General features: G+C 39.0%; 3 protein-coding genes and 1 pseudogene across 4 annotated transcripts; 3 read left to right on the plus strand and 1 right to left on the minus strand.

Annotated features, from left to right (window-relative positions):
* Positions 1-8132: 8132 nt before the first annotated feature.
* On the plus strand, positions 8133-871070 carry NELL1 (neural EGFL like 1). 2 transcript variants are annotated; one of them, XM_036862585.1, is made up of 20 exons: positions 8133-8758; positions 17107-17235; positions 87609-87759; positions 135169-135339; positions 174217-174313; positions 194342-194414; positions 195062-195144; positions 203824-203958; positions 204889-204991; positions 213322-213395; positions 219969-220068; positions 234907-235035; positions 408045-408170; positions 533471-533593; positions 655274-655369; positions 792502-792642; positions 823800-823993; positions 866362-866538; positions 868832-869056; positions 870578-871070. In XM_036862585.1, the coding sequence occupies exons 1-20, from the start codon at positions 8704-8706 to the stop codon at positions 870626-870628; spliced, it is 2433 nt and encodes an 810-aa protein (XP_036718480.1). In that variant the 5' UTR covers positions 8133-8703; the 3' UTR covers positions 870629-871070. The 2 variants fall into 2 exon arrangements, with proteins under 2 accessions (XP_036718480.1, XP_036718481.1); XM_036862586.1 differs by lacking the exon at positions 792502-792642.
* On the plus strand, positions 137749-137898 carry LOC118900354 (annotated as a pseudogene).
* On the minus strand, positions 541611-541916 carry LOC118900225 (vacuolar ATPase assembly integral membrane protein VMA21-like). The gene has a single exon (XM_036862587.1). It carries the CDS (start codon positions 541914-541916, stop codon positions 541611-541613), a length of 306 nt encoding a protein of 101 aa, XP_036718482.1.
* Positions 583711-584903, plus strand: LOC118898978 (isocitrate dehydrogenase [NAD] subunit gamma, mitochondrial-like). The gene is given in 2 exon segments (XM_036859857.1): positions 583711-584442; positions 584445-584903. Coding segments are annotated over 2 exon segments (1191 nt in total).
* Positions 871071-1153433: the final 282363 nt, after the last annotated feature.

Raw genomic sequence — 1153433 nt, forward strand, 5'->3', positions numbered from 1 at the left:
TACTCGGTTCCTTCTGCTTTCTCCTCTCACTCAGGAAGGGGAGGCTAAGGCATTCTGTGGTTATTTACGAGGAATACTCATTTGTACCATTTGCATCTAGACTGCATGCCATCTGCATCCCATGCTGGTGTTGGGCAGAGATGCACAGAGAGAGCTTTGGGTGCTACCTTCCAAGGTTGTATGAATTTGATCTTTCTTGGCTGTGGGTTTTGAGAAGAGGCCATAATAATAATAAAAAAATCACTCTGCCCCGCCTGCTTAAAAGTGGAGAGCACTGCTAAGCGTAGGCTTGTGACAATCTCGGTGTGCGGTCCCTCTCTTTTCCTGCCTTCAGGTGAGTGCTTCTTATACACTGTGTGTCTTGGGGTGAGGGTAAGAATGATGATGAACTTGCACTAGACCAGTATTGGTATTTTGCAAAGCTGGAACAATGTGAGGGAGTGCCATAGAGACTGAATTTCTCTGAACTTCTGTTCTTGCCTTCCTCAGTAACATTTCTGACTTTAGCTAGGCTTGTTGTCACCCAGTCAAAACATGACGTTCCCTAGTTCCCTTGCAGCCAGGTATGGTAGATGGACTACTGGCTCTACTTTTTTCACCCCAATCGGAATCACACCCAGGTTATGTCCTCATCGTGGACGGATTGTACTTGTCCCTTGACTTTACTAGCATGTAAGCAGAAGTGACAGTGTGCCAGTTTTGCGTCTAGACCTTAGGAGACCTGGCCTGTTTCCACGTCCTCTTTATGCTATGAGAAGAACATGTCCTGGCTAGCCCAGTGGTCCAAGGAAGATGAAAGACATGTGGGACAGAGTCATTCAGCTGACACACAGACCTGCTGTGAGAAGTGGATCAGCCCAGCCACTGTAGCCTGAAGCAGACATGCCTGAATGAGACTGAATGAGCTGAATCCTCGCCAACCTGCAGATGTGTGGGAGGAAATGCTTAGTGTTGGATGCCCCTGAAATTTAGTGGTTGTTTGTTATGCTGCAGTAGCTAACAGATACATAGGGAGTGACCATGTGACTAGGTTCTGCCCAAGTTTGAGTGGAAGTGATACATGGGGCTCCTAGGCATACCCTTCTCCTTCTCATTCTCTTCCGTATTTGCTGTCTGGAATGTGGATATAATGGCTGGAGTACCAGTAGCCATATTGAACCATGAGGACAAGAACTACATTCTAGGAATGATGGAGCGGAGATCTGGGAAGAGCCTGGCTCCCTGTGGACTTCATAGAGCCACTAAATTAAACCTGGTTCACTCAACTCTAGAATATTTTCTTTGCCTGAGAGAGTCTTAAACACCTCTTATGTAAGTTATTACTTGGGAGTTTTTCCTGTTATATGAAGGCAGATAGAACCCTTACTGATATAGGTAATAAAATGAACTGGGATGACTAGAAGGACACCCAGGGAACCACTGGGAGATGTGAGAGAGTTTAACGTTACTTTGTTGGCGAGGAGAATTTTCATGGCCTGTGACTCTGGAAAGTAGTCTTAAAAGCGTTGGAAATGACCATTTCTGTTTTATGTATTGTAGATGGGCAGAGCCAGTCTCAAGGACTGATGTGATAGGTTGTTGCCTAAAGTAACTAGAGCAGGCTATCCCTGTTCAAAAATACCTCTCCCACTCTACCATCCCACGGCCTGAATTTCCTCCAGTAGATATTCATTGCTTTGGGTCAACAGGCCGGCTCATTGATGTGGTACTTTAGTGAGGGACGCTCCATCTTCCCTAATTCAGTGTAAGTACAAAAGGATGCCTTCCTCCTAATTTTCCTGCAGAGTGATGGTATCACCGTGGACCACATGGGCCTTCTACCAGGAATAAAGGATCATCTTCAGCCCTGGAAAAGAAGGCTGGGTGAGCACTTTGTGGGCAGCCCAGGGCCACGGGACAATAGAAGGAGCCTTTATGGAGGAAAGTTTGAGAGTTGATCAAGGGGATCATTTCTTCCCCAACCTTTTGGTTTCCACGTGAGGGATTTTCCTTAGACCCTCCTGGCCCTTTACTATACTCCCTACTCTCTCCACTTTAATAGAGGAGGCGGATGGCCATTGGTCCTCATTTCTCAATGAGCTCTCTTTCACTTTGTCGCTCCACCCTGGTCAGTGGGACCAGACGGCTGTGCCCAGGTCCAGCCTGGAGGGAGGGCAGATGGCCAGTCCCTTCTGGCTTTCACACGTGGCTGTGCTCTCCCAACACTGTCTCTGTATTCATAAAGGCCATGTTTGGCCTCCTGCTAACTCTTTTATTTCTCAGTTGGTCAGAACTCATGCAGGAAATAGGGCTGCTATGTATTATTAGTCTCCCACAAGACCTCAACAAGGAGACTGAATCCACAGGCTTTAGCCCAGGAGAAGCGGTATAGCTCAACTGTTAAGAGCACAGATTCTGCAGTCCTACTGTCTGGGTTTGAAGGTTTGCTCGGGCACACGTTTGACAAATGGGTCAGTTTCCATATCTGTAAAATGGGTATAATAATCCCACCTACTTAATTGGGTTGCTTTGAGGAATAAATCCATAGAAGGCACTTGGCTCAGTAACCCACACCTAGTTACACTTAATAAATGGAGCCATTATCATTCTGGTTAGTGTTGGGGCAAGGTCTGCTTCTAGGGCCTGTTAGAGGATAGGGTTTCTGCTCTCCCCTGGTTATAGGAATGGACAACATGTACTTGTGTAACACTTAAAACCTGGATACTATGTACACCTTGGTTCTTATCCTCAGAAACTCAAAACTCAGATTATTGATTTTATGGATTAGGAGAGTTTCATCCAAAAGAATTATGAGATGCCTTTATCTATATGTCTATGTACAGATTTTTCTACGTCTTCCTACAGATTTACACCTAGCTTTGTTCTAAAATGTGTTTGAAGCTGCAAGACAGAAGGACAATAGTTATCTTCACAAAATATGGGTCCTCTAATCTGGACATCATTGAAATTGATTGTAGTCATTGGAGTAGAGAATACATTTTTTTGTGTGTAGAATTCTTATATTCATATTGAAACAGAGGTATGTGCGTGAATATATTCATTCTACCCCTCTTTACGATTGCACGTGCATTTCAGGAAATGAAAATACCCACCCAGGTCTAGGCATGCATAGTTCTAGAGAGTTTGGGGCTTGCTGGGTTTGTGAAGGAAACTTGGGAGTTTTTGCACTTCCCTGGGCTCTGCCAGCAAATTGGCACTTGTGTTAGTTTCCTAAGGCTGCTACAAAGCACTGTAAACCGGAAGGCTTAAAAACAACAGACATTTAGTCTCTCACGGTTCTGGAGGTTAGAAGTCTGAAATCAAGGTGTTAGCAGGTCCATGCTCTCTCCAAAGCCTCTAGGGGGAGGATCCTTCCCTGCCTCTTCCAGCTTCTGGTGGCCCCAGGCGCTCTCTGGCTCGCAGCCCTTCAGTGTCTGCCTGTCACATGCTGACATCTGTTATGTCTCTGTCTTCACATGGCATTTTCCTCTTCCTATAAGGACACCAGTCACATTGAATTAGGGCCCTCTAATGACCTGATCTTCACCTGATGACATCTGTAAAGACTCAATTTCCAAATAAGGTCACATTCATAGGCACTGGGAATTAGCACTTCAACATATCTTTTTGGGGGGACACAATCCTATCCATAACAGCACTATCCTCTATCCCCTCCAGTTTTACAAGGAAATGTGTGTGCACCCATAAATATGAAGGTAGTTGGAAGGCTGTTTGGACAAAGGAGAGTGACTTATGGATGGGGACTGGAGGGCAGTATATGAGATGGAGAGTTTCTCAGCCTTGGATACTAAGAAGGAGTCTTCCTCATTTTTCCTCTGTGGAATCCACTGCCCTACATAGAGTCAGCAGTGGAGCAGCTCTGAGGGCCAGTGGGACATGGCAGTCTTACTGTTGCCTTGGTGATGGTCAATGAGAAATGTCAGTTCTCTATGCTGCTTCCTGGGAGAACATCCATTGATTCATTCAACAAACGTTTATTGAGCTCCTAAAATGTGCCAGGCACTGTTCTAGGTAGAGAGATATGGTGGTGAACAAGGAAGACAAAAATCCTACACTTGTGGCATTCTCTGGGGGGAGACAGAATAAATGTCAACAAATCAATTGATATTTCAGATAGTAATAAGCACTATAAAAAAAATAAAGCAGGGTTAGGAGACAGAGAGCCATGGGAGTGAAGTGAGAAGCTTCTTTAGGCAGGTCTCCCCGAGGAGTTGACATCTGAGCAGAGATTTAAGTCAGGTAAAAAGTGAACCACACAAAGATTTATGGAAAGAATGTTCCAGGCAGAGGAAGCAGCACATACAAAGACCACGAGGAGGGTGTGAACTTGGAATGTTTGAGGAATAGCAAGATTCTGGAGTGAATGAAGGGGAGAGGGAGAGAGAGCTGGGAAGGTGGGCAGAGACCTTGTAACATGTTTGGATTTCTTCAAGATATGATGGAAAAATGCAGGGGATTTTTGAGCAAGGGAACGTGATCTGATACATGTTTTAAAAAGCAGACTATGCCTGCTGGGGGATGGCTGAATTGTCAGGGGCAAGAGTGGAGGCTGAGAGAATGATTGAGAGTCTAGGGCAGTAGCCGAGGGAAGGGGTAGTCATGGATTGGAGGAAGGTGGGAGTAGTGAAGGGTGGTGAGAAGTAGTTGATTTGGGATTTTTCTTTAGGTCTAAGGGAAAGCAAGTCAAGGATGACCCTGCATCATTTGGTTGGAACACCTGATGAAGGCTGGTGCCATCTCCTTAGAGGGCAGCAGGAAGGGAGTTTGGGGGGCGGGGGGAATCAAAAGTCCTCATTTGGCCATACTACAATTTTTTTCATGATCATTAACGAAGTTTTTTAAAAACAGGTTTATTGATATACAATTCACATATTATACAACTCACCCATTTAAAGTGTACAGGTCAATGGCTTTTAGATTATTGTGAATATCTGTGAGAGTTTTGCGTCCATCACCACAATCAATTTTAGGACATTTTCATTACCCCCCAAATAAACCCTGCATTCCTTAGCTGGCACCTGCTAATCCTTCCTTCCCCTTCCCCCTGCCTTAGGCAACCAAGAATCTACTTGCTGTCTCTATAGATTTGCCTATTCTGGACATTTTATATAAATGGAATAATATGACATGTGGTTCTTTGTGACTGGCTTCTTTCACTTAGCATAATATTTTCAAGATTCATCCCTATTGTAGCATGTATCAGTACTTCATTTCTCTTTATTGCTGAATAATATTCCGTTATATAAATATACTGCATTTTACTTATCCACTCATCAGTTGATGGGCATTTGGGCTGTTTCTACTTTTTGGCTATTATGAATAATGCTGTTATGAACATTTGTGTACAACTTAGTGTGTGGCCATATGTTTTCAGTTCTTGTGTATGTACCCAGGGGTAGAATTGCTGGATCACATGGTAACTTTATGTTAAACTGTTCGAAGAACAATTTTACATTCTTGCCGACCAGCAGTATATGAAGGTTCTAATTTCTCCACTTCCTTGTCAACATTTATTATCTGGCTTTGTGATTTTAGCCATCCTAGTGGGTGTGAAGTGATATCTCATTGTGGTTTTGATCTGCATTTCCCAGCTGGCTAATGATGCTGAGCATCTTTTCATGTGTTTACTGGCTGATTGTATATCTTCTTTGGAGAAATGTCTATTCAGATCCTTTGCCCATTTCAAAATTGGGTTATTTGTCTTTTACTATTGAGTTATAATAATTTTTAGTAAATACAAGTTTCAATCAGATATAGGACTTGAAAATTTGTTTCCCATTCTGTGGGTTGTCTTTTCACCTGTCATGATGTCCTTCGAAGCACAAATATTTTTAATTTTGATGATGTGGCCATATTACAATTAAGGCACCTGATAGGTAGTTGGGTATGTAAGCCTGGGGTTCAAAGGAGAGGTGGGGACTGGAGATACACATGTGAGAATTATCCGTGTGTAGACAGTAGTTAAAGCCAGGAGGCTGGATGACAACACAGGAGTAAGTGTGGCTGGAAGAGACGAGGACTGGGGACTGAGCCCTGAGTCTCCCCAATATTTAGGGGTCAGGAAGGAGAGGCAGAGGGATGATCAAAGGAAGCCTCTGGTTCCTGGAGAGACCATGGAGGGAGGCCATTCAGAAGGGCAGGGTGGACTCGGGATATGGTATTGGGTAAACCAAGCCTCATCACTGCTTTCACTGAGCATGGATCCCATTGCAATATGCCAACATCACAGCCACGTGGTCCCTTAATTGACACCACAGAAATTTGATAGACGAATTCTGTAAAGGTTACCTTAGGCTACACACTCCAAATCCCTACTCAAGAAATGCATTTATAGGAGGAGATTGAAGTACTTAGTTATCTAGGAAGATTTATGACCTTGTTAAGATTAACACTTGTTACTGCTAATGGATGTGATGCTGCAAAGCTTTGACAGAACATATGCCTTGCTTTATTTTTTAATGGAACATGCTAAAAGCTCCATCCCACAGGACCAACTAATTACACAGAAGCTTTAAGAGAGAGAAAGCTCTAAAGGTCTGACTCAGGCTACCTTTTCCCTTTGTTGGGGTCACTGTGACTTCTAGGATTTCTGAGATCAATAAAAGGGCCTTTAAAACAACAGTTCAAAGCCACGAAGGGCTGCTCCTGCTGAGGTGTATTTAAAATCCGTGGAGAGACAGGGGCCATGGGTCTCACAACACAACATGGTGTAGGGGGGTTCTCGCTCATTAGGCCCAACTAAACTTGGGGAATCCAATTTTCTGAAAGATGTGTGATTTTAATGTTAGCTTTAAATGTAACATGCTCCAAGTAGAAGGAAAAAGTCCTGACTCTGTAATGAAAACACACAGAGAGAGTCAAGGCAGACAGATCCCCTCTGGGCTGGAGTTGAACCCCAGAAGACATGGAGAATCAGTTCAGCCTTGACATCAGTTTACCTCTTAATCTTTCAACTCAACTTTGGAGTGGCAGTACACTTCTTTGTTGGCTTCCCTTCTTCTACCTCAGCTGTTAGGAGCTGGAATTTCTCTCTTGTTCATTTACTTTTTCATCTGCTAAGGGACCACAATGCAAAGGGCTGAGTGGGACAGTGGCTTCCATACAGAAATATCCAGAAAAATAGGACAGAGATCAGAAGAGTATGCAGATAAAACCTTCTCTTAATAAACTGTGTTGCTAGTTTGGTGACCTTCAGTGGCGGATCCTGGGATCATAGAGATGTAGGGGTTAGGAGTACCGGGAGTGAGAGGGGGCCCGAGAGGTGAGAAGGGCAGATCCTTACTAGTGAAGAGGATTCTGGAACGTTGGAATTGTTTCCTGGGAAATGAGGGAGGGTTGTGTTCAGAGAAGTTTCCCTTTCCTTCTCTGGGATCCCTGTTGCCAGTGTCAGAGGTGTGGGGTGGACTCGGAGAGGGGACCAGTGCGAGCAAGCTGAGGAGTTTTAAATCACGTGGCGCTCATTTGGTACAAATCAAAGGTTCTGTCATGTCCGATTTCACACTCTGCATCCTAGTTATAAATAACATTCCTGGATGGAAGTGCGACAAACCTGAGAGCTATTTCTAGGGAAGGCTTGGTTCCAGAAGGGGGTCACATAGAAGGAGGAGGACTTGTCTTCTTTCCCACACTCCTAAAACAAAGCCCAGCTTTTCTCTCCCGGGAATGGTGTTCGGGAGGGTCCCAGAGGGACTACGGGAAAGACCTAAAAGTGACTATGATGGCTTTTGACAAAACCATCAAGAAAGTCACTCAAGGAAAAAAAAAAAAAAAGGTTAGGAATTTCCCCTAAGTGGCAGCATCTGACCTGCGGAACCGGAAGGCTTGCAAGTAGACCCCCCCAAACCCCACGGTGGCTCGCTCGGGCTCAGCGACCCTTTTTCTGGGCTCCCTGCCTCAGCGCCCTTTCCCTGAACCTCCAAAGCGTGTACCAGTCAGAGGGACCCACGGGGAGAGGGGACAGAAGGTGCAGGTGGCGAGCCGCGACTCGGCCATCATTCCTCTCAGGGCCCTACTCGCCCCTCGCCAACCAGTTGCCTAAGCAAATCCCGAGTAATTGTTTTCCGGGGAGGGGCTGGGCGCGCTCTTTGGCGCCACCTGGGTCGGGATTCCCCCGGGAAGAAAACCCACCCGCGGGGGCTCCGCGGTTCTTAGTCTCGACCAAGATGAACTGGGGCAACTTCTGCAGTCTCCAGCGCGGCACCGAGGCAGAGACAGCGGCGGTGGCGAGGCCGGCTCGTCTGGGCTGGAGAGTGTGAAGCCGAAGGGGTGCTTCCGCCTCCAGCTCCTCCCTTTTGCCCGCGGGTCCTGGGACTCCAGCTCCGGTGCTCCGAGTGGTAGCGGCTGCTGCGCCGGCCGCCCGGGTGTTCGCTGCGGAGGGGAAGCCGCTCCCAGCGCCGAGCGCAACCTGCCGGAGTGGCCGAGCCCCGCGCTCCCGCTCCAGCTCCGAGGAGAGCGCAGCCGCAGCGGGGGCCGCGGCCCGAGCACGGGGCCGCCGCCCGCTGTGGGGGACGGGCAGGGGGCGGGGCGGCCGGGGCCGCCTTCCTGGGCGCGATCCCCGAGCGCAGCACCCGGCGCTGCCGAGACACCTCCCCCGCCGCCCGCTAGCAAGTTTGGCGGCTGCGAGCCCGGCGCGCCTCGGGATCGAGGCGCATTTGTTTCCTCCTGGCTTCCGCGCGCCCGGTTCGGCGGGGACCCTTGGGAGCGATGCCGAAGGATGTGATCTTAATTGTGTGGTTTTGTGTGTGCACCGCCAGGACAGGTAAGCACGGCTGGGGCCGTCGGAGGGATCCAGGGATAGGGGAAGCCGCGCCGCTGTGCCCGGCGCCCACCTAGGCGTGAGGAGAGCTGGAGCTGAGCTCCGCGCTGGTCCGGGGAAGGGCGTGGATGGGTCCCTCGAATCTCTCTGCCCCGGTCCAGGTGAAAGGGTGAAAAGTGGGACTCACAGGCTGGAAGATGCCCTCGAGGAGTGCCCCCTTCCCGGAGGACACGGCCTGGCGGACGCAGGAGTGAGGGGCGCGGCCATTCGGGCGCGCCCTCCTGCTGCTGGTAACCGGCTTCCGGGTGGAAACCCACAGTAGGGCGGGCCCGCGAGCCCCACACCCGTGAACTTGACAGGCGCCGTGGAAACCGCTTTCCCTGCGCCCCGGCGGGCGGGGAAGGGGCAGCGGCGGGAGGCGCACCCGCAGAGGGAGCGCTTCCGGCCGGCGGGCGTTGCGAGGGCCGGGAGGGCGCGGCGCGGCGCGGGGTGAGGGCTGCGGGCGTTCCTGGGGTTCCGCGATCTCTTTCCTCGTCCCCTCCTGACTCTTCCCCAGGGGAACTCCAGGAGTAGCCTCTCTTGCCACCCCTATCTCCCCACCCCCCAGAGGGCAGGACAAACTGGGGGGAATTGGAACTGTGGGAGCAATCCCGGGGAGATTCTCTCCAGCTCCGCACTAGTTTTCCCGTGCTATAACTGCACGTTGGGGGTTGTGAAGGGGAGGCAAGGATAATTGGCGTAATTTTCTGAAGTCCCCACTTCTTTCTGCCTCCAGAGACGCAGTTGTGAGGACTCTAAGCGCGCCTCCTTCCTTCAGCGTCTACTCGCCCCCAGCCCCCATGTCCCCTGGGGTTTGGAGACCCTCTCTCAGCCGCCTACTCCGGGAGACTAGTAGTAGATTTGGGAAGGTGGGGGTGGGGTGGGGTGGAGGAGGAAATTGTCAAAAATAGGACCCTCCCCCGCGGGGTGGGGTGGGGCGTCGCGAGGTTTCATCCCTACGCTAGCCATCCTCGCCACGCGCGGCCGACTTTGCACCCCAGAATCGGTGTGTAGTCATTCCCTCTGCTTTTCTCTTGTATCACTCTCATTTCCCTTCTCTAGAGGCATAGCCTCCTTCCCATGCAGAGTTTATCTGTAGAGGGCTGGGGAGGGATGCCCGGCCTTGGTCCGCTCAAAAGTTCCCTCCGCTGGCCCTTTCCATTTTCCCCAGGACTGAGCGGGAAGCAGCTTTTCCTTTGCTTAATGACAGAGCGGCGGGTGTGGACTTCTCCGCGGACAAAAGGAATCCCCATCCCTTTCCTATCTCCATCCGAGCTCCCCAGGCTGCCGAGATGCCAAGACTCGGTCCAGCCTAGAATAGGTGCTTCTTGAGTTCCGGCCCATCTAGATGGGTTGGTCTTTTAAAACCGAGAACACACTGGAAAAAACGCGCCCCTGGAAGATCAGGGCAGGCGAGGCTAGTGCAGAGCCTGGGCTAGCAGCCCTGCGTGCAGAGAATTTGGTGCTGGTGGGCATCTTACAGAGGAACCAAAGAGAGAGAAACTAGGTGGGGGAGAGGGCAGCGCATCGGGCATTTCACGTCTCAAGTGCACATCACTACCAAACATACTTACGTCCTTTGTTCTCATTACTCTTGAAAAGTCGGCAAAAAGTGCTTCCCCCCAGAAGTGGACTGTGTCTCCAGGGCGCTTTGCTTTTGGAGATCTTTAACGACACTGTCTTTTCCCCTTCCCCACATCAAGCCCCTTTAAAACTTGTAAACATGCTCTTGTAGGGAAGATTTACTCCTGTATCTCTTCATTCATTCAGCGAAGAGTTGAGTGTCTTGCTGGGTGCCAGGATTGCTTATACAAAGAGGAACCGGCTTGCTTGACTTCCAGAAACTTACAGCTTAGCTGAGAATCTAGACAGAAACTGAAAAGCATTTTTATTGTGCAGCTTGATGGGGGTGGGGGGAAAAGTGGTGGGAGTACAGGAGTTTGTATTGAGGAAACAGGAGGAGCGGTAGGAGTGAATTCTGGGGCGGGGTGGTCGGTAGTCAGGGAAGGCTTTAATCAGGAGGTGACGTTTGAAAGTTGTGTCTGGAAGGCTTTGTAGGGAGTTTTCCAGGTGCACAGAGTAGGGAAAGCATTCCAGGCAGAAGGCACAGCTTGTCCAAAGTCAAGGAAGCATGGAAGGATCTGCCCATTGGTTGTGGCAGTTGCTTAGGGAGCTTGAGTTTTCCATGCCACTTGGTACTCTTTGAACACCAGAGGCTACATATTTCTTCTACAAAAATTATCAGAAGAATGAGAAAGACAGGGGGGAATTATATCTCACTTCTTTCACTTACAATTTCTTGCAGCTTGAGGCCGTCTGATGAGCAATTTTTTTCTTTGATTTTGCCCAGGAACCATCATACCAGTATCACACATCCATCCTCTGAGGTAGCTAAGCCTGGCTCTCAATTAGTTTATCAGGATCCAAACAGCCACTCGGAAAGTTTATTTGTCAAGTGGGACAATTGTTGTCTGGGCTGTTAACAGTCCAAGATGAAATAAACACGTAATTCACTGAGTGAGCTGCTCAGATATCACTGCCTTTTAATGGAAATGAATAGATGGTATCAGGCACATTTTAATTAAAGCAGCACTGCAGTGCAGTAGCAGTTACATATGAAAAGATCTAATGATAGGTGTCACAGGAAGCTGCTTAAATTACTCATTGTTCAGAGAATTTGTTTTAAAGAGTAAAGTGGGGTCACGAATAGGTCCTGTTCTCCAGTTCTGGTTATTTCTGGGTGAAAAAAAATCTGAGATTTCCAGGTACATCACTAATAATGAAAATTTAGAAGGCTACAATAACAGCAGTAATAATACATTATGTCCATGAGTTTTCTCCAGTAACCTGGAAGTGTGAATAATGTAAAACTCAGTGATTACTCCCCCATGGCTTTCAAGTGTGGTTTGGTCACCAGGGCAATGGTTAGAGGGAGCTCCTGGGGCTGAGTGAATGCCTTTTGCTGCCACCTGCTGGAAAGGAGAGCTTTTCTTTTAGAAGCACCTCCCAGGCAGTTCATTAACTATGAATTGAATAATAGAGCTGTGAACAAAAGCCCCCAGCCTCCAGTGATCATGTGAAATATTGACTGATTTGGAACAGGCATAGAGCATATTCTTTAAGGATGTTGCTTTTGGGGTAGTAAGAAACTTTGTAGGAGTCCAGAGGCCCAAATCCGATCAAATGGCTGTGAAATCCTGCTGGTAAATGAGGTCTTGGAGCATCTCTCCAGCATCGTATTCCCCTGCATGGACCAGGGGAAAACAGCTGCCATCACGCACAGTGAGCTGGATTAGATTTGAAGTGAGCCAGATGCAGGAGGATTTGCTCGGGAGCTTAGGCCTGGGACCCTGAAGGTGGACTGAATGGGCTTTGGGCCTCAACACTCTCTGGGCTAGACTGAGGAGTGGCCAGCAGCAGGTGTCCTGGGAGATTAGGGTGGAGATTCTGAATCTCAGAGCCAGGCCTCAAGTGCCTCTGCGACACTGACATGCTGCCTTCCAGGTTTTAAAAAATATATTTTTTTCCCCAGAAGCTTTTTATCCGGCTTAATTCCAATACCCAGCTTCAGCCATGTGAGAGCAGTTATGGCCAAAGTAGAAAACTTCAATAGAGTTTCCTTGGAAAGGGCAAGAGCTACATGCTTGGATAAGAAGCAGAAATATTAAAATAAAAAAAATATTTTTACGGAACCAACACTTTCATACTGTATAAGGTTCAGGTGAAGCCATGCAAATGCTGCCTTATTAATAGATTTTCTGATTTTTTAGGCAGTGGGCAAAGTGCTATCTTTTACTCATCCTGCTATTGGCACCAGGTGTTTTCATCTTGAAGGGGACCACTTAGAGAAAACAATACAGTACTGTTTCTGGAAGCCTAATTGATTTCTCTTGTTCTGTTTTAATGGGATGTTTTCATGACGAGAGCAATACAGTTATCTTAAAGCCAGGGAAGCCCCTTTGCTTGTAGGATATAGGGGGAGGGGTTAATATAGATTTAATATATAGATTTCACAAAGCACAGCCAGGGACTTCCCTGGTGGCGCAGTCGTTAAGAATCCGCCTGCCGATGCAGGGGACATGGGTTTGATCCTTGGTCCAGGAAGATCCCACATGCTGCGGAGAAACTAAGCCTGTGCGCCACAACTACTGAAGCCCACGTGCCTAGAGCCCATGTTCCGCAACAAGAGAAGCCACTGCAATGAGAAGCCCGCGCACCGCAATGAAGAGTAGCCCCCGCTCGCCGCAACTAGAGAAAGCCCGCGAGCAGAAACGAAGACCCAACGCAGCCAAAAAATAAAGAAAAAAAAAATAAACAAAGCACGGCCAGAGTGAGAAGCCCTTCTAGGTCATCTGGGCATGTGGAGGGGTTGGGAAAATGGGAGCCACCTGTATCTTTCGTATGATTCCAGTGGAGTTGAGGACCAGGGAGTTGGAATGGTCTGGAGAGCTGGTCCTATGAAAGACAGATGCAGCAGACCGGCAGCTGGGCACCAGATATGTGCTAGGAGTGTCCATGCAGTTATCACTGAAACCTCATGAGGCTGGGAGGCGGGTATTATCCCCATTTTACAGTTAAGGGAAATGAGGCTCGGAGAAGTGAAGTGATTTTTCCAAGGGCACAAAGTTAGTAGGGAGAAGAGACAGGACTGAAAGTGGCTCTTAGTTTAGTGTTGTTTCCACAACACTTTCCAGATTGAGGTGTTCTCACATGGAGATGGGAATCCAAGGGCACCACTGGGGTGTTCTGCCAGCTCTACAGAATCTGTGTGGGTGCCTTTTAGGCTTGTCCGGTTGCAGGGCTCCAAGTTTGGGAGATTCAAACATCTTAAGGATAACCATTATAGTGGGTCTTTAGTCCCCGCATTGGTCAATTACTGCCACAATAATATTGCATAACAAGCCACCCTAAACTCAAAGCAACATTTCTTTTGGTTCATGCGTCTGTCGGTTGGTTTGGTATTGGCTCACTGGGGCCAGGTTTGGCTGGGCGTTGTTCCAAACCCAGGTAGGGTGTCTGCTCCGTGTGTCTTAGTCTCCTTGGAGCAGTGGCCCAGTAGGGCCATGTTTTTCTCACTGTGATGCAGAGGTACAAGAGAACAGGCCCCACCACACAGGCACATCCAAGCCTCTGCTTGTGTGACATTGCTAACATCCTAATGACCCAAACTAGTTACATGGCTGGGCTCAAAGTCAAGGGATGGGAGGTTTACTCCCACTCTAGTGGAAGGACATGCAAAGCCACATAGCAAAGGGTGTGGCTATGGGAGAGGTAAAGATTTTTTTTTTTTTAATTTATTTTTGGCTGCACTGGATCTTTGTTGCTGCGAGCAGTCTTTCTCTAGTTGCCCTGAGTGGGGGCTACTCTTGAGGCATGCGTTTTGCGGTGGCTTCTCTTGGTGCAGAGCACGGGCTTTCGGCGCACGGGCTTCAGTAGTTGTGGCACACCGGCTCAGTAGTTGTGACTCGCGGGCTCTAGAGCGCAGGCTCAGGGGTTGTGGCGCATGGGTTGTGGCGCATGCGCTCTGCAGCATGTGGGATCTTCCTGGACCAGGGATGGAACCCGTGCCCCCTGCATTGGCAGGTGGATTCTTAACCGCTGCGCCACCAGGGAAATCCAGGGGTAAAGATTTGGAGCCAATAATTCAGTCAATCATATTCCTTTTAGAAAGTTTCCTAGGCTCGAATGCCGTCCTGTCCTCTCGTGGTATTCCCCAGATATGCATATTGCCCTGAGATCACTGCACCCAAAGCAGCGATCATATGTCCACTCATCAATTATTAATCAGGTCCTAAATTCAGGGCCTGACATATATGAAGCCTTGTGCAAGACACTGAGCCTGCAGGGATGCTTCCTTCCTCTTGTGCCCAGCTAAGGGCACATTTCCCAAACCACGTTCCAAATTCCTGGCCAGAGATAGACTGGTGTGGAGGTCCTCTGAGATCACTCTTAAATTAATTTCTGCCATATAGGTGTAGAGCACTGTAGATCAAACTGAAATATGAGTTCCTTTCCTGCCTTTTCAAGGTGATCATAGAACTGCTGGTATCTGAGCTCACTTGGAGAAAAACATTGCCAGTCTCAACAAGAGGCTCATGGTGCTGTGACTTGGGCTGATAGATGCCCGTTAGCGCAGTACTTCTTTGCACAGAGTAGGTACTCGGTCAGTCATCAGTCTTTGTGAATGGAGTCTGTGTCAAGCAGGTAGGATGGAACCTTAAGTGAGATCATAAGGTAAATCAGAGCACATCCCACTCTTCCTCCCCTTAAACACATACCTTAAAGCCCTCCAGTGATACTCCATTGCAATTAGAATACTATCCCTCTCCTTGTTGCGGCTCACAAGGCAGGGCCTACCCTGGGGCCTCATTTTCTACCACTCTCCCCCGGGCTCACTCTGCTCTGGCCACACTAGCCTTTTCACTGTTTCCTCTCCACGTCAAGTTTGTTCCTGGTTTGCATTTGCATTTTCTGTTCTCTAAACCTGGAAAGCTTTCCCCTCCAGATCTCCCCTTCCGGAATAACTGCACCATCGCCGGCCGCCATAGTCATCAGGTGTCTGCTCAGAGGAACCTTCCTCTACCACCCTTTTTAAGCCTCCACCCAAGCTGCTTTCTGTTTCATAACTCTGTTTTATTTTCTTCGTGGCATTTATTGCCATCTCAAATTATCTTATTTATGTATTTGTTTATTTTTTGCCCTCTCCTCACCCGCTGCCCTAGGAATGCATGCCCAGGGAGGCCATCTCCAGTGCCTCGCAATGCAGTGTGTGTGTTACATAGAAAGCACTCAGTCATACCTGTTGAAAAATGACTGAATGAATGAGTGGTCTTTGGGTAAACTGGTCTCGCATCTGGCTGCATTTCAGAGGACAAGGGGAAGCCTGACAAAAATTGAGAAGGCAGCTCTATGCACTGTGTCTTTAATTTAACCCTTTGTCCACCTTCGGCTCCAAAGACCCTTCCCAGAGCCACCTTCTGTTGACAGAAGCCTCAATTGCTGCAGCAGCCCCTGTTTCCTAACAGGAGAAGAGTGAGGAGAGGGTACATTTCCTTCTCCAGATCTGTGGGGAAAGGGGTGAGGGCAGGAGGACAGATGAGATTGTCACAGCGTGTGATGCCCTGATGAAATGCACTCGGTCTCTCTGGAACAAATTGGGTGTAAGCTCTCCAAATCTTGCCTCAGCGACTGCATTACCACCAGACAAACGTTGACAGTTGTTGCTGATTAAAACATTTCCAACTGTGCAATCAGAATTGCACTACTGAGGTGCTAAGTGTAGATAGGCACAGCCTTTAGGAATAGCTTAAACATAGTCCCTTGGAGTGATCGCCAGCCTTATTAATATATATAATTGGAAGCCACTTTGCAGTCATGAGCGAATCATTCTGCAGAACACCCTGTAGATGAGAGACAGGCTTAAGGATTTGCCTTTTTCAGATGAGGCAGTGGGGGCTCAGGGCCCTGTTTCTCTGTGCTAAGGTTCTCCAACAAGAGTTGTCAGGGTGTCTAACTTTTCACGAATCCCCTTGACATCTACATCCATTGTTCTGGGGATTCTCTTTCCTGGCCAGTCCCTCTGCCACCCTTATCCATCAGGGACAGGATCCCTCTCATTTTCTTCCTCTTTATCGCAGGTTGTTGGTGCCTCATTAATAGTGCTCTGTGGAGGTGTTTCCTGGTGACGGTGGTGTCAGATTTCACTACTGTATCAGTCTCTGAAGCAGGTAGATCAGGGCCACAATTCTGTATCCACAGTTCCCGAATCTAAAAAAGCTCAGAAACCCAAAGTTTCTTCATAACTCACCTGACAGCAAAACCTACCCTGAGCTGAACTCCTTTGGTGGCAAAACTTGACCTGAACAGATATGAGGCTATTTATAGTCTTTATTTATACCAATTAGAGGACAATATCAGACTTTTTGCTCTACAAGTATTGTGTTTGGTTATGGGGTGCTGATGTAGGCTTTGCTGAGGGTGTTACATAAAGTGTAGTATATGGGCCATATTAGCTTTCCAACAGATGATCCAGTCTGAGTTCTGAAATGTATTTGGCCCCTAGGGTTTTGCAAAGGGATTATCAATCTGTAATGGGGAATGGGAGAGGGGGAAGGGACGACAAAACCACAATATCAGTGGGGGTGATGGAGCAAAGAGTTGCCTTCATTTTCCATCCAGGGAAAGAGCATCTCTAAGCACTCATCACTGGGTTCCTTGTATCCCCTGCCACTCCTGGCCTCTGTCATTTCTGTTCCATGTTGCCGCAAGTAAGTCAGCATTTTAAGCCAAGATGGCTCTTTGTTCCTTTTCAGTGGTGGGCTTTGGGATGGATCCCCACCTTCAGATGGATATTATCACTGAGCTCGACCTCGTGAACACCACCCTTGGAGTCACTCAGGTGTCTGGACTGCACAATACCAGCAAAGCATTTTTATTTAAAGGTAAAGGCATTTTTCTCCTTTGCATGGGGGCAGAACTTGGGGAGGAGGGTCTGTCTGGGGATTGTTCCTCTGGTGTGTATTTGTCGGAAGATCATCTCTGCTGTTTCTCTTGTGTTATCGTCATGAGGAATGTTCAGAAATGCCGAGGGTGTTTAGATATTTGGGGGGTGTTCTGAGGGTGTGGGAGGGGGCAGTCGGGGGCATGGTGATGAAATATTTGGCTTGGCAGTGACATATTTCCCAGGGGATTTTGGTGGGGATCTAAAGTGGAATGAATTTGTAAAGTCCTTGAAAGCCTTTGGCCAGCCACATTATTTTTATAGGATATTTCTTCTACTGTTATTCATATCTTTACCTATACCTACGTCCATTCCTGTTCCTATATCTTTATCTCTCATTTAATGGGTGGACCATGCACAAAGAGGATGTTTCATGACTGCATTTTCTTAGGGGTGCAGCTTACCTGGTTCTGCCCACTATAAACTTGACTATAATTCATTAAATTGTTCAGCAAGCATTCATAAAGGCAGTATAGTGTGCTTCTTAAAAGCCTGGGCTCTGGAGCCTGACTGCCTGGGATTAAATTCCAACCCTACCACTTATTGACATTGCGACTTTGGGCGATTCCTTAGGCTGACTCTGCCTGTGTCTTCATCTGAAATAATAGTACCTAATGGGGCAGTTGCAAGGATTAGAGGAGCTAATCCATTAAAGTGGATCAAACAGTGCCTGATAACATAGTAAATCCCTGGTAAGTATTAGCTATTATTATGGAACTCCTATTGTGTACCAGGCAACATGCTAATAGTAGGATTATTAGTAAGAGTAAATAAATGTAGTGAGAGAAACAGTCATTACACAAGTAATTATTGACTTCCAATGGCTGTACTTACCATGAACGGGGTGTATAGGTTGCCAAATAAGAGTATATAGGGAGATCTGATTTATTGGGAGTGGGAAGATGGTGGTGGTCAGGAAAAGGCTACCCTGAAAAAGTGATATGTCAGCAGAAGAGTGAAAAATGAATAGAAAGCTTGGTGAAGGAAGAGGTGGCGGCTCAGAGCATTCTGGGCAGAGAAAATAGTATGTAGGAAGGTCTTAAGGCAGAAACAAATGGGAAGACATTTAGCATGGCTGAAAGGTGGTGAGTGGCTGGAGAGGTAGGCAGGGGCTAGGTCACACTGGGCCCTGAAGGCAGAATTGATATTTAGCTTATATCCACGGGCTTGGGTGTACTGATGCTTTATGGACAGTGTCTATTTTGATAGGTGGGAGGCCATGTACTTGTTAACTATTGCAAATATTACCCTTGCCCATAGGCCATGTTAGTTTTTTACTTTACTCTCAGATCAGTGGGGGCCTTTGATGAGTTGAAGGAGGGGAGTGATCTGATCAGATATGGCAGCCTAGATATTCCTCTATGAAAATGCCTGGCAGGCTTCTTTTAACCCAGCCTTTTGTGAAGATAACAAAAGGATTATTTTAGAATGACTGAACCAACATTATGGGATGAGATATATATATTTCCTGTGCAGAGAATTTAAGCCTTCTTAATAATATACAGCACACCTACAGATACTATATAATAATATATAACAAGACTACAGATATGTTAATTTCCGCTTACTCTTACTAAGGAATTGGTGAGGTAAGTAAACTGGGCATGGTTAAGAGAATACAAACAGGATTAGTTTTCTCTTTGCATTGTGCAAGTTCTCTTCAGTTACTGTTGAGAGGCCATCCCATTCTTCTTTTTTTTTTTTTAACGTTTTTATTGGAGTATAATTGCTTTACAATGGTGTGTTAGTTTCTGCTTTATAACATAGTGAATCAGTTATACATATACATATATCCCCATATCTCTTCCCTCTTGTGTCTCCCTCCCTCCCACCCTCCCTATCCCACCCTTCTAGCTGGTCACAAAACACCGAGCTGATCTCCCTGTGCTATGCGACTGCTTCCCACTAGCTATCTATTTTACATTTGGTAGTGTATATATGTCCATGCCACTCTCACACATTGTCCCAGCTTACCCTTCCACCTCCCCGTGTCCTCAAGTCCATTTTCTAGTAGGTCTGCGTCTTTATTCCCATCTTGCCTCTAGGTTCTTCATGACCATTTTTTTTTTTTTTTTTTTAGATCCCATATATATGTGTTAGCATACGGTATTTGTTTTTCTCTTTCTGACTTACTTCACTTTGTATGACAGACTCTAGGTCCATCCACCTCACTATAAATAACTCAATTTCATTCCTTTTTATGGCTGAGTAATATTCCATTGTATATATGTGCCACATCTTCTTTATCCATTCATCTGTCGATGGACACTTAGGTTGCTTCCATGTTCTGGCTATTGTAAATAGAGCTGCAGTGAACACTGTGGTACATGACTCTTTTTGGATTATGGTTTTCTCAGGGTATATGCCCAGTAGTGGGATTGCTGGGTCATATGGGAGTTCTATTTTTAGTTTTTTAAGGAACCTCCTTACTGTTCTCCATAGTGGCTGTATCAATTTACATTCCCACCAACAGTGTATGAGGGTTCTGTTTTCTCCACACCCTCTCCAGCATTTATTGTTTGTAGGTTTTTTGATGATGGCCATTCTGACCGGTGTGAGATGATATCTCATTGTAGTTTTGATTTGCATTTCTCTAATGACTAATGATGTTGAGCATCCTTTCATGTGTTTGTTGGCAATCTGTTTATTATGTTGAGGTAAGTGGAGAGGTATACCATGTTCTTGGATTGGAAGAATCAACATTGTGAAAATGACGATACTACCCAAAGCATTCTACAGATTCAATGCAATCCCTATCAAACTACCACTGGCATTTTTCGCAGAACTAGAACAAAAAATTTCACAATTTGTACGGAAACACAAAAGACCCGGAATAGCCAAAACAATCTTGAGAAAGAAAAACGGAGCTGGTGGAATCAGGCTCCCTGACTTCAGACTATACTACAAAGCTACAGTAATCAAGACAATATGGTACTGGCACAAAAACAGAAATCTAGATCAATGGAACAGGATAGAAAGCCCAGAGATAAACCCATGCAAATATGGTCACCTTATCTTTGATAAAGGAGGCAAGAATATACGATGGAGAAAAGACAGCCTCTTCAATAAGTGGTGCTGGGAAAACTGGACAGCTACATGTCAAAGAATGAAATTAGAACACTCCCTAACACCATACACAAAAATAAACTCAAAATGGATTAAAGACCTAAATGTAAGGCCAGACACTATAAAACTCTGAGAGGAAAACATAGGCAGAACACTCTATGACATAAATCACAGCAAGATCCTTTTTGACCCAGCTCCTAGAGAAATGGAAATAAAAACAAAAATAAACAAATGGGACCTAATGAAACTTAAAAGCTTTTGTATAGCAAAGAAAACCATAAACAAGATGAAAAGACAACCCTCAGAATGGGAGAAAATATTTGCAAATGAAGCAATGACAAAGGATTAATTTCCAAAATTTACAAGCAGCTCATGCAGCTCAATATCAAAGAAACAAACAACCCAATCCAAAAATAGGCAGAAGACCTAAATAGACATTTCGCCATCCCATTCTTGATTTGAGAAGTGCTGCTGACACTTTGTCAACAGAGTTGCTATGGAAGCCTGGCTCATCTGTAAACTTCATGAAAGCAGAAGTCTTCCTATCTAAATACCCCTACATCTCAAGGGCCAAGTATTGTGCATGGCACACAGTAGGTGACAAGTGAACATTTTGAATTGAATTAAAATTTCCTCTGTCCAATGTGCTCTATGAAAGGCTTGTTGCCTACTTTATATGCTGGTCATTCACTCATTTAGTTATTCCCTGGGCTAGATCTCTGCTTTCTAATTTGTGTGTTCTCTGCTTTAGCAGCTGCTTTTGGGATGTCTACCATCCCGAATCTCTCCAACAATAGGGAGAGATTTTCAGCTTCTTTGCTGGGAAGAGTAACTTTATTATGGGACTTGAGGAGGGTTTTCCCTTTCAAGGTCTCTTGTGATTACCTTACCTGGATAATCTCTCCATCTCTGGATCTGTAATTTAATCACATCTGCAAAGTCCATTTGCCATGTAAGGTAACATATTTCATAGGTTTTGGCAATTAGGACATTGACATGTTTGGGGAGTCATTCTGCTTACCACAAAGTCTTCCCACTGGCCCCCAAAGATTCATGTCTGCCCCACATGCAAAATACATTCACCCCATTCCAATATCTCCAAAGGTCTTAACCAATTATAACATCAGCTCAGAGTCTAAAATCTCATCCATTCATCAGCTGAAAAATTCCAAATCTCACTATCTAAATAATCTAAATCAGGTATGAGTGGGACTCTGAGTATTTGCCATTTTGTAGCAAAATTACTCTTTATCTGTGGATCTGTGAAACTAGAAAACAAGTAATCTGCTTACAAAATATAATAGTGGGACAGGTATAGAATGCCAGTTATAGAAGTTCCTTTTCAAAAGGGAAAATTGGAAAGAAGAAAGGGGTCACCAGGCTCAAGAAAATGTGAAATCCAGCAGGGCAAACTCCATTGGGTTTCAGGGCCTGAGGATCATTCTCTATGGTCCTTGGCTCTGCTTTCTGGGCTTGTGACTCATTCCTCTGAATCATTCACGAACAGTAGCATAGGTTTGTAGTTGAATAGTTTTATCAACCTGTTTTTTGCTTATAGAATTTTGAGAGTCGATCAGCCTTCTTTCATTTCATGTTCTTTCTGTCCCCTTCAGTCCAAGTTGGCAGTGTTTCTGCTGGTATAACATTCTCAAGAACCCGGAGGGTCTCCTGTCCATTAGACAAAAGGCTCATTTACACATCTTTCCGAGATAATCTAATCTCTATTTCTGACTTCTGCTGGGATGGCTGAGGGGATCCATGAATTACAACCATGATCTCTTCAAAGAACCCTCTGTGTGATTGGATATTCTGACCCTTTGGTCCTTCAGAGTCACTAGCAAAAGGTGGTTCAACCACACCCTTGGCTTTGTTCCAGAGTAGACTTTCCTGACAGTGAATCTCCTAATTTTATTGTCTTTTCCAATCTGGATAGGCTGGGAATTCTGCATATAATCAGTCCTCGTTCCTTTTTGCTTAACAGCTCTTCTCTCAATCTGTCTTTTTCTTCTTACCTTTTACTATAAACAGCAAAGAGAAACCAGGCTGAAACTTCAACACTTTGCTTGGAAATCAGAAGTCAAAAATGGGCTTTAGAAAGGGCTAAAATCAAGGTGTTGGCAGAGCTGTGTTCCTTCTAGAGCCTCTATAGGATAATCCGGTTATTGTTTTTCCAGCTTCTAGAGGCTGCTACATTCCTTGGCTTGTGGGTGCATCACTTCAACCTCTGCTTCTGAGGTGACATTTCCTTCTCTATGTTTCTGTCATGTTTTCTTCTCTGGTACTGACTCTTCTGCTCCCTTTTTCCCTTATAAGGACCCTTATGGGTCCTTTTCCCTATATTGGGTCCACCTGGATAATCCAGGATAATTTCTTCATATTAAGATCCATAACTCAGTCACATCTGCAGTGTCTCTTTTGCTGTGTAAAGTAATATATTTATAGATTTTTGGGATAAAGATGCAGACATCTTTTGGGGGTAGGGAATATCATTTTGTCTACCATAGGATGGCTACCCACTGTTGGGCAGAAATATGAGCAATATGATATTTCCAGTTTACTCCAGATAAGTACTCCTTTCCAGTGCAACACTGCCCAATAGAAATATAGGTAAGTGAGCCATATCTGTAATTTTAATTTTTGTAGTAGCTGTATTAAACATGTAAAAAGAAACAAGTGAAATTAATTTTAACTACATTTTATTTAACCCAATATATGAAAAATATTATCATTTCAACATATGGTCAATACAAAAAATTATTAATGAGATATTTTACATTTTTTTCAGTCTTCAAAATCTAGTCTATAATTTATAGTTACAGTTATAGCTAGAGTATACAATAGATTTGCCAAGTTATTCCCTACATAGTTTTAAGTATCATTAAAAAATTTAACAGCTTTGTTAAGGTGTAATTGCTTATAATAAACTGTGCATATTCAGACTGTATCGTTTGTTAATTCTGATATGTGAATGCACCGGTGAAACCATCATCACAATCAAGATAATGAGCATACCTATCACCCCCAAAGTTTCCTCTTTTTAAAATAATCCCTCCTTCCTATATTTCCCAACCCCCATCTGCAGGCAACTACTAATCTGCTTTCTGTCACTATACAGTAGTTTGCATTTTCTAGAAATTTTATATGAATAGAATTATACAGTGTCTACTATTTTTTCTTTTTTTTGGATCTGAATTCTTTCACCTATCATAGTTATTTCTAGATTAATCATATAATAACATGTAAAGTGCTCTTCTTGTAGCCAGTATATAGATGGGTCTTACTTTTTTTTTTAAACCAGTATGATAATTTCTGTTCATCAAGGTATTTAGATCATTTATATTAATGTGATTATTGACACTGTCATATTTAAATGTATGTTTTTGTTGTTTGTTTTCTATCTGTCTATCTATTCTTTGTTTCCTTTTTTCCCTCTTTCTGGCTTCTTTTAGATTAATTGAACTTTTTAACTGATTTTTTAAAAACTCTTTTGTTGGCTTACTCATTGTTTCATTATTTTAGTGAACAAGCATTTTAGCAGACAAGCCTGCATGTGGGCTTTCTCTAGTTGCAGCGAGTGGGGGCTACTCTTTGTTGCAGTGTGTGGCCTTCTCATTGCAGTGGCTTCTTTTGTTGTGGAGCATGGGCTCTAGGCACATGGGCTTCAGTAGTTGTGGCACACGGGCTCAGTAGTTGTGGCGCATGGGCTTAGTTGCTCTGTGGCATGTGGGAACTTCCTGGACCAGGGCTCGAACCCGTGTCCCCTGTATTGGCAGGTGGATTGTTAACCACTGCACCACCAGGAAGTCCCTTAATGTCAGATTTTAACCTGCAAAGGTAACTTGGGATGGTGGGAAAAGCAGAGGATTGGGGAGGGGACAGAAGATTAGGGGTTAGCACTTTCTATGTATTAATTTATTTTACCTTACTACAACCATATAAGGTAATTATTATCATGCTTCCATTTTATCAATAAGTAAATGGAAGTACCTTGAGGCAGTACTTAGGGGGACCAGTGGATATGTCTCTTAATGTCTTCCAGCCTCAGTTTCCTCATCTGGAAATGGGATTGATTGTAAGAATTAAATGACAGTGTGTGAGAAAGTACTTTGAAAAATAGGTATAACTGATGCTGCCTGGGTGGGAGCTAAGCCAGAGCCAGAGCCACAGAGCCACAGAAACATGGAAGCCTGAGGTGACATATATCACCCTGGCTGTCCTGCTACTGTGGCTTGTTCTGTTCCCCTCTGCCACTCACTCATTTTCCCATGAGCTGGAAGAGGATCTCCCCACTGGCTGAGACAGGTTGTCTTGTGGAAATGAAAAAAAAAAAAAACCCATTATATATAGAATGGATAAACAATCAGGTCCTACTGTATAGCACAGGGAACTATATTCCATATCCTGTAATAAACCATAATGGAAAAGAATATGAAAAAGAATATATATAGATGTATAACTGAATCACTTTGCTGTACACTGGAAACTAAGACAACATTGTAAATCAACCATACTTCAATAAAATAAATTAAAAAAAAAGAAAAAAGAGAAAAATATAAAGTATAAAAAACAAATTCATTCTTCTTTCCTTCCTTTATTTTGATTTCTTCTCCTATTTCACCATCCTAAGTCCAGCTCTGAGTTGATGTGTATTGAGGGAGTGAAAACATTCATTTCAATGCTAGCCTCTTAATATTGATAAATTTAAGTAGAAAGCTCAGTTAACTGGAAGCACTCCTATCATACCAGCTCCAAAGCCTGATAGGATTTATTTCCTGGCTACTCAGCTTTTTAAGGTTATCTTTGTCACTGCTGTCCTTGTAGAGTGTAAAGGCTTGAATGACTAAGATTTTTATTGTCTTCTTACCTGAAACAAATCATATTTTAATAGGGATTGGTGATGGGGGCGGGGAGAATAAATGGCTATGTGTAAGACTGTCATAGATCTTCTGTACGCTGAAAAACATCCTAAATATTGAATACCAGAATCAGAATTTCAAAAATCATTCTGGAATATTTTGCTTTGCTTTGAGTGGGACTGTTTGCTTTGCTTTGGTTTGGGACTGTACTTCTCCCTGACTGGCCATGTCTTAACGTTGAGTAGTTGGGAGGATGTGTCTGTCTATTGGTGTTTCATTTATAAAAGTGAATTAGGGCTTCCCTGGTGGCGCAGTGGTTGAGAGTCTGCCTGCCAATGCAGGGGACACGGGTTCGAGCCCTGGCCTGGGAAGATCCCACATGCCGCAGAGCGACTAGGCCCGTGAGCCACAGTTGCTGAGCCTGCGTGTCTGGAGCCTGTGCTCCGCTACAAGAGAGGCCGCAATAGTGAGAGGCCCGCGCACCGCGATGAAGAGTGGCCCCCACTCGCTGCAACTGGAGAAAGCCCTCGCACAGAAACGAAGACCCAACACAGCCATAAATAAATAAAAAAAAAAAAAAAAAAAAAAAAGTGAATTAGAATATACATGAGTGCAAATTCTTTAATGTGTTACTTTCTTTTTCCTGTCAGGAAAGTGCTACCTTTTAGGAGTTCTACAATAGGGGAATTTCTACAGAAAAAGTAGTATCTTTCCAGTATCTTGTTTTATGAGACAAGATAGAACAAAGGCTAATGTGGGATACTTTGAGGAGAAGATTGAGGCTTTTAGCACCTATTTGCATTCTAGGCTTTGAGCTAGATGTTGGGGAAGACACAGATGAATAAGGCAAAGATCCTGGCTGCAATGAGGGTACAGTCTAGAAGGCAAACACAGCATGTCGTCAGACATTGTAACGTAGAGGACAAGAGAATGGGCTTGCAGTGGGGTATGGATAAAGTATGTTGAGTAGAGAAATTTCTTCTTACTGGCTAATCTGGGGAAGGCTCCCTGGGGAAGGTGGCACCTGAACCAGAACTTGAAAGATGGATAGGAAGTAAATCCGTTTCTGTTTCATAGGAGCACTGCCTATGTATAATCATTTTTACAAGACGGTGCTTGAAGTTTGAGCCATAGCTCTTAATACTTAGAAAATCTGAGTAAGATGTAGTTACCCAAAGGGTTTGTTTAATGCTGATCTTCCAGATTTCCTGCCACCCACTATTGCCCAAGTCTAAATTGTTTTTTCTGTTGATTGGATGTGCCTAGTCGCTAATTACCTCTGGGAGCATTTCCGAGTCAACCTCACTATGAGTGGAGTAATTTAGTATAACTTTGCATTTAATCAATTAGTGGAGTGATTCAATTCACATGCCAGCATCTCCCAAATATAGATATTTTTGCTCTTGCCAAAAAACAAAAAGCAAAAAACAAACAAACCCTCAAGCAAGCTGCGGGAGTGGAGTGGGTTTACAAGTTCCTCTCTGGGGCAAATTAACACCTGCCCTGGCATATTCTGGAAAATCATTCAATGGCTATGTGAGTAAATGGATGTCATAGATCAAATAAACTCTGTCTTTGTTTCCCAAAACTGCCCACTTCTAACATCTGCACTAAAATCTATTTTCTCAGTCATGCTCCTTTTCCTATCAAATTGTACATTAAGGAAAGCAGAGATGGAGAGAGACAGCAGAGAATGTAAAAAGATAATAATTCTTTTAGAAACTATTAGGTTTAAGAGCCAATTCCATACTAACAAATTGACCTTGGGCAAATTACCTCTTGGGATTTGTTTCTTCTCTGGACATTAAGTAATAGTGGTAGTGTCTATGATACAAGATATTTTTAAGGGTTAATTTAGATAATATAAATTTATTGTAAGCCATAAAAAGAATTTGAAAATGTTAGTCAATATTATTAAGAGTATTTATTCAGAAAATATACTTTTAAAAATTAAATAAATATTTAACAGGTACCTACTATGTTTTAGGCACTCTTTCAAGCACCAGGAATATAGCAGTGAGCAGATCAGAAGAAGTCTGGCTCTTAAGGGTAAACAGACAATAAGCAAATAAATAGGTATAAAGTAAGTTCAGATAACTTTAAACAATTAATGTATTTACAGTCAGGAAAATACTTCTGTTTCATTTTCTCTCAAGGAGTATATATTTGCAGTTACCTACTTACTTAATTCCTAATAAGGATGGATAACTGTTGTCTGACCTCCATTGTTTTTTAAAAGAAGGGTTACCTCAACTCCTAAAATTTATCTGCCTTTTAATCCTTCCACCAACATTCCTGTATATGTACTGTTTTCATGTCTATTATACAGATGAGGAAACTGAGACCCAGAGGGTTCCAGTAACTGACATTAGTTGTAGTGACAGACATAGGATTTAAATTCAGGAGTCTATACCTGCAGAGTGTGTGCAGGTCCCAATCCGTCTCATGGCTGTTTTTCCCTACTTCATGATGGTGGGAAAGACAAAATAAGTGCAATATGCTAGAGATATATCTTCTTCTAAGAGACACCAAAGGGCAATCTGCCAAAATATATTTTAGCAGGTATTTTATTTTTATTTATTTATTTATTTATTTTTTAACATCTTTATTGGAGTAAAATTGCTTTACAATGGTGTGTTAGTTTCTGCTTTATAACAAAGTGAATCAGCTATACATATACATTTATCCCCATATCTCCTCCCTCTTGCATCTCCCTCCCACCCTCCCTATCCCACCCCTCTAGGTGGTCACAAAGCACCGAGCTGATCTCCCTGTGCTATGCGGCTGCTTCCCACTAGCTATCTATTTTACATTTGGTAGTGTATATATGTCCATGCCACTCTCTCACTTCGTCCCAGCTTACCCTTCCCCCTCCCCGTGTCCTCAAGTCCATTCTCTACGTCTGCGTCTTTTTTCCTTGGCAGGTATTTTAAATCAACCAGGACAGATGGTTGTTCTGTAAGTTGATTAATTTCATTTAATAGAATTTTTAATAATTCCTTCACTTGGAGGGTCCTGCTGAATATCTGGAGATGAATACCTGGAAATCTGTTTGGCTGCTTAAAGAGAACATGCAAGAAAATCAGAATTAACCATGGAGCTACAGTTTAATATGTGTCCATTTAAAATGTAGTCTCTGTGGCCATTTGACCAGCACTTTCTTGAGAGAGCATTGTGGGAGAATTAGCTCCACCTTAACTGCTGTGCTCTTTAATGAATGCTGTGATTCTTAATTGGGGTTTATTTTAACATATTGGGACTAAATTCTTTTCTGTGGGAACACATCTCCAAAATTAGAATGTAAATCAGTGGAGAAAATATGATTTGATTTGCAAATATTTTATTTAAATACAACTTTTCAGGGGTGCAGCCAGTGTATGAAGGGGAGCCAAGATGTTCTGATAAGCTAGGCTTGCTCAGCCCTCATGCTTACAGTCTGTGAAAAAATAAGGCACACACGCCATCTAGCAGCATGGGGTTGCAGAGCATGCATGGCGCCGCGAGCCTGGGAACCTAGGGTCTAGCTTGGCTCTTTCGCTGTTGATTCCTGGGTATATCCCTTAACTTCTCTGGACCTCAGGTCTTTAAAGTCATAGAATATTTAGCTTGACAAGGAATTATTTTGCAAAAGAAAAGAAAAATATGGACAAGCGCAAGGCAACAATGCTGTAGCTGTTTTCTAGAATCAACAAATGTTAATATTTTGTCATATTGTTTAGAGCCTTACAAAACATTAGACTAAGTTGAAGTCTCTATATTCCCCTCCCTGTTCTTTCTCTCTCTCAACCTCCTTAAAGGCCATCACTAACATGGTCGATTAATATTTAGTCCATTTGTGTATATGTAGGTGTGTATGTATGTGTTTGGACGCTTATATATTGCCACATTTATGTTTTTGTATGTGTCCATACACTAGATACATAACAGAGAGGGCATATGTGTAGGGGCTAAATACAGCCTTCGGAACCAGATGGCCTAGATTCAAATCCCAGATCTGACTCTTAATAGCTGTATCACCTTGGGGAAGTTCTTTAACCTCTCTTTGCCTCATTTTGCCCAGGTGTAATATGGGGATAATAAAGCATCTATCTTCAGATTGTTCTGTGGGTTGACTTGATTCATGTAATATATTAGAATATTATTGGGCATATAGTAAACATTTGGTAAATGTTAGCTGTTGCTTTGTGTGGCTTAAGACATATAAATGGCATCATATAGTAGGGACCTTTCTGAAACTTATTATATTCACCATTATTCTTTTTTTTTTTTTTTTAAATTTTATTTATTTATTTATTTATTTATTTATGGCTGTGTTGGGTCTTAGTTTCTGTGCGAGGGCTTTCTCCAGTTGCAGCAAGCGGGGGCCACTCTTCATCGTGGTGCGCGGGCCTCTCACTATCGCGGCCTCTCCCGTTGCGGAGCACAGGCTCCAGACACGCAGGCTCAGTAATTGTGGCTCACGGGCCTAGTTGCTCCGCGGCATGTGGGATCTTCCCAGACCAGGGCTCGAACCCGTGTTCCCTGCATTGGCAGGCAGATTCTCAACCACTGCGCCACCAGGGAAGCCCTCACCATTATTCTTTTGAGGATGAATAGATCTAGTTCATTAGTTTGAACTGGTGTATAACCCCACAATGTATTCATTCGCCTATTGGTGGAAACTTGGCTTGATTCAGATTTCTGACAAACGATACTTAAAGGTACATCTTTGTGCATGTTGCCTTGCCCGTGGTTCTTAAATTCTTAAAATACATACCTCACTATAGAGAGGCTTCTTTAAGGGAATCCTTAATTGTCCAATAATCCATTAGTCTAATCCTATGGTTGGTCGCCTAGTGATGGAAGTAACACCACATCCTGAGGCAGCTCATATTGTTTTTGGAATTCTCTGTTAGAAATAATTTAAAGGAAGACAAATTTTGGTTTAATGCTGTGCCCTTGCATTGATCCCATCTAAATCACTCTAGTCACATTGGCCACCTCTTGGTTCCTTGACTGCCCCAAGATTTTCCCTGACCCACGCCGTCATTCCTGCTTGCCTTTTGCCTGGAAGACCACCTTATAGCTGCATTTTCTCTATCTGGCTCCTACTCTTATATATCACTTCCTCAAGGAGGTCTTCCCTGACCATCTTACATATGAGGGTTCCCCATTTTGTTATGACTCACCACTTCCTAGTGTTTAGTCCCTCAGAGTTCTTTTCATAAGTTGAAAGTATGTATATATATACACACACACACACATATATATTTTTTTGTTTGTTTGTTTCCTATGTATGTTTTTGTCTCCCAGAAGATCATAGGTAACTCCATGACTCCACTTGTTTTTTTTCCATCGTAAGTCAGTGCCTAGCACGATGCTTGGCACTTAGAGTTGGTACTTAAGAAAGAGTTGTTTAGGCAGTGAATAAAGAAATGATTTAATGAGGCACTATGACCACAGAGATAAAGTCTAAATCCCTTTCTCATGAGACATCCTCTCAGATATTTGCAGACAGCTTTCAAGGTCTCCCTCCTTTCCTTTCTCCAGGGTAAACGTTTCTGGTTGCTTCAGCAGTTCCTGATGGGACATCATTTTGAATTTCCCCATCATTTTCTCTTTTTCAACTACCTGGCTAATTATCTCTGCTCCTAATGATGTCTGATGTCTTGAATTGAACATGGTGTTTACAATCTAGTCTGACCAGGACACAGCAGAGCATCCCTCCTTGTTCAAGTTTATATTCAAGTTCATATCAAGTTTCTATTACTGCAGCCCCATCACAGAATTAATTCATAATAAACTTATTGTGGACCAAGACCCCACAGAGATTGGTTTGTTTGCTGTTTCACTTGCTAAGCTCTGACTTTTCCCTTCTTGATCTTACACAGTTGGTTTTTTGGACCCATGTTTGTGTCCTTATGTTCATTACCATTAAATTTCATTACTATCTATAGAGGGAGAGGATTGGATTAAACCACCAAGGTCACTCGCAGCTCTTAAAAATGGAATTGGTTGTTACAGAACAGCATTGTCCGATAGAACTTTCTGTAGTGACGGAAATGCTCTATATTAATGCTGTCCAATATTGCAGCCACAAGCCACATGTGGCTACTGAGCACTTGAATTATGGCTAGTGTAACTGAGAAATTTTAAATTTCATTTAGTCTTAAGCATTTTAAATTTAAATTTAAGTAGCCGCATGTGGCTAGTGGTTACTGTATTGGACAGTGCAGTTCTAGAGAAAAAGTTTCAAATTTTGAAAAGATGAAATGGTATGTATAACATTTAGGGAGAAACCAGTGTGGGATCAAATGGTCTGTTCAGGGTCAGGATTCATTTATTCAGTGTTCTTTTATTTTATTTAATAGATTTGTTTTCTCTTTTTACTGAGCGTTAGCAAAGTGCCAGGCACAATACTAGGTGCTGGAGATATAGCTTTGAAGAAGGTAGTTATGACCCCTGCTCTCAAGGAACTTCCTGTCTGGTACAGTGTTTTCAGCCCTGGTTTCATACTAGAATCACTTAGGGAACTTGAAAAAATTCAGATGCTGAGGACCTACCTTTAAGAGATTATGATTTATTTCATCAAATGTGAGGTTCACGTTAGACTTTGATAGTCTTGTAAAAACTCTCTGGGTGACTCTAATTGGCTGTTGGGGTTAAAAATCTTTGGTCCAGGGGAAAGTAACTGCCCTTCTTGGTAAATAGCTGGAGAGAGTCCTATTTAAAGTTACACTTTGGTGGGTAGGTTTCCTGCATATTCTAAAGTCCTCTACTTGATACTCTGATGTGACCTAATCTTCCCTCCCCAAGTAAGAAAGACTGCCTGAAACACCATGGTCCATGGAATCAATTACATGGTCTTGTTTGTTGTGTAGTGATGTCAAACATGCAAATACATCCTCAAGATAAGCTCTGAACTCCATCTCTTGACAAAATGTATTATTAGTCTTCAAACTGGGTTTCTCTGCCCATGCTTTTTTCATCTATAGTCTTGACCAGGTCTCCAGATTCTAGAACTTGATACTTTAGAACTCAGCCCCAGTAGAGTGAGAGGAATGAGAAGCCAAATGTTCATGAGGTGGAAGGAATATTGGCTTGGACTCTTCAAGCAGGAGGATTTTTATGATTGTGTCACTCAATCTAGGCTGCGTTTTACTGTGTCTCATAATAAGGGCTGGTTTCTCTCTCCATGCTCATTGTGGGACATCTGGGGCCTCTGGAACAAGCAGACAGAGCATTCTTTATGTAGAACTTTGCTGATTGTTATGACAAAGGGAAAAGAGAACATGGCAAAGCATGAGCTGACCTTTAAAACTTCTGCCTAGAAATATGTCACTTTTGCTCAAAGCAAGTTCCATGACAAAGCAAAGAAATGACCTTCCCCAGGGAAAGGCAGCAAATATTTGTGAATGATAATATAGTTTATTATAGTCTTCCCTTCTCATCACAAATATTTGGTTCAGTTTCCTTTCAGCTCGCAAAACACACCCTCCTCCTGCCTCCCTCTTGGGAGACCATACGGAAAGTCTATCCAGTCATGGCGGTCCACTCAAAGCCCAGGATCCTGTGATGGACTTTACATCAGTTATTTATTTGTCCTTTCTTGCTTCAGATACCCATGCACTAAAAATTCTGCTTCCCATATACCCAATATATAATGTTAGAACAGGGCTAGAATAACTTAAATAAATACTTTTTTTTTGGAAAGGGAGAGACTGATAGATACACAATTATAGCAATTTTGGGATTTAATGGGAGAGATGCTACAAGGGCCTCTTACCTTAGGGATTGGGCATGTTCTGTGGCTCCCCGGGAGTGGATCTCCTGTCTGTTGTTTTCCACGGCTCTTGCTTTCACTTTCTTGGGAGTCTCTCTTCTTCCATTATCCTTTTTGGCAGCTGAAAAACTCTGTCAATCCACTTCCTCCCCGTAGAAGGTTGGGGGCCCAAGTGTTGTTTTGTTTCCTATATGGTCACCGTCTCTCTTAGTTAAGATAGTATTCATTTAATTCCAGTCAGTTTTATGTACCAAGGGCCACATTCACAATTACTTTTCATTACCTTGAACTTATCAGGCTTTCATGGAAGAAGAACCAGACCCTTAGCCATTTTGTCCAGCTGAAGGGATTTACTAGAGCTACTTTAATTTGTTCAGATGTTTTAGCAAAGGGTGGATGTCCAAACCCTTGATGCGATCCTTGCCTCAAGGCTGAGTTTTTTTTTTTTTTAAAAACTGAGTTTTGATTGGCTTGCTCAAAGTATTTCTCAGTTGTATCTTTTTTACAGTTTGGAGATGAAAAAAAGTTGTCTCTTTCAACAATACAAGTCCTGGAATTTCTGGACTATGTTCCCTTTCATTTCCATCCACAAGGTGGCCAATTCTTTTGTCTCTCATCTTGTATTAGTTTGCCAGTGTTGCCATAATAAAGTACCACAGACTGAGTGGCTTCAATAACAGAAATGTATTGTCTCATAATTCTGGAGGCTAGAAGTTCAAAATCAAGGTGTTGGCAGGGTGAGTTCCTCCTGAGGACTGTGAGGGAAGGATCTGTTCCAGGCCTCCCTTTTTGGCTTGTAGATGGTTGTCTTCTCTCTATGTCTCATCATATTATTTTCGTTCTACCTACATTTCCATGTCCAAATTTCCCCTTTTTATAAGGGCACTAATCATATTGGATTAGGGCCCACCCTAAAGACCACGTATTAACTTGTTACCTTTGTAAAAACCCTATCTCCAAATATGGTCACATTTTGAGGTATGGGGTGTTAGCACTTCAACGTAGGAATTTTGGGGGGACACATTTCAATGCATAACACATCTCTTTCCCCTAATCCTTGTCAAATGCAGCCAATAGTAATTAAGACATATACTAACTTTCTGCTCAGTGTACCTAAACTCACCCTGCCAACACCTTGATTTTGAACTTCTAGCCTCCAGAATTGTGAGACATAAATGTACTCACCAGGTACATTTATGTCTTCCAGTTTATTTCAGATGACAGCTTTACCAAATATTCCATCACTGTATAATAGAAATAAACATCTTTCTAGTCTCCAATAATACAGTTTCTTTCTGCCCACTGCCAGAAGCCAATGCCACATATTTTTAGTTTATCTGTTGTTGTTGTTGTGTTGTTACAGCAACACCTCATTTCTTGTACCAATTCATGTATTGACAGGAAGGCTAGGTGTTGTTGCAATAAACACCTAGTGATTTACAAGATCAAGAGTTTATTTCTTGCTCATGCCATGTGTCCATCATGAATTGGCCACCTCTCTCCTTCATATTTTTCGCTCTCTGAGATCTAGTGCAACCTCTGTCAATAGCCTGGCCATTGCTGTGGCAAAGGGAAAAAGAAAGGTGAAGTGTCCACTGGCTCTTAAAGCTACTGGTCTGAAGTGATATGTGTCACTTCTGCTCAGATTTCATTGGCTGAAGCAAGGGGTATTGCCAAGCTTTAAATGAAAGGAGACGGGGAGTACAATTCTCTTCTAGCGACAGGCAGGAAATATTTGTGAGCATGTTTACAGTCTAGAACAGCGGACTGAATATTTTTAGAAAAGTTCAGAGAGATAGAGGACAGAGTTTGACACCTTGGGACTAAGCAGGTGGGAAAACTAGAGCAGTTGTTGAAGAGAAGGACTTTGGCCTTGGGAATGAGAGGAGCACCAGAAGATTCTATCTTTCATCAGAGACTTAACAGGTTAACATGTCAGAGTTGAAAGAATCCTTGGAGGGGGCATAGTAGACTGTATACTTCAGAATTTCAAGTTGCAGCTCTGCCACTTAATTGCTGTGTGACTTTTGTCAACTGACTTGACCTCTCTCAGTCTCTGTTTCTCACTTGTCAAAGAAGATAGCGGTATCATTCGTCCCACAGGAATGTTTTGAGTATCTCACTTCCCCTGTGTAGTAACTGTGTAACCTTGGATAAGGTACTTGACTTAGATATACCTCAGTTTCTTCATCTGTAAAATGGAGATAATAACAGTATGTGTTTCATGGGGTGGATAAAGGATTTACTGGTTTAAAACATTTACGCCAGTGCCTGGCTGGTAGTAAATGCCCAATAAATGCTAATTATTGTTGCCGTAGCTGCAGTTAGCCCAGGTGATACACAGTGCTAGACACACAGTGGGTACATGGTACATACGAGATCATCACTTTCTGCACCAACACTTTATTGAGGAGTGCGAGTCTTAAAAGATGCAGCGGAGGAGGAGGGAGTATAAGAGAGAGCGTCACCAAGCGGGCCATGGGTTCCTGGCAAGCTGATTGTTCCGTCTCTCAGGATGTACTCATAGAGGTCATGTATTGTCACCGCCTCTCCAAATAGTCCATACACTAAGGGGGGACGAGAGAAGAATGTACCTGTTGACTCCTAACTCCCATGGGTCCAAATTCCTACCACGAAGCATCTATGTTTCAAGACATCTGGGCTGCATGTGTGTGGATGCCATGTGAGGAGATGTCTCCTGCCTCTGTGGCATCAGGGAGGCCCCAGAGCATGAGATGAAGGTGAGTGGCCTGATGAGAGGGGAGGAGTTGTTCGAGCACGCATCTGGGCGACAAGAGTAATTGGGAGCAGCTCCATGGCAGATGTGTTGGTGGCAGCAGTCGTCTGGCTGCATCGCCGTGGGACTAGTGTAAGTGGCTGCCAGGGCACTCTCTGGCTTGAAAGCAAAGCAAGTTCATGAATCTGGGTGTCCTATAAACATAATCACCTTTTTAGCCCCATTTTCTCACTTTACAGGTGAGGAAACAGATATCCAGAGTGGGAAAGGATTTATAGAAGATGATACTGCTTGTTAGTTGCAGAAAAAAAATTAGAATCCAGATCTTATGAAGAGTTAGTTCTGAGATTTCCTGATCTCTGGTTCAGGCCTTGCTCATCTCCATCCCTCCATCCATCCATCCATCCATCCATCCATCCATCATCTCTGTGCTTGGCATTTACTGAAGGTCTCCCTTGTATCTGGTGCTCTGCTGTGCTGGGCAATTCTCACAAAAGAATGCAGTCACCTCTTTCTCCTAACTTTATGTCCTCTTCTGTCATGGTGGTGGGGAAGGCAAGCCAACAGGGAGGAAATTGGATGCACTCCGGATGCCTGGTAGATGGAATGACTGAGGTTTTCCGGGCCAAGGGAAAAGGAAAGCAGCTGTTTCATCTCTGGCTTGAGCTCCAGTGTAGTGGCAGCAACTGTCAAATATAGGGAGAAGATGGATTTCCAAGGAGGATACCCAGCTTCTCTGAATCTCACAGGACCTTAAGACATACAGCCTCCCCATTGGACCAAATCATCAAAGGACCTAGTGGCTCGCTGACTGCAAGGCACTGTGTAGGAATTGTGAATTACAGGCAGGTCCATGTTATGATTCCTATCCTTCAGCAAATCAAAATGTAGTTGGGAGATAAGCAAATATATAAAATATTATTAATAGTACTCTGTTATTAATATTAATAACTAACAGTTACTGTGCTTGGCTAGGAGGCATCTGTTGTGTCTCAGTGATCTCAGCGTGGAGTCCATGGACAAGCCCGGTGAGTCTGTGGACCTCCTGAAGTTGCATGCAAATCGATGTATTTTTCTGGGGAAAGGGTCTACTGCTTCCATCATATTCCCAGAGATGTGTGCAGTCCCTCACAAATAGAATTCACTCATTGAATTCATTTTCATAGCAGCCCTAATTTTTCAAATGAGAAAACCAAGGCCCAGAGAGGTTAAGAGGCAGAGTCAGTACTTGGACCCAGACCTCTTTGACCCCAGACCCTGTGCTTGACCCACTTTGCTGTGGTGTATTCCTACAGCATTAATAAGGGGTAAATGAGGCAAGCACCTCTGATTTGTGCCTGGGAATGGTGTGTGATTGCTGCTTTGAACAGAATGTACATGCTTTGGGGCAAGGCCCTGAGACTTGGGATCATTCATCCTGGAGAGCAGGGGTCCGAGGGCAGCACGCCTTCCATTGGGTTCCTGGATGTGCACAATAAGGGTGGTGGCAGCCAGCTGTCCCCATCCCCACAGAGGCCAGGGCCAGTGCCTGGCTGCATGAGGAGTGTAGTTTATACACAAGGAGGAACTTCCTGACTATAAGTGGGTGATTGAAGGAGGAGTTAAGTCTTCTGAGTGGTCAGAGTTGGCTCTGTCTTGAATAGTTTTATTTAAATTCAGGGGAAGGATACATCATCTTTGAAGGCTTCCTGTGATCACCATTTTTCTTTATGGTTCTAAATCCACTATAATTTCCTGACATCCAGCGGCCACTGGTGAGTTCATTGGTATGTTCAGGCCTGGGTTCTCCAGTATCTTCAAGCTGCAGCCCCAGCAGGGGCATTTCACACCCACACCCCTTAACTTTGCTCTTCACCTTGAGAAATGCAGTTCTGCAGATACCCAGGGAGGTCTGCACCTGCATAAGGCACTAGGGGCTTCAGATGCTTTGTGAGAACTTTCACAGCTTGGCAAGTTACAAGACTTTGGAGATGACCTGGTGAGGTTCTGTTGCATGACTTGAGACCACACTGGGAAATCATTTTGTTGGGTTTAACGGGCTAATGGTTGTGGCCAGATGAAAGAGGAGGAGAAAGCTGGAGCATCTGGAATTCATGGCTGAAAGAACCTTCTAGAACTACAGAACTGCAGCTGAGCTAGGCCAGAAGGGGGTTCAGCATGAAGGTGTGCATAGGACGTGTGGAGTGGTGTGTGTGAAGTTATGTGTGTGAATGTACTCCTATGGCTTTGGGAGTGTGATGTGGGTATGGGTGTGAGTGTGAGTATGTGCTTGGGGACGGGGCTGTGTGTGTATGTGGTAACGAAGACCTGGGTTTAAATTCCAGACCCACCATTTACAAGTGGGGTGGGTTAGTTAATTTACCTCTCTGCATGTCAGTTTTCTCACCTGTCAAATAAGAAGAAGAATAACCACCTCACAGAGTTACTATGAGGATCAAAACAAAAAGCATGCATGAAAAATGCTAAGTACGTGCCTGGCATTAGTAAGCGTTGAGTCAATGGCAGATGTTAGTGTCTGTAATGGGAGTAGGTGTGTGCATACGTGTGTGGTAAGCTGTGCATATGTGCATGCACACACATTGGTTTAGTCCCCGGCTGTCTTAGCAGACTCTATTTAACTAAGGGGCTTCCCTCATCCAAAATCACTGGTGTACTCTCCAAAGCTCCTTTTCTAGAGAAGCATTTCACAGTGAATCCCTGCTGGGACCCATCCTTCCTAGGATTTGCCCTGATATCCCACTAGGATTGTTCACAGTTTTTGTGCTGCCTTTTTGAGTCTTTTTCTCACCAGCTGTCATCTCCCAAGTTCTTTCCCTGTCGTTGGTGGAGGGAGGAGGTGATGGGGGTGCTTAGGTGATCTTATGTACATCGGGCTCACTTACGTCCACTTGAGACCTACCTACAGTTTGCCCTTTCCTCCCGCCTGTTCCCTCTTGGTTCTTGTGCTTTGTGGGTCTTAGTGAGTGGAAGATGGTACTTGGATTCCTCCTGTGTTAAGTTCCACCTTCAATCCTCATCAGCTTTTTGTGGTCGGTATTACCATATTGTCTCTATTTTGAGATTCACATTTTACCTTTTAACATGGTGTGTCTTACAGTCAAGGTATACATATAGTCACTGAAGGGGATATTGCTTGTCTCTAAAGCTTTTACTAAAATAATAGTGCAACTTAGAGGGGATGGCTTCTTTGACCTTCATCTCAGCACTTGTAACCTTACATTTCAATGATCTGTTTCTAGGACTGGTTCCCCAACTACGTCGGGAGCAACTGCGGGGCAGGAGGGACTGGGTCTGGCTTCTGAGCAGTGTCAGGCACGTTGTGGGTGCTCTGCGCAGGCTGGTTTGAATGAGTGTGTTGATAAGGTGTGAATCCTCCCTGGAGGAGCCCACAGGCTGGTGGGTCTTAGTTGCTCCCTTTACTATGGCTTTTGTCCTTTTATTCTGCATTGAAAGTTTGGGGTACTCCTGTAGTTTTGCTGCCAAGGTCACTACCAGAAGAGTCTAGTTAGGGAGGCAATACAGGCGTGTGTGAAAAGATAATGAGCCATATGGGGCATCACTGGTGTTCCTGGATGGCTCCCCGATGGTGGGTGCCGTTGGAGGGCTGAGGTTCAGAGATGCTTCAGGGCTGGCGGGATCCGGAAGGACTTGCAGCCGGAGCGGAAGAATGAGTAGGGCTGGGTTAGGCTGAGAGGGGGAGGAAGGCATAGGATGCTGGGGGAATGGCATGAGCAAAGGGACAGGGGGACCATGATCAAGGGACAGTGAGAGGACAGTTTGGCTTGAATAAAGAGTTCACGTGAGAATAGGTGGGAGAGAAGCCTGGAAAGGCAGGTTAGGGCTTGGCTGTGAGAAGCTTTGAATGCCAGGCTCAGGAAGTTATGGTGGGGAAGGCATGGACTTTGGTGTCATTTAGACCTGGGTTCATTCATTCTTTCTTTCAATAAGACATTAACTGAAATGCCAGGTACTCTTCCAAGTGCTGGGAACACAGTGGAGATCATGAAGACCAGCGCCTACCCTTGCAGAACTTACATTCTAGTAGATTCAAGTCCTAGTTTTGTTATTTACTCCCTGGGTAAACATCAAGAAGTTCCTTAAACTTTCCAGGTCTCAGTTCTTCATCTGTAGGATAGGGATAGCTGTCACTAAATGAAATCATGTAACAAAAAATAACAGCTGTGTATCCAAGTGGTGTTAGCTCCCCCCTTCCTCTTCCTTCTTGCCATTTCCCTTTCCTCACTTCTTTCCATAGGTTGTGGGGAGCCATTGGCTCCGCTCTATGCCTGCTGCTCTGAGAGAAGGACATTGCACCTTTTCAACTGCCCCTGGGACTGCCAACTACAGTTTAGCACTCTCCATAGGCTCTTGGCCTCATGCATTTGCCTCCTGGGAGTGACTGTAAATTGTCATAGATTGAGGTAGTTCATCAGCAGTAGAAATTAACCTACACGTGCCTTGGGAGTTTCTCCAGGACGACTGCAATTTCAGGGTGTGGTCTGAGCTCAAGCTGAGCCATATCTAGAAAAAACTAGGTTGGGAGCACAGGCCAGAAGGGGCAGGAACAGGTGGAGGTACGAAGCAGAGTCGGAGGAGGGGAGAATGGGAGATGAGAAGAGATAAAGGGCCCTAGGTCTAGGGCGAGACTCTACTGGGGAGGGGTGGACCCCATGCAAAAGTTTAACTCCTGTTAAGTATTTGTTGAGTGCCTGCCACACGCCTGCCACTGTCCAGCTGCTGAGGCTACAGCAGTGAATAAGAAAACAAATTCCCTGCCCTCATGGAGCTTGTGTAGATCAGAAGAGACAGATCATAAGCACACTAACAAAGAAATTACAAGATAATTTTGAACAGAGATGAGGACCATTCATTCATTTATTTATTCATCAACAAAACTTTGAGTGTATTCTATTTGCTAGCTATTATTCGAGGTGCTGAGAATACAGCAAGGAAGGGGAAAGTCTTTACCCTCATGGACTTTGCATTCTAGTGGAGACAAGTCCATCAGTAGACAAATATATAGTAAGGCTCAGTTAGTGATAAGTACTATGAAAAAAAGGAAGATACCAGAGTACAGGTGACAAGGGTGCTTTTCAGATCAAGTGCTTATAAAAGGTCTGAAGGAAGAGATGATGTTAGAGCTGAGACTTGCTGAAGTAATGGAAGACGCTATACCATAACCTGGGGGAAAAGCATACTGGGTAGATGGAACTGCAAGTACAGAGGCTCCAAGCTTGGTGAGTTTGAGGAAAATCTAGGAGGTCAAGGTGACTAAAGTGAAGAGGGTGAGGATGAGAGTAGTAGGAGTTAAGGTCGGAGAGGTAAACAAAGGCCAGATCATATTTGGACTTTATTTTCCATGGGAGAGGAGCAGTTGGAGGATGTTGAGTGGGGCAATGATGTATGATTTGCATTTTTGAAATATGGCTGGTGCTCTGTGGAGCATAGAATGGAGAGGGCCAAGGGTATACTAGAGAGATCAGACAGGAGGCTTATAGGCAGGGGTCCAGGGGAGATGATTGCTTTGAGTGAGAATGTCGTGGAGGAGGTGGTCAGAGTCTGCAGGTAGAGACAACAGGATTTGTGAATTTGTGATGAACTGAATATGGGGCTTGAGGGCTCTGGTGGAATCAAGGCTGCCTTCTCCTTATTGCCACTGGGAAGACTAGTGGGGATACTGCTATCATTCAGTCCTATTAGGTCATGTTGTGTTTGGGGAGCCTATTTAATGTCCACAGGAGAAGTGAGGAGGCGTTGGGTCCTACAAGTCCAGAGTTAAGGGGAGAGGTGGGGCTGGAGGTATATTTCTGGGTGTCGTCAGCACGAGTGTGGTATTTGAGGCCAAGGGAGTGATGAAATCATGTAGGGCAGCGGCTTTCAAAGTGTTGTCCATGGATGAGTAGCAGTGGCAGTAGCACCTGGTGACTTGATAGAAATCCAGATTTTCAAGCTCTTCCCTAGACTGATTGAATCAGAAACTCTGGGTGTGGAGTTCAGTGATGTGTGTTTTAACAAGCCCTCCAGATAATTCTGGTACAAACTCATATTGAGTGTTGGGGGGGTGAGTGTAGACAGAGAGGAGTTCCAAAGATTGATCCATGGGTCCCTCAACAATTAAAATCTGGAGTAGAAGGAGCCAGCAATGGGAACTGAGAAGAACCAACGTGGAATTTAAGAAGGAGACTCAGAGGGTTTTGCAATGGATGACAAATGCTTATGAAGAAGGTGTGGATGGTTGGTTCAAATGCTGCTGAAGATTGAAGGAGATGAGGACCCAAATGGTCCAGTAGATTTGGCAAGATAAGCATCTTTTCTGAGCCTTAACTAGAGCAGTTTCAATGGAGTGGCTGTGACGAAGCTTGTTAAAAGAGAAAGTGAAGTTGAAGAGAGAAAAGAAGGCAAAGAAGCAGAGACAGCAAGTATAGGCAAGCGTTCTGAGAGGTTTTGTTATAAAGAGGAACAGTGAAAAGGAGCAGCCGCTGGAAGGTGACTTGGCATCTAGCGAGGTTTTTGTTTTTTGTTTTGTTTTGTTTTAAGGCAGGAGATACAACATATTTGAAATTGAGTGGGAATAATATAGTGGAGACAATTAAACAGGAGATAAACAAAATCTACAAACCCCTAGCCAGGCTTACCAAGAAGAAAGAGAGAGGACCCAAATAAACAAAATAAGAAGTGAAAGAGGAGAAATGACAACCAATACCACAGATATACAAAAAATCATAAGAGAATACTATGAACAATTATATGACAACAAACGCAACAACCTAGAAGAAATGGACAAGTTTCTAGAAACATACAACCTGCTAAGACTGAGTCAAGAAGAAACATAATTTGAACAGACTGACCACTAGAAGTGAAGTAGAATCTGTACTAAAACTCCCTGCGAACAAAAGTCCAGGGCTGGATGGCTTCACTGGGGAATTCTACCAAACATACAGAGAAGAACTTATACATATCCTTCTCAAACTATTCCAAAAAAATTGAAAGGGAGAGAACACTCCCAAATTCATTCTATGAGGCCTCCAAATGCCCTGATACCAAAACCAAAGACACTACCAAAAAAGAAAAATTACAGGCCAATATCTTTGGTGACTATACACGAAAAAATCCTCAACAATATAAGCAAACCAAATCCAGCAATATGTAGAAAAGATCATACACCATAATCAAGTTGGATTCATTCCAGGGTCACAAGGATGGTTCAACATATGCAAATCAATCAATGTGATACACTACATTAACAAAAGGAAAGACAAAAACCACATGATCATCTCAATAAACATAGAAAAAGCATTTGACAACATTCAGCATTCATTCGTGTTAAAAACTGTCACCAAAGTGGGTATAGAGGGAACATATCTCAAATAATGAAAGCTGTATATGAAAAACCTAGATAGACATTTCTCTAAAGAAGACATAAGACAGCCAAGAAGCACATGAAAAGATACTCAACACTGCCAATTATTAGAGAAATGCAAATCAAAACCACAATGACCTCACATTGGTCAGCATGGCTGTCATCAAAAAGTCTTCAAATAACAAATGCTGGAGAAGGTGTGGAGAAAAAGGAACCCTCATACTGTTGGTGGGAGTGTATACTGGTGCAGCCACTATAGAAAACAGTATGGAGGTTCCTTAAAAAACTAAAAATAGAGCTACTGTATGATCCAGCAATCCCACTTTTGGGCATATATCTGGAGAAAACTCTAATTTGAAAAGATACATGCACCCCAATGTTCACAGCAGCACTATTTACAATAGCCAAGACATGGAAGCAACTCAAATGTCCATCAACAGATGAATGGATAAAGAAGATGTGGTATATATATATACACAATGGAATACTACTCAGACATAAAAAGGAATGAAATATTGCCATTTGCAGCAACATGGATAGACCTAGAGAATGTTACGCTTAGTGAAATAAGTCAGACAGAGAAAGAAATATAGTATATGATACCACTTATATGTAGAATCTAAAAAAACAATACAAATGAATCTATAATATATACAAAACAGAAACAGACTCACGGACGTAGAAAACAAACTTATGGTTACCAAAGGGGAAAGTGGGGGGAAAAGGGATAAACTAGGAGTGTGGGATTAACAGATACAATACTATATATAAAATAGATAAGCAACGAGGATATACTGTATAGCACAGGGAATTATACTCAATATCTAATAACCTATAATGGAATATAATCTGCAAAAAACTCCCACAACTGAATCACTATGCTGTACACTTGAAACTAACTCAATATTGTAAATCAACTATACTTCAGTAAATAAAAAAGAATGATGCAGGAGAGAGGGGTACTAATAGCAGGAGGCAGGTCCTTGAACAGGGGTGAGAGGAGCTGGAATCCCATACATGAGTGGGGGACTGATCTTAGGAGCAGGACGAACTGATCCTTGGCAGCCAGAGGGAAGGCAGGGTATAATACATACAGAGGACAATGAATACAGAGGACAATGAATACAGAGGACAATGAATACAGAGGACAATGAATACAGGGCCATGAGGTTGGCAGACTTAAAGGTGCAAAGATGAGGTCGTTTTCTCTAGTTTCTCAGTAAAATAAGAAGTGAGGTCATCTATGGAGGGCTAGGGGAGGTGAGAGAAATAGGTGTGAAATAGAAGAAAATAAAGTGGGTGATGGAATGTGATAGAGAGTGCCTCCTCACGCCCTCTCTGCTCTCATGGGTGGCAGGTGAGAGGGCAGGGAGGGGATCAGAGCTTCTCCCACAGGGCACGCTGACCTTGCCACAGGAACCCCAGGTACCCACTGGCTGAGGAGGACCACCTGTTAGTACACAGGGGTGGTGCAAACAAGGATCCCAAGATGCCTGCAGTCAGGAAGGAAGTTGGGCACTCAGCCCAGAGTTGAAGCTGAGCCCCTTCACTGTGGTTTGGGATGGTCTAGAAGTTCTAGAACCGTCTTGGCTTTTCTCTCCATCCAGAGAGGACAGAGGTCTACTTGGTCCATGGGGTTTCTCAGGCCTGTGCTCTGTTGACCAGTGTTCAAAATGTGGCATTAGTTTATTTACTTTATAGAACATTCTGTATTTATCTTTTAAATTGCAAACTACTTTTACACTGTAACAAAGGAAATAATCCTAAAATTTATACAGCAAAAAATCAATAATTTCCAGACCTTTTCTTCCTCCCCAACCCCACTTCCATCCCGCAGTTGTGCATAGCATTCTCCCTACTGTTAATTTTTGTTTTCTTACTCCTATTTTTATTATTTTCCCGGGCTCTTGAGTCTGATAGCCTGGTTTCAGTCTTGGCCCTCTGGCTTCCTGTTTTGTCCCTAATATTGTTCTCCATTGAAGGGGACCAGAGCTCCCTAGATGTAGCTAATTACGAAATTTGGGGCAGGGGAACATCAAGATGGCCCTGGGTTATCTGCTTTCAGATATATCTGGATTAGCGCAAAAAATGGCCAAGAGGCACAGTGAAAAGGCTCCCATTGGCTGAGGTGGGGCAATTTACTTATAAAAAGCAATAATTATTGCCATCAATTGAAATATGCTGTTACTGGCAATCCGTGAATACATGATAATGGTCAAAAGGAATATGACCCTGAACAAATGCTTTAACTTCTCTGTGCCTCAATTTTGCCATCTGTGAAAAGATTGTAAAGATTAAGGAACTCAAAGACTGTTGCAAAGATTAAGGAACGTAATTCCTGCAGAGAGATTAGCAAGCAATTGGCACATCATGTTCAATGAGCATCAGCCATAATTCACATTATTATTGATATTATTTCCATGGAATGCTCTACAGGATTCTAGGATAAATATTCCATTTGTAAAAATTCAGAGTGGGAAAAACTCAAATATTTACTAAGAGCTACTATTATGTAGGCACTGTGCAACACTCTGAGTTGGAACCAACAGGAATTGTTGTCTGCAGTTATATGTGAATTTGATGTTGTTCTTCCCCACTAGATATAAGCTCCATGAGTTAGGTTCTTTGTGGTGTTCAGCTACTGTATCCTAGTAATACTCAGTTGAGTGGCAGAGGGAGGTATTTATACAGACTATAAGTAGTGTGAGAAAATGTAATCTAAAGGATTGTGAGATCATAGCAAATATTTCTGCTGTGGGTTGGAGGGGGGTGTGTGTGAATGCACGTGTGTGTGGTGTCTGGGAAAGCATCCCACAAGAGGACCCTCCAAGCCTTGGTGAGTGGGGGCATGTTGAGGAGCAGGCAGGAGACGGTCTGGGCAGAGATGCTAGGGCCTGGCAGAGCACTGGTGCACAGAAGTGCTCGGTGCAGACAAACCGAATGGATGAATGAGAAAGAAAGGCGCTGAGGTGCTGCCCAGGGCGCTGGGTTTTCTGGGTCCAGGGAGCGCAGATGATGGGGAATCACTGATGGTTTTGAACAAGAGTGCTTCAGCTTGGACACGAGGTCCCAGGAGAGAATGGTCTGAGCTGTTGTGGAATCAAAATCTGGGTCGCTTTACTCCTTGAACTCTTTTAAGAAAATGTGATGTTTTTCAAAGAGGCTATTTCTTTTTTTCCCCTTCATTCTTCTCTGGTAAAATTCAGTAACAGCCTGGGCTCTGGACTGGGCCCTGGATTCAAGACCCAACTTGGCCAGGACTAACTGCGTGACATTGGACCATGTCCTTCACTTGTAAAGTGGGGGAAATAATACCAATTTCCCAGGGGTTTGTGAATCGCCAGTGAGGTAACGTCTGGGGAGGAACCCTGTAGACTGGTTAAGAGCCATGGAGATGCGAGGGATGGGGCTTCTTTCTTTATTCCTCAGAGGCGGTGGTGCCCTGGTCTTTGACTCCAGAGGAGCCAGACTGCTTCAGTTAGTGAATTCCCTGAAAGTGTGGTTCACACTGCACTGGCTAGTGTCTTGCATAGCACAGCTGTCGTTGTAGAACATTCTAGAGGATGCACTGCCTGTGAAGGGGTAGGGAGGGAGGCCACAGGGGTCAGCAGACAGGGCCGAGAAGATGGCGGTGGCTTGGCAGTGCCTTCCAGGGCCTGCTAACATTGCCCAGTGGAACCTGCAGAGGAGAGAGCCCTCGGGTAAGAGTGACCTCATGCAGCGGCAATGTCACTCTGTCTTCCAGGCTGTATTTGGGGACGGGCAGGACACACACCACCCTTGTGTGGTTGTTTCTTGGGAGCCAAATGCTCCCCATCAGTGAATGCTGCCTCTTAGCTTCCTGCTGTGCTTTGTAGCTCATTTTTTTTTTTAACATCTTTATTGGAGTATAATTGCTTTACAACGGTGTGTTAGTTTCTGCTTTATAACAAAGTGAATCAGTTATACATATACATATGTTCCCATATCTCTTCCCTCTTGCGTCTCCCTCCCTCCCACCCTCCCTATCCCACCCCCCCTATCCCACCCCTTTAGGTGGTCACAAAGCACCGAGCTGATCTCCCTGTGCTATGCGGCTGCTTCCCACTAGCTATCTATTTTACGTTTGGTAGTGTATATATGTCCATGCCACTCTCTCACTTCGTCCCAGCTTACCCCTCCCCCTCCCCGTATCCTCAAGTCCATTCTCTAGTAGGTCTGTGTCTTTATTACGGTCTTACCACTAGGTTCTTCATGACCTTTTTTTTTTTTTTTTTTTTAGATTCCATATATATGTGTTAGCATACGGTATTTGTTTTTCTCTTTCTGACTTACTTCACTCTGTATGACAGACTCTAGGTCCATCCACCTCACCACAAATAACTCAATTTCATTCCTTTTTATGGCTGAATAATATTCCATTGTATATATGTGCCACATCTTCTTTATCCATTCACCTGTCGATGGACACTTAGGTTGCTTCCATGTCCTCGCTATTGTAAATAGAGCTGCAATGAACTTTAAACGTTCCCAGCAGACAATAACCCAGCCGCTTGCCTGCCGGTGTTTACATTTTCTGTCGAGGCAGAGAGAGTGGGAGCTGTAGCATGGTAAAGGCACTTTCTCGTTTCTGTCATTCTCTTGACAGTGTCTTTCCAGAAACCTTGGGCAGTGAACGTGACAAGGGCCCCTTGCTCAACTGATGTGCAGGGGGATTTGAGTGGGATTCAGCTGAGTAATTGACAGACACATTCATGGACATCTTCCCCAGCCATTCCCTGGGCACAGAGAGAGGAAGTGACTTCCCCTCACTGTCTGCAGGGCTCCCCAGAGGGAGTGTTTGATGTACAGTGGGGGATGGAATGGGAAAAGCAGTTGGGGAATGGTCCAGAAAAGTTGAGGGGTCTGGAAGGGTGGTTTTTAAAGGACCCATCCAGAGGTAGACAACAAGATACACAGTAACTCGGTGCCATATGATCCAGCACTCCCACTCCTGAGCATGTATCTGGACAAAACTATAATTCAAAAAGATACATGCAACCCTATGTTCATTGCAGCAGTGTTTACAGTAGCCAAGACATGGAAACAACCTAAACGTCCATCAACAGATGAATGGATAAGGAAGATGTGGTACGTATATACAATGGAATATTGCTCAGCCATTAAAAAGAATGAAATAATGCCATTTGCAGCAACATGGATGGACCTGGAGATTATTATCCTAAGTGAAGAGAAAGACAAATACCATATGATATCACTTATATGTAGAATCTAAAATATGACACAAATGAACTTATCTATGAAACAGAAACAGACTCACAAACATAGAGAACAGACTTGTGGTTGCCAAGGGAGAGGGGGAGTGGGGGAGAGAAGGACTGGGAGTTTGAGATTAGCAGATGCAAACTGTTATATATAGGATGGATAAACAACAAGGTCCTAGCATATAACACAGGGAACTATATTCAATATCCCGTGATAAACCATAATGGAAAAGAATAACAACAAAAAAAGAAATAGTAACTAATACGCTTCACCCTTATACTAGGATGAAGATTCAGAGAGAGAACTATTCATTCACCTAACAAATATTTATTGAGCAACTACTATTTGCCACGTCCTATTCTAGGTGTCTAAGCTTACAGCAGTCACAGACAATAATCCCTGTCCTCATGGAATTTATGTGCAGTGAGGGAAGAAGAGCCAGCACTTACTGAGTGCTGAACACGCCAGACACTTTTCTAATCCAATGAATTGTTGCAACAACCCTATGAGATCCATGCTATTATTATCCCCCATTCTTCAGAAGTTAGGTAACTTGTCCAAGGTCACTCAACTTGGAAGTGGCATGGCTACTCCTCTCCTTCCTGTCATTTTCTAAAACTGCAGGATCCTGAAGCTTTCTTAGCCTTGCGATGCCATTTAGGGCACAGCAGCTTCCATGGCTGCCCCTGGCCCTGAAATTCCTTAGATTTAGGACTCCTTTCTTCTTTGGTCCTGATGGAGAAGCCCCTTAACAGATTCCTGCTGCTACTTGTGCCCCAGGTCACAGCATCAACCTACTTTGTCTTTCCACAGCACTTGATTTCTGCAGGCTTAGGTCCCTTTTCTGTTTCAGTGATGTCAAGAATAATCTTTTTCTAGCACCTCTTTGCCTGCAGAAAAGGAACTTGAATCTATTTTTTCTAATATTTTCTTTTCGATTCTGTCTGGTGTTCCCATCCCTCTTTCTGCTGGTTTAACTTTTCTGAAATGGCTTCAACCTGCTTCTTCAGTTCCTTCTCTGCCACTTTTAGGCCTAGTACTGTTGACTGGTCCTGAGATTTTCCTTTTCTTTTCTTCTTTCTCTTTCCCACTCTTCTTGTTTTGACTTCAAGATCAAAATCAATTTTTAAGCTATTCTAGTCCTTCCTGGGTTTCTGATGTTCTTACTGCAAAGTCCAAGTAGTAGCTTTGTGTGCGCACGTTCACCCCTGAAGCCTTCGTGCTTCCTGATGGTACTTTTCCCTCTGCCTTGATGCAGGTCTGGTTCTCAGGGCCAGCATTTTAGATAGAGACCTTTTACTTTTCCCGACTGGAACCTGGCCTTGTGCTACCACCAGTATGCTTTTTTATCTATCTCAACTTAAGAATGTGTCATATTACATCGCCTGGCAGAAGAGCTCTCATTCCTCTCTACCTGTTCACAGATGATACCACCTTCTCATTGTGATTGAATTGATCCCCCCGTCTCTGAAGTCCACGGACATAATCAGGATTTATTTAATATCCCCAATTAGGATAAAAGGGGCGGAGGCATCTTGGATTCCTCCCTGTCAAACCACCAAGATCATCAGGGTCTTTCTTTGTTTTCATATCTGTTAACATCCCTAAAAACTTTCCAGAGACTGGGGTTTCTAAGAGATTGACTTCTGGGGGTGGTGAGTAATTCAGAGAACATACAGACGAGCCACCCGAACCCATCAAGGTTAAGTCTGCCACGGAACACTCCAAGTTTTGTGTAAACCTCTCTCAACTCCTGGAATTCTCGTATCTTGTGCTCATGAAGATTGGATTGGGTATTTGGCCAGGGAACTGAGGAATACATCACCTCTGCTCCATCAGTCATCCCTTCCTACAAAGTCCCAAGGGACATACATACTGAAGTCATGCTTTTCCGAGTTTACTGTGCGTATGAAACTTGCAGGGATCTTGCTACCATATGGATTCTATTCAGTAGATTCGGGTAAGACTTGAGACTCTGCATTTCTAACAAGTTCCTAGGAGATGCTCATGCTGCTGGTCCATGGACCATCCTTTGAGGAGCAAAAGGCTAGACGACGAAGAGTCAGCAAAGGGATATTTTTATTATTTGCTAGAGCTTTGGCCCCAAACTCTGGTACTTCCTCTAATGAGGTGGACTTTGCAGTAGGAAGGACTTCTTTTTCCAAGAGAAGGCTGTTGTTTCTATCTGGGCATCAGTCTGGTTCTTTTTTTTTTTTTAATTTTATGGAAGTATAGTTGATTTACAATGTTGTGTTTAATTTCTGCTGTACGGCGAAGTGACTCAGTTATACATAATTATATTCTTTTTCATATTCTTTTCCATGATGGTTTATCACAGGATATTGAACATAGTTCCCTGCGCTATGTAGTAGGGCCTATTGTTTATCCATCCTATATATAATAGTTTGCATCTGTTAATCTCAAACTTCCAGTCTATCCCTCACCCTGCTCCCCCCAACTGCCAGCCCTGGGCAACCACAAGTCTGCTCTCTATATCTGTGAGTCTGTTTCTGTTTCATAGATATGTTCATTTGTGTCGTATTTTAGATTCCACATATAAGTGATACCATATGATATTTGTCTTTCTCTTTCTGACTGACTTCGCTTAGTATGTTAATCTCTATGTCCATCCGTGTTGCAGTCTGGTTCTTATTTGGCTCTCTTGGGGTGGGGGAGAGCTGTGAAGGACACATCTTCCCAAGCTGGAGAAGGTTTTGAGCCATGTCTTACCTTAATGGCTGTAGACAAGGAAGAGGGTCAAAGAGGCAGTGAAGGGAAACCAAGAGGGAAATGACTGGAAATCCCTCCAAGCAGCAGCAAACACAATGCCTTTCCTTGACATTCAAGGATCCTGGTCTTTGTGGGCCTTGCCTTCACCTCTCCTCCTGACACACTAAAGACTCTACTGTCTGCCCCTTAATATCACCAGTCCATAGCAGTGCTTCTTTTTGGTGGTGGGGGAGATATGGGGGTAAAAGAACTCACTCTTCCTTTGCATTCTGTTCTTTCCACCTAGGATGGCTCTGTGTACACCTCTCCAGTAGATATAGATTCCAGATGATCTACACTGAACTAATGTAGTCCTACCCAGTCTCTAGTCACAGACTCCACAGAGCTCGCTTTCTGCTTGTAGAAACCATTAAATCCCGTGACTCTGAAACTTTTCTAACTAAAGTCCACTTATGTACAAGACCTGTGACTCACCTGCCAAATCTATCCCTACTTTCTAGAGGTGAGGTATCATAACAATGAGATATTACTGTTCAAAGTTATTCTTGGCCTTTATTTTCTTTTGTAATGAGATATACATCTTCTTGAGCAAGCGCTCAGGGCCATGAATGAATTCAGTTTGAGCCATGAGTCTTCTCTTCATTTCCTGCTACTGACCTTGCCTGCTTTTCTTCTTGCATAGGCCCATATTTCCTGGTGTCCTTTGCTGACTTATCCTCAGCTCCTATATCTCCAAATGTTGGACTAAGTTGTATCTTCAGGTATCTTATCTTATTCATGTCTTTAGGTGACCTCCACTGGTCTCATGGCTTGAAATACCATCTATACATTGTTGACACTCAAATTTATATTTCTAGTCTGTACCACTTTCCTGAAACGCAGAATTGAACACCTAACTGCCTAGTTAACATCTCAAACATAAGATGCCAAAACCACCCACCTTCCCCACTCCTCAACTCTGGATATCTTCTTACCCCAAGCCTTCTCCATCATTTACTCAGTTGCTCAGACCCAAAACTTAGGGAGTATCCTTGAACCTTTTTATCTTTACATCACTAATCCAGTCCACTAATTAGAACCATCTCCTCTACCTCCATAATATATCTTGACTTAGATCACTTCTCAGCATTTTCATAGCCATATCCCTGTTCTAAGCTACTATCGTTTCTTGCTTGGAATATCATGATAGGCACCTAACTGGTATCCCATCTTCCACTTTTGCACCTCTGCAGTCCATCCTACATACAGCAGCCAGATACTATTACTCTTATGTTTAAAACTCCCTAATGACTTACCAATACACTTAAAATAAAATCCAAGCTAAAACCTTTCTTGTAAATCTCTACCTTATCAGGCTCCTTCCTATCTCATCCATATTGGTATATGAGTATGGAAGATGACTTCCTTCCTCACTGTAATCAGACCGATTTTCTCTCTGTCTGAACATGCTATATCAGTCAGCTATTGCTGTGTAATAAACTACCCCCAAACACAGGAGCATAAAATGATAAACATTTATTTTCACTTTTATAGGGCTCCAAGTTGAGTGAATCAGCTGATCTAGTCTGAGCTTGGCTAGGAGGTTCTGCTTCAAGCTGAAAATCCAGCTGGTCTTTGCTCTTCACAGTAGTTTGAACTTAATTCTGCTCCAAGTGTGATCATTATGGAACCCAGGATGAAGGACCAGCATCTACTCAGGGCATGCTCTTCTTGTGGGCAAGGCAGAAACCCTAGGGGGCAGGCCAATCCCACAGGCCCATTTTAAGCCTTTGCTCATGCCACATTTGCTTATACCCCATTGGCCAAAGCCAAGTCATATGTCCAGTCCAACATCAGGGGGCAGGGTAGTGTTTTCTGTCCACAGTGGGAGGAGGACAGGAATACATTTGGTGAATGACAGTCTAAACCATGATATACTCCAAGCTTGTTCCTGCCTCAGAGCCTTTTTACTTGCTGTTCCCTCTGTGTGGAATGCAGTTCACCTAGATCTTCATGAGCCTGCTTCTCATTATTCAGTCCTTAACTTACATGTTACTCCCTTAGAGAAGACTTTGAAGGTTCTTGGTCTTGGCTAAAGTAACCTTCTCATTCCCTCTTTATCATATTACCCTGTTTTATGTTTTCCATCATACTTGATTGATGCCTGGCATTGCCTTACTTACTTGTTTTGTTTGTTTATTGTCTATAATCCTCCAATGGCACGTACAGTTTTGGAGGACAGGACCTTGTGTTGTTCACAGAAGGATTCTAATACCTGGAACAGAACTTGTTATATAATAGGTGCTCAATAAATATTTAGCTTGACCAGGCATCCAATTCTTATATGCCTTAAAGTCCAACTATTGAAAATCCTAGGCCTCAAACATTGTGGATCCAAGAGTGCATCACCACACGTGGTAGGGTTAATCAAATGACCCACTACAATCTATAATAGTAATTATGGAGCTTAATTAACATTAATTTATAAGCAGTCATAACAGTAATTGAGAGCCACGATCAACTAAAGATAGCGCTAATGATGTTGATACCAATGTATTCTTCCTGAAAACTGTGGGCCTTCCAACCATCTGCACATGTTCATACACAGTAAGAGTGTTGAATGTTGCCAAGTATTTAAGTCCTTAGTAGACTAGAAACATGTTAATTTTAGTTGACTGGTAACACATTACAGTAACCTAATTAGTATGTTGCTGGTAAGTAACCCTTAGCTGTCCATAAAAATAACTCTTTGAAATGAGGGGCTATCTACTCATGAAATTAATAAAAGCACCTTTATTTCTTGGTCAAGTTTGAGACTCCTGAAGAGAATGCGAGTGGTCTACTACTGGGCAGTGGGCCACATTTGAAGAGTTACTGATCTGGTGCAATGACATCATCTTCTGAATGAGGACATTGAGGCTCAAGGTAGGGAAAGGATTGTCCAAGAACACATGGATAGTAATGGCTGAATCGAGAACTATTATTTCTGGGCACCTGACTCTGATCTCAGGGTTCCTTCTGCTTTTCCATTCTGGACCTCCATGCAAAGTGAAAATGCCTTCACAAGGAATAAGATTTTCTTACCTATCTTGGGCCTATTCACTCTTAATTATTTAACTCTGAATGGGCCAGTGAGGCTGGTCAGGGCAGATATTATTCTATTTAATAGGTAAGGAAACTGAGATGTGAGGGGCCAGTGAGTAGCAGAGTTCCACTAGAATCCCTATCTCCTGAGTTAGGGAAGACTTCTCTGGTCATATGGACTGTGGCTACAGGTCGAGGGTATCATTTGACAGTGTTAGTTGACAGAGAGTGAAGCACAGGGTCTGTAGGACCTTTGACCTTACTCCTTACAGTGGGCCATAGACTGAAGTTCTTTGGGAACCATCAGACAAAGGTCTCCAAGCTTCAAAAACTTTAAGGTGACATGGACTAGTGGAAAGATGTGATTGGGAGTCAGACAGATTTGGGTTCAAATCCTGCTGTCTACTTATGAGGTCAGTGGTCTTGGGCAACCAATCTGACCTCAAACTCCTCATCTGCAAAGCGGGGGTACATTAATAGCCTTCCCCTTTTAGGTGTGTAGTAAGGAATCAAAGCATGTGGCACATAGTGGGCACTCAATAGTGATGGTTATTACTTAAAGTTGTATTGAGCATTGCCCTTTTCCGATTGTATCATATTTGCCGAGTGGAACTTTCATATAAGGTGAAATTTTATTTACATCATGTATCCTAGATCATTTTAAGATCTGTTTTCTTGATCCACTCACCATTCTTTACCGATTATTTACTTCTTTGTGGTGGTTTGGTAAATGGAAATTTAAGACATGTAAGACATACAGCTTCCATGGAGTTTGTTCCTGGTTATACACGATATACTCTGAAAGCTGGAAAGACCTTGCAACGACTTTGACCTATCCCCATGACTGAAGTTTAACACCATGCTCACACCATACCAGGCTGATAAAACCCTGTCCTTTTCTTTGCCTTCAGATGAAGTCTCCGGTGACGACTCTTTTTTTTTTTTTTTAATGTAATATTTATTTTTTTGAAGTTTATTTATTTATTTATTTTTGGCTGTGTTGGGTCTTCATTGCTGCGCTCGGGCTCTCTCTGGTTGAGGTGAGCGGGGACCCCTCTTTGTTGCGGTGCGTGGGCTTCTCATTGTGGTGGCTTCTCTTGTTGCGGAGCATGGGCTCTAGGCTCATGAGCCGCGGAAGTTGTGGCACGCAGGCTCAGCAGTTGTGGCTTGCGGGCTCCAGAGTGCAGGCTCAGTAGCTGTGGCGCACGGACCTAGTTGCTCTGTGGCATGTGGGATCTTCCCGGACCAGGGCTCAAACCCGCGTCCCCCGCACTGGCAGGCGGACTCTTAACCACTGCGCCACCAGGGAAGTCCCCGCTGACGACTCTTGAGATAGCTCATTGTTGGTCTGCTCCACTTTAACTCAGAGATGTGTCTTGTTCACAATTACATGCCTGACTTCCTTCTTATAAAACACCTGGCATATGTAATAATAATTTTGTGGAACAATTGAATATTGTCTCAGAATGACGGACAGTGCTGACCTGGAGTGCAGTTGAATATATTTAAATAGTGAGAAAAAGTTAAGTAGTCTGTGTGGGAAATGTACCTGCTTTGAGCCTCTGTGTATAAAAAGATATTCTCATGTGGTCATGCATGTTTAGGAATATTTTATATGATATATTAGTAGAAATAGAATGTCTTTTGAAATAAGCATATACACATACATTGATTGATTCAGCGAGAAGAATGTGTCTTGATCAGCAAGATATTAGGAAGTCTAGGCATGATGGAAAGCAAGAGCTGTTTGGTTTGGCATCTTTTCATTTAAAAGGGAGGAAGGATTTGAGATGGAGTTTGGAAGGCATCTATGCAGAGGACAATGCCTGAGATCCTATGATAATATTCAGATAAGAGTGATCTGGATATTAGAGGAGAAGTTGATTTTGTGAGCTTCAGACCTGGATTCTGTCAGCTCTGTGTGGTTTCTCTTGCTTGTGTAGTTGGGACCTGCATGTCAGTAACCCATATGCCCTCACCTGGCCTGTCTGTTGGCATCACTGTGTGAAAGAAAGGTGGGTCTGGGGGGTGGAGTTTATATTCTTAGTGAATTTCCTGACTGGTCGGATTGCTAAGCACGAATTGCTCCGCATACCCTGGCCATAGCCAAAGATGGTTGAGCTTGTGCCAGAGTTAAGGCTACAACGTGTCAGTCTACATGCAAAACCTTCATTCCATGGCTAAAGTTTTCTCCTTCCTGCCTATCCACAGTGGAGTTAGAACACCAGTGTTCCTTCAGTGCCTTCCCATCACCTTGGGATGTGTGACATGGCCTCGTCTATATGCGCGACAGTGTCTTACCACCCTCTTTGCTCTCTGTACTCCAGTCACGTTGCTGTGTCAATTTCTTGAATGCCTCGTATTTCCTCATGCTCTTGTGTAAGTTTTGGATATTTTGCCTGCAAGTAAGTGATCGTTCACACTCATCTGGCTTAAGTAATAAGGAAGCTTTACTTATTATCTCATGTGATAAGAAGTCCTAAAGAAGAGAAACTCTAGGTTCAGTAGCTCTGTGACATGAGCAAAAACCAAAGTTTTTCACCCCATCTTTTTCTTCTCCTGTTCTCAGCATGTTGGTTTTGCTTTTCTCACATCTGCAAGATGGTGGCCATGCTTCCAGGCATCACGTGTAAACACCACAATATACAGCAGCAGAAGAGAACACATCTCCTCTGGTGTGTCTCGTTATCAGCTGGAAGATCTGTGTCCCAGTATGAGCTCTGCCATTAGCTGTGTGACCTTGATCAAATTGCTCAATTTCCCTATATCTCTCTCCTTTATGTACTCATAGAAATAATTGGACCAGATAATACGAGTATATTCTAATTCTATAATCCATCCATCCATCCATCCATCTATCCATCCATCCATCTTTCATTTGACATGTATTTACTGAGGGCCTGTTATGTTCCAGGAAATGTTGTATAATCTCATGGGAGAGACAGACATTAAATAATTACAAATAATCCAAGAGTGTATGTGATTAGGCTATTCCAGGGATGTCTGACCTTGGTTGAGTGACAATTCTTGTTTTAGTTAGCTTTGGGAGCAGGAATGGGAGAAAGTGGATATCATATACTATAGTAAACATCAGGGACTCTGGTGGGCAGGAAAGTACCAGCATCTTTTGGAATAGAGTAAAAAAAAATCTAGTTTTCCTATGTTATTTTTTCTCTTTTTTGTAAATTAAGATGTAATTAACATGCGATAAAATGAAGACATTTTAATTTAGTTTGATGAGTTTTTACAGTTGTATATGCCCATAAAATCATCACCCTCAAACAAGATGGAGAACACTTTTGTCACTGCACACCGCCCCCCGCCCCCGCCCCTGTGCCCCCATCAGCTACTTAGCTTTGCCTGTCTTTGAACTTCAGGCACATGGAATCACACTGTACGCACTTTTTGTATCTGGTTTCATTTTGCCCAGCATAATATTTTTGAGATTCAGCCATGTTGTTGCATGTATCAGTGTTTCATTTTTACTGCTAACTAGTCTTCCATTGTATGAATATATTTTAATTTCTTTTGGGTAAATATCTAGGAGTGGACTTTCTGGGTCAGAGGGCCAGTGTAAATTTATAAGAAACTACCAAAGAGTCCTCCAAAGTGGTTGTTCATTTTACTATCCCATCAACGGAGTGTGAGAGTTAAGGTGCTCTACATCCTTGCCAATATTTGGTAGTATTAGTCCCTTTAATTTTAGTCATTCTGATGTATATTTAGCAATATCTTATTGTGGTTTTAATTTGCATTTCCCTGATGACTAACTATGTTGAGCATCTTTTCGTGTGTGTGTGTGTGTGTTTTCCCATTCCTATATCTTTGTGAAGGGTCTGTTACAGTCTTTTACCTGTTACTATTTTTTTTTTTTTTAATTATTGACTTGTAGGAGCTCTTTTTTTTTTAAATTAATTAATTAATTAATTTATCTTTGGCTGTGTTGGGTCTTCGTTTCTGTGTGAGGGCTTTCTCTAGTTGCGGCGAGCGGGGGCCACTCTTCATCGCGGTGCGCGGGCCTCTCACTATCGCGGCCTCTCTTGTTGCGGAGCACAGGCTCCAGACGCGCAGGCTCAGTAGTTGTGGCTCACAGACCTAGTTGCTCCACGGCATGTGGGATCTTCCCAGACCAGGGCTCGAACCCGTGTCCCCTGCATTGGCAGGCAGATTCTCAACCACTGCACCACCAGGGAGGCCCGAATTGTAGGAGTTCTTTACATATTCTGGCTACAAGCTTTTTGTCAGAAACATGAATTGCAAATATTTTTCTCCCAGTCTCTGACTTATCTATTCATATTCTACTGGTGTTTTCATGAGCAGAAATTTTAAATTTTGATGAAGTCCAATATATAATCCTTTTTATTTTGTGGTTAGCTTTTTGTATGTTGTCTAAGAAATCTTTGCCTATACTATAAAGTTATGAAAAAATTTTATCTTCTAGAAACTTTATGGTTCTAGCTTTTATGTTTAGGTCTATGATGCATCTTGAATTAATTTTTGTGTGTGGTATTAGATAAAAGTTGAGACTCATTTTTTAATATACATATATCCAGATCTTCTGGCACCATTTGTTAAAAAGACTTTTCCTATTTCATTGACTTGGTGACTCTGTAAAAAAAAATCATGTGATCATGTTCTCTATTCTGTTCCACTGATCTGTAGCTTTATTCTTACACTAATACCACACTTTTTAAAAAAAAATAAATTTATTTATTTATATTTTATTTTTGGCTGTGTTGGGTCTTCGTTTCTGTGCGAGGGCTTTCTCCAGTTGCAGCGAGCGGGGGCCACTCTTCATCGCGATGCGCGGGCCTCTCACCGTCGCGGCCTCTCCTGTTGCAGGGCACAGGCTCCAGACGCGCAGGCTCGGTAGTTGTGGCTCACGGGCCTAGTCGCTACGCGGCATGTGGGGTCTTCCCAGACCAGGGCTCGAACCTGTGTCCCCTGCATTGGCAGGCAGATTCTTAACCACTGTGCCACCAGGGAAGCCCAATACCACACTCTTTTGATCACTGCAGCTTTATAGTAAGTCTTGAAATCAGATAGTGTAGTAGTTGCAGCTTTGGTCTTTTTTTCATGATTGCTTGGTAATTCTAGATCCTTTCAATTTAAATTTACATTTTAGCATCAGCTTTTCAATTTCTTCAAAAAATTCTACTGAGATTTTGATATGGATTGTATTAAATCTGTGTATCAATTTGGGACAGTGTGCATCTTAAAAATATTGAGCTTTTCACGAGTCAACCAATGAACACTATATATCTCTCCAACAATTTAGGGTTTTTTTTTGTTTGTTTATTTGTTTTTTTAACAATTTAGGTTTTTAAAAATATCTCTCAGCATTATTTTGTAGCTCTTAGTGTAGAGGTGTTGCACATCTTTCACTGGATATATTCTTTGATGTTAGATTTTTAAAAAGCTATTTTAAATGTAATACCATTTAACTTTCATTTTTAATTGTTGCTATTTTATAGAATTGAAATTAACTTTTATATATTGATCATTTATCTTGAGACCTTGGTAGATCCACTTATTTGTTGTGGTAGGTTTTTATTTTCCTTTAACCTACTCTATGAGGTTTTCTTCATTTACAATGATGTCATCTGTTAATGATGGCAGTTTTACTTCTTTCTTTCTAATCTTTTGTCTTTCATTTCTTTTCTTGCCTTATTGCACTGTTTAGGACTTCCAGTACAATGCTGAGTGGAAGTGATGCTGAACATTTTTGTCCCTATTTTAGAGGGAAAGCATTCAATGCTTTACCATTAAATATGATGTTACCTGTAGGGCTTTTTTCTGGGGTACATGCCCTGTATCAGAATGAGGAAGTTGTCATCTATTCCTAGGTTGCTAAGAGTTTTTTTTTTTTTTTTTTGAGGTATAGTTGACATATAACATGATCTTGGTTTCCTTTGTACAACATAATGATTTGATATTTGTATGTATTGAGGAATGATCACCACAACAAGTCTAGTTAACATCTGCCATCATACACAGTTACCTTTTTTTTTCTTGTGGTTAGAACTTCTAAGATCTACTTTGAGTTCTTTTCCCCCTATCATCATGAAAGCTTGTTGCATTTTGGTCAGGTGCTTTTCTTGCATCAGTTGAGATGATCTGATGCCAACTCTAGCTTTACTCAGCTTTGGGAGCACCCGTTCCAACAGCAGGAACTGTGGAAGGGCAAAAATTTATAAACATCTCTTGTACAAATGGCAAAGAAAAACCGACTCTTCTTTGAGAATTTTCTCTATTAAATAAAGTTATAACTGGTGAGACCGCAAGATTATTCTTTACCCCAATTATTGTCCTTTAAACAGAAAACTTCAGAGATATGTCTCATATACTAGAAATTATCGTGGTTTTAAAGTCTTATCATTAACTATGTCTGGGAGAAGTAGAAGAAAAAGGTAGGAATGGGCACCATGCTTGGACTAGGTGGTATAAGATTAACAGATGACACAGAAACACTTTCTTTCATTTGGCTCAATCTTTCCTTCTAGAGGAATGATCTTAATATGGGACAGTGTGGAAGAAACAGGAAGTGAAAATCCAATTTAGTTATAAAATCGAAAGAGAACTTCAAAGTGCTTTAAACAAGTTCTAGCCCTGAGGCTCAGATCAATTTCATCCAGAGAAATAGGATGGACTTAGTTTTGATCATCCAACCTCTGTCTTATAATCTTAGGGAAATCATGGGAAATGAGGGAGGAGATGAAGGGCTGGATATATATCCTTTATAATTATTATTTTTTAAAGGGGAAATTCTGGGTTCCAGAAAGCATAGGCTAGTGATCTTAATATCTCTTCTTGGCAAATTTCTAGATTTCTTTCTTAATTAAACATATGGGAACATTAGAAGAGAAATTGTTGACTCCCCTGGAGCTGGTTCAATAATCCATTCAAATGTCACCTTTCTCTGATGGCTTCGTGGACCCTAAAAGGCAGAATCAATTCAGTTTGGTCTTTGTGCTCCTACATTAATTATACTTGGCTCTGGCCCTGACCACATATTTTCTCATAATTTGTGTCTTTAGCTGTCTGTCTCCTTCACTAAACTACCTTTTTAAGGCCAGAACCAAGTTTATTCTCAGTTATATCCCTGAGTTTAGCAAATGCCTTAAACTGTGAAGGCACATACTAAATGTTTGTGTGATAAATGAAATGATAGGACTTGCCAAACTCATATTTTTGAAAGAATATTATGTACAGCCAAGCTCTTTTACTTGCAATAGATCAACAGACAACTAAAATGGCTTAAGTAAAAAGAAGAAATTTAATTGGCTCATGTAACCAAAGTTAGGGATAGAAGTGGCTTGAGTCCTCGTAGATTAAGGTACTCTAATGATGTTATCATGACTTAATTTCACTTTCTCTTCGTTTTTTAGCTCTGCTGTTTGTGGCTGGTTATTTGCAGACAGGCTGCTCCCTTGGGGAGCAAGGTTGCCCCTAGGATCCCAGGCTTATATCATATTCTCTCCAGAATGTCAGTGGAAAGATGCCTCTTTTTTGTCAATAAGTAAAACAAAAACTTTGGAACTGTCTTATTGGGCTGTCATTGGTCATATACCCATCCCTGAGCCAAATACTGTGCTCAGAAGGATGGGTGATGCTGATTGGTCAGCCTGGGTCATATGTCCACCCATGGAGTTGAGGGGTGGAGTCAAGACCTGAACCCAGTAGACTGAAAGTGAGTGAGTGGTGGATCTCCAAAGGAAAACAATGGTGTAGTTACAAAAAAGGAGGGAAAGTGCGTAACGAACAGGGAAAAAACCTCAAATACCTCTGGGTTCTCAAGCAGTTCATCCATTGTTATCTCATATACAAGTATACTTTGATTTCAGTGGGGCCTTAAGCACAGTCTCTCAGGATGCTCTTTGGGCATGATGGTTAAATGTGAGCTTGTTGATAATATAGTTAGGTGGATTTATAGTTGGCTGAACAAACATATCCTAAATGTGTTGATTCATGAATTGATGTTGACATGAAGGGTGGTCCCCAGGGCCATGCTGTCTGATTTTGCACGTAATCCTCTCTGGGCTGGCATTTTTCAGCAGCAACTTGGAAGAAGACAATCATAGGTATGCTTATCAGACCTTTGGGTTGACAGCTCCTGGAATTTTGGGCTTCACAATCTGGTAAAGTTGCAGAAAACATTTAGGAAATGATGCAGAGTCTTCAGCTTTTTATTTTTGCCAAGTAAGGATGCAAATATATTAACTATCATCTATTCATTTCACCAGTATTTTATGGAGAAAAGATATTTTAATATCAAAAAAGGGAGGAAGAACATGATCTTACAAAAAAAGAAAGCCCTTCCCCCAAAAGGACAATTGGCTGCCTTATAGTGACATTAAAAGAAAATAATGTAATGGATATAACACAAATGATTGCAACGTAAAAAGTCAATTTTCAAAATTACAACAAGTCTGATTTCTGTAATTTTCTCCCTTATAGATTTGCCATTTTGGAGATTTATATTTGACAGTACATCACAGCATAGAGCTTTAATGTCAGCCTATGGACCAGATTATTTTTTAGACTTAGTGGAAAGTTCAGATTCACATAACTCTGCTGACAAAAATAAAAGAATGACACTCTTAATGGTATTTCACTCAATTCAGATATTTTACATTATACCAAGAGAGGATAGGAAACAACTCACCCACCCACAGGCCATATACGTGCACATCTCTGGCCTGACATGCCTCAGCCATTTCTGCTGCCTACTTTTCCCCACAGGCCAGGGAAGAAGCTCTGTGGTTTCTGGTAGTGAGGTGTGCAGGAATGATGGTGGGGGACTCAGAAGTGATTATGGGGAGCGCTGTCACCTAGAGGGCTGCCCTCACCTGGTGTACTCAGGCAAAGGCCCTGAGCATCTTGAGTGAAGCAGGCAGGAAAGCAGCTGAGAGGAATGCTGCAAACCAGCAGAAATCAAACCCTCCTTCACCCACCCGCAACCAACCCAAAGTCTGTTCAAGTCCCCTATTCCACAGCTGTTGCTGGAGGTGATGAAGAGCTGGGAGAAATAACTCCTTCACTGAATGTCAGGATTAAGGTTCTCAGTATCCCTGTGAGCAAGAACCAGGAACCGAAACTGACAGGATGGAATTTCATAGGGATTAGTACAAAGTTCTTCCCAATGGCTCAACTGCACAAGAGCAAGCCTACCTTGAGAGCAGTTTAGGAGTAAAAGACCTGGGGGTTTTAATGGACTCAAGTTCAGTATGAGCCAAAAGAACCTATGCCATCAGTCTTAGGCCACCTTAATAGGAACATAATGTCCAGATCATTCTAATGACTTCATCTGAGTGTAATTACTTCCCAAAGGTCACCCGCTTCCAAGTACCATCACACTGGGCGTTAGGACTTCAACATAGAATTTATGGGAGGGAACACAATTTAGTCCATAACACATACCTATCACTTTCCTTCCCAAACAACCCCTCATTCTGAGTTCCCCTCATACCATTGCTAATCTTTCTTTTCTCTAGTCTACACTCCAAGCTGTGGCCAGCAGCATTCTCCCATAGGACCTGTTCAGAATGCGTATGACATTTGAGACCTTCCACGAATCTGGCTCCAACCCATCTTTCTGTTCTCATCTCCCACCACATCACGTTCCTGATTCTAAGATCTGTCCAGCCTACAGCTGATCCTTGAGAGTGTGTTGCCCTTTCCTGATGGAAGTCTGTGCTTTTGGTGTTTCATCAGCCAGAGATTCCTCTGTCTCCATTTCAGCCTCTTTAACTTCTTTCCTGTGTATCACATTTTTTTCTTGACCCATCCTGGATGACCTCAGACTTAAATGGGTTCTTTCTTCTGGAGGATACGGTATATTTCTTAACATTGTCTTTAATCCACATTTTATTCTGCCTTATTTTGTAGCTTGTTCATCACTCTATCTCCTCTGTTAGGGTGTAAGCTTCCTGAGGGCAGGGACTCTGGTCATTCATGTTCTGTTCTCCCCCAGGGCTTTGCATACAAGTGGTTGCATACACCAACCACATGACAAGCTCAAGAGGTTTTAGGTTTATTCTGTGGAGAAGGAAAGGGCACAAGTAGGACCAACCAGTTGAAAGTTCTTTATTTTGATTTAATCTACAGAGAGACATTTTGAATTAGATCTGATCAATAATGGAGAGGGTTTATCAGGAGGTGGTGAGTGTCTGTCCCTGAAAGTATTCAGACAAAAGCCAGGAAGACCGTCTCTCAGAGATATTAGAGAGAGAATGCCTGAATTAGTGGGAGGTTGGGTTAGAGGTCCTCGCAGGCAGGGTTTCTCAGTCTTGGCACTGTTGACATTTGGGGCCGGATAATGCTTTGCTGTGAGGGCTGTGCTGTGCATTGTAGGATGTTTAACAGCATCCCTGCCCTCTAACCACTAGGTACCAGTATTACCGCACACCCCCGCCAGGTTGCGACAACCAAAAATGTCTCCAGACATTACCAAATGTCCCCTGGGGGCAAAATCACCCCAGTTGAGGACCGCTGTTTTAGGGTCCCTTCTATCAGTGAGAATCTGTGAATGTTTTTGTTTTTCTATTTTCTATGTAACAGATGTGCCAAAATCATTGCAGATTCTGTGGGTTGGGAGAACACAAGGGAAGGATGGAGAAGGAACAGATCTTTATGGAGCCTACCATATTCCATGACAATCTTGGAGGTGGGGAGTTTTACTTTTATTTTACAAATGAGGAACCTAAGACTCAGAAAAGTCCTGCAGCTGTTGAATAGCATAGTTGGGGCTCAGTGTGGGCTTGCCTGACAAACTCTGTCTTCTTCCCCCGCCTCCCCCCTTGCTTTTACCTAAGTTTCTCATTGCCTTTAAACTCAACTCTTACATTAACCTGCCTCCTTTTATGAGCCTCACATTCAAAATTTGAGGGTGTTTCAGTACAGTTGGCCCTTTGTATCCACAGGTTTCGCATCTGCAGATTGAAACAACCACAGATCAAAAATATTTGGAAAAGAAAAAAATTCCAGAAAGTCAAAAAGCAAAACTTAAAGTCTGTGCTCTGGCAACTATTTACATAGCGTTTACATTGTATTTACATCTATTTGCGTAGCATTTACATTGTATTATATAGTATAAGTTGTCTAGAGATGATTTAAAGTGTATGGGAGTATGTGCGTAGGTTATATGTAAATACTACACCATTTTACATAAAAGGACTTGAGCATCCATGGATTTTGTTATCTGAAGGAGTCCTGGAACCAATTCCCCATGGATACCAAGGAACTACTGTATTTACTTCTTGTAAATTTCCACGGAGCTTCAGCTCTGTGCTCCCCTGTAGGGCTGACCTATAGCCTCATGGAAGAAGCCCACGTTGTGATGCCTTGGCACTGGATGCTCTTACTTAATGCTGCTCATGGCTTGTTCTCCCCCCACACCAACTTTATCAAGATACAATTAATATGTAACATTGTGTAAGTTTAAGGTGTAGAATATGATGATTTGCTATATGTATCTATATACTGTGAAACGATTACCACAGCAATGTTAGTTAGTACCCACTACCTCACATAATTTGGTGTGTGTGTGGTGAGAGCATTTTAGGTCTCTCTTAGCAAGCAGATCTTAGAAGTTCTCATCACAAGAAAAATTTATAACTATGTATGGTGATGGATGTTTTTGTGGTGATTGTTTCATGATACCTACCAATGTCAAATCATTATGTTGTGTACCTGAGATGAATATAATGTTATATGTCAATTATATCTCAATAAAAAAGATCTACTCTTTTAGCAACTTTCAAGTATATGATACAGTATTGCTAACTACAGTCAGCATGCTGTACATTAGATCCCCGGAACTTATTCATCTTACAACTGGAAGTTTGTATCCTTTGACCAACATCTCATTTCTTCCACCTCCCAGCCCCTAGCAACCAACGTTCTCCTCTCTGTTTCTATGAGTTTATTTTTTTTAGATTCCACGTATAAGTGAAATCATACAGTATTTGTTTTTCTCTGTTTGACTTATTTCACTTAACATAGTGCCCTCAAGTTTCATCCATGTTGTTGCAAATGGCAAGATTTTCTTCCTTTTTATGGCTGAATAGTATTTCAATAATATAATAATAATATATGTATATTTATATACCACATTTTCTTTCCTTTTTTTTTTTTTAAGTGAGCAATGTTTATTGAGCCTCTATTATTATAGTCCTGGGAGGTGATTTACAGGAAAATAGACATGGTCTTATATCAGGAAGTTATATGTGAAGACTCTGGAGAAGTTTTTATAATGATAAGAATAAAAAGTACTATTTTTTTGAGGGATTTCTACTTTATAGGATTATTGTGAGGATTACATGAGAAACTTTTACTCCCTCCCCACTTTTTTACAGATATAGAAACTAAGCCTTAGCAACGTCAAATGGAGACAAACTCAGATTGAATGTTTCCACTACCCTGGTGCTCTCTCAGCATCATATTGTACAGTTGAGCAGGTTGTTCAGTGCTCAGAGGTGCCTGGCTGAGAGTGGAAGTTATACCACATTTTCTTTATTCATTCATTTGCTGATGGACACAGGTTGTTTCCATATCTTGGCTATTGTGAACAATACTGCAATGAACATAGGGGTGTGGATATTGCTTGAGGTAGTGATTTCATTTCCTTTGGATATATACCCAGAAGTGGGATTGCTGGAACACATGGTAGTTTTATTTTTAATTTTTTGATGAACCTCCATACTGTTTTCCATAGTGGTTGTATCAATTTACATTCCCAACAACAGTGCACAAGGGTTCTCTTGTTTCCATGTTTTCACCAACATTTGTTATCTCTTGTCTTTTTTTTTTTAAAGAGAAGAAAGATATTCGCCATGTATTTCTTCTTTAGGTCTTTTTTTTTTTAAATTTATTTTTATATTTATTTTTGGCTGTGTTGGGTCTTTGTTTCTGTGCGAGGGCTTTCTCTAGTTGTGGCAAGCGGGGGCCACTCTTCATCGCGGTGCTCAGGCCTCTCATTGCGGAGCACAGGCTCCAGACACGCAGGCTCAGTAGTTGTGGCTCACGGGCCCAGTTGCTCCGCGGCATGTGGGATCTTCCCAGACCAGGGCTCGAACCCGTGTCCCCTGCATTGGCAGGCAGATTCTCAACCACTGTGCCACCAGGGAAGCCCTCTCTTGTCTTTTTGATAATAGCTCTAATGGCTTGTTTTAAGGGAGACTTAAATGTCACCAGGATTCACAAACCTGTGAATACCAGTGGAACCCCACGGTATTGATAATAACCACAAAAACATCTATTCTTGCTGCATTCTGCCCAAGAAGAACCTAGTTTTCTGTGCAACATCTCAGGAACCCCAGGTCTTTCTGGGGTCCCTTTTAGGACACCTCACCACTCAGTCTGACAGCTTCATCCACCACTGGGCATGTTTTTTTTCTCATCTCTGGCCAATTCAGGAGTCTGCTGGGAGAAGGTTCATTATTGCCAGAACTGTTAGAATCTCTTATGAATCACTACTTCTGTCCAGGGTGCTGTGCCCAGTGGACCCCAGGGATGCCGGTCTTCAGGGATGCACAAGGCACTTGCTCCATTTGAAGACAGAGCTATCCTCCCTACTTTGGCTTGGGACCCAGCCCCTTGGAGGAACAGAGCATTCCTAGCTTTAAGTAGGAGAAGGACCCTTATTCCAATTACTCCACACTTTGTTTCCTGGCCCCTAATTATCCCTGCTTTGCCTAGACCCCACGAAATCTCTCAAGAAAATACTCCATCTCCTCTGAGCTCTTATCCCTCTAGATATAGAAGCTCAAACCCTGCCCAAAGGCTGGGGTGGGGAGGGAGCAGACATCATTCTCTACCTGCATCCACACAGAAAAAAGAAATCCTTTTTTCCACCCCAGTTGCCAAACGAAAGTCCCAGAACGTATAGCGGCTATATGGTTTAGTGCGGGGAGGGAGCTTGCCTATACTTAGAGCATCTGAGCGTCCACTCAGCCAGCCATGATGCCCTCTTACACAGAGGAAAGAGGAAGTTTAACACTCGAATTGGGAAATGCCAATATTTCCTGTACCATCAGTGAAAGGTTTAGGCTGGAGTACATGTACCTGTAATGTTCTCAAGTGTGTTTGATTCATCCTTTTGATTGGTTTGACTAGTGTGGCTGGTTTCATTCTCTGCTGCTCAGGATCTGTCTAGAACACCACAGATCAGCTGCATGTAGGGTTATGATTGGAGAGCCCTGGAAACATTTGGGTACACACTGGTGTTGGCACACGTGTGGATGGGTCTCATGTCCCAGATCATGAGTCCCTAGACTTGATCTGGGACAAGTGGATCTAACGAGCATTGTCCTTCCTCTGCCCTCATAGGCCTGGGTGGGAGAAGAAGGGAGATGGGGTGTGGAAGGTAACACCCAGCCAATGGGGGAGAGAGGGAGTGACCGACTAGGGCCCGTGGTGCTAGAAGTCAGCTCCCAGATCTATCGAGCAAGACCTTGAGATTTGCCACTTGAGATCCTTTGACTTAAAAACAAGATTTCTTAGGATTTCAGGCAGCATTGTTATTGGTATACATGCGGCTGATTTGGTCATGTTTTTATCTTCGTTCTTAGTTTCTTTTTGCCCCTAAACCTGAACTTTGGTGTCTAATCCCACTTGACAGTGTCTGTTAAAGATTTAAATGCTGCTGCCAGATTTCCCAGCCCTATTTGGCCGCTTTGAAATATTGGGTCTGAAAGAAGGAAGGCTCAGCCCGGCACCTACAAATGGCAGCTCCTCAGAGTACCAAATGCTGCTACTGTGCCTTGCCCTGAGGGAATAAAAATTAGCTTTCTTTCATGAGCATTCAAGCTGCTACCTTATTTATCTGCCAAAGATTCAGACTCATCTTGCTGTCCACACTGCAAGCATGTCTGGCATGTGAGTGTGTGTGTACGGGTGTATTTGTCATCAGCACCTAACCCCCTTTGCATTCCCTGATGCCGTGAAGTGTCAGTCAATGGCAAGATGCCGTTTAATGCAACATGGCATTAGGTAAGACAATGTGACTAAAGTCATCTCGGAAACTACAGCCTCAATGTAGTCGCCATTCACTGGGCTTCAGAATGGTTCTCGTGGGTAGTAAAAGTCGCAGTTCAAGACTACCTGGTGTCTTGGAGGAACTGAGTGAAGATGAAAAAAAAAGTACGAGTTTACAATGTCCCCAAATAGTCACCACTGTGCACCTGCAAAGTATACACAAGAAAACAACAACATATGCTGAAGCTTTTGCATTCTGGTTTTCCTGATGATGCCGGGTTTCATCTTCTGGAGGATTGTTACAAATGTTTCCTAGCCTCAGCTGAATCTTAAATGTGCTTGCCATGCTCTGCAGACAAACCCGTAAGTTGGGAAGTTTGGCAAATTGCTCATCCAGGAGGTCTACATCTCGGTTCTTCAAGTTCTAGGCAAGCAGTGACTTTAGACTGTCTTTTTTGCTCTTACATGTTTTGAAACAAACTCTGGGGCAAAAATGTATTTGGGAGGAAACTTGGAAGCCAGCTGGTTTTCTGTGTGTGATAGAACAAGATGCTCAGAGATTCGCTTGAAAAAAAATGAAACCTCGAAACTTGAAGTCTGACGTCCCCGGGGCCATATGATAAATGCCAGTGGTTGTGCAAGTTCCTTTCCTTTCTTTTTCACATATATTTCTTTGAAAGACAGACCAGAGCCTGAACTTGGAAGGGACCTGGCAGCCTTTGCTGGGGAGAGGAAAATTCTCGAAAGAGAACGTTGTGGATGATTTAAATATCTCTCCAGGTGAGTGCAATCACCTGAATGATGTTTAAGATGTAAAGTTACGTACTTTGCCCACTAGTCTGTGGTTCTGATTGTGTCTCTTTGAGTCACATTGTTTTTTTGTTTTTTTTTTTAAAATTTATTTATTTTTGGCTGCGTTGGGTCTTCCTCGCTGTGCGCAGGCTTTCTCTAGTTGCGGAGGGCGGGGGCTACTCTTCGTTGCAGTGCGCGGGCTTCTCATTGCGGTGGCTTCTCTTGTGGTGGAGCACGGGCTTTAGGCACGCGGGCTTCAGTAGTTGTGGCACGCAGGCTCAGTAGTTGTGGCTTGTGGGCTCTAGAGCGCAGGTTCAGTAGTTGTGGCGCACGGGCTTAGTTGCTCCACGGCAGGCATGTGGGATCTTCCTGGACCACGGATCAAACCCATATCCCCTGCATTGGCAGGCAGATTCTTAACCACTGCGCCACCAGGGAAGCCCCCTGAGTCACATTGTTTGATGTGCTGTTTCAAGTCAGTTTCATAGTGAGCAGAGCACCCTTTGGTTTTTTGATTTGTTCCCTAATTATTTAGAAATGTCCTCATTAAGAGAGAAAGTAAACACGGTTTCAGGTGCTGTGCTGAAGACAGGAATTGTGGGGTAGTGGGAGGGGGACCTGGGGGAAGGGAGAACGCACGTGTTTCTTCTTTGAGATAAAAGCCCATCCCAGAAACAAAGGCTGTTAGAATACAAAAGCTCTTTGTACACTGAGCACGTCTGCTGTTACGGATGAACCCTCTCCAATGGCTGCTATCAAACTTGTCATATTTTATTCATGAGTTGTGGTGTGCCTGGATGAAATAAGAAAAGCAAAGCTCCAAATCATAATTATGGCATAAAAAAGATAAAATAGTTATTATTGTGACATTTTGGAAGAATTCTTAAATCTCTCCAATAATTCATTTGAAAAAGTTGCACGGAACGGCTGAGTGTGTGGTACGTCATTTTGCTGGTCGGGGCTCCTGGGCTCAATTACACCTGGACCCACACTGACAGACTCTATGCCTGTAGTGAATAAGAGCATAATTAAGGAGAGGGCGACAGCGGTGGTTACACATAAATAGAAACGCTGACAGGCATCTTTGCATTTATCTTTCTTACATTATTACTCTGTGGTTGATAAAATACGGCATTCTTGTTTTTTTATTTTTATCTTTTTTTTTTTTTTTTAGAATGTGGGGTCTGGATTCTGTGGTATGCCTTGTATGGGGAGATTTGGGGGAATAGTGGCAGGAAAGTCCATTTATAAGTATGCCTTACACCCTATAGATGTTGTGGGACAGCAACAAAGAGTTTAGGACAGAAGCTGTTGGTTTACATCATGAATTTGAAAGAGTAAGCTGAAGTGCTTTTGTAAAAAGACATGTCAATTTCACTGGAAAAAAAAAAAAAAGAAAAAAGGCCCACTGTTGTTCCAGTGGCCCTCTCTGCTGACACAGGGCTTGGGTGATCCTCATCTATTTCCTAATTTATCCGGAGATGCCTACCATCCCCCTCCATCCGTATGCTCATGGCCTCCCCCTCTCTGGCCCAAATTAGTGATGGATTCATTGTAAGCTTATTTACTCACTCAGGATTTATTTTCATCCTATGGTGTTCTCTCCACTTGTTCACACTGCCGGATTGTAAGTGACTTGAAAGCCAGTGAGAGAAAGCCTTCTCCACATAGTCTCCGCACGTGCCCAACTCGTGTGGTGTCGTCCAACCCTGGCACTCAGACAGTGAAGAAAGTGACAGTGACAAACATTTTAAAAAACAGTTCATGTAGATGGTTACATGTACATGTCATGTACATTCTGTGATATAAGTATCATCATTATATTAGTTGCCATTTAATGGAGGAGAAACTGAGTTTCAGGGGGATTGAATGACCTGTCACTCAGATACTAAGTGCCAGGACTGATGGTGGATCCAAGATCTTCTGATCTCAAATTCCACTTCCACACAGGGCAGTGTTTCCCAACCTTTTTCGTATCATGGCACATGAGGAAAATGGCTATATTTGTATATTACACTGGGGAAAAGACAAGGGGCTGGTTTTATTTTTGCCTAAAGTACTCTTCCTGGCCGCACCAAGGGCTGAGAGGATCCAAACCTCAGAGATACCTGTTACCAGAGCCCCAGCATCTGTGGAGGAGCACCTGAGTGAGCCGGGAAGGGCCTGGGAAGGCAGGGGATGGAGGTTTTGTGTGGAGCCTGGGTGTATGTGGAGTGTGTGGTATTAGCACATGTTAGAGCCGCGCCGGGGCCGGGTTGCGATCCCAGATTCACGGAGGGTCGGCCAGGTCATCGCTGAGTGTGTGCACCGACGAGGGAATGCAGACAACGGGCGACATCGTGCAGTGCCCTGTTATCTCCTCAATGTCGCATTCACTGCATTGTTACCTGTGGGAATGTGGGCCCTGTTGCCAGATCATTTAATTTTTTACTGGAGGTCTGGATCTTTATATGAAATCTGGGAATTTTTATACTATATCCCATTGATTCTAAGACACACACACATTCACATTTTTGTAGTTATGTAATAAACAGTCTTATGATCAATAGTGTGTCAAAGTCCTAATGGGTAGCTTTTGGTGTTCTTTGTAAGGCATGTAAAATAACGGTGTATCTTGTAATCTGTGCCACCTTGGACTTGATGAAACGTGACATGTAGGTTGGGAGAGTGGTGGAGAACACTGAGGGCTAAACTAACATGCTGGCGCTGCACCTGGCCTTAGGCTGGTCACTTTATCACTTTGGACCTGGAGCCAGGACTCCGCACAGGACCCAGTTCTCAGCTGTGGCTGCTTCTTACAATCACTTGGGATACTTAAACAAATAAATCCTGATGCCGGCTTCACCCCAGACTACTTTCCTGAGTCTCCGGGTGTGAGGTACCTTAAAGGAGAAGGCCCCCCGTCTGCCTAGGCATTTATGAGCTGCAGGCATCAGTGGAAAGGAGAAACACAGGGTGGCGGGTACTTAGGGCTTGGCAGAAGTTTCCCTGGCAATTGGCTTTTTTTTTTTTTTTTTTAATGTTTTTCTTTTTTTTAAAATTATTTATTTATTTATTTATGGCTGTGTTGGGTCTTCGTTTCTGTGCGAGGGCTTTCTCTAGTTGCAGCAAGCGGGGGCCACTCTTCATCGTGGTGTGCGGGCCTCTCACTATCGCGGCCTCTCTTGTTGCGGAGCACAGGCTCCAGACGCGCAGGCTCAGTAGTTGTGGCTCACGGGCCCAGCTGCTCCACGGCATGTGGGATCCTCCCAGACCAGGGCTCGAACCCGTGTCCCCTGCATTAGCAGGCAGACCCCCAACCACTGCGCCACCAGGGAAGCCCTGGCAATTGGTTTTTAACTGTATATTTCACGCATAAGCTAGCCACAGCATCCTTTTTGATATTTCCTTTAAATCGAAGATCTCACCGTAATTAGAAAGTTGCCTGACCCACTAGTGTGTGCTGGGGACAGGGCAAGCTTGGGAGCACAGCTTCCTGGACGTCTGCTTTGTTTTTTAAAATTTTTAGTGTTGTTTTTTTAGTTGAAGTATAGTTGATTTATAATGTGTTAATTTCTACTGTACGGCAAAGAGATTTAGTTATACATATATATACATTCTTCTTTTAATATTCTTTTCCATTATGGTTTCTCATAGGATATTGGATATAGTTATACACTAGGACCTTGTTGTTTATCCATTCTATATATAATACTTTGCATCTGCTAATCCCAACCTCTGACTCCATGCTTCCCCCCAATCCCCTCCCCTCTTGGCAACCACAAGTCTGTTCTCTATGCTGGACTTTTGCTTTGAATCTTGCTTTTTTCCATGTGTAACTTTGGAATCCCTTCTCTCTCAGTCTTTGAGTGACTGGCTGGAGAACGATCTTTTTTTTTAGAGCCCTTATCTTAAAGGTGCCTCTAAAGCTCATTTATATATTAATCAATCAGCAGGCATTAACTGTGAGTCTGCTGTGCTGCTGTGTGCCAGCCACTGTGCTGGGTCCTGATTGCACAAGAGGAATGTGGAAGATGCTCTGCCCTTGGGGGCCCTTAGGTCCAGGTGCAGGGATGAGAGAACCAGAAATATATCGTATTCATTCATTCAAAAATATTTATTGCACACCCACGTGATGGGCACTGTTCTGGCTGTTAGAGATGTAGCGGAGAAAAGACAGAGTCTCTGGGTTCCTGAAGCTTCGGTTCCAGCATTGATGGGGAATCACAGTGAACAAGTATACTCATAAATTAGTAACTATAGATAGCCATATAGACTATGAAGGAAATAAAACAGCAATACCGAGGAGAGAAAGAGAAGGAGAGGAGAGACTTTAGATAGATAGGATTATTGGGGAAGGCTTCCTTGCAGAGGAGGTATTTGAGCTGATGCCTGAATGAAGAAGCCAGCCATGCAAAGCTAATAGTATCATTCCTGATCACTTACATGATTAATGATGAACACTTTTTATGTGTTAGGCACTGTTTTAGATTCTTTATATTTGTTAACTAATTTCATCCTTAAAATAATCCATAATAGTCCTAACAGGGAGATGGGTATTATGAGCCCCATTTTACAGAAAGGAAAACAGAGGCACAGGGAGGTTAAATCATGTGGCCAAGGTTAGGTCCAGTAAGTGGCAAAGCTGAGAATTGAATTCAGGCTGTTTTGCTCCAGACCTGACATTTTTGAAAGAGCTGGTACAAAAACCCTTGGATCAAACAAGTTTAAGGGGCACAAGGATGGCCAGTGTGGGTGGAAGTACCCGAGGAGGTCAGAGAGTGCGGCCAGGGCCAAAGTAAAAGCTTGGTCTTTGTTTCAGCCCCAGCAGCAACACCAAGCCACGCAGGGTCTTTCAGGCCATTGTAAGGAGTTAGGGTCTTATTTCAATTGTGCTGGTCAGTGTGGTAGGTTGAGAAGTGACCCTCCCCCACCCAAAGATATTCTGTCCTAATCCCCAGAACCTGTGACTGTGTTACTTTACATGATTAAAAACAACTTCGAAGATGTGATTAAGTTAAGCATCTTCTGGTGGGGAGGTGATCCTGCATTATCCAGGTGGGCCCAATGTAATCACAAGCGTCCTATAAGACGGAAACAGGAAGTTCCGTCAGAGAGCGGGTGATGCAAGGATGAAGGCAGAGAGAGATTCTAAGTTGCTACAAAGCTAACTTGGAGGATTAGGAAGGGGACATGAACCACGGAAAAGGCAAGGTAAACGGATTCTCCCCTAGAGCTTCTGGAGGGAGGGCGGTCCTGCCCACGTCTTAGTTTTGGTCCAGTGAAACCCATTTCAGCCTTCTGACCTCCAGAACTGTAGGATAGTAAGTTCGTGTTGTTTTAAGCCACTAAGTTTGCAGTGATTTGTTATAGCAGCAACAGGAAACTAATACAGGCAGCTGTTTGAGGGTTTAAAGTAAGGGGTCGAGGGGATTGATATGATGTGATTTAAGTGTGAAAAAGATTTCCTTGATTCTCCAATTGCTACATGAGAGAGAGAAAGTCAGAGGGGAGCGGGGAGAGGAGAGGAGGGGGAAAGAAACAAGTGGAAGCAAGTTGGCATTTGGCAACTGCTGCAGTATTACAGTCAAGAGGATGGAGGGTCTCGGTGGTGGTGGAGGTGGAGCTCAGGGCTTGCTCATGGACGGATGTACCCTGAGACACCCTGACAGAGAGCAGGCAGATGGGAGCATGAAGGAGCCTCAAGATGGCTGGAGAGGTAGGAGGAAACCCAGAAGAATGCAGTGTCCAAAAGACAGAGTGCCTCAAAAAGGAGGGAGAGGACAGCTGTTGCGAGGTTGTTGAGAGGTTAGTTAGGCGGAGGATAGAGAACCGACCATTGGATTTGGCAAGATGCAGAATGTAAGATGGGTCACAGTGGGTGGTAGTGGTCAGTGCAGCTACAAATACTGGCTGCATGTCTCTGTCCAGACCGAGTCTGTCTTATTCACTGTGGTCCGGCGCCTGCCCCAGAGAACACGCTCCGAGAATATGTTTGACTGAGCGAATGATTGGATTTTGGAGTGAAGGGGGAAAGCACGCTGAACTGGGGGCTCCAGAGCTTCGTGGAGTTACAGGAATTGGGTTGGGTCTCGCGAGACGGGCAGGCTTTGCATCGGCCTGGAGAAGGTGGCTGGAACTCCAGGTGGGAGGAGAGTTGAGATCCCATGCCCGTGGAGCTCCTCACCTGTGCCGGGCACTGCCCCAGGCACCACACGTGCTCTGCACTCCCAGAGCTCACCTGGGGCCCGAGAGAGCTCGCCCGAGGGTCAGCGAACAACCACTCGCGGTGGGAGTGGTTCAGGTGGTTTGTGGCTGGAAAGAGTATCTGCTGGGAATTCCCTGGCGGTCCAAGGGTTAGGACTCCGCGCTTTCACTGCAGCGGGTGCGGGTTCGATCCCCGGTTGGGGAACTAAGATCCCACATGCCGCGGGGCACGGCCAAAAATTAAAAAAAAAATCTTCTGGCTGAGTCAGATCATACCAAGGTAGAAAAGACTCCTTGGAAACCTACCGGGCACCCTTTGAGATGAATTAATCATAAAGACACTATTTAATACACTGAAGGAGTAATTTTCTGAAAACTGACTCAGTGTTGTTACCCTAGGACGTGCCAGAGCCAAATTATGCGCGACAACGATCAAAGACCAATTTTCCCCCAAATCGACATTTTCATTTCTTTACAAAAGCCTCAGTAAGTAGGGATTGTAATTTGAGCCCTTGGTTGTAGATCTTGTTTGGGAGGGTGGCCGTGGGAAATTGGTGGAGAAGGATCCAGTAGCCAGATGGCAATTGGCTTTGAATTCAGGCAAGCAGCATCTCCAACGATTCATTTTAAGGGTGACATTAAAGATTGTATTCTGATCCTATGAAACATTAAAGAGGTCAGTTTTCAAAGAAGCACGGCAAGTCTGCCAGAATCCACACCCAGAGCCCCTTTCTGCACTCATCCCACATTTCTTGGAGCTTCTGTTCAAAGCCTGGAGTTTCAGGTGTCCAGAAAGCTTTACTGACCCTCCTCAGCACAGGGTTTGAAAGGCTGGTAATTACACTTTCCAGGAGCCAGGAAGCACACCCAGCGGGCAATGCAGATAGATAAATAGTGTGGGAGGCCTCCCCAGCAGTGACTCTGGAACTAATCAGCTAACAAGGCATGTAATTAGATTAACACATGTGATCTTAGACCTGATGATGTGCTTTTTAGGACAGTGGAAATAAAGGAGCTGAAAAGAAAGCATTCCACTGAGGAGTTCCAAATTATTATCCCTTCGGAAATATTCAGGGCACTTGAAATAATAGAGCAAAGAACCATCTCCAGTGGCCATGCCAGCACGTATGGGCCCTGACAGGTGGTCAGTATCAGGCTGGGGGTAGGGCGGTGCTGAGCAGCGAGGGTACCTCATTCGTCACTTAGTTCTTGCTGTGTTACCTGGGGCCGATGCTGCTTTATGATTTCTCTCTGTTGTGGAAAGGATTTCTTTTTCCCTCCTTTGCATAGCATAGTGAGACGTTCCCATATTATTTTCTTGGCATGTATAGTGACCGGGCCTGCCCTAACCTAATAGGCCAATTATTTCTGGAAGGACCTCCTGTAGCTTCCCTCTTTCCTTCAGCTTACTTGGAGAGAAAGAAAGCTCACATTTGAGGTTTGCCAAGCTCCCTCCGTCTCCCCAGGTACAGACTTCTGCCATGCAGAGTCCCTACCTCCTCCACTATAGAGTCATACCCCTCACCTCTGACCACTGGGACCCCAATAAAGCAAATTTTACCTCTGACCCTCCCCTCATTCCTTACTTCTCATTCATTCTTTCACCTCTGTCTGAGGTAATGCTACCCTGTTGGTCCCCAAGTGCTAAGTTTGTGCAGTTTCTGGGGTGAAATATCTCTGAGGCCACCAAAATTGTTTCTCACTTGAGCTCCTGACAGTTTGCTAATTAATATGATTTTGGTCGTTGCAGCCTGTGTTGAAGTTGGACCACTTTCCCAGAGGTGGGAAGTCAGACATTCATCCACAAAACCAAGTAAATTACTTGCATGTGAGGGGGAAGACCCTCAGATACATCAGGAGTATCTTCCTGTGGTTTGGCATCTAGCTTTTCAGGCTGTGGGCTTTTAAGAGCACTTCCTGGCCTCACGAACAGGGGTGCTTGGATTCCTGATAGAAAAGTTATGTGATTAAGATACCTCAAGTAAAACACATGCTTAGAGCTCTTTGCCTATCACCATGAGGAGATGCCAGCTCTGTTCTGAAAGCTGGGAAAAGAAATAGGCAGCGCTGTTTTCCATCAGGCGGAATACAGGCTTATCTGGAAGAGTGTCGCTTTCTGCTTGTAGATGCCACAGCTATCTCTTTGCCCACAGAGCCACGGGAGCTTACCTTTGAAACATTAGCTGTTCACCCTCGTAATTGCTCCATCCTTTAATTTAATGAAAACCCATTAAACCGAAACAATAATTAAAATGAGACATCATCTCTGTAGGAGGTTTGCATATTAAAATCACTGTGCATTTCAATGCAGGCAGATTTTTATTCTTGAACAGTGTTTGAAGCAACATGTAAAAATGATTTATAATGAATAATCATAAACTAGAGAGCTTGGCTGTTGAACATGATGCCTCACTGTTTACTATTGAATTTGAGTAGATGTGGCAAGGTCAAGGCCAGTACAGCATTGAAAATGTCTCTCTTAAGCCTGAGAATTAGGCCTGTGCACAAAAGGGAAGTAATTATAATAAGGTTAGCCCATTGTTCCAAACTTTTCAAACAGGCTAGAGAGTGCACGCTCAATATATGGGGCAGTTTAGGGTTTTGGAAGAGCGGTGCCCCTTAGATAGGGGAGACCTGGCATTGGAGTGGAGTGGAGAAGTTTAAAGATTCTTCCTTGTCTGGGGATTAGGGAAGTCGTACAGAAATATACAGAAAGAGCTGAAAAGTTGGAGTCAGAAGACACATCTCTACTTGCTGGAGGTAGGATCTTGGGTGAGTCACTTAACTTGTACACACCAGAGATTCCTTATCTTTAAAGGGAGGTTATTAATGCTTAACCTAATGGGTTATTATGAATATGAAATGTGGTCATGTGTGAACCCACTGGCAAATGTTAAAGCTCAGACTTCCAGTGTGTAGATTTCTGAGCCACTTTTGCAAAGCGTCTCAGAAATGCTGTCCTAAAGAGAGGCCAGGGAAGGGGAAATACTTCTGGAGCACAAGCTATATGGTAGGCACACTCCTTACTGAGCCCTGCCTTGTGGGTGGTGTTACCACTGTGTTTACACACGGGGCAACTCAAGGATGAAGGAAGGAAGCTGAGTTACCCAACCTCTCACAGAGGCTACATGGTGGAGCTGGCGTTCAAACACCAGTTGGGCTGAGATGGATGAACAGGGCAGAGGTGGTGGTGTGTCGTGGTTGGCAGTACACAGATCTGAGTTTGAAATCCAGTGACGATACTTAGAGAGTTTCTTAGCTCTTTGTACCTCATTTATAAGATGGAGATAGCAATACTGACATCACTGGGCTGCTGTGAGGATTAAATTAGGAAGTATATTTAAAGTCCTTAGCTCAACATCTAGCACACAGCAAAAATTCAAAGATGTTTGGATGTCGGTCGGCTGGCTGGACCTAGATTGGAGTAGCTGGGAACTCAATAGACTCTGCCTACTTTTTAGTTTAAGAGAAGAGAGAACTGGCCACTCATCGTGCCTCCAGCCATGGCTGGCAACCCCTGCTCACCCGCCCGTTGTCCTCCTGCTGGGCCACAGCCATAATCCGCCACGGCCCCAAGGCTCTCCTGGCAGGGCAGTGGCTGGCATAGCTTGGTACACCACCCCATCCTCCAGGACTCAGGGCCTGCCCCAGCTGTGTTCCAGATAAACAATTGGCCTGTTCTTCCTGTGTGGCAGGCACTGTTTTAAGAGATTAACATGTGTGAATCTTTATACTATCTGTATGAGACAGATGCAGTTTTATTCCCATTTTACAGACGAGGAAGCTGAGGCACAGAGAGGTTGATGAGTCCACGGTCACACAACTAGTAAGTGGTGAAGCTGGAATATGAGCCAGTCAGGCTCCGGAGTCTGAGCGCTTAACCGCTACCCCGCATTGTCCCATATCGGGAAGATCGGGTCTCTGAGGGGGAGCTCTCTGGTCCTGCTCCAGGTTATCCCAGCCATGTGCTGCCTCCTGAGCATACTATTCTTTTGCCTCCGAACTGAACAACTGAACAGTTCCCATTCATTTATGTGTGTGTCTTTATTACTAGATGCTTAGCCCCTGGCAGATAAAAGATGTGTTTTAGTCAGTTTTGTGTCCATAGTGCCTGGTTCAGAAGAGTGCTCGATAAAGGTTTTAAAGGTGAAGAATTAATGAGCTAATGATCGGATGGTTGAGTGAGCAGTTCGCAGAGGGCTGGGACCAGGACTGTCCTCATGTCTTTTGTAGCAACCCAGAGAGCATCCCGTGCTGGGAACAATGTCCTTGCCTGTACTTGACAACCTTCTGGGCTACTTCATCCACCATGTGGTGGGCATACCTCTGCGTTCTCAGACTCTTGACCATGAGCGTGGATTAAAATGACACCTGACTTGACTGTCAGTTATGACCAAAATACACCTCAATCCCATCAGCCTGAGCTGTCATGAGCTGAGGGTCTCAGCTCATGAGAAATGCCCCAAGGCCATTCTGGGAGCTGGCCAGTCCTCTGCTTTAAGGAGGGGGAGTGTTATTCCATGGGAAGCCAGACCTGGTTGAGCTTGGCTGGAGGGAGAGGAGGGGGGATCTCACTAATTTAAAGAGACACAATTTCATGATTGAAAGCTGGGTGGTTGATGCTTATTTTCTTCTTTTGTAGGATGCCCTCTTTGCTTCTCCCCTGTTTCTATAACAAAACTGATTGTTTTTTCCTTACAGTAATTCTGGAAATAATAATACAATCTAGAAAATTGAGACATGTGGAAAGGAGCAACATGTCACCCAGATTAGCTCCCAATGCCAACATTTTGATTGAAGGCCATCATCTCTTTCTGCTATGAATCACTAAATACATTTTTTATGTACTTGATGTGACATTGTGCATAAAATTGTGTCCCTGTTTGACATTATTGCCTAGGAATTTCCAGTGCTATTCTAATACCTTTGATATTATGTTATCCTACGTAATTTTCCATTGTATACAGTCTAATTTACAATCATTCCCTGGATAGCTTTTTTGCTATACGAAGCAGTCTTCCCTCTCCTCCCTGCCCCAGTTTTAATGAGATAAAATTGGCATGTAACATTGTATTAAAGTGTACAGCTTAATGATTTGATACATGTATACTGCAAAATGATTACCTCAGTAAATTTAGTTAACATCCATCATCTCATATAACTGGAAATTTTTTTCTTGTGATGAGGACTTTTAAGATCTCTTAGCAACTTTTTTTAAAAAAATGTATTTAATTATTTTTGGCCGCGTTGGGTCTTTGTTGCTGTGCGTTGACTTTCTCTAGTTGTGGCGAGCGGGGGCTACTCTTCGTCGCGGTGCGTGGGCTTCTCATTGTGGTGGCTTCTCTTGTTGCGGAGCATGGGCTCAGTAGTTGTGGGTTGTGGGCTCTAGAGCACTGGCTCAGTAGTTGTGGTGCACGGGCTTAGTTGCTCCCAGCATGGGGGATCTTCCAGGACCAGGGATCGAACCCGTGTCCCCTGCATCGGCAGGCAGACTCTTAACCACTGTGCCACCAGGGAAGTCCCTTAGCAACTTTCAAGTAGCCAATATGGTATTGTTAACTACAGTCACCATGCTGTACATTACATCCCTAGAACTTATTCATCTTATAACTGCAAGTTTGTAGCTTATACAATGCAGTCTTTTTATTAAAAAAATCTTTATCAGACTTTTGTTGTTGTTGTTGTTCTCCTGTCCTGTGATTCAGATAGAGCTGGCATCCATGCTTTACCCCTATCTTTATTATGAGGCATCCAACTGAGATGGGGGTGGAGGGATGAGGGTTAGGGGGGGAGACTTGACCACTGGTAGGTTATGGTGCCAGTGTAGGGGGACAGCCTGAAGAGAAGGAGTGATCACAGTTTGCTAACTTCTTAGTGACAACGGGATGCATTGATATTCCTTACCGGTATTTTAAATATTTATAAGAAGAGCTTAGCTCCTCCACCATGATGATCTGATTAGTAAAATTATGGGGCCACCTGAATCTCTTTTTTGAGTCATATAGTAATTATAAAAATGATTAATACCATGTGTCACAGGGTTCCTTGGGTTTAGACCCCAAATAGAGGAGTTAGGGATGCTTAGCTGGCTTTATTATCCCTTAGGTGGCTCATTATGTTAATGTACTTTTTCTCAGCAGGTTGGGGTTATAGTTGAGTGTCTTTGGTAAACCTCCCCTGTCGTGTTCCAGGCTTTGGAATCAAGAAATATTACTAATGCATTTTTTGAGGTTCTACCATGTGCCAGGCAACATGCTGAGTGTGAGTATCTATTGGTAAACCATTCCCCGTGGAATGTAGTCCAGTAGGCATGATAGCCATTAATGAAGGGATGCCACACAATAAAATGATTAGACACATAAAGACTTGATATTTACAAGAAGTACAGTGAAGACAACGTAGGGAATTCGAGCTGGTCTGGGATGGTCAGGGAAAGCTGGCCTGAAGGAGTAACGATTAAGCTGGTATCCACAGAAGAGAGAAAGAAGAGAGGTCACTGAAGATGAGAATATACCAAGGCGGGAAGGAACATGGCCGTGGGAAGAAGAGGCAGGAGGCTTGTGTGGCTGGAGTGGAGGATGAAGCAGGTGGGAGAGAGGAAAGACAGGTGAATGAAAACGTAAGCAGGAGTGCCAGGCGAATGCTATGGAGTGTCCTGATCAACTCTGCTGGGGCAAGACTCAATTTTATCTCCAGTCATATGTTGTGTGACCTTGGGCAAGCCATAAAACTTCTCTGTGTCTCAGTTTCTTTACCTGTAAAACGGGGGATTGTTATTTAGCTCAGGGGTTGTACAAATAGATTGTTCATAAATATTTCCCGAGTGAATACAGTGTCAGGCGCTGGGTGTATGATGATTTGTCCCTTTTCCACAGGCACCAAGCCCTGAGGTTCCACATATTGGCAAACAGTAGACATAGCACAGTGAAGAGTGTAGCATATGGAACGAGCCTGCAAGGCTGGGATCTCAGAACCGTGGACTCCTAGCCCAGTGTCTTTTAGAAAAATCATTTAAATTCCGTAAACCTTAGTTTTCTCATATGTAAAGTAGGAAAAATAATAATGGCTACTCCTAAAATTATTGTAATTAGATGATATGCGCAAAGCAGTTAACCCTGCACTTGGCACCATCGTAAGCCATACACGTGTTTGCTTTTTATCATTCAGGCTTCTGGAGCTAATGGAGGTTTAATGGGACATTATTGTGAACTTGTTCATGGAGATAGAAATCCCTTACACATTAAGTGGGGGTCTTCTGGTGTCCCTACCACTTCCTGCTTGTGATTTCTGCTGCTTTGAAAGTGCTTGGATCAATAACATCTGAAGTTCTCAAAGAAGGGCCCCAGGACCTAACAGTGGGATATGTGCCTCTCTCCACACAGTAGGAATTGCCCTGTGGACAGTTGACAGTTCTGCAATGGCAAATTTCCTCTCTACTTAGGAATGAAAAGCCAACTGTCATTTCAAATTAGCAAGTGTTGCTTTATCTTTCGGGGCCAATCTTAACCACAAGCTTATGTGGGACTCAGACTAGAAGGACGTGCTATGTCTATATCGAGGTTCTGCCACGTGTCGAGGTTCTTAGTGTACACATGCTGTGATTACGGAGACGTCACCTGAATTCACCATCAGTCAAGGCTGAGGCAGGCTGCCCTGGTGTGTTTGTTTTGTTCTGTTTCTGGCTGCTGCTGTTTTTGCTCTCTCAACTCACCGATCAGTGGAGAGTTCCCTCCAATGTTAGGTTGAGTAGATGCTTTCCTGCTGGACTTTTAGTGAGAGAGGCTTGCAGAGAAAGAAAAATGCCGGGATAATGGAAAACACCTGGGTGTTCACAGCCTCACAGCGATCCTGCAAGGAATGCCCTCTTCTCTCTATTTCTCCCGTCTAGTAAATGCTTATTCATCTTTTTTGACTCAGGCTCAAAGTTACATCCTGTACGATGTCATCCCCAGCCTCCCCGGGTCCCTTCCTTCCTTCTTTTATGCATTTCCCTACTCTGTTTTCACCAAGTAACTGTCTTGCTTATGTAGCTGTCCTGGATGCCAGAAACGGTTTTTACCTTTTTGCTGATACCTGGCACAGCGTAAACGCACGTATATGTTTGTTGACATTGAAAATCACCACCCTCCTCATCCTGTAAGTCAGGGAAAATGGAAATGAAGTTTCTTCTACATTAGGCAGAGAAGAGCTTGTGAACAGCATCGTTTAATTTCTCTCCTTCTCCATTCTTCAGCCTCCTCCCTTCACCTAACACGTTTTTACTGATGCTTCCTCATCACATTAGCATTTTTAGTGTTTCTTGAAAATTGACTAGGTAGAGCTATTTCATCCTAGTGGGGAAAGAAAGGAAATAAGGTAAGGAACATGAAACAAGATTATGGTAAGTGATACAAGGAAATAATTGATCACAATACATATACTATGATAAGTGGTATGAAGGAAGTCACCAAAGTGGCATTTTAGACATTAATGGGGGCCCTGTTGGAGGGAGTGACCAGAGGTTGCATTTGCAGTGAGAGCTGGAGGAGAAGGGAGAGGTAGGCAAGAGGCAATTTGTGTGTGACCGTGAAGGCCATGCGGAAGAGCCTGATTTTATCCTGGGAGCAATAGGAAGCCACTGGAGGGTTTTAGAGATGGAAATGATCCTGATTTCTGCTTTAAGAAGGGCACTTGGGCTGCTGCGTGGAGGATGGAGAAGGGAAGGTAACACGGAGACCAGTGAGGATGCAGTTGGAGAGATGATGGCAGCTTGGACAAGAGTTTGAAGAGTAGAGCTGGGAAGAAATGGACAGATGCCAGACATGGGAGCCCTCATGACATGCTCTCGGATTGAATACAGAGCGTGTAGGAAAAGAAAAAATCGAGGACAATTTCTAGTTTTTTGGCCTGAGGAAGTGGGTGGTTCCATTTACTAAGACTGGGAACTCTAGGAGATAAGAGAGGGCTGGGGGAGAGAACAAGAGCTCAGTGGGCGAATACAACTTGGTGTTAGATATTCGGATACTGAATATAGAGATATTCAGAAGGATAGTGCCTGTATGAGTCTGTTACTTAAGGGAGAGGTTGAGGTTGCAGATATAAGTTTGGGGGTCATTGGCCATCTGACTTGATGATATTCCCCCAGGGAGAATTGAATGAGAGGTGAGGATACCCATAACTGATCTGATATTCTTAACTCCCCCAGTAGGCATTGCTGATCAGTCATGGCCCTCTGCATTGGGCCTAAGCTTCAGGATCCTCTAATGAGCTCCCTGGGCAGCCATCAACAATCAGTTGATTCCTAATTGATGGGTAAAGTAGGAAGCAGCAAAAAGGAAAAAAAAGTAAACAACAAAGTTAAGCTCAAGAACCAAGTGTTTTTTTCCTGGCACTAAATTCTAGGTGAAATATATTATGAGACTCTTTGCCCAGCAGTAGTAATAATAAAAATAATATTAACAAACATTGGCTAATGATCCCTAGTTTACAAAGTGATTTGTTCGTACATTTAATTGGTTTTGAATATCATCCTGGAGAGTCTTCGGCTAGGATTCTGTAGAAGGCATAAAAGCATTCCCTAAGTGGCTGTCTCTTATCTCAGCCGTGGACAAAAGCTGACAGCATGCCACTTAGTAGTAAAGTAGTGAAAGCCTTTCTTTGGGCAGAAAGGCAAATGCCACTGAGGTAGGTTTTCTGTGGGTACAGTGTTTTTGGGTTGGGTCCCTCCTTGGAAGAGGACCAACCTTGCTTCCCACTGTCCATAGCCTAGACTTGAACAGCTGGAAGACTGGTGTTCTTTTCTGTGCTGCAAACTTGAAAGAGCAATGTATAGAATTATAGGAGATAAAGCTGGGGAGGCCCTGAGAAATCACCTAGTCCAACCCCCTCATTTTACAAATGAGAAGACTGAGGCCTGAGGTCAAGAATTCAAGGATTTCTTTTTGTTAAAAGCCACTCTCCAGGATGAGGTTCTTCAAGGTCCGAATACAAGTCTGTGATGTTGCCTGGCCCATGCAGCCTTTGCAGTTCTGTGTTTTTCTTTTCTTTTAAAAAAATTTTTATACAATTTTTAAAGGTTACTTTCCGTTTACAGTTATTACAAAATATCGGCTATAGTCTCTGTGTTGTACAGTACATCCTTGAGCCCGTCTTACGCCCTATAGCTTGTACCTCCCACTGCCCCACCCCTATGTACTCCCCACTGGTAACCACTAGTTTGTTCTCTGTATCTGTGAGTCTGCTTCTTTTTGGTTATATTCACTAGTTTGTTGTTTTTTTTACATTCCACATATAAGTGATATCATACAATATTTGTCTTTGTCTGACTTATTTTAATTTAGCATAATGCCCTGCAAGCCCGTCTATGTTGCTGCAAATGGCAATATTTCATTCTTTTTTATGGCTGAGTAGGATTCCATTGTATGTATATACCACAGCTTCTTTATCCATTCATCTGTTAATGGACACTTAGATTGTTTCCATATCTTGGCTATTGTAAATAATGCAGTTCTATGTTTTTCAAAGCTTCCTCGGGCAGTCCTGGAGAAATACCCAAGTAGTTATCGTACAGTCAGAGGACGTGGTCAGGGCATGAGAGAAGGCCACCAGACACGTCTTTGGTGTTCATTTGTCATCCTCTGAATAGTTTTCTCTAATTCAGCTCCTTTGGTGCCTACATTCTTCTGCCAGAAAGTATAGTGTAAAATAGTGACGTAATGCCCAGCTTATCATGACAAGGGTGAGCCTGAAATGAGGGATGTCTCTCATTATGCAGATGTTGCAGAAAGAAAGATTTGTGTCCAGGAGCAGGATTAGCTGACTCCCACACCTCTAGGCCGGCTGAATTGGCCTCAACTTTAATAAACATTTCATGAGGACAGTCATCCACTGCATGTTTACAGAGAAATTCCAGGCACGCTGTTGAATCATGAGCATGCCTTGTATTTATCCTTTAAGCAAAAGCAGAGTCGTCTGGCATTATTAGCTCTAGTAAATCTCTTCTGGGTACAAGGCAAGGACAGGTTTCCCTAGATGCACTGTGGAGAGAAAGAAGCTGTGGCCACGGGAAAAGGGAAATGAGAGACTGCTGAGTGGCACTGGATCCTATTAGACTCAGGATTCTCTGAATTTTGGACCCCATTTATCAGACTGCCTCTCGCCTTATTTTCAGCAGCTTAATCTGTTTGCAGCAGGCCAAATCGCTCCGTGTCCCATCACAATTCCTGTCAGAAAATCACTGGCTGGCCAATTGTGAACTTGTCAAAGTGACAAGCAGGCACGGTGGCTGAGACGGCATTTCCAGGCTTTGCCTTGAATGCGTGCAGCCGTGTGGAGTGGTGGGTGGCGCCTGAAAATGGAAAACTACTGACAAGAGGGGAAAAGGGAGACTGTACCGCGGATCCTCTGGACAAGGCATTTTTAACTGTGCATCTTTTCTCCTTTTCCTTCTCGTATTCCCTCTCCTCTTTCTCCGTCTGTATTTCTTCTTTCCTTCCTCTTCTCCTCCTCCACTTCCTCTTCTTTCTCCCTTCTGTTTCTCCTGCTCTTCCTTCTTGACTCGTAGATACAGAAAGAGAGATCCACGCAGCCCCTCATGTGAGTGAGAAATTAATTCAGCTGTTCCGGAATAAGAGTGAATTCACCTTTCTGGCCACTGTACAGCAGAAACCATCCACTTCAGGAGTGATACTGTCCATTCGAGAACTGGAACGCAGGTAAGAAAGAGCTTTCTACTTCTCAAAAATCTACCTAGCATTCATGGGCTATACAAAATGCCTTGGAATTTAGAGGGTGTAGCTCCAGGAAAATGTTCAGCTTGCTGAAGCCTTGTGACTTTTGAGCACATTCATGGACTTACTTCGCATTAAGATGTCTTTCTCACCTATTTTCTATCTCCTGATAGACTTTGCTCATATAAAACCACATGCTATCCATCTGATTTAGGCCATCAAGCAAGTTATATTTACCAACAACCTCCACTAAGCCTTCATTGTGTTTATTTTATGCAGGAACTGTGCTTGACGCTGGGAATATTAAGGTGAAAAATACAGAATTTTTATTCTAAGGATCACATCACAAAAGCTAGTAGGGAATATGGACAAATGAATGTCACGAAGAATTGTAGGTGCAGTGCTGGAAACTTGTGTTTAGGGAATAAAGGTAGTAGGCAATTCTGCTAAGCTTTGTAGTGAGCCAAGAAAGGGTTCAGAAAAGATGATGATTGTATAAGGAAATCAAGTGAGTAGATATTTGACAGGCTGAATGGGAAGGGGTAAGGAATAGGAAGAACAACATTCAAGGAAGAGGTTGTGACGATTTGGGGAAGGAACAGGTAAGTGGGTAAGTAGATGACACATAAAGTGTGTGGGGCAGGGGCTGAGGTCGTTGAGGCAGGCAGAGATAGGTGGTATTATAGAGGCAGGCGGAAACCAGATCATTCCAAAGCTCTGATGCTGTGTTGAAAAACTTGGACTAAAGTCTCCGTAGATGATGGGAAACTACATAATGGTTTTAAGTTTGAGAAAGATCACTCTATTCGGGAGTTCAAAGGAATGATTATTCGATAATCTAAGACAAGGGTGTAAGGTCCTTTCTGGGATATCCTGGTGAGCTGTGGCAAAGCAGAGGGTGAGGGGAAAGATTGTGTCTGCTAACCTCCATTCCCTGAGAGCCCCTCTGTTGGCCCCTGTAAGTGTGCTGGAAGCCTTCTCCCCAGACCGAAGCTCCTGGACAAGCAAACAGATCTCTTTCTCAGAGAGACTGGCGGTATTTCAGTCTGCTGTCTGTGTAGTGCCCTGGGGGTGACAGCCTGCCAAGGACTGTCTCTTCGACTATTACGGTCCCATGGGACCCAGGAGCTGGGCTCCAGAGCCAGGCAATCAAGGGTGTCCCGTGGGTGGCAGCTGTAAAAACCAGGGCACCGGATGGTATAAAAGCTCCCTTCTGGGAGATACTGAGCCTCTGGAGTTTGCAGAGGGAGAACGTCAAGATGGCACGGCTGCCAGTCTTCCTTCTGGAGAGTGTTCCAGCAGGTTCCTGGATGTGTGTGTTAGATTAGATGCCTGCCCCTCAGGCCAGTGCTTTATTACAGGCAAATGAGCTTCTTTCCCTTGAAGTCTGGGCACCAGAGGCTTCCGCTGATCTGGGCCCCGAGCTGGGTGAGTCCCAGTGTGTGAGCTCTTTTCTCAGGTCATTACAGCCTTGTGGGTCTTGTGGACACGAGCCCCTTTGGTTTTCGCAGCTAGATGTTGTGGAGGATTGTCTCTTAGGTGCAGGTGTTAAGAGTTGCGGTGCCTGATGTGAGGTTCAAACTCTTTGCTCCTTAAGGAGAAACTCTGGGTTTTAAGTTCCCTACTGACTCTGGGTCTCTGAACTGGGGCTGGGGTTTACAGTGAGATTATGTCTCACCTTATCCTATCTGCTTCGATGCAGTTTTTTTTTTTTTTTTTTTTTCCTAATTTGCCCCATGTGCTCAGCCAGCCTTTAGGTTTTTTCCAGAGGAAAATGTTCCATAGGTAGCTGTAGACTTAGTGTGGAGGAGGAGGTGCACTCAGGATGTACCTTTGTCACCATCCTGAACTGGAACCTCCCAGCCAATTTTATTTTTATTTATTTATTTTTGGCCGCTTTGGGTCTTCGTTGGTGCGCGCGGGCTTTCTCTAGTTTCAGCGAGCGGGGGCTACTCTTCGTTGCGGTGCATGGGCTTCTCATTGCGGTGGCTTCTCTTGTTGCGGAGCACGGGCTCTAGGTGCACGGGCTTCAGTAGTTGCGGCACGCAGGTTCAGTGGTTGTGGCACATGGGCTTAGTTGCTCTGTGACGTGTGGGATCTTCCTGGACCAGGGATCGAACCCATGTTCCTTCATTGGCAGGCAGATTCTTAACCACTGCACCACCAGGGGAGTTTCCCAGCCAATTTTAATTGAATACCAATTTTTTTTTTATATATACATTTTTTAAAAAAATTTATTTATTGATTTATGGCTGTGTTGGGTCTTCGTTTCTGTGCGAGGGCTTTCTCTAGTTGTGGCAAGCGGGGGCCACTCTTCATCGCGGTGCATGGGCCTCTCACTATCGCGGCCTCTCTTGTTGCGGAGCACAGGCTCAGTAATTGTGGCTTACGGGCCCAGTTGCTCTGCGGCATGTGGGATCTTCCCAGACCGGGGCTCGAACCCGTGTCCCCTGCATTAGCAGGCAGATTCTCAACCACTGCGCCACCAGGGAAGCCCTGAATGCCAATTTTATATTAATCCATTGAAAATACTTATGAAGTACCTACTCTGTTCTAAGTGCTATGCCACTTTTTGTGGGGAAGTGAAAGAAACAAAACCTAACAGAATTTGGCAATGTGGGAAGCAAGGCATGACCACATAAAAAACTAAAGAATAAAAAAGAGCTATTAATAGACAAGTAATAGACTGGAGTTACTAGGCAGTGTGTAGCTAACTTCAAAATTATGTGGCTCCCCAAATTTACCCCTGTACCCCTCCCTCCCCCCCGCAGGGGTGGACAGCAGTGGCAGAACACTGGCCCCCCCCCAAGCCCACAGAACAGTCACTGCCTAAGCAGAGGGTGGCAACTGGGGAAGGGCAGGGGACTGGGGAAAGACAGGTGGGCCCTGGGCACCAGGAGCAACCAAGCCAGTGGCTGAGAACTGGTCCCAGGGAGGTGGTAGGTGGTGGGAGGGAGCTGCACATGAACGGAGGCTCCAAGGGCCCAGTGCATGCTCCGCTGTCCCATCGGACTTCACTGACAAAACGCAAAGTCAAAGGTAGAATTACTGAGAATTTCAAGATGGTGACTGCAGAGCATTAAACCCCAAGTGTGGGTCCCTCCTGAGGGCAGGATCCTGTGCAAATGCACTGGTCACATGCCCATGAAGCCAGCCCTACCTTGACCTTGCAGCAGACACGGTGGTGCTCTCCCCTGACCCCCTCACATCTCTTGTGTAGGTTCTGTGTGCCCTTCACCTGGCTTCTATGGGCTTTGCTTCTGAAGGTTGGCACCTTCCAACTTGCCTCAGAGCACTGACCCTCAGCCTCTATAGCCCCTTCACCCTACTGTACTGAGAGCGGAAGTGTCTAGGAGTTCACTTCCTCCCCAGGCAGCCTGGAGTCAATGATTGACTCATGAGTGTGGGAGTATGGAAGCCTAGTTCCCTGGCCTTCGATGCCCGGAGGCCAGGCAGGCTCTGAGGCTTCATCCATCCCCCAGAGCAACCAGGGATCAGGCTGAGGCTGGGACTTCCTTCCCTCCGTCCCTCCCTCTCCTGGGAGCACTTCCTTAGGAAATCACTTGCTCTCAAATTCTCGTCAGGGTCACTACTGGGGAACCAGAGCTCAGATAAACCTTCCTTTTACTACTTTTTGATATATCAACCTAAATAGGTAAACTGAGGCAAAAATGATATAAAGGTGTTAAGTTCACTGAGTTCAGTACATTAGATTGGTGGTTAAGGAAGACCACATAGAGGGGAGACTCCTGAACAGGTAGCCTTCTGCAGGCGAGGGAAAGAGAAGGGTATAGAAGCAGGGAGAACGGTGTGGGCAGTCACACAGGGAAGAAATTCAGGAAATGAAATTTTTTTTTTTTTTTTTGGTTGTGGGGAGAGGTGCAGAGAACAGACCATTGGCTGGAGCGGAGGATCTTTCCATGTACATTTTCAACAGAGGTGAGGATCGACAGTTCTGTCTCTTTCCAGTGGTTAAGTGTGGCCTCAGCCTCAAAGGGATGTGATGGACCCTGATCCTTCTGTGGGGATGCAGGCAGCACAGTGAGCTGGTTGTCTCTGGGTCACCCTGGCAAAAGCGAGCTGGCATTTGTGTTGGTGAGCAGGTATGGGTTAGGGTCCACATGTTCTGTAGGCTGGGAGAAAGCACAGGTTCTTATTGCCCAAGGGTGGAGATGTCAAGTCAGTCTCAGCTTCACAGACATAGGAAGGTCATGTCCTTGCCCCATTGGCTTTGTGGCGTTGGGTGTGAGGGCCTCCTCAGTATGAGGGCCATACAAATGTCCAAGAATAGAGTGTGGGGCATCTTCAACTGCTTCTCAGTGGAAGCAGAGAACTTCCCAAAGCAAGTGAGAAGTGAGTGGAATGGCAACCGATATAGTAGAGCACTGGCTTCAGAGTCAGACATGATAGAGGCTGGAGTTTTGACTTCTAGCTTTGCAGTACCTGCTGTTTAATATCTTGGAACCTCAATATCCTTATCTGTAAATGGGGATAATAATCTGCTTTGCAGGATGGCCGTGAGGATGAAAAAAGATAGTGCATGTTAAGTGCACAGCTCTTAACAAATATGTATTTCTTCTCCTTGTCTAATCCTAAGTCTTGAAACTCTGTTTTATGGGTTTCTCTTTTGGAATCTAAAAAAGTCCAAATCTTACTTTAAGAAACGTTTTGAAAAGCCTTTTGTGTTGCCAGGAGAGTCATCTGAGGCCACCTTCTCTTACTTTCCTGGCCGGATTCTAATAGAACTTGAGGATCATTGAATGGAAATCATCTGACCATTTTTCATCGTAATAGGAAAACCTCAGGTCTTGACTCAAACAAAATAGATATAAAGAGGTAGAAAATAAGTTCCCCTCCACTTCTGAATTCTATGGTACCTTCCTCCATGTTTGTTTAGTCTAATCAAGGCAAGGTATAAAGGATTAACTCTGAATCTGTAATGCACTTGGCTGTGGGTACTAAAGATCTGGTTCCATGCTTAAGGAGATTAACATCTAGTTAAGGAGGCTCTCAGCATGCAAGAAATAGAGGGGATTATATATTTAGGAATTAGGCTTTTTATAATACAAAAGATGTTCCCATCTGTAATATGTGAGAATCTTTAGTCATTTTCAGATTTCTTTTTGTTTTCCAAGGTAACAGTGTCTAGAGAAGCAAATTGCCTTGTAGACATTTGGCATGCACATTTGACCAGGTATAGAAGTTGATCGGGCTCTTCTATATTCAGTAGCAGAGGATCCAGGGATTTGATAGACTGGATTGATAAACTGGAATCTATTAAGGATCTGATAGACTGTTGACTGGGAAGTCAGACACCCAGTTTTTTTCTTTTGATTCTCTCCTGTGTGATCCTCATTGCACCTCTCATGATCAAGGTGAATTAAATATGCATTTGCTACAAATAGGATATGATGGGCACTATTAGATTCCTAGCTGATTTTTTTGTTTGTTTTCACATTTGATTTTTTTAGTGTATTCGGAATTGTGCATTTATCAACACAATCAATTTTACAAGTTTTCATTACCTCTCGAAGAAATCCCACACCTCTTAGCTATCACTCCCCAATCTCCCCATGGGTCCCCCAGCCTTAGGCAATCACTAATCTACTTTCTGTCTCTGTGGATTTTCCTAAATGGAATCATACAAGGTGGCCCTTTGTAGCTGGCTTCTTTTATTTAGAATGTTTTCAAAGTTCTTTCGTGTTGGTAGTATGTGTCAGTAGTTCATTTCTTTTTTTTTTTTTGGCCACACGTTGTGGCTTGTGGGATCTTAGTTGCCCGACCAGGGACTGAACCTGCGCCTTTGACAGTGAGAGTGCAGAGTCCTAACCGCTGGACTGCCAGGGAATTCCCCAATTGCAGAATAATATTACATTGTTTGGACATACCACCTTTTATTTATCCATTCATCAATTGATGGGACACTGGAGTTGTTTCCACTTTTTGGCTATTATGAATAATGCTGCTATAAGCTTTCTTGTACAAGTTTTTTGTGTGGACATATATTTTTATTCTCTTGGGTATTTAACTAGGAGTTGACTTGCTGAATCAAGGGATCACTATGTTTAACTGTTTGTGGAATTGTCAGACTGTTGTTTTCAAAGTGCCTGCACCATTTTACATTCCCACCAGCAGTGTATGAGGGTTCCAAGTTCTCTCCATCCTTGTTAAAAGCTAGTTATTATCTTTCTTTCTGATTATAGCCATCCTAGTAGGTGTGAAGTGATATTGCACTGTGCTTTTGATTTAGATTTTCCTGATGGCAAATAATGTTGAGCATCTTTTCCTGTGTTTATTGGCTGCTATATATCCTCTTTGGAAAAATGTTTATTTAGATCATTTGTCCATTTTTTATTGGGTTGTGTGTCTTTATGATTTGGTAATAGTTATTTTATAGATACAAATCCCTTATCAGATGTGATTTACAGAATTTTTTCCCCCATTCTGTAGATTCTATCACTTTCTTCATGGTGTTCTTTGAGGCACAAAAGTTGTTAAATTTGATGTCCAGTTTTTCTTTTATTTCCTAATCCTGAGACTGAAGATTTATTCCATATGATTTCTTTAAAAAGTTTTATAGGTTTAGTTCTTATATTTAGATCTTTGATATATTTTGAGTCAATTTTTTTAATATGGTGTGAGATAGGGGTCCGACTTCATTTTTTTGCATGTGGATAGCCAGTTGTCCCAGCACCATTTGTTGAAGACCAATGACTTTTCTTGGTACCCTTGTTGAAGATCAGTTGACCATAAATGTGAAGACTTATTTCTGGACTCTCAAATTCTATTCCACTGATATATTTGTTTATTCTTATGCCAGTACTGTTTTGATTATTTGGCTTTGTGGTAAGTTTTGAAATTGATAAGTGTGAGCCCTCCAACTTTGTTTCTTGTTTCTTAAGATTGTTTTGGCTATTTCAGTCCTCTTGAATTTCCATATGAGTATTACGGCCAGCTTTTCAATTTCTGCAAAGATGTCAGCTGTACTTTCAAAGGGATTGCATTGAATCTGTAGATCATTGTGGGGAGTATTGCCATCTGAACAATATTAAATCATATGATCCGTAGATATGAAATGTCTTTCCATTTATTTAGGTCTTCTTTAATTTTTTCAACAGTGTTTTATTGTTTCAGAGTATAAATTTTGCAAGGCTTTTGTTAAATTGAAAGATTATTAAATATTCTTTTTGATGCTATTGTAAATGGAATTATTAATTTCACTTGTTTGCTCATTGCTACTTTATAGAAATGCAAATTGATGTTTGCATATTAATCTTGTATCCTGCAGCTTTGCTGATTTCATTTATTCTAATAATTTTTTAGTGGATTTCTTAAATTTTTACTTACAAGATCAGGTCATCTGCAAATAGAGTTTTATTTCTGTCTTATCTGAGTGCCTTTTATTTTCTTTCCTAATTGCCCTGAGTAGAACTTTCAGTACAATGTTGAATAGAAGTGATGGGAACAGATAATCTTGTCTTGTTTCTGATCTTAAGGAGGAAAGCTTTCAATTTTTCACCATGAAGTGTGATGTTAGGTGTGGATTTTCTTAGATGAGTTTAACCAGGTTGAAGAAATTTTCTTCTATTCCTACATGCTCTTATCAGGTTGAGGAGGTTCTCTTCCATTCCTTGTTGGTTGAGTGTTTTTTTTATCATGAAAGGGTGTTAACTTTTTTCAAGTGCTTTTTCTGCATCTATCAAGATGATCATGTGGTTTTATCCTGTTCTATTGATGTGGTGTATTATACTAATTGATTTTTGGATATTATACCAAGCTTGCATTCCTGGGATAAATCCCACTTAGTCATGTGGTATAATCCTTTTTATATATTCCTGGATTTGATTTGATAGTATATTAATTTCTGTATCTGTATTCATGAGTGAGAGATTGGTTTGTAGTTTTCTTTTGATGCCTTTTGTCTGATTTTTGTATTAGATTTTTAAACTTATGTGAGCTATGTGGAATAGTTTTTTTTTTTTTTTTTTTTTAACTAACATTTGCTATTTAGTGTACCATGAGCCAGGCATTTAAATGTTTTTTTTTTTTAGATGACGCCCCTTGATTTGTTAAGTGTACAATTTTGTAACTTGAAAATATTGAAAATTTTGTCTCTCTCATTCCAGTATTTATACTAGCTATGTCGCTCACATTCCAATGTTTATACTAGCTATCCCTTTTTCTTGTCTTATGATACTGGCTGGAATCTCCATAACAGTGGTGAGTAATAATCATATTAAAGACCCTCATTAAAGTCAGGAAGAAGACATCAGACAATCCTGTCTTTAATGTGTTCCTTATCTGTTTAAGCTGCTTAATATAATGTCTGGTAGTTTCTGATCTGTCAATCTATCTTATATATGTGTGTGTGTGTGTGTATATATATATATATATATATATATATACACACACACACACACACGCATAGTTATCATGTAAAGGAAATTTAGATCTATTTCTGATTTACTGAAAGGCCACAAGATCATGAACAGCTGTTACATGCTATTAAATCAATCTAGCTTATATATATAAATATGTATATATGTGTATATATAGTATGTATATGTATGTGTGTATATGGATATATATGTATATACATATAATCATCATGTAAAGGAAATTTAGTTTTCTTCCTGATTTAAAAGGCCAAAAAATCATGAACAGCTGTTACATTTTATTAAACACCCTCTTCAGGGTACCTTTTGAGATAATTATGTGTTTTTTCCCTTTCATTTATTAACATTAATTATGTTAATAAAGTCCATAATGTTGAACTATTTCTGAAATCCTTAAATTTATATTTAGTAATGTTTAGGATTTTTGCATCAATATTAATAATAGTAATATTAATAAAAATAGTAATAATAACTAATTACTGGAAGCATTGATAAATGCCATTGTTCTAAACATTTTACCTTAAACTCATTAAACACTTTTTAACTCATAAGTGAGATACAATAGGTTTTCCTGTGTACGTGATTTAATTCAAGGCTTTTTGAATTTTATGCTCTAGACTGGTTTAAATATATAGGCAATACCTCTTTTATAAATGATTCTGATAGAACTAGCCTGAAAATAATGTGGGCTGATAATTTGTGTCTGGGGAGGCTGGGAACTCTTTTATTACTGAAAATGTTCATTTTCCATCTCTTTTTATGGTATTGTTCTATTTAATTAATTTTAAGCTCTTCTGTGGACCAATTTACATTTTGTTGAAATCATATATTTCATTGAGATTGCCCCCTTTTTTGGGGCAAATAGTTGGACATTATATTCTTAATAAAATTTTTATATTTGTGGTTATATCTTCATTAACTTGTAATGTGGAATAATGTGTTTCCTTCTTGGTCAAGATCATCATGGATTGTGTAATTTATTGGCCTTTTTAATGAAGCAGTTCTTAAGTTTTATTGATCAAGTCTACTGTTTTTCACTTTAAATTCATTGATTTCTGCTTCTTACCTCTTTTTCGATCACTTTGGTATTTTTACTAGCTTCTTAGATGTTTAGTTCATTTGTTTTCACTATTTTCTGTTTACTAGTAAAATCACTGAAGGCTTTATGTTTTCTTATGAGTACCACTGAATATAGCCCACTGATACTGCTGTATACTGTTTTCCTTTTCTGTACTTTTCTATAATTCTTAATTTCAGTTAACTTCCTCTTTGATCCAAGTTAGAGGAGTATTAAAAATTTCAAAGTGATTAAATTAAAAAATACTTAATGGGTGACTCCTGGTTTTATTGTTAACTGAACATGTAAAACATGTGCTATAAGATATGAGATGGAAAACCTCTCTGGTACCTGTACGTGCTCAATGTTTTTGTTTTTTGAGGGGGAACATTTTAAAAGGATGGGTAGTTTTTGTGTGTATATAGATATAACTTTATGTGTAACAGTTGTGTTATTCAACTTCTCTGTGTTTTGATTTATGAACTTGAACTATGACATTCTGAGAGAGATAGATTAATAGCTTCTATTATGATTAGACTTTTGTCATATCCTCCTTGGATAGCTTTAAGGGCTAAGCCTGGAAATGTCATGCATTGCCTGTACCGCATTTTATTGACTAATACTGGGAAATTTGATCTAGCAGTGTGTCAAGGATGAGAAAACCTGGATATTGGAATAACGAGGCGGTCTCTGTTTTGATCGTCTGGGATGTAGTCTGTGCCCAAATACATGAAAGTATCATAGGTAAGAGACTGCATCACATAGGGGCTTTTTCCAGGTGGGACTCTGAGGTACATAGTATGTACTAAGCAACTATTAAGTGAATAGATGATTCATTTTCTCCAGCTCTGGTTAGGGCTGCTCCGAAATTTCATGGCTGATTTCAAAGGTTCACATGGAACATATTGTCCCAGGAATAGTACTGCCCTGGATGTACTGTATGTGGGAGGCTGCACAGGACAGTGAAAAGGGCAAAGGTGTTGGTATCTGGAGACTGAAACGAATAATTCCTTGGGATTTTTGTATAGGATTAGAAGTATTTGCAAAACATCTACCATAGTTCTTGGCACATAATTTAAAAAACAAAAAGCCATGATGGTGGTTTTTTTGTTTTTTTTTTAACATCTTTATTGGAGTATAATTGCTTTACAATGGTGTGTTAGTTTCTGCTTTATAACAAAGTGAATCAGTTATACATATACGTATGTTCCCATATCTCTTCCCTCTTGCATAAGGTGGAACTTTGATGCTGAGGGGAAAGAGGATACAGAGGAGTGGCCAGTTAAGCAAACAGCCACTTGACTCTAGTTAACTGGTTAAAGGAAAACAGTATCTATCACCCCAGTCTTCAGGTAGTGTTCAATTTCCAGTCAAAAGTCACCTTTGCTGATGAAGCACAATGGGGAAACCACATTCTGGATCTGAACACTTTCCCTCATGTGCACCACAGGAAGTCATCATCCACTGCCTTTTCCAAAGCTGTCATCCAGAAAAACTGCATTTACTGTTTTGGAAATCACTGTTTGCAATTTCTGCTAGGCTTCCAGCTATTCTCAGGTAAGGCCATTATTGAATTAGTGGCCGAAGAGTTCATTCAGTGGCTGAGTTTCCTTCAGTTAAAGGCAGGCATCTCTCTCCCTGGTGGGGTTCCGGCAGCCAGAGGTGGATCATTTGGGAGGTGATTCCTTAAACCAGGAGCGCATTTCTTGGCATAACAATATCTAGAAACTCCCTAGGTAACTGAGCCAAGTTGAGTTTCTATGAATACCTTGAGTGAGTAGATAAAATGAAATGGAAAACTTAAATATAAAGGCAATTGAAAAAATACCTGGAGGTAGCAATTGAAATAGACTCTTCCATGTAATGGAATGGGCACTCTGTTATTAATTCTCATCTATATTTCTAATTTGATGGATTTTTATTCTATTTTTTTTTTTTTTTTTTTTACTATATGCATAGAGCACGTTGGAGGAGCAACAAAGATGAATCTGTCTCGCTGAGCTATCTTAATAGCATTGCAGATTTAATGTTTATTTTTCCTGATTCAAGTGTGTTAATATGGAGCTTTGTTAATGGAAAGCTTAATTAACATAGATTAAATCTAATCAAACATTCTGCCGGTATACGCAACTCTATAAGATATAATGGTAAATCTTCTGTTTTTCAATTTTATTCCTAAATTATAGATAAAATTAAATCTAAGCATAATTATCTAGGAAGCTGAAAGCTAGGAGTCTAAGAAAAAGCTCCCTGTGGAACACTTCTATGAGGAGATGAAGAGGACATTTTTCGCTCTCCTCTTTTAAAGAATTTTGTATTTCGAAAGATACTCTTCAGTTTTCGGAGTTCTTGTGGTGGAAAGAACTACTTTCTACTTTGATGCCAGATAGACGTGGGTTCAATTCCTGGCTCTATCAATTACCAGACAGGTGAGCTTTTGCAGCTGCTTTTAATTTACCTCAAACTCGGCGTCCTTTCATGGAAAGTGAAGTTAATGATTACCATGTCATGGAGTTACTGGGAGGATTCTATAGAAGCACTTAGGTGAATAGTTCCTCAAGCGTCTCATTTTTCAAGGTGCTCACCAAATCTTATTTCCCTTCCTCTCCTCATGTTTGTTTGTAGATATTTCCTCATACTGTCTCAAATTCTTCAGAAGTGAAAAAGGTAGATACTGGGAATTTCTCATCGTTTGAAATAGTAATTAGGTTTTCACATCAAGAGATTGTTATATATAATCTAAAAATAGTGGTTGTCCTAATGGAATGCATTCAGTAGTTTCTAAGCAGCAGATTTATCTTCCTAATTATGGATGATTTAAGCTAATATGTAAATTATTTTGCACTTTCAGACAATTTATTGAAGATGTCAGAATGGAGGGATAGGAGGTGGAGGAAATTCCATAATAGTATTACATGGTTTGAACCTAGCCCAATAAAAAGCTTTTTTCATGGGTGATTAACAGTACATTTTTAGAAATTAAACTTATATAAACTTAAGTTTAATTCTTTCCTCAAGGATATATAGTGTAAGGCTTATATTAACAAAAAAAAGTAGGTGACTTCAGTTGTTAAATTGCTTACATTTGGGAAGGAAAGAAACAAGTTCAGATTGGAATCTTGTCCAAATGCAGATCTCTCTATGCTGCTTTCAAAGTATACAAATAGGTCTTCACTTTCCAAACAAATATGGGGAGGCTCTAGATTTAGAGCTGTGTTCCTTTTAGACTGTAACTCCCTCATCAACAACATTCAGGAAATATTAATGCAAATCTTTCAAATACCATGTGTGGTGCTAGATACTGCGGTACAATTGTGAAACATACAGGGATGGACATAGCCAGTTGATGAAACACCACAAAGTATGGTTAGTGCCCTGATAAGAGGAATACAGGGAGCACAGAGCAGGGTACCTTGACTTTCCCAAAAGAAGTTGGAAAGCCTTCTCACTGAGGGTTATGCTTAAGAGGCAAAGTAGAATGAGTAGAAATCAGGCAGAAGATGGTGAATGGAAGAGGGTTCTGGATGCAGCATGAGCAAAGGGGCGAGAGATGAGAGCGATCATGGTGCCTTAAAATAATTGAAGAAAAATTCCACGTTGTTGGAGAGTGGGCAGAGCATTAGGTAAGGAAGAAGGGGCGAGGTGTGGCCAGAAGTGAACTGGAGAGTCAGGCAAGAGGCTAGATTGTGAATGGCTTTCTAAGCAATGCATATGAGCTTAGCTTTTATTCCAAGGGCAATGAGGAGTCATGCAAGGGATTTAAGTACAGGTGCAGCACGATTAGATTTGTGTTTTAGAAAAATCGCACTGGCTGCTTAGTGGAGAATGGCGTGGAGGAGGCAAAATTGGAGACAGAAGGCCAGTTAGGACGTTGTTGCAGTTGTCCAGAATCTAGACTCTAGATAAGAGGATGGAGACCTGGACTAGGTCAGATAACAGTGGTGCAGATGAAGAGAAACTGATTAAGATAATTAGGAGGTAGAGTGAACTGGTTGTGGTTTTATGTCGGATGTGGTGGGGAGCAGAGAGGGAGGGGTCAAGGGTGATGCCCAGGGTTCTGGCTTGGGCTACTGGAAGGTACTGTGCCCTGAGCAGGCAGGATGAGGAGGTACATGACTTTTTTTATCCTTGTGTTTGCATGTCACATAGTATAGAGTTCCTTGAATTTGCTTTGCTCAAATTTTTAGTTAAATAAATTAACAAAAATAGAAGCTGAAAAGGATAAGAATGGATGGGAAATATTCTCTGGGAAATGCGATCACCTATTTCTGGAAGGAGGCTTCTTGAAGAAGGAAACAGCAGCTAAAAGTTAAATATGCATCATCTAGAGATGCTTCTAAATGCTAGGAGACAAGACACCTGGAATCTGGGTTTCCATCATTTTTATCTTTATGCCTAGCAGAGTGCAGACAGTTTCAAGGGAAAGTTTAAAGGCTGCAGTGAGCATTAGAAAGTAGTAATTTTCAGATAGAAATAAATGAATGGAAGGATTGCATGTTAAGAAAATGAGGAGGTTTTTCAGTAACACACTAATTAAATAAAATTTAAATCTTTGTCAGAAGAAAGGAAGCTGCTCAGATGACTTTGACCTTAATTGAGGACGAGAAGTATCATAGCAAGAGAGCATAACGTTTTGGGCAAATTGCTCATGCTTGCACATATGCTTATTAGATTTTGGATTGCACAGTGTTTGAGAAATGGAAAACCAGCAAGTGTAGCCATTAACCCTTACTTTCTTAGTAAAAAAGTCACAATTGCATTAATACTTATGCATAAAATCATTCAAGTTCAGTGGAATTCTCCTAGAGGATTTAAACTGTCATCTTTGACTTCCTTTAGAATTAGTAGTTGTGAAACACTTGCATGCCTGAGTAATAGGTATTTACTCATTTGGTTCTGTGGAGAGAAATGTGGAGAGATGGGCCTTGTCGCTGCTGAAAGATTTAACACCCTGACTTGCCAAGTTCTGGGTGGAAGGTATTCCAGACTGTCAGACCATTGATGAGAGTGGTACATTGGCAGGGATGCGGGGCCAGAAGTTAGAAGGCCTGGGCTCAAGTCTCTGCTCTGTCAGTGAATATCCAGGAGACCCTGGGCAGGCCCCTTCCTATGCCTCGGTTTACTTATCTGTCAAATTGGAATCTATTCATTATTCCTCAGATACTAGTCTGGGTCAGACACTAATCTGTGGGCAGGAGCGCTGATGGATTCTGCCATGGTGAAGAGGACATGCAAGGGACCTGATCTTGGGGAGCTTGCATTCTAGTGGGGCGAGTCAGATGGTAAATACAAAAATAAACCTAACTATACATGTCACGAGAGAAAATAAAACAGGGATGAGTGACAGGCCTGTGGGAAAGAGGCCAGAGAAGCTTTATGAAGATGGGGCATTTGAACTGAACCTAAGAGTGAGCCAGCTATGAGAAAATTGGAAAGATGTGTGTCCCGGGTATATGAGAGGGTAAGTACAAAGGTCCTGTGGCAGAAACCAGCTTGGCGTGCTCAGTGGGTAGACAGAGGGCTGGTGTATATGGAGTGTTATAAATAGAGGACTCAGTGAGGGAGTGGCTCTGGATGAGAAGCTAATAGTAATAGCTGCTGTGACAGTTTTGCAGTGTGAGGGGAAGTGCTTCGTAAATGACAAAGCATGATGTTTATACAGGCCGTATCATTTCTCGTCAGAAATCACTTATGGAGCACCAGCTGTATACAAAGAAAGTCTACCCATCCATGAGAACTGTTCCTTGGAAATCAAAATAATTTCATAATGTGCGAAGCTACAGCAGTTACATTTTTTATAGAGCAAATGAACTTGGTGTTTTTTTAAAAAAAATTGTTTAGGAACCACCCCTTCCCCCACAACCCTAAATTGATTGAATTGGTTGCTGATACTCATAGCTTGGTAGGAGTGAATTGGCTGTAAAAGTTATCAGTTCATCTGGAATCAACCAGAATGAGGTTCTTCTAGCCAGTAATAGCCTTTCCCGAGAGGTGGAGGGTCTTATCCCCAAGAATATGGGTATGGCACAGAGGTGCAGGATATGGTAATTGGTATGAGGCACAAAGAAGAGGTCCTGGGGCTGGAGTATAGCCTGCAGGGCAGGAATGGCAAAGAGCTGGTGTGGCGACCTTGGTGGGCTCCCCACGAGAGGCAGCCTTGTAGGGTTTGTTGATGAGCATGGACTTTATCTTATAGGATGAAGGTTGAAAGTGCAGGCCTAGAGATGGCTTGCAGAAGAGCTTTGTTTGGCTCCCATTGTACTGGCCCCCATAGTATTTTTTTGCCATTAGAATTTTAAAAAAATCATGAAATTATTGCCAACATTAAAAAAAATTGGGTGATTTGGCCTAAAATCTCAGCTTTCTAGCTTCTCATGAGAAGCACGACATGCATTCTTCAGATGGCCCTAGTCCCTAGCCCCCCGATTGTCTCCCCATCACTGTGAGACCCTGTTGGTTGCTGGCTTTAAAAAAAAATTTTTTTTTTATTAATGTACAGTTAGAAAAGTGAAATTCTTGCACACATGTTTTTATTCAAAGAAGAAAACTAAAGAAACTTAAAGGGCTGCTTGTTTCATGAAAAATAGTTCAGACTGTCAACCCACTGCAGTCATGTGAGGTACCTCCGGGCCCCTATAGCTCACGGAGTTGGTGATCCCCTTCTGTCGGGGTTGGGGTGCCGGTGAGGTGTTGAAAAGCAGGAGAGAGGCATGCTGAGCTGGCGGCTTTAGAGAGAGTTCTTAGGTGACTGTGCAGAGGACGCATTTACCGTACTGGCATTTTTGTTGCTCCTTCTGTTAAAGGAGTCGGGCCAGTTCAGGAATCATGATTGATGCTCTTCAAACTGAAAGGACAAAAGGAATCCAAGGGCAAAGAGACGAAACTAGCTAAAAAGCCCCTTGGCCACGCATTACATCTTCCAAACAGGATTTCTTTCCGAAGCTGCATTAGATTGCTTTCCACAAATCACCCCAAGGATGTTTCATTTTCTTATGGCCGTGGTGGCCACATTCTCTGAAGTCAGAGTTTGGGAACATATAGTCTGATAAAGAATTTTAGGCTGACTTCAGGGGTTGTGCTTAGTTTGGAAGGTAGAGTTTAGTTCCTGAAATTGTGGAATCCTTGGGATGGGTTAGTGACTAACTAGGCAGTAGGACAAGAAATTATCCTAGAATAGCTGTCCTTGAAAATCTGGGCTGCGTAGTCATCATTGGTTTAGCAGAATTGGCTCTACAGAAACAGTTAGTAGGTACACATGATGAGTTTAAAGGGGACAGTGAAAATAACCACTGCTGGCCCATTTGTCTCCTTTTGTTCTGCCCTGATCTGATTCTGGGTACCTGGCTCTCAGCTTTGGGAACATGGAATAACTGATGTCTTTCTGGGTATTGTATATTCAGTGTCTTGTGTTTTATCTTGATCAAACCAACCAGAGGTAGGAGTGTTTCATAATTGTTCCCAGCATTCAGAACATGATGATGTATTTTTTTCAAAGAGCACATGAATTCATTTGGTGGTTTTGACTTCACCATTCACAGAAGAACCTTGGGCTAGAAACTGGGGCTGTTGGTCTGGCCCCCCCCCCCTTATATGATGATAGCTTTCAGCCTGAATTTACACTTCTGAGACACAGTGAAAGGGGAGGCAAAATTGATTATCCAGAATGTGCTTAGATATTGGAGCATCATTATCTCATTTTCCTCATCACAACCAAGATTGGCAGTTTCCTGATCTCAAAGATGGAAAAACAGTGCCTTTCAGAGAGCTGAAGTAATGTGCCCAAGATTATGTAGATAGAAAGTGGCAGAGCTAGAATACAAAGCCAAGTCTAAAGTACTGGAAATAAGACCCAGAAGGGTGCTTAAGGATTTTGACCAACATGTTATTTTTAAACATCACTTTTTATTTTTTTATCTCCGGCATTCATTCATGTGAGTGATTACAGTTTTGTTGAGTTGGACATGTTGAGATTGATGGCATTCCAGCCTCAGTACACACATCACTGACAAGCATATGGCAGGTCCGCCACATAGGATCCAAGGACTCCTGGGTCTGCAAATAGTCTTGTAAAACAAGAGTTATATTATGTGATGAAATAAACTTGAGAAAGATGACACATACTCTGTCTTTTTTGGAGAATCACAGTAAATATTAGCATATTTAAGGCTCTTTAAAATCATGTGATAAAGTCCTAGACCCTTTATTGAGCACTTCAAATGCATCATTGCACTGAATCCTTACAGAATGATGAAGTAGTTTCTATCATTATCCCCATATCGTGGACGAGGATCAAGCATAGATTGTTGGTGGCCTTGGCAAGGGTCACCCAGCTGGTAAAATGATGGAGCTGGGAGTCAAATCCAGGTGCCCATCTCCTCAGCATGTTTTCTTAACCAGTGTATTGTACTGGTTCCTTCAACTCGCTTACTGTAGCATTTCCCAAACGTATTTTTATCATGCAGTGCTTTGGGGAGTAGTAGTTAATACCATGCAGTTGCACTAGCATTCTAACAAACACTGGGAAAAGCTGCGCCTACAGCATTGATTCAGGGCCTCTCTGGGCTGTCAGTCCAGAAGGAAGCAGTTTGGTGGCCTCAGAGAGGCTTGGAACTCTGAACACAGCTGAATAGGGGAGGGTGTCATGGAACTGGTAGGAAGAGGCCACTGGAGGCTTGATGGTGTTGAACCCAGTTAGCGTTTCATTAGTCATCGGTGCCTGCACTTCGCCTTCGTGTGGTTGGCGATGAGAGGCCTGCTGAAAAACGCTGTTGTTCAGATGCTTCGACGGTGTCCAGTGCCCAGCTGGGCTTTGGTTGGTGCAGTGAGGGCACTGCCTGGGGCTCTGTCCACCTGTGCAGGTTCAGACGCAGGAAGAGGGGGCTGACAACTACAATATCTGCTTATAAATTGTCAGATGAGACTTTTTAAATTGTTGTATTTCAGATGAGGTAAGATAAATTGCTCCTGAGATTGTGTAGTCAAGGAAAAGTACAACTCAAGGACTTGATTGATGTCAAATTTCCCTCCTTTAAGCCATTGTGGATCCCAGAAATGGGTAGATTGACTGGTAACATTCAGACGCTTTATTTTTTTAAAAAGCTTTTTGGATATGGACCATTTTTAAAATTATTTATTTATTTATTTATGGTTGTGTTGGGTCTTCGTTTCTGTGCGAGGGTTTTCTCTAGTTGCAGCAAGTGGGGGCCGCTCTTCGTCGCGGTGCGCGGGCCTCTATCGTGGCCTCTCTTGTTGCGGAGCACAGGCTCCAGACGCACAGGCTCAGTAATTGTGGCTCACGGGCCTAGTTGCTCTGCGGCATGTGGGATCTTCCCAGACCAGGGCTCGAACCCGTGTCCCCTGCATTGGCAGGCATATTCTCAACCACTGAGCCACCAGGGAAGCCCGGATATGGACCATTTTTAAAGTCTTTATTGAATTTGTTACAATATTGCTTCTGTTTTATGTTTTGGTTTTTTGGCCGCGAGACATGTGGGATCTTAGCTCCCTGACCAGGGATCGAACCCGCACCCCCTACATTGGAAGGCGAAGTCTTAACCACAAGACCACCAGGGAAGTCCCCAGACACTTTAAACTTGAGGAAAACCATGAGAATTTATAGGAATCTTTTCCCACTTTTTGCAAAGCCTCTGAACTAGAAGTACAGCAGCCCCCGGGGGTTCAAAATAACTTCATTTTTCATCTTTCAGAGTGCCCTGGGGACTCTAAGAATTATTTACTATGGCTCCATGGTACCTCAGGGATGGAGAGAGAATCTATCTGATCCATTGAGCTCCTTCCAAGCAAACCGTTTAGGAAGATCTACAGTGGGTAGTATTGGAGGGTGAGATGTGGTTTTCAATCCAGACTGTAGTAGCAATGGAACTTGAACCCCATGACAGTATCGAGTACTATTTTGATGGTCCAGGAATTCTACAGGGATTTTGAGCAACCTTTTTCGGTAGTGACTCTTGGTGCTCTGTAGTTTGGGGAAGCTGGAATAATTGCTTATTTCTGTGCTCAGAGAACAGTGATGTTTCTGAATAAAGCCTGAGGTAAGGTAACCATGGGGAGATACAGAACTCAGGAGGCTGATCCTTTCCTGAGAAAGATAGTGGAGGACAGACAGTGTTGGTGCCCATGTGCGCCCACTACCGGTTCAGCGTCTTCTATTTGTTCTGCTCTCCTTTTTCCCTCTCCAAAGAGTTATTAAACACCTTCTGTGAACTGGGTGCTGTGTTAGTTTTCGGGGAGATTGAGGTGTGCCTTTGGGGAGACAAACCCATCAATAGGTACAGCGCACCGGGTAAGGGTTAGAAAAGGGTGACTTATCACGTTGCTCCTTTGCTCAGCGTCCTTCAATTGCTTCCGCACTGTTTCAGGATAAAATCCAAAGGGTTTACGATAGCTGCAATACAAGTCCCAATATGGTCTGGCCCTTGCCTGTCCCTTTGATCTCATCTCCTGCCCTTCTATGTTGTCACTTGGTTCAGCCCCAGTGGCCACCCTGCTACTTCAGAAACATGGGCAGCTCTCTCTTGCCTCAGTCCTAAGGCTTTTGCGAGTATTTCCCTTGTCCAGGAACACGTCCTCCCTGAGGATTCACTCCTTGCTTCATTTCATGTGCTCACACCTGGTTAGAGAAGCCTTCTCTGGCAGCACTGTCTAAAATAGTCCCTCCTTGCCCCTGCCATGCTCTATTCCTACGACCCTGCTTTACGTTTTATATACTTTCTTGTCATCTTACACAGCATATATTTACTTGTTCCCCCCTCTCTTCCATTAGATAAGCAGCTTAAGTGCAGAAATTTCAATTGTCTTCTTCTTTGCTATATCCCAGGCACCTTGAACAGTGCCTGGCACCTTGTAGATGCCCGGTCAATATTTATTGAATGAATAAATTAGGAAAAATTCTGTTGAAACACAGAAGGAAACCATCAACTTCCAGGGAAAGTCAAGGGAGTCTTTATAGAGTAGGTGGCATTTCACTTGGAATTTGAAGTGTGAATACGAGTTTGCCAGGTGGAGAGTGTGGGATGGGGAGGTAGGTGGAGGGAGGGAAGGATGAAGGGTATTTCTGGGCATGACTCCTTCCCTCCCTCCACTCTTCCCCTTCTCTGGCGGCCTCTACATACAAATTACCAGCTAGCACCATTTCTGGGAGAATTTACCACTGAGCCTCTTGTTCTCAGGCTCTCACATTATAGTAGGATGTGTCAAGTGCCTGATTGAGCTTAGATATGATTATGATGAGGTTGGGGAAGGGGTGGATGTATTCATTCTTCTGCAATGAGTATTATCAGCTTATAACTAGCTCCTTATATGAAGTACACGGGGGTTTCACCTGCTGGCAAAGGGATTGTAAAGCATCTTGAATTGATTGTAGGGTAATAATGTCCATCTCCAAAGGACTTGTTATGATTGCGAAGTATCCAACTGTTTTCATATGTTTAAAACTCAGGATGAAGTTACATCTCCATTTGGGGCTTTTTCTCACTCTGACACTTAGAAGAATTTTAATTGAGCCTCGGTACCTAGATCTTTAAAATGAGATAATGTTCAAACACTGTAATTAATTTTTTAAAAAAAGGCAGCATTAACTTATATTCCAGCAGGCTCAGCCTGGATTCTATAGTGATTCGCTTAATGCTTAATCTGAATATCAGGGCTGCTCTCTTGTCCCTTTTGCATGCTACTGGGGAACACTTGCTTAGCAAATGAGGGTGAGCCATCAGAAAGCTCTTAAATACTCTCAAAGAGATGAACTGAGGGCCTCTCTCTAGATCCCCCCTGGGTAGGCAGTAAAAGTAGGTCCATTTCTTTTCTATTTTCCTCTTTCCTTTTTTTTTTTTTTTTAAAAAGTCAACTTATTGAGGTATGATTGACATACAAAAAACTATACATATGTAACAAGCAACTTGATGAATTTGGACATATGTATACATCTGTGCCATCACTACCATCTATGCCATGAACTTATCCGTCACTTCCAAAAGTTTCCTCCTGCCCTCTTTGTTATTTTATTATTTTTAAAAAATAAATTATATTTTATTATTTATTTATTTAATATAAATAATAATAAAAAATAAAATATTATTTTCTGTGCATGTGATTAAAACACTTAACATAAGATCTACCACCTTAGCAAAATTTAAAGTACGTGATGCAGTGTTTTTAACTATAGGCCCTATGCTGTACAGCTTTATTTTCTAAGAGGCTTATACCCAGGGTATCTAAATGCTTAGTCAGGACACTATGTTTTATTAGGTTTGTACTGGGTCCATGGTAGTCCCAGGTAAGAACTGATGACCAAATCAAGCTAGGAATGGATGGGAGCAGACCATGAGTTGGCAGTTGATGCTAGGCTAGGGGTCAGAGAACATATACAGGTTGGATTATTAGGCAAAGTAAAGGTTGGAAACCAAGCAGAAGGAATCCATGCCACGCAGAAGTTGAAGAGGTCAAGGTCAATAGAATGGTTCAGTAAATTGATGTTGTCAGGACTCAGGGAGCACTTGGGTAATGGACACCAAGGTCTCACAGAAAGAAATCAAATAGACATTAGCAAGAAGGTAATTTCATCTTCTTTCCTCGGGGGCCCTAGCAGGGTGAAACATGGTGTAAATGCTGAATATGTTGATTTCATTAGTGAGAATCTTTTTTTTTTTTTTTCCCTTTCCTGAGATAGAAAGCCTTTTTGCTAGGTCAAGAGTTGCCCTTATGGCAGGTCTGCCCAGGGCCTGCATATGTGGACAGTGAAATCCCTCCGGGATTGATCTGTTTCAAATGAGAATTGAGAAGCTGGGTTTTCCAGGAGACTTTGACAGTTAACCAGTGTTGGGAGTCGTAACCATCTTTACAGCCCTTCATATGGATGCTGTAGCTGAGTCTGGAAGGGTGGGTGTGAGTTGTAAGTGTCCAGGAGAGGAAGAGAAATCCAGGTGGAGGGGGTAGGAGTCAAAAATGCAGGGTGGGAAGTTAAAGGTGGCAGATGAAACCAGAAGGTTGGTGGTGGTAACATAGGAGTCTGGTGTGCTTGGCTTTGCTGGAAGAGCTTGGACTTGTGATGATATATGCTGATGAATGAATGAGGTCTTCATGTAGACAATGGGGGTAAAGAGGCTTATAGCAGGTCCAGCTTGCAGTGTAGAAGGTGATCCCTGTGGGTGCATCTGAGGTGCCTGATCTGGAAAGCTGGAGAGAACAGCTTTGCCCCAGGGACACAAATCATAATAGAACTGAAGGATCCTACTGCATGAAAGGGAGAAAAACACGAGGTCTAGGAGGGGAAGCAGCAGCAGGCGATGCTCTAAGGGTCCCAAGAAGCACCGACACCTTTTCTGCAGATGCACTCGTATCCCCATGAACTTCAGGCTCCAGAAGACATGGTTGAATATTTTAACTATGGGGTGAACTTTTAAAATACAGATTTTAGGAATGTTATAAATGCCCAGAATCTGAAGCCCTGGAAATTTGGTCAAGGAATCTCAGTGTGAAGTAAGTTGCCAGGTGATTCTAATGCAAGCATTCTGTGGATAAGTGTGTGGGAATCGCTGCAAGGCATTTCTAACTATGCCTATGCCCTTGCTCTCTGAAGGCCAGAGAGAGGAAACTGCCATTCAAGCAGGGCTGGAAGGCAAGCCAAGACTCATGGAGACCACCCAGAAATCTCCCTGCACCTGCTGTGGGGAATCTGTACAGGAGGAATCTGATTAGGATACAGGTTTGGCTGTTGAAACAAAGACCAAAATAACAGTGGTTTATATGAGATGAAAGTTTAATTCTCGCTCATGCAGCAGTGTGAATGCAGGTAGTCAAGCATTGATGTGACTCTATATTGTTGTCCCGCAACCTCTGGGATATTGCCCTCTGCCCCATGGTTCATGATGGTTTGCTCCCAACCCCTGCTAAGCCAGTAGGATGGAGAACAGAAGTGGAGAGCGTGCTCCTTGTATCCTACTGTGACTTTCGCTTGCATCCAGATGGCCAGAACTTGATCACACGGCCACACTTAACTGTAAGAAAGGTGGGGAATGTGGCCTTTATTCTGGGCGGCCATGTGCCCCACTAAGATTCTGTTATTAAAGGAAGGAGAGGAAAGTGCACTCAGGGGGCAGCTGGCATTCTCTGCCTCTAATAGTCTTTCAGATCTCTGCTGAAAGAGTCCTGGTCTCCTCTCTGGGCATGTGAGTGTGAATTCCTGGAGAATTAACTTTTATTGCATAATTCTGGGTGAGGAGCTGGTCAGGAGATTGATAGCCTTCCAGGAAAATCATCCAAAGGCTGGCTGTGGAAGCTGGCTTCCCGTGGAAGTTCTCACCATGGAACCCCTCCAAGCAAGAAAGAGCTTTGGCTGGAGCTCATCTAGATACTTGACTGATACAGTTTAAATTAGCTTGTGCTTTGAACATGACCTTTGCATAAAAGAGAGGGATGGGGGGTTGGGGGGTCTGTAGAGAGAGTATTTGTGGCTGAGTGGAGGCAGAGGGACCCAGAATTTGCTGAGGCTATGCTTTTGTGTGTTAAATGCTTTCCATATGGGATGGTACGTTATCTATCTGGAAGATGTGAATTTCAGACCAGTCTCTCTTTGCTTACTGGCAGTTGGTCTAACTATGAGATCTCTGAGAGACTTAAGTTGAGATTGACAAGAAACAGCCTTGGTTTTGGGGTCGGAGAATTGAGAGAAGGAGCCATGGCTTGGGTTATCTGAGTCTCAGTGTCCTCATCCATAAGATGGAGATTCTTATTGTCACTGTCAAGATATGAGCATTAAAATTCCTAATTCCATGGACACCCTTATATTGTCCTGTGATCTGAAGAGCCAAAGTGATGAATGTCAAAATATTATGTTTTCATTCTTATTTCATTCTTAATATTTCATTAATTAATATTAAGAATATTCTTATTAATATTAATAAGAATATTCTTATTAAAATATTAATATTCTTAATATTTCATTCTTAAATATTCTTGTGAATATTTAAAATCAAATGAGACAATTTTAAAACTCTGTAGACATTGCACCTTATCAAATGAAGTGGCAGGAAGCTTTTTCTGTGGCTTAGAGAAATTCCTGTGGCTTATCTTTGGGACTGTTTTTTTTAATTGAAGTATAGTTGATTTACAATGTTGTGTTAGTTTCAGGTGTACAACAAAGTGATTCAGGTATACACATATATATATATAATATTCTTTTTCATATTCTTTTCCATTATGGTTTACTACAGGATATTGAATATGGTCCCCTGTGCTATACAGTAGGACCTTGCTTATCCATTCTATATATAAAATTTGCATCTGCTAGTCCCAAACTCACAATTCATCCCTCCCCCATGTCCATCCATGTAGCTGCAAATGGCATTATTTCACTCTTTTTTATGACTGAGTATTATTCCATTGTGTGTGTGTGTGTGTGTGTGTGTGCGTGTGTGTGTGTGTGTATATACCACATCTTCTTTATCCATTCATCTGTTGATGGACATTTAGGTTGTTTCCATGTCTTGGCTATTATAAATAGTGCTGCTTTTCTCTTTCTGACTTACTTCACTCTGTATGACAAACTCTAGGTCCATCCACCTCACTACAAATAACTCAATTTCATTTCTTTTTATGGCTGAGTAATATTCCATTGTATATATGTGCCACATCTTTACCCATTCATCTATTGATGGACACTTAGGTTGCTTCCATGTCCTGCCTATTGTAAATAGAGCTGCAATGAACATTTTAGTACATGACTCTTTTTGAATTATGGTTTTCTCAGGGTATATGCCCAGTAGTGGGATTGTTGGGTCGTATGGTAGTTCTATTTTTAGTTTTTTAAGGAACCTCCATACTGTTCTCCATAGTGGCTGTATCAATTTACATTCCCATCAACAGTGCAAGAGGGTTCCCTTTTCTCCACACCCTCTCCAGCATTTATTGTTTGTAGATTTTTTGATGATGGCCATTCTGACCAGTGTGAGATGATATCTCATTGTAGTTTTGATGTGCATTTCTCTAATGATTAATGATGTTGAGCATCCTTTCATGTGTTTGTTGGCAATCTGTATATCTGCTTTGGAGGAATGTCTATTTAGGTCTTCTGCCCATTTTTGGATTGGGTTGTTATTTTGATATTGAGCTGCATGAGCTGCTTGTATATTTTGGAGATTAATCCCTTGTCAGTTGCTTCATTTGCAAATACCGTATGCTAACACATATATATGGAATCTAAGAAAAAAAAAACAAAGGTCATGAAGAACCTAGGGGCAAGATGGGAATAAAGACACAGACCTACTAGAGAATGGACTTGAGGATATGGGGAGGGGGAAGGGTAAGCTGTGACAAAGTGAGAGAGTGACATGGACATATATACACTACCAAACGTAAAATAGATAGTTAGTGGGAAGCAGCCGCATAGCACAGGGAGATCAGCTCGGTGCTTGGAGACCACCTAGAGGGGTGGGATAGGGAGGGTGGGAGGGAGGGAGACGCAAGAGGGAAGAGATATGGTAGCATATGTATATGTATAACTGATTCACTTTGTTATAAAGCAGAAACTAACACACCATTGTAAAGCAATTATACTCCAATAAAGATGTTTAAAAAAATAAATAAATAGTGCTGCTATGAACATAGGGGTGCATGTATCTTTTAAAATTAGTTTCAGGGGACTGTTTTTTAATTGACAGTTTTAGCTAGGGATGTACTGTGTTTGTTGCTCACATAATAGACCAACGCAGGTATTTCTGGTGGAGATTTAGAGATTCAGCTCCATCTGCTTTGTCATTCCGCCCTCTTCAGCATGTGGTACTCAAAGTTGCTCTGGGGATGATCTTCATTCCAGCATCCAGAAAGAGAAGGATTGTATGTGGGAAGTTGAGGGCCATTCCTGGAAGCAGCTTATATCAGTTACTGCTGTTTACATTCCTTTGGCTGGAATTCCAGCACATGGCCATACCTGACAGCAAGAGAGGCTAGGAAATGAGTCCAGATCTGTGCCAAGAATAAAAGTACCTGGGTTTCATGATTAGCTAGCAGTCTCTTCTATGCTGAGTTGATGTGAACCATCTTTCTTTCTTCTGAGAACAGTCTTTTCTGTGGAGAGAGTGATGAGGTTGTGAAGGGGAAACTTTGCTTGAGTGACTGTCATCTGTTGTGATGGGTGCATGTAAGTCCCCGAGGAAGTTTTGCTACCAGCTCTTACCTTCATTCACATAGTGCCAACAGACTCAGTGTCTCTTTGCTGGTGCCTGCAACTTCATGTGCTTTACAACATCCTAGACATGGTGTCATGGAGTAGAAAGAACATCATTAGTGTTATGTCAGTCTGGGTTCGAATCTGTGATCCACCACTTACTAACCATGTTATGCTAGTCAGATCACTTTATATCTTTTTTTTTTTTTTTTTAAAGATTTGTTGATTTATTGATTGATTGATTGCTACGTTGGGTCTTCGTTTCTGTGCTAGGGCTTTCTCTAGTTGCGGCAAGCGGGGGACACTCTTCATCGTGGTGCGCGGGCCTCTCACTATCGTGGCCTCTCTTGTTGCGGAGCACGGGCTCCAGACACGCAGGCTCAGTAGTTGTGGCTCACAGGCCTAGTTGCTCCGCGGCATGTGGGATCTTCCCAGACCAGGGCGCGAACCCGTGTCCCCTGCATTAGCAGGCAGATTCTCAACCACTGCGCCACCAGGGAAGCCCACTTTATATCTTTGAACTTCAGCTTCTTCATCGATAATAATGGATATATTATTATATATTATATATAATAATACATATTATATATTATATAATTATATATTATATAATTTTATATTTATATTATAATTATAATTATATAATTATAATATTATATATTATATATATAATATATATTATATATAATAATAATATATTATTATTATTATATATTATAATATAATTTATATATTATTATAATACCTTCCCTGTGGGCTTATTTGGAGGATTTGAAACAATGTCTGCTACATAGTAGGAACTCAGTAACTGGTGGTGGTGGTAGATGTTATTATTATTATACAGTTGTGCTTCCTGTTCTCAGCCCAAAGGGCATGGGTTGAATTTTTCTTAATGTCTGGCTCTATCTTGTATGCTCTACTCTTGGGATAGCTATTAAAATCAGTCATGTTTGAAATCTGATCTCTACATCTAACTTGAAAACACCAAAGACCCATAAAAGAACTAATAATAATAGTAACTTTGTCATTATATTAGTGACAGATGAGGAGCCATTGACTGCTCTCTTCCAAGGTTTAGAGTTGAGGCCTTGTTCCTACTCAAATTTTGCTCAGGATGGCTGGAGATAAGGGCTTTATGGAACTATTTTGGGGTTCCTTTTCCCCAGTAGTTAGTAGTCTGCTAATTTCTGCCCTCTGTATGTCTTTGGGCCTTCCTTGCTCTCAGATACCCATCCCGTCTCATGCAGGATGGGAGAACCCTTAATTTCTTTCTCTTGCTGTCTTTCTTTTCATTCTTTTCCCCAGAAAGTCACTTTCAGTCAATTTCAGCAGCTCATTTCATAGCCATTCTTCTTAAGATTTCACCTTTTTGCAACTTTGACAGGTAGAAGGTGGATTTCACGGTTGGAACCAGAGTGAGTTGATTGTGTCCCTTGATTTATTTTAAGAATGATGCAGTGCCTGGGGGAGACAAGGAGAAGCCATGAGCCAAGATCTTGCTGGGGGAAAAGCAGAGTCAAGAGAGAATGCCTAGAGGATCCAGTCTTTCCTTTTCCCCAAGTACAGAAATTGTCACAGAATTTTCCGTTGCGATGTCAACCATTGGTATGGCCTCCTTGGCTCTGTGTTTTGGGGGAGTAATTTATTTACAGTATTTACAGTAAACAGTAACTTAGTGTTTTCTTTCAAACTAATTTTAGACTTAGAGGGAAGTTGCAAAATGGTACAGAGTTCTTGTATATCCCTCACTTACCTTCCTCTTACGTAACCGTGGAAAGATGATCAAAAGCAGGAAATTAACATAGCTGCAAGACTGTTAACCAAATTGCATGCCTTACTTGAATTTTATCAGTTTTTCCACTAACATCCTTTGCCCCTCCCTGTTCCAGGATCCTATCTAGGATCCCACCTTTGTATTTAGTTACTATTTCTACTTAATCTCCAAAATGTGGCAGTTTCCCAGACTTTCCTTGCCTTTCATGACTTCGACATTTTTGAAGAATACTGACCAGTTATTTTGTAGAATACCCTTCAGTTTGAGTTTCTGACGTTTTCTCATGGTTAAGCCTTTTTTTTTTTTTTTAACCTTTTTAAAAAACTGAAGTATAGTTAATTTACAATGTTGTTAGTTCAGGTGTACAGCAAAGTGATTCAGTTATATATATATTCTTTTTTGGATTCTTTTCCATCATAGGTTATTACAAGATATTGAATATAATTCCCTGTGCTATACAGTAGGTCCTTGTTGGTTACCTATGTTATATATAGTAGTGTGTATATGTTAATCCCAGACTCCTAATTTATTCTCTACCCTCCCCACTGCAATCCCCTTTGGTAACCATAAGTTTGTTTTCTATGTGTGTGAGTCTATTTCCGTTTTGTGTATAAGTTCATTTGTATCATTTTTTTTTTTTTAGATTCCACATATAAGCGATATATGACATTTGTCTTTCTCTGACTTATTTCACTTAGTATGATAATTTCTAGGTCCATCCATGTTGATGCAAATAGCATTATTTCATTCTTTTATATGAAGGTAACCCTTCTGGGGGGACAAGAATACTATAGAAATGATGTGATGCTTTCTCCAGGCGTGCCATCCTGTCAAGGGGTTCCTGATGTTGACATATCTTGTTACTGGTCATGTTAACCTTGATCACTTGGTTAAAGTGGAGCATGATAGTTTTTCTTTGCTGTAAAGTTTCTACGTTTCCTTTTGTAATTAAAGGAAGCAGTAATTTAAAGGTCTTTGCCCTGCCACAAGTGAGAAACTGCTTTTGAGTCACTGGGCTGAGAAGGTTGCTGGTGGGCCTGTTTGTGGAAGGAGGCATAGGATCAAGAGCCATCTCTCGGTAATACCTTGTCTTGTCTCGATGCCATGGCTCTCTCCAGCTTCTTTCTTCATCCGACTTGCTCGTCTAACTTCTTCGTGGTCTAAGTAAGCCGGCAGAATTTCTTTTTATATTTCATTTTAAGGTCTTCTGTTAAAGGACATTCTTAGCATGAGAGAAGAGTTTTTCTTGGCCTCTTGGTTTGATGGAAAGGGAGGCATCTTTACAAATGCATTTCCAAGGTAGTCAGGGATATATTTTATGTGATTGCGAAATTCCTGATTTTTAAAGCAATTATTCCATCTTCTTTTTAGGAGATTTGACTTTTGAAGCTTTCTTAGTATGGAAAAGCAGTTGCCCAGTAAACACTCTCTGATTTCAGAGAAAGTTTTGGTCACAGTTTCCAACTCCAAGGACATATGAGTTAGTCTCTGATCGCCTTCTCTTGCATCCTGTGTCCTAGACCAGAGATGAGTACCTCCTAAATATCCCCTAACATTCAGGAGTTTTTACCTCTAGTCCAACCTGTGCATCTTAAAAGCCATACGCATCTCGTGAGACCTTGCTACAGATAGTGTGGCCTGCAGACCAGCAGCAGGAGCATTGCCGGGGGCTTATTTGAGACACAGTATCCTAAACCTCAGCCCAGACCTGCTGAATCAGAACCTGCCGTTTAACAAGATGATTTATGTGCACCTTAGATTCTATGGAGCACTTTTTAAGAGATGCTGCTTTTACAGCGGCTCTACCTCCCAGATGCCTGGGGGGTCTGAGCTGATCCAGGATGAAGATAAGGTCAGCTTCAGGATGATGGTGTCCAGGAAGCTTCTCCAGCCCTCAAGCAGGCATGATGGAGATGGGGAATATAACAGGAATTCTGTCAGTGCAGTTAAAATTGATGAATTTTGAAGGGCACAAGTTCTTTTGGGAGGCTGGATGGACTCTATCCTTCAGGAGGATATTTTCCCTCCTGAAGCATCTTCTTGCCCCTCTCCCTCCAGTCTAATAGTTCTCAGCTACTGCCTTCTTGAAACCTTCCTGGATCACCGTTCAAGAATGGACTTTTTTCCCCTTTCTTTAAATGTCAGGCTTGTATTGTTTGTTTTTCTGTATTTTTTTTTTTTTTTAACCTCAAGTGGCATGTAGATTCCTTGCAGGGAGGCATGTATATCAAAGGTCTTCATACTACTGCTTCATACTACTCAGTGCTTGCTGCTTACTTACCTTAACACTGAGGGCCATCCCTTGCATATGATTTTCAGTTTCTGCTTTCATACAAGGTTTCATGTAAACCTTGCCTAGCCTTGAGGAAATGGACCATTAACTAGTTGTAGTCTGGATTTGTGCTATATAGAAGTCATTGATTTGAATTTTGAGTGGGAGTATGTTTCAAATAACAATTGAAAACTGTAAGGATAAAGAAGCTCTGTGTATGAAAAGATCTCTTGTTACATTAAGTGAAAGTGTAGAACTGTAAGGATGGTATACTACCACTAATGTTAGAAAAATGGGAAAAAAAGGATATATTCATATTTGGTTTTATAGCATAAAAACGTCTGGAAGAAAGGATAGTCTTTATCAAATGGGGCTGAAACAATTGGACATCCTTATGCAAAAAAAACCAACAAAAAAACCCCCCAAAACAAAACAACTTTGACAAAGACCTTACCACTTTCACAAGAATTAACTCAAAATGGATCATAAACCTTAATGTAAAATGCAAAAGTATAAAACTTCTAGAAGAAAACAAAAGGGAAAATATACATGACCTTGGGTTTTGTGATGAGTTTTTATATACAACATCAAGTGTATGATTCATGAAAGAAAATGGGTAAATTGAATTTTACTAAAGCCAAAACCTTGTGCTTTGCAGAAGATACTATTAAGAGAATGAAAAAAGTCAGATTGGGAGAAATATTTGCAAAACATCTGTTAAAAAAGTTGTGTCCAAAATATGCAAAGAACTCTTAAACCCAACAAAAACAACCCAGGTAAAAAATGGACCAAATATCTGGACAGACACCTCACCAAAGAAGATGTGTAAATGACACATAAGCATATGAAAAGATGCTCAATATCATTGTCATTAGGGAAATCCAAATTAAATATGAGATACCATTACACACTGATTAGAATGGCTAAAATCCAAAAAACCTGACAACACCAATTGCTGATGAGCATGTATAGCAATAGGAACTCTCATTCATTGCTGGTGGAAATGTAATATAGTACAGCCACTTTGGAAAACAGTTGGATAATATCTTACAAAGCTAAACACAGTCTTCACTATACAAGCCAGCAATCACATTCCTAGACGTTTACCCAGTTGACTTGGAAACTTATTTTCACACAAAAACCTGCACACAAATGTTATTAAGCTGCTTTATTCATAATCATCTAAAAGAAACACCAAAATATCCTTCAGTAGGTGAATGGGTAAGTAAACTATGGTACATCTATATAATGGGATACTCTTCAGTGCTAAAATAGGAATGAACTATCAAGTCATGCAAAAATATGAATTAATCTTAACTGCATATTTAATATTCCTGGTAAAGGAATCCAGTCTGAAAAGGCTACATACTGTATGGTTTCATTTATATGATATTCTGGAAAAGGCAAAAAAAGGAGGTGATAAACAGGTCAGTGATTTCCAGGGATTTGAGGGTTGGGAGAGAGTTGAATAGGTAAAGTACAGAGGACTTTGACAGGCAGTGGAGCTATTGTGTATGATACTCTAATGGTAGATACACGACACTGTGCATCTGTCAAAACTCATAGAAATTTACAGCACAAAGGTGAACCTTAACATATGCATATTTAAAAATACTATTCAGGGGATCAGGGGATCCCAGGATGGAATGCAGAATGTGACTTAACAATCTAACTGTATTACCAATGTGTGAAACAACCTCAGTAAAAAGGGAGTTGGAGAAAAAGTTGCTGACCTTAGTAACTTTGGAAACAAGTGGAGCCTGTAAGACTAAAGGCCAAAGGAACTGTATATGGATGTTTCACTCTAGTTGAAAGTTGTTGACGTGAGGGTGTGGGTTAACAATTCTGCAATCACTATACATGTATGCTAGACGTGAATAATTAAGTAAATGGATGGTGGATTGTGGGAGGTTACATACAGATAACTATGGGGAAGACACCGGAATGATCCGTATGGTAATGCATTAAAGTTTGACATCAGTATAAACTCGTGCTTAGCTTAATTTAGATGCAGATACATAATATAGAAATATTTATGGATATGTGGTATACTAACCAGTGTATATACATATATTTCTTTGTTCTATGAGCACAGAGGACCTAAAAGCAACAGTACCCCAGTAGTAATGAGCACACCAAGAGCTCAGATCTTGGTTTCAAAACCATTCTCCAATAAAAACAACCAGGTCTCCTTGCAGAAATGGCTGATTTTAGGACTGGGCCAGAAAATACATAAGATAAGTCTTGAGCATCTTGTAGTACCAGAAACCAAGGAAGTGCTCAAAATGAAACAAAACCAAGAAACCACAAATGATGGGAATATGTTTAAGGGGCATAGGAGCCAAATGAAAGAACTTCCAATGGCTAAAGCTGGAAAAATTTAAGGACGAAGTAAACTAATACTGGATAATAACCCAAAGTATAAAGTGATAACCCATGAGTTATTTATTTACTGTTATAAATAAATGACTGAATAAATAGATGGAGAGAACAGACCTCCCTTGCAGTAGAATTCCACATAATGTATGTAGATGCTCCTTCCTCAAAGAAATGGAGCTTAACTCTCCACTCCTTAAAGTGTGGACTGCACAGAGGGACTTCCTTCCAAAGAACACAGTAGGGATAGGGAGGAGGGGGAAGACTAACTTTACAGTGGAGAAACCTAACACACTACTCAGCCAGGTAGGGGAACAGCAAGGTTAATATCAACAGTAATAAGTCATATCGACGGTATGATTCCTTGATATGGTATGAGAATTTACCTCTGTGGCCTTCCTTCCAAAAATCCAAACCTAAGTCTAAACATGAGAAAAACATTAGACAAATCCCATTTGGGGGAAATTTTACAAAATATCAGTACTCCTTAAAATTCTCAAGGGCAAAAGGCAAGTCTAAATGGTCACAGCTAAAAGGAATCTAATGAGACATGATAACTGAGTAATGCCGTATCCTGGATGGGATCATGGAATAAAAAAAAGGATATTAGGTAAAAACTAAGGCAATCTGACTAAGACATAGACTTTAGTTAATAATAATGTATCAATATGGTTCATTAATTGTGATAAATGTACCTACTATATGAATGTAAGTTGTTAATAATAGGGGAAACTGACTATGGGATATATATGGCTTCTGCGGTATCTTTGCAGTTTTTCTGAAAATCTGACTATTGTTAAAAAGTTTATTTAAAAACTTTGGAAGGATACACAGGAAACTGTTAACAGTGGTTGCCTGTGAGGGGTGTTTGGTGCTGGGAAGATGGAGCATAGGATGGAAGGGAAATACTTCATTGAGTACCTGAAAGATATTTATTTAACATCTTTATCGGAGTATAATTGCTTTACAATGGTGTTAGTTTCTGCTGTATAACAAAGTGAATCAGCTATACATATACATGTTATCCCTATATCTCCTCCCTCTTGCATCTCCCTCCCACTCTCCCTATCCGACCTCTCTAGGTGGACACAAAGCACCGAGCTGATATCCCTGTGCGATGTGGCTGCTTCCCACTAGCTATCGATTTTACGTTTGGTAGTGTATATATGTCCATGCCACTCTCTCACTTCGTCCCAGCTTACCCTTCCCCCTCCCCGTGTCCTCAAGTCCATTCTGTACGTTTGCGTCTTTATTCCTGTCCTGCCCCTAGGTTCTTCAGAACCTATTTATTTTATTTTTTTAGATTCCATATATATGTGTTAGCATATGGTATTTGTTTTTCTCTTTCTGACTTACTTCACTCTGTATGACAGACTCTAGGTCCATCCACCTCACTACAAATAACTCAAGTTCATTTCTTTTTATGGCTGAGTAATATTCCATTGTATATATGTGCCACATCTTCTTTATCCATTCATCTGTCGATGGACACTTGGGTTGCTTCCATGTCCTGGCTATTGTAAATAGAGCTGTGGTGAATATTGTGGTACATGACTCTTTTTGAATTATGGTTTTCTCAGGGTATATGCCCAGTAGTGGGATTGCTGGGTCATATGGGAGTTCTATTTTTAGTTTTTTAAGGAACCTCCTTACTGTTCTCCATAGTGGCTGTATCAATTTACATTCCCACCAACAGTGCAAGAGGGTTCCCTTTTCTCCACACCCTCTCCAACATTTATTGTTTGTAGATTTTTTGATCACGGCCATTCTGCCTGGTGTGAGGTGATACCTCATTGTAGTTTTGATTTGCATTTCTTTAATGATTAGTGATGTTGAGCATCCTTTCATGTGTTTGTTGGCAATCTGTATATCTTCTTTGGAGAAATGTCTACTTAGGTCTTCTGCCCATTTTTGGATTGTGTTGTTTGTTTTTTTGATATTGAGCTGCATGAGCTGCTTGTAAATTTTGGAGATTAATCCTTTGTCAGTTGCTTCATTTGCAAATATTTTCTCCCATTCTGAGGGTTGTCTTTTCATCTTGTTTATGGTTTTCTTTGCTATACAAAAGCTTTTAAGTTTCATTAGGTCCCATTTGTTTATTTTTGTTTTTATTTCCATTTCTCTAGGAGCTGGGTCAAAAAGGATCTTGCTGTGATTTATGTCATAGAGTGTTCTTCGTATGTTTTCCTCTAAGAGTTTGATAGTGTCTGGCCTTACATTTAGGTCTTTAATCCATTTTGAGTTTATTTTTGTGTATGGTGTTAGGGAGTGTTCTAATTTCATTCTTTGACATGTAGCTGTCCATTTTTCCCAGCACCACTAATTGAAGAGGCTGTCTTTTCTCCATTGTATATTCTTGCCTCCTTTATCAAAAATAAGGTGACCATATGTGCATGGGTTTATCTCTGGGCTGTCTATCCTGTTCCATTGATCTATATTTCTGTTTTTGTGCCAGTACCATACTGTCTTGATGGCTGTAGCTTTGTAGCATAGTCTGAAGTCTGGGAGCCTGATTCCTCCAGCTTCGTTTTTCTTTCTCAAGATTGCTTTGGCTATTCAGGGTCTTTTGTATTTCCATACAAATTATGAAGTGTTTTCTTCTAGTTCTGTGAAAAATGCCATTGGTAGTTTGATAGGGATTGCATTGAATCTGTAGATTGCTTTGGGTAGTATAGTCATTTTCACAATATTGATTCTTCCAATCCAAGAACATGGTATTTCTCTCCATCTGTTTGTATTGTCTTTAAATTCTTTCATCAGTGTCTTATAGTTTTCTGCATACAGGTCTTTTGTCTCCTTTGGTAGGTTTATTCCTAGGTATTTTATATTTTTTGTTGCATTGGGAGTGTTTCCTTAATTTCTCTTTCAGATTTTTCATCATTAGTGTATAGGAATGCAAGAGATTTCTGTGCATTAATTTTGCATCCTGCTACTTTACCAAATTCATTGATTAGTTCTACTAGTTTTATGGTAGCATCTTTAGGATTCTCTGTGTATAGTATCATGTCATCTGCAAACAGTGACAGTTTTACTTCTTCTTTTCTGATTTGTATTCCTTTTATTTCTTTTTCTTCTCTGATTGCTGTGGCTAAAACTTCCAAAATTATGTTGAATAATAGTGGTGAGAGTGGGCAACCTTGTCTTGTTCCTGATCTTAGTGGAAATGGTTTCAGTTTTTCACCATTGAGGATGATGTTGGCTGTGGGCTTGTCATATATGACCTTTGTTATGTTGAGGTAAGTTCCCTCTATGGCTACTTTCTGGAGGGTTTTTATCATAAATGGATGTTGATTTTTGTCAAAAGCTTTTTCTGCATCTGTTGAGATGATCATATTGCTTTTCTCCTTCGATTTGTTAATATGGTGTATCACATTGATTGATTTGCGTATATTGAAGAATCCTTGCATTCCTGGGATAAACCCCACTTGATCATGGTGTATGATCCTTTTAATGTGCTGTTGGATTCCATTTGCTAGTAGTTTGTTGAGGATTTTTCATCTATGTTCATCAGTGATATTGGCCTGTAGTTTTCTTTTTTTGTGACATCTTTGTCTGGTTTTGGTATCAGGATGATGGTGGCCTCATAGAATGAGTTTGGGAGTGTTCCTCCCTCTGCTATATTTTGGAAGAGTTTGAGAAGGATAGGTGTTAGCTCTTCTCTAAATGTTTGATAGAATTCTCCTGTGAAGCCATCTGGTCCTGGGCTTTTGTTTTTTGGAAGATTTTTCATCACAGTTTCAATTTCAGTGCTTGTGATTGGTCTGATTATATTTTCTATTTCTTCCTGGTTCAGTCTTGGAAGATTGTGCTTTTCTAAGAATTTGTCTGTTTCTTCCAGGTTGTCCATTTTATTGGCATATAGTTGCTTGTAGTAATCTCTCATGATCCTTTGTATTTCTGCAGTGTCAGTTGTTACTTCTCCTTTTTCATTTCTAATTCTATTGATCTGAGTCTTCTCCCTTTGTTTCTTGATGAGTCTGGCTGATGGTTTATCAATTTTGTTTATCTTCTCAAAGATACTTATTTTTGAACTATAAAAATAAAAAAATTCAACAGAATTAAGAAAACTGAAGACTTTATATTTCTTGTCTGAGAACAATAATATTCCTTCTCTTTAAAGTCTTTAGAAAGTTTTTAGAAGTTTGGAAAGTACTATATTTGTGTTGGCCATTACTACAACTACTACTATTACTATGTAGAAACATCTTAATTTTGAATTCCTGGAGATCTGGAGCTATACCTTAAGTTTAAGATAAGATACAGCTGTGTGGTTCTAAGCTGCATGCCTTGGGCTGGGTTGCTTAAGAAGTATTTATATTTGACTGTATTTGGAGGCCTTTAGTCAAATGCTGACAATCGTTCTCCCCTTTCTTAGCTCATTGGTTGCTGTGAACTTTTTAATTTTTTTAAATTAAAAAAATTTTATCTTAACTTTCCAAGGTTCCGTGTCTTTTCTCCTGGTTCTCCGTATCTGGGAAAGTTAGAAGCCAGCCTTTCCTTCATTAAGAATAGCATGCCTACTCCCATGATTTTTAAGACTGTCATGGAACTGTTGTGAATAGGGGTAAAGAACCTTATTTTTACATTTCATTTCACAGTAAATATTTTATTTTCAATAATGGAGGCAGTTTGTAGTTGCTGTCACCATTAGATTCTTGTTAGATGTTTGCTAAGAGGATCGAGTACAGAAGTAATGTGTAAGTTTACAACTGCAAATAAAATCATGATGTCAAATCTAAACAAGGGAAGGGGGAGGGCAGAGAAACATTCTTTCTGAGAAAAAGCAGGATGTGGACTCTTTTATCAGCATCACCCTTCTATGAGGCTGTTTGTTTCCATGTTTGCAGAAAGAAGTAAGTGGACACTAGGCACTTTGTAAGGTGACTTCCAAATGTTATGTCATTTTTTTTCCTTAAAAGAAACCTGTGAGGCATATTATTTTCTACTGGATGAAGAAAAGGAGGCTTAGAGAAAGGATGTATCTTGTCTACATTTACACAGGGATTAAATGGCTGCGTCAGGGATTGAACACAAGCTGGCTAGATTCTGAAGCCCCTCGTATACTAGGCATGTTTTTTCTGGTGTCTGTCCTCTTTCTACTACACACATTGCTGTGAATAAAGGAGACAGAAGTTGGTATTAATGGAAGTTTGTCCAGATAAATTAGGATTATCCTTTAACTTGGTAACTTTATAGACTGGAAGAGAACTTGGGGCTAGAACCCATAGAAGATACCTGATTTATAAAAGGACCACCGAGGTGACCACTTCATTTCACTGAACATGTTGTTTGAGGCCAAAATGTTGGGACTTGATACAAGAAAAATAATGGATTGGTGAGAAAGATACCAATGTATTCCTTCAGTATTTATTTCTTTAAATAACTACTGAAAATGATGCATTTTAAAAGATATGATTTATTGATACTCTTTCCATTGCATTTTCTGGGCAGAATTCCATTTTTTATGTTAGAAGAAAATGCATAGTTATAAGTCTGCGGGGCTGTAAGCAGAAAATTGACAATTTGAGATTTGATCATGTGGCCAATAGCCCCAGGCATTTAGTAGGGACATACCTAAAAGATAGTTTCAATTTTTAAAGGTGTAAAACCTGTATACCTGAAGTTAGAGTGTTCCAGTTTCGGTAACAGATCATCCCCAAACTTACTACGTTCACAGATTCTGTGGGTCAGGACTTTGGACAGTATCCGGAGAGGGATGGCTTGTCTCTATTCCACAATATTTGTGGCTTCAGTTGGGAAGAGTGGACAGCTGGGGAAACCATCTGGATGGGTTCTCACTCATATGTCTCGTATTTTTACTGGTGGCTGGCTGGGGTCTGTCCTCGTAGTTGGAGGTGTTGACCAGAGTACCTAGATGTAGTCTCCCCAGTCTGGGCTGGCCTTTCTTACAACATGATGGCATCAGGGGTGTCAGGGTTCTTACACAGTGACTCAGATCTTCAAGCTCAAGTGTTCTAGCAAATGAGATAGAAACTGCGCCATGTTTCATGACCCAGTCTGGGAAGTCATCAGGCATCACTTTTGCCCTTAAAGCACTGAGAAGCCTACCTAGATTCCAGGGGAGGGGACATAGAGCCCTCCTTTCAATTGGAAACAAGTCAAGGTTGCATTGTAGAAGACAACATGAGATGGGCGATACCCTTGTGGCTATTTTTGGGAAGATATCATTTGCCCAGCAGAATATTAGGCCATACAATGCGGGTTATCTATCTTATATAGGACTGGAGATGACTGTATTCATGCCTCCTGTCATTTCTTTCTATTTATAGCCTAGCAATAGCTTCATGTCCATGGTTACTTCTCAGTTTTTTTTACCTTTCCTCAGTTTCATGTTGCTGTGTCTCTCATTAATAAGTCAAGGTAATCTAATAACCTCTAAATCTCTGTGGATTATTAACAATAAAGCTTTAATTTTGTTTAGTCCTTATGGGAGGAATGGTGTTCCTGCTCCCTGCAGTCATTTGAGGATCCAGACTTACTCCATCTAATGACACCACCACCCACTAAGGACTCTGAATCCTCTATTAGGCCCTCTGCAACTGGCATAGATAAGACACCCTTCTCTTAACTGCCTAGTGTTGGTCACTTATATCACCTCTGTTCATGTTTTGTTGGTGACAGCTAGCTAGTCATATGGTCCCCCCTTAGACTCAGTGGCACTGAGAAATACAGTCTGGTGTGTGTCCAGGGAGAAAGGCAAGGTGTGAACATTAGCTACATCTGCTACATTTGCCATGTTTGCCATCTCCTGTCCTCTATCCCCCAGGCTGCTAAGGAACCTGGAGCCTAAGCATTGCCAGAAAAGTCAAGGGTAGAATGAAACTAACCAAACAACCAATTATTCAGTTTCTTTTAAAGTTTATCAGTTTGCAAAGTAGTATTGGAATTGTAGGAATTTAGACCTGAGATTATTAAAGAATATTTAGTTCAGTGGTTTAAGACTATTGACACCATGATTTCCTAATGGTGTTTGGAAGCAGATTGCTTTCATCCAAACAAACTTATGGGAAACTCCAATTTATATAACAGAGAAGAGTGAAGCTGCTCTGATTAAAAAGAGGTTGAATCCCCATCCTTTTCCTCTGTGCTAGCCCCTAAGGCTTTTCCAAGGAATCCTAGGGCTCTGTGGATCAGATCTAATCACTTTCTTTAACAGACATGAGAAACCGGGGCACAGAGAGGCAGAGACATATTTACCAAAGATTACATGGCTTGTCTATAGCAGATTGAAGGTTGAAATCACGTCTTGGTATCCTTGGGCCAGTGCTCTTTGTATTATTATTTACTTAAAAATTGTGCCATTGCCTCTTTTCAGTACACATAGTCCTTGAGCCCCTGGCCTGAGGTAGGACATAATATACCTTCCTGGTATTTTGGGCTTCTTCTCTTCATTATCCCAGCGGTGGGCAGAGGGCCAGGAGAGGGAAAAGAGCTTCTCTAGGAATAGCTATAGCATTTCTCTCCGTGGATGATGATTTCCTCATAGTGTGAGGAATGGGAGCTTGCACTTGAGTCCATCTGTTGATGAACATTTAGGTTGCTTCCGTGTCTTGGCTACTGTAAATAGTGCTGCTACGAACATTGGGGTGCATGTATGATTTCCTCATGGTGTAAGAAATGGGGGGATGCCGTGGCACCGTGGGGACCAGGGATGGGGGCTACCTGAATTCACTTGCCCTCTGACCCTGATAGGGTTATGTCACTGTATCTGGAGGGGAGCACAGTGTGGTCGAAACAACATGGGCTCTGGAATTCAGCAGACCTGGATTTAAATCTTAGGAGTTAATGTGACTTGGGGCAAGGCATTTTCTCATTTGAGCCTCAGTTTCCATACTTCTCATGTGAATATAATTACTGGCATTGAAGATTGTTGGCAGAATTAGAGGTAATATACTTGAAGCCTCATTACACAGTAGAAAGTAATGGGATGTTGCCATTGGGAGCTTCCACTTGGTGTCTGTCAGACCCAAGTTTAAGTCATAGTTCTGTCACCTGTATGAGCTTCAAATCTTAAATTTCTTTTCTGTAAAGTGAGGTAGTGGTTAAAAGTGTGGACTTGGGAGGCTGCATAAAGCAGGAACCTTGGAGCCAGACTATTCCCGTTGGAATCCTAGTTTTGCTCTTACCTAGCTGTGTAGCCTTGGGAAAGTTATTTAATCTGTGTCTTGGTTCCATCTTCTATGAAATGGGGATGGTAATAGTTGGTAATATTTGAGGTTGCAGTGAAGATTAAATAAGTAAATATTTGTAGAATAGTGCCTGGCGCATAGTGCTGTGGAAGTGTCTGTTAAAGCAAATAACAAATAGATAAATACCTCATAGGATGTGGTAGAGATTATTTTGATATGAAATATAAAGACCTATAGTCATTTTCTGGTAATAAGCACCGTAAGTATTGACTATTATTATTTTTTAACGGAAGTATAGTTGATTTATAATGTTGTGTTAGTTTCAGATGTACAGCAGTGATTCAGTTATACATAGATATATCTGTTTTTCAGATTCTTTTCCATTATAGGTTATTACAAGATAGTGAATATAGTTCCCTGTACTATACAGTAGGTCCTTGTTTATCTATTTTATGTATAGTAGCTTGTATCTGCTAATCCCCAAATCCTAATTTATCCTTCTCCTCCCTTTCCCCTTTGATAACCGTAAGATTGACTTTTATGTCTGTGAGTCTATTTCTGTTTTGTAAATAAATTCATTTGTATCATTTTTTTTAGATTCCATATGTAAGTGATATCATGTGATATTTGTTGTCTTTGACTGACTTCACTTAGTATGAAAATCTTTAGGTCCATCCATGTTGCTGCAAATGGCATTATCTCATTCTTTTTTAGGGCTAATATCCCATTGTATATATGTATGTATTGTGTGTGTGTGTATATACACACCACGTCTTCTTTATCCATTCATCTATTGATGAACATTTAGGTTGCTTCCATGTCTTGGTTATTGTAAATAGTGCTGCTATGAACATGGGGGTGCATGTATCTTTTCGAGTTAGAGTTTTCGTCTTTTCTGGATCTGTGACCAAGAGTCCTGCTTGGCTATTATTAAATAAATATTAGCTATATTGTTAAAGGTAGAATTAACCTTTCCTGAGGTCCTACAAAATTCTAGACCGTATGCTAGGAAATTTTTCTTTTAATCATCATTGGTATTTTTCCGGATTTGGGGGAATGGTCCACACAGGTGCTTCCTATACCTGTGATGATTTGTTTCCCCTTACAGAAAGTAGGTAGTGGCCCGCCTGGCTTATCTCCCTGTCCCAATAATCCTGCCAGGGACACACATTGGGTAGGAGTGGCCTTGTTTCCCAGATCCATTTTGCCGGGACCTCCCCACCCAGACTTCCAGGAGGTGGATGTTCAGGGGCACAGGAGAGCTGCTGGAATGTAAGCCACTGCTACAGTGACTCTGGAGCTCTCTGGGGGTGTTAGTTATTTCTCCAATAGTCAATATATATATCCTTGTGGAATCGCTGGAAAAGAGACTTTTTCTTAGAAACTTTTTGTCTTTACTAATGAATTAGCACTGGATACCATTTTATTTTATTTATTTATTTATTTAGTCGCGCCACTAGGCTTGTGGGATCTTAGTTCCCCGACCAGGGATCGAACCTGGACCCACGACAGTGAAAGTGCTGAGTCTTAACCACTGGACCGCCAGGGAATTTCTTGATACCATTTTAAAATTAACTTTTGCTGTTTTCATCCTAGTATATGGAAGAAACACATTCATCCAGCAATAACCACTTCAACATTTTGACTGTGTATAGTTATCTTGTTGGTCTATCTAATATTCTCAAGAAATGGATTCCTTGGTATAAGTTTTCAGGAAAATGACAAATATTTTAATAAAAATAACTGTTGATCTTTATTTATGTCACTTGGAATTATTGTTCCTAAATTTTATTTATGAATATAGCATGGGATTCAGGTAGTCTTGTGAAATTTGACTTCAGTTCATAGTAACTGATTGTTTTTAATACTCAAGGGTGGGCTTTGGAGAATTATTCATGCTGATTCTGGATAGGGTCTGCCTAGCACTTAAGCAAGGGCTTAGGTTGAAAAAAATTGAGCTGTGTAAGTACAGGATGGGAATGATTCACCCTCATAGCATCTTGTATCAAAGGACTTGTAGTGTTAGATGTTTGGAAGTCAGTGTCAGCATTAGGATGCAGTCAGAGTTGTGCACAGCCCAGAGGAGGAGTCTTTATTCCTGGATGCTGTATTTATGGTGGAAACTGATCCATTTTACCATACCTAGATCATGGTGACCAAGTTGGGGAAGGATCTGGAAAGAGGAGTTAAGACAGCATCCTTGACCAGGAAGGCCTCAGTCTGCGTAGGGGACAGGAATATAAAAGATAGAGCTGGGGATGCTTGGTCTGAAAAGAGAAAACTTTGTAGTGACTGTCATTGCTGTTTTCAAATATTTGAAGGATGCGCAGGTTTTTCTGGGAGCCAAGACAGTTCAGTAGAACAGCACACTTGGCTGAGGTCCCAGGCTAAGGGGAGAATTGCTGCTCACAAAATCTGGCTGGTAACATTATCACCCATACAGCTGCCCCTTCCTGCAAACTCCCGGGAGGACCCTAAAGCACTTGAGGCCTGAAGAGAGAGGACTGTTCGGGGCAGAGAGCTCACTAGACACTGGCTTACCATCTCTTCCAGTGGCCTTCCTTTCCCTGCACGCACCACATGGCTCTTACTCACTTGCTCATAACATCTCTTTCCTCACCATGACTAGTTGGCCAGGAAGTAAAGCAACACCTGGTGTACTCTACCACAGTGCTGCTTAAATTTTTTTTTTTTTAACATCTTTATTGGAGTATAATTGCCTTACAATGGTGTGTTAGTTTCTGCTTTATAACAAAGTGAATCAGTTATACATATATATATGTTCCCATATCTCTTCCCTCTTGCATCTCCCTCCCTCCCACCCTCCCTATCCCACCCCTCTAGGTGGTCACAAAGCACCGAGCTGATCTCCCTGTGCTATGCGGTTGCTTCCCACTAAGTGCTGCTTAAATTTTAATGTGTACATGAATCATCTGTGGATCCTATGAAAATGCAGATTCTGACTCAAGTGGGTCTTGATTGGGGCCCCATAAGCTGAATTTCCACAGGTCATGATGCTGCTGGTCAGTGGACCATACTTGAGTAACAAGGCTCTACTACAAATCATGAGTCTACCCTTTAGGCTACAGTCAAGCACTGTCAGGCCGAATGACCACCTCCTCCATGTTGCTTTCAGGACTAAGCCATACATCTGTATTAGCAGAGGGTTACTGCCTGGAAATCCTGCCTTTTTCCCTTCCCAGCACTCGTGAAACACTTAAAAAAAAAATTTATTTACTTATTTATTTTTGGCTGCATTGGGTCTTCGTTGGTGTGTATGGGCTTTCTCTAGTTGCAGGGAGCGGGGGCTACTCTTTGTTACGGTGTGCAGGCTTCTCATTGCAGTGGCTTCTCTTGTTGTGGAGCACGGGCTCTAGGCACACGGGCTTCAGTAGTTGTGGCTCATGGGCTCTAGAGCGCAGGTTCAGTAGTTGTGGCACGCAGGCTCAGTAGTTGTGGCTCATGGGCTCTAGAGCGCGAGCTCAGTAGTTGTGGCTCACGGGCTTAGTTGCTCTGCGGCATGTGGGATCTTCCCGGACCAGGGCTCGAACCCGTGTCTCCTGCATTGGCAGGCAGATTCTTAACCACTGCACCACCAGGGAAGTCCCTCATGAAACACTTTTATCCAGATATCACTTAGCCATCTGGTTTCTTTGTCATCTCTAGGGCCACTTCTGCAGTTATCCAACTTTTTTTTTTTCTTTTTTTAATTGCCTGAGAGCATTCTCAGGCCACAAGATTTGGCCCTGTCTGCAGGTCAGAAATGCTGGGGAATTACTGTCACCTGTAAGCAGTTCTCAACTCTAACATTTTTTGTTTTTTTTAAAGTAAACACATCATCTTGACTTTCATCCAAGTTGTTTGAGATATAGCAGTTTTTGTATATATGCATGATGCTGTCAGATACTTTACCCCAAGACACAGGTATCCATTTGCCTAACATTGGGGCACATTTGTTTTCTCATAACTGTATATTTGTGATTATCCCAAGGTACCCACTTACTCCAATTCATTGCAAAGTGATCTTTAAAAGATCTGTTTATAATACATTGAGCGTTTGCTCAATGAGGCCATGACCTCAGGAATAATGATCAAATCTTGTTAAATGTATATGCCTCTCTTTTTCTTTTTTTTTTTATGATTCAAGTTATCTGGAGTATTGTTGATTGTCATTGATTGAGGTCGTTTCAAAGTCATGTCTCTTCCCCTAGCAGTAGCTTGTTGGTCAAAATAAAGGGATTGAAAGTGTTCTTATGATGTGTTGATCTTGGTACAGTCTCAGGTGTCAGGTCCTACTGCTTTTCCATACAGGAGCTGTGTGGTCTCTGGCAAGGTACTTAATATCTCTGATCATCTGTGAACTCATCTGTAAAATAGTGATGATAATATTTACCTTGAAGAAATTAAATGAGATGTTTATGAAAGCACTTGGCCCATTTCCAGCACATGCCAGTCACTTTTAAAATGACAGCTTTGCCTCCCATTTGTTTCTCTTAGGCCAATTTCTAGCTTTTTTGGAGGGAGGGGCACATATTTTATTTCCTTTTTCACTATTCTCAAAGCATCTTGAGAACAGGATCTGTATTTTAAATCCTATCTTAGCTTTTCACTATGTGTTCAGTCATGACACGAATAAATTAATGAATGACCAGATAATCTCTAAGGTTTTCCTGACCTTTTAAGTCTTCTGATTGTTCGATTCTTCCAGTGTTCTGGCTGCTTAGAAAAAAATTGGGAAATTCTCTTAAAATGAATGTCTTCTATACTAAGGGATTTCCTCCTTAGTAGTCTTAAAAAATATGTATTATATTATTACTAGTAAGTATGTACCTGGGCCCAGGAGTCAGCTGCAGTAGTATAAGTAACCTTTTCAATTTGTCATCTTGGGCCTGATTCTTTGTATAGTGCAAATGAGGTAGTCAGAGTCTGGTCTTGATTTTGCTTCCCCTGCAGTGCTCTCTTGGGAAGATCTCTGTGAAAGATGAGCAAGAAATGTGCATTTGTTTTCATGTGACGTGCGATTTGGAAGTTATGCATAATAGAGGCTGAGTTTCATGATATATTCATCTCAGCCCTCATGGAAGATGCATTTTATGTTCTGGTTTAAATGTGCCTAGGCTAGTGGGGTCAGGCCAACTCAACGGATTAGAGGAGAAGCAGTAGGTCCTTGCAGATCTTGGGATTGAACCTGGTTACCTGTCTAGGCGAGTAGTTCTTGAGTTGTCTGTATGAATAAGCTGCTGGGAGATAGTGCCAGTTGAGGCCATCTTTACTTCTTTGTCCTGTGCCTCTGAGATGGGCACCAAACTGGTAGAAAGTGCATAGACTGTCACATCTAGACCTGAGTTTAAATCCTGGCTTGGGTATGTTACTTAATTCCAGAATCTCAGTTGTTTTTTTTTTTAATATTTCAAAAGGGGTAATATCAGTCTTACAGTTTTTTGTGAGTGATAGATTAGATAGTATATGTCAAACGCCTAGTGCAGTGCTTGGCAGTGAGATTGGGCCCTGTGTTGATGATATTCATGGTGACACATTTCAGAAGGGACACGTAGGAGACTAAGTAGGCCTGCCAACCATGAAAGTATCAGCCCTGGTGTGTGACTGAGGAGTGTCCCAAAGTTGGCTGCCTTTTATGACTAAAGTGCAGAAGGCGGTGGTGGTGCTAAAAGTTTTTCATGGGTCTGGAAAAAGAAGGTAACAATCTGGGGAAAGAAAAACTTAATTGTATGTTTCATTCCATGAAATTTTGAAATACTGATACATATGTGAGTAGCTTCAAACTTTGCTCCCCTATTGATTATCTAAGAGTTGTTCTTCACTTATAGCTTCTTGTCCGGAGGGAAGTAAAAGAAAAAAAAAAGCCTTACTCATCTCTTCTCTGACAGTTTATTTCCATTCTGAACTGTGCTTAAGCGACACTGCACCAAGCTTTGCTAATTAGCTTGTGGCCTGTCACTTACAGCGGATCATTCAGTCTCCATTGCAGGGCTTCAAGCTGTCACTGTGAGGGCTCTCAGACAAAAGGTGAATTGGGTTCCATACGGTACAATTGATTGTGGGTTTTGGTTCTTTGCCTCAAGCTGAGCTAATTTTAGATTCTGGGAATCCTGGTAGTAAGTCATGAGGATTGATGATGGCTGTGATATCCAGAAGTAAAATAAAACATATTTTTGTTCTTTACATACAGCTATTTCGAACTGGAGAGCAGTGGTCTGAGGGATGAGATTCGATATCACTACATACATAACGGCAAGCCCAGGACAGAGGCACTTCCGTACCAGATGGCTGACGGACAGTGGCACAAGGTTGCACTGTCAGTTAGTGCCTCCCATCTCCTGCTCCACGTCGACTGCAACAGGTATGACTTCGCCTTTGATCTTTCGTGACTGTGCCCTTGAAATTGAGCAATGGGGAAGGGATAAAGCCAACCCCCTCCAAGCCTTGCTGGGAAACAAGCCAAAGGACCCTAATCGTCATTTAACATACCAAAATGGGCCATTAGGCCTGCTGGAATGACCAACTGTAATATGTTAAGAAAACAGTTCATTAAAATGGAAACATATCCGGCAATTAGGAAGAAATGTACAAAAGGTTGATTATAGATGGGGGAATATTAAGTGCACCTCGGTGTACTCCAGGTACCAGCTGGAATTCCATGGAGCTGTGATCACAGTTAACTGTGATATATTGTTGTTGAGTTCGTTCCACTTGGAAGCGAATGAGCTGGTCTACCTTAGAATGAATCTGAGAAGGCAGTGCTAGTGGAGCGGCTAATCCTATTTGACTTCATCAAGCACAGCTTTGCTTAAATATTTTTTCCAAATGGCAACTTCTTAAAGAGGCTGTTCTTTGAATCTTTTGGAATTGATGCCTTTTATCCTCTGCAGAGGAATGAGCTTCCCAGCTTGTCAGAGGATGGCGGGACTATTTGGAAGTCGGGGCTTTCACAGGAGGTTGTGGGTTGGGTTGAGAAGGAGATATTGGCTCCTGTGTCCGTCCCTGGGCGGGGAGGTTTACTGCCAGCTGAAGAAAGGACCCTGTTGGTCTCTGTTGGCTCACTTGTGGCTGGACAGCTGGATGATGGTGGTCAAGGGGAATATTTTGATTTCTCCAGAACCCACTGAAAGTCCTTATGGGTAGTGATCTGAGTCCTATTATAGAGAATTTTTGGTGCTGCAAGGTAGCTATGAATTGTTGGTTTTCATTAATGATACTGTCCAAATTCAAGTGATTGTTCTGCCACAGAACTTGTTCTCTTGGGCCCAGGATAAGATACAGGCATGTTGGGGACAGCCTCCCTTCCGGCACCCAATAGAAGGAAGCATAATCCAAGGTCAGTCAGCTCCACACTGCATTTCTGATGAGGTGATACTTCAATGTACTTGCCATTCCAGCTCTGCAGTCTCTTTTAGAAGAGGACCTGGAGAGGCAGAGAACAGAAACTAGCGTCAGGTTTAAGGGAAGTCCCGCCATCTTAAAGTGAGTCTTGGTACAGTTTGATGTCATCTCTTTCGGGCGCTTTCTGGATTTTTCTGAAGAATCGTGGCTTCAAGTAGATGTAATGTGTGTGCCTGGACCACGTTTCCATAGAAACCACAAGCTCCTTTTTACCGTGGGCTGGGCAGCCTGGGCAAAGCCAGCCCTCAGTCACTAACTCCACTTCCACCTTCAAGAGCTTATTGGCTCTTTCAATTCTCTAGAACTAAAGGGGCCTGTCAGGGAGCACTCGTGCTCCCCCCTACCCACCACTCATGCTGCCCCAATGGGAGACAAGAAGGGTCCTGCATGTCCTCCTATGCCATAGGCCAGAAAGGAGCCTCGAAGTCCTCGTTTAGTAATTCCCAAATGAAAAGTCCTGGAGACACCACTGTGTTCTTGCTTTGCAATTTTTTTGCTTCCTCTTTTCAAAAGTTATATCTTCTATTTCCACATATTCTCCTCTCTGGAGAAGAGGAAAAAGAGGAGAGAGGATATGTCTCTGCTAATCGAAGGTTTCCTGCCTTCAAAATGCTCTGGTCCCTCTGAGATAGTCTCCTCTGCCATCCTCAGCCACTTGTTAGCTGTGGGAATTTGGGCACATTAATATCTTTTCATCTCAGTTTTTTAATTTGTAAACGGGGACTGCTAATGCTAGCACATACTCACAGATGCGAATGTTAAAAAAGATAATTCACATAAAGTGCTGTGGGTGGTGCTTGGCCTTTGGCACCCAGTACATGGTGGTGTTTCTTACTGTTATATTATTATTTATTCTGCACATCTGTGGTGTCTCTTCGTCTCCAAACTTTCATTTACTGTATATCCTGGCCTCTCTACCAGGAAAGTGGGGAGAGAACACGAGAGCTGGAACCCATAGTACGCTTTAGGGTCAGCCCCATTTATACGGAATGGATTGAGGAGATTCTAAATATTATTTCCCTACTCTTGAAAATTTTTATACTTTGGTTCATGACATAACATGTTTTTCTTTATGTAAGATCTTGGAGGGAAAGCATAAAGTTGTTGCCAGTTAATGATTTATGGGCCCAACACAAATGGGTTTTTTAGATAGGTTAGGGAAAGAGAGGCCGGGAGCGACTGGCCCATAGAGGAGGTACGTTTTGATTTTGGTGTAGGAAAAGTCTAGAAACAGAGTTCCCAAACCTGACTACACTTAAGAATTACTGCGGAACCTATAAAAAACATATGAGTAACCGGGCGCCATCTCTGACCTAGTGGATCAGGTTCTCTGAGGGTGGAACTATATTCTTCATAAGCTCTCCGGGTAGCTCTTACGCAGGCAGGTTGGCCTTGGTGCATGGACTCGCGTTTGAAAACCAGTGGTTTAAATAGAGGCGGCACCTGCGGTTTCCCCAAACGTGGGAAACTCGACTGCATAGTTTGTGGTAGTGGGGGACTGCGTTCGTGCTTTCCCCTGAAAAAAAATATAGAGGGGGTAGAAGCTGGAGGAGAGGCCGGGCTGCAACACATCAGTGAGGGACCCTGGAAATCCAGGTACCTGAAGCAGATCCCCAGTAGGGAGGAGGAAAGTTTAAGGTGGGCTAGTGTCTATTACATGGAATAAACGTATCTTCTTCAGAAGTTTCTTGCTAGCCAGCACTGGTTGATTTTAGGGTGGCGGAAGCTGTGGTCTTTTTATCAGGATGCTGGTCTACTACTTATCTAGGCCACCCTCACGGAGAGTGAATTTCAGAGAGGCTGATTTTTATTCTCTAAGCTATGTATTTCATACTGTCGTGAGATTCTTCCTTTTTGATTCCTTTACCCTTAAAGTTACACTGTCTTATTTTTCTCAACCTGTCACCTGCCAGAGTTGCGCTGGGTAGAAGATAGATGGTGATGTGATAGATAATGTTTATTGCATGTTGACTGTGCTAGTGACAGTGCTAAGTGCTTTACATAGATGAATTCATCACTCAGGCTGTTATTTTTATCATTTAAAAATGATGGTGGGCTTCCCTGGTGGTGCAGTGGTTGAGAATCCGCCTGCCAATGCAGGGGACACGGGTTCGAGCCCTGGTCTGGGAAGATCCCACATGCCGCGGAGCGGCTGGGCCCGTGAGCCACAATTACTGAGCCTGCGCGTCTGGAGCCTGTGCTCCGCAACAAGAGAGGCCACGACAGTGAGAGGCCCGCGCACCGCGATGAAGAGTGGCCCCCGCTTGCCGCAACTAGAGAAAGCCCTCGCACAGAAACGAAGACCCAACACAGCCAAAAGTAAATAAATAAATAAATTAAAAAAAAAAAACTTTACTGGCAAGCTGTGAAGGTTTCAGTGCTAGATTAAGTGTTCCAAAATTCTAATATTTGGTTGAAAACTCAGATGTTACCATTCACAAGAAAAGTATCATTTCTTTAAAAAAAAAAAAAATGATGGAGCTGAGGTTACATTCTATTTCTGCAATCCCGCTGCTGCTAAGTGGCAGCTCTAGGATTTGGACCCGAGTCTGACTTGTGCATGCCTGTTGTAACCACTAGCCTATTTAGCCCAACGGGAGGGACTATTGTCACTGGACTTAGAATATGAGGGAAGGCAAGAGCCAGACTCAGTGTTAGCAGTTTGTTCTTTCTTTCTAGTATTTTTCTCCCCTTGTCTTATATTGCCAGTCTTTGGAGTTGTTGGGTAAGATGTGGAATGTTACTAATGGAACCCATTGCCTTGGCATAAGGGAAGGGACCTCCATCTATTATTGCACATCTACCATAGGCCAGCTAATGTGTTAAGTATAATAGTCCTTAGGACGGCCATGTGGTGTGGGAGCAATTTCATTAGACCCATTTTACAGATTTGGAATTAGAAAGGCTCCGAGATGGTAAGTAACTCAGTCTCAATCACATAACGTAAAAAGCATAGAGCCAGAACTGTGAACCAGGATCTAACTCCCCAGTCTTGTCTTCCCTCCTCTCTGCCTCTGAAATTCATGTCCTTCCCAAGACAAAGTTATAACCATGCCAGGAAGTCTTCCCAGGAGAGAGAAGCTACAGAAGTTCCAGGAACCATAAAAACACTTGAAATCAGGAAGAGAAGATTGCCAGGCAATTCCTTTGCTCTGAGGAACTGGAATGTAGCAGGATATTCTACCTTTTTTAGAATTGAGAAACAGAGCCCTTTCAGACCTAATAACACAAATTGTCACAAGAAAAGCGACTGCTATTTTAGTTGGTAGTTTAACACTTTCTGCTTGCTATTGAGACACACTTTTCTCCCTGCTTCAGCTGTTCAGCCGGGCCTAGTTAGAAACTCCCAAAGTGTGGGTAGCAGATAACCTCAAGCTAGAAACATAAAAGGAACCACTCAGTTGGGTGGCCAGCCTGATTATCTCCACTGCCTTAGGTTTTTCTTTAGCTGCCTTGGTATTAATAGTTGCCAACAAAGCTGAGAAGGAGGCCTGAACTAATCTTCCTCAGATTCCCCTTCTCCATTCTCGGCTCACCCTGTGGCCTGTCCCCATTACTCAAAGCCCACAATCCATTGACATCGGGGATTCAGGGCCTAAGAGTTCTTTCACCACAAAAGGGATTTTCTTTCCTTCTCTTTACTTGGTAACTTTTAATTTTCAATCCATCCATCCAATGAAAGTTTTGGACACACTACCTCTGCCAGGCTGTGGAGATACAAAGCATTAGGAGTTCTTGCCATCAGGAAATCCATGGTTTATTTGTCCTGTACTTTTGAATTCTGAAGCCACCAGGGCCCCCCCAGTGACTGACCCTGGTCCTTGGACATCAGGAGAATCGTGGACTCAGATGGAAGCCTTGTGAGCAGGCTATTCTGTCAACTCATAATAGCAGCTGAGCAGTAGAGAGAACTGAGAAGCGTTACTCCCAGCATCTTGGTCTTGAAGTGACAGTGGAGGAATGGACTCAAAAGTGTTTTCCATTCAAATGGTACGTGCATCCAGCCTTCAGCCAGAACTTTTTGCAATATGCAGGTCTCCTTACGCAGATCCCACCTCCTCTTGCCTCACTGCTGGAAAAATGTCTCTTACACAGCCCCATTGTAACGGAGCTCTGAACTCACACCTCATTTGTTCAAAGGTGCACATGTAGACAGAGCACGTGCACACACACATGCCTGCAGCCCAGTTGTCACTCTGACCGTTAACGATTATATTCTAGACAGTAAACATATTTAGATTTTACTTCTAACGCATGCTATTTATTCACTGCAGAGCACATTCAATGTTTCCGTACAACTGATTTTTGAAGAACATGCAGAACCAGAAAAACAAACTTACTATAAATCACTGAACAAGTCAGTAATTCAAGGTTCCTGTTGAATATTTCAGAGTAACTTCAAGATATGAGCATCTGTTTATATCTCTAGGTTTTTCATAATGAAATATGGTGACACGGCATCTTCTTTCCAGAGAGCTCCTAAAGTATTTACAAACATCATATTATTAAACCACACATTCCTTAAGGTAGTTAAGTCACATATAATGTACTCCACTGACTTTTATACAAACATTTGCACTAGAGTAAGGAGGGAGAAATTAAGAGATGACTATCAAAGGCCAATGCTTCCAAAGGAGCCAGGCCAAGATTCTCAGTCTCCTGCTTCCCCTACTGATAGATTATTTACTTCACAAACAGGAGCACATGCACACAACTCATCATCAAAATTAAAATTGAGAATCTAGCATGTGCCTCATGTCCAACTAACCCGGTAGCACCAGATTTTCTGTCCAGGAAGAGATGACAAGCAAGCTAGGAAGACAGGATATAACCCACGTGTAAATTTAAGTAACAGTACAAGGCGACAGTACAAGGGATCTTGTAAGTGCACGATGGATTGCTAGATTTCTGCTAGAGACAATCAGGTCTGGGAGACGACAGGAGGAAGAGCTCCTGGGGACATGGAGTAGCCTCTCAATTTCTTACCATCCCAGGTGAAAATGCATGACAATTTCTCCAGCTTTACAGTTTTTGCCTCTGTGTGATGTGATTCCATACCAGTCACAGGAGAACTGGGCTTGGAATGAGGTTCATCTTATAAGCATTACACAGCCAGTCATAGTGCTGGTGAGAGAAGAGTGTGTATGGGTGAGTGGATGAAGCTGGCGGTGAGAGAAAGCCTGCAGGAAGAGACAGAGAAGGAAATATGACAGAGCGGGGGACGGGGGAAGAAAAGCTGTTCTCCAGGTGACCAGGCATATGGGCTCTGTGGTCTAACCTAAACTTGTAGCGAATGCTGGACCTTTGTCTTGGTTTTGCCATTTATAAAATGTGACTTAAATGCAATGATGCAGGGGTATGAAATCAGGAAATCTGTGTCTTAGATTCTTGAAGATTCCTCCCATCCTCTTGTCCTCTAATCCTTCCTCCCTCCCTATGCCAGAAACTGGGCTTGCATCTAAAATGGGAGTAATAGTAACTCTTCTACCATATGGTTATTGTAGGAATGTAGCAAGAGAGTGTGTGCAAAATCCTTAGAAAATTTCAAGCTGCTATATGAACACACAGCATCATGAAGTACTATAAACATATACCATCATATAGAAAAGATGTTCAAGTATCATATTGAAAATGAATACAATTTAGTCAGATTTTCACCTGTATAAAGACAGTGGCTCGTGTCCCATGGATGAGGATATAGTGTGTAATGTGGATCCATGGTGCAGTGTAGGGTTTGAGGTCAATCAGGTCCCTGAAGTTATTCTAACTGCCAAATCCTAGGCATGGTTCTCCAGTAGTTTGTCTTTTAGTTCCGTGGTAGGTAGTGAAACATCATGGTGCATGGCTTTTATGCCAACACAGTCCCTTTAAAAATAAGTAATTGCAGAGTCTCTTTAAAAATATGTAACTGAGGCTGAATGGGGAAGGAAACATCCCCTCCAATGTAATACGATCTTTCGTTGGTCCTGGCAGGGCTTTGAGAATGTGGCATGGCTTCTTTCCTTTTTTATTTCTGTGAGAGAAGAGGTTCAAAGATTTACTTCCCCCCTCCTCAAGCCATGAGCCAAAATCGTCAGAGCTTTTAGGAGGAGATGTAAATAAAGCCAGGTGAATGAGGAAACAAATATGTTGTAATTTCCTGGGTCTCCTAAACAAAATAGATACTCTTTGCTTCTCTACTTTGAAAATCTGGCTTTTTAGCACAAAAACATTCTGGATTGAAAACTTGAGCTGAAAGAAATTGTTAAATTTGTATGACCCTAGGAAATTCATTTACTGTCTCTGGGCCTTAGCTCCCTAGGTATAAAAAGAGGGGCTAGGACCAGATTATTTCTAAATCTTCTTCCACCTCTACTCTTCTGGGCATCTCTCTGATTCTAGCTCATCACAGTGCTTAGTTTTAGGGTATGGGTTTTTTTTTTTGCCTTCAGGACCCTGGAGAGCAACCCAGCATGCCACCTTCACAGGGCTGCTTCTGTAGTAGACCGGCAGGGGGTTTGCAGTCATCTGAATTGATACCTGCGTTGACAGTGCAGCATGTTGCTGGAGAGCAAAGATTGCTTACCCTAGCTGCCCAATCTTTTTTTTTCTCAGTTGCCTCCCTTCTTGCTGGAGTAGATGCCGAATATGCATTTTTGGCTCTAAGGCATGTTGGCATTTTGTTCTCTCCACCTTGTGTTCTTTCTTCCTTTCAGACATGTTCTGACGCAGACATGTGACAGCAGACAGCCTTTTTGGGGGGTACAGGCTGCCCTGGCTACGGAGGCCCTGGTAGCTTGGTAACCTACAAGATAGAGCCGTGTACTGCAGTCAGCAGATGATGGATAGTTGTGCTGTTAAAAAACATAACACATCCTCTGAATACTGAAGGAGAAAAAGCCTTTGCTGCTGCCAAGCTGTAGAGACTTAAATAATGGGAGAGAATGAATCTAACGGTCTAGGTGGCCAATGTAATACAGTCCATGTTGTAGATTTTTTGGCAGAGTAGAGAGTGGCTGCTTAATTGTTAAGGCAGCTCAGACATTACCATGTTGGCTGTCTCATTCTGGCTGAGACCCTCACACTTCTACTCATGCTTTGTACCCTGTGGCTTATTCATCCCAACCTCGTTAGGTGGATTCCAAATTTAACTTTGCCCTATCTTCTAATGGCATCAGTAGATAAACCTATCTCTAATTTTGTCTTTTCAAAAACCTTTATCTTTTCCTCTTGTTGCCTGGTGGGTTTAAATATGCTTTTGGTCAACCGTGGCCTCAGTGGCAGAGAGAGGTAGGAGGTGAAAGGATTAATTGAAATGGATAATGAGAGAGTGGCCTGCATTTCCCCCTATCCACCTGCACTCCTGAGCTTTCAGAATTGCAAATGGGGGGCTTCCCTGGTGGCGCAGTGGTTGAGAGTCTGCCTGCCAATGCAGGGGACACGGGTTCGAGCCCTGGTCTGGGCAGATCCCACATGCCGCGGAGCAACTGGGCCCGTGAGCCACAATTACTGAGCCTGTGCGTCTGGAGCCTGTACTCCGCAACAAGAGAGGCCGCGACAGTGAGAGGCCCGCGCACCGCGATGAAGAGTGGCCCCCACTTGCCGCAACTAGAGAAAGCCCTCGCACAGAAACGAAGACCCAACATAGCCATAAATAAATAAATAAATAAAAATTTTAAAATGACTAATACTCTCTAAAAAACAAAAAACACAAAAAACAAACAAAAAAAGCATTAATTAAAAAAAATTGCAAATGGAAAGGACTAAAAAGAAATACAATAGGTGGTTTGTATCTCTTTATCTGGTGGTTTGTTGGCTACCTGAGGCCGTGATGAGATTAATAAGGAGGCACATTATTGCATTCATGGGGCTTAAGATGTATTAAAATAGAAAGGAAAATAAGACTTCATTCCCAACTTACAGTGATTTCATCTACATGCCTTCAGACACACCTTGAGTTGTGATTGTATTGCATGGACATGGGTCTATACAGGATGAATGGAAGGGGAAATAGGCTGCAGGAGAAATAATGTTTTCTTGTAGGAGAAAATATTGAAGCTTGCATCTTTATTGTTACAATTCTACTCTGCCCTTTTTTTTTTTTTTTTTTTTTTTTGCCTATGTTGGGTCTTTCTTTGTTTCTGTGCAAGGGCTTTCTCTAGTTGTGGCAAGCGGGGGCCACTCTTCATCGCGGTGTGCTGGCCTCTCACTGTCGCGGCCTCTCTTGTTGCAGAGCACAGGCTCCAGACGTGCAGGCTCAGTAGTTGTGGCTCACAGGCCTAGTTGCTCCGCGGCATGTGGGATCTTCCCAGACGAAGGCTCGAACCCGTGTCCCCTGCATTAGCAGGCAGATTCTCAACCACTGCGCCACCAGGGAAGCCCTACTCTGCCCTTTTTGATGGATATGTATGGTTATTCCTTTAAAAGGAAAGCAGTGAGAGAAAATAAAAAGTCAAACCAGAACAATATGTATGATGGAACTCTATTTTTTAAAAAATATACATTTATACATTAGTTGTCTCTTTCCTTTTATGCTTCACTCATTGGAAAGGAGCATTGGGAAATAAAAAATGCATGAGCCAGCCATGAGGACTTTTTAATTGAAAAAGAAAAAGATTTCCAAACACTACATTAGTTTTCTAGTTTGACCAGGGGTACAGATGTTGTCATTGAAAAGAACTGATTTTCTATACTACCAGAAAGAAATTCTTCTATCTCTCTGGGAACTTAAATTAATGTTATAAATAATAGCAACCAGAGCGGTTGGATGCAAGGAAACAGATTTATAGCTGAACCTGTTTGGCTGCTTTTCTCTTAGGGTGTGTGATGGGGATGGGTGTGAGGATGAGGAGGCTTGGAAGGAAAAGGTTTCTGTGCATGCTTTTCCCTGCTCTAACCCCCTAATTCAGTTGACTTTTGTCTCTCAGCCCATCCATCTTAACTTCTTGCAAGTGTGTCTCTCTGGAGCTCCAGAGCCACTAAGCCAGCTGGTTAATGTGCCTGGGCCCTCAACTGAGGGTTTTCTGGGGCAATTAGAGTAGAAATAATCTCCCTTCTCCTTAAAGGGCCTGTGTGATGCTGTCTCTAACTCTTCCTCAGGAGTGTCCTGCTGCATCTCTACTCGTTAAGAGTCTATTCGTCTGAGAGTATCACTTTCCTGACAGCAAATTTCACACAAAGGAACTTACAGGCTTGGAGTTGGGGCCATGAGCTGGCTTCTTTGGGATACTCAGAATACTGGTATTACCCAGAATGGAATTTCATTTCCACTGGAGGTTAACAGCCTTGGGCTGTGTTTCATTCTGGTGTGTCCCCAGCACAGCTCATTCAGTTACTCAGTGTTCTCCAAGTTGGTGCTGTCTTTGAAGCACACGCAAGGAAGGAGCTGGGCAATCTATGATTCCAATTTCTTGAATTCTTTGACATTTTGCCCTTAGAGACCCAGCACTATGCTGGGAAAAACTCAGACTTTTTGCTCAGTCATTGCTGAGTTGAGGTTAGTGTTTTGGATTGTTTTTTTTTAAAGAGGTGATTTACATATTCACTTGATTTTTTTTTTTAATTATGAGCACCTTTAATTATTATTTATTTATTTATTTATTTATTTTTTTGGCTGTGTTGGGTCTTCGTTTCTGTGCGAGGGCTTTCTCTAATTGCGGCAAGCGGGGGCCACTCTTCATCGTGGTGCGCGGACCGCTCACTATCGTGGCCTCTCTTGTTGCGGAGCACAGGCTCCAGACGCGCAGGCTCAGCAGTTGTGGCTCACGGGCCTAGTTGCTCCGCGACACGTGGGATCTTCCCAGACCAGGACTCGAACCCGTGTCTCCTGCATTGGCAGGCAGATTCTCAACCACTGCGCCACCAGGGAAGCCCTCACTTGATTTTTTTGTAAAAGCACTCTGAGGTGGGTGTTCTTGCATCGTATACATAGGGACTTTTGAGGTGCTGAGAACAGAAATGACTCGTCCAGGGGTTCATCGTAAGTCAGTGGCAGGCTGGAGCCAGAGTCCAGAGGTCGTTCCTTACTCCTTTTTCAGGGAGATTATTCTCTACCAATCCCCTCCACCTTCTTCCCTCCTTCTCCTCCTCTATCTTCTTAACACTCCCATGTGACAAGATAACACTTCTAACTTCTCATGGAAGAAGTGTAAGCCATCCCATTTATAAACTGAAACCAACAAAGGCTGAGTTCCATGTATTACTTTCTCAGACTGGGGAGGCTGGTCACTTCAAAGGGCTGCTTCCTTGTTGCACCAAAGTCGACCTTGTTATAAATTCCAACCACTGTTGGTCTTTGGACTCTAGAAAGCTTATGTGAAATTATTTTTAGATTTAAAGACTCTCCTTCCTTCCTGGAATCTAGAATGTTGACAGACAGGTTCATGACTTCCATCCCACAGACATAACATGGGGTCAGGCCTTCGAATGGCCCATTATCCGCATATGATTGGTATGCCTTGCATGTGCCTCTGTGCTGCTGTGCAATGACCAAGGACCTAATCTTAAATCATGACTGACTGCAAATGAGCCATTCGGCCATTTCTTCAAATGTGAAACAGATGCGTTACACTAGTCTCCAGTGTTACATGGGTGGTTTTACACTGTTCCAATATAAATTTTGATATTCCCTATTTCAAGGTGATAAACTCTCTGTGTTCTTTACGGTGACTTTGCAATCACAAGGTCTCGTTAAAAACTACTGATGGTGAAATAAAGGGTTGGGCGGTAGGGGACCCGCCTTTAGGAGGGCATTTGTCATTACTGCTTCTTTTACTGGTATCTAATTAGATATGTACTAGAGCCTGCAGGAGCTAATAAGAGAGCAAGGCCAAGGAAGTAAGTGAGCACACTGAATTTGAGTCATTTTCACAGGCAGCAAATTTTCATGGACATTAGGGTGATACATAAAGACTTCACACTGCAAACCTGATCACCATATTCCCTTCCCACCCCAATACACATGAAAGCTCGTTTAATGGCCTTCTATGAGTTTTAGGCTAAAAGTCACAATCCTTAATATAGCTTAAATTTTTGAATAATCTGGCCCATGTTTCCTTGTTCAATTTCCTCTTGCACTACATTCTTTTAGTTCTTTAAGTACCATATTCGTTTAAGCAGCAGGATATCTGTACATGCCATTTCTCGAATATCAAGTTCATTTCTACTTATCCTTAATTTTCAGGACAAAAGAAAGAAGTTTCTTGTGTTTTACAGTTTCACCATAAACTGTTTATCTACAGAGTGGTTTTTGATCATTTGATTGATGTGTGTCTTTCCCACAGGCTGTATACACCCCGAGGGCTCACCACTGTATCACCGGTGTATATTGTAGAGCTGTCACATGATAGGTAGTCAACAAATATTTGTGAATACTTGAATGAATAAATAAATGGAAGAGTGGCCTAAGGGTCTGTATTTGTGGCTTCTGACTTGTGATCCTATCATTCTAGGTGGTTCCATTAGTTAAGTCTCCTTGTTCTTTGCCTCAGTCTCCTGATCTGTATAGAATGGGCATCGTCTCTACTCAGTCTGCTTGTACAGGGTTATCGAGAGGATGAAATGAGAACCTGCATGGGAGTAGGTGTTGTAAATTTCAGCGTGCTTTGTAAATATCAGGCCTGGGGAAAGGTGAAGACGAAGTAAGCTTAGCATTTCTTTTTTTAAAATTTTAATATTTTTATTTTTTTAACATCTTTATTGGAGTATAATTGCTTTATATTGTGTTAGTTGCTGCTGTATAACAAAGTGAATCAGCTATATGTATACATATATCCCCATATCTCCTCCTTTCTGCTTTGAATTTCTGAGGATTATTCTTTTCTCAAGGAAGGCAGTTAATCTATAGAAGACTTTCAGTGATTTCCTGGTCTGATTCACAGCACAGGGTGAACTATGCCTCACTCTCGAGTTGAATTTACATGTGTCCTGTGTCTGCAGGAGCTCTGGCAGGCATAAAGGAGTGGATGTAATTTACAGAGAAGGTACAAACAAAAGCCAGTCACAGGTAGGATTAAGGGGCATGTGCCCTCTCTGCTGGAGAGTAAATACAGTTGATATATCCACAGTCCAGACAAGTATATCCACCATCCTAAAATTCTGTGGGTCTGTTTCTTCAACCTCCAGCTGAGGCCCCCAGTAAGGGGCTTTCATCAAACCCTTTAGTAAGCCCTTTAGGCTGGATCTCATGATTGTCCCAGGCTGTTCTGGTGTAGCCTTACTGTGAAGTTCAATGGACATGTTTTTTCTTTAATTTTCTTAAATTATGAAAGGTGCTTGCCTGATTCACACATTACACAAAATTAAAAACAAAGAAGAAAACAAGAAGCTATGAGGACACAAATTCTAAGCAACACTGTGAAGTTTGGGGTGAAAATTCTTGCAGTATAGGTTATTTTTAGCTTAATCTAGTGGAATAATTAATTTATTATAAAGCATTCACCATATAAATGATATAATAGGTAATAAAATACTGGATAACTTATAAATAAAAAAAAAACCATGAAAGGTGCAAACTGTTCAAAACCACGTGATACCAATCACCCTGCCCCTAATTCCATTGCACAGAAGTCATCATTATTACCAGTTTTATTTCTCTTCTCTGGAATTTTTCTTTGCATATGCAGACACATTTTTTTTCAATAATAAGACAGCACTGTACGTATTGGTGTTTGATTTGCTTTTTCATTTAACAGAATAAAGCCTGATACGCCATCGGTGCGCAGCAGGAACATACTTAGGAGGAATGAGGGCTGCTTTGTTCCTTGTAGGATAGTCTGGACAGCCCTGCCCCTTGGCAGTGTGGGGAACAGTATTTACCTGCAGGCCTCTAGCCTCCTGCTTTGGGCTGTAATCCACGCCTCTGGCCTGTCACGCACAGCAGTGACTATGGCAACAGGGCAGGGAGCCAAATGCCCCTGCCCTTGGATCAGCGTGGCCTGTCTCAGCTCTGTAACTAGGTGAGACCGTAGCAATTAGCCTATGCTAAGATGGGAGTTACAAGATTGAAGTGGGTATATGATGAGGGTCAGATGCTCTGAGCGTGGGCATGATGCTAAATCTTATTTCATGTGGCTGAAGTGGAGCTGGTGCTGGCCAGGGTCAGGCATCGGGTGAACACAGTGAGAGAAAGTGTAGTTTCATGGTTAAGAGCACAAGCTTTTGCAGTTGGATAGCTCTGGGTTTCAACTCTGGCTCTGCCACTAGCTGTGGGACCCTTGGCAAGTTACTTAACTCTTATAAGTCCCTATCATGAGATAAGGTTAATATAATGCCTCCCTCATGGGATTACTAGAATTAAGTGTGACAGTGCACATGCATCAGATGAGGCATTCCTGGTTGCAAATAACAGTGGTTTAAACTGTAAGGACACATAATGTTTATTTAAACAAGAAGTTTAGACGAGGCAGTGCCTGAGATGAGTTGGTGCTCAGACATGTCATCCGGGACCGATGCCATCCTTTTTATCCGTGTACTCTGTCATCCTTGCCAGTGAAAAGCCTCTAGAAAGGCACAGACATAGAGAATGGACTTGAGGACACGGGGAGGGGGAAGGGTAAACTGGGACGAAGTGCGAGAGTGGCATGGACATATATACACTACCAAATGTAAAATAGATAGCTAGTGGGAAGCAGCCACATAGCACAGGGAGATCAGCTCGGTGCTTTGTGACCACCTAGAGGGGTGGGATAGGGAGGGTGGGAGGGAGATGCAAGAGGGAGGAGATATGGGAACATATGTATATGTATAGCTGATTCACTTTGTTATACAGCAGAAACTAACACACCATTGTAAAGCAATAATACTCCAATAAAGATGTTAAAAAAAAAAAAAAGCGAAAAGCATCTAGAGACAATGACAAAGGGAAAAGGGGTCACCATGATTGACCCCTTAGACCAACCATCCTTCCTTCCATGGTGCTGGTACATTTCTCCCTCAACAAAACTGAGGTACTTGGAACAAATAAGGGGAAATGACATCTGTAGGCTGTCAACAGTGTTGCCACAGCATATCAATAGTTTAGTACCATGCCTGGTAATTGTTCAATAAATGCCGCCATGATGCTGCTGGTGCTGAAGTTGATAATGCTGATGGGTCTTCCACATCTGAGCAGAACAGAAGTAAACAGGAGGACAAATACAAGGAGATAACAGGAGTATCTGGCTACTCAGGAATCATTTATATACATGGATGTTCCTGCCGTCAGGGAATCTTCAAGGCCATGATCAAACAGGGGAAAGAATATGAGTGGGTCCGAGAGGCTGGCCCGGCTTCTGTCTTTAGAGTCCATTAACCCTGTTGGCTGGGAGCTCTTCTTAGGCCTTTACTTTGGGAAACCTGGCCTCTGCCTGTTGCTGCTGCCTTCTCACAGGTCCTTAAAACACAGCCGCCCCTTCCACACGAAGTACCATGGCAGGCCCCTCGGAGCCAGTGCCTGACTGCAGCTTTTCCCCAGGCCCATCTTTCCCCTTACTCTCACCTCCTCATAGTCTCATCTCTCGTCTTCTTGGCTCACCGATCCCTGACTTTCAATGCCTGCTGCTTTACCTGCTCAGTTTGGCAACTTGTTTGGATTTCTTCTCTGTTGACTGACCTCAGTGTCACGGCTCCTCTGCCGGCCCAATCTCCAGCATCTCCACTGGCAGGACAGCCCTTTCTGCACTCTGTACTCGGCTTTTCTGATCATCCTAATGTTGACTCCTTCCCATAGCTTGATCTTTTTCTTTTCCTGCTATATTTTAACTGCAAGTTGGGTCCTGGACAGCTTGAGGGGGTTGCTGCTTACCCCCTGGAGTTAGAGCCATGCAGCAATGGACTAGACATCTGCAGGTGGGTTCAAGGCTTCACTTGGAGTCAGCCTCGATTCCTGATTTCAGTGGAGACGAAAATGATGACAACATTTACAGTATCCACAAGGCTGTTCAACATAGACGTTATATGACCAAGCCTTGCCCTAAAGCTTATCCTTACTAAGTGCCACATGAAAAAGGTGACCTGATATTTGCAAGATGGGCAATCACTGGGATTAACCCAAATGTCACCTCCTTCAAAAGGGAGTATGCTTAGGTATTGACTCCAGTCTTCTCTCAAGGGGGAGACAGGGTAGGATGGTGGTCAAAGCCTGGGGTCTGGGCTGGGTATCTTGCATCTGCTTCTCCAGAAACATCTCTCCCGTCTCTGCTCCACTCTGCTCTGTGTCCTTGCAGGCTGACCTATGTGGACTGCATCTGGGCGCTCCTTTGCCATCTAGATTTCTTTTGAATTTCATCAGCAGGAAGAACAGGCAGGAAGTTGGAGGGAGGTGAGGGTTTCTACTCCCCTATCTCCTTCTCTGTGTGGTCACATTGCACCAGGTCACTTTTGACTGAAAGCCACAGGCCCTAACAGGTGGACCCTTTTTTGAGTGCCTGGCCCTTTTATGCCCAGGGAGGAAAGAGCTCCCCAACCTCCACCCCCTTTTTACAGTCTCTCTGGTAGTCTACCATCTCTTGTGGTTTATCTACTCCCTGCTCGTACTTCTGTCAATAATCCCTTTAATTTATTATTCTCTTTTCAAATGACCAAATTTCAGCATGGTGACTATTTCCCACCAGGATCTTTACTGTTACAGGTTCAAAGTCAGATACCCTGGGTCACTCTCTGGCTTTACTGCTTCCTAGCTGTGTTTCCTTGGGTTTCTCATCAGTAAAAGTAGGGTGGCAAGAATAATTGCTTTTGTCTATCTCTCCAGGAAGAAAAAGGTGTGAAAATACCATGTAAACTGTAACGTGCTGTGCACAAAGAGGGGTTCATGTCACTGTGATATGCCAGGAGCTTGAAGTGGGAACTGGGGAAAGCAGAAGGCCTTGAGGATGGAGTGAATAGGTTTCTACAGAGGGCTGTGCATCCTCACCTCCTTCTCCAGCAGAATTAATGAGAAGTACAGCTGACAGGAGGATGGGACCCCACAGATGATCCTTCAGAGACAAGCCCACAGGACCTCCTCTTGCATTCACCTCAGCCCACACGTCCAACTCATGTGGAATACAGATGAGATCCCCTCCAATTACAGAGACATTACTGAGTGATGATGTTAGCCTCTGTTCAAATGGATTCTCTGATAAGGCCTTTGGAAAATATAATTACATGGTTAGAAAAGAGGAAATTGTCAAATGGTGCTGAGAGACATAGATGAAAAGGCCGATCTCTTGGCTTTTGTTTTTCACTATTCAGAGAGCACAGTATTGCAAGAGTAACTCCTGTTATTTGTGTCCAGGATAATCTGACATTGGTTGCTAAAAAGAAATGGCAGTGGTATTTATATTGGAAATTACTTTGGAAGGCATGTGCCTGAGCTTCTAGAGGGATGTGGTGCCGTCTCGGACTGATCACTCCTGATCACATTAATAATCTCATCCTCTTTTATTGCCTCTGAAGGACTTTCACTGTGTGAAATTATCTTGATCATTTACCTGTTTACAATTTTACTGTGTCTCAGTCTCTCTGACCCGTACCCCTCACCTCTGGTAAAGAGTGTCAGCAACTTGAACTTCTCTTGTGTTTCAATGCTGTACCCCCAGCACCTGGCTGAATGCCTGACTCAGAGTGGATACTTGTTTGAGCATTTGTTGAAGTAGGGAATAAATGAGTGAAGAAATGAGGGGAGGAATGTTATGCATAAATGGCTAGGCATGAGAGAGAATTCTGGACCTTGAAGGAGCTGACATCTAATATTCTTTGAAGAGTATTTGAAGAGATGGGCATAAACCCACAATTCCAAGACATGAAATGCTCAGAGCCCTAAGCATTGTCAGAAGCAAAGACATGAGTCAACTGTTAGAGGATTTGAATGTGGGAGAACTGACTTCCAGTGGAAATGAGTAAGGTATAATGAATGGTGATTTGTGAGTAAGCCTTTGGATTAGAGCCAGACTGCTGTGTTCATATCCAAATCCCTCACTTTCCAATGGTTTCCCTAATAAGTTAAATGGACCACAGTTTTCTCATTTATGGGGAGAAGAAGGTAATAAATGACCCTACGTCATGGATTTAATTGAAGTAATACATGGAAAGCATATAGATTTATGGCTGGTACATAGTAAGCACTCAGTAAATGTTAATAATTTTTACCAGCAGTAATAGTAGGAGAAGGAGGAAGAGGAGGAGGAAAATGTTATGAAATAAAATTCAGTGAACCCTAGCCAGTAGATGAGAAGATTTGGATTCCAATTCTATCTCTGCTACTCAATTACGTGACCCAAAGGAAGAACTTCCCTTCTCTGGGTGTCATGCAAAATGAAGAGTTTGAACTTAATGGTCTCTGGGTGCCCTCAGATGATGGTTACGTGCTTAGAGCTGGGCTTGAAGGATACACAATATTTTTGTGTTAGACTCGTGTGCATGTGGGGGATACCCTTCCTTCTGATTTTCATTTTTCTGCTCATAACATAAGGTTATTTAATTAAGAGAAGAACATCCTCTCTCTTGTCCCTCTTCTACCCCAGCACACACACAGCTTTGGGTACAGAGAAGGTTCTCAGATACCCATTGGTTGCTTGACTGACTGATTTGGTTGGGTGTTAGGGTTTGAAAGAGTCCCAAGGGATCCAGAAGAGAAAGGAAAAATGAAGGATTATTGCATTCTTTAATATCAAAATTGTCAATGAGACTTTTAATTTCATCCTCATCCATATATACTTGAGATAAAAAGAGGGAAATAGGGGGAGAGCAGAAGATAAGAAAGTAGGAAAGGAATGAATGGTATTTATCAGGGGCCTACCATGTGTTGGGAGTTGACATATAGCATCTCATTGACCTTCAGGACAACCCTGTGAGATGTGGGTGCAGGTATTTAAGGCATCTTTATTCCCATGTTGACCATGAGGAGGTAGGATCAGGGAGGGTTAACCTACCTAAGGTCCCAAGCAGGACTCAGATGAGGGTGGGATTGAAACCCAGGCTTGTTTGACTGCAAAGCCATCATACTCTCCTCCTTTGTGAGGTGATATTCCATATATCCTCTCTCCTTACACCCTCAACACTTACTCCTCTCCCCCACACTCAGTGGATAAACTTTCTTCCTGCCTCACCCAGAAAATAGAAATAGTCAGAACTTTACTGACTCCACAGCCTGCCTGCTTCTGGACCATGGACTCTGCATTTCCCATTGCTATGCTTGCTCTCCATGCTCCTATTTAGGGCCATCCCCCTCCCTGTGCAGGACATCACTTGTCCCATTTCATTCAGTCCTGCATCATCAGTATTTCCTCTCAACAGGACTATCACAAGCAATATAAATACATTGTATAAACCTATCATATATAAATAAAAAATCTTTCCTCAATCCTATATCCCTCTCTCGCCATTTCTCTGGTTTCCTTTACAGTATAAATCTCCAGTAGAGCTAGTAAACACTGTTCACTTCTTCCTCTCCCCTTTTCTTTTGAATCCATCCTAGTCAGGTTTGATCCCTATAATCATACCAAAGACACTCTTATTAAAGTCACCAAAGACCTCCACATTGTCAATTCCAGGGTCAATTATCCATCTTCATCTTATTTGACTGATCAGCTGCACTTGATGTTATTGGCCACTCTCTCCTTGAAAATTATTCTTCCCTGGGTTACTGGGCCTCCCCAAACTTGGAATTATCTTTTATTCCTTAAGTTTTCCCTCACACTCTAAATGTAATTTATCAGCAAATTCTGTAAATTTTATACTCATAATGTATCTAGACTCTGACCACTTTTCACCACCTCTGTAGAGTCTGGTCCAAACTGTTACCATCTCTCATCTGTACTGTTGCATATGCAACCTGTACTGTTGCAATAGTCTGCAATAAGTAGTTTTCCCTGATTCCACCTTTGCTATGTCCCTATTCCTAGTCTATTCTCAATTCATCAACCAGAGTAATTCATTTAAATAAGATCATGTCAGTCCTCAAACTTCCTAAACCAGATGAGAAAACTAGAATACAGTGGTGAAGTAACTTATATGCTCAGGGTTATATTACTGGTAAGCAGCAGAGTCATGTTATAAATCCAGTTAATGTAGTTAGGAATAAAGTCATAACCACCTATATTGAAGAAAAGCTATATGTTCTAAGTATCCCAGGGTGTAGTTGGAAAGGTAAATCAATTCCTATAACAATGTGGTAGGTTCCACCATAGTGTAGTAAATGATGCTTAAGAATACAGAGATGGTGCTATTAATCTAGCTTCGGGGGATGTCACAGGGAGGCTATAGAAAAGTTTCTCTCATGTCTGGATTGTTCCAGGAAAATGGTGGTTGCCTAAATCTGAATCTCTTCACATTCTTTCCGAACACGCTTATAGGTCAACAAGGAGAGCAAATAAATGTATACATACTGACATTGTTAGCATAAATGGAGGCAGAAAGTACCATAAACTTCAATGTACCCGAAAATAAATCTTTACAAAATGAACATAAAAGAGCAGAAACTTGTGTACAAAACTATTAAAAATGAGAAAATATGTCAGCCGATGCAAATTCTTTTAAAAAACCAAAGTAGAAAAAAGTGTAATACAGTATTCCAGCCAGAGTCAAATATCCTTTAACAAACTTTTAGAGATATGAAACCCACTCTTAATCAGAAATTCAGAAACTCAGAGTGGAAATATAAAAAAAGCAGGAATATATAAAGCATGAATGACTGAATGCAGGAAAGAAATGAAATAGACATTATTATTTTAGAAATAAAGAACATGACAAGAACCCCAACAGAGAATAAAAAGAACTACAGGGGGCATTGAAGAAAGGCATTAAAATAACTAAGATAATGAGTATTAAATAAGTAAAAATAAACAGTAAAATCATCCTTAACAGAAAATGCATGTGTTAGATAAGCTTTATTTAGGAGTGACTTATAGTGCTGTTGCTGTTAAGTTCAATGTTAATAAATCAAAAAAATATATCAAATAAGGTGTCTTTAAACTGAAAACACACATGAAACAAGGCTATGCATTGATTAATGAAAATGTTGTGATCTGAGGCTCACAGGAACCTAACTCTGTATTTCCTTTGGGATAATGATTCAATATTTGCTAGTTCTGTATTTGCAGCAACCTTATAGAATAAATACTGTGAATAATTTTAAAAAAAAGAATAAAAATACCTGGAAAGAAAATGGTCAATAAAGAAAATAGGTAAAGATAATCGAACATATATACATATAATTGAAGTACCTGAAGAAGAAAAATGAAATAATCAAATGGAACTAATATTTAACATTACAATGCAAGATAGGCAAAATAATCTTGAAAAAGGACTAATTTGGAGGACTCAGTTTTCGATTTCAAAACTTACTATATAACTTAGAATAATCAAAACAGTGTGGTGTTGGCATAGGATAGACATATGGACCAATGGAATAGAATAGAAAATCCAGAAAGAGACCCTCCCATATGTGGTCAGTTGATTTTCAAAACAAGGGTACCAATGCCATTCAGTGGGAAAAAAACAGTTTTTCAACAAATGGTACTGTAAAACTGAATATCCACTTGCAAAAAAAATGAAGTTGTACCCCTTACCTTTCACTACATATAAAAATTAACTCAAAATGGATCAAAGACCTAAATGTAGGAGCTAAAACTATAAAACTCTTAGAAGAAGACATGGGGAAAAATCTTTAAGAAGTTGAATTTGGCAATGATTTCTTGATACCAAAAAGTACAGGCAATAAAAAAAAAAAGGATAAATTGGACTTGATCAATATCAAAAACTTTTGTGCATCTAAAGGAGTATCCAAGAGAAATAAAGCCCACAGAATAGAAGATATTTGTAAATTATATATCTCGTAAGCGATTAATGTCCAGGATAAAGAACTCCTACAACTCAACAACAAACAACCCAATTCAAAAATGGGCAAAGGCAGAGATAAACCCACGCACATATGGTCACCTTATCTTTGATAAAGGAGGTAAGAATATACAGTGGAGAAAAGACAGCCTCTTCAATAAGTGGTGCTGGGAAAACTGGACAGGTACATGTAAAAGTATGAAATTAGAACACTCCCTAACACCATACACAAAAATAAACTCAAAATGGATTAAAGACCTAAGTGTAAGGCCAGACACTATCAAACTCTTAGAGGAACACATAGGCAGAACACTCTATGACATAAATCACAGTAAGATCCTTTTTGACCCACCTCCTAGAGAAATGGAAATAAAAACACAAATAAACAAATGGGACCTAATAAAACTTAAAAGCTTTTGCACAGCAAAGGAAACCATAAACAAGATGAAAAGACAACCCTCAGAATGGGAGAAAATACTTGCAAATGAAGAAACTGACAAAGGATTAATCTCCAAAATTTACAAACAGCTCATGCAGCTCAATATCAAAAAAACAAACAACCCAATCCAAAAATGAGCAGAAGACCTAAACAGACATTTCTCCAAAGAAGATATACAGATTGCCAACAAACACATGAAAGGATGCTCAACATCACTAATCATTAGAGAAATGCAAATCAAAACTACAATGAGATATCATCTCACACCAGTCAGAATGGCCATAATCAAAAAATCTACAAGCAATAAATGCTGGAGAGGGTGTGGAGAAAAGGGAACCCTCTTGCACTGTTGGTGGGAATGTAAATTGATACAGCCACTATGGAGAACAGTATGGAGGTTCCTTAAAAAACTAAAAATAGAACTCTCATATGACCCAGCAATCCCACTACTGGGCATATACCCTGAGAAAACCATAATTCAAAAAGAGTCACGTACCAAAATGTTCATTGCAGCTCTATGTACAATAGCCAGGACATGGAAGCAACCTAAGTGTCCATCAACAGGTGAATGGATAAAGAAGATGTGGCACATATATACAATGGAATATTACTCAGTCATAAAAAGAAACGAAATTGAGTTATTTGTAGTGAGGTGGATGGACCTAGAGTCTGTCATACAGAGTGAAGTAAGTCAGAGAAAAACAAATACCATATGCTAACACATGTATATGGAATCTAAGAAAAAAAAATGGTCATGAAGAACCTAGGGGCAAGACGGGAATAAAGACACAGACCTACTAGAGAATGGACTTGAGGATATGGGGAGGTGGATGGGTAAGCTGTGACAAAGTGAGAGAGTGGCATGGACATACATACACTACCAATTGTAAAATAGATAGCTAGTGGGAAGCAGCCACATAGCACAGGGAGATCAGCTCTGTGCTTTGTGACCACCTAGAGGGGTGGGATATGGAGGGTGGAGGGAGGGAGACACAAGAGGGAGGAGATATGGGGATATATGTATATGTATAACTGATTCACTCTGTTATAAAGCAGAAACTAACACACCATTGTAAAGCAATTATACTCCAATAAAGATGTTCAAAAATAAATGGGCAAAAGATTTTAATAGACATTTCTCCAAGGAAGATCCACAAATGGTCAATAAGCACATGAAAAGATGCTCAACTTGCTTAGTCAAATAAAAAGCACGGTGAGATACCACTTAATACTAATATGAAGGCTATAATTAAAAAGAAAATAACTGGTGAGGATGTGGAGAAATTGGACCCCTTATACAATATAAAATAGTACAGCAGCTACGGAATCGTTTGGTGGCTCCTCAAAAAGCTAAATATAAGTTACCATATCACCTAGCAGTCACACTCCCAAGTACGTATCCAAAGGAACTGAAAACAGAGCTTTGAATAGATATGTGCATGCCAATGTTTATTTTAGTATTTTTCACAATGGCAAAAGTCAGAAACAACTCAAGTGTCCATCAACAGATGGATAAACAAAATGTGGTCTATACATGCAGTGGAATATTATTCAGCTGTAAAAAGGAATATAGTTCTGATACATCCTACAGCATGGATGATCCTTGAAAACATTATGCTAAGTACAAGCCAGGCACAAAAGGACAAATATTATTCTCCTTATATGAAGTATCTAGGATAGTCAAATCCTAGAGAAAGTAGAGGTTAACAGGGGCTGAGGGGTGGGAGAATAAGGAGTTACTGCTTAATGGTTACAGAGTCTCTGTTTGGAGTGATGAAAAGTTTTGGAAAAAGATGGTGGTGGTGGTTGCACATCATTGTGAATGTAATTAATGCCCCTGAATTGTACACTTACAAATGGTTAAAATGGCTAAGTTTGTTATGTAAAGTTTAAAAAGTTAATAACAGAATATATCCCAAACCATTAAGTATATACTTTAAATAAGTTATATTGTAGGTGAATTATATCTCAATAAAGCCGTTAAAAAGTACAATGCAAGAAAACCAAAGAAAGTCCAGATCTACATACTGAGCGGAACCATCATGAATTTGGGAAAATTGACCTGTAAAGTCAACTCTGAGATTTCCTAGTAAGGGTATTAAATTTTATATAAAAATATTCTCATGACTTCAAAGCAAAAAGACCATGTAATTTACAAAGGAAAGAAATTCAGGTTGGCATCAGACATTCTGACAGCAGCATACAAATCAGGACAAAAGTAACATTTTCAGTAAAACTTGAGAAAGATAGTATGAGAAAAGCTTCCCAGCTTGACAACAGAGTTGGGTCTTGGTGTGTGATACAGCCAGATAAGTGCTAGAAAGGTATCTTGAACCAGGGGACCAGAATGTACAAAGGTGGGAAGCAAGAGAGTTCACGAAACTTTTAGGACTCGCAAATATCAATAGTTCAGTGTGGCTGGAGTCTCTGTGAATTGGAGAGGCTCCTAAGGCCTTAGATTTCATCAAGCAGTTCATTTATTCATTCCTTAACTTAATGGGTGTTTCTTGAGTAGTAGTATTAAGTGCTCAGTAATGTCTAGTCAGTTATGTGTTACTGAGAGTTGTTTCTGTGATCTATATGAAAAGATGAGGGAAAGGTTAAAGGGACTAGGGGAATGTGCATATAAATTTTTATTTATGTGTGGAAAAGTAGCATGGGGTTTACTTGAGTAATTCTTCTGTTATTCTAAATATCCTCTTTCAAATGAAAATTTGCATTTCAGCGTTTCCATCAACCTAGTAATATTAAAAAAGTATGTTGGCAGTTAATCCATTTAAAAGGCAGAGGGGAGCCAAGCCAGTTCACCCATTGGGTAATCATACAAGCACAGAGAGATGGTTGCATCCAGGAACTGATTAGACTGACACAAATGCAAAAATACATGAGGTGAAAACCATTGTTATTAAGCATACATTTTGTGCCTAGCACTGGTCTAGGTACTGGGGATGCCACAGCAAATAAGAACTGTTATCAAGTTGCCCACAAATTCATAAATTGCTGATTACATCACAGAACGTAAATGAGGTAGGCACCAAGGTGTGGTGAGATCAGAAGTTTTATCTTCATATACGCTGCTGAGGGGGCATCCCAAGACTTACTGTAGTTCTTCATCTGAGTGTAGAATTGTTTCAGTTAAGTGTATTTTCCTTTACATTTTCACGTTAGTTAAGATCCTTACGTTGTAAGTGACAGAAATCAATTTGAATAACTTGATCAAAAAAGGCAAGATTATTAAAAGGTTACCAGATTATCTCATGCACAAAACATAAGGAAAGGGATGTAGCTGGGTCCTTGGGAGGATATGAAAAACCAACAAGCATTCAGGTGGTTCAGCACTGCATTACTTAAGCCATTTCACATCAGTTTTTAAAGCAATTACTGTACAGTGTCGTATAGAGCCTTAAAAAGGTAAAAGGAGCAGGCATCATTTTCTTTATGTAAATGGTGAGGAAATAATCCTAGGAAGATAAAGTGATTTGTCCAAAGTCACGTCCCAAGTTTAGCGGGTAAGCCCAGAATTTAGAAGAGAGTCCTTCTGACTCTTGAATCTTTTCTTTTCCCATTAGCCTTCTTCAAATCCTTCTTTTTCTAACATGCAAAAATTTCCCCTTATAATTCCCTCACCTTCTTAATTTTTCTTTTATCATTCATTTTGGTTTTGGAATTAAAGGTGTCACCTATGTGTCCTTAATAATAGGCTTATCTGAGACATCTCTTAAAACTGTCTTTAATTTATACCCTGTGATCTGACATGAAGGAGCCACTAGGAAAGGGAATAATTAAAGAGATTAGTGGGAGATCTCAGTTGTCTCAGTGATTTTCTTATTATCATCCATGAAATGCCTTATCAGAAATGGGCCATTATAGTTTAAATGATCAGTCGGAGTTTGAAAAGGATTTGAAACTTCATCAGACGCTTTCTGAACTTGGAGTTGTAGCCTCATTGTTTTCCAAACTCCAATTTTTCCTCCACAATGAACAATAACTTTTTGATTAAACAGCTGGCAGTTACTATTGAATGCCTCACAATAACAAAAGTCTTCCTTCAGAACAGGAAATTTTATCTAAATTGCTTTGCTCTTCTTCGGTGATTGTGAACTTCTGACAGGACTGATAGCATGAAAAAATAAAAATTTCTTTCAACAAAGTGATTACTTTTTAAAAGAAAGAGCCCCAAACTAAATGAGTAATTCAGTGAACTTGATACAAAGCAGAAGTCAAGGTACAAAAGTTGTCCTCTCAGTAAACATTATTAAAAAACAATCAAGTTTGTATTGACACATTTATATTGGGAAGGCTGTAGACAGCAGCTGAGAGAGAGAGGCATGAAAGTACCACTTAGTAGTCAAGGGCCTTCCTCACTAGTTTTGTTCTTAAAAGGAGCAGCTACCTTTATTTAGCTAGTACTGTGTGCCAAGCACTGTGCTGTCTTTTCCATATGAATTAATTAGTACCCCAACTTCAACCCTTCCTGCCCTCCTGCTGGCATTTCCCATTGGTTGAAACCAACTGGAACCAAAAAGGAGAGGGAACCTCTTAGTCTTCTTTGGCACAGGGCAAGGCAGAGTCTATCTGGAGGGGGTAAATGGAGATACTCGGCTCACCTTAGCATTTGCCACCATTTGAAATTGAACAACAATGAACAAATAACTATAATTTATCTACACTGTAATGAAGGCTCCAGGAGGCCAGGGATATAATATTACTCTTGTCAAATAAATATACAAGTGGCTGCCTATATATTGTCTTTCTCTCCGTTCCTGTGTCCCTTCATCCATCATCTACACAACTATTAATGGGCCACGGTCAGGAGAACCCTTTTACTTTTTTATATGCACCACAAAACGTTGGGACGCTGAAGGACTTTTTCTTTTCTTTGTGCTGCTCTCTTGTTTGTTTGTTTTAATTTAAGTAGAAAAACATCTAGAAACAGCTTCATGGAGGGGATTGTTCCCCTGTGCCTCTCACTCTGCCTTGGAGTTGCCCTAAGCAGAGCCCCAGCTGCTCCTGTCATAGGCTAGCTTGACTGTAGCTGGGCAGGAGGAGACCCTAGTCAAGCCTGACTTTGCTTCTTGAGGACAGACTTTGCCAAATAAAGCCTTCATCAGAGATTCTTTTTTACAGTGGGGCCAGGCTGGCCCCTGTTAAATCTGATTTTATGAGGGGTGTAGAAATCTGTATTTTGGGAAAGCTTACTAGGCTCCCTTAATGTTTGGCGAGAGACCTTGCCTTATGTGTGCTTTCCAAGGTCCTGAAAAAGTGAAAAGGTGAAAGAATACAGATCTCTGCGTGACTCTTGGGGACGCCAGTGTTGCACGTGGTGGTGGTGGTCTGTGGCTTCATCAGAACTTCATGGAGAGAGAGAAATATTTACCTTGTGCCTTATCGTAGCTTCTAGACCCTGAAATAGTTCACATGGGTTGTGTGGAAACGGTCAATCTCAGGCCTTTGGGGAGACATCCATTTGCTCTGGGAAGCTTTAAAGCATTACATGAGGATGTCCCATACGGTCTCTGCGTGACAGATGGCTTTTGGATGTTTATATATTAATATAACGAGTAGCAGATGGAGGTTGAATCAGAGACCTTCAATGTCCTTTCTGACCCTGACGGTCCTGGTTACCGATGTGTGCTTTATATAAACATCAGGCCTTTGACTTATCATTAAATTTAAATCTTCATTTAGATGAATAATAAAATGGGGTTACACTAAATTATCACCCACTCATGAGTATCAGCAAATATTTTGGAGGCAGCTAGTCTGGGGTATAACTGAACACTTTGTGCAGCACATTTTCTGAACTCCTGGAAAAAAATGGGACTCATGACTATGGATTCATGTGCCATCAGTGGCTACACCAAGGGAGTGATTTAGGAGGCTCTTACTCTCCTCTCTTTCCTATCACATTGCGGCCCCTAAACTCCTCTTTTATAGAAATTTTAAAGCTGACAGTGGGTACTGTTTTCTAACCAATTGAGCCAAGTGTCTTAGATGAGGCTTCTGGTATCTTTTTTCTGAAAATACTTCAAATTAAAGTACCTCCTGGATTGTTCTGTGAGGGTGAAAGCATTGATCTTACCTAATAACGTTAATAATGTTTTACTTCAGAAAAGCATTTTAGAATTTGCAATGTACCTTTATTGAGATTATCTGTTTTATATTCATTGAAAACCTATGTAATAGGTATTGTTATTAAGTTTGTGAGTGAAGAAACTGTGAGGGCCCAGAGAGGCTTTGTAACTTGCCCCAAGTCACAAAGCTTAAATGGTAAAGGTAAGACACAAATGGATGTTTTCTGACTTTAGTCCAACGATCTTTCTGTATCTCACACTGTTTATGTAACCAACTGTTTGAACATTTGACTTTTTAAGAACAGAATCAATAGAGGATTATAAGACAATATGGCATAGCACGAGTTTACATCTGGATTTGAATTTAGGCTTTGCCATTTATTGAATGGTATCAGGCAAGTCATTTAACCTCTGTGAACATCTATCAATTGAGTATAGCAATGCCTGCATTTTAGGGTTATTTCAAGGATTATAAAGTTTGTAAAGTTCTTGCATATAGTAGGTAATCAAGGGCAGCTCTTAAAAGTTTTGAGGCTGTCTCTCTCTGTCTGAGTTTGAGGATTACTGTCCTTGCCAAGTGGTCTTCTATCATCTACTAGGACATCCTTCAGAGACTGTAGTTCATTGCTTCCCAAGGCTGTTCCTTCTCTCTGTGTTTTCTGACTGCTAGAAAATTCTTACCTTGAGCTAAAAATACCTCCTTGTAACTTACACTTGTTGGTGTACGTTTTACCTCTTTTAGCTACATAGACCAAATCCAATCCATCTTCCACGTGACAGTCCTCCAAATATTTGAAGACTTTATCTTGCTTTCCCTTAATCTTTACTTCTTCAGACTGGACATCCTCTGTTCCTTCAACCATTCATCACTTGATTTGGCTCACAAGGCCCTCACAATCCTGCTTGGGTCTTTCTAAAGTGTGTCTGTTTATCATCTGAGAAGTTCCTACAGCTACATGTGATTATCTCTAAGCAGATGGACTCAGATTAGAATGAGATAATTGTCTTCTTCTGGTACTGTTTAAGATGATAACATCCTTTCTGGCAGCCTTATCATCTTAGCTTACTGTTGATCAAAACAGCTGTGTACTTTTTCTCAATATGTATTTCTGTTAAACCTTAGATCTCACATTCTGTCTTTGAGAAGCACAGTCCCTAAGCATGGGATCTTTCATTTTTTGATGTGAAATTTCATCTTATTTGATTTGGCCCTAATTTCTGCCTATTAATGTCTCTTTTAACCCTGGTGGTATTATCTTAAAATTTATTATGATTGAAACAGTCATACCAACTCCGTATTTTCCTGCAGATTCAATAAGCACACTGCTATTACACTGTTGAATCATAGATAACAATGCTAAGTATGACAGAGCTGGTTGTCTGACCTGATCCACAATCAGCATGATCTAGGGATAGGCAGAGCATAAGGGTTAGTAAGAAGTTGTAGGAGAGAGATATTTGGGGCATAAAATATGGTTAAGAAAGGAAAGTACTGTTGGTATGGAGATCCAGATGAGGAGAGAGAAAAGAGTAAAATTGAATTGCCAGACAAGAAAAAGCATGCATCTGGCAAGTGTTTTCTAAGTGGATGAAGCAGGTCACATGAGGACTTTATCTTCTTGGGAAGACCTCTCTTTCTCTTGGAGGGTATTCATACCCTTCTCTGGCAAAGTCTCTTTGCTAATCTCATTTGAACACTGCTGCCTTCTCGTTTACCACAACAAAGGCATCTCCATCCAGATTTCAACTTTGCCTTCTCTTTTTAGTTCGCATTTGTATTTACTCTGCTGAAAGCGGCTGCAAAACTGTTTAGAAACCTGCTGAGCCCTGCTACCGTCCTCCCTCCTGAGCTCTGCATGGATTTGGTTTAGAAGTCAATTCTTACACGTTGGTGCCATACCGTATTCATCTCTATAATCCATCTCCCCGATTACAGTCTGTACCTCCTGTACAATGCCAGAGGTGCCGTTTTCCCCTTGTCATTTGCTGAGTGTCATTGGTTTTGTTAAACAAATTGGTAGGAGGAGACCACAGAGCTCCCCTTTGGGGTATTCCTTTCATGTCCTTCTGGTACAAGCCCTGTGTGATGTGTCTTCCATGTTAGCAAATAATTACCAACAGCCAAGCAACCTGACACGGAAATTCAACAAGTAGCTCATCAGTGTACATCGCTGGCAAACACTCTTGCCACAGTGAGTAAGCTTTGAGGAACTATTTTGTAGATTGCCATGACCTACGGAATGAATGCTGAACAGTCATCAGGGCCAAGAGCAATGCCAATGACACCACAGGTGTCTTTTGTTTTTCTAGTGGTGATCAAGAACTTCGTGTTCTTAAATTTCCCCTGTGAAGCTGAGGAGGGAAGATTGCATGATGCCCCCTTTAGCCTGAGTTCAAAAGAGGGAATTGCCTCCTGTGCAAGCTCCCCCGCCACTGTATTAGTGAGGGGAGATAGAATGGGAGTTGTCTTGTGTTCTCTAATAGGGAACTTTCTCTAAGGAACACCTTGATATTCACTAGTGCTGGCTTAAAGGCAGTAAGGATGAGGCTCTCTATCTAGCAAAGGAAGGTCATTGTAACTTTCCTCTTCAGGGAGTATGTGAACACTTTTCTTCAATTCTAGGCAAAGCCCCAGATAAACCTCTTCATTTAGCGTCTCATTTGGACTTCATATTGTCTTACTGAACAGCGGCATAATACATGTCAATTCACAAGGTTTACATTGGAAATTCATTCTTCTGTATAATTGGGAAAGGTACTGCGGAGTCCCTTTCAGAGGCCTTTCTTCACCCAGGTAAATAAAAATCCAACATTCCTTCATATGTAGTGTTGTTGAACCACTGCATTTCTGTGTGTTGAGCTCTGAGGGCTTTATCGGTTAACAGAAAATCTAGTTCTTCATAGAATATTGACTGGTCTTTAAGCAGATGGGATGCTTGCTAGGGAGGGCATTCTTGAAGTCATGAATAAAGAGAAGTTGTACCTTGTGAAGAAAATTCCTAATGGGAGCCCTTGATTCAGTGGCTGACTTTCACAAGGAGCATGACAGTTTCTCTTTGCAGTGTTCATTCCTCTTGAGCAGTTTTTATGTTTGACTGGATGTTTAATTTTTCATGCTATTGTATTAGAAATGAGTTACTTACACTTTAAAATACTGTTAGATACGAATGGCACGCAAAATTCCCATAATTCTCCCAATACATCTTAATAGGCAGCATCTCATTTGAGTTCAAGGCCTAGAAACATGACTAAATGGGAATTGGGCTTTTTTTGGCCAAAAGAAAGGGTAGATTTTATATGGTTGTGGAGTAAATGCATTATTTGTGTCAGATAGCCTATGGGAATATGATAAATTTGGGCTGATTATAATGCCATCAACTTAAGCGGTAAATTGGGCACTTATCAAAAGGACTATGCTTGATCTGATTAATTTTCAAGTTGCTGTCTATTTCTCTTGACTATTTCTTTCTGAAATACATATATCTGGCTTTCCTGTTAGTGAGCTGTCTGCCTGACAGATTCAAACTTGCTATCCCTATCTCTTTTCTGGATGGAAAACAGTGAGAGGGGTTTATCTTGCTCTATTTTTTGGGGGGTGGGGGGCTTCTTGTGTAAATCTCATGAGTTGGGGATGATGGAGGAAAACACTTGAAAAAAGTTATCACATGTCACTCATTTTCATTGACTGCATTTTCCTCAGGATTATCTGCATAAAGTCTCAAGTTCAACTGCCTGATTTCTTAGTTTGTGTCATTCATTTTTGGGAATTGCACATCATAAAGTCTTAGCCATAATACTTTAGGGCTTGTTTAACTGTCTGTAGCCCTCTTATTCTGAACATACTGCCTTCATTCATTCATTCAGTATATGGAGTGGGCACCTAATTTGACTAGGCTTTCTTCCAGATGGTAGAGATACTGACATGAAAAAGATAGACAAGGTCCTTGCTTTCAAGATGCTTACTTCTGGTAGGAGGAGACAGTCCATCAGCATAGAGCCAACTGTGGAGAGTCATGTGCTTTGATAAGGGTAAAACAAGCTAGGTGATGAGTGGTTAGTTGCTACTTTATATAGAATGGTCAGGGAAGGTGTTAGTGCAGGAAACAAGTGAGCAGGTGCAGGGATTTGTTGCGAGGGTTTTATTTCCTCCATACTCAGCAGATAATCAGTGGTTGTAGCAGTCAGGAAGTGCAGACACAACTTGAGTGTGAAAGTGCTGGACCCAGGGGTACCAGGAAAGACCAATTGCTCCTTCCTTGGCAGGGAGGTCTGGGAAAGCAGGTTCAGCCAGGACCAGAATTTTAGACTTCAACGGTTAGTGGGAGGGTATAGAGTCATATGCTGATGTCCTAGAGAGTATGTCCAAGTGGGCCATCCAAGTGGGCAGGGTCTCAGAGATCAGTAAAGAACCAAAATACAGGGCAATCAGAATACATAAAAAATAATATATATAAAAAGGATAAATAAGGATGGCCTGAAGTAAGAACTTAGAGGGCTTTGGCTTACTGCTGACATTTTTTATTTCCCCAGAAACCTTTTATATGGATTGGCTAAATCCAATTAAGGTCCCGAATAGAGTAGGAAAGTGCCTAGTACTGGATTAGGCAAAAGTGTTAGGATTAGTGTCTTGTCATATTTTACTCACATAAAAACTATGTATTTTGTTGTTGTTGTTCTTGGTTTGGTGATTGTGTGTTCAAACATACAGTCTAATATATTATAAAACATTTCTCATACCTCTTCCTTTTTCCTGAGCCCTTCTCCTGTCTAATGTGAGTTTATGATGAACTTTCAACAAAAGTCAAGCTTTTGTAAATGTCAAAGAATTACATATTTTGGAGGGATGTAAAAGATATTAAGATGTTCGCTTAATTTGCATAGAAAAGTTTGTGACTTACGTCTTGAAAGAATTGAAAAAAGCTAATGAATGACATTTTAAAACTAACATAGTAAAAATACTGGGATTTTGGTATGTCATAGAAAATGTACTTTGTCCAAAAATTTTGTTTTAATCCAAAGTTTAGAATCTAAGCAAGTTGTCAGTGCGCACTGTAACTAATCAGGTTAAACAGCAGCAGAAGTTAATGCTGTTAATTCCTTTGTTTTTTTTTTAAATTTTTTTTAAAATTTATTATTATTTATTTATTATTTATTTTTGGCTGTGTTGGGTCTTCGTTTCTGTGCGAGGGCTTTCTCTAGTTGCAGCAAGCGTGAGCCACTCTTCATCGCGGTGCGCAGGCCTCTCACTATCGCAGCTTCTCTTGTTGCGGAGCACAGGCTCCAGACACGCAGGCTCAGTAATTGTGGCTCACGGGCCCAGTTGCTCCGCGGCATGTGGGATCTTCCCAGACCAGGGCTCGAACCCGTGTCCCCTGCATCGGCAGGCAGATTCCCAACCACTGTGCCGCCAGGGAAGCCCAATTCCTTTGTTTTGTTCCTGTTACATATTCACTTGTTCTAGCTTTTAAATTTGTAGAAGGCGAAAAGAAATTTAGGATTTAAAAATTTTCAGTGTGGCAATTTATGACAAAATAGACACTAAATTCTTGCATTGTAACATTGAAATCCCACACCCTCCCGTGCGACAGTGATGTCATTCCCCGAAACTGTGTCCCAAAGCACAAGCTAGGCACCGAAGATACTGATAATCCCATCTCAGTGGATTCATTTGATGTGAGGTGTAGCCGGTGGGCTGAAATGTATCATGTGACCTGTGTAGCTCTGCATCCTTAGACACCTGTGAATTTTACAGACTGGCAGCACCTACTATGTACCAGTGGCATTAAAAGTATTTCATTCAAGCCTCACCACAGCCCATACAGTCAGCAGTAACATCCCCGTTTTTTATTTTTTTAATTTTAAAAATTTTTGCCTGCATTGGGTCTTCACTGCTGCGTGCAGGCTTTCTCTAGTTGCAGAGAGCTGGGGCTACTCTTTGTTGCAGTGCACGGGCTTCTCATTGCGGTGGCTTCTCTTGTTGTGGAGCATGGGCTCTGGGCCCACGGGCTCCAGTAGTTGTGGCACGTGGGCTCAGTGGTTGTGGCTCCTGGGCTCTAGAGCACAGGCTCAGTAGTTGTGGTGCACGGGCTTAGTTGCTACGCAGCATGTGGGATCTTCCGGGACCAGGGCTCGAACCCGTGTCCCCTGCACTGGCAGGCGGATTCTTAACCACTGCGCCACCAGGGAAGCCCATCCCCGTTTTTTAAATGAGAAAGCTGAGGTACAGAGAAATTAAATAACTTAATTAAGGTCATATAGCTAGTAGAATGCATAACTGGAATGTGAACCTAAATCTATTTTATCCCAAATTCATGTGTCTCTGCTATACCACATGATCTCTGATATCTCTTGGCATTATGGGCATGAATCTGTAACAGTCACCTTTCTATTTTTCGTTGGGGTATACTTGTTAGGGTAAAGAATACTAGCCACAACTACGGAAAATCCTCTCTATCTCAGTTGGGTTGCCGTCCAGTCGGGTGTGTCTGGCTGGCAGGTGACCTCCCATATCATCATTTAGGAATCCAGGCCCTGCCATTTTGTGGCTCTGCCCACCTCTCAGCTCTTAGAGCCTTCTCTTGACAGCTGAAAGAGACAATGTGAAAGATGCTTGAGGGAGGTTTTCTGGGGCTAGGTCATGGCTAGCAGTGGTGCAGATCCCTTCCATTCACATTCCATGGCCACACCCAGAGGTGAAGGAGGCTGGAAACGTTGTAGCCACGTAGCAGTGTAGCAAGGAGGAAGAGAAAATGGGTTCTGGGAGAGCTAACCGGTCCTGACCTTGTGCTTTGGCACGTGATCTTGTTTCCCCTTTCCCTTCCTGATAAGTAAGTCAAGTTAGGAATTTTAATTTATTTGAGTGAATAGCACAGGCTTGGGGTCTGGGTTCAAATCCCAGCCCTGCCATTCACCAGCTGCCTAACCATGAACAAGTTATTTGACCTTGCCTAGCCAAGAATACCTGCCTGATGGTGGTATTGTGAGGATTAAGTAAATCAATATAAGGAAAGTCCTTAGTACAAATGCTTGATACACACTCGGTACTGTGTTAGTGCTGGCTGTTATGTGGGTGTGTCAGCTCTACTTTATTCTTCATTCACAACTCAGCTGTAGTGTCCCCTTCTTTGGAAAGTCTTCCCTTTCTTTTCTTTTTTAAAAAAATATCTTTATTGGAGTATAATTGCTTTACAACGTTGTGTTAGTTTCTGCTGTATAACAAAGTGAATCAGCTATACGTATACGATATTTTCTTTCTTCTCTGCTTCCGCAGATCCTTGCACTTATTGCACTGAATTGTAAGGTGCGTGTGGGTGTCTTGTCTGTCTGGCTCAGGCGTTTGACCTGAGGGCAGGAACTTGGCTGTGCTAACTTTGCCTGTGTGTCCCCGTAGCCAGCAGAGTGTCACACACATTGTAGACAGTCAGATGTTTCCTGACGGGAAGGAAACCTCATTAACCAGAATACTAGAATATCAGAATACAGTATTCGATTTCCTGACCACGCTGGAAACCAAGGAGTTCATGTATTAGCTTTGACTTTTCATTTCAGTTGATTTGGGCAATACTAGATTTAAGTGACAGATCCGTTGTGCCCTACCGGCTTATTTGCATGAGCCAGCCCACCTCAGGGATCATTAGCCCTTTTGCCAAGATTCTGATTGTATTTGTCTAGTATGTTGGTGGCATAACTCCCCCTGTACAAGGGTGAGGTTAGGGATGTGATAATCCTGTTTCTTAGTTTATGAGATACTATCAGCATTAATCCATGCAATCCTCCCTCCCTCTCTCCTCCCTCCCTCCCTCCCTCCCTTCCTTCTTTCCTCGCTTTCCCCCTCTCCTCCTCTCCCCACCTCCCTCCCTTCCTTCCTTTCACTCCCCTCCCCCCCAACCATTCCCATTCCTTTAGGAAAACACTGTCATATACCTTAGGTGACTCTTAAAGTTTGTGTATCTCTTTGGCTAATCGATAAAATAGTTTTGCATGTATGTAGTTTTAATTTACATAATTATAGACCTTTTTAGCTTTTTCACTCTATTTTTAAAACTTTTTAGCTTAATATCATTTTAATCCTACAGAAAAATTGAGAATGGTCCAAAAAACAATCATAAACTCTTTGCTCAGATTCTGCTCTGTCTCTCAAAGTAATAATGTGTGTTTACATATGTATGTACTTATATTGTGTATATATACACATTGTTACTTTGAACTCTTTGAGAGTAAGTTGCAAACCTCATGACCCTCTACGCTTAAATACTACAGTGCATATTTCCTAAGAACAAGACATTTAAATAAACACTATCCAAATTCTCAAAATCAGGAAATTGAACACCAATACAATACTATTTTGTAATCTACGGTTTCTATGCAAATTTCACCAGTTTTCTACTAATGTCCTTTATGAGATTTTCTTTTTTCCTGCCCCCAGATCCAGTCCAGGATCCTGCACTTAGTAAACATTAGATAAAGGCCTCCTTTGCTCATTGGAGCTCACATTCTAGCATATTGAAAACCAAAAAGAAAGCATTTGAATGGAAAGCTTCTCTCATGCTGATAGATGCAAATGTTTTTAAATGAAGGTGAAGATTAATAGTTTGACAACATTTTCAATTTTTTAGTGAAGTGACCTCCTAGAAAATTATGCTTCTGCCTCTTCCCCTAAATAGCGATTTCCGTTTCTCTCTGGCCTCCTCTGAAATTCACCAGCATTGAACATAATTTTTGCCTCGTTTATCTCCACAGTGCATAAATAATTTTGCATTCTGCTTTCCTCTGGTGAAAATTATTTTGTATATATTTTCCCATATTTCATAACTTGCATATTTAATCACTCTTAATGACTGTAGTAAATTCTGTCAAGCTGAACTACTGTAACGTATGTGTTTCTCTTTTGTTGTAAATTTGGCTTGTTTCTAGTTTTTCACTAATATTAGAAAAAAAAACTTTTTTAAGGAAGTATATAGCATCTTCTTGTATTAAAGCAGTTTTGACAAATTGTTTCATCTAAAATATTTCCTTCTAACATACAGAAAGAAAGGTTGCATTTTTGTGGAGAAAACACAGGCTGTCTTTTTCAGGGAAACTTATTTTTCCTTGATTATGTTTCACGCCTCCATTTATAATGGAAAGATAATTAATAGAGAGGGACCTGATATATTTAGAGCTTTGTCAGTTGAATACTTTGCATGTATTGTTAGGAAACAGCATGTTTCCAGTGGGGAATAGGAGAGTAATGCACGATGTGTGATAGTTCCCAGCTGCAACGGCCTTGCAATCGTTCACTGGCTTTGACACAACTGGACAATCCTTCAGGTCTTCCGCACTTTCCTACTGAGAGCTGCTGGAGGAATCCATCACCCTCTGCCAGGAGGCAGTCAGCTGCATCCCAGCTGGGGGGATTGATGAATTGTTAGACCTCTGGACCTCCCTGGGGGATGATTCTCCCCAAGGCTGCTCCAAGTAAGGACAGAGGAATGAATGGAATGGACAGGGCCGTCATGAGGAATGGAAATTCACAGATGGTCCCTGTATCTCACCCCATTCAGAATCTTCTGAGCATCTAAGGAGACAAGTTCAGTTCTTAGGCAAGCTCTTCCTTTCCCTTCTCAGTACTCAGGTGCTGGAAGGTACTTGCCAGGGGTGAGGTGGAGCCTGTGATCAGCTGGTGGTTACAGGGACTGTTTCTAAATTTCAAGATTTGTAACTGACTAACGTGGGGCTTGGGAGGGCAGAGCAACTGAGACAGTTCAATTATTCAGTAAGCTTTATCAGTGCTTTCAAAGATCCTGGGACTGTTGCCTTCTCTGTATTAGTTATATGTCTTTCTATATCATATGAAGGTTTTCTTCATGTACAGAATTTTATCTTTTACTCTATGAGGGCGGGACTTTGTACATCTGGTTTATTGCTCTGTCTCCTGTTGCCTTGTATGGAGCTTGGAGCATAAAGAAATGCTCAATGACTATTTGTTCATTGGGTGATGAGTTCAGTTACTTGATTTTGTACACTAGGCACATTGTCATGTGTGCAGCTGCTACTCAGTTATTTAGAGGGGGTTAAGAGGTTACTGTAGAAATGAGTAGCAGCTGAATAAAGCAGTCAGGGAGTAGTAGAGCACAAAGGAGAGTACGTGGGCTTTGCAGCCAGACAGGTGGAGATTCTCATCCCAACTTTACTGTTCCCTGGCTGTCTTGGTTGACCCATTTACGGTCCCTGAACCTCAGCTTTCTCACCTGTAACATGGACAAAACCACTTTACTCACAGAGTTTGTATGAAATTCATTGCTCAGAATAGACACTCAAAAATGTTACCCTTTTCCTTCTTCCCCTGCCAAAAGGGCAAAGATAGAAAGCCAGGAGGGGCCCAGATAATGTGTCTAAGTGTTGTCAGGAAACAGATCTCTGTTTATGTTACCTGTCATCTAAAATGTGCCACATATTGGCTTCATCTCTCTATACCAGCAGCTAATGCCATGAGTACTTCGAACAGTGTGCATGTACCTTTTGGTTCTGCTTTGAGCCTCTTTATTAGTAACTGTGTTCTTTGCCCTTATAGGATTTATGAACGTGTGATAGACCCTCCTGAGACCAACCTTCCCCCAGGAAGCAATTTATGGTTTGGTCAGCGCAACCAAAAGCATGGTTTATTCAAAGTAAGCACTACTTTCTACTTTTGCTTTTCTATGTGCTTGATGTGAATTTAATCATTTGTCACAACAGTTCTCTGACGTAGGTGTTTTGAGACTAGACAGAGAGTTCAGTGACTTGCCCAAGGTCACACACTTCACTCTACTGCCAGATATGGATGATCCAGAATGTAAATAATCCTCAAAATGTTTCTTATTGCCCTACTTCTGGGAGATTTAAGGTAATCTTCAAATTGGTTTTCATTGTCAGAACCTGTTAATTCAGTTTTGGGTGGATGTCTAGTCTAGATAAACAATAAGAAACGGCTCAACTTCCATGAGCTTTGGTTTTCCTGTCTATAAAGAGGGTAATATTGGGTTGGCCAAAAAGTTCGTTCGAGTTTTCCCATAAGGTGTTTTGGAAAAACCCCGAACGAACTTTTTGGCTAACCCAATACAATAACTGCATTCATAAAAACATGAGGATTCAGTGATAAAGTGAATTGAAAAAGCTAAAAACATCATGAAATTTAAAGATTGTCTTGTTCTTCAATAGAATGGCAGAACTTTGCTTCTGGCAGTATGGTAGACTAGATATTTTTAAAATCCTCTTGCTTCAAAATGCCTGTAAATGCTGGATAAAACAACAGAAATCTTTTATGATTTGTCATTGCACTTACAATAAGGTATATCTTTAGAGGCTAAATACGTGAAGGGAAGTGAAAACCAGAGAGATGTAGGCCAGTATCAGGAAGTTAGATATTTAAGTTTATTCCTTTTCTTTCTTTTAATCTATTTCTCTATTCCAACTTTATTGAGATATCAATGACATATAACATTACGTGTGTTTAAGGTATACAACAGCTCGACACACTTAATATATTGCAAAATGATTTCTACCATAATGTTAGCTAACATCTCCATCATATCATATAATTACCATTTCTTTTTTGTGGTGAGAACATTTAAGATCTACTCTCTTAGCAGCTTTCAATTATATAATACAATATTATTAGCTATAATCACCATGCTGTACATTAGATGCCCAGAACTTATTCATATTATAACTGGAAGCTGGTACTCTTTGACCAACATCTTCCCATTTCCCCCACTCCCTCTAAACCCTGGCAATCATCATTCTACTCTGTTTCTATGAGTCAGGTTTTTAGATTCCACATATAGGTGATATTACACATTATTTCTCTCTCTGTCTGATTTGTTTCACTTTGCATAATGCCCTCAAGGTCCATCCATGTTGCAAATGGCAGGATTTTTTCTTTCTCATGGTTGAGTAATATTCCACTCGTGTGTGTGTGTGTGTGTGTGTGTGTGTGTGTGTGTGTACACATAGACATACCATATCTTCTTTATCCATGTATCTGTTTACAGACACTTAGGTTGTTTCCATATTTTGGTTATTATGAATAATGCTGCAGTGAACATGGGGGTGCAGATATCTCTGTGAGGTAGTGATTTCATTTCCTTCGGATATATACCCCAAATTATGTGGAAGCCATCCAGCAGTGGGCTTGCTGGATCATATGGCTGTTCTATTTTCAACGTTTTGGGGAACCTCTATGTTACTTTCCATAGTGGCAGTGCCAATTTACATTTCTATCAGCAGTGCACAAGGTTCCCCTTTTCTCTAATCCTCTCCAACACTCGTTATCTCTTGTCTTTTTGATGATAGGCATTTTAAAAGGTATAATGTGATATCTCATAATGGTTTTTTATTTGCATTTTTTGATGATTAGTGATGCTGAGCACCTTTTCATGTACGTTTTGGCTATTTGCATGTCTTCTTTGGAAAAATGTCTCCTCAGTTCCTCTGCCCATTTTAAAATCAGACTTTATCTTGCTATTGCGTTGTATGAGTTCTTTGTATATTTTGGATATTAACTCCTTATCAGGCATATGGTTTGCAAATATTAGTTGACTGTATAGGCAAGGATTTATTTTTGGGTTTTCAATTCTGTTCCATTGGTCTATGTGTCTTTTTTTTTTTTTTGCTAGTATCATACTGTTTTGATTATTATAGCTTTGTAGTACAGTTTGAAATACAGAAGTGTGATGCCTCCAGCTTTGTTGTTCTTTCTCAGATTACTTTGGCTATTTGGGGTCTTCTGTGATTTTATACAAATTTTAGGGTTTTTTTTCAATATCTGTGAAAAATGCCATTTGAATTTTGATAGGAATTGCATTGAATCTACAGATTGCTTTGGGTAGTGTGGACATTTTAACAGTAGTAATTCTTCTGATCCATGAACGTATGGGATATCTTTCCATTTGTTTGTGTCTTCTTCAGTTTTTAATCAAAGTCTTGTAGTTTTCAGTGTACAGATCTTTCATCTCCTTGGTTAAATTTACTCCTAACTATTTTATTATTTTTGATGCTATTGTCAATGAGATTGTTTTATTTCTTTTTTGGATATTTTGTTGTTAGTGTATGTAAATGAAACTGATTTATATATTTTGATTATGTACCCTGCAACTTTACTGACTTCACTGATTTGTTATAAAAGTTTTTTGGTGGAGTCTTTAGGATTTTCTGTGTATAAGATCATATCTGCAAGCAAAGACATTTTTACTTCTTCCTTTCTAATTTGGAAACCTTTTTTTTTTTTTTTTTTCTTTTTCGTGCCTGATTGCTCTGTCTAGGACTTCTAGTACTATGATGACTTAAGAGTGGTGAGAGTGGACACCCTGTCTTTTTTCCTGATCTTAGAAGAAGAGCTTTCAACCATTCACTGTTGAGTATGATGTTAGCTGTGGGCTTATCATATATGGCCTTTATTATGTTGAAGTGTGTTCCTTCTATGCCCAACTTGGGTGTTGTTATCATGAAAGGATACCGTATTTTGTCAGATGCTTTTGACAAAGCATCTGCTGATATGGTCATGATTTTTATCTTCCATTCTATTAATGTGGTGTATCACATTTATTGATTTGCATATGTTGAATCATCCTTGCATCCCAGGGATAAATCTCACTTGATCATGGTGTATGTTCCTTTAATGTACTCTTTAATTTGGTTTGCTAATAATTTGAGAATTTTTGCATCTATATTTATCAAAGATACTGGCCTATACTTTTCTTTTTCTGTAGTGTACTTATCTGGCTTTAGTATCAGGCTAATGCTGGCCTTGAAAAATAAGTTTGGGAGTGTTCCTGCCTCTTCAGTTTCTTGAAAGAGTTTGAAAAGGATTGACATTAATTCTTTAAGTGTTTGGTAGAATTCACCAGTGAAACCATCTGGTCCTGGGCTTTTCTTTCCTTTTCCTTTTTTAAAAATTAAGGTATAATTTATATACAATAAAATTCTCCTCTTTAAATGTATGGTTCTGTGAGTTTTGGAAAATCTGTGCAGTCATGTAACTACCATCAAGATAAAAGATTGTTCCATAACCTCCAAAAATTCCCCTGTGCTGCACTTTATTCAAGTCTTCTCCTCATCCTAAACGTCTAGCAACCACTGATTTGTTGTCTGGCCCTATAGTTTTGCCTTTTCCAGAATGCATTATAAATGGAACCATTTATGTAAGTATGTATATATGTTGAGGTTCACCCATGTTGTTGTGTATATCAGGGATTCATTCTTTTCTATTGCTGAGTAACATTCCAATTCTGTTGTATGGATATATTACAATTTGTTTATTCATTCCTTAGTTCATGAACATTTAGGTTGTTTTGAGTTTTTAGCATTTATGAATAAAGCTACTAAAACATTTGCATACAGGCTTTGGTATGAACAAAAGTTTTCATTTTTATTTGGATAAATATGTCAGAGTGGGATTGCTGGGCCGTATATTAAGTGTATGTTTAACTTCATAAAAAATGTCATTGTATTTTTCAAAGTGGCCATACTATTTTACACTCTCATTAGCAATGTATAAAAGTTCCAGTTAGAGCCTTAAATTCAACATTCTGTGTGGGATGGGGAGAATGGCTTAGATTCCATGCAAGCCTTAGAAGTTGGGACAGAAACTTCTGAAATAAAGCCATGATTCAGAAGACCACCCCTCCGGTGAAAGGGTAGGTAGAAATAGTCTACTACTTAGCAAAGGGAGGCAGTCCATTGACTAGCTTTTCTCTGCTTTATCTCCACACACACAAAAAATAGTTCCCTGATAAGAATTTGAAACCACAGCTCTTGACATCAAGCAGATGTAAAATTTGGATTTATATACTCATGAAGCTCAAGAAACTATCTTAATGTGATCCTGGGTTGGGCACCTTGGGATTCTTAATGAAGAAAATACAAATAATCTTTGGGAAAATCACTTTTAATGCAAACTTCACAAGATTACTACAGATTAAGTTCATGCAAATATGAGTTTTTAGCCATCATGAGTAAGAATGGGAAGAAACAGCAAACTTCCCAATTATCCCTCAAAGGGCTGTAGAAATTGGAATTACAAGATAAAGAATTTTTTAAATCCCTATATTTAAAATGTTTAAAGAAGCAAAATAACAAATTTAAAAAAATGCATGATGACTAGAGATGATAAATATGACCAGGGAGATTTGAGTCAAAAGTTACTTCCAGAAATGAAAAATATAGTCATTGAAGTGAAAAAAACTCAGTGAATCCGCTAAACAGTAAATTAGACACAGGTAGGGAGAGCATTTGTGAAATGGAAAATATTGTCAAATAATTACCTTAATTGTAGTGCAGGGATAGAGGAAAATAGGAAAGGTTAAAATGTAGGGAAGATGCATATATATGGAAAAGAATTTTATGTATGTATTTTGCTTATATGTATTTAGTGTGTGTATGTATGTATATGCTTCCATAAATATTTGAAAATTCCAAAAGATAATGGGAGAAAGGGGTTATGGGCACTATTAGAAGTATGATGGCTAAGGATTCTCTAAAGTTGATAAGACATCAATTTTTATTACAGGAAACAGTGCAATCAAAGTGTAAGCTCTTGCTGTCAAAAAGTCACTTAGAAAACTTAGAAGCTTAAACTATAGCTATTTTATTTTTTTTAAAATTTATTTATTTATTTATTTTTCTCTGCGTTGGGTCTTTGTTGCTGCGCGTGGGCTTTCTCTAGTTGCGGTGAGCGGGAGCTACTCTTTGTTGTGGTGTGTGGGCTTCCCATTGCGGTGGCTTTTCTTGTTGCGGAACTCGGGCTCTAGGCGCGCGGGCTTCAGTAGTTGTGGCGCACGGGCTTAGTTGCTCTGTGGCATGTGGGATTTTCCCGGACCAGGGCTCGAACCCGTGTCCCCTGCATTGGGAGGTGGATTCCTAACCACTGCGCCACCAGGGAAGTCCCTAGCCTTTTTATTTAGCTCATAATTCTTTGGGTTGATGGGATTATCTTTCTGGCTTGGTCTGGGTACGCTGGTATGTACTGGACTCTCTGATATGTCTGTTGTCATTTGGTTGGTCAGTAGGTGGCTTCACATTTCTGGTGGTAGATTGGCTGTTGACTGGTGTACTGCAGTTCTTCCCCATGTGGAGTCTACTCAGGCTTATCCACATGGCAGTCTTGAGTTTCCAAGTGTAAGAAAAAGAGGAAGCCTTATAGCACTAGTGCATTTCAAGGCTCTCTTTGCTTGATCACATTTGCTAATAATTTATTGCCCAAAGCAAGTCATATGACGAAAGCCAGGAGTGAGGGGTAAATAAATAGACTTCATCTCTTGTAGGACTGTTCTGCAATATAACATTGCAAGGATATGGATTCAAGGAAGGGAAGAATTTAACATTTTAATAATCTATTACACAAATGATGATAAATAGAAAGCCACACCTAGACATATTAGCAGAATAGCAGAACCCCAAGGTCACAGAGAAGATCTTAAAAGTAGCCAGTGAAAAAAGGCAACTTTTTCAGAAAAGAAGAACTTAGACTGAACATCTGGAAGTCTGAGCAAGAAAAAATGGGAGAAGGTATGAAAACCAGTATACATAATAAAAGCACACAAAAATCACTGCAAAAATTAAAACAATGGTAATTAATTATTAACAATTTTGTGCCAATAAAATAGAAAATGACAGAAAAATGAACAATTTCTTAAAACTATATAAATTATCAAAATGGACTTAAGAAGTGCAAAACCCAGGTAGTCTTAGAATCATTAATGTATCATCAGGAATTCATGATTCGAAATCTGTTGTATCAGTTAGCTGTTGATGCATAGCAAATCAACTCAAACCTTAGTGGTTTGAAACCGCAACCGTTTATGTAGCTCAGAATTTTGTGAGTTGGCGTTTTGGGCTGGGCTTTGCTAAATTGTTCTTATATTCTCAGTGGGTTTACTCATGCATCTTTGGTTAGCTGCTAGGTTTTCTGGGGGCTGGCTGTACTAGAATGGCCTTCAGTTTGATGGCTCATCTCTGCTTCATGTGATCTGTCATTTTCTACCAGTCTAGCCCAAGCTTGTTTACATGGCGGCTGATCAGGGTTTCTAGAGCTGGAGCAGATGTGGGAATGGCCTTTTGAAGCCTACGCTTGAAACTTGCACATTATTTTTGCTGCATTATTTTGGCCAAAGCAAGTTACAAGGCCAGGTTCAAGGGTCTGGGAAATTGACTCCACTTTTGATGGGATACAAATTCCCATTGCACAGGGCATGGACCCAGCAAAGAGCAAAGAACTGTGACCATTTTTTTAGTCTACAGTGTCTTTCCACCAAATAACTGCTGGGTTCAGATGGTTTTACAGGCAAGTTCTATTACATCCAAGGAAACCATTCCAATCTTACATAAACTCTTCCAGAGAAGAGGATAAATGAGAACACTCATTTATGAAGATAGGGTTACCTTGATTCCTAAACTAGACAAGGACTGTATAAGAAAGGAATTGTATAATACAAGGCAATTTACTTTTGAACACAGATTAGATTAAAAATGTAAACAAAATATTAGCAAACTGAATCTAGCAGTGTGTGTGTGTGCATGAGAGAGAGAGAGAGACCCAGTTATTGGTTGTTTCAACAATATAAATTTGTTTTTATCACCGAAACATTTATTAACATAATTCAACACATGAAACAAAGGAGAAAAAAATACTGTGGTCATCTCAAGAGGCAGAAAAGCACTACATAAAATTCAGTACTGACTCAGGATAAAAAAGTTCTTAGCAAAATAGGAATAGAAGGAAACTTCATTAAACTGATAAAAAGTACATAAAGAAAACATACATAGAAACATCATACTTATGGTTTAAATATTAAGAGAATTCCTGTTAAAGTCAGGAATCATACAGGCCATCCCTATTACCATGTTTCTTTTTGACACTACATTGTAGATTCTTACCAGCAAAGTAAATTAAAACCTTAAGAATTATGAAAAAGAAAAATATAATTATTCATGAATTATATAATTGTCTACAAAAAATTGGACTCATGAATTATTAGAATGACCAAGAGAGTTCAGAAGGACTGTTGGACGCTTTTTGTGTGAACAGAAGTTTTCATTTCATTTCCATAAATACAAAATCGAAAAACAAAATCAATTGCATTGCTGAACAAAAGTAGCAGCAGTAGCAATAACAAAGATACAGTTAAATATAATATTTTGTTTATAATATAAAAAATGTGTAAGTACTTAAGAACAAAATCAAATATATACATGACAGTTATGAAGCAAATTGTAAAATTCTATTAAAAGCTATATTAAAGAACACCTAAATGGGAAGAAATATATTCTTCCCATTTGGAGAAGGAGGCTTAAAGCAATAAAGTCTTGGAGAAGGAGGCTTAAAGCAGTAAAGTCAGTTTTTCTCAAATATTCTCTAGATTCTGTGAACCTGTAATAAATTCCCAGCAGGATTTTTTTTTTTTTTTTTTTTTTTGGGTGGACTCTACAAGCCGCTTCTAAAATTCTAATGGAAGATTAAAGAACAAGAATAATGAAGACAATTCTAAAGAAGAAAATGGGAGAGGGACTTGGCTTTTTCAGATACAAAGGCTTATTATAAGGTAATAGGAATCTTATAATGTCATATTGGTGCAAGAATTGGCACATGCATCAATAGAACAGAATGGAGAAGCCAGAAAGATACCCTTCCATTACATGTGGCAACTTGGAAACTTGAAGTGGCTTTCCCGATCAATGGGGAAAAGACCATTTATTCATCGATAAATGGTTAGGAAAATCAGTTATTTAAATATTTCGTATATATATTAATTGATGTAATTGATTTTTGTGTATAATGACAGGAAAAGCTTTAAATACGTATTTGCACACCATATGCAAAAAAAATTACAATTAGAATTGACTTAAAAGCTAAATATTACAGCAAAACTTTGCAAGTTTTAGAAGACAACGTAGGATCATATCTTCATGTTCTTAGAGTAGAGAAAAATTTCTTAAGCTTAAAAAATGAAGAATCTTTAAAGGAAATATTGATAAGTGTAACATGTAGAATAAAAAGATCTGCTTATCACAGATGATCTTGGCAACAAGGATCAGTTGACAAAGACATAATATCCATTAAACAAATGCTATAAATCAATAAGGAAGATTCTTATAACTCAAAAATTCTGGCAAAAGATACGAAAAGGCAGCTCCCCAAAGTGGAAACGTGAATAGCCAATGAATGCACTAAAAGGAATTCCATTTCAGTAGCTATCTTGGAAATGCAAATTAAAACCATTAGTAGATACAATTTCTTAGCCATCAGCCTGACAAAAATGAAAAAAAAAAAAAAAAACCAAAAAACCCAAAACCTGACAATGTTAAGTGTGAGGGAGACAGTTGAGAACAGGACACATACTCATTGTAGTGGAAACTTGCATTGGTAGAATACTAAGGCGAGCAATTAGGGAGATTTTGTATAAAGTTGAAGATGTGTGTACCTTATGACACAGGAACCCAACTTACAGGTATAAACACTGAAGAAACTCTTCTTTCTATGTTTCTTCATTGAAGAAACTCATGTACCCAAGAAGATATATACAAACATTATCACAGGAACATTTTCTTTCTTTTGTAATTTCAAAAATTTGGGAAAAAACTCTATCACTGGGAGAAGGTTTAAATTGTGGTAAATATTAAAATCATAGAACTTGAGTAAAAATTGATGAATTGCAAACATAATGTTGAATGAAAAAGCAAGTAGCAGGAGAATATTATGGTAGTAAATCATTTGTATGTGTAAAAATCAAAACAATCCAATTTATTGCTTATTTATACATTCACATGTAAAAAGGTAAATGCATGGAAATGATAAGCACTAAATTCAGACTAGTTTAACTTCTAAGAGGAATAAATGGGGATTTTATTAGAGATGGGTACCCAGAAGTCTTCAACTATAGTGATGACATTTTATTTAAGGTGGGTGGGAAATACACAGGTATTTGCTGTAGTTTGCTTTCAACCCTTTTGTACATCATAAATATTCGAAATTAAAAATCATGACATAATTTTTCAGGGTGATAATTCACACATATGTATGTGTATAAATATGTACATATATCCATATCCATACAGGTGATTTTTTTCATGTTCTATGATTTTCCACGTGTCCAAGAATCATCAGAAATTTGTCCAAGTGTCTCTGTTCCAAACTGGCTCTCACTTATGCTATTTCTTGTTTTGTAGCTAGTTACCCACTGGTGAAGCTACTCTTTTCTTAGGGGTCTTGCGTCTGTAGTGAAGGGCAGCAACTGGTTCCGAGTCATGGAAAGACATCAGAGTCAGATGGGAAGAGTTTACAATTCAAATTTCTATGCCTACCTAGACCCACTTGTTGAGAATCTGAACTGTAGGGTTTGGGAATTTATATATTTTTAAAAGGCCTTTCTCACTGGTTTTGATCTGTAGATTTGAAGGCTCAAATTTGAGCGCACTGACATAGGTGACGTGTGTTGATGGTCTAGATTAGCGTTTCACCTTGGTCTCTATAAAGATCTCACAAAATATAAGATATAGTCAATAATTAGCTTCTGCTTTAGTGTCTTTTTAGATTAGTGTCTCTCCAACTTTAGACTGCATCTGAATCTCCAGGAGGGATTGTTAGAACACAGGTAGCTGGATGTCAATAAACAGTGGAGTAGGCAGCTCCAAGTTTTTTTACTTCCACAGAAACATCAAAAAACAAGCAGAACAAATACAGTATGCTAACACATATATACGGAATCTAAGGAAAAAAAAAAAAAAAAAGGCCATGAAGAACCTAGTGGCAAGACGGGAATAAAGACACAGACCTACTAGAGAATGGACTTGAGGATATGGGGAGGGGGTGGGGTGAGATGTGACAGGGTGAGAGAGTGTCATGGACATATATACACTACCAAATGTAAAATAGATAGCTAGTGGGAAGCAGCCGCATAGCACAGGGAGATCAGCTCGGTGCTTTGTGACCACCTAGAGGGGTGGGATGGGGAGGGTGGGAGGGAGGGAGATGCAAGAGGGAAGAGATATGGGAACATATTGTATATGTATAACTGATTAACTTTGTTATAAAGCAGAAGCTAACACACCATTGTAAGGCAATTATACTTCAATAAAGATGTTTAAAAAAAAAAAAAAAACAAGCAGAAACTGTTAGAACCAACCTTGTCAGAATTTTGGCAAACATTAAATGTTTGTAGCAACCAAGTTAATTTTGAATCAAGAAAAAGGCAACATCAAAATAACAGGAAAGCTTTATGGCATTTTTACTTGCCCTTGCCCCACACCAGCTACAGCTCAGCGGCAGTCTTGAAGATGTCAGCCCATGTTCCCATGTGGGAAAATGGTCCCTGGCTCTGGAGGGAGCAGAGCAAATCTTATCTACAAATTATTTTGTATGTCTGTTCTGTCTGGGACTGTCTGAAGGACTGATGCAAGACACTTATCTCTATTTCACCTAACTCAGAATTCTCCCAGGCCAAAAAAATTGGTGGACATTTCTTGAAAATATTGCAAAGCTACCAAACAATCTGGGCAAAAGATTACAGTTGACACACATTAGACAATCTAGAGAGAGGAGGAAGAGCTGAGGAGAGAGATTCTTTGGGCAGTTTAAGGCATTCAAAAGCAATCATGTATATGGGGAATTTAGAAAGCTATATGCATGCCCAGAGCAAGATTCATGCTCAGAAAAGACCTGAGAATACCCTACGCGTTCACTTTGGGCCGATCCCTAGGATCAGTGCAAGCATGGCTAAGTGTTAAATGAGGGCTCCAGCATATAGCATGCTCTCCCCCAACTTTCCCCCTCTCCCAGCTCCTGGCATTCAAGGAAATCTTGGTCTAAAAACTTTCTGACCACAAGTTCCGGAACAGAGATTTTAGTGACCAGACATAATAAGGAATACAGTCTCTATAAAAATAGTCAGATAAGTTACTAAACAAATAGATTACTACAGCATTCAACAATAAACAAAAAAGAACAAACAAAAAAAACCCTAGGAAACCCTGGGGAAGGGAGAGACTGATCTTCGGAGTCGTTTCAGTATTCAGTTGTCCAGTGTTCAAATAAAGTCATAAGTCAAACAAAAGACCAGGAAGGTATTGCCATTCAAAGAAAGAAAATAAATGGACATAAGCCATTCTGGAGGAAGCCCAGATATTGGACCTACTAGATGAAGACTTGAAAACAACTATCTTAAGTGTGTTCAAAGAGCTAAAGGAAAACACGAACAAAGAGCTTAAGGAAGTGAAGAAAATTATGTATGCACAAATGAGAATATCAATAAAGATAAATTACAGAAAGGAACCAGATAGATATTCCGCAGCTGGGAAGTACAACTGAAATGAAAAATTGGCCAGAATTCACCAGCAGGTTTGAGCAGGATGAAGAAAACAATCCCACAGGGTGCTGCACTTAGAAAGGCCCCCATGATTGGTTTAAGGCTCTGCTGTTGCTACCTTCAAGTTTTCAATAATTTTTGAACAAGGAGCTCTGCAAATTAGGTAGCTGATCCTGAATAGTTTATAAGGGGGCTTACTTGTTTCTTATTGGTCACATTATTGAGATTCTAAGATTTACCAGGGTCAGAACTGTGTCTGTTTTATTCAGCAAGTGCTTCAAATAGTATCAGGTACACAGTTGGCAGATGATGTACTCTTAAAATGAATGAATAAATGCACAAGCTATGAATCTGCCTTATTTGTAAAGTGCAAAGATGTCTCTCATACAGGTAATGCAGATTGTATAAGAATATATATATTGGGCTTCCCTGGTGGCGCAGTGGTTGAATCTGCCTGCCAATGCAGGGGACACGGGTTCGAGCCCTGGTCTGGGAAGATCCCACATGCCGCGGAGCAATTGGGCCCGTGAGCCACAACTACTGAGCCTGCGCGTCTGGAGCCTGTGCCCCGCAATAAGAGAGGCCGCGACAGTGAAAGGCCCGCGCACTGTGATGAAGAGTGGCCCCCACTTGCCACAACTAGAGAAAGCCCTCTCATAGAAACGAAGAGCCAACACAGCCCAAAAAAATAAAGTTAAAAAAAGAAACGAAGATCTAACACAGCCATAAATAAATAAATTAATTTTAAAAAAAAGAATATATATATTAAAAGCACCCCGCACTTAGTAGGTTTACAGCATGCATTCCTTCTCCCTCTTTCTTATATATTTAATGCTCCGTATATGCTTAACTCTATACTGTAGTAAAGACAGGCACTTTTGCCGCCTTTTAGGGACTTCTGTTTTAGTTGGGAGCTTGTGATTAAGACAGGGAGAATAGTTTGTCCTGTTATCTATTCCAGCTTGATGAGTGTATGATTCCCTGTAGATATAAGGAATCCTTGCTTAAGAGCCCAAATACCTGATACAGGCAGAAAACACAACGGGTGTTTACAGACTTGGACAATCATTTTCCTGCGGAGGTGGGTTGTGGGGATGAGGAAGAGAGTACCAACAATTATTAACTGCTTTCTATGTTCTAGACTTAGTCTGGCTGTACATATATTATCTTAGTTAATTGTGTATCACCTTCAGAGAATCCTAATAAGGTAGTTATTATAATTGTCCCTCTGTATCCTGTTTCCAAGACCCCTGCGGATACCAAAATCCATGGAAGCTCAAGTCCCTTATATAAAATCCATGTATGCTGTGGACTGTGCATCTGCGGATACAAAGGGCCGACTGTGTTATCCCTACTGTGTAAATCAGGCAATGGGGCTCAGAAAGATTAAGCAACTTGCCAGTCTCACATAGTTTGTAAGAAATAGGATTGAAGCTTAGAACTTTCTTTTTCAATATTTTTGCTTATTCATTCAACAAATATTTTTTAGGGACTTGCTTGCTATGTACTAGTCACTGTGTTAGATGGTGGAGCATTTCACTTAGGTATGCCATGTCCTGTGGAGGAGACAGACCTGCCTTTTTCCAGGGCTCCAGCCCAAAGAAACAGGTGGTCCCAGTGAGAAGCACCAAAAGGAGGTGGCAATTCCACACACCACATCTCCCTAAGAAGAGTTGTAATTCTCCTTGTTCCCCTATAGGAGTAGCTCCATCCAACAGCTCTTTAGAAGGAAACCTTTTAAAACTCATCTCCCTATATACCAACCCGTGTTTCATTCCATCCTTTGGTGAGGTGAGATGGCTGGGGTAGGGGGAATGTATCACTGTCTCATTACAGAAATTATCTTGATCAATGCTGCAAAAATCTCCCTGTAAAAGAGGCAGTCACTTCTCCAGTGACTTCTCAGGCTTTTAATAGATACCTGGTAGAAGCTGCCTCCTGGGTCCAAGAACCACACCTGCCTTTTGGCTCCAGAACTAAATAATGCTTATGTTGTGTTTTCAGGTTAAAACTGTATTGTTCTCTATTTTAAATATGAATACGTCATTTCATAGGCAAAGTAAAAGCAAAAGCTCACTTGTCAAACCTAATTTCTGGGTCCTGGTGCATCGTTAGGAATAGTGCAATGAAAGTGCTGCTGATGAAAGAGCAGAGGGTGGCATCACTTGCTTGGTGCTTGGCACGTAAGCCTCTAGCTTTAGTTACTTCCGATCAGAGACACAGAACACAGGCTGGGGATTTCTTCACTTCAAAACTGCATTCATTTGAGAAAATATTTGGCCAGTGGTGATAGGCTCGTCTGAATCTTCTGATTGTCATAGATTTTCGTTATCAAGGTGGTTGCCTACTGCTGAATTTCCCTTTGATGCACTCTAAGATGATTATGCTGTCATTATTCCAGAGGGTAAGCCTAGGTGAATCACAGTGCTTCAGAGGTTTGGGTGTTCTGACAGTTACTAAATAGTTGAGATCTCGTGGAGAATTCCCATCTGAAAGCCTTTCACAGAGGCCAAGCCTTTCTGTCTCTGTCTCTCTCTCTTTTTCTGTCTGGTGAACTTGGGTCTGAAACCTTTCCCTTACCTGGACTTCACTGTCTCCTTAACAGCTGAGCTGTCACTGGGAAGTGAAATTACTTTTTTTTTTTTTAATGCCACAGCTGTTGTTTTTTTTTTACCTCAGCTGGTTCCCATAATTCCACAGATGGTAAACATATGTTTATAGGCACATAGAAAAAGAAGCCATATTGGATTCCTCCCATCTCTAATTCTCATTTTTCCTTTCATGCAGAAAGTCAAAGTCACAGAACTGGGGAATCTTATATATTTGTAGATTAATATTTCTGTGCATTAAGGCTTTGGAAACATCAGGACAGCTAATGATATGCTAATGAACTGACAGTTTTTATTGTTCATAATGAAAGTCGACAAGTGTCTTTCTTGGCTTTTATGCAAGCTGGACTATTTTATTAACTGTCTTCAGGGCAGAAATACATAATTGGCTGCATTGTGAAAATCCTCCTTGTCGGTTTCCCAAGTCTTACTTTCTGTTAGCCTGTTGCCAAAGCTTGGGTCCTTGCCAGTTTATAAACAGAGCACATCCTCATCCATATATTTACAAGCCTTCCAGGAACCCTCCCCACCTCCTTTTCCTTTCCCTTTCAAAGCAATTTGTTTCAGTGTTTTAGCATACAAAAAAATGGAACCATTTTCTTCAATGTAAACAGAGATCTGCAGGGAAATAAGAGCGTTAAGAAAAGAATTAGCTTTTGTTTGGCGGCAAAGCTGCTTTCATTTGTATCAGAAAGCTCCGAGTGTTAGTAGGGTTTGCCTAATAGTTATTCCATACATAAGAGGATAATAATGGCATAATTTTTCTAATCTTTTTATTGCATCTTCCTATATTTCTTACTGTGAAATGAGTAAATGTTCTTGGAACAACGGAAATAATGGGCATTAGTGTCCCAGGCAACAAACCCATAATGTAAAACCTGCCTGATGCAAATTTATTTTTCAGTGCCTGGTGAGCTGACTGCAGGGGGAAGTAGAAGGTGGCAACAGGTGGATGTCACAAAGAGGAAAAAATATCTGTTTTTCTTCTTTCCATCATACTGATAGTAAAAGCTTATTAATTTGGGCTCTGCCCCTTAGGGAATTTTTTAGATCCTCAGAGTGGCTGAGATTTAGCATTGCTCTGACAACAAGAAAATGGATTGTTTAGCAAATTAATAGTGCAAATAAGATTGCAGGGGAGAATGTTAGGCTACCTAAAAGGACCTCAGTTTTCCAGCATTGAAAAACTGTTTTAGCAAGCTGTTAGTATCTAATGCAAATAATTCATTATGGATGGTTGAATAGTATCTTTCCATGAAGGCAGTTAAGATAGAACCTCATTTTGGTAACAGGACTTCCTTGTAGCACCATCTTGTGCTACAAAGCCCACGTAACTGTGAGACTTTCTCAAATGATATATTTTACTTACACTGTGTTGCAGTGACCCAGCCCTCGTTTGGAGTTAGTAGACCTATAGTTGATGGCCTAAGATAAAGGTGTCCTTTAGGAAAGCTAATTAAAGTATCAGAGCTTTAGATTTTTCATAGGTCAAATGACCAGGTGATCTGGCCCTAGATCAGTAGTTTTCATCAGGCATCTAAAAAATCACCTCAGAACCACTGTCAAAATTTCATACATGACTGTGCTCCCTCACCCTCCTCTAAAATTCTGATATGTTCCCCTAGTTTAACAACTAGTATTCTACATGATTTTCACAGACTCTTAATAGCTGTGAAAATTATAGTTCAATAGTGCATCAGGGAGGAAGAAATTTTCCTCTACCCTTCTAGGTTCTTCTGACGAGTCTAAGGATTAAATTGACATGAGACCAATTAGCAGAAACTCCAAACAAATTTTAATAACATGTACACATGACAGAGACCCAGGAAAACTGAGTAGCTTACCAAAATGGCTGAAACCCTCACCTTAAATACTGTCTTCAGCTAAAGACAGCAGAGAGTGTGGTGGTAGGTCTTTGGGACTCAAAGGGAGGTAGGCAATTCACACGGAGATGGCAAAGCAAATGTTCAGTAAATAAATGTTTGCTGGGCCACGCAGAGACAATGGGGTGCAGAGTGCACGCTGACCTCTAAGTTGCCCCACCACACCTAGTTCATATTCCTTGCAGATATTTCTGATGACAGTTCTATTCTGGGAACAGGCCCTCTATCTAAATTCTTTTAGGCAGTTAGGGGGAAGGTCAAAGTTTCTTCCTGAGTCTTTTGGGCCTTGATTGTTTTCAGGTCTAAATAATCTGCTTGCCAATGAGACATTTTGAGTGGCAAATTTTGCTCTCTTACAATTATATAATTTATAGCTTTTAGGAATTTGATGCAGGTTAGGTATTGATTGTACCTACTTCGTGAAATATACTACGATAGGAATTGCAGGGAAAGCTGAGGTGAAAACCTATGATTTTTGCTTTCATGGTTTTTATAATTTAGTAATTTGGTTAGTTGCCATTCAGTTCCAAATCAGTAAGATTTTATTCTGTTCGTGGACTGGATGCAGGTGCTACTTTCACCACTGTGAACTTGTAAGGAGTAAACACTCTTGCTCCAGAAAATCCAAGTGATTGACAACAGGGCAGGGTTTTTCAAAGTGGGGCCCCTTGACCTTTCATGGGAATCCTTTGGGACAGCTTTTAAAAATGATGATTCCTGGGCCCACTCCAACCCTCCTGAAACAGAATCTGGGGTTGACCCAGGAATCTGAATGTTAAACAAATACTCAATGTGATTCTTAAGAAACTGGCAGTTTGAGAAATACTGCTGTGGTGAATGGTATGAAGTAAAGCATAGGTCTCAAAAAATGAGATCAAATGAGGTCCACTAGTCAGAGGCCAGCCAGAGTTTTTCTTTTTTTTTCAGTTAAGTGTAGATACATTTAAAGTTAAATGAAGAGAAATAATAGAAGTTCTATCTTTTTATCCCTTATTTCATCTTTTCTGGGGAGAAGTTGCTGTGCTCTAAGGTACATTTTCATCTATAGAAATCCTCACAGATGATTTTTCTGGGAGAAATAAGGCTGATCGAGCTTCTTTGTTGTTTGTTGCTTTATACTTTATAAAACTCAATTTTCTGAAGAAAAATACAGGCTTAGCAAATGCTTCTTTTATTGACAAATATCCGGGCACTAAATACAGTTGGCCCTCTGTCTGCAGGTTCCACATTAGCAGAATCAACCAATTTCAGTCTACAGTTGGTTGACTCCATGAATGCTTAACCTGTGTATGCAGAGGACCTACCGTACTATGCCATTTTATATAAAAGACTTGAGCATCCGCAGATTTTGGTATCTGTGGTGGGTGGGTGGTGGAGGGGGAAGCGAGGGTCCCAGAACCACTACCTTCCAGCTACTGAGGGATGACTCGAGTTCATATGACAATTCAGTGCAAGACCTTTTGGTTCTTGTCGTGGGGAGGTGCTGGGATATATACACAGGTATGTATTTATAGGTTCACATACATACACTCACACTTCTTTGGGTTACAGTTGGTATTTGTACAGTACATTGCCACCCTTCATTTAATCCAGCATGGAATTACATCCATTCAAATAAATTAGCATTCCCATCTTGATTCATTTGGCTAGAACATGTTTTTATGCCAGTATGTGGGCTGACCCTCATGACCTCTTTTTCAGAAAAAATATCAAGTGCCTTGAGTTTTTGTGTTGATAGGGATCGAGAAGCTGTCAGTTCTTATTTCCGTTTTTGTTCAAGTCAACATCATTGATCTTCACCTAATGATCTGTGTGACACACACGTGTGTGCCGGAGATTAAAAGTGGAAAGACAGAGGAGGGAGGCAGGTGGAAGAAAGGTGTGGGAGAGGCAATAAGTAATTTACAAAGTGACTAAATCAGTCATTAAGAAAACAAAAGGAATACTGCTGTGTATAATATATGTTGCTACAGGATAAGTGGATGGGAAATCCTTTTCAAATGGACTTTTTATTTGTTTTGGCAAAGATAATACCATGACAAATATACTCCAGTTTTCTGAGGGCCCTTTCCATGGCTGATAAAAATAAGAATGATTTAGGTTCTTCTAACCAGCAGGTAATAGATAGACCTGATCCTTTCCTGGTACGTGTGCTTTTGCCACTTTGGCATCAGGGAGGGTGACCAACTGTCCTGGTTTGCCTGGGAATCTCTCGGTTTTAGCACTGAAATCTCTAAATCCCAGGCAAACCTGAATAGTTGGTCACTATAACTTCATCCATATTCAGCCTCATTAGACGGATATTTTCTGATGTGTATTTAGTTCTCTCTGGTCTGTTCTTTGATGGAAATCTATCGCTTTGTCTGCTCTGGACTGATTTTTTTCCTTTATCCTGAAAGTTAGGAAAAGCACAGAGATCTAAATTGTGACACTTTCAGTTTGGACGCCTGTTTCATTGACCCAGCACTTGAGTGCTAGAAGGTTCTGTAGCTTTTGCATACAGCACTTCTTTTTACAGATGAAGCAACTGAAGCTCAGAGAGGGTGGTTGACTTACTAAGTCCACCCAATTAGCTACAGATGGATCCAGACCTTAAACTTTGGGCCCCTGACTGCCAATTCCATGCTTCTCTCAAATTCCTCACATGTGCTTGAAAGGCACCCTGGCCTCTCAAAGGAGTTAATTTGCTTTGAAAAACTGAGCAACTTTGTGCCAGGAAGAAGCTGATTGACTTAGACTGTGCTCCATTAATTGTTCCCTGTAATTCCCCGGCAAGAGATGACACATTCATTTTGAGGAGCTACGGCAGGCACCTCCTTCCCATGGTGAGGCATCTCTTCTCGTAATCACGGGCACTGCATCATCCTCGAAGAGGAAGAGGTTAATCAAAGTACCTAATTCGGAGGAAGAGGCCTTGTGACCCTGTTATTTCTATTAATATTTCCAATTAATATTTTATCTTGGAATAATAAGCAGAAACAGCATTTGCTGACTACCTTCTGCTGTTTAGAAGATGAGCACATAAACGTTAAATGCTGCTCCCTCTGAAAGACTCACCACACTATCATAAGCCTGTATTTTATTTATAGATTAAGCTCAGTATTCGGAACCAGCTTCTACATGTTCCATCTGTTCTGTAATATCTCTTCCATCAAATCAGGAAAAAAAAATACCCTAAAAACGGAATCTTGAAATTCAACGTGAAAAATCCAAAAGCCAAGTCAATATTTTCATTGAGAGATGGCAGCCCCAATGACTTTCTTAAATTAGGGCTGTTCTTCCAGACTAGATTGCAGAATTAAAAGACCACCTTTTATCCACAGTGAGATGTTGAGCAAATCTTAAGACTCACCAGCAAAGACTCATGTTACTCAGTTAGCTGAGAACAAGGTTCTTAAGGAGTTTTCCCCGTGTCTAATTTTATTTCCTAGACTAAATGAATCAGTAGAGCATTTTAGTCTAATATGTTCCTATTGTCGCTTTTTCCCACTTAAAAAAATCCTGTAAATCAGCAATATTTAATGTTCCAAGATGACTAGGGCATTGAGGAGAATTTTTATTGCATCAATGTCTTTTTAGTTGGACAGTTTAAGAACATTGACTGATGGATCCTTAGTTCTATGATATCATTAGCATAAACCAGTGGTAAGTAATTGTAGCTTTCTCAAGATGAATGGACATTTCGAGATTTTTTAGAAGAGGATGGTATGGAGTAGGTCAGTGTGGACAAAGGCCAACTCACCTTTTGAATATGGTTATCAGTCTTGCTAAAAAAAAAAAAAAACACTTCCCTGCAGAGAGCATGTGACAGGGGCCATTTGAACTGGTAACTGTAATACTGATTGCCACCTCTCTCTTCTGTTATCAAGGGGATTATCCAAGATGGGAAAATCATCTTTATACCGAATGGATACATAACACAGTGTCCGAACCTGAATCGCAGTAAGTAGCAACTTAAAGCATTTCTGAATTATTAATATTATATAGCTTGTTGATAACATCAGAGAAGCACTTCAGGAAGGATACAAACAATTTACATTATTGACTTATGAGGTGGTGGGTTTAGTGAGAGATTTTATGTATACTAAAATACTCCTGTGTCTTTGGATTTTTAAAAAGCTTGTGTATTATTTGTAGAATTAACATTTGAAGGTAAGAAAAGATTATATGAGCAGTTTTGGGTCTGTAGGTTAATATAGTAAGTTATGTTTCATATAATTATATAAATATATGTATATAAACTATTTTTTAAACTTCTTGACTTGGATATATATGAGTGTACTTTTGCTGCTTCTGTGATAATTCACAATTCTTTAGTCCCAATAAAAATGAGAGTTTAGTTTAAATTTTAAAATGTTTTCAAGGTAGAAACATACTGTCCTTTTCAGTTCTTGTTCCTTTCTTTTTGCTTATTAATAAAAGGAAAAGATCTAGATCTGAAATCCTCTGTGAATTCACTCCAATTTTGAAGTCATACTTAACCAGAAAAGCGAAGACACTTTTATATAGCTAAAAAACTACTGTTTAAATATATATATTTTTTTCTGTTAGCACAGTATCAACATTTATTTTATATTTTCTTTATTGAGCTTGCCCAACTTGCAGTGATTTCTTAAGCTTGGTGCAAGGAATAATGGATTTACAGGAGCTTTTGGCCAAGATGACTGCAAAAGTAGGTATCTAAATTTCACTTGTGATGTTTCATTTCTTTGTCCATCCTATCTGGAATTTAGAGTGATATACTATAATGGAAACATTTTTAGTGTTGGCATCTGCTATGTGTTACTATAAAAATGGTTTATTCTTTCTTGAAATAGGACAACCTATAGTAAACATAACCATTTACGCCTTTGATACTATTAGGCTGTATCAAAATACTTGAAAAATGTTTGGAAGAAAGGCAATATGTATCACTGTATATTCCCTGGGAGTGGAAAAGGAATTTGCCCATTGGCTATTAAACCAGTAACACTGAGAGATGATATATGGTCAGAGTCACTGCTGCTTATAAGCTAATGCATTTTGGATGCAAGCATCATTGCCAGTAATCGGAAAGGGCAAAATAGCAATTGTTAGGAACAGATTATTGTCACAGGAAGGCATTATATCACATTTCTAATATATGATGCATTTCAAAACTGGTCCTGAGTTAAATAGTGAAGGAGGCAAAGTTTGCCTTTCAACACCTTCAGTTTTATAATTCTGCATCTTTCCCTCCTCCCCATCATACACTTAACAAACGTCTTTTGAGGATCTGCTATTTGCCAGGCACTATGTTAGGCACATAGGAGGCAGTGATGAAGAGGATGTGATTTCTACCCCCAGAGACGTTCATATTGAGTGGCAGAGCCGGGAATGTAAACAATTAGGGGCTTTGATAATATATACTCATAAAGTTTAGATTGATAATGAGAAGCCCTGAACCTTGTGAAGAAAGGCGCTGAATAAATAGAAAACGTGGCCGATGCTGTTGTTATGATACCGATCAGTCGTGGACATGAGTTCCGGCCCAGGGCAAAGAAAGAATTTGGTTGGCCCTAAGAGACATTATGCTCTGCAAAAGGGAGAATTTTTTTTTCTTTTTTTTTTTTAATTTATTTATTTATTTTAGCTGTGTTGGGTCTTCATTTCTGTGTGAGGGCTTTCTCTAGTTGCGGCAAGCGGGGGTCACTCTTCATCGCGGTGTGCGGGCCTCTCTTGTTGCGGAGCACAGGCTCCAGACGTGCAGGCTCAGTAGTTGTGGCTCACGGGCCCAGTTGCTCCCCGGCATGTGGGATCTTCCCAGACCAGGGCTCGAACCCGTGTCCCCTGCATTGGCAGGCAGATTCTCAACCACTGCGCCACCAGGGAAGCCCAGGGAGAATTTTAATAACAGTGAAAATGATACCTTAATCCTATTCTACCTGCGGCTGTGACTGCTCCTGCCATCAGCCGTAGCACGTGGAAGAAATCGGTGGGTAGGTCAGTGTTTGGGATGTAGGGCTGTATTTTGGACTCAAAGACTCTGCTGCTGAAGATAATGTTTCTGCTTCAAACTAGGTCTTTGGCCAAGTCCCCTTTTGTCTGCAAAGGAGAGAGAGCACTTTTGGAAAGAGAGAAACTAAAACTGAGATTCAAGAGATTCTTTTCACTTCAGAGTACAGTGGAAATGTGAAACGTAGGCAATAAGTTGCCCTCCAGCTTGTGGCATATAGAAGCTTTTATGTCATATTGTCTGGAGCAGCTTGATCTCAATACTGTTAATTATATTTTAGCTCACTACCAAATTTTTGGAACAAGAAACATGCCACTCAGCCTCAGGTGACTGTGGTTCTCCATCTCCTGGCAATGAGAGTGCCCTTTTTCATTCTCATTCTTTCCCGTTGCAGGAATGTCATTTTTCTCTTTTTAGCTGTACGTTATTATCTAGCAGTCACATTGAGCTCCGTCCTCAAAACATTATTATGTAAAATGGGCATTTGTGAGGCAGAAGATATTTAATTGTGAGCAGAAAATGGTTTAATCCACCTTCTAAACACCCCCAGCACTTTGGAAGATTTATAAGTCTATTTCTTTCAAACCGTGAATAGAATTATAATTAGGAAACTGAGTACTTCCATCTTCACTGCAAAATTTGGAATCTGTGATAATCTAGAAGAAGAGTTGGCAAACTTTTCTTGTAAGGGGCCAGCTAGTAAATTTTAGTCTTTATAGATCAAGAAGCAAAATTGAGAACATGATGTATATACTTATTTCACTTCAATATAATCAATCAATATAACATGAAAGGGGGCTTCCCTGGTGGCGCCGTGGTTAAGAATCCGCCTGCCAATGCAGGGGACATGGGTTTGAGCCCTGGTTGGGGAAGATCCCACATGCCGCGGAGCAACTAAGCCCGTGCACCACAACTACTGAAGCCTGTGCACCACAACTACTGAAGCCCGCGTGCCTAGAGCCCATGCTCCGCAACAAGAAAAGCCACCGAATGAGAAGCCTGCACACCTCACCTCAGTGAAGACCCAATGAAGCCAAAAGAATAATAATGATAATAATAAAATAAAATAAATAACTTTATAAAAGAAAAAAAATATAACATGAAAGGATGCTCAACATTGCTAATCTTCAGGGAAATGCAAATCAGAACCACAATGATACATCACCTCATACCTGTCAGAATGGCTATCATCAAAAAGAACACACGTAACAGATGCTGGCAAGGATGTGGAGAAAAGGGAACCTTTGTACACTGTTGGTGGGAATGTACATTGGTACAGCCACTGTGGAAAATAGTATGGAGGTTTCTCAAAAAAACTAAACTAGAACTACCATATGACCCAGCAATTCCATTCCTGGGTATATATCCAAAGAAAACAAAAATGCTAATTCAAAAAGATACATGCACCCCAGTGTTCATAGCAGCATTATATATAATTGCCAAGCTATGGGAGCAACCTAAGTGTCCATCAACAGACGAATGGATAAAGAAGATGTGGTATACACACACGCACGCGCGCACACACACACACACACACACACACACTGGAATACTACTCAGCCATAAAAGAATGAAATTGTGCCATTCACAGCAACATCAATGGACTTGGAGGGCATTATCCTAAGTAAAATAAATCAGACAGGGAAAAACAAATGCTGTATATCACTTATATGCGGAATCTAAAAAAAATCTAAAAAATACAACAAACTAGTGAATATTTCAAAAAAGCAACAGACTCACAGATATAGAGAACAAAATAGGTTACTAGTGGGGAGAGGGAAGTGGGGGAGGAGTGATATAGGAGTGGTAGATTAAGAGGTACAAATTATTATAAGCTACCAAGATATATTGTACAACACAGGGAATCTAGCCAATATTTTATAATAACTGTAAATGGAGTATAACCTTTAAAAATTGTGAATCACTGTGTTGTACACAGGTAACTTATATAATGTATTGTACATCAACTACATTTCAATAAAAAAATAAAATATAACTATTGACAAATGTAAAAATTATTCTTAGCTCACAGGCCATACAAAAATAAGTGCTGGGCCAGATTTGGTCCATGGACCTTAGTTTGTCAACCCCTGATCTGGAATAAACTGGAAAGATATTCATATTAGGTAATATTTATTGAGCATCTACTATGTGTTAGTTACAATGCTTAAACTTTTTATATTCACTCTCTCTATAATCCTTCCAGCAATCCTCTGAGCTAGGTTTATTAGCCCACTGTCCAGATGAGAAGACTGAGTCCCAAGAAAGTTATGTAGTTTTTCCCAAGAAAAGTGGATGGCAAAGCCGAGACTCAAACTTAGATTCTGTAAGTTGGATCATAACCGAGGAAGTTTATGGTTGGAGGAGAGAGGATTAGAAAGAGAACCAAAAGATATAAAGAAGGAATGACTGATGGAGAGAGGGAGGTGGATGCTACCAGTAGGAGGATGGCGATACCAGTGAGAAGAAGAACGAGCACATAAGACGAGAGGAAAAGAGACGTGTGTGTTCAGGTGGTACCTGTTGGGAGTGAAACGTGAGCATAGAGCTTGTAGCAGCTTTTGAAGGAGGGACGTCAGGGCAAGGACAAGCCCTCTTAACTCACCCATCTGGTTACAGCCACTTGTTTTCCTTAGGTAGATGTGGGAATTTTCTGAGTCCTGGGTTTACATTATGTGTCCTCCTGCCAGGACCACACAGGGGTCACTGCTATTGCATTATCTCCTTAAGGGTTTTCAGATCATAGGGACTGCTCAGAATCAGGCTGCTAACCTAGGATCAGCCAGGTGAATTCTCAGCAAAGAATTCTTTAAGACTTCTGAAGGAAGATATTTCCCTCTAGCCAGTGCCATGGTCTGAGTAGGAAGGTCTTCCTTCTGTGCCTGGTGCAAGCCTTGTTTCCTTTTTGTTCACTCTTAAGCTGAGCGTACAGCCCTTTGGGGCCGTACCTTGATGTAGGAGTTTCCTTTAAGACATCCCATCTTGGGCAGACCCTGTTCTCTATTTCCTCTCCCTGGCCCCCTGTGCAAGGTGGGAACTTGAGGGCTCCATGTTTTGGCTAACGTCATGGAGGTTGGCTTTGGTGCTCACTCGCCTCCCTGGATTCCTGGCTGTCAGTTTGTTTTGGCCACTGTGGCTTTATTCCTTTTCTATCATCTCCTGTGATGATTTTTAAAAGTTATGATTTGTGTATGTTATCCAGCATTTTAGTTGGTTCAATTGGTGTAGTCTTTTAGGGTACCTAGTCTGCCATCTTGGTGGAAGCAGAGTGTAATACATCTCTTGGCAGAGTGAAGGAGATGGAGTCTGGAGCGATAAGACAAACTGGAAGCCAAGTAGGGTTCCTGGGTGCAAAGGGAATTCTATGGCACCAAATCGATCTGGATTTGGGCTTTGCCTTTAGTTAAATAAGCCTATCATGGCAAGATTTAGCTGATGGGTTTGGAGGTTTGGTTTGAGTTGCCCAGCAGCTGTGATTAAAATAGGCATTAGTCATGTAGATCATGGTGGAGATAGAAATGGGCTTTGGAGTAAGATTCATCTGATGTTGAATCTCATTTTTATCACTTCCTTGGATGTTTGCAGCCTGGAATGAGTCACTGGTCTCATTTCTAGCTGCAGTTTCCATGTATGTAAAATGGTGACAGTTATTCTTCGTTTTATAAAGATTGCATGAAAGTTGCTGTCAGACCCTGGTCTAGAGCCAGGAGGTTTTGGAAAGCAGCAGAAAATCCTCACATTTGGGCCACAGTGGAAGCCATGGAGTCCTACCGGAGAGCGAGTCCAGCACACAAGCTGGACAGGAGTTGGTAGCCAAAGTCACATCAAACCAAACAGACACAGGCACCAGATCAGCTCAGGGTTGTGCCTAGGAGGGCTTGCTGTTCCTTTTCTCCTTTCAAAGTACAGGGTGATTGAAAATGACTGTGCCCTTGCTTGATATAGGAAAGATCAGGGAAGCAGCTTGCATGTAGCTTCAGGTGACAGAGGCCAGGGTACAGAAGAGCCCTCTTGAAGAATCCCAACACTGTGGCAAAAACCATACTTTTTCAAGGGGGAGAAGGTGCAGGGAAGCAGTCCCCTGACACTTCCCCTAAGTGAGCCACAAGAGACCACCAATCCCCTGGCTTATTCTGGAAGTTCTCCCAGGTAGTCTCTACACTGTGGGAACCACACACCTGCTGAGCCAGGTACACAGCGATAGGACCAGGCTGTGTCCTGCTCTTGCATCCCACCTGTGTGGTAATCACATTCTTCCTTCAAGCTCAGGAAGAAGAGATGCTGAAGATGGGGAATTTCTTGATTACTTCTGTTTAAATCTTTGACAAATCTATTTATGTAAATCAAGCAGCACTTGGAGTGGCATTTCAGCTTGTAACATATTTAATTTTGAGACTTTCATTGTTTCGAGGAGCTCAATAGTGATTTTTCAATTAAGCCTAAAGGTTTAACACAATAGATTTCTTTTTTCCCTTTCATATAGCAAATGCCAAATAAATACTATTTCAAAGGAAAAAAAGAAATCTACTGCATGACTAATGTACTTAGATTCATTCATTGACCTCTTACTGTGGAAAAGGCCTCTGCTGTCTGTATTTGAATGTGTAGAGTTAAGAATAAATGATTCGGTCCATGGTTGCTCAGATAAATGCACAAACAAAGGTAAAACAGAAAAGAGATGTAGATTTGATACCGTATCTATTTTGGATCTGCAGGCATTCTTAGAGAAAATGGCAGGTAGTGTAGAAATAGCTTTTGAAAATGAATTTGTATAAATTCAGCATGCTAATGCCAGTGACAGAAAATGTAATTCATTTTTTAATTCAGAGTTGTTTTTCTCCTTTATTGTTGCTTCAGGATTTAGCAGGGGAAAAGGAAGGCAAGATTACATATTAAGTGCCTTTGAAAAATTAGCTTTTTGCCTTAATATTCCTTTGTCTTGGTGTCTGTCTGATGCATTCTTATCATCACAGAGATTAGGGTTTTTCACTGTTGTCAGAACAGGCTAAATATATTAAAAATTTAAATACAGTACTCAGAAGGGAAGCAAAATTGGCCTTGAGAATAGCTTCCATTGTATTAAAATTGAGGCTTTTCCTTGGAATTGAGTTTTGTAGGTGAGCATAGCTCAGCTTTGTTGGGCAGTACTGGAAATTGACAATATTGCCTTTAGGCAAGCTCCTGGATTTTCAGGAAACTTGGATAGATACAGAATAGCCTTTTGGACTAGTCCTTAAGAAGTGCCCTTCTTGGAGTGATACAGACACTAGGGTTCTTCCAGACTTTCAGAGTAAGACAGGCACTTTCCTCTCACAAACAGATTCTTCATTCTGAGCCACTTTTAGGAAAGATTCCCTTCTAGTTCAACTCTTTCTTGTTCATTCCACGGTCATATGTCTATCACTACCTTATGTGGGAACTACTGAGGCTATAGAAATGAAGTAGATAATATGTGATGAGTTATCACTTCCTTTTTATTATCTCTTACCAATACATGGTTTTGGTACTTGGTGTCACCAAACTCTTGGAATTATATGTTATCTGCATTTCCTAAAGAATTCCCAGAGAACGTAATTACCGTCGATTCTGGACGCTCTATGATTAGGCTGGAGATATAAATGTAACTTGAATTTTTGGAAGATCATGTATAGTAGAGGAGTCATAGGAAGCTAAGTTTCAGGCACGGTCGACTCAGTTTTTTCAGGGTTGATTATAGTGCCTGTGGTTTGTTTAGGATTCTATTTGTTCTTTTCCCTTCCTCTCGGTACTACCTATGACAGGCAGACAAGGAACAAATTTTCTTGAGAAATTCCAAAAGTTTAGAGCAAGAGATGGAATAAATGACAAAAACCAAGGTTGAATTACATGTGGATTCCATTTCCAAAGAGTAGCACTGTTATGAGTAATTGAGAGGAGCCTGTATGGGCTGGAACCATAGAAAAGGTAGAAAGATGGTAGAAGTCATCATTAGCCAGGTTCAACCATTATAGCTAAAATACTGCCTTGAAATAGTCTTAGTTGGGATCAAAAATGGATTCGATCTCCTGTATGGGGAAAATACTCAAGACGGGGATATATAAGTATGATTGAGAAGGGAAAGAAACTATTTGATGAATGTTTAGAAAGTGGTATTTGTTCTTCTATCATGACCTTCTCTATGTAAGGAGAAAGGAAGAAGGGTGATATTGCTACCAGGCTGAGTTACTCCTTGGTATGGATGTGATGACAGAGAGATCATACCACATTTCAAGTTTTTTGTACCATAGTTTTGAAGGCAACCTGGAGTCGCCTACATGCAAAATGGTCAAGAGGGAGGGTTGGAACCATATCACGAGGAGCTATTAGGGGAACCTGGTGGGCTGACTGTGGGTCAGGAGCAGGCATGAGGCCAGGATAACCTCAAATGTTTGTAGAGCGGTTAGACTTGCTCAGGATGGGCCACAAGGCAAAACTAGGTCTAATAGGAAAAAGGGAGAGAAATTTCACAGCTCAAGCTAAGAAAGACGTTTCAAACATCCAGAGCTAACCAAGAAAAGCAGCTTTCCTTGGAAGGTAATGAGTGTCCCATCACAGTTACATGTGCAAACAGAGGCTGGATGACCACTTGAAGGGGTTACTTGTCATGTCATTCAAACTTTATAAACTCTTTCAAATCGGAGATTCTAAGATTCCATGTTTAATGGTAGCAGTTGGGTGACCTAAAAAAAGGAAAAAGGTTTTCTTTTCTTTTCTTTTTCTTTCTTTTTTTTTTTTTTTTTAACAAAGTCCTCATCTCACCTGGGGGTTTGGTTGCCTCTCTTGAACTTGTCTGAACGCCAAAGTGGATTCTGGGGCATTCTATTTGGAGGATCCTGAGCTGGGGAGAAATAAGATCTGCCTATGACTTCCCAGAATTTTTCATAAAAGAGGAAGCAATGACTTCCCAGCTTGTAAACCATGACGCTCTGGTTAGTGTGTGAAGAAGAGGGACAGGATGGTGGGAGATAAATGTAAGTGCTTCTGAGTTGCTGATTAGATCTCCTGTAAACATTGTAACGAGTCCTTGAGAACACATTCATTACAAGTGTTTCTGTGTGGGTTTGAGCTGAAAGCACACGCGTTGATGAACACCCATGAGGTCCCTGAGATACAGTTTAATGTCTCATTTGGTGCTCATTAGACCATGGGAGCCAATATGTCTTCAATTTAGAATGCTTCTACCTTGTGTGAAATTAAAAAAAAAAATCTTCGAAAAAGAGATCTGGCTAAGAATCACTGAACTGCTTTGAGCATTTTTTTTCTCCTCCTGCTTGGATTTATTTTTTCTCGTTGCGATTAGCTTTGTTAGGACAATGCAGTTGAATTACAGAAATTACACGTAGTAACTCTTGTTTGCAGCTGAACTATGCAGAGACAAGACTTAGTCAACTGGAAAACTGTCATTGTGAGAAGACCTGTCAAGTGAGTGGACTGCTCTATAGAGACCAAGACTCCTGGGTTGATGGTGATCACTGCAGGAACTGCACATGCACAGTAAGCCTCTTTGTACATAAATGGACAGTTTTGAGAGGGCAGTTGTACTAATTATTGTGTAACCTGTTTCTTTATAATGCTAACTCTAAGCAGTACTGCCTTTTTACTAAGTGCCTATTTAGTAATTGGAGCAATTGTGAAGGGAAGCTGGAAAAGTGTCATTACAAACACGAATACTTATCAAGAGAAAGCAGATTTTAATTTCCAACACACTCTAATATGATCTAACATGATTAAGAAGCTTACTGTTTAGAGATTAGAGTATCAGAGGGAGGAAGGGACTCCTTTGGTTTTCAAACCACCTAATGGTTCATTCACAACTTTTCTCTGCTATAATACATTTTAGAAAGGTGGTTTAATTAGTTTCTAGGTGTTTTCATTGTATTTTACAAGGTATCCATTTTCTGTTTTGGAGAATTGCAGGACCCCCTGACTTTCTTTCAGGTTATCCATTATTTGCATTATTTGTATCTACTATTTGATCTGTTTCAGAGAATTACAAGAGGCCCCCTCAAATTAATATGGAAACCCTGTTCAGTTGAAATTATTTGATAACTATCTGAAGAAAGCCATTGTTTGTCTGCAAAAATACAAAATGATTGTTAGCGCTTCAACAATGGTTGACAGGGTCTGCAAAAGGTGTTATTTATGTTCTTGTAAAAAAAAAAAAAAGGCTTTTATGTTTTCTGCCTAATCTACTCAGTCCACGTGGGCAGGTGGAATAAAGCCAGTGATGTATATCAGAAAAGTAACTGAGGTGGCATGGGTTCATTTGGGCTGGAGAAAATTCTTTATTTGTGGTCCTGGAGTGGACTGGGAGTTTCTCACACTGCTTCTGTTTCCCTGGTGAGGCTTCTGGGATGAGATGTGAGCTTTTTGCTGCTGAGGTCACTTCTGCTGAGATTCCTTTCCCTGTCGTTCCTTCCTCAGAGTGGCGCTGTGGAATGTCGAAGGATGTCCTGTCCCCCCCTCAACTGCTCTCCAGACTCCCTCCCCGTGCACATTGCAGGCCAGTGCTGTAAGGTCTGCCGACGTGAGTACTAACTGAGGGTCAGGGTGGCCCTCTGTGCTTCGAGATTGATTTATTCCCCTATTTTTCAGGCCCCAATTGATTAATGTTGATGAAAGGAAGTCCTAGCAGTTGATATAATAATAAATGTATGATAAGAGCGGCTATATTTTAATCACTTCTGACGTGCAGACACTTTACATAGGCTATTTTTTTTTTAAATCCTCACGTCAACCTTAATTACTATTCTTTACATTCTTATGTAGAGGGAACTGGTGTTCACAAGGATTAAGTCACTTGTCCGCGGTCAAACAACTGGTAGTGTGTGGAGTTGCTCTGTAGTCAGGACTCCAAGGCTCCATGTGCTTTGGTCCCCTCATTTAGGTTGATCAAGGACCACACTCTGTGTTTCGGCTATCTGAGGTCTTGGCCAGGTTTCCTGTTATTAAAGGGCCTTTGTTAGGAATTTCTGGATTGAACTTCAGTTAAAATATTGGAACAATTTCCTTCAGAGTTGGCTGGTCCAAATTATATAATGATTTAAAAATACTTTTCCCTCTGTATTACAAAGGACACTATTTCAAATGAAATGGTGAAATGAACACTGAGACAACCAGGAAGAGTAAAAGCTGTCATTTAGAATGATTGGTATGTGCCAGTTACTATGTTAGGTCATTTCATTCTATTAGCTTATTGAAACCTCACTGCAATCTTTTAGGTGGGGATTATTTTTATCCCTGTTTTATAGGAAGCCTGGGGACGATAATTTACCAAGTTTGCAAGGCTGGTGAATGACAGAGGTGAGATATAAAATGAATTCTGTCTGACTACAAAGCCCATAGTCTTTTTATCAAACCATATGCTCTTCTTTGAAAAAGGAGAGTTTAGGTTAGAAATGTGCCATCCGATGGATAATTTTCAAGACCATTTCTCTACCAAAAAAAAACACCATCATCACTAGGTCTTCAAAACACAGTGGTCTAGTTTTTTGTCAAGAATAGCATGTCACCTAATATGACAGTGGAAGTGGGGATAGCTGGTCTGTTTGTACCAGCCCAATCTTTTTTTATACTCTTTCAAAAGGAACTTTGGAAAATGTCTTCTATTTATGGTTGGCATGGTACACCCATTACCCTGGAGGGCTTACTCAGAGTTGATCTAAAAGAAACTTTCTTATTTCTATTCTAAGTGCTTTTGGAAGTCATGTCTGGCGATACAGATAGATCAAGGGCCCAGATGTTAAGATTATAGTTTGATTCCATGATGGAAAGATAGTTTTTAGTAGGTATAGATTATTTTTTTCTATCTTGATATATTCTATATAATAGAGGAAGAAGTTGAGAAACTTAGGAATTTGTTTAAACAATATGAGGTACTTTTAATCTATTATTTTGAGCTCTGTGGATAGATCTGTGAATGCTGTCTCTTGGCAGTTGTTGTTTGGACACGGGAGTAGGTGAGTCCTTCAGCTGTTTTTTGTGTTAAGCTTTTGATAGTCTACTTGTAAAAGCGATGTAACATTTGAAAACACGTAAGGGTAAAGGTAAAGATGGAAAAATCACCTATAATGCCACCACTTGGAAACAAACACTCTTGAAGTTGTAGTGGATTTCATTTTTTAAAACTTATATTTTGTGGACAACTGAGGTCTTATTATGCAGATAATTTTAACCTACTTTGTTGACTTACCATTATCACTTAAGTGTATTACTATCCTTTAAAAAACTCTGTATAAACCTCATTTTAATGAGCTTCATAGTGTTCCACTCTTTGGCTGTTGCATAACTTATTTAATCCCCAATTGTTGGATAACTAGGTTGTTTTCCCACTTTTCACTATTATAAATTACTCTTCAATAATATGTTTTGTGAGGACACATTTTTGTATTTTACATTTTCTTAAGATAGAATTCTCCAAAGTAGAATTATTGGGCCAAGAGACTGACATTTTCAAGGTCCTTGATATATATCATCCAATTATCCTCTCACTAGAAATGTGTGGGATAGTCATTTCTCTTTATTCTAATTTACTGGAGAATTTTAAGTGTTAAAAAACATTTCAGCAAGTTACCCGATTTTACCAAGATGCTGATACCTGAGCTAGCTAAGCCATCAGTGTGCTTTTTGCCTTTGTTTGGAATTGATAGCAATTTAGCTAGGTAGAATGAATTTTCTCAGCAGCTCTGATCGGTAGTTTGAGATGTTTATAGTTTAATAAAATGGTAGTACAAATAAATGATTAAGAACACTACTCAATTATCATATGACCCAGCAATTCCACTCCTGGTCATATATATGGAAAAGACTAGAAGGGTGGGATAGGGAGGGTGGGAGGGAGATGCAAGAGGGAGGGGATATGGGGATATATGTATACGTAAAGCTGATTCACTTTGTTATACAGCAGCAACTAACAACAATGTAAAGCAATTATACTCCAATAAAGATGTTTAAAAAAAAAAAAAGTAAGCAGAAAAAAACCCTCTAATTTGAAAAGATATAGAAGTTTTCAAATATTTTCACATCAGGTAAAGGATGGAAAATATTTCCTTTGGTTGTCCCTTTCAGATAAAATTTCCTAAGCTACTCTCTGGGTTTAGGTGGGGCAGCGTCCTAGGGTTTCTGAGAAAAAGTATTGATTTGATTCAAGAGCCGATACATAAAAGCAAATTGTCTTGTGTGCTCATTTACTAAGTGTTCATCCACTTGTCATGGCTTCAAGGAGCTGTAGCACTTACAGATGAGGGCATCCATGTGGCAATAGGAAAGAACTTGGTCTAAGTGTTTAAGTCTCAATTCATTGTCTGAGAAAAGTACTTTGTTTCGATCAAAAAACCCAATGAATCAGGCCATCTCCAAGAGCAAGGCAGTTTTCATAATTCCTGATACTAGGCTCTTGCTCCATCTTTTTGGGAGGCATCAGGGAAAACTCAGGAGAGCCTTCTAGATTCCTTAGCTATGGGCGTGGAAGTCCAGAAAGTAGTGCAGGAGTCTCATTCCTCCAACATTTCTTGGGTGTCTGCTCTGTTTAAGGAATTGAACATACCTAGCTACACATTAGAATCACCTGGTGAACTTCTTAAAATAGAGTGTCCCAGGGCCCCTCTCTGACCTGCTAAATCAGAATCTCTGGACAGTGGTGTCCTAGAATTAGTATTCTTTTGGTAGATAGATTTGGGAACCATCAGAAATGGGAGAGAAGGAAAAGGATGGAGAGGGAATCTTGAGCTATGCAAAACAGCATTTGCAAAGGAAAAGAAGTTGCAGAAGGAAAGGGAGATAGTCTGTTAGGTGACAGCGGAGGATTTCTGTAGGTGAGAAGTAGAAATAAGCTGCAAGGGCGGGTTGGGGATGGATGATGTTGATTGTATTCCACTGAATTCATTCAGTCATCCTTACTGAAATTCCTCTCCCAACTCTGTTCTTTCCTCTGGTTACAGCAACGGGCACGTGTGGATCATTCATTCTATGTCAGACACTGTGTTAAGCTTTTTTATGTGTATTAATTCATTTAATTCTTCCAACAACCTAGAGTCATAGGCTCCACTATGACCCCCATTTTATAGATGAGGAGGTAAAGCACAGAGAGGAGAACTAACTTGTCCAAGGGCTCTCAGCCTTGGTGGAGCCAAAATAAAACCCAGGTAGTCTGGCTCCAGAATTAATGCTTTTAACCTGTCTTCTCTACCCACTGCTGTCCAGGGAGATGTATGCACCATCTCATTACAACAGAGTATAGTGCAGTATGCATGCTATGTAAGATGCAGGGGTAGCACAGAGAAGGGAGCGATTAATTCCATCAGAAACTGGGGTGTGTGTGTGTTAGGAAGACTTCATAGGGGAAGGAATAACTGAGTAGGGTGTTGACAGATGAATAGGAGTTTGCCATGTAGACAAGGTAGGTAAGAACACACCTGCCAAAAGGAATTGCACATGCAAAATCATGGAAGTAAACACAGCATTTGTTTGGGGGGCTCAGAAGCAGGCTTTTGAAGCAGGGTTGTGGCATAATCAGAGAAATGCTTTGACAAAAGCCCCTGCGTGGGGAGAGCTGGAGGCAGGGAGCTGGGTGTTGGATTCAGGCCCATTTGCGGGTGGAGGTGATGAGGCCGGCAGGCAGGTAGGCACAGCCGGGGGACATGGAAAGGAAGGAATGAAGCTGAGTGATGGCCAGAAGACCTGGGGCAGGGTAGGTACTCCGTAAGCATTTTTTTTTTTAACGTGAAACAGGTGAATCAGGGACAGAGCATCTGTAAGGGAGAAGTTGCCAGGTTTCGAACAAGAGCCTGTGGGAGACTCATAGTGTGATTAACAGAAATAAGGCAGGTGGAAGAAATGGTTTCAGGAGCAATACATTCTGTTCGGCATAGGAGAGTTGGAGATGGCTGAGGGACAACCTGTTTGATGTGGGCGTCATGCTCAGAGAGGTGGTATCTGAAACTAGGTCTGTGAACGAGCTCACCGAGGGAGGATGGCTCCTTGGGTGTTGAGCTTTTCTGCTCTGCCCCTCTCCTTTAAAGTGTAACACAGAGTGTAGATTTTGATGTTCTCAGCTGCTGAGTGCCAAGGGGTGGCTGGAGTGTGTGTGCAACGTGCAAATCCCTAAATAAAGACAGAGCAACCTCACATCCACATCTGACAGGGGTGCCAAGTGGTGCCTAAAGGTTGTTTATTTAGTGTGCACCCAAATGGCAAAAGTGTCCATCCATCGCACTAGAGAAATCAGGCTCGGATTTGAAGGGCCAGGTGTCTGTGGACGCAAAAAGATACAACTGCTGTAATTTCTGTAAATCCCCGGTACCTTTGTTTCTGACATCGTGGAGAAGTGTGTGTTGGTGCTGAGTTTCAATTTCATCGTCGGACACTGTGAAATGGTCTCGTTTGCATGTTCCCAGTGTGATGTGAAGGGCTTCAGGTATCCATTTACATTTCTACTCATACTAAAAGCTGTTGGAATGGCATCCCGAATGCCCCAGCCACAGGCATCGGAGCCTGACTCACCTTCTGCTTGAATTTCCCAGGTATCAAAAATAAGCCTTTTGGCTGTAGATCAAGAGGTTAGATAATGAGGACTGGTGTTAGGCATACGGTGGGGCCGGGAAGGAAGGGTACCATCAGAGAAGTGGGGTGAGGATGAGAAAGCAGGGAAAATTCTTGTGACCTCCGGTGGTGATGCTGAAAGCTGTCCTGAGATAACTTTGTAGATACTTGATATTGTAGTCGTCCATGCATCCTGCATCAGTGCCAAGGCTGTGAATGGCTGAGGTACACAGCATCATGTTGATGTCATTTGCAGCCCCTAAGGCACCCTGCCATGTGAAGACATGAAGTTCAGTGGACATTTAATTTTTATACCAGATTGGTAGATTTGAGGGATGGATGTGTCCCCGTGTGTGGTGTGAATGTAAACAGTAAGACACTCCCATCTCCAGATCGAAGTTCTGGGATGAGTGTCTAGCAGAGGATGAGAGGAATCGGGCGAATGTCTTCAGACAGGGTAGCAAGTGTGATCCTAACATCATGGGGGTGGCAAGGTGCAAAAATAAGGAAGGAAAGTCTATTTCTTTGCTTCCCACCCTGGGCCAAGGGGCAGATGGCAGATTTGACAGCCGTGTGTTTAGCAGAACTGTCACTCGTGAGCAAGCCATCTTGCCAAGTTGGCAGCAGCTGTGTTTGGGAGTGTGGGAGTTTATTAGGCAGGAATTTCAGGCCCTTGGAGGTATGGTCTCCCCATGCAAGCAAATTGGGGAATCCACATGATCATTAGGACCAATGAGTCACAGTCAACTGATTTATCTGGAAAACTGAGGCATAAAAGATGATCGGGGATAATTTTTTAAAGTGAAGTGAGGAAGGGGGTTATCTAGAAAATTGTATTGGTTCTCTACCTTGTTGTTGATGGTTTTGCTCTGAAAACCGTGGTATCTGCTTTTAATGTTTGGAATAGCATTGAATAGCAGAAAGGAGTCTCTTCTGGGAATCAGCAAATTTCTCTGGTTTTTGCTACCGAGGAGGCTCATTAATTCTAAAATTGTTACTAACAATAAGCCCAGAGAGGCACTGAGGTTGGGGCTAGAGATAAAGTTATGAATGGACATAGTTCCTACCCTCACTGGGGCAACAGACGTAAAATGTGATATTTTCTCTGTTAGGGCGAGGTCCAGAGTACCACAGAAGCACAAAGTGAGGGCAGTTCTCCAGTGTTAGAGGTCAAGAACAACTTCTTGGGGGGAAGTCAGGCCTAAGTTGAAATTGATGGGTATATAGGATGGAAGGTTACCAGGAGCAGGTAGATGAGGCTGAGTGTTCTGGAGAAGCAGAACAGTATATGCAAATCCCAGAAACAGAGCGTGGCTGGAGTCTTAAGTGGAGGTGTGAATGTTTGGGAGTTTGGGAGGGAGACTGAACACACAGGGATGGCCTTGTGTGCTGACTTCAGGAATTTGAACTATATTCTGAGGGCATGAGCGACTCATAATGATTTTAAAGCAGAGCGTCCTATTTGCACTTAAAATATATTCGACTGTTGTATGGGGAAGGACTGGGTAAGATTAGACCAGAACATAGGAGGCAAGTTAAGAAGTTTCCTGGTAGACTAAAGAGGAGGGCTAGCCTGAGTGAAGGTAGCACCTGGGGGCAGGTGGTGGGAATGGAGAAAAGTGGGTTGACTTGAGAAACTTAAGGAGGGAGCTCTGCAGGGATTTGGGTACTGATTGGACACGGGGTTGAGTAAGAGGAAGAGGTTAGAAGGACCCTAGGCGGTGGGGTATGGGTGGTGCATGTGGAGGGTAGGGGTGGATACTGGTGCCATTCACTGAATGCAGATACTAGAGAGGCACAGATTTGAGTTTGTTGCAGGGCAGGTTTTGAGAAGAAACAGACTCTGAAATGGAGATTTGCTTGTACTTTATTAGGAAGTTCAGGATCAGTTCTGGGGTGGGAATGAGATAGTGAGGGAAGCTGAGTTGGGCAGAAGGAGAGGTTGAACTGCAGTGCAGTTACGACAAATACCTCAGTCATTTCTCCAAGGAGTTGTGGAGCTGGAATGACCCTTGGAGTTATCCTGAGTTGGGCCAAGGGGCCAGGACTTTGCAACATCTTCATCAGCCACTCATTGGATGTGGGCTGTGCTGGGAAGGGGCCTTGACTTTGGACAAGGACAAGTCCTGGATCACTATTCAGCTGACAGCTGTTGGTCATCACCTGTCTGGCAGTTTCAGGAATGTGACCTTTGGCCGTGGAGAGGGGGATCTGGATTGCACACCATAGTAGCCACTGTGGGATCATGATGTTAAGTAAACCAGTGTCTCTGGGCTTTCCTCTTCCTGTGGTCAACAAGAGGGAGTTGGACGAGTTGTTTGCTGAGGTCCCTACATACCTGAACATTCCATGAGTCCGAAGATTGTAGAACTAAGAAACTACCAAATTGAATTCACCTGTTTCTAACAGATATAGAAATGGAGGTTCTGAGAGGTGAGGTGGTTTCTCTAAGACAGTGAGTTAGTGGTGGAGATCTCTTAGAGCACATGTCTTCACTTCTGCTTCTCCTGAGGACTAGGGCTGAAAGGATCTTCATTTGTGCAGGAGAGGGAATGATCAGGCCTTTGCTTTCCTGGTCCTGTGGATGTGGCTGGAGAATTTGGCAGAGATACATTAGGGTCATATCAAATTAACATATTCTGCGCTTGCTTAAAAGTGGGTCAGCATTTATGCTTCTCTGTTAACCTTTTTCCAAGGCCTGTCTCTCCTCCCTGCCCTCCCTATCAGCCTGTTAAGCTTACCTTTCCAAAGGCAGTCTGTCTAGTGCATTTTAATACAGCATTTTACTCACTTGTATTTCTTAGTTGTCTCTGAGCTTCTTGGGAACAGATAAGTTAAAGACATGCGCTTCCTATGATGACAAGGGGGAAAAATGGTGTCTTTCTGCACGTGACTGAGGTCCTGATGAGTGGAGTATATATGCAAGTCCACTCTCACCCAGTCATTTGTTTTATGGCTGGAGTAGCTGAATCAAAGCTATGCTATGCTCCACGGTGATGACAACCACTTCTTCCTTATTTTAACATTGACCACATCAATTCATTCTCTAGTTCCTTCAGCAACTGCAGCATTGAAATAGTTGTATGTGCTTGGTGTGAAGGACTCCTGGCAAACATAATAGAGATGACAGTCTGAAAAGGGATTCAACAGTTATCCCCATACTATTTCCATGCCTTAACTCCAGACATGCAAAGAGCTTTGCATTGCTTAGAATCAGAGCATTTATATTCTGTGGAATCTACTGGAGTTGGATGGTGCCCCTGAGGTCATTTTGTGGCATAGCATGACTGTCTGAACTGTTTTTCTGTTTTATTACAGCAAAATGTATCTATGGAGGAAAAGTCCTTGCAGAGGGCCAGCGGATTTTAACCAAGAGCTGCCGGGAATGCAGAGTAAGTTTCAATCTTATGATCCCCATTACTTGTAGGAAGGAGATGTGGGCTTTAGGTAGGATTCTGGAATGGAGCATATTGTCCTGAGCAGATCACTGAGGGGAAGGACTCTCTGGTGGGCTTGAATCCTGGCTGTGGAGTTCCCAGCCACTGTCATTGTGTGGTTAGCTTGTGGTCAGCCGTGGATCAGGTAGCCTTGGGAAAGACTGTTAGGGGAGGAAGTGAGAAGGGGGAAGGGAGCTAGCAGCTACCATGAGTCAGGGAGGTTGTCAGGTGGCCCTGGGAAAAGGTTTTGATTTGGTGTTGGGGCACTTAGTCTGTGATGTTAGTTGTGGATAGTGCCACCTCTACTCCTAAGAGTCTGATACAGTGTTAGACAATGCCTCTGTCTCCTGCCTGCCCCCTCCCGTGTATTTCTCAAAAAAGATGTGTAGAACCATAGATCTCATTTAAGACTGCACTCCAATTAAAAAAAAAAAATCATTCAACAAACATGCATTGAGCAACTGCTACTTACCAGCATAGTACTAGATTCTGGGTGTAGAACAGTGAACAAAACAAAGTCCTTGTCTTTATAGAATTTGCAGTCTGGTGGGGAGACAGACAGTAAGATATAAACAAATAAATATACAAGATGCAGCTGAGCCTTGAACAACACATGTTTGAACTGTGTGGGTCCACTTATGCACGGATTTTTTCCAGTAGTAAATACTGAGGTGCTACACTATCCGCACTTGGTTGAATCCCTGGATGTAGAACCATGGATATGGAGGAACCACAGGTACAGAGGGTTGACTATAAATTATGTGCCGATTTTAGACTGTGTGGAGGGTCGGCGCTCCTAACCCCCGCATTGTTCAAGGGTCAACTAGGGTGCCAAATTCTATGAAAAATACAGAGCAGGTTGAAGGGGTAGAGAGCTTTGAGGTGGGGATGGGTGGTCTGGGAAAACCTCTCGGAGGAGGTCATATTTGAACAACGTGCTGGATGAAGTGTGGGAGCTAGCCAAGCATTTACTTGCGTGAGGTGCTGTCCTAGAACGCAAGAGTGAGAGACAGAGGGAAAGAAGGAAGAGAGGGAGAGCAAATTCAAGGAGGTGACTTCCAGAGCCGCCACTGCCCCACAGCGAAGCAGGCCTGGTTTTGAGGGGCATCTCCAGGGAGGCTGGCTGGAAGAGACCATCTCTCCAAGTGCTGTTTCCTATGGCATTTCATTTGCTTTTCGTCACATCCCTGGAGAAAAGAAAGGAGTGTATTTGAAAGGTTGAGGACAATGAGGCATTTAGAGACACGTTGAAGCTCTCAGGGAACTCGAATCTGGTTCTTTCTGGGGAGCTTCGGGGGAGGGAAGGCTCTTTCCTGTCTCCTGTCTCTCATTGGCCAGAACCTGCCGCGGGAGTTGACTCCTTTGGACCTCCCCATTGTGTTTCCCATTCGCTCTTTCTTGGCTGCCCCTGGGAACGGCAGAGATTCCATTGGTCTGGACAGTCTGGCGGGTATGCAGGTGTGGTGGTCCTTCTGCGTCACTGGGGACTGTGGGGTGGACTCCTTAGTCTGTGGCAGAGGTAGAGATGGTGTGACAGTGAGGGCTCCGTGATCTCTCAGTCAACCATGGGAGCTTCCAAACCTGGGAGTGGGGAAGCGGGTGGGGTGACCCCCAACGTGCGGCTGGCACATTACCACATAGGGATGGTGGGTGGATTAAATGAGATAAAGCACGTGAAGGACTTGGTTGGTACAAAGTAAGCCCTCAACATGTGTGAGCTATTTTTCTTATTCCACATGACCACACGTGTACTCCCTGAATATAAGGCAGATGTCACGTTCTCTGTAGATTGTTTCACTTCTGGGGGAGGGAAGATGATTTGGACTCTAAAACCCTTACTTTTTTCTTCCACCTCAAGGGAAGTTGGAATGACTAAAAGCAGTCTTACCTACCCTGCTAATGATCTCAGTATCCACCCTGCATCTGTCACTCACAGCTAGCAACCCCTTTACATATTGGGCAGAAGTAGTGGGTAACCCTGGCAAGGGTCACGATTGTGACTCCATCCCTGTTATCAGCAGAGAGGATCAGGGCAGACACTATCTGAGACCTCTAGAAGATACGGGTGTGGATTTAAATGCCAGCATGTTGGAAATGTACTTAACATGATTATTGGCACATTGTAGGTACTCTCCCTGCTCTGGTTCATATTTTACTGTTTTTGTTTTGTTATGGTTTTATAACTTAGGAAGAAGTTGGGGCAGACAGGTTATTCTCTTTGCATATGTGGTTTGTGTGCATGTGAATAATTTCAGCATCTTTTAAAAAGTCATTAATTTCTTCATTTATTGTCTTTCTACAGTTATTTACTAAATACTTTATGCACAGAGGGAAGCATCACTGACAATAATATTTAACATTTCTTGAATATTTAGTATTTTCTAGACACTATTTAAAACATTTGAAACTTTATCTAATATAAACCTCATAATAACCCTGTTATTAGGTAGGGGTAGGTAGCCTTATTATCATCCCCATCTTACAGATGAGAAAATTGAGGCACACATGATCAGAGTCACATAGCTAGTAAAGGAACCAGTTGGGATCTGAACCTGTGTGGTCTGAATCTACAGGCTCCTCTCTTAGCCTCTCTACTGCCAGTCCTGATGGTGTTAGACTTGCTTGGAAATAATTCACATTTTTGAATTGTAGAAGGGTGGATTCAGAAGGATTGAATGATCACTTTTCAGTCTATCTGAGAATACCAGATTGGTCAGGCTATGGCTCATTGATTCCCTTGATAAAGGGTAGCATTTATAAAAGGCCAGAGAAGAGCTTTGGGACACATTTAATGGATGTGGTCAACAGGGAGAGAGGGTGACGGGTGTAGGATGAGAAGACCTCGGGTCTCTCTCGGGCAGCCTTTTGCAAGATTTAAGCCTTAATGCCCTAAGGTACCTGTTGTATGTGATGAATTAACTTCTCTCCTAGACATCTAAAATGGTCCTGCATAAGTGCTATCCTTGGGAGAATTGAGCAAATAATTACTCACATAATTTCTGTGTTCTATGGTTCAAATGCAGATCCCCAGTTGACAAAAGGCTGCCTGGTGATCCACGCGTTTCATTTTCCTGGGATCATTTCAAAGCTTCAGCAACACCAGTTACATAAGAAACAAACTTTTGTTTTCAATATTTTCACCAAGTGATTCCAGAAGTTAACATACTGTTTTGTTTTGTTTTGTTTCTTTTATCAAGATGAATAAACTCTCCTAGCAGTCTTGGTCAGTTTTGTCCAGTTATTGCTACCCTGTGACATTATTTTAGGCTAGCAACTTTTTTTTTTTTTTTTTTTTTTTTACTTAAAGATGTGAGTTTTATATGGTATTAGAAATTCAGGTTGAAGCATAGTGATTAGTAAAGAACTTGAAAGCGTATATATTTGATCAGTGACATGGTGACAGTTACTCTAAATGAGAAAGAATGGATGAATTATATTTTCCCACCAATGCAGAGTTCCAAAGGTCATAAAATAACATACCACAATCAGGAAGGTTTGAAAATGTTAATCATCAGATACTTATTAGAGAGAGTTTGAAAATAAAGTAAAAAAGGGTTTGTGCCAAATTATGTGGCTGGACTAAATGGATTTGGTGGCACTTATGTTACTGTAATCACAGTTCATATTATTTTCAAATTCATGCAAAGGGGTTTGTCTCTCTTTGAACATTTGGAATTACGGTCTTACTCATTAAATATGTTAAAGGTTGATTGGAATTGTTGACTGCTTTAATCAGTAGTCAAAGCAACCTTTTATATATAAAAAAAAGAGAACCTTTCATGTGTAATTATTTTTTAAAAAGCCATCTGTAGCATTTTTATTTTATTTTTTTTAATTCAAGAATTTATTTTTAATGATCATAACAAACCTATAGAAATCAGGAGAACGGTAATGATGTTTTAAAATACACAGAATTTGAAGCAGTTTGCTGAAGCTTGACACATGACACAAAGATAGGGGTTTTAAATGTTTTCAGATAGCCACCAAAGAGATATTACTGCATGCAGATTTTTAACTTGTATTTACAAACATTTCATGTCCAAAGCATTGCAAAATGAGAGTCTCGATTTTTCCCATGTACCAAAAACACATTCACCTTAGATTTCAATGACAAATGTAGTGTTTTTAATATTGCTTTTTTAAATAAAAGCAAATATATACTCGATATAAAATTTGGACTATAGAGAAAGGAAGGAAATATAAGGAAGTAAAAGAAAATCACTCCAGAATCTCACCGCCTAGAGATAATCTCTTTTAACAGTTTAATTTTTTGACAGCAAGAGTGAAATTTATCTTATCGTCTTAGTTGAGATTCTCCTAGAAGCAGACCCTGAGCTCAGGATTTTAGTACAAGTGATTTATTAAGCTAGTGCTCCTGGGAGGAAGCAGTAAGGGTGTGGGGATGCAGGCTTGGGCAGGGCAGGCAGCTCAACAAGGGTGCAATTTTAGGTGAAAGGTCAGAGGTACCCTGATTCACTTGGGGTTCTGAACGTATACCAGCTATGTCTCCCCTTGAAGTAAAGAACCTCCCATGCCTGTCAGTCACTGGCTCTGGGCCGTGGGGCTGGGTGTTGTGGAACTTGTAGGTAACTTCTGGCTCCCTGCAAAGTGGCTCCAGTGCCCAAAGGGACCCTCTGAGGGCTGAGAGATGAGCCATTAGCAGAAAGGCATTTGAAGTTGGGGGATGGGCACAGTGAACTGATGAAAGGGATCCAACAGAGTTCACCATTCGTGTTTATGCAAGGAGGCAGTAGATAATAAATACATTAATATTGAAGGACAGAAGTCGAGGCAGCAATGGTAAGTAAGCAAGCATCGTGTTTTCCTTTGCATTCAGCTTATGCCGCTGATAGCGAGGTTATTAACATCCATTGGTTTGTAATAATCGGTTTGATTCCCTGTTGCAAAAGCTGAGGTACAACTGATAGGCATACTGCCCTTAGACTGGTGCTAGCTCTTGAGGCCAGGTGCCATCCAGCGTGGCCTGGATTGAGGGGCGAGAGTGGAATGTAGCTGAAACGGGGACCGTGGGTGAATAGCAGGATTAGTTCTTAGCATCTTAGGGCCAGTTTTAAGATAGGAGAAAAGCAAGAGATCTAGATGCCTTGGCACAGATCAAGAAATGAAGAGCAAAAGGGAACAGAAGACACCACAAGGAATGCCTTGGCTGAAATTTATGAGAAAGGAGAGGAAACCATGGTGCCAGTAATCCAGATGATGAGTAGTTGGAAATTAAATTACATTTGACATTTAAAGTTATGTTTATGTTCATATTTATGAATGGATGTGCCTGATATAATGGGAGTTCTGCCAAACCAGGGAACACTGGAATGACAGCATATCTTGGAGATGGAAAACTCAGAATCTCCCCCATCCTTCCTGGTGGCCCAGCTCCATCCTACTCTCCCATCTGTGTTGAGAATTACCTTTTGGACTTAAATGAGCTTGCTTCTTGGTGGACTTAACCATGCTGTTAAGAATGGGAGAAAAAAACTTAACATTTTAGATAAAATAAGAGACTCTCAAACCCTTTTTTATAGTAACTATTGAGCTGATTTTAAAAATTCAGAGTGAAACTAAATATAGATGCTAGTGATGTCAACAAAGAGGACCTTTGGTGAAGTGAGGTCCTAAAGGTTCACCTGCTGAATATTTAAAATTTTATCGTAAGTGACTTTATTTATTTCTAGGGAAAATCTAGTGCTCATCTAACTGATCCACTTTCAGTTCATTGTACCTGTATACCTTGGTCCTTGCTGGTCCCTCTGCCAGGAAAGTCTCTTCTTCCTTATCTTATTCCATTATTTAGTTCCTTCAAATGTGGCATTTTCTTCATAATTTCTCCCCACTTGGGCAGAATTAATTATTCTCCTATGATGCGTTACCATAGCATAATTAGAGCACATTTTTTTAGGACTTACTGTATTGTATTATGGTTTCTAGTTTAAGAGTTTTTTTTTTTCTCCCTCCATCCAAACTGTGAGTTCATCAAGGGCAAGGAAGATGTCTTATTTATCTTTGGGTTCACAGTGCTTGTGATTCAGGGCAGTGCCACAACTGTCTCATAAAAGCTCACGAGAGCTCATTGTACATAACTTCCCAACTCTGTGGTCAGTGATGTCATGTTGGTAGTTCACAATGTCCGGATATTGACACCACAGAAATCAGCAAATGCTAACTTTAGGGTTCCCCATCCAATAGTCAATTGTTAAAAATTTACCAGCTCTACAATGTCGGTGACATTCTGCTATATAGAAGATACTCAAAACCCATTTGTTAAAACAAAAAAGAAAAAAGAAAAAAGAAAAAAAAAAACCCAATTGTTGAAATTGAGGCTCTTCTGATATAGAAAGGGAGTTTGGCCTTCTCTCTTCCAGGAGTCTCATCGTCATTATCGTGGGATTCCTGGGAGTACTGTTAATTATTGTAGGTTGTTATCACCGCAGACTGTTGACAATGAGCATTTATGTTTGGATCAGCAACTAAAAATATGAACATTTTTTTGTTTCCTGGTTATTTGGCTTGCAGGGTGGAGTTTTAGTAAAAATTACTGAAGCGTGCCCTCCTTTGAACTGCTCAGAGAAGGATCACATTCTCCCAGAGAATCAGTGCTGCAGTGTCTGCAGAGGTAAGAGGGCTTGGGGATGGGGCTTTGGGTGGGGATGGAGGGCAGGGATTGAAGGTTTAATGACTAGTGTGATGACAATAACAATTGTCCAAAACTCTGCTACTTAGATATGTGTATATGCTATTTACCGTCCTCAGTTATAGTCTTACCAATTGTAAAAAGGGGATAATAATCCTATCTACTTCATAAGACTGCTGTAAGGATTAAATGGGATAATGCATAAGCACCTAGCATCATGCCTACCACGTGATAAATATTCAGTGAACGATGGTTCCTATAATAATGATAGTTCCTGCATCATTATTGCATTTTTTTCTCATGAGTGGGATTGGGAAACATTCTTATCAGCTCTTTCCATGGGTCAGTTCCCCTGTCTGCCAGAGGATGACAGACACTGAATCCTTACTCATAGATTTATATACAGCTTTTTTACTTCCTGCAAGGAAAAAAGCTTCCAGTAAGTAACACTTAACTGCTAATTAATGCACGAGCAGAAATTATTTTGCTTCCTATTCCTGAAATTCCCCTCTTTTCCAAATTTATTCTTATTTCTTCAAATCCTCTGGATCAAATATCACTTTCTCTCTGAAACTTCTCACCCAGGCAGAATTAAATAGATTAGGAGAATCTAAAATTGATTTAAAATCTTACAAAAAAAATCCAGTTAAACTCATTGCTATTATTTTAAACCTCTACCCACCATACAGTCTTCTCCACATTCTCACATATCCAGTGAGTTAGATTCTTTTTGGTTTACCTTGGAAGCTTCTAGAGTTAAGAAGCCAGGAGCATAGCAGTTTAGCTCAGGTTATATCCTATCTTACTTTTTTTTGTCTTTTCTCTAACACAAGCATTGGCAGATATTTTCTGTAAAGGGCCGCAAAGTAGATACTCTAGGCTTTCAGGGGCCAGAAGGTTTCCATTGCAACTACTCACCCCTGCTGTTGTATTGCCAAAGTGGCAGAGGTGATAGGTAAATAAATTAGTGGCTGTGTTTCATTAAAATTTCATTTTGAGAAACGGGTGGCAGCTCGTAATTCACTGACCCCTCCTCTAGTACCTTCTGATATATAAAAGTATATATTTGATCATGGCATGTTTTCAGCTTGGGCTGAGATTTCTCTTTGTGGTTAGTCATAAGAGAGCTGTGTTTTGGTAAAAATTCCCAGGAAAACTTAGTACCTGGATAACCATGAATGGCTGTTAGAATTCGTGGTATGCCGTCAGAGTATCTCCCCTTATTTATCTGCTTTCATGGCTACAAGTGTATTTGCAGCTCAGATGCTTTAGAAAGACTAAAGATTGACTGGAATTTCAGAGGGATGCATTTATTGGTAACTGATAGGGTTGTTAGGTAGGTCTTATAATTTAATGCAAAATCCATCACTTGATATTTGTTAAGGTGCCAAGTGGGACTCAGTGTATGTAAATCCTTTCTGATTTATGGTTTCATTCGAGCAGGATCATTGATTATCCCATAAAAATTCAAGAAGATTTTCATTGCTCTGACCCGGTTTACAACAGACTGTGTACCACAGCTTCTGCTAGCACTTCTTGGGGATGCAGAAACTTTTTTTTTTTTTTACAAATGAAGATGCTGAGAGATGTGACATCTCATTGAAAAGTTGACTCATTTAAGGCTCCTGTTGCTAGTGAGTTGGTGGCTTTTACCAAAGTTAAGTCAGCTTTGAGGGAAAAGTGGGAGGCAGGAATAGGGCTTCATAGATGCGATCATAGCCAGGGCCGATCTGTACAGTTGAGGATTTTCTTCTTCCTCCCACCTGCGTCCTTCTCAGCTGGGAAACTACCAGCTCTTTTATTTAGCAGCTGATGGTTTTTCTTGGAGGTGCGTGTGAGTGAGGGAGTTATTTATGTCCCTTGACAAGTCTATGTTTTAACAGGAACCAATGTATGTCTTTAGAAGAGATAGGGAAAAGGTGGGGAGGCTCTTTTCCTGGGAAGCGGGTTGAATGAAACCATTTGGGTAATATGGATTCTCTTAGGTTTCTCCTATTTATTCCTATCTCAGAATTCAGACCCTAGAATGAAAAAAGCATTATTTTTGACTGAAGCCCTTGTCAGCACCGTTTACTGCCATTACCTCCTTTCCTGTTGACCCATAGCAGAGAGAGCCCAGAACATTCAGTCCACTTGTGCACATACTGGGACTTGCTCTGCACATTGGACAATCAGAAAATGAAAAGGAGATTTGTCTGGGCAGTGGGGTGTTCTCTTTTTCATAAAAATGTAAAATTTATGTGATGATGAACAAAAAAAATCCATCCAGATGAGCTCAAAGGTCCATTGTCTTGACCTATGCTCTCCATGAATTTTGCTCTGTGTCTCTTAATTCCAGTTTATTTCCCAAAGCATCCTTAAAAGTAGCCTAAGAGTTTCTCACAATATTGTGGAAGATATTTTTCCCCTTTAACTTCTATTTGTCTTTTACCTTTTCCTTTGTGCTCGTGTTTTCTGAGTGGAGTCTTGGAAGATGAGGGGGGTTGGACGATTTTGATTCTAATTAGACTGGGAAAGCCCGCTGGGCCTCTTCTAAGGCACATTATTCAGTTCTCCTTCCCCCTCCTCCTTGCCCCTCTCAAAACCAGAAAGTAATGAAAAGATGAGAAACGCTCAATTTCTATGTAAACGAATTTTTATCCTGCATATGGAGAGGCTGTACCGTTTGCTTTGTGGATTGAGACTGTTTTCTGATTGGCAGGCAGCGAGCGAGCGGAGAGGTAAGACTGATGACCTGAAATGCTTATTTCAGGGATGAGCACAGCGGTGTGATTTCAGCTGTGTGGTTTCTGCCACCCTGATATTATTGATTACAGACACGGAAGTGGCTGTAGCCTCTTTCAATACCTGCACTGAAGGCCCTTCAATTAGCATATTTATCACCTCTCTCTGTCTTACTGGGAGTGTCAGGTCTTTAGTCTGAGGGAAATCACCCCTCAGTATCATCGCTCAGAAATCTGAGTCAAAACCTTTCTCTTGCCTGCTTGGGGATTTGAAGTTTTCCAAAGTTTATTTTCATTAGGTTTAGACTGGAATTTGAGAAAGCACAGACGGTGCTTTTTGCTTTCTGACCCCTGTTGGTTGATTAAATAGTATCCATAAAGCTCTCCAACTTGGAAAAAATAAGGCTTGTTTTAATGATTACATTTTATGAATTGATACTTTGAATGTAGGAGAAAAGGGAGGGATGAAGATATGTTCCTACCATATAGAATAGTCCTGTCGTTTTCATGTCAATGACTGAAATTATTTTCAGTACCAGCTGAAGTCTCTGTTTCATCTGTGAAATAGTGTTAAGACCCATTTTGCAGAGTTATAACTTGTTTCCTCAAGACCTAATCTGTTGGCTTGATTATGAAGCTAATTTTTTTTTTTTACTGAGTCATGCCCATTTTCTGATACAGTGGTATGGTGATACAGCTCCCTCCGCCCCCCACCCCTTGCTTCCATTCAAGGAGAGAGGTGCAGATTATAGCTTTATACTGGGTTTTTCTCTTTGTGGGAATCAGACCTAAGACCTTCGAGTTAAGAATAACAGGCTCTGGCTGATGTATACTGTTCATTGTATCAGCAGAACTGATATCCAGACTTGGTGCTTGGACACCTTGCCTCTTCAAATCTTGGGTAATGACAAATGCTGTAACTAATTTCTCTACCCTTCAGAGAAAAATGAAGGTGATCAGCTGAGCAGGTAGTTATATCCACAGGGCTACTGGTGCAGCCAGGATGCTGCTGTTAGGGACAGAACTGCAGGACAGTTAGGGAAGACACATGCAAAAAGAATCAAGATGTTAGACGTTGGCAGGGAGAAGCCACTTTGCAATTGCTGGGGTCCAAGGTCTCAGTCACCAGCGGCACTACCCAGAACAGCCCTAATCACTGGTGCAGTTTGTTTCTGATGCCTCAGGACAGTTTGTGCTGGCAGCATGCAATTTGTTTACCCTCATCATTACCTTGAGGTAATGGCTATAGCAGGAGCCCGTCTACTTAAGCGTAAGGCCATGAGGGTGGAGAAAGGGGAGCGGACACCGGAATGACATCTATGCTTCTGCCTTGGAAGAAGTAATAAAAGTGTGGATGTAGTGTAGATTGAACCCAGCAGAAAAAGATTGCTCATAAATTGCCGGTGCTCTCAGTTGAAGGGGGAAAAAAAGCCAACTTGACTGTGTATTGTCAGGATCGCTCCAGGAAGACACACCAATCATTTGGCTCATCCCAGAATTCTTGCTACACTCCTTAGGGTTTTATTCCCTTCATAATTGGCTCTAATTTTATCTTCAGTGTTGCCAGTGACTTTGGAGGGTTTGGCTGCATGTTTAAGATTTTCAGTGTTGAGGAAAAAGTTCTTTCTGACATCTGTTCCCAATGTGTGTATCTGTAATTTTAATTCATGCCCACTTGCCTTGTCATATGGCCTGGGCTGAAATTAGTTGAGATTATTTGTACTACTTAAGATTTCATGCCCTTCAGTGAAATCCTCCCAAAGGGTCTTGGTGTGGCAAGATTTTCTTTTTTTCTAGCCCTCATCATCATCTTAGATGAGTTTGTAATTGAAATGGTTTTAGAGGATTTCAGCGTATTTGAGATGAAAAGAGACCTGTAAAAGAGGCACTTAATCAGAAGGTAAGCTAGTGCCTATATAGAGGAACGCATAGTTTATAGATGGGTCAGGTCCTCTGCATATTGATAGTTGGAATCTGATCAAAATACGTGCAGCCGTGGGCCACAGTGGGCACTGGAATGACAGGGCTATATGCTCAACTGTTGAGGTTGGGAACAGAGGGCATTTGGAGAAGAGTTCAGTCTCAGGGAGCCCTTGAATTCTGTGTTCCTGAAAGTGCCACAGTGGATCCAGGCCCAGGGAGCCTTGGGAAGGAGGTACATTGCCCCAGAGAGAAGACCTGAAACTAAGACCAGGCTGCCTTGGGCTGGAAGACCCCTAAGTGTTGACTATTGTAGAGAAACCAATTGCTTTCTAAGACAGAACCTGTGAGAATCCAGAGCTCTGTCTCTAGTAGGCCCATCCTGATGTTACAACCCTCTGTCCACAGGAGCTAAAGGAATGTCCTCAGCCCTCCAGGGCCCAGGCTTCTGTGGTATGTATGTTGGTTGTGGAGTACATTAGGGCATCCTGTTCCCATAAAGGATCTTTGGGCTGTATCCCTCCTATAGGGCCAGTCCATGGGTGGAGCTGTCTCCATACCAACTAGGCACATGGAATATATTGTACTCAGTTTACCTTTGCTCCTTGTGGCTTTCAAGCTTGGGCAAGCAGCAGTGATATGAGGAGTATTGGCTTTCTAGGATTTGAGTTAGTGTAGAGAAATCTGGGGTGCATTTTCAGATTGTCATTTCAAAGGTAACCTGCTTGACCTCTGGGGGATGCATTAGGGGCAGGAGATTGAGGTCAAGCAGTGGTGCTCTATGTGGAATCAAACTTTATCTTAGAGAAACTAACTCCTGCCCTCGGGTAGTGACCTATTCATTCCTTGCTGTGGAAGAAGTCACAGTAGCAAACCGTAAAGATGCTTATCCATCGTTGGTTGGAGAAAACAGAGATGAAGCAGAATGGGTGGATGGTTTGCTGTAATTATAAAAAGGTACAGAGTGGGATCTGGAGAGTGGCAGTGTGAGGGCTTCGTTAACGATGGGCAGGGTTTATTATATGCAGATTAGGCCAATGGATTTAAAGAAAGCAAAGAGTTTTTACAAGTGTTATTGATCTTTCACTGGCAATAGAACTCTAGATTCAGGACCACGAAGGGGAGTCCAAATTTTAGACCGCTCCCAATGAGAGGAGAAAATATGACCCCAACACTTAACGTTTCTTCTTTAGTTTCCTTGATCATGTCGTGGACACATGCTGCTCCCTGTGTTTGGAACTCTTATGCTTTGTCCAGTCAACCTCACTCGTCCCTCAAATCTCCTTTTGATACCTAGTGTTAGGACCCTTCTCTGTGATACATAGCGGAAGTACCTTGCTCCTCTCCATCACAATACTTCCTGTAACCCAACACTCAAGGGTAGCCATCCCTGCTAGAGTGTTAGATGAATGAGGGCATGTTTATGATGTTTGTGGCATTTTTGTTATATCCCTATTGTCTAGCACAGTGGCTGGGCACACAGCAGGGGCTTAACATTTGTCAAATGAATGAATGGTACCTCTGCCAGGAGATAAAATTAAGGAGGTGGTTGGAATAAAACCTGGAATCCCATTTCAGCAGATTGTGTGTCTTCCTCTGAACATCTGCTCATTTCCACCACTCGAGTGTAAATAAGCTCCAAGTGGGTCTTACTCATCTTGGTGTCTCATCCATGGATGGTGTTCTGTTGTGTGATGTTATTTTTCTTCAAACTTTATCTTAGAGATAAAGCAGCAAGTAATAATGGACTGTGTCCTGGAGAAAGAAATAAGGTTTGTTCCTTTGGAAAGATTCAAGGCATGTCAGGGACTAGAAATTGCTAAAGACTGGTGGAGTACTGGTCTCTTCAGGCCAGGGTTGGCATTCCTTGAATGTCCCTTAATGATTAAAATTATGGCTGGGAGGTCGTGTAGAGTGGTGGAGAGAGACTGGGTATTAGAATCATATTTGGGTTTATATCTCTCTTTCACCCATTGCCTGCTAGCTATGTGACCACAAGGAAGGTAATTAACATCTTTGAGCCTTGGTTTATTCATCTTTAAAACACTCTTTTAATTCTAGTTTTGGAAGACTGAAGATTTAGTCATTAGCTCTATAAATATTGGAGTGTTTATAATGTGTTGGATATTGCCTTAGGCACAAGGGAAACAAACTCACAGGGTCCTTTCCCTTGAAGAAGTGAGCTTCTAATGTGAAGATAGACATTCAACAAATAAACACAGAAATTAACATGTAATTACTAATTGTGATACCTGTTATAAACAAGAAGAATAGGGTGGTATGGGAGAGAGTAATGGGATTTTCTTTAGACCTGAGGGACAAGAAAGCCTTCTCTGAATAGATTATATTTAAGCTGGGACTTGATGACTGAGTAGAAATTATTCTGGCAGGGATGTTTCATAATGTTCTGAGTTGGTGGGACAAGCTTGCAAAGACCCTGAATCAGGAAAGAGACTGGAGTGCTAGAGGAATTAAAACAAAGGCTGATACAATTGGAGGGAAATGACGAAGGGAGAGGAGAGCCTTGTTTGTTGTTTCAAATCAAAGTTAAGGATTTTGTATTTTTTCATAAGTGAAATGGGAAACCCTCACAAGATTTTTAAGGGGGATTGTGACATGACCCAATCTATGTTTTATTTAATTAATTAATTATTTATTTATTTATTTAGGCTGTGCTGGGTCTTAGTTGCGGCATGCTGGCTTCTTAGTTGCGAAATGCGGACTCTTAGTTGTGGCATGCGGGACCTAGTTCCCTGACCAGAGATTGAACCCAGGCCCCTGCATTGGGAGCATGGAGTCTTACCCACTGGTCCACCAGGGAAGTCCCCCAATCTATGTTTTAAAAAGATTTGTTTGTGAGGAAAATGGATTAGGGACAGGCAAAAAGGGGAACAGGAAGGCAAATAAGGTGCTATCCATTTGAGAGATGATAGTTTGGAGTAGGATGAGTTTTTCTTCTTGCTGTGGAGTGGGGGAGAAAGAAATACATTCCAGAGATATTCATGAAATAAAATTAATAGAACTTGGCAAGGGCCAGTATTTGAGGAGAGAGGACAAAGATGACTCCAGGAAAAAAAAAAAAGAAAGAAAAAGATGGTTTAAGTGGATACAGGTCCTGCAGATGGTTATGGAGAACTTGGAGAGCATGGATTTTAGAATTAAGATCAAAAGTTCAGTTTCAGATGGGTGAGCTGCGAGACAACTGTGAGGACATCCAAATGAAATGTCAAGTGGGCTATGGCTACAGTGACACAAAATACAATATGTAAAGTGGGACATGCAAGACAGTGTTATTTCCTATGCTTTTAGAGGGCGTTGTGAGCCTTTATTATTGCTTCTAGAGAAGCGTGGATGTTCTCAGCCAGAGGCCAGAAGAGATTGAGCACAAGAATTGGCCTAGTCTCAATTTTTCTTAAGAACAGATTGGCAGAGCCTGCAGTTGGGTCCTAAATGGGCCTATTTAAAAAAATTTTATAGGGCATAGCAGGAGTTGAGATCCACAAACATCATCAGAGAATAATCATTAGTAGAAGTCTATGTCCCAAAGTATTTAAATCATAGAATAATAATTTTCTTAGTGGTCTTAACAAGAACTTGAGTCAAATCATAACTCTCCCACTTCCTGGATGTGTTACCTTGGATAAGCTAGTCCCAACCACATTTTCCTAATCTGTGAAGTGAGGATAATAGTAATCTTTAGGGTTGCTGTGAGGGTTTCCCTTACTTACCTAGCTGAGGTGTGTAACATGCTTAGCTCTGTGCCTGGCAAGTTGGAAAAACTCAATAAATAGCAGCTTTTATAATAAAAGTGTTCTCTGTATTTGGACCAGTACTAGTTAAATGATGTCACTGTGTGCTTCTAATTACAGGACGATAATTCCACAGACTCTAGAGCTACTTATTAAAAATATTCAAGTAAAATAACATGAATATCGAGTAGGTGTATGCGTGTGTGTGTGTGTGTGTGTGTGTGTGTGTGTGTGTGTATTCTACAATCTGGTCACAGCTTCTGATTCTGGGAAAAAAAGACAGTGATTTAAGAAAGAGGGTGACATTGAAGATTCTCATGTATCAGTCTGTGTTGATGACCAGCTGCTGAAGAAAAAAATTGTACCAAGAGCTAGCTAGAGGACTTGAGAAAAAGACTGTAGGTAGCAACTCAAGACAAATATCTGGAAGGGAAGGATCTGTATCTTAAACGCCGTGCTATTCAGACTCATCAGATAAGGAAGGCAAAACCTTTAGAAGGATTTTGAAATGTGGAAAGTTAATTGAGGATTTATGACTTGGCAGCCAACTATGCTGGGGTGGGTTTTGAAGAATGAAGATGACCAGCTGGGGTGATGAAAGTGTACTAAAACTGAATTGTGGTGATTGCTGTATGACAGTGTAAATTTACTAAAACTCATCAAACTTTGTCTTTACAATAGGTGAATTTTATGGTATGTAAATTATACTTCAGTAAAAATGTCTGAAGAAAGAAAAATGGCGACTAGCAAACCAGTCACATTAGCCTTCTAGTTGCTTAAGAGGGGACATTAAATGCCAATGTAGATTCATTCATATCTTTATTCACTCATTAATTTAACTACCCATATTTCTGCCTGTCCATTTTTCCATCCATCTATAAGCCATCCATCCATACATACATACAGCTATCCTTGTGTGGGAAACTCTTCATTGAAAGAACAGAGTCAGACATAGACCTGACTTAAAGCAGTTGGAGTGATTAAAGTTAGGATTTTTAAAGAATATTTGGAATTGCCCAGCCGAATATATGCGTATGTATGTATGTATGTATTGGGTTGGCCAAAACGTTCGTTCGGGTTTTTCCTTAACATCTTATGAAATATCTTCTTTTATATATATATATATATATATATATATATATATATATATATGGCTCAGTGTACTTTCACAAGTGCACTGACTTCTCTGATCTTCAATTGCTACATCTGTGAAATAGGGATAATAATTCCAGTTTCATAGGGTTGACAGAATTAAATGGGATAATGCATCTGAAACACTTCACTGAGTGCCTAGCATATATTACATGCTCAGTAACTGTTAATCATTATTATTACAACTGTGCCAGATTATTTGAGGTTCTTTAAACTTACCCTTTGTCCTCAAGGGTTGGAGTTACATTCCTCCCACTAGGATCTGTGTCTTGCCCCTTTTCAGGTTTCTACCTGTGATGAATCAAAGGTCAAGTTTTGCATCATCTAGAAGGGATTTCTTCTTCTCTTACACGCTATGATAATTTGTACTGCTCACATCTTACTTAACTACCCCTGTATTTAGCTTATATCGCCTTAGAGTTTCTAATTTCCTTGTGGTCAGGGAATGTCTCAAACATTTTGACATTGCCCCCAGGAGCTTGCATAGTGCTGCAGTCCACAGAGTAGGTGCCCGATACAAATTCAGTGGATGATTATTCACTCGTGCATAAAGGCAAGCGGGCACTGAATAAATATTGCTTGAATGAAGGCCTGCATTGACTAAAAAAAAAAACACACGTGTTTTTGGCACAATGGTGAGGCCCAGCCAAAGTGGATTTGTCCATAAGCTTGGTTTGTCTCACAGGGGCCCTTCATTGTCCTTGAAATACAATTGACCCAACTCTCTGCATTGTGAATTGATATGGCACATGCTTGATAGAGAGATATGCATTGGAAAATCAACAATGTTTGAGGGGCTTTATTCCAGCCTGTCAAATGCATGTGGAAGGAGAAGGACAGTTGCAGTCTTGGGAAAGAAAAAAAAAACATAGCCATGTAACAAAGGATGCACATATGACATTGAGTCAAGCATTATAATGAAAGAAAATGTGATAACTTAATTATTGATCAATTCTGACATGGGGAGGGAAGGCCAGGCACTTCCTCTGGCAAAGAAAGCTATGATGCCTAAAAATTGTCCCTTTGCTAGCAAAAACATCACGTACTTTTAATGGTTATTATAAGCTTTTCAAGTCCTTGTAGAAGTGTTCTTGACTGACACAGGTTTCACATTTCCAACAAATTCTTCCTCTGATTTTGATTGGGGCAATCTCCAGTTAACAGGTCAGATAGTGAGGCTGGATGTGATACCACGCTCCCCTAAGCCTGTGGATCTACTCTCTAACGTCACAAGGAGCGTCTACATCTTTCACTTTTTTTTTTTTTGCTAGGTTTGCTCTGTGAGAGGATACAGGAAAACTACATGGGCCTTGGAGCTTACCAGACTTAATTTAGAATCTTAGCATCTCCTCTTACTAGATATTAATGAGTTTGGGCTTTTCTTATCTTGAAGCTGAGGATAACAGTGTTATCAACTTATTTGAACTTCTATTGTCGTTGTCAATATTATCATTATCATAATCATTATCATTCTCATCACAGTGGCTAACATTTAGTGACCACGTAGTATGTATCAAGAATTGCTCTAAGTGCTTTATATGGATTACCGCATTTAACTCTTTCCACACATATTAATAAGGTATATTATTATCCCCATTGAAAACATCTAGTGTAATGCCAGACATATTATAGGTACATGAATGTTATTATTTAATAAGAGTTGTTATCTTTTAGACTAAGTATGGTCTAAAGAGTGTTGGTTTAAAATTCTGTTTCAAAGGAAAAACATTCTAGAATGTTATCACCAAAAGGAATTAAACTTGGAGTTGATATAGTTCAGTGTTTTCTATATTTTTTAAAGCCAGAAACTGTTGTTCATGTGATCACTATATCAAAAATATAAAAGCAAAGCTATTCTATTTGAATCAGGGGTGGGGGACCTGAGCCCTATCTGACAACTAATCTGTGCCCAGGATTCTGAGGAACAGTGTGAAAATCACTGATGTTGTCCTTTCCCGGTATACGTACCTAGACAGGCGAAGCGATTTATTTTGTTTATTGGTATAGACCCTGAATTATAAATTAGATCTCTTCAAGAACAGTTGTTTTTTATGAGACTGCAATATGTGATGTAGCAGTATAATTATTATTTGCTAAAATGTACTGAGTTAAAGATGATAAAGCACCTTCATATACCTTGTTATATTTGAACTTCACAATTCCTGTGGTGGGCATAACCTATTACTTCTTGTTCACCTAAAAATGCTGCGTATGAATTTTTGGGGGGGAGCGGGGGGAAATTGGTGCAGCTGGTAATAGAGGTAGGAGAAAAAAATATCAGAGACCAGAAATGTTGGAAAAGGGTGATTCTGTTGAGATAAGTTAACACACTGGAGTTGGCATTTGCCCAGAGGGCAGAACAGTAGAATCTGGCTTCTAATGGACACTGTTTAAGTAGACAGGAGACAAAGCCTGGGGCTGGTGTGAGATGCGTAAATCAAGAACCTTGAAGGGTAAATCCTCAGTGGGTGACTAGGAAAAATCCACTCTGCAAGTGGAGACTTGCCTATCAGTCTTGACTCTAGGTAGCGAGTATGGCAGAGAAAAGTTTGCATTCCTGAAAGCTTAGGGCCTAAATTTATTCTACCTGTGTGGTTCAATCCTTATGCCCCAAGGCAAAATATAATTTAAAGTGATTGTGGGTTGATAGTTCCCTCAGGCACCTGACAAAAGCAAACACAGATGCTCTCTGAAGAAATACAATTTTACAGCCCAAACCTCAAATAATTTCCACAGATTAAATCCTAAAAAATATGAGCTCACAAATAAAAGACTCACTCAAAACACAAGAAAATAAGTCCTCATGAATGATACTCAGCAAAACAACAAACTGTAAATTCAGATGCTGATTTTACTTTAGTAAAGTCGGAAGACTGAAGATACTGGAGTTATCTGTATAAAATATGTCTAATATGTTTTTTAAAAAGGAAACTAAAAGATGAAAGAATAAGAGACCACAAATTTGATCAAGGAGACTGAAAAAGAAAGCAATTGAATTCTAGAAAATAAAAATGTAAGTAAAATAAAAATGATATGGATGACTGAAACAACATGACACAACTTGAGAGAATTAATAAACCAAAAGATACACCCAAAGTTAAACAGAATTCAGCATAGAAAAAAGCAAGGGGAATATTAAAGCAAGTCTAAGAAACATGGAGGAGAGCTTGACAAGGAAGGAATAATATTTATCTAATTAAAATTCCAGAAAGAGAGAATAGATAAAATGGTGAAAAGAGAATGTTTGAAGAGAAAATACCTGATAATTTTGCAAATTGATAAAAGATTTAATCTTTAGAGTCAAGAATCCAAAGGAATCCTAGGAAGAATAAATAAAAATAAATTCACATCTAAATACCTTAAAGTTAATGAATACAAACAAACAAACCCCCTTCCCCATCAACCAACCAACCAAATAAAATAGATCTTAAAAGCCACAGAGAAAGTGTTTGTCACATACTAAGAAATGACTATTAGGTTAACAACTGACTTCTCAACAGTGATAATAGAAGCCAGAAAACAATGGAATATCTTCAAAATGTTGAGGCAAAATAACTCTATACCCAAAAAAGCTATCTTTCAATTAGGAGGGTGGTCAAAGGACATATTTAGATAAATCGAAATTGAGCAGTTACTATCAAAATATCTTCATTAAAGGAACTTATAAAGGATACATTAAGAAAAATAACTATCCTAGAAGGAATGTCTGAGATTCAAGAAGACTCTTGGGCAAAGAAATGTTAAACATGTGGTTAAAAAAGTATGCCTCGGGGGCTTCCCTGGTGGCACAGTGGTTGAGAATCTGCCTGCCAATGCAGGGGACACGGGTTCGAGCCCTGGTCTGGGAAGATCCCACATGCCACGGAGCAACTGGGCCCGTGAGCCACAACTACTGAGCCTGTGCGTCTGGAGCCTGTGCTCCCCAACAAGAGAGGCCGCGATAGTGAGAGGCCCGCGCACCGCGATGAAGAGTGGCCCCCGCTCACCGCAACTAGAGAAAGCCCTCGCACAGAAACGAAGACCCAACACAGCCAAAAATAAATAAATAAATTTATAAAAAAAAAAAAAAAAAGTATGCCTCGGGCTTCCCTGGTGGCGCAGTGGTTGAGAATCCTCCTGCCAGTGCAGGGGACACGGGTTCAAGCCCTGGTCTGGGAAGATCCCACATGCTGCTGAGCAACTGGGCCCGTAAGCCACAACTACTGAGCCTGCGCTCTAGAGCCCATGAGCCACGACTACTGAGCCTGTGTGCTGCAACTGCTGAAGCCCACGTGCCTAGAGCCCATGCTCCACAGCAAGAGAAGCCACCGCAGTGAGAGGCCCGCGGACTGCAACAAGGAGTGGCCCCTGCTCGATGCAACTAGAGAAGGCCCGTGCACAGGAACGAAGACCCAACACAGCCAAAAATAAATAAATAAATAAATAAATAAATAAATAAATAAATAAATTTTAAAAAAGACAATACCTTGTTAAATAAGGTCTATTTAAAAAAAAATAGTATGCCTCAGGAAGCATGTTCAAGAACATTTCTTGCAGCATTTTTTGTAATTCAAAACCTGCAAATAACTCAAATGTCAACGTGTAGTATAATGGATAAATTCTGGAATATTCATGCTATGGAATATTATACACCATTGACAAATAAATGAAAGATAGCTATAGGCATTAACATGGATGAATAGAAAAAAAAAACACCATGGAAGATATTACAGTATGATTTCAGACGTGAAGTTCAAAATGGGCAAAACTAAATAATCTATAATTTAGAAATACATACCTATGTATGGTAAAACTATAGAAATATGTACGGGAGTGATTAACACAAAAATTAAGAGAGTTGTCTGATGGCTGGGAGGAGGATTCATTGGGGACCTGTAATAGAGGGGTACTGATAATATTGTATTCATTTTATTTATATATTCATATATATTCATTTTATATATCTCTTATGTATCATAAATTTTGCAATAAAACAATTATAGAAAGATGAGTCATATAAGAAGGCAGTAGAAAGAAGATTCAGGATCAACATGGATAAAAGCCTTCAAGAAGGAACAACTTTAGCAAGTTTGTATATTAGGGGGAAAAATATGAAGCATGGGATGGTCCAAAGTTTCCTAGTCTTACTCTTCTACCCCCTTGCCAGCTTACCTTTGCATATTGCCAAGGCGTGTTCTCATGTATGCTGACATATAATAAAAATGTATCATGCTTTATTATTTGGAAGTCTTTTATTCTTTTCTTTCCTGTTCTAAAATTTTATTTGCTTCTTCTAGGTCATAACTTTTGTGCTGAAGGACCTAAATGTGGTGAAAACTCAGAGTGCAAAAACTGGAATACCAAAGCTACTTGTGAGTGCAAGAATGGTTACATCTCTGTCCAGGGAGACTCTGCCTACTGTGAAGGTAAGTGAGCTATTTAATAAAGTCAACTTGTGAGAAATGTGTTCCTGGTAGACGTGGTTGAAGAATGAAAGCCTTCACTTGGTTCTGGTCCTATGGGATCCTATAAAAAATTATACCAACAATCTAGGATATTCTCTTCTTCTGACTTATCCAGGCTGCTTAGTAGCATGTAAAAGCAAGACCTTTCAATCACCAGCAAAACCATAAACACCTCATTTTATGTTGTCTTATTTGGGTAGATTGTCTTCTTCAATTTCAGTTAAATGTTACATGGTGGATCCTCTTTTTGAATGGATGCTTTGATACTAGCTTATACCCAATTGCCATCATCTTCACCTGCCAAGGGCAGAGTTTTTTTTCAGTTGTGTTTCCTAATGACTGATTCATGTGTTGCTAATTCCCAAACTCTACTAAAAGTCCCAGTGACAGATGGACTCATAACTTTGGCACATGGATTGGTATAGTAGGTTGGTGGCCTCAAGCATCAGTGACCCCCTTTTCTACTTTATAGAGCAGAGCAACTCCTCTGTCTTATGTGAATCCCTCTTTCCATGCTCAGCATGCTGGGGCAAGCATTGCATACTCCTGTTCCTTTAAGATACCAGAGGATCAGGGATTAGTTCTGACCCTGGATTTACATGTACAGTGCCCTAAAATCTGAGCCCATCCATTTCTCCAGTGCTCACTGGCTCTCTCCGATCAGTTTAGAGAAATTCTTATAGGCAAAGTGATGGCTAGGCTGTTCTTCCGTCCTGGTTGGACCCAATTATTCCTGTCATCTTTACTAATATATTGAACCTTGGTGTTCTGTTAATTAGGAAGGTAGATGTCTTGACTGGAATAAATGCTGCAAAATCTTGGTCACTCTCCTCCTACTGATTTGGTTCTCAAGTGGGTCAGGTATTGTCAAGGTAAAGAAAATTGATGACAGTAATGGTAAATTCCTTTCCATTCTTCTGTTTTATGTTGTTGACCCCTGCTTAACTTTTTGGCTTTGACTAAAGACCTCTTCAGTTGTTAAGGAAATGTTTCTAATTACTGTTAGTGTTCAGAACCTGGTAGGAAACCTCTGTTTTTCATTTCTTCTGGAAGACTTTCTTTATTACTGCTTTGGTTCTCATTAGCAATATAAGTCTAACTAATAGTTAACCCCTGACACACACACTTTTTTTTCCTTTTGCTTACCTGTATAGATTTGAACTTGATTTGGGAGACATGCCACTTGGGAGGATGAAGTTGCCCTTTAGTTATGAACCTTTTCATCTATCCATTAACATCATGTTACTTATTTGTCAATTTTGAGGAAGAGGGCTATTAATTTCAATACTTCACATTAACGTTTATTTTTTATATCTTACCTGATGCTATTTTGTATTTTTTGTCAGAAAATTACTGTAATTTTAAAAATAAAAAATGTGAACATTTTCCTCTCCATTCATCATGAAAGAATCCCACAAGCCAGGTAATGGTCTAAAAAATTGGCTTTCTTACCTTCTGCTATATGTGGGGATAGACTATGAACAATTATAAAAATGATAGAAGGAACCTCAAAATAATTTGAATCTTGATTCTACCATTGGCAGGAGTTTTAGTTGTCTATTGGAAGCAGTACACCCACCATTCCTGGCTCCCCTTAGCTATTGAGACCTGGCAGAACCTGGGAGGAAATTGCTGGTACAAATGCTGTTTTGGGACTCTCTGATTCTCTTCTCATTTTTTGTTACATAGAATCAATTTTATGAGGTACCATTTGTGGTATTATGCCTACCCTTTGTGTGTGAGGCCTTATTTTATTGATTATGTTGAGTGATTTTAGGTCTGAATCCCCGTTTTCTTGAACATACTTCTCAACTTGTTGTGTGCGCGGGGCCTTGGGTCAGTGTATACTGTGGTACCACCTTGAGTCATGGTAATGTCCTCGGGCTTTAGTCATTTTTCTGTGATCATGGGGACATTCCGCAATTCCAGAGGGGGCATGTTCATAATGAGAAAGATAGCACTTAAGGAGAAATGACTAAACATTAGAGCCCATTTACAGTCTAAGAATAGAACTCAGGGACTAAAATAGGGGTCAAATACTGGGCATCTGGATGGGAGGCACTGAGAACCAAGTAGAGTGAATATCAACATTTAGAGCAGACGCCCTCCTCTCTTTTCACTCAGCCATCCTCAGCACACGTGGGCTTTGGGCTTATTTTCCTGTGGTTGCTTGGTGGCTGCCATAGCCCCAGACATGGTGTCCTCATACCAGCATCCCAAAGAAGGAAGGAAGGGGCAGGGGTTAAAAATCTTCTCTGTGTGAGGTTCTGTGTTTTGTTTTTTTCTTTGTGATGATTATATGGTTTTTATTCTTCACTTTGTTAATATGGTGTATCACATTTATTGATTTGCATATATTGAAGAATCCTTGCATCCCTGGGATAAATTCTACTTGATCATGGTGTATGATCCTTTTAATGTGTTTTTGGATTCTGTTTGCTAGTATTTTGTTGAGGATTTTTGCATCTATATTCATCAGTGATATTGGTCTGTAATTTTCTTTTTTTGTAGTATCTTTGTCTGATTTTGGTATCAGGGTGATGGTGGCCTCGTAGAATGAGTTTGGGAGTGTTCCTTCTGCTGCAATTTTTTGGAAGAGTTTGAGAAGGGTAGGTGTTAGCTCTTCTCTAAATGTTTGATAGAATTCACCTGTGAAGCCATCTGGTCCTGGACTTTTGTTTGTTGGAAGATTTTTAATCACAGTTTCAATTTCATTACTTGTGATTGGTCTGTTCATATTTTCTATTTCTTCCTGGCTCAGTCTCAGCAGGTTGTGCATTTCTAAGAATTTGTCCATTTCTTCCAGGTTGTCCATTTTATTGGCATAGAGTTGCTTGTAGTAGTCTCTCATGATCATTTGTATTTCTGCAGTGTCAGTTGTTACTTCTCCTTTTTCATTTCTAATTTTATCGATTTGAGTCCTCGCCCTCTTTTTCCTGATGAGTCTGGCTAATGGTTTATCAATTTTGTTTACATTCTCAAAGAACCAGCTTTTAGTTTTATTGATCTTTGCTATTGTTTTCTTTGTTTCTATTTCATTTATTTCTGCTCTGATCTTTATGATTTCTTTCCTCCTACTAACTTTGGGTTTTGTTTGTTCTTCTTTCTCTAGTTCCTTTAGGTGTAAGGTTAGATTGTTTGTTTGAGATTTTTCTTGTTTCTTGAGGTAGGCTTGTATAGCTATAAACTTCCCTCTTAGAACTGCTTTTGCTGCATCCCATAGGTTTTGGATTGTCGTGTTTTCATTGTCATTTGCCTCTGGGTATTTTTTGATTTCCTCTTTGATTTCTTCAGTGATCTCTTGGTTATTTAGTAATGTATTGTTTAGCCTCCATGTGTTTGGTTTTTTTCTGGTTTCTTTACCTGTAATTCATTTCTAATCTCACAGCGTTGTGGTTAGAAAAGATGCTTGATATGATTTCAATTTTCTTAAATTTACTGAGGCTTGATTTGTACCCAAGATGTGATCTATCCTGGAGAATGTTCCATGTGCACTTGAGAAGAAAGTGTGATCTGCTGTTTTTGGATAGAATGTCCTATAAATATCAATTAAATCTATCTGGTCTATTGTGTCATTTAAACTTCCTTTTAATAAGTTTTTAATAAGTTTCCTTATTAATTTTCTGTTTGGATGATCTGTCCCTTGGCGTAAATGGGGTGTTAAAGTCCCCCACTATTATTGTGTTACTGTCGATTTCCTTTTTTAAAGCTGTTAGTTGCCTTATGTATTGAGGTGCTCCTATATTGGGTGTATATATATTTATAATTGTTATATCTTCTTCTTGGATTGTTCCCTTGAGCATTATGTAGTGTCCTTCTTTGTCTCTTGTAACATTCTTTATTTTGCAGTCTATTTTATCTGATATGAGTATTGCTACTCCAGCTTTCTTTTGATTTCCATTTGCATGGAATATCTTTTTCCATCCCCTCACTTTCAGTCTGTATGTGTCCCTAGGTCTGAAGTGGGTCTCTTGTAGACAGCATATATATGGGTCTTGTTTTTGTATCCATTCAGTGAACCTGTGTCTTTTGGTTGGAGCATTTAATCCATTCACGCTTAAGGTAGTTATCGATATGTATGTTCCTATTACCATTTTCTTAATTGTTATGGGTTTGTTTTTGTAGGTCCTTTTCTTCTCTTGTGTTTCCCACTTAGAGAAGTACCTTTAGCATTTGTTGTAGAGCTGGTTTGGTGGTGCTGAATTCTCTTAGCTTTTGCTTGTCTGTAAAGCTTTTGATTTCTCTGTTGAATCTGAATGAGTTCCTTGCCAGGTAGAGTAATCTTGGTTGTAGGTTCTTCCCTTTCATCACTTTAAATATATCATGCCACTCCCTTCTGGTTTGTAGAATTTCTGCTGAGAAATCAGCTGTTAACCTTATGGGAGTTCCCTTGTATGCTATTTGTTGTTTTTCCCTTGTTTGTCAGTTTGATTACTCTGTGTCTCGGTGTGTTTCTCCTTGGGTTTATCCTGCCTGGGACTCTCTGCACTTCCTGGACTTGGGTGGCTATTTCCTTTCCCATGTTAGGGAAGCTTTCACCTATAATCTCTTCAAATATTTTCTCAGGACGTTTCTCTCTCTCTTCTCCTTCTGGGACCCCTATAATGTGAATGTTGGTGCATTTAGTGTTGTCCCAGAGGTCTCTTAGGTTGTCTTCATTTCTTTTCATTCTTTTTTCTTTATTCTGTTCCACAGCAGTGAACTCCACCATTCTGTCTTCCAGGTCACTTATCCGTTCTTCTGCCTCAGTTATTCTGCTATTGATTCCTTCTAGTGTAGTTTTCATTTCAGTTATTGTATTGTTCATCTCTGTTTGTTTGTTCTTTAATTCTTCTAGGTGTTTGTTCTTTAATTCTTCTAGGTCTTTGTTACAACATTTCTTACATCTTCTTGATCTTTGCCTCCATTCTTTTTGCAAGGTCCTGGATCATCTTCACTATCATTATTCTGAATTCTTTTTCTGGAAGGTTGCCTATCTCCACTTCATTTAGTTGTTTTTCTGGGGTTTTATCTTGTTCCTTCATCTGGTACATAGTCCTCTGCCTTTTCGTTTTGTCTATCTTTTTGTGCATGTGGTTTTCCTTCCACAGGCTGCAGAATTGTAGTTTTTCTTGCTTCTGCTGTCTGCCCTCTCAGGTTCTGTGTTTTTAAGTTTGAAGAAAGTCCTTCCTAGAAGGTCCCTTGTAACTTCCTTGCCTCTCTCTCCATGCAGAAGACTTCTGCTTATTTTTCGGACCAGGATTACATCCTCTCCACCCTTAGACCAATGAGATGACTGTCATTGGCTTGGGCTAATTGTGTCCAACCCCTACATTTGGAGTAGGGGGTTTGCCTTCCCTGAGACTAAATGATCTTTGCCCTTTGTCTGAACTAATTAGAGTTGTAGCAATAGGAGGCAGGTGTATGGGTGGTTTTGGGTGGGCAGAAAGCTATGTATACTACATTCTTTTATGGTAAGATTAAGTTTATGGCCATTTACCCACCTCTGTCTTCATAATTATCCTCTGGCATGCTCACCACATGCCTGCCTGGGTACTAGAGACTCTCAGAGGCTGAGTTCATTGTTTCACTATAGCATAGAGAGGAGTAGATAACTTATGAACTGCTTCAGGCAAGTTATTTTTTACTCTGAGTAAGTGGAGTGAAAATGACCCATATTTCCCAAACCACAATGAACAAGACTGGCTTGCAAATTAAAACAAAATATTACACACATTGTCCAGGCTAACATGAAAAACCTATTCAGGCTCTCAGTGGAAAAAGAAGCACAAAAGACTTTCAATTTTCTTAACTTCCTATGGTAGTAGCAGAGATATAGTGTATTAAGGACTCCTGCTCTGCAGAGATTGTCATAGAAATTGCCATAGAGAAGATATCGGAACTCCTGGCCAATCAGTAGAAGATAATAAGACCCTTTGTCATCTGTGATACAACTCACAGGAGTTCGTTTTGTTTTGCCTCGTCTGACTTGAGCAGGAACATTCCCCACTTTGAGAATTTCTGTAGTTGGACTTTGGTGTTTTATGAATCTGGTCTACTGAGGCTTTTTTACCTTTCGGATGACATTTTCAATGGGTTGGTCTTAAATGGTTTCTGATTCATTAGCTTCAATTAGAGGTAGTGTCTGAGGAAAGTACAGCAGTTGGGGTCTATTCATGATCTTCTTGAATTTGGAGTCTATATAGAGTCTCATAAACTTTTTCTTCCTGTAGTAAAAAGTTATGTTGAAGAATAAAGAACAATGTGATGCGTATACATCATGCAATCTGCCAGGCATAGAGAGTACTACAAGTAGCATTAAATAATACCTCCTACTTACAGGGTGCTCTGAATTTTTCAAACTCCTTTTATATATATTGTACTCTTTGAGCCTTCAGTAAATCTCTGCGGAAAATGGTAGCGTTGGCCACATGAACTCCATTTTGCAAGTGCGGACAGAAAGACTCAGAGAAATGAAGTAAAGATAATACTCAACTCATTTCTCCTCCAGGGCTTTATGCCCTGACTTATGCTGCTCCCTTCCTCCCCATCCCCCACCCTGTTCCAATGTGGTATTGTTCAAAATATTTGCTATCTCCTTCATCTAATGAAATCTGAATGGATGTGAGATGTGTAACATTTCATAGTAGAAAATCTAAGAGCTATTACAGGGTTCCACCTCTTTCTCATAAACCTGCATTATTCCAGAGCAGGGCCTCTCCTTTAACTAGGGTCCCAGAATGAAGTCTACACAGAGCTGTGTGACAGCTGACGGGTGATGAACATGTGACATGAGTGAGGAATAATTGTGTAAATCACTGAAACTTTGGAGGGTGCAGTTATCTGTTACCTTTGCGTGACTTAGCCTAAGCCTGTTGGTACACCTGCCTGAATTAGTTGACCCAAATCTTGTAGTTTCAGAAGGATACCTCCAACTCAGCGCTCATGACTGGAAGTAATTTTTTATGGAGCAAGCCTTGAGAGTTACTAGAAAAAGTATGAATCGTATGGATCATTAATAGTCTGCTCTGGCCCTGCTGCCAGGTAATAGATATTTTGCAGACAGCAAGTTGTAAATCAGTGCTTTATTATGGCCAATTCCAACGTGGGAAATTGGATTTCCCAATTAAGATGATGATGAGACAATGCAGGTCAAAAATTTAGCAAATTGTCTGGTATTTACGAGTGATTTAGTGGGTCACAACAGTGGTCATCATCAGCTTATATCAGTGTTTATGAGGATCTTTCTTGGAATTGGAAGAATGTGTACTCATTGAGACCAATACTTTGAGAAAGTGGGCTTCTCATGTCTGCATCTTTTGGGAGAATTGGAAGGTAGCAGGGGAGAGTGTTCTTAGATGGAAGGACCAGGTTTTATCAGTCCCGCCAGGAGCATATTTTTAGCGGTGAGGTACCAAGTACAGTAATTTATAAAGATGAAGTTACTCCTTCCTTGGAAAAACACAAGTGGAGCTGAATTCAAGGATAATATGTCGTGGAACAAAATGACTTTTATTGGTTTGAATTTAATAATTTCATGTAACAAAACTACTGAGATGTCTGAAACACAGCAACTGATTAGCAAGGTGATTTATAACTTCTTTCGCATGACTGGCAATGATGACAAAGGGTCTGGCCCTTAGAGTGTTAAGGGGCTGGGAAAGTGACAGAAAGGTCAGAGTTCAAGCAGAGAGAAGATTCAGAAGAACTAAGGGGGTAGATATTTTTTGGATGCAGAGGCTAGTGTTAGTGCACTGCCATAGAAACAAGCCCCTGTGAATTCCTGATGAAGAGAATGCATGGGAAAACGGTGAGTATGCTTAGTTATACTTCTAATTCTCCAAGGATTAATCAGGTAACCCTTGTTTTGAAATTTTATAAAATGCACACACCTCATGATCCATGTAGCCTAGTTTATGCTCAAATCTGGGCTTCAGTCTCCTGCTTTGGACAGCACAGGGATCAAAAGCGTCTTTTGGATTATTCATGTTCGTAGAACCTTAACTCTAAGCTCCTGCTCAAATTTATTTCCAGGGGTTCAGAATGTTTGAGGTAAGAATACCTCGGGGTATCCTTTTTTTCCCCTTCTTATTTAGCCTGCATGACTAATGGAGAGATCTTCTGGTATTCAGATAGCTGGCAACAATCTCACTGCCACCACCGCCCTCACCTCCCCGTCAGCCTTCCCAGGACACAGAGATCTCTAGCCATTGCTTTGCTTATGATAACCCACTTGCCACTTTCCTCCTAGCAGGAGATAGAGATGAGCTTTCTTCCTGGGCCTGGCTTTTCTTCGCCTCTGCTTCTTTATTCCCAAGGCTGCTTTACAAAAGCATCTACTCCCGCTCTCCCACCTACTTAAACTCTTGCCTCTTCTTAACGACATCCCCCCACCCCCATCCCTATAACTTTCTTTTTGGAATTAAAACAGCAAAAAATATAGCCCAAATCCAAACCTTGGTTATTGCACTTGGGTTGAACCACGGGGTTATTTTTTCAGCTCATTACTTAGGAAGGAGCCCCAGTCAAACCAACTGGGGCAGTGGTCAGGACTAGAGGTTAAAGTAGCACTTGTTTTTTTTGTTGTTTTGTTGTTGTTCTTGCTTTTCAATTTAACCATGTTTTGAAAGATCATTTATAAGATATTTGGAATTTTTAGTTATTTCTTCATGATAAAAATGTCCTAAGTGTTGATTAGTTTTCTAAGCTAGCACATAGAAGCCAAGTGAACTCATCATGTAGCTGAACTATTGTACTACAGAGCTCCCCTGAGTTCCAGGGTCCTGAGAACAGAGGACCATGTATTGGGTTGGCCAAAAGTTCTTTTGGGTTTTCCAGTAAGATTTTATGGAAAAACCCGAATGATCTTTTTGGCCAACCCAAATACTTTTCTCCCAGTCTCAGTTAATGACCGTTTCATCCATCCTGTTGCTGAGGTCACTAGATGGAGAAGTCATCATCAATTCCATGCTGCCTTCACCCGCAACATCTGCTACATCAGGAAGTCTTGGTAGTTTTACTTGGAAAATGAATCACGAATTGACCCATGTCTTGCTCGGACTCTAGTCCAAGCCTCCTTTATCTCATGGCTTGTGATTGCAATGGTGTCCACTCTTGCCCCCCATAATCCATTCTCCAAACATCAATCAGAGTGAGCTCTTAAAATGGTAAGTCATATTATGCCACTCTTCTGTTTCAAATCATCTGATGGATTCCATGCATCTTAGAATAATGTCCAGGATTGGTCCTGTGTAAGGCACTGCGTGAACCGGACCCTGCCTACTTCTCTGTGTTTGTCTCGTACCACTCTTTCCTGTGTTCTCTCTTCTCCCATCAGGCTCTAACTCCTTGTATTCCTCCAATAGGCTTGTGCAATAGTTCTTACTTGGCCCTAGGATGCCCTTCACCTAGATCTTTGCAAATCCCCTTTCCAGTCATCATTTAAGTTGTAGCTCAAATATCACTCTTTAGAAAGGTGTCCCCTAACTACCCTCACATGATTAGCTCTGTTCCTACCCTCAGCTCCTCTATACCATTTTCATTTTATTTAATTATTTTATTTTCTTCATAACACTTTATAAAATTGTTTTCTTGGTTGTGTTTTCCTGTTTAAAGGTTTATGATCTGACTTTTCCCTTTAGAATAAAAGCTGCAGGAAGGCAGTGATTTTATTTTATTCACTGTATCTCCAGCACTAGTAAAGTGCTTAGGATGTGATGGGCACACCAAACTGTTTAAAGAATAAATAAATGAATGAAAGTCTCTCCCCGATTCGTGCCTTTCTGTATCTGACACTGCTTTCTTGAGTCCGATTTGTCTTGTTAGTGTTGATCAAGGGCTACCACTTAGAATCTGGGGCTGATTTTGGGGGCTGATTCTGCTCTTTTTTTTGCTAATACCCCACCCATGTAATGTTCTGATGCTGACTGTTCACTTCATTCCATGTAAACTGCACTTCCATTATTTGCTATAGATTGACTTTCTTCACCACATAGCAAGAGAGAAATTGTAGCTCTTTCTTAATTTTGATAAGAAGAGCATCATTTAAAGAATTGTTTTAGTCAGTTGCTTATAGAAAAAAAAGAAAACATTGTCTGGGATTCAACAAAATAGAAACTTTTGTTTCTATTCCTATAGGCTTTGAAATGGATGCCCCTGGTTGGCAGGTGGCTTTTCTCAAAGCAGTGATTCAGGGACCCAGGCTCCTTCTCTCTTTGGCTCCGCCATGTGCAATGTGGCTTCCACGGTTTCCATGGTAGGGGAAAGGAAATGGAAGGTGATGGCCGGGAGGTATTTATGGACCAGTCCTGGCCACATTCCACTTGTCTCAAACTTAGTCACTGGCCTTACCTAACTGCAGGAGAGGCTGGTAAATGTTGTCCAGCTGTGTGCCTAGGAAGAAAAAGAATCTGTTTAGGTCAGTAGTTTTCCAGTTTTGCCACAGTTACTAAGTGATTAAAAAAATCTCCCCTATTAATTTTATGCCTCTTACTTTTTATTTCCTGAATCCCCCCAAATGTACCTCTGGTTTCAACTGATTGTAGGAAAACTTGCTCACTTGGAAACCAGATAGGATTTCACTATCTTGCTTCCTCTTTCTTGTTTGTGTTATCTCCAGACTTCCCCATGGCCCTCACTGTATCACCTCGTCTAGAATTGCTCTATCCCCAATACACCTCATGTGCCAAAGTGACCCATCTCTTCTTCCTTCCAAACAAAATGTACAGCTTCTCATGTGCTACAGTTCTGAGGTTTATGCTAGGAGGAAAACAATTCATGAAACAAGTTTACACACATTTGTAAATGATTGATATCCATATAACATTCCCAGAGGTAAATGTATTCTTAAAAGAGGATGCCTGTTAATTAAGAAAACCCCCAAACTGTTAAATTTCAAGTAGCATAGCAAAAGAAAGTGAAAAATTAAAGTCACTTGAATGTGGGAGAGAGAGCTCTTGGCAGGAGAACTAAGCAGGTTGTCCGTGCCTGGGAGTTTGCCTTGGTAGTCAGCTATCCTCAAATATTCCTGCTTTGTAGAATTTTCCTTGACTCCATTTTTTTTTTTCTTGACAACTCCCAGGGCAGTGATATAGTGAAAGAACATGAACTAAGGATAAGGAGATCTTGAGTGATCCTGGCTCTACCACTTACCAGCTGGGTGATCTTGGAAAGTCACCCAGTTCTTTTGTATTTTGATTTTCTCATGGTCCAAACAAGACTTTTAAACATCTGCTAAATAGTACTGGTTGCTTCTGCAGGTTAAATAAGGTGTTGAATGTGAAAGTATTCAATATTTTGTTAATGCTAGAGCAGTGTAGCTCTGTACTGTAACTTATTGATGATGATAATTACATAATTATACAGTATGTGATTATTCATCATTATAGTAACAATAAATATTTTCATCTTTGGCAGTGCTTGGACTAGAACTTGGCCTTCAGGTATTTAGGGTTGAGATATACTTACACACACACATGCATGTGCACACACACATACACACACACACACACAGATTATATATCTAACTGTGATGGTTAATTTTATGTGTTAATTTGGCTGTGCTAAGGGAAGGCCGGATAGCTGGTAAAACATGATTTCTGAGTGCGTCTATGGGGGTGTTTCTGGAAGAGATTAACATTTGACTCCCCTTACCAATATGGGCAGGAGTCATCTAATTCATTGAGGTCCTGGATAGCACAAAAGAGCAAAAGAAGGATAGATTCCTTCTTTCCCTTCTTGAGCTAGGACATCCATCCTTTTCTGCCCTGGGACAGTAGAGCTCCTGGTTCTCAGGCCTTCAGACTCCAGGACTTATAACAGCAGCCTCCTGGTGTACACGTCTTTGGACCTGGACTCAGTTATACCACCCACTCTCCTGGTTCTCCAGTTTGTAGATGGCATATTGTGGGACATCTAAACATCCATAACATAACATATTATATGTGTTACAATGTCTGTATGAGGTATTGAGCCAATACCTATAATAAATCTCCTTTTATGTGTAAATCTACATGGGAATGGAGATATGGCTGGTGGTCAGATGGTGAAAAGCATTGTAAGCATGCTAAGGAGTCTGAGTTTTATCCTGTAGGCCAGTGTACACCCATGTAGGATGCAGACATAACAGCAGGTGAGAAATTGGATCCATTGGGGTATGGAAAAAATACTAGAACTTTCATTTAAGTTTATTTTCATCTCATCCTTTAAATTTCTATTTTGGTGTAAGTTTTATAATGTACATCATATATTAGTATAATAATACATATATGTATTTTATTAAATAAATATTTTCATATAGGAGGTACATGCCCCAAATTGGTATCAGTGAAGATACATGATTAAAAACAGAGATCACCGCTGTAGGCCACAGAGAATTTAGTGGGGGATCTGAGGTGGGGAGGACATTATTGAATTGATACGTTAGGAAAGTCAATCTCATAGCCACATGGAGGCAACATTGGCTGGGGAGATGCTGGGGGCAGAGAGCCAGGTTAGGTAACAGTGCTTCCATAGTGGTGTCTTCATGGGTTCTCAGACTTGGCCACAATGGATGCCGAGGAAATAAAGCATCATTAAATCAAAGAAATAAGCTTGTCTGGCCTTGCTCGGTGTCTTTCCTCAAATCCTCGCAGACATGTTCCATCTGCTTCTTGACCATGACTTCCTTCTGAGAGCTGGGTGCTCCAGTGTCTGGCATTTTCCCAGGTGAATCTTCCTTGCTGTGCTCTTTGGTGAATCTATCAGAGGGGCTGGATGGTACACAGAGGCAAAGCCTGCAAGGATGGTCTTAGATTATTTTCCAATGATGTACTTTCACCTTTGGCTTACTGTGCAGTAATTTAAGACTTCAGAGTGTCTCCTTGAAAGACTATGCATATATTATGTTATGTACAGTCCTTAGCATTTTTATGTAGCAAAAAAAAAACAGAAAAAAGAAAGGAAGGGGAAAAAAATCCCTGCTCACTTTCCAGGGACGAGTCAAAGTTTTAGAGCTTTAAATGGAAATGGAAATTTAGTAGACTTAAACATTTTTGGTTGTTCAAAAAATATATACCTCTTGTTCGCTTTGTTATGGAGTGGAGGCTGGCACACCATTGTAGAGCAATTATACTCCGATGGAGATGTTGAAAAAAGAAAAAAAAAAAGAAAAGAAAACATTAAAAAAATATATATATATATACCTCTTGGCTATCTCCAAGATGCCTAATATCTAGACAGGACTGAGAAGAATTCAAATCAGTGAGTTTTAATTGTGGCCTTGGTATTGTGGCTGGTATAATGCCTACTGTGGCTTCTGCTTTGTTATGAAGCTTGCCTGGGAAAACAAGAATTGTACGCTCACAATAATTAGGGAAGAATAGCAGGGGGATAATAGAAAGATTTGACTTAGATTAAGGGCACTTGAATTAGAAATCCTGGCTTTACCATTATTTTTGTGAACTTAAGCAGGGAACTTCATCATTCTCCATTCCACTTTGTAAAATTAGTGTGCCAATTTTTACCTTATTAGTCTCTTTTAAGAATTGTTATAGAAACTCAAGTGAGCAAAAAGGTCTAAGGTAGGATCTAGTACAAAATCGGATTTTAGTTAAATGTTATGTTTAAGTGTGATAAATGCTCAGTTAGACATAATTCAGTCTTACAATCTATGGTTCAGGATATGCGTCAGTGAGTAGTAAGGAAGAGGAGGTCTAATGCCTGGAACTAGCAGGAAAGATGCCATAAGAGAGGGGTTTTGCAAGGTTGGGATTGACTGGGAAGGTAAGTAGGTGGTGCTATGGGACATTCAAGCAGAGACATTAGGATGAGATTCAGTTAGTGAAACCAGAGGGAGGGTAAGAAGTAGATCAGTGCGAGAGTTGGGAACAACATCTTTCAAGATCTGGAGGTACAAGAGAGCAAAGGCACACTTTGTTTGGAACCGGGGTGGGAGATGGAGAGTGGTGAGTACAGAGGGAGGCATCCTCTAAGCCTGTGAAGTTCAGGGTCCACACTGAACAATGGGAAGTTGCTGAAGGGTTTAAGAAAGATGTGATAAGATCTGATGTGTATTTTGAAAAATCATTCTGGCTGCAGTGGGGGACAGAATATAACAGCAAGGCAGGGACTCCAGTTGTCAGTCTGTTGGAGTCATCTAGGCAAGGTGTCGTGGTGGACGTGGAGGTGGAAAAAAGGGCAGGAGGTGAAATTAGCAGGATTGGTTGATGGAGTGGATGTGAGGGGTAGATTGGATATTATCTGAAAAGTGGAATTAGAATCAGTTCTCTGGCTGCTTCATCTATAGCACAGCAAACTCTAATGGCTGACTTAGTGGCTTCCTCCTCCGGGCTCTGAAAGTATTTTGTTCAGACTTGTATTAGAGTGCCTGTCACACAGGATCGTAATTACTTTTTTTTTTTTTTAAACAATAAACTTTATCGCAGAAGTACACTTCAAAATTTGGGTGGGGAGTAGAAGAAAAAAAGGGATGGTGAATGCTGAGGAAAATAAAAGAGGAAAAGAGGAAGAGCCCACCCCTCTTAATTACTTTTTAACATATTTTCTAGGTAAAGAGCTATTCAAAGTTCAGGGCTATGTCTGATTCATCTTTGTATCCCCAAGACCCAGCCTAGGTCTGGAACATGCTAAATATACAGGGAATACTTTCTGAATGAACCGATGAATAAATGGAGTCATGATTCCCCATGAATAAACTTCAGTGCTCTATGGCGTCTTTCCGTGAAGGTGTTTAGCATCTCATAGAGAGATCTTGTTAATTTCTTTGCCAGTTTTAAAGTGGACAAAGCGACCTTGATATGTGTTCCAGTTGTAGCTTGCACATCTTTACAAGAGCCTTCCCCTCCTTCTATAGTATTGAAAAGATTTGCAGAAAGCCCAGTGCTAGCTCACAGCTTCTGAGGAGCTGCTGCAGAGATTCAGGGACTTCCTCCCATTCACTTCTGGCTATTTATCACTTTTCTTGCTGCTGCTGAAATGCTGACTTTGTCTTTTGATGTTGACACCTGGCTCCTCAAAAATCTAATGGGAGCTTTTCTGAGCCAAACGAAAGGAATTTGGTGTAGCAGATAGATTAGAGTTTACCTGTCAATGCCTGTAGCGTTGTGCAAACTTAGCTTTTGCATTTGACAGACAAGGTAATAAATTTATATGTTTAGGGTTGGGAAGAAAGAAGGGAAATGAGCATTCAGAATGTAAGGTTCATGGGGGCTGGAATTGTTTCTTGTTTTGTTCACTGCTGTTTCCCTAGCACCTAGGACAGTGTCTGGAACAGAGTGGCTACTCAGTTAAGTATTTATTGAGTAAATGAACGATTGGTGGTAGGAAATGGGACCCTCTCAAGTATTTGATGGTTTTCCTTTGTCCAGAAAAGCTTAGCATTTGTGCTAGGCAGGTCTTTATACTTGTTATCTTATTTAATCCGAACTGTCTCTACTTGGTTAATAAAGAAACCCAACATCACACATCACTGCTCTGTAGTAAATGACAGAGACGGGACTTAATCTCTGGTCCTCCTGACACAAAAAGTAATGCATAGCCCGATGGAATGATCCAGAGGAAAAATAACTCCTGTCGATTCCTGTTATACTTTTTTTTAATTTGCCAAGACACATCTGACCAGGTATCCATTTTCTCCAGTTCTAGTCTGTGTCAAATTTCTTACACAGAAGTAATATTTATATATCTGACACACCAGCACAGCATTTTGTGGTGGGCAGGGTAAACAGAGCATCCTTTCTCAATTGCAGACAAGCTGTGATAAATAGCGATTCTCAGGATGCTTGGGGATCTTTAGTTAGCTCTCCCTTCCTGGGCTACTCTTCTGCAAATCCATAGGAGACTGGGCAATTTCTCTCACATCCAGGTTTTATTGGTCTGGGGTGTAGGCAGTCAAAGGGAATCTATTTAATGTGAAGTTGGAAATGCTTACATTTCAAAAAGATAAGTGGTTTTAGTACTTTTTCTGTTCCCAATATCTCAATATACTTCCACAAAGTGGATTTTTTTCCAAAACCTTTTTGATGAGTTGCAACTCATTAGTAGTGAATGATTATCTACTATTATTCACTAATGCTGTTCCCATAGGTGATCAAAATTAGGGGCTTCTTTGAGTATTCTTGGATATATCTCAGTGCATTGCCCTCCTTCTTCCCCAATCCATTGTTAAGAGCTGGGCCTCCCCTGAGGATGCAATTGAAATCCACCACTTATTATGTAATTAGTTCTGGTATAGCTTCAAAAGTAGACTTTTCTTGTTAGCGGTTATGGATATTATATTTGAAAGTGAAAAACTCAGCCTGAACACTATACACACACACACACACACACACACACACACACACACACACACACACACACACACACACACAGTGTTCACATTGTTTTTTTTCACCTTTGAACATAATTTGTAATATATTTTAGTATAGACAGTAAATGTCCATGACATACAGTAATTGGCCAAAGCGCACTGGAATTTAACTGGCTACCGAGTGACAGGCGGGCAGTTTGGTTTCTACATCCCCACCCAGCTTTGTGGTTATCCACTGGTCACTGAGTATTGAACCCCTCTTGTTGAAGATCTGGAGGGATCATCTCAGTGTTGCAGTTGTGCTTACTGTAGCATTTGTAAACTTTATTCCACTTGTCCTAAGAAGGGAGGGAAAAGTGATTCCTTTGTTCATATATGTTTCAAACATGTTGCATGTCAGAGATCAAAATTGCATTCGATGCTTTAAAAAGCCCTTAGAAAACTGTGTTTAACCTAGCATCTGTTCAACTTATTTGTACGTCAAATCATCTTAACACATGAAATCTCTTATCATTCCATGAAACTAGTGTTTTGTGGAACACATTTTGGAAAATGGTCCTTAATGTGTTTTACTACCTAAATTATAGGTTCTACTAATGTTTACAAATCTGGGGATTCCCAGAAATTTCTGGATATTTATATTACAAATGTCAAGATTTCATATTATGACTCCAGTGAGTTGTAAAAGTTTAAGAAAACTTCTTTGATGTGAACTCCTACAAAATCTGTTTTTTCTCTTTAGGAATTTGTCTAACCTATGCATTACGAATCTATTTTTTTCAGAATAATAATTAAGAAAATGGTTCATCCTGTTCTTTTCCCTCATTTGGTAAAGTTTGGGTTTGATATTGCTGAATATGTGACCATTAAGTGTATGTATGAGTAGAATAAATATAACCAATATTTGTATAGTGCATTGTAGTTTATCAAGTGCTTTAATATATTTTATTTCCTTAGTCTTCTATCAAATCCTGTACAATATGGATTGTCATTTTAAGACTATTTTATAGATGAGAAACTAGGATCCTCTCTTAAAACATATTCAAATTGCTTTTTGAATACTTACTGGACACAAGGCACTCTTATTAGCATGGAGAGTAGACTCCAAGAGGTCAGGGGTTTTTGTCTGCTTCTTTCACTGCTGAGTTTCTAACATCATGCCTCACCTGGAATGTAGAAGCTAATCTGTTGTAATGGTTGGGTGTATCAATGAATGAATAAATCGTAGCAATCATTGCTGCTAATATTTATTAATATACTTTATATAATTACGTGCTTTTTCATCTTTTTCATATTATACCCTAATAAAAATATTGATATTCTCATTTTACAGATGAGGACCTAAGGCTAGGAAAAGTCAAGTGGCTTGCCTGAGGTTACCCCATTAGTTAAGTAGTGGAGTTAGATTGCTTAGCTTCTATAATCCTAGTTCTTATCTCTGCAAGAGGGAATTGAGGCTCAGACGTTATAATTAAACCTGTATCTTTTCATACCTAAGCCAGCTGTTTTTATACAAAACCACATCATTAGATCGAATTCAGCCCCATGGTAAACAAATAATGATGCTTCTGTTGCCCCTGCTGCCAATTACCATGTCCTCAGCATCTATTCAGTGACAGTCCGTGAGCTTAGCATCTTACATGCATTATTTCACTTAATTCTCACAACTCTACAAGCTAAGGTACTACTTTTGTTTTCATAAAACCACAGCTTGGAGAGGATAAATGAGTTACCCAAGGTTACACTGTTAATAGATGGTATGCCCGCAACCCTAATCTCAGACTGTATTTGTCTCCATGACAAAAACAACAAAACAACAACAGCGACAACAACAAAAAAACCAGAAGAAACAATTAGAGGAACTCAATGAGGTGTTTTATCTGTTTTTACTTTCTCTTCTTATAGTGGGCCCCGGGAGCATAATTTGGATACCTTAGGTAGGAAACAGTTTGGGCAGTTTTTATTTCACAGTCCTAGACCACACAGCTAAGGAACGCCCTCCTGAATTTCCTAGATCCCTTTCCTAGTCTCTCCCAAATGGAGAACTTCACGGAAGAACCTAGATGAATAGCAGACCTGGACCTATCACCTTCCTGCTCTCATGGTCTCATTCCCTTCCTCCATCCATCTCCTCCCAGACCCAGGAGTCCTCCCCTCGGCTTCCTTCCTTTCTCCTTAGGTTATCCTGCAAAATCAGCTCCTCTCGTTTAGCTGTCTGCTCCATTTCCCTTCTCTTTCTAATCCCGCCAGTTTCCTCATTTTCTAATTATTATCCACATTATTGATGCTTAGTGCGTAGTGTAATAGGACATTTTGTTTATAATGGCCACAGGTAGTTACACTTCAAAATGAATGAATGGGATTCGGCAGGCCCCCCCATCATATTTACTGGAGGAAGACAAAGGATTTAAATTAACGGATTAATTGGAAGCCTCTTAGGTGCACTTAGTTTCTGGTTGACTGAACCAAGTTCTTCTCTTAAAAGGTCAATGAGTTTTTCCATAATTTTTAGCTGCTCTGAGAAGGGAACTGTAAATCTTTCTGTTTATTTGCTCTATAAATCTTCCTTCAGCTCATTTAGTACAGGGTTGAACATCATAAATCCATGGCTTTCTTCTAGAAAAAGAAAAACCAGCCATGTTAACCTAAAAGGAAACCTGGTCTACTAAAACTATAAGAAACTGTAAATGTCAGCTCTTCCTGACTGGAAGATATAAGAGAGAGTGTGTGTGTGTGTTTGTGTCCACACACACATACACATGTATATACATATATATGTTTTGAAAAGTCATACCACTGGGCCTGCTGGTATTATGTAAATAGCATATTTTACCATATTTTCCAAGGGAATGAAATAATCTTTTTGTTGAAATAATATCTGCTTTAACCCAGGCACCTTAGAGTTGGAAATAATAGAAAACATGGTCAAACTAGTTAATGATGTGCTTGGAGACTTGGAATTTTTGATTATCTGAGGGGAAATCTTGGGAACCCTTGTGTGCCCCTTTGTTGTTGAAAACTCTTTCAATTCCTGAATCCCTTTTCTGGCCTTGGAGTGCATGAGGCTGTGCTCCTTATTGATTTCTGCTTGGTGACTGAGGTTACTCACAAGGCCACCAGCTATTCTTGGGCATCGATTCTCAGCCTCTTCTTGTTTATCATGCTAGGTGTGTATGGTCAGGTTGAGGCTTATTGCCTCTAGTCATGTGTACATGGAAACACAACTTTGGAGGTGGTTTTTGTGCCCTATTGTTAGCATTTGGGTTTTTTCTCCCAAAGTGGTACCCAGCAAAAGAAGAATGGGATCTTCTTAAAGTCAGAGAGGGTGTCTTATTCATTGATGCATCTCCAACACCTAGTACTGTTCATGGCACACTGGTTAGAAACTGTTTTTTCTAGGTATTTGATGACTTAAAATAGATGTGTTTGAATCACTGAGGTTTTAAGTATTTTGGATAGCTGACCTCTCTTCTTCCCTCCCTTTCTTTCTCTGAGTTTACTGAGCGCTTCTTGTTCTCAGATACGCTGCGGGCACCAAGACTACCAAGAAAGGAGATTAGCGTCTCCTGACCTCCTCTCTCACATTAGACATTGGTTGCTTTTACACATGTCCTCTTATCTAATGGTCACAATACACTATACAGTAGATTTTATATTCCTCATTTTTAAAGATGAAGGTATAAATTCCAGAAAGATTATAGCTAGGATCGACATTTAGGTCAGCCTGTGTATACCCATAAATTTAGCCCTGGGGTTCCTGAATGCTGCTGAATAGCAGAATCTCCTGGGAAGTTTGGTGAAGATTCAGTTTCTGGGGACCCTTCCTGGACCCAGAGTCCGTGCAGAATCTTTAGAGACCCTAACCGCTGAGAGGTTTATCATGTATCCCTCATAGATAAGTCATTATTTTTGAAAATAAAATTATAAAGTAGGTATAAAGAGGTCCTATAAAGTTCTTAACTTTTCTTGGGCTGACTAATGTATAACTTAAGAAAGATTACATATCAATTTATCTTTAAATTTCATACTCTTGCATGTACTCTCTCTCTCTTTTTCTCTTTCTTTCATTCCTTTTGCTTTCCTTGTGCCTTACCCCGTAGTCTGACTATTGGATAACTCAGCAATTCCCAGACCATGGGATTCTGATGCACAACTATGGAGCAGTTCACTAAATATTTTGGGTTCTACGCACTTCTAGGCACTAAACATTTGCCATGGGACATGTTGTTCTGGCCAAGGAGTTTTAAGCCGAAGTCATGTGTGTTGCTTCCAAGCCAGAGTATTTAATTTCTGGGTAAGAACCTCCCAAACCCCTTGGTAACAGCAATCCCAGATAAGGGCAGTTTTGTTAGCCTAGATTCCTGAGTATTACAGTAATCTGCACCCACCTCCTTTGACCTGCGCTGGACATGTAATGTGAGTTAAATTAACTTTTGCTGTTTTTAAGCTACTGAGATATGGGATCGTTTGTTATCCCAGCGAAACCTGTGGTAGCCGTATGTGGAAACTACCATTCTATATTATACAAGACACTTGAAAGTGAGTTTTAAAGGCTGAGTAGTATTTTACCAGCCAGAGGAAATGCAGATGTATTTTGACACCTTTATTTATCAAATTCTTAATTTTTGTCATTTTAGAAGTGATTTTAGAGGATTGTGTAGAAGTTGAAAAAATAATTTTAGTAGGGACCATGAATTCTCAGCTGTGGGTATCATAAGGTGCATCAAAGGCATTTGGGTATGACAGAAAATAGGCTGGAGAGAGGGCACGATGTGATGGTGAAATGCAGTTGAGTAGTTTATTATACCTAGAACATGAATTAAGTGTGGGGAAAATGAAGCAATTTAATAGTGGCCTAGAATACAGTCACTATGGAAAACAGTATGGAGATGCCTCAAAAAATTAAAAATAGAACTACTGCATGACCTAGCATATTCCACTCCTAGGTATTTATCTGAAGAAAATAAAAACACTAATTTGAGCGGATATCTGCAGGGCTATGTTCATTACAGCGTTATTTACTGTTGCTAAGATATGGAAGCAACCTAAATGTCCATCAGTGAATGAATGGATAAAGAAGATGTGGTGTAATATATATATACACACACACAATGGAATATTATTCAGCCATTTAAAAAGAATGAAATCTTGCTATTTGCAACATCACGGACCTTGAAGACATTATGCTAAGTGAAATAAGTCAGACAAAGATGAATACCATATGATCTCACTAATTTGTGGAATATTAACAAAAGAAGAAAGCAAGCTCATTGGTGGTTGCAGAGATGGGAGATGGGCAAAATGGGTGAAGGGAGTCAAAGGTATAAACTTCCAGTTATAAATTAAATATGTCCTGGAGACGTAATGTACAGTGTGGTGACCGTAGCTAACACTTGTATTGCATATTGTAAAGTTGCCGAGAAAATAAATCTTAAAAGTTCTCATCACCAGAAAAAATTTTTTTGTTAACTATGTATGGTGATGGATGTTAGCTTAGACTTATTGTGGTGATCATTTTGAAATACACACAAACGTTGAATTATGATGCTGTACATCTGAAACTAAAATAATGTTGTATTTTAATTGCATCTCAATTTTAAAAGTGTAAAAGAAACAAAATAAAAACCAGTGCCTAGGAGGCATCCCTCTTCTTCTGAGCAGAGCAGTGCCACATTAGGACTATTGTCTTAATTTTGCGAATAGTTGGCAAAAATCATCAGACCTTTGACAAACTCAGTTAAGCTTAAGACGTTTGACTTGGCCCTATTCCTATTTCTCTCACCTCTGGTTTCCCTTAATAATAAGCTAAGCAAATGTAGGTATGTGTTAGATTCAGAGTTTCCAGCCAGAAAATTTCCCCCTGAAAAAGCAAGGAAATAAGAATCCAGTAATGATGTGTAAGTGTGCTCGTTGTATGACTAGATTTCTTTGATATACAAATAGCAGAAATCCAAACCCAAAATGGCTTTCAGCAGAGAAAATTTATGGACTGAAATAATTGAAAGTAGCCTTCGGGCAAGGATGGATCCGGGGCTCAAACAATCTCACCAGGACTCTGTCTCTTTATCTCTGGCTTTTGTTGGTTTTATTTACAGGCAAATCTATTCTACTGCTACCCTCAGCTTCAAGCTTGCTTGCTAACTAGGTAATCCCGGTCATTTTAGCAAGAATCATAGAATTGAGTCTAATTAGTCTGGTTTAGGTCCAGTACTTGACCCTGAACCACTCATGGTATCCTTGAAGCTATAACATATTGATTAGCCAGTCCTGGGGTATAGTCCCATGCTTGGAAAGTGACAGCAAAGGTCATCTCTACTCAGTCTATGTGGAGAGGAGAGGTGGTTCCTTAAAGGAAACTCAAGGTGTTATATCAGAAGAAATGAGGGATAGATTTTTGGGTAGGAAAAGACAATAGCTATCCTCTACTGTGATGTCTTTCAAATTTGCTGATGAGGTTGCTGTAAAAATGATGGTATGGTTGATAATGATTACTCGGAGAAAGCCCTGAATTGAGATTTAGGAGAACTGGATTTAAATCCCCATTTTCTACTCTCTGGCTATGTGATCCAATCTCTGTGTACCTTAGTTGCCTTACCTGTGGAGCGGATGAAACGATACTCTGCACGATGTTGCTATGCAGGCAGTAAGATAGGATATTGCCCACGTGGTATCTTTAGAGATCATCCAGCCCCTTCATTCTGCAGGTGAAGAGGGTTAAATGACTTGATCAAGGTTGTATAGTCACTAAGGGCAGAATCAGAAGTGGAGTCTCTGTCTCTCAGTGTTAAAGCCAGGATTTTAATAACAGTTGTGAAAGTGCTCTGGAAGATTTTAAAAATTATGTGTATGTGATTTCCTCTTTCTAAAAAGTTGTTTGTATGTGGAATTTTTGTTAATGAAATAATTTTAAAAGGCAGAGCTTACTACTTTAAAGGATTTCTATAGTTAAATCATTTAGAATCTTCTTGTTAAGTGAAAAAAAACCTCCACCCAATTTACCTTTGTTTTGGTAAATATTATATTTTTTACATACCACCTTTACTTCGAGTAAGGTCAGATCTGCTAACTCTGTTGTTTTAAGATGACATCTTGATTTTCATTGTTTTTAGCATAACGTGGTGGGGAGAGAACAATCTTAGGCAGCAGAAAGACTTTGGCTCCAATTCCGCTTTAGCTCCTATTAAGCTCTGTGACAGTGGCAAGTTACGGAGCTGCCGGTCTTCATCCTTTGTGGTGTGTATTATTGCCCACGGTAGCATTCGAAGCTATTCAATTCCCACCCCACCTGTACCTTCTTAAAACACATACTCTACTGTGACGCAACATTCTGGAATTCTTGCTCCCTCTCGGCTCACTTCCATTCTCCAGCTGTTAAGCGATGGAGCTCCGCAAGGCTTGATCCTGGACATTGTCTCATTGTCACTCCCTGTTCCTTGTCACTGCCCCACGCATCTACATCAGTGTGTCGCTTAGCTCTGATGGATGATTGACTAACAGCTTTCTACTGGACCCCCAGCTGAGACCTCTCAGCTAACCTCCATGCCTGCGAGTCTAATTGCGTATTTGACAGCTACTTAGATGTCTCAAAGGCACCTCAAATGCAGTGTGGCCAAACAGATGTCCCGTGTTCCTCTGGAACACCTGCTCTTCTCCTAGTATTTCCTCTATCTGTGAGTGATAGCACCAACCATCTTGTTACACAAGGCCCAGATTTATGAGGCATCCTTAATGTTTTCCTTTCCTTCACCCCAGCATCCAATCCATCGTCAAGTTTGCTTGATTTTATCTCCTGAGTATCTTATCAGTCCATCCGTTTCCATCCACATTCCCTGCCTCCCTTTAGTCGCAGCTTTCCTTGTCTCTTATCTCGACTGTGGCAGTGGCTTCTTAATTTCCTTCCTTCTGGCTCTTTCCAGCGGGTTTTGCATGCTGCACAGAGAGCCATCTTCTCAAAATGCAGAACTTATCATGCCATCCCCCTTGCCATAGTGCATGGATTCCCACTGCTTTAAGGAAAAAGATGCACCCTTATCATGGGCCATAAGGCCCTTTAGGATCTCTCTTCTGGTCTCACTTTGCACCATGCTCCATCTTTCTTTCACATGAGCAGTCTCTCACTAACAATCTGTAGCATCCTTTCCCCATTCCTTGTAACTTCTCCTTTGTTATCTTCCACCTTTTCTTCAGATCTCAGATCAGTTACTTCTCAGGTGACTTCACCATCAGGGTCAAATTTTCAATATACACTCTCTTAGGACCATATATATCTCCTTTTTATGTACCCTCACGATGCTAATTGTATGTTTGCATAATTTCTTGATTCTTCCAGTGATTTTGCCCTTGAACATTATATCCCTAACACCTAAGAAAGTGTTGGACATATTAGGTGAGTAAAAAATATTCGACCCTCTTATTTTCACCCACTTTTTGTGAAAATGCATGACCTCTGAAGCCAGACAGATCTGAATTTATATCCTGGGTTTGCTTCTTACTTGTTACCTGACTTGAGTGAATGACTTGAGTTCTCTGGGTTCTCGGTTCCCTCATCTGCAATGTGTGCTAGTAATTCTACTGTATACGTTGGAATCAGATGAGATAACATGGTAACCCACCCAGTAGGGGGCCTGATACATGGTAGAAACTAAGAAAATGTTCATTCCCTTTCTTCTCCCCTCCAGCTCTCCTTAGAATATGATAGGTTTTTTTTTTTTTTACAAATGTCGCGATGCTCTTCTCTTTACATTTTTCTGATCTTCACAGCCATCTCCTTTTTTCGCCTGGGCTGGGCATCTGCATGACTCTTACTGGATTCTGTTCAGTTCATTAGTGATGAGTCATCACCATCTCGTGTCCTCTCAGTGGTCCATGCAGAATCACATGGCACCTTAATAGCCAACATTTATGATGATGGGCCATTTGCAGGGAGATGGGAGTAATTTGCTTAGTTTTAAAGGTACATTACCTCGCTTTGGTCACTAAGACTCGAGGATTAAATTTTTTCTGAGTCCCCAAATGGCATCTCTACTTGGGTCCTCTTTGATTTCAATGAATTTTTAAAAATCCATGTTGTACTGACCGAGTTATTGGTTCCCTCACAGTTATGTTGATTCCCTCAAGGATCTGGGTTGATTAGGTCAGCTCTGTTTGCTGAAAAAATTACTAATATAACTTTTTTTTTTTTTAAACATCTTTATTGAAGTATAATTGCCTTACAGTGGTGTGTTAGCTTCTGCTTTATAACAAAGTGTGAATCAGTTATGCATATACAATATGTTCCCATATCTCTTCCCTCTTGCATCTCCCTCCCTCCCACCCTCCCCATCCCACCCCTCTAGGTGGTCACAAAGCACCGAGCTGATCTCCCTGTGCTATGCGGCTGCTTCCCACTAGCTATCTATTTTACATTTGGTAGTGTATATATGTCCATGACACTCTCTCACCCTGTCACATCTCACCCCACCCCCTCCCCATATCCTCAAGTCCATTCTCTAGTAGGTCTGTGTCTTTATTCCCATCTTGCCACTAGGTTCTTCATGGCCTTTTTTTTTTTTTTTTCCTTAGATTCCGTGTATATGTGTTAGCATACTGTATTTGTTTTTCTCTTTCTGACTTACTTCACTCTGTATGACAGACTCTAACTCCATCCACCTCATTACAAATACCTCCATTTCATTTCTTTTTATGGCTGAGTACTAATATAACTTTTTGATCTGATTTACCTGGTCAATTCACCAGAGTGATCAAACTAGTTGTCTTGAGTACCTGTGAACAAGAAGAATGGACGTGCCATTAGGATGATGAGGTCAAATAAAGTTACTCTTCGTTAGGTATATCCTGCTCTGTTCCATAAAGTGTTTGAGGTGGCTTACAAGAATATAAATGAACGGTAAAATAGTAGAAATAAATGTAAAATGAAAATCCCACTAGGCAATGAAATCATGGCTAGACTAGAAATATAGAAGGAAATTTTTATACCTGAATTTGTTGGCAATAAGCCTTATATAATTAGTAAAATTGGGCTGCACATATTTTGCTGAGCAAAAGAGGAACCCTGATTAGTTACAAGATTCACACTGTAGCAAAAATTAGGGCATTTCAATGGAAGAAGGAGCCTTTTGGATTCAGGGCCAGGCTACTGCTGCCACTGTCTTGTGAGGCTTTGCTTAGGAACTTTCACCTCTTTGATCTCTGTTTTCTTCTTTGTCATGGGGCAGTTGGACTCAGATTCAGAAGTCACACGTTGGCATCCTAGATGCCATATTTGGCCTGCAGATGCTTCTCTCTGGCTTACAGGGCACTTTGGAGACTTCATGTGATGCCTCTTGACAAGGTTTGCAGGCCTCCAGTTTGCCACATTCCTCTTCACTCCCTCTTGTAATACACCTGGTTCTCTTCTCTGGAAGCCAGGAAGCCCCCGCCGGAAAGCAGACCAGGTGATGCCTCAGGCTAGTCTCGAAGGAGTAGATGTTTGATCAGGACTTTTCAGGGTCCCAGGACCCTCCTTTCCCATTCTGCCATTTTACAGTCCTGTCCCAGGTCCACTTCTCTCCCCAGACGTTGACTGTCCATGTTCCAGGTGGGGATGAGAGGGAGATTGTCTGGAAAGGTGGCCCATGTCAGCTGGCCACTCTCCCCTTCATCCCTAATTTGAAGATGCTTATCCTGTCAGTCTCCTATCTCCCCATGAGCTCTGGGCAACTGTAATCTTCACCTTCTCAAGGACCCTGAAGGATTGGGTTTTACCACGTGCTCGTGGCTCATGAACTTCATCCTGCATCAGTATCACCTGGAGTCAGATGGCCAGGCCCCATCCCCAGAGTTTCTGATCCATTAGGTCTGGGGTGGGGCTTGGTAATTTGATATTTCGACATGTTCCCAGATGATGCAGTATCCTCCCTCATTCCGGATGGCAAAAATATGCTTTGAGAACCACTGTTCTATACATTTGGGCACCTTTTTACCTTCTTAAGTCCACATCAATAAAACAAATGGCTGTAGACATCATGTGTGCCTTACCTTGCAATGATGGGAAGTTATCTCCCTCTCTAAGAGAGTCAGAGAACAAAGCTGTGGCCAGGTGGCTCTTCTTTTCTTTCCCCTCAATTTTATAACCGTCGCTTACATAACATTATGTAAGAAATCATGTAAATAAACTTCAAAAATTACAAAAATATTTGTTATTATTCAACTGGATTGAAGGGTTAAGTATTTTAAAGAATTAATCCAGAAGCAAACTACTGAACATATAATGCAATATTTGCCTAGTACAAACTCTGGCCTATGGTAGGCAATAATCAAGATGGCTTTTTTAATAGATAAGAAAGAAACCCCACAGGGCTGAAACATTGCCTAATTCTGATGAAAAAGGTCAAAGCCATTTTAACTAGATTTTGCTCTAGATACATCCTACTTAATTTATTATTCTCCCTTTGTAACCCTCCTCAACTAATTTGAGCTCAGTTGTTATGATCTAGTAAAAATCTGTATGGCATCTGCTCTGGAGCCAGAGTGCCCAGGTTTAAATCCCTTCTCTACCACTTACTAGCTGTAGATACTGGGCAAGTTACCTAACTTCTTTGTGCCTTGTTTTAACTCATCTGGATAATGGGGATAATAATAGCTCTTGCATCATACCATTGCTCTAAGGATAAAATGAGTTAATATATGTAAAGGGTTTGGAACGATTCTTCACACATATGTATGTCAATGTTATAATGGTATTCTTGCCTTCTCCAGGGCATGGTATATTTTGTGGAGATTACTTCTTGATTTTGATATATTGTTTTCCACTTAATAAAAGAGAAAACTAAGGCACAAAAAAGACTGGAATTTGTCTGTGTTTACAAAGCCTAGTTTCCATCCCCAGCTCAGCCTCCTGGGTTGAGCTGCACTTACACCTTCCATCAGGGAAGGTAAATGTGATGTGGTGTTTTCACTCTGCTATTTGGTAGTTGGAATCTCCTGTTGTTTCAAGAAATACCATTTCCTTGATTTAATAAATTCCCCTTGCTTTTCCTGCTATTTTATCGCATAGGGATGGACTGCACTTCAGACTTAAGATTCCTTCTTCTGAGCAGATGTTACACTAGTTATCTGAGTCAGAATTGAACCACCTATCATGGTAAATAATAGCTGTGAATGTAATCCCACAAGCCCTATTATCATCTGCTTGTAGATAATAATGGCAACATCTTATGCTCATAATACTTCGATGGGTTTTCCAAAGCTTTTTCCTCAGGGATGGTTGTCATTTTTTCAGCTTGCTACCACACAAAGATTTGGAATCAGACAGGCCTGAGCTCTTCAGCTGCCTCCCCGACTAGCTAACTGTTTAGCTTCAGGCAAAGTGCTTAACCTCTCTGAGCCTCAGTTTTTCCACCTTCACGGTGTTGAAGTACCTCAAAGTTGAGCCACTGGCCTTCACTCTTCCAGCCAACCAGTCTCAGAGCTGGATATAAATCCAGGTCTGTGCGACACAGAATGCTCTCTTATTTATTGTTGGTTTTTTTTTCCTTGTAATTGCTGAAGAGCAAGATGGTTTGTGGTTTCTGGTCCTGAGCCTCTGTGGGATGAAGGAGCCTGGGGCACTTGACCAGGAACTCTCCTTCCAGCAGTTTGGTTGTAGCTGATAAGCTTAGGTGGGCCTCTCCCTCTGGGTAAGGCATCTTCCCAACTCTGTGCTGGAAAATCAAGCCTGTTCACTCACTCATTACAAAAAGGGTGATGGATACAAACCAGGCCTGGGCATTGAAACTTTTTTATTGATTTGATTTCTCCACTTTGCTCTTATTATCCTCTCTGTTCCACTGCCTTAGTTTCTTGACATTGACCTTCTTTCTAGTCCTCGAACTCATCTAGTATCACATAGCAGACTTTGATGTTGGTCTGTTGAATGGTCTGAAGTCAGTTGGGGTATAAAGCAAGAAGCAGCTTTATTTGTCTTCAATTACTGCCATCAGTTGTTTCCTTAACAACATCCTGGGCTGATTCTACCACTTTCTAGTGACTTCTGTGTATAAAAAGTCCAGTCTAGTTTGAGACTTCAGTTTCATATCCAATTTAATGCTCATCTTTTCCCTTCCCTTTGAGCACTGCCCGAGCTTAGGCCTGAAGGCTTGCAGTGGGGATGGAGTGTAATCCAGTTTTTCATTCTGCCTCTTCTTGGGCAGCCAAATACATGTCCTTTCATGGGTCAGTGTGTAAAGTCTGTGGCAGGTCCTGTGGGAACTCCCGTGGCACCTCCCATGGCATGTGTCCCAAACATGGAGATTGACTCTGGCCTGGCCTTTCATATCTAACCACCCCTCCTTTTATTTCCCTTCCTCAGCAATGTACTCCAACAGTCCCTTGCTGCTGGGATCTCCTTATTCAAGTGGCAGTTCTTTTGGATATCGACCTGGAAAAATAGCTCGAATTCTGGTTAGCCTTCAGTGTTCACTTGACACATAGGAAACATGCATTCTTGACATGCCAATACCAGGGGTGCAGGCCACTGCTCTGCAAACCTCTCTTTCTGTTGGCCACTTCTCTCTAATACTCTTTTCCTTCTGTTCTGACACAGAGAAGATCAATAGGTTCATTGCCTAAGCAGATATCCATCCAGCTGAATAGCATCTCGGTTTCTCCTTCTTGCTGGCACCCCCAATCCTTTGGAACCATCCTTCTGTGACCAAGACATTCCTCCCAAGCTAATGACTCTTGGCATATTATCCTGTCTCCCTGCTCCATAATCTTCTGCTTGTGTAGACAGGGGAGGGGAACGGAGTTGCAATGCTTTGGTTAGCAGAGCCTGCTGAAGGTGTCGGGCACTCAATTGCTTTTAACTTGCTTTAGAATTTGGTACTTGACTCCTTTCTGTCCTCAGCTTTGAGACCGAGTCTGGTCCTCAGGAGAAGTCCTGGTCAGCATCTGATGATACTCGCTTCTCTGTGTCTTGACCCCAGCAGTTTCCCTGGCCATGCCCTGTGGCTGTCTTCTGGTTCTTCCTAATCCTGGATTTCTCAGCTCCCTATTTTCCTGACTAGCCCCAATCCCTGAAAACCAACTGTGGTGTTTGCCCAGAAGATCCAGTTTGTCAGATGTGTTCCAGCTCCTACGTGAGGAGATTATCCAAAGGAACTATCCAGGGAGGGTCAGAGTGGCCACCATGGCCTGGTGAGAAAGTGTGGAGCCTAGGCCATCACCAGGGAGGGGAAGTTTGCCTACTGAGGGCACACATGCCCAAGAATGTCTTTCCCCTGTCTCGTTACTTTCATCTCTGATACCAACATTTCTGGCAACAAATGATTTTGTTGTAGTATGTTGTCTTTGTTCCTGTAGCTCAGTGGGCTGGGCTGACTGCAGAAATCCACCATTTAACTGCTACTGAGATTTCTAAGGTGTATTTTCCACAAGGGAAAATCATGAATCTTTATTTTCTAAACTTCATACACATGCTGTCATTTAATTTTCCCAATGACTTTTGTGTGGTAGGTGACCTTATTCCCATTTGAAAGAGGCGTACACTGAGGCCCTGAGAGACATACATGCCATGCCCAGTCTGGCTAGAGCCTGTGCTGGAGTTAAAAATCCAAAAAGTTCTGATTCCAAAACCCTTAGCTCTTTCCCCTACATAACAATGAAAAGATAGCTGAGGAGGCATTCTGGGCCAGGCCAGCACACTGGCACCTCCCTTGGGTTGGCTGTTTACATAAACTGGCACAGGTTTCAGTAACCACCTCCTGGCGCTGATGCTGAGTTCTTCGGAGGACATGCCTGGCCAGTTCTCGGCCTGAGAAGTGGCTGCCCTTGAACCAGAACCTGCTCTGGGGACCATGCTTGCTCGTCCACACTAGCGTCCCATTCTCCAGGCTTATCCTTATGCCCATTCCTCGCAGCAGCAGAGGACGTTAATTTGGCAGAAGGAAATTAAACTCGTCTCTTATTCTTCTTTCCCCCAGAAGTATTGTACTTGAGGAAAATCACATCCCCAAGGTGAGAGGTATTGTGCAAAAAAGGCACAGCAACCCCTCTCCTTCCTTTGTTCCTTCAAAGCCTGTGTAGGGTGAAGGAAAAAATTGTGGAAAATATTGTTATTTAACCCAATAACATTTGTATGAAGACAAAGATATTTACGTGCAAGGTCATTAATTCAGAGTTGCAGGCTGCTGAATATGTAACTAAGAACAGTTCCTGGGGCAGCTCTGTAAACAGGGCTTTGCAGATGAGGGGGCTGGGCAGGAGACTGTTTCTATTTAAATGTGATCTCCATCACCGCACGCGTGCCTGACAAATAAGACTGGGTTTCTGTATTTCTTGCTTCGTCTGTGATTTTAATTTCTGGCCTTGCCTTTAAATTGGATTCTTTACATATTTCGTTGCTGTCCAGGGTGCTGGAGGCTAGGGTTTGCAGTCTGCAGTACTTTCTGGAAATTTCAATCTTTGGAAACTATTTGGCTCAACCTGAACATCTTATAGATTAGGAAGGGCAATCCAAAGAGATTGAGAGCCTCGGTTTTAGTTGTAGTTTCTGTCACTTACAAGTCAGTGGCCTCTCTTTCCTGGTGTGGGTCAAGGTCAGGTGAACAGTGATTGGTAACAGCCTGGAGCAGAACCTCTGTCTTCTGATCCAAGTCTTGGCCTCTTGCCACTGGATCAGAATGACTGCTATTCCCCCAGCCTGCAGTATCAATTTTGACCACTTTCTAGAGACTTTGAGTTTGATGGTGCTCATCACTGCCTTGCTGTGCTTACAGCTTTTAATGAAGCGGGTGTCTGTCTGCCTAGAATGCCCTCCTCTTGCTTGTGTGCCTGGCAGACTCTTACATAATATTCCTGGCTGCATTGAGACACTACTTCCAGGAAGCCTTCCTTGACTTCCCCCAGGCAGACTTCGATATTCTCTCTACTCTGTTTCCGTCTTACATGTTCTATTCATTACAATTCCACTTATCGTAATCGTGATGGCGCGACTGATGAGTGACACGTTATTCCCTGCAGTGTTTTTCCAGGGCAGACGCTAGCCTAGGGTTGGTGTGCCATACCTGTTTGTTGACTAAGTGAACACACAGCAACGCTGGGCTGTGGTAGGTCTGTTGGTGAGACTTTTGCTGCAGCAAGCAGGGAGGTTGCCATCACTTCTCACTTAGACAAGGCAACAGTGGACCGCTTTTGGCTAGTGTCCATTAGCTTGGCCAGCAAACAGAATCTTAATGAATATATTTAAATGTGCTTTTTTGTTGCGAATGAAAGAAAGAATATATTTGGTCTCTGCCCCCATCCCCTTTCCTGGCACTGTTGGCACAAAGCTCCTAGAACCCCTGGAAACATCTGAAGTGATGCAGGTCTTTTTTATGCTAATGAGATGACTGGCGCCTGGGGGTAGGGACTGGTTGCCAGGGAAACTAGTCCTGTGATTGGAGAGTTAGCCCTACCCCTGACCTCTAGGGAGGGAAGAGGGGCTGGAGGTTGAAGCCCCCATAAAAACCCTAACCTAAGGGGTCCAGAGGCCTTCTGGGTTGGTGAACAACAATATATCCTTGTGCCAGGAGAGTAGCACACTCCAGACTCCACAGGGGCAGAAGCTCCTGTGCTCAGGACCCTTCCAGACTTCACTGTATGTATCTCTTCATTGGACTGCTCATATGTATCCTTTAAAATAGCCCTTCTAATAAATCATTAATAGTAAGTAAACTGCTTTCCTGAGTTCTGTGAGCTGTAGTAGCAAATAATAGAAATTGAGGCAGGAGTCATGGGAAGCCAGTCAGAAGTACGGTGACCCAGATTTGCAATTGGCATCTGAAGTTGGGGCAGTCTTTTGGGACTGAGCCCTTAACTTGTGGGACCTGACACTACCTCTGGGTGGGTAGTGGCAGAATTGAATTGTAGGACACCCAGCCGGTGTTTATTTATTATTTTTTTTAGGACTTTATTTAATTAAAAAAATTTTGGCCACATTGGGTCTTTGTTGCTGCGCGCGGGCTTTCTCTATCTGCAGCGAGCAGGGGCTACTCTTCGTTGCGGTGCACAGGCTTCTCATTGCGGTGGCTTCTCTTGTTGCAGAGCACGGGCTCTAAGTGCACGGGCTTCAGTAGTTGTGGCATGTGGGCTTCAGTAGTTGTGGCACGCGGGCTCTAGAGCGCAGGCTCAGTAGTTGTGGCGCACGGGCTTAGTTGCTCCGCGGCATGTAGGATCTTCCCAGACCAGGGATCGAACCCGTGTCCCCTGCATTGGCAGGCGGATTCTTAACCACTGCGACACCAAGGAAGTTCCCCAGCTGGTGTTTAGAGAGTCAGTTGATGTGGGAATAATCCCACACATCTGGAGTCAGAAGTATTTTGTGAGTAGAGGAAACAAGAGGGGTTTTCCTTTAGTAAGAGTTTCTCTTTTAGCATCACCATTTTCTGTATCCTCAATGAAATTTGATAGCAAAGTAAATGTGATTTCTATATTCTTCCGTATCTTCAAAGACAATAATGTAAAGATAAAACTGGGATCATCATATAATCACTATCTAGCTTACAGATAATGTCCTCGTTAATTAAACCAACTTTTGAGGAATCTAACTTACTTTAATTTTTTGAAGCATATACAGATTTGGGGGTGTCATATTTTGTAGCTATTAAGTCATTGTTGTTTAGGATCTGGATGTTGGATTTGGAGACACATACACCCGTTTCCCCCACGTACAGCACGCTATCAAAAACAATCATGATATGAACTTAGCAGGCCAATTTTGAAATAAGCACTGAGCATTGTCATGAAAAAACATGAAGATTCCCTGAGCCACCAAATGCTACAATAAAGGAAATATGATGAAACCTATGTAAAATCTAACAGTTAGAAATAGCTGCAGTGCATCAATGCCTGTACAGGCTCACAACAGCATGACTGTTCTTATGATCCAATGTATTGTTCACTGTGAACAGAGAGCCATCAGCTGAAAGCTATGCTTTCTAAACATTCACAATTAAAAGTGAGAAAGGACAGCAACAGCATTGGTAATGAACAGAAAGGTTGTTTTACATTGAAAATGTAAAACCAAGCAGTGGAAACTTATGAGGAAAATATAAATTATACATGTCCCCAAAGTGGTAAAGAAAGATTCATACTCGTACTCGTAGTAGGTAGATTGTCCACATTTTCCAAATCTGCCATTATACTTACAAGTGAATTAGTTTAAATTTTATACTACAAGTGCCAGGCCTTAGAAGAGCTAAACTAGAATTATTCGTTGTCCCCTGGAGTTACTCTAGTTATTTTGGTGTAATACCCTGCTGAGATTTATATGAAAATGAATTTTAATTTCTAATAAAGTAACCATATGCTTTGGAGGATGTTGCAATAAAGTGTCATGAATAATTATTGTTTCTAACAAATTCAACCTTGCGACAATCAGATCTTATTTGAACAACTATGTTAGACGTGGATTTTAGCCATCTCCATATTTCTACCACACTTTCCTCGAAATCTTGAAATCTCAACAGGAGCGGTAGCCTGGTGGAAACCTTTTTCTTTCTCCTTTCTCCTCACTTACATAATGTTATTTTATTTTAGAATTGCAAGTTCCTCAAAGGAGACAGGTCTCCCATAGACTTCATGATTTTTGTTTTTGTTTTTTCTCTTAATTGCTGCAAAGAAAATGGATCACCTTAGGTTGCAGTGTGCATGATTTGTCCAGAGGAATTAACTTGGCTCATCCTTTTCCTATGATTAATAGTTATTAATTTTGGTAACTGTGAATAACTAAGAGTCAGAGGGAGCAAAAAAAAAAAAACCCAAAAAACCAGCTTCCATTTACAGTTTTACTTTCCACATCCCAGAAGAGCTCAGTGGTTCCATTTCTTATCTCCTTTCTTCCCTTTGTTATCCCTTCACCCGGCTTCCTTTGCCTTACTTTACTCTGTGTCAATCACTAAGTCAATTAGCACATATTTATGTGCTGCCCTGGTTCATGATGGGCAGTGGGGGCATCGAAGAGTAAGACAGGATTTTTATCTTCTGTAAATCACCTCCTTAGAGCTAATCAGGCTACCTGGCATGCTACTGAGTTTAAGTGGAGGAGGAATTCAGAGAAATGTTAGGTCATTGGGGGCTGAACTAGACAGGGGTTTCATGAAGAGGATGGGAGCTGAAGAATGAACAGGATTTAGATGGAAGGACGGAGGAAGGGAAACATTTTATGCTCATTCCACAAAGGTTTATTTTTACTTAATGTTTTAATACTCAGGTATCAGGTATATTAACACTCAGAAATCAATACCCTACAATTCAGTATATAAGACTTTATTTTCTTCAGCCTGATCTAATTCCCTTGCCTTCTTCTCAATAAAAGAAGTGGGGAAGTGTCCAATTAGCGTTCCTTGGGTCTCTCTTAGTTTGAAACTCTTATTTGGATGAACTCGGTCTCATTTAGGTAAGCCTAAGTGTTCAGTCTGTTCAAAGTTTCAAGCTTACTCACAGCTTTTGGAGATTTCCCCTTTCTCTTCATTTTCTGAGGATGATACTGACATGTCCTTATGGCAGAGGGGCCAGGGTGTCTGGTCTAAGCATTATTCTTCCAAGCTGCTTTGCTCTATCTACCCTCGGATGAGGTATAACTCATCTTACCCAGTCTTTGGGTGGTAGTCTCTGTTCTTCTGTGTCCTGTGGGGGTTTCCATGCATGATGAGTGCTCCCAGGGAGCCTTTCCATCTTGATGACCATGGTTCCCACCTCTGCTGTCAGGGGGCTGTTGATTCTCTGAGACCTGATCGCAGCTCCCATTTGCTCTCCTGTTGGCCCCTCCCTGGTGACCTCCCTAGCTGGCACGCTCAGGAACCTTGTCATGGTGGGGACCCAGGAAACTCTGAAATCCTTCCTGCCCATACCCAGGGTCCTGAGAACCACTGATCCTCTCTCCGCATAAGTGTGCCACGCCACCATTTCTGTTCAGTTGCAACTTCCCCCTGTTGGTGTGGTAGCACCCTGTTGGAGGGTCTCCTTCCAGACTTCCAGATGGCAAGTTGACTAGCAAATTCTTTGTTTTTATATCCTCCTCTGCCCTCTCTGGGATTTTTATCTTCTTGATGCCCCTGCCCCCATAAAAGTAAAGAGCTGGGGATGTTAGGTCCTTAACACCTTCATTCTTCATATAGCCTCTTGGAATCTCCCCCATCTCCATGCTGCCCTCACTGGAAAGTCTTCAACTTCCTCGTTCTATCTAGTAGGAACTTCTATATCATATTCTTTTTCCCTACCCAGTGGGCATACCTTCCATTTTTCTTTGGCAAAAAAACCTTTTATCCTTAATGATGAGAAAAGCTATAGGGGAGAACCCCGACCCCCACCACTAGATTATTAAGAGGAAAATACGCCAAGAAATATTTCTCTAATAATTAGTCACACCACTCAGAATAGCCATCATCAAAAAATCTACAAACAGTAAATGTTGGAGAGGGTATGGAAAAAAGGGAACCCTCTTGCACTGTTGGTGGGAATGTAAATTGATACAGCCACTATGGAGAACAGTATGGAAGTTCCTTAAAAAACTAAAAATAGAATTACCATATGACCCAGCAGTCCCACTTCTGGGCATATACCCAGAGAAAACCATAATTCAAAAAGACACATGCACCCCAATGTTCATTGCAGCACTATTTACAGTAGCCAGGACATGGAAGCAACTTAAATGTCCATCGACAAAGGAATGGATAAAGAAATTGTGTTACATATATACAATGGAATATTAGCCATAAAAAGGAACGAAATTAGGTCATTTGTAGAGACGTGGATGGGCCTAGACAGTGTCATGCAGAGTGAAGTAAGTCAGAAAAAGGAAAACAAATATCACATATTAATGCATATATGTGGAATTTAGAAACATGTTATAGATGATCTCATTTGCAAAGTAGAAATAGTGACATAGACGTAGAGAACAAATGTATGGATACTAAGGGGGAAAAGGAGGGTGGGAGGAATTGGGAGGTTGAGATTGACATATATACACTATCGATACCATTTGTAAAATACATAACTAATGAGAACATATACAGTATAGCACAGGGAACTCTACTTAATGCACTGTGGTGACCTAAATGGGAAGGAAATACAAAAAAGAGGGGATATATGTATATGTATTCATTTTGCTGTACAGTAGAAACTAACACAACATTGTAAAGCAACTACACTCCAATAAAAATTAATTAAAAAATAAAATGAAAAAAGAAATATTTCACAAAATCTAATAATAAATACAATGTATGACCAAATGAGCCCAACACGATTTTTCTGATTCACGATTCAATGAAATAGCGAAAGGTGATGACTACTCTGGATTTAAGATTTCAAGGTTCCTGACACCAAGTCAGTCGCATGGATGGGACATGACAAGACCAGGTGTTGGGCATCATCAGGAGCTACAGGATGAGACATGAGGCTCAAAGGTTCCCTTATACTTTACAACCCGGAGAACTAGGAGCAGATTTGGAGTCCATCTCCCCAAACCAGCCTGAAAAAGAGAGTAATGCTAAATGCAACATGTTACCCTTGATGGAACCTGGAACAGAAAAAAAGACATTGGTGCAAAAACCAGTGAAATGTGAAGTCTGGAGTTTAGTTAATAGGAATGTACCAATGTTGATTTCCTAGTTTTGACAAATGCACCATGGTAATGTAAGATGTTAACATTAGGGGAAACTGGATTACGATATTCAGGCTCTCACTGTACTACCTCTGCAACTTCTTTGTGAATTTAACACAATAGAAAGTTTATTCAAAATGAATTACTTATCTGTGGACAGAGCCAGAAAGCAAGAAGCAAAATGCAAACTATTATTCGTTGTTACAATCTTGTTTCTTTATTCTTTTTTTCTGTCCTTATATTTTAGCATGGTTTTAAAAATCATGAATATTAAACAGTTTCTTTGGTGCCATATATATGTGTATATATATATGTATGTATATATATGTATGTGTGTGTGTGTATGTATATATATATATATAGTTTACATGGGCTGTTTTCAATAAATAGTCATTTAGATACGTGGAAAAAAAGATAAAGATGCCTCTTTTCCAGCACTTTTGATAGATGGATCTTCTATGAGAATGCAAGCCACCCTGCATTTCAGGGATTTAGTTTAGATACCAGAAGTTTGTTTTTCTTTTAGTCACAGCTGATTTTGTTGTTGTTGTTACTGCTTCTGAAGTTTCTTTTGTAAGGAGATGTTTTTGCACTTTCAGTTTACAATCTTTTTTTTTTTTTTTTTTACACTGATGGTGGTGACAATTTTCATTAAGCACCTCACACATTGCCTTCTATCATCTTTAGGTACCTCCGGTCCTGTTATTACCAAAATTAATCTTCTTCCTAGGTGTGTAAGCACCTCGACACAAAACACATCTTGCAGGCTATTGAGCCGAAGCAGCAGCTAATTTACCAGCTTTGGCTTGGTCAATAATGTTGACCAGTAGGGAAACTTCGACTGTCTTTCATCCTCCCGCTGGTCAGCATTATTAACTTGATCGTCTAATGAGTGTGCTTGAAAATTGCCATCCACGTTTGCCTCTGTATAAGGGAAGATTGGATTAAATTCAATCTGTACAATGTCAAGGATGATGAAAATTACATGTCTTGCCTATTTATAAAGGCTACTTTTATGGAAATCTTCCTTCTTTCTATAAACTCAGCTTTTTTTTTTTTTAATGAAATACACCTTTTCAATAGGAACTTATTTTCAATAGGAATAGAATAGGATGACACCTATTACTTGATGAGCAACAAATGTAATTTGGCAGATTACATTAAATGAGATTCCTATTACACATTAGGCTAAACTCATTATGCAAAAAGACTCATGGCATCCAAGTTCGGAATACGTGATGGTTTGTAATATTTTGTGTTGTATGCCATGCTCCTACTCTAGGTCAGGGATGGATGTCAAATGCCAGGGTTAGGGTGCCATGCCTGTAAGACTGGCACAACCCTGTTATGGCAGAATACTGTACATAAAATATATATGGCAACTTGCTGCTTCGTTTTTTGTTTCTGTGCTTTGCTTTCTTGCCCATCATAGTTGGCTCTTTCCTAACAGCTGGGGCTTCATCATATTTTAATGTGATGCTACTATGTCATCCTGTTGTAGTCTGTCCACAGCTGTGCTACTTGTTAGTTCTTGGGTTCCTGGCAACACTCTGTCTGGTGTATGATATTTTTCGTGTTGATAACACAGATGACCCCAAATAATCAACTGGGCCCTTAGACTTTCCATCCTAAAAATTTGTGCCCCAGCTTGAATTTCCTTTGGTTTCATGCTACTGTATTTATATTTCCAAGGCAAGAGTTTGAAGCTTTTAAGGGAAGCTGAAGGGCATCCATTGAATTCACCCTCCAAAATTAGTACCCCTTACCCTGGTTAGATTGGTACTAATACAAGTCCATCAATAATGATGGAATTGAAAACAGGCGATTTTTAAAAGAGTTACATGCTTACTAATATTCTTCCTCTGGACCTTGTTTTATTTTGTTTTCTTTTAAAAAACTCATTGATAAAAACTTTGACCCCCGTGTAACAAGTCCCAACTTCCGTTACTTGAACTTTTCCCTCAACTTTAATGGGCATGGGCTTTTCTTATTTTGAGTTTTAAGCTGTTTTAACTGGATATGTGTCTCAGCTTCAAATTAGGTGGATTCTGTTGTTCTTTTGTTCATTATGGTATCAAAGGTTTCACTTCTAATCTGCCACCTGCTCTGTAAAGAACATGGATACTCCAGAGTGTTCTTGCTAATTATATTTGATTACTTGAAAGGTCGTGTGAAGGCTTTGAGTGTGTTTGGGTGGAGATGTTTAGAGTGTTGATAGTTGATGTCCCTCAGATCCAGAAAGGGCTAATAAATGGGGTTGGACAAAAGGTGTTGGCAGTGATTAACTAAATCATGGGGAAAGATGTGGATCTGCCCTTGGGAAACTTTTCTCTCCTAATCAGCTGGTATTCATAGTTGTTGCTTGACCTTGAATGAGAACCTTAATCTAGTTTCCTATGTCACTGAGGGGTAGTGGGATTCAAGATCATTGTGAAATGCTTGAGTGTAACTACTTAAGAGCACCTTCTTGAACTGTCCAGTCATCCTAATCATGCCTTTTGGGGCCCAGAGTTAGAACCTCAGAATTGTTGGCTGTTGGTCTTTAGTCAGAATCTAAAGTGATGGTGTTAGGGTCTTATTATCCTTTCTCCTAGCAATTATGGACAAATATACTTTTTTAAAAAGCTAAAGAACACCTAGGAAAGACAAAGACAGCTCTTAGGAACTTTTAACATCTTCTTATGTTTTTGAAGTCATGGGAGACTCCATAGGAGAAGTATTTTTGAGACTCCATGGGAGAAAACACTGTAATGCCTCCAATTCATCCTGATGGGAGTACCTTTGACAGGGGTTGATATAGGTCAGATACCTTGCTTTTTTATAAGCCACAGCAGAATGTGAGGCTTTTGATAGCCATTATTTTTAGACTTAAATGTTCTTTATGTAGCACGATGTTAAAATTGGACTCTTTCTGTCCTGTGGAGAACAGCTCAGAGGCATAGAACAGAACAACAGGTGGCAACAACTTCCTCATTCCGAAGTGAGATGCTGGACCACTTAAGTGGGACTTACAAAGAGGTGCCTAAGAACTCTGGACCATCCACTTCATCCTACTGAGAAGGTCAGAGAGGGAAGAGAAGAATGGACAATTGGAGAGAGCATTTCTCTGGATGGAAATAAACTCTTCCCACCATTGGGAGAGGGAGAGAATGCCCTCCTCCCCATTCAGCCCGATGAAAAGAACTTCATGGATACTCCTGGAGAATTTGTGTTTTGGGAGGTTTTGAAGGGCAAATGATTTATTGGGGAGGATGGGAATGCCTGTTAAAAACAAAGTGAAAGGAAGTAGCTTTGTGCAGGGAAAGCCCCAGACCACGTGCACACCTGATAAGGGCTTGACCCATCAGTGGGGAGCGCCCCAAAAAAGAGGAGTCCCATGTGAGGCACAGATGGCCTGGGCTTGGTACTTCTGCAGGGCTCAGTTACTCGCTGGGGACAGCCTGGGGAGAATGTGGCCTCAGCTCTGGTGCTGTGGCACGGGGATGCAGACGGGGGCTGTCAGCTATCTGTGCTTTTCATAACCAAACAGTAAGGTCTTTCTTGAAGAGAGATCCGAGCGGCATATCTCCATGGCTACCAGGAATGACAAACGGCTTCTCCATGTGTTTCCCAACGGTTCCAGCATCTCTGCAACGTAACATTTCTGAGGAGGACCTAAGTACCGATTAGGGGTCATAAAAGGCTTTAGACTAGAATATGGAGGCTCCTAGATTATGGAGGCTGGGCAAAGATATTCTATAACAATTACCTACATTGATTAATGAACAAAAGGAAAGACTGTGGATATTTGGGTATTCTGGCCATTTTGTCTTTGATAAACGTTGTATCCATAGCAGTGAATGCGAAATGCTGAGGGTCGAGGGATAGATGGAGTGGAAAGTCTTCCTGCTTGTCTGGACTGTCTATTCCATTCTATTTAGAAAGCTTTAATCTTCATAAGTAAAGAATAACGGGATGCTGCAGAGCAAGAGGTAGGTATATTTGTCTGGAACTTCCTCAACTGGAAAAGTCTTCCTGGATTTGCACCAAATCTGCCTCCCACATTCCTCCCTCCCCCCAAACATCCCTGTCTCCTGCTCCATCCAAAAAGTATGGCCTTCAGTCTGGCAGAAGGTGTTACTGCCCAAGGACTGCTTGCCAGAGAACTGCCCAATTCTGTGGCTCTCAGCCAGTGGAAAATTTTCCTCCTCTGCTAAGTCACCTTAGTGAGGCACACTGCCCTTAAACTTAGACTCTTCTCCTAATCCTCTTCCCCCCTGCAGCTGTCACATGCTGTCTCCTGCCACTTCCACTTGCAATGGATTTTCTTCTGCAACCTTTGGCTATCCTAGGAGTGATCTTGAACGCTAAGGATTTCTTCTAATGCCCCCAGTTCCTCTGCCCCTGCGGTGTTGTGCTGACTCCTTAAAAGCATGATTGCAATTTTTAACCACTAATAGAATGAGTATTAAATTAATATTTCATTCGCTAATGGAGTTGATAATTTCTGTATTCTTAAATGTGTTTTCTATTCTCATTCATTAACTAATTGATCATTAATTGAACAAGCATTTGCAGAGCATATCCTATGTTCCAGGCTCTGTGCTAAATTTTGGAATAAAGTCATTTAGACTTGGTTCCTGACTTCAGAAGGTTCAGGGTCTTTACATTTTCCTATAAATCATGCGTATAAACATAGAACTATTTTTTTTCTTTTAGCTTTACTGAAAGATCCCTGGTTCTTTGACAGAGTGGGGATGTGTCTGGTGGGCCAGCTACTACTACCTCGAGATATGATATAAGCCTATATGATGAGAACAAGCCTAAAGAACATCAACAATGAAGTGATCACTAAGACTCCATTGTTCTATTATGTCACGTTAATCTCGTGTGTTGGAAAGTTGAGGCTGGCAGGACCACTAGAGACCATCTAGCTCAGACTCTAGTTTATTGGCCCAGAGACCACAGCTTGGAGAGGGAAAGTGACTTGCCCAAGGTCAGATCCCATAAATGAGAGATCTGGGACCCTGCCTCTTTCTCCACACTCTTTGCTTTCTTCTGACATGTGTTGGTGCAGAGACCAATGGCCCTTGTGCCAGGGAAGCTGGAAGAGGTTTTGCCACCGTGTAAGCTACAGGATGGGTTAAATCCAGGATCCTTAGCTCGGAGGGTCTCTGACTCCAAGAAATAAACTGCTAGAATTAATGCCAAATTACTTTTAGTGTTGTACATAAATTATGAAAGTAGGTGTTTCTAAACTCTGTAGGCTCAAATTTTTTTTAGCTGTTGTCATGTTTCCTTGTTATTGATTTATTATGATTGTGATTTATTATGGTCATCCACAAGGGTTGAAAATGTGGAGAAAGCAGCATTTAGAATTTCCCCAGCGTCGATGATATGAGCTTTTGCTTTGACCACAAGTGGCATTTTGAACATTTAAGTAGCTGCTTGTTGTTTTTTCCATGTCTGATCCCCTCACTCGAGAGCAGGCACAGGATCCTCCGGACCTTCGTCCCCAAGCCTGACCTCAGTCCCACATGAAAGATGTTACCGATTTGGATGGTTGGCATGGTTTCTTGATAAGCAAGTCATCCCAGTAACGAAACTATGTAGCTCATCAGAGCTGAGCTTTTGAAACAAAGCCATGTAGGCTCAGATTTTAAGGTGAAGAAGTGTTTAAATACAAAATACAGATGAAAATTTCCCCTGGACCTTTGTTGAGTGACGGATGTGAGAAAAATAGAAGGACCCATGTATATTCTTTTCGCGTTGCCTTTGCCTTAGAATCCCTTCCTCAGCTTCTCTGCCTGGAAACCTTGTATTCATCCTTCTATCACTAGTGCTGTATGCTCCCACCTGAAGAACTGTCTTCCTGTCTGTTTCCCCACTGCACTTTATGATGACCATTATAGCGCTTGTGACACTGAAGTTTCGTTGTCCATCAGTGTCTTTCTCCCTGGCTGTGCTGTGAATTTCAGTGGCAGGGAATCGCCATATTCCTCTCTATGTCTCTAAAGCCTATCACAGATGCTGGTACATAATAGGTGTTCAATATATATTAACTGAAATAATAGATGATAAAATCTAATAATTAAAATGACTTAGGCTAAGTTTACATAATAATATGTATAGTAATAAACATGAATGCAGATCTTTTTTGATTACAAAGTATTTTTGTTTATTACCTTACTTGATTCTAATATCAACCCGAGGAAAGAGGTATTAGTATTCCCATTGTTCCAGGAAGGCACAGAATCAGAGGAGTCATTTTTATCTAATAAGAAAATTGAGATTCCAGTCCAGGAATCCTGGCTCCAAACCACATGCCCTAACTTCTCCATGGAGATTTTCAAATACCAGGCATGGACTGGTGCCTGTTTGATGGTTTGCACATATCCATGATAAAATGAGTAAAATAAGAGTAATGAATGAGTTTTTTATAATGCTGAATTTAAAATAAAGAACCATCCTTTATGTTGTTGTTTTAAAGTGTCCTTTTTAAAATAAAACGATAGTGGTAGCACATGGTATATTAAACATCTATACTGTCCAAAAAGAATATTGGCTACAGTTTGTAAGATAAACATTATTACCAAAAAAATTTTTTTGAAGTGTTGCCAGTTTGCTAAACCCCAAAGCCTAGGAACCACAGCTACCTTGGTGAAATACCTCAACTAGTTAATTTTTTCCACGCCTGTCTCCTGGAAGCAAATGATGAGGAAACAAGCACGTATCAGAAATTTAATTAAGACCACATCCATCCCAAAGTCATCTAGGGCGTGTCCTGGAATCAGAATATACCAAATCTAATTTCTCATATTTGCCTTAGCTACATCCCTGGAAAGTGAGGACTCATATTCAGAATAATAACTGTAGTCACATTATTCTTAGGAGCTTGTATTTCATTATGACGGTATTCATTGATGCTTAGGCGTGGGTAAAAACGTCTGTATGATGACTGTCCACACTAAGACTTAAAACGAGGTTCGTTGCTATTTCTCATTTAAGCCTCATCTTAAATTCGTATTCTATTATTTCCAGAGCATGCTGGACAATTGCCTTTTCCCCCCTGTGTTTACAAATTGGATAACACAACAGATTTCCCCACTTTTCAATCCAGAAGCTGATACTGGGTGCAGAAGGTCTGCTCCACCAGGTTTAGTGTGGTTTTTGGCCCGGGTTGCATTCCCACCCAGTGGCTATTGAACTGGACTCTTTTTTTTTTTTTATTAATTAATTAATTTATTTATTTTTGGCTGTGTTGGGTCTTTGTTGCTGGGCGTGGGCTTTCTCTAGTTGCAGTGGGCGGGGGCTACTCTTCGTTGCGGTGCACGGGCTTCTCACTGTGGTGGCTTCTCTTGTTGTGGAGCACAGGCTCTAGGCACGTGGGCTTCAGTAGTTGTGGCACTTGGGCTCAGTAGTTGTGGCTCGCGGGCTCTAGAGCACTGTCTCAGTAGTTGTGGTGTATGGGCTCAGTAGCTGTGGTGCACGGGCTTAGTTGCTCCACGGCATGTGGGATCTTCCCGGACCAGGGCTCGAACCCGTGTCCCCTGTGTTGGCAGGCGGATTCTTAACCACTGCGCCACGAGGGAAGCCCTGAACTGGACTCTTGACAGAGTTTTTGCTGGGCAAAGAACGTGGATGGTCCATCACACTGATGGCATTTGGAGCCCACGTCACTGCTCAGGGGTGCTGCTGCCTGATCACTGGCATTTTGCTGCCTCTTGGCCCTTGTCTTTATGAATGAGTAGCAGGTATTTCCAATCTTCTCTTCTTGATAAACACAGTGTTTGTGAGCGTCAGCATTAACGGCGCACTTTTGCAGCCCCAAGGTTAAAAGCTTTCCGATGTCTCATTAACTCACAATGGCATTTCATTTTTAATATTGTCTAGGAACCCTTGCTTGAATCATCACCGTTCAAATGACTTTAATTTGCAGAGGCAAACTTAGCGGTGATGGATGCTTTAGAGATGCAGACCAAAGTGGCAAAGTGGTGGGTGCCCCTTTGGTGGGCTTATTCTTGGTTAATAATTGTTCATAATGTTAGGAACATAACGTGTGACGCTAGTATAACAAAGCGGCGATAAAGCCAGCTTTGGACTTAGACTAATTTGGGCTTGAATCCCACCTGTGTCTGTTGCCAGTAAGCCTTAGGCAACTCACTTAACCTGTGTCACAGTTTCTTTATAAAATAGATGCAATTATTAATTTCCTAGACTTCAGGGGAAGATTAAATAAGAAAAAAGTAAAAATTAAAAAAAATATACATCTAGTGCCTAGGTAAGTACTGGGATAATGTCTGTCCTGTGTGTTACCTTCCTGGTGGCACACAAAGAACTGTTAAGTCAAATGCTTTGCCTGGGTCACTAAGACTCAGAGTGACAGCAAGGTGGACAATCAGAAGGCTTCCTGCTCCCTCAGTAAGGTCTCTGAATGGCAGAATCTCCACCCTGTTGTGGGGGGGGATGCAAGATATGGAGGACCCTTCTCTCCAAGTCTTGTTTTTCTCAAGAAGTGGGACCATTAATATACCTGTGTCATATTGTACCTTAATGATTGAGTCCCATCTTCTAGCGGGTGCGGTCACCGTGCTTGATCTTCGCCCTTGTTCATCTTCCCTCCATGTGGTGAGTGACTCAGGCCTTGCTCCCTGAACAGACCCCACCCACTCTGGTCCTCAGTCCTGTCTTTGCTCTCCTCCCATCAGCGTTTATAGGTTCTCAGTGACAGGTCTCTTATGTAGCCGGCTGCAGCAGGGTAAGATCCCAAGACTTCTCTTGGGATTGAAGCCACCAACTCCATCCCATTCATCTGAAAGCTTGGCGCTGGAGTTTTGGCCAGTGTGGTGCCTTATTTCCCCACTGTCATTGACCCTGACACTCTTTCTCTCTGACAGTTTCATAGGGAGGTCGGCTGGATGGGCCAAAGTGAATTCCTTGGCCTCTGAATGAAATAAACGTCTCTATCTGCCTCTAACACTGTGAATTCCTGGGAAAGCAAAACACAAAGTAAAAATCAGAGTTAACTTTTTTATGGATATCCGCCTGTGGGTGGGGTAGCAGGTGATATATTTACATATAACAATGCGAGGTGAAGGTGGGCTGATCTTGCTTTATTCTTGGGACTAGAACAGAAGGTCACAGACCTTTTTTCTTGAACAAGGCAGGATTCTATTCCAGGTGTCAACCTCCATCCTATCCCATAACTAGGGAAACAAGAGAAAGCAGTCAACTCACCTAGTATCTTTCCCATATCCTCTTATTGTCTGTTTACCAAAGTTGGGATGGAGACAGGCATTTCTGAAATTACTGGAACCTTTAAACTTGTTACAACTATCAGTTCTTTGTGACATATTCTCCCTAGAAGACATAATAGCATGTGACATATTGTTAGGATTGGGGCATTCACAACCGGTGTGTATATATCAGGCATGGGGTGAGAAGCTGCAGAAATGATTGGGGTGAAAGTTATTGCTAGCCTGGGGCTGCTGTGTGCTGTAACTGCTGCAACTCTCGTCTGGAGCTTTTTGCATATGCATAGTTTACACCCCCTCCCCCCACCAGCCTTCCTGGCTGGCCTTCTCTTCCCTGTCTTGGAGAGCGCTCTGTTTTGTCAGAAACAAGGCAGCCAGCCAGCTTCCATCCTCTTGGTGTCTCAGTGCCAGGTTTGTGTGGGCGGGATGCATGCTCATTCACACTCAGTTGCAATTGTAGGTGCTATGCAATTATGGTTTAACAGTGAGTAATTATATCACATCCTTCAGTTCTCGAATTAAAGAACAGTGATCATAGGATCTAGATGCCCAGTTCAAAACAAGCAACTTTAAACATTAAGGTGTGGCCTGCTATCTAAGATGATTTCTGTAACTTCACATATGTAGTTAAAACGTCATATATGATGTTCATGCCCGAACATGAAGCCTTCTATAACTTGTACAAGAGACATACCAAGGAGTTCAGAGCTGGAAATGACTTTATTGAATCATTGAAGACAACCCTCTTCTTTTACGGTAGGGGTAATAGATGCCCAAAGGAGTGAAGTAACTCGCCTAAGCCTCTTTAGTGGAAGAGGTTGAATTCACCAGCTCTCACTAACCTGCTCCCACTCACCTTCTCTCAACTCTGACAGTAATTATACCCTGAATCCCCGAGTAATTAGAAATTGGATCACATATTTTGAAACTTCTTACATTGCTTGCTTATTGTTTCATATGTGCAGACTTGTCTAACCTACTTCACTGAAAGTGTGTTGAGGGTAAGACCTGCAAGCTTTTCTGTCATGAAGGCTGGGTTGAAGCTAATCGTTTAGCGGAAAGTTTCAGAGAATATTCATTGATTGACTGAAAAAGCCAAGTATTTTGTCTACATGATTCTATGTAAAAGAATACTAGGAAATTAAAAATGAGATCTGAACATTTTAGATTTCCTTCCAATAGATGGCATTTAGACTGTGAGTGTCTTGAGGAAAAGGTTACATTAGAGTAAGTTTTAGATTCACAGAGCCTGGTACATAGTAGATGCTGAAAAAAAAGTTTGCTGAATAAATGAATGAGTAAATGAGTGAAGGATGTGGGTAAAGAACTAGTTAGGAAAAAAGCTATGGACAGAAGCTGAGAGAGAGGAGATTTATAAGGAAAAGCTAGCTTGTCGGGATCCCCACGTTCGCCCTCACGTATATCCTACACCAGCATGTGAGACAGGCAGACTTGAGAGGTCTGCCTCTGGGGGCCTGGGCCCTGGAGAACTTTCTGTTGTCTTGTAGTGCCAGCTCTTCTACTACTTCACTGACCTTGGGCACTTGAGAGGGCAAGTGGTAATTAACACGGAGGGGAAGGTGAAGTTCCTAAAATACTGTTGCTCTCAAGGCCCCATCAACGGAGGCAATTCAGAATACCAAGTAAAGTGCAAATGAGATAATTTGGTTGGTGGGAAGTGAACATTTATGAACACTCGGTTGTCCTATGGCCCGTGTCAATTTGATATGTTCCCAAACCTTTGTACTTCGTTTTACTATTGTCATCATTGCAAGTGCTGATGATGGGTCCCAGTAATGACCACCTCTGACTCACAGCTGCCACCAGCAAAATGCCTGGAACTCCAGTGCACCTGATTCAGCATCCTCCTTGCCTTTGAGCCCACAGTTGTCTCACATCAACTTCTAAAGAGCCTCATGGAATTTAGCATCACTCCATTCATTCATTCATTCGTTCATTCAAGTAACATTTATGGAAGGTCTTCTACTTATTAGGTGGTGTGCAAAGTGCTGAGGATATGAAGGTGGAAGGACCATTACCTGTGTTCTCAGTGCTCACTGTGATGTGGGAGGAGTAAAATAAGACCCCAAGCCCTAATTTGACTTCATAATATCTCATAGAACAAGCCTGGGCCTCACAGTGGAGCCGAGGGTTTCGCCAGCAGAGGTACGTGTGATAGGTTACCCAGAGATCACACTCAAGGTGGTGATTCCTCTGATGCAAATCACTGCCTCCCAAGTCTGCCTCTTGCTGCTTCAGACATCTGATCTTGCCAGTTTGCTGAGAAGAGCTCCATCTCTGAGGGACAGGCTTATATTTGACATGCTCGTAGAACTTGACTATAGACAATATCTCAGAATGTCAATTCAGTAATTTACAGTGACTGTCAGGCAGGTCAGACATTTATCTCAGGCAGACCAGGATATTCTCACCTTGAAGGGAAAGAAAAATGATCAGAGGGTTCCTTAACGAGCATGTGCTCAGAGGAAGGTTTTCATAGTAGCTGGCTCTGGTATGCTGGTCACTGCATCCGAACAGTACACAACCCCCGGTCAGGAGGTGGCTCTTCTTGAATGGCCACCAGAATCCCCTCTCCCCAGAATGGGCCCTCCTGACATCCCAGTTCTGTCCTTGCACTCTGGCAATGCAGCTGTTTACTATTCTGGCTTAATCAAGGTGTAAAGTATTCCGAGGAATGGATTGAGGGTATGTCTTTCAGACTGTGCTACAGGAATTTTTTTTTCTCTTCATATAGAGCATTGCACTTCATATTAATTTCATTTTTATCAAAATACAGCCTTTGTATATTTTAAAGTGACAGAGGGATCCATGGCTTATAATGGAAAAAACAGCAGTCTGCCACTCACCCCTTCCCACTCCTTCCCTAAGGAAGTTTCTTTCGAAATTTCTTCCATTGTTTATTTCCATTTCTTCTTATGGATGTGTGTGTATGTTATCATTTACACAGTTTTGTTTATTTTCCGTGGTGTTTCTCTTACAGTAAACAAGGATTCAGCTTGCTAACTACTCCCCACCCCGCCTTGTCTGCCCTTCCTTCTTTTCACCCTTCTGCTAGAACTAGGATTAACAGGAAGCTTCTGGTGAGGTTTGAAAAGGCTGAACTTGCCGAGTGTGCAGTTGTAATCCCCAAAGCCCAGGGCACAGCCAACCAGGGTTCAAATCCCATGCTCTGCCCTAACAGTTAAGACTGCAGGCAAGTCATTTAAAATGTAGGACCCTGGGTTTCAACCTCCTCAGAATCAAAGTGGTAATACTTGCCATCTAGAAAGTGAAGGTAAATAATATATAATGTATGTAAAGTGCTTATAATTGCATACCTTAAGAACAGGCTAAGCTAAGGGTAGACCTGAGGGGCTCTTTTGAATGGTGAGGTGTCGCAGAGTGCTTGACTAGAAATACTTCTATACTGGAGAATTTAAAGCAGGTAGAAATATGGCCCTCCTCCTTTGCCTCAGATCCTGAAAAAAAAAAAAAAATCTCTGCAAACTGTTCTTAGCTTGGCCAGCTTTGAGCCATGTCACTCTGCAGTAATTTTCTACCTTTGGCTGCCCAACCCCCTTTCTGTTCAGTTTTTCTCTAAACAAGGTACAATGTCATTGATGAGGCTTCCTTCCGCTTAGTAAATTACAATCACAGGGCAGTTCTCATTCCTTGAAATGACTCCCAGATCACCTTGATTGGGATTTTCAGTGCTTCTGAATTCCTCAGTCACACATTTACAGACATTCCCTGGGTTTATTTCCCCAGATGGCTAATCTCACCCCATTGTATGTGGATTTTATGAGTTTAATTCTCAGGTGGCAACCTTGTTTCTCTTCGCTTTGCTTCCTTAAGATCTAATCATCCTCAGAAATCGATCTCAGAATTTTCTTTTTGGTGAAGCCTTTTTGAACTTCCTTTGCCATCCATGGACGGACACACCCCTCTCTTCCTGTTACAAGTTGGGTTCTCCGGAAGCAGATGCTGCTGAGATGGAGTGTGGGCTACAAAACGTTTATTAGGGATCAACACCTATGAAATGGAAGGAAGCAGGATTGGGCAGAGGGAGAAGTTATAATGCTGATACATCGAAGATCTGGAGTAAATACTGTATGTCAGAGTTGTCATGTATGTCACGTCAGACCAAGACACCCATGCCTTTAGATCTCTTGGCTCCACCCCCAGTGCAGGCTGCCCTGGGAAGAGCATGTCCTCAGAGCTGCAGCTAAGGTGGACCCGGAAAGGGCTGACAGCTGGGGGCTGCCTGCTGACTGCGCTCTGCAGCTGGGTGGCCAGTCCTTCCTGCGGGGTCGGTGGGGGGCTGGGGGTGGCGGTCTTAGACGTCCATCTTTGTATCTGTCACATATGCAGAGTACTTATGTCAGTTTCTTGGTGAACACCCTTGGTTGTAATTTATTGATTATTGTCCGCCTTCTCCCTATGATGGTAAGCTAAGCTCAGGAGCTCTGTCTCTGTTGGGCTCATCATCTCCAGCATGTAGTGAGCATGCAAAAAAAAAGTCATAAAACCAGTGTTTGTCTTCAACGTCTGGAGTTATTTCTACCACTGTAGTCATCACTGTAATCTGAAGGGCAGAAAATGACTATTGCCTGAGCCCCTCTTGGAGGCCTGCTACTGCGCCAGCCTTACACCTGCAAGCTGGTTTTATCTTCACAACCACTTTGTGAGATAAAAGCCATTGCTCCCACATTACAGTCGAAGAGCTGTGGCTCAGAGAAGTTGAGCAACTTTCTGACTCCAGGGCCTTAGCATTTTCCCATGCACTGAGCCAGCTGTGCCGCTGAGGCTGGGCTTCCAGGTACCACGATGAGAGCGCCTCTGAGTTAGGACCTGTGTCTCCTCTGGCTTCCATGTCGATATTCGAGCCCAGAGGACATAGGCCACCCCACGTTGGGCACCACTCTGGCTGCTGTATTTTCCTGTTGATGCCACGCTAAGGTAAGTCAAGCACCCTCCTATAACCAGAATGCTCTGTTTCATACAGCAAGCATCCTGGAGCTGCGAATCTTCGCGTGCTTTGCTCTGTCTTTTCCAACTCGGAGAGCGTATCCCAGATGTTGCCTGTGTGCTGTGTTCAGAGCTGTTCTCCCTGTCAGCCTTCCACTGAAGACCACAGAGTTTTCCCCAGGGGTGCCCTTTCTCTCTCCCCCATCCAGGAATTGTCTTGAGTTAGGGGCATGGGAAGCCCACTCACCCCCTCATCCTGGGGGAGTCTTGGCTGGCATCTCTTAGGACCAGCCCACCGTTCTTGGTCTCTCCCATGATACTCATGGTGCCCTGATACAGGCAGAGCCCTGGCCGTCCCCTGGGGCTGCTGGCTTGTGCCCCATGTTGAAGTGGATACTCATCTGACCTAAGCCCTCCCTCTGGCCCCAGGGTATAACAGTGCTGAAGATATTAGCCCTGGACAGGTTAGAAAAACCTGGAGTTGGTTGGGAAGAGCCTAGGAAGATGCCAGTATGGTTTCTAATCTTGAGGCAAGGGGTGAACATAGATGGCCAGAGGACGGGGGTGGCGGAAATGGCAGAAAAGGAGGCAACCAGGCAGGAGAAAATCTCAGAGCCTGTGCCAGGAAAGCCCAGAAGCAGTGGTCTAGGCTGGAGAAAAGCCCTATCCCTGGAAGGGGTGAGTAGGAACAAAGCGCGTGCAGGTGAGAAAGCACTTGGAGTGCAGGATGTGGGGTCAGTACAGTGTGGTGGCTGAAAGCACAGTCTCTGAAATCAGACCATTTGGATCTGAATCCACTTGCCACCAGTCATGAGACCTCGAGCAAGTCACTTAACTACTCTCTGTCTTAGTTCTGTTCTTTGTAAAATGTAGATAATTACAACCGTTACAACATTGGGTTGCTGTGAGAATTAAGTAGGGCCAACATCATCTGCCAAGGATGTTTTTCCTCTCTCTTTTGTTCTTTAAATGAACTTTTGACTTTAGAACAGTTTTAGATTTACAGGAAGATTGCAAGGAGAGTGCAAGGAGTTCTCAGTTTCCCTTATATTAGCATCTTCTCCAGCTGTGTGATGCATTTGTTACAATGAATGAACCAGAGTTGGTACATTGTAATCAATTAAAGCACGTGCCATTATTCAGACTTCCTTGGTTTTACCTAATGTTCTTTATCTGTGACAGTATCCCATCCAGAACACCACTTATATTTAGTCATCATCTCCCCTTAGGCTCCCCTTGATGTGACAGTTTCCTTGTTTTTGATGACCTTGACAGTTCTGAGGTGTACTGGTCAGACATTATGTAGAATGTCCATCAGTTGGGATTTGTCTGATTTTTTTCCTCACTATTAGGCTGGGGTTATGTGTTTTGGGGAGGAAGACTCATAGATATTTATTTTGTACTTTGGGTTATAATCCAATACTACTTTATTTTGTTCTAATTGTTAAAGCCTTGTCGTGTGGGAGCTCCTTCAGTTGGCTCCTGGGAAGGGGATTTTCAGTTGGATTCAACTGTGTCAACTCAGTGACTTAGTTGGATTTGATACAGTAGGAAACCGGGGCCCTGAGCAGAAGCTGCCTGTGCTGTCACTTTAAGATTAGATTCTTTCAGTTGCCAGAATGTGTCTAACCAGCTCAGGGGCAGGTCTTCCTAACCTCAGAGATGGAAATTCGTGGAGTGGAATCAAGTTTGTACATTTTGTTACCTTATCTTCTCTCCCTGTTCACACTGTAAATTCTGTTTGAACAGCTGAGAAAGATCCTCCCTAGGACAGATTAATGAAGAAATGGAGTTTAATGTGCTATTATTTCCTCAGCCCTGCAATGCTGGCATTCTTTACAGTCTGAACTTTTTCTAAGCAAGCACTAGACAGGCTTATTTCCCAAGTAAGCTTTATATTCATGGGGCTGATGAAACCATAATTCAGTGAATGCACAACCCCTGGTTTGAGCACTTATATTTCTGTAATTATTTGCTTGTAGATTGCTCTAATCTCAGGACACTATGAAATCCTGGAAGACAAGAGTATATTTTATGTATATTTGTGAATCCATTGCCTAGCACAATACTATATTAGAGGCTTAACAATGTTGATTAAATAAATGAACACAGGACTGGAAAAGTAATTAATTTGTTTACTTATCTTGGTGAACTTGTTAATAAAATATTATTTAAAGAAAGTCAGAGACTGTGTCCCACCCACCCCCCATCTCCCCGTTGTGATGGTTTTCTTACCAGCTTCTTAAACACTTTTGAAAAAATAGCCTTAATTTTCGCTCTTGTTTTCCTTAGCTGACCTTTCCCATGGCATTTGTCAGACATTTTGCCTCTTGGCTTTCACTTATCACTGAGCATACTTGTTCACTGACCTGAACTTTGTCCATTTTTTTCAGATTTCTGTACCTTTTCTTGTTATGTCAACTCTTTTTCTTTAGGTAACCACCTTTTGACAATTTTTCTTCTGTTCACCAGTTTTATTTCTTTTCCCTTTTTTTCTTCCTTCTCCTGGAGGTGTGATGCTCAGTTTCCTTCAAGCTTTAACATCAAGGAGTTTTATGAATATATTAGTTTTGTTGATTGCTGGATGCCATTATAAAGAATGGACCCAAGTGTGAACGGAGCAAGGTTGTCAATGAAGGGCCCAGAAGAAGAGGAAGAGATTCATCCTTGCTGTTGAGCTTACTGCTGTGGGTACTGGGTATAAGCACATAGTGGGCTCAGGGTTTGCTCTGCAAACCAGCCTCCCATTTCTCTATGGTGAAAGCAGTTCCTACTTGGGAGTGACCTTGGGGATAAATGCCTTTCTGGGTTGTGTTGGCCTGACAATATATTAGCCTTTGAAGGTCAAGCTTCCTTCTTCTTTCACAATTTGCTTTAACCTGTTACCCTCAGGTGACTGTTTTTTTGCTCCACGGCTTTATTGTCCTGTGGCCGAATCAATGCTGTTGTGAAAAGGTCAGCAGCTCTGAAACACCTTTGGTTCATAATGGAATGTAAGGCCCATTTTCAAGTTCCTCCCCATCCCTTCTTTTTTCCCCTCCCACCAATAATCGATTCCAGAGCCCCATCTGTGCTTTTCCTCTAAATGGTTCTTCTTTACAGGTGTTAACATTGCATTTAAGTAAAACATAACATTGCTCTCTTTTAAGCAGGCGCATCCTGTTAGAAACACAGTATGTTCTTCATTCCCACAAACAATGATCTTTGCACTGTCGCTGTTTCTGGGCAACTGTTTTGCTATATAAATGGCCATTTCAGCCTGGTTTATGGGGATCTGATGTATAGAGCTTTTATATCTGAACACTGAGCTGCAGGATCCTATAGCATTTGCCTTCTGTGCTTCCCATATTGGCAGAAAGTAACTGCATCCTGCAGATCCTGCGGTGGAAAGAGGCTCTTCCATTGTGGTGCTTATTGGCATTACTGGCCACTAATGGACGGATGCTAGATAATGAATATGTCGTTAACTAACCTTTCCATTTCCGTTGTGTGTTTGGGCAGGCAGGACTATTCAGGGCAAGGTGAGTGCAATTACGTACCTTCTTTTTAATGACAAATCAGTTTTGGTTGAATTCACCCACTTTCTCCCTTCCAGTAGCTAAGAATAAACCAATTACCTAGAGAAGCCTTGAGATAAATCAGATAAACACATTGCTTACTTTTCCTTAGGCCATGGAAGCATTTGGTTGGGTGATCTTTGTAAACACAAACCAATCCTACTTTGAATACCCAGGAGGAGGTCTCCAAACCCCTGAGAAAGGCACATAAGTGTGCCATGATTTAGTTCCGCCATCTCTCTAGTTTCCTTTCTCCATTCTCACCCACAGGCACTCTTTTTTTTTTCTAGCTGTAGTGAAGAAATCACAGGTCCCTGTAACAACCTATGCCCTTCACCTCTTGGTGCCTTTGTACACGCTGTACTTTTACCCTTAGTTACCTCTCCCTACTGGTTTCCCACTCATGCCCCATCATTGTTAAACGTTCAGTGACCTCCTTCCCCACCTGTAGAACTGACCATCCCTAACTTCATGCCCCCCTTGTACTTGGTACATTGTTGTACCTATCATGACACCTGGCAATTTTTGGTCAATGTGTCTGTCTAGACCAGTGCTGTCCAATAGAACTTTGTGCAGTGAAGGGAAATATGTTTAATAGGGTAGCCAGCAGCCACGTGCGGCTACTGAACACTTGAAATGTGGCTAGTGCAAGTGAGCACTGAAACTTTAATTTATATAGTTGGTTGTTGCTACCATATTGGACAGCGCAGGTCCAGACCAGTGGTTTTCAGACGTTAGTATGTATCAGAATCACATGGAGGGCTTATTAAAACACAGGTTTCTAGGGCCCACCCCCAGAGTTTCTGATTCAGTGGGCTTGTGTGGGACCTGAGAATGTGCATTTCTAACAAGTCCCCAAGTGATGCTGATATTTTTTTTTCTCTTTTTTTAAAATTGTGGTGTAGTTGCTTTACAATGTTGTGTTAGTTTCTGCTGTACACAAAGTGAATCAGCTGTATGTATACATATATCCCCTCCCACTTGCACCTCTCCACCCCCGCATCCCACCCATCTAGGTCATCACAGAGCACCGAGCTGCGCTCCCTGTGCTATACAGCAGGTTTCCACTATCTGTTTTACACGCGGTAGTATATATATGTCAGTCCCAATATCCCAGTTCATCCCATCCCCCTTCCTTCCCCCCACCCCGTGTCCACACGTCCATTCTCTACATCTGCATCTCTATTCCTGCCCTGCAAATAGGTTCATCTGTACCATTTTTCTAGATTCCGAGGATTCATACTTTGGTTTAGTGGTCTAGACCACTGTTGGCAAATTATAGCCTCCAGGCCAGATTTAACCAGCTACCTGTCTTTTTAAAAAAATTAATTAATTAATTTGGCTGCATCAGGTCTTAGTTGTGGCACGTGGGATCTTCGTTGCGGCATGCGGGATCTTTTGTTGCAGTGAGCGGGCTCTTCCTCGCGGCGTACGGGCTTCTCTCTAGCTGTGGTGTGTGGGTTCCAGAGCGCGCCGGCTCAGTAGTTGTAGCACATGGGCTTAGTTGCCCTCGGCATGTGGGATCTTAGTTCCCCGACCAGGTATCAAACCTGCATTGGAAGGCGGATTCTTAACCACTGGACCACCAGGGAAGTCCCAGCCAGCTACCTGTCTTTGAATGTCTTATTGGAAACAGTCTGTCTATCCATTTACGTTGTCTGTGGAGGTTTTCACACCACAATGACAGAGTCAGGTAATTGCAAGAGTAGATCATATGACTTGTAAAGCCAAAAATATTTGCTATCTGACCCTTTACAGAAAAAGTGTGCTGACCCTTGGTCTCTATGAATGTGACTTTGTTGTCTTTGTAGCTTTGGACCCTGCAACAGTGTGGGGTACAGAGTAGCCACTGAAGGAATGAATGAATGAATGAAATATTATAGAGGATTCCAGTTAGGTATAAATATTGGCTTTATTTACTATGGTAGATTGTTGTAGGCTTTTTACAAGTTTTGAAACAATCTATTTGAGTCATTTTTACTTGAGCCATGAGGCATTTAAAATTCATGTCCCTTAGCAATTTGATCAAGGTGAAAGCTTTGAGTAAAGGACTATGAAATGGAAAAGCCACATTAATCTGAATGGTAGGAATATTGGCTGTTGAATTTATTATTAGTAGTTGTAGTAATATTTTATAGAAATCTCATTGGAAAGCCATTTTATCCTGGGACTATTAGGGCAACATTCTCTTAAGACTGAGAAGAGCAGCTTCAAGGATCTGATCCCAAAACCTCTGCTCTGCTTCCAGGGTTAAAATTAAGGAGGCTTTCACACTGCTTTGTCCTGGCACTTCCTCTAGGCCACTGAAGTCACAGGTGTGCTGAAAATGTTCAAGGTCCAGATACCAGTAACTTAAGAGCTTTTTGGAATTCCATTAAAGTGAGGATTATAGCCTTTAAACTTTTTTTTTTCTTCTTTTTTCCTGTTTCACGTGGCTTTTTTGGGGGACAAAAGAACAGTTTAGAATAGTTTAAATTTAGCGGCATCTAAATTTGTTATCCAATCTGAAACCTGCAAGTTATTCTTCATCTCTCCTTTTCCCTCATTTCTCATATCAGCATAGTGGTTAAATGGGTAAGCCTTGTAATCTGACTGCCTAGGTCTCAGATTCTGGCTTTACTTGTAGTGAGCTGTGTGACCCTGAGCAAATTACTTAACCTCTCTGGTCTCAACGCTTAGGGGTTCTTGGGAAAGTCACCCAAACTCTCTGTGCCTCAGTTTTTATGCTGGATTCTGTGTTGTTGACTGGGCACCACCACCACCACCACCACCACCACCCCCTTCTAAAGGCACCATTTACATCATAGTACAGAGAAGCAGGAAAAAACTTTCCCAGACTTTTCTTTCCTAAATGATTTCTGGTTAGTAGCAGCCAATGACAGGCCCTTGGACATGTGTTAGGAGGCAGGAGAGGAGAAGCCCCTGTTCTCCAGAAGCAGTTACAGCCAGACACCTGGTGGATGTGGGTGCCACAGCTGTTTTCCAGTGAGCTCTTAAGAATGACCTATTTACACTGCAGCTCCAAGCAGTGGTAGGAGGGTCCCAGAGATTCTTTAGATTTTTAGCGGCTTCCTGGTGAGCTCTCGAAATGACTGACTTCATTGCTACAGTCTGAGATCACTAATGGTTGCTTCCCAGCATTTACTCTCCTGGTCCTTCCAAACATTATGGACAGCTTCAGTGCTCACCTTCTTTCCCATACCTGGAATCCATAGGTTGGCTTCTATTTTCCTAATCAAGCTCTGACTGATATAGTATTCTCATGCGTTAAAATGCAGATGATAATAGTACCGCCTTGTAGGATTAAATGAATTTTATACAGACACACACACTCTCACACACACACAGACATATATACCTGAAGCTCTTTTAACATATTTTATATTTATTCTTTATGTGTCTTCCCCATTCCCATTGGAATATGAGCTCCGCTCTATTTAGATTTTTTTGTTGGAAGCCTCCTCTGCTTTCTTTTTTAAAATAATTAATTTTTTGGCTGCGTTGGGTCTTCGTTGCTGCACGCGAGCTTTCTCTAGTTGCGGCGAGCGGGGGCTACTGTTCGTTGCGGTGCACAGGCTTCTCACTGCGGTGGCTTCTCTTGTTTCGGAGCACGGGCTCTGGGCGTGTGGACTTCAGTAGTTGTGGCATGCAGGCTCTAGAGAGCAGGCTCAGTAGTTGTGGTGCACGGGCTTAGTTGCTCTGCGGCACGTGGGAATCTTCCCGGACCAGGGCTCGAACCCGTGTCCCCTGCATTGGCAGGTGGATATTTGTCAATGCAAATTTGATCATGTGTCTTTTCTCCTAATCAGCAATAACTCCTCATTATCTAGGAGGTAAAGTAGAAACTAGTTCCATAGAGTGGAAGATAAAGTTGGCCATGACTGATCACTTCCCACTCACAGTCTGTGCTGTAGCCCTACTGAAGTTTTGAGAATTCTGTAACTTACTTGAGTATTTCATATATCCGTGCCTTTGCACATTCTGTTCCATCTGCTGGGGAGATCCTTCCCTCTTTTATCTACCTGGTTAACTTCTCCATCTTTAACACTTTGCTTAAACATCATCCTTCTGCTTTCTGAGATCCTAGGCACAATTGGTCATTTATTTCTCCTTAGTCCTCTTACATTTTGAACTTATTTATCAGGCTTACCTCAAAGTATCCAAAGTAAATATTTGCATGTTTGTCTTTTCCTTAATTCTGTAAGATGTTTGCATCAAGAACCTTTTCTTATTCCTCCCGGTATCCCTAGCCCAGGGACTAGGATTGAATAGGATTTAGTAATATATGTGTAACATATGAATGATCGAACACTTTCATACCTACCTCAGCCTTACAACTTCCAAAGGAGTACACTCGGGGTCCACAGGAGGTTAGAGGCCATGGTGTTACAGCTTCTGTCATTCTGTAAAAGCTATGTCTGAGTACATGGAACAGTGGGAAATATTTTGGCCGGTGGGCACAAAGACTGATCTGCTAAACCAATAACAACTGGGAACAAACTGTCCTCAGTAGCTCCAGGGGTGTCAGATGTTTGGGTTTGATCTCCCTGATTAGGAGAATATTCAGTTCTTCAGAGGATGCTGTTTTCCTCTCTGTCTGCTTGGTTCTTGTCACTGGCTGTTTCATTGTGGCAGGTACATTACATCATGGCTGTCTGGTAGGAAAAGAGGTTCTTGGCTGCAGATATAAAGATGAAGCCAACATGTAATGTGCTGTTGTTTCCCCCCAAGCTGGTGCAAGAGAAGATGTATATTTTCAGTGACTCTTCAGCTGTACTTGGGAATTTTTAGCGAGTGGGTTTTTGCAGGAATGCTTAGCTCTATTATTTACCAAATGATACAAGTTAGAGATGGATGCGATGTGGCAGAATCCTTATTTGTTTTTCATTGGCACAGGCTGCTTCCCATTCAGCCCTTGTATGCTGCTTCATTTTAAGTATTCCTAATGTTTGGACATTTCCCACTCCCGCCTCAAGATGATTTAGTCATCAGAATGCAGTTGGGAAGTTTTCACCTTTCTTTCTGATTTAATTGGTCTTGTGAAAGCTTTACTCCCCTTGGGGGTGTCAGGGAGCTATAATCAAGTTTGACATAAAAAGTCTGGGCTTGAGTCTTAGTTCTAACACAAGCCAGCTTTGTGACTTTGGATAAATCACCTAACCTGAGTCTCGTGTGCATGCTGTTTTAAATAGGAATGATTACATTTGCTCTTCTTACCTCCTAGGGTATATTAGTCTGATGAAGGGCATTCTAGTTCTAGGGCAAAACGAGGACCAGTACAGTTGACTCTTGAACAACATGGATTTGGAACACCTCAGGTCCACTTATACACGGAATTTTTTCAGTAGTAAATACTACAGTGCTCCACAATCCACGGATGTTGAATCCGTGGATACAGAAATGTGGCTAAAGGAACCACTGATACAGAGGAGCTGCGTATACAGAAGGCTGACTGTAATTTACACATAGGGTTTCAACTGCACGGAGGGTTGCTGCCCCAGACCCTCGTGTTGTTCGAGGGTCAACTGGACTCCTTTTCCCCTAAATGAGTGATCCGTTACACAGGAAACGTAGACTCCCAAGCAGTAAGACACTGCTGAACTTTAACATCACCTTCTGTCCTGCCAATATTGAGTGGCGGGAGAAAGGGTGACTGTGTGGCCCAAGAGGGGTTTAAGAGTTAGAGTGTCCCATCATTCCAGGTGAGTGTGGTTTACTCTGATGACAGAAAGGGAAGTGGGGTCATTGGACACTCTGAGTCTGTCTTGTCTGGTTAGGGGCTACACGTATTTTCAGCTGGGGGTGATTTTGCCTCCAGAGGACATTTGGTAATGTCTGGAGACATTTTTGGTTTTCACAACTGGGATATGCTACTGGCATCTAGTGGGTAGAATCCAGGCATGCTGCTAAACATCCCGCAGTGCACAGGACAAACCCTCCACAGCAAGGAATTACCGGTTCCCAAATACCAGTAGCGCTGTGGTTGAGAAATACTGATGTGTTCTATTTAGTCCTGTCCCGGAGCTCCAGGACTAGTCGGGATAAGCAGCACCCATCTGGGTGCAGACAGCCCAGAGGAGGTGATTAGCACTCTGAGGGGCCTGCCTGAGGGCCATTTCTTGGTTTAGCCCTGGACCCAAATCCTGAATTCTGCTCCGGAATTTTTTAAATTTTATTTTTTTATTGAAGTATGGTTGATTTACAATATTATGTTAGTTTCAGGTGTACAGCAAAGTGATTCATTTATATATATATATCTTTTTCAGATTCCTTTCCCTTATAGGTTATTACAAAATATTGAGTACAGTTCCCTGTGCTATACAGTAGGTCCCTGTTGGTTATCTATTTTATATATAATAGTGTATATATGTTAATCTGAGCCTAGTACCTGCTTATGATGTGAACTTGCATTAGACTCTTCTCTGCCCATTGTTCACCCTGGAATAGTCTCTTGCATCAGTATAACCTAATGGTTAAGAATGTGGACTTAACAGATGGAATGCCTACTTTGAATCCTGGCCTGTCATTTACCAGTCACGCGACCACAGACAACTCTCTGTGCCTTCACTTTCTTGATTCTAAAATGGAGATATGAGTCCCCATCTTACTCGGTTGTAGTCCAATTAGTATGTGGAAATAATACTATCATATGCCAACTACCAAGCACCTAGAATGGTGCTTGGCACTTAGTAAGCACTTGAGAGATATTAACCATTATGTATCTGGCTATACTCCAGAGCCAATACACACCAATATAGCATCAGGATATGGTTCCCATATAATTTCAATTCAGTTGGTCAAAACTTTATCTTATGCCCTATTTTGTGCAAGACACAGTGCTGGGCAGTAGGAAATAAAAAACGCCCTAAACATACATTTAAGTAAATGTATTAGTTTAGTCCAAAGAATATAATAGAACTGTATATGTTCTCCTATAGCAGCTCCAAATTGGGAGTGGTTAATTCTATCTGAGCCTATCTGAAAAGAAAGTTCTTTTTTTTTTTTTTTTAAAGGTTCATTTTTTTAAAAAATTTTTTTATTTATTATTTATTTATTATGTTTTTTTTTAATTTTTGGCTGTGTTGGGTCTTCGTCTCTGTGCGAGGGCTTTCTCCAGCTGCGGCGAGCGGGGGCCACTCTTCATCATGGTGCACGGGCCTGTCACTATCGCGGCCTCTCCCGTTGCGGAGCACAGGCTCCAGACGCGCAGGCTCAGTAGTTGTGGCTCACGGGCCCAGCTGCTCCGCGGCACGTGGGATCCTCCCAGACCAGGGCCCGAACCCGTGTCCCCTGCATTGGCAGGCAGATTCTCAACCACTGCGCCACCAGGGAAGCCCAAAGGTTCATTTTTTAAAAGATGAAAAAGCAGATGGGGAGAAGGACTTTCCCAATAGAAAGCAGAAACTTCGCCTTATTCTCTAAACTCAAGATGGTTTATCTCTTGAACCTTCTCCACATCTCAGCTGTTCAGTCTCCCTGCCTGGTATCACTTTGACTTTACCTCCCTCATCTGCAGTGACAGAAAGACATCACTCCTTCTTGTGTCTCTGTACTTTTTCTGCCTTGATAAATAGACTTGTGTCAGAAAAGACATCTTTGTGTGGGAGGGCCTCTGAACTCGCTCCTTTTATCCCTTTCCTGCTTGGAAGAGATACCACTGTCGGAGGCCCAAACTGGTCACTAATTTTGGGAGCCCATGCAGTAGACCAGCTGGACGTTGTACTGATCAGCAGTGATCTGTGAAGCTGTTTGAACTTGTTCACCCTCGGGATGAGCAGGAAGAAACCTCTCCCGGTGGGGATCTGCTGGCTGATAGTACAGAGAGAAACTTAGGAATAAAGAAAAAAAAAATTCTCTTTCCTAAAGTTTTTAGACCTTCAGAAGGGTACCCAAACTACAAAGTGCCCTTTCTACAGAGAAAGAGGGATTATGTTTTGCTTGTAACTGTATTTTAATGAGCTACATTTGCCTTAAGAGTTGAGATAAATGTGTTTACTTATCCAGCCTTACAGCCAATCTCCTGAGCCAAGCTGCACAGACTGAAGGAAACACTGAATATTGAAGCTTGGCCGGATGGGGGTGAGGGAGGGGTGCAAATCTGAACAGAGCTTTCTAAATCTTTAATATCTCTTTCATGTTTATCTGAGAATGTGAAAATATGAGTGAATGATCAATTAATTATGGCCCGTACAGTTGAGGGTAATTGCTCATTCATGCTCAGAGAACTTTGGTTCCCCAAATAGTTGCTTCATTTTAGGCACAGGGCTTAAAAATTAAACTTATTTCATCATCAGAGCATGTCCTAGGGAAGGCAAGTCAGATGAAGGCTTTATTATTGCTAATTACAATTTTATACCTTTAGAGAAGCACCTGAGTTGATTGCATGCAAGCTTGCTGTTCTTTGAATGTATGCAGATTGCATTATGTACGCTGTACTTGGCCTCTTGATTCCTTACACAGGGAGTTGCCTCTGAGATGTGAGATGATACTTTCAGAGTGGTGATAAGCCCATTTGCAATTTTGTTTCTAGTAATTAAACTATCAAAAGAATGTACCATTTCTCTTGAATTCCAAGGGGACTGATTTCAGTAGCACCATGGTTGGGCTGACCCAGGATAAAACCGTGAGAAGCATTTTGGGGGTTTCTCCACCTTGGCATAATTGCCAATTTTTCGTAGGGGCCTATTCCGTGCATTGTAGGGTGTTTGGTAGCATATCTACCTTCTGCCCACTAGATCCCAACAGCATTCCCTCCCCGAGTTGTGACAACCAAAATGTCTCTAGACATTGCCAAGTGTTCTCTAGGAGGCAAAATTGCCCCTGGTTGAAAAACCACTGTACTATTCAATGCTTCATTTATACAGAAAAAAAAAAGGAGTCTATTACACTGTGACCCTCAACTATATGCTGGGCAATTCAGGAGGTTATTTGACCTTAACAGAGGACCACGTGTACTGATTTGCCTTGGCAAGTCCTGTTTTATACCTGTTGTCACACCACAATTATTAATAGCACCCCCTTTCCCTTTCAAAAGTATACAGGTTTCAATGACAAATTTTAAAGACACCATAGGTTTGAGCAGAATACTTAGATCCTCCCACTTGGAGAAAAGGAAATTAAGCTCTGAAATTCAAGTGATTTGCCAAAGGTCAGGAGCACAGCTGCTAAATTGGGTTGCTAAACCTTGAAATCAAGATGATTTAAGTCCAAAGTCCTCTTGGTTGTTTTGATATTTCTGTCTGATTTCCCCAGAGTGATCTGTAGTAACTCTTAACAATAAAAGGGTTTCAAGAATAGCCATGGCAAGACCCTGGAAGAGTTCATCCTTCTCAGTATCCAGAAGCAAGAAGAGTTTAGAATTGGACAGTCCTAGATGCAAATCTGAGTTTCACTACTTACTTTTCCATGACCTTGGGAATATGCCTCCTGTATCTCTGTGTCTATGAAATAGAGATAATAAACTGAATACAAGGCTATCCTAAGTGTTAAATTAGATAACGTATATGTATTTAATATGGCACCTGGCATATATTAAACACTCAATAAAGAGTTGATATTATTAGTATTAACCCCAAGAGAAGACAGGAGGTGGTAGAGTTCAAGACATAAAGGAAAGCAGGCAGAATCCTAGGGGCTGTGATAGGCGAGAAGAGTCCTGGGCGAGGGGTGCCATGAAGGGCTCTCAGGGTCCTCTGGCTCCCTTGAGGGGCTGCATCTGGAAAGAATACTCACTGAAATTTTGTAACTCAAAGCTTAAGCTCTTCCTCCCTTCCTAGGATATTGTGAATTTATAGGGCACTGTTGAAAAGCAAAATGCTGTAAAGACCCAAAGCCATGAATTTATAACAGCGGGATTTCACCTTGGAGAGTTGAGTACAGAGAGGGCCAAGCCTGGTGCTGGAAACACAGAAGTTCTAGTTCTGTTCAGACAAGCAGCTGGGTGGTCCTGATCTCCTCCTTTAAATCTTTATTTTCTCACTATAAAAAGAATTGTAACTAAGCCCTAATATCTTCTTTCCCATAAAAAAAACCTCACAGAATGACTTTATAGCAGAGTTAAAAGAACAGTAAAAGAAACAGTCTAGTCAGCCACAAGACTGTCATCCCTCCAAGTCCCGTGTGCTAGTTTTACTTGTACTTTGATTTTTAAATTCTGGAATCTAAGGAGTTACCCCTGGGGAGTGGCAATACAGGTAACTTTTTTTTTTTTTTTTAATACAGGTAACATATTTTTTTGTGTTTACTTGTATTTTCTGAATGTTCTACCATGCGCATGTTATCACTTTGCAAATCAGAAAATATCTAATGCTGCTCGTTTATTTTTTAAGGCTATGAGACTGCAGGTTGAACAGGCTAGTGGGGAAAAATACTCCCCACCTAGAAAAGAAAAGTCCTTTGAGTATTAAGACTTAGAATATCGGTAGTGTGTAACCCTGCCGGGCCCGTGGACCATTACCTGAGAGATAATGTACCATGGAACATGCTAATAAACACAATGCATGATGCTTGCTCACACTCACCCCCATGTCCCAGCTGCATGGGCACGGGTGGCTGGCATGGCATCTTTGTTCTGGCCCATCACTCCGGGGAAAACAGACGTGTTTGGCATTCTGCTCAGTTGCTTCGATGGGTTTTAGTACACCACATTTTATTTTATTTCCATTTTGTGCATGTATTAATAATCACTAAGCATTTCTCTAAGGAGGTGCATCATTGCGTAGAAGCTGCTCTACCAAAACAGGTGCCAATGTTTTTCAAAAGCCTTCTTGCAAATAAAGATGGCTAATGAGTTTTCGAAACTAGTAACAATTCTCATCCTGTAGAGAGAAGAAAAAAGATCTAGAGATGTTTTGATGTTCCAAAGTAAGAACAAGCACATTCAGTTTCACTCAGAGATTAGGGTACTTTCGGAATGTGTGTGTTTTGTTCATTCATTCGTTTACAAATATCTGAACTATGAAACCAACTTAGAAAAATGGATTTGCTCAAAATCAAGTCAGTCAGGGGAATGATATTGATTATCATCTTTATCATTAATTTGACTAAATTCTCTGTTTCATGGCTTTCTTTACCTAACAGCTTCTTTGGCGCTTGTCAGTGTTTGGACCTATGCACTCATATAGTCTCTACAGGACACACTGTAATAGCTAAGGGCTCAGTTCTAGAGTAGAGGTGCAAGTCCTGGCTCTGCTAAGTACTTAGTAGAGTTAGTTTAAATTGTATTGTCCCAACTTCTTCATCGATCAAGTGGGAATAATAATAGTATCTATCTTGGAGGATTCTTTTGAGGAGTAACTGAATGTAGATTGCTTTCAAGAGTGCCTGGCCCAAGTTAGAGCTCAATGACCATTCACTTTTATTTCTGATATTCATGAGTGAAGGAGATTGCATTCTGTGATTGACAAATGAGAACCAAAGAAATTTCCTTAATACAAAACTTAGCAAGGCGAAAGGATTCTCTGTTTAGATTCCAAGGCTTACTCAGTAATCCCAATGCTATAGTCTTTTATAATCCAGACTCTTTTTTTTTCTCTTTCATCTTGCCTGTTTATGTAAATTGTGGTTCATTCAGTGGGAAAAATTTACCGAAAACGTTTTTCGCCATCTCATTGATGAAGTGTTCTCTGTCCATTTCAACTCCCAGGGATCTCTCTCTGCCACAAACTCTTAAGTGTTTCTTCACATCAGTCTCTTATTCATTCCTTCTTGAAGCACTTGAGTGCCCTGCTTGTCCCACTTGCTAATAAGACTGTATAAATCAAATGGAAAAGGCCACTTCTTTCAAAGAGCTTGTCTTGGAGACCATGGTCTATATAATGTTTTTGAACTTTTCATCTTTTGTTCTCTGCTAGATTTAATTCTGTTCTCAGTGCCTGAGACTGTGCTATTTGCATTCCCTGTAGGTGATGAAAAAGTGCTTAATGAGTAATAATTTCAAAAACTGTAGCCATATATATATAGATATATATATATATCTATATCTATATATCACATCTTCTTTATCCATTCATTTGTTGATGGACACACTTAGGTTGCTTCCATGTCTTGGCTATTGTGAATAGTGCTGCTATGAACATTGGAGTGCATGTATCTTTTCAAATTAGAGTTTTCTCTGGATATATGCCCAGGAGTAGGATTGCTGGATCATGTGGCAACTCTATTTTTAGTTTTTTAAGGAACCTCCATACTGTTCTCCATAGTGGCTGCACCGTTTTACATTCCCACCAATAGTGTAGGAGGGTTCCCTTTTCTCCACACCCTCTCCAGCATTTATTATTTGTAGACTTTTTGATGATGGCCATTCTGACTGGTATGAGGTGGTACCTCCTTGTGGTTTTGATTTGCACCTCTCTAATAATTAGCAAAGTTGAGCATCTTTTCATGTGCTTATTGGTCATCGGTGCGTCTTCTTTGGAGAAATGTCTATTTAGGTCTTCTCATTTTTTGATTGGGTTGTTTTTTTGTTATTGAGTTGTATGAGCTGTTTGTATATTTTGGAAATTAACCCCTTGTTGGTTGCATCTTTTGCAAATATTTTCTCCCAGTCTGTACATTGTCTTTTCGTTTTGTTTATAGTTTCATTTGCCGGGAAAAAGCTTAGAAGTTTGATTAGGTCCCATTTGTTTATTTTTGCTTTTATTTCTATTGCCTCTGAAGACTGACCTAAGAAAACATTGCTACGATTTATGTCAGAGACTATTTTGCCTATGTTCTCTTCTAGGTGTTTTATGATGTCATGTCTTATATTTAAGTCTTTAAGCCATCTTGAGTTTATTTTGTGTATGATGTGAGGGAATGTTCTAAATTCATTGATTTACATATGATGTAGCCATTCTTCGTTGAGCATCTGGGTTACCCAGCTCTATGCTCTATATGCAAAGTCTCCTTTATTCCTCATAATCCTATGAAATTAGTGTTATTCTCTTCACTTTATAGTCAAGGAAACAGAGACTCAGCAAGGTTAAAGAACTTCCCAGCATCATAGACCTCGTTAGTGGAAGATTCTGGATTTGAATCCAAGTTTATCGCATTTTAAAGTTCATGTTCTGAACTGTTTTGCCATACTAGTTGGGTAGGTACATGGGGGCATGCATAATTAGGTGTATAAGTTTAAAGGAAGTTTAGGTTACATATATATCACCTGGTTGTCCTCATTGGCTAATTCTTCTCAGTATCCTTTGCTGGTTTTTCCTCACTTTCCTGAGTTCTCACCATTGAAGCTCCCAGGGTGCTCTTCATGGACTTCTCTTTCTGTTTTTACTCCCTTCCTTGCTGATCTCATCTAGTCTCATGGTTTTCTTTCTTTTTTTTTTTTTAACATCTTTATTGGAGTATAATTGCTTTACAATGTTGTGTTGGTTTCTGCTTTATAACAAAGTGAATCAGTTATACATATATGTTCCCATATCTCTTCCCTCTTGCATCTCCCTCCCTCCCACCTTCCCTATCCCCCCTTCTGGTGTACAGAAGGCATGTACAACTTACATCTAAAACTGAGCTTCTTGTATTTCCCATGGCTTATCTTCCCCAACCTGCTTCTCTGTCCATCATTCCCATCAATTAAAGGCTGTCATTCCAGTTGCTCAGGCTAAAACCTGAGGAGCTATCCTTGATTCCGATTTGCTCAGGAGCTATCCTTGATTCCGATTTCTCACATTGCACATTTAATTCAGTGGCAAATTCTGTCGACTAAACCGTCAAAATAGATCCAGAATCTATCTGACCACTTCTCACCATCTTTATTGTCATTATCTGGTTTAAGCCACCGTCAACTGTCACCTCTATGATTGCAGCCATCTCTTCACTCCCCTCTCTGTGTCTGCTCTTGCACCCCCCCCCCCCCCCCCATCTCTTCTGCGCATCGCTGCTAAGGGGATCCTGGTAGAGTGTAAATCAGATCGTGTCACTTGTCCCAGACCTCTTCCTCAGCTTCCTAATTCACTCAGTGTAAAAGCCAAGCTTCAAAGCCCTCCCGAGTCGGAGATGCCCTTACATCCCAGATCTCATCTCCTCCTAATCTTCCCCATACTTAGCCTCTTCCTGCCCCTCCTACCTCCTTGCTTATCTGAAACACACCAGACAAACTTTTCCCTCTGGGCCGTTGCAGTGGCTTTTTCCTCTGTATGGCTCATTCCCATACCTCTTCAGGTTTTTCCTGATTTGACATGTTGTCAAATCAGTAAGGTCTATTTCAAACTGCGTATCGTCCCCACTCCCTGTCCCCCTTCTCCGCTTTCATATTCTCCATAGCAATCACCACCACATGAAACACTCTACACCATAACAGTAGATGGTAAGCAACACAGAAGCAGGAATTTGTGTCGTGTTTCTTGTCCCACTCCCTAGAACGTTGCCTTGCACCTTCTATATACTCATGAAATATTTCTTGCGTGAGTGAATCAATCGTGCATTTATTTTGTGCCAGGCATTGTGCTGAGCATTTTGCATTCATTAGTAAATTGTAAAATATCTACCGTTATCCTTTGAATTAATTATCATACATACTTGACAGAGGAGAAACCTGAGCTTGGAGAGATTAAATATCCTGCTCAAGGTCATGCAGCTAAGTGTAGACATGGGTCTGCTTCACCTCAAGACCCCTGCTCCAGATAATTACATTCTGCTGCTTTCTGTATGCCAGCCCAGATGCCTGTCCCTCTCTTTCTTAGAAACACATGAACGTTTAGCACTTTGGGGACATTTCCTTCTGGTGGGCTGTAACATGTCCTTTCTTAGTGTCCTGCCAAGGATTAATGAATGTTCTCTGGGGGAAGATAGGAGAATCAATGCCAGTGATTATTTTTCTTTCATAAAGGAGCGTAAGGGACTGGGTGAGGGGAAGGTTTAAGATCAACATTTATTTTAAACGACATATGTAGGAAAAATGTTACACTCATTGGTTTAGTTCTCACAAGGCAGTAATTCACCATGTCTGAGAGCACCGGCCAGTCTCACAGGGCATCTCTGATTGAAGCTCCAAAAGCTCCCATGATTACTTTGGGGAAAGCCTGACTTAGCTGTTTCCTCTCTATTTCTGCTTTTTCTACTTAGTTTTCCAGCTCCTGCAGGGCAGACACCGTGTCTCCAATTAGCAATGAGTAAAGCACTCTTGACTATTAACCAAAATAAACAAAAAATTCCAAGCTGGCAGAATAAAGGAATACACGATGACATGAAGTCAGTTCTCAAACATCCTCTGTTGAGAATCTTGACACCAGGCCCAGAGTTGATAATGATCTTCATGCCTGTTTATTCCTCCACTGTACTGTTAATGCTCAAAGACGTCCGTGGATTATGTGCTAATAATGCTGTGGTTCTCTCAGAATTGGGTTGTCTCGGCGATAACCACCGCTCAGGTTCTGGGATTCTGCCAGTGGAACCAGAGGGCAGAGGGTCAGTTTTAAGGACAATTTTCTTACGGTTTACAGTTTCTAAAAGGCCTTTGGTTTGTTTTGATTTTTAGTAGTTTAGTTTCCTTGAAACCTTAGCACCCTCTCTGGAATAGTTTATTTGTTGGACTAAAATGAACAGGTAAAAGGCATTAAAAGGTGCTGAGCTGCCGGGGTGGGCCTGGCAGTGGACAAAAGGGGGTGAAGCTGGGCTGGGCTTCAGGGGTCATTGAACACACAATTCCCCCTGCAGCTGAGCTTTCTCAGTGGTTTTAGCTCCTCTTGCACACATGTTACAAAAGTCAGGTAGACACAAGTCTGCAGAGCAAACCTGCCTCTGAACTTGGTTCTTAGAAACTCATTTGTTTCTTGAAGAACCCAGCTGAAACCAGAGAAAAAACAAAACATAATTATATATATATCATGTTATAATTATAAAATCTAGAGTGTAGGTACCTACACTCTAGAAGCCCTTCTACATTTTTGAGGGGCTGGAACAATGTTTTCCAGCCAGAGCATAAGATTTCCTCATTGAGGACTGGTCCTCGGAGATTCTGATTTAATTAGTTCAGGGCAGACAGGGCATCAGTATTTTATTTGGGACGTCAGTATCTTCTTTTAAAGCTCTCCTTGTGATTCTAATACAAGGATTGAGAACTACTGCTTTAGGCAAGCTCTCTGGTCTTGGTGCTAAGAGAATTATTTCCTCCTGCAGACTTCATGGAGTGCTTTGGCCAGAGGAAATATGACCCATTCAGAGCTAGAAAAAACATTTGGAGAACACAGGGGATTTAAGTGAATGACTCCATACTGAAGACCTAGTCAGCATTTCAAAGGGCAGTGATAACAGGGAGTGTCCACTGATGAAATGAAAAGCTGGGATTGGCAAAACCAGTTTAGTTAATTAATATATTTACCTGACAATCTACTGAGCGTACCTCACAGTCTGATTTTCTTCTGGTCTTCTTTCCCCTCTCTACAATTCTCTCCTCTTCTTCCCTCTCTTTTGTATCCATACACTCTACCTTTTTCTCTTTTCCTTTCTCTTTCTTCTTTGATTTATATTTTTCTCCACTTTTTCCCTCTGCTTTTCTTATTTCTCTCTTTGGCCAGAGTATGAGATGAGGTATATTTTGTGTTGTCTGCAGTGTTTACTGAGGAATTGTGTGTTCCCAGTGATTTATCTTAGAAACAAATTAGTTGGACAGTTTATAGTTCTTAAATTAAAAAGCTCTCAAACACAGACGTAGAGAACAAACGTATGGACACTGAGAGGGGAAAGTGTGTGGGGTGGTCATGGGCTGAACTGGGAGATTGACATATATACACTAATATGTCTAAAAGGGATAACTAATAAGAACCTGCTGTATAAAAAAATAAATAAAATAAACTCCAAAAAAAAAGAAAGCTCTCAAGCTATCCTTAATATGTTACCCTGAAGATTTGCCCTCCCCCACTCTGCTCTCTGCCTCTTGGGAGTTCTTGGAACCTAATAGAAATAGATTCCCTTGCTGGGTTAGCACAATACAGGTTACATTAGAATCACCTGAGCCAGCTAATGCTCCTTTCTCATCGTACATCATGTGTAGGTCTGTAAGTGTTAACTTTAATGTTTCAGAAACCAAGCAGTGAAGTACAGAACTATTTGCTTCCCGGTAAATATCTTAATTGGATGTCAAGAATGTGCTTGTTGTGTTGTACCTTCCTGACATTCATTGAAGGTGGAAGAGACAGGGGTTTTGTCTTCAATAAATGGCAAAGTTAAGCTTAATTTAAACTTCACATCATAATTAGGTCTGTACTGTCTTCCTTTGACGTCGGTTGTATTTTAGTCACTTTGGTGTTTGTGTAACAAATATGTTTTGTTTCGTAGGCTAATCTGTGCTGAGTTTCCCAGCTCATATCACTTCTTTCTCAACATCTTCCTCCTCTCCCTCACCATCATCATACCATCATCGTCACTACCACCATCACTGTGACCACCCAAAGGCACCTAATTGAGATCTGAGTCTCTATGCAAGAGACTGACCTACCAGGGTTGTCTCTGAAAAATCCACTTTACTGACTTCAGCTAGATTCATCTGATTTTTCTGAGTTCCAAACTTATTTTTTCCTGAATCGCTTGGATTCAGGCTCGCAGTGCCAAGGAGAAGCAGGCGAGGGAGAAGGGAACAGGAGAGGGCTTGAATAAAGGATACGAGAAGAACGTTTGATTTAAATAAAGGGACGAATCACCTAATATGTTAGCTTCCAGCTTTCATTCCCCTCTCCACTCACCATTTGTCTCACAGAAAAGAAATGGAAAAACCGTTAACTGCTTTTATTTTGATGGCGGAGACATTATACCTGAAAATAAGATTGAAGATCTTAATCTCCATCCTCAGCAAGACCTCTAGTGACCTGCTGAATAGTTACTTAAGAGATTGTCAGTATAGAACTAAATGAAGTGATCAGAAGCTCATCACGATATATTAGATGATGGGTACACAAACGTTTGGGGAAGCGACAGCCTGTAGTATTGGATGCTGGCTTGTGAATTGAACTTTAAAATTACATTAGATATTTCTTTAGGAGTCAGCAGAAGAGACTCAGAACGGGTATCTTCTACAAGAAAATTGTTACTGCCCTTGCATGCCTGGATTTAGGAACTGTAGATGGTTAGGAAGGGTCCCTAATTTGTCCTGGTTCAGGTTACAGCCTTCTTACGATTAGAAGATATGATGTGTCTCTGTAGTTGGGTGGTTTGCACTTTCTGAGACATCATTTGACCTTTCAGTGGCACAGACAACGGTTATAGAGGAAATGTCGCGGCTGGAGTGGAGTGCCTTTTTTGCGGGGGCAGCCTTTTTGATATTCAGCTAATAGTGTTGGTACTCCAGAAACTTGGGGGATTAGGGTCCTTCTGTGTTTGGTTTTTGGTTATATGTCTGAGGCCAGTTAACCTATTTGTTTAGGACCCAGTGATAATGAGAACCAGGCCTCATATGATGCCATTGCAAAAATGTTTTATCTTCATCTTTGATTTGTTTTATTTTCTTTTGGTTTTGGTTTCTCTTAGCATGTTTTAACTTTTAGCTGTTTAACTCAGTGGGGGAGTAAGATATTTAAAGTTCCTGGTGCTTTTGTGAAAAGGGAGTTCTAAAATTTGTTAATTTTACTTTGCTCAGATTAGAGCAGCAATATGTGTTCATTTTAGAGAATGAAGATAAAAATCATTGATGATTTCCCCCCCTCCACCCCAGATATAATTACTGTTCATGTTTTGGTGCATTTACTTATAGGCTTTCAATATGCATATATCTATCATTATTGCTAGTTTTTACATCAACATCTATAGTTTAAAAGAATGGATATTACAGTGTTAATATTTACCATATTTCCCCTTAATATTATATCATTAGCATTTTCCTAAGATACAAATATTCTTTTAGAATATGGTTTATCATGACTGTGTAACACTGCATTGCACAAATATACCATTCTCTGCACTTCCGTATTGTGAGATATTTAGGTCATTTTCAATTTTCACTTATATAAATAATGCTTCAGTGAACATCCTTGTGCATAAATCTTGTTTAAATTTCTTTTGAGTATATTCTTATGTTAATACTCGAAATTTTTTCAGGTAAAATACCATTTCTATGGGGCTTGCTGATTCTATAAAGTAGTCTTTAAATTTTTTGACAGATGCAAGGTAGCATTGTGTTCTGGGGAGACACTGAATTACAGTTAGAAGACTGAGACGGAGGACAAGTTCTGCTACTTTTTGGTTGTGTGACTTTGGGAAGGGGATTCACTGCCCTGGTCATTTTTGCTTCCTTGTTTGCAAAATGGAGAATATGAAACTCATCTTACTTTCCTTCTCCGCTTGTTGTGAAGATCAAATGAGGCAGTGAGAATAGAAGCACTTCGTAAACTTGAAAGCACTTTCATCTTGTGAGGTTTTTTTAATACTTCTTTGTACAGCAGATAGTTTTCAAGTGAGCCATATCATTTTTTTTTTTTGGTTTTAATTTATTAAGTATTTTAGACAAGTGAAACGATACAAAAGATAAAAGCAATATCCATGTGGCCAACATCTGATTTAGGAAATAAAACATTTATTTATGTAACGATTACTAATCTAATTGAGGCATTGTACCCACCCCAATTGCATGGCCTCTCCCTTCCCCCAAAAAGTTGCTCTTCAGAATTAGGTTTTTATCATTCCTAGTATGTCTTTATCACTTTACTGGCTTTGAAGTTATCCACTTTATTTCTCTATTTCTGGTTGTTACCCTTCAAGTTTTAACATCCAGACTTAGCTTAACAAAATCTAAAGTTATTATTTTTATCCTCCTTCTGAACAGACCTTACTTAGAATGCTTGAAGTCCAACCATCTCTGTCTTTTATGTTGCTTTTCTCAGAATTTTAGTTCTATTTTGTTTCCTCACTACCCAAACTAATTACACTGCATAGGCATTGTTGGTGTGATTTATCCACGTGGTCTTTGCTCACCATTCCCTTCTACCTGTCAGTCTTTTGTCCTGGCTTACTTTTCTTTTGTCAGAGGGTATCCGTGAGAAGTTTCTTCAGTGAGAACTATTAGTGGTAAATATATTAGTTTTTGTTTGTTTGAAAATGACTATTTCAATCTTATTCTTGAATAATTATCTCTATATTTAATTCTAGGTTGTCACTTATTTTCTCTCAGTATTTTAAAGCCGTTATCCCACAGTCTCCTGGCTTCCCTTTGTTGATATGGAGACATCTGCTGCTGTGGTCGTCAATATTCTCTTGAATATTGTGATGCTTTTCAGTCTGTATAACCTTGTTTTCTTTGATTATCTGCAGTTTCATTAAGAGTTATTCATTTCTTTTATGAACAATGACAAAATAAATGTGTTTTTTAATTGTAGGAAAAAAATGATTTATCCAGGTGTGGATTTCTTTATATTTATCCTGTTTAGTATTAATTTCCTCAATTTGAGGGGGGGGTGAGTATCATAAAATTTGGAAAATGTTCAGCTTTTCTCTTCAAGTATTGGCTCTTTCCCATTCTCTCTCTTCTCTCTCCCTTAGAACTCCAGTTAGATTTCCTCGCTCTGCCTTTCATGTCTCTTTACCCATATTTCTATACTTGCTGTGGAAAGTGCTGTGTTGCATTCTTGGTAGTTTATTTAGATATATCTGCCAGTGAATGAATTCTTTCTGTAGTCACTGAGTTTGTAATTTCAATGATTACACACACATATATCACATATATATACATACATATGTATTTCTAGAAGTTCTGTTAGTTCTTTTTCAAATCTCCCTGACCCCTTTTGATAGCATCTTTTTAATTTGTTACATTTTTGAGTCCGTTTTCAATTTAAAAACATTTAAAACATATGTATTTTATAATATGTATTGGAAAATTCTATTATCCAAGTTGTTATTAGCTTTATTCCACTGTTCTTTTTCTGTTTACTCTCACTCATGGTGCCTTGTTTCCTTGTATTTTTTACTTTTAGTAATTGTGGATTATGAATTCATTTTCAGTACCAGTTAGCTATGGGGATCTTATGAAGCCTGGCTTAAGAGTGTGTATGTACAGACCAGTAGTGTTCAATAGAAATTTCTGCAATGATGGAAGTATAATATTTTCTATCTCTGCTGTCCAGTGTGGTAGCCACTAGTCACATGTGACTATTGAGCACTTGAAATGTGACTAATGTGAGGAACTGAACTTTAAATTAAAATTTAATTTAGTCATAAGGCTGGATAGCATAGGGCTTTTTGCTTCTTCCAGGTACACTTGGGAACTACTAATTTGAGGCCACTTTATGTTAATATTTTTACCTGTACTATCTATCCCATGCTACAAAGATGAATAGATTTGATCTTGAAACTGTCAGTCTAGGCCTGTGGTTACACAAATTCAGGGGGATATTTTTATACATACAAGAGAGGCGCATTACTTATCCATCTCCCTTTTCTGGTGGGCAGATGAAGTTTTAGCCCACATTTTCCCCCATGCATGCATGATTCTTTAGGAGTCCCAGCTTTACTTAAGGATTTTGTTTCTAATCTTGGGAAAATCTAAATCCTTCTCTTCTTTCCTGAACAGTGAAATCTGGTGGTCATTTGGTCATCAGTCACTCATATCTGTGATTGCTAGCTCCCCCTTCCTTTTGCTGACTGCAAATTTCTTCTCTATCCTTGTAAGCTCAGATATTCATTTGTCGAAAAGGGTTTGTTATATTTTATCTGACAACACTCATTGTTAAGAAATAGGCAGTTCTCAGGATATTTATTCTGCCTTATTGCTGGAAATGAAAGTGTCTCCAATTCTTCTAATTTCTTTGTAGTGGGCAGATATTGGAGGCCTTTCTTGCTGGGCATGGGGAGATATGTTTGTTGGTAGTTAAATAACAGAACAGAAATGTAAATAGGTCTTTTTCATGGGCTATTAAGTTCATGAATAAAATAGATGAAACATGATACTTTGTATTGGCAACTGAAAACCACTAACTTGTTTATAGTTAGGGTTTAACATACCTGGTTTATGAGCAAGCTGCAAGCATACTATTCTCCCAGCTATATCAAGGCACATAGGATTATTGATTTGTGAGCCATGAATCCACATTGTGAAGGTTACATTATTATATTGCAACTGTATGAGAAAACCAGGAGATAATAGTGAGGTTCAATCAACGAGGCAATATGTTGTAGATGCTTTTGTTTTATTTGTTTTGATTGTTTTTGGAAAGATGATCTTGATTTGATGAGTCTCTTGGTGTTAAGTAGTCAATATATTTTCCATCCCTCTCCATTTTAAAATGCATATATGAATTAGATGCTAACACAGAAAAAACAACTGTGTAATACAAAAAGAGAAGGCCATGGGTAATTTGTACTAGGAAGACTGTAGGACCATACTTTGGCTAATAAAAATGGGGAAGGGCTAGTGGTGGTGGCTCCTTTTCTGAATCTTTTAATTTTATTCTCTCAGCACTATTATTGTAATTGCCAATATTTACTGAACACTTAACATATTCTGTGTACTGTTCTAAAAGCTTATTCATTTTTCTTTTTAACCGTTCACTTACTCCATAATGTAGGTTCCGTTACAATTCCATTGAGGACATTATTCTCCATTGAGGACATCAGCACAGAGAGATTGAGAAACTTGATCAAGTTCTCACATCTAATAGGCAGTGAGACTCAGGTTTGAAGCCAGTGCCCGACTCTGAACCGCTGCACATCATTTTAGAAATACTCTCTAATGTTGCATGTTTTGATTTCTGTCACTACAGAATCAGTGGTGTAAGTGAAGGTTGTAGGTGTGCTCTCTGCTATAATACAGTGTTTGTAATTTTCTTTCTCACATAGCAGGATGTCTGGATGCTGGTTCAATGATGCTGTCAAGGAGCCAGGCTCTTTTATTTTTCCTCCTTCCATCCTCAGCATGTTTGGTTTTCATCCTCAGGCTTGCCTCATGGTTGCAAGATGGCTTCTATACTCCAGACATCACATTCTTCAAAGTAGGAAGAAGGGAGAAGAAGTGGCAGCTACGTCTGTCCCTTTAATGGGGAGAGAAAAGACTTTCCCTAAAGCCCTCACAGAGCCAAGCTCTTCTGTCTCACTAGAAAGGATTGTATCACATGGCCACCCCTGACTGCGAAGGATGTTGGAAAATTGATTGCTTCACTTTTTTCAAACTCTTGAGTAGGATGTAGGCAAGGAAGGAATTGAGAATGAGTATGGAGATAGTTAAATAAGTGTCTGCTACAGTGCAGTGCTGGAAACGTAGAATGGTTGGAATCTACTTGGTGAGACAAATTTTCTGGACCTCACCTGGGTGAGAAAGTCACATTGTGGGAGGCAGGAAGGTCCACTTGCCTTGGCTCTGCCTTCTGTATGCTTGTACTGGTGAGGACCCGAGGACTTCTATCCTCGGCACCAGCCTCATTCAGTCCCAGGGCCAACCTCTGTGCACCAGCTGGTGGCTGGGATCTGGAATTCATCTTGTTGTTCTAGCACCAGGCTTCTGGAATAGAATACCTAGCTGAGACCCTAGTTTCCACCTATTTGCTCCGTGTTCTAGTTAGTCTTTAAGTGCTAAAGAGTTTCTCCAATTCCTGGGGCTGGGGTTCTGCTTTGATTCTTAGCTGTGCTTCAGACTGTCCTTGGCACCTCAGCATGCCGGGCTGAGGTTAGGACACCTGCATTCATGTTATGCAGGCCCTTCCCCTTGATGCTCTTTACTGAATCATGACACCATCACTGCCAAGAAACTGCTGATACCTGGCTGCCTCTCATGGCTCCTGTGTACCAAATCAAGATGCCAACAAGGCAGTCTCCGGTTTAGCATGACTTGGGGATACTGTTGATTTTATATGCCTTCTTCTCAGGCTTGCATTTTCCTAACTTTAACATCTTACTCTTCCTCTTGTTACATGCTTCACTGCCAAGGCTGCGCAAGCTGTATCAGTTTTTATGACCTACACTGTCCTATGTCCACACCTTCCTAGGCCTGAGGCAGAAACGCCCAATAGACTGCTTGGGTCCTAGTCTCTTCCAACTACAGCCAGTTTTGCTACAGCCTGAGAATTCCCTGATGATCCAAATACCTTTCCAGTCTGCTTCATGATATCTAAAATTCTACAACTAGCAAGTTGTTCGTCATTTCAGCCAATTTAACAAGGAATTATTGGTACCTACTAGGTTCCAGGCTCTGTGGTGGGAGTACAGTTACATAATACATTACCAGCTGCATTATAGCCTAGCAGAGAAGACCAAAATCAACACAGTTATCACAAGGGTGAAGGTTTTATGAAAGAGGTAATACACAGTGGAAATGCAAAAGGTCTAATCTATCCCAGGGAGCTTAGAAGTGCCTCCCTGAGGGACAATCTGGGACCACTAGGTTAGAGAGAAGGGGACAGTGGGTCAGGCAGCATGCAGGGCCAGCACGAGGACAAGTGTGGCAGGTTCAGGGAACTGAAAGCAGGCTGGCTTCATGGGTGAGCAACCTGTATAATCACACAGGGTCTTGCCTTTAGAAAGACCTCGCCCTTGATTTCATGTTCTGCTGTTGCCATCTTGAAATGTTCGATAATAATTTTGAACACGGGGCCCCATGTTTTCATTTTGTACTGAGCCCCACAAGTTATGAAGCTGGTCCTGATTGAGAGGAATCCAAGTGTGCTGAAGGGTGGCCATCAGGGGTTGATGGAGAACAGGTAGGCAGTTGGTGGAGAGAAATGCCTGTGGGAAGGTGACAAAAATTACCTCTTGGTCAATCAGTTATATTCAACAAATATTAAATGACTACTATGCATGCCAGACACTGTGCCAGGTACTGGGAAGCTATAGTGAACAAAACTAATGAACAAAAACAAATTGCTGCTCTCATGGTGCTTACTTTCTAGTGGAAGAGACAGACAGTAATAAATAGTATGTCAAATGACAAGTGCTTTGAAAAGGAAATGCAGTAGGGTGGGAAGAAATGATGGGGAGATGTAAGGTGTGTGTGTTATTTTATGTGGGTTGGTCAGGGAAGGTGTGGTCATGTAGATGGAGCATGTGACAGAGGGGATGGGGTAGGAGGTGAGCAGAGAGGTGATCATGCTGGTCCTTGTAGACCATGGTAAGTAAGGACTTTGGATTTCACTCTGAGTAAGATAGGAAGCCACTGGAGAGTTTCCAGCAGAAGAATGACATACTTATTTATACCTTACAAGTGCCATTCTGATTGTGTGTTGAGAACAGACTGATGGGCGGCAAAGGTAGAACCAGGAAAATCCATTACAATGCTGTTATAATAGTTTAGCACAAGAGGCTGGTGGCCTCATTAGAGTTCTAGTGGAAAAAGTGGTGAGAAGTGGTTGGCTTCTTGGATAGGTACATCATGACATTGATAGGATTTGTTGATGAGATGGGATATAGTTTGTGAGAGAGAGCAAAATTGAGGTTGATCCCATATTAGTCATTTACATGTTAGTGTGAATAAGCTTATCTAATCCCTTCCTAAGAGCAAATTTGATAAAGAAGATATAATATTCAGGGAGATGCAAAGGAAACAGAAGGGAAAGATTGGAAACATTTTGGAGAAACAGCATATGCTTACAGTTTTGCCTTGTTAACTTTTATGAGAAAACTAGTAAAATTATATTTTGTTCATATTGTCCACAGGATGGAAGCAAAGCATTACTATAAAGATTGATACAGATAAGATTGAAAAGGACCCCCAGAAAGGCATATGAAGGAATAAGAAATATTGAGCTTGCTGAAAGGCATGTTCTTTAGAGTAATTTTATCATTTATACTAAGAGTTCTCAAATGTTTGTCTGACAACAGATGCTGGCCTAGTTACATTGGAATCACCATCAGCGTTTGTTAAAAATAGAGATTCTTGGGGTCCATCCCTCCCAAATTCTGGTATACGACTAAATTTGTCGGGTGTATTGTTTTATAAAGCTTCCTCTGTTGATTCCAGTGCGTAGATATTTGGGAAACTACTGGTTTATAATCTTTTTTGATACTTAATCAAAATGTTGTCAAGAAAATTCTGGACTGGCAAGAAAGCAAATAGTAAACTCGTACAGGAATCATGCATAATGAGTGAGCCAAGGATTTACAGGCTGTGGGATAAAAATCTATTAGTCTTCATACCTTTTAAAACCTGGAGAAATTAAGAAAAAAACTACTTGGCACAATAGGTTGATTGCATTGCCTTTTGATATTAGGCAATACAGGTATTAATAATGTTGTCTTGGCAATTTGCTGAAGGAGAAAGAAAACACTAGATTAAAAAAATATGGGTAAACAAACTTATGGTTACCAGGGGATAAGGAGGGGGAGAGATAAATTGGGAGATTGGGATTGACATACACATACAACTATATATAAAATAGACAACTAATAAGAACCTACTGTATAGCACAGGGAACTCTACTTAATAATCTGTAATGGACTATATGGGAAAAGAATCTAGAAAAAGAGTGGATATATGTATATGTATAACTGATTCACTTTGCTGTACACCTGAAACTAACACAACATTGTAAATCAAATACACCCCAATAAAAATTAAAAAAAAAAAATGGGTTCTAGAACCAGCTCTGGCACTAACTTGCTTTTGGCAGTGATGTGCTGGAATTGTCTGGAATTGGCTTGAAATGGCTTGTGAGAGCCAAGCATGATGTTTTCAGGCATCTTGAGAGCCAGTTTAGCATAGCCCATATTAAAATTAAATTACATCGATTTATGATTAAATAAATCATATTAAAAACAAAGGTAATAAATACAGAAAACTCATCATTCCCTAATTATTTTTCTACATTTTACTGTTATTATCTGTGATCTTGCATCTGTGTGGTGGTAATGCTATGAAATGGTTCTATGGACTGAATGTTGTCCTCCTACATTGAATCCTGCACCCCCAATGTGACTGCATTTGGAGATAGGTGAAGAGGTAATTAAGGTTAAATGAGGTCATCAGGGTGGGGTCCTGATAGGATAAGATTAGTGTCCTTATACAAAGAGACACCAGAGACCTGGCTCACTCGCTCTCTCTGCCACGTGATCATGGAGAGAAGGGGGCTGTCTGCAAGCCAGAAGAAAGCTCTCACTGCAGACCAAGTCAGCTGGTCCTTGGTCTTAGACTTCTCGGCTTCTGGAACTGTGAGAAAGTAAGTTTCTGTTGTTCAAGTCACCTGATCTTTGTCATTTTGTTACGGCAACCTGAGCAGACTTAAGACAAATGGTGCACTACTATGCGTTTCTTCCCAGCTCCACATGTAGTGACATCATGTCAGTAGCTTCAAACTGGCCATGCTGGAAGTATTTACTTCACAGAAATTGGCAAATGATACAAATCAGAGTGTATTTGATTTATTGTTTTGTTGATTGTTTAGACCAGGGTTTGACAAATCATGGCTCATGGAACAAACCCAGCTCAGGACTGATTTTATATAGCTAGAAGGCTAGGCATGTTTTTTACATTTTTATAAGGTTATAGCAACAAATGAATTTAAAAAATACACAAAGAAGAATACATGACACATACATATATGGCCTTCAAAGCCTAAAATATCTGTCTGGCTCTTCACAGAAAATGTTTGATTCCTGACCTAGACTAAACGAGGTGATAGAGAAAGTATTAATAATACAGTAAATGTAAGAGCGTTTCATTTCTATAGTAGTTACCTTGTGAATAGTACAAAAAAATGGAAGAAATAGTCTTCTGGGATTCAAAAACTATTTTCCAATTCAGCAAAATGTCTCTCAGCATAAAATGAACAAAGTTTTGAAATATGTCTTTTTTGTTTCATCTTCCTCATTAGTTTAAATAAGAATATCAACCAGCATTCATGTTGGAACTTTGCTTGTTCATCAGTTGCAACAATAGGTTGTCTATGGATTCAGGAATTCAGAAAAAATCAACAAAAGTATTCTGTGAGAATCAACTGGCTATATAGAATTTATAATAAAGACTATGGCATATTTTATTATTTGTAGTACTACACATCCTTTATAGCAGTAAGACTATAATAAAAGTGTGTACATATATATGTCTATATTAGGTATAGATTGCTACAGAATTAATTATGGTAAACTTATTGGCTTAAACAGTATATATTTATTATCTTACAGTTTCTGTGGGTCAGGAATCCTGCACAGGTTAGCTGGGTTCTAGGCTCAGGGTCTCCCAAGGTTACAATCAAGGTGTCAGGTGGGCTGTGTTTTTATCTGGAGGCTCAACAGGATTGAAAGCTGCTTCCAGCCTCCCTCAGGTTGTAGCCTGAACTCATTTCCTTGCAACTGTAAGACTGAAGGCCCTGGGTTCTTTTTGGATGTCAACTAAAGGCTGCTCTCAGTTCCTGGAGACCATCCTCAGCTCTTTGCCCTGTGGGCCTCCCACATAGCCACTTTTTTTTTTTTTTAGCACATAGAAAGCATTTAATAAGTGTTAGCTATTACATTTAAGACCTTTGTTGTTATTGGTGTTGACTTGTTTTATTGTGAAGCATAACACACACAATGGATCCCCAGAAGCTCCTGTACCCAAGTCTTTTTTTTCAGGTTCTGCTTTCAGGGACGGCCACTTTTTAAAAGCCAGTAGGCAGAAAGAAATTCTTTAGTGAGAGTCGACTTACAAGATAGAGTCTTCTGTAAGTTAATCACACAAGTGACGTCTCATCAGCTTTGCGAGTCACAGATTCTACCCACATTCAAGGGGAAGAACATACACAAAAGCATGAGCATCAAAATTTGGGGATCACAAAGGTCATCTAAGGGTATGCCCATCACAGTATGTGTATTCTGGGGACAGGAGGGAGGGGGAGAGTTGGTTGTTAAACGTTTGCCAGCACACCACTGGATGTGGGTCAAGCTATCAAATGTCTTTGAACCTCAGTATCCTCAACTTTAGGTGTTGGAAAGCATATCTCAACTTGGGCTCCAAGGAACACTTGGAGATTCCCAATGCCCACTAGCAGCTGAGTGACTTTTTTTTTTTCTTGAAACAGTTTAAACTTAATTAGCTCAACTTTTCCCAAACTTACTTGACCGGGGAGCATTTTTAAAATGAAGTACTACTTAACATCCTGTGGAGATTTAGGATACTCTAGCCTAGGTGACTTCCAAAATTCACTTGCACTTAATAATTCTATCATATTTTTACCTAAAAAATTTTTTTTTATTGGAGTATAGTTGGTTTACAATGTTGTGTTAGTTTTAGGTGTACAGCAAAGTGATTCAGTTATACATATACATATATTCATTCTTTTTCAAGTTCTTTTCCCAAATAGGTTATTACAGAATATTGAGTAGGGTTCCCTGTGCTATACAGTAGGTTCTTATTAGTTGTCTATTTTAGTAGTGTGTATATGTTAATCCGAAGCTCCTAATTTATCCCTCCGCCCCTGCAACATTTCCCCTTTGGTAACCATAAGTTTGTTTTCAAAATCTGTGAGTCTGTTTCTGTTTTTTTGTAAATAAGTTCAATTAAAAAAATTACATTCCACATATGAGTGATAGAAAAAGACAAATATCATATGCTATCTGACTTACTTCACTTAATATGATAATCTCTAGGTCCATTCAAGTTGCTGCAAATGACATTATTTGGTTCTTTTTTATGGCTGAGCAATATTCCATTGTATATATGTACCACATCTTCTTTATCCATTCCTCTGTTTGTGGACATTTAGGTTGCTTCTATGCCTTGGGTATTGTAAACAGTGCTGCAGTAAACACTGGGGTGCATGTATCAATATCTTTTTGAATTATGTCATATTTTTACTTAACTTTCATATTCTACCTAAGCACCTTTGCACCAGCTATTTCCTCTACCTGAAAATTCTTCCTCTAGATCTTTGCTTGGCTAGCTGCTTCTTACCGACTCATGTCACCTTCAAACACAGTTCTCCCCTGAAGTAACTCAAAATGTGGTATGTGGACTAATACTGCCCTCCAGATATTTGTTCCTGGTCTATGACAGGAAATTGAGCTTACTCCAGTCACTAAGTATGCTGCTTATTTTAGATGACATTTTTGTTCCTTTCTCTATTGGTATTATTATTATTATTATTTTTGCAGCAAAACTTTATCTGAGAATAAAGTGCATTCTGGAATAAACTTCTTAACTTGTGGACTGAAACAAAACTTACTCAAAATAATCATTTTTAATAACATAGGGTTAGAGGATGAGGAAGGGTTAAAGGATCAAGGAGGTAAGAAGGAATAGGGGTAAGACTCAATGGGAAAGGGACGGCAGGTCAGAGGTGAATGGAAGGCCCTATGTTTAAGGGGAAGGGTGCAAGTTCTAGGTGAGAAACTCCAGGGATTTTTTTTTAAAGCACATATTTACTCTGCCTTTAGAAAAGTTTTTTAAGATCCATAAAGAAAAAGATTCATAAATAAAAAATTAACACTGCTGGATGATTTTCTAGATGAGGGAAAATCCAGTTTTCTGGGGAAGACCTGTACCAAGATCTCTTAAAAATCTCCAACATCATCATTGCTAACTGGCTCAGTTTTTGTTGCATAAAACAAAAAAAAATGCAATAATATAGCAGGTTTGGCTTTATTGAGTCCTCATGCAGGGGCTAACAGAGGAAAATCCTTCTCTAAAAGGCATGAAATTGGAGGGTGGGAATTCCCGAAGGTAGTCTGGGGTCATCTCTGAGGCAACAGAGATCTTTAGTGCCCTTATTCCATTGACACACACCTTTCTTTGGCTTCAGGTGATACAAAGTCTTCTTTTGAGGGGAGCTCAGCTCTGTTTCAGTGGATGCAAGAAATGTTAATAGTTCTGTAGAAGTTGTGTAACTTAGTAGTTTTACTGATACTGAAGGAACATGATCACTTCAGATATGATGGAAAATACAGATAAAATATGAATCAGAAAGAATTTCCTCCTAATCTCACCAACCTAAAATTATAACATATATTTTCATGTATTTCCTTCCAGCTTTTTTTCTATTCACCCACGTACTTTTTTTTGTTGTTGTTAAACACAGTTGAGATCACACTGTGAATATTTACACCTTTTAAAAAATACTGGGCATCATGTCAAAAGCACTTCCCTATGTCCTTAGAATTCTTTGTAAACATCAATGGAATGGCTGCACAATATCCTATCACGAGGATAGAGTAAGTTACATAAACATTCCACTATTTTTGGACTATTAGATTGTTTTAATTTTCTCCCCTATTATATGTATGAGTTGGTAAACATCTTCTGATTCATCTTTGAATGCATTTTGAAGGAATTAAATTGTATTAATGAAGTGGGTGTGAGCAAATGTGACATCACGTGTCAAACCGTTGTAGCCTTCTAATCTTTACCCTGACCCTATGTTTCTGCTTCTTTTACCTTTGTGCTCTTGGAGCCATGGCTTTTCTGCTAGTGCTGGCTTGGCCCCCTTCTCACATGAGCATGAGAAGGATCTGGCATATTCTTAATCGGGAATTTTTATGTCTGCTTGGACCCTGAAATTTCTCTGGCAGTAGTGTTTGCCAGTCTTGGACTTTGGCCCTCATAGCCAATCTTGGGTAAAAAAGATGAGAGTGAGCGGTCCCTCCAGTTTCAATGGAAATTCAACTGTACCTATATTTTCATGGTGAAAGCTTAAACCGCTTATCCCTCATATTATCTTGGGTCATTAGAAAAAGAATAACTCTTCTCTGACCTAATATAATTTCCAAAGCCATTACACAACCTCTTTGCAGCATGAATTCGTAATAGACTTTAAAATCTGAAAGGATGCAATTGTAAGCAAAATGATGAAAGGAGAAAGGGAAAAATGAAATTGTCAAGGTCAGTAATCAGTGCCCTTGCTTTAAAGCCAGTGTTCCCTGCCATGGCTGTACAGCTTTTCTTTCTCAGCTTTGTTGTTGTACATTATTGATGAAATAGCTGGGCCCTTTTCACATACCTATCAGCAAACCACAGTGTAGTATCACACTGAAAGAATTTAGAGGATTCCTTTGATCATAATCTGGACATAGTCTAGTGAAGAGAACAGTGACACTTGAGTAAAAAGACTTAAAGGAGCTGAGTGCAAACTATACCATTGATGGTGTATCACTGCGTGATTCTCAATGTCTCTCAGCAGCTTTTTTTTGTTGAGTATAGTTAATTTGGAATGTTGTGTTAGTTTCAAGTGTACAGCAAAGTGATTTAGTTATACATACATAGATATTCTTTTCCAGGTTCTTTTCCATTATAGGTTATCACAAGATATTGAGTATAGTTCCCTGTGCTATAGAGTAGGTCCTTGTTGCTTATCTGTTTTATATATAGTAGTGTGTATATTTTAATCCCAAACTCCTAATTTATCAGCTGCTTCAAAATTCATTTTCCACTTCAACGAGACTGGACTAATAATGCCTAATTGCTTGCCTCCAATGTTACTCTCAGTTCATACTTAACTGTGTTGTAAAAATATAAAGGGTTAATACTAATGTAATATTGTACCGTTAATGGGTGAACACTGAGTGGTTATTGAGTTCAGTTTTTTAGCTGGTTTTACAGAGCAGCAAGTCCAGGGAAACCAAGCTTTATTTCTCACCAGCTGTGGGCTGGGTGGTTAGCATATATCACTTTTCATAATGCTTACAATCATTCTGGAGAAACTCTGGTTCAAAGGGAATGTGTAAATTGCTCCGAAAGACTGCAGTGCTAGTTGCTGGCAGAGCTGGGGTTTGAGCTTAGATTGGTCTGATTCTAAACATCATGCTTTTTATACTGGATCAGTATTCATAAACTTTTAAAGGGCAACAAGCAAACATTGACCTTGATTTAAATATGTCTGTTTAACAGTTCTTAGATACGTACAAATATAAAATCAGGTATATGTTCCCTATAATTATAGCTCTTATACATCTACAAAGGCAAACCAATTGACTAGTTAAGTATAAACAAAACCACAGGCCAATAAAATTCAAATTTTAATTTCATTGATTCAGCATGACCAATGATGGTGTGTGCTGGAATTCAGTCTGCAGTGGCGGCATGTAGAGAGCACGGATCCTAAGGTACAGGTTCTTTGGATTGGGCACATGTACACCACCAACTGTGGTGTGACCACTCATTTGCCTCCACTTTCTGTATCTGAACCATCGTTAAGTCTTCTTTTGGAAAGTGTGCCATAAATTTCATTTGGCCTTGAACATATGCTTTATCAGTCAAGTCCGCCTCTTTCTTATTTGCTAATAGTCCTTAAAGTATAACCTCTTCGCACGTCGCTTTATAAATAAAAAACAAAGACAGGCACAAAAATTGCACAGCAGCAGTTCATCCAGATAATCCCAAATATACTTACATAAAACAAAGATTGTTGTCAAAACATATTGTATTGCATAGGATTCATATACCCCGGAAAACATCCATATATTCTTAGTGTCTCATGGACCGTTTTTCAGGACACTGGGCCGTACTGCTCTGCTCATGAACCCACAGGGAAGACAGTGTCTGGGAGAAAACAATAAAACAGGGGTAGGAAAAGAAATATTCACAGGTATTACTGAGCCTAGCAAAGCTGTGGAGCAGTATTCATTGAGAGACTCACCAGTGCTGCTGGTCCAAACGGTCTGTACTCCCAAAGCTTAGCCTGGACACAGAGGTGTCAGAGGTCTCAGCACCAGGCGCCTGAAATGGAAACCCGCTCTGGGGACAGCGGCTTCCTCATTGCAGCGTCCTGTCTTTTCACCTCTTGCTGGTGAGAGCCAGCCCCTTGGCAGGCTGTCCTGGGGACTTGCAGGTGATGATGCTTGAGAACATCTGATGAAAGGTGAATGGGAGGTCAGGGAACTGTTGCTGGCACAGATTCCCAGCCTTGTGTTCTAGCACCATTGGGAACTGAATTTTACTGTATTTGTTTTATCTATGTTGCCCTAACTGCATACACAGAACGTGCTTTGCGAGATTGTATTTCATTGTAATGCCTATTTTTTTTTCATATTTAGTGCGTAAACATGTCTTTTGGTAAATTGAGGACCCAGATGAATAGTAATTATGGATCAATGCATTGAAGTAGCTTTTGAAATCGTCATAAGCACACTGAGTGTTGTTTATGGTAATGCACATAAAATTCATAAAAAGTTTATGAATACTGATCCAGTTGCTATTAATAATGCACAAAGATGGAAATGGGACATGGCTGTGACAAAATTATCTTTTCAAAGCAGCTAAAGATGAGTGCAAGAAAATATGGTAGTCCCATTTGGGGTGAAAGCGGCATGTGGGCAAGGGAGAGTACTTCTGTTCACCCAGTAACTTCAAAAATACTTACTGTGAATCTATAATGGCCAAGCACCTATGTTCACTGCAAGGGATACAGCAGTTAAGAGGTTGACAAGGTCTGGCTCTGAACTTGTGAGAGTTATTTTCTGGATATTAAATAGATACTAAATGAGAAAATAAATGAAATGGCCAAAAATGTTAATAAATGCTAGAAGTCGAGGGCTTAAGTTTGGAAAAGGACATGGTGTGTTTTTGGGAGTGTGGGTTTGCTTAGAGAAATAGGGGGAAAGAGGCATACCAGGCAGTTCAGGAAGCTGGCAGAGTTCACATGTTGAAGAGTCTGAGGGCTGTGCTAAGGAATTTTTAATTTTTTCTAAGTGTAAGGATTCCTTACTAACAGATTCTAAGCAGAGACAGAACATGGGATTTAGATTTTTATATGATCTAATGACTGATTTATGAAGAACGTGGTGGAGGAGATCACATGGAAACAAGGACTCCAGAGAGGCTTCTCCAGGGAGAAAGGACGGTGACTGGATGGTAGCAGTGAAGATGGAGAGAAGTGGATGGACTTGACATGCATTTACTGAAATATATTCAAACAGATAATACTACTTGGGGATGGAGAGAGTAGAGTGGAATAAAAGACAAGAGGATTCAAGGAGGATCACAGAGTTTCTGGCTTTAGTGATTGTGTAGATGATGGTGTCACTTTGTGAGAGGGAAATGCAAGCATTCCCTTTGGGGCATGTTCTTCTTGAGATATCTGTGAAATATCCAAGAGGAGGTGAGTAGTAGGAGGTTGAACATAGGAGTCCCGAGTTCAAAGGAGAAGTCTCCAGTGCAGACTGGAGATACAAATGTGGGTATTATCAGGATGTAAGTGATATTGGAAACCATAAACACGGCTGAGATCATCAAGAGAGAATGATAGGGGCTCAGACCAAATCCTGAGGATTTAAAGTTTTGAGTTTATGGAGATGGAGGAGCCAGCAAAGAGGACTGATAAATTGTGCCCAGGCAGATAGAAGGTACTTTCAATGAGAAAGCAGAAGCCTAGGATAGGGATTTCAAGAGGAGGCATTAATTCTCTCAAATGCTGCTGAGAAACATTAGATCAGAAAAATATCTGTTTGATTCAGCAAGAGGATTCTTTTGTTGGTGACTTTAACAAAGAGCAGTTCCCAATGGGAGTAGTTGAGTCAGAAGGCTGCCAGATAGGAGTAGGTTGAGGAGTGAATGAAAAGTAGGAATGTGGAGAAAACATGTGTAGGCAACTCTTTTGAGAAGTTTTGAAGGGTAACAGAAAAATGGGTTAGTAGCAGAGGGACAGATCAGGGGACAAGTTGAAGTTTGTTTTTGTTGTTTGGGAATGTGTGTACATATGTTCATGTTTGAAGACGAGAGAGATCAGAGCATGTACCAACATGGATGGAAAAGATCCAATAGAGGAGAGAGTTGTGATGTCAGAGAGAGGGGATCATTTAGGGGGCAAGTAGTATGGCATCTATAGGACAAGTAGAGAAATTGCCCGTTGATAGGGAATGGACATTCCTTTTTTCTTAACAAGAAGTAAAAGATGGGTGTGGTTGGTGTGTTGATTTGTTGGTGGAGAGATGAGTGTGGTTCTATATTAGGCAGTTTGTTTTCTCTATGGAGTGTGAAGTGGGGTCATCAGATGAAAGGTGGGGGGAATACAGCGATGGGAATCTGGAGGTAAGAGGAGAAGGTTTAACTAGTCTTCTCAGAGTTGGGGAGGGAACAGTTAAAAGGAATGTATAGGAGTGTCCATTAAGCTGGTTGTGTGAATTAGTGTTTTTGTTGTTGTTGGTTTTTTTTTTTTTTGGAACTTTCAATTAATTGTGTGAAGGCAGAGCAAAATGAAGAGTTGAGTTCAACAAGGCTTAGGGTTTGCCTGGACAAAGTATATAGAGGAACAGATGATTGAGGAGGTCAAGGTTAAGGAAATGATTAAAAAGAAAGACATGGAATCTAGTCTAAGACAGGGGAGAAGGCTGGTGACCAATGAGAAAGTAAATAGTAGATTAATGGATCTACTATTCTATGAGGTAGAAGAATTGTGACAGAAGTGAAGCAGTGCAAGTGAGCCAGAAGTATAAAGAGCTATTGGTTTGAATGTAAGAGGCTTATAATGAAATTGTTGAAGGAAGTAAAATTTCTGGTCCTGATAAGGTCTTGGGTGCGAGTGATGGTGTGAATGGCTTAAGTGGATTGAAGGAAGAGTATTGATAGTGAGGAGGTCAAGAAACAGAGTCCAGGAGACTCATTTGTAGTATTTTGAGCGTTTCTCAAACTATCTTCTATGGTGCAGAGGAAATATGTATAGGGACTGTTTTATAAAGAAGAGTTTCTTTGTCAAATGCACTTGGTAAATACTGCATAATTTTCTATCACTCCTCTTCCTCAGATACAGATCATATTTGCATTGGAAAGACACCAAGAACTCTGGTAGAAAGATACCTGTTTAGTTAAATTAATCAACTTTTATAACTTTTTTGGGGACCACATTCTTATTTCTTATCTGTTGCTAAACTTTCTTGACTATTCTCACCGTTTTATTCTTCCAGGCCAACATGGTTACATTTCAGTAATAATCCTGTGTGGACTTTAATTGAAATTGAGTTAAACATATAATTAAATTTTGGCATAATTGCCTTTTAAACATTATTTAGTTTTATCCCAAATGCCTTTCTTTCCACTTATTCAAGTACTCTTGAGTCTTTAGGTTAAGGTTTTTTTTTTTAATTTTTTTTTAACATCTTTATTGGAGTATAATTGCTTTACAATGGTGTGTTAGTTTCTGCTTTATAACAAAGTGAATTAGTTATACATATACATATGTTCCCATATCTCTTCCCTCTTGCATCTCCCTCCCTCCCGCCCTCCCTATCCCACACCCCTAGGTGGTCAAAAAGCACAGAGCTGATCTCCTCGTGCTATGCGGTTGCTTCCCACTAGCTATCTATTTTACGTTTGGTAGTATATATATGTCCATGCCACTCTCTCTGTCACATCTTACACTTCCCCTTCCCCATATCCTCAAGTCCATTCTCTAGTAGGTCTGTGTCTTTATTCCCGTCTTGCCCCTAGATTCTTCATGACCTTTTTTTCCCCTTAGATTCCGTATATATGTGTTAGCATACTGTATTTGTTTTTCTCTTTCTGACTTACTTCACTCTGTATGACAGACTCTAACTCCATCCACCTCACTACAAATAACGCCATTTCGTTTCTTTTTATGGCTGAGTAATATTCCATTGTATATATGTGCCACCTCTTCTTTATCCATTCATCTGTTGATGGACACTTAGGTTGCTTCCATGTCCTGACTATTGTAAATAGAGCTGCAATGAACATCTTGGTACATGACTCTTTTTGAATTATGGTTTCTCAGAGTATATGCCCAGTAGTGGGATTGCTGGGTCGTATGGTTGTTCTATTTTTAGTTTTTTAAGGAACCTCCATACTGTTCTCCATAGTGGCTGTATCAATTTACATTCCCACCAACAGTGCAAGAGGGTTCCCTTTTCTCCACACCCTCTCCAGCATTTATTGTTTCTAGATTTTTTGATGATGGCCATTCTGACCGGTATGAGATGATATTTCATTGTAGTTTTGATTTGCATTTCTCTAATGATTAATGATGTTGAGCATTCTTTCATGTGTCTGTTGGCAATCTGTCTATCTTCTTTGGAGAAATGTCTGTTTAGGTCTTCTGCCCATTTTTGGATTGGGTTGTTCGTTTTTTTGTTATTGAGCTGCATGAGCTGCTTGTAAATGTTGGAGATTAATCCTTTGTCAGTTGCTTCATTTGCAAATATTTTCTCCCATTCTGAGGGTTGTCTTTTGGTCTTGTTTATGGTTTCCTTTGCTGTGCAAAAGCTTTTAAGTTTCATTAGGTCCCATTTGTTTATTTTTTTTTTTAATTTCCATTTCTCTAGGAGCTGGGTCAAAAAGGATCTTGCTGTGATTTATGTCATAGAGTGTTCTGCCTATGTTTTCCTCTAAGAGTTTGATAGTGTCTGGCCTTACATTTTGGTCTTTAATCCATTTTGAGTTTATTTTTGTGTATGGTGTTAGGGAGTGTTCTAATTTCATACTTTTACATGTAGCTGTCCAGTTTTCCCAGCACCACTTATTGAAGAGGCTGTTTTTTCTCCACTGTATATGCTTGCCTCCCTTATCAAAGATAAGGTGACCATATGTGCGTGGGTTTATCTCTGGGCTTTCTATCCTGTTCCATTGATCTATGTTTCTGTTTTTGTGCCAGTACCAAACTGTCTTGATTACTGTAGCTTTGTAGTATAGTCTGAAGTCAGGGAGCCTGACTCCTCCAGCTCCATTTTTCGTTCTCAAGATTGCTTTGGCTATTCGGGGTCTTTTGTGTTTCCATACAAATTGTGAAATTTTTTGTTCGAGTTCTGTGAAAAATGCCAGTGGTAGTTTGATAAGGATTGCATTGAATCTGTAGATTGCTTTGGGTAGTCGAGTCATTTTCACAATATTGATTCTTCCAATCCAAGAACATGGTATATCTCTCCATCTATTTGTATCATCTTTAATTTCTTTCATCAGTGTCTTATAATTTTCTGCATACAGGTCTTTTGTCTCCTTAGATAGGTTTATTCCTAGATATTTTATTCTTTTTGTTGCAGTGGTAAATGGGAGTGTTTTCTTATTTTCACTTTCAGATTTTTCATCATTAGTGTATAGGAATGCAAGAGATTTCTGTGCATTAATTTTGTATCCTGCTACTTTACCAAATTCATTGATTAGCTCTAGTAGTTTTCTGGTAGCATCTTTAGGATTCTCTATGTATAGTATCATGTCATCTGCAAACAGTGACAGCTTTACTTCTTCTTTTCCGATTTGGATTCCTTTTATTTCTTTTTCTTCTATGATTGCTGGGGTTAACACTTCCAGAACTATGTTGAATAATAGTGGTGAGAGTGGGCAACCTTGCCTTGTTCCTGATCTTAGTGGAAATGGTTTCAGTTTTTCACCATTGAGGACAATGTTGGCTGTGGGTTTGTCATATATGGCCTTTATTATGTTGAGGAAAGTTCCCTCTATGCCTACTTTCTGCAGGGCTTTTTATCATAAATGGGTGTTGAATTTTGTCAAAAGCTTTCTCTGCATCTATTGAGATGATCATATGGTTTTTCTCCTTCAATTTGTTAATATGGTGTATCATGTTGATTGATTTGCATATATTGAAGAATCCTTGCATTCCTGGAATAAACCCCACTTGATCATGGTGTATGATCCTTTTAATGTGCTGTTGGATTCTGTTTGCGAGTATTTTGTTGAGGATTTTTGCATCTATGTTCATCAGTGATATTGGCCTGTAGTTTTCTTTCTTTGTGACATCATTGTCTGGTTTTGGTATCAGGGTAATGGTGGCCTCGTAGAATGAGTTGGGTAGTGTTTCTCCCTCTGCAATATTTTGGAAGAGTTTGAGAAGGATAGGTGTTAGCTCTTCTCTAAATGTTTGATAGAATTCGCCTGTGAAGCCATCTGGTCCTGGGCTTTTGTTTGTTGGAAGATTTTTAATCACAGTTTCAGTTTCAGTGCTTGTGATTGGTCTGTTCATATTTTCTATTTCTTCCTGGTTCAGTCTCGGCAGGTTGTGCATTTCTAAGAATCTGTCCATTTCTTCCAGGTTGTCCATTTTATTGGCATAGAGTTGCTTGTAGTAATCTCTCATGATCGTTTGTATTTCTGCAGTGTCAGTGGTTACTTCTCCTTTTTCATTTCTAATTCTATTGATTTGAGTCTTCTCCCTTTTTCTCTTGATGAGTCTGGCTAATGGCTTATCAATTTTGTTTATCTTCTCGAAGAACCAGCTTTTAGTTTCATTGATCTTTGCTATTGTTTCCTTCATTTCTTTTTCATTTATTTCTGATCTGATCTTTATGATTTCTTTCCTTCTGCTATCTTTGGGGTCTTTTTGTTCTTCTTTCTCTAATTGCTTTAGGTGCAAGGTTAGGTTGTTTATTCGAGATGTTTCCTGTTTCTTGAGGTAGGCTTGTATTGCTATAAACTTCCCTCTTAAAACTGCTTTTGCTGTGTCCCATAGGTTTTGGGTCGTCGTGTCTCCATTGTCATTTGTTTCTAGGTATTTTTTGATTTCCCCTTTGATTTCTTCAGTGATCACTTCATTATTAAGTAGTGTATTGTGTAGCCTCCATGTGTTTGTATTTTTTACAGATCTTTTCCTGTAATTGATATCTAGTCTCATAGCATTGTGGTCAGAAAAGATACTTGATATGATTTCAATTTTCTTAAATTTACCAAGGCTTGATTTGTGACCCAAGATATGATCTATCCTGGAGAATGTTCCATGAGCACTTGAGAAAACTGTGTATTCTGTTGTTTTTGGGTGGAATGTCCTATAAATATCAATTAAGTCCATCTTGTTTAATGTATCATTTAAAGCTTGTGTTTCTTTATTTATTTTCATTTTGGATGATCTGTCCATTGGTGAAAGTGGGGTGTTAAAGTCCCCTACTATGATTGTGTTGCTGTCGATTTCCCCTTTTATGGCTGTTAGTATTTACCTTATGTATTGAGGTGCTCCTGTGTTGGTTGCATAAATATTTACAATTGTTATACCTTCTTCTTGGATTGATCCCTTGATCATTATATAGTGTCCTTCTTTGTCTCTTGTAATAGTCTTTATTTTAAAGTCTATTTTGTCTGATATGAGAACTGCTACTCCAGCTTTCTTTTGATTTCCATTTGCATGGAATATCTTTTTCCATCCCCTCACTTTCAGTCTGTATGTGTCCCTAGGTCCGAAGTGGGTCTCTTGGAGACAGCATATATACGGGTCTTGTTTTTGTATCCATTCAGCCAGTCTGTGTCTTTTGGTGGGAGCATTTAATCTATTTACATTTAAGGTAATTATCGATATGTATGTTCCTATTCCCATGTTCTTAAATGTTTTGGGTTTGTTATTGTAGGTGTTTTCCTTCTCTTGTGTTTCTTGCCTAGAGAAGTTCCTTTAGCATTTGTTGTAAAGCTGGTTTGGTGGTGCTGAACTCTCTGAGCTTTTGCTTGTTTTTAAATGTTTTAATTTCTCCATCACATCTGAATGAGATCCTTGCTGGGTAGAGTAATCTTGGTTGTAGGTTTTTCTCCTTCATCACTTTAAGTATATCCTGCCACTCCCTTCTGGCTTGTAGAGTTTCTGCTGAAAGATCAGCTGTTAACCTTATGGGGATTCCCTTGTGTGTTATTTGTTGTTTTTCCCTTGCTGCTTTTAATATGTTTTCTTTATATTTAATTTTTGATAGTTTGATTAATATGTGTCTTGGCGTGTTTCTCGTTGGATTTATCCTGTATGGGACTCTCTGTGCTTCCTGAACTTGATTGACTATTTCCTTTCCCATATTAGGGAAGTTTTCAACTATAATCTCTTGAAATATTTTCTCAGACCCTTTCTTTTTCTCTTCTTCTTCTGGGACCCCTATAATTCGAATGTTGGTGTGTTTAATGTTGTCCCAGATGTCTCTGAGACTGTCCTCAGTTCTTTTCATTCTTTTTTCTTTATTCTGCTCTGCAGTAGTTATTTCCACTATTTTATCTTCCAGGTCACTTATCTGTTCTTCTGCCTCAGTTATTCTGCTATTGATCCCTTCTAGAGTATTTTTAATTTCATTTATTGTGGTTTTCATCATTGCTTGGTTCCTCTTTAGTTCTTCTACATCCTTGTTAAATGTTTATTGCATTTTGTCTATTCTATTTCCAAGATTTTGGATCATCTTTACTATCATTATTCTGAATTCTTTTTCAGGTAGACTGCCTATTTCCTCTTCATTTGTTAGGTCTGGTGGGTTTTTACCTTTTCCTTCATCTGCTGTGTGTTTTTCTGTCTTCTCATTTTGCTTATCTTACTGTGTTTGGGGTCTCCTTTTCACAGGCTGCAGGTTCGTAGCTCCTGTTGTTTTTGGTATCTGTCCCCAGTGGCTTACGTTGTTTCAGTGGGTTGTGTAGGCTTCCTGGTGCAGGGGACTAGTGCCTGTGTTCTGGTGGATGAGGCTGGATCTTGTCTTTCTGGTGGGCACATCCACGTCTGGTGGTGCGTTTTGGGGTGTCTGTGGCCTTATTATGATTTTAGGCAGCCTCTCTGCTAATGGATGGGGCTGTGTTCCTGTCTTGCTAGTTGTTTGGCATAGGGTGTCCAGCACTGTAGCTTGCTGGTCGTTGAGTGATGCTGGGTCTTGATGTTGAGATGGAGATCTCTGAGAGATTTTCACCGTTTGGTAGTACGTGGAGCTGGGAGGTCTCTTGTGGACCAGTGTCCTGAAGTTGGCTCTCCCACCTCAGAGGCACAGCCCTGATGCCTGGCTGGAGCACCAAGAGCCTTTCATCCACACGGCTCAGAATCAAAGGGAGAAAAAATAGAAAGAAAGAAAGAGGATAGCATAAAATAAAATAAAATAAAGTTAACATAAAATAAAATAAAGCTATGAAAATAAAAAATAAAAAAATATTAAAAGAAAATTTAATTTTTGAAAATAAATTTTTTAATATTTTAAGAAAAAATAAGAAAAAAATTAAGAAAAAAATTAATTAAAAACATTTTTTATTTTTTAAAATAAAAAATAAGAAAAATATTAAGAAAAAATTTATTAAGAAAAAAAATTTAAGTTAAAAAAAAAAAAAAGAAAAGAAAAAGAACGGACGGACCGAATTCTAGGACAAATGGTGAAAGCAAAGCTATACAGACAAAATCTCACCCAGAAGCATACACATACACACTCACAAAAAGAGGAAAAGGGGAAAAAATAATATATCCTGCTCCCAAAGTCCTCCTCCTCAATTTGTGATGATTCGTTGTCTATTCAGGTATTCAACAGATGCAGGTACATCAAGTTGTTTGTGGAGCTTTAATCCGCTGCTTCTGAGGCTGCTGGGAGAAATTTCCCTTTCTCTTCTTTGTTCGCACAGCTCCCGGGGTTCAGCTTTGGATTTGGAGCCACCTCTGCATGTAGGTCGCCTGAGGGCGTCTGTTCTTCGCTCACACAGGACGGGGCTAAAGGAGCAGCTGCTTCGGGGGCTCTGGCTCACTCAGGAGGGGAGAGGGAGGGGTACAGATGTGGGGTGAGCCTGCAGCAGCAGAGGCCAACATGATGTTGCAGCAGCCTGAGGCGCGCCGTGCGTTCTCCCGGGGAAGTTGTCCCTGGATCACGGGACCCTGGCAGTGACGGGCTGCACAGGTTCCCGGGAGGGGCGGTGTGGATAGTGACCTGTGCTCGCACACAGGCTTCTTGGTGGCGGCAGCAGCAGCCTTAGCGTCTCCTGCCCGTCTCTGGGGTCCGCGCTGATAGTGCGGCTCACGCCCGTCTCTGGAGCTCGTTTAGGCGGCGCTCTGAATCCCCTCTCCTCGCGCACCAGGAAACAAAGGGGCACGAAAAAGTCTCTTGCCTCTTCGGCAGCTCCAGACCTTTTCCCGGACTCCCTCCCGGCTAGCCGTGGCGCACTAGCCCCCTTCAGGCTTTGTTCACGCCGCCAACCCCAGTCCTCTCCCTGTGATCCGACCGAAGCCCGAGCCTCAGCTCCCAGCCCCGCCCGCCCCGGCGGGTGAGCAGACAAGCCTTTCCGGCTGGTGAGTGGTGGTCAGCACCAATCCTCCGTGCGGGAATCTCTCCACTTTGCCCTCCGCACCCCTGTGGCTGCGCTGTCCTCTGTGGCTCCGAAGCTTCCCCCCTCTGCCACCCACAGTCTCTGCCCACGATGGGGCTTCCTAGTGTGTGGAAACCTTTTCTCCTTCACAGCTCCCTCCCACTGGTGCAGGTCCCGTCCCTATTCTTTTGTCTCTGTTATTTCTTTTTTCTTTTGCCCTACCCAAGTACGTGGGGGAGTTTCTTGCCTTTTGGGAGGTCTGACGTCTCCTGCCAGCGTTCAGTGGGTGTTCTGTAGGAGCAGTTCCACGTGTAGATGTATTTCTGATGTATCTGTGGTGAGGAAGGTGATCTCCACGTCTTACTCTTCCGCCATCTTGCCCAGACCTCTAGGTTAAGTTTTAATAGTTTTTTTCCCCCAGCGTATGCCTTTCCTGAATATTTCTTGTTAATGTTTTTCTGGTTATCTTTTGTTGTCCTGCTAATATGGTGATTATATTTTTCCACTATATTTTATACCTTTCTATTGCTCGTGCTTAAGGCTGCTATTGATGTTTGTATATTTACTTTGTATCTGTCTTTATTACTGAACTCTTTTATTAGTGTTAATGGCATTTTAATTGATTCTCTAAAGCAGTGTTTCTTAAGTCTCAGTAAGGTGTAGGCCAATTTTTAAAAGAAAACAATGTTTTGAACAATGTGTAATGACTTAAATTATTTTTTGAAGATAATTAGAATAACTTTCCTAAAATATAAAAACTTATAACTAGGAATATACTTCTTATTTTGGTAGGTCTTAATTATAAGCCACAAAACTAATACACATCAGATTAACAGCATTCATTACATGTATTTAATGACATTATTTTGCTGAATTCAAACCAGTGCTTGTGATGTGACGGTGTACTGATTGCTTCATCCCAAGGTCATACGGTTCAACACATCTCAAATATCATATGCTCTGTGAAGGCTCAGTTCTCTCCCTGATTTTCATTCATTCCATCACTGCAAAGCCTTCATTCATGTCATCACTTGATGAAAATGCTAAATTTATGTGCAACTGTGTTCTTTTCCTATCAGCACTCAACATTAGTACACTAATTGTTGTACCAATGTAATGTATTAATAAATTGGTGCAGCCACTATAGAAAACAGTATGGTGATTTCTCAAAAAACTAAAAATAGAACTATCATATGTCCCAGCAGTTCCACTCCTGGATATATATGTGAACGAAAAAAAAAACAAGAAAAAGAACACTAATTAGAAAAGATACGTGAATCTCAATGCTCATAGCAGCATTATTTACAATTGCCAAGATATGGAAGCAACCTAAGTGTCCATCAACAGATGAATGGATAAAGAAGATGTTGTATATATATACAGTGTGACATATGTATACAATGGAATCCTACTCAGCCATAAAAAAGAACAAAATTTTGCCATTTGTAACAATATGGATGAAGTTGGAGGGCATTATACTAAATGAAATAAGTCAGAGAAAGACAAAACACTGTATGATATCACTTATATGTGGAATCTAAAAAATACAACAAATTAGTGAATATAACAAAAAAGAAGCAGACTCGAAGATATAGAGGACAAAATAATGGTTACCAGTGGGGAGAAGGGAGGGAGGGGGAGAAATATGGGGGTAGAGAATTAAGAAGCATAAACTATTAGGTATAAAATAAGCTACAAGGATATATTGTACAATACAACACAGGGAATATAGCCAATATTTTATAATTACTATAAATGGAGTATAACCTTTAAAAATTGTGAATCACCATATTGTACACCTGTAACTTATATAGTATTGTACAGCAACCATACTTCAATAAAAAACTAAGTTAAAGAAAATCCAATAATACTTGGGAATAATTGTGAGCTAATTATATGGCCATTCGCAGTTATAATCATCTATGACCTGCAGGCCAAATACAGTTTTCCCCATTCATTTATTCTAGATTTTTAAAAGTTTGTATTTCAGATGATCATAGAAATAAAAATATAAACATAAAAGCACTATTGAGAACTGGAGGATCCCTGAGAATGTATCCATCCATGAACCTTTAGGGATTCCGTGAAGCAAAGTGTGAGAAATGTTGCTCTTGGGAAATTGAGGTGAAACAATACAACCCATGTGTTTTACGAAAGAGGTACCAATTAGATCTTTTCATTTTCAGTTGCTCTTTGTGTTAGCTTACTGGCAGAACTGTCTAATGGTAACTAATGTTTAAAAATGATAGTAGGCATCCTGTTTTTATTTATTTGTTTATGATTTTAATGAGCATTCCCCTAGTGTTTCACTATAATCTGCATCAAATTTTATCACATTCATTTTATTATTAATTAATTAAGTAATTAATTAATGGCTGCGTTGTGTCTTCATTGCTGTGCGTGGGCTTTCTCTAATTGCGGCGAGCGGGGGCTGCTCTTCGTTGTGGTGCACAGGCTTCTCATTGCAGCGGCTTCTCATGTTGCGGAGCACTGGCTCTAGGTGCGCAGGCTTCAGTAGTTGTGGCATGCGGGCTCTAGAGCGCAGGCTCAGTAGTTGTGGCGCACGGGCTTAGTTGCTCCGTGGCATGTGGGATCTTCTTGGACCAGGGCTCGAACCCGTGTTCCCTGTATTGGCAGGCGGATTCCTAACCTCTATGCCACCGGGGAAGCCCTATCCCATTCATTTTAGGCATCTATTAGTTGATCCTGTTGGTTATTAACAGATGCATTCATGATGTTATTAATAGATTTTCTAATAGTAAGTCATTCTTGCATTACTGAACAGACATCTATTTAGCGGCAGTGTACAATTTAATATTTCATGCTTGAAATTTCTAGAATTTCTAAATACCTTAAATACTATTTTCTAGTATTTTACAACTCGGTTCTTTATCAAAATTAGCTTTTGTCTTGGAACTGGTTTTCTGATTGTTTTGTGTTGTTACGTTAGGTTATGGTATCCAGGTTTGTTAACATAATAAAATAGATTAGGAAGAGAGATTAGCAAGACTGCGGAGGGTTGGTTTAGGTTCAAGAATGACAACTTACACTCAGTTCAGAGTTGCTTTTACTTGGTTTGCCTACTGAACCAGCTAACATGTAGACTTAGAGCTTATACAACAGCTGAGGATACAGGTGAATGGACATGGCTCACCAGCACCTCCTAGTCCTCTGGGGAAGCGCACCAAAAGTTGGGTGATAACACAATCCACTTGGAGGGTGAATCCTTCAAGTCAGAGAGGCCCAGAGCTGAGGGGTGTGCCTCTGCACACTTAGGTTAGGCTGAGGGAGGGCTCACATCTGCATTGGAGGGTCCGTCTCTTACCATATAAGACTTTACTCTACCACACTGAGGTACTTCCATGTTCTGTCTCTCGCTGTTTCATCAGCCCTAGAGCAGGCCTGGGCTCATCAGGGAACATCCGTTTCTTCCTTTAACTGGGACACTGTATCGCACATGGGTTATTGGTAACTTTGAAGTTAGAAACAACTTTCTGATGAAAGTAGATCTGGAAGCTTTTTTGAAACTAATGATTGGATGTCTTTTCATTTCTTAGATGCATTTTGGTCTAGTCAAATTTTACACTTTTGAATCAACCTGTGATCTTGTGATTTCTAGAAAGTGGTTTATTTCTTCAAAATTTTCATGTTCATTAACAAGAAAGTCAAAATATTGCTATAATTTCCAGTTTCCTTCAGGTCTTTTGTTAGATTCTCATTTGTATTCCTGTGTCTTTGTCTCATTTGATCTGTTGATGTCTTTCTGCCTCTTACAATCCTTGTTTGATATGTGGCCACGTTCTCCTGCCTCTTGTCCCCTCTTTTCCAGGAGAGGAGTTCTTCACCTACTTGTTTTTTTCTGTTTTCTGGCTCCTGTGACTTAGGTTTGGCCTTCTCCTTGCAGTGAACAAACATGATTCTTGCTTTCTCGGGGCTATACAAACCGTGGTGAGCCAGTCACAAGGGTGTTTAAGCCCTATTCATCAACGACTTTCTTTCCTTAGGCTACTTCCCGTGCTTCCTTTTCATGCATATGGAGCATTCATGCTTCTGTTGGCTTCTTCTCCTTTTCCTCCTTTTCTTCCCTGTTATGTATGGCTTCCTTCTGTGATTGCTGCCCTTTATTTTCCTCATCTGGCAAGACAGTGCTTCTGGGAGTGTCTCAGATCCAGTTCACCGGAACGCCCACCCTGGCTTAGAGACTAGCATGCAGGAATTTTTGGAGGGAGTGATCTCAGGATCAATGCCCGTGAAGAAAGGAAGGAAGCAGGACTGGGAAGAGGAAGAAGTTGAACTGCGATGTGGTCAAAATTAAAGCCTCAGCCAATCCCACAGGAAGCTCTGGAGTGGGCTTGGCTGGCAGACTTGTCCTGCATTTGAGTGAGCAGATTGCATCAACCCAGGGGGGACCAGTCATTGGATGTGATCCTAGAAAAGGGACATGACCTTGGGCAAGGCAGCTTCTCCTCAGCTGAGGGAGATTCCTAGAGAGAGACTCAGCTGAGATCTATCAGCTGCCAACACTCTCAAAATTGGAGGGATTAAGTGCTTCAGTCCTGTAAAGGGAGCTGGGCAGCGTAGCCCTACAGCCATTATAGGAAGACTCACTGTTGTCCTTTTCCGCTTTTGCTTTTGTTGTTGAAACTTCTCCTGACCAGGCATCTCTGCCACAAGTGTTTTCAAATGTTATCTTTCCCCCCCAAATTACATCGCTTTCACCTACCTTTAGTTGATTTGGCTTTGCGATGATGCCAGAAACTGTAGCTACTTGAAATGTTCATTAATCAAGAAACATAAAGCAAATTCTCCTCCAAGATCTGAGCTAGATAGTATTGGATTAAAATGTCTAGGATTGCACATTAAACACAGTCTTTCCCAATCAGGGCCACTGTCATAGGATGTACCTTTGAGTTTCCCCTGCCTTAGAGTGAGGTACTGACTCAGTAACTTTTGTTGAATAACAAACCACCCTCAAGGTTATTGTCAAGTAACAAAAATGTGTATAATTTCTTATGTTTCTTCAGGTCAGCCTGGGCTGGATGGTCTTTGAAGGGCCTACTTACATGACTGAGAAGGTGGCTTAATGTCAGGTGGGGCATGGAGGGAATTAGCCACACATCTGCCATCCTCTAGGGCGCTAGCTTAGACTTGGTCACGTGGTAGTGTTTCCAGAGTTCCCAAGAGCAGCATGAGAGGGCAAGTGCCAACACACAGGCACTTTTTATGTCTCTGTTTTTGTGATGGTTGTTATTGTCCTATTAGACAAAGCAAATCACATGGCCAAGATGGGAGTTAGTGTGGTAGGGGACTACCCAAAGGCAAGGATACAGGGAGGAGAATTATTATGGGCATTTTTGCCAACACTCTACCACAGGTACCATCCTCAGATGGTGTGACAGACGTGTTTCATCTTTGCTTAAGTGTCTGAAATTGCAGTGTCCTGGAATCAGCCTATATGGCCTTGAGTCCCCTTCACTAATTTTTCCTTATGTCAGCAGGAAATCTGGTGGTCCATCCTCATACTTCTTGGTGTCTGAGGTGGTTCTGCATATTAGATATGGTTTCTTTGCCCCTGTGTAGAACTGTGACTCAATTCAACTTGATTCTGTCATTGGCCAGTGCCCAGCAATATGTAAGCTGTCAGTGAATGTTTGTAGAATGGATGAGTGAATGAAGGAGATGAGAGAGTGTTGGGAATTACTGATAGATGGCAGCACTTTTTTTTTTTTTTTTTTTTAATAGTAAAGCACAAAGCCCTTGATCTTACCCCTTGGAACTGATCTCATGGGTTTACAAATGTCAGCATGTTGAACAATGGGAATAAGTAGAAAATAAGGAAGGAAGGAGAGAGATTAACTGGGAGAAAGGTGGGGGTCATTGCATAAAGTCAGGGAGCGCTGTTCACATGGAATATAGCGAGTGGCACCCTCTGAAGTCGTGCTGTATGGGAGGCTCAGGACCTTGTTCTGCATCCATCTCTGAGGTCTTCTTCTCGTCCCCTAGTTCCTTTGCGTTCCCTCCTTCCACAGTAAAGTGAACTGTGTTTAAGATTTTTGAACTGCATTTTTAGGAGTTCCTAAGTTTTTTCCTGCTAAGCCATCAGGGAAGAGGAAAAACTGTTTAAGCCTGGATACCTATTCACAGACATCACTTGAAGTACCCCCGCCCCCAATTTGGTGGGTCTCAGAACATACAGACCCACCCCCAACAAAGATCTCAACTTTATGTTGCTACATACGAGTTCAATCTTTTGAAGACCCACAGAGCTCAGTAATTCCTGGCAACTCCCCATTGCAGGCCCAGATTCAAGGATTTAAAATTTAAATTGAAAAAAAAAATGTATTAATGAAATGTTAGGTTGACAACGGATGCCACAAGCAAACACAGATGTAGATGTCAGTTACTGGAGATGGCTGTGCTGCATTTGAAATGCTTTCAGAGCCCATGAATAAAAATAAGATATAATTGTCTGCCTTTGTCGGCAGTATTATTAACTTGGCTCATCCCATCCCCCTTCCATCACAGGAGATCATCTGTATGGTTTTATTTAGCATCGTAATATCAGGGATAGGTGGGGAAACCAAAAGAAAAACCTGCAAGGTTTTCTTCTTTTCTTTTAAGGCTTGCTTCAGTCTTTCTTCTGTAAGCTAATAATTTTAATCAGATTCTTAGAAGTGACAATCTGAATAGATATTACTTGAAACTCATAAATTATATAAATGTAATTTTTGAGACAGTCTATTTTAAATTGGCTTTTTTGGGGGGTAGGTTGACTTAATAAGGTGTAGATAGCACAAACTCTGAAACAACTGGCAGAATTAAAATATGCAGTGTTGTCTGACTCAGACAAGAAGAATTATTTCTAAATCTGCTGTGACATGTAAATCTGCAGCCCTACATCCTGAATCAGCCTGCACAGCTAGGGTTGGGGTCAGCAAGAGCCTCTTTGTTAGAGAAATGGTTTTGAAAAAGTTTTATTCTTTAATGTTTGTCCTCTTGCCTTAACCAAGATTAGGAAATATCTGGGTGACCTCAAGGTCACTTAACCTCTCTGGGACTTAGTTTTCTCATCTGTAAAGTTGAGGGGTTTGGACTCAGGGGCCACAAAGATTGCATCTCATTTTGAAATTCTGTGACTCTAAGATCTATTCTTGACAGCCAAGTGACCATGCCTCTGTAGATTTGAGGTTCAGGGGGCTACTCTTAATTCCTCACCACCCTGCTGGCTCACCAAGATTGTCACGGCTGCTGGGGTCTGTGTCCTGTTAGTGGGAAGGGATCCCAGGGACAGGAGCTCATAGAGGAGTACCTCTCACTTTCTGGACTCTGTACCCAATCAAATCCAGTGGTTGCATTTTATTTGCATCTGTTTAACTGTGGGACATAACATTTTCCATTTATAAATTCTGGGGCAGCAGTGGCAGAGAGATAAGGAAGTGACCTTCACCACATGTTTGACACAAATGGTGCCAAAATAAGTACCTGTTCTATTTCTTCTTCTCGTGGTTCATTCATTCATTCAGCAGATATTTGTTGAGTGCCTACAACGCGTCAGGCATTGTTCTAGGGGGCTGCGGAGGCGGGGGGGGGGGTGGATATAGCAGTGAACAAAACGGACACAAATCCTGCTTCTGTAGGGCTTACATCCTATCTAGCAATTGGAAGTAGAACATAAGTATAATGATTTAGAAGATGGTAAGTGTTAGGGAGAGAAGTACAGTAGAGTCAGGCAGGTGGGCAGTTCTGATCCTCGGAAGGGTGCAGTTCTCAGTGGGGCGGTCAGGATGCTGCCCACTGAGAAGATGGCAATCGATGAGACTTGAAGAGAATGAGTGAGCCGTGTGGATATCTGGGGAGGAGAATCCCAGGCTGAGGAAACAGCCAGTGCAAATGCCCCAAGGTGGGAATGTTCTTGGCAGGAGCGACGAGCGCCAGGAGTCTGGCCAGTGTGGCTGGAGTGTGGGGAAGAGGGGAGATGGAGAGGCCAGGGCGAGTGAGATCTCCAAGACCTTGTGCATCATTGTAAGAACTTTTGCTTTTGCTCCGAGTGAACTTTCCCACAGGGGAACCTAAGCTGAAGAGTCCCATGGTCTGACATTTCAACACAGGATCACTATGACTGCTGTGTTGGGAATAGACTTTCGCGGGTGGGGAGACAAGGGTGGCAAGGGTGGTGGCAGGCAGATCACTCAGGAGGCTGTTGGGAAAATCCAGGAAGATATGGTGGTACCTGGGACCACAGTGGTAGCAGTGGAGATGTTGAGAGTGATAACATTCTACCTATATTTTGGGGGTATGGTCAACAATTTATTAATTTAGTGAATCAATCCACAGATATTTATTGAATGGTCTTCAGTATGCCAGTTCCAGACATGGAGATATAGTGAGTAAGGGCATTTCCAACAGTGCTGTGAAGAAAACAGAAGTGAATTATATCTTGGACTCTAGAGATGAGTCGTTGAGAGCACTGGTGAGTTGGTTTAGTTGGTCACTGAAGAGGCAGCTGAGATCTGAAGGAGCAGAAGCTACCGTGTAAAACGTTTCAGGAGAGCATTCCACTGCCAAAGGGACAGCAGATGCAAAGGCCCTGGGGCCGGCACAAGCTTGGCCTGTTTGAGGGCATGAGGAGCCTGGAGTGGGTGGGTGAGTCGAAGGAGTGAACGTGGAGATAGAAGATGAAGTTGGAAAGGTGGACGGGGCTAAATCAGGGTGGGGATTGGATCAAGGGGGAGAGTTTGAATAGCTGAGGCTTGTCAGGTCAGAGACATCAGACAGCTTGAAGGGTGAAACAGGCATTTTTGGTTTGATACTAGAACCACATTGCTGCAGCTGAGTGCCAGCTGTCTTGAGCCCATACTCAGTAAGGCTCCATCCCAGCTGCGCCAATGAGGTGAAGCTGGGAGTATTGATCCGTTACAGCTGGATGGTCTGTGTTAGCATGACCCGTTCTGAACTCAAGTGCACTGGGACTTCAGAGGATCTCCTCTGAGACCCTCAAGAGTTCAGGGCAGGAGATCTCCCCAGGGAGCACAGAGGGTTTTGCTCAGCTGTATGCTATGTACATTACATACTCAGTGTCAGCCTATAAGTTGCAGGAGGTGCAGAATAAACTATCTCGAGTCCTGCACAGTTAAGGGGGAAAAAAATCCATCAGCATTTCTCTCAGTCGTTTTGTATCACTTTTGAGAGCTTCCTGCCATCATCTCCATCAGTCAAAAAACAGAGGCAGTTGGGGAAATTGTCAGGCCTAGGAAGCTTTCCGTAAAACATAATTGTTTGGCAAAATTGCTTTTCTTTGTGTGTGTGTGTGTGCATGTTTACAATAGGTCCCCTTCAGGTGGCAGGGTGCCTTGCTTGAGTGAATGTATCTCTCTGATAAACCAGAATCTTGGTCAAAATCAATTCCTGTTTCTATGGAATCTAAACAATAGGAATAAAAAACAGCAACAAAAAACTTGATGTGTTTCTTTTTTTCCCATTAACGTTTTTGTAGGTTCTTCCTATGTATCTTTCAAAATATAATTGCTTTTCCTGATTTCAAAAGTAGTCTATTTTCATTGCAGAAAAGTTGGAATGTAGAAAAATCTCTGAAGACAAAGTAAAACCATCCATAATCCTATCACGTAGAGATCAACCACAGTTAACATTTCGATAATGACTTTTCCAGTTTCTGTCTCCGTTATTTCTGTCTCTGTCTTTCTCTCTTTTCTGTCTTTCCCTCTCTCTCTAATATGAACACTTTTTTTTATAAAGTTCGTATCATATTGTACTTACTATGTGCTGAATGCTTTTCCATTAAATAATATATTTCTCAGCATTAAATATTCAAGACCATAATTTTAAGTGGCTTCTTGCGTTGTATCTTCTGTGTATTATAACTCTCTAAAGTTTAATAATATTTAAACAATTGCTGGGGGGACTTTGTGTACACATTTTTGTGAATATCTCTGTTTTTTTCTTAGAACATGTAGAATGGCTAAAGAAAATAGATTCTACCCTTTTAAGGTTCTTGTGAAATATTGCTAAATTGTCCTCAAAAAATTGTATGACTTCATACCACATAGTTTATATAGTACTTTTACCCTAACCGCGTTATCCTCATGATATTATAGTTTTTGAGTCTTTCCAATTTGATAGGTCAATAAGTGATAGTGCACTGTTGTTTTAATTTACATTGGTCTGATTCTTAATGTGTTAAATATTTTTCATATGCATATTGTACATGTGCATTTCTTCTTTGGGGAGTTGCAAATTCATGTCCTTTGCCTGTTTTTTTTAATCAGTGTATTCATCTTTGCCTTTATTATTTTTGTGTTTTATGAGCACGTTCAGTTATTTTCCAAGTATGTCATTTGCCTTTTAATTTTGTTTATGATGTTCCTGGATTGATAGAGGTTTTTGGTTTACATCAAATCTTTAAAATCTTAATCATCATTGCTTCCTTATTTGCTTTTATGATTAGACAGATATTTGTCACTGATGGACTATTGTAATTTATACATTAGTTTCATTTAAGACCATTATTTGTGCTTTCCTTGGCCTTGTGATGAGTAGGGGTGTAGCATTATTATTTTTTCTTCAAATAGTTGATCAAATGAATCAGAACTATTTACTTAATAATCCTCATTTTATTTCTGATTTAAAATCTTTTATCAAATAAAAAAATAACAAGTCAGTATTTCAGTTTTTGTAGTATTGCACTGTGTTTTCAATATCAGACTATATAAGTTTTTACCTCAAATCTTTTTCTCTTTCTTTTTCTTCTTTTGTCTTTAAAAATTCCTTGACTCTTCTTCCTTATTGAGTTTTTCAGAAGGTATTTCTAATAATTGTATCAACTTTGAAAGACATTTATGTTGAAATTGCATTAAATTTATCAGTAGGTAATTTTGAGAGCATTGCCATGTTTATAGGAATATAGCTTCTCTCTCTTTTGCAGGTCAACTTCCAAATCCCTTAATAAAATTTTTGAGTTTATTTTCTTCTTATAGGTCTTGCATATTTCTTTATAAATCTATTACTGTGTATTTAAGCCTATGGTTCACCGTTATGAACAGAAACTTTTGTTAGATGTTCTAGCTGAATGTTGGTCTGATTTAGGAAAGATATTGATCTATGGTTTTGTTTTTTAACGGGTGTCATACTGAGCGGAGGAAATACTGAGGAGAGATTGTTTAAACATGGCCCTGATGGGAATAAGGGGTCAAGGATGCCTCCTGTAAGAGGAAACACCTGGACATGGATTGTTTCTCTTTCAACTTTTATTCCTCATACAGTTCAACATCATTCTGAACACACCATAGAAACTCATTAAAAACTTTTGTAAAAAGTACTTGTTGGTTATTCATAATAATCCTTTTTAACTTCTGCTGATAGGTGAGATTGGGAAAGGAGGGATGGAGGGAAATACTGATTTCCACGCTGTATAGTTGGGAACATTGTAATATCTAAGTCAGTGTACCAGTGATGTTTATTGAGTACTGTCAACTTCCCAGGTCTTGGGCCAAGCAAGAAGCTCACATGAATGCATTTAATCTCCACAGTACGCTTGTGAGCTAGGCACTTCGTCATCTCCAGAAAAGCTGAAGTGAGAGAGCTCCAGCAATTTGCCTAGGTATCAGCAGCAGTGGTGGGCAGGGCCAGACTTTGAAGCCAGGGAGTGCAGTTCCATAGCCCTTGTTCCCAAACGCTAATTTGAGTTACATTGATTCACGAAAGTTCCGTCCAGTGAATTATACGACATCGTATTGGCCATGGCAATATGACATGATATGGGCAAATAATATGACTTTACTTGCTAATTTCCATAAATCGAACTTTTATGCTTGGGATCCAAAAGCTAAAGCCGGGCTGCAGCAGAAGCGAGGAGGTTTGCATTCCTGTTCAACTCTTCATCTAACTCTGGGTGTGACTTAGTCACTTTCACTTTCTGACTTTAGTGTCATCATCTGAAAAATGGGGGTGGATTATGTAAACTTCAGAGAACTTTTCAGGAACTCTAACAACCTATGATTATAATACAACATTCTACCCTCAGAAGATAGGCTCCCAGACCTACCTTTCAAATGGGCATTCATTTGAGACTGACTATATTTTTATGCTAAGCACAAAGCTCATTTTTTGAATAAATCATTTGCTTTAGCAGGCTCTTCTCACCATTAAATTTCTTTTCAATTTTTATTAAAATTGAAAAAGAAATGCTCCTCTAAAACATAAATGCACATCAAATGTAAACTTTAATATTTGTCATTTCATAGACTCACCAAATTTTAGAACCAGAAAAGATATTAGAAATTGTCTAGCACAGATAAGGAAACTGAAGCTCAGAGATGCTGAATTACTTCCTGAGATCACATGGTAATTAGGTGGCAGGAATGTGATACAAGAACCATGTTTGGTTTCTAGCTACAGCCTGTGTTATCTCCATGATTTTCATGGTAAAAATATTTGGCTGTCAGAGGCCTGAAAAATTGAAGACATTTCTAGGAAAAAGGATAAGAAAAGGGGTTTGTGGGTTTCAAAATTTGAAAGCTTTAAAAGTAAAAGACAAATGACAAATTTGCAAAATAATACCATTGTATATATCCTTCATATGTTAAGGACTTCATCATATCAATAAAAAGATAAACATGTAAATTTTAAATATCAAGCAAAACATGACATATAAGAAGACATTTCATAAAAGAAGAAATATATCGGCCCATTAAAATTAGAATGGATGAAACAGGTGAAGGGGATGAAGAGGTACAAGCTACCAGTTATAAAGTAAGTCACAAGGATGTAACATATAGCATAGGGAATATAGTCAATAACATTGTAATAATTTTTATGGTACCTAATCTATAAAAATATCAAATCAGTATGTTGTACATCTGAAACTAATATAAGTGGTTTTAAGTCAACTTCAATGAAAAAAAGAAAAAAAGATGATCTAATGAAAAAAAAAGTTAAACTTCTCTGTTAATCAAATACATGCAAATTAAAACAATTAGATACCATTTTCCAAACTATCAAATAAGTCAAGATACCATTTTCCAAACTATCAAATGTGTCAAGATAGCACAAACAGGGAAATGGACACCCTCATACTTTCCTTTTTTAGCAGAGCAATTGGGCAGTGCTCATCAAAAGTCTTAAACTTTTACACATCCTTTGAGCCAGCAGTTCACCCCTCAGAATTTATCTTTAGGATGTGTTATGGTTGTGTTATCTTTAGGATGTGTTATAAATATGTCAATATCTAGATGTTTATCCACCTATCCTTTTTAAAATAAAGAGTGATTGAAACAATGTCCAATAACAAGAAACTGATCAAGTGTCATTAATGTTAATCCATGTAATTAACAAAAATGTAGTCTGCAATAAAAGAGAAATAAATACTTGATATAATATTCTGTGTACAAAAAGCAAGCTGCAAGTGGGGTGTTAAATGAAATCTCTCTTTTGAAAAATTGTATCAACATTTGGAAATTTAACCCCCAAATTTAAAACTGGCTATGGATTATGAATAATTTAAAACTTTTTATCTATCTATATTTCTTTATTTTTCTATAATGACAATGAATTATTATCATAACAATAAAAAGATAAGTATTTGGATTATTTCCAAAGACATTTAAATGGTTTAAAGAAACTGTTATTCCTTTTTCTTATACCTTTATTATGTGCAGAGAGGCTGTTGATTAAAAACTGCTATGTCAATTGTTTGGCAGCTTCTAGCCAAAGGAGATTGAGTTTGAGCTCAAAATTTGGGCAATAGAAGATCCCAGAATATAGGCAATGTTGTTGTGTACAAGGGCAAGTCCTCTGTCTAGGGAGATTTTATCACTCATCAATGGGCACAGCTCCCATACTATGTAACTGTTGGACTCATGGATAGAAGGGCAATTATGTAGGCATGGGTCCATGGATGTCATTTGAAGCAAATTTGTTCACGGTTCTCTCTGGTTTAGGCTTAGTGATTCATAAGTTCATTATAAAATTTTTCTAAGATCGCAAATACATTTTGAATTGCTTAATCTAGAAATGTATTATCTTGGGACTTTCCTGGTGGCGCAGTGGTTAGGAATCCGCCTGCCAATGCAGGGGACACGGGTTCGAGCCCTGGTCCGGGAAGATCCCACATGCCACGGAGCACCTAAGCCGTGCGCCACAACTACTGAGCCTGCGCTCTAGAGCCTGTGCTCCACAACAAGAGAAGCCCGCATGCCACAACTACTGAAGCCCATGTGCCTAGAGCCCGTGCTCTGCAACAAAAGAAGCCACCGCAATGAGAAGACCGCACATCGCAAAACGAAGAATAGCCCCCGCTCGCCGCAATTAGAGAAAGCCCGCGCATAGCAACGAAAACCCAACACAGCCATAAATGAATGAATGAATGAAATGTATTAGCTTTATGTTCCTTTCTTCTATTATAATAAAATAGTTTGGGTCTGACTGTCATCTTTTGAAATGAAAACATGATTTAATGAAAGGGCATTTTCCAAGCTTTAAGTGAAGCGAATGTTTGGATTAGCTTGTTTAAATTAAATTGTTTTCTTTCACTTTTAGTACTAAGCACACTCTGTGTCATTTCTTATTTCACTGCACTGTGCATTGAGATTTGTTTTGGAAGTGAGATGGGAGACTTCTCAGCATTTTACCCTGCTCTCTTGGTGACACTTAAGCCTCCTATTGCTGAAATCCTAATGGTGATATTTGTGTTTATCTGCACTTGTAAAACGAGGCGATCTCGCAGATCTAATATGAACCTTTCTTTATCCACAGTGTCAAGTGCACTTCCTCTTGGTTGTGGGGGAGATGTGATTAAGTCAGATGTAGCAGTGGATTATTTGTATAAGCAGGGCTTTAAAGCTCCAGAATGTCTTAAGGAGATGTGACATCTAGTTTTGATGCATTGAGACATCAGAGGGACTACATGCTATGGTGCTTCCAGCAGACTTCTGGCCCTAATTCCTTTCCTCCCACCCTTTCACTGTTGTGTCATCTCTTTGGTTTTGTGTTGAGTTCCAGAATGAGAGATATGATTTTCCACAGGGCGAGAATTAACTTCCATTGCTTGTGGACCCAGAGCCAACTTTGGTCAGACAATCACCATTTTCTCTGGTCTCCTCTGGTTGAGTCTTTGCAGCCCTGGCACCTAATGCTATATTAGACACATGATGAGTTGTGAAATCATGCTTATCCTTCAGGGCTCAGTGCAAATATTACCCTTCTCCATGGTAGAACAAACAGTTCCCTCATCGAGTTCTGGTAATATTTTAAAGATAACCTCTTTTTACATACTTTTCACCTTGCATGGCACTTAATCTTAACTCTTTATCTCTACATCTATACTGTGAGTTTCTCAGCTTCCTGAGGGCACAGACCAAATTTTATTTAGATTATTATCTTCAGTGCCTAACCCATGGTCATACTCAATGAATATTTACCTCATATATTGAATAGAACTTTGGAAATTTCCCAGTCTGCTTTTCTGAATCTCTCCAAGAGAATCCTTCTCAAACGCTCTCATCACCTTCACTCCCCAAAGGGAATCTTGCCTGTCATCCCTAGGTCTCTTAGGGCAGAGAACAGATGACAGCTGTCCTTGAGAATACGGGACGCCAGCCATATCATGTCGATCACTTTCAGACCCTAATGTATATCAGAAAGCAAGAAGCTCTTAATTTCTCTGAATTGGTAAAATATAAATTTTTCTTTTCCTTGGTGAAATAAAATTAGAGTAAGTAAGAATGTCTTGTTGGGATGCCTTTAGTATCATCAGGAATAAAAGCCAGGAGAACAGGCAAGATTCCCTTTGGGGAGTGAAGGTGAGGAGAGCATTTGAGAAGGATTCTCTTGGAGAGATTCAGAAAAGCAGACTGGGAAATTTCCAAAGCCTCTGGACTTGCATGCATCACATTCTTGGCTTTAGATTTTAAGAACATGGGAGAGAATGAACCGTGGGATGACAGGGCATGAGGATGAATAAATAGGTCTGCTCTGTACTAGTGCTTCTACCATTGCTGCCATTGGGATTAAGTGGAGTACGCTGTTGCTGGATCAGAGGTTGGATCTATGTTCTTATATTAAAAAAAAATTTAATTCATCTTATGACATCTTCAGGAGTCTATCTGCATGGGCCCAGTAGGGCAGCCAGAGTGAAGAATGCTTTGTGCTAATGAACCACATGGCGTTAGACATATTAACTAGGTAAATAGGACCTTAGTGTCACTCTCCGCTTCTACTTCTCCTTGGGAAGCCCACGTTGTCACTATTCATTTCTTTATGCCATTTCTATAGCTCCAGCCTCAGTTAGCAGAGCTGTGGCTTTGGACTCATACAGTCCTGGATTTGACTCTTGACTCTGCTTCTTATTCGCTTTGGGACTGTGAGCAAATTACTTAACTTCTCTGAGTCTCAGTTTCCTTCTCTGTAATGGTTAATTTACGTGAAAACGTGACTGGACTAAGGGATGCCCAGATAGCTGGGAAAACATAACTTCCAGTGTGTCTGGTCTGTGAGGGTGTTTGAGTTAGTAGACTGAGTACAGAAGATTGCTCTCCCAATGTGGGTGGGCATCATCCAAACCGTTGAGGGCTGGGCTAGAATAAAAAGGCAGAGGAAGGGTGAATTCTCTCTCTCTTCTTGAGCTGGGATGTCCGTCTTCTCCTGCCATTGGATATTGGAGCTCCTGGTTCTCGGGTCTTCAGACTCTGTGACTTATACCAGTGGCCTCTCATGTTCTCAGGCTTTTAGCCTTAAACTGGGAGTTACACCATAGGCTCCCTTGATTCTTAGGCCTTCAGGATTCTGACTAATCCTGACACCACTGCCTTGCCTAGGTCTCTAGCTTGCAGTTGGTAAATTGTGGGACTTCTTGGCCTCCATAATGACATGAACTAATTCCTCTAATAAATCTCCATATATATATATATATATATATATATATATATATATATATGTAAATCTGTATATATATTTATACTATTGGTTCTGTTTCTCTGGAGAACCCTGACTAATAACCTCTGTATAATGGAAACAATAATATTATTTACTTCATAGGAATGTTTTGAAGATTAGGTTAAATTACATAATATGTGTTAAAACCTTGGGAATTATAAGCACTTAAAAACGTTAACTGTTATTGTAAACTAATAAGTTATGTCATTTGGTTTCCTGTGAAGATGTGGATTAGCTGTGCCATCATTATTACGAGGATGGTCTTTGCGTGCTATGTGTTTTTACGTAACATTTCAACCTGTTTCTCCGTATGCTTGCTGACATCTGGTAAATTGTTATATTATTGATTTCAGAATCTTATTATGTACCAAATAATGAACCAGAGTGTAGGGAAGAATAAAATACAACAGAAGAAAATTCTTGAATTGTCTAGGATCCCCTCAGTTATCTCTACTGACAGTGCTTGTGTTTGTGGACTTCCCTTTTTTTTTTTTTTAATACCTGAAGCATCTTTGGCATCAGAAAACCTGATACCCGGCCTGACACATCTGGTTGATTCATCAGCCCTTCCTACTGTATGCACAAATCACTGATTTAAACCCTGGGGCTACAACAGTATACAAGACGGACAAGGTCTTTGCTCTCATGGAACTTATATTCTAGTGGAGACAGACGGTGAGGAGACAAATATGTGAAATATGTGTGTGTGTAAAAATTTCAAGTGATGATAAGACACTAACAAAATCAACTAAAGTAATGAGAGAAATGGTTGGGGTGGAGTGGGAGTAGGGTTTACTCTATTGAGCAAGGAGATCACGGAAGGTTTCACTGAGGAGGTGGTCTTTCAGTTGAGCTTTGATGGGTGTGCAGGAATTGGCCAGGTGAAAAGGAAGGGGGAAAGCTGTTTACATTGTAGAATTTTAGTTGGGAAGTTAGGCTTTGGGGTCAAAGTTTTGGTTTCCAAATTCAAATCTGCTCCTTACTAGCTGGCATGGGATAAAGTATTATATTTAACCTCACTGTGTTTAATCTACTTATCTGAAAAAGGGGTTTGCTGTAAAGATTTTTTTAAAATAAATTTATTTTATTTTATTTATTTTTGGCTGCATTGGGTCTTCGTTGCTGTGCATGGGCTTTCTCTAGTTGTGGCGAGTGGGCTTCTCATTGCAGTGGCTTCTCTTGCTGCGGAGCACAGGCTCTAGGCACACGGGCTTCAGTAGTTGTGGCTCGCAGACTCTAGAGCACAGGCTCAGTAGTTGTGGCACACGGGCTTAGTTGCTCCGTGGCATGTGGGATCTTCCTGGACCAGGGCTTGAACCCGTGTCCCCTGCATTGGCAGGAGGATTCTTAACTACCGTGCCACTGGGGAAGTCCCTGCTGTAAAGATTAAATGAAATATATTTCTTAAATTTCTTGATGAGGTGCCTTGCTCAAGAAACATTAGCTGGCATTAACGCTTGCAAAGGCCTTGCAGTGAAAGGGAAATCGTTTTCTCTTACCGTTTTTGCTGTGGCTGATAGAGAAGCAAAGTTCCCTTTTTTCTCCCCTGTGGAGAACTGGAGGTTGTGGGATTTCTGCTGCTTCCCTGTTGTACTTCCCCTCCAATTTGACTAGTCAGAGTCTGAGACATTCACGGGGCCGTGTTTCCTTAGAAGAGGGTGAACCCATCCTTTGCTCTGGAGGGATGGGCTCCGCTCTTTTGAAATGAGCACACTCCCCTCCTACCTCCTAGCCTGAGGTTCCTGCTCAAAGGAAGTGACTTAGGCAAGACCTGCCTCAGGCCAGCCATTCTCCCATTTTGCCTCTCGTAACTAGTTAGTCTATTTTTTCAAGACAGTTTCTGGTATCTAGAACTGAGCTGTCCAGTATGGTAACTATTAGCAACATGTGGCTATTGATAGCATTTGAAATATGATCAGTCCACTTTGAGATGTGCTCTTGTTACCAGGTAGGGTCTCCTGTGCCCAGGGCACAGAAAGCCAAACCGACAGTGGGTATTTGCAGCAAAGGAAGGGTTTATTTGCAGGGCACCAAGCAAGGAGAATGGGCAGCTCGTGCTCAAAAGACCTGAACTCCTTGGTGGCTTTCAGGCAAGGGTTTTTAAAGTAATTGTTAGGGGTGAGGGTCATAGGATGCATGATTAGCTCATGTACCTTCTTCTGATTGGTTGTTGGTGGTGTTTGGGGAATCTCAACCTTCTGGTTCCAGCCAGTCTGGGGTCTCCATGCTTATGGTCAGCATGTAGTCACCATCCTCCACCGGGGTTGGGGGGGAGTCTTAGTTTCTTTAGAATGACTCAAAGATATACATCAGATTATTATCCATATCCCTTCAGGAGGAACTAGGAATCCTGTGACTCTTCTCCTAACCATTGACTGCTTGAGCCTGTTCTTTGGAAGTCTTGGAAGGCCTAGGAGGTTAAAACCTTTTTTCTACAAACAAGGAATAGGGGACTGGGAAAGGCTTTTGTACCCCAGAAGGCCCCATAGGGTCCTGCTTGTTTTCAGTATAAGTATAAAATACGTGGCAGATTTTGATGAATTAGTGTGAAAAAAAGTAAAATATCTCAATAATTTTTTATATTCATTACATTTGGGGATGATATTTTGGACATAATGAGTTAAATAAAAATTTATTAAAATGAAATTTACCCTTTATACTTTTTAAAAAGTGGTTAGTAAAAAAACCAAAAATATGTAGGTGGCTAAGATTTGAGATTCACATTATATTTCCTTTGAATGGTGCTGATCTAGAAGTATGAGGATTCTAGGAGATTCCTTAGATCTATGCCATAGTCTTCAACCCAGTATTAGTAAATCTATTAATTTGATCCCTTTTGGTTAATGCTCTTTCTCTATTTTATGAACTTATTAAAATTGAAAGAAGTAGAAAGAGTGAACTTTAGACCCCTTGTCCCTAATAGGTTTGAGGGACTATATTTCTACATCAGCAGGTGTATTGCATTTCAGTCCTGGCCTTAAGCACCGAGAGTTAGCACAACCCTGTGAGTTAAAGGGCCCAGCTTACAACAAGACTGCCCTAGCTTCAGACCCACTGGCTACAAATCTGGAGTGGGAGGTGGTTTCACAGCCTTCCTCAGGTTCAATAATTCACTAGAACAAGTCAAAGAACTCAGGGAAGTTCTATATTTATAATTACAGTTTATAATGGATACAAATCAGGAACAGCCAAATGAAGAGAAGAATAGGGCGAGGTCTGGGAGGGTCCTAAACATAGATCTTCCATGTCCTGATGGAGTCAGGATGTGTCACCCTCCTGGCACATCAGTGTGTTTGCCAACCAGGAAGGTCCATGAGCTTTGATGTACAGAGTTTTTATTGAGATTTTATTATGTAAATATGATTAATTGAATCACTGGCTATATGATTGAAGTCAAACTCCAGCCCCACTCCTCTCCCTGAAGGTCAGGTTGGCTCAAAGTTCCAACCCTGTAATCATGTGGTTGGTCTTTCTGGTGACTAGCCCCCATCCTGAAGTTACCTAGGGGCCCACCAAGAGTCACCCCATTAGCAAAAACTCATGTGATTCGGGGGGCTCAGGAATAACAAAAACACTTCTGTTACTTGGGAAATTCTAAGAGTTTTAAAAGCTCTGTACCCAGATCCTAGGATAAAGGCTAGACAAATTCTTTATTATACAACAGTCTGAAAAGCCCAGTGTGGGAAAAGCAAATAGACCAATTCATCATTTAACCTGTGTTCATTGAGCTGCCAGACATAGTTCTAGAAACTTGAAATATACCGTGAACATCAAACATCCCTGGTCTCTTGGAACTTATATTAAGGAAGGGGCAGACAGACAATAAACAAAAAACCAAACAACAACCCTACTATATAAATTAGTTACAGACTATATTAGAAGGTGGTGCCCTGGGTAAAAGCAAGAGTAGAACAGGGATTACCAGTGCTGGTGTGGTTGGTGTGGCAGTGATAGGTTGTGACTTATAATATGGTGGTCAAAGTCGGTCTTGTTTGAGACTGACATTGAAGCAGAGACTTGAAGGAGGTGAGGGAGTTAGCCCTGCAGAAATCTTGAAGAAGTATGTTCCAGGCCAAGGGAACAGCCAGCGCAAAGGCCCAAAGGCAGAAATGTTCCTGGTAGGATAGGAAACCACCAGAAGGCCAGTGTGAACCAGGCAGGAAAAGCAAATGAAGATGAAAGAAAAGGAGAAAAGTAGAGGGAGCAAGGGACCAGACTATATGGGGGGCCTAGTAGACCGTTGATGGGGACTTTGGATTTTATTCTGTTTGAACTCTTCCACTGGAGAATTTTGAGCAGAGGAGTAACGTGACCTGACTCCTTTTGAAACGTTGACTCAGGCTGCTATGTAAAAATTCACTATAGCAAGCAAGGATAGAAGAAGAGAGATCTGCTTTGAGACAGTTGTCATTCTCCAGGCAGGAGATGATCGTTGCTCAGAATAGGGTGATGGCAGAGGACGTGGTGAGAATCGTCCAGTTCTGGATATGTTTTGAAGATAGAGTTAATAGGGTTTTCTCAAAAATTGGAGAGTGAGGGATTGAGTGGTCTAAGGTAAGACTGGCCCCTGAATATCTTCTAGGCCATGATAAGGAGTTTGGGTTTTATCCTAACTGCGGTGAGGAGCTACTCAAGAATGTAAGCAGAGGAGTTCTCTGATTACGTTAGTATTTTACAGCCATCACTCTGGAGGGTCTGTGGAGGAAGGATGGGAAAGGGGAAAAGGGGAGAGGATGCTGGGGCCAGGGGAGGCATTTAAATCCTTGTAACTGTTAAGTGCTCATACTGTGGAGGACCGAACCCCCTTCATATTAAACAAATTAAAATACACCCACGTCCTCTGTTAAATAGCAATTTTTACTGTAATAATTTTAAAGGAGTTTATTAATTTTGCTTTTGAAATTTTTGACCTGGGTTACACATTTAATTCATGAATGACTTTGACTTCTCAACAATCATAATGCATACCTAGGATAAGTGAGAAAAGTCTAACCTACAAATTGTTTTCAGATGTAAAGGTGTTTTTGCAAATGTACATTTTAATAATTTTTTTTTGAAATTGACATAATGGTACATTTTGTAGACAAATCAACACACGTTAATATTGATTGTGTAGTTTTCTTTTTGTATTTTTGAGCACATTCTTTCCCCCCCAAGGTCTTAAAAATTTTTATAGGTTCCTAAAAGTCTTATAGGCTTATAAGCCTAACGGATTAAATGACCCTGGATAACAGGAGGACAGTTAGGAAGCTGTTTCATCTGAGAGGTACCTTTTTTTTTTTTAACATCTTTATTGGAGTATAATTGCTTTACATTGTTGTGTTAGTTGCTGCTGTATAACAAAGTGAATCATCTATACGTATACATATATCCCCATATCCCCTCCCTCTTGCGTCTCCCTCCCACCCTCCCTATCCCACCCCTCTAGGTGGTCACAAAGCACCAAGCTGATCTCCCTGTGCTATGCGGCTGCTTCCCACTAGCTATCTATTTTACATTTGGTTCAATGCCACTCTGAGAGGTATCTTTTAAAAGGATTTGGTTCCCACCGGCTTCATGATGGCAAGATTTTAGAGAAATTCAAGTATAGACAGCGTCCTAGGTTCTGTTATATAATTTCTACATTTCTTTTTCAGAAGTCACCTTGAGTCTCTTGGACACACTGATCTTAGATTTGCTAGAATGAGTTAATGATTTTGCTTCTTGACTCCATTTGCTTTAATATGGTCTGTTCATGTCACCATGGAAGTATTTTCCACCCTGATTCAGTGAGGGCATCTAGAGAATTATTAAGAGGCTTCAAAAAAAAGTACAAACCGTTGGTTTTGTTTTTACGACTAGATAATAGGTTTCCTTTTTTTTTTCCTGGTAGCCTGGCATTGGATTGCATGTATTGAATTAAAAGAGATGTTTAGTCCTAGCTATATTATATAGGGCTCGATTTTAACTGTGGAGTAGATAATTCTAAGGGGACACTGCTTGTCTTAACTCTGAATTCACTTTCAGTTATTATAAAACAAGCCAAAAGGTTTTGCAATGAATCTGGGAAGAAACGACTTTTCCCCATTCAACTAAGTAAGTGCTTGTGTGATTAAATGTTCTGATATTATTTGAGCTACGGAAGAAAGAGAAAACATCAGTTTAAAAAATCAAACTAGCAATTCTCAAGGATCAAGTATTTTCCCTTTTTTGTCAAAAATGCTCTGGGTAGGACCCTTTATAAGCACTTTATGCCTTTGCTGGGGAACTCATCCATGTCTGCCCTAGGTGTCCTTAATTCTTTTATAATTTTGAATATTACAGTTTATGTGATTTGTCAGCCTTTTCCTGAGTGGGATTTCTAGTTCCCCTTTTAAATGAATACAGTTCATCAAATTTGTTCTCTGGGGCTCATTTGCTCTGGAGTCCTTGCTAATAATGAAACAAAAGCCTTTTCAGGCTAGATATGTGAATGATAAATGATGACATCTTTTCCCCCTTTCCCTTACTTAGAGCTGCCAATCTCTTTATAAAGCCGTGATGTCTCCCTGTTCTCTCAGGGTACCACTTTCATCCCTCTGATAAGAAAACCTTAACAGGCAGCCCTGGAATTGCATTCATCCTCTGATGATCTCACATTTTGCCTTGGCAGTGGTCCATAGCAAGTGTTTTAACTCTCTGCTCTGACCGTATCAGTGGAGTTGGCAAAGGAATGCTTTTTGATTTTGCTTTTGTTTTTAATATGCCATGAAAAAGTACAACATGGAATAGTGGGGAAAATATGGGCTGTGGATTTACAGTTTTCAATCTGTAGCTTTTCCCTCATCTGAGTACTTTGGGTTATTTATTTCTCTTTGTGTTCATCAGCTTACTGATCTGTAAGGTAACAGGTACTATCATTCAATCATTCATTGTGTGTTTATTGACAACTCCTACATGCCAGGCAGTGATCTAGGCACTGGGTTTATAACCTGAATAAAATAGTTCCTGCTCTCTTGGATCATTTTATTAAGGCTTGAATGAGGTAGGAAATGAGGCTGTCTGACACGTAGTAGTTCCTAAGTACAATGTTAATCCTTGACTTTCCTTCCCTGCAGAGTAAGGGATTAGCTTAGTGAAAGTATATTTAACATTTTTTTATTGTTTCATTTCTGTTGGTTTGTTTTTGAATATGAAAGGGGAGTTCATGTGAAGTCACACTTTTTAAACATGAGAGTCCCTAACAAGTGCAAGGAAAGCAAATGATCAAGGGAGATTTCTAGACAGCACATTAAACCAGATGTCCTAGATACTGACTGCTTGCAAGACTTGAAAGCTTCTAAATTTGCAGACACGATATTTTCTGAAAGTCTTGCATTCTAAAGTAGTGTTCAATCTCCCTGGCCTAGCCTGGGATAAAACGCTCTGTCTCTAATAGAAGTAAGGCTTGTTCTGCTGAGACCTTCCATATGTTGGGAGCAAGGCAATTGTCAGTGTTCAGAGGAATATCTTCGGGATGGTATTTGGCCAAGGGAAATACTGACAGGTTTTACAGAGGCGGGGGTTTCCTCTTCACTGAGGAAAAATGCATTCATGAAGAAGTCTAGAAAGGAACTAGAGGCAAACGCAAAGAGCTTGGGAGGAGCATTGGCTTGGTCTATACCAGCAATAAGATACATTTCTAAAGCTCCATCATCTACATTCTTTTCCTCCCAAATTTGACGCTTTCCTTGCTTTCAGTCAGTCCTTCTCATAAAGGGTGATGTGTTTATTGCGGTGTGGGTGGACTTTGGGTGTATGCCAGACCCTTCGATAGGATGAATGCAAGTCCCTTTGTAGGAAGGGCCGTGCTTTACAGGACAGAGTAATGACATGAACAGTGGCTAACATCTCTGGAGTGCCTACCATGTGGTATGTTCTATTTTTTTTTTTAAATTTATTTATTTATTTTTGGCTGTGTTGGGTCTTCGTTGCTGCGCACAGGCTTTCTCTAGTTGCAGCAAGTGGGGACTACTCTTCATTTCGGCGCGCAGGCTTCTCATTGTGGTGGCTTCTCCTGTTGTGGAGCACAGGCTCTAGGCGCGCAGGCTTCATTAGTTGCAGCACACAGGCTCAGTAGTTGTAGCTCGCGGACTCTAGAGCGCAAGCTCAGTAGTTGCGGCGCACGGGCTTAGTTGCTCCGCGGCATGTGGGATCTTCCTGGCCCAGGGCTCGAACCCATGCCCCCTGCATTGGCAGGCGGGTTCTTAACCACTGCACCACCAGGGAAGCCCGGTATGTTCTATTTTATATCTCTTGCACGTATTACCTTATTTAATCCTCACAATCAATATTCTCCCCATTTTAGACGTAGACATTGAGAGCTTAATTTATTTGCCCAAGGCTGCTGAGTTAATAAATAGACTCAGGATTTAAAGAAGGACATTCTGAGTCCAGAGTCCACTCTTTCCTACTTAGTTACATAAGCAGAGGATAACTCTATATGGATTAGAATCACTGACAGACCTGGGGTACGTGTAGAAATTGAGCTATCACTTTCCATCTGGGGCTTCCTCTCCTTCTCTTCTTACTTCTCTTTGCTTTTCAACACACACACACACACACACACACACACACACACACATACATACATACATACATACATACATACATTCATTCATTCAAACATGCACGTTTTCCAGAGTTTTGATTCCACATTAGCTCAAGATAAATGGATAGAGCAGGTAGGTGGGGCTGCTGAGAGTACAGTCAGAATCTCAACTTTGAAGAGTTGAGAGAAGAAGAAAGAAAAAAGGTCAATGGGCTGGTCAATTTGCTATTGACCAACAGATTCAGGAGTCCAGGTGCCTGCCACAGCTGTGCAGTTTGACTCGAGGTGAATCGAATCTTGGGGCTAGATTGATGGGGCAGGACTGTCTTTAGAACACCTTGAGTTTGCCCGGAGGAAAACCCCCAGGGTCTCATAATGTGCTTAATGTTTATTAAATAAACAAGGCTTTGGGGGCCCAGTGAGCCTCTGAACTAAGGCAGTGGCAGCAGGAATGGATTAGCTCTAAACACGTGTACGTACAGGTGTACATGCATTCCTTGGAGTCCTCGGGGACCTAAAGCCTACATAACAGAGCCAGACGCTGCGTTTCTTTCGGAATTTTCTATCTTGTGGAAACACTCTATTTGGCGCTTATGGTCTGGAGTTGAAAGCAGTGAATATCTCTGTCCACTAGGCAAGAACAGAAGGCCTTAGAATGTGGAAACAGATGTGGTTTTTTTTTTTTCAAGCCCTTTGGATGGTTCGTTGCCTGGAAAATTATTACACACTGTACCTCCCATTTGTGGTAAGGGCTTCTAGAAGTTGTCAACACCCTTTAAAGATTTCAAGAAGGGCACCTTTGGAGTGTTATTGCTGGCACTTGGCTTAATAACGTTACTCTGGGAGAAGGGGGTCAGGAGGGGAAGTAACGTGCAGAGTAAAATCTGTACATTTAGTCCAGTAAGTCCCAACCATTTGTGAAGTTGTGTAACCTGGTTTTATTTAATTAGGTCTGTTCTTCCACACAGAGGGTTGTGGGACATACATTTATTATTAAACGTTTTAAAATTAGATTGATTTTTGGTTTATAGTATTATTTGGAGGACTTTTGAATTTTTCTTGAAATGGTTATTGTACTGTAGGCTGGGAATCACCAATTAAGGACCCGAGGAATATACTGGAAAAATATGGACTGTGGAGGCAGCTTCACAACTTCACTACTTACTGTTTGTGTGACCCTGTTTGGGAAAGTTATTTAACCGTTCTGAGCTTTTTTCGGGTCGTTGTAAGCTTGAAGATGAAGTATGTGGGCACAATGCCTGACATAGAGTTAGGTACTCTTTGTATATTCACTTTACTTTTTCCCTTGTCACAGATATATAGGTATTTATAGACAAGTATGGTGCTGTCAGGGATCATGTGGTCATTTAAATTGAAGGGGCAAAATCATTTTCCTGCCCCGAACAGCACGTTTGTTCATCTCACACCCCGAGTAGCTTACTTACCTGGTCACTCCAAGGCGGTTTTATTGAAGTAGCCTGATGCCAAAGGGAAACTGATCAAGATTCCAATGTGGAGCCTTGTGCCAAAGTAAATGAGAAGAAAACTGGAAGGAAGCTAGTTATACACTAATATCTGTACATAGCCTTTCTCCTCTGGGGCTTTCTTATTTAAAAGAGAGAGAGATAAACAGCAAGGTCCTACTGTATAGCACAAAGAACTATATTCAATATCCTATAATAAACTATAATGGAAAAGAATGTGAAAACAAAATATCACTTTGCTGTACACCAGAAACTAACACAACATTGTAGATCAACTATACTTCAATAAAATAAATTAAAAGAGAAAATTTCAGGAGTTAAGAAGCCCTTATAAACATACGGAAGGTTTTGGAATTGGTAGACTCACAGTTGAGGATCCTGGTTGAGCTTTAAATCAGAACTGTTTTTTTCTCTCCATTTGGTGTTGGGAGGTCGGGTTCTCAGAGGCTGCAGTTAGAGGCAAAAGAATTAGAAAGCCAGACAATGGAGCTGATCCAAGAGCAGTGAGTCTATTACTGTTGTTTCAGGGGCTCCATGAGGGGTCTGCTACTAAAATGGAAGAATACAGGTGTTTTCCTACTTTGCATGAAAGTACATTAATACACAGAATGTGTTTATTTGAAAGACATGCTTCCATGTTTTTTCTTAACTTTGGCACCTGCTGTTTCTTATCTCATCTAGAGCCTGGTATGTGCTGAACATACACAGTTCAGCACAGTGTGATTTGAGTATAAAATCTCCATCATTCATGATGAGTTGCAAAGCGCCCAATGACATTGGGATTTGCGTCTGAAGAAATTTGAGAAATCACTGTCCAAGATCTTAGCCTGAAGATGCCTTAAACAGCATCTCCAAGTAGGAGAGATTCTTAGCCATGTCAGCTTTCCCACTTGCCAGATGGATAATATCGGGCAATTTTTTTTGTCCCTCATTTTGACAACTGGAAAACCTACTTATCCTGCTTGCCTAGAAACTGACAAACATGTCTCCCAGTGTAAAGACACCAAGTACGCTAAGAGCTCACCTTGTTTCCAGCCCTCCCCCCATTGTATAGTTCAGGTTTGCCTCAGAACATCAGCATAGTTAAGAGGTTAAGAACATGGCTTTGGAATCAGGGTGCCTTGGTTTTAAATCCTGCCCCATCACTTATTTACTGTGTACTCGGGCAAATTTTAATAGTAGTACCTATCTAGTAAGTTTATTGTGAAGATTAAGTAAATAAATTAACCAGAATGTATGCTTTCTCTAGGGAAGGGATTGAGTCTGGTTTGAACATTGCTGTAACCCTGATAGCCATAGCAGATACTCAATAAATATTACTTATGGGAATTAATGGATAATGCATATTAAGCATTTAGCAGTAAATCTGGCATATATCAGTCTCAAAATGGTTAGGATAGTAGTAATAATAATAATAGTTGTATCATCAGCATTAAGTTACTGCATCTGCCAAAATAGAAAACTACAAAGAATATTTTGTAGCTGGAAGGAGGGCGGGATACTTTTCAAATGGCGTCTTGCAAATCAGTTTCCTGTCATTTAGATCCCTTTTCATATCATCAATGTGGCTTTGGACAGGTCTCTGGCCGACTCTTATTTCATCAGGTGAGGATGACATGACTTCTAATCTCTCTGTTTAGCCTTGTGTGTCTAGACTGATGAGGGTGGCTCTTGGAAGCAGCAGGTAGCTCATGGACTCAGACATCTGGACTCAAAGCTTTACTCTAAGAATGGAGAAGATGGCAAATTCTTCCAGTCTTTTAGCTCAGTAGGTGACCTAATGGGACAGTCACTCCGGAAAGCATTTGTTTCCTTCTTTGAAGAATGAGTATCTTTGAATGAAAGTGTTTCACCCTTTTTCAGGTCTGACATCTTAGATATCTTTGTAGGGTTTCTTTTTTGTCTGATGGCTCAGTGTGTCTCACAATGATCAGGTCTTCATCATCCTGCCCAACTGGATAGCAGAAGTTCGTGAGAAGCAAAGAAAATGGGGTGCTTCCCTGGTGGCGCAGTGGTTGAGAATCTGCCTGCTAATGCAGGGGACACGGGTTCGAGCCCTGGTCTGGGAAGATCCCACATGCCATGGAGCAGCTGGGCCCGTGAGCCACAATTACTGAGCCTGCGCGTCTGGAGCCTGTGCTCCGCAACAAGAGAGGCCATGACAGTGAGAGACCCGCGCACCGCGATGAAGAGTGGCCCCCGCTCGCCACAACTAGAGAAAGCCCTCGCACAGAAACGAAGACCCAACACAGCCATAAATAAATAAATAAATAAAAATTAAAAAAAAAAGAAAAAGAAAAAAAGAAAATGGGGAGCCACGCTCCTCTCATTATCAGGGGAATAGTATTACCTTGCTACCCATATATGCAGAAGAGAATGAATTTAAACTAGCAACTAAGATATCTTTATGAAGGCTTGGTCTGTTAACTTGTTTAGCTTGGTGCTGGAAGCCATCAGGGTCGCTAGTGTAGCAGGTGAACTTCTAGAGAGCTGATGCAGCTAATAGCCAAATGCCATACAACAATCAAGTCAGTAAATGTGGGAATTATCAAACACAAGTGTAATGGCCTGGAATAGAAACACTGAGTGCTTGTAAATTACTCCATTGTTATTTGAAGGAAAGAACAATACAAGTTGAAATATTGAAACTTCATACATCACAGTTGTCTCACTATTATTGTCCAGTACAGAGTGATCGCTGGATTTTATTTATAATTCTCAGCTAAATTGTTTTTTTTCCCCTCAGCTGCGGAACTCTGACTTGAATCCTATTTTCATTTTAAACATCAATAGTTCATTGTGTAAGAGCATTCTTTGCCCTGAAGGTTCTTGGCGTTTTCTATGAGGAATATAGCACAGTAACAATTCTTTATATGGATGGGAGATATAAAAAATGACAGACTAAAGATAGGTGGTTAAGTTGTAACAAAACCCAACACGTAAAGCTTGGCAAAGATTTATACGGAGAAACAGAACTCTGGTTCATGCCAGAGAAATGAGTAAAGAGGAATTGAAAAAGGAAAGAACGTCTGCTTCAAAGCTATATTGAGACATGGCTGCCTCAGGAAACGTCAGTCAGGAATAACATGCCCTAATTTTGTTGTCTCAGAAGCAAAACATTTCTTTTTCTGTTGATTATTCAGAATACGTGCCATTAACCATATGTGTATGTCTTTAGTCAACAATATGTCTGTAGCCTACATTTCACTAACGTGTGTTCTACTTCCTGTTCAAGTACGCAGCACCCAGAACTATGCCCCTGACCTTTGAATCTCTCTTGCTCTTTCCTCATCATTTATCTCATCAAAGCTCCCTGAACCTTTTCTTCCCAGGCAATCTCCCTCCCTTTTTCTTTCTGCTGTTGACATTGTAAGCTGCTCTTTTGTACAAGATGACCTGGAGCCAACTCTCTCCACACCTGGAAGTTATGTTGAATGACTGTCTGGTCTCATCACCTGGGAGGCAGATAACAAACCTTAATCAGTGCTAGCATTTTGCAGATAATCTTTGGTAATCATCATAGGCCACCTTGGAATAGCTTACTTAGGATTGATCTGGAGTCTCAGTGCCTGGATATTCTAAAGAAAGAATCAGAGGGTGCATTTCCAGGATGTATCTTGAATGGAAGAGAAAGTACAGATATAAACCAATTTTTAGTCTATTGTAGTCTGACAGTTTTGGGAATCTGCAGTTGGATATAAATAGATGTCAGTAAGGACAGTTTATCTAATGAATGAGTTGATGATTTTCAAGTTGAGTTTTGTGTAGCTGTTCAGTGTTGAGCCAAAGGAGATGCCAGCCCCTCAGATGCAAGTTCTAGTGAATGGGGTGAGACCTTTGGTGCATAAGGTTATCATGAGCAAGCACAGTCAGGAAAGGCTTCTTGGAGGAAGTAGCATTTAATCTGAGATTTGAAGGCAGTAAAGTGAAAACAATAAAAACAGTTCAGTTGTTTTTTTACTTCACATTTTAGTAATATATCTTAAAAATTGTTTTTGTAGTTAGGTTCAACCAATTAATTCAAGTGCTAAAAATAGGGAATATGTAAACCTTTTCCATTATCAGTTGAAAAAGGGGCTTCTAAGCAAAACACAATAAAGTTTAAGCTGGAGAGAAAAGGGCAGCTACCTCCTTCCAGTAGCTGTTGAATATAAAGTAGTCAGGAATTAAAAAAGACAAACATTTGGTATATAGTTGAGAACTAGATCAAGACTGGGAATACCAGTTTTTTAGCCTTATTGGTTGAGGATGGGTTTTTGTGGTAAATGGCATTTCTAGGAGATTAAGGACTTTGCTGCCCAAAATGTGGTCCAGAACCATTAGCATCAGAATCACCTGAGAGTTTGTTTATTAGAAATGCAGAATCTTAAGACCCTCATAGACCTACTGAATCAATTCCTCATATTAACAAGACTCCCAGGTTCCTTGTAGGCACTTTCACATTTGAGAAGCACTATCGTAGAAAGCAGAAGTATTCTCGTGTGGGCAGCCTGTTGTAATGCAGTCATACCTCACTGACAGTCATCTGAATCAGAGTCAATTGGGTAGCATTTTTTTAAAAGCAGTAATGCAGATCTAATGAATTAGAAGTTGGGGCTAGGGGTGTGGGGAGGTTGTAGAGATTATGTATAAGTTTCCATATTTTGAAAACCTCCCCCAGACATTCTAATAATCCAGGTTTGGGAGCTACCGATGTGTGAGACCACAGCAGTGATTCTTACCATGACTGTTCACTAGAATCCCTTGTAGTGTTTCAGAGAATGCCAATGTGAGGGCCAGACCTCCAGAGACACTGATTTAATTAGTCTAGGGTGGAGTTTATACATGAATATTTTGTAACAGCCTTATTGAGATATAATTTACATACCACAAAATTCATCCATACATGAGTGTTTTTAAAAAGCTTTCTAGATGATTCTAACGTGCTGCCAAGCTTGAGGGCCCCTGGAAGAAAACTAGCAAGAGGTTATCATACTTCCCAGATGGAAGACACAAGAAGCTTTGAATTTGGGCAGTGTCAATAAGTGAAGGTGTGTGTGATTGTATGAAGCAGCGATGTAGGGAGGAATTCAGAGAATTCTGAGGTTGAATTAACAGGATTTCATGATTAATTTTCATGGGGTAGAGCAGGAGTCCCCAACTCCCTGTTAGGAACCGGGCCGCACAGCAGGAGGTGAGCTGCAGGCGAGAAGAGCTTCATCTGCTGGTCCCCATCGTTCTCATTACCTCCTGAACCATCCCCCGCACCCCTCCCCCTGGTGGAAAAATTGTCTTCCACAAAATTGGTCCCTGGTGCCAAAAAGGTTGGGGACGACTGGGGTAGAGAATTAATTTAGGAGTCTAGGATTATGTCAGTTTTATTTGATGGACTTGGTGGATAGTGATATCTGGGGACTTTCCTACCTCTTTCCTATATGGGGTTCCTTTTCATACAGAAATTAGGCAATGTGATGTGTAAAATATTTAGACCTATAGATTTTCTATAGTATGACCAAATTCAACAGGAGCAACAAGTTATACTGTTACCTTCCAGGGCCTGAGAGTGGGCTCTTGTCTAACACTCAGAAATGAATTGTCAGGAGACACACATACTGACAAAACAAAAGATTTTATTGGGAAGGGGCACTGGGTGGAGAGCAGCGGATAAGGGAACCCAGGAGAACTGCTCTGCCGCATGGCTATGGCTCGTAGTCTCAGGGTTTACAGTGGTGGGGTTAGCTTTCCGGGTTGTCTCTGGACAGTCATCTTGCTTGTGCCCATATTTGGTGTGACAGAGGGTCCTTCCTGGTGGCACACGCAACTCTCAGCCAAGATGGATTCCAGCGTGAGGGTTTCTGGGAGGTTGGCAGGACATATTATGGGCTGGTGTCTCCTCCCTCCTTTTGGCCCCTCCGGAATTCTCCTGGTTAGTTTTTGGTGGCAGCACCATATTCCTTATCGGGACCTCCTGTTGTGAGACAACTCATGCAAGCAGTTATTATTGTGTCTGGCCAAGGCGCGTGGTTTCGGTCAACAGTTCCCAAATGCTACCATACCAAAGAAATTCCTGAACACATGACCTTAGTACCTTTTAAATCTGTAATTAAAGATATCTCCTTTTCGATCTATTCATTGTGTGTTGCACAAAACTTTCCACGTATCTCCCTGTACCTTCCCTAAAGGTGAGTTAAGATAAATAGTACTGATACATGTGTTGCTCCACTCCAGAAACTCTTCATTTACACTGGCCAAGTTTCATTATAATGTCGTGAGCAAGAGGAGGGAGCTTCAAGCCTGAAGTAACCACGGGTGATACATGCACAGATCAGTCTTTGCCAAGATCTCAGCTCTACAGTGTTTTTGTTTCGCTTCACTCTTAAACTCACAAGAAAGTACATTTCCTGCAGTGTTCTCCTTATCTCTCCATTTTTCAATAATGGGTCACGTGGCACAGAGTTCAGAAGAAACATGGTTATTGAGAGTGGTAAGGAGAAAAACTTGGTTGTAGAACAACTTGGAATCTATTAGAATCTCTGACTATGTCTCTCTTGGGTTCTTACTGATTCTGGATGAATTTTTATGAAGACATAAACAACTGAACTCTTAAACTGTTAACTAAAGATGACTAAACGGTTTTCCAGAGGCTGGAGGAAATTTTATTGACTCAGATGCTTACAGGTTGGATTGAGAAGCACAGCTTTGGAAATGGTCTTTTGCTTTCTGGATGTGGAACAGTTCAGCTAATAGGAAAAAGATTGAAAACAGCCTCAACTCATCCCACCATCAGTGTCCAGCATGGATGTAGAGTCTGCATCAACCAGAATTGGGGCTGACCCTGTATGACATGGGTATCATGTTCTGAGCTGGACAGAGTTGGATTTTTCGCTTAGCTACCCTTTGTTGGCTCCTTACTTTCCTCCACTAAAGACTGTAACTGTAAACAAGATATGGGACATTGCTGGCATCTGTGGTTATTTCACAAACACTACTGTAGGCAGGGGCTAATGCAGAAAATGACCCGGAAATGGTGTATGTGCAGGGAATTATGGTTTTTCATAGGCTGGATTACATTAAAGCAAGATTACAAACCATCTCAGTTTCCTAGGACAAAAATCTTTTTCAGAATTACAGAGTCAGGTAGGGGAGGTAAGAGAAGACACTGGCCAGCAGAACTGTACTTGAGAGTGTTAGCAGAGCCGGACTAGGTTTTGTCCGTGTCAGCTCACCTTCCAATTTTAAATATGGAGGACAAATAACAAGTACTCAAGAGAATAAAAGTGATGGAAAAGATCTTTCACACCCTTTAATCACTAGTTCTACCTTGCTCTCTGTTCATTTAAAGATGTATAAAGAGGAAAGCATATGAGCTTATTTAAAAATTGACCAGAATAACATAAGACATAGAATAATTTACATGCCTTTGTAAATGATGCTCCACAGGAAACAAAAGGCAATTTTAGATGATATCTCATTAAGATAGGAAATAAAAGTACATAATCACAAGGAGATATCAGAATACTATAAAAAGCCCGTAAGCTGAAGTTCAGCTCAAGATGATGGACATATTGACTGAGAAGACAACTGTTGCAAGAATATTAAAAAATTAAGAGCAGAATTAAAATTCCTGTTCTGTACCGTAAATAAGTAACATGGTGGAAAATAGAATCAATAGCAGATCAATAGACTCAAACTTGAGAAGTTGTCCTAGAAAGCAGAGGGAAAGGACAAAAAAGAAAGAAAATGGGTCAGAAGGTTATAGATAGGATGCAACTATAATAGTGCTTCTCAAATGAAACATTGAAAATACCATAGACTAGTAAATTATATAATCAATTATAAAACCAAAACGTATATTCATCCATAGAACAAAAGACTCCATGTAACAATAGCAGAAAGAGTACTATACCTAAATATATTCTGATGACTTTTTCAAAGATAAAGAATTTTAAAATTCTATGAAATCCTCTAGAGGACGAAATAAAAATGAAAATAAAAGTATAGCCTCAAAGAAACAAAAATCAAGCGGGTCCCAGACTTTTCCTCTGCAAAACAAGATATCAAAAGATAAAAGAGAAATTATGTTGAGTTTTGATGGAGAAAATTATGCAATCTAAGAAATACCTCTCCAGTCAAATTGTTCTTTATATATGACAACAGAAAGTCTAAGGGCTCAAAATTCATACATTAGAAGAGGCATACCACATAACCAGGAAATAATTTAAAGTAAAGAGCTCAAGAATGGAGTAATCATTTTAATAAATGATTTTTTAATTAAAAAACACATACAAATGAATATCAAAGCTGATTGCTCTTAGAAGGAAATGTAAATCATTTTTATGTAAATTAATTGCTAAGGAAAAACATGTACACACACATGTATGAGAGACAGGAGGAGGGGATGTGATTCTCCTTTTGAAAATCTTAAAGGTAAATACTAGTAAAATTAAAGATAGAGGATCAGTGTTCTAAATCACCACAGAAGGTACAAGCAAACTAATCAAGTCCTCTTAATACAATGAACAAATAAACAGACAAATGGTGAGGGAACCTAAAATATAGAAAATTAAACATAAGATAATGAAAAATTAAGTATACGGTATAAATTAAACATAAAAAGTTAAGGCAAAAGACTGCCCTTGAATTTAAAAAAATAATTATATTCATGTTATAGGTGCTATTTCTAAAAAAACAAAAGCACAAAAGCAGTAAAATTCCAGAACTGAGCCAAGTATAGAAAACAAATCTGAACAGAAAAATGCAAGAGAGGCAGTATTAATATCTGTCAAAATAAAATTCAAGGTAAAAAGCTTTAAGAGAAAAGAGAATAGTCACTTAATATCGTGGAAAGGTAAAATCCTTAATAACGTTGTAGATATGAATCTGTGTTTACTAATAAAATATCAAGACATAAAGCAAAATCTGTTAGACAAGCAGGAAAAAATTGACAGAAACATAATTCCTGTGGCAGATTTTAATGTGCTACTCTCAGTCTATGACAAATAAAACAGAAAATAAATGAGCATAAGAATCAAACAGTTAACAAAAGGGAATTAATACATATATCTCAAAATTTGTACCCTATAGAGAATATACCATTTTTCAAATGTTCATGGAACATTACCAATGATGATAATAGAAAAACACTAGTAAAGTCCCCAAACTAGAAATTAGTCAGACTATATGCTTTGACATTGGGCACAGTAAAACTCTGAAAGAATGACAATAGTTTCATAAACCTAAAAACTTCAACTACTCAGAAATGTATATTATATTCAAAATAATCTCCTTAAATAACTCTGTTCAAAGAAGAATTCAAACATAAAGAACAAATTATTTAGAATTATTTAGAATTGTTAGGATATATAAAATAAAGACAGCACTACACACCAAACTTATGCTATGTGGCCAAGCCTATATTTTGATGTAAATTCATCCTTTTACGTACTTTTGTTATTTTGGAAAGATAGCCTATAGGACTGATTAGAGCGGAAGGTATACCCTATGGGGAGTAGAGATGAGGAAAATCGAATGGGGCACTTGTCAATTGCTAAGAGTTATGAATGGTGGTTAGAAAAGGGAGATCTTAGAGGTTTTTAAGCAGTGGGAGAGGGTGGCACCTTTTGGAAGTGATTTCTGGATGAGGAGGGGAGGAGAGGATTGGTAGAGAGAATGATAACCTTGGTTTTGGACATACTGGCTTCTGATTCACTACTACAATGAAATAAGGTAATAATAATAATAACAACAATAATAGCAGTAAATATTTTTATTACGAGCCTGGAATGTGCTAGGCACTGTGCTAAGAGATTTACAAAATTGCCTCAATCCTCAGTGTACTCCTATAATTAAAAAGTGGGCTTTGTCTTATATTTTTCCTTTTATAAATTTATTTTATTTTATTTTGGCTGCATTGGGTCTTCGTTGCTGCACGCGGGCTTTCTCTAGTTGCGGCCAGCAGGGGGGTACTCTTCATTGTGGCGCACTGGCTTCTCATTGTGGTGGCTTCTCCTGCTGCGGAGCACGGGCTTTAGGTGCGCGGGCTTCAGTAGTTGTGGCTCGCGGGCTTCAGTAGTTGTGGCTCACGAACTTTAGAGTGCAGGCTCAGTAGTTGTGGCGCACGGGCTTAGTTGCTCTGTGGCATGTGGGATCTTCCCGGACCAGGGCTCGAACCCGTGTCCCCTGCATTGGCAGGTGGATTCCCAACCACTGTGCCACCAGGGAAGCCCCTGTACTTTTCCTTTTAAATAAAATGCAGTGGTTTTATTTTTTTTAAAAAGCAATACAATATATTGCTTAATTGTATTAATCTTAATATTAAGTTAATATTTAATTGAATTAAATATTCAATCTTTATAAGAAACTATTGAGTGAAATGCACATCTCCCTCTTGCCTCTCTTAGACCCCCCAACAGCCCTCTTTGGAAATAACAACTATTCTTGTTTCTTGGATGCCCTTTTAGTGATACTGTGTGCGTATTTAGGAAAATACGTACATATAAGTTTGTGCATATATTCCTTTTTATTTTTACAAATGGAAGCATATTGTACATATTATTAAGTGCCCCTTTTTCCACCTTACCATATATGTTGGATATAATTCCATGTTGGCAGCATATGGACTCATCTTCCTCTTTTCTATGTCTATGTTGTATTCCTTTGTGCAGCTCTGGCCTGATTTATTTAACCAGACTACTATTGGTGAATATTCCAGCTGTTTCTAGGTTTGCTTCTTCAAAACATGTTTTCAGTGAATATCATTGAACTTATCTCTTGGTGCACGTGTACATGCTCATGTTCATCTGTAGAAAACAAATCTTGTAAGTGGATTATATCAAATGTGCATTTCAAATTTTGGTAGATACTTCCAACTTGCCTTCCAAAATTTTGTGGCAAAAATCTCTCTCATCACTGGGATCCACACCATTTGACTATACCTAATCTCTCCCTGATCTTGATACTCTCATCTGTTATCATTTTCCCTTATCCATAGCTTCTGATTACAGTCTTTCTCTTCATGCCAATTCCTGTCATTATTCTTGATGACTTCAACATCTACTTGGATGAAGCTGTCCAACATGGTGATATCTCAGTCTCATGAGCTTCTTATCTCCACTTGACCATAGCCATCCGTCAACTCCTTCTCATGGTTTAAACAATATTTTTATGCTGATGATTTCCATGGTGGTGCCTAAGGATTTGTCATCATCAAAAATGGCAGTTTCCGGCATCTTGAATCAATTCCATTCTTTAGGCAGAAGATTGTATCCGTCCATCGTCCTTGCTCAACCACTCCCATAGCAAAAAATTACTTTACCTCTTTGAAATGTTTAATCCATTGCTTCCACCTCTTCTTCATGATTCCTGGGTCCTCTCATGTCTTTCCTGGGTACAGGTTAAATTCCATGGTCCATTATGATAATCACTTTCTTAAAAATATTTCCCAATGCCGGTGGCCTTTTCTTCCACATTGTATACCTTAACCTTGGATGAACCCAACTACCCAGCTTCTCCACATTGTTCACAGGTAGCTTAGCATGACCAGAGAAAGAAACCAGGTAAACTTCATTTTACACTTAGGATCACAAAATTTCACTTAGAAATTCGACATTACTCAGCAATCATCTAATGTTTTACTAGTAACCTTGTATGCTTTCTCTTTCTACTCAAACTTTCAACCAAACCTCTTTATGCTGTCACTCCCACCCTTAATTTGTAACCTTACTTCATATGTCAGTGAGAAAAATAGAAATCTCCAGAAGAGAACTGCCTTGTCATCCAACCCCCAGATCCACCCCATGTCAGCACCCAAATGCTCCTCTTTCCTGTTGCAACAAGTGCCTCTTAGCTGATTAAAGGCCGGTCCTTCTCTGTGCTCTGCATTCCATGTCCTCTTTGCTTTCCTGGGACCTCACTCTTTATTCTGCTTCATCAATTTCACCCTCTCTCCAGAATTCCTTCCTTCAGTATACTATCCTTATCTTTCACCCTACAAAAATTCCTTTTTTTGTCCACATCCTCTAGCAGCCCTTGCTCCTATCTGTATGTCTGTTCAAGGCCGTTTCTTGGAATTGTCTCTTTAGGCTGCTTCCAATTCTTATATCTACTCTGTAACCTATCCCAGTGCCATTTCCAGCCTACCACTCTGCTCCGACTTAACGTGTTGCCAGATCCAGGGGACAGCTCCCTGTTATCACTTTACTGATCTCTCAGCAGCATTTGACCTGGGCTAATCACCACTCCTCTTCTTGGGACAACTTCATCTCTGTTCTTCTGTGATGACATGTGTTCCCTCTTTCCCTCCCCACCTCTCTGGTCACTCTTTCTTAATCATCTTTGCAGGCTCCTCTTCTCACTAAACTCAAAATTTTGATGTTTTCCAGCTTCAGTCCTGAACTCTCTTTTTTTAGTTTCTTTTTTTCCCCTATAAATTCACATTAGGTGGCATCAGTTTCATATCTTCAGCTCAGATCTTTCTGAGCTCCGAGTGTGTATACAATCATCCAATTCCTATTTCAAAATACTGTGTCCTAAGCTGAACTCCTGACTTTCTACCCTAAACATGCCCCTGGCCGTCTTTACTATCTTACTCTATTAGACTGGTACCCATCCAGTTCTACTGCTGGAAGCATGGGAGTCATTCTTGTCTTCATCAAGCAAGTCTCCATCCAGCAATTTCTATCCAGTTTACCCAGGAAATGTATCTCCAGTCCATCTACTTGTCCCCGTGTTCAAGATGCCATTGTCTCTTCTGTGAACTAGTGAGATAGCCTCTTTTCTGCTCTCTACATTTCCCTTTTCTCCCCATCCCATGTAGTCTACATCCAGCAGTCAGAGCGATCTTTGTCAAAAACAGAGATCAAATCATATGAGCACCAACTATGTGTTAAGTGATTTATGTGGCTCATCTCATTTATTCTTCAAATGATCTTACGAGGTGGGTACTACTCTTGCCTTTAGCGAGGGTAAGCAATTTGATCAAGGTCACGCAGATAGCAGGGGAGGCAAGTGAGATATAAACCCAGGCTGCTTGATTCTAAAGCCCACAGTCTGAACCACCAGGCAATGCTCTTTCGCAGAAATGTACCATTTTCCTCCTAACAGCGACTTGAACTCTTGTAGCTTAATACTTCATCTGTAGTGCCTCTGGGGACCTTGAAAATTACAGCTGAATTCTTTACAGTGGCGATCACTTGTTTTTCTGGCTCTCAGCGTCAGAAGGAGTCATGTTTTAGGCAGTTGAATTAGGACAAGCTTATTGGGGCTTCATTCTGAGCTAGAGAGCTCAGAATTCTAGTGAGCTCACCATTTTGGGAGTCTGTTGTGGACCCAGCGAGGAAAGAAAACTTTCTGAAAGTACAGAGGAATTGGACAGCACCAAGGTGATTCTATAGCAATAACATATTTATGTACTCTTTCTCTGCAACTGCCGAGTAGCCACTGGTCTCTTATCAGTTAATCATAGTAATCAAAGATGCAGAGATAGACTGTTACCTTTAGATGACAATTTCTCCATGAAGCTTTTGCATAAAAGCAAGCACCTTTAGTTCTTTCCCTCCAATCCATTCTCCCCATGCTGCCAAATTTATCTTTCTAAAAATACAGCCCAGATTCAGCAAGTTCAGTAAGTAGGAACCTCTGCAGCTTTCTCCTGCCTCCTGAACAAAGGCCAAACTCTTATTTTGGCTTTCAAAACTCTCTAGGATGTGGTTCCAGTGCTATTTTTTTCCCCCAGACTTATCTCTGCCTGTACCCTTAATATATATTATGCTCTCATAAATGAAAACAAATTGCTTTTCCCTACACAAACGCATATTTTTCTCACTCTATTTCCTTGTTCTCTTAGGTTCTTCAACCTATAATGCTTTGTACTCCCCAATGTCTGCATTTAAAAATCCTTATTTAAGGTGTGAAAGCATATGGCATAGTGTTAGGTAGATATTAGATTATTGTTACTGTTTGCTACTCTTTCTCTTACAGCATGACTTTTAGTAGAAAGCTCAGAAAAGTGGAGAGCAAGGCTTTCTAAAAGGATGGCGAGTTTAGGGATCCTTGGTACTGCTGGGCTAGTAGTAAGGCAGAGAGCAGGGGCTGGGCCATTTGGGATAGCTAGAACCTCAGGGCTGGAGAATGTATATTCAGGTGGAGGTCACTGAATCCCCAGACTGGCCAGCTAGAGTGGGCATCTGGCCGGCTCCCAGGTGAAGTAGAGAGGAGGGAACAAGATTGTAGATGAGAATTAAGTCAGTACGTTTTTTACTGGGCCATTGGGAAGGTTAAAAATATCAGAGAGGAAGAACCGGTTAGGAGTGTGGTGGGCCGCACAGCAGATTGCTTGGAGGCTGTTTTCTTGTGAGGCAGCACATGGCCTGAGGTCAGAAGCTATAGGAGGGATTTTGCCCAGGGCGAGGATCACTCTCCCCAAACTGGCCTGCTCAGTTTCCTTTTATGAGAACCTTCTGGAAGAAAAAGGGGTTTGAAGAAAACAATAACATGCTTCGGGTCACACTGCTAGTTGAATCTCTTATGGTATCAGTGTCACCAGGGCATATACTGCTTCTCAGAACACCTCTTGTTGGCTATTATATTATGAGTTGTGATAAGATTCAGGGCAGAATCACAGGCAGAGTGGAAGGCCCATTTGTAACGACCTCTAATTTAGACTGTAGACATTTCCTTGCAAGGTTATGCCTGCGGTGACAGAGACATTCTGACAGCATTGAAATTATGCATCTATCATACAGTTTTAAATGGGCCTTATTACCAATCCTCACTGCTATATAGTATACGTAAATTAATGTGTATTAATTTTTTTAATCATTGCCAGTGACTCAATGAAAATGCACTGTTATGTTACAAGTCTTATTTTGTGTTAGGTAAACATCAATACAGTTTTCATAATCCTATTTTGGAATTTCATTTTTAAAAAATATACGAAGAGCCTCAAAAAAATAGAAATGACTTGGCAGGAACATTGCTTATGATAGTGAAGGTAGCACTTTGCACAACTCCAAGGAGTGCTGTTCTCAACTTAGGTACTATAGATTCCTATTGTTATTGCGATTTTCAGGTAGGTGGCATTGAAATGTCTTGAGAAAGGGGCGCCTTTGTCTCCCTTTCTCATACAAGGTTGTGGTTGCATCTAACAATGGGACTATGTCCTGAGCTTCTCTGAAGCTCTGACGTCCTGGGTATATGAATGTTAAAGGTAGAGTCAAAGGTAATTACTTATCTGTCACCTCAGTTTCTTAGTCCTCCTGGCTGTTACATTGATGTAAATAGACCAATATGCCCTTCAACCAACAGATTTTTCAGCAATGATTAGAATAGTAGCAATTGCTTATGATTGTTAGGAGGATAGAACAAGATAAAGAATACATTCTAAATGTGGCATTTGGCTCAATAGATTTTAGTTATTGTATTGATTTGATTTATTGGTTAATGAAATTTGTTCTGAGCTGAAAGTCTGGCTTTCCATATTAGCATCGAGGATGTCTCAGGCCCAGGATGGAATGGTAGTTTGCTGGGCCAACTCTGCTGGGGTATCAAGTAGGTACAGGCACCATGATTACTTCCAGATAGGTGCTATTTGTTAGCCAGTGGTTTGTAAGTACAAGGGACTGCCCATCATCTTGTTTTGTTTGGTTCCCTTTGTCCTGATGGCACAAGCACAGTGCATCTGTGTCTCATGGCTCTAATCCTTCTCACAGTACTAGAGTTGAGAGGACTTAATGGCAGTATATGCATAGACCCAAACAGGTTAACAACACACCATCTAGGATATTTTTTCAACATGGTAATGGTTTAAGAGTGCATTCTTCTAGCTTGTGTGCTTTATTAGCTGTGTGACCTTGGACTAGAACTTGATGATGGGGTGCTTCAGTTTCCTCACCTGTATAATGGGTATGAAAAGTAATTACCTCTTATGGTGTGGGGATTAAAGGAGATCATTCATATAATATGCTTATAACAGTGTTTAGCACATAAAATTAAATAAGTGTTAAATATTCTCACACGTGAATATACATTCAGTTATTTATTAAAATATTGAGTGCCTATCATATGTTAGATATTATTCAAAGTATTGGGGTGCCATGGTGAATAAGACAGACAAGCTCTCTACACTCATAGGAACCACATGCTATTGGAGGAGACGGATACCAAACAAGAGAACAAATAAATGAACCCTGTATTTCAGGATGATAGAAAGGGTGACAAGTGACTGGAGAAAGTGCTAGTTTATCCAGGTCTTCAGAGAGGCCATGTCTGAGGAGGTGACCTTAGAGTTAAGACCTGAAGGATGAGAAGGGACCAGTTTTGGGCAAAGATTATTCTAGATAGATTATTCTATTCAGAAAGAACAAGAAATGTCCCAGTGCAGTAATGAGCTTCATAGGTTCAAAGAACAGATAGAAATTTGGTGTTGTTTTAATAGAACTGGAGACCAGGAGGGTGGTAGGAAAGACAGGTGAGAGTCAGGTCCTATATGGATCATAGGAAAGCAAATAGACTTTATTCTAAATGTAAGGAGAAAACAAAGGAAAGTTTTAAGCAAAAGAGGGATATGATCTGATTTATGTTGTTTTAAAAATAGCTCAGGCTGCTTTGGCAGAAATGGACTTTCAAGGACAAAACTTGAAATGGGAACGTCAAGAAGCTGTTGTATTTGTGTTTTCAAACCCATGAGCTCCTGAAGGGCAGCTGTTTCATCTTTCTGTCTTCTGTGTTTCAAATGCAGCAGTCACTTAGTAAATGCTTTTGGAAGGAGGAATAAATGGAATGAACCAGGAACCTCTGAGTTCCATGTATAGGAAGCATATTCCCCATGGGCGTGTAGGCAGGGACCGTGTCTTACCCTAGCACCTGACCAAACCCAGTTGTTTTGTTCTCAGCAGTGTAAGTTGAATGACTATTCCCAATGTCAAAAACATAGCAAAAGACTGAGAAAGAAGGAAAAGAGTGCTCTTTTTCAGCCTCTAGATTTTCAAGCAATAAATTTGATGTCAAAATTTTGCTTTCTGTTTGGGTCCACGGTCTATTTAACGGTAAGAAGATTTCGCTTCTGTAGTCTACTAAAAGCACTAGTGTTTTCATTTAACTAAGTGTGATCTTTAAGTATGGAGTAGGTGGAATTGAAAGACTTCTCGAGCGATCATTGCTGCAGCTAATAAATGAAATTTGAGATGAGTCTGAGTCTACCCACTGTGGACACCCACCACTCATTGACTTCTGTCCTTTGGATAAACTTAAACTGAGAGCGTGATGCTTCCAATCGCATCTGGCAGATTCTGACTGCATCATTGTCAATCCTGGATGCTTCCGCTCACTTTCATAATAACCCATTCATCCTTTATCAGCCTTTATCCTAAAAGAGGTTATAAATCCAGATCAAACTCAGCATGACTTTCAGATAAAAAGCACCAGTTTTAAAGGTAGATTGAAAAAATCTTGAACAGGAGAGAAAAAGGAATGAGTAACCAGTGGACTATTGAGTCTTAATGGAATAGTTTTTAACTAAAGATAAAGCTTGGCTTTGACATTGGAGGCAGCAGAATGAAAATGCTAGTTTTATTTCACAGCCAGGAGCAAAACAATTTAGATCAAATTTTCACTAAGCTTCAAGGATGGAACAAGGAAGGGTGAGAAAATTTTGTGTTCATATCCTGGAATTATAAAACAAAAAAGCTTTCTGTTTGAGTTACCTTAGGTTATGCCTAAGGAATTTAGTGCTTGTGTGATCCGGAAAGACAAAAAAAAAGAATGAAAATAATTCTCTAGTTACTAGTGTTATAAATTATAGCAGATTACCCAAATTCATTGAAAGAGGTGTCTATTCTCTATTTTTTCATTATCATACTGACAAACGTTACCATTGTGTATGAGTGAGAAATGATTCTTTGAAGACCAATAAGAACTCCCTGTCTTGCGCTAATATTATTTATGAGTGTTACAGACTTGATGTCCTGTGAAAGTGTTTGGATGTGAAAGTACTTTAAATACCAGAGTTTGCTGAAACACAGCAGGAGGGAAGGAGAACAAAAGATGCTGACTCCATGTACTTGTTCCCTGCTTTCCTTTAGATCAAGAGTCAGCAAATTACGGTCCTTGTGCCAAATCTGGCCCACTGCTTGGTTTTTGTAGATAAAGTTTTATTGGAACACAGCCATACGTGTTTGTTTATGAATTGTGTATACATAGCTGTTTTCATGCTACAGTGGCAGAGATGGGCAGTTGTGATAGAGATGTGACCCACATAAGTCTATTTACTATCTGTCCCTTTATGGGAAAAGTTTGTCAACCTCTGCCTCAGAGGCAGATTTTACAATTTGCCGTATTTAGTTCCAAAAACAAATTGGTACTCCTTGGTATTTACCCAAAGGAGTTGAAAGTGTATATCCGTGCAAAAACCTGCACACGGATGCTTATATAAGCTTGATTCATAATTGCTAAAATTTCAGAGCAACCAAGATGCCCTTCAGTAGGTGAATGGATACACAAACTGAAGTATATCCAGCTGATGGAATATTATTCAGCACTAAAAAGAAATGAGCTATGAAGACATGAAAAGACATGGAGGGACCTTAAATGCATATTACTAAGTGAAAGCCAATCTGAGAAGACTACATACTGTATGATTCCAACTATGTGATGTTTTGGAAAAGGCAAAACTATGGAGAAAGTAAAAAAAAAAAAAAATCAGTTTTTACCAGAGGTTGGAAGGGAATGAATAGGTGGGGCACAGAGGATTTCTGGGTCAGTGAAAATACTTTGTCTGATACCATAATGATGGATACATGTCATTATGCATTTGTCCAAGTCCATAGAATGATTAACACCAACAGTAAACTGTAATATAAACTATGGATTTGGGGTGATTATATGTCAGTGTAGGCACATCAATTGTAAAACAAGTACCACTCTGATGGGGGATATTGTTGATGGGGAAGGCTCTGCTGTGTGGAGGAGGGGGATATGAGAAATCTCTGTACCTTCCCTTCAATTTTGCCATGAATCCAAACCATCCCTAAAAAAAGTCTTAATTAAAAAAATTTAAAAAGCAAACTGTCAATCAGTCTTCTAGGCTGACAGCTTGTTTTCTGTGACTCCTAGGGAGTAAGTGATTTTGTGTGTGTGTGTGTGTGTGTGTGTTGCTGAATAATTTTTGTAGCTCCAGTAAAGCCTACTGTTCTAGATTTTATACACCCGGCTGTAGGAGTTTATAGATGACCAGGGCAAGCCCCAAGGGACATGACTCAGAGTGTGTGATTCAAAGGAGACATAGCAGCGGTCTGGGAAAAATGATAATCTTGACGGAAGTAAACTAATTTTAACAAAGTGCTTCTGTATGTCTGAATCTGTATTGTACATTTTTGTCTCATTAAGTGTCACCATTACCCTACAAGGTGGAAGAGTTAGGGTTTCACATAAGGAAACTAAGATTCAGAGAAGTTATTTGCTTAAAGCAACAAATCTAGTGAGCAAGCCCAGACTCAAACCAGAATTTGAGCCCAAAGTCCATATATGTCCGTTCTACCACCTCATTGCTTTCTCCTGGGTAAGCTGTATACATAAGCCAGACAAAGTCGACAGATTTGTACTGATAGCAACAGGTCGTTTTCCTCAACTTCACACTATCTTATGTTGCATGTACAGGTCAAGGAAATACAATTTTTTTTTTCCAGCTGCAAAGTAAGAGAGTATTAATTTCTTACCACAGGCTGCTATTCATGATTCACATCTAATTTTTTAAAAGTATATCTTCAAAATGGTTATAGAGGTCAGCGTTCACACTTCTTGGAAGATTTGCAACATTTTTTAAGGTAGAGAGAGAGAGAGATCCTCCCTTCAGCATTCTCATCACCATTTAATTTTTCAAAAAGGTACAAAGTCCTTCAAAATGCCAGACCTAAAGGTTGTTGGGGGCATGGGGAGTTTGAGATCAATTATATGAGTAGCCTGCTATGATTTATCATTTGAAGATAGCATCTATCTGAATTTTAAGAGAGGCTAGTCAATATCACAGCACAGAGATAGGACACAGCCAGTGTAAGAGTATTAGAGATAAAAAAGAGAGAGAAGTGAAGAGCCCGCCCCCCAGCCCAGATGGTTGGGGGATGGGAAATAGATAAAAATACTCAGAGTGGCAGCTATTTTAGCATAATTGTTCAGAATAAAGCAGTGGTAAGGCAAGAATTACTCATTTTCGAGTACCGTGATCCAGTGTTCATCCTAGACCAGCAGCAGAATCAGGTCTAATGGATTGCAAAAGTGAAATATGTATTAAACATATGGAAATTGGTTTAATTATATTAATATGTCTCACTTTTCATTCTCATCTTCAAGGTAGGTGAAAGGCGTGTGTAAAAATAACCTAAGTGTGGTAATCCCTTGAAATTCTTCTAAAATTTTGAATAGTATTAAATAAAATTATCACTGAGATTAGAATGAAAAATTATCGTGGATGAATCTCTTCCCACCTTTGGACCAAGTCGTCTCTCTTTTAATGGCTTCTTTTCGTGGACAGAGGAGTGGGCTATAAATAATGCATCAAGCCCCTCATTTAGGATCCATATTGATATGGCTAACTATATACATTCTGTCAGAAACAAAACCAAGTCCACAACAAAATTAACAAAGTGTTTATTCATAAGCTTCTGGCAAGGGAATCCATCTGCCATTACTTTTAGTTCTGCAGGGTTCGAAGGTATTACAAAGGAGAGTCATTTTTATAGAGTAAAAAGAGGAAAGGCTGAGATAGTCTCTGATTGGCAAGAATTCTGTATAGGTGTGATTTTTGGAAGTTGGGCAGGAGGAGACTTTCCAATTGCTGTTCAGTCCTTGGTTGACTGTGAGGGAGGAGAGAGCAGTTGAGGGGTGTTGCAGATGAGGAAGGAGTTTTCAGTGTTAGGGATGGAAGGCGCTCTGTGGCTGGCCATTTCCTCGAACAAATGTGGACCCAAGAGGTGCCTTTTTGCAGTCAGATTGTCATATGGTTCTTATTTGGGGAGGGGGGCACTGCCGAGGCAAGTAGCTTCTCAGTGCTCATTTTCTTCTGGCCATGATGGGGGATGGAGCAAGGGCTTCTCATGGACTGCGGTGCATTTGTGAGCCAGCTAGCTTCATCTCATGTTCATCTCATGTTCATCTCATGTTCATCTCATATTCTTCAACTTCCGTTCTGCCGCTTCCTGTAGTTTGTGATGTACAATGTACAGTGTACAATGATACAGAAAAGAAAGAGTCCGCAAAGAAGAGAAATGGCCCAAGAATGGGTGTTAAATGGCCCAGAAACATTTGCTCACAGCTGGCTCTATAAAGGTGAGTTCATCTTCCCAGGATTCAACAGCATCATTAGTCATGGCTGATGGTGTGGGTGTTCGCCACAAAATTATGGTCAACACCCCTCTCTTAGGAGGGCAAGCAAAATACAGCCACGATGTGGATCATAAATAATGGAAAAAGGCTTTGGGGTTCTCCCTATTTGCTTGTTCAGTGTTTCTCCAGGTTTAACAGAGATATTTTGGTGGATGGTGTGTTGGCATATTTCTGATAAGCAGCAGTGAACCTTGGGGTCAGGGTGTCTGAGATTTAGGCTTGGCTCTGTCTCTTTCAGCTGTGTGACCTTGGGCTCATGGAGATGCCTAGTATCTTGAATAGGACAAATTAGGGAGGAGATCAGTGCCATAAGTGCAGAGAGGTCTGCTTAAACTTTGGCTCTCTTGGTCTGATTACTTGCAAAAGAAATGGATTTATTTTTAGATGGACCTTAACGAATATCATTATGAGTATGTCTGATGGAGGATCATTTTTGTTAGATGGGATTTGGATGTGAGGCAAAGCCTCCAGCTCCTTGGGGGACAAATGACAGAGATTCACTCAGATAGAGGATGTATTGGCTCTGGTAGGAAGAACCTGTTATAATATGCTCACTCCTAACTAATTGTCATGATCAGGTACAATCTCTTTGTGAGCATCATATTTTGAAAAAGTTGGAGCTTCAAAATAAAATAGGCAGATTTCAACCCTGGCTCTGCCACTTGTGAGTCACATGATCTTAGGAAACTTAATTAACTTTTCAAAACCTTAATTTCCTTCTCTGTAGAGTGGAAAATTAATGCCTTGAAGAATCATGTAGGTTAAAGCTAATGAATGCACATTTCCCAGCACATAATAGGTGTTCAGTAAACTGTAGCTGTTTTTACATGACACATAGGTATTTTACCTCAGTCAGTGTCAGGCAGTTCATTTGTGGCTGAATATCCTCTCACCAAGAAATACCCTCTTCTCTAAAGACCTCTTCTGGAGCTTGGAAATATATTATGTTACTCAATAGATTTTACCCCAATATTTAAAAAGCTTAGCTAAAGACCTCAGAACATTTTCTTGACATTATAAAATATACGTAGAGGAATTTCTAGCTAGTTGAAAACTGACCTTCATTTAACTCTGGTTTAAATAACCCAGGTATGTGAGAAAGGGGACTTAGTAAATAAATGAGGTTATTTCTGAAGCTGATAGCAAATGCACAGGAGCATGGATAGGAGTGGGTGATAATCTATGTTCAAATTTTAGGGGACATTTTTAAAATCAAGGTATAATTGACATATTGTATTTCAGGTGTACAACGTAATGATTTGTTATTTGTATACACTGTGAAATGATCACTGCAATAACTCTAGTTACCATCCATCACTACGCAAAGTGACAAGATTATTTTTTCTTCTGATGAGAACTAAGATTTATTTTTTTATCAACTTTCAAATATGCAATGCAATATTATTAACTATAGTCACCAGGCTGTAAATGACATCCCCGAGACTTAAATTTATTTTATAACTGGAAGTTTGTGTCTCTTGACCCCCCTTCACCCATTTTGCCCACCCACCCCAACTCTCCTCCCCCCTGGCAATCACCAGTCTGTTCTCCATATCTATGAATTTTGTCTTCTTTGTTCGTTTGTTTTGTTTTTTAGATTCCATATATAAGTGAAATAATATGGTATTTGTTTTTGTCTGACTTATTTTACTTCATAATACAATTGACCCGTGAACAAGATAGACTTGAACCGCGTGGGTCCACTTATACTGGATATATTTCAATAATTAATACTACAGAACTACATAGTTGAATCCACAGATGCAGAGGAACCATGAAAATGGAAGACCAACTATAAGTTATATACAGATTAACCCCTGTTTGTTCAAGGCCAACTGTGCTCTCAAGGTCCCTTCTTGTTGTAAATGGCAAGATTTTATTCTTTTTATGGCCAAGTAGCATGCCACTGTGTATATGTATGTATGTATATGTGATATATACACACATATCCTCCACGTCTTCTTTATCCATTCATCCACTGATGGACATTTAGGTTGTTTCCATATCTTGGCTCTTTTATATAGTGCTGCAATGAACATAGGGGTACGGATATCTTTTTGAGATAGTGTTTTCATTTTCTTCAGATATGTACCCAGAAGTGGAATTGCTGGATCATGTGGTCATTCTATTTTTAATATTTTGAGGAACCTCCGTACTGTTTTCTAATACTGCACCAATTTACAATCCCATCCACAGTGCACAAGGGTTCCCTTTTCTCCACATCCTTGCCAACACTTAGCATTTCTTGTCTTTTGTACAGTAGCCATTCTGACAGGTATGAGGTGATATCTCATTGTGGTTTTGATTTGCATTTTCCTGATAATTAGTGATGTTGAGCATCTTCCATTGTGCCTGTTGGCCATCTGTGTGTCTTCTGTGGAAAAATGTCTATTCAGATCTTATGCCTATTTTTTAAATTGGATTGTTTGTTTCTTTGTTATTGAGTTGTACCAGTTCTTTATATGTTATGGATATTAACCCCTTATAGGATATATGATTTGCAAATATTTTCCCCCATTTGGTAGGTTGCTTTTTCATGTTGTTGGTTTCCTTTGCTGTGCAGAAGCACAGTTTGATGTAGTTTTTTTTTTTTTTTTTTTTTTATAGTTTTTTTTTTGTTTGTTTTGTTTTGTTTTGTTTTGTTTTGTTTTGTTTTTTTTAAAGCACTTTTCTTTTTTATAGCTACTTTATTTATTTATTTTATTTTATTTTTGGCTATGTTGGGTCTTCGGTTCATGCGAGGGCTTTCTCTAGTTGAGGCAAGTGGGGGCCACTCTTCATCGCGGTGCGGGGACCGCTCTTCATCGCGGTGCGCGGGCCTTTCACTATCGCGGCCCCTCCCGTTGCGGGGCACAGGCTCCAGACGCGCAGGCTCAGTAGCTGTGGCTCACGGGCCCAGCCGCTCCGTGGCATGTGGGATCTTCCCAGACCAGGGCTCGAACCCGTGTCCCCTGCATTAGCAGGCAGATTCTCAACCACTGCGCCACCAGGGAAGCCCTGATGTAGTTTTTGAGGTAGTTTTGCTTTTGCTTTTGGAGTCAGAGTCAAAAAAAAAAAAAAAAATTTGCCAAGATTGATGTCAAGGAGCTTACTGCCTGTGTTTTCTTCTAGGAATTTTATGGTTTCAGGTCTTACATTCAAGTCTTTAGTCCAGTTCGAGTTAATTTTTGCATATGGTGTAAGACAGTAGTCTAGTTTCATTATTTTGCATGTGGCTGTCCTGTTTCCCAACACCATTTATTGATGAGGCTGTCCTTTTCCCATTGTATAATCTTGCCAACTTTATCCACAATTAGTTAATAATATATGTGTGGGTTTATTTCTGTATTCGTTTTTCTGTTCTATTGATCTGTATGTCTGATTTTATGCCAATAACACACTTTTCCCGCCCCCCCCCCCCCACTCTCTCTTGATTACTGTAGCTTTGTAATATAGTTTCAAATCAGGGAGCATGATGCCTCCACCTTTGTTCTTCTTTCTCCAGGTTGCTTTGGGTATTTGGAAATTTTTGAGGTTTCATACAAATTCTAGAATTATTTGTTCTATTTCTGTGGAAAATGCCATTGGAATTTTGATAGGTATTGCATTGAATCTGTAGATTGCTTTGGGTAATATGGATAGTTTAATAATATTAATTAGTATTAATTAATATAAATAATACATTAATATTAATAAATTAAGTAATATAAATTAATCCATGAGCATAGAATATTTTTTCATTTATTTGTGTTGTCTTCAATTTCTTTTATCAGTGTCTTATAGTTTTCAGTGTTCAGGTCTTTCACCTCCTTGGTTAAATTTATTCATAGGTATTTTGTTATTTTTTTATGCAATTGTAAATGGGATTGTTTTCTTAATTTCTCTTTCTGATGGTTCTTTCTTAGTGTATAGAAGCACAACTTATTTTTATGTATTATTTTGTACCTCACAACTTTATTGAACTCATTAATGAGCTCTGAAGTCTTTTGGTGGTCTTCAGGGTTTTCTCTTTATATAAAATCATGTTGTTCACAAATAGTGACAGTTTTACTTCTTCCTTTCCAATTTGGATGCTTTTTCTTTCCTAATTGCTCTGACTAGGACGTCCAATACTATGTTGAATAAAAGTGGTGAGAGTGGGCATCCTTGTTTTTTTTCCTGATCTTAGAGGTAAAGCTTTTAGCTGTTCACCGTTGAGTATGATGTTAGCTGTGGGCTTGTCTCATATGGGCTTTGTTATGTTGAGTTACATATCCTCTATACCAGTGGTCCCCAACCTTTTGGCACCAGTTTCGTGGAAGACAATTTTTCCACGGAATGGGGAAGGGGATGGTTCAGGCGGTAATGCGAGCGATGGGGAGCGATGGGGAGCAGCAGATGAAGCTTCGCTCTCTTGCCCACAGCTCACCTCCTGCTGTGCAGCCTGGTTCCTAACAGGCTGAGGACCAGTTCTGGGGGCTAGGGACCCCTGCTCTATACCCACTTTGTTGAAAGTTTTTATCGTAAATGGATGTTGGATTTTGTCAAGTGCTTTTTCTGCTCTGTTGAGATGATCATATGATTTTTATCCTTCATTTTGTGAATGTGGCGTATCATGTTGATTTTGTAGATGTTGATCCATTCTTGCCTCCCTGGGAATAATCCCACTTGATCATGATGTATGATTCTTTTAGTGTCTTGTTGAATTCAGTCTACTATCATTTCATTGAGGATTTTTGCATCCATGTTCATCGGGGTTATTCTGTAATTTTCTTTTTTGGTCGTGTCTTTGTCTGGTTTTGTTATTAGGGTGATGACAACTTCATAGAATGACTTGAGAAGTGTTCCTTCCTCTTTAATCTTTTGGAAGAGTTTGAGAAGGATTGGTGTAAGTTGTTCTTTGTATGTTTGGTAGAATTCCCCAGTGAAGCCATCCAGTCCTGGACTTTTGTTTGCAGGGAGGTTTTGTTTTTTTTTTATTTTTTTATTACAGATTCTATTTCACTTCTAGTGATCAGTCTGTTCAAATTATCTGTTTCTTCTTGAATCAGTTGTGGTGGGTTGTATGCTTCTAGGAATTTGTCCATTTCTTTGAGGTTGTCCAGTTTGTTGGCATGTAATTGTTCATAGTATTCTCTTATGGCCCCTGCTAACGTTGGACCTGCCTCAGCCACGGGAAAGCCAGTAATCCGCTTGGATGTCCGACAGAAACTGCACTTACAAAGCCACCAGCCACATGAATCCAAAGCCACCAGCCATGTAAATCCGCCAAAGTCACACAGTCGTGGAACTTGGCTCAGATTTCAGCCCTGCTTTCGCGTGTGAGTAATCCACTGGTGCTTGTGGCTCCCAGAAGTCCTAGAGGTGGCCCTGCACCTCCTTTTACTTGTGCGTTAACAACAGGGCTTCTATGGTGGAACCTGGCTCTATTCTGCACACACCCCCAGTGTGGCCAGACCACACTCCTGTCCCTTTGGGCTCTCTCTGCACGGCCAACCCCAGTCCTCTCCCTGGGTCTGTCGGCTGAAGCCCTACCTTCAGCGCCTGGCTCCCACATGTACCAGTGTACACGTGTCTTGGGCTGGGGAGTGCAGGGAGGTGGCCAGGAGTGTCTATGCTCATCTCTGTCTGCCCTGTCTGCTGTAAGCCAGCTGCTGCACTCTCCTCTGAGCCTCTGAAGTTCCCTGTCTGTTCTGCCTGATCTCCCAGCTGGTGAAGGGGATTCCTAGGGTGAGGGACCCTTTCCTCTTTCACAGCTCCCTTCCAAGTGTGCAAGTCCTGTACCGATTGCTTTTTAAATTGCTTTTTAAATTTTAAATACATGTAAAGAGCTTAGAAGAGTGTCTGGCCCACAGAAGTACTGTGTATTCCGATAATAATAATAATGATGATGATGATATCTCCTCCTTAGAGAGAATGGGAAAAAATTGAGGCCCCTATGCATTTCAGGCACAACTCCAGGCAATTTACGTACTTGATCAATCCTTAAAAACAATCCAATGTGGGTATTTCTATAAAATAGCCATTTTGTAGGAAAGGTCACACAGCAAGGTACAAGAGGAGAATCTACATTCAAATCTACTTGTTTACTATTAATATTTTTCATGCCAAGACCTGATAGCTGGAGAGCATGGTGGTGGGCAGTCAGTGGGAGGGCATGGGGCTTGGGAGACCCAGGGGTAGGTCTAGTGTGAGAGTACCTAAAAGTGAAGGTGGAACTATAAACAGACTCACTGTAGAAGTCTAGGCAGGTGGGCAGTTCTCTTGAGGGTGGCCTGGTGAGATCAGAGTAGAGAAGAGGCAGCTTGGAATCTGAGGCATGAATGTTGTTTCTCATGAGTTACAGGAACAAGGGCAAGGCAGGCAGTGGTGTGCTGGTCAATGTTTAATGTTGGTTCAGGGAGCAAGGGGCCTGATTTGTAGCGATTGTTTATTTCCGTGCTTTAACGATAACCACTAAGCAGCCGATGTGAAGACCTGACTGTGGCTTTGGGAAGATACGGACACAGTCATCTCTCATGAGCCCGTTCAAAGCAGCAGCACCGGCATCACACCACTGCAGGCAGAGCCCCAGCTCAAGACCCCAGATGATAAACCGTGGTGGTTATCCCTGTAACCCACAAATGCCATCTTTTACCACTTGGGCAGAATCCTCTTGGGGGTTTCTTTAGCCATCATGATGCAGTCTCCACTAGTTCTGCCTCTTCCTTGGCCCCAAAGAACTCTCTGGCATTCAATCTGGTCCCCAGCAAAGGACGTACTTTTCGACTGAGCAACGTCATCAGGCTTTTGACGTTGCCTAAGATCATCCCCCGGGCTTGCTGGAGCCACACCGCCGCCCATCTCCATCATCTTTACTCACTGCATGAACTGCCAGGTCTTCCGATCGCTTGTCCTCTAGACCCTACTTCCAGTCCTATTTTGTGTGTCCTTTGAGCTGATTCTTCTTTCTGTCTGGTCTTTTTCCTCCCATTGCACTGTGTTCTCTGGAACCCTTGTTGCCTTGTAAACAAATGCCCCCATGTCCTCAAACTCTCTGCAGAATAATATCCCTCCATCTCTCAGCCTCCTTGAATTCCTCTCAGAATACAGCTCTCCTACGGCTCTCTGAGCGGAGACTGCATTTTCTTCAGAACCTCATGTACCTTGGAGGCCAGAGGTGACACTGGCTTCTCCAAAGATAGCTTTGCTGCATCTAGAGGAATTTCTTTCTTCCTCATTACAAAACCTTTTCTATTTTGAAGTCTCAGCCATCTGCTCATGACACCTGCTGTCCCTTCTAGCTGCCGTCAGTGACACATCTCCTGGCCACTCCCCCTCACTCACGGAGGCCTTTGGTACCTGGCTGCTCAGGCTTCATCTCCACGCTGAGCTGTGCCCTCATTCTTGGCAAAAGACTTGCCTTGAAGATTTTTATCTTTGGGAGCACAGTCGCCTTCGCTCCCACACCACTTCATTAAGCTCTTGACCTTGCCATCACTTCATTGCTCTGTCCCTAAATTCATCAACTCCTGTCCCTGGGTATAATCTTTCAGCTGCAAGCTCGTGCACACTCTCTCTCCACTTATCCACCCACTGCAGCCAGACTTCTACCCTCATTCTACTGGTGCTGTTCTTAACGTGGTCACCAGCGCTCTCCTGCCAGATCCACCCTCCGTGCATTTCCAGAACGATCTTTTAAAAATGTATCAGTGATCGTGTTATTCTCTAGTTTAAAACACTTTAATAATTCTATTCATTCATTCATTTACAGATCTACAACAATGAACTAAGTAGTCAAAAATCACTGCACTCAGTAGGTGTATACACCTCATTAATATTTTCTTTAAGAATGAAATAAAAATATTTGTCAACTCCTCGTGTTCAAAAAATTGCTATCCTCAAGCAGCTTGTGTTTCCATGTGGCCCATATAAACCTTTTAACTCAGAACTGGAGACCCCTGAGCGTGACGTTCAAGGCCTGGCTTTGACCTACGCTCACCTTCTTCCCACTTTCCTTAGTTCTGTCTGGTTCCTTCATGACCTTTCAGTTCTGTGAAGTCATGTTCACAGATGTGTCTCCTTCACGCCCTGGGCCTTTCCTCTGGTAATCCTTCTTGCAGGGATTCCTGGCCTTCCCATTTCTTACCTTCTCCCTTATCAATTGTGTGAACATCTCTTGTATGATGGTTCCCGTCACGCCCTTTGCTGGATAGAATTGCTCATTACCTCCTTGCGGCTGTTCCATGCGTATTCCCTCCAAAGTGGCTTCAACCTCAGTGTCCTTCTTTGTTTATGCCTCGGTCTCCCCTTATTCACTGTGGACGCCCTGGCCAAGCTGGCCTCACCTCTGTCACCACGCCAGCCATCAGAGCTCCTGGCCCGTTGCACTCCTGAAGGCAGAGCGAGCATCCCAGGGCCAGGCTCGGGCCCAGGTAAGCACTTTCACCCTCAGGAACCCGCAGAGAAAACACCCGCCCCACCCTGTCCCCCCAACCCGAAATAGTGCTGCAATCCTTGGAAAGATCAATAGTAATTTTTAATGTGGCTTTTTAAGAGAGCCCTGGTTGTACCACTTGGTAAAAGCATCTTTACCTTGAATTAGGTGCTCCACGGGCTGAGGTGTATAAGACCCCGAAGAGGAGGGGTCTGCCATTGACTGAGCTCTGGCCCTCTTTTCTTCCTCCAGCTTTTCTCCCCAGTAAATGTTTTTAGATGAGCATCTGATAATCAATGCCTCCCAATTCCATCTCCACACCCCCCCCCCCCGCTTTGTCTGCCTCTTTTTCTCTCTTTATTCTGTGGAGGGGGGGGGTATATCTTAAAATTCTAAAATTTGTTTGCAACTCTCAGGCATATCTTTGAATTAGACCTCAATGTATATCTAAAAGGAGGGATCTCAGCATTTTTTAACCTCACCGAAATGCCATTATTATTATTATTATTATTATTATTGATATTTAAATTTTATTTTTCTAAGATTAAGTTCATTTTCCTAAGGTAGGAAGACCAATTCATCTTTGTTATCAGCCTTTTTTTAAATTAAGAATCTGCTGCCCTCAAAGGAGGTTTCAACTCAAAAGGCATAAATTCTGAGTTTTTAAACTTAGGCATTTTAATTTTTCACACTTTATTGGACAAAGACATTACAGAACACACACACGCACGCACACACCCTCAACAGATCGACTGGCCGTGCCATCATGTAGTCCCAGGAATGGCAGCTGCCCTCAGGAGGAAAAGGAAAGTGAGTTAGCCTGAGCGGGGGGGTGGCGGCCCTGCTGTCACCGATGGGGATGGGGAATGGGGAGCCGCGGGGCGAGGAGGAGGAGAGTGACCGCCTCTTCTCATCTTTGAAGGAACAAGTCAAAGGGCATTGACTGGCTCTGTGGAGGAGTCACTGACGGGCAGAGGACGCTAACTTGAGAAGCCTGCTCCCTTTGGCTTGGGTCCCCCAAGACCGGCTAGAGAGGAGAGCCAGGCCTGGCAGCCTGTCAGCAATCCCACTACTGGGCATATACCCTGAGAAAACCGTAATTCAAAAAGAGTCATGTACCACAATGTTCATTGCAGCTCTATTTACAATAGCCAGGACATGGAAGCAACCTAAGTGTCCATCGACAGATGAATGGATAAAGAAGATGTGGCACATATATACAATGGAATATTACTCAGCCATAAAAAGAAACGAAATTGAGCTATTTGTAGTGAGGTGGATGGACCTAGAGTCTGTCATACAGAGTGAAGTAAGTCAGAAAGAGAAAAACAAATACCGTATGCTAACACATATATATGGAATCTAAGAAAAAAAAAAAAGTCATGAAGAACCTAGTGGTAAGACGGGAATAAAGATGCAGACCTACTAGAGAATGGACTTGAGGCTATGGGGAGGGGCAAGGGTAAGTTGTGACAAAGTGAGAGAGTGGCATGGACATATATACACTACCAAACGTAAAATAGATAGCTAGTGGGAAGCAGCCGCATAGCACAGGGAGATCAGCTCGGTGCTCTGTGACCACCTAGAGGGGTGGGATAGGGAGGGTGGGAGGGAGGGAGACGCAAGAGGGAAGAAATATGGGAACATATGTATATGTATAACTGATTCACTTTGTTATACAGCAGAAACTAACACACCATTGTAAAGCAATTATACTCCAATAAGGATGTTAAAAAAAAAAAAAAAAAAAAAAGAATGGCTGCCTTTGAAGCCAAAAAGTGAGAAGAGGCAGCCAAAGACATTGTGGAGGCCCCAGACACCGTCCAGGTGCACATGTGTGTCATGCACGCTGTCTCTTTGACTCTGCATGAGGATACTGTGCTCCTCAGACGTGGAAACCCAGTTCAGAGACATTCCGTAACTTGCCCAGAGTAACACGCATTGGTAGCGAAGCTGGGCTTTGAACTGAGATGGGCCACATATTTTTCTTTCTAGCTCTGTGACATTCAGCTGCTCAGGGGCTTACCTCGTTTTGTTCCCCTGAGAAAGGAGAAATACAGGTTTGGGACTGTCCCCCTTGCCCCCTTTTCAAACAGCTTTATTGAGGTATAATTCCCATGCCATACAATTCACTGATGTAAAGTGTTCAAACCAATGGTGCTTGACCTATTACATTATTTTACAAATTGTGTGTTAAATTTTATTTAACATTTCATTTGACCTAACATTTGACATTTTAGCCATTTTTAGGTGTACAATTTCGTGGCATTAATTACATTCACAGTGTTGTGCAACCATCACCACTCTCTATTTATGAAGCTTACTCATCACCCGACAGAAACCCTGTAACCATTAAGCCCTGACTTCTCATCCTTCCCGCCTCCCAGCCCCTGCAAACCCCTCATCTTTGTGCAGCCATAACAGTTTGGGGCAGTAAAACAGTTCAGTGGTTCTTCAAAATCCAAGCATAGAATTACCAGATAGCCCCACAATTCCAGTCCTAGATCTATACCCAAAGGTGTTGAAAGCAGGTGCTTGAGCATATATTTGTACACCAGTGTTCATTGCAGTGTCATTCGCCACAGCTAAAAGGTGGATGGTTCTTTTTTTCCTTCATCCCAACCATATGCTTGATCCTCTTCTTTACCTTAGCAGCTCTGCTTAAATCTTTTCTTTTTAACAATACGGTGTTGTTAGCTATACTAACCATGTTGTGCGTTCCATCTCCATGACTTACCTGTCTTACGACCAGAAGTTTGACCCCTTTCACCCATTTTGTCCACCCCCTCACCACTGGCAACCATCAATCTGTTCTATGAGTTCGGATTTTTTTTTTTTCAGATTCCACATGTAAATGAGATCATATGGTATTTTCTTTCTCTGTCTCACTGCACTTAGCATAATGCCCTCGAGGTCCCCCATCCCTGTTGTCACATATGGCAAGGTTTTCTACTTTTTTTATGGCTGAATAATATTCCATCGTGTGTGTGTGTGTGTGTGTATGTATATATCTATATCTACATCTATATCTAAATCTATATATATCACATTTTCTTTATCCTTTTATCCATTGGTGGACACTTGTTTCCATGTCTTGGCTATTGTAAATAATGCTTCAGTAAACATAGGGGTGTGTATACCTTTTTGAGATGGTGATTTTATTTCCTTTGGATAAATACCCAGATGTGGAATTGCTGGATCATGTGGTAGTTCTATTTGTAATTTTTAAAGGAACTTCCATACTGTTTTCCACAGTGGCTGCACCAATTTACATTCTAAACAACAGTGCACAAGGGTTTCCTTTTCTCCACATCCTCACCAACACTTGTTTTTTCTTGTGTTTTGGATGAAAGCCATTCTGACAGGTGTGAGGTGATAGCTCAGTGTGGTTTTAATTTGTGTTTCCCTGATGATTAGGGATGTTGAGTACCTTTCATGGGACTCTTGGCCATTTATACGTCTTCTTTGGAAAAATGTCTATTCAGGTCTTCTGTTTTTTAATCAGATTGTTTGACTTTTCTCTATTGAATTGTATGAGTTCTTGTATATTTTGCATATTAAGCCCTTATCAGATATATGATTTGCAAATATTTTCTCCCGTTCAGTAGGTGGCCTTTTCATTTTGTCGATGGTCTCCTTTGCCGTATAGAAGCTTTTAAATTTGATGTAGGGTTTAATTCTGTTTTTATATTGAGCTTCCAAGTTAGATGTTATTCCAAATGGAATTACTTCAGTATAGAGCAATGTGTCTTAAATGTTTTTTTCATTGTCAGCCCCCTAAGGTGTCTTTTTGACATTTTTTTCCTTATCGTTTTCTCATGAAAATTTAATACCAGAGATATACTATACATCTGCTCCTGTGCTGTGGCCCTTTGGAGAATCACAAACTTTTAAAAATAGCTAAGATTTTTTCACTCCCCCAAGAACCCAGTTGAGAGTGAGGGTGTGAAGATTAAAGTACTACCTTGGGAGCCAGGTCTGCCTGGACTCGAGTTCTAGCTCTGCCCCCTTCTTGTTGGGTGACCTTGGGCAAGTTGCTTAGTCTCCCATGCCTCAATTTCCTCATCTATAGACTTGAAATTATGAAAAACCTACTTCAAAGGGTTATTATGAGAATAAATTAGTTAATAAATGTAGGCCAGTACCTGGTACTTGGTAAATGCTGCACAAACGTTAACTATTATTATTTTTTAAACGGTTCTTCCATTTAAAAGTAGTTCAAGACCAGTGGATTGTATGAAAACCTGATTCTATTCCATTTTCCTCCTTTTGAATGGTGTTGTCCATTGTACTTTTGAATTGTGTTTTTAGAGGAAAGTGGGTTATGAGTCATTATTCTGTGGGTTTTTTTCTCATTTCTCTTCATCCATTTATTTTTAAATTTTTTCAACAATCACTTTTCATAGGAGTCTGGACTTGGTGAATTTTAAGGACCACTTTAAATGCTTTATGGTTTCGGCTTTCATATTAGATAAGATGGATTCAGTCAGATGTGTAAAAATTTGGAGTTGGGAATAATGTTGATTTCAATTCAAGAAGATTGTTTCATCTAAGGAATCTCTTCATATGGGGAAAGGCACAGAGAAGTAGCTGTCCTTCCTGAGGACATTCAGCTGATCATCATTCTTCATACAGGTGCTGGAAGACAAGGACTGGTTTTATTGAAACCCGTTTGTGTTCATTAACGAACTGCCCATAGGTCCACAGGCGCCTGTTTGTGTAATTCAGAGCCTGGTATTTAATCACTGGTTAATTTGATGCTGTAGTGAATCAGATATAAACCTCTGGCACCAAATCATTTATTTTTAAAAGACTGAAACCTCTGTGTACTTTATTTTGACTGCATGGGAAAAGTGGTGAATAAATAATTTGACAAATTGTGGCTACAGGAAATTGCTATTTAATTAACCGAGGAAAGTGGATATGAGGAAGGGGAAGCTAAGGTGGCTTTGTAGAGAGGCAGAATAGAGTAGATACCAAGGTTCAAATTCTCTGAGGTCACCTTCCAGCTGTTTAACCTTTTGTGCCTCCATAAAATAAAATAAAAATATTAATATATACCTATCTATATGGTACTTGTGAGGATGAAATGGGTTAATACATGCAAAGTGCTTTATAACTGTGGCACAAAGTAGTGATCAATAAATGCTACCTATAGAAAGAATAGTGCAACCAGAGATAAAGAGGATGTAGATGCTTGGCTGGTGGTACTGCAGTCTCCCATCTCATTCACTCTTGGCTAACTTTTGTGTATCTTTGGAAAGCAAAAGAATAGCTGCCCAACATCTCTCCATTTTTCCCAACTCCCAGCCCCTGGTAATCACCAGTTTAGTAATTTCTATGAGTTTGGCTTTTTTAGATCCCACATATAAGTGGTATCTTACGGTATTTGTCTTTCTCTGTCTGAGAGAGAAGTGCTTATTTCACTTAGCATAATACTCCCAAGGTTCATCCATGTTGTTGCAAATGGTAGGACTTCCTTCCTATGGCTAAATGATATTCCATTGTGTGTGTGTGTGTGTGCGTGTGTCTTGTGTATCTCACATCTTTTTTCATTCATCTTTTGATGGTCAAAGAGTACAAACTTCTTAGTTGTAAGATGAATACGTTCTTGGGATCTAATGTACAGCATGGTGATTATAATGAACAATAATGTATTATGTATTTGAAAGTTGCTAAGAAAGTAGGTCTTAAGTCTTCTCACCACCAAAAAGAAATGGTAATTATGTGACCTTATGGAGCTGTCAGCTAAGGCAATGGTGGTGATCATTTTGCAACAATAAATGTATCAAATTTACACATTGTATACCTTAAGCTTCTGCAATGTTATATGTCAATTATGTCTTAATAAAGCTGGGGGAAAAAGAAGAATTGCTGCCCAATCAAAGTGATAAGGGAAGGCCATCAACATTTTATGAAGTCTTCTTGCCTTCTCAGGACTCACAACAAACATCTTTTGGGTGAAACCTTCCTCAGTAGTTTTTGATGGAATTAGCCACTTCTTGTTCCGGTAGAACTTTGTTCATGTTCAGGTGACTGCCTCTTTACTGGATTAGGACTGGTTCTGTATGACCTGGCTTTTTTCACTTAGTATAAAAGCCAGAATACAAGGACCACATCTCACTGACCTTTGGAATCGTTACTGCCTCTAGAATTCAGCAGTCTCTTAATAGCTCTTGAATTTCCTTTCCCAGGGGTAGGGAAGACAAGAGACCATCGTAGCTTCCACATTTCCAACTGACTCATAACTCAGGAGGAAATCTTGGATCTTTCTGGAAGCACTCACTGGTTTTGTTGGTACCGTTGGCTGAAGTAGGGTTCAGATATTAATAGATTCACGTAGACTGGAGCACAGCCTACAGCTAAAGCTGAATGAGTCACCTTTCACTCAATGTGCTTCTTTCCTTGCAGACGCTCAGCATCAGTTTGTGGATACTCTCCAAGGTCAGAAATACCAGCCTGGGAGAAAAAAAAAAAATCATAGAGAGGTATCTTACAGTGCTCTTCCGACGTCAGCTAAAAATTGGTGTGCTGTGATTCTCAGTGGCACAAAGAGATGTTACTTTATGACAGTATTTAATTCTGAAATTGAGCCCAGCAGGGGGAAGAAAACATCTTAGCATGAATTTGCAAATGTCTGACATAGCTATATATGGGAAATACTTTTAAAATGTCAGAAAATCCAACAATCTAACTTCTACCTTATGATGTATTTAACCTTGTTTGAGAAGACTTCTTTACTATGCATGGGATGACCAAAAGGTTATTTGAATTTTTAATCTGCAAATATTTGATCTGGCAGACGACATGTTTGTTTGACACATATCTTAGAATATGATGTAAAAATTCATCTCACCAGGCAACAGAGAAATTTAAAGGGTTATTGTATTAGTCAGTTGGAGCTGTCATAACAAAGTGGCATCGACTGGATGGCTTAAACAATGGAAATTTACTCACAGTTCTGGAGGCTGGAAGTCTGAGATTAGGGTGCCAGCAGGGTTGGGTTCTGGTGAGGGCTCTCTTCCTGACTTGCAGATTGCTGCTTTCTCCCTGTGTCCTCACGTGGCAGAGAGAGAGTATACTCTTTCGTGTCTCTTCTTAAAAGGGCACTGATCTCATCAGGAGGGCACCACTCTCATGACCTTATCTAATCCTAATTACCCCACAAGCACCCCATCTCCAAATGCCATCACGTTGGAGGTTAGTGTATAAACATAATTTGCTGGAGGAACACAATTCAGTCCATAGACGTTATATAGGAAGCTCCCTAGATTGTCTTATTTTTCTCTTCTCTTCTCTTTTCTTGTCTTACTTTCTCTTTTCTTTGCCTTCCTATATTCTCTTTACTTCCTGTCATGTTCTCTCCCTTCCCCTCCCTCCCTCCCTCCCTCCCTTCTCCTCCTCCTTCCTTCCTTGCCCATTTCCATCCTCCCTTCCATCCTCCTCCTTCCTCTCTCTCTCTCTTCCCACCCCTCTCTCTTACACCCCCCCTGCCCCCCAAAATTCCTTGTGATAACATGCTTCAAGGCACAGACATTTGTGGGTTGAATCTGACCGGCAGATGTGTTTTGCTTGGTTCAAAATATTTGAAAAAAAATGGAGCCACTATTTTAAAAAGTTAAGTTAATACTAGGGTATGTAACTTCTCTAGAAAGATCAGCGATCTAGCCCACAGTTCCTGGGAGGCAATACTACAGAGTGATGAGTACAAACTCTGGAACCAAGCTGCCTGAATTCACATCCTGGCAGTCCAGGTACACCTCCTGGCTATGGGACCTTAGACAATTAACTGTCCATTCCTATGGCCCTAGTTTCTTATCTGTAAAGTGAAGATAACAGTTCAAATTCTTCCACTGTCTTTCTGCCACTGAGGTTTAGTGTAATTTTCCATGTATCATTCGCCTTGCACAGTGTTTTTTACCTTGTAAGAGAGAACCATTTCTTTGTTCTTGGAAGTAGAGAAATGAAAACGATTGAGAGAGATTGGTAGAGTGAGGGAGGGAAGGGAGAGAAAGGTAGGGAGGGAGGGATTGATTTATATTTTAGGAAAAATAATATATACCTTATTTATTTGGGGGAAGGGGCATATTTTGCACGCATATCTTCTACCTGGCTTCTGTTGGCATTTGGTTTATATTTCTAGATTCCATAGGCATTTAATTTCTCTCCCCTTGCTTTAGGAAGAAAACAATAATTATAGAGAAGCACGGAACATTGGATAAAGCACTAACTCCAGAGTTAGAAGACCTTGATTCTGTTACCAGCTCACTGATTATCTGTGTACCTTTGGGCAAGTCAGAATTCTTCTCTAGGTCTTTATTTTCTCATCTGAAAAAGGTCATAATAATTCATACCTTGTCTGCTTCACTGGATTTTTATAAGTTCAAATCAGAGACCATAGAGGCCCTCACTTTACAAAATATCCAGTGTGACACAGTTGGGAGAGTATTGACAGTTCTAATATCAATCCCAGTGCCACCGTGTTTTTATAACTCATGATTTCTGAAAAGTCAGGAGATTAAAGTCAGGTAGAATTGCTCTGCAAGTTGTCTTACTAGTCCTTGGAGGACTTGTCCCGAGCTGTGCTTTTGTTTGAATGTCTGTTGCTAGTCCTGGCTGTTCTTCATTTTCTGGGGAGATGCCAACTCAGTTGAAACAGGTATCAAGGAACAGTGTGAAGGTTCAGGTCATCTTAGTATTTTCCAGGACTTGTGTCTTGGAAAAGACATCTGGAACATCTTCAAGCTCATTGAAACAGGATGAAAGGTGGTGGCCCAGAATATAATGCTTCAGAGGCAGGGTTTATGATGAATTGTGAGGACAGAAACACCTGAATGTGTCAAGAACTTTAGAACCAGGGAAGTCTTTAGATGCTCTCTGGTCCAACTCACCATTTTATAAATGGGAAAACCGATGTCTAGAGAAGTGCCCAGTGCTAGGGTTACCTAATAGAAAGAGCAAGAATAGAGCTTGACTCTTGACTGTCAATCTAGTGCTCGTGTCCAACAGAGTGGAAGAAGTGTGCTCTTGAAGTCACAGAAACTTGGGGTGAAATTGTAGGTGCTCTCCATGTCGTTTCTGATGGCAGCCCATTGGATGGTTGGGGATAATGAAATGAGATGCACACAGTTCTAGGCACAGAGCACAGTCTCAATAAATATTGATTTTCTTTCTTCACTCTGTTTCTTTTTTAAATATGCACAGGGAGTGGGGCATAACTTCTCCCCCTACTCCCCCTCGCCCCACCCTCTGCATTCAACCCTCTCTGGGCTGCCTTTTTCTAGGAAATTCTTATGTAACAAGTCTGAGTAGATCACACTGTTTTATTTAGAGAATTCTTTGCATTTGCTTCTATCTTTGCTACCCAAGGTCTACGCTCTAATTTAATGACGACGATGGCAAATTCAGCTCTGTTTGTTCTGAACAGTCTTAGGCAGGTGGAGGCTGGTGATATGTGAAGAATCATTATGCCACATCAGATTTCATTTGGAAGTCCATAGGTGTACCTTCTTAAAATGAAAACAAACTACTTTATTTTCCTGGGAAGGGACATAAATTATGTATTTTTATTACCCCAGAAGACCAACAGAGGACAAGCCCTGATATTTCAAAGGTGACAAGCAATCTCTAAGAAGGAATCACAATTTGAGCCCCATTCTACTCCAGCTGATATATACTGCAGTGGGGTTTATAGATGTTTCTCTAACAATATTTAATAAAAGACCCAGGCCCCTTTGTCACTAGTTTCTCATCCTACAAGGGGCCTTCAGTAGTCTTAAGCATCCTGAGTTAAGGTTGTATCAAGGGTTCCAGCTCAGAGCAGAGTGCTATCACCTGTTTTGGGGTCCTGGATCTCTGGAGTCTAAAGTTGGAAAGTGTTAGGATTTAATATAAAAGAGCCGCAGAAGCGGTGATGCGCAGCACAGCTTTCCTATTTTAACAGAGAGTGTGGTACAGAACAAATGTCATGAACAGTATTGCACATGGACATAGTAGTTGGAGATATGCCTGTTTCCATACACTTTGTGATAGCATCAGCCACGTGTAACATAGTCACAGGATCGAAAAGTTACGGAGGGCTACAACTGGCCCAGTGAAAACAATGCCAACTTTGAAGTGAGACGGTGGATTCAAACCCAGGGTCTTAGGCTTACTGACTTTATGCCTTGGACAAGTGATCTACTAATCTCTGAGCCTCGGTTTCCTCATCTTGACATGGGGGTATCTATCTCCTGTAGTAAGTAGTCAAGTGGAATAAATGGGGTGATGAGGTGCTACCTGTGGAGTACCTAGCATAGTGTCTCATATGTCGAAATGACAGCTACTGGGTATTAACCAGGTGCTAGGGGCTGTTCCTAGTTTTACCTTTTGAGGTTAGCAACTGTTAGCCTCTTATTCATTTTGGTATCATACTGTGCTTAATGATGTGTTTTAAAATGTTTACCCATTCATCCTTCTGGTAGTCAGCTTAACTGTGGTTCTTAGAAATTCTTGCTAGACTGATCCAAACCTTTAGATTGAGGCTGGCCTTGAGTGTGTTCAACTTCTCCTTTGAAGTTCAGTCTCAGACATTGCCTTTTCTTGCCTTCTGGCTTTTGGGTAAATATCAGACTGGAAAGGACCATTGCTTGAGAGAGGGATCTGCTTTAGGCAAAGCACCATCACCACCCGGGCAAAAGTCAGATGGCTTTTCAGGCTTATATTTAAAAACCTCATTGTAGGACTTCCCTGGTGGCGCAGTGGTTAAGAATCACCTGACAGTGCAGGGGACACAGGTTCGAGCTCTGGTCCGGGAAGATCCCACATGCCTGCCGTGGAGCAACTAAGCCCGTGTGCCGCAACTAGTGAGCCTGCACTCTAGAGCCCGCGAGCCACAACTACTGAGCCTGCATCTCACAACTACTGAAGCCTGCGTGCCTAGAGCCCATGCTCTGCAACAAAGAGAAGGCACTGCAATGAGAAGCCTGCGCACCGCATCGAAGAGTAGCCCCCGCTCGCTGCAACTAGAGAAAGCCCACGCGCAGCAACGAAGACACAACGCAGCCAAAAATAAATAAATAAATAAATTTATATATTAAAAAAAAGAAAAAAACCCTCATTGCTTTGGGCTCACTCAGTTTCTCTTTCTGAGCATCAGTTCATTCTTTAATTGGGGAGTTCTGTTTGTTTCTTTTTCTTTTTTTTTTGGTAACTATTCATAACCTTTTAGGATCTTTTGTCTGTGCACAAAAAGCATTTGTCCTAGGCTCGTTTTGAAAAATCTCAGTTGTTTGCTATTAAGATTTTCTCAGGATATCCCAGCTCTCTGAAGATGTTAATTCTGTTTTGATTCTCTGCATAACCAGACTTGCTTGTGAAGCACTCGTGAATCCTCTTGGAACTGTCTCCAGGGTTGTGCCTTTCCCTGAGGACGGAGAGGCAATCTTTCTTAGGCAGATGTGTCTCCCCTCCATCCCCAGTCCCCATCCTGAAACTAGGGGAATTGTCAATTCCTTACTTTCTTCCATCCTCTTGTCTCAAAGGACCTAACCGATGACTCTAAACACTTTTTCTCTCCCTACCATCATTTTTACCAGGATTTTTATATCTGCTGTTTGTGTGATAGAAGTTAAGCAACAAAGATAAGATTGTGATAGTTTAATTTTCTGGTACATTTGTCAACTTTTCTGCCTTACTTTGATTCTTCCTCTTTCTGGACTGGTACCAGAGCATTATTAGATATGCAAGGGCTGGAATTACCAATGGTATGAATTGAAAACAAAACCAACTCAAAGACGCATCAGCAGAGTGGCAGGGATTTGTGGCCATGGGGTCCTAGGTGGATCGCAGAGAGCAAGGGTTGGATACACCTGTGTGAGAAGTTCTCTCTGGGGTTTCCTAACATCCCCTTTCTGATTTTTGAAAATATTTGTACTCAGGGCCTTGGCATCCTATGAAACAAGGAGATAGCTTGGCTGTTTGAATCAAAATAAACTTGTTATGGCCAAGTAACTCCTTCAAATCTAGATGAGGCAGTCGCCTCTCAGCAGTTATGCAGTGGCCTGAGGGAAATGAGCCAGGAGTTTCTCTCTGGGAGGAGCTGACAAGGGTCCATGACAGAGAAACAGTCATTGCCATCAGCAGCCTGGTTGGCAGCTGTGGCCCATGGGCAGAAGATTGAATTGCCTCTGAGGCGAGTCCTGACTATTTTCTCCTCTTAAAAAATGGCTGGCCATCCTAGCAGTACAGAATGAGTTCAGTGTGGCCGCATCTCTGTGAGTAAAATACCAGTGTGATTTAGCCTTCCGCTTGCCCTGCTCCAATCCATTCTCTTCACTACAGCCGAGTGATATTTTAAAAACAGAAATTGGACTGTGCCACCACCGTGGTTAAAGCCCAGGCTCCTTTACGTGGCCTCCAGGGCCCAGCAGGGTCTGGCCCAAGCTCATCTTTCCAGTTTCTCTTCAAATAGGCAAAGTTCCCTCCTCTAACGAATTCTTCTTATTCTTCTCTATCTGGTATGTTATTCCCCTCCCCTTCACCTGTTTCATTTCTATTTCAGGTCTTGGATGAGCAATCACTTTCATAGAGAATCCTTCTCTGAACCTCTCAGACTAGGTCAGATCCCCATGAAATGATCTCACATTATTGGTAGAAGATGTAAGTTCTGCTCAGTGTCTTGCCAGGCTATGAGGTCCATGATGGAGTTTTGTTCATCATTCTGCCTCAAAGTGTAGTAGAGGGCTAATTAGTGTTCTTTGAATGTACATACTAAATGGTCCTCTCCCTTTCTAACTCTGCAAAGACAAAAAGTTTAGCCCCTGTAGTTTCCCTTCTGTTTCCTCATCTCCAATCTCTAAGCTGAATTTCTGTTCATCTTTCAAGATCAAGCTTAATGATCTTCTTTGAGATGTTTCTCATGGTCATTCTTCGTACTAGTCAGAGTAGGCTCAGGGGCTTAAACTAACAAAAGCATATTTCTAGGTCATGAAACGTGTCCATCATGCTGGTCTGGTGACCTGCTCCTCATTCAGGGAGCCAGGCTGAAAGAGACTTCATCTCTGTGCTCCCATACTTTCCAAGAAAGGAAGAAGGAAATGTGTTAAGCCTGATGCTAGCCCTTAGTCTTTCCACCCCGAGGTGGTATGCCCCTGCTCAGATTCATGCTTTGTCATATAGCCATGCTTAGCTTTGAAGAGGATGGGGAAGTACAGTTGTATTATGTGCCCAGGAAGAGGAAAACTGGTAATACTGGATGAACAGTACTAATGCTGACTAGCCCCCTCCTATACCTGGCTTTTCTTGGTGTCCTAGTCTCTCACTTACAATGATTGATTCTTCTACTCTCACATAGTCATATGAAAGACCTTGTAATCAACAATAACTAAATCACCTTTGAAATCTCAATGTCAAGCACATTACTCTATAACTCCATCTCCTAGCTTTCCAGCTCACACGCTGCAGTACTCTCACTGGAATAGTTCCTTGCCTCCATCAGGATTCCTGCTGCAGTTAGGGTTCCCTAGGAAGCAAACTCTGAGATGGAGACTGGTGTGCTGGAAGTTTGTTAGGGAGTGCTGTAGGGATGAACATATGTGGGGGAAGGGAAGGATACAGGATTGGGCAGAGGGTGGATTTAGCTCATCTCAATGAATTCTCTGAACCTGGGATAGTCCTTTACACTTATCTTGAGTTGGGGTAAAGGAGAACCAGCCTCCATTGAAGGTTGTCCTCAGGACGGCAGTGTAACTAAGGGTAAGGCAGCTCGATTCAGTCAAGGACAGTTTTCCTAAAAGGCTAACAGCTGAAGATCATTAGCAGGCGGTACTTCAGGCAGCTGGGGGAGTAAGTTCTTCAGTTGTGAGGAGAGATCTGGGCAGTGCATTTCAACCGTCTACATCCCTCTTACTGTCCTCACTTCTGTCCTTAATAGCTAAGGTTCCTTGGCATCTCAGTATCATCAGCTCTTTTTTTTGCAACCTCAGTTCCCTTATTTCTCTTTTTACCCATCCTGTTTGTTTAAAAACTCATGTCTGGGTACACCTAACTTTCCAAGTACCCTGCCCCTACCCCAGATATCTGGATGGGACAGGAAAAAAACACATGGCCATGCTGACTGCTCTCACTTAATATTTAGGGCCACAAATCACACACGCCTCTGCAGCCACCTAGTATACTCTCTAGTAAATTCTCTTTCCTTCTTTCCGAAATGATTATTTCATACCTTTTCCCCTTTCCTTAAACATCCAATACCTCCTTCCTCTCCTAGTTCTCTTTCTTCTCGTTTCACTGAGGAAATAAAAAAACAAGTAAAGGAGAACTACTTCATCTTTCCACCACCAAATATGCCAACTTATCTCCACCTCTTCCCTTATCTCTTGATTTCATTCTTATTGTAAAGATGACTTGCTCCATCTGTGGCCTGGAACACAACTCCTCTTGCCTCCCCAGGACTTGGCTTCTGCAAAGATCTGTTCTCTCTTCTATATCGTCAATTTTCTTCACTAGTGTTGAATCATTCCCAATGGCGTATAAACTCACTGTGATCTTTTCCATCACGAGAGAGTCTTTAAACAAGACTGTCTTTCAACATCGAGTCTCCCTAGAGCTACTACTTCAGTTTTTCTTCTCTTGATGACAAAATATCTCAAAAAGTTTGCCTTTCTTTTCTGTCTCCTTCATCTTTCATTCTTTCTTTAATTGACTCCAGTCAGGCTTTGCCAGCCACTTTCCCCAAACTACTCTTATCAGATCAAGGGCAGCAGTGAACTTCTTGCCACATCCAATGGTTAATTCTCCTTCTGTCTTATTCAACTTTCTCAGCATCACGTGACAAAACTGACCATTACTCCTTTCTTGAAACATTTTTCCTCTTGACTTTCATGACATCCACTCTTCTGTAAAGCAAAATTTCTTTTTATAGCTGAGTAATATTCCATCGTATATATGTGCCACATCTTCTTTATCCATTCATCTGTTGATGGACACTTAGGTTGCTTCCATGTCCTGGCTATTGTAAATAGAGCTGCAATGAACATTGTGGTACATGTCTCTTTTTGAATTATGGTCTTCTCAGGGTATATGCCCAGTATTGGGATTGCTGGGTCGTATGGGAATTCTATTTTTAGTTTTTTAAGGAACCTCCATACTGTTCTCCATAGTGGCTGTATCAATTTACATTCCCACCAACAGTGCAAGAGGGTTCCCTTTTCTCCACACCCTCTCCAGCATTTATTGTTTGTAGATTTTTTGATGATGGCCACTCTGACTGGTGTGAGGTGATACCTTATTGTCATTTTGATTTGCATTTCTCTAATGATTAGTGATGCTGAGCGTCCTTTCATGTGTTTGTTGGCAATCTGATATCTTCTTTGGAGAAATGTCTATTTAGGTCTTCTGCCCATTTTTGGATTGGGTTGTTTGTTTTTTTTGATATTGAGCTGCATGAGCTGCTTGTGAATTTTGGAGATTAATCCTTTGTCAGTTGGTTCGTTTGCAAATATTTTCTCCCATTCTGAGGGTTGTCTTTTCATCTTGTTTATGGTTTCCTTTGCTGTGCAAAAGCTTTTAAGTTTCATTAGGTCCCATTTGTTTATATTTGTTTTCATTTCCATTTCTCTAGGAGGTGGGTCAAAAAGGATCTTGCTGTGATTTATGTCATAGAGTGTTCTGCCTCTGTTTTCCTCTAAGAGTTTAATAGTGTCTGGACTTACATTTAGGTCTTTAATCCATTTTGAGTTTATTTTTGTGTATGGTGTTAGGGAGTGTTCTAATGTCATTCTTTTACAGGTAGCTGTCCAATTTTCCCAGCACCACTTATTGAAGAGGCTGTCTTTTCTCCATTGTATATTCTTGCCTCCTTTATCAAAAATAAGGTGACCATATGTGTGTGGGTTTACCTCTGGGCTTTCTATCCTGTTCCATTGATCTATATTTCTGTTTTTGTGCCAGTACCATACTGTCTTGATGACTGTAGCTTTGTAGTATAGTCTGAAGTCTGGGAGCCTGATTCCTCCAGCTCCATTTTTCTTTCTCAAGATTGCTTTGGCTCTTCGGGGTCTTTTGTGTTTCCATACAAAATGTGAAATTTTTTGTTCTAGTTCTGTGAAAAATGCCATTGGTAGTTTGATAGGGATTGCATTGGATCTGTAGATTGCTGTAAAGCCATTTTTGAAAACATAAACTCCAGAAGAGACTAAACTCTGCACTTAAGGTTGTAGGTTATCTTAATTCTTACCATGAACTTTTTATGAGAAAGCAGGTGGTGCTCTGATCTCCATTCCAAAGAGAAAAGATCTTTTTTGTTGAATCAGCCCATTATTCTTTGACATGGGATGCATCTCCAGGTTAAGGGATGAAAGACATTAATTTGCATTAGACAATAGCTGCAGTCTGTATTCACAGTACAACGTGGGAGAAAGTGGCTACACCATCATTTTGTAACAGATGGATTAAAGCATGTCTTAGTAAGAAAAACAAGCAGAGAGGGGCTGGATTCCCTTGATCTCTCTGATAAAAGCAACACCATGTACAGTGGACACCTAATAAATATTCATTGGTATCAATGCCTGGATACAGAACTCCTTGATTTTGGACATTTAAATCAAGTATCTTTCTTGGTTAGAGATTAATAATAACATATTCAGTCTTCATACTTAGGTTCTTCACTGTTGTGTCCCACCATGCATCTTTCTAGAAATATTTTCAGTTTAAGATAGGATCTTCTGCATCAGCTGAATTTGCACTTAAGCTTTTGTGTTTAACGCATCTTGCTTTTTCTCTTGGCTTCAATGGGCACTCGCTTTTTCTAATTTCATTGTAAGATGATTACATTCCGGTTCATTCATTTGACTAACCGTGATATTGCTTCTTTTTTTTCTCCTTCAGATATTGATGAGTGTGCGGCTAAGATGCATTACTGTCATGCCAACACTGTGTGTGTCAACTTGCCTGGGTTATATCGCTGTGACTGTGTCCCAGGATACATTCGCGTGGATGACTTCTCTTGTACCGGTGAGCATTAAGGAGCAATGTTGCTTTTCTGATTCAGTCCTTCTTTGTGCCATATCTGTGTCATTACATTTAGCTCTAAGTACACTAAGTACTATTTTTAACTAACTAGTTCTTCTCTTGCATTATCTTATCATCAACTTTTTAGGAATGAAATGATCATAAGAGAAATTTTGTCTGCCTAATTTATTTCCACTCCTAGTATTTCTGCCTCTGTGTGTGTGCATGCGTGCATGGGTATATGATTTGAAATTGAAGACCCAGTTGCCTATGGTAACACTGAAGGACTTAGAGAGAGACATCAATTCCAAAATGAGAAAAGTATCAAACTATTTTCCTTCCATCAAGATGAAATGTGTTTTTATGTGAGAAAATGTACTTTGTTCTTGTTGGGAAAGACAAGAGGTTAAACTTAAAGCAGGAGCAAGAGTGTCTGGTGGGCACGGATTGGTTATATGGGAGCCAGTCAAGACTTTTCACTGACATATGCTTATTGTCAGTTTTGTCCCTCTTCTTCCCTTTATCACCGGGCTGTCAGCACCAAACTGGAACTCCAGGGATTGTGGTCAGTGCCTCTGTGTGAGCAGTGCTGGCTTGGTGGGCATTTGGTTTGGTGTTCCATTATCATTCAAATCACGAACACAGAGACAGGAACAGTAAATTGGTTAAGGGTGGTAGAAGACTCTGAGTCTTTCTTCTCTTGGATGAAATGTCTTTAAATGCCCAATCTGTAACCTGTAAGGAAGGGGCTCCCTGAATACAAGATTTCAGTCATGCTGTGTATTTCTCTGACTCTTGCATCTTTCTCTTTGTCCTAATGACTGGTATATAAAAAATGATTTCTTTTTAAATTAATTAATTTATTTTTATTTATTTTTAAAATTTTAAATTATTTTCACTCACAATGGAATTCCACTCTTTTCTTAATATATTTTATTTTATTTTAATTTTTAAAAAATTTATTTATTTATTTATTTTTGGCTGCGTTGGGCCCTCGTTGCTGCACGCGGGCTTTGTTTTAGTTGTGGCGAGCGGGGGCTACTCTTCGTTGCGGTGTGCGGGCTTCTCGTTGCGGTGGCTTCTTTTGTTGCGGAGCATGGGCTCTAGGCGTGTGGGCTTTGGTAGTTGTGGCACGTGCGCTGAGTAGTTGTGGCACACGGGCTTAGTTGCTCCACGGTATATGGGATCTTCCTGGGCTCGAACCCGTGTCCCCTGCATTGGCAGGTGGATTCTTAACCACTGTGCCACCAGGGAAGCCCCAATATATTTTATTTTGAATGGCCTTTTCAGAGGTGCAAAAAGTTATAAAAGTTCGAGAAGCATGTTTGTATGTCCAAATACTTTTGCCATTGATTGTTGTATATTTTTATGTTACTGTTCTTTGGCTAAAGGATTTCAGATTGATGCAAGATTCTGACTCCTGCAGTAGGCCAAATATCGTTTACCTGTCTTTTACGTATTATTACAAAATTCCCAGAGAAAAAAGAGACTTTATAAACATTATGCTGTGATCCAAACATTTTAAGGGGGCAAAACTCTTTTGGACCTGTAAACAAATGCAGTCTAAAAATCTGTGATGTTACAAATGAGTCTTGTTCTGTTCTCAGTGGTCTGTCCAGGTCCTGACTTAACGTTAACCCTAACATGAGGCAAAGGCAGTGAGTGGATCGTCTCCCAACACAGAGGCACCATATCATGCAACTCAGACCTGATTAAGGCCCTGCTGGGTGGAAAGGCCTTGTTGAAATTATATCAGAATACTTAGCACCTCTGCTCTTATTTTCTTCACTGAAGGAGGAAGACAAGAGCTGGTGCTTGTTGAAAGCCTCTTAAGGATAGGTGCTCCGCCTGGTAGTTTGTACAGTATATATGCAACCAGATGGAAAATGTATTATTTTAAAAACTAGCTCCAGAGTTACTTTTAGAAAGAGAAATGTGTTGTTTGGAGTAAAAGGCAAGTGTGTGAGTATCAGTGGGTACACCATCCAAAAAAAAAAAGAGTAAGTAGTTCTGCAGGGAAACTTTTTGTTTTGATTGCGCATGTATTTTGTCTGAGAGAGAATAAGAAAGTTAGAACAAAAGAGAGAAAAAAAAGAGGGAGGAGAGGGGAACCAGCCAGAGAGCAAGGGGCTGGGTGCTGTGGAGGACAGGGGTCAACGAAAACTGCTCAGTGAAAGGATGGCTGAAAGGACTTTTAAGGGGAGGAATATTTAGTGTGAGGGGTTTTGTTGTGGTGGTTTTGCTGTATAGTATGCAGGGCAAGTCTTCCTCATGACCCTCCAACCTTCAGCAAAATCTGCCACCTTGAAGACTGGGTGAGACCCTCCCCCTTCTGACCCCAAAGAATGCAGGTTAACATGAGGGACAATGAGGGAAATGGTACATGTGTGTATAGGATATCGTGACCTCAGAGGTAACCATTCCGATCCTTTCCCTGCCACCCAAAGTACATTTATACAGACATGCATGCAATAATCACAGTCACCACGGCCTCCTCTCAGGAGTGTCAGAAATCTCAATGAGGGCTTTTGGACTTCCCCCATAGATCATAGAATTGGGGATAAGATATTTTTCTTAAAAAAAAAAACTTCCATGGATCCCAGATTTCTTCTTATCTACTGCCCATTTTTCTGCTTCTGTTCATAGCAGACGTCTTAATTGCATCGTCAGTGGTTACTGCCTTCCTTACATGTACTTACCTCACACACCCTCTTCATCCACTCCCACTAAGTCTTCCAGATGCACCATTCGACAGAGAGTACATTTATCAAGGTCAACCATGAGCTCCATTTTGTTCAGTCTAATCTTCTTATCTCTTGTGACCTCTCAGCAGCATTTAGCAAAGCTGACTACATCTTCCTTTTTTAAGCACGTTATTTTATTCACTTTTGAGACAGTGTATTTCCTGATTTTCCTTCTATGTCACCGGTCACACCTGCCCAGTGTCCCTAGCTATTCTTCTTCCTCTGCTGATATCTTAAAGATTAGGGTACTGTAGACCCCTGCCCTGGACCCTTTTCTCTTGTTCATCCATATCATCTTTTCAGATGCCTCCATTCAGTATTATGACATTATAGCATCTCTGTGTTAATAAGTCCTAAATTTCTATCCAGTTCCAGTCTTTCTCCTGAGCTTCTGAGTCATATATTCAACTTGACATCTACACATAGGTGTTTAATAGGCATTTCATATTAACATGTATGAGACAGAACTCTTGATTTCCTTCCACCTCTGCAAACCTCCTCCTCTTCCAATTTTCCGCATCTCAGCAAATGAAAGCACCATCTATCTTGTTTTTCAACCCAAAAAGCTATGGGTGATACTTGATTGCTCTCCTTCTTTTGTCCCTCCACTTTCAGTCTATACATCAGACTTGTTGAATCTACTCTCCACACCCTGTCCTAAGTCCATCCACTTCATCCATTTCCGTCCATATCCTCTACTACCAAACTATCAGACTTCCTCAGTGGTTACCATTCTGGACCTGCTGCCCCAGGCTTGCTCTACTGTAACTCTCTCTTCACAGAGTGATGAGGGCAAACTTTTAAAAACACGCCTTTCTAAAGACCTCTTGTAGTTTTCCATTTCTCAGAAAATCAAATTAATTCTCCTTATTTTGATTTAAAACCCTATGTGACTTTTTTCCTTTCTGCCTCTCTGACTTTATCTTGTACCATTTCCATCCTTGTCCATTAGGAGGTAGCCACCCAAACTTTTGACTTTGTTTTTTTTTATTCAACAGGCTTGTTCTGCCTTAGGACCTTTGCATGAGCTGTTGCTTCTTTGTAGAAGTCCTTTCCTCTTACTCTCTGCATACCTGGCTTTCTTGGCATTCAGATCTCAGCCTAAAAATGATCAGCTCAGAGAGGCTTTCTCTGATTCATATAATTAGCCACCCATTTTTCTGTCATATCACCTGATTTTAATCCTCTGAATATCACTTATCACCATCTGGAGTTTCTGTTATTTATATATGATTTTTAAAAATTTATGTCTTTCTATTAGAATGTAAGCTCTGAGAGGAGGAACCCTTTCCCTTTTGTTCACTGCTGTACCTTGGCTACTTAGAATATAGCCCGGCACAGGGCAGTGCTCAATAAGTATTGAATGAGGGAATGAATAAAGCTGCTTGACCCTGGGCTAATTGTTTACTTCTCTAAATCTCACTTATAAAACATTGCTCATATCTGTTCTACCTATAGGTTATTGTGAACATCAAATAATATGTGTGAAAACATTTATCATGGCCCTTGTATCAGTCAGGTTAGGACGTTCTGCAGTAACAACCTCAAATATGAGTGACTTAAAATAATCAGGTTTTGTTTGTTGCTCATGTATTTCACTGGTCAACAGGAGTGGTGCTCTGCTTATCGTAATGACTTTGGGATATAAGCTGATGGAATAGTCACTATTGTGAACATTGCTAGTCACCAAGACAGGGAAAAGAGAGCCTAGAGCGTCTTGTATCAGCCAAAATATAGTCTAACCAAATCCCTTTGACCTACAACTCAATGACTAACTATAACTTGTTACCAGTCCTCAACCAACTACAAGGAGAAGAGGAAAGACCTTCCTACCATGTGCCTAGGTCTGATAACTAGACGTATTTGGTGAATGGTGCTAATAAATACCATAGCAAATAACACAATAGATTCTTAACAAATTTTGTGTCCATTGACATGAGGAGCTATTGATTAAAGTAACCTTATTTTTTAGTTGCAATTCACAATGTGATGGGGAACGTAGTCTCAAAAAAGAATGATGATATTAAACACATTGCACTAAGTGCTATGATGGAAGTTCAAGCAAAACACAATAAGAAAAGGGTGTTTGATTGTCAGGATGGAGCATTTGGAATGTTTTTGCAAGCCAAGAGGAGCTATTGGAGTTTACCGAGGCATGTTAGCATGCATGTAAAGTAGAAATTTGGGAATGTAGATGAGATGTGAATGGGAATATGGAATATGGATGGGAATGAGGAGAGGTAAGAGACAAGCATTCTCCCTGATGGTCATTTCTCCTCTAGACCAGATTCAAGGTCCTCTATTAGACACTTCCATAGTAAGCTGGAACTCTGACATTTACCTTGGTGTCCTGAAAATAAGCCTGTTAGGCCAAATGCGCTCTTTACAAGATAAGCAGGTCCACACCTTTAATTTCTGTCATTTCTTTATTGGCAAAGAAGACTTCTTCCCCTCCAAGTGGTTAGTAGCCTATGTAATAAATGAGGTGTATAATAGATATCTGCCACTGTAAGATGTCTTTTCAGATGCTTTGTTTCCAGAAGAAATTTGCTAGGAGAAATTGACAGGCCTGAAGACTTCCTTTTGTCTGCCATGAGTTCCTGACATGGCATTTCTCATTATTGACATTCTTATTTCCAAAGATCATTCTTGTCTCTATCCTAAATCAGTTAGTATCTGCTGCCACTGTTCAGTTGGTTTTCAAAGTACATTGGGTCATTTTTTTCTCTCTCTTTTTTTTTAGTTTGTCATTTACTCTGGTGCTAACATTTTAGAAGTTAGTAGTCTTATTGAAAATCTCCATTCAACGAAAAATTAGTGAGCCTAGAGTTAAAGAAGACATATGAGCTTTGGTGGTACATTGATTTATTGAATGACTGATTCACTCATTCATTCACTCACTCACTCATTCATTTATTCATTTATGTGTCCAATATACAATTAGTGTCTGTCATGAGTGTTAGGAAATATGGCCAAAGACATTAGTGACAAATGACCTCTTTGCCCAGGGATTTCATGGTTAGTGAGGCAAGATCTTCAGATGAGAAAACTCAAATGTGCATTCACCAACAAAAATGTTCCAAGTTTACCAAATCAATCCCTCTTTAAAGTCTTAGTAGGGTTTAGATGAGTACTGGGTATTTCACATCCTATAGTGTTGGCCCTTGACAAGTTCCAGAGAAGGATCCCCAGAATTGCCTTTCCCAGTTCTATGCTGTAACAACAGTTCTTTGAGAAAGGCTGCACCAGAGACAGCAGATGCCAAGCATGATGCTGGAGAGGAAAGACAGTATATCAAACAGAAAAGAAATGTTACCTCTTTCCTACTTTTTTTCTGGTTAAATAGTGAAAAAGTCATATCTCATGGGATAATAAAAGTTCTAAGGATTCAACATGGAAAATAATTATCTAGAATTTTAAAATGTGCTATAACTGAATCATTACTGTGATGGCTGGGGTTCCCTGACATAACCGTGTAATTTGTATCAGGCTCCATACTTTTTTCTAGGAACGTTTCTGTTGGTGAAATCGAAAACATGGACCTTTGTCACTGGGGGAGTTTTTGGCCTTGGAATTTGTGTGTGATTCTAAATCACTTTCTGTTCTGTAAGAGATCCCTGAGTTGCCCTTGCTTTTTTATGAATTTTGAAGCTGGAGGAGTGTCTAAAATTGAGGTTGGGGAGGCCTTTCCTCTTCCCTGGACCCTTTGATTTTTGAAATGGTCAACCTGCTTGATTTATTGGTCCCTGACTTTCATTTATCCCCAGTTAAACTCCCTGTGTTTAGGTTGTTTGATAAGACATTACCTTTGAATACTCAGGCAGCTTTAAAGGAGGATACTTGTGATTTACGATAAAAGCATGCAGCAATAAGACAGGTACTTGACAGTAATGGGTAAGCATCCATTTTTATGCCAAAAACTTTCCATAAAGGTAAGAAATAAAGGGAACAAGTGAGACAACAAATATTATATGTGATTTCCATTATCTTGCTGAGAGATTTTTTATGTTTTTTGATATTGGCATGGAAGAGAGCTTGAAGGAAGTATGTATTTGAAATCAAGTAAGCTTAGTTAAAGTTAGATATAATAGTCTATTAATTTAATGGTTTAAATTAAGTACCACATAATGAAAGATGTGAGATAACAGTTTAAAAGATGTAAAAGAAATTTTACACTAGTTTTATGGAAAATGTTTTCCTACTAAGGTCGATGAAATACAGAACATTTCAAATCTGAGATACCTGATATTTTCTCATTGAGCAGAGCCATATGAAATGGAGCTAAAGCAGAAAATCCTCCGCCTTGATTGAGCACAGTAGTAAATTATGCACTGATTATCCTTATCTTTCAAGCACATAGTATGTGCTTGTTTTGGACACTTTTGCTCTGGTATACTTTTGACTATCTGGTATCATAAAAGGTGCAAGTTCTAATTACTTGCCTCTCAGTCAAGAGGTGATACAGATATAAGAATAAAATTCCAGTCATGGACTTGTAGACTACTTTTACTTTAGTGGGAAATGCTCTATCAAATGCTTTAGACTGCAAAACATTTTATTGAAGATAACAGACTACATTTATTGATATATTGAATAAGAAAAGTCAAAATAAGACTTGTACCTTTGGATATTTCAAAACCCAATTAAAAACTCTGATGTTCTTTGGAGGCATTTGCCTTTTGTTTTGATTTGTTTGCCTGGTATATTCATTTTTTCTTCCCTTTATTTAGACAGACTTTGTCACCTTCCTCCCCCTCCAGAGGAGGGATGTGAAAGTACCAAAGCAGGATTCCAAAATTCTAACCCTTTAGGGCAGAGGGTCTCAACCCTCATCTCAGATTAGAATCACTTAGGACATGAATTTTAAAAAGTCGATACCTGGGATCTACCCCTTGAGGCTTTGATTTTCATTTGGTCTGGGGTTGTGACCTGGCTTCAGTGTTTTTGTATAAACGTCCAAGTGATTCTAATATGCAGTCACGGTTGAGAGCTCTTGCCTTTGTAGAGCAGAGATGGTAAGAGTTTGGAGGGAATATTGGGGTGGGGGTGGAATCAGAGAGAAGAAGAATTGCCCTCTATATTGTAGACTAGAAAAGGATTCCTTTGAATGGGTGGTGGGTGACATGGTGGCAGAAGGTAATTAAAGCAGAGATTTGAATGGTTTCTCGAGGAAAGGGCTCTGCCTCCAAGGCTGCCTTCTGGGATGTGTAAGACTCTGGGGAGAGAAAGGCTGTGGGATTCTCTGTAGGTAGGGTCTCATGGGGAGGTCCCAAATCTTCAATTGTGTCCTGAATGCTATGATGCCTCAAAGAGCCCTTAAAGATAAATGGGACATCTCCATGGTGACCTGTGTGTTCCACGGGCCAAGGACCAGACTGATGTCTCTCTGTGAGTGTCTTGATTACTTGGAATCTCCTAGAACCATGACACAGACAGATGAAAGCAAAGAATCCTTAAAGTGACTGAGACATTTTCACTACCCCACTAGTCCAGAAGAATAGGAGCTCAGAAGCATTCATTAAGTTGAAACGAAGAAATTATAGAAAGCTACATTACTTGCATGTACAAATTTGTGACTGGGCTTCTCTGCCCATCACCTGTTTTCACAGGTGAAAAACAAAACAAAACAAAACAAAAAAGTTAACAAAAGGAGGAAACAGGAAAAAATTAAGAGACCCCTCTAAACAGTGTTCATGGGGTGAAAATTAATAGAATATTTGGTTTTCCGGGCCAATTTTAGATTTCCATATGTAGTCCTGGAAAAGCCAAAGACCAGAAACTTATTCCATTTAGCAATAGTTGTGTTAAAATAGTGCTAAGGTTTATTAAATCCAGGAAATATGTCTTAGGGAGGATATCAAAGGGCATTTCCCTTGATATTTTAGGATGAAGGATTTGTCTGGTGTTTGGCTTCCTTGTTGGGTTTAACTGAGAGGTTTTTGTTTGTTTGTTTGTTTTTGGTTTTTTGGTTTTTGTTTTTTTATCAGCACGTATTGTAAAGGACCTGAACCACATTAGCTGCTGCAGACCAACCAGAATAAATGATGGATCTTGCCCCCAGGGTGTTCGTGCACAAACCTATTAAGAAGTGTGTTGCCCTTGACTCAAATTCATCATAAAAGGCTTGTTAGTATTTCTGTACACTCCATTATTGGAGTTGTGCATGCAGAATCACAATTAAGCTTTCACGTAAAGGGGTTTGATTAAGGATGCTTTAGCACTTACAACACTGTTGAGGCCAGCCTTGCAGCCCTGCTTATACCCACATTTGAGTCGACACAATGAATGGGCATTTCTCTTTAATAACCCAGCAAGCTATCATGTATTCTTTATTTCCATCTTAAAGACTTGGTAAATGCATATATGTTTAGCTATTTCCACACTTGTCTAAGATACAGTGAAGTATCTTTGGATTATGTTTCCTTTATGTAAGAGTATTGAAAATATACATTACTTATTCTTGAGCCAAATGAAAGCTATAAATTCTCATGGTTAAAATCTGGTGTATAAACTCAACTTGTTGCAAGCTTCGGCAGTGCCACCTTTTTACTTTGTAAATTAGAAAACCATTAAAGTTCTCTGCTTCTTCATCAGTATCCTCTGTACACCTTCATAGAGTTGTTGAAGGATGAAGTGAGACAGTGTAAGTACATCAGTTTGGATGATTTTAGCTTAAAGAATGATTTAAAAAACCCAACTCTACCGGCTTAAATGATAAATTTATTCTCTTATAACAAAACGTCTAGGACAGTGTTTCTAGAATTAGTTAATTCAGCTGCTCTATGACATCATCAATGACATAGATTGTTTCCAACTTTTTACTTTGCTATTTTCATTGTGATAGTTTGAAACTTAATCTAACTCCCTTCCAGGTCTCAGAATGGCTGAGGCAACCCCATGCATCATATCTCAATTTAACAATGTCCCAAAGTCATAAGGGAAAAGAGGATTTCCTTCCTAGAGTCCTTTGTTAAGAGCAAGGATAACTTTATCAGAAATCCATCCCTAGCAGATCTGTTTTTCATGTCTCCTTGGCCAAAATTGTTTAATATGCCTATTAATAAATTATACCTTAGAAAAGCAAATAGAATTACCTTGAATCGAGATTTATCCCTGAGCTGGGGCAGGTCCCGGTTTCCTTTATAATACTTGGGTTGTATTGTCAAGGAAGGAGATGATATGATATGTATGTGTAGATCCATAGTTGCCTAGGCAACTGACAGCATCTATTAGAGTCTATTCAAAGCCTTGAAAACTATTTCAAGCGTAGTAGTAATTAAAAGAAATGCAATTAGACACTTATACTAAATTTATGTATGTGCCTACTGTGTAGATATATGGATAGATATTATATTTATTTACATATATGTCAACCACCCATTTTTGGAGATGGTTTAGGAAACAGGCACCTTTTCATACATTGCTGGTAAGAATATAAATTGATACAGACATTCTTGAGGATAATTTGACAGGATGTATCAAAAGGCCTAGAAATATTTATTTACAGCAACTTATTCTAAAGAAACAATCAGTCACAGTTACATATGTGAGAAGATTTTCATTGTGCCCATTTATTCCACTTATTATTTATAAGAAAAGAAACTAGAAGCAGCCTAAATATGAACTAATGAAAGTTTGTTTGAATAAATTACAATATATTCATATATTGGAATACAATGAATTTTAAAATAATATTCAGGAGACTATTCAGTGTCAATGGAAAATTCTCATCATACAGTATGATGAAATTCTAACCAGTATATATACTATTTTCCAATTTAAATAATAAATACAAATTATCTACGGATATACATAAACACATAGAAATAGAGGCAGGGAATATTCCCCCAGATAAATAGGTATCAGAAAGTATTTGTGAATGGAAGATTATATGTGATATCTTTTCTTTACACTTTACGTGTTTTCCACTTTTTTCTGTGGAATGGAATACAATGCAGTGAACTGTATTACATTTTAGTTTTAGAAAACTGTTATTAAAATATTAGAAAACAGAAAGTGCTAGATAAAGATGACATTGAGTTTATTCCTCAAAAATCTCCGAAGTGTCATCCTACTAAATTAAATTTTTAAAAAATGTTTAGGGGGGCTTCCCTGGTGGCACAGTGGTTGAGAGTCTGCCTGCCAATGCAGGGGACGTGGGTTCGAGCCCTGGTCTGGGAAGATCCCACATGCGGCAGAGCAACTGGGCCCGTGAGCCACAATTACTGAGCCTGCGCGTCTGGAGCCTGTGCTCCGCAACAAGAGAGGCCGCGATAGTGAGAGGCCCGCGCACCGCGATGAAGAGTGGCCCCCGCTTGCTGCAACTAGAGAAAACCCTCGCACAGAAACGAAGACCCAACACAGCCATAAATAAAAATAAATAAATAAATTTAAAAAAAAAAAAAAAGAAAGGGGCAGTGGGTATTAAGTTGCCAGGAGAGAGTGTGGTTCCTAAAATAAGTTATTAAAAAAAAAAAAAATGTTTAGGACTTGGTTGTGCTAATGCCTTTCATCCTTAGTGACATAGATTAGGAGTTTGAACTAAAGAGATTAAAAGCAATGGCTTTGCTTCATCAGGTTTCTGAGTAATTTGATTGTCCAATATGTCAGTTGAAGGGCACTTGCAATTATGATGCTGTTTTCCTCCTTTGAGGGTCCTAGAAGGTGATCTGATAGCCAGGTCCTACCTGCCCTGTTTTTCTTCAGCTCTTCTGGCAGCGTTTCCAGATTCAAGGCAGTTGGTCCAATTTTTTTTTTTTTTTTTTTTTCTCCTTGACTGTAGCCAAGTCAAAGAGAGATACTGAGGGGAGACAGAAAAGTCCCAGGATTTTCATAGAAAAGCAACCACTGGATGAGAATCAGGCAACTTAGATTCTAGTTCTACCCTGGACACCAGCTCACTGAATGAATGCCACTGTCTCAACACTTTCCTTTGGACCTTGAAAGATTAAGGATTAATTAGCTCAATAGTTTTCAGTCAGAGGAGCTGGGATTCCAAATAAGATTTCTTTTGAAAGGAGTTCAGCTTATTTAAAAAAAGAGGTAATCTTGCAAGCTACTACTTTTCTAATTCTGTGATTCTTTAAGATATGGTTCCTGACCTCTAGGAAATTATGGTCTCTTCGGGGGGCGTACAATTTACATCTTAGGAGCATAATTTTATAAGGCATATAGGTGCTAAATTGTGAGGTGTGAGTGTAAATGATGTGGGAAAGAGCACTGGTGCTGGGAGAAAGAAGGGCGTTAATTACTACATGGTAGAGAGAATGTGTTTTCCACAGGGGGCTGTCTGAATGGGTTTGATTTTGATGTTGAGTGGGAGATGGCATAAGAGAAATAAGAAGTAATAGGGTGCGTGGTGCTTTAGATGTAGATCCATCTCCATGTTTGTCAATCTACAGCAAACCTGGAGGTGTCCTGGGTAGAAGTGGGAAAAACAGAAGGCTCTGAGTCAGACAGACTTGGGTTCCTGCCCCAACTCCAGGCATTTATTAGTAGTGTCAACTTGAATCAACTTTGGGGAAATGGACATACCTTTCTCCCAGACTCTTGTGAGGAGTAAATTAGATAATATTTCTAAAGTGGTTGGAAGAGAGCTCAGCACAGAGCAAATGTTCAACAAACATTATCTACTACTACCTCTATTTTACAGGTGAGGAATCTTACTTGAGACACAGGGAAGTTAGAGAATTGTCCATAGCCACAGCCCTTGGGAGTGCTGGAGTAGGGGTAGATAGGAAGGAAGGACTTCAACCTTCAGAGACTCAGATGCAACCACCATCAGAGCTCTTTGGAAGATGCCTTTAAAATGCTAATGCAGTATGGACTGCAGAGGCTCAGTATGCATTGGCCATTATTAGAATGACAAACAGAGCCTGGGATTTGGGTCCAAGAGAATCCTATTTAACCCACAGCTCTGCCCTTTATAAGCTTTGGGATCTAGGTGTGATTCCTTAAGTGCCCTATGGCTCAGTTTGTAACCCCAAGAAAGCAGGTTGGGTTTTAATGTTTAAACACATGAAGAAGCCCAACCCAACGACTGACTCTGAGATGGTGCTCAATATTGAAGCACTAAGACCTGATCAACAAATTTCCCTTTCTCCCTTCTTCTCACCAAGTGGCTCTAGAAGCACTTCCAGGGACACTGAGGCTCTTTGAAATACATCTGGAGAGCCCCTTGTCTTTAGAAGCTCAGTCTCTGTTGACAGTGTCCAGATTCTCTGGGAGCCTGCAGCTAGATGCTTTGGGCTCATGGGTTAAGGAGATCAGCAAAAAGTAGATTCACAATGGTTTGTAACTAGCAAGGAATACATTCCTTTATTTAAAGAAAAATATCACCTCTGGAGTCATTCGTTTTGTAAGTTCCTGTAGACCAGAGCTTTGGAATATGTTCTATAAACTCCCTTAAAACATTTATGTTTATTCCCTGAGAAAGGAAGCCCCCTAAACTGTGAACACCTTTGGCATTTATCAGCTCTTCTGGCTGGCATCTGGTTAGTCCTTAGGGGCAGCCATAGGACAAATTGCTTTCAGGACAAGGGTCAGAAGCTTGGTCTAGGTTGGACTCCAGGGTGGGGTTTTGACAGTTGGGAAATGTCCTCAGAGGGAAATCACAGCATACAGAGAGATGTGTAAAGCCAACAACGAGTTTGTCGTCTACCTGTTGAATACCCGATGCCTACATGGGTATTCTACATTGTGGAAATCACACTGCAGCTATCAATTAATATTTTAATTGTTTCTACTTATTTCATGAGTGTTGGCCAACTTAGTAAAGTTCCAGAAAAATACGACTGTTTGTGGCTGCAAAATATCCTCTCTTCTGGACGCATCATTATAGTTTTTGCCACATTGAAGAAGTATTAAGATCCAGTTGCTTCTCTGTCTTCTTTTGGGTCCATCATATACGTGCATTTAGTCTTCCGTTATTACGATGGATGGTGATGGTTGTTTTTGCCTCAATTTGGATGAGGAGTGAGTGAGTCTCAGGGCAAAACTCAGACCAGCCCCAAGCAGGAAATACACATGCTTAGAGGTTCACGCAGTGGGAGGGATCAGGGTTTCTTAGGTGTTATTCATTAAAGGACATCTCTGGGAAAAGTATAGGACCCTTAAAGAACTGCATAGCATTAACACATATCTTGGCGGTGTCAGGACCTTGCATAATTATTTTACATAAGAACACTTTGTAACTAGACAGGCGCTCCAGCGAGCCCCTGTCTTGTTTATGAGGTGTGTTTTCCATATTTTTTATCGAGTTCTTTATCCTTTAAAATTCAAAGAGTCTTCCTAGATCAGCTAGCAATTATTTTTCCCCTTTTGGCATTCATTTTCCCATTCTGGTTGATCAGTTGAAAGTAGGGAAAGCATTAACGTATCAGGAATTTCAAATAGCTGGGATGCTAGAGACATATAAGGCGTCAAAAAATACCTTCATGTTACAGTGATTTGATTCTGAATTTGGACGAACTGTTGAAGAAATGTGCCCAGCGAGAGCTTGCTTTTTGATTCTCCAAAACTTTAGGGTATTTTCTCATTAAGAGAAATTCTTTTCTTCGAACAGGTGGTCCATTTGACTTGGTTACGTGAAAGACGTGGCATTGTTTGGAAGCAGATAGCATCCTTGCCTATCAATGTGAGAGGGGCATGAGGGGACAGTTCCTGTCTCAGCCAGAGAGTGTGTGGTCTAAATGACTGTTAGGTCACAGCAACCCAGGCTGAGCGGCTTATAGTGCGGCGGAGGAGATCAAGTGAAGATATATATAGCCTGTCATGCTTCTCTTGACCTCAAGCAAACCATTTTTTTTTTTAAGGACAGATTGGAGCAGCTCATAGCTTCAGAGCCAAGCCCATGAGTGAGGCCAGAGAGCAGTGCCCTCAATCTATTTTTAGGATTTAGAAAACCGGCAAGTTAGAAAATAGCACTGGCATGTAATCGTGCTTACCTCTCAAAGTTCCTGGAGTTTTGAATTTGCTCCACTGCTGTTTGGACATGTTTAATTTTATTTTGTCTCTTTTCTCATCTCATTTTGTCCCTTGACTCTGTACTCGCGGGTGTGTTATTATAGCTTTTTCCCTTGAATCTCCTTTCATTTTTTCTCTTTTCATATTTGCTTCATTAATGTGTGTGTTATTATTTATGACTGATCTGAACAAATGATGGTTTGAATGAGGGATGTAGGATCAAAAGTGATTTAAAACAGAAATGAACAAGTGTTGACAAGAGTATGGAGAAATTTGGAACTCTTGTTGTACTGTTGGGGAGAATATAAAATGGTGCAGCTGCTGTGGAAACCAGTTTGGTAGTCCCTCCAAAAATTAAAGATAGATTAAAAATCATATAATCCAGCAATTCCACTTCCGGGTATATACCCAAAATAACCGAAAGTAAGATTTTGAAGAGATATTTGTGCACACGTGTTTACAGCAGCATTAGTCACAAAAATAGCTAAAATGTGAAAGCAACTTAAGTGTCCCTCAACAGATAAATGAATAAGCAAAATGCAATATATCCATACCATGGAGTACCATTCAGCCTTAAAAAGGAGGCACATTCTGACACGTACAACATGGATGAACCACAGGGAACATTATACTAAGTGAAATAAGCCAGTCACAAAAGGACAAATACAGAATGATTCCACTATATGTAGAATCTCGAGTTGTGAAATTCATAGAGACAGAAAGTAAAAGGGTGCTTGTTACAGGCTGGGGAGTTATTGTTTAGTGGGTATATAGGTTCAGTTTTACAAGATGAAAAGAGTTCTGGAGCTGGATGATAGTGATGATTGCACAACAGTATGAATGTAGTATTTAATACCACTAAACTGTACAATTGAAATGGTTATAATGGCAAGTTTTATGTTATGTGTACTTTACCACAATAAAAAAACGTTGGGAAAAATGCCACCGGGACAGATCTCTTCCTGTTACTGGGTCTACTCTAGAAATAACATTTACCGTGGTTTTCCTTGCTTCCTGTAACATACTGGGCATCAAATTCTGGTTTTTCCAGAGAGTGAGTTATTCATTCATTACTTTGTTCATTAAACGATTATTGATTGAGAAATCTACTGAGCATCAGGTATTATTCTAGATGTCGTGATACATTAGCGAAGAAAACAGAAAACTTTGCTATCAGTGGAGCTTTCATTCTAGTTAGTTGGAGTCAAACAATAAACAGGAAATATCAATATATAGTATGCCAGATGGTAAGAACTATGGGGAGAAATAAAGTGATGGAAGGAGATGGGTGTGCTAGGGTGGGCAGTGGTGCAGTTTTATATGGGGTGGTCTGGAAAGGTCTCACAGGAAGGGGCACACAAGCAAAGACATGAGAGAAGTGAGGGGAGTAAACCACGCTGATCCCTGGAATAACGACCTTCCAGGCTGTGGAAACAACAGATGGGCAGAGCAGTCATCTATGCAGTGACTCAGGATGAGGTAAGGAAGCTTGTTAAATCAGTAAACTCCCATTGGCTCTTATCTACCCTACGTCTGCCTCTAGTATTTTCCGATGGAATCAAGTACATGGGTTTCGTGGCCGTTATATGCCGCAGAGACTTCTTTCACGGACTCTGGGTCATGGCTGTCTTCCCAAGACTTAAAGATGATAGAATTTGAGCCATTGACTAAATGGGGAGTTACTGTGTTTTTTTCTTTAAACGGCAAGCAAAGCTTTAATGGCCCCAGCCATTACTAGGACAATACCCTTTTTAGAAGAATAGAGTTCACGAAGGGGCATTTGAACACAGCGTGTAGGGAATTCAATTCTCATGTCCCATTACTGTTAACAAGGTCTCCACATTTAATTCCACAGGGTAAATGTGACAACTCTAGAGTCAGGGCCAGAAAATATCTCTAAGCAACCAGGGAGCTGAAAGAGCCTTGCTTTTTTCTTTATTTTTATGTCTGTGGTATTCCATTTTCCCTGCTGTTGATAAATAATTCAGAAAAGAAAAGAATGTTTCAGCCCTGACTTTTTAATGCCGAGGACAAATACATTATGCGATTGGTCCCCAAACATGCACAGGCTTTTGCAAGAAGGTCAGTATTTTGTGTTTGTTGGTTGGCTGTGTGTTCTCTGGAGCTTTGCAATCGATTGGCTTTGTTCTTGTAGCTAGAAGAAAGGTGAGGACTGCGTGTATGAAATACACAGAACTGACGCTGTCATGTTGTCACGGTCCCTAAGTGGGCTGCTCAGCAACAGGTAATAGATAGACTGGTGGGCGTTGATAAGCTGTGCACCTTGGCTTAGAAGGGGTGATTATTGGAGGACATCTGGTGACATAAGGTAATTGTCTTGAAACCTGGCTGGACCTGGGCTATAGTACCACACTGAGCATCTAGGTACCAGGGCGTGCTGGCAGGGGAGGACAGATGTCCCAGTGCCTCATGTTGAATTTGTTTCTCCTGCAACTAGGATGTCCATGCTTACCCAACTATGGTACCCATTTGTTTACTTTGGAAAATAATTTCTAATACAGAGATAATAATAGTATATAATATATGTGTATATGTATATATACACACATATATATATATAATATGATAATAATAAAGTCAGAAAATGGCCTCTGTGGATATAATCGTGTTGACAACTGATGTTTAGAAACAATGTTACTATCCATATACTAAATGAATAATTTGGGTCACCATTCACAACAAATGCCAATGGTTAGTTGGCTAAAAGGAATAGGGTAGAGAGGAAAAAATTCTGTATTGGTTACTAGAGAGACATTTTAATCCAGACTAACACAGTATATGTCCTTGGGTAAGTCATTTTATCTCTTTGGACCTCAGTTTTCTCATCGATCACAGGAGAATATTAGATTATAAATTGACGTTCAGAGGGCCTACTAAACTCTTAACTCTTTGAAGCCAAGAATCATGGCTTTTCCTCTCTTTATCCACAATACCTGCCATACTAATAGGCACCTTTTGTTCCTTTTTTTTCCCAAGTGCACATCTACAGTCATTTGGAGTATTGCAACTGCAATTTTGTTTGATTTGTAGAACTTTAGGGGCATTTGAACACAGTGTGTAGGGAATTCAATTCTCAATTCAATGCCTTTGAGTTTTATATTTACAACTTTTTTTTTTTTTTTTTTACAACTTTTTAACATGTTTTAAAAGAATGTGTGAACGTGCTACTGAAATACTCTTTCTTTGGTAGCGTTTGTTTCACTGAATATTTTATGTGACTTCTGCACATTGACTCAGGCCATAGTGATGTTTTATTAACCATTATTAACTTGTGACTTGGAATTATCATACAAGTGATCAAAGAACCTTCCTTTTGCACATGAGGAGGTTTCTGTGAAGGAGAATGGGAGACACTGGTTCAGGATGGACAGCTGGTCTCCCTTTTGAAGCCCTTTTCACGCTGAGTTTTGTAGATGCTTTTGAACACTTGTTGATGAATGTCACCCCTCTGGCACTCACCCTGCTTCTTTGTTTAAACTGGTGCCCACAGAGCCCAAGCAGCAACACAGCTGACAGTGTAATGATAATTGTGACCAGCTGTGCCCTTCCTCAAGGATTAGCCTGTACTGGGGGCAAGGGGAGGGGAAGAGAGGTGATGGAGGATCACAGAATGAATGGGGACTAAATATCAGAAGACCCACAGTGAAATCTCAGCTTGAACTATTATGAGTTTTATGACTTTGGACAAAATACATAACTGTCCACTTTCTTCTTTGGTAAAATGAGGGTGGAGACCTCTGTTTTCAGGCCTTTTAAAATGTATGATTCTAAGTGCTATGAGTGGTGCTGTGGTCTAAGTGCTATGGTCAGAGGAAAGGTAGCACTGCAGGCTGGGGTGACCAAAGAAAAGTTTGAGTTAGTGGCTTCGGAGATGTGAAATAGCATTTTGTTATTGTTGGAACCACGAGGAGAGATTTTGCCAGTGGAAGGCCTGGCAGGAGTCAGAGCAGGGACTGAGAAAGACCCAAGGCCTGTTGAGGCAAAGCAGAGTGTTTTAACTTCACCTGCAGTGAGAACCCTTAAGAGAGTGGGACACCCTTAACCAAAGGCTTCTGTGCTCCTTTGGCTTCTTTGCTTTTAAATCCCTGATTTTGACGATTCTAATAATCACTCATTCAACAGCAAATATTTGTGGAGTGTCAGCTCTGTTTCAGATCCTCTTTTTTTTTTTTTATTATTAATTAATTAATTAATTTATGGCTGTGTTAGGTCTTCATTTCTGCGCGAGGGCTTTCTCTAGTTGTGGCAAGCGGGGGCACTATTCATTGCGGTGCGCGGGCCTCCCACTATCGCGGCCTCTCTTGTTGCGGAGCACAGGCTCCAGACGCGCAGGCTCAGCAATTGCGGCTCACGGGCCCAGCTGCTCCGTGGCATGTGGGATCCTCCCAGACCAGGGCTCGAACCCGTGTCCCCTGCATTGGCAGGCAGATTCTCAACCACTGCGCCACCAGGGAAGCCCTCAGATCCTCTTTTATGTGCTGGAGATAAAGTAGTGGGAGAGACAGAGTCCTTGCTGTTAAGCGTTTTTAGAGAATCTGACAATATTTGTGCCTAATGAGGGCATCCTGCCATGGAATTGGTATGAGCAGAGGAGGAATTTTAGCAGAGTTTTAAGTATCACTCGAGAGGCATCTATTTACAGGCTACAATAGCCTATTGAAAAGAGCTTGCTTTTTGAACATGAAGTCAAAATACGTGAGTATTGGAGGTATGATTGTGTAGTGCTTGGAGCTGGTGAAACTAGGTTTCCTAACTAAATGAACTTGTGCACATTTCTTAACTTCCCTAAAGTTTGATCTCTCATTTGTGTAATGTGCATAATATTAATACTTATGTCATAGGGTGGTTTTGAGGATGAAATAAAATATCGGTGTAAAACACTTTGCCTAATGTCTAGCATATGATAATGTGCTCAGTACATGTTAGCTGTTATTGTTCCTATTATTAAAATTTTTATTGGTTTTGTTTTCCACTTAATATTTAACATGTAATCATAGTACCTCTTAAAAGAGGGGGAAAACACACTATCACCTTTATTACTATTACCTTTATTGCTTTCCATTAAACCCAGAGAGATCCTTGGCTTTTGGGAAAGTGCGGAACAGAAGAGCAATTTATTTGTAGCTTTTATAAAAAAGCATCTCTGTAGATTCCTTGAGTGGTAGGAAGAAAAGAAAATTACTTACTACATTTTTTAGGCATGATGGTGATTGTATTTCTTAGGAATGGATAGAAAGGTCTCATGAGTGTTAACTTGTGAAGGACCAAACCAGAGAAGTATGTCTGGTGTAGTCCAGGTATTCAGGGAGCAGATGAAGATGATGATTTGGGAGGCATTTGTTGATGTGCCCAGATTTACCAGCTGGATGGAGGACACACTGCGCAGAGTTGAGCCCAGACTTTGGATCCAGAAAGGCCTGAATTAGCATCTTACCTCCACAGCTCATGTGACTGGCAGCAAGTCATTTTAACCCATATGAACCATTTTTCTTATTTGTAAAATAGGAGTGATAACAATAGCAGTACTCGTATCATGGCATAATATGAAGGTTAAGCAAACTCATAAATGTAAAACCATCAGTGGCAGTGTGGTACATGGAATCAGCAAATAAAACATATAACTAGATATCTCACCAAACCTGCAACATAATAGTTGCTCAATGAATATTAGCCTCCCGTTTCTCCTCAACTGCTTTATATATTTTAATTTGTTTATGCAGATTTGAAGGAAAATATTTGAAACACTGGCTCTTACCTCTTATTTCTCAGTTTTTGGTCCCAAAACTTGTTTCATTCACATGCCTAAATCCTTGCAAACTGTTTTCAGATTCTAACACCTGTATCCCTCCCTACTACCAGGGCTAGAATGTAGGTTGTCTTTTACCCACATGACCTAAAAGACAGTTCGTGCTTTATTATCAGCCAGATGATTCAAGGAGTTGCAAAACAGATCTTAATGATATTTATATCCATCATTTATTCAACAAATACTTGAGTGTCTGCAATGTGTTGGGCTTTGTTCTAGATGTTACATATGGAGAGCAGGGTATAAGACAGACCAAATCCCTGCCATCATGGTGCTTATATTCCAGACATGGAAACAGTTGATTAAAAACAAAAAACTTGTTATTTCAGTCATAAGTGTTGCGAAGAAAAACAAAAGAGAATATAGGACTAGGAAATGATTGGTTTGATCAGGAGGGTATTTTATAAAGGACAGTAGGATGAGGCTTATTGAGGCATTGGCCTTTTTGAGCCAGAATCTGAATAAGGGGTTAGGATAAACCATAGAAAACTCCGTGAGAACGCTGTAGTTAGAGGGACCACTGAGTGCTGAGTCCCTAAAAAAGGATTGAACTTGGTGTGTTTGAGGAACAGAGAGAAGGCTGTCCTGAGAGAGGCACATGATAAGATTAGGTCAATACAGAGAGATCAGGTCTTGTAGGGTTATGTGGATCTGGTAAGGGTGTAGATTTAATTCTAAATGTTTTGGAAAACCATTGAAAGTTTATCCAACCGTAGCAATGACAGGATAGTCACTACTGAGCACGACGGTGGCTGTACTCCATTGATCAATCAATATGCATTTCTGTAGCATTTTCTGTATTTCCAGCAGTGGTGCAGTGGGTAGGGTTTGTGGGTATTGGTGAGTTCAGAAAGGTAGGATAAGAAATGCCTCTGTCCATAAGAAACTTAATATAGAAATGGGGAGATAATTCTATTATACATGGAATAATTCAAAACCAATGCTCTAAACTATAATATTATCTCTGAATACAAAAGAAGGTGATAAAAGGAAGAGGCCCCGTGTTTTGAAGAAATTTAGGAAGAATGTCTGGAAAGTTTGGAGGAACCAGGTATAGAGGGCATATAAGTCTCCCAGAGTAGATTAGACATAATAGGTCATCAGGAGCCGTTATAAACTCCTGGACTGGGTATTTAGATGATTGATCTGGCAGTAGTGTGCTTTGGAAGAAGCGGGATTAAATGCTCAGAGACTAGTTGGTGGATTGTATGATAAACTTGTTCATCAAAGCCTGGATAAAGCTGGTGGCTTTGGTGGCAGGTTGGATAGAGGAGATTGAAGAGAGGGAAATAAGTTTTAAAAATCCTAATGCTTGTACTTTGTGAAACCTGAAAGATGGCATTTCCATGAATGGAAATGGCATTATTGGAAAAAATGAGTCATTTTGGCGTAGAACAGTATGGGTCCTGTCTGTAGTGACGATAGGATATTTATTCAGGTGTGTCTGGTCAGTGCAGTTTAATAAAGCAAAATGGTATTAGATGATATTTAACCAGAGGATTCAGGAGTAGCAAATGAAACTCAAGGAAGATGATGATGATAGCAGTAATGACTACTATTATTCTACTATTACTATTACTTATTACTTTCATCATCATCATCACGTCACTATCATCTTTTAGGTTAGTGCCCATTTTCTTCACTACAGGGTAATTGTGCACCAGTGGTTTTCCATAGGCAATTTAATCACAAGTTGAAGTGAAGGCATCTTCACCAATCAAGATCAAATTATATCACCAGCTCTCCTTTATGGACCACCATGTCCAGTGCTCACTTGTAAAGAAGCAAAGACAAGAAGGGAAATTGGCTGGGCCTGTCTTTACATGTATAATTCTACCTGCAGTTAACATGGTCCAATTAATGCCTTGGACGATAACTCTGACTGATATGCCTTACTTTTAGAGTGGAAAGAGGAATGAGACATATAAAGAAAGCAATGGAGATCTCCTCCCTTCTTAAAAGGTGAATTCAACTTACAAGTGGATAAAAATACCAAACTGGATTAGATGTGAGAGTTAGGTATGAGAGATAGAGATGTGAGTCATCCTGCTACAAGTATGTGAATAAGGATATAAGAAAGTGTACAGAGAAAGGTGCGTAAGGCCATGTCCTAGAGGAGAACCCCACGTGAAGGCCTTGGGTTGTGGGGTAGCAGCAGCAGTAAATATGGCAGTAAAATTAAGAGATCAAGAGTAAAATTAAGAGACCATACAGAGGCTTTAGGAGAGTGAAGGTATGGAAAATTCCATTATATTTGCCAAGAAGAGAGTCATTGGCAATCTTCCGAAGAACAGAATCATTGCTGTCTCCGATAACAGGATTTAAAAAGAGATATTTTGATAGAAAGTTGCACAGTGGTTAGAATATGCAGGCTTTTGGCAGTCACACAGTTAGAAAGCATTGTAGAGAAACCTAAAAGGAACAGCAAGGTCAAGTGAAAGATACTTTGTCCGCCTCAAGTTGACTTTTAAGATGAATAACATTTGAATGTTATACGGGAGAAGTGGGTTGAAGATGCTTAAGAGGCAGGCTTTATTGTGGGCAGGCAGGGTACAGATGGAGGAGCTGGCTCTATGGGAGGGCTTGGAAAGGAATTGTAAGACAGGAAGGAATAGAGGATACAGCCAGGGAGAGGGGTCTAGTGTGAAAGCCATGTATGCTTGCGGAGATCCATGCCTGGCAATGCGCTAAAGCCAACTTTTCATTCAGTACGCTTTCTGCAGCATATTTTCCTTCCTCTGCCTTTCACAGACCACAAATACCAGTTCTACTTTATGTAAATGGAAATGTAAGGTTTTCCCTCTGGTGGGACCTTTGAAATATAGTATCCACTTTATTGTTCTGTCACATTTCTCAGCACTTTGTTTTTCAAAGGTGTTTTGCTATGTGAGGATAGGGAGAGCCTCATGGCATTGTTAAGCAACTAAATCTGGGGTTGAAAGCTCTGCATGAGTGACATTTAATTCTTATTCCCTCAGTGCTTTGGGGGAAATCTCATAATTGCTCTCTCAGTCTCCCCATCTGCAAAACTGGTATAAAACCAGCCGCCTTCTCCCTAGGGCATTGGAGGCTTACTAAGTTAATGTTTTATAAATCACCAAAAAGATTCTAAATGCAAGTGCTATCATTACCCACCTACCAGATATGATGGCACTCATAATGACATATTTATTACCTCATGTTCATTTCCATGGCAATAGCCTGTGCATTTGTAAAGAGATTCTGCTTTCTCTGCCAGGGCAAAAACAGAGGCAGATCGCCTGTCAGCCAGAGACACATCGGCAAGAGAGTGAAAAGTGGATATATGGTTTGTTTTGACCTAAATTTTGTTTTGGGTGTAGAGCCTGTTGTGAAATTTTCTCTTGAAAACAAAAGTCTGCCCCCCACCTTGCTGTAAAATATTGAAAATAAAATGAGACATGAATGCTTCTTGGGACATGTTGAGTTTGGGAAGTCAACATAGGAAATTTGAAATTCAACTGTGAATAGGCAGGGTTTATCTCAATGAGTGCTCAGCAATGTTTAAAATCACATTCAAACAACAAAGTCGAAAAGGTTATGAATTGTAATTAGGAAAGTATGATAGTTTCTGTTTGAAAGTGTGGCCGATGATGGGGTCCTTCCTCTTTGCAACGCATCAGTGCAAGGAGGTCTCTTTGTGTGGTCTTGGGTCAGGGTTCTTGGGTTACTAGGGATCCCAGAATGACAGTCATCATATTTTAGGAAATACTTGACTTTATTTCAGTTAAGTTAACTAACGATGATGCGGTTTGTCATGCACTGTCCTCATTGGAGTACTTCTGTAAGAATAATAGAAGTCAGAAATACTGAGGGTTTGTGTTTCCAATGGAGGCTTAGTGAATTATCTCCTCTAGGTAGTGCGGCGATAGCATGGATTGAATCAGAACAGAACAAGTGCATCCTACCTCCACCCCCTAAAATACTATCTTAAGGTAGGGGACAGGACCTTCTTCAGGAAGTAACAGGTTGGTCCTTTTTCATACATTCTCTCAGTTGTTATTTTCTAAATGTGCCCTCATGACCATCGAAGCCTGAACTGGTACCATCAATTCCGTCCCCATCTGGACTCAGGCGCATTGCACTTGCTGTTTCCTCTGCCTGGAATGTGCTTCCCTCTGACATCTGCCTGGTTCACTTCCTCACTTCCTTCAGGCCTCTAACCAAAGCCTTTATCTCAGCAAGGCTTCCCTGGCCACCTTTCAAAAATGTCAGTCCCTGGTGACACTTCCTTTTTCCCTTCTCCATTGTACTTTTCCTTCTTAGAGTGTATCACTATCCACCATGCTGTATATTTCACTCAGTTACCTTATTTATGGTCTGGTTCTCCCACTAGAATATAAGCTCCATGAGGGCAAGGATTTTTGTTGGTTTTTCTCACTGCTGTATACCAGCACCTAGAATAGTGTCTGGTGTATAGTAGGTACTTAAAAAATAATTGTTTACATTGTAAGTAAGCAATAAATGTGACATCGAATAGTCTATGTGCTGTGGTAGATACTAAAGATGTATTCAGTTGCAAGTAGTAACAAAAAATCCATCTCAAAGTAGACTAAGCTGTAAGAGGGATTTATTGATTCATGTACACATAAGTCCAGAGGTCAAGCAATTTTGCGGGCTAGTTTGACACAGCAACACGGGGATGTCATCAAAGACTTGGTTCCTTTCCTTTGCTTTTCTTTTCCTTCTCTCTGCTCTGACTTCCCTGATTTCAACTTCACGCTAAGCCTCCTGGGATCTCATTATCTCATCGTGATTCCAAGATGGGTGCCAACAGCGCACTTTCTTTCACATCTGAAGAGACAGAGAGAAGGCTGCCTGTGAGAAACTCTATCAGAAGTGCTCGAAAGCCTCTTTCCCAGAAGCCCCGAGCTCACATGTCCACTCTTGCACCAAACACTGTGGCCGGCGATTATGGAGATTAATTTAGCTTTAGTCGCAGGCTCATCTCAAGAGCCTAGGTTGGACTTGGTGTTTCCCAAAGCTCCTGGGGGGTGTGTGTGTGTGTGTGTGTGTGTGTATGTGTGTGTGTGTGTGGTGTGGGTACCCTAATGAAAATCAGGCTATTCTTGATAGTAAAGTAAACGGATAAAGAGAAAAAACTACAAAGCTTTCTAAAACAGACAAGACATTATTTCACAAAGACTAGGTCTTCTCCAGGAATTAAGTATGGAATTAGACTCATGTGCTATATACTATGAAGTGGGAACATGGATGTGAGGGTTTAATGAGACCACACATATAAAGCACTTGGAACTTTTGGACACATTGGGGTTTAATAACTGCTGTTAAAAGTGCTTTTATTGTTATTTCAATACACAGAAGCCTTGGGAAGGGTATTATGATGGTTATCTCTTTTGGCCATCACCAGCTTTGGACCAGGATTTAGCCACAGTGCTGAAAGTATGCAGTTAATTAACCCTAAGGCATTTGCTTCAGCTCATAAACCTGTCATATGGTAAAATTTATCCAATTATTTATTTCCTGTTTATGTCATTTTTATAAAAAAGAGAAAGGAGAATTTAAATTGTTAAGATTAAGATTTATAGTATATTGCCAGCTCTTTAACGAAACCTTTCCTCTGCAGTTACATAAGTATTGAATTGGAGACTTTTAAGTTAGAAGGGAGATTAGTGGTCATAGAGCTATCATCCTTATTTTAGGAAGGAAAAACTGAGGCCCAGAGAAGTTAATTTACTCCAGGGTTACACGGGTGACCCAGATCATCAGACTCTGATTAAGTTTTTTCCAGATTATGCATCAGAATTTTCTGTTATTGACATCAGAGAAAATACATGAATGACTATTTATATAGACCCTACAAAGTAGTCTACCTACATCCCAAGAGAGCAAGAAACTGAGTGCTTTGGAAGATTTAGTTTTCACAGATGAAAAATGGTCGATTTGATCGTTTTGAGAAATTGGAGACTCAGTTTTATTCCATCTTGTGCCCACGTACACGTCCATTGCACGCGCACATAATGCATTTGTGGAGAAAAATCTTGCATGATTGAACTAACTGATCTTGAAAATCAAATTTGAGATCTCAAAGCTCAAAAGATATAAAATCTCACTAGAAAATTTTTAATCCTTGATATTCAGTTAATTGTCCCTTCAGGACACAGTCTAAAGCTAGCTACCCCCCCCCCACCCCCCACCACCAAACTCTGTAGGTTTTCTCTAAGCATTTAGAGCTGGAGGGTTTCTTTGGGAAGCATATACCATTGACTTGGAATTCCCTGGTGGTGTTTTATCCTTCTGTCTCATTGTGTGACCTTGGGTGAGCCAGTTAACCTCTTTGTGCCTCAGTCAATAAAAACCAGTCCTTCCCTACTGCATAGAGATGTGATAAAGATAAATTACACCTCAGTGAATTTTGAATAAGAAATCTGTGAAGATAAATGGATGGTAGTGTTTGAACCTTATAAAGCCAAGGAGGAATGATAAGGGAGGTGATTAAAGAAACAGAACAGTAGCTTAGAGCAGAGGGCAAATTCTCCGCACCTAGCAATGCAGAAAGCAAACACCATTTTGTGTCCCCCTTCTCTCTCCTTTTTCTTTCTGTATTTCTACAATCACTCTTTAACAGAACCATGACTCAAAGGTCAAATGCTCTGAAACCAGATTCCAGTCCTGTCTCTCTCTTCCATTCCTTCAAATGTTGCTGGCTGAGGATATCTGCTGGTCAGCAGAAGATGTCCTGTCAGGATGAGCCTTTCCATTCCTCTCAAGAAAAATGCATTGAGTGGTAATGGAATCTAGATGGTAGACAGTGGATTGTCTCACTCAACACCTGTTCAACCCCACAGAATACCTTCCTGTTTTATGTTGGCTGGAATGCTAGAATCTACATTTCCCAAATTCCCTTATTATCAGCTCCCAAGCATGACAAAGTATGACTGAGAGTTGTCAAACAGGTGACGTCTTGGAGGCTTTGATCAGGAACTGAATTATGTGGGAAGAAAGAGAGTGATAGAGGTTTCCATCATGCTGGCTTAAGTCATGGCAGAGACAATGGTGTCAGTTTCCAGCTTTTTCTGGAGCCTTTCTGATTTGACAGCTTCCTGATCCTGGCAGAGTTGGAGTGGTTCTGGAAAGGCGGCAGCTCTCTAATGCTATAACCTACTGATTGCAGCAAGGGCAGCATAATCATTGGTGTGGCGATTCTGTGATGTGGTTTGGGGAATTGTTCCTGGAAGTTCAGCCTGGAGTCTATTTCTTCAGCCTTTTCCTTTTACCGCCTCCTTCTCACCTGGAATTGGATACAGTGAAAGAGCTTGGGTGCTGCTGACCCTACAATCAGCATATCATTCACTCTTGGACTGCCTGCCTCTGAATTGCTTTAAATGAGAGAGAAATAAACTTCAGTATTTAAGCCCTCAAAGTCAAGTCACTGCTTTTTGTTGCTGAAGCCTAATCCTAACTGATACATAGGCCCCATGGCAAAGGAGCACAGTATGACATGAATAAAACTGTTCCCACGCATCTGGGAGCTAACAGTGTTTCCTTCTGGGTCCTGGGTTATGTGTAAGTAAAATGAGGTTGAGATATATGCCAATGAACAGATATTTTCAAAAGGGCAGCTTGAGTGGGATGCAGGCAGAAGAGGAGCGTCTGGGTAAGGATTTTTTTAAAAATTTAATTTAAGTTTTTTAAACATCTTTATGGGAGTATAATTGCTTTACAATTGTGTGTTAGTTCCTGCTGTATAACAAAGTGAATCAGCTATACATATACATATATTTCCGTATCTCCTCCCTCTTGCGTCTCCCACCCATCCTCCCTATCCCACCCATCTAGGTGGTCACAAAGCACTGAGCTGATCTCCCTGTGCTATGCGGCTGCTTCCCACTAGCTATCTGTTTTACATTTGGTAGTGTATATATGTCCTTGCCACTCTCTCACTTCTTCCCAGCTTACCCTTCCCCATCTCCATGTCCTCAAGTCCATTCTCGACATCTGCATCTTTATTCCTGTCCTGCCCCTAGGTTCATCAGAACCATTTTTTTTTTGTTGTTTAGATTCCATATATATATGTTAGCATATGGTATTTGTTCTTCTCTTTCTGACTTACTTCACTCTGTATGACAGACTCTAGGTCCATCCACCTCACGACAAATAACTCAATTTCGTTTCTTTTTATGGCTGAGTAATATTCCATTGTATATAGATGCCACATCTTCTTTATTCATTCATCTGTCGATGGACACTTAGGTTGCTTCCATGTCCTGGCTATTGTAAATAGAGCTGCAGTGAACATCTTGGTACATGACTCTTTTTCAATTATGGTTTTCTCAGGGTATATGCCCAGTAGTGGGATTGCTGGGTCATATGGTAGTTCTATTTTTAGTTTTTTAAGGAACCTCCACAATGTTCTCCATAGTGGCTGTATCAATTTACATTCCCACCAGCAGTGCAAGAGTGTTCCCTTTTCTCCACACCCTCTCCAGCATTTATTGTTTGTAGATTTTTGATGATGGCCATTCTGACTGGGGTGAGGTGATACCTCATTGTAGTTTTGATTTGCATTTCTCTAATGATTAGTGATGTTCAGCATCCTTTTATGTGTTTGTTGGCAATCTGTATACCTTCTTTGGAGAAATGTCTGTTTAGGTCTTCTGCCCGTTTTTGGATTGGGTTGTTTGTTTTTTGATATTGAGCTGCATGAGCTGTTTGCAAATTTTGGAGATTAATCCTTTGTCAGTTGCTTCATTTGCAAATATTTTCTCCCACCCTGAGGGTTGTCTTTTGGTCTTGTTTATGGTTTCCTTTGCTTTGCAAAAGATTTTAAGTTTCATTAGGCCTCATTTGTTTATTTTTGTTTTTATTTCCATTACTCTAGGAGGTGGGTCAAAAAGGATCTTGCTGTGATTTATGTCATAGAGTGTCCTGCGTATGTTTTCCTCTAAGAGTTTTATAGTGCCTGGCCTTACATTTAGGTCTTTAATCCATTTTGAGTTTATTTTTGTGTATGGTGTTAGGGAGTGTTCTAATTTCATTCTTTTACATGTACCTGTCCAGTTTTCCCAGCACCACTTATTGAAGAGACTGTCTTTTCTCCATTGTATAACCTTACCTCCTTCGTCATAGATTAGTTGACCATAGGTGCCTGGGTTTATCTCTGGGCTTACTATCCTGTTCCATTGATCTATATTTCTGTTTTTGTGCCAGTATCATACTGTCTTGATGACTGTAGCTTTGTAGTATAGTCTGAAGTCCGGGAGCTTGATTCCTCCAGCTCTGTTTTTCGTTCTCAAGATTGCTTTAGCTATTCGGGGTCTTTTGTGTTTCCATACAAATTGTGAAATATTTTGTTCTAGTTCTGTGAAAAATGCCATTGGTAGTTTGATAGGGATTGCATTGAATCTGTAGATTGCTTTGGGTAGTATAGTCATCTTCGCAATGTTGATTCTTCCAATCCAAGAAGATAGTATATCTCTCCATCTGTTTGTGTCATCTTTAATTTCTTTCATCAGTGTCTTATAGTTTTCTGCATACAGGTCCTTTGTCTTCTTAGGTAGGTTTATTCCTAGGTATTTTATTCTTTTTGTTGCAGTGGTAAATGAGAGTGTTTCCTTAATTTCTCTTTCAGATTTTTCATCATTAGTGTATAGGAATGCAAGAGATTTTTGTGCATTAATTTTGTATCCTGCTACTCTACCAAATTCATTGATTAGCTCTAGTAGTTTTCTGGTGACATCTTTAGGATTATCTATGTATAGTATCATGTCATCTGCAAACAGTGACAGTTTTATTTCTTCTTTTCCAATTTGGATTTCTTTTATTTCTTTTTCTTCTCTGATTGCCATGTCTAGGACTTCCAAAACTATGTTGAATAATAGTGGGGAGAGTGGACATCCCTGTTTTGTTTCTCATCTTACAGGAAATGCTTTCAGTTTTTCACCATTGAGAATGATGTTTGCTGTGGGTTTGTCATATATGGCCTTTACTATGGTGAGGTAAGTTGCCTCTATGCCTACTTTCTGGAAAATTTTTATCATAAATGGGTGTTGAATTTTGTCAAAAACTTTTTCTGCATCTATTGAGATGATCATATGGTTTTTCTCCTTCAATTTGTTAATATGGTTTATCACATTGACTGATTTGTGTATATTGAAGAATTCTTGTATTCCTGGGGTAAACCCCACTTGATCATGGTGTATGATCCTTTTAGTGTGCTGTTGGATTCTGTTTGCTGGTATTTTGTTGAGGATTTTTGCATCTATGTTCATCTGTGTTATTGGCCTGTAGTTTTCTTTCTTTGTGACATCTTTGTCTGGTTTTGGTATCAGGGTGATGGTGGCCTCGTAGAATGAGTTTGGGAGTGTTCCTCCCTCTGCTATATTTTGGAAGAGTTTGAGAAGGATAGATGTTAGCTCTTCTCTAAATGTTTGATAGAATTTGCCTGTGAAGCCCTCTGGTTCTTGGCTTTTGTTTGTTGGAAGATTTTTAATCACAGTTTCAATTTCAGTGATTGTGATTGGTCTGCTCATATTTTCTATTTCTGCCTGGTTCAGTCTTGGAAGGTTGTGCTTTTCTAAGAATTTGTCCATTTCTTCCAGGTTGTCCATTTTATTGGCATATAGTTGCTTGTAATAATTTCTCATGATCCTTTGTATTTCTGCAGTGTCAGTTGTTACTTCTCCTTTTTCATTTCTAATTCTATTGATTTGAGGCTTCTCCCTTTTTTTCTTGATGAGTCTGGCTAATGGTTTGTCAATTTTGTTCATCTTCTCAGAGAACCACCTTTTAATTTTGTTGATCTTTGCTCTTGTTTCCTTCATTTCTTTTTCATTTATTTCTAATCTGATCTTTATGATTTCTTTCCTTCTGATAAATTTGGGGTATTTTTGTCCTTCTTTCTCTAATTGCTTTAGGTGTAAGTTTAGGTTGTTTATTTGAGATGTTTCTTGTTTCTTGAGGTAGGATTGTATAGCTATAAACTTCTCTCCTGGCACTGCTTTTGCTGCATACCATAGGTTTTGGGTCGTCATGTTTTCATTGTCATTTGTTTCTAGGTATTTTTTGATTTCCTCTTTGATTTCTTCAGTGATCTATTGGTTATTTAGTAGTGTATTCTTTAGCCTCCATGTGTTTGTATTTTTTACAGATTTTTTTCCTGTATTTGATATCTAGTCTCATAGTGTTGTGGTCGGAAAAGATACTTGATATGATTTCATTTTTCTTAAATTTACCAAGGCTTGATTTGTGACCCAAGTTATGATCTATCCTGGAGAGTGTTCCATGTGCACTTGGGAAGAAAGTGTATTCTGTTGTTTTTGGATGGAATGTCCTATAAATATCAATTAAGTCCATCTTGTTTAATGTATCATTTAAAGCTTGTGTTTCCTTATTTATTTTCATTTTGGATGATCTGTCCATTGGTGACAGTGGGGTGTTAAAGTCCCCTACTATGATTGTGTTACTGTCGATTTCCCCTTTTTTTGGCTGTTAGCCTTTGCCTTATGTATTGAGGTGCTCCTATGTTCGGTGAATAAATATTTACAATTGTTATATCTTCTTCTTGGATTGATCCCTTGATCATTATGTAGTGTCCCTCTTTGTCTCTTGTAGTAGTCTTTATTTTAAAGTCTATTTTGTCTGATATGAGAATTGCTACTCCAGCTTTCTTTTGTTTTCCATTTGCATGGAGTATCTTTTTCCATCTCTTCATGTTCAGTCTGTATGTGTCCCTAGGTCTGAAGTGGGTCTCTTGTAGACAGCATATATACAGGTCTTGTTTTTGTATCCATTCAGCCAGTCTCTGTCTTTTGGTTGGAGCATTTAATCCATTTACATTTAAGGTAGTTATCAATATGTATGTTCCTATTACTATTAATTGTTTTGCTTTTGTTATTGTAGGTCTTTTCCTTCTCTTGTGTTTCCTGCCTAGAGAAATTCCTTTAGCATTTGTTGTACAGCTGGTTTGGTGGTACTGAATTCTCTTAGTTTTTGCTTGTCTGTAAAGGTTTTAATTTCTCCGTCAAATCTGAATGAGATCCTTGCTTGGTAGAGTAATCTTGGTTGTAGGTTTTTCCCTTTCATCACTGTAAATACGTCCTGGCATTCCCTTCAGGCTTGTAGGGTTTCTGCTGAAAGTTCAGCTGTTAATCTTATGGGGATTCCCTTGTATGTTATTTGCTGTTTTTCCCTTGTTGCTTTTAGTATTTTTTAGTAAAATATTTTTAATTTACCAAAATTATTTAATTTTTGTCAGTTTGATTAGTATGTGTCTTGGCGTGTTTCTCCTTGGATTTATCCTGTATGGGACTCTCTGTGCTTCCTGGACTTGATTGACTATTTCGTTTCCCATATTATGGAAGTTTTCAACTATAATCTCTTCAAATATTTTCTCAGACCCTTTCTTTTTCTCTTCTTCTTCTGGGACCCCTATAATTTGAATGTTGGTGCGTTTAATGTTATCCCAGAGCTCTCTGAGCCTGTCCTCAATTCTTTTCATTCTTTTTTCTTTATTCTGCTCTGTGGTAGTTATTTGCACTATTTTATCTTCCAGGTCACTTATCTGTTCTTCTGCCTCAGTTATTCTGCAATTGATTCCTTCTAGAGTATTTTTAATTTCATTTATTGTGTTGTTCATTGTTGCTTGTTTTCTCTTTAGTCCTTCTAGGTCCTTGTTAAATATTTCTTCCATTTTGTCTATTCTATTTCCAAGATTTTGGATCATCTTTACTATCATTATTCTGAATTCTTTTTCAGGTAGACTGCCTATTTCCTCTTCATTTGTTAGGTCTGGTGTGTTTTTACCTTGCTCCTTCAACTGATGTGTGTTTTTCTGTCTTCTCAGTTTGCTTATCTTACTGTGTTTTGGGTCTCCTTTTCGCAGGCTGCAGGTTCGTAGTTCCCGTTGTTTTTGGTGTCTGCCCCTAGTGGGTAAGCTTGGTTTAGTGGGTTGTGTAGGCTTCCTGGTGGAGGGGACTGGTGCCTGTGTTCTGGTGGATGAGGCTGCATCTTTTGTTTCTGGTGGGCAGGACCATGTCCGGTAGTGTGTTTTGCGGTGTCTGTGACCTTATTATGATTTTAGGCAGCCTCTCTGCTAATGGGTGGTGTTGTGTTCCTATCTTGATACTTGTTTGGCTTAGGGTGTCCAGCACTGTAGCTTGCTGGACCTTGAGTAGAGCTGGGTCTTAGCGTTAAGATGGAGATCTCTGGGAGAACTTTCACCATTTGATATCACGTGGAGCCGGGAGGTCTCTGGTGGACCAGTGTCGTGAACTCGGCTCTCCCGCTTCAGATGCACAGGCCTAACACCTGGCTGGAGCATCAAGACCCTGTCAGCTACATGGCTCAGAAGAAAAGTGCAAAAATAAGAAAGAAAGAAAGAAAGAAAAAGTTATTAAAATAAAAACAAATTATTAAAAATTAAAACATTTTAAAGTAAAAAAAAAAAAAGGTCAGACCAAACCCTAGGACAAATGGTAAAAGCAAAGCTATACAGACAAAATCACACAAAGAAGCATACACATACACACTCATAAAAAAAGAAAAAGGAAAAAAAAAATATATATATACATCTATATATTTAAAAAAAAGGGAAAGAGCAACCAAATCAATAAACAAATCTACCAATGATAATAAACTCTAAATACTAAACTAAGATAAACATAAAGCCTGAAACAAATTTGATGCAGAAAGCAAACCCAAGTCTACAGTTGCTCCCAAAGTCCACCGCCTCAATTTTGGGATGATTCGTTGTCTATTCAGGTATTCCACAGATGCAGGATACATCAAGTTGATTGTGGAGATTTAATCCGCTGCTCCTGAGGATGGTAGGAGAGATTTCCCTTTCTCTTCTTTGTTCGCACAGCTCCTGGGGTTCAGCTTTGGATTTGGCCCCGCCTCTGTGTGTAGGTCACCTGAGGGCATCTGTTCTTCGCTCAGACAGGACGGGGTTAAAGGAGCAGCTGCTTCGGGGGCTCTGGCTCACTCAGGACAGGGTTAAAGGAGCAGCTGCTTTGGGGGCTCTGGCTCACTCAGGCCGGAGGGAGGGAGGGGTACGGAATGCGGGGCAAGCCTGGGGCAGCAGAGTCGGGCGTGACGTTGCACCAGCCTGAGGTGCGCCGTGTGTTCTCCCGGGGAAGTTGTCCCTGGATCATGGGACCCTGGCAGTGGCGGGCTGCACAGGCTCCTGGGAGGGGCGGTGTGGAGAGTGACCTGTGCTCGCACACAGGCTTCTTGGTGGCGGCAGCAGCAGCCTTAGCGTCTCATGCCCGTCTCTGGGGTCCACGCTGATCGCCGCGGCTCGCGCCCGTCTCTGGAGCTCGTTTAGGCAGCGCTCTTAATCCCCTCTCCTCGCACCTTGAAACAATGGTCTCTTGCCTCTTCGGCAGCTCCAGACCTTTTCCCGGACTCCCTCCCGGCTAGCCGTGGCGCACTAGCCCCCTTCAGGCTTTGTTCACGCCGCCAACCCCAGTCCTCTCCCTGTGATCCGACCGAAGCCCGAGCCTCAGCTCCCAGCCCCCGCCCGCCCCGGCAGGTGAGCAGACAAGCCTCTCGGGCTGGTGAGTGCTGCTCAGCGCCGAGCCTCTGTGCGGGAGTCTCTCCGCTTTGCCCTCTGCACCCCTGTGGCTGCGCTCTCCTCTGTGGCTCCGAAGCTCCCCGCCTCCGCCACCCGCAGTCTCCGCCCACGAAGGGGCTTCCTAGTGTGTGGAAACCTTTCCTCCTTCACCGCTCCCTCCCAGAGGTGCAGGTCCCGTCCCTATTCTTTTGTCTCTCTTTTTTCTTTTTTTCTTTTACCCTACCCAGGTACGTGGGGAGTTTCTTGACTTTTGAGAAGTCTGAGGTCTTCTGCCAGCGTTCAGTAGGTGTTCTGTAGGAGCAGTTCCACATGTAGATGTATTTTTGTTGTATTTTTGGGGAGGAAGGTGATCTCCACATCTTGCTCCTGTGCCATCTTGAAGGTTTCCTGGGTAAGGATTTATAGAATGGTTGTAGGCATGTGTTTCCAGACCAAACTCCCCCTTTATTCTCTTACCAGTTGCCTTCTGGAGTCTGTATTTGGCCATTAAGTGCCAGAGTTGATGATTACTTTTCCCTGATTCACTGGAGCTTGAGGACAGTTTTGGATAAACGTTGTGTAGCAGGGCAAAATTTTTTATTATCTTAATAGCGGCCAGAGAATTCCTCTTAGAGAGGGATTTTTTGCTTAGGAAAATAATTCAATGAACTCAGTGGCTAGAATTGAGAGGACGGAAGGTATAGTTAGAGTAATCGACTGTGGAAGTAAAATAACATTGAGTTGGTGGAAAATGAGAAAAGAGATTGGAGGGGAGAGAGTAGCCAATGATATGATGGGAAGTTGGGACATGATGTGGGGCGAAATGGCTAGCAGAAAATTCTCAGTGGTGGCGTGGACAGAGGACTTGTAAGACCAAGGACGTCTCATGTTCAGTGTGTTAAGTTTGCATTACTGGGATGTAAGGCACTCCTGTTAAAAAGTAAATAAATATATCTGATTTTACAAGCACATATTGGGAGAGTGCTTTTCCTTCCATTCTTTCCTTCTTTATTTCCTTCTTTCAAAAATCAAGGGAAGAGCTGAGGGTTTTAAAATTATTTATTTATTTATTTATGGCTGCGTTGGGTCTTCGTTGCTGCGCGCAGGCTTTCTCTAATTGCGGCAGGCTGGGGCTACTGTTTGTTTCAGTGTACGGGCTTCTAATTGCGGTGGCTTCTCTTGTTGCGGAGCACGGGCTCTAGGCACAGGGGTTTCAGTAGTTGTGGCTCACGGGCTCTAGAGCGCAGGCTCAGTAGTTGTGGTGCACGGGCTTAGTTGCTCCGCGGCATGTGGGATCTTCCCAGACCAGGGATCGAACCCGTGTCCCCTGCATTGGCAGGCGGATTCTTAACCACTGTGCCACCAGGGAAGTCCCAGGAGCTGAGTTTGACATCTAAATTTATTTCATAGGAAAAGAAAATGGCACACTTCAGACAGTAAAACTATCCCTAGGCATAATGAATTCATTCAAATTGTGTGCCTCAATCCCACCCTGTTGGGATTTGCTTAAATCTAACATAAGGCTTTGGATTTCTACAGTTGTGTACTAGGAGTGTGGACCAATCTGAAAGATCGAGGAAACCCAAGCTACAATTAGGTGATGTTTCTTTCCAAGGAGCTCTCTGTTTGTAGACAGGTTGTTCATTTTAAAGTCACAAGGAGGCTGAAATATCCATCAATATTTCAACATAAAGCAGAAGGTGAGTGTTGGAAAGATTAAAAAAGATGATAGTCTGTTGACCACGTGAAAGAAGTCTGTGTCAAAACCAGCGTAAGGACAGAGAGCAAGGAGATGGACCATGGTGCCACCAGTAGCAGAAAGTGGGGAAAAGGAAGGTAAATACGTGATAGACTCAGAAAAGCAGGAAAGGGGTAAGTATCAAGTCTGGATTGAGAGGAAGAATACACATCACATCTCAAAACGGTATCTGAGGACAAGTGAGAAAGGGAAGGACAGTGGGGAGCTGAGGAGCATTACAGGGAGAATGTGTGAGTTTAAGGAATGGGGATATTTATGAGTGAGACAGCTCGACACAGGCAGAGCAGTGTAGTTGATTTGCAGGAAACCTCAGGTGGGCCGTGTGATGGGCCAAGGGAATTTTGCAAGGGAAGATAAAGGGAACATCTTGGGATAAGCTCCTGCGAAATGGAAGTTAGAAGTAAACTACTGTTTTTCTTGCATATTTAATCTAAGGAGAGTTGCATTATGATCGAGTCAGGTAATTTGAGATATGTGAAATTGGCATTCATGGTCACATCCCTGCATCTGTTGGATGCAGAGTGTTGCAGACTACAACTGAGAAAATAAGATCTTACCAAACACCATGAGGGAAGCTTTAGGTTTTCAGATTTGTCAAATTATCTATCTATCTATCTATCTGTCTATCTATCTATCTATCTATCTATCTATCTATCTATCTATCTATCTATCTATCTATGTATCTGAGGTAGAAAGACAGAATGAATACAGGTTTTATTTGTTAGCAATAGCATCTTCTCTCTTATGCTGTAGTTTTCCTTCCTACTCTGTCACTGGGGTCTTACTCCCTGGGAGAAGGCTCCTAGGTACAAGGAGAAGTGGACATTTCACCCCAGAAGTCTTCTGCTTTTAGTGTGGCTGTTTCAGGAGCAGGTGGGAAGTGAAGGTAGCAGTCACAGCAGGTGGAAGCCCATATGCCCATTTCAAGACCTAAGCTTGATCCAAAGGCTGAGAGAGAGTCCCTGAAGAATTGGCTTGAATAGAATGCTAAGTAGGAAGAGGAGTTTCAGTAACAGAACATGCTGTAATTAGAGAGCAAGGGAGAGAAAGGCTGACAAACCCCAAAGCCCAGAGGTGAGGTAGAGGTTCCCTTGACAAAGAAGCCCCTAAAATGCTAGTCTGTAGTGCTCTTCATCTCAGACTCTGGAATCAGGCAGACCTGATAGGAATGCCCACTCCATCACTTACTGGCATGTACCTTTGGGCAAATCGTTTTAATTTGTCTCCTCAGTCCCAGAGCTTAAAGAATAATAATACCTGCCATATAAAGTTTTTATGATTATTAAATGAGTTAGTATATGTAAAGCACTTGGAAAAAAGCTGGGTACAGAGTAAGTGCTATATAGTTATGTGTTTTTCATCCTCGTCCTCCTCTTCCTCCTCCTCCTCCTCCTCATCTCTTATGTGCCAGGTACAGAGGGCAGTGCTTAATCTGGAATATCTAATTGTCATAGCAATTCTATGAATAGGTGTTATCCCTATTTTTCAAGTGAAGAAACTGAGACTTAGAGAAATTAAGTTATTTGTTAAGTAGTACGTGTTGGAATTGGATTTTAAACCTAGACAAGCTGGATCTAGAGCCCCAGTGCTTAACTTCAGAAAGTGGTCAGGTGCTCAGCACACACTTACGGCTCGGCACGTAGTTACTACTACCATCACTTGAAATGGAATTGGTCGGGTGGAGAGAAAGAGTTAATCCAAGCAATTAAGATAGAAAGATGGGCGTTGGTAATACTAATCAGATGTCAGATACAGAAGAGAAATGTCAAAATTAATGTTTGGTTACACAGATTGACAGTGCTGCTATTATCTCTTGATTATCCAATTATGTCAGAGATACAATTCAAGAGCCAATCAACTTGGTCTTGACCAGGCGTTTTAGATTTGTTTGAGTAGGACAGATCTAGTACAAAGATGGCTGTGGGTCTTCTTCTTCAGCCTTGATGGTGGATGTTGCCCTCTACAGTGTGCCTTGGAGCCAATGTCAGGATCAGAGTGGTGGGCCAGATGTACCAGGAGTCAGATGTAAGTCAGTTCTTATTTTACAACATTGAATTTCAAGGGCGAAGGGATTTCCTTGTACAACATGAGAGGTCAGCCTCTGTTTCTTCTCTCCTCCTTTTTATGTCCCTTCCCCGACTCTATCTCCAGAGTTTAGCCCAGGGCCTAAAACAAAGTAAGTTCACAGAAAGTATTTGTTGACAGACTGAATACCCTCAGAATGAATGTGCTTCTGCCCCTCTTGGGCTATGTAAGCTCTTCCGTTGCCTTTCGGTTTCGCTCTACTCATTTGTAAAATGGGGGTAATAATGCTTATCATCAAAGGTGGTAAGTATTAAATTATATAATTTATATAAAATTCTTCTGTGTACTGTCTGATACACAGAAGGTGCTGATAGATATCAGTTTCCTTTCCTGTTCTAGCAATTAGGGTCTGCCAGAAGAAAACAAAAGAATTCATCCCAGATGGTTCAGAAAGAGACTGATTGATGGGGTTACTTACAGAGACCTTGGTGGGGTTAAGGGTATACGAGAGCAAGGTGACACACTCGGCCTTTGCCATCCTTAGGTCTGAGGGTGGCAGAGGCAAGAGAGAGCCAGGATTGTGGGTCTGGGGCTGCCATTGAGGGCTGTCGCTATGGCGGCATGAAGGATCTAGGCAGAATTACTCCTACCCTCTCGGCTCATGTCCTCCCCCTGGAAGGCAGCCAACAGAGAGCATCCGGGACGACAGCACAGGGCAGAGAAGGATGAGAATAGGTGTGGGTGTGAGTTGGGTGGATGGAAAATGGAGAGCTACCAGTACCCATACCAACAGTAAAGAAAGATAATAGGCAGAAAAATACAACTCACTTTTAATTGTCTAGAAAAGCATCATTTCCTGCTTCATGGTACCGAGAGATCCCGAGGCACTGGGCTTCTAAAAGCGGTGCTGAAGGAATTTACTTAGAATACATTTTAGTTAGAGCAATGGTAGTTCTGTGGGACTTTAATAGCTGAGATTTGGAAACAAATGTTTTCCATGCTTAAATGAATGTGGGAAATGCTGAGCTGAACAAAATTAAATAGATTTACTCACTGAAATCCTTCTCAGAGCCTGTGCTTAACTAAGGAGCATTTTGAATCTGTCTGTGGGAGATGTAATGTAGAGCATTCCCCAAATCTGTTTTCTTGGAGCATTTCATGGATAAATACTCCTTGGAATATACCAAAGGAAATTCTCATCTAGGAGTTACAGCTGTCGACTGAAAAAAAAATGCACAACGTGAGAGTTGTGAGTTAAGTTTTATTTGAGGAAAAATGGGGACTGTAGCCTGGGAAGCAGCATTTCAGATAGCTCTGAGGAACTGCTCCGAAGAGGTAGGGGGAAGGCCAGCATTATATATGATTTTAGTGAAGTGCGGGTGTGTGCAACCAAACACACACTTAGGCGGAGGCTTGCTGCTAGTTACAAGGAACAGATGTCATCGTTAATGATTTTCGTGCTTTTCTAGATATGAGGAAATGCAAGATTTGGGCTCATAACCTTTTCTCCTGAAAATATTTAACTATTCCTAAAGACCCGTTTTGCCAGCTTTTCCCAGAGCACAGAGTGCATCATTCCTGATCTCAGTCCTGACCTCCTTTCAGACGGTGTGGAAGGTCAGCGGCTACAGTGGCTAGGGACCTAATCCTTGTAGAGGCAGATAGCAAGTGCCAATTTTTAGTTGGCATAGCCTAGGGGAAAGTCACGACCCTCTTCTCTCTGCTTCTCAGATGCAAGCTGGGGCCCAGACTTCCTGAGTCAGAATCCTGTTTCCATACTTGGATCAGCATATGGTTTTAAATGCCTTTGTGTGCTATATCCTTTCCATTTCTCTGATCCCTTAGAAAGGTAGTTGCCTTGGATTAGTTCGCCATTAGCAGGAGTACTCTAATGGAGAGTTGAGCTGTACAGGTAGTGGTCTTCAAGCTAAGGCCTCTATTGACAAGGATGTATCCCTATTGGGCCTCCTCAGGGCAAGCCGGCTGTGTCCACTTTCTCAGTATTATTTGACAAGTATCTTAAGTGTGTATGACACCAAGAGATACAAAAAGGGCTGGATACCATCTCTGTCGCCAAGGAACTCAAAATCTCATTGTGAAGGCATATAAACACATAAACTGCTCAGAAAAGAATTCCATATCGCCCTTGATCAAATGCCAGAACCCATTGTGGAACCAAAGGGGGGTGTTCCATAGTTGGTTGTGGTTGTGCATATGAAGAAAGCAAGCTTCTCAGAGGTTGAGCAGTCCCCCCTGGACCTCACAGGTGGTGGGATTTTAATAGGTAGATGGGGAGGACTGATGGGTGTAGGGGAGGGGAGACAAAACCGGAGAGAGAGGTAATTTCAGGCAGAAGAAGCTGCAAGAATGGGAATAGCAGGGGTTTATTAGCAGATAAAGCCTGTCTTCCTTTGGGTGATAGATTCATGGAAGGCAAGGACCAGGCTCTGACTGTTTTACTTCTGAAGCCAAACTGACTGCTCTTGGTGGATTTCACTTAAGCGGGCTTTCAGAGGCTTCCTTCAATCGGTTCCTTGAATTGCTGATGAACAGCGGTGGGTTCAACTTCTCCCTGTGGGCTCGTGGTGTAGTCTTCACCCACTGAAAGTTAATTAGAGGATGCAAAGCCCCACACAGCTCTCACACTCGATCATCTGTAAGGAGCCAGCAAATTGGGCTAGGGACCAGGGTGAATTTCACTCGAGGTATTTTCTTTCTGCAGAGAAATTGCCAAAACAGAAGCCTTGTGAAGTCTCCAAATTTGAACAGCAAGTTCTCCTTTTTAAAATTCTTCTGTGTGATAGAAGCTTCTGATAATATTTCCTTAATAGTGTGTTAGCTTAGGGGCCACAGTGCAGTCCTGGAACATAAATCCTGCACATGGAGAAATAGACTCATTGACCCTTGGTGTATCTGTTTGGTTCTGTTACTTCTTTTCCATCCCCTCTCTTTCTCACACCAGCCACAGCATACAGAAAAGAGTACCAGGGAAAATCATGAGACCTTTGTGCCAGGTTTTACTCTTTGCCTTAGGTTCTACTTAGGAAGGGAGACTTTTTATGCTTTAGTGGTTAAGAGCACCGGCTTTGTCATCCCGTGGACCTGAGTTCGCCCCATTGGTGACCTGGCTGTTAAGGAGTTTTCAGGTCACGGCTTAGTGTTCGATGCATCGCTTCCCACTGTAGCAGGTAGGTTTATATTTCCTGTCTTAGATTTCCTAAAACCTTAAAAAAAAACCAGTCCTGCTCTTCATTCACTCATTTGTTTTTTCATTTAGTCAAATATTTATTGAGCACCTACTATGTGCCAGGATGTGGACCAGATGCAGTGAGTTCCTATGATTGAGTTTGTTCTAGGCGATGGGAGGAGACAGGTAAACAGGTTTATTTGGTTACTGCGTATATGACAACTTCAGGTAGGAATAATGACAACATTAAGTTAAAAAATACCGGGTAGTGATATGTGCAATGAAGAAAACAAAATAGGGTAAAGCTGGCCAGTGACTAGGGTTGGGGGAAGGGCCATATTAGATGGGGTGGTCAGGGAAGGCCTCTCAGAGGAGGTGGCTTTGAGCTGAAGAACTGGAAAGAACCAGCCACGCAAAGACGTGAGAGGAGAGTATTTCAGGCAGAGGGCAGGGCAGTTGCAAAGGCACTGTGGCTGTGGGAATGAGTTTCTCTGGAGCATAGTGAGGCCCAGCAGTGGGTGCTCAGGTTGGAGACAGGCCGCAGGCGCCCCTTTGAACTAAAAGCAGGGAAGCTGGTGGTCAGCAGAAATGGGTGGTCCACCTGCTATCGCGGGCTGGCCATGCCTTGCTCTCATCAAGCCATGGCTGCACAGTTGTCAAGCATACGGCAACTCTTACCCAAAACGCAGCCAAGAAAGGGGCTTCCCAGACTGGCGTGGGCGCAGAGGGGCTGCAGACTCTGACCTGGTGACTGTCACAGCTTCCTGTTTTGTGTTTTGGTTCAGTTTTAAGGCTTTAGGCTGGAAAGCTGCCACTCAGAGGGTCCCCTGCCCCTGTTCTCAGTGATCTCCCCCAGTTGCTGAGGGGCCGGGAGAGGGGAAGGTAGCAGGGAGGCAGCGGGGGTGGGTAAACCCCAGCTGTTGCCTTTGCCACACTGATTAGGATGGGCCTCCATTGTGGCCTGGGCAGTAGGATGCTGAGATGCAAGTACACTTGGATGAGCGGAAGACATCATTCTCCACCTTGGCTACATATCTGAATCATCTGAAGTGGGTGTGTTTTCAAATGCTGTGGCTCAGAACTCCACCCTCTCACCCAAACACTTCCGATTGAATTGGTCTAGAGTGAGACTTGGACTTAGGTATTTTTCCCAAAGCCCCCGGGTGGAACACCACGTGGCCTGGCCACACAGTCAGGCTGTGGACCTATGGTCTAGAGTGATAAACATTCTGCTTTGTTTGTTGTTATTTCTTTGTTTCTTTTTCCTAAGACATTTCTCCATGTCTTTGACTTGAGAACCAGGGTCCTTTACCAAGTTCCGAACACCTGCTCCTCAGAAAGTAGAGTGCAGGTGGCATCCCAGGGGCTTTGACAGCAACCTGAAAACAGGTGTGTGTGTGGTATGAGTGGTGTAAGTTCATGCACATATATGTAGATGGTGTGGGGATGTGTATGCAGTACATGTATAAGGCGCATGTGGTGTGTGTGTGTGGTATATGGGTTATGTGTGGCATGAACAGTGTGCGTGTGGTGTGTATGTGTGTGTATGTTGCATTTGTATGCTCTGTGTGGGATGTGTGTGTGTCATATGGAGGGTGTGTGTGTGGTACATGTCGATGGAGTATACCTGGTACCTGTGGTGTGTGTCTCTGATGTGTGTGTGGTGGACGTATGGTGTGAGTGATGTGTGTGTGTTTCTATTTTCATGCTGTGTGTTGATGGTGCATGTGATGTGTGAATTTCAAGTGGATCTTCCATCACATGTGATGACGTTGGTTAAATTCTTTGCCTCTCTTAGTCTCAATTTCCACATCTGAAATGCGGACTGTCCATAGTATCTCTGCCTCATATGCTTGCTTTAAGGATTAAGTGACATAATGCATATAAAATTCCTTTAGCATGGTGCCTAGCACAGAGTAAGCTCTCACTAAAAGTTATATGATGGAGATGAAGTTTCGATGAATTTCCTTAACCTTTCTGAGTCCTACTTTCTGTATCAGTTCAATGGGAATAACTATTACAAATAGTGTTATGGCAAAAATCAAATGAGTTAATATCCTCAAACATCTGTTCCGAGTTAAAGTGCTATACAGAGGTAGGTGTGTCTGTAAGTCTCACTTTATTGAAACATCTTCCTACATTTGTTAGGCCTGGCTGATTTCTTTGTTCTAAATAAGTAGAGGTCTGTTGTCTCTTCCTGATCTTGACCTTAAGATTGGTTGACATCATAGAAGTAGGTATGGACACCAGTGATCTCTGAAGGTGAAGCGCTTGGTTTAATGTGCTTGGGGTATCAGAGTGTTTAGACCACTCCTGAACAATGTGGGCAGATCTGCTGTACCTTGTCACAGTTCTGTATGTTTTCTAGCAAAGGAAGTTTGGCAGGGGAGGGCGGCTGATAGGTTTTTGTTTGCACAAAGCATTTGTTGTCTAGCAATGGTAGCATCAGTGTGATTGAGAGAATTTATACTTTTAATCTATTTCCTGATCCCAATTCTCCCCTTATCAACCTTCATCTCTGCCTATTGCTCCCAGTGTAGCCATTTTGACAGGTGGTATGTTTTTGCGTGACAGTGATTAACGTTCCAACCCCATTGTTCAAAACGAAGTGCATGCTAAACGTCCAACCAGCAAAGCTGCCTGTAATTTTGGCTGAGAGACATTGTTTCAAATATGTTTGTGAAAAACTCAGTCTGCATTTGTTTTCTTGTCAGAAAGGTCCTGGGCAGCTTGGGGTTTGGAGGAGGGAAAGGACAGAAGTGGGGCTTGTGATAATATTGACCTTGATCAGACACTAAAATACTGTGGACTCTTAGATGTAATGTTATTAGCATTTTCATTTTATGAAGTCTCAAACTTTTATCTGTGCAATTGACAATTGTGAAGATGGTTCTTAAAATGAGAATTCTCTCAAATGAATTTCTTTTTAATTAAACAAAAATATGCAAACAAGAAATTACAGGGCTTTTTTTTTTTCCTTCCAGGAATGAGCATGAGAATGAAATATTTCAGGCACAGGATACTTCATATCTTTGTGTTCTTTTTTTTAAACTGTCTATTCCCATGGGCTTTTACTTAATTACATCCTGAGTGGTTTTTGTGATTTGGCCACAACCGCTTCTGTGTCTTTCTGCATTTACATAGAGTTTCTCACAGAAAAGTCTGATCTCAGTTCAGATTTGTTTTCTGTAATTGTCATTTATGTCACCTCTTAGAACCTCAGAATGACCTTTCTAAATTATTTTTCTGAAATTCATGAGATGCCTCCTTCCTGTTGCTGCAGATGGCACATAGACGGTTGGGACTTTTTATGTTCCCCATAACCTTCTTAGAGAAGAAGAATTTTAGTCCAGGCATTTAAAATACAATTGTATTTTTATCAGGTATTTTACAAATCATAAAATTGCTAGTGTGTTAAATAGTCGTTTTCGATTTAACCAGATGAACCATTCATTAAACCCATCTGAGGTCTACAGACAAGCTCTCAAAAATGAGAAGCTCGGTTTGGGGCTTTGGGTCTGAGTTGTTAATGGTGTGTGTATTGTCTGTTGGGTGTGTGTGTGTGTGTGTGTGTGAGAGAGAGAGAGAGAGTGAGAGAGACGGAGAGAGCATTACTGTGTCAATGTAGCTGGGAATAACCTAAGATTTGTTTTGGTGGGAGTGGGTAGAACAGACTTGTAAGAATATACATTTCCTTAAATAGTTATTGAGCACTTGTGATATACCGGGCATACATACTAGGTACTTGGGATACAGCAGTGAACAAGACAGACACAGTCTATCTGTCCTCATGTAGTTCATCTTAAATAGGGCTTTTGGGATCTGGAACTAAGGAAAAAGAAAGGAAATATCACTTATTTAAGGCCTAGAACGTGCCTGGTACCCTGCAAGACAATTTAATACATTTTATCACCTTATTTATCATAATTATAAATAATAAGTCAGTGAGGTAGTGTTATCCTTATTTTACCAGTGAGGCAAATTGAAGCTCAGAGATTAATGTCAATTGCCCAAGGTTATTCCACTAATAGGAGGCGGATCTAGAATGACCTGACTCCAAAGTCTCTACGTTAGCTCACTGTGCTATTTCTCTTTAGAAGTTGAGAAAGCATTTTTACCCCATAGAAATCCTACTTTCAAACCCCAGAGGCAGCCATTGATTTATCAAGTCTTTTTTACTAGGATTGAGAACCATGCTAGGGGCAGCATTAAAGTGTTCAAGTGTGACAAAACTCATGGCTCTTCTATCTTCCCATTTAGTGGACAAGATGAAAAGAGCTGTGAAAATGGGATTAGATTGTCCGAGTAATAAGCCATATGGCTCTGTGGCTTATGCTGAAAGGTTTGATTGATCTGAGCCCTCTTGTGGGTAAAATGTTAGTCTTCTTTAAAGACCGCGGAGTGAACTGTTACCTCTCCTGACCAGGGGAGGGGGAATGGATTATTTTCAAGACCCTGTTTCTAGATCAGCTGAAATCATCAGTGATCAAAAATAATGCATGCATCGCAGAGAATATTTTCTCACCCTGGGGAATGGTAACATTGAATCTGGGTAGAAAGATGATTGGTCCAGGACTTGACATGGCCGGGGAAATCTATCTTTGCAGCCAACTTTTAAAAGCAAAACTGAACTGTGAAATCCAATTCAATTCAATCCATCCAGCATTTAGTGACTGATTATTATCTGCCAGAGTTTATGCTAAGTTTTGAGGATACAGAGATAAATAAGCCACAGTTTCTTCCCTTAAGGAACACATGTCCAATGGGTGAGGCATACATGTAAAGCTATAGATACTCTTTCAAGGAGATCAGGGCAAAAATATAAAGATATACACATTTCTTACAGTATTTGTTTTCCTCTATCTGACTTATTTCACTTAGCATAACCCCCTCCAAGTCCATCAATGGTGCTGTAAATGGCAAGATTTCATTCTTTTTATGGCTGAGGAGTGTATGATATCAATTATATGTGGAATCTATAAAAAAAATACAGCAAACTAATGACTACAACAAAAAAGAAGCAGACTCGCAGGTATAGAGGACAAACTAGTGGTTACCAGTGGGGAGAGAGGAAGGGGGGAGGGGCAAAATGGGGGGGGGTAAGAGGTACAAACTATTAGGTATAAAATAAGCTACAAGGATATATTGTACAACATGGGGAATATTGCCAATTTTTATACTAACTATAAATGGAGTATAACCTTTAAAATTTGTGAATCATTATATTGTACACCTGTAACTTATACAATACTGTACGTCAACTATACTTCAATAAAAAAATAATACATACGTTTCTTAAGTAGTCAAGAGGAGGGGGAGATTAATGCAGAGGGAGAGAAGGAACTGAAGAAAGGCTTCCTGGAGGGAGGAGAATATGTAACCTTCCTGGAGGGGAGGATTTTGTAGGATGACAAGAAATAAACCACACAGTTATAGGACATGCGAGAAGGTGTTTCAAGCAGTGGAGACAAAATTTGAAATGGCCATCTTTAAGAATTAGGTTTGGGAAATGTGTTAGCACATAAAATGTGAGAGAGGGAGGTGAGGAGGGTAGGTGATGAAAGTTAACACAGGCCATGTTATAAAGAACATTGTATTGTAAAGTGTAGTATTTATAGGTCTGGGTTATGAACAATTGGTCTATGGGTGTCTTGTGGGTGAGGTTAGGGGCAGAAAACTCATGTGAAAGTCTCTTGCATTATTTCAGGTAAGAGGAAGTGGCCTGAATTAAGGCAATGAGGATTGAGAGTACAGATTTAGCCTAAGGTACAAGTGGCAGTTCCAGGAGATTGTTGAGATTTGGGAGCGTGTGAGTGAAAAGTCAGCAGAGAATGATGTTCAGGTTCTGACTCAGGGGACTGGGTGGGTGATGGTGCTACTAGCAGAGAAAGGCATCTTGGAAAATGAGAGTTTGGGAATGGGCGTGGTGGAGATCATTTATTCAATTTGGACAGGCCGGATGAAGGGAATTTCAGAAACCCTTATGGAAATGACTAGGGGCTGGGTAAGTGGATTGTCTGGAACTCTAAATCACTGGGCATGGAGAGTTTTGCGGAGTGTTGTCAAGACAAGGGTGGCATTTTAAAATGTGTCAATATATGAACTTACCTTTGGAGAGAACACAGAACAGAACTCTAGGAAGACCAGCATTTTAGGAACTTAAGAAAGACGAGAACATAGCTAAGAAAACTGAGAAGTAGTTAAGAGGAAGGAGGAACACCAGGAAAGTGTTGTCCTTGAAATGAAGGAGGTAGGAGTTTTAAGGAGAGAACAGGAAACTGAGAGGTCAAGTAACATTGTTGTAAATTGTCCCTTGAGTTAACATGTAGGAGTGCATTGTGACCCTTGCCAGGAAGTGCCGGGGACAGGGGCAGAAGCCAGAGGGCTATATATTAAAAGGTGAATGAGTGATCAGGAAGTGAAGACAGTGAGTGTAAATCAATTTTTCAAAGAGCTTTGGTGGAAGGTAATGAGAAAATGGATGGTAGCAAGAGAGGGCTATGGGATAAGGGAGGAGAGGCTGAGGTTGATGAGATGGGGAGAGACTTGAGCATACCTTTAGATGAAAGCAAGTTTTCAGTAACAATCCAGAGGTTGAAGAGAGAGGACATACTTTAATAGCACATAGACGAACAAGCCCGCATAGAGAAAGCAGTGTTGAATAGAACAGGATTCTTCACCCTGGGAGTCAGTAGGGAAGGAGGAATTATGGGTATTCCCGAGACATGGAACTTCATAGTTGGGACATAGGGCAGGAGACTGAGGGAGTTGACTCCTCCTGATCACAAATTAATGGGGCACATTGGAACTGAGGGCATCTGCTGAGTTTAAAAGAGGGTGAAGATTTAAAGAGAGTGGGAAAGTGACTGAAGATATGGGGAAGGGAGTGTCCCAGAAGGAAGTTAAAAAATTAATTTGAAGTGTTGAAGACCCACGTGGAATTGGAAGGAAGAAATTTTCAGCAAAGCCCATCTGAGGACGTGATCTTTCTCCAGCCATGCTCAGCTGCCTTTCAGGGACAGAAGTCTGACTGTAGGACTGAACATTGGCTGGGAATACGGGAGTGTGTTAGTCGGAGAGACAGGAGTTTAAGTGATGGACTATGGAACTTCCCTAGGATAAACATCAGAAAACAAGGGAAAATAGGGGTAGCACCAGGGTTCATAGTTTAAAGAGCAGGTGTATTAGGAGTAGGGAAGTTGGAGATCTGGAAGGAGAGAAAGTTATGGTTAAGGATCAGGGTGTTAAGAGTTTAAGATTCCTGATATGGATCACTTCAAGGTCACTGGATAACCCAAGAGGTGATTATGAGAGGGAGACACTGAAGTGGAAAGGAGGTAGAGGTTTGATTTGAAGAAATCTAAAGCTTTGAAAATAGAGTGGTCACTGGTCACCCACATGGACATTGAAATCATTTAGGATAATGCCAAGAGTTGGGGTAAAATCACTGGGGCAGCCTTTAATACACACCAAATTTAAAAAAAATAAAAAATCCCAACCTCTCTAAAATATTTGCCTTTGACCGCTATTATGCTTGTCCTTGCTGACTCATTCCATCTAAATATCTCTACAGTATTTCATTTTCCTCTTCACATAAATAGACCATGTAGTATTAGATATATCTTTTTGTTAATGGAAAATTATACAAGCATATTACAATAAGCATTGTGTATGAATGCAAGCATTTGATATTTGTTGAATAAATTAAAGTGTTTACCATCAACTTCTTTGCATTTTGAGAATGACACACTGGAGATTGACACAGGACATGCATTTGTATTTATACTTTTTGGTACAGTGGTTCTTGCTGAGACATGACAAACCAACTTGTCTTTGGCTCAAATGAAAACTGCAATCTTAAATTGATTATATATGTTGGTTGTTCAATTTTGAATTCAAGTTTCTGATGTCCTTGCTCTTTAATAACATTTTTTCTTCTTTGAGGAGTAATATGATACAGTAGTTTAGAGCATCATCTCTGGAGTTAGGCTGCTGGGATACAAACCCTACCTGCAACCCCTTACTAGCTTTATGTCCTTGGACAATTACTGTAACCTCTCTGTGTCTCAGTTTTCTTACTTTTAAAATGAGTGTAACAGTAGTCCTACAACATAGTATAGTTGTAAGGATTAAATAAGGATTCAGTGAGGTGTGAGGATTTAATTAGTACTTAAAGCAGTACCTGGCCATCCTATATGAGTTTTGCCTGTTATTATTTTCCAACTATATGTTCTATAAATGCCTAATCAGTTGAATACTAGATATGATTCTGCCACATTGACATTCTATATTTTTACCTTGGTTCTTAGTCTCATGGGATGTCTTAGAGTCCTCATAGTAGATGAACTCATCTTTATAGTAAGTGAACATATTCTACTATGACATAGTTTTTGTCTGTATTTGGAAAATATTTTTTCAGTCTTCATATCATATCTGTATTTCATTCAAACTTCCTAATGAGTATGATGGGATTGCATGGGCAGGCAGTTTTTCGTTTAGATGTGGTTATTAAATTCAGATTTATTTATTAAATAGTAAAAAACATCTTACCTTTTTACCAAGGTGTGTTTTTTATTCTTCCAGAAAGATCTGTGTTTTCATGTTTCCATGTTGTTCAGAAACCAAGCATCCTGAGTTTTCTCAATTTGGACATATGGTAGTAACATTATTGACAGAAATGGAGGAATTGAGAGGTTACTTGCCTTGTCCAAGGTCATATAATGATTGGTATGCTTTTTTGTACTCAACGTAGCATTCAGAATGCTTCTGGTCTGGCTTTGATCTCATGCCTCGGTTCGATCCTTGCTCTCTCCCAGCATTATTAAAGCTGGATTCTAGTTTCTCTGCCTGTCCCCATCTCAATAACTTATCCATTATTCTGGATCCTCTAGGACTGAGCCCCTGATTTATTTGTATCAGTCACTATAAGTCCTTAGGGTGTGAACCCCTTTGTTCATTGACCGTCTTCCCTGAAGCCACCTACTTAGACGCCACGTTATACATCCTTCTCAGTTCTCCATTGGTGTGAACTTAGTAGGCTTGACTGTGATTAATTTAAGCAGAAAATAAATGTTCTGGAAAGACCTGAAAGTAGGTAGATGGGAGATGCAAACTGAGGGAGTAAATGCACATCCATGATCTTGCTTTAGGAATGGCCTGATTAAAATGCCCTGGATGGTGCTATTGCACTTGAACGCTTGCAACTGTGTATCTGGTTTTTCCAACCCTGGACACTCAGCATCATGCCACTGAAGTCTCAAATCTAAAGTCCTCCTGCAGTGTGTAAGTCTAATTAGCCAAAGCCTTTGATTCACTTCCCAAGAGCCAAAGGCCCTGAGAGAGGGCATCTAATTGTCTCTGCTGAAGTCACACCTCCGTGCTCTAGTTATCCAGGTGTGGGGAGGGGAATCACCCATCCTCTTTGGCATCATCTATCGTGCTAGGTGGGACTCTGCCTCCAACCAATCTTTAGATAATTGCCACAATGTTAGTTGCTGGACAGTTAAGCAAAAAAGTTCAGCACACCGCCATTTGTTCTCCCATTGCTTGTAAAAGTTCAGCACACCGCCATTTGTTCTCCCATTGCTTGTAAAAGTTCAGCACACCGCCATTTGTTCTCCCATTGCTTGTAAAAGTTCAGCACACTGCCATTTGTTCTCCCATTGCTTGTAACAGCATCCATATCCCTCCTACTTGAGCCACCTGCTGAGTCCAGTTTTCCCACTCAGATCATCTGCACCATGGTCAACTCTCAGGATGGGATGAGGTCCCAAGACCTAATAACCAGAACACAATTATTCCTAATGGTTTTAGCAGTCTCCCCAGACACCTCTCGTCCTGCTAGTTAATTTGTATGTTACCTAAAAAACAAGGACATTTTTTTTTCCAAAGAAAACTGCATTTGGATTTTTATTAAGTATAAGCACATTCATCTCTTCAAAGAATACGAAGAATGCATATGGAAGTCTACCCTCCCCTTATTAGATGAGGACAGGTAAAAGCTTCAGGGCGTAATTTAAAGTATCAGAAACTGCAGTATCGTGCCCTGTGGGAAACACTGAGCATCCTCAGCTGGGAACTATTTTCTATTCATGGTTTGAGGCCATATTTCTCAGCTAATATTTCTTTAGATCCTGGGTGTTGTTTGAAATGTCTATTTGTAAATATCATCCGACATGGTGTTCTCTAGGTTAATTTTTCAGAATGGGAAGGAGTTTTTATTTTAAATCACTTTTCAGTGTGTGGTATGTTTTAATTTTATCATGTGCCCTTTTCTTCCTGAATAGCAGTTAAAAGGTGACAGGGTTTTCTTAACTACACTAGACTCTAGAATCCATTAGCAATTTGTATTTTTCCGCTACTCCACAACTGGCACGTATATGTGTGTGTGTGTAATCATAACATTTGAAGTCTCCTTATTCTTTTGTTTAATGGAAACAAATGGAGCTTTCAGGGAAAGTAATTTATTTATGAATATTTTAGCAAGTTTTGAGCAATGGGTATTTTATTTCAAGGCAAAAGAAACTAGACTAATAGTGTGTTTTCATGGAAACAAAGGAGACTTATACATTACTGTTTCTGTAGAATTTATTACTGGATTCGTGCTCTGTTTTAGCTCTGCTACAAATGGAAAGGTCATCTTCTTTTCCCTGAAGGTATTACTGCAGTCTCTTTGGGAATAAGTTCCTTTCATCCTAACATACTGATTTTAAATAACTTATTCAATTTAAACGTGTATAATTTTCACGGATTTGCTATTTTAACTATGATTTTAGCCTCTTGCTGTGCTTCACACATAGACACAGACACACACATTGATAATTACTAGTAGCATTTTTTTCCAACCCAGGTGCAATCAATTTTAATACTACATTTTACTTAATCTACTGTATCCAAAATATTATAATTTCAACATGTAATTAATGTAGAATTATTAGCAAGGTATTTTATGTTCAGCCTTCCCCACTAAGTCTGAAATCCCATTTGTAATTTACACTTGCAGCACATCTCAATTTGGAAGAGTCACATTTGGCTGCATATTGGACAGTGTGGCTCTAAGATGTTAAACGTCTCTCTCCAGGCTTGCCTCTGGGAAGAGAATCTTTATCTCACAATTAGGTCAGAGTTTTTTCTTATTTGGTTTTGTCTTCTTTTTCTGCTTTAGTGTGAGCTGGGTGGAGAGGAGGTGGGTCTGGCTGGAGCAGGGTTTGGGTGTGAGAAGCCTCTCAGAATAAGTGAGAGAAATGAGGAGGCAGGGAATGTAGTGGGGATGACTAGATTATTATACCTCAAGATGTAAGTATATTCCAGTGGGGTCTTACGGGTTGGTTGGGTTATATTTGAGTAGTATAGTGTGTTTGTATATATATCTTTTCTAGATACAGCCAAGTTTTAAGATTCTGGATATTTTAAGATTCTGGATATGGAAAAAAGCATGAAGCTATGCCCCCAAGAATGCATTACTTGGGATTAGTTTCTAAATGAAGTTGGTAGAGCCTGACCTTCAAGATCTCAAGCCTGTTGGACATCACAGAATCATTGGCGGGGCTGGGGGGCAGTCTTATGCAGAGACAGGGCAGAGCCAAAGACTGCTTATGTATTTGCAACCTTTTGAGTATTGTAGACAATAGCCACTAGTTTAGGAATTGGTGCAATATGTACTTTTTGTCTCTGTAATTGTATGTTTTAAATAATTCAATTCAACAATTTCATTGAGACTTAAAGGTGCAGAAAGACATAAATCACAGTTACTGTGTACCCAAGATGTTTACAGTCTAGAAAGGGAGACATATCATACTGCAGGAGTACAATAACAGAGGTTGGTATGATTTAAAGAGATTGTACTGAGAAAGAGATTAAACCTGCCTAGGGAACAATGAGACTTTACTGAGCTAATGATACTGGTTCCTAATTTTGAAGAAGACCAGGTACCTGAGAGATGGGCAAAGGCAGTCCAAGTAGAGGAGTCAGGTGGCAAATGTAAGGGAAATTTCGAGTCAGCTGGTATCAAAGGGGTATGTCAATGTCAAAAAGGAGTGGACGGCAAAGAAGAGAGGAAAGACAGAAGAATTCAGGTTGCAACGGGCCTTACCCACTGTGCCTGGAGCTTCAACCTCATCCTGTAGAGTTTAGTTTAAAACAGAGTCTTTGACAGTCTTGCTGAGGATGGATGGAGAAAAGGCTATCTAGAGACAGATTGTTTTAAAGCTTTGGGGATTGTCTGGATGAAGGATAGTGGTGGTCAAAAGTAAATCAATGGTAGTGAGGATGAATTTGTGAGCTACTATTTAAAAGATAGACATTTTGGACTGGGTGGCTGTTATAGACTGAATTGTGTACCCCCGAAACTCATAGGTTGAAGCTCTAACCCTTGTGTGACTATGTTTGGAGATGGGGCCTTTAAGGAGATAATTAAGGTTAAATGAAGTCGTAATGATGGAACCCTAATCTCATAGGACTAGTGTTCTTATAAGAAAAGGAAGAGATACCAGGAGTGCTGGTACAAAGAGAAAAGGCCATGGGGGACACAGACGGAAGGTGGCTTTCTGCAAGCCAAGGAGAGATGCCCTCCAGAGAAACTAAACCAGCAAGTACTTTGGTCTTGGACTTCCAGCCTCCAGGACTGTAAGAAAATAAGTTTCTGTTATTTAAGCCATGCAGTCTATGGTATTTTGTTATGGCAGTCTTACCAGACTAATACAGTGACTGATTTCAAGTTGATGTAAATAGTAAATAGTTTTCATTTATGGGCTTTTTCATTATTTTCTCTGCCCTGTACTTCATAAGAGGCCTGAGAAACAGGGTTGCTTAAATACCTTGTGGAATTTAAGAGAACAAGATGGCTAAGGTCGAAGAGTTAATTGAATACTAGGATGACCGTGTGAGTCTCAGAATTCTACACACGTTACTACTCAGCCTCCACAAGCTAATCTGAGGTTTGAATGCCCAATTCAGGTACCTAGATAACTGTGGGACTATTTCTTTCTCCATCAACCTGATTAGCAAAAGTCACCTGCATTGACCAAGGCCTGTTTTTGCCTGTGATGCTGCATGCACTTAATACCACACTTTTTGTCTCTCATCCAAAGTGCCCCCACTTGTCCTACTTCTGAAAGAAACTGTGGTACAATATAAATGCATTGGTCATTCTGGCTTTTAAAAATAGAGTCACCTCCTAGAGTAATGGAAATAAAAACAAAAATAAACAAAGGGGACCTAATGAAACTTAAAAGCTTTTGCACAGGAAAGGAAACTATAAACAAGATGAAAAGGCAACCCTCAGATTGGGAGAAAATATTTGTAAACGAATCAACAGACAAAGGATTCTTCTCCAAAATATATAAACAGCTCATGCAGCTCCCTATTAAAAAAAACAAACAACCCAATCAAAAAATGGGCAGAAGACCTAAATAGACATTTCTCCAAAGAAGATATACAGATTGCCAACAAACACATGAAAGAATGCTCAACATCACTAATCATTAGAGAAATGCAAATCAAAACTACAATGAGTTATCACCTCACACCGGTTAGAATGGGCATCATCAGAAAATCTACAAACAACAAATGCTGCAGAGGGTGTGGAGAAAACCCTCTTGCACTGTTGGTGGGAATGTAAATTGATAGAGTCACTATGGAGAACAGTATGAAGGTTCCTTAAAAAACTAAAAATAGAATTACCATATGACCCAGCAATCCCACCACTGGGCATATACCCAGAGAAAACCATAATTCAAAAAGACACACGCACCCCAATGTTCATTGCAGCTCTGTTTACAATAGCCAGGTCATGGAAGCAACCTAAATGCCCATCAACATGAATGGATAAAGAAGATGTGGTACATATATACAATGAAATATTACTCAACCCTAAAAAGGAACAAAATTGGGTCATTTGTAGAGATGTGGATGGACCTAGAGACTGTCATACAGAGTGAAGTAAGTCAGAAAGAGAAAAATGAATATCGTATGTTAACGCATATATGTGGAACCTAGAAAAATGGTACAGATGAGCCGGTTTGCAGGGCAGAAATAGAGACACAGATGTAGAGAACAAACGTATGGACACCAAGGGGGAAAAGAGGGGTGTGGGGGTGGGGGTGTGATGAATTGGGCGATTGGGATTGACATGTATACATTGATGTGTATAAAATTGATAACTAATAAGAACCTGCTGTATAAATAAAACAAAATTCAAAAAAAGTAGAGTAAGGTCAAAGAAAATACAATTCTTCTTCAGAGAATTCAGAATCTTCTGCTGTGGTGCATTCTCATCAAGAGGATGGAAGGAGAACTAAAATCTTGTAGTTTGTACCTCATTTTAAAAAGTTTTATGCTATTTCCATCACAAAACCACTTGATAGGATGAAAATGGAATCATAGGTGTGGAATCATACCTACATCTTATTACTTGGTGCTTCTCTACATGATTTCATTTTTAGCAAACATTTCTCACTGGGAATCTTTTATTTTCTTCTTATTTCCATTCAACTCAATTATTTTGTCAATGACATTCCTTCTCATGGAGCCTTGATTATTTCAAACAATTTACCATCAAAGTTATTTTGACCATAAGTGTGTGGATTTATTTTGGGGCTTTCTATTCTATTCCATTTATCTATGTATCTGTTTTTGAGCCAGTACTAAAAATAGGACTACCGTATGACCCAGCAATTCCACTCCTAGGTATTTATGCAAAAAACTCAAAAAACAAAAACACTAATTCAAAAAGATACATGCACCCCAGTGTTCATAGCAGCATTATTTAAAATAGCCAAGGTCTGAAAGTGACCTAAGTGTCCATCAACAGATGAATGAATAAAGAAGATGTGGTACACACACACACACGCGCACACACACACACACACACACACACAGGAATACTACTCAGTCATAAAAAAGAATGAAATTTTGGTATTTGCAACAACATGGATGGACTTGGAGGGTATTATGCTGAGTGAAGTAAATCAGACAGAGAAAGACAAATACTGTATGATATCACTTATACATGGAATCTAAAAAATACAACAAACTAGTGAATAAAACCAAAATAAACAGACTCACAGATATAGAGAACAGTGGTTACCAGTGGTGAGAAGGAAGGGTGCAGGGGCAAGATAGGAGTAGGGATTAACAGGTAAAAACTACTGTGTGTAAAATAAATAAGCTACAAGGATATATTGTATAACATGGGGAATATAGCCAATATTTTATAATAACTATAAATAGAATTAACCTTTAAAAATTGTGAATCACTGTGTTGTATACCTGAAACTTAAATAATATTGTACATTAACTCTACCTCAATAAAAAATGTTCTTTTGATTTATATCATCCTATAGATAAAGCAAGTCTAACTATTTGTATCGAGTAATTGTTACTAACATTCAAAGGTTGACTTCAGAAAGCATTACTGTACTTTCCAGCTAATTATTGGTGCTATTATCAGAGGCAGTAGTGATCTGCCCCTGTAGTGATCTTCACTTTAGTTGCCTATGTGCAGGCCTGTGGTTTTCTGTTTCTTATTCCAAACTGCTGAGATCTATGGCCTGGGATATGTCCATTCCTTAGACTAATAGCAGGAATTTCATTGCCTTGGTGATCTCGTGTAGTCCAACCTCTTCTTCTTTTTTTTTAATAAATCTATTTATTTTTTATTTATTTATTTTTGGCTGCGTTGGGTCTTCTTTGCTGTGCGTGGGCTTTCTCTAGTTGCGGTGAGCAGGGCCTACTCTTTCATTGCGGTGCACGGGCTTCTCATTGCGGTGGCTTCCCTTGTTGCAGAGCACAGGTTCTAGGCACGCGGGCTCAGTAGTTGTGGCTCGTGGGCTCTAGAGGACAGGCTCAGTAGTTGTGGTGCAGGGGCTTAGATGCTCAGAGGCATGTGGGATCTTCCCAGACCAGGGATCGAACCCGTGTCCCCTGCACTGGCAGGCAGATTCTTAACCACTGCACCACCATCGACGTCCCCCAACTTCTTTAAATACTTTTTTATATGCTGATGATGTCAAAATGTGTATCTCCAGTCTTGAACTCTCTCTTGGGATCTAATCTTCTAAATCCAAGAGCCAGGTTGACAGTTCTGCCCTAGTATCTAATAAGCATTTCAGACTTACCTTGTCTGTAAGTGAGCTCTTGAATTCTCCCTGCCCTCAAAACATCTTTCTTCTCCAGTCTTTCCTGTTTCTATGAATAGTACCCTAATCCATCCAGGAGATGAAGCCAAAACTTTTGATAAAATGAAAGAAAAAGAAAGGGAGAAGGATGTGGCCATCTAAAACAAATAATAAATTTACAGATGAAGGAATAAATATATTAGTTGGCCACTGAATGTAAAATTTGGAATTCTCTTATTAACAGAAAATAATGTTTAGAGTAGTTTAAAAAACAAAAATGTTAAGAAATTATTTCTGTTTCAAGCTTAAAAGTCTTCAAGAACTTCTCTTGTCCATAGGATAAAATTGAAGCACCTTACATTGTATATTAATTAGGGATTTTATATATTGAGTAGTAGGAAACCAAATTGGCTTAAACAACGGAGGAAACATATTGACTCAAGCAACTGAAAAGTCCAGACATAGGACTAATTTTGAGAGAGGCTTGACTCAGTGAATCAATGATATGATTTCTTCCCAAATACCAAGAACACAAAATTTAAGATATTGTTAGAAAGGAGGGAATGGCTTGATCATAAGGTTGGCACTTGACAAATTCTCATTACAGATGTCCTTGAAGATACTATGCATCCTTTCCTGCCTCTGACCTTGTGGGGTACCAGTCTTCTCCCTTGCTCAGTATTACCCAGTTACGTTGATTTTCTTTTTATTCCTTGGTCACACTGAGCTCTTTCTTGCTTCAAGGCATTTGCACTAGCTATTCTCTCTGCCTGGAAGTTGCTTCCCTCAACACTTTGTCTGGCTCCTTCTTTTCCTTCAGATCCTAGCTTAAAATCATCCTCTTAAAATACTCTTCTTTTGACCGCATACCTAGAATAGACTAAATGCTACCTTCTACCCACACCCATACCCCACCTTAGTTACTCTACATCATCCTATTTATTTCCTTTATAGTAGTCATCAAAATCTGTAATGGTCTAGCTCACGCACTTGCTTACTTAATATTTATTGTCTATTTCCTCATTATATTTTAAACTCTATGGAGAGAAAGGTCATATCATTCTTATTCCATGCTACATCCTTAGCATGTAGAAAAATGTCTAAGAACACAATTGGTGTTTAATAAGTGTTTATAAAGTAATAAATGAATAGGTTCCTAAAGCCATAAAAATCTCTGCGCTGGAAGGAAATTAAAAGGTCATCTCTGACAAAAGGCCATCCAATCTCTGCGTTAATAATCCTGGTGCCATGGAATTTACCATCTCCTCAGGCATTTCATTCCAACTTTGGATGTCTCTGACCATTAGAATGCTCTTCCTTTTTATACTGAGTTAAAATATATCATCTGACCCAGATATGCTGAGGCTAGTTCTACTCCTTGGAGCCCAATTTGTATATGGCATTCTTTCAAGCTGTTGAATATAACTACCACCTCCTTCTCCCTTCCTGTGTCTTGTTTTCTTTAAAGTTAGATTTCCCTAATTTTTTCATCCATTTCTTATCTAACAAGGTTTTGACTTTCTTTACCATCCTAGTGACTCATCCATTAACATGTTCTAGTTTGTCTATTTAACTGTGCTCAGCGATACCCACAGTATTCTTCATTGTCCATTGAGAGGAACCTTTCCCTGCCTTGTTTTATTGATAGATGCTGTAATTCTCTTAAATCCACCTAAAGTCTCCGAGCTACTGATTCTAGTTGAACCTATGGGCAATTAAAGCTCCTAAGTATTTTTCCTCAAGTGCTGCTGTCAAACCTCATGGCCATCAACTTGTAAAATTATGCATATTTTTCAGTGACTCATCTTTCTTTTCATTGAAACAGGCAGGTTTTGCAAGGTCAAGTGGTTGTTCAGGCATTTGCATTGGTTAAACTCCTAAGTGCTGCCGGAAGACTTTATTGCTGCCTTCTTCCCACATGTTTGTCAGAGCCTATGATTCAGTTCTCTATTGGTGATGCAGTATATCCGCTCTCTGAATTCTGATGAGAGATAAAACCTTGATACTACTATTATATAATTCTTATCAAAAACTCAGGGTTGCCTGAATGATATTCGGTCCATCATTCCCAGTGCTCTAAATTATACCTTTTAATCTTGCCAACTCATTGGAGCAATGTCTATTGGGACCTTGGTGCTTATTTTTTCCCTTTATAAAACCACTTCTGTCAAGTGGTGTTTGGGCTTTTACCTTATTAAAGGTGATTTCTTAAAAAAATTTTTATTTATTTATTTATTTATTTATTTATTTATTTATTTTTGGCTGTGTTGGGTCTTCGTTTCTGTGCGAGAGCTTTCTCTAGTTGCGGCGAGCGGGGGCCACTCTTCATCGCGGTGCGCGGGCCTCTCACTATCGCAGCCTCTCTTCTTGCGGAGCACAGGCTCCAGACACGCAGGCTCAGTAGTTGTGGCTCATGGGCCTAGTTGCTCCGCAGCATGTGGGATCTTCCCAGACCAGGGCTCGAACCCGTGTCCCCTGCATTAGCAGGCAGATTCTCAACCACTGCGCCACCAGGGAAGCCCAACCTTATTGAAGGATGTAATAGGGAACAACTGAGAGAAATTTGTTGTTGTTTCTGTTGTAGGGATATTGTTAAGGATGTTGCTTAAGGTACTTTACCGAGGACTCACCATTTTTATTATGAAGATCTAAGAGCGAATTTTTTCTCATGTTTCACTATCAAAATGAAGAAGCTCTAAAGCTCCCTTGAAAGAATGACCTGTTCTTTTTTTAAAATTTAATTTTATTATATTTATTTATTTGTTTTTATTGAAGTATAGTTGATTTACAATGTTGTGTTAGTTTCAGGTGTACAGATTCAGATATATGCATTCAGATACATGTATAGCTGAATGATTCAGATATGTGTACATTCTTTTTCAGATTCTGTTCCATTATAGGTTATTACAAAGTATATAGTTCCCTGTGCTATACAGTAGGTCTTTGTTCATTATATATTTTATATATAGTAGTGTGTATATGTTAATCCCAAATTCCTAATTTTTCTGAAGAATGGCTTGTTCTTATTTTAGGATGTTGTGTATCTTGTAACTGTCTAGGTTCTTCCTTCCATTTGACTGTTAGGAAGCTTAGAGCTACCTTTTGGCTCACACATAATAACTATGCGGGACTGTATTGTAGGCATTTCTGTTGCTGATATTACTGTTGATTTGGCTATTATGATGCCAGTATTCCTTTTCACATTAAAATATGAGATTTGGTTTATAATTTTCTATTATGTAATGCATTATGCTAATTGAAGTTTTACTCTGCATGAAGTCTTTTCCATCTCCTTTATTCCAGTATCTTTGGCGAACCCCTCCCTTACTCCATTTGGGTCTCATTGGGACAGTCAATCTTAATTCCTTGGTCACTTTTTGGCACAGAGGTAGTCATGTGACCAGTCTGACCCTTGGACACATGGCCGGGCATTTGATGCAAGCTAGGCCAATTAGAATAAACCCAAGTCTTCTCTGTTGAAGACGCCGGGAAAATTTCATGTCCTTTTGCTTCATAACTGCAAGGGTGTGGGCTTAGAGCCACCGGTGGCCATATTTCCTTCCCCATGGCACTCTCCCGCATCATTTGTCTATGAGAATTAGGTTGATATGCAATTAGAAACAGAGGCAAAAATGAGAGAGACACACACACACAAAGACAGACAGAGAGACCGAGAACACCTTAAGGACATAATTTGAAATCCAACTAGAACTGAAGGCAGACACACCCTTACATGTCACAGTTTTATGCAACAAAAGAAAAATCCTATTTTTTTCTCCAAACAAATTGGATCTGGTTTCAGTTATATTTACCGAATATATAATATTGTCTATTTGTTTGTTTGTTTGTTTATATATTTATTTATTTATGTCACGTGGCTTGTGGGAGCTTAGTTCCCTGACCAGGGCTTGAACCCGTGCCCTCGGCAGTGAAAATGTGGAGTCCTAACTACTGGACCGCCAGGGAATTCCCATAATATTGTCTTTTTAAATTTACTTTATGTATGTTTATAAGATCCCTTGGACTTCCCTGGTGGCGCAGTGATTAAGAATGTGCCCGCGCATTCAGGGAACATGGGTTCAAGCCCTGGTCCGGGAAGATCCCACATGCCGCGGAGCAACTAGGCCTCTGCACCACAACTATTGAGCCTGCGCTCTACAGCCCGCGAGCCACAAGTACTGAGCCTGCGTGCCACAACTACTGAAGCCCACATGACTAGAGCCCATGCTCTGCAACGAGAGAAGCCACTGCAATGAGAAGCCCATGCACCGCACCGAAAGAGGAGCCCCCGCTCGCCGCAACTAGAGAAAGCCCGTGCGCAGCAACAAAGACCAAACACGGCCCAATAAAAAATAAATGAAATCCTTTAAAAAAAAAAAAAAAGAACCCTTAAATACTTTGTTGAATGAGTGTCAGTGTGTGTGTGTGTGTGTGTGTGTGTGTGTGTGTGTTATACATGCAATTGTTTTTTAAAGACAGAAATGAAAACTTTTAAATTTATCTCTATATAACTACATCTTGTGACACTTACCTACATCTTCTTGGCTTGCTATGATCCTTTTGGATTTAAATTCTATTATCTAACACTTTTTTCTCCTCACTAACCTGTTATCAGTCATTTATATATCCGATCAATGAAACATAGACGTCCATGCAAATCATTGACCAAAACGATAAACACAGCAGATGTGGGCACATACGTGCTTTTTAGAGACCACTCTGCTGGCAGATATAGCCTATTAATCAGGATTTGGGTTAGCTTATTTCTCATCAGTAAATCCAAATAGTGAGTCCTTGATCTTATGGCTGTCCTCTAAAAGGTTTTCCTAATGTTCTGAAACACCTCTTCATTCTAGTATTAGAGCGACCTTGCTAAACTTTGATGTTAGTTCCTATAGAATTCCTAACAAATGATATACTCTTTATCCCTACTATTTCAGAGTTTCCTTATTATAAAAGAAATACATGTTTACTGTGGAACTTGTATGCAATATAAGTATATATAAAGGAGAAAGCATAATTAATCTATAATCACACCCAGAGATAACTAGTAACTTTTTGGTACATATACTGTTACATATACAGTGACTTTTACCTACACAGTATGTAGGTAAAAGCAACATTTTGGTATGTATACTTGTGTATACACAGAGATAATTATCCCAGAGATGACTATTAACTTTTTGCTATGTAGACTTTTATCCCTTTCTTTGCACAAAATAGACATAAAAATGCAAAATTTTGTATTTTTTAACAAAACCGTGATAGACCCTTTTATAAATTCCTTTTTCCACTTGACAAAAGGTGAGCATTTCTATGCATTACTAACATTTTCAATGCCATATGGATTTTTTCTATTTTTAGATATTTATGTAAGATGCTTACAACTGTCAGACAAATAGTTTTCTTACTCTAACTTTTGCCTTAAAGCCTAAAGCCACCGAGGCCTGGGCTCCTTTGCATTTCTGAATCAGGATATATATATGCTGATATATATATTTATATTTCTTTTTTCCTCAAGAAACCTGTCTTATTTCTGTGAGGTATTTCTTGGGGTCCAGAATGGAATTTCCCTATATTAAATTCAATACTACAGTACTCTTCTGGGGCTATAGAGCGTGTATTTGGATTTCTGATGCTTCTCCCTTTGTCTTCGCGCCCAATTTTTCTCAAAATTAGATCAATCTTCCTTAACGTTTTGTTATTGTATTTGTACTGATCTTTTTCTAGTAGGATATTTTTATTACAATGAAAATAAAGTATTTTTCTTATGACTTTGGCAATTGAAATTACATTTGCATGTTTGTGAACTTCCTCTGAACCTGGTGAAGTGCTTTGCTATGAAAGTACTTTATGATGATCTGGTTTTCAAAGGCCCAAACAATTGTATTTCAAATTTTTCAACCATCAAGACTGTGAAAGTTGCTGTGTAAGCCCAAGAAAAAAATTTAAAAATTATACCCCAAAGGTTATTTTTTAGACCTATCTATTGAACCACTGTAGGGTCATTCATGTCTAATCTAGCCTATATGTCTCCTCAGCTCCTTGCAAATCTGAAATTCTAAACTTGTTATTAGATTTTAACTAGAAGCAATGTCCCCAGGACAGTATCAGGTTAGTAGACCAAGGTGTTGCTGGATTGCTGAGTTTTAACCCAAGCTTGTTAGCCCACAGTATTTGACTGTGTGGTTTCTCGTTTCCTATATCATATGTGGGTGGGGTGGGGGGGGCACCTCTTTCAACCAGCCAGGCCCAAGACACAGTGACACAAGACTGATTTAGCATTGCTCCTGTTCAGCTGATAACAGGCTCCTTCTCTGAGATCATATGGTTGATCCCAACTCTAAATCCACTCTCTTCTCTTTTCTTGGCTTTGAGAAAATAGCCACTGTTTCAAGTATTATCCCCCAAATAGTTTTGTTTCCATATCTTATCCTGGGAGTGTACCATTCATTACCTTTCCTGAGGAATTAGTCTTAAGGTCTAATTATTAATACCTTTTTTTCTATTCTTGTTATTAATAATGCTATTAGTGCAAAGAAGATCCTTTATGGGATATTTAGTATATGCCATACACTGCACCAAATACCTTATGTACATGTTTAAGGCTGAGGCTATTTCTGCACATTTTCAGAAATGTAACTCATATAATTTCTTTTTAAAGGCAGCTTGCAGCTTAACCTAGATATTTCTGGGTAGCAAGGCAGGGAAAACAGGCTATTTTTTGTTAGAGGTTGATGGGGCTTATAAGACTTGACTCACTGACAGGTTGTGTGTGTGTGTGTGTGTGTGTGTGTGTGTGTGAGAGAGAGAGAGAGAGAGAGAGAGAGAGAGGTGGAAAGAGAGAGATGCTACTTTACCTAGATTTTCTAGAACACTCTCTCTGAAAGCGAGGTCAGCTATAGAAACAATAGAGATTAAAGAGTGTGATTTCCTCTATTAATTTATTACATTTACTTTACAGTAGAACTCACTATGGGATATCCCTAAATAACTAGCTACTCTCGTGCATTTCAGATTTGATTGGGCTAGGAAAAGTTTGATTTACCTACAACTTCTCAGAAAGAGATTTGTGCAGTACGTGTCTCTGCTAAGAGACCCTTGCTGTTCTAGGCATCCTGATTTAGGTGAATTATTTGACAGTAGGAAGCCAATGGGGTGAATTACAGGCTTCACTGTAGAGGTCAGTGAGGGAAAAGATGAATTGTAGACTCTGGAGGATCTTCTGGAAATGTCACTCTAACGTCCAGTTCTCTGTTTTGCTTATAATTAGGTATGTACAGTGATCTCAGATTTATAAAGCACTTTCACATTCTTTTTCTAGTTTAATAGCTGATGTACTTTGTCACATGGAGAATGACACTTTCTGTCTCCCCTGCCTGTCAAAACTCTCCCGACATAAGTTCCACTTTCTCCATGGAACGTTTCCTCAATACTCCAGGGAACGGCAGTGCTATCCCTCTTCTTTCTTCCCTTCAAGTCAGTTCACCAGATATTTGAGAGCTAACTATGTACTAGGCTAGATGGATAAGATGAATAAGGCAATTATCCGTCTTCAAGAAGAGGCAATCCCATAAATGGTGCTTGGTACTGTGCCTGATATATGATGGGTGGCTTTCAGTAAGTATTTATTGACTTGATTATTGCCTTGGTACCTAGAGGGATATGTGTGTGTGTGTGTATGTCTGTGTGTGTCTGTGTCGCTATAAAAATGCCGTGGAAGGAACATGAACCAGCCTGGGAGGTATGTGTTTGTGTTCGGAGTAGATACAAGGAAGGTTCTTAGAGCAGGTAATACATTACCTTAATTGATGTGTCTTAATTGATAATAATTATGGCTATTGCTACATGCCAGGTGTTCTCCTAAATGCTTTGCATACATTTATTTCTTTAATTCTCACAAGGATTTCCAGGAAGCAAGTACTATCATTCTCCCTCCTTTACATACAAGAAAACTGAAGCTCTGAGTGGCTAAGAAACTTCTCCAGGTCACCTGGCCGAAAGGGACTGAAGCCAAGATTCAAATCTGAGAGACAGCTCCCTCCTTACTGCATAGGGTACATTCTTCATTCAAACTCGGTCACTCCTAACAGTGAATGAGAGTGCAATTCAATAACTAAGCCAGGACGGCAGGCAGAAGTTGCCCCTGTCCCAGGCAAGCTGGAAGGTAGGGCCACCCTACCGAACAGTCCCTGTTATTAAATTTCACCTTTCCCACAAAATATTCATGGTATCTTGCAAAAACTGTGTCTGACAACATTCAAAGTTATCCTTTCCCATGCTCCATAGCATATAGTACCACTGTGAGTGGTGAGTGGAGTACACAGTAGTTGACTAAAAAATAGCTACTGACCTTGAGGCCAAGTTAATCAGATGGTCTAGACTGCTATTTGTCCTCCTAAATGATACGATAGTTGGTTAAATGTAGTCTTGATCTCAAACAATAGAAGGGAAGGACAGATAGTGGGGATGGAAGGAAGGAGAAAAATGCTACAGTTGCAGCAAAGCAGGTGGGAGCTTGGGGGAGGTTGGGGGAGGGAAGGAGAAAGCAGGTGTGATCATTCATCCTCTGCGTTCAAGTATAGAGACTGCTTTAAGACCCATTGTTCTTAGTTTTTTGGTTGTTTAAAAAATTTATTTATTTTATTTATTTATTTTTAGCTGTGTTGGGTCTTCGTTGCTGCACATGGGCTTTCTATAGTTGTGGCGAGCGGGGACTACTCTTCGTTGTGGTGCACGGGCTTCTCATTGCGGTGGCTTCTCTTGTTGTGGAGCACAGGCTCTAGGTGCGTGGGCTTCAGTACTTGTGGCACGTGGGCTCAGTAGTTGTGGCTCGCAGGCTCAGTAGTTGTGGCGCATGGGCTTAGTTGTTCTGTGGCACGTGGGATATTCCCGGACCAGGGCTTGAACCCGTGTCCCCTGCATTGGCAGGCAGATTCTTAACCACTGTGCCACCAGGGAAGCCCCCATTGTTCTTACTTTTTTTGTGTGCTACAGTTCACATGGTGAATAGATTCCCTGGGTGTGCTCAAGTGAGCTACCATCCTACATCATTTATGATTTCTCAATATGGGCTGCAGAATAGATAAGAGAGGCCGCAGGTTGTTGGTAATTAATCCTTGTAATCTACCTCCACTTCTTTCACTCCCTCTCCAGAACTGACATGCCAGTGAATGAGAGGGAATAACCTTGAAACCATTCTTATTGACATTCAAGAAGTAAATCATTCTAAATTTCTGTATCTTAATTATGAGTCATTGCAAATCCCTTGTTCCTCATCTCCCATGCAGACAGGCCATGCTGGAACAAAGATGTCCTGGCAACCTTTTTGAAAATCCTGCTGCAGGCTACAAATAGAATATCTTGCACAAAATTCAAGTTGACTGAGTTGCTGTCTAAAATGGGAAGCAGTGTCACCCTGGCCTTCTTTCATTTCCAAAAGAAATATCCTATTTACTTAGCTCTTTCCTATCAATTCTGCATTCTGGGTGGGTTTGTGAGCCGGTAGCCCCATTAGCACTTGGAGATGACATCTTCTCATTTGTTTGGCTTCTGGGCCTTTCTGCATGGCTGGATTTTCATTTCTAACCATTCTTCAATTTCATATTTGTGCTCTCCCTCTCTCTTTTTCTCTAACTCAAGAGTCAGTGTTAGAACTTGATTTTATTGTGAATGCACATGTGTTATATCCTGATACAAAGAGATATGAGAAGGGATTTTTGGCAGAGCATACTTAATCACTGTAAATATTTACGGTTGTTATTAGAATTCATGATGAATATTAATCAGGTGGATAATAATCCTAATTGGTCCAATTTAGAATTCAAAAGTAATCCACTGAAATAGGGTGTGACAGTCCTGGTTTTTTTTTTTTTAAAGAATTGGGGGAGGCTTCCTAGAAGAGGTGATAATTGAGGTGAGGTCTTTTTTATTTATTTATTTATTTTTGGCTGTGTTGGGTCTTCGCTTCCGTGCGAGGGCTTTCTCCAGTTGCAGTGAGCGCGGGCCACTCTTCATCGCGGTGTGCGGGCCCCTCACCATCGCGGCCTCTCTTGTTGCGGAGCACGAGCTCCAGACATGCAGGCTTAGTAGTTGTGGCTCACGAGCCTAGTTGCTCCGCGGCATGTGGGATCCTCCCAGACCAGGGCTCGAACCCGTGTCCCCTGCATTGGCAGGCAGATTCCCAACCACTGCGCCACCAGGGAAGCCCGAGTCCTGGTTTTAAATTTATGCATTTCTCATCCTTAAGGTGAAAAATGGGTTGCTAATTAGATATCAGTCGTTCTCCATTTAGCTTCTCTACAAACAGAATGATTAAATGACCTTTGGCTGCTCTGTTGGCATGGAAGCATCTTCAAGTCATCATGACAATAGGATTGTTTCTTATTTTTTCAGACAATAGTGTTTTTTTTTCTTTGAACACATTTAAATGTTGGAACTTAGTTTTAAAATACCTCCTTTTTGGGATGACTGCTGTCATAGGTAATGGGAAAATTCAGGCTTTGGGCATTCTAATTCTGGCTTACAAGGTTGGCATGCAAGATCTTCAGTCAACTGATCCTTTGTGCTTATCTTATCTGGACACCCTTGTTTTCCTGCATGGCTTCCATAGTCTTTACCTTATATGGTTATGAAAGGGAAAAGGGGAGGGGATAAATTAGGAGTTTGGAATTAACATATACACACTACTATATAGAAAATAGATAACCAACAAGAACCTACTTTATAGCACAGGGAACTATACTCAATGTTTTATAATAACCTCTAAGGGAAAAGAATCTGAAGAAGATTTCATCTATCTATCTATCTATCTATATATATATCTGAATCACTTTGTTGTACACCTGAAACTAACACAACATTGTAAATCAACTGTATTTCAATTAAAAAAAGTACTTACTATTTTATTCTTGCTAATGTTAAGCCTCCATATTTACCTGCAAAGAGAATCGATGTACTAACATTAAGGTTTCTTCCTCTTCTTCGTGGGTTGCTGTGAGTATTAAATAAGCTAATGCAGATAAAGCAACTTAGTACAGTGCCTAGTACATAGTAAGTGGTACCTGTTGTACATGGAAATGTCAGGAAGTTTTTCTGTCTCCAGGAACTTTCTGCACCATCCAGCTCAGAGTTCCAGTACCTTTGTTTTGAATTCTCCCTTAGTTGTTTCATTGAAGTACAATAAAATGCGTTCCCTCTCAAGAGGAAAGGTGAGTGATTGAGCAAATTCTTGTCTCAAGAGTCCCTTTGTTTTCGTCCTGTGGGATGCTGGAAATGTGATCACAGTTACATTTGCTGATCACAGGGGGACTCTAAAAAGCTGCATATGAGCCAAACTGGCCCACCTGAGGTTTTGAGCAGCCATTGTTACTGTGTGACAGCTTCCTGCCAAATGTCCTACTTGTAGGCTTGAACCAATTAGTAATGGCTGTCAAATTGACATACTAGTCACTATAGCATTTTTTAGGCCTTTAAATTTGGTTCCACTTAAATTACCTCATGCAGTTGAGGAACAACTGCATGGGCAATTTACATGTACATTTCTCTTTACAAAAGAGAAAAAGGGGAGCCTAGCATCCTTATACACTTTGCCTACATTTGCATCACACCCAATAGATGTCAAGCCGGCATGGGCCCTCTCTACTCTATTTTGTCATCAACCAGACATTTCGTTGGTAACACTAATGTGAATTTCTGATAATGTGAATCCCGACTGAAGCTTCTGAGACCCTTGTGTTTCTGTCTGTATTGACAAACTCCAGTAAGGACTGCCAGTAGGAATAAGGAATTCCCAGAATGGAGAAGTCTAACAGTAAATCCAGGTATAATGAGCTCCTGTGTGAGAATAAAATATAATTTGTCGAGAGGTATACTACTAAACTAATAGTGAGAGTAGCACCAAGACTCAGGTTTTCTGGCTCTAGTTATCTAAATGTGTTTTCTCCCTTAGTGGCAGGGTTATTGACTTCAGATGCAATGATAAGAGACCCCCTCATAGGTAACAGGGCTGCCTGACATTGCGTTTTCCCCAAAGCCAAGAGACATTGCCCATGGTCCATGTGCTTTGGCAAAGACTCTCGACTCCTTGAGAGTAATATTGGTAGGTCACTATGTCATTGATGCACAGACTTCAAGTTGCATATTCATACCTGGAGAACTTGTTGCAACTGCTGATTCTGGAGCATCTACCCCAGAGATTTAGATTTAGTGGACTGTATGTGAGACCCAGGAATCTGCATTTTAAAGTGCACCCCACGCCCCCTGCGCCTAGTGTTTTTTTTTTTTTTAACATCTTTATTGGAGTATAATTGCTTTACAATGGTGTGTTAGTTTCTGCTTTATAACAAAGTGAATCAGTTATACATATACATATGTTCCCATGTCTCTTCCCTCTTGCATCCCCCTCTCTCCCACCCTCCCTATCCCACCCCTCTAGGTGGTCACAAAGCACAGAGCTGATCTCCCTGTGCTATGCGGTTGCTTCCCACTAGCTATCTATTTTACGTTTGGTAGTGTATATATGTCCATGCCACTCTCTCACGTTGTCACATCTTACCCTTCCCCCTCCGCATATCCTCAAGTCCATTCTCTAGTAGGTCTGTGTCTTTATTCCCATCTTGCCACTAGGTTCTTCATGGCTTTTTTTTTTTTTCCCCCTTAGATTCCATATATATGTGTTAGCATACTGTTTTGATGTGAATTCTCTACAGTTTGAAAATGACCACACTGAGAACTGTAACGGTTTTGGTGCTTGCAGTGTGGGAGGCACAAAGGTGTATGCTTCTCTTATTTGATTCCCTTTTAACAAATCCCTTACTAACTCTTGAAAACTGCACAACTTCCGGCACTTTAGTCTTGTCTGAAAACTCCTGTGTGGCCCCGGAATCCCTCCATGCTTTGGCCTTTTTCAAAATGGAGGTGGGGGGGGCTGTGGAAATTTATTGAAATTGCGGTATGGATCTGACTCTGTACTATGATTTTACGTATGTTGTTTGCTTAATTCATTTAATGCTCACTACAGCACTATGAAATCGATACTGCCATCTCCGTTTTACAGATCCAGAAACAAATCCATAGAAGTCATGGATTTGTCCATGTCACCTAAATAATGAACCGTAGAACTGGGAGTCAGGTCCACAACCTTCCTTGTTTGAAGCCTACGCCCTTTCCATTGCAAAGAATGTGTAACATATCAGGGTATTTACCACCTTCTTCCTTCATCCTGACCCTTATTCACCCAAAGCCATGTTATGGACTTCAAGGACATTAATGGACTCCAGGTTTAAGGAGTGGTAACATGTTATGTGGTCAACTTGAGTTCTTTCTGAGATGCTAATATGAGTTACCTACAATTCGTTAGTGAACTAGTAAGGGGAGTAGTACTAGTTTTTTGTTTTTTTTTGTTTTTTTTTTTTACAGTCCTCCTTCTCTAATAAGGATTTCGTTTTGTTCTCACAATGTTTCTTTATTTTCTTGGCCTTGTCTGAGGCCACCAATTACCAAGTATTTAATGAGACTTGATCCTATTTTCAAAGGGTTTGCAATCTAGTTGAATAGATGAAAATAAATATGGACTCACTCAGAACTCTTCCTCCTTCCCTCTTCACTCTAAAGGAGAGTCCAAGTGATACACCAGATTATTTTAAAGGCCTTTTGCTAAGACGTTAATCAATAGCATTACCATGAATAACACAATGAGACATTGACTTCTTTTTCAGTGATAAAGTCTCCTTATTAGTACATTTAGTTAAGTCAAAAAATCAATTTAAAGGAAAATGTTAAGTAAACGACAGTAGAGACTTTTATGGTTGTAAGGCAAAAATCAGAAGTTATCCTTGAGAGCTACCGCAGGATGAGAAAGAATGACTGTGATATTATGAAAAGCTGAGGAGTTGTGTTCTGACTGGGCAAGGCGTAGGAAAAGGGCAGAATATCACAAGCACCTGAGGAAATTTTTTAAAACTACTCAGCATCTTCCAGACTGAGAATCACTGATTCATAGAATAATTAATTATTGTCTGGGTTCTGGCCTTCAAGGAGCATAGGTGTTTCGCACTAGTCTTGTTTATGATCAGATCATAGCTGAAGATATCTCCTTGGAAAAGTTGGTCTTGAGCTAGTTCCTGAAAACAAAATATTTTGAATATGGAAGAGGTAAAGAGAGGATATTTTAGGCCAGAGACCAGCAGAAATATAGGCATAGAGGAAGTAATGTATTTGGAGTGTTTTAAAGCAGGGGTCCCCAGTACCCGGGCCGCGGACCATTGCCGGTCTGCGCCTGTTAGGAACCGGGCTGCACAGCAGGATGTGAGCGGCGGGTGAGCGAGTGAAGCTTCATCTGCCCCTCCCCATCGCTCCCATTACCGCCTGAACCATCCCCCCACCAACCCCGTCTGTGGAAAAATTGTCTTCCATGAAACTGGTCACTGGTGCCGAAAAGGTTGGGGACTGCTGTTTTAAAGTATAATGAGGGAAGGTGGTTTGATTACATTCTAGTTAGCTATTGCCACAATAATTATAGATCACAAACCACCTCAAAACTCAAAGGACCTTTGGGTTAACTGGGGTGACTTTGCTTCATGATGTGAGTCTGCTCGTGTGTGTCTCCTCTCTTCCCCCTTGGGACAGCAGGTGAGCAGAGACACGTAATTTTTATGGAAAGGAAAGTGCAAGACAAGCCCAAACATACATGCACATAAATTTTAAACCTCTGCTTACATCATGTCTGTTAACATCCACTGTCCACAGCAATTCACGTGGCTGAGACAAAAAGGCAAAGGAATACACTCTTCCTTTAGTAGTGGAGCTACAAAGTTACCAGGCCAAGGGTGTGGATACAAAGAAGTGTGAAGAATTGGGACCAATAATGCAATCTATGATAGACTTGAACATGTGGTAGTAATGGGATATAAAATTAGAATGGTGGTGAATATCTATTACAGCTAATAGATAACAATTGCTATATAAGTAATAATAGATGTTTGATAAGCGTTATATGAATGTGTATGGACGAAAGAACTGGAATTCAGTAATGTTAGATGTAATAAAATTAACAGCAGTTTCCAGTTTGCTTTCTTGACCATGAGACTAGCGTGAAGAAAAGAGTATTTCTGAAAAGTGAATTTGATATCCATCCATCTCGTGAATTGATCAGTTCTATCGCAATCACCCAGCTGTTCTTCGTTACCTATCGTACTCTCTGAGCTCCCTCCTACCCAGCTAGTTTTGCTCTGTGTTCTACTATTATTCCTTAAGCTCCTGTAGTTCTTGTCCCAATGTATGTTTTTGGTGTTTCTGTATTCACATTTGCAAATATGCAGTTACTAAGTGCAGAATGTATCTTCTCTCAATGCGTGTTTCTGTATTACGCTACAGCTCTGTCTTTGGTATTCGTGTTTTACAATTTTGCTTTTTTGTTTTTTTCCTGTCTTACTGTTTCCTTCTTCATCTCATTTGTTGAGGAATGCTTCCCAAATTCTCACCCTCCTTGCCTATAGGCAGTCAACTGCTGCTCATTCCTTGTGGCTCTAAGATTTAGAAGTAAAGATAAAATAAAGAGTTCCCAGAGTGGAACTCTTATGCCCCAAATCTATCTGATTTTAAGACGTTCTTGAAATTGATAGCTTTATACTTTGATTTTTTGATAAGTCAGATTATACTCTTCAGCTTCATCAAAGTCTCATGCATATTTGGTAAAAGTTTAATTTTTGGCACGTTTGATAAGTGTTCATATTTCTTTAAGTAAACTTACACTGTGTTGATATTTTATAGATTAGTTTCCCTTATACTATCTCTCTCTATTACATGGAGTAGCATATAATCTTTCTTGAAAGGATGATCGTTTTGATCAATGTATTATTATTTTCTAGCTTTTTTGAACAATGATAGTTACACAGAATGTCTTTTTTTCCCATTACTAGTTTTGGATAAATGAAGAACAATCTTCATAATCTCCATTAAGTCTTTAGGGCTAACTTAGTTCTTGGGCTTCAGTAATGTATATTTATCTACTAGTCATAATTACCATCTATCCAAATTCCTAGGTAAAATGTGACTGCACTAGAACTTGGCTTAAAGAGAGGACTCAATGAGTAGCCTTTTATTTGTTTCTAGGGAGCCACATTTTGCATGTAGTTTGAGTTAGGAGGGTCTTATCCGTTCTCCCTTTGCAACTGAAATATAGGAGAGTATCTGTGCAACAATTTGGGACAGGAGTGAACAAACTTTTTCTGGAAAGGGCCAGATAGTAAAATGTCTAAGTTTTATAGGCCATACAGTGTGGGTAGCAAGTACTCAAGCCTGGTGTTGTAGCAGGAAAGCAGCCATAGAGCATATGTAAACAAAGACAGATGTAGCTATGTTCCAATAAAACTTTATTCACAAAAAAAGAGGTTCAAGATGGCAGAGTAGAAGGATGTGTGCTCACTCCCTCTTGTGAGAGCACCAGAATCACAACTAACTCTGAACAATCATTGACAGGAAGACACTGGAACTCACCAGAAAAGATACCCCACATCCAAAGACAAAGGAGAAGCTGCAGTGAGATGGTAGGAGGGGCACGATCACAATAAAATCAAATCCCATAACCGCTGGGTGGGTGATTCACAAACTGGAGAACACTTATACCACAGAAGTCCACCCACTGGAGTGAAGGTTCTGAGCCCCATGTCAGGCTTCCCAACCTGGAGGTCTGGCAATGGGAGGAGGAATTCCTAGAGAATCAGACTTTGAAGCCTAGCAGGATTTGATTGTAGAACTTTGACAGGACTGGGGGAAACAGAGACTCCACTCTTGGAGGGCACACACAAAGTAGTGTGTGCATCAGGACCCAGGGGAAGGAGCAGTGACCCCATAGGAGACTGAACCAGACCTACCTGTTAGTGTTAGAGGGTCTCCTGCAGAGGTGGGGGGTGGCTGTGTGTCACTGCGGGGACAGGGACACTGGCAGCAGAAGCTCTGGAAAGTACTCCTTGGTGTGCGCCCTCCTGGAGTCCACCATTCGTCCCTCAAAGAGCCTGGGTAGGCTCCAGTGTTGGGTCGCCTCAGGCCAAACAACCAACAGGGAGGGAACCCAGCCCCACCCATCAGCAGACAAGCAGATTAAAGTTTTACTGAGCTCTGCCCACCACCAGTCCCTCCCATCAGGAAACTTGCACAAGCCTCCTAGATAGCCTCATCCACCAGAGGGCAGACAGCAGAAGCAAGAAGAACTACAATCCTGCAGCCCGTGGAACAAAAACCACATTCACAGAAACATAGAGAAAATGAAAAGGCAGAGGACTATGTACCAGATGAAGGAACAACATAAAACCCCAGAAAAACAACTAAATGAAGTGGAGATAGGCAACCTTCCAGAAAAAGAATTCAGAATAATGATAGTGAAGATGATCCAGGACCTCAGAAAAGGAATGGAGGCAAAGATCGAGAAGATGCCAGAAATGTTTAACAAAGACCTAGAAGAATTAACAAACAAACAGAGATAAACAATACAATAACTGCAATGAAAACTACACTAGAAGGAATCAATAGCAGAATAACTGAGGCAGAAGAACGGATAAGTGACCTGGAAGACAGAATGGTGGAATTCACTGCCGCCGAACAGAATAAAGAAAAAAGAATGAAAAGAAATGAAGGCAGCCTAAGAGACCTCTGGGACAACATTAAACGCACCAACATTCACATTATAGGGGCCCCAGAAGGAGAAGAAAGAGAGAAAGGACCCGAGAAAATATTTGAAGAGATTACAGTCGAAAACTTCCCTAACATGGGAAAGGAAATAGCCACCCAAGTCCAGGAAGCGCAGAGAGTCCCAGGCAGGGTAAACCCAAGGAAAAACACACCGAGATACATAGTAATCAAATTGACAAAAATTAAAGACAAAGAAAAATTATTAAAAGCAACAAGGGAAAAACAACAAATAACATACAAGGGAACTCCCATAAGGTTAACAGCTCATTTCTCAGCAGAAATTCTACACGCTAGAAGGGAGTGGCATGATATATTTAAAGTGATGAAAAGGAAGAACCTACAACCAAGATTACTATACCCAGCAAGGAGTTCATTCAGATTCAACAGAGAAATCAAAAGCTTTACAGACAAGCAAAAGCTAAGAGAATTCAGCACCACCAAACCAGCTCTACAACAAATGCTAAAGATACTTCTCTAAGTGGGAAACACAAGAGAAGAAAAGGACCTACAAAAACAAATACAAAACAATTAAGAAAATGGTAATAGGAACATACATATTGATAATTACCTTAAATGTGAATGGATTAAATGCTCCAAGCAAAAGACACAGGCTCGCTGAATGGATACAAAAACAAGACCCATATATATGCTGTCTACAAGAGACCCACTTCAGACCTAGGGACACATACAGACTGAAAGTGAGGGGATGGAAAAAGATATTCCATGCAAATGGAAATCAAAAGAAAGCTGGAGTAGCAATACTCATGTCAGATAAAATAGACTTTAAAATAAAGACCATTATAAGAGACAAAGAAGGGCACTACAAAATGATCAAGGGATCAATACAAGAAGAAGATAGAACAATTATAAATATATATGCACCCAACATAGGAGCACCTCAATACATAAGGCAACTGCTAACAGGTATGAAAGAGGAAATTGACAGTAACACAGTAATAGTGGGGGATTCTAACACCTCTCTTACACAATGGACAAATCATCCAGACAGAAAATTAATACGGAAACACAAGCTTTAAATGACACAGTAGACCAGATAGATTTCATTGATATTTATAGGACATTCCATCCAAAAACAGCAGATTACACTTTCTTCTCAAGTGCACACAGAACATTCTCCAGGATGGATCATATCTTGTGTCACAAATGAAGTCTCGGTAAATTTAAGAAAACTTAAATCATATCAAGCGTCTTTTCTGACCACAGCCCTATGAGATTAGAACTCAATTACAGGGAAAAAAACATAAAAAAACACAGACACATGGAGACTAAACAATATGTTGCTAAATAACCAAGAGATCAATGAAGAAATCAAAGAGGAAATCAAAAAATACCTAGAGACAAATGACAATGAAAACACCATGACCCAAAACCTATGGGGTGTAGCAAAAGCAGTTCTAACTGGAAAGTTTATAAGGAATACAATCTTACCTCAAGAGATGAGAAAAATCTCAAATAAACATTCTAATCTTACACCTAAAAGAACTAGAGATAGAAGAACAAACAAAACCCAAAGTTAGTAGAAGGAAAGAAATCATAAAGATTAAAGCAGAAATAAATGAAATAGAAACAAAGAAAACATTAGCAAAGACCAATGAAACTAAAAGTTGGTTCTTTGAGAAGATAAACAAAATTGATAAACCTTTAGCCAGACTCATCAAGAAAAAGCTGGAGAGGATTCAAATCAATAAAATCAGAAATGAAAAAGGAGAAGTTACAGTGGACAGCGCAGAAATACAAAGCATCCTAAGAGACTACTACAAACAACTCTATGCCAATAAAATGGACAACCTGGAAGAAAAGGACAAATTCTTAGAAAGGTATAACCTTCCAAGACTGAACCAGGAAGAAATAGAAAATATGAACAGACCAAACACAAGTGATGAAATTGAAACTGTGATTAAAAATCTTACAACAAACAAAAGTCCAGGACCAGATGGCTTCACAGGTGAATTCTATCAAACATTTAGAGATGAGCTAACACCCATCCTTCTCAAACTCTTCTGAAAAATTGCAGAGGAAGGAACACTTCCAAACTCATTCTACGAGGCCACCCTCATCGTGATAGCAAAACTAGACAGAGATACTACAAAAAAAAGAAAATTATAGACCAATATCAATGATGAATATAGATGCAAAAATCCTCAACAAAATACTAGCAAACAGAATCCAACAACACATTAAAAGGATCATAGACCATGATCTAGTGGGATTTATCCCAGGGATGCAAGGATTCTTCAGTATACACAAATCAATCAATGTGATGCACCATATTTACAAATTGAAGAATAAAAACCATATGATCATCTCAATAGAGGCAGAAAAAGCTTCTGACAAAATTCAACACACATTTATGATAAAAACTCTCCAGAAAGTGGGCATAGAGGGAGCCAACCTCAGTGTAATAAAGGCCATATATGACAAACCCACAGCAAACATCATTCTCAATGGTGAAAAACTGAAAGCGTTTCCTCTGAGATCAGAAAGATGACAAGGATGTCCACTCTCACCATTATTATTCAGCATAGTTTTGGAAGTCCTAGCCACGGCAATCAGAGAAGAAAAAGAAACAAAAGGAATACAAATTGGAAAAGAAGTAAAACTGTCACTGTTTGCAGATGACATGATACTATACATAGAGAATTTAAAGATGCCACCAGAAATCTACTAGAGCTAATCAATGAATTTAGTAAAGTAGCAGGATACAAAATTAATGCACAGAAATCTCTTGCATTCCTATACACTAATGATGAAAAATCTGAAAGAGAAATTAAAGAAACACTCCCATTTACCATTGCAACAAAAAGAATAAAATACCTAGGAATAAATCTACCTAAGGAGGTAAAAAACCTGTATGCAGAAAACTATAAGACACTGATGAAAGTAATTAAAGATGATACAAACAGATGGAGAGATATACCATGTTCTTGGATTGGAAGAATCAATATTGTGAAAATGAGTGTACTATCCAAAGCCATCTACAGATTCAGTGCAATCCCTATCAAATTACCAGTGGCATTTTTTACAGAACTAGAACAAAACATCTTAAAATTTGTGTGGAGACACAAAAGATCCCAAATAGCCAAAGCAATCTTGAGGGAAAAAACAGAGCTGGAGGAATCAGACTCCCTGACTTCAGACTGTACTACAAAGCTACAGTCATCAAGACAGTATGGTACTGGCACAAAAACAGAAATATAGATCAATGGAACAGGATAGAAAGCCCAGAGATAAACCCAGGCACCTATGGTCAACTAATCTATGCCAGAGGAGGTAAGGTTATACAATGGAGAAAAGACAGTCTCTTCAATAAGTGGCGCTGGGAAAACTGGACAGCTACATGTAAAAGAATGAAATTAGAACACTCCCTAACACCATACACAAAAATAAACTCAAAATGGATTAAAGACCTAATTGTGAGAGTGGACACTGTTAAACTCTTAGAGGAAAACATAGGAAGAACACTCTTTGACATAAATCACAGCAAGATCTTTTTTGACCCACCTTCTAGAGTAATGGAAATAAAAGCAAAAATAAACAAACGGGACCTAATGAAACTTAAAAACTTTTGCATAGCAAAGGAAACTATAAACAAGGTGAAAAGCCAACCCTCAGAATGGGAGAAAATATTTGCAAACGAATCAACAGACAAAGGATTAATCTCCAAAATATATAAACATTTCATGGAGCTCCATATTAAAAAAATAAACAACCCAATCAAAAAATGGGCAGAAGACCTAAATAGACATCTCTCCAAAGAAGACATACAGATGGCCAAGAGGCACATGAAAAGCTGCTCAATATCACTAATTATTAGAGAAATGCAAATCAAAACTACAATGAGGTTTCACCTCACAGCAGTCAGAACGGCCATCATCAAAAAATCTACGAACAATAAATGCTGGACAGGGTGTGCAGAAAAGGGAACCCTCTTGCACTTTTGGTGGGAATGCAAGTTGTTACAGCCACTATAGAGAATAGTATGGAGGTTCCTTAAAAAACTAAAAATAGGATTACCATATGACCCAGCAATCCCACTACTGGGCATATACCCTGAGAGAACCAGAATTCAAAAAGGGTCATGCAGTCCAGTGTTCATTGCAGCACTGTTTACAATAACCAGGTCATGGGAGCAACCTAAATGCCCATCAACAGACGAATGGATAAAGAAGATGTGATACACATATACAATGGAATATTACTGAACCATAAAAAGGAACGAAATTGCGTCATTTGTAGAGACATGAATGGACTAAAGACTGTCATACAGAGTGAAGTAAGTCAGAAAGAGAAAAACAAATATCGTATATTAACGCATATATGTGGAATCTAGAAAAACGGTACAGAGGTACTGGTTTGCAGGGCAGAAATAGAGACACAGATGTAGAGAACAAACATATGGACATTAAGGGGGGAAAGCAGGGTGGGGGGGTGGGATGAACTGGGAGATATATACACTAATATGTATAAAATAGATAACTAATAAGAATCTGCTGTATAAAAAATAAATAAATTAAATTAAATTAAACAAAACAAAACCAAAAAGAGGTAGCTGACTGGAGAGCTGTATTTAGCCCCAGGCCATAATTTGCATACATATGATTAGGAGACAGTGGTGTGCCTATATGCATTGGGCAACACTGTTTTGCTTTCTTTATAGTATTAATCTGTATTGCATAATCTCTGATTTATAGCACATCATCTGGAAGAAAAAAAGCCCAAATCTGTGGTTGTTTCCAAAGCTGAGTTTATAGTAGATGCTTCCTTTTTGTTGTTCAAATTAGTGAGGAGTAATTGGAAAACAAATTTTTAGATGATTGAAATGTGTCTTGTTCTAGAATTACTAATTTGTGCCCAATTCTGTTTGCCATGCTGTTGTTCATGATTTTTATCAGAGCATTTACATAGAGATTCTCTTTTAGCCTCTAACATGATTTGTGAGCAATCAAAAATAATTTAAGATCAAGAGTAGACCATTTTTCTTTCTGTGGAAGAGAAATTAGTTGGCAAATAATGTAGAAATCAATCATCCATTTCTTTTTATTTACAGCTGGGAGCTGTTTAGGGCTCAGTTTAGAAGGAGGGTTTCTCTTCCTCCTCTGGCTGAGCAAAGAACACACTGGCCTAATCCTTTCTGTGAATTTTGTCTTAGGAGCTCTTTGGCTGTGATCAGTCCACTCCGTTCTGTTTGTCTCTGATGTGTTTCCTTTCCCTTCTCTGGACCGAGGATTAGGATCACTCTCCTGGTTAGGTCATCTGGAAGCCCCATTGCAAATCTTCTGTCTAAGTTTCCAACCCTTTTAAAGAAACTGTCCTCCGTAGATTCTCCTAATAATTGAACACCTTATTTCAAAAAATATCCTCTGCACACGGGTTCGAGCCCTGGTCTGGGAGGATCCCACATGCCGTGGAGCAGCTGGGCCCGTGAACCACAACTGCTGAGCCTGCGCGTCTGGAGCCTGTGCTCCGCAACAAGAGAGGCCGCGATAGTGAGAGGCCCTCGCACCGCGATGAAGAGTGGCCCCCACTTGCCGCAGCTAGAGAAAGCCCTAGCACAGAAACGAAGACCCAACATAGCAATTAATCAATCAATCAATCAATCAATAAATCTTTTTAAAAATAAATGTCCTCTGCATAGGAAACTGTGCTTTCTAGGTAAATCCTGAATCCCAGCCCTTATCTTCTTATCTCATCATTTATGTATTAGGCAAAGTAAGCTCCATGTCAGAGAAACTTCTTTGAAAGTGACGATGCACCTGAGTGCCCACATATCCCTATTAAAGTTCCACCAGTCTTTAGTGAGCTGAATACTTCCTGTCCCCAAGGTGACATTGCAGGAGCTGGACCAATTTTAGACCTTTGAAACCTAATTTATGACTCATCATTGAGATACTGCTGGCTTTCATTGGACTGATATGTGGCAACGAGCAGTAGTTTTATATTGGCTTGATAAGGAAAAGCAAAAGAAATAGCACAAGGTGAAACTAGACAGTTGAATTTATTCAGGGAATATTTACTGAAAGGAGAAAAGCTGCTATTTGTTGAACACCTACTAAGTGCCAGGGCTGTGTGGCTCTGAGGAATCCGAGGCTGAGGAGTTAGTAACTTGTCAGTTTCAGAGGTAGGAGATGGCAGAGGTGGATTTGGAACCCAATTCCAACTTCAAAGTCATTCTCTTTCCCTACATCACACTGTCACATGAGCAGTACATACTGATTTAAGGAAAGAGCTGGGGAATGACACCTCTTCTTTTACCATCTCTGAACCACATACCCAGTAAGAAGTTTGTATTTTTGTAGTGTTAGAGACAGAGAATGTCTCCACTTAATTTTGTTGACCTTTACTCCTCTATTTTTTTTCTCGATTTTAGCGAGTTAAGTGTTCTCACTTTCTTGACTGGACCATGGCAAATTGCCAAAACCTCAGATCTTCATTTAAAGAATGGAAAATGCAACACCTTAAATTATCATCATTATTTCTTCCCTTCTAGTGCACCAAAGGTGAGAGACTGGTTTCTGAGTGTATGTGGTCCATCCTGGGAGAAAAATAGCTAAAATTTTAATAGTGCATCTGTGAGTTAGGTATTACTCTAATACTTGACATATATTGACTTGTTTAATTCTCCTAACAACCTTACAATGTAGGTACTACCATTATCCCAAGTTAACAGATGAGAACACAGACACAGAGAGGTGAACTAACTTCATACAACTACTGCGTGGAGGAGCTGAGATTCAAACCCAGGTTGTCAGACTCTAGGGACTGTATTCTTAAGGAAATGGGATCCTCTGAACTTTGCAGTCAGTCAGGGTTCACCCAGGAGACAGAAATCATACCAGATATATTAAAGGAGGGACTTAATATGATGAATTGTAACTATATATATTAAAGAACTAAAAAGGCAAAAAGAGAATGTCAAGGTACCACCGATAAAGCATCTTCTGGTTGCAGATGGGCTGGGAGGACAAAAGGGTGAGGACGGAATTACTAATATTTCAGAAGCTTGGAGAAGAGGCTTTACAGAGCAGAGACTCAGATATCCGAGGATGGGGCATTGTTTAGCTGGTGCTAGTGTCTCTGAGAGTGGAAAAGTGGTATTACGGGACTGGTCTGTGGATGTCTAAGGAGGAAGTGTTGGCCAGCTGGTATTGACATCTGGGGGCGCCATAGCAATGCTTCTTCAAGTGCTAGGAAAACTGCGAACTGGAACCAAATGCTGCTACTGGCAGAAAATTGCTGCTGTTGGACTGAAGAATCATTGATAGGATGATGCTTACAGGAAGGAATCAAAATGAAAACAAATAAGAAGGATAAAGTCCCTTCTGCATTCTGAAACCTTGCTTTTCCCTTCCTGCATCCTTATGGGCAGAGCCTAACAGGGTGCAGCTGGCAAGGTAGAGATGTAGTTTTGAGTCCCAATCCCAGCACCACAAAGCAGAATTGGGTTTGACTCAAAGTGCAATTTTCAAATAGGGAAATCTGTTCAAAATTCAGGGGGAAAACATGCTACTTGGGAATTTTATTTGGTTCCCTCAGTACAATGAAATCTTACACACCTTTTATGAATATGGTCTGCCTCTCCTATTAAATTAGAGATTCTCTCTAACAGTGCCTGACTTAGACATTTTTCAAGGGCCAGCCTAGTACGATGCACATAGTAGGTACATAATAAATTATGATTGCTGAAGTGATGTCCAAAAAACTTGAGTATAGATTTCCTGTTTAGAAATCATTTTATAGGTTTCAGAGAATCTGTTCATGGGTTCAGCTGAACAAATAAAGCATGAGTATATTATTCAGGGTAAGGGCTTGTTAGATCCTTGAGGATGCTCAAGAGAGCTGCAGTGTTTGCAGCAAAGTTTACAAAGATTGAAACAATATCCACTCTCTTTCCCCTGGTGAGATGATCATTCATTAAGGAAATGGAGACATCGATCTGTTTGATGGCACTCCATCAGCAGAGCCACGGCCTATGAAAAGGTAGGGTCCAATTTTCATTCATATTTCAGGGATGCTTCCCAGTTGGGTGGCAGTGTTCTGATCCCCCATGTTACCTGTCAAAGGATAATGGATGTCCCTGATGGGAACACCGCTGACCCGACAGCTCTCCTTTCATTTTAATAATGTGATTGGAATCAGGTTTGTGGTGCCAAATTGAATAGGATTAGGAAATCAGTCATGTCTTTGAACAAAAACAAAAATGTGTGTGAGGGAAGGTAAAAAGAAATAATTCCCTTAGTCTGAAACAAAAGAAGAGAAACAGCGGCATTTCCGTTACCGCGCTTCTTACTTTAGGATTACAGATCCTAAAAGGATAATTTTCTGTTTCCTTACTTGTTGGCCCACAGTATGTTTTCTAGGTTGAGTGTGGGCAATGTGGTATAGAGGCGGTAACCCCATCCTACACCAGGATGCTTGAACGTGAGCCCCAAGTCAGCCAGGAGCTGCTCTGTGAGCTTGGCTGCGTCACTTGGCTTCATTGACCTTCAGTTTTCTCTTTTGAAAAATGAAGAGGTTGGTCTTAATCAACATCTCACATTTTCTTCCTCATTCCTACAGCATCTTCTCTGGTCTTATTTTCCTTGGCATGCTAACGTGTATTGTTTAGATGGGTCAGTTGAGAAGAAACCCTCGCTTTGTCAAGACCTATGTCAGTACCTCTGGGTGGGAGTGTGGTCGGTGGGGGGGGGGGCACATGCCATTCCCAAAAGAGTAGTAGTTTCTTTACAAAATGACTTAATTTATGATATACATATTTTACTAAAGTGAAGGTCACCAGCCCAGTTGATGAACAGATTTTGATTGAAGTGAAATCCATGTTTTTTCTAAGTCATGTAGATTTTTGCTTTAGGTCCTATCTGTTGAGATGGAAAGTTTGAAGCCATATAGTAGTATAGTGACAGTGAATTTCTTCGCTCTTCTAAATATAATGTTCAAAAAAATCTATATGCAGTAGGAAGTAAATACGTTATATCTTAAAAATGGAAACTTCAGAGATAGCATTCTGTTCTGTTTTTGTGTTAGCACCAATTATTGCTTGTGCTTTAACAGCTAATCACATAAGAACTGTCTTCTCTTGAGCTAGACCAATGGTCTTTCTTCTTTTTGTACATCCATCTATCTCTCCATCTATCCTGAGGGCTTGGATCTGACAGGATCACCCAGAGGCATTGTACAATAGTGTTTTCTCTCTTGATGTCCACAAAGATTATAACCCAAACAGTCCAAGTATCACTTGTTTCAATTTACAATTCTTTGTAGTTTGACTAGGGACATATTTGTATTTTATTCTATGCTCTTTCATTTCTTGCCACTTATCCTGGGCAAGCTATTCATCTTTCCTGAACCTCAGTTTCAGTCTGCGGAATTGAGATTCTACTTCTCACCTCGCGGGGTTATTCTGAGACTTAAAAGCAATTGTAGGTATAAAGGTCTTAGTGCAGTATCTGACATACATCAGTTTCTTCCCTTCTAGTCTTTAACCTGCTTCTTACTTACTATTATTTTGAAAAAGTGGTTGCCTTGTAGCACCATATCTGGGCTTTGGTGAGTGTATCTGTTTTTTAGAAGCATCTGAAACTGACTCTAACCTAAACAAAAGGGACTTATGGCAAGACAGTCAGGAACTCATAGACTTGCTTGGTAGGATGGAGAAACTCATATAGAAAATGACTGGAATCCTGGAGGTTCCTAATGGCCAGGATACAAGAAGAAAGGAATAGTTCCATAGCAAGAATGGTTGAGTGGATAAACCTAACCACCACTTCTTCTGCCCTCTTATTTCTCCCTCTCTCAAAATTTAAAGCTGAAGGAGAGGAGGAATCTGATTAGCTGAGATTAGGTCATATGACTTCTCCATGGCTTTATGGTGCTATTGAAAGCAAGGCCCCATTACCTCAGATCCTAGGTAGGAGGGAAATTCCTGAAATTACTCTTCCATCACAATACACACAATAGTGGTAAAGGACAGGAAGCTCCCCATAAGGAACCCCAGATACTGGGGGAAAAGGAAATGGCTGCTGGATGGACAAAAGATAGCAAATGCCAATGATGGTGAGCATATGTGTGCTTATACTATCTATCCACAGACATTTTTACAGACTCTGAATCCATCAGTTCTCAGTTTTTATGTTGGTAAACTTAAGGGTCTTGGTTGATTTTAGTTTGTTCTTCTAGGACAGCCTTTCCTGTCTCCTAGGGTGTTTTAATTGCTCATCCCTGGACTTTTTCCAAGTCTTGTTAAGTCCTTATTGAGCTGTGGCAACCAGAGCAGCACAGCTCTTTGAGTGCTGATGTAGTGTGATTAGTTTCAAGGAGAGGACAGTGTGTTTGGTTTTATGTCCAATATCCTTGCTTAACATTAATATTATTTATTGGAGGATAATACGTTTCATTTTTACATCACTTGGGCATCTGGCAGTGTAAGCCTTGCTGGCCCTGGGGAGACCTAACATTTTAGAAACAGAGAAATATGGATAAACAATGGAGTTATTTGACACTACTTAGGAGAAGGGGAAAAAATAAGCAAAGATCCACATTTCTGCACACCCCCAGTCTCTTCTTTGAGCAGAAACCCTTTGATTTGAGGTTTAGATCCAAGTTGATTTGGTTGTCAATTCTGGTTTTCCAAATGTGTGACCTTCAGCAAGTCACTTTAATTTTGCCTGGTTTCAGTTTTGTCATCAGTGAAATAGGAATAATAATAGCTTGACTGGATTAAAGGTGATTTTATGTGATTACAGTAATTGAGGCTTTAGCAGAATATCTGGCACATGGTAGAAACAGAATTTAAAGTCTCCCTTTCTCTTCCCCCTTATATCAAAAAGACAAGAGAAATCTGAAATAATTAAAATCATTGGATCCTCTTGGAGTTAGTCAAGGGAAGACTTTACAGGAGAGGCGAGCCTGGAGCTGGTCTTTGAGAGAGAGAAGTGACAGGACTTCATAGAAAGAGAGAATGAGAACATGAACGAAAAGTCAGCATATCTGAAAGCTGGAAGTAAGGAAGACTAACCACCTTCCTTCTGGATTTCGGAGTAGCTGGTTAGAAAACGATGGAAGATGGTGGTGAGATACCTGCTGATGAGGTTTGATTTGAGATGTTTCTGTGCCCAGAAAAGCATACAACAAAGCAAAACTTAAGGTGGTAAATTCATCCATGATGACCTGCCTGTCTCAAAGAGTAGATTGACTATTAAGCAATGAACACTTTCCTTTCAAATTTGTTCCTATTTATTTTTAAATTTCATCCAATATCTCTGATAAAGAGGGTTGACTCTATTACTTGTCACAGGCTCTATTCTAACTTCATGTCTCCAAGTTGTCTCTGTGAATTATAACTCTGTGTCTGCCCCAGGGTTGCTTTATTCAGAATCATAGAATGTTAAAGATAGGCTACTACAGTTCATCTACATTTCAGATGAAAAACCTGAGGATCTGAGAGAGGACATGAAGTGCCAAAGACTGTGGACTTTTGGAAGCATGGTGTAGCAGAAAAAACGTGGATTTTAGGTAGATTTCTTGCACTTACCTAAATGCATGAACTTGGATATGTTATCTGACCTTTGGAAACCCAATTTCCTCTCTGTTTAAGAGGATGGACAATGCCTGCCTCAAAGGATGAGTGTGAGGCTGAAACAAGGGAACATCTGGCAAAGAGCTCAATAAATGTTAGTCCCCTTCCCCCTCCTTTGGAGCTGATTCACGTTCTGCAGTTTAAGGAAAGGGTTTGGCCACCTCTTAGGGGAGGAGCACCAAGGGGAAAGGTAAAATCACAGAAGGAATCTAAGGATAAATGATTGATTTTTGGTTCTGTTCTTTTCTAGGCAGTATCATTTTGGGGAAGGAGGTGAACAGCGTTTCTTCCTTAGTCACTTCTTCTGGGGTTGGGACACTTCTCATGACTCTGGTAGAAATTCAGACTGACATTTGAGGGATGAGGCAGGTGGCTGTCATCTCCATTAAGAATAACTTCACCCCAGCCCTTTATCCACAAGTCTGCAAGTGTGTTTGGCTCCCATAGGAGGTTTATGTGTTGGCAGTTTCAGCGAAATGATTCCTTCCAGCTAAGACATGTAAAGACTTTCAGATGGCCCTGAGGCTTTTTTCTCTCCCTTTACTTATTTCTGTAGTCTTGAAATTTACAACCCTTAAGGCTACAAAAGCTGTTACCCAGAACTGGAGGAACTACTGAACTGAGATTTTTTTTCCCTCTAATTAAAAATTTAAAAAACATTTTATTTAACTAAAAAGAACCAGAAATGAAAGTAAAGCCTAATATACTGGAAGGCACAGTGAATAGAGAACAGATGTGCAAATTAGAGAAACTGGATTTAAGTTTCAGAATTTCCACTTAGCTGCTCCTAGGCCTCTGGCTGTGTGTTCTTGACCGTCTGATCTTGAATGCAGTATTTCAAGGATCCATTTCAGCATAATCTTTTTGTGACCTGGTAAGTGTATTCTTTTAATAGGTTCACAAACTATTACAAACATATAGAAAAACTGAGAGTATAATGTAATGAGCAGTCTTGTACCTACCGTTGAATCCTATCAAATTTTAATATTTTGTTGTCTTGCCACATATACTTTCTTTAAGAAGTTATAGGTAGCATTAAAATGCTTGTATACCTCTCTTGGATCTCATTCATCTTCCTATTTCTCTTGAATTTGATACTTATCTCCATGAATGTTTCTGTATTTTTACTGTCTATCCATATATCTATCAACACTAAGTAGTATTCTTTGGTATGTTTCTCACATTACAAACATGATATCATACTGCATATATTCAATTGTCATTTGCTTTTGTCACTCAACATGTTTTTGAGATTTATCCATGTTCACATATGTAGCTCTGGTTCATTCATTTTAATTGCTATATAGTAACCCATTACATGAGTAATCCACAATTTACTTATTCTTTTTCCTGTTCACTAGTTTTTACAGTGGCAAATAATGCTGGAATTATTACACTGGTATAAGTCTCCTCTGCTATGTGCATCTTTAACTTGCCTTGATATTGTCAAATTGCTACCAAAGATTGGAATCACATTGTTCCAATTGCTTATTCCTATGTTTGTTTATTTTATAATTACTTGTTAGCTCAAGGAATTATTAAGAATCCTAAATTTACTTTCTTTTTTCATTTAACACGCATTATATGTTCTACTTGGCATTGGACTGCATTAAATATAAAAATCAGAAAGACTATAACCTGGTTGCAGCAGATTCTATACTGTAGACGAGCCATAAGCACTTATTAGCATACTTATTATTATCATATATAATAGTAAAAATGTCTCCTCAGTCCATTGGGCTATACTAATTTACTAGGACCACCTTTCTTAAGTTTAGTTGAAACGAATGACCTTACAACAATTTTTTGTGTTCTGCTGTGGTTTTTGTTTGTTTATTGTTGTTTTTGTTTTTACTTTTTTTTACTTAGAGTGCTTCTGGCATTATAAGAAGCACATATTACTTGGGACACAGATATATTTTAATTGTTTTTCTATAGTTTTTTTTATTTTTATAAATCTATTTTATTTATTTTTGGCTACGTTGGGTCTTCGTTGCTGCACACAGGCTTTCTCTAGTTGCGGCGAGCGGGGGCTACTCTTCCTTGCCATGGGTGGGCTTCTCATTGCGGTGGCTTCTCTTGTTGCAGAGCAAAAGCTCTAGGTGTGCGAGCTTCAGTAGTTGTGGCATGCGGGCTCAGTAGTTGTGGCTCGCGAGCTCTAGAGCACAAGCTCAGTAGTTGTGATGCACGGGCTGAGTTGCTCTGCGGCATGTGGGATCTTCCCGGACCAGGGCTCAAACCCGTGTCCCCTGCATTGCCAGGCAGATTCTTAACTACTGCACCACCATGGAAGTCCAGATTCTTAATAAATTTGCCTTGGTTATGGTCAAAGTCCTCTGGATATATTGTTCAGCTGCATGGAATGTTGTAGCTATTACCAGAAAAAGAAAGAAGACTTTCTGTTGTTGTTTGAGTTTAATACAGATGTTTGCTTGTGATATTCAGCAGTACTGAAACTGGAGTCTCAGGAGTGGCTCTTGTGCAGATTGTGGAAAAATACTCAGTCATTTGTTGAACAAGGTAACAGATCTTGTTTCCAGTTGTGTTGTCAGTCGAATTGACAAGACATGATAGTTTTACCCAGCAGCAAGTAACTTACTTTAAGAAAAGGTATGGAACAAGGAATACTGCCACATGCACAACCAGTAACATCATAGAGGCCTCAAACACCTAGATGCAGCTGCTGGTGTCCATCCCAAAGCATGGGATTTGTTTTGGTTTCAAGGCATGGGAGTTGACCCTAGTCTGGGTCCCTTCCCTGGAAGGGAAGACTTTGCATGTTATATTGGGCATATTCTAAGGTAGCAATATAATAGAGGGATTTGAGAGCATGGCTTCGGTGTCAAACAGGTTCAAGTTCTGGCTGTAGAGAAGCTGCAGGGACTGTGGTCCTTCAGCTTAATATTCGTGAGAGTCACCTAGTACGTGGAGGGGAATGTGCCCAGTTCCCATTCTGAAGTACAACTGCTGACATAGGTACCTAACTATTCTGACGACAGCCTTAAATCAGAAATCAGCATGTGGTAAACCTAGTGGGACCATCATTTATCTCTAAAGGTTGTATTTCCTCACTTGATGTTGCAGAATGTGCAGCCAGGGATCAAATGTTCCTCAAGCATTCCCAGAGGCTGGAGGAAGAGATTACCGCCCAGTTGTTAACTCTTACCTGTTATGTCCTCTCAGTTTACTAAGCCTCAGCAACTCAGTGGACAGTGGGGGAGAGAACATAGTAGAGACGGTGTTTTCTGCCTCCCTGGCAGAGAAAACTTTGTATGTCATATTGGGCATATTCTAAGGTAGCAATATAATAGTGATTTGAGAGCATGGGTGGGCTTTGGGGTCAAACAAGTTCATGTTCAAGCCCTGGCTGTACTACTTCCTAGCCATCTGTCACTGTGGTAGGCAGAAGATGAAGGTATCCACATCCTAACCCCTGGAACCTGTTAATATGTTAGGTTAAAAGACAAAGGATTATATGGTAGTTCTATTTTTAGTTTTTCAAGGAACCTCCATAATGTTCTCCATAGTGGCTGTATCAATTTACATTCCCAGCAACAGTGCATATTTTCTCCACACTAAAAATATAACTACCATAACTAAAAATAGAACTACCATACGACTGAGCAATCCCACTACTGGGCATATACCCTGAGAAAATCATAATTCAAAAAGACTCATGTACCACTATGTTCATTGCAGCTCTATTTACAATAGCCAGGACATGGAAGCAACCTAAGTGTCCATCAACAGATGAATGGATAAAGCTGTGGCACATATATACAGTGGAATATTACTCAGCCATTAAAAGAAATGAAATTGGGTTATTTGTAGTGAGGTGGTTGGACCTAGAGTCTGTCATACAGAGTGAAGTAAGTCAGAAAGAGAAAAACAAATACCGTATGTTAACACATATATATGGAATCTAAAAAAAAAATGGTTCTGATGAACCTAGGAGCAGGACAGGAATAAAGATACAGATGTAGAGAATGAACTTGAGGACACGGGGAGGGGGAAGCGTAAGCTGGGATGAAGTGAGAGAGTGGCATGGACATATATACACTACCAAATGTAAGATAGATAGCTAGTGGGAAGCAGCTGCATAGCACAGGGAGATCAGCTCCATGCTTTGTGACCACCTAGAGGGGTGGGATAGGGAGGGTGGGAGGGAGACGCAAGAGGGAGGTGAATATGTTCACATATGTATAACGTATACCTGATTCACTTTGTTATACAGCAGAAACTAACACAACACTGTGAAGCAATTATACTCCAATAAAGATGTTAAAGAAAAAAACCAAAGGAGAATTCAGGTTTCAGATGGAATTACAGTTGCTCATCAACTGACTTTGAGATGGCTTCATTATCCTGGATTATCTGAGTTGGCCCAGTGTAATTACAAGGGTCTTTATAAATGAAAGAGGGAAGCAAAAGAAAGAGAACCAGATACATGACATCATGAGAAGGAATTAGCTAGACATTTCTGGTTTTGAAAATAAATGAATGGGGCCTTGAGCCAAGGAATTCCTGCAGCCTCTGGAAGCTGGAAAAGGCAAGGAAACAGTTGTCTCCATAGCACTACCCACCCGCAGCCCCCCACCCCCCGCAAAAGGAACACAGCTCTGCTGATACTTTGATTTCAGTGCAGTGAGACCCATTTTGGACTTCTGACCTCTAGAACTGAAAGATAATAAATTTGTATTGTTTTAAGCTACTAAGTTTTTGGTAATTTGTAACAGCAGCAATAGGAAACTAAAACAGTGCTCTTTATTCTTCTGTGATTTAGTTTCTCATTTTGTAAAATGATGTTTATAACAGTCCTATTCTCCTACCGTTGTTAGAAGATGTAAGTACCTGTGCAGGACTCTGTACTCACTCATTTTTTTTTTTTTTTATTGCACTACAATTGCTCTACAATGTTGTGTTAGTTTCTGCTGTACAATGAAGTGAATCAGCTATATGTATACATATATCCCCTCCCTCATGGATCTCCCTCCCATGCCCCACCCGCCTATCCCACCCATCTAGGTCATCACAGAGCACTGAGCTGAGCTTCTTATGCTTTATAGCATGTTCCCACTAGCTATCTATTTTACCCATGGTAGTGTATATATGTTAATCCTTATCTCCCAATTTGTCACACCCTCCCCATCCCCCTCTGTGTCCACTCGTCTGTTCTCTATGTCTACATCTCTATTTCTGGCCTGGAAGTAGGTTCATCTGTACCCTTTTTCTAGATTCCACATATATGCATTAATAGACAATATTTGTTTTTCTCTTTCTGACTTACTTCACTCTGTATGGCAGACTCTAGGTCCATCCACATCTATACAAATGACCTAATTTCGTTCCTTTTTATGACTGAGTAATATTCCGTTGTATATATGTACCACACTACTGGGCATATACCCTGAGAAAACCATAATTCAAAAGGAGACATGTACCCCAGTGTTCACTGCAACATTATTTACAATAGCCAGGACATGGAAACAACCTAAATGTCCAACGACAGATGAATGGATAAAGAAGATGTACTCACTCTTGGTGAGACTCAGTCTTTGGACTAGAAGTCAGGAGACTTGGGTTATGGTCTCAGGCAAAATGAGGACAATAGTAGTTTCTTGCCTTTCATATGGAACTGATGTGAGAAGCAAATGAAGTTGTCTTAACTTTTATTTTTTAACTAAGGTACTATTCAAATGTAACTTGTTGTAGTTTAACTCTACATTTCAAATGGTCTTAAGAGATGTTTTGTCAAAGATACATGAAAAAGGCAAAATATTACACATGAACCACCATTTGATTCCAGGAAATAGTGCTGGAGTAGTAGGTGGTATTAATTTCATTGATTGGTACTGAGTAGTACGGTTTTTTCTTTTAGATGTTCTATATTTATTGCATTTTTAATTTCCTATTTATGTGGTAATAATTATGGTTCTTCATTACAAATCCCAGAGTTGTATGTTATCTTTTAATTGCAACCTTTGCTTATAATGTCTGAATGTAAACACAATGATATTTATTTAATTCAACTGAGGATGAAGCGGAAGAATCATCTATTTGGCAAGAATATAATTATCATACATCCAGTAACACATTTTGAGTGTTTTAAAAGATGTGTTAATTTTCAGTAAGTGGAATGGTTCTCACAGTACTGCTTGCTAATGATTAAGTAGTTCACAAATATTTATGGTGAGTTTTGATTGAACGTACAGTTGAATAGGTAAATTCAGGCAGATACAATTAAGACTTATTTGTCTTGATTGCTTTTTAAAAGTACAGCTGGGGCTTCCCTGGTGGTGCAGTGGTTGAGAATCTGCCAGCTAATGCAGGGGACACGGGTTCGAGCCCTAGTCTGGGAAGATCCCACATGTCACGGAGCAACTAGGCCCGTGAGCCACAACTACTGAGCCTGCGCGTCTGGAGCCTGTGCTCCGCAGCAAAAGAGGCCACGATAGTGAGAGGCCCGCGCACCGCGATGAAGAGTGGACCCTGCTTGCCGCAACTAGAGGAAGCCCTCGCACAGAAACGAAGACCCAACACAGCCAAAATAAAATAAAATAAATAATAATTAAAGGTGCTAATAATTAAAAAAAAAAAAAAAAGTACAGCTGACCCTTGAACAAGGGCGTAAGGGGCGCCAGCCTCCACACACTTGAAAATCCACTTAGAATTTATAGTCAGCCTCTTATATGCAGTGCCTCTGTATTTGCAGGTTCAACCAACTGTGGATCATGTAGTATTGTAATATGAATTTATTTATTTTTTATTTTATTATTTTTTTTAACATCTTTATTGGAGTATAATTGCTTTACATTGTTGTGTTAGTTGCTGCTGTATAGCAAAGTGAATCACCTATACGTATACATATATCCCCATATCTCCTCCCTCTTGCGTCTCCCTCCCACCCTCCCTATCCCACCCCTCTAGGTGGTCACAAGGCACCGAGCTGATCTCCCTGTGCTATGCAGCTGCTTCCCACTAGCTATCTATTTTACATTCGGTAGTGTATATATGTCCATGCCACTCTCTCACTTCTTCCCAGCTTACCCTTCCCCCTCCCCATGTCCTCAAGTCCATTCTCTATGTCTGCGTCTTTATTCCTGTCCTGCCACTAGGTTCATCAGAACCATTTTTTTTTTTAGATTCCATATATATGTGTTAGCATATGGTATTTGTTTTTCTCTTTCTGACTTACTTCACTCTGTATGACAGACTCTAGGTCCATCCACCACACTACAAATAACTCAATTTTGTTTCTTTTTATGGCTAAGTAATATTCCACTGTATATATGTGACACATCTTTATCCATTCATCTGTCGATGGACACTTGCGTTAATTCCATGTCCTGGCTATTGTAAACAGTGCTGCAATGAACATTGTGGTACATTACTCATTTTGAGTTATGGTTTTCTCAGGGTATATGCCCAGTAGTGGGATTGCTGGGCCATATGGCAGTTCTATTTTTAGTTATTTAAGGAACCTCCATGCTGTTCTCCATAGTGGCTATATCAATTTACATTCCCACCAACAGTGTATGAGGGTTCCCTTTTCTCCACACCCTCTCCAGCATTTATTGCTTGTAGATTTTTTGATGATGGCCATTCTGACAGGTGTGAGGTGATACCTCATTGTAGTTTTGATTTGCATTTCTCTAATGATTAGTGATGTTGAGCATCCTTTCATGTCTTTGTTGGCAATCTGTATATCTTCTTTGGAGAAATATCTATTTAGGGCTTCTGCTCATTTTTGGATTGTATTGTTTGTTTTTTTAATATTGAGCTGCATGTGCTGCTTGTATATTTTGGAGATTAATCCTCTGTCAGTTGCCTCATTTGCAAATATTTTCTCCCATTATGAGGGTTGTCTTTTCATCTTGTTTATGGTTTCCGTTACTGTGCAAAAGCTCTGAAGTTTCATTAGGTCCCATTTGTTTTTTTGTGTGTTTATTTCCATTTCTCTAGGAGGTGGGTCAAAAAGGATCTTGCTGTGATTTATGTCATAGACTGTTCTTCCTATGTTTTCCTCTAAGAGTTTTATAGTATCTGGCCTTACATTTAGGTCTTTAATCCATTTTGAGTTTGTGTATGGTGTTAGGGAGTGTTCTAATTTCATTCTTTTACATGTACCTGTCCAGTATTCCCAGTACCACTTATTGAAGAGGCTGTCCTTTCTCCATTGTATATTCTTGCCTCCTTTATCAAAGACAAGGTGACCATATGTGCATGGGTTTATCTCTGGGCTTTCTATCCTGTTCTATTGATCTATATTTCTGTTTTTGTGCCAGTACCATACTGTCTTGATTCCTGTAGCTTTGTAGTGCAGTCTGAATTCAGGGAGCCTGATTCCTCCAGCTCCATTTTTGTTTCTCAAGATTGCTTTGGCTATTCGGGGACTTCTGTGTTTCCATACAAATTGTGAAACTTTTTGTTCCAGTTCTGTGAAAAATGCCATTGGTAGTTTGATATTCCACTGAATCTGTAGATTGCCTTGGGTAGTATAGTCATTTTCACAGTGTTGATTCTTCCAATCCAGAACATGGTATATCTCTCCATCTGTTTGTATCATCTTTAATTTCTTTCATCAGTGTCTTATAATTTTCTGCATACAGGTCTTTTGTCTGCTTAGGTAGGTTTATTCCTAGGTATTTTATTCTTTTTGTTGCATTGGTAAATGGGAGTGTTTCCTCAATTTCTCTTTCAGATTTTTCATCATTATTGTATAGGAATGCAAGAGATTTCTGTGCATTAATTTTGTATCCTGCTACTTTACCAAATTCATTGATTAGCTCTAGTAGTGTTCTGATAGCATCTTTAGGATACTCTATGTATAGTATCATGTCATCTGCAAACAGTGACAGCTTTACTTCTTCTTTTCCAATTTGTATTGCTTTTATTTCTTTTTCATCTCTGATTGCTGTGGCTAAAACTTCCAAAACTATGTTGAATAATAGTGATAAGAGTGGGCAACCCTGTCTTGTTCCTGATCTTAGTGGAAATGGTTTCAGTTTTTCACCATTGAGAACGATGTTGGCTCTGGGTTTGTCATATATGGCCTGTATTATGTTAAGGTAAGTTCCCTCTATTCCTACTTTCTGGAGAGTTTTTATCATAAATGGGTGTTGAATTTTGTCAAAAGCTTTTTCTGCATCTATTGAGATTCTCATATGGTGTTTCTCCTTCAATTTGTTAATATGATTTATCACATTGATTCATTTGCATACAATGAAGAATCCTTGCATTCATGGGATAAACCCCACTTGATTATGGTGTGTCATCCTTTTAATGTGCTGTTGGATTCTGTTTGCTAGTAGTTTGTTGAGGATTTTTACATATATGTTCATCAGTGATATTGGCCTCTAGTTTTCTTTTTTTGTGACATCTCTGTCTGGTTTTGGTATCAGGGCGATGGTGGCCTCGTAGGATGAGTTTGGGAATGTTCCTCCCTGTGCTATATTTTGGAAGAGTTTGAGAAGGATAGGTGTTAGCTCTTCTCTAAATGTTTGATGGAATTTGCCTGTGAAGTCATCTGGTCCTGGGATTTTGTTTTTTGGAAGATTTTTAATCACAGTCTCAATTTCAGTGCTTGTGATTGGTCTGTTTATATTTTCTATTTCTTCCTGGTTCAGTCTCGGAAGGTTGTGCTTTTGTAAGAAGTTGTCCATTTCTTCCAGATTGTCCATTTTATTGGCATATAGTTGCTTGTAGTAATCTCTCATGATCCCTTCTATTTCTTCAGTGTCAGTTTTTACTTCTCCTTTTTCATTTCTAATTCAGTTGAATTGAGTCTTCTCCCTTCTTTTGTTGATGAGTCTGGTTAATTATCAACTTTGTTTATCTTCTCAAAGAACCAGCTTTTAGTTTAATTGATCTTTGCTATTGTTTCCTTCATTTCTTTTCATTTATTTCTGATCTGATCTGATCTTTATGATTTCTTTCCTTCTGCTAACTTTGGGGTTTTTTTGTTATTCTTTGTCTAACTGCTTTAGGTGTCAGTTTACGTTGTTTATTTGAGATGTTGTTTCTTGAGGTAGGATTTTATTGCTATAAACTTCCCTCTTAGAACTGCTTTGCTTCATTCCATAGATTTTGGGTTGTTGTGTTTTCATTGTCCTCTGTTTCTATGTATTTTTTGATTTCCTCTTTGATTTCTTCAGTGATCTCTTGGTTATTTAGTAGCATATTGTTTAACCTCCCTCTGTTTGTATTTTTTACATTTTTTATCCTGTAATTGATATCTAGTCTCATAGCGTTGTGGTCATAAAACATACTTGATACGATTTAAATTTTCTTAAATTTACCAAGGCTTGATTTGTGACCCAAGAGATGATCTGTCCTGGAGAATGTTCCGTGAGCATTGAGAAGAAAGTGTATACTGTTGTTTTTGGATGGAATATCCTATAAATATTAATTAAGTCCATCTTGTTTAATGTGTCATTTAAAGCTTGTGTTTCCCTATTTATTTTCATTTTGGATGATCTGTCCATTGGTGAAAGTGGGGTGTTAAAGTCCCCTGCTATGATTGTGTTACTGTCGATTTCCCCTTTTATGGCTGTTAGCATTTGCCTTGTGTATTGAGGTGCTCCTATGTTGGGTGCATAAATATTTACAATTGTTATATATTCTTCTGGATTGATCCCTTGGTCATTATGTAGTGTCCTCTTTGTCTCTTGTAATAGTCTTTATCTTAAAGTCTATTTTATCTGATATGGGAATTGCTACTCCAGTTTTCTTTTGATTTCCATTTGCAAGGAATATCTTTTTCCATCCCCTCACTTTCAGTCTGTATGTGTCCCTAGGTCTGAAGTGGGTCTCTTGTAAACAGTATTTATACGAGTCTTGTTTTTGTTTCCATTCAGCCAGTCTGTGTCTTTTGGTTGGAGTATTTAATCCATTTACATTTAAGGTAGTTGTCAATATGTGTGTTCCTATTACCATTTTCTTAATTATTTTGGGTTTGTTATTGTAGGTCTTTTCCTTCTCTTGTGTTTCCTGCCTAGAGAAGTTCCTTTAGCATTTGTTGTAAGGCTGGTTTGCTGGTGCTGAACTCTCTTAGCTTTTGCTTGTCTGTAAAGGTTTCAAATTCTCTGTTGAATCTGAATGAGATCCTTGCTGGGTAGAGTAATCTTGGTTGTAGGCTTTTCCCTTTCATCACTTTAAATATGTCCTGCCCCTCCCTTCTGGCTTGCATAGCTTCTGCTGAATGATCAGCTGTTAACCTTATGGGGATTCCCTTGTATGTTATTTGTTGCTTTTTCCTTGTTGCTTTCCATTTTTTTTCTTTGTTTTTAATATTTGATGATTTGATTAATATGTGTCTTGGCGTGTTTCTCCTTGGATGTATCCTGTATGGGACTCTCTGCACTTCCTGGGTTTGATTGATTATTTCCTTTCCCACATTAGGGAAGTTTTTAACCATAATCTCTTCCAATATTTTCTCAGTCCCTTTCTTTTTCTCTTCTTCTTCTGTGACCCCTATAATTTGAATGTTGGTGCGGTCAATGTTATACCAGAGATCTCTGAGACTGTCCTCAATTATTTTCATTATTTTTTCTTTGTTCTGCTCTGCGGTAGTTATTTCCACTATTTTATCTTCCAGATCACTTATCTGTTCTTCTGCCTCAGTTATTCTGCTATTGATTCTTTCTAGAGAATTTTTAATTTCATTTATTGTGTTGTTCATCATTCTTTATTTGCTCATTAGTTCTTCTAGGTCCTTATTAAACATTTCTTATATTTTCTCCATTCTATTTCCAAGATTTTGGATCATCTTTACTATCATTACTCTGAATTCTTTTTCAGGTAGACTGCCTATTTCCTCTTCATTTGTTTGGTCTCGTGAGTTTTTACCTTGCTCCTTCATCTGCTGCCTATTTCTCTGTGTTCTCATTTTGCTTAACTTACTGTGTTTAGAGCCTCCTTTTCTCAGGTTGCAGGTTCTTAGTTCCCATTGTTTTTGGTGTCTGCCCCCAGTGGGTAAGTTTGGTTCAGTGGGTTGTGTAGGCTTCCTGGTGGAGATGACTGGTGCCTGTGTTCTGGTGGATGCGGCTACATCTTGTGTTTCTGGTGGGCAGGACCATGTTTGGTGGTGTGTTTTGGGGTGTCTGTGAACTTAGTATGATTTTAGGCAGCCTCTCTGCTTATGGGTAGGGTTGTGTTCTTGTCTTGGTAGTTGTTTTGCATGGGGTGTCTAGCACTGGAGCTTGCTGTTTGCTTAGTGGAGCTTGGTCTTAGCTTTGAGATGGAGATCTCTGGGAGAGCTCTCGCCAGTTGATAATTCGAGGGGCTGGGAGGTCTCTGGTGGTCCAGTGTCCTGAACTTGGCTCTCCCACCTCAGAGGCTCAGGCCTGACAGCCGGCCGGAGCACCAAGACCCTGTCAGCCACACGGCTTTTAGGAAGTCTCAGGTCTTCTGTCAGTGTTCAGTAGGAGTTCTGTAGGAGTTGTTCCACATGTTGATGTATTTTTGATGTATTTGTGGGGAGGAACGTGATCGCCACATCTTACTCCTTTGCCATCTTGAAGGTTCTCTCTCTTTACACCCCTTGTTGCTAGAGGATCCACATTTCATCTGGGAAGGACATAAATCGGGCAATCTCACTTCAGGCCTAGCCCATCCACCTTTTTTCCCTTTGTGCTTAGTCTGTTTCAGTCGCTCTTAGTGGGCCCCACGCAGAGGCCTTGCCCCGGCCCTTCTGACCAGAGTTCCGTGTGAAATGGCTGAGCCGACACCGCAGCTCGGGACATGCACTGAAGTTCCTCCTGTAATATGAATTTAGTGAAGAAAATTCCGAATATAAGTGGATCCTTGCAATTCAAACCCATTTTGTTCAAGAGTCAACTGATTTTCTTTATTGACGTCAGGATCATATTACACGTGTGTGTGTGTGTGTGTGTGTGCACGTGTGTGTGTTTGTATGGAATGAAAAGTGAATGAGGCTACTATTATAACTGGTTACCACTGTTTCCATTTTCAAAAACACATGGCAATATGTAGTGTGATAGAGGCCCTGTTTGCATGTTCTAAATTTTCAGGTGACTTGTCATAGTTAGAAGGCACATTTTGTAGTGACAGATTTTTAAAACTGTATGTTTCCTGTGGAGATTTGATCAAGTAGTGGTTTGTTTAGATTCTATACTAGAAGCATCTCAGTTAAAAAGAAGGCCACAGAAGGGGGTGTGGTCACACTTTTATGGATCAGCAGATAGTCTAGTCAGTAGTGCTTACATCATGCCCAGAATCTGAGCTGTTTCAGTTACCTCTTAGGGCAAATGTATCACAAAAGGTCCTCAGCCATTTTTGAGTCTAAAGATAAAGAGCAAGGTGGACATCTAGGAATCTATTAAGGTTTTTGCAGGACTTTTCAGTCATTGTTTTTAAGCCGTTTATCACTGAGGAGCGATAGCCATTTGTAATATTTAAACAATTAAAATGAATATAACTAATCCAAACCCTGACAGTTTATTTCTTGTTATTTCTTCTCTTCCTCTAAACATCAAATAATGGTGAAGACTCTGGTTATTTGACTACTCCTATGTGAAAATTCAAAAGTTAAAATTGGAAAGATAAATGGAGCAATTTACAATGTTGCAAATAGTTGATTTACCTTATAAAAGAATACAATTCCTTTTCAAAGAGGTTGGCAGACAGAAAACTTAAATTTGAAGTGTTTTGTAGTTTTGATACTCTCAAGTCAATCAGAAATAAAGAATGGAAGTTTCTCCTGATATTTTACAGCAAATGGGAGGGAATTGGATCATTCTTCAGTAACTGGATAAGGATTCAGTTGGGTCTGCATTCAGACCCAACATTGGAAACTGAATAAGTAAAAGGAATTTTGTTATAGAAATCTTGAAAAAATCATATCAACAAATATTTGAAAATGTGTCTGCATTTTAGAGCCAGTCAGCATCTTTGCCATAGCCACAAGGCAATAAAGAAGCATCTGAAAAAGAGGAAAAAAATGTCTTTATAGAGAAAAAAAATCCTCCTGTAAGTAAATCTAAAATAGAAGTGTTTCAGGAACTTTGTGTCCTGGAGATGTTGATGGTTTTGAGTTGCGCTTCTACAAAATTACCAAACAGCAGAAAATTTCACAGATAAGAAGTCATTTCATTTGATGTTTCTGATTTTTTTTTTTTTTTTGAGTGACAGGGATAAGGGAAGGTTTTAGAGAATGTCTGCTGCTTTCACTTTTGATACTGCAAAGGGAGAAGCCAATATCAGATTTTTACATTGCAAGGATGTGTCTTACTTTTATGAAAAAAAAACCTCATGATGTTTATACATGAAATTCTAAGCTTTGTAGATTTTACAGGATTAGATGTTAGCTGTGCTGGGTCTCCTCTTTGCAGAACCTCACAGATGTGAATCATTTCCATTCCATCAACTTTCATTCCTGTTGAGCCACATGATAGTTACAATGTCAGTGTCCTTCACCTTAGAAGATTCTCCAGCTATGAAGCAAAGGACAGGGACTGAACACACATTGACCTTTAATCTATTAAACTATCACTACAGGACAGACTAATGTCAGTTACTGGGTGGCATTTCTGAGAGCTCTCTCTCCGGCTGCTGTGCCTGTCCTGTGGCCTCCACACTTCCTAACCCCCATCCTGATACCCACCCGTCAACCCGCAGGTGGGAGCTCAGCCCTGCAGTTGCGCCTGTCTTGTGAATCAGTGATGCCTTAGCCCCTTGACTGGAATAGGCTTAGTTATTTTCCCCAACTTTATCTTGTGGAACAGCTAGAGAGCAGGGTTAAATAGAAGAAGCAGGTAGCTCAATGGTTCTTAACCTTCCTTCTTTCCTGGAAGATTTAAAAAATGCTTATATCTGGACCCCATCATAGAGATTCTGATTCAGTTGTTCTGGGCTAGGACTGAGCACTGATTCATTTTATAAATTCCTGAGATGATTTAATGTGTGGCCGAGAAGATCTAGAAGCTAGATATAGACTTAGGATTCTCAAAGTCTAGTTTCTGGACCAGCAATATTAACATCACTTGGGAAGTTACTGGAAATCCAAATCCTCAGGCTCTACCCAAGAACAACTTAATCAGAAACTTTTAGGGGCAGGGCCCAGAAATCTGTGTCTTAATAAGCCCTCCATATTCAGATGCATGCCACAGTTTGAGAACCACTGGTCTAGACTAACTTTCCAAAGTAGGGAAATGGCTTGAGGGTACACTCCATTGATACTGCTATATTATATGTGAAAGGAGGGTCAGCACAGACCCAAGCAGAGGAATAAGTCAGACACCAACCTTTGGGGAGCAAGCAGAATACCAAGATTCATGCTGGCAACCCAGCATCCCAGAAAGTTCTGTTTATCAGGAAATAGTACCCGATCCCAGCAAGTGGTGATTAGAGTGTGAGATTTAGAGAGATGCTGTACTGGGTTCACATCCTGGACTTTATTAACTTAGGAAACTAACCTCTCTGAATTTCATTTTTCACGTAGGTAAAACAGGGATAGTAGTTACTACCTTTCAAGGTCGCTGTGAAAAATAGAATAAAATTGTGAATGGAAAATATCCAGCAAGAGTAAATGTCTAACACATTCTCACAGCAAAATGCATTCTCAAGGAATTATTGATAATATTATTTCTGTACAAGAATAGTCATTTCATTGTATGTGGTGCTGTCACTTTCTCCTCTTGTGTCCATGGCAGATATTATAAATTAACCCCAGCAATCTTCCCAGTAGATTGGGGCCTTGAATCTTTTCTGATACAGCACTCCAGGCAACAACAATCAGACCTGGCTTTCAAGATGAGCCCCATTTGTCACCCCAAGTTAAGAATGCAAAAATCTTCTTAGAGATATTCCTGTTCCTCCATTTCTTTCCTGCCCACATTTAAGAAGCACCTGGTATAGCAGTGTCCAATAGATGCATAACTCTAGCCACATTTAAATGTTCTGGTAGCCACATTAAGAAAATAAGAAACAAGTGAAACAAAACTTAAATTTTTTTCATTTAATGCCATGTATCCAAAGCATTATTATTTCAATACATAATAAATATAAAAATTATTGAGATATTTTACATTCTTACTTATGGGACTAAGTCTTGAAAGCCAGTGTCTATTTTATACTTAGAGCACATCTCAATCCAGATTAACAATATTTTAAGGACTCAGTAGCCATATGTGGCTAGTGGCTGCCATATTGGACCATGAAGCACTAGGTCCTCACGTCAAGGACAGAAACAAAGCTTGGTCATAACCTCAACAAGCTCACAGTTTATTGTGACTCAGTCACAGAGAAATGATAATATTTTCCTGCACAAAGTGCTCTTATCCCCCAGTTTGGAAAATCAGGAAGAACAGGGTAATGTAGTCTGTGTGGGAGCAGAATACCTGGCATCTCTGCAGGCTTCATTTTCTTTTTTTGTTTCTGTATCTTGCCTGTGTGGCTGGAAATAGCAGCTCCACTTGGAGCCAGCAGGTCCGACACTCTCTGATCGCATCGCTTGCTTTGAGTGGAGGTTTGTTTAGTGCCGCTGCTAAGGAATGTGTTTCTGCTGTCCTACCTTGATATTCATCCATAATCACGTGACAACCAACCACTCATTGAGCTTGTGCTATAATATGCAAGGCACTGTGCTAAGCCACTCATGTAGCAGTGGCTTCCCACCACACTCAAAATGCTATCCTGATGACTTTGAGGGACCTACCTGATTTGACCCACGGCCACCTGGAAGACCTGATTTCCTACCATCATCCCTTTTCCTCACTCCACTCCTGCCACCTTGGCCTCCTGGATCTTCTTTTTCCATACTCGAGCCTTTCTCTTGGATTTATCTCAGCCTTGAATGCTGTTCCCCAGAATAACCATATGGTTTGCTCCTTCATTTCACCCAGGTCTTTGTTTAAATGGCATCAGAGAAACCTTCCCAGACCTTTCTATCTAATTTAGCACTCTCATCACTCCCCATCTTTTCTCTCTGGTTTATTTTTCCTCATATTAATCATCACTACCCAAAATTATGTCACATATTTCTTTACATATTTATTTGTTATTTGTCTCCCCCACTAAAGTGTGATCTCCATCATGGCAGGGAAATTCTCTTTGTTTACTATTTGGTTTTCTGTGTTAGCACAGTGCAAACACATAGTAGGTACATGATAAATATTTGAATGACATTGCATATGTATTATCTCATTTAATCTTTATCCAGCCTTTTTGACTAAAGGAGAAACAGTGTGAGAGATAACACATCATAAGTGTAAAATTACACAGTCATTAAGTAGCAGAGCTGAGACTTTAACCTAAGATGGTGTGTGTCCAGAGCTCAGATTTCTAATCCCTTCACTTTACTACCTTTTGAGAGGACAAAACCTTGTCTCTGACCTTTATCTGTGCTTTTGACGTCCTATAAATTCTCCAGAAAAACCTTTGGCTCCGATGGTATGATTTTCTATTTCCTCCCCTATTAATACATTGCTAGATAGCATCAATCAGAGGAACCGATACAGAATTTAGTGACAGGTTTCACCAGTGCTATCAACATATGCATTGAAGTTTCTAGGGAGATCATGTAGTTGATGAAAATATATTTTGATTGCTGCAAAATTGCTCATCCTTGGGTTCATTTTAGGGCCCATCTATGTCAGGTGATAACCGAAACCATTGCAGAGTGAAGGCGATGTGAAACTATTGGCAGATAGTGAGTTACCCTTTAATATACCTCATTCTGAAGATTGAAGCCTGTCTCAAAGGAGTAAACACAGTCTTTCCAGGTGCTTTGATTTCATTTCAACTGAGCTCCATACAACCTCACTGAGCTGCTGTGTCACACCATGCCCTGGGTGCAGAGCCAGGGATTCTGTCCTGGTAATCTATTGCTGTATGATGGCCACCTCAAACTTAGTCGTGTAAAACAACAACCATTTTACTATGCTCATGAATTCTGTGGGTGGATAATCTAGACAGGGCCCAGCAGGGATGGCTTGTATCTCCTTGATATCTGGGCCTCTGCTGGGAAGAATTAAGGGCTGGGGAGGCTCAAACAGCTGAGAAATGCCATCTTCCTAAGCCTTCTTTCCTCACGTGTCTGGTGCCTGGGTTGGTACTCCTTGATGGCTGGGCTCAGCTGGGACCATCACGTGGAGCTTGTACACATACATGTGTGGCCATGTGTCTTCAGCCGTTCACAGGTTGGCAGCTGGGTTCTAAGAGGTAATGTCCTGGGATGGGGCATCCAGAGAATGAGCATTACAGAAGCTGCCAGATTCTTTCTGACCTTAGCCTTGGAAGTCATGTGACATAGTTTCTGCCACATTCCCTTAATTACAAATGCATTTCTAAGGGAGGAATAGATTGGACCTCATGATCCAGGGAAGGGTGAGGTTATATTGCAGAATAGCACGTGGGTTGGGAGATATTGATTTGACCATTTTTAGAAAATCTGCCACAGACCCAGAGGAGAAAATGATATTTGTTACTACCTGTAAACACCAGGAGTTACACAGAGGTGGGAGACAGGCATGGGAGACATATAGGGCAACTTCATTTTCTTTTGGAAAGCAATCCTGGCCTACAACATGCACATTCTATATGCAAATGGCGTTATTTCCTCTGCCTTGTGTTTCCATCCCGTTGTTCACTAAGGCAATTTTTCTAGATCTATCACCTTGCTGTAATGATTCACTGTATGAATTCTGGTATTGCTTTGACACTTAGGCTCAATTTGTTTGCTTCTTTATCATCCAAGGGAGTGTACCCTCCAGTCCAGGAGGCTAAGAAAACTTAGTGTCTTCTCATGCTCCAGGGATTTTCTTGTTAATGCAGATTCCCAGGAATGCTCATCAGAGAGCTGAGGCAGCACAGACAGATTGTAAGCCTCTTTCAAGCTTAATAAATATACACTTTAATACTTTTAGGGTCGCATTTCCTTTGTTAGTTGGCCTGGCATATGTATATGTATATATATTTAAAATTCATTTTATTGCAGTATAGTTGCTTTATAATATTGTGTTGATTTTTGCTGTACAACAAAGTGATTCAGATGTATACATATTCTTTTTCATATTCTTTTCCAGTATGGTTTATCACAGGATATTGAATGTAGTTCCCTGTTCTATACAGTAGAACCTTGTTTTTAATCCATTCTATATACAGTAGTTTGCATCTGCTAATCCCAAACTCCCATTCCATCCCTCCCCCACCCTCTCTCCCCCTTGGCAACCACAAGTCTGTTCTCTATATCTGTGAGTCTCTTTCTGTTTTGTAGATAGGTTCATTTGTGTTATATTTTAGATTCCACGTGTAAGTGATATCATATGGTATTTGTCTTTCTCTGTCTGACTTACTTCACTTAGTTTGATAATCTCTAGGTCCATCCATGTTGCTGTATATGACATTATTTCATTCTCTTTTATGGCTGAGTTGTATTCCATTATATATATGTTCCACATCTTCTTTATCCATTCATCCGTCAGTTGACACTTAGGTTTCTTCCATGTCCTGGCTATTAATAGTGCTGCTATGAACATAGGGGTGCATGTATCTTTTTGAATTATAGTTTTGTCTGGATAGATGGCCTGGCATATATTTTTAAGTATTCTAATTTTCAGAATCCTAGCCCAGCTGAGCAAAACAAAAAAAGCTAACAATTACTGCACGTCTACTATGTATTAAGAACTGTGCAAATCTTTCTAATTATATCTTTCTTAATACAACTCCACAGCAAGGTGGGTGGTATCATTTCTTTTTAAAGATGGGGGCATTGAGCCTCAGAAGGTTTAAGTGACTTACTGATTTCTTAGAGCTGCTTCACGTGGGGACTGGGGTTCAAACTCAGGATGCGTGTCTCTCAAATACCTGCTCTTCCCCTTACCCCGCAAATGCTGTCACATGACTTCATTATGGACTTTGTATCCTCAGTCCCCTTTCTTTCAATCCTCCTGTGTCTCTTTTCTAGGAAACACCACGGGCATCAGGACTTGGTCCCTCACTGTCCTCTCAGAACCTTATCAGGTGAACAATTATACGTAATGTTGGTAGATTAGTTTTGTAGCACTGCCATATCAAACTGCCACACGCTGGGTGGTTTAAAACCACAGAACATTTTACTCTCACAATTTGGGAGGTCAGAATCCAAAATCAAGGAGCTAGCAGGGCCACACTCCCTCCACAGGCTCAAGGGGAGAGCCCTTCCTTGCCTCTTCTGTCTTCTAGTGGCTCTGGTGCTCCTTGACTTGTGGCTGGGCGAGTCCAGTCTCTGCTTCCAGCTTCACGTGGCCTTCTTCCTGCTGTGTCTTCTCCTCTTATAAGGGCACCAGTCATCAGACTTAGGGTCCACCTTAATCCATTATAGCCTCGCCTTGACTAAATACATATGCAAAGACGCTGTCTCAAAATAAGGTCACGTTCTGGGGTTCTAGTGGACATGAATTTTGGGGGGAAACACTATTAAACTCACTACAGTTGGGTATGGAGAAGGAATTCAAAAGGAACGAAGGGATATATTGGAAAGCACGATAATAGGACTAGCACATTTTCAGGGTTCTGTGTTTCCCTTTAATTCTATCTTCTTTTTCTTTGGAACCTCGTGAGTCAACTGAGCCCTCAGAGCACTAGAAAAAGAGTCATAGTCACTGGTAAAAAGGGGGAGGAAGAGAGACTTTTCCCTTTGGCCAATCTTTCTCCCAGATTCCTTTTGTTTTTCTGCACTATCGCCTTGCTTCAGAAAGAGAAAGAACAGTACATTCATGTCAACATCAACACCACATTAGTTTTCTTACCATATTTCATATTTGGACAGTTTTCTTCAGAGTTTCTCTGGGTAGTTGTGGAACCAAAACAATAGCAAGCCAGCCTCTTTGCAGTAGAGAGATAAAAGGGTCACTTTGGGGATGCTTAAGTGACCATTACATAAAACCACAGTCAAACAACAGTTTCACATCTTTCTTTCATTCTCGTTTTGGATATTTCTATTGGACTAGGGTTTTAAAAGAAACATTGGACTACAGTTCAGCTCTTCATTAATTTCGTAGTTTAATGATGCATTGCTAAAATATCCATGTGGAACAAAAGTAACATTTACTTGGGCTTCCCTGGGGCAGTGGTCAAGAATCTGCCTGCCAATGCAGGGCACACGGGTTCGAGCCCTGGTCTGGGAAGATCCCACATGCCACGGAGCAACTAGGCCCGTGAGCCACAATTGCTGAGCCTGCGCGTCTGGAGCCTGTGCTCCGTAACAAGAGAGGCCGCGATAGTGAGAGGCCCGCGCACCGCAATGAAGAGTGGCCCCCACTCGCTTCAACTAGAGAGAGCCCTCGCACAGAAACGAAGACCCAACACAGCCAAAAATAAATAAATTAATAAATTAATTAAAAAACAAGGAACAAAAAAAAAACTAACATTTACTGAATCTGTATTATTTGGCTGGTACACCCTAGGCACGTCTTCATGCCTGCTGTGTTACTCTTCCTTCCCAACAGCTCTGTGTGATGGATCTTATTGCTTCCAATTTCTGGTGACAACACTGAGGCTCAGAGAGCAAGTGACAAAGCTGGATTTGGACTCAGGGCCTTGGGGACATAAAGGAGAGTAACAAAGCTCCTAGTAATATCTTCCCGGAATTATTGAGGAAGGGTTCATGGAAAACACAGGCCAACACCACACAGTGATGATGTTGATGATGATGGTGGTGGTGGTGATGGACTTTGCCATTTCTGGAGCACCTACTGTGTGCCCCAAATGATACCAGATGTTTTACAAAGTTTCTTCCCATGAACATTCACTGTATAAATGTTTCTTGAATATCCCTTCTGTAGTATAATCTGTTTGGATCTGAGGAAGCAGAGACTAAACCCAGTTTTCTACTCTTAGTCATGGTATCATTGTCTGCATTTTATACACACAGAAACTGGGGCACAGAGAACTTGTCAAATCTTTCTGGGATTTGTATCCAATGCTGAGATTTGCATCCAGATCTGTCAGCCTCCAAAGTTTTGTCTTTTCCATACAAACTTGATTATACTCAAAAACCATTTTCTTTCTTCTTTAAAATAAAACAAAACCAAAAAAACCCTCTATTTTTTAGTAATAAAAGATACATATTGGTTGTAAAAAATTCACAAGTACAAAGTGAATAAAATAAATAGTTTAAGTGCCTTCCATTTATCCTCTATCCAACTTCTCAGTGTAAATCACTGTTAATAGTTTAATATACATTTTTATAGATTTTCTATGTATGTACAAATATCATATGTAAATGAATAATATATATTACATATAACCTGCCATACTTAATATATAGTACTATATATCCAAGCAGAAAATCACTTGATTGAGTTACTACTTTGTGTCTTGTTTCTCTCTGCTGTGGAGGAATTAGGGTATATACTACAGAAAATAATAATAAAAATAAAAGATTATTTTACACAGATCACACATACACACAAGAAAGGATGGGAACTGGCTCGTTTCCTTTCACTCCTCGTCTTTACTTCTGCAACCCTTCCACCATATCTATTCTGCTCATAACCCTACTCAGGGCTTTGAGTTGAGAACGGCTTCCAGTCCTAGAGACCCAAAGCCTCTTTGCCAATGGGAAGAGTTAGTACACATTTTCTGGAAACAGCTTAAGTGTTCAACAGATGAATGAATAAAGAAGATGTGGTATATATATAAACAATGAAATACTACTCTGTCATAAAAAGATGAAATCTTGTCATTTACGACAACATGGATGGACCTTGAGGGCATTATGCTAAGTGAAATCAGTCAGATGGAGAAAGACAAATGCCATCTGATTTCACTCATGTGGAACATTAAAAAAACAAACTAAAAGACCTAAATAACTGAACAAACCAAACAAAAACTAACATGTAGGTGCAGAGAACAGAGCAGTGGTCACCAGAGGGGAAGGTTGGGGGATGCAAAATGGGAAAAGGGGATCTACTCTATGGTGAGGGAGGGAAACTAAATTTTTGGTGGTATGTACACTGTAGTGTATACATAAAAAGAAATATACTGTTGTATGCCTGAAATTTATATAATGTTATAAACCAGTATTACCTCATTTAAAAAAAGAAAGAAGAAAAAATCAGAGACTGAATCTCCTAGAGGGAGCTGGGATTATAAGGCTTGGTATTTGGGAGGATAAATGTAGTCTAAGCTACAGCAGTTTAGCCCCAGAAGAGGGAAGATGGAAACCTGTAGATTCTTCAGTGGTGTCCCTGAGAGTGGGGGAAGAATGGCTGTATGGTACACCCCCAAATTCAGGTCCCCATGACTGGGGTACCTGTTCTTGGCAAGGATCTCAGCACCTGAGTTTAGCAGGGGACTGACAGGGCTTCAAGCCTCCTTTTTATGGGCCAGAGTAATAACCAGTGTGAAAATCAGACAGCCCTCCCACCAGCTTTTGTCTGAGACCCCCAGAACCGTGTTGGAATCCTGCTGAGGGCAAAGTGGGGTGGAATGGAGCTCAATAAGGAATGCGATTTAGTTGTCCATTCTGGCAAATAGAGGGTTTAGAGTTATATTTATTTTGACTTAGAAAATTGTTTCTTGAGAAAATTGCTTCTTGAATTCAAGTACTGTGTTTGAACATTTGTCCTTGAGCCTAAAGCACAGATTTTCAGATTTCACATTTAAGAAACTGGGGATGAATACATTTTATATCTAATTACTTCTCTCTCCTTCCCCAAATATTACTATTAAATAAATGCTGTTTTTTAATTACGGAAATGTGGCATATCCCTAGGATATTAGCAGAATAACTAACATTCCTAATCCTCATTTGCAGAAGAACAATTTCACCCAAGAAATATGTCTGATGAATCTTTATATCCTTATCTTAAGACATAGCCACAGAGATAAATGTGCCAGCTTATTTCAGAACTTTATCCTTAGTAATTTTTAACAGCTTTATTGAGATATAATTTACATAGCATAAAGTTCACCTCCTTAAAATGTACAGTTCATTGGTTTTAAGTATATTTTCAGAATTGCACAAACATTATAATACTCTAATTTTAGAACATTTTTATCACCCCGAGGAGAAAACTTGTACCCATTCTCTTGAACTTAGCCCTAGGTAACCACTTATCTACTTTGTGTCTCTATATATTTGCCATCTGGATAGTTTACGTAAATGGGATCATACAATAGGTGGTCTTTTGTGATTGACTTCTTGCACTTAGCAAAATGTTTTTGAGGTTTATCCATGATACATGTTGTAGTATGAGCAGTGCTTTACTCTTTTTTATTACTGAAAAATATTCCATTACAAGGGTATACCACATTTTCTTTATGCAATCGTCTGTTGATGGCTATATGGGTTGTTTCCACCTTTGGCTATTATGCATGAAGCTAGTATGAACATTCCTGTGTGAGTCTTTGTGTGGACAGGTTTTAATTTCTAACTGGTGTATACAGAGGAGCATAATTGCTGGAACACGCAGTAACCCTATGTTTAACAGTTTGTGGAACTGGCAAAGTCATTTCCAAATACTTTACATTCCTACTAGCAATGTACAAGGGATCCAGTTTCTTCACATTCTTGTAAATAATTTTTATTGTCTTTTGATTATGGTATTCTAGTGGGTGTGAAGTGGTATCTCGCTGTGGTTTTGCTTTGGGTTTCCCTCATGACTAAAGATGTTGAGCATCTTTTCATGTGTTTATTAGGCATTTATATACATGCCTTAGAGAAATGTCTATTTAAATATTTTTCACATTTTCTAATTGGGTTATCTTTTCCTGCTAAGTTGTAAAGGTTCTTTATATATTCTCAATTCAAGTCACTTATCAGACGCATGATTTACAGTTATTTTCTCAGAGTCCAGGGGTTGTGTCTTCAGCTATTCTTTATGAAAGAAATGGCCTGCCTCAGAGAGAGCTCCTGAAGCTGCATGCCTTTCTTCTTTTCCCACAGTCACTGTGATAAATAAATATATCAACACATTATTACCTGGTTGTATTTCATTTATAAGCTCTGCCCATCTAAGTTTCCCCCAGCTGCCTGATTCAATTACCTTTCCCTTGTCTTAATTCTCCTTGAGCTGTCTACAATTTTTGATGCCAAAGACAATAATACTCTTTTCTTTCTGTTCTTCCTTATTCCCTCCCTCCCTCCCTTCCTTTCTTATATAAATAGGTACTTTTACTAGACAATTACTAGGTTTCAGAGGCTCTGCTAGGGGCTGGGAATAAAGAAATATATTTTCTGTCTCCTTTGTGCTCTAGTAAAGAAGACAGTTGTTAGTAAACCAGTAATACACTAATAAGCATAAAACAATAACTGTGATTAGCCCTTTGAAGGAGAGGCGCTGGGGGTTATATGAATATATTACAGGGGAAACTTCCTGGTCAGGGAAATTCAGCGATTCTTTTCTCCGAGGAGGTAAGAACTGAGTTGGATACCAAGGATAAGCAAGTGTTAAGGGAGCTAAGAGGGAAGAGCATGTGAAAGTGCCTGTGACCCAAGGGAAAAAGCCCTTTTGAGGCAGGAAATAAAGTGTGGTTGGAACAGAGCAGGCAAATATGAAAATGAACCGAGGTAGTTAGGTAGAGGCAAGACCATGATGGGCCAAGGAGGATATAATAGAAGTGTTTGTCCACATTTTAAGACCAGTGAAATATAACTGAAGTTTTAGGAAAGACAGGAAGATGATCACATTTGAATGCCTAAGAGATTATTCTAAGTGCAGTATGAAGAATGAATTGAAGGTAGGCAATAGTGAATGTGAGGGTTCCACTGAGGATCTATAGCAGGAGCTCAAGTGACGGCAGCTTAGATGTGGGTAAGAAGATGTTAGCTTGGATGAGGGCGGTGGAAATGGAAATGGAGATGAAAGAATGAATCTGAAAGATATTTAGAAAGAAAAATCAGTAAGACTTGATGATGGCTTGATGATAAGGGATTAAGGGAGAAAGACATTTCAAGAATGACTAATAACTACATGATGCTAATTCTTCTGCCATGGTTTGACGGTAACTGCCTTGGTTTGACGGTAACTGCCTTGGTTTGAGTCTACCATCCCATAACCTTGGACCACTTAAAACCTCTCTGTTCCCATTTCTTCATTTAGAAAATATGGATGATAATATTTAATTCATATGAATGGTACAACACATTTAGAGCAGCATCTACATTGTAGTATGTGCTCAATAAATATGCTAAACAAATAAATGTGCTCATAGTATGTTTATGAAAAATCCCAGTTATTAGGGATTTCTCTGTTTGAAAAACCAGAGAGGGAAAGTGACTACTTTCTTAAAAATTAAACACACTGAAGACTTTTGGTTCTGGCCAAGGTAGACTATCCCTATTCCTCCCAGGTCCTTAACAACTAAAAATCCCCTGGATATAACACAAAAAATATCCAGCAAGACTCTGAAAGGTGGAAAGAAGGTGGACTACCTAGCAACTCTGGGAGGTGAGGAACAACAAGGGGTGAGTTCTCCGTTTTCTTTTTTGCCTCTGGTGTCTCCCAAATGGGGAGTTGAAGAAGCCTGCAACCTGAATCCACAGACAGGCACAGAGGACACACGCTCCAAGGAGAGCCAGTTCTACTGCTCCTGGGGGAAGAATTAGAGAAGGGGCTCTAACAGAGCCGAAACCTTTTTGAAAATACCTACCCTCCTTGAGCCATATGTTCGTAGAAAATCTGCTTGGTAGAAGCAGGCATTGCTCTGATTCCCTCTCTGTGGGAATGTCAGTGGGGCCCCACATGGAGCTGGGCCTCTTCTCCAGTGCAGCAGCACACAGACTGAACAAGGCAGTGCAAGGCAAGGCTGATGGGTGGTCCAACTCTCCCAACTTCATTGCCAGTGGGGCCCAGCAAGACCTCCACCTCCACCCAGCACTGACAAGGCCGTATGAGGTGGAGCTAACTTTATACTTAATGGTGAAAGACGGAGTGCTTTCTTCCTAAGATTGGTGACAAATGATGGTCGGCTCTCATTCCTGTGTGCCATAGCACCAGAAGTCTTAGCCAGCAGAATAAGGTGGCGACACAAGGAAATAAAAAGCATACAGATAAGAAAGGAAGAAATAAAGCTATTCCTATTTACAGATGACATGATTGTCTACGTAGACAATCTTGACAAATCTACAGAAAAAATTGTATAACTAATAAGTGAGTTCAGCAGAGTCAAAAGCTCTACAAGATCAACACACATAATCGTTTTCCTATATACTAGCAACTGATACATAGAAACCAAAATTAAAAATGTAACATCATATACAATAACTCCAAATAAAGTGAAATCCCTAGTTGTAAATCTAATAAAACATTTACAGGATCTGTGTGCTGAAAATTACAAAACACTGATGGAAGAAGTCAAAGAATAACTAAATAGGGAAACATGCTGTGTCCATGGATTAGAAGATTCAATATAGTGAAGATGGCAGTTCTCCACAAGTTGATCTATAAGTTCCTATGAAAATCCAAACAAGATTTTTTATAGAAATGGACAAGCTTTATCTAAAATTTATATAGAAAGGAAGAAGAACTAGAATAACCAAAACAATATTGGAAAAGAACAAAGTGGAGGGAGTCACTCTATGTGATATAGAGGCTTTCTGTAACTTCGAATAATCAAGGCAGTATGGAATTGGCGGAGGAATATATACACAGATCAGTGGAACACAGTAGAGAACCCAGAAACAGAGAACACAAATACAACCAATTGGTTTTTTTTTTTTGTAAGTCAGATATTTATTATAATAAAAAAAATGATCACCTCTACCTGTAGCAGTTAGGTTCCTTTAAGAATATGTCACTTTACAAACAAAAAGGATGAGCACAGTGTTACTTTATTTTACTTACTGTGTTTACTTTCTTTTTTTTTAACATCTTTATTGGCGTATAATTGCTTTACATTGTTGTATTAGTTGCCGCTGTATAACAAAGTGAATCAGCTATACGTATACATATATGACCATATCACCTCCCTCTTGCGTCTCCCTCCCACCCTCCCTATCCCACCCCTCTAGGTGGTCACAAAGCACCGAGCTGATCTCCCTGTGCTATGCAGCTGCTTCCCACTAGCTATCTATTTTACGTTTGGTAGTGTATATATGTCCATATATACACTACCACTCTCTCACTTTGTCCCAGCTTACCTGTCCCCCTCCCCGTGCCCTCAAGTCCATTCTCTTCGTCTGTGTCTTTATTCCTGTCCTGCCCCTAGGTTCTTCAGAACCATTTTTTTTTAGATTCCATATATATGTGTTAGCATATGGTATTTGTTTTTCTCTTTCTGACTTACTTCACTCTGTATGACAGACTCTAGGTCCATCCACCTCACTACAAATAACTCAATTTTGTTTCTTTTTATGGCTGAGTAGTATTCCATTGTATATATGTGTCACGTCTTCTTTATCCATTCATCTGTTGATAGACACTTAGGTTGCTTCCATGTCCTGGCAATTGTAAATAGAGCTGCAATGAACATTTTGGTACATGACTCTTTTTGAATTATGGTTTTCTCAGGGTATATGCCCAGTAGTGGGATTGCTGGGTTGTATGGTAGTTCTATTTTAAGTTTTTTAAGGAACCTCCATACTGTTCTCCACAGTGGCTGCATCAATTTACATTCCCACCAACAGTGCAAGAGGGTTCCCTTTTCTGCACACCCTCTCCAGCATTTGTTTGTAGATTTTTTGATGATGGCCATTCTAACTGGTGTGAGGTGATACATCATTGTAGTTTTGATTTGCGTTTCTCTAATGATTAGTGATGTTGAGCGTCCTTTCATGTGTTTGTTGGCTATCTGATATATTCTTTGGAGAAATGTCTATTTAGGTCTTCTGCCCATTTTTGGATTGGATTTTTTGTTTTTTTCATATTGAGCTACATGAGCTGCTTTGTATATTTTGGAGATTAATCCTTTGTCAGTTGGTTCGTTTGCTAATATTTTCTCCCATTCTGAGGGTTGTCTTTTTGTCTTGTTTATGGTTTCCGTTGCCGTGCAGAAGCTTTTAAGTTTCACTAAGTCCCATTTGTTTATTTTTTTAATTTCCATTTCTCTAGGAGGTGTGTCAAAAAAGATCTTGCTGTGATTTATGTCATAGAGTGTTCTGCCTATGTTTTCCTCTAAGAGTTTGATAGTGTCTGGCCTTACATTTAGGTCTTTAATCCATTTTGAGTTTATTTTTGTGTATGGTGTTAGGGAGTGTTCTAATTTCATTCTTTTACATGTAGCTGTCCAGTTTTCCCAGCACCACTTATTGAAGAGGCTGTCTTTTCTCCATCATATATTTTTGCCTCCTTTATCAAAGACAAGTTGACCATAGGTGCGTGGGTTCATCTCTGGGCTTTCTCTCCTGTTCCATTGATCTATATTTCTGTTTTTGTGCCAGTACCATACTGTCTTGATTCCTGTAGCTTTGTAGTATAGTCTGAAGTCAGGGAGCCTGATTCCTCCAGCTCCATTTTTCTTTCTCAAGATTGCTTTGGCTCTTCGGGGTCTTTTGTGTTTCCATACAAATTGTGAAATATTTTGTTCTAGTTCTGTGAAAAATGACATTGGTAGTTTGATAGGGATTGCATTGAACCTGTAGATTGCTTTGGTTAGTATAGTCATTTTCACAATGTTGATTCTTCCAATCCAAGAACATGGTATATCTTTCCATCTGTTTGTATCATCTTTAATTTCTTTCATTAGTGTCTTATAGTTTTCTGCATACAGGTCTTTTGTCTCCTTAGGTAGGTTTATTCCTAGGTATTTTATTCTTTTTGTTGCATTGGTAAATGGGAGTGTTTCCTTAATTTCTCTTTCCAATTTTTCATCATTAGTGTATAGGAACACAAGAGATTTCTGTGCATTAGTTTTGTATCCTGCTACTTTACCAAATTCATTGATTAGCTCTAGTAGAGTTCTGGTAGCATCTTTAAGATTCTTTATATTACCCCTTTTATGGCTGTTAGCATTTGCCTTATGTATTGAGGTGCTCCTATGTTGGGTCCCTAAATTCTTACAATTGTTATATCTTCTTCTTTGATTGATCCCTTGATCATCATGTAGAGTCCTTCTTTGTCTCTTGTAATAGTCTTTAATTTAAAATCTGTTTTGTCTGATTTGAGAATTGCTACTCCAGCTTTCTAGATTTAATCCAGATTTAACTAGATTAAAGGGGTAACATAATAATAGTAGGGGACTTTAACAGCCCACTTTCACCAATGGACAGATCAACCAAAATGCAAATAAATAAGGAAACACAAGCTTTAAATGACACATTAAACAAGATGGATTTACCTTGCTCTTTTACCTGCTGCATATTTCTCTGTCTTCTCATTTTGCTTAACTTACTGTGTTTGGGGTCTCCTTTTCGCAGGCTGCAGGTTCGTAGTTCCCGTTGTTTTTGGTGTCTGCCCCAGTGGGTAAGGTTGGTTCAGTGGGTTGTGTAGACTTCCTGGTAGAGGGGACTGGTGCCTGTGTTCTGGTGGATGAGGATGGATCTTGTCTTTCTGGTGGGCAGGGCTGCATCCGGTGGTGTGTCTTGGGGTGTCTGTGAACTTAGGATGATTTTAGGCAGCCTCTCTGCTAATGGGTGGGGTTGTGTTCTGTCTTGCTAGTTGTTTGGCATGGGGTGTTCAGCACTGGAGCTTGCTGATTGTTGAGTGGAGCTGGGTCTTAACGTTGAGACAGAGATCTCTGGGAGAGCTGTCGCCGATCGATATTACGTAGGGCTGGGAGGTCTCTGGTGGTCCAGTATCCTGAACTCAGCTCTCCCCACACAGAGGCTCAGGCCTGACACTAAGCCAGAGCACTAAGACCCTGTCAGCCACACGGCCAGGTACGTAGGGAGTTTCTTGCCTTTTGGGAAGTCTGAGGTCTTCCGCCAGCATTCAGTAAGTGTTCTGTAGTAGTTGTTCCACATGTAGACATATTTTTGATGTATTTGTGGGGAAGAAGGTGATCTCCATGTCTTAATTCTCCGCCATCTTGAAGGTCGCCCACTGTGTTTACTTTTGATTACAACAGTTATTGTTATTCTTCTCTTGGTATCATCTTTGATGTATTATTTCAAGAATATCCTGATGGTTATAAACTTGTCCTCAGGGGGGAACCAAGCAACAGGGAGCTGTGCTGACATTCGCTGCTGTCAGCGGAACTACTCCTATTGCCGCAGCTTCGCTCCTAAGCCTCCACTCACCAGATCCAGGCAGCCTTCCAGGAGCCACGACTCCTGGTTGCTGATCCCAGGGCTGCCCACCACGTCTCACAGAGGTGTCTGGTATTAACCTCTCTACCAATGCTCTCGGTACCAGACCCTCCTCTGTGCTAAGCAGACATCATCATCTGAGCAACAAGGGAGCTCCCTCAGCTGGTCTCCCTGTGGAAGCTCCCAACTGGTTTTTGACAAAAGTACAAAAGCAATTCAATGGAGGAAAAGTAGCCTTTTCAACAAATGACATGCATAGGCAAAAACCTAAACTTCTTACCATATACAAAAGTTAAGTCAAAATGGGTCATGAACTTATCTAAGAGGTAAAACTACACAAGTGTTAGGAAAAATATGAGAAAATCTTTAAGACCTAGGGTTAGAGAAAGAGTTCTTGTATGTGACATTAAATGCACTATCCATAAAATGAAAAATAGGTAAATTGAATTTCATCAAAAGTAATACATTTTGCGTTGTGAAAGGCTGCTAAGAGGATGAAAATACAAGCTGGAGACTGTGAGAAAATATTTGCTAATCACATATCCAACAAAAGCCTTGTATCTAGAGTATTTGAAGAATTCTCAAAACAACATCCAATTGTAAAATGAACAAAAGACATTTCACCAAAGAAAAATAGATGGCAAATGAGCATGTGGAAAGACATTCAACATCATTAGCTACTAGCAAAATGCAAATTAAGAGCGCAATGCAGTATCATAACACACACACATGAAAGACTAAAATTTAAAAAGTGAAAATACCAAGTGCTGACAATGATGTAGAGAAACTTGATCACTCGTGCATTGCTAGTGGGAATGTAAAATGGTACAACCATTCTGGAAAATCGTTTGGCAGTTTCTTACAAAACAAAACATGCACTTACCCGATGCCCCTATAATCACACTTTTGGACATTTATCCCAGGGTAATGAAAATATATGTTCACACAAAAACCTGTGCACAGATGTTCATAGCAACTTTGTTCAGAGTAGTAAAATACAGGAAACAATCCACATGCCCTTCAATGTGTGAATGGTTGAATAAACTGTGATACATCTTTACAATGGAATACTACACAGCAGTAAAGAGGGATGAACTGTTGAAACTGCAACAGTCTGGATGTGGCTCAGGGGCATTGAGCTTATTGAAAAAAGTCAATCTCAAAGATTACTTACTGTGTAATTCCACTTGTATAACAGTCTCTAAATGACAACTATAGGGATGGAAAACAGGTTAGTAGCTGAGAGGGGACAGGGATTGGGGGTGAGGGGGGGAGTGTGGACTAGGTGCAAACACAAAGTCATAGCATGATTGTGGTGGTGGTTACACAAATTTATACACAAGTTAATATTACTTAGAACTACAGCCATGTGTACATACACACAACATGAACGCAGTTTGAAAACATGGTGTGAACTGAATTAGGTAGGTAGACTACTTAAAAATGACACACAACTGTCAGTTTTCTGGTTTGGATATGGCACTACCTCTATATAGGATAGCACTATGGAGAGAAACTGGGTGAAGGAGATAAGGGACATTTTGTACTACTTCTACAGCTTCCTGTAAATCTGTAATTATTTTTTTTAAAGGTAAAAGAAATTGCCTACCTTGTGGCCGACATTATAGATACTCCTTTGAATCACATAATAAAGTGGGAGTTTAGAAAGAGTGCAGGAGAAGAAATGAGGAGATGGGAGTTTGAGTTATAGACGTACACCTTACTATCTATGTACTTATAGGAAAAGCCTCTTACATGCTCCAAACTGCAATTTCGTCTATAAAATATGACTAATAAAACCTGCTTGGCTTGTCCCAGTGAGGTTACTGTAACAAGTTTTTGTAAAATTCAAACTAGATTATTTTGAACAAAGTGAAACTGTAGCCAGCCAGACCCCAAATGTGGATATTTGCAGCCACAGCTGAAGTGACTGTTTCAGTAGCTTGTTTGGATCCTGATTAGTTCTCTAAGGAAAACAGTGTGTTAATTGACAATGGCTATTGATTACAATGTTACAGAGGTGGATTAGAGCCCTTCTGAGCCATCCCATAGAAGGGAAAAGAGGAAGGAGAAAGGAACCGTGTGATAATGACAGTGCTTAATGAGTACCAATAAATATTAGCCAGCATAACAATAATTATCATTAGTAGAGAGCTTGCTGCCAAAATTGGTATTTCTTTGTCCTGAGAGGTTTGATACTCCAAATTTACCATAATCAAACTCTGGTTATATATCAGCGATCCTAAACATAAATCCTTCACCTTCCCAATCTATAGTCTTGTTTCCCAGGGACCATAATTGAATCGAAGCAAATATTTCTTTGAACCTTCAAAGAGGTATTCTAATTCGTGTCTTCAAAGGCCTATCTGTTCACAGCCTTTCTGCCTGAACTACCAGCCTGTAAAGGAAAAAGAAAGTTTTCTTAACCAGTTTTAACCACCATTCAACAATTGAGTCTGCTCACAAATAATTGTAGTAGTAGTGGGAAGAGTAGGAGTAATACTAGTAGTAGTAATAAGAACAATGATAATAAAATAGCTTACACTTATGGAGCACTTACTAGTTGCAGTTAGCTGTAATAAGCATTGTATCTATATTAGCTAATTGAGTCCTCATAAAAACCCCAGGAGATAGGTTGTATTATTATTATTATTATTTTTACCATTTTAACCATTTAAAAAAAATTTTTATTGGCATATAGTTGCTTTACAATGTTGTGTTAGTTTCCACTATACAGCAAAGTGAATCAGCTATATGTATACATACATATATCCCCTCTTCTCTGGATTTCCTTCCCATTTAGGTCAGCACAGAGCACTGAGTAGAGTTCCCTGTGCTCTACTGTAGGTTCTCATTAGTTATCTATTTTATACATAGTATCAATAGTGTATATATGTCAATTCCAATCTCCCAATTCATGCCCCCCCCATAGGTTGTATTATTATCCACATTTTACATGTAGAAACTAAGAAGACACAGATTGTCTGAGTCACTCAAGTGCACGTAGCTGGTAAGTGGCACGTCCAGGATCATCTAACCTGGGCTGTGTGGTTCTAGAGTCTCTTGCCTCTGTGTCCTGCTGCCTCTCACAAGATCTTATCTCACACCTGCAGCATCTCCAGCAGCTGGAAGGGGATTTGAGATTTTTAGAAGGAGACCATTTCTTCTATGGCCATCTCTGTCAAACATAGTTTTGAGGGTACTGGTTACTTTGAAAACTCGGTTGTGACTAAAGATAATAAGATGTGAAAGTTTTGGAACCTTTGTCGTTTGGGGATAGGCTGGGTCTTCAGTGGGTATTTGGGACCAGTACAGAAAAAGACAGCCTTTATTCTTGGCATTAGGGGATCACTTCCATGTGACTTGGTTTAGCTTCAGCCATGTCCAGGTTACTTCCAAGTACTCAGTGATGTGATCATTCTCAGTGTCTGGAGTCACAAGTCCAAACTCCTCCACTTATTAGTTTCGTGATGTTAGGTTATTTAATAATTTAATATTTAAATTTAATAATGTGTTTTTGTCTCAGTTCCTTCATTGTAAAATGAGCAAACCTATTTCATGTGACTTGGGAGAATTAAATGACATCATATATGTACAATATTTATCCCAATGCTTGGCACTCGAGGCTCAATACTACTATGTGAAGTAGAGAAAGTAAAGTCAGGGTTGTAGAAAATGGGCTACAATTCCTCTCCTCAAAGTTAACTACTTAATAAGGCATTCATGATAAAATTCGCAAACCTCATCACCATATATTGTGATTTGATTGCCTCCAAAGAGATAAAATATTAAATTTATTAAAAGTTCCAAGAGGGTTAAAGTTCATGTGTTACGGAGAGCAGGAGTGGAAGCCTGCATGGCGAAACGTGTGCATATGAAATGGTCTTTGAAGCTCGGCCGGGGCACAGCTATTCAGCTACACTGGGAGAGTATTTTGAGTCAGGGAAACATCATGACGAGGTAGGAGTCAGCTCATGCACTTGCAAGACAGTGATGGGGCCACCTCCTTAGAGAAGGGGCTTTGCATCAAGAATATTGGGAGATAATACAAGGTAGGATAGATGTGTTAATTAACCTGATGGGGGCATCCTTTCAGAATGTATATGTATATCAAATTATCACTTTGTACGTTTTAAGTATCTTTCAATTTTATTTGTCAGTTATAACTTTATAAAGCTGGTGGCAGGGGCGGTGAGATGGGCAACGATGGACCAGACTTCTGGAATGTTGCATAAAACCATACCTTTCTCCATACTGTTCTTTTGCCTGGAGTGCCCTTCATGGGCATTTCTGGCTGAGAAAACCATGACCATTTTTAAAAGACTAGTTCAAATACTACGTCTTTCAAGAAGACTTTTCTCCCTATTAGAAGTCATTTCTTCCCTCCAATGAACTTTTATTCCCGTTCATCTTTATTTCTCTTATCAAGCATGAGCACACATGCCAGTTTGCCTAGGTCATTCTGAGTTATGCCTGTTATTCCAGTGTAATTATTAGCAGAGCCCCCTTTCACTCTAAAATATGTTCTGTTCATATGATAAAATATGAGGTCACCTACTTATAACTCTTATCACTTCTCCCATGTGTTCCGGTTGGTTACGTATTGCTGTCTGGTGGCCTCTATTAAAATGTTCATATGAGCAGAGACCATATCTACTCATTTGTATTCCCAATACAGCCTCTAATAATTACTTCTTAAATGGATTTAAATAAGGAGATTGAAAACTCTTGGGGTCTAAGCCTATATTCTTAGACTTCTTTGTGTCCCTAATATCATCTGGTATTGCACCTGTACATATTAGCTGCTTGCTAGGTCTGTTAATGTGATTGGACATTCATAGGGTTATACTATTTCTGGACTATCCTGGAGATGATCTGAGCACAGACTAGAAGTGTGTCTTCATGAATCTTCTCCCTTCACACTGCTTGCTAACCTGTGTGCATTTCTGTCTTACAGTTTGCGTTGGTCTTAAGGCCTAAAGAAAAATTTTCTTTGAAAAACCCAAGGTGTTAAATTAAGACCCATGTGCATTTGTATACTTGACATTATTGCATGTGGGTGACTGAAACAGCTCTACTTTGTAGAATTTAACCCTTCTCATTACTGGTCCCTGTTAGGAAATTTAAAATAAAAATTAATGAAGGGACTTTTCTGGTGGCTCAGTGGTTAAGAATCCGCCTGCCAATGCAGGGGACACGGGTTCGAGCCCTGGTCCGGGGAGATCCCACATGCTGCAGAGCAACTAAGCCCGTGTGCCACAACTACTGAGCCTGCACTCTAGAGCCCGCAAGCCACAACTACTGAAGCCCACGTGCCACAACTACTGAGCCTGCGTGCCTAGAGCCCGTGCTCCGCAACAAGAGAAACCACCACTATGAGACGCCCGCGCACCGCAACGAAGAGTAGCCCCCGCTCGCGGCAACTAGAGAAAGCCCGCGTGCAGCAACAAAGACCCAACGCAGCCAAAAATAAAATAAATAAATAAATTTATTTAAAAAGTTCATGAAGATAGTTGATATTTCAGTTTATTGGTACATTGATCTAACAGTTTGCTTAACAAACTATATTGAATTTTTAATTTTGTTCAATTAGTGTTGATTTCTTTGAGATTTATAGCTGGGATTTCAACTCTTGTTTTATAACCTGTTATGACTTAAATAACCCTACTTGATTTTTCTTCTTAAGATTTCTAAGAAGTTATACTAGCAGATGTTAAAGGGAATAAAGGAAATAAACTTTCTCACATTATTTATTTACAGAGGAGTCATTTAAGTGAGTATTAAAACGTCCTGATAATGAGGGGAGAGTCTAGTTATCTGTGAAATCTTGATTTCTAACTTGGAATCTTTCAGTCCATTTCGTAGTGTTAGATGTATTTCCCCCTGTGTCTTGTGGATTAAGGATGCCATGGCTATTTGAATATATACAACCATATTACTACACATTAGGCATCAGCCCAGTGGTTAAATTCTGAACCTTGTGAAAATACTTGTGGGTTAATGCTCCTCTGCCAAGCTGTATTAGCTGGGCCTTCCTCTTTAGTTTTACCCTCTTTGTTCTGTTGGAGAAGAACATTGAGAGGATGTGACAGGTGGTTTACCTCACGAGCTGGACCCAGGCAATCGGAGCCTCCATACCCAGTTCCCAACCTTGGGGCTGTTGACATATCAGACTGGTTAATTCTTCGTTGTCGTGGGCTGTCCTGTGCATTGTGAGATGCTTACCAGCATCTCTGCCCTCCATCCACTAGATTCCAGTAGCGTCTCGTTTCTCAAAGCATGACGCCCCAAAATATCCTCAGACACTGTCAAATGTTTCCTAGGAGGAGGAGATGCAGCACTGCACACACCCTGCCCCCGCCCCTATTGAGAACCACTGCCTTGGAACCTCTGCAGAAACCTTTGCAGACATGGAAGAAGCAGTGACCTTAGAGAAGCACTTAGCAATCATTGTGACCTTAGGGAAGCACTTAGCAATCATTGTCACTTGCATAAGTCTCTTGACTTCTCTGACACTCAGTCTGTTTACCTGCCAAGTGAGGATAATAGCATCCATCTTTTAGAGGTTTTGAGGTTTTGAGATTTCAACCACATGAGGCATGGAAACTGCCAGGCATAGAGTAAGGTCCCAATGCACGGTAGTCGCTGTCATTCTTACTTGGTGAGTTCCAGCTAACTTTTCCAACCCCAGTGATTCCAACTTATGAAAAGGTGTCTCTCTTTCTCACCCTGCAAACAGAGCACGACGAATGTGGCAGCGGGCAGCACAACTGCGATGAGAATGCCATCTGCACCAACACCGTCCAGGGTCACAGCTGCACCTGCAAACCGGGCTACGTGGGCAACGGGACCATCTGTAGAGGTAGGATGGCCGTGTAGGCGCAAGCCCTGAGCTGCAGCCCTGCCCGAGCTCTTGGCGCTCCTGTGGCAGATCCGTTGTGCCATTCTGGTGGCCGAGCATGGCCAGCACTCCTGTCCCTGGATTGTCAGTTGGCAAGGGCACTGTGCATCAGTGCATCAGAGAAGAAGGTGCTCTGAGTCTACCTTTTGGGTTGAAGGAAGAAGGTGTGAGTGTGGTTCAGGTGCATGGTTCCGTATCTTGATGACCCTCTTCAGCTTTGCCTGTTGGCTTGTGTTTGTGATGGATGCGCTGATTGCTGAGAGCCCTGCTCAGAGGGCATGTGGGCACTGCTCATGGCCACACTCCAGGTATCTGCTCAGTGTAGGAAGCTTAAAGTTTCAGCCCCTCTCTGTGTTTGGAGCAGTTCAGAGGCCAGTGCCCTGGCCTCCGTCTGCATTTAGAATAAAATTCCCATTCCTCCTTCTGGCTAACGAGAACACTCAGAATCTGGTCCCTGGCTCTTCTCAGCTGCATCTCTGTTTTCTCCCCCATGCTCCCTCGGCACCAGCGCGCTATTCCTCGCTATTCCTCGCTATTCCTCACACAGGCCAACCACATTCCTATCTCAGGGCTTTGCACTTGGGCTCCCCTGAGCCTCCATGCTCATTTCCTTCAGGTCTCTGCTCAAGTCTGCCCCCATCATCAGAGACTTTCTTTGACCACTGTGTCTGAAACAGACCCCTAGTACTTTTCGGCCCCATACCCTCCTTTATTTTTTCTTTACTAACACAGCCTATCATAACATTATACATTTATGTGTTTGTTTTTGTATTGTCTGCCTCCCCATGGGGATGTAAGCTATGTGAGAGTGACCACTTGGTTACATCTCCCTACTCTGTCCCCAGCAACTAGAATGGTATCTGGCACACTGTAGACGATCGTTAACTAACTGAATCAACCAAAGAGGAAAGAGACACAGTCACATTGAAAAAGAGGCAAAGTGTACAAAAAACCCAGGAAATAACCCTTTGAGTTAGGTATTATTATTATCCCCATTTTAGAGTTCACAAAGCTGAGACACAGAAAGGTTAAGTAACTTACCCAAGGACACACAGCGCATTATCAGTATTCTTCTGAAGAGATGACATACTGATGGTGAAAAATAATGAACAATGACTTCTAAGAGGAGAATCTTAGAAGATTGATTTTATTCTGTGTTGGGGAAGTTGGGGTAAACAGCCTCATGCATGACTGAGAGTTAAATCGGTGAGACTTTTTAATGGCAATTTGACAAAATCAATCTACTTTTAAAGTAAATCTGAAGGGTCATAGAGGGATTCTCTTGAGTCCATTGATTTTACCTCTTGAAATGTGTTCTAAGCATATGCTCCTGAGGGGCGAAAAATGCACATACACGGATGTTTTTGCCGCATTATTTGTACTTACCAAAAACCAGAAACAGCCCAAGTACCTGTCAGTAATGGAATGATTTAATTTATTTGGAGTATAATTTAATGGAATACAATACAGTGCTTTGAACTTCTGAGTGTATGTATGTACAGACACGTGCACACGCATACACACACCCACACTGAAAGACATATTTTTGAGAAAAAAAGAGAAAAATAAATAAAACCAAGTTGCAAGACAATACATATGGTATACATATAGTATAATCACCTGGCTAGTTTATTAGTATTATTATTTTTTAGCATCTTTAATGGAGTATAATTGCTTTACATTGTTGTGTTAGTTTCTGCTGTATAACAAAGTGAATGAGCTATATGTGTACCTATATCCCCATATCCCCTCCCTCTTGCACCTCCCTTCCATCCTCCCTATCCCACCCCTCTAGGTGGACACAAGGCACTGAGCTGATCTCCCTGTGCTATGCAGCTGCTCCCCATTAGCTATTTTACATTTGGTAGTGTATATATGTCAGTGCTACTCTCTCACTTCCTCCCAGCTTACCCTTCCACCTCCCCATATCCTTAAGTCCATGCTCTATGACTGCGTCTTTATTCCTGTCCTGCCCCTAGGTTCATCAGAACCTTTTTTTTTTTTTTTTAGATTCCATATATATGTGTTAGCATATGGTATTTGTTTTTCTCTTTCTGACTTACTTCACTCTGTATGACAGACTCTAGGTCCATCCACCTCACTACAAATAACTCAATTTCATTTCTTTTTATGGCTGAGTAATATTCCATCGCATATATGTGCCACATCTTCTTTATCCATTCATCTGTCGATGGACACATAGGTTGCTTCCATGTCCTGGCTATTGTAAATAGAGCTGCAGTGAACATTGTGGTACATGACTCTTTTTGAATTATGGTTTTCTCAGGATATATGCCCAGTAGTGGGATTGCTGGGTCGTATGGTAGTTCTATTTTTAGTTCTTTAAGGAACCTCCATACTGTTCTCCATAGTGGCTGTATCAATTTACATTCCCACCAACAGTGCAAGAGGGTTCCCTTTTCTCCACACCCTCTCCAGTATTTATTGTTTGTAGAGTTTTTTGATGATGGCCATTCTGACCGGTGTGAGGTGATACCTCATTGTTGTTCTGATTTGCATTTCTCTACATATATTTATGTAAATACAGGGAGATGGGAACCATGCATACTGTTCACCTTATTACCAATGGGTGTGTGTGTGTGTATGAACAAGAACATCCACTTATTGCTATAAATTCAATATTGTTTGCATCTCCTACAGTGGGGATTTATATGTGTAATATTTGTGTGTTTTTTAAAAAGTTCCGTGAGACAAATAAAGAAACTAGTGCTCAACTTTTAAAAGAAGATTTGAAGATATTTCCAAAGCAAAACAAAAAAATATAAACATTAATATAGTTCCATGGGTTATCAAGCCACTGCTGATACCTGCATGCTAATGCTGTAAATCTGAGGAGCAACACAGGGAATTGATTTTAATGCATTATTTTTCAAAATGGCATTACCTCATAAAATGATATTGATTGCACCAGGTCAGTGAGTTTGTGTTTGTCAAGCCCTCTCTTGCCACTGTGATAGGTGATGGCTTCACCTTTGTGGAATTTGAAAGTCCCAACTGTGAAAAATACGAGCTCAAATAATGTTCCTGGTGTCCATGGACTCTGAAAATACATCTTCCCTTGAAAGTTATGAATTAGCGAAAATAATTTTCTTAAAGTAATTCTCATGGTCAATTGTGTTAACCTTAATAAGATCAGAAGAATCCTGTGTTTCGTCAGTGTTATGTGGGGAAGCATTGCAGTAGAGGTGAAGATTGGGCAAAGGGATTGGAGAATTGGGGTTTAGACCTGATTTCCTTACTGGAGAACTGTCACTTCTGTATTTTTACATATTACAGTTGGGTTAATGTTACCTTCAGTGTTTATCCAGCAGTGTTATTGCAAAGAATTATTAAAGGAATATATAGCGCTGTGTTTTAAGCTATCAAATGCTATAAAAGTGAAGACAGTGTTATTGGTGGAACAGTGATGAAGGGCAAGGGGAAGGCAGTTCATGAGTTGGCTTCAACCTCAGCCTTGTGACTCAGGTACCCAAATATGTGTCTGTTTCAAGGCATACCTTTTATAGTTGAGTTTTCCACTAGTAACTGAATCATTTATAGAGGGAGTTGGACAAGGAGTATCAGACAGCTTGAACTAATTCAGAAGGTCTGAGAGAAGAGATGACTCGTATTGTGCTGGAGCCACGGTCTCGGGCATGCATGATCTAATCCTCATCAGACTTGCCAAATTGACACTCCTCTTTATAAAGGAAAAAGCTATTACTTGGGTACACAAACAGAGAAACTTAAAACAATCATTTCACTACCATTCCTTCCTGAGGGCTGGAGAAGATACATGATAAAGACTCCTCAACGCACAGAAATGCTCACCTATCTTGGATGCACTAATATTATTGTTAATGAAAGTATATTGGTAGTAATGTTTACAGGGGTACTGGAGTGTCAGTACTGCCGTGTTGAGCAGAACTAAAATAACTTCAACCTTATTTGTAAACTCACTGGCATGCAAATACTTACCAACAAGCACTGGTGCTGAATTTAGATCTGAATGTATCTGTTAGAGTCCTTAAGGGCGGGGGCAGGAAGGACACTTTACAATACTGATTTAATTCTAAGAGAAGGAAGTCTCTAGGCCCAGAGACTATTATTATGCTTAAACTTTCAATAATGCTTCCTTTGAAAAATGTGACTGAAACTTGAAAATGAAACGGATGGTCTAGTCTAAGCTTTCAAGAGACATTATGTTCATCAGCTTGGTAAAGAAAGGCAGACAGACACAGAAGCTGTATTGCAGTCTTGAAACCAGCAATAGTGCATGAAGAAGACAGTCACAAGAAGGGAGCTTGTGTGGTGCTAGGTGCAATATATTGGTTGTGTTATTTTGACTTAACAAGGCAAACCTTGATGTAGTCTTTTCATATTCTTTTCCTACAAGTGCATTTTTCCTGGGCAAAAAAAGAGTCTCTTGGATGCGCTTTAAGCACTTTCCATCACTTACCAAAGTCACTGTTTACCTTTTAAAGTTTGTAGCCCAGTAGACATAACTGCATCCCTAGGGGCTTGAGGGAAACACGTTAAACCGGCTTGTATCTCAGAGGGAGTGGAAATCTGACAACTGCTGATTCTTTAGAGTGCATTTTGAGGTTGCACTTTGGTGAGTCACATAGATGTTTGTTATCTGTAATTGTCACATCTGAAATGATGCATGCGATTAGCAGAGCCATATATATATCAGTCAATTTTATTTTAAAACAGGCTACTGAACATTGACTTTCTGGTGAAAAATCAAGATAAGACTGTCTTTCTTTCCTAACTAACAATTCTCAATGGACCAGGAGACTTTCTTTAGGCAACGTTATTGAAAGATGTCACAGTCAATCTCTAGGCTCTCTGCTGGATTATGATCTGTTTGGGGGAGCAATTATTTGCAAAATATTTAAAGTGCTTAACAACTGCTACTTTTATAGAATGGTGCCAGCTATACTTAACATACCCATCTCAGTTCAGAACATATGCAAAGGGTATTTACCTTTTATAGAACTGAAAAACTATAGTACCTGGTTGGATGTCTTTTCTTTTTTTTTTTTTTTTTTTTTTTGCTTTTTGGGCAAAACTGATGAGATCTTTATAATGAAAATAATCTTACAGTATATTTCTGTTAGATTCCCATGAAACACAGGTTTTTTTTTTTTTTTCTTTTATGGAGGTTTAAATTTCTTCAACAATTCAAAACTGAATTCTGCTGTCACATATAAAATGGTATCCACTTGAAGAGCTAATGACATCAGATGCATTCTACAGCAGACTTCATTTTTAAGCACAATGAGAAAAAAGATTATATTCTGGGGAGCAAAATGGTAGGTGAGGTTAAGAAGGTCATGTGATAAATCAGTAGCCCGTACTGACACTTCAAGTTACACTCCCTAATTGAGGTTATCTTTACAATCAGTTTTCAAACAGTAGTGAACATATTCCTACCTTATAACATTTATATAAGGGCTCAATTGTAGCTTTCCTTTCTATACATCCTGAAAGGATGTACAAGAGGAAATCACTGAGACATCTTGAAAAATAAATCTATTTGTCAAATACCATGTTATTTCAACAGCAGCAAACTAGTCAGTTAACAGTTAAAACCCTAAGAAAATATTAACTTGTTTGAAAACAAGTCTATATTATAGTAACCCCAAATATCAACCTTAACATCCGATTCTAACTTTCAAATGCTGGGTACCTTTTCCAAGAGGAAATTACACCTGCTTTTACATAATATGGGTGCAGAAAAGCACCCATATTATCTACTCAGCAAATGTCTGAAATCAAACAAAATAATCCAGCACTGGACATTAATATCTTACAAATAGCATAAGATCCCAAAAGTATGAGAAAAACCTTGGCATTATAGAAAAAGAAATTAGGTGGACAAATTCTAAGTACAACAAGACATCTAAAGAGGGGACCATCTAGAAATCTACCATACAGTACACTAGACTCAATCTGGAGTATTCTACAATTTCATATTAAATATGTACAATTTTATACCAAAACTGTAGTCTTTTTAAGAAAACATTTTACATTTAGAATAACTACTTGACATTTAAACTGTAGATAATATTTAACTATAAGCAAGAATAAAAAATAGTCCTATAATAATATTTTATTATTTTTTTTAATGAATTTATTTATTTATTTATTTTTTGGGTGTGTTGGGTCTTCGTTTCTGTGCGAGGGCTTTCTCTAGTTGTGGCAAGCGGGGGCCACTCTTCATCGCGGTGCGCGGGCCTCTCACTGTCGCGGCCTCTCTTGTTGCGGAGCACAGGCTCCAGACGCGCAGGCTCAGTAGTTGTGGCTCACGGGCCTAGTTGCTCCGCGGCATGTGGGATCTTCCCAGACCAGGGCTCGAACCCGTGTCCCCTGCATTGGCAGGCAGATTCTCAACCACTGCGCCACCAGGGAAGCCCAATAATTTTTTTTTTCTCAACAATTAAATAAACACAAATGCCTTCTTTGCTTTTATGCCTAACTACCTCTGTACTCCTTTAGTCCAGTTCCACAGCATCAAAAGTAGGGGTGAATAAACAAAATCAGTAACGGCAAACACTCACAGCAAGGGCCATTGTATTAGGGATTGTCAATGATGGGAAATTTGTACAATGAGATATCTAGTTAAAAGAGTAAAGGTAGAATGTGCTTTTTAAGAAAACGGCCAATAATCACTCATCTGAAAAAATGCAAATAGCCGCCAGGTGAAATTGGCAGAATTTGAACTTAAACCAAACTTTTAGTGTGTATCAAACTAGCATTAAGAAATGCACACAGGATGTAAACCAATATAGTGGTTATCTCCAGGTGGCAACATTACAGGGAATTTAAATTTTCTTCCTGTTTTAATATGCGTTTTTTTCAGGTGTGTTTTTAGATTGCACACAAGTAGTACCAAGTGGCTAGAAAGAACGCAGACCAAGGATACTAAAGTAAAACCAGAGGGTCTTTTTCTATCAGAAAGGACCTCAAGGATTATCTAATTTAGATGCATTATCTATCTATGTATCTGGGATATAATGGCACTGATTTAAAAGACTAGACTAGAAATTCCAAGAATACTTCCTGGATGATAAAAATAATCTATTTTCAGGATTGTTTACACTCCCTAAGTATGCAAAAATTAACACATTTAAATGTAAATTCCTTCATATACATTATTAAAAAGTAGGAAAAACAAATTTAAAGGGAGTTCACACAAACTTGTAATTAAAGCATCAGTTCGTTGTTGAATGACAGAGCAAAGCAGATCATTACAGAGTTTGTCTGAAAGCAGGAGGCTGGCCTGCAAGGGGCCTTGAGGGAGTAGGCTGGGTGCCCAGGCAGGCAGCTCTTTGCTTTGCTGTCTGCATTCTTCAATAAACCCAGTCCTTTTACATGAATGGGTGTGATTCAGCCTAGTTTCCCCAGGAAATAATGTAATGAAAGATTTCTATTGACGAGGGATTACACTTTATGCAAAATTTCTCAGTGACATTCAGATTAATTCCAGTGTCCACGATTTAAGCAATTTCCAGTAGGCATTTACAACCCAAAATCCAATGACCTGGTATTTTCATGATAGTTAGGGAAAGTGTTCCAGCGAAAAATAAAGTTTAGATTTGCTCCACTATGTACATCTGAATATATCCAGAGGAGTAAAACTCAAAGCCAACCAAAAGACGAAATGCTATAAAATATTTTTTTGTTATAAGATAATCAAATTCTTCCCAGAATAATGTGTAACTAATTTCACATATTTATTTGTAACCAATTTAACTTTTCCAAATTCTCATTTGCAAATGAGAGGCTCATACAATTAAAACTGATGATACAAACCATTGTTTTAGAAGGATCAGAATTTACACTAGTCAAACGTGACTCCATAAGATTGATTTTAACATGTTCTTTCAACTTTATTAAAATCATCAATATCCCAGATGCACTTACCACTTAAAAAAAATCAATTTAATGCTATCAAAAGGTGATATTCGCTTTAATCCTGTTTGCCTTCACGCCACTGCCGTGAGCCGTTATTCCAGGCCACATAAACAAAGAGGGCCAGCACCACATGGACGGCGACCACTGCAGCAATAGCAGCATAAAAATAGCCGTCTCTATTGGACATCCCAAAGGCGCCTTCAAAAACATAAGATTTAGTCGTGAAATACAACCCAATAGGTACAGTGATTATTAAAGCTGTGAAGAACAGGAGCGTCTCCAGAGTAGAGGCTAATGAACTTTCATTTCTGAAGTCGCACGGCTGCAGCGCACTCAGTGCCGCTTTATCAAAGCGCTCCATGGTGTCCACACGCCAGCAGCAGGTGCTCACAGGCGGGCTGGGCTCGGGGCCGCGCTCAGTCGGCTCTGCAGGAGACCGGTCGCGGCGGACCGCGCCGCTGGATGTTATATTTTAAGGCAAGGTTAGCATAAATAGATCGGGTTCTTTATTTTTTTAGTCTGTAAAGGGTGACAATTATTTCATAATACTAGTTTCTTACTGAATTAATCATGCAATTATGAGAAATAGCCAATATCTATATCCGATGTTAAATTCCTGATTAAATTTTTTCTTTTTAAATTTATTTATTTATTTATTTATTTATTTATTTATTTATTTATTTATTTATTTATTTATTTATGGCTGCGTTGGGTCCTTGTTGCTGTGCGCGGGCTTTCTCTACTTGTGGCGAGTGGGGAGCTACTCTTCGTTGAGGTGCACGGGCTTCTCATTGCAGTGGCTTTTCTTGTTGCGGAGCACGGGCTCTAGGCACGTGGGCTTCTGTAGTTGTGGCTCACGGGCTTAGTTGTCCGCCGCATGTGGGATCTTCCCGGACCAGGGCTCGAACACGTGTCCCCTGCATTGGCAGGCAGATTTTTAACCACTGCGCTACCAGGGAAGTCCCTGATTAAATTAAAAAAAATTTTATTGGAGTATAGTTGATTTACAATGTTGTGTTAGTTTCTGCTGTACAGCAAAGTGAATCAGCTATACATATACATATATCCACTCTTTTTAGATTCTTTTCCCATGTAGGCCATTACAGAGTATTGAGGAGAGTTCCCTGTGCTATACGGTAGGTCCTTATTAGTTACCTATTGTACATATAGTAGTGTGTATTTGTCAATCCCAGTCTCCCAATTTATCCCTCACCCTCCCCCCTCACCTTACCCCTGGTAACTGTAAGTCTGTTTTCTACATCTGTGACTCTGTTTCTGTTTTGTAAATAAGTTCATTTGTAGCCTTTTTTAGATTCCACATATAAGCGATATCATATGATACTTGTCTTTCTCTGTCTGACTTACTTCACTCAGTATGCCAATCTCTAGGTCCATCCATGTTGCTGCAAATGGCATTTCTTCATGGTTCTTCTTAATGACTATCACACTGTGAAAGCTAAGTAAGCAGTCAAGAGCCTAGAACAGGTTCTGTTGCTGGGTCTGCCTGACCCAGATACTTCTTAATATTACCTTAGAGGCTTCTTTTTTTTTTTTCCGGCCACACCGCATGGCTTATGGGATCTTAGTTCCCCAACCAGGGATCGAACCTGTGCCTCCTGCATTGGAAGCATGGATTCTTAACCACTGGACCGCCAGGGAAGTCCCCTTAGAGGCTTCTCTTGATGCAGATATTTATTAAGGTAAAGGATAAGTCTAAAAACATTTACAAAGAATGTGCAAGTGTCAGCATAGTTTGACAGTGGTGCTAACTGCGATCCTTCCTCAACAGGATTTTGGTGGGATGCTAAACTAGTACTGACCAGTAGAACGTGTTGTGGTTTACACTTGCCTGCTTTCACATTTCTGCCTCTTCCTATTCCCAACACAAGGATATGTTTCTTCATTTCAGCCTCACGCATGCCACTCTGTTTGTTTTCTAGAATAAAGTTAGATACGTTCCTGGCAGAGTAACTCAGCTCTGCTGAAAATTGCTCAAAGCTTTAGTCCCTAAAATACAGCCATCTTGCAACTCAACCACACTGAGTTTGGTATCTGTTTCTATTGCTTTTGCCTAATCTTCTCATTTATACATAGATGTTTATTTTCCAGGGCATTTGGATTACACCTTGTCCTGTGATAATGAACCAGTTTCCTCATTTGCTAATAAATATAATGACATTTTCAAATTTCTTCTCACCCTTAGCTTCTAAATTTTAGGGAAAACTGGAAGGCAGTAGGGTTAACGTGTGAAACTGCTTGTATAAGGTTAGGAAACAGTGGTAGCTTCTGTCACAGACAAGCTTGAGAACTTCAGTAGTTCCAAAACACTAAGTTCTTACCTATCACTCACTAAGAGCTGGTGGTGTGTGTAGAGGGTTGTGCCCCACACAGTAACTCAGGGACCCACTCACCTTCCATCTTGTCGCTGTGACCTCTTCTTGGTTCCCAGAATCCTCACCGCTCCATCAGCAGACGGGGAAGGAGAATTAGGTAATGCGTGGGAGGTTTCGATGGGCCAGGCCTGAATGTGATGCATACCACTTTGGCTCACATGGCACTGAGCAGAATTAGGTCCATGGCCCACCTAACGATAGAGCAGAATGTCTGTGTGCTTGGGAAGGAGGGGGAGGCCGCAGCTGTGGGTGAACACTAGCAGTCTCTGCTATATTGCTGTTGTGAATACGATTCTAAGTGAATAAAAGTAGCTGCATTATGATTTGTAGAAAACAAACCTCCATATGCAATTCTAAAATGGGTTCTGGCTGATGCACTGTGAAGAGTAGGCTTTCCAGTAAGAAAGATGGAGTATCCAGGGTTTAAAAAGGTCTCCAGTTGAATGCACTCATTCTTTCCAACCGTGTCATCATCACTTCTCTCTGGCTTCCGTCAAATTAAAGATAGCTCACTTTTTATCCAAGCTTCTGATCCTGCCAGTTTTAAGAAAAATTGAGAAACTTTATGGGTCACTTGAAAGTCGTGCAAAACACTCAGCATCATTACACATCTCTTCAGCAGAACTGCCAGTGGCATAGTAAAGTAACTCTCCACCTGAGCGCTGGACCTCTCATAATTCTGTTACTTAAATAACTGATTCCTGCTTGTTACTATAACTCTCTTCCTATGTTTTGTGATCACTTCTTCCAAAATCGGTGAATTTTCCATTTTGAAACTTACGACAGAGAAATCATCATGTGTTGGTTCTCTTGCACTGTGTTCTTGTATCACCTTACTGATTTAGGGATAATACTATTTGTAATGTGCGATATTCTGAAACAGATACTGGACAGGGATAAGGCCAAATTTCAAGTATTTATTCAAATATAGTTTAACTATAGTTTTAAGTTGTGTTAGGAAAAATGCACTAGTTTAAGATAGATTTTCTTTTAAGTAGAATATTAAAATATCATAAAATGGATACATTGCCTGTATTAAGTGACTGTGTAGATGAGAGAGGAATTCTAGATATTCTTCTAAAACACAGCCTATTTTTGGAGATGTGACCAGATGAGCTTGGAAAATGGTTTGAATTCAGCCTCCTAGACTATTTAAAGCAAGGAAATGATCTTTGGCATCTAAACGGCAAACTCTGTTTTGCACAGATAAGGATATTGAATATTGGTATATTCATTTATAGTATCTCTCTAAAGACTACATTAAGTAGAAGTAAAATAAGGTGTAACAAATTTCTCAAAAGAGGACTTACCTTATGTTTAACAGAACAAAGTAAAACACACACATGCACATACACAGGCATATGGTTTGACATTAGTAGAAGACGTAAAGGCTCTAGAATAGCAATGCCCAGTTGAGATATAATGTAAAGCACACAGGTTAATTTAAGTTTTCTGGAAGTTGCTTTAACAAAGGTAAGAAGAAATAGGTTTGACACCTCTCGATCCAGACATTTCAAGTGCTCGACAGATAGCTGTGACTACTGACTACTCCAGTAGCTCTAAAACATTTAAGATAGGTTTCAATTAATAAGAATATGGCACACTCTTTAATCTGTACCCCTAAGCACACGGAGGAGATCTCTAGAGAGGCAGCATGGTGCCCTGAAAGTAAGAAATGGGGCTTTCCATCATTTTCTTTGTTATATTGAGCAGCCCAGGTCTGGCTTTCAGTTGAATGCAAAACTGTAGTGTTTATTAAGCAGACAAATGGCTGGAATCCATATACTGGGGGCTGAGAATACCTAATTCCTTCTACAGTATAGCATTTCCTGTCTCAGGATGGAATTTCCCCATAAAGTCACATATTGAATAGAAATGAGTAGCATTCATCAAAGCTCAAATTATACTAAGATAAGAGAGAGTAGAAGGGAAAAGAAAACAAGTCTAGAGCATTTACTTTTGTTGCATTTCAAGATCAGTTTCGTATTAAAAACAATTCATAAGAGAGCAGACATGTGCGTTTCATAGTGACGTGCTTACCATGGTGATGCTTACCAGCTTTAAATAGTAACAGGCTCCGCAGTCTCTTGCAACAGCCGTCAGCCAGAGGAGAGCCATGCGTTCTCGAGGATAGGGAAACGCGGCAATTTGTGGATAATTTCCTGACACGCTTATCCATGCCACTTAGTGGGATCATACTTGAATGCTGAATTTACAGAGACTAAAACCTCATTATTTTAGACCCAGATAATTTGGAATTTTATTTTATTCAATTTTATTGAAATTGAATTAGCAAGAGGCAACCTCCAACAGTGTAAATACAAGGGCTTTTGAATCTGACACTCTTGACCTCAGACCTCCACTCCCACACACACTGTGGGATGTAGGGCCTAGCCTCTTCACTTCTCTCAGTTTGCTTGCTCGCCTAATGAATTTGGAGGAAATGACAGTAACTTCATCGTGGATGTTACCACCCCTGTCTTTTCCAGTCTGGCTGCTTTCTAATCCACCTGGCGCACGTCCAGATCCGATTCTCTGTGGCCTACCTGCAGGCTGGATGACAGAGTGAAGAACGGCATGGCTTCTGGAGCTAGACTGCTTGCTTAGAAGCCTGGCTTTTATACCTAGCTGTGACATCTTGGGCTAGTTACCCAACCAATCTGTACCTCGCTTTTATAATTGGGCGTAATAATTGTATATATCTCCATGGGTTGTTTTCAGGGCTAAGTGGAGGGTAAGTGCTTAGGGTAATGCTTGGAATATATTGGGTACTATTGTGCATCTCTCTCCCCTGTGAACTCTATGCAGAAGATCCTCCCGGGCATTCGCATGACTTTAAGGATGGGATTCACACTTCTTAGCCTGGTACACAGTTCTTTTCTGATCTAGTTCCCACCTACCTCTTTAGTCTCATCTCCTGCCACTTCCCCTCCAACAAAACCAGTCCTACTTTAGTCAGACTACGTACAGTGTTCCAAGTCTTCCTTGCTGTGGAATAGCTCAACGGTTAAGTGCATGGGTTGTTGAGGTCAGTCTGCTGGGTTCAAAACTAGTTTCTAGCACTTAGCAGTTCCATGACCTTAGAAGTTACTTAAACTTCTCTGACTTGAGGGTTAAATCAAGTGCCTGTACATAGTATGTTCTTAGTTGTTGCGTCCTCACTTTGAATGAAAAATCTTTGCCTTCGTTTTTATTTGGTGGGTGCTTGTCCTTCAAAATGCAGTTCAAGTTCTACCTCTTTCAATCCATTTGCCTTCACCCCTCCTCCGTGTTCCTGCATATCATTCTCTGTCTTGGCATTTATCACACCATAGTGCAAATGCTAATTTGCTTAATCTATCTCCCTCAGTGGCCTGGGAAGGCAGACAGTATGTCCTTGTCATCTTTGTGTCCATAAAGCTTAACACGTAAGGGTTATTTAATAAATATTTGTTGAGGAAAATAAGCCGTAAAATAGTTGTGAGGATTAAGTGAAATAACCTATGTTGACCATTTGGCACATAGTAGGAACCCAGTAAATACGAATTTCCTTTCCTTTAGAATTTACTAAAAGTAAGAAGTAAAATTTACTTTTTCCTATGTCGCGTGTGAAAAGGGTTTTTCGCTTTACTGAGAAAATTAAGAAAGTCAATAAATAAGGATCTTGCTCGCAGTACAAATATTCTACATTTGATCTCTATTTGGATGTGTCTTTTCTCATCAGAATAGTGATGAGAATGGTTTGGTGGTTGGGTCCACCATATTCAGCTTATTCCATTTAATATAAAGTATGCTTTCTTTTTATACAATGAATGTCGAAGCCATAGAAATATAATACTCTAAAGAAAAGTATGGCCATTTACCTAGAAGCCCACCACTTTGACAATAATAACAGCTAGCTCTTTGTTTTTTTTGTTTTTTTCCGGTTTTGCTACATTTTAATGGTAGGTTTTTGAAGGGATTATTTTTAGGTCTTGTCAACAACATCAAACAAAAGGTACTGAGTACTCCACAGGGTACAGAGCACTGCCAAGCACCTCAGAAAATGCACGTGACCTGGTGAACATGTGGTTCTTGCCCCCTGAGGAGCTTACAGTCTGGCGGGGGGGGGGGCCCAGGGGGTGGGGGGGCTGAAAACTCACAGTCTTAGGAGTTGAGTGAACAACAGGGTAATTTATTAAGGCAAATTCTTCATCCCCTCAAGCTACCATGGATGGAATCATTTTGGAATTCAACTAATCAAGAAAGAGGCAAGACTGAATTTGGTTGAGAATTCTTCAGGCTCATATAGTTTTTTAACATCCATCATAGTAGACAGAACTGACCTATCAGACAAATGAAAGTGGAGACTAGATCTCTTGAAGTGCAAGGGCTAGGACTTAATTGTGGTTACTTATTTTAAAAAGCAAACATACTGAACGGTATGACTAGGCTTATTACACTAGTTTAAAAATAGGCCAAGTACTGGCATGGCATTCCCCTCATGCTAGCACTGGTCATTTAAAATAGTGAATATTAAATATGTGGGCTCCGCATCTAACCCACAGAATTAACAGCTGGCTTTTATTGAACACCTGTGAGCCAGGCACTGTGCTAAGAGCTTTACAACAAATATCTCATTTAAGTCATACCAGTTCTCTATGAAGGAGGCAGAATTATTGTCCCCATTATATACATGAGGAAACTGAGGCTTTAGAAAGGATGATTGAGGCAGTTAGCTATGTAGTCTAGGCCGGGGATGAGATTAGGTAAGGAGAAGGGGGTTTTTGAAAAACTGGAGTCATCATGTGTGTGGATACCAAGTCGTTATATGGATACAAGCTTGGAGAATGCCAAGACTTTTCCTACAACACAGGTCATGTGGGAATAATAGACTTTGCATGAGAGAATTGCAAGGGAAGGAAACTTTTGGGGCATGAGCAAGGACCTGATGGTTGTTGAGGACCTGATTCTTGTTCCACCTGGTGGAGGAAGCGTTCTCTGAAGAGGATGAGGTTTTAGGGAAATACGTTTCCCATCCACTGAAGTCCCATAGCCAAAATCTTTGGGACAGAACGGAGCAAGGAGCAGGAAGGAGAAAGGAAGCAGCAGACCTGATGTTGAGTTTGAACTGAGATGGATGCAGGGGAGGGTTGCATTTTGGGTGATGGAGATCAGAGGAGTGTGGGGCCTGGTTAGGTTAATCTCCATATTCCAGTGGTGGTTCCTAAGGTAGAGTCAGGGGAATGACAGCTGCAGAACCTGGATTACAGACAACTGGGGAGAGAAAAGGAGGATGGCCAGAGTAGAGAGATGGACATCTGTTGTTTTTACCAGTGAGCGTTCTTTCACCATATTGGTAACGATTCCTCAGTTTCCTTCTGGGGGCCACCCCTCCTCACTTTTAGTCCCTATGGCCCTAGTGTTGGAACCCGTAACCCTTCTCTGACACAATTATAGAAGTGCATTCTCCTGGCCACAGAGATTGGTTCAGGTTTGACATGTTACCCAAGCAGATCCAATTAGTTTTTTCTTTCTCCCCTCTGGTTACATTCGACAGGGAGATTAACTTTTCTGCTATGGAAGAGGGTCTGGAAGAATATGACCAGGAACATTTATGGCCATTTTGAAATCACAGGGGAGAAGCTGTCTGAGAATGAAGCCAACACACAGAACTGTGTGGAGAAACAAAGTTGAATCAGACCTTGTTAATATCGTTGGCGCTTCTGTATCCAGTCATGCCTGAAGTGGGACCCCCCCCCCCCCAACCCCGTAGTGTTCTTAATCCTGTAGCTCTGGGTTTTCTGTCATTTTCTAAGAAAGTGCTAACTGTTGGTATGGTAACTCAACTGCTTTGGGAAGGAAAGCAGTAAGAATCCTTAACATTCCAATGGGAGAAATCTTTGTATTTCTATGAGCATAACATATATTTGGAATAAAGATGCTAATGAATCAGGGTGGTTAAAGTTCTTACTATGAAGCCAAAAGGCAGGCAACATTTTAGATAGAAGAATAATTAGCAGATTTGACTACAGGCTTGTACTTTTTTCCCTCTGGCATGGGCAAATTATTATCAGTCTCAGTATTCTTGAATGAGGGTTTTTTCTTATTCCCTAGAAAGTTATTCATGGTATGAATGCGTATGTGGAGTTTTGTGGCTGCTTTTCTCCTCTTCACTGTTCTCTGGAGGCTTTCAGTCCAGGTCAATAAAACAGGCACCACTCTGCATCATTCGTACCATCCTCGAAACCCACAGGGTTCTTCCTTGGTTCCTGACTGTTGGAGTTAAAATATCATTTCCCTCTTCTTTAGAACGGTGCTGTTTTGATTTCTTATCAGATTCCAGCTGTATTTGAAGGCCTATAGCCTAATCTCCCAGATTGGTAGGGGACAGTTGTCATATTTTGTCTCTGGCTGATAAGAATTGAAACACAAAAGAGTTCCCCCTTTGGGTAAGATTAAACCAATAACTCTACTTCAGATCACTTCATTAAATTGTATTATCCTGAGCAAAACACTCTATTCCTTGATATTGCAGATGATAAATGTTGGGGAAAAGGAATAAAAATAGTGACTTCCAGTTTCTTTCACGTCATGATACACATGGAAATGATACTATTTGATAGGCACATGGGTGTAAATAGGTGAGGCTGCCCGCTGCTGAGGGTCACCTGGCTGGGCTGAGTGGGTCGGTAGCTCAGCACACCTTCCCCTTTTCCTGGTGCTCTGACTGGGAAGCTCCTGGATTTGCAAACCATAAGGGCTGGATTTTGGTCCTAGCTCAGCCATTCAACCCCACTATATTCTTGGGGCATCCTCCTTTCCTTTTTAAAAAAAATTTTATTATGCTATAGTTGATTTACAATGTTGTGTTAGTTTCAGATGTACAGCAAAGTGATTCAGTTATATATATATATACACATATGTAGAAATTTATATACTCTTTTTACATTCTCTTCCATTATAAGTTATTACAAGATATTGAGTATAGTTCCCTGTGCTATACAGCAGGCACTTGTTGATTATTTTGTATATAGTAGTATGTATATTTTAATCCCAAACTCCTAACTTATCTCCCCCTTCCCTTTTGGTAACCGTAAGCTTGTTTTCTACCTCTGTGAGTCTATTTCTGTTTTGTAAATAAGTTCATTTGTATCATTTTCTTAGATTCCACATATAAGCAATATCATATGATATTTTTCTTTGTCTGGCTTACTTCACTTAATGTGATCATCTCTAGGTTCATCCATGTTGCTGCAAATGACATTCTTTCATTCTTTTTATGGCTGAGTAATATTCCTTTTTGGTCCTCAGCTCTGCATCCTTAAATGAGGAATCTGAGGTCTAGTCCTAATGTAAATGTCTATATATCAGAAGCATTATCAGATCTGAATAACAGAGGTTTATGAGGTGCACTGAGGCTTTAAGCATGAAAGTATCAACACAAAGCTCATTGCTTGGATCTGTTTAATTACTGCTAAGCATCCCTGTTTTGTGCTGGTCTCAGCCTATCAATCACCAATGTTATGGTTTGCCGTCAAGATGCCAAAGATCGTAATTTATTACATTTTATTTTTCTTCTACTTAATGCAGTCTTTAGAGATATACTATAAATGAATATACCCTTGTTTTTCTTCATGTGACTGCAAGATGCCCTTCAGCAATTACCAGCAAGAAACTGAAAAAAATAAAGGTTTCTTACTTAAAAGACCTGGAAGTTACACAGCACACCGGGAGCAAGGTAGCAAGGTCGCCAGGGGTGGGCCCAGAGGCAGGATGAAGCCCAGGGCCTGGGGTTCTGCCTTTATTGAGGTCAAGGGTGGGGGGGCCTAGGTTTCTGTGGGCTCACTCTTTATTGGTAGAACATATTTAAAACATAAGAGTGGTGATTTAAAGGACAGGAAGAGGGAAAAAAAAAAAACAAGTAGTCCAAATGGTCAGATATTTAAATCAATCAACATCTGTAAAACAAAGGTCTCTCAGTGCAGGGAGGTGGCCTAGCTCTTTATGCAGTTGTGAGGCTGGAAGTGTGTTTATTTGGGTTAACCATCTTTGAAGGGGATGCCTCTTGGAAATGAATGCCTTGGAAATCAATGTTTAAATCAGGCATTTGTATTACAAAAAAGAAACAACAACAACAACAAACCTGCCAGGGCTTATACCACAATACTCTTTAAAAAAAAATCAGACCTACATTATTTAAGATACCTGTATGACAGTCTATGATGGAGAGTGTCAGGGTCTGGGTTAAGTACTCAGAGATTATTCATAGAATTTCTGAACTAAAAGGAAGAGTTGAGATAATTTATTCCCCAAATACAAAAGAAGATTCTCCTAAAATCATCAGAGTATATTTACGTAGAGCATCAGGCAAATACGCAATTGAGGATGCTTAGAGCCAGCTCCTAGTTGTTCTTTGGCAACATAAAAAGAAACGCATAAATACATAATCCATACATTATTAACCAATTTACTCCTCCTTAGCCAAGTCTTTAGTACATAGAATTAGACACATTTCAGTGTCAGTAACCTGTTACATCCAGCAAGAGCGGGAGCTGACCACTTTGACAGGACAGGATAGCACTAGATCCAGCAGGTACGGATAATTGGAGTCAAATGATCAAGGAGTAAGGAGAATGAAGAGACTACATGTGCCACCCAGGGTGCAAGAGAATCAAGAATTCATGATCATAGTCTAGGCAAACTTTTGGCAAGGGTGTGAGGGAGTGCTATTGTCTGAATGTTTGTGTCCCCATCGAGTTTCATATATTGAATTCTTAAAACCCAAAGATATTAGGAGGTGGAGCCTTTAAAGGGTTCTCAAGTCATGAGAGTGGAACCCTCATGAATGGGATTAGTGCCTTATAAAAGAGGCTTCGGAAAGCTCCCTAGCCCCTTCCAACATGTGAGGGCACAGTGAGGAGACACTGGCTATGAACTAGGAAGAGTGCTGGCGCCTTGATCTAGTATTCCCCAGCCTTCAGAACTATGAGAAATGCATTTCTGTTTATAAGCCACCCAGTCTGTGGTACTTTGTTACAGCAGCCCGAACAGACTAAGACAGGGGTGTTCAAGATGATGGAATGGATTACAGTGAAGAGAACTCAGAAGTGGGGAATAGTGAACCAAGCAGATTTTTAGTGTTAAGATGGTCTATTTATGGGTAGCTGAGTTCCAGACACTAGGATGAAATTCAGGAGCAAGTTCAAGGATAAAGCTTCAGTCTATCAGAGGAGCAAGGACAAGAATAGGATGTATGAACAGGGCTGTATTTATTGAATGCACACAGACACACACAGAAATTAACATGTGTGGTATATATTTTTTTTTTTTAGTTGTTTTGTTTGTTTTTTTATATTGCAGGTTCTTATTAGGCATCAGTTTTATACACACCAGTGTATACATGTCAATCCCAATTGCCCAATTCAGCACACCACCATCCCCACCTCACCGCAGTTTTCCCCCCTTGGTGTCCATATGTCCATTCTCTACATCTGTGTCTCAACTTCTGCCCTGCACACTGGCTCATCTGTACCATTTTTCTAGGTTCCGCATACATGCATTAATATACGATATTTGTTTTTCTCTTTCTGACTTACTTCACTCTGTATGACAGTCTCTAGATCCATCCACGTCTCAACAAATGACTCAATTTCGTTCCTTTTTATGGCTGAGTAATATTCCATTGTATATATGTACCACATCTTCTTTATCCATTCGTCTGTTGATGGGCATTTAGGTTGCTTCCATGACCTGGCTATTGTAAATAGTGCTGCAATGAACATTCGGGTGCATGTGTCTTTTTGAATTACGGTTTTCTCTGGGTATATGCCCAGTAGTGGGATTGCTGGGTCATATGGTAATTCTATTTTTAGTTTTTTAAGGAACCTCCATATTGTTCTCCATAGTGGCTGTATCAATTTACATTCCCACCAACAGTGCAAGAGGGTTCCCTTTTCTCCACACCCTCTCCAGCATTTGTTGTTTGTAGATTTTCTGATGATGCCCATTCTAACAGGAGTGAGGTGATACCTCATTGTAGTTTTGATTTGCATTTCTCTAATAATTAGTGATGTTGAGCATCTTTTCATGTGCTTCGTGGCCGTCTGTATGTCTTCTTTGGAGAAATGTCTATTTAGGTCTTCTGCCCATTTTTGGATTGGGGTGTTTGTTTCTTTGATATTGAGCTGAATGAGCTGTTTATATAATTTGGAGATTAATCCTTTGTCCGTTGATTCATTTGCAAATATCTTCTCCCATTCTGAGGGTTGTCTTTTCGTCTTGTTTATGGTTTCCTTTGCTGTGCAAAAGCTTTGAAGTTTCATTAGGTCCCACTTGTTTATTTTTGTTTTTATTTCCATTACTCTAGGAGGTGGATCAAAAAAGATCTTGCTGTGATTTATGTCAAAGAGTGTTCTTCCTATGTTTTCCTCTAAGAGTTTTATAGTGTCCAGTCTTATATTTAGGTCTCTAATCCATTTTGAATTTATTTTTGTGTATGGTGTTAGGGAGTATTCTAATTTCATTCTTTTACATGTAGCTGTCCAGTTTTCTCAGCACCACTTATTGAAGAGACTGTCTTTTCTCCATTGTATATCTTTGCCTCCTTTGTCATAGATTAGTTGACCATAGGTGCGTGGGTTAATCTCTGGGCTTTCTATCTTGTTCCATTGATCTATGTTTCTGTTTTTGTGCCAGTACCATATTGTCTTGATTACTGTAGCTTTGTAGTATAGTCTGAAGTCAGGGAGTCTGATTCCTCCAGCTCCATTTTTTTCCCTCAAGACTGCTTTGGCTATTCGGGGTCTTTTGTGTCTCCATACAAATTTTAAGATGATTTGTTCTAGCTCCGTAAAAAATGTCATTGGTAATTTGATAGGGATTGCATTGAATCTGTAGATTGCTTTGGGTAGTATACTCATTTTCACAATGTTGATTCTTCCAATCCAAGAACATGGTATATCTCTCCATCTGTTGGTATCATCTTTAATTTCTTTCATCAGTGTCTTATAGTTTTCTGCATACAGGTCTTTCGTCTCCCTAGGTAGGTTTATTCCTAGGTATTTTATTCTTTTTGTTGCAATGGTAAATGGGAGTGTTTCCATAATTTCTCTTTCAGATTTTTCATCATTAGTGTATAGGAATGCAAGCGATTTCTGTGCATTAATTTTGTATCCTGCAACTTTACCATATTCATTAATTAGCTCTAGCAGTTTTCTGGTGGCAGTTTTAGGATTCTCTATGTATAGTATCATGTCATCCGCAAACAGTGACAGTTTTACTTCTTCTTTTCCAATTTGTATTCCTTTTATTTCTTTTTCTTCTCTGATTGCCGTGGCTAGGACTTCCAGAACTATGTTGAATAATAGTGGTGAGAGTGGACATCCTTGTCTCGTTCCTGATCTTAGAGGAAATGCTTTCAGTTTTTCACCATTGAGAATGATGTTTGCTGTGGGTTTGTCATATATGGCCTTTATTATGTTGAGGTAGGTTCCCTCTATGCCCACTTTCTGGAGAGTTTTTATCATAAATGGGTGTTGAATTTTGTCAAAAGCTTTTTCTGCATCTATTGAGATGATCATATGGTTTTTATTCTTCAATTTGTTAATATGGTGTATCACATTGATTGATTTGCGTATATTGAAGAATCCTTGCATCCCTGGGATAAATCCCACTTGATCGTGGTGTATGATCCTTTTAATGTGTTGCTGGATTCTGTTTGCTAGTATTTTGTTGAGGATTTTTGCATCTATATTCATCAGTGATATTGGTCTGTAATTTTCTTTTTTTGTAATGTCTTTGTCTGGTTTTGGTATCAGGGTGATGGTGGCCTCATAGAATGAGTTTGGGAGTGTTCCTTCCTCTGCAATTTTTTGGAAGAGTTTGAGAAGGATGGGTGTTAGCTCTTCCCTAAATGTTTGATAGAATTCACCTGTGAAGCCATCTGGTCCTGGACTTTTGTTTGTTGGAAGATTTTTAATCACAGTTTCAATTTCATTACTTGTGATTGGTCTGTTCATATTTTCTGTTTCTTCCTGATTCAGTCTGGGAAGGTTATACCTTTCTAAGAATTTGTCCATTTCTTCCAGGTTGTCCATTTTATTGGCATAAAGTTGCTTGTAGTAGTCTCTTAGGATGCTTTGTATTTCTGCGGTGTCTGTTGTAACTTCTCCTTTTTCATTTCTAATTTTATTGATTTGAGTCCTCTCCCTCTTTTTCTTGATGAGTCTGGTTAATGGCTTATCAATTTTGTTTATCTTCTCAAAGAACCAACTTTTAGTTTTATTGATCTTTGCTATTGTTTTCTTTGTTTCTATTTCATTTATTTCTGCTCTGATCTTTATGATTTCTTTCCTTCTGCTAACTTTGGGTTTTGTTTGTTCTTCTTTCTCTAGTTTCTTTAGGTGTAAGGTTAGATTGTTTACTTGAGATTTTTCTTGTTTCTTGAGGTAGGCTTGTATAGCTATAAACTTCCCTCTTAGAACCGCTTTTGCTGCATCCCATAGGTTTTGGGTCGTCGTGTTTTCATTGTCATTTGTCTCTAGGTATTTTTTTATTTCCTCTTTGATTTCTTCAGTGATCTCTTGGTTATTTAGTAACGTATTGTTTAGCCTCCATGTGTTTGTCCTTTTTACGTTTTTTTTCCCTGTAATTCATTTCTAATCTCATAGCGTTGTGGTCAGAAAAGATGCTTGATATGATTTCAATTTTCTTAAATTTACTGAGGCTTGATTTGTGACCCAAGATGTGATCTATCCTGGAGAATGTTCCATGCGCACTTGAGAAGAACGTGTAATCTGCTGTTTTTGGATGGAATGTCCTATATATATCAATTAAATCTAACTGGTCTATTGTGTCATTTAAAGCTTCTGTTTCCTTATTTATTTTCATTTTGGATGATCTGTCCATTGGTGTAAGTGAGGTGTTAAAGTCCCCCACTATTATTGTGTTACTATCGATTTCCTCTTTTATAGCTGTTAGCAGTTGCCTTATGTATTGAGGTGCTCCTATGTTGGGTGCATATATATTTATAATTGTTATATCTTCTTCTTGGATTGATCCCTGGATCATTATGTAGTGTCCTTCCTTGTCTCTTGTAACATTCTTTATTTTAAAGTCTATTTTATCTGATATGAGTATAGCTACTCCAGCTTTCTTTTGATTTCCATTTGCATGGAATATCTTTTTCCATCCCCTCACTTTCAGTCTGTATGTGTCCCTAGGTCTAAAGTGGGTCTCTTGTAGACAGCATATATATGGGTCTTGTTTTTGTATCCATTCAGCCAGTCTATGTCTTTTGGTTGGGGCATTTAATCCATTCACGTTTAAGGTAATTATCGATATGTATGTTCCTATGACCATTTTCTTAATTGTTTTGGGTTTGTTTTTGTAGGTTCTTTTCTTCTCTTGTGTTTCCCACTTAGAGAAGTTCCTTTAGCATTTGTTGTAGAGCTGGTTTGGTGGTGCTGAATTCTCTTAGCTTTTGCTTGTCTGCAAAGCTTTTGATTTCTCCATCAAATCTAAATGAGATCCTTGCCGGGTAGAGTAATCTTGGTTGTAGGTTCTTCCCTTTCATCACTTTAAGTATATCATGCCACTCCCTTCTGGCTTGCAGAGTTTCTGCCGAGAAATCAGCTGTTAACCTTATGGGAGTTCCCTTGTATGTTATTTGTCGTTTTTCCCTTGCTGCTTTCAATAATTTTTCTTTGTCTTTAATTTTTGCCACTTTGATTACTGTGTGTCTCGGCGTGTTTCTCCTTGGGTTTATTCTGTATGGGACTCTCTGCGCTTCCTGGACTTGGGTGGCTATTTCCTTTCCCATGTTAGGGAAGTTTTCGACTATAATCTCTTCAAATATTTTCTCTGGTCCTTTCTCTCTCTCTTCTCCTTCTGGGACCCCTATAATGCGAATGTTGTTGCATTTAATGTTGTCCCAGAGGTCTCTTAGGCTGTCTTCATTTCTTTTCATTCTTTTTTCTTTAGTCTGTTCTGCAGCAGTGAATTCCACCATTCTGTCTTCCAGGTCACTTATCCGTTCTTCTGCCTCAGTTATTCTGCTATTGATTCCTTCTAGTGTAGTTTTCATTTCAGTTATTGTATTGGTCATCTCTGTTTGTTTGTTCTTTAATTCTTCTAGGTCTTTGTTAATCATTTCTTGCATCTTCTCAATCTTTGCCTCCATTCTTATTCCGAGGTCCTGGATCATCTTCACTATCATTATTCTGAATTCTTTTTCTGGAAGATTGCCTATCTCCACTTCATTTAGTTGTTTTTCTGGGGTTTTTTCTTGTTCCTTCATCTGGTACATAGCCCTCTGCCTTTTCATCTTCTCTATCTTTCTGTAACTGTGGTTTTTGGTCCACAGGCTGCAGGATTATAGTTTTTCTTGCTTCTGTTGTCTGCCCTCTGGTGGTTGAGGCTATCTAAGAGGCTTGATGGGAGGCTCTGGTGGTGGGTAGAGCTCTGTGTGGTATATTTAAATGTAAGGCTCTGTCCAGACATTTACACATACTACTCCACTTAACCCTTACCAAATCCCCAAAAGGCATGCATTATTCTTTTTACAAATGAGACAACAGAGGTTTAGATAACCACCTGTAGTCGCACTGTTTGCAAATGGTAGAACTAGACTTTGAGGTCAGGTCTACCTAACTTCAGAGTCCATGCTCTTTTCACTGGTATGTAAGGAAGGTTAGGTAACTAGAATCTTGGAAACAGGGACCAAGGAAGAAACACTGAGTAAGATTTGTAAAATACCCTAATATTGATTTGGGGGACATTTATGCATTCTGCCTTACATCAGGGTTGATCCCTGGAATAAAAGTTGCAACACGATTTGGGGTGCAGGAGCCCAGCTCAGAGCCTCGTGACCAAGTTGGCCCTGACATACCCTGTAACCATGCATCAAATTTCTTTCAAATCTGTTGCAACTGAAGGAAGCTGCATCCATCTGAAAACTTTATGCCATTTTTTAGGGCAGCAGACTGAACCTCAATATTAACCCAGGTATACATTGATATCCCTTACTAAAGTTAGTCAAAAGCAGTCAACTCCTTCTTCTATAATAAGTTGACAATTGGGAATTAGTCAGAAATGGAGCTAAAACTGAAGCTTTTCGTACCTTGAACAAACATGTACAGTTTGAGGTTTTGCTTATTACTTTTATGTGTTCAGACTTTTAGGAGAGGTATCAGAAGAAGGGAAACATTTCGAGTAAGTCAGAGCGTAGGAAAAATGATACAAAAGGCTTGAATATTAGGTTCTAATCTCTTTGAAGGCAGCTATTGATCACTTATACATGAGTTTGCATTTGAAGGCCTCTTAGCACCTACCTCTTGATCAATTTAACCAAGTGAATAATTCCTGAACTTGGAGTATACAAATGATAACAGGTGAAGTATCCTAGTCTCTGTTGAAAAGTATTTACATTTGAGTAAATTTACCAAAATTATATCATTTTAAGTAAATCATATGTTTCTGAGGATAAGGATTAATCTAGAAATGAAACTCTTCATTGATGGACAAACAAGTCATTATAGAGGTAGAAGCACCTGTAGGGATCGTGTCTCTTATTTGTATGTCAGAATGCTCTGGGGAAAGGACTTGCCTATAACTCTTACTGAATTGAACTTGGGTTGGCTTGCTCACACGCAGTAAAGCCAATATATTGACACCAGGTAGTAGTGAAGGAAAGTGCAGCGTTTACTGCAAACACCAAAACAAGGAGTGCAGGCAGCTAATGCTCAAAAAACCCCAAACTCCCTGATGGGTTTCAGGGAAGCGGGCAGGAATTTTAAAGGCAAGGTGAGGTAGAGAGTTACATGGTGTATGATCAGCTCATGCACAATTTTCTGACTGTGATGGTGAGGCAACAGGGTGGTGTCACGACTTAACATTATCAACCCTCAGGCTCCAGCCAGTCTGGGGGCTATGTGCTTATAGTCATCATGCAGTTAGCGTCTCCATCTGGTGGGGGTTTTAATGTCTGTAAAACAATTTAGGAATGTGCATCAGACAGTGTTATCTATGTCTTTCACGGAGGAACTAAAGATTCTGTGACTCTGCTATATGGTTGATTTACTGTTTAAATTGTTACCAGTTCTCCTAGCCCAACTGCTACTATCTGGTACTACATGTTCACATTCTTTCAATCATTAATTCTTGAGCCAGCCTTTTATGACTCAGGGGTGGTCTGAGAGACTAAAGCTTTTCTACAAACAAGAGGCAAGTAGAGGACATTGGCAGTGGGGGTGGGGGGGTGGGAGGGGGTCTGTCCCAGGAAGGCCCCATAGGGTCCTGCTTGGTTACATAACCTCTTCATGATAGAATGAGGCTGAGAAGCCATGTTTCTAACTCTGGAAATCTTTTCATTATTCTATGATATCTTCCTCGACTTGTTTGTTTCACAGCTATTTTTATATGCTACTGTACATACTACAACTATAGTGGTAGAGTGGGAACTATGATTTACACGGCAATTTACCTGCTATCAAAGTAATTTTTACTCTGTTATTTGCCAGATAACTCTGGAGGGAGATAGCGCTGTCAACTCTGTTTTACAGATGATGAAACTGAGTTTAAAGAGGGGGAATATGTTGTTCAAGGCCACATAACAAAGGCACTAGAGCTCAGACTCAAATGCAGATTCCTTGAATGCAGAATATACTCTTCTTCCAATGTATTGATCATAAGGCAGCCATGTACTATAATATTCAACTTCTGACATTTTTGAGAGTGAAGAGGAAGATATTAATGATTTCACTGGTCTGGGATAGACATGTGGTCACCTTATAATTCACGCTACACTTCTTGATCAACCAAGAATATGTCAGATGTTCACAATCAAGGGTGTGATGGCCAAAACAAAACCTTAATCTTAGTTCAGGAAGAGATGTCTGGGATGGTTTGAACAAGTCATTTATTTATATTTATTTAATTTATTTTTTATTGAAGTATAGTTGATTTACAATGTTGTTAGTTTCAGGTGTACAGCAATATATATTTATATTATATTGAAGGCTGTGGGGCTTGCTCAGCTGTGAGAATATATTCTTTTTCAGATTCTTTTCCCATATAGAATGAACAAGCTATTTTTAAGCTGACTAATGAGGATGAGTAGAAATTAGTGAAATAAGCAAGGTCAGAAGTTTGCAGAGGGAGGTGATGTGGAGAAAAAGAGAAAGACACCCATGTCAAAGGAGCAGTGTGGACCAGTTGCAAGAAAGCATGCACGTGTATGGAACTGCTCCTCTCCAGATGCCTGGTCATTCAACTACCAAACTTGCCTAAGAATTGTAGGCCACTGATTTATGCTGAGGATTTCTTTTCATAACATTAGGCAATGAAAATAATAAATGTGTCTCTGTGAAGTCAGCGTATGTTTAAATATAAGAGTAATTGTAAGACTAAATGGAACACTCATAATGGTACCTGAAGAAAATGGAATGATGGAAAAATGCCATTTCCTTGCTACCCAAGAAATTACATTATGGAAATTGTGTCACCAGAGTGAATTAATAGATGCCTTAAAAAATTCAATGCCCAGCAAACAAATGCATATATTAAGTATCTTGAGTAAGATTAATGTTAAAGGACCGTTTGCTCAGTTTGTGGGAAAAGGCCTTTGCGTGCAGGGAAGGGGGTGGGTGAAAAGGGAGCTTTGAAATTGGACAGCAGGAGAGCATGCATATGCCCGAGGGATCAGAAATCCGTTGAACTGCCTGGATATTCATCTTTGCCCACCAGCCATTTTCAACAATCCCGGGTCAGACTTGTCTTTGTTGCTAACTCCTTGGCTGTAAATGTGGCAGACACGCTGGTGATCATTGATGAAATGACCAACAAGCTGAACTGGGCTGTCTGCTGGGTGAGCTTCGTCTTTGCCATTAAGCGGAGTTTCCCGTCCCTTATTTTCACAGTACATTTCACAGCCATTTCTGAAAGAGCCCAGCTGTGCAGAGATGGCCACTGGGGGGGATGTGATGCTTTTGCATGCAGCTCAGGGATGTCTGAGAGCAGCTGAGCAAGCCCCACAGCCTTCAAACACTCATCGAATTGCTTTCCAGAAGCACGTTTCTTCACCATTCTCTGACTTGGAAGGGAGAGAGGGAACGGTCATGATCTGAAATGACAGACACTCTGGATGGGGGTGAGCTAATTTACAGGGGAAAATACAGTCTACCAGTTAAGAACAAAGAGAATAAGAGCCCTGGTAGACTGTCTTGAGGCTTTTAGTGTATCCTGGAGAGAGTGTTCTTAGCAGTGAATAGATGGGTCTTAGAAGAATGATGTGGGGTGCCAACGTTTTCCGCCCACTGTGGTTCACAGGGGTTTGCATCTATCTTGCCTGTCCACAGAAGCTGAACTTCTAAATCTGACACCTCAGCTGTCTTAAGTTTGTTGATAGCCTTCAGACATTCTGTTTCCCAGAAAAGTAATTGCCTTAGTCTTTTAGCGGTTAAACAACAGAGAAGCTCTCCTTAGGAAACCCGCAGGATATATCGTAAGGCAAATAGGCTTTTCTGCTTGGGTCATCTACCACAAAGCTAACAACTAAACTCAGAGTTTCTCAGCAAAATACTTTTTCTAAACTAGATTTGGAGGGAGAATTGGAATGCAGTTTGACAAGATTATATCCAGGCAAACCTCTAGGGCAGGGGTTTGGGGGAGGAGACAACTTCAGTAGAGCTGGGAAACCGGAAATGAGGACGTGTTGTTAAGAAGTGGCTTTTCATACATTTGTATAGTAATTAATGTGTCTCCCCTTCCCTCCCATTTCCTGAAACACTCTGATTGTTGTGTTTCCTGATTGCAGATTATATTCTATTTTTAAATTTGTTCACAAAAAATGCACTAGCAAAATACGATTTAAAACCTACCCAATTCCTTCTGGAAAGATCTTATGTGCTTGTGCCTGCCTGTCCAGATTCAGCACTGACCCTTCTCACCTCCACTTCTGATGGGGAATCACCCTGTGCTCTTATTACTTAACGGCTTTTGTATTTGCTGGTATTTCTGCTTGGAATTTTCTCTAGGTTTTAACCGTTGAGGAAAATTTCCTTCCTCTTTAAAGCATCAACTCAAGCCTTACCTTCTCATTGAAGACTTTCCCAGTCCCCTTAGCGTTCAGACATGCTCCCACTGCAAGCAGTTCTTACAGACATACCGACACTTGGTGTACATACCACCTCTATTTACATAGCTGTCTCCCCTACCAGCCTGTGATTCCCTCATAGGCGGAACTGCTGTCTTTCTCATCTTCATTGCCTAGCAGAGTGTCTGGTACATAAAAAGCACCCTATACTACCCATTCATGTTTATGACATTTATTTTTTCAAGGTTTCTTTACTTCATATCCATATGATATGTACTTTTTACCTCTGCTGAACAGTCTCTATATAATTATATATTAGTTCTTGCTAGGAACCAAACATAGATATCTATGGATTGGTGTGACTTGAACACACAAATGCTGCATGGAGTGGACTTAGATCTGCACTGTGTAGTTAACAGAAGTGAAGTGCTGCTGGTCTGGGTGTGAAGCTAGGTAGGAAACAAATCCCACTGGGTTGCCCTTAGTGGTAACAGTTAAGGTTTGGAAGGTAGATCTGCTGTTGGATCTACTAATATATATATTTTTTCTTTCTTTCAAAGGCAATATAACTCTTCACTTTAGCCTCAGGAGGTCATAAGTAGCTTAAAGCCATCATCATGCTTGGACTGCTTGGTTAGCATGAAATACACAGCAGGTCTCAGCCTGACTCCCTGGGGTCAGATATATTCATGCTATCAAACTGCCAGTGGCCTAAAAGTGCTCACTTTGTTAGACTGTGGAGCCTGGAGTCGTGGTAGGTGTTTGACTGCTCTCATCAGTGACTCCCTTTCCTGAAGCCTCTTGCTCTAGGCTGTGGGTGCGAACTTGGAGGGAAGGACCCGGGGTGTCAAAACAATGGCAGTATAGTAGATTGATTAAGAGTATAAGAGTATCTGAGTTTGGGTTCCCCAGAGGCAGGCTATAAGAAAAGGATCTGAGCTCCTAGATTTTATTTGGGAGGCAAGCACAGGAAACACTGGTAAGGGAATCAGAGAGTCAGACAGGAAATGGGAGGTGGCCAGTTTTGGGTGCTTCACTTGAGAAGTGAGTTACAATTATGGGCAGCAGGAGCTCCATCCTTATGGGAACTTCGGATAACTGTGACCCAGAGTTATCTCCCCCAGGGGCTGAGTCGTTGGTGGTTGGCTGCTCCTGAGGAAAATGAATTTCCCAGCATTTGTCTATTGCCTGCCTCCTCTCAGGCTCAGCAATGCAGATGCTGGAAGGGGGACCTGGGCAGGTATGTGAGGAAATGGTAAGGTCCAAGGAGATGTGCGGGTGTCCTGCTGCACACTGCTTACAAAATCAATACTCACAAATGGTAGAAAAGAAAGGTGCCTTTAACCATAATGCCAGCAATCTGGGGAGACGGTGGACTCAACATTCACCAAGAAACAACCTCCAAAGATTCTGCTTGGCCATGAAAACTTTTAAAGGGAAACAGGGAAGTAACCTCAGTTAATCATTGAGATATAGGGGGTCAGAGTCGTCGCCATCCCCCCGTGTGCAGGCTTGTGGGCAGACTTGTCAACTCCTCGTGATCTTCCTCTAGATGCTATCTTGTTCACACAGTTTGTTCCAGAGATTACTGAAGGGGAAGCTACGGAAGAGATCTCGTCATCTGTTAATCACTTATTCTTCATTTCTACTTCTTTTATCTATGGAAAGAACCAACAAGTTAGACACAAGGTATTGTGTGATCAAAAGATTTGAAAGGTGTATTTGGGCTGGAGATGAGTAGAGCATGGGGGTGCCTGTTTTTAAAATTACTTACAATATAGCTTTGGTAAAGTGACAAGAAGAGGGGCTTCCTGCTGGGGGCAGTTTCCTGCAAAGAGCTGCTTACAGGGGAGGGACCAACAGTGTCCACTACAAGGAGATGTTAGAATGTTCTCCAAGACACAATTAATGTAGAATTTCAAAGTGAGATGCCAGGCCACCAAGTGGACACTTCTCAGTAGATATTTCTGAGCCAGTTTCATGACTCTTGTATACCTCACCCACTTCAAGGATGTGGAAAGTCCAAGGGAGTGGAGTTAGCATTTTTTGAGGAGACCTTTTCTGGACAAATCTGTCCTGCAAGCCTCTTCACGTCCAAATGTGCCTGTACCGTTTCTCTTACCAAGCCTGGGAGCCCTTCAGTTGTATTACTGGGGGAGCCTCATATGTGGTTTCTGAAGTTTGGTGACACAGTGAGCTGGAACCTGAGTCCCACCTGGGGAGTGTTGGAAGACAGCCTGGTGAGCTGCTTTGGAGCTGAAGTGAAGGGGAGCTTCTGCTGTGATGGGAAGTAGCAGCGCTCTCTGAATAGCCCTCAGAGGAGGCCTGGGTGTCTCCTCGTGGCCACTATGCTGCACTGGAACCATTTTAAGTTTTGCCAAGGATGTTGCAAGGAAGTAACAATGGAACAGCGAGACTGTGTGTGGATTGCAATAGAAACAGGAGATGAAGCTATAGTGGCCACCTGAAAGAGAGTCATTGTCAAAGTCAGTGTAGTGGCAGGAGAGGAGCACCCACAACAGAGTCCTTAACCGTATATCTGCCGCCAGAGATCCCTACTCTAAATGACAACTGCACCTCCCATCTAAGATGCATCCTTTTCTCCTAGTTTCTTCTCTCCAACCTTATCCTGGAAGGGGAAAAATAATTAGTTAGCCACCTAAGGAAGAAGGAAACATGTAGGTGGGGAAAGAGAAAGGACCATGCCCCTTTCTCCCACTGGAAGTGCCCAACCACAGTAGACCCCAGCAGTGATTAGAGGTTGAAACTGTCTGGAGTTTGGATTAATGTCTAGTGCTGGACAATTGTTCATAAGACTTTCCATTATCTAAGAGTGAGGAAAAAAGTTATAGGACTTGATCAAGATTTTATCTAGGAGTGAAGAGAAATCTTTCCTTAGAGTCAGAGCTAAAGTGAAAGTTGTTTATTATATCCTGTGGGTGGTGTTTGTTAAATCATGGTCTGGAAACAGACCTGGGTGGAATTTCTTTTTCTGTAGCTTGTTGGCAATGTGGTCTTGGTAAAGTTCCTTCCTCACCATTCTCCAGAGAAACAGAATCAATAGGGAACATGTACACACACACATATAAACACATATATAGTTAGAAAGATGATTATAAGGAATTGGCTCATATGGTTGTGGAGGTGGCCATGTCCAAAATCTCAGAGCCAGTGTCCCAGTTGGAGTCCAAAGATTGGAAGCTGCTGTAGAACCAGGAAAAGCCGAGGTACCAGTTTGAAGGCCATCAGTCAGGAAGAACCAGTGTTTCAGTATGAAGGCTGTCAGGCAGGATAATTCTCTCTTACTTGGGGAAGGGTCAGCCTTTGTTCTCTTCAGGCATTCACCTGATTGGATGAGGTCCATCCTCATTATGGAGGTCAAAGTGCTTTACTCATCTTCTGAATTAAAGGTTAATCTCATCCAAACACACCTTCACAGCAACACCAGAATAAGGTTTGACCAAATATCTGGGCACTCCGTGGTGCAGTCAAGTTGACACATAACATTAGCCATAACATTCACGCTCTGTGAACCCATTTGGTTCCCTCAAGGGTTGTGGAGGGATGAAATGAGAAAGGTGGAGAAGCATTGGCAGAGTCAGAAGCTCAGGAAATGGTAGCCATAATTGTTATTAATGGGAGTATTCAGAGAAGCCAAAGTTTGATCCAGGCGTAGGAAATAGAGAACTCAGAGGTGTAGAGTCACAAGATCAGAGTAGGCCAGCAATCAGGGGAGTAAGAAAAGAATGTCCCTGAGATAAGACAAATTTGAACCTTAAGTAAGTCTGGTCTTGGACAAAGAACCCCTTATATTGTGCCTGTTGAAGCAGGGAAAGGGTGATTGATTTAACAACCTTAAACATTTTTAAAAATAAATTTATTTATCTATTTATTTATTTTTGGCTGCATTGGGTCTTCGTTGCTGTGCGCAGGCTTTCTCTAGTTGTAGCGAGCGGGGGCTACTCTTCGTTGTGGTGCACGGGCTTCTCATTACGGTGGCTTCTCTGGTTGCGGAGCACGGGCTCTAGGCGCGCAGACCTCAGTACTTGTGGCTCGCGGGCTCTAGAGCGCAGGCTCAGTAGTTGTGGTGCACGGGCTTTGTTGCTCTGCGGCATGTGGGATCTCCCCGGACCAGGGCTCAAACCCATGTCCCCAGCATTGGCAGGCGGATTCTTAACCACTGTGCCACCAGGGAAGCCCAACAACCTTAAACATTTATTGAGCATCTGTTATATTGCAAATATTGCGTTAGTATTTGGAGATTTAAGAATGAATGAGATGTCATCTCTGCCCTTAAGGATGTTATAATCTGTGTGGGTAATCTTTTGATAACTTTACAAGTGTATTGGGTCTTAACAGAGGTATTATAAAGCATAGTGGGAGTGACTTTCTGTAATAGGGGGTCAAGGAAGTCTTTACCAACAGGTTTCTTTTTATCTGAATTTCAAGGAACAGGTAGGAGTTTGCTAAATGAATATGAGGGGTAGACATTTCATGCAGAGAAATAGCATGAGCAAATTCATGGAGGAACAATTGTTCATGGTATTTTGGGGGAACAAAGCATAACATGTTGCTGCTGGGTCACAAGGTTAGTTGAAAACAGAAGATGAAAAGAGTTCCAGGAAGGGCCCAATGGGTAGGCTGGGCCAGTAGCCAGGAAATCTTGAAGGCTCCAGTAAGGAGTTTGGACTTTAATCTCCATAGAGCAAAAGAGTGTCATGGCCACACTGGTATTTTACAGAGGAAAGAAGAAAAAATAAAACAGCAGGGAGGAGTTTCTCTAGACCACTGTAGTTAAAAGACGATTATTTTTCTGTTTTCTCAGAAATGATTTCTTTTCCAGGATTTAGCTGGCCTAGCTCTTGGGAACCCAGCTGATATCAATGAAGCAGTTCACCCTGCTTAGCAGATTTGAATTTAAGTTGAATTTGAATCGAGTTGTCCTGATCATACACTTTAGAGTGGAGTCATATGTGGCCAACAAATTCTGAGATGCAATTTATGTACAGTCAAAATTATCATCAAATCCTTTAAATCTCCTATAAAGTACAGCTCAGCATAGCTCCTCAGTTTAGTCAACAGATATTTATTGAGTGCCAAGATTTGTTCTAGATATCGTGGGTACAGCAGGGAACCAAACAGATTAAGTCCCTGCAGCTGGGGAATTAAACAATACAAATGAGCAAATAAATACATGTTTTCGGTTAGTGATATGTACCAAGAAGGAAAATAAAGCAAGATAAGAAGCTACAGAGTGAAGGATAGAAGGAGGCTGTTCTCTGATATAAACAATAAACAGCCTTTCTGATAGGGTGATATCTGAGCAGAGCCTTGAACTAGTGAGGAGGTAAGCCAGGCAGGTATCTGGGAAGACTGTTGCGGGCAGAGAGAACAGCTAGTGTGAAATCCCTGAGGCTGGAGATGCTGAAGGAACTGCAAGTAGACCTGGGTGGCTGGAGTAAGTGTTCAAGAACAATGGTAGCAGATGCATTCAGAGGACCTAAGGTCAGATCACCAGGGACTTGCAAGTCCTGGTAAGGGATGCACCGGATTTTATTCCGTGTATGCAGAGGAATCAGTAGAGTCTCTCTGAGCAGGGTAGTTTCATGATTAGGTTTATCTTTTGTAAAGGATTACTCTGGCTGCTGTGAGGATTTTTGACTATAAGGAGGCAAAAGTGGAAGCAGGAAGACAAGATAGGATATGTCCATAGTTCATGTGAGAGATGATGATGGACTACAGTTGTAGCTCTGGAGGTCTTCAGAGTGGTGGGATTGAAGCAATTGTTTGAATGCAGAACCAAAAGGATTTGTTGATGGATTGTGTGTGAGTATGAGATAATAAGGGGTCAAGAGGGATGATTCTGAGGCTTTCAGTGTGAGCCAAAAAAATGAGCTCTTTATTGAGATAGCCAAGATGGTGGGAAGAGCAGCTGTTGAACTTAGTGAGTCTAACACAACCATTTTCTTCCCTGAAGAGTTAGAAGAGATTGAAGTTTATTAGTCAAGCACCAGATGAAGATAATGTGATTTGAAGCCACATTAAAGACAACCAAAAATAAATACTGTGTCTTTAAACATTAAAGTCACATTCAGTAAAATACTAATGCTATTAGAGGCATGCAGGAATAACAGAGACTGAGTCACACAACAACAGGTTCCCATCTCGCATCTCAAACTCTCTCATATTATGGCAGATACTCATCCAGTGAAGTGGAATGGCAGAAGGAATCACCCACAGTCTAAAATATTTCTCCCAGTGTTTCCTCCTTTCTCCCTCCCACCCTCCCTCATTGTCTCCCCCTCTTGCTGTCTGTGTACAGAGCATTAAATATACAAATGTTACACCACTGTGAGTTGAACTTTTTTTCTCGATACACTGCCATGATTGCATTAGACATTGTAAATGAGGAACTAGGATTTCTCCAGATGAGATGAATGAAAGTAAAATGCTTTTATTAATTTTCAGATACACAAACCGACACTTCACTTATCTCCAGACACTTTATGTAGATTCAGAGCTGACATACAACCTTCCAAAATATTTGTATCAAACAGCACCCAAGTAGTCCATAGATATGAGAAAGCGTAACACTGTTACCTGTGACTGAATTTAATTTGAACAAACCTGGCACATTGTATGTTTGTCTGAAAATAGTTACTTAGTTTTATCACATACTATTCTTTCTGACACCCAGACCTTGATGCGCACCCTAGACAATGTCTCCCAGGTTTTTTCCAGTGGGCTATGCTATTATTGCATTCATTTCATGTAAGCTCATTGGGGACATGTTAACAAGGTACTAGACAAGTGATAGGTTTCTGTTCTGCTGGTAATTAGATTTGACAAGCAGTATTGTAGGCTGCCTCAGGAAACAGATTACTGTCCATGAGGCTGCTTTACTATCACGACAGTGTCTTCATAAGATGTCCCTTTGTACAGCCAGAGGAATCCAGGATGAAGTGGCTGGCACCATGGATATTCAAACCTGACTCATTAGTAGCTTAGAGCATCCTCGTGTATTTCATTTTCTAACATACCCTCTGGCAGTTTGGGACAAAAACGATGTAGAACATTCACCTTCAGCTGACCACTTATGCATGTATGTTCTCATCCTTTGACATCCCATACCAAACTGTAGCTCCGTGAAGAGAAGTATTTTAAGTTACTGGAGAATTGTCTGTCTTCTAGCTGGTTAAGCCAGAAGACTAATACATATGCAGCGGATAGAGCCCTCATCTACATGAGGGCAAATGATATTCTGTCTTGAGTGTTATTGACGAGCCTCTCCCCTTTTCTTGTCATACTTTAGAGGAATGAATTTTAACTCATATGGGCCCTAAAACATTAAAAAATTAGTCCATGCTCACAAAATATGAAGACAGATTTTAAAACCATTTCTTTTTGGTAAGAGGAGAATTATAAATGGAAGTTAATTCACTTTCCCCTATAAGACATATTAATATTTTCTATCAATTTCTCAAATTGTTAAGTGGAGGAATGTTAAACTATTAAGTGCTGTAAATATTCTTTATGTGGATATAATATTACAGAACCTTCTCTACCCTTTCGAATAGACATATAATAAATGACCGAACTAAGCAACTATATTGTTATCAAAGGGTTGCTTAATAAACCATTACTATTTAGAATGTTAGTTTGTTGGTTCTTAGAATTTCCAACATTATACTTTTGGACCAATATGTGCAATTTGGAATCAAAATAAAATGAAATGGCATGTTTTAGTTTTATTCTTTTATTATTTAGACTGATATAAATTACTCTCAAATATGGCATTCACACTAATAATAATGATCATAGACATGCATTGAGCTAGGCACTGTTCAAATTGCATGCATTTATTTCTCACAAAACTCTTTGACGAAGATATTATTCTCATTTATACAAGAGGAAACTGAGGTAGAGAGATTTCGAAGCAGTTTTCCCAAGGTCAAATAGTTATAAGTAAAAGAGCCAGGATTAGAACCCAAGCAGTCTGTTGACTTTTAACCCTTATGCTTTGCTGCCTCAAAGGAACAATCTCTGCACCTTGAAAATTAATTTGTATTTCTATCAAGTTTATACATTCATGTAGTTTAAAGAGCTAAATGGTTCTAGAAGGCTTTATAAAAATGATTTATCCCCTGGAAAACTTTTCCCATTTCCTATCCCTAGAGGCAACCACTTTGAATGCTTTTAACATTCTTTTTTTGGTGTTTTTGCCCATATCTCTAAATAGCATATTTCTTTGCTACTTCTTTATATTTCCAACTTTGGCATTTTTTATTGACTTTCCACCATATATGGGGGATTTGGCTCTCTTCTGCACACCTCAGCATGCATCTTATTGTTAGATCAATATTCTGCATTTATGTTATCATGACCATGTGCATGCTATTGGTAAATGAATTACTATCAGGTATCCTTGGTTTCCTTTCTTGCACAATTCTTGGTTCCCCTGTTGTTAGTAATCATTTAGTTTATTCATCTTCTTGCTTAGTTTACTGTGGATTTATCATAATTTATTCCCAAACTCTCACCAGTTATATAAATACCCTCAAAGACATTAACACTTTCATGTTCTTGAATAAATCTCCTCCAAAGGTAGACTGACTTATAGGCTCACTGCATAGCTCATCTCCTGGGAATTGCTCTTCATCATGATACTGGGGATCCCCTTTGCCTCTCCCTGGGGTGGTAGCCCCTGTTCCTATATACCATGCATATTCTTTTCTGGTTTACTGCTCTGGCTTGATGGAGTGCATTCTCCATTAATTATATGAGGAAGGGTACATGGGAGAAAAATTTTGAGACCTTCTCTGAAAAACGTCTTACTATTATTAAATGCATGAATACTTTAAAAATTGCTTAGGAAACTGTCTGGCATATAGTAAGCAAAAGATACATGTCTAGTAGATAATTTTACCTTCATCCTTGACTGCTAATTTGAAAAAACATTGTATTTTAGGTTGTAAATAATTTTCCTTTCTCAGAATTTTGAAGGCATTCTTACATTATCTTCTAGGCTCCAGTATGGAATTTGAGAAGTCCAATGTCTTTCTGACATTTTAGCCTTTGTTTTTTGTAATTGACAGCTTTAAATTTCCTGATGATATGGGATAGTTTTCCTTCACTTTGTTGGGCACTCAGTGGACCTTTTCAATCTAGATATTCATAACTTTTAAGTCTGTAAATATTCTTGAATTATTTCTTTGGTGACTTGTTTCATACTGTCTCACTCCCACATTTTGGTCTCCTTTTTCTTTTCTGGCTCTCCTGTTATCTTGATGCTGGACTTCCTGGTTCTCTAATTTTCTTACCTATTTGCTTTGCTATTTCCATGTTATCTGTCATTTTCATCTAATATCTTAGATGAGGATTTCTTCCACTTTATCTTCCAACCCTTATACCGAGCTTTTCATTGCTGTCCTTTTTGTACTTCAAGACCCCTTTTTCTCTATGTTCTTTTAAATAGCATATTGTTTTTGTTTTAGGAACACGGTGTCATTTTTCTCTTAGGACATTTATGATAATTCATTTGAAGTGTTCTCTTAACGGAGTCCCTGTATCCTCCTCATTGCTTCTGTCTACTGATTTGCTTTGGCTTCTGTCTTTTATGTCAGAAGCTTTTCCACATGTTTGAACCTGGCTCTTCACTCATACTTAACATCTGGATAATAACACATGAATTGAAAGTTCTGTGCAAATGGAGATGTGATGGTTGACAGTGAAATTCAGTATAGGATGGTCTGGTCCATTCTCTTAAGAAACACTCGATTGTCAATATCTTTAAATATTTTATTTTTAGTTGGATGGTTTTCTTAGAAACTGCTCTTCAAAACTCCTATCCAGGGAATCTAAGTCCACCTTTCAGCACTCTGTTTGCTGTATAAACTTTCACTTATTTCCCCTCAATTGAGCATGGAACTTGCATTTAGTTGTGCATAGTGTTCCCCAGAGCAGAGCATAAATGTTCCTTCTTCTGCTAGGTTGGTGGCTGGGGGCAATCATGTAACTGAGCAGAATAAGGGAGATGATCTGGGTGTTTGTTTCTTAAAGAGATTCTCCACCCACCTTTACCTGCCACTCTCAGGGGTATCTGTTGTTGCCAGTTCCTGAAGCTTTGGGGTTCTGTGTTGCAAAACAAATGGTTTCTTGGCTTTTCTCTCTGAGTGTTTAGGATTCAGCTTTATCACATCTGAAAAGTCAATCATCACTCCTTCATCTGCTTTCCAGTTTCCAAAATTGTCTTGTCTTCTCTGTCATTCTCATTGCCCTTGTAGTTTTACAATTTAAAAACAAAAAATAAAAATTGAAATAGAAACGTAATGGGATTTCAGGATGGAGCAGATGCAAGTACATGCATTTAACCATTTTTACTTGGAAATTTCTTTGTGGATATTTTTAGTTTTGCATAATCATCAGTTTATCTGTTAGATGCCTGAAAGTCTACCATGGTGATTTGGTTTTTGTGTGAGAGTCTTCCTTCCCTTCTCAGGGTTAGGAGTGGGAGGCGGAAGGTTGCACATGGAGACATGTAGAAGCACAAGAGAGAAAAAGCAGCATGATGCAGGGGAAAGAGCACAAGCTTAGGGGGAAGAGACTTGAGTTTGAATCTTCTGCTAACTTAATAGGAGTTGCTTATCCTCTTGGCATATCACTATGTTTACTTATAAAATGAAAATGAAACACCTACCTCCTAGTTGCATTTTTCAGATGGAGATAAAGTGCTACCAAACACACAGCCTTGGATATGGTGCCCAGTAGAGTCCGTTGTCCATCTTGAATGAAGGGAGAACATTTGCAGGCCAGGGATGGGGAGGCTGGAGGGAATCCTTTGGAGAAGATTTTTTAGATTAGTGTAATCACGCCTACTTTGTAGTGTTGACAGGGGATAAACCAGCTGGCTAAAATAGCTGGCTTCAGAAAGTCCCCTCTAATTTCCAGATTCTGTAGTTATTATAATAACCTGATTGCAAAACTTGGGTCACTGGGTCACACTGGTTTAACAAGTATGAAGTGTGCTTTATAGGCACTATGATTTCAGGCTAATTGGGAATTTTTAAGAAAACCCACAGTGTATGGTTACCTGAGCTTGTGTCAACAGTTGTGGAATGTGTGTGTGTGTATGTTTTGAACTAAAAACTGAGATAGATATAACAGAGAGAACTTTGTTAACTCATGCATCCAGTCATTAGTAACACAAAGAGATTCTCTTGCCAGATCCTGGTTCAAAGGGAAACCTCTGAAATACAGAGCCCTCGAAGAACAATATAATGATTATACTCGTGAATAGTTCTTGGAAGACAACAATCCTCCCAGACCAGCAGAGAGAATTGAGTGGCATAGTTAATGCCCTAGGTAATAGCAAAAGTATTTAATAGAGTTGTTCATGTGGCTGTAAAGTTGAGTTAGAAGGGAAGATAAAAAGCTGTTTCCAATTAACCTGTAATCTTGAGTCTTCACCTGTCTTTTCAAGAAAGGCCAAAGTTGCTGCTTAAGCGTCAGTTTCATGACTTGACTCTAAACTTTACTGTTTCATTCAAAAGCCAACCTGTTCCTCCCTCCAGAAAAGAATAATGTGACTCCCCACCCCTACCTCAATATCCTTTTGGCAGGGTGGGAGTTTTTCCTTTACTAAATGAAAACTGTATCTGAAAAGCTTTTCTTAGTGTAAGAATAAGTGTAGCTCTTCCTCAAACAAGGGCTTCTACAGCCAATTCAGTATTGTACAATATGTATCCCCTTTTGGAAAACAAGGAGGACATCTCTGGATTACTTTAAATCTGGCTCTCCACAGTCCTCTGTGAGAACTATGCATCTGTCAGCTTTTCTGTGGTTATTGAATAGCGATGGAATGACAGGTGAGAAATTGCATTAATTGTGCAACAGAGAAAATGGAGCAAATCATGTCTCTGTGCATTGATCTTTTTAGAAAAGTATTGATAAAACAATGTTCATAATCAGTTGGTTCTATAGGACAACATGAAATGGATATTAAGAGTTTTCTAAAGAGTGTATGTGCAGGTGGGTGGGAGTGGGTGTGTATTTTAAAATTCTGCTCTCATTAAGGCAAAGCTTTGATATAAATGGTCTTGTGCATTGAAAATTTACTGTCTCTTTTTTTAAGTGCATGTTTTCCTTTTTAAAGGGGTATCTTTCAAAACCTTTTATTTTTATTTCAAAAATCCTGCATGTTTCTCTCCTGCCTTCAAGGTCTCATAAATTTCTTAGATTTGCCATTCAAGGTTCTCCACTCTCTGACCCCAGTGTACTTTCTCCATTTGTCTACCACTGTTTTCCTACATAAACCTTTCCTTTCAGGTGAATGGCAATGCTTAGTGTACCCTACAGGCCTTTCAATTTTTGCCTCCATCTCAGAAATCCTCTCCTTCCCTCTGTACTTATCTGCGGCTAGCCCTTCTTTCAGATGTGACTGGAACACTTTCCCTCACCATCCCTACCCGTATACGTGGTCAAGCCTTCCTGTACATTTCCACTTCCCAGCTGGGTCACTCAGGAATCATTTACCATCCACTGCCAGTTTGTATTCTACCTACATTCATTCCATTTAACTCTGCCTAGCATGCAAGCTCCTTGAAGGCAACAGGTTTTATATTTGTTACATAGCATTTCTCTCTTCTGACATTAAAAGATCCACTTATGTGTTTGTTTCTTGCTTGTTTATATATTTATCTATCTCTGTATCCATTTATTTGTCCATCTATCATTCATATATTTTCTGCTGTCTACTCCCACTAGAATATAAGTTCCAAAAGAAGTTATGAAAATTACAAAGGTTACAGAGGTTATATGTGGCAGACAGTTTGGCTTTGGGGTCAGTGCTCACAATCACTAATCTATACAGCCTCATGGTTGTGGTCAGTGACCCCATCATTCTTCTAATTTTACTTAACCTCTCAAAGGATGTTGATACTGCTGACCCTTCATTCCTTGAGTGTTACACTTCTCTTGGCTTCTATGACATCCTTTTCTCTCTGTTCTCCTCCTGCCTCCCAGATCACTTCATCTCTATTCCTGTCATGGTTCGAAGACTGATGGTCCCCAGTTTTGTCTTCATAATTTTTCTGTGCTTTGTCTACAGTCATCTTTCTAGCCTAGTACTTCTTGACCTTAGTGACATATGACACACGACAGTGTCACAATCAGTTATGACATATGTCAAAACCACTCACTTATTCGTAAGTGTTGAGTTACAAGCTCTTGTGAATGATTTACATTTTAAAATAATTAGACTCACCTCAAAGTTACCATTATAAGGATGTCATATTCACTCATTTGCATTTCAATGGTGTGGGCTTGTTGGTGTGGGGAAAAGTGGAATCGGAGTTAGCTGGAAGTGAATTGCTCATAATTCATAGCCTATTTTATGTTTGCTGAAAATACCCAGGAACTGTGGTTATTGATGTGGCATTGATAGTTAGAGCAATTCTGAAATATTATAATTGTAAACTGTGGATTTATACTTGTATTTGTTTCCTTGATTTTACCCATGGGTACTTTTTGAATAAGGAAGAGAGATGAAGAAAGCATGCATCTTTATCCGCATAGCACAGAAATGAGAAGGAGGCTCTAGTTACAGTTTCCCAATCAAAGGTAGTGTGATTATCCAAAGGACGTGTGCAGTAATACCATTTATATTAACATCATGAATAAACATAAATATTATGTGCTATACTTTTTAACCATAAAATATGAATTATTTTTCTTTGTTAGTACATGCTTACTTTTTAAATATTAACTGTAGAGGTCTGAATTTGATCTTTAAAATATAATTTTATGTAACTTTTATATTAGATTAGCCATATATATTTTTTTCCCTCAAAAAGAAGTCATGTTTGAGATCAGTAAATAGATGACTCTACTAATCATTTGCAGGTGAAATGCTTTTGTAAATAGGACCTATAAAAACAGTTTGGGAATTCTGTGCTTTATTTGGCCAACTACTTTTGTTCGTACGTTTGTGTGTGTGTTTGGTTTTCACTACGATCTGAGTATACTCCTGGGAACGTGTCTCATATGAATGCCATTCATCATCTGTCATGGCAGAAGCAAAGTTGAAAACCTCTGCCTGAGGCTATTTCATATACTTCTGTGTGGTTAACTCTCTCCCATAACTTGATGACTCCTGAATTTCTGTCATCACCCACAATCCTTTCTCCAGAGCTGCAGACTTATTTATTAAGCCACCCACCAGGCATCTTTATGTGGATGTCTTGCAGCTCCCCAAACACATCATGTCTGAAACTGAACTCGTTTTCTATTCTATTTCCCCAACCCAACTGCTCTTTTTTCAGTGTTGTACATCATTTTCATCGATTATATTATCAGTCACCCAGTTCATTAAGAACATTAAGAATAATATTCCATGTCTCCCAGCTCAATAGCCTAGTCCTGTTTATCTCCTAAATATCTCTGAAAGTCCTTCTCTCCTTCCTCACTGCCTTCCTCTTAGTAGAACTGCTCATCATTTCCTGTTGGAACCATTTCATAGCCCAGTGGTTCTCAAACTTCAGCATGCATCAGAAGCATTAAAACACAGATTGTTGGGTTCCCAACTGCAGACTTCCAGGTTCAGTATGTCTAGGGATAGTTAGAAGAGATTACGTTTCTTAGCAGTTCAGGGTGGTCCTGATTCTGCTGGTTTGGGGATCACTTTTTGAGAACCACAGTGACTGCCTGTTAATTGGCCTCCTTGCCACCAGGATAGTCACCTTATTATTTATTCTGAAAATTGCTTCCCAGAGGATCATTTTTTAAATGCAACTTGTATTATATCTCTCCCTTACTTAAACCCATTTACTGTCTTAGCATCACACTTAAAATAGACTTAGTTTAACTCTTACCACTCAAATATGTGAAACCATGGCACTCTTGTTGTTCTTATACCTGCATGTTGTAATATACATATCATAATTTTGTCCCATTGAGGCTAGGAACTTTTTCTAATGTCTGGGGATGTTTATAGGTCAATCTGGCTATTAAAATTTCATTCACTATCCAGTTTATACTCCCAGTCTCAGGGCTTCCTTCCTTCTTTATCCATACTTTTAAAAGATTTATGTCCTTTCCAGGGTTAGGAAGAAGATTGGGGTGTATGTAAGGGTGGCCCATTGGTAGAAACAAAATTGTGTAGTTGGGTCTGGTTATTTTTCTGCCAGCATTCTCTCTTAGTATCATCATCTGCTCTAGCCTCAGACACTGGTGGTGGACAGCTGTTATCCATATTACGTGCCATATTAAGTGACAAGCAGGTACCCAGCTGGCTCCTACTCTATAGCCATTTTATATCAATTTTTAGAAAGGAGCAGTACTGCTTCTTTCCTTTATTCCCAGCAGCCTCTAAGCACATCACATGCTGGCCCCGACTTGCCTGGACCTTGTGAGGATGTAAATACAGGCCCTTGCTACTCAAAGTGTGATAAGAGGCCAGTAGAATCTGTATGACTAGGGAGCAAATTGAAAATGAAGACTCTGCTCCCCTCACTCACTAGAACTACTGAATTAGTGCCTGCATTTCAATGAGATCCTAGGGTGATCAAGTCTGAGAAACTGGCCTAGGCCTCTAGGACCCCTAGAAATATTCACCTCACCTGTTGCCATTCTCTGTTCCTTCACAATATATGAGTTTGTAGAGTCTGTGTTAGCCAGTTTCTTCATCTGTAAAATGGGAACTATAATGCCCACCTTGGCGGATTATGATGATGTATATAAAATATTCAGCACAGTACCTTAGATGTGGCAAGTGTTACATAGTGGTAGCCACTATTAAGTCTGCATCTTCATCTTCTTGAATTTTGACAGCCTTTGGCAGTCTTCGTAAATAAGTCACTGACCTCCCCAAACAACCGCTAACCTACATCAGGGGTGGTGGTGCCCGAAAGTTAAGTGAGAATGGAATTGTGGCTGGTTTAAAGTTAAAGATATGCTTAATTTTCAGTTAAAGTGCATAACTGGTATAGCTTTGGGAATCTAAGAGTTTGCCTGCCTTCCAGGGTTGAGTGGTTGATTTCTAGAAATGTCAGATATTAATGCTTGTAGCTCTGATCTTGGAGAATATATTATAAGACACTCCATATCATAGTGAGAAGGGAAACACAAATCAAAAACATAGTGAGATACTACCACCAGAACCTATTTGAATGGCTAAAATTAGAAGTACAATAATACCAAGTATTGATAAAGATGTGAAGCTGTAATTCTCTTACATTGGTAGGGATATAAATGGTATAACCATTTTGGAAAAGTGTTTAGCAGTTTCTTAAAAAGTTAACAACAATAAAAGGAACAAACTCCAGCAGACAGAAAATCAGTAAAGACATAGTTGAACTCAACAATGTCATCGTAAACTGGGTATAATTGACATTCGTAGATTCCTTTACCCAACAACAGCAGAATACACAGTCTTCTCAAGTTCACATAGAACACTCACCAAGACAGACCACATTCTGGGCCATAGAACACACCTTAACAAATCCAAAAAAATTGAAATCATGCAATGTCTGCACTCAGACCACAATGGAATTAAATTAGAAACCAGTAATAGAAAGATAGCTGAAAAAATCCTCAATTAAATTTGGAGATTAAACAACACATTTCTAAATAACATATGGGTCAAAGAAGAAATCACAAAAGAAATTTTAAAAATATTTTGAACAAAATGAAAATGAAAACACAACAAAATTCATAGGATGTGGTGAAAACAGTGCTTAGGGGGAGATACATAGTAATAAATGCATATAGTGGAAAGGAATAAAGATTTAAAATCAATAATCTAAGCTTTCACCTTTGGAAACTAGAAAAAGAAGAGCAAATTAAATCCAAAGTAAGCAGAGGAAAAGAAATATTAAGAATTTGAGCAGAAATCAATGAAACTGAAAAGAAAAAAAATCAGTAGAGAAAAATCAACAAAACCAAAAGCTGATTCTCTGAAAACTTCAATAAAATTGGTAAGCCTCTAATCAAGCAAAAAAAAAAAAAAAAAGGAAAAAAAGGACATAAATTACTACTATCTGAAAAGAGGGACATTACTATAGATCCTATGGGCATTAAAAATATAATAAAAGAATACTATGAACAACTTTTCACTCACAAATTTGATAACCTAGGTGAAATGGACTAATTCCTTGCCAAAATTCACACAAGAGGAAACAGACAATCTGAAGAGGCCTATATATATTTTAAAAAGTGACTCAACAATTAATAACCTTCCAAAATGGAAATCCCCAGGCCCAGTTGTGTTCACTGGTAAATTCTACCGCACTCTTGAGGAAGAAATTATACCAGTTCCCTATAATATATTTCAGAAGACACAAGCAAAAGGAATACTTTATAACTTAGTCTATGAAACCAACATTACCCTGGTAACAAAACCAGACAAAGGCATTACAAGAAAAGAATACTACAGACCAGTATCTCTTATGAACATAGGTACAAAACTTCTTAACAAAATATTAGCAAATTGAATCCAACAATGTATAAAAAAGACTTATACACCATAATCAAGTGATATTTATCCCAGTTATGCAGGGCTGTTTCAACATTCAAAAATCAATTAATGTAATCCATCACTTCAACAGGCTAAAAAAGAAAAATCACATGATCCTATCAATAGATGCAGAAAAGCATTTGACAAAATTCAACACCCATTCATTATACAAAGCTCTCGGTAAACTAGAAGTAGAGGAAAAACTGCATCAACTTGATAAAGAATACCTACAAATAATCTACAACTAACATCATACTTCATGATGAGAAACACAAAGCTTTTCCAGTAAGATCAGGTACAAGGCAAGGATATCCCCTTTTACCACTCCTTTGCAGTATTACCCTGGAATTTCTAGCGAATACAGTAGGACAAGAAAAGGAAATAAAAAGTATACAGATTGAAAAGAAATAAAACTGTCTTCATTTTCAGATGACAATATCATCAATGTAGAAACCCTGAAAGAATCAACAATAAAACCTCCTGGAACTAATAAGTGATTACAGCAAGATTGCAGGTTACTAGGTTAATATACAAAAGTCAGTTGCTTTCTTAAACACCCGTTTTCAATTAAAAACACAGTATCATTTACATTAGCATTTCCAAAATGAAATACTTAGGTATAAACGTTAACAACATATATATAAGATCTATATGAGGAAAACTATGAAACTCTGATGAATGAAATTAAAGAAGTACTAAATAAATTGAGAGACATTCCATATTGATGGACGGGAAAACTTCATATTGTTAAGTTTCCAAGATATCAAATCTTTCCAAGATTCGATGCAAACATAATCAAAATACCAGAAAGTTATTTTGTAGATATTGATAAACTGATTCCAAAGCTTGTATGTAGAAGCCAAAGACCCAGAATAGTCAACACAACATTGAAGGAGAAGAACAAAGCTGGAGGACTGACAGTTTTTGACTTCAAGACTTACTGTGAAGCTACACTAATCAAGACACTGTGGTATTGGCAAAAGAACAGATGAATAAACCAATGGAAGATAATAGCCCAGAAACAGACCCATGTAAATAGTTAATTGATCTTTGGCAAAGGAGCAAATGCAGCACAATGGAATAAAGAGAGTCTTTTCAACAAATGGTGTTGGAACAACTGGACATCAACATATGCAAAAAAATTAATCTAGACACAGGCCTCAAACACTTCACCAAAATTAACTTAAAATGGACCATAGACTTCTATGTATGATGAAACACTACAAAACTTCTAGGAGAAAATCTGTTATAGGTGACCTTGGGTATGGTGATGACTTTTTAGATACAACACCAAAGACTGGATCGATGAAAGAAATAATAAACTAGACTTCACTAAAATTAAAAACTTCTGCTCTGCAAAAAGACTTTGTCAAGAGAATGAGAAGACAAGCCACAGATTGGGAGAAATTATTTGTAAAAGGCACATCTGATAAAGAACTGTTATCTAAAGTACAAAGAACCCTTAAAACTCAACAGTAAGAAAACAAATAACTTGATTTTAAAAATTGGCAAAAACCTTAACAGATATCTCATCAAAGAAGATATACAGATGGCAAATAAGCATATGAAAAGATGTTACACATCATATGTCATCAGAGAAATGAAAATTAAAACAATGAGATACCACTACAAACCTATTAGGTTCCAAAATCTGGAACACTGACAACACCAATGCTGGCAAGGATGTGGAACAGCAGGAATTCTCATTCATTGCTGGTGGGAATGCAAAATGGTACAGCCACTTTGGAAGACAGCTTAGCAGTTTCTGACAAAACTGATCATACTTTTACCATACGATTCAGCAACTCTGCTCCTTGCTATTCACCCAAATGAGCTGAAAACTTATGTCCACACAAAATTCACACATGGATGTTTATAGTAGCTTTGTTCGTCATTCACGAAACTTGGGAACAACCAAGATGTGCTTCAGTAGGTGAATAGATAAACTGTGGTACATCTAGACAATGGAATTTTATTCAATGCAAAAAAGAAATGCATTACAGAGCCATGAAAAAACATGGAGGAAACTCTAATGCATATTACTAAGTCAAAGAAGCCAATCTGAAAAGGCTACAGAGTGTATGATTCCAATTATACAACATTCTGGGAAATGCACTACTCTGGAGACTCTAAAGAGATAGGTGGTTACCAGTGGTTGCAGAGAGGGAGGGATGAAGAGACAAAGCAGGGAGGATTTTTAGGGCTATGAAACTACTCTATATGAATCTACTAGATGATATATGTCATACATTTCTCTAAACTCAGAGTTTGCAACATGAAGAGTGAGCCCTAATTTAAACAATGGATTTTAGGTGATAATGAGGTGTCACTGTAGTTTCATCAGTTGTAACGAATGTACCACTCTGTGTAGGATCTTGATAGCTGGGGAGACTGTGCCTTTGTAGAGGCAAGGAAATCTTTTTTTTTTGGCATTACTTTCAAGTTTAATTATTAAATAACTGAGAAAAATTGGTAGAAGTTGATGGACTATAAAACAAATGTAATAAAGATAAATAATATCAATAGAAAGTTTTCTGTAATCAAGAACTAAATTGTTACCAAAACAAATTTCAGATCCCATCAATAGCTTTAATTAATTAAAACAACTGTAATTGAAGTTATAAATAGGCCCTTGGATTGTTTCCTAATGCAATTAATGGAGAATAATAAATTGTTTGAACTTATTAGAAAAAGATTTAAATTTCCGACTGAACTGAAATGAAGTGCTAATCCCAGTGAAGGAAACATATAACTTGGGAGAAGGTATTAACAGTGGTGTGCTGGTACTTGTTTAATAGCTAGCTTTTTGGGGAAAAAAATAAACTAAGGGGCCGATTTGTAGTTTTGAGGCAAGGAAAGCTTTGCTTGGGAAATCTCTATACCTGCCATTCAATTTTTCTGTGAACCTAAAAGTGTTATAAAATATGAAGTCTATTTTTAAGTATATCATATGGGTACATTGAATTTGCTTAATGAATTGTCCAATTCCAAAGTGTATTTTCTACTCTGTAACACATCTCCTTGTGACTAGTACTCTGTCTCTCACTGCAGTAGAATGTCTGTCCAAAATAGATTACAAGGAAGGAGAGACAACTGTGACCGAGGCAAGAATTTTGGATCTAGAATTCCACCAAAAGAAGCCAGTTGAAGCCAAGAGGAAAAGCACGTATTTTTACATAAATTAAATCTCCACTTATGGATCATGGCACTGAAGATGCTGATAGCTGCCAGGTGCTCTGTGAAGGCCATGTTCCCACCAACTATTCTAGGCCATTCTTGGGAGATTTTCCTTGGCCATGAGACCTCACTGAGGAGCTTCTCTTTTAAACACAACATTCCTCCAGCAGCTAAGTATGGTGGGTGGCACACTGTGACTATGATTCCTGGGGATGGCATTGGACCTGAACTTATGCTGCACATCAAGAATGTGTTCAGACATGTGTGTGTGCCCGTGGACTTTGAGGAGGTGCAGATTACCTCCACTTCTAGTGAAGAGGAAGAAGTTCACAGTGCCATCATGGCAGTCCATCAAAACCACGTGGCCTTGAAGGGCAACTTTGAAACTGACTACAACCTACCACCATCTCACAAATCACAAAACAGTGTGTTTCACAGTACTCTAGATCTCTATGCCAACGTCATTCATTTTAAGAGTCCACTAGGTGTGGAAACTAGGCACAAGAACAAAGACATCTTAGTTGTTCAGGAAAGCACAGAGGGTGAATACAGCAACCTGAAGCACGAGAGTGTGAAAGGAGTGATAGAGAGCCTAAAGATCATTCCTAAGGCCAAGCATTTGCATGTTCCTGAATATGCTTTCCAGCTGGCCCAGCAGATGGGGTACGAGAAAGTGACAGCTGTGCACAAGGCCAACATCATGAAACTGGGAGATGGTCTCTTTCTCCAGTGCTGTAGGGAGGTGGCATCCTGCTATCCTCAGCTCATTTTTTTTTTTTTTTTCCTCAGCTCATTTTTGAGGGCATGATTGTGGATAGCACCACCATGCAGCTGGTATCCTGGCCCCAGCAGTTTGATGCCATGGTGATGCCCAGTCTTTATGGCAACCTTGTCAATAACGTCTGCACAGAGTTGGTTGGGGGAGCAGGCCTTGTGCTTAGTGCCAACTATGGCCACATATACGCGGTGTTTGAAATGCCCTCAAGGCAATCAGGCAAGACTATAACCAATAAGAATGTGGCCAACCCTACTGCCATGCTGCTGGCAAGTTGTATCATTCTGGCTTACCTCAAGCTCCATTCCTATGCCACCTCCATTCGTATTGCAGTCTTGGCATCCATGGAGAACAAAGACTTCCAAACACCAGACATTGGAGGCCAGGATACCACATCGGATGTCATTCAGAATGTCATAGATGACATCAGTGTTGCCAATTAAACGGTCAGTGCCTTAGAGGCTGAGCTAGCCTTCAAATTCCTTCCTGTCCCACACTTTACGTTGCTCTACCCAGTCAGAAAGCCCAGCCAGCTTGGCTAATGCGGACTCTAGAATAAACTAGCTCCTGTTCCAACTCAGAAGAGGTAGGGGGAGGGAATCAAGTCTGATTTTTTTTCTATTAAATTTGAATGCCATAAATGCCATAAACATTGCTGGTTTAAATTAGCCATACCTATTTTGTCGTATATGTATTGAGGAATTCTTCTCTATTTTAATCCACAATTCACACTTTTATATGAGGTGATACAGTGAATAAATCAAAGTTGTTCGTAGAGTCCTGGGCCTTTTCCAGAACCTGGCACACTGATTTTCTCTTACCTGGGTCATTAAAATTCTGCAAACCAGCCTGCAAAGGAGTCTGGCTTCTCTCTAGAGGTTGTTAATGAGTTAATTGGTGCAATAAAATTTGCCTACAAAATATACATTGTCATTTTAATAATAAATAAGGTACCATAAAGCTGAGCTAGTTCAGAATGCTTCTACTCCCTCCTAGATATCCTATCTTTTCCCCTGGTCTTGTTTATGTGAGGAAGGAATTTTTGCCGGTGTAATTTTTCACACATGGGCATCTCTGAGTACCGCAGCACTCCTGCAAAGGGGGTTCTTGAATTCCTTCCTTGAGCCTCTAAGCTCAAGAGTCTAGACATTATATACCCAGTTAACAGGCACTGGGCCCATGACTCTTTGCTATACAAATAGAACCATGGACTGTAAACTCCATGCTCACTGCTTTACAATCTTCCATGGTTTACTTTCTTTTAATCTCTCTTTCAAAGAGAGAATGTACATAAGAAAATGAAAAACCCTGAGCTCGTTTGAATGTTTACTGTCATTTTATTATAATATATTTTATTTACAGTAATTCTAAGGTCATAGGTGGGAGAAACACAAACAAAAATGATAATTTTATTAGTGCTGGGAAATATTTATTACTCAAGTAGGAAATAAAAGCAATGACTATAAAAATTTACAGTAGTTTTATCGGCAGGAGTAGCTTGCAGATAGAAGGGAGATTGAGAAAAATAGTAAATCCTTAATAATATTTTGGAAACCTCTGTGTCTCAGCTATAACCCTTGGATCCTGCCATGGTTCTTGGGCCATAAGTTAAAGACATTGGACTGAGACCTGAAAAAGTCCCTATGGTTTCCAAAAGGCTCTGTCTTATCATATTACCTTAATCTCACCTATCCTCATTATATATAATGTCAGGGCTCAGTGTTTGGAAAACCAAATGCTAGTTTGAGGGGATTTAATTTGAGGAGGAAATGACTACCTTCAACCCTATCTAGAAGTCTTTCTTGAAGAACAAGGCAAGCAGAGAGAAGTCAATTATAAAATAATGATGGTATTCCTTTTATTGGACACTAGACATGTCATTGGCCATGGCTGCCACTGACCTGTATGGTGCTTTCCTCTGGGCAGATATAGACCTGGAACCAGAGACATGGCTTGATGAGTGGAGAAGGGATGGATTTTTGGCTTGAAGTCCCCCTCTCTCCAATGCTACATGAACCCGTACTACCTTAACCCACTCTCCCCACTCTGTACGCCTTTCTCTCATGGCTAGGGAAATTTACTCATTGCACAACCAGCCCAACTGCAGATAGTAGCCCAACTATTGGCTTTTATCTGACAATGGGAATTTATGCTGTTAGGTACATTTGAGCTGAAGTTTCCCCTCTCTGTTGAAGATGATTGTTTCCAAAATCTTCCCATAGTTTTTGGGCCAGACTGCTGTGATGGCACCTAGTACACCATAGTGGAATTTTCCATTTATCAGTATTTGATATTCCCACTTAGCTATGAACATCTCTAGGGCAAATACCATGTATTCTTTTTCCTTGTCTTCTGTATCCCCTAACATAATGACTGGTACATACAAAATAAGTAATATTTTTATTGAATCAACCAAAAAATGAATGATATGGGTGACACTGCCTAACATTTCTTATATGTAACATGAGATAATAACTGAACCTACCTCATAGTGTTGTTGGGAAAATAGAGCAAGAAAATACACATAAAGCTGGTAGCACTGTGTCTATCCAATGGAAAGTGCTTGGTGTAGTTTATAAATTATTATTTTCATTAGTATCCATTTTATACCATTCTAAAAGCTAGTTCTGAGGAGAACTGGGAAATGATATTAATTCATTACTGTCTTTGGAACTTACTGGATAAGTTACTTTACCTATTATTCTATTATGGGTTTATAACTGACTTTCAACTAGGGTAGCAAACCATATCTGCTTATTCATCAAGTCCCCTTATCTCTCTCCTTTTTATTTCTTGAATCCAGCCATCTCTCTTCTTTCTCATTTACCCCTCCTTTCTCATTAGCCTTTCTCATCTTTGGTGACTTCCCAATCTCTGTTCCTTCCCTACCTTGTGTCCTGCCTTAAATCTATTTCTACAGTGCACTCAGCCTGAACTTTCAGGGAAATAGGATCATGTCACTTCCTCACCTAACACTTCTCATTCAACAGCTTTCCTTTGGCCTTGAAAGAAAGTCAACTGAGCACAGCATGAAAGACCTTCCATATTCTGATCTCTGCTTCCTTCTCCAGGTTCACCATTTCTACCCCCTCTCCCCATCCCAATAACAACACAAAGTGGCGCAAGAGAGTGCAAGCAGAGCTCATTGTCAAAGAGCCATGTATTCTTTCTAGTTCAGGCCTTTGTATGTGGTCTTGCTTCTTCTCCCCTTCAGGAGATGATCTCCTTGTCATCTAGAGGACTAGATGTAATTGTCACCACCTTTGGGAAGCCTCCCTTGACTAGCTCTTTCCATTCCCTGCTGAGATTGAAGGGAGGAACTCCCAGTTCCCCCAGAGTCCTCTGTGTATCCTACTTAGTGTTTTTCTCTCCAGTTGTCATTACATGCTTTCCTTCCCATCAACCTTACTATACAATGTGTTCCTTGGCAACAGGAGCAATTCAGTCATTGATCACTATAGCATCAGCACCTAGGACAGGGACAAGCTCTTAGCGTATGCTCATTCTAAATATTAATGGAAGGAAGATAGGAAGGAAGGTCAAAGGAAGGAAGAAAAGAATGGACTGAATTACCAGGTAGGAGTGGAGGATTGGAAGAACTAATCTATTGGAAAATTCTCCTGTTTGGCTCCAGTCTATGAACCTTTACAAGACTGCTTCTCTTTAGAGAGCACTAAAGCCCTCAAGGCCATAAAACGGGTAGTTGGCAGGCGGCCTCTGTTTCTTGAGAAGATTTCTGTACTATTGTTACATAATTTTATCTTAGGCTTTGTCAGTTTATTCTGCTTTGTTTAAAGCTAAATCCTGCTATCAATAAATATCAATACAAAGTTGGACAGCTAAACAGTATCACTCTGTAAATATCTCTCCTCACCACCATCTTCATAGACTTGGTTTTCTAGAAGGATGTTTTAACATTCTTACTTCAGCTTTCTGGTATTCAAAATCTTGTTAGGGGACATCTCTGAATTTTGGGGAAAACAATGAATCTGTTTAAAATGTCAACAAGGGAAGATTCCTCTAAGAACCAGGAAAACGTGTGTTTTTCACAATGAATTTGTGCCCTTCTTCTACTAGATAATGTGAGGTATTTAATCAATTGAAAGTTTCCGTCATTGCCTTGGCTACTAGCAGGCACAGAAAAAAGCCTTCAGCATTTTTTTCCTCTCTGAAATTTTCTCTTGTCATTCTGTTACTTGATTTTAATGTATTTTGCTCTATTAATTTCATTTTCTTATATTTTGTTTTACTGTAAGCCACTTAGATCACAATTAAGGAACACAAAAGGAGAAGTGGGTTCTTCACATTTTCCTTCTTTTCCTTCATTCTAGTTCATTTTCAGCATTGGCATCAGACAAATCTCCTTAAAGCAGTATTTAGATTGCCATTACTCTGTTCCCTCAATTTGTAATGTGTTCAAAACCCTCCATAATTTTAGCTCACACTGTCTTTCCACTCTTAGATGTTCCAATTTTCCTAGATAATGTTCCAGGCAATATAGATACCTTCATTTACCTAAGTACAACCTTTTCTTTTCCTTCTATGTAATGTAATTCCTCTCATTAAGGAACTTCCCAGTTGAGTCTCTGCCTGTTACAGGTCTACCCGTTATTCAAGGTTCCAAAAATACTTCCTTTATGAGAAGGTTTTTGATTACCCCCATCCAGATATACTCCCCTTATCCTCTCTGAATGAACAAAACCCTTTTATTGGACTTTTGAACTCATTCATTTCACATTTTGTCTTGTATTTTTTATCTACTTGACTTGAGCCTTAGTAAATTATATGCTCCTTGAGGATAGGGATATTTTAGCCCATGTTCTGGATCTTGTATTACTCAACATAGTGCATTGTATGTAGTAGGTACTAATTAAATACATGCCAAGTTGGATTGAAGATAATAATGATTTTAGCTAATAATTTTTTTGTGTCTTATGTGCCATGCATAATTCTTCATGCTTTGCATGAAGAATTTTATTTAATTCTCATATTAGATGAGAATTTTATTTAATTCTCAGATGATTATTATTGTATTCCCAATTTTATAGATGAGAAAACTGAGGCATGTAGAGGTTAAAAAATTGGTCTAAGGTCACACAACTAACAGGCGGTGAAGCCTGAGTTCCAGTTCTGGCACTGTGGCTCTAGAACCCAGGTGTTTAAATGGTCATGAGGATTTGTACATGGTGAATTTCTCATACTCTTATATGAAAGTGGATTAGGTTTCAGCAATAGATCTCTTTTCATTATACCACAGCTATCTCCTAATGTAATCTATAGGAAAAGTTATTGCTAATGTTTTTTGAACCCTTAATATGTGTTAGGTACTGTCCTAGATGGTTTACATATATTAACTCATTTAATCCTCATATGAGCCAATTATATTGACAAAGAAACCGAAGCACAGAAAAGGTAACTGACTTGCTCAATGTCAGTCAGATTGTAAATAGTGGAGCCAGGATTAAAATCAAGCCAGTGGCACCAGTGTCTAACCACTATTACTAAACTGCTTCCCCATACTTTAGGTTGTCTAGATAGCCCAGGATGAGAAAGGCAGAATATCCAGATAATCAGGAGAATAGTGCCGGAATCAAGCATCACATATTGAACATGGTAAATCAAATAGTCGAACTGCTTCTTTGTAGTAATGGCAGATTAAAAAAAGACAAAACATGGAAAAGAAATGATGTGCTGTTGAAACAAGAGAATAAAATAATGATAGGAAGTGGAAAAGAAATGCTGAATTTTGCAAAGAGGAGAATTTTGAATAAATTTATCCAGTTCTGGATCATTACAGAGGTTGCAAAAAACTGACAGTATTACTGGGGGCTCAGCTGGGAATATGTAAAATATCTGCGGGAAGCTGTTACAGAGCTAGAAATTTTTTGAGGGGGGACACTTGGTTCTTGGAGTTTGTCTGACAACTTGCATAACCTGGGGACTCAATGCGGTAAAGTCTTCTTCACATCGAAATGAATTTGCTTATGCTGACGTGGGAAGCTACATATATTGCATTTGCGATTGCTCTAAGAAATGCAAGGAAAAGAGAAAAGAGACACATTGAAAATGGAAAACAAAAATGACTCAACTTCACAAAGCAATTTAAAAATTGGAATATCTTGTTACCAATTTTGCAAATGCTTAAAAACCAACACAGCCTGAGTAAAAACAGTGTCTACTGAGAAAGACACTAGTCTGGGCTTTCATCTGCTTAAGCATCTGGTTTGCTAGAGCTAATGCCAAATTTAGTTCATGCCAAATAGATGTAAATGAATGGTTGTTGCCACAAGGGAGAAAGAAAATATTGTGTTATGTTCAAATACAAGGTATTTTTCCCCTTTTTTATCCCTCAGAAAAAAGGAATTCCCTTAAATTCAAATTCTTATAATGTTCTTATAGTAACAGGTGTTCTGTCAGTTCTTTGATTTTGAATGACAAAGTATTTGGAGTAGGGAAGAGAGGACATTAGCTATGCCAGTTTGGGGCTTTTATAGAAATTATCTGTAGAATAAATTTTTAAAGGAGGCAAAAAAAAATCCCTCAACAAAAAATGAGTCATTATTCCTGGGAGCATATTGTCATAATTGCAAGTATTGAGTGTCATTATATATGTGCCTTTTAAAAATCACTTAACGACAAATTTCAGGTTTTGGTCACACTGGAGATCACATATATTTACCTACTAGACAAATGGGGAAATAAATCCTAATATTATACGATTGGATTCTTTTGACTTTGCTTGAGATTTCCAATGAAAGCATCAAATACAGATTCAAAAAGTGCTTTATCTCAAACAACTTAGACAGATGGGATAATGATAGGTTTGGAAAACTTTAGAGAACTTGAAAATTAACTCTGGGTTGGGGAAGACCTTGAGGTCAAGATTCATGGGACGAGATTAAATGAAATTATTTCAATGTCATGGTAAAGGAAAAAGTAATAATTCTAAATTAATCTATTATTTAATATCACCTATTAAATAATGCATTCAATACAACTATGTGTAATAACTGAATCCATAAATCAAATAGTATGCATAGATAGTTATCTAATTAATATGTCCCTCAGAGTTATTCAACTTTGCCCAGAATATCTTTTCTTCCTGTTTTCTTTTTTAGGTCTTATCACTGATAAAAAGGGAATCATTTTCCTTATATTTGGAGTTGCTTCCTATTTAGGCATTTACATTATCTCCTAAATGGAACATGGGAAATGAGAAAAATAAAAGAAAATAGATTTTGAAGTTATTGTGCAGAAATCTATAATAGCAAAGGAAGAAGTCGAGATTTCTGGATATATTAGTAGTATTGTGGAAAGAAATACAAAGGAATTTCAAATGAAATAATATTTAACTATTTAAGGCTGTGGCTGGAGCCATACCTAGGGTACTTCATCTAGGTTTGATTTTTCAGTTTGATAAAAGATGTAATTTCTGTGAAAAAGCATGGTGTCACAAATCAACTATATGCCAAATACCAGAAAAAGAGGTTGGAAAGCCTGGTTTATAAATAACGTGTTTACTCCATGATAAGAAAAGTCTCTGGGATTGATCCTTTTCAAGGTATTTGTGTTGTGATGGAATTAGGTTATTTGGATGCCAATTTTATTCTTGCCAGCAGCAAGGTACTTGTTGCACAGTAACTTCACCCATCTGTTCTTTTACTTATTCACTTGTTCCTCAGTGTTGTTTGTCCTCCATTGAATACTTGCTTTGAGCTGGGTGCTGTGCAAACCACTGAGGGTGCAGCTTGCCTATCAATGTCCTTTCTCTTGAGGATCCCTCGGGGCTAAGGGAATCAACAATCATCCAGGAATTACAGTCATACCTCGTTTTATTGTGCATCACTGTATTGTGTTTTTAACAACTTGAAGTTTAGTGGCAACCCCACATCAAGCAAGTCTGTTGACACCATTTTTCCAACAGCATTTGTTCACTTCGTGTCTCTGTATCGTTTTGCTAAAATTCTTGCAATATTTCAAACGCTTTTATTAGTATATTTGTTGTGGTGATCTGTGATCAGTGATCTTTGATGTTATGATTGCAAAAAGATTACGACTTGCTGACGGATCAGATGGTGGTCAGCATTTTTTAGCGATAATTTTTTTTTTAATCAAGGTATGTACCTTGTGTTTTTAGACATAATGCTATGGTATACTTCATAAACTACAGTATGGTGTAAACATAACTTTTACATGCGCTGAGAAACCAAAACATTTGTGTGACTCGCTTTATTGCAATTTTTGCTTTATTGTGGTGGTCCGGAACTGAACCTGCAGTATCTCTGAGGAACGAAATGGGGTGTGATAAGTATTGTAATAGAGGTATAAGCAAGGCGCCATGAGAGCACAGAAGAGGAGAAATCAGAAATCTTCCCAGAGTAAGTTGTGCCTCTATGGGGGAGAGAGGGAGAGAGAGAGAGAGAGAGAAAGAAAAAGAAAGGAGAAGTAGGAGACAGAAGGGGAGGACCCTGCCTGGGAGAGCTCTTAATACCATCACAAGCCACTTATCTGCCCATTACCTGATACTCACAGCTTTTACTCTGAACTCCCTTCCTTTCTTATTTTGCATGTAATTACTGTTAAACTCATTTTACCTACAAAGCCTTGCCCTAATGATGTTTATCTAAAAGGTAAGATTTTCAAGGTTTAAGGGGAGCATCTGATTTTTCTGTGAAGTGATTTTTTTGGAATGAACTCTTCACATTGATTAATGAACCTGACTAGACCCCACATCGTAGTTGACTCTAATTCTTGTGATTAGGAAGATTTATTATTTTTCTTAAGCTCCTTCTCAGCCCAACAGCTGCTCTTCAAAGGCTTTCTGTTCTTTTTCATGTTTTTCTCTGTCAGTATCTCTGTGAGCACGGTTCGTCATTTTGTTCTTCCCAGCACCCTTCTTGTTTCCTTCATCTCTCTCAAATGCCTCCTTGATAGTGAACTTGATCTCTAGAAACATGTCATCTTTTCTTCCTTGGTGATCAGCTCCAGAGTGAACTCCCTGCTCTGATACCATTTTGATTTCTCACTCCTTCTGGAAATGGCCTTGCATTTCAATGGCCTTCTGGAAATGGCCTTGCAATGACATTGTATCTGTTGCCCTCCTCAATCATCTTTCATTCTAATGGCAGTGGCATCATCTACTCCCCCATCGGCCCTGAGAAGCTGCCCATAGGCTAGGCTCTCCCTGGGGTCTGTCGTAGTTGCACATACCTCTTCTCTGTCATGGTAGCAAAAGGCATGCCCATGGCTCGAACATTCACCACACTCCTCTGGTTCAGGTAAATAAGCAAACCACCACAACAGCATTTCCAGTGAGAATAACCTTATCACTCTTCCACCTGATATTTTCATCTTCTTTTTCCAAGAAGCCACCTTTCTACAAAAAAGATTGTCAAACTCTTGATCTTCTCCAGTGAGCCTATTTCCTGTCTGTTTAGAGCACTCCAGAAATGGGCAGCTGAGGGTATTAGCATTACTTGGCCATGGTTATTGTTTTTCTCCAGACTGACAGATGCTTTTTATAGAATCCAGCTGAATTTCATTGGAAAAGAGCTTAAAATGCACAGGAGGAGGAAAGTACTTCTCTCAGGATCCCTGCTGAGCTGATAACAGTCTATGCGAAGTCATCTATTTAAACAGAAATAAACATGCCTTGGGATTCCAGGAGCCTATTTTCAGCTTTATTAAGCTATTTTCGGGTTTATTAAGAAATCTGTGTTTAATTTTTCCAAACATCTTCAGTGTTGTTCATTTAGCTTTTCTCTGTGTGTGGATCAGTTAGAACCCTTGATGAGAACGCAGACTTGGAATTCTGCTCCTTATGGAAACACAATGCATTCAGAGAAGAATAAAGAACCTGGAAGACTTCTGAGGGCCGAGGCAGAAACTTGTACTTAACTGGCTTTTCATGGGGAAAAGTATTCCTAGTCAGATGTTGCCTGTGCCAGGGTCCTGGAAGATTTCACTGTTGGGTATTTTTTTCCTTTTAAAAGGTCCCTCGGATTTATACAGATTGGCCGCCTGTAATAAGTCATACACTGCTCTAGGCCAGGGTCAGCTGTGTGTGTGTGTGTGTGTGTGTGTGTGTGTGTGTGTGATAGTAAATATTGTAGGTTTTGTGGGCTATGTGGTCTCTGTTACAACTATTCAATGCTGTCATTTTAAAGCAACGGGAGCCACAGACAATAAATGTGACTGTGTTCTAATGAGACTTTACTTATGGACACTGTAATTTAAACTTCACATAATTTCCACGTCATGTAATATGACCCTGATATCATAGGACTTTCATTTGCCAGAAGGGAAATTAGGCAGTGAGCCTGCAAACACAAATAGTGAAAATTATGTCAAGTTCTAAGGGAGGAAGAAAGAAAACAAAACAAAACAAGGGTACTGTAACTGAGAGCAACTGGTGGTTGAAGGACTGAGGATGTGGGTTGCTTGAGCTAATCAGGGAAGGCTTTTCTGAGGTGGTATCTGAGCTGATCTCTGAACGATGCCTGAGAGACATGTGAACATCTATCTGGTGCAAGTAGCAGGAACAGGGAAGGGAAAGCACTGAGTCAGGGAGAGCTCCGGGCATTTGAAGAAGCAGGACGACTGGTTTCACTGGAGAGGACATTGCGGAAAGGAAAGAGGAGGGCCAGGCAATGAGAGAGGGATGTGGTGATGGTCAGCTAGGATTCTGGCTCAGATGAAGGGCTTTGGGATTCATTCAGGTACCAGTGCTAGACCGTAGGTAGGTTTAAAGTTGGAGAGTGATGGGAAATGGTTTAAGAATTTGGACAGGTCACTTTGGCTGCTGGGTGGATGAGAGATTGTGGTGGGGGAATGAGAGTGGAGGCCAGGTGGTCAGGAAAAGTGGTTAGGAGGCTTGTCTGAAATAGAGTCTTTTCCATTTACTTTCCTAACACTTTTCTTAAGGTCTGGATCTGACAGAGGCTAAGGAGAAAGTGAGGAAAAGTGATACAATAATAGCTCAGGTTGAACTACCAAATGAGATTTGCATCAATAACACTACCAAGAAATTAAGTCCATAATATACTCTGTAATGGCCTATATGGGTATGGAAAAAGAATCTAAAAAAGAGTGGATATATGTGTATGTATAGCTGATTCACTTTGCTGTATACCTGAAACTACCATAACATTATAAATCAACTATACTCCAATAAAAATTAAAAGAAAAATTTTTTAAAAAAGAAATTAAATCCACATTATTTCTATTACCTCAGCAATGCCCACAATGACAGCTAACTATCTTGTGGGTGTTTGCTAGGTGTGGCAATATTTCATTTCATGTTCACAGAAATTCTGTGAGGTTGGTGTCTTTATCCACTTTATAGATGAAGAAACTAAATTGTAATAGGTTCTGCAATGAGCCAAGAGGTCTCAAAACTGGTAGGTGGAAGAGGGAGTCTAGGACCCATGCTTGTCTGACTCTTAAGTATGTGATCTTTTCCTTTATGTTTCAGTTATCTGTTACTGCACATCAAACAACCTGGAGTGCTGTGGCTTAAAACAACAATGGTTTATTCTTTCTTGTGAACTTGGGGTTGGCTGGGCTCAGTGAGCGGTTCTTCTGCTCAGTGTGTTGTTAGCTGGGATTATGCGTGAGGCTACCATCAGATGGTGGCTCATCCAGGGCAGGGAACGTCCAAGATAATCTCATCCTCATGGCTGGCAGTTGATGCTAGTTGGCTGAGGCATCTCTGTTCTCCTCCATGTGACATCTCAGCCATCGTTAGGCTAGACAGGCTTTCTTACTGCATGATGGATGCACTCCGAAAGGGAGCAATGCAGAAAGACAAGCCAGCCCCAATGTGTAAGTGCTTATCAAGCTCTGCTTCTATGACACTCGTTGAAGTCATTACCTCAGAGCAAGTCATACCGCCAAGCCCAAAATTAAAGTGAAAAGAGAGGGACTTCCTTGGCAGTCCGGTGGTTAAGATTCCACGCTTCCAATGCAGGGGACACGGGTTTGATCCCTGGTCGGGGAGCTAAGATCCCACATGCCGTATGGTATGACGCAGCCAAAAAATACAGTAGAATACAATACAATACAATACAATACAATACAATACAATACAATAGAAGTGAAAGGAGATTCTACATGAGAGATGGTTTCATTAGGATCCACCAATAACAATGACATTGTTATTCTAGCTTCTGCCTTTATACAGAAATATATGGAAACTATTTCCTCTTTTGTGATATATCAGGACTCTTCTCAGCAACTAAGGATAAGCCAAGGCACCAGATATGTATGGACCCATGTGTTGACCAGACATTTATTGTTCCATAATAGTTATTGTTCCTACTATGAGTGAAGCTAGGAACAGTGTGCTAGGAATTGTGAGTAAAGAAAAACTGGTTCTTTTCTCAAGGTGATTAGAGTCTAGAAGAAAACATGTATGATGCTATCAGATGAGTACCTAAAAAATACAGATGTGTGTTTGTGGATAGAAATATACCTTAAGATATATTTCAAATTGCTCTTATTGGAGGCCTGGATAAATTTCAGAAAGACGTTCTTCTTAAAAAAATATACCTTTTTCCAGGTTGGTATTATTTTTTATATCGTGGAAGAAATTGAAGCATTTATCCTTCCAGAAAATTAGAGGGCACTGTGAAAAGTCAATTTTTGTCAAAGATGAACTAATGTCCAAGTCCACTATTTTTAGGAGAACTGCATCTGCTACCATGACCTCCAGCTTTGTTTGATCTCTGAAACCTTCTAGCAGTCAGCTTCCTATAAAAAACAACATAAAAAAGCCACTGCCATGAAAGCTTCTAATTTACTCATCACATGTATGACAGATCTCTAAGCAGTATAAACTTTTACATATAGTAGATGCTCATTTAATGTTAATATCTAAGCTGGCATCTGCTGTTCACTGTTATGGTATAGGTGTTTGGTATTCTAATGAGATTTAAAAACAAACAAAAAGTTACAGTAGCATTTAACACGTGCTTACAATATTTCAGGCACCGTCAAAATGTCTTCTATGTATCATTTCCTCTTGCCTTCGTGCATGTCTGTGATGTAGGTACTGTAATTATCTTCATTTTCTAGGTAGAAAAGTTTTAGGGAAAAGAGTTAAGTAACTTGTCCAAGAGACAGGCCTTGAACCTTGGACCTTTTGATTCCCAAACCCATTCTTTTTACCCCATACGTAACACAGATGTAGCAAGAGCTTCTAATGGGGAGGAACATTGGAATGGCCTTCAGGAGACTTGAGTTCTAGTCCTTTGGGCTGAACTAATTAACCATGTGAACTCAGATAAATCAACTTCTTTTCCTTGAAAAATAGAATGTAACTCTCTTCTCTAAAGCACAGACATTTGCAGCCCATATTTTTATGCTAATTTAGAGCCTACATTGTATCTTCTGCACTATTTTTTTTTAAAATTTATTTATTTATTTATTTATTATTTATGGCTGTGTTGGGTCTTCATTTCTGTGCGAGGGCTTTCTGTAGTTGTGGCAAGCGGGGGCCACTCTTCATCGCGGTGCGCGGGCCTCTTCACTATTGCGGCCTCTCTTGTTGCGGAGTACAGGCTCCAGACGCGCAGGCTCAGTAATTGTGGCTCACCGGTCCAGCCACTCTGCTGCATGTGGGATCTTCCCAGACCAGGGCCCGAACCCGTGTCCCCTGCATTGGCAGGCAGATTCTCAACCACTGCGCCACCAGGGAAGCCCTCTTCTGCACTCTTTTTTAATTTTTAATTTATTATTTATTTATTATTTTTATTTTTGGCTGTGTTGGGTCTTCGTTTCTGGGTGAGGGCTTTCTCCAGTTGCGGCGAGTGGGGGCCACTCTTAATCGCGGTGCGCGGGCCTCTCACTATCGCGGCCTCTCTTGTTGCGGAGCAGAGGCTCCAGACGCTCAGGCTCAGTAATTGTGGCTCACGGGCCCAGTTGCTCCGCGGCATGTGAGATCTTCCCAGACCAGGGCTCGAACCCGTGTCCCCTGCATTGGCAGGCAGATTCTCAACCACTGTGCCACAAGGGAAGCCCCCCTCTTCTGCACTCTTAATCTCCCTTATCCTACTGTGTTTCTTTGTTTTTTACTTAGCATTTTCACCTTCTAATATTCTATATTCTGTATCCTCTGCTTAATTATTCTCCATTGTTTATCGTCTGTCTCTCCTATTCAGGGATGCAGACTCCAGTGAGGGCAGGGATCTTTGTCTGCTTTGCTTCAAGGTGTATCCCAAGTGCCTCCAAAAGTTCCCAGCACATAGGAGGCCCCCAATAAATTTATAGTCATTCCTCTTAGGAATGTGGCGGTGGAAGATAGGAAGAGGCATTCCAGGACGAAGAATATGGTGTAAGAAAGGACAGTAAAACATTGGATATCTTGGTCTTTTAAGACATTTCATTTATGTGAGGAAGCAATATGGGAAGAAGATGGACCCATGTATAGGAGGCACAGTGGAGAAGGTCTTCAGTGCTACACAAGAGAGTCCAAATTTTATTTGTTAGGTAATAGAAAGCCACTTTGATCACCAAGATTTACTAAGCCACCAAAATTCCCAGGGTGCAATCATTTGTTCTAAGAGACAAACCTTGAGGCTTAATTGTATTTTGAAGTAACATTTAACTTTCTTCTCTGAATGCATGGTCAATCTTTCCTTGGGAATGACAGGAGGCATCAAGAAAATAAGAAATGATGTTTTACTCTGAGCTCAGTGTGAAAAATGTACAGATGAAGATGTGTTATTCCTTATTTATGGTTATTGAATTTGAAATTTAATTTAGCAGTAAAAATCTGCTATTTAAAGGATCGTTACACTGCAAAAGACTTGAGAAGCACATAGATTCTAGGGGTACTTAGAGAATCATTTGATGCCTGTTGGGTGACAAGCATAAATGCATTCAAATTAATCATTATTGCCATTCTAGCAAGTAAAATGCAGCAATGTGTTTATCAAAAGGACGTTTCCAAGAGATATGAAGAGAATATGATAAATAGCAGAGCAAAGGTGTCATGCTACAAAGCCATGTGGTGAACAGAGGCTATCAAACTGTATCCACTGCATAGTCTAAGGCAATATAGATTTTATGTATATATTACATTTCTTATAAACATTTCATAAGCATCATTTTAAGAAAATAGCTGCATGTTTTTCTATTTTGAGCATTTACAATCATCTTAACCTTTCACACACTTTTGGACATTTCAGTTTCCAAATTCTCATAATAGTAACTAACACTGCAGTGAATATCTTAGTGCACATTTTTCCATATTGATTGTTTTCCGATGAGACCATACTCACAGTGGAATTAGTGGGTCAAGGGATATGAATTATTTTGCATCAATTCTGTCTGCTAATTTGGCTAGTGAAAACTGGTACTTGTTAATGTTTTTTTTTTTTAAATTACTAATGAGGCTGAAATTATGTTGATTAGCCAGTTGTTTCCTTTTCTCTGAAATGCCTGCCCATGTCCTTGCACCTTTTATCTATTGGAGCCTAGTGTTTTTCATTTGGATATGACACTCAGCATTCTGAATCTGCAAAGGCCAAGTCTTTGGGTCAAGCCAAATTGTCAATATAACTGAAACAATTAATCAACTCATTGGAGCAGCTGGTCAATCTCCTGATGTGATGGGTCATTTCATCCATACAAGTGGATCAATTTAGTGATACATCTGGTGGAATAAAGGTGCACCCAATAAATCATGTTAGGAAGTAGAGCTGAAAATCTGAGCATAAACTGCATCGACTAGTTCGACTTGCTCATGAGTTCGCACGCATCTCCTTTCTGATTCTTTCCAAAGTATAATAATGGTGATGACGGGAAGTTCAGGAAACTTCTGTTTGTGCACTAGGAGCTTCTGCACTAATTGCAGAATATCAACCTTTTTATCTTCTTTTGAGTTGGATGTTCTGAAAGCAATCTTCTCCTTGAAATTAACATCCTCGATTCTCTCCTTTCAGTGATGCTTTGCCAGATGAAACTCTCATTGACTTCATTTAATAAATGAGAAAGCTCATTCTCTCATTTATCATAGGTTGTACTCTGCAATTGGATTCATGCCAGAATCAGAGATAAGGAGATTATAAGAAAGTGTATGAAATTATGACTGCAAGGTTATTTATACTTCAGGTGAAAGAGGGGAATATTTTTTTTCCCATCTGATTCTGTGGAAGTTTTTTTTTTTTATTAGCAGTGGTATCTTTCAACTTTACTGTTGTGACTCTGAGATGTAATAACATTTAGGGACAATAGAAGCCAAAGTCATCAGGCATAAAAGGGGTCTGAGTTTTTTTAATCTTATTTTATGCCATGAATGGAAATTAGATTCTTTAACTATAGGTTTGTTCTATGAAGAATTAGGATGTTGACAGTGTGTCTTTTCTCATTATTTCCTTTACAGTTATGCAATTTATTTATATGTTTCTTTGGATATTTGCTCTAAAAATGAACACTCTGACTGCATTATAGCTGCATTATTGCTCTGCTTGAATGGTCCTTGGTGACTCTACATCAGGGGATACAATTTTCTCCCGAAAGGTGTCATGGTTGTGAACACTGATATCTCTTTGGCTAATTAAAATTTAAAAGATGTTAGTATCCATGAAGCTTTAATAGATTTATACCTGATCTGTTATGGATGGAAATACTCCATTTAATCCATTTGCAGCTAGCCCCTAATACATACATGCATGTGTGTGTGTGTTTTTTAATGAGATAAAAGCAAATTCAGATAACAGGAAAAAATAATTAAAAGGACAGTTCCTTTTTCCTTTTACAAAATTATTTTGTACCCATTCCCAAGCACACATACATATTTACAGATACACACATACACACACACACACACACACACGTAAAGAACTCATGGTGAATATGTAATTGTTTTGAACTCAGGCAGACATGATTCCTTTCTAGGCAGTCTGTTCTGAACATCTATCTACAGCAATGGGGCAGAAATCTAACCACATCCCTCAAAAGCCAGCCCAGGACAGAAGCATTCACTCTGTGATCTATACCATGATAAAATGTGGTGATGCATTTCCCTAGCTTTAATTCTAAGCCAAAAGCTTTTTTATGTTTTTTCAGAAGAGAGGTTCATCTGAACCACTGCTTTAAACTAGCAGATTGAACCACAATTCAGCAACCTGCAGCTCAAATGGTCAAGTTGAACCCAAGATCAATTTTTAATTGGTCAGTGACAGAAGCAAGTAAAACTAGCATTCAGAATTAATTTCTTAAAGTTATTAAGTGAGTATGGTTCTCTATTCTTATTTCGACTCAGAAGGATTCAGAGCTCTTGGTCACGGGTAGCAACCAAACTAAACAAAAAGCTTGTGTGAAACCAAGTGCTTAGCATTACTAAACCCATGTAGGAAAGACCATGGGCTGTGTAGAATCAGGCAGCTCTAGGTTGGAACCTTGGCCTTGTCACTTACCGCTGAGGGACTTTGAGAAAGTTATTCAACTGCTCAGAGTCTCAGTGTCTTCATCTATAAAATGGGGATAAAACAGTAAATACCTCCTGAGGTGGTTGTAAAGCTTAAAGGAGAGTCTGCATGTAAAGGAGGCTATAATGTATCACGGTATGGAGTTATCAAAGATAACAATATTGGTGGATGTAGCATCAACATTGTGTAAAAGGAAGCCAACCTGACTCAAAAATTGAGGTGCTGAGCTAAGACACCAAGGAAGAAACCTGCTGAGAATGAGGGCAAATTAAGCCTCCCTAAACTCTCCCTCTGTGAGGGCTTCTAGGAGGTCATCCAGGGGAAATGTGACCTGTAAGACCCTGCATTTCTTTGTCAGATTTTGAAGAAATATGCCTAAAGTGTATATAGGTATGGAAATGTGATGGAATGGCATCAAATATCTCTATAAGGAATAATCGATAAGTGTCTTATTCTCTCACCATAGAGCATGTGATTCCATTTCCAAGATTATTGTCTTCTAGGAAGAAGAGAGCGTCAAGAGATTATTTTTTATTTCATTTCTATAAAATTCTGTTTTCCTTTTCTCTCCGTCCTCCCCAACATACTACCACTTCTTCAACTTTACTTTCAAGTTTTATTTAGCAGTGGGAAACCATTTTCTTATGACATTATCTTTTGATAAAATCATAAGCCGCTGACATTATTTCTAATTATACACACAGTGAATGGTTTAATTTCCTTTTTGAACTGCTTAGGTGCTGTATGTCAAACATGTTTCTTTTGATCATCCCATGGGGTTGAGACCACATTATAGGAATTTCATCAAAAGGAAGAGTATTGTTGAGCAATGAGGCTCTAAAATGCCTTGAAGAAAGCAAAGTTCCTAGGTAGACTTAACCTTCAGACAAGCCCAAGAAGCCCCCATTTATCAGAAAATTTACTATGTGCCACACACTATGTTAAACACGTAACATATGTATACTTTTATTTCAGTTTTACATCTGCTCTTTGGAGCAAGTGTAATTTATCATAATTATCCTTATTTTATTAATTCAGAAACGTAAGGTAACATTCTCAAGGTCACATAGCCAGCAATTGATATAACTTCTCTTTGATTACAGCTCAAACTCCAAAGCTCTCTTCCTCACCCTATACTGTCCCTTAAAGCCTCAAGAATAGTTTAAATACATATTTTCTGAATGTAACACTTTTTTTTCATTTCATACAATGATTTTTAAAATGTTTCACCTTCCGGCTCTTCATTACTCCCACTCTTCCTCAGTGACAAGATAAGAACTGATTTAAAAACAAATACTTTGTCAAGAAGAGTTCCTCTTTAGCCTTTCCTAATTGGATGAGTAAAATGGGAACTTTTAGAAAATGTAAGTTATTTTTAATCATTCATGATAAAGAACCAACTGTTCTTCATTCCGGTCATTATTCCAATGTTTATGATCTTAATGATGGAGCTTTATATTAGACAGGATAGGAATAGGAGCTACAATTTCTTAATCTTAATAAAGGCATTTCTACTTAATGTTTGTAATGCGTCAGGGGCTGTGATAAGTGCATTATATTCATTTTTTAAACTTTACGAAAACTGTGAGAAAACAAGTATTAAATCTCATTTAATACATGTTCTTTCGAAGTTAGGTTCAGAGGAACTATTTACTTGTTCAATTTATATAAAACTAGTAAGTAGCAGAGCTCATACTTGAAACCAGATCTATCTGGCCTTAAGTATGTGCACTTTCTTTTACACTTATTGTAACAATATTAGTGTTCACTCTCACTGTGAATTAGTGTCCAAACAGGCTGATAATGACAATAACACCTTGACATTTAGTGTTGTGTCAAGAAGAACAGAAACTTAACTCAGCAAATAGTCACGGAGTGGCTACTATGTGTCAGGCATTAGCGTAAGCAATGGATCCAAAGCAAAGCAAAAACAAACGTGGAGCCTGTCCTCTTGGGTCTTTATAACCTTGTGGGAAGACATAGATCAATTCAAAGAATTAGTTAATGACGGTTGTGATACATGCTGTAAAAATAATACAGGCTATCGCAAGAGTGTGTGACTGTAAATTGACCTAGTTTCTGGGTCAACAAAGGCCCCTGGTTTCTGGGGAAGTAATCGTCGGTTGAACCAGGAAGAAGGTATAGGAATTAGCTGATGTTCCTTTTTTTTTTTTTTTAAAAATCCAGTAGGGTTGATGTCATATTATAGGAATTTAACATAGGATGGTGGTTTGGAGGGGTGGCGGCCAAGCAGGCAATGATGTTACAGCCTGCGTGCATGTTCAGAGGCAGGAAGGACTTGGAATTTTGGAGTGGAAGAGGAGGATGCTGGTGAGGTAACAGGGCTAGAGCCTGCAGAGCACCGAGTGCATCTTAGCCATTTTCATCTGTATCTGATGGGTGCTGAGAATCCACCCAAAGGTGTAATGTGTGTACAGTCTGTCATTCAAGTTGGCTGAGCTTTCCTTTCCAACTTCAGTGCACAGACTGCAGACACCAAGCAAGTAACCCGTGTAGTGGCTTTATGAGCTGAAAACTAATCTGTGTGTTTCAGTAAGGAAATCTGTAGCTGTACTTGTTTCTCACATAGTGTTTAATGACTGAAGCAGCTTATTGATGCTGTCAAGAAACTGATACATTTGTAAAAAGAAATGCATTATCCATGCTATAAAATTAAATGTTGCATTGCAGAGCAATATACTAAATATCTCCTTAGTCAATTTTTGTAAACTAAATGTTATAAAATTATATTGGAGCACAGAGGCAGCACAAATCCATGGGAAATATATTTCTTTAAGAAGTCTATTTTGTTAGCTCGTATTTTTTTTTTTTTTTTTTTTTTTTGGTCGCACTGCACAGCATGTGGTATCTTAGTTCCCTGACCAGGGATGGAACCCATGACCCTTGCACTGGAAGCGTGGAGTCTTAACCACTGGACCACCAGGGAAGTCCCCTGTTAGCCTGTATTGATAGGCAGGTTTTAATTACCTTTTTACAAAAGTGTGTATTTTCCATGCCTGGGAAAAGATGCACATTCTTTTCCCCATGTTTTTCTCTGTATTTGTGTATGTCTGTTTGGGGCTTTGAGGGCATATGCATTTTAGCAACTGCTTTGTGTGGCGTGTTAGCATAAAATCAGATATATATTCTTTATCTTGTTCTATACAAATATTAGTAACATGTCCCTGTGTAGCCAGGATTCTGTTTTAAAAATCTCTAAAATAGATCGTGGATATAAGTACCTAGATTACCTTTTAGTGCAAGAACTGGAGCTGTCCCCAAAGCATTCTGAGCATGTCCTGCATGATTGGTTAATCCCAAAATTTTGCATAAAAAGAGGTTGAATAACCTCTTCTTATCCCTAGGGAAATAACAGCATTTACTGAACACCTACTTTGTAGTAGGTGCTTTACATATTGTCTTGTTTAATTCTCACAACCAAGAGTGAGTACCATTATTACCCTGTTTTATAGATGGATGAACTAAGATGCAGGAAGATTAAGTAACTTGTTCTATCCACACAGCTAATACAGGTTAGAGCTTAGACTGAACCAGGCAGTCTGATTGGACAGTCCATATTCTTAGCTTCTACCTAGCAGTGCACTGTTCCAATGTGAGATGGCTCTTTTAGAAAAGATGTTTTCTTTTATATGGTAGCTTTTTTCTCTCTTTCTTTTTGGAAGGATGATTTTGTGCAGCTTCATGTTAACACATATCCCCTCAAATATACTTACTCCCCCAGAAAAATAATTAAATGATAATACTGATGATGAAAATAATAGCAGCTGCCATTAATCAAGCCCTAATTACATGCCAGACACTGGGCTCATACTTTGTGTCACATTTCCTTCTCATTTCTATGAGAATTCCATTTTTTACAGATTATGACACAGAAGCTTAGAAGATTATAGTAAATTCTTCTTGGAGTGGCAAAGGTAAGAAAGCAGATTATGTCTGAGCAAGGTGCAAGCCCATGCTTTTCACCCAGTACACAGAATTGTCTCAGCTGTATACCCTTTCATGTGCAATGCAATTATGGGTACCTATAAAAGCCAGGGATGGATAAGGGAAACATTTTATGGTTTATCAAAATATGAGGTCTGGCACTGCAGTTTTTTTAAACCCAGCAATTAATTAAGCCATCTCCTCTTTCTCACCTCTGAGCGGAGATGGAGATCATAGGATGTCCTTCCTCCTTATAAGAAGCCGTCTATATTTGGAGCCTCCCTCCACAGCCTCCCCTTCTCTACGATGAGTGAGCTTGAAACCATTCATGCACCTGCACCCATGTGATTTTTTTCCAGTAGGGTTATCTGACAGTCAGTTCTCAAGACCCTGCTAGGTTTTTCAGTTTCCTTTTTAAAATTCAGATTCTTAAAATCTTCCCTGGTAATGAAGCCAGACAATCTGACTGCCTGTCTCTGAGCACTGACCATGGGACAGGCCCAGTGTCACCTGTCATTCAGGACTCATGGATGTGAATGAGGCATGATTCCTCCTTCTAAGAGGCAACAACTTAAGTGAAAAAGGTAGAAAAACTCGGAATAAATGTGACCTTGTCTTCTCTGAGGAAGATGACCTTAGATCTCCTCTAATAAAAGTCCTATTTTCATGGCTTTAACTTTTTGACTTTGGCAATTTCCAAGCAACCCCAAGGACTATTAACGTGACATACTTCTCAGTTTTGCTGATACACTGAATTGGATCTTTTACATTTGAGAGTCAAGTCATTAGGCACTCTGGAAACAGACAGTTATTCAATTTCTCATTCAACAAATGTGGATGGAGCATCTCTGGGGAGAGCTCACACTCCAGAGTCCTCTTTCCCCAGTTCCCACTGTCACCAGCTCTGCAACCTTGAGCAGCTTCCTTGGTTTTGTCAACCTTTATCCTCATCTGTGAAATGCAGATGGTAATAGCACTGATGCCGTAGAGTTGTGGTGAGATCATATAAATAAAGCACTCGAAGACCATGTCTGAGGCACAGTAAGGCTTCAGTAAAGGTGAGATGTTACTATTAATAGCAGCACTTTCCAGGCACTTCACAGGGTGCTGAAATGAAATGAGCAAACCCAGGTGCTTTGCATCCATGGCAGAGATGCAGAGAGAGAGAGAGAGAGAGAGAGAGAAAGAGAGAGAGAGAGAGAAAGGTCCCTGCTCTCTTGAAGCCAAAGTTTGAGGAAATGAAAGAAGACTCAGCATAACTGGAGCACAGAAAGCAGGGGAAGTGATGGTGGATGAAACTAGAGAAGGGGATGGGAACCTTGTAAGTTTAAAAGTCAGCCTAAATCCTTAAAGCAGTGGGAAGCCACTAACGTGGTTAAGGGAGGGGACATTTTCTATTTATATGTGGAAGGATTACTGGCTGCTGGATGGGTGGCTCAGAAGAAGGGTACAGTAGATGTAGCACGAGGGCTCTTAATCAGTATGTGAAATGGCCTCAACTGTAAACACTTGCATGCAGTGTAAGTATGACAGGTGTAAGAGGCAGGAAGGAATAAGAGAAACATTTTATTCTTTATTGAAATAGGAATTGCCCGATGTCACACAACTAGTAAGTGGTGAGGCTGAGATTGGAAGCAGAATTCATGCTCTTAGCCCCATGATCTTGCTTAATGATCCAGGCAAGACACAGTGGTAGCTTGGACCACTATGCAGGCAGTGATGGTGGAGAGGAGTGTACAGATTCAGTAAGTGTTCAGGTCGAAGAATGGACAGAACTGGGTGAAGGATTGAAAATAGCAAATAAGCCAGGCTCTGTCTCTCTATGTGACTCTACTTAATTTCATGCTTGTAAAGGGTCTGATGGAGATCCCTGAAATTTCTCAGATGTCACTGCATTAGGTGATCTCAAATATGTTGTTAAAAATATTTATGAATCTTAGAGATTTGCAAAGGTCTAGAACATTCTTTCTAAATGATTGCCACTTTTTTTGGAGAATATTTAGAATCTTTTCATTGTTTGTCCACAGAGTTAGTCACTTTCAAAGTTGGATATAATAAACAGGATTTTACCCCAATATATTGGGTGGTGGTTTTGCTTGTTTTCTGCCTCTAAACATATTGCAAATCTTTCAAACTTTTGAACCAGTTAAAGGAGTCACTCTGTTTTTCTTTTGTTTGCTTATTTTTGTTTTTGTTTTTTTGGTCTATAGAGAGGTTTAAAAAGAAATGTTAAGTTGCAAATAATACAATGACCTTTCAACAGTTATCTTACACTCTTACCATATGGACGTATTAAGTTTGCTTCTCATTTTAAAGGGTTTAGTGTTTCTTAGTACATATTTGGAATAGTTTCTGAACATGAGTTTTTCAAAAATATGTTGGCTTTTAGTAATATCCTCAATATGCCAGCTTTCTCTTCTTTTTGTGTCATCCATATCTCTAATCCTCTCTGTTCCCACAGTTAAGTCCCTGATTTTTAAATCCTGCTGATACCCAGGAGACTTCTTTTGGAAAATTTCTAGCATGAAAAAAAATGTCAAATTATGACTTTTATTTGACATCATGCTACCTAAAATTCTTGCAAACAGTTGAGGAGATCCATTTTTTTTCACATATTTAAAAAGGTTATTTTTTCTCCATTATTAAAGATTAAAATGTGACCAGTGAAATAATCTTTGGAAACATTGAAGAATAAAAAGAAGGAGAAAAATCACTCATAGCATAATATCACTATTTAGAGATTATCATTGTTTACATGTTGATATATTTCCTTCTAATCTTTCTTCTGTATTTAGTGTCACAGTTATGGTGGAGGTCCAGTCCATAACATGGAGGGGTGACAGGGTCTACTTCTTCCCTGTCTTGGTGGTGAGAAATCCAAGCTGATTTCACCGAGTCTCAGCGAGGTCAGGTGTACCCACGCCTACTGCACCCCTAAGATATCCAGAGCTCTCCTATGTAGTCCTGGGGACTAAAGAGTTTCCTTGATCACTGAATGGAGTTACTCCCATGAAAGATGGTTAGATGTGATCTGGGTAAAGTCTCAGGATACTGGTGAGTGGCATAATGCTGGATCTTTTTCAGGAAAAGTACGGGCGGCTGGTCCTCACTGGACAGCAAAGACAGATGCCTGGGTGTCCACTTCTACTGCTTGGAGGTTCTGGTTGTGGGAATTACTTCCTCCTGCAGGTAGAGCTAGGGAAGGGGGAAGGAAAAGGGGGGGCCCTTAGGTGATAACGAAAACATTTCATAAGCCTAGAGCCTGGGGTGGGGACACATAAATTATTATCTTGATATGATGGTTGCTTACTTTATGTTGTTATGATTGTGATCATATCATAAACATTATTATTTGCTTAAATCACGCTTTGTTCCTGTTAATATATTCCATCTAGCATAAACATTTCATTTCCTAGGTTAGTGTAAATAATGATATTTATGATAATAATCATAATAATTTACACTTATACAGGGGTTATGGAAACTTGCCCAGTATCACACAGCTAGTAAGTGGCAAAGCTGAGGTTGGAACCAGTATTCATGTTCTTAGCTACTAAATGCTACTGCCCAAACTCCTTCCAGGCATAATTGTAGTACACATAATATTCCATTGATTGTATAAATTAAACTTTACTTAAGTATTCTCTTACTGGAGTAAAGAACTGTTGTTTGGGTGTATTTTTATAAATAATGCGGTCATGATCATATTGATACATAAAGCTGTGTTGTTGTTTCATTGCTTTAAATTTTCTTCTGTAGGACATATTCATCAAAGTGGGACTATTGACTCAAAGTTTATAAACAAGTCTGTGGCTTTTGATATATACACCAAAATGCTTTTTCTTGCCAGAGAGGTTTAATTCACACTACCATCAAAGATTTGTGGGAGTTTCTGCCTTAGATATTTTGTCTCTCTCTGTGTAGTATCCATGCTAAGCCTGCTAGTAGAAAGCAGTCTGCTGGCAGTCTAGGAAGATATTTCACATTTCCCTCAGGGGATTAGACATTTCCTTGGGGCATTTGATAACATATAGGTAAATTTGGCTATGGGAAGTAAGCAGTGCAGGGAAAGAAATGAATTTCAGGCAGAGGAAACGTTCGCAAAAACATGTTGACAAGTAAAGCCCTTGATTTTTGGAACACAGGTTTATTTTAACTAAATGCTTGTGGGTTGGGTGACTTTAACTAGGGGTCTCGCCCTGGGCAAGTCACTTGAGCTCTCTGGTCATGCACTTAATAGGCTATAAAACCAAGAGTTTAGATTATTTAATTTTAAGCATCCTTAAAATTCTAGCATGAGTTATTCTCTAACCATGCAAGTTAAATAAAATAAAAAGTCCCCATATCTCAAAACAGAGATTCTGTATGTTGCTTAAGTTCTAAAAATATGTATTTCTAATGGGTAGGAGGTAAAGGCTTTCCAATGAAAGCTGTTATTTCTAGAAGGTAACTAATAATTCTGGAAGATTCATGGGCGCATATGTCAATTGTGAGCAACTTAAAACTTCAAAGTTCTTGTTCCACTCTATTGCCTATAAGGATATTCATTTGTTTCCCTGACCTTGACTGGATTCTATAGCACAGCGTGTTCTTTCTCTTGTACTATAGAGAGAGTTTCTTATAAAATTAGGGGAAACATAAATGAGGTCAAACTGACATTGGCGCCCAGAGATAGGGCAGTGTGAAATCCATGTTCTTAATCCAGTAGGCACCATCTACTCTTTGGGGTCAGGGAGGCAGTGCTTTAGGATGGCGGCTACAGTTAGCTCACTCCAGAAGCTGTAAATTTGAAGGGCACAGAGTAGTTCTTCTCTTCCTGGAAAATGATTTACAGGGGCTTATCCGTCTTTCTGAAGTTAGTACCTTTGTAATTTATTTGAAACAAGGCCATGATGGCCCTATCACACCACAAATGTCTTATCTATCCTTCAAGGCCCAACAGAAGTGCTCCGCCTTCCAGGAAGGAGGTTATCCTCATGATACCTCTCTTTTTAATATCATCAGAGTGTAAACTCCAAAGCAGAATGCATCCAGTTTATCTTTGCATTCCAGACATGCAACACATAGTAGGTATTCAATAAATGTTTGTCAAATAGATGCAGGAAAAAATCGATGGGTTAATTTTCCCAGGAGGAATTATTCTTCCCCTTGTGTTCTTACTATACTCTGTTTCTGGTAGACATGCAACATAATAGGTAAGTCTGGGAGATGTGAAACATAATACATAAGAGTCAAACTGTGGGTTCAAATCCTGGCTCTAGCTCTTATGAGCAGTGTGACTAACCATGATAAATAGCTAACTTCTTTGTGCCTCAGTTTATTCACCTGTAAAGTGGGGTTACTTTATAAGGCTGTCCTTCAAAATAAATGAGATAATACTTGTAATGAGTTTAGATTATCGTGTTACTTGTTTCTTCCATCATTATTTGTACGCATGTTAATACGATTTATTAGATTAGAAGCTTCTTTAAAGTAGAACCTCATTCAAGTTTGAATCTTCTGTTAACAGTGAGGTCTCAGCAGTATTTACTAAACATAATTGATGTAGTGATTTGGAAGTTTCAGCTCATCAAAGCACAAACAACTGTTAAATTTGCCAACCTTATGAACAGCCTTTGACTGCAAACCCCATGAGAGCTGGGATGGTGTTTTTTATTTTTATTTTTTTCCTTCTTTTGTACACCCAGCAGCTAACACATGCTTGGCATATACTGGCCATTTAATAAATGCCTGTTGACTGCTTGGTATATGCCAAACACTGTGCTAAAGATCTACAGATTCCTAAGACCCAGTCCTTGCCTCCAAGGCCTTTAAGATTGTTCTTTATTTTTGAGTGAGTTTATGAAATTCAGCAGGAAACAGAGAAAATAGAATCCAAGAGTATGAAGTCTGATGGGAGGGAGGTGCTACAGGGGCCAGGGATACACCTCAAAGCCCCCAGAAGATGCTGACCAGGTTTCAATGGGCTTCATATCTCCTGAATCACTGCAGATACCTCTGCTCTCGCCAGAGCCCCACCACCAAGCCTCGGTGGGTTGGCGTTCCCTTTCCCCTCCTACTGACAACAGTCATGTTCTTACTCACAGCACTGCCTTGCAGTCCTGTTTAAAGCAAATCTATTTGAATATGAGCCTACGTCATTGGCATTATTTATAATAATTGTAATAATTATTTTTATTTATCCTCTGGAAATCCAATGCTAAACTGCTCAGCAAACTGCTCTAGAGAGCAGGGAAAGAGTTGGAAGCCCTCATTCTTCATTAAAACATTGAAAAGCCAGTATTGTGCCCTGACATCACCCTGAGGTGATGATAGTCTGAGAGGCACTCAGCTTCACTGAGATAGTGTTGAAGTATCAGAATAAACACTGAAAATACTTGGTGTGACTCTGATACTGTGCTGGTGAGGAACTTATTGTACTTTCTCATACATTATCTTGTCCTCACAGTGTCCCTGAAAAGTAGGTGGTCTCATTCCCATTTGACAGGTGGCTCAATCTGCAGTTTATCCCAGGAGGGCCGGGCCCCTTACTGGCTCTCTCTGCGTCTCTGATGTTTCCCAGCAGAGTGGAAAGCTCCCACGTCGCTTCCATTTGGTCCCATTGCCAGCTGGAGAGCGGCATCAAAGCTTTCCTTACCTGACACAGAATTCTGACTTCCCTTTCTATGCTGTTCTCCAGGGCAAGGCCCCTGAAATATGCTTTCCATGCACACTTAAATATTTTATGTTAAGAGTGATTGAAGGCAGATTTCAAGTAATACTTCCTGCGGTTTATTGGCTCAGTTAATTTAACATTAAGAAAGAAATGAGAATGAATAAAAAGCATTGCCCATTTCCATATGCAAATGTGTGCCTGGAGGAAGCTGTTAGTTGCAGGGCAATCCATAAATTCCAGAAATTTAGGAGAATGGCTCATGACTCTGACATTAGTTTCTACAAGTTCTAGGGTTTGTCAGAGAGCTCTTCCTTCATCCATTGTCTTCTTTTACAGGATGTGGAATTTTTTGTTGTTGTTGTTTTGTTTTTTTTTAATGACTCAGAAATTCCCTGCCTCTGAGAATGCATCATCAGTGCTGTATATGAGCCATGGGAGGCTGTCTCCAGGGAGATTTTTAATTATGTGGCTCTGACAGGTGCTCATTATTGGGCTTCATTTCCTCTCCAGCCTCAGCAATCCATATCAGCTTCAGCAGTAATTCTGCCAGAGACCTGCCAGGTCATGGTCCCGGGGAGTGATTTTCATGCAAAATTCTCATCAACTCTGGGATTCCTCAGAGGTGATTCAGGGGCCATTGCTGGAGGCAAGAGGGAGGCCAACCAGCAGCACTCCAGTCGAGTTTTGCTTTTCATCTCTTATGTATATGGTATCTTTTACAAAAGGGGGTTGTACTGAGTTAAAAGTCGAAGACCACTGATCGAGGATAGGAGGGAGCTAGTAATAATGGCAGACACATTGATGTTTGCTGTGTGCTGGGTTCTGGGTCTGTATTCTCTCACATGATCTTCTAAATAACTGTGTGAGTATTCCCATTTTACGGATGAGAAAACTGAGGCTCAGTGATGTGAAGTCACTTGTCCAGGTCACATTACTAATAAGGGGCAGACCTAGGGCTCCTTTCTTTCCTTTGTTTCTTTCCACAAAGCTTCATTGGGCACCGGCCCAGTCCCACACATGGTGTAAAATACTGAGGAAACGGCAGTGCATAAGAAAGATATAGCTCCACCTTGATGGGGTTTATGATCTAGCAGGATTTGAATCCAAGGGTGTGTGACTGTGGCACCTGAGCTCTTAACTTTCGTATGATAGTGTTTCTAAACACCAAACCCTGGGGCATCATCTTGAGGTAGTCTCTGGGGAAGATGTGAGCAATGAAAAGAATAGATGTACACTAAATGAGTCAGACTGTACTCACTTTCTGGAGGGTGTCTGGGCAGGGAAGATCCCGTGAAATGATGGATTCTGTACTCCTAGAAAAACTCCCCTCTTTTGTAGTGACTGGAAAATGCATGGACAATTCTGATTCTCTGAACAATTCCTTTCCAGTGTTAAACTATGACTTTAAATATGGTGTAATGTAAAGATCACTGGCCTGTGAGTTAAAGAGAACTTGGTTCACGTCTTGAAGCCCTTGTCATCTTGAGAAAGTAATTTTACTTCTTTAGCTCATTTCGCCATCTGTAAAATAATGTATTTAGATGGTATCCTTGGTTCCTTCTAGTTCAGATGCTATGATTTTGAGTTTGTGAGTGCAGTAGGTATATGCCCTAGGGTTGGAGGACATTTGTCCTCTTCAGGAAGGGATGCCCCCTACAACAGTGGTTTAAAAAAATTTTGACTCTTGCCAATAGTAAGAAATCCATTTTATATTGTGACTTAGGATGCAAGCATATACACATACCAGAAAAAAGTTCATAAAGGTACCATTACTTATGTGATATACTCTTAAATAAACTATGTATTCTGTTCTATTCTGTACTACTTTATTTTTGTAGACGTGTTGACTATGATCCAATAAACTGGTTTCATATTGATTTCATTACCCACTAGCTGTGTCTGGTTTCATGAAATCAGTCTGCCAAGGGGAGTTTCTCAAGGTCAAGCCACATCTGCTTCCTGCTTGCTTTGGAAGATTAAAAAATATATATATTTATTCCTCAGACCGCTGAGCAAATGCCCCATTGCCCTCTGGGATGGTTGTCCATCCCTCTTTGACTAGGCAGGCAATCTGTCCCAATTTCCTGCTTTGCTTTTGTGTTGCATTAGACCCTTTGCTATCCTTAAGTGAATTGAAAGTGTCTCCTTAGGATAAAAGCACAAACCATTGTTATTTGAAGAAGTGATCAGCCAATTCAGCCTGGAATAAAACTGCTTCACTCAGTCATCAAAGAGCTCTTTAAAATTTTCTAATGCATGGAACTTAACCAGAGAGAAAAAATAATCACCCGTGTTTTGTCAGGACGCAACAATGCAGTAAAACACTTGCAGCTTGTGAAGTGGCTTTATTTCTATCAGGTTGGTCTCCCTTCTGGTTGGTGGAGAAATTATTGTGGTAACGTAACAGATTTGTAAACTGAGGCTGAGAGCCCTAAAGACTAGGGGGTATCTCAGACAGTGACCACATCACGTGATGAGGCAGAACAATGTGTTGAAAACCCACTGGCTGTTCTCTCCCTGAAGTTCTTTCTCACAGCACCTCTATTTTGTTGCTTGTGAAGCTAATAACAATGTCAGGAGAGATGGAAGTGGTCATTTAGCCAAACCTATTGGAATACATAATTTCTGGTCTTCTCTCCTGTTTCTGTTCATCATGGGTGCCATTTTATTTTTATCCCAATTTTTGGTGACCTAGGAAACAGCTTTAAACTCAGTGAGCCATTTAGCTCTCTTGGGTTTTCTGCTCCAGTCAGGGTAATTTACTTTTGATAATACCTCTCATTTCACCTCTGACAATAGCTCCAAGATGACTGTCCTTTTCATTTAGGTCTCAGCTAACATGTCACCTCAAAAAAGCCTTTTCTGACCACCTCACTGGACTAGCTTCCAGTCTCTCTGCCATATTAGCCTCTTTTATTTTACAAACCTTTGTATCACTTGGAATTTTCTTATTTGTTTACATGTCGATTATCTGACACCTTCCATTAGCATCTAAGTTCCACTAAGGGGAAGGACTCTATCTGTTCCCCACTGTGTCTGAAAACCAGAACCTTGTCTGATAGAGTGAAAACATATGGAATCATATAGGTATTTACTGTCCACCCCCTAACTCCATACTAAGAATAATCTCCTTTCTCCATTTCTCAAAAAAACTTGCTCTTGTACTGCTATCTGCATTGGATGATTATTTCTTGCAAAATGTTCACATATTCTGCTAGATCCTAATTTCCTAAAGGGGAAGATCAGCATTTTACTTAGGCCATTAATTATTACCTACCTATGTGGCAGTCACTGTGCTGGAAACTACTAGCATTATTTTATTTAATCCTCACCACAGCCCTATGAGACATTCATTACCCCATTTTGCAGATAAGGATCCCAGGCTCAGAAGCTTAAGAGATTTTTCTAATTCACTTAGCTAATTAATGGCAGAGTTGGGATTTAGACAAGAGAGCATTTGGCTCTACTTTATTTTCTCCCATTCCTGTATCCCTTTGGGCCCTGCAGGGAAGATTATCTTAGGTGTTTCAAAAAATTAATGATTCAATCTTGATTCTCAAGGGTAGTGCTGCTGATTTCCTACATGGGATGTTATATTTTCTTCTCTTTTTTTTTCTATATACTCTACAAATACCGTGTTGCTGCTAGAAGTACCTGCTTCCCAGAGAAAACCTAGTGACAGCTTCCTTGAAACAGGTTAAAGTTTTTCAGTCCACATTGATGTTTAGTAAATACCAACAGGTTCCAGACAGTGTGGAAAGATTAAGGAAATACAGAGTCTGCTCTCAAGCAACTTACCATTCAGTGGAGATATTTGGTTCATTGGATGTTCTGAGAAATCCCAGTGATCTGTCAATTGGTACCTCCTTGCCAAGGTGCTGGAGAAGAGAGGTCATTGAAAATACAATGGTCATTCTGTCTAAATTCCACAAGTAGCAAAAGGGACAATAGTAGTAGGCAAGTGCGAGGGAGAAGAAAATGGGTGAGATTGAGAAAAGAAAGAGGAAGATAGATGTTATAGAGGTAGGTCTTGGAAACATTTAATCTTCACTGAGATGCATTTTTTTTCTCCTTTCGGGTAGAGAATAATGTATCATATTTCCCTTTTCTTCCCTGTCTAAGAATTTCCAAATCATATTTTCTTTTCCTTTTTTTAAAAACATATTTGCATTCTATTATTGTAAGCTGACTCTGACTTTCTCTTTATTAGTTTTTCTGTGTGTCTTTTAAAGTAGGAGTTTCTTTTCCTTCTTGGAGAGAGAAAAATCTTGGCGAAACTGGAAAAATACAAAAAGTACAAATACAAGTATAATTTTATCATTCAGAGAAAATACTATTATTAATTCCTTTCCAGTATGGCTACTTTTTTCTTTCTGTGTATCGATTTGTCATAAATAATATATAATTCTATTTTCTGACTTGTTCCTCTTAGACTTAAGCATTTAGGTTGTTTCCAATGTTACTCACTTACAAATAGTGCTTCAGAAGATATCTTTTTACATTAATCTTTCTCTACATCCCTGATTTATTTCCTTTGAATAGATACTTGGAAGTAGAATAATTAGACCAAGGCTTTCCACAAAGGCTAAAACAATTTAGTTTCTCGCAGTATCACGTGAGAATGCTTGTCTTGGCGCCTCTTCCCATTTGTTTTATTTTTTTCTTTTTTCTTCATTTTTTATTGGAGTATAGTTGCTTTACACTGCTGTGTCAGTTTCTGCTGTACAGCAAAGTGAATCAGCCATATATATACATATAACCCCTCTTTTTTTGGATTTCCTTCCCATTTAGGTCACCACAGAGCTCTGAGTAGAGTTCCCTGAGCTCTACAGTAGGTTCTCATTAGTTATCTATTTTATACATATTAGTGTATACATGTCAATCCCAATCTCCCAGTTCATCCCACCACCCCTTTCCCCCTTGGTATCCATACGTTTGTTCTCTACGTCTGTGTCTCTATTTCTGCTTTGCAAATAAGATCATCTATACCATTTTTCTAGATTTCTCATATATGAGTTAATATATATTTGTTTTTCTCCTTCTGACTTACTTCACTTTGTATGACAGTCTCTAGGTCCATCCACGTCTCTGCAAATGACACAGTTTTGTTCCTTTTTATGGCTGAGTAATATTCCATTGTATATATGTGCCACATCTTCTTTATCCATTCATCTGTTGATGGACACTTAGGTTGCTTCCATGTCCAGGCTATTGTAAATAGAGCTGCAGTGAACATTGTGGTACATGACTCTTTTGGAATTATGGTTTTCTCTGGGTATATGCCCAGTAGTGGGATTGCTGGGTCGTATGGTAGTTTTAGTTTTAGTTTTTAAAGGAACCTCCATACTGTTCTCCATAGTGGCTGTATCAATTTACATTCCCACCAACAGTGTAAGAGGGTGCCCTTTTCCATTTGTTTTAAAGTGAACCTTTTGATTACTAATAATGTTGAGATTTTTTCCCATTAGTGTATTGATCTTTTGCATGCTTTCTCATGTTAAATTTTTAAACCTATTTTCAAAACATTTTAAAATTGAGGTATTATTTGCATATAGATAAATACGCAGGTCCTAAGTGTACTTTTCAACAACCTATGAAAAATGCCTATACTTGATTAATCCCATCACTATCAAGCTATAAATCATTCCCATCATCCCAGAAAGTTCCTTTGTGCCTGTTTTTAGTTACTGACTCCACCCAGAGGCAACCACTGTTCTGATTTCTTCCACAATAGTTTTTCCTGCCCTAGAACTTCATATCAATAGAACTACATAGTACATAACTCTTCAGTAACAAGCTTCTTTAGCTCAGGATAATTTTTTTAGGGTTCATCTACATGGTTCGGTGTATCAATAGTTTATCCCATTTTATTGCTGAATAGTACTTAATTGTATGGATATACCAACATTTGTTTATTCAGTCTCCTATTGATGGACATTTGGACTGTTTTGAGTTTGTTTGTTTGTTTTTGGCTATTATGAGTAAAGCTGGAATGAACACTAGGACTCTTGGGGTTTAAATCTACCATCTTCCTATTGGTTTTCTGTTTGTTCCATCTGTTCTTTGCCCCTCTTGCTCATTTCCTGCCTTCTTTTTAATGAGCAGAATAATTTTTACTATCCCATTTTATCTCTACTACGAGCTTATTAGTGGTATCTTTTTTTTTTTTTTCAAGGATTGTGCTATGGTTTGTAATATGCATCTTTAACTTATCACAGCCATACTTCAAATACTATTATTCTAGTTCATGTTTAAATTAAAATCTTCAAAAGAGTATATTTCAGTTATCCCCTTCCAACATCTGTGTTCTTATTTTTATACGTTTTATATCTATCCATGTTGTAAACCCTGAAATACATTATTACTGTTTTTGTTTTAAGTTGTCAATTAATTTAAAAATTTTTAAATGAATAAAAATATCTTCTGTGTTTGCCCTAATATTTACCATCCCTGGCAATCTTTATTCCCCTCCTCCCCCCCCTTTTTTTAAGAATCAATTTTCTATCTGGTATTATTTTCCTTCCACATGAAGAACTTCCTTTAATAAAGTTCAGGTTTGCTGGTAAAGTCTCTCAGCTTTTGTTGACCTGAAAAGTATTTTGCCTACTTTTTGAAGGATATTTTCACTGGATATAGAATTGTAGCCTTTTTTTTCTTAGTACTTAAAAGATGTAATTCCTTTGTCATCTGCTTATTTTTGTTTGTGTGCTTGCTTTAAAAAAAAAAAAACACTGAAAATCTTTGTCTTATGACTGGATGTTTAATCTATTCAAATTTAATGTTATTTTTATAGTTGGATTTATGTCTACCATTTTACTTTTTGTGCTCAGTGTGTCTTGTGTCCTTTTTTAAAAGACTCTATTTCTTGTTAATGCTTTTTTTAAAATTAAGTGAATATTTTAATTAATTGACTTTTTCACTAGATGTTTTGAGTTATTTTTTTTAGTAGGTTTTAATTAATGACTTTTTCACTAGATGTTTTGAGTTATTTTTTTTAGTAGGTTATCTAAAGCTTACCATATGCATTTTAACTTATGAGAATCTATGTCAGATTTATATTCATTTAATTCCAGTGAAATACAGAAATACCCCTATATTGCTCTATTTCCTCTTCGTTTTGTGCTATTATTGTTACACATACTACATATATATATATGTTAAAAACCCAACCATGCATTGTTGTGATTCTTTGTATAATTTCATACCTTTTAAAGTAGCTGAGAGAAGAAAATAGAACAATGACATGGTTTATAAGTTTTGTTGTTGTGTTCTTATTTGCCATTTTTGGTTCTCTTCTTTTATTCCTGTGAATATGAGTTGCCATCTAATGTGAATTCCTTTTGCCAATATAGCTTTGCTTCTGCTCACATTCTTTGTGTGGTTATTGTTAAATATATTATAGTTACATATGTTATAGGCCCAGTAATATAATTGCATGCACACTGTTTTACACAAATGCATTTTAAATGAGGCAAGAGAAGAAAGGAGAAGAAATATGCATTTATACTGTGTTATAATTGCATAAGTACCTTTACTGTTTTTTCTTTTTAAATATGGGCAAGAATCCCATTTGGGGTCACTTGTTTTAAACTGAAGAACTTCCTTTAATAGTTCTTATAAATGAGCTAGATAGCAACAAATTTTCTCAGTTTTGTTTATCTGGGCATGTTTTTATTTTTTCTCATTGCTGAAAGATTTTTTTTCTTATCTAAGTCTTTCTTTTATTTTTTTCCAGGTCTATTGAAAAATTATTGACAGACATCACTGTATAAGTTTAAGGTGTTCAGCATGATGGTTTGATTTACATATATTGTGGAATGATGACCACAAAAGGTTTAGTTAAGATCCATCATCTCATACAGATAGAATAAAAAGAAAAGAAGAAAAAAATTATCCTGGTGATGAGAACTCTTAGGATGGATATTCTTAACAATTTTCATATGTATCATACAGCAGTGTTAACTATAGGCATAGTGTTGCATATCACATTCCTAGTATTTATTTTATCGCTGAAAGTTTGTACCTTTTGACCACCTTTCTCTGATTTCCCGTGGCCCCTTCTCTGGTAACCACAAATCTGATCTCTTTTTCTATGACTTTGTTTTGTTTGTTTGTTTAAGATTTCACATATAAGTGAGATCGTACCGTATTTGTCTTTCACTGTCTGATTCATTTCACTTGGCATAATGCCTTCAAGGTCCATACATGTTATTGCAAATGGTAGGATTTCCTTTTTCTTTTTTTATGGCTGTGGGTGTGTATGTGTATATATGTATGTATGTGGGTACATGTATACAAATGCATGCCTCAACTTCTTTATTCATTTATCCACTGATGAACACTTAGGTTGTTTCCATGTCCTGGCTATTGTAACAGTGCTGCATGGGACACAGAGGTGAATATAGCTTTTCAAGTTAGTGTTTTTCTTTCCTTTTGATGTATTCTTAAAAGTAGAATTGCTGGATCACATGGTAGTTCTATTTTTAATTTTTTAAGGAACCACCATACAGTTTTCCATAGTGCGTGCACCAGTTTACAATCCAGCCAGCAGTGCACAAGGGTTCTTTTTTCTTCTCATCCAATCCAGCATTTGTTATCTCTTATCTTTTTGGTGATGGCCATTCTAACAGGTGTGAGGTGATATCTCGTGGTTTTGATTTGCATTTCTCTAATGACTAGTGATGTTGAGCATCTTTTCATGTACCTGTTGGCCATTCCTATATCTTCCTTGGAGATATTTTTCCTAGAAACAAGATTTTTGTTCATCAGCTTTATTCTTTAAGCACTTTAAATATGTCATCTCACTGTTTTCTGACCTCCATTGTTTCTGATGAGATGTCCGCTGTTAATCGCATTGAGATTCTCTTATGCATGAGGAGTCGTTTTTCCTTTGCTGCTGTCCTAGATTTTCAACATTTTAACTGTGATCTGTCTGGGTTTGAATTTCTTTGTGTTTATCCTCTTTCAATTTTGTTGAGGTTTTTGAATGTGTAAATTAATGTTTTTCATCTAATATGGGACGTTTTAAACGTTATTTCTTTGAATATTTTTCTGTTCCTTTCTCTCTGTCTTCTCTTTCTGGTATCCCAGTTATGCATATGTTGTGCACTTAATGGTGTCCCTCAGTTCTGAGACTCTTTATTTTTCTTCATTTTTTCCTCTTTCTTCGGACTGAATACTCTTTTGATCTATCTTCAAATTTGTTGATTCTTCTGCTAGCTCAAGTCAATTTTGGAGAACATTTAGTAAATCTTTTATTTTGGTTATTGTAGTTTTCCACTCCAGAATTTTCATTTGGTTCATTTAAAATAAGTTTTTATCCCTTTATTGATATTCTGTATTTGATGATACATTATCATCATACCTTCCTTTACCTCTTTAAGTATGGCTCCCTTTAGTTCTTTGATTACATTTAGTGTAGCTGCTTTAGAGTCTTTGCTAAGTTCAATACCAGAGGCTTCTCACAGGCAGTTTCTGTTGCCTGCTTTTTAAATATTTTTTTTCTGTGTATGGGTCATACTTTCTTGTTTCCTTGAGTAACTCATATTTTTTTGTGTGTGTGAAAAAGTGGGCATTTTAGACAGTATATTGTAGCAACCCTGAATATTGATCCCCACCTCCAAGAGTTATATTTTTGCTGTTTGCTTGTTTGTTATTTGTTGGTACAATTTCAGTGAATCCAATTTTCCTTGAAGTATGAAGTCTCTGATTTGCTCTTCAGAAGTATAGTCTTGAACATGCTCATGGTCACCCTGGCAGATAGTCATTTTATCAGGCTCTCTCTTTCTCTGATCTCTTTTGTAAGCTGCCTGCCTCTATTGGTAACACACTATTGGTAGCTCTCAGGCTCCACTAATTTCTCCTTGATTGCTCTGCTGTATTGGATAATCCTTTGAAACATAATGTGCTCCACCATATGATTCAATTAAATTCAGACCCCTTTTCTGGAGAATATTTTGAGGCTGATCTTTGGAGTATATTCTGACCACAGGGGGTTTCTTTTTCACTGTCTCTTCCCCTGGTTCCCTCTGGTAAACTTGTTGACCTGGGGTTTAACCTGTTGCTCATAAGGAGGTATCAGCCTCCTCTTAATTGTTTACCATCAAAATCTCTCTTTTTTTCAGAGTGCCCTAAAGCTTGAACTTTTCCACATTCTTTTCTAAATAAAATCAGTTTCTTTGGGGGAGTGCTTTGGTATTCTTTCTTATGGCCTGTTGAGGTATGTTTTTAAGTTTAGTTTGAGTGAATCTAATATAGCCTTTACCCAAGGGGTCCCTTAGACCTATTTCTAAGTTTGGTTCTTTCTGGGGTCTCTACTTAATGCTCTGGGTATTCAGCAAGATCTCTCAACTTTTACTGGACAGAACTTGAATGTTTGCTATCCCTGTTAAGCTCCAATAAGTGCTTCAGGTCACAGTGCCCCATTAGTTCTTCTTTGCCTGGCTACTTGGAGTATTACTCCAAGGATGCACAGCTTTATGTTCAAATATTCAAGGGGTCCCATATGCAGACTTTTAAAACTTTCTCTGCTCGGTTTTCTCTTCTTGAGTACTCTGCCCTCAAATTCCAGTCACCTCTGCTTCCTCAGACTCTAATCTTTGTCCCTAAACCTCAGCAAGACTGCTGTACCCTGCTGACTTTCCTTATACCATTGTCTGGAAAGTGCATCCAGGCAGAAAATTGAGGCAACCTTAGGGGTTGCCTTATTTGTTTTCCTTCTATGAGGCATAATCTCCCAGGCTTCTCATTGTTCGATTCCTGAAAGTGGTTGTTTCATATATTTTATACAAGTGAAGTTGTTTAGGGTAGAAAGAATAATCATATCCTCTAAACTTATTACAAGAAGTGGAAGTCCTGCCCATTTTTTTTTAACTTAGTGTTTTTCTTATTTATTTGAGGAAGCATCTCAAAAATCCCAAAATTTGACTTTGTTTGTTATATTAGCTGATATTTTCCTTTTATGTCATTTACCTTTCAATTATTTTTCACTGTCTTATGATCTTTATATTTTAATTTTTACATAACTAAATATATTGGTGTTTTCTTTGTAATTGCTTCCAACTAGAGATCAAGCATCTACCTAGAGTTTCTTTCATGGATTTTTTGGAGCTTCATATTTTCTTTTAAATTATTATTCTACTGAGATTAGTTTTGGTATTGTGATAAGATCACTTTGTATGTCTTTTGTTCTAATTTTCTTCAAATCATTTGTAGAAAAAGGTGTCATATAAATAAAATAAATAGGTGTCACTGGAAACTGGTTAAATATTTTTATCAATTATTTTAGAGTCCATGCATATCTATTCTGTGTCATGGATTTAAGGTCATTCTCGGGTAAAATGAGATTAAGACAGATCAGACTGCGTGCTTCTTTTTAAAAGACAAAATATGTGTAAAATCAATAAAAATGGAAATGAGGACATAAAGACTAAGACAAGCACTAAGGAGCAAAACAGCAGCCAAAATGGATAGTTCTAATTTAAGGTAGTGGTTACAGTGACCAGACTTGCAGTCAGAAAGATCTAGATTTGAATTCTGGCTCTAACAGTTCCTACCTTCTTCATCTTTATCTCCATTATTTCGAGGTTATGCTTAAATTGAAATTGGACGGTTCCTGACACATCACCACTGTGGTCATTATCGTTGTTGTGATTGTAGTGGTGAAAATCAGAAATATAAAAAGTTGGAGATGCAGTTTCAATGATGTGATTGGGCAAGGGTGAAGGAGTGTGGTCTGGCCTTTGCTCTCTTTATAATAAAATAAGTAGAATGGTGTGAACTATGTGTTTCTAAGCTTGCTTCCATATGTAAGTATATATGTATGTATGCCTGTATTTAGCATAACTAGGTACTTCCCCTAGATCCATCTCTTTCTACTTACTGGTACCGTGCGTTGCCATATAATTCAGTTCCTGACCTTTGCACAGGGAGGCACTAAACGTTGAAGCACTGAGTGGGGGAAACAGGTGGAAGGTGGAGTGTGGGGAGAAAATGCATAGTTGGCAGTGTTTGCATGACTTTCCCTGTCCCATTGAGTACGTGTTCTGTTTGGTTTATCTGTTCTTCATAGACACATGTGTAAACCAGATCAGACAAAATCGGCTCTTTCCTCCTTTGCTCAGAGGAAGCTTTTAGTGAAAATACACTGGAATAGGAATAAGTATCACTGAATTGAAATTCCCTTTTCTCCACTGTGGAGCTGTATAATTTTAGGCCGGTTTCTTTTCCTCCCCGGTTTCTACTTTGCTACTAGGATGTATAATCAGTAGGGCCAGAGAAAGTCCTGCATATGCATCAAAGTTTATTCACTTATTAAGTTTTCAATCAAGTCCTTATTGAGTGATTTCTGTGTGTTAGGTGCTGGGGACACAGCTGTGTAACAGTCACAGAGCTTCTCCTTGTCCCTATCCTCAGGGAATTTATCTAGAGGGATAGACGGACATTAAATAAGGGAGCATATGTACAGTGACTGCTACAAAGGAGAGAGGCCAGGTGTCATGGGTGATAAAAAGTGTAGGCCAGTGGTTGGCAAACTTCTTCTGCAGAGGGACAGGTAGTAAATATTTTAGGCTTTATGAGCCAATAAGCAAAATGGAATAATTGTTCTTACCAAACCGCCAGTCAGTTGTTTTTACATTTTACATTTAAAAATTTTTTAAAAGTCTTAAGTCACATGGGCCTTACAGAAACAGACAGCAGGCTGTAGTCTGCTGACCCCTCATTAGGCCAAGTATATAATACGTAATGTAGTCTGCTGAGTATTATATCTCTGTCCAGAGAGTGTTAATGGTCACTATTTTCTTAAAGGATTTGTGTGAGAGAGATCTCCCTGGCTTTCTACTTCCACCTATCTCTACTTTATTTATCTCTCTCTCTATATATTTATATCCTCATAGAATTCAAAAGTATGAATGAAATACATGCAGTTGTACTTACCAATACGTTTTTGTTATTTTAATTTGGCTGCCGATGTGGATCCTCTGGGAGAGGACTGAACCATTTCATTAGTTTCCATACAATGTTCTGGTGACTTTAGTGGTAAAGTTACTGTGATTGTGTAGATTCTGTGACAGAGGCTGGATTAATCACCTGTATGTTGTGCTGTATCTGCTGAGGCAGCTGGGGAGGGAGACTGAGAACAGGTACTGTGGGAGCAGACAGAGGAAGAGAAAAGAACAGCTCAGATACCTACTGTCCCAGAGCAAGATCAGCCAACTCGTTAGTTTTGACTCTCCATTGTTTCATAGGTTAAAAAAATCTGTTTGTACTTAATAGAATCAGAGGCATGGTATCCTCTGTGAACATACTAAGCTATTTGCAGAGGCCCCTGAAGAGCAATCTAATTCAATTAGAAAAGAAAGAACATTTAATACTTTTAAAAACTCATTAATGATATTGCAAAATACAAAAGCCAAACCTTTTTTTTTTTTAAATTGGCACTTAAAATGTCTGAAACACTTTAAAATGTGCTGAATTTTATTCATTCTACTGTAAATCTATCCTAAGTTTTCGATTCAAGCATTCCTATAGGTACCCCTAAATATTTTTTTTGGCAGTTACACCAAGAACTAGAAAAAGACAAAAAATTCAAATGCATTCAATTTGACTTTATAAATGTCCTTTATTTCCCTCTTTCTCCCTCTTGCTCTCTTTCTCCTTTTTTTCTCACTTTCCCCTTAATTATCTCAGTGTCTTACTTTTTTCTGATCTTATTTTATGTAAACTAAGGAAAGAGCTGTGGCTGGGGAAAATGCCAAAGATCTAATCAACGAATTGTCAATAATAACCATGTGACTCAAGCCATAAATCACTTTGGATTAAGCATCAACCTTCATCTGGGTATGAAATTTCCAATGCCATTTATTTGTTGTCTGCCAGTGGAGATTAAAATGTCCGGTTCCCAGGAGACTTTTCAGAAATGGATGGATCCTCACTGCCAGGGCAGCTGGGAAGCTGCCTGCCTGAAGACGGTCAAATAAAGGCAATGACATTGCTAGGTCCTTTTCTTCCCTAGAAACTAGAATCCATGTATATACGACATCCAGTTAGAGAGTGAAAATTTGGTCAAGCCATTATGTTTTGCATATCATGCCAAACACATCTTAGATTAGAAGAGCAATTGACTGATGATCTTAATGTTATGTGTATATTGTGTGTGTGTGTGTGTGTGTGTGTGTGTGTGTGTGTATTACTTGCCCTCTGGATATATTGTTTAACAAAGTGAAGAAAGAGCCTTTCCATGAAACTCCTGTGATTAAAATAATAACTAATATTTACTAAGCATTTGCTATGTTCTAGAGTCTAATTCCTTTACTTACAGGTGTTATTTGATTTTCTCAATCACCCTGTGAAGTAAATTAATTCATTATTTCCATTTTCAGAAGAATTTCTAAGGCATAGAATGGTTAAGTTTTTGGCCCGAAGTCACACCATTTGTAAGTGGAAGGGCCAGGATTTGAACCCAGTGTCCAAAGCTATGCTCTTACTACACTGTACCAGTCCTATCACCTTCCTTCATAGACATTTTCATAATTTGCAGTTCTGTATTTCCTTGTGTGAGTATCTTTTTATAATGTCCATTTCCTCCCTAGACTATAAGTCCCATGAGTATAAGATTGCAGCATTTTGTTCTCTGCTGCATTGCTAGAGCTTAGGTAGTGTTTTGCACACAGCAGGAAAGCACTAAATGAACATCTGTAGGAAAAATGAATGAACAATATGCTACAGGAATGGTGTTGTATAGCAGTAGTACCAAAGATAACATTTGTGACAAAGATGACAGATGACAAAGCATCACAGTTGCCAAGAACTGCTCCCTTCAGCTCTGGGCAGTGGCCAACAGAACTTTGGGGTGTTTCACTGACCTAATGTTGCCAGTTGCCACCATGAATACCAGCTTTATCCCATCTGTAGCCTAACTCTCACAAATGAAACATCCACAGAGGCTTTCCAGCTGAGCCTCTTACCTCCTCCTCCCAATTTCTTCCTGCTTTCCTTGAACTTTTCTTCATTTTCCAATAAGAATCAGAAGCAAAAGCTTTTGTTTGTTTTTATCTTTCGGAGGGATGTCATCAAAAGCTCTTTTTTTTTTTTACGTGATTTTTAACCTGTTCTAATGATCATAATAGCCCACTTTTTGCTTACTGGCCATAAATCAGTTATGATTCTCAACATTTTATATGTATTAGCTCATTTAATTATCAGGAGAAGCCTATGAAGCAGATACTATTACGATCCCTAATTTTTAGATCAAGACACAGATACAAAGAAAACTTAAGCAATCTGTCAGGATTGAGCACCCAATTAGCTTGGTTCCAGAGTGTGCCATCTTAACCCCACACTACTATGATAATAACTTCTATGCCTCTTGGCCAGTATTGATTGTGTTGGGTCTACCCTCCACTAAGTCCTTTACATTTTTTCTTAAAGATATTCCCCAAACAATATCAGCAAAGTGGATACTATTAACTTCCACATTTTGCACAGGAGAAAACTGACTCATGAAGATTAAAATAATATGTCCAAGTTCACATAACTAATCAGATCATCAGTTCATATGGCTAATCAGAATCAGACCCCAAAGGCAGAGGTGATAGACTCAAAAGCCTTCCACTCTTGAGCAAAGTTTGCTTCAGTTCTGTTTGAATATTACCGTTTATCCCAAGTCTGTTTTAGAGTTAGGCCCATGAAAAATCAGCAACTGACATCTATGTAGTAATAGTTCTTGCACATTATTCAATACATTAAAAAATCTTTAGCATTCTTTAGAGATGACCTATTCTAACATCAAAAATGTAATTGTGAGGTCAAATCCGCAGCTTCTTATAAACTTCCTCAGGTTATGCCATAAACTTGCCCTGGAATATTAACTAGAACTTTTTATATGTAGGTGAGTAATAATAACACTCCCCATCTGTGTAGCACTTACAGAAACACGTTTATTTAGTAGTTACTCTCAGCCAGGCACTGTGCCAAGCCCTTTTACATTATTATCTTTTGAATCTCACAGTGACTGTATAGGGTGACTTTATCCCCATCTGTATACCTGATCCACTTGAGGTTTGTGGAAGCCAGTGACTAGCCCAAGCCAGAGTCAGTAAATGGGGAAAGTAGGTTTCATTCCCAGACTGTTAATTCAGAATTTAGAGTCTTTCCAACTTGTGTTTCAATCTTGCTTGGTTCTATCGAAATTTATACATAAAAAAAGAACCAAATAGTTTAAGTGATTTGCTTGAGATCACAAAGTTAATAATAGGCAGAGGCCTCACTAGCATTAGGTCTTTTTTCTTCTAATCTGTTGCTTTTGGCACTACACTTAACACGTCTCATACATGTACACATAGTATACACACATATTAAACACATATGAAAATAAAATACTTTGCAGTTAAACTTACTTTTTAGTTTTAGTGTCTGTTTTCTTTCCTTTACTCAGGTGGCCCTTTAAATGTCTAACTGCTGAAGTGGTTACATTCAAGGATTATATAGCAAGAACAAGTCAAATTCCAAAACTCACAAGAAATAAAAGATATTCCCTTTGAAGATCTTACTGATATTCTGAGAGAGTAAGGCTTAAATAAAGAGGTAACTGGGTTGAAATTTCAGACCAATTTTGCATGTAAAAGCGTGGTGAGTTTTTATACTCAGTTAAACAATATGCAATCATTAGAACGGATATATTGTGAGAAGGGACTCCTGCGAAAGTTGTTTCAGTGCAAAGAGTTATTAATGCAAGCTGGGACTAGATAGGTCGTTAGGGTCTTCTCAGTGAAATGGCAGTTTTCAAGGTACTTGGCTTGGAGCAGTGAGTGTAATTTTTCCTAAAAATGGAACTGAAATGGAAGAGGCCAGGGAGGCTGAGTCAGTCTACATAATTTATATCATAATAAAGTAAAGGATAGTCTCTGGATCATTTTTGTTTTTCTCCTATGATCAAAGATAACATTAAAAAATCCATATAACCCCATCCATCACATTTGCTGTGCCATTGTATTAATCAGGATAGAAAAACTATGGCATTCTAATAGTAAACCATACAGTCTCAGTAGCTTATACTATAAAGTTTATTTCTTACATAAAGCCTGATGTGCACTGAATCACCCTCCTCCATCTTATACTTATGCCATGTGTTTGACATGGCTTCCAAGATCACTGTGACAGCAGAAGGGATGGGTAGACAAGACCCACTGACTCTTATATGGCACATGTGCCTTCTACTCAGAGCCCATTGGCTAGAACTAGTCACATGACCCTGGCCAACTGCAGTGGAGGCTGAGAAATGTAGAAGAGCAAATGGTTATTTAGTGAATGATGTCTCCGACCCATTAACTATGACTTCTTCCCTTCCTCTTCTTCCAGGCTGCTTTTTCCTCTCCCACTTTTCTTTCTTCCAGTGCTTGTCTTCCTTCATCTTTCCTTGTTTCCCCTTCATTCAGCCACTATTTAACAAATTACATATCTCTTGTGCAGGGTGCTTGCATGCCCTGAAGAGTGAGTGCCTCCTAAGTTATGTGCCTTATATGCTTCTCTTGTCTCACCCTTGTCCTGGCCCAGCTACTCTGTGCCACATGGTTTCTAAGTTGAGGAATATACAAGAGTCCAACATAACATGATTCCCCACACTCCAGTTTCTTACAGTCTTTTGAGTGAGATGTGACATGTAGGCAATGCAGTAGTAAAAGAGAATGCATGTGTCATACAGTTTCTACAGGTAATGTGTGTGGGAGCTGATTCAATATTGTTCTGCCCTCGGTAGCATTTGCTAAATGCTAATCAGAGCACTTTGCTGGACCACATACTAAGGGAGTAAGATAAATACAGTCCTCCTGCTTTATGAAGAGCAATTGCAATGGAAAGACATTGGAGAAAACATAAAATATGTGTGGTCACCCATCATGCGTACTTTAAATAGGTATAATCATTGTGTCAGAGGTTCGCAGACTTTGCAGACTTTAAACTCTGAGCGTAGCTTAAAATGTGTGAGATCATCTGGTCTAGGGGAAGGCCCAAGGTCCAGATCTATCAAAGCTCCTGAAAAGGTTATTTACTCCAGAGCTTCTGGAGTGGGTGCAGATACGGACTGCTCTTCTGTTTTCATGAAACTTTACCCCAGATTGACAGCAGCAAAGGTTCTCTGACTCCTCAAAAAATATCCAACATCATTCATCCCTTGGAACTCCTGGCATGGATAGTATTGCAAGTAGGAAAGAAGCATTTCCTTTCTTCTTTTATGTCTAAAGAGAGCCGTCCCTGCCACAGGACTTGGAATAGCCCATAAAACTTGAGCAAAATGTTAATAAAGCATAGAAATAAATAATAAAACTATAAACTGGCAAAGTTTGATGAGATCTTGATTAACTGGGACAGAGATTGCTCTTAGGGGTCCAGGGATGGGCTTTAGGAAGACTGGGGACCCCCCTGAAACATTTGTGTGTATTTAGTTATATACACTTTTTTTTTTATGAATTTATTTATTTATTTATTTTGGCTGTGTTGGGTCTTCGTTTCTGTGCGAGGGCTTTCTCTAGTTGTGGCGAGCGGGGGCCACTCTTCATCGCGGTGCGCGGGCCTCTCACTGTGGCGGCCTCTCTTGTTGCGGAGCACAGGCTCCAGACGCGCAGGCTCAGTAGTTGTGGCTCACGGGCCCAGTTGCTCCGCGGCATGTGGGATCCTCCCAGACCAGGGCTCGAACCCGTGTCCCCTGCATTGGCAGGCAGACTCTCAACCACTGCGCCACCAGGGAAGCCCCAGTTATATACATTTTTGAAGAAGGGTCTATCTATAAAAGATTAAGAGCCACTCACCTCATTTTAGAGAGGTGGAATCCCCAGTCCAAGAGATTTAAAGACATGCCAGATATCAAGCAAGTAATCAGGAATAAATCCACTTCTAGAGCCCTGTTGGTCTTATCCCCACCGTTATGGGTTGAATTGTGTGTCTCCCCCACCCCCAATATTATTCAAGTCATGCACCCTTCGTACCTGTGAATGTTACCTTATTTGGGAATAGAGTCTTTGCAAATGTAATCAAGTTAAGATGAGGTCATTGGGGTGGCCCTAATCCAATATGACTGGTTTCCTTATAAGAAGAGGAAAACTCCATGTGAAGCCAGGGATACACAGCAAGAAACGATGGAGGCACAGATTGAATTTGTGCACCTAGAAGCCGTGGAGTGAGAGAATACACTTCTGTTGTTTTAAGCCACCAAGTTTGTGGTTATTTGTTATGGCAGCCCTAGGAAACGAATACACTCACTCATCACTCACTTTCCATATCCATACATTGTCTTTTTTTTTTTTTATCATGTTGGTGTCAGTGCTGACAATTATGTTTTGCTGTGTTTTTAAATGCATGTTTACTGGACCTAGTTTATGTACTTCCCCAGGTACTCTGAGCTCAGCTGTCCCCTGGACCTTGGCTGCTTGCCCTGCTTCCTGCCTGGAATAGCTGAGCAATGGCTCCTGTCATTCTCACAATTCTAGTATTCCAGCCGCCAACCAGAGTTTACTGATTCTCTGACCTGTCCTGGGGTCTAGTGCCAGGCTTTGGGACCCCCTCCATCGTGCTGGCTCTGGGAGGATCTGCAGCAGCTCCCATGTCTAAATCCAACCTGATCAGCCCCCAGAAGCTCTAGCTTCCCCAGCACCTCCACAGGGGTCAAATAATACCATCTAAAATTACACGACAGTGGATGCTCTGTGGAGCAAACTTTGATGGAGAAAAGGCAGGAGTCATAAGGAGACAACATGTGAATTGTTTTCTCTCCTTCTTGCAGACTGTTCTGAGATGCAGAGGTTTTATAATGGTTCTACTGAGATATATCCCACGTCACCAAGAAACCATTATCATCATTCACAATGTTATTTTGCTTTACCTACTGTAAAGGAAAGGCTGCTGTGTTTCCCAGTCTGGAAGCTCTTCAAATCCTGTCCTTTTAGGTTTTTATGGAGGCTTCATTTTGTAGGCATCGTTGATTGAAATATTAGCCATTCATGACTGAACTCAATCTTCAGCCCCTCTTCCCTCCCTGGAGGTGGGGGATGGGGGCATGGCTGAAAGTTCCAACCAGCTAATCATGTGGTTGGTTCCCCTGAAAGGGATTTATTATGAATAACAAAAGGTACCCATTTCATCTTTATATTGTGGAACGGGGAACAAAACTAAATATTTTTTTAAAAAGATGTCCCTACAGCTCTTACATAGGAAATTACAAGAGTTTTAGGAGCTATGTGCCAGGAACTGTGGATGAAGATTATTATTATATCACAATATCATACCTACTGTTATGGGTTGAATTGTGTTCCCACAAAATTCATATGATGAAGCCCTAGCCCCCAGTATCTCAGAATGTCATCTCACTTAGAAATAGGGCTGCAGGTATAATTAAGATAAGGTCATAGTGGAGTAGGGAGAGCCCCTAATCCAATATGACTGGTGTCCTTATAAAAAGGGGAAATTTGAACACACACACACACACACACACACACACACACACACACACCCATATGAAGATGAAGGCAGAGTTCAAGGTGATATTTCTGCAAGCCAAGGAATGGCAGAGGTGGTCAGCAAAGCACCAGAAGCTAGGGGAGAGGAGCATGGAACAGATTCTCCTTCATAGCCCTCGGGAAGAACGAATGCTACCAATACCTTGGTCTTGGACTTCTAGCCTCCAGAACTGTGAGACAATGAAGTTTTGTTGTTGAAGCCACCCAGTTTGTGGTACTTTGTTATGGCAGCGTTAGCAAACAGGCATAACTACTTCTCATTGTCTCTCTTTCCCTCTTGCTTTCACTGGATTGCACCAACTTCCCTCCCCCATCTGCCGCCCCCGCCACAATAAACATTCAAACTCGTCTCAGGCTCTGGTTTCCATAAACTTAAAGCTAATATACCTTTTACTCCTATTTTGGCTTTAATATGTGTGTGATTATCCCTGGATTGGGCACTGACTTAGCGAGAAGAGATATGATATATCATTTTCTTAGAAAAGCTCACAGTTTTTAGCTATGCCTAATTTGTAAAGCACTAGGAATCAACTAAGGCAGAATGTTTCATATTATACATCTACATAGTGACAGAGTTCAGAAAAGGGAGAGTCACATCATCAGCTTCTAGAACTGCAAAATGAACTATTAACTATGGCGGACCCTATTTTATCTGTGTGGTTTCCTAGCATTGCCAAAAGCATAAACTTGTATTTAGTGTATTCTGTATGTATTTTTGAATTCTCACAAAGGGGCTTGTGGCAGGCAAAGGGGAGTCTTATTCCAAAAGGGATACTCAGGCATTTGTAAACAAGGCCCCGTGTTGGTAATTCAGACAAAGTAATTAGAGTTTATGACTGTGGGAGTCTGGAGTATATGTGATGAATGGTATTAACTGGGAGTGAATTGATGCTGGTGGGTAAGGAAAGATAATTTCTCCAGCTAAGTCCACATGGCCACTAGCTGAAACTATTCCCCAGACCAATCCATTATCTCCATCAAAAGGCATTTATTAAATGTTTATTTGCATATCATACTATGATAAAGGGAGGAACCAACCAGCTCTTGGAACACACTCCCTTGTGTTAATAGATAAACTGAGGCACATTAAACTGTCTAAGAGTTTACCTTAGCAAACATCAATTCAAATCCAGCAACACTCTACCAGCAGGAGCTAAAGGAAGGGCTTTTGTAGAGCAGACATGGAGACAAAGCAAGGAAGTTATGTGATTGGCTATAGCTTAAGAGCTTGCTTTTTCTGGGAAAGACTGGTTGACTGTTTGTGATTGGTTCTTCTTAAGTTTAGATTTCTTAACCTCGAGGCATTTTCAGAAATTGACACTAGCTTAGGTTTCCATTTGCTTACCTAGGCTCCTGATGCATTAGAGTCGGCTTAGCCTAATGGCTTCCTTGTTTAATTACTTTAGTACTTGACATACGTCATCTATTTAAGTTTGGAGAAAAGAGCAAGCAAACTTCATACGGAGTTTAGAGCTTCAAATAAAGAAACTTGCGTACTTAGTAATACCTTTTTTTTTTTTTGAGAGGAAACCAACTGAGATCTCATTTTTCTTGTTCAGAGTTTCCAAATATCTCCATAGTTCGAGATTCTTGTGAGCTTGTTTATGTATATAACTGATCAAAATATGGAATTGACTCAGGATCTCTGATTTTTGCTTCCAAACTAAACTCTCACTACCCAAGGGAGATGTGTACAGCAGTACAATGGACTGTAACATCTGTGATGCCAGGGCCAAGTCTGAACTGTCTCCAGTGGGTCCTGAGTACCTGCAAAAAGCTTGGGTGAGAGAAGGTATGTAAAATCATCTGTTAAATGACAAAGCCCTCAGTTCTGGTTGGATTCAATACAGATAATTTCTCAGGACAGTTCCATAAGGGAAGACATCAAATCTCTGTTAAGCACCTATCATGTCCCAGACTCTATACTAATCACTTTACATAATCCCTAGCGAGACCCTTCCCTTTATTTTAAAATGGTTATAATAGTATCTGTTTGGTTTTTTATGGCAATAGAAGGAATCAAGTAATAGTATGTGAAGAACTTGGCACTGTGTCTGACATAGAGCACATTTTTAGTTACCTTTCTCTTCTTTATGCAGCTGTTGTTAACTTTTTCTTCTTTCCTTTATTATATTCAGTATCCACCCAACATGCCTCACATTGATTTTCTATGTCTCTATTTAGGTGATGAAAAAGCTTGTCAGAGATACTGGCTATGTTTAACATCATTTTTAAGGAAATTCCTCAGTGACGCCCAACTTCCTCTTCACTGGTCTCCTTCCTTTAATATTATTGAATGATAGTTTCGCCACAACCACAGCCTAGACCTCTAATATCTATCACTGGTACTATTGAATTGTTTCTAAGCCTAACAGCTTCTAATTTTGTCTCTTGCAATTCATACTCCTCTGTCCTCTAAGAGAGATCTAGCCAAAATACAATTTTTTTAAACATCTTTATTGGAGTATAATTGGTTTACAATGGTGTGTTCATTTCTGCTTTATAACAAAGTGAATCAGCTATACATGTACATATATCCCCATATCTCCTCCCTCTTGCATCTCCCTCCCACCCTCCCTATCCCACCCCTCTAGGTGGTCACAAAGCACCGAGCTGATCTCCCTGTGCTCTGCGGCTGCTTCCCACTAGCTATCTATTTTACATTTGGTAGTGTATATGTGTCCATGCTACTCTCTCACTTCATCCCAGCTTACCCTTCCCCCTCCCCATGTCCTCAAGTCCATTCTCTACATCTGCGTCTTTACTCCTGTCCTGCCCCTAGGTTCTTCATAACCATTTTTTTTTTTTAGATTCCATATATATGTGTTAGCATATGGTATTTGTTTTTCTCTTTCTGACTTACTTCATTCTGTATGACAGACTCTAGGTCCATCCACCTTACTACAAATAACTCAATTTCATTTCTTTTTATGGCTGAGTAATATTCCATTGTATATATGTGCCACATCTTCTTTATCCATTCATCTGTTGATGGACACTTAGGTTGCTTCCATGTCCTGGCTATTGTAAATAGAGCTGCAATGAACATTGTGGTACATGACTCTTTTTGAATTATGGTTTTCTCAGAGTATATGCCCAGTAGTGGGATTGCTGGGTCATATGGTAGTTCTATTTTTAGTTTTTTAAGGAACCTCCATACTGTTCTCCATAGTGGCTGTATCAATTTACATTCCCACCAACAGTACAAGAGGGTTCCCTTTTCTCCACACCCTCTCCAGCATTTATTGTTTGTATATTTTTTGATGATGGCCATTCTGACTGGTGTGAGGTGATACCTCATTGCAGTTTTGATTTGCATTCCTCTAATGATTAGTGATGTTGAACATTCTTTCATGTGTTTGTTGGCAATCTGTATATCTTCTTTGGAGAAATGTCTATTTAGGTCTTTTGCCCATGTTTGGATCGGGTTGTTTGTTTTTTTGATATTGAGCTGCATGAGCTGCTTGTAAATTTTGGAGATTAATCCTTTGTCAGTTGCTTCATTTGCAAATATTTTCTCCCATTCTGAGGGTTGTCTCTTTGTCTTGTTTATGGTTTCCTTTGCTGTGCAAAGCTTTTAAGCTTCATTAGGTCCCATTTGTTTATTTTTGTTCTTATTTCCATTTCTCTAGGAGCTGGGTCAAAAAGGATCTTGCTGTGATTTATGTCATAGAGTGTTCTGCCTATGTTTTCCTCTAAGAGTTTGATAGTGTCTGGCCTTACATTAGGTCTTTAATCCATTTTGAGTTTATTTTTGTGTATGGTGTTAGGGAGTGTTCTAATTTCATTCTTTGACATGTAGCTGTCCAGTTTTCCCAGCACCACTTATTGAAGAGGCTGTCTTTTCTCCACTGTATATGCTTGCCTCCTTTGTCAAAAATAAGGTGACCATATGTGCGTGGGTTTATCTCTGGGCTTTCTATCCTGTTCCATTGATCTATATTTCTGTTTTTGTACCAGTACCAAACTGTCTTGATGACTGTAGCTTTGTAGTATAGTCTGAAGTCCGGGAGCCTGATTCCTCCAGCTCCGTTTTTCTCTCTCAAGATTGCTTTGGCTATTTGGGGTCTTTTGTGTTTCCATCGAAATACAAATTTGACCATTTATTCCCTTGTTTAATCTTTTCAGTAGCCTGGAATAGCCTACAGATAAAGCCCAGACCCTGCAGCATGACATACAAGACTCTTTGTAACCAGGCTCCTGCCTTCCTCTTGAAACTTGCATAGTTCAGCTGCTCCTATGGAGGTTGCATTCCCATGCACACGAATGATCTTCTTGTTCTACAACTTTGCACTTTTGCTTAGCAGGCCCTTCTGCTGTGCGTCCTCCCTCTCTTTTCTTACCTTTCTTTACCTCACCAACTCGGCTCATTCTTCCAGAGACTCTTAATGCAGCTGTTCTTCTTGGCAACATAAGGAAAGATTAGGTACCCTTCCTTAATGGTTTCTTATCATCATGTGTTCTGATTATGAAGACTTAAGATATTACATTCAAATCATCCATTAGCACCTGTTGCTCCCACAATAGTCTAACCCAGAGGTCAGCAAACTCTTTTGGTAAAGAGACAAGTAATAGATATTTTAGCTTTCTGGGGCACATGGTCTCTGTCACAACTAGTCACCTCTGCTGTTGTAGCACAAAAGCAGTCAAAGATAATAGGTAAATTAAAGAGCTTGACTGTGTTCCTATACAACTTTATTTACAAAAATAGATGGCAGGCCAGATTTGGCCTGTGGGTTATAGTTGGTAAGTTCTTAATAATGGAAATCACAATCATGTCGTATCTTTCTTTGTATCTCCAGCACCTATTTTGGTGCCTGGGATCGAAGGGTTGCTCAATACAGGTTAATTGAACTAGGAGTGTGTTAACCCCTCCAAACCATCACATGCCAAGTTCTTATTCTTGTTTTTATTTGAAGTACAGTCAGGTTGCTGTTAAACAGTGTCAATTCTGTATCCAGCTGGTGTGCCTCATTTGAGGACCAAAAGTTAGTCAGTACTTCCTAAATTAACAGGTCACACTCTAAAAAGGAGATCCGTGTATCCTGCCTGAGCATCTAAGGCTTCTTGCTAATTTTCTCAGGTATTCCATTACCCTTGGGTCTTTCAAGTCTCCTTGAAACCAGCCACAGTGCCATCTGCAACCTGTTTATTGAAAGCTGTGTAACTAAGTACAGTAATAGAATTTTTCAATCAATACCCAATTGTAGCAGAAGCCAGTGGAGAGATTTCAGGGCAGCTGTAACATGCTGAGATAACTTGGTGTCACTAAGAAATCAGGCAGCAGAGAGCAGTATTAACTGAGCTCCATCAATCACACATGTGGGCACTGGGCCTGAAATTTGGTATAGGAGCTAGAGGATTGCATGATGTGTATTTGGTTGTGTAAACCCAGACAACAAATTCATCTGAACTCTGCTTATGACATTCAGCTGGTCTGGGCCCCTCGTAACAATTTTCTTTTCTTTTCCCCAGTTCAAAAATTCATCAGTCTCCTCTGTGCACATAACACAGAAGGAAGACCAGTGGCACCTAATGGTAACCCTGGGAGAGTTGGTACCAAGAGGGAATATAGCCTAATAGAAAGAAACTTGGAAGTCAAAAGACCCAGAATTCAAATTCCAGCTGTTCCTCCTACTGTGTATTTTGGGTCTGAGTCAGGTTACATCCAGAGCGTTAGTTTTCCTGCCTTTACAATGAGGATAATGCCTGCCTGCCTCATCACAGTGTCTCAGTGAATTTCAAAGCAATTTTTGACCGTGCAAATGCTATGCAATGATAGTTGTTGTATTATGAACACCTCAATTATTCTGCTTCTCCAGGGAATGATGTGTCAACCCTAAGTGAATTTTCCTTATAATTTAATCTGTTAAGTGCCAGGAGTTTAATTTTAACAAAGTTTATGTAAGTCTTTCTCAAAGAATGCATAGCAAACTAACTGCTTTATTAAACCAAATAGTTGATGCAGATTTAACCCATGTGTTGTTCAGAGTTAACAGTGGGAATTCTGCTTCTGTTAGCAGTGTCATAGCTGTAGGTGCTGCTGGCTGTGGAACTGACATGTGATTGGGCTCTGGCTTCAGAAGTAGTACAGCTTTTGCCTTCTGGAAAAATCCCAACGACTTTGTTAAACTGAGCTATTTGCCTCTTTTCCACAAAGGGAAAATGCATAGTTGGAGAATTATCGAAATACTGTTGTAGTTGGAAGGAACATCCAACACCATGGAGTTTGATCTCTTCTTAGAAAGAAGTGAAATGAAATCCCAAGGGTTTAATGACCTGCTCGTGATGACACAGAAAATGAGTGTCAAAGCTCACACCCAATCCCTGATCGCCTGACCACATTAACAGTAGTGGACATTTGCATAGAGCTTTACAGTTTCCAAAATATTGGCATATCCGTATCTTATTTGGACCTCTCGGAAATCCTGTGAAGTTGACAGAGTGGGGGTCATTCCCTCCATTTCCAACATGTTAAGTGACTTTTCTAAGGCCACCCAGTTGCTGTCTGGTTGGGAAGAGATGCTGGGGACATGCACCTATCTTCTGATCACAGGTTCCAGTTTCATTCCAAGCCATCATATTTCACACCCCTGCCCTGTGCCTTGTCTGTTAGAGCATGCCGTGTAAGTGCTGCATGGCATCTGGGGCGGTGTGGCTTTGCTGACTGCTCTAAATTTTCTTCCTAAAAAAAGATGTCTTCTCCCAATAAGTTCTTCCTGTTTCAGAGCAGTTTCTCCAGTGTGGCCGTTGGTATGCTCTGAATTGTTCATAAAGCACTTAAAACCTTACTGTGAGGTCTGTACCGGTGGTCCTAGCAGTCACAGGCACCTTCACATCATATCAGCTCTTACCCACTTGCACTCACAGTCTGCTTCTGTCTCCAGCTTCATCTCCTGCCCCTTTTTTCTAAGCATTTTCGGTTCCACCCATGCTGAATTAATTGAAGTTCCCAGCATAAGGAAGCCTCTTTTTTTTTTTTTTGCTGTTTTAGTAAAAAATATTTCAGCTGGAAGCGATGCAACCCCAACTCAAACTGGCTTAAACATACCAGGGAATTTATTGTCTCCTGAAACTAACAATCCAGGGATAGATCAGGCACTGCTGGACTCAGTATTTCCAAATGAGTATAAGGAAGACGTCTGTCTCTCTTTTCCCTTTCCTTCAATCTGAATTTTTCTGTGGTAGATTTCTTTCTTAGGCCGATTCTCTCAAGTGAAAGGAAAGGTGACCACTGGCAGTTCCAGACTTATATTAGCTAAGCAATTCCATTGGAATGAGAGTATTTCCTACCACCTCCAACACTATGATAGCATCAAGAAAATGGTCTTTTTTTGAATTGGCTTAATTATATATTTCCATACTTAGAATTGGGACATGCAATGAGTTCAACCCAATCCACACAAACTGAGAATAGGGATAAGAGAGATTCCTGAAATAAAACAACACATTTTGTTACTATTAATGGGGAGTGAATGCTGAACAGGCAAAAACAGCAAACTTTCACTACACGCACTAAAAGGCCTGTCCCTCAGTTCACCCTGTTAAAGTATCTGGTGCCATCTTACTTACCTAGAAAACTCCTATTTATCTTTCTAAACCCTACTCGTAAGCCATTTACTATGTGGATGATTTGGGGGTAAGTTACTTAACCTCTATATGTTTTAGTTTCTTTGTCTACAGCATTTAGAAATAATCAAGCATCAGACTAAGGCCCTCAGTTGGTCAATGTGTCCTCAGTATGGCTCTGTCTCAGTATTACTGATTATAGTAATGTCCTATGAAACCGAAAAAATGAACGTGAAGTGATTTGGCCTTTTATTTAATGTCTCACAATCTGCTAGACTGTAAGCATTACTGTTTACTCTGCAGCTCTTGAAATAAGTAAGACTTAAGACTTAGTTCTTTCATCAGTTGCCTTGACATCGTCTGTAGAATTTATAAATCTGATAGACAGTAAGGCATCTCTGCCGTCATGCCCAGGAGGTTGCTACTGTCATCTCAGGATTCTCCTAGTCTGAGAGACTGGAACCCCCTCTATCCCCTCTCTCCATATGCTCTTTTCATCTTCATCTTAAGAAATGTCCTAAGTCCTCAACTCCTTGCTTTTAATCTTTGACATGGCTTCTGTTGCTGTAGCCAATCTCTACTTCTCTTCCTTCCATGTCTTTCCTATCTACTGCTTCTCAGGTTCTCCGATTTTATATCTAATGATCATCAATTCCTTTTTTTTCCTAATTTGAGATACAATCAAAACACCCTTTTGGACGATAATCTCATTCACTTCATTTGGTTACCTAGATGTTTTCTCTTGTGCTTACTGCTTTGACATTGTTCTCCGTTCCAGTAATTTCTTGGGTATAATTTTGGATATGGTATCATTCTGGATGTTGGAAGTTCCTGATTCCTCTTTTGAAAAATAGCAAATGGTAAATACCAATACCATGAATGGTTAGTGAAAGAAGAGGAAATGATTTAACTATTGAGGTAGATTTTATTTAAAAGTTCGAAAGCCACTAGTATTGTTCTTACGATTAAGAATTTTTCTTCTCCATTGCCCAATGCATAGGTATAAAATTTCATTTATACTGTATATTCTGTTCTGTTGAAGAAGAAAATAGAAACAAAAGCACTTGTAACAGGCCAATAGAAGCCACCTGAGTATCTTCTCCAATGCTAACAGAAAGTTTAAAGTGCCTAGTGACATTCAGCTAAATCTTTTGCTGGTTTTAGAAGTCTACTCTGTGATTTGTAATTAATTTATTCAATAAGGAGCGATTTATTATGTATTATGTGCCAAGAACTGGGTGTGGAACTGGAGACAGAGGGATGAAAGACATGATGTGCATACTTGAAAAGCTCAAATCTCTTAGGCCAGACACACTGGTAAGAAGACAGCTAGGAGAGTATGATAAGTGATGAAATATCTCTGGCGGAATATAGGAGGGGCCTTATAGTGCATTAAATAGTGACCTCCCCCCCCCCAAAATATATGTCCATGTCCTAACCCCCAATACCTGTAAATGTGACCTTATTTGGAAATAGGGTCTTTGAAGATCTAGTTAAGGAACTTGAGGTGATATCATCCTGGATTTAGCGGGGGCCCTAAATCTAATGACTTGTGTCATTATAAGAGAAATGAGAGGGAGATTTGAGACAGAGCCCCCCTGGGGAAGGCCATAGAAAGATGAAAGTAGAGATTGTATTTAGGAAGCTACAAGCCAGGGAATGCCAAGAACTGTTGGCAGCCAGAGAAGCTGGGAGAAAGGCATGGGGCACGTTCCCCCCACAGCCTCCAGAAGGCACGAACCCCATCGAAACCTTGATTTCAGACAGAGAGAGAGTAATATTTTTCGTCTGTGTTAACTCACCAGTCAGTGGTAACTTCTTACGGCAGCTTTAGGAAACTAATACAGGCCTTTAACCTAGACTGCAGGCCTGGGGTGAAAGAGGGTCATCCAACATAAAATGCTTCCCAGTTCAGGAGACATTTCAGCTGTAGATTGGAGGCCAAGGAGGAGTTAACCAATTCACCAATGGGGAAAAGAATTCCAGGCAGAAAAAATACATGTAAGCGTAGTCCATTTTATCGCCAGAGAAAAAGCCTCCCTAATTCATAACTCTGTAGAAGAAGGGCAAGAGACATGTTACTTACCCAGTTTGTTTCCTTTGGACAAAGTTCTTGCCTCTACTCTGCGGAGTCTACCTGGTCCATAGATGATTGGGGGAGCTGTTGACTCCTCTCACGCCTCCACTTCTATCACACTGGTTTAGGGGACCATCAGTTTCTCATCTGAATTATTGTAATAGCTTTATAAGTGCTCTGTTTGCTTTTATTATCGCCTGTTCCACCCCATGGTCTATTTTTCCTCAACACAACAACCAGAAAGATCCTGTTAAAACCTAAGTGACATTATGTCACTCTGTAGCACAAAACATTCCAACGGCTATTTCATTCAGAGCAAAAAACCAAAGTCCTTAAGTGTCCTAAAGATGCTAAGAGAAGTTCGATTCCATGAGCTTTCTGCTGCCCTCTCCTGTGACTCAGCCCCTGCCTCACCTGGCCTGCTTGCCGTGCCTGAAGGTGCTGGGTAAGGGCCTGTGCCAGGACCTTGGCACTGAGCGGTTCCCTTTGCCCAGAACACTCCTCACTCCCTTGTCTGCATGGTCTGCTCTCTCTCATCCTTTATGTGTCTGTTCAAATGTCAATTTATTAGGCCTTTATGACTACCCTACGTAGGTATTAACCCCTCTCCTAACACTTATCTCCCTTACTCTGCTTTAGTTTTCCCCATAACACTTATTATTATCTGAATTTTTGTACTTTTACTTGTTTGCTTGTTTTTCCCCCACTAAAAGGTAAGCATCATAAAATCAGAGACATTGTCTGCTCTGATCATTGTTATATGTTAACTGCCTAGCAGAGTACTTGGTGCGTAGTAAGATTTCAACTGCTGGTTTTTGAATGCATGGATCAACGATTCTTAGATTTTTTTTTTAACTGTGAACTTTATAAAAGAAATGAAAATGTTTGATAGGAATTTCGAAACCCACGCTTTATTTTAAAAAACAAATAAATTTCAAGTGTAATATTATAGAAAAGAGATGACCGAGGCCTGCAGTGGGTTCTGATATTCATTCTATGTTCCTTCTCACTGAAAAAACAAATGAGCAAACAAAAAATTGGGGTTGCCAAGTACTTTTTTTTTTTTTTAACCTGAACTCCCTTTTTACTTCTTACAATTATCCAAGGAAAGAATATAGTCCTTGAGGCCCAAATGTTATCAAATGGCTTCTGAGGGAGGCTCTGCTTCTCTCCTGTGTACTTTGCAAATGCTGGCTGGGCTGTGAGATGCCCCATCTTGTCTTTCTGTCCCTCTAACCTGGTACTCTGTACCTGTCATTTCCTTGCTGGGATCACAGTACCCTGATAAGAATGAACAGTCTCTGCACACTGTGGGTATAGAGGAGATATTTAAAAATTCTCTGCATGAGCGGATTCCCTTCCAGCTGAGAGTCTTGAGCTGGGAGCAGCTCCCCAGCTGGGCAGAAAGTTGGACGCCATGAAAACTCCTTTATAACACCCTCAGGAAATAGTAGCCACAACATCTTGCTTACTCTCTTCATAGGCAGCATCATGTGGGCTAACCCACAAAAGCAAGGTCAGCCTGTGTGGGGAACTGTGCCTGGGGGGTAAGGCAGCCAGTGAAAGTGGCAAGGGACAAATCTGGAGAGGAAGGCAATGTATCAGGCTCTGTGCCACTTGCTTTCATGTTTATATTGTCATTTAACTTTGAAACAAATTTGATGAAGAGGTATTTATGTCTTCATTTCACAAGTGGGCCCACAGAGGCTCAGAGAAGGTGAGTAATTTAGCCGAAGGTCACACAGCTAGTGATTTAATCCAGGTTTCTCTGATTCCAAGGGCTGTGTTCTTTTTACCTGTACCACACTGCCTATAAATTAGAAATACATTTAGAGGGATTTGAGCTTAAATATTTCAAAAGGAACGCTGGCTGAAGAATGAGGGTAGCTCATGCTGTAGATGAGATATAGCTAAACATCTAGACAATACAGATAACCAGGCGGTGGTGAAGGCTAGAGGCCCGGTGGGTGTGTATGAACATGAAAGCAGCCATTAATCAGACAAGCTTGCTTAAGAGGACCCTGGGTTTTGACTTTGAAGGCAGCCAAGGAAAGGTCAAATATATGTTTTGAGTCCACCAGCAAGCAGCACTCTTTGGAATTCCTTTGCATTCTACAACATGATAATTAATAATTCTAACTCTGGATTCATTGGTCGGGACCTTCAAGCATGGAACTGAAAAGTAGTACATTTTCAACAAAATACAAATGTAGCCTGATAGCCCTGTGAATTAGGGTTTCATTTACCCTCGGTTCCCCACGTCAGTGTATTTGTCCTCAAATGGGTTTCCCCACTGTGGATATAAGTATGTAACTAATAATAATAATTAAAATCTTTTGAGTACCTGGGACTAAGTATTTGACCTTTATTCCTCATAACAACCATGTAATGAGGGTGCTATTTTTCTTTCAATTTTGTCATGGGGGAAATAAAGTTCATTGATATTTCTAGATCAGCCCCAGGTCACACAGCTAGAAAATGGCAGATGTGAGATCAGCACCCGTGGTGCCCATTTCTGAAAGCCTCTCATCTGACAACCTAGGTGTCTGTCTGTGTTAGGCATTACAGAGTGTGGGTGCGGGGAGCAGTGTGTGCTGCAGGGTCTGATTGCTAAGTTAATTCTCTTTCATTCCTCTATTCTTTGTATGCTTTCATCCTTCTCTCCTCCCTTATTTCTACCTTCTCTCCTTCCCTCCCCACATTCTAAATCCCCAAACTAGTTTTCTCCCATTGGGTAAATTTGGCATCATTTCTCAGATACCTGATGCTGTTTTAGAATCCCAGAGCCTGGAATTCTTTGTCTCTGCTTCCTAATTAACTTTCTCTTGAGCAAGTCATCTACTTCTCTCCTCTCAGTTTTCCCATTTACAGAATGAAGGTACCATTACAAATCACCATTCAAGATTCTCATGAAGCACTTTCTAAAACAAAAGCATAAAACTCTTTACAAATCTGAGAAACTGTTCAAGTTCCAAGATGGAGGTGGGAAATGGAAGAGCTCTCTTGAGAACTTGGGTCCACCCGAATTACCCAGCTTCTGTCACTGCAGCTGGGATCCATATCTCACTCAAGATTTAACATCTAATTCCATGTGGTTATATAAAAATCACATAGTGATTTTTCCCGGGAGAGCTTGCTGGAATTTATTTCTTAAAATCTCTAGACTGGGACCTCCAAGGGTAATAGATGTGTTGGGCTCCAGCATGGCAGTGCAGCAGGGAACCTTCTGACCCTCGCACCCCAGGCTTTCTCCTCAACTGCTTTTCACAGCTATCACTTGCAGGCTCCCATTTCCTAATGCTCCTGTAAACGCTGAACACCAAATTTTGAATTGCTTTCAGAGTTTTTGTTGCAAAGATATAATTTGACTGTTTCCTTAGTTTGTACGTTGTAGGGAGTCCCAAACTAACTTCCTGAATTTTGCTTTTGGAAATTTGAACACCATGCCTCATTCTATTCCTCTTCTTGGGTTTTTGCCTTCATCCCCTTCATCATTTTCTTTGTTATTGAATCCAGTGCTCAACAAGCTCTCAAACTCTGCCATCGATTTGTGTGTCAGTTAGGGAAGGTAGGCTGCAAAGAGTTTTGATATTTGAAAGAAAATGCTGTACTATATTAATTAACCTAGAGAGAAAGAGATTGACAGATTAAAAAGAACTAACATTTACTGAGCGCTTACGATGTGTGGACATTATGTCAAGTACTTTACCTGCACTATCTTCCTTAAGCCCGGTAATATCAGTATGATGTAGGTTCTCTTAGTGACTTAGTTATACAGGTAAGGAGTATGAATATAAGTTCATTTGTATCTTTTTTTTTTCTTTAAATACAAAGCAAAAGTAGACCTACAGACATAGAGAACAAATTTATGTTACCAAAGGGGAAAGGGGGGGGAGGGATAAATTAAGGGTTTGGGATTAACATATACACATTACTATATATAAAATAGATAAGCAGCAAGGACCTACTGTGTAGCACAGAGAACTGCATTCAATATTTCATAATGACCTATAAGGGGAAAGAATGTGAAAAAGAATATATATATATGTATATACATATATATGTATATAGTTGAATCATTTTACACCTGAAACTAACACAACATTGTAAATCAACTATACTTCAATAAAAAAATAAAAATTAAAAAGAAAGAAAGAAGTTTGATGCTCAAGGAGATGAAGGAACTTTCCAAAAATAATCACAATGGTAATCATTTTGCAATATATAAACGTATCAAACCAGCATGTTGTACACTTTAAACTTACACAATGTTATATGTCAATTGTATCTCAGTAAAGCTAGGAAAAGAAATCAACCAGCTAATAAGGGCTGGAACCATGACTGGAACCCAGGTCTCTCTTTCCAGAGTCACGCTCTTAACCGCTCACTGAGCCATAGGTGGTCCTGAAGACTTACCGAGGCGCCCCGGTTGTTTGGGTGATGTGTCCGTGATTGACCCCACCCCCCAGGGGCACATGGTCAGGGCTGAACATCCCTCATTCCCAAGTTCTTAGTAATTTCCTGTTGAATTGCTCTCCCTTCTATATGATTCTTCCAGTTCTACATTTCAGAGATTTTAAAATCATAAAAATGAATTCATATTCAACATTTTGATTCTGCCTCCCTAAGAAAGAGACCACTCCTGTTCTGAATGAAAGTGAATTGGGGAAAAATAAGATAATATTGGCAGTCCTAAATCCTTCATAAGACCAGTGGGTATCTGGTGAGACAGGCAGAGCAGAAGTGGCCCGTCTGTGAAGTAGCACAAATCCTGCGTTCATAAAATCCCAGCTAATCCCCCCCCACTCCTCCTTCCTCACAGCCCCTCTTCCAGGCAGCTGAAGCCTCTTTTAGCTCTACCCAGTCGTGCTCCATGCCTCTATACCTTTGCAGACGCTGTTCCTTCCTCCTGACTTGAACACCCTTGGCCCCAAGCTGCCTGATGGTTTCTTATTTATTTTTCTGATTCAGCTGAGGCAGCAGCTCTTCTTTGGAGCCATTCTTGACCTTCCAGGCAGAAACAACCCTTTCCTTCTTTCTACCTCCTTTTGGTTTTGTGTACTGCTGGGATCTGTAAAGCATTATGCAATCCTCACAATCTGCTCCTTAGGGCCTTTGCACTTGTGGTATCCTCTGCTTGGAACACTCTTTCTCCTCTTTGGGTCTTTTCCCAAATGCCACTGTCGTAGTGCCTTCCGTGATTACCCTGTTCAATTACAACCTTCCCCACTGGCATACTTCATATCCCCCTGGTCTGCTCTATTTTGGGCCGTAACACTTGTCATCATCTCATTTGTGATGTCACTGACATGCTTATTTTGTTATTCTGTATCTTCCCCCTAGAATATAAACCCATATGTTGACATGTTTTTATCTGTCTGAGCCCTGGTTCTCAGAATAATCCTTGGTATAGAGGGTACTCAATAAGTATTTATTAATTACTAAATTAAGGGACTGTCTTCTCTCAACTTTCATCATACTGACATTTGGAGCTGGATAATTCTTTGTTGTGAGGCTGCCCTGTGCACGTAGGATGTTTAGCAGTATCTCTGATTTCTACCCGCCAGTAGCATTCCTCCAGCTGTAACAACTAAAAATATCTCCAGACATTTCCAAATATCCCCTGGGGGGGATATTGCCCTCAGGGAGAATCATTGTATTAGAATCCCAGATCCTGGAAAACAGGGATCATATCTTTTTAGAGTATCTGGTGTCAAGCACACAGTAGATGGCTGATAAATTTGTAAAGCTCGAATGATCTGACTTGGTCAAATGTTTATCTCAAATTTCACAATATAGTTAGCTTGTACACAAGACTGTCTTCTCAAACTTTTTATTTTCTCTATATAATTAAATTACTCTACCAAGAAATATGGGTTCAGTATCACCAGAGTTCAGGATGATATAGAGGAAGGCAGAGTTGCAACAAACATGACCATGGCCCTTAAGAATCTCATAGTCCAGTTATAGAAACACATATATAGCACCCCCCAAATGCAGGAGGATGTCTCCCTTCAATCTATGCCACTCCTGTCTAGTTCATCTTTTGTAACAGATTATCTATAAAGGCCTAGTGAGCAAATACTTCAACTTTGCAGGCCATGTGATCTCAGTTGTAACTACATCCATAGAAAATAACACTTGTAGACATTTTCTTATCTTTTCAGTCTTTCTAGAGCTAAAACCAACACCTCAATGTGAAGATTTCAAGGTTAATCTAAAAGTGACTCTATGCACCCATCCTATCACAAAATGCTATGGACTAGAAAAATGTGACTATCACCAAGAATGTATGAAACAAGCACATGGTTTAAACTGCAGTTTTAGTGGGTTGGGAAAGCAAGTCATTGATTCATAGCTGTATTTATAAATTACATACAACAGAATATAATACAATACCATATATGGAAGGCAATACAATACAGTATAATGCAAGGCAATATGATAGAAAATATCAGAATGCATTACACATACTAAGAGTACATTTTATACTTCTGGTTGTCTATGTGTGTACGTATGGGGTTTCTGATGTAAAACTTATTTCTAACTATATAGTGTACTAAAAAAGACCAGCAAAGCACTGTTTTAAACCAACTAGAATAATGGATAGAAAAATGGAAAAGTCTATATGCAGATACCCAGGCAAGACACTGTTGTGCCTTAAGGTAAGTAACAAATCTGGAAAGTGGATGAGAGACGGGTTGACGGAGAGGATGGCTCACAGATTGTAAAACGCTCCTGCTTCCCCACATGGCTTACTGTGTTCTGTTCTAATGTTCAGTCCCTAACCTTGATGTGAGTTATCAACACCTGTTCATTTTCTTCATTTATTTGTTACCTTTCTGCAGGACAAAACCATGACCTGAACTGTCTCTTTTCCTGTGCTTCTCCACCTGGCAAAAATCCCATACCCTCTTCCAGGCCCAGCTCAAATGCCAGCTCTGTTGCAAAACTTTGCCCGGGTGCACCAGGCACAGTTAATCACGTTCTTCTCCACGTTTTCTCAGTACTTTATTCATACTGCTACAGGGGCATAGATCACATTTGAATGTGCTTGGTTTTATATGTGCCATTCTCTGCTACTCGATTGTGAGCTTCTTGGGCATGGAGACAATTTTCATGTGTCCTTTTAGACTTCTCAGCACTCAGCACATTATCTACACATAGTAGGTGGCTAATCCCTAAATGGAGACTGCTGAGTGATGTTGTTAGGACTCTGAGCTTGAAACCCAGGATGCCACTTAGTAGTGGTGCAACCTTTGATAACTTACCTTACTTCTCTAAGCTCGCTTTCTCATCGGAAAAGGAGAATAGCATGAGAAACGCACAGCATTGCTGTAAAGATGAAATGGAATATTAGGTCTATAAAGTACTTAATAGGTCATCCATAAATGGAATTTACTGTCACTATTGTTGTCATTATTATTAATACTGTTGAAAAGAAGAGTGCAAAAGGCTAGCAGAGCCGCAGATACAAACACAAATAGTAAGTGATAGGAGTGAAGGTGATTTAGGGGCCAATAATTAAATATTAAGTCATGCAGTATAGTGTGTGCTTGAGACCAGAATGATATGACAAGTGAGAATTGCAGACATCTGGATGTTTGGTTTTATATATCAGAATAGCTATCTGGATGGTTTTCACTCTTACCTTTATATTTTACACTCTTGGGGGGAGACTTTGGGAGGATGCAAAAAGGGATTAAAATAACCTAATTTTACTCATGGAGGTACCCCATAGACTTAATTGTGTAAAGTCGGAGTGGAGTTTGTCACCTGCAACATTACTGATGTTCTGGGCCAGGTACTTTTTTTGCTACGCAAGGTTGTCTTGTGCATTGTAGGATATTTAGCAACATCTCTGTCCTCTACCCACCAAATGCCAGGAGCACCCTGACCCTACCTGCCATCTTGTAACAACCAAAATGTTTGAGGGGATCTTTGATAAATATTATGTTCTGAGCAAGGTGAGGAATAAACCAAAAAGCAGGCATGGTGGAGGGGGGTGATCTCACCTTTATTATTGACAGAGCTGGATTGGAGAACATGAGCTTAAGTCTGTAAGTCAAGCTGGTTTGCTAAGAATAAACACAGGATAAGACCAGCTTACCCACTGAATCCCAGGGAGAAAGGCATCATCAGGGAAGTAAGGAAAATTGATACCATTTGAAGGCATCTCACTCCCAAGAGAGAAGCGAGGTAGGCATGGAGTTTTACTGAGCATGACCAGATGTTAAATATTTTCTCCCCCCTTTGGAATTTAGGTGCATATAATCAAATTAATTATAATCTTTGGTTTAGGACACCTTGTAACCATTGATCCATGGTGGCCAGCTTTTATTTATTTTGATATCTTGATAGTTATTTTTAATAATGAAATTCACACCTACTAACTCACCGTCCAAAATAAAGCTAGAAATGAAAATATTACTCACTCCTAATGATAGTTTTTCTCAGCCCATTCTCCTGTTTCTCCCACCCAAGGAAAATCATCCTGATATATATTGTTTCCAAATTTACCAATAGAATAAATCTCTCTACCTCCCCAGGGACAGAATGAGCAAAGCTGGCAAAGAGAGGGCAGAAATGAGCTTAAGGAAAATGCTTTCTCAAGGAAACCAAGAGGGAGGGAAAAGGGTTTACTTCTACCAGATGGTGTTAAAACTTGTATGTTTCCTTATTTTTTCAGAATACAGGGTGTCCCTAGGAACTAAATATATGCCAGTTATACTTTAAGAGGATCATACCAAGTGTTTAGAACTTGGAGGGCTATTACTTTTTTTTATTAGTGTAAAACTATTTTTGTCAAATTGAGCACATGGTGATAATACTGGGCATCCACAAACCTGGCATCTGCAAACCCACTTTCTCATTCTGTTCCCCTTAAAGTCCAAGTTTTGTTTCACATGCTCAGAATTTTTTAAATATAAAAAGTAGTCTTTCTTTGGATGAACTCCCTCAGTTTTGAATTTTTTAATTAATTTTATTGCACAGTAGGAAGAGTCCTTTCAAAAATAGAAGCATACCATTTTAGAGTTGATCTGATCCAATATCACCCCCAGGGTAGCAGTTAATAACAAATGACATTATAATGACAGATTCAAGTTTGTAATCTCATTGAATATCTGCGGTCTACAAACCATACTTTGGAATCTAGAAAGTGGTCGACAAAGAAGTGACACACCCATGATGCCTGAGTTTTTCTGAGTTTGCAAAGGAGCTATGATTCCAAGTCCCATGACAAACCACATGATACTACTGGGTCACCAAGTCAAGGAAGGAGTGACAGTTAGCCCTTACTAAAGAATAAGTGCCATAGCACGGGGATCTTTTCACTGCTGCATCTCCAGAATCTAGATGAGGAACTGGTGCGTTATAGTACTGGTATTTGGAAAAGCAAAGGCCTGGTGGTAAGTTAAGACAGTCACATCCAGTTCTTAAGCTTATTCCACTTGCAGTGCCCTGTGCTGGGTGGTTTACGTTGGTAGTTTAATTTAACCTGCACAGCATGGTGTTTTCATTATTATCATTATTGCTTTGCTCTTGAGAAAACTGAGGTCCAGAGGAGTGAAATTATTTGCTTAGGTCACACAGCTAATACATACAGAGCAAGGATTTGGACCATGTGGTTTCTACCATCCTGTCTTCTCATAAGCTAGAAAGAGGTATAGTAGGTGACCTGGCTTCTTGTTTTGGTTATGCCATCAACTAAGTAATGCTGTGCAAATTATAGGTCCTATGAGTACCAGAAGAAATGCTGGGTTCATAGTTGATCCAGAAGGGCCTATCCAGATATACATAATCTGTGCACAATTTTTAGACTAGGATACAATAGTGTGTTTTGATGTTTTATGAGGTTTCAAAGAAAACTTGCACTGATCTTGATTTCTCCAGAGTAGCTTAAGTTTTGGATGACATGCTCCTTTTCAATTTGCTTTTGTGTTTTTTGAAATTTTTGGCATATTACCTAAGGTTCAAGTAGGCAGTGAATTTCTTCTTTATTCCAGATAAGTTCCAATCAAAGCAGTATGTGCAATTGGGTGAAATGTGACTAAAAACTGACAAAAATGGAGTTTAGGTGATAGGTGCATGAACTTGCACAACACCCTACACCCCTTCTTGAATGCAATGTGTGCAGTTTGGGAGATATTTTTTTCTTCCAATTTGTAGTCAGTTCCCTTAGCCCTTATGGGACTATTCAAAAAGGGGATAAACCTGCCTATGCGAATGCCAGATTGCAGGTGAATCTGCACTGTATCTTATAAAGAGGAGGTAAGACTTTGAAGCCAAAGAAGTCTTTGTTTGAATCTTGGCTATGCTGCTTATCATCTGTGCAGCTTACAGGGGGCACTTGATTTCTGAGTCCCCATTTCACCATTTTTATTTGGAAACAGTAACACCTATCTGATATTTGATGATAAGGGCTACTACTACTCTTTTGAGAAACTAAATCAAGCACAAAGAACAAGGGTTGCCTTAAACCCATCCTGGTGAAGCTGAACACCTTATAGGATGGGTTTATGTTGTCTGCGTATTAGACAATTTGTACAAGTTTCACAGTCATAACCAATTAATTTTATTTACGGAATACTTAACACTATGTGCCAAACACTATTTTAAGTCCCTTACAAATATTGACTCATTTTATCCTTATGGCACCCTATTTATTCTATCTGCACATTTTTAGAACATCACAAACATATGCTTTCTTCACAAAATCTATTACCATTTCTGTTTAAGAGGTGAGTAAATCAAGAGCACACATGTATTATAAAACAACACGAAGTCTCCTAACCATGTCTGCTGATGTGTGTGTGTGTGCGCGCACGCACGCACATGTGTGTACACAGATCTGGATCAAGTGCTGTTTGTGCCACAAAGAAACCCAGACTGAGCTTCCTGCTTCCAAGCCCCTGCCTTCTTTGGGTGCCACTTGAAACTTTTCTTTACCAGATTTCCATCTGTCATTTTTAGCTTGCAAAAAATTTTTCTTGTTCTGTTGTTAACTTTGATGCAGAGCTCTACTCTAAATATCTTACTTGAAATGTTTGTCACCAGAGCCCACAATGTGTGATTTTGGGGACAAGAGATTTCATATACACTTATATACATATATTTATATGTATTTGGTTTCTGATGAACATACCAAGGCAGATATTGTCTAAACCTTTTTTGTCTTAGTCTCAGGGTACTGAGATGCTGGAAATAGGAAATGGTATTCGAATATCAAGATACACACTATATATCCTCTGGCAGAAACAGAGGAGCTCACAATTAATTGCTAAACTACAGAATGTTAAATCATCCAAGGGACATCAAATGATGTGGAAAATGACAATATTGTGAGAAGTTCTATTTACTTGAACTAGCATTCAACTATCTAAAGACATAATGGAGCTTTTTAAAGTCAGACCCATATTATTTATGTGATGATGGCAAAACATAACCGTGACATTTTTCCAGGGTGACATTTTCCAACTGCGATTAAAAATCAAAACATTTGCTCACCGAGCTCTCATGTGAATAAAAGAAATTCTGCGTTAACAAGTTGCAGTCATCTTCATTAATGAGAAATTTTGCAGGTTAAGAACACAGAATTATTGGTTATCCAGCAGGGTTTGATAATAACTTATTCAGATGGAAGTATTGCACAGTTGTGAGAACAAGTGTTTTCCTGTCAGAACAACCTGCAGAATATAGACTAATTCATTCAGCAAATATTTTTTGAGCATCTACTCTGGCCTCAGATTCTGAGACTATGGTACCACGGGGAGCAAAAATAATCGTAGTACTTGCCTTGATAGGTCTTGCAGTCCAGTGGATGGAAGAGGAGATGGTAATCAATTATGCATAAATGAACATTTATATCTAAAACTGCAAAGGAAAGGGGCATGGAAATATGCTCTGCTAGTGTGTAATAAGGGGAACTAATCCAAGGCTAGCAGGGTAGTGCTGAGATGGCCTTAGGATGACTTTGTAATGTTTATCAAAAAGCTTTATCAAGTCTATACCCCTTGAAATAGGATTTTTACATTGAGGCACTTTCCCTAAAGGAATAATTTGAGATGTGTTAAGCATTTTTTCTATAAGGACAAGGCATTGTTTTTATTATAGAAATGTTGGAGACATCTAAAATATTCAAAAGTAAGCACTTAGTTAAATTTATTATGTTCTTAAAAATTGCTTTGACTACCGAAAATCTTTAAAAAAATGTAAAAATGTTTTTATTGTAATAAAAATGCTTAGTAAGAAAGAGTATCTACAAAACAGTGAGTATTTTAAATGCCTTTGCCTTTATCCTAACCCTGTCCTTTCTAGTTCCTCAATTGACTCTTCGATTTCAAGTATATCAATAATCATACTAATAGCAACTGTAAGAGCTCTTCATACTAGCTACCATTTAGCACCAAATACTTTATATCCATTATTTCAATTGACCTGATGTAAACCAGTGAAATAGGTATTATTTCATTTCTTTCTTTTTGTATACCGTGACTTTTAAATATGTCAACATAGATATGTATTCCCTGTGCAACGATGAAAGAATTGTTTCAATGCCCATGCTATTTACCATGAATTTCCTTATTGCCATTTTATCTAAGAGAAATCCCTTCTCTTTTCGTGACAGCATTCTGCGAAGAGGGCTGCAGATATGGTGGAACGTGCTTGGCTCCTAACAAATGTGTCTGTCCTTCTGGATTCACAGGAAGCCACTGCGAGAAAGGTAACCTCGTCTGGTGTGTGTGTGTGTGTGTGTGTGTGTGTGTTGGGGTTAGAGAGAGAGAGAGAGAGACTAGGCTTCAGAGAGAATGGAGGCTCTTTCTCTGGAGCTATAGTACTGCGGGTTGACTTAATACATTATGTCTTGATGGTGGATGTGGCTCTCCTCAAATTGGGTACCTTTTGATTACTGTGTAATAGGCATCCTCCTTCTGAAAACAGAGCTTCATTTGCCCTCCCTCCACCGTGTCTAATTTAGCAAGGTCTAGTCTTCTCTCTGCCTCCGTTTGCAGTGTGCATTTTTAGTGCTAATTAGAGATAAAGCCTGACAAACTGACCTGCTCCACTTAATCCTCTATTGGGGAGCGTCACAGGCAACCACTGGAGTTATAACAATCTGCTGCATCCACGGAATCTAAATTAGAACCGCATGCTCCTTGTGTAAAAGCACATTAAATAACCCCAGCAGCAGGTTTATCGGTGTGCTTGGGATTTTATTATAATATTGGTTTATTAGGAACATTATCATTCATGGACCTGATAATATAAGCCAGTTAGTATTGGTAAGATTCCATTACGTACAGCTTTCTATTTGCAGTAAATGTAGTGTCTACACTGGGCACTCTTTGGTGAAATCTAGCTCTTTTATTAATTGGAGAAGTCCTCCTACCTGTGTGTGAATGAAATTGACATTCAGTGCCAAAGTGGCAGTGTACGTATCAGTGCAAACAAGAGGTGTATGCCATGTAAAACTGAGTATTTCATTGTATTTTCCTATGAGTTTCATTAGGTTAAAATCACGGTATTATGTGTTTCTGGGTCTGGCATGTCACACTTGACACATCTCATAGTAGAGCATAGCAAAATGGAAATATGATGCTTTAGTCCTTATCCCTATTATTAGATGAGGGGGAGCATGTTTTCATCTAATGCCGAAGATCTAAGCAAAGCTCTTGCTTCCTTGCCTTCACGTTAAAGGTTTCTGAATTTAAATAATAAATTTTTTAAATGAGCCTGTTTATTATACCCCAACTTGTTTGACATAGTACATGGCACTGCCTGTGTATTTATAAGACAGCCTGATCCTTTTAAGAGCATGTCAAAATTTAACTACATAAATTATTCAACAAGGAAATCAACAATAAGCATCATTGTTTCCATATTTTGTGATATTATCAACAAATGAGATCACATTTATTAAATAATAATTACTTGGTTTGTCTTTAAAAAAAGAAAGACATATAAAGAGCCAAGTTCCACCTCTGAGCAGCGTGAGAGAATTATCACATGGAACTGAAGGATTCTTGTCAAAAGCAAAGTAACTTAGCACACATAACCGTATTGCAGTACATTTGATTTTAATTAGGTTTTCTAAAATGAAAAAAAAAAAAATCTAAAGGTTTCTCATTATTTCCTCCAAAACTGCTGTGTTTCCCTAAAATTAGAATACAGGAATTAATGGAGACAGAATAGTGATGATGATATTGCTGATGATGAGGGATTCTAATATTACTAATGATATACCATTTATCATGTACTAATTATGCACGAGAACTTTTAAATGATTATTTTAATATTAAGAACAAACAGAAGAGATAGATATTATTACGCTCATTTTATAGATGGCAGACTAAAGCTTGGGTAGATTAAGTAAATTCTGCAATGCTACAGAGCCAGTATTAGAACTGAGAATAAAACTCAACTTGTATTCCATAAACTACATTTTAAACCCTTGCATGTGTTTCAAGGGGATAATGATGAACTTCCTGTAAAATCTGGGCTCCTGGTGAATCAGAACATCTGGGGGAGAGTCCGTGAGCCTGCACTTTCACCAAGCACCTCGGGTTGCTTGTTATAAACCAGTCATTTTTATATTGTCATAGTGATATTTAACCAGAGCATCTACTGTAAAGTTCTTATTCTTTTTTGCATCATAAAGAATTGGAGGAGAGCATTGATCTTAGACCAGGGCCTGAGTCAGTGGCAGCCCCGGAAGAATTAGTTATGGTTTCTGATGGCTTGCTGATTTGACCTCTTTCCTTTGCTCTGCTCAATAAGTGGCTGATTGAATCGGTGCTTACATTCTGGTCCATAATGTGGAACAGGAAAAAGAGAGATAAAGGAGAAAATCAAGACAAGAGGCAAAAGTAAGACAGACATTGGCAGGTCATTGGTTCCTAGATAAATATTAAAGTGGAGATTGAGAATTACTTACTCTTGAAAACTTATACAGTTGCTATAAGGTAAAAAAAAAAAAAAAAAAGAATAAAATAAGGTTTCTCTGTATGTGATGTTGTCCTCCGTTTGTAGCAAAACCATTCCATTTAATATTGGCCAATATTCTAATTCTATGAGATTTTTTTATGGATAGTGTAAAGTACATGTATTTCCAATCGCTTGTGTGCAAGGGATCTAGGTGAGTTATAGGATGAACACTAAAAACCTGTGTCATATCTTGTCAGAATTATTTTGTCGTGCTCACTGTTAGCAATAAACATTAAGTAGTTCCACTTGACATTGAATAGCAATGCTAGATGCCTTGAGACACAAGGTGTAAAGGAGAAATACAAATGCACTGTGAATGTCTAACAGCATGGTTACATGAAATGTTTTATTTGGTTTGTTTTAATTTTAGGACCAATTAAATGGTCCCATTTGAGCTATATAGAATCCACTTAAATTTAGTTTTAAAAATGTTTCTTTTGTCCCCGACCCCTGCCCCCCATTACTAGTTTTATTCATGGCTTGTGATAGCCTTTCAGAATTCAAGTATATTCAGCTAAGTCACTGAAAAAGAAAATGCCTATCTGAAATATAATGAAGTTGAAAATTCCACTCACGTTTGATGTGTAACACAGAGATGAACAACTCTGCATTTATTTTATATTGATAAGATTTTAGTAAATGTACACTTTTCATAACCCCACTCAAGATAAGCAAACATTTTACCTCCCTTGGTTTCTGGATGACGTATTATGTTGGCTCTTCTCTTACCCTTTGTTCCTTCTCTGTGCCCTTAGCTTTGATTTGGTTTCACATCTAACATGGAGATGTGTAAAGAGAGAGGTGAGTGAAGAGCCAGTAAGAAGAGTAGGTGTGTTACTCTTAGGATAGAAAAGGTCCGCCAGTGAAATCTCTTTGTAATCCTAGAGAGCTAAAAGGATATCATGCCACACTGATGTAGAGGAGCCAAATACGAAACAAAATGAAACAATAAGAGTCGTCCTAGAGACTTTTCTAATATAAAATCAATAAGTTACACTAAATCCAGAGATATGTTACCATAAAATAGCATAGTATCATCCTCTAAGAAGTGAATGTTTTCTACTTAGCATTAAGCAAATTTGCAAGCAACAAGTGAGATTAAATATAAGGTAGCAAGCTTGTCTAATGAAGGGTTTCTTAACCTTGACACTATTGACATTTTTGGACAGATAATTCTTTGTTGCAGAGGGCTGTCCTGTGCACTGTAGGATGTTTAACAGCATTTTAAGCAGGCTTTTTAAAATTTATATATCTATCTGTCTAATAATATTAAAATATAAATATATAATATTTATATAAATATTTATATTTCTAAATATAAAATATAAGCATTTTTTAGGAGACAGAAAATCATTTTTAAAGCGTCTCTTCAGGAGTTCTAGAAGTACTTTGGGTTTACTGTAATTAGAACATTCTTTCTTTGTTAAAGTATAGTTGACTTAACAATATTATATTAGCTTCAGGTGTGCAACCTAGTAGTTTGACATATTTATAGACTATACTCCATACAAAGTTATTATAAAATATTGACTATATTCCCTGTGTTGTACGTTATGTTTTTGTAACTTATTTATTTTATATCTAGTGGTTTGTACCTCTAAATCCCCTTCACCCATCTTGCCCCTCCCCCAGCCCTCTCCCCTTGGGGATCCACTAGTTTGTTCTCTGTACCTGTGAGTCTGTTTCTATTTCTGGGTAATCAATAAATAGCAAAAAAGTTGAACAGCATTGTCCATTCACAGTATAATTTCTAGTTATTTTTTTCTATTTTGCTTATCAGAAATTTCTAATTTTTCTACAATAAATATAAATTATGTTTGTAATAAGAAATGATTTTTTAAAAGCTTAACATAAAGAGAATTTAAAATTCATGAAAAGGACTTCATTTTTCTCAGTGACTGGGGGCCTTTTACCTTTCCTAAAGGGAAACGACTTTTTGCAGGATAATTTATTCTATTCTTTTCCCTGTGCTTCAGGGCGTTGTAGGTATATAGGCAGAGGATAGTAGTTTACCCTGAGTATATTGTCCATCCTCCAAGTAAAAAGAATGGTCAGAAGAAAGAACTTGTCTATTTTTCCAAATTTTAAATCTTGCCCCAATTTTGATGGAGCTCTACCAGTGTTCTATTTGCTACATCTCTGCTCACCTCTGTTATGGAGAAAATTTTTTTAAGAGTCTTTACAAGGGTGGATAGTAGCTCCATTATCTAAATGGAGAAGAGAATATTTCCTTGCCAGGTGTAACAGGACTCTGGGGAGGGCATTTGGGAGGCGAACGAGTGCAAATTCACAGCAGTTAGGAGAGTTATTTAACTTTTCTTAGCATGAGCTTTCTCAGGTTGTCTGACACATGGTGCATGCTCAGTAAATGGCAGCTTCTATTATTAATGTTGCTGCTATTGTTGTGTAACTAACAGGTGCCCAGGAAAGAGTAAGCAGGATTTTTGTGGCATCATACAAAAGGGAAGTACTAGGAGTTGAGGTTTCTCTGAGTTGCCCATCCAGTTGAACCCACCAGAAAAGGAGAGATGCAGATACTCTTAAAAATTTCATTAAAGTCAGATGAGTATAAATTTGTTTGAGGAACTATTCCTTGCACTGGTTCTTTCCAGAAATAGAGAATGGCAGAGGAGAGGCATTGTGCTGGAGGATGGGAGGAGCCCAAACCCACCAGCACTGAGATCATTCATGTTTAAAGCAGCTCAGCCTTGGGTTCAGCTGCTGAACCTATAGTATCTCGTTCCCCTCCTCTTCTCAATTCCACCCGCTCAACTTTATTTTTTTCAGCCGTGATGGAGAAATTGAGCTAGAGATCTGACACACTTCTCCATGGCTCCAAAATGGAGTTGTCACTGAACTCTCAGATCTCTTTGGAGCAATTTCAAAACCCTGTCCATGGTCCTGCCAGGCTCACCATTTTGCCAGGTTTCAGACATCTGGGAAAATACCTGAAACCATTTTTCATTCTCATCTCCTTGGTACAGAGCAAGTTTTCAAGTCATTTCAATACAACTGTAGGGAGCTATGCCTTCTGTTCACAAACAGCGATTTGGACTATAAAGAGGCAGCCTGGGATAGTGTAAAGACTTCTGGACGGAAGGACAGAGACCTGTGTTCTGCTACTAGATCTGCCATGAATTATTTAGCCTCTGTGAAGTGGAACTTGCATCAGCCCACTACCCATGGATTATGAGTCCCAACCTTTTGCATTTGTTATTTCTTGTGAGGCAGCTAGCCCCACCCTAGGGAACATATATGAGGATGTGTATAAGTGTTACTCAGCCAGTCAGTAGTGGAGTTGTGGTTCTAACCCATGCATGACTGAATCCAAATTTTACACACTTTCCAATAACCTGTTGCCTCTTGATGATATTACCTGTGTTCAAGGGCAATTCAATCTAACAGATTATATGCAAGGCTAAATAAATTATGTTCTTCTGTGGGTAATAAACCATACTCTCCTACTTGATGATGGGCATTGATTTATATATTCCTTTCAACATCTTTGTTGCACCTAAGGTGAGAAGAGAATAAACAAAATAAGAGTAAGAACGCACCCTCTGACGTCATTCTAGGTCAGTCTCAGTTGGGTTCCACTATTTACCAGAATCTATGAGATTAGATCAGATATACATAATGTTTCTAAGCTTCAGTTCGCCACTAAAAAAGGGATATCAATATTACTTATTGCATATTATTATTGTGAGGTTATATGAAATAGTCTGTTTAAGACATTTGGTAGAGTTCCTGGCATATATTCCACTCACCAGCCTGCCACAGCCTGAGAAGCCTGCAGTGAGGAGATGTGGACACTTTCTCTTTTCCTCTTTCAGTATTGTATTTTAAAATTCATAGGTGTCAGGAATCTTATCCTGAGTGAGACAATTTTATGGGAAAGAGAATAAGGTCTCACGTAACCCGTATAGTGGGTTTCTAGTGTTGAGGCCCTCTGGATGGGCGATGTGCAGTTGCTGGTTCTTCCTTTGTGAGGTGTTTTGGTAAGGGCCTTTGATCACGAATTACTTCCAAATGAAGTTCCCTTGACATGATGATCCTTTTATCTTCTGTAGCTCTGAGCTTGTGAAAGGCCACTTCTCTGTTGTAGCTCCTTTGCTCTGCAAGATTAACGTAAGATTAGGGTGACACTCTGATGCTCTTTTGTAGGATTCCAATAAAGCAGACACTTTTCCCCTTCTTCAGTCCAAGTGCAGCCCTCTCTTAATGTGGTCTTTTTTTTTTTTTTTTTTTTTTCTTCTGCTATGTGACTGAGGCAGTGCCAGACCCAGGCATTAACCTTTAGGCTCTTAGGGCACAAGTCAAATATAATTTGCTTTGTCCCTAACCATCCAGGGGACATTTCTAGATGTGCTTGAAAACTGTCACCCTGGGATGAGTTTAGAGAGGATGTTCTTCCCCCTCTTTCCTGCAAAAAGTAAAGAAAGGATTACCTGGAACTGGAAGCATGCCAAATCTCTCTCTGTAACCAACTTCTCACTTTTGGCCTCATCACCATCCCTTACTAAAATTCTAGGTCTTTGTTTACAGAGCTGGAAGGTGGCTAACGGTTAATGTAGGCACAGCTGATTTTTGAAAGTGTTATAAAGGTAGTCTAGCATACAGCTTTGAAACAGAACATTATTATGTATCAGAACTCTAACATAGGAGAAGTCCAGTTTTAATATCCTATTATGTTTGAATTCAACCAATATTTGGTAAATGAATAAATGAATGAGTATACACAAGGACCCTAAATTTCACGTGGTCCAGTCTTTTCATTTTATAGATCACAAGTTGTAATGGCTCCAGTTGAAATCTAATTTTAAAGACACCGAAGTAAAAATATATTATATTGGGGATGGAGGAGAGAAAGGCCATTAACAAGAATGCCATTAATAAGAAGAGTATAGTATAGAAATTTTGTGTATTTCCAGTAGCTTTGTCAGCATGCTCTCCAGGAAGCAAAGTAAAGGGCACCAATCTTTTTAATGTATTGGCATTCCTCATCAAATACATGAAAGCTATTAGGGATTACCTAGTCTAGTTAGTAATGCAGAAAATTATTCCTGACTATTTAGATGACAAGCGGTTCTTCCTCCCCACCAGGCAAGCTCATACTACTGAACTGTGAAAGTCAGGAGTTGTGTTCATAGGCTCATTTTTAATCCTCTGCCCTGGGAAATACAAACACCCCTGTAACTTGAAGCACAATGGCTGAACAGAAAGGAAATCCAGGCTTCTGTAAGAATATGACTGACTGGAGCCCAGAAATTACAAATTTTCCCTAGTAACTAGTATCCAAGGATTCTTTCTATCCAAGTATATTTAATGCACTGTAGATCATGTGGAAAAAGCCTAATTGAAGCCAATAGCTTGGCCGAAAAAAATGTAAACTCTTGCAATTTGCATCACTCTCTCCTAATAGGATCCACTGATTAGAAAAGGTAGTTGCCTGAAGATGTTCACTTGGGTCCAAAATATGATGAATCAAATAGCAATATCTATGCATTCATTTTGGTGGTGGTTGAAAAGATAAGAAGTTTCAGGCTTGGTGGGCTAATGTGGTTTTAAAGCATTCTCCAGTTTAATAGAGACCTTGAAGTTATCTATGGGAGGCAACAATTTTAGCCAAGAAGACTGAGTCCATAAGGGGAGATTCTGGAAGATTATTTTATTAATCTTGCTAAGAAAACCTTTCAGTACCTCCTCAGTGCTTACAAGATAAAGTCCATCTTCCATAGCGTGATATCTAAAGACCTCCCTGATTGGACCTCTGCCTACCTCTCCAGCTTTATCTCCTCCTTCTCCTCCACATACATGTTAAATCCCAGCCCATTCTAAACTACTCTGGTCACTGAAATGCACCTTATTTTTTCAAATCTCAGAGCTTTTGCCTGTAATGTTCTCTCTGCCTGTAACACACATACAGGCTTACATGTTGATCACCAATATCTGATATTAATTAAAAAACAAGCGTACCTCAGAGATACTGCAGGTTCAGTTCCAGACCATTGCAATGAAGTGATTATCACAATAAAGCAAGTTACACAAATTTTTTGGTTTTTTGCATATAGAAGTTATGTTTACACTATACTGTAGTCTTTTAAGTATGCAGTAGCATTATGTCTCACAGAAACACTGTACATACCTTAATTAAAAAATACTTATTACTCAAAAATGCTATCATCTGAGCCTTCAGTGAGTTGTAGTAGTAACATCAAAAATCAGTGCATTAGCACATTATAAATCAACTATACTTCAAAAAAAATTTAAAGGAAAAAAAATCACTGATCACAGATCACTGTAACAAATGTAACAGTAATGAAACAGTTTGAAATATTGTGAGAATTACCAAAACATGGCACAGAGACAGGAAGTGAGCAAATGCTGTTGGAAGAAAGGTCCCAATAGACTTGCTTGACACAAGGTTGCCACAAACCCTCAATTTGTAAAGAACATAATGTCTGCCAAGCACAATAAAGCAAAGCACGATATAACAAGGTGTGCCTATAATGGAAAAGATCGGTTATTGAGGGTCTCTAATTATCTAGAATCCTCATGATCTGTTCCCTCTCAAAATATTCCTCCCACCGTCTTCCCCATTCCAGTTGATGATGAAATCTACCCTTTCCCATTCTGTGGATCAAGACCTTGAAATTGTCCTTGACTTCCTTCTTTTGCACAGCACATCCAAATCCTTGCTCTGCCTTTAAGATATATTTGGAACCCAAACATTGTATAATCTCCACCACTACCACTCCTGTGCATGACAACATCATCTTTAATGTAGATTATGGCCAAAGCCTCCTAACTCATCTCCCGTCCACTGTTGTACAACCAGCATCTCTTTTTAGCATGGTAGTCAAGAGGACATTGCTAAAAAATAGGTTAGATGCAGACACTTCTCTGCTCCAAACCCTCCATGGCTCTCCATTTTCACTCAATAAACGTCAAAGTCATTACAGTGGTCAACAAGACTCTTCATGCTCTGGGCCCCACTCCCTGTTCCTTCTCTGTCCTCACTGTTCACTGTGCTCCCCCTCACTTGAATACCTTGTTTTCCAGTCATGTTTTCCTTACTGTTTGGTGGCTTGGAATGTTCTTCCCCCAGATATTTTCATGGTCAGCTCCCTCATGTCATTTAGGTTTCTGCTCAAGTGTTACCTCCTCAGGAAGACCTTCACCCCCTAACTAAAATAACATATCTCTTCCTGCCTGTCACTCTTTTATGGTCATCAGAGCCTGTATTACTCTCTGACATGATAATGCTGTTTTGTCTGGTCCAACTGCCCAGCCAGAATATAAACTCCATGAGGGCAAGAGTTTTTTTTATCTTATTGTCACTGTGTTTCCAGGGACCAGGGCAACACCTGGCACATAGCAGCTGCCCAAAACATGTGTTGAATAAATGGATACTTTAAGAATCTCTTTTAGTTTTTGTGTTAGTCTCCAAAGCCACGATACTGTCATCATGACATATCTTGGGAAGAATGAGAAAATTATTGTTGTCAATCACACATTTTCATCCCTGGTATTTTTAGATCATATGTAATCAGAGTTATCCTTGATGTTTTCTTCTCCCTCACATTCCCATTCGATCAGTCACCACAATCTATTTTTTCTCCATCCTACTGCCTAGTCTAAACCACTGTCATTTGGGTTTTGCTTGGAATGATAGCAAAAGGCAAATCTCCAGGTCCCAAGTCCTGCTCTTTCCTCACACAAAAAACTGTTCTTTCTGCTGAATTGCAGCCAACATAATCCCTATAAAATGCAAATGCAATCAAATCATTTTCCTTCTAAAAAACCTGAAATGGTTTCCAGTGCCCTTAGTGTAAACTCCAACCTGGACTCTCTCTGAGTCCCTTCCCCATTTCAAATTATAATTAATAACTTGAATTTTTCCCAAACTGAACTTTTTTACATTTTCTCAAAGCAATGATCTTCTTTTCTTTTTTTTTTTTTTAACATCTTTATTGGAGTATAATTGGTTTACAATGGTGTGTTTGTTTCTGCTTTATAACAAAGTGAATCAGCTATACATATACATATATCCCCATATCTCTTCCCTCTTGCATCTCCCTCCCTCCCACCCTCCCAATCCCACCCCTCTAGGTGGTCACAAAGCACCGAGCTGATCTCCCTGTGCTATGCAGCCAAAGCAGTGATCTTCTTACTGCAGGTCTCCGCCCAGGGTATTTGCTCTACCTGGAACTCTTTGCTTCTCCTTCCCCACCTTCCTTCTTCCTCCCACCATATCCAGCCAGCATCTTCCCTTGTTATCTTACTTAGATTTTAACTTAAGCTTTTCTTCAAAAATATTTTTCAGACTTCCTAGTTAACGGTAAGTCCCTTCCTGTGTGCTCCGTATCAACTTGGTTTTCCCTTTCATAAAATGGATTACGTTTAATAGCATGTTTACTTATTTTCTCTCCCCTTTCTTCCTACCACCCATCCCTGTAGCATAGCCAGCATATATGTTTAACTTCTCTTGCCCCACGCAAAAAAACCCTATAAAACGTTAACTTGATTCAACAACTATTAACCCACAGTGTCTCCAAACCAAAATGGCCTATGTCCTAACCACTTTTCTTCCATCCCTTTCCTGGTCCTATTCTTCCCACTTCAAGGTGTTAATGATAAAGAATATAAATTAGATCGTATGGGATCTGTATAACATGTTTCTGGATGAAAGAAGCATTAGTATCTATGAAGAAAACATTAATAGACATAAACTAGATGGTTCATTTCAGGAGGAGAAGCAAGTCCTTCCTTCCTCCCATAGACAAGCCCCAGCCTGTCTTAACATACCCCTGACCCAGGTAAGCCTGCCCAGATATGGCACCTCCCTGGTTCTTAAATTGGCACATAGTCCTGTTTGGATTGGACCACTTGATTAGAAAAGTCAAAGAACTGCGAACTGCACTTTTAAGCACTTTTTGATTTACTGTCAGCAAATTATTATGGCACTTTCTTTCAATAAAATGATCTCAAGTACCCAATAGCAAGCTTTAACTTTTCCAGCTACTTGGTCTCCAGTTATGTAGAAATACCGTGGTCACTTCTGCATTCCCCACTAACTCCATGGATTAGCATCTTAGAGATGTTTACTTTTTTTCTCTACATATTTTTCTCAGTGTCTCTTGCAGTAGTTATGCTTCTCCAATTTCTAAGATTTTAGTCAGGATGATGAAGGCACTATTTAACCTTCATAGCTATTATTTAATGCTTAGGCTAGACCTTAATGGAGGCTAGAACTTGTGCTGAGTGCTTGACATATATTATAGTATGTTATTTAGCATACTATACTATAACCCAGAAGTCTGGCACTGATTAGCACCCTCCAAACCTGTATTGCTTGTCTAATTTCATTATATAATTCTGTACGGTTCCCACTTGCCATTTTTCAAGCATATAAGCATATCTCAGGTTCTCTGCATCTGGTGTTTTTTCTTTCTGGAATGTTCTTTCTCCATATATCTCGGTGGCTCATTTCTTTACCTCCTTCAGGTCTCTACTCAACTGTCAGTCTCAGTGAGGCCTTTCCTACCACTTTATTAAAATTGCAACCCTAAATCTTGCCCCAATCGATATCATCTCCATTCTCTGATTTATTTTTTTTTTTATCTTTGCACTTATCACCATTTATGACACTGAATATATCACTAATCTATCTTGCTTATTCTTTCTTCTCCCACTGGAAGGTTGACCACCATGATGGCAGAGATTGTTGTCGGTGTTTGCTGCTATAGCCCAGCTCTTAGAATAGTGCCTGGCACTTAGTATACATGCAAGAAATTGTGAATCATTGATGATTATCGTCATTTATCGAGTAAATTGGGATTAAGTACTGTAAAGTAATATGACCAAGATTATAGGGTTAGGAAGTGTCAGAGATGTAATTTGAACAGTTCTTTGTGCTTCAAAACTCTGGGTTTTAAACACTGTCCTTTGCTGCCCTTCTTCAAAAGGCAATTGTCTTTAACAATTGTCAGAGCTCATCTCTTGTGTGTTGTTTTTCTCAGTTAAAGTCTGACTTCTGAGCGTGCCACTGTGATTCCTTTATATACCATCGACACTGTGGTGATGATCTGAGAGACTAACTTTCCTCGTTATACTTTAGTTGATACCCTCTTCCTTAGAATGGGACTAGTGTAATAGAAGTATTTCCTGTAGTATAGATCTTTACAGTCTCCTATGCATGTTTCCAGGAACTGTATCATCTCTCTTTTAATCTCATAACAATTCCATGGAAGATATATTATCATCATTCTAGTTTTACAGATGAGGAAACTGAGGCTAAGAGATTAAAGAAACTGCTCAAGTTTGTAAGGCTTATAATAAGGGGGACAGCTGGGACTTGAATTCTTGTGTGGTGATTTAAAGTTCCATGCTCTTTAAGTTTTTGTTCATTATTATGTCATGCCACCTGCCTCCTTCCTACAGGAGTCTTCATTTCTCTTAGCTCCAGTTCGTTAGTATGTAGGCTGAATTTGGAAGTGCCAGAAGAATGCCATTGTTATGCCTTTTACTCATAGGGCATTCCTGAATTAGGACAGTGGGGCACAGTGTAACCTTTTGAGATGAACTGCCTCAACCACTCACCATGTGGCATTGACCAAGTTATATAACTTCTCAGGCGTGCAAGTCACAGGAACTAGAGAAAGTCTAATTAGTAAATAGTAGATGATGATAAACTGGTAGATTGTAAAGAATCACAGTGCAGAGAATGTCATTTATAATTTCTCTATTTGAGAGCCGTGTTATCAATTGTAGCTAATATTTATGTAGCTCTTTGTAGTCACAGACTCTTTCAAAGATACTTTCTTTTTAGAACACCCCAATAAAGCATTGTGAAGTAAGCTTCATGTCCATCTTACAGACAAAGAAACATATTCATATAGATTAAAATGGCTTTTCTAAGTTCATGCAGTTAGTAAGCCTTGAGCTGGTATTCTAATATGGGTCTTTTAGTTCCACCACTCCAAACTTTGAACTTGAAGCAGAGTAAAGGCAATGTGAGCCTCCCAATGTTGATGCCACTCCAACAGAGATTAATGCCTAAATATTGTTCTTAAAAAACCCTGCACATGTTAGGGCATGACTTAACACATCCTCAGAGTAGTGACATTTTAAAAATCAGAAGGAGACAAGATGTCTGAACAGATGTTTGCAGGTAAGCAGTGTACCAACAATTTGGAAGTTTCTGGAGAGATCTGAAGTCTGTTATATACGTATCAGATCTTTCCCTGATCTAACACCCTCAGTTTTTTTCTCAAGGAAAACTTATTTTAATGTCAAGTAAATACATTTTCATTAAGTGAACCATCTTGCTTATAATTTAGTAGTAGTTAGCACTCAAGTGCTGGGCATCTGAGCAGAAACTATTTTCCTATTCTTCAGTCTATTAATTTACCTGTAGTCAATATTTTTGAGGTGACTATGTGCCAGCCACTATTACAAGTACTTAAATGGATTATAGGATAAATACTATTATTATCCTCATTTTATGGGCGAGGGAACTGAGGCTTGAACAGCTGTTAGGTTGGAGATCAGAATTTGCTTCTACAGTGCAATGGGCAGTTTCTATTGTTCCAGCTGTCTGTATCATTGAAGGTATTCCTGGAAAATAAATTCTGTAATTATTTATTTAAATCACTCTCCCTTTCTCTCCTCAATTTCTGCAATAATTAGCCGAGATGTTATCTAATAAAACCTTTGATTGGTAAATGTCACATTCATCCCCTTTTGTTTAAGGGTGACCTCAAGACTTGAAATAATCCTAAGAGTGCAGGAAGAGGGAAAAGCAGGAGATCTGGAAAACTCACAAAAAACTTAATAAACGTTTATTGGAATATAATCTGTAGATAGATAAGCACACAAAAGATAAATATATCACTCAATGAATTTTTAAAAACTAAAGACATCTTTGAAATCAGGAACAAGATTAAAAAATAGAAACTTAACTGCATCCCAGAAGCACCCCTTCCTGTCCTCTTCCAAGACCCCACCAAGAGGAACCACTGCCCTGACTTATAGCACCGTAGAAGAGTTTTGCCTGTTTTTGAACGTCATTACAAATGGGGTCAAATTGTAAGTCCTCTTTTGTGTCTAACTTCTTTTGCTCAACAATAGATTTGTGAGGTTTATCCATGCTGTTGCTTATAGTTGCAGTTATTTAATTCTCATTGTCGAATAGTATTTCATCTTGTGAATATGCCAAATGTATTTATCCATTCTATTGTTGGACCTTTGAGTTGTTTCCACTTTTGCTTATTTTGCCAGACTAAAATCCTTGTATATGACTTTGGGTGACTGTATGCAAGTATTTCCATATATCTATATATCTAGGAATGGAATTACTGGAATATGCTTGGGTTCAATTTTAATAGATACTGCCAAACAAACAGCTTCTCAAAGTGGCTGTACCTATTTATATTCCCAGTAGACACAGATGAGAATTCTAATTGCACCACAGTTTTATCAATACTTATTTACTGTCTTTTTCATCTTAGCCATACTGCTGTTGTGATATTATATTCTTGGTTTTAATTTGCACTTCTTTGATGACTAATATAGTTGAACATATATGCTTATTGTCCATTTGATTTTTACTGTTTTATGAAGTATCTAGTCAAGTCCTTTTCCCTTTTATCTAAGGCACTGTCTGTTCTTTTCTAATGCCCAGTTTTAAAAGGCAAATAGTTCTACATGATTAGTTATGAAAACGCAGCAATTTCTTGTTCCTATCCTACTCCGTTCTTCCTCTCCAGAGTTGATAATTTTCTTTTCTACATCTCTGATTATAAAACATTCATATTATTATATCTTGATTTCTCAGTTTTAGGCATTATCTATTGACCACCAGGGAAGATGAAGAATTATATCTTTTCGACCTCTCACTCACAGAGCAGTCACAGACACACACAGACATGCCGACATACACACCGCACACAAACACTTCTTATTTCCTCCTTCTTCAGTTTCATTAGGTCAGTATTGTTTATCTTTTTATTTCTATGATATTTTTACACACTCTGCAGAGTTAGCTATGGTTATTTCTCCTGTATTGTACAAATGCTTGCTTTACCTGGATTTAATTATTATCTCATTTTGTTATTGTTTATTTGCTCAGTTTTTTATTCACTCAACATCCATTCAATCTCAGATATTCCTCAAATAATATTGGGTTGGCCAAAAAGATGTTCCGTAAGATGTTACAGAAAAATTCGAATGAACTTTTTGGCCAACCCAATACTATCATCCCAGTGCCTTCAAATATATTTTATATTTTACAACTTTAACTCAATGAAGAAAACTTTTCCAAAGCCTTCTGACCTCCTCCATTCTGCACTGGAAGCTTGTTGGGTGTACAGCACAGCTGGGATTTTTTGGATAGCCTTTCAACATAATCTCATTTCCGTTGGATCTCCTGTTTTCTGAATCCTGTCTATTTTTCGTTTTTGCATTACATCCTTATTTTTAGAGGACGGATATGTAATTAGCTTCCTAAGTGTGCACGGCAGATAAATTGTTCAAGTGTTGCATGTCTGAAAAAGTTTCTACTCTACCTTTGCATTTATTTGATAGTTTGGATGGATGTAGCAATTCAGGTTAAAAAGCATTTTTCTTTAGAATGTTATAGGAATAACTCTATTATTATATTTTCCAGTGTAACTTTTGAGAAGTACGTTGCCATTCTATTCTTGATCATTTGTATGACATCTGGAAAATTCTGGAAAACTTTATTCCTTAGTGTTATAAAATTTGATGATAATGTACATTTGTGAGGGTCTATTATTAAAACAGTGTACTGGGAACTTTCAAGATTCTTTCAATTTGGAAATTTCTGGGTTTGTTTTCGGGATTAAAAAAAAAGTTCTTTGATGATTTATTCCCTTGAATTTTCGTTGTTATTTATTTCTGTAACTCCTATTATTTGAGTGTCAGACCTTTAGATTGGTCTAATTATTTGATTACTTCTGCCTCATTTTTTATCTTTCTCTTTTTAAATTTCATTTTTTGTTCTCTTTTTTGGGAGGTGTAGATATTTTCTCAAACTTATCTTCCAAATTTGTTGTTATTTATTTCTACTATCCTGTTTTATTACTGTTTTCTGAGTGTTCTCTTTATATTGTTTCCAGTTCTTGTAGGTAGTGTCTTTTTTGACCTTTTCAGAGATAATAGCAAGAATTACTTTTAAAGTTTTTTTTTTTATTACTTAATATAATCTGTTTTTTATAAATTGAATTTTTTTCTTCTAGTTTGTTCTTTGTATTTTCTCAAACATCTAGTAGCCTTGGCTCTCTGCTTATTTTTATGAGTGAGACGTTAAAAAGTTGGTTGAAAATTCAGTTTACCTATGTGTGATATTGATATAAATGATTTTAGGTTTATTCTTTTGAGCTATTCAGATTTTTCAGAGAAGATTCTTCCAGTCTAATAGAAGGGATCAATGACATTTCTGGAAGAATTATACTTGGTTGCTAGCATTCTGAGAGCCAGGTGGGATGGATAAGGCAAAGGGTTTCAAAATTCAGTATGTGTATTTCCACTGAATCCCCCGTTTTTAGTATGGTATCTTTGCTCTCAACTGTCTTCCAGTTTCTGAGGTACCCTCTGCTGAGAAGAAAACTCCAGTCTTTGCTGGGGCAGGAGAAAGGCCAGGAGTCTGGCTGGGGTGAGGGAACATCTCTGAGGAGTCTAACTGCTTCTTTATCTAGTTTCCAATTAGTTTTCCTCTTTTAGCCTCACTATTCCCTGCAGTGCCAGAGATACCTGATGCCACCGCTTCCTGTGTTCTGTGGTGTAAATCACCTTGCTTTCTGGCTTCCCCGCTGCAGGCTATGAGTCATTTTCCTTAGGTCTTCTGAGTGAGTTAACTCTCATCCACCTCTTTTCCAGCTTCCAAAATTATGTTGCCCTTGTCTCTTCTCCAGTGTCCTTGCCTTTTGAGGGTTTATGGCCTTCATAATTTGTCTTTGATATTATTTTATTAGTGTTTCATGGAGAAAGTAGAGGTAGATGTGAGTATTCAATCCAGCATCTTTAATTGGAATTTAACCCCTCAGTTCTAAAAGTGTTTCTGACTCATAAATGAAGAGTCGCAAGAAACCATGGATGAAAATGTATATACAATAATAGTAGTATAAATGAATGTAGAATTAGAGGATATAAAATATATTTTTCTTTCAGAAAAGAGAAGATTGGGGGAAGGGATATAATTTAATTTATAAGTATCCCTCTCTAAAAAAATTACTCTCTCTAAAAAAATATTAGAAGAGGCTTCCTGGAAAGATAGACATTTCCCCTTTGGAAGTACAGTATCTGACTAATTTCAAAGACCAATAGAGCATTATTTATGATGTTAAATGTTTGAATTATTTCTTTAAATTTGCAGGATGTTTTGGAAATTGGGGCCATAAATCGCCTTTCCACTAAGGATAGTTAAGTCAGGTTTTAAAAAAAATCAAGAGCTATTTCACATGAAATTTCATTTGAAATGTAATTTCAAATGATTTGGAAGTGGGCCTTTCAGTGGCTTGGGAAATGACCAAGGGAAAATAAGTAAGAGGAAATGGCAAAGGGAAATTTAGTACATAATTGGGGTTGAAGGACCGTCAAGATACCATAGAGATAAGCACTGGGCTCAGACTTATTTAACAACTTCATTAATGATCTGGAAGAAGGAGGATTCAAGTTAATTAAATCTGCAGATGATCCTTAGTGGAGTTACAAATACCAGGGCGAACTAAGAAATAATACAGGAAGACCTGAGGGTCGAAAGCTTTGATAGCTTTGGGCACAGAAGAGCAAAATTAAATTTGGGAACGATAATTAAAATTGAATACACTTTGTTCAATGAAAAAATAGGAGTTAAACTGCAAACAATTGGTGCTGAATAGAAAATAGTAAAGCTGAAAGAAATCCTGCGGCTGATGAACAAGTTATTTAGACAAGAGCCTTGCTTTGTGACTCCAGAAATAAATTCATTTTAAAAAGAACATGTACTTTTTAATATATTTGCTGTGTGCATAATATTCACAAAACATTTAGTCACCAGGAGATGGCTGACATTACAAACACAAATAAGAATCTCTCTAACCTCAGATGTATTTACACTCTATCAGTAGTAAGGTAGGTGGAGTAGAATCTCACAAAAATATTATAATGGATTAATGAGGTTAAGATCAAGAAATGATGAGAAGTATATGATGTGGAGGAACCACTGAGAGGCAACTGACTACAAAATAGATGATTTCAACTTTTCGATATAGACTCTTTGTGTTAATGTGGTGTGAGGTTGGGAAGATTGTCGGGTAATTTTACACCCTGTCCCAGCAGTACCGTTCACTGTAGGGCACCCTCTCAGGTCTGGGTGTTTAAGAGTTTGTCTGGTTTCAGTAGTATGGTCAATAGAATGGAATCCAACCAAGGCCTGGGGACAGTAGAGCAGTCTAGATGAAATTATAGTGATAACTATCAGAATGGAAATCATATGTATGCAAAGACATACAAGGGCAAGATGTTGACCACTTATTGAATACCTTGCCTGTGTCAAGATTGTTCCAAGCAATTTACATTAAGTTAACTCCTTTAATGCTCACACTCAATCTACAGGATTAGACATTATTCTCATCTCCAAATTGAAATCAAGAAAACAAGCCTAAGAAATGTAAGAAAATCACCTAAGTTTAAGTGCTAATAAGCATGGGTAAACTGGAATTCAAACCAAGGGCTTTCTGTTTCTAAGATCTATGTGCATTTTTTTTTTCCAACTATGTTACACCATTTGTCATAGAATACTAGCATAAATAATATATGTAGAACTCCTGTGTGTGTGTATTTTGTCTATTCTTTAGAGTTTTGGGCAGAGAAACATTCTTCTGAGACTCATTGACAGAGCTATTCTTGTATACTATAAAGTTGTGAGCAGATTTCACTCTGTGCAGTTTTCAATGCAAAATCGTATTAAAGGAGTGTTTTGTACTTGGGTTAATTGTTTTGTGTCTTGGGAGAGGAGACACATGAACTAACATGTAGCAGAAATTACATAATATGATAGTGTCATTCCCAACTGTAGTCACCCAGAGTCACCATGTTTTAAAGTTTAAGTATTAGTATGTTTAAGAGGTAATGTTTATATATGTTAGCAGATTCAGATGCTCTACAGTTTAGGTAAGGAGATACATTGGAAGTCTTTCCATCTGTCTTTCAGCTGTAAGTTCCCCTACTCAGAAGGAACAAGAATTACCAATTTCTTGTGTGTAGGCTACTAGGCCACCAATTTTAACAGGACCCAGATGATGTGGGTTTTTTTAGAGGTGATGAGGGCACCTTGTATATATATATATATATACACACACACACATACAAGAGGCATTAAGTAGGTCAGAGAGAATTAAGATACACTTCACAGTTTTATTTGAAGAGGCTAGAGTGGAAAAATTCCCCATGAAGTGTGCTGAAAACCACTAAGAAATGGGAAAATTGGAAAATGCAGGCAGCTTTACTGGAAAGTGAGCAAGATGTAAGGAGGGAAATCCAGAAGATTAACAGTGAGAAGAGATATCTAGGGTGACTGATTGCTTTAGCTTCTCCATATCTGCCCTCTCTTTGAAACTAATCAGAATTCCTTGAGCTTATGGTGAATGAGATTTCGAGGTGAGAAGAATTCTGTTTGTAATACAAGTGAGGTGGTTTGAATTGAAACTTAATCACATTTAGGAAAGTCAGGTATCCCTTCTGGGAGAGATCAAGCAGATTATGAAATGATTTTAGCAAACTGGTAACAAGACCATTCTTTCTAACTTTCGAATCTATATTTGGCTAAATAAAACACATGGAAAGAAAAATCCTGTTTTGGTCCCTGGGGCAAAAGACCTAAGAAATATTTCTTTCTAACTCCTACTTAAATGACGCATTCAGTTTCTAGAGCTCACTTCACCCACTAAAATGGCATCAGTAATTGTAGAGAAATTTCTTCATGATAGAGTGGAATCTCTTCTATTATTCTAGTCATAGTAATTCCCCCATTATTTAACACTACATGGGAAATATCACAAGTCATGTTACAATATAGGACTTTGAAAAGCATGAAATATTAAGAGCATAATTCTACTTTTTCACGAGTAGAAATTATACTGGCCTCTCTGAAAATAACACCTGAATCGAAGTCTCAAAGATGAGAAGCCTGAAAAAATAATGAAAAAGAAACATCAATCCTCAAAATCAACCAAGTATGAGAATTTATTGATTAGGGTGGGGGGAAGACAACACTAGGTGAGATAACATCTAGCCTACAGAGACCAGGTCAATTCATACAGACCTTAAGTATCTTTTCAGTACCCTCTTCAATTCTGGGAGCATGCAGTTGCAAGTTTTGGCAGAAGTAGTTTTCACGTGCGCATACCTGATGATGAAACTTCCTTCATCACATAAATGAATTTTTGCCCCAATGCTTGTCATCAAAGCATCAGTAGTTAACAAGCCATACCCTGTGAACTTGGTCATCACCTGCACTGTTACATTTTTCCTAAGGAGAAAAATCTATAGGGAGCTAAGCTGATAGAAGGGGGCAGTGGGGCAGGGGGAGGGAGTGTTGGATGTAAATGTTTTCTAAAGCAATTCTCCAATATGAGCAACTGAAACCACCACATTTATAGAATTACCTCATTTACATATTCAAAATTATAAAATAATATGTGGTTCATTTAATAAATAAAAACTGGTTTCAGAATACTATATACAAGAGCAGAAACCAATTTTATCCCAGGTAAATGAAGGATTTCTGAAGAAAGGGCTAAAGAAATACAGACTTGGCAGCTAGGGTCACTTGTGAATTGCAGAATTCACATGTATTTACTTAGCCCGTAAATGGTTACCAACTACTTGCTAGGTACAAAAATGCTTTAAAATAAATACAGATGATGAGTTACCAGGGGAGATAAGAGAATTACATAAATAATTATTAATACATGATTTTTTAAATGATAAATCCTGTATGAGAGTCATAAAGAGCTTTCGTAGGATTTTAGAGGAGGAATATTCCCTCTGTTTGGGGGCAATGGAGAAAGAATCAAGAAAATCGTCATGAATGACAGGCATTTGGATAGCATTTTAAGTAATGAATCAGACACATCCAACTCAAAGTAGAGAAATAGCATTTCAGAAAGAGCAAATGGCATGAACGAAATCTTGCAGTGTGAAATTACAGGACCACCTTGGGAAAGCTGAGCAATCTAGTCTGAAAGATGGGCTGGGATTATACTTATTTGTATTAAGCTCAGATGCAGAAGGATGAGCTAATCATCTCTCTCACTCGCCGCACATTATCATGCTACTCTTGTAAGTTCTCTCTCGTTTGTTTATTTAATCTCTTCTGTCTCTCACTGCTCCCTTCTCTCATGCCTCGCTCTACCACAAAGACAACTATTTAATGCATCTGATATGTTTCTTTTTTTTTTTTATAAGATATCTTTTTTATTTTTTTAATTTTTATTTATTTATTTATGGCTGTGTTGGGTCTTCGTTTCTGTGCGAGGGCTTTCTCTAGTTGTGGCAAGCGGGGGCCACTCTTCATCACGGTGCGCGGGCCTCTTACTATCGCGGCCTTTCTTGTTGCGGAGCACAGGCTCCAGACGCGCAGGCTCAGTAGTTGTGGCTCATGGGCCTAGTTGCTCTGCGGCATGTGGGATCTTCCCAGACCAGGGCTCGAACCCGTGTCCCCTGCATTGGCAGGCGGATTCTCAACCACTGTGCCACCATGGAAGCCCCATGTTTCTTTACTTATATGTGTTCCTTGAAATGTGAATTCCTTTTTTTTGCATTTTGATTTTCAACTTATTCAAATGGTATAATGCTGTATATTTTGCCATGATTCCTCTCTTGAAAAAACTCAACACCTTTGTTTAAATGTAAGATTTAGAGTGATTGCCCTGTTTACTTAAAGTCCACTTGTTCTGACTGACAAGAGATTTTTTTTTCCAACATTAAATGATTGTTTATTTTTCAGGTTTTAAAGTTTTGAAATATATATGTACAAGCTAAATAAACTACACTCAGAATCAATGTGGAGCAGAACATATAAATATACAAGGTCTGTTTTATAGGATACAAAGATGATAATGTCGGGAATTCCATGGTGGTCCAGTTGTTAGGACTCCGTGCTTTCTTGGCACAGGCAAAAAAAAAAAAAAAGATCATGTATTCAAGTACAAAGAAAAACTGGTAATGCTGCATGGTGCAGTGTCCTAAGCATGTTTCCATCATGTTTTTCTCATACATTTTCCCTCCAAAATAAAACCCAGACAGCCACTATTCCCCTTGACTGCAAGCAATATCACTCTGAATAGCTTCTTAGTTGTCACCTTGTCATTCTGAAAATTTTCCTGTTACATAGACCAAAACAGGGACTGATGGGTTAAAATGCGTGTATAAACTTTATTTGACTAAATCCTACCAGATTGTTTCCAGAACGGCTGCATCAGACCAAACGTCTGCCAACAGTGCATGATTCTAAATTTGCCAATCTTGTCTGTGTAAATCATAGATCATTGTTTAATTTTAATTTCTCTAAGTACCAATGAATTTGTGTATCTCTTCCTATGCTTCTTAGTCTTTTAGATTTACTTTAAAAAAAAAAATTGCCTGTTGATTCATTTTGCCCATTTTCCTGTTGTCTTTCCCTGGTTGATTTTAAGGAGTTGTATATTAGAATGATGTTAAATAGAGGTAGAGATGGGGGCAGTTTCATCTTGTTTCCCATCATAAAATAACATGTCAAAAATTTCTACATTAACTATAATACTATAATATTTCAGTGAGTTTCTGATGTATCACTTCCAGTGCAAAGAGTTCTGTTCTATTCCAGTGCCATAGAATATACATGTATATACATACACATTATATTTATTAGATTATATAATTATATATGAGGGCTATATATCATATGTGAGGGAGGGTTATATGGACAAAAATAAATGTTGGACTCCTATTTTTGTGCAAAGTACATAAACGATTTACAATTCTTTTAAAAATTAACATAGTATAAAACAAATGAAGACTGCGTCCTGGTATTAAGCATGAATGAATTCATCATTTTTTTGTATGTCTCAAAGGTTCCCTTGATTTTTGCATTAGATAAAAACATTGCAGGGACTTCCCAAGTGGTCCAGTGGTTAAGACTCCATGCTTCCACTGCAGCGGGCACAGGTTCTATCCCTGGTTGGGGAACTAAGATCCCACATGCTGCGTGCATGACCAAAAAAAACCAAAAAACAAATAAACAAAAAATTGGATTAAAAAACGTGGTATATTCTGTGGTGACCTAAATGGGAAGGAAATCCAAAAAAGAGGGGATATATGTATACATATAGCTGATTCACTTCGCTGTACAGCAGAAACTAACACAACATGGTAAAGCAACTATACCCCAATAAAAAAAATTAGAAAATAAAAAAGTGGTATTTTTTCATTGTAAAAAATGGGAAAATATGAAAAAGTATAAAGAAAAAATTAAAATTACTCATAATATTTATTCCAAGGGAGAAAATACTCATATTACTCTATTTCTTTTCACCTAGCATACTTACATATGTACACTCTTTAAAATTTTTGCAACTTAAAATATGCTTATTGTATAATTTTAAGTTGTGTAAAACATATATAAATTATATAATTAAATATACATCTATATTAAATTTTATATGATTATATAGATAGACTTCATAGGCACATGTGCTCTAGAATCACATTTTAAATTATCTAAAATTTTGCATATTAAATATTAATATTATATTTGTGTAAGAAATACAGACATCTATATAAATTTCAAAAGTATACTTGTAATTAACAAGAGTTAGCCCATACTATAGATATCAGACTGTATTTTGTTTTTATTTTAATAATGAATCATAAATCATTGCTTTTTTATGGAAGATATTTTTAATAATAATAATGATAATAATAACAGTGGACTTGGCTTACTCACCTAAGGCCTGTGTCTTCCACTGGAGTTCCAAGCATCAAACTCTGAACATGGCTACAAACCACGTTTCCTGAGGCTCTCTGTGTCTTTAAATGTTCATTAAAATATATTCCATGTATGGTACCTCCTGCTCTAACATCTGAAAGCCTTGTGTAATTCACTCCCTGTGTCTCTCCTCATGTTGAATGATTCATCAATGTGCATGAGTTCAGCTGTATGGAGTTTCTGGGCCCATGGGCCCACCTGCCTTGATGAGACAGAAAATCAAGGAGGTATCATCAGTTGGTATTGGGGAGAATCTTCAGGATGATCAAAGGAGACTGGCCTCAGGCAAAAGCAAGGATCCTTATAGGGCCTCAGAGAGGTCCAGTATGAGGAAGGCAGGTGGAAGGAGCACCATATTTCATTAGAACAAAGATAAAGCCTGTTTTGCCAATGATCACCTGACCCTTAAAGTGTCTGGTAAACAGTAGATGCTCAATAAGTGTCCTCTGAGCTGAATTCTAAGTTCTTTTATATAGTACTTAAAAATGTTTTTGTTTTTACTTTGTATTAATATTTGCCTCCTTAAAAAGGTTATTCCTATTCCATTCTTGCCTCGTATGCTCATTTCTCCATTTCTCTTTTCTTCCAATTCCTTACACTTTAAATAGGGAACTTATAGTCAGTGATTTTTATAGCACTAATTGGAACTAACAACTCCCAAGTGATCCAGTTATTCAGTAGCGGTTAGAAACCCTGCTCAGGATGGTCATTACAGTATTCTGATGTGTCTGTGCTGGGGATAACAGTCATCTCTCTATTGAAGAAAAAAACAAAAAACTTAGATATAGGTATAAGCAGGTACAACTAGATGCATTTCCAAAGACGTCTCTTGAAATTAGCTGTAAAGCCTTAGGGAAAATAAAGCATTAGAGAGATGGCAATGGAATATGAAACCTCTTCATTTCAGGTCAGTTGTAAGTCTACAAGTAGACAATACTTCATGATTGATGGTTGGCTAAGAAACAGTGAATTGAGTGTTTGCTTTCATTATTAGTAAGTAGGCATTTTGTCAAGCTGTGTTTGTGGTTGACAGTCTGATTTTGATGGTGTTCAGCTATTGCCATTTGGTAGAAATTAAGGTAAATAGTTAAGAAAAGCCTGGATTTTAGGATGAGACATAGACGTGCCTTTGAATTCTGGCTTCAGCACTTACCATTGAGTCTCATAATTTTTGATTTGGGCTTTAGTTTCCTCTCCTTTCACGTTAGGATAATAATGGCTAAATGAATTTATTTAGGATAAGTAAAAATAATAATAGCGAGCACTTATTGAGCATTAACTCTGTACCAGATGCAGATTTAAGTATTTTTACATATATTTACAAATTTAAGCATCAAAATGCATACAACCAATTTCCCCATTTTACAGATGAGGGAACTGAGGCATAGAGAAATTAAGTAACCCAAGAATATGGCAGATCCAGGGTTTGTTTTTTGTTTTTTTTTTTTTTATTGGAGTATAGTTGCTTTATACTGCTGTGTCAGTTTCTGCTGTACCGCAATGTGAATCATCCATATGTATATATATATATCCCCTCTTTTTTGCATTTCCTTCCCATTTAGGTCACCACAGAGCTCCGAGTAGAGTCCCCTGTGCTATACAGTAGGTTCTTGTTAGTTATCTATTTTATACATAGTATCAATAGTGTATATATGTTAATTCCAATCTCCCAATTCATCCCACCCACCCCCTTTCCCCTTGGTAACCATATGTTTGTTCGCTACGTCTGTGTCTCTATTTCTGCTTTGCAGATAAGGCAGATCCAGGGTTTGAATTTAGGAAATCTAGTTACAGAGCCTGCATTTAAAACACTGTGTGTTACCTTGCAATAATATCTCTCATCTGTGAAAGCTGTCATGCTGATGGAAGATAATGGTAATGCTGATGATGGAAGTCGATAGTGATGGTGGTGTCAAGTCAAGGAAAAACATTACTAACACCCTTACCCTGGGCAAGTCAGCTTCCTTTTCATAGCTCCTTCAGTGTAGCATTGCCAACTGGTTTAGAATTTCACAGATGGAATATCTATGCAAATATAAAAGATTATTTCTGTACACATTACTGGTGGACTACTCAGTGATTGGATAGTACTTAGAAATAAATTCTAGTTTTGTGTTTCTTTTTTCTCTTAATTTTCACCCTTCTTTAAGAAAGTCACCTTTAATAAAACTCTGGTTTGGGTCACGGAATCCTTTCTAGAATCTCAAGATTGGAGATGAGCTTTAGATCTTCTCTTATTCACATACCCACCCCATGCCCCACTCTCCACCCAAAGTTTGTTTTCTTATGAACTCATTCTAATCTCTTTGTTATGGTTGTTGTTGTCTGTTTGTTGTGAAAGGAACTCAGTCCTGCTGAAGCAGCACATTTTGTCACATTCATTCGTATTTTCAGGTGGAATCTGCCTCCTTATGATTCAACTTTTGGTCCTAGTTTTCCGTCTTGGAACCAGTTAGGGAACTAGCTCCTTCCATGTAGCAGCTTCCTGGTGGTGAAACCTAAATTTATTCCCATTAAACTTCTCTTTTTGGATTTGACCCACAGCTCTAGGCTGCCAAGTTCATTTTAGGTCATAATTCTGCCATCCTGTTTATTCACAGTCCAAGCAGTTTCATGTTATCTCTAAAGTTGGTAGACATGTGATGCCCTCTGTGTCTCTCTCCAATTCCTGAGTTGAGGGAAACTTTTATTTCTGCTCTGCAATCAGATCACATTAAAAAGCTAAGTTGGCAAATACTTATGACTTGTCTGTGCCACAAATAAAGGAAAAAAATTAGACTTTCAGTTTCATTAACATGTCACCCTTTAGCGTCTATCTTTTTGTGTGATTGTACTGATTTTAGCTCTTTTCTCTCTGTATGTCCACTTGTTTCTTAGTTAACGATCCCTATCCACATCTCAGTGCCAGGGCAAAGCACTAGGCATAGCAGTCATAGGATGGCAGAGGATGTAAGAGGAGACAGAGGGAGAGACACTGACAAAGGGCCTGTGTCAGTCAAACAGAAAGTAACACATTTCAGACACCAAGTGACAGCAGCAATGACAAATTTCACAGCGTGTCTTTGAATGTCGCAGAGCTATAGAAAGAATGTGGCAAAGAAAAGCACCACATTTAGCTCTATTCCTTTCTTTCTACTTTAAATTATACAACCCTTCCTGTAACATTGGCTGTTAAAGCTCAACTACCACCTGCTATAAAGCAATCTTGATAGAACATACAAAGTGTCTTTTTAGTGAAAACGTAAACGATTTTTATCGAATTGACGATATGAGATCTTCAGCCAGAGCTCCTTGGGAAGAAAAAAATACATTTTAGTTAATAGAAGTTACCTGCAAACCATAAAGCTATCCAGGGTACAGTATAAGACACAGACAATTAAAAGGGGCAAGTGGGAAGACTTTCTTACTTTGACAAATGCCGAACGGCGTCTTTTTTTCCCAAATTCTCAAATGCAAAATGCTTACTTGACAAACTAGAGCCTGAGTGAGGACTGTGAAGGGCTGTTGTACAGGTGTTTGGTATTCGTCCTGCATCCAACTAATATCAGCAATTTAGGTAAGTTACTCTGTGTTCCCTGGGGGGATGCTACCCAGAAAGTACAAATTGACCTAAGAAAAATTATTCTGAGTTCTTGTTGGCGGCAGACTTAGTTCATAACCTCAGATTGTACCAGGGATCCATTAGGCTTTAGCTGGCAGGTAGAAACATGCATCACTGAAACTAAAGGAAAAGGAAGTTGTAGCATGCTTGCACAGTCAGAGAAAGCGAGGCTGACTCAGCATTTCTGATTTAAGCCACTCATAGGACAGGAAGCATCTTTAACCTTATCTCAGGCTTTATGTGTGCTGGAGCAGGAGTGTGAAGTTCACATCAGGCATCCTGGGTGTGCATCCTGCCTCTACCTGCCAGTAACCGTGTAATCCCTAAACTGTGTTTATCCTATAAAATGGGTCAATAACCTCTACTTCACGAATGTATAGTGAGGAGTAAATGCAATAATGTAGGTGTAGAGCTGTGCCTGGCGCATAGTGTATTTTTAGATACAGTTTCCCTCCCTCGCCTTTGATTTAATTTTTTAACCAGGGAAAGAGGTAGGTTGACACTTAAATGTTAGAAAAGATATTCACATCTGATGTCAGCTTTAAATATTTATACCTGCAGTCTGAAAGAACAGGTGCAGGCTTAGATAATTCAGCTTGCCTTCAAGTTAGTCCTTCTGGTTGTCAGGAATTGGCCGTGGTCATGCTTGGTTTTTCATCTACCTTTCCTGGTGTCAGCCATACTAAAATTTTTGCACATGTGAAGTTTGACAACTGCACTCCAGGAAAATTCTTTTCTGGACTCTTTCCGCATTTTCAGTACCTCCTTTCCTCCTCCACTTCCTTCTGGGGGAAGAAAGTAAAGCTGTATTTTCATCTGTAGAAAAGTACTGAAGAATTTAGGCAAGAGATCCACCCATGATATTTGCATTTGACTAGAGATTACAATTTTGGCATGAAGTACCATGTTCTAAGGGTGAAATCTCAGACAATGTCCCAAATTTTTGCTATGTGAGCCATGGCCTGGGCATCTAGATATTCCTATAATGTAACCACACTCTATTACCAGGTTGCCATGTGTGCTCATAAGGGGAGAAAGGCAGAGTTAAGAAGAATAATTGGAACTACAGAGTACTTTAACTAATGCTTGGTAGAAATCACCATTCCTTTCTTTTTTTTTTTTTTTTTTAACTCATTTGTCTCTTACTCTAGATGATGTCTTTGATACCTTGGTCTCCACCACTCTACTAAAGAATAAATAGATTTTATCTCTTATGTTGTGAGTTTGTATCTCTTTTTCCCCTTCATCTATTTTGTCCTTCTCCTGGCTCCCTTCCCCTCTGGAAGTCACCAGTTTGTTCTCTTTGTGAGTCTGTTTTGTTTTATTTGTTTGTTTGTTTTGCTTTTTATATTCCACATATAAGTGAAGTCGTATGGTATTTGTCTTTCTCTGACTTATTACACTTAGCACAATACCCTGCAAGTCCATCCATGCTGCCACAAATAGCAAGATTTCTTTCTTTTTCATGGCTAATAATCCTGATGACTGTAAATAATAAATATAAGTACATGTATATATATGATATAACATCTTCTTTATCCATTTTTTTATTGTTGGACACCTAAGTTGCTTCCATATCTTGGTTATTGTAAATAATGCTGCAATGAACATAGGGGTACGTATACCTTTTTAACCTAGTGTTTTCATTTTTTTTTCCAGATAAGTACTCAGAAGTGGAATTGTGGGATTATATGGTAGTTCTATTTTTAATTTTTTGAGGAACCCCCATACTGTGTTCCGTGGTCGTCACACCAATTTACATTCCCACCAACAGTGCACAAGGGTTCCCTTTTCTTCATCTTTGCCAATACTTACTGTTTCTTTTTGGTAATAGCCATTCCAACAGGTGTGAGGTGGTATCTCATTGTGGTTTTAATTTGCATTTCCCTAATGAGTAGTGATGTTGAACACTTTCTCATGTGCCTGTTGACCATCTGTATGTCTTCTATGAAGAATGAGCTATGATTCTTTAACCTAAGAGGGCATCTGAAAGAAAGGTCTTTCTCAGTCTTCCATCAGGAGCTTGTGAGGCCTATTGAAGTTTCTGAACCCTTCGCATTTGCTTCTAAAGTCACCCTGAGGTAGAGCTGAGCATTGCAACTCTTTCTTTTAATTGGATAATTATGCAAAGGTGAGAGCAGCTAAGAGTTAGCTGGCCCTATTGATATTAGCTGATGCCTGAAGAATTGGGCAGTGACTCAGTTATCAATATCTGCTGGGAAGTCACCGACAGGATCAAGTAAGAGATAGTTGACCTCCTGTGGAGGACACACTTTGCTGCTGAAATGGCTGTCAAATCATTCTACATAGATTCAGGTGTATAGGAAAAGCCACTTACTCTATTTTTATTATCATAAATTATAACCCTATTCTGAGCCCCCATTTCAGACTAGTGGGAATTCAATCTTTAGCATATTGAAGAGGGTTCCTTCACAGAATCCTATGAAGATCTTGGGGTCTCATGGGGCACAAAGCATTTGAGCATGTTGTATAGTCTCCACTGGTCAGTGCTGGGATGCTCATAGACCAAACCTGCGTAGACTGTTAAATTTGGAGGCTTTACAAATGACACAAATCCAACCCAACCTATCTTAACCAAAAATGGAAAATGTTTTTCACATTGTTGAAATGTCCAAGGGAGGAGCCTCGTCTCTGGGCATAGCTAGATAAAGGTGCTCAAATAATGTTATGAATCTATCTTTCTCTCACGGTTGTTTTCATCTGGGTTAGTTTCCTTTCAGCAGGCTCTTCCCCCATGGTAAAATTTTGGCCACCTGCCACCCCAAGCACCCCTCTTTACGTGTTGCTTATCCTAGTGGATATAGAAGAGCTCTTTAGCTCTTCCAACAGATGGGTCCTTAATTGGCTCTCATTGCACTGTTTGGGTTAAGTGATGCAGGTAGATCATTCTGCATGAATCACAGGGACTGAGGGAAAGAGAGGTGCCTAATGGAAAGTCAAGAATGTTATCAAAAGAATGAGGAATAGATGTTGGGCATACAGAAGCAACCAGCATCTACCTGGGCACAGAAAAAGGGAATCTTTCCAAAGGTGGGAGCACAATTATTAGAGTTCTATCTCCCTACACACATCATTCAACTATTTCTGTCAATTCCAGCTCAGCCTGTTTTGTAGGGTGCTGAGAATGAGTGGACAGAGGCTTCCACCACCTGTGGAATGCATCCTCATTCATCCTTTAATCAGTGTTGCAAAAAGATCTCTCTTGTTCCTGCTCCCACCTCTGCAGTCAAAAGGACTGGGCCTCTTCCCCCACGGATATATTAGTACAATCTCGTTGAACTTTAGTTTTCACAAAAGGCATGTGGCCTTCAAGCAACTTTGTTTCTCAGGCCTGAAATATAGCAGGAGCCTGACTACTCGTGGAAGGAGAGAGGGGAAAATAAAAGAACGAGATTGCAAGCGATTTCTTAAAACATTTTCCTAGTACTTTTGTTTCATACTCATATTTTCTTTTGCTTAATCCACACTAGGTCACACACTCAGAATGAACTGGTTGACTGACTTAGTTCTTGCTGTTCTTCAATCTTGTGCCTTTATATAGAATATAGGGTGCAAAATAGTACAGTTCAAAGGCTTTATCAGGAACTTTTGAGTATGTGGTCCATACAAGAATAATTGAAGTAAGTTCAGATTTTCTGATTTACCTTCTCCAGTTCTGCTTCATAGACTGCTAGAAATTCTGATTTGGGTTCACCTAGTCCTAACCTCTCATGTTATAGACAAAATTAACACCAATGACATTGTGATTTGTTCAAGAATCAAAATGACTTGTAACTACCCTTACCTGACGGCTTGCTGTGATGCCAGGCACTGTAGAATCATACTTTTTACTACTAAATTATCACAGTAACCTCTTATAAAATGGAAATAATAATGATGAGGATTAGAAATCTTAGGCACTAAACATGTAGCTGGTATGGCCTGGAGATGGGGTTAAAATTTTATTTTTGATTTTCTTTTTAAACTCCAAAGTTCATTACCTGCAGGACAGCATTATTGCTAGGATCTCTCCCTGGGTCTCCTGAATCTCAGTCTGAGGGCTTTCCCTCAGTGGCCCAGAGGACAGCAGCCTCTGTCAGTGCTGTTCAAATTTTGCTTCTTGGAAGAGCTTTAGGGTTTCAGCCAAGTCCCCTTACTACTCACTTGGGATGGGATGGGAGCCAAAGAGCCCACTCTAAGTCCTCTACTCCCACTTTAACGAGAGCTGCTCTGCTTTTTCATCTCTTAGGTAAGGGGATGGCAAGGGAGGTTGCATTTGCGGAAAGGTTTACCAGTATATGTGAAGACCCCAAGTTTCACCATCTCTGAGGGCTGTGTGGTTCTTCTACCCAAAGATGCCTGGGGCCACCAAGCTCTTCTTTAATCACACAAACCACTTTGCTGCCCCAGGACTTGCTACTTCTTGTCTTTATCCTTCCTCTTGGTGTTGCCGTCACACATTCCAGTGGTGGCTTGTTCAGCATTTCATCAGGGACTAAAGTGGATGACCTCACCTAATTCTGTAAAGAGTATGGGAATATCTTGGGTTTGATTCGTCTACTTTGTAGTTTTGGTTTTATTATTGTAAGAAGAAACTGGACTTGGGGTGTTTTTTGTTGTTGGGTTTTTTGTTTTGCTTTGGTTTTTTTTGTCTCGAATTTATTATTTCAGACTTGTCATTGTGCTCTGTGCTAATAGAACACAAATGTCTGTGGCCTGAGGTAACTGAGGTCAATGGAAATGTTTCCAGTGAAGATAATGCAAAAAATTAGATTCTGGGCTATCAGAAAGTTGGCCAAAACAGACTGTTACCTTCATGTACTATTTCCTGCCTTGGGATTTTCATTAGCTCCTCTGCAGGCATCAATTATCACCTGCTAAACAGATGACGCACCAATCTATATTCTGGGACCTAATCCTTTCCAAACTCTAGACCCACATGCTGCTCTGAAATTGATTTTTCAGTGTGTTGAAAGACCCTTGACTTGGTCAAAAATGGACATATCATCTTTCTTTATCCTGAATTAATTCCTTTTGCTAAAAATTCCCGTCATTTTTCTTCTCATCAACTCCCCCTTGTTTTTGTAAGTCTGCCCCTAGCCACAGCAGGAATTGTGGACCTTTAACCAAATTAAGTCCTGACACCTAGGAAGTTGGGTGGACACTGAACACGTGTCGATTCATGTTGATTCTGGATTCTGTCTTCCAGAGGTTTCAAAGCAGGATGCGAGACTGAGTCAGTAAGGTTGTACTGACCACCAGAATTTTAAGATGGTAAATAGGAGCAGAGTTGATGCTAGGAAAACTGAATTCATAGAGAAGCAGAAAAAAAGAGTTTTGTAAAGGAAGCCACAGCAGGAGAAGAGAGAAGACAAGGAGAAAGATATGGAAAGAGTAAATTTCTTAAAGCTCGCCTAGTTCCTGGGAAGACCAGCAATACTTGTCACTGGGTTCATTGAAAGTTCTCTATATGTTTTTATAATCAACCATACTTTCGGGTTTTGTCCCTTATAACCAAATTATTCCCAGTTGAGGGCTTTCTTTTCCTGAATTTTCTAATAACAGTAATTATCACAAGAAGTAGATTATTGAGTGATTACTCTCTCCAAATTATGGTATCACTTAGTGCTTTACCTCAATTAACTTCTTGATCTCAAAACACCCTTATGTGATAAGGATTATACTCTTTGTAGAGATGAGGGAATGAGGCTGAGGGAAATTGAGCATCTTGTTCAAGGCCATTTAAAACTATGCCTGACTCCAGAATTAGGCAATTAGCCGTCTCGCTAAAATATCTCCTTATTTCTATTAATGCTACTTTTTATCACTTAGCCTCAAAAGTTGAATCTTTTTAAAAATTACTTATTTTGCGCCATTGACAGCCAATAAATTATCTGAATTTTCTCTTGAAATATTCATTCTACCTTTAACTCAGGCTCCCGATCTCCCTCGTTCACAGCATTGCAGTGGCAGGTTTCTCTATTTTCTCGGTAGAGCTCCTTCAAATTTATTTTATGAATTGTAGGTCTGATTTATCGTTCCAAATGCCCAACTCTGATTATATGACTTGCGTTCTTCTGTGGATCCCTATTTCCTGCCAAGACTGATACTATGCTTTTATACTAGAACTCATGCCTTATCCAGTATCTGCCCAAATTAACTTTACCTCATCTCTCCTCGACCTCATGCATTTACCCTGCCCTCCTACTAAACAAAGCTACTCATTATTTCTCCAAATAGTCCTTGAACATTGCTGAGGCCTGCCTATCTCCTGGTTCTCTATTTCCATAGGTCAGGTCACTATTTTAGGATGAAAAGGAAAGAAGGACAAATGCTCCAAGGCTGAGTCCTTTTGCTACAGTTTTTCCAGTAGCTCTACTTGTAGAGATATGGATGCTAGATCATTAAAAAGGGCAACTAGCCTGTTAAAGAACTTAGAAATGAAAGAACACATGTTTTAATGTGAGCATTGATTTCCAATCAGCTGATTATAAGGTTGTTACTTTGACATGACATTTATTCCCAATATAGCTGGTCAGATTTTATCTTAGGTGAACAACAGACACTGGCCTAGATGAAATCTGTCATCTTCTTACATCCTTCTTGAGATTTGAAGGAATGTGTTGTATATCACTCTCTCATATACATACACATATACACATGACAGTGAGCACACAAAGAGTGAAAGAATGCAAGAAAAAATGAATGAAACTAGGAGAAGACAACACCATTTAAATGAGTTTTGCATTTTTAAATTGAAGACATAAAATCACTCCATTAAGATTTCATTTATGTTGAAAGTAATTTTTATAATAATTACATATTTTAGTTTAATATTTTTTTTTAAATGAGCTTGCTTTATCACTGCTTTTAGTTACTTTCTACATTGCAGTGCTTTCCCCCTTCTTTTTCATATGGGATGTTTTTTGTCTTCTGATACAGTGGAAATGTCAATTGCTTTTCATTTTTCATTGTTCCATCATGTAGACACAAGAAAACAAATCTGTTTGAGAGAACAAGATGATTAATGTCTACAGTGCATCAAGTATTCAGAACTTATGTCATTCATTTCATTTCCGCTCTGTAGTAAACTGAAAAACATTTAGTTATTTTGAAAGTGCATTGCCAACGGAGAGAATACATTCTGAGTAAATTTCAGGTTCCATTAGGTTTGCTTTAAAACTGAGAGATGGAGTGGGGTAGGGATAAACAAGGAAAGGAGAAGAGAAATTTATTTCTCCATCTTTTTTCTTTTTTCGATTCATTTTTACATTTTCTGGCCTGGGTTCTATTCCAACAGCATAGTCACATGACTCAATAATTTATAACCTAACATAAATCAGATACCAGTCACAGTTAAATGTGATTTGTTACACGTGTGGATTTCTGTTCATGGTATCTTTATTGAGATTTTCAGCGATAAGATGTAATATGGCATCTCTACCTATTTAAAAGCTTCATGCTGTTTGATCACAAAAATGATTTGCATCTTCCTTATCTCAGTGGAGAGAATATTTGATACAAGGTTGCCTACTATGAAGTCCCCGTCGGGTAGTGTGTCTGGTGAGCTCCCTGCACTGGAGCAAACGGCATTCGCCGTTTCTGTGGGTTTAGAGACGCTTACGGCTGGAGACAGATGAATAGCAACTTAGTTTAAGAGGGAATTAGCTTAATATAAACCCAAAGTTTCCTCCCTCCCTCCCCCAACAGATGGCATATATGATGATTTTGTTTTGAAGAGATTATAATCTGGCCAGTTTCTTTCTTTTAATATGATAGTACCAATTTGGGAGTCAGATTACACAAGTCCCCTCGTGAATTAGTATCAGAACCTCAAGGGAGGTTTAGAACTTTCTGCTCCTCATTTTCCTCATCTGGATGTGAAGAAAATAATACCTAAATTACAAGGTTGAGGGAATTAAATGGGATTACAGGCCTACCTTCGTTTTATTGTACTTCATCATGCCTTCGCAGATATTGCTTTTGTTGTTGTTGTTTTTTACCAATTGAAGGTTTGTGGCAACCCTGCATCGAGCAAGTCTGTAGGCACCGTTTTTCCAGCAGCATATGGTCATTTCGCGTCTCTGTGTTACTTTTTGATAATTCTCGGGATATTTCACATTTTTCATTGTATATTTGTTATAATGATCTGCGATCTTTGATGTTACTACTGTGACTTGCTGAAGGCTCAGATGAAGGTTAGCATTTTTTAGCAATAAGGTATTTTTAAATTAAGGTATGTACCTTGTTTTTCTTAGGCATAATGCTGTTGCACACTTCATAAACTACAGTATGGTGTAACTTTTGTAGGCACTGAAAAACCAAAAAATTTGTGTGACTCGCTTTATTGTGGTATTCACCTGTTGCGGTGGTCTGGAACTGAACCAGCAGTGTCTCCAAGGTGTGCCTGCACCTGTAAAGTGCTCTAGGATAATGTCCGTCATATAGTAGCTGTTCAACAGGAAGTGTTGGTATTCTGCCATATGTCAGGGGAGAGAGAGAGAGAACAAGCAAAGGACACTTTGTGGTTTCATTGAGGTTTTGTAGACCTGTTTTTGGGCTTTGCTTTGCTGTCCAGTTCTCAGGAATTCCTCTGTTGAAACCACAACCTTGAGGAGTGTTTGTTTCCATGCAGTGACTTTACTGTTCATGCCTCTACACTAATATATGCCTACCAATAACATAACTCACAGTAAACCCTAGTCAGAATGGGGTAGAGTGAAAATACCTAGTGGAGGTTTGTGTAAAAAAAATTATTTGGGGGCCTCCCCCCTGGTGGCGCAGTGGTTGAGAGTCTGCCTGCCAATGCAGGGGACACAGGTTCGAGCCCTGGTCTGGGAAGATCCCACATGCCGCGGAGCGACTAGGCCCGTGAGCCACAGTTACTGAGCCTGCGCGTCTGGAGCCTGTGCTTCGCAGCAAGAGAGGCCGCGATGGTGAGAGGCCCGCGCACCGCGATGAAGAGTGGCCCCCGCTTGCCGCAATTAGAGAAAGCCCTCGCACAGAAACGAAAACCCTAAAAAAAATTAAAAAAAAATAAAAAAATAAAAAAATAAAAAAAATAAAAAAAATAAAAAAAATAAAAAAAAAAAATAAAAAAAATAAAAAAAAAAAGAAACGAAAACCCAACACAGCCATAAAAATAAATAAATAAATAAATAAATAAATAAAATTTTAAAAAAAATATTTGGGGCCTATAGCAGCACTGAAACTAGGGTGAGGTGAAAGAGGCTGTTCACTTCAGATGCCAAAAACCTTGGTAATCAAGATAAATATTATTCTAATGATTTTTTTTCTTTTCAAAGAGATCTTAATTTCCAGAGACAAATCCCACTCTTCCTTTCCAAATCCATTCCTTTTTACCTTGAAAAAGTATGTTTTTAAAATTGAATTATAATTGATTTACAATGTTGTGTTAGTTTCAGGTGTACAGTAGTGATTCAGTTTTATATATATATATTTTTTTCTTTTTCAGATTCTTTTCCCTTATACATATTACAAAATATTGAGTAGAGTTCCTTGTGCTATACAGTAGGTCCTTGTTGTTTATTTTATACATAGTAATGTGTATCTGTTAATCCCAAACTCCTAATTTATCCCTCCCCCACTTTCTCCTTTGGTAACCATAAGTTTATTTTCTACGTCTGTGAGTCTATTTCTGTTTTGTATATAATGGAATATTTTTAAAAATCAAATCAATGCAAAAAATCTACTATGAACAAAATACCAAGTTTTTAATAAAGACACGATCTACCAGAGGTGGGATTCAGATCAAGTGGGTGGGATCATGATGCAGGTGTGAAGCTCAGTAAAGATCGGCAGCACATCAACGAGTGCCTTGTGAGGATTTTAAGCGTTGGTTGGGAGATTTCAGAGATGTACTTTGACAGACCTTCCTCAACGATTTTGGCTATCAATAGAATATGAGGTTTATACTGATGATCGTTTTTACCCCATTTTCAATAATGAAAATATGTACCCCGCCATAGATTTTGTTTCAGGGCCTTTAACCAAAGACCATAGTGGGAGAGGGAAACTTATGATGACTGATTTTCAGGTACAAGGTTGTCAAGTTTGCATATGAAGTTTCATTTAGAGGTTCTCAAATTCAAGGAAAATATTGCTTTATATTTTCAAAACAGCTTGATTGATGAAAAACTAGTAGAATAGTGTCTTCTCTATTCAGTTAGTTATTTGCTCCAAACTTATAGCTATAAAAAATGTTGTTCAAAAGAAAGAATGTTTCTTCTTCTGAACCCAGTCTAGGTATTAGAAACTCGATAATTTTGTTCGGATTGTATTCAACAAATTGATAGATACATAGAAATTAATATTTATTGCTATTAAATAATAGAAACTGTGATTTCTGGGTGCCTAGTCTGCCTCAAGCACTGAACCAAGTGTTTTTTTCCTTACCTCCTCTAATGCTCAGGTGAGCTCCGTAAGATGGATTATTTACAGGTAAAGAAACTGAAGTCTAGAGACGTTGAGTGAGTTCAAGATCACACAGTCACTAAGTGACTGAGGCAAAAACTGAGCCCAGGTCTTTCTGATTCTGAGATCCATGCTCAGTGCATGGAGGCAAAGGTTAAGGCTTGAACATCTGTGCTTTTTGTTTGGAGGGAAATGAGTTCACAGAAAACGAAGTATCAGGAATCAACCTCAGGAATGTTTACCTCCTTTGAGAAGATTCCAGAGATAGAAAAACCAAAACTAACCTAGAAACACAGCAGATGGAATATGACCCCCTCCAGTGTGTCTCGACGAGGGCGCTGGGGATGTGGCATGGAGGGAGTAAGGCAACGTGGTGCCTAAAGGAAGAGGCCTGAGAGGAAGCTGGCCAGGTCTGGTTCTGCTTCGAGATCTCTTCTGAGTCTCACCTGCCCTTCCTGCACGAGCCTGGCTATTGCTGCTGCACCACTTTGCAATCCTTCGCCGACCAGGAGGTATCACAGGCTGTTGGAAATAAACCTCTAGTTCCACAGGCATCCCAGGCAGTGATGCTGGCCCCTGATCATGGCACCCTCTCTTTCCTCATTTATGTGTCTGGAATGGAGTATTCTGGGTGATCCGGTACTTCAGCTAATAAAAAAGTGTGCAGTAATAAAACATATGAGAAGCTTTATTAAAGCTAATAAAACTCATGACTGCCAATTTAGAGGGCCCCTCAGCCCCTTGCAGTGGCTTGCTGTCACTGTTACAAGTATGGGTATCACTATGTGACAGCTGTTGAGGACTGCTAAGTCACCTGGAAATCTCAGAGATGGAATGTGAGATCAACCATAACCCAGGATGTCGAATCTGGATGAAGCACCTATTACAATGGTTGTGAAACTATATGATGGCAACAGTGACACTCAGGGGTGGCCTGGGTGAGGCTGCAATGCAGTGAATGGGCTTTCAGCACCCATCCCGATGGAAATCTTAGAAGCTTCACCTGTATGGTTCTGTGTATTAGGTTCTTACATAACGTTAGATTTGAAGAAGTTTGACTGCTTAGAAGGATGAGCATAAATAAATCTTTCATCAAATCCTGTTTCCTCATCTTATGTTTATGAAATCTGAGTCCCAGAAAGGTTATTAGATGTCTTGCCTAAGCCTCACACTGGGTTAATAACAAGACTAAAACAGGAACCCGGGTCTTCTGACATCTGGCTTCCAGTTCTTTCTCTATTTTGGCCTGTATTTGTCTGCATACCTGTTCCAAGGCATCTCTGCTGCCGTGTCACGCATCCTCCTCAAATCTTAGTTGTTTGTCACCCCTGTGCAATAGCAAAGCAATTCCTTCTGATGTAGAAAAATATTTTTTGAGGCTATGGCCAGATATCGACATTTATTTCTTCCCATGACCTGTCACAATTTGAGTCAATCCCTCCGAGGTAAAATGCAGGACATATTTCATCAGCTGTCAGGAGGCAGGGGGCCTCAGTGGGGGCACGTAAATGGCATTTTGGTTTATATTCCTCCTGTAGAGGCAATAATAGTATGATCAAGGCTTTCGTTGCTTACAATGGTAGTAAAATCTTTACAGCCCTCCAATTAATGACAGACTGGTCTTTCTGAAGCCGTATGACACAAACCTACCCAGAATTAGAGATTAGGGAGAAAGAAATTCATGAACTTGAGCAACCGTGATTATCGTCCAGAGAGACTAATTATGTGTTTAATGAGCTTGAAGCAGGTGGAAGATGCATGAGAGTTCTGTGCCGCTGGGTCTGATAAAGGGTCTCTGGAAATCAAGTTAATCTGAATATTTTTATGCAGGACGGGGTGAGGGAGAGGGTGGGTCAAGGAAGAAAGACCTGGTGGGAATAAAGTATGCAGGGTATTTGTTTAGTTTGTTTTTTTCCCTTTTTGCTACACACACACACACACACACACACACACACACACACACACACACACACTCTCTCTCTCTCTCTCTCTCTCTCTCTCTCTCCACTCTGGGCAGTTGATGGAAGCTCTGAATAATCTCTCCAGAAATATTTGCATATATACCTTGAACATGTTTGAAAATGCGGAAGGGGTTTTAGTTACCCGCTAAAGTCTATCCATTGACTCGTAGGCATCCATGCATCACAGCCTAAGAACTGCTGATATAGCAAAAGAAAAACCCAGATGTGATTTGGTTACTATGATGCCTGATAAGCCCTTCTCTTCTCCTGAGCTCTTTTTCTTTTAATAAGAAATCCCCAGACCTTTCATAAATATACTACTCTTTTCTTCCTATGTATTATCATTTTTCGTTGCATCCTTTGGATTTTAAAGGGCGTTTTATGGAGTGGGAATGGGGCAATTTGAAAATGGACCTTTGGTTTTCAGGTCCCTTAATAAGGGTTACTTTGGGCAAAAGGACTCCACAGATAATTCTGGAATAGTTTCAGCCTATCTCAATGCAGGGCTCCTCCCCATCCCCACCCCCCAGCTTCTAACAGAAAACCAGGCTGACTAGGGCAGCTTCCATTTCCTCCTTCCCTTTGTTCAACCTCTGAATGAGGCATTAAAATATAAAGAACCACCCCTGCGCCCCCCCCAAAAAAAAGGCATCAGGAGGCAATGAAAAAAACTAGAGGGCCAAAATAATCCCCAAGGTACCTCCTGAATTACTCAGTTAACCGTGCTCTTCACTCCTTCTTGGTTGTTATAACTGTCTAAAACCAGAGTCAGTTGGTGTTTGACTGAGGAAACTGAACTTATGCTTGAATGCACACATGGAGTATCATTTCCTCCACCTTTCCTCGCCCTTCCTCTCAGCAACTTTACAGAAGGGAAAGCCAGGGAAACCTGGGTAAACGTACCTTGGCTCGCCAGCCATGTTCAGAGGTGCACTGTCTATGGCTGCCTTGAAGCCAGTTGCCCTGGAAAGAAACGACTGATTTAAGCAGAGTGGGATAAGTGCCTCTTTTCCAGACTTCAAAAGGATTGAATTTCTCAGTATGAGGCTGATAACACCAGGCTATCTTATTTTTTAGCAATCTGATGGACAAGTTTCTCTTGTCCCATCTGCGCACATCCAGATTAAAAATGTAATGATGGTGCTGGGTTTATTGATCTCTGTTTCTTTGTTTGTTTGGCTACTTTTTTTTTTTTATTTACTCCCTATCTTTTCCATTTTTACAAGAACGGTCCAAGGTAGTAACTATGTCACCGTGATGTCCCTCCTTCTGATAACAACTGAGTACCCAGGCTGGGGCTCGTAGTCACTTACTTTGCCTAAAGTTTGCCTTCCACTTGCATTACTAAAAGAACATTAAACAAAAGGAGAGGGGGGTGGCGTTTCTCCATTCTCTGGCACCAAGGCTTAAAAACAGATGTAGCAGCCATGTGTCTGGGACTCCAAGACCCATGCCAAGTAACATTTTAGTTGCCACTAGTTACGTTCCATTCACCAGGAACTGGTGTTTCCACAATCCTTAACATTCAGTATCTTCTTCATCCTCAGGAGGGGTTGGGAAAGATGGAGGGAAGCCTTTTGGTAAACCAACTTCTGATGCTGTGTGTCTGTAAAGAAATTATGCCTCTTGCAAAGATTGAGCTATGCAGTGTTTTGGTCTCCTGGAGCCCCTACTGCTACAACACTCCAGGAAGCAAATATCTTTCTTCAGAGAGAAAATAAAAGTCTATGCAAGGTGTCTCCAAATGCATTACTGATTCTCCACTGAGGACAAAGATTGTTGTCTGCTTTTCTGCCCACAAATCAAGTGTGGTTGATCTACCTTGTTCATACCTGGGAATAAGTTAAAAAATGGTACTAATAAAAAAAAAATGGTACTAATAGCAGGATGATGCGCTAAAATGAATATTACCTCAGATGGGATGATTTAGTACTTCTAACCTTGGGGTGAGGCCGCCTCCCTGGTAATTAGTGAGGTGGCTGACTTCATAAATGGTGGCCTCTGTGAGCATTCATTTCCCCTTCAAAAGTCATTCAGCCTCTGTGCCTATACTCCCTGCATTAATTAGTCATTTGCAAAGGAAAATGAGGGAAAGAAAGGGGATGAAATTGACCTTTGATTCAAATTTCATGTAATAAGGCCAAAATTCTCTGAAGAAAGTCGAGGTGACAGAAAGATAAATGGTTTTTCTATCTTCCCCACTTTCCCTTTACCCTTAAACTGGAAGATGCTAATGTAATTTTTACATACAGGATCTCCCATTACTGCTTAAACACAATAAAACATACAATGGCAATTGGATCTTCACAATCATACCTCTGAACCAGGGGGCTGGCGACAAGTGATCCTCACAGGGAAAGGCACTGCAGGCAACTTGTGGGCAGCGTGACTGCCCTTCACTTGCTGGGGCACGTGTGGAATAAAGTCTAGGTCCTTTGTTTTCCTTCAATATTTAGTGGAGTCAGGAGCACAGTTGTGCAAATTGCATTTTAGGTAATTTATATTGTCTCATATTTCATGTTGATTATTTATGGAACCCACCACATCCTCACAAAAATTGTGAGTTTATCCCTTTTTATGAATGAGGAAAGTAAGGCAGTAAGAAATTAAATAATTTGCCCAAGGTTCATAGCTGGTAAGTGTCAGAGTGGGGACGCAAACCCAGGCAGCATGGCTCCAAGTTCATGCACCTAAATAGTATGATACACTGCTTCTTACTGTTAAATGAGTTGACTCTCTCTAGAGTAGAGCCTTGAATGTAGTATGTGTTATATGAGCATTTGCTCTTCCTGCTGCTGCTTGTTCGTGTTGTTTTTCTCCTCCTCCTTCTCCCCCTCCTCCTCCTCCCCCTCCTCCTCCTCCTCCTCCCCTCCTCCCCCCTCTTCCTCTTCTTCCTCTTTCTCCTTCTCCTTCACTTTACTATAATAATAATCATTACATTTATTTTAACATTAATGCGTTGCTGCCTTTAGTACCTTTTCTGTAACATTACTCCGAAACTACTAATAGATGTTTCCATTCATTTCTCACGTTTGGTGATTTTTACCTCAGAGCTGTTCACGATTTTTTTAAATTGGGAATCCTTGTTTAAGGAGTTTACAAAACCAAAAGAGGATAATTTGTCTCCCAAACATGGCTCTACAGGTTATTTTCCTTACTAGTGTATCATCAATGATGTACCTAATAGAGTTGTTATGAATCAGACTAATTTACCACGTGAGGTTCATGTGTTAAGAATTTGAAGTGGAACACAGGAGTTGATGGACTGGGAGGCCTTGATTGGTTATTGGATTAGACTATTGTCAAGGGCGACTCCCTTCTCCTTGCTCCCATCATCTGACCCTATGCTACCTCTCCTATTTGATTTCTCACCAGGGTCAGGTCTGATTCCTAAGTGCCCCCTCCACTCCCTGCTGTCCCACGTCACATCCAATACCTATTTTATTGTTTTGAAATAACAAAACAGAACATGTCTTTCCTCTCCAAATCCCACCCAGGTCAATTACACCTGCTCCTAGGGAGTTTTCTTCTTTTTAGTCACCGGTAATTTAGTGGCCTTCTATCTCTCTAGCACTAGGCTGATTCTTTAGATTCACTGGCTCAGTTAATCCTCACAATAGTCTATGAGCTGGGCATTATTATTTTTATACCGATGAGGCACTGATGTCTTTCTTAGCGCTAATCGGTTGGTCTTCCATTTATTCAGTTTATTAGAATAAATTTAATCAATTTATTTGATATTTATTGAGCACCTACTTATGTTAGCACCTACTCTTCCCTCTGTTCGGTGGGAAGAGTTGCTAGAAATACAGTAGTGACCAAAATAGTCAGGGTTTCTATCCTGGGAAAGGCAGTAAAGGACATGAAGTTAACATGCAAATGAATGTGTTATTGACACTTTGGTAGGTGGATGGAAACTACGGCGAGCCATGGAAGAACGGCCTTTGCAACCAGGTAGCCAGTTTCAGATCCTAGTGGCTAACTGTGATTTTGGCCTAATTATCTACTACTTTAAGCTAGGGTTCCTCTGTGGTCTGTACAACAATTGAGGAACTAATAAATGAATAAATTGGAATAGAATGTGTAGGTATGAATTGAATTTGGGAGGCAGAGTTTTATTCATTCAACTGCACAGATGTTTTGAATACATATTAACACAGTGCTAATCGCTGGTGACACATAGATGAACAAAACCCAGTCTCTACCCTTAAGTAAATTATTATCTAGAAGAAGAAAATAAATATGCAAACAACTAGCTGTCCTTTATTACTTTATGAAAAAGAGCCATTTTGATATGTGTTTTTGTGGTAAATTCAGATTTAGTGATTGAGGTTTACCTGCCAGCCCTCACCTTTTTAAAACTGATAATGTTATTACATTTTATTGAGGTATAATTGACATACAGCATTATATTAGTTTCAGGTGTAAAACATAAATGATTGGGTGTTTGATTACACTATGAAATGATCACCACAATTAGTCTAGATACTGTTCATCACCATACAAAGTTACAACTTTTTTTCTTGTGATGAGAACTTTTAAGGTCTATTTTCTTGGCAACTTTCAAATATGCAGCATAATATTATTGACTATAGTCATCATGCTGTACATTACATCCCTATGACTTATTTATTTTATAACTGGAAGTTTGTACCTCTTGAAACCCTTCACCCATTTTGCCTACCCCCTAACCCCCTACCCTCAGGCATCCACCATTCTGTTCTTTGTATCTGTGAGTTTGATTTTGGTTTGGTTTGTTTGTTTATTCATTTGTTTTGTGTTTTAGATTCCAGATACATGTGAAATCATATGATATTTGTCTTTACCTGTGTGACTTATTTCACTCAGCATAATAATACACTCAAGGTTCATTCATGTTTTCACAAGATTTCTTTTTTTTTTTCATGGCTGAGTAGTATCTCAGTGTGTGTGTGTGTGTGTGGTGTATACCATATCTTCTTTATCCATTTACCTATCGATGGACACTTAGGTTGTTTCCATATCTTGATTATGAAGCATTATTATAAATAATGCTACAATGAACATAGGGGAGTATATATCTTTTAGAATCAGTGTTTTCATTTTCTTCAGATATATACCCAGAAGTAAAATTGCTTGATCACATGGTAGTTCTATTTTTAATTGTTTTGAGGCACCTCCATGCTGTTTTCCACAGTGGCTGCACCAGTTTACATTCCCACCAACAGTATACTAGGGCTCCCTTTTCTCCATATCCTTGCCAACACTTGTTACTTGTCTTTTTGATAATATTCATTCTAACAGGTGTGAGGTGATATCTCATTGTGGTTTTAATTTACATTTACCTGATGATTAGTGACGTTTAGTATCTTTTCATGTGCCCATTGGCCATCTGTATGTCTTCTTTGGAAAAATGTCTATTCAGAATCTGCCCATTTTTAATTGGATTTTTTTTTTTGCTATTGAGTTATATGTGTTCTTTATATTTGGGATATTAACTCCTTAGCAGATATATGACTTGCAAATATTTTCTTCCATTTAGTATGTTGCCTTTTTGTTTTGTTGTTGGTTTCCTTTGCTGTACAGAAGCTTTTAAGATTGATGTAGTCCCACTTGTTTATCTTTGCTTTTATTGAAGGTTTTAAAAGTTTCCTTTGAATGTTTGGTAGAATTCACCAGTGAAGCTGTCTGGTCCTGGGTTTTTGTTTGTTGGGTTGTTTTTGATTACTGATTCGATCTCCTACTAGTAATTGGTCTATTCCTATTTTTTATTTCTTCCTGATTCAGTCTTAGAATATTGTATATTAAACCATTTCTTCTAGGTAGTCCAATTTCTGTATGTATACTTTTTCACAGTAGTCCCTTATGATCCTTTGTATTTCCATGGTGTTACTTGTAACTTTTCCTTTTTCATTTCTGATTTTGAGTCTTTTCTCTGTTTTTCTTAATTAGTCTAGCTAAAGGTTTGTCAATTTTGTTCATCTTTTCAAAGAACCAGCTCTTAGTTTCACTGTTCTTTCTATTGCCTTTTTAGTGTCTATTTATTTTTGTACTGCCAGCCCTCACTTAAGACCACCCTTCTATGATAAATTTTCACAGTATATCTGCTCACAAGACCCATAAAGTTTTTTTTTTGTTTTTGTTTTTTAATTTTATTTATTTATTTATTTATTTATGGCTGTGTTGGGTCTTCGTCTCTGTGTGAGGGCTCTCTCCAGTTGCGGCAAGCGGGGACCACTCCTCATCGCGGTGCGCGGGCCTCTCACTATCGTGGCCTCTCCCGTCGCGGAGCACAGGCTCCAGACGCACAGGCTCAGCAATTGCGGCTCACGGGCCCAGTCGCTCCGCGGCATGTGGGATCTTCCCAGACCAGGGCTCGAACCCGTGTCCCCTGCATTGGCAGGCAGATTCTCAACCACTGCGCCACCAGGGAAGCCCCCCATAAAGTTTTTTTGAGACATTTTAAGGGAAATGAAAAAATTTGATTCTTCTAGCCTATGTGCTTCTAAAGGCAGTTGCTATGTCTTGTATTTCTACATAGTAGGTGGTCAGTGGCTTTTAAATAAATGAGGTTTACAGAAATGAATGAATGAATGAATAAAGATATACTAAAACTTATGTCTTCTCTGGTAGTGCCATTCAGTTCAGTTCAGCTCAGTCCAATAAATATTCATTTACAGCAGGTAGTGACTTTCATATCATGGATACAAGATGAATAAGGAGCTATTTGTTTCTTTCCAGGAGTTTAATCTGGGGCAGGGGCACCAATTGTAAGTAGGCAGCTCTGAGACCAAGTTTATTGATCCAATCTCAGTTGAGATCAGAGAGCAAGTCTTTTTGCCTAATTTAAAGAAAGAGACTTTGCATGAGGTTAAAGGCTTTTCTGAGTCAGAAAATCTTGAAGACACAGGTCTGCAAAGTGAAAAAGAGTATCACAGGTCTGCAAAGTGAAAAAGAGTATCTTCTTCCATAGTAGATTATACTGTTTATTCAAAAAATGTGCCTTGTCTTTTTTCTTGGTCCTTTCCTTCTGGGTTTCTAAGCCATTCCTTGTTAGGTCCCTCCCCATGAAAGAATTATACTCCCCAACTTGATGACATGAAGCTTGGCCATATGGCTTGCTTTGGCCAATAGAGTATAAGTGGAATCAACTCATGTCACTTATGATCAGAAGTTTTAAAAGCCTTTGCATAGTTCAGTTATCTCTTTTTTTCTCTCTGCTATGAGGATGGCATGTCCAAAGTTTAGGTTTAGATCAGAGGTGCAGCCAACCTGCACAAACATGAAAAGTGAATGAGAATTAAACCGTTATTGTTGTAAAAAACAAGATATTAGGTTAGGGTTGTTTATTGCTGCACATGCCTAGCCTAAGATAACAAATATATTTCCCAAGAGCAGAGAGAGACTATCCTCACCCACTCTTCCCCTTAATGACCCTTGCTCACATTTGTCTGTTCCAGAAATTCTGGATAGGTAAAGAAGAGGACTGAGGTACATGTGCACACTATGTTCCTTTGGTTATACTGCACTTTAATGTAATGTCTTTGACCAAATCCTTTGTACTTGAAAGCTGGTCCTACTACCCAAAAATGTAAAATAGAGTTAGCAAATCCTGGTCATGGTATAAGCTATTGAGAGAAAGGGGTCTTTTTGATGACAAAGCCCAAAATGATCTTTTATAATCCTGCTAAGGCAATTTTGAGAGTTCTGAAATTGCCACATAAAGTTGAAAAAGAAAATCCTATCAGCTATGTTTCCCCATCAGTTGTCATGGAAACTGTCACATTTTTGGGGGGGGGGATGGTGTACAATACTGAGACAGTTAAATGTTAACCTGAGTATTAGTAGAGAGAAACTGCTAAGTTGCAGATAAAAGAGGTTTTGAAAGCTCACAGAAATAGAGACCCAATCAGTCATGAATTCAACTTTTCTCATAAATCTTTGCAGCCACCATTGTCATCAAAGGCATGTACTGAAATTCTCTGAGGAGTGTGACACTCTTCTCTGAATATTCTCTATTGCTTGTCCCAAGGAAGAGCAGGAAGCTATTAGTTTGATACACATATTTATAATATGACTCCAGAATATAATTTTACTTAATCCCTTGGGGGAAAAACACCTAGGTTGTCACTTTGATGAAGAAAAAGGTGAAACATGTAAGTAAGAGGACACATAGGGGATATCAAATATATAGTTTTGGAAGATGATAAAGACATTAATTCATTCAGTCAATGAGAAATTCAGCTTTCATCACTTTCAGGTCACATTACAATAAAAAAAGAATCTCTCTCTTATTCCTGATGCTTTTATGAAGCTTTCTCATTGCCATGACTTTGCATAAGGTTGTTCCTATTAATAGTCATTTCTGGCCACTTCTTGACAGTTTGTTCTACTCCTACTTTTCTGTCACTTGTTGGTTTCATCATATCTGCCTGGATGTTCCCATATTAGATTGCCCATGTTATTACAGTATTTGAGGCAGAACTCTGTGTGTGTGTGTCTGTGTGTGTGTGTTGTCTGTGTGGTGCCTGCAGTAACATAGTACAAACCTGGTACATTTAAGTGCATGTTTAATGAATGAATGATGAATGAATGAAATGCATGTAAGTGAGATTGTGTTAGGCTTATCTCAACTTTGTAATATTGAACAACAAGTCTTTAAGTTTCAATCTTTTCTATAAAATGAAGGTATACTGGCAATGTTGACCTACCCATTTAATATTAAATGAGAGAGAATTCATGTTGAACGTGGTAGATTAAATATATGCATTTATATCTGCTCCCTCCACGTATCTCCAAGAAAGGAACAAAAAGTATATAAATGACATTAAAAGGATAAGAAAAAGATACAAATACACAAGTATGGAAAGAGGAGGAGAGAGACAGTAGTGACTGAGAATGGAAATGCAAAGTATATAGACAAATGGAAACAGACAGCATATCAGAGAAAAATGAAACTCAAGTATCTGGATAGTTACTTGCAAAGAATTTTGGGAAGACTTAGGAATTGGTACCATAAGCTACCTCTGAAGATGAAGATCAAGTGTGGGGGATGAACAGAGGAGAATTGGGTGAAAACTTTTCTGAAGACCAGTATCCCTCAGGTCCCTTCCCCTCCCTTTTGAAAACAGGAGCTACATCTTTCCCTCCCATCAGAAGACTGAAAGTTTGCTCTTATGAGAAATTGTACCAAAAAAGCTTCATAAATGGGAGTACCAGGCACAGCAAAAGGCAGGGTGAGGATGTACAAAATAAATCAAAGGAAGTAAATGTAAAGAAATCTCCAGAATTGCAGCATCCCAAATTCCCTCCCCCTATATGCAGTCTGGCATTTAATTCTCAAGAGGATGATTAGATGATTTCTCTCAGAGAACACTGATCACCTCAAAATAAAAGACCCTTAGGAATACTAGAATTTGAATACCATACAGCAAAGTAACCAAGAAAGCCTAAAAGATGAAGCACAGATAAAAATCAGAATGGATAAAAGAAACCCACAGTGAATGATAGACAATGTGAACAGAAGAAAATGCCAAAGGAAAAGATGCAGAAAAATAAAAAGACCTTTCATTTATGAAACAATGGCATGATGCTATAAAATGAAACATTCAAAGAATAAAAAGAGGTTTTGGAAATTAGAAAAACATGATAGAACTACAAAAGTTCATTTGACTAGTTAGAAGGTCAAGTTGAACATATCTCAAAAAAAGAATAAAAGAAAAAAAAAGGAAAATGAGAAAGAACAAATAAGAAAATCATAGGATATGTTCAGAAGGTTAATTCTGGATAATAGAAGTTCCAGAAAGAGAAAGTAGAAAAAATTTGAAGAACATTATCAAAGATTAATGAATAAAATTTCCCAGAATGCAAGGATATGAGTTCCCATACATGAAGAACTCACTAAATATCTAAGTAAAATTTTTTTAAGTGGTGCTAGGAAAACTGGACAGCTACATGTAAAACAGTGAACTTAGAACATTCTCTAATACCATATATAAAATTAAACTCAAAATGGACTAAAGACCTAAACGTAAAATCATATACCATAAAACCCCTAGAGAAAAACATTGGCAGAACACTCTTTGACATAAATTGCAGCCATATTTTTTTTGATCTGTCTCCTAAAGTAAAGGAAATACAAGCAAATATTCACAAATGGGACCTAATTAAACTTAAAAGCTTTTGCACAGCAAAGGAAACCATTGACAGCATGAAAAGACAACCTACTGAATGGGAGAAAATATTTGCAAATGATATGACCAATAAGGGATTAATATCCAACATATATAAACAGTTTATATAACTCAACATCAAAAAAGCAAACAACCCAATTAAAAAATGGGCAGAAGGAATGAATAGACATTTTCCAAAGACAACCTGCAGATGGCCAATAGGCACATGAAAAGATGCTCAACATTGCTAATCATCAGGGAAATGCAAATCAGAACAACAATGAGATATCACCTCACACCCGTCAGAATGGCTATTATCAAAAAGACCACAAATAACAAATGTTGGTGAGGATGTGGAGAAAAGGGAACCCTTGCACACTATTGGTGGGGTTGTAAATTGTTGCAGCCACTGTAGAAAACATTATGGAGGTTTCTCAAAGAACTACCTTGCAATTCAGCATTTCCACTCCTGGGTACATATCTGAAGAAACCCCAAATGCTAATTCAAAGAGATACTTTTGAGGAAAGTTATTTAGAGTCTACAGTTTTGCAGATACTAAAAATCAATTACAAAGATAAAAAGACAATACTAGATATTGAAGCCAATTTCCAAAAGTACTTCTATGCTTTCTTTCTTAGAAAGCTACTAGAGATGTGTTCCTCCAAAATGAGGATGTAAACCATGGAGTGCAGGGAATCTGGCAAAGTGAGCATCCACACAGGAGACAAATTTCAAAGGCTAGGATATATAATTATAAAATCAACTTGAGCCAACCATAAAGAGTGTTTATGTAGTCATAATAATGTAAGCACTAAATAATTGGCTGACAAAATTTGTGATAAACTGTGTTGAGACATGCAAGCAGCAGAGAACAAAAAGGTGTCCTCATCTTCCAAACAAGAAAGTCAACTGAAAATGTTAAAAATTAGACAGATCAAGAAATGAGCATTAAATATGGAGGGAAGAAAGAAATTCATGGAAAAGACTCTGACAAGTACAGGTTTCTGGTAACTGACTGTACTGCTGAACTGAATGAATAAGCATTTTCAGAACTGTAATGAAAAACTGATGAACTCATAAAAGTGCTAACAAAAGATCAAGATGAAAAAAAAAATTAATTACATAGGACTGAGTGAACTGATGAGGATGAGTGTAATTTTTGTGACTTTCTGTCTGAATTAAAAAAAAAAATCCCACAAGGACTCAGAGGCAAAGAATATACAAATCAATTTTCACTGCAAAGTAAAGGAGCTGTTACAGTGGAGGATTACTGGACTGAATGTCAATATTATGACATAGTATGAGTGTGTTTCATGTTTGGTAATTGCAATCATTGTTGCTTTTGTTGTGGTCATCCATGTACAATGCTTGGTGTCAGTCTATTTATCTCTTGTAAAAATAAAATACAGTGTGTGTGTGTGAAAAAAAAAAAAAAGATAGTATGAATAAAGGGAAAATGTGCATCAAAAAAAAGAAAAATATGGAGGGAAGTACCAGAAGACATAGCTAAAGGAGAAGAATATGCTTGCCTTTGGGGGCTGGCAGCCAGAAATAGGAAGGATTTGACACTTTTAAACTCTGTTTATATAGTATGTTGGACTAGAAATACCCCAAAAGAAATACAGTGAGAATGAACAGGAGAAAACCTGTTGTTCACTGTGGAGTCCATTCCTCCTTTTTCAATAATTCTACTCTTTCTTGAAATTAAGTTTTCCATTGGACTTCTCACATCATAATATTAAATGTCTGTTTATGGTTTTGTTTCCTGCATTAGTCCCCAAACTCTGCATTCACAGTGCCAATACAGTGCCATGCTTTTAAAGTACTAATGTGAGTTCCACTCTTGCATTCACAGGAAGTATTTTGCTCATGCAAAAAGATAGATACTGGTTTAATAATTTGATTGCTTTGTTCACTAAAATAGTGATTTTAAGACACTTAACATTAAACTGAAAGTCAAAAATGTTTTAAAACATTAAAAAAATTTTAAACATCTTTAGACAATTATATAAAGCTTATGGGCTTCAGTATTAACGTAACATTGACAAGTTGGGAGAAATGAAAGATGACTCATGTCTTAACCGATTTTCAAACAAGGGCTTGAATCTGACTTTCCTATTTTAGCTTTTAAAATGATAAAGGGGGAATTTTTGACTTTATTAAAACCAGCATATAAAAGTGGTAGCTAGTCTATTAGAGGAATGTAAGCCATGTTCAGGCAACGGAGCGTCAATCCTATCTTGGATTGAATCCTGTCTGTAAACACCCTAACTTCAGCGCGTGCACAGCAAAGGTATGGCTTGCTATTCCAAGAGAGTTTGCTATTCCAAACCCACACATTCTCAGCTGCATCAGCTTTGAAATTCAAATGCTAGATAATTTGGAAATCACTTTTGAGGAGGAAAATATATTAAGATGCATTTGCCCTTGTCAGACTGGATTGATGACAGAGGCTTTGCATATTTACAGGTTAGAGGAGGCTGTGAGCAGGATACTCTCTCATATGTCTGCAAGATAAATTGAGCAGCTTGGTTGGCTTGGGATGTGGGTTCACAAAATTTCAGAGAGTGTCTTTGCCAGGAACCCTAAAACCTCAGAGCAGCGTCATCTCTTTAGACACAGGAGAGGATCCTAATACTCCTCTCTTAGTCCTTTGATTTGTTGGTCTGTAAAAATGATAAGAGTACTATCTATCCATCTTAAAGAGTTGTGGTAAAGATTAAATAAAATAGGCCAAGTTTCCCTAAAGTGCTTGAAACATCTGAGATGCTTGTGACATACTCACTTCTTCCATCTATTTACACAGGTTTCAGGCTTCTTTTGTGGTTACTGGCAGATAACATGAGTCTATGAAGCAAGTATGTGGAAGACAAAAGGTATTAAGAATTTGGTCTCAGAACGAAACATAACATCTGCCTAGTTATGCTGCCTGTTAAAATAATCTGTTGACTACACTTGACCAATCTTTTCAATGAAAAGCTTACTTGAAATCTCACTTTTTCAGTAATTCTTGCATTCCTTTGATTATTCCACTGTATACTGACATCGTGGGTGCATTTTAAGGTTGTATTTATTTTTGCTAAAGACACTTTCCACATGATTTTTATAATATATGTAAGATTTGTAACATTTTATGAATAATGAGAATGTTTTGAATTCTTATGGACATCTTTTCATACTTTATGCAAATGGAAAACTGAGGACTTTATTTTTTATTGAAGTATAGTTGATTTATAATATTAGTTTCAGGTGTACAACATAATGATTCAATATTTTCATAGATTATACTCCATTTCAAATTATTACAAAATAATGGCTATATTTTCCCTATGCTGTACAATATATCCTTGTTGCTTATCTATTTCATACATAGTAGTTTGTACCTCTTAATCCCATACCCCTATCTTGCCCACCCCCCTCCCCATTGGTAACCACTAGTTTGTTCTCTGTGACAGAATTGCATTCATTTTTTTGGTTGGGTAATATTCCATTGTGTGTGTGTGTGTGTGTGTGTGTGTGTATACACATCTTCTTTATATATATGGATATATCATATCTTCTTTATCCATTCATCTGTTGATGGACACTTAGGTTGCTTCCATATCTCGGCTATTGTAAATAATGCTGCTATGAATATTGAGGTGCAGGTATCTTTTCAAACTAGTGTTTTCATTTTTTTGGATACATACGGGGTGGAATTGCTGGACTATATGGTAGTTCTATTTTCAGTTTTTTGAGGAACCTTCATACTGTTTTCCATAGTGGCTACCTCAATTTACATTTCCACCAACAGTGTACAAGGGTTCCCTTTTCTCCACATCCTCACCAACATTTGTTACTTGTGGTCTTTTGTATGATAGTCATCCTGGTAGATGTGAGGTGACACCTCATTGTGGTTTTGATTTGCATTTCTCTGATCATTAGTGATGCTGAGTGTCTTTTCACTTGCCTATTGGCCATCTGCATGTCTTCTTTGGAAAAATGTCTATTCAGGTCTTCTGCCCATTTTTTAATCAGGTTGTTTGCTTTTTTGATATTGAGTTTATGAGCTGTTTATATATGTTGGATATTGACCCCTTATCGGTCACATCATTTGCAAATATTTTCTCCCATTCCATAGATTGTCTTTTTGTTTTGTCAATGATTTCCTTTGCTGTACAAAAGCTTTTAATTAGGTCCCATTCGTTCATGGAAAACTGAGGACTTTTAGTCATTTTGTCTAAAAACCTCTACAACTAATCTTTACTTTGTTAGTTTAATTTTTAAAGGAAATTTGAGCATTAAACAGAAGTTTCAAGGGAACCTTTTTAAATGCTGTTACCACCTCAGATGTACATTCAATTCCCTTAAAAAGAACCTGGGTCTTCAGAGATGTAGGGCAGTGCCCCTTAGATCATAAAACATAATTTTGGGGGTGAGATGGGGGTCACCACTCAGGCTTCGTGAACTTCAGATAACAAGAAGTGGTGAAATAGAAGACAACTCAACCTGCAGCATAAGCCAGAAGGAATCCAGCCTAACTCCAGAAGGAGCGTGTGTCCCACCTGTATACACAGAGTCCCCTGCAGCACTTTGATCCTATTTGTATTTTCTTGCTTGTCACACTGTGCTTTCATGATTATCCCTCCCCCACCAGACCAAGCAACTTGAGGGTAGTTACCAAGTCTTTCTCGTCTCTATATCCTTTACAGCTACAGCCTGGAGTATGGTAGGTCCTCAGTAAATTTTGAAAAAAGAAGGAAATGATTAGGGGGGGAACTATATGTAGGTTTTAAAAGAAAATCTTTAGGTGACTTCCCAATTCAAAACACATCCAATCTAATTCTTTCAGCATATGGAGCAAACTACATTATAATTTAATGATGCTACTGATTCCAAAGGATGTTTGAGATACCTGCTTTCTTCCTGCCAATAATTTGCTTGGCTGACTTCCCTCAAATTTATGTTCATACCTTCACTTCTCAAAGAGGACTGTCTTGACTACTTGTTTTTAACACTGCCTCACTCCTGGTACTCCCAGTGCCCTTTACCTGTTCTCTATTTTCCTTTTCCAAAACCCATGAACTTTCCAAAAATCCTACATCATCTGATTATTTATTATCATTTACTGTCACTCTCCTGCTGGAAGCATGTAAGTTCCACTAGGGCACCTCTGTTGATTTGTTTTGTTGACTGATATATCCAAGGGGCCTTGGACGATGTCTAGTACGTTCAATAAATATTTGGTGAAGATTATAATACAAGATACTTAAATAACAAAGAGAGTCAGCTTTGATTCCTATAAAGTGTTTCTAAGGTAGAAGTTAGGATTTAGATATTTTATATAGATTTGCCATAATAAGGTTGGGAAAGAAAGAGGTCTAATTATCAGAAAATAAATGTATCCATTTATCCAGATTCTGATCTGCTGAAGTTTTGCCATAGTTGAGAGGGGTTTCCTTCTGTGTTAGCACCAGTGGGACATCTTGTGCTTTGAGTGGCCACAGTTATTTTCCTACCCCTTTTCCCTCTCCCTTTGTCATTTGGCTCATGTATTACTTCTACACATTTTCATGTTTAACCATGTTATGTCTTGTGCTATTAGCTATCTCTCAAAAGGAGTAAGGTTAAGGCTTTATGAATGTGGGCTCTGAATTCAAACTGCTTGTCTCTTTACCTTGAACCCGTCTTTACTAGTTAAATGTGACACTGGGCTATTTTCTTTACTGTTCTGTACCTCAACAAAATTGGGATAATACTTGCATCTTTTTTTGTAGGGCTGTCTTATGGATGAATAAGATCTTTTGGGAAGCACTTGTAATGGTGTCTAGCATGTAGTAAACTCAAGACTAAAACTCCAAGGATAAAATGAAAGCCACTTTAGTTTTGTCTTAAGTGGACTATAAATGTACCATGTGAGGACTATGCAGGCTTCATACTTTTCTGCTTGTCCTCTAGAACATAATAGCAAACATTATACCAGTTTTCTGAATGATTCTTTGACCTTTCAGTGCCCTGTTTGGCTGGTTTTAACTACTGTGAAGGCAAATGGTCTCATGATGTTCCTAAAGATAGCTACAAAAATGTAAAGCAAAATGAATTTCACACATTGTTGATGTTCTTATTATACTAGTGTTTTTTTTTTTGAGGAACCTGGAGTGAAAATACTTGTTATTGTTGGTTCTTAGAGCTATTAGCTTCCTGATTCTTTGTTCTTAACCTTACATCACTCAGCTGAAGTCCTAATAATTGTCAATAACCCCCCAGCTAAAGGACACCAGGATAAACCTGTAGTCAAGTAAAGTTGGGTTCACTATTTGCTGCAACAAGGGACATTGCTATTGGGGATAGTAGTTATCTCCACGAGAAAGTGTTAAAGGATGGCTTCTGTGTGATTTGGTCTTGTGTTATGTGATTTGGGGAGGTTTCAATGGAAGTATGACGCTATTGCTTACTTTTTTGAGGAAGGGGTAAATGCATGGTTGGGGTATCTTAATATTTTTTTTTTAATCTAGTAATCAGTAGGAATTAAGCAGAGCTAAAGTCGTAATTGCTAAAGAAGCAGCAGTCACTATTACCTGAAAGTGGGAACTGTGTGAATTTTTTGGGCAGTTTGCACTGTACTCTTATTTTTATCTGTGCTCATATATGACTTAAAAGGTATATTACTTTGGTCTTGCTCTCTCATGATCACTGAACAATTCCATGTAAAATTGTTTATGTTCAGCAGAACGCCATGGTCTAAATATTAGAGCCAGACTGGATATCAGGTGAATGTTGTCAGGGCTGCTTTTTTTTTCTACCGTCTTCTGTGACTCTTGTCAACTTTTCTACTTCATTCCTCAAACTCCCAAGAATTATTTGGGTCTTGGTCTGATAGTCCAATCATCCACAAACGTAGACATGTAATCTTGCTTAGTGTATCTGCTCTCTAGATTTGCTCATGTTTTCTGTGCCTCACCCACCAAATGCACTTTCCCTTCTAGTATTCGGTTAGCTTCACATCAAGGTAAAAGTTGTCTCATCTTTGGTCATCTGGACCAGATTAGTGACTTCCCCAGTTGAGAGGAAGCCCGGAGACTCATCAGACTACCATACTGTACACGTTATTAGCGTCTCTGTCTTTCCCACCAGATGGTACTGCCAAGACTTTAGTAAACCTTGCAGGAACACCTGTCCAACCCATGAGTTCATGTATACTCTTGTGTAGGTTTAGGTCATTTTAGACATGCCTATTTCAACACCTGAACTAGATGTTGTCTCTCACGGACAGGAACTTAGTCCGTTTTTATCCCTCACAACATGTAGTACAGTAATGAGCATGCCAGGACAGTCAGCAAATGCTTTATAGAATGATTGGCTAGAACACCAGAAAACAGGAAAGTTTATTGTCACTATGAGAATAAGCCACCTTCCACTTGGTACTTTTTCCTAGATAATAAGTATATTCTGGTTAATTGTGGAAAGGCAAAAACAAAACAAAAAAAGTAGCATTACTAATTCTGATTCTGTTACATTTTTGTAACTGCAAGACTTGTTTTCACCCTTGTTTTAAAATTTCTGTTCTCATTTTCCATTTCCTGTAGCCCTGTATTTGCTGTAAGCTTCTGTATTCTCCTTTAGTTTGTCATAAATCATTGCAGAGAATCTATGTATTTGCCAATATTGTGTACTATGTTGGGATTAGGAGGCTTCAAAAGCCATTCCTAAAGGTTTGTTTTAACCACTTCTATGGACACTTCCCAATTTTATTCTCTTTTTATATGTTAGTTTGGCAGAATCTTCAATATCTCCTTTTTAAAAAGACTCAAATAATTGTACTAAATAAACATTGAGAACTTTGCACTTATGGTCAACAGTCACGGCCTTAAGAATGTACTTATTCGCATTGATAATCTGACTGGTTAATTTTGCCCTCCTCTCAGTATTTTGTATTTATTTACAAGAAAAGAAATGAAAGGAAAATGATTAAGTGAAAGCCTTCTGAAAAGAGAAAAAGACTTTATCCTCCCTATTGTTTGCACATGAAAAGAACATCTCTTGCCCACTGTTGGAAAAAAAATACTATTTTTATTTGAGCTCAAAATGTGTAACTTCTCATAGTTCACTGGATTTACTAAATGCTTGACATTAAAAATGGAGATGACTTCAGCAACATATAATTATTGTTATTTAGTTAAATACATAATTTCTTTTTCTTATCCCATTTACTTGCCTCTCACCTGATTAAATATGATGAGGACTGGATCTTTTGCAATGCATCAGTGGGTTCCTTTGAAACAAAACAGGGCCAGCCCCCTTCTGTGCCTCAGTAAGATTACATAAGGCGGTTATGAATTATTAATCTTCCTTTTTACTTTTTCTGCTCAATTTTATGTTGGTAACATCAGTGATAATGACTGGATCCAGTGAAAGTAAAATAAGCATTTCCTGTCTCACTGTATCATAGACTTGTAGAGGTTGATCCATGGGAAGCAAGTTACTATGGGAGAGACCGAAACCTAGAGGTGGTCCTCTCAGCTAAAGCTTAGGGTTGAGGTGGGACACAGATTGAACTGGAAATGATGGAAGGAGGTATGGCTCAAATGGTGAAGGTGCATGTTTGAGAGCATGGGGAGAATTCACAGGTGGGAATCTAGGCTATAGACAAGTTTACTAAGAAATAACTAGACCTAAGAAGGAATGAAACACCATGACAGGGAAGAAGAAAGTCAGTGGATATTCAGATAGGTAGGAAGACACTGACTGAACTTCCAGTCCTCAGTTCTTGAGACAGAATCCCAACTCTGGATGTTATCAAGTATAAGGGAATGAATAGGCCACAAGAACAAGACAGATTTTAATCGAGGCTACACCTGGAGGACATAGAAAAGGTAGGGCCAAGCACTGAGTGAGTTGGTTTTATACATTTAAAAGTACTTAATATAGTCTGATGATGGAGAAGCAGATTGATCTCTGATCACTGATTGGAATAATATCTACAGATGGGACTCAGATGGCACCAGCACAGGCAGGCAGAGCTGGTTTACGGGGCAAGGGATAAGAGGCCATGCTGTTACTGCAGCCAGTCGATCAGTGCTAACTGAGGTAAAGCATAATCAATGAATTGATGACTCTGGAGCCAAGGATCCCGCTTTGGGGACCTTTTTCTTGCTAATATAGTACCATCCTGAATTGAGCCAAGAAAATGATTATTCCAACTGCAAACCATGCTTTAACTTCATTGTTTTAGGTGTTGAGTGCATCTTTCGTATAGTTTTCATCCATTCCATACTTTAAGGAAGTAAGAGCTTTACTAGATCTTCCTCCTGTCCTCCTTCTGGGATTTCCTAAAACCACTCATTCATGACCATTTCTAGCAACAGACACTACCCATTTCGTCAATCTCTTATTATATCACATGGGTTATCTGCCTCACAATCTGGTGACTAACACAAAGCTAGACTTTCTTGGGAAAGAAAAAATGAGATATATTATTTGCCTTTAAGTTGCTTTCATTCTTCCAAGGGGAGGCATGAGTAGAATAAAGAAGAATAGGGAGCATGGAACGAACATTGTTCATACCTGGAACATATTAGGTGTAGAATTTTTTATTAATTCACGGATGCAGTGGCTTGGAAACAAGAATTTGTGTGTCAAGCAGGAGGCAGTGACACAGTCAAGAAGAATGAGGAGGAAGAAAGGCCTTGGGATTTGAGAAGAGCAAAGACAGTAACATTCTTTGTGAGAGTAGTTTCAGCAGAGTGTTGGGGTCCCATGACTGCTTGCCTTCCTGAGAAGAGTCTGCAACTCTCATTTATTGCTTATAGACCAGAACTGTGGTAAAGGCTTTTACCTCTGAGAATCACATCACCTGAGTGAGTTGTTGAAGATGTGTAAAATTTATGGGAAGTAGGAATTAGAGGAGTTATCTATACTTAGTTCACAGCTCTACAGAGCCTGCTGTGTTTTTGCAAGTGTCTGAAACGCCTTTATTGTTAAATCTCTTTTATCTTATCCCTCACGTGTTGCCGCCTAGAACCATTTTCAACACCAACATTGAATTGGTTCTGTTCTCCAGAACACTTTTTCTTTCCCAAACCAAACTTTGGCTCTCCTTGTTTCTTCTGTCTCAAATGTCCTCCCTGTTCACCTTTCAAAAATTGGCCTGTCTTTGAAATCCCTCCTATTTATAATGTTTCTTAGGACAACCTTGAACCACCATATCTTCCCTCATCCTGGGCTGTGTCTGTGTCTGTGTGTGTGTGTGTGTGTGTGTGTGTGTGTGTGTGTTTACTACTCATTTGTCATTTGACATACTTTGTTATGTTCTGAATTGTCATTTGATGTGTTTTATCCTCCCTGCTATATTACCTAGTTATCTATAGTTATCTGGAGTTAAGATAATATCTTGTACTGCTTTGTATTTTCACACTATTCTGTGTTTATTTGATATTCACAATCAGTAAAGGCTGTGTGGTATTATTAATTTTGCATTAGACAGATCTGAATGGCAATCATAACTCTCAAGCCATGATTTTCCAGCTCTAAAATTGGGGATAAGGATACCTGGTTCTCAGATCATCTATGAAGATTGAAATTATGTATGTTAAGAGTTTGGCACCTTAGTTTCTTTATAAATGTTAGTTCTCTTTTCTTGTCAATCATTTGATAAGATCTGGTATCAGTAGGCAGTACATCTTCTACAAGATGTTTCATTAGCTTTGGCTAAACACATAGTCCTGTAGTAAATTTATGTTGACCTTGTTTCTTCATTGGATACACAGTGAAAGCTTGAGTAACAAGAGCCCAGCTTCACGGACTATATATCTAACCAGAAATGTTGTTATGTTACTTTCATTGTCCCCTAGATAGGTATTTTTTAAATGCATAGAAATGATTTAACTAAAATAACTAGCAAAACAAAAGAATAGCTACAGGCTCCTATAATGTAAGTTCATCTTCAAGTCCTTTATACTGATCCTGTCATCAGAGAAGACATATTTTTGTTTCACTTACTAAAATAGAAAAGAAAGTAGACTGATTGTTTAAATGATTTACAGCATTCACCCAGTCACCCTGTTCACTTGGTTCATGCCTATTCATTCTTCACGTGTCAGTTTAGATAAATCTACTCTAAGAAGAAACCTTTTCCAATTACCTAAGGTAATGATTCGGATGCCTGCTTCTGGAATCCTTTGAATCAACTCTGTATTAACTCTGGTCAAATACCTCCTGATTTGTCTGTATCCAACAATTGAGAATAAGCTTCATGATTGTAAGGTTCCTGTTTGTCTCAATCATGATTGTAAGGTTCCTGTTTGTCTCAATCTTCACCACCTAGCACTTCAACCCCCCTCAGGGGAGGCAGGCAGTAAGTATAATACTTTTTGAAAGCAGTAAATAGTGGGTCACTAGAAAGAAAGCTAGACTAAATTAATTTTAATTAAACAAGAAATTCAGTTATTCAGGGTAGTCCACTTGTGTCAATCACTCCAATTAAATTTGGAGGGGCATTTAGATATAGTCCCTCAATTATCAAGCATATTGAATCATTTCACATATATTAACTGAGCACCTGTTATGTGCATGGAACGCTGATAGGTTTAGTTGAGGCACCTCTTGCTCAGAGATATGTAATGCAAGTCTGTGCTCAGCACAAGATTGAAAGAAGTGGGTCTCATAACAGAGTATTGGAGGTGAGGCACTACTTGACAATGACACCTTAGCACCATGTTGGAGAGTTTACCTAAGCTGGAGGTGAGGCCAACAGTATAAATGCAGTGAACATGGCTGAGGCCACTAATAATTTAAGACCCTGAAGTGGAAATTAGCCACAATTAGCTTTCCTATCCCCTGTAGGTAGAAATGTTTGTTGTCTTTTTTGTCTGTTTGTTTGTTTTCATTCAACACTTCCATTTTGTGTACTGATTAACAACTACTAGGATGGCTAATGCATAATGAATAATTTTCGATGTTTGTATTACTGAATGAGTACAAATTGTTTAGATAAAGAGCTCCTGGTAAGAAGCAAAACATGATATTCATGAAATTTGGAAGCATCTTTTGTCTTTGTTTTTATTTTCTTCAGAATGGAAATTGAAGATTATTTTTTGTTTTTATTTCATTTAAAATGGAAGTCATTTTTTTTTCTGATTATAAAATGTGCTGCAGTTTCATCGTAGAACACTCAGATGATATCAAGTTGTAAAAGGGAAAATAATGATCCTTCTTTGTTCCTCCAACCAGAGATAACTCAAGTTAACATTTTGTTTGTACAATTACTGACATTTTCTCTTTGTATGTTCACGTACACACACCTCCCAACATCACCCACCCAAGGCATATAAATTGACACCACACTATAAAATTAAAATGAGATCATGCTGTAAATACTTTTAAACTTTTTTCCCTTAACAGAATATAATAAATATATTTTTAGACAACAGACCTACGTTGTCATCACCAAAGCAGTTTCTTACCAGTGAACAGCAAAGGAAAATTTGATGGTTTACTGGCTTAAGAAGATCTGCTGTGACCATCTGTGTGCTTCATCTTTGCAAATTGCTTGACTCAATCCTCAGATAAAAGTTCTGGAAGTGAAACTTCTCTGGTTATGCACACATTTAGGGTCTTAACACACAAAGCCAAATTGTTCTCTTCGGGATTTATACTCACTAATTCTCCCACCAGCTGGGTAAGAGAATGCCCATTTTGACACCCTACCAACATTGGCTATTATCATCATTATTTTGAGTCTGATAATATTTATAATTGAAATTAGATTAAAAATAGTTTTTCCTGATCATAAAAGAATCTATCTTATTGATCTTAGAAAATTTAATGCTATTATTGATTACATTTTCTTATATATTTTTTGTATTTTGTTCATATTTTATTCTACCTAGTGAATCCCTTTACCATTTTCATTTTTTTTTTTCGGCTGCATTAGGTCTTAGTTGCGGCACGGGGGATATTCGTTGAGGCATGCGGGATCTTTTGTTGCGGTGTGCAGGCTTCTCTCTAGTTCTGGCATGAGGGTTTTCTTTCTCTAGTTGTGGCATGCAGGCTCCAGGGCACGTGGGCTCTGTGGTTGTGGGGCGCAGGTTCCAGAGCGTGTGGGCTCTGTAGTTTGTGGCACACAGGCTCTCTAGTTGAGGCGCCCAAGTTCAGTAATTGTGGCGTGTGGGCTTAGTTGCCCTGCGGCATGTGGGATCTTCAATTTTTAACCTAATAATCTTTCTTAAAATTGTATCTTAAGAATTTCCCCATGTCATTATAATTTACTTATAATTATTATTTTATGTTGCATAATATTAATCAAATACGTGTACAAAGTTCACCCAAATAAATACATATACATGTGTTTAATATTATTTTTAACACTTTATTGACATCTAATTGACATAGAAAAAACAGCTGCTTTTTATAGTGTACAGTTTGACAGGTTTTGATATAGGACTTGTGATAATAGAAATCATTGTAAAGTTTCCTCGTCTGTCTTTGTAATTTACTCTCCAACTCTTCTCTGCCTCCCCTCCAACCAAAAACTACTGAATTGCTCCCTCTCTCTCTCACTATATATTAGTTTGCATTTTCTAGAGTTTTATGTCAATGGAATCATACAGTGTGTCCTCTTTTTTTTGTCTGATATTTTTTACTCAGAATAATTATTTCAGGCATCTAGTTGTATCTTATATATTTTTTGTGTGTGGCTGTCGTCTGCATTTCCCTGATGACTAATAGTGTTTGGCATCCTTCCATTTGCTTATGTGACATCACATGTCTCCTACGTGAAGTTTCTGTTCAACTTTTCTAAACATTTTTTAAATTGTGCTGTTTTTCTTTTTATTGACTTTTGAGAGGTCCTTATATATTTGGATAAAATTCCTTTATCTGATAGATGCTTTGCAACTATTTTCTCCCAATGTGTGGATTGTCTTTTCATCCCCTTAACAGTTTCTTTGAGGAGGAAAATATTTTAATTTTAATGAAGTCCAATTTGTTCTTTTATGGATTGTGCTTTGGTTGTTGCAGCTAAGAAATGTTTGGATAACCCATTGTCACAAAGATTTATCCAGTGTTTTCCCCTAGAGATTTTAACATTTTAAGCTTTATATTTAGGTCTATGCTACTTTTTGAGTTAATTTTTTAAATGAGAAAAAGTATGGATCAAAGTTTTATTTTTCTTTTGATTATGTATATTCATTGTTCTGTCATTGTTTGTTGAAAAGACTAACCTTTCTCTCCTGAATTGCTTTTGCACCCTTGTCAAAAATCAGTTGTCCATATATGAGTATCATATATGAGTTAGTCTATTTCTGGACTCTACTCTTTTCCATTGATCTGTTTGTCTATGTTTAAACCAACACCACATGAATTTATCATTGTAACTTGACAATAAGCCTTGAAATAAGGTACAGTTGACCCTCCATCTTTTTTCTTCTTTTTCAAAATAATTTCATCCTTTTAAAAAGCTATCAAAATGCATCTCCAATTTGCTTTGTTGGTGACCTGTTAACACTAATGAAAATGGATAGGGCTTCCCTGGTGGCACAGCAGTTGAGAATCTGCCTGCCAATGCAGGGGACACGGGTTCGAGCCCTGGTCTGGGAAGATCCCACATGCCGCGGAGCAACTGGGCCCGTGAGCCACAATTACTGAGCCTGCGCTCCGCAACAAGAGAGGCCACAATAGTGAGAGGCCCGCGCACCGCGATGAAGAGTGGCCCCCGCTTGCCGCAACTAGAGAAAGCCCTCGCACAGAAACGAAGACCCAACACAGCCAAAAATAAATATAAATAAATAAAAATTAAAAAAAAAAAAAAAGAAAATGGATAGTTATGATACCTCTGTAACTCAGGTCTGGGAGGTCAGAAAAAGTAGAAATTTATTGTCATTTTATTATTGTTCATTTAATTTGAAAAATAAGTATTCATCCAAAAATATAAAGACTCTTTTGATCGGATAGAATGGCTCTAAAAGAAGTGAACCATCTGTGTCCTTCTCTTTTTCATTATAATTTCACTGTAATCACCCTGAGGGATAAATCTGGGGGATCTCCAATGAATTTTTCTACAAAGCCTTAAAGAAGAAGAAAACAAACAACAAAAAAATTGTTGTTAATTTAAAAGGAAAAGTCTTCCAGGCTCTGTCTGCTATAGTGTATTTACAAAATGCATCACTGTTTGAACATTGATACTTATAACTGTGGGTAGAAATATGATTTATGCTATTGAGGGATAAGCTGGTATAATTGGTATGTCATATGATGATACTGATTGCAATCTGGATGAAAATTAGAAATGATGAAAAGTCATGTGTCAGAAATCCTAACAACTTTGAAATTACAATTGAAAAACAGAAAATGTTACTATTGTACAAAGTCGCTGAAGGCACAAAAATTCCATTCTGAAACACCGTCATGCTCATTTCAAGTGAGCCCTTGGAAGAAAGGCTATATGTTGACTAACTTACCTGGAAGAAAGCAAAATGTTTACACAGAGGGGAGAAGGATGGAACTGCACACAATGGGGGTCACTTCCAAATCTGTTGTTGCTTATGAAATATTTTGAATAGTCCCTTTGTTGGTATTCCTGTTATAATGATAGTCCCTGATTTTTAATTTAGAATAGATTGCTTACTTAAATGCATATATTTCATTAAATAACTGCATATACTTTTAGAAATGAATGGTGAGGAATGAACAGAAGAGAGGTTTTGTGTCATGCACTATGCTAAACATTTCATTTGTATCTTCTGATTTAATTCCTTGAACAACATAACAAGGTTGATATATCATTTTACTGATTATGAAATTAAGGTTGAGGTTGGTTCAGGAACTCAGAAAACTACTAAGTGTTAGAACTGGGATCTAGTCTCAGGATTTTATGACCACAAAGCCTATGTTTTTCCTGAAGAGAGATATCCAAATGTATCGATTATCATAAAAGAACTGTGAGCCAGATTATAAAGAGGTTGTTCTTCAGAGGCTGCATTTAGACTCTCGACTTGGTAATTCCATTTATTTTCAGTCCCCAGAAAGAAATGTAAAAGATTCTGGGAAAAATAGGATCAGGAATTCACATTAAATGATATGTAGCGGACTAAGAGAGAATGACATGTATTTTGATTCAGCCTGACAGGTGCTATAATGTTTGGAGCCAACGAACACTTTAGGTAGACTGCTTTTTCTCCCCTAAGAAATAAAATCCTGTTAAGAAGTTCCTTAATTAATGCCTTGTGGTGCATGTGTGTATATGTGCGAGTATGTGTGTACTCATGTGTGTCTGTGTTTGTGTGGGCAACGTTGTCTAAAAGTGGTATTTAATTTCATTCAGAATTCATTTTGGACCTGAAATATTCTGGGCAAAGCTTTCACAGTAACACTTTAAATTATTTTGGCATGTAGAAGTGAATTATTGCCAAGAAGGAAAAAGGGGAGGGGGGAGGGAAGGAAACATTTATTAAGGTTTCTGTTGTTAAGCTAGAAATTTCTCATGTAAAACCTTATTTGCTCCTCATAACATTTCTGAGGAAAGATGAAAAGATCAAAGCATGGGATATTCATTGTCATTTATTACCTCATGTCTAATGTCTTGAAAAGAGTTATTTCATGTATTTTGCCTAGGTGTTTTGGTCGTATCAGGTGGATAACACTAGCCCCTATTACTCCCTTTTGACCAAAAGTGGAAGTCATCTATTTGTTTGTTTGTTTTTTTCTTGAATGACTTTGGTAGTTGGTGCTTTCAAGGAATTTGTTCATTTGATCTAAGTTGTTTAATTTATAGTTGTTTATAATATTTTCTGACTGTCAATTTGACATTTCTAAAATCCATAATTGTAATTTGTGTGGTCTTTCTTTTCTCTTGATAATTCTGCCCAAAGGTTTATTAATTTTATTGTCCTTTTCAAATAATCAGATTTTGAATTTATTGCTTTTTCTCTGTTGGTTATCCATTTCCTGTATTAACGATTTCTGCTCTTATCTTTATTATTTCCTTCTTTCTTTTTACTCTGAGTATAATTTGTTCTTTTTAAAGCTCCTTAGGGTAGAAGTTTAGATCATTGGTTTGAAATCTTATTTTCATATATATGCATTTGATGCTATAAATTCCTTTTAATCACTGCTTTAACAGCATCCCACAAATTTTCATATTTTGTGTTTTCATTTTCATTTAATTCAAATTATGGTATAATTTTACTTGTGACTTTCTTTTTGATCCATGGATGTGTGTGTGTGCGTGTGTGTTTAATTTCTGAAAACTTGGGAAATATTTCAAATATATTTCTATTATTTACTTCTATTTTAATTCTGATTTTATAATATAACATTCTCTATATGATTTGTCTTTTTAATTTATTGAGAATTGTTTAATAATCCAGAATATAGTCACACTTATTTAATGTTCCATGTGCTGGTCAAGAGAATTTTGGATGGAGGATTTTGTAAATGTCAATTAGGGCAGGTTGGTTGATAGTATTCAAATCTTCTATGTCATTACTAATTTATTGTCTACTTGTTCTATCAGTGGTTGAGAGATTAGCCTTGCAATAGCCGACTATAATTGCAGATTTGTCTATTTCTCCTTTAAGTTCTGTCAGTTATTGCTTCATGAACTTTGAATCTCTGTTAGTATCTGCATACACATTTAGGGTCATTATATCTTGTTGATTAATTGATCTTTTTGATCATTATCTAATTTTACTTTTTCTGAAGTTTACTTTGTCTGGTATTACTATAGTTACTCTAGTTTTCTTTTAATTATTATATGCACGGAAAATTTTTCCATGTCTGTGTTGTTTTATTTCAGCTACATACTTTGACAGCATAAGATTGGGTCTTTTTTATCCAATCTTACAATCTCTGCCTTTTAATTGAAATGGTTAGGCTATTTGCACTTAATGCAATTATCTTATGGCGGGGTTTTAATCTACCATATCTCAATTTGTATTTTATTTATACATTCTGTTCTTTGTCCCTTTTCCCCCTCTTTTCCCACCTTCTTTAAGATTTTTTTTTTTTTAATGATTCCATTTTATCTTCACTATTAGCTTGTTAGCTATAACTATTTTTTTTTAGATGTTGCTTCAGGGTCTACAATACACATCTTTAACTTGTCACAGTGTACCTTTAAATAATATTGATTTGCCTCACATGTAGTGTAAGCACTTTATCACATGTTTTTTTATACAGCAGTAAACTTCTTTTTTCCCCTTTCTAGGCTCTGTGCTATTTTTGTCATACATTTTATTTCTACATATATTATAAACTCCAAAATATATAAATAATAGGTTTTTAAAGCCAACTTTTCAGAGGTAAAAATGAGGAAAAATTGTCTTTTATATTTATTCACATGTTTACCATTTCCACAGCTCTTTAATCTATTTTTTTTTTTGAGATCCAAATTCCTTCTATGTGAAGAATTTCCATAAGCATTCAGTGTACTGTAAGTTGTTTGGTGATTGATGCAGCTTTTGTTTGCATGAAAATGCCTTTTTACACCTTCATTATTGAAAGATATTTTCACTGAATGTAGAATTATAGGTTGACAGGTTTTCCTTTCAATACTTTAAAAAAGTTGTCTTTCTGGTTTGAATGTTGCTTGAAGAGAAATATGTCATCATTCTTATCATTACTCTCTTTTCTATAAATTTTTTTTTTAATCTGGTGGCTTTTTAACATGTTCTTGTCCCTAGTTTTTATCCATTTGATTAATATTTGCCTTCGTGGGGTTTTCTTTATGCCCTTTTCTTTGGGTTTGTTGAATTTCTTGGGTATGTAATGTTATGGTTTTATCAACTTTGAAAAAATTCTGGCCATAATTTAGGCATTATTCCTTCAAATAATGCCTTCAAATTATTCCTTCAAATTCCTTCAAAGTTATTTTTGAACCCCTTTGATCTCTTTTTGTCCTAGGGCTCCAGTTATTTGTGTGTTAGACTGCTTGATATTGTTCTATAAGTCACTCAGACTCTCTTTTTTTCTCTCTTTGCTTCATTGTGGATAGATTCTAGTGCTACATCTTCAGTTTTACTGATTTATCATCTACAATGTCTAATCTACTGTTTAGGGTGCTCTCTGTCTCTACTGTGGCCTGGATACTGACAGTATGCTAGGGGAAATCACATGACTTACTTCCTGTTTGCTCTTCTCTTAGGGATCACTGCCCTGCACTGCCCCTGTTCTCCATAGACAGACAGAGTTATTTTGTAATTTTTTTTTTTTTTTTTTTTTTAGTTTTCTAGTTGATTAATGCAGGAGTGAATTTCTTTGGGTGGTAGAGTGGAAGTATTCCCTCAGTAGATTTTTTTTTTTTTATATTGATCTTGCATTGTCATTTTTGACATTCAATTTTATAAACAAATATTTATTGGGAATCTATTAAACTGAGCTTTATAGAAACAAAAAGATGCATAACAATGTGAGTCTGTCTTCAAGAAGCAGGACAACTGTGTAAACCAAAAAATGCTATCAAATAAGACATAGCTTGTGGATGAAATGTTTAAAAGGTGCTGTCAAGGACCCAAAAGAAGCATGGAGAAATTTCATCAGAAATATATGTGTGGTGCAGAGGAAGATATACATCCATTTTCCATGAGATTGTGAGACCAGAAATACAATTCTTTTAACCTGATATGTTGACTTCAGAAGGCCTGGATAAATTCTGTAATCTCTTGATAAATTCCCCAAACTAGGTTTACAAAGACAAATAGAAATGATACATCCCTTAAGGAGCTGGCAATTTAGCAAAAAACTTATAAATCAATAAATTGAGGAAAGTGCTCTAGGACTGAATAGGAAGGGAAGGGTAGGTGTTGAATTTCAACCACAGGGGAAGACAAGGTCAATTCTAGCTGAGCAGGCAGGAAGTCTAGCTTAAGGAATTTTCCATGGTGCTGATTCAGAAAATTGAAGAGTTCTTTGCTGGGTAGGTTGGTGTGATGTGTTGTGTGGGTGAAACATTATGGGGAAAAAATGTCTTAAGAGGCAAAAGTCAGAGTGTTGTGCTCTGTAATCTACAAGAAATATGAAATGCGAGGACCGAGAGTATAATGGAGGTGAGTGTAATTAGAAAAAAAAGCCTGAAGGGTAGCTGAGTTTTATAGGGTTGAACATTATTTTGTAAGATTTTACTGAGTATTGTTTAGTCAGTAGTGAACAGTGAGATAAATTTATTACTTCCAGATTTCTTTTTTAAACATAGGGATGGATAGTGGTGCCCTTCACCAAAACAATCAATACAAGAGTAGGAGGCTTGGGCGGGAGTGGAATGAATTTAATTTCAGACTTTTAGGTTTTATGTTCCCAAGGATATTTACTTAAAGAAATCAAATAGACATTCTAATATAGAGTTCTTGCTATAGTTTATGGAATAAGTTGAACTAAAGGTAAAGTTTTGGGATTTATCAGCTATAGGCTGTTGTCAAAGCCATTAGTGTAGATTAAATAATCTAGAGCAAATGTAAGGAGGGATAGAAGATGACCTACAATGTAGCCCCTGGAAACAATGGCTAAGGAGAAATAAGAAAAAATGGAAGAAAATTATGTCTCAGAAGCAAGGGAATTTAGAATTCCTAGAAAAAAAGTTAACACTGTTAGATGTTTAAATTTAATATATGATGAATGACAAGAGCAGCCTGCTAGACTGAGTTAGGACGTCATTGGAAACATCTGCTAAGTGGAGAAGTGAAGGCCCAATTAAGATGAGAGAAGGAAGATTAGGTGATAGAGACCAAGGCTGAAGATTAATTACTCCCCAGGAAACCTATCTGTGAAGGGAAGAAGAAGAAGATTATCCAAAGAGAGACACTAGTAGAAAATTATTATTTTTAGGAGGTAAAACACTTAAATATATTTTTAGCCTTTGTTGTAAGAACTAGTAGAGAGGGAGAGGTTGAAAATTTAGCAGCAAATAATCTTAATGATAGCATGGGTATGGTGAGACCATCTCTTTCATACGCAGTTGGTGGGTGTATAAATTGGTATAATCTTTTTGAAAAGCAATTCAATAATGTGTGTAAAGAGCCTTAAAATATAGTTTTTGACCCCATAAGTCTGCTTATAGAATTCTACCCTGTGGATAGAATCAGAGATGCAGATAACAATTTAGGTACAAGGATAATAATCACAGCATCATTTATAATAATGAAAAATGGAAACAACCTTTATTTTCAACAAAAAAGGCATAGTTGTATAATACTCTATGAATACACTACAGTTTATATAACCATTGAAAATCCTATTTTCAAAGACTTTCAAATTATTAAGGGAAATGTCCTCATAATACACTGTTGAATGAAAAATGAGAAACAAACAAACCAAAAAAAAAACCAAACAAACTGAATATAGAACGTAATCTAATGTTGAAAAATGTAGAAACATAAAATTTAAAGGGAAAAGTATAGAAATGAGTAGGAAAAACTAGAAAGTTGAACAATGTGTCAGCAGAGACTTAAGGAGACTAGGTCCCAACAGTGACATAAGGGTTAGTTTAGGTAGAGAGATGCCTCTACCTAACTTGGAGAAATAGAAGGATATTTGTAGATGTGGGGAAGGAAATTAAAATCTTTTTGTGTTGTTAAATGCGAGCAAGTTCTTCATCATCATCACCACAATTCCACAATATCAATAACACATATTGTGGGCTAATTATGTGTCACATTTTGTGTTATATGTTTTTAATATCACAGTAGCTACTATGAAAGATAAGCAAACCAAGTCATGGAAAGGTTAGACGTTACACACACTAGGGAACGGTGGAGCCAAGATCCATACCCAGTCCTGTTTATCTCCACGGTCCAGTTCAGAGCCTTCTGCAGAGAGGGGAGTGGGAAAACTTTGATAAGAAGAGACTTAAAAGTTCTGTAATAGTCACTGTGGGTAAACTGAAGGGAGCTGACCAGAGACAAGAAAAAAAAAATGGCTGAATGGTACCAAAAGTTTCCTTAAGATCACTTATTTGGAGTGCCACCAGCTCCCAAACTTATACATTGTTTTCTCCAAATGCAGTTAAATGTGTTGGTGTGGGAGAGAAAAGGAAAGCTGGATTAATTGAAAGTTATGGTTTAATAGGGAGATTCAATGAAAAGAGTAGGATTTGAAAATTTTGAGGATGTTGGCAACAGTTGAAGCTGATTGTGGGATCTAAGCTGAATATGGATTACAAGGTTTTTATAAAGAGGTGAAGGAACAGGGTAAAAGAGAAGGGTGGAGAGAGGGACTGCAGTCCTTGAAGGGGGTCAGGGCATAGTGAAAAGGGCAGAAGTGGAAAGGGCAAATACAATTTGTTGTCATCAAGAAGGCTGAGGACTTTGAAGCTGTATGGTTAAATGGTTAGAATAGCTGCCCAAAATTCTGTGAAAAAATTAATGATTACATCATCTCTATGATGGTAGAAATCAGCAGTGGAGATAGACTGTGAGACATGTTCCAAAGTGCTTAGTAGATAAAATGGAGTGACCAGAAATATGAGGTAGAGCAGAGGTGGGAAAGTGGGATGGCATGAATCTCAAAAGATGAAAGGAATGTGCTGGGGATCAGTGAAATAAAGATCTAGCATCAGCAAAGAACTCTATGAGAACGACACTGGCCTCTACAGCACTGGGATATAGTGAGAGAGATTTTCTTGAAGAAGCAGGTGATAGATAGCCTTATGCTTAGGACATTGCCTGGTGCACAAGGAATGCTGAATGCCAACTCATTCTCACTTTATAGACAAAGGAATGAATATAAAATTAATGGTTTTACATCAGGGGGGTGGAGGGATTCTGGGAAGGGTTGAGGATGTCATGGAATGGGGGCTAATTACCTCGGAATCGGGGCTCCCAAGACAACATTGGAAAGCTTTTGTAAAGAAGACCAGAAATGATTGAAAGAACTTGATGGGAAAGGCACAGGATAATGGATGGACGCCAGTCATATAGAGGTTTGTTCATTGGAAAGGCTGGCGTTCTGATCTGTGACTGAGGCTGGCACGCGTGAAGGAGTGGCTCCCACTGACTACGCTACAGTCCCTAAGACTGGGACGACTAAAGCCTAGGTAGTCGGAGGAGCTAACAATGACAAAAGCCTGCAGTCTTTGCTCAGTACTCAAATAGCAAGATGTAGAGAAGCTTTTGTAATGTTTTTGAAAGATAATTCTGCTTTGGCTGTTGGAAATTATTCATGGCCCTTTGAACTGCTCCATTCCTAGAGGAATCGTTGGCTTGAGGTAGCTGTGGAATAGGGTTTATTTCTTCTCATACAAATTAGCTATCATGGAGCAGTTTAGATGAAACTACCCTTAAGCAGAGCTCTTTTTACATGGCTGGGGATAAACTTGGCTATTTTCTCCAATGCCTTAGCCCTCAGTGGTATAGAGGTAGACTTTTGGTTGCTAAAAGCCTAATGCCTCAAGTCCTGTCACTAGCCTAAGTTCTATTTTTCTGCTCTGACCATTTGGTGAGAGCCTCTGAAGTGGTATAACCTCTCTTCTGTAGCTTACATGTCAACAGGATGCATATAAAAAGATTATATATATTCTGTAGCTTACATGTCAACAGGATGCATATAAAAAGATTATATATATGTATATATATATATATATATATATACATATATATATTAGTCAAAGGAAGATTTATCGACATCTAGTGAGATGTGAAATCCATATCTGTATTATTTACTGAACACATGCTGAGCATTTTTTACCAGAATCATTGGTAAACATCTTCAGTCATAAATTTCGCAAATTCTTGGATGGATTTGTGCTTTAATTAACATTCTTAGCTGGAAACTAGAGGCAGATGGGAAGTGTTGTTAATAATACCATAATTGATAACAATCACTTCTGAAACACAGAAACAACTCATAGCTCACTACTCATTTCAGAGAACAAAACACTTCAAATCGTTAGAGAAGTGCTCAGTGACATGGGGAGTTGAATAGTCTAGTGAATGAAGACTAGGTCAGAGGCAGAAGTCCTGGGTTTGAATTCACTTAGCATGAAGATACCATCTATCTTCTCTTAGCCTTATTTTCCTCATCAGTCAAGTAAGAATAATTCTTATTTTCACAGGGTAGATATGAAAAATAAATGAGAAAATGTGTTTGAATAAACAGTGCACAATGCCTGGTACCAAGCAAATCCTCAGTAAATTCACTTGAGGTTAAGATATGAAATACAAAACAGCCCTAGAAGTTATCAGTATCCAATATCCCCTCAGTGCTCAGCCCTCGTGACAATTCAGTTTTTTAACTTTTAAATTTCTGTTTTGAGCGTCAGGAACAACGTACTTTTTGGTAAACGTTCTAAATTTAACAGATCAGTTTAACTTTAATTTAACTTAGCATTTTTACCTAGAATGCCAGATCTTTCCCTGCCATAAAACCTATTAAACACTCAAGGGATCAAAGTTCCTCAGAGCACCTTAGGAAACACTGATACAAGGTTTCAATCCGCTTCCTATTATTGGTAGGTTGGAGTTAACAGCAGCAGCAGATTAATGTTTATTAAGTAATCACTATGAGCTAGGATCTATCTCATGAAATTTTAACTATAAAATCTCTCTTAATTCTTACAACATATTTGGGCGTCAGTGCTATTATCAGCACCGTTTTGGAGTTGAGGAGACAGAGGCACAGAGGTATAGAAGATGATTTGAAGACAGACAGTTTCTGTAATCACAATGCTAATCTGGGATTTAATCAGCTAGTGTGGTTCAGTGGATGCCAAGTAGGAAGTGGAGACCATGAAACTAAAAAGATCCCCATGGAGTGGCATATTCCTAAGGGCCAGAGAATGTTAGGAAACCAGAGAAGCAGAGCCAAATACAAGAGCAGTGAGCTGAGAGTAACCTAGAAGTATGGGGTGTTTTTCTAGAATGCTGGATGCTGTCTGTAGCTTCTTTTTACCTGTCAGTCACGGTGTTGTGTGTGGGTAAGTCTGCTGGGTTTAAAAGGCCAGTAATAGGATGGACGTCTTGGTTCAAATGGGAGAATTTCATTAAATGAGGCTATGGAACTTTATTCATTGTGTAGATTCATAGAATTAGAATTCAATAAAAGAGAAGCATACTGGGTCAAACATGCATAACTAGGAAGGCAGCAGGCATTGCCACATTCCGTTTGGAATTTTAAACCACTTTCATGTGAAGGAATCTACTTACTGCATCCTGATGGATACCAATAAGCATGCTTTCTCCTTAGGTTAGCCCAAATAACTGTCAAATGCAATGCTTTATTTTAGCAGAGTTTATAGGTTTTGTGAATTTAAGGGAGAATGATACAGTCAGAAGCTGAGTTCTCGGTCAGAGGTAGTGACTTCTTAGCATTAAGGGGACCACATTTGCTCACGTGTATCCAAGAAGCTGTCCTTATCTACTAACCTAGGCAAGTGTGCATATTCCCTGAGAATCTAACTGGACACAATTTTGAAAGGTGGATACTTCTCCTCCTTTCCTACCACTATAGAAAAATTCTACAAAGTTGACAAAGGTCAAAACTCCCCAGAATTGCCAAGGATTAAAAACTCCCCAAAGTCACAATTAAGCACTTGTTCCTGGGTGGAAGAGCAGTTTGGATACCATTTAAGCTGGACTGAATGAGGCAAAGGAACCACTGCAGGAAAAAAAAAAATTGGGTTCCTTGAAATATTCACTAAGAATTAATCTGCTGAGTAATTCTCTAAAGCCTGTACAAAATTAACTGTACTATAGAGTCCATATCTAGGAATCTCTCTTCTGTCTGCCCTTCTGGGGCATGGTGGTGGATCTCTGTCCAGCAGTGAAAATGGGTTAACTATACGTCAAAAGAGGAAAACCTATTCTATCATTTGGGTGATGGCTGACTCCCACTTTCTGCTCTGTAGAAAAATGAGAGTGGTAATCTATTCAAGACCTAGTAAAAGTTATTTGATGTTTTTTGGAGAATTGGTCATTAAGTGGTGTGATTTGTAATGAGTTGATTTGTTGCAAATTAACTTGGGGCTGTGTTGAACTAGAGCCTCACATCAACCTGCCTCATTAGTGAGGGTCACAGGACAATATGGATGAACATGGGACCTTCCCCTATGTGTTTTACAGTTCTGGACTCCTTGTTTAAACCTGAAATTATGGCTTTCAAGTCCTTAGGGACTGAGTATCTAAGTTATGGACAATTTTGCAAAGGTTCCTTATTTTTAGGTCAGGTCTATCCTCTCTCTTTAGCTTTGTAGAGTCTATCCTGCAAAGGTTCCTATTCTGCATTCCTAAACTAAGGAATAAGAACTACATCTGTCACTGAGAGGATGCCTAATTCAGACCTCGCCTGTTGTTCTGCTTATCTGTTGTTGCGTAACTAACCACCCGACCACTTAGTGGTATAAAACAATGATACTTTAATTATGCTCATGCCTCCTTGGGTCAGGAATTCAGACAAGGCCAAGCAGAGGAGGCTTGTCTCTCCGAGACCTCAACTGGAAAGACTCTAAAGACAGGATGTGGCATGCATGGCTGGGGCTGGAATCATCTGAAGGTGTCATTACTTACATGTCTGGAGCCTGGGTTGGGACAATTAAAGGCTGGGCTCAGCTGGAACTAACAACCAGAGCAACTGCACATGCCATCTTTATGTGACTTGGGCTTCCTCACAGCATGATGATCTCAGAGTAGTTGGATCTCTTCTGTAGTGTGCAGGGATCCACATTCATGTGTTTCAGTAAACAAAGTATTGATAGAAGCTACATAGCCTTTACAACCTAGATTTCAACATCACATGCCTTTACTTCTGCTTAAACTCCAAAAATTGTAGTCACAGCCTGCCCAGAATCAGGAGTAGATACAGTACATTCCCACCTCTTGCTAGAAAGTATCAAAGTTCTGGCTGTGTTTTAAAACTGCCACATTTTGTAACTGGCAACACCAAGTAATGAGAGTACATTTCAACACATCCCAATCTATCTCTAAATAGATATTGCCCCTTTAGCACAATCGACTTTGGTTCTAGACACATATTCTAGGGATATTTCCATGGCTCAAGCAAATCTCAGCGTGACAGCTTAGGACCAGTTTGGGAGGCTCAGGAGAACACAAGTCTCATTAATTTTCAGTCATTCTTTTCTTTGGAAGCTAAAAGTCATTCTCTAGCTTCATCCGTCTGTCTTGATCACTGTACCTTATGGGATGCATTTTTAGCGGTTTCCAAATTAGTGAGGGGCTTTGCTGCCTCTGACAGTGTTCACTGTGAAATGTTGTGTCCAATGGACCACATTATAAAGTAAGATTATTGAACATGGGTGTTGAGTCTGGCTGCTATGGGACCTTGCAAAGGGGTGCTTCCCTTAGTGGATCCACCATGGTCTGAGCTCTGTCTTCACAGACTTGCAAAATCTGAAATTCACTATTGGTTAGTACATGGTCTTAGTGATCAGATCACGTGAAGCTGGTTGCAGGAGACTAAAGTGTAAGCCAGATACCAGTTCAATAATTTATATGAGGAACTATCACTGATTAGGGATACTTCCATTCCCTCACTTTCATAGTCTTTCCCTGGAGGTACCCTACATGACAAAGCAAGTAAGTATTGAACAAAACTCTGGAAGGCAGTTATGATGTCACGATTATCTCAATGTACTCAATGCCTAGCAGTGGATGAGGCTCACGATACATGTCTGTTGAATATATGAAAGAGAATACTTTAGAATGGAAGAAATCTTCAGGACGATGTAATCTGATGGTTTTCAAACATCCCCTAGGGGCCACCTTGGAGATTAATGGGCAGGAAGTAGAAGGGGTCCTCTTTTATCTATTTCAGATATTAAAACTCTTACTAAGATTTAAACTTTGAAAGGAGTTCTACTGGTACAAAATATCAGCAGCTCATAATAGAAAATATTGGCAATAATAATGTGTTGATGAGTAAACTGAGACCCCAATAATTATGTAATATGCCCAAAGCCACCCAATTAGTAAGAGACTGAGCTGGCACTCAAATTGCAAGCTTCCCATTCCAAGCCCTGACCTGTTAATAATAAGCAACATGCTGATGACTCACTGGAAACTCGGCACCTAATTTGCTGTAAAGTTCTCCCATCCATCTCCTGACAAGAGCATTTGGCATCTGTCCAGAACTTGTTACAGCATTTTCATCTTCTTTCAGAGAAGCAACACTTGACATTTCAATCATCATCTTATAAAATTCTCTCCTGCCCCAGTTTTTTCCTCTTCCTCCCTAAGCCTCATTCATTCACTTTCTTTTAAAATTCCTTGGACAGCCTCACAGACAAGTTATTTTCTGTTACAAGGAGGATGAACTGGACAAGTAGACAATAAAATCCAGGCAAAAGCTCATTCTAAAACACATTTTCCTTCCAGCATTGTTATCACTACTATTGTTCATCCATTCCTTCAAGCTGCCATCTTCTGCTGATGCTTTCAAGAGGTCAAAATAACCCTGCTAGCTTATTTGCATGTAAAAAATGCAAGCCCACGGCCCCAGAAAAGTATTTCTTGCTCATCTTCAGCTGACTGTGCCACTGACCTTGCCTTGGAGCTGTACGTACTACCTTTCTACCCACAGTCGACTCTCAGGATCAGAGAAGCAGAGAGGGTCAGAGATGAGAAAGGCTCTGGGAATCTTGAAATCCAGTCTTATTTTACACATGAAGAGTCTGAAACCCAGAGAGGGGGAACAATTTGCTCAAGGCCACACAACTAATTAGTGGCAGAGAACTGTGTCTCCTAATCCCTAGTTCAGGACTCTCTTAGAAATAGAGGGCTTATTTTGCTTCCGGTCCAATGCAGTGCCCTCCAGCTGAAACCCTGGTGGCAGAGCAGGCTCCCAGCATCACAGAGGACCACTGAGGTTCAGTGGACCAGACACGGCATCCAAACGGCTGAAGTCATGAGGAGCACACAGGCCCAGTGGATGTCGGTCAGGGCGGAGAGACAGCTAGCCGCATCAGGGGCTGAGTTCTCCAGCTGTGCCTGCCGTCTGTCACTCCAGCTCTTTGTAGTAACAGGTGATTGGGGGCATTAAGCAAAAGAAGCAAAAGAAGACTAGAGCAGATGGTAGGGACCACAGACTGTTGTTTCTATTATGGCCAGTGAAAAGAGGTAAAGAATGAGTCTTAGTCTGGAGCAATAGTTTTAAAACTTATTTTTTTATAAGTAGCAAAAAGATTGTATTTTTCCAGGCCAGATCTTGCCTGGAACTTGAGTGCATAAGATGCAGAAAGCAGAGCTGCTCTGGTTGAACTTGGAGAGAGAATAAGATGTCCTCTAAGGTTCCTGGCTACAGAATTTGGATAGTAATGATTAGCAGGAGGAGAAGCCGCCACTAGGAGAAGTTTTGGAAATCTGTGCCGGTAGTTTGGGTATTCATAGTGATTAGTGGGGGTACTCTTGTTATTTAGTGGGCAGGGAACTGGGGATGTCAGATGTCCTGCAATATGGAGGATGGTGGCTCTAGATGTCCTGTATCCTACATGATAGGTATGAATAGCTCCCCAGACATTCATGTAGATGAAAGAGCAATGTGTAAATATCTGAGCCTAGAACCTAGTTTATTTTACATATGACAAGTGGTATTCATTACACAGTTTTAACACACACTGCATCTCCAGAAATGCAATGGCTAGGGTGATTGGGAGAAGAATGTACATTTTTGTATTCTTAAGAGCTTCACCAGGAGTTGCTCACTAAGAGATATAATGAAAGGGTTAACATCAAGCTTTCTGGCTTTGAATCCCAAATCCTATACTTTACTAGCTGTGTGTGATGATGGCCAAGGTACTTAACACTTCTGTCTCTCAGTTTCCTTAGCTGTAAATTGGAGATAATAACAGTACCTATCTCAAAATGTCATGAGACTTAAATGAGTCAATAATGTAATGTGCTCAGAGCAGTACCTGGCACAAAAGAAGGGCTCTAATTCATCTTGGAAAATCATGTTAGTGATGGCAACGCTGCTATGTTATTTGTGGCTCTAAAGAATTACACCTGCATTATTTTGCATTTGCAGTTGTCACATTCCTGGTGATTATGATTGATTGATAGAGAGGTATTTAGGTCTTATTTTAAAATATCAGCTATAGGAAAAAGTGTTGAAAGTAAAACAATTGAATGTTGTCCTATTTCACATAAATATAAACTTATCAGAGATAAGTGTCTAACTGCTTTCTTACATTTCCTAGAGTAGCCATGCCCAGCCTTTTACATATTGATTATGTATTATTTTTTATTATAAATTACTTTCTTTTGTGTCTTATATTTAGAGTTTATGTAGATTTCTTTTAAGGTTATACGTGTAGGTAGTGTATACTACTTTTAAATTTCATTTCAGGAAATTAGTAAGGAAAGCATTACAAAATGCTTGTTTATAACAGGGCACATTGGGTGTGATTAGATGGAGGACCACCGCAATAGATGAATGAGAATCACCTGGAACTCCTCAGTTTGTATCTCAAGAGTTGTCTGGGTTGGTCTGGGTAAAGCTGAGAAGAAGTAAGAGGTTTCTCCAGCCCACTGTATTTTTCCCTAATCCCCCTTGCAACATTTAAGGCTCCAGTAAACACAGGTTGAAAATAGCTCTGGGACAGAGAGTCTCAAAATGTATCTGAAAATGTATCTTAAGTCCCACTGGCAAGCTTCTTAGTAGAATAAAAATGAAACCACTAGCAATGGAATTGTCCTCAGATGCATTTTAAAGGCTATTAGCAACAAACATATTAAAAGATTTATTACAGATTACTAAAACCTACTGTTTCTATTGCAAAATTATACATTTCTCAAATTTATTCAAGAATCAATTCACTATTCCACTGAGGTATCGGCTATCACCAAAGTCCAGGCCATTCTGAAAAACTCCACAACTCACACAAAGTTCTTAGAAACTGAGGGAAGGATGCTTTGTTAACTGAATGTTACAGGCATTTCAAGTTGTTTATGGCTTTTAATTACTACTGTTCTTGATTCTTAATTATAAATCACTACTAATTTAGTTCTATTAATATTAGTTTTGTTTCTTGTGAATTACTTTTGCCTAAACTTATGTAGTGATGCTAATTTTAATAGTATCTTGGGGGGGTCAATAATTTCTCAATTAGAAAACTTTTATGTAACTGCATTTCAATTAAAATGTGAATTGTCTGCATCCAATCCCCAGTTTGCTTCTACAGTGGCAAGTTTCTATTTGTCAACTGAATAACAAGTTACTACCTGTCTGAAAAGTGAAAAAAAAAGAAGTGGGTTGAGTAAAAGCCCTACCTTAAAGGGCCAAGGTTGATAATATTTAAGAGCCATCTCTAGACAAGAAAGGTGTACCTGGGGTGAGGGTAGAGTAGAGAAGACCCAGAATGCCATGCAGAAAGGTAGAGAAAGTAGATACCCACCTACAGACAGATTCTTTTTTATCTGGAAGCATATTTGCAGAACACAACAAACAGACTCAACCTACAGTTGAACCAAAATTCTTCTGAGGAACTCTGCTTGGAAAGAGTGAACAGACAAGTCAGATCGGAAATAACATTTCTCTGCTTTCAGACACTTGAAATATCTTTCTGCTGGAAAATCTGGGCTTTTTTTTTAGCCAGATTCCATTCATCCATGAGCGAGAAGAGCAGACATTTCCAGGACTTACCAGGAATTCCAAGGATCTCTGTCTGAATAGAAATGAGAGTAAATATCAATCAAATTATAGATAAAATCATCTATGAAACTTTCAGGGACCTACTTATTTTACATCAAAACACATCCACATATTTCTAGGCTAAGATAACATGTCAGTAGGATGATTAGAAGACAAAATTCCATGCAAGTACAGGACAATTTTTTTTCAGTAGATTTTGCATGAGTCCTAGAAGTGAAAATGATTGGGCTGAACTCCATTCGCAAGAAGGGGGTTTTTGCAGAAGTACCTAGTATCCTCCCTCCACCTAAACAGAAAAAATGTCCAGCAGCCTCAGTTGGAGAGTGTCCCTTGGGTTTTCTTCCAGCCCTAGAATTCCATAATTTTGGGGGGAAAAAAACCAGTGAGATTCCTAAATCCTATTCTGCTCACTATAATCTTCTTTGCCATAGCTCTCTGTAGTCAGAACCTAGAGGAATGAATTTCCTTTCCCATCCCCCCTCACTTGCATTTCAGGTAAACTGTGAATTATCTACACTCATTCCACTAACAGGAAAAAATGTACCACACATTTTTCTAGGCTTTTGGATGCAAAGATAGGGAACCTGATTTCAAGTTGCTCAAAGCCCAGGGCTTTCCTGGTACAGACAAATGAAACAATTATTATAATGCAGTAGAGTAAGCAATGCCTCTCAGATAAGTAAGGTCTGCTATGGGAGTGGAGGATGTTGAGTTGTAGCATCTTGAATCCAAAGGCATCGTAAAAGTGTAAGTACCACTATGCTGTTTGCAAAGAGATTAGATATATCTTTGTGCGTTTCTAGATTGCCATATTTGTCTCCTTTTGAAATTAGATCGTGATGCAAAATGGGCCTCTCTGAATGCAAATGTTACCAGGGATGACACTTATGACCCCTTTTTTGGGTTCTTCATCTGAAGAGTATAATGAACAGTAGCACTTGATTAGTGCTTTCCAACCTTCATCCATAAAAAAGTAAATAATATCTAACACTTACTGAGGGCTGACTCTATGCCAGGTACTTGTGTGTGTGGTTTTCTACATGAACTTACTTAAGTTTCACCACGACCGTATGAAGTAGGTACTCTATTTCCACTTTAAAAATGGAGAATTGAAGTAAAAAAATGTACAGCAACATGACCAAGTTCACAAAGCTGGTACAAAGTAATCTTCCTAAGCTTACTGTCTCTAGAATAATGCATCTAAAATGCAAATAGAATCACATCACTTTCCTGATTAAAAGCCTCAATGGCTCCCTTTGCCTAGACCCAAAAGGGTAAAGTCCAGTGTCCTTAGTGTGATATCTGTGTTCTCTATGATTTGGCCACTTCTCCTATCTCATCTCATGACTTTTCTTTCCTTTATATATTTCAGCCATACATGTCAGTCTCCCAGGACACCTCTTTTCATATTTTTGGCTTCCTCTTTTAAATTGCCCAATATGTACTTTGTATTCCTCTTGCGCTTTGTAGACTTCTGTGCCACGCCTTCTATGACATTCCTCTGCTGGCTTCAGGTCAGTGGTGGTACCTGTCCTATATATTTACCTGGCAGTCTGTGCATCTTCATGACCAGAGCTTACCATATTACACTGACATTTATTTAAGTGTTTCTCTCCTGTACTAGGCTGCAAAGTCCTCAAGGACCAAAGCCACGCCTTACTCATCCTGATATTGGTGGCATCTGGCACACTAGAGCAGAGTGGATGCTCAGACGTGCTGGATAAAAGGTCCTGACCCAGAGGTTGTTCTGTGCAGCAGCTAAGAGGTCTGACTCTATAGAGCTCAGATCCTACACTACCACTTACTGCTGTGTCACTTGGACAGTTGACTTAAACTCTCTGAGCCTCAACTTTCTCATTTGTAAAATGATAAAAATAGTAGTATCTTCACCATATTCATTGTAAAAATTACACACAACGATGAATATAAAATACATAGCAAGCTGTTTTGTACATAATAGTCACTTGTAAATGTTAATTGTCATCAGTCCTCATCATTATATTTAGAAAGGGTCATACTCAAACCCAAGACAAGAGCACATCTGTTTAAGGCTACAAAAACTCTCAGAGAAATTCTACCCAGATTTACATCCTTGCCATTTGCTAGAGTTTGTCAATCCTTGCAGTGGGAAAACTTTAAGGAAATGTGGCTCTATACATGGACCACATTGTGTACCACTCATTTTTTTGCTCTCTTTTCAATGGTCTCTTTTCCTGTGTTTGAGAAAAAATTATAGGCTTGAAAATTTACGGAAGGTTACGGAAGAGTAGCCTGGGGAATATGAATAAAATTGAGCCTAAGATAAAATTATCAGGCTTGCCACTTTTTCAGTCTTGCCAACTAGAATACACGTTAATAAAACTATTTAGGTATGTGCTCCTTTCTGATTTATTCTTGGGGCTTTCTGATCCATAGAGCCAAGATTCCTAGTTGGTGAACTAGAAATGTTGGTAAATATGTAGGGAAGGCATGACATTTCCCTTAAATGATACAGACTTTAAAGAACTGAAAATAATTTCCAAGATTAAGTGAATGTGGTATAATAATATAATTATAGTAACTACCTTTTATTGTTTATTTACTGTGATGAGCACATTTGTATTTATTATCACATTCAATAATCACAACAATTCAATGAGGAAGTTACCATCATTATTCTCAAAATAGAAATAAAGAAAGTGAGAACCTTAGGACTTGTTCAAGGTCAATAGCTATAAAGAGGCAAACCTGGGACACTGAACCAATTCTGTGTGACTCCCAAGTTCATGCTATTTGTCACTGCAGTGAACAAACACACACATAGAGACACATTCATATGCGTGCGTGCATATGTGAAAAGCCAGTAGATTCAGGCTCCTAATTAAGTATATAAAGCTGTAATTGAAGCATGAAATTAATTTTCTTGGCTTCATATTAAAAGCCCATGTTGACTCTGGTCAACAGATAAAAAAGAGACAAGTTCTAAAACATTTATTTTAGCCTGTTCCTGAAGACCATGGAGTTCAATTGAGTTCAATTTCAGGAGTGACTTCAGCATTAGAGTCAATGGAGAGCAAGACTGATTTATTTTTTTTTCCTCCTGATGGCCTTTGAGCTGTCTAAGCTCCCAGAAGCAAGACACAGGTTCACTGTCTTTTTTTTTTTTTTTTTTTTAACCCTCTGCCCAGCTGTGGCTCAGCTAATACCTCCAATCTCTGGAAAAGTTCAATTCACTCTTGTCCCTGATTAGCAAAGCACCTTCTGCCTATAGCTCAGTTCATCATTAGTTTGATTGTACTTCCAGATATGCAAGACACTGGTAATCAAGTACAACTTGCTTTCCCTTAAGCTAAATTGTTGAACTTTAAAGATTTGGAGCATTACAATATTATTTTAACTTATGCCACTAAGCACATTACTCCTTCGATTGTTACTGAGTCATAAATCACTCCCTGGCCTTTACCCACTGCCAGGTTTGCAGTTAACTATTGAGAACAGATTCTGAGATACTTCGTGGAAAATAAAATCTTCCTCTATTTGTTACATGTCTTGTTATCTCATTCTACTGAGAGATCAATGTGATATTTGAATCAAATCAGGTAGGTTGGTGTTTAAAATTACAGAGCAGTGCCTAGAAAAAAAATGACTAAGTTTTGCTTTTCTTGGACAATCTGAGGAACCTGTGTTGTTGATGCCTCCTGAGATGATGGGAGTATCCAAGAAGAAAAAAATCAAATAGGAAATGTTGCCAACAATTCACTCCTTCCTTCCTTCTTAAGCCTTTCTTTCTTCTGCTTATGCCTTCCATGTTACTACCAGTTATTGCATGCCTACTATGGGTGAAGCACTGTGCAAATCTCCCAGATTTAAAGAATGGAGACACAAAGATTAATCAAACTTTGTCTTAGTTTTAAGTTGTTTTCATAATATGAGGGCAAGCAAGACATGCAGGGCAAAAGGTAACTAAAATTCAAAGTTGGAAGTGCTCAGTGCCATAGAGAAGCCCAGGTAAGCCTATGGAAGTTCATGTGAGAGATTCTTCCTGCTAGGGAATCAAGGAATTCCATGACTGTGGCAACATTGGAACTGGACTCTTACAAAAGATAGGAAAGAAAGAAGGACAAAGCTGGAAGTATCATACTCTATACTATACTTCAAACTATACTACAAAATTATAGTAATCAAAACAGTATGGTATTGGCACAAAAACAGACACATCCATCAGTGGAACAGGATATAGAGCCCAGAAATACACCCATAGACATATGGTCAATTAATCTACAACAAAGGAAGCAAGAATATACAATGAGGAAAAGACAGTCTCTTCAATAAGTGGGGTTATGAAAACTAGACAGCTCCATGTAAAATAATGAAACTAAACAATTTTCTCATACTGTATACAAAAATAAACTCAAAATAGATTAAAGACTTCAATGCATGAAACTATGAAGCTCCTAGAAGAAAATATAGGCTGTGTGCTCTTTGACCTCATGCTTAGCAATATATTTTTGGATCTGGATCTGTCTCCTCAGGCAAGGGGAACAAAAACAAAAATAAACAAATGGGACCAAATCAAACTAAAAAGCTTTTCCACAGTGAAGGAAATCATCAACAAAATGAAAAGGCAATCTACTAAATGGGAGGAGATATTTGCAAATGATATGTCTGATAAGGGGTTAGTATAAAAATATATAAAGAACTTATACAACTCAATATCAAAAAAACACACCATCAAATTAAAAAATGGACAGAGGACCTGAATAGACATTTTTCCAAAGAAGACATGCAGATGGCCAACAGGCATATGAAAAGATGCTCAACATCACTACTCATCAGAGAAATACAAATCAAAACCACAATGAGATATCACCTCACACCTGTCAGAATGGCTATCGTCAAAAAGATAAGAAATAAGTGTTGGTGAGGATGTGGAAAAAAGGGAACCCTAGTACACTGTTGGTGGGAAGTAAATTGGTACAGCCACTATAGAAAATTAAATATAGAACTGCCATAGGATCCAGCAATTCTACTCCTGGGTATTTATCTAAAGAAATCAAAAACAGTAATTTGAAAAGATATATGCACCACAGTGTTTATAGCAGCATTATTTATAATAGCCAAGATATGGAAGCAACCTAAGTGACCATAGATAGATGAATGGATAAAGAAGATATGGTGTATATGTAATAGAATATTACTCAGTCATAAAAAGAATGATGTCTTGCCATTTGTGACAACATGAATGGACCTGGAGGGTATTATGCTTAGTGAAATAAGTCAGACAGAGAAAGACAAATGCTGTATATTTTCACTTATATGTGGAATCTAAAAAACAAAACGAATGAACAAATATAACAAAACAGAAAGAGACTCACAAATACAGAGAACAAACTAGTGGTGGGGGGGGGTGGGGTGAGATAGGTGAAAGGTATTAAGAGGTACAAACTACCAGTTATATATAAAATAAATAAGTCACAGGGATGTAATGTACAGCACAGGGAATATAGTTAATATTTTATAATAACTTTCTATGGTATGTAATCTATAAAAATACCAAATCACTATGTGGTACAGCTAGAGCTAACACAATATTGTAAGTGAACTATATACTTCAGGAAAAAAAAAAGACTGTTGGGGATGGGGACAGCATTTCAGGTGGAGGAATGCAGAGGCATAGAGAGATGAGAAGTGTCATGTTTCCTTCAGTTCTCTCCTTCCCCTTCCATGCCTCTGGATGCCACAATCCTTGAATCCTAGCCTCCTCGGACCCTTTTCCATCCATTTTCCCAGATCAAACTCAATCATTCTGTGTTGGATGGATAGTCAGGACCATCTAGGTGATTTGTCCCCATGAAAATATCATTGGTCTATGATATCATTCATTTAAGGTGACTTGTTTGTATTTTAACCAGGGATTTCTGAGACATGACCTCAATTCCGCACATAGTATTAGGTTGTCAGGGTACTTGCTTTTATTTTAGGAAAGGAAGGGATACTTTCAACCTTGTCTTAGATTAGAGAGACAACTGTCCTCTTAGCTAACTTGGAAGGCCCTCTGTCAAACAATATTGGGCACAAGAAAACCTGAGCAAGATCTGAATTTTGTGGGCAACATAATTTACATGTAACCAATTTGATTTTTTGGCAGACAAATGATTTGGGGGGAAATTAGGTTTGCTTGGGGCGCCCCGAAGTTTGTTAGTATCAAACCGGGTTTAGAAATCAAATAACTATTTCTACTAACCCTGTATTAAGAGAAAAAGTATCCCTTAAAATTTGCACAAATGTCTGTGTTCCAAGAGCCTCATGGTTTGAAGTGTTCTCAGATATTCTAAAAGGATGCTTTACTTTACCATGACAGGGATAAGGGAAGGAAAATAGATATTTCTTAATTCTTAAAATACTTCTGAAATAATACTATGTACCATGTACTATTTCTAAGATATTTCTCCTTTACAAACTACCTCCTGTCTTTTCATCCTATTCACATTAAAACATAGTAGCACCGTGGACTTTGAGATCTTGTAGCATTTGGCCTCTGCTTACCTCTTTGTTTCCCATCTCCTATCACTGTCACCATCACTTCAATTGCTTTAGTCACATTGACTTTTTTCACTGACTATATTAACTTCATTGCTTCCTTGAGGTTTGTGCACGTCCTGTATCTTCTGCCTGGAGTGGTTATCCCCAACAAAGCCTGTGGTTCTCTCTCTCCCTTCATTCTTGTCTCTGCTCAGAGAGGCCTGCCCTCACCACCTGGTCCAATGTAGATCTCCTCCCACCACTGATCTCGGCTGCTTCTCCAATTTAGTTTTCTCTATCTCACTTAATACCACCTAACATAATGCTATATATTAATATTTTAGTTTATTGTCTGGGTTTCTCTCTAGATTATAAACACCAAGAGAATAGAGACATTTTTTGAACTTTAGAATTTTATTTATTTTTTTATACAGCAGGTTCTTATTAGTTTTCCATTTTATACATATTAGTGTATATATGTCAATCCCAATAGAGACTTTTATCTTGCTTACTGCTGAATACCCAAAGCCTAGAACAATTCCCAGTATGTAATAAGCATTTAATCAAAATGCATTAAATTAGAGGTATTACTGTCCATGTTTTACGGGGAGGTGCATATTGTCATCAGCAGAGATTGGAAATTTACTCAAAATCGCCAGCCTTGTAACTGAAGCAGCTGGGAATTAAACTTGAAAGCTCCTTCCCTTTTCACTACACCAAAATAAAGAGCATGCTGTAGTAAATTTCTCCCTTGTGTTGCAGAGTCTGACATAAGCGATATCTTCTTCCACAATACCTCTGTTATAATTAGGTATTTGTTTTTCTCTCTTTCCATTTCAGTGTAACCTAATCTGGGCTGTCATCATCTGTGGGATAATTGTGGAGTATTTACTACACATAGTAATCATTAATTAATGCACAAAGTATATTAACTTTAGCTAATACAAATAATAGTAACGATGATCCCCCCCCCTGTCTATTTGATAGAGCTTTTTCTCTCATCTCTTATCTCAGTTCAATGAACATCAGAACAGGAAGGCATCTTAGAGACATAGAGTGGAAAGGGATTCTTTCAATGTCACATATATCCCTGTAGTGGGTCTCCATGCTCTTTCTGATATGGCCAGCTGCCTTATGGCCTGCGTATGAGAAAAACAAAAGGAAAAAGAAAAGCTAAAAGCAAAATCTATCTTAATGCCCTAAATTTTTCCTTTGCCTCATGTTAACGTTTGTCATAACCCGAGTTCCTTGAAAGCCTTTCTATTTATTTTATCTATGCTTTTTTAATTATGGGAAGACATGACAGAGCCATATCTCAGTGTGGTTTTAATTGGAAGTATTGATGTTTTGAAGTTGCACCCTGCTGGGAAAATTTTAATTATGATTCACATGTCCCCAGCCTGAATGGTTCTGTGGTGAATTGTAATATTGTTCATACATAGCTCTCCATTTCCTCCCCACCCCTATAAGAGGAATATACATCTGTATCCTTTGCCACACATCACTTGCAGCGCCTTCTGTAGGTACCATTGGCAAGACTGGCCATGTAACTTGCTTTGGTCGTTAGCATATGAGTCGATAGGATGTAAGCTGCATCCAAGCAGATGCTCCCTGATATAAGAAGAAGCACGTTATACAAAGAGGCTGCTGTTTTATCCCGACACCCAGAATGGGAAGTCAGGTGGGGCAGATTCCAGTAAACCTGGAGCAGAGCCTGAACTGACTTGCTGCCTTTATGTGATATATGCAAGAACTAAATATTTTATTGTTGTTGTCCATTAAGAAATTGGGTTTGTTTGTTAGCATAACAAATGCTCAGTAATAGAGGTTCAAAGAAAGTAAAGCAAAGAATTATAAAATCTCAAGGTTGCAGATCCATCAGAGGTCGTTGAGGCCTGACCTCTATCCAGTACAGGAATTATTCCAGAATATCATACCAAATAGTCATCAAGCCACTCACTGTTTGAAAATCACTCACAAGAAGCTACCTTGTCAACCACTCAGGAATTTTTTCATCTTAACCTATCCAAGTGATACCTTAAACATGTTGCTACATCCATGGCATCATCTGAGTTGCACCTGTACAATTAATTACTTATAAATCCTCTTTAATTAAACTCTTTTTGTTTAAATAGATTTACTTAACAAGAGTACTTGTTATCACTACCAGAACTGGAAACCCATTATCAGTTGCCTTAAACAGAAGGTCATTCAGTAAAAGACACATACTGTAGAAATGAAACAATATTATTGATCCTAGCTATGCCCTATTGCGTCCTATCACTACGGGCCTTTCTATCTCTTTATTAACAAGAATTATTAGGAAGTATTACAAATTGAGCCCTACTCCTTGTTACCAGAAAGAGGGAAAGAAAAATTAATAAAGGGTAAGTTACTCTGTGATTTAGGGCTGTTCAATTCATACTTCTCATTTTGTGGACCATCAGAAAGACACACCAGAAGATAGAGTTGGAGCAAAGGGAGCATCACTCCTCTCAAGGGCAATTATCAAGGGTAAAGCCTCTTCAACAACTTCTTTTATGATAATATCTTGATCCCATAGGTATTGACTGCAATGCAAAGATGATAAAATTCTAATTCTCCTTCCACTTGTATACTATCACCTCTCCCCATAGTCTTAAATCTTCTTTTCTCCAGGATAAACATCTCCAAGTCATCAACTTTTCCTTGTATGCTATGCTTTCTATGACTCGCCCCCAATCTCCCTTCCCTGGATAGTCTTCTCTCCTTGTCAAGTTCCCTCACTCTGATGCAAAAATGAGTGGAGCTCATATGTGAATAATTGAGATGGTCTGGAAACTTACTGTGTAAAAGTCACGATCATGATTAGGATGCAGTGGGAGACTGGAAACAGTAAATGGCTGATGATTGACTCTCTCTGATGCAACTGCAAAATTCTTTCTGAAATACAATGCGAAGTTTTCCCGAAACTTTTACTGTTAGCTTTGGAATTAGCAAAGCTTTAAGCTCTCCTAAGCTGGGGGGGTGGGGTGGGGGGACTACTTTTATTTTAACCATTCCAGTTCTAAGAAGGGATCAGGGCTGCTATTCCTACAAATGACCTTCCTGTTTCCATTCAGAAGAAATGTAAATCAGTCAATGAGAGATGGTAGCAGCAGGACCTAGTCAAGCAGGGCAGGGGAAAGGAGACTTTCACTGTCTGGGAAGAACCTGAGTGTCACACAACCTGGCAGGGTCTTTTGTAAGTGAAGCTATTACACTGTCCATTTGGCTTGACAATATCAGCCACAGACGTGCTAAATTGTCACACTTCTCTGACAAAAAATCCTGGGCAGTAATTCCTTCTTTGAGTTAAAATAGCTTTCAGACCTCTCTGTCTACCAGGAAACTAATGGGACTGCTCTGCAGTGCTGCCTGATTAAAGCTCCTTTGTGTGCACTTCCCACCTCCATCTACCCACACGGGACCAATAGCACTGGAGAGGGAGAAGGAAGAAGTCCAACCAGTTATAATGTTATGCCTTCTGTTCCCCTCATAAGGCTTTGTTCTAATTTTTTTCCTTACTATTCCCCTGCTTGACCAAGTAGGGTGGTCTGAATCGTTCAGAAAATAGCCCTTGAATTGAGGTTTTTTTTTTTTTTTTTTTACTATTTTGGCTTTCTGCCTTTTACCTCTTCTTCACAGCTTCTTTTCTGGCTCCTGGCCATATGTTCTTGGACGGATCACCAGTCACTTAACCGCTTTGAGCCTCAGTTTATTCCTCAGTAAAATGAGAAATTTACAATGCCTTCCTCCAAAGGCCATTGTAAATATTCCGTGAGATGACGTGAAAGTTCCCCAGGATACCGCCTAGCACATAGTAAGTGCTCAATAAGTGGGTTTTTTTTTTTTTTAATTGTGTGAGTATCCAGGTAGCATGCAAAGCACTTTGTATGGATTCTCTCTTTTAGTCATCACAACCCTAGGAGGTAATTATTATTATTATTATTATTTTTAATTTTACTTATTTATTTATGGCTGTGTTGGATCCCCGTTTCTGTAAGAGGGCTTTCTCTAGTTGTGGCAAGCGGGGGCCACTCCTCATCGCGGTGCGCGGGCCTCTCACCATCGCGGCCTCTCTTGTTGCGTGGAGCGCAGGCTCTAGACGCGCAGGCTCAGTAATTGTGGCTCACGGGCCCATTTGCTCTGCGGCATGTGGGATCTTCCCGGACCAGGGCTCGAACCTGTGTCCCCTGCATCGGCAGGTAGATTCTCAACCACTGCGCCACCAGGGAAGCCCAATAAGTGGGGTTTAAATCAGAATCAGACTATGAAATATTAAATCATGTTCCTCTAATGTGAATGCCTCACAGGTAAAATCTATCTAAATCCAAAGAGCCTGTAGGGCAAGTTCACAAAGACACCTTCATAAAGGGCTTATACACATTATTCATTATTTCTATTCATACAAGACTTAGTGACTGTTGAAGAGAGCTCAGAAAAGAGCAGTGAAAATGATGAAAGGTCTGTGAGGTCATTCCTCTGGGGAAAAGGTTAGAGGAGATGTGTTCTTTAATCTGGGCAGGTGAAGATTGCTGCATGACTTAATAATGGTCTTCAAGTGTGATTGATGTTAGTAACTGAAAGAGTAATGGAAGGGTTGCATTAAAGTGGAAACACATCATTATCATTCTCCCAAAACCTGCTAGATATTTCCTAAGAGCAGAAGTAGATGAAATAGAGTCCTATTGCTAACAACGATAGATGTTGGGACCGGAATGAAGGAGAAAACCCCCTGCCTGTGTACTTGTCAGAGGCAGAATCTGGATGGCTGGTGGCAGGACATTTTTGAGAATGCTTTGCCCACCCTGGACTTTAGGCAATTTTGTGACTTCTGCCTACAGACTGTGATCTTGCCTCTAAATCTGGGCTAGACCCCCAATGTCCAAAACAGTGCCTGACTCACAGTGAATGTGTGACAAGTGTCTGCTAAAAAGCTTTTATTCCTATCTTTTGAAAAATGGAGATAATATTCTACCCCTAGGGTTGATCCATGTGACATATACTACCATGACAAATGCTACCTTTCTTTATAAAAATGACTCTAGTGGTGGTGGTTGGTACGAGGAGAAGTTGCACGATAGGAACTGGATAACTTCTGTCTGTCACTAGATTGTGAACTTTTTGCAAGGAGATTTCTTACTCTCCAATGTTCGAGTTCAGTGTCTCTCAATCATTAGAATTTCCTGGGGAGCTTTAAAACAAAAAAACACTGAAGCCAGGGACTCAAAGCAGACTATTTTAATCGAAATCTCTGAGTATGATGCATCAGTTTTACCATTTTGTAAGGTACAGTCAAGTTTGGGAATCGCCGTTCTAGCTGAATGCAAAATAGAACTAGGAGAATAGAGGACAGAGAGCTAGTGTGCCTTATCCCCCAAATCATGAACCCTTGAAAGTTCCAGACCATCTTGAAAAGAACAAAAGTATAGTTTCTTTAGAGAGCACTAGAATTTTTTCTTACCCTGCTACTCTGATCCTCCATGGAAAAAGAATATAAACTGGTCTCTAATTTTTTTTACATTCTAATATTTTGACTCAACTCTTATATAGGTGGTAGAAATTGCTTCTTTAAATCTTTATGAGGAAGGAAGGCTTTCAATTTCCATTTTTGTAGAATTTTATATGCTTCTTGACCTTTATGCCATACATCCCCAACGGAAAATTTATGAACATCTCATATGTTCTAGAGCCGTGACTAGCATCTCATGTTGAAGGTTTCACATTATCTAAAATTATATTTTCTAAATTTACATGCCAGAGAGGTATCTTAATTTTTCCTAGAGCTATAGAAGTCTATAGGCAATAATGATATGGGTGATCTATATCTCGGGAATATTAAAGAATGAGGATTTGACAAACAGATAAAGAATCCCATATTAGATATTCAAAATAATTAGCTAGAATAACATAAAAAAGGAAGAAAAGTCTACATGCAGCTGTAGCATTCAGATCATTCTGTCTTACAGTGATTATTAAAATTCTGGCAGTGAGCGGATATGGAAAAGTATTCTTTCTACTCCCTCTTGTTCTCATGATTTCCTTAGAATATGGCCAAGCTCCTCACAAGGGTCTAAAGTTACTAGTTTGAAGAACAGTTACTTAAGAATCTAATACTTCTTCCATGAAAAATATTGCTCAGTTGAAATTTACCACTACAAGACAGTGTCTTTTTACTTGAAAAACATGGTATTTTTAAAAGATTATCTGTTAAAATGAAAACAAAGCAAAACCAAATTGTCATGAAACTTTTAGCACCAGAAAATTCATTTTGGAATCTCCCTGGATTTATAAACCTTGTTTGATAAATGGTAATTGACTCTGTTATGGTTACTATTAGGCTTCTATAAACTTATTAGATAATTAGCAAAGCTAATGTTTTCTGCATCTCTCCCATTATCCCAAAAAAGGAAACAAAAATTTCTTGTCTGAAGTACATACCAATACGTGCTTCCTGCAAGTACACCTTCAACAGACTAACTGAATGAATTGTTAGACAGGGTTATTTACGGTTACCCCCTTAAACATAGGTTTGGGGCTCCCGAACACAATGATTTAAATACTGTCCTGTCAGAGGTGCTGCTTCGGGCAGTAATTAGACTACTGGTTTAGGTGCTATGTAAACTGCTAGTAAAGTAATTCTGCAATAAGTATCAAGATTTTTAAAAATCTTCATACCTTTGGAGTCAGTGTTCCATTTTTAAGGGGATTTGCTAGGGAAACAGTGTAAAATGTAAACTAATATTTTTATGCAAAATGTGCCTTATGCTGTTAGTCATTAATCAAAAAAGTGTACAAGTGGAAGTAACCAAGTATTTAGCATGGGGTATAATTAAGGAAATAAGGATACCCAAAGAATGAAATATTGTATGGTTATCATATTTTGATAAATGTTAGGTAACAAAAGGAAAATATGAAATGATATATGTAGCATATGCCCTCACTGTAAAAAAAAATGCATACAAATGTTAATAGGGGTTATCTTGGGCAGTAGAATTTGAGGGGTTTTTCCTCTGCTTTATTTTTTATATAAATTTCTGAATTTTCCATAGTTTTTCTTTTTCTTCCCTGATGGGAATAGCCCTATTGGGTTTTTTCCCCCCTAAAAAAAGAATAAGAATAACAACAAAACACTTGCCGATACAAGTTCAAACATAAACACCTAATGAGGAAAATGACATTTATTTCCCCACACCCTGAGAAACCACCATCATTTTGGTCATCATTTTCACATGCATCACCATTTTTTTTTTTTGCATACACATCCATGCTTCATACTTTTAAAAAAAGACATTTATAATGCTGCTTTATGGTAGGCAACTTTTTTCAGTTAGGTTGTTTTTCCCCTTCTCTCTCTTTTTTCCCTTTCTTCCTCTTCTTCCTGTAGTTTGACCCACTCCCCATGTAACCACCTAATATAAAAATTTACAGATACACACTTCAGGAATATGTATGTGTAGGTTTGTGTTTATATATATGTTTATATTATGTATTTTCATATGTATATATGTAGTAGTTTATATATCCACATATATGTAAGTGTATATTATATGTTGTGCATATATGTATGAATATACATGAAGTCATAGTAATGATATGAAATTGCCAATATTCAACTGCTTTTGACTTGAAAAATGTCAGTTTCAAGTCAAGAGTTATTAAGATTATTATGGTGTGGATAAACTACAGTTTACTCAACCTTTCCCTCATCGATAGGCATTCCTTTTATTTGCTGTTCTCAGCATAAATAATGTTTCAGTTATCATAATTGTACATATATTCTCAATAATCAATGATTTTTATCCCTAAGGGGGATGTTTTTGTGTATGATACAGATTTTTACCAGAACCATTTACATATATTATTAACAAGGATGTATTTTGAATAATCTTTTCTGATATTTGCAAAACCTTTCATTTTGTCCTTTTAGTTGGGCTGAAAATGTAAAAAATAATCCTGTTGAATAATAATGATGATAGTGGTCATTTCTGCCTTTTACTTGATTTTTCAACAGACAACTTTAGTGTTCATCCTTTGAGATTGCTGCTACTGATTTTTAGTAGATAGACTAGGTCTTGAAACCATTTTAAGTTTATTTTTGTGTATGGTGTGAGGAAGTGTTCTAATTTCATTGATTTAAATGTAGCTGTCCAGCTTTCCCAACACCACTTGTTGAAGAGACTGCCTTTTCTCCATTGTATATTCTTACCCCCTTTGTCATAGATTAAATAACCATAGATGTGTGGGTTTATTTCTGGGCTGTCTCTTCTGTTCCATTGATCTATATGTATGTCTTTGTGCCAATACCACTCTGTTTTGATTACTGTAGCTTTGTGGTATAGTCTGAAGTTTGCAAGGGTTATGCCTCCAGCTTTGTTATTTTTCCTCAGGATTGCTTTGGCAATTCTGGGTCTTTTGTGGTTCCATATAAATTTTAGGATTATTTATTCTAGTTCTGTGAAAAGGGTCATGTGTAATCTGATAGGGATTGCATCAAATTACAAATTTTTGGAGCGAGGGCTGGCTTTGGTATAAATGCCAGTCATGTCGTTCCTCAAGGTGTGCTGGTCGTTATCCCCTTGATAGGGAGTGTTATTGGTGTTGTGTTTAGAGCCTATGCTAGATGTGAGGCAGTGCTTCCTCTTTGCTCTTTGGCTGTCATCCCCCTGTCAGGTCAGGGTCTGCTCCCCAGTTATTGGAGTAGAAGCCTTCAGGGTTGGGTTCAGTCAGGCTCCGTTGTCCTTGAGCATGTGCCCTGCCTGAAAGGAAGTGATTGCTGAAGCCAGTGAGGCCCGTGTGGTCACAGTGAACCTACGCATCACCTGTGTTGGCATCTGTGGCTCCTCTCAGAAGCAGCCCAAGATCACGTCCCTTTCTCAGTTGTGTCTGTCCCAGTTCTAGTGCAAAGATGTGCTCTGAAGTAGGCTGGGGCTGGGGATCGAGGTGTTGTGACTGCAGGAATTGAGGTGGCTGTGCTTCCACCTGGGATCTGGGCTGCCTTTGTGGCAGACCTCTCCCAGTACCTGTCTTCCCCAGATCTGGTGCTAAGCTGCACAGAGTGGAGTGGGCGGAGCCGGGGATCTCTTGCTGGGAAAGGAATCGCTGAGAAGCCCTACCCAGGGTCTATGTGCCTGAGATTCAGTGTTTGGCCACTGCTTATTCTTGTGGTGCCACCCAGTGCACGCTGACAGTGGTCTCTGCTGTTCTGCCTGGATCATACCCCAGGTGCCCTGGTCTCTCTTTGCATAGCTAGACCAAATCTTTGCCCTGACCTCACACCAGGCTGTGACATGGAGTGAGTGGAGCCAGGGCATTTACCCCTTCAGATTGGGAAGTACAGCAAGGAGGCAGCAGCTGCCAGTGCAAGTCTCTCTCGTCCTAATTGTAAGCAAACCAGCATGTACCCACTCCTTGTGGGGAGAGTCTAGGCTTCTCTAGCCCTTCTATCTGTCTCAGTGGGTTTCCTAACAGGCAAGGGGGCTTGTCTCCTCCATGTAGGACCCCATGTCTGGGGTGCTCGGACTGTGAGTCAATCTGCTCCCTCCCTGGGGTGAATGTCCACCCATGTGGACCTTCTCTTCCTCACAGATCCCTCCCAGGGGCACTGGTCTCAGCTGCTGCCTGTTTTTTTTTGTTTTTTTTGTTTTCATTCTACACAGTTGCATGATCTTTCTTGCAGCTTTGGTTGTATAGGAGATCTTCTGTCAATTTCCAGCTAATTTTCTTTGAGAATTGTTCCACATGTAGATGTATTTTTGATGTGTTTGTGGGGGGGAGGTAAGCTCCCCATACTCCTACTCTGCCATCTTGATCCCCCTACTCCACAATTGATGTTTTTCACTCAGCTATTTTTTAGATACATTCATATTTATACATATAGTTCTAGTAATATATTTTAATTGCTGTATAATTTTATATTTGAAGAAATTAGACATGATTTAGTTTCCATTTTTATAGTGATCAACATTTAGGTTGTTTCCATTTTTAATATCATAAAAATTGTTGCAGTTAATATATTTGTGAATTCTCCTTGTAAGCATACTTACTTTCAGGGACTATTCACATTAAGATGTTATTCCACAATACTCATAGACAGTAAACTGTATAGAACACATCCTTGCAAGCATTTACAAGAGTTTCTTTAGGGTACATATCTAGAGATGGAATTATCACATCACATGATAGGACTGTCTTCAATTTTATTAGATATTGACAAATTACTCTTCAAAGAGGTTTACCAATTTATACTATTTATACTATACTATACAATGTTGGTTTTCCACACATTTTCACTAATAGTTGGTATGGGAAGATTTTACTTTTTTTCTATTCTGACATAGGAATTGGTTTCTTTTGGTTATGTTACATGCATTTCCTTGATTAAGCAACTTTTCATCAATTTATTGGTCCTTCTGTTTACTTTCAGTGCATTTTCTACCCATATTTCTATTGTCACCTATATTTTTCCAGTAGATTTATAGGATTTTAATTACACACTGTTTTGTTTTATAGCATCCTCTTTGTTTTATATCATCCTTGCACATATCTTCTCTTAGTCCATGATATCACTTGTCAATTGTTGATGTTCTCTTGTTTTCTCCTTTTGATTAATTTTTGTGTCTGTATTGTATTTCAGAAATCCTCTCTTACGTGGCATCATGAAGACATTATCTCACTTTTTTCTGGAGTATTATGCAACTTTCCATTTATTATCTAAGGTTTTTAACACATTAAAATGTGTTTTTATATATAGTGTGAAGTAGGGATCTATTATTTTTGTTGTCATTCTATAGGAAGAGCCAGTTTTCTCATTTACTTGTCTAGTCCACCTTGAACATGGGTACCCCTTCATTATAATCACATTAATATATATGACTAAGTCTATTTGCAGTCTTCCATATTGCTTCATTGGTCTATTTGCTAATCATACACCAATAACACATTGTTTTAGTTACTATATTTTTTTTAAAAAACTACAGGTCGTCTCGTAGTGTTTATTTCCCACTTTCTTTGAAAGTTTGTTCTTGGCCTTTCCATAGAATTCAAATCCAGCTGCTGGAGTGGCCAGCTTTCTCTGCCCCTGTGGCCAAAGTTGTTGTGAGTTATAACAAGTTGTAAGTTTCCTGTTTGAGGCACTGGGAAGATGACTGTCTGCATTGGCCAACTCTACTATAAAGACTAGCATTCTCCTAGCCTCAGGGTGAGAGGATTTAATCCTCCCACTCAGCTCTCTTATGATTTTTAATGACAGGGAATAGCAGGTGCTTCCAAGGGCATTTACACAAGTCTAATAAAGTCTTTCTTCCTATGGGTCCAAGGATCCTTGAATAACAAGGTTTCTAGACACCACTGTGTTCTCATCCTTACCCCAGGGCTATCCAGTACCAGTCTAATTACACTTCAAACCCAGGATGAGAGAGTCTATATCATCTGGTTAGACTGGGACTCAAGATCCTGGCATAGCTTGCTGATATCTTCTAGGACCTGTCTCGTCGCCCTAACCAGATCTGCATTCCTCAGGAGAAGACATAGGTATTGGATTGAAGTTGAAGGATATGAGGGCAAAAGGATACGTTTAGGCCTGTATCTAGAATCTTCTATTACAAAGTTTATATAATGATAAATTTAACTTATCATCTGGGAAAAAAACATTTAAAGTAAATCAATAAAAAACACATACTATCAACATGGCATAAAAGGATTATCTTCCTTTTTATAGCATCCACTTCACCAAATAATTACACTAGCGTGATTAGCTATAACAACTTAGTAAGAACATAGTACTTTCAATACCTTCTAGAATTTAGATTTCATCTGTCATGAGAGTTCTTACTTATTCTACTACGTATTATACTGTTTGGCCCAAAAATGCTTCCTGTAATGATGAGTTTTATAAATAGCTTTAGATTACTCTTCACTTCTCTCCAAGTGCTAAACCACTGTACAGTATCTAAAGATTATGTACTGTCAACCTGTTTGCTCTTCATGCAAGATGTTAGCCCGTATTTGGGAAGACTTGCTTTATGATTTGTCCTTTATGGCTTTAGTATTTTATTCCCTACATAATATTTATAGTCAGGTGGAAATATAATTCCCAACAATTCAATTTGCATTGTCTTTGAAGCATATATACATTTGGGTGGCCTTTATATCTTCTTTTTATTTCCACTACCCAGAACCACTGCTCTGTTCCTAACAAAGGGTTCATCCAGGTTATCTCTGTTATAATTTACCCTTATTCCTAACAGTGATATGATGCTATGCTTCTTATAGTGTTGTTGGAAGATTTAGTTGAGATATTATATTTACAAACTTTTTGTTAATTTTGTTAACAAGGTGTTTTCAGATATGTTATCTCATTTGAACTTTATTCCTACTCTGCAATGAAGGCATTATTTTCTCCATTATAGGAGGAGAGAAACTGACTTTCAGCATCACACTTAAAGTTATTAAATATAAGACAGGACTCAAACTCATAGTTTCTTTTAATTAGTATTCTCCCCACCCTGTGTCATATCCTAATATCCAGAGCATATAAATATTTTCTCCATCGTAGTGGGTTGATGTTTGCTGGTAACCGTCCTGATGGTGGTAAAGGATGTGTTTGTTCTATACTGTTTACTGTCCATGAGTATTGTGGAATAACATCTTAATGTGAATAGTCCCTGAAAGTAAGTCTGACTTTGCCAACATGCATCGTCTGTAGGTCTTTAAGTGTGTGTTTGTGTGTGTGTGAGCTCAGTAAGTTTTTTTTTTTTACTGCTAAAGATATCTCAAAAACTTTTTCGTGGATGGAAATTTTTATCTCTTCTGAGCTTGGCAATTTAATAGAGACTGGTTCTATTTTCCTATCATTTTTATTCTTATTCAATCAGAAAAGCAGCTGAAGATGTGTGATTTTGTACTTGCAAATTGTTGTGGTAGTTGTCTCACATGTGACCCAGTATTACCTAGAGTTTGACTTACACTTCTTGGATACTCTGCTTAAAATCTCATTGTCCATTGTAGGGCTTGCTTGTTCTTTGTATTTATTACCATGTAGAACATTTTGACAACTATTATTTCACCTCATCAGCATGTCTCATCTGATTATGGTGTGAGGCAAAGTAGCAGGAAACCCCATTATTTGAGTCATTAACAATGAACTGGACAAAGGAATGTGTAATCAACTGTGGGCAATAATATGTGCATTATTGGGATTTAAACTGGTGTATCCCATCTGCTCTAATTACTACAAATCTGTCATAAGTGACAGAAAAAGATTTATATCTTATTACTTACCAGCTGATAATGTTATGGAGTAGGTCAAGGTTCTCCTCTTTGTGGCCTTAGCTCTCACATACATGTGAGAGACAGTCTGTCTGTGATGGGGAAATGGAGTAACTAGAGTAAGCCTCATATACAAAGAGTGTTGGGGAGCCAATGTGTGTACATTTTATAACTCCTCTTATTGCATGTCTCCCTTCCTCCAATATTTTGTACTTTTTGGCCAAGTCCCAAAAGTTTAATTTGTTTCAAGACCAGCCCTGAACAAAGGTCATCAACACTCCTGCTTCTTGTCTTTGGGAAACAGTGACTATAGCTTTGAAATCCTCTGTCCTTACTCATGTGTGTTGTAGACTCTCTCCTGGAAACAAAACATGACTAAGGCTTAGAAGGCCGATATGGGTGGCCTCTGTTGATTTAGAGTGGACTGATTTCCAACTGGTGCCACTCCAATTATTTATTATCGATAACGTTATCAATAATGCAGGTAGGAGATGGTATGATCAAAATTCACAAAAATGGAGAGGTGAATAAGAATTATCAGTAAAATGCAGGAGTATGCACCCATGGATAAGTAACTAACTTGTCTTGATTGAAGAACTGCTATTAATTCTCCGGCACTGGGTTAGATGGGAAAACTGAGGAATAGAGAGACCATGACAAGAAAGTGGCACGATTCAAGTAAGATCTTCTGGCTCCAAAACCCATAACCTTTTCACTGCAAAATACTGCAGAAAGTGCACGTTTGCTTTTAAAACCAGTTAATGCATTTATTCTCACCCTGATTGAAACTTTCTCTTCCTGACTCAGGCAACTCTATTATCATCAGCATTCACCACATAGCCCTAGGGAAGTTATCCTAGAGAAGTTAAGGGGTCCTGGTGTTCTTGCAGCCTGATTCATCAGAATCTTTTCCAATTTGATTTTGAAGGAAGTTAGGCCAACAGTTTATCTGTTGCCTTTTAGAATCTTGTTCTTCATGGTCTTCATTATTATTTCCTGCCTTTCAGGCAGTTTTGAGCTTTAGGATTCTTTTGGTGAGCAGATATATCACAGTGGCCTTTTCTGGTTATACACCTGCATTGTGACTATGCAAGGAAGGAACAAAACTGACATAGCAAATGTGCATGGTTTTCCTCCTTGAAAAGGTCCTTGGAAAGCTGGCTGCTATTTATAATGTTAATAGAATAATTCCTTTTCTATGCTTCATTCCCAAAGAGAGAACACACACAGCATATTTTGAATGATAAGCCGGAAGCTGAAGGGAACAGGCATAAGTATGAAGAGACGGTCAGGTTTATGCCATCCTCTCAAAGAGTAAGTGAAACTCCCCATATCAACCACATACCAGTTGAGATATAGGACCTAAGACACAGGGATATACTACTGTTAAGACAAAAAAAGCAGACAAGAATCAAATAATGAAGTATAGTTGGCCTGCCGTATCCACAGGTTCTGCATCTGTAGGTTCAGCTAACCGTGGATTGAAAATACCTGAAAAAATTACAGAAAGTTCTAAAAAGCGAAATTTGAATTTGCTTCATGCCAGCAACTATTTATATAGCGTTCACATTATAAGTAATCTAGAGATGATGTGAAGTATATGGGAGGATGTGCATAATGTGCAAATACCATGCCATTTTATATAAGGGACTTGAACATCCTTGGATTTTGGTATCCACAGGATCCTAGAACCAGTCCCCTGCAGATACTGAGGGACAACTCTATGTTTCTCAGTAACAGAAATAAGCAGGGATTTGGGGTTTGAGTTCTATCGTGTGTTTTCCATGTGTCTTGGGTAAATCCTCCTATCTGTACAAGTTCCAATTTCCTCAGCTGTGGAATGAGAATAATAATCCTCCTTAAAGTTACTTTAAAGCACAAGAATACAATATGGGCCAATACAGAGCATGATACTTGGAACAGGTTCCTTCTTCCCTCGTCTTAAGCATATGTGACCTAAAGACTGAATCTGATGATCTTTAAGTTTCTGTGAAGTTCTAATACTCCTGAACTCTATACGTGTGCTGTCCAGAGTGGTAGCCACTAGCCACATGTGGTCATTGAGCATTTGAAATATGGCTAGTACACCTGAGCAACTTAATTTTCAATTTTAATTTGGTTAAAAATTTTAAACTGAAGCTTATGTAAAATATTTTAGCACAACTCTATTGTCTTGGTAGGACTACATTTTACTTTCATTGTTGCATCATGCTAAGATATTATTATTAATGTCGTAGTGTGACAGTTGGCTTCTTATGGGGTTTCTAAATATCTCATTAATAAATGTTATATATTGATTGTATATTGAAATGATAATCTTTTAGCTATAATGAGTTAAATATATATTATTGGAATTAATTTGGCTCCTTTCTTTTTACTTTTTTGATGTGGCATCCAGAAAATTAGAAATTTTATTCCTGGCTCATAGGATATTTCTATTGGACAGCACTGCTCTAGATAATATAGGAGGATGCCTCAACATCAAGATTGACATTTGCAGCCTAGAGGACAGCTTTACATCTGTCTGGAGAGTTAGGGAAAGGTCTGGTCAGGCAGACTGTCGTGTGTTGACTACAAGGCTGGGGTTAGTCTGTTACTGTGCCTGGATCCTTTCTGAGGGGCTCTCAGGGAACAGATAACATTTACATTGCTACTCAACTTGAATAGTTGCCTGTAAATCCAGTCATTTAAAGCTATTCTCAGTTAGGCCCTGCAAATAATGTCTGTCTCAGACTTTGCAGCAGTTTCTCTGAGTCTCCATATTCTAATACTTCACTTGCCCAAACTAGTCCTTAATTTTGGATTCTATTTCATGGCTGTGACACTGGGTTCTTTTTCTATTTTTTGACATCCAGGAATTGATCCTCCAACCCTCTTCACCTCCAAATTTTTCCTTGATTCCAACTTTGATATAATAAATACTGTGACATCACTGGGAGGCGTGAATTATATCTCTGCCTGGTGCTGGATCCAAGAACTACTTAGCTGCATTCTCAACAGGGATTTTTCTCTTGACAAAGGCATCCCGAATTAGTGAATAACTTGTGACTTTCTCTCTGTCACTGTGAGAAAGCTGGTTCCATGAGATCTTTGTGAGAGCAGAGCCCTCGTTTGTTCTCCAGGGCTTAGAGCAGCAGGCTGGCACATAGGTGTCCAATAAATATTTTGACAGAATAATTGGAAGCTAGGGTGCTTTTTCCCAAGCGCATTTAACTGTATTGTGATAATACCGTCATAATAATACCTCATATTTGTCAAGGGCTTTGTAGTTTACAGATGCACTCACATCCATTATCTCATTTGATCCTCACATCAGCACCATGCGGGGATTCTTATTTCATGTTCTTGGATGTACAGGCAGAAACTCAGAGAGATGAGTAAATAGTGGGGCAGGAGTTGGAACTACGTCTTTTGTTCAAAAGGCCTGTTTACCTTCCTCTGCTTCCACAGCATCTTCTACCATCTGACTCCAATTTTTGCACATAATTCAAGAAACTTGCAGGGTGCCTTTGTAATTCTTGCATTAATTAACTCCATGCTTATCGTGATGTAGCTATGATAGGTTTTGAGAAACTTGGGTTTTAAATTGCTCATTCTCTCTGTTCCCATTTTTCTCCCAGTCATGTGGCTTTGGTCCTTTTTCTGCTCTTTCCCCTGGCTTCCAGAGAGGATATACACTACTCTAATTTTAATTTCAATGAGTGTTTGTTTTAAACTCACCCACTCATTAGCTCGAAGCAGAGATTCCAAAGTCATGCTCAGCGTCTCCCTCTTGTATCATCCCCAGCCTGTTACCAGGTCCTATTGATTCCACTCTTGAATCTCTCTTCTCTGCAGACTCCATGGCTATCACCCTTGGTATCTCTTGCTTTGATCATTTCAATATGGTGGGATTCAGAGTTAACATTTTCCATAAGAAAAGTTTTTAAAAATTATGTTGTCTTGATAAATGAGAGAAAACTTCCTTGTCATACTGGCCTTGGGATGTCACTTTGTAGGAAGACTACCTGTCTTCTAAGGCCTCCCACATGATTTTCCTGCTTCTAAACAATCCTCCAGTCTTCACTAACCCATATCTCCAGAGTGATCTTTTCAAAATAGAAATGCGATTATGTCATGTTTCTGCTGAAAAGCCTTTGGATGATTTCCCACTTAACTCAAGCAGGACTTAAATTAAGGACTTTCATAGAGGAATCCCATCTTACCTGATAAACTCATCTTTTCCTCACCTTGCTCTTCCATAAGCCCTGTGCTTCAGCCACGTTGAGGACCTCCATGGTTCCTGAACACTCTGCATTTTATCCTGCATCCAGGGTTTTTACATATGTTGTTTCCTGGTCCTGTAATGCTCTTAAAAGAGCATTCGCCTCCATCAGGGGAAATTCTACTTGCCTTTCAAGGCTCAGATCAGACTTCTCACCTATGCTATTTCTTTCATTCTCATCTCTATCCAACAGTAGCGCCCCTTCTTCTCTTCTAAAAACCTTGACTCATCCCCTCTAACATTTAGAGTATTGGTGTATTTATCTGTTTGTCTCTTTTTCCTCTGCTACACTATGAAATCTCAGGTGCGAGGACCATGTCTTTTCTCTGTATGTCTTCTGTGCCTCGTTCTTACTCATAGTAGCAATTCAGTAAATGATTGATGACTGAATAAAGGTTGGGATTCTGAGTTTTCCCCTAGGTACACACACAAAACTTCCAAAACCATCTGGTTAGTTCAGGGCCACCAGCATGTCAGACTCTCATAATATAAGCATCCTAATATGATAAGGCAGGCTGAAAACTAATTAAAAAATCATGCTGGTGCATGTGTTAAAAAATATTTTTACAAATTAGGTGCGCTGTCTTAAAATAATGATTTTTAAAGAAAGGTCAACACCCAAAGTGGGGTTGGATTACTATGCTTAAAAGAATTGTCAATGTGGTTGCCATTTGCTTATTTCTGAGTTTATTCTGACATTTCAAACACTTAAAGTGGGCCGATAATGGAGATCCAGAACTGCAGAATCACAGCACAGCTGCTGCTCGACACAGTAATGCCTGATTCACCCAACAATTCACAAGTCCACCCTCCCGCCAAATCATGGTGCTCAATCATGTTTGGGATAACATGTTTATGACTTTCTGGTCTAATTGGTCCCAAGATACTTCAGAAAATACTACAATATAATGACTTTGTACTCTTAGGAGGAGCCACTATTTAAGACTTTGAAGTGGGATCTGGAGTAAACTGACCTGGGCTTCAATACAGATTTGATGTGTGCTTTGGGATTTCCATTTCCTCATCAGGAAGGGGGCTAACACTTTATTGCAGTTGATGGAGGCATTAAAGAAGATAATATATGCAAAGCACACAGAAGAGTGATGATTATTATTATCTCAAAACATCAAGCAACCTGAGTCCATTAAGCTCCCAATCCCTAGAGACAGATGTTAGACTCACTCTAATGTTTCCTACCATGGTTTTGTTTTTTTTTTTTTTCTATATCTATGTATTTTTATTTGGTTTGGTTTGTTCCTTTATCTATTTAAAAATTTTTTATATTCCACATGCATCCTATTCTTCACTGCCTAGCATGGAGGAGATAGGCAATAAGTGTTTGTTGAATAGATGCCGTGGTTTTAGACTCATGGCCAGACAGACGATAGACTAGGAGATCCTTTCATTTGCTGAGCTCTCATTCTATCTTGCCCAGGGAAGAAATGGAAAAGACAGGGCTAGTCACATCATATGTTGAACATACGTTATTTTCTAAGTGTTCCATTAGGTGGGTTCATACTATGTGTATTTAATCTTCACTCTATCCATGTATTATATTCCCCATATTTTAGTCACAAAGAATCAGGCTCACACTCTAACAAAAGTAAGAAACTTGTTCAAGGTCACACTTTGGAAGAAGGAAAGCCAGGATTCAAGCTCAGGGCTGCTGAATTCTTTCCATATCAATGCCTGAGACATTGTGAACAAGATGCACCTTCAGTTTTTTTGAAGAGTTTTTTTTCTCTTCTTCGTTGAATATCTTCCCTTTACAGAAAGAAATATTCCAGGAAAAAACTGGATTTATATTATTTTTGTGAGCTGGGAAACCTGAGTTTTAAAAATTAACAAAAAAATTTTTTCTTTAAAGATTTATTCTCCTGGGACATCTGGCAGAAACAAAATCTCATTCTTTCCGGAGGCACTCACCACCAACTCAAGTCTCACCCGGTTCTCAGGTGTAGCTCCATTGAACACAATCTTTTATTCAAAACCTCTAAATAATATGAATGAGAGTCAGAAAATTAATAAACAACAGAATAACATGTGCAGAGGTTTCAGAAAATAGAATTGTTGGATCCCAACACATATTTTAGGAGTTAAAATATGGGATTAAATTTGTTGAATACAGCTTAAATGGTTTTTTGATGTACTTCAAATCTTTTGTGAGAATAAAAGAAAGGCTAAAATTAATAATAAAAGCATGCAACTTGTGAAGTTAGGAACCTCAGAATAAAACAACGAGAGGGAACCAAAGGGAAAAAACTAAAGATAATAGCAAAAATAAGTAAAATGAGAAATGAAATTTGAGTATCATCAAAAGCTGAAATTATTTCTTTAAAAAGATCCATTATATAAATAAAACCCTACTGGCATTAAGCAAGGGGAAACAGTCAAGGCACAAATAGTCATTATTAGAAATAAAAAAGAAGGTTTAAGTACAGATACAAGTAATTCTTAAAATGAAAAAAAAATTATCTTAAAATTTGAAAACTTAGATGAAATACACATATTATTGGAAAAATATAATTTACAAAAACTGAATCAAAAAGAAATTTAAAAATTAAAATTTTCAATTAGTTAGAATTCTATACTCATCTAACCATACGTATAGATACTCAACAGTCAAGCACAGATATTATTTAGTGAGGTCAATTGAACATCTAGGAAACATATAGTACTGAACTTTACAAAATATTTCAGAGAATAAAAAAGGGGAAATACTTCCCAGTTGCACTTAATATAGATAGTATAAACTTGTTGCCAGACTAGTCAGAATCAATTTAATAAAGGAAAATCACAGTCTAATATCACTTATATTTTAAAAAATTATTTTCAAAAGAAATGTAAGGAAAACAACCCCCAAATGATTATTATTTTTAAAATATCATGAATAGGTTGTTTTTATCCTAGAGATTCAAGAATGATTTAACAGTAACTAATTTTCAATAATTCATTACATTAAATGATGCAAGGAGAGAAGTATTTTAATTATCTCACATTAAAAATATAACTTTCAGTACAATTCATTCACTGTGTTAAAGAAAAAAAATCTTAGCAACTGTGGGATATGTGCTAAAAACCTAGAGCATGCCTCAAATTGAATGGTGAACTGGTAGAAACAACCCCTTAAAAAACACGAGGAAATAAAATATTGAAGATCATTCTACATTAGCATAAATTAACTTTTGTTCATCAAAGAAACTATCCCTTCCAAAAAGGTGAAAATATAAGGATGAATAAGATATTTACAACAGATATACACCAACAAAGGTAATATGTAGAATATATAAGTAACTTAAAATCTATATGAAAAAGGAAAACAAATAGAATGGACCAAATGATAAATATAATTTACAGAAATTAGAAGAATCAATAAGCGTATGGAAAGATGAGTTTCATTAGTAATCTGAGAAATGTAAATAAAACCACATGAGATACTGTCTCACACCCACTGTGGTAGTAAAACTTTTGACAGTACAAAGTGTTGACAAACACAGGAAGCTCCAGGAAAGAAAATGCACACTTTTAGCTGGAACACATATTTATATTAATTTCTAAGCTTTTTGGAGAATCGTTTTGTACTTTGGTAAAGGTCACTGTGTGTGTGTCTCTGACCCAACAATTTCACTTACAGGAATATACTTGAGAAACTCTTGAGCAAGTACCAAGAACATACAAATGGGAATGTTTGTAAGTTCACTGATTGTGATTGCAAAAATTGGGGAACTGAATTTCTATCAAAGAGAGGATAACATAATAGCACAGAAATTGAACAAATTAGTAAATGTCAAAACAATGTTGAGTGAAAAAAGGAAGTTACAAAAATATGTGCGCAGCCTTATGCCATTTATATCATTTTAAAAATGCAAAAGAACAGTATTCATTGTTTAGGGATTTGTACATAAAGAAGCACCTGGGAATGACAAAACTATGATCATTACACTGGTTAATACTAGCAAGATGTGATCAGGTGGGCATACAGAGGAGTCCGCAACTGTATTAGTAATGATTTATCCTTTTACCTGGGAGGTGGATGTTGGTGCTTTGACAGCATTACCTTTTACACTTTTTGGATTACTTTGGGATTTCATAAAAATGACAGGTATGTGTATAGGTGAGCAATAGAGATTAATAGTATTCTCATTGCCTTCATGATGATTAAAATTAATTCCAAAACTTCTGAGGATTACTACTACAGATTATATCATTGATCCTTGTGTTTGATCTATTAGGAGAGGCAGTGAATGCATGTACGCAATGATAACCCATGAACTGAAGGTCTCATTGAAAAATCTGGAGACTGAGGCCTAACTAACATCTTGGGCACTTTTGTTGAATGACAAGACCTGTCCAGCCCTCTAGGAGTAGCCCAGGATGACTTAACATGATTCTGTACTGTTGGCGAATGCACGACTGGTCACATCTTGTTTTCAATTATAAATCATAAGCCATAATGGATGCCTTTTAGAAACTGTATTTATAAATGTGCAGACAGGCAGAGAATAGTGGCTGTATTTAATAAACACCATAAATGACTGTGCTGGAATAGAACATAGAATCCAAATGCAGTTTAAATGTGTCCTATGGAATTTGTGAAGCATTTTCTTAAAGCAGAACTGAGCAAATTCCCATTTCTGCCCTTGACTTGAATCGTGTAGAAGCATAAAGGAAAGCTCCTTGGTGTTCATCTTTTCCTTGGTGTCCATCTTTTCCTTCCTTCTCACACATTCTCTGGTTGGGCTAAAGCATAAGCATAGGATGAGGGTTAAACCTAGTTACAGTTTGCGGTAACAAATTGTAGTGTATTTGCTCTTGCCCAAATCTGCCAAAATGTCATGATCCAGCCTAGCAGAACATATTTAAGCTATGGTATTAATTCCTGGAGCATGAAAAGATACACCTGAGGTATGAGCACTTTTCCCCCCAAACTCAGCTCCTGAACCCTCTCAGGAGTTCCTTATTTACTCCCCAACCTCTCTTGCTTTATATTTATTGTCCTTTTGACCACTTCAAATGTGATCTTTCTTTTTACCATGTGAACTGCCCTCTTCTTGACTAGTCACTTGTACCCGTCTCTCCTAGCTAAGATGTTCTTGGCTATTTCTCTTTCTTTTAAGTATAACTTTTATGAGTGTTTGCTATTTTCATGATTTGATTTGAAGTACTAGTTTCAGTTAAGACAATGGAAATAAATTATCATGGTTTATATCTCACCTTCATTTTCTAGCTGTGTGATCTTGGGCAAGTTACATAACTTCTCTGAGCCTCTATCTCCTTATCTGTAAAATAATAATAATAATAGTTTCTGTAACGTTAGGTTGTTGAAGGGATTAGATAAGCAAACACCTGTAAAGTGCTCAGAAGAGTGCTTAGCAGAGTCAGCACTCAATGTGTGCTAGTTGTGGTTGCTCATCGGTTATTATCAAGATGTTGCCTCCGATATATTCCAGCAGTTGTATTCATTGGAATCATCTCTTACTTTCTCTGAGTCACCCTAGTTTCCTACAACTTTCTTATTTGTACTTTCCCTCTAGAGTTACTGGTGGCTTACTCTATTTGGCCCTACAGGGAAGGAGCCCAGCACAAAGGAGCTTCCACTGAGCTTGCCATTCTCACCGTCAGCTATCTAGAATGATGTGGGCACATGGTGATAACAAGACAGAAAAGTCCCTCTCCTCATGTGCTTATATTCTAGTGGAGGAAGAGAGACAACACACAAACATGTATACCACATCACATCAGACACTGACTAATGCCCTCAAGACAAGAAAGCAGAGTAATGGAGTAGGGAGAGACTGGAGACTACTTCAAAAATGGTGGTCAAGGAAGGGGTCTTTGCGATGGTAGCATTTGAGTTGAGACCTAAATAACAGAAGGAGCTTGTTGTGTATATTAAGAACATTCCAGGAAGAGGAGACAACGAGTGCGAAATCTCTAAGATAGATGATGGATTTGAGAAGGCCATGTGGTGAGTTCTGGAGTGCAGTGAGCTGAGGGGAGAATGGTATGAGATAAGAAAAAGGGTGAGGACAGTCTAGATCTTGTAGGGAATTGTAATGTAATTCAAAGCTTCTATTAAAATCTAAATACTATAATGAAACCCATGCATTGGAAAAAGTGGCCCTAAAATATTAAATTATGTGAAATGCAAAGATACTTCATAACAAGATTGAGGAAAAGACTCAATGAGCCTGCCCAGGTGAGCCAGCTCCGAGACCTAAATCCACCCAGGCTTTACTGCTATTTGGTGCCACCTGGTGGCTATTGTCCTCAGGCCTCAATATCACATTGAGGCTACTTCTAGTTCCTTGTCTTGGCTAAAGTGTGCAGCTGTTCCAGAAATGTCCCAGTGAGATGGTGCCCACTGATGATTGTTGATGATCCCAGATGATCAAGCTAAGAGGATATTGGGCACATGGGACCCATTCTCATTCCTGTTTTCTGCTGGCCTTCTGTTCTCTTTCCATCTCCCCAAAAGATAATGTTTTTATTCCACCTCTATTTGAGAATAAGGGTTAGACAGAGAATGAGAGCTAATTGCCACTCAGAAATCCTATTATATTTTAATTCATGCTATCAGGGAGTATATAATCCCAGAATTTTACTGTTAGAGAGGATGACATGGTAGCTTTGATTTTGTATTTAACTGCATTTGACTTATTAATATTATATTGTCTAATATTGTAATTATATATGTTCTTTTCTCCTTCAAGGAGTATAAACTCCTAAAAGGCAGAAACCAGTCATTCAACTCTGTACCACTGGTTATAAAGGGGTAAAAGAAAACCAACATTTTTATTCACATGCTGCAAATAGTAGTACAAGTCTCATTTAATAGTCACAAAAGTCTATAAGACAAGAATTATTATCTCTATTTTAAATATGAGAATGAAGAATCCAAAACCACACAACAAGGAAAGAACAGATCTGTGTATTCAATGCCAAACCATCTGAAAATATAAGCCGCATGACCATATAAACCAACAAAGCTCGTTTACATTCCACTTCAACAGATCCACTGCCTTGAACTCCGAAGCAGGTTGCTGGAATGTAGCTGATACTCAATATCAGCTGGTGAGTTATAAGTGAAAAACATATTTGGCCATTTTGGAGTAAGAACAAGGGGTTAAGGGCACCTATTTGCCTAATCTAAGGATTCAAGATTATTGGGTACCAAATTTATTCTCAAGCATTCAGGCCACAGTTAGCTACTGTCTGGGGGCCCAGGCAGCCCCGCTGAAGCTGCCACAGAAGAGGTACTTGCCAAAGTCAATCAGTCTGTCTCTGCTGTTCAGTTAGGTTCTGACTTGTAATCCTCTTTCCTCTATCACCATTTTACTCAATGAATTGTAGTCAACACCACAGGAATAATTAATGCCTATGAAATAGTACTTGATTAATGGGAAGAGAAGCCAAATGTGGACTGTTTGCAATTATTAATAAGGGTATTCCCTTTTCTCCCCAAAATAATATGGGCTTTGGCTTTTGCAAAGAAGTCATTCCTTAGTGAACATGTATATATGTGTGTTTTTGGGGGTGGACATTGGTAAGTAGATATCTGGGGGAAAAAAATACTTTTGCCAGATTACGATGACCCATTTCTCTACTATTCCATCGAAGAAAGTCATCTTTTTCAATTTTAAGAAATTATATATTTATAAACAGATTGCAGAGGTTAGGAAAAAGAGGAAATAAAAAACCAAAAATTTTAAAAGTGGCAAGTTTTCTCAAAGAGATGCGTGTGACTCTCAGTCCATCAGAGATAATCGTGTTGTTAAACAAACTGAACAGAGTGGAAATAATAAGATTTAAGAACGTAAGAGTTACCTGCTGTTGAGCATGGGCTTTGATTTCTGAGATCAACAATTTGCAGGCTTTATCTCGTTTAAATATCACATTGATATAGCCATTATTTTCCCCATTTTAGTCCCATGGACTGAAGGAGATAATACCTGGTTCCATAACCAGGAAGGGACAGAGGCAGAGTTTGAGCTGGTTCTGGTAGACTCTAGAACCTGTGGCTTAGAGTCTGAGCTGCCCTGATTTGGTCGTCTGTGGTGACTGTAAGAACGGTGATGGGACATTCAACCCTGCCTGCAGCACCAGGCATGTGCCCCAGGACAGTCACATCAATCCACTGGTATTAAAATATTCAAATTTCTATTTGTATTAGTTATCTTTTAAAAATAAAGACATAGAATTTTACTAATCTTTAATTGCAGATGATTTAATTGAAAACAGTTGCCCTGGCAACATCATTTAGTTAGCACAGAAAGTAGTTCAAAATTAAAAGCGAGACTCTCAGAATCAGCAAACCTGTTCTGTCATTTTGCAAATGTTAAAAATAATACATTGGACAGAACAAACATTTTTGTGAAATTAATAAATAACAATGTCATTAATATTACTAATTGATTTAAATATTTACCTTATTTTTAATTTTAACTTTTGTGTATGTTTGGTATGTAAAAATGCTTATATAGGGGTTACTAAAAAAAAAATTTATAATATCAGAGGTGCACCATCCAAAAAGTTTAGAGATTGTGTTGCCCTTGTCAACATGAGGGCAGCCTCTTCTGGCAGCTGTTACAAACTCAGGTATCTACACCTGTCCAGCATGAGAAGAACCAGGTATGGGCTGCTCTGCAGTGGAGAATTCATGTGCTATTTAAAGGCGGCAACCACTGCTCATGTCCCACCAATTGTTGTCATGTGGAAGCGTGGGCCCAGGGTTGCCAGATTAATTTTTTTAGAGATGCCAGTAATCTAAAATTTGTATGTGAAATCCCCAGATTCTTAATGTTGGCATCTGGTCCAGTTGTTAAATAGACCTCTGTGTGTGCCAAGCAAAACCATACAATGTGTGTGGACTGTTTCTGGTCCCAGGGCTGACTGTGTAGGTCGTCTATTCTAAGGCCACAGGAATAGACCTGGCACAGGTACTGTGCAGTTTTCTTTGTGACAGGAAATCCCTGCCTAAGGAATTGGGAAGCTATTCTTTTTACAGGGTCCAGTCCTGTCCCATTTTGTTGAAGACTGATTTTCAATGTATTCGTTCTTCCTTTGCCAATGTTATTATTGAGAAGCCAGGAATTAGGTGATGAAAGCAATACTAATGCTTGTGGTGATGGCAGTGGATGAATCCTTCTTAGAAGGAAACTTCTTAGAAGGAAACTTCTTAGTAGGACCAAAGGTAAAGCAGCCAAAAAATGGTGAAACATTCTGAAGGATGACTTGACTTTTCCTTGGCAATCATGTGTGGACACCTAAATTATTTGATAATTCCTCTTTCCTGTTTGTTTTTTGTTGTTGTTTTAATTAATTAATTTATTTTTTGGCTGTGTTGGGTCTTCGTTTCTTTGCGAGGGCTTTCTCTAGTTGTGGCAAGCGGGGGCCACTCTTCATCTCGGTGCGTGGGCCTCTCACTATCGTGGCCTCTCTTGTTGCGGAGCACAGGCTCCAGACGTGCAGGCTCAGTAGTTGTGGCTCATGGGCCTAGTTGCTCCGCGGCATGTGGGATCTTCCCAGACCAGGGCTCGAACCCGTGTCCCCTGCATTAACAGGCAGATTCTCAACCACTGCGCCACCAGGGAAGCCCTCCTGTTTGTTTTTAATGATGCTTTAGACATTTACTCCATTTTTATGGTACGGACCTTCATGTGGCCTTCAGTATAAACAATCTGTGGTATTCTATGCCTGCTATGTTTCTACTTCTCTTTTTTAAAATTTTATTTGTTTTAATTGAAGTCTAGTTGATTTACAATGCTGTGCCAATCTCTGCTGTTCAGCAAAGTGACTCAGTTATACACATATAGACATTCTTTTTTTTAATATTCTTTTCCATTACAGTTTATCACAGGAGATTGAATATAGTTCCCTGTGCTATACAGTCAGACCTTGTTGTTTATCCATCCTGTATATAATAGTTTACATCTGTTGATCCCAAACTCCCAGCCCTTAGTTTTGAAAATATCAGTCTCTGGTGCACTCCAGGGGACAAGGATGGGAGAGGATAAATGGGAATAGCTTACTGAAAATTATTGACACAGAAGAGACTCAAGAAAAGTGAAAGCTGGATGGATGAAGACGGAGCCAATAGATATATCACCAACAAGAATCAAATCCCATTGCAGCATGTTAATTAATTCACTCTGGAGGAAACTTCCTCTTGTTTCCTGCCACTAACCTCCTTTCTATCACCAAATGCCTGAATAGTTAGCATATTAGGCTACGAAGAACATAGACCCAGGAGGCAGAAGACCTCAGCGGGGCTTTCCCACCTTGAGCAGTTTCTGAGTCTCAGTTTCACCAGGTTTAAAGGGAAAATCTGAACCTTAATGTGCCCCATTCACTGTGGGGTGTGAGGGTCAAACAAGATACTGAGTGTGGTAGCACGTTGCACATGGTTCCATGCTGAGCCTGCCCTGAGAGATCACCATTGTCGTCAAGCCTGCGAGGTACAGCATTTCGCATCAAAAAGATGGTCTTAGGAGCTCCATGATCTAAGTTTGCGTGTGAAGCCAGAGCATCCTCTAGATATTGCAGAGAGTATGTTCGAACCTCCACGTCGGTTCACTGCAGGTTGGGGAGCAGCAACTGAAGCTCTACTGAACTGAGTAATGATCTTCCTGCAGACCTGGCTCTGGATGTGTTCCCCAGAAATGCTAGAGTTTCTCTGGGTAGGTAGCACTGAGTTTCCCCCAGAGAGATGATTGTTTCTTTGTCTGGCTCCCTCAACAGACTCTGAGGTCCTCAAGAGAAGAGGCTATGTGTGGTATTTATGATTTCACAGAAGAAGGTGGAAGAAAGAGTCAATATTGCATAGTAGGAGAAACAGAGTATTTGGCATGAGACAGATCTGTACTTGAATCTCAACTCAATCATGTAGTATCCTACATGGCCTATACTTTTGCTTTTCTTATGTGTAAAATGGAGAGAGTGAGTCATACTTCTCAGGGTTGCCATAGAGACTAAACCATAGTGCCTGGGCATTTAGTAGACATGGAAGAAATATTCATTCTCTTCCTTCTTTGCATTTCATCATCTAATCTCTGGACTCATGATAGATGATGTGTGTGTGTGTGTGTATTCATGCTGTTAGGTAGGGGACTTTAGATAAATTACTTCTCTCATTGGGCCTCAATTTTCCTTTGTATAAATAGATGGTCATTGGACTCAGAGTTTGCAAACTGAGAGCTTGAATTCAATGAAAACTTATTTTCCGTGCCCTGTCCACTATTGGCCTAACTGGTGTTTTTAAAAAATAAAATTAACTTTACAGGCAGACTTAACCAGTGAACCTTCAACCGAGTGAAGGAATGGTCTTTGCTGGGATTCCACCATGGCTGGAGCTAAGTAATAGCTGCTCCCAATAGGCAGGGTATGTACTCTCACCAGTTTACTAAAGTGTGGGCTACATCGTTCACTTATTTTGCCTGCCTGGATTCTGTTAATCTTTGGAATGTATGACCTTGAATATGGTAGCATATAAAAATTCCATTCCTCTGTTCCCTTGTGAATCAGTGATTTCTAAGCATGTGGACTTTAGACAAACTTAGCTATTACCAATACTACAATGGCTAACCCACACAATTGGAAAGAGCTATTGTTTCTCTATAGGCACTGAAAAGGGACAGATGACAAATGACCACAGACAATGATATTATCCTCTAATCCATTTCTGAGTGATTTTCACCCCATGTAATCTACTCTATCAGGAGTCTGTCTTCTCTAGACCTCTAGATACCTAAGTGGACTCTCAAGTTGAACGGTTGTTTGTTTGAAGCGAGATGACTCATTTTCTTTGTTTCCACTCAGTTACTTGGTCCCAGCTCTGAGCTTTCCAGATCATAGATTCTCAGGCTGACTCACAGGGCCAGCTCTGGCTCTGGAACCTTTGTGAACAGCATCAGCCCAGCAAAGACATTTTCAAACCAAATGCATCCAGGATACTGTGGCACTAGAGCCAGACAAAGCAGCATGAATGTTCTTTAGAGATCTTAAATTCAGGTCCTTCTATCTGTTTAACAGTATGCTTGAATTTTCTCTCTGAATTTCTTCTCCAACTCACGGAATAGAAAAAAAGACACTTTTCTTTCTCCCCTTCCAAAAACACCAATTACAAAACTTTGTGAATTTGACAAATAAAGGCTTTTACTTTTTTTCCAAAATAACTTTTTCATTATTATGGTTGCTTGTCTGCCATTAAACAATATAAAAGAATTTTTTCTTTGGGTGTAATCAGATGGTGACAGAAATATGGTGAAGTTTTCTAAAGGACTGACTTATTTAAACTTTTCATTTTTTATTGGAGCCTGAAGCCTCTCTGTTTTATTTGGAGGTAAATTATCTTATTTATCATGACTGCATAAATACCTCCGCTATGAATAATGCAGACTATTGGAATACTCAATGAAAAACATGTGGACCTGTTCTGAAAGGAATAGGTTTAACATCTTGCAGGAATAAATTAAAAACCAACTTGTGTTCCACCTTTTAAGCGAGAAAATAAGGTATTGTTCAGGATGGTTTCACTGCTGTCTTAACCAAGGATTCTTAAGGCCGTAAAGATACTCAGGATTAGGTATAATGAATGGCACAAGGGGAAAAGGTTAAAACATAGACATTTCAGTTTCCTGGTCACATCAGGCAGACCTGCAATTTGGTAAGAGTGACAGTGTGACCTACTGAAAGGGAGACTAGCCTACTGAAGTTTTGAAATCAAAAACAAGTTCAAATCTTACCATACGATGCACTGGCTAGCTTTATAGAAATTATTTGCTCTCTTTTGAGCTTGGTTTTCCTATCTACAAAAGAGGGATAAAAGTATTCTATTGGTAAGTTGTTGCTAGTGGCTGCAAGTAACAGAACACTCAAGTAATTGTAACTTAATAATAAAATCCTGAATTAAGTTTCATGACATAAATCTGGCATTATGTATCTGCAGGGTTAGTTCAGAAGGCTAGTTTGGTGTGCCTGTGATTTTACTGGATTTCCTCTCGTGGTACCAAGATGGCTGCACTTCCCATCGTCAATTCCTCCATCAGGGTTGCTACATGGAATGGATATGCCAGAAATTCTGTCATTTCACCATGAAAGGCAACCCCATTCTTAATTCCAGCCCCAGCAGACTTCCCCTTACTTCTCATTAGTCAGAACTTGGTCACATGCCCTTATCTAGATAAACCACTGGGAAAGGCGACAGGGATAGCATTATGATCATAGACCTGTGGTTCTCAAAGTATGGTTGTTAGGATGATTCTGGTAAGCTTGTTCAAATACAAATTGCTGGGTTCTCCCCCCAGAATCTCTGATTCAGTATGCTGGGGTAGGGTCTGATAATTTTCATTTCTAGTGTGTTCACTGCTAGTTAATGCTGCTAGCTTGAGGATTACTGTTTGAAAACCTGTTATTTCGCTCAAGAGTAATTCCACCCCTGGGGCTGGGATATGGGCTTCCTCTTTTCTGAGATTAAGGAAACACTACCCTTCATGTAAACAACTCAAAGTTCTTCTACCAGAAGGTAATGGAAGGTGGTGTATCAGTCACAATCTAGCAGGAAAACAAAAACCTCAGCAGGTAATTCAGTGGAGGTAGTTTAATAGAGTGAATTATTTACAAAGGTGTTAGAAGAGCTTGATGAGCAATTGGGGGAAGCAGGAGTGACCTAGAGATTAGCACTGCAGGAGCCACTCCCACCACTTGGGCTGGAGAGGTATAGCCATTGTCAGAGATGCTACCAAAGGTAGAGAGGATGGGAAGAAATGTCCTGCTTCTCTCTTCCTCCCTCACTCCTAAGTCTCACCAATGCCCCCAGTCAGCCACACCTAGCTGAAAGCCAGTTGACAAAAGGGTCTGAGGAATTCTACTCTCCGGAGTCAACAGAGGAAAGGTAGGTACTGAATTGACAGCAAGTAGATGAATGACTGGTACAAGGGGCTGGGAGAATGGTTGGCAAGGAGTCAGCTGCAAACGCTTGCTGTGTGTAAGACTGACAGAAGCATTCAAAAACATATTTAGAGTAGTTAACAGCATGCATGTTACAAAACAAGATCTCAGTAAATGGTGATGATGAGCAACAATGTGATGATAATGATGGAATGAAGTGATTCCCAAAGAATTGCCAGAACACATTATGACCCCTTTACTAGTTTGACGTGTACTCCGCCATCTTCCCCAAATCCCCAGAGGAATCTTTTATACTTAGTTCATAGAATGACACTGGACGTCCTTCTTTACCTTCTTGCTAACAACAGATACATATATCAGAAACTTTGATCTGATGCTAAGACGAGAATAGAGAATTGAAAGTGCCTTTTAGACTGAGAAGCATTCCTAAGGGAAAGTTGTAGACTGTCCAAAGCAGGATGGGTTCATGAGCCATTAGATTCATCTCAGATATGCTGCAGTTGTAAAATAAAACCTTGATTGGTTTTGAACTCAATTCTCAGGTCCAGATACCTCGGGTGAAGCTGAGTTTACGTTTTGCTCCAGGGATGGGCTGGTAATCCAGACATGGCCACAGTAATTACTTCAGGACTCAGCAAATGACCAAGTTGAGACCAATGATGCTCAAATTCTAGATTTTTGACAATGCTGTTGATAAAGAATCTCTCTTTTCGATGGATTTAGAACAGCTTAGAACAGCTGGAGAGGCTCTGGTTTAAAGTGAAGCTAGTACAATGAAGAGCAGAGTAACCAGAGAAGGAGTCTGAATCCTGATGATACTGTTTGATTACCTGAATCCCATAGTTGAGAACCCCTGGAGGTTTCAATTAGGTGAGACAATATGTTTATTTGGGGCTGGAAGTTGTTAAGCAAGGTTAAAGTATAACCTGAAACTGATGGTCCAAGGTTAAAAGGTGTTTCAACATCAACTTACCATTCAAGTACTCATCCCTGGGCCTCTCTCCACATACCTGCTCCTTACACCTCATGATTACCTGCTTTCTGTTCTCCTAGATCTGTACTTCACAATTACTCCTCCAGCCTTTGCCCTTCACTCTTTCTTTCGTTTTGTTGTTCAGAATCATGTTTTTGTTTTTCCTCTGGTTCTCAGCATCAAAAATTTACATTTGGCTCTTCTGCTTCAGGTTATGTTAAGAAATATGTCTTCTATTTTAATAGAGTCTTTGAGAGGCCTTGATGTCGACACTGACCCTACCTCACATACTCCAGCCCCGTGGCAGGACCAGATATAGTGTAAAAATCTGTTTGCCTGTCTTTTACTAGTTTCTTACAGTGGAAAGTTAGATCATTGGTCTTAAACTTTTCTTTTTTCTAGTAAGCACATTACAGCCAAACATTTGTTTCCAGGCATTGCTGTAGCTGATTCCCGCCAATTTTAACATGTTGTATTTTTATTTATTATCATTCATCATATTTCATATTTTCCCGTAATTTCTTTTTTAATCCATGGGCTTTTGGAAGTGGTGTAGTTTCCTAATATGTTTACTTTTTCTAGATATCTTGTTGTTATTTGACTTCTCATTTAATTCTGAAGGTCAGAGAACATACCCTGTAAGATTTCAATCTTTTTAACTTTTTAGAGATTGTTTAATGAGCCAACATTTGTTTTATCTTGATCAACTTTTCGTGTGCACTCGCAAAAAAAATATGTATGCTGAAGTAATTGGGTGTCATTTCAGTAAATGTCAATAAGTCTTGTTTAGGTCTTCTACATTCTTACTGATTTTTTTCTGTCTAGTTATTCTATGAATTACTGAAATATGGGTGTTAAAATTTCTGGATTTGTGTATTTTCCCCTTTAGCTCTTTGACTTTGTTTGATATATTTTGAAGCTTTGCTATTAAGAACTTTCAGTATTTAGGATTGTTATATCTTCCTGATGAGCTCTTTTAGGAAATGCCTTTTTTATCTTTGCTACTTTTTCTTATCTTGAAGCCTATTTCTTTCTGATATAAATATAGCTATTCCAACCTTTACCAATGTATACATATGTCAAATTATCATGTTGTACACTTTAAATATTTTACAATTTTATTTGCCAAGTATCCCTTAATTAAGCTGAAAAATAAGTATTCCAGCTTTCTTAACATTCATGTGTACATGTTATATCTTTTCCCATACTTCTAAATTGCTTGTGCTTTTGTATTTATAGTGTAGCCCTTGAAGACAATATATAATTCGATCTTGCTTTTTTATCTATTCTGATAACCTTTGCCTTTAGCTGCGTGAGATACACACACACACACATACACACACACACATTTAATACAAATATTGATATGGTTGGATTTGGGTTTATCGTTTTTCAGTTTCTTTTCTATTTGTCTGATTTTTTTGATTTTTTAAATTCCTCTTTTCCCTTTATTGATGCCTTCTTTGGGGTTAATCAAATACTTTTATTTTATTAGGTTTTTTGCTTTTTAAAAATTATTTTTAGTGGTTGTCATAGGGATTACAATATGAACCTTTAATTTTCAGTCTACTTTGGGTACTGTTTTGCTAGATCAGTATAGTTCCATTTTTCACAGACTACTTCAAATTAATATTTTAATACTTGAGTATGGGTCCATTTTACCACCCAACTCTCCTTTTGCTATTGTTGTCATTTGTTACATCTAACATACATTCTGGGTCCTACAATAGTGACATAATTTTTGATTTAAAGTTATTTGTATTTGAAAGAAGTTAAGAGACTAAAAAAGAGATAATCCATATAGTTTATATATTTTCACCTATATTTATTATTGGTAATGTGCTTCATTTCTTCCACTGGATCTGAGATACCATCTAGTTTCTTTTTCCTTCACCCTTAAGAACCTCCTTCAGTGTTTCTTGTAGTGCCAGTCAGCTTGCTATGATTCTCTGTTTTAGTTTATCTGAAAATATATTTATATCACCATCATTTTTGAAAAATAGATTTATTGCATCTAGACTTCTGGATGTATAACCCATTTACACTTAGTGTGATTATTGATATGGCTAAAGTCTCTCATCTTGCTATTTGTTTTCTATTTGTCCCTTGTGTTCTTTGTTCCCTGTCTACTTTTTTAGGTCCATTTTTGCAATGAGTGTTTTATAGGATTGCATTTTATCTTGTTTCCTTATTAGTTATCAATCTTTATTTTGTTACTCTACTGGTTGCTTTTGTATTTATAGTATAAGCTTTAACTTATCATAGGCTACCTTTAAGTGCTATTATACTGCCTTACATATAAGAACCTTACAGTAATACACTTCCATTTCTTCCCTGTTGGACTTTATGCTATTGTTGTACATTTTATTTCACATGTGTTTGAAACCTCCAAATACATTGTTTTTCTTTTAATAAACAGTCAAAAATCATTTAAAGATATTTAAATAATAAGAAAATAATTTAAAAATAAAAATTTTAATTTTTTGCTAAAAATAATAAAGAAAATAATTTTACAATGCAGACACCATTTCCAGTATTCTTCATTCTTTTGTGTGCATCCATATTTTCATCTGTTATCATTTTCCTTCTGCCTGAAGGACTCCCTTTAAAATTTCATGTAGTACTGAAAGGCTAGCTGTGATATCTTTCAGCTTTTATATATCTGAAAGGTCTTTATTTCACTTCATCTGTGAAATTTATTTTTGTTATGTATAGAATCCTAAGTTGACAGGTTGTTTTTTTTTTTCCATTCTATGCTTTTAAAGCCATTACTTCACTGTCTTTTTCACTTGCATTGTTTCACAAAAGAAATCTGCTGACATTCTTATCTTTGTTCCTCTGCATGTAGCATATCTTTTTTTTTTTTTTTTTTGACTACTTTTTAAGACTTTTTTACTTTATCACTGTTTGGAGGAAGTTTGATTATGATGTACCTTCATGTTTTCTTCTTCATGTGTCTTGCACCTGGGGCACAGTGAGCTTCTTGATTCTATTTGCTTATAGTTTTCAATGCCTTTGGAATATTTTTGGTTAATATTCAAGTATTTTTCCTGTCTTCCTGCTCCTTATTCAGGGACTCCAATTACACATATATATTGATTTTCTCCTGTAGTTTGATTCTCTTTTAATTTTTTTAAAGTCTGTTTTTTATTTATATTTTGTTTTGGATAGCTTCTATTTCTATGTCTTAAAGTTCACTAATCTTTTCTTTTCTAATCTGCCAGTAGCCTTATACAGTGTATTTTTCATCTCATACATGGTAGCTTTTATCTCTATTAGCTTGATTTGGAGATACATACACGCAGATGGTGTGTATATATATATATATGATATATATATATCTATATCATATATATAATATTATATATTCTATCTATAATATACAGTTAATATATATAAACTCTTTTCATGTCTCTATTAACTCTTTAAACATGAATACAGTTATAGTAACTGTTTTAATGTCCTATATTCTAACACCTGTGTCAGTTTTGTTTTGATATCAAATGATTTCTTTTGTCTTCATTTTGGGTTAGATTTTTTTTTCAGTCATCCTAATAATCTTTGTTTGAATGCCAGTCAATATTGATTTTACCTTTTGGATACTGGATATTTTTGGATTCCTATAAATATTCCTGAGCTTTCTTCTGGGACACAGTTAAGATACTTATATACAATTATATCCTTTTGGGTCTTGCTTTTAAGATTATTAGTTGAGGCCAATGCTGTGTTTAATATAGGGCTAATTATTCTACAGTACTGAGGCAAGACCTTTTTGTGTACTCTATCCAGTATGTCTCGATGAATTATGAGAATTTTCAGTCTAGCTTGTGGAAGCATGCACTAATCCCCTCCCTAGGTGACCACCAGGTACTGTTGCCTCTAATCCATTCTGATTGTCTTTCTCCAGCTTTGAGTAGTTTCATGACACTCATTTTCTGATCAGTACTCTGCTGAATACTTGAATGGGACACCCTGCAGGACTCCAGAGTTCTCTGTGTGAAGCTCTCGCCCCTCCACTACTCTGCTCTGCAAACTCTAGCTGTCTTGTTCTCTCCATACCCTTAGCTCCATATCCTTAAACCAGGTAGTCCACTGGGCTCCTCTTGTGCTCCTCCCCCTTGTACCAGGTCTGAACCTCTCTCAAGGTAGCAAAGTAGGGCAATTGCAGGACTCTTCTCATGTGTTTCATGTCTCTCAGGGATCATTCTTCTTAACTGCCTAATTTCCAATATCTTAAAAACCATTTTGTTCATATATATTGTTTGGATTGTTCTTGTTATTTTGGGTGGGAAGGTAAGTCCAGTCCCTCTTATTCAATTTTCAATAAAAGTAGAAGTCGATTTATTTTTCAACTCAGTATCTTTTTATTTCAGTTCTTGAACATATTTCTGTGTTTCTTTAAAGTTCTGTCTACTTTATCCAACATCTGGGTAAGAGTGGGGTTAGTTTCTATTATCTGCTTTTTCTCTTTAGCATGGTCACATTTTCTTATTTCTTTAGATGTATAATTTTTTTATTGTGTATTGGATATTATGTTCCTACTTAGTAGAGGTAGAATTTTCCTCTGAAGAGTGCTTATTTTCATTACAGCAGGCAGTTAAATTGGTTAGCCTCAGACTCTAATTTCTGTCTCCTCTGTAGTAGCATTGGCTGAAATCTGTACTCAACTCTTTCACCGGCATATCTGTTGCTAACAATAGGTTAGATCATCTTTAGGCCTGAAATGGTGCTTAGCCACAGGTGATGCTAAAAGAGAAGTTCCTTCTTCCTCCAAAATATGCAGGAGGCTATATGGGTTAATGGGCATATTCTGGAGTCAAGTAGACCTTGGTTTAAATCTCTCTCTGCCACTTTCCAGATGCTTTACTATGAGCATATGATTTAAACATCTAAGCCCCCATTTTCTGTTTAAGGTAATTCAAATTATGTCAGAGCCATTCTGAGAACCAAATGAAGTAGTGAGTATAAAGCACTTGTCGGAGGGCCTGACATATAGTAAATTATTAATAGGTAGAAGTTCAAAAATTCTATCTGGTAAAGAGAGAAACTATAGCAAGAAACACAGAATATTCTAAAATAGAGTGGATATAAGTTAAATAGGGTAGCAAAACTGTGTTAAAGAGCACAGTAGGAATTCAGCTGATAGAACTGTTAAACACTATAGGAATTCAGAGGAAAGAAAGAGGACATTTTGTGGGATTAAAATTTGTGCTTGGATTTTAACTTAAAAAAAAGTCACTTACAGAGTGGGAAGCATGAAATGAAATTGCACATAGAATATGCGGATACTAAGGTAACCAGGCCAGAGTATGCCAAGGTTTTGTGCTGAAGAATTTTGAGAAGTGAAAGAATTGATAGGCAAAGTGAGGTCAGATTATTGACTCTCTGAATGCCTGGTGGGAGGTTTTTACAATAACGATCATTTGTAAGTACTAGAAGAGCCGGATATAATAAAATCACAGAATCATAGAAATTTCAGACTGGGAGTGAATATAACCTAGTTCAATGGTTTTGTTTGTTTGTTTGTTTAATTATCAATGTGCATCACAGTGAAACTTTAATAGATCTATACTACAGAAATGTATAACTTGCTCAATGGCCACTCCAGATGGGTCCATCTGGAGATTAAACCGGTTTGCCTAAGAGAACCTCCATGGAAAACTAGTGCTCTGTTGAGTACTAGTTGAAAAACACTGATATAGTTAAATCTTTGCTTATTGTAAAAGTAAAAGAGTTAATGTATTGAGTTGGAAAGTGACTTACTCAAGCTGAATTAGCTATCGAGTGCCGGAATAGCTAGTGTTATTTTAATTAAAATTTTCTGAGCAATTAGATTTGGGAACATCAGCCTTATACATCTATGAATTGGAGAAGACAGTCATGGAAAGACCAGCCAGGAGATACTGCACTCATTCAGGTCTGAGAAAATATGGAACTGAGTGTGGTGTTGGCAACAGATCTAGCGAATGGATGCAAAACAGATTTTTAAACCATGTCAAAGGAAGAATTTTCAATGCATCTCCCTTCCCTTCCTCTGACTTTCCTTCACCCAGAAAATATTCCTTTTGTGCCACTGAATTCCAGGTCCTGCTCTGTCCTCATGTCACCTCATAAGCTTACAACCTAGCAAAGGGCTTGCTGAGAGGATGGATATTTGAGTATAGACTTGGAGGTTGAGATATTAAGCCATGGAGGTATCTGAGAGAACATTCTAGACAGAGGAACAGCTTATGTGGACAACATATGCAGCGGCTGAAGCATGTCTGATATGCCTGAGGAGTAGCTGGGAAGTCAGTGTAGCTGTCCTGGCCAGTGTAATCAAAAAGAACAGTGTTTAATGAACTCAAAGAAGTAAGAGCAGGCAGATCATGTAAGGTTTTGTAAGCCATTATAACAACTTTGACCTTTTATTCATTGATTGTGAGGAATGAGAGCTGAGACAGAGTATTGGGGAGGAAAATGAGTTTGATACATAGAAAGATATATGTTATGTAATGCTTTGGGTAAAATGAGTTTGAAATGAAGAGACCTCTGAGATTAACTTATTCATAGGCAATAGTAAATGTGTGTATGAACTTCTGTTAGAGGTCACGTTATAGAGATGTAGGTGAGACACCCTCCAGATTAGAGAGGAGAGTTAAAGTGGGTTAAGGTGATTCGTTGTAGAAGAATTTGGGAATGATTTGTTCAGAGAATAGTCAAACAAAAAGAAACACTTCAGAGATAAAATTAGAAGGGTACAACTCTCTCGTGCCAAGTCAGTAAAGAAAGAGATTTACAAAAGGCAGAGAAGAGCAATATCACCAATGCCACTGATGCTATTATTAATAGCAGGCACCGTTCAGTTTAATGGACCCAAACGAGTTGCTGATCGGGACTTACGAAGAAGAAACAGTAATAATGATGTCACCATATATTCTGTGTAGCAGTTAATTGACTTCCAGGGCTTGTTTATACCTTATTGAAGCTTTGTTTGTGAGGCAGACAAAACATTTATTTTTGTTATTGCAAATTAGATAATGAAGAAACTGAGGTACAAAGCGATCATTTAAACTTGATAACACCATTCAGCTGGTTAGTAGCAGATGAAGACATCAGCCCAAAGCCCAGATCTGCCATCTTGTAGGGAGTTAAAGCTGGAAGAAGACTGAGGTGTGCTACAGCACAGTCCTTTCCTTTTACATGAAAGGAATGGAAGCCTGGAGACTTGGACTGTCTTGGCCTGGACACATAGCTCCTCCATGACCAAGTGGGGATTAGAAATTACAGAATGTTAATGATTGCAGACCTAATGAGTGCCTGCCTAGTTTGGTGGAGCAGCTTTACATTGATCTCATTCAATCCTTAAAGTAACAATGAGAGCTAGGTAATATCCTCCTCCTTTAAGAGCCAAGGAAACTGAAGCTGAAAGAAGATAAACAACCTGCTCAGAGTCTTCTAACTAGGAAGTCACAGAGCCAGGATTCAAACTCAGGTATATTTGACTACAAAGCTTTGTCTCATTTGCACATTATCTCGATTCTTGGTTTTCAGCACAAAACCACCCCTGTAGGTGCCTGCATAATCTTGATAGGTGCTGTTTTTTTCTTGTTTGCTTATTTTTGTTTTTGTTTTTAGAGATTGTGTCTGCATGCTTCTGACCTTAGCACAGTCTTTCCCCTTAATGTGGAAAGGGGTCTATCAAAACAGTTAGGAAATGCTGGCTGTAGCAATAAAGCAGCCCCAAAACGTATAATGGCTCAACAAGACAGAAACATATCTCTGCTCACATAAAGAGTCCCTGACAGTTTCAGGTCTGCGGAAGGGCTCTGCTCCACTTAGTCACGCATGGAGCCAGACAGACAAAGGCTCTGCCATTTTCAACCTGTGGCTTCCAAGTTCCCCTGTACATTAGCCTCCAGTGGGAAGGTGGAAATAGCATGGAGGTTCATATGAGATATTTTTGTGGGCCATATTGGAATTACATTATTTCTAACTTTAGAGCTAGAGCTTAGTCACAAAGCCTCACCCATCTGCAAAAGACGTGTAGGCCTCACCCATCTGCAAAAGACGTGTAGGCCTCACCCATCTGTAAAGGACCTGTGCTCAGGACACACCCTTGGGAGCCCAAGAAGAAAAGATGGAAGAGCTAGCCTGTTTTTACCACAGAGCCTTTCTTTTTATTTATTTATTTTTTAATTCAAGTATAGTTGGTTTACAACGTTGTGTTAGTTTCTGGTGTACCGCAACGTGATTCAGTGGGTACACACGCACATGCACACACACACACGTGCACACACACATATATATATTCTTTTACAGATTCTTTTCCATTATAGGTTATAGAAGATATGAATACAGTTCTCTGTGCTATACAGGAAGTCCTTGTCATTTATCTATTTTATCTATAGTAGCTTGTATCTGTTAATCCCGAGCTCCTGGTTTATCCCTCCCCCAACCTATCCCCTTTGATAACCATAAGTGTATTTTCTACGTGTGTGAGTCTGTTTCTGTTTTGTAAATAAGTTCATTTGTATCATTTTTTTTCTCGATTCCACATATAAGTAGTACTATATAATATTTGTCTTTCTCTGACTTACTTCACTTAGTATGATAATCTCTAGGTCCATCCATGTTGTTGCAAATGGCGTTATTTCATTCTTATTTGTGGCTGAGTAGTGTTCCATTTTATACATATATACACACACACACCATCTCTTCTTTATCCATTCATCTGTTGATGGACACTTAGGTTGTTTCCATGTCTTGGCTATTGTAAATAGTGCTGCTATGAGCACTGGGGTGCATGTATCTTTTTGAATTAGTTTTCTCGGGATATATGACCAGGAGTGGGATTGCTGGATCTCCACACTGTTTTCCATAGTGGCTGCATCAATTTACATTCCCACCAACAGTGCAAGAGGGTTCCCTTTTGTCCACACCCTCTCTAGCATTTATTATTTGTAGACTTTTTGATGATGGCCATTCTGACCAGTGTGAGGTGATACCTCCATGTAGTTTTGATTTGCCTTTCCACAGAACCTCTCTTTTTCATTTATTTGTCTTTTTAGTTTCCCTCAAGTATTCCAATACATGTTATGTTCAGTACAGTCCTGGAACTCAGCAAATATTAGATAATAATCAGGTTTGTGTTCACTGTACTTGTGGCACTTTACGGTATTGCTTTACTTCCTTAAATTCAAGTAACACTTTTTGGGAGGAGAGAATCCAGTTTTATGGGGTGTATATTATAGATTCATAGATTCTATCCCTGAATGTTTCACAATATTACAATTGTCTCAAAATACAAATGAACATCAGTGTCTTATAGTTTTCTGCATATAGGTCTTTTGTCTCCTTAGGTAGGTTTATTCCTAGGTATTTTATTCTTTTTGTTGTAATGGTAAATGGGAATGTTTCCTTAATTTCTCTTTCAGATTTTTCATCATTAGTGTATAGGAATGCAAGAGGTTTCTGTGCATTAATTTTGTATCCTGCTACTTTACCAAATTCATTGATTAGCTCTAGTAGTTTTCTGGTAGCGCCTTTAGGATTCTGTATGTATAGTATCATGTCATCTGCAAACAGTGACAGCTTTACTTCTTCTTTTCTGATTTGGATTCCTTTTATATCTTTTTCTTCTCTGACTGCTGTGGCTAAAACTTCCAAAACTATGTTGAATAATAGTGGTGAGGGTGGACAACCTTGTCTTGTTCCTGATCTTAGAGGAAATGGTTTCAGTTTTTCACCATTGAGAACGATGTTGGCTGTGGGTTTGTCATATATGGCCTTTATTATGTTGAGGTAAGTGGAGAGATATACCATGTTCTTGGATTGGAAGTATCAACATTGTGAAAAATGACTATACTACCCAAAGCAATCTACAGATTCAATCAAGCAATCCCTATCAAACTACCAATGGCATTTTTCACAGAACTAGAACAAAACATTTCACAATTTGTGTGGAAACACAAAAGACCCCGAATAGCCAAAGCAATCTCGAGAAAGAAAAACGGAGCTGGAGGAATCAGGCTCCCAGACTTCAGACTATACTACAAAACTACAGTCATCAAGGCAGTATGGTACTGGCACAAAAACAGAAATATAGATCAATGGAACAGGATAGAAAGCCCAGAGATAAACCCATGCACATATGGTCACCCTATTTTTTATAAATGAGGCAAGAATATACAATGGAGAAAAGACAGCCTCTTCAATAAGTGGTGCTGGGAAAACTGGACAGCTACATGTAAAAGAATGAAATTAGAACACTCCTAACACCATACACAAAAATAAACTCAAAATGGATTAAAGACCTAATGTAAGGCCAGACACTATAAAACTCTTAGAGGAAAACATAGGCAGAACACTCTATGACATAAATCACAGCAAGATCCTTTTTGACCCACCTCCTAGAAAAATGGATATAAACACAAAAATAAACAAATGGGACCTAATGAAACTTAAAAGGTTTTGCACAGCAAAGGAAATCATAAACAAGATGAAAAGACAACCTTCAGAATGCGAGAAAATATTTGCAAATGAAGCAACTGACAAAGGATTAATCTCCAAAATTTACAAGCAGCTCATGCAGCTCAATATCAAAAAAACAAACAACCCAATCCAAAAATGGGCAGGAGACCTAAATAGACATTTCCAAAGAAGATATACAGATTGCCAACAAACACATGAAAGGATGCTCCACATCACTAATCATTAGAGAAATGCAAATCAAAACTACAATGAGGTATCACCTCACACTGGTCAGAATGGCCATCATCAAGAGATCTACAAACAGTAAATGCTGGAGGGGGTGTGGAGAAAAGGGAACCCTCTTGCACTGTTGGTGGGAATGTAAATTGATACAGCCACTGTGGAGAACAGTATGGAGGTTCCTTAAAAAAACCAGAAATAGAACTACCATACTACCCAGCAATCCCACTACTGGGCATATACCCTGAGAAAACCATAATTCAAAAAGAGTCATGTACCACAGTGTTCACTGCAGCACTATTTACAATAGCCAGGACATGGAGGCAACCTAAGTGTCCATCAACAGGTGAATGGATAAAGAAGATGTGGCACATATATACAATGGAATATTACTCAGCCATAAAAAAGAAATGAAAATGAGTTATTTGTAGTGAGGTGGATGGACCTAGATTCTGTCATACAGAGTGAAGTAAGTCAGAAAGAGAAAAAGCAATACCATATGTTAACACATACATATGGACTCTAAAAATAAAAAAAGAAAATGGTTCTGAAGAACCTAAGGGCAGGACAGGAATAAAGATGCAGATGTAGAGAATGGACTTGAGGGCAGAGGGAGGGGGAAGGGTAAGCTGGGACGAAGTGAGAGAGTAGCATGGACATATATATGCTACCAAATGTAAAATAGATAGCTAGTGGGAAGCAGTCGCATAGCACAGGGAGATCAGCTCGGTGCTTTGTGACCACCTAGAGGGGTGGGATAGGGAGGATGGGAGGGAGATGCAAGAGGGAGGAGATATGGGGATATATGTATATGTATAGCTGATTTAGTTTGTTATAAGGCAGAAACTAACACACCATTGTAAAGCAATTATACTCCAATAAAGATGCTAAAAAAATAAAAAATATATAAATTAAAAAAAATACAAATGAACATTTTTAAAGATCCAGAAATCATCTCTCAGTCCTAACCAATGACCTGGTTAGAAGGTAATATTAATTTTTTTCTGTCTTCTATTTTTAAGCAGTAATATAGAGTCCAAAGTTAATATTCCTATACAGTAGGGGAAACAGTAGATTTTGCTTAAGGGTCTCTTTTGTTCATCACATCTATGAAGTTTGATTTTGTTATTCCTGATCTACAGATCAGAAAGCAAAAATTTGGAAAAATCTAAACAATATATTAGTGTGTTGTTGAGCAGGAGTTTGAAGTCATATTTGTGTGCAAAGCCAATGTTCTCAACCATGGTTCTATGTTTACATTCCAGTTGCCCTGATAGACTCTAAGTGTCTGGAGCACAGGGACCTTATCTTTTTCATCTCTTTATCATAGGGTGGAATATAGCTTCATACAAGTATGCTCAATAAACTTTTGTTGAATGAATGAAAGCATCAAAAGTTTTTCTCATGGCTCAACCTACAAATCCCTAGAAAAGATATAATCAACTATTTCACTGTGAACTTTAACCAATTAATATGAAATACAAAAGTATCTCCTTGGAAATAAACTTTGAGAACAACTTTATTTTGTAAATTTTCAAATAGCAAATCTGAGAGAGAGGAGATCAGATGAAGGAAGAGATTCATCCAAGTCAAGAAACTAGAATTTTGCAAGAATCCAAGGATGTGTTTGCCAATGACTTTTGATAGTAAATTCACTGTACATTCCAAATAGGGTTAAATATGTTGCTTAGGACACATCCTATGGAAAAAACCTTGGGTTGTCCTCTGTTTTTCATGCTGAATTAAAAACTCAAAGTACAAGTAGGATTCTTGATTGAAGGCAACTTTAACTGTGTGTGTTTTGTTGCCTGAAAATCCCTAAAGATTAGAGTCAGGAGCAAAGTCTTAAAAACTATATAGTGTCTTTTAGAGGTAAATAAGATGTAAAGATTAAACTAACCCCATAATATTTAGTTTTGTGAATTGACATTGTATCTTTGTGATTTGCAAATAGCAGGATCTCTTGTGGTACTTTGAATCTCTATTATAGCACTTTTTCATTGTTCCTTATGTTCGGTCCATTGTCATTTATTTTTTCATTCATTCATTCCCACAGACTTGTACTGGGTACTTTCATATTGCTTGACATTCACTTATTATTCCAAGGAATGTAAACCTAAGATGTTGTCTGTATCCTTGGGAAGTCTGCATTTGAGGGATGGACACAAAAGGGAAATACTGCTGTGCTTAAATAGATGTGTGTGTACATAGTGAGGCATTAGGGAGGGAGGACCTGTATGTCTGGAGGAGTTGGAGAAGGTGATATCAGTTAGGGTTTGAAGGATGAGTGGGTGTTATATACTTCTTCCTCTTGATCGAGAGCTCCTGCGTTTCAGGAATCACATCTTCTTCACTTTTGCATCTGTTTTGCAATTGCCACAATACAAATATCATCCTTGACACGTATTTTCAGCTCAGCCAATATTTAGCGAATTGAATAAATACATTATCTTGGTGTAAATCTTCCTTTCTCCATTCATCAATGACATGATGTGATAGAAGAATGACAAGTACGGGTTCTAGCTCATTCTGAACCTGGTTTCACCATATGTTAGCTGTTTGACCTGGGCTATCATGTGATTCATTATGTAGCAGACACTTGGATACAAAAGTGAATACTATAGGTTCCACTCTCAAGAATCCTCCAACATCTCTTGTTTCCCCTGCTACATTTTCAGGTCTGTGCTGGATTAAACTGAGATTTAAACAAAATCCTGGGATTTGTTATAGGAAGGAAAAATGATTTTTTTATTTGTCTGTTTCCTTTGCAATGTCTGACACCGTGTGATGCACCCAGGCTCACTGTGATTTATCAGAATTCCTTGAGACATGGGGCCGGATTCCACGGTGAACTCACAGAGACCCCGTTCCCGGAGCATCTGTCTTGTTTGTTTGCCCGTAGCAAGTGCTGACTGGGAGAAACAAATCTCTTAGGACAAAGGCAGCCACAAGCCATTTAACAGTTTTTAAAGTCCCCAAAGTATCACTGAAAAGCCTCCAAGTGTTTTCTGTATTTGGGTTTGTGGTTGTTGCTTTTAATACTACTGCGACTATACAGAAGAAATAGCCAGTTTTATGAACACGACGAAAATATAAGCACCTCTCAAGTACAGCCTGGTTTCATATGAAATGAAACTGTTGGCTTCAGTTATAGACCTGGCCCACGAAATAGAAATGTGCAGCCTTGTTTGCAGGTGCTACTGTGCGATGAGCCCTGCTTATTCCCAGTGAAGCCCCGGAAGCTGCTGTGTGCAGTGCAGCTCCCAGGCAAGGAACACCTCCACTACTTTTCTAATTTTCAGTATAAGCCAGGAATACCCCAGTGTCTCTGTGGTAATTGCATATGTATAATTTGACTGGTTGTATTCACTCCCTATAAGAGTCTCCCATGCTACACAGATAACTTATATCCTGCTGGATCGTGGAAGCTTTTACTAGTTTCTCTTATTTCATTTTGGGGAATAAAACTATCTGTGAATCGAAAAAAAATATTTGCACATCATTCAGTACTCCTGCCCCTCCTAGAAATTTCCTGTAGAATTGAGAGCAGGAGGAATTATTTGTAAGATGTTCAGATAATTTATCCTCCAAACTGAGTTGGTTTTGAGAGTGAAAGAAGAGGCAGCAGGTGACAATGAGACCAACCAGGACACATGCTTTCTTTGGTTATTTGAGAAGTTTTGCTTTTGTATGTCCTGGTTTCCTGACACACTAACTGTGGCTAGATGGTTGTTACCTAAATATTGTCATTAGTCTAGAAATCACAGGGTCTGTGGTGATCATGACGGACTTTCTGGAAGCTTTGGAAATAAATGTCTGAGGCAAAATTTGTTGCTGCTTTGTTACAGAGAGTTATCTTTCAGCCTCTCATAGAGAAGTTATCTCTGAAAATCAGTCTTCTAGTTATGTCTGTTCCTCTTGGTGACCTGTATTTAGAAATAACCAAACTGACTTCATAACTTAGGGCCCGGTCCTTCCCCTCTGTGAGACATGGCCTCAAGTCACTTCTCTGTTTCAATTTATGAACATTTTAGTGATTCAAGGTGTGTCCCACTGAACCACACACCTGTAAAATTTCAGAAATGAAAACATAGTTGTTGAAATTTTATTGTTTGGAGATTTATAATAAATGCACACACAACCTGACTGCTATAGCTGAAGGTGCTATAGAAGCACTAGGTCCTGCGGCCTGATTGCATTTAGAAACCTGAGGGATGTATGTCTGTATGTCAAAGGACTGCATGAACTTAATGACACAGCCATAAAGGAAGAAGATGGCAGTTGGCAGAAAAAGGCCAGGATGGTGTTGCCCAGAATAAAGAGCTGCACCTTTCCTCTCTTTACTTGGCTGGAATGCTGTGAGATGAGACTGGCAGGTTTCAAACTACATTCACAGCCTTGTGCACAACTCAGGACTTTTCAGTATAATAGATACACTGGTAGCTGATGCCTACGGCAGGGCACTGCTGAACAGGACTCCAAAGTGCGTTCTATCCATTATGCGTTATATCTTAGTATTAATTAAATTTCTATTTGTATAAGACTGCTGTAGTTCAGGTGTTTCTAGGAGGACTAGGGGGGGATTCCCAGCCAGCAATGGCTGTATTCCAAGAAATAATTACCTGGAGAGATTCTGTAAGATGAGCTGAGCCTGGCATGACGATTGACAGATCATCTTTCTGCAGTGGTGTCACTTTCCTTCAGCTCAGAGGCAAGCCTTTGGGCTAGAGAATCTGTGCGTGATCCAGGCATTTGCTGATAGAGCAAATACAGCCCAGAAAACTTCTTTTCATCAGGCATGATTGAAGAATGAGGAGCTCTGATTGACTATCACAAATCAAGTCCTTAAGTGAATCCGCAGTTTTAGAAAGAATTAGAACAGTGGTTCTCAAACTGTGCTCTCCCAAAACTTAGTTTCACAAGATATTATCCAAAGACAAAGCATTCCTCAGCCAAATAAATTTGGGAAACAGTGCATATTATGATTCTCCTAAGTTTTGCAGGGCATATAAATATGATAAGTCTCTGAGACTGAAATCTATAAAACATTTGTGTAACACTATTTAACCTAGAGTTTCCTGAACTTATTTGTTCACAGATATTTTCAAAGAATACCAATTAATATCTGGGATTACTGTACTGAAATCACTGAATCAGAGAAGAGTCATATACTCTGAATAACAAAACTGTGCCAAACATCCTCGATTTAGTTTCTGGTGATTCAGAAACAAACACAGCATGTGCCATTAGGAATGTCTTCATGACCATCAGTTCTCATTCATTGTTCAATTTATGAGAAAGCATCCAAAAAATGAAGCTTTCTGTTTGTTTGTTTGGATTCTAGAAAAAAAAGATGGGATACAGTTTTTCCTGTAACTTTATTTTAGGTGACTAACCAGTTTTAATTGATATGTTGACATGAGCATGTTTTAGGTGTTTATTGAAAGGTTAGTGTCAAAAGAAATTAATGTCCTGGTGGGCTTGTGTTTTTCTCTGAGGCAGATATTGATGAATGTACAGAGGGGATCATTGAGTGCCACAACCATTCCCGCTGCGTTAACCTGCCAGGGTGGTACCACTGTGAGTGCAGAAGCGGTTTCCATGACGATGGGACCTATTCACTGTCCGGGGAGTCCTGTATTGGTAAGCAGCCTTCAGCCATGCCCTCCATCCATCTGGACCTTTGCAGGAGGGGCAGCCTGCTTTGGTAGTCTGTTCAGCTCCCAGTGTTAAGATATGACCCCTCACTGGTTAAACTCATCAGTTTTCAAATTTCCTCCCTCTACAATTCAGGGATCAGGCCAGGGATTAGGCAGTGCAGGGTTTTAGTACTATTATACAGAAACTGGGGCAGTCAGAGGACAAAGCCTGGGTCTGTAGGCTGTGGCTTTTAGTTCTTTCTGAAGGAAACCATGATGACTTGCTGGAATTTTTCACAGTTTAAGATACAGCTGTGGGAGAAGACGAAATATTGCGGGACTTAGAAAGTTTAGTTTAAATCTCAGCTCTTGTACTACAAAAGTCACTGTACCTCTCTGAGCCTTCTCCTGTGAATACATAAAAATGTGGATAATAATGCACATATATTATTAGATTTAAATGGGATACCATAATATTTAAAGATTATAAGCTTTGGATTGATGCACAAATATGATAGAGTCAAATTAACCTTATTATTGTTGCTATTACCACTGCTATCATCTTTGCAAGGTCTCCTTGAATCACTTTTCTGCTTGCAGTTCTGTTAACTGCTGAACAGAGGAAGTTAACAGATGGAGTTCTTCCCCTTCAAGACCTTATACCTTTCATGAAATCCAAACAACTGATCAAAAATGTAATCGTTTCCATGAGAACCTTGGCCAATCCAGTTATTTCATGCCATGTGGACTCAGCTGAATTCTTAATGCTGATTTGGACAGACCCAGAGGGCAAGCATTCTGACCATGGGTTCTCAAAGTTCAGAATGCTGAATTAGAAAATGGAAATTTGACTTTGCTCTCTGCATATCTATCTTATTTTTTCTAAAGGTTGCTCCTGAGAACCAGTCAGTGTTTTTTACAACTCTTCCCCTAAGATTGCTCTGAAGCAAAGATGAACTGGGGAACAATAGGCACATGGCATGAATTGTCCATTGCAATGTCAGCATTACTGTTGAGAGGCACGCAGTGTAGTTGTTAGAGGCATAGACCCTTGAGCCAGACTCCCTGAAGTCAAATTCCAGCTCTGCCATTACTAAGTAGGTTGCAAGGTCTTATCTAAACTCTACCTCAGTTGTCTCATCTATAAAATGGAAATGTTCACGTTCCTGCGTATTCAGCCCTCTACCCCACGTCTATCCGTGTTTCTTTTATTGTTAAAACGATGATTTGCAACCTCAGGGAGAGGTTTGCATCTATCCTGGGTCTTCATATACTTCCTTTACACATGGCCAGGAACTTCTGTATGTGTACAACTCAGAGTAAATAGATGTTATGTGAATAGGGATGGATCAAATGGCTGTTGTTGGATAGAAATATAGAATATTGACATATGCGATATTACATTTTGGGGCTAAAGATAAAAATTTCATTTTTAAAAACAGTACTTAACATCAATAAATAGGTGACTCTTAGCTTTTTTGTGCATAAAAGACCTTAAACATGACGTAGTTGATCCAATTTGATAACTGCCTGAACCTACCATGGTGTCACGCACTTCTGTGCCTTTGCACGGGCCGACCCCCCTGACTGGAATGGAACAGAGCTCTGAGTCAAGGAGCTCTTCTCCTTGATCATGCTGATTCACATGTGAATTTTTGTTCATTTTCCTAACTTCAGCTCATGTTTCACTGGGACCCCATGAAGCATTCTTTGATGTCTTCATAGGAGTTATCACTCCTCTCCTCTCTAGCTCTAGAGCTTTTACCCCGGCATATGTTTCTGTAGCTTCACTTGTTGCACTACCATTCAGTTTATTTGCTCTTGGACTAGTCTGTGAACATGAAATGAGGTTTATTTTTCTGTCTCTCCAGCGAGACCCTTTGGTAGTTGGTGTGCAGTAAATGAGAAGATGCAACCACAGTTCATGTGTCCAGTAAAGAAATGCAATCTCAGAAAGGGTGACACCTTGCTTCCAGCCACGTAGTTTGTTTGGTACAAGTCGAGACTCAGGCCTAGGTCAAGGGTGACTCTATGTCCCAGATGCTGGGGACAGTCCCACTTTATACCTATTGCTCTGATGTAATTATCAATCGTGCCCTGTCACTGTCATAAATGTCCCTGTTAGAATGACAGATGTCATGGTCACCTCACCTGCTGATTTCTCTCTGCCATGCTGAGTGACGTGCCTGGGGAACAAAGCTCTGCCCTCCCCAGGGATGCACTTTGTTCATCCATGAACTGCTTCCTACTCTGCCCAGGAAAATGTCGGTGAACTGGATTCCTTGGCAAGGAACTAGGGTTGCTTTTAGTAGTAACATATTTTCTGAATTCGCTTTCATTTCCTCACCTGTAAAAATAGTTTTGTATATGGGTCTTACTAAGAACAGAAATCTGACTATCATTTAGGTTATTTTTGGTAGTTGAGAGCACTGTTGGTTCAGAATATTTCTTGGTGTAATAGATGTATAAATCTGATCATGTCACTTTCTTGTTACATCCTTCTAACGCCTTCCCATTGGATGTAAATAAATTTCTAACTTCTTTGCATGGTCTTCCTCCAGGCTTTAGGTGACATTGTCCCTGCCCACTTATTGGGCTTATCTCTTATATATGTTAGCCTTTCTGATCTTTTCATGCCTTGAACCTGACAGTGAACTCACCCAGTTTCAGGGCCTTTGCCTTTGCTGTTCTCTCCATCTGGAACACTCAACACCTGTTTCCTTGCGTTGTTGTCTTTTTTTTTTTTTTTTTGAAGTATAGTTGATTTACAATACTGTGTTAGTTTCATGTGTACAGCATAGTGATTTGTTTTCTTTTTCTTTGCAGATTATATTCCATTAAAGGTTATTACAAGATATTGGGTATAGTTCCCTGTGCTATACAGCAAATCCTAGTTATCTATTTTATGTATAGTAGTTTGTATCTGTTAATCCCATACTCCTATTTGTACCTCCCTCCCTTCCTTTCTCTTTGGTAACCATAAGTTTGTTTTCTATGTCTGTGAGTCTATTTCTGTTTTGTATATAGACTCACTTGTATTATTTTTTAGATTCCACATATAAGTGATATCATATAGTATTTGTCTTTCTCTTATTTCACTTAGTATAATATTCTCTATGTGTATTCATGTTGCTGCAAATGGCAACATTTCTTTCTTTTCATGGCTGAGTAATATCCCACTCTGTGTGTATATATGTATGTGTGTGTGTGTGTGTGTGTGTGTGTGTATATATATATATATATATATATATATATATATATATATATATATATATATATATATACACACACACACACCACATTTTCTTAAGCCAGTCATTTGCTGATGGGCACTTGGGTTGCTTCCATGTCTTGGCTATTGCAAATAGTGCTGCTATGAACATTGGGGTGCATGTATTTTTTGAATTAGAGTTTTCATTTTTCCAGATATATACCCAGGAATGGGATTGCTGGGTCATATGGTAATTCTACTTTTAGTTTTTTAAGAAACCTCCATACTGTTTCCACAGTGTCTGCACCAATTTACATTCCCACCAACAGTGTAGGAGGGTTCCTTTTTCTCCACACCCTCTCCAGAGTTTGTTATTTGTAGACTTATTTTTTCATTTAATTCTTAGCTCGAATGCCACTTGTTTGAGGAGACTCTCCCTGACTATTTTATCTGGGGTAGTTGCTTCATTATATCACTCTCTTTTATATCTTTTATAGCATTTTTTTGGTTTACAAATTTACTGTGTATATACATATGTGTAATTGTCTCCTGCCACAAATGTACAGACTCTCTGAGGGCAGAGACCTTGTCTGTGTTTCATCACTGTACACACATTTCATCATGTATACACAATGTAGGCACAAATTAGGCATTCAATGCATATATGTCAAATGATTGAAGGAATAGATAAAACTGTATCAGGTCAAATTTATTTTGTATTTGGTTTGACACAACTAGTTGTGTAGATTGCAGTGAGTAACATAAGATGTTAAATATCACAAAATCATGTGAGTCTTTCATTTCAGAAACATAATATTTATTAAGAACAACCATTACACCAGTACTGGGTTAAGTCTTCTGGGAATATGAGTATAAAGAAGATAAGATCTCTGTTCTTGAAGGATTTATAACTTGAAATATTTTGAATCATAATAACCTATCTTAATGGCACTGAACATTAGCACATAAAATAAGCCCTAAATAACATCAGCTACTAATGCTCACATTGAAAAGAAATAGCAGCATCTAAAACAATCGTTTAAAAAACTCTTTTAAGTGTTTTAGCAACATGCACTCAGCTATGCTTTTTCCCCAGACAGCAGGGATGGCATATGTTGGAATCTAAAATATGGCAATTATAGGCTTTCAGGCCAACAGTCACCTGCCACTCCATGCCATTTTTTGCTAGATGAGGTTAACACCTGCTCTACTGACTTCATCAGTTACTGGAAACGTCGAACGTTACTAACATCATAAAGAACAGCACCCTTGCAAGATTTACTGTTGCCTCTTTCTGCTAAAGTAGATCATATAATTGAAGAAATGACTAGTCTAGGTATTGTAGAGACAGACGGAATCGCCCTTCTTGAGAAGCTTATCAGAGTCTCCTCTACCTCCCTCTTTCTCTCCCATTTGCTTGTATATGTTTATAAGTCCGGGAAAGATGGGCACAAACAGGTTTGCTAGCTGGAATTTGTAGACGAAGATGACAGGGATGCCTTATTACTGTGGGGTCCGGTGCGCTTTTTGTTTGGATGCAGTGGTGGGAATTCAGTGACTCTCGGTTTTCACATAGAAGCTGTGAGCAGTTCCTTTTTATCTGGGCACAGTTATCTGGGTCATTTAGAAATGAAAACTAGTGTATAATCAACAATGCCATGTCTAGAGAGCAGGATTTTACATATTTTGAAAATGAGATTCAAATTCCCTTGGATGTCAGTCTGCCTCCGTGATCTTGCTTCTGCCTTTGAATCTTTATTTTCCTCTGCTCCCTCTCATCTCCCACATGAATCCTCGGGCCTCCGCAAATATTTCTCCCACCCTTCCCAAACCCTGCACTCTTTACTCCTTTGCTTGTATGCTTTTCCCTGACCACCCCTCTATCCCCATTTCCACTTGTCAAAATCCTGATGAAGTTTTACGCCCTAAACTAGTGATTCTCAAATGTGTTTCACAGTAGATTCACGTGAGTAGCTTTTTAAAAATACTTATAATGGGGCATCACACACTGGGAGAATCTGATTCAGTTGGTCTGTTATGGGATAGATTGAGGTCATTTTTTTAAGGTCTACAAGTGATTAGAAAGAATAGTCAGTTAACATAGAGAACCACTGTCATATTTCTCTAATAATAAAAAAAAAGGCCTACCTCTTCTATGTTCTCATAGCCATGTGTTTGCACGTGTTATATGGAATTTATCAGATTAAGTTTGTTGTTGTCATCAGTTCTTTATAGCCTGCAGTACAGCTGAGGTCTTTTTGTATCTTCTATAGATTTGTATTGAATTAAATTGTACTGTTCATGCAATTTTGTCATTATTGTTATCAAACAAAATTTTCAAATCCTGGTAAAATCCATTTTGTTGATGACGGACTCGGGGATAACATATAGCTCTTCCTATGGGACGCAGCACCTCTTGGCCTCCCATTATTGCCTCCTCTAAAGGGACTTGGTTGTGTGAGGCAGGTTCCAGACTCTGGAATCTGTTTTCTGGTCATTGTAAACAGCCCAGTGAGGATTTACTTGTCAGAGCAGCTGCTGCAGCTGACGTGAACTTGCAGAGCAACATAAAACAACCAGAGAATGTTCCACTGGAATCTCTTGGGAAGGAGATTTCACTTTTTATTGATTGAAGCGTCAGGGCTGATCGAAGTGGTCTAAGAATGATTTGGGTTCTGCTGTCATTGCCCAGTGTCTAGTTCTCATAGGAGTGGAGATTAAAAAAAGGGCTAGAAGCTGGAGATGCTCCCTGTGACAAACCTCACTGCGGGGGGTGGAGGGTTATGAAACCTTAGCCCGTAACAGTGTGATACAGGAGAGGCAGGTTTCCAGTATATACTTATAGGATTGTTGGGATTCAAATCCCAGCTGGGCCGCTTTCTAGCTGAGCCACATTTGGCAAACTATTTAACCTCTCTCTCTAAACCTTAGTTTCCTCAGTGTACAATGATTAAAATAATATTTCCTGGTGGAATTTTTTATAATATAAGTGTTCCTATATGCCAATATCCTAGCAAGTAGTAGATGATAATAGTCAACATTTAACTCCCCTTCGCCTAAATCTCTCATCTGTCAAATGAAGACAGCAACAGTGACACTAATAAAAGCCAACATTTATTGAGAGCTTACTTTCTGCCAGGCACTGAGCAATTTACAGAAGTGCCGACCTCATAAATTGCTGTGGAGTAATTGTGAGGATTAAATAAACTAACATAGGAAAAAAACATTCAGCACTTGTGTTTTTAAGTGCTCGATAAAATGTGAGCTATTATCATGAACTGAGCACCTACACCATGTGCCAGGGAACTTCATGCATTACATAATTTAGTTCTCACAACTGTCTTAGGAGGGAAGCCCTTTTACTGTCACCATTTTAAAGATGAGGGAAATAAATAAGGTCCCAGGGATTAAGATAACTTGTTCCAAATGCCACAGCCAGTAAGTGGCACACAGAGGCTGTAATCCAGGTGCCTTTGATCCCAGATCTTCTTTCTGCTTTTAGTATGTTAAAACACTGTAGAGCTGTGTGGAAAGGAGGAGACCTGTGATGAGCCACAGACAGAAGAGCTGCCAAGCAGAGCAGCTAGAGGTCAATGAGACACAAGGCAAAGAGCGAATGAGGGAGTATAACTGAGACCCAGACAGAGCTGCTATATTCTGTCTGAATCAAGAGCATCGGGGAATTGCTGTATCCGAGGGACTCAAGGGCTGTGTCTTCGGGCCCTCCTGCTAGACCAGGGGCAGGATGTCAAGGTGGCAGGTTCTTGACAGGTAATCTGATAGCATCTTAGCCTTAACAATAGTATCACCTGGCTATCCACTGATGCAATTACCTTCCCTGCTTTTTTTTTTTTTTTTTTTTTTTTTTATTTTTGGCTGTGTTGGTTCTTCGTTTCTGTGCGAGGGCTTTCTCTAGTTGTGGCAAGCGGGGGCCACTCTTCATCGCGGTGCGCGGGCCTCTCACTATCGCGGCTTCTCTTGTTGCGGAGCACAGGCTCCAGACGTGCAGGCTCAGCAGTTGTGGCTCACGGGCCCAGTTGCTCCGCGGCATGTGGGATCTTCCCAGACCAGGGCTCGAACCCGTGTCCCCCGCACTGGCAGGCGGACTCCCAACCACTGCGCCACCAGGGAAGCCCTTCCCTGCATTTTTGATGATATGAATCCAGAGTAGAAAAGGAAAGGAAGGGGTGGGGAATAAAGGGTATGAGAAACGGTGGTAAGTAGATTTTTAACTAATTATATTCGTTCTTTCATTCATTCATTTATCCCCCGCCACTTGAAAGTAATTAGTATATACAAAGAACACACATTCAGTAGGGTTATTAAAATAAAAATATTTGAAAAATACAGAAAATATACTAACCATAAGAGTTAACAAAGGCATTTACGAATATCCTGACAGGCAGAGCAAAAAGGAAAGCATGATTATATGAACTGGTCTAATCTGAAAGGAGTTCGCATAAAAAGTCTTTAAGCAAAAAGGCTCAAATGTGCTTTTTCTCTGTTCCAGAGCAGAGATATGCCAAGGTGTTGAAAGCATTTTTGTGGACCAGAGTATTTCAAGCTAAGAAAGTTTCAGAGACAGAGGCATACACACCAGTCTCGGAACACTCATTGGATTTTCTCTTTGCCAAACAATAAAACCCACCCATGCATAAAGTATTTTCATTGAAACAGCTCCTGCCCTAACCTTCCTTGATAATATTTAATGATCTCTCATTAACTTCAAAATTGATATTTGTTGCCAAAGAACTTTAGGTTTGGTTTTCATCCAAGTAATGAATTATCTACCATTTAAGAGACTTCCCAAAGGCAGACACCACCTGGCCATGTCGCTGTTTAAATAGCTTTATGCATCTAACTAGCAGTGGTGTGAAGTATGTGGGGCTGTGGTCTGCGGACTCAGAGGAGCTCAGTTGCTTGGCACAAAATTGCCACCTTCAAATGGACAGAGAGACCAGGGACAGACACCACCTGGGTATGGAATGGATATGGAATAGGATTGGTATAGTCAGGTCACAGGATGCAGAGGATAAGAACAGTTCCCAACATCTACTAGAGGGGGTATTCTGAGTCCCCCAGAAAGGGCCTTGCAGTGGATATTAACACACAGTTGCAAATGTTAAATCAGATGAGAAATGTGTCCCATCAGACCCCCTGCAAGTTTCCTGCTCGCCTTCAAATCCAGCCATGCATATATAAGCCTGGAGCTGTTTAACTGTAAGTTAAATTGGATATATTTTGGGGACTTCTTGAGGAAGGCAAACGTTCCTCCTCAGTGTTGGTGATAAACATTTCAAAAATATAATTTCACAAAATGATGTCAGAATAGCATTCATCGCACTAAACTCAGGCATGAACGCAAAGTCCATTGATCACCCTCTGCCTATCTGGGCTGACACAACAGGCCTATGGGATATTATCCACTTCAGCTCTGGAACTGAAACAAGACATCTCAGGGAATTATTCTAACAAACCTCAAACTAACGATAGGGTCTATCCTCTAAGCCACCCCTGGCCCTGATTAGTATCTTTGCAGTGACAAACACCTTCCTAATGGAAGCTGTGACTAGCCATGGAACAGATAAAACAACTTGGAGCCATGCCTTGAAGCAATGCACAGTGCATGGAGAGCCAGGGACCTCAGTTCTAATCCAAGTGAAGATCACCTGGGTGATAATGAAGGGGAGGAAAACTAGAAAACTATTAAAAAACAACTCTTCACAAGGATTGCCATGTTATACTTATTATATCCACAAAAATAAGCCTGCTGTGGTCTTAGCACTAAGTTAGATGATACGAAGGATCCAGAGAATTCACCCCTAGGGATTTTTAAACACCAAGTTGGAGACAAAAATCAACATACGTGAAACAACCAATAGCATTCTGATACAGGTTATAATCTTAAAATTAACTGTAAAATTATAGGGTCAACACTGTATGTAGGTGATTAGGGAGGAGTGCACAGACAGGATCGGAGAACAGTCATGCCAGATTGCATGGCGGTGATGAGACTTGAAGGGTGGAAGGGTTTATGTGGTTTATAGACGTGAAAATAAATATTAATAATAGGGAAGATGGATTACTTCATGTTCTAGTCACTCTTCTAAAAACTTCACATTTTCTAACTCATTTTATCCTCAAGACAACTTCATCGGGTGGGAATTTTGATCATCTCTACTTTATGGACATAGAAACTGAGGCACATAGATGTTCCATAAATTGCCCGTGGTCATCCAGCTATTAACTGGTAGATTTCTTCTTCCAGAAAGGGTTATTCAACGTCCTTTCTGGGAACTGTGTACATGTTTAATATTTTTGAAATATTAAGCAACAGGAATATTGCTTTCTTTATTGCCCACTAAAATCTTGCTGCAAAAAATGGTACCGTAAAAGCCATATTTTTATTTACTGAATGCCAACTGTGTGTCATTTCACTTTCAAAAACCCCTTGTAGGTAGCAAATGAGGAGAAACACATCAAGCAGCGCAGCCATGTGTGAAAGAGCCCATGTTCTTTCTACTCCCCCAATGGCCTCTGTCAACTGTATATTAATTGTAGATAATTTACAAAAGGATTAAATTAAGGTGTGAGTAGTGATCATTGTTCAGATAATTGCCTCATTTTCTACTTCACTGTGTGCTTATAGATACGTGCCTGGTATAAAGTCCATAATTTTTAAATTTAGTTTATCTTATGTGTGTGTACAGAAGGAACTAAGGTTCTACTCCATACCAATGTATTCTGGGGGGTCATCACATATCTGAACAAAAGAGAGAGATCTAGGATGATGGCCATCTAAGAGGTCGCCTGAGTATGTCAATCGTCAGTGTGTTCCCCTTCTGAGAGGTCGCCTCAAGGCTGTGGGAACTTCTAATATTGCTACATGGTATCAGGTCACAGTCATGAAGATCCAGAGCTTATGAGTCAGAAAGACAGGCATACCTGAAGAGCTGGAGCTGGCTCGCATCTGCTCAGCTGCTGAGGTGCGGCAGTTTGCTATCTCCTGTCCCCAGCTACATGGAACTAAAAAGCACAGCTCTGCTTCGTAGCCCTATATTTTTGACTGGAGCCCGGTTTCTGCCTGGTAAAAGAGGGCAAGAACAAAGTGATTGTGACTAATTGAAGCTTTTCCTTTTCCCTGCAGTTGACATCAGTGGTTAAGACCAGACTGGGGTGATGCCTCCAACAGAGCATTTATCAAAGTCTGGATCTTAGGGCACTAATGCTGGGATATTTTACAGCAAAGGCTTTACTAGTAAATACATCTGGGAAATTCTAAATTAAATAGAGTTAAGGTGGTTTATCAACTGCAGGACTTTTCAGAGCCTTTACATTGAGAGTGTCCAGAATTTATTTGGCTTTAAACCCTTTTTTTCCTCCTAGGCCTCCTATGGATTTGGCACTTGGCAGAATATGCTAACTGAAAACTCAACTGAAAAAATGAATATAGCCTACTCTAACAATTTTTGGAAAACCTTATTTGTTCAGTATCATTGAATAATGTGCTGTTCAAAAGAGGGTTTTGGTTTTTTTTTTTTCTTTTCAGTTCTGCAACAAAATGTTTTTGGGCATAATACTTGTCCTTTAAGTACCAGCAATTTTTTATATTATTATTTAATTTTGCTATAAGAAAATCACTTGAATATGTGACTTTTTGTCTCTTGCATTCTTTTTTTCCTGTGATCATTAAAAATGTAAATCACTCAACTCTACTGTGCTGTACTGAGTGATCTTCTAAAGGCTTATTGGGGCATAGCTGTTTTGTCCCTAAGCTGAATGGTCCCAGTCCTTATGTTTTTGACAAACATATTTCTACTTTGAATAAGTATTTTATCTCCTTCATGTATTACCAGCCTAACCTGTAATTTTTTAAATGATACCGAGAAGATTGCTTTCCTTTCCACTGTGGTAAATGAAGACTTGGTAATTTGATGTCTCAGGCCACAATAACTCAGAAGGAGTTATTAGAAGCCAGTTGCCTCTTTAGGCTCTGAGGATGTAAAGAGGGGTGATGCAGGTCTCTGGGGTGCTCCATGACAATTCTACGTTGCATGAATCAGCCCAGTGGGAGTTCTGAGAAAAGGAAGCAAGTCGGATGGCAGCTGTGAGGAAGGCTGTATTGGAGACAGGGAGGGGGTCGTGCAGTGGCTCATACAGAAGGAGTAACAGTTGTATGATATACAAAGAAAAAGTGATATTTTTCCCTAAAATAAGTACTTTTCAATGCAATTATGGTTTTCTTTAAGGTCTTCTCTTTCAATATGAACTTGGCATTTTTACAAAGATCAGGCAACAACAGAAGCACTTTGATGTTCTCCTACACAGGATCTTGAAGCTAACACCATGCAAAATCTTCTTCATGAGTTTTAAATGACTTTCTTTTCCTTTCTTCCTGAGGAGTTAGTCCCACATGAGTGACACTAGAATGACGGGGGTGGGGGTATTCCTCAAAATAGTTTCCTAACGTTACTTCCTGTGAACTCAGTTTCATGTAGCTTAGGGCAGAGGTTCTAGAAGTGTGATCCTCAGACCAGCAGGACCAGCATCACCTAGGAAGCTGTTAGAAATGAAAATTCTCTACCCGCCCCCAGACCTACTGAATCAGCAAATCTGGGAGTGGACCGGTGATCTGTTTTATAATGCTCCCCCGTTAGTTGATTCTGATGCCCACTCATGTTTGAAAACCAGTTTGGTTTTTTGTTTCATTGAAAGGCTTCAGAGGGGTCCATGAATGCCTTGAATCTGTATGCAAGTATGTGTATATGTGTGTACATGCATCTTTTGGAGGAAGCAGAACCATATTTTTCACTCGGATCTCAGAATGACACTAACTGCAGCAAGGTAAAAACCACTGCTGAAACATCAGGATCCAGCACTTGAGGGTCTCTTGCTGAAATTATTTGACCTGAAAGCCACACACGTTATGTTTGCTTACAAGCCATTGGCTAGAAATAGCTGTACAGCCCAGTCTGAATGCGTGAGTTCAGGGATGTATAATTCTCTGTGTGTTCAGAAGAAGTAGTAAACCCTAAGTCTCTATCACATTTCCATACAATAAAAACTGTTTATCATAGATAGATAATAGATAGATAGATAGATAGATAGATAGATAGATAGATAGATAGATAGTTCAATAGACTGATGAAAAATTGACTAACTCCTCTTAGGGTTGGGGCATGTGGGGATGGCAATGTATATGGGAATTTTTCACAGAAAATATGGTATTTTTCACTGGGTCTATAGGATGAGAAGTAAGTTTTCCAGGCAAAGTAGATATTAAGGTAAGTAAGTATTCCAGGCAGGAATAGTAGTCTGATTGGAGACAGAATCATGGAAGAGATCTAATTATGCTCAAGGGATGGTGAGATTTCCATTGTGGATGAAGTACATGATATATATGGTCATGTTATGGGTGAGGAATGGCAAGAAAGGAGCCCTGGAAATAAAAGGTAGAGACCAGATTATGAAGGGTCTTGTGTTCTAAGCTAAGGAGTTGAAAGTTTTGAATTATTTCATAAATATTAGTGTCTCTAAAGGTTGTTGAAACATCTATTTTGTTGTGACAACCCTGATACTTTTTAAGTAGCTATTTTTAATATAAAAGATAGCTATGTAAATAGAATAGTGTTTCCCACAAAGTTTCAAACCCTCTATCAGACATGTATCATTGTGATTTTCTACATCTGTGCAATTTTGCTTCTCCTGTTCCTTTTGCTTGGAATGTCTTTCTTCTGAAAAAAGTGAGGCCATCAGAATTAGATGGCTTTTGATCACGATTATTATCAAGCAACTCCTGTGTGCTGACATTTTGTCCTATAGTTCTCACAACAACCCTTCAGTTTCGGTATGATTCCTCATTTTACAGAAAGAGAAAATGAAGAACAGAGAGGTCTGTTCTCTGCCACACAGTGAGTAAAAATTTCTCAGCTGAGAAATTAATATGACTTATTAAAGCAGTTAGTTTAGGGATACATATAAGTAAAATATTGATTCAAATTCAATTTTCTGCCAATTCCTAGAAATATTACCTTGTAGCAACTCAAACTGGGTCATTTTCCTGCTAAAAAGCCTTTGAGGTAGTGAGAGAATGGTGTGCTCTATTAATCTAGTTTCTCTTTGAAGAGGCCGAGGCAGGGAAAACAGGAAGGTGCTACTGTAATAGTCCAAGCAGTAGAAATGGAGAGGGCTGAATAAGCTACACTATGGGGTGGATGGTGAGCATTCTATATGCTTCAATTAATCGTAATTTTTTTTAAAGTGGGACCTTGCCTTCATTGTTTTAGTATTACCTTTTACATATAGTGAGCATCAGTTCATATTTGGAGGGTCTATGTCTTGGCTGCTGTGTTGGAGATTTACCATTTGGTCTTTGCAGAAAGTTTGTTTTCTACAGACTTGGGAGCCTGCCATCATGTGATGATGTGGGACAAGCCTGACCTGAAGTAAAGATGCCTCTATTTGTGTCCTAACTCAGAAACTTACTAGCTGTAAGCCCTGAGCATGTTCCTGAATTTCTTATACTGGGGTACAGGTATTGCTGAAAGGGTACCCAAAGCTAGATGAGGAGTCTTACTTTGCTCAATGGTTTGAGGGGAAAATGATCTTTCTATCATAATCCTGACTAAATGGCTGGATTGAAAAACTAGCAGGAAAAATAGTTTTTAAAATAGAAAATATGAAACCTCAAATACATTTCAGACCCATGGTTTCCCTTTTATGTATGTCCAGGATTCAGAAAAGTGAGCGTTCACTCTTTCCTACCATAGAGATAAACTCGGTAGAAATGTTTGAGAAGCAATGATCATTTGACCCTCTGCTTGGTTCTTTTAATGGGACAACATGGTAATGCTAACATTCTAAGAAGTTTTTTTGAAAGGACAAAGTAGGTCATGATTTGAAAGGATTTTGAAAACCCTAAGGAGTACAGTGTATAAGAGTATAATAAATTATTGTTATTATACATAATAAAAAGAAATCTGTTTCATAAAGACATGTTAACATGACTCAATAAAATGAGTCATGGCTGGGATACCAAAGCATCCGCAGGTTCCTAAAAAAGATACATGTAAAGAATTATCCACTGTTTGCTTGCTCCATTAAAATTTTACCTTCCCAGGAGCAGGAATTTTGTCTGTTTTGTTTGCAATAGTATTCCCAATGCCTAGAACAGTGTGTAGCATATCATATGTGCTCAATAAATATTTGTTGAATAAATGAATTAATAAAAGGACTCTCAAAGCAATCATTTCTATTATTAATGAGGACACTGACCCCTAACTGCTGCTTACTCTGAGGAGCTAAGCTGGACCACAAATGAACTGCAAGAATTCCTTTTGTTTATACTCGAGCAGCCTGAGTCATGTCAAAGACAAATAAAATCAGACTCTAGTTAAAGTGGTAAGGACAGATTTTAATCAGCAATAAGCTACTGCAATAGAGAAGAGGGTCCAGTGTGAATTGAATTCAACTTAGATTTGTGCAGAGGTGACTGACTGGGCATTCTAAAAGGAAAATGAGGGAGTCGGAAGGAGGAAAGTGGAGGCTTGAGTAGAAATAAGGAAGTGGAAATTTACAAAAAGCAGGAAAAGGTGTTGGTCCATATGAATCCCATCTGGGTTTGTTAACCAGCTGTTATTGAAGTTAGGTTTCTACTCTCCTACAGAGACTGGGAGGGGTGATGGGGGCCTATCTATCTATCTTCATTCAGGTGTTAGCTGGAACAGCAGAAAATTCTTTTGCAACCTTGAGCTTTCCCATGCAGGAACTTAATGGGACTGGAGCCGTTACTTTATTGATGCTGCCTTGGGCTGTTTGTTAGAAACTATGCTAGTGTTTGTTAATTTTTCTAATGTGGGGTGGACAAAATTATTTGTGCTAAGAGTCTGCAGGGTTTATAGGCCCAGGTTGAGGCCTAGTCAAGAAAAGGGCTCAGAGGAGCCTGACTAGAGCTTGCTCAGGGAGAGAATCTTTATCTATGGGTGCCTTTGCTTTTCACTAGAAACCAACTTAGTTTGGGCTCTTATGGTTTTATCTCTCAGAAGGTAAAAAACACAGAACGACAAATTCAAAATAAACAGAACTTGCCTCCCAAAATTCTAGGGCAGAGTGGGTTCAAGTTGCCTACTCTTTGCCTCATTTTTCCTTCGAGTCTCCCAAAAGCCTTCTAGATCTTTCCAGAGACTATGCCTTCAAAACAGGAGGCAGCCCCAAGTCTATTTCTACCAAATCCGTTGATTAAGAGAAAAAATATGAAGAGAGAAAGAAGATGAAAGAGAAGGAATCATCCAAGAAAAGACACCGTGAGATCACATTAAGATTTATTTATAGCATGTTAGTCTTCTCTGTAGATACTGCCCTTCTTGGCATGGTGACCCAGATCTTTGTCCTAGATCAATGTCCTAACTAACTTGCCTTCTGCTGGGACAAAGCTTTTGGAAAAGCTTTGACCCCTTCCTAGAAATCAGGGACCATAATAAAGAGAGTGGTAAAAAGAGACAATAAGTAAGAGACATGGATAGTCTTTGAATTCATAGGGTCTGTAACCTGAATCTCGGGTTATTTAGATTGAGACCTTTGAATTTTGTACCACTGACAATGGTGTTTTTTTGCCCTTTGATTTCTATGTAAGTTGCAGGATGCTTCTAGTAGTAAATGAAATTACTTTGTAACCTCTCTCTCTGTGCCTACAGCCTTTCCTTGGCATAGAAGAGAGAAGAAATTATTTCTTATCTGTCAACTTGCTTGAGAGAATGATTTGTTAAAATAGAGAATTAGTTTTGGTTTTCACTTGGCTGGATTCCCCATCCATATTTGTCACTAAGGGTAACATTGCCAGGCTTCAATGAAACAGGAAAACCATGCCGTTCCCTTCATTACTTTCTCTTGTCAGTCAGCACCTGCTTGCAAATACTCATTAAGAGAGACTAGGGATATTTCAATAAACAGTAAATGTCCAGGAAAATGGTTTAATTCTAAGAAATCTCTTTGTTATCCTGAAACTGTGTTCTTCCATTCACTTCCATACTGTTATCCATTTGTCACCAGTCATATTGTAACACTGGAATTACAAGCTCAGTCCTGCAAAGGTGAAAAGTAATCATATAAAGATGAAAATGGACAAGATCATAGAAAGTATTTTATATAACCCCTATATTTTATTAAAGAGAAAACTGAGGCCCCCAAAGGACAAGGGTTAATCCATCAGATTCAAATTTAACACCTGTTTATGCACGTCTAAGTAGACGAAAGGCACTGTAAAAGGTGCTGTGGGAAACACAAAGATAAATAAGACCACAATATTATTTCTGAATGAATAACGAAGATACAAAACTACGTTCCCAGCTAAGCATACAAGGTAACATAAAGGACATATAGATAACATAAAACCGAAGGGCAGATTCCACACTAGGAACTCCGGTCAGAAGAGCCAGGTGCGAGGCCTCTGCACGTGGCCCACTGTGAGCAGGTGAAACCCAACTAAGCACAAAGGAAAAAAAAAAAGCCATCGCAGAGCTGTGACTATTTTCAAGGCTACTGTTTTTCTCTGTGGAACACTGCCTTTGGGGCAAAACAAGGAAAAATCAGGTGATTCTAATGTGCAGCACAGAAGGGGAGCTACTGCAGGGCAGCTTCTCCAACTCTGAAGGCACTCCAGCCGTGTGGCTGACTGACAGGGTCTTGGTGCTCTGGCTGGGTGTCAGTCCTGAGCCTCTGAGGAGGGAGAGCCGAGTTCAGGACATTGGACCACCAGAGACCTCCCGGCCCCACATAATATTAATCAGCAAGAGCTCTCCCAGAGATCTCTGTCTCAATGCTAAGACCCAGCTTGACTCAACAACCAGCAAGCTCCAGTGCTGGACACCCCATGCCAAACAACTAGCAAGACAGGAACACAACCCCACCCATTAGCAGAGAGGCTGCCTAAAATCATACTAAGTTCACAGACACCCCAAAACACACCACCGAACAGAGTCCTGCTGACCAGAAAGACAAGATCCAGCCTCATCCATCAGAACACAGACACCAGTCCCCTCCACCAGGAAGCCTACACAACCCAGTGAACCAAACTTACCCACTGGGGGCAGACACCAAAAACAACGGGAACTACAGACCTACAGCCTGCAAAAAGGAGACCCCAAACACAGTAAGTTAAGCAAAATGAGAAGACAGAGAAATATGCAGCAGATGAAGGAGCAAGGTAAAAACCCATGAGACCAAACAAATGAAGAGGAAATAGGCAGTCTACCTGAAAAAGAATTCAGAGTAATGATAGTAAAGATGATCCAAAATCTTGGAAATAAAATGGAGAAAATACAAGAAACGTTTAACAAGGACCTAGAAGAACTAAAGAGCAAACAAACAATGATGAACAACACAATAAATGAAATTAAAAACACTCTAGAAGGAATCCATAGCAGAATAACTGAGGCAGAAGAAAGAATAAGTGACCTGGAAGATAAAATACTAGAAATAAATACCACAGAGCAGAAGGAAGAAAAATAAATGAAAAGTATTGAGGACAGGCTCAGAGACCTCTGGAACAACATTAAACATACCAGCATTTGAATTACAGGAGTCCCAAAAGAAGAAGAGAAAAAGAAAGGGACTGAGAAAATATTTGAAGAGATTATAGTTGAAAACTTCCCTAATATGGGAAAGGAAATAGTCACTCAAGTCCAGGAAGCACAGAGAGTCCCATACAGGATACATCCAAGGAGAAACACGCCAAGACACATATTAATCAAACTATCAAAAATTAAATACAAAGAAAAAATATTAAAAGCAGCAAGGGAAAAGCAACAGATAACATACAAGGGAATCCCCATAAGGTTAACAGCTGATCTTTCAGCAGAAACTCTGCAAGACTCAAGGCAGTGCCAGGACATATTTAAAGTGATGCAAGGGGAAAACCTACAACCAAGATTACTCTACCCAGCAAGGATCTCATTCAGATTTGATGGAGAAATTAAAACCTTTACAGACAAGCAAAAGCTAAGAGAATTCAGCACCACCATACCAGCTTTACAACAAATGCTAAAGGAACTTCTCTAGGCAGGAAACACAAGAGAAGGAAAAGATCTACAATAACAAACCCAAAACAATTAAGAAAATGGGAATAGGAACATACATATCGATAATTACCTTAAATGTAAATGGATAAAGTGCTCCAACCAAAAGACACGGACTGGCTGAATGGATACAAAAACAAGACCCATATATATGCTGTCTACAAGAGACCCACTTCAGACCTAGGGAAACAGACTGAAAGTGAGGGGATGGAAAAAGATATTCCATGCTAAAGGAAATCAAAAGAAAGCTGGAGTAGCAATTCTCATATCAGAAAAAATAGACTTTAAAATAAAGACCATTATAAGAGACAAAGAAGGGCACTACATAATGATCAAGGGATCAATACAAGAAGAAGATAGAACAATTGTATATATTTATGTGCCCAACATAGGAGCACCTCAATACATAAGGCAAATGCCAACAGCCATAAAAGGGGAAGTCGACAGTAACACAATCATAGTACGGGACTTTAACACCCCACTTTCACCAATGGACATATCAACCAAAACGAAAATAAATAAGGAAACACAAGCTTTAAATGACACATTAAACAAGATGGACTTAATTAATATTTATAGGACATTCCATCCAAAAACAACAGAATTCACTTTCTTCTCAATACTCATGGAACATTCTCTGGGACGGATCATATCTTGGGTCACAAATCAAGCCTTGGTAAATTTAAGAAAATTTAAATCACATCAAGTATCTTTTCCAACCACAATGCTATGAGACTAGATATCAATTACAGGAAAAAAAACTGTAAAAAATACAAACACATGGAGGCTAAACAATACACTACTGAATAACCAAGAGATCACTGAGGAAATCAAAAAATACCTAGAAACAAAGGACAATGAAAACACAACAACCCAAAATGTATGGGATGCAGCAAAAGCAGTTCTAAGAGGGAAGTTTATAGCAATACAGTCCTAGCTCAAGAAACAAGAAAAATCTCAAATAAATAACCTAACCTTACACTTAAAGCAGTTAGAGAAAGAAGAACAAAAAACCCCAAAGTTAGCAGAAGGAAAGAAATCATAAAGATCAGATCAGAAATAAATGAAAAAGAAATGAAGGAAATGATAGCAAAGATCAATAAAACTAAAAGCTGGTTCTTTGAGAAGATAAACAAAATTGATAAACCATTAGCCAGAGTCATCCAGAAAAAAAAATGGAGAAGACTCAAATCAACAGAATTAGAAATGAAAAAGGAGAAGTAACAACTGACACTGCAGAAATACAAAGGATCATGACAGGTTACTACAAGCAACTATATGCCAATAAAATGGACAACCTGGAAGAAATGGACAATTTCTTAGAAAAGCACAACCTTCTGAGACTGAATTAGGATGAAATAGAATATATAAACAGATCAATCACAAGCACTGAAATTGAAACTGTGATTAAAAATCTTCCAACAAACAAAAGCCCAGGACCAGATGGCTTCACAGGCGAATTCTATCAAACATTTAGAGAAGAGCTAACACCTATCCTTCTCAAACTCTTCCAAAATATAGCAGAGGGAGGAACACTCCCAAACTCATTCTACGAGGCCACCATCACCCTGTTACCAAAACCAGACAAAGATGTTACAAAAAAAGAAAACTACAGACCAATAACACTGATGAACAGAGATGCAAAAATCCTCAACAAATACTAGCAAACAGAATCCAGCAGCACATTAAAAGGATCATACACCATGATCAAGTGGGATTTATCTCAGGAATGCAAGGATTCTTCAATATGTACAAATCAATGTGATAAACCATATTAACAAATTGAAGGATAAAAACCATATGATCATCTCAACATATGCAGAAAAAGCTTTTGACAAAATTCAACACCGATTTGTGATAAAAATTTTCCAGAAAGTGGGCATAGAGGGAACCTACCTCAACATAATAAAGGCCATATATGACAAACCCACAGCAAACAGCATTCTCAATGGTGAAAAACTGAAAGCATTTCCTGTAAGACGAGCAACAATACAGGGATGTCCACTCTCACCACTATTATTCAACATAGTTTTGGAAGTCCTAGCCACGGCATTCAGAGAAGAAAAAGAAATAAAAGAAATCCAAATTGGAAAAGAAGAAATAAAACTGTCCCTGTTTGCAGATGACATGATGCTATACATAGAGAATCCTAAAGATGCCACCAGAAAACTACTAGAGCTAATCAATGAATTTGTAAAGTAGCAGGATACAAAATTAATGCACAGAAATCTCTTGCATTCCTATACACTAATGATGAAAAATCTGAAAGAGAAATTAAGGAAACACTCCCATTTACCACTGCAACAAAAAGAATAAAATACCTAGGAATAAACCTGCCTAAGAAGACAAAGGACCTGTATGCAGAAGACTATAAGACACTGATGAAAGAAATTAAAGATGATACAGACAGATGGAGAGATATACCATCTTCTTGGATTGGAAGAATCAACATTGTGAAAAATGACTATACTACCCAAAGCAATCTACAGATTCAATGCAATCCCTATCAAACTACCAATGGCGTTTTTCACAGAACTAGAACAAAACATTTCACCATTTGTATGGAAACACAGAAGACCCCGAATAGCCAAAGCAATCTTGAGAAAGAAAAATGGAGCTGAGGGAATCAGGCTCCTGGACTTCAGACTATACTACAAAGCTACAGTAATCAAGACAATATGGTACTGGCACAAAAACAGAAATATAGATCAATGAAACAGGATAGAAAGCCCAGAGATAAACCCATGCACATATGGTCACCTTATCTTTGATAAAGGAGGCAAGCATATACAGTGGAGAAAAGACAGCCTCTTCAATAAGTGGTGCTGGGAAACCTGGACAGCTACATGAAAAGAATGAAATTAGAATATTCCCTAACACCATACACAAAAATAAATTCAAAATGGATTAAAGACCTAAATGTAAGGCCAAACACTATCAAACTCTTAGAGGAAAACATAGGCAGAACACTCTATGACATAAATCACAGCAAGATCCTTTTTGACCCACCTCCTAGAAAAATGGAAATAAAAACAAAAATAAACAAATGGGACCTAATGAAACTTAAAAGCTCTCGCAGAGCAAAGGAAACCATAAAGAAGACGAAATGACAACCCTCAGAATGGGAGAAAATATTTGCAAACAAAGCAACTGACAAAGGATTAATCTCCAAAATATACAAGCAGCTCATGCAGCTCAATATCAAAAAAACAAACAACCCAATCCAAAAATGGGCAGAAGACCTAAATAGACATTTCTCCAAAGAAGATATACAGATTGTCAACAAACACATGAAAGGATCCTCCACATCACTAATCATTAGAGAAATGCAAATCAAAGCTACAATGAGGTATCACCTCACACTGGTCAGAATGGCCATCATCAAGAGATCTACAAACAGTAAATGCTAGAGAGGGTGTGGAGAAAAGGAGACCCTCTTGCCCTGTTGGTGAGAATGTAAATTGATACAGCCACTATGGAGAACAGTATGGAGGTTCCTTAGAAAACTAAAAATAGAACTACCATACGACCCAGCAATCACCACTACTGGGCATATACCCTGAGAAAACCATAATCCAAGGAGTCATGTACCACAGTGTTCGTTTTAGCTCTGTTGACAATAGCCAGGACATGGAAGCAACCTAAGTGTCTGTCGACAGATGAATGGATAAAGAAGATGTGGCACCTATATACAATGGAATATTACTCTGCCATAAAAAGAAATGAAATTGAGTTATTTGTGGTGAGGTGGATGGACCTAGAGTCTGTCATACAGAGTGAAGTAAGTCAGAAAGAGAAAAACAAATACTGTATGCTAACACATATATATGGAATCTAAAAAAAAAAAAAAGAAAGAAAAAAATGGTTCTCAAGAACCTAGGGGCAGGACAGGAATAAAGACGCAGATGTAGAGAATGAACTTGAGGACACGGGGAGGGGGAAGGGTAAGCTGGGAAGAAGTGAGAGAGTGGCATGGACATATATACACTACCAAATGTTAAATAGATAGCTAGTGGGAAGCAGCCGAATAGCACAGCGAGATCAGCTTGGTGCTTTGTGACCACCTAGAGGGGTGGGATAGGGAGGGTGGAAGGGAGATGCAAGAGGGAGGGGATACGGGTATATATGTATACGTACAGCTGATTCACTTTGTTATACAGCAGCAACTAACACAACAATGTAAAGCAATTATACTCCAATAAAGATGCTAAAAAAAAAAAAAAAGAAAAAAAACCTGAAGGGCCAGAGGGTTGTTCTTTTCAGTTGAGGGTGAAATTTTGTTAAAGAGATTAAGCAATAAAATGAATGTAACAATAGAATGTGTAATGCATAGCCCAGTGTTAGGCATTTTAGTAATTTGTAAAAACATCTCTGTTGTACTCTCTGTGATGCAGATGCAGCTATAACACAACCTACCCTCCTACCCATAAGCAGATATGTAAAAACATATAAATCTAGGTTTGTTGGTGTCAATACTGTAGCTTCTCTGTGCAGTAAAATTCTCTTTGGATAGTATTTCAATATTTATAGATTTTTTATTTATTCTCTGCACTGTTCAGAATTGTACTGATTTTAAACAGATGTAATCACTAGTTAAAGAAGCATGACTTATTCATGGCAAAAGCAAGCCAACTTTGTTAATTTAGGAGGCTACTCTGCCTGTATTCTACTCTTGTTTTCATACCTAGAAGGAACTGTTTTCTTCATCTGCACTAAAACACCTTAATTTGTACAGCCTAGAAAAAAATATAGTCAGTGACCAAGGCAAGTTTGTAGAGTGTCAGTAAACTATATTCTTTTGATATTAGTCACTTAATACACCAGATTTACCAATTAGGGCTCAGAGAGAACTTGGAGTGTTAGCATTTCTGGATTTGGTGGCCAAAGTGCCGATCAAATCTATGAGAATTTGTGTGAGAATTCAGAATTCAAGTGGAAATCCCTCAGTAAACAGATGAAGGTGTGGGCTGGCTGCATAATAAGAGCTCAGGTATATTCTGAAGAGATAGTGCAATGGAATTCATAAGCTGAGATGAAATCCAGGAGAGAAAAAAAATAATACAAACAAGAACAATAACAACAGCTAATCATTTTTGAACAATTACTATATGATAAGCATTGTATTATGTGCTTACTCAAATTACCAGATTATCCCAGGGCGTATTTTTTTATCCACAATTTCAAATGATAGGACTAAGGCTTAGAGATGTTAGGTAAAATTTCCAGATGTTGGGTAAATAAGTTGCAGGGGTAGGACTGGAATGCAGTTGGCTTATTTGCTCCATTTGCCTAGAACTTTCCCAGTTTTATCACTGAAAGTCACCTATCTCAGGGACCCCCTCAGTCCCAGGCAAATTGGGACAACAGGTCATGTTAACTTGTACCCACAGCTGCTGAATTCCAAAGCTTAAGCTTTAAGTTGGTATCTTATACTGCTTCCATTGAGGAGAAGGAGAACCAATGACCAGAGATGGAACCTTGGAAAATGTTAATAACTTTAAAAATGGGAGAAGACTATAAGGTCCTTACTTAAAGGGCTGTATCCTTTGCCCATTTTATCCCCGGTGTTTAGCACTATGTTTAAGACAGAGTAGATGCTCAATAAATGTGTGTAATTAGTTAAGTGATTGATGATTGATTATTAGTGACTGGATGAATGAAAAGGTAATAGGATAAATAAGACAACATCATATCCCACAAGGATCAAGTAGAGAGCTCTTAGACTGAAATAAAATAACAACATTTACATGAAGGGTAATGCTTTTGCAAACTGATGATCATGAGAACCTTTAGGATTTAGGCTTTGAAAAGAGAGTCACGTGGAAGCTTGCAAATATTTAGGAGAGGACAAAGACGCATAAATGGAGGGAGCTGCGGGTTGTAGGCCCTAGGACATAAGACCTGGATTTAAGGAAGAGATAAGGAAAGAGTGAGCTGAGACAAAGTGTTCCTTTCTTTTGCTCAGAGTCTGCTCAGTTAAAGGAAAAGGAGAAGACTCATTGGAGAAAAACACAATTACACACTGAGCAATAAAGAAACACCACAAGGACAGGTTTCTTCCTAACTCAAGAAAGGCTGGAAGCTGGAACTATAAAGACTGAAGCGTTAACGCTGGAGGGACGTTGGAACTTCTTCCTAAGAGACACATGATAGCATCTCAAATAGACAAAACTATAGCTCACTGATCTCTTCTTTCAGTCTTTACCTTTCAGGCTGAACACCTCATGTTTCATTCAATTGAGATGAGTTTGAGCCCTTCACTATGCTGGTGGACCTCTTCTGATGTGTCCTAAGTATGTCAGCCCCACTCTTTTTTTTTTTTTTTTTTTTTTTAGCCCCACTCTTAATAGTCTGTGCTCGAAAGGGAATGTGATACCAAAGTGTGATGTGACTGGCACACACAGAGCATGTCTGTCACCTCTCTTGTTCTGGGCCTGAAACCTCCTATGCTTAAAATCTCATCAGCCTTGTATTTTGCAAGCCATCTCAGACCTCAGATTTTCTCTGCTTGCTTCTTTCACTTATTTTGCTGATGTGCAGTATGTATATTTTCCCCTGCAGTTTTCTCTCTGCCACTGTAAGAGAAGCAATGCTGCTTTAGCTATGGGAGCGGCATCTGTGCTCTATCTTGTCTATCATTAATAAACCCCCAAGCTCTGTTCTCATTTCCGAGCTGCTAATGTCTGGTAATGATTTCCAAGTCAGAACACACACAGCTGGATATTCAAACCCCAGGTTAAATTTTGTTTTCTGACATATCACCTGTCTGGAGTTTGAAAGTAAGTCTAGATGTTTGAAAGTAAGTCTAGATGTGTTGCAGAAGTTATTCAAGGAAGAAGATGGGGTAATGGAAAAGGTCATTCCTTTGACCTAACTGCTACCAAACCATTGGAAAAAATTGTTTCCCTTGATCTCTGAAATCAACTTGTAGAAGTTTCAGCTCCTGAGGCAGGTACCATTACAGTTGTTATGCTATTAAAAGTTCTGCAGAGCCTTTTTTTCTTGAAGGTTAGGAAAATTGTTTGGGGCTAGGTTGGGATTGGTTTGATTGCTTTTGATATAAACATCTCTGAATTGTATTTTTTTTTACATGTGCAAGTAACCTAAGAACTTAAAATTAAAGAACAAAGCAGATCGTCTAGGCACAACTAGATATTTTTTAGGCAAAATTGAGTACAATAATAATAGTTTTCAGAAATTGTGAAAATGTCAGTGCAAGAAAATTAGTTCCAATTTAAGCCTAGCTGTGGGATTTTATTGAAAATGTTCTCATCCTAGCATGGGGCATTTAAATAATGAATTTACAAGGAGAAACACAAGGAAATCACAGAGAGCCATTACTTACAATAAGAAAAAACAAGTATACTTTAATGGGTATAGATTTGAGTATGGAATATTTTGCCTGATTTTTGTTTCATTGCCTCTTTGTCATTGGAGGCCTGTCTGATGATTTGGGTAAGTATCATGGGTGAATGTCTTTGTGTTTGCTCAGCAGAGAACAACAGTTGCAATATGTAAATAGGGTGCCTCTTCCCTTTGGATGCCTTGGGATATGTATAATAGATTAAGCTGGCTTTGTGCAGAGCAAACAGGTCTGTATTACCAAGAATATGAATAATGTCAGTTTCCATAATTGCTAACATCTGGCTTTCCATAAATCTGTTAAATTGCATGGAAGCAGAATTAGATTTCTGCGTCATAAGTAAAGCAATTACATGGAATTCTGTAGGCAATATGGTCCTGTATTCAACTGTGAAATCTTTTCATTCTGCAGCAGCAAAAGCAAATCCAGGTTTTGAACCCTGTTTTTATTGTGCACCCTAAGTGTGTTCATCTTTTTGCTCAGGTTTCTTAATTTATGAGAGGAAAACAGTGCCAATATGTTTGTAACTTTGTAAATGCAAAATAAACAAATGTTAAAATAGCATATTATAGCTGGGCATTAATTGACAATTTAGAGGTTATTTTAGAGGAGACCATAAATTAAAGATCCTTTTGTAGCCACTGGTTGTGGATCTGTTGAAATTAATCTTCCAGACAATTCCTGGGGTGATTTGTTGATGAGTCTTTCTCTGCCCTTGTCCCCTTAAGCATTTGACAGGAAACTGGGATGTGTAGGGAGGAGGAAAGGTGGGCTTCCTATTTCAGTGTGGTTACTACTGAAACCACACTGAATTTATTGTACTTTGAACTAGACCCAAGAGCTTTTCCTGATGAAATGTCAACAATAAAATGTGTTCCCTGAAGGGAAGGGTTGTGGTTGTGCCTTATGCTTACTGAACACCCCAAAGACCAAATTTTGACGGCTTTATAGTAGTATTGGTCTGTAAAATTCCTGGATTTAAGTAAGTTAAATAAATACATTGCACATCCACAGTATATTCTGTTGTACTTGGTACTGAGAAGAGAAAAAGGAAAAAGATTTAGTCCCTGCCCTCAATGAGCTCACCATCTATCTATGAGCCATGGATAAATTAAACATGGAGCTCCCAAGAGATGAATGCAAGGATAGCATTGTGTGTGTGCAAGGTACAGAGAAAGCAAAAAGTCAATAGTGACTGTCTTGCAGAATGAGGGATGGTGATGCTTGGTCTTGATCTTGAAGAATGCATGGGAGTGAAGATAACACAGGAAGGGAAATGCTTACCTTATCAATTAATTTACACCCCACCCATTCCATAGGGGCTAAGAAACAGAGATGGGTGGGGGGAGTACTCCCATAATTAGAAAAGGCATGTTCCAAGGCACAGGCAGAGGAAACACCATGGTCTGTTTGTGGGTCACCAATTGCTTTTGAAGAGAAAGGGGAAAAGACAGAAGGTTAACAAATGAAGTACTAAATCGGGGCTTATATGTATGCCAGGAGATTGAACTTTCTATTATAAGCATCAGAGAACCACAGAGAAGTGGCAGGCAGAGGAATGACATGGACAGGTTTGCTTTTTAGAACACCACTACCCTGTAGAGGGTATTTAGAGCAATGATTCTCCTCTGGCTGAACAGAGCCCAGATGTCTGGATCCTAATTTATGTCAATTAAATCCAGTTCTAGTGGTGGTGAGCCTGGGCTCCAGTACTTTTAAAAGGCTCGCCAAATATTTATATTTTGCCCACAATCTCCAAATATTTCCATTGTGCCCACAATCCAAAAAATCACTGAATTAGAGTGAGAAGCGTCTGGAGTCAGTTGAGACCAGATAGGAGACTAATGCAATAGTCCTGGTGATAAGGATGAAAATTTGAACTGAGTTCAGAGAAATCTGAATGTTATTTTTATGTTTATATATATGTGATGAGCCCCCTAGCTAGCTATCATCAAGTTACTCTCTATCTGTATCTCCTAGAGATACAAACTGGATTATAAATGTGATGAGAGAAGTAAAAGACAATGTTTTGTTACTTTCAGCAAAAACTGAGGAGTGAGAATAATGCAAACATACCACTTTAGTATTGTTCCAAGAGAGCATATACCTAAACAGTAAGCCAGGTACCGCCAACTGTCATTGCAATGAGTGTTCAGAGAAGGTGAATAATTACTATAAACTGGCATCATATTGGGAGATGCTTAACTGAAGAGGTAGGGCTTGAACTTGGTCTTAATCATTCACATTCATTAAATCAAGACACAAATATTTTTGAGTACTTATTATGTTATCTGGTTTTATTTTCAAAAGACAATAGATTAGGTGGGTATGGTTTTATACAGTTGATAATTGAGGGTCAGAGAGACTTAATAATGTGACCAAGGACATACAGTGTGATGTGCAAAATGACTGGTACATAGTAAGCACTCAATTAAGTGGAAGTTTGGTTTCGAACATGAGTGACCTCCTGACTCCCGCATTCGATGCTACTTTTTGTTGGGAAGAATTGAAGTAGAGGAAGAAGGCTGGGAAGATGAGAGAGGCTTCTAGGCGGGAGCACCATATGGTCATATGTGTTGACCAGGAATAATGAGGAAGTAATTGAGGTCTGATTGTAGTTGACTTGGAATCTAGATAGCATAATTTGGGATCATTTCCACAGTTTTCAAAGGAGGAATAATTATTCATTAACTAAATATCTTGACTGAGGCTACAATTGGTAGAACAAAGACAAAATAAATAAATCTTATAATGAACTAGGTCTTAGAAATATTGTTGGAATTCCTTAACATCTTCTACTTTGTACCACGGCTGTGAAGCCAAGTTTTATACCAATATAGTGCATGCAGTCAGTAAGGGAAGATAGGTCATTTGTTTCCATTATTTTTAAGTCACAATAGTTTTAAATTCTAGCAAACTTTGACTGAGTAATCGTATCGTATCATTCTCAGAATTTCAGCTAAAAATGCTGAAGAGGATCCATGTAATATTTTATCTTTGAAAATGAGTTGCAATATCTAGAGGGCAAATTAGTTGAAAGTATATAAAACCACAGAATATTCTAGTATGCTGAAAGAAGACTTTAGACCTTGAGTTGGCACAGTATAGTGGAAAGAACTCCAGTGCACCTTTCAGAAGGCCCAGAACACAGTCTTTGCTCTAACAGATACTAGCTGTGTGACCACTTAGCCATCTCTGTAACTTAGTTTCTTCTTTTGTAAACTGAAAATAACTATTCCTATCCTGCAATTATATGACATGACTTGTGAAAAAGAACTCTGGAAAACTTTGAAACTATGTATATAGTATATTATAAATATATATATATATTAGCAGCAAAATTGATATTATGCCTTTGAGCACTTTAGGGGGAAATGGCACTTAAACTATTTTTTCTGTAATTTAGTTCCATAATTCTTAAACAAATGCCTACAATACATATTTAACATGAATTTTAGGATGAAGAGTAAGTTAATTTATACTGTTCCTATTCTCACCTACCATAGGAGTCAAGCCTACCATTCAGTAGCCTACCAACAGTTATATATGTACTGCTGTGTTCCTCCTTTATCACCTTCATGAGGACAACGTCTTATAAGTCGTTGCCAACATCTGTAGCACCAGTGTGCAAAGAACCCTGGTGCATGGCAGACTTTTTGTAAAAATGTGTTGAACTCAACATTGTCACCTGAAAGATATTTGAAGGACTTGGCAGTAGATTAATCAGTGGAGAAGACAAATGACATGATAGACAAATTGCTAATGTTTTCAAATACCTTAAAAATTGTCACAAGAAAAATCAGGTAGACTGTCCTTGAGTGACCTCAGAACTAGTGCCTAAGTAGAAGTTACTAGATAATATATTTTATTTCAATGTAAGGAAGACATTTCTTTTTTATTTTTTTTAACATCTTTATTGGAGTATAATTGCTTTACAACGGTGTGTTAGTTTCTGCTTTATAACAAAGTGAATCAGCTATACATATACATATATCCCCATATCTCCTCCCTCTGCGTCTCCCTCCCACCCTCCCTATCCCACCCCTCTAGGTGGTCACAAAGCACTGAGCTGATCTCCCTGTGCTATGCAGCTGCTTCCCACTAGCTATCTATTTAACATCTGGTAGTGTATATATGTCCATGCCACTCTCTCACTTCGTCCCAGCTTACCCTTCCCCCGCCCCATATCCTCAAGTCCATTCTCTACGTCTGCGTCTTTATTCCTGTCCTGTCCCTAGGTTCTTCAGAACCATTTTTTTTTTTAGATTCCATATATATGTGTTAGCATACGGCATTTGTTTTTCTTTTTCTGACTTACTTCACTCTGTATGACAGACTCTAGGTCCATCCACCTCACCACAAATAACTCAATTTTATTTCTTTTTATGGCTGAGTAATATTCCATTGTATATAGGTGCCACATCTTCTTTATCCATTCATCTGTGGATGGACACTTAGGTTGCTTCCATGTCCTGGCTATTGTAAGTAGAGCTGCAGTGAACATTGTGGTACATGACTCTATTTGAATTATGTAAATTGATACAGCCACTATGGCGAACAGTGTGGAGGTTCCTTAAAAAACTAAAAACAGAACTACCGTACAACCCAGCAATCCCACTACTGGGCATATACCCTGAGAAAACTATAATTCAAAAGTAAGACATTTCTAGAAGAGTTATTCAAAGATGGAATAGGCTGCCTTGTGCAGTAATAGACTGTCTGCAGGGAAAGGACTCAAACCAGGGCTGGACAGCTATGTGTTTGAGATGTTAAGGTCACCAGAGCCCTGAATGTCAGGGAGGGCTACTGGATTTATGTTTTCCTTCCATACTTGGCTGTCAATGAAAAACAGCAAAATATATGGTGTCTTTCATCAGCATTCATGCCATATCCTAACTGTAGCTCTGAGATGTTTTCTTGTGTGAGCAAAATTGTTGCTAGCCCTTAGGGTGGTGAGTTTTTGATTAGGCAAGGCATCCTCCAAGAATTATTTCCTTTTCTTTCAACCTTGGCCCCAGGATCTGGGGGCAGCCTAATTGGCTCAGGGTTGCCCTAATTGCTCACTCCTTTTGCCTTAATTGCCCACGCATTCCTACTCAGTGACTAATCTATTCACACCTTTTCTGTAAGACCCAGATCTCCATGGGTGTATCCATACTGTTAACGAATTAGCAGTATTTATGGCCTCTGGATGGTATAGTTCTTGAGAATACCCTAAAAGCAGTTCAGAGTTGCTCCTGGATAATTTAGTAATTAGAGTCTGACAGCTGTGGGTTTGAGTCCCAGACTGACCACTTATTAGCTATCTGACAGTGAACATGTTATTTAACTTATATGAGCCTCAGCTGCATTAGCTGCCTTGCAGAGTAGATGAGATAATGCATGTGAACAGCTTGGCACAGTACTTGGCACAAGGCAAACACTCAGTAATGTTCACTAATGCTATTATAAGTGATGGTTATTTTCTAATGATCATCTTGACTGGAGTCTAAAGCTCCATGCTTTCTTTATTGCAGACATTGATGAATGTGCCTTAAGAACTCATACCTGTTGGAATGATTCTGCCTGCATCAATCTGGCAGGGGGCTTCGACTGCCTCTGTCCCTCTGGGCCCTCCTGCTCTGGTGACTGCCCTCATGAAGGAGGACTGAAGCACAATGGGCAGGTGTGGACGCTGAAAGAAGACAGGTGTACTGTCTGTTCCTGCAAGGTGAGGCTGATGTGGTGCAGCGGAGATCGTCACTGTTCTTTCTCTCCCTCCCCCTCTGCTCTCCCTCCCCCTCTGCTCTCCCTCCCCCTCTGCTGTCCCTCCCCATGTCTTTCCCCCAGGTGGTTGAGTCATGGGTCTCCCGCGATTTCCTGAAAAGACTTCGCCTGCTCTAATCCCAGCTACAGCTAATGATGCTGCTGAGTGGCAGGCAGACCTGCTTGGAATGAAAAGTGAGGTATAGGGTTGCAAAGAGACTGCTGAGCACGGGGGGAGCAGGGCAGAAAAGCCGATGCCAGTCCTCCCGCTGAGGGCTGGCAGTGCCTTTCAGGTCAGCTGGGTGAGAGCTTTAATGAGCCCTCAACCCTCACTTCTACAGTCCTGCTGATTAAAACTTCTCTTTCTCTGAAATGATCACCTGCACGAACTTGCTCACTCTTCTGGTGACATCATCCAGAAAAGCAAGGCTCAGACACTTGCTTGCAGTGGTCAGAGACAGGTGGGCTTCTGATACATTCTGAACACACAATAATGATAGTACGAGACCGTCTGGCCAAATGATGTCTTCTTTGTCGTTCTCAGTGCTGGGCTATTCCTTACATTAAGTTGTTTGGAAGTGAGTTTAATGCTTCTGAAAACAAAATTCTGTCATCGACTAGTTTTGCTTTATGCTTTGCAAAATGGGCCTATTACAGTGTTTGATTTCCTTGTGCTTTATTTCTTCTTTTGTTGATCTTGCCTATTCAATTTCCTTTGATATTGCTTTCCTGTAGCTCTTACCTTGTATTTTTATGTCTCATGGGGATGGGACTGTTTAATCTTTGGCTTACGGGCATGGGAACTCTGAGAAATTACTTGCTTAGTAGCCTTGTAGAGAGCTGGTCTCCTGATAAACTCTGAGTGTTCCCTGGAAACACAGTAGAAATGAACCTTGAAAAGTCCCCCAATTCATTCACCTGCCTTCAAGTCTGTCACACCTGCAGCAGACCTGGGGGCAGCTATTTAGAACAGCTGTTTTACTAGGTGTTTAAATCATTAGCCCATAACACCCATTTTCCCCCGTATACATAAATATAGTTCCCCACATTTAAACTTAGGTCCATTGCCCCCAGTTGTTAACTACCTCCTCTATGCCAAGCATCCTGTAATTTAACGACAGCATCCCACTTAATATAGCACAACTCTGAAAGATGAAGAAACTGAGTTTCTAAGTTTTAGGGGAAGTAATGTGCGCTTAATATCACAAGGTATAAATGTGTAAGCTGGGATTTGAATTCTACTTGCTTGCCCCAAACTTTATAGTTTTCTCATCTTGCTACATGTCCTGTAACCCTCTACAGATGACATCTGTTGACATTTATAAAAAGCAGTTAAGTAATCAGTCAATCCAACTTGGCTGAGCTCAACGCTCAACTCAGTACTATGTTAATGACTGGGTAGGACATCCTCTCAAGAAGTTTTCAAGTTATTAAGTACAGTATTTAAACATGTGGCACTGACTCAGAGCTAAAGTTTTGGGGTTTTTTGGCCATGCCGCGCAGCTTGCGGGATTAGTTCCTTGACCAGGAATTGTGCCTGGGCCCTCCGCAGTGAGAGCGCAGAGTCCTAACCACTGGACTGCCAGGGAATTCCCAGAGCAAAATTTTTGAGAGACAGAAAAGCTTGCTGTGGGTTAGGATAGTTGAGAAAGGCTTATGGAAGAGGTTGGCAATTAGGTCTCCATTCAGCCAGCAAAATGAAGATGAATTCCTTTGCTAGTTCTTTTCTAGAAAATATTGTTTTTCTACACCTTTGAGGAGGCTCACAACCTGACCCCAAATCCTTCTTAGGCTTTCTGGGTCCCCAGTACCTGGAACAGGCAAGGGACTTTAGTTGAGTCTTGACCAGTATGAAACCAAAATTTATTTTTCAGTTGTTGTTTTATTTAAGCCCATGATAAAGCAGGGCACTTACCAATCATTAAAAATTTTCCAAAGCTTCATTAATTGATGGGGCTAATAATAATCCAAGCAGACTAAGTTGACTTATTCTGCTTTGACACCTAAAGTAGCTCCAAAGACTTCTGGGAATTAGACTGTGACATTGCCACAGGAAAGGAACAATTCCTGTCCTCTTATTTTGTTAATATAATGCACCTCCACCACCACTGCACTCCTTTATGAATAAAGTACTGGGCAGAGTTCTCTACATAAGTCTTTTTTAAAAAATAATTACTCGTTAGTAGCATAGCTTCCAAGAGGTTGTGGATGGGGAGGAGATCTGGCTTTAGGAGCTGAACTGAAACCCTGAATCAAATTCTGTAGATCATCCTCAAAAAATGAACTTATTTGTGATCCTCTTTGTTTGTTTCCATTATTTTCAGTTGTAAGTATTCTATTCTGATTTGATAAGAAATATTTCCAGTACTTAAGCATCAAAGTGAACTATTATAATGGCATCATCTTAGAGGCTAAAAGATAAAATCAAGGTTAAGATATAAAGTGCTAGCTTTTCAGTCATACCCTTGATGTTTCAAATTCAAATAAAAAAGAATCACACAAGCAGAATCACACAAGCCAACAAAGGGTCAAGGCATACTGTTGAAAGAAGCAAAGTCAAAGTTCTTTCCCCCTTGAGAATCAGTACATCAGGTTAGCTAATGTTTCATGCCAATGGAAAAAAGAAGCCTTGAAACATGTCCACAGCTGAATGGAGTTCAATGATAAAGCTAGGCTAGCATGGATTTGGGCTTTGTTTAGATGCCATGTGCTTCCTTGACAGTGGCAATGATTTTGTGCACCTTTAGACCACTTAGTTGATTAGGCACAGAATAATTGCTGAATTGTTTGGAACCCACGTTCCTCCAGCATTATCCAGATCACAGAAACCCAGAGTGAAAAATGGTTCTCTCACTGGGCTTGATCCCTAAATCTTAGTTCCAGCCCAATTTCTTTTCATAGATACCCATCTGTGGCTTTTCCTTTCATAAATTTGTCCAGGGCCTTATGGAGACATTTTTATTTTCTATCTGTACTACATGGAAAGACAGAGTGGTCTCAGCTTTATTAGTTTCTAGGAAATGCAGCATTTTAGTATGAGTGGTTACATTTATATTGGAGATCATGGAGATGAATGGGGAAATGGATACACAATTAACCACCTGTCATGCCATGGTAGAGTCATGAACAATTTATTTGTTGAGGGAACATACAAGGGGAAGTATGCTCTATTCTGGGAGGATGCAGAAAGGAATAGAGAATGACTTCATAGAGTAGGTGAACTTTGAATGACACATTAAAGGATGAGACATTTATCCAAGTAGAGGTGTGGGGAAGGTGAACTCCAAACAGAGGGAAAACAAGAACAAAGAAGCAGAAGCATAACAATATATATTAAAGGAAATATGAAGTGAATGATGAGATTAGAATATCAGGAGCAAGAAGAGTATGGGAAGGTTATAACTGCTGATGAGCCTGGAGATAAAGGCCGGGCATGGAGTCCAGCTTTGGAATTTAGACTGCATCCTGTGAGCAGCTGAGGATCATGAGAGATTTTTTCATTTAGGATTGGTGTGGCCTAATCATGGTCTGATTGACAGCATGATGGACAGACTGGGGAGATCAAGGCTAAATGGAGAGATACCACTTAGGCTTAAGTAAAGGTTCAGGAAAGTAAAGGTGAGAACCTGAAAGAGGCAAGAGAGGTAAGATCACATGGGAGATAACACAGAAGTAAAATGATGGGTCCTGATGAATGATGATGTCAGACCCTCAGCCTCTGTGGCTATGTGTGTTCTTATAATGTAGGCAGAAAAAAGCTTCAGAGTGACATGTTGGAAACTTAGCTGCCCATTTTCCTGGGTGAAAAGAATTGAGGTGCCAGTTTCAAGTAAAGAGACAGGATTTGCAATTCCTCCTCTACCTACACCTTTACCTGCTACTACTACTATCATTAGTAGCTGGGAAATCCAGTGGGAGAAAGAGAAAAGCTATAAAGGCCAGATTTCATTTCTGTGCTTCATTCAGAGGGTTTGTTTTTGTTTTTCTGTTTTGTTGTTATTTTTGTTTAATTAAAAAGAAAGGTGAACTAAAAAGAAAAGCATTCATCCTGAAAGTAAATATAATACTGAAGACCTGAGCAAAACCAGGTCTTGAGTTTTTCTGGGAATTACAGAGATGGGTAGAGAAATAGATACCATAAGCAGTCACCCACCATTCATATTAAAGTCAGGGCCAAAGAGCTGTGACAAGGAAGGTGGGTAAAGTGTAGAAGATTGTTTTGCCTTGAAATTGTCTGGAATACCGGCCATTTGATCTGGCCTCATATAATAAGCCTTTGCCCAGAAACTGAGGAAGGTGGCCACAGTAGGGAAACTAAAGGCTTCATGCTTTTCCTTCAGGTAAGGAGAGAATAACCCTCTCTGCAAGGAGCTGACAGTAAAATAGCCCTGCCATTCTCAGCATGGCACTCACTCCGAGAGTGAAGAACAGGGATGAGTCAGCCTGTGCCTGGGGCCAGGGTAGATCTTAGACTTCTAGAATCCTTCAGTCTACTCATAAAAATGCTTTGCTTTGCTCTGCTCTGCTCTGCTCTCAGAACTTAACCAGCACCATTATCAATACCTTCCTGTCTAGGGTGTTCTTGATGGCAGGAGTTGGCTGTGCAAGCCCTAAGGTTTTGTTTCCCTTTCTTTTTTTCCCGCTTTTATTCATTTTTATTTATCAGTTAATAATAACAAATACTTCCCTGTATGTGTGGAATTCTTGTTCTTAGAAATATTTAGTAGTAGAGAATCCATAGGGAAAAATGTGAGTTGTTACACTATATGTGTCTTGTTATAATATTTTACTGGTATAGTTGATTTAAAATATTGTATTAGTTTTAGTTATACAGTAGTGATTCAATATTTTACACATTATATGCCATTTAAAGTTATTATAAAATAATGGCTGTATTCTCCTGTACTGCAAAATACATCCTTGTTGCTTATTTATTTTATACATAGTAGTTTGGATCTCTTAATCCCCTGTCCCTATGTTACACACACCCCCTTCCCTCTCCTCACTGGTAACTACTAGTTTGTTGTCTATATCTGTGAGTCTGTTTTGGTTTTGTTATACTCATTTGTTTTATTTTTTAGATTCCACATAAAAGTGATAACATAGAGCATTTGTCTGACCTATTTCACTAAGCATAATACCCTCTAGCTCCATCCATGTTGTTGCAAATGGCAGAATTTCATTTTATTTTTGTATGACTGAGGTAATATTCCCTTGTATATACATATCACATTTCTTTATCCATTCATCTGTTGATGGACATAGGTTGCTTCCATATCTTGGCTACTAAAAATAATGCTGCTATGAACTTTGGGGTGCATCTGTCTTTTCAAATTAGTGTTTTCACTTTCTTCGGATATATACCCAGGAAAGGAATTGCTGGATCCTATGGTAGTTCTATTTTTAGTATTTTGAGGAACCTCTATACAATGTTCTATAGTTGCTGTACCAATTTACATTCCCACCAACAGTGTGCTAGGGTTGCCTTTTTTCACATCCTTGCCAACATTAATCATTTATAGACTTTTTGATTGTAACCATTTGAACAGGTGTGAGGTGATATCTCATGGTGGTTTTGATTTGCATTTCTCTGATGATTAGTGATGGTGAATATTTTTTCCATGTGCCTGTTGGCCATCTGTATATCTTCTTTGGAAATATGTCTATTCAGGTCTTCTGCCATTGTTAAATTGTTTTTTTTAATTGAATTGTATGAGCTGTTTATGTATTTTGCATATTACTCCTTATGGGTCATAACATTTGCAGATATTTTCTCCCATTCACTAGGTTATCTTTTTGTTTTGTCAATGGTTTCCTTTGCTGTGCAAAAACTTTTAAGTTGAATTAGGTCTGATTTGATTTTTTGTTTGTTTTTAAATTTTATTGCAGTATAGTTGATTTACAATGTTGTGTTAATTTCAGGTGTACAGCAAAGTGATTCAGTTATACATATACATATATTCATTCTTTTTTAGATTCTTTTCTCTTATAGGTTATCACAGAATATTGAGTTCCCTGTACTATAATATGTCCTTGTTGGTTATTTATCTTATTTATAGTAGTCTGTGTATGTTCATCCCAAGCTCCTGATTTTTCCCACCCACCATGTTTCCCCTTTGGTAACGGTAAGTTTGTTTTTGGTATCTGTAAGACTGTTTCTGTTTTGTACGTAAGTTCATTTGTATCAATTTTTAAAATTAGATTCCACATATGAGTGATATATGAGTGTCTGACTTACTTCACTCATTGTGATCATCTCTAGGTCCATCCATGTTGTTGCAAATGGCATTATTTCATTCTCTTTTTAGAGCTGAGTAATATTCCATTGTATATATGTATCACATCTTCTTTATCTATTCCTCTGTCGATGGACACTTAGGTTGCTTCTATGTCTTGGCTATTGTAAGTAGTGCTGCAATGAACACTGGGGGTGCAGGTATCTTTTCAGATTATGGTTTTTCTCCAGATATATGCCCAGGAGTGGGAATGCTAGATCATGTGGTAGTTTTATTTTTAGTTGTTTAAGGAACCTCCATACTGTTCTCCACAGTGGTTGTACCAATTTACATTCCCACCAACAGTGCAAAAGGGTCCCCTTTTCTCCACACCCTCTCCAGCATTTACTGTTTGTGGACTTTTTGATGATGGCCATTCTGATGTGTGTGGAGTGATACCTCAATGCAGTTTTGATTTGCATTTCTCTGATAATTAGCGATGTTGAACATCTTTTCATGTGCTTTTTGGCCATCTGTATGCTTTCTTTGGAGAAATGTCTATTTAGATCTTCTGCCCAGTTTTTTGTTTTTTTTGACATAGAGCTGCATGAGCTGTTTGTATATTTGGGAGATTAATCCTTTGTTGGTTGCTTTGTTTGCAAATATTTTCTCCCATTCTGTGGGTTGTCTTTTCATTTTGTTTATGGTTTCCTTTGCTGTGCAGAAGCTTTTAAGTTTAATTAGGTCCCACTTGTTTATTTTTGTTTTTATTTTCATTACTGTAAGAGGTGGAACCAAAAAGATCTTGCTGTGATTTGTGTCAGACAGTGTTCTTCCTATGTTTTCCTCTAAGAGTTTTATAGTGTCCGGCCTTACATTTAGGTCTTTGATCCATTTTGAGTTTATTTTTGTGTATGGTGTTAGAGAATGTTCTAATTTCATTCTTTTACATGTAGCTGTCCAGTTTTTCCAGCACCACTTATTGAAGAGGCTGTCTTTTCTCCTTTGTATATTCTTACCTCTTTTGTCATAGATTAATTGACCACAAGTGTGTGGGTTTATTTCTGGGCTTTCTATCCTGTTCTCCCATTTACAAGGTTATCTTTTTGTTTTGTCAATGGTTTCCTTTGCTGTGCAATAGGTCCCATTTCATTTTTTTTTCTTTTTTGCTTTAGTTTCCTTTGCCTGAAGAGACAGAGCCAAAAAAATATATTGCTATGATTTATGTCAAAGAATATTTTGCCTATATTTTCTTCTGGGAGTTCTACGGTTATTAAAGACATTGAGGTCTTTAATCCATTTTGAGTTTGTTTTTGCATATGGTGTGAGGAAATGTTTTAATTTCATTATTTGACATGTAGCTGTCCAGTTTTCCCAGCACCACTTCTTTTTTTTTTTTTTTTTTATTTTTTAAACATCTTTATTGAAGTATAATTGCCTTACAATGGTGTGTTAGCTTCTGCTTTATAACAAAGTGAATCAGTTATACATATACAATATGTTCCCATTTCTCTTCCCTCTTGCATCTCCCTCCCTCCCACCCTCACCATCCCACCCCTCTAGGTGGTCACAAAGCACCGAGCTGATCTCCCTGTGCTATGCGGCTGCTTCCCACTAGTTATCTATTTTACATTTGGTAGTGTATATATGTCCATGACACTCTCTTACCCTGTCACATCTCACCCCACCCCCTCCCCATATCCTCAAGTCCATTCTCTAGTAGGTCTGTGTCTTTATTCCCGTCTTGCCACTAGGTTCTTCATGGCCTTTTTTTTTTTTTTTTCCCTTAGATTCCGTATATATGTGTTAGCATACTGTATTTGTTTTTCTCTTTCTGACTTACTTCACTCTGTATGACAGACTCTAACTCCATCCACCTCATTACAAATACCTCCATTTCATTTCTTTTTATGGCTGAGTAATATTCCATTGTATATATGTGCCACATCTTCTTTATCCATTCATCCGATGATGGACACTTAGGTTGCTTCCATGTCCTGGCTATTGTAAATAGAGCTGCAATGAACATTTTGGTACATGACTCTTTTTGACCTATGGTTTTCTCAGGGTATATGCCCAGTATTGGGATTGCCCAGCACCACTTCTTAAAGAGGCTGTCTTTTCCCCATTGTATATTCTTGCCTCCTTTGTCATAGATTAATTGATCATAAGTACATGGGTTTATTTCTGGGCTGTCTAGTCTGTTCAGTTGATCTATGTGTCTGTTTTTGTGCCAGTACCATGCTCTTTTGATTACTGTGGCTTTTTAGTATAGAGAGTATGATACCTCCAGCTTTGCTCTTATTTTTTTTTTCCCCACAAGATTGCTTTGGCAATTGAGAGGCTTTTGTGGTCACATATAAATTTTAGGAGTATTTGTTCTAGTTCTGTGAAAAATTGTGTTAAATCCGTATTGCTTTGGCTAGAATGGATATTTCAACTGTATTAATTCTTCCAGTGCAGGAACAGAGACTATCATTCCATTTATTTTTATCCTCTTCAATTTCCTTCATCAACATTTTATAGTTTTCAGAGTATATGTCTTTCACCTCCTTGGTTAAATTTAATTTATTCCTCAGTACTTTTTTCTGTTTGATACAATTTCAAATGGGATTTTTTAAATTTTATCTTTCTGATAGTTCATTATTAGTGTATAGAAAAGCAACAGATTTCTGTATATCAATCTCGTATCCTGCAAATTTACTGAATTCATTTATTAGTTCTAATTGTGTTTTGATGGAGACTTTTGAGTTTTCTATATATAGTATCCTATCATCTGCAACTAGTGACAGTTTTACTTCTTCCCTTCCAATTTGGATGTCTTTTATTTATTTTCCTCGTCTAATTGCTGTGTCTAGGACTTACAATATTATGTAAAATGGAAGTGGTGAGAATGGGCATCCTTGTCTTATTCCTGAATTTAGAGGAAAGGCTTTCAGCTTTTCACCATTAAGTATGATTTTAGTTGTGTGTTTGTCATAAATGGCTTTTATTGTGTTGAGATATGTTTTCTGTGTACCAACTTTGATGAGAGTTTTTATCATGAATATATGTTGAATTTTGTTAAATGCCTTTTCTACATCTACTGAGATGATCATGTGATTTTTATCCTTCCTTTTGTTAATGAGGCGTATCACATCGATTTTTCAAGTATTGAACCATCCTTGCATCCCTGGAATAAATCGTACTTGATCATGATGTATCATCGTTTTGCTGAGAATTTTTGCATCTATATTCATCAGAGATATTGGCTTGTAATTTTCTTCTTTTGTACTGTCTTTGTCTGGTTTTGGTGTCAGGGTAATGCTGACCTCATAGAATGAATTTGCAAGTATTCCCTCCTCTTCAATTTTTGGAATAGTTTGAAAAGGATAGGTATTAGTTCTTCTTTATATGTTTGGTAGAATTCCCCCTGTGAAGCCATCCAGTCCTGGACTTTTCTGTGCTGGGAGTTTTTTTTTGTTTGTTTTGTTTTTTAATAAATTCAATTATACTACTACTAATAAGTCTATTCACATTGTCTGTTTCTTCCTGATTCAGTCTTTGAAGGTTGTGTTTCTAGAAATTTGTCCATTTCTCTAGGTTGTCCAATTTGTTGGCATATAACTGTTCATAGCATTCTTATTGGGTTTTTTTGGTATCTCTATGATATCAATTGTTGTTTCTCCTCTTTTATTTCTTATCCTGTTAATTTGGGTCCTCTTTTTTTCTTATGAGTCTGACTAAAGGTTTATCAATTTTGTTTATCATTTCAAAAATATCTCTTGGTTTAATTGATCTTTTCTATTATTTTGTTTGGCCTCTATTTTATTCATTTCCTCTCTGATCTTTATCATTTCCTTCATTCTGCTGACTTTGGGTTTTGTGTGTTCTTCTCTTTCTAATTCCTTTAGATGGTAGGTTAGGTTGTTTATTGGAGATTTTCCTTGTTTGTTGAGGTAAGCCTGTATTGCTATAAACTTCCCTTGTAGGACTGCTTTTGTTGCATCTCATGGATTTTTGAGAGTTGTGTTTCCATTTTCACTTATAGCAAGGTATTTTGTGATTTCCTCTTTAATTTCTTCATTGACTCATTGGTTTTTTAGTAGCGTGTTGTTTAGTCTCCACGTGTTTGTGCTTTGCCCATTTTTCTTCAGGTAATTGATTTCTAGTATCTTAAATTTGTTGAGGCTTGTTTGTGGCCTAGTATATGATCCATCCTAGAGAATGTTCCACAGCACTTATATATAATATGTGTATTCTGCTGTTTTTGGATGGGATGTCCTATGTATAAATATTGAGGCCAGGTGGTCTAATGTCATTTAAGACCACTGATTCCTAATTGATTTTTTTGTTTGGATGATCTGTCCATTGATGTAAGTGGGGTGTTAAGTCCCCTACTCATTATTGTATTATTATCAGTTTCTAACTTTATGTATGTTAATATTTGCTTTATATATTTAGTGCTCCTGTATTAGATGCATATATATTAATGAATGTTATACTCTCCTTGTATTGATCCCTTCATCATTATATAATTCCCTTTGTCTTTCGTTATGGACTTGTTGTAGTCTATTTGATCTGAGTATTGATACCCTAGCTTTCTTGTCATTTCCATTTGCATGAAATATCTTTTCCCATTCCCTAAATTTCAGTTTGTGTGTGTTGCTACCTCTAAAGTGAGTCTCCTGTAAACAGAATATAAATGTGTCTTGTTTTTTTATCCAAACAGCCACCCTATGTACTTCATTGGAGCATTTAGTCAATTGACATTTAAAGTGATTATTGATAGATATGTACCTATTGCCATTTTGTTAATGGTTTCTTGGTTGATTTTGTAGTTATTCTCTATTTTTTCCTTCTTCTTTTAGTTTCTTTCCTTGTAGTTTGATGATTTTCTTATAGTGATATGTGTGTTCCTTTCTAGTTTCGTATAATGATGGTAGCTTTTTGATTTGTGGTTACCATGGGATTCATATATGTTGACCTATATTTACTAGTTTTAAACTGGTAGTCATTTAAATTCAAACATATTCTAAAAGATCTACATTTTTTATTTCCCACATTTTGTATTTTTGATATCACACTTTATATCTTTATGTTTGTCCCTTCATTGATTATTATACAGTTGATTTTACAATTTTTTATTGTATTTTAATCTTTGTACTAGCTTATTTTAGTGGTTGATCCTCAGCCTTTACCTAAATTTGCTTTTACTATTGGGACTTTTCCTTTCCTATCAATACTTACTTCTTGTAATAGCCTTTTCTTTTCCACTTAGAGAAGACACTTTATCATTTTTTCTAAGGTTGGTTTAGTGTTGATGAACTTTTGTAGTTTTGCGTGTCTAAGAAGTTCTTTATCTCTCCTTCTATTCTAAATGATAATCTTTCTAGGTAGAGTATCCTAGGTTGCAGGTTTTTCCCCTTCAGCACTTTGAAGGCCAGAAGGGAGTGACATGGTATATTCAATGTTTCTACAGAAAGATCAGCTGATAACCTTGTGGTAGTTCCCCTGTATACAACTGTTTGTTTTTCTCTTGCTGCCTTTAGCATTGCCCCTTTATTTTTAACTTTTGCCATTTCAATTATGATATGTTTAGTGTGGATCTGTTTGGGTTCATCTGTTTGAAACCCTCTGTGCTTCCTATACCTGAATAACTGTTTCCTTCTTCAGGATTGGGAGGTTTTCAGCCATGATTTCATCAAATACAATTTCAACCCCTTTCTCTCTCTTCTCCTTCTGGGACCCTTGTAATGTGAATGTCGGAACATGTGATATTGTCTCAGAGGTCCTTTAAACTGTTCTATTTTTTATATTTGTTTTCTATTTGCTGTTCTGATTGGGTAATTCCATTATTCTACTTCCAGATCACTGTGAGTTCTTCTGTAACACCTAGTCTGCTGTTAATTCTTTATAGTGTGGTTTTTATTTCAATTATTGTATTCTTTGGTTTTGAATGACTTTTTATATTTTCTAGTTCCTTGTTAAAATCCTCACTGTATTCATCTATTTTTTTCCCTACTTCAGTTAGCATTCTTATTATTTATGCTTTGAACTCTTTATCTGGTAAATTATTTGTCTCTTTTTTATTAGTTTTTTTTTAAGGGGTTTCCTTTTATTCTTTCAGTTTAAACAAATTCCTCTGTCTTCTCATTTTGCTTAACTTTCTCTATCTCTATGAAATTAGGTGAAAGAGTTACCTGTTGGGGTCTTGAAGGAGTGTCCTTCTGTGAGAGCATCCCTATACAGTCTACATGTGTCCAGTGGCTTTAGTGGGAGAGCTGGATCTGACATGAGCATGAGTCATGTCTTTCACCAGAATGTGCTGGAAACTAACACATTGGTAGGATATGGGTCTGGAGATGAAGTTGCTAGGGCCAGAGCCAAGTGTGATCTAGGGCTTCTCCTCTGCTCAGTGGGCAGCACCACCCTATTGGGTCTGGGATCGAGTCCCAAGTTGCTGGAGCAGAAGCCCTGAGGTTCGAATATGAGCTGGCTCCATTCCCTCTATGTGTATGCTCTTTCCCCTCCTAATACCAGCACTCTCACTCCAGAGGAGAACAATGCTGGAGCAAGAAGGGTTGGAGCAGGTGCCCTCTGTGGGTCTAGGCATGGGCTGTGGTACCTCTGGACCCAGTCAGAGTCCCGGACCTCTTCTGATGTGCTGCCTCCATAAGGGCCAGAAACGACTGCCCCCACTCAGCTCAGATCCTGCACTGGGACTGAGCTGCCTTTTTCCTTCACAGCTAAGCTCTCTCTTCAGCTGCTTTAGCTCTCATCCTAGTGTGGAGCTGCACCAAAGAGCAGGTGGGGCTGGTGTGAGCACTCAGCCTGGGTCTAGGGATGGGCTGTCCCAGCACTGATGTCTGGGACCACTTCCAAAGTACTGCCTTGGTAAGCACCACTAATGGCTGCTCCCTCCCTGTTCCCGCCTATACCCAGTTATGTCCCTCAAAACTGAGCCTTTACCCCAGTGTGGAGCTGCACTGTGAAGCAAGCGAGGCCAGAGTGTGCCCAACTCAGGCTGGGGCATGTACTGGGGTGGTTTCAGGAAACAGCCAGAATCCAGTGCAGTTTCAATCCACCCTTTTCACCTTGTTTCAGGAGTAACCAAGAATGTGCACCTTCCTCACAAATGGAGTCCAGACTTCCTACAGACCTCCTGTTAATTCCACTGGCTGTCCAACCATCCCATGGGCTTTGTCTTCCCCTTGTCAGACCTCAGGGCTGAGGCACCCAATATATAGCTCTAACTACTCACTCCCAGGGAGGATTCCCCGCCTCGTCTGAGTACCCTCCCATGGGAACAGGTACTGACCTTATAACTTCTCTTCCCTTTCTACCTGACACTGTGTGACTCTTTCTTACAACCTTCGTTGTAAGAGATTATTTCTACTAGTCTCCAGTTAGTTTTCATTGAGAACTGCTTCACATGTAGATGTATTTTTGATGTGTGCATGGGGGGTTTGGCATCCTCTTACTCTGCCATCTTGGTCTCTGCCCCTGTGTTTCCTTTTCTTTGAAAGATAAACATATTGGCAGGTTTACTTCTGCCTTCAATACTCTAGGGGTCCTTTGAAGAACAGGCTACATTTTTATTCCCCTGACTTCGTATTCCTGTGCAGTTCCAAACCCTACCTTTTCAGTGCAGGAGCTTGAGGGTTATGCCATACTAATTCCCCAGTGGACTTGGTTACTTTGTTTCTCCATCAGAGGTTTTCAAACTTTTTCTTGCACAGAATCCCTTGTGAGACTTTCCTTACTGACTCTACCCCTCAAACTTTCTGATATAGTAGGTCTGGGTCAGGGCACAACAATTTGCATTTCTAATTATGGGCATACCTCAGAGATACTAGAGGTTCACTTCCAGACAACAGCAATAAAGCAAATAAAGTGAGTCACACAAATTTTTGTGTTTCTCATTGAATATAAAAATCATGTTTACACTGTACTGGAGTCTATTAAATGTGCAATAGCATTAAGTCTAAAAAAGTATATATCAAATATTTTATTGCTAAAAAATGCTAACCATCATATGAACCTTAAGTGAGTTATAATATTTTTGCTGTTGGAGAGTCTTGCCTTGATGTTGATAGCTGCTGACTGGTCAGGGTGGTGTTGCTGAAGGCTGGAGTGGCTGTGGCAGTTTCTTAAAATAAGGCAACGGTGAAGTTTGCCACATTGATTGACTTTTATGATTTCCCTGTAGCATGCAATGCTGCTTAATAGCATCTTACCCACAGAATTTCTTTCAGAGTTGGAGTCGACCATCTCAAATCCTGCTGCTGGTTTATAAACTAAGTTTACGGAATATTTTCAGTCCTTTGTTATCATTTCAAAAACCTTCACAGCATTTTCACCAGAAGTAGATTTCCATCTCGAGAAACCACTTTCTTTGCTCATCCATGAGAAGGAACTCTTCATTCATTAAAGCTTTATCATGAGATTGTAGCAATTTAGTCAAATCTTCAGGCTCTCCTTCTAATTCTAGTTCTCTTGCTATTTCCACAACATCTGCAGTTACTTTCTCTACTAGAAGTATTTAAATCTTCATAGTCATCCATGAGAATTAGAATCAACTTCTTCCATACTCAAAATGTTATATTGAACTCTTCCCATGGATCACAAATGAACGTTCTTAATGGCATCTACAATGGTGAATGCTTTCCAGAATGTTTTCAATTTCCTTTGCCCAGGTCTATTGTAGGAATCACTGTCTATGGCGTTATAGCCTTACAAAATGTATTTCTTAAATAATGAGACTTGAAAGTCAAAATTACTCCTTGATCCATGGGCTGCAGAATGGATGCTGTATTAGTAGGCATGAAAATAACATTAATCTCATTATACATTTCCATCAAAGCTCTTGGGTGACCAGGTGCATTGCCAATGAGCAATAACATTCTGAAAGGAATCTCTTTTTTTTTGAGCAGAAGGTCTCAACAGTGAGCTTAAAATATTTAGTAAACTATGTTGTAAACAGATGTACTCTCATGCAGGCTTTGTTGTTCCATTTATAGATCACAGGCAGAGTAGATTTAGCATAATTCTTAAGAGCCCTAGGATTTTGGGAATGGTAGTAGAGCATTAGCTTCAACTTGAAGTCACCAGCTGCATTAGCCCCTAACAAGAGAGTCAACCTGTCCTTTGAAACCAGGCATTGACTTCTCCTCTCTAGTTATAAAAGTCCTAGAGTCTTCCAATATAAATCTGTTTTGTCTACATGGAAAACCTGTTGCTTAGTTTAGACACCTTCATTAATTATCTTAGCTAGATATTCAGGATAACTTGGTGTAACTTCTACATCATTACTTCCTACACCTTATATTTTTTCTTTTTTTAATTTTTATTTTATATTGGAGTATAGTTGATTTACAATGTGTTAGTTTCAGGTGTAGAGTAAGGTGATTTAGCTATACATATACATATATCCTTTTTCAAATTCTTTTCCCATATAGGTTATTACAGAGTGTTGAGTAGAGTTCCCTTTGCTATACAGTAGGTTCTAGTTGATTATTTTATATATAGTAGTGTGTATGTGTTAATCCCAACCTCCTAATTTATCCCTCCGCCCTCATGTTACCCCTTTGGTAACCATAAATTTGTTTTCTCAGTCTATGAGTCTGTTTCTGTTTCATAAATAAGTTCATTTGTATCAATATTTTTAGTTTCTACATATAAGCAATATCATATGATATTTGTCATCCTCTGTCTGACTTCCTTCACTTAGTATGAGATAATTTCCAGGTCCATCCATGTTGCTGTAAATGGCATTATTTTATTCTTTTTTGTGGCAAATATTCCATTGTATATATGTACCACATCGTCTTTATCCATTCCTCTGTCGATGGACATTTGGATTGATTCCATATCTTGGCTATTGTAAACAGTGCTACAATGAACGTTGGGGTGCATGCATCTTTTCAAATTAGAGTTTTGTCTGGATATATGCCCAAGAGTGGGATTGCTGGATCATATGGTAGCTCTGTTTAGTTTCACAAGGGACCTCCATACTGTTCTCCATAGTGGCTGTACCAATTTACATTCCCATCAGCAGTGTAGGAGGCTTCCCTTTTCTCCACACCCTCTCCAGCATTTATTATTTGTAAACGTTTTGATGATGGCCATTCTGACGTGTGTGAAGTGATACCACATTAAAGTTTTGATTTGCATTTCCCTGATAATTAGTGATGTCGAACATCTTTTCATGTGCTTTTTGGCCATCTGTATGTCTTCTTTGGAGAAATGTCTATTTAGATATTCTGCCCAGTTTTTGATCTGGTTGTTTGTTTTTTAATATTGTGCTACATGAACTGTTTCTATATTTTGGAGATTGGTCCCTTTTCAGCCATATCGTTTGCAAATATTTTCTCCCATTCTGTGGGTTGTCATTTCATTTTGTTTATGGTTTCCTTTGCTGTGAAAAAGCTTTTAAGTTGAATTAGGTCCCACTTGTTTTTATTTTCATTACTCTAGGAGGTGGATCATAAAACATATTCCTGCAATTTATGTCACAGTGTGTTCTGCCTATGTTTTCCTCTAAGAGTTTTATAGTATCTAGCCTTACATTTAAGTCTTTAATCCATTTTGATTTTATTTTTGTGTATAGTGTTAGGGAATGTTCTAATTTAATTTTTTTACATGTAGCTGTCCAGTTTTCCCAGCACCACTTCTTGAAAAGACTGTCTTTTCTCCATTGTATATTCTTGCCTGCTTTATTGTAGATTAATTGAACATATGTGCGTGGGTTTATTTCTGGGCTTTCTATCCTGTTTCACTGATCTATAAGTCTGTTTTTGTGCCAATACCATACTGTTTTGATTACTCTAGCTTTGTAGTATAGTCTGAAGTCAGGGAGGCTGACTCAGAGCCTCCAGCTCCATTTTACTTTCTCAAGCTTCCTTTGGCTATTTGGGGTCTTTTGTGTTTCCATACAAATTTGAAAATATTTTGTTCTAGACCTGAAAAAAATGCCAGTGGTAATTTGATAGGGATTGTGCTGAGTCTGTAGTTGACCTTGGGTAGATGTTCATTTTGAGAAATGGATCCTTCCAATTCAAGAACGTGGTATATCTTTCCAGCTGTTTGCATCATATTTATTTTTTGTCATCTGCATCTTATAATTTTGGAGTACAAGTCTTTTGCTTCCTTGGGTAGGTTTATTCCTAGGTATTTTATTCTTTTTGATGTGATAGTAAAAGGGATTATTTCCTTAATTTGTCTTTCTGATCTTTCATTGTTAGTGTATAGACATGCTACAGATTTTGGAGTGTTATTTTGTTTCCTGCAACTTTGCCAAATTCACTGACAAGCTATAGTAGTTTTCTGGTAGCATCTTTAGGATATTCTATGTACAGTATCATGTCATCTGCAAACAATGACAGCTTTACTTCTTTTCCATTTTGGATTCTTTTTCTTTCTTTTTCTTCTCTGATTGCCTGTCTAGGACTTCCAAAAACTATGTTGAATAAAAGTGGTGAGAGTGGACATCCTTGTCTTGTTCCTGATCTTAGAGGAAACGTTTTCAGCTTTTCACCATTGAGAATGATGTCAGCTGTGGGTTTGCCATATATGGCCTTTATTATGTTGAGGAAAGTTCCCTCTATGACCACTTTCTGGAGGGTTTTTTTTTAATCATAAATAATATTAAATTTTGTCAAAAGCATTTTCTGCATCTATTGAGATGATCATATGGTTTTCATTCTTCAGCTGTTGATGTGGTGTATCACACTGATTGATTTGTAGATATTGAAGAATCCTTGCATCCCTGGGATAAATACCACTTGATCATGGTGTATGACCCTTTTAATGTATTGTTGGATTCGGCTGGCTAGTACTTTGTTGAGTATTCTTACATTTATGTTCATCAGTGATATTGGCCTATAATTTTCATTTTTGTGATATCTTTGTCTGGTTTTGGTATCAGAGTGATAGTGGCCTCATAGAATGAGCTTGGGGGTATTCCTTCCTCTGCAAATTTATGGTAGAGTTTCAGAAGGACAGGTGTTAATTCTTCCCTAAATGTTTGATAGAATTTGTCTGTGAATACATCTGGTCCTGGACTTTTGTTTGTTGGGAATTCTTTAATCACAGTTTCAATTTCAGTGCTTGTGGTTGGTCTGTTCATACTTTCTATTTCTTCCTGGTTCACACTTGGGAGATTGTACCTTTCTAAGAATTTGTCCATTTCTTCCAGGTTGTCCATTTATTGGCATATAGTTGCTTGTGGAGTCTCTTATGATCATTTGTATTTCTGTGGTGTCAGTTTTAACTTCTCCTTTTTCATTTCTAATTCTATTGATTTGAGCCCTTTCCCTCTTTTCTTGATGAGTCTGGCTAAAGCTTTATCAATTTTGTTTATCTTTCAAAGAGCCAGCTTTTAGTTTCATTGATCTTTTCCATTGTTTTCTTCACCTCTATTTCATTTATTTCTGCTCTGATCTTATGATTTCTTTGCTTCTACTAACTTTCACTTTCGTTTGTTCTTTCTGTACTTGCTTTAGGTGTAAGGTTAGGTTGTTTGAGATTTTTCTTGTTTCCTGAGGTAAGATTGTGTTTCTATAAACTTCCCTCTTAGATCTGTTTTTGCTGTGTCCCATAGGTTTTGGGTAGTCATGTTTTCATTGTCATTTTTCTCTAGGTATTTTTTGATTTCCTCTTTGATTTCTTCAGTGATCCATTGGTTGCTTCGTAACATATTTTTTAGCCTCCACGTGTTTGTGCTTTGTACAGTTTTTTTTCCTGTATTTGATTTCTAATCTCATAGCATCATGGTTGGAAAAGATGCTTGATATGTCATTTTTCTTAAATTTTACCAAGGCTTGATTTGTGGCCTAAGATGTGATCTATCCTGGAGAACATTCAATGTGGACTTGAGAGGAAAGTGTATTCTGCTGCTTTCAGATGGAGTGTTCTATAAATTAAGTCCATCTGGTCTAATGTGTCATTTAAGGCCTGTGTTTCCTTATTGATTTTCTGTCTGGATGATCTGTCCATTGATGCAAGTGGGGTGTTAAAGCCCGCCCTATTATTGTGTTACTGTGGATTTCTCCTTTTATGGCTTTTAGCATTTGCCTTGTATATTGAGGTGCTCCGATGCTGGGTGTATATATATTTACAATTGTTCTATATTTTTCTTGGATTGATCCCTTGATCATTATGTAGTGTCCTTCCTTGTCTCTTGTAACATTCTTTATTTTAAAGTCTATTTTATCTGATACGAATATTGCTACTCCAGCTTTCTTTTGATTTCCATTTGCATGGAATATCTTTTTCCATCCCCTCATTTTCAGTCTGTATGTGTCCCTAGGTCTGAAGTGGGTCTCTTGTAGACGGCATATATACAGGTCTTGTTTTTGTATCCATTCAGCCACTCTATGTCGTTTGGTTGGAGCATTTAATCCATTTACATTTAAGGTAATCACCAATAAAAGGTATGTTTATATTGCCATTTTGTTAATTGTTTTGGTTTTATTTTTGTAGGTCTTTTTTCTTCCCTTTCTCTTTCGTTGTCTTCCCTTGAGATTTGATGACTCTTTAGTGTTGTGTTTGGATCACATTTTCTTTTTTGGGTGTGTATCTCTTGTAGATTTTTGATTTGTGGTTCCCATGAGGTTTTGATATAGCAGTCTATATATATATATATATATATATATATATATATATATATATATATATATATACACAAAAATTTTTTAATTTGCTGGTCTCTTAATTTTTAATGCATTTCTAATATCCTGCATTTGTACTCTCCTCTTCATACGATTTTAGGTTTTGATATCAGATTCATGTGTGGATAATTTCCTACCTTTTCTTTATGTTTGACATTTCCAGTGAGCTTTCCCATTCATAACCATTCATAATTTTCTTGGTTCCACTTGTGGCCTTTTCTGCTTAGTGAAGTTCCTTTAGTGTTTGTTGTAAAGCTGGTTGGTGGCACTGAATTCTCTTAGCTTTTGCTTGACTGTAAAGCTTTCGATTTCTCTGTCAAATCTGAATGAGAGCCTTACAGGGTAGAGTATTCTTTGTTATAGTTTTTTTTCCTTTTCATCACTTTAAATATTCCATGTCACTCCCTTCTGGCCTGCAGCGTTTCTGCTGAAAAATCAACTGATAACCTACAAGGGAACTCCATAAGGTTAGTTATTTGTTTCTTTTCCCTTGTTGCTTTTAATATTTTTTCTTTGTCTTTTATTTTTGTCAGTTTAATTAATATGTCTCTCAGCATGTTCTGCCTTGGATTTATCTTGTATGGGAATCCCTGTGCTTCCTGGATTTGTGCATTTTTCCTGGTGGAGGGGACTAGTGCCTGCCCATTCATGGGTGTAGCTGTGTCTTGTCCCTCTGGTAAGCAGGGTCATGTCAAGGGATGTGTTTAAAGGTGGCTCAGGAGGACTTTAAGCACCTTGTCTGCTGATGGCTGGGGCTGTGTTCCCACCCTGTTTGTTAGGCTTCAGTGCTGGGATGCCTCAGTCCAAAGGGCTGTTGGGTGGGGCCCAGTCTTGGCATCAAAATGGCGGCCTTTAGGGTAGGTCATGCCAATGAGTACTCACTCACTAGTAACTCTGCCATCAGTGTCCCTGTCACTGTAGTGAGCCACCCCCTACCTCTATAGGAGTCCCTCCAAGTCCAGCAGGTAGGTCTGGCCCAGGCTCCTATGAAGTTACTGCTTTTTTTCCTGGGTCCCAGTGCACATCATGCACCCTCCAAGAGCGGAGTTTGTTTCCCCCAGTCCTGTAGATTTCCTGTGATCAAGCCCTGCTGGCCTTCAAAGCCAAATGCTCTAGGGGCTCCTCCTCCTGATGCCAGACCCCCAGACTGGGGATCCTGATGTGGGGCTCAGAACTTTCACTCCTGCGGGAGAACTTCTGTGTTATAATTATTTTCTGGTTTGGGGAGTCGCCCACCTGGCGGGTATGGGATTTGATCATATTGTGAATGCACGCCTCCTACCTACCACCTTGTTGTGGTTTCTTCTTTGTCTGTTTGTCGATGGTTGTTTACCAGTTAGTTGTGATTTTGGTGTTTTCATGAGAGGAGGTGAGCTCAGGTCCTTCTGCTCTGCCATCTTGTCCTGGAATACTTCACCTTGTACTTTTATGTTATGAAGATGGCTCCGTTCCTTAATGGTCATGAATCAACCTCTGCTAGCTGTAAACTTTTCTTCTGCAGCTTCCTCACCTCTCTCTCAGCCTCCACAGAACTGAAAAGAGTTAGGGCCTTGGTCTGGAGTAGGCTTTGGCTTAAGGCAATGTTGTGGCTGGTTTGATCTTCTATCCAGACCACTAAAACTTTCTCCACATCAGCAATAAGACTGTTTCACTTTCTTATCATTTGTCTGTTACTGGAGTAGTACTTTCAATTTCCTTCAAGAACTTTTTCTTTGCATTTACAACTTCTAATTGTTTGCCACAAGAGGTCAGCCTTTTGGCCTATCATCTTGGTTTATGACACAGCATACCATCCTCATTAACCTCAATCACTTCTAGCTTTTGATTTAAAGTGAGAGATGTATGACTTTTCACTTGAATGCTTAGAGGCCATTGTAGGGTTATAAATTAGCCTAATTTCAATATTGTGTCTCTCTCAGGAAATAATAGGGAGGGCAGAGGACAAGGAGAAAGGCAGGGAACTGGTGGTTGGTTTTGCAGTCAAAATACACACATTTATTAAGTTCACTATCTATCTTTTATAGGCACAGTTTATGGCACTCCAAAACAATTACAACACCAACATCAAAGATCACTGATCGGGACTTCCCTAGTGGTGCAGTGGTTAAGAATCTGCCTGCCAATGCAGGGGACACAGGTTAGAGCCCTGGTCCAGGAGGATCACGCATGCTGCAGAGCAACTGGGCCCGTGTGCTACAGCTACTGAGGCCCACGTGCCTAGAGCCCATGCTCTGCAACAAGAGAGGCCACTGCAGTGAGAGGCCCATGCACTGCAACAAAGAGTAGCCCCCACTCACCACAACTAGGGAAAGCCCACGTGCAGCAACGAAGACTCAATGCAGCCAAAAATAAATAAATAAAGTATAATTACAACAACAAAAAAATCACTGATCACAGATCACCATACCAAATAGTAATAATGAAAAAGTTTGATTTGTGAGAATTACTAAAATGTGACACAAAGTGAGCACATGACATTGGAAAAAATGTCACCAATAGACCTGTTCTACACAGTTGCCACAAACCTTCAATTTGTAAGAAATGCAGTCTGTGATGCACAATAAAGGAAAATGCAGTAAAACAAGGTATGCCTTTAGTTCCCAGAAGATTCTAATGCTAATGGTCAGACGACCCCACTTTGAGAACCATTACCCCAAGAATCCTTCTGGTCTGAGTGTGTGTGAAATCCTTTTATCCTACCTCTCAGTCTCCTCATGATACAAGGAAGCTGTATAGTAGAAAGTGATTCTTATAAAACTCCAGATTGGGGTCTAGTTCCTGTTTTGTTATTAATTTGCTATGTAGAAAAGTCATTTCCCCTCTCTGGACCGGGTTTCCTCTTGATTAAAATGAGTCAGTTGGATTAAGTGACTGCTAAAAATTTTCTACACCAGGTGCAAATTAGAGGGGACTAAAAATAATAATAGTTTGTGGGGTATAACCTGAAGGCAAAATTTACTATTTTGTGAAAAGATTGAATATCACTTCCCAATAAATTTGTATGTGAGAAGGTAAAACAAATGGGTCTAGAGTACCACTACTAATTCTTATACTTCATATTTGGGATCAAATAACTTCTTTAAATGGCAAGATAGGTGTTGCACACTGTAAGATCTGTCTCACATACTCAACTTTACTGTTGAGTGAGAATCACGTGACTAGCTGAATTCGGACTGTGGGCATCAGCTTGCCAAACCCGTTTTATATTGTTATTCAATTTATATAAGTAATCCTACCTAAGTCTGCTTTCTTAAGAAATTTTGAAACTATGGCAGAAAAAAGGAATAGTGATATTATGCAATAAGGAGTAAAGTTTCAATGTATTGACTATTCAGTAATAAAATGTGTAATTTACAGTATAATTTTTATGATACAGTAAGAATATACTAGGAAAGTGTATGTCCCTGGTATTTAAAATTCAGTAGCAATTTAAATATTACAATACTTACTGTTTATAGCTGAAATTTCATTATAAAATTGCATAAAAGCATTTAGGTTCTATGACAAAAGGGTGTGAAAATACATCTTTGTCATTTAAGTTGGCATTGTTCTGACCACCCAAGCTAGGATAGAGGTCAAGCTCTAGGAATAAACCCACAAATCTATGGCAAGTAGTATTACTCACCATTAGTGGGCTCCATTCTCTTGCCAAATTTGAATTCTAGTGTGGTTGTGCTCTGTAAGCTGATGTTTTATAATGACGTTCTCATTGAATTAAATAAGGTGACCTGTGACATGTTTATTATTGAAAATTATTTTCTTGACAGTTAATAAATCAGAGCAGAAATAGAAAATATAAACCAAATTAATTAAGAGTCAGTTCATTGCAAAGAAAAAAAAAAGGGAGGGAGACAAACTCTTACCTAGAATAACCAAGGAAAAAAAGAGAAAAGAAAGACTCCAATCAACGAAAGTATAAATGGAAAAGGAAACATTACAACTGATACCACAGAAATTCAAAGGATCATAAGAGGCTACTGTGAACAACTTTACTTCAGCAAACTGGAAAACTTACTTAGAAGAAATGGAAAAAGATTTTTAAAAACATAACTTACTAACAAACACTGATTCAAGACTCAAGACTGAATAAACAGATTACTAGTAAGGAGACTGATTCAGTAATGAAAAAATCTCACAACGAAGAAGGCTTCACTGGTGAACTTTAAAGAATTGAGGAGATCAAGATGGGGAAGGATGAGGAGCTGACCTCCCCCGATGAACACATCCAAAATACATCTGTACGTGGAGCAATTCTCACTGAAAACAAACGAGACTGGCAGAAAGACTTTTCTACAACCAAGGCTGTAAAAGATCCACATGGAATCAGGAAGGGAGGAGAAGCCATCAGGTCAGGACCTGTGCCCCTAAGAGGGGACAGAGAAGAGGAGGGAGATATCACGGGTTCAGAGAGCATCCCTGGTGAGTAAGGGGTTTGAGCCATATATGGGGCGGCCTGCCCTGGGGTCTAAAACTGGGAAGACAAGTTCCCTTAGCTGGTTTGAACACCAGTGGGACTTAGAACCCAAGATTCAACTCGTGAAGAGCATGCACACACTTGATTACTCCCAGGAAGGAAGGAAGCAGATTGAAACTTTGTGGGGCTCTGGCCAGCTTCCTACTACCACCCCAGCACATGCCTCAACACACTGAGCACCCAAGCAGGCCCTATAGCCCTGGATAAGCTCCCCACTATGGCAAAGGCTGCTGTTGCCAAGGAGGGTGGGCACTTGGCTCGAACTTAGCACTTCGTCTGAGTGGGGCAAGTGTGGCCATTGCTGGTGCTTTTGGAAGCTGTGGATTGGGAGCTGTGTGAAACTCTGACTGGGGCGCCTGGACCATCACAGCACATACTCTGGCCTGCACCAGATACCTGCTCCAGCCCTTCTTTCTCCAGCACTGTTCCCCTCTGGGGCCAAGGTGCTATTGCTGGGAGAGGGGAGGGCACACACTTGGAACAGAATCACCTCAGACCTGACTCTCAAGGCTTCTGCTACAGCACCTTGGAACCCAACCTCATCCCTGTAGGAAGGTGACAACCACTGAGCATGGGAGAAGCTGCAGCTCACACCTAGCTCTGGCTCTAGACATTCCAGTTCCTGCCCCATCTCCCACCAAGGTGATAGCTGGGGGAAGATGTGACCTGTATTCACCTCAGATCCAGCTTTCCCCCTAAAGCCACTTCACAAATGCCAACTTCATAGGACTGCTCCAATAGAAGGACACTCTTTCAAGACTGGGATAGGTAACTGTTTCACCTACTTTCATAGAGACAGAAAGTTAAGCAAAATGAGAAGACAAAATGAGAAAGAACAAGAAAAAATAAGTAATGTAAAAAACATTATTGTAAAAAACAAATAATTTACCAGTTAAAGATTTCAAAGAATCAGTAATAAGAATGCTAACTGAACTTGGAAAAAAAATAGATGAACACAGTGAGAATTTTAACAAGGAACTAGAAAATATAAAAAAGAACGCATCAGAATTGAAGAATAACTGAAATAAAAGCACACTAGAAGGAATTACCAGCAGACTAGGCAATAGAGAACTCACAAGTGATCTGGAAGATGATAGAATAATGGAAATCTCCCAATTAGAAGAGCAAAAAGAAAAACACATTTTAAAATATGAAGACATTTTAAGGGACCCTCAGAGACAACATTAAGCCTGCTAACATTTGCATTATAAGGGTCTCAGAAGGAGAAGAGAGAGAAAGGGGTCAAAAATGTATCTGATGAACTTATGGCTGAAAACTTCCTAATCCTGAAGAAGGAAACAGATACCCAGGTACAGGAAACACACAGAGTCCTAAACAAGATGAACTCAAAGAGGCAAATCAGAATTAAAATTGCAAAATTTAAAGGTAAAGAGAAAATTCTGAAGGCCATTAGCTGATTTTTCTGTAGAAACTTTGTAGGCCAGAAGGGAGTGTCATGATATACTTAAAGTGCTGAAAGGGAAAGCCTTGCAACTTAGGATACTCTACCCAGCAAGATTATTTCTCTTTCAATTTGAAATGTTAAAGAACTTCTCAGACAAGCAAAAACTAAAAGATCATCAACACTAAACCTACTCTAAAAGAAGTGTTAAAGGGTCTCCTCTAAGTAGGAAAGAAAAGGCTAAAATAAAAGGAATTTACAGGAAAGGAAATATCGGATTAGTAAAGAATATATAGTAAAGGCTGAGGATCAACTGCTTAAATAAGCTAGTACGAAGAATAAAACAAAAGTTATAAAATCAATCGTAACTACAACAAACAAGGGATAAATATGGAGATATAAAATATGACATGAAAACCCACAAAATGTGGGAGAGGGGATTAAAATATGTAGATCTTTTAGAAAGTGTTTAAACTTAAATGACTATTACTTTAAAACAAGTATTTACAGGTCAACATACATGAACCTGATGGTAACCACAAATCCAAAACTTGCAATCAATATACAATAACTAGAGAGCAAGGAACACAAACATACCACTGAAGAAAATCATCAAACCACAAGGGGAGACACTAAAAGAAGATTAAAAGAATAGAGAAGAACTACAAAAACCAACTAGAAAACAAGTAACAAAATGGAATAAGTACATACCCCTCAATATTCACTTTAAATGTCAATTGACTAAATGCTCCAATGAAGGATATAGGGTGTCTGATTGGATAAAAAAGAACAAGACCAGTCTAAATGCCCCTTACAAGACACTCACCTCAGAGCTAAAGATGCATAAAGACTAAAAGTGAGGGGATTATAAAAGACATTTCATACAAATGAAAATGACAAGAAAGCTGGGGTAGCAATAATCAGATTAAACAAAGTAGATTTTAAAACAAAGGCTATAACAAAAGACAAAGAAGAGAATTATACAGTGATAAAGGGATCAATAAAAGAAGAGGACATAACACTCATTAACATATATGCACCTAATATATGGGTACCTAAATATATAAAGGAAATATTAACATACATAAAGGTAGAAATTGACAGTAATAGAATAGTTGGGAACTTTAACACCCCACTTACATCAATGGACAGGTAATCCATTCAGAAAATCAATAAGGAAACCACTGTCTTAAATGACACATTAGACCAGTTGTACTGAATATATATCTACAAGACATTCCTACCCCAAATATTAGAATATACATTCTATACCAGTGCACATGGAACATTCTCCAGGATAGATCACATGCTAAGCCACAAACCTGGTCTCAACAAATTTAACAGGATAGAAATTATATCAAGCATTTTTTCTGACCACAATGGTATAAAACTGGAAATCAATTATAGGAAGAAAAAAATGGGAAAAACACAAACACATGGAGACTAATCAACATGCTACTAAAAAAAAAAAAAAGGGGGTCAGTGAAGAACCCAAAGGGGAGATCAGAAAATACCTGGAGACAAATGAAAATGGAAACACAACTTTTAAAAAATCTATGAAATCCAACAAAAGGAGTTCTAAGAGGGAAGAAGTTTATAACAATACAGGCCTACCTCAAGAAATAAGAAAAAGTCTCAAACAACCTAATGTACCACCTAAAGGAATTAGAAAAAGAACACATAAATCCCAAAGTCAGCAGAAAAGATGAAATAATATCAGAGAGGAAATAGAGACCAGAAGAAAATAGAAAAGATTAAACAGCTGGATTTTTAAAAGATAAAATTGAAAATTCTTTAGCCAGACTCATCAAGAAAAGCAATAGGACCCAAGTAAACAAAATAAGAAATGAATGAGGAGAAATTAACAACGAATATTACAGAGATACAAAAAAATCATAAGAGAATACTATGAGCAGTTATATGCCATCAAATCTGAATACCCAGAAGAAATGGAAAAATTTCTGAAACATACAACCTTCCAAGACTGGATCATGAAGAAATAGGCAATCTGCATAGAATGAGTACTAGTAGTGAAATTGAATTAATAATAATAATAATAAAAAACCTCCCAGCAAACAGAAGTCCAGGACTGGATGTCTTCACAGGGGAATTCTCCCAAAAATATAAAGAGATAATACCTATCGTTCTCAAACTATTTCAAAAATTGAAGAGGACGGAACATTCACAAATTCATTCTACAGGTCAGCATTACCCTGATACCAAAACCATACAGACACTACAAAAAAAGAAAATTACAGACCAATATCTCTGATAAATATAGATGCAAAAATTCAACAATATATTAGCAAACCAAATTTAACAATATATAAAAAGGATCCACACCATGATCAAGTGGGATTTATTTCAGGGATGCAACAATGGTCCATTATTTGCAAAATGAATGTTATACACTTCATTAACAAAAGAAATGATAAAAAATTTCTTTTTATCACATGATCATCTCAGTAGACACATAAAAAGCATTTGACAAAATTCAACATCCATTCATGATAAAAACTCTCATCAATGTTGGTAAACAGGAAACATAGCTTACAAAAATAAGGACCATTTATGACTAACCCACAGTTAACATCATACTCAATGGTGAAGAATTTAAAGTTTTTCTCTGAAATCAGAAACAAGATAAGGATGCCCACATTCACCATTTCTATTTAACATAGTAATGGAAGTCCTAGACACAGCAATCAGATAAGGAAATGAAATAAAAGACATCCAAATTGGAAGGGAAGAAGAAGTAAAACTGCCACTATTTGCAGATGAAGTGATACTACATTAAAAAATCCTAAAGTCTCAGCCAAAAAATTATTTAAACTAATAAATGAATTCAGTATATGTGCAGGATACAAAATTAATATACAGAAATCTGTTGCTCTGTATACACTAAGAATGAATTAATAGAGAGATCAAGAAAGCAATCCTGTTTAAAGTCACATCAAAAAGAATAAACTACCTAAAATAAACTTAACCAAGGAGGTGAAAGACCAATACTCTGAAAACTATGAGACATTGATAAAGGAATTGAAGATGATACAGAAAAATGAAAAGATATCTCTTGTTCTTGGATTGAAAGAATTAACAATTTATTGACCAGAGACATGTCAATAAGTTCTTTAGAGGGTGATACAATTCACATTACCGTGCAAAGTTGTTACAGCTTAAAATTGATCAAGGGTTCATTATACAACTTATGGTTGTCATTATCATTCATATTTTGCTCCATTAGGTTTTTGTTCCAACCTACCTTGTGTATATTATAAACGCCACTTTATGACCGTAAAATTTTCAAAAATGACACATCACGAAACTTTGAAGAAGAATTTTTCAGTAAATTTTATGGAGATACTTTCTCTGATTATTTGAGTGACATAAATACTAGTGTCACAGAAGATGATAGTTCTTCAGAATATAGTTCTGATTCAGACAATGTGAATATTAGACCAACAAAAAGATGAAAAAACCTCAGTGATTGATTCTGATATGGAAAGTGAAAATGAAACTCACGGTTCTGGAGAATGTTCCTTTGCTTCCAGAGTGGATTGAAGACAACATTTCATGAAAATTAGAAGACTTCACAGGTATGTCAGGTGTAACTGTTGAATGTAATAACCCACAAAGTGTTAGTGAAATAATAGAATTAATTTTCAGTTACAACTTTTTCAAGTTGGTAGCTTCTCAAACAAACTTGTATCACCAACAGAATGAAAAATCATATAAAAAGTATGATAAGGCTTTAAAATGGACTGATGTAACCAATAGTGACATGAAGAGGTTTCTTAGATTAATAATTTTGATGGGACAGATAAGAAAGTCACACTGGAAAGAATATTGGTCAACTGATCCTTACTGAAACATCTATCTTACCAAAGATTATGATGAGAAGAAGGTTTGAACAAATAATGACATTTCTTCACTTTAATGATAACTCAGAAACTCCACTTCCTGCAGACAGAATTTCAAAAGTTAAACCTCTTTTGGATTATTTTCTACCAAAATTTCAATTGATCTATATACCCAAACAAGAGCCATCACTTGCAGAGGCAATGATAAAGTGGAGAGGACGACTGAGATTCAAAACCTATAATCCCAGAAAACTTACAAAATATGGAATTTTGGTCAGGATGGTTAGTGAAAGTGAAACTGGATACATATGCAACCTTGAAATTTATACAGGTGAAGGAAAGAAACTGCAAGAAGCAATATTATCAATCCTACAACCTTATCTGGGTTCATGGCACCATATTTACCAAGACAATTATTACAACAGTGTGTCCACATCTGAAATATTGTTGAAAAACAAAACCAGAGTTTGTGGGACTATAAGAGAGAGTCAGGGTCTACCAAACCAATTAAAGGAGAAATCCGAAAATCTGCAACGAGGAGAAATGACATTCTTACAGAAGGGAGTAGTGATTCTTCTTATATGGAAAGACAAGTGGCTAGTCTACATAGTGACAACTATTCATGACACCTCCACAGCATCTACAGGAAAGGAAGACAGGAGGACTGGCTATTGCATAACTAAGCCCACTTGTATATTAGAGTATAATAAATATATGAAAGGAGTTGATTGATTCAATCAATATCTGGCAAACTTCAATATCCTCCAGAAAACACAAAAATGGTAATAGAAAGTGGGTTTCTGAATAATTGCAGTTTATTCAATGCATTTAAAATTTATTGTAGCCTTAATGCACAGAATAAAATGACTTACAAGCAATTTTTGTTAGCAGTAGCTAGAGTATGGGTAACTGACCATTCTGGTGAATGTAGTGGTAGCCCTGCACTTGGTCCTTCTTGTGGAGTTTATAAAAGAGCCCCCCACAAAGATCCATCTTGTCAACTATCAGGTAAAATAAAAGAACATATTCTAGAGGAAATAATACCCACAGGACTAAAAAAAAATGCTACCAGAAAGTGTAGACTCTGCTTTTCCAGGGGAAAGCGCAGTGAGACATGGTATATTTGCAATAGATGCTCTGTTCCCCTGCAGAGAGGTACCTGCTATATACTTCCTATAGCACTCTAACAAAATATTAGAATGGTTTAGTAAGACATGTACAAAGTTTCAAATAAATACAGTAAGTGCAAAAAAAAGTTTTTGATATTTGCTCAAATGCTGTTTGATTTTGAGGTGTTTCAATATTCACTTATATCACAAATTGCCAGCCACAGGTGTTAGTTTCTGCAAAAATCTCCCAGGCAATAATGTGTTAATATTGTTAAGATGTCCATATTACTCAAAGCAATCTACAGCTTTAATGCAATCTCTATAAAAATACTCCATGACATATAATCCTAACATTGATTTGGAACCACAAAAGACCCTGAATAGTCAAGGCACTCTTGAGAAAAAGAATAGAACTTTGAGAAAAAAGAACAGAATTGGAGGTATCATGCTCCCTGGCTATAGACTATACTGTGAAGCTACGGTATTCAAAAGAGTATAGTACTGGCACAAAAACAGACATATAGATCAATGGACCAGAATAGAGAGCCCAGAAATAAATTCACACACTTATGATCAATTAACCTACAACAAAAGAGGGAAGAATATACAATGGGGAGAAGACAGTCTCTTCAAGAAGTGGTGCTGAGAAGACTGGACAGCTACATGAAAATAATGAACATTTATTTACACCATAGAGAAAAATAAACACAAAATAGATTAAAGATCTAAATGTAAGACCTGAAACCACATAACTCCTAGAGGAAAACATAGGCTGAAAACTCTTTGACATAAAGTGTAGCAATATTTTTTTGCATGTCTCAACTCAGGCAAAGGAAACAAAAGCAAAAAAACAAACAAACAACAACAACAACAAAAACCAACAAACAAATCGTACCTAATTAAAGTTAAAATCTTTTGTACAGCAAAGAAAACCATCAACAAAAAGAAAAGACTGCCTACAGAATGGGAGATATATTTGCAAATTATATACCTGATGATGGGTTAATATCCAAAATATATAAACTGCTCATACAACTCAATATCAGAAAAACAAACAACCCAATTAAAAAACATCAGAGGACCTGAACAGACATTTTTTCAAAGAAGACGTACAGATGGCCAACAGGCACATGAAAAGATACTCAGTATCTCTAATCAGAGAAATGCAAATCAAAACCACAAGGAGATATTACCTCACACCTGTCAGAATGGGTATCATCAAATAGACCACAAATAACATGTTGGTGAGGATGTGGAGGAAAGGGAAAACCTAGTACACTGTTGGTGGGAATGTAAATTGGTGCAGCCACTGTGGAAAACTGTGTGGAGGGGCCTCAAAAAACGAAAAATATAACTACCATATGACCAGCAATTCCACTCCTGGGTATATATCTAAAGAAAATGAAAACACTAATTTGAAAAGATACATGCACCCCAATGTTCACAGCAGCGTTACTTACACTAGCCAAGATATGGAAGCAACCTAAGTTTCCATCAACAAATGAATGGATAAAGAAAATGTGGTATATACAGACACACACATACATATACACACAAGCACACATACAATGGAATATTGCTCAGCCATAAAAAAGAATGAAATTTTGCCATTTGTAACAACATGGATGGACCTAGAGGGCATTATGCTTAGTGCAGTAAGTCAGAGAAAGATGGTATGTTATAACATATGTGGAATCTAAAAAATAAAGCAAATGAATGACTATAACAACAACAACAACAGAAAGACTCAGATATAGACAACAAACCAGTGGTTATCAGTAGGAAGAAGGAAGAGGGGAGGGGCAAGATGATGGGAAGGGCAAGATAGGAGTAAGGGGTTAAGAGTTAAAAACTACTATTTGTAAAATAAATAAGATACAAGGATATATTGTACAACAAAGGGAATATAGCCAGTATTTTATAATGTCTTTCATGGAGTATAATCTATAAAAAGATTGAATCTATTGTACACCTGAAATTAATAAAATGTAAATCAACTATGATTCAATTAAAATAGAGAAAGAATGAAGGAAGGAAGGAATCAAATAAGGAAAGAATAATTAACACCCATCCTTCTCAAACTCTTCCCCAAAAAAATTGAAGAAGAGGGAACACTGCCTAAATCTTTTTACAAGGCCAGCATTTTCCCTTTAACAAAACCAGGACAGGACCCTAGTAGAAAAGAAAACTATAGGCCAATATCCCTGATGTGTATATATGCAAAAATTCTCAATAAAATACTAGCAAACCAAATTTGGCAGCACATTAAAGGAATCATTCACCATAACCACGTGGGATTATCCCTTGGATACCAGGATGGCTCAACATAGGCAAATCAATCAATGTGATACATCACGTTAATATAATTAAAGACCCATATGAACATCTCAATAGATGCAGAAAAGCTTTTGACAAAATTCAACATCTCTTCTTCATAATAAAAACTCTTAGCAAATTAGGCATGGAAGGAACATGCCTCAACATAATAAAGGCCATATATGACATAAGCCCCCAGCTAACATCATACTCGATGTTAAAATGTTGAAAGCTTTTCCTCTAAGATCAGCAACAAGACAAGGGTGCTCACTCTCACCCTTCCTATCAACATGGTGCTAGAAGTTCTAGCTAGAGAAGTCAGGGTAAAAAAGCAATAATAGGTATCAGAACTGGAAAGGGAGGAGTACAATGGTCTCTATTTGCAGATGACATGATTTTGTATAGAGAAAATCCTAAGACTCAACCAAAATCTATTAGATCTAATAAAAAAATTCAGTAAATTTGCAAGATACAAAATTAACATACAAAAATCAGTCATGTTTCTATATACTAACAATGAATTTTCTGAAAAAGAAAGATATTGATCCCATTTACAATAGCATCAAAAACAATAAAATACTTAGGAATGAATTTACCTAAGGTGGTGAAAGATCTCTACTCTGAAATCTACAAGACACTGATGAAAGAAATTAAATAAGATACTAATAAATGGAAACATATCCCATAGTCATGAATTGGAAGAATTAATATTTTTAAAATGTCAATACTACCAAAAGACATCTGTAGATTTAATGCAATCCCTATCAAGATTTCAATGGCAGTTTTTACAGAAGTGGAAAAAATACTCCTAAAGTTTATATGGAACCTCAGAAGATCCAAATAACAAAGAAATACTGAGAAAGAAGAGCAAAGCGGTTGGCATCACACTTTCTCATTTCAAGCTATACTATTAAGCTATCATCATCAAAAGAGTATTACACGAGCATAAAAACAGACAAATGAACCAATGGAACAGGATCAAGAGCTCAGAAATAAAACCAAGCACATATGGTCAACTAATACTTAAGGGAGCCAAGAATACTCAATGGAGAAAAAAAACATCTCTTCAATGAATGCTGCAGGGATAATTGAACAATCATATGTAAAAATAAAACTGCACCACTATTTTACACCATTCACAAAAATTCAAAATGGATTAAAGATTTAAATGTAAGACCTCAAACCATGAAACACTTAGAAGAAAAAATAGGAATAAAGCTCCTTGTCATGGTAATGATTTTTTTATATGACACCTAAAGCACAAGCAACAAAATTTTAAAAATAAACAGTTTGGACTACATCAAGCTAAAAACTTCTGGACAGCAAAAGAAACCATCCTCAAAATGAAAATACAACCTATGGAATGGGAAAAATATTTGCAAACCATCTATCTGACAAGGGGTTAAGATATATAAAGAACTCATACAACTCAATAGCATAAAAACAAATAACACAACTAAATATGCATTAAGGACCTGCATAGACATTTCTCAGAAGAAGATATATGAAAAGCCACAGGTACATCAAAATATGCTCAGCATCACTAGTCATTAAGAAAATGCACATTAAAACCACAAAGAGGTATCACCTCATGCCTGTTCAAATGGCCATCATCAAACAGACAAGAGATAACAAATACTGGCTTGAATGTGGAGGAAAGGGAACCCTTGTGCACCATTAGTGGGATTGAAAATTCGTATGACCACTGTGGAAAACATTATGGAGGATCCTAAAAAAAACGTAATAAAATTACCCTATGATCCAGCAGTTTTATTACTGGGAACATATCCAAAGGAAATGAAAACACTAACCCAAAATGATATCTACACCCACATGTTCATAGCAGCATTATTTACAATAGCTAAGACACAGAAACAACCTAAGTGTTCATAGATGGATGAGTGGATGAAGAAGTTGTGGTATATATTTACAATACAATATTATTCAGCCAGAAAAAAAATGAGGAAATCCTACCATTTGCAACAACATGGATGGACCTTAATGGCATTATGGTAAGTAACATAAATCAGACAGAGAAAGACAAATACTGTATGATTTCAGTTAGAGGTAGGATCAAAAAAGCCCAACAAACAAACAAACAAGGAAACACATAGAAAAAGAGATCAGACTTGTAGAAGTAGAGGGTGGGTGGGGGATTGAAAGAAGGTGGTCAAACTTCTGTAAGACAAGTAAGCACTAGGGATGTAATGTACAGCATGACAACTAGAGCTAACACTGCTGTCTAATATATAGGGAAGTTATTAAGAGAGTAAATCCTAATAGTTAACATCAAAGGAGAACTTTTTCACCTCTTTTTGTTTTTACTTTTTTCTTTCTTATCTATATAAGGAAATGGATGTTAGCAGAAGCAATTGTGGTAATCCTTTCACAATATATGCAAGTCAAACACCACTCTGCTGCAACTCCTTAAATTTATACAATGATGTATGACAATTATTTCCCAGTAAAAGTGGAAAATAATTTTCTTGACAGTTAACCTGTAATTCAAAAGCCAGTGTGAACATGGCTATTGTTCTGAAGCCTGTTAAAGTCTAAGAGGGGCCTATTTGGCATTCTCACATAATTGATGAGATGTGAAATTATTTTGAAATAACCCTGGTGGCTATTCACTTATTCTTATTCATTCTTTTGAACAGCACACACAGAGAAACTTGACATTCTGATTGGGTCTCACTGCCTGTTGAACAGTACCTGCTTCCAGAAGAATCTATCCCTGTGTTTTGATGTTGTTCATGAATAGCCATGTGGGTTCCTAAGACCTGGTCCTTCTATACTTGGGGAGAGTAATATTGTGGTCAGCTGAGCTGACCAAATGTTTTCATGTCATAGCTATCATTTTTCTTAGCTTCTGTTAAATCCATAGGGGAGTCATTTGGGGTATGGTTATATAAGCCAAATATATTAGTGAGTTAAAATCATGGTATATGAGCTATAAGCTGAAGGTCTATTGTTGAAAAATTCCTAGGACCTGGACACTCCTTTGTCCAGACTAGCTGAATTCCCTGACGCAGTTCATCTGCTTAACTAGAGTCTCTTGCTTGCTCTCTCTATAAATATGTGCAAACATACGTATGTTTGTATACATATATGTACATATGCATATGTATGTATGTGTATGCATGTATATACATATAATCTTTCATCCCCTAATATTTTGAACACTGATTTCTTGTCATTTCTCCTAGTAATAGAGCTGATGCACACCATTTGAGGTAAAGCATTTTTTAACCTGTTACTTCATTACGTATGTAGCCAGCATGTCTCCATAAAGAATGTAAAGCATTTAAAGGTTTCCACTTTAGCTGGCAGTAAACATATCTCAGCAAGCCCTGTCCTATTCAACATTGTTATCCGTAAAGTAGAAGACCCTAAGGGCAGGCCCATCAAGTTTGCAGATGTCACTAAACTGAAGGAGGACAAACTAAGATGAATGACAGACACAGCATTTAGAAAACATTGTGACAGGCCAGAGAAATGAAATGGATCTAACAAGGTGAAATACAATATGGATAAACACCAAGTTTTACACTTCCAAACAACTAACCACACAAGACACAGTAGGGCTTAATGAGGTTTTAGTCTTCATTAACCTCATAGAGGTCAACACTATGACATAACCAAAGTAAGTAAGGAAGTAAATATTGAAATCAGGCTGCATTTATAAAAGTACAGTACTTAAAACAAGGTGACCATGAGTCTCACTTCATTTTGTGTTGGTCAGACCATTACTGAGGAATTATATTCAGCTCTCTAATTCAGCTACCTCATTTGAGAAATGGAGATAAAAATTTCTATTCCACTGAATAATCAGTATTAAATGTGACAATGCATATAAAAGAGTTGGCACAATGTATGACATGAAATAAATGTTAAATTGATGGTAGATGATGATAACAATTATTGGAATTACTCAAAACTGCTGAAGAAGGTGGCAGTGAATGAAGGGATGGAAAAAGGTATTCCATGCAAATGGAAATCAAAAGAAAGCTGGAGTAGCAATACTCATATCAGACAAAATAGACTGTAAAATAAGGACTGTTACAAGAGACAAAGAAGGATACTACATATTGACCAAGGGATCAATCCAAGAAGAAGATAAAACAATTGTGAATATATGTGCACCCAACATAGGAGCACCTCAATATACATAAGGCAAATGTTTACAGACATAAATGGATAATTGACAGTAACACAATAATAGTGAGGGACTTTAACATCCCACTTGCATCAATGGACAGGTCATCCAGACAGAAAATCAATAAGGGAACACAGGCCTTAAATGACACATTAGACCAGATGGACTTAATTTATAGAACATTCCATCTGAAAGCAGAAGAATACACTTTCCTCTCAAGTGCACATGGAACGTTCTCCAGGTTAGATCACATCTTGGGCCACAAATTAAGCCTCGGTAAAATTTAAGAAAATTGGCATCATATCAAGCATCTTTTCTAACCATGACGCCATGAGATTAGAAATCAAATACAGGAAAAATACTGTAAAAAGCACAAACACACAGAGGCTAAAAAAATACGTTACGAAGCAACCAATGGATCACTGAAGAAATCAAAGAGGAAATCAAAAAATACCTAGAGAAAAATGACAATGAAAACACGACAATCCAAAACCTATAGGATGCAGCAAAAATAGATCTAAGAGGGAAGTTTATAGCAACACAATCTTACCTCAGGAAACAAGAAAAATCTCAAACAACCTAACCTTACACCTAAAGCAAGTGCAGAAAGAAGAACAAACGAAAGTGAAAGTTAGTAGAAGCAAAGAAATCATAAGATCAGAGCAGAAATAAATGAAATAGAGGTGAAGAAAACAATGGAAAAGATCAATGAAACTAAAAGCTGGCTCTTTGAAAGATAAACAAAATTGATAAACCTTTAGCCAGACTCATCAAGAAAAAAGGGAAAGGGCTCAAATCAATAGAATTAGAAATGAAAAAGGAGAAGTTAAAACTGACACCACAGAAATACAAATGATCATAAGAGACTCCACAAGCAACTATATGCCAATAAATGGACAACCTGGAAGAAATGGACAAATTCTTAGAAAGGTACAATCTCCCAAGTGTGAACCGAGAAGAGATAGAAAATATGAACAGACCAACCACAAGCACTGAACTTGAAACTGTGATTAAAGAATTCCCAACAAACAAAAGTCCAGGACCAGATGTATTCACAGACAAATTCTATCAAACATTTAGGGAAGAATACAAATTCTATCAAACATTTAGGGAAGAATTAACACCTGTCCTTCTGAAACTCTACCATAGATTTGCAGAGGAAGGAATACCCCCAAGCTCATTCTATGAGACCCCTATCACTCTGATACCAAAACCAGACAAAGATACCACAAAAAGGAAAATTACAGGCCAATATCACTGATGAACATAAATGCAAAAATACTCAACAAAGTACTAGCCAGCCGAATCCAACAATACATTAAAAGGGTCATACACCATGATCAAGTGGTATTTATCCCAGGGATGCAAGGATTCTTCAATATCTACAAATCAATCAGTGTGATACACCACATCAACAAACTGAAGAAAAAAAACCATATGATCATCTCAATAGATGCAGAAAACGCTTTTGACAAAATTTAATACTATTTATGATTAAAAAAAAAAAACTCTCCAGAAAGTGGTCATAGAGGGAACTTTCCTCAACATAATAAAGGCCATATATGACAAACCTACAGCTGACATCATTCTCAATGGTGAAAAGCAGAAAGTATTTCCTCTAAAATCAGGAACAAGACAAGGATGCCCACTCTCACCATTTTTATTCAACATAGTTTTGGAAGTCCTAGCCATGCAATTAGAGATGAAAAAGAGAGAGAAAAATCCAAAATGGAAAAGATGTAAAACTGTCATTGTTTGCAGATGACATCATACTCTACATAGAAAATTCTATGTAAACCACTAGAGCTCATCAATGAATTCTATGTAAACCACTAGAGCTCATCTTTGAATTTGGTAAAGTTGCAGAATAGAAAATTAATACACAGAAATCTCTTGTATTTCTATATACTAACAACAGAAGTTCAGAAAGACAAATTAAGGGAACAATTCCATTTACCATTGCATCTAAAAGTATTAACTACCTAGGAATAAACCTACCTAAGGAGGCAAAAGACTTGTACTCTGAAAACTATAAGATGCTGATGAAAGAAATAGAAAGTGACACAAACAGATGAAAAGATATACCATGTTCTTGGATTGGAAGAATCAATATTGTGAAAATGACTATACTACCCAAGGTGATCTACAGATTCAGTGCAATCCCTATCAAATTACCAATGGCATTTTTCACAGAACTAGAACAAAAACTTTTAAAATTTGTATGAAAACACAAAAAGACCCTGAATAGCCAAAGCAATCCTAAGAAAAACAGAGCTGGAGGAAATCAGGCTCCCTGACTTCAGACTATACTACAAAGCTACAGTAATCAAAACAGTATGGTAGTGGCACAAAAAGAGAAATATAGATTAATGAAACAGTATAGGAAGCCCAGAAATAAACCTATGCACCGATGGTCAGTTAATCTACAATAAAGGAGGCAAGAATATACAATGGAGAAAAGACAGTCTCTACAATAAGTGGTGCTGGGAAAACTGGACAGCTACATGTAAAAGAATGAAATTAGAACATTGTCTCATACCTTTCACAAAAATAAACTCAAAATGTATTAAAGACCTAAGTGTAAAGCCGGACACTATAAAACTCTTAGAGGGAAATATAGGCAGAACAGTCTCTGACATAAATTGCAACAATATCTTTTAGGATCTACCTCCTAGAGTAATGAAAATAAAAACAAAAATAAATAAATGGTACCTAGTTAAACTTAAAAGCTTTTGCACAGCAAAGGAAACCATAAACAAGATGAAAAGACAACCCACAGAATGGGAGAAATTATTTGCAAACAAGGTGACCGACAAGGGATTTATCTCCAAAATATAAAAACAGCTCATGCAGCTCTATGAGAAAAACAAACAACAACCCAATCAAAAAATAGGCAAAAGAGCTAAATGGACATTTCTCCAAAGAAGACATACAGATGGCCAAAAAGCCATGAAAAGATGCTCAACATCACTAATTATCAGAGAAATGCAAATCAAATCTACAATGAGGTATCACCACACACTGGTCAGAATGGCCATCATCAAAAAGTCTACAAACAATAAATGCTAGAGAGTGTGTGGAGAAAGGGGAACCCTCCTACACTGTTGGTGGGAATGTAACTTGGTACAACCACCATGGAGAACAGTATGGAGGTTCCTTACAAAACTAAAAATGGAACTACCATACGATCCAGCAATCCCACTCCTGGGCATATATCTGGAGAAAGCCATACTTCATAAAGTTACATGCACCCCAGTATTCATCGCAGCACTATTTACAATAGCCAAGACATGGAAGCAACCTAAATGTCCATCAATGGAGGAATGGATAAAGATGTGGTACATATATACAATGCAATATTACTCAGCCATAAAAAATGAATGAGATAATGCCATTTGCAGCAACATAGATGGACCTAGAGATTATCATACTAAGTGAAGTAAGTGAGACAGAGAAAGATATGATATCACTTATGTATGGAATCTAAAAAATGATTAAATGAACTTATTTACAAAACAGAAATAGACCCACAGACATAGAAAACCAATTTATGGTTACAAAAGGGGAAATGGGGGGATGAAGTAGGAGTTAGGGATTAAAATATACACATTACTATATATAAAATAGATAACCAAGAAGGACCAACTGTATAGCACAGGGAACTATACTCAATATCTTGTAATAACCTATAATGGAAGAAAATTTAAAAAAAAAACAAATATATACCTCATGTATGCATAACAATCACTTAGCTGTACAGCTAAAAATAATACAACTTTGTAAATCCAGTATATTTCAATAAAAATATTAAAAAATAAAATATTTAAAAATAAAAACAAATTTAAAAAAGAAAGTGACAACAACAACAGTGAAAAGATTCAAAGCTATTGGAAGTGGTCAAAAAATTAGAGGTTTAATCTAGAGATGAGATGATTCAGAGGAGACATAAGAGCTCTCTTCTAAGAATGAAGAGTAAAAGTGTGATAGAAGGGATGGGGAGTTCTATGATTACCAAGGGTATAAACAAGGATCAATGAAGATGGGCAAGAAAAAGTACAATTTTTAACATTCAGAAAGGTACAGAGTTGCATAATTAGAATACCTTCCATAATGGTGAGTTCTTCAAGACTGGAGAGCTTTCAGCACAGGCTTGATGACTTTTGAATATGGTTGCTCTAGACTAATCAAGTATAGGTCAGAAAGTTTGGTTATGTGTCCTCTAAGATGTATTCTGGCCCTGAGATTCTCTGGTTTTGTAAATATTCGGCAAAGCAGTTATAACCATAAAAGGTGGCCATATGTCTCACCTTAAATTTTTAGCTCTTCATTGTCTGAGATGAGAAGTTACTGTGAGCAACAGACATATAAATGAGAAACACTGCAAAACGTTCTGTCTTAATGTTTGAGTGCTGTTGACCTTCAATCCCTTCTGAGTGTTCAAGGCCATTATTCCAGAAATTGTACTCTGCCTATAATTTGGGGAACTGCCTCAAGGTGGGAAGTGACACCTTATTGTAGCTCCTTGTAATAAACAACCTAAAAGCTATCTTGTAGAAGAAAAATTATTTCGAAACCAGAATATCTGGTGGTGGTGCTTAGAGAATTGCTACCTCTGTGTTACTAGATAAGTCTTTTAGACTCTCTGGGCCTCAGTTAATTCTTCTGTAAAAAGGGTATAGTCAGACTTCCTCCCAGAGTTGAGCCAGAGATAAAATTAGATGAATGCATTTGAATGTATTAGGTTGTTCATTGTGAACTGGGAAAAGTACAGCAGCATGATTTTCCACTCAAATGAGTGCTTGATTATTTATGCATTTTTAGCTGCTTAGTTATAATGTTACTTAGAAATATGATTTTTAAGAAACATTTAGAAGAAAAGTTTCAAAGAACATATTGACTTCTGTTTGCAACTTAGAAATGTCTCCATGTTTACTTGGGCTGCCCTGCAAGCAAGGTCAGGGAAAGGCAGGGTGTGTATATGTGAGTATACATGTGTGCATCTGTTTCGAGCAAAATGGGAGGTGGCCAGGGGAGCACTTTGACTAGAAATCTTTCCTATGTGCTCTGTAGTGTTTATAAGATTTGGTTTCCATAGGGCAGCTTATCGTTTCCCTAATGATGAAGCCTCCTTAACCTCATTTCTAAACAGGATGGAAAGATATTCTGCCGGCGGACAGCTTGTGATTGCCAGAATCCAAGCGTTGACCTTTTCTGTTGCCCAGAGTGTGACACCAGGGTCACAAGTCAATGTTTAGATCAAAATGGACACAAGCTCTATCGTAGTGGAGACAACTGGACTCACAGCTGCCAGCAGTGCCGGTGTCTGGTATGTTGGCTTCCTTTAGAGTGTGTTATCCTTTATATTCTGGAGGGGTTTACAAGCTCAGTTGCCTGTGGGCTTTAGTTTCCTGCGATTTGTGATACTGTGCAGGGAGTTGTGGGTCCTGTGGCTAATTACGGGGTATATGTTCTTCCAGAAGACATTCATATTCTACTATTTAAAACACCATGTAAGACAGAAAGGACATTTATAGCACAGATTTGGTCCAAGTTAGTTTACAGTTGCTACTTTTTAGCCACTCCAGATCAATAAAATTCCCCACATGATAGAAAGCTTTCAAAGCCTTGATGGGGACTTGTAGTTCTTACAGAGCCAAATCTTTCATTTCTTGGGACATTACCATTAAAGGTTTCAATATCAGAGATAGCTGAACATAGTAGAAATATCAGGGATTGATATTGATTCTAGGTCATAGAGACAGTCCTGGTTCTCCCACATGCAAGATGTGTGTAATTAACTTGAGCAAGTCCTAACATTTTACGTGATCATTCTTTCCTTCAGTGTACACAAGTGGATGGGCACCTATTTTGCAGGGCTGTTGTGAAGATCAGAGTTATGTGAAAGGCAAGTGTAGTACTTGACACATAGAAGGTTCTTAGTGCACAATAGTTACTATTGTTCATATTTCCTAGATTGAAAAATTTGTTTCCGGTGCTAAACCTTAATGTAGAAAAATGAACGTTATTTTGTATCTTAATATGGGGATACTAATGATAGAATCAGGTTTGAGAAAGTCCAGAGAAAAACCTTAATTTCTGGACCTGGTTCTTTCTGTTTAAAATTATATAACACAAACAAAGATTTCTAATGTTGCAAAGACTGTTAAGACACATTATCATAGTGAATATGATGTTCCATCTCTGAGGTAATTACAGCCAGTGGAGCTAAGTCATAACTAAGTCAACTTGTAATGGAAACTGTTAGCTGTGTTCCATAATCTAACATTTGCTAAAATTAATGATTCAGTCTATGGATACTGTATAAAAACAGGCATTCAGAAAAATTTGGCTGTAAGTTTCTATTGGATTTTCTAAAGTCACCTGGCGAATGTGCAGATAATCTTAATAGAAACAAATCTTTCTTAATCACTCCTAATACTGAGGAGTATAACTCAGATATATTCAAATCATAGCCATTTTTACATCTCCCATTCAAGAATAGACAAACCCAACACAACTATAGAATTAGGTTCCATATCAGTCTGGAAAATTACATTTCTCTTTGAAGAAGCCAATCATCAGGCACTCAGAAAAATTGGTATTAATTTTAGACATGATATTTTCATAGAATTTCAAAAGAGTATCCTCTCTCATCCCCAGACCCTAAGGTTATTATTTCCTGGGAGAACTGAAGCTGCTGAATGTAACTTAATAATGACTTGAGAATAAAGTGGGTTATATTTAATAAGTATCAATAGTTTGCGTGTGCCAGACTCTGGATGATATAACAATGAGCATGACAGACATGGTCTATCATGAAGCTGACCAAAGGCCATAGTCTTGTGAAGCTGACTGAATAATTAGGCATGCATTTGCATAAATTATAATGAGTGCCATGATAACGGAAGAGGCTACACAGGTAGTAGTCTCTACTATGTGCAGCTCAGTGGAGGCACAGTGGCCACATTCTGGAATACTTGGAGGTTCTGTCTGAACTGTAAACCTTACTACATATTAGGGATGTGTCACTAGCCAGACATTACATTCAAAACCAATATGAAATTGTTCTCCTGATATTGCCCAACCTCAATTTTAAATCCAATATAAGCAACTCAGTGCATGTTGTTATTGAAATAGTACAGTGGTTTAAGTTCCTCTTTGACCTTAAGAGAAATAGATTTCTCTTTATTACACACTAGCTCAGTACCTTATCATCTATTTGTTCATTTGCTTAGCATTTATTGACCAGAACTGTGCTAAGCATCAGGGAGATAAAGGAACAAGCCCAAAGCCTGAAAGCTCAAAACGTAATCTGGAATTGTATTGATAATTATGATAAGTCTCACGATAAAAATAATTTTGGGTTCCCATTGGCACACAGAGATGGGACCGAACTCTTTCCGTGGCTACAGTATAGACAGTCAGCAAAAGCACCCTGGAGGAGGTGATGTCTGTATTTGTTCTTCAAGGAGGAAACACATCATACCCATAATGATGCTAAAGTAGCAACAGTCAGTGAGGACAGGGATGGAGATTCCTGAGAATTTCCCCCTCTGGGACTTTGGCAACAGGATTGTGCATAAGGTCAATGATGAAGCATTTTGGCTTTCTCTCCACAGGAAGGGGAGGTAGATTGCTGGCCGCTCACTTGCCCCAGTTTGAGCTGTGAGTACACAACCCTCTTGGAAGGGGAATGTTGTCCCCGCTGTGTCAGTGACCCCTGCCTGGCTGATAACATCGCCTATGACATCAGAAAAACTTGCCTGGACAGCTATGGCCTCTCTAGGCTTAGCGGCTCAGTGTGGACAATGACTGGATCTCCCTGCACAACCTGCAAATGCAAGGTAATCGGGTGTCCTGAGGATAACCAGGCCTTGAACCATTGCCAGAGAACACCTGCCGGAGGTCCACTCCTGATGTTTCTGAATGCACAGGTTCCAAGGGGCATGGTGGAAACACAGGCAGGCATTTGCTTCTCACCAGAGGTTAATCTGTCTGAATGGATTGTAGCTGGACCGTGTATTAAGGCAAATTCCAAATGATGACCATGGAATAAAATAGTCCTCTCTTTTGCCTTTTAAGATACAGGATTTAAACAATTGCATTAGGCCCAATTATGGCTGATTTAAGCTATTTTGACCTGCATATTAAAAAGTAAAAAAAAAAAAAATCTTTTTTCATCCTGGAAATTTTTATAAGCTCTTTCATGAAACTGCCAATGTTAGAAGAAAGTGTTCTATAAATCTATGAAGTTTTTGCTTTGTTTAATTATCACAGTACCTAATGCAGGGACTTGAAGCTCTTGCTGCACGATTTAATTCATTGTGATTATTTTCCTATCTTTTTGGAGGAGTTCCCATGAGGCATCCTCATATGTCATTAAAATTAATGACATATTTTTAAAACTGACCCCTTCCTACCTTCAAAGCTTATGAAGAGCTATGACTGTAGTCAACTTGAAGCAAGGGTTAGGCAGGGTCAAATTTCTGCCGAAACATCTGCTTAAGATTCCCATGATTAAGCATGTTAAAAATATTAGTCCATTCAATTCTATCAAACCCTGGCTCAGCTTCAGGCATCAGTGGAAGGATCCCAACTTGTCTTTTTATGCTTTTAAATGTGGATTCTTTTCTCTTTCCTGAAAAGTACCATCTTAAAATGCAGCCCCAATACAAAAAGGACATCAAGCTTCATATAACAAGAGTCATGGTCCCATTGTACCTTCAGCCCCATCAGACACAATGACCAGATGTGAAGACCTATGTTATTTAGTATTATTTCTCTGAGATTAGGTTTGAGATTCATTTAGGAGGATTATAAAGGTATATTTACATTAATACATGTAATTGATTTTTCATGAAGAAGTCCCCAAAATTGATAGGTACCATCCCCTTCACAGTCACCATGAGATAGTCTATATTTACTCCTAATATGCCCACCTTTCTGTAAGCCATTTTGGAGTTATTTTCAGGCTCTTTTGGTACTTTTGACTAGTATTATTAATGGCAATTTATCTTTCAGGGGGTTATTTTTGGAAAGAATCTCATTTAGAGTAAGTCCAGTGAATAAGTTGTGTAAACAAACAACTTGGAAATACAGAGGAGTCTCAAACAAACATGGTCTGAGCTCAGACAGGGTTGTATGAAGTTGCACTGCCAGCAGTAGCCAACAAGAGGGACCCTGAAGGGTCTCATAAGTCCTTCCTTTCTTTCAACTCCTACTCTGGCATTTTTCTAGTAATTTTTTTATAGCATTCATGGAGTTGGTCTCAATACGTAGATGGTCATTTTGAATATAAAGGTGGACACTACATATTGATTTATATTCTATGTCTCACTGGCTAATGCTTGTGTCTTGATGCACAGAATGGAAGTGTCTGCTGTTCTGTGGATTTGGAGTGTCTTCATAATAATTGAAGTATTTAAAATGGACTCATCATCGCGGGAGAAAAATGGACAAAATAACCATCCAACATGATGAAGAACAGGAGTTGGTGTTTTTTGTTTTTTGTTTTTAACCACAGACAATTACCAAAGTTTCCACTGAAGGAAGGTGTTTGGGGGTTGCCTTTTGGACCTACCACATTGCTCATTCTTGCTAACCTAGTCTAGGTGACCTACAGTGCAGTGCATTTAAGTCTATGGTTGTTTAAAAAAAAAAAAAAAAAGTTTCCCATGTTGTAAATCACGTTTCCCTTATCAGATCATTTGCAGACACATTTAAATGATCTCATGGTAAATGTTGATGTATTTTTTTGTTTATTTTGTGTACTAACAAACATAATAGAGACCCAGCTCCTTTTGTTTATTTTTTCTGGATTTTTTGGATCAAATTCTACAAATAAAGTTGCCTGTTGTGATTTTTGTCCCATCCACTGAATACTTAGTATTGAGATTCCTGTGAAATGTATTAATATGTGTACGTAGAGCCTAACTGCCTCTTACTTACATTTCAAACTGTTGAACACACCTAGACACCCACTTGTTCAGCTTACGCAAGCTGAGAGCAATTATGATATGTTAAAGAGGGGAAAGACCACAAACATAAATAATTATTTGAAAAGGAACTTTCTCCTCCCTCTTACAAACAAAAGAAACAAAATCTTAAGCCACAATTTAGAAGCAGCAATGCTTGCAGACTTTTCTGGCATTGAAAGAGAAAGTATCCTTGCATCGGTTTTATATAGTATTTGATACTTACTTACGAGGGACTTCCATGCTTTTTAATACAAGTTGTCACTATAGGAGAGGTGCATGGTGTTATTCCTACATTAGAGTAAATTAATGTATCCCAGTCAACCAATTTGTTCAGATCTAGTTGATTTATAACACATTGGGATTGATAACCAGGTCTCCTGATGCCTGTCCAATGATATTTTCTACTAAATCATGCCACATCACATATAGTAGAGGATACGCTTTTAAGAAAGCTGTTTGTATGCTCAGTAGTTATTTTAGAACAGTGAATGTTTTCATTTGAGCCACTACCATATTTTTAAGAGATGGCAGTTATTGAGTTACATAAAATGAATAAAATGTGCAAATGACATTATATCTGAGCTGAGAATTAAAACAGTTGTAGTTTTCAAGTGAACCACATCTTAGTGGTTTGTAATACCTAAGTCTCCTGAATTCATCATTGTTCTGAATCAAGTTGGTTCATGAAATTTTGTTCACAAAATCAAGACAAAGACCTAAGTTGTTAAGTCAGTCATGCTAAATATATTTTAAGTCCCAAATATTAATAGAATTAATAATTAAAAATTACAAGTTCAGATTACTTATTTATTGATATTTGTCAGTATTTTTGTGAAGATCAAATTCACTACAATTCACTACATGAGATCAATTTCATGTGCTAAATTATGATATAGCAGTTAAAACTATATTTGACAACTACTGCTATAGTATGGTAAATTAGAACACGTCTCCATTTTAATTCTTTAAGTGTAATCTTGGAACAGAGATTTTGAAAATGATTATTTAGAAAATATTTATGGCACCTCCATTAAAAAATACCTGTCAGTTTTCAATGGAAAAACAAAGACATTTATAAGAATCATTTGTGGCTGTATAAGTGAGGGGTTGGCAAACTATGGTCCCTTGAGTCAAATCCGGACATCTGCCTATTTCATTGGAACACAGCCATGCACGTTCATTTATATATTCTCTACTGCTGAAGAAAGTGGCAGAACTGAGTAGTTCCAACAAAGACGCAAAACCAAAAATATCACCATCTTACCTCTACAAAAACGCTTGCCAACGTCTGGTGTAAGTGATGACTGAACATTGGTGTGTATTTTAGAATGTGCGTTTCCATTTTTTCCAAGGAATTTCCAGAATCTAACAGTTTTCATTGAATCTGTACATATTCATACTTTGTTGCAGAGCCATTAGCATTGATGGCTCATCCTAAAATACTGGTGTTTCACAACTACAATCATAAGACTCAGTATTTTCTTCTTTTCATTTCAGTTAAATTTAATCCGTGCTAACGTGATGACAAAATGTTATTGATATTTAGTAACACAATTTAAACTACTGCCAGCTCCTATCTATACGGGGTTTTACTTCCTATAAAATAATTGATGACATTTCCTTATTAAAAAATTGAGTACTTTATTCATAAAGTACTGTGCTGAGCTGGGGAAATAAAAAGATGAACAAAATACTTTTTACTTTAAAGATCACCATTATGTGGGCCTTTAGAAGGTGCTGACAATCTCTGAATCCATTAGGGGATCATATTGAAATAAATTACTCCCTGAAATATCTTCTCCAGCCAGAAACTGAAAAGTTATTTTTAAAAGTGTGGTAAACCTCCTGATGGAATGTGCTTAAGTCTCATGCTGTGATTTACAGTGTGAAATGGCTATGCATTTAATGAACAAAAAAAGTGTTTGACAAACATATCTCCTTACAGATCATAACCATTGTCTTCAAGTATAACATACACATTGGTAAGAAACAATGATAAATACATAAGCAATTATGTAGCTACCCTCTGATTTTCAATAGTGTAAAAGCACTGTGATTCAGGACAGTAGAATATGAAGGGAGATGAAAGTCCTATATACTAACAAGACACATCAATTAAACATAAATTTTGCCTCATTTCCTTCTAGGTTGCATATGAAATATATATACACATATATCATATATGTTATATATAGGTACCATATCTATAATCTATATATATTTATATGCAACTGATAATGCATATATCTTAATATATATTCATATGCTAGGTGTATGTTTGTTTATTTATTTAGTCTCAGAGCTTCCCCTCCTCTGAGCTTTCTAGTTCTACATTAATGTTACTGTTATGGACTTAATGTACATTTTCCTTGTATTATGCAAAAGGCTAGACTACATACAATCTTCATTTTCTAGCATCCAGCATAGTGCCTTGCATAGGGTCGGTTTTCCATTAATTATTTAAAAAATTAAATTCATAATCTTTTATAGTATCAATAAGTTATCATGGGATGGTGGAAACAACCCACTCTAGTGGCTTTCAAATGTTCTTAAGCAATAAGACCTGTTTAAAAATAAAATTTATTCAGTGCTTTGCTATAAAAATCAGATAAAAGCAGAATTTCTCTGCTTGGAGCAAGGGTTGGAGAACTGGAATACCTTCATATATCCCACCACAACTCACAGACTTCAAGAGAGCATAGCTTAAAAGCCACTGACCAACCCATCACCTTCCCTTCTGCAAATGAAACCAACACTCAGATGTTACGTGATTGGCCAGAGTTCATAATTAATTTGTTATAGACCTAGAACTACCACCCAATCCACCCTGGTTTTCCCTCTGCCATCCTGGTAATGATTTGAAATGTTTTTTCAAATTTCAATTTCAAGTGAGCTTTTTTTACTCCTTCTAAATGGATGACATTAAAAGATAATCATGAGTTCAGGCCAAGATAGTGGAGTAGGAAGACCCTGAGCTCATTGGCTCTCATAAGCACACCAAAAGTATAATTATTTGCAGAGCAATTATTGACAAGAAAGACCAGAATCTAGCAGAAAAGATCTGCTGCAACTAAAGATATAAAAAAGGAGAGAGATGAGTAGAAGGGGTGGAGTTGTGGTATAGTCAAGACCCATACCCCCAGGTGAGTGACCCACAGATGGGAGAATAATTACAATTGCAGAGGTTCTCCCCTAGGAGCAATGGGTCTGAGCCCTACATCAGGCTCTGCAGCCTGAAGGTCTTGTACCGGGAAGAGGAGCCCCCAGAACATTTGACTTTGAAGGCCATCAGGGCTTACTTTCAGAAGACCCAGAGGGCTGTGGGAAATAGAGACTCCACTCTTAAAGGATGCACACAAAATCTCACATGGTCCAGGATGCGAGGCAGAGGCATTGATTTAAGAGGAGCATGGGTCAGATCTACCTGCTGATCTTGGAGAGTCTCCTAGAGAGTCAGGAGGCAACTGGAACTCACTCTAGGCATGTAGACACTGGCAGCAGCCATTTATTGGAGATTGTTCTACTGCATGGACACAGATGCTGGCAAGTGCCATTTAGGAATCCTCCCGCTAGCTTATTAGCACTAGGACCTTGCCCTGTCTGCCAGCCTGTAGACACAAGTACTAGGATGCCTCAGGCCAAGGAACTAGCCAGGTGGGGACAAAGCCCCACCCACTGGCAGGCAGGTTGCCTTAAGACCTCCTGAGCCCAAGCCATCCCAGGACTTGACCCTGTCAACAAAAGGGACCCAGCCCCAAATACCAGTGTTAACAGGCACAAGCCCAGGAACCCCTAGAGCTCTGCAGCCAGAGATCCTAGGCCCCAACTCTGCCTACCAGTGAGCAGGCATCAGCCCTAGGACCCCCAGGGCCCCAGACCCACCCACCAGCAGGCTGACACACCAACTCCAGGACCCCCAGGGCCCCCTATAATTGGAGACTCTGAGACTCAGCTCCACCCAACCAATGGGCAGACACCAGCCCTGGGACCACCACAGCCTCGTGGTCTACAGTGGCAGGACCCAGCCCACCTACCAGAAGGCCAGCACCAGCCTTAGGAACCTCTCGGCCCTGGTCCCACCCACCAGCAGACCAACACCAGCCTTAGGAACCTCTCGGCCCTGGTCCCACCCACCAGCAGACCAACACCAGTTCTGAGACATCTTGGGCCTCTCAGCCAGCTGCCATGGGATCCCATCCCACCCATCAGTGGGCCAACACAAACTTTGGGACACTCTGGACCCTGAAGCCAGCTGTGTCAGCACCTGGTCCTGCTCACCAGTGGGCCAACACCAGCTTCAGGACACCCAGGGCCCTGCACCCAGAGACTCTAGGACCTGGTTCCACCCACAAGTGGGTGGGAATCAGTCCCAGATTCTGCTAAGCCTGAAACCTTCCCACCAGCAGGTGGACGTGAGCCCTAGGATCACTGCAGCCCCATAGCCTGCCCTGTCAGGACACAGCCAATACACCATAAGCCCATCATCAGCCCCAGGACATCAAGGGTTCTGGCCCTGCCCATCAGCAGGCCAACACCAACTCTGAGATACCTTGATCTTCTCAGCCAGCTGCTCTGGGATCCAGCGTCACTCACTAGTGGGCCAGCACTAGCTTTGGGACACCTAGGAAATTGCAGCCAACCATGTCAGGAAATAACCCCACCCCCCAGCAGGCCAACACTAGACCCTGGAATCCTAGCCCCACAACCACCCAGCCCCAGAAACTGGCTCTGACCACCAGTGAGCCAGCAGTAGCCAGGGTTTATCAGCCACCCAGCCCTGCCAACCAGTGACAGCAGCTTCTGCACAAGGCAAGGCCTGGCAACCAACTGGACCAGAGGCCAGTCATGCCTACAAGACCACCCAACTAGTCAACCCACCACAAGAGAAAGACACACACAGCCCACATAGAGAGCACACCTAGAGCGTATTAGCTCTGGTGACCAAAGGGAAGCATGTTGCTGGGATGCATAGGACATCTCCTACACGAGGATACTTCTCCAAGATTTGGAAGCATAACCAACCTACCAGATACACAGAAATAAACACAGAGAGTTAGGCAAAAAAAAAAGTGAGAGGAACACATTCCAAATGAAGGAATGAGATAAAACCCCAGAAGAACCACCCCAGAAGAAGAAGGGAAGTGGAGACAGGCAATCAACCCAATAAAGGGTTCAAGGTAATGATTGTAAAGATGATCAAAGAACTTGGGAGAAAATGGATGAACAAAGTGAGATGTTTAACAAAGAAAAGATATAAAAAAGAACCAAACAGAGCTGAAGAATACAATAACTGAAATAAAAAATGCACTCGAAGGAATGAAGAGTAGATTAGAAGATACAGAAGAACAGATCACTGAGCCGTAAGACAGAGTAATGTAAATCACTGAACCTGACCAGAAAAAAAAAAAGAATAAAAAGAAATGAGAACATTTTAAGAGACCTTTGTGACAACATCAAACATACTAACATTTGCATTATAGAGGTCTCAGAAGGAGAAGAGAGAGGAAAGGGGTAGATAACATATTTGAAGGCATTGTAGCTGAGAACTTTCCTAACCTGGGAAAGCAAACAGACACCTAGGTCCAAGAAGCACAGAAAGTTCCAAATAGGATCAACCGAAAAAGTGCCACCCCAAGACACATTGTAATTAAAATGGCAAAAATTAAAGACAGAATATTAAAAGCAACAAGGGAAAAGTAACAAGTTACACATAAGGGAACTCCCATCAGGTTATCAGCTGATTTTTCAGCAGAAATTCTGCAGGCCAAAAATGAGTGGCATGATATATTTAAAGTGATGAAAAGGAAAATCTACAACGAAGAATACTCTACCCAGCAAGGCTTTCATTCATATTTCATGTAGAGATCAAAAGTTTTACAGACAAGAATGTGATCAAGACAGCAGAATAGTAGGACATGAAGTTCACCTCCTCCCACAAATACGTCAAAAATACATCTACACATGGAAAGATCCTCACAGAATATCTACTGAATGCTGGCAGAAGACCTCAGACTGCTGAAAGGGCAAGAAAATCTCCACATAACCAGTTATGACAAAAGAAAAAAAAAGTGAGAAAGGAATCAGGATGGGACCTGCGCCCCTGGGAGAGAGCTGTGAAAGAGGAAAGGTTCCTGCACCCTGGGAAGCCCGCTCACCAGCAGGGAGATTGTCTGGGACAGAAGAAGAGCTTCAGAGCCTCAGAGGAGAACACAGCAGCCAGAGTGGAGGGAGGACTGTACAGATGGTCAGTGCTGCCACCCTGCACTCCCCAGCTTGAGACACTCATTCACCAGTATGGGTGGGGGCTGGGTGATGGAACTCAGGCTTTGGAGATCAGACCCAGGGAGAAGACTGGAGTTGACTATACAGAAACGGCCTGTGAGGGCTGGAATCTGGTATGACTGCAACTGAGGGTGTACATAGAGGAAGCCCAGGTTGCCTTAGATGCCGGTGCCATTGCTTCGGGGGTGCGTTGGGGGGGCAGGACCTGTCATTGTAGCCTTTTTACATATGTGCATGCTCACAGAGGTCAGGACACCTCCTGCACAGGCTGGAGGGGTGATCATGAACAGCCACTGCCCGCCTGGACTCCAGGAGTGGATTTTATACTTGTCAACATATATGCACTTCATCAACATATATGCACATGATATGGGAGCACCCAAATACATAAAACAAATACTAACAGACATAAAGGGAGAAATTGACAGGAATACGATAATAGTAGGAGACTTTAACACCCCACTCACATCAATGGACAGATCTTCTAGACAGAAAATCAATCAGGCAACAGAGATCCTAAATAACACAATAGAACAGTTAGATTTAATTGATATTTTCAGGACATTACATCCAAAATTATCCAGAATACACATTCTTTTCAAGTGCACATGAAACATTCTCTAGGACTGACTACATACTACGGCACAAAACAAGCCTCAACAAAATTAAGAGTATAGAAATTATCTCAAGCATCTTTTCTGACCATAACAGCATGAAACTAGAAATTAACCACAGAAAAAGAAAGGAGAAAAAACCAACTACATGGAGACTAAACAACATGTTACTAAAAAACCAGTGGGTCAACAATGAAATCAAAGAGGAAATTAAAAAATACCTTGAGACAAATGAAAATGAAAACAACCACACAAAATCTATGGGATGCAGCAAAAGCAGTTCTTGGAAGTTCAGATACAGGCCTTCCTCAAAAAACAAGAAAAATCTCAAATAAACAACCTAACCTACCACTTAAAAGAATTAGAAAAAGAAGAACAAACAAAACCTAAAGTCAGCAGAAGGAGGAAATAAAGATAAGAGAGGAAATAAATACAATACACATTTAAAAAACAATAGAAAAAAAATCAGTAAAAGCAAGATCTGGTTCTTTGAAAGGATAAACAAGATTAACAAAAACCTCAGGCCAGGATTAACAAGAATAAAAGAGAGAGAACCTAAGTAAACAAGTAAGAAATGAAAAAGGAGACATAACAACTGATACTGCAGAAATACAAAAAAACCTAAGGGAATACTATGAACAATTATATGTCAACAAATTCAACAACCTAGAAGAAATGTATGCAGAAAACTATAAGACACTGATGAAAGAAATTAAAGATGATACAAACAGATTGAGATATATACTATGTTCTTGGATTGGAAGAATCAACATTGTGAAAATGACTAATACCCAAAGCAATCTACAGATTCAATGCAATCCTTATCAAACTACCAATGGCATTTTTCACAGAACTAGACAAAAAATTTCACAATTTGTATGGAAACACAAAAGACCCCGAATAGCCAAAGCAATCTTGTGAAAGAAAAATGGAGTTGGAGGAATCAGGCTCCTTGACTTCAAATTATACTACACAGCTACAGTCATCAAGCCAGTATGGTACTGGCACAAAAACAGAAATACAGATAAATGGAACAGGATAGAAACCCCAGAGATAAACCCACACACATATGGTCACCTTATTTTTGATAAAGGAGGCAAGAATATACAATGGAGAAAAGACAGCCTCTTCAATAAGTGGTGCTGGGAAAACTGGACAGGTACATGTAAAAGAATGACATTAGAACACTTCCTAACACCATACACAAAAATAACCTCAAAATGGATTAAAGACCTAATGTAAGGCCAGACACTATCAAACTCTTAGAGGAAAACATAGGCAGAACACTCTATGACATAAATCACAGCAAGATCCTTTTTGACGCATCTCCTAGAGAAATAGAAATAAAAACAAAAATAAACAAATGGGACCTAATGAAACGTAAAAGCTTTCGCACAGCAAAGGAAACCATAAACAAGACAAAAAGACAACCCTAAGAATGGGAGAAAATATTTGCAAACAAAGCAACTGACAAAGGATTAATCTCCAAAATTTACAAGCAGCCCATGCAGCTCAATATCAAAAAAACAAACAGCCCAATCCAAAAATGAACAGAAGACCTAAACAGACATTTCTCCAAAGAAGATATACAGATTGCCAACAAAGACATGAAAGGATGCTCAACATCACTAATCATTAGAGAAATGCAAATCAAAACTACAATGAGGTATCACCTCACACTGGTCAGAATGGCCATCATCAAGAGATCTACAAACAGTAAATGCTGGAGAGGGTGTGGAGAAAAGGGAACACTCTTGCACTGTTGGTGGGAATGTAAATTGATACAGCCACTATGGAGAACAGTATGGAGGTTCCTTAGAAAACGAAAAATAGAACTATCATATGACACAGCAATCCCACTACTGGCCATATACCCTGAGAAAACCACAATTCAAAAAGGGTCATGTACCACAATGTTCATTGCAGCACTATTTACAATAGCCAGGACATGGAAGCAACCTAAGTATCCATCGACAGATGAATGGATAAGGAAGATGTGGCACATCTATACAAAGGAATATTACTCAGCTATAAAAAGATATGAAATTGAGTTATTTGTGGTGAGGTGGATGAACCTAGAGTCTGTCATACAGAGTGAGGTAAGCCAGAAAGAGAAAAACAAATACCATATGCTAACACATATATATGGAATCTTAAAAAAAAAAAAGAGGTTCTGAAGAACCTAGGGGCAGGACAGGAATAAAGATGTAAATGTAGAGAATGGACTTGAGGACATGGAGCGGGGGAAGGGTAAGCTGGGACGAAGTGAGAGAGTGGCATTGACATATGTACACTACCAAATGTAAAATAGATAGCTAGTGGGAAGCAGCCACATAGCACAGGGAGATCAGCTCGGTGCTTTGTGACCACATAGAGGGGTGGGATGAGGAGGGTGGGAGGGAGACGCAAGAGGGAGAAGATATGGGGATATATGTATATGTATAGCTGATTCACTTTGTTATACAGCAGCAACTAACACAGTAATGTAAAGCAATTATACTCCAATAAAGATGCTAAAAAAAACCCCAACAAATTTGACAATCTAGAAGAAATGGACATGTTTCTAGAAACATAGAGCCCACCAAAACTGAATCAAGAAGAAATGGATAATTTGAACGGACCGATCACTAGAAGTGAAACAGAATCTGTAATTAAAATCTCCCTACAAACAAAAGTTCAGGACCAGATGGCATCACAGGCAGATTCTACCAAACATACAAATAAGAACTTATACTGATCTTCTCAAACTCTTCCAAAAATATCAAAGAGGAGGGAACAGTCCCAAAGACATGATATGAAGCTAACATAACCCTGATACCAAAACCAAAACAAAGACACCACCAAGAAAGAAATTTCCAGGCCAATATCTTTGATGAATACAGATGCAAAAATTCTGAACAAAATATTAGCAAAACAAATCCAACAACACATAAAAAAATATCACCCACCACAACCAAGTGGGATTCATCCCAAGTCCAGAAGGATGGTTCAACATATGCAAATCAATCAATGTGATATACCACATAAACAAAAGACAAAAACCACATGATCATCTCAAACATTTGACGAAATTCAACATTCTTTTATGATAAAACTCTTACTAAAGTGGGTATAGAGGGAACATCTCAATATAATAAAAGCTACAACAAACCCACAGCCAATATAATACTAAATGGTGAAAAGCTGAAAGCCTTCCCACTAAAACCTGGAACAGACAAGGATGCCTACTCTCAACTCTTCTATTCAACATAGTATTGTAAGACCTAGCCACAGCAATCAGACAAGAAAAAGAAATAAAAGGTATCCAAATTGAAAGAGGTTAAATTGTCATTATATGCAGATGATATGATACTATATATAGAAAACCCTAAAGACTCCACACAAAAACTACTAGAACTGATAAACAAATTCAGCAAGGTAGCAGGATACAAGATTAACATACAGAAATCGGTTGCATTCCTTTACACCAACAATGAAATATCAGAAAGTGAATATAAAAAACAAAAAATAAAAAACGCACATTTTAAACTCAGACCCCCAAAACTAAAATACTTAGGAATAATCTTGACCAAGGAGGTGAAAGATGTATATGCTAAGACCTATAAAACATTAATAAAGGAAACTGAAGATGACTCAAAGAAATGGAAAGATATCTCACACTCTTGGCTTGGAAGAATTAATATTGTTAAAATGGCCATATTATCCTAAGCAATCTACAGATTTAATGTGATATCTATCAAATTACCCATGACATTTTTCACAGAACTAGAACAAATAATCCTAAAATTCATATGGAACCATAAAAGACCAAGAATTACTAAAGCAATCCTGAATAAAAAGAGCAAAGCAGGAGGCATAACCCTCCCAGACTTCACACAATACTACAAAGCACAATAATCAAAACAGACAATACATGGTATTGGCACAAAAACAGACATATGGATCAATGGAACATAATAGAGAGCCCAGAAATAACCCACACACATACGGTCAATTAATCTTTGACAAAGGAGGCAAGAATATACAATGGGAAAATGCTGTGAAAGTTAGACAGCCACATGTAAAATCAATGAAGTTAGAAAACATGCTATTGCCACACAAAAATAAACTCAAAATTGATTAAGACTTATTATTTATAAGACTGACACCATAAAACTCCTACAAGAGATCATATGCAAAACTTTCTCTGACATAATTGCACAAATGTTTTCTTACATCAGTCTCCTAAGGCAGTAGACATAAAAACAAAAATAAACAAATGGGACCTAATCAAACTAACAAACTTTTGCACAGCAAAGGAAACCATAAACAAAACGAAAAGACAACCTACAGAATGGGAGAAAATATTTGCAAATGATGTAACTGACAAGGGCTTAATTTCCAAAATATATAAGCAGCTCATACAACTCAACAACAAAAAAACAACCCAATCGAAAAATGGGCAGGAGACCTAAATAGACACTTCTCCAAAGAAGAAATACACACGGCCAGTAGGCACATGAAAAGATGCTCATCATCACTAATTATTAGAGAAATGCAAATCAAACCTACAGTGAGGTACCACCTCACACTGGTAAGATGGCCATCATTAAAAAGTTTACAAATAACAAATGCTGGAGAGGGTGTGGAGAAAAGGGAACCCTCCTACACTGTTGGTGGGAATGTAAATTGGTACAGCCACTATGCAGAACAGTATGGAGGTCCCTCAAAAAACTAAAAGTAGAACTAGCATATGATCTAGCAAACCCACTCCTGGGCATATATCCAGACAAAACTATAATTCAAAAAGATACATACACCCCTATGTTCATAGCAGCACTATTCATAATAGCCAAGATATGGAAGCAACCAAAATGTCCATAGACAGAGAAGCAGATAAAGAAGATGTGGTACATATACACAATGGAATACTACTCAGCCATAAAAAAGAACAAAATAATGCAGTTGCAGCAACGTGGATGCAACCAGAGATTATCATACTAAGTGAAGTAAGTCAGACAGAGAAGACAAATACCATATGATATCACTTATATGTGGAATCTAAAATATGACACAAAGGAACCTATCTATGAAACAGAAACAGAATCACAGATATAGAGAACAGACTGGTGGTTGCCAAGGGGGAGGGGGTTGGGGGAGGGAAGAAGTGGGAGGTTGGGGTTAGCGGATGTAAACTTTTATATATAAATTGGATAAACAAGGTCCTACTGTATAGCACAGAGAACTATATTCAATATCCTATGATAAATCATAATGGAATATTCAAAAAGAATTTATATGTATGTATAACTGAATCACTTTGTTGTATAGCAAAAATTAACACAACATTGTATATCAACTATACTTCAATAAAGAATACTTTTAAAAAAGTTTTACAGACAAGCAAAAGCTAAAAGTGTTTAGCACCACCCAACCAGCTTTATAAGAAATGTTAAAGGGATTTCTTTAAGGAAAAAAGAAAAGGCCACAGCTATTAGGAAGGTTAAAAGACCAAAAATGGTAAAATCATCTATACCTGCATAAGTAGTTCAGGAATAAACAAAACAAAAAGATGTAAAATATGATGTCATAAACAGTGATTATGTAGAAGGGGAGTAAACATGCAGGGTTGTTAAAATGCATTTGAAATTAAGAGATCAGCAATTTAGGGCTTCCCTGGTGGCGCAGTGGTTGAGAATCTGCCTGCCGATGCAGGGGACACGGGTTCCAGCCCTGGTCTGGGAAGATCCCACATGCCGCGGAGCAACTGGGCCCATGAGCCACAACTACTGAGCCTGCGCGTCTGGAGCCTGTGCTCCGCCAACAAGAGAGGCTGCGATAGTGAGAGGCCCGTGCACCGCGATGAAGAGTGGCCCCCGCTCGCCACAACCAAAGAAAGCCCTCACACAGAAACGAAGACCCAACACAGTCAAAAATATAAATAAATAAATTAATTAAAAAAAAAAAGAGATCAGCAATTTAAAATAATCACAGATGTATGCACACACACACACATGCACACACACACACAAAAGATTGCTACATGTAAACTTCATGGTAACCACAGACCAAAAATCTATAACAGATACACACACAAAAAAGAGAAAAGAATCCAAACATAACACTAAAGATAGTCACCAAAGCACAAGGGAAACAAGCAAAAGAAGAAAGGAGCAACAACAACAACAAAACCTAGAAAAATAACACCGAAGGAATTAACAAAATGGCAATAAGTACATGACTATCAATAATTGCTTTAAATGTAAATGGAATAAATACTCCAATCAAAAGACAGAGTAGCTGAATGGATACAAAAACAAGACCCATCTATATACTGCCTACAAGAGACTCACTTCAGATCTAAAGACACATACACACTGTAAGTGAGGGTATGGAAAAAGGTATTCCATGAACATGGAAATCAGAAGAAAACCAGGATAGCAATACTTATATCAGATGAAATAGAGTTTAAAACAAAGATTGTAAAAGAGACAAAGGATATTACATAATGATCAAGGGAGCAATCCAAGAAGATATAACAATTGTAAATATATATGCACCCAATATTGGAGCATCTAAATACATAAAGCAAATATTAAAAGATATAGAGAGAAATTGACAGCAACACAATAATAGTAGGGAGCTTTAACATCCCATTTACATCAATGGACAGATCATTTAGGTGGAAAAATTAATAAGGAAACACTGGTCTTAAATAACAACTTAGACCAAATGGACTTAATATATATAGAACTTTACATCCAAAAGCAGCAGAATACACATTCAAGTACACAAGGAACAGTTTGCAGTATAGATCACATGCTAGGCCAGAAAACAAGTCTCAAAGATTTAAGAAAATTGAAATCACATCAAGCATCATCTTTTCTTGCCACAACACTATGAGACTAGAAATCAACTGCAAAAAAACAGAAACACGTGGAAGCTAAACAATATGCTACTAAACAACCAGTGGACTACTGTAGAAATCAACGAGGAAATTAAAAAATACCTGGAGACAAATGAAAACAAAAACACTACGATCCAAAATCTATGCAGTGCCGCAAAAGCAGTTCTAGAAGAGAAGTTTATACCAAAATAAGTCTAAATCAGGAAACAAGAAAAATCTTATATAAACAACCAAGCCTACATTTAAAGTAACTAGGAAAAGAACAAACAAAACCCAAAGTTAGTAGAAGGCAAGAAATTATAACGGAGCAGAAACAAATGAAATAGAGATTTAAAAATACACAAAAGAAATGATCAATGAAAGTAAGAACTCTTTCTTGAGAAAGATAAAATAATTGATAAACTTAGGGCCAGACTCATTAAGAACAACAAAAAAAGAGAGGGGGCAAATCAAACTCAGAAATGAAAAAGAAATTACGACTGACATCACAGAAATGCAAAGGATCATAAAAGAATACTATAAACAAGTATATGCCAATAAAATGGACAACCTAAAAAAAAATGGACAAATTTCTACAAATGTACAATCTCCCTAGACTGAATCAGGAAGAAATAGAAAGCATGAACAGACCAATTATCAGTAATGAAATTAAATAAGTAAAAGGAAAAACACCTCCAAACAAACAAAATCCAGGACCAGATGGGTTTTTTAATTTTAATTTAATTTATTTTTTATACAGCAGGTTCTTATTAGTTATCCATTTTATACATATTAGTGTATATATGTCAATCCCAATCTCCCAATTCATCCCACCACTACCACCACCCCCCCTCACTTTCCCCCCTTGGTATCTATACGTTTGTTCTCTACATCTGTGTTTCGATTTCTGCCTTGCAAACTGGTTCATCTGTACCATTTTTCTAGATTCCACATATATGCGTTAATATACAATATTTGTTTTCCTCTTTCTGACTTACTTCACTCTGTATGACAGTCTCTAAGTCCATCCACGTCTCTAAAATGACCCAATTTCATTCCATTTTATGGCTGAGTAATATTCCACTGTATATATGTACCACATATTCTTTATCCATTCATCTGTTGATGGGCATTTAGGTTGCTTCCATGACATGGCTATTGTAAATAGAGCTGCAACGAACATTGGGGTGCATATATCATTTTGAATTATGGTTTTCTCGGGTATATGCCCAGTAGTGGGATTGCTGGGTCATATGGTAATTCTATTTTTAGTTTCTTAAGGAACCTCCATACTGTTCTCCATAGTGGCTGTATCAATTTACATTCCCACCAACAGTGCAAGAGTGTTCCCTTTTCTCCACACCCTCTCCAGCATTTGTTGTCTGTAGATTTTCTGATGATGCCCATTCTAACTTGTGTGAGGTAATACCTCATTGTAGTTTTGATTTGCATTTCTCTAATGATTAGTGATGTTGAGCAGATTTTCATGTGCCTCTTGGCCGTCTGTGTGTCTTCTGTGGAGAGATGACTATTTAGGTATTCTGCCCATTTTTTGATTGGGTTGTTTGTTTTTTTAATATTGAGCTGCATGAGCTGTTTATATATTTTGGAGATTAATCCTTTGTCTGTTGCTTCATCTGCAAATATTTTTTCCCATTCTGTGGGTTGTCTTTTCGTCTTGTTTATAGTTTCCTGTGCTGAGCAAAAGCTTAAACTGTTCATTAGGTCCCATTTGTTTATTTTTATTTCCATTACTGTAGGAGGTGGGTCAAAAAAGATCTTGCTGTGATTTATGTCAAAGAGTGTTCTTCCCATGTTTTCCTCTAAGGGTTTTATAGTGTCTGGTCTTTTTATCTCTTTAATCCATTTTGAGTTTATTTTTGTGTATGGTGTTAGGGAGTGTTCTAATTTCATTCTTCTACATGTAGCTGTCCAGTTTTCCCAGCACCACTTACTGAAGAGACTGTCTTTTCTCCATTGTATATCCTTGCCTCTTTTCATAGGCTAGGTGACCATAGGTGTGTGGGTTTATCTCTGGGTTTTCTATCCTGTTCCATTGATCTATATTTCTGTTTTTGTGCCAGTACCATAGTGTCTTGATTATTGTAGCTGTAGTATAGTCTGAAGTCAGGGAGACTGATTCAACCAGCTCTGTTTTTCTTCTCAAAATTGCTTTGGCTATACGGGGTCTTTTGTGTTTCCGTACAAATTGTGAAATTTTTTGTTCTAGTTCTGTGAAAAATGCCATTGGTAGTCCAATAGGGATTGCATTGAATCTGTAGATTGCTTTGGGTATTATAGTCATTTTCACAATGTTGATTCTTCCAATCCAAGATCATGATATATCTCTACATCTGTTTGTATCATCTTTGATTTCTTTCATCAGTGTCTTATAATTTTCTGCATACAGGTCTTTTATCTCCTTAGGTAGGTTTATTCCTAGGTATTTTATTCTTTTTGTTGCAATGGTAAATGGGAGTGTTTTCTTAATTTCACTTTCAGATTTTTCATCATTAGTGTATAGGAATGCAAGAGATTTCTGTGCATTAATTTTGTATCCTGCAACTTTACCAAATTCATTGATTAGCTCTAGGAGTTTTCTGGTGGCATCTTTAGGATTATCTATGTACAGTATCCTGTCATCCACAAACAGGACATTTTTACTTCCTTTCTAATTTGGATTCCTTTTATTTCTTTCTCTTTTCTGACTGCCGTGGCTAGGACTTCCAAAACTATGTTGAATAATAGTGGGAAGAGTGGACATCCCTGTCTTGTTCCTGATCTTAGAGGAAATGCTTTCTGTTTTTTACCATTGAGAATGATATTTGCTCTGGGTTTGTCATATATAGCCTTTATTATGTTGAGGTAGGTTCCCTCTATGTCCACTTTCTTGAGAGTTTTTATCACATATCAGTGTTGAATGTTGTCAAAAGCTTTTTTTTGCATCTATTGAGATTATCATATGGTTTTTATTCTTCAATTTGTTAATATGGTGTATCGCATTGATTGATTTATGTATATTGAAGAATCCTTGCATCCCTGGGATAAACCCCACTTGATCATGGTGTATGATCCTTTTAATGTGTTGTTGGATTCTGTTTGCTAGTATTCTGTTGAGGACTTTTGCATCTATATTCATCAGTGATATTGGTCTGTAATTTTCTTTTTTTTGTAGTATCTCTGTCTGGTTTTGGTATCAGGGTGATGGTGGCCTTGTAGAATGAGTTTGGGAGTGTTCCTTCCTCTGCAATTTTTTGGAAGAGTTAGAGAAGGATGGGTGTTAGCTCTTCTCTAAATGTTTGATAGAATTCACCTGTGAAGCCATCTGGTCCTGGACTTTTGTTTGTTGGAAGATTTTTAATCACAGTTTCAATTTCATTACTTGTGATTGGTCTGTTCATATTTTCTATTTCTTCCTGGTTCAGTCTTGGAAGGTTATACCTTTCTAAGAATTTGTCCATTTCTTACACGTTGTCCATTTTATTGGTATAGAGTTGCTTGTAGTAGTCTCTTAGGATGCTTTGTACTTTTGCGGTATCCATTGTAACTTCTCCTTTTTCATTTCTAATTTTATAGATTTGAGTCCTCTCCCTCTTTTTCTTGATGAGTCTGGCTAAAGGTTCATCAATTTTGTTTATCTTCTCAAAGAACCAGCTTTTAGTTTTACTGATCTTTGCTATTGTTTCCTTTGTTTCTGTTTCATTTATTTCTGCTCTGATCTTTATGACTTTGTTCCTTCTACTAACTTTGGGTTTTGTTTGTTCTTCTTTCTCTAGTTCCTTTAGGTGTAAGGTTAGATTGTTTATTTGAGATTTTTCTTGTTTCCTGAGGTAGGATTGTATTGCTATAAACTTCCCTCTTAGAACTGCTTTTGCTGCATCCCATAGGTTTTGGATCATCATGTTTTCCTTGTCATTTGTCTCTAGGTATTTTTTGATTTCTTCCTCGATTTCTTCAGTGATCTCTTGGTTATTTAGTAACGTATTGTTTAGTCTCCATGTGTTTGTGTTTTTTATGTTTTTTTCCCTGTAATTGATTTCTAATCTCATAGTGTTGTGTTTGGAAAAGATGCTTGATATGATTTCAATATTCTTAAATTTACTGAGGCTTGATTTGTGATCCAGGATGTGATCTATCCTGGAGAATGATCCATGTGCACTTGAGAAGAAAGTGTAATCTGCTATTTTCAGAATGTCCTATAAATATCAATCAAATCTATCTGGTCTATTATGTCATTTAAAACTTGTGTTTCCTTATTAATTTTCTGTCTGGATGATCTGTCCATTGGTGTAAGTGAGGTGTTAAGTCCCCTACTATTACTGTATTATTGTTGATTTCCACTTTTATGGCTGTTAGCATTTGCCTTATATATTGAGGTGCTCCTATGTTGGGTGCATAAATATTTATAATTGTTATATTTTGTTCTTGGATTGATCTCTGATCGTTATATAGTGTCCTTCCTTGTCTCTTCTAACATTCTTTATTTTAAAGCCTATTTTATCTGATATGAGTATTGCTACTTCAGCTTTCTTTGATTTCCATTCGCATGGAATATCTTTTTCCATCCCCTCACATTCAGTCTGTATGTGTCCCTAGGTCTGAAGTGGGTTTCTTGTAGACTGCATGTATATGGGTCTTGTTTTTGTATGCATTCAGCTGCTGTCTTTTGGTTGGCTGGAGCATTTAATCCATTCACATTTAAGGTGATTATCGGTATGTATGTTCCTATTACCTTTTTCTTAATTGCTTTTGGTTTGTTTTTGTAGGTCGTTTTCTTCTCTTGTGTTTCCCACTTAAAGAAGTTCCTTTAGCGTTTGTTGTAGCGCTGGTTTTGTGGTGAATTCTCTTAGCTTTTTCTTGTCTGTAAAGCTTTTGATTTCTCTGTTGAATATGAATGAGATCCTTGCTGGGTAGAGTAATCTTGGTTGTAAGTTCTTCCCTTTCATCACTTTAAGTATATCATGCCACTCCCTTCTGGCTTGTAGAGTTTCTGCTGAGAAATCAGCTGTTAACCTTATGGGAGTTCCCTTGTATGTTATTTGTTGTTTTTCCCTTGTTGCTTTTAATAATTTTTCTTTAATTCTTTAATTTAAGTCTTTAATTTTTGTCAATTTGATTACTATGTGTCTCAGCATGTTTCTCCTAGGGTTTATCCTGCCTGGGACTCTCTGTGCTTCCTGGACTTGGATGGATATTTCTGTTCCCTTGTTGGGGGAGTTTTTGACTATAATCTCTCCAAATATTTTCTCAGGTCCTTTCTCTCTCTCTTTTCCTTCTGGGACCCCTATAATACAAATGTTGGTGTGCTTAATGTTGTCCCAGATGTCTCTTATGCTGTCTTCATTTCTTTTCATTCTTTTTTCTTTATTCTGTTCTGTGGCAGTGAATTCCACCATTCTGTCTTCCAGGTCACTATCCGTCCTTCTGCCTCAGTTATTCTGCTATTGATTCCTTTTGGTGTATTTTTCACTTCAGTTTTTGTATTGTTCATCTCTGTTTGTTTGTTCTTTAATTCTTCTAGGTGTTTGTTCTTTAATTCTTCTAGGTCTTTGTTAAACATTTCTTGCATCTTCTCGATCTTTGCCTCCATTCTTTTTCCGAGGTCCTGGATTATCTTCACTATCATTATTCTGAATTCTTTTTCTGGAAGGTTGCCTATCTCCACTTCATTTAGTTGTTTTTCTGGGGTTTTATCTTGTTCCTTCAACTGGTACATAGTCCTTTGCCTTTTCATTTTGTCTGTCTTTTTGTGAATGTGGTTTTCATTCCACAGGCTGCAGAATTGTAGTCCTTCTTGCTTCTGCTGTCTGACCTCTGGTGGATGAGGCTATCTAAGAGGCTTGTGCAAGCTGCCTGATGGGAGGGACTGGTGGTGGGTAGAGCTGGGTGTTGGTCTGGTGGGCAGAGCTCAGTAAAACTTTAATCTGCTTCTCTGCTGATGTGTGGGGCTATGTTCCCTCCCTGTTGGTTGTTTGGCCTGAGGCAGCCCAGCACTGGAGCCTCCCCGGCTCTCTGTGGGGCTAATGGTGGACTCTGGGAGGGGTCATGCCAAAGAGTACTTCCCAGAACTTCTGCTGCCAGTGTCCTTGTCCCCACAGTGACACACAGTCACCCCCAGCCTCTGCAGGAGACCCTCCAACACTAGCAGGTAGGTCTGGTTCAATCTCCTATGGGGTCACTGCTCCTTCCCCTGGGTCCTGATGCACACACTACTTTGTGTGTGCCCTCCAAGAGTGGAGTCTCTGTTTTTCCCAGTCCTGTAGAAGTCCTGCAATCAATTCCCACTAGCCTTCAAAGTCCGAATATCTGGGAAGTTCTCCTCCCATTGTTGGACCCCAAGGTTGGGAAGCCTGGCATGGGGCTCAGAACCTTGACTCCAGTGGGTGGACTTCTGTGGTATAATTGTTCTCCAGTTTGTGAGTCACCCATGCAGCGGTTATGGGATTTGATTTTATTTTGATTGCGTCCCTCCTACTGTCTCATTGTGGCTTCTCCTTTGTCTTTGGATGTGGGGTATATTTTTGGTGAGTTCCAGTGTCTTCCTGTCAATGATTGTTCAGCAGTTAGTTGTGATTCTGATGCTCTCACTAGAGAGAGTCCAGGACCAAATGGTTTAACAGGTGAATTCTACCAAAGACTTAGAGAAGAGTTAACACCTATCCTTCTCAAAGTATTCCAAAAAATTGCAGAGGAAGGAATACTTCCAAACTCATTTCTACAAGCTCAGCATCACCCTGATAACAAAACTAGACAAAGAGGTCACACATTCAAAAGAATATTTCAGGCTGCCAATTAGCAAACTCAACATTAACATTAACAAACTCAAATTCAAGAATACATTAAAAGGATCATACATGATGATTAAGTGTGATTCATCCCAGAGATGCAAGGATAGTTCAGCATCCACAAATCAACGTGGTACACCACATTAACAAATTGAAGAATAAAAATCATATGATTATCTTAGTAAATACTGAAAAACCTTCTACAAAATCCAACATACATTTATGATAAAAACTGGTCACAATGTGGATATAGAGGAAATATACTTCAACATAAAAAAGACCATTTTTGATAAGCCCACAGCTACCATCATACTCAATGGTGAAAACCTGATAGCATTTCCCCTAAGATGAGGAAAAATACAAGGATGCCCATCTCACCACTTTTGTTCAACATAGTATTGGAAGTCCTAGCTACAGCAATCAGAGAAGAAAAAGAAATAAAAGGAATCCAAATTGGAAAGAAGTAAAACTGTCATGTTACTATATGTAGAAAATCCTAAAGATGCCAAAAAAATATTATTAGAGCTCATCAATGAATTTGGTAAAGTTTGAGGGTAAGAAATTAATATAAAGAAATCTGTTCCATTTCCATAGAGTAAAAATGAACTATGAGAAAGAGTTAACAATTCCATTTACCACTGCATCAAAGAAATACCTAGGTATAAATCTAACTAAGGGCGTAAAAAACCTGTACTAGGAAAACTATAAGACAGTGATGAAAGAAATTGAGGATGACACAGATGGAATGATCTATTGTGTTCATGGAATGGAAGAATTGATATTGTTAAAACATCCATACTACCCAAGGCAATCTAAGATTCAATTCTTATCCCTATCAAAATATTCCAAATTTCACAGAACTGGAACAAATAATCCTAAAATTGATTTAGAACCACAAAAGACCCCAAATAGCTAAGGCACTTTTGAGAAAAAAGAACAGAGCTAGAGATATCATGCCCCCCAACTTTATACTACAAAGCTACAGTAATCAAAAGAGAATAGTACTGGCATAAAAACAGACACAAAGATCAATTGAACAGAATAGAGATTCTAGAAATAAACCCATGCACTTATGATTAATCTATGACAAAGGAGGCAAGAATATACAATGGGAAAGACAGTCTTTTCAACAAGTGGTTCTGGGAAAACTGGACAGCCACACATAAAAGAATGATATTACAGCATTTCCTCACACCATATACAAAAATAAACTCAAAATGGGTTAAAGACCTAAATATAACACCTGAAATCATAAAACTCCTAGAAGAAATCACAGGCAAAACACTGTTCAACATAAATTGTAGCAATTTTTTTTTGTACCGTCTCCTCAGGCAAAGGAAACAAAAGCAAAAACAAACAGACAAACAGAAAACCCACAAATGAGACCCAATTAAACTTAAAGGCTTTTGCACACTGAAGGAAACCATTGACAATTGAAAAGGCAGCCTACTGAATGGGAGAAAATATTTGCAAATGAGATGATCTATGAGAGGTTAATAAAATATAGAAATAGCTCACGTAACTCAGTATCAGAAAAACAAACAGCCTGAATAAAAAGTGGACAGAAAACCTGAATAGACATTTTTCCAAAGATGATATACAGATGGCTAACAGGCACATGAAAAGATGCTCAACGTGGCTAATCAGAGAAATGCAAATCAAAACAATAGTGAGATATCACTTCACATCTGTCAGAATGGCTGTCATCAAATAGACCACAAATAACAAATGTTGATGAGGATGTGGAGAAAATGGAACCCTTGTACACTGATGGAAGGAATGCATGGCATGTTCAGAAATAAATTCAGAAAACATTTTTAAAAACTTGAATCTTTACATCAATCTGTTGCCTCTGCTCTACCCTCATCTGATTTCTTGGTTCTTGTAGGTTGGAATCATAATCAGTTTTGTGATTCATAACTGTGATGTCATCTTATGTTATAGCTTCAAACAGGGATAACAGAACACTGAGAAAGAAAAGAATCTCTTTGACTAATCTGAGAACACAACAACTGCCACCACCATGACTACAATGATTGTAGAGATTGCAGAGATTGTAGTAGATTGTAGTGGTCAACTCTCCAAGACAATGTCCATCAAGTATGAAAAGCTTTTGAGGAGAAATGAGGTAGATTACCAGAAAAATGATGTTTAACTAATTTGTAGCAGCTTTTCAATACCTGAAATTTTTAAAATAAAAAGTAATTTATTATTGAGAAGGGATATAAATATTTTAGGAAACAAGAAGCCAAATAGAAATATCTAAACATATATAAACGCAAATTTACCTGGAGTTATTGACAGTTGGTATGCCAATCTCACATGATAAAAAATGTTCAACTTTAAAAGGGACATTTATACAGTTTTGTGGTAATTTAGCACTACTGTTTCAGGAAAGTAAAGAACCAAATAAAGATAAGGATGGGACATGGGAATGCTACTTTTAAATGCAAAATTAAAATATTCTTTTGATTGAAAACAACAAGCATTAACTTCAGCAACTTCAAAAACTTAAAATATTTTAAAGAAAATAGAACAAAAATCAGGAGTACTGTATGCCATAATATTTACAAATGATGAATATTACCTTCAATCATGTTTGAGAACAGAGCTGAGATGACTCTGTTGTGGACCAGGTACTTCCAGGGGAGGATTTTTCTTAGATAAATTTCACAAATAAAATTCGAAAATGACTAACTGAAGGAATGGGTCACTAAACTAGAAATCGGAGTTACAAAAGCTTTAAACAGATTTGAAAGTATCAATTGTTGTAAGTGATAATGTAATTCAAAGAAGTACTCAGTAAGATGGAGGGAGTCACAAGAAGGGCAATGACATAAATAATATGTATCTTATAGGGCTCACTGGATTGTTAGCCAGTTATTGCCAGCTGAGAATATGGGACCTGTATTCCCATGCTTTTCAATATTTAAAATCGAAACTATCGATTTGGATTTTAATGTGTGATATTATGAGTCTTAAATTCTGCATCCAAGTTTATAATAAACACGGTATATACAAAGCATGTCTGCAGACTGATGTCATACCGTGAAATCAATTTATCACAGATCTCTCTGGTTTAGAGCCACAGGACACCCTAGAAGTTATCTAATACTTCAAAGTTTACAAGTCAGTAAATGAATTGCTTTTCTCTGTACTCTAACTTCACCCTCCCATTTATCATTCACTTTAGTCATATGGCATTTATTCATGTTTAAACCCCAGAATTTCCTCAGTATAATCTGTGTCTGCTTCTGCAAAGTGTGTGTGCTGATATTTCTATTGATTAGTTCAGTTCTACTGGAACTGGAACACTTACTTAAGCTCGTAAAACATCAGCCTTCTCCCTGTTAGAAGGCATCATCAGTCACCATAAATATTTCCATTTCTGAAACCAATGATGTGTTTGTAGAAAGTATTCATTCAGAAGACTTAAGATTATTCTTTACCAAAACTGTTCATTGCCCAGGCACCAGATATGAAGTAATTCACACAAGGGTTCTGATGATGATTTAAATTTGTGCAAGTCTGTTGAAAAAACAAGACAGCTAGACCTATGATCTTCCCTGTTCCAACCTCACTCTAATTCACCACCAGACAAAATGTAGTAGACCAAGGAAGCCTAGGTAAGATAGGACATCCAACAGCTTATGACTTGTGGGCAGGCTCTTGAAGTATCATCTACAGAGATGAAGAAAGGAAAACACAGAATACCTTCTCATTAACAATAGCAGAGCATCTTGGTAGCTGCAGTATATCTGAGAAAGGACTGTTTGTCATTCATTTCTGCTATTCAGCACATAAGAAAAAATGAAGAGAATAAATATAAAGTGGACTTGAAAATTTTGTAAATGAAGAAAGTGAAAAGACACTGCATATTATACTGAAGAGTATCAGAATTAGAACTAGCCTTGTATATTAGTCTTCTGTGGCTACTGTAACAAATAACCATAAACCTGATGTCTTAAAACAACAGAAACTTATTTCCTCACAATTCTCTAGGCCAAAAGTCTAAAATCAAAGGGGGCCATCCTCTTTCCATATGCCCCAGGGGAGAAATCCCTCCTTGCCTTTTCCAGCTTCAGATGACTCTAGTTGATCCTACATTTGTGGCTGTATCACTCTAGTCTCTGTCTCTGTGGTCACGTTACCTCCTCCTCTTCTCTGCATGTATCTATTCTGTGTGTCTCTTATAAGGACATTTGTCATTGGATTTAGGGTCCACCTAATAATATGGGATGATTTCATCTTGAGACGCCTAACAATTACATTTATAACGACCTTTTTCCAAATAAGGTAACATTCACAGGTTCTCGGAATTAGAGTGTAGACATTACTTTTGGGGGGCTGCCATTTGGCTTATTACACCTTAATTGATTAGGAAGTCTAAAAAAAATATTGACTTAACCCCTTTATATATTGAAAAGTTACGATTCCTCCTTTCTTTATAATCTGAATCACTTAGGCACTAGGGTGGATACTGCCTATGTGATTTTCACTCACATATAGAGAAGATGTTTTTCTACCAGTATACAAATACCCATAGACTAGAACTTCTACATTCCAGAAATTTTCTAGAGAAACTTATATTTAAGGTCTTAAAGAGTTAAAACCCTGGGTGAAATTAAGGAGGCAATTATAAAAATTAAGAAGGGAGTGATGAGGTCATTGCTATTTCATTTTCATACAAGACATTTTATTCAATAGTCCTTGGATAGCACTTGGTGTCCATTCACAAACACTGACATTGCCAAAACGCAGAAGTAGAAATTTGAGTTAAACGCTCCTTTTTCTTTTAAAAAAAGACCTGACTATATAACTACAAAAAATAGACAATCGGATATTTAACTGGAATTTCAAGCAGACCCTAAAATTTTCATGAATTCTCCTCTGAAAGTCAGTTTCAGCTTTCCCCCCATACTTGACAGCATACCAGATAAAGCTTGAGACTTATGCTCTTTAAGCCTTATACATGCATATGCGTTGCAAATATCTCTTTGCCCACCAAGATAAAAAAAATATCTCCCTAGTATACCTGATGGTACTATATCATACCAATTTCATCTCTTGATTGCAGAATGGAGTTCATTAACTTAAAATCATTATAGTTTATCACACATTCCTCCCTTCATTTCATTCAAAGATAGTTTGAAAGAATCCATCTCTGGGCATTTGCACTCAGGAAGTAGACTCTGAGCTAACAAACCCTTTTCAATTAATTATCAAGTCAGTATTTCATGGACAACTCACCCAGGCTCTTTATTTTTGGAGCTGAGAGTAGAGGACAAATATAGAATTAACACATTATCTGACAAAGACTGTACTAAGCATTACACAAATGGTGTCTCATTTCATACCTAAAATCCTCCTAAAAGTTGGGGATAATGATGCACATTTTACTGATGAGGAAATGATGACATGACTTTGCCTTATAGTACACAGCTGTCAGTAGAGGTTCTGTGATGCTAAAGCTAAAGCCATACTGAGTAGCTGGGAAATATTGAGAGAGGAAGACTTAAAGCTGTTTTGAAGAATTAGGAACAGAAAGCCTTTCCCAGAATAAGGATAGAGAAATGAAAGAACTAAGCTAGAGGAGAGTGGGCAGTGAGAATAATACAGCATGAGTTAGGATTATAGAAGATCTTTTATGCCCAGCTGAGTTGTTTGGACTGGGTTGCACAAGACCTGAGATCTATTTTGGTTCTAGTAGGACCACCACTTTTACTGTAATTCTCAGTAGAACTTTGCTATGCTGCATTTGATAAAGTAACGTGTGCCTGGCACATGCATGGCTAAGAGTCCTCTCACCCCACGATGTAGTAGCTGTTAATTTTCACTTTCGCATTCTGGTTGAGGTGGGTAATTACATTCAGCTGCCTACAACCATCCCGCTGCTACTTTCCTGCAGACCTGTGACTCTTCATTTGTTCTCACGAGTAGGGTTGCATTGTGAGCTGTGAAATGCATCCAGCTGTCCAGTCCCTGGCAGAAGCCTGTTCATCATCTGCCTCTCTGCTCTGGATCTAGATGGTTCAATCACACTTCTTTTCAGCGGGGAGATTTATCTTTCTAGTCACTTTACATAGCAATCTTAGAAAATATGAAAACTCACTCTCACTCTACAATGGACAAAACTACTAAAAATGCCACTGTTTGGAGCATGAAGAAAATGGCATATTGTGAAAAAGACAAAATTTGAGAGTGAAGCTGAGGAACTCAGACCAAGAAAAAAGGTTTGACTGGCTTTTGTTAACAGCCTATGTGATGCACAATAGCAAAAGTGAGAAACAGACAGTATGAGGTGGACTTAAAAGCAAAGAAGTCAGTGTATTTGGCTCAGGCTTTGGAGCCCAACAAAAGATAGCAGGAATTGTGGTGATGTCCTGAAACATCCCTCCAAAGCACATGCATATGTCTTGGTTCAAAAAACTTAGTGTAAAGAGACCAGCTCCCTATGGTTCATGCTTACTCTTTCAGTCATTTATGAATTTATATTTATGCTAGGTATTTATTGGTTATTTCATTGAACACCTATTTTGGACAATATTATTTAGGAAAATGAAAACAGCAAGATACAGGAAAAAATGTTACAGACATTCAGAGGAAAGAGATGTCACTTCTAGATGAAAGGATACAATCACAGCATTAATTGATAAAACACTGCTGGATAAAACAACTTCTAAGGCTGGGCATTCATTTTTCTAATGTTAAGGACAAAGACTCTGTGAGCTTTTTTGAAGGAGCTCTAAGAAACAGGGTATGAGTAGTGACTGGTTATGGTGTCAAAGTGCAGTAGGAACAAGCCCAGCCTAGCATCCTGACCATCTGACTGCACAATCAGGACACAGTCAGCAGGTTTGTAGGAGGGCAGGGGTCAGTAACGATAGAAAATGCGGAAATAAATAAATGGCATCAGTTAAGATTTGACTATTTGCTGATGTTCAGCCAGATGCTGTACAGTTTTAATATAACAGGTGTTTAATGGAAGAGTTTGGAGCAAAGGGATGAGGTCACAGAGCATGATTTTGATGCCACAGTGAGGCATTTGAATGAAGCCACCTGCACATAGAGACTGGAGAACAAAGTGGCAAGCAGAAGAATGAGAACTGTCACTGGAGGACAGAAGATAAAATGGAAAGAGCACATGTTTTGAAGCCAGGCAGTCCTGGGTTTGAATCCTCGTTCCGCTACATCTTAGTTCAGTTAACTATGAACAAGTTATCAATTTGCCTAAATAGCAACATCTTGGTTTATTAAAAAAAAAAAAGGGGGGGGGGGGAACCACATACCTTGAGGAATTTTTATAAGATTAAGAGATAAATTATGAAGTTCATAAACTTAATCGATACTCAGTGAATAATACTTATTATTAGGATAATCTTCGTTGATGCGTTTTCTCATATTGACCCCTTCTGATGCCCTGTCCCCTCTTGCTTCGTCCTCTTAGACAACTACATAAATAGCTTGTCAGGGATTGGGTGATGCTTTATTCATAGTTCAAAACATCTTAGCCATATTGATGAGCCATCAGGAAAATACATAGCTTATCCAGTTTGTTTTTCCCCTCCAAGAATATGCATGGGCAACCTCAACATCTGAAGGTGCTTTTGGGGGAAAAATTCTAAAAGAATGATGAACTGCTAACAAGCTGGGTAAATTCTATAACTGCTCAGCACTTGGATTCTTCTGTCAGGCTGTGTGGGGAAGTGGAATGATGATAAAGGGGTGTATTAGAGATACACAGTTGCAAGCAAGTAGGTAATGATAAGAAATGATCACCTATTTTCCGAAGGACCAAAAATCAAAGTAAAGAGCAGTTGAGTAATTTGAAGTCATTTGATCTGATAAATATTAGGCTGCTGAAAAAGATGGGTACTGTTTCCCTTGGAAAACCTGAAAGAAACACTTAACTTTGAAAGTTACATGCAGCATACCCTATTCTTCTGCACAGTTAAGAAATTGAGGGAATTTCTGAAGAAACAATACATCTTGGTGGCACTTTTCCAATAATAAAGGATAAAAAGGGATTTTCACATTACAGAGAAGGAAGACTGAGTAGATTGACTCAAATTTTCCCTACTTGGATGGCTTCAACATACCTACCCTCGGTTCCCACCATGTTCATGTTCATGAGAGATATTAAGTGGTCTCTATTGCAGTTATCCAATCAAGCCAGATCAGCCAGTATTTACTGAGTGCCCAAGATTGAACAATAGTCTATGCAGATATTAAAACAAAAGCCAAGTGTTCAGAATGAAGCTTTGTTAAAATAGGTCCCAATGAGTGACTGCAACAGGTGAGTCATTTCCTATTTTGCCCACATTCTAATACCCATTGTCTTAAGGCAAATAATCAACAAATGACTGTTCTTTCCCAGGGATAGAATTAGATAATGTGTAGATATCATCATACTGTTTTTTAGGGAGAGAAAGCAATTCACATGGTATTAAAACAGCAGGTATGAGATGCTGCAGTTATCCTTTCCAGATACTATTATCTAGATAATTTAAGGAAAAGACAACAAAAACAATTTGCTTAAATTATGTAGATTGAAGCCCTGGGGCTAAAATTTTTGGAACACATATTCTGACCTGGTTTTCAGCCAAAAGTATTTATTATGCACCAACTGTGTGTTGATCAAGGAAGAAGAATGAAATAATACTGGCCCTTTTCCTTGAGGAGCTTAAAATGTATAAGGAGTTATAGACTATGGATTTAAAAGCAATGTTGCTAAGTGTTGTGATAGAGGTCACCATAAGGTGCTAAGGAAGTAAAAAGGAGGAGCACCTAACTCATCCTTTGGGAAATGTTGTCATGGAAAACCTCAAGAGGCCTGAATTGAGATGGAACTATCCAAAAAAAGGCTGCAGTAAATAGTGTTCCAGAAGATGAGAACAACATAAGAAAGTCCACAGAGGAGTGACATGGTATCATAGGTAGTTTCATACTACCTATAATTGTGAAATAGGAGGTAGGGGAAAATGGTAAGAAGGATGTTTGAAGAGGGAAGGAAGGCCAAGTTTTGGAGGGTTTTGTATGTCAATACATGGAACAATTAGAAAGCAAGCAGGGCAAATGACTTAGTAACCCAATTTTGAAGTTAAAAATGGGAAAAATATTTAAGTGTTGACTTTTCAAATAAGGTCCTGGTGGCCATGACAAATTCCTCGTCCATTAGCACTTGCCACAGAGGTGGTAAGTACTCTAGAATTTTGTTTTATGTCTTTTGGAATAAAGGAGCCAAGAAGACTAAAGGATGGTAAGTCAAGCACACTTGGAGAAAAAACAACATTACTGGGGAACAAAGAGTAGGTGATCCCCCAAAAAAAAGACTGATGAAGAGACTTTCTGCTTATAATCTTTTACAATACACTCTTCTGACCCTGGCCTCTGTCCTTATGTCTTCGCTACTTTGGGTTTCTCAGGCTGTAAAAGTTCTAATAGAATGTTGTCAGTGAGATTAGGCAGTTATGTCTTTGAGCAAATGGAAGAACTAGAGAAAAAGTGAAGCAAAAGTGTAAGTAATCAAGGAAGGTGTGAGTAAATTGAGCACATATCATTCCCTCTCCAATCTTCACTCTGAGGATAAAGAAAATAGATAGTGATCTTTAAGAATCAATTATATCCCTAAGATTGTCTCTGAGGGTAAGAATGTTTCACTTATTCTCTCTTTAATGTATCAGTTTTAGGCATTCATTTGTTCATTCTTTTATGTAGTTTTCTATTCATGTATTATTCTACTTCCTTACTTAGAAGGATAATTTTAATATCTATTTAGAGCTTAAATACACCAAAAATAAACAGGAAACTCCTAAGTATCACCACAACACTAAAAAAAAGGGCTAATTATAACATTTTTTAATGACTTGCTGTGAACTAGGCATTGTTAGTAATTTCCTTAATGTTCACAATAAGTCCATGGCAATGGTAACACCATTTCACGAATGAGGGAACTGAAGCAGAGAAGTTAAGTAATATGCCTAAAACTTCAGAGTCCCTAAGAGGCAGAGCTGGGATTTGAATCCAGTAGAGGAGTTAAAACTTCAACTGAACAACCAAGCTGATTATGCTTTTCCTCCTCCTACACTAGGAAATAAATTTTTAATTATGTTTCTTCTTCTCACCTCTATTATTTTTCCTCTATGTTACCCAACATCACTTTATCCTTTCTCCTCTGATCACTAACCATTTCTGTTAGGGTCCAGAGAGGAAAAAAAAAAAAAAAAAAAGAAAGAAAAACACACACACACTTTAGATATTTCAAGCAGAGGGAATTTAATACAGGGGATTAGTTACACATGTGTTGGAAGGGTTCTGAAGCTAAACAGAGGAAGTCAAATCAGTTAGCAGAAGCTGGAAGTATTGGGAGGGATAGCAAGACGAAGTGGTGTTACCAAAGCACTGAAACAAGAACCAGGACCAACTGACAGAAATCACTGATAGAAAAAAGATAGGGGCTGCCCTGTTGGAATATGGGCCAGCCCTCCTTGTGAGAGCTGGAATCACAGAAAACATAGGCACTATTGAGGACATTTATCCAAGGCAGGGAGATAAGAGAAATACCCTGGATCCTCCCCTCCTCCTACCTTCTGGTCTTCTACTGATTCCTCCCTTTATTCCAACCTACCTATAAGTCAGAGGGAAAAGGACATTTGGAGAATACAATAAAACAGGGGTAGGACTGAAAAGGAATGTGAGAACAAACCAGCAAATGACTGGTTCCCCAAATGGCTGATCAACCAGCTTGCCCCAGGAGCCATTTTCTCAGTCAAACCACAGATATTGCCTGCCCATTAATGGTTAAAGTCAAGCATCTATTTCTGAAGACACCTATTTCTCTTGGTGACAGAGTACGGATATTTACACTCTTGAAAGAAACAGGTTCATTTCCTTCAACAGGAGCCAGTAACATTTGGCACTAATTTAAGTTAGAAAGATAAAGAGATGATATCTTTGGAACTTCATGACCTAAGAAAGGTAGGTCTCACTTTCAATGATACAGTTTGAAATATTATGTCATTAACTTTTTTATATATTCCTCCAATAACTTCTAAAGTATGCTCCCAAAGGGCATCACTATTCATTGTAGAAATGATTTATATTTTGTCATATTGAAACAAAATGGCAACTCATGCACCATTTCATAAGGGCATTTTCAAATAAAATATGGTGCCTGAGCAAGAGTTAGAAACATGTGCTATTGAAGGACTGACAATATACTGAAGCATTTAGACACAGAGTTAGATTCCTTCTTGAAGAATTTTTGCAGTACTACAGAGACCCCAGGATGTCTGAAATAAGACTCAATAAAAGAACCCATTTATTCTCGCCCTGAAGAATTTAGTATTTGGCTACATGTACACTTTTGATTACCACTGTTGGTGTTGCTGTCAATAAAAGTCCTGATTCAAAAAAAAAGAAAAATAACAACAACAACAACAACAAAAACACATATGCCTGATCAAAAACAATAAAATACCTAGGAATAAACCTAACCAAGGAGGCAAAAGACCAAAAGACCTGTACTCTGAAAACATAAGCTGTTGAAAGAAATTTAAGATGACACAAAAGGATGGAAAGATATGCTGTGTTCTTGGATTGGAAGAATCAATATTGTTAAAATGGCCATACTATCGAAAACAATCTATAGAGTCAATGCAATCTCTATCAAATTACCAAAGGCATTTTTCACAGAACTAGAACAAAAAATTTTAAACTTTTAATGGAAGCATAAAAGACCCCAAAATAACCAAAGCAATCTTGAGAAAGACGACAGAGCCGGAGGAATCAAGTTCCCTGACTTCAGACTATACTACAAAGATACAGTCATCAAAACAGTAATGGTGGTGGTGGGGGGAGCTTCAAGATGGTGGAAGAGTAAGATGTGGAGATCACCTTCCTCCCCACAAATACATCAGAAATACATCTACATGTGGAACAACTCCTACAGAACACCTACTGAACGCTGGCAGAAGACCTCAGACCTCCCAAAAGGCAAGAAACTCCCCACGTACCTGGGCAGGGCAAAAGAAAAAAGAAAAAAACAGAGACAAAAGAATAGGGTCGGGATCTGCACCAGTGGGAGACAGCTGTGAAGGAGGAAAGGTTTCCACACACTAGGAAGTCCCTTTGTGGACGGAGACTGCAGGTGGCAGAGAGGGGAAAGCTTTGGAGCCACGGAGGAGAGTGCAGTAACAGGGGTGCGAAGGGCAAAGCGGAGAAATTCCCCCACAGAGGATCAGTGCCGATCAGCACTCACCAGCCCAAGAAACTTGTCTGCTCACCCGCCGGGATGGGCGGGGGCTGGGAGCTGAGGCTTGGGCTTTGGTCGGATCCCAGGGAGAGGACTGGGGTTGGCTGCGTGAACACAGCCTGAAGGGGGTTAGTGCGCCACAGCTAGCTGGGAGGGAGTCCGGGAAAAGGTCTGGAACTTCCGAAGAGGCAAGAGACTTTTTCTTGCCTCTTTGTTTCCTGGTGCGTGAGGAGAGATTAAGAGCGCCGCTTACAGGAACTCCAGAGATGGGTGCGAGCCGTGGTTATCAGCGCGGACCCCAGAGACTGGCATGAGACGCTAAGGCTGCTGCTGCAGCCACCAAGAAGCCTGTGTGCAAGCACAGGTCACTATCCACACCTCCACTCCCAGAAGCCTGTGCAGCCCGCCACTGCCAGGGTCCCGTATTCCAGGGACGACATCCCCAGGAGAACACACGGCGCGCCTCAGGCCGGTGCAACCTCATACCGGCCTCTGCCACTGCAGGCTCACCCTGCACTCTGTACCCCTCCCTCCCCCGGCCCTGAGTGAGCCCGAGCCCCCGGAAGCAGCTGCTCCTTTAACCCCGTCCTGTCTGAGTGAAGACCAGACGCCCTCAGGCGACCTACATGCAGAGGCAGGGCCAAATCCAAAGCTGAATCCCAGGAGCTGTGCAAACAAAGAAAAGAAAGGGAAATCTCTCCCAGCAGCCTCAGGAGCAGCGGAATAAATCCCCACAGTCAACTTGATGTACCCTGCATCTGTGGAATACCTGAATAGACAATGAATCATCCCAAATTGAGGAGGTGGACGTTGGGAGCAACGATATATATATTTTTTCCCCTTTTTCTCTTTTTGTGAGTGTGTATGTGTATGCTTCTCTGTGTGATTTTCTCTGTATAGCTTTGCTTTTACCATTTGTCCTAGGGTTCTGTCTGTCCGTTTTTTGTTGGTTTTGTTTATTTATTTTTTTAGTATAGTTTTCAGCGCTTGTTATCATTGGTGGATTTGTTTTTTGGTTTGGTTGTTCTTTCTTTCTTTTTTTAAATTACTTAAAAATTTTTTAAAAAATAATTGTTTTTTATGTTAATAACTTATTTAATTTTATTTTATCTTTTTGTTTGTTTTTTTCTTCTCCCTTCTATTCTGAGCCGTGTGGATGACAGGCTCTTGGTGCTCCAGCCAGGCATCAGGGATATGCCTCTGAGGTGGGAGAGCCAACTTCAGGACACTGGTCCACAAGAGACCTCCCAGCTCCACGTAATATCAAACGGTGAATATCTCCCAGAGATCTCCATCTCAACACCAAGACCCAGCTCCACTCAAGGACCAGCAAGCTACAGTGCTGGACACCCTATGCTAAACAACTAGCAAGACAGGAACAAAACCCCACCCATTAGAAGAGAGGCTGCCTAAAATCATAATAAGGTCACAGACACCCCAAAACACACTACCAGACGTGGACTTGCCCACCAGAAAGAAAAGATCCAGCCTCCTCCACCAGAACACAGACACTAGTCCCCTCCACCAGGAAGCCTACAAAACCCACTGAACCAACCTTAGCCACGTGGGGCAGACACGAAAAACAATGGGAACTATGAACCTGCAGCCTGTGAAAAGGAGACCCCAAACACAGTAAGTTAAGCAAAATGAGAAGACAAAGAAACACACAGCAGATGAAGGAGCAATGTAAAACCCACCAGACCGAACAAATGAAGAGGAAATAGGCAGTCTACCTGAAAAAGAATTCACAATAATGATAGTAAAGAGAATCCAAAATCTTGGAAATAGAATGGAGAAAATAAAAGAAACGTTTAACAAGGATCTAGAAGAAGTAAAGGGCAAACAAACAATCATGAACAACAGAGTAAATGTAATTAAAAATTCTCTAGAAGGGATCAATAGCAGAATAACTGACGCAGAAGAATAGATAAGTGACCTGGAAGATAAAATAGTGGAAATAACTACTGCAGAGAAGAATAAAGAAAAAATAATGAAAAGAATTGAGGACAGTCTCAGAGACCTCTGGGACAATAATAAACGTGGCAACATTCGAATTATAGGGGTCCCAGAAGAAGAAGAGAAAAAGAAAGGGACTGAGAAAATATTTGAAGAGATTATAGTTGAAAACTTCCCCAATATGGGAAAGGAAATAGTTAATCAAGTCCAGGAAGCACAGAGAGTCCCATACAGGATAAATTCAAGGAGAAACACGCCAAGACACATATTAATCAAACTATCAAAAATTAAATATAAAGAAAACATATTAAAAGCAGCAAGGGAAAAACAACAAATAACACACAAGGGAATCCCCATAGGGTTAACAGCTGATCTTTCAGCAGAAACTCTGCAAGCCAGAAGGGAGTGGTAGGAAATATATAAAGTGATGAGGGAGAAAAATCTACAACCAAGATTAATCTACCCAGCAAGGATCTCATTCAGATTTGATGGAGAAATTAAAAACTTTACAGACAAGCAAAAGCTGAGACAGTTCAGCACCACCAAACCAGCTTTACAACAAATGCTAAAGGAACTTCTCTAGGCAAGAAACACAAGAGAAGGAAAACATCTACAATAACAAACCCAAAACAATTAAGAAAATGGTAACAGGAGCATACATATCAATAATTACCTTAAATGTAAATGGTTTAAATGCTCTAACCAAAAGACATAGACTGGCTGAATGGATACAAAAACAAGACCCATATATATGTTGTCTACAAGAGACCCACTTCAGACCTAGGGACACATACAGACTCAAAGTGGGGGGATGGAAAAAGATATTCCATGCAAATGGAAATCAAAAGAAAGCTGGAGTAGCAATTCTCATATCAGACAAAATAGACTTTAAAACAAAGACTATTACAAGAGACAAAGAAGGACACTGCATAATGATCAAGGGATCAATCCAAGAAGAAGATATAACAATTGTAAATATTTATGCACCCAACACAGGAGCACCTCAATACATAAGGCAAATACTAACAGCCATAAAAGGGGAAATCAACAGTAACACAATCATAGTAGGGGACTTCAACACCCTACTTTCACCAATGGACAGATCATCCAAAATGAAAATAAATAAGGAAAATCAAGCTTTAAGTGATACATTAAACAAGATGGACTAAATTGATTTTTATAGGACATTCCATCCAAAAACAACAGAATACACTTTCTTCTCAAGCGCTCATGGAACATTCTCCAGGATAGATCATATTTTGGGTCACAAATCAAGCCTTGGTAAACTTAAGAAAATTGAAATTGTATGAAGTATCTTTTCCGACCACAACGCTATGAGACTAGATATCAATTACAGGAAAAAAAATCTGTAAAAAATACAAACACATGGAGGCTAAACAATACACTACTTAATAAACAAGAGATCACTGAAGAACTCAAAGAGGAAATCAAAAATACCTAGAAACAAATGACAATGAAAACATGACGACACAAAACCTATGGGATGCAGCAAAAGCAGTTCTAAGAGGGAAGTTTATAGCAGTACAATCCTACGTCAAGAAACAAGAAAAATCTCAAATAAACAACATAAACTTACACCTAAAGCAATTAGAGAAAGAAGAACAAAAAACCCCAAGTTAGAAGAAGGAAAGAAATAATAAAAGTCAGATCAGAAATAAATAAAAAAGAAATAAAGGAAACGATAGCAAAGATCAATAAAACTAAAAGCTGGTTCTTGGAGAAGATAAACAAAATTGATAAACCATTAGCCAGATTCATGAAGAAAGAAAGGGAGAAGACTCATATCAATAGAATTAGAAATGAAAAAGAAGTAACAATTGACACTGCAGAAATACAAACGATCACGAGAGATTACTACAAGCAACTATATGACAATAAATGGACAACCTGGAAGAAATGGAGAAATTCTTGGAAATGCACAACCTTCTGAGAGTGAACCAGGAAGAAATAGAAAATATGAACAGATCAATCAAAAGCACTGAAATTGAAACTGTGATTAAAAATCTTCCAACAAACAAAAGCCCAGGACCAGATGGCTTCACAGGCGAATTCTTTCAAACATTTAGAGAAGTTCTAACACCTATCCTTCTCAAACTCTTCCAAAATATAGCAGAGGGAGGATGACTCCCAAATTTATTCTATGAGGCTACCATCACCCTGATACCAAAACCAGACAAAGATGTCACAAAGAAAGAAAACTACAGACCAATATCACTGATGAACACAAATGCAAAAATTCTCAACAAAATACTAGCAAACAGAATCCAGCAGCACATTAAAAGGATCATACACCATGATCAAGTGGGGTTTGTCCCAGGAATGCAAGGATTCTTCAGTATATGCAAATCAAACAATGTGATACACCATATTAACAAATTGAAGGAGAAAAACCATATGATCATCTCAATAGATGCAGAGAAAGCTTTTGAAAAAATTCAATACCCATTTATGATAAAAGCCCTGCAGAAAGGAGGCATAGAGGGAAATTTCCTCTACATAATAAAGGCCATATATGACAAACCCACAGTCAACATCATCCTCAATGGTGAAAAACTGAAACCATTTCCACTAAGATCAGGAGCAAGAGAATGTTGCTCACTCTCACCAGTGTTATTCAATATAGTTTTGGAAGTTTTAGCCACAGCAATCAGAGAAGAAAAAGAAATAAAAGGAATCCAAATCGGAAAAGAAGAAGTAAAGCTGTCACTATTTGCAGATGACATGATACTATACACAGAGAATCCTAAAGATGTTACCAGAAAATTACTAGAGCTAATCAATGAATTTGGTAAAGTAGCAGGATACAAAATTAATGCACAGAAATCTCTTGCATTTCTATACACTAATGATGAAATATCTGAAAGTGAAATTAGGAAAACATTCCCATTTACCATTGCCACAAAAAGAATAAAATACCTAGGAATAAACTTACCTAAGGAGACAAAAGACCTGTATGCAGAAAATTATAAGACACTGATGAAAAAAATTAAAGATGATACAAATAGATGGAGAGATATACCATGTTCTTGGATTGGAAGAATCAACATTGTGAAAATGACTATACTACCCAAAGCAATCTACAGATTCAATGCAATCCTTATCAAACTACCACTGGCATTTTTCACAGAACTAGAACAAAATATTTTACAATTTGTATGGAAACACAAATGACCCCTAATAGCCCAAGCAATCTTGAGAAAGAAAAACGGAGCTAGAGGAATCAAGCTCCCAGACTTCAGACTATACTACAAAGCTATAGTCATCAAGACAGTATGGTACTGGCACAAAACAGAAATATAGATCAATGGAACAGGATAGAAAGCCCAGAGATAAACCTATGCACATATGGTCACCTTATCTTTGATAAAGGAGGCAAGAATATACAATGGAGAAAAGACAGCCTCTTCAATAAGTGGTGCTGGGAAAACTGGACAGCTACATGTAAAAGGATGAAATTAGAACACTCCCTAACACCATACACAAAAATAAACTCAAAATGGATTAAAGACCTAAATGTAAGGCCAGGCACTAACAAACTCTTAGAGGAAAACATAGGCAGAACACTCTATGACATAAATCACAGCAAGATCCTTTTTGACCAACCTCCTAAAGAAATGGAAATAAAAACAAAAATAAACAAATGGGACCTAATGAAACTTAAAAGCATTTGCACAGCAAAGGAAACCATAAACAAGACCAAAAGACAGCCCTCTGAATGGGAGAATATATTTGCAAATGAAGCAACTGACAAAGGATTAATCTCCAAAATTTACAAGCAGCCCATGCAGCTCAATATCAAAAAAACAAACAAACAAATCCAAACATGGGCAGAAGACCTAAATAGACATTTCTCCAAAGAAGATACACAGATTGCCAACAAACACATGAAAGAATGCTCAACATCATTAATCATTAGAGAAATGCAAATCAAAATTACAATGTGATATTATCTCACACTGGTCAGAATGGCCATCATCAAAAAATCTGCAAACAATAAATGCTGGAGAGGGTGTGGAGAAAAGGGTACCCTCATACACTGTTGGTGGGAATGTAAATTGATACAGCCACTATGGAGAACAGTATGGAGGTTCCTTAAAAAACTACAAATAGAACTACCATATGACCCAGCAATCCCACTACTGGGCATATACCCTGAGAAAACCATAATTCAAAAAGAGTCATGTACCACAATATTCATTGCAGCTCTATTTACAATAGCCAGGACATGGAAGCAACCTAAGTGTCCATCGACAGATGAATGGATGAAGAAGATGTGGCACATATATACAATGGAATATTACTCAGCCATAAAAAGAAACGAAATTGAGTTATTTGTAGTGAGGTGGATGGACCTCGAGTCTGTCATACAGAATGAAGTTAGTCAGAAAGAGAAAAACAAATACCGTATGCTAACACATATATATGGAATGTAAAAAAAAAAAAAAAAAATTCATGAAGAACCTAGGGGCAAGACGGGAATAAAGACGCAGATCTACTAGATAATGGACTTGAGGACACAGGGAGGGGCAAGGGTAAGCTGGGACAAAGTGAGAGAGTGGTAGTGTATATATGGACATATATACACTACCAAATGTAAAATAGACAGCTAGTGGGAAGCAGTCCCAGAGCACAGGGAGATCAGCTCGGTGCTTTGTGACCAGCTAGAAGGGTGGGATAGGGAGGGTGAGAGGTAGGGAGATGCATGAGGAAAGAGATATGGGGATATATGTATATGTATAACTGATTCACTTTGATATAAAACAGAAACTAACACACAATTGTAAAGCAATTAGACTCCAATAAAAATGTTAGAAAAAAACCCAAAACAGTATGGTACTGGCACATAAACACACATATATATAGATCAATGGAACAGGATAGAAAGCTCAGAAGTAAACCCATAAACTTACAGTCAATTAATCTACTATAAAGGATGCAAGAATATACAATGGAGAGAAGACAGTCTCTTCAATAAGTGGTGCTGAGAAAACTGGACACCTACATGTAAAAAAATGAAATTAGAACAGTCTCTAACACCATTCACAAAAATAAACTCAAAGTGGATTAAAGACCTAAATGTAAGACTGTATATTATTAAATTCCTAGAGGAAAACATAGAATACTCTTTGAGATAAATCACAGCAATATTTTTTTGGACCCGTCCTTCCTTAGAGTAATGGAAATAAAAACAAAAATAAACAAATGGGACATAATTAAACTTAAAAGGTTCTGCACAGTAAAGGAAACCATAAACAAAACAAGAAGACAACCTTTCATTGTCTTTGTAAGAAAATATTTCCAAATGATGCAACTGACAAAGGATTAATTTCCAAAATATACAAACTTCTCATACAGCTCAATATCAAAACAAACAAACGAACAACCCAATCAAAAAATGGACAGAAGATATAAATAGACATTTCTCCAAAGGAGACATACAGAAGGCCAAGAGGCACATGAAAAGATGCTCAACATCGCTAATTAATAGAGAAACGCAAATCAAAACTACAATGAAATAGCACCTCACACTGCCCAGCATGACCGTCATCAAAAAGTCTACAAATAATAAATGCTGGAGAGGATGTGGAAAAAAAGGAACTCTCCTACACTGTTGGTGGGAATGTAAATTGGTACAGCCACCATGGAGAACAGTACGGAGGTTACTTTAAAAACTAAAAATAGAGTTACCATATGATCCAGCGATCCCATTTCTGGGCATGTATCTGGAGAAAACTATAATTTGAAAAGATACATGTACCCCAATGTTCACAGCAGCAATATTTATAATAGCCAAGACATGGAAGCAATGTAAGTGTCCATCTACAGAGGAATGGATAAAGAAGCTGTGGTATATATACACAATGGAATATCACTCAGCCGTAAAAAATGAAATAACATCATTTGCAGCAACATGTATGGACCTAGAGATTATCATACCGAGTGAAGTAAATGAGACAAATATCATACAATATCACTCAAATGTGAAATCTACAAAAATGATACATATGAACTTATTTATAAAGCAGAAATAGACTCACAGACAGAAAACAAATGTTTGATTTATATTTATATATATATATATATATATATATATATAAAATCACTTTGCTGTACACCTGAAACTAATACAACATTGTAAATCAACTATATTTTAATAACAATTTAAAAACATATATGCATGAAGTAGCCCTCCTACCAAACTTCCTCATTAGCATTGCATTACCCTGGGCTATGACCTGATGCTATCCTTTCTAATTTTACTTCCAGGTTCTTTTATTTTTAGTTGTGTTCATCCAAACTGTTATTGACCAGCATGTCTTTAATGGCTCTGAGTTCATTAGAATTCCCTCCAATTTGGTTGGTCAGAAGCCTGTATGAAGGATCCTACACTTAAGAAAATAGGCTCTTTCTAAGGATAACCTAGAATACAAACATGAACAGTAATTTGTTCCAGTGAATCCCCAATATATCCTTAGTGTGGTGTTGGTTTTTTCCCTATAAGTCTAGATTTGTTGAGCAACTGCTGCATCTCTACACTTCATTTTGCCTATGGAGACAGCTTGAGGACATTTGACATGATTGAACAATGGAATGAGAAAAAGCTTGCATAGAAAATTGGCTGAATTTCTGAAATAGGAACCTATTTTCCTTTCCTCCCTCAGTTTTCTGAGTCTGGTTTTGTTTTTATGGAAATCTATAGTTTCTGTCATTGTGAAAGCCTTACTTGAAAGAGATAATACTAATAAACCATAGTGAGAATATACTACAGGTAGCCCTAATAAATGGACACACCTGTTCTCAGCCTGACTTTAGAAGCAATTGAGCAATAGAAAAGAAACAAAATTTAAAAACAAAGAAAAAGTTATATTATGAATAGAACTGTTTGGAGAATGTGACTTGGGTCTACAGTAATACTGGGCTTCATAAAATTGATTCCCAGAATTGAATAGATTTACCCACTTACTATTGGATAATAACTCCCACATATGAGCACTTGCCCCTGTGAAATTTAATGTACAGAGGAGCAGGGTAGAATGTACATTGCCTGCAGAGAGACTAGTGCCAAAACTCAAGGAGGAAAGAAGGGGCTGAGCTTTGCATAGACTCAGCTTCTTTCCTTAACTGACTAATCATATTAGTAATTCCTTCCCTCTTGGGAAGTAGCAAGTAAATGGGCAGAAGCCACCAGGTGCTTAAACAAGGCAAGAGTAGAGATACATATTGTCTATTAGTGTCATCCTTTAATTTACAACTTGATCTCTCCTTTTCTCCTCCTTTCTTTCCTCTTTTTATTCTTTTTCTCAATTTTATTTAATTCATACAGCAAATACTTATTGAGCACCTGCTCTGGGCTGGCCTATGACAGGATTTTTTCATTCTCCATTTCCTGCTCCATGCTTACCTGTGCTTTAAGCCTACCTGTTACTTACATGGGCACTGCCAATCTACTGAAGTAACAGCAGGGTAAATGAAGCTTTTATATACATTTGCCAAGTTCTCTGTTGAGTACTATTTTAAATTCATTCACTTAGTCATTCAAAACATTTATTGAGCACTTAGTGTGTGATACTTTTCAAGTACTAGGGACAGAACAGTAAACAAGCCAGGAAGACCCCTTGCCTCAAAGTGTTTATATTACAGTTAGGGAGATAATAAGCAAACAAATATGACATACATAATATGTCAGGCAGAGATAAGTGCTTTAAGGAAAATATCTCAGGGTAAAGGAGATGAGAAATGAAACCTGTTTGGGGATAGTGTCATGAGGGAAAGTCTCTCTAAGAAGAGAATCTGTAAGCATAGGCCTAAAAGGAGTGAAGTAGGTGGCCATGAAAATGTATGGGGAAGAGCCTTCAAAGCAGATGCAACAAGTATAAAAGGTGTGGTATAGAAACAAATTGACCTAAAGGAAGTATTCAATATATAGAACATTGTATCCCCAAACCTCAGAACACAAATTATTTTCAAGCACACACAGTATTAACAAAAATTGACCATATGCTGGTCCATAACTCATCAAAATTTTTTAAAAGATTGGATTATATCTGATATATCGTTGGAATACCATGTACTTAGGTTAAAAATCAATTTAAAAAACATTACTATGTGTGTTTGTAAGTTAAGGACTATTTCTAAATAGCATATGGGTCAAAATAAGAAAATCTTATTTGTCATAATGGTTATCAACGCATATTAGAGTATATTTTGAAGTGAATAAAAATACTGCATGTTAAGATTTATGGGCTGTAGCAGTTGGGTAGAGAGGAAATTATAACCACATATGTATACATTAGAAAGAAGATTAGGGACTTCCCTGGCGGCACAGTGGTTAAGAAGCCACCTGCCAATGCAGGGGACACGAGTTCGAGCCCTGGTCAGGAAGATCCCACATGCCGCAGAGCAACTAAGCCTGTGCGCCACAACTACTGAGCCTGCGCTCTAAAGCCCGCGAGCCACCACTACTGAAGCCCGTGCGCCTAGAGCCCGTGCTCTGCAATAAGAGAAGCCACCGCAATGAGAAGCCCGCGCACTGCAACGAAGAGTAGCCGTCGCTCGCAACAAATATAGAAAGCCCACGTGCAGCAACGAAGACCCAACGCAGCCAAAAATAAATAAATTTATTTTTAAAAAAAGATTAAATTTGACAAGAACCCAACTCAGGAAGTTAGAAAAAGACAAAGATTGTGAAAATTAAAAGGAAATATTTTTTTAACTGAAAAATAAAAATAAAGCAAACATTTAAGAGAAAGGATTAACACAGCCAATAATTCTTTGAAAAGACTAGTAAACCGCCAAACCTCTGATGAGATTTACCAAGGTGGGAGGGAGGAGAGAAGAGGCACATATAGTTATCATCATAAGAGAAAAAAAAGTAACATCACAAGAGTGGCTGCAGTCCAAAAAGAAAGAAAAAAGCGGGGGCGAGATATCACAAACACTTACAAACTAATAAATATGACTTATCAAAATTGGCAAAAGTAGATGACCTGCATATCCCCTTTATATCCCCTTAAAAATGTAAATTCATGCTAAAATACTTCTTAGAAATTAACTCTAGGCCTACTTGATTTCATCAGGAAATTCTCCCAAGCACTCAAGGAAGAAATCATTTTAATCTTACATAAACTCTTCAAAAAAAAAATAGAAAATGTGTGAGACTAGCATAACCTTAATACTGAACCCCAATATGGATACCATTAAAAAAACAGAAGTTCACTGTGAGGTAATAGAAAATACATATTGGTCTCTGCCCCCAATTCCTAGCACAGGGCTCCTGAAACCCTTGTAATTTACTAAGTGATAGGAGACTAGGAGCATCCCTTGTTCTAGTATTTGGTCTCTGACCCCATCCCTGTCCTTGACTGTTGGAAGAGGTCATTGAGGAGAGGTGACCAGGGGTTGACCCTCGAGCTGGACCTGGGCAATCAGAGGCTCTTCACCCCCTCCCCGCCCACTGTTCCCACAGCACGAGTGAGCTGTTTCAAGGAAGCAGCCTTGAGAGAACAAGGTGTTGTCGACTCTAGACCATCCAGACTGTGTATGTGACTGGACCCAGTCACATGAGGACCCATTTAAGATTCTGGCAGGCAGGTGCAGAGAGCTATTTGTCTTGTGACTGTTGAAGGCAAGCCTCATATGTAAGTTCCTTTGCTTATTAAATCGGCCACCTACCAATCTGGAGTGGTCTGTCTCTTTCTTTGGTCTCTCCTTGCCCTCCTAGTAAGGAGCCAGCTTCAGATTTCATCTGGGGAACCCCTGAGTTTGCAAACCAATGCTGACATAGGACTCTTAAAACCCTTGTAAATTCCTAAGTGATAAGAGCACTAGAAACATCTTTTCTTCTAATGAAGCAACTCTGGGTGGGCTCCTGGATGGGAGCTGGTCACCAGAAAAGTTCAAGTCATGATTAGAAGCTTGGAGTTTTTAGCCCTACTCCCCCATTCTCCAAGGAGGGGCTGGAAATGGAGCTAATAATTGATCATGCCTATTTGAGGAAGCAACCATAAAATCCCAATAGTATGGGGTTTGAATTGTTTTCAGGCTAGTAAATACATCCTCACTGGGAGGTTGATGCATGCCAACTCTACTGGGATGGAAGCTCCGGCACTCAGGACCCTCCAGACCTCACCCTACGTTATCTCTTCATCTGGCTGTTCATCTGTATCCTTTATCATATCCTTTAATAAAGTGGCAAATATATGAGTTTCCCTGAGCTCTGTGAGCCACTCTAACAAATTAACTGAACTGAGGTGGGGGTCATGGAGACCTCCAATTTGCAGCCAAATTGGACAGAAGTTGTGGGTAACCTGGGGACCTACTTGTGATTGGCATCTGAAATGGGTGGCAGCAGTCTTGTGGGACTGAGCCCTTAACCTGTGTGATCTAACAGTATATCCAAAAAGATATCAGAAAAAAGTGTCAGAATTGAGTTAAATTGTAGGACACCCATCTGGTGCCATGGAGAATCACTTGCTGTGGGGGAAAAACCTCCACACATTTGGTGATCAGAAGTGTCAGAAGTGAAATGTTCTGTGTCAGTAACAAAGGACACTCACAGGAGAAGGACTCACAGGAGGAAAAACTACGTTTTTTCTTACGGTCACTCTTAACCAATCCTAAGCATAATATTAGAAAACTGAATTTTAAAATATGTGAAAATAATACATCTTATCCAAGATTAATATCTCAAGAATGAAAACTGATTTAACTATAGCACATAAATTGGTATAATTCATCTTATTTACAGATTAAAGGAGAAAAATCATCTCAGTATCTCAACAGAGGTAGAAAAATTGCTGGATAGTATTCAAGATCCATTCATATTAAAAGAAAGTATCAAGCTAAGAGTAAAAGGGAATTTCATTGACCTGACAAAGCATATCTACAAACAAACTACAGCAAACAATATTAAATAATGAACCATTAAAAAGTTTCTTTTTGGTGCCAGGATCAAAGCAATGATATCCACCATTACCACTTCCACTTAGCATTATATTTGAGTTTTAGCCTTAAACTAGGAAGAAAGTGATACTAAAAATATAAGAATTAGAAAAGAACATATCAAATTTATCATAATTTTAATTGATATAATTGTATTATTAGAAAATCCAAGAGTCTATAAAAGAATTATTAGAAGAGGCAACTTGTTAAAGACATTGTAATAAAATATAAATTACTAGAATATAGTTTGTTATTATGAGTTATGCCAAAGTTGTTTATGAAATCAAGATAGAAAGATAAATTTAATACTACATTCCAACCACAAATAGGTTAAAAAAGTACTAAATACAATATGACAGCACCATCAAAATCTATATAATATCTAGCACTAAGTCTAACAAAATTTGTGAAATTCCTCTAAGGGGGAATAATAAATTTATTGAAAAAAATAAACACAAAGTGAGAGAAATACTGTGTTCAGGGATATGAAGAGTCAATATTTTAAAGTTATCATTTTTGCCCAAATTGGCATAAGGAGTCAATATTATCCCAATCAAAACCCCAACAAATGTTTTAGTAGGTTTGCAAAATGATTCTAGGATTTTTATGAATATTCAATGACCAATAATAATCAAGACATACCTGATGAAAATAACAAAGTAAGAGACTTGTTCTGTCAGATGTCATAAATTACCATAAAGAAATAGCAATTAAGACAGTGTGATATTGACAAATAAACCAATAGACAAAATTAGAAATAGATCCACACTTATATGGATTCAAATTTTAACAAAAGTGATACTGCAGAGCAATAGAAAAGAGATGGACTTTTCAATTAACAGTGCTGTAGGAATTGGGTATTCAAATGGAAAAAAATAAAGTTGATTCACTACTTTACATCATACACAAAAACAAATTCCAGATAGATCAAAAATTCAAATGTGAGCATATAAGACTATCTTCACAATTTGTTGAGACAAACTACAAAAAGTACTAAGCATAGAGTAGAAAATACATTTGGCCATATTAAAAGTAAAATTATTCTTCATCATAAGACACTATAACAATGTGAAAAGACAAGAGAGGAGATATTTGCAACATGTGTAATCACCAGAGGGTCTGAATTCAAAATTTATGAAGACATTTTATAATCCTCTAAGAAAAAGACAGAAACCCCAAAGAAAAATTAGCAATTAACTTGAATAGGGATTCCACCAAAGGCTAAAAGTCAAGGTCAATAGCATATAAAAGAAGGCTCAGCCTCATTTGTTGTCAGGAAATTGCAAATTAAAGTCACAAGGAAAAAAAAAAGTAAAGTCACAAGGAATGATAACTATACCCCTACTAAACTGACGAATTTAGACAAATAGCAAGAAATGTTTAGGTTATGGAAATAATCATACACTCCTGTTGGAAGGCTAAATATTTACAACCTTGTAAAAATTTATTTGGCATTATCTTCTAGTGTTAACCATCTGCACATTCTATGACCCAGGAATTTCAGTGTTAGATGTTTAACCTAGAGAAACTTGTGTGTATGTGAACCAGGACACCTGTACATGTAAGAATGTTCATAGCAGCACTGCTCAAAATACTCCCAAACTGGAAATGCACTACAGATCTAACATTGGTGTGAATTAAAAAGAAAATGTGATTTATTTGTACCAAGTGAAATTCTGTACATCAGCGTAAATGAACGAACATAGCTGCACACGACATAGTTCATCTTAAGATACATACATTTGGTTCCACCTACATAAAGTTCAAAACTAGAATTACTGTGTATACACACATATATTTAATCAAATAAAATTTAAAATCTAGGTAATATTTCTATAAAGTGAGAAAGGGGTTTGTAAGCAGAAAGGGGACATGGGGGAACATCAGGACTTCTGATAGTGGTTTTACAGGTGTAATGATTCTATAATCATTGTCTAAACTACACATTTATATATTATGATGTTTTCAGTAAACAAGTCTTATTTTAAATAAAGATCATTTATTATCCCTTCAAAAAATAAAGGAAAAGATGCAGCCTTGCCCTTGAAATATTTATAATCTGATTAAGGGACACAGTTGAAAGAACAATTACTTGGTTCTAGTTGAGTTTAATTAAGACTGTAAGATAGGACTATCCCTTGTTCTGAGATGTCACATAGAAGTGACAAATTAAAACTTAACTCTGTCTGAAGCAGGAGTCTAAGTATTAAATAGCTTGTTCTTTCTTATACTCCCTAAATACCAGGATAAACTCTTTCGTGAAACTAGATAGAAGGGCACCTATCGTGTTAGTGTGGGAAACAATCTGCATTCCAAATTATTGACTTCCACAATTAAAATCCTTGAGCAGTTATAAATCTGGAAGTATTAGAAAGGATACATGATCATTACGACTTAGTTTTTGCACCTTTTCTGCTCCATACTATCTAACCAGAGATAGCTTCCATGATCTGGGAGTACAGAGGCAACTGGATAAGAAAGGGGTGCTGGCTAGTTGTTGGTCTGTCTCTATGCTCCAAAGATAGCTCATGAATCAACGCAAAGAGGACCTGTGCCTCCCTAGTCCTATCTGGAACTCTTACAGTCAGAAGCTTTATCAATGTTCTTTGTGCCACACTAATGGAAAACAATAGAGCAGAGATGGCTGCTAGGGATGGTAGGGGCAGTATGTTTGCCCTGCTCTAGATCCACCTGCAGTCGTGTTCTGCACCAGTCTCAGCCTATCAATAATCAGTGCTGTGGTTGAACTGGCCCTTGTGATTCTTATTAAGATGCCAATATGTCCCTCATCAATCACTTTGAACTTTGAAAAACAAAAAAAACAAAGGTTTATTACTTACAAGACCTGGAAATTACAGGGCACACCTGGGGCCACTCTGTGAGGTTGTGGGTAGAGAGTGTGCACAGGCCTGGTGTTCTCCTTTGATTGGGGTCGAGGGTGAGGGCATACAGTTTTGAGGGCTTACTGTTTACTGGTGAATTTAAAACACAAGAGTGGGAATTTAGGTGCTGGAAGAGAAAAAAAATAGCCCAAATGGTCAGTTATTGAAATTAACCAAGATCTCTAAAACAAAGGAACCTCAGCCTGGCTCTTTATCTAGTTGTGTGGCTGGAAATGTGTTTACTGGAGACGGCCATCTTCGAAGGGAATGCGTCTTTGAAATGGAAGCCTTGACAATCAAACTCAGGCACTTGCGTTGTAAAAACAAAAACAACTGTCAGGGCTCACACTAAAAGTCCCAAAGTGACACAAAATAGCAATTGATTCTTCCCTCACCTATGGAAAGGGGCACAGAAGATAGCTGAAAGAGGAAGCCTGCAGACCAGAAGGAGAATCTGAAAGAGAACATGGAACTTAACAAGAAGTCACAAAGGTTGTCCCATCTCTGTGCTTCTGTATCTCCAACTTGTGCACTGCCTGCCTGAGGGAGACATGTATGAGACAAGATGGGGCAAATGGCGTCTCAAAAGATGCTAGCACAGAATTATAAGGTTAGAATAGATGTCTTCCTCCAACATTGGTGTTAGCCTCTTAGGAACTTGTAGTGAGTCCCAGCAAGAGGAAGGGAAGATTGGGCTTTGGAGGAGAGAGAGCGACCGAATTTAAAACGTGAATTGACTAAGAAAAGGTACAATTTTAGTGAGTCTCCTTGGAAGTTACTAGTTGGCATTTTGTGTAACTGGCAGAATAAAGGCTTGAAACATCAATTAAACTGAGTAATATAAAACAAAGACATTATTTCATACACTTGGGCTTGGGGCCATTAAATTTTTTACCTGAAATGTATCCAGTGATTTCCATCTCAGTTTTCAGGTTTGTGTAGTTCGTCCTTTGTCTTTTGTGTACAGGTTCCTTTGTCCAACATGCAGCAAGCCAAACTCCAAGGCACTGAGTTTTGCAGCAGAGAAAACATGTATTCACAAGGCAGCCAAGCTCGGAGACAGGAGAGCAAATCTCAAATCTGCTTCCCGAAAGGGGAGGGGCTCGGGATACTTATGGGATAAAGCTGAGGCGTGGGGAGCATGGGGAAAGGTGATTGGAGATAAGAAAAAGGTGAAGTAAGTGTTGTTCTGCCCAGATGGAACTAAGCTACAGGTTTCTTAATGGGACGCATGGTCAGAAAATAGCAGCATTAACATGCTTTGAGGGTGGAGGTTTTGGTCCTATGACATCAAAATCTCACCCAGTGGACCCTCACACATGCCCAATGGGAGGGTTAGTGGTCTTAACCAGTTTCAACCAACTTGAGTTTGAACTGGACGCAGCTGACTAACTTCCTGAAAAAAAAAAAAACTTGGGCAAACATCTTATTGTTTAGGCTACATGACACTTTGAGGACATGCAAGTTTTTATAAAAACAATTAAAGGGAGCTTGATAAGTGAAAGCAGGTTATGGGTGTGATAGATCTAACTGATGATTACCCTCAGCTTCAATCTCAATGGCTGCTCCAGAAGCGATGTCCTACAGGCTATGATGAAATATCTGAGGCTTCCTACGTAGAGCCAATGTTTACTTGAGCAATCTTATTTGAGAAAAAGCTGTGTGAGATGGACTTTGTCATTTGACAATTTAGACAAAGCCCTTGTCTTTGCTGATACATTTATAATGTCTTGTAATGTTGGTTTTCCCTATGGCAAAGGAATTCCCTAGCATTTAACCATTTAAGTTTTAGAGATAGGTACTTAAGAAATAATTTTCCTGTGGTGATGTTTGTGGTCTTATCAAATGAGTCAGCTTCTAGCACAGCAGTAAAGTTGCATCCAAACTGAACGTGGTTTACAATAATGGAAGCAGATGGTTTACGAGTTAGGGAATGAGAACTGATTATTGATTTGCTATCCTTGTAACAACATCAGTGGAGAGTGATAATGAACTGTACCACTTGTAACAGAGTAAATATCCATTTTTATATTACTTGCTTTCTTGCAAATTGGCTACTAGCAGTGAGAGTAAAATATATGGCTGTCTCATATCTCAAAGCACTAAACAAATTGCACGAGAGGAATGCAATGAAGCACGGTGGAGCATTTGCTGATATTTATAACTTGAGCTCAGGCTGAAACTCTGCATTAAAAAGTTCACAGTTCTCCCTGTTTATTTTCCGCAGTCATTTAGATATTGCTTCCACAACTCTTAGCTCTGCAGTTATTTTGGAATAATGCATAATTGTCTTTTACCTCACAGCACTAAAGTGCTCTGAGGCTCTTATCAATTTGTCATTTCCATGACAAAATATAGGCTATTTTCTGGGCTTGTATTTCTTGAAAAAGGAAAAGTATCCATAGCAAAATAAGAAAAAAGGAGGATCAATATACAGGAATGCAGCTTTACAATGGTTCTTGAATACAGACTTTGAACTGATTTGAAGCAAAACTTGGATTTTTTGTTTTGTCTCTCCTCTTTAATCAGGACTTTATTTCCACTGCTTCCTCTCATGTAACTGGCATTCTGTCAGTGGAAACTATCTAGAAATACTCATCTCTGAGTCACTTTTCCAACATTTTCTCTCTTCCTGTCGGAGGTGCTCTGAGTCTGCATACATTTTGTTATTAATTCTATTTTTAAGATGGATGATTTTGTGTGATACTGGACTCTACAATCTCCTTGTGCCAAGACAAAAAGGTGTTTCCACTGTTGGCATCCACAGTGCACATACCTAGGAGGGTTATTTTTGAATCTGGGAAAATATTTTAGCCACTAGCCAGAAGAATGGATTCATATTCAAAAATCAGTTTATCCCCAGATGTAGTAGCTGTATCACTGTTCAGAACAGGGTTCCCAAACACTGTCATATCAACGTGGCAGTGCACCTTGTATCCTCAGAGAACCCTATTGCTGGAGACAGTAAATGGATGCCCTTTCCCCTTTATTCCTTTTGAAGATCACTGAATAAATTAGTGGAAGTGGTATATGAAGAGAAGAATCTAAAAGCCATATGCAGGGATGACAGAGTTTTTTCACTCTGATCTATTGGTGATAGCGTTCTTGATTCTCCTGTTGAGAAGGATTCTGAGGAAATATCTAGGCTTAGTGGGAAAGCAGTGTCATACTGAATTGTGATATTTCCCTAGGCACAGAATATAGAAGAGAGTGTCTCACATGGTTCCCACCCATGACACATAAGAATTCCTTGCATTTGTTTGAAGTTTCACAGCTTTTGGAGCATTTTTATGTGTTGCATTTTGAATAGAAATCATATGTTCTCTTTCCTTTCTTATTTATTTATATATTTATGTTTTATTTTATTTATTTTTAATTTATTTTTATCTTTTTATTGAAGTATAGTTGATTTAAAATGTTGTGTTAGGGCTTCCCTGGTGGCGCAGTGTTTGAGAATCTGCCTGCTAATGCAGGGGACACGGGTTCGAGCCCTGGTCCGGGAAGATCCCACACGCCACGGACCAACTAAGCCTGTGTGCCACAGCTACTGAGCCTGTGCTCTAGAGCCCGCGAGCCACAACTACTGAAGCCCACGCGCCTAGAGCCCATGCTCCACAACAAGAGAAGCCACCGCAATGAGGAGCCTGCGCACTGCAACGAAGAGTAGCCCCGCTCACCGCAACTAGAGAAAGCCCATGCACAGCAACGAAGACCCAATGCAGCCAAGAATAAATAAATAAAATAAATAAATTTATTAAAAAAATCAAAAATGTTTGCCCACTAAAATACATTAAGAAAATAAATGAGTGAGCCATAGACTAGGAGAAAATATTTACAATACATATGTCTTATGGGTTACATGTATTCAGAATATATGAATTCCTATAATTCAATAATAAAAAGACAATCCAATAAAAAATAGGCAGAATACTTAAACAGTTACTTTACAAAGGAAGATATATGAGTGGCCATTAAGAAAATGAAAAAGTGCTCAGCATCATTAGTCAAAGGGGAAATGAAAATTAAAACCACAATGAAATACCATTACATACCAAGCAGAATGGCTAAAGTAAAAAAGACAGAAAACAACAAACACTGGCAAGGATGAGAGCAACCAGAACTTTATGTTACTAGCGAGAATGTAAAATTATCTAACATCTTTGACAATTTGTCTGGTAATTTTTCATAAAATTATGAAATATTCCTGTCCTATGAGCCAGTAGTTCATCTTCTAGATAGATTCCCAAGAGAAACAAGAACATTATGTTCACAAAACAAGTTGTACAAGAATGTTAATAGCGGTTTTACTCCCAATAGCCCAAAGCTAGAAGAAGCCCAAGTGTCTAGCAGCAAGATATGGATTAAAAAAATTTGGTGTATTTATAAAAATTAAATGCTACATAGCAATAGAAAGAAAGGTACTACTGTTACTTGGAATAGCATGGATGAATCTCAAAAACCTTATATTGAGCTAAATAAGCCAAACACAAAAAGGTACTTACTGTATTATTACATTTATATGAAGTTCTAGAAGAGGTAAAACTAATAACATAAGGGAAGAAAGTCAGTACACTAGCTGAAACTGGAGGGTTGGAAGGACCTGCGTGGAAGGGGAGAGGCAGCACGTGGAAAGGAGGGCCTCTGGAGTTCCAGAGTTTGGAGGTTTTATGGCACTTGGACATCTTCCGACGTAGCTTTAGGCAGCTTACAACTGACAAATGCATGGGAGATTCCTGCATCTTTTGTGCTCTCAAGGAGACATGGGTTCGAGCCCTGATCTGGGAAGATCCCACATGCCACGTAACAACTAAGCCCGTGCACCACAACTCCTGAGCCTGTGCTCTAGAGCCCGTGAGCCACAACTATTGAGCCCATGTGCCACAACTACTGAAGCCCGTGCGCCTAGAGTCTGTGCTCTGCAACAAGAGAAGCCACTGCAATGAGAAGCCTGCGCACCACAATGAAGAGTATCCTCTGCTCGCCGCAGCTAGAGAAAGCGCGCGCACAGCAACGAAGACCCAACGCAGCCAAAAATAAAAATAAATAAATAAATTTATTTTTTAAAAAGAGCCAGTACTAAAACTTTCCCATTTTCCCATTCCCTAATATTTCCCATTATCACATGTAATAATCAATAGATTCTTTATATTGGTTCTCTACCCTCCGCCCCCACCAAAAAAAATAAAGAAAGAAACTGGAGGGTTGGAATAGAGAGGGGAGGAGCAAGAGGATCTTTCTGGCATGAATGAAGGTATTATTTGATACCTTGATAAGATCTAGATTTTACAGGAATGTGCTGACAACCTGACTCTCAGCAGCAAAAATTCCCCCAATTTGTAGCATTTGTAGATTTTTCTTTCGGTATTAATACTCCTACGAATGGTTGAATAGCTGACTTGAAGAATTTTTATATATTTAATGATCAGTCCTTGTAATCTGGTTCTAGCATACTGCTGAACATTGATGTGTGCAATTGTCAAAGTTCACCAAGCTATACCCTGAAGATCTGTACATTTCACTGCATACAAATTTTACCTTAATAAGAAATATGAGAAAATACGAGCTTATCAGCTCTACAAGATAGTCTAGCTAAGTACAATTTTCTCAGCAAGCCACATCTTCAATTTAGCTTCTCTTTTCCCATTGTTTTGCATAGACTCTCCTGGAGCATAGTTACTTTATGTTACTTGCCTGCTCTCTAAGAAAACTGAATGGCTCTTGTATACTAGACTTTGTATCCAAGTGGATTATGTCCAAATACCAGGATCTGCCTACCTTTATGCTAGTTTAGAGGACCAACACAAGCAGGTAATCCATGATTTTGTTGACTGGGTCTAATCACATGAGCAATCAAATGGCTCTCCTAAGAATTTCAACTGCTACACTCAGGGACAAAAACACCATTTGTTTGCTGGAGCTGAATTTTTCCTGAAGTAGATTTTGCTCAAGGCATCCACAGAAGACCACGTGCAAGGTGAAATTACAAAGAAAACCACTGACAGAGTGAAAGTAACAAAGCAGAAGCACAAAGAGGAAGAGAAACACTATGAGCTGATGTTCATACAACACTTAGATGGTAATAATCGCAGGTAACATCTATTGTGCCATTACTTTATGCCAAGTTTTGTTATACGTAAGCTTATTCAATCATTACAAGATTACAAACGTAGAGCTATTTCAGTTAGTCAAGACCAAGGAAAAGACCAAGAGTCCTTGTAAATACTGAGGAATAGGCATTTGTTATATGAATTAGACCTCACACAAATATGGGAGGAGGTGCGAAAGTGAAAGTCTGGAAGAGAGGGTTAGGAGGGGATCAGAAAGGGTTAGAGAAACCATTGCTAACTAGTCAGCCTGAAGCGGAAAAGTCAGAGCTTCAGATAAATGTAAGAAGCCAAGCACATCTGGCCACTGAAGTAGAGCTGCATAGGTGTTGCTCTCTGGGAAACTGTTGCCTCTGTGTAGCTCTTGCTTTTGTAAGTCCACAGCCAGGCACTTGGTTGTAGGCCTGCTACCACTCTTGCTCATCAAAGCCAGCAACTAGTAAAATGAGTTAGCTGGGGAATGCAGGATTGAGAGGGCACACTGACACTGCCGGGCATTTCCACACGCACCCATCACCATGTCGGACCATGATGATCTTCTGAAAGGAATGACTTCTGCTTCACTTCACCTACCTAATCCCAAGTAAGTTCCTCTTTTGACCAGCTCTAACCAGGAACCATACTGTGAAGAGGATCTTAGGAAATACAGATCTTACCTTTAGCCGAGTATATACAAAACAAAGTAACACAATATAATTTCCCAATTTACAGATAAGGAAAAGAAAGATCAAGCTGGTGAAACAATTTGCCCAGGTTTTTATACACTTAGTAAATGCCTGAGCTGTGACCCAAACCCAGGTGCACCTGATGCCAAACTCTGTTTCTTAGCATCATTCTACGGCTATCTTCATGGATAAGGTTGTTTACTTCAAGGGCTTTCTGGTTCCAGCTCCACACTGTCACATTCAACCCATTTTTATTGAGGGGTTTATGTACCTTTGTAACCAAGCAACCTTATGTATGGTTGTAGTGAAGATTAAATGAGGCTGTATAGAAAGTGTATTTAATAATACTTTGCCTGTGAGCTCTTGGTACCTTGTGGCTATTGGTGTAATGATGTTGCTGATGATGATGAATGGTCTTTACCTTCAGGAAGCTTAATAAAGGAAAAAGCATGATCCAGGGTTTCTGGACAAAAGTTTAGCTTTGCTGTTTAATCTCTGCTCTAGTCATAACCCGTGAATTTCAGTTTTTTAAATCTCTAAATGAGGATAATACTTTCTTCTCTGACTACTTCTGGGATTTTTGTGAAGATAGTACAAATACACATATATATACACACATATATATATATTTTTTCATATATATGCATATTTTTATATATACATGATTTTTGTTGAGACTGTGTTTCCTGGGCCTGTTCTCTTCCAGTTATCCCACCATCTCACACTACCTTTGAGAGCAGTTTGGGCCCTTCTTTTCTAGAATTAAGCCTCTAACTCTAATAATCTCTATTATCCAGGGGGGTTTTGAATAAGACACAAGGAAAATGTGTGCAAAATATAATCTACAAACCAACATGAAGCCTTATTATGACCGGATCACCTAACTTTTGGTGGTTTCCTTTTGAAAACACTGAAAAGGTAAGCTTGTTGTTATGCCCACCTAGGCTACCCCCACTCAGTCTAACCCCACCCCCATCCTGATGAAAGCTTTGAGCTGGGCTATCTCTGCAAATTCTCTGAGCGCACACTGCTGTCTCCACGTTATACCCCAGCACGTGTGCAGAAGGAGATTTCAGCGTGGTTATCTCTGAGTTTCCCATTCCTTTAAGAAAGCTGTGTTTCTAATCTGTGGCGTGATGACCTTTTGCTTACCCTGTTAGATAAAATCACAGGCTCCCTTATCAGTGCAGAGCTGAGACAAGGCTTGCAAACTGAATATGGACTTTACCTGTGAGCAGCACGAAAAATCAACTAAAACTAGTGCATCCTTGCAAGTAACACTCATTGCCAGTCCAGTGTTTCTCTAGCCGCAGCTCATGCCAGCATTTGGAATGCAATCTTGCCTCCTCCAAGTTAAGAATTTAGCAACATCTCAGCTTTAGAGAACTCACAGAAGAAAGTCATTTATACTACAATCTTTGGTATGGTTAAAAAAATAAGAAAAGGGAAATGCATGGGATATTGCCTCATCACAGACAATCAAGCATTTTTACCTGGGCTGTTTTTCCCCTAAAGATCTGAAATTACACCCAGACAAGTATCCAGTATGTATGATGTCTCTTAACAACTTGTGCTCCCAATACTCACTACACTGTGTAGGGTAGTAAGTGGCATGATGTGATGGAAAGTGTATGGATTTTTTTGGCTAATTAGACTTGAATTCCTGGATCCAGTATTCTTTTCTGGATAATTTTAGGTATATTCTTATTCATACTTTTCTTTCAGAAAACATTGCCCACTTGAGAGTTTCTTTTTTTTTTTTTTAATATATTCTGATAAAGAGTAAGGGTTGAATATCTCTTTGCTTCCTTGTTTTCCTGCTTTCCTTCTAGAGAGCTGTACATGGAGAGACCAGCTTTTTGAACTGGTAAATGGCTTGTGCTCAATAACACCCCAGGAACCTCTGAGAAGTTTCTTAAGGACACTTTTGTACCTGAGTCTCTGGACTCCTCAAGATAAAAGCTCCGAACAGCAAGGACTCTGTAGCTACATCCACATGTGATGATATTGAATGTAGACCAAAGACAGAGCAGGCTGTGCCGACCATTAAATATGCACCTATAAGCATGAAAATTAGCTTTGGTCATAACTGAAATTCCCAGAAGCCCCCCAGGCCTCCTGAAAGGTGAAGTGGATTATCAAATCTTCTCGGAATATAAAGAGGAGTCAGGTGTTAGGTACCTGAGCTGATTACCTAAGAAGACCACCTGAGACTAAATCAAGTGTTTTCTGATTAGCAGTCAGTGCAACAGCTCTAATCTAATAAGCTGATGATCAGGGAGAACGAGAGCTGTGAGAGGGAGAAAGGTCGTTTTTCCATCCAAGGGTCCATTCTGAGGCCTGCTATCACCCAGACATTCTTTGTCTGGGTTCCATAGCACTGGGAGAAAGCTAAGCATAAGCACATTTGCCTTCGAGAGTCACATGAACTGTATGGGTTAGTCTGGAATTCTGAAGCCTCCTTGGGAGGCTTCAAAAGGAGAGTAGTTAATTAGTTTGAGGTGAGATGTCTAGGTGCTCAGTTTAGAGAGTGGAGGACTACTGAATAGCTCTCACCTGCTGCACTGATTTGTCCTGCATTACATTCCTGGGGCAGTCAATGAGTTTCCATCTTTCAGCACCTCTATGCTCTGCTTTATGATGGTAGGACTTTGAGTGTACAGACTACCTTTTTGCAAGAAGAAGGATAAACTTGCTCCTTCCTTTCTGTTTCCCGTTCTTGTGATCGTCACCCCATCAATGCTTCTTCACCCTTGAGGTAGCAGTTGCTTCCATAGGAGCAGCTGAATCTGGGTTTCAGTCTTTCCAACATTCACAGAAATAGCCTCATCGAGCACTGTCAATGATATCGATAGCAGCTATCTGGTCTTCCATCCTCAGAGGTGTGGATCCCAGCCTCACAGGACCCCTCCTGGTATCCTGAGCTACCAGCACATGCCAAGCAATAGTTCTGAGTTTCAGCTCCAAGTAACCCCTCCTTCAGGCTTTAGTAAGTCCTACCTCTTGCCTTTGTTGCACAGTCCAATCAGAGTAGCTGTTTCCTGCAGTTATTATCTTAGAATTCTCTCTCTTTTTGTTTTTACCCTTTCAGTCACCTAGTTAGCTGAATTCTAGTTAACCATCCCTTACATAAATTCTTTCCATTAAAATTGTTATGTGATTTCTATCCCCTCTCACAGTTATAGAAATTGGTACCAAAAAACCACAGACCACCCAAAACAAGGTTGTGAATTGGTTCAGAAGTGTCCTTGAGTTTGAATTCAGAGTTAAGCACCTTGCCAATAGGAAATGGGATGCTAGTAATGCATGGCATGCAGTGGCATCACAATTAATTAAACTATCACCTGCACTAAATGGTAATGATATGCCTACTGAATAGTTCTGCCTCCTGATGGGAACCTAAATGATAGAGTTTATTTTGGGGGTTTCTTCAACAGAAAATTTTACTTGCCTATTGCTTTCCTTGGCTCTTAGAATAAAATCCAAACTTCATTCCATGGCTTTTACTTCTCCACTGTATCTGGTCCCTTTCCAACATTGTCTCCTACCTGTTTCCCCCTTCCTTACAAATCTTTAATCTTCCTTCTTACTCTAAGGGGAGGAAGCTTTACCTCACCTAAGGGCCTTTGCCATAGTGGTTCCCTCCAGCTGTAATGCTCTCTACCTGATCTTTGTATGGCTGGCTTCTTCTCATTATTCAGGATGTAGCTCTAAGGTCACCTTATTGGAAAGTCCTTCCCTGACCAGACAACTGCAGTGTCTATCTGGAAAAGATGGCCAGCACCTTTATACTTGAACATCACTCAAATTAAATGAGAAAAATATCATCGTCTTTCAAATGGATTACAGATAAGTAATGCAGACAAGAACATACAATCGTTAATCATTGTTTAAATAATTGAAACATCTACTTAGTTTCAGATAATTGTTCCTTTACTTTATGTATTTCCATTTTTGTAAATAGAAACATCCTTTTGTGGGGGCAGGGGATCAATAAATAGCACCGCGAAATCAACAATGCCTATCAGCTGTTTATCAACTTAACATGTCTACCAATATTTGCTCTGGTCATTCTCCCAAAACAGAATTGTGCCCATTAGGAGTGCTTGCTGAACATGTAAGTATGTAGAATTAGTGTTGGTTAGAATTCTATAATAATTGTACAATCTCAAAAGTAAGTTGAAAAGTCAGAAGTAATAAATAACACATTAAAAAGTATGGAAAATTTAGGTATTTGGATAGGCAAAGTTGAAAGTGCTCTTTAAAATGGTGAATTGTTAGCAAAAAACACTTGGAGTTAACTACCCCTTTCATAACAGGACAGATATGTATTAAAAAAGTAGATGAATTTGTGGATGCTCTTTTAATATTAATATGAACAGAAATTTGTCCAATACTGGATTAGTATTAACAAGAGAGAGGATGAAATTTTAATTTAGAGTATCTCTTTGGTTCTGGCAGCTCCTGACACCCTCTGGAAGACCCAATATTCCCCAGAAATCCCTGGCAGCCCTTCTAGGTGTTCATCACACACCAGACATCACGGTGGTAGAAAGCACCTGGAATTCTGCAATTGACACAGCTGGGGAAAGCTGGGAGCAACAAAAACAGAGAGAAACAAGGAAAGGTTAGCAACTAGAAAAGGAAAGCATGGATTTCTTGGTAGGTACTAGTTAGAGGATACATGGTAAGAGATTCCCTGTTCATTCACAAAGCCCAAATGCTCAGCCAGGCAGCCTTCTGTTCTGCCAAAAAGCCAGAATGACGTTCAGGGAGAGATTTTTTTTTCTTAATTCTGGAAGATTTCTAGGACATAAGGCTGTGATTTGCTCTTCCCACAGCTCCTAGGTTCAATTCAGCATACCTCAGAAATATGTTACATAACTTCCTGGATTACAATGTCATTTTCTTTACATTAGGAGTGTAGGTCATTTCAAGGGCATTATTAAAATACTGATAAAGATATTGAAAATGCTCACTTAACCCTCCAACAGGCACTCCTCACCACCATACACATACATACTTGCTATGCTTTATAATTAAATTATCTAAAAACACCCCAATGGTCTCCACATTGGCTACTTTGCTTGGTAATCTGATGATGGGCCAGTTATATCTTCATATTAATATGGAATAGATTTAACCCAATGTCTTCCTTCCATATAGTCTGATTGAATTGGATTAGGATTAGATTTTAAAATTCACTTCTGAGAAAAAACTCCCCTGGGGGGTGTGGGGGGGAAAGACAGCAGATATATTAAGTAGTTATAAAACAGAAGAGATTTATATCTCTATTAGGCTTATCTCTTGCTTACAATATTCTGTCCTATTGAACATGTAAGACACATTAGCAAAAGAAAAACTTTCATGGGAAAGGCAGAGGAAAGAAAGACAAGGGTAAGGAAGAGTTTGATGATCTCTAGTAGGTAATTTTTGAGTCGCATGTTTTCTCTTTGTTCTGCAAAGCCAGTGTACTTGTGTTTTCAAAGTGAATAGAGATAAGAATTTAGAAACACTTCAACTTTCCAAACTTCTGAAATTGGAGGATAGATCCTCTTATTTATATGAAAAGCAGTGCCGAATCAGATATTTTACCTTATAACGCAAACAATAGAACCCTCTATTTAGATTATTTTTAGTTTGTTGATCAGTTGGTTTGAACAAAGCCCATTTTGTTCTCAAAAGGATTTAAGATAGTTAAAATAACATACATGTTAGATGTAGGAACTTTAAATAGAGAAGACAATCGAGGCAGAAGAAAATGGAGGGTAGAAAATTAAGGTAGGATCAAAACTGAGTTTAATACAGCAATAGTTTTCTTCTTACCTTTCATTAGGTAGAGAACACAATTGTGTTCAACCTTTCTAGCCATCAGTGGGCACAGAGAAACATTACTGTTTATGTGGTTCAGAGTGGCCAAAAGATGGAAAATAAACCAGTCACTTCAGAAAAGAGTACTACCTGGTATAAAATAACACATTTTCTCCCATATTTTTTAAAGAAAGGGTACCCTGTAACATAATGAGTGAAGTCTTTATTCTAAATATAGAATACATTTCAAAGTATTGTTTCACATAATGCCTCTCAGTGTAGGCTGGCAGACATCGTTCCAATTATAAACACTTTAAACCACTTATAATTTACCAGACAGAGTTTGAGGTTGAGTGATACGATGCAGCAAAAGAATGAGAGTCTAAGGATCCAGCTCAAAAAAGAGGTAGATAATATATAATTTAGACCAGTAGTTCTTGCCCTGACTGCACGGTAGAAACGTGAGGTGATTTTTAAAAATGCTGATGAACATGTGCCATCCCAGATAAATTAAATTAGAACCTCTGCAGGTGAATCCCACAAAAAGGTATTTTTTCAAAGTTTCTCAAATGAGTCTAATATGTTTCCAGAAACCACTGAGAAGAATAAATGAACTGCAAAGCCTTTGGTCAGTGCCCATAAGTAGTACTTTTTAGCCACATTTTGGTAATTGAGTCATGGTGGGTCTGATATTTTACTCTTCAAAACGTACTGGGAGCGTATCTAGTTATATGGCAAGATGAACAAAGAGCCATGTGCTCCAGCTGTTTTCATTTAAAACCAGATGATCAAAACACAGCTCTTCTGTGCAGAGGGAGCGCCTGTGGACAAAGCCAAATTTCTCTTAGGGAAATGAGTACTGGTCAAAATGCATGGATGAAGAGCTGCTGGTTTCCCTCACATTGGGGGAGCTCTTTCCTGTCCATAAAGCACTTTCACATGCATAATAGCAATTGAGCCATAGAAGGGCATTTGAAGTAGGTGTATTATCATTTACATTTTATCAATTATTTAACTGAGTTCCAAGAAGTCAAGTAATTTGCCTAAGGTCAGTTAGCTAGTGCAGACCAAGAACTAGAAGACACCTCTGCTGACAACTAATTCAGTACCCTTGAAACATGTATTTCATCCCTCTAACTTCAAACCTCCAAAACCTGCTTTGCTGGATCAGTCACAATGAGGATGCTAAAGAAAGACGAAAACAAAATGAATCTCTTTTGATTCCATGTCTTCCTTCAGCTAGTGTCCCATTATTCTGCTCCCTTCTTCTGTAGAACATAATGAGAGACATATCCATACTATTTGTCTCTACTTCTTCATCTCTCATTCTCTATTCATTGTAACCTAGTTAGGCTTTAGTCCCCAACACTGCACTGAACAGGTCTAGAAAACTCATTGTGGTAGCCAGCCTCCAAAACAGTCCCCCATATTTTCCGAGTCCTACTATTTAGTCTCTGTGTCCCCTTTTGCATTGTACCAAAGTTGGTCTGTGTGACTGATAAGACACGGTGGAAATTATGGCATATCACTTCTGAGATTGGATTATAAAGACTGTGGCTTTCATTTGGGGCATGTGTGCTCTCTCTCTCTTGGATCACTCACTCTGGGAGAAGCCAGCTGTCATATTGTGAGAACGCTCAGACAGCCTATATGGAAACTTCCCACATGCTGAGGAACTGAAGATTCAGGCCAACAGGTAGCAAGGAACTAAACCTGCCAATGGCTCTGTGAGTGAGCAGGACATGAGATCCTCCTCGGAGAACCTTCAGATGACTGCAGCCCCAGCCAATATCAAAACTGCAACCTCATGGGAGACCCTCAGCCAGAAGCACCCAGCTGAACTGCTCTCAGATTCCTGACCCTCAGAAAATGTGTAAAAATAACAAATACTTGTTGTTTTAAGCTACTAGGTTTTAGTACCCCATCCTCCTTCCCACATAGCCCATCTGGGCACTTTGTAGTTGTCTGCACTTCTTTTCCTCTTGAGCTTCTGTTGCTGATCCTGATACTTCATGTCCAATTGGAATAAAACATTAATGGGTCCAGATTCTCACAAAGTTTACTTTGTTTTTTCCTGAACTACACCCCTGTCTTGGGATGACTGTATATGTCCAATAATATATTGTGAATGCCTCTTTGTTGCAAAATGTTTCTTCACTTGTTTTCACTTGGTTATTCATGATTATTCAAGATTCAACTCCAGCATGTTCTCCAGGAAGCCTATTTTGAATTCCTACCCGGGGCTTCTGCTGTGTTTGCATAGCGTAGCATCCTGTGTATTCTGATTACATTCACCTATCAAGTTAAATTGAAATTCTCTTTGTACACCTTTATATTTCTTTCATTAGTTCTTAAGTCTCTCAAAGGCAGAGGTCCGCATGTATTGCTGCTGCAGCAACATCCTCTAGTTTACTTCCTACCTCATAGGAGATATTCACTAAGTGTTTGATTATCTCAGCTGAACAAGATTTATGTAAGCTAGAGTCATAAGTTCCTTTTGCATGCCTATAAGTGAATACTGCAGATTTGAGTAGCAGAATTTCAGGTTTCTTAGATCTCAGAGTACTTACAAGGGCCAATAGGGGTCATGACCTATAGGAGCCAGACAAGGCAAAGGAGGGTTGGTTTAAGGCTGGTGAAGAGTGATATGGAACGTGGAAAAGTGGATCTAAGATTGCCATACGCTATGCCTTAAAAAAAGTCCATAAATATGATTTATAAGGTGAATACCCATTTTTAATGCTTTCTAAAATACTATATAGGCCAACCAAACTGGCAAGACTTTTGGTGAGCTTGTGGGTTTTTTGTAAGTGTGCTTTTTTTAAAACTGCAATTTTGTTTGTATCAAATATATAAAAATTCATTGTAGAAAATCTGAAGCAGCCAAAGACAGATATAATAGTAATCCTACCACCCCTAATCTTACCATCTAGACCTATACATGCCCAAACACTATATTATATATACATTATATAATATATATACATATATAATAAATTCCAATTTTAGATAATTCTGTGTTTTTCTTTAAAAATTCAGATGTAAGGAGTAAGTTTTCTGTCTTTTAAGTATTTACATATTTATTCAATAAATATTTACTGATCATTTTGAATGTACCAGGAACATAATAACACATCCCATATTTAATTAATCCCTTATTGTTGAACATAAAACTTATGTTCAGTGTTTTGCTCTATAAATGCTGATGTGGTGAACATTCTTTTGCATAAAATTCTGGGAAAGGTTTAATTTTCAACAGCTCCATCACTCTATGTTTAGAGATATACAGTTTTTAAAAAGGGAAAAGATAACCTCGAGTGCCTTCTTAGGTTATGAGATGTTGCCATCCCCTCAAAATCACAATTCTGACAGTTACTTTAGGAAAATATTGCAGGATTATTTTATATAAAATTCACATTGAACCACAATCCCCCATGCATTTTCACTAAAAAGAACGAAGATGCAAGGAAAGGCTTCTCCAAGTGAAGACCTCAGGCGCTTTCTGATATAAATGTAGGCCAAAGCATGAAGTTGAGAAATCTGCCATTTGATTTATCACCCACCACACAGTCCTTTGAACCAAAGGATGCCTAAAGACCTCACATCCTTGCTGCAGCTGAGAGGGTTATGGCCAAGAAGGGAAAGAGAAGAAATTTTATTAAGTAAGTACTGTTTTGAAGCATTATGCTAAATCCCTTAAAAACACGGTGCCTGACACATTACAAGTTTCAATAAATATTTCCAAAATAAAGAACTGTGGTCTTATTAGCTCTTTGTTCTTGGAAATCTGATTAACCTTTCACCATCTCAGTTTCCTTTTCTGTAATAATTATTGTCTGTAAATTCCTACAAAAGCCCTGTGAAGTTTAGACAAATCTTATTTCACATATGAGAAAAGTGAGTCTGAGATTTGCTAAGAGACTTACCCAAGCTCATTAATTAAATGGTGGCTGAGTTTGCACTTAGATCACAAAGTCAGGTCTAAGACTAGCACACACTAGCAATCTCTTAGCATTGTTTCAGGAGTCAAGTTCATTTGTCTGCCAGTGGAGATATGCAACTATCAGTGGGGCAAACACCTCAAGATACTACAGGGTTTGCATGGAGTCTCGCTAATGGCTGGGGATGCTGGTGGATATTGAGCTAGTTGTGGTACATCACTGACTTGTTGGTTCTTTCAGGGTCTCTGGTTCAAATCCAACCTCATCTAATGCTTGAATTCCCAGTAAGACAGCTTCGCCATGTGGCTACAATCTCTGCTTCAAACCTGTTGGTGCAAATCCTGAGGTAGCCCCTTCGATCTTTAGCCTGATCTAATCTCAGAATTCCCTATTGGATTTAATCAAAACAAGACCATGCCAAAAATGGTATACAAAATCACATCCACTCCATTTCAAGAATGAATATAGGTGAGGTTTTCTGCTAGGTTTTTAAACTGCATTACTTCATTTAATTCTCTTAATAAACCTATGGGACAAACACTCATAAAAGTTGCAGCTTAACAGTGACTTTCTTAAGGTCACAGAGTTAAGACATAGTCAAATTGATAGTATATGTGAGCTCTATATTGGATTCTGAAGCCAAAGCTCTTAAATACTGGGCCAAAGTTTTACAAACTTTGGATGCCAATCCATTAGTGTGAGGGGCACGGCACTGCCTTGTGCAATTCCAGGGGGCACTGTCCACTTCTATGCATTGTACTGGGGCTCTGAGTGAGTCTCAACTTGCATTAAAAAATACAAAATACAAAATAAATACACAAGTGTATCACACATAGTAATGTAAGTAATGTTCTATAAAATGTGTGTGTGTGTGTGTGTGCGTGTGCGCGTGCGTGTGTGTGTGTGTGTGTGTGTGTGTGTAGCAACAGCATGTTATGGCTGAGAACACAGACTCTGGAGCCAGATTACTTGAGTTTCAATCCTGGATCTGCCCTTTGCCAACTGTAAGACCTGTGTAACTTACTTTACTTCTCCACACCTCGGTTTTCTTATCTGTAAGTTAGAGATAATAATAGTGAACACCTCATAAGGTTATTGAGAAAATTCAAGGAATTAATGTATATAAGGCACTTAGCATGATGCCTGGCACATAGTAAGTACTCATTACCATTAAAAAATTTTATCTACAATTGCTACTACTAGTATTATGAGGTGTGTGTGTACTGGATCATGATGTAAGGTACTTTTATTAGGATAGGTCATGGCCAAAATATTTGAAGGCCATTGCGCTCAACTATTTGGCCTCCCTTTTGAGTAGATACTACTGAATTTGCAAAACTGGCCCGGGAAGATCCCACATGCCACGGAGCAACTAAGCCTGTGCGCCACAACTACTGAGCCTGTGCTCTACAGCCCACAAGCCACAACTACTGAGCCTGTGTGCCACAACTACTGAAGCCTGTGTGCCTAGAGCCTGTGCTCTGCAACAAGAGAAGCAACCGCAATAAGTCCACGCACTGCAAAGAAGAGCAGCCCCTGCTCGCCACAACTGTGCAGCAACAAAGACGCAACACAGCCAAAAATAAATAAATTAATTTAAAAAATACAATTACATAAAACATGTATTTTAGTTTTATAAAATGTCATAGTCTCTTTAATGTCTCATTTTCCCACTCAATTTTCTATCTGCCCAGAACATTTTTCATACCCCACCTTCTCCCCATGGCATTATAATCAAATATTACCTTATCTTGGAAGCATTTTTATCTCCCAAGTCCATTTATGTATCCCATCACAGAGTCCCTGTATTTCCCTTGCTCTAAGGTATTAAATTCATTTCGGGTTACACTTGACTCTTTCCCTGTTTGTACTGGTAATGTCTAATTTGTCACTGACAAATTCTCAGTATTTTTCAGCCTCTGGAACATAAGAGTTGCTCAGTAAAAGCACATTGATTCAAAAAACTATTATTTATATTCATGTCTTCAAATAAATTATGATCATATCTTGAGTGATGGGGACTGTAAACCAGGAACAAATTGTTGGGTGTTCAGACATGAAGATGGTAAATTAGGACAGCAAGCCAAACTGAAAGTAACAAGCCACTATTATAGCAACAGTGCAGGCAAGAGGCAAAAGGAAAAAGGCGCTGACTACTCATTATTCCATTTTCCCCCATAGAATAGCACTGCTCCAGGGAGGGTCCAATGACATGCAGCACAGCTGGGTTGGGGAAGGTGTGGGAGGGATATGTCTTACTGATGAAGAGCATCTGACAAGGCCCCCGCCCTTTCATGAATTAGGGCGTTGGGAGAAGAGAGAAGGGGAAGGGCTAGGAGTGGAAAAGTACTGAGTCCAAGTGGAGAAATGTGCCTCAGCCATAGCTTCTTATAAGGAGGCCTCTGAGTGGAGGTGCCTGGGCTAGGAATGCAGCCATGCACATGAGCACAGCTGGCCTGGGTCTGAATCCTTGACCACAACTCCCTCCAGAAAGCTGCAACGCATGGCTGTGCCCTAAGCCTGTGCAGGGTGGGAGTTTCCTCCCATGAGGCATGCTAGGCAAAGCCTTATATTGTCTGTGGTCAGACCTGAGGATCACACATAGGATTTTGGCCTCAAGCTGGACCCTCAACTCCACACCTTGATACTTTAGGGACAGCCCAAGTGAGAAGCCTAGGCTACCTCATCTTAGACTCAAACATGTTGAACATTGAGGGTATTGGTCTGTTGGCTCAAAGAAGCTGTCCCTGAGACAGAATTTTTAGCCTAGGCCAGGGGCTGGCAGATAGAACAGCTTTCCATGCTGTCTTGGCATCTTCTGATGACAGTGGTAGCCCATGCATGTAAGCCTGGTCTTAGGACGATGTCTAAATTTCCCTGGGCCATACTCTCATGGATCCAGGAGGCAACTGGCTGCACATCTGCTTGCTCTGGGGCAGACAGAATTAGGTCTCCAGGTTTAGCTGACCCAAGCAGTTTGCTCGGGTCAGTGTAGGGGCTTTTCTGATAAGCATCCACACGGGTTAACAGCTCTGTAAGGGGCAGAGCTGATTTTTATCCAAATGTCTCATCCCCACAGTGGGGCTTGTTTTATATGCCAAGACGTGTTAGTAGCCCAACCAAATGACCAGTCCATTAGCCACAGAGCAGAGTCAGGTAGGACCAAGGGCTTCCACACGCTCCACTAAAATGACCCTAACTGCAGCATTTTTCCATCAGGCCTTAGGAATGAAGGCAAGCAAATATGCACATAGATAATATATCTACAGCAAAAAGTATTCAGTAGTGGGAGCCATAACAATGGAGACTGTAGGGCCTTGAAGGAACCCACTACCCATAGCTGGCCCTGGGGAAGTGTCCCAGTGGTGGTGGCCTCAGTTCTAACACTGGAGAGCATGACCTTTTCCCCCCTCATCCTGGTGCCAGAGGATGCAGGGATTATAGTCACCTATGCACCAGTGTGCCCAAGGCCCAAGAAGGTCAGTTCTCTCCCACCCCTCCATTGAACTCTGACCTTGGCATAGTGCCTCTGGTCCCACCAGGAGACAGAGAGTCCTCAACCTAACTCCTAGTCTTGTTTATTCGTGAAGGCTGAGAGGCCTAAGTAAAGGTTGGCAGAGCTGTCTGACTCACCTCCAGGCTCACTGGGCGAGGCAGACGGAATAGTATTTGCGTCAGTCACAGAGGCCCTTCATGTAAAGACCCCAGCGTAGCTGCCCACTGGGCGCCAATGGCCTGGTTTCTGGCCATACATTACCTGGCGGAGGCAGGAGTGGAGAATTGGGTGGGCCAGCAGGCTCGGGGCAGGCAGCCAGGCAGCTGTTCCCCAGTTGGGACTCCTGGAGGTGGTACAGGGTGGGACAGTTTGGGTGGAGCCCCAGCTTCCACGGAGGGGGGTGGGCAGGGGTTGTTGACACTCAAAAGCCTATGGTTGGATGGCACATATTCCCTACCTACAACTGGTGCTGCGCAGCTTTGGGTTGGGAAAACCCGGTTACCGCTGTTACGCTGCCCTCTCTCTGCTGATAGTCTTTGAGGTGATTACAAGGAGCTTCCTCTCCGTGGCATATTGGAGCCTGAGTGAGGCCAGCATGGGCCTGTCCCCCTGCTAGACCAAGTGGAGACTGTGCTGCCCTGGTCACCACTGCCACTGCTGCTGAAGCTGTGCCATCTCGGTGGTGGCGGCCACTCTCAAGGCCCCTGAAGGAGGGATTCTGCAGCAACACCGCCCACAAGACGCCGCACTCCCTCACTAAACATAACAGGACTACCACCTTTATCATGGAGGCATGAGATGATTTAGACTAATCAAATCTCTAAGGTCTCTTAGGGCCTGTGAGTGAAGCAATCCTAGAGCACCGCATTCTCCTTCACCAACGGCATGAGCCTCGACAACTTCCTGTGCTACCGGGCATCACCAGCGCCAGGGACCTGCTAAAAGTTAACAATAGCTATTGCACACCACTCAGCTGGGCTTCCAATGGTCTCTGGTCTCCTTATCAGAGGACCATAAGCAGTGTGTTAGGGAACTGCTGCCTAGTTTTCTTGGAGCCTCTTTGTTGGATTTCTTATTTGATCCACTGGGTGAGCTCAGCCAGCGTGTCTGGGGCTAAAGAGAAGGACCAGTGGTCCCCCTGTGAACTGCAGAGTGTTTGTAAACAGTCTGCTAGCACTGGGGAAGTGCTCTGAGGAAGGGTCTGGGTTTTTGCTCTTCCAGACGGCATGGTGCTCAACTGACCACCCTGCTTACTGTGCCGGTATGTCAAGGTATGAAGGTGGTGACTTAGGGCAATAAGCCAAGCCAGCTGAAAGTAATAATCAAGCCTTTGTTCCCTCAGTGTGACAACGCAGGTAAGAGACAAAGAAAAAGGCACTGGCTCCTCAGTATTCCATTTTTCCCCACAGAAAGGCACTAAGTGAGGGTCAGATGACTTGCAGTGCGGATGGGAGATTATCTCACTCCCAAGGAGCACCAAATCAAAGGCCTCTGCCCTTTTAGGAACGCAGGGGAGCAGGAGGACACAATAAAGGGCTAGAAGTGGAAAAGTACTGAGTCAGAGGGGAGAAAAGTACCTCAATGAAGGCCCCTGATAAGGAGGTGTTGGTGGAGATACCTCCACCAAGACACCCAATAAAGAGTGCCATTAATGGAGGGTCTGAGTTAGGAATGCAGACATTCTATTCCTATGAGCACAGCTGGTCTGGGGGGTTGGGAGGCTGAGTCCTTGACTGCAGCTCCTCCCAGAAAACTGCAGTGCACTGGCTCTGCACCAAATCTGGTGTGGGGAAGGCAGCTTCCCCCGTGAGGCCCACCAGACAAAGCCTTGTAATTGTCTGTGGTCAGGCCTGAAGAATCACTTGTAGGATCTCCCTGTGGAGCTGGACTCCTCACAAACAATGAAGAGACGAGGGTAGAAGTGGGAGGGAGAATGAATTGTTGCAAACCAATACAAAGCCAGAGACAGATGAGGCCCCGCCCCTGCTCCATAGCTCATTTCGCCCCGCCCCCCGCCCCGTTCAACACCAGTTTCAATGTATCACTCCCATAAATCTATTTTTTTCTCTTATTCCTGCTTCCTTGTAAGTTGGACAAGGAGTGATAGATACCCAAGTAGGGCTGATACCCAAGAATGAGAACCAGGAATCCCCAAGGGGTTCAAGACCAGATCCAAAGTCAAATGAGACAAACACTTGTACTGGGAAGCCCAGATGAGGATATTGAAGTTGTATATACCTCTCAGGGCATTCCTATCACTGGCTCCTAAGGAGTATAGTTCCTGACTTCTAACTCACTTCAATCTTCTGTCAGAAAAATTAAAATATGCATTTGAAGAATGTTGTGCCCAGCAGCACTGAGAGGTTGGCCATCTCTTTTTCTTCTCACAGCAATGCCTGGAGCCTATACCAGACATTCTAGCAAAGAACACATGCCAGTTATTAGAAATTCAACAAAGAAGGGAGGATGGCCCAGCAAGAGAGGAAGAGTGGAAGAAATATCTTACGATTTACTGAGATATGAGCCCTGGCACCCTGGTTTTTAATTTTTAAAAGTACTGTGTAATGAGCTATATAGATGTAAGCTGTTTTCCTTTCTTGGAGTTCTCTTAACTCATTTGCCACTGGTCTCAGCACCCCAGGAGGACAGAAATAACTTTGTTTCTGCTGCCTCAGGCTTTCTTCCTATAAAAAGTTGGAGAAAAAGGGGAAAATAGTATTTTATTTTCTTTATGAAGCTATCACAGGATTTGTAGCCTTATAACCAAAGAACTAAGTGACAAGAAGTCAGGGAATACAAAGCATCTGCAACCAAATGAAGGTTCTCAGAGGGGATTTGAAAACGAGAGCAACTGAGAAGATAAGAGTTCACAGAAAGAATATCAGCTCCTGCTTTGGTACTGCTCTAATCATCTCTCTCATCAATTATTTACAGAAGGAAGATCCACATTAAAATTAATCATGAAATTCTGAATTGCTCCTTTACATTAATAATGAAACAACTGCACCAAATGCAAACAGACACCAATAATAGAATTTGAAATAATGCTTAACGCACAAAGGGAAAGGGCCTATTTAAGTAAAACACTCAGCGGCTAATTATTGTACTGTCCGGAGGGCTATGGTCCATGACCCAGATCAGCAGCCTTTACCGGTCAAAAAATGTTGTTCTGTTTCATCTGCAGTTGCCATATTTAGAGCTACATTCAGACCTCCCCCAGCTCTTGAGTACCAGGGAGTTTGAGGGTAATTTGAATCATAGTAAATGGCCTAATAGAATTTTAGGATGATACATGGACATGACATCTCAGCCTGGCAACCTGGAAAATACAACTCTCAGATGGAATGCTTCTCCTTTCCACCTCTTCTTATTATCCAGTATGAGCTTTCCGTACCATTCTATGTCACCCATATGAATTTACCCTTGGTCATCTCTGTTCACAAGGACCTTCTCTTTTTGAAATTTCTACAGTATATTTCCCTGTCACATTCCAGTATTTGGTAGTATGGTATCCTGGAGTCCTAACTGCTACTGACACTAGATTTTCCTATTTCATCGTAGGATGTATTAGATGTGATCTCCACTCGCAAGATTTTTTCCCCCAGTTGAGGCAGGTTTCCAATCATCTTTTTTGACTATGCATTAAAGAATTTCTGTGATCCTGGAAAAGGGCTCAAACTATTGGGTCCATGGTAACACTGAACCTCTATCTGAGAAGAATTTAGGAACATGGGAGATTAGGAAAAAGAGAAAGAAGAAAAAAGAGGCAGGGTGGCACGCCAGGAAGTGAATGGAATTTCCACAAGAAGACCAGAGTTTGAGTCTGGCTTTAATCACTTGCTACTTAGGCAATTTGGGGCTATTCATTTAATCATACTGAGTCTTGGTTCCTCCTATATAAAATGAGGAGTAAAACACTGTTGCTCAACCTCACAGATTGTCTGAATTGCTGACCATTAAATGTTTTGTATGTTGTGTAAAGCCACTCACAGCTACCTAAGAGCCTCTTTGACACAGTGGGTAAGGACATAGACTCTGGGTCACACCATGTGGGTTTATATCCTGGTTCTGCAACATCCTAGTATGACATTAACCTCTCTGTGGCTTAGCTTCCTAATTTGCAAAATAGGGATAATTATAGCATCTCACAAGAACATTGTGGAAATTAAATGAGTTTCCTATGTATAGTATATGGGAAAGTGTCAGTAAGCAAGCACCAAATATATGTTGATTGTTACTGCTTTAGAAAATAAATAGGAACATGCTTGTATAGCTTTTAAGGTGGTACCTAGCAGAGTGAGGTCTCAGCAGATGTTATCACCACTGCTGCTATTACTGTTCTAACAATGTTAAGAGACAGGCTAAGTGTACAGGATGACAGCCTCAGATTTGAGTTTCTGGTGAACAGAACCTTAAGCATGTTTCTGTTTTTCTCAATTAATGCTTTATTTAAGTAACTGAAAACGTTCTATGGTGGAACCTGTTATAATATTCTCTCTACTGCACTACAAATCATGCACATTTTATTATGCTGTGGTCAGAAGACTTATAATGTCCTCAGAAGCTATTCCTGGCTTGTTGAGGAACTGAGGAAGAAAATTTGATGTTTTATCCAAATCCAGAGGTACAGAAAGTTAAATACCAGCAACCAAAAGTTTAGTGATCGAATCCCATAAGGGGAAGAAAAAGTGGTTGTGATGAAATAACTCGGAAATGCTTTTGCAAAGATGAATGGTTCTTCTACAAGTCATGACCCTTGTGGAAAATACTGATGGTCACTAGGCTAATCCATGGTCCATTGCAAACAGGTTTCCTATGTTGTTTGTGGCCAAAGCTCCCCTGTTTTCATGTTTCTGTATAGCAGGTGCGAACCTTAGGGTGTCAACCAGGGTAGGCAGCAATGTGACAAACGATCCACACCTGATGTTATACAGAGAAAGGTCAAAGGTGCCATAAACCCTTCTTTTGGAGCTCCCATGAACCCACACCCTTCCTCATCCCCCTGTTCATAGTGGTTGTAGTAAAAGAACAGAACTCTGCCAATTAACAGACAGAATCCTAGTCCTTTGCCAGAAATTTTACAACTACTCCTTGAATGATGCCCATAAACATAGCACCTATCTGTCAGAAGCATGTGAATCGGTCTAAATATTCATCCTTGTCCTCCCAGGCAATGCTGCCTCGCGGCACTTTGCTTCAGTGGAGACTGCAAGGCTCATGACCAGCAGTGGCTGAGCCTGGCCCGTGCTTCTGTTATCTGCCTCTCATTCTCCTGCAGAGCTGCTGTTGGGCAGGCTGGAAGAAGGGGCGTGAAAGTTAAGGACCTGGGTGTGCAGTGGACGTTGCCGGCTGCTCCTCTCACACGTGTAGACTGTGACTCTTTAGGCTAATTTAAAGCACATTTTCCCAAAGTGCGTGCTCCAGAATGATATTTGATGTTGTGTGACAAAGAATGCTTTGCACAGTCCAGTGGTCCTGTATGTTTGGAAAATTCTGGGTTGTATGAAGTTAAATAGGTCTTTTAATGGAAGACTTCCTCGGAACCTGTAACGAATTGAGATATGTTATATTTTAGTGTTCTAAGAAAATTAGCTGGTCTCTTGGCCAGTACATATATCAGGTTTACTTGGAATGACTTCTGGAGTGTTGTGCTGAGAAACTTGGAAACAGTCCATTAGAGGGAGGGAGAACTAGAGAATGTCTCTTCCAGGGTTCCTCCCATCTCCTGGCTCCCACGGGTCAAAATCCTCCTTTCAGGGAGTTATTTGCTCTGCATTTCAGGGTTGCAACATCCAGCTAGATGGTGAGTGGGCAGCCAGATCCACACACTGCGGTACAGCAGGACCAAGTGGAGACTCCGGTTTGCAGCTGCTGGGCCTTGGGTGACTGACCGAATGGCTAGCGTGCAGCCCCACTACTGAGGCACAAAGGCAGCCAAGAAACAGCTGAGGCCTGGGAGGGAGAGGCATGAAATCAGGTGAGAGAATCTGAGAAAGTTGTGTCTGACTTGACTCTCTTTTCATTTGTGACACATGCTAGAAGACTGGTGTAGAGCAAAACCAATGACCAGAAGACTGCAAGGGGACCCCAAGAAAGTAGAAAAGATGCTGGACACATGCTTCTGTTCTCAAAGAGTCTTAGGTGGGAAGGTAGTGAAGGTACAAGAAACCACTAGAGAAGTGTCTAAGAAAACAAACGCGTACTAGCAAGGAAGATTCGAGTGCTGGATTGTGTGTCTAAGTGCAAAGCGAAGGGTGGCTCTGTAGGATTTCAGAGAAAGAAAATATATAGGATGGCTTTAAGTAAAAGACCTTCAATGAAATGTGGAAGTCAGATTGGCTAGGAGGTGGGGTAATAAAAAGAAGAGGGTATTTGATGGAATCCAAAACTAAGAGTGAGTTTTGTTTAGGACTTTCATTAAGACAACTACCCAGCTTAAGTTTGCTTTTTCTGACTCAGAAACAAGTATTTCTCCTTTGCGCCCTCACATGTCTTGTATATACCACTGTAATTTTTTAACATGAATTAGTTAACATATCCAAAACTGAACTTCTGTGAGTCCCCACTTTTCTTATACCTGTTTTTCCTGCAGTTTCCCCCATTTAAGATAGTGATGACCCTCTGTTTAAAGTTGCTTAGACCAAAACATCCTGTTTCTCCTTTGCCTACTCTCTCATACTCCATATCCATTCTATCTGGAAGTCCTCCTGGCTTGACCCGTGAAAAGTATCCAGAATCTGACAACACCTAATCTCAACATAGTGACTCTCTTTAAGCCACCAGCATTATTGCACCAGCCTCGTAACTCGTCTTTTTGCTTTTATTTTGGTTTATTTGCAGTCTGTTGGCCACCCAATGACCAGAATGAGCCTGTTAAAATCTGTCACTTTTCTGCTGGAAAGTCTTCAATGGTTCCCTGTTTTACTCAGAGTAAGAGCCAAACTCCCAACAATGATCTTTAGCTGTACATGATCTGGCTCCTGTTTACTTCTTGGTGTCTTCTATTTTTTCCTCCCCTCCACCCCTGTTCATTCTGCTCCAGCCACACTGGACTCCTGCTAATCCTGACACTTCGGGCACATTTCTCCTCAATGTCTTCAAGTAGGCCAAGCCCTCTACCTGCGATGCTTTCCCCCAGATATTTACATGCCATGCCTCTCCTCCTTTAATTAATTAATTTATTTATTTATTTTTGGCTGTGTTGGGTCTTCATTTCTGTGCGAGGGTTTTCTCTAGTTTCGGCGAGCGGGGGCCACTCTTCATCGCGGTGCGCAGGCCTCTCACTGTCGCGGCCTCTCTTGTTGCAGAGCACAAGCTCCAGACGCGTAGGCTCAGTAGTTGTGGCTCACGGGCCCAGTTGCTCCACGGCATGTGGGATCTTTCCAGACCAGGGCTCGAACCCGTGTCCCCTGAATTAGCAGGCAGATTCCCAACCACTGCGCCACCAGGGAAGCCCTCTCCTCCTTTAAATGTTGACTTATGTCAACACATCAAAGAACTTTCCTTGACTATTTAAAATTGCAACATTTTAACTAGAACATCCCTATGCTTCTTCGCTGCTTTCTCTCTCTCACAAGCATTTATCACCTTCAGTATAAGATATGACTTTCTTCTGCCTCCTTGCCAGAATGTAAACTCCACGAAGGCAGGGTTTTTGGGCTGCTTGCCCACTGCTGTTTTCAATATTCAGAAAAGTAGCTGATCCATCGCAGGCACTCTATCAATACTTAATGAACAATGAATTACATAAAATTTGGTTACTTTCACATGTCTGTCTACTACCATGTGAGCTTCTAAAAATATGGAATATTCTATTTTCATCATTAGCCCTGAGCACACGACTTGGCTCTTCATAAGCCCTTAATAATATTTTGGGCAGGAATGCAGGAGAGAACACTGAGTTAACTTTAAGCAGTTGTTATATAGAAACATGTCCTTTGGGGAAGATTGGTCCCAAAGGAGGTAGGTGAGGGAAGAGGGAGGAAACAAACATTTGCTGAAGACTTGCTATCTAACTTGCATATATTTTCAAAATAACCACTTGAGATAGAAAGTGGTTTATGTCCAGTTAACTGATGAGATGCCTCAGTATCAGAGGGTTAAAGTAACTTGTCTATAGTCACACAGCTAAAGAGGCAAAGCCCTTAAACTTTCTAGTCTGTCACATGATGCCAGTGTGAACTGATGCTTACCAAGCCAAATGCTGGATTTGAACAAAATATCCCCACGGATAAAATAACCTTCATTTTGCCTTAATGTTGGGACTGATCATTTCTTCCCCTTTGTTTGTGGATATTTTTCTCTCTAGTGAAGGAAGTCAATTGTGTCTTAAGCCAAATTTTAAATTTCACTAGGTAAATGTTCAATTCTCTTAAACCACTCACTTATTGCTCAGTCTTTCCTGCTTTTTCCGGAGATTTAACCTCCACCACCATCAAGGAACCTTCCTCAATTATTTGCATATTTAGTTATTTACGATTAAATGAAACCATCATCTTTATTTAATTTGCAGAGGCTTGTGGGATCTGGTACCAAGCCAGATGTGTGCAATTAAGCTGGATACCACAAGGAACACCCCAATCAGCAGCATGTGGGCTGCAGCCTTGCTCATTAATGTTTCTCTTTGCTTTCTTCAAATTTATGTCTGGTAGTTACTTTGTGGGAGATCTGACCTGGCAAAATGAAGGTCTTTATTTTCTTTTTTTAATCCCAACTGATCTCTGAAATTTTCTCTATCAGTTCATCTAGTCAGAAATGGAAAAGTCACTGGCTCTGAATTAGAGATTGCTTTACTTGGGTTCTGTTTCCTAGTGAGATATAAAAATTAAACTCTTTCTCCAGCACACCCTCCCCAGCTCCAATAATCACAGCTAAGGAAGGAAGCCTTGAGCAATCAAGTCTATGTGCCTGAAAATTATATCATATCTCCCCTTAATGCAATGCCAGTAGAGATGCATTTAGGCAGAGGGACTCTTGATCATGATCAAGGCAGTTATGCAGAAGAGAGACATGAAAAAAGGGAAAGGTGCTTTTAATTACACAGGAAACAGCTAACATCTAACCAGAGCATCTCCCTGGAAAAAAAAAAAAATTGGAATTAAACAGACCAGCTGCACTATCACTGATTGGAGAAAAGGAGTAAAATTCAATTTAATTTTACAAGATGACCATGGAAGCAACAGCATTGTGAAGAAGCACCTCATTAATAACATGAATAAAGACAACCCAACTTTACAATTTTCTGTATTCATGGACTTAGTGGAGAAAAAACATGTGCTTGATTGGTGACTTACTTTCTCCATGACCTTGTCATTTTTCTACAAGGGGCTGTAGTGCTTAGTCAAAGCACTAGTCAGTGGATCATCTCAGGGAGTGGATTATCTCAGAGAGGTTGGATGATAAACCATAGAGAAGACAGCAGAAGAATTGAAACTGCCCCCAAACAGTTGAGAGGGGTACTAATAGCAAGCACTGAGTCTAAAAGTCAGATTAGGGTTGTAAAAGGAGAATTATGAAACAAATAAGCAAAAAACTCAGATATACATATAGGGATAGATTAAAAATAGTAAAAGCAACACAAGCAAAAAGCAAATTTTTCATGCCAGTCATTATATTAAATGTTTACATATACAATCATCTCTCCATGTCTGTGGATGTGGAACCCAGGGATACTGAGGGCCAACTGCTCTGAATCATTTTATATAAGGGACTTGAACATCCATGGATTTTGGTGTCTGCGGGGGTCTAGGAACCTGTCCCCCACGGATACCAAGGGACGACTGTATTAGCGTATGTTAATCCTCTGAGGGAATTTATGAGCCACACATGTATTAGAATTGATCAAATTACAGCTGAGGAATTGGGAATTAGAGATGCTAAATAACTTGCCTAAAGGTCATGCAGCTCTTAAGTACCCAAAGAGGGATTTCTATCTAGATTTATTTCGTACAAAAACACATGTTCTCCTTCAGTGTTTTAAACTATCTGTCAAGTTGGGAGAGTCCTGAGTTATTTCTGTGAACACTGTTTGTGTGATCTGATATGTCTTAATTCGTGAACGAGTTACCAAAACTGGGTTGGTTAGTTTGGCTTAAAGATACATGGTTAGAGTCCACAATATAAAGATGTTAGGGCTTCCCTGGTGGTGCAGTGGTTGAGAGTCTGCCTGCTAATGCAGGGGACACGGGTTCGAGCCCTGGTCTGGGAAGATCCCACGTGCCGCGGAGCAACTGGGCCCGTGAGCCACAATTACTGAGCCTGCGCGTCTGGAGCCTGTGCTCCGCAACAAGAGAGGCTGCGATAGTGAGAGGCCCGCGCACCGTGATGAAGAGTGGCCCCCGCTCGCCACAACTGGAGAAAGCCCTCGCACAGAAATGAAGACCCAACACAGCCAAAAATAAATAAATAAATTAATTAATTAATTAAAAATAAAAGAAAAAGATGTTAATAAATGGGGCATTCCAAGTCAGAAATTGTTAATATTTATCCCAGATCTATGACAAATATGTATGAATTTGAGGAATGTCATTTCTTCTTTCTAGGCCTGTTTCTCCATGTTTATTATAATGGGAGTGAGTTTGCTTGTCTCTAAGGACACTTTATGAATAAATATTCTATGATTCTGCTATGTGCATATCCATGGCATATGCCTCTCAGGTCATTAGGGATTAAAATAAGTGATCCAAGTAGTTTGGCTTATGTCAAAATATACACTAACACTTATTAAGTTATATATATGATGCTGTTTTAAAAACTTTATTTAATCCTTTCAACAAAATTATGAGTTCTATTATTACTCCCTTTTTACAGGTGAGGAATCTGAATGCTCAAAGACTGAATAAATTTCCCAGTGTCACACAGTAACAGTTGTAAACTCCAGGATTCAAATCTAGATGTTTTAGTTTGAGAGTTTGTGCTCTTAATTTTTGCCCTTCTTTGCCTCTGTCATCCCAAGATGACTGTAGCCCATATCACTCTGCTGAGTAATTACACATTCTAATGAGACCTGAAACATAGGCAATGGGGCTGGGGTGCTATTTAGATCTCCTTGGAAAAAGCCACTCCCAAAACATTTTGAAAACTGATTTAAATAGTGATTTGAATTCCATTTGTCTAATCTGAATCAGCTTGAACCATATGCCAAAGATATTAACACAGTGATTTCCTACCTAGAATTTTCTGCAGTGGCAAAATGTTAAATTGTAACGCTAATCTTACAAATATGGATGCAAACTCTCAACAAAATACTAGGAAATTGAACCCAGCAATATATAAAAAGGATCATACACCATGACATATGGAATCTATCTTCGTAATGCAAGGTAGGTTAACATTTTAAATAAGTTAATGTAATACACCACATCAATAGAATAAAGGACAAAAACCACATAATCATCTCAGTAGACACAGAAATTCAGCACCCATTCATGATAAAAACATTCAACAAATTGGGAACAGAAAGGGATTTCCTCAACCTGACAAAAAGTCATCTGAAATAAAACCAGAGCTAACAGCATGCTTAACAGTGAAAGATTGAATGCTTTCTCTCTAACATCAAGAAAAGGACAAGAATGCCTGTCTGCTCTTGCCATTTCTATTCAACCTTTGTACTGGAGGTTCTAGTCAGGGCAATTAGGCAAGAAAATGGAAATATAAGGCATTCATGCTGTAAAGGAATTAGTAAAACTATCTGCTATGGTCTGGATGTTCGTGCCCCCCCACCCCTAAAATTCATATGTTGAAATCCTAATGCCCAATGTGATAGTATGAGGAGGTGGGACCTCTGGAGAGTTAGTAGGTCATGATCTCTATCTAGAGATTCAAAACAATTCATATCAAAACGCCTGATGACTTTTTTACAAGAATTTGCAAGCTGATCCTGAAATTCATATGGAAGTTCAAGGGGCCCAGAATAGCCAAACCAATCTTGAAAAAGAAAAACAAAGTTGCAGGACTCACACATCTAAGAATAGAGAATTGAGAACAGAAGTAAACCCGCATATTTATAATTCAATTGATTTTCAATAAAGGTACTAACACAATTCAGTGGGAAAGAGCATTCTTTTTAACAAATGATATTGGCACAACAGGATGTCAATATGCAAAACTATAATTAGGAAGAAGCATAGGTTTAAATCTTGGTGACTATGGATTAGACAACGGTTTCTTAGACATGACCAAAAGCAAAAGCAACAAAAGATTTAGATCAACTGGACATCATTCAAAATAAAGAACTTTATCCTTCCAGGAACACCATAAGTAAAGGGAAAAGACAACCCACAGAATGGATGAAATTTACTTCAAATCATATATCCCATAAGGGACTTGTATCTAGAATATATAAGGAACTATTATAACTCAATAATAAAAAGACAAATAACCCAATTTAAAAATGAGCAAAGGATTTGAATGACATTTCCTCAAAGAAAATGTAGAAATGGCTAACATGCACATAAAAATACACTCAACACCACTAGTCATCTAAGAAATGCAAATCCAAACCACAATGAGATGCCACTTCATACTCACTAGGATAACTATAACCATAAAGATAGATGATAACAAGCGCTTGTGAGAATATGGAGAAATTGGAAACCTCATACATTGCTGATGGGATATAAGATGGAGTAGCTGCTTTGGAAAACATTTTGGCAGTTCCTCAAGTGGTTGAGCACAGAGTTACCCTATAACCCAGCAATTCCACTCTTAGAAATATACACAAGATAAATGAAAGTACATGGTCACACAAAAATATGGGCATAAATGTTTATAGAAGCATTATTTATAATAGCCCAAAACTGGAAATAATCCAAATGTCTGTCAACTGATTAATGGGTAAATAAAATGTGGTATTTCTATATATGGAATATAATTTTGTAAGAAAAAAGAAAGTATTGCTACATGGTATAACATGGATAAACCTGGAAAGCATTATGCTAAGTGAAAGAAGTCACAAAGGACTACATAGTTAATGATTCTATTTCTATGAAGTGTCCAAAAATAGGCAAATCTTTAGAGGCAGAAAGTAGATAAGCAGTTGCCTGAAACTACAGAGGTGAAGAAATTGGTAGGTGATCACTAAGAGCTACAGGGTTTCTGAAGTAATGAAAATATTGTAAAATTGGTTGTGATGCATATACAATTCTATGAATATACTAAAAGACATTGAGTTGTACCCTTTAAACAGGTGGATTGTATGGTATGTTAATTATATCTCAGTAAAGCTACTGAAAAATAGTAAGTCCAAACAATTTGAAACAAATAGTAATATGCTACAGATTTCATCATTGTTGGTTGGTTTTACCCTTTGAGATCAGTTGTTTCTTGGAAATACCACTCCTTCATTCCTCAATCCTTTTTCTGACACATAGCCTGTAACTAGATCTCCATCTCCATTTCTTAAATGTAATTCCTGTCTTTGCTCAAAGAACTCAGAAAGTAAAGAGGATATTACATGTGGGAGGAGTTAACAAATGTTTCATGGAAAAAGTCACCCTTTTTAGAAATAAAATCACTAGATTAGGTAGAATTTCAAAAAGTATTTCATTTGTCCCATTTATTCTCTACTGATTCATTGTCAAAAGATATCAGTTTATACCCCTGTCACCAACTGACAAGTTAGTGGTTTATACTCACCTCCCAAAGTGTCTCACTTTCTTTTTGACTATTCTGCAGAATGGTTCATCCTTATATTTAGCAGAAATCTCTTTCTCAATAAGTTGAAATGTAAATCCTTCTGCTTTTATCACTTGGGGCCAAAAGATCAGTCAAGTTTCTATTTCATCATGACTACCCTTCATTGATTTGCAAGTATATCTATCATGCCCAGAAGCAAAGAAGTGAAGGCAAGGAGGTGAAGTAAGGAGGAATATGAACTAGAATTTGATCCAGATAGATGGGCCTTGGACAAATTACTTAACATCTCTGAGTTTCACTTTCACATCTGTAAAATGAGAACAATAAAATCTACCTTGTAGAATTCTTAATGAAATTTGTTGGATAGCGTTTATTTCTAAGTGCCTGGCAGAAGGTAGGTATTCTAGAACATTAGTTCTTATCTCTTCAGCATTGCCTGCTTCTACCTTTTTCCCAGTAAACTTTTCCAGCTATTTTGATCATCTGTAATGTAAAATGAGTATAAAACATGTGTAAACTATACTTGACCTGTAAGCATAGGTTAAAATGGAGAGGGAGCAGAAGGGCCTCCTCTGACTTCATAGGGATTTAGAGAGCCTACTTCTTACAAAATTCATGATATTTTGTCTGCTTTCTAGGCTGAACATGTACCTTCCTTCCACTTGCCATTCATTAAGAAATTCTTGTTTTGTAAACAAACCCTAACCTGCTCATTTGTCCAAGAAACAGGGATTTTTTTCCTCTCTGAATTCCTTTCAACCCTACAGAGAGTTTGTGTTTTGAACATACGTAGTTCAGACTTTTTGCTTTCCTGGTGGTTCTTGCCTTTATTCATTGATAGGCAAGAATTTATTTTAGAAACAAAATTGGATGTTCAATCATGATAGTATGGTATTTTTAGGAATAGGAAGAAACTAACCTTTCTTAAGTATGTTCAGTAAATGTCATCATTGTACTCAGTACTTTCCTTGTGATGATCTTAAGCATTTACTATTATATATCTGCATTTTACATTTGAGAAAACTGAGTCACAGAAGTAGAGAGACTTGCTAAAAGTTTCATAAACAATGCCATTCTGTCCCCAAAGCTTCCCTCTCCATTACACACTGCAGTAGCAGACTTGGGTAGCAGTTATCCTGATTTTACATAAGAATTAGTATTGGCACCAGCAAAACTCCTGAATTTTATTGTTGTGGTTTGACTCCTTTTCCAGGAAAATAAAAATGAAATACATAAAAGAACACTTGGTTAGTGAATGAGGAAATCAAAATTCTCATTCTAGCTATGCCAATAAATGACTGTGGGATCCTCGGAAAGCGACTACTTTGGAAAATAATATTTATATTTATATGGAGATCATTAATTATATAGAATCTTAAATGACTTTTAAAAAATTCTTGAATCTTCCACATCCTTTCTGCCTCCTTCTCTACCTATTCTTTAGGGATGTTTGACATTGAAAAGTCATATATCTACATAATGGCTATACCTTTTTTGTTTGTTTTCTCTTCAGGATTAATTTATCTAAGACTGATTCCAAGCAGGCTTCCTGACAGAACAGAACTTAGCCTCCTGCAGAGCTCCTTGGAAACGTGCCACTGTTCTAAATTGTGATCCTGAATCCCTGGGTGTCCCAAAGCTCTCTCAGGGGGAGAGCCATCAATATTGTTTCATAATATTCCAGATGTCACTTGTCTTTTTGACTCTCATCCTTTCCTAAGTACCTGGTAGGGTTAGACTGTCTGACAAGGGACATCACAACAGATTGAACGCAGAAGCTGACAGGAGAATCCAGGTGTATTTCAATGTCAGATATTCAAGGCACTTGGAAAAAGGTAAAACATTGCCACTAATTTGTCTTTTTGCTAATTTTTGCTTTGTTTTGGAAAATATCATTTTAATTAAATATTATTGTTTATGTTAACACAGAATGGATTTATTATTTTTAAATGAATTAATAAATATTTTTGAAAATTTATCAGTTTTAAATATTTTTAGTATAGTAAATATAAACATATAGAACCCACACAAACATATGTTTTTTTAGACATTTGAAAAATTTTTAAGAGTTTAAAAAGCTCTAGAGACCAAAAACTTTGAGAACCACAGGCTTAAGGCAATCCATCCTGATAGGTTGCTGAGATGGGCTTGGGTCACAGCCTTGCTCATGCCAGAGAAGGGGCAGACGTTTCTTCAAGACTTGCTACATCCATGTGTGCTGCCCCTCACTGCAATGGACAACGGAAAACCCCTTTATCCACTACTGCTCCTATCTCAGTAAATTACCACCAATACACCTACTCCAGGCAGAGTGTATTCACTTCTTGGTCACTCACATATACTCATTCAGCATCGATTTAAAATTCCCGTTAAACAAACATGAGTCCAAATATAAAACCCAATTAGAGTTTCTGAGAAATGAGTGAGTTGAAAAATATGAAGAAAATATGTCTCACCTATTTAGATTCTTGAATTTTAGGTTTTTCTAGTTTTATACGTGGAGACTAGGAGGAGAATCATTAACCATATGAAAGTGTAAAATTGCAAGCCTCTTTGATACTGTTCTCATTACTCCAAGTCCCAGGGATGGTTATTATGTTATGTTGGTAGGAGGAACAATGGGAAGATTGCTTGGAAAATATACATTTTGTTGCAGTGACAGACTCTAATTTGTTTATTCTTGCTGGTATCAGTGCCCTTACAGAATCCACAAATACACTAGCTCTGGTTTGGCCACGTGACTTGCTTAGGGCAATGGAACAATAGCAAATATGATGCAAGCAGAGACTTGAAGTTTTCACATTTAAGCTAGTCCTCTCTTGCTGCTCTTGGAGCCCCAAGTCATCATGTCAACAAGCATGGGTTGGCCCACTAGATGATAAGAGACATGTGACATGTGACCCAGTTATATGCATCGCTCCAGCTGAGGGCAAGTCAGCTATCAGATGTATGAGGGAGGACATTTGGGATCAGCTAACCCTCAGCCATCCCACCTGTAACCACAGGTGCATGAGTAAGGCCAGATGAAAGATTCAGGTACACCAGAACTGCCTAGTGAAATTGGTAGTCAAATAAGTGGTTGAGGTTTTAAGCTTCTGAATTTTGGGTTCGCTGATTTTACAACTGTAGAGATCTGATATCAAAATTTACTGTAATTTTAATGCTTGTAAACATACTTATAGAAACTTCTTTGATACAGGTTTAGTCTGTCATATTTCCTGACTTCTACGAGGAAGTAAAGAAGCCATTAAGATCTAAAATTCCTTTCTTAATTTGTGTTACCCCAGAGCCTTAGAATCTTTTGCTGTAAATGTGCTGGCAGTGAAGGTTGTGGGAAGGCTGGGGGTAGGGTGGGAAATGAGTTTGGAGTAGGTGCACTTGTTTGGTTAACTGTAACTGAGGTAGGCGGTACATAGGCCCCTGGGCTGGACAGCTGGTGTCTGTCAAACAGAGTAAAGCTGAAGCTTTGTTTTCCCTGACACTCCAAGGACAAAGTTAATGGCAGGAGCTGAGCTCTGCTGGAGTAAAGAGATAAGACGATCACTCCTGAGGTCAAGGAAACCTCCCTGTCTGCACCTACGCAGGAAGGCTCCTTGGGGGTCAAAAAAGGAGGGGGTGCCATCCCATAATAAGTGTGGACATACCCCCACAGGCCTCAGCAGTGGAATCCATCTAGCAAAAATTTGCGCACGCATGTTGGGGAGGGTCCTAGGGCAGGTCAGGTGTGGAAAAAGAAGGGAGGTAGTTGGGCAAAGGTAAACAAAGACCTGAAAGAACTGCCCTATAGAAATGATTTAACTGCCTCTTTACTGTACTCCTCCTCATTATGAAGGAAGCCCACACCCTTTCTCTCTGGGTGTGAATTTCTGTCTTGCTTCAGTCTTTTTTTTTAAAATTTATTTATTTAATTTATTTATTTTTGGCTGTGTTGGGTCTTCGTTGCTACATGCAGGCTGTTCTCTAGTTGCGGTGAGCGGGGGGTTACTCTTCCTTGTGGTGCACGGGCTTCTCACTGTGGTGGCGTCTCTTGTTGTGGAGCATGGGCTCTAGGCGCACGGGTTTCAGTAGTTGTGGCACACGGGCTTCAGTAGTTGTGGCATGCGGGCTCAGCAGTTGTGGCGCACGGGCTTAGTTGCTCCGCGGTATGTGGGATCTTCCCGGGCCAGGGCTCGAACCTGTGTCCCCTGCACTGGCAGGCGGATTCTTAACCACTGCGCCACCAGGGAAGCCCCCTTGCTTCAGTCTTAAATAAACAAATTGTTTCTCTGTGTGCTCTCCCATTTGTTGTGCTGTGTCTCTAATAATAAGCTTTGTACCTGTTTTTACAGTTTTTGCCTCTTTGAAACATTCTTGCTCTCAAATAGGGCAAGAGCCAGGGGCACTTTGCTTCTAGCCTCTAGCCCCTGGTGGTCTGGTGAATAGGATTCCTGGTTTTCATCCAGGCTACGCAGGCTCAATTCCTGGGCAGGGAACTAAGATCTTGCTTCAGGACTGCTCACTGCTGTCTCTCTGAGGTCATAACAATTTTCTCATTCTGAGCTTTGGTTTCTCTAAGGAATAAGTTGAATGACTGAAATTTTCATTTTGTTTCCCCTAGGAAATTTTGAAAGATATTCTCTGCTATGGGACAATAAATAATAATAATAATAAAGATTATTTGATAATATAGAGATAAATGGCTTATTAGGGATATCAAACTGGTAGCAGAACTTGAAGCATTGAAAAGGCAAGATACAACTGTTAGGGGAGAACTGGTAGCAGAGATTCAGGCTGGAGACTCAGTGGGAGGAACAACAAAAGCTACTTACTTAAGTCTCCCTTAAGAACATTTTACATTTTACATTTTACAATGTGATGCACACAGTGAATGTCAGTTACCTTACCCCAGGCCTGACGTAAGCCTTGTTAGATTAGGAACAGGACTGCTCTCTCTAAACTTATATGCTTGGACTTTAGAGAGGGTGGGAATTAGAACCAAATCTTAGGTTCAACACTTACCAGATGAGTGACCTTCTCCAAGACATGATCGATAAAATGGGGTAATACAAATACCTAAAAAAAAAAGAAAAAGAAAAAGAAAAAAACCCCTACATTTGAAAATTGTGACAACGACCTGCACCTTCTCTCACTCAGTGACACTACAATCTATGCAAAGAAAATGTACCTTTTTTTCAGGGCCACATAATGATGTTTGTGGGCCTCTAGGCAATTTTGCTTTCATGGTCCCCTTCTTTCATAAAAACATACTACAAAGTATATTTTATGACTGCATTGGTATATAGACAAATATAATCCTTGATCTTAAAGGTTAATTTTTTCTTCAGACTTTAACGGAAATTAAAACATTTTTGTGGGAAAAAACCCCACAAGAGATCTTAAGCATTCTCACCACACACACACACACACACACACACACACACACACATACAAGAGAATTAAGGAGAATTAACCATGTAACTGTGAGGTGATATGATGTGTTAAATATCTTGATCTTGGTAATCATTTTATAATGTATATGTATAGCAAACCATCATGTTGTGCCCTTTAATATATACAATTATATTTGTCAATTATTCCTCAACAAAGCTGGAAAAAGAAAAAAATGATAGAATTTTTAAGGACTTCTGTGAAGATGTTGGGAAGAAGAAAAGGTGCGGAAAAGTCCATTTGAGAAGGTAAGTTTTTTCCTTGGTGGAGTATTTATGAAAAAGGAATGAGCTTGTAAGAGAAGAAGATCATTGCTAAGTTTAAGGCTGAAGTACTTTTACTGCTACTCAGCAGTGCATACATGCTTATGTCTGGGCAGGGGGAAGCTAAGCATAAGGAAGATTAGATCAGTTGTAGGAAAAGAAGTCAGGGCTGACATATCAATTAGGCATAGCAGACACAGTACTTAGGAACCAGACTACTTTCTTTCATAAACACTGTTCAACACAAGTCTTCTTGGGCCCATTATCCACATGGTCTTGGTCTAGATTGCCAACATTCCATGAGGAAGGAAATAATAAAGACAAAAGCAGAAAAAAATTTAAAAAGCAAACCACAAAAATAGTTCACTGTTAAATATATATTCAAGATCTGGATCTCTGGAAAAAAATATTAAAATATATACTCTTCTGACAAATCTAAAAAAATAAACAGAGAAAGAAAGCACAAATAATCAAAAAGAGAAAGTGCTGGGATGGTAGTAATCATGCAAAAAGGATGTAAAATTATATACTGTGGGCACTGACATGTGAAAATCCTAACAAAATGGCAGGAGGGAGGTGGTTCTGTTAATCTACTAATATAAATTAGCAAAATAGGATAAAATTGAAAAGCTGAATATAGGAACACATGACAAATACTTTAAAGGTTATCTGAGAACTATTTCTAAGTTTTTTTGAGGTCAGATATCTTTATTGTAGAATCCTTCTAACTTGTGATTCCAATTCCTGTGTTATGTAAATCTATTTTTCCAGAAATATAAAAGATGTAAAGCCATTTAATTCACTTCATGAAGCAAGTATACAACTGATTTCAAAATATCACAAAGATGGCACATAAAAGGAAACTATGAATCCAAGAGATATGTGAGTATTCAAAATAAAATGCTAGTAAATAAATCCAACAGTGCATCAAGAGACTAATGTACCCCCAAAAGTATTGCAAATATGATATATTAACTTGGAATCTAAATCATATAATAGGTCAAAAATAATTATTCCAATTGATTACTAAAAATTATTTGATTAAGTTTCAACTCTTATTCTGATAAAAATATAGAAATATAAAAATTACTCTAAAATATTTTAATTATAACATCTATCTGAAAATAATCACATCAAAGTTAAAGGAGATACACTCAAAGCCTAACCACTAAGAAATAAGGATAAATCGTGCACCATTATTTTATAATGAAATATTTTGTGCATATAAAACTATAATGTACATATAAGATAATTTGTACATTCAATACCATGAAAGAAAAAGAAAATAACTATTTGTATTAAGGGGGTTTCACTCGGATGTGAATTCCCTTTTTGATCACCTTCTTCTCATCAGGAATAGAAGGTATACTAAATTTTGTATTTATTATTCTGTTGATATATGACTAAACAATGTACTGGCTAGTTTTGTATGTGGTCTGGCTCTATATAAATTGTATCATACTGTATATACTATTTGCAATGTATTTTTTAGCTTAATACCATCATGTGAGTCTTTCATGCTAATAGTTGTAGCTATCTTTTATTTTTGAAAGATATTTCATACTGTTTACTATTATATTGTTTGAATCAGCAGCAATATATGTTCCCTTCTTCTGTAGATGGACATTTAGGTCATTTGCCTGAACGTTTGTTTGATTGCTTTGCCAGCAACATTCTTGTGTCAATTTCTTTGCACATAATGTCATGCAGGTCTGACTAGACAGGTACTGTTCAATATAATTTTCTGATGCTTTGTAATAGTCTACAAATCTGTAATTTTTAGGAAAGGGCAATTATACTTATTAACACTGCACACATGGATTTTTTTCTGTTCTTTTTTTTCTTATAGAACTACACATTCTAGCCTCCATGTGTCTTAATCTAAAATTCATAGTTTCCATTTTGACCATTTTTTGCCTTGCCTTTTTGATGGTTATTTTCCCCCTCTTTATTGCCTTCTTATGAGGGGAAACCTCATTTCTTTTTTATTTTCTTTCTTTTCCAACTCTCTATCCCTGTTTTTAAAGCAATTATCTTTGAAATTTTATCATCTATACCTAATTTTACAAAGTCTAAAATTTATCAATGTCTTTTATATACTTCTAGACAATAAAAGGATTTAAGAATGCTCTAACTCTGGTTATCTCGTTCCACCCTTACACAATTTTTTCAGTGGTATTTTAGTACTCAATTTACTATTTTAGTATAACTTCTCAAGTAGGCATTACTTCTGTAGAACTGAATTAAACTAATAAAAAATCTAACTGTATAATTATTTTTACATGCTGTAGGCATTGTTATAAGGTTCTGTTTTTTGATGGGCATTAGGAAAAACCTATTTACATTCATCTTGGCCTATCTTTAAACCTCAATATAGCTGGATATACTTGTGTAAACTAAACTAAAATTCCCTGAAACTTATTTCAACTGATCCCTCAGAATTTAGGAAAAATAGCCATTTAGAAATTTTAATGTATATTATAAGCTAATAAACCATCAGGAGAACCTCAGGGTGATGATTCTGTAGAAAATAAAGGTACATTTTAATTGGCCTTGTCTGCAAAACTAAATCTTTATTAAATCCCCTTACTTCCCATTATAATATAGTTGTTTGCAAAGGTTCAATAAGAATTTGTCTTCATTTCTACCAAGATCTAATTGGATAAACCAAATTTATAACCATAACCATGCCAGAAACATCACATTTGAAAGTAAGTTGTATTTAATTAGATAGGACAAGCCTACTATTCAGAAATAAGAACTTCACTTCTTATGTGGAAAAGATGCTTACAAAGTTCTCCCAGGAGACTGGTCCAGTACCTGTTCTATGACTTGGAGTTAGATTTAGTAAATAATATAACTTCTTAGTAGACCAGAAATTTTAATAAACCTGGAGAATCTCAAAAAAAGAATATATCCTTTCAGCTACAGATTCTGTAGTTGAAGACTGGTAGAGGCATATGGGATAGTTCTTGATTTTAGCCTCAAAACAGATAATCAGATAAGGGCAGAAAAAAAACATTTCTAGTAGAAAAAAGTGATCAAACTTATGACCTAAATTTATGAAGTCTCTAGACAGAAGTTTTCTCTCTTCTTTAGTTCTGTTAAACATGCAACAAGGGGTCCTTTATGTAGTAATCATTACCTCTTGTTTCCTCTGTGTAAATAAAATGAACTAGATAGAAGCGAACATGAAATCAATGATAATCAGAACATTTGTTAAACAAGCTTATTTTGTCAAATCTATTCATTAGATGTGGAGGTCAACTATGGGAGGTGGGAGTGAGGTGGGAAGTAAGAGGAGAAAGCAGGATGAAACCAAAATGTGAACTAACATTTTCCAAAGAGCTTAGCCCCAGCAAGTCTGAGTGAGGCACAATACTCGCCCGGACCTTCCCACCAAACACCAAAACCGTAAGTGGGAAAGTGAGAACATTTAGCAATGATACTTGCTCCAGGGGCAGAAATGGGGGTCTTCTTAGATTTTTTCTTATCCCTGTGAACTCTTGTTTTTCATGTCTTCAGCACCTACCCATAACCAGTACTGTCCTGAGCATAACTAGGCATTTTAGCACTTCAGGATAAAATGAAATGTATAATATGGGTAGGGAATAATAGACCTATTTCCTCTTTTCTTCTTAAAAGTTTTTTTAGGGTATGGAAGGTCTAGAGATATCTTTGTGGGATTGAGACAGTAATTACAGCAAACACTTATCTAGTGATCACTGTGCTGGCACTGTTCCAAACATGTTACATATATTCGATCTCCAACCCGACAACCTTATAAGATATCAGAGGCAAATGTACTCTGGAGTTAATAAAGTTTAAATTTCAGAATCAGATACTTAATTTCATATTTATAATTTTGTATTCATTTCCTTAAAGGATACTTCCAAAATCGTATTAGGCTTAGGCCCCGAACACTGGCCCCAAGTTCATACAGCTAGTTAAGATGGCAGAGCCAGATTTAATCTCAGACTGCCCAGATCTAGACAACACACTCTGTCACTTCAATTCTGTATGGTCTGGGAAAGCTAAAGAGGATAGCCTATATGTCCATGCCCAGGCCTTCCAAGTCATTCTGTTGTAAGGCATTGATCTCATTTATGAATGAGATAAGACTTAAATGTTTAAAATTTCTACTTTACTTGAATTTACCACCAATTCCATTTAAATTCTAAATAGCTATATGATTATTATGATAAATCAACAAATACTATTATCATTCCATTTTACAAAGTCTTTCTGATGCTAAATAATTTTCTGAAAACTAGATAAATTACCTATCTAGGAAATGGAGAATCTGTGATTTAAATTCAGGTCAATCTGACCTCATGTATTTAACTGCTATTCAATATTGCCTAAATTCAAGATCTCAGAATTAGATTTACTACTACTATTTTTTTTTTACTTTTATTTGCCATGTTTTGAATAATTTTATGTGTTAGTAGACATGTGTATGTTTTTTAAATTGCCATAACAACCCTTCAAGATAGTCTTAATTATCTTCATTTCATGGGAGTTTGTTGACACTTGAAGAGTTCACTAACTTTTCAGTTGTTCCAGAGGCAGTAAGTGGCAGAGACAGGATTCCCAGTGAGACCTGTTTATGTCTACCTTGTCGTGGGGAATTGGCATCAGTAACACTTTATGAACCATCCACAGAATCAAGACTCCTTTCTCCACAAAGCTGCCTCTTGTGTATGAGCCAAATGAAGAACGCCCTGCCCTTGAAATCTCCCTTTATTCTCTAACTTTGGCATTTTTCAAAAACCATTGAAATCCACCCCTAAACTGTAAAAATTCATTCAAGTCTTTGAGGACCTATTCCTCAGCAGGTGTTCTAAAAATGTTTTGAGCACTCTTAGAGTCACTGGAGTAAATGTAGAGGTTCACAGTGTGCCAATATTGCCATGATACACGTGCTAACAATCACATTGCTGTCGAAAGTTACCTTGTGCAAGTATTTGTATCTCCATGGGAATATTCTATTGAGTAAGATATGTCACTAGAAACAACAGAAGGATTTTTCTTTTTAAGTATGGATTGAATTGATTTTTCTAAACGGCTCCAAAGTGTGGGTTTTCATTCTATAATCCATCCTAAGTGTTTTAAAATAAAAGAACTATCAAATCACTTGGCAGAACGAGACCTGTTGACGCCCAGAAAGGCCAATTTATATTCAGTTGGCACCTTAGCAGCAGCATGATTGATATCATTCAGATTTGAGACTTGGAATGATAAATAGTTACACATGGCCAAGCATCACACTTCAGGGCTCATGGGCCCCTGGTGAGTTATTGTTTTGTTTTGCCCCTGGTTCTTGTAGGCTGAAAACTTCGTTTTCATAAATTAATCAGTGATGGCATTTTGCATCTCTGATTTGTTGCCTTTCTCAAAAGGCATTTACTTGCAGTTTATAACGCTGAGTGGCACAGTTTCAAGCTACCCAAAGAGATACAAAACAATTGGATAATCAAAAGCATTTCTGTTATCATGGCAAATAAATATAGAATTCTCTAAATGCTTCATTTTCAAATGCAAGGACATTTAAGCGCAAAAACTGAAAAAAATTTTTATTATATGTTGAATAGATATAAAAGAATATTATAAGAATACATGTAAATTAAAAGAAATAAAAACAAAGGAATATCTATATTCTAACCACCCCTTTTAAGGAAAAAAATTTTTCTTTGAAATTTCTTGTCTGCTCTTCCCAGATTCCATTATACATCCTCCTTCAGAAACAAACAGTAACCACTATATTTAATTTTAGGTTTAAATAAAGTCTTGTTTATTTTAAATATTTTTGAATCATGTATAAATGGAATTATTCTCTGTGGATTTTTGTGATTTATTTAGTTTTTTTTTTGCAGCATATTTGCAATATTTATTGTTGCTATTTATAGCTATAATTTATTTGTTTTCATTACTGTATATGATTTTATTTTAAGAACATGCCACAATTTTTTTACCATTTTCCAGTCAGTGGACATTTGGATTGTTCCTGTTCTTATGAAGTTCTGTTATGAATGTTCTTATACAGGAACATTCCCACATATATCACTTGCTATATATGATTATGAGTTTATATATAAATATATATGAAACTCATGATATATTCATGTATATATGTAACATATTCATATATTATTTAGAACATATATGGATTTGTGGGGTCATAGAGTATTTACATCCTCAGCGTTATCAGATATTGTATATTGTTTTTTAAGGTGTCTGTACACTGTGTCAGGTCTTCCACATGTTCACCAAGGCTTGATATTGCCAAACATTGACATTTTTGTGCCCCTGGAAGATGCGAAATGGAATATACTGTGACTTTAACTTGCATTTGCCTGATTTCTTATGAAGAGGAGCACATTTGCATGTATATTGACCATTTATGTTTCTCATTCAGTGAAGTACCTACGATTCACTATTTTTCTACTGAATTGTTTATCTTACTCTTAATTAGTTTTTATGAAAATATTTCTTCCTATTTTTCATGTATCTTTTTATTCTCTCTGTGATATTTGATGAACAGAAATTCTTAATTTTGTAGTAGGTAATCCTTTATGCTCTGTTCTTTGGTTTATTATTTATGAAATCTTTCCCTGGCCCATAAGAATTCCTTTTATATAGACTTTTAAAATTGAATACTTTTGCCTTTAAACTTAATTTTATCTGTTTGGAACTGATTTTTTATGTGGTATGAAGTTTTGGCCCAATTTCATTTTTTGTTTATTATACACAATCACTTGTCCTAGCATCATTTAGTAGAAACACATACTTTCCTTGTCTTCAATGCCACCTCTGCCATTCATTTGTTCAGCTCATACTTACTGAGTGGTTGATATGTTCCTGGCACCACTATAGGGGTTAGGGATCCAGAGGAAACAAATTAGATTAAAATTCTTACTCTATGGTGCTTTCATCTTAGTTGAGGGAGAAAGATGATAGCTAATAAAAAATATGCAAAGAAAAGTAAATTTTACTTTTTTGATGGTGATCAGTGCTATAAAGAAAATAAAAAGAGAACGAGTATAGGAAAAGTGGGGCTGGGGTGAATTTTTAATGGAATTATCAGGAAAGGCTATACTAAGAAGCTAGCATTAGAGGAAAGATTTGAAGAAAGTTAAGGAACAATTCATGTGAATATCTGGGGCAGGGGGTACATTTCAGATAAAGGGAAGAGCAACTGCAAAATTCTTGAGGCAGAAGTATGCCTGGTGTGTTCAGAAGATCAGTCTGGAAAGTGTAATCAAGCAGAAGTTAAAAGATGAGTTCAGAGAGGGAACAAGGGGCCAAGTTTATCAGACAGGAAGCCTTTGAAGTATGACATGATCTGAATTACATTTTTGAATGGTTCATTGTATTGATCAGTGATCAAAAGATCACTGTATCAAACAATCAGAATCAATCATGTATGTTGTAATTTAGCAATAAATAACTACATGTTCTCAGTGGCCTCACACCATGAATGTTTAATTCTTGCCCGTGTTACACTCATTGCAAGGCAGCTGGGTACTATGATCCACATTCTCACGTCAGGACCCAGGCTGGCAGAGTAGCTACCATTGGGAGTGCTACTAGCTCTCATCACAGTGAGAGAAACAAAGACCAGTCAAAACAAGCACCAACCGCTAGAGCTTCCATTCATCTAGAAGTGACCACATCATTTCCATTCTCATTTCATCAGCCAACTTAAATGACATGGTAATTTAGGTTTCAAGGGGACAGAGAAGTTCAACCATGCACATGGTGGAGTATCTGGTGCATAGCACTAATGTCTACAAGTCTCTGGCTGCTGTGTTGAGAACACATCTTTGGTGGGCAGGGGCAGTAGCAGGGAGTACAGCCTGTTCAAAAACAAAGGCTTAAACCAGGGAGGTAACAGAGGATGTGGTGAGAATTAGCTGGATTCTGCATAAATTTTGAAGGTAGAGGCAACAGGTTTTTGTCAGTAGATTTGATGTGAGGTGGGAAAGGAAGAGAGGAAGGATGGCTTCGAGGATTTGGGCCAGGACAGCTGGATAATTAGGTGCCATTTACTGTGATGGATAATGATTCAGGACGAGCAAGTTTTTTGTTTTTGATTTGCGTGTGTGTGTGTATGTGTGTGTGTGTGTGTGTGTGTATGTGATGACAACTTGGGAATTAGACTTTCAATCCTTCTGACTTATTTGTAAGAATTTCCCTATGTTACATATCTCCTCTTTTTAAACATCTAGGACAGTTTCTGTTTACTCACTGATTCTTGATACTGAGGGTATGAATAATAGGGAGCGGTGTTAGAAGTGTCTTTCCAGGAGCATACAAAATTTCCTGGCCTCATCTTTGGTCCAGCCAATGGTGATGCAGAAGCCTGAGAAGAACTGATGGATCTGGAGCACCCAGATCTCTTAAAGCCAGAGCACTAGGAACTCTACTGTGACCTTGTGGTTTCTGCCAATTACAAAGTAAGTTTCCATCTGCTGTTGGGTTCCACTGATAGTGATTTTATCTATCTTTGTGCCACTATCATATTGACACAATTAACTAATGTTTTATAAGTTGTGACATTTAGAAGGATTAGCTTTCTGAACCATAAACTCTTCCTTCTTTTTCAGGAGTCCTTTGATTCTTCCTGGCCCTTTGATCATTAATTTAAATTTTAGGATCACCTACAAAGTTAAAAACAAACAAACAAACAAACAAGAACAAATCTCTTGGGATTTTTATTGGGATTACACTGAATTTATGAATGAATTTGGGAGAAATTGTACCTCCATTTGAAGAATGTGGTAAAGGTCTCCAATAAATAATTGGAGGTCTTTTTAAAAGTCTTTAACTAAAAATTTATAGTGTTCCCCTGTAAATATTTTGCTCAATTTATATTAGGTTTATTTTTTAAAACTTTATGTATTTATTGTTAATGTAAATTGTATCTTTTTAGTAAATTATATTTTTAAGCTATATATTACCATTACAGGGAAATGAAATTATTTGTGTATATTTAACTATTTTTATTATTGTGTTTTAGTTGTGTTTTTTATAAACAATGTATAGATTTTTAAGTAACATAATTAGTTCATGCACATTTATTATAATTAGTGACATAGTTGGATTTGTTTTCCATCTTACGTTCTGTTTTCTATTTGTCCCCTTTTTGCAATTTTCTGCTTTTCTTCCTTTATCTTGCATTAACTAAATTTCTTCTCAATCTTTTTTTCCTCTACTCATCAAGAGCTATACAACCTATTTCTAGTATTTTAGTAGTTACCCTGAAGTTTTTCACAAAGGCACACTTCCTTTATGAAAGCCTATGGTTAGGTTAATCAACATCTTTTTCTTCCTTTTGAATAATACAAAGACCTCCAGAATATTTAAATTCTTTTCATCCTCTTCCTACTTATATATTCCTTTTGTTGTATATTTTAGAGTTTTTCTCTTTTTCCTTTTTACAAGCATGACAACACTATTATTGTTTCATATTGTGGGTGCTTACTTAGATTTACCGAGATATTATCAGTTTCTCTGTACAGGATTCCTTTTTATAGCTCTGACTGTACATCTGGAATCTAGTTGTTTCTGCCTGAAGTCAGTGGTGAAATGAAGATGGCTGCAAATTCTTTCATATTCCTCCTGTGGGGAAGTGAAATTAATTTTCCTCCCTTGGACCTGGGCTGGCCTCTGACAACTCTGTTCAGTAGAATGTGGTAGAAGTGATACCATGCCAGTTCTGGGCATTTTCAAGAACTGGAGCCTTCTTTCTGCCATGGTCTCTGAGAGCTCTAAGCTGACATGAAGGAAGTATGCCTACCCTGCTAGAGAGACCACATGGAGAGGGCAGGAGGATTACATGGAGAGAGGTGTGGTCTGGCTAAGCTTGGTTTTCCAGTCCCACTTGTACCCTAAATGCACCAGGAACATGAGAGAAGTCTCCTGGACCCCTCAGACCTGTTCAGCCACAAGGTAAATATCACCAACTGGCCCTATTTGGTGATAGAAGAATCATTCTAGCCCCATCCTATTCCTGATCCACAAAAACTATGTGATATAATCAAATGGCTGTTGTTTTAGGTCACTATGTTTTGGGATAATTTATTATGCAGCAATAGTTAACCAGATCAAATGCCTTCAGGTTTTCCTTACCTAGAAAGTCTGTATTTTGCTCTTATGCTTGAAATACATTTTTGGTGAGGAAAAAAAAAACATGTTGGGACTTATTTTCTCTCAACACATTGAAAATATTATTCTGGCATTCATTCTTCCTATTGAAAAATCAGCTCTCAGTCTGTCAGTCCTTTGAAGGTGATCTGCTTTTTTTGTTTTGTTTTGTTTCATTCAAGTTTTTGTTGTCTTAAATCTCTGGCTGTTTTTTAAGATCCACTCTTTTTCCTTGGTTTTCTGAAGCTTCACTTAAGTGTGTGATTGTGTTTCTTTTCTTTCATTCTTTGTTTAATCCTACTAGGGATTTACTGGTCTTTATCCCACATGGAATAGAATATTGATTGTTTTCCATCATCAGTTCTGGAAAATGTTTAACCATAATCTCCTCAAATATTGCTTGTACCCAGTTCTCTCTTCTTTCAGAATTCCAGTTAGTTGTATTTTAGACTTAGTTTACCCTCCACATCTATTAATCAATCTTTCATAATTTTTATTTCTTCAGATATGCCTGCTTTTTTATTTAAACTTTTTTCTTATTAAAATCTTATTCAAACTTTTAAACTAATTTCTTATTTAAACTATCCTTTGATTTTTTCCAACATTTTATTGTAAAAATTCTTAAACTTCCACAAGTTGGGAGAATTTTACAGTGAATACCCACGTACCCAGAATTAGATTCTACTGTCTTCATTTTGCTATATTTACATTGTCACATTTCTATTATACTATCCATTTAACCATCATCTTATTTTCTTTATATATTACTATGAAAGTTACAGACATAAATACACTTCCACCTAAATACTCTGTCCTGCGTATCATTAATTAAAATTTAATATTTATTTATAGGTTTTGTTATTTGTCCTGAAGTAAAATTTACAAATAATAAACGAACATACCTTAAGTGTACCAGAAAATGATTGTGGGTCCAGTGAGTTTTTAATTTCATGTACAATTTTTCATTTCTAAAAATTCTATTTGATAATTTTTAAATATATTTTTAAACTTTTTCTCAAATTTTATATTGGAATAATTTTAGATTTAAAGAAAAGTTGCAAAGGTAACACAAAGAGTTCTCATATACCTTTTACCCAGCCTCCCCTAATGTTAATGTCTTACATATCAACAGTACAATTATTAAAACTAGGAAATTCACATTGATACACAACTCTTAACAAACCTACAGACTTTATTCAAATTTTATTTAACTAGCATTTCTGCTAACATCCCTTTTATGTTCTAGGATCCAATCCAGGATTCCACATAGCATTTAGTTTTAATTTAGTCTTAGTATTCTCCAATCTGTGACAGTTTGTCAGTTTTTCTTTCATGACCTGACACTTTTGAAGAATACTAGCCAGTTATTTTGTAGAATGTCCTCAATTTGGATTTTTCTGACATTTTCTCACAATTTGATCAAATTGTACATTTTTGTACATCAGATCGTGTTGCACATTTTTGGTGAGAATACTAAGAAGTGATGTTGTGATTTCAATTTTTATTAGGGGAGACATGATAGTATTGACATTTTATGTATAGTAATGTTAATTTAGTCATTTGATTAGGGTAGTGACTGCCTACATGGTTCTTTTAAAATTTTGCGCTGTAACTTCATTTTAGTCCTTTATTCCATTTTTTAAACATGTAAAAATTTATTTTATGTTCTGTGTCTTAATATTTGTAATCTTTGCAAGTACCATTCTGTCCCAGGTATTTTTGTTTGACTTGAGATAATTTGAGTAAAGATGGGACACTGGTGGAATCTATACCACCTCTACTTTATAGAACAGTGGGGAAATAATAGGATTTGCAGCCAGATTGATAAGAACATAAATCAACTATTTATCAGCTGTGTGATTATGAGTAGCTTACCTTACCTGAATGTTATTTTCCCCATGTGTAAAATGTAAATAAGCATTATCTGACTTATTTGTAGTGAATATTAAAAGAGTTTTCAAAACAAAATCATCCTCCTACAGAATTAACTAGGAGATACAAGAGGATAATATTCTCTTAAGTTGAGCTAGCCAATTACCAATTTGAGACATTTATCATTAGGAACAGATTTTAAAGTCACCTCTAGTGAAAAAATTTAGAGGTTCTCTACACGGAGTAATGTGGGAATCTGTGTTGTTATATTAAGGAGAATGTGTCTGAGCAAAAGTGATTAAGGAAATCCTAGGATAAAGAAACATTCAATAGTCCACAAAGCATATTCCCATTCATTGTTTCACAAGCTGAAACATTTAATTTCACAATATGTGGTGGGTAGATCTTATTGTTCTCACTACATAGATAATAATACTAAGTTATAAAGATCATGTAACTGATCTAAGATTGTTGTACTTATAGGTAAGTAGCATAGGGAGGATTCAAAAACAGATTTCTTGAGTCCCAGACCAGTGCCTTTCCACCAACCATGCTACTTCTACCCTCTAATGCCCATTCATTTTCACATCAGCATTCTTCCCTAACATATCTGGCTGTCTAGCAACATCCCAGGGCACTTCAAGGTAACACTACCTCTCTATCCTCCAAGAATATTTTTCAAACTCCAATTATTTTCTTTATCACTCATCACCACTTTCCAAAGAGATATTAATCAGTGGCATTGGCTAATATAGGACCAAATATTTCCTGATGGAGTGTTAAAACTTTTGTGATAAAAAAAAAACTATACGTAATCTTATAACCTCTACATATTTATTTGTGCATATTATCCCTATTCACTACCTCAGTTGGAAATGAAGACAATGTTTAATGTACTATATGTCCTTCTAAAGGGGACTTGGATGCTTTAATGTAGAAAAAGGATCAAATACAATGAATCTTCTCAGGTACAGGAGAGGCTGATCCAACTCCACTGGGTACCCCTTAGATCATTATGCATGCTCCGCCTCCAAGTGTGTTTTAGCTCCAGAGTGCCTTAGAAGGCCTATGTAGGACCAAGGATCTGTTGTTTCAGTGAAGTTGAGGAAAACTCCTTGAACACTCAGGATAATTCCCGAACTCTTCTATTCAAAACAAAAATACTACAACATTCATTCTACTCAGGGAAACACAGTTAAAACAATGATAATCAAAGCTAACTTTCATTGAAATATACGTATATAATATATAATTACTTCAAGTACTTTACATATAATGACTTATTTTTTTCATTGAGATATAATTGATATATAACATTGTCTAAGTTTAAGGTATACAATGTGCTGATTTGATATATTTATATTTTGTAATATGATTACTTATTTATGCCATACAATAACTCTGTGGGAAAGATACATTTATAACCCCATTTTATGGATGGGGAAATTGAGATGCAGAGGAGCAAAGTAAATTCCCTGAAGCTGCATATCTAGTAAGCAGCAGAGCCTGGATTTGAGCCCAGCAGTTTATTTCTGCAGCTCTATACTAGCCAGTAGAGCCAGAAAAACACTCAGAGTCAGCTTTAAGCAGAGAACTCCATCTACTACATATCAACTCGATCCTCCTAATGACAGGAAGACATCCCAAGATTCTCATGGCTTAACTATCTAATTATTATTATTATCATTGTTTACATTGGGAACTCATTCATCATCTATGTTTAGTTTTTTAAAAATTTTGAATAACTACAGATTCACAGGAAGTTCTTATGTACTCTTCACTCAGTTTCCCCCAGTGATACCACCTTGTATAATATAGTAAGTATCAAACCAGAAAATGAACATTGGTATAAATCATGGATCTAATATTCATGTAACCATCACCACAATCAAGATGTAGAAATGTTCCATCACAAGGCTCCCTTATACACTCCTTTATACTCGCACCTACCTTCCTCCTCCTCATCTATATTTAACAATCAACATTTAGACAAAGCCTATACACCTATACTTAGTGGTTGTCCAAATAAAGGATTAAAAGGTAAAACAAGAAAAGTACAAAAATGGCAGTTAAGATTAGGCAAAAGTACTAGCTGACCCTGAAGTTTCTTGACTTAGGCACATTTTTCTAGTTGCATTTGGATATAGAGTACCCTAAGTCTTTGATTGGAAAGACTTCAGTATAAGCCCAGAAGAGAGCAAAGTCAGAGAAAAAATTCCTCTTCATCACTGGAATGGAGTGGGATGGGCAATTCATCATTTTCTTCTGAATTAGATTAGCTACCAGAAAACATGGATAATTGTCCTGGCTCCACCATTTCTGATCTTATGACTGTGCATTTAACCCCTGCGGCCTTAGTTTCCTCCTTTACTGAATGAGGATAATGGATATGAGATCACTTTATAAAGGTTAAAATCCGATGTCAGTGTAATAGAAGTTGTTCAAAGGGTCCTCTCTTTCTCTTCTACATAATCCACTTAGCGTAACTAGCCATTCTCCTTTTAGGAAACATCTACATCACTGCTAACTTGAAAACAAAGTGCCTTGCTGGGAGATTGTTGAGGGATGACAGGAATTTGGATTTCTGAGGCATGAGCTGTGAAATGCCTGACAGAGAAGAATAGTTGGTGTCAGATATGCTTGATTTGTCATAGAAAGCGGAAGGAGACTTTCCCCGGCTTAGATATTTATCAGTAAATGGAGGTCACACAAATACTGCATGACTTTAGTTCCTGCTAGCTGGTCACACATAAGCAGAGCTCCAAAACCTTGACATTTGGTGGGGGGGCGAGGGGGCTTACTTTCCCAAGTCTGAGGAAAAACAACAGACAATGGACTCCACAGCGTGAGGAGGTCTTACTTATTCTCTTGTAATATTATAAATACAGAGATAACTCTGAGGGAATAGAAAGAACAATGAACTAAGGAAGCAGAAGACATCTATTTCAGATAGAGCCTTGTCATGTAACTTACGTGAAGCCTTGGGCAAATCACTTGACCTTTTTGAGTCTTTGTTTTGCAATATGGTATACCACTTACTTGCCTACCTACTTTGTATGTTGTTAAGATGAATAAAATGGAAAAACACACACACAAAAATGTCATGCAAATTGTTTTATAGTACATAAAACATATATGCTTATATACATATTATATAGAATATATATTTAGTACGTGTAGGTATATATATGTTATATATACATATGGTATATATAGAGGTATACACACACATTTATATTAAATATCATCAGAGTTATGATTGCTATTTTTCAGGAAAAGAAGTATGTGTATGTGGAATTGTTCTACTTCTGACAGCTCGGAAGCCAAAAAGCCATTATCAGCTTAAAACTAGTGTGTTGTACACTCAAGATACATGGTAATGATAAAAGTTGTTGTTTCTAGGAGAGTGTGTAGGATACAAGAATTCATAGTAATTCTGAGCCAGAAGAGAGCTGAGAGTCTTGCAAGTTCAAGTCCCAACCCTCTTATTTAACAGATGATTAAATCACAGCCTAAGCAAGGTGACGTATCCAAATTAGTGATGGAAACCAGACTGTAATAAATGAGGAACAAGAGAAAGATTAATGGGTAGACTGACTATGGGAAGATCAATTCCAATAGGGAAAGAGATATCAAATAGGAGGTACCATTTTTTACAAGGCTTTAAAAGATGGATATCAACAGGTAGAGACTGTAAGAAGAACATTCCATTCAGAAGGACCAATGGGAATTGAAGTCTAAAGGCAGGAGCCTATAGAGTATGCCCATAAGGTCTCATTTAAATTATATACAAGGTATATGTTGTGTGTATGCTGTGCTTTCCAGGGAGAAGAGGAGGACTAGCTCTTATGTGAGAACCATGAACATGGTGAAGTGTGGGCCTTTCTAGGAGAAAACAGAGACACAAATCACTAATTTTTCTCTGGTGTTAGAAACTTCCATTCATTTGTGTTAAGGAAGTGATCTTTGCTGTACATTAGGATTGATTTGGGATTTTAAAAAATACTGGTACCTGACTACCACCCTCAGACATTCTGATTTGTTATGTGGTGCAACCTGGGCATGGGGATTTTTTTAAGTTCTCTAGGTGCTATCACTCTGTAGCAAAGTCAGGAATCACTGAGTAAAGAAGCAAATTAAGGTACAGCTATTTTAATTTGCAAGCTAGTTACCTAAGAGCGGTAACACTAATCCCCCATAACACCTTGGCATGGATTAATTAATAGATTTGTTTAGCAAATGTTTAGGAATGGCATACTAGACTGTCAAGTTTTAATTGTGATAAACTTTTGAAAATCATAGAAAAAATTTTCTTACTGTGTGGTTTTACATGAAGCCCCATACCAGGAGTCAGACTGGCATCTTTATAAAATATTTTAAGTAAAATAGATGTATTCATTATCAAGTTGGCAGAGAGATGAGTAAAGAAATTACCGCTGACCCAGATCCAGAATTTACCAAGGCATTAACTAATATGCAGTTGAAAACTCACGGAATTTTAAATCTATTAATTTTATTAACTAAATCCAGTCATTTATTCAATAAATGCTTATTAACTTCCAACAATGTGCCAAGTGTTGTTTGAGCTACTGGGGGATATGGTAATGAACACAATTTAAAAAGCTCATGCCTAGTGGAGCTTAGTGTCTAATGGGGGAAATAGAAAATAAGCAAATAATATATAATACATTGTCTGGTGGTAACCAATGTGTGAGAACAAAATAAAACAGACATTGATTATCAGATACAGTCTCCAAGCAGAGGCAATCTTTAGACAGAGACCTAAATTAGGTTAAACAGTCAGCAAGAGATTGTAGAGAGAAAGAGCCTTCCAGGAAGATGGACTATCAAGTGCATCACTTTGAGAAGGGGACCATGCTCAATGTGTTCAATACAGCAAGTAGGCCAGGGTGCCAGAACCCAGTAATGAATGTTACCTGATGAGAAATGTGGGATGTGGGGTCAACGTAGAGTGGGTCCTCCCTTCCTCCCTCCTTCCCTTTCTTCCTTCCCTCTTTCCTTCCTTCCCTCCTTCCTTCTTTCCTTCCTTCCTTCCTCCTTTCTCCCTCTCCTTCTCCTCTTCCTTATTATTATTAGTATTATTTCTCTCTCTCTCTCTTTCACATGATCCAGTAGAGCAAGAATAATTCTGATGCTGTAGATAACAGCAGATGCTGAGAAGAAAATTGCAGGAGGACACATAAGTACTTTCACTAACACAGTCACTTTTGGTCCAACTTCACAGTAAGACTAGTTTTATTCTGCACATGTATCATTTGAGGAAACCTACACCTGGAGACTTTAAGCAAGTTATTCAAAGGCACGTAAGTACTGTACTTATGAACTCAAGTCTTCTGACTTAAGTCCAATTCTTTTTCTCTTTCTAGACATTGTTCAAAGCATAAAATAGAGAAAATGCAAAGATTATCCCTAAATTAAAAGATCTGCTCTATTCTTAGTAATGGCTAAGGTCTTTTCTACATTCTACTTTATCTAATATGGAGTTAACTGATGCCAAGCTCTGCCAAAGAGTAAGAGCTTTTGTTTTTGAGGAAAATCATGAAGCCCTTAAAGAATAAATCTTACCCAACAATCACGTGAGAAGCTTTTGATCATGTGAGAAGATTTTGAGTAAATATTTTTGTTTTATCAATGTAGAAAATAGAAACATCCTCTAGATAACAGAACATGCTTGAGATACCAAGCACTAGTATTAAAGGAAAATAGAGTCCTGAGTAATTGGATCCTTGTTCTAAGGCAGGACAAAGACTCACTAATTTCTAGAAAAAGTATCAAAGGTTACTTTTGCAACCCTGGAGTTAGAACCGGGGAAAAAATCAGAAAGATTAGTCATGTAGCAAGGTAATTTTTGATTACAGTATTCCACTATAGTGAATTATTTCAGTCCAACTGTGTGTCTAGGAAATAAAAATTACTTCTTCCACTACAGAAATAAAGTCTGTTCAATCCTTAAGAGTGAAGATAAATGAAGTGGCCCTAATTTAGCACCAATTTGGACTTGAAAATCTGTACATCTAGGCTTTATTGAGTTGCTAGGGCTCTTACTTTTGGAATGTAAGAAATGTCCCCAGCATTCATCATCCAGTTCCTTCCTTTAACTAAGAAATCAGCTTTAAAAAAAATTAAAAATAAAAACAACTGGTAGGGGGGCTTCCCTGGTGGCGCAGTGGTTGAGAGTCTGCCTGCTAATGCGGGGGACACGCGTTCGAGCCCTGGTCTGGGAGGATCCCGCATGCCACAGAGCAACTGGGCCCGTGAGCCACAATTGCTGGGCCTGCACATCTGGAGCCTGTGCTCCGCAACAGGAGAGGCCGCCATAGCGAGAGGCCCGTGCACCGCGATGAGGAGGGGCCCCCACTTGCCGCAACTGGAGAGGGCCCTCACACAGAAATGAAGACCAACACAGCCATAAATAAATAAATAAATAAATAAATAAATAAAAAAAAGAGTAGTTTGAACAGTACTTTAAAAAAAAAAAAACAACAACTGGTAGATTAAAACCTAAAAGAAATGTTACTGTTTAACTAAGACCAGAATGAGATGTTCAGGCTCTTGTCCCAGAATTGTGTTCACATTGTGAACAGACTTGAGTTCACATCTTGTTCCATGTGTCTACTTATGTGCTCTTGAGCATATTATTTAATTTCTCAAAGCCACCATTTCTTTACCTTTAGGAAAATGGAGACAAAAATAGGGTCTTGCAAGCATGAAAAAAGAGAATGTATTTGTAGTAGACATCTATCTTACCAAAGACCTTTGAATACCCTCTCTAAATTTTAGTACTTTGCTATATTGTGTATCATCACAGCCCAAGGTTAAGTTAAAAGAAAAGCAAGACTCTATTTCCCAGGCTACCTCAACAGCTAGAATGCAAGCATATGACTTAGTTTCTGCCAGTAAGGCACTCCCAACCCAGATTTTTATTCAGAGGCAAACAACAGAGGGAAACAGGCTGAGCTCCGGTCAACACGAAAAGGAGCAGAGGAAAAGTGTTTCTAAACTGATGTGAAGGAGGCGGCAGCTTCTCCGTCTTGGAATGTGGGAAGATTAGACTTGAGATTTTTACTCCGACTCTTCCAGTAATTTTATAAAGTACTAATGCCCCTCAAGAAATTCATTTCTCCTTAACCTGGTAAGAATGGACTCTATTATTTGCTTCTAAGAACCATAGCAATTTCAATGTTAAAACATTAATTAGCACAATTATGAATACCCGGAAGTGTTCCATCAATGACACTTCACTGGCCTCTTAAATTGGAGGAAATTGTGTTGGCAAAATTTTCCTTCTGCTCGCTACCTGCATTCATTCAGATTCTTTCTTGTTGTCTTTCAGTTATGCTGTGTACTGTGCTCATTGTGAATCCCTGTTTAAAAAAAAAACTAGACTGAAAAAAGTCTATTGAAGTATTATTCATGTTATTAACTTGTCTTTTTAAATTAAAAAAAAACAATTATTACTGTAGGTTCCTGAAAATAGCTAAAGCTTTGGAAAAGGAAAGTGAGTCACATGTGAGACAATAGATCTTTGGAAAAACAATTGTAGGGTCCATAAGGACACAGGAGAAAGACCATACAGATGGAAGGCCACCCTGTAGATTTAGGGCATGATGGGAATGGAAAGAGATTCCTCAGAATCAGAGCAGACTCCTGAGTAGACCAACAAGGCCAAACAGCAGTGTGCTGCCTTCTCCTCTATCTGCAAGTCCCAATAGAGTATTCTAAGCAGAAATAGGCAGATAAAACCCACAACTTCCATAATAATTTGTGACCTAATTTTAGTAATTAGGACAAAGCTTATCTATCTGAATTCTATTTTTTTGTTTTTTTTTTACCAGTGTTATCCTTCTGGTCTTATAAATTTACTTTTACTGGCACTGATTTTTAAGTTTTATTTTTATCTATATTATTTATTTTTCAATTTTAAGAACAGTGAAACAGACTTGCTAAATGCATATTTCAGTGAATTTGACAAATGCATACATACACATAACCCCACATCCAAAGCAAGATATATATTTCCATCAACCCCAAAAGTTTTTCATGTCACTTTCTAGTCAATTCACTCTCCCCCTACCCAAATAGGTAGTCTCTGTTCTGATTTCTAGCACCAAAAGATAGATTGCCTATTTGAAAACTTTATATGGGTGGAATCATGCAACATATATTCTTCTGTGCCTGACTTCTTTTGTTCAACATAGCAAATCTGAGAAGTATTAGTGTTGTTACACATATCATAATTTGTTCCTTTTAGTGTTAGTAGTATTCTATTATAAGAATATACCACAGTTTGTTTATTTATCCTTCTGTTGATGGACATTTGGATTTCCAATTTCTATTTACTATCTTTATTTGATTATAGATCAAATTTTCATCCTTCTTTGCATGTTTAATAATTTTTATTGTATTCTGAACATACTAAAGAACACTGTACAATGAAGTGTAACATTTTGCTTTGTTTTGTTTTATTTCGACGAGACTGTTAATCTTTGTTCTGTGGCAGTTATGATGAGAAGCTGCTCATTCTGATTTGTCTTAGAGTTGAGTTAAACTGGGCTGGGCCATAGTTTTAATTATACTGAGTCCATCTGTGATTAGCTCAACCGCTACTTACTATGTTGCCTGCAATGCCCTTGTTATCTTGTTAACTTTGAGGATGAGGCTTGGTCTTCAGTTTCAGATAATGTTGGTTTCTTTTGAATTCAATTCTGGAAGTGAGTCTGAATCTGAGCACTAGAAGAATATGCTGAAGTACCTGATTTCTTTCTGGTTTCCAGTTCCTTTTCCACTGCCACTTTCTCAACAAAATCTTGTAGCGGGTGCAATAGAGGGAAGAATTGTTCTGCTGAGTGATTAATTTTTGTGTTTGGGCTTCTTCAAGGGACTAGTCCATTCCACTAGCCCATACTATAATCTAATGCTCAGTCTCGCTATGGCATGTCCACTCATCTGTCAATCTGCACCTAGCCCAGGCATTCACTGCCACCAACATGAATGCTGAATGACTTCTTGACACCTATGAAAGGCTTTTATCTTGTGGGTACTTAGTTCAGCAAGCTTCTTTGCATCTACCACACTTAACTAGCTCTATAGAAAAATACGATTTTTATTTTGCTGTGCTTTTCTTGTTGTTGCCACAGGAATGAAGGTTTTTATGTGTCCTCCTATATTCTAACTGAAACAGACATTTCTGTTCACATTCCTATTTAATTGTATACATTTTAATTGTATCTATTTTAGTAGTTGCATTACTTTTTGTGTTTTAATAAAGAAGACAATAAAATTATAAAGGAAGAAAGAATGGAAAAAATGAAAAAAGGAAGTAACAAAGAAAAAGCAAGGGAGGGAGAAAGAAAAGAAACATGTATGTTCCATGAAGGCAACGATTTTCGTCCATTTTTTCATGGCTTTATCCCAGTACCTAGAGCTCTCCTGACATATAGTAATTACTTAATAGGCAGTTACTTAGTAAGTATATGAATAAGAAAATGAATGAATAATGAATTAGGCTTGAATATTTGATACTTTCATTATCAAGTAGTGGAAAGTGTCAAGTATTGATGGGAATACAATTGATGGAAAATGAAACAATTGAGAATGTCTTATGGAGCACTTCTTAATTTGCTCATCAATAACTGAAACTTTTATTTTTCACCTCACTTATTAAAGGCAAGTGAAAGAATAGGCTTGGTTGTATGCATCATCTCAGGACAGGCAAAACTATTCTAATTCTGGTGGTGCTCACTAGTTTGAATAATAATGACCATCATATAGAGTGTGGAATAAAAGCAGAAATCAGCTTGTCCCTGGGCAGGACTGCTCTTCATGACTGAATAGAGCTGCAACTGGCAGCTGAACACTAGCAGCATCTGAAGGCAGGATGAGAGTGCCTGCTGTGGAATGAGTTGTTGGATTGCCCTGCCTCAAGTTTTCCCATGTATAGTGTGATCTATACAAAAGTTGCAAGCCCACTATCAGCAGGCCATTCTCCTACTCAGTAATCTCTAAGCTTTCTTGATACATTTTGCTCAAACTCCTTAGACTGGAGGATGTTCAAGTCTTCCATGTTAACCTCTCTCACAAAATGCAATGTTATCTCTCAATTGTTTTCCGCAAATTCTTAGGGCTGTTGTGCTCAACAACTCTCTTTACATTGTATAACTCACATGGTTGTATAAGGTAACCCTGGTTAAGGAGGCAAGACCAACCAGTTTTGTATATTTTTCACACTAAATCACTCATTTCCATGTTTGTTCTCTGGCTCTACATTGTTTGTTGATCCTAGATTTCTACTCTTGCACTCATATTTTAAAGATTAAAAACAATGGGTGTGATGACATGATGATAAACATTATCATTTGGTTTGTTAGGACCTACAATGTGAACTCCAAGGGAATTCTTCCAGTTGTGGCAGGAGCACTTTTTCTTTGTTTTTGTTTGTTTGTTTTGTTTTGGGCCTTAAAAGACTATTTTTAGAGCAGTTTTTGGTTCACAATAGTATAGAGTGGAAAGCACACAGACTTCCCACAGACCCACACATATGCACAGACTCCCCCCCTTTCAAAATCCCGCACCAGAGTGGTACATTTGTTACAAACTGATGAACCTAAATATATTGACACTTCATTATCACCCAAAGTCCATAGTTAACATATCTCATCTTCTTTGGGTTGACCAGCGGCACTGGGATGCTGCCAGCTGCGTGGGAGAACACCGAGTTTTCCTTTTGGTGCAAACAGCCACGCTATACAGAGAATAGGATCCAGCATTAGGGCTCTTTTTCAGAATTGTGGATACCATTTTACTCCTGCAGCTGCTGGTTCTCCACATTAATAATTGACTAAATACTCCCTTTTGATTCTGAATCTAGCAGGTGAAAGATTTTTGCAAACTCCTATATCAGAAATAAATTCAGCTTCTACTTTACTATAAGCCACTACAAGGCAAATAGAGATCGGTGAGGATGCATAAACAGGGAAAAATTCCAGAAACATGAAAAGAATCTGCAGTTCAAAGAAGATTCTCTGAAGTGTCAAAGTAGTAATGTTACACTGAAATATACTTATTTCATGAAATTTAAAAGTTCAGAAAAATTTAAAAAGAAGAGATTTAGAAAATATCTGATGTATTGTAGAAGGCATTGCTAACTGCATAAACAGCCATTTAGCTAGGTATAGAATTGTGGAGTCAAAAACACTTTCCTTCATAGTTTTGTAAATGGAGCTCCTTTGTTTTCTGACTGTGTTTGCATAGGAAGAATTTGGGATCTACCTAACATTAACCTAATCAATCATTTTCTTGCATATTTGGGGAAACTTTATCTTCAAAATATAAAGATTCAATCAAGTTATATCTAGAAGCATACTTTTTTCTTTAATGTAATGTACATCTCCATTTTTAGACTGAAGATACTTCCATGGTGAAACAAAGATTTTTTTTTTTTTCCTCAAACTATCAATCTCTTGGTTAATGATGAAACACTAGAGGTACTTCTAGGGAAATCGCAAAGAATAACCATATTACTTAACACTTTTAGAGGTTTTAAAGGTAAAGTAAGATATAAAACAAGTAAGAAGCAATTAAATTATCTTTTTTTCCTTCAAACTTTCCTAAAACTACAGAAAGAATTATCATTACTTTCAGGAGATTTAATTGTCTTCGTATAACTCAATAAAACCAACAGGATGACAATTATAAGATTCTTCAATACCTAACATGAAATAAAATCTATGCCTAAAAACAAAAAGACTTTACACTAGCAACAGTTAGAAGAAATAGTAAAAATAATAATCTTAACAATAGCGCAGAAAAATACAAACAATTACAGTAATATGAAACATTCAGGAATTATATGTTGAAAACTATAAATACTTATTAAGAGGTATAAAGGTAGACTCATACAAAGGAGAAGCAATCATCCCAAGAAAAAACAAAATATTACACAACTTTAAATTCTTTTCAAGTTAATTTTTAAATTTGTTTATAATTAATCAATAAAAACTATGCTTCTGAGTGGGTTAAATATTTCCTTATACAAAGATCAATTTCACTCAACTATAATTAGAATTATTTTGTTTTGTTTTGTGGGCATGAAAATAATTTTTATTTTTCTTGGGTGATTAAGCACATAAAACCACTTTTGACATTTTTTTTAAAAAAGAGTTATAATTGGATTCTTGCTCCCACTGGATTTTAAAGGCATTTTAAAATGTAAGTTATTAAAACTGTAATGCTGATGGAGAATAGTGAACAAATCAATTGATAGCACAGAAAAAGACTCTCTCTCTCTCTCTCACTATATATATATATTTATTACTTATATACTTTACTTATAATTTATTCTAGTCACTTGGGAAAACTAGGGAAATTGGTTAAGTATTCTGAAAAAATGCAGTCTTCCTGTACAATAATACAGTAAAAATTCCAAATAGTTTAAAATAGCAGTTCTCAAATTGTTGTCTCATGAAACCTGGAGGTTTCTGAGACTTTTTCAGGGATCCATGAGGTTAAAAAAGAAAAATAAAATTAAAGAAGAAAAAAATATAAACAAAAAGTTTGTTAATTAACTTTTTTTCCACTGTGTTGACATTTGCACTGATGCTGCAAAAGTGATAGTAGGTAAAATGCTGATGTTCAGCATAGACCAAGGCAGCAGCACCAATTATACCAGAAGTCATTGTAATACACCAGTAAGGGGGAAAAAAAAAAGGCAATTTCACCTAAGAATATCCTTGATGAAGTAAGAAAAATTATTAACTTTATTTAATCTTGACCTTTTAATGAGACATTTTAATATCCTGTGTGACAAATGGAAAATATGCATAAAACATTTTGCTCCATGTGAAAGTGTAATTCATGGTGGTTTTGAAGAAAATTATATCTGTGATTGTTTGAGTTGAGAGCTGGATTAGCTGCTTTTTTCATGAGACACCATTTGTACCTTGAAAGTGTTAGGGGAAACACTGACTGAAACCACCAGCCCTGGCCAGGCAAAGATAGTAACAATCTGCATGAGCTATTTTACGACAGGAGATCCTGGTAAGGAACATAGAACTAACAAGGCACCAACCAGAAGAATACAGGAAAGGTCAAAAGGAGAGAGGAGACGCCAGTCCACATGGCCTACCAACCTCCCAGAATCCTCCTCGCTGGAATCCATCTTGGCTGAGCGGTTTCACGGCCACCAGAAAGGACCCTGAGTCAGAGTGATGGCCAGAGACAACCCAGAAACTAATCCCATCACCATAAAACCCAAGACTGCGAGCCATGTGGCAGAGCAGTTCTCCTGGGTTCCCTTACCCTGCTGCTCTCTGTCTGGGCACCCCTTCCCAATAAAGTCTCTTGCTTTATCAGCACCTGTGTCTCCTCGGACAACTCATTTCCAAGCGTTAGACAAGAGCCCATTCTTGGGCCCTGGAAGGGGTCCCGCTTCCTGCAACAAAAGAACAACTGACAGACAAACTATGGTTAATGAAAGAAATGAGCCTGTCACAGCAAGGAAAACAACTGGCCACATATTTTGTCAATAACATTTGTGCTTTCAAGCAAAAATTATAATTTGGGGAAGCCTGTATCTATCATCATGAGCTTAACAATACCTGTGTCCAAATACTGAAAGACTTTCCGATGAGATCGGTTACAATAATAATGAATGTGATTGTTTTGATATGGTACAATGAATGTGCCAAAATTTGAAAGATCTACATAAGTCAGTGAACCAGTATTTTCCAAATGAATAATGTATTATGTTCCAAAATCATGTATAAGTAAAGGACCCATTCAAAGTGCAAGAAAGACCAATAGATGTTGACATAACAGAGCATGAAAATTAATTGATATGGTTTCAAATTCTACTCTGCAATTGACATTTAAGCAACTGACTTATTGAGTTTTGCTGTAGCATCAAAAAAAAAAAAATTACCATTGTCTGAATGGTCTATGAGAAGACTCCACCCCTTCCCAACTACCTATCTTTGTGAGACCAGATTTTTTTTTTTTTTAAAGCACTGAGGTTGCTATGAAATTGCCCTTTAGTTTTTCATATATTAGGGAGGAATGATAGATTTTTGCGTATCCCCTGTAAGTTGTTAAAACAGAAATACTGAGGGTTGCTATCCTCATGGAGCTGTATACTTGCCCTGTTATGGATGAAATGATTATGTCTGACTGTATTGCTTTAAAATGAGTTTTGTTGCTTTCACACTTAGGCAAAGATATTTAAATTTATTTTTGTTCAGAGTATCATGTAATATACTTCTCCCCCATCTTGTGCTCACAAATTTGGGATAAGCATTGAATCCTTTATGGACTGCAGGTTGCTTCTGATTTACTAGAAAGCATGATGCACGTAAAATAGTGGCTAATGAATATGGAGTCCCACCTTAAAGTTTATCAAGAGAAAAAGTTAAAATATCAAGGAAGGTGCTACTACAGTAAAAATCTTATTTCCTTTGTAAAACCGTGGTATCTCATAGGAAGCCTTGGATCTTATTCTCAGCTACCAAAAAATGTTTAAATATGAAAGTAAAGATGACATGAGAGCATAGTATATTCTGTTCTTAAGGCCCACTGTTCTCAAGGTGCATGGTTATTAATCTTGGTTTGAACGTATAAATTATATAAGATTAATTTGCAGATAGGGTCAATGGAGGTTAGTACATGGGGTATTAGAATGAGAAAGCTGATAAAATACTTTGATCAAAACAACCTATCATAATTTAATTGATTGTACATTGAATGCAGAAACAGAGTATAATTTGTTTTCCATTGTCAGATGTTAAAGAGATTTTCAAAAATTTAAAGCAATGTCACTCTCCTCAGTTTTTTTTTTATTTTAGAAAATATAATTATTTTCCCTTAAAAATATCAATTATGTTAACATGTAATGAGTAATTATTATTTTAATAATAATTTAAAATAATTTAATAATAAATATTTGTAAAATATCTCAGCTCTAATTTCCAATACAGCCAAAGTATAACTCACATAAACCAAAGCTCTCTGAAGTCAACAATAATCTTGAGTGTAATGAGATACTAAGAACAAAATATTTGAAAATCATTGGTTCATAGTATTCATTTCTAAAAATCATAAAATGCTTGAAAAAATCAGTAATTATTTATCTTCTTTCTCTATGGAGAATTCTGTGTGCAGATAAGCAAAGGAAGAACTACCAAAGAAAAAATTCAATAAGTCTTTTAAAAATGTGAAATGCCTGTGCATAAGAAAATAGCTTTAAAATTTTGAGTCACACTAAAAAACAAATAAGATATACTATTCTCCAGAAGTTTAGTTAAGATTAATATTTAACAGATAAAGATCCTGTATAAATCAATTAAACAAAAGAAAAAATATGATTACGGTATAAAAATAAGGACAGCTCAGAGGAGTGTAAATTAAGATAAAATGAATACAAGCACACATGCCATCATGTTCTCACACTTTTACACTCTTACTTATAATCAAATAAATGCACATAGATAAGACATATTTGCTTTCTGCCTAACAAATGATCTATCTTTAAAAAGAGAATACTCACTGTTGTTAAAATGTTTAGCTTAAAGCATGCTCTCGAATGCTATTTGTGAGAACACAGAGTGGTGCAAAGTTTATGAGAGGTGATTTGGCAAATTTATGAAAAACCATAACAAGTTTCATACTCTTTGACCTAGTAATTCCACCTCAAATAATTATAGTATCATCAAATATTTTTAAAGTAGGAAAATATGTATGTTTACATAAACATGTTTATTATAGAATTAAGTGTAATTACAAATCTCATAACAAAGTATATTAATAGTAGAATTCATAAAATTAATATATTTACACAGTAAAATATTCTATACCTATGAAAACGATGTTGTAAAGAATTTTGGCAATATGTAAAAAGATATATATATGCTACAATGTTATGCAAACAAGAATGATCTAATATGGCATAAACAATATAATCCTAGTTATATGTAGTGTTCTGATGGGGAAGCATTTTCTTCTACATGAAAGGCAAATCTCTTTTTCTTCCTATTATTGCCTTCTACTTCTCTCACCATCTATAAATTTTTAATTATATTGGTCAGTCTCCCAGACAGTGATTGGAATTCTAATTACACAATTATACCCTATAACTATTAAAGAAATTGTATTCATAATTTTTTAAAGCCTCCAAAAAGAAACTCCTAGGTCTAGAATTCTCCAGGTTCATAGATTCATAGATTTCTGCTGGGGATATCAAATAGTACAAACTTTCTGGAAAATAGTTTGGTAGTTCCTTTTGAAAATGAAAAATATAACCACCCTACAACCCAGTGACTGTACTTCTGGGCATTTATTCCAGGGAAATGTAATCTAATGTTCACACAAAATCTTGTACATGAATGTTCATAGCAGATTTATTCATCATAGCCCCAGACTGGAAACAACCCAGATGTCTCTCATAAGTGAATAGTTAAACAAACTCTGGTCCATCTATATAATGGAATAGTACAGTAAAAAGGTGCACAGCAGGAAAGAGCTATGAACTATTTATACAAGCAACATCTTGGATGAATCTTTAAAAAATTATGCTGAGTGAAAAACGCCAGCCCCCACAAATTACATACGATATTATTCCACATATATTACATTTTGAAATGAAAATACTACAGAAATGAAGAACAGATAAGTGCTTGCCAGGAGTTAAAGATGGGAGAAGAGCAGACACAGGCGATGGGTAGAGACTGTTGGGCAGAACAGTGGGTGTAGCTACGAAAGGGCTGCACGTGGAGACCTCTGTGGTGATGGCATTGTTCTGTTATCTTGACTATCAATCTCAATATCCTGGTTGTAATAACTGGCTATTCTTTTGCAAGATATTTCCATTTAGGGAAACTATATAAAAATTGAGATATCTTTGTATTATTTGTTACAACTGCATGGGAACCTATAATTATTTCAAAATCAAAAGTTTAATTAAAATTAAATACACAAAGGGAAAGTCAAAAGCAGGATACAATTTTACAAAATATATGAGCTCTACTTTTAACACTAAAGGGAAAGGATAAGGGAAATATGCCTAAATGTTTTAAACGATTTCTTCTAAATTTATGGGAATAAGTTTCTTTCCATCCTTCTTTACAACTCAGTGTACTTTCTAAATTTTCTTAAAAGAGCCTGTGCCATCATTACAGGAAACAAGAGTGATGCCATGTATTGAGCATCTAATTTGTGCCATGCTCTATTCTAAGTACTTTATAAGCAGTATCAGGATGAAATAAATTCATATCTGTAAAGGGCAAAGAACACACTCTAGTATATAATAAGCATCACATAAACATTTCTTAAAATAAAATAATAAATCATACCATTTAATTTTCACAAAACCTCTATAAGGTGGGGCATCATTTTATAACTGAGAAAACTAAGGCATAAAAGGTTAAATAACCTTCTTAAACTTACACTGGTAGCATATGCTAGGATCAGGATTCAAATCCAGACTGTGATTTCTGTCTGAATTCTTTACCACTACAAATTTCATTGCTCCAAACTGTCTGTACCCTCCAATTCCCTCCTGGTAGTTATACATTTGATCTGATCATTCGATTCCACAGTTTTTTTGTTTGTCTTAACATAATTTATTCTCTTGCTTGGAGGAATGAGGTTAAAGACATTTACATTTTCCTCACTAGTATAGGCACATATGACGGGATTAAGAGTCAAGTAAAAGTTAACATGATGAAGTCAGCAAAAAATCAACTTGCCTTCCTCCGTAGTCAAGCTTCTGCCTTCTCCATAGTGACATGACATTGGGGAGACTAATGAAGTGATCTACAGCTTTATGTTGATACAAGTATCCTTGCCTTTGGAATTTTATCATGTTTCCCAATTCACAAAATTTGGTAACTCTAATAATTTATCTATTCATCCAAATAAATTAGCAGCCATCCATTATTCTTTAAAGACTCCAAGTAGTTACTGTTTAAAAGTTATTAGCCTAAGAATCTTTTACTTACTAGCTTTAATTACTGTAGACAGATGAGGATATACCCCTATTAGAACAGAGTCAATTAGAACATACTTCAGAACTTAGAAGAAATTAATACTTATTAGCATACTGAATTTGATTCCACTTCCCACCAACAGGGCACAAAGATTCTAATTTCTCCACATCCTCATCGTTTTGTTTTGTTTTTTTTTAATAGTAGCCATCCTAATGAGTGTGAAGTGGCATCTCATAGTACTTTTGATTTGTATTTCCCTAATGATTAGTGATGGTAAGCATCTTTTCCTCTGCTTACTGGCCATTTACTTGATGTCTTCTTTGGAGAAATGTCTATTCAAGTCCTTTGCCCATTTCTGAAATGGGTTGTTTGTCTTGTTTTGTTGCATTTCAATAATGACTAAATGATAATGAGTATCTTTTCAGGTGCTGATTGCTATCTATATATCTTCTTTGAAGAAGTGTCTGTTCAAATTTTTGACCATTGTTAATTGGGTCATTTTTGTTGTTGTTGCTGAGTTTTGGGGGTTCTTTATGTATTCTGAATATCAGTCTTCTATCATAAATGATTTTCAAATATTTTCTCCAAGACTTGGCTGATTTTATCATTTTCTTAAGAGAATATTTTGAAGAGCAGAAGTTCTAAATTAGTGAATTTTACTGTGTGTAACTAATGTCTTAAACAAAAGAGAAGGGGTCAGAAAGTAAGTGGATTTAAAGGACATAAAGAAATAAAATACTGTTAAAACAAAAAATTTATTCTTGACTTTTGTCCTATTCTGAATTCTGCTCCCATGTCCTTATGAAAATACTTGAACTTCCACCTTATTCCTGATGTCAACCACATGGGCATTATCTCACCCACCCTCTCCTCCTTTTCGAGGACTGAATTTCTCTCTCATTGTTCTTAACAGGACCTGGAAAGATTCTTCCTTAATTTCAGTCAATGTCCATGTCTCTGCAACGACATTACCATGTTGTTGGCTACCTTTCTGTCTATCTCTATGTGCAACTACCCATCTTCCCTCTTGAAAACTCACTGATTCCTGGATGTTTCTGATGCTGACTCCAGACCTAGATACATTCTGGAGTCTTCCCTCCTTCCTTCCTTCTTTTATTCTTTCCTTTCATCCTTCCTCTCTCTTGCTTTTCCTTTCTTCAGTAATTATCTGAGTATCTATTATGGGCAAGAAATTGTGATAAGCACTAGGAATACAAGAACAGAGTATATGTATTCTTTGCCTTCAATAAAGAGAGATGAGAAGGAAAAAAACCGAGTTTACGGGAATTACAGTTTGGAAAGGTGGTACATAGCAAGGGCACATTACTTAACCCAGGGTAGGCAGGCAACATGTCCTGGAGGTAAAATGACCCAAGTTTTTACCTGTACCAAGAATTAGGCTTATTGACACTATTTTCATCATTATGTGACGTTGCATGTGTCCTCAAGGGCCCTCCACACACTGGGGACAGATCACTTTATCATTTTCTTTACCATCATCTGTACTAGCCCCACCTGCCCTAGAGCCTTCTGAAGTCTGAGCTGCCTACAAGTTCCTCTATCTGACAAGGAGGACTTTCTGGGCCAGCATTTCTTATTAGCACTTGACTTTATACAACACATCGTTCCTGGAATAGGAGCCTTAAATTAATTCCACCGTTTTTACTGTCCTACTGCAGTTTTAATTCAGTATAAAAAAATAGCTAGAGGTGAGAGAACACATTTAATTAAATATTGTATGCAGCTGATGAATGTATATAAAACCATCACTCAAGGGGTATATATTTTTATAATGAGTTTCTTTCTTTGGCTTTCTTTGACTTCCAACCCTATTTGAACTTCTGCTCTAAAAGGCCAGATTGCTCTTCCCTTGTACTTTCAATTTCACAATAGGCTTTCTTGGAAGAGCTGAGTTGGTCCCTCTTGCTGTTAGCACAGCAGGGTCCATCCTCATGATGCTTCAAATCTCACTTATCCTGAACTGCCAGAACATTCTTGACTACCTTAATGAGACTCAGCACCCCAGCCCTGATGTCAAAGTGAAGCTTTTTCTAAAGAGTTCAAGCAGCATCTAGTGAAGATCTTATTCTTTGCCATATTGTCAGTAAAAAGATAAATATTTTCCGTAACCCAGGAACCTTGAATTTACTAAGGAAGTTAACTAAAATGCAGTAAACTTGGCTATGTTTTCATTGACTCCCAGAGACAAATTATAGATCACATGAAACATGGTTCCATGATGCCACTTATTCTTTTAAGGAAGCAAATATTCTCTCCTCACCTCTATCTCCATGAAGGCATTTTAATGAATTTATTCTGTGACTATACATATAAAAATTTCTTCACATAGAAACTATTGTCCAGGAATACAGGTGACTTAATTTTAGGAAAACTGCAAGTATTTACTTTGTCAGCATTTTCTTCTGCTTACACCATCACGCACTACCTGTGCATTTATGGCTTAGCAAAGTGCTGTAAATTGAAGCTTTCCTGTGTTGTGGGGCAGTTTATTGTGTCCCTGACTTGGTCCAGGACAGTAGATCTGATTGTAAATTTTACTAAGATGTTTCCACATTATAACTTAGACTTCATTGCTTAAAGCAGTACAGTCTCAAATCTGTGTTTCAAAGTGTAAGGGATTATAAATTCAACATAGAGAAACTTTGGTGGCAACCATCAGGCTTCCTGGTCTTTCTTGGAACTGGTCAAGGGGATTGATGGAGAATCATGTTAAGCGAGTCTCTTTTTCTTGGTGGAATTTTAGACAAAGTTTCCTAACACTCTTCAGGTATGCAAGTTCCCAATGGGAGGACAGTTGCTGATGGAATATTTGCTACGTATTAATTCTTCCTGTATCAAAACAGAAAGAATTAGACCAGATATCCTCCTTTTGTCCTCTTTGAGAATTTGTATTTACTATTTTCAAATGACATACTTACTTCATAATTCTAGCCAACTTAAGTTGAAAAGGAGTTTATTAAAAGACATTGATTAACACAAAGAACGCATGGGAAGGTGAGAGAATGGAGCTGGGAAATTGATGAGCAGCTAAGAAACAGCTAAAGTCATGCCACTTCCAGAGGACATCTCACTACTACATCACCTCTGATCTTACTGTTACAGCAAGGGGTGGTAGACTATGCTGCTGTCATCATGAATAATGTCTAAGCGTCCCTACTTCTTGTTTCATTGACAGCCTCAGGCAGAGGCATCTAACTGATCACCCAGGCTTAGGCTGTATGCCCTTGCCCTGGTAGCCATGGAGTGGAACACAGGACTATCTGACCTTCCATCAATTTCCATAGCGGGAAGAAGTCCTGGATTTCACCTCTTTTGAAATTTACCCTGAAGATAAAAGATGCTTGAATATTAGATACACAAAAACTGGAAAAAAGAGAAAATGAGAGAGAAACAAATGTCCACTACAAGTGGTGACTCTCTTCCAATGTTTTATTGTTGTTATTGTTTTTAATCACATTTTTTTTCATTACAGTGGGTGTTATTTTTAAAGAACACAGCTCCTAAGTGCTAGAACTAAACTTTTATCCCAATTTGCTCCGATCCCAAAGTTTCAGCTTTACCATTAGGCTGCTAACTCTTTGCTCACCCTTTTCCTTTTCAAATCTTGGACAGACTGAGATCAGTCATTCTTTCAACAAGAACTTACTTACAGAGTACCTCCCATATGCTAGAATGAATGCTAGATGTTGGGGATGAAAATGATGAACAAAATATAAGCCTGGCACTTTAGGGTCCCTGAAATCTGGAGTCAAATAAAACAACAGTTATTTCAATATGGAGTTGTTAAGAGGAGAACCTCTTAAGTTCCATCAAAGTAACCCTCATGTCTCCCTGTACCACCCTGCCCAGCAGGTATTCCACCCAGAGGAGGAAGTGTGGCTTATCTGTGAAAAGGAAAAGTCTTTTAGGCTCTCCTGTTCAACTTCCCATCTTCAGAGAGCATGCAGTGTGGTAAGTGTATGACAGATTCTGTCCCTAGGCGGACGGAAGTAGCAGCTGCTACAGTTATCCAGCCCAGGCTGTGGAGGTATGGGGAAAGTTCAGTGTTGGGTGGGATGCAGGTGAAAAGCTAGATTTGTCACTTAGTTTTAGCCAGTATCAAGTTGACATTTTTATTTCTGTCTGCCTGCCTCCAGTGACTATCTCTCAATTGGTTTCAAACTTTGTAGGAGAATAAAGTGCAGTTAAAACATCACTTATCCAGTGTAAACCCCAATAAAAGTGACAGGAGTTAGGGTGCTATTTGAGTTTCCCTCTCTCTTTCTCTCTCTCTGTCTCTGTCTCTTCTTTCACTTTTCTTATGTCTTCCCTCTAGTCTCTCTTCCTAAATCTTCATAATACCCTCCCTCTTTTCCCCTCTTCCTTACCCCATCTCTATTCACCTATCTCTCTTCACTCTGTCACTCCTTTCTCCCTCTCTCACCCTAATCTCTTTCCTCGCAGTCCAGTCTTTCTCTTTATTTCCCTGTCCTCCTTTCTTCATCTTCTCTCTCCCTTTTCCCTCCTCTCTCAATCCCCCCTTCTCTCTCACTCTGACTCTCTCCCTGCCTCTTTCATTCCACAAATGTTGGCCTAGTGCTTTTGCTAGATTTCACTCTGCATGCTGGCTGTTCAAGTAAAACTGGTGTGAAATGATCACCCGGGGAATTAAATATGAGGAAAGATACATGGAGTTAGTTCAAGAAAAATTCACTGGTTTGAGACAGGACAGTGTATCTTAGTGGAGGCTATGGCCTGACAGTGTCACCTTTGGTAAAATCATTGGTCAAGGTGATCATCTGAAGGTAGAGGAGTATTGTCCCCAGGTTGGAATATTATGGCATGGGAACTAGTCTAAAAATTCAACTCTTACTTTTTCTCACATCTGACAGGTCCCTCATGCAGTCTACTATTTATGCTGTGTGATGGGGATTTCAGGAATTGAAAAAAATACTCTTTTATTTATTATTAATATTTGGATTGCACATTTTAAAAAATTAATTAATTAATTAACTTTTTGGCTGCATTGGGTTTTCGTTGCTGCGCATGGGCTTTCTCTAATTGTGGTGAGTGGGGGCTACTCTTTGTTGCAGTGTGTGGGCTTCTCAATGCGGTGGCTTCTCTTTGTTGCAGAGCACGGGTTCTAGACATGAGGGCTCAGTAGTTGTCACTTGCGGGCTCCAGAGCGCAAGCTCAGTAGTTGTGGCGTGCGGGCTTAGTTGCTCCGTGGCATGTGGGATCTTCCCGGACCAGGGCTTGAACCCATGTCCCCTGCATTGGCAGGTGGATTCTTAACCACTGTGCCACCAGGGAAGTCCTGGATTGCACATTTTTATTTAGGTCTTCACATATCTAGTCTATTATTCAAAAAGTTACTTTTTGTCCAAATTGGTTGTTTATGTTATTTCTCAAGATAAGTCATATTAAAGTCTGAGATAACACTGGATTAGATGTTTACCCTCTCTTCTGGTCATTTCATCTCATCTTAATTTTTTCAAATAAATTCACAATTTCAGCTCTGGAAGTTCATATTATTATAGCTCCAATTATTAACTATCTATACTTTGTCCTGGATGCAGCCTTATTATCTTTAGAATTGAAAACTTCAGAGATGAACAGAGTATTTGCTTATTATGAAGGTCCTTGGAATGCCATCCTAAACTCATTTATATTTAACAAAGCTAACATTTCCTAATGTTGGAGGTAGATATGGGGAAGGAAGGAACAAGGAGAGGGGAGGTTAGAGATACTTCCTCTAGGAGGAGTTGAGAAAAAAGCTCTTCAGGTGGACTGTGTTTGCCATCAGTTTTGTTTTTAATGCGAACTATGCTTGCAAATTATTTAAGGGCGGTCATGTGGAATATGCAATCTGGCTGTTCTACCTGACCCAGAGAGCAGGACCAGGGCCAGTAAGAGAATGTGATAGAGATTTATTTTAACTCAAGATAAAGCAGAAATGTCTAGGGTAAAAGTTCCCCAAATATGGAAGAGACTGCATCAGGAGCTGGGAATAATATTATAGAACACTTCCTACGTACCAAGCACCAAGCACTTTTACTATAAGTCTTAGTATTTGGGGTACTGTAATGGATTGAATAATGGGCCCCCAAAGAATATGTCCATATCCTAGTACCCAGAACATGTGAAAAGCTCCTTATTGGGAAAATGTCTCTTTTAGTTAAGGATCTTGAGATGAAGAGATCATCCTGATTATAATGATGGGCTCTAAAACCAATGACAAGTGTCCTTTTAAGAGACACAGAGTGGAGAAGGCTACATGAAAATAGAGAATGAGATTGGAGAGATGTGACCACAAGCCAAGGTAGCCTAGGAAAACTGACAGCGACCAGAGCTGGAAGAGGCAAGGAAGGAGTCTCCCTGAGAGCTTTCAGAGGGAGTGCATCCCTGCTGCTGCTTTGATTTCAGACTTCTGGCCTGTATAAGTGTGAGCGATTACATGTCTGTTATTTTAAGCTGCTAAATTTGTGGTAATTTGTTATGGCAGCCATAGGAAACTAATGCTGGTACTAAAACATGCATTAGCCTCATTTTGCAGCTAATGCACAGAGGGACGTAGAAGTTACTAACTTGTTGAAGGTCATGTAGCTACAGAGACAGAGCCATGATTAGGAGAGAGGCAGTCTGGCTCAGAACCCACATTCATGAACCCAGTGCTACATTCTTCTCCAGGTAGTGAGTTCCCTCTCTCTGATTTCCAATTGGAGATTGGAAAACTGCTTGATGGGACTCAAGCATTAAATAAGCAGAAATAACTAGATTCAGATTTCCAAATACCAGTACCTTGTATCAGATTCTGAAGTTCCACTTTAACAGCTTCTAGTTCAGTTGATTTTTAGTGTTGCCCAAGAATCCTTATTTTTAAAAAAAGACCTCTTTCCAGTGAATTGTCATAGAATGTTCATGTTTGGGAATGATCAGACTAGATACCTTTTGCAGTTTTTTGCAGCCCTGAGCATATGCGTTCTATACCTCTCCTTGCCCTCAACTCATTTTGTGTCTCCTTTCCCAAAAGCAGGAGACTAAGGGAGTCGAGGGCTCTTCTGTTTTTCTTGTATCATCCATGTGGCCTGTTCTTTGTCCTTATGTTTCTTTATGAGCCACTATAATGGTCTAAATCATAAGCTGAATAAGTTCACTGTTTTACTACTTTGGTGTTTTGAAACAAAATAAAAGAAAATGAAATCAGACATATCCTAAAAGAAAGTATAGAGTAAATAAAAAGTGCTTTGTGGGTTCACAGATAAGAAGCCTAATAATCATGGATGGAAATTCACTGTAAATAAGAGTCTGAAGTGAGACAAGCCAAGGTACTAGGGCTTAACTGCTCTGGAGATTTGAGAGCTTTCCAGGAGGCGTCAGAGATTAAAGTTTTTTAGAGAGTCATTCTTTTCATATATGTGTAGACTGCAATTGAATTAGACTCCTAGAACATAACAGTTGAACAATTTAATTGGCAGGATTATTATCCTAAAAGAACAGGAGTAATAGGTGGAAAGATTGTGGCTTTTCTCATGGAAACAGCAAGGAAGGGCCCAACTGAAAGGGGCAAATTGTGTTTAGTCTTCCTAACCACTCTGTGGTAGATCACCGCTTCCGAAACCTCACTGAACTTGACCAAGGTTGCACAGCTACTGTGCTATGGAGCTGGGGGGTTGAATCTCTTTCGAAGACCATGCAATTTCTACTGCATCAATGGTTCAGCGACTGAACAAGCATCAGAATCTCCTGGAGAGCTTGGTGAAACACAGATTACTGGACCCCATCCCAAGAGTTTCTGACTCAGTGTGTCTGGAGGACCTCGCGTGTGGAACAAGTTCTCAGGTAACGCTGATGCTGCTGGTGCAGGGACTACACTTGAAGAACCACTGTGCAACTACACCATCTGGGGAGGATCTGAAAACTGCAGGTAAATGTTCCTCCAGTTACTTAAAAGGGTCCCCCAAATAAATTAGACCAGAAGTTGCAAACTGATGGCATCAGACATGTATGTTCAACATGATCAGTTCAAAATTATTTACTTAGTGGTCAATACTGTAAATCCAGAGATTTCAGATAAAAATCTTTTTCTGAAAAAATATCAGAAGATCTGTCATGGCAAAAATCAATTCAAACTTGGTATTAGCTTCCCCTTTTAGGCCAGATGTCAACCTTCCTACCATTTCAAATATTTACTTTACCTGCTTTGCTCTACCCTTAAATATAATAGGTGGAATTTATTGGGTTATTAAATCCAATTATTAAGCAAATACTGTTCATTACCAGTGTTCTAAGGGCTTTACCTGTATTAACTGTTTAACTCTATAACCCTCTATGAGGAAAATTTTACTCAGAGTAAATTAAGGCTGAGGGAACAAATAGAACAAATAAGTTATCGTGGGTGAGACACAATAGCAGTTTATTTCCATAGCTCATGCTTATAAGCTATAAGCTGTAAGCTTATAGGCTATACTATTTTGCAAATGAGAGCAATCACACTAGCAGGGCACTGTTGGTGAGCATTCTACCTATTAACTCATTTAACCTTCACAACACTCTGAGACATTATAACTATTTCTATTTTACAGAAATGGAAACTAAGGCAGAAAGAAATTAACCAGCTTGGCCAAGTTCATATAGGTAGTATTAACACAACAGGTACTTGAATCCAAGCCACCTGACTCCGGAGTCCATACTCTTCAATTTTAAATTCTACTGTAGACGTTTATGTCTGTGACTCTGATCCAGACCAATTCCTCCTTTTTGCAGTTGAAGAAATTGAGTATTTCAGAGGTCAAATGTCTTCCTTAGAATTGTGGAATGAGTTAGCAATAGATCACGTTTGTACTCATGAATACCAAAAAGTACTCCAACAATGACCCCCAGTGGGAATTTTGGCTCACTATTATTGTAATGTAAATGGAAAAGAGGTTAAATAAATGTTAATGAGATTCTACTCATTGTTTTTATCTAAAGGTGGTCTCAAATGGCTACTCTAGTTATTCTCAGCCCTGGTTGCACACTGGAAGGTCTTATTTTGGGATTTTAAAAAACGATGCCTAAGCCCCACCCAAGGCCAATTAAATAAGTTAAATCAGATTCCTTGAGGGATGATGTCTATAGTCTGTATGTATATATACACACACATATATAATATATATTTAATATATATTAAATATATATAAATTTTGGGATTCCAGGTAATTCTAATGTGCAGCCAGAATTGAGAAGAATTGAAAAATTCTGGATTACACTCTCAGAATATGCAGGTTGCATGCAATGGCTGGTAATTAGACACTGATGTTGTCTCCTTCTGGAGATTGTATAGGTTCCTGTAAAGATGTCTAGTTCCACGTTCAATGCCGACTGCATCCCTATAACCAAATGCAGTAATTACTTGTTACTGATGTGTGTTCATGAATAATTGAATAGTCTTACTTTGCTCCTGCTCCCGATTAACTTCTGTGACTGAAGGGAACTGGGCTCCTCCTGTAAGAAATAAACAATGTGTTGAACAGTGCTGGTTTTTTGGGTTAATTTCCATGTTTATTACTCTTGCCCTTTGTCTCCATCTAATCTGATGTTCTTTCTGCTGCTTACATGTGACTGACTTGTGCAGTGACACTGCAGGAAGGGTAATTTGAAAAACTCGAGTCCCCAGACCACCTCTGCTCCTCATGACAACTATGTGATTGGTCATTGTCAGTACAAAAGTGGAAAAATAAAATTAGGAAATTTTGCACACACAAATTCAGCTAGACAAGTAATTTCAAGATCTATTTCAAGTCATATTCAGTCTTACAGAGGTAATATAATGAGAATTACCCAAGCAATGCTTTGGCAGCAAAACAACATTAATTTGAATGAGCATTTATAGAGCAGTTTCTTCCTCTTCTGTAGAATTTTCCACAATTTATCAGAGTTATCCTTTTGAGGACTGCCTTTTCTGTGAGAATTTAGGCTCTGTAAGTACAGGAACCATGTCTGTCTTGTTATTATCATGTCCTCAAGTCCTAGCATATTGTAGGTACTAAATAAACATTTTCTGAACTTATAAATAATTAAATGAATGAATATCTGAGCTAGGCATTGAAGACAGAAAGAAAAACAAGACATGATTTCTGTCATTGAGGAGCTTATAAGATTAGGAGAGAAACAGAAACGTTCAAGAATTACAATCCGATGTGGTTAGGACTTTAATAAAGATAGGTATAAGGAAGGAAAGGGTTCTTGCATGCTAACAATCTACAGATCAAATCTACCCCCAGAGTGTAAGCAGCCATAAAAGTTAAAATTTCTTGGAAGTACTTCGTGTTATAAATTTTAATGTGGGACAAAGCAAATAATTTACATAATTCTGAAGACAAATTAAATTTTAAAAATTGATCCCTAAAATCAGAAGAAAAAAAAAAGCAAATGAACCTAACTGCGTGTTAACCTGATGGCATAGCAACACAGAGGAACTATTGAAAATGATTTTTTAAAACCACACCATTTGAATGTACATACTTACTTGAATATACCAGGTATGGTCTCCTGTTGATTTACCTTTTTTACTCTCTGTGAGATATTATTGCAGGATTGGTCACTAATTTTCTCCTGCTTCCCTGTGTCCATGCTCTTAAAGAGTCCACCCCTATATTGACTCTGGACTTGGTATGTGACTTGCTGTTTTAGTTTGCTAGGGCTACATTAACAGAGTACCACTAACTGGGTGGCTTAAAAAACAGACATTTATTGTATCACAGTTATGGGGGTTAGAAGTCTGAGATCAAGATGTCAGCAGGGCCACGCTCTCTTTGAAGAGTCTAGGAAAGGATCTGTTCCAGGGCTCTCTTTTATCTTCTGGGAATTCCTTGGCTCATGGCACTGTAATTCTAATCTTTACATGGTGTTCTCCCTGTGTATGTGTCTGCCTCTAAGTGTCCCCCTTTTATAAGGACATATTGAATTAGGTCATGTTTATAAGGTCGTATTGGATTAGGGCTCCACTCTTCTCCAGGATGACCTCACCTTAATTTAACTGATTACATCTGTAACAAACTTAATTCCAAGTAAGTTCACACCCTGAGGTATTGGGGGGTCAGGACTTCAGCCTATGAATTGAGAGGACACAATTAAACCCATGACACTTGTTTTGGACAATGAGATAATAGCAAATGTAAAGAAGCAGAGATTTGAAAAGTGCTTGCACTTTGGGGCTTGCTCTCTCTTACTACTTTAGGCAACTGCCACTACCACCATGTGAACAAGCTCGGACTAACCTGCTGGATGATGAGAGAATCATGGCCCATTTGCCCCCATGACAAGTTCACAACTAACCTCCATGAGCAGAAACACTCACCTGACTGGCAGCTGACCTCAGTGAGAGAGTCTAGGAGACCAGCAGAAGAACCACCTAGCTAAACCCGAGTCAAATCATATTTTGAATTTTAAAAAGTGTGTTGTTTTAAGCCACAAAGTTTTGCAGTGTTTCATTATACAACAGTGAATAATTTATGGTGTGTTAGAAATATGGGAAGACACTAGTCAATTTCCAACTCTCAAATTTTCAAGCTTTTGTATGAATAATTGCTGTTCCCAACAAGAAAATTCGGTCTTGTAAATTTAGCTACTACTCAGGCTTGTCTCTTTCCTTTTCACTGCTGTTTCCAAGGGAGCCTCCTGGAGTGAATACAATGATTTTTTAAAAAGAAAGTGCTTCAATATATTGCCTTGCTATATTGCTTAGAAAAAGGAGGAAAAAAGAAAGGCTTCTTTCTCAACGCCATTATTTCTTTGTATATTCTTCTAGATAGCTATCTGGACTTCTCTGGTGGCGCAGTGGTTAAGAATCCACCTGCCAATGCAGAGGACACAGGTTCGATCCCTAGTCCGGGCAATCCCACATGCCGTGGAGCAACTAGAGCCCACGAGCCACAACTACTGAGCTTTCAAGCCACAACTACTGAAGCCTGTGCGCCTAGACCTCATGCTCTGCAACAAGAGAAGCCACCGCAACGAGAAGCCTGCGCACCGCAACGAAGAGTAGCCCCCACTCGCCACAACTAGAGAAAGCTCGCGTGCAGGAACGAAGACCCAACGCAGCAAAAAAAAAAAAAATTAAAAAAAAACCAGATAGCTGTCATTCAAGGAATCATCAATTGTCCATTTATTTGTTAATCACCAAATCTATAATTCAGCAAGTTTATTTAGCATCTATAGGCTGCAAGGTTTTTATATAAAAGATTTTGGATACAGTAGCCATCTTAGGTAGAGTTTATCTATCTATCTATCTATCTATCTATCTATCTATCTATCTATCTATCTATCTACCTACCTATCTATCTATCATCTATAAAATTTTACAACATAGACTCATAATCTCAGAGTTAGAAAGGGCCCTAAAATGTCTTTTGTTCTAATCTCTTACCAGTGCAGGAACATACTCTATGTCATTCCCAACAAGCAATCTTTTCTCTTCTGCTTGCACACTTCTCATGATGAAAGGCTCATTACCTCATGAGGAAGCCAATTTTATTCTAGAATAGCACTGCTTGTCAGAAAGCATTTCCTTCTCTTGACCTCAAATATGCCTTCTCTGGCTGCCCAGTTTCCCGCAAGGCTCTGTCCTTCCCCCATTTTGCTACTAGTCCCAGAAATAGCATATCTATTTCCTCTTCATGTGACAGCCCTTCAAATATCCTAACCTGTATAGACATAATAATGTTATATCTTTTCTAAGAAGAAAAGTTCTGATAAATCTAGCTCTCACCACCATTCTTAACAATTTCTAGAACAAATGGAGAGAGTATTAGAAAGAATGACTTGGGGGAAAAAGCAGAATTAACTATAGACAAATATAACGAAATAATGTGAATCATTACTTCTATGTGTGCCCTTTCTGGGAAAATATTAGTGAGGTGTTCAAGAGACATGAACTTTAACTCCCATTTAATGTCTTTAACAAGAACTGTGCCTCGAAAATTATCAGGATAGCTAGGGATTATTTTTCACTTTGTTCTCAAAGGTGAGCCTGTTTGAGAATTTAGCTGTTAGAGATGATATTGATAAGATGACCCTTATATCCTGTGAACTCTTACTGGACAGTTGTAAGTAACATGTTCCTCCAGCTGTATCTTTCTAGAGAGCAGATTTAAAAGAAGTTTATGATTGTATCTGCCAGTGAAGATCATACTGTTTTCCTTGGTCCTCTCACTTGACCTAAATTTTGTCCAGCTGAGGACTGCTTCTATCTTGGACATTGCTGGGAAAAAGCAGCCACTTTTTCAGAGAATCAACAAAGTTTAGTCATTGGTTTTCTCATCTCCAGTGCCCACTCACCTTTGAAGAAGGTTGAATTAGGAAATAAATCCACAAATCACCATGTTAAAGTTGTGAGGACACAAATGCTTCAAATGGGCAGAAAGGGTTTCAAATCCCGGCTCCTCCACTTACTAGTAATGTAAGCTTGAGCAAGTTACTGCATCATTTTAAATCTCTGTTTTTTTTCTGATAATAATGCTGATAATAATGACCACAGGGTCTCTCCTGAGAACTGAATGAAAGGATATTTCATTCTTTGAACATTCATACCCAACTTGAAGCAAGAAGCAAAGGCCTTGCACTTTTATAATGATTGTTATTATCAATTATTAAATAATTAAAAATCAATCTTGAAAGTAAAGATGGCTTCTTAGGACATCATAAAAATAGTTATCCTTAACTAAAGCAATAAGACTGCTTCAGAGGTGTATATTATACTGCTAAAAAGTGGGGAAGACAGAAGAAAACTTATTAAAGACTACAGTTCAAATCTGAGGCAGCTTAGCTTTCGCCCAAAGAGTTCCTGAACATGTGTTATGTGACAAGAATTTGATGTCTGGTCTTCCGTCTAAGAGATATGAGTTTAGATAAACTTAGATTTCAGTCTCTTCATCCACAGAATGAAAGGCTTCCTCTGTATAGTATAGGATGGTTCTTTTAATATTCTACTAAAATTAAATCTTTTCACTCCCTCAGTTTTTCTTTTGATTATTCCCAAAGTAAATATCTCGGCATGTATATCTTCATTGTTGGAAGTATGTAAACCTGTTTCCCTTGCTCCTTAGTGACAACAATTCTAAACTGTTTTATATTATGTCTCTTTCCCACTGCATACAGAATCAAGCTGAGGGTTAAAAATTATAGGTGTTTAGTAAGCCAATGTAGGATCCAATTGATTATGCTGAGAGAGAAGACTTAAGCACACATTATATTGTTCACTCTTCAAACTCCTATCTATCATTCAATGTATAACTTAAATGGCACATCTTCACTGATAGTTTCCTCTACCGCTCCCCGCAACACACACACACACACCATGCAACGGCCTCAGGATCAATTGTTCAATTTTCTGTGCATCTATAAATGTTTTAACTTTAGCAGAGTATGGTTTGTCACTCAGTTATTTATTTAGGTGCCTGTGACTTCTAGATTTTGAGAATTTTGAAAGAAAATGCGTATAAATTCTAGTATATAGCTTAGTACCCAGGATTCAGAAAATATCTGTTCAATGAATGAATAATGATAATGAGGAGGATGAGGAGGATAGCAGCTAATTTTTTTTGAGTACTTTTTACATATTAGGCATTTTCCTAAGCTCTCAACATGAATTCATTATACGGACACAACTACTCTATGAGAGATACTATTATTTTCACCATTTTATCGATGAGAAAACTGAGGCACAGAGTATTTATTAAGTAACTCCCTAGGCAATAAGATTCAGAGTTAGGGATTAAAACCCGACATTTTGTTTCCAGTGAATAGTTAATTAAACACTATTCTATGCTGTCTCTCCTGAACAAGTAAATGAAAAATTAATGAGTGAATAAAATGGGCAAAAATACCCACCCAATACACACTGTGTATACACTGAATTATTACCATACTAATCCAAACTTGGACCTGATTTTTCCACTTCTGTGAGGGCATGGTTTCCTTAGTTAGTCCAACTTTAGAGTAGTAGGCAGAATAATGATCTCTAGATATGTCCATATCTTAATCCCTGGAACCTATGAATATGCTACTTTTCATGGCAAAAGGGACTTTGCAGATATAATTAAAGATCTTGAGGTGTGGAGATTATCAAAGTAGGCCCAGTGTAATCATGAGGATCCTTATAAGTGAAAGAGCAAAGACTGAGAGTCAGAGAGAACTGAAGATTCCAGGCAGCAGGCTCTGAAAATAGAGTAAGGGACCATGAGCCAAGGAATGCAGATGGTCTCTGGAAGCTGAAAAAGAAAGGAAATGGATTCTTTCCTAGAACCAAGAAGCAAAACAGTCTTTCTTGACACCTTAATTTTAGCCCATTGAAACTCAGTTTTCTAAATTTCAGAACTGTAAGAGAATAAATTTGTTTTGTTTTAAGTCTCAAGTTTGTGACTTGTGAAAATTTGTTACAGCATCAATAGGAAGTTAATATGTCAGGTATAGTGGTCTCTGATAGCATATTTAGTGTCAGTCTTGGAGGTTTGATAGATTAGCTGCTACTTAGGCAAGTAGAGAGTGCTGTCTTGTCCTATAGCAATGGAAAATAGATACAAATGGGAGAAGGAGAAAATAATTAGTCTTGAATTTCTTCCTGGTCGTTGTTGGAGGGTAGTCTATATTGGGTATTTCTAAGTCATTGAGCCCTTGTGTTTATTTGGGAGCTCATTTAGAAAGTATGTTGCCACTTCAGAGGCAAACGTTGTTGAAAATTGAGATGGGGGTGTGGGGAGCTGGAATGGCATGGGTAGGATTAGGGAACTGATCCAAGAGTGATGGGCTGTCAACAGACCCATGCAGGTCCCAAGGGGAAGTGATGAACTCTGATATAATTCACTTAGGTTGGCATTGAGCAGGGCTGACTCAACACATAGAGCACTCTGACAAGAGTGTCAGCCCTGGTAATATCTGAATTTAAAGCAGTAATCCTTCCTGTTGGGACAAACCTCGCTGTGTTAAAGCAATGCAAGTGAATTATCTTCATGATGCATGTGTGTGTGTGTGTGTGTGTGTGTGTGTGTTTATGGAAGCATTCCTAGTCAGTGACAAAGAAAAAGGTTATTCAGTAACTGGTGTCTGGTGTTGGGACTGTTGATTAACATTTGGGGAAGAATTAATCCATTTTGGTTTCCATAGTTTATTAAGAATAGAAACTTTGGATGGAATAAAAGTTAAATACATAAAAAGAATCCATATAATCTTTCTTTGCAACTATAAAGCTTCTGAATATCAGTGTCAGTGGGGAAGTTTTAAGCTTAAAAGCCACAGAATAAGTCCAAAAGAAAAGACTAACATTTAACTACATGTAAGTTAAAAACTTTCCCTGCAGAAATAACCAAAATTAAAAGGAAGGCAACAAGTTAGGAAACGATACATCAAGTATGACAGCACATTTCTGCTGTAGAGAACATTCATGCAAAGGAGAGAATAGAAAACGTCTGACAGATAAATATGGAAAATTCATATGGACAATTCATAAAAGAGAAAATAAAATTAGATTAAAACACATGGAAAAATACTCAGCCTCACTAGTAATCAAAGAAATGTAAATTAAAATGAGATACCGGTTTGCATATCAAATAAGAAAACTTTTAAAAAACCTTGTAATATCCACAACAGTTTTCATAAACTGCTAATGAGGCACTGCTAAAATGGCACCACTTTTGGAAATATAGAGTCTAAATGTGAAATTTTTTCTAAATAAATAATTGTACTACAAAAAGTTCTTATACACAAAATTCTCCATCATAGTATTATTTGTAATACCAAAATATTTAGAAACAACTTTAATGTTCAAAAATACAATGAATTTTTTAAAAAACTGATAGCACCTAACCAATAGACTATTATTCAACAATTTAAATATTCATTCACAAATTGTAGGTTACCAGTTAATTACAAAATAGAGTATACAGAATTGTATCTCTATAATTATTTTAAAATATTTTTGTAAATCTATCTATACAAAACAAAACTGGAAAAATAACCAAAATGTTAACATGAATAGGTTTATATAAATTCTTGCTTTTCTCTGTTTTCTTTTTTTGGGTGGCCTTGTTTCATTTAATAAGCATGTACAACTTTTATAATAGAAAAATAAATGAATATTAAATAAATCTCTTCCTGGTTCTATTTTAAAAGGAGAATTCAAATAAGCATGAATGTATAATGAGAAAAGATATGATTCCATTAAGAAAATAGGGGCTGAATAAGATGCTGAGAATCACACCTTACATTTAATGGGAACATGTAAGCAATACAAATAAGTTTTAAGCAGATATTTAATGGGATGCAGAGAAGGTTTTTATTTTGTTTTGTTTTAAGAGTGTAATATTGTTTCCTTTGGTAGGGGAAAAGACAGTGTTTCTTTTACACACACCAGCAGAACCTGCTGTCACCTCTCTTCTCTTTCTGCTATTCCAATTATGTGCAAAACACCCAGAAGGAAATAACCAGCCTCTTGATTGCTTGTCTTGCAAACTCAAACCTATAAATTGATAGCAAATGCCACCTTATCAAGTAGAACCCAAAAATGTTTAATTCTCTATAAGACTCCCAGCAAACCGGAAAATGTACAGACGGGCAGTATTTACAAGCACCTTGATTTCCATTCACCTGTGGGGTTTTATGAATTATACCAGTTTCATTTTAAGTTATTGTGTTTGCTAATATAATTGGAGAGGATTTTTGCAATGAGACAGTAGTTGTGGAAAGGTGGGTTATTTCAACAACTACCTGTTGCCTGATCCTGAAAGTGATCAAATTAGAACAAAGCCACTTTCATTTGTGTTTTGTACAGATGCTGCTGTGGTTGAACTTGCTCTTTATGGCCTTTCAAAATATGAGTTATACCCATAATTTGGAGTTGGTTTTCTTCGTCCTCAGGCAAGACCAGAAATAGGGGGCTGTTTGGGGAGATGTTAGCCTTACTGGGCAATGGATCTGGGAGCTTTTCTAAGCTGGAGTTGTGATGCTAATAATCACTGAAATCCAGCTGCCCACTTTTATGTCTCCATTTTCCTCCTCTGTGGACTGCAAAAGGTGTCACAAGTTTCACAAAGCAGCTGCATCTAAGGGCCATAAACCACCCACAGTATCCCCTGCATAATCATCCATCCCCCAGAGCTCATCATCAGTTTTTGAAAGCCACAGTTCCTTCTAATGCATCATTTGCTTGTGAAGAATTGCTCGGCAGAATGGGCTATTATAATGGGGACACCATATTCAATGAGACTGTCACCATCTGTTCCACCTTCCAATTACCAAAGCAAATGGAAATCAAGAGGCAAAGACATCGGAAATCCCAGGTAATATTTTCTGTTCATTATGTCTTTTGCCTCATGTGGGTTTTAAAATTTTCATTTGGAACACATTGTAGGATGAAGCACACTTTCTATTAGGGAGACACAATTAGAATATCGGGATCCACCACTGAGAGAAAATTACTCTTTGCGAAATGCATGCGGGTACATTGAGCATCCTGACCTCTACTCTATAGTAGAGATTTCCGCTCAGGCTTGCAAAACTCACATAATGTTAGGCGTGAAGTGAATGAGCAGTAACTCCCTGAGCTACTATTGCCTGGGGAACAGTCAATGGAGTTGTACAAGTAGGTACTGTGGCATCGATGTTTTCATGTTTCTGCCCAATAGGCAATGCGTTCTCAGCAAGACTTGAAGCAGAACGTGAATATTCCCACTGAAGGGATGTGTGTGCATGTGTGTGCATGTGCAGGGGAGTGTTGAAGGAGATTGAGGTGACAGGTCAGCAGATGTAAAATTAATGCTGATCCTAAAAGAGAAGTAAGATGCCAAAGACAGCACGAGTTTAAAGTACTCACGTTGAGGAAAGAGTGCTCTAGCAGCTCACAGCCATTCTGGAGATTAACAGGCAATGACTAAGAATGAATAATCATATTAAACGTCCTAATGCAAAAGCAGACATCATAAGCAGGACTGGTACCAGGGTGTCGGTACCAGTGGGATACAAAATGTTTTGAAATGGGTCAGATCTGTATCCTTAGCTATGTGTGTTAAGAATCCACTTTTGTAGGTGAAAAGAAACTGGAGATTAGTGTAGCAACACACAACGTGGCTTAAAGCTGGTTGTCTAGCAGTCTACCATCAACATAATTCTCAATACAGTGTCTTCATCTTCAATAAATAATTATGTGTTCTTCCCAAAGTCCTATGCTAAGTGAACCCTCTGGTTATCTATATAATCTGCATACTTGACTACCATATTCAAGATTCTGTTGCTTAGAATGGGCAAAATCAGAAACCATTGGCCTCATGTTCAGTGTTAATTCATTTTGTTGAACACTTTTCTGTCTTTATGTACATAAAAATTGATTATCCATTTCCAACCTACTCAGCCTGTCCACAAAGAATTGGCATTAACTGAACTGTCAATACTTACCCCTGAGTTAGCCATATTTGTGGTAGTACAGCTACCCAAGAGTAGCGTAACAATAGAACTATTTGCAGCTTGCATATGCTTGCTGCCTTTGATATGCTTATGATATTAAGACAGAACCATTTGTCCGGTCTTTTTTTTTTTTTTCACATTCTCATGAAGGAATGGAGTGCATGTATATTTCTGATAAGGTTATGGTTAAACATTGAGAGCATAAACATAGGCTTCTACTCATTACCAGATGATTCTATCAGAAGATTGTGTATACCTGTAATTGTTCCTCTCAGCATAGCCAATAGGATGGGCCTTGGTGCCCAGTATTAAAAATACTAATTGCTAGCCATCCACCCTCTTTTTTTTGCTAATAGTAATAATTTGCTTTATGTTTTCTCTGAATGAAAGGTCATTCACAGCTATGATCTGGGACATGCATTTATGTATTTATTTTTTAGTTAATCATGTTTTTAAAAACAGCTTTATTGAGATCTAATCAAGATATGATAAATTGCACAGATTTAAAGTGTACAATTTTATAAATTTTGACATCTTTATACTCCTATGAAGTTATCATCACAACCAAGACAATAAACATCATCATCATTCCGAAAAGTTTTCTTATTTTCCTTTGCAATTCCTCCTTCCTGCCTCTCCCTGCTCCCCATTGCTGATCTGTTTTTTATCACTATAGATGAGTTTGCATGTTCCAGAGTTTTATCTAAATGCAATTATACAGTATGCACTTCTTTTTATCAGACTTCTTTCTTTCAACATAATTATTTTGAGATCCATCCATGCTGTCGCTGTCTCAATAGCTTGATTCATTTTACTGCTGATAAGTATATTGAATGGATATATCACAATTGTTTATCCATTCACCTGTTCATGGATATGTGATTTGTTTCCAGTTTGGGACTATTACAAATAATGCTGCTTTGAACATTCATGTACAATAGAATGCACATTTTAGTCTTCCATACTTTATATTTCACAGCAGGAACTCAAACTAAATCAAGGCTTTTTTTTTTTTTTTTTGGCATCTGGAATGGACATATAAGGCTTTCTTAGAATTTATAAACCCCTATAACAGGTAACAACTGTGTAAGAAGAAATCTGGCTCATTTATTCACTAGCTCTTTTTCCCTAATGATTTTTTACATGAAAACAAAGACACTGCTATTTAACCAATAAAACAAAAATTTATTGAAGAGCCACTAAATCCAGTCTCTGATTCACCCCTGTAAAATAACATACAGAGAGACACAGCTCAAATAGACTGTTTTTCAGTAAATGATCCCACTTCTTCAATTTTAAGATGCCCATTTTGCCATATTTTAGCCTTTTGAAGATGTGGATGCATTTTTCAGTTGATATATACATTTAATGTACAGTTTCTGTCCCCCCCTTAAATATCTATCAATTGATGAATGGGTAAACATAAATGATATACTCATATGATGGAATACTTTTTATCAAAAAAAGGAATGAAGTACTGATATATGCTACAACATAGATGAACCCTGAAAATATTATACTAAATGAAAGAAGCCAGTCGCAAAATGTCATGTATTGTATGATTCCATTTATATAAAATATCCAGAGTAGGCAAATCCATAAAGACAAAAAGTAAATTAGTGGTTTACAGGGGCTGAGGGGAGGAGTAAATGAGGACTGAGTGCTTAATGGATATGGGTTTCCTTTTGGGGCACAGAACCCAGAACCAGATAGATAGTGGTGATGGTTTGCACAGTACTTTGTATGTACTTAACGTCACTGAACTGTAGACTTTAAGTAGTTAAAATCATAAATTTTATGCTGTGTATATTTTATCACAATAAAAAAGAAATAAAAATGATTTTAAAAGGTATATTGCATTCGCGGTATGGCATATAACTGATGAAATTTCAAACCCAGGAAATGGTGTGACTTAGCATTACATGAGTGGCAGGCTGGTGCCACTGGGTTCCTAAAACAACTCATGTGTATGTGTGTACACGTGCATTGTATAGTCTACCTAACTCTTAAACACACTGCAGTTAAAGTCATGTCTTTCACAAACTAAGAAAAATTGGGATCCATTGCAGTTGTTCCATTATTTTGATTAAAAAAATAAAAACACATACCTAAATCTAAGAATACCAGATTTATTCTGATATAGTGAAAGGAGAAGAGCATTTTGGAGCTGGACAATCAGGTTTAAAACCCAGGATAGCCAATTTCCAGCTCTCTGAAATGGTTATTCTCTCTAATATGACCTTTAACCTTGCAAATGTCACATTAGGCTAATATTACTCACTAGATTGAATAAGTTACACACAAAGTGCCCAGCATGATGCCTTGGACATAGTGGCTGCTTAACAAATGTAATGCTTTGCCTTCTCCCCAGACACCCACCCTCCTGCAATACATAACCTTTAATTACACATGACAATATAAACTACAAATAACACTCTTGCTTTGAGGAATTGAACACATGCCTTATGGTGGGGACATCCTGCTTGATTTCCAGAGTTACTATTTATCAGATACATTGCATGCTAGCTATTTTTGACCATTCTACAATAATTGTGTCTTACAATGAAGAAACTTTGTAGATCAATTACAAATAAATGAAGAAAGAAAGAAAGGTACTTTGATTCAAATACCTATGGTAAAATAGAGACTCCTAAAGAAATCTAATTGAAATCTAAATCAAAATGGAAACTTGACAGGGGAATAGGATGGGGATGTCCCACTTTACAACAAATACTCAATTTCAATTGGGAGTTAACTACTATGTAATTTAATTAATAAAGAATACAAGTGCAGAGTCATTTAAAGATCTACTCCCCTTATCCTGAGCAGAGTACTCAAACCAATCCATTTGCATTTATTAGCTGTGGTTTTATTCCCAGGGTAATGAGGGGCTTATTAGTTTTGTTAGAGGATTTATAATAGAAATCTATTTCTATAGTGCCCAATCTCCCCACATAGTGAGCATACAGGACCTAAACATAGGAACAAAATTAATTTAGTCTGTTTTTCTCTATAGAAATTAGGTTTTACTTTTTCAAAAGGAAAATTTAGGGCACATCCATTTCTCTCAGGTTAGTGGAAGATGGTGGCCAAGATAAAACAAGTCCCCCATAGAGTGGGCTTTTACCTTAAAGGAGAACCTAAACTTAGGAATGCAAATATGTATGCAAAGGATAGCCAATGAATGGCTTATAAGAGGGGCACAGTTCATGGCTTCCCAGTCTTGGGCCCATGCTGTAAAGTGTCAGGCTTTTGGGTCTGTGGCAGTAGTCACAATATACTCTTTCTGTAGGTGTGTCAACCTGGCTTCCAATCTCTGATCCCTTGCCCAAAAGTAACTACATTATTCATTATTTTCATCCATATCTAAAGGAAAATAACAGCTCATTCACAAGACACTGGGACTTTAAATGTTGAACCCAAGATCCCTGAAGGGAGTACCCCATATTGAGCATCCTACACAGGGCCATGGTTATCATTAACTGTGGCCAGAGAGCACTCAATAAGCACTGAGAAAATCATTTCACATAAATTATCCTATTTAATCCTTTTAGCAACTCTGCATTGTTGATGTTATTATTTCTCTTTATGGATGAAAGAATTGAGGTTCAAAGACTCGCCCAAGGCCACACACTAGTTAAATTCTGGAGCTAGTATTCAAATTCAGATTTGTTTAATTCCAGACTACTGTAACAAGCAGACAAATGCCCTCACTTCTTCAAGGTTTAGCTAAGCTTAACAATCATCAACTGGGGCATTTACTATTTGCCATGCAGAAGTATGAATGAAAAAAGTGTCATTTGCTTCTGATTTCTCTCGACCACATGACTATTACAATTTCTACCTGTACCTTACCTGCTCCCCTGGATTCCATCACCTTGCTCTGCTTTTTTTTCTATAACAATTATTTCTTTTTCAATATAATATGTACTTTACTTATTTATTATGATTATGGTTTACTGTCTGCCTTCACCAGCACTCCAGCTGGGATATCACCTCCAAAAAGTCAGAGATCTTTGTCTCCTTTTGTTCACTGATGTACTCCAAATGCCCAGCAGATAGTAGGTGCTCAATGATATTTGATGAATAGATGGTCAGTAAATAGCATAAGGCAAAATAATGTAAATTCTTAATTGAATTTTGAGGAATGTTCTTAGATCATTATAGATTTAGTCCTTTGGAATTCAATCAGGATTCTTCACCACTTTCTGTGTGAATACTGGCAAAATTCAGTATAATAAAATCAATACCTAATACTCATTCAATGCTTATTATGAGACAGGCACTGTTCTAAAAACTCAATAACCTTGTGAAATAGGTAGCATTATTAGTCACATTTTTCAGAGGAGGAAACTGAGACATAATGAGGTTAATGAATGCGCTCGAAGTCATAACACTAGTTAAATACTGGAGGTAGGATTCAAGCCCAAATAGTTTGGCTCCAGTGACCGTGCTCTTGACCTCTGACTTCACAGCATTACTGTGAACATTGAACATGATATAGGAAGAATCTAGCAGATTTTGAAATTTGTACATGATAGACATTCCATATTAGTTCTCTTTCCTTATCCCTTTCTGCTTCTATGCTGTATCTACTCTAGTTCTACAATTCCTTATTTTTAAATTCTATCTATCTATCTATCTATCTATCTATCTATCTATCTATCTATCTATCTATCTATCTATCATCTATCCATCTATATCTTTAACATAAAGGCACATGTACTATGTCACACATATATTGCCAATGCAGGAAAGGTTTTTACACTGATAGGCTAATACTTTTAGTAGCACAACTGACTGTTTCTTATGGTTCTTTGGGTCAGCTTCCAAGCCAGGTCTGGTGGCCATCAGGGGATGAAATGAGAGGCAGAGGCTCATTTGAGTGATTATAGAAGACTTCACCTAACCAGAGCTCATAATTTGATGATTCAGTGACCTTCCCTATGGATAGTAGGAGTTGAGCTATGTTCCTTGGGCTGGAAACCAGAAAGAAGTGTATGGAAATTCCAAATACTGGGAAGGTTTCTGGGTTAGCTAGGAAATTTCTCTGAACTAGACTAGTGAAAGCATTAAGAGGTTCATGAAGCTACTGCTTTGAGAGAGATGGTAGAGAACTAAATGGCACCATCATATGCAGAAAATCAGGAATTAGTAGTGATTTTGGCAGTCTTGAGGTTTAAAGAAGAGATAGTGACACATATGATAGGAACAGCCACCCTTCCAGTTCCTTGTCCTACTATGCTTCCTGACTGTGCCCATGGCAAGCCTCCTGCCAGGCCTTCCTAGTGATGCCAGAGAAGGCCACAGAGTCCTTCTCTGCATAATGGTCCTCATAGCCACTGGTCGTTCTGTGGAAGTCCGTGTACAAGTTGTATGCATCCTGAGCATTCTTAGAATGAAGTTACAGACAGTGCTTGCTGTATGCTGATGAGAATCAGATACTTTAGGAACATGGTGATGTATTGCATAGTCTTTGTATTTCTTTTCTTTTTTTCTTTATTTTTTTAACAGGTATAACTGGAAAAACATTATATTAGTTTCAGGTGTACGACATAATGTTTCTATATTTGTATATATTACAAAATGATCACAAGAAGTCCAGTTAACATCCATTACCATATGTAGCTACAAAAATTTTTTTGGATGAGGACCATGTACTTTAGAAACATGATGTATTATGGAATCGTATTTCTTTTAAATTCTGTATTTTATTCTTCATAAGTTCTTTGAGGGCTTTTTTCTGTGGTGCTTGATGCCTGGGTCTCTTGGAGACTCTACTGTGGAGGCAGCTAAGACCTGCCTAAGGAAGGTTCTTCTTCGTCTGCACTGGGATCTGAGCTATGCCTCACTAAGGGCTCCTCTTTTATGAGTTTTTTTACTCCATTGAGTCTCAAATCTATTGTACTTGGCATGTAACCTACAGTATATCTACAATTATGACATATTCAATGATGGTTGATATTTAGAACTGACCCATGGGCTCTGGAAAAAGATGTCCTGAATATGAATCCTGCCTCAACTTACTAACCACCCCTCCCCCCAAAAAAGAAGATTTTTTTCTCCTATGTCTTTATCTCCTTTTCTGTAAAATGAGAATACTATTAGATTTATTTTATCATGTTTTGGGGAATAATTAAATAAGTTAATATATATGAAGTACTCAGAATAGTGCCTGGAACATAGTAACAACCCAACACAACTTAGATTGCTAAACTAGCAGTATTAGGCTGGGAACATTAGCGCATGCTTTTAAGTTATTCAAGAGGATTAAATTACATATTTGATGTAAAATGTTCAGTACAACTTCAGGCACAAGATAATCCATTGATATTTTGGATGATTACTGTGAAGATAGAGTTTGGGATAATAATGTGAAGGTAATATAAGGGCACTTAATAAACAGAACCTGAAACTCCACTCCCTTTTTCTATTGACAGGGTCAGAATTGGACGAGAATTTGAGAAACCAATAAAACATTATGTCTTAGATATCTTTGGGGAAATCTTGGATGGATGTGCACACAGATTCTCATTTTATGCTGAACATAAGTGGCCCCGAAAATTTCTTGAGATTCTTCTATATTCTTTGAAGTTACCCAAGGATGCTGATAGGATCAAAGCAACTCAGTAAAGGAGGATGGGTCCTTTAAACTAAATCCTCTGTATCCAGAACTGTGGGAAAATAGAAGAAAAACCTCAGTACCCAAAGAACTTATAGTAAGGAAAGAAAGAAGCTAATACCATAGACAATGCCTGAGATACCCCTAATGTGTTCTTGTGTTGCTTGATAAGAATCTGAGCTAAGAAACTTTCACTTTTCCCCTGGACTCTTCTCAACTGAACCTTTCCAGATTTTAACAGCACAATTATATGTTGTAAATTACATTTGCTTAGGTTCTCTCAATCTTGCTAGACCTGTAGTCTTTTCAGATATTAAATCCCTCATCTGTAACCTCATTTTGAAATTATTTATTCCCATATATTTTAGGAATATAATTTATTTAGATATAATTTATTTAAATGAACATTTTTAACGTTGACAAGAAGCTTATCCAATGGACGCTATCATTGTTGCAAATAAGCTGCTTCTCTTATCTTTTCAGATAACGTATCTGGCTGGGTTAATGTTATTTCCTCATTATTGAAAGTGACTTATGAGACCCTCACAAAGATAGCACAGATGTGTAATAAAGAGATAAATATTTTTCTGTTTCACTTTTATAACACATTTTTCTCCCTTTCTCACACTCACACACACACACACTTATTAGGGCCTTTAGAGAATGTCTAGGAAGCAACAGCCATGACATTGTTGTTGAAATAATAAACATAAAGAAAGAAATCACTCTCTCAAAGAGTCGTCATCTTGGGGAAGAAAAAGAAGAAATCCTGTTAAATAATAGTTATTACTATCTATGTAACCTTTGTTGAAAGATTCAACAGAGTGAAAACTTTCCTATTATATGACCTTACATGATGCATTTGACCCCTCTGTGACACTGGGTGTAGAAAGGTGATAAAAATCTTGGCTTTCTTATTTGAAGGTATATTAGAGATGTAAGGAGTTAATATTTATACTTGAGCTAATCATTAGACTTTAGATGAATAGAAAACTGTTACTACTATATTCTCATTATATCTACATAATAATTTGCTGAAGAAAAAAATGATACTGGTTTAAAATTTTAGCAAGGTATGTAGGTTGACATTTACATAAAAATGCTTGAAAATAAAGAATATTTAATCCAGTAACATTAAACCCCCAGTGTATTTCTGGGATCCTCTTCCAACAAGCCACTTGCTAGACCAAGGATTACCTTACACACTTTGCATATATTTTATCCTTGTAAAGTCCTAGTGAGATAGATATTATATTATTCCCCTTTAATTAATGAAGAAACTCGAGTGCATATTTGTTAAGAAATAATGCTCAAAGTTGCAGAGTTAGGACATCAGCTAGTCAGAGATATGGATCAAACAACCTTATTCCAGAAAAAAATGGCAACCAAATCTCAAAGGAGAGAAAAGAATGGGCTCCACTGCAAACGCTGTGCTTATCCTCATATGGAAGATTCTTGGCATCTTCCATTTAGATAAGTAAGAAATCTCACTTGAAAGTAATGAAACAGGCATCCTTTTTTTTTTTTAAACACATTTTGTTAAAGTTCGCTCTTCTGCTTAACTTATTTAAAAAAGAAATATTCAAACACTCTTAGAATAAACTCTTCTGGACCTTGAGCTTGAACAGTACAGGGTTTATTCCACTACCCCCATTTGCTCCTTTTCAGTGTTAGAACTATGTATCTGACATTCTTTCCCTAAAATGCAGTCTTTTTTCATTTTTCTTTTATTTTTTTTATCATAACGACCATCTTCTGCACTCTAATTTAAAAAAAAAAAGAAGAATCTTTATCTCAAGGATTGGGTTTACAGACATTCTTGCTTAAGGATAGTTATAGCTCATTTTGATTAATAATATAGATAAGACAAAGGCAAATAATGCATAAGTTCCTCCACCAGTATTTTTGGTGTTTGATTGTTAGACTGGGAGCATACACAGGAATGTGTAATTATTCTTGTGCAGAGTACTGGGGATTCTTTATCCAGCAGCCAGAGTAATTGCTGTAATACTAAATTTCAATCTTGACATTACCTCTTGACTCAAAAATCTCTCAGGGCTTTGTACAAGTTATAAAATCTAAAGCCCCAAGAATGGTCTTTAAGATCCTGCACAATCTGTCCCCACACCTCATTACCTCTCTGACCTCATCTTCTATATTCTATGTCTCATTCACTCAGCTCCAGTCACACTGGCTTTTTTGATGTTCCCTTAACATCTCTCAACCCAGAGCCTTCCCACATACTGTTTCTTCTCATTAAATACACTTACCCTCACCAAGATATCTCCTCCATGTCTTTGCTTAAATATCTTTTCAGTGATGCTTTCCCTTGTGTCACATTTCCTCTATGGCACCCTTCTGTTTTTCTTCATAGCATTAATCAAAATGTGACAAATTCAGAATCTGAAATTTACCTTCTTTTGTTTATTGTATCCTTACTGTTATGAAGAGTTAAGCTCCCTGAAGGAAGAGGGCTGTGTCTCTTATTTCTTGATGAATTCTTATCATCTAGAACACTGTTTATTTACAGATTCTCCATGTGTATGTGCTGAATATATAAATGAATGAATAAAAGCATGAATGATGGTGATGGCAGCACAGAATTATTGGTAGAGGTATTGTGGCATTGGGATCTTCTCTGAAACAAATTTGAGGCTATCCTGTTAGATATCAGGTTAATAAAAGAGTTGGTGAACTATAATGATCTTTATTTTCTTTATATCATCAGGGTCATAAGAGGCCCTAATGATGGGAGGAGAATTTTACATTGGTAATATCTTCCTCTGTATGTTACAGTCTTATCCCTTACCAGGTCAAATATAGGAATAGTGGAGCTACTCACCTGAACAACAAAATTATACACGCCAATCTGTTCTTCCCATCATAGCCATTTTGGACTTAGCAAAATATACATCTGATTGTACCCCCAGCAAGTTAAGCCTTTGTTGGTTTCTCATTGCTTTCATGATAAAGACCAAATATTTAACAAGAGACATAAGATGTTGTATTCTGCCTTCTTCCAGACCCTTACTTTCTCAGTTTCTTTTCACATCACTCTGATCTTTGCCTTCTTGCTCTAGTCATGATTTCCTGTTGCTGGGATACAAAATGTTCCCTCCTACTGTGTGCCTCTCTTGGATAGAAGTGCCTAACTCAGCCTCTCCCTTCATCTAAACAATTCCTCTTTATTTCACAGAATTTGGTGGCCCAGTCATCACTTTCTCATGGGAAAATTCCCTCACCTGTTGGCCAAATTCCCCTTGCAAACATATATTCTCTTGGGTCCCACTTGCAATTTGGGGTAACAATTTGGCTATTAAAATTCTCCTTTGCTAGACTTTCAGCTTCATGGAAGCAGAGGCTATGTCTGTTCTAACTATGTCCCTACCCAGCACAGTGTCTGGTCCACAGTTGTGTTTAGGAATGTGTTGAAGGAGTGAAGGAAATAACATTCACATGCCCTTACTACCTGCAACTACATGCAGAACTCTGGGCCTCCAGAGACTAATGTTGATTGATTAACCAAGCTGGTTTTGCAGTTTAATCAATTGTTGGCCATGTTCTTTCTAAATTCAATGTTTTCCTTTTTTCTTCTTCTAGTTCCCCCCCCCCCACCCCCGTTGGGAGGGAAACTGTATGATCTTGAACAAGTAGCTTATTCTCTATGAAACTAATTCTTTTTTTTTTTTTAAACGGGAGGCTGGAGGTTTTTTTTTTTTTTTTTTTTTTTTATGTATGGCTGTGTTGGGTCTTCGTCTCTGTGCAAGGGCCTTCTCCAGTTGAGGCAAGCGGGGGCCACTCTTCATCACGTTGCGCGGGCCTTTCACTGTGGGGGCCTCTCTTGTTGCGGGGCACAGGCTCCAGACGCGCAGGCTCAGTAGTTGTGGCTCACGGGCCTAGTCGCTCTGCGGCACGCGGGATCCTCCCAGACCGGGGCTCGAACCCATGTCCCCTGCATTTGCAGGCAGACTCTCAACCACTGCGCCACCAGGGAAGCCCTCTAATTCTTAATATATACTGAAAATTCTCCTCATGAGTTTGTAATGAATTTAGTCAATATAAATGACATAATGACTACGGTTTAAAACAATAAAAGCACTAATAATCAGATAATACTAGTTTCCATATTTGAGGGCTCTCTATGTACCCAACACTGTACTAGTAATTTATATAAATTATTTTACATTTCATCCTTCTAAAAATCTATTAATAAATATAATAATAGCTAACATTTATTGAGTACTTCCTTTGTGCCAAGGCTTGCCTAAATTATTTCTTTTGGTCCCTTCCTCTTTGAGAAGTAGATATTAATATTCTGACTTTGCTAGTAAGGGACCTGAGACTTGGATATGTTAGAAAAGTTTTTAAGGTCACACTAGTTTATCAGCTGCAAGATTGTTGTTGAAAGTAACTTCTGCATTTCAATGTTTCTTCGTACACAAGAAAAGAAAGAAACTTAATGATAAGAAATGTTCAAGATTATGCAATTTAGATACTGGTGATGTAAAGCTGAAAGTGACCCTGGAGATAAGTTAATGTCAAACTTCCATTTAAAAAATCTTAGAAATGAGATTAACTGATTTGACCCACTACATCATGAATACCTTGAAGACAGAAGACATTTCTTTTTTATTCTTAGTGCCACACGTATTGCTCTACACAATATAGGTGCTTAATAATATTTATGGAATTAAATCATTCAAGTCATCAATCAAGACAGAACCAAGATTAACCCAAATCTCCTGACCTCTAATATGAGACTCATTCCATTACATACGATGCTAATAAGTGACTAGACTCAGTTTAATGCTTGCCTTGTTAAACAGCAACATTATTAATAATAACAGTAAGATTATAATATTTCACAGGTGATTTTACCACCACTATGATTATTGTAAGAGAATCTGCAGATCCCCTTTTGGACTTTATTGCCAGTCACCTCTTTCTGCCATTTGTTTCCTGACAGATGCATCCTAAAACCAGGGATTCAAGTCTCCTCTTTACATCTCAAAGGCAGCAAAGAGGAGACATATTTATAAATCAGTTCAGGATATGGCTCAGTTTCCTTGGTGGCAGCAGGTTGCTGCCATTCATGGGATCCCAAAAGTGAAATGCAAAATAAATGGATATGAGTGGGTGGGTGGTGATGGTGGTAGTAAATCCCCACCATGCATTACTTGCTAAGAGATTAAAATGTTTGCACAGAGGGAAACATGCAAATACAATTCCAGTGGAAAAGTTAAAGGGATTGAGTTTGTTCAGACAAGGAAAGGGAAGGGTAGTGAGCAACAATCTTACAAGGGTAGTAGATTAACAATCTTCGAGGAATAGCTTGGCTTTATGACCACTGATGGCAGGCCCAATGAGTCTCAATTCTGTCACTGAGTGAAGAATGTGAAATATACAGTACAGCAGGAGAGACTGAGGTGTGATAGAAGGAAGTCTTATTGTTGAAAACATTTCCTCCCTGAACTTGAACATGAGCAGCTGTTAAATATCTTCCTCTTGACAACTTTAAAGAAAGGTACCCTTATATGTCTGGGATGATCAAAATACTGTCCTATTCAAAGGAAGGTCTCAACTCACCTCACCTGCATGATAACATCCCTCCTAGATCTAAGATTATGCAGTTCAAAGCCTTTTATTTGTTTAAATCCTTGATGACATTTGCAGTATATCAGTTCAAGCAAAGAAATAAGCTACCTATTAAAAGACCACTTTACTCAAGAAATCCCAGAAAGATCATCAGAACTATTGGGTTTGGTTTCATATAAATCCAAGTCTGGTTTTATGCTAAAAAACAAACAAACAAAAAAATGAAAGACTTGAGTATCACATGGCAAAGGCATTAGGATATCTGGATTCAGGACCTATATTGTGCATTGATAACTAGGTAATCCTTGTAATTTTCAGGTTACTAAGAAATTCCACCAGCCTAAAATGTTTACCCACTGCTCTGTTATGGTCCTTGAAATTTCTACTGTTAGTCAAAGGTTCATTTCAATTAAGAAATTACTATTCTTATGCACGTGCTAAGGCTATAAATTCTTTTGGGATAGTTAATATATTGGACAATTTTCAAACATAGCTATCACTCCAGGCAATTAAAGAGTGGGATAGTGCAGAATTATGATGGGAGACAAACCAGACAAATAGGCCAATAGTATGCAGCACTGATTGGAACAGACTGAGAGGAAATGAGCCCAGAGAAGCCAAAAGTAGAATGAAGGCATCCGTGTAGGGTGCTAGAGCCGTCTCATGCCAGATCATAGGAGCAAACAAATTTTCAGAAGCTTTGAGAGCCAGTTTTTAAGCACAGCCATTACTAAAACTTAAATTATATAACTTAAATAAATCACATTAAAAATAAACTTAATAAATACTCAAAACTCATCAGCTCATAATTACATTACTGTGTTTTACTATTATCTATGCACTTTTCATTACTTACAAGGAAATACTATATAATGTTGAGCTAAGGAGCATCTCTTCCCAATTCAATATTTAGTGATGTTATGTTGACAGCTTGAAATTAGCAGTGGCTGGAGTATTTACACCATGCAAATTGGTAAATATTACAAATCAGTGAACTCCTTTTTAATCCCCATAGAGTCCATTGTTAAGCACACCATGACTATAAAAGTTTATGAAAGTTATTAGCTTCTCACAGGAGTAATAAAGATTATCTGGTTGATGTAGAGAAAGACAAAGCTCCCAGGCTGAAGCAGTTAATTTCCAGACATTCTAAATTCTTTAACACCAAAGTTATCTGTGGATGATGAATAACAGTTTGTAATTTTTGCTGCCCACCAAGTCATTAGTACATTGTTAACAACTTGTCTTCCACAAAAAATATTGTCTCAACCAGCTAAACAGAAACTTCTGGAAACGTCTGAAGCATCTTTTTTTTTTTTTTGCATGTTTTCCTTCCTCATATTTTCAGTAATTCTTTTAAATTGGTTTGCTATGGATCTCACAGATACCTCTATTTGAGAATATGTTTTCCTTAGGTAGACTATTTCATCAGCTGTTCAACACAGGAATGTGGGGAGTCAGAACATTTCAGAGGTACCCACAGCTGGGTTTGAATGTTCTCTCTGTCATTAACAAGATGTGTGACCTCATATGAGTCACTCAACTCTAACACTCAGCTTCATCTATTTTAAACTGGAGCTAATACAACCTACCCGGCAGTGTGAGAATCAAGGTTTCACGGGATGACGTATGTAAAAGTAAAAGCATAAGAATGCCTGGACTATAAAGACATTCACGAAATGTCGAGCCTTGTCACTATCCTTTTCTTTCTTTATCTTTTCCCCTGTGACACAGAAGCTTTTCAGGGCTACGACTATCCCAACGGGTAGAAAACCATAAATTGCCCCAAACCAATCCACTGGTAAAGAGCATATGAATTTCAAAGTCCTGTTTGCACATGTACAAGCTAAAACTTATCTTTGATTTCACAAAGCCCCAGAGACAGCCTAAAGAAACATTTTGAGAAGAACAGCTATTCTAAGAGGGGCACTCTTTTTTCAGTTGAAAGAGACTTTTGAATGTGATCTGGTCTTTCTACAATAGCTTGGGGCCTTGGACAGGGAGAAAAGAAGGAAAACTGAGTTCAAGTTTCTATGATCTACTCATCCAGAATTAGCAGCTTTAAAATATTGTGAATATTTACCTTAAAAAAGGTTATATGTTCTCAGCCGGGCATAGTGATTTCTTTGACTGCTATCATGATCTAGCCTCAAGGTTTAAAGTAACAGAGTGGGGTCTATCCCAAGATATACTGGTAAAGGGAAGACTCATTTTCATTAAGCCCAGAATTTGGATGCATCTCTTCTCTCTTCTTTGTTATACATTGAAGTATATGTTGCTTTCTTAACATGAGAAATGAAAGGAAAGGAGATTCCTTTAATAAATTAAGAGTTTTCCATGAGGTTCCTATAAGTCTTTGAGGTTTATAAGCTCAAGTGTTATTCTTTCTCCCAAATTTTTAAAATCAACTTTTGTTTTGAACAGTGAGTTACTTGACATGTCCTGTAATTAATGGTGTCTGTAGAAGGAAAAAGGGAAAAAGAAAGGAAGTGTGTGGCAGGGGGAGGGAAAAATTGAAAAGAAAAACAGAGACATAAAGAGAGAAAGGAAAAAGGAAGGGTAGGGTTAACAATCAGTCCTTTACACTTTTTTTATTTTTTTAAGAAAGTATTTCCTTTTTTTAAAAAATTATTTATTAATTTATTTATTTATGGCTGTGTTGGGTCTTCGTTTCTGTGCGAGGGCTTTCTCTAGTTGCGGCAAGCGGGGGCCACTCTTCATCACGGTGCGCGGGCCTTTCACTACCTTTACACTTTTTAATTGATAAACTGACTATGCATTTTCTAAAATTTACTTATACTCCAAAGTTATCATCTCTTTTCTAAAAATTCAGAACGTTGCTACTATAACTCAAGTTTATATATTGTTTTATCATTGCAAAAATGCTTCACCAGCCAGAATATGCCAGTGATAACCAACCTTCATCTCTGTGTATAATCCATTCTGCTCAGCTCCAGCCACTTATGTTCAAATACATTTGCTGGACATTTCTTCCTGGATATCCCAAAGTACCTCAAATTAGCAATGAATTTACCACTTCTTTTTAACTTTCTTTGCCTCTGCTCAAATCAGTTTTTTTTCTGGGCTGGTATGTGTGTGTGTGTGTGTGTGTGTGTGTGTGTGTGAGAGAGAGAGAGAGAGAGAGATACAGACTGACAGAGAGAAACAGACAGAGAGAGAGACAGAGACAGAGATGCAGAGACAAAAAGAAAGACAGACAAAGAGAGAAACGCCCCAACATCCCCACAGTCATCCAAGTCAGAACTCTGGAATCATGGCAGACTGCACCTTCTCCCTTTTTCTCTCCTAATTATAAGTCACTGAGATGGGTCTATTCTACTCCCTAAACACGCAAGTCTAATCTCCAGCACACAGGTGACTGCTTACTCTCATCGTCTGGGTTTAGGCCATCATCATATTTGACTGTTACATTGGAAACAATCAGAATCCCCGCAACAATTCTCTTGCTCCTTAAAAATGCTCCAATTCTCTAACTGAGTGATCCTGTTAGAATGCAAACCTGGCTATGACTCTCTCCTGCATAAAATCTTCCCTTAATAAGAACAGATTCTGAATGTATTATCATGGCATAAAAAGCCGATTTTTATCTGGCCACCTGTTTACCACTCCAGCCCAAGATATGTTGTTGAATGAATATTTCAGTTAGATATATTAAACTATTTTTAGTTTCTAAATTCTTCTATGTTCTCTTATGCCTCTAAGAGTTTGAATGTGCTATTTATTGTCTCTACTTGAAAGATGCTTTCCTTTCTCCTCTTTACCCATTTTACTCTCTTTGTTTCTATAGGCAACTGAAGCATTACCTTTTCCATTACTCCTTTCTTAGCCAACTCCAAATTACATGCTTACTTGCCTGTTTCTGTCATTAGATTGTCAGTTATTTCAACACAGCTATAATTTCTTATATGTAACCTTCTAATGTTTAATAAAAATGTAAATGCCTGGCAAACAATGGATAATCAATGATATATATGTATATAAAGTAAATAAATGAATAAAATATAATATCATTGATATTTCAATTGATTTTTCTATATCATCCTTTATTACTATTCCATCTACCTGCACTTAAACAATGGTTTTATTTGTAGTCAAAATAAAAATACACTAAATATCAATAGAATTTTCTATCCTATAAATACTTTTGCTATTAATATAGCCAATAGTAATCTCAATTTCTTGGCTTAGGGAAACACAGAGCAAAATGCAACACAAGGTAGGGAGGGAAAAGAAACAGAAGGACATGAGCATTAATTATGCTCCTTAAACTATTAAACAGCTATAGCTTTCAGATGAGACCATCATTCTCCAGAAAGACTCAGCAGAAGGCAGAACAGCTATTATAAATACCTGATGTGGGAAGGAACTGAGAGCCAGGAACTGAACTAAACTAAAAGGCTAGTTTGACAAGGAACTAAAGGCTAGTTTGGCTGAATTCTGCTGAGTTCCTCACTAACATTTAAATACGTTTATCGGAAGACAGAACTCAGAAATTATATCCTGTTGTTAAAACGCTTGTGAAAGAAAACCAGATTTCACCTTCTCCCCAAATAACATCATTTTTTTTTCTTTTTCTCTCAAACTCTAAAATATTTCAAAACATTCTTAATTTTGAATACATAAGATTTTACTAATTCTCAGTAATTATTTTCACAGTCTGTTTGCTACACACAGGCAAATGCAAGAGCTTGCAGGTTAGCAATCTTTCATGCCAATCAAAAATAGTTTCTGATTCTGGATCCTCTGAACCATGCTGGGAAAGGTGGGGTAGGGTATAGTTGGTGAATGAAAACTGATTTTTATGACAGGAATATTGCTTGCAAAAGACAAAACCTCATTCAAACTTGCTTAAGCCAAAAAAGAAACGTATTGGATACAGGGGCATTTCATGGAATGCAATATCAGAAAGTATATAGTCTGGATTCAGAATGAAGTGAAACAAAGAAATAGTAAGTTACAAACCGCAGTAACTCTTTCCATCCTTCTGTGGCCCTGTGGCCTCTCATCTCTGCACTTCTGAAACCTGTGCCATTCTTCCTTTTATCTCTGTATACCAGCTTTCTTTATTTCTAATTGTACAATGGCAGATCCATGTGACCTACCAATCCCAACATGCATTGTGGACTAACTAGGCTTTTATATTTTAATTCTAAATCCCTAGGGGAAAAAATCTGGCCCATTTTGTGTTAGGCTTGCCAGATTGAGCAAATAAATGTGTGCCATGTAACATTTCGGACATGCTTATAAATAAAAAATTATACATTGTTTATCTGAAATTCAAATTTAACTAAGTGTCCTGTATTCTACCTGGCAATCCTATGTCAAGTAATCTCTACTGGTCCAATCAGCTGTTGTAGGCATGGGGACAGGCCAAGTGGAATAAAGGATGGACTTGCACGTCAGCTAGTTAATTGAGTGATAAAAAAATACTCTCAGGGATTTCCCTGGCCGTCCGCTGTTAAGACTCCGCGCTTCCAATGCAGGGGGCGCGGGTTCAATTGCTGGTCAGGGAACTAAGATCCCACATGCGCACGATGGGGACTAAAAAAAAAAAAAACTCTCAGGAAGGAAGTTGTGATCTTAATATGTACATGAAGAAATCTACTGTATGTAGGATAGAATAAATGAGAGAGAACAGTTTGGTTTTTATGCAGGAGCCAGAAATTATTACCATTCAGACAATCAGGAAAAGATTTGCCAGTTGACTAGGACAGAACAAAATAGTTTCAACTAAGTAAAATTTTAAAATAATATATATATTTTAATAATTCATAAGATGGATTGAAAGGAAATGCAATCAGCCTGGTAGGTTTAGATTTCCTTCCATTAACATTACTTGAGTGCCTATGTATGAGCATTTTAAAAGTACATATATTTTTCACTTGGAAAAAAACCCTGAGAGGTTACATTATCATTACATTTTTGCAATTGAGGGTACTGAAGCTCAAAGAGGCTAATTACCTATGTAAGACAACCTAGCTAGAAAGCAACAGAAGCAGAATTTGAAGTCAGGGCTGCCTGAATTCAGAGACTTTCCCCCGTACAGTGTTGCTTCTGAATGTTGTTCCTTCATACCCTTAACATCAGCATTATTCCAAGCTGTCACTAAAGATCACTATAGCTCCTCTGTTGGGATCTTAAATCAGCAGCCGCATTTTATATGATGAAAAGCCTAGGGACTACTTCCATATGGAGCACAATTCAGAGTGCTTGGCTGCTGCCCAATATTTTCCCCAGAATTGCTTTCCAATATCCCCATCTGTTTTCTAATCCTAAATGAGTATAGCACTGGTTGAGGTACCTTCTATGCTGTTGAGAATAACAACTGATGCATAACCTATGCATAGTCATGAGTGGAATTATAGCAATGCATGAATGCTCTACATTTGTGCCTTATAGTCATCACCTACTTCCTCTCTTTTTGTTGTTTTTGTATAAAATAAAGGAAGGGGTTAGTAAGCTTAGTCACTAATCAAAGATAATTACACCATTGCCGTTCCCAACATTCATCTGGGCCTCTGTGAGTCAAGCAGGAGTAAACATTTAAGGTACTGTTTTAAGACAGGCCCTATGAAAAACATAACAGGAGTGCTGCTGGAATCTTTATGTAAAAGCACCCGTCTTGGTCATTTCTCCCTCAAAGTCTCTTTTCAGTAACCCACCCCATCACCACTTCTATGGCATCTTTTTTCCTCTCATCATTTCTTCATGCAGATTCAAGCTCTTCCTTTTTTACTCGATTTCTCTTTTAGCTGTGAGAGAAATCCCCCCACCAGTTTCAGAGAAACTTCTAACTTCCTTAAATCTAGGCACCAGCAAATTTACGTTCGGACCCTGGAGGCTTAACTTCTACATGGAACAAGTTTATCAAAACAGCCTAATAAAGATGGGTCTCTCTGCAAGGAATTCTCATACCTGTTTCAAAGGGAGTGGAATTTTCTCCCAATAGAGCCTTCAGAGGGAATGCATTCCTACTGGCACCTTAATTTCAGACTCCTGGCCTCCGGAATTGTAAGAGAAAAAATTTTTCTTGTTTTAAGTCACCAAGTTTGTGATTATTTGTCGTAGCAGCCCTAGGAAACTAATTCACACACGGAAGGACAACAGTTAATATAATATTCAGGCTTTTCTCTTCCCCCTAGTTTATTCATCCCTTGGGGAAGAGAGTGAAGTCTGAATGTATATTTAGGAGTAGCATCTAGGCATGCATGGCATTACCTCTTCATTCTCCCTTTTTCTTTGGGAGCCAGTTGCTACCAGGAACACTGTCTTTTGATCTGCTCTTCCATGTTCTAAGTTACAGAGTAGAGATGTACATGTTACATCATTTTCCAGCATAGCCTATGAATGGGCATGTAAATATGCTTATTTATTAAGTCTAGTATTAGGAAGCCAATTGTTGTCACATGCACATATACCTAAGCCACAATCTCCTATTTTAGTATGATTAGTAATAAAGATAATATTTTTTCTACACCTGTTGATTCAGACTTATTTGTCACTTCAGACTTTATTTCCACTTTAGTCAATTCTAGAATCTCTTGGAATTTATTTCTCTCCTTGACTAACTCAAACTTTTCTACAGCTCCATCTTGAGCTCCACCTCACATGAGATGACTGAGAAGAAAAGAGGATACAGATTTGTTCAGTCAGAAGACTATTTTATAGACTCACATGACACCAAAGGAATATGTATGATTTCTGACTTCTTAGTAGCAATAATGGAAATCTAAAGACGATAAAGCCACATATTAAAAATTTAGGCAGAAAATTATTTTCAACCTAGAACCCAAAACCCCAGCCCAAATATCCATCAAGTGTGAGGGTAGAAAAATTCATCTTTCTAGCAGGAGAATGGTGTAGCCAAGGAGTTTATTCCCGGTTGAATGACTATCTTATCCAACAGATGTGATTATAAGGTGATCTAATCCAACAGGAAATGTTGATTGAAAGATTTTTACAGAATTATTGGAAGGTGTCAAGATATTTGGCAACAGGTATTAGAACATTAAAAGGTATTAACTCCGGGAAATAATCAAAATATGCTCAAGAAAGGAAAATTGGTTCACCAGTAAAAAATATTTATAAGAATTAAAACATTGAATATTGACTTAACTAAAAATGATGATACAATTATGTTGGATGAATGAGGAAGAGGAGTGAAAGAAGAAAGGTAAAAATATTTTTACCCTTTTATAGCATAATACTATGCCAATCAATGTATGTGATAATTCAAAAGATGAATGTATGTGTGTGTGCACGTGTGTGTTCACAATTTTAAAAGTAAATAAGAGAAGAGGCAGTCCAAAGAAATAATTGGGAGGAGATTTCCAAAGGCAGGAGTAGGGGAGTGATGAGAACAGCTATATTTGTTATAAGCTTCTGTGTATTATTTCACTTTCTAAACCATCTGCATGTATTACTTCAAGAACAATAAAAGTTGATTTAAAATGGAAAAAATAAAAGACCATGAAATTCATCTTATAAACTTGATTTATTAGTATATATTCATTAAATAAACCTATTAACTATACAGTGAAAACAAAATAAACCCCTCACCCTGCAGTTATACACTGGTAAGCATTTGTGTACAATTTGGTGATGAGAAACAAATAGGCATGAAATAAAAATTGGAGCCTTGGGCTTCAATATAGGAGTGACTATTAAATACACATATAAACAAAAATATAGGGAAAAACAAAATTGAACTGAAATACTAGGCAACCACAAAATAAAGATGGAAGATTGGAAGTAAAGCCTTGGGAGCTTATATTTTCTGGGCAGGAGGAAAAAAATTTGATGAATTTTACATTCTTTAAATATAATATGGTGAATTTATATATGTATATTGCAGATAGCAAACTTATTAGACTTATGTATATTTTAAGAGCCTTTTGTATGTAAGGAACTGTTATTGTTGCTGGGAACAAAACAAACAAAACTACCTGCCCTCAGGAATATCATCATCTACACAAATATTGTTCAAGTACACGTGAAACATTTGCAAAATTTACCATATATCAGAGCCTAATGTTGAGTCTAAAAAGAAGTCTCAAGAAATACAAAAAAATCAATATATTAATGACTTACCAAGACAAAAACATTATTTAAGTAAAATTAATTAAAAAAGAGAGTCAGAAAAATGTCATTATGTTTGAAAATAAAAATAGTCACATCACTTCAAAGTAATTCATAATTCTCAAAACATAATAGAAATTATAAAAAATTTAGATAATTAAAACAATGAGAGGCTCTTTGGTGGGGCTAATGGTGGACTCTGGGAGGGCTCACGCCAAGGAATACTTCTCAGAACTTCTGCTGCCAGTGTCCTTGTCCTCAGGGTGAGACACAGCAACCCCCCACCTCTGCAGGAGACCCTCCAACACTAGTAGTCATTGTTTATAAAAGAGCAATAGAAGACAGCAGAAGAAAGAAGAACTACAATCATGCAGCCTGTGGAACAAAAACCACATTCACAGAAAGATAGACAAGATGAAAAGGCAGAGGGCTATGTACCAGATGAAGGAACAAAATAAAACCCCAGAAAAACAACTAAATGAACTGGAGATAGGCAATCTTCCAGAAAAAGAATTCAGAATAATGATAGTGAAGATGATCCAGGACCTTGGAAAAAGAATGGAGGCAAAGATCAAGAAGATGCAAGAAATGTTTAACAAAGATCTAGAAGGCTTAAAGAAAAAACAGAGATGAACAATACAATAATTGAAATGAAAACTACACTAGAAGGAATCAATAGCAGAATAACTGAGGCAGAAGAACAGATAAGTGACCTGGAAGACAGAATGGTGGAATTCACTGCTGTGGAACAGAATAAAGAAAAAAGAATGAAAAGAAATGAAGACAGCCTAAGAGACATCTGGGACAACATTTAACATAAAAACATTTGCATTACAGGGGTCCCAGAAGGAGAAGGGAGAGAGAAAGGACCAGAGAAAATATTTGAAGAGACTATAGTTGAAAATTTCCCTAACATGGGAAAGGAAATAGCCACCCAAGTCCAGGAAGCACAGCGAGACCCATACAGGATAAATCCAAGGAGAAACACGCCAAGACACATAGTAATCAAATTGGCAAAAATTAAAGACAAAGAAAAATTACTGAAGGCAGCAAGGGAAAAATGACAAATAACATACAAGAGAACTCCCATAAGGTTAACAGATGATTTCTCAGCAGAAACTCTACAAGCCAGAAGGGAGTGGCATGATATACTTCAAGTGATGAAAGGGAAGAACCTACAACCAAGATTACTATACCCGGCAAGGATCTCATTCAGATTCGATGGAGAAATCCAAAGCTTTACAGACAAGCAAAAGCTAAGAGAATTCAGCACCACCAAACCAGCTCTACAACAAATGCTAAAGGAACTTCTCTAAGTGGGAAACACAAGAGAAGAAAAGGACCTACCAAAACAAACCCAAAACAATTAAGAAAATGGTAATAGGAACATACATATCGATAATTACCTTAAACATGAATGGATTAAATGCTCCAACCAAAAGACACAGGCTTGCTGAATGGATACAAAAACAAGACCCATATATATGCTGTCTACAAGAGACCCACTTCAGACCTAGGGACACATACAGACTGAAAGTGAGGGGATGGAAAAAGATATTCCATGCAAATGGAAATCAAAAGAAAGGTGGAGTAGCAATACTCATACCAGATACAATAGGCTTTAAAATAAAGAATGTTACAAGAGACAAAGAAGGACACTACATAATGATCAAGGGATCAATCTAAGAAGAAGATATAACAATTATAAATATATATGCACCCAACATAGGAGCACCTCAATACATAAGGCAACTGCTAACAGCTCTAAAAGAGGAAATCAACAGTAACACAATAATAGTGGGGGACTTTAACACCTCACTTACACCAATGGACAGATCATCCAAAATGAAAATAAATAAGGAAACACAATCTTTAAATGACACAATAGACCAGATAGATTTAATTGATATATATAGGACATTCCACCCAAAAACAGCAGATTACACTTTCTTTTCAAGTGTGCATGGAACATTCTCCAGGATAGATCACATCTTGGGTCACAAATCAAGCCTCAGTAAATTTAAGAAAATTGAAATCATATCAAGCATCTTTTCTGACTACAATGCTATGAGATTAGAAATCAACTACAGGGGAAAAAACATAAAAAACACAAACACATGGAGGCTAAACAATACATTACTAAATAACCAAGAGATCACTGAAGAAATCAAAGAGGAAATCAAAAAATTCCCAGAGACAAACGACAACAAAAACACGACGATCCAAAACCTATGGGATGGAGCAAAAGCAGTTCTAAGAGGGAAGTTTATAGCTATACAAGCCTACCTCAAGAAACAAGAACAATCTCAAATAAACAATCTAATGTTACACCTAAAGGAACTAGAGAAAGAAGAAGAAACAAAACCCAAACTTAGCAGAAGGAGAGAAATCATCAATATCAGACCAGAAATAAATGAAATAGAAACAAAGAAAACAATAGCAAAGATCTATAAAACTAAAAGCTGGTTCTTTGAGAAGATAAACAAAATTGATAAACCATTAGCCAGACTCATCAAGAAAAAGGGAGAGGACTCATATCAATAAAATTAGAAATGAGAAAGCAGTTACAACAGACACCACAGAAATACAAAGCATCCTAAGAGATTACTACAAGCAACTCTATGCCAATAAAATGGACAACCTGGAAGAAATGGACAAACTCTTAGAAAGGTATAACCTTCTAAGACTGAACCAGAAAGAAATAGTAAATATGAACAGACCAATCACAAGTAATGAAATTGAAACTGTGATGAAAAATCTTCCAACAAACAAAAGTCCAGGACCAGATGGCTTCACAGGTGAATTCTATGAAACATTCAGAGAAGAGCTAACACCCATCCTTCTCAAACTCTTGCAAAAATCTGCAGAGGAAGGAACACTCCCAAACTCATTCTATGAGGCCACCATCACCCTGATACCAAAACCAGACAAAAATACTACAAAAAAAGAAAATTACAGACCAAAATCACTGATGAATATAGATGCAAATATCCTCAGCAAAATACTAGCAAACAGAATCCAACAACACATTAAAAGGATCATACACCATGATCAAGTGGGATTTATCCCAGGCATGCAAGGATTCTTCAATATACACAAATCAATCAATGTGATACACCATATTAACAAATTGAAGAATAAAAACCATATGATCATCTCAATAGATGCAGAAAAGCTTTTGACAAAATTCAACACCCATTTATGATAAAAACTCTCCAGAAAGTGGGCAGAGAGGGAACCTACTTCAACATAATAAAAGCCGTATACGACAAACCCACAGCAAACATCATTCTCAATGGTGAAAAATGAAAGCATTTCCTCTAAGATCAGGAACAAGACAAGGATGTCCATTCTCACCACTATTATTCAACATAGTTTTGGAAGTCCTAGCCATGGCAGTCAGAGAAGAAAAAGAAATAAAAGGAATACAAATTGGACAAGAAGAAGTAAAACTGTCACTGTTTGCAGATGACATGATACTATACATAGAGAATCCTAAAGATGCCACCAGAAAACTCCTAGAGCTAATCAATGAATTTGGTAAAGTTGCAGGATACAAAATTAATGCACAGAAATCTCTTGCATTCCTATACACTAATGATGAAAAATCTGAAAGAGAAATGAAGGAAACACTCCCATTTGCCATTGCAACAAAAAGAATAAAATACCTAGGAATAAACCTACCTAGGGAGACAAAAGACCTGTATGCAGAAAACTATAAGACACTGGTGAAAGAAATTAAAGATGATACCAACAGATGGAGAGATATACCATGTTCTTGGTTTGGAAGTATCAATATTATGAAAATGACTATACTACCCAAAGCAATCTACAGATTCAATGCAATCCCTATCAAATTACCAATGGCATTATTTACAGAACTAGAACAATAAAATCTTAAAATTTGTATGGAGACACAAAAGACCCCGAATAGCCAAAGCAGTCTTGAGGGAAAAAAACGGAGCTGGAGGAATCAGACTCCCTGACTTCAGACTATACTATAAAGCTACAGTAATCAAGACACTATGGTACTGGCACAAAAACAGAAATATAGATCAATGGAACAGGATAGAAAACCCAGAGATAAACTCATGCACCTATGGTCAACTAATCTATGACAAAGGAGGCAAGGATATACAATGGAGAAAAGACAGTCTCTTCAATAAGTGGTGCTGGGAAAACTGGAGAGCTACATGTAAAAGAATGAAATTAGAACACTCCCTAACACCATACACAAAAATAAACTCAAAATGGATTAGAGACCTAAATGTAAGACTGGGCACTCGAAAAGTCTTAGAGGAAAATGTAGGAAGAACAGTCTTTGACATAAATCACAGCAAGATCCTTTTTGACCCACCTCCTAGAGTAATGGAAATAAAAACAAAAATAAACAAATGGACCTAATGAAACTTAAAACCTTTTGCACAGCAAAGGAAACCATAAACAAGACAAAAAGACACCCCTCAGAATGGGAGAAAATATTTGCAAATGAAGCAACTGACAAAGGATCAATCTCCAAAATATATAAACAGCTCATGCACCTCAATATTAAAAAGACAAACAACCCAATCCAAAAATGGGCAGAAGACCTAAATAGACATTTCTCCAAAGAAGACATACAGATGGCCAAGAAGCACATGAAAAGCTGCTCAACATCACTAATTATTAGACAAATGCAAATCAAAACTACAATGAGGTATCACCTCATACCAGTTAGAATGGGCATCATCAGAAAATCTACAAACAACAAATGCTGGAGAGGGTGTGGAGAAAAGGGAACCCTCTTGCACTGTTGGTGGGAATGTAAATTGATACAGCCACTATGGAGAACAGTATGGAGGTTCCTTAAAGAACTAAAAATAGAATTACCATATGACCCAGCAATCCCACTACTGACCATATACCCAGAGAAAACCATAATTCAAAAATACACATGAACCCCAATGTTCGTTGCAGCACTATTTACAATAGCCAGGTTATGGAAGCAACCTAAATGCCCATCAACAGATGAATGGATAAAGAAGATGTGGTATGTATATACAATGGAATATTACTCAGCCATTAAAAGGAAAGAAATTGGGTCATTTTTAGAGACGTGGATGGATCTAGAGACTGTCATACAGAGTGAAATAAGTCAGAAAGAGAAATAACAAATATCATATATTAACACACATATGTGGAACCTAGAAAATGGTACAGATGAACTGGTTTGCAGAGCAGAAATTGAGACACAGAAGTAGAGAAAAAAACGTATGGACACCAAGGGGGGAAAGCAGCAGGGGGTGGGGGTGGTGGTGTGATAAATTGGGAGATTGGGATTGACTTGTATACAGTAATATGTATAAAATGGATGACTAATGAGAAAAATAAATAAATAAAAAATAAACATAAAAAAATGCATGATATATAAAAACTTTGGGATGTAAGCAAAACCATCTTTACAGGAAAAATACATAGCCCTAAATTCATATTTAAAAAATAAAGTTGTTAAGCTGTAAAATTAAAAAAGTACAGCACATTCAATTCAAAGAAGGAGCAGTAGGGAAATAATAAATGCAAAAGTAAAATTTCACAAAACAGAAAACAAAGAAGCTCTGTAGATGAAGGTGATACAGTCAAATATTATATTAGTTCTTTGGAAAAATACTGATGAAGTTGGCAAAATCAATTCAAATATAATGAGTGAATGTATAAATTAATAATATTAGGAATGTAATTTCATACATGGTTGAGGTTTTTTTCAATCTTTCAAAGAATAAAATGTACAACTTAATGCAAAAAATTATAATTGTGATACAGTGGTTATTTCTTAGAAAGATATGAATTACAAAAATGAACTTACGATAAGTGAAAAACTAAATGAATCAGTAACTCCAGACTGTTTCAACTTTAGCTAGCTCTACAGTCAAAGATCACAATATATTTTTATCCAGTCTTCATTTGAATTCAACTTCATATTTAGGAAAGTTGCTATTTATATTTAAAAACCTGGATCAAAGATCTTCTCTCCAGGGAGACTCCCCTAATTGCAGGGGATGGGGTTATTTTTATAATGAAGGCTGGTGCCAACAAATACAAGCAGTTTGACTTTATGCAAGTTACTTACTTTTGTTAAATTTACTTACTTTCAGTAGCTCGTTTCATAAAATTGTTGTGCAGATTAAATGAGATTAACTTAAGTAAACCATTTAGCCCTTATTCATAGTTGAAGTGCATCAATTCATAACTATTATTATTGCATCTAATGGGGGATTAATTGGTGTCTATTAATATTCCCTCCTCTGTTCTCTCATTGCACAATGTCCATTTTGCATTTAATACAGTTAATTACATTTTATTTCTTTCTATGTCTGCCTTTCCCACTATATTAGGAGTTCCAAGGCAAGGCAGAGATTTACTCATTTTTAATTCCTTGAGTCTAGCAATGGACATTCGGTAATTGTTAAATTGATTACTAAATGAATAAAACAAGCAATCAGTCAATCATTCCATCCATCAGTGTATATATCTACCGGGTATGAAATCCTGCATCATTTGGCCTTGCTTTACTGATTAATAAAAACGTGAGTATACTAATATTTGTGAGGTTTTAAGTGAAAACCTATTTGATGAATACTTCTAGTTCTTGCAAAAACAGTCTTTCATATTTAAGCCAAATTTTAATCTGAATGATCTATTTGAGAGAATACATATATGTATATACATATATGTATTTGTATAGTTTAACACATATATAAGTACATTTATAACTTTATATATAATTATACATACAAATATGATTTGTGTAAACAAATATAAATTAAAATATATAACATGAACATAAAATCAGTTTTGTATAAACAAATATATATAAATGAGCATATTTATATGCTGTATATGTAAAAACTAGGTAACATGTAAATATACATATATTTAGAGAATAGATAGATAGATACACTATTTTTATATCTGCCTACATCAGAAGATTTGAAGTGATGGATAAGAAAATGCAGACATTGACCGGTACCACTAAAAAGAATTATGTAGTGATGAGGTCAGGATTCTAGTTGTTTCTGAAACATAGACTGACTTGAGTTTTACTAAAAATTTACCTTTGAGCTTCCTGGTAACCAAGACAAAAGGATAATATATTTCTTTGTGTCTGACAGTAAGAAGTCCCTCTGTTTGCCTGGCTGTAAACAGAGTGGTAGCATAAAAATCAAAGAGTATATTTATGAATCTTAGGGTAAGATATATTAAATACTAAGTTAAAAATTGTCTTCAGTAGCAAAGATACAAAAGGAGACCAGAGAATGATTTTAAAAGCATTTTTTGGCTTTAAGTTATATAAACTATTCCATTGAAAAAGTAACTAGTCAAGAAGTCCAGCTTTAGTGACAAGACTAAAACAATGCACAACTTAGCACATGACTGTGTAATAAATAAACTTCTAAAATGTTTGAAATCTTTGTAGAATAATTTGATAATCTTTCCGCACTTTTTTTTTTTTTAACAATTGTAACCCAGGTTTTCTAGCTCATGATGGCAGACTGGCTCAGAATCTCCCTGTAAATGATATCATCATTGAAATCCTGGTTTCTCTAACATTTAAGATTCAAGCAGTTCTGTAAGAAGCTCAGTACATCCTAGTCACCCAGCTTGATGTGGTTAGAAGGATTTTACTGTGCTGTTTGAACGTGCTGCCTTTTTCTTTCTGCAAATGATGCTAATATTTTGGGCAGTTCTTACAGCTTCACTGAACAACCCAAGTAAAGGAGTTTCCAAGGAGTGAGTGACCAAGACTTAATTCTGACACTGTCTCATGCTTGCTAAGGTTGTACTTCCTAGAGGCCAATGAGATGGAAGCAGAGTAGCACCAGAACTCCAAGGTGCTCAAAGTCATAATCTTTATAAAGTCTGTTATATATTTATAATAGTAGGTGCTGTTGATGCCCACCTACGTCTCCTTTCCTACTCCAGTGCAACCAGCCTCCAGCAGTTAATGACTCACAGCTGTGCTTGAGGTCAACAGGAACTACCTCATGTAGAAATAGCCCAGAGGTTAAGCTGTCCCATGGGAGTGGCATTTAGTCACTGAATGATTGATGTGAGGGTAAAAAGCTCAACCCCTTAAACTCAGTGTGGGATCTACCTCTGCAGTATTGTTCATGCTCCAGTTTTCTCTGATGGGGGTCGACAGAAGCTAAATTTCAGTACAGCCCCCATTTTGCTCATCTTCTTCTCTCACCTTGACTTCCTTAAAGTTTTCTCCTAAAAGCACCTGCTTGCACAAAATAATCATTTGCAACAGAATGCCTATCTCAGGCTCTTCTAGGAAATATAATCTAAGACATACCTTGTGTGAATTAGTCTGTGGGCAGTCTGATTTGACTGAGTCCAGTCTGGCCACCAAAGAGTTTTTTTAGAATTCATCTTTTAATGCCTCCTCTTTCTGAACCAGACATCCCTAATGATTATCATTAGTTTCATTGTATTCCCCTTTTTCCTGTAACATATCAGTAGGGCAACATTGGTAGTATACAGGTAGATGTTTAACTATCTGAGGGTTGCTTTAAGTATTTCAATCACTCTGGCCCTACCAAGGGACTACTGGGCCTCTTAGCCTGGTGTTACCCTAGTATGTTCAAGAGACTGTACACTGAGGAACAGAAAGTTGATGCTCTCGGTATTTTTTTTTGAATTTTAATAATGCATTTAATAATCTAAACTAACTGACCACATACCAGACCACCAAAAAACTAAATTCCCCAAAGAAACAACTGTATAAGTCTCTTTTCTAGAATATAATAAAACACAAACTGATAGTTATCAAAAACTTAATTAAAACCACCCAGTCATTTGGAATAAAAATGCAATCTCCTAAGTAAAGAAGGAATCAAATGGAAAAGCAAAAATTACCATTACAGACTAAGTAGAAAATAATTAAAATTTAGAACTCTACTTCTTAGAACTTATCATATACATTTGAAGCTATACTCATAGTAAAATTCATAACCTTAAAAGTGATTTTATTATTATTATTTTTATTATAAGCCCTGACTTTTAGTTTTTTTAATTTATTTATTAAAAAAATTTTTTAAACATCTTTATAGGAGTATAATTGCTTTACATTACTGTGTTACTTTCTGCTTTATAACTAAGTGAATCAGCTATACATATAGATATATCCCCATATCTCCTCCCTCTTGTGTCTCCCTCCCACCCTCCCTATCCCACCCCTCTAGGTGGTCACAAAGCACCGAGCTGATCTCCCTGTGGTACGCGGCTGCTTCCCACTAGCTATCTATTTTACATTTGGTAGTGTATATATGTCCATGCCACTCTGTCACTTCATCCCAGCTTCCCCTTCCCCTTCCCCACGTCCTCAAGTCCATTCTCTACATCTGCGTCTTTATTCCTGTCCTGCCCCTAGGTTCTTCAGAACCTTTTTTTTTTTTTTTAGATTCCAGATACATGTGTTAGTATACGGTATTTGTTTTTCACATTCTGACTTACTTCACTCTGTAGGACAGACTCTAAGTCCATCCACCTCACCACAAATAAATCACTTTTGTTTCTTTTCATGGCTGAGTAATATTCCATTGTATATATGTGCCACATCTTCTTTATCCATTCATCTGTTGATGGACACTTAGGTTGCTTCCATGTCCTGGCTATTGTAAATAGAGCTGCAATGAACATTGTGGTACATGAATCTTTTTGAATTATGGTTTTCTCAGGGTATATGCCTAGTAGTGGGATTGCTGGGTTGTATGGTAGTTCTATTTTTAGTTTTTTAAGGAACCTCCATACTGTTCTCCACAGTGGCTGCATCAATTTACATTCCCACCAAAAGTGCAAGAGGGTTCCCTTTTCTCCACACCCACTCCAGCATTTATTGTTTGTAGATTTTTTGATGATGGCCATTCTGACCGGTGTGAGGTGATATCTCATTGTAGTTTTGATTTGCATTTCTCTAATGATTAGTGATGTTGAGCATTCTTTCACATGTTTGTTGGCAATCCGTATATCTTCTCTGGAGAAATTTCTATTTAGGTCTTCTGCCCATTTTTGGATTGAGTTGTTTGTCTTTTTGATATTGAGCTGCATGAGCTGCTTGTTAATTTTGGAAATTAAACATTTTTCAGTTGCTTCATTTGCAAATATTTTCTCCGCTTCTGAGGGTTGTCTTTTTGTCTTGTTTAAGGTTTCCTTTGTTGCGCAAAAGCTTTGAAGTTTCATTAGGTCCCATTTGTTTATTTTTGTTTTTATTTCCATTTCTCTAGGAGGTGGGTCAAAAAGGATCTTGCTGTGATTTATGCCATAGAGTGTTCTGCCTATGTTTTCCTCTAAGAGCTTTACAGTGTCTGGCCTTACATTTAGGTCTTTAATCCACTTTGAGTTTATTTTTGTGAATGGTGTTACAGAGTGTTCTAATTTCATTCTTTTACATATAGCTGTCCAGTTTTCCCAGCACCAATTATTGAAGAGGCTGTCTTTTCTCCATTGTATATTCTTGCCTCCTTTATCAAAAATAAGATGACCATATGTGTGTGGGTTTATCTCTGGACTGTCTATCCTGTGTCATCAATCTATATTTCTGTTTTTGTGCCAGTACCATTCTGTCTTGATTACTGTAGCTTTGTAGTATACTCTAAAGTCTGGAAGCCTGATTATTTCCAGCTCCGTTTTCCTTTCTCAAGATTGGGGAGCTATTCGGGGTCTTTTTTGTTTCCATACAAATTGTGAAATTTTTCGTTCCAGTTCTGTAAAAAATGCCATTGGTAGTTTGATAGGGATTGCATTGAATCTGTAGATTGCTTTGGGTAGTATAGTCATTTTCACAATGTTCATTCTTCCAATCCAAGATCATGGTGTATCTCTCCATCTGTTTGTATCATCTTTAATTTCTTTCATCAGTGTCTTATAGTTTTCTGCATACATATCTTTTGTCTCCTTAGTTAGCTTTATCCCCAGGTATTCTATTCTTTTTATTGCAATGGTAAATGGGAGTGTTTCCTTAATTTCTCTTTCAGATTTTTCATCATTAGTGTATAGGAATGCAAGAGATTTCTGTTCATTAATTTTGTATCCTGCTACTTTACCAAAGTCATTGATTTGCTCTTGTAGTGTTCTGGTAGCATCTTTAGGATACTCTGTGTATAGTAACATGTCATCTGCAAACAGTGACAGCTTTACGTCTTCTTTTCTGATTTGGATTCCTTTTATTTCTATTTCTTCTCGGATTGCTGTGGCTAAAACTTCCAATACTATGTTGAATAATAGTGGTGAGAGCGGGCAACCTTGTCTTGTTCCTGATCTTAGTGGAAATGGTTTCAGCTTTTCACCATTGAGAACAATCTTGGCTGTGGGTTTGTCATATATGGGCTTTATTATGTTGAGTTAAGTTCCCTCTATGCCTACTTTCTGGAGGGTTTTTATCATAAATGGGTGGGGAATTTTGTCAAAAGCTTTTCTGCATCTATTGAGATGATCATATGGTTTTTCTCCTTCAATTTGTTAATATGGTGTATCACATTGATTGATTTGTGTATATTGAAGAATCCTTGCATCCCTGGGATAAATCCCACTTGATCATGGTGTATGATCCTTTTAATGTGCTGTTGGATTCTGTTGGCTAGTATTTTTTTTTGAGGATTTTTGCATCTATGTTCATCAGTGATATTGGTCTGTGGTTTTCTTTCTTTGTGACGTCTTTGTCTGGTTTTGGTATCAGGGTGATGGTGGCCTCGTAGAATGAGTTTGGGAGTTTTCCTCCCTCTGCTATATTGTGGAAGAGTTTGAGAAGGATAGGTGTTACCTCTCCTCTAAATGTTTGATAGAATTCGCCTGTGAAGCCATCTGGTCCTGGGATTTTGTTTGTTGGAAGATTTTTAATCACTGTTTCAATTTCAGTGCCTGTGATTGGTCTGTTCATATTTTCTATTTCTTCCAGGTTCAGTCTCAGAAAGTTGTGCTTTTCTAAGAATTTGTCCATTTCTTCCAGATTGTTCATTTTGTTGGCATAGAGTTGCTAATAGTAATCTCTCATGATCCTTTGTATTTCTGCAGTGTCAGTTATTATTGCTCCTTTTTCATTTCTAATTCTATTAATTTGAGTCTTCTCCCTTGTTTTCTTGATGAGTCTGGCAAATGGTATATCAATTTTGTTTATCTTCTCCAAGAACCAGCTTTGAGTTTTATTGATCTTTGCTGTCGTTTCCTTCATTTCTTTTTCATTTATTTCTGGTATGATCTTTATGATTTCTTTCCTTCTGCTAACTCTGGGGGTTTTTTGTTCTTCTTTCTCTAATTGCTTTAGGTGTAAGTTTAGGTTGTTTATTTGAGATGTTTCTTGTTTCTTGAGGTAGGATTGTATTGCTATAAACTTCCCTCTTAGAACTGCTTTTGCTGCATCCCATAGGTTTTGGATCATCGTGTTTTCATTGTCATTTGTTTCTAGGTATTGTTTGATTTCCTCTTTGATTTCTTCAGTGATCTCTTGGTTATTAAGTAGTGTATTGTTTAGCCTCCGTGTGTTTGTATTTTTTACAGATTTTTTCCTGTAATTGATATCTAGTGTCATAGCGTTGTGGTCAGAAAAGATACTGGGTACGATTTCAATTTTCTTAAATTTTCCGAGGCTTGATTTGTGAGCCAAGATATGATCTATCCTGGAGAATGTTCCATGAGGACTTGAGAAGAAAGTGCATTCTGTTGTTTTTGGATGGAATGTCCTATAAATAACAATTAAGTCCATCTTGTTTAATGTATCATTTAAAGCTTGTGTTTCCTTATTTATTTTCATTTTGGATGATCTGTCCATTGGTGAAAGTGGGGTGTTAATGTCCCCTACTATGATTGTGTTACTGTCGATTTCCCCTTTTATGGCTGTTAGTATTTGCCTTATGTATTGAGGTGCTGCTATGTTGGGTGCATAAATATTTACAATTGTTATATCTTCTTCTTGGATTGATCCCTTGATCATTATGTAGTGTCCTTCTTTGTCTCTTGTAATAGTCTTTATTTTCAAGTCTATTTTGTCTGATATGAGAATTGCTACTCCAGCTTTCTTTTGATTTCCATTTGCATGGAATATCTTTTTCCATCCCATCACTTTCAGTCTGTATGTGTCCCTAGGTCTGAAGTGGGTCTTTTGTAGACAGCATATATTCGGGTTTTGTTTTTGTATCCATTCAGCCAGTCTATGTCTTTTGATTGGAGCATTTAATCCAGTTACATCTAAGGTAATTATCGATATGTATGTTCCTATTCCCATTTTCTTAATTGTTTTGGGTTTCTTTTTGTAGGTCTTTTCCTTCTCTTGTGTTTCCTGCCTGAAGAAGTTCATTTAGTATTTGTTGTAAAGCTGGTTTGGCAGTACTGAATTCCTTACCTTTTGCTTGTCTAAAGGTTTTTATTTCTCCATCAAATCCAAATGAGATCCTTGCTGGGTAGAGTAATGTTGGTTGCAGGTTTTTCCCTTTCATCACTTTCAATATGTCCTGCCACTCCCTTCTGGTTTGCAGAGTTTCTGCTGAAAGATCAGCTGTTAACCTTATGGGGATTCCCTTGTATGTTATTTGTTGTTTTTCCCTTGTTGCTTTAATACTTTTTCTTTGTATTTAATTTTTGATTTTTAATTTTTGAGTAATATGTGTTTTGAGTAATAAGTTTGAGTAATATGTGTCTTGGCATGTTTCTCCTTGGATTTATCCTGTATGGGACTCTCTGCACTTCCTGGACTTGATTAACTATTTCCTTTCCCATATTAGGGAAGTTTTCAACTATAATCTCTTCCACTATTTTCTCAGTCTCTTTCTTTTTCTCTTCTTCTTCTGGGGCCCCTATAATTCGAATGTTGTTGTGCTTAATGTTGTCCCAGATGTCTCTGATATTCTTCTCAATTCTTTTCATTCTTTTTTCTTTATTCTGCTCTGCGGTAGTTATTTCCACTATTTAATCTTACAGGTCACTTATCCGTTCTTCTGCCTCAGTTATTCTGCTATTGATTCCTTCTAGAGAATTTTTAATTTCATTTATTGTGTTGTTCATCATTGTTTGTTTGCTCTTTAGTTCTTCTAGGTCCTTGTTAAACGTTTCTTGTATTTCCTCCGTTTTATTTCCAACATTTTGGATAATCTTTACTATCATTACTCTGAATTCTTTTCCACGTAGACTGCCTATTTCCTCCTCATTTGTTTGGTCTGGTGGGTTTTTACCTTGCTCCTTCATCTGCTGTGTGTTTCTCTGTCTTCTCATCTTGCTTAACTTACAGTGTTTGTGGTCTCCTTTTCGCAGGTTGCAGGTTCATAGTTCCTGTTGTTTTTGGTGTCTGCCCCCAGTGGCTAAGTTTTGTTCAGTGGATTGTGTAGGCTCTTTGGCAGAGGGGACTAGTGCCTGTGTTCTGGTGGATGAGGCTGGATCTTGTGTTTCTGGTGGGCAGGACCACATCCAATGGTGTGTTTTGGGGTGTCTGTGACCTTATTATGATTTTCGGCAGTCTCTCTGCTAATTGGTGGGGTTGTATTCCTGTCTTGCTAGTTGTTTGGCATAGGGTGTCCAGCACTGTAGCTTGCTGGTCGTTGAGTGGAGCTGGGTCTTAACGTTGAGATGGAGATCTCTGGGAGAGCTTTCACCGTTTGATATTACATGGAGCCGGGAGGTCTGTGGTGGACCAATGTCCTGAACTTGGCTCTCCCAACTCAGGAGTACAGGCCTGACACCTGGCCAGAGCACCAAGACCCTGTCAGCCACACAGCTCAGAAGAAAAGGGAGAAAAAAATAATAATAATAAAATAAATTTATTAAAATAAAAAATAATTATTAAAAATAAAAAGAAGTTAAAAAGTAATAGAAAAAGAAAGGAAGCAAGAAAGAAACAAGAGAGCAACCAAACCAGAAAACAAATCCACCAATGATAACAAGCGCTAAAAACTATACTATGAAAAAAACAAAACAAAACAAAATGGATAGACAGAACCCTAGGACAAATGGTAAAAGCAAAGCTATACAGACAAAGTCACACACAGAAGCATATACATACACACTCACAAAAAGAGAAAAAGGAAAAAAATATATATATCCTGCTCCCAAATTCCACCACCTCAATTTTGGGATGATTCGTTTTCTATTCAGGTATTCCATAGATGCAGGGTACATCAATTTGATTGTGGAGATTTAATCCGCTGCTCCTGAGGCTGCTGGGAGAGATTTTCCTTTCTCTTCTTTGTTTGCACAGCTCCTGGGGTTCAGCTTTGGATTTGGCCTCGCCTCTGCATGTAGGTCACGTGAGGGCATCTGTTTTTCGCTCAGACAGGACAGGGTTAAAGGAGCAGCTGATTAGGGGGCTCTGGCTCACTCAGGCCAGGGGGAGGGAGGGGTACGGAATGTGGGGTGAGCCTGTGGCTGCAGAGGCCGGTGTGACGTTGCACCAGCCTGAGGCGCGCTGTGTGTTCTCCTGGGGAAGTTGTCTCTGGATCACAGGACCCTGGCAGTGGCGGGCTGCACAGGCTCCCAGTTGGGGAGGTGTGGATAGTGACCTGTGCTTGCACACAGGCTTCTTGGTGGCTGCAGCAGCAGCCTTAGCATTTCATGCCCGTCTCTGGTGTCTGCGCTGTTAGCCCCAGCTCACACCGGTCTCTGGAACTCGGTTAGGCAGTGCTCTGAATCCCCTCTCCTTGCGCACCCTGAAACAATGGTCTCTTCCCTCTTAGGCAGGTCCAGACTTTTTCCTGGACTCCCTCCCGGCTAGCTGTGGTGCACTAGCCCCCTTCAGGCTGTGTTCACACAGCCAACCCCAGTCCTCTCCCTGGGATCTGACCTCCAAGCCCGAGCCTCAGCTCCCAGCCCCCACCCGTCCCGGTGGGTGAGCAGACAAGTCTCTTGGGCTGATAAGTGCTGATCGGCGCCGATCCTCTGTGCGGGAATCTCTCCACTTTGTCCTCTGCACCTCTGTTGCTGCGCTCTCCTCCATGGCTCTGAAGCTTCCCCCTCCATCACCCCTGTCTCTGCCAGTGAAGGGGCTTCCTAGTGTGTGGAAACCTTTCCTCCTTCACAGCTCCCTCTCAGAGGTGCAGGTTCCGTCCCTATTCTTTTGTCTCTGTTTTTTCTTTTTTCTTTTGCCCTACCCAGGTACATGGGGAGTTTCTTGCCTTTTGGGAGGTCTGAGGTCTTCTGCCAGCATTCAGTAGGTGTTCTGTAGGAGCTGTTCCACATGTAGGTATATTTCTGATGTATTTGTGGGGAGGAAGGTGATCTCTACCTCTTACTCTTCCCCCATCTTGAAGGTCTCCCCCTTTGATATTTTTTTAATATACAAAGAGCTTATGCTTAAAAAAGGGAATTTACATTTAAAGCTGTATTTGCCTAAGCAGAACACTGTTTTTAGCTTAGATTATATGTTTACTTGGAGTGAGATGAGCGTCTCATAATTTCGATGAACAAGCCCTCCTCTCCCTGTTCATCCTTTGGTGTATGACAGAATTAATTCTCTCTGTATTAAAACTCAAATATTCCATATTTTTTATTATTTTATTCAAACAACCCAACTCAAACTGCTTTCTATTTTAGTAACTCATCTCCTGTTTACTCCAAGTTGAGTCAGGTAACACCCTCTGGAGAGGACAGCCCATGTCCAAGACCAACCTGAGTATATTTTCTTCATTTTGGGATGAGTTTCTTCCCCATTCTAAATGTTGTATGTGTAATTAAGAAGAGCCCACATCCTTTGCTTATTTGATCCTCCGTCATTGAAGCCAGTCATCTGCCCAGTTCTTTCTAGTCACTGTTTCACACAGAGAGCACATCAAGCTTCCATGCCTGCAAAATAACTGTGTCCTCAGTTGCCTGGAAATCCATTCTAATGGTCCTGTATTGTCAGAGCAGGCAGGCACGAAAAAGCTCCCATTGAGCATTTTCTACACAAAACAACCCTCTTTTCCATTCTCAGCCTGAATCAGGTATACGTCTCCTATGCCTCCAAATCCCTTACAGCTCCTGTCATTTTGGTCCTAAGGGGTTTGGGTGCATAATTCTCTCCTCTTAACTGAGACTGCCTTATGACAGGAAACATAACTTAGTCGTATTTATATTCTCAACACTTAGCAGAGTTGGTCCTCAGCAGATGATTCATGTATAAATGGATGGACATTTGAATGAATGAATGCATGAATGGACTTGACCTTCTATTCACAAAGAGTTAAAAATATAATTGATGGTTGCCTCTTCCAAATCATAACCTATTTTGAAATGAGAATTTCCAAGTGAGTTGTTACTTTTTTTCTCTAGCATGAAAATCTCAGCTCTTTATGGAAAGAACCCAATAGGATTGGCAACTTATTCCCATTAAATGCACACACTCTTGCAGGGCTGTTAGCCTTTACCCTGGTAAGTGAAGTTAGGAGGGAGAAACACTAAGTTAAGGAACGGGAAAGCAGAAGTAAATTATTGAGTAATCATCATAAATTACTGCAGCTCTGGGATTTGGAAATTAATGGTGGTGGTGGGGGGCTGGGGGTTTAAACATGAACTGCATCCATTAGTGCAGCGCAGGCTTTTTATTTCCTTTTCCACCCATCTTCTGAGAATGCCTATTATTCAGGAACATCATAATTAGATTCCACTGAAAATGATGAGAATAAAAAAGGGGTTTCAGAAATTGGAGCAGCATCCTCTGCATATGACTGTTTATATTATTTTTCTATGGGTGCTGCTTTTTCAGTATTATTTACATAATTTTTACTGTGACATCAGATTCTGTTGCATTTGGGATCCTGATGTAAGCCAAAAGGGTTGGTGAAGCAGTCTATTACTCTTGACATTTCAGACCAATTATAAATTTGCTGGAGAAAATCTAAAACATTGGAACAAAGATACACTTTGTTGTTCACAAATTGAAATGTGATGTAAGTGGTTTCTGCTGAAATCAAGGTAAAAGCCCAAAAGAGGAGCTTCTAATAGTCTCAATGTTTCTGAAGTCAGATTTGAAAGTCAACTGGGAGCTGGGAAAATGGAGCCCTCCATTCTTACCACACAGTCAACATTTTTTGTCCCACCTTTATTGTTCACTCCTTGTATTTTTAAATTTATGAACATGTCTGTCTTATCCACTAACTTGTTAGCTCCTTGAAGGGCAGAAGTCAAGCCTATTTCACACGTATATACATCTTGGATGTCTTGGTTTATTAGCTGTATAAGAGGTGCATCATGTTCTAATTAAAAATGTACGATGTACATATAAATGCTCAGTTATTGTACCTTTGCACCTATTCAGGCCTTTAAACATGAAGCTCAATATAGCACGTCTGCACTTCTTTTGTCTTAAGCTTTGTATTGATTCTCTATTGCTGAATAACAAATTACCAAGAACTTAGTGGCTTAAAACAACACAAAATTATTATCTCACAGTTTCTGTGGCCCAGGCATCTGTCATGGTATCAATTCATTGGATGTTTCATGAGGGCATTCTCTTTAGTAACTAATCCAGTTTTTGTGCCCATCTATTGCTGACCTGAGCTCCTGAACATATTAGACCCAGGAATTTCTTCTGACTGATGCTTCATGGTCAGAAATGCAAGCCAAATTTCAATTCAATTAATAATTTTAAAAATAGATAAAAAGAACAATAATTTACATTTTTGAGCAATTATTTTCTTCCAGATTCTGTGCAAGCATTTTATATACAATATGCCTTTTGCAAGATGAGGAAACTAGGAAGAAAGAAGTTTCATTATTTATCTGCGTCAGACAGCTAGAAATTATTAGCGTCCACATTTAGGTCTGAGGCTCTCTGAAACCAAACTTCTACTCTAGTGTCATTCTTTATCTCTTGTGATTTTTCCATCTTGCTGAATATCAAAAGACCTATTCCATCCTTTTGCATAGTCATTCCTCAGACTTTCAGTTATGCAATCAGATTAACTCCTGGTTAACTTGGTAAATTAAAGTTGGATGCACTGAGTTATACTCACCAGACTTTTCAGTCGTGAATAGTATTAGTTATTTGGTAAGCTTAAAATATTTAAACTTGTCATTAATATCTTATGCATAAGAATATTGAAATACTTAGAACCTGAAATTAGCTAATAAATTGTTTTTAATTTGACATTGAAAATGTATAGCATTTATTTTTTCTTTTTATATGATAAAGTAGATACATGAAGATGATTATTACATATATATGTGTGTGTATATACATATATAATCACTATCACCATCATCACTAGCAAATATAAGTTCTACTCTGGGTCAGATAGGGTGCTAGCTTTTACATAAATTGTCTGATTGCAACTTCATACAAATTCTCAAAATAAATGTTAATGAAGCTCATCTTATTGATGAAGAAACTGAGACCCATAAGGGTTAAATAATTTGCTCAAAGTCCTATCACTAGTACATGTTAGTGCTAGAATTTGAACATTTTCTACTTCTTTCATGTATGTCATCTTCACAAATAACATACCTTAGTGATCTGGTGGGCAGGGCCCATGCTTTTCAATTTTTCCATATTTTCCCCAGTGCTTAGCCTGGTTTGTAAATCTTAGGTGACCAAGAAATATTTTCTGATTGAAGCTAAGAAACTGAAACTTCATAGAAATTAATCCTGAAGAGAAAGAAAATTAGAGGAGACTACAGAATGTTCATATCATTTGTTTCCACAAAGTGTGCCTTGAAAAAATTTGGAGAATTCATTCCTGCAAAGGTCATAAACATTATATTGGCAATATCAACTATTGGTGTTGTCTTGAGGAATGAAAATTAAAATTTGCATTTGGAAAACTCTTTAAAATGTTGACATATTTTCACAATTGTCTTCAATCAAGGAATGGTTTTCAATAATAAAGTTATAGATGCACCTCCCTACAATATTATGCTAATGAACAGGAAGGACTGATCACCTTAAACTGAAAAACTTTAATACAAATACACTAGTTCAGAAAATCTCAGCCAGCAACAGGGTATAGTTCACCTCGTTGCTGTAACATTTTGTGAAGAATGGATTTGGAAGTCCTCCTGCTTAGCTAAGTAAGCATGTTTGGGTGCAGTGAGCTGTTTGAAGCAAGCCATTTCAACTATGCAAGGGTATAAACTACTTTAGAATTACTTTGTAAACAGCATTTTCAATCTTGTATTGCAATTATACATTGAATATATAATCAAATCAGAATACAGAACTCCCAAAGACTTTTGGCAGGAATAAAAAAGGGACCTGATTCTCTAAACAAGGGCACAATTTCCCAGCAGCTGGCTTGGCTTCCCCAGCAGCCACTCAGTTAAATTCCTGCTGCACAGGCATTTCACAGACTTCAGTTGTGAGCAACCCATTCATGGAAAAACCCTGGCACTAAATATGTCCGTTAGTTATGCCCGCTTTTCTCTCTGTTAGAATTAACTCTTCATGAAGAGTAGTGAAGCATGGGAGGCAGCAGTGATGATGGGGCAAAAAGCATGGGTATTAGAATTGATTAGTCTGTGTTTAAATCAGAGGTTTGGCACCTGAAGGACCTCAGGAAAAATGACTAAACATCTGTGGGCTTAGCCTTCCCTTATGTACAATGGGGATAATATTACCAGCTACTTCTTAAGATTATTGTAAGTATGAAAAGATATAATATGTGGAAAGATCTTATCTCCATGCTTGGAAGCATAATTCCTCAACAAATATTAATTTTTCATAGAGTTGACTTTCCAAATGGTGGTGTGAGGAGCTCACCAAAGAAGTGATAATAACTGGTGAAAAATATTTTTAAAAAATTAAAAACCTCTGGAAATAGTCCTGAAGACATACAGAAGATGAAAAAACACCTATCCAAGTAAGACTATTAAATCAAGGCAAAAACAGTGAGAGACTACTATGTCATTGAACCACTCTCAGCCTCCACTTTTCCCTCTCCTTCCTGCAGCTCAGCATGATGGAAGCCCTACTCTGGGCAGGCTGAGCCAAGAATACTAGTCTGTTATCCCAGATCTGAGTCAAGAGATGTGATTTCTACCTGGGAAAGTGAGGCTACCAGTATATCTCAAGTCCTAGTTATGAGACCAAATAAATGCCAGGCAACTGCCCCCAAGAGGTCAGAGACATTTAAGCCAAAGGATGCTATTAAAAAACAAAATGGAGATTTTAGTGACAAGTAATTAACAGGAGGCTGGTAGCCCTATGAGAGCAACAAGCTAAACCATACACTAACTAGGAGTCTATCAAAGAACCAGAGAAAGAGACAGCTAAAAAGAGCTCTACAGGAGTCAGAATAAACTGAAAGACTGGCCTCAAAAACTATCCCTGCAACTGGGAGATTGGGACTGACATATACACACTACTATATATAAAACAGGTAACTAATAAAGACCTACTGTATAGCACGGGGAACTCTACTCAATAGTCTGTAATGGCCTATATGGGAAAAGAATCTAAAAAATAGTGGATATATGTCTATGTATAACTGATTCACTTTGCTGTACACCTGAAACTAACACAACATTGTAAATCAACTACACTCCAATAAAAATTAAAAACAAAACAAAACAAAAACAAAACTTAACCCTGCAAAACTATCCTGTTTAATTAGACCAGACCAAGAGCAAATTATGCCCCACCACATTGTTGTAAACAATAAAGCAACTGGCCAACAATTAGTGAGGGCTAAAAATTGGGTGTGATACCCACAGAGGCAGCCAGTGTCAGAGAAAGATGAGGGAAAGAAATAGTAAAAGGGAATCCTCCTAAAGCCTTTCATCCCAGGCTCTGCCCTATGCAGAGTGATATCAGAGGTTTCACACTGCAGGGGAAAAGACTTCACTAAAATAGTTCAGCCAAGTCACTGAAAAAAAAAAAAAAAAAAAGGTAACAATAACAAGCTTTGGAGGAAGATTAGTATCCAGAGTTGCTACAATATATTATCTAGCATGTTTAGTTTCCAACAAATATTTTAAAATATGAAAAGAAACAGGAAAGTGTTATTTATACAAAAGGAGAAAAAAGAGGCACCATAAAATGGTTTTGAAAGGGCTGAGATATTAGATATAGAACACAAAGCCTTCCAAGAGACTACAATAGATGTGTTCAATGTACCAAAGGTAATCATGTTTAGGAAAGTAAAGGAAGGTGCAAGGACAAGGATTCAAAAAATATAGAAGCTCAATAAAGAGATATATAAGAATCAAATGAAAATTTTGTAATGGAAAAGTACAGTGTTAAAATTAAAAAATCATGAGAGGGGCTCTGCAGTAGATTTGACATGTAGCAAGAAAGAATCACATATCCACCCCACAATAGGATACACATTCTTCTCAAATGCACATGGAATACTTCCAGGGGTAGACCATATGTTAGTCATAAAACGAGCCCCAATAATATATCTCGTATTGAAGAAAGTTTGATAGAGATTATGAAATCTAAAAAACAGAGGAAAAATAAGGGAAAATGAGCACAGATTCAGAAATATAGGATACAATTAGGAAGAACAGGCTACACATAATGGAAGTACCATAAAAAAAGGTGAGGGGAAAAAGGGACAAGAAAGACTGTTTCATGAAATAAATGTCCGAATACTTCCTAAATTTGAAGAAAAATATTAAACAACACTTAAGAAGCTCAATGAACTTCATGCAGTATAAACTCAAAGACATTGCCACCTAGACATGTCACAGTAAGAAATGCTGAAAGTCAAAGACCAAAAAAAAAAAAAAAAAAAAAACCTTGAAAGCAGCAATAGGAAACTAGTGCATCACATACAAGGAAACCACAATCAGAAAAATTTCTGACTTTTTATCAGAAATAATGTAGGCCAGATGGCAGTGGGATTTAAAGTTCAGAGAGGAAAAAACAAACAATTCTGTAAGCGAGAACCTTAAATTCGCAAAAACTATCCTTCAAAAATAAAGATAATATAAAGTCATCCCCAGATAAACAAAACCTCATAGACTTTTTTGCTACCAGGACCACCTCAGAGAAACACCAAAAGGAGTTCTTCAGAAAGCAAGTCACCTCAGACATTAATTTGAATCCGAAGAGCACTGGTAAAGTTAATTCTGTAGGTAATTATAGAAGGCAGTATAACTGCTATTTCTTCTCTTTCTTCTCTTAACTAATTTAAAAAGCTATTCCATAAAACTATATATGTGTAATTATATTGTTGGGCCTGTAACACATATAAGCAATCTATTTGAAAATATAACAAAAAGGGAAAGGTGGGAACAAAGGTGTATGGAAATGGCATCAGATGGTAACTAGAATCTAAAAGAACAAGGAAGAGAATGAGACGGTAAATGAGAAGATCAGTATAACAAACTGTAAACATATACATGTTCTCCTATCTTCTTTCAGCTCCTTTAAAAGACATACATTTATATAAAGCAATAATTATAACATTGTATTGTTGGGTTTGTAGGATATAAATGCAATGTGTATAACAATCATATCACAAAAATGGGGAAGAGGGATCAGCGCTATGAAGGAACACATTTCTATATCTCACCTGAAGTACATTCTGATAAATTAAGGGAGTATGATAGGCCATTAAGCAATCACTAAGAAAAAAGTATTTAAAAAAAGTTTTTGTTTGGCTTCTTTTACTCAGAAATAATATTTTGAAGATTGACCTACACTACTTTGAGTTTTAGTAGTCCATTCCTTTTTACTGATTAAAGTTATCCCATTGTATGAATGTACCACAATTTGTTTACCAAGTCTCTTGTTTACTTTGAATAACATTATTCACTTTACTTTTATTAATTAAGTCTACTGATTGGTTGATCATTAGACCAACTTATCTCTCTGTTAATTGGATCAAAAATGGTGGTCAAAAATTCACTAGAGAAAATAAACTTCTTACAGCTCAATTTACCAATGCGTATACTGTGGAAAACAAAGTCTTATAAACTGATTTTTTACAAAGAAATTTCCATTATGAAATAAAATTTGAAAACTGCAACCACATCTCTCTCACAGGCACACCAGCTTGTTACAAGTATTGTCATATCCTATAGTTAAAGAACCCTGTTTATCCTTTTGAACCCAGATTTTCAAAGTCTTTTAACATCAGAACTCCCCCACTTTTCAGGTTACATTACAATTTTGGAAACATTGCTCTACATACAACTCTGTATTTGTATATATGCACACAACATTATATTAACACTAACACACATGCACACATGCGTATCACAGGTATACCTGTATAGATTACGGAGGCAATTATCAGATTAATTTAATGGAACACTATTCTGCTTCAAGTCTAATAATTCATGGGAAAGAATTCCCATGGACTTGTGGAAGGAAATGCATATGAAATATGCATTTTGAAGTCAACTAATAATCTCACCTTTCAGCAAAAGTACAGAGACGGACAGAGATTCTTCTCAAAGCTGCATAAGAATTAATGGCAGAAAGTTAGAATTTTTTCCAATGATCCACTCTATCTTGCCTCTTTATATATAATTTAAAACCTTTTGATGATAAATATACATGTGGATATGGGAGGATCATCTTAAGTAGGACAGGCTGCACAGCCCTTAGAGGTGCTGTTAGTACATGTATAGCATTTCAGTAAAAAAGACACTAGCTTGCCCTGGAATGAGTATTTGTAATAATTCCAATGTGATATTCTGAAATTTTCAGAAGCAGAAAGTACAGATGTAGCATGATTTATTGCTGCCATTTACTGAAGATGCAGCATAAACATAAAAGAGTGTGGAAATTGATAGAGTTGGTGGAAAAAAGTGATTTAGATGTTTAACTCTGATGTCCAAGCCTGGTAGGGAGGAAAGTCTGACCAGGTGGGAGTGGGCAAGCTGAGAAAAGATGGAATGATTAACTGTAAGAAGAATGAAGGACATGGAGAACTGTATAAAGTGGAAGAATAAGTCAGTTTTTCTTAGGAGACCTAGTAGGATAGGAGGTTGTAGTCAAACTTAGAAGAATAAAATCTTAAGATTTTGTAGCTGGAAGATGGCTCAAAGATGATGAAGTTTAGGATTTATATAGTTGAAATAGGATGGTGTCAATGATCAGTGGAGTGAGTCAGAGAAGAAACTGTGAGCTGGGTGTTAAATAGGTTATTCATATAGAGTTTTAAAGGTCCTCAAGAAAATGAAAATGCTTGAGTAGGAAAACAAATGTGTTAGTCAGCAAAGTATATCAATAGAAGACACCAATAAGGAGGGTGAAGTGTAGTAGAACATGGCAGCATACATCTCAAATGAAGAGGGGATTTTACAAAAGAGAGGAAGAGTATTGTTCTGGAAGGCATGCAGAAGTAGAAGGTATGTAGACAGAGAAGAGGAGCAGTTTCTCCTAAAATGAGCATAAAGGGAATGGGGTTTGCAGACAGGGAGCCAGATTTTGGTTAGAGCAAAAGCGAAAGTAGAACTTCTGTCAAAAGGTTTTAAAAAGTAGGGGTATTTGCACTGTAGAGGTTTCCAGAGGGCACAGTAGAAATGGATGGGAAGGAGAGGAGGAGGGGAAGTCAGTCAGAGAAGAGGAAGTACAGAGAAGAAATGGTAAATGAGTTTAGAGGAGTACGGATGATGAGTAGGAGATAGTATTGTGATTACAAGCATAGGCTCTGGAGTTAATCCATCTTGGTATAGATCCTAGTTCCACTGAGTGACTAGCTGTGTGTCGCTTGGAAAACTGCTAAACTCTCTAAGCCTGTTTCCTTATCTCTCCAATGGAAAAATTGAATGAGATAATACAGGTACAATTTTTCTATACAGTGCCTTAGACACAGTAAGTGTTTAATTAAATTATGAATATATGTACATTATAACTTCAAAAGACCAAGGTCGTCTGGTATGTGAAGCATAGCAGAATTAGCTAGCCTAAAGGCTCAGGGTTTCAAGTAGATTTCCATCATCGACTTGTATAGATGCAAGCTAAGACCCACAGAAGAGTAAGAAGCCAAATGAAATTTTGCTTAGAGTTACAGGCACTTTGTTTATTACACTAACAGTGTAAAAGTAATTTTAGTGTGGGGTGATATGTGCTGTATTAGAGAGTGGATATAGCAGTACAAGAGCAAAGAGAAGGAGTGGGATGTCACGGAGGGCCATGCAGATGTATACTACTAAGACTGAGCCAGATTATAAAGGTGGAGTAGGGATAGAGAGGGAAGAGCATGTGCAAAGACATTCAGTCATGAAAGGCATACAGTGTTCTCCTGAGAACAGGAAGAAAGTTAATGTGATAAAGCCCTGAGGTGGAGGTAGCAAAGGAGTAGGAATTGAAGCTGGGAAGTGGGCTGAATCTAAACAGCAAGTAACAAGGATCCAAACAATAGCTGAATGAGTAGTTTCAGATCAGTAACTGAAATAAACTCTTTTGGAAAGATATCCTCCACTGGGTTCTCCAGAGGAAGGATGTTCCTGAAGGGAGGAACAAGGAATTCTGGACAAACAAAAGCAATAGATGTAATAGATACAATCACTTTGTAATAGATACAATGTCCATAAACATTCAAAGAAGGCTGTCTTCTAGAGAGGAACACAGCTTTCAAATCATTATCTCACTCAAATCAGGGCCCCAATTCCATCAACAATTAATCTCTCATCCTTTAACTTTCAACAATTCCCCAAAATAGTTCACACCAAAGAGTCAAAAACAGAAAAATTTACCAGGTCCAATCCCTCATTTAAAGATAAGCTGACAAGTTCAGGAACAGTTAGGTGCCAGGAACAAGAATGCAATGCTGGTCAGTGGCAGAGTTAGAACTTGAATTCCGGCATTCAGAATGGTAGTGCAGGGAGCTTTCCACAAAACTACACTGACACTTAGTACATCCCTTTCCTCTTGATATTTGTGATGTGATAAGCATGTGTAAAAGGGTGGGGGTGGAGAGAAGGTGGGTGAGAAAGGGGATAAAGGAGAGAAACTGAAGAGCCATGGAGAAGAGTACAGAAATGACAAAGTAGGGGGTATATTGAAGGCCAATGTCATATCCTTCAGTAGAGTGTGCCTGTACGTGCTGTGACTATGGCTTCCTGGTAAAGGTATCTTAGACTTTTCAGCTCAGACAACTTTATAACTAAGACTGTCATGAGAATTTTCCCTTTTTTTTTTTGGTTTTTATATGAAGATATTTAACATGGGTCAATAGTAAGATTCTCCTCTAAGGAACTGTGAAAAATTATGATCTCTGAGAATTAAAATGTAGAATCAGTGTATAATGCCACAGATCCAAGATATGCAAAAACATCTTAAAAAGATGGAAAGCCTCAAAGGACTTGATCCAAGGGATTAACTTCTCTATAGAGAATGTTTCAGTTAGGAAGCAGCTCATTTGCCAGGAAGAGAAGACAGGAAGAGCTGAAGAGGTAAACCTTGGCAGTATCTACCCTCCCCCATTCACTGTGAAGAGGTGTCCTGATACAAACTCTCAAGATTCCAGTCCCTGTGGCAAACTGAGCTCTACTGTGGAAATGGTATCATGAAGACATCAAAGGTTATGCCTGGTGCTACTGAATACAAAACAGTACAACCCCACTCACTGACCTGGCCCTCCTCCTTGCTCAGCAAGCAAACTCAGGTTGTAATTTGACTTCCCATGAAGATTTGCTTAGTGGAAGATTGAACTGGTCATATTGATGCAGATGTGCTCAGCTTTATGACAGTTATATTTCTCATTGTAAATCAATAGGATAGCCTTTGCTTTTTACGTCACTCAATCTGAGCTGAATTTGTGGGAATTCATTCCAAAAAGATAGATATGTTCTCAATATGTTGACAAAATTGTGTCTCTGAGTTGGCAAGGCTGAAGGCCAGACCATGGACTGTGGTGAATTGTCCAAACCAAGGACATCTTGTGTGCCTTTTGGCAGCCAGCCAGCCAGCTTTTCCCTGGAGGCCTTTGACCTTTCTGTGTCCTTGGCTTCAAACCTTTACTATCTCCTACCCAGAAACATATGCCTAAAGCAGTGGGAAGATTTTGTTTATCTTACCAAGTAAAGATAAAATTCCCATAGTAGGGTTCTTTTTTTTTCCTCCAAGCCCAGGAAAATGCTAAATAAAGATTACATCAATTATTAAAGGAGCACTACAGAAAAACAAGTGAATTTTTCCTTTTTTTAAGCTTTCAGTAACATTTACTAAGGTGTCAAACCACCGTATTTTTACTGTGGTGCATTATGTAGACGGGAGTTTAGATGCAACAATCTATATTTTCAATGACGCACACTAACGATTTTAGTAAATTGCCATATTATTATTGCTCTGTTTTACCAAACACCGTATCTAAAAGGTATCCTCTATGTTTTAAAGCAGATAAAATAAGCTCATTTATGCTAATACCTATCTTCTTGACAGTAAATTTTTCCTAATGCATTAATTACGACTCCAGATAGACCAATGATTATTTCATATATTCTAATTAGGAATCACTTTATTCAGTCAGCCATACACAGCAGCAAACAAGTGGAATAAATTCCCCAGGGAGGTGATAAAAAGACAATGATTTCAGCCTGGAGAATTTACCCCACAATCAAGGAGTAATTAGAGAAGAAAATGAAGAGTCAGAAAACATAGTTGCAGGTGTGAGAACGTGGCAAGGCATGTTGCTTCGCAAGGATGAAATGAAAATGGACATCTTCATTACTTATCATATACAGGGAAATGCACTAGTTATCATGGTCTCCTTTCAGAAGTAAGCAAAAAATACAACAAATTAGTTGCTTTTGTAGGAGAACAAATTGGAATGTAATCATCTCATTTAAATGCTAAATTCCCAGAAGGGAGAAAGATGAAACCAACTCAGCATATTTCTACTTATTTATTTCTTTAATACAGAGATTTATCCCCTCAAGATCAAGCTAATTGATATTAATTTTTGATGCTACCTGTGCAATAGGAGCCCTCGTTCTATATTTTGGTCCAGGACCTTGTGATTAAAATGAGGAGCAGAGGTGGTAGTGGGAAGAGGGAGATTCATTAAACTGGCTGATTTAACTACTATCTGTATTTGGACTTCCCATTTACCATCTTATTTTTAGCTGTCAAAGACATTTTCAAAAATCATTTTGTAGAGGAAATGGTATGGCTTTAAAATACATGCATTTGTTATATATATATTTTCCTTATCAAGTCAGTGTCACAAGTACAAGCTGCATTCTTCCAGTATAGCTTTTAAACTTGTTTTGAGTTAATTTGCTCACTTGCCAGCCATTGTTACACAGCATCACTAAATACTATCTCATAATTAACAATGATCCACATTACTTAAGGTGAAATACTCAGAGGTCCTTTAGTTCACATTAGAGGCTTGAGAAGTAGAACATTTTAATTATCTGGAAAGCACTCAGACAGCAAATCAAACATTAAAAGACCAAACGCTTCTTTATAAAATCACAATTCAACTTCTGGTCTTTCATAATAATTTGTTTTTCTGACCATGGAAAGCCTTTAGAAAAAGTCAGCAAATCATTCTATTCGTTCTAATGAAGTAATAAAGCCTTGAACTCATGGAAAACTGGCTGCAATAAGGGCTAAAGGTCCCAGATTATTAAAATTAGTGTCAATCAGTTTAGAAAGGTAATCAATAACTGTCCACTTACATTGTTCACCCAGCCTTAGTACACAGAAGTAAGCCTCATATCTATTTTAGATTCACTAACACTTTACTAGGAATAAGTTTGAGTGAGGAAGTTGGTCATTTTGGAAAACGCCTCAGGAAAAAATTTGCCTGAAGAGTTTTTTTTTTTTTAATTAATTAATTAATTTATTTTTGGCTGTGTTGGGTCTTCGTTTCTGTGCGAGGGCTTTCTCCAGTTGTGGCGAGCGGGGGCCTCTTTTCATCGCGGTGCGCGGGCCTCTCACTGTCGCGGCCTCTCCCGTTGCGGAGCACGGGCTCCAGACGCGCAGGCTCAGTAGCTGTGGCTCACGGGCTTGGTCGCTCCGTGGCATGTGGGATCCTCCCAGACCAGGGCTCGAACCCGTGTCCCCTGCATTGGCAGGCGGACTCTCAACCACTGTACCACCAGGGAAGCCCTACCTGAAGAGTTTTAAGCCTTATGCCTTTAGTTGTGGTTCTCCTGTATACTAAGCTGGACTGATCATGAGAGGAAGTTTAAAAAAAGAATTTGGAAAAATAATGTTCAAGAACATAAACTTTGACAACATTCTTTTGAAGCCTTAAAGACTTTTTTTGTTTAAATATGTTTGCTAATGCATTATGGGCTTATGACACCATAATAGATGTTTCAAAAGCAGAGATTATTTTTGAAAGATCATAATTCTATTTCTTAAAAAGGTGTATATTTAGACATAGGCCAATCATCTAATATTTAATTCAATAAAGTTATAAGTGTAAAAGTTATGGTAGCTCATGGATGATGTATTGAATGGTTATGACGAACGATGGTCTCCATATGGTGGTTAGATTATTGTATGGTTCACTTCCTTCCTAATACTAAGTCCTAATTTTCAAATGTATGTTCCTCAAAAACCATTAGAGGAAACCATCTGGAAACTGAAATTCTCATTTACTCATGAAAAGTCTACAGGCATATGAGATTCTCACACACACACACACACACACACACACACACACACACACACGCACACACACACACACACAAATGAAAAAGAAAAGGAGAGAGAGCAATGGAGATATTTATTGTACACTGAGTATCTATGAAAAGTATATACTAGAATAGATGCTGGAAAGGACAGTGGAACATCTAGCTCTTCTAGTATTCATTCCACTGGATCCAGAAACCATATATTTTTCTGGCTCTATAATAGATATTTTCATTGTCCCTTAAACATTTTTATATGCAAATAAATTAATGAAATAGGGAAGTATTTAAGCCTGGAATTAGGTTATCTCAAGTTCTGGGTCACTTTGAAACAGTTGTTTATTTTGGGTGTGTAGATTTTTCCTCTCAGATAACTTACATAATAACAACAAATATTATAACATATCTCCATAAGACAAAATGCTACCTATATGTAATGAAATTCTGTCACAATCACACTTACCGAATTACCCCAGCAAGCTTTCGGCTTTAATCATCCAACAACCCTACTATAAAGGAATAATTAACCATCCCTTCAAAGGGTGAAGGGCACTCTCAGAAATACAATCTCTGAATGATTTCTTTCCTGATTGGTTAAAGAGACAGCCTTACACTTTTCCAGCACATGTAGACATTGCCTCAGAAATAAAATAAAGCAGTCATAAAAATAAACTTTATTGTGTATTATACATCCAAGGCCTTTTGAAAATAAAGACACAAGAGATGCTAAATACAAAGAGAGGGTGGAGACCAAGATGGCAAAATAGAAGGACCCCATCTCCTCCCACAAACAAATCAAATGTACATATACATGTGGAACGATTCTCACAGAATATGTACTGTACGCTGGCAGAAGATCTCATACAACCAAAGCTGCGGGAAAGATCACCATATAACTGGGTAGGACTAAAGGGAAAAAAAAAGGAATAGGGATGGAACCTGCACCCCTGAGAGAGATCTGTGAAAGAAGAAAGGTTCCCTCAGCCTGGGAACCTCCTTTGCTGGCTGGGAGGTCAGTCAGGACAAAAAGGGAGCTTCAGAAACTCAGAGGAAAGTGCAACAGCTGGCTTGTAGCAGACAGGACAGAGAGGGATGAGAACAGATAATCCTTGCCACATCACTGCACTTCCCAGCCCAAGGCACGTGCTTGCTGGTGTGCTCAGAGGCTGGGTGTTAAAACTTGAGATTCAGCAGACAGACCTGGGGAGAGGAATCAGTTTGGCTAGTGGTCCGGGACTGAAGTGGGGGTGTGCACGGGACAGAGCTCGGGTCTGCCAAAGGAGCCCCATTGTCATTGCGTGCAAGGGAGGGGTGTGACCCCACCATAGCAGCCTCATTCTCAGCTTGCTCACAGTGAGTGTGGCTCAACTGCTAGAAGATCTAGGAACACACGAGCACCAGGGTGTTGCCCACACATGGAGGTAGAGCTGAAATCTGAGCCCATAACTATCATGCCTACAGCTAAGGCGGGGCTGAGGGCAGTACCAACAACAGTGTACTCACACACCAGGTAGCAGGTAATGTCACAAAGTGAATGTCCCAGTGGACAGCTCCTAGAGAGAAATACACAATGACTCCTTTCCCAGCAGGAGCACTCCAGTCCCGCCTATCTCACACAAAAGTTTAGAAATGGATCTGGGGGCTTCTACTGCAACAACTGGGGAGCAGACCCTGCCCCCGACAGGGCTGTGACAACCACAGAGCAAAGATGAGGCTCCATGCAACATCCAGTGCAGGTTCTGGTCATCACAACACCAATAACACCCCCTATCAAGGGGGAAACAACCAGCACACTCTGAGGAAAAATGTGGCTGGCATTTATACCAAAACCAGCCCTCACTTCAAAAATATTGGACACACAGTATACACATGCTCTGACATAAAAACACCCATTTAAGACCAGAGTAGATAACTGTTTCTCCTAAATTCACAGAGTCAGAGAAATATAAGTAAAATGAAAAAACAGAAGAACCACTCCCAATTAAAAGAGCAAGAGAAATCCCCTGAAAGAACAATGAAAGAGACCTCTCCAGTCTACCAGATCTCGAGCTCAAAAAGGAGGTAATAAAAATGCTGAAGGAGTTTAGAAAGGCAATCAGTAGAAATGCAGATCACTGTAAGAAGGAACTAGAAACTATAAAGATGAGTCAATCAAAATTAGACAACTCAGTTGCTAAGATGAAAATCAAGCAAATGGCAATAAAAAGCAAACTAAATAATGCAGAAGAACAAATAAGTGATCTGGAAGATAGAATAATGGAAATCACCCAATCAGAACAGCAGATAGAAAGACAAATGGAAAAAAAAAAGAAAAGAAAGCAACATATGAGACCTATGGGATAATATAAAGCATGTCAATCTATGCATAATAGGGATTCCAAAAGGAGGAGAAAGAGAAAAGGGGATCAAAAATGTATTTGAAGAAATTATAGCTGAAAACTTCCCAAACCTAAAGAAGGAAACAGATATCCAGGTACAGGAAGTACAGAGGGTCCCAAACAAGATGAATCCAAACAGACCTACACCAAGACATATCATAATTAAAATGGCAAAATTAAAGAGAGGATTCTAAAGGCAGCAAAAGAAAAACAAAGAGTAGATCACAAGGAAACTCCCATAAGGCTGTCAGCTGATTTCTCTACAGAAACGTTACAAGTGAGAAGGGAGTGGCAAGATATAATCAAAGTCCTGAAAGGGAAAAATCTTCAACCTAGGACACTCTACACAGCTACATTATCATTCAGAATAGGTGAGATAAAGAATTCCTCAGAGAAGCAAAAGCTAAAACAATAGAGCAATACTAAACTTATCCTAAAAGAAATATTGAAAGGTCTTCTCTATATAGAAAAAAAGCAAAAATTTATAGGAAAGGGAAAAATCACAATTAGAAAGGCAAATATAAAAAAGGATTGTAGATCAGTTTAATAAGCCAGTACATAGATTAAATAAAACAATCAAAAATTTTTGTGAAAACAATTAGAACTACAATGAACAGCAAAATGATAAACATGAATATGTAAACTAGGACATCAAAATCACAAAATGTGGGGGAGGAGAGTATAACAATGTAGATCATTTAGAATGTGTGGAGCTTATATGACTACCAGTCTAATGCAAGTACTTATAGTAATGCATTAGCATACTTGAAAACCAGGGTAACCTCAAATCAAAAACATACAATAGGGACTTCACTGGTGGCACAGCTGTTAAGAATCCACCTGCCAATACAGAGGACATGGGTGTGATCCCTGGTCTGGGAAGCTCCCACATGCTGCAGAGCGACTAAGCCGATGTGCCACAACTACTGAGCCTTCGCTCCAGAGCCTGCAAGCCACAACTACTGAGCCTGTGTGCCACAACTACGGAAGACTGCATGCCCTAGAGCAATGTGCCACATCTACTGAAGCCTGCATGCTCTAGGACACGTGTGCCGCAACTACTGAGCTCGCGAGCTGCAACTACTGAAGCCCGTGTGCCTAGAGCCCGTGCTCTGTAACAAGAGAAGCCACCGCAATGAGAAGCCCGTGCACTGCAATGAAGAGTAGCCCCTGCTCCCTGCAACCAGAGAAAGCCTGCATGCAGCAACGAAGACCCAACACAGCCAAAACAAAAACAAAAACAAAAACATACAATAGATTCACAAAAACCAAAAAGAAAAGAATTAGAGCATAATACAAAAGAAGACCATCAAACCACTTAAGGAAAAACAAAAAGAAGAAAGAAATAAAAAAGAGATAGAAAATCAACTGGAAAACAAGGTTTAAAAATGGCAATAAATACATACCTATCAATAATTACCTTAAATGTCAATAGACTAAATGCCCCAATCAAAAGACATAATGTGGCAGATTGGATAATAAAACAAGAACCTAAAATATGCTGCCTACAACAGACCCACTTTAAGGCAAAGGACACACATAGATTGAAAGTGAGGGAATGGAGAAAGATATTTCCTGGAAATGGAAATAACAAGAAAGCTGGGGTAGCAAAACACATATGAGAAAAAACAAACTTTAAAACAAAGGCCAGAAAGAATGATAAAGAAGGACACTGTATAATGATAAAAGGGTCAATACAAGAAGAGGATATTACACTCGTTAACATATGTGAACCCAGTATAGGAGCACCTAAATACATAAGACAAATACTAAGAGATATAAAGGGAGAAATTGATGGGAATACACTAATGGTAGGAGACTTTAACACCAAACTGACATCAATGGACATATTTTCCAGACAGAAAATCACTAAGGCAATAGAGAACCAATTTGCCACAACAGAACAGTTAGACTTAGTATCTTCAGGACATTACATCCAACAAAAACACAAAACAAACAAAAAACCCAGAATACACATTCTTTTTAAGTGCACAGAAACATTCTCTAGGATAGACCATATACTAGGACACAAAACAAGCCTCAACAAATTTAAGGGGTTAGAAATTATTTCAAGTATCTTTTCTGACCACAACAGCATGAAACAAGAAATCAACCACAAAAAGAGAAATGAGAAAAAAATGATTAAATGGAGACTACTAAACAATATGCTACTAAAAAATCAATGGGTCAATGATGAAATCAAAGAGGAAATAAAAAAATACCTCAAGAAAAATGACGATGAAAACACAACAATAAAAAATCTATGGGAGGTTGGGGAGAAGATGGCGGAAGAGTAGACGCGGAGATCACCTTCCTTCCCACAGATACAGTAGAAATACATCTACACGTGGAACTGCTCCTACAGAACACCCACTGAACGCTGGCAGAAGACGTCAGACCTCCCAAAAGGCAAGAAAATCCCCCCGTACTTGGGTAGGGCAAAAGAAAAAAGAAATAACAGAGACAAAAGAATAGGGACGGCACCTGCACCAATGGGAGGGAGCTGTGAAGGAGGAAAGATTTCCATGCACTAGGAAGGACCTTCGCGGGCAGAGACTGCGGGTGGCAGAGGGGGGAAGCTTCGGAGCCACAGAGGAGAGCACAGCAACAGGCGTGCGGAGGGCAAAGCGGAGAGATTCCCGCACGGAGGCTCGGCGCCGAGCAGCACTCACCAGCCCGAGAGGCTCGTCTGCTCACCCGCCGGGGCGGGCGGGGCTGGGAGCTGAGGCTCGGGCTTCGGTCGGATCCCAGGGAGAGGGCTGGGGTTGGCGGCGTGAACACAGCCTGAAGGGGTTAGTGCACCACAGCTAGCCGGGAGGGAGTCCGGGAAAAAGTCTGCAGCTGCCGAAGAGGCAAGAGACTTTTTCTTCCCTCTTTGTTTTCTGGTGCGCGAGGAGAGGGGATTCAGAGCGCCGCCTAAACGAACTCCAGAGACTGGCGCGAGCCACGGCTATCAGCGCGGACCCCAGAGGCGGGCACGAGCTGCGGCTAACAGCGCAGAATCCAGAGACAGGTGCGAGCTGCGGTTATCAGCGCGGACACCAGAGACGGGCGTGAGACGCTGTGGCTGCTGCTGCCGCCTCCAAAAATCCTGTGTGCGAGCACAGGTCACCCTCCACACCGCCCCTCCCGGGAGCCTGTGCAGCCCGCCACTGCCAGGGCCCCGTGATCCAGGGACAACTTCCCTGGGAGAACGCACGGCGCGCCTCAGGCTGCTGCAACGTCACGCCGGCCTCTGACGCCGCAGGCTCGCCCCGCCTCCTCTGTACCCCTCCCTCCCCGCGGCCTAGGTGAGCCAGAGCCCCCGAAGCAGCTGCTCCTTTAACCCTGTCCTGTCTGGGCGGGGAACAGACGCCCTCAGGCGACCTACATGCAGAGGCGGGTCCAAATCCAAAGCTGAACCCCGGGAACTGTGCGAACAGAGAAGAGAAGGGGAAATCTCTCCCAGTAGCATCAGAAGCAGTGGATTAAAACTCCACAAACAACTTGATGTGCCTGCATCTGTTGAATACCTGAATAGACAACGAATCATCCCAAATTCAGGAGGTGGACTTTGGGAGCAGGATATATTAATTTTTCCCCTTTTCCTTTTTTTGTGAGTGTATATGTATATGCTTCTGGGTGAGATTTTGTCTGTATAGCTTTGCTTTATAATAGCTTTATTTTACTTCACTATATTATAGCCTCTTTCTTTCTTTCTTTCTATTTTTTCTCCCTTTTACTCTGAGCCGTGTGGACGAAAGGCTCTTGGTGCTCCAGCCAGGCATCAGGGCCGTACCTCTGAGGTGGGAGAGACAACTTCAGGACACTGGTCCACAAGAGACCTCCCAGCTCCACGTAATACCAAACGGCAAAAATCTCTCAGAGATCTCCATCTCAACATCAAGACCCAGCATCACTCAATGACCAGCAAGCTACAGTGCTGAACACCCTATGCCAAACAACTAGGAAGACAGGAACACAGCCCCATCCATTAGCAGAGAGGCTGCCTAAAATCATAATAAGGCCACAGACACCCCAAAATACACCACCAGACGTGGACGTGCCCACCAGAAAGACAAGATCCAGCCTCATCCACCAGAGCTCAGGCACTAGTTCCCTCCACCAGGAAGCCTTCACAACCCACTGAACCAACCTTAGCCACTGGGGACAGATACCAAAAACAACGGGAACAACGAACCTGCAGCCTGTGAAAAGGAGACCCCAAACACAGTAAGATAAGCAAAATGAGATGACAGAAAAACACACAGCAGATGAAGGAACAGGGTCAAAACACACCAGACTTAACAAATGAAGAGGAAATAAGTAGTCTACCTGAAAAAGAATTCAGAATAATGATAGTAAGGATGATCCAAAATCTGGGAAATAGAATAGAGAAAATGCAAGAAACATTTAACAAGGACATAGAAGAACTAAAGAGGAACCAAGCAACGATGAAAAACACAATAAATGAAATTAAAAATGCTCTAGATGGGATCAATAGCAGAATAACTGAGGCAGAAGAAAGGATAAGTGACCTGGAAGATAAAATGGTGGAAATAACTACTGCAGAGCAGGATAAAGAAAAAAGAATGAAAAGAACTGAGGACAGTCTCAGAGACCTCTGGGACAACATTAAACGCACCAACATTCGAATTATAGGGGTCCCAGAAGAAGAAGAGAAAAAGAAAGGGACTGAGAAAATATTTGAAGAGATTATAGTTGAAAACTTCCCCAATATGGGAAAGGAAATAGTTAACCTAGTCCTGGAAGCACAGAGAGTCCCATACAGGATAAACCCAAGGAGAAACACGCCAAGACACATATTAATCAAACTTTCAAAAATTAAATATAAGGAAAACATATTAAAAGCAGCAAGGGAAAAAAAACAAATAACACACAAGGGAATCCCCATAAGGTTAACATCTGATCTTTCAGCAGAAACTCTGCAAGCCAGAAGGGAGTGGCAGGATATACTTAAAGTGATGAAGGAGAAAAACCTACAACCAAGATTACTCTACCCAGCAAGGATCTCATTCAGATTTGATGGAGAAATTAAAACCTTTACAGACAAGCAAAAGCTGAGAGAGTTCAGCACCACCAAACCAGCTTTACAACAAATGCTAAAGGAACTTCTCTAGGCAAGAAACACAAGAGAAGGAAAACACCTACAATAAAAAACCCAAAACATTTAAGAAAATGGGAATAGGAACATACATATCGATAATTACCTTGAATGTAAATGGATTAAATGCTCCCACCAAAAGACACAGGCTGGCTGAATGGATACAAAAACAAGACCCATATATATGCTGTCTACAAGAGACCCACTTCAGACCTAGAGACACATACAGACTGAAAGTCAGGGGATGGAAAAAGATATTCCATGCAACTGGAAATCAAAAGAAAGCTGGAGTAGCAATTCTCATATCAGACAAAATAGACTTTAAAATAAAGACTATTACAAGAGACAAAGAAGGACACTATATAATGATCAAGGGATCGATCCAAGAGGAAGGTATTACAATTGTAAATATTTATGCACCCAACATAGGAGCACCTCAATACATAAGGCAAATAGTAACAGCCATAAAAGGGGAAATCGACAGCAACACAATCATAGTAGGGGACTTTAACACCCCACTTTCACCAAAGAACAGATCATCCAAAATGAAAATAAATAAGGAAACACAAGCTTTAAATGATACATTAAACAAGATGGACTTAATTGATATTTATAGGACATTCCACCCAAAAACAACAGAATACACATTTCTCTCAAGTGCTCATGGAACATTCTCCAGGATAGATCATATCTTGGGTCACAAATCAAGCCTTGGTAAATTTAAGAAAATTGAAATCGTATCAAGTATCTTTTCCGACCACAACGCTATGAGACTAGATATCAATTACAGGAAAAGATCTGTAAAAAATACAAACACATGGAGGCTACACAACACACTACTTAATAACGAAGTGATCACTGAAGAAATCAAAGGGGAAATCAAAATATACCTAGAAACAAATGACAATGGAGATACGACGACCCAAAACGCAAAACCAAAATGGGACGCAGCAAAAGCAGTGCTAAGAGGGAAGTTTATAGCAATACAAGCCTACCTCAAGAAACAGGAAACATCTCGAATAAACAACCTAACCTTGCACCTAAAGCAATTAGACAAAGAAGAACAAAAAACCCCCAAAGCCAGCAGAAGGAAAGAAATCATAAAGATTAGGTCAGAAATAAATGAAAAAGAAATGAAGGAAACAACAGCAAAAATCAATGAAACTAAAAGCTGGTTCTTTCAGAAGATAAACAAAATTGATAAACCATTAGCCAGACTCATCAAGAGAAAAAGGGAGAAAACTCAAATCAATAGAATTAGAAATGAAAAAGGAGAAGTAACCACTGACACTGCAGAAATACAAAAGATCATGAGAGATTACTACAAGCAACTCTATGCCAATAAAATGGACAACCTGGAAGAAATGGACAGATTCCTAGAAATGCATAAACTGCCGAGACTGAACCAGGAAGAAATAGAAAATATGAACAGACCAATCACAAGCACTGAAATTCAAACTGTGATTAAAAACCTTCCAACAAACAAAAGCCCAGGACCAGATGGCTTCACAGGCGAATTCTATCAAACATTTAGAGAAGAGCTAACACCTATCCTTCTCAAACTCTTCCAAAATATTGCAGAGGGAGGAACACTCCCAAACTCATTCTACGAGGCCACCATCACCCTGATACCAAAACCAGACAAAGATGTCACAAAGAAAGAAAACTACAGGCCAATATCACTGATGAACATAGATGCAAAAATCCTCAACAAAATACTAGCAAACAGAATCCAACAGCACATTAAAAGGATCATACACCATGATCAAGTGGGGTTTATCCCAGGAATGCAAGGATTCTTCAACATACGCAAATCAATCAATGTGATACACCATATTAACAAATTGAAGGAGAAAAACCATATGATCATCTCAATAGATGCAGAGAAAGCTTTCGACAAAATTCAACACCCATTTATGATAAAAGCCCTGCAGAAAGTAGGCATAGAGGGAACTTTCCTCAACATAATAAAGGCCATATATGACAAACCCACAGCCAACATTGTCCTCAATGGTGAAAAACTGAAACCATTTCCACTAAGATCAGGAACAAGACAAGGTTGCCCACTCTCACCACTATTATTCAACATAGTTTTGGAAGTGTTAGCCACAGCAATCAGAGAAGACAAAGAAATAAAAGGACTCCAAATCAGAAAAGAAGAAGTAAAGCTGTCACTATTTGCAGATGACATGATACTATACATAGAGAATCCTAAAGATGCTACCAGAAAACTCCTAGATCTAATCAATGAATTTGGTAAAGTAGCAGGATAGAAAATTAATGCACAGAAATCTCTTGCATTTCTATACACTAATGACGAAAAATCTGAAAGTGAAATTAAGAAAACACTCCCGTTTACCATTGCAACAAAAAGAATAAAATATCTAGGAATAAACCTACCTAAGGAGACAAAAGACCTATATACAGAAAATTATAAGACAGTGATGAAAGAAATTAAAGATGATACAAATAGATGGAGAGATATACCATGTTCCTGGATTGGAAGAATCAACATTGTGAAAATGACTCTACTACCCAAAGCAATCTACAGATTCAATGCAATCCCTATCAAACTACCACTGGCATTTTTCACAGAACTAGAACAAAAAATTTCACAATTTGTATGGAAACACAAAAGACCCCGAATAGCCAAAGCAATCTTGAGAACGAAAAATGGAGCTGGGGGAATCAGGCTCCCTGACTTCAGACTATATTACAAAGTTTCAGTAATCAGACAGTTTGGTACTGGCACAAAAACAGAAATATAGATCAATGGAACAGGATAGAAAGCCCAGAGATAAACCCACAAACATATGGTCACCTTATCTTTGATAAAGGAGGCAAGCATATACAGTGGAGAAAAGACAGCCTCTTCAATAAGTGGTGCTGGGAAAATTGGACAGCTACACGTAAAAGTATGAAATTAGAACACTCCCTGACACCATGCACAAAAATAAACTCACAATGGATTAAAGACCTAAGTGTAAGGGCAGACACTATCAAACTCTTAGAGGAAAACATAGGCAGAACACTCTATGACATACATCACAGCAAGATTCTTTTTGACCCAGCTCCCAGAGAAATGGAAATAAGAACACAAATAAACAAATGGGACCTAATGAAACTTAAAAGCTTTTGCACAGCAAAGGAAACCATAAACAAGACCAAAAGACAACCATCAGAATGGGAGAAAATATTTGCAAATGAAGCAACTGACAAAGGATTAATCTCCAAGATTTACAAGTAGCTCATGCAGCTCAATAACAAAAAAACGAACAACCCAATCCAAAAATGGGCAGAAGACCTAAATAGACATTTCTCCAAAGAAGATATACAGATGGCCTACAGACACATGAAAGAATGCTCAACATCATTAATCATTAGAGAAATGCAAATCAAAACTACAATGAGATATCATCTCACACCGGTCAGAATGGCCATGATCAAAAAATCTAGAAACAATAAATGCTGGAGAGGGTGTGGAGGAAAGGGAACACTCTTGCCCTGTTGGTGGGAATGTAAATTGATACAGCCACTATGGAGAACAGTATGGAGGTTCCTTAAAATCTACAAATAGAACTACCATACGACCCAGCAATCCCACTACTGGGCATATACCCTGAGAAAACCATAGGTCAAAAAGAGTCATGTACCAAAATGTTCATTGCAGCTCTATTTACAATAGCCAGGACATGGAAGCAACCTAAATGTCCATCGACAGATGAATGGATAAAGAAGATATGGCACATATATACAATGGAATATTACTCAGCCATAAAAAGAAATGAAATGGAGGTATTTGTAATGAGGTGGATGGAGTTAGAGTCTGTCATACAGAGTGAAGTAAGTCAGAAAGAGAAAAACAAATACAGTATGCTAACACATATATACGGAATCTAAGGGAAAGAAAAAAAAAAAGGGCATGAAGAACCTAGTGGCAAGACGGGAATAAAGACACAGACCTACCAGAGAATGGACTTGAGGATATGGGGAGGGGGTGGGGTGAGATGTGACAGGGTAAGAAAGTGTCATGGACATATATACACTACCAAATGTAAAATAGATAGCTAGTGGGAAGCAGCCGCATAGCACAGGGAGATCAGCTTGGTGCTTTGTGACCACCTAGAGGGGTGGGATGGGGAGGGTGGGAGGGAGGGAGATGCAAGAGGGAAGAGAAATGGGAACATATTGTATATGTATAACTGATTCACTTTGTTATAAAGCAGAAGCTAACACACCATTGTAAGGCAATTATACTTCAATAAAGATGTTTAAAAAAAAAAAAAAATCTATGGGATGCAGCTAAAGCATTCCTAAGAGGGAAGTCCATAGTGTTACAGGATTTTCTCAAGAAAAATCACAAATAAACAACCTACATTACCACCTAAAAGAACTAGAAAAAAAAGAACAAACAAAACCTAAAGTCAGCAGAAGGAAGAGAATAATAAAGATCAGAGAGGAAATATGTAAAACAGAGATAAAAACAATAGAAAAAAAATAAAGCCAAGAGCTGTTTTTTTGAAAGGATAAACAAAATGTACAAACCCCTTTCCAGGCTCATCAAGAGGAAATGAATGAGGAAAAATAACAACCAATACAGCAGAAACACAATAAGTCATAAGAAAATACTAGGAGCAGTTATATGCCAACAAATTGGATAACCTAGAAGAAATGGACAAGTTTCTAGAAACATACATCTTACCAAAACTGAATCAAGAAGAAAATTACAATGAGGTATCACCTCACACCAGTTAAAATGGCCATCATCAAATGTCTATAAACAATAAATGCTGGAGAGGGTGTGGAGAAAAGGGAACTCTCCTGCACTGTTGGTGGGAATGTAAATTGGTACAGCCACTATGGAGAACAGTATGGAGGTTCCTTAAAAAACTAAAAAACTAAAAATAGCCCCAATATTCATAGCAGCACTATTTATAACAGCCAAGACATGGAAGCAACATAAGTGTCCATTGCCAGATGAATGGATAAAGCAGATGTGGTGTATATATATATATATATATATATATATATGTATATATATATACACACACACACACAAACAATAGAATACTTCTTAGCCATAAAAAAGTGAGATAATGCCATTTGCAGCAACATGGATGGACCTAGAGATTATCATACTAAGTGAAGTAAGTCAGACAAAGAAAGACAAATATCATATGATATCAATTACATGTGGAATCTAAAAAAATGATACAAATGAACTTATTTACAAAACAGAAACAGACTCACAGACATAGAAAACAAACACATGGTTACCAAAGGGGAAAGAAGGGGGAGGGATAAATTAGGAGTTTGGGATTAACAGATACACACTACTATACTTAAACAACCAGGACCTACTGTATAGCATAGGGAAGTATATTCAATATCTTGTAAGAACCTATAGTGAAAAAGAATCTGGAAAAGAATATATATATATCATATATATATATATATATATATGAAGAATATATATATATCTGATATAAATCATATATATATATTTCATATATATATATATCAGACATATATATATCTGATATATATATATATCTGAAGTATATATATATCTATCTGAATCACACCTGAAAGTAACACAACATTGTAAATCAACTATATTCGAATAAAAAGATTCCAAGACATGTGTCTACTGCCACCTAGAAACAAGGTGAAGGCCATTCCTATATTAAAGAAGCAGTACTGGATAGTTTCAAGGCATAGATCTTGGTTGAAAATGTGGCCACTGTAAACCCACTACTTGGGTGTGAATCTTGGCTTCCCACTTACTAGCTGTGTGACTGTGAAATTAAGTAGAAATTAATCTCTACTTCAGTTTTCTGATTATTGATATAATAGAACCAAAGATGACACCTCTCACTATCAGGACTTCTGTGAGAGTTAAATCTGTTAGAAAGAATTATGTAAATAGCACACAGTAAGCACTCAATAAATGTATGCTGCTATGACAATTATTATTATTAACTTCCTTTATTCTTTGTACTGGGCTATATTTCATCACTTAGAGAGGTCTAATCTTAGCAACAGAAGACTAAGACATTGGCCAAAATTAATCTCCATATTTCAAAAAGAAAATGAGGGATTGCAAGGAAACTGGTAAAATATAGCAAGGCACTTGATTCAAGTTGAAAGTAAAGTGTTTTGTTTTGTTTTTTCATTTTCCAGTCACATTTGCACCTGTAAATTACATATTAGGGTGAATCATCAACATATTAAAATATTATGGTAAAAGAGATAATTCTGAACCTAAACGTAAAGTTCCTTGCCTAAAATATCAATTCCAAGGTTAAAACTGTAGGTTTGCTTTGGGCCTAAATAGAAAAACAACAGTTTATGAGGCCTCTTTCATTAAACAGAATCTAGTTTAAATTTGGTGACAGTTTAATTCTAGTGCTGCATTCATCTAACAGATTCAAAATCATTTGCAAACATGTACTGTATCATTATCCTTGTTTCATGGAGACTCCAAAGCATAGGCAGAGATTAATGTTTTCAGGCAACTAACCAAGCATTTCTTGGTCGGCTGCTGGGTACTGATGAGTGTTCTACAAGTTAAGGTATATCTTAAAATATCTCATTTACTGCCATTTTCACCAAAAATGCTAATTGAAGTAGAAAATGAGTAAGTCATACAAATTTAATTTAAGAAAACTTTGTAATACCTAGCACTATGCTAGTTGCATAGGGAGATATCAAGGTGATTGAAATAGGATGCCTTTCCTCAAAGAGCAAATATTTTGCTGAGGAGATAATCATAATGATAATGGCTAACATATTCTGAGCACTTACTGGGTGTCAACCATTAAAGTAAGTTCTTTATATGCGTTTTGTCAATTTATTTTTATAATCAACCCTATAGTTAGGTACAAATCCACCCAATTCATAGTAAGAAAGCTGAGGATTAGAGAGGTTGAGAGATTTTCCCAAGGTTACCTGATGGTGGTTCAGGAAGGCTAATAATTCATTTGCCTCACCACAGGTAGGACCCCACTGTTGGTGGGGCTCTTAATCCCCAACAAAATTGCCCTGATCCTCTGGGGACTTCATACAATAGTTCTTCAAGAGATTCACATTTACAACCTCATATCCTCCTCTCCTTTCTCTCCTTCCTTAAAGATTTTTGCCTATAGATCAGTATCTTGGCTTTTGACAGATTCAATAACCTATTCTCTTTCAATGATTTCATCCTCCCTTCCATTCAATAATCCATTCCTATAACTGAATCACTAACATTGCTTTCATTATGGCAATTCCAAGTGTCACACTCCAAAACCACCAGCTCCTTTCTTACCTACTGCCTCTACTCCAGACTCACAACAATTTTTCAAACCCATATAAATGCAACCCATTGAACCAATTGAACCTCCATCTTATCTCCCTCTCAGGACCCCTTATGTTCTCACTTTCCTCCTTATCCAGCTTAAATTCCACTGTCCAACCTGACTACCTTGCTCCGTTTCCCTCTGACATTGTTGTTTGGCAAAATCTAACCCTGGATAAGTTCAGTGCTTCATCTACATTGTGTCAGTGCCCAGGCATCAGAATTTGATGAAAGGAAAACATAAAAATGCTGACTGGCTTTATTTTATTTTATTTTTTCTCAGTTTTAATGAGATATAATTGGCATATGTCTTTGTATTAGTTTAAGGTGTACAACATAATGATTGATACATGTATATATTGCAAAATGATTACCACAATAAATTTAGTTATCATCCATCAATTCTCATAGTTAATACATTTTTTTCTTGTGAAAAGCACTTTTAAGACCCACTCTCTTAGCAACTTTCAAACATACAATACAGTATCATTAACTGTAGTTACCGTGCTGTACATTGCATTCCCAGAGTTACTTGTCTTATAACTGGAAGTTTGTACATTTTGACCACCTTCACCCATTGCCCCATACTCCACCCCTTTCCCCTGGCAATCCAGTCTGTTCCATTTCTATGAGTTTTTTTGTTTTTGTTTTTTTAAGATTCCACATGTAACTGAGACCATACAGTATTTATCTTTTCCTGTCTGACATTTTTCATTTAGCATAATGCTTTCAAGGTTCATCCATGTTTTTGCAAATGGCAAGATTTCATTATTTTTATAGCTGAGTAAAATTCCATTGTGAGGTATATATGTATCACACATCTTCTTTATCTACTCATCTGTTCATGGACACTCAGGTTGCCTCCATGTCTTGGCTATTGTAAATAATGCTGCAATGAACATGGGGGGACAGATATTTCTTGAAGATAGTGATTTTGCTTCCTTCAGATATGCAGCTGACTCTTGAAGAACGTGGGGGTTAGAAGGGCCAACCTACTTGCACAGTTGAAAATCTGTGTATAACTTTACATTTGACCCTCTCTACCTGCAGTTCCACATCTGTGAATTCAACCAACCGTGGATCATATGGTATTGTAGTACTTATTTACGGAAAAAAAATGTGAGTATAAGCAGATCTGTGCAGTTCAAACTTACGTTGTTCAACGGTCAACTGTATACCCAGAAGTGTAATTGTTGGATCACATGGTAGTTTGATTTTTAATTTTTTGAGGAATCCATATTGTTTTCCATAATGGCTGCACCAATTTACATTCCCACCAACAATGTTCAATAGTTCTCTTTTCTCCGCATCTTAGCCAACACTTGCTATCCTTTGCTTTTTTGAGGACAGCCATTCTAACAGGTGTGAAATTATATCTCATTATGGTATTTATTTGCATTTCCCTGATGATTAGTGATGTTGAGCAACTTTGTACCTGTTGGCCATTTGTATGTCGTCTTTGGAAAAACATGTATTCAGTTCCTCTGCCCATTTTGAAATTGAATTTTTGAGGGGTTTTTTTGATACTTAGTTGTATGTATTCTTTATATATTTTGGATATTAACTCCTTATCAGATATATATTTGCAAATATTTTCTCTCATTCTTTAGGTTGCCTTTTCAGTTCATTGAGGGTTTCCTTTGCTCTGCAGAATCTTTTAAGTGTCTAGTAGTCACACTTGTTTATTTTTGCCTTTGGTGTCAAATACAAAAAATAATTGCCAAGACTAATGTCAAGGGAGTTTACTGCCTGTTTTTTCTATGTGTTTGATGGTTTCAGGTCTTACATTCAAGTCTTTAATTTAATCCATTTTGACTTAATTTTTGTGTATGGTGTAAGACAGGGGTCCAGTTTCATTCTTTTGCATATGGCTGTGCAGCTTTCCTGACACAATTTATTGAAAAGACTATCCTTTCACATTCATGGCCCTTTCGTTGTAAATTAATTGACCATATATGCATGGGTTTATTGCTGGGCTCTATAATCTTTCCCATTGATCTACATGTCTGTTTTTGTGCCAATACCACACTGTTTTGATTACTATAGTTTTGTAATATAGTTTGAAATGAAAACGTGTCATGCTTTCAGCTTTGTTTTTGTTTTTTAAAATATTTATTTATTTATTTGGTTGCGCAGGGTCTTAGTTGCGGCATGTGGGCTCCTTAGTTGTGGCAGGTGGGCTCCTTAGTTGTGGCATGCAGACTCTTAGTTGCAGCATGCATGTGGGATCCAGTTACCTGACCAGGGATCGAACCTGGGGCCCCTGCGTTGGGAGCACAGAGTCTTATCCACTGCACCACCAGGGAAGTCCCATCCGCTTGTTTTTCTTTCTCAAGATTGTTTTTTCTATTTGGGTCTTTTGCGGTCCCATGCAAATCTTAGGATTTTTTTCTGGCTTTATTTTAAATACATAATCACTCATCTTGAGAGTACCCTTAGTGCTGCACAGGAATCAAACTAGATTTCCCGTGTTCAACGGTTTTCAAAATTTTCTGTCTCAAGACACTTTTCTACTCCTAAAAATTATAGAATTATGTAATTCTGTTTATATGGGTTATATCTACCAATATTTGCCACATTAGAAGTTAAAGTAGAGAAAGTTTAAAAGACTTATTAATCCGTTTAAAAGCCAAATAAATCCATCATATGATAATTAAATATTTTATGAATAATAACTTTATTTTGCAAAACAAAAAGTTGATAAGAAATGAATACTTTTATATCTTGCAAATTTCTGCAGTGTATGGCTTAATAGAAGACAGCTGGATTCTCCTATCTGCTTCTGCACTGAATTTGTTGCAACACCACATGTCATGTAGTCTTTGAAAAATCCCAGTGTATACTCAGAGAATGAGAGTGAAAAAGCAAGTAACATTAGTATTATGATAAAAATAGTTTTAACTTCACAGATCTACTTAAAGACTCTTGGGGGCCTCCAGGAACCCTTCAGTCACAATTTTAAAGCTGCTTTCATAACCCATTCATTTCCTCACTCAGCTTGCTAAATAATTTTCTGCTGTATTTTTTTTTCTCAAACTTTCAACACCTACTTTTCTCTCTTAGCTCATAATCAACAAAATTGCAACATATTTCCTTGAAAAGTAGAAGCAATCAAAAGAGAATTTCCATACATTCTCACTACTTATATATGGACCTACATTCATCTATACCTGTATACTTTACCCAACCTCTGTACCCTACCTTGTCTCTACAGGAGGTAGTGGCCATGCCAAGGCCAACTCCTTGCTTGTTCTCAATATTTCTCCCTTTTTACCTCCTCAAAGATATTGCTTCAGCTTCTGCATCATTTTTTCCTTCACTATTGCATAATTTCCAAAAACATTCTAACTTGTTTCAGAAGATTCCAACATAAAAACCCCAAATTCTTAATTCCACTTCCCCTCCAGCTTTGGCCACATCTTTCTTTTCCTTTTTGACAGCAAAACTCCTGATTTTCTGCCTATACTCTCTATCTCAAGTTCCCGTATTCCCATTCTCTCTTGAGTGCAATGTTTTTCAACTTTTCTCCCCAAGTATCTTATAAAATAGCTCTTGTGAAGATCTCCAGTGGCCTCTATGTTGCTAAATCCAATGGACATTTCTTAGTTCTCACCTTATTCAACTAAGCTGCATTTGATATATTTGATCAAAACCTCATTCTTAACTTTCTTCACTTAGCTTCTGGGTCACATTCTCAGATCTCTGCCTGCCACACCAGAAATCCTTCTGTCTTCTTTGTTGATTCCTTCTCATCTCCCTAACCACTAGTATGGAAACGATTCAGAACACAGACTTGTATGTCTTCCCTATAATTCCCTCCTTATATAATCTTATTCAGGCTCATTAACTCAAACACCATCCAAATTTACATCTACTCCCAAATTTACATCTCCAGCTTGGACCTTTTCACTGAACTCCACACACTTATGGCCTACATTATATCTCCAATTAGATATCTAATATGCCTTTCAAACCTTAAAACTGAACTCACGATTCCTGTTTCTGATTTCTCCACAGTTTTCCCTGACTTTGTAAGTAACAATCCTTCAAGTTGATCTAGCCAAATAAACTCTTGGATGATTCCAAACGTAAATAATATTTTTCCACTTCTCAAAATCATTTCATTAACTTAAAGTCAACATCATGTCATTAGCCTATAAAGTCCTGCACAACGTGGTCCAGCATTGGTCTCTGGCCTTATCATCTGCTACTCTTTCCTTCATTCACTCAGCTCCAGCAACAATGGACATCTTTCTGGTCCTTGAATGCCATGCTACCTGCCGAGGGGTCTGGACATATTCTGTGGGCAAAGGGAAGTCACTGCAGAAATTTCGCATCACACTATTTCTTCAAATAGGGCGGTCTTTGTTCTCTTTCAGTCTGATCAACTCTGTGAAACTGAGGCAGAATCTAAAGTTTGACAAAGCAATTCCCATGGTCTAAAATTTCTGATTCCTTTCAAAAAACATTTTAAACTTTCAGTGTATTTCAATACCAATTAGAATCAATGAGCTGAGTTTTGGGCAAAGTTACACTGAGAAAATTCGTTTGCAAACAGTAAAAATATATAAGTGTTTGATGAGTACAGAGAATGAAGGCTTTAGAAATTCATTAAAAAGGATAAATGAATGTGAGATCAGAAAAGGTTTAATGGGGAAGATAGCTCTTTAGCTGTATCTTGAAGAGTGAGTAGCATCTGGATAAGTGGAAACAGTCAGAGGGACACTCACAGTAGGCAGCATTCTTGGGCAAGGAGGCAAGATTTAAGAGTAGGACATAATGAAGGATCAAACTGACTGAAAAAAAAATGAGCTTATTTTAGAAGGTAAAGTACATGAGATGTTTACACTTGGCTTCTCTAAATTTAATTAACTTAATCCTTCTACATTCATTAGGGTCTGTGAATTCAAATCCACATAGATTTCATGATAGGATCATGGTGATTTGCATGTATTTACAGCATCTTGGTCTGATTGTATCTTTTAAAGTAGAACACATTTATTCTCAAAATATGCAAATATTGAGTTTCAATAGCCATTTTTTCTTTTTAAGTAAAATAGCACTCACAGTCAAGTTGTTTAGTTTAAAAATCAGGCAGGTCACTATGGAGAACAGTATGGAGGTTCCTTAAAAAACTAAAAGTAGAACTACCATACAACCCAGCAATCCCATTACTGGGCATATACCCTGAGAAAACCATAATTCAAAAAGAGTCATGTACCACAATGTTCACTGCAGCTCTATTTACAATAGCCAGGACATGGAAACAACCTAAGTGTCCATTGACAGATGAATGGATAAAGAAGATGTGGCACATTTATACAATGGAATATTACTCAGCCATAAAAAGAAATGAAATGGAGGTATTTGTAATGAGGTGGATGGAGTTAGAGTCTGTCATACAGAATGAAGTAAGTCAGAAAGAGAAAAACAAATACAGTATGCTAACACATATATATGGAATCTAAGGAAAAAAAAAAAAAGGCCATGAAGAACCTAGTGGCAAGACAGGAATAAAGACACAGACCTACTAGAGAATGGACTTGAGGATATGGGGAGGGGGAGGGGTGAGATGTGACAGGGTGAGAGAGTGTCATGGACATATATACACTACCAAATGTAAAATAGATAGCTAGTGGGAAGCACCCGCATAGCACAGGGAGATCAGCTTGGTGCTTTGTGACCACCTAGAGGGGTGGGATGGGGAGGGTGGGAGGGAGGGAGATACAAGAGGGAAGAGATATGGGAACATATGTATATGTATAACTGATTCAGTTTGTTATAAAGCAGAAACTAACACACCACTGTAAAGCAATTATACTTCAATAAAGATGTTTAAAAAAATAAAAAACAAAAACAAAAACAAAAAACAAAAAAGACTAAAAGTAGAACTACCATACAACCCAGCAATCCCATTACTGGGTATATACCCTGAGAAAACCATAATTCAAAAAGAGTCATGTACTAAAATGTTCATTGCAGCTCTATTTACAATAGCCAGGACATGGAAACAACCTAAGTGTCCATTGACAGATGAATGGATAAAGAAGATGTGGCACATTTATACAATGGAATATTACTCAGCCATAAAAAGAAATGAAATGGAGGTATTTGTAATGAGGTGGATGGAGTTAGAGTCTGTCATACAGAGTGAAGTAAGTCAGAAAGAGAAAAACAAATACCGTATGCTAACACATATATATGGTATCTAAAAAAAAAAAAAAAAGGTTCTCAAGAACCTAGGGGCATGACAGGAATAAAGACGCAGACATAAAGAATGGACTTGAGGACACGGGGAGGGGGAAGGGTAAGCTGGGAAGAAGTAAGATAGTAAGATAGTGACATGGACATACACACACTACCAAATGTAAAATAGATAGCTAGTGGGAAGCAGCTGCATAGCACAGGGAGATCAGCTCGGTGCTTTGTGACCACCTAGAGGGGTGGGATGGGGAGGGTGGGAGGGAGGAAGATGCAAGAGGGAAGAGAAATGGGAACATATTGTATATGTATAACTGATTCACTTTGTTATAAAGCAGAAACTAACAAAAAAAAATATTTGGGGACTTGGAAAAATTATATATGTATTTGAAATTAGAATGGGGGATTCACATTTATTTTTTATCTGTAACTTTTATTATCACCTTATCACTACCTTTCTAAATGTATCCTTAAAAATTAAATTTAAAAGTGCAAAAAAAAATGCTAAGAGCTTGTATTGACAACCCAAACAATAAAGTGCTTTATTTGACAAGAACAACAACAAAAAAAATCAGGCAGGTCTTCAGGTAGTACTTTTCCTACAATGTATTTGATTTGGTTTTGAAGCATAAATCAAATCATTTCGATTACCATTCAACTTGCGGGTAGAGCCATTGTAGAATAAAGAACCAACAGAAAAATATGAACAGTCTCATCTTCTGACCTAATAATGCTCTCAAAAATTCACTTTCCAATTCATTGTCCCAGACTAAAAAAATAAACAAGCATTCATGCTCAGAAACATTATGTCAGTGATTCAGTATCAGCCTCCTTCTCCACCATCCATCAGTTTTTTGCTCTATGTCAAGCCGTGTTTCCATAATCAATCTTTGGCTGTTTATGATTGGGACTAAGCACCTTTTGTGCTTCCAAGATATTGCAAGTGAGTGCAAACCAAGGAGAAAATAGATTATCCAAGCGCAAGTTTTGTGTTCTGACAGCAGTACCCTTGCCTTCATCTTTTTCCATGTGTAACCTGATTTCCCAATATCTCCTCAAAAGATAAAATCTCACTATCTCAGGTTTTCAACAGCACAATGAAAATTGGTCTCTGGAAGCAAATTTGGCCTACCCTTTGCTAAATTATTACAGTTAAGCCATATTTGCTAAAAAGAAAAGAAAAATGTCACTTAAGAGCCATTTAGAATGTGTAGATTTGTTTTTTCACTTTTGTCTTTTAAGCAAGAGAGCAGAAGTTCAAATTTAGAGACAATAGGCTTTCTTTTTTTTTTTTTTAATTCTTTTGAGATAAAACCTTCACTCTCTGAACAAGGACAATATCAATTAACAGAGAAATTTCAGAATATTCTACCTGAATATTAGAATAGAATATTCTAACAGATGATAGTTTTAATTACTTAACTATATAATTTCTAAGTTCCTATTACCAGTCATGATTGTGTTCTTTTTTAACTGTACCAGGAGCATATAAAATGAACATTTGAAGATAACTGGTTATCTTAGTATACTGCATTATATTTGAAAAATGATCCTTCATATTATCTGATGCCTTTTTTTAGTAAGAAAATCTATTTTCATATATTTAACCTTAAACTGCTTTTAAAAAACTAAATATGATCCTTACTCTTGTCCCAAATCTATTTCACTCAGTTTTCATAAAGGCATTTTTCTGAAGTGTTAATGGAATTTTGAGCTTTGTTGTTTTCTTTCAGAATTTAAGTAACTCCTCACTTTAAAACTTTGGGTAAATAATTATGAAGGAGGAAATTGGTGTTACAAAGAGGAGACCTGAAAAGCAGAGTTTAATAGATGTATTTTACGATTCAGTCTTGGAAGAAATTAACAACAACAACAAAAACTGGAGAGAAGTTTCCTTGAACAGGAACTTCATTCCTTCCCTGATGAATTAGAAGAGTCTCAAACTTGTGGTAGACCGTGGCTGACAGAACTAGATCATGGTGTTTTTTATATCCTGTGAACCTCTGGTAAAAAATGAATTGAGGTAAAACTAAACCCATAAAACCCAGCAGGTTGGGGAAAATCTTTTAGAAACAATCCTCAGATATACATGGGTTGTCCAACAGCTTTACTAAACTGAGTCAGTCAGACAAGGACAACCAAAACCTAAGAACTTGTTGCTTCAGAGGAGTCAGGAGTCAGCAAAATAATTCACAAATTTAATCAACGTATGTCTGATTGCTTGATCCTTATTACTAGTAAGGAGACACTCGGTTATATAACCCTACGATAAAGCCATCTTTCTAAGCTAATACAAAAATAAAAGTCAGTATCTCTTTGGAAGTGATCTTCAAGCTAGTTGTTGAAATATTTAATATTTGCATGAACAACATAATGAAAAAAAACAGGACAAAATTTAATTCTGAAAGTCAGGTAGTCTTGGAACAAAAAGATTTTTGAGAAAGAGAAAGAAAGAATATATATGGGTACCCAAAATTCAATAACAGTGCATTGACAGCAATTTTATGTTCACATTTTGAAGGAATGTTCAATTTTTTTGCTAGCTAATTTTTTCTCTTTTAACATCCATAGTCACATGCTCAGTTATAGGATGTACTCTTGAAAGATGTGTGATAGAGACTGTCAGGAAGAGTGACCACTTTCCCCATCTGCACTAGTGTAGTCATGGTGGACTAAACTGAGCATTTAGGAGAAAATCGGCTTGGTGGTCTACTGCAACTCCCTTCCACCCCTCAGGCCAAATTTACACTAATTGAATGCATAAGAATTTGGGGAGCAACTTTGTTGTTTGAAAGGTATTTAGTGTGAGAACTCTGACTGCTACATTATTATTGCTATTATTTTGGCTGCAGACAAAGAAAGAGGTGATTTGGTGTATAGACAGCTGGGAGAAATAAGAAACCAGTATGGTTCTGACAAAGGCAAGACTGAAAAGAAACATTAGAGCATGTGGCACCTTTGTAATAGGAAAGCAATAGTTTTCATAAAAGCGCCACAAATTTGGCAGCACTGACAAAGGGTTCTGATCAAAGGGTTTGTGGGACCAGCCTTTGATGAGATTGCCAGAGTAGAAAAGTATTTCTTGCCTTGGCTAGCTCAGCACCCATTCCCCCTTCTTCTGGCAACAGCACCTTGAATTTACTTTGTAACAACCCCACTGTCAACTCATACTGGGACTTGCCTTATCCCTCAGGAGTGGGGGTTTAACCCAGGCCTGACAATATAGAGCACTATAAAATTTTTTACAATTTTTTTAAAGGTTGAGAAATAATACACATACCATAAAGTTTACTCTTTTCAAGTGTGCAGTTCATTGATCTTCAGCATGTTTACAGAAATAGGCAACCATCACCAATATCTAATTCCAGATCAATTTTATCATCCCCCAAAGAAACCTTGTACCCATTAGCAGTTGTTCCTCATTCCCACCCACCATCAGCCCTTGGCAACCACTAATCTATTTTCTGTCTCCATGGATTTTGCTGTGTGTACATTTTATATTAATGGAATCATACAATATGTAGCCCTTTATTTTCTGTATCCTTTCACTTAGCATATTGTTTTCAAGGTTTACCCATGTTGTGTTATGTATCAGTATTTCCTTCTTTCTGTGGCTGAACAATTTTTCACTAAATAGGTATACCCCATTTTGTTCATCCATCTATCAGTTGATGGACATTCTATTTTTTATCTATTATGACTGATGCTACTATGAAGAGTCATGTCAAATTTTTGTGGGAATATGATATCAATTATCTTGGTTTTATACTATGAGCAGAATCACTGGATCATAGAGTAACCCTAAGTTTACATGTAATAGGGAAAATAACAACAGCTCTCTGGGCAGGCTTCAAAGGAACTCTGATCTCATTCTTTTCCTTCCAGTGGTTCCAAACTGATGCTTTCCTGCATGATTGTGGAGTGCTCATTTGCTAAGTTGCTGTGGAGCTCAGAAGAGAAGAATGGGAAGAGGAGAAGTCAAACCACTATACATCTCACTGTTCTTACCAATATTGAAACGGTTTTCTTGAGTAAATACTCCCCCGGTGGCTGAAAACTTCTAGTTAATATCTAGAGTTGTGAAAAAAAAATTGATTGTGAAGATTTCTGCCAGTGTTCTCATGGCTTTTATAATGATAGGATTTTGGAAATCCTTACTCTGCCATTTATAGCTGACATCACTATACCTCTAGTTTCTGCAATGATATTTTTGGTCAAAGCATGTGATATAACCTGGTCCTAAGAAAAATCATTGTACTTTTGTACATGCTGAGGGTTTAGGGTTTGGAGTCTGAGTGTAGTAGTTATTTTAGGTGCACTGCCCATATCCCTGGAGCCTCTGACGTCACTGCATGCTTGTCAACTTCCAGTTGTGGATATTTGCATATGGTGCTGCCTCAGAACTTTCTAAAGCCATTTACATCTGCTCTAACCTCAGGTACATCAGCCTAGACATGCTTCCTACAAACAATGAGTAGTCATAGTTGGTGTACAATGTCCAGTCTTCCTGGTCCTTTAGGTGGTATAACTTTGAGAGGTATGTTTCACGTTATTGCCCAAAGTATCCCTTCAGGGTTAAGCTTTAGTTGCCCAAAGTTGCATTTGATTTATAATGTACTCCCTATCAGCTTCTTTACCTTCCCTGTCCTGTCTCCCACTTTCCTACTGACAAACCTGCACAGATAAAATCCTTGGACTTGAATCTTTTTCTCAAGGTCTGATTCTGGGAAAACCTGACTTAGAGAGAAGGAAAGCCTGGAGCCAACTGCAAACAACATATTCTACAATAAAAGTGCTAATCTGGAAAGAAGCCACCTGGGGGCATAATCTGAGAGAGTAGAGCTGAGTTCTGGAGACCATGTTTAAGCCTTTCTATTAAATCCTGACTGTTTCTGTTCACCTTCAGTTATATGAGCCAAAATAGTCCCTTTTTGAAAGTTGGTTGTTCGAGTTTTTGCTTCTGAAAGAATTCTAAATAATATAATATGATATTGTTGACTGCAGACTTAAAAAAATAATAGCCTTAGATAAGCAAAGCTAATGTTTTGAAACCAATGGAAGTAAAAGCACCTTGACAGAGCCTTAGCTGTCTCTCACAAGGAGAGATCAAAGATATTTATTAGGTTTAGGATATAAGCTTCAGTGGTTTAAATCAAGTCTTTCAAGGTAGGTACCTAATTGGGATTGAGACAAAAATATGACAAAATTGCTTAAGATTTGTGGACACAGCATGGTGAGCATCTTGAAGCAAGTCTTGATAAGTAAACTATTTGTTTGACAATCTAACTATTTGCTCAGTAGAGCAATCCACTGTCCTATGAAAACTATTTGCCCAGATAAGCAAACTGTTTGTTCAGATAAACTGATATGCAGGAATATCCTGAAGCAAACAATGAAGCTATTTATTACTTTAAAATCTTCCTGTAATAAACAGTTAAGTCTTGTTGACATAGGTTTTCTCAGTTCTTAATCCTGATACCTAAGCAATGTCATACAGGTGGTCTTAGTTCTCATAAAGATGAGTAGGATTTGTCTTTATGGGGGGAAGTGTCAGAGACATCAAAGGAATTCTAGGCAAGTAAGTGAGAGAGAATAGGTTTCTGTTCAAAACTCTCTCATCAATAATACCAATGTACTCAGATTTGAAATAGAAAACCAATAAACTAAAAATATTCAAGTCTAGAATGTAATGTCATCAAAAGGTTTTATTGTGTGTCCAGACACACATAGAAAGAAAACCTTTCTTTCAAAATATGAATAACTATAAATTTTAAACTTGGTTCCTTAAAATTCTTCTTCAAAATGAGTATTACAATGGAAAATATTTTGTAACTTAGTTCAGAGATAGTTTTGGAGGCCTACAAATGTTTCCCATTGATATCAACATATCACACAGGCAGGTAGCCATAGCCCAATTTGGCTTTCCATTTATCTGAAAACATTTTTGTCACAACAGAGGATCTGAGATGGTACAGAAGTGTTTCTATCCTAGCAGCAGGCAAAAGCCAGGGGTTGTCTGCCAAAGTTGTAATGCATGGATTCTGTGGTGCAGATACCTGCCTCAAGGAGTATGTCATGGGGAATTCTAAGGATGATGAGGCCAGATTCTACTCTGCATGGATCCATAGCAGGTAAGCACTGGAATAAATGTGGTTGGCTGTCAGGAGATGTAGGAGATCCTTTGCATTTAAAGCTGAGCTTTTAATACTATTGCAGGTGAAGAAGTACAATTGAAGGAGTTTTTGCATCACATCCATAGCAGGAGAGGACCATACATCAAAAAGTCTAATTGGGATGGTTAGTTTTCACTAGTTTGTGACTAAGAACACTAAAAACAATTTTAATCCATCAGATTAGCTAGGCTATAAGACTGTCAGGCAAAAAAGGTGATGCAACCATTCTAGAGGATAATTTAGCAAAATATATTAAAAGGCTTAAAATGTCTAAATGGTTTCCTCAGGAAATTTCAATCCCAAAAACTAATTTTAAGGAGAATGTGTTCAAAAATTGACCTGAAAAATGGTTGTTCATAACAAAATCATTTATTAGAGTAAAAATTTGAATCAACCCTGTTCCTATAACCTTCCAAGACTGAAGCAGGAAGAAACAGAAAATATAAACAGACCAATCACAAGTAATGAAATTGAAACTGTAATTAAAATTCTTCCAACAAACAAAGTCCAGGACCAGATGGCTTCACAGGCAAACTCTATTAAACATTTAGAGAAGAGCTAACACCCATCCTTCTCAAACTCTTCCAAAAAACTGCAGACAAAGGAACACTCCCAAGCTCATTCTATGAGGCCACCATCATCCTAATGACAAAACCAGACACAGATATCACAAAAAAAGAATATTACAGACCAATGTCACTGATGAACATAGACGCAAAAATCTGCAACAAAATTCTAGCAAATAGAACACAACAACACTTTAAAAGGCTCATACACATGATCAAGTGGGATTTATCCCAGGGATGCAAGGATTCTTCAATATATGCAAATCAATCAAGGTGATATACCACTTTAACACATTAAAGAATAAAAACCATATGATCATCTCAATAGATCCAGAAAAGGCTTTTGACAAAATTCAACACCATTTATGATAAAAACTCTCCAGAAAGTGGGCATAGAGGGAACCTACCTCAACATAATAAGGGTCATATATGGCAAGCCTACAGCAAACATCATATTCAATGGTGAAAAACTGAAAGCATTTCCTCTAAGAACAGGAGTAAGACAAGGATGTCCAGTCTCACCACTATGATTCAACATAGTTTTGTAAGTCCTAGCCACGGCAATCAGAGAAGAAAAAGAAATAAAATGAATACAAATTGGAAAAGAAGAAGTAAAACTGTCACTGTTTGCAGATGACATGACACTATATATAGAAAATCCTAAAGATGCCACCAGAAAACTCCTGGAGCTAATCAATGACTTTGGTAAAGTTGCAGGATGCAAAATTAATGCACAGAAATCTCTTATATTCCTATACACTAACAACGAAAGATCAGAAAGAGAAATTAAGGAAACAATCACATTTACCACTGCAATAAAAAGAATAAAATACCTTGGAATAAACCTACCTAAGGAGGCAAAGGACCTGTACTCAGAAAACTATAAGACCCTCATGAAAGAAATCAAAGATGACACAAACAGATGGAGAGATATACCATGTTCTTGGATGGTAAGGATCAATATTGTGAAAATGACTATACTACCCAAAGCAATCTACAGATTCAATGCAATCCCTATCAAATTACCAATGACATTTTTCACAGAATTGGAACAAAAAATTTTACAATTTGCATGGAAACACAAAAGACCCCAAATACCCAAAGCAATCTTGAGGGGAAAAAACGGAGGTGGAGGAAATCAGACTCCCTGACTTCAGACTATACTACAACTACAATAATCAAAACAGTATGGTACTGGCACGAAAACAAAAATATAGAGCAATGGAACAGGATAGAAAGCCCAGAGATAAATCCATGCACCTATGGTCACTTAATCTATGACAAAGGAGGCAAGGATATACAATGGAGAAAAGACAGTTTTTTCAACAATGGTGCTGGGAAAACTGGACAGCTACATGTAAAATAATGAACTTAGAACACTCCCTAACACCATACACAAAAAATAAACTCAAAATGGACTAAAGACCTAAATGTAAGGCCAGACACTATAAAACTCGTAGAGGAAAATATAGGCAGAACACTCTATGACATAAATCACAGCAAGATCTTTTTTGACCCACCTCCTAGAGAAATGGAAATAAAAACAAAAATAAACAAATGGGATCTTATGAAACTGAAAAGCTTTTGCACAGCAAAGGAAACCATAAACAAGATGAAAAGACAACTCTCAGAATGGGAGAAAATATTTGCAAATGAAGCAACTGACAAAGGATTAATCTCCAAAATTTATAAGAAGCTCATGCAGCTCAATATCAAAAAAACAAACAACCCAATCCAAAAATGGGCAGAAAACCTAAATAGACATTTCTCTAAAGAAGACATACAGATGGCCAAGAGGCACATGAAAAGATGCTCAATATAACTAATTATTAGAGCAATGCAGATCAAATGTATAGAATATATACAGATTGCCAACAAAGACATGAAAGGATGCTTAACATCACTAATCATTAGAGAAATGCAAATCAAAACCACAATGAGGTATCACCTCATACCGGTCAGAATGGCCATCATCAAAAAATCAACAAACAATAAATGCTGGAGAGAGTGTGGAGAAAAGTGAACCCTCTTGCACTGTTGGTGGGAATGTAAATTGATATAGCCACTATGGAGAACAGTATGGAGTTTGCATAAAAAACTAAAAATAGAACTAACATATGACCCAGCAATCCCATTATTGGGCATATACCCTTAGAAAACCAGAACTCAAAAAGACACATGTGCCTCAATGTTCATTTCAGCACTATTTAAAATAGCCAGGTCATGGAAGCAACCTAATGTCCATCGACAGATGAATGGATAAAGAATATGTGGTACATATATACAATGGAATATTACTCAGCCTTAAAAAGGAACATAACTGGGTCATTTGTAGAGACTTGGATGGACCTGGAGTCTGTCATACAGAGTGCAATAAGTCAGAAAGAGAAAAACAAATATCGTATATTAATGCATATATGTGGGATCTAGAAAAATGGTACAGATGAACCTGTTTGCAGGGCAGGAATAGAGATGCAGATGTAGAGAACGGATGTATAGACATGTAGGGGAGGGGGGTTGGGATGAATTAGGAGATTGGGATTGACATATATACACTACCATGTGTAAAATAGATAGCTAGTAGGAACCTGCTGTACAGCACAGGGAGTTCAGCTTGGTGTTCTGTGGTGACCTAGATGGGTGGGTTGGGGAGGGGTGGGAGGGAGATCAGAGAGGGAGGGGATATGGGGATATGTGTATACATATAGCTGATTCACTTTGTTGTACAGCAGAAAGTAACACATTGTAAAACAATTGTACCCCAAAGGAAAAAAAAAAGAATTGGTTAAATAAATTACCATATATCAATAACAGGAAATACCGTTCAGTGATTTTGATGATGCCTGTACATTATGATTCTTAGATATTTGAGGGTTACAGATCATTCTTAGAGTCAGATTAACACCATGGACACTCTCCTATGCTAAAATATACATGAGCTTACCTAAATTCATACCTGAAGTTTGGCACAAAATGCCAAAAAGTTCATGGATCTCCCAAAGTGCGTTTAGGGTTACTAAGTTAAAAATTCAGCATTAATTACCACTAAATTATAAAATGTTCACAGTGTATTAAATTTTAAAAATAAGAATATATAACATATATAGAAAGAGAATTATGCCTTTTTAACTTAAATATATGCATTTATACATGAATATTATATTTTACAACCCCTAAAGTAATGTATTCAATAGCATAGGTCTCCTGCCTACCATTAACAGACAGAAATTACATCTTAATATTTGACTTATTTTCTCAGAAGTTTAATTTTTCCTTTTTCTTGTTTGTTAAAACAAATAATAAATATTCAACTACCTGCAAATACACACAAAAAAAACTTCATTACTTTTAACCAAAGGGCATATATATCAACAAAAACACCTTATACATAAAGTAATGATGAGTCTCAGTTTGCCAGTTTTCTGCATTTCTGTGTGTGTGTGTGTACATGTGTGTGTGTGACTGGAATTTGTTAGCTGTGATCAATAGAAACCAACTCTAGCTAATTTAAGCAGAAGGGGCATTTATTAAATAGAAATGAGCTAATTAATAGCTTCCAGAATGGCAGTGTAAAGAACTCTATGAAACCTCTCTGCAGCCAAAAACCAAACCAAAACAAAACAAAAACCCAACAAACAACAAACAAACAAAACAAAAAAACTTTAACTGGTAAAAATTATAGAAACAACAATAACAACTATTTAATCTTCAGAAATTTTTCTAAGGATATATAGCAAATGAATAAACATTTATTCAAAAAAATCTACTAAGTCTCATTAAAAACTAGTAAGAGTCTGTGGCTCTTGAGCCATGACTCACTGCCTCCACCCCAATTCAGCCTGATGGAAATTCCTCTCCAGGTAAGTGAGACCAAGATAATAGGTCTCCCACTACCCCCAGTTTTCATTCAAGAACTATGGTACCTCCCTGGGAAAGCCAAATTGCCATCATTTCTCCAAGGTCCATGTTGCAAAGGCAAAATTCAAGGTTTATGCAGCTGAAAAGTCAGAGACTTCCCTCTTCCACACAGCCCTCATTCATACGGCAGAAGCTTTTATGCCAAGTGTGACAGGTTAACAATACTAGGTCCCCAGTTTCACTTACCCCATCTCACTTGTAGGATGGAGGCTTCATGCAGGGAAAGGCAAGATAAGGAGACTGAAGTCTACCACCCTGCCCAGTCCCCTGATCATAAAGCAGGAGTGTCACACAGGGCTCTAAAGTGTTCCCAATGACTATATTTGAAACAGGGAATGAGGAAGTTCAAACCTAAAGGCACTCTCAGAAACAACAGAATTTGGTGGCAAGCAATTAATAAAAATCAACATAGCTTCACAAAAATATGGGCTACTATTAAGAGCATTATGCATAATGGTAATACCAGAGGAGAAAAAAGAGAGAAGGAGCAAAAAAAAAAAAAAAAAAAAAAAATCAAAGGTGAGAGAAAAGCTCTACTGAAAAAAGGAAATGACAACTTGTGGTAACTAGAATTCATAGGAACAAGTGAAGAGAACCAGCAACAGTAAAAAAGGTTATTGTTACAAACCATGTAAATATATGTTTGCTTTTATTTCTTCTCTCGACCTTTTTAAAATAATTAAAATTATATAAAATAATAAATTATAACAATGTAATGTTGGGTCTGTAACACATACAGATGTAATGTATATCATTAATAGCACAAAATGGAGGTAGAGAATAGAACTATACAGTAGCTATATTTCTATATCTGTATATCTCTTAAATTAGTATAAATTCAAAGAAGATTAGGATAAGATAAAATGTATATGGTAAGGCTTAAAGCAAACACTAAGAATATAATTTTTTTAAACAGTGAAAAAATTATTAAAGGAAAAAAATTACACTAGAAAATATTCACTTATCACAAAAGAAACAATAAAGAAGGAATAGCAGGCAAAAAAATGACTGAACAATATAAAAACAAAATTAAAAGGGTAAATTCTAATTTATCAGAAATTATATTAAATGTAAATCGGTTAAACGCTTCAATTAAAAGGCAGAGACTGGCAGAATGCATAAAAAATGTGTTAACTGTATACTGTCTATAAAAGACACAACTTAGATTCAAAGACACAAATAGGTTGAATCTACAATGGCAGGAAAAGATATACAGTGCATGCAGTAACCAGAAGAGAGTTGGTGTGATAACAGCAAACTTATAGATTTTAAGAAACAATTATTACTAGTGACTAGGAAGGGCATTTTATAGTAAAAAAAAAAAAAAAAAAAAGTGTCAATCTATTAGGAAGATATAGCAATTATAAACATATATACATCTAACAACAGAGCCCCAAAATACATGAAACAAAATCTGACAAAATTGAAGGGAAAAATGGACAATGTGACAATAATTGTTGAGGAATTCAATACTCTAGTTTTAATAGTGGATAGAACAAGTATGCAAAAGATCAACAAGGAAATAGATGACTTGAACAAGATTATAAACCTACTAGACCTAACAGATATATTTGGTACATTCCAAACAAGAAGAGCAGAATACACATTCTTTTCAATAACATATGGAATATCCACTACGATATACCATTCGTTAGGCCATAAAACAAACTTCAGTAAAATTAAAAAGGTTGAAATCATACAAAGTATTTTCTCCAACCACAATGGATAGGAATTACAAATAATAGAAATAAGTCTAAGAAGTTCACAAATATGTGGAAATTAAGCAACATACTCCTAAATAACCAATGGGTCAAATAAGAAATCATAAGATAAATTAGAAAATACCTCAAGATGAATAAAGATAAGACACAGCATATCAAAACTTATAGTGTGCAGTGAAAGCAACCATGCTTCAAAGGCAATGTATAGCTATAATAGGCTATATTGAATAAAATATTAAATCTTAAATCAAAACCTTATCTTTCAAATTAAGACACTGAAGAAAAGAGCAGTTAAAACTAGAGCAAACAGATGGAAAGAAATAATAAAGATTTGAGTACAAATTAAAGAAATAGAAAATAGAAAACCATAGAGAAAGTCAACAAACTGAAAGTCATTTTTTAAAAAAGTATAAAAACTTAAGCTACACTGACCAAGAAAAAAAAAGAGAGAGAGAGAATACCCAAATTACTTAGACAGGAATCAGAAAGAGTATATCACTGCCCATCTTTTAGAAATAAAAGGGATCATGAGGGAATATTACCAACTATTTATGCTATCAAAATAGATAACTTAGCTGAAATGGACAAATTCTTAAAAAGACAAAACAGCTGAAATTTATTCAAGAATAAATGGAAAGCGTGTATAGACCTTTAAAAAATAGATTAAATTAGTACTTCCCAGAAAGCAAATCACAGGCTCAGATGGCTTACCTGGTGATTTCTACCAAATATTTAAAGAAGAGTTAATACCAATCCTTAAAAAATCTTTCAAAAATGAAGAAAAGGAAAGACTACATCCCAAATCATTCTAAGAGGCCAGTATTATTCTGATACCAGAACCAGACAAAGACATCACAAGAAAAATAAACACTAATATCTCTTATAAATATAGATATAAAAATTCTCAAAGAAATAGCAAATCAAATCCAGCAACATGTAAATAGAATTATAACCCAAGATCATGTGGGATTTACCCCAGGACTGCAAGTTTGTTTTAACATCTGAAAATCAATTAATGTAATACACCATATCATAGGACAAAAACCACATGAGTGTCTCAATAGATGCAGAAAAATCATGTGATAAATTCAATATACTTTCATGATAAAAACACTAAACAACCTAGAAATTAAAAGGAACTTCCTCAATCTCACAAAGGACAACTACAGAAAACCCAGGGCTAAGATCATATTTAATGGTAAATTATGGAATGGTCATGAAAAAGGCAAGGATTTCCACTCTTGTCACTTCTTTTCAATATTGTAATGGAAGTTCTAGGGAGGATAATTAATCAAGAAAAAGAAATAAAAGACACTAAGATTAAAAATAAAAAAGTAAAACCAACTCTGTTTTCAGGTGACATGCTCTTCAGAGGAATTCACTAAAAAATACCATTAGAATAAGTGGGTTAAATAAGGTTGCAGGATACAATATTGATACAGAAAAATCAACCTTATGTGTATATACTAGCAACAATCTGAAACAATTCCAAATACAATAGCATCCCAAAACATGAATATTTATGAATAAATTTTACAAAACCAGTGAAAGACTATATGCTGAAAACTATAAAACATTGTTGAAAGATATTACAACAGAACTATACAAATGGAAAAACATTAATATTCCTGGATCAAAAGACATAATATAGTTAAGATGGCAATATTCTCCAAACTGATCTGTAGACTGGACATATTCACTTTTAAAATCCCAGATGATTTTTTTTTGCAGAAATTAAAAAGCTGATCCTAAAATTTATATGGAAATGTAAGGGACCCAGAACAGCCAAAGCAATCTTGAAAAAGAAAAAACAAATTTGGAAGATTCATACATCTGATTTTCAAACTTGCTACAAAGCTATAGTAATCAAGGGGGTCCTGGCATAAGAATAGACATATAGATCAATGTAATAGAATTGCATGTCTAGAAATAAACATTCACATTTATGGGCAGTTGATTTTTTACAAGGGTATAATACAATTCAACAGAAAAAAACAAAACAAAACAGGCTTTTCAAAAAATGAACCTGGAACAATTGGATGTCCACATGAAAAATAATGAATTTAGACCCCTACCTCACACCATACACAAAATTAACTTGAAATGGACTGAAGCCATGAGTATAAGATAAAAACTCTAAGAAGAAAACATGGGTAAATCTTCATGACAGCAGATTTGGCAATGGATTCTTACATATGATACCAAAAGCACAAGAAACAAAAGAAAAAAAATAGATAAGTTAGATTTCAACAAAGTAAAAATTTTGTGCTTCAAATACCTACCGAATGAGAGAAAATATTTGCAAACCATATATCTGATAAGGCACTTGTAACCTAGAATATATGAAAAATTCTTATCACTCAGTAATAAAAAGATGATAACCCAAGCAAAAGTGAGCAAAGGGTCTGAATAGACATTTCTCCAAAGAAAATATAAATATGAATAAGCATATGAAATATGCTTATAAGCATATGAAATAAGCATATGAAATATGCTCAACGTCATTAGAAAAATGCAAAACAATCCCACAGTGAGAGAACACTTCACACACATAGAAGGGTTAATGGCCTTTGCTGAAATAGTTCATCAACATTCGAAACTGAAACTTGCATTGTCACTGTTGTAATCAGTGGAAAATGGGACTGCAGCTTCCACTGTTGTTGACAGAAAGAATGATCTCTTTTATCAGTATCTCCAGATGAACTATGCTGAGTGGGTGCATCTGATAAGCTGAGGTTAGGTTACCTCCCTACAAACTTGCTGCCAGAGAATCTGGGAAAGTGATAAAGTATCTCCAGCCCAATAATCAGAGGCAAGTTCTGCTTTTCTCCAAGACTTGAAAGGTAAGGAATTCTTCAAATACAGAAAAAAATGTACAGATAATGGACAGTCAGAAAATTTTAAAATGTACACCCTGGTACAGATATGAACGTGGGCACTCACATGAAAATAAAGCTATGCAGACCACTACATATATATTCATTAAAACATTTAGAATATTGTAGTACCAAAATCTCATTTTTTCCTTCCTTTACTAATCAGTATTTTGTGAATATTTGAACTAATTGAATAAACTTTTTAATAGTAAAATCATTTTAGTTACTTTTCAAATAATTACCAAGGTAAATTTCATTGCTTTTTTTCATAACTTTTAATTCTTCCACCTGGTTGGTAGAAATGCTCTACTTGAATACTATAGATATATTATTCTATTCTAATAGTTTGTTTTCATTTTAATTTAATTTCTAATATCATTCATGGCACTTAGAAAATGATTGTCTTTTCACCTATGCATTTGTGAAAGCCTCATGTATAATCATATCTGTCATTCCTGGTTCAATCATATACTCATAAATATTCCATAAACAGTATAGTCTATTTCTAATGAAAGCCTTCAACTTAGTGTAAGAAGCATTCAACTGAGGCACTTTCAAAATCTTCTTTCATTCAAATTGCTGAGAATCACTAGGACCTATTTAAAGCTCTAAGTACCCTAATGTCCAAATGACTTAGTGAAATTAATGATTCAAAGTAAAAGTTAAAACCTCTGAAGTCCTTTCTAAAAACAAAATCAGAGCATGAAAAGCTGAGGGAAAGCATGCCAGAGAGGTTTCACTATCAAGCCAGAGGTACCAGGGCTTTCCTAAGAGCCAATAAATCAACATAATTTCAAATTCTCAGGGTTCATTGAAAAGATCAATTATGCTAGTCAAAATAATAAGGTTGAGGCTAGCATCTGAATCATATGCCAAGTGTGATGGGAATGTAATGTATTGAGGATCCAGGGCAACAGAATAAATTTTTTCAAGTGAGATGTGATTTTGTGGTAAGGTTAAAAGCACAGGCAGGGCAGTTTAACAAATGTAGGTTCGTATCTGGACACTTCATAGTTGTATGATCATGAAAATTGTTACAGACAGAAACCATTACATGAAAACAGGATGCATTAAAACAATTAGGCTATTTTATGCCCAAACCAGGCAGACAAATTACTTGTTTACATCTATAACTCTATTCCACAGGCAAAGGGAACAATGAATTCACGTAATTTAATAAAATAAATTTGAAGAGGCTCCTTTCTCTGAGTTATTCATGTATTAATTAATTCAGTTGAGCACCATGTACCTGGCACTCTGGAGATGTCTGTATGTGTGTGGCAGCAGAACAAGAAATCTTGGGGAGGAGACTGTGCATAAAGGCACTTGTTTTCCTGCATGCCACACTGTGCAGCCAAAAAAAAAAAAAGACACTTGTTTTCAAGTAGCACATAGTGTTGGGGGAGGGAAGTGGAGAGCAGCTCAAAAGATGCACATAAAAATACCATACACACACACGTGCACACATATCACTTACTTTCTAAAGTATAAGGTGTTCCACTATAATAATTAAGTTTTGGGGGAGTCTAGAAGAGAGTCAGGTTCAGTCTCTGAATTAATTTAACACATTAAAACTTCTAGTAAGTATTTTAGCCATATGATCATTAAGGTCTTTCCTAACCTGAAGATTTTTAAATCACATGACTTAATGGAATCAGTCACATCCAAAAATGTGAGTAGGGTTAAGTCATCTCTAAAAAGGAAAATTATTTTCAATTTGGCTAGGAAAGACCCAACTATAATCTTTATATAAGAGAAACACTTAAAAAAAATTCAGAAAGACTAAAAAACAAAAAGATGAACAAACATATACTAAGCAAATGGAAACAGTAAAACAGGCATTGCTCTGCTGATTTCAAAGTAGAATTTACATTAAAAAGTATGAAGTTCAACAAAGAATAATACTTTATTAATGATAAAAGCTGTAATTCAGGACTTCCCTGGTGGCGAGTGGTTAAGAATCCGCCTGCTGATGCAGGGGACACGGGTTCGAGCCCTGGTCCGGGAAGATCCCACATGCCACAGAGCAACTAAGCCCGTGCACCACAGCTACTGAGCCTGCACTCTAGAGCCCACGAGCCACAGCTACTGAGCTCTCGTGCCACAGCTACTGAAGCCCACGCGCCTAGAGCCTGTGCTCCACAACAAGAGAAGCCACCACAATGAGAAGCCAGCACACTGCAACAAAGAGTAGCCCCTGCTTGCTGCAACTAGAGAAAGCCTGCACGAGGCAACGAAGACCCAACATAGCCAAAAATAAATATAAATAAATAAATAAATTCATTTAAAAAAAAGCTATAATTCAGAACAATTATATAACAGTTATGAATATATATGCAAAAAGTGACTCCAACTGTATTAATAAGGCAAAAACTATAAGATATACAAAACTATAGAATATACAGATTAAAATACACTAATAGTAGAACAATTTTTGACTCCACTCTTTGTACGAGACATACTGAGGCCAAAAAGTAAATAAGAATATCGAGGACCTGAATAATATAGTCAAAAAAGACAATCTTACGGCTGTATATTGAACTGTGTGTCCTGATAATAGAGAACATAACTTCATCTCAAGAGCCCTTGGAACAGTCACAAAAATTAGTCATATGTAGAGCAAAGAGAAAGCATTAGAAAGTTTTATAAAGTAGAAATAACAAACGTTATCACAATGTAACAAAACTAGAAACTAATAGCAATATACAAACCAAAACCTTTCAAATTGAAAATTAAAAAGGCATGTAATAAACAGCTCATGGCTGAAAGCAGAAAGAAAAATCACAATTAAAAGGTGTCTAGAAATTAATAATAAGAAAACACCTTATATCAGAATCACTAGGACCTATTTAAAGACTGACCAGAGAAAAATTAAAATAAACATAAAGTTCAATAACCATAAAATAATAAAAACAGTGAATTAAGTTCCAACTAAAATGCTAGAAAAAAAGAGAACACAGCAATTCAAAGAAAGCATAAACAAGCATAAATTAAAAGCAAAAATTTTTAAGGTAAAGCATAGGAAAATCAATAGATGTAATTAATAAGTCAAAATCCCATTTTTTGGTTAACAAAGTAGACAAACTACTAGTTAATCACGGGAAAAAGAAGGCACATATATACAAAATAAGAAATGACAAGGGGAATATAACCATTGAAACAGAAGAAACTTTAAAAATTATTAAGAGACTATTTATAGATCGTTGTGACTACAGTAGAAATGTAAAGGTTAACTACACCAATTTCCACTGAAGACACAGAGAATGTTACTAAGGAACAACAAATAAAAATAGGCATTAAAGAGGTTCTACACTGGATAATCCCAATAATACATAAATTGCTCCAGAGCCTAGAGAATGAAGGACATTTTAAAATTCCTTTTTAACATTGATAACTAAACTTAATAAAAAAGTGCTGAAAGGAAGAAAATTTCAGAACAAATATCACATATAAAACTACACAAATATTTATTTAAGAGAACCCAAGATCACAAGAAGAAAATAATACATCATGATAAGTAAGATTTATTAGAAGAATGCAATATTTGCTTACTATTGGGAAATATATTAATATAATATACTATATTAATAGATCTAAGTAGAAAAACTATATATGTCCATATGTTTTCACAAACACACTCCCATTTATAATTTTTTAAAACCCAGCATACTAGAATTGTATTTTATGGACCTTGGATATTATTCTGAATATAATAGGAAGCCAATGGAGAATATTTAAGCAAGGCAATAACGTTATCTGATTTACGTTTCAAAGATATTTATATTATCTGGTTCTGGTTCAGTAAATTCCTGAAGACTTGCCGGAACCATAACAGAATCTACATTCCAGAAGAGGAGAAGAAAATGTGATCCTTCAGGAAACGGCCTTAGAAAAGGTCCTAACCTATTTTCAGGCCAGAGGTTGCCATAAAAATTCACTACAAATCCTGGGGAAGTTAGTTAAACAATGTGAACCATTTTATGCATAGTTTCTTTTATATAAAAGTAATTACTGCATGAGTCTTTTATCAGACAGTTCAATTCAATGTATAAATTATTATAGTTCTAGAAGAGAACTCTCACAATTGTGTTAAATATAAACACACAAAAAATGGCTCTTTTCATTCAATTGCTATTAAACTGTTTTTAAAAGTGTTAATGTTGCCAGCCACAATTACATTTTATTGATTTACATTTTTAATTACATATTGCATGACTGGAAGTTAATCTGATGATGATTATCCATTGAGTAAATATTAGGGAGTAATTAGAAGGTTAGAGATTCTCTTGAGCAGTGGCAGGCATGGAAAAGGGATCATTCTCTCCATTATAAATAGTATAATTGCTATATGAGGCTATAAAGATTGTGTAGAATTTGTTAGTAAGCATACAGATCAGGTCCTGACTGTGTTACCATTCGAAATCTTAAGCTTAAGGCTGGAACTTGACATGCGAATGAATATGGGAGAAAAGGTTTGACTGACAGGGCTTCAGAACTGGTGTAGATTAACCTAAAAAAACATGGCTCTTGCTTGCCTTTAAGTCAGAAAGTCCTTTTTGATTAGAGATATCATTTTTCTTACCCTTTTTACTGGTAATCATTAGGTCAGCTGAACTTGTTATTTGGCTCATAGTTTTAAGCTCATTATATACATGTTCATGAAAAACAAAATGGTGCAAATGGCTCTTAACCCTGCTTCAAGGAGGTATTTTCCCTCTTGATTGAAATTCTGCTACCCTTCCCTCAGAACAAGCCGAGAGACCCATTTTTCTTGTTCTCCCAGCTGTTACGCAAGCAAAAAAAAATTTTTTTAATCCAAGGATGTAATCATGTTGTTTCTTCACTTAAAATCCTTTAATACTCCTCACCAGCTGCAGAATAAAGTCCATGCCTTTTACGTTGTTTCCAAAACCCTGAACCTCACAATTACTTTACCACCCCCACTGAAACTCTCCCTCTGATCTTTCCCAGCTCTGTATTTCGGGGCACATTTTCCCCTTCACCTGAAATAGCATCCCCTTATTTACCTGTGTGGTGACATTCTATTCATCCATCAAAACCCAACTCAAATGTTATTGTCTTTGCCCAGAATTATGTGCCATAGACATCACTTCTTCTGTGTATCCATAGCACTCGGTGCCACATCTTTATTACAGGATTTAAAATATTATTTTATTATTGTTTATAAGTTTGTTTCTACCCAATATAGTGGGCTCTTGGTGTTAAGGCGTTAAATCTTCATTTCTAAGTTTATTTATGTTTTTGTTCATTTAAGAAATATTTGTTGAGTGTCTACTGTGTAGCAAGTCATGAGGTGATGGAGAGTGATGGAGGAGTTGGCCGGTGAGAATCTGCAAGAGGAAAGAAGTGGAGTTAGTCTGATACAGAAATAAGGTTGGCAGTTTGAGTACAGGAAGAAGCCAATGAGACTAGAGCAGAGTGAGGGACAGGGAAAATGGTAGTGTGACCAAATGCATGTCTGTTTTTACAGACCTCATGCTGAGCCTGACAAAGAGAAGAATTCATCAAAAGTAATTTCCCAAATAAAAATTGCTAATGAGATAAATCTTAATTAACCATCAAGTTATTTAGAATAGCATAATTTAAGAAATTATGGGGTACTATAAAAATCATACCTTTCATTACAAATGGGAAAATAAGGCCTAGCCAGACCCTGAGTCTTATTCTTGTAGACCTAAAACAAATGGACTGCAAGATATTTCTCAAGCATAGATGGGTTTATTTGAGATCAGTGGAGAATTGCAATTCTGAGTCTGCAACCACGGCAAGCTATGTGCAAGCCCTCCACCCCACCACCCACTGCATGGCAAGGGAAGGAAAATGTTTTTGTAAAGGGGAAAAGGAAGTTGAGAAGGCTACAGGAAACACAGAGTCTATGGCTTTTCATTGGCTGAGTCCTTACCAAGAAAGAAAAGGAGTCTTTCTTCTTCCTGTTGGGCTCTGCTATTGTCATAGGACGTAAGGGCTCCCCTTTATCTATCTATCTATCTAGCATCATCTATCTATCTACCTACCTATCTATCTATCTATCATCACCTATCTGTCTATCTACCTACCTATCTATGTTAGATTTTTGCACAAGAATCATTTGCAAAAAGGGGTTATGCTACTCAAAACAAAAAAAGTTAGAAAACTGTTGTTCTAAAGAAATATTTAGTTTTTGACTAAACCACAATGTCTCTTCAAGCCACATTAACATCTACTACATCCTTCTCCTGGGCTCACTATTATAGGCCACGAGTGCAAGTACACAGTCACATCAAAAGCGTTATTTCTGAAACTCTTCGTTAGCTTTTTTTTAAAAAAAATTTTTGGCCAAACTGTGTGGCATGTGAGATCTTAGTTCTAGTTCCCTGACCAGGGATCAAACCCACGCCCCATGCACTGGCAGTGTGGAATCTTAACCACTGGACTGCCAGGGAAGTCCCTGCTTTTCTTAACATGTGATTCCAAACCGTTACTGACTTTCTTGATACAATCTTAATATTTAATGACTCATTTCTGTCTTGTCTTGACCTTTGGACTTTGTATTCTTCACCATTTCCCTGGCTATAACCTCTGACTTTGACTTCTCTCCACAGCTATTTTGCTTTTCCCCCAGTTATACTGTTTTGGGTCCCATCTTCTAAACACTTCTATTCTTTCAATTTGGTGGTATATACAACCTTCCTAACTTTTGTATAACTCTCAGATATAGTGCTTCCACCAAGCTCAGCCCAAACCTTCAATGAAAATGGCCATAAAGAGTCACTCTACAACAAGTGGTACCACGTCTGAAATGCCAGTTTTCTACTTGACCTCCGCTAGATTCTACTCTCTATTCAATCCCCTCCTTACTATTTTAACTTTTCTCATTTCTTACTGAGACCATGAGAGACCACTCATTGCAGGAGTGGAAAGAACACAGTCATTTAATGATAGAAGGCATAAGTTTCCATCTGTGAGATCTTGAACAATCACCAAATATATCACAGAATCTCTGTAATTATACTTATTTCATCCTTCTGGATGAATAACATGGCATCATGTATGGGAAAACAACTTTGAAAGTACAAATTGACCCATAAGGTTAATTCTGATTATGTTTTATCTATAGACTTAAATTTCAGACTATTTCCCTTTATAGGTGTACTTTATACCTGTTTTCAGCCATTTTTCCCTCTGAAGACACTAATCAAATTTCTGAGTCAACCTTTCATGAAAATTGATGACCTGTGTGAACATATCATAAAGGCTTCTAGGGCCTTGGAAGGGACAAGTGGGAGCCCTGATGCTTAAGCTTATTTAGCTTCATAGTAAATCTACTTACGGAGAGAAGAATGAAAGCCAGGGCAGTTATGAAAAAGTCATGGACTGTTGACCTTTGAACCTGAAGACAAATGCAGCTCACCCATATTCTAATTGAATGTTGCTGTATCCTAATCATGATTCAGCCTCATTGGGTTTAAAAAAATCAAGATGAGCAATTGTGCATTTGAATGGCAGCCAAATGAGAAAAGACCATATCCTTCAGCAAAGCCATCTGCCCACTTTCATAGCCTGAAATGATGCAAAAATGTCACCCTGTGATCTATAGCCCATTTTCTTATGATTATCTCTAGAGCTCATAAAAATCTCTGTACTTTTTCTAGTTTAATCCTATCTAGGTTCCATTACACATTGATTTAGTTGAACAAAATCCATTACATAATGATGCGTGGTGATTATTGCTTTAATAAACCCAATTTTAACCTATTTTATTCATTTCAGTGCCTTCCCAAATGCATTGAATGAAGTGAATTAAATTTCCTTCTCTTACTTTCACCTTGCCCCAAGTTAAAGAATAAGATGGTATTGAAAAAGTAATTGACTCTGTGTGATGAATAACATTTAAAAATGACTCCGAAGATTCCTGCCTTCTTGTGTTCATGCAATATGTAATCCCACTTCCTTGAATGTAGGCAAGGACCTGTAAATATGATGGGATATCACTCCTCTTATTAGGCTATGTCATGTGGCAAAGGTGAAGTGATTTTGTAGATGCACTGAAGGCTCCTAATCTGTTACCACTAACTTAATCAAAAGAGAGATAATACCTGGTGAGCCTGACCTAATCAGGTGAGCTTATTAAAGGGCATGTTAATCGTCAGAGATAGAGGAAGTCAACATGATTAGAACCATCAAAGACTCTCTCCTGCTAGCCATGAGGAAGTAGTCTTCCATGTTTTAGAGAAAGCCACATTTCAAGGAATAGTGGGAAGGTCTATAAACCAATGACCTCAGTCCCTACAATCACCAGGAACTAAATTCTGTCAACAATCACTGAATTTATAAGAAAATTCTCAAATCCAGATTATATCACGGTCCCAGACAACACCTTGATTTCAGCCTGGTGAGACCCTGAGCAGAGTTTCTGTGCTGAGACCCCTGACCCACAGAAACTGTGAGATAATAAGATCTGTCATAATTTGTTATACAGTTATAGAAAACTAATACAATCTGGTTTAACCTAAAAGGTAACAAGGTAAACCAATATACCAGGAAATTAAATTTCATGAAAATAATGACTATATGTTATCTATCATGTATTAATAGAATATCTCTTTGGGCCTCAGTATCTTCCCATCTGTGAAATGGTAATGTGAGGAAGAATCTTATGCTTCAGTAGTGGCTTCTAGACTTCTGGCTTTTATGGAACAGTAAAAATTTCATTACATTATTTTTGAGACCAATTCAGAATTTTCAACTTTTTATTTTGGTATAGAAAGTATATAACTATTATTATTAAACTAGTATGAAAAATAAAGAATGTTGTAACACAAATGGTGATGGTCAGTTTTGTGTGTCAGCTTGGCTAGGCGACAGTCCCCAGTTATTCAATCAAGGTGTTACTATAAACGTACTTTGTAAATGTAATTAAGGTCCATAATCAGTTAACTTTAAGTAATAGAGTTTATCCTAGATAATCTGGGTAGTCCTGAATTTGATCAGTGGATAAGGCTTGAGAGCAGAGCTGAGGTTTCCCTGAGAGAGAAGACATTCCACCTGTAGATAGAAACTTCAGCTCATCCCAGAGAGTTCTAGTCTGCCCTTCCTGACAGCCTGTCCTATAGATTTCAGAGTTGGTTTGACAGTCCCCACAATTCTATAAATCAATATCTTGCAAAGAATTTTTTTAATATATACTTCCTATTGATTCTGTGTATCTGGTGGAACCCTGACTGATACACAAATATAAAATAATAAAATAGTAATAAATTTAAAGTTAGGATGACTTCCTATACTACAATTATTTTTATTCATTTCTTCATGAATTGACATTGAGATGAGGTTAGCCTCAGCATTCAATGATTTCATAGCACAGTTTTGAACTTTATTCTTATCATTTCAAGCCTCCATAAGCATCAACATAAAAAACAAATGAAAAAAACCCACCCCATATCTTTACTTTGCCTAGCTTGCAAATAGGTAAACTGGGTAGGAAAAATATACAGATACCTCGACGTTCTATATTATAGAGAAAAGAAAGAGGAAGGATACAGGAGGGAAGAAAAGAAGGAAGGCAGGCAGTTGCCAGATTCCTCCATCTTCTTAATTAATCTTACTAACACTTAAAAGGCCACATCAAGTATATAGTTCATTTGTGAGTCATGGTCATACCAAACTCTACTCCTGGTTTACACATAGAAGAGCAAGATTCACAATGATTGGAATAATCATTTTCTATGGTTAAGCTCAGCAGAATCCCTATTAGAATTGCAATAAGCCATACCATTCTCCACTTTCAGGAAGTGTCTGACCTGCTGATTGTTCAAATTACACACATTACTTTCAAAAGCTGGGACTGACTCTTCCAGAATCTGCATCATAAAAATAGTGTCATCCAGAGGAAGTCTGTGTTTTCTTAATAATTACATTAGTCCTTGATAAGTACTTTATAGGGTACATGAGAGAGGAACATCTGGTTTAAAAGCATAACATTTTATTGATTTCCTGGTCAGTACCTTGGCAATGGTTTTAGAGCTACATGGTAGTTCTTAAACGGCACTAAAATCCTTCAGGCCATGAAAATTTGGTTTTGCTCAAGTAATGTTTATTGGTCATCTCACAATCCAGAGAGGCAACCTGTAAACAAATAACTGCAAATAAGGGTGATGGATGCAATAACATAGGACCTAAAGTTGTGAACTCCTGAGAGTCCTGAGGTAACAACAATAACAACAACAACAAAAATCCAAGTCAGTGTCCATTCATTGAAGCTGGGAAATTGTTTTTATGTATCTGAAATCAAAAGAAATTACAGAGACTGTAATCAAGCTTTTTTCAAAGTTGTTCTTTTTGATCAAGTTTAAGATAGATAACAGAAATTGGGTCTCATCACTGTCCAGCAAGAGGGAGGGGTTTTAATGTGTATACTTTCCAGAATCATTTTTATTATATTTTAAAATTATATATTAAATATAATTTATTATAAATAATGTTATAATATTCTTTATTATACTTGTGGAAAATAACACCCTCAAACATTGAATCACCATCTTGATTTTCTGGAGCCCAAACTAACCTCTAATTTTGTAGACCCCAGTTTCTTTCGACTACTGAAATTATACTCGTAAAATGGGTTATTTTAAAAATTTTAATGGGATATAGATCCTTATCCAGCGCATAGAGTCTATAGCCAAGCAGGATATAAAAAATTAGCTAGAATTCCCTAAAACAATTAGCTAGATAATGGGAGGTGCAAAAGGAAAGTTTCTAAGCCAATATCCTCCCATCAAAAATCACTTTAAAAAGTGGAAAAAATATATGAAGTAACAGTTTTAAGGTATTGGACAACAGCATAGGGATATGTGACAGAAGGCAAAAACACAAAGTTAGATCTACTTTCCAAATTACTGAAGAGGCCAGTGGAGCCCAAACAGAGAGCACGATAGTCTCATTTTAACTGTGCAAATACAGATCATAGTTTAGACGTCCACATGATCAGGCAGCCAGAATTTGCAAGATTAGGTAATGTAGAAGAGAATTCTGTGCATAAAATAATACGATAAATCTGCATGGCTGTGATTTTGAGGTTTTGGCCAAATATTAAACTGGGTTTTCATAGAGTGAAACTGAGTGGCATGGCAGAGAACAGCTTCTGGGAGGCTACGAACTGAATGGAAATTGTGGAATAGGGCTGAAATCAGTCAGAGTGGAGAGAGTTGGAGAAACCTAATTTAACACCCCAGGCATTATTCAGTTGATACCCTAGCAAGGCCACACCTTAGTAGTAGTGCTATACTAGCATTAGAATAAGGGCTATTCTAGACCAATCCTAACAAAGATTAAAACCACACCTCAATAGTATAAAACGAATCCTCCACTAAATTAGCAGGTTGTCAGAACAAAACTCAACATTCTCTAAAGGAAGAAAATAAAATTCCCTCCTTCAACAATGTAGTACTCATTATGTCCATTATAAAATAAAAAATTACCAGATATGCTAAGAAATAGGACAATGTCACCCATAACTGGGAGAATAAACAGTCAACAGAAACAGATGCAGTGATAACACAACTGATGGAATTAGCAGATAAGGACTTTAAAGTATCATACTTGAGTACTTAAAGTTATAATGAAAAAAAATCAGAAAAAGAAATTAAAACTGTAAAGGCAAAACAAATGGAAATTGCAGAACTGAAAAAATAGAATAAATAAAATGAAAAATCCACTAAATGAGCTTTTTGGAAGATTGGATGCTGCAAAAGAAAAATCAGTCAATGTGAATACTTGTCAGTAGAAACCATCCAGACTATAGTACAAAAAGTAAGAAAAACTGAAAAAAAAATTATAGCTAAGCTGTTGTAAATACCGCATGTTACGAACTTCAAGTATTGAGAGTTGACAGATGGGTAGGCACAGAGGTGGGAGGAGCCATCTTGCTTCAGCGCATCAACAGCTGCCTCTCCTCTGTGACCAGAGTGGCTCCTTCCCCATCTCTGTGACTTCAGTTCATGATTCTAAGGTTTGAGTGGCCAGGTGCTGATTTATTCTCCAATCAAAGCTTCTCCTGAACTTCACTGAATCCACTGGTGTGGTAGCTACCGTGGGCGTTGGCCACGAGCTGGGTGGTCTCTGTGGCTGATGCTGTTTATATGACAGTTGGTATGTCTGTGGTCTCTCAAGTGTCCATGTTCACCCTCAACAGTCCCAGCTGATACCACAAACACTCTTGGGGCAGTGTCAGTGCCCTTCCCTCTCATCAGACTGCATTCAGCATGGATAATACCAAGGTTTCAATGGAGTGGTCAGTAGAGTCTGAGCTACAGGCAGGGGCCAAAATGAGGTCCAGTAAAATCAAAGAATTGAAAAGAAATAGATATGGAGGGAAAAACTGATGTCATCCACCTTAATTCCAGAAGATGGTGTCTTGGCCTAAAGGGGCCACTTTGAAAGTATTGAACCTGATGCCTCCAGACCTGAGTTGAAATTATAAAATATGTGTTGGTCTTTGATATTGATAAGCCAAGAAAAGCTAAGTGCACAGCCAAGGTCTTAGCCAATGAGAGAAGTATCTAAAAATCAAGCCAAAGCCTGTAAAAATTGAGAAAAATAGACCCTATGTCACATGAAGTTCTAAGAACAAAATCAGAATTAGAGTGCATTTTCTTAGACTCACACACAAGATGGTGGCAAATGAGATTTGCCAAGTACAAATTCCAGCCTGAGTCAGCCAAGTAGTGACCATAGATCCAGGCCATACAGAGCTGAAAAACCTGAGTGTAGGGACAGGGATTTAGGTTGAGGCTCTATCTGGATATGAGCAGGAACAAGGGATAGAGTTTGGAATAGAACAGTGATTTTTTAACATTTTTATAGCAATAAAATCTTTCTATTTAAATGAAATCTCAGTATAACAAAAATGTGAAGCTTCTGGTTGAACTGAGGGCCATGTTCTGGGGAGACACATAAGCTTTGCCCTCTCAGCTGCCACTACACCTTTTATAGCAGGACTTTAATCATTCCCACAGAAACCTAGTACTTCAAGGCACACAGTTTTTAAATCCATGGACATGGATACTTGAAGGTACCACCTCAGAATCTGGAACTTGCATAGAGATAAAGTCAACAATCCTAGTGTGGAAGAAGGAGCAAGAATTTTGCAGTCTGATAGGCATAGTTTTTAAATCTAGTTCTCAATCTGTGTGACCTTGGGAAAGAGGCTGCTCCCTGGGCTGCAGATTTCTGCACTTTGACTTGTGGTGAAGGGTCTGGAAAGGTACTCTTAAGTTCTCTCCTTGACATAATATGAGGCTTTCACTAAATTTCTCTCAGTGACCTTCTTCAATTTTATTCCTTTCTATTTCCTAATACTTGGGGCTGATATTCAGCTGGCACAACCTAGCAGAGATGTCTCAGTTGTTTAAGACTGATGGAGATGTACCTGTGTCACTGATTTTAAATATTTTGAATATCATTCCAGCCAACAGTGGATTAATGACTGCCATAAACTTGTACATATGCTATGTCAGGCATTGAACTAATATGATACACACATGAACTCAGATTATCCTCACCTTCACACTCTGGTGGAATTATGGGGATTATCACCATTTTATAGATGAGGAAACTCTAGTTAGATCCTTCCTCAAAGTCTTAAACTAAGAAGTGACAGTGCTAGAATTTAAACCCAAATTTCTCATACTTCAAATTCTTTCATGTTTTTACTAAATCATATTCTCTGTCTTAGCACAGATATTCCATAAAGAAGAAGCCCTAAAACAAATTAAAAGAAAAAATATGGCCTATTATATAGTATTCAGGAAAAAAGTGGCTGCCAAATATATCCACTAATGGCTGAATATCAATGGATTTTTAAGCTGGAATCCAAGAGAATTGGAAAAAATAAGTGAAAACTTATCATGCAAGTACGGTAAGATTTATTTTTTTGGTGTCAATTCAAATAGGCTTAAAATATAAACAGTGTCAATCCCTTAACTAGAGCAGTAAAGAAAAGATCTTAGTAATTTGTTGATTTAACTAGTTTTTGCAACATTAAATTAGATGAAGATATAGACCTTATCCAAAATGGCAAGGGAGTCCAAGAAAGATCTATTAATAGTTTTAAATGTTGGCTTAGTGACTAGGATATAATTATATTTTGTGTCTGTGGGTTCATAGAACATTAGTTTTATGGTTAGTAGCTTATCTGCCTTGGAGCTAAAAAGACTTTATATTTTTAATTGTGTGTCTAAATAACATTTTATGGTGAAATGATCTCCCATCAAAATGTCTGCAAGTTATTTTCTTCCTCCTGATGGCCAGAGATAAGGATGAGCATGATCTAGAGCAAAGAGGACATTAACTATTACAGATTTTCTGCTTAGCTAAAGGAGGAGATGATCTTTAGTTTTGCTTGTTTGCTTTGTTTTTGATTGAAAGGAATGCATCTGTCCTTCTATACCTGGGGTTTTTAGAAGAAACTCAATTCATGGCTGCCTCCTTTGATTCCTCCATACTTAACTGGGCATCTTAAAGGACTAAAAATATCTGGCTTGGAGATATGAGATAATCTGTTTCCATTTAATTGAATCTCTGATTTTGGGGGTACAGACAAGAGAAATCTAGCATCATTTTATACAGGCAATAGGATCAGTGTATTTAGTCAAATGCACTGAGTTTGGTAAACTGGATTAAAGTTCTTTATAATTGACAAAAGTCCAATTGAATCAGCACAATCTCAAATATTACTAGTTTCCTACCTACCCTCAGCCTTGCAAAATTCTATGATAATTTTCCTCTCAACTGAAATCCTACTTCCAAGCATGGGAAAACTTCTCTGGATTTTGAAGGTCTCAAAAATGGCAGCAGAAGTAATCCCCTTAGTTCTCACATGGGCTTAATTCCTCTTGCTTATCCAGTTTATTTCATGCCCCACCTCCAGATTCTTTTTTGTACTCTTGCAGCATTCAGAAAGAAAAAAAAAGAAAAAGAAAATCCTCTTTGGAAAAATATGAGTTCCTATGTTATGGCAGGGATAAACACTTGTTAGGTTATCACACACAGTAGCAAGACACCCTAGGGAACTAGAGTTCAAAGAGCATTCTCACCCCACCCATTGAGCTATGCAGAGGGATCCTGCTATGTTATTTGTAATGCAAAAAACACCCTCATGACTTAGTATGTTTTAACAGAGACTTAGGCAAAATCTGCTAGCCATGTGTCCTTGTTTATCCAAGATGACAAGAATGGCTTTTCTGTATATTTCTGACTATCTCTAGTTCTTAAATCCTTTGCTCAGCTCTTCCAGTTCAGGCAACTAACTAATATAGGGAAATGTTAACACAGTTTGCTTCCCAAACTAGAGTATTCTAGTGGTAACTTTTATTTTTTTATGCTGATTGATTTTCCATGTGTATAATTTAAAATATCTGGAATGCTCTTAATGAGTCCATATTCCTAAACAAATTAAAATTGGCATTCCCATAATAAGAGGTCTCTACTGGTGAAATTCTGCTTGTCACAGAAATAACTGATGTTCATAATGATGACTTAGAGACTTTCAAAGATTCTCAAATGCCAAATGAGTCATCAAAAAATTAAATTATGTTCAAAAGAGATTTACCTGCCTATTGTTAAACTTTTAATCTATTATCTTTTTATACTATATAATTATACTTTATTAAATTTTATATTTAATTTACTAGGAAATTTCCTTCCATAATCATTTCATACAGCAGCAAGTGTACTAAATTGAATTTAGGCTATGTATGAAACAGTCTAAAGGGGAAGTAATATTTCTTCAAAACCTACTATATTTGAAAACACAGGTATTTTTAAAAAATAAACATTGTAATTTAGAATAGTTTTAGATTTACAGAAAAGTTGTGAAGATATTACAGAGAGCTCTGATATACCCCACAACCAGTTTCCTCTATTATTAACATCTTCCATTAGTATGGGACATTTTTAACAGTTAATAAACCAATATTGATATATTATTATTAACTAAAGTCCATGGTTTACAGTCGGGTTCATCTGCTGTACAGTCTATGGGTTTTGATAAATGTATAATGCCATCATCACAGTATCATACAGGATAGTTTCACCATCCTAAAAATCCCTTGTGCTCTACCTTTTCACCCTTCCTTCCCTCCCTCCAAACTCCTGGTAACCACTGATCTTTTTATACTCTTTATAGTTTTGCCTTTTCCAGGATATCATATACTGGGAATCAGGTAGTGTGCAGCCTTTTCAGACTGGCTTGGCAATGCACACTTAAGTTTCCTTTATGTCTTTTCGTGGGTTGTATTCACTTATAATATTCCATTGTATGTATATACCACAGTTTATCCATTCACCTATTGAAAAGAATCTTGGTTCCTTCCAAATTTGGGCAATTTTGTATAAAACTTAAAATTTTTTGTCAATATCTACAAAATAACTTGTTGGGATTTTGACTGGGGTTGTGTTGAGTCTATAGAACAAATTGGGAAGAACTGACATCTTAATAATATTGACTTTTCTTATGCATGTACATGAAATATCTTTCCATTTATTTAGATCTTTGATTTTTGTATCAGAGTTTTGTAGTTTTCTTCATGTACACCTTAATTATATTTTGCTAGATTTATACCTAAATATTTCATTGGGAGGATAATGTAAATGATGTTGTGACTTTAATTTTAAATTTCAATTGTTCATTGCTGGTGTATAGGAAAGCAATTGACTTTTGTATATTAACCTTGTATTCTACAACCTTGTTATAATTGCTTATTAGTTCCAGGAGTGTTTTGCTGATTCTTTAAGATATTCTACATAAATAATCATGCCACCTACAATACACACAGCTGGTGTATCCTTTACTTCCTTTTTTTGTCTTATTGTATTAGCTAGGACTGCCAGTATGATGTTAAATAGAAGTGATGGGACAGGACATCTTTTCCTCTTCCTTTGGGGAAGCTTCAAGTTTGTCACAATGAACTATATTATTAGCTACAGGTTTGTTGTACACGTTCTTTATTAAGTTGAGGAAGTTCCCTTCTCTGGTTTGCTGAGAGTTTTAAATCATAAATGAGTGTTGAAGTTTCTCAAATGCTTTTTCTACATCTGTTAATATGATCAAATGATTTTTCTTCTTTAGCCTGTTGATTTAATTGATTACATTTATTGTCTTTCAAATGTTGCACCAGCATTATATACTTGGGAGAATTCCCACTAAGTTGTGGTGTATAATTAACTTCATACATTATTAGACTCAATTTTTGTGGAGGATTTTTTGCATTTATGTTCATGAGAGATATGTTCACTGGATAAGGAATTCTAGTTTGGATATGGTTTCTTTTTCTTTCAGTACTTTAAATATTTCACTCTATTCTCTATTTGCTCACATCATTTTTGATCAGAAGTCCTCTGTAATTCTTATCCTTGTTCTTTTATAGGTAAGATTCTTTTCCCATCTTTTTAATTTTTTTTTCTATATTTCCTCCTTTTCTTTGGTTTTCTGAAGTTTGAATAGGATATGCATACGGTTGTGTGTGTGCATACATGTGTGAGAGAGAGTGCGTGTGTATGTACTGGTATTTATCTTGCTTGGTTGTCTCTGAACTTCCTGAATCTGTAGTTTGGTAACTGTAATTAATTTTTGAAAGTTCTCATCCACTATTACTTCAAATATTTTTCTGCTCATCTTCTCTTCTCCTTCTGATATTTTAATTATGTGTATGCTACACCTCTTGATATTGTTCTGCAGTTCTTGGATGTTCGCTCTTTTTTTTTTTTTTCTCTTTATATTTCAACTTGGGCCGTTTCTACTGACTTATCTTCAAGCTCAATGATTCTTTCCTAGACTGTGCCCAGTCTACCAAAGAGTCCACCAAAGGCATTCTTTATATCTGTAACAATGCTTTTGATTTCTACATTTCTTATTGATTTTTTCTTTGATTTTTCATTTCTCTGCTTACATTACTCATCTATTCTTACATGTTGCTTACTTTTTCCATGAGAGTTCTTACCACATTAACCACAGTTATTTAAAAGTCCCTGTCTGTTAATTCCAACATCTATATCATATATGAGTTTGGTTCCAATGATTGCTTTGTCTCTTTAGACTGCTGTTTCTCCTCCTCCTTTCCCTCCCCTCTTCCCCTCCCTCTCCATCTCCCTCTCCCTCTCCCTCCTCCTCCTTTTCCTTTGACATGCCTTGTGATTTTTTGTGAAAAGACAGGCATATTTTATTGGGTAATAGGAACTGAGGTTAAATAGATTTTCAGTGTAATTTAGTTAATCTAAATAGGTGTTGGGCTGTGCTTAATGTTTCCTGTAGCCATAGATGCCAGAAGCTTCAAAGTCTTCTAGTATCTTTTTTTTTTTTTTTCTCTTTCATCCTAACTTCGGGCTTCCCGAAGTATTCCTCCTCAGAGACATGCTTTTCAGCTGAAACCCACTGTTATTTTACTGAGGACTTCTTGGCATGGTACTAAAGTGTGGTAGAGAAGGAAATTTCTACAATCTTTGAATTAAAACTCAGTCTTTTAGAGGGCCTGAATCTTGGCACCATAACCTTCACAAATGTTTCTCTGGTGATTTAGCTTTTATTCCCCTCTTCTCCCTACACTTTTTCCTGGCTGCAATCTATTTTTATGAAGCCTTGACCATCATTGAAAATATATTTTTCCTTCTCTTAGCTGAAATAAGAAGGCTGGAGGGGAGCTGGAGTAAGAGGAATTTCTTTCCCCCACTGTGATAAGACTCAGACATAGTCCTTTCTGCTAGAGAGTGGGTCTTTGCTATGGAAAAGGTTCTGGACCTATTTCACAATGTTTTACAAGCTATATTTTATATCTTCCTTTGCCCTTGGCACTTGGGGACCCCCACTTGGGAATCTCTCTTGTTTTCTTAGATCTCCTTGACAGAAACCTAATGTGGGTCATAGAGGTAGAGCCAATGAAATTGTAGGGGCTTCCAAGGCTGTAGCCACCAGGAGCTTCTCACTCTCAGACTAGTCCACACTTAACCTCCAGCAATGCATCAAAAGTACTATTTCAGTGTTCCTGTTCCTCCAGGTAAGGAGAGCTCAGCTGTGTCTCTTTGAATATGACTATCTCTCCAGATTTGGGGGTGAAGTTTTATCTAACAATCTCAGTTCTCTGACAGATTCAAGAAAATTAACTGATTTTCGGTTTGTCTAAATTTTTCTTGTTGCAAAGACTTGGGGTGATGAATTCCAAGCTCTTTACATATTGGAACTGAAACTGAAAAACAGTATTTTTAAAATATATTATTTCATTTAAAATTTACATTACTACGATATAGGGAAGTAATATGACAGACACCATCCAATTAGTAAGACAAAAAAGCAACCACGGTTTAAATTCAGATCATCTGAACCCAACACCTTCTGTCATGTCATTACCGCATGCTGCTTTTTCATATTCTGTGTGTTGCTCCTTAGGATTACCAAGAGTGGCAGAGGGAGCAGGAAGCATTGGTGTGAATTCAGAAGTCAGTGGTTTAAATGGGCATCTGAGATCTGCAATTATTTTCAAGCTGAAAAATAATTTGATACAGTAACTACTATTCAAGGAAAGGTCAAATCATTTCCCACTGTACTTACTGATGGACTTACAGTAACTGTAAGCTACTGTACTTACAGTTCAATAGCTTTCACATAGGGAGTTTGTAATGTGGTCATTGACCTTGTACATTGGCACCTGCATTATAAAGAAGTAAATTTAGTCTATAACTGAAAACTCACAAACATTGCAATAGGTCAACACCATATATTGCACATCCATTCAAAGGCCAATAAAAGCAAATGCTGCTGCATTTGAGGGCTAGAGAAAGGGAGCAAAGTAGCAATCATAATGAAATACTGATCCTCCAGGTAATATTTTAAAACATTCTGTTAGTTCCCATACACACAAAAACATGCTACTATTATTATTTATAATCACCAGTCTTAAAGATTTTTATCTGTATAATTATTAATTTCACAATATATGCAAAACAGATATTATCATCCACACTCTGCAAATAAGGAAAGTAGAGAGGTTAAGTAATTTGCCTGGGTCATAGATTTTAAGTATTTGAGCCCCAACAATTGACCTCATATTCTTTATTAACAAAGTCCATTTTCCTTCTGTCAAAGAAACTTACAGAGAAATTGATTTTTATGTTTTATGTGGGAGAACTACACAAGTGGAATTTAGTGGAGAGGGAAGAAGGTGGCTAACAGTGATAAAGTGATGATCTACATGCCTTATAACTCCTTTCACTGACACACTTCAGTTAGCTTTTCTCTGAGGATATTGTGTAGGCAGTGACAAAAGTGAGTTCTTGGCTTTGGTAAGAATAAACACACGGTATCCACCCTGCAACAAAAGCTAGCTCACCATACACTTTTATTCAGGAATACTCTGGGAGTATACTTTTGTCATTTGTCTGAATGGATATTCTATTTCCTCATGCATATGTGGTCTTGCAAAACAAAATATGGTTTTTAGTCATTTTGGAAATTCTTTTTATTCACATGATAAGCCAGAATCTCTTTTGCACACTTTTTATATTTTAAGTGCTGAGTCAAAGCTGATTTCAAATATCTGATGGCATGCATTTGGGTTTATATTAAAAAGTTCTCCCATAAAACTCAACAGAATTGATCCTGTAGGCCAATGATATAAATAGTTTTACTAGTTTTATGTATAATGTGCATGATTTCCTTACTTTAAATTCAACTTTAAATACTTTATTATTGTTATTATATAATCATAATATTATTATTATTACATAATCTCCATTAAGTCATGAGAATTCTAGCCCATAGTACACACTTGCAAAGATATCTAAAGCAGAAAAATTTGTGAATAGGTGGAACAGATGGTTGTCTGAACAATCTCACATTTAGTGTTTTGGGGAAGTCATCTGCCTAAAAATATGTCTTACTAGCCTGTTTCAGTATGGGTTTTCTAACATTAGAGCTCCAATCCTTTGGTTTGTAAAGAATTTAAAGTCTAAAGATTTAAGAATACTTTTACATTCAGTGATCTCCTACTGTATTAAAGCATTTCAATTAGTTCAAAGGAGTAGAAATTACAAAGAACATGGAGATAAGACATGAAAATGAATACATTATAAGGTAGTATGTGATTAAAACCCTTTAATCTCTGTTTTAAAAAACCATATGGATATCTCTATGAGGAATACCACTTTAAGTTTAGGAATCAGTGACAATGTAGTTTGTAAATTATTTTTTCATCTAAGAGGATTGTCTTGTAGTAATTAGAAAAAAGATACCAAGATACAGTCATGATACAGATATGATCTAGGGCCATTTATCCATAAGGAAAGGAGAAAGGAATTCTATTTGGGAAGACAAGGCTTGAATTATTTCCGAGGAAATGGGATTTCGGCTGAGGTGTGATGAGAAGATAGCGGGAAACATAGTAAAAACTGTGTTTAAATGGAATAAGAATGAACAGGCTTTGTTTTAATCCTGCCACACTTGGGCACATCACTTCACTTCTCTGACGCTTAATTTTCTTATTTATATAAAAGGGGAATTAGGGTAAATTGGCACTAAAAATATGTATATGTTTGCTACCCCTGTTACTTATGTTTCTCTATCAGATATCACTAGTCAAACATACCACTCTGTAGAGATAAGCTGAGATAAAGTCTCAAAATCTGTTCAAAAATTGCAGATGGATATAGACAATCTTATGGAAAAAATTGCTAGAAATAATAAGTAAATACAGCAAAGCTGTAGGATACAATATACAAAAATCAATTGAATTTCCATATTCTAGCAATGAAATATTAGAATGTGAAATTAACGATGTTACCTCAGCATCATTAATGCTACCTCAGCATTAACGATGTACCTCACATAACTCTATGAGCTCTGCATGCTTGCCCATGCTTAGTTAGGCCAGTCTTTAATTTTACCCATTCTAACAAATGTATAGCAATATCTTATTGTGGTTTTAACTTATATTTACTTAATAATTAACGATGTTTACTATCTTTGTATGTGCTCATCCATATAGCTTTTCTGATGAAGTATCTGTTAAGAATTTTGTCCATTTTAATGGGTTTTTATATTATTGAGTTTTGAGAATTTTTTTTGTATATCCTTGATATATATTCAGATATATGATTTGCAAATATTTTTTTCCCAAATTGTGGTTTACATTTTAATTTTCTTAAGACTGTTTTTGGAAGAGCAGAAGTTATTAATTTTTATAGTGAAATTTATTTATTTGTTATTTTATATATTTTATATATCATGCTTTTGGTGTCATATCTAAGAAACAAATTGCCTAACCTAATATCACAAAGATTTTCTCCCATGCTTTCTTCTGGAAATATTAGTTTTAGGATCATGATTAGTCCTTTGCAAATTTTTACATATGGTGTAAGAAATGGAATATCATATTTTTGCATATGGGTACCCAAAATTTTCAGTACTATTTGTTGAAAACCTTATCTTTTCCCACAGAATGACCTTTGCAACTCTGCCAAAACCCAATTAACCATACATGTACAAGTCTGTTTCTGGACTCTATTCTGTTCCATTTTGATCAAATTATCTTAATGCCAATATCATACTACCTTGATTACTGTAACTTTACAGAAAGTTTTAATGTCTGGTAGAGTAAGATCCTTAACTTTGTTCTTCTCTTTCAAAGTTGTTTTGTCTATTCTATATCTGTTGCATTTCCATTTGAATTTTAGAATCAGCTTTTTGGTTTCTACAAAAGAATCTGCTCAGATTTTCATTTGGATTGCTTTGAATCAATAGATAATTAAGAGAAAATTGGTATCTTAAAAATATTGAGTCTTCCCACATATGATCAATATATATCTACAGGCATACCTCGTTTTATTGCACTTCACTTTATTGTGCTTCATAAGCATTACATTTTTTACAAATTCTAGGTTTGTAGAAACCCTGAATTGTCAGATGACAGCTAGCATTTTTTATCAATAAATTATTTTTAAATTAAGGTATGTACTTTTTTAAAACATAATGCCATGGCATACCTAATAGACTATAGCAGAGTGTACACATAACTTTTATATGCACTGGAAGACCAAAAAAATTATGTGACTCACTTTATTGCAAAATTCACTTTATTTTTGTGGTCTGGAATTGAACTTACAGTATCTCTGAGGTGTGCCTGTATTCTGTAAGTAACTTAATTTCTTTCTCCACATTTTTGCAGTTTTCAGTATACAGGTCCTGTACATCCTTTGTTAGATTTATCTTAAGTATTTCACATTTTGATGTTACTATAAATTATTAGCACCAAATTGTTATAAATATATATTACATTTTAAAATTTCAATTTCTAAATGTTCTTTGCTAGTATATAGAAATATAATTTTTTATATTTACATAACAATCTTGTGTCCTACAACCTTGTTAAAAGTCATTTATTTTCCTAGTAGCTCTTTTGCAGATTAAATCACATTTTCTCTGTAGATGTCATGTCACCTGCAAATAAAGACAGTTTTACTTTTTCCTTCATATTCAAATGTCTGTTTGTTTGTTTTTTTCTTACCTGCCTACACCGGCTAGAATCTACATTACATGATAAATAGAAGTATTGAGAGCACATTTCCTTCTCTTGTTCCTGATTTAAATAAATTGGTCAAATGCCTCTTCACTTGCATTGTTTCCAATTTTAAAAAAATTCTGCCATGTTTCTTATCTTTTTTCCTTTATACATAATGTTTCTTTTTTCCCATGGCTGCTTTAAAGATTTTATCTTCATCTTCAGTTCTAAGAAATATGATCATAATACACCTTGGTATAGCTAGTTTCATGTTTCTTGTTTAGACTCCCTTTAGCTTCTTGGATCTACAAGTTAACAGCTTTCTTCAAAATTGGGATTTTTTTCAACCATTATGCCTTCATATATATTTTTTAATATCCCCCCAACTTCTCCTTCAGAGACTCCAATTAAATGTGTATTAAGCTGCTTTAAGTTGTCCCACTACTTACTGATGCTCTTTAAAAAAAAAAAATTTCATTCTTCTTCCTCTGTGAATTTTATTTTGGAAAGTTTTTATTGGTAAGTCTTCAAATACACTGATTTTTTTCCTCTGCAATGTCTAACCTACCACTAATCCAATCCAGTATACCTTTTCATCTCAGATACTGTAATTTTCATCTCTAGAAGTTTCATTTGTTTTATTATTATCTCTTCTCTATTTCTGAATATATCATGTTCAATCTTTTTTCTAGGTTCAGGACTTATGTGATATAGTTGCCTAACTGTTTTAATATTGTTGACTACTAATTCTATCATCTGCATCATTTCTCGATCCATTTCCACTTATACTTCTTCTTACTATGGGCCATAATTTCCTTCTTGGTGTGTCTAGTAATTTTTTTTTTTAACCTGGATGCAAAATACTGTGAGTTTTACCTGTTTGGATGTTAAGTATTTTGATATTCCCAAAATATTCTTAAGCTTTCTTCTGATATGTGGTTAAGTTACTTGAAAATGTTTTGATCTTTCTGAGTTTTACTTTTAAGATTTGTTAGGAGGGATCAGACCAGCATTTAGTTCATGGTTAATTCTTCTGAATACTAAGGTAAGACTCTTTTTAGTAGTCCAATGTTCTACAATGTTCTGTGAATTATGAAGTTTTCTACTCTGATTGTTGTAAATATGCTCTCATGAGATCTGGGCATTGTTCCTCCTAATCTTTTCAGATTTTTTGTTCTCTGACCTTGAGTAGTTTCTTTAAACATATCTTGATCAGTGTTTAACTGATTACTTGAGGAGGACCCTGTAGAGATCTCTGAAATTCTCCCCACTCTGGCACTCTATCCTATGAACTCTTGCCATCTTGGTGTCAAAAGACTCCTAGCTTTATCATCTTAGCTTACAGTGTACAATGGACTCTGACTAAGGTCCCCCTATCTGCCCTGCAAGCTGTAAACTACCTCCTCCAGACATTGACCTATGGGAATCATAGGGTTTTCCGCATTTTTTCCTATAGCTCAGGGATCATTATCTTCTGTTACCTGATGCCCAGTAATTTGAGAGCCAATTTTTCATATATTTTGTCCATTTTTTAGGTTGTTTCAAGAACAAGGGTAAATATAGTCCCTGTTACTCCACCTTAGCCAGAAGTGAAAGTTTTCAAATTATTGATTATTGCTGTATTAAATGACTGCCTAACACATAGTTTCTTATTAACAGAAAACAGATATTTGAATAAATGAAAGGAAGACGAGAATTTTCCAGACAGAGGTAAAACCCTGGGCTAGGAATGAACTTCTGAATTTAGGGCATATCAGAAAAACTGGTGTTGCCAAAATAGAGTGAATGAGGGGAGATAGTAGTAATGAATACCTATATAGAGGTGAGAAAGAGCTAGGTGATACAGGATCTTCTAAGAACTTTGAATAGTTTTCTAATCATCCTGCAATATTGTGGTTCTGATCAAGAGAATGGTATGGTTATATATACATATTTAAAAGATCACATTAAGCCATGCATACAGCCAGCTGCATGGAGAACCATCACCACCCACCCCCAGTGCACCGTAGCAGCCATATGGGAGGCCATCGTCACCCACCAGTGGGCAAAAGCAGTCAACCCTACCTTCCAGTGTGTGCACAATAGTCGACCCCACCACAAAAGAAGGGCACACACAACCCACATAGGGGACACTCCTAGAACATCTAGCTCTGGAAGTCAGAAGACAGCATGCTGCTGGGCCCCATAGGACATTTTCTACATAAGGCCACTTCTCCAAGATGAGGAGACATAACAAACCTATCTAATACATAAAAATAAACACAAGTTAGGCAAAATAAGGAGAGAGAGAAATATGTTCCAAACAAAGGAAAAAGACAAAATCTCAGAAAAACAACTCAGTGAAGCAGAGATAAGCAATTTACCCAATAAAGAGTTCATGGGGGTTTCCCTGGTGATGCAGTGGTTAAGAATCTGCCTGCTGATGCAGGGGACATGGGTTCGAGCCCTGGACCGGGAGGATCCCACATGGCGTGCAGCAACTAAGCCTGTGTGCCACAACTACTGAGGCCCGTGTGCCTGGAGCCCATGCTCCGCAGCAAGAGAGGCCACCGCAGTGAGAGGCCCGCACATGGCAGCGAACAGTGGCCCCCACTCACCACAACTAGAGAGGAGCCCGCGTGCAGCAACAAAGACCCAACACAGCCAAAAATAAATAAAATAAATAAATTTATTTAAAAAAAAAGAGTTCATGGTAATGATATTAAAGATGCTCACAAATTTCAGAAGGAAAATATATGGATACAGTGAGAACCTAAAAAGAAAGAGAAAACATGAAAAAGAACCAACCTGAGCTGAAGAATAAAATAACTGAAATTAAAAATACACTACAGGGAATCAACAGTAGATTAAATGATTCAGAAGAATGGATCTGGGCTTCCCTGGTGGTGCAGTGGTTGGGAGTCTGCCTGCCAATGCAGGGGACACGGGTTCGAGCCCTGGTCCGGGAAGATCCCACATGCCGCAGAGCAGCTGGGCCCATGAGCCACAATTACTGAGCCTGCGCGTCTGGAGCCTGTGCTCCGCGGCAAGAGAGGCCGCGATAGTGAGAGGCCCGCGCACTGCGATGAAGAGTGGCCCCCACTTGCCACAACTGGAGAAAGCCCTCGCACAGAAACGAAGACCCAACACAGCCATAAATAAATAAATAAATAAAATTTAAAAGAATAAGGCTTTAAAAAAAAAAAAAGATTAAAAAAAAAAAAGTAATTACCTTGTCACTTTAAAAAAAAAAAAAAGAAGAATGGATCTATGATCAAGAAGACAGAGTAATAAAAATCACCCAAATATAACAGAAAAATTTTTTAAAAATGAGGATAGTTTAAGAGACCTCTGGGACAACATCAAGTATACAAGCATTCACATTATAAGAGGTCCTAGAAGGAGAAGAGAAAGAGAAATATGCAGATAACTTATTTGAAGAAATAATAGCTAAAAATTTCCCTAACTTAGAGAAGGAAACAGACATTGAGGTCCAGGAAGCAGAGAGTCCCCCAAAAGATGAACTCAAAGTAGTCTGCACCAAAACACATCATAATTAAAATGGCAAAAATTAAAGATAAAGAAAGGATCTTAAAAGCAACAAGACAAAAGCAACTAGTTACATACAAAGGAACTCCCATAAGATTATCAGTTGAGTTTTCAGTAGAAACTTTGCAGGCCAGAAGGGAGTGGCATGTCAAAGTGCTGAAAGAAAAAACAAACAAACCCTATAACCAAGAATACTCTACCCAGCAAGGTTATCATTCAGAATTGAAGGAGAGATGAAGAATTTACAGACAAGCAAAAAGTGAAAGAGCTCATCACCACTAAACTGTCCTTACAAAAATAAAGGCATTTCTCTAAGACAAAAGAAAAGGTTACAACTAGAAATAAGGAATTTACAAAAGGAAAAATCTCATTGGTTAAAGGCAAACATATAGTAAAGGTAGTGGATCAACCACTTATAAAGCTAGTAGGAAGGTTAAAAGACAAAAGTAGCAAAATCATCTATATCTACAGAAAGTAGTTAAGGGATACACAAAGTAAAAAGATATAAAATATGACATCAAAAACACAAAACAGGGCTTCCCTGGTGGCGCAGTGGTTGAGAATCTGCCTGCCAATGCAGGGGACACGGGTTCGAGCCCTGGTCTGGGAGGATCTCACATGCCGCAGAGCAACTAGGCCCGTGAGCCACAATTACTGAGTCTGCGCATCTGGAGCCTGTGCTCCGCAACAAGAGAGGCCGCGATAATGAGAGGCCCGCGCACCGTGATGAAGAGTGGCCCCTACTTGCCGCAACTAGAGAAAGCCCTCACACAGAAAAGAAGATCCAACACAGCCATAAATAAATAAAAAAAAAAAAAAAAAAAAAAAAACACAAAACATGGTGGAGGAAGTAAAAATGTAGGACTGTTAGAGCGTGTTTGAGCTTAAGACATCATCAACTCGAAAATAATCATATGTGTCTACATAGATATAGATATATGTTGTTATATATAAAGCCTCATCATAACCACAAAACAAAAACCTACCATTGATATACAAAAAGTGAAGAGAAAGGAATCCAACCATAACACTAAATATAGTCATCAGGTCACAAGGGAAGAGAACAAGAGAAGAAACGAACTGAGAGGAAATACAAAAGCAGCAAGAAAACAATTAACAAAATGGCAATAAGTACATACCTATCAATAATGACTTTAAATGTAGATGGACTAAATGCCCCAACAAAGGACATTGAGTGGCTGAATGGATAAAAACAAAAAACAAAAAACAAAAAAACATTTATATGCTGCCCATATGAGACACACTTCATATCTAAAGACACACACAGACTGAAATGAGGGGATGGTAAAAGGTATTCTATGCATATGGAAACAAAAATAAAGCTGGGGCAACAATGCTTATATCAGACAAAATAGAGTTTAAAACAAGACTGTTGGGAGCTTCAAGATAGCAGAAGAGTAAGACGCGAAGATCACCTTCCTCCCCACAAATACATCAGTAATACATCTACATGTGAAACAACTCCTACAGAACACCTACTGAACACTGGCAGAAGACCTCAGACCTCCCAAAAGGCAAGAAAATCCTCACGTACTTGGGTAGGGCAACAGAAAAAAGGAAAAACAGAGACAAAAGAATAGGGACGGGACCCGCACCAGTGGGAGGGAGCTGTGAAGGAGGAAAGGTTTCCACACACTAGGAAGCCCCTTCGCGGGCAGAGACTGCGGGTGGCGGAGGGGGGGGAGCTTCAGAGCCACGGAGGAGAGCGCAGCAACAGGGGTGCAGAGGGCAAAGCGGAAAGATTCCCACACAGAGGATCAGTGCCAGTCAACACTCACCAGCCCAAGAGGCTTGTCTGCTCACCCGGCGGGGCGGGAGGGGGCTGGGAGCTGAGGCTCGGGCTTCGGTCGGATCGCAGGGAGAGGACTGGGGTTGGCAGCGTGAACACAGCCTGAAGGGGGCTAGTGTGCCACAGCTAGCCTAGAGGGAGTCTGGGAAAAGGTCTGGAGCTGCCGAAGAGACAAGAGACTTTTTCTTGCCTCTTTGTTTCCTGGTGCACAAGGAGAGGGGATTAAGAGCACCGCTTAAAGGAGCTCCAGATACAGGCGCGAGCCGCGGCTATCAGCGCGGACCCCAGAGACGGGCATGAGACGCTAAGGCTGCTGCGGCAGCCACCAAGAAGCCTGTGTGCAAGCACAGGTCATTCTCCACAGCTCCCCTCCCAGGAGCCTGTGCAGCCCGCCACTGCCAGGGTCCCATGAACCAGGGACAACTTCCCCAGGGGAACACACGGCACGCCTCAAGCTGGTGAAATGTCACGCTGGCCTCTGCCGCCGCCACAGGCTCACCCCGCATCCGTACCCCTCCCTCCCCCCGGCTTGAGTGAGCCAGAGCCCCCGAAGCAGCTGCTCCTTTAACCCCGTCCTGTGTGAGCGAAGAACAGACGCCCTCAGGCGACCTACATGCAGAGGCGGGTCCAAATCCAAAGCTGAACCCCGGGAGCTGAGCGAACAAAGAAGAGAAAGGGAAATTTCTCCCAGCAGCCTCAGGAGCAGTGGATTAAATGTTCACAACCAACTTCATGTACCCTGCATCTGTGGAATACCTGAATAGACAACGAATCATCCCAAATTGAGGAGGTGGACTTTGGGAGCAACGATGTATATTCTTTTCCCCCTTTTTCTCTTTTTGTGAGTGTGTATGTGTATGCTTCTGTGTGTGATTTTTGTCTGTATAGCTTTGCTTTTACCATTTGTCCTAGGGTTCTGTCTTTCCTTTTTTTTTTTTTATTACTTAAAAAAATTGTTTTTCTTAATAATTATTTTTTAATAACTTTATTTTATTTTATTTTACTTCATTTTATTTTATTTTATTTTATTTTACGTTCTTCTTTCTTTCTTCCTTTTTTCTTCCCCTTTTATTCTGAGCCGTGTGGAGGACAGGCTCTTGGTGCTCCAGCAAGGCATCAGGGCTGTGCCACTGAGGTGGGAGAGCCATGTTCAGGACACTGGTCCACAAGAGACCTCCCAGCTCCACGTAATATCAACGGGCAAAAATCTCCCAGAGATCCCCATCTTAACGCCAAGACCCAGCTCCACTCAATGACCAGCAAGCTACAGTGGTAGACACCGTATGCCAATTAGCAAGACAGGAACACAATCCTATCCATTAGCACAGAGGCTGCCTAAAATCATAATAAGGCCACAGACACCACAAAACACACCACCAGACGTGGGCCTGCCCAACAGAAAGCCAAGATCAAGCCTCATCCACCAGAACACATACACCAGTCCCCTCCACCAGGAAGCATACACCACCCACTGAACCAACCTTAGCCACTGGGGACAGACACCAAAAACAATGGGAAGTACGAACCTTCAGGGTGCGAAAAGGAGACCCCAAACCCAGTAAGTTAAGCAAAATGAGAAGACAGACAAACACACAGCAGATGAAGGAGCAAGGCCAAAACCCACCAGACCTAACAAATGAAGAGGAAATAGGCAGTCTACCGGAAAAAGAATTCAGAATAATGATAGTAAAGATGATCCAAAATCTTGGAAATAGAATGGAGAAAATACAAGAAACGTTTAACAAGGACCTAGAAGAACTAAAGGGCAAACAAACAGTGATGAACAACACAATAAATGAAATCAAAAATTCTCTAGAAGGGATCAATAGCAGAATAACTGAGGCAGAAGAACGGATAAGTGACCTGGAATATAAAATAGTGGAAATAACTACTGCAGAGCAGAATAAAGAAAAAAGAATGAAAAGAATTGAGGACAGTCTCAGAGACCTCTGGGACAACATTAAACAGACCAACATTCGAATTATAGGGGTCCCAGAAGAAGAAGAGAAAAAGAAAGGGACTGAGAAAATATTTGAAGAGATTATAGTTGAAAACTTCCCTAATATGGGAAAGGAAATACTTAATCAAGGCCAGGAAGCACAGAGTCCCATACAGGATAAATCCAAGGACAACAGGCCAAGACATATTAATCAAACTATCAAAAATTAAATACAAAGAACAAATATTAAAAGCAGCAAGGGAAAAACAACAAATAACACATAAGGTAATCCCCATAAGGTTAACAGCTGATCTTTCAGCAGAAATTCTGCAAGCCAGAATGGAGTGGCAGGACATATTTAAAGTGATGAAGGAGAAAAACCTACAACCAAGATTACTCTACCGAGCAAGGATCTCATTCAGATTTGACGGAGAAATTAAAACCTTAACAGACAAGCAAAAGCTAAGAGAATTCAGCACCACCAAACCAGCTCTACAACAAATGCTAAAGGAACTTCCCTAGGCAGGAAACACAAGAGAAGGAAAAGACCTACAATAACAAACCCAGAACAATTAATAAAATGGTAATAGGAACATACATATCGATAATTACCTTAAATGTAAATGGATTAAATGCTCCAACCAAAAGACATAGATTGGCTGAATGGATACAAAAACAAGACCCATATATATGCTGTCTACAAGAGACCGACTTCAGACTTAGGGACACATACAGACTGAAAGTGAGGGGATGGAAAAAGATATTCCATGCAAATGGAAATCAAAAGAAAGCTGGAGTAGCGATTCTCATATCACACAAAATAGACTTTAAAACAAAGACTATTACAAGAGACAAAGACGGAAACTACATAATGATGAAGGGATCAATCCAAGAAGAAGATATAACAATTGTAAATATTTATGCACCCAACATAGGAGCACCTCAATACATAAGACCGATACTAAAAGCCATAAAAGGGGAAATCGACAGTAACAACACCATGGTAGGGGACATTAACACCCCATTTTCACCAAAGACAGATCATCCAAAATGAAAATAAATAAGGAAACACAAGCTTTAAATGATACATTAAACAAGATGGACTTAATTGATATTTATAGGACATTCCATCCAAAAACAACAGAATACACATTCTTCTCAAGTGCTCGTGGAACATTCTCCAGGATAGATCATATCTTGGGTGACAAATTAAGCCTTGGTAAATTTAAGAAAATTGAAATTGTATCAACTATCTTTTCCGACCACAATGCTATGAGACTAGATATCAATTACAGGAAAACATCTGTAAGAAATACAAACACATGGAGGCTAAACAACACACTACTTAATAACCAAGAGATCACTGAAGAAATCAAAGAGGAAATCAAAAAATACCTAGAAACAAATGACAATGAAAACACGATGACCCAAAACCTATGGGATGCAGCAAAAGCAGTTCTAAGAGGGAAGTTGATAGTAATACAATCCTACCTCAAGAAACAGGAAACATCTCGAATAAACAACCTAACCTTGCACCTAAAGCAATTAGAGAAAGAAGAACAAAAATACCCCAAAATTAGCAGAAGGAAAGAAATCATAAAGATCAGATCAGAAATAAATGAAAAAGAAATGAAGGATACAATAGCAAAGATCAATAAAACTAAAACCTGGTTCTTTGAGAAGACAAACAAAATTGATAAACCATTAGCCAGACTCATCAAGAAAAAAAGGTAGAAGACTCAAATCAATAGAATTAGAAATGAAAAAGGAGAAATAACAAGTGACACTGCAGAAATACAAAGGATCATAAGAGATTACTACAAGCAACTCAATGCCAATAAAATGGACAACCTGGAAGAAATGGACAAATTCTTAGAAATGCACAACCTTCCGAGACTGACCCAGGAAGAAATAGAAAATATGAACAGACCAATCACAAGTAATGAAATTGAAACTGTGATTAAAAATCTTCCAACAAACAAAAGCTCAGGACCAGATGGCTTCACAGGCGAATTCTATCAAACATTTAGAGAAGAGCTAACACCTATCCTTCTCAAACTCTTCCAAAATATAGCAGAGGGAGGAACTCTCCCAAACTCATTCTACAAGGCCACCATCACCCTGATACCAAACCAGACAAAGATGTCACAAAGAAAGAAAGCTACAGGCCAACATCACTGATGAACATAGATGCAAAAATCCTCAACAAAATACTAGCAAACAGAATCCAACAGCACATTAAAAGGATCATACACCATGATCAAGTGGGGTTTATCCCAGGAAGGCAAGGATTCTTCAATATACACAAATCAATCAACGTGATACACCATATTAACACAGTGAAGGAGAAAAACCATATGATCATCTCAATAGATGCAGAGAAAACTTTTGACAAAATTCCCCACCCATTTATGATAAAAACCCTCCAGAAAGTAGGCATAGAGGGAACTTTCCTCAACATAATAAAGGCCATATATGACAAACCCACAGCCAACATCATCCTCAATGGTGAAAAACTGAAACCATTTCCACTAAGATCAGGAACAAGACAAGGTTGCCCACTCTCACCACTATTATTCAACATGGTTTTGGAAGTTTTAGCCACAGCAATCAGAGAAGAAAAAGAAATAAAAGGAATCCAAATGGGAAAAGAAGAAGTAAAGCTGTCACTGTTTGCAGACGACATGATACTATACATAGAGAAGATGCTACCAGAAAACTACTAGAGGTAATCAATGAATTTGGTAAAGTTGCAGGATACAAAATGAATGCACAGAAATCTCTTGCATTCCTATACACTAATGATGAAAAATCTGAAAGTGAAATTAAGAAAACACTCCCACTTACCATTGCAACAAAAAGAATAAAATATCTAGGGATAAACCAACCCAAGGAGACAAAAGACCTGTATGCAGAAAATTATAAGACACTGTTGTATGAAATTAAAGGTGATATAAATAGATGGAGAGATATACCATGTTCTTGGATTGGAAGAATCAACATTGTGAAAATGACTGTACTACCGAAAGCAATCTAAAGATTCAATACAATCCCTATCAGACTACCACTGGCATTTTTCACAGAACTAGAACAAAATTTTTCACAATTTGTATGGAAATACAAAAGACCCCGAATAGCCAAAGCAATCTTGAGAAAGAAAAACAGAGCTGGAGGAATCAGGATCCCTGCCTTCAGACTATACTACAAAGCTATAGTAATCAAGATAGTATGGTACTAGTACAGAAACAGAAATATAGATCAATGGAACAGGATAGAAAGCCCAGAGATAAACCCACACACATATGGTCACCTTATCTTTGATAAAGGAGGCAAGAATATACAATGGAGAAAAGATAGCCTCTTCAATAAGTGGTGCTGGGAAAACTGTAAAGCTACATGTAAAAGAATGAAATTAGAATGCTCCCTAACACCATACACAAAAATAAACTCAAAATGGATTAAAGACCTAAATGTAAGGTCAGACACCATCAAACTCTTAGAGGAAAACATAGGCAGAACACTCTATGACATAAATCACAGCAGGATCCTTTTTGACCCACCTCCTAGAGAAATGGAAATAAAAACAAAAATAAACAAATGGGACCCAATGAAACTTAAAAGCTTTTGCACTGCAAAGGAAACCATAAACAAGATGAAAAGACAACCCTCAGAATGGGAGAAAATATTTGCAAATGAAACAACTGACAAAGGTTTAATCTCCAAAATTTACAAGCAGCTCATGCAGCTCAATATCAAAAAGACAAACAACCCAGTCCAAAAATGGGCAGAAGACCTAAATAGACATTTCTCCAAAGAAGATATAGAGATTGCCAAGAAACACATGAAAGAATGCTCAACATCATTAATCATTAGAAAAATGCAAATCAAAACTACAATGAGGTATCATCTCATACCAGTCAGAATGGCCATCATCAAAAAATCTACAAACAATAAATGCTGGAGAGGGTGTGGAGAAAAGGGAACCCTCTTGCACTGTTGGTGGGAATGTAAATTGATACAGCCACTATGGAGAACAGTATGGAGGTTCCTTAGAAAACTAAAAATAGAACTACCATGTGACACAGCAATCCCACTACTGGGCATATACCCTGAGAAAACCATAATTCAAAAAGAGTCATGTACCACAATGTTCATTGCAGCTCTATTTACAATAGCCAGGACATGGAAGCAACCTAAGTGTCCATCAACAGATGAATGGATAAAGAAGATGTGGCACATATATACAATGGAATATTATTCAGCCATCAAAAGGAATGAAACTGAGTTATTTGTAGTGAGGTGGATGGACCTAGAGACTGTCATTCAGAGTGAAGTAAGTCAGAAAGAGAAAAAGAAATACCATATGCTAACACATATATATGGAATCTAAAAAAAAACAAAACAAAAGAAAAAAAATGGTCATGAAGAACCTAGGGGCAAGACAGGAATAAAGATGCAGACCTACTAGAGAATGGACTTTAGGATATGGGGAGGGGGAAGGGTAATCTGGGACAAAGTGAGAGAGTGGCAAGGGCATATATACAGTACCAAACCTAAAATAGCTAGTGGGAAGCAGCCACGTAGCACAGGGAGATCAGCTCAGTGCTTTGTGACTATGTAGAGTGGTGGGAAAGGAAGGGTGGGAGGGAGGGAGATGCAAGAGGGAAGAGATATGCGGACATATGTATATGTATAACTGATTCACTTTGTTATAAAGCAGAAACTAACACACCATTGTAAAGCAATTATACTCCAATAAAGATGTTAAAAAAAACAACAAAAACAACAACAAAAAAACCATTAGAAAAAATAAATTAATTAATTAAATAAAATAAAACAAGACTGTTTTAAGAAACAAAGAAGGGCATTATATAATGATAGAGTAATCAATCCAACAAGAATTTATAATACTTATAAATATATATGCACCCAACATAGTAGCACCTAAATACATAAAGCAAATATTAACAGACATAAAGGGAGAAATTAACAGTAATACAATAATAGTGAGATTTTAACATCCCACTTACATCATTGGACATATCATCCAGAAGGAAAATAATAAGGAAACAGTGGCCTTAAGTGACACATTAGACAAGATGAACTTAATAGATATGTATAGAACATTATACCCTAAAGCAGAAGAATACACATTCTTTTCAAATGCACATGAAACTTTCTTCAGGCTAGATCACATGTTAGGCCACAAGTGTCCGTAAATTTAAAAAGACTGAAATCATATCAAGCATCTTTTCTGACCACAAGGCTATGACACTAGAAATGAACTATAAGAAAAAAAAAAACACATGAGAAACATAAACACATGGAGGCAAAACAGTATGCTACTAAACAACCAAGGGTCAATATAGAAATCAAAAAGAAAATTAAGTTACTTGGAAACAAATTAAAGTGGAAACACAATGTTCCAAAATCTATGTGATGTAGCAAAAGTAGTCCTAGAGGAAAGTTTACAGAGATACAGACTTACCTCAGGAAACAAACAAAATTGCAAATAAATGTTTTAACATTACACCTATAGGAACTAGAAAGAGAAGAACAAAGAAAATGCAAAATTAGTAGAAAGAAGAAAATAATAAAGATCAGAGTGGAAATAAATGAGTAGAAACTGAAAACACAGTGGAAAAGATCAATGAAACTAAGACCTAGTTCTTTGAAAAGATAAACAATAATAGGCCTTTAACCAGACTCTTCAAGGGAAAAAGAGAGAGGGCACAATTTTAAAAAATCAGAAATGAAAAAGGAGAAATTACAACTGACCCCACATAAATAAAAGATCATAAGAGATTACTACAAACAATTATACACCAACAAATTGGACAAACTAGAAGAAATGGATAAATTCCTAGAAATGTAGAGTCTCCCAAGACTGAGTCAGGAAGAAATACAAATATGAACAGACCAATTACCAGTAATGAAACTGAATCAGTAATAATAATTTTAAAAAACTGCAACAAACAGAAGTCCAGGACAAGAATCTTTACAGGTGAATTCTACCAAAATTTAAAGAGTTAACATCTATCCTTCTCAAACTATTCCAGAAAATTGAAGAGGAAGGAATGCTTCCAAACTCATTCTATGAGGCCAGCATCACCCTGATTCAAAAACCAGACAAAGACGCCAGAAAAGAAAGAAAATTCAGTCTAATATCCCTGATGAAGATAGATGCAAAAATCATCAACAGAATATTAACAAACAAAATTTAACAATACATTAAAAGATCATACACCATGATCAAGTGGGAGTTATGCCAGGGCTGCAAGTTTTGTTCAATATCCACAAATCAATCAATGTGATGCACCACATTAACAAAATGAAGGATAAAATTCATATTATCATCTTACTACATGCAGAGAAGACTTCTGTCAAAATGCAACACATAAATTACATACATAATTGCATGCAATACATGCAACACATAAATTAACATTTATGATAAAACCCCTCAACAAAGTAAGTATAGAGGAAAGATGCCTCAACATAATAAAGGCCACATATGCTGAACCCACAGCCAACATCATACTCAATGGTGAAAAGCTGAATGCATTTCCCATAAGATAAGGACCAAGACAAGGATGCCCACTGTTGGCACTTTTTCTCATTATAGCATTTGAAGTCCTAGCCATAGCAATCAAACAAGCATAATAATTTTTAAAAATACAAATTGGAAAGGAAGAAGTAAAACCATCATTGTTTGCAGATGACATAATACTACATATAGAAAACACTAAAGATTCCATCAAAAAACTATTAGAACTAATAAATAAATTCAGTAAAGTTTCAGGATACAAAATTAAATACAGAAATCTGTTGTGTTTCTATATACTAATAACAACTCTCAGAAAGAGAAATTAAGAAAACAATCCTCTTTAAAATTGCAACAAAAAAATACTTTGAAATAAATCTAACCAGGTATATGAAAGACCTTTACTCTGAAAACTGTAAGATATTGATGAAAGAAATTGAAGATGAGTTAGATAGCCTCAACCACCAGAGGGCAGACAGCAGAAGCAAGAAAAACTACAATCCTGCAGCCTGTGGACCAAAAACCACAGTTACAGAAAGATAGACAAGATGAAAAGCCAGAGGGCTATGTACCAGATGAAGGAACAAGAGAAAACCCCAGAAAAACAACTAAATGAAGTGGAGATAGGCAACCTTCCAGAAAAAGAATTCAGAATAATGATAGTGAAGATGATCCAGGACCTCGGGATAAGAATGGAGGCAAAGATTGAGAAGATGCAAGAAATGATTAACAAAGACCTAGAAGAATTAAAGAACAAACAAACAGAGATGACCAATACAATAACTGAAATGAAAACTACACTAGAAGGAATCAATAGCAGAATAACTGAGGCAGAAGAACGGATAAGTGACCTGGAAGACAGAATGGTGGAATTCACTGCTGCGGAACAGACTAAAGAAAAAAGAATTAAAAGAAATGAAGACAGCTTAAGAGACCTCTGGGACAACATTAAACGCAACAACATTCGCATTATAGGGGTCCCAGAAGGTGAAGAGAGAGAGAAAGGACCAGAGAAAATATTTGAAGAGATTATAGTCGAAAACTTCCCTAACATGGGAAAGGAAATAGCCATCCAAGTCCAGGAAGCGCAGAGAGTCCTATACAGGATAAACCCAAGGAGAAACACGCTGAGACACATAGTAATCAAAGTGGCAAAAATTAAAGACAAAGGAAAATTATTGAAAGCAGCAAGGGAAAAACGACAAATAACATACAAGGGAGCTCCCATAAGGTTAACAGCTGATTTCTCAGCAGAAACTCTGCAAGCCAGAAGGGAGTGGCATGATATACTTAAAGTGATGAAAGGGAAGAACCTACAACCAAGATTACTCTACCCGGCAAGGATCTCATTTAGATTTGATGGAGAAATCAAAAGCTTTACAGACAAGCAAAAGCTAAGAGAATTCAGCACCACCAAACCAGCTCTACAACAAATGCTAAAGGAACTTCTCTAAGTGGGAAACACAAGAGAAGTAAAGGACCTACAAAAACAAACCCAAAACCATTAAGAAAATGGGAATAGGAACATACATATCGATAATTACCTTAAACGTGAATGGATTAAATGCCCCAACCAAAAGACATAGACTGGCTGAATGGATACAAAAACAAGACCCATATATATGCTGTCTACAAGAGACCCACTTTAGACCTAGGGACACATACAGACTGAAAGTGAGGGGATGGAAAAAGATATTCCATGCAAATGGAAATCAAAAGAAAGCTGGAGTAGCTATACTCATATCAGATAAAATAGACTTTAAAATAAAGAATGTTACAAGAGACAAGGAAGGACACTACAGTAATGATCAAGGGATCAATCCAAGAAGAAGATATAACAATTATAAATATATATGCACCCAACATAGGAGCACCTCAATACATAAGGCAACTGCTAACAGCTATAAAAGAGGAAATTGACAGTAACACAATCATAGTGGGGGACTTTAACACCTCACTTACACCAATGGACAGATCATTCAAACGAAAATAAATAAGGAAACAGAAGCTTTCAATGACACAATAGACCAGATAGATTTAATTGATATACATAGGACATTCCATCCAAAAACAGCAGATTACACGTTCTTCTCAAGTGCGTACGGAACATTCTCCAGGATAGATCACATCTTGCGTCACAAATCAAGCCTCAGTAAATTTAAGAAAATTGAAATCATATCAAGCATCTTTTCTGACCACAACGCTATAAGATTAGAAATGAATTACAGGGAAAAAAACGTAAAAAAGACAAACACATGGAGGCTAAACAATACATTACTAAATAACCAAGAGATCACTGAAGAAATCAAAGAGGAAATCAAAAAATACCTAGAGACAAATGACAATGAAAACATGACGACCCAAAACCTATGGGACGCAGCAAAAGCAGTTTTAAGAGGGAAGTTTATAGCTATACAAGCCTACCTAAAGAAACAAGAAAAATCTCAAGTAAACAATCTAACCTTACACCTAAAGAAACTAGAGAAAGAAGAACAAACAAAACCCAAAGTTAGCAGAAGGAAAGAAATCATAAAGATCAGAGCAGAAATAAATGAAATAGAAACAAAGAAAACAATAGCAAAGATCAATAAAACGAAAAGTTGGTTCTTTGAGAAGATAAACAAAATTGATAAGCCATTAGCCAGACTCATCAAGAAAAAGAGGGAGAGGACTCAAATCAATAAAATCAGAAATGAAAAAGGAGAAGTTACAACAGACACCGCAGAAATACAAAGCATCCTAAGAGACTACTACAAGCAACTTTATGCCAATAAAATGGACAACCTGGAAGAAATGGACAAATTTTTAGAAAGGTATAACCTTCCAAGACTGAACCAGGAAGAAACAGAAAATATGAACAGACCAATCACAAGTAATGAAATTGAAACTGTGATTAAAAATCTTCCAACAAACAAAAGTCCAGGACCAGATGGCTTCACAGGTGAATTCTATCAAACATTTAGAGAAGAGCTAACACCTATCCTTCTCAAACTCTTCCAAAAAATTGCAGAGGAAGGAACACTCCCAAACTCATTCTACGAGGCCACCATCACCCTGATACCAAAACCAGACAAAGACACTACAAAAAAAGAAAATTACAGACCAATATCACTGATGAATATAGATGCAAAAATCCTCAACAAAATACTAGCAAACAGAATCCAACAACACATTAAAAGGATCATACACCACGATCAAGTGGGATTTATCCCAGGGATGCAAGGATTCTTCAATATACGCAAATCAATCAATGTGATACACCATATTAACAAATTGAAGAATAAAAACCATATGATCATCTCAATAGATGCAGAAAAAGCTTTTGACAAAATTCAACACCCATTTATGATAAAAACTCTCCAGAAAGTGGGCATAGAGGGAACCTACCTCAACATAATAAAGGCCATATATGACAAACCCACAGCAAACATCATTCTCAATGGTGAAAAACTGAAAGCATTTCCTCTAAGATCAGGAACGAGACAAGGATGTCCACTCTTACCACTATTATTCAACATAGTTCTGGAAGTCCTAGCCACGGCAATCAGAGAAGAAAAAGAAATAAAAGGAATACAAATTGGAAAGAAGAAGTAAAACTGTCACTGTTTGCGGATGACATGATACTATACATAGAGAATCCTAAAACTGCCACCAGAAAACTGCTAGAGCTAATTAATGAATATGGTAAAGTTGCAGGATACAAAATTAATGCACAGAAATCTCTTGCATTCCTATACACTAATGATGAAAAATCTGAAAGAGAAATTATGGAAACACTCCCATTTACCATTGCAACAAAAAGAATAAAATACCTAGGAATAAACCTACCTAGGGAGACAAAAGACCTGTATGCAGAAAACTATAAGACACTGATGAAAGAAATTAAACATGATACCAACAGATGGAGAGATATACCATGTTCTTGGATTGGAAAAAGAAAAAAAAAGAAAAAATAAATAAAATAAATAAAAAAATAAAAAATAAAAAAAAAAAGAAATTGAAGATGACACAAACAAATGGAAAGATATATTGTGCTCATCACATGGAAGAACTAATGTCGTTAAAATGTCCTTACCACCCAAGGAAATCCACAGGTTCAATGTAATCCTTATCAAACAACAAATGGCATTTTCACAAAAATAGAAGAAATAATCCTAAAATTTGTATAGAACCACAAAAGATCCCAAATAGTCAAAACAATCTTGAGAAAGAACAAAGCTGGAGGCATCATGCTCCCTGATTTCAAACTACATAGTAATCAAAACATTATATTACTGGCACAAAAACAGACATATATATCAATGGAACAGAATTAAGAGACCAGAAATAAACCTATACTTATATAGTCTATTAATCTATGACAAAGTAGGCAAGAATAGACAGTCTCTATAATGGTGTTAGGAAAACTGGGTAGCTACATGCAAAAAAAAAAAAAAAAAAAAAAGAATCTGGACCACTTTCTCACACCATTTACAAAAAAAACTCAAAATGGATTAAAAGCTTAAATGTAAGACTTGAAACTATAAAAATCCTATAAGAAAACATAAACAGCATGTTCTTTAATATTTGTCTTAGCATTATTTTTTTTAGATCTGTGTCCTCAGGAAAGGGAAACAAAAGCAAAAATAAACAAATGGGACTCCATCAGACTAAAAAGCTTTGGCACAGCAAAGGAAACCATCCGCAAATTGAATAGGCCATTTACTGAATGGGAGAAGGTATGCAAATGACATATCTGATGAGAGGTTAATATTCAAAATATATAAAGAACCCATACAACTCATTATTAAAGAAAAAAAGATCCAACTGAAAAATGGGAAAAGGACCTGAATGGACATTTTTCCAAAGAAGACACACAATGCCCAACAGACACATGAAAAGATGCTCAATATCACTAATAATTATGGAAGTGCAAATGAAAAACATGGTAAGATATGACCTCACACCTGTCAGAATGGCTATCATCCAAAAGACAAGAAATAGCAAGTGTTGGTGAGGATGTGGAGAAAAAGGAACTTTGTGCACTATTGATTGGATTGTAAATTGGCGCAGCTAGTATGGAAAACAGTATGGAGGTTCCTCAAATAATTAAGAATAGAACTACCATATGATCTGGCAATTTCACTTTTGGGTATTCACCCAAAGAAAACAAAAAACACTAATTTCAAAAGATACATGCATCACTGTGTTCACTGCAGCATTATTTACAATAGTCAAGATATGGAAACAATATAAGTGTCCATCAATAGATGAATGGATAAAGAAGATGTGGTATATATGTATAATGGAATATTACTCAGCCATGAAAAAGAATGAACTCTTGCCATTTGTGACAACATGGATGGATCTAAAGGGTATTATGTTTAGTGAAATAAGTCACAGAGAGAAAGACAAATACCTATGATCTCACTTATATATGGAATCTAAAAAAACCAAAACAAATAAGCAAAACAAAATGAAAACAGACTCATAGACACAGAAAACAAATTTGTTGTTCCTAGAATGGAGCGGGGATGGGGGATGGGGGATGGGCAAAATAGGTGAAGGGAATTAAGAGGCACAAACTTCCAGTTATAAAATAAATAAGCCACAAAGGATGTAATATACAGCATAAGGAATATGTTCAATAATACTCTAATAACTTTTAATGAGGACAGATGGTTACTAGACTTATCATGGTGATCATTTCATAATGTGTTTAAATGTTGAATCACTACGTTGTACACCTGAAACTAACATAATATTATACATCAACTATATTTCAGTTTAAAAAATTACCTTAAGTGTTGTTTGGGGAATTGACTCCAGGAGGTAAGTGTAGGAATAGGAAAGAGATCTGGGAATCATAATAATCTAAAGTAGAAAAATCGTAGATTTGATTTGTGTGTTAGCAGTGGAAGTGGTGAGTAGTGGTCAGATTCAAAACATATTTTAAAGATAAAGACTACAAGATTTTTTAATGAGTTGGATGTCAGGTATGAGGAAAATAGATAAAGCAAAGCAACTCTTGGGTTCTGAGCTGTAGCAACTGTGCCATTTATTCAAATGAGATTTCGGGGAGAAGCCACTTTGAAGGTAGAGTAAATCAAGAGTTAAATTTTGGCATGCTCAGCTTGAAATGACTATTAGACATCTAAGTGGAAATCCAAGTAGCCTCTTAGAATCAAAGGACAGTCATCTGCAAATTAATGTTACAGTATAGCAGTGAAAACTCACTTCATTCATCAAGCTGTTCTTTATTATCTCCTCCCTCCACTATCTCCTCAGAAGTTTACGCTAAGAATTAGTTTCCTGAAGCAGGACACACTGTAATCTTCCACCATATTGCTCTTTGCTATTCACTATGTAGTCCTCAGTCCTTATACCCTGTAAGAGAAGTCCCATTTTGTTCATACTATCTCTTTGAAAAAGAAGCTGTTCAAAGGAATTATATAGTCAGCATTATTCTTTTCAGATTAATAAAACTTATAACCACTTCCACCAAAGCCCCAAGGTCTGAAGTGAAGTTTTGTTATAAGAAGGAAAACCTGACTTCCTCAAGGAAATCCATTGGAATCTCAGAAACGAAGACAAAAACAACAAGCTTCTCCTCATTGTTATGTACAAGGTTTTCACCACTATTAATTGCCCCTTATTCCCATGTTAACTCTGAAATGGTATAAAAATTTTATTCATCTTGACAAAACTGAACAATTCAAGAGTAGATTTCTGCCTTATGTTTTCCACTCTGCTGGGTACTTGATAAATTGAAAATAAGAGCTTAGTATTTAAGGGGTATAAGAGTAGATTCTGGGGACTTACCTGGTGGTGTAGTGGTTAAGAATCAACCTGCCAGTTCAGGGGACACAGGTTCGAGCCCCGGTCCAGGAAGATCCCACATGCTTCAGAGCAACTAAGCCCATGCGTCACAACTACTGAGCCTGCACTCTAGAGCCCACGAGCCGCAACTACTGAGCCCGTGTACCACAACTACTGAAGCCTGCGTGCCTAGAGTCCATGCTCCACAAGAGAAGCCACCGCAATAAGAAGCCTGCACACTGCAACGAAGAGTAGCCCCTGCTCACTGCAACTAGAGAAAGCCTGCACGCAGCAATGAAGACTCAATGCAGCCAAAAATAAATAAATAAAATAAATAAATTTATAAAAAAAGAGTAGATTCTGGAGACTAATAAGAGGGAAGAATTTGTTATTGCTTAATGCTGATGACAGACTTGATAGTCAAATATTAATGATAGCAATGAAAATGATTACATTTACGTAGTAGTATTTTGTGCATTTCTATTCCACTTACATCTATCATCACGTTCTATATTTCTAGAAGAGACGGTCTCATTTGTTGGATATTCTCACTTTAAATTCTCTTAAATTTTATTTAGGATAAAAACGTTTTAAAAAAATAAGGGCTACTTTATATTACTTGATCCATTTAAACTGAGAAAAAAGAAAATGTTCACCCCAAAGTAATACAACTTTATAAACCTAAGGCTGAATTCAGAATAGAGATGATAATTCCAGGCTATGTCTAAGTAAGTTGTTAAGGAGTTAAAAATACTTGTTACAAGATGAATTAGTTCCACATGATTTGATGATGTGATATGGACATCCAGATGGCTTGTGAAAATATTTTCTTTATGTGACCAGCATTATGCATCATAAAGTTGGTTTGTTATCTGAAGTGTCAGCCCTCCTAACTGGGACATTATTTTCCCTGATTGTATTTTCCTCCACATCTGTACCCAATAATCACCATCATTCTTAGTCTCACAGTTTCCAATTCAATCCATGCTTGACTAGAGAGTATGGGTGGCTTCAGTCTTTTTATAATGACTTCAGTCTTTTTTTGTGTGTATTTGTGGTGGGTGGGTTGGGAGATTAATTATTAAATTTCTCTGCCTATTGGTATCAAAAGGAGCTTATGTCTGTATTAGTCTGCTTAAAGGAACCTCTTATCCTACAGTTGAACTAAGGATACTCCCGTTTCCTCTAAATGAGTAGTACTTTACACAAAAAAATAGCTGATAAATCAAAGAAAAGGAACTTTTAATACTGCTTCTCTTTCTCCATAGATCCAGTGGTTTGATAGAGGTGAATCCCTCACTGAAAAGAAAGAAAAAGATTAAAAGCTTCACACACTCCAAGATATCACAACAGCCTTACATACTGCTGCTAATGAAGGCACATTCTTCAGGAAGTTAGTGCCCATGGACTAGGTGGATTTGTGAGGTTCACCCACTTGGCCTCTACCTACATCTGAAGATACCACAACACTGTGAGTCTAACCATGATTTTTTATGGCCATACCCCAATACGCTACTTTATCTACCTTCAGTTCTAGGCTAGGATTAGTCCTTCTTTAATCTGCTCTATCTTGCTATGAGTACAGAGTAGTGTTACTCTGATTCAGAGAAAAACTGAAATATGGCATTTGATAGACAGTGTAATTCACTCTCAACCTCCATGACACCCTTACTAGTAATTGACCTATGCAGAAGGATGTTCATGGGACATATTTATGACCAAAGAAGCATGAAGGAAAGTCACTAGGGTGGGAGTTAGTCTAAGGAATGTCTCCTCACTCCCAAGAGAGAGTCACAGAAAGAGAGCACCCCATTCTTTCAACTGGATGTGGTCTTCTCTGAAAGTAATTGTACAGATGATATAGCCATCTATCTATACAGAGAAAAAAACCTCCCAAAGTCAGAAGAGTAAAAATGTAGAAAGAACTAGGATCTTTAATGGTTCTACTGATCCACTCATAACACCATTTTGGAGCCCACTCTTTGGTATTCCAATTATATGGGATGATATATTTCTTTATTGTTTTCTCATATTTTGAAAGAGGATTTTTCTTGATGGGAACAAAAGAATCCAAACTGATACCTAATATTAAGGGTTTCAATTACTGACCCTGCCCACTAGGGATTCCTTTCATGATGAATTCTAGGGTTTCTAAAAGATGGCTTAATAGAAAAGCATCAGTAGGCAGAGGAGATTTTTTTCTCCCCATTTATAAAGCATTATCAGTTAAAAAAATTAATTCCTCATGTGCCTGGACCTCATTTAGCTTTTTCTTGTGATATCTATAGTTATATTCTTCTGAAAGTAAAAGTCTGAATCTTCAGATTTGAATTAAGGAAGTTCTATCAAATGGAACCTTTATCACATACCCTAAAGAATTAGGTGATCTTACTTGTTTCTGGTTTTGAAAGTATCAGTCAGAATAAACAAAACGAATCATAACATTTTATTAATAAATTAGGTTTCTAAAAGTTGTTGAATAAACTGAAGAATGGCTGTGGAAAACAGACTTTAATTCCTAGGTGTCTAACTCTTTCCTAGATGCAGCTTCTCTTCTATCTGTCTTAACTTGCTAGGCCTCAGGGGAACCCTGCTGAAAACCTACTTACCAAAATAGAAATTAGGACATTCTAATCATCCTTGGGAGCAAAATGCAAAAGAGGCAATAGCTGGAGTTTGAAAGGCTTATAAGCCTGCTTTCTTATTTTAGTTTTTAACAGATCAATTTGGTGTTTTCTTTTTAATGGATATAATTATTGATAAAAAATATAATTATGTCTTCTTATGTGATAGTTTATTACATTAATAGAAACTTAATGTTCTATATATTGCATTTACTATGTGACTATTCTATTAATTTGAGATGTTATATGGTATACCATAAGATGTGTATCTTGAGATGTCGTATGATGCATCATAAGATGTTGTATGGTCTATCATATATTACATATGGTACATCGCTGGAGTGAGAATGCTGAATTCTCATAATTTTTCTGTGTGATATGGGGCAAGCCAGATTATGTGAATCTCATTTCTCTTATCTCTAAAGTAAGAATGACATTTGACCTACCTACTTCATGTAGCTGTTGTAAGGATCATATATAGTACTGTAAGAAACACTTCATAATTATATACATAAAAAAGTAGCTGTGTCTCTAGCACAATGTCAGGTTTGGCTGAGACATAAGAAGCTTATTATCTAATGCATAAAATAAGTATGTTGTCTATTGGAATCTTGGCTGGGGGATGGAGTCAGAGGTGGTGGTTAGAGCTACAACTATAGGACTGCTATCAGTCAGGTTTCAGAGCCGCTAATCTGGATGAAAAGAAGTCACTAGATTTTGAGCAGAAAAATGACATGGTCAGATTTGCATTTAAAAAAAAAATCACTCAAGCAGTTGTGCTGAACATGGAAGGAAGGGGGTCCAACCTAGGGGATAGAATTCAGGGTAGGACCAAAAGAGAGAGCAGCCAAGAAGCTGGCAAGCAGGGCTGGAGGGAGTGAGGGAGATTGGGGAGAGAGGGGACAACAGTAGGAGGTGAGGTTAGTGGTGCAATAGCATGCAAGACAAGGAAGGCCAGGTGACCAAGAAAAAGAATGTGACTTTTCCCTGGACAGAGATAGGGAGCACTGGAGATTTTAAGTAAGACAGTGACAGGATCCACTGCTTGGAAGTTGATTTTGACCTAAGTGCAGGCAGTGTCATCAATGAGGGGCACTTCAGCAAAGGGTTCTTGGCTCGAGGGGAATGTTTCCTTAGTACAGGGGCCCTTGGGCAGAGAGCTGGAAGAGCTGGTTCCTGCCGTCTCTGTCAGAGCTCCAGTTTCTAGAGCATGTTGATCAATTCAGATTAATAAAGACAGGGAAAGAGGAAACAGGAAAGTCTGATCTACAGGAAAACACTAAAGAAAAAATAAAGGCAAATACCTTAGTGTACGTAAGAGAAAGGAAGATTTCAAAGCCAAAATATCAGCCATCTTTTCACTCGGGGAAAATAAATGATGTCCTATAATTTTTTTAATGTGGTGAAACAAACAAACAAAATCTCTGCCTTACGTGCCTATAGTTGGTTGCAGTAACTATACGCCTTGGATTTCTTATAAAAGTCCCAGTTTTAAGTATTTGGCATGGTAGCCACATGCCCAGTGTTTCTGTGGCCTATGTTTTTTGGGGAAATTCAGTTACTATCATTTTAATTCCAACTCTAGTTTCATTTGACCTTGTGTAAATAATTTAAATTTCAAGTTTATTACAGTGAACAGTATTGGATTTGCAATTAGATAGATCTGTATTTGTGTCCCTATTTCTTGTACCTCATATTTGAACATGTTTCTCAAACTCTTGGAACCCTAGTTTCCACTTCTAACATCTATTTAATATGAGGGTCAAAAGAGCTAAGTTAGGTAATATACCAGAACAGTGCCAGACACATAGTAGACCCTCTGTAAAAGCTAAAGCTAGTTGCCTCTTTTCCAATTGCCTTTCCTCATTTTGAAGATGGGAGAAAGAAAGGAGAAGAGCAGAAGTGTCCAACATGTGGTGTCCAAGCTGCTATTTCCCTGCCTGCCTTCATGGCAAACATTCTAATTGATCACAGACTTCTTTGTTTTGAAACCAGAAGGAGCCTCAAAATCCTTCCCAACACAGTAACTTGAGCTGCTTCTACCAGCTGCATGGATGTGACATTTGAGATGAAACCTATTTGTTATCCCTGGACTGGACAATCTCTAAGGTTGCAGCTGAGACAATCTGACCCCCTAATGGATGGAGCCCAACTTCCAAAATCATACAACAGATGGAAGAGATAATTTTCAAAACTAAGAGGATACAAGCAATAAGATATAGAATGGAAGAGCCTGTTGATGGAGTCTTTTGGGGAACACTGAGAGAGGAGATGGGACTGGAATTGGTCTTTGTAGTAGACAGATTTCTGATCCCACAAAGTTGTCTATGTCTTAATCCCTGGAACCTGTGAATATATTACTGCACATGGCAAAATAAATGTTTCAGGTATGATAAAGCATCTTAAAATGGGGAGATTATCCTAGGTTATCTGGGTGGGCCCAATATATTAACAAGGGTCTTTATAAAAGAGAGAGGGAGGCAGGAGAGTGAAGATCAGGATGGAAGCAGGGGTCAGAGTTGCCACAAGCCAAGAAATGCAGGCAGCTTCTAGAAGCTAGAAAAGGCAAGGAACTGATCAAACCCAGATCCTCTAGAAGGGATGCAGCCCTGCTGACACTATGATTTCAGCCTTGTAAGAACCATTTTTTGAACTTCTGACTTCCAGAACTATAAAATAATAAATTTGTGTTGTAAGCCATTAAATTTATGGTAATTTGTTACCATGATGAATAGGAAATTAATATAGGCCTTGAAAGAAGGGGTTGGATAGAAAATAGAGAGGGACAATTTGGTTGAGTGGTAGATGATAAGCAGATGCTTAAATATGAGAATTAGACAAGTATATGGTGGGGAAGTATAGATCCTGATCAATTTAAAGAGGTGGGACAGGCTGCTGACAAGAAGGAACACAGCTCAGGAGTGAAGCCCTTGGACTGATCTGACAGGCTGAGTTTGAATCCTACCTACTGAGTAACTTTGGTCCAGCTAGTTAACTTCTCTAACACTGCAATGTTATCTATAAGAGTAAGAATAACACTACTGCCTATTTTGTAGGGTTAAATGAGGTAGTAGATGTAGCGTGTCCAGTACTAATTGTTTCATAATGGAAGCTGTCATTTTTATGACTGGAAGGTAAAGCTGAATTGCCAGTTTACTAGATTATAGAAAACTCTGAATAGAAGAATGAGATTAAGAAACTTTACCTCTTAGACATCGGGTGAACGTCAAAAGATCTTGAAGAGGATAATAGGTTAAAAACACAAAAAGACTCTGTGGTAAATTAATATGGCAAAGACAAAAGACAGGCAAACCATCCACTTAAGGGAAAGTTTGAGGGATAGAGATTGATTTGCACATTAATATATGAAAATTGAGGCACATATTGCTCAAGCATCCTGGATGAAGTCATTTGATGGCTTGTGACAGGGGCAGAATTTTGTAGTGGAAACATCACTAGCCTGTGAGTTAGGAGGTTCTTACTCTGGTAGTGTAAGCCACTTGTTACTACTTTGAGAAAGCCCCAAAATGTATAGAATATATGTGGTTTGGGGTTCTCACTGACGAACTTAAATAGCCTTCTTGGCTCAGCATTTGCTGAGGCCATGCTATTTCCAAGTCATACTTGGGCTTATCTTCTCTATGAGCCTGAGGTCAAATGATTTATCTTCAGAAAACTACAAGGATGAGAGTCCTCCTGCAAAGCAAATTATTTCTAATTGCTATGAATCTCAGTGACTATTTAAGGTTGCACTTAGCAAATAATTAAATCTTTTACAAGGATGTGAAGACTAGTTACAGGACATTGAAAAAGGTGTAAATCAACATGTAAATATTGCATTTTGTGTGCAATTAGATCATTCCTATCTATCCTAAGCATCTTCTGTGTCACATTTCTTGGTCAGGGTCTTTTGCCTAAAACAAGCCAGAGAAAGGGAACAACTTCAACCAGGATTTCACTGTAATGTATTCAAACCATAAATGTGTGTCCTACTGATGAAAATGGCACAATTATTAGTGCAAAAGAATTACCCTCATCAGGGAGAAAATCCCCAATAAAAATTGCCCAAATAGCATGTGAAATCAGAAAAAGATAAAAGGCTTTGAATAGATTTAGGTCAAAACATTTTCCAATAATAAGTGGAAACAGAATACTTCCTGCCTTTAGCCAGTAACCCAGGGCCTAATCGACACTTTGGTACAGTGTGAGAAACTGGCAAGAATTTGAAGAAAAGTGCTGTCATCAATAGCCGAGAGTCAACAGTCAGGGCGTCTGTGACATGAAAGGAAGCTATTTAAACCCCTCATTTTTAAAAGAGTAAATAAATAATACAGCAATGAACAGGGAAGACCCTCACAGGTGTTATTTGCATTGTCCAAGCATTACTGAATCCTCTAGCGTTTTGAGACCCCCTTGCTTTAATATCTAAATGAAAGAACTCCAGACCCTAATCTCATAAAATGTGAGATGTCCAATGCCCTGCCAGATGTTTGAGAATTCCTGGAGTCGGGGAGGGTGCAGTTTATTTACTGCCCCAAGGATTGTTCCTGCTTCCAGCTCAGTTCTTGATCTCTCTCAGACTGACCCTGCTACCCTGCCAGGACTCGGAGCTGCTCCAACTCTCTCTGGTCTGCTTTCCTCCAAAACTTAAGCCTATTGCTCCTCTCCCAGACTGCATTTTCTGAGCAATAGTTATATAAGTTGTCTATGTAGAGTTTAATGGAAGACTGAGGGAAAACAAAGCAGAATTACAAAACCAATCAGAAAACAGCTTAATGCTGAACACCAGACCTCCGTGATGTTAAAGTTTGCCTGTCATCTATCTCTGTAGGCCACAGATTCTCACCCTGTTGCTGAGGTCTGACTTATCCTATCTCAGGAAAACTGTCTCCAAATCTTTTCCTTTGTGAATGCCCAGAAACATCACTTCTGTTTTCTTTGTTCAAAGAGGAGAACTTAAAATTCCTAGTACTTCACTATACAGAGCCATTTAACTCCTCTAAATAAAATTTCAGGAGCCGCCATTACGTCATGAACGTGGCTACCTCATGACTTCTCTCAAACTAAAGCATCCTCTAACCTGAGGCTCCATCCTTAGCACAAGACAACTGGCAGCACAGGGCAAGGTATTTAGATCATGGCTTTAGGATTAGGTGTTTAAGCATAAGTTACCTACGTCTGTGTGTGTGTGTGTGTGTGTGTGTGTGTGTGTGTGTGTGTGTGTAGGGGGTGGGAGTGGGGAAGATAAAGAAACTCCATTCTCTCTTTGTCAGAACAGACCCCACATATGCCACATTTTGTTTTGTTTTTGTTGCTGTTGCTTTCATTCTCCTCCTCCTCTCTTTCCTCTTCCCCTTCCTTTCCTTCACCCTTCTCTGGTCTTCCTTTCCTTCCTCCTTTTCTTCTTCCTCCTCTTCCTTCTATTCCTCTTTTATACCTCCTCTTCTTCTTATATTAATTTTGAGAACATTAATTCTAAAATAGATTCATGCTTTATTTTACTAAAGAAAGTCCAGAATCTCTAACCTGTCTTCAAGGCTGTCTGTAATAAGGGCTAGCCTGCCTTACTTCCCAATTAATTCCTTTGCACAGGCTGGGTTTTAGCAAAATTGAATCATTTACAGATCTCTGATCTCTCCCACAGTGGAGGATCTGCTCATTCTCTTTATACCTGTATTAGTCAAGTTTCTCCAGAGAAACAGAATCAATAGGAGATAGATCTTTTATATCTATCTATCTATCTCTAGATAGATTTACAGATCTATAGATTTATATCTCTATCTATAGAGAGACAGGGGAGGGAGGGAGGGAGAGAGACATACAGAGAGAGAGAGAGAGAGAGAGAGACTCATGAGAAATTGGCTCATGCAATTATGGAGGCTGAGAAGTCCCATGATTTGCCATCTGCAAGCTGGACACCCAGAATACCTAGTGGTGTAATTCAGTCTGAGCCCTTCTGAAGGCCTGAGAACCATGGGAGTCTGTGATGTAAATCTCAGCTGGAAGGCAGGAGAAGATGAAATGAGATATCCCAGCCTAATCAGTGAGGCAGGAAAAAAGCGTCGAATTTTTTCCCTCCCCTTTTGTCCTATTCAGACCTTCAAAGAATTGAATGATGCCCTATTTTATTGGGGAGGGCAATTTACTTTGCTGAGTCTACCAATCCAAATGCTAATCTCAACCAGAAACACCTTCACAGACATACTCAGAAACAATGTTTAATCTGGGCACTATGGCTGCTCGGGTTGACACGTAAAATTAACCATCACAATACCAATTCCATATTTCCAAACCTAGGCTACTCTTGAAGGTTCAGTTCAGTACCACATTTTTCATTACTCAAGTGTAGATAATATCCCTACCTTGATCACCTTTCATGCACCCATATGGCTCTGTTTCATAAATACAGAGGGTAGACCCCTTCAATCTGCTTTCCAATTCTGCTACTGTGAGTCAGATTATGGAGTCCGAAAGACCTGTATTTAAATTCCAACCCTGCTTCTTCCTTGTATTTGTTTGTGCATTTTTACTTTGGATAGACTATTTTACCTCTCTATGCCTCATTGAGCTCATCTGTAATTGAGGTTTAAGGAGTTGTGGGAGGATAAAAGAACATACATGCATTCCTTAGCACGGTGCCCAGCACATAGAAAGAGCTCCATCAACAATTCCTATGTAACACTTTCTTCCAACATTTGAATAAGACTCTATGGTTCAAAAGCATTTTTTTCAAGTTTATTAACTCAAAATATCCTTGTGAAATAGGTAGAACAAATTTTTATGCGTGTTTCACAAATAAAGAAACAGGGTCTTAGAGAAAATGACCTTTTTCCCTGTCCAAATTTACCTGGAGTCTAGCAAAAATTAAAAGCCAAGTTAACCGCCAGCCTCATTTGTTTTTGAACCTGCATTAACTTACAGATAAATTACATTCACCTGACGAGGACCTTTGTTCTTTAAGGAGTCCCTCTCACAGAAATGTTCTACATATATAGAATAGAAAGTATGGCTGCATCGGCTTCATTGCTACTGTTCAGGAGACTAAAATAGCCATGGAAGGAAGAAAGAAAGGTTTCATCTCTGGTTGTAAATTCCCCAGGGGGAAAAATAATTGAAGAACTGTTTATGATAGAAAACTATAATTAGGAGTAATGGGATGAAATTAAGGAAAGGGAAATAACAAGTTTATAATAAGGTTCCAGTATGAGGTATTCAAATTTAATTGTGTTTTTTAAGTAATGTCAGACTCCCAGATGCTGTAGCAATGAAGACTGTATACAAATGGGTACATAAATAAATGACTTTATAATCCACACAATCAAACTGGTGTGCCTTTTAAGCCATGATGCCATTTTGCAAGTGCACATTTAGAATCAGCATGGCAATATGCAAAAAAAAAAAAAAATCTCCTATTGGGCTGAGAATGCAGTTGTTTCCTATTTCTCATAATTTACTAACAGGAATGGAAATATTCCTCCTATTACACACACACACGCACACACACAGTGTCTTTAGCTTATTAGGTTTGCATAAGTTGTGATCCAATTTTTAGTTGAAGCATCACACACTAGGAGGTTAATTTATCTAATAGAATGCTACAATCAACCATTTCAAATGCATTGTTCAGATCCTCAGAGACCTGAGGAGTGAAGGAAAAAAAGATATACTAATTTTTATGTCTCCTGCACTGCTACAGAGACAGAGTTAATAAAGTCATTCAAAACTAGTGCTGCAGGAAATGTGGGAACTTGGAGAGGATGCCCTGATTTTCTGTTATTGGCTTCTCTGTGGAATCAAATTATTTGGAGTTCTTTGTTTTAAAGTCATTATTTTTCATTAGACAAGCTGCTGCTGTTATCCAAAAGTTAATAGCGGGAATATGTCTGGTTGACACAACAAACACAGCCATAGTTCCAGAGTTATTAATGCCAGTAACAATTTGGGATACAATAAATGACTATTCATTGTGGCATTTACCACTCACACAATAGCAGGAGACTGCTGGTGATCTGTCTTCTGAAAAGAAAATATACACACATACATGCATACACATGCACATTGAAACCATAATAGTCTCTTGCTGATGTCTACCAAATACATCATGGCAACTAAATGGAATGTTATAAGTGCAGAGTGTCAAAGTCTGATTCATGATATAAGAAGAGAAATTATGATACAAGCAAGTCTGAGAATTTGGAGGGCTTAAAGCAGCAGTGATAATTGTAATGTACTCCTCCAGATGCTAAGGACATATGCAAATAACTCACTAAAATGTTCACAAAATTCTTTCAGTCTGTATATTTCCAGTGAGAATTGTGACACTGTTGATTAGTTCCAATGCGAACGTGGGTCAACTCCAGGCTAGCCCTGGTCCCATGCATCCTAATAGAATTTTACCTTTCTTAGAGATTCACAGGGTGCATTGGCATAGTAAAGTCTCCAAGGAGCTCTGTAATACATGGGCACAACATTTTTCCAAATTATTCATGTATTGAGCTCTTTCTGGTTGACTTACTAATTAACATTCTGTATAATAGCATTTAATGAATATTAATTTGGAAACTAGGTCTTAATCCCCCTCCCTCCCTCATATACACAAACGTATGTGGAGAATTTTCATGATTCAATAGAAATAATGCTGCTTCCCACATCCTTCCAACTGATGAGACTCAGATGCTCAAAAGGTTGGAGAACTATAGCCACCTAACCCTTCTGCTGTGCATCCTTTCACTGAAGCACCAGTCTGGAGAGTTTGCTGGACTCACTTGGGTCTTTTGGGTTTCTCTTCTCATTCTGTTCTAGAAAACTTCTATTAACAAATGAATTTCCAAACTTTATCAATGTTGGGGTTTTATCTCTCCTTACCATAAAAGACCTCATGTATCATTATAACCAGGGCAACTAATGTGACAAATACAAACTTCTTGAGAGCAGCAGTCATTTATTTTATCACCAGAGCCTAGCCCAGTGCCTGTCACAAGGTCAAGACTTACTAATTGTGACTAAATTAAATGAAAACCACCAGGGCTTTTCAAAAATCTGTTATGTGGGCTAGAATTGTGACCAGAGATTTTCTGACCGATGCATTCAAGGCTTATCACTATTCTCCCAATTCCTAATTGCTTCATGCTCATCATCAATAGGCATTTATTCAGCAAACACATGAACAGATGAGTGCTTCACAGGGCAAGTTTAATTGACTTATTCCCTGCCCTTTCAGAGCAGACAGTCTCAATTTCTTTTCCTGATACAAGTGTATAACAATTCAGTTAGTAGAATGTGACAAATTGCTATCATAACTCTTATATACCTTTTCATATTTGGTAGTTCGTCTTTTTTCCTACCCTATCAGTTTCCCAGGCAGATCAGCACTTATTCAATACAGACTAAAAACATTCATAAACCAGATTGTTTAAAGCATGATTAGCTGTTTTCATTTTCTGGTTAACTAGAGATTGCATTCCTATCTGCTGGCCTGCTTTCTTGGAGACTGGATGGTTCCCTGAGTCATCATCCTATGCATCAGTTCTGTGCTGTGTGAGATGGAGAGTCTTAGACTCTTAGGATGTCAGGAATGACAGCATCTTAGAAATTATCTAGTAGTAGTTGTAATGTCAATGGTAACAGTTTCACTTCCTTACCTATATATAAGCTTGTTAAGTTAGGAAGTATCTTCTCTTTATTTTATCCTACTCATCATTTCAACCAGCCTATGAGATTGGTAGAAAATAGATACAATGAGAAGCAGTGATTTGCTCAAGACAACATAACACCAGAACTTGGCACAGATCTTTTGCCTTTGAGTCTAGCATTATTTTTTTTATTGTCTGAAGAAGAAAGAGGAAAAGGGCAAAAAGGAGGAAGGGAAGGAGAAACAGGAGATGGTGGAGGAGTTAACAGAGAAAAAGATAAAAGGAAAGAAGTACTTGACTCAAAGTATGCACTTAACAAGTATTTTTGAATGAATAATAATAATTCTTATATGCATATAAACTTT

The sequence above is a fragment of the Balaenoptera musculus genome, chromosome 8 (genome assembly GCF_009873245.2).
Source record: "Balaenoptera musculus isolate JJ_BM4_2016_0621 chromosome 8, mBalMus1.pri.v3, whole genome shotgun sequence".
In the NCBI taxonomy this organism is placed as follows: domain Eukaryota; kingdom Metazoa; phylum Chordata; class Mammalia; order Artiodactyla; family Balaenopteridae; genus Balaenoptera; species Balaenoptera musculus.

Bases quoted from the DNA above. Each gene is read 5' to 3' on its own strand.
- NELL1 (XM_036862585.1), top strand. From the start codon at position 8,704: ATGCCGAAGGATGTGATCTTAATTGTGTGGTTTTGTGTGTGCACCGCC. The intron at 17,236-87,608 runs GTAAAGGCATTT...CTTGACTCGTAG, and splicing joins CAAAGCATTTTTATTTAAAG to ATACAGAAAGAGAGATCCAC. The intron at 533,594-655,273 runs GTAGGATGGCCG...TTTTCGTGACAG, and splicing joins CAACGGGACCATCTGTAGAG to CATTCTGCGAAGAGGGCTGC.
- LOC118900225 (XM_036862587.1), bottom strand. From the start codon at position 541,916: ATGGAGCGCTTTGATAAAGCGGCACTGAGTGCGCTGCAGCCGTGCGAC.